The sequence below is a fragment of the Trachinotus anak genome, unplaced genomic scaffold, assembly GCF_046630095.1.
Source record: "Trachinotus anak isolate AG129_WGS33_773 ecotype Australia unplaced genomic scaffold, CSIRO_AGI_Tana_v1 ptg000005l, whole genome shotgun sequence".
NCBI lineage: Eukaryota > Metazoa > Chordata > Actinopteri > Carangiformes > Carangidae > Trachinotus > Trachinotus anak.
Window position 1 is genome coordinate 6,022,968 of NW_027273856.1, and position 1,012,214 is coordinate 7,035,181.

The window sequence follows — 1,012,214 nt, forward strand, 5'->3', positions numbered from 1 at the left end:
TGACTGACGTTTTTTTTCTTAATTTATTTCCACCAGATTCCCCCGATCAGGACTGGCATTTCCATCAGGTGTTGCGGGGTTGTATGCAAACATGCGTGCGCCTGGGAGTGAGAGTGTGCATGTGAGGCTGTGTGTTGTGTGAAGGTGGCAGCCATGGGTGTTGTAATAAGGTGTTGTTTTTGAAATACCGTTTGACTCCTCATCAATAATTTGCTCTGCTGACGAACATCTGTTTTGAACTCAACCCTGGAGATGCTATTGTTCAACATCTGGTGTGTGTGTGTGTGTGTGTGCATGCAATTGGCTCTTTCTAAAATGCCTCAATCTCTCTGCTTCAGTGCTTCCACTTTTCCAATTTTCACTACCTCTCCCCTGCTCTTTCCTGCATTCCTCCTTTAATTACCTTTTCTTTACTATCATTTCCCTATTTAGCATATGAATTGGACCCAGAGCATCTCTGTGTCGTTCACTTATTATATTTGCACGTGTATGGATGAAAGAGTATGGCTTTCATAATGAAATACACTGAGAAACGTATTATATTCAATTACGGCTGTGACTGCAACATGAGTTCAAAGTTACTAAATATGTCTTTTGTTTATGCATTGTAATGTATATGACCTTGAATCATAATTCATTAGCTCACGGGAATGTTTTGCCGAAAGCAAATGTAATTGCCATGTGCTTGTTTCACCCCGGCTTCTCGGGGGGGGGGGGGGGGGGGGGGGGGGGGGCACGGTTTTGTTTAATCTTTTTCATTGCCTGCTGTTAAAAGAAAAACAAATGCCTATATGGAATGGATTTATGAAAGCTGATCTTTCCAGACATAAATAACTGATGTATTTTTGTCTAATGTCCTACAGTATATCTTAAAGGGGCTATTGGTGGGGTGATTGTTGCTTGACAAGAGCTTTGGCCATAATTGTGTTTACAAGACAAAAGTAAGTAAACAGCTGTTAATGCTAACATTAGCTATGTAACAATAGCAAAACTTACTATTAGCTCCTTTAATGTTTCTAATGCAGACTGCAGTTGTTTAGTTTTGTTCCTGTACTTTTCTTATTATCATTATCATCTCAGCGTTTATGTAGTGAAGGTAGAATGAATAATGTAATCACTTTATAAAAATAAAAAAATACAGTATAAAGGAACAAAATAACCAGTGTGAACAGTGCTGCAAAAATGAATAATACTGCACAGGTTAGTTTGTAGCCGTGATCCATCTGACACTCAGAAAAAGCCAAAAAGGACAAAAATACAAAGATAACTGAATCAAGACTAAAATCTGATTCAATAACAGGGATTTAGACAATGACAAGTTAAAATGCCATTCCAATGAAATAACACAAAAAATATTACAATCCCACATTTGAAAGCTATTAGTGAAGGTGTAAACCCAATCTGAGATCAAAGAGTTCATGCCAAAGCTTTGGGACCTTTGGAGATTTTATGACACATCCTTTTTGTAGTTTTTTCGATGTGGGGTGTGAACCTTCAATTGACTCAGGTAGGCTGAGGCCTTCTCATTACCCAAGTCGATGGCTTTGGCCTTTATTTTGTTGTACCTCTGCTCCATAGCTGCACATTCAGCCTCCATCGCCTTGATTTTTTTTTTCACTAAACTGGTTGGTGTTAATTTTGATGGATGTCAGGCGGTGTCCATGGTGTGTCTGTATTTAGTCCAGTTACACCTAATGTGATGTTTTTGCCAATTTAAATTTCTGAAAGGGCTGCTGTAGTCAGGGCGGCCATTTTCACAACAGAGGTGCAGGGAGCGTTGTCTCCGTTCCAGTCATTTTAAATCCATGTCAATGCCATCAAATAGTTTTAGCAAAGTGTATAATAAGAAAAAAAAAACACATCTACCCCATTCATTACCCAGAAGCCCCACACCCATCCCCAGCCCCATTTATAGGGTTTGAACACAGAAACCAGATCAAATTCTTACTGGCTTGTAAAGCTGGGGAGTCCATCTTGTTAGAGGGATGGCAGAGGAGCGAATTCATATTTTCACAGCTTTTATTTTACGCCTCTGAATTTATAACCTATGACCTTTGAAGCAATGGAAGGGGCGAACTGAATTGAATAGTCCTTTGAATTTATAACTAATGGCATACATACGATTATTAAAGGGATGAGTGGCTCTGGTCAGACAGAACCTCCTTCATGAAAAGACTATTGTACATGGTTGCAGTAGTATAGGGGATTTATATGTCATAAGAGTGTACATGGATGACAGGATCAAGGCCAAGAGAGAGAGAGAGGGAGTGAGGTTTTGACGCACAGATATCACACCGTATACCCTCTCAGATTACTCCCGTCTCACATAGTATTTCTCACTCATTTCCTAATGAGCTTAATGGACTGAGAGCGGAGTCTCACCTCTTAAACCTGATGAGGTCGGGGAGAAAATTGATCTGCCTGGAGGGCTGATATGTGCTGATGAAATTAGATAGATGCTGTGTACATTTTTTTTTCTTTTCTTGGCCATTTTATTGCTGTAATAATAAGACAGAATAGGGATTAATGTGGTGCAGTCCTGCAATACTGTAAATGTGGAATAATGTTGGAAAAAATCTCATTTATTTGTCAAAATCTTCAATACAGATACTCAAAAAAAAAAGTGCAGCATCACTGGCTCACAGCATACACTAGCTTAGTCATGAGTAGTCTCAATCCCCTGTACGTTCTGACAGAAACTGGCTTTTGAATGATGTTCAGCCATGCTGCTCATCAGGTCGGCCTCTGTCAGTGTCTCTATCACATCCCAGTTTCACTCTTGATCAATATCGTGTTTCATTTCCCATCTGATGCAATCATTGTTTCTCCAAAAGGTCACCTCTTCAAAGAGCACGAGGGAGGCTGTGCTTTTTTCCGATGAACACTCACACTTTTTGTGAAGGGGGCTTTCCTCGCCTTTGGGTCGCCGCGACACGTTTGACCTATAAATTTAGGAACATCTTGAAAATTAAGTGTCAAAGCTTTTTTGTCAGTGAAAGAAACGGTTGCTGTCAATCAATCCAATAAACAGCGAGTGACAGCTAGCATGTGGCTTTTTTTTTTTTTTTTTTTAAACTGACCTGTTTAATACATTTCAAACACTTGAGATCATCTTCTGTGCTCTCTTCTCAGCTTTATCATAACAGGGTACCTTTGAATATCATGAGTACAAACACACCGCCTCACTACAGAGGACTTGTGGCAATTGCACAAAAAAAGAGTGTGGGAGATCAGAGCTGTGAAGTGGAGTCTACAGGCATTCAGGGGAGCCAAGATGATCACAGCCTTCACTGGGTCTCTGTGGGCCTTACTCATGGTGAGATATCAGATCACAGAGCCGGGATTTCACCACCCTCCATCGTGGAGTAAATTGTAGACTCAACTCACAGCTCTACTGTAAGTGGATAGGGACCACCCCCCAACCAATGCATCTCCTGCCACCTGCATTTGATATATCTTTGTAAAGCTCTGACATCACTCACCTTCCTGACAACTCAGACGCATCAGTGACATTTGAGCCATAATCAAAGGGCTTAGACTCACAGAAAAAGTGGCCACATGTGGTGTATCTTTAGTTAAAGGTTCTGTAAACGATCGTTCCTGCCTCTAGATGTGGCACTTGGCCAACAGCACCTCAGACCAAAACAAATGCTTTGTCAGCCACACCTCAGTCAGCAAGGTGTCACGGACCAAGTGAAAACGGTCACTAAACACACAATAAGTGGCACAACTGAATAAAGTTTCCCCGTTGACACAAGAGTCAACAAAAAACAATCTAACCACAACCATTAGCTCACACTAGCATTGCTGTGATATGCTCCACAGCAATGCTGACAGTTAGCCAGCTAGCAAGAGCAACATTTGTCGAACAAATTCATAAAGTTGGTAACAGCCAAGTCAGCTAACATTATCATGCTTCTGTAACCAGTCACTAATAAAAACAGACATATGACAATAAGTAGTATCTAATTACTTAACACAGAGGAGAAGAAAACCAGTTCTGAGTCAAACTGGAGCCTGTCAGCTTGTGGGGTTTTTCATCTCATTAAAGACAGAGCGGTATTGGCTCCACGGTCAGACTGGGAAAGAAATTCAGCCTTGGACTTTATCCGCAGTGGCAAAAATGACAACGAAGGAGCCAGTAAAAACAATTAACCTTTAAAAACTTTCTGGTTGTGACGGTTCACCGGCTGAACAGGATCCGACTGAAGTCTGACTGGGAAAGCCTGAATTCAGTCTTGGATTTATCGGTGGTTGCATAAACAAACTTTCTGGATGTTTTGACAGTCCACTGGATTTGAGCCAGTAGTCTCCATGGCCAGTTGGCCAGTCCTCTGGTCTCATGTCTGTTTGTCGGAAGCCTTTTTTTTTAGATGAAAAAGGTTTCTTCAGTGAAGGAAATTCTGGATGGTCACTTTAACCTGAAGGCTGCATACTGCACTGTGTCAGCTCACTTGTGGGCAGTGCCTGTGTGTTAAAATGCGGGGAAGGTCACCAGTTGAACAGGAGGGACCCAAACACATAAACATCCCACTTTCTAAGACCGGTTACCAAAACCGAAAACAGACAAACTCAGATTACACCACACACAAAGGAGGAGTGCCTTCATTCTATGCTCAGGACACCATTAGTCCACTATATATTTACATAGAAAATAGTTTTTTAACAGCTATATTATTGTTTAAAATCTTGTTTACAGAACCTTAAAATGTTATGTCTCAGTTGTATACAGAGACAAGAAGGATTACACAGAAACTTTCCTTCTCCTGCTGGCTCTCTGCCTCCTTGATTCCATGACACCTCTCAAACTGTCAGTGACAGAGATGTACTGTGTCTACGTACGCTCCTGTGAGACAATCCACCCATCACACTTTACCACACTTCAAATGGCAGCCATCTTGTTGACTTCCATGCACCGCAGCCCTGGGAACCCAAGGCAAAGCCTGTGTTCGGGACATAAACAAGCGCACTTGTTTGTTTGTTTGATAACTATTTCAAGCTCTTGTCTCTCCCCACCTTTTCAAATCCGCCCCTTTCCAACATATCGGAGGAGCACTGATTAAAGCTTTTGCCACCACGAGGAGCGATCCATCAGGGCTGTACACGAGCTATCAAAAACCTCAAAGCCCGTGCTTGCTCGCTGCTTTGTCTTCCAATGAGAAGCAAGGCGGCACATCAGACGGCTGACAAAACCTGCGCAAAAAGGGAATTTTTTATTCATGGCTGTCAAAGGAAGGGAGGGCTGAGATATTAGGGACAGAAGGAACCTGCTGCAATTTAGATCCTGAACCCGGGAACATAGTGTCTCCTCCATCTGAGCCTTAGGAGGGCGTTAATGAGCAAACATGATCAGAGGAGCAGGTGACATCTGAAGTGTGCTGGGACACGAGAGGTGACGGTTTTTACAGCATAGCAGAGATCTCACCTCTGTCTCTCTCACATGACATCAGCCCTCGGCCTATTTATTCACTTATTGTTGCTGGATTGGAGTTCATACATTTTAAAACTCAGCCTTCACTCATCATAAACCTCAATTGCTTTTCTGCTGCCATTAAAAAAAAGGCATCTTCCATTCACCCCCACTTCCCTTTTGAGGTCTCAGTTGCAGATATCTTTGTTGGGTTTCTCTCTATAATAAAGTAAGGCCTTCACCTTACGCTCTAAAGTGCCTTGAGATAATGTATATTATGATTTGGTGCAATACAAATAAAAAATGCATTGAACTGAATCTCCAAACCCCAGCAGATAACCCAAACTGTTTGGATGGCTTGATACAGTATTTGCAGTGACAAGGATGATCTGTCCCTTTAACCACTTTGGGTATGTTTAGTGACAGAGAAGTCATTATACCCCTCAGCATGCCTGAGAATTCGTATAACGCAGCGAGCCTTCACACAACCTCAACTGAGAGTGTTTCACAGCCAGCTAATTTGTCCCAGCCCTCACCACAACAAGTAACAAAAGGGAGAATAGGTACTGTACTTTCCTTCTCTGTTGGCTTCTAGCAGCTTTGGCTCGCCTTCCTGGTTAACTGAATAAAAATAGTCTCATAATCTGTTCACACATAAAGGTGCAAAGACGTGGGGAAGTTCAGAAAGTCTTCTGACGCACAGGAGTGACAACCAGCAAAACTCTCAACAATATGACTTCAATGAGCCATTAAAGCTCGAATGAGAAAAAAAAATGTGTGGAGCCAAATCCTTCCTTTTAGTCATGTGCTGGTATTGTCACAAAATAAGCCAATCAGCCCAAGTGGAGATGAATATGTTAATTTCACGAGGCCTAAAACTTCAGCAGCTTGTAGAGTGGCTCACAGGAGTGCAATGCAAGTTATCCAAAATGAAAAGCTAAACATATCTAAAGCCAAAATTCTCCCTTTGGTTCCTCAGCCTTCCACTGAAATCAAACCTGTCTTACTGTAACTCACCTCCAATACTACATCCCACAACATCACTTAGATAGTGCTGGTGAGAAAGAGGAAGAGCTGCAAGCTGCCAGGAGATAAAACATACTTTTATCAGCCATTAGCTGAAGAGCAGACACAGCTTCAATCAAGCAGCATTCACAACTGAGCCATGACTCATATCAAAATAAGAAAAGCGTCCACATATTTGTGATTAAATGTGTTTGCAGGCGTATCTGTAACTTTTTGTATGATTGCCCGACTCTCTGATCACTGATGTAACTTTCACAGCTTTCAGAGAAGAAATACAGGAAGAAACATCGGAGGTGATCGTCCTTGACCTTGACTCTGTGCTTGTACAGTTAAGTATGTGTGTGGGAGCATGTGCAGAGGTGCAGCTTCTGAGCAGGTAAGGCAGTCAACTGCTTGGGGCCCCAGGCCATGAGGGGGCCCCTGAGGGCCAAATTTTACTCCACAGCAATGTCTCAAAATTTTTGCTCCCTTCCCCCTTAAGCAAACAATGGACAATTTGCAATGCCATCTCAGTAGGAAAACCTCCCAAATGGGGCCCCATTTAGAATAAACGCAGCTGGGATCTGTGATTGATTTGTCAGTCCAGAACTATATCAGAGCTTGAGGAGAGAAGGTCTGTCCATAATATCTGTACATATGTAGCTTAAAAAAAAAAAAAAGTAGCTAAAGGCTTCTTCAAAGTCACCAAAATTTAGCCACAAAACCACTTAACTGCCAACACCACTCAGTGGGAAACCTCCTTAAAGGGGCCTTATGTTTAATGAGCACTGGCAATATAATGGGTGTTACTTACAAGGTTACAAATAAGTTACTTAGCTGTTTATTTAGGTTTTTATTCTTTATATATACAGTACTGTTTATTTTGAAAATTAAAAGAACATTTTTTTGTGTTCTTCTGTTTCTATTTAAATTGAACATTTGGATTAAAAACAAATGTTTAGATTTCTTAAATTTTTTTGTTGGTGTCACATTATTTATTACATAATGGTGACGGATGCTGATTGCAGGGACTCCCTGTCAGTCTTTTGCCTTACGCCCCAACAGAATCGCCGCTTTGCAATGGAATGTGCATGTGTGTGTGTGTGTGTGTGTCCATTTTTAGGTCTGTCCAAGGTGTCAAGAACCTGCTGTTTCTCTGTGGAGTTTGAAGATTTGTCTGCTTCACTTTTTCAGGAACTGTGATTGACAGTCGGGTGGTGCAACGTGTGTGTGTGTGTGTGTGTGCATTAAAGGGAGAAAGAGATAAGAGGTTGCTGGTGAGCCAGAGGTGATTTGTGTGTGTGTGAGTGAGCAAGTGCACATGTGTGTAAGGGAGATGTATGAGTCAGGGACAAATGCGAGCGTGCCACACTGACAGTCTCCATCACAGAGGCCTGATGTGAAGAGACAGGTCGTGTCAGAATGCAGGAGCAGCAGTTTCATCATCCAAAGACCAGATTGGAGAGAAAAAGTCCACAAAGACACATACTCACACTTAGCTGGCAGTGTTTGTCCCAGTGCTCTGATGTGCAAATGAATGAAAGACACAGGTAATCTTGTGAGTTTACTACACACACACACACACACAAAAAAAAAAAAAAAAAGATTTATATCAGTCAGTCAAAGGCAGCTTTCAGACAAGGGAGTCGCCAGTTGAAATGGCAGCCTCAGAGCAATGTCACCCCTGTCATCCCAGCAAGAGGGTTGCTTTTCTCTCCTCCACAGGCAAACACATCCACATGATGCGCTTGGCTGAGCAGAGAAGTTTGATTTCCCGTCGCGGGCTAAGCATTTTCAATGAATACAGTGAGGCCAGTGGCTGATGTTGTCATCGAAATGAACACATCGAGCCATGTCGAAATCTGCCAGGATCCTTTTCTCAGAGTCTGATGTTCAAGGGTCAGCTCCCACTTAGCACTAGAGGAAAGAGAGATAATACGTTTTGTTATGATCTGGGTGAACCACTTGTTAAAATGCACATATTCGGTGTCACAAATTTGCCTGAGATGAAGTGGAGTCAGTTTTGGAGTTTTAATTTTTGTCACTGATTTAGTTTCCTTTCTTAAAGATGTCACACAGGGGGAGACACATTTTCCTCCAGACTAAAACTTCATAGCCTGTTGTGCCATTTCCAACCACTTTAAAGCTGAGCCTCCAATGCAGCTGCACTGGAACAATACAGGTTAAATGTTTTGCTCTAGTGAAGCGAGTGAAGCATTCTCCATCCTTGTTGCCTGCTTGGATTTTACAATCTGCTCAAGTATCTGACACTTTCTGATGCGTCTTCTTGACATTTTACTCAACTCTCACCTTAAGTTTCTTGTTGGATTATACAGAAGCCCTGAGAGGCAAGTGAACCTTTTATTTATTTATTTATTTTTTTGTCAGATCATTGTTCTACATTTGTTTTTGTGAAAAAGAATAAACAAACTTAGTGAAATGAGCCTGGGGGAAAAAAAAAAAAATCACCTGTCATCACACTTCACTTCCCTTCCTCACTTAACACCCTTTGCCTTCCCTACAATTATCAGTTGAGCAGGAGTGAAAAACTGTGGTGAAAGACAGAGCTAGAATTAGTTTGCGTGACTTGTGATAATGCTGTCCTCAAACATGCCACATAATTCCCCCCTGAATTAAAGAAAAAAATAAAAATACATAAAAATGTGTCTGTTAAACATTCAGCAATCTTTCACCATGTGGTTATTAATTAATTATTTTTTTTGCTGTCTTCTTGTTAGCTATGCCAGCTCGGTAACTCCGGTTTATTAATCACACTGCCAAAAACAATGCACGTAGCAAATGAGCCTGTCGGGGTTTTGCATCTCTGGTAAATAGCTCCCATTGAGATTTGAAACATATGTGGTGCTTGTTTCATGAGAAGTGATTGTAAAAGATGTAATTGATTGCTAAGACTACGAGGGGGAAATTCTTTCATTCTGCTGTGCCAAATTCTGTAAAGTTAATTCAATCACTGAAGCTGATGTGCCAGGAAAAAGAATCGGATATTCTCGTGAGGGCTTTTACCTTCCTCAAAAACTTTGGTAAACCTGAAGGGAAATCAAAACAATGACAGGTTAAAAAAAAAAAAAAAAAAAAGTTATGGATAGCTTGTTTCATTGCAAGGTGGAGGGAGCTCTCTTAGGGTGCCAGCCCCTTGGATTGTTCTAATATTCTACACCTTTCGTTTCTATAATCTACACTCCGCCCTCCCACCTTACATCCCTTCTTCACTGACAACCATATCTCGGCGTGTACTTTATTACTATTACATGGCTCATTTAAACAAATTACTCATTATTTCCCTCCATCCTGCGTCTCCCTCTTTTGTGTGATGACTTCAGAGCCGGTGACACTAAGTACAGAGCGAGAGCCTAGACATCTTCCAGTGAGGATATGTACAACACTTGAAGCATGCTCCACTCAGAAAGTACTGACCTTTCCCACAGCGCCCGTCTCAGACGAGAAGCCCCAGCGGTCTTGTTTTAAATATACAATATGAAGGATATTGAGACAGCCCGCCCACACCTCTGCTCCTCGGACAATTAGCACATTTACGCTAGGCAGAAGAGTGTGTCGGTCTGCTCTCAGTACAGCTAATTATGATGCGCTGCTCCCTGCAATATGTACGCGCACATGCTAAGTGTACCCAGGCACACATGCAGGCCAACATGTCCAAACACATTAATACTGGAGTGGTTTGAATGTGTGTAGGAATGGGAGGGGTTGTTGGATAATGGACAGAAATCCTGTGATTGACTAAACTATACACATGTTTGCGTTGTTGACTGGTAAAATGGTTGATTCTAATGAGAGCGTGCAAAAGCCTTCATTATTATCGTGACTGAAGCATTGAACTGTTAACTTATAGTAGGAAGACTTCTACTCGGACAATTATTTAGTATCCAATAGGGGAGTAATGATTCTGAGACCGAGACCGAAAGTGCTATACAAATGTCCACAATCTTGTGTCGTGTTGCAGGAAGACGGAACCACAACACCGCCCACTCCCCTGACCTCACTCCCCTGCCACTGCTTCAGGCGCAGCTTCTTCGGCCTTCATTACCTTCCTAATCTGACAAAACTCATTTTTCATTCAACACATGTAAATCACAAAATTATTATGTTGTTTAAAGTTTAAAGCTGTATTAAAGGGCCCTAACAGGTCTGGATCTGTACCCAGATGCCCTCCTATCCGGAGCCAGGCATATAACCTATAAATTAGTGAGAATTATTCAATTTAATTGTAGTGTTTCTATTTTAACCAGCACAGCTTTTCTAGCCAGCTACCCATACCACTACCCATACCCTACCCTACCACCTTGTAATGTCTCATTGCAGTTTATATACTATATCTATATAACTATAAATGAAATTGATGCTGAATGTTGAATTGTTGGAGGATTAAAATAACAGTCCTTTGATGTGTCTCCCTGACTGAAATACTTTTATTCTGGAAGTAAATGGAGACTGTGAGTGCTGAATGCTGAGCCAGGGGCTTTTCCACTATGTGCCACGAGTAGACTACTCTGAGAAGACACTGCATGTTTTTAATTTCTTGGGATCGGGCCAGCCTACTCTAGTGTGCACTTTGCTTCTAGTACAGTGTCTCTCTGCATCAGTGAGACAAGAGCATCCTTCCCTTCTGCCACCATCATTCTTCATTTCCATCAGCTCCTTCCCCAAACTGTAAACACTCCCTCACATCCTGTCTGTGACTGTGATCTCTAACCCCAGTGGCCTATGGGAGCTGCAGTCCTACTGATGTGTCCGTGCCCCAGTCACCTCCCTGGTGCGTCATGGCTGAGTGGAGGCAGTCTCGAAGGATTTCCTCTGGCCCGACCAGTGCCAGGTCACACGCTCAGGGACAGCTCGCTCACCAACACTTGGCTGACTGTCTGTGATTTATTCAGCACATTTGTCAGCTGTTTGCTATAGACAGCGTGTCGGCTGCAATGCAGTGCAGAGACAAAATTATTGTCAAGTATTGTATTGTCAAGAAGGCAAACACTCCTTACAGTAAGCATGAGCCAACAGTGTCACAGCTAAGGTCAGACCCGCAGAAGCAAAGCTCTAGTGTAAATGAAAGCTCGGATACAGAAACTGCACTTGTTGCATTGAGCTAGCAAGGGGCTAATAGCCCTGAGCAGTGGCCAGGATGGTTTTTGAAATAAAAAATAATTAAGAAATTTATAAATATATCTGTTATTATGTAGTCATAAAACAGTTTTGAGCCAGGTGCTAAACATTAGCTAACCGCTGAATATGGAGCAGTGGCTTCTCAGAAAAAGTCTGTCGCTCACAATGTGGACCAATTAAAAGTAACATTACACCATCAAGTTCAACTGAAGAACAAGCGTTACGAGGACAGTAATGCATCCACTGCTATCAAGCCTATGGCCTGGGGATTAATATGCACCGAGGTCCACGTGTGGGCGACTCTGTAAGCAGTAATGCCAACAGGGCAGGTCGTCTAACTGCAGTGTGTTTTAAGGGTGAATCAAGAGGGCGGGGTCACCAATTGGACCCCCCAATTTTAAAAATATTTTCCTGGTCAGTTTAGATGTCACTATGTTTAATGTCCGTAGTAAATGGACTAAACTTCTATGGTGCTTTTGCAGTTTTATTGACCACTCAAAGCACTTCACCTTGGTTGTTACATTAACCCATACATTAACATATTCATACAGAGTTTCTTTTTTTTTTTTTTTTTTTACATACATATCACTTTTCTACCATACACGCAAATTCACACACTGATGATACATCAGGGGAAATTAGAGGTTCAGTTTCTTGGAAAGGACAGATTTGGCCTCTAACAAATGTCACGAGGTCACTAACGCAACGCCCAAGGACTCTTTGACATGCAGACTGGAAGAGCTGGGAATTGAACCAGCGCCTGGCTCTACCTCCTCTGCCCCAGCCGCCTCAGGCTGAAAAGAACTTGAAGTTAACTGTGAATACCACCTTGTGCTAGGCAAGCAGCTTGGAAATCCACCACTGCTATTATTTTATCAGTCATAGCAACAGTTCCCATGGGTTTGTCTTCCCTGGCTTGATTCCCCACATTAGGTCTCCTTTAGTGGTAATTCATTGCCTCTTTGTCTAAATTACTGGGTGGAAAACTAAATCAACTCATGATCAGAGAAATGAGACTGATGGTAGTTGTTCACAAGAACATCTCAAGAGGCAAGTTTTAAAAAATCTTAACTGGAGCTGTCGCTTTTGAGTTCTCTTCTGTTTCTGAAATTAAGTACTTAGACAATTTCTTTTCCAAAATATTGCTTTTTCCAATGAGAAGTGAAAAATATGGTGATGTTTGATGTCTCATTGCCCCTGCTGACCTGTATTCATATCAATATCAAATAGACAGAATTAAAAAAGAGCTCCAGCTCGCTCTTTTAAAGGTGAAGTGCCTGTTTGCATGTGTTTTCTTCAATAGGAGGAGAGACTTCCTTTCTAACATCTTTTCAAAATCTTAGCCATGGTGTCCTGCAGCCAAGCACACGTCCTGATACTCTTTTCTTTAGCTTCAACCCCTGCCAGCTCTCACCTGGTATCATCACTGCAACCGGTGCAATTACACCGCGGCCGCTGGCCAAGGTTAGTGAGAGTTCAGTGCTCTCAAGCTTGGCCCCCGGGTCCCTAAATGACATTGATTCCTCTGACCTATGTGTGACTGCTCTTCCTCCGACCGAGGTTCACCAGGCTTCATGGGGCATGCTTCAGTGCACAGCTAATTTCCCAAGGCTCGGTACACCACGCTATTAGCGCTGATGCTAAAACTCTAGCTGCCACGAGCCACTGCCTTGGTGAGATCTATAACCAGGCTGGTGGGGGACCACGAGAGCTCTGACATGCTGAAGGCTACCACCACTCATGCATGTAGTTGTCTCCTCCTAAACCTGTGTTTGCCCTTAATAGGATAATTCAGGTGGGTTCCGCTCATGAGCCAGCTGCATCTGCGAGGATCCAGCTGCTGTCCATAAAAAAATGTGCGATCAGAATCCTTAATACCAATATTTACCCCGAGATCGTACGTTGATTTCTAACAGGCACAAGGCAGCCGTTTCTGCGTGTTCTGACAAGAGCGGCAAAAATTCATCACACAAGTTAACACAAGTTATACTAATGTGCGCATAATTAAGATAAATGATAATTTAGCATATGTAAGTACTTGACTTCACAACAGTCTTGGTAGGAGTATAAATAAATTCTCCTGGTGTTGAAGGCATTAGGAGGTGATAGCAGTTGTGAGAAATTGTTGTTATTATTATTTTGAATTTTTTTTCGATGCTTCAATATAATTAAATCAGTTATTATCTAGAGTTATGAAGACACTTTTAGATGTTTTTGGATTTTAGATGTGTTCATTGAATGTGTCCAGGATTTTCGTACTACAGGTGTCACACACCTGCCACTGTTGGTCAGGAGGTGTTCGGTATAAAGGAGGATATCATGGTGTTCAGTAATATTCCTGAGCTGATGGTGGTAGCATTGAGTGGACTGCTGCTTAATAGCCCTACAATCGGTGAGCAAGGGAGAAATCCTGCACCGACTTTGATTTTTCTTGGTTTATATTGATTTTAATGCAGGAGACCTTTCACTATTTTAGTCATTTGTTGCTGGTGTTTTTTCTTTTTTTTTTTTTTTTTACTTTACACCTGCCTGACCTTTTTTACCATGCTATAAGTCACTAAGATGATTACCTACCATCCAGTGAGTTTGTATTCTCCTCATTCTTCCTGCAGCAAATTTATTACCATCTGAGTGACTAAAAGGTCCAAATTCCACAAGAGGGCCAAGCCAAGACTATGTAAAAATGGTCCAAGATCAGTGTGAGACACCTACAATACGACAAAATGCATTGTGGTAGAGGGACATCTCATGTAAATACTCATTACCACTTTACAATAAGGATTTATGAATGGTTTATAACTATATTATTAATTCACTTATTTACAGTTTATAAATCATTAGATAAAAAAGGGCAACAGTGACCTGTTGCTTGCCAAATAGTGAGCCCACATTTATCTGTACTGTTGCTTAGCTTTCTTTGTTTTCTCCATCCTCCAGCATTTGTCCCCGTCTGCTTCATCAGATGCTTGTTAAGTTAGTAGCAATTAACCACCATCAGCGTATCTGAATGGTCAAATACTTTCATTTGGCATATCAAATTACCAGATTCATACTGTAAGGCTCCCTTTTACCAGTTGTAAATACTAGTAACTCATTATTAAGACGAATGAGTAATAAGTGTTAACTTGATCTTGCCAAATAGTGAGCCAAAGTCAAAAATGCCACACAGAGGGGCTTCAAGCTCATGGTGTAAGTCACATCAACCTCCACTTGCTACCAAAGACTAAAAAGTGCTGTGAGGCATAACTGCTATTTATCTAATCAAAATATAGCAATAGGATTACATAGTGTGTATCAAATTATCTGTGAGTGGATGCTGTGTGGAACTGAATCCCCTGTGGTCCTCATCAAGTCCATGAAGCTCTGTGGCTGCTGTCTAGCCCCCAGTGGGGACGAATGCTGCCTCCAAACAAATAACCTATATCCAATCACCATGGAAACATTGACCCTGACCCAACCACCACCACCACAAGGCTGGGGACCCAACTGCATGATAAGAAGCTTTTCAACCTCGACTCCAGTCTGGACTTTGTGTCCCTCCCAGCCGGTCCGGTTATGAGGCCAGTTGCCAGAGGCCAGAGTGAATCTCATATACAGCAGCCGCTATCAGTTGGTGGGGGCAGAGGGGGGTTGGCTGGTACTCAGTTAGGGCCGGAGATAGTCTCAACAGTGAGCTCATTTTGCTGCCGTTCCCTGCTACATAGTACAACAGAATAATCATACTAATAACGCTCTCTGGCTGTGTTTCAGCACAGGAGCTCTGAGGAAGGAAATTAAAGAAACAAAGAGGAAAGAGGCTCTGCTCTGGACCCCCCCCCCTTCCCTCGTGCCACCAAGGGAGGCCGTCCAAGGTAATAAGCCTCACAGCCTGCGGAGGGAATTGTTTTGCCAAAAATATTTGTTGTTTTCAATAATGTGGCTGTTTGTATTGCGCAAAGAGGAGAGGAGAGGGGAGGAGACAGGAGTAGAGGAGAGGAGAGGAGAGGAGAGGAGAGGAGAGGAGAGGAGACAGGAGGAGAGGAGAGGAGAGGAGAGGAGACAGGAGTAGAGGAGAGGGGAGGAGAGGAGACAGGAGTAGAGGAGAGGGGAGGAGAGGAGACAGGACTAGAGGAGAGGAGAGGAGAGGAGAGGAGAGGAGAGGAGACAGGAGTAGAGGAGAGGGGAGGAGAGGAGAGGAGAGGAGAGGAGAGGAGAGGAGAGGAGAGGAGACAGGAGTAGAGGAGAGGGGAGGAGAGGAGACAGGACTAGAGGAGAGGAGAGGAGAGGAGAGGAGAGGAGAGGAGAGGAGACAGGAGTAGAGGAGAGGAGAGGAGAGGAGAGGAGACAGGAGTAGAGGAGAGGGGAGGAGAGGAGAGGAGAGGAGAGGAGAGGAGACAGGAGTAGAGGAGAGGGGAGGAGAGGAGACAGGAGTAGAGGAGAGGGGAGGAGAGAAGAGGAGAGGAGAGGGGAGAGCAGGAGAGGAGAGGAGATTATAGTTCATACACAGTCTATTGTAGTGCCCTTGGTTCACCATTGATGCCTCTCTCACTTACCCAGGAGATATAATGAGGAAAGATGAGTGTGATTTCTGCTGTGTGTGTGTTAGCATGTGTATATGCTTTCTCTGTGGCTGATACTACTATCACTGCCTGTATTTAAACCCTGGCATGTTGGCTCAGCACTGTTGGCTCATGGTTACCACTGGACCCACTTAAAGACAGCGGATCCCCAGAGACTCAATTGCCCACACAGGCTCTCCACGTTCTGGTTCTGACAGGCTAACTCTCCCTTTGCTAATCCTCTGGAAAGGTGCCCTGGCCCCTGGAGACAGCAGCCCAGAGAGTGGTGCCTGTCTCTAGAGCTTTGAACAGGTGCCCTGAGGGTCTTTACTGGCCTCAGAGACACAACCTCCAATCCTCAGTGATCCTCTGGATGAGCCAGGAAAATGCTGCACCAAGGAGATCTTTGGCCCAGGCGAGCCAATGGCAGCCAGTCATGCAGGCAGCCACTGAGCATCAGCAGTTTCACAAAGACAGAGGAGAGAGTGGGTGGTTCGATACTGCACTAACACCAGTGGTTAAAATGGAACGGACACACACACACACACACACACAGACACACACACACAAACACACAACCCCCTGCCCTTCCCGTGCACAAACTTTCACTTACTTAAGGCTAACATTTGGCATGGGGATAATGGTTTGCTGCAAGTGGTAAGTGTGTGTGTGTGTATGTGTGTGTTTGTTTGTGAGTGAGAGAAGGATCCCTTTCATCTCGCCTCATCTTGGAGCCCCCCCCTCCACACAACCACCACCACCACAACCACCACCACCACCATCACCCAGCCACCCACTCCCCAGACTCTCTTCCTCTTACAGTGGCTGCCTTTGAAAGCACCATCACTCTTACGGTGATTGTTCTTCCTAATGTGATGACAGAGCAAGCGGCATAACCACACTGCTTTATTGGTGGGAGCCACACTGAGGGTGAGAGAGAGAGATTCAAACAGAGAGAGAGAGAGAGACTGGAGTAAAGTGATACATAGTAAACAGGACCAGGGAAAAGTGGAATGAGACAAATAATAATAAGCAATAAAATAAATAATAATAAAATAGTAGTATATAGATAATAATATATAACATGTATAAGGTCCCCTTGGTGCAGCGGGGTTTAGGTAGAATACCAGTGGTATTTCATATAATCAGTGATTACCATCATGTTCAAATAGAAAAATCAATGGCTGGCATTAAAAAAAATATTTAAAAAATAAGAAAATGGAAAATAAAAATTCTGACATCTTCAAATTGTTCATTTCGTCTGCCCAGAGCCAAGGAAATTCAGTTTGTATAAACACAGGCAACCACATCAAACTGGAAATAAGCAAATCCTGAGAATGGTGAATGTTCATATGTAAAGTCCCCTGGCCCGTCTCTAGGTTCTATGTTTTCTAGGCAGCTTGTATTTATTCTATGTATTCAGTTTGTATTATGCAGCAGGTACCTAGAGGGCAGAGTCCTTTTTGATCACCTTGGTTTGAAGCACCTGGGCCCAGTGCCTCTCCACTCTCTCTCTCTCTCTCTCTCTCTCTCTCTCTCTCTCTCTCCCCTCACTGTACACATAACTGGACTAGTGCAAAACTGTATAATTCAAAAAGGCCGGCTAGGACCACAAACACCCCTCTTCACGACCTTGAGTATTGTTAAGTATTGTTTTCTCACGGTCTTGACTGTTTAAATACAGTCCTGCACAGCATGAGGTGTGGGAGACTATTTCTTGGTACCAAGTTAAAATAAATGCATTCATCACAGGAGACTGACCACAGAGCGTTCTTTTTATTCATCATGCGCACTTCAGTAAGGCAGACAAAGTTTCAACAACTTGTGATTTTGACACAGATGCAAAGAGTGGCATTTTCTGTAAAAGTGACAAACAAGTGGAGCACGGGGGCGGTTTTAGAGAACACACAAGGCTCAACACGAGGGAGGAAAGTGTTAGCACTGTACTGCATTCATTATCACGTCTAATTAGCATAATAAGTAGTTATGCAAACCTGTTACGGGGCACCCGTCGAAGAAAGGTTGGCTTTTTAACTACTCAGGAGGAGTCAAAGATCAGCTGTGGACGCACACACACACACACACACACGCACACACACCTACATATACACAAACATACTGTATTTAGTCGACCTTGCAGCGGCTCGCTCAATCAACAAACTCTTGTCACCACTTCTTAACTAAACTAATACAGCTGGAGCTCATCAGGCTTTTGCTGGGGTTTGGAGGTGTCACTTGGACTGAGTAGATTAACATTTTTACTTGACAAGTTCAACAAACTTGTTTTAAACTTGTTTTGTCACATCAGTGTAATGCCTTTCCCTTGGCTCTAAATATTATTTTTCTATAACTGTTGTCAGGAGTTGGACTGGAAAAAGAAAAAAAAAAGAAAAAAAAGTTTTACTTAATTGTCACTTCCTGTTTGTGGAGATTTCCCAGCCATGATCTGACACATCTGACATTAAATCACATTTCAGAATCGTCTCACTCAGAGAGTATATTGCAGTTCTCATTACAATTTTGGCTGATAAGACAGCTGTATTTTTAAATAATAAATCTTGGCTAATACATCTTGAAAACAACATGTTTAGAATTTAAAGTAGTCCTCACAAGTGTAGCATGGTAATCTTGTTTTTTTTTCTTCTTTTTCTCCAGACCTAGAAACAGACTTCTCATATCTTCCCTTCCAGTGTAATAACAGGGTCAAAGTTACAGCCAGGCTGGGGAAAAACAATGCAAACATGTACTACGCTAACCTGTTTATTCCTGTTTAAAGCCACGGAGCATGAAATGCACCCCGCTCCCTCATGACACAACATGAGCAAAACCACAGTCTTTATGGATCTTATTAGAAAGACTCTACACTCAGGAGGGAGGAAAAACAAAAGGAAAGAATGTGTGTGTGTGTGTGTTGGGGGGGGGGCAATGTTGTCATCTGAGTGTCAAGAAAATATTTCTGATCTTTGCTGCCGTTCTTCAAGCAGCTTTGTACAGATGGAAATATATACAGCTCAGGGTTAAGTAGGTTTATGTTTTTTTTTGTCACTTTCCTTTATTGCCCTGCATCACCTAATACTGAACCATGAAAGACCATTAATGAAAGCTACACCATGAGGCTGTTATTCTTACCGTGTATTACAAGATCTTCAACAGAAAATCCTTGTGTTTTGAAGAAGAAGAAAAAAAAAAGTTTTATTGTGGAGAATAATTTTTTTCATTAGAGCTTGCCATTTTCAATCACCCTATCAATACATCTACATTATGGATGTAGGCTGGGAATTGACTATTTGCTAAACCCCACCGGTGGACATAGCTTGGTAACCATAACTAGGCATGGCAGGCCTGTCAAGCTTTGGATTCCTCCACATGCCCAAACGGTGTGGGTCTCTACCTAAAGTCTTTCTCAGATTCTTTGCTCTGGTAAAAAAAAAATAATAATTTCACTTCCATTTTTTACGTATAATACAGTACCATAGTGCTAGTTCCAACAAGCTCTAGCAAATACAAGAACAACCCAACACAAACCTTTGTTGCCATATACGTCACCTGTACAGGGATATATTATTATCACATACTGTATATATAGGTTTATAACCTATATGAAATGCCCATAGTAAAATTTGTATATGTGCATTTATTTAAAATGTCTATATGAGTTTTATATTGTATAACATGGTGCAACCATATATGTAAATATGTAAATGTATATATCATACATACATAATAACAATATATATATTTGAGATGGATATGTATCTATGTAACATGACTAGAATATAAGCCACATACTGTACATAAACATACATATTTGTACGGGTTAGACATACCTGTCAATATATTAAATTGTTCCAAATATCTAATAAGTTTCACATACAATATTTACATATGTTTTTTATTATATATGGACATGTACTGTCATGTCATATATGGGAATTCAATATATGTACATATATTACATTTGCATATGATGCAGCTCCTTTCTCTTTATGTCTTCTACCATAAACTGATGAAGATACAGACTTTTTGCCTATGAGCCTGAAGCCTGAGTCTTCCACTATCATATCATGCACGCAGTTATCAAGTGCATATTTCAGATCATTTTACAGATTCTCGCTCTCATCAGTCACCTGACAAAATCCAGTTGTCAGTCTGAGAAGAGAAGCCAGCTGTTGACTACTTCTGTGTTAAATGACAAAGCCCATTGTTACAGACAATGCTGCAGTTTTCTAATGGTAATTCTACCCATGTTATCTGCAAATACAATGTGTGAAGTGTACATGTGTAACACGCTAGGATGGAGAACTTGACGGTAGGGGCTCAGTGAACTGTAAAATCTTCCCTCTATGTCATCATTGGTGCTTCTCAGTCACCTAATACGCCACAAATGTTAAACTCAGGACAACACGAGTCTAATATTGCGACTGAAACCTATATTGAAAGAGTAAGAGGAGAGATTTGGAAGCACTCTTAAACACGCTATCTCACACACACAAGTAGGCCATGGCTGTGAAGATGTCTGGCTTCCAGAAACAGAATGCTCTGGGGTTCAGACACTGACCTTGTCTCCTGCTGGTGGAGCGAGTCAACCACAAAAACAGAGAGCAGCTCCAACTGTTCTCCTATGTCCACATTTGTACACATGCTCTACATATATTTTTATATCTGCTCTAGTTGAAAGGAGACACCCATTACGCTCAGTAGGGATTTTCTACCCCCTACTGTTACCCACGGCCATTTCCTTTTCTTTTCTAAGGGAGTTGGCACGGAAAAAAAAAAAAAAAAACATTGCAGGAAGGAAAATAACCGGGGGTTGTTTCTGAGTATCCAGTTTTCCTCGCCTTGCGCAAAAATGAAATGACATACCAAAAGTAAATAAATGTTTTCAGTGGGAGCCTTGTTGTTAAGGCTTCCCAGGCCTGTCCAAGAAATATCTTTAAAGTATGAAGATGAGCACAGAGGCCTCAAACATACACACCACACTAGCACCACCGCTGAGCATGCTGTATTATTTATTTTCTGTGCATCAAAACTGAGCTGGAGAAGAGGAGATGAAACTGAATTAAACATCATTTTAAGGAGAGACTAACGGTGAGTTTGCTCGCTTAAGAGCATGTAGAAGCTCCCCCGGATTTTGTGTGAGCATTCTTTTGACTCCCCGTGAGCATGTGAGAGTCAGACGTACTGTACCTGTAAGCACATTGGCTGCTCTCTAACTAAGTTGAAATTCCATTTTATGACACAATGAAAGATAAAAACCTACCAGCATCGCCTCCCCCATATCTTCCTCCTCTGGCTCTGGCTCTGGCTCTCTATTTTTTGCTGCACCTCAAAACCAGCTGCAATAAAACTAAAAAAAAAAAAAACCCACTTGGCTCAATCCCCATCCATGCCTGTCAGAAATGCTCGCGAGTACTTAACAGACAATTACAGCACATTATGCAAAAGCATACCAGAAGCTGTCCCTTAAACATGTAGGTGAGGGACACAATTTGCAAGCATGTAGTTAAAATTTAGCTGAACAAAAGCATCTGAATTTACATTTACTTTTATCAAATCTTAAAATTCTACCAAAAAAACAGAGTCATTGTTCAGTAACATGGTTGTGTGGAGTGCTCTATGGGATGGCTCAGTGTATGTGAAATCCTGCTGTATCCACTAATAAGCATCCCAAGTGATCTGATATGCTAGTCATATATAAACATCTTCTTATTAACACCTGGGTACAGCCAGTGAGATATGTCATTTCAATTAAAATGGACAAATGAAGTGAGATTGGGAAATAGAGAAGCATTACCAAGGTATCACACATGCACCAGTCAGTTTAATATTACCCTATAATTGATTGCTTAGGGAGTCTCGTGGTTTATGGTTTCCTGGAAAAGAGAGGTGAAGAAATGAGAGAACTAAGAGACTGTTGGGGGATATGACCGCCAGTGGCACAAAACAGTTACGCAGATGTAACATAAAAATATTTCGTGGAGGTAGTTTGTTTGATTTACATAAGATTGTATGGGTTTTTTTTTTTTTTTCCAAGGGTGAAATGTGAAGGGCAGTGCAAGCATACACATTTCATGAACATTAACATAACATTTCAATACAACAATTGTGGACAGGGTGCACTGAGAACACATTTACAATAGGATTGTTTTGAATGGCATATAATAGAAATGCATGATTGAGTATGGGTGAACAAAAAAAACCAAACATACAATGAATGAACCCGATGACTGGAAACCCATAACAAAACAACTGACAAGGTAAGAAAAGTTAAGCTCATTAAACCAACCATATAAAATATACCATCTATGAAATGTAGAGTGTAAAATTACATTTAAAACCATACATTTCATTAAGAGGTTTTCATGCTTTCCATTCTTCTGAAATTGAAGAAATAAAGTACCAAGACGATAAAACACGGATCAAAGGGAAGGTGAGGAAAAGAACTAAAATTGTCTTTTGCATGCTCAGCCAGAGAATTTTCACAACACAGTTCACATCTTATTAACTTCTGCAACTTTATTATTAACTGAAAGGAATTTCATCCTCTCTTTTTAAACCAGAATTGTGGCAATTTGGACTTTTAGTAGGAAAGATACTTGATTGAATATGATTGGTGATGTGAATAAGCGAGACTGTCCTGTAAAAAAATGAGGTGGTAGATCGTCTGTGCAGCAGCTTATTATTATTATTGGGCAACATCTAGTGGTCATAGCAATGATGACAGGAGCAAAGGGAAAAGTGCGGTGACGGAGTTTATAGAGCGACAAAGTCCACGTCAGGAGGAGGTTGGGGTTGACGGATGGGTCAACACAACACAGGAATATGACACGGGAGAGTTCGATTCCCATTTGAAAGTATTATCCATGAATATTCCTCAGAAATAACAATGTTGTTTTTATTGTAACCATGACAACAAAGATTCCAGGTGAATGCGAGCTGGAGACTGAAGAACGACGTGCCAGAGGAAGAGCATGCAGGGAGACCAGGAACAGCGAGGTGAGTGAGTGTGGGCCGGAGGCTGACGCAGAGAAGAATTACAACTGAGGACAAATCACAAGCAGGAAGACCAAAATACCAGATACCAAGACGGTACAACCAAACACAGCTGGGACAGCTAGCTGGTGAGCAACGGTGAGTAGGTATACACACACAGGTCGGCTCGACTGGAGATGACCGGCAGGTGAGTGGAAACCACAGATGTTTGGCATGAAGCAATCAGGGCGGAGTCAGCTGGTTGCCTGGAAACCGGGTCTGCCAAAACATGCCCTGACACATATACACACACACACACACACACACACACACACACACACACACAAGGGAGGGGGGAAACAAAGGAGGGGAAAGAAAAACTGGAGGCACAGTCTCAACACGTGACATATTTCATCATCGTATTTAATAAGTGTGATCTGTTTTTGACTTTACTAAGCAGTCAGAGCGCTACGCTTTGAGATATAATTGCTGTTTTATACAGCGAGTGTGATGATACAAAAAAATATGTCATTATAAGCCATCTTCTGCATATAGAAGCTAGACTCTGTTTCCATCTGACTCACTGAACATGACATCATCCTGAGCTGCGCTGCATTCCAGTCCTTCCAGGCTGTTGCTATAGGAGGAATCTATGATAGATGTCCTCCACACGATCGCGAAATGTCAGCGCAAAGGGACGGCTTTGCAGAGCACCTCTTGCTCTTTGACACCAGAACCTACCGTTTACTTGGTGTTTTTGATTACGAAAGCTGCTATTAGACTCAATCACATCTGACCAGGAAATCTCTCAACATGATGTTCGTATCATCTGCATCTCTCCAGTTGTCAAATAAGGAAATATATAACTATCATCTTAAAAAAAAGGCCCAGGAATATACATTACGTGTAGTTCTTTTATAGTATGTGTGGGTGGTTTTTTTCTTTGGTGATTAGACTACCTGTAATTAAGTGATAACTAATTTTGGATTATAATGAGCATGGATTATTAAGATCCTATCTTGGTTTTATTTCCAGGTTTCAATATTTAAAAACTATATTAACAGCAGACAGTTGGAAATGAAATATGTCTAATTATTTCTCCTCTTTAATTTAGTGACCAGAAAGTATAATTTCCTAACAGTAAATATTTATGTTATAGTGACATTATGAAATTATCTTCTTCTGATTATGAGGAAAGCATATTACAGCAGCCTATAAAATGTGTTTCAAATTTAATGGATGTTTCAAAGAGTGGTTCTCAGAAAATGACAAATGAATCCGAGACCCTCGGCCTGTCAATCTCGCAACTTCTGTTTATCTGTTGTTTAAGATGCGATGCCGTGTGCAATCAACATTTCACCTCATTTGGCATTTTTCTCAAAATATGTTTGCTTACAAGCGGCGAATAAAACACACTGGAGTGAACAGTGCATGTATCCCTTTCTCAAAAGAAGAAACTTTTTCAAACACATTGTAACTGTTGGTTGGCAGGTGGGCTCAACAGGAATTTCCTGCTAAGTGTCAAGTCTGGCAGAAGATTCAGAGGTGAGGTTGGTAAAAGATAGACAGCACCACAGTATATACAGGTCATGGTTAGTCCTTCACACTCAGATCACATCTAGTTTTTTATTTTTCTTTACTGATTAAAGAGGAGCCTATATAATACATTTGTAGATTGGTCTACAGTAACAGTAAAAAGACTGGAATTAGCAGAAAAACTAATGTGGAAAGATACACACAGCATATTTTACCTTAAAGGTAGTAAAAAAAATCTACAAATCAAGAAAAATGTAATATTCGCAAACGCTAACTCATTAGATTGTTGCAAAACTATAATCCAAGCATAAAGTTATTCAGATACATTAACTGAATTTAATCAGCACCCCACCATGCAATAAATAAAGCGTGGGTAGAAATGCAGCACACAGTATATAGAATAAATGATTTTTTTTTCTGTTACCTCAGCTATAGTGTATAGCTGCAAACAAGTCAATTTCCAGGAAAAGATGAAATTAGTGTGAAATCTTGCAGATAATATTCCGGGAAGTTCAGGGTGCGTCAAGAGCTCACACTGATTTACATCACCACTTATTTCTGATAGTTGCTGGGAGTTTGAGTTGAATTGTTGCAGTTTTCTCATAATTGATTTTGCTGTGATGAAAACCAGCCAGTGACTTTTTCCAGAATACTGCCTCTTATTGGATTCCGAACACAGCATACTCTCCTGTGATTCTAGTTAAATGAACGTGGATGAGGAATTATGAATGTCTTTACTTGTTGCTTTGATGTGTCCTTTCTCACAGGTGGTCTAATTCAACTGAACTGGAGGATAGCTGACAGCAAAGCCCTCCACAGGGCGGTTAAGTTAAATGTTACATTAACCTAACATGACTGCCTCTTTGGTGGGAATGCAAGCGTTCATCATATAAACTCATTCTCGTCTCTTTCTTGTTCTTTTTCCTTGACCGGCACCGACGGTGAAAACATGAGATGTGCATCCATGCATCCCTTTGCTGAGTCAAAATGGAGCCATCCTCAATACATCAGTTGCAGTCAAGCATGCTATGTCCCCCTACCCCACCCCACCCCCGCAAACCCCGCCTTTGATGGGTTTCTGCTATGACTATATAGAACACACAATGTAGCCTCCACTTTCTTCTTAAATAACCTGCAGTAGCTAAAATGATTTAAAAAAAAAAAAATTAAATTAAATAAATATTTTTCATGTCTGTGACATATTCTGCAGATATAGACATTGAAACTATTGTGAAATGTGTCAATTGTGTAACCATGTGTAGGCTATAAACATATTATGTTAATAAGTTAACAGAACATCAGGTGAAGGACAGCAGGTGCAGCAGCACTGCTATCATGCACAGATAGAGGCGGGGTTTGAATTATGGGCAGGATCGGGGGGGGGGGGGTTTCTGAACTAGACTGTGTCAGGTATCTATAGGTGAACACTAATGTGAGATAATAGGCAGGCAGGCGGTTTTGCCTAACTTTTGCCCTAAGTTACAGTTTAGCTAACTAATGTTAGCTAGCTGATAGCACGCCCTATATTTCCAGTGTGGGCCTGGCATTTCATTGCCAATATAAAATGACATTTTCCATAGCAATGTCTATGAAAATGTTTACAAAGTGATATTCCAACACAATCTTGCTATGAATATTCATAGTGTTAGCTGTGTTAATAGATTGTGTCTGAAGACATCACTCACACTGTTTTTTTGTCCCTTATCTTTTTGTCATTTGGTGGGTTTGAGCAGATGCTGTTCCCACATAGTCTTAATGTCAGCAATTTCTCCTTTAATATAACATTAGTTTTCTGACACTACCGAATTTCAAATTCATCCTCCATCATCAATGGGTTTCACATGGTAGAATGGAAAAACCTCACAAATTAAAGGTTACTTCATCATTCTTCACTTTGATCCAGGCCAGTCCTATTGTAGACAGTGGAGTCATTTGGAGGAAAAAGACAGTCATTTCCCTCCTAGAAAGTCACATGGAGCATTGAGCATTCCCTTATTTAATGGTTCAATAGCGATACTTACTCCCTCCTGTTTGAGAGCATTGTTTCCCTATGGTTATTGCGCCATCAGTTACCCCCGCGGATGCCTGGCTGACGTAAATGCATACCTCCCGTCCCAGCCGAGCAAATTAAACTGAATTGAAGGTTGGGAGAAAGAATGGGAGATTAAGTGAGAGATAGCCTGGAGAGAGAAAGAAAGAAAGAGAGGGAGAGGAAGATTGAGAAGGAGATTGAAGGAGTGACTTGCAATCAGGAGTAAAGCAGGCCATCTCAGTTTCTCTTTGAAACCACACGCACGCACATGCACACACACAGGTTTGTCTTACTCCTAAGGCCCACTTCTCATTTATCTACTAAGCCTGAGCCTTACTTCCAGAGTGTATGCATAAAGTTAGTCCTGACACTGATCTAGACCTATTTACATTCCTAAACTGAATCAACAAAAACGAGGTGAAGTTGAGCATCCCCATATTGCAGCAATCAAGCTGGTAAATTAAACTGTACTTTATAGTGCAGCTGATGGGACTAATACCCCAACAATCATTTTAACTAGCGTGCCACATTGCATTTTTTAATATGAAGGTGAAGAAAAAATGTAACATATATCTTGTAGGGGAAACTCCACCATTCAATTTCTTCCAGAATGAGTCAGGCATTTAAATTTGATTTTAAATTTAAAATAACCAAAATTTTCTTTTATTCTTATTGCAATAAATAATCTAAACCCACTGATATTTTTCAACTCTGTAGCCCAGTCCAAACCCCTATGGGAATACTTCAGACGGTTTGGGAAATTTGCCTATTTGCTGTCAAACTGAGAGTTAGATGGGAAGATCAATACCAATTTCATGTGTGCGTTCGATACAGAGGTAGCTGCATGAGGTATTTAGCCTAGCTTAGTGCAAAGTTTGTGACACTGGGGAACAAATAGCCTCCATCAAAAGCCTTCCACAGATCCTCCAATCTAATTCTAGATAACACTGATCCTAACCAACACCTATTTTAAACTTAACCCTTTGAAACTGCTTCTGGCAATGAACAACACAGCACATGAATGTACACACACAACAGCAGTACAGGTACACGCGCTGCCTTACAGGAGGGGCAGTGGGGAGTTCTGTGCCGATTCTCTCAACCTTGATAGCACAGCACAAAAGCAGCATTGTTCACCATCGGCAGGCGCTCTCCATCTCAGGGGGATAAAAGAGAGAGGGAATAATTGCTTACCCTCACAGCGTGTGCAAAGTGTGCTCCCTATCAGCAGTCAGGCATGATGACGGCGATATCGGCGCTTCTTGCACAAGACTGTGTGCCCCCCCCCCCCCACGCACACACACCCACTCAAATACAAACACAACACACAGCTGTCCATGTTCATCGCTGCGACAGTGATCACCAGAGGGGCCCCCTGGAAAAATAGCTTCCCCTGATGTGGATCTGTGCTACATGCCGTGGAAAGAAGCACACTTGGGGACTGAAGATACACTCATTACTACACCACACACAGATTTATGCATACAGGATTCAATCCCATGTTTCATTCTTTGTCTACTGTAAGCAAATGTGAAACTACATTGCATTTCACATGGAAACACACAATTCATATAAAGATACACATCTCCAGTGTTGTCTCTCTGCTGTGTGTCTTTGCTCATTTCCTGCTCCTCCTGTGTAGAAGCTGCTATCTGCAAATATGCTGATGTTGTCAGTGTTGCATTATATATGCACAGACTACGTCCAAAGGCCTCCATTGGGGTAAATATGTTTGCAGCCATCATGCCTGATCATCTAATCATGACTAGGCCTTTAGGGAACAGAGCATGGCTGCCTTTTCCCTCCCCATACATGCTGATCACACAGTTCTCCCACAATGCCCTTCAACATTACAGATTCATATCTCAGAGGCAGTTTAGATGGCTACAAAGACTGACTGAAGAAAGTGCTGCTTTGCCAATTTTCTTTTTTCCTTTTTTTATTGCCAGAGATAATTGATGTGTTTTGAGTTTTTCCATCAGTGCTATTATTTCCTCTGCTCCGTTAGACAAATCCAGGTGATTGTTCATGGACCGAGTTGGTAGGTAGAAGAGACACAAGCCGATTATTGGCCAAAAAATATATATTTTTATTCAGACAAAAACCGAAAAAGAATAGCAAAAGTACTTAAAAACCATTCTGGGGCCATAAAGAGGTGAACGCAACAGAACTAAACTAAAGCCAAACAAAACCAAACTAAACCACACAACCTGACGCCCCCCACCTGAGACAAAGGTTTATATAGTGGGTGATCCAACCACTAAACACAAAAAGGGGGTAACCAAGGACATACACTCTAAACAATAACCGCAAGACACAGCAAAACACGTCAGGAGAGCTTCCAACTTAACATTAACTAAGGAGAAAATCCACCAAAAAAAAAAAACACCACTACCTTTACAATAAACAATAATTAATCAAAACCCAAAATGACAACCTGCTCCCTCCCCAAGGCAGGAAGACATGGTCCAGTCCAATTAATCCTTCCACAGCATTTAAGCAGGCTTGAAGTTGCTTCAACTCTTTTTTGCCTCTGAACCCGGCCCTCTGCAGCAGCTCCTGGAACTGGTAAGCTCAAGAACAATTTAATTAATTAGCTGAAAATAAAATGAGTGAAATTACTGAAAATATAAAAAAAATTGACACAAAGTTAATTGAATGTGTGCACACCAAATAGAAGCCTCCTGCCAAAATCTGTTAATAGAAATGTGAATATTATGAAACCTGTGTCTGATTATTTCTTAAATATGTATTTGAAGGAGAGTTACAACTTGCAAACATTTATGAAACTTGATAAAAATATTTGAAATGTACCCAGACAGCTTGGAGATTTTATCCAGGCTTATTTCACCAACAGTGAGGCCACCTTCATGTCCTCTTATTAAAGTAAGATGGAAACTGATTTCTGCTCTCTTTCTCTTCACGTATTTTCACTTACTACTCCATGAGCCTGAATTACATTCCTTTTCTCCATTTTACTGAATGCATACAAGATGTGAACCCAGCTGACATGTCCCAAAACTGATCCACATTGATGGTTATGTCCAATTATGTCAAGAAAACAAGGTGACTGATCAAAGTTTTGCGATATTTCACCTTAAATCATATATCTGGAAGGATACAGTGAGTCAAATCAAGCCAAATAATATTAATTTTAATTTCTCTTTAGGACAATGTATAAGAATTTTCTGACATTGCAGTGGTTATATTTTGGTTAGATTTGAACACAAAAAAAGTGGTTGCTGTTATGGGAAGGCTTTAAGGTTGGGAGATCTTTGTCGTCAGTAATTGTAAAAGAATAACTGTGGTTAAGGGTAGGGAACGGACATGGTTAAAAGAAACTATTGCTGCCTATTGGTAGGAAAAAGGAAGCAAACAGCTTCAACATGTCTGACATACTATTAACCCATCCATCTAGACAGACATCCTCCATCTAAACTGACATCCTCCCTCTGTGATCTTTGAAGACCTCTAACATTGCATTATTTTCTCCTTCACTCTGAATGGACAACAGCCATGATTCCTAGAGGGCTTGAACATAAACAACTGATGCTGTCATTTTTTTTTCTTAGGAGGACAGTCTCAGAATGTGCCTCAGAGGACAACACAAATTAAATATTCAACTCCCATTTCTCTCCATGGTGTCAAACCTCATCTGTGCTTTTTTGCCAACATTTTGTTGACCATTAATCAACAGCCATCCCACACACAATGGAAATGGATCAATTTCCATGACAAGTGTTGTGTCTTAGTTGCCCACCCACGTGCCTTGTCTTGCTGGTTAATGATCTGAAGGCGGGCGTTTTGGTTTCTCGCCACTTTCACTTTACAGTAAGTACACATTGATCTGTGAGCGCTCATTCCCTGAATCCTGACATGTTGAGCATTACTGTATCCTGTAGATGTGTTGTACTGTAGATTGTTCTCAACACTCAGCTCCTATAAGCTTGAGGTGACCCTCTAAACTACATGACTGTGTAACCACTTCATTCAGTCTGAGTGATTTTTATTGGCAACATGACGCACACACCGCTTTGCTTGTGGCCATCTCAGCCTCTTTTCACACATGAAACAGCGATGACATCATATTTTTAACATTCATCTTAGCTGGCACTGCTTATTTTATCAATGTCGAGTCTAACATTAGTGGAGTTGCTCATAAAGGGAAATTGAAAGACTACAGTACCTTTCTTGCTCAGAATAGATTTCAAAGGTCACATGATGGAGGAAACTGTATTTGCTTAGCAACGTTTATTGTACATGCTACAGGGCTCGGAATAGTCATATGTTGTCCTCACTGTTTTTTTTTTTTTTTGTTTTGTTTGTTTTTTTTTTTTCCACACAAGCTGGTGCAGGGAAAATATTTATCTTTGTTGCACAACAGAATCTGTTGGGGTCACTGAGTTTAGCTTTTTTGGAGAGAAACACAGAAACATGTTTATAGAGGAAATATGAGAAAATAAAGTAGAATCTTTACTGACTTTTCAAAATAAGAGAACATGCATAAAATTTTCAGGTGAGATGGTAATAATAATCAAAAGTGAAATTAACTAAAAATCAAGTGTCACTCAATAAAGCCCACAGAGCAAACAACTTAACTTCATAACTTCTACTTAATGTTTCCTTTACCTATATGTCACATTAGGCAAAATGTTTTTATACTGCACTTTTTATTTTAGTAACGGCACAAAGAGGAAGTAACTGTGTAAAACATGTCTTTTTACATTGTGTTTCTTAGGTTTATTGTGAACCTGAACATAGTGTAGACTTTAGACCCACTTCATTACAACATTTTATTATGATCATGATAACATTTTATTATCAAGTGGGTAACATTACATGTTTCAGTCAGCTAGTACTTTATACGCATACCTGAGACTCTAAATAAAGATGGACGTAGCTTCAGTAAAGTCGCCCATAGGTTTCTGAAGAGCGGTTTTGAAGCTCAGGGCGGGCTGCTCAGCCGTTGCCATCTTGGCGGTGCCTGACTCCGCCTAACTACCAGGTAATCCCATATTAGGCAAAGAAGTGGGGCGTGTGTGGCATTGTGCATTGTGGCAAACATGGCTCACCCAAGTGTCACTCAAAGCAGCACACCCTCAATTATGCATAACTTTAAGCTTTAATAAAATTGAAACGAGTTAGTTACTTAAAAGTTCAGCCCCGTACAGTTGTCACGAAAGAGGAAATTAGCTATAGAGACCAAAAGTGTTTTTGTACCAGAAGAGCTGCAGTCTTTGGCACTTCATTTTCCAGCCCTAAGGGTTGTGGTTTGATGCATACACCTACACAGTGCCACCATTTTAGTAAATAATCAATAATACATTATGAATTTAGATGAAGAGTCTGCATTAGTCTACATAGTGTAGCTGTGTTAGAGCCATACAGAAAGTTGCATTTCAAAATGAAAGTGTAAACTTGTTATCAAGTTGACTTTTCCAAAGTTAATCTATAAATTCTCGCAGTGTTGATTACAAGGCAAGAAACTTTTTACGAGTTTAACAAACCACTGTCACATCTAAGACAACCACATTTACTTGTGTTCAAACAACTCTCCATTCCCTCTTTTATGCCAAGTTATTATTGGTGAATCTGATGGAAATGAGATAATGTGCTCACAACAATAACAACAAACAGGGGGTTGACTTTTTTCATGTCTGATTACACGGCACACTTGATTTGTCTCATTTCAGGGATGAGCAGGACTGAGATGGTGGCACTGTGATTCGTGGGCTCGGTACCTTCAACTCAATTCAATTGGTTTTAATTAGCGCAATGGAGAGAAAGGGGGGAAACAACCTCACAGGGTCCTCCAACAATGAAATGAATTACTCATGAGTAAAAGCTTATCATATCAGCCAGCTTTATATGTAGAGAATATTAAATCAAGGCGCTGGAAGACATATGACTGGAATGAGTTATACTGATATTTAAAAGCCATGAAATCTCTATTGGATTCAAATCAGATGATGATAACAGGCTGGCGGTTATTTGATGATATTTGGTGTGTTTTACGCTCAGTTGACATCTGTCTACTGTGAGATATTTTCATTTATTTTTAGATGTCGCCTTTGAATGGAAACTCTTGTTTCACCAAACAGCATTGACTCACATTTGATTGAAGTGCACATCTAACAATGACAGCAGAGACCTGCAGTTTTGTGAAAGCCGGGGCGCCGACAAATGTCATCTACATAAGAGTGCCCTCAGATCATAACTTAGACTTCTACGTATCAGATATATTTGTGAGAAGGTGATCCTTGTAAACAAGCCTTGCAATCCTGTATACTGACTTCAAAGTGTTAGAACAACCTGTGCTGGTTCGGCTGCTGTCCCCCTACACAATGTCTACTTTTATTCTCTAGTCCCAGGTTGCACAGGCCTGTGGTGTATGATATGTTTTATTGAGACAGATGTCCCACTCTACTATCAGATTGTTTCATTTGAGTAACTGAAGATTCCTACAATGGTAAAACCCCTCCAATTTATCTGCAGACACTTAGAGGATCCCGACCCCCAGGTCAGAAACCACCATGCTATGTAGCCTAAGGAATAAAGACGCGTTGCAAGCATCCACTGAGATGTCCTTTGAAAAACTTACGATCCAAACAAATGAACCAGTCGTTTGCCTCCAAGAAAGGGTTTATTAAAAAAAAAACAACATTTATTTGTCCCCCCACTTGCTGTCAACAGCAAGGGTTGCACAGGACAAAAAAATCTAATAATTGCAGTCACAACAATTTCATATCAATATGTAAGTGTTAGCAAGGCTGCACATAATTGGTATATACATATATATACTGTGTAAACATAATAACCAAAACAAATCGGTAACATGCAACGTGAAGCAAAATATAAAAAACTTCAACGCTAAGTAAACCTTAAACTGTTTTCTAAAAGTAATTTTACTCAGGGCTTTTCTGATAATGAATGGTAAATTATTCCAATTAACAATCATCCCACTGAACCGTTTACTTTTATGTGTTAGTTCTGGGTTGTAAGAGGGCTATTGTATTCATTGTCAGTGGTCTGTTTGTCTAACCGTGCTTTGATTATCCTGGAGAAAAAGGCCGTTTGCTTGATTGAGGTTAGAAAACCACAAACCAGCGTCTCGTCGACCATCAGCCAGGATTTATTCTCTCAACTTCTTGTCTAAACGAACAGTTCAAGGTCAGACAAAGCGCCATGCTGAGGTATCTGAAGCTTATGCAAATTCTTATTTGCTGCACGGGGCCCATACTGTGGGCCGATAGACCCGATTGTACAACCTGCTTTAATGCGCTTTGAGATAAAAATGAGTAACAGATTTTAAGATAGTAGTTCATTTTCTTTGTAACGTATGCTGTGAATGAAGTGCTCAGAAACACCTAAAGCACGGACAGGAAAGTAACAACTGAGATCACAAAACATAAGAATGGGAGTAAATGTTTGACAGCAGACTACAGCAGTTGGCCTCATCCACAAGGCCAGAGACCTCCACTGTCACTGACTGCCCCCCCTTCCCCACCCAACGCCTTCCCCACCCACAGACTTCTTTCTTGGATTACATTTCTCATGCATATTCTTAGTGTAACTATTGCACATTCCCCCATTCATAGTGCACATTGTAGATGTTTTTATTATTTATATTTTATATTTTGCACATTTTTATTGCAGATATTATATTGTAAACATTTTCTATTTATATTTAAGCCATCTGACTTGCAGTACTTGCTTTGCTTGATCTATCGTTATATTTCTTCTTCTTACATATGTTTATTGGTATTCACCCAAACACCAAACCAAATTCCTCATATGTGAAAACGTACTTGCCAATTAACCTGATTCTGATTCTGACTTTATATATTTTTTGAATGATCCCCTCTCAGCCTCATCTACTGTACAGAAGCAGGCGTAACTTTAAAAAAACCAAAAAAAAAAAAACTTGTGACCTAAATTTGTGCAGTGACAATGGGCCACCTACCACCCACCAACACTGTTTTTGATCTGGTATTTTTTTCCCCGAGAAATTAAGTCTGAGAGGTGCCAATATTCTTCTGACAGGCTCCTCTCGCACCATGCTGCTCAATAAGCCAGTGATTGATGCACCCCCTCCAGGTTCATTGACTAGGACTGAGATTTCTCCGTTGGCGCACTGCACGCCTCTGACGTAGACGGACCTTTAAGGCAGATGGATGAGATATACTGTAAAAGTAGTCCAAAGACACATTATTGACTTATGTGTCAATTGTGCATGTGTGTTCAATAGTTCCCAAAGGTTTGATTGATCGCCCACGAAGGTGTAAACTAGTGCTTGAGCTGATTTTGAATGCTTAACATGTACTGTGTGTGTGTATATATATATCTATGATATAGTAATTGGTGTTCCTGAAAGACAATTCCACTCTGACTAAGGAAGGTATGTCTTGTAAATGAATGGAACAGGCTGAAATGAAGACTTTCACTGTGGCAATTTGCTGACATGATGTGGGACATGATGAGCGGACTCGGTTTGCTCTCCCACTGAGGCCCGACAGAGCAGTAGGCCACCGTGAGGCCATGGCAGGGGGACTAATGAGGAACTTTGTCAGCCCAGTGTCTGCCGCGACAAGGGGAAGAAATGAAGAGAGAGTGAGAGCACGAGAGAAATGCAGTTTCAGCTTCAAATGGTCTCACTGACTCAAATGACCCCTCCCTACTCTGATGCTCCCATTTGTGCGGCTGACACCTTGTTTTGCCAGGAGCAATAGCGATGGGCCGGTCTTGAGGGTAACAGGTGATGGCGCAGCAGAGAGGGAATGGCTCGGCCGGTCAAGGCTGATTCCACTTGTTGTCTCAAAAAGAAAAATAAAGAAATATGCTACAGCAGTGGTTATTAAGTCCAGCATGGCTCTGAGCCATGCTGGTTTTTCATTTAAGCTATTGATTAGGAACTGTTTTAAACTCGGGATGCAGACGTAATGCATTCAACTAAGTGGAAGAATAGAACTGGCAGTGCTCTTTAAAAAAAAAAAAAAAAAAAAAAAAAAAAGACAGAGCTGAATCCAGCTGGCACACTAGAAGACACTATGAAGCTGTGGATATTCAGATTATCTCAGCAAATTATTCCAGTTCCACTTGAACAAACAGCTCTGCCTCTTAACTACACCATACCTTTGTATGCCTGTGATATTTGACTACATAGCACAGAGTGTGATACCTGTTCATTAGAAACTCTATCTTGACACTTAAATAGCTCATGACAATAAAGCAGGATGTGAAGTGACTTATGTTTATTCCATTCCTTTTCAGTATAGAAGGAATTCAGGAGCTTGCTGATATGTCCCTATGCAGGCCGTCTTAAATCCACCTAAACTCAACACTCTTTCCTCTTATATCACTGGTTCTCAACCTGTGGGCTGCAACCCACTGGTGGGCTGCGAGGGTATTGCAAGTGGGCCAACAAATCATTTGCAACAATACCGTTTTGGTGGAAAAAAAATGTAATTCTAAAGAAATACAATTAAAATGCAAGTCATGTTTTTAATTGGTTTAAAATTAAATGAATTTTCAAAACATTAAAAAAAGAACTTTTATTTGTTTTTGTCTTCCCCTTGTATTATAAAGAGAGTCAAGAGCTTCCTATATGTTCCCCTTGCTTTCAGGTCAGCCCTGAATGTTCCATTATATAAAAATAAAAAGTGTTCTAGGGAGGAATTATTTGGCCTCTGTATTGTTATGGGGTCAGGTGTGGGCCACCGCCGTTTTTTAAGATTTTCAACTGGGGCACGAGTTGGAAAACTTCGGGAACCGCTGTTCTGCATCATATTCTCTACTCACGTTTTCATACATGTTTATGAAGGAAATGTATGTGTCCATCCAAGTAAATAAACTGATGAGGATTATGTCATCTATGGAAGAAAATACGACCTCTTTTTATGTGTTTTTTTTTTTTTCCCACTTTTTGGTGATGATCAAATGGAGCTCATGGACCCGCTGTTCTGTTTGCATAATTGCCCGTTGAAATGTTTGAGGATATGGGCAGTCATTAGCAAATGGTAGCAGCAATGCACTTGATAGTTTAAAAAAAAAAAAAAAAAAAAAAAGTATTTGACTCATTAGTAATTTTACTGAGACAATGTAGTTTATATAATTAGGTCCACAACTAACAAATAATAGGCTAAGCTGTCATATTTAATACCATTATTAGAGGCAGCTGTGACCATCCTTTACAGCTATTATTAAAATATGTGATCTGTGTGTTGTTCTTGGGTATTTAATGTGAAATAATATGGATTTTTTTCCCTTTGAATTCTAGTCCTCCTTTGATTTTAATTGGCTCTTCTTGAAATCACTCACTGGTTCATCTTAAGTTCTCTGGGTTATGTTTAATAATTACACATAAGCCTACTTCCATCTCCCCTCACCGCGCTTTCTATACATTTCTAACATCCTTAGTGCCTATTAGGAGCGACTCCATGGGCAGAGAAGCAGCCAGCACCGCCCTCCCGTCTCCCTCGTCCAGGGTGAAGTAGCCCTCTCCAGCCGGAGCGGGGCGTATCTCTGCGAGCGGCCTCCTCGGTGCGGTGCCGCTGCCGCTGCTGCTGATGCCGCTGTGGCTCCTTTTTTCCACTGGATGCAGGTGGAAGCTGCGTCAAAGCGCCGAGAAACACCCACAAGCATCCATCAGGAGCGGGGCGGCGGAACCTCCACAATAAAAGCTCCGGCGATTACATGTGCATGGAGGGGCGTTTAGTTTGAAAAGAAGAATCTGAAGTCGCATTTTCTGTCTTCTCGCCGTTTGACAACAGGGATGCAGGTGGAGCGACTCGGGCAGGACTGTTCACATCTGTCTTAAAGGAGAGAGGGGGGGGAAAGGAAACCTGCTTTCTGGTCTGCTCTACGCTCTGGATAAAAAAAAAAAGAAAAAAGAAGAGAAAGAAAAACAGAAGCAAACTGCACCCAGGCTATATCCAGGGATTTTTACAAACCTCAAGTCTGGAGAATAGTATCGGGAGGGATTGCCGCAAAACACAAGTAAGGACTTTTCTCTTCTTTGCTGTGGTGACAATATGCGTCCGTGGGCTTTTTTTTTTTCCTGGCTGTGAGGATTTGTCCCTCTCTGCAAAGGCTCTCATCACCTGTCATCATTTCTGAGCTGTCAGAATGATGACAGGTGATGTCGGTGGGGGGGGGGGGGGGGGGGGCAATAAAAAGACATAGCCCAATAATGGGAAATTGCCGGCTTTGTTCTGCTGAGAAGGAGCCGGCAGCGAACGATGCGTAATGGGTCAATATTTGGAGGAGATCTGGGAGGCGAGTGGATTTTGAGGTCTGCTGTTTGTTTTCTGCGGCTGTGGGAGCAGACACGTTGAATCCGTGAGGGGGGGGGGTGCGGGGTGTGGGGTGCGGAGTGGGGGTGTGTGTGTGTGTGTGGGGGGGGGGGGGGGGTGATGGACATATATGTTTTGAAAGCACGCGTGGCAGCAGTGGCAGAGTGTGGGAATTTAGAGAAAGAAGAGAGAGAAAGAAAAAATGTGACTGTACTCGGTGCAAGAGAAAGTCCGTTTCTGTGCCTCTCGGGGCTCTGTGTGTGGATGTGTTTACGCAATGTCCAGACGACTTGAGCGGGGTTTATTCTTACAGGTCCAGGCAACAATTAGACCCAAGGTTTCATTTCAGAAGAAGACATGAGCGGAGATCATAGTGGGTGAGATAATACGTGTAGCCCTCATTTTCATAGCCTACTTACTTGGACTCGTATCCTGCGTGTCCTTCTCTCCAAATCCCTGAAACGAACAATTTCTTGAGTCGATTCTCACATTTTCGCACCATCGAGTGGGTTTATTATTATTATTAAATCATGATTTTACCATAAATTTCTCTTTAAAATGCTAAAAGAGTCTTTATGACGCGGGGAATTAGGCCACCGGGGGGGGGGGGGGGGGTACACTTTCTTTACAGAATAGCTGCATTATAATTGGCTGCTGAAGGTTAGAACGGCTGTGATCTGACCCTCTGTGGGGGGTTAACGCTGTCTCCTAAGTGTTTCCCCCAAAGTAAACGTGATTCCCCCCCCCCCCCCCCCCCCACTCACACACACTGTGTAAGAAAGGCATGCGCTTGCAGTGCGCGGACAGCCTATTTGGGGCTCCACACTGAGCCGACTATACTGCGACTGCATGTGACTCCTGCGCCACCGTGTCGCCAAACGCCCACTGGGGTGCGTAACGGTGTCTCTCCACAAAAAAAATAAAAATAAAAAAAATCCCCGACCCAGTGGTAGTAGGCTACAAATCACAGTAGTAGCGCGAATCAGTAGATCCCCTGACTACGAGACACATGAGTCGGGGTTGTGGGTGTAGTTGCGCTTCTAGCAGACTAATCAAGCCGAGCACACGCTGTCCAATGCAGCCGCACAGAGGCAGGGACGGATGGGAAGGACGCGGCCAGAGAGAGGATGTGGAAGCAGACACAACATGGGGAGAGTCCCTGTACACGCCGGTGGGAAAGCTGACCCGTTCTGCGTTCTCAACTCAAGCTGTGTGAACTTTTACCGTTTTCAAAATAAATCTGCCTCCATGGGTCATTTTGTCACATTACATGCTTTTTTTTTTTTTTTCCTGTAAAACCACTTCTCCATCCCTCCTCTTGGCCTGCGTGGCAGCGTGACAGGAGCTTCACTATAGGGAAATGGCAGTAACAAGTACAGTTACTATTATGTTGTATTTCATTTTAAATGCATTTGCTGAGCAGGAGATTTTCCACACAAGGTTCACTGTAATGAAGTTTGATGAACACACAGAAGTCATCCGTGCTCTGACTGACTGACCTGATTAATGCTCAAGAAAGTGCCATGCTGTGAGGATGACTGGCTGAATCCCACACAGGAAGTGGTGGCACTTACTGAGCCAACTGTCCTCTTAATGGAAATGAAGCCCTGTGCAAGAAATCAAGCTAGGTGGTGTGATTCATTTCCTGGTTGCTTTCTTGAGCCAGACAAGCCCAGACAAATAAACCACGTTGAAGGTCCTAAAGCCTACTGGGTCAAAAATCTTTTTTTTATTTTTTTATCTTCAGTAAAGGCAACTTCAGCCTCATCATTCAGCCAAAGAATTACAGCACCAATATATTGCTTCTCCTGAGCACAATTTGGCAACCAGCTGTTAATTCCCAATTGACAAAGAGAAACTCACAAAAAAAAACGACTCCACCATCACCTCAGTCTAACAACTCTAGCTCTGACAATGGCTTTGGCAGTACCTCAATAGCTTTGCTCCTTTATTATAACGCGCACTGAGCAGACACTGCTGGCAGAGAATGGGCCCATACGTGATTCCACTTTTGTTCTCGGAGCATTCAGTGCACTTCATGAAGGGTGCTTAACATTGCCTTTGTGGGTTGAGATGACTTATAATAGTTGCAAATTCCCCTGCAATTTGAATAATGTCTCCAGACCTTTTCAGTGTTTGTTATTCGGTGAGTGCAAAAAGTGGATTTGGGGTCATGTGCTTCTCTTTGTTTTCACTCATCCCTCTGACATGAAGCATCCAATAACTTTCCTGCGTACAAATCTGCAGCTTTTCAACTCAAATGCCATCATTTCTGGGTCGGCACCCGACCAGCGTGCCATTTAAACGCCGCACAAAAGCAACACCTTTTCAAATGCATATTGCGACTTATTGCCAGCGTCCACCATGTGCGTTTCTTTTGAGTGGGATCTGTAGACCTAGTTTATTAAAGTTAATCTCAGAGACTGAACTTGATTAAGGAGATGGCTCTCCTGTGAGTAATAAGATGTTCAGTCTCATGATGGGTGTATTCAGGTCAAGCGGAGCAGCTGTCAGATAGGAGGCATCAGTCAGAAGCTCTACCCGCACGCAGGTCAGTGTTTTGAGCAGCTGTCATTTTCCCCTGACAGAAAGCCGAGGCACTGTCTTCTATCTCACCTCTATCAAAACGCAGGCACTCACATCCCCCCACCCCCCCTTTACGCCCCTCCCTGCCACGCCACGCCCCTCTGGTTCCCCACCACTGAGAACCAGAGAGCGAAATTGGAGGAGAAGAGAATCAGAATGGGTAATCTTCCTGTAATCCCTCGCACGACGGCAAAGAGAGCAATCTGCCTCATTAACTTTCTCTTCTGCCGCTCGCCGCCTGGCCCTCATCCATCTTCCTGTCCGTTTGTCCACCATCCACCCACAGAGTGGGAGAGAGGGGAGGTTAAAGGAGCTTACTGGAGCCATATAGAAGACAAGACACTTTCACTTGCAAAAAAAAAAGAAAAGAAAATGCAAAAGGAAAATGAAAGATTTCCTCTTTCTCCTCCTCACCCCCTCCATTTTAGCCGTGGGGGCCATGATGAGGGAAGACATGCCTGGCCTGCTCTTTTTCCTACCCTTCTATCTCTTTTCTCTTTTGATTAAGCAGCCAGAGTGGTTGTGGAAGAGCCTATGATGGAGAGATGGACCGAAGGCCCTCTCCTTGTCTCTGAGTGATTGCATGGATGGGTTTGTGAGCGAAAGAGAGAGGGCAGCAGACAGAGGAAAACAGGAGCAGGGAAGAGAGGATACAGTACGGCCTATCGATCCGATCAAGTTACGCCCTTCCCTCCTGTGTGGCCGTGGCGGTAGGATATCCGCGTCTAGAGTGGGACTAATATTAATCAGCCTGGCAGGATATTTGTTTTTGAGGATGTCAAAGTTAGTACGTCTCCTGTCGCGCTGTCGGCCGCTGAGGGAAGAAAAAAGCACAAAACTGTCATGGCACCAGTTGAGTTCAAAAAGCTCTGTGTGGCTTTTAACAACTTGCCTTTGGTCTTTCTAATTGAGAAAGAGTTGAAAGACTTGGCTGTTGAAAATCCTGGATCTGTGCCACGTACTCTACTGTATTCCACCAAGATTGGGTCATGAATTCATTCAGCAGAGCTCGCAAGTACATCTGAATCTTGGATGAGGCTTTTTTTTTTTCTTCTTCTTCTTCTTCTTCTTCTCTCAAATAGTTGAAAGTAATGTAATCTCAGCCCCCTTTTTTTCATATCTGACTAACCCCCCCTCCTCCACCCCACAAAAAGCAGCCTCTGCAATGAATTAATGAAGATGTTCTTTGTAGCCTCAAGTGAGAGCCTGATTTGAAATATTTGCATTAACATATTGCCTGCCTATTTAAGAGGCTCAAGCGAGCTCCTTCCTGCTACAGCCGGGCTGGAATTTCTTAAAGAGAACAGAAGAGTATCAATAATAGAGAAATATAACAGACATTTCAAGCTGCTTTGTCATTTCTGCTCCTTATCTCTTGGCTTCCCTTCAAACGTCAGCTCCCTCAGGTGTCGCCCAGCCTAGAGCTGAGAGAAGAGAAGCCTTGGCCTGAGAAGTTTTCAGGACTGGCTGATGGTTCAGGTGTGGGACGTATTAGCTCTTTAGCACCCAGCAGTGAGCTGTTTAACCTAAATTACTCCAGCACAAAGGCAGCTGCACGGTTTTACAGGTCTAAACGTATCACCCCGCACTCCCTATCTTCCCGTTAGGAAGGGCACATTCCGAACAAACCGAAACCGATGTAACCTCGCTGTTGATGATGATGTATCGGGTTCACCTGTAACCTGAGGACCATCCCTCCTCTTGGCATCAGTGGTAAAGGCTGGGGGCTTTTTTGTGCAGCAGAGCCTGTTGGATCAAACTGTTCTTATCCTCGTTCGGCTTTGCGTCATCACACGTAAATACCAAGGCTGTCTATCTTTGTATGAACTATACCCATCTATTCCAGGGTATGCTAACATGTGGTTAGCAGTGAAAGGATCCTATTTCAAAGTGGAGCAGGTTGCATAACAGGGATATGGGACACAAAAAACCCCACATAAGAGTTTTATGCTCATAATTGAAGAGTGGGTGTTAGTAACTAATCCTTATGCTGTGGGATATCACTCATCCACACTATTTCTAGTTTTGCATAATCATGCAATTTGTTTGCATAACACTTGCATATCTAACTATACAATAGTATTTACTTCCAAAGACAAGTGCAGGACACTAGCATCAGTCATTTCCTTGCTATTTGGGCAGAGCCTTATGTAATAAAATGCATGCTTATCCACCATAAACCATATTTTTTTTTCTCGTAGGGAATGTTTAATTAATTTATCCTATGGTCAACAAAGCATATTATGAGTCTATTTTTTCTCCACTGGGACAAATGCAGCAATTTTCAAAGATGCAGGCAATATAGACAGTGCAAGAAAAGTTCAGTCATCACTCTAAATATTAATGTGCTCATATTCCCCCACACTGGTTTGTACATGGCCACGGACATACAGCCAGATGAGCTTCCTCAAATAGGCTTTTAATCATTATAGTCTAAAGTACAAAACTGCTTCTAGTCTCATTTGGCTTTGTGTTAGCAAGGCCGTGGACTAAGCAGCCAGAAGTGCTTCCTCAGATGCACTTGTAATAATTGCTGTCTCTGTTTTTGTGTTTACCAGCCACAACAGGGCAGTTTTTACCTTGTGTGTTTGTACGTGTGCGTCATCGAGGCAAAATGGACTCCTGGAGATATCTACGGTATCGTAGCTACCACAGAGGTGGTTTACTTTGTGCTCTGATGAAACTTAAGGGTTAGGCAGTTGAGATGAAAATGAAGGCCCAGTTCAAAGATGGGTGCAGTTTGACCCATCAGTACTCAGTGAGTACTGAGTGTGACTGAAATTCTTGTGAGCTGAGGAAGACACAATGACCAGGAGTTCAGATGTCTCAGGCACAGGTATTTATTGCGAGCTGACACGCCGCAGAGAAAGCGATGAGCAATGCAGTGACAGCAGGTCAACCATAGCGGTTCCACGCCAATTTTCTGTCAATGACAGACAATATATACCCATGTGACACGGTTGCAACATGTTACCACACTTTATTTGTAAACTCAATTGTAAACATGTGTGTGAAGATGTTTTTGGACACCAAAATCCACACTGTCACATGTTCTTAACTATCTAATATTATATATTTAAGAGTCCTGTCCTTTTCCCTCCTTATGGTAGCTGGTAGTCGACGACAACTAGATCTTGAACAATGCTTTCTAAGTTGATGCTTTCTTTCTACCGTTTGCATGACAGTGTGAAGGTTGCGATGACCTGAGCTCTTGGAGTGTGAGTGAGGCCTAGGAAAACAAGAGGAACATCAGAGGTGAGGAAAATATCCTTCACAGTTCCCCTTGTTTCGATCATTAGATCAACACTAATTTACAAACCAATTAACCAACTACCTAACTAACTAAATCACGTGTGATAAAATAAGACATCTGTCAGAGCTGAAGAAACTCACTACACTAAACGGTCTTAATGAAAATGCAATGTCAAAAGGGCACCAGCCTCAGAAATTTGAGCCCCCTTCGACAATATTCACATTAATCATAAGCATCCAAGGGGCGTGTATGTTATCTCTCAATCCACGTGAACGCTTCAGTACTGAAGTAACGGCTGCTGAGTGCTCATAGGTCGAATGTTGATGGCTGCTTAGCGGCTGTTGCGATCCCACCACAACATGGTCTCTAGTTTTTCTTTGGAGCTCCTCCCTACTCCTCGGGCCGACTCTCAGCAGAGCACCTTGGAAAAACTGTGGGTATTACACTCAGTCAAGTATACTTAGTACACTTAAGAGAACTGTTTTGCTCCATCACAGTTTATTCTCCTCTCTCAGGAATCCATAAAGCTTTCACCCGTCCTGTCATGGATGAATATATTTTCAGAGAAACCACCCCTGCGGCTAAATCAATACGAGATGTCCAAACTTGAGCTATACATGCTAAAACCTCCCGATCTTACAACTCCGCCACTGCCTCAATTCTGAAATGTAACTACTTCCAATACCAGAGTGCACCTGTTCCTTACTCTCTATTCACTGGCTGGAATTAGGCCTTGATTGTCCCCACCTGTGGGAAGAATAGGCTGAGCAACAGGGGGCACTCAGGGGCTGATGGGGTTCATGATATTAAGATACTGTCTACTGCTGCGACTGTGGCCACACTCAGCGCCAGCAGGACAGCACTTTCCTCGCCAGGCGACGGAGAGGGATGGCAATTCTGCAGGCCACAATGGCCACTTCAGTGCAGAGAGGGAAAGGCTTTGGCAGGGCACAATGGGTCCTTTTAGAGAGGTGGTGCTGCTGTTGCCTGGGCCTCCATTGGGTTTGTGCAGCCAGCATACCTTCATCAGGCTTCTCTTGTCACCGATATGATGGCGCTCTGTTTGCAGACGGCCACAGGGCAGAGTGTGGGAATGGCCACCATTTATCCCACAGAACTCTCATGTCGAGCACTCTCAGCAGCCAAGGACGCAGGTTGAGCAGACGGGGTCAAACAATTACCCAGCACTATTCTCTCATTTGTAATGAGCCAGGAATGGAGAAGCTCAATTGAACAATGACTGCTGACACCATTTTGTGATTCAAAGAAGAAACACAGAAATAAAATGGGCACTCAGATTCAATCACATACAGTTTTACAGGGTTTTTACAGGTCTTATTGTATTTCCTCCACAGTTCCTTCTTCTTTTTCTTTTGAATGCTGCTCCAAATAGTTTTAATAGCTTCTCAAGTGTTGATGCAGGTTCTTTTCTTTTTTTTTGCCATTTTCCTGTTTGTCAGGGGCAAATGAGGCCTGTGTCACATTTGTGCTGATCTGCCGCTTCGGCTGTTGCTTCCCCAGTTTGAAGGGGAAAAGTAGAGACGTGAACGCTGAATGTGTCAGAGAGAGGAGGAAAAGAGGGGGAGGAAAGAGGAGAGAGTGGGACTGCAGCGTCACAGACCATCCATCCCTCTCCTTCATCTCAGTTCAGCTGTTTCAATCCAACCATCCATTCAGATAGCTTTAGTGGGACTTGCTGACTAACTGCTCTGATGCAGTGCTGGCTTGTTCTTTAGTCTTTTGGACCACATTTCTCTCCATACTTGGACATTTTTAGCTGTTGTTGCGTAAGTTTTTTGTCTTACACTCCTCTATGATTATGAATCAGGGAACCGTTCAAAATGTATGGAACAAATTCACAAGTCAGGGCAGGATTCCCGCTCCTTACCAGTCAGATTTTAGTTGATTGAAATTAAGCCAATCTGGAAAAAGGACATACTTGAACTAAACGGCAAAACAAATATGCCCCTCCTTTCAGTGCCCCCCCAAAATTCATGGATGTGCCTTGCCAAGACAACAGCACAATGGCGGAATACAGAGCGTCTTGTAAAGCGTGGGAGTGGATACACTCTTTCTCATAGCTGAAGCAAAACTAATCTTATAATAATAAAAAAACATCATCAAGCAAACAACACGCACACAATGGAGTAAGAACTACCAAGAGTAAAAAACTACATTGACTACACTGAGATGACCGTAGGTTTGTAGATGAGCTGACGAGGAAAGTAACATTACCTGACATTATCCAACCAAATTAATCCACTGTGCTAGAAAACCTGTGTTCCTAGGTCTTGATGGCTATAAAACCCTTGGACACACTGTACGAACAAAAACCAAGACACAACGACACGGCAAACTGTTGCCACGGTTGTTACTGCGAAGCTAAAATGCAGAGAGGAGATGGTTTCCTCAGGGCCAGTGCACCGGCTACAGACAGCGATACGACTCCTCCGCTGCTGTAGCTAACACACCACCTACAGCATGTCTTGGCAAAGTAGAAAGTAAGCAGAACGTCCATGAGCAAGTGGTCTAATGTTAATGGAAGCTCAAATGTGACGCTGCTGCCTGCTTTGCTAACCAACCTGTTTGGATCAGCTACTCAGTTTTTACCAGCTGGCCCTCTCTGTCTGTCTGTCACTCTCTCTGTTCGCAGGTCAGTGTTAACATGGCTTTTTGTACTTGTCTGATCCTCAGACCTCTTATTCCATTTTTTTTCTTCACCTTCTCCTCTCTGGCTGTCCCTCAGCCACCTCTCCTTCTTGACAATGCGTTTATGTTGTGGAGTATACATGTACACCACAGTCATCCCACCACTGGTAGATGTTCCTCCCATGCATGCCCCTAAACGTTACTGCTGGTCTCTCATCCGTAGGCCCAAATAATCCCACTCACAAAACTCCACAGGGCCTTAAGTGTAGAGTGTTCCTTTTCCTTCCCCTGGTTATCTTTTAAATTGGTACTATCCAACAGGATGTGCTAAATCGCTCCCACTGCCCCCTTTCACCCATCTCATCTCTTCTCTTCTTTCCCTTGTCCTGTGCACGAGCAAGAAGCCCCCCATTTTGCTGATTGGTTGTCTTACTCAGTCCAAGCCACTTGTTTTCACACACTCACACACACACACACACACACACACACACACACACACACACACACACACACACACACACAGACTTTTAATAAATTTTAAAGTAATGTTACTTCCCAGTTTGATCGTCTCAGTAACAGGAATAACGCAGCAGTGATGCAGGAGGATTTTGATGCCCTCACTGTTTCCCAAGAAAAATTCTCCTGCCACATGAAAAAGTGATTACTGCACACTGCCAGCTTCAGCAGGACTGCTTTGTTGAGCCGGAGGAGCTAAATCGTGGCTCACATAGCGAAAGCAAAACAATAATAGCGCCTGGAAAATCTGAAACGTCATCAACAGGACGGGCGATTGACGGGCGAATCAGTTCAAACAGCACAGCACTGACATCACAGATGCTAAGCTGTAGAACGTCATGTTGTTATACAACCTACGGTATTATTATAACCAATTAAATAATTTCAATTAAGCACTGTTTTAGGACACTCCTAGTGTGGTTTCAACAGACAGACTGAAAATGTCCAAAGCTGCAGCCTCTCAAAACATGGCCCAGAAATTAAATAAGCCCAGATCTGATTGTTTTGGGATCAGAGCCACTCTTCCCATCAGTGGTGCTAATTGTGGGGGTTTAGCACTTACTAGGTTTCCAAGTTTCTCTCTCTCTCTCTCTCTCTCTCCCTTTCCCATTTCTAAATGGAGCAGTCCAGGATTCATCAGTGTTTTCCTTCTCTTCCAAGCTGGTGTGACACACCATTTGGCCTGAGTGTTTGGGGACTGGCACGTATGGTGACTTGTGCCTCCCACTCCCCAGTGAGTCCCTGGAATAACTCTGCGATTTGACATGGCCCCTGGTGTACAGCAAGCTGCAGAGTGTGGGCGACAGGAAGTGTGTGTGCGTGCGTGCATGTGCGTGTGTGCGGTATTAGCAGCAGAGACGCTTGTGCCTGTTTTGACAGAGTGAATCCCTGGGAATGTATCAGGGATTGTCACCACTGCTTTGGCCTGTCGGTCTGTCATCCTTTGTTTTGGTTTTCTGAAAAGGGGGACACATTACAAGACTTCTTGACATTTTCTTGAGCTACATTAGCATAAAGGTGCAGCTAGGCCTACATGGAACAACCTGTTTCTATTTTTTTGTTGTTAGGTCCCTATGTACTATTAAATGTTGTCCCATGTCTATTCTACCCTGTCCAGAAAACCAGAAGAACCATGAGTGTCTAGTTTAGTTCTTTCATATCAGGCTAAGAAAAACTATCCAGGTCAAGGAAGGTGGTCTAAATCTGCCTAATGTCAGGAAAATACCACCTGCCTTTCATAGCCAAGTCAATGCATGTGGATTCAAATTATATATGTTATGAAGTTGATGCTCTGTAATCAAAATTTGTTATTCCTCAAAAATCGAAATCATGTTTGAAGCACCTGTGACAATTCCATCGTGAGCAAGACAGTAAAAGCAGTGGAGAGCAGTTACACGTTTACAAGGTGGATCCAAACTGACCTCAGTCCTTATAGTCCAATGCGACAATCCTGACTTTTTGCCAGGTATCATAAAAACACACAGTTTCATTTATGGGCTTCAAATGGACCGGACCATCTACGTGATCTGTTTGAATGTGGGATTTTTAAATATAATTGAACTGATTAAGCCAATCAGCGCCAGGCACATCTCTGTGTCACATTGCACACCAGTAGCCATGCGTTTATGTCATTGAGTTTTCCACCACTGAAGAGGGTGTCGTCTATTCGCACATTGTAAACACATCTGGAGGCTCAATTAAGCACTGGACAGACAGCTGCATTATTTCTCAGATGGTTATTATTTGTCCCTCTCGGAGAGCACTTAAAGAAGAGAAGGGACTGGATGTTGGCATTTGTTTTTACAAATGCCAACATCCATGTCTGCCCTCAGTGCATACTGGTTTTAAATTGTCACTGATGGAAAGTCGAGGCTGATTCCTCAGCATCGTGTCCTAAACATGAAGAAGATGCTGGTAGCCTCACTCACTGTTTGATGTTTTTATCAGAAAATCCAGAAAATCTGGAATCAAGTACGATCATATCATCATATATATCACATGACCTTGGTAAGATCTTGGTTGCTGATGTTTGTCAGAATCCATGATCTGTTTTTACATGTGATAACATCAGAGGGATTCTATCCTATTGTGCAAGAAAATATATCTTATTAAACTAGTTTGCAGAACCATGTTTACTCATAGTTGTCTATCTCTACTATCACTGTTAAAAAGGTAGAAGCAGAAACACCTAAAAATAAGAAAAAAATACATATAGCGTTAAATAATAATGTCTGCCATACAGTAAGAGAAAAATCAATATCATCACAGTGAATAGCTTCCAGGCTGACAGAGAATCAGAGAAAGACACTAACAGAAAACAGGGGGAAAAAATGAGAGATGAGAGGACAAGAGGGAGAAAAGACAAACACAGGCAGATCATAGCAACGCAGCAAACCTCTTAGGTCTTCCAAAACACAGATGCCGTGTTGAAAAGTCAACCCTGCCAAAGCCCTATCAAACTTCTTCAAAGCATTATCGATCCAAAGCTTTCTCTTTTGCCAAGCCATTTTCTCCAAGGATGCCGCTATCTGCAAGGCGGGCACTTTGCTCCAGTTACCCACTATTCACTCGCTAACCCTGCTCTGCCATCGGCCATGAATCTATAAGACTTAGTCACACCTGTGTGGCCCGGAGCAAGTCAGCGAGGAGAGAGAGGGAGAGGCAGAGCGTTGTTCTCCCCACTAACATTAACATCTCCATCTTCTTCCTGCTTTATTCTTTTTGTGTTCTCCTGGAGGAGAGAAGAAGGAATGAGGCCCCTGCACTCTCACAGTACAGGGGGGGAGTCTTTTCACATCTTAGAGGGGCTATCATAGATTTCACATCAACACTTCCAAAATCGTCAATTATTAATGGCAGAAGACATCATTGTCCCCTTGTTGATGATGTCTGAATACATTAAATAGCAATGTGATATTTGAGATTCCTGTTGGCATTACATGGCTAGTCTCTCAATGTTTTGGCTGCATTAATATTTACATACCAAATATTTACTAGTCTTGCAAAATATACCAAAATATGTATTCACCACTGCCCGGTAGTCGTCATCATTGTTTCTAAAGGTCTGCCCATTCAGACCACAGCACAACCCCGGAGATTTCAAACTTCAATGAGTCCAGCAGCGTTTGGTAATGTAAACATGCCGCCAGCTTCGCTTTGAGTGAACGCAGACTAACGTTAGTTGGAGGCACGTGACTGAACATGAGATAATTATTTTTTAAGTGGACAGTTCGTGAATGCACGCACTGGGGAAAGTAACCAAATTAACTGACATGAGCGAGAATAAATCACTGAGAGGTTCCTAATATGGGCCCTTCATAACAGCTTTGTTTTTTACAGTTTGAAATATGGAAGTTAAGACCAACTGGAGTCCATTAAGTGATGTATTCATCCAATTAGTTAGAAAGCATTTGCGTTGATATTTGAGTGAATCAGTCTACTTGAAATTAAAATTCTTAGCTCAAGGCTGAAACCTTGCGAGGCCACAATGGGGGAAGTGGAAACAAAAAGAAGCTTCTCAACAAAGCCTCATGTGTCTTCTTGGTGCATCTGTAATAATAATCCTAACCCCTGCCCAAACATTGAATATATTTACAATAGGTTTCACACTTTCTCAATATCATTCATTTATTCATCTTTGTTCTGATCTCCTTTATCCACTACCTACAGTGAAAAGCTGAGTGTCAGCTCTGAGAATTTCAGTGACCTTCCTTGATGTCATTAAGTGCTTATAGCACATTCTGCAGCGCCTCTTCAGTTCAGAGCAGTGCAGCTGAACCAGAAACAATGGGTGCAAGATGCACTGCGGGATAGGCCGCAAGTACTCCATGACCATCAAGGAAGGACATGCTTTGTGCACACGGTCCATTGGCACAGTTCAGCACCACATACTTCACATACAGCTCCCTGTACTGCTGCTGTCAATTCAGCACCACGGACAGCTCTCTACTCACATGAGTCGTTTCATGTCTCCCACACTGGCTCGCCCGTCTCTCAAAGCCAGACTACTCGGTTAGTCAACTCGCATCAGGATTAACTCTGACTTTCCTTTTGCACAGAGGTATCTTAATTTTAACTGCAGCGGATCACCCTAGTAAACTACGCTGCATTACGCAGCTCACATACTCCACAGCAGATTAAATGCAGGATTAAAACATCATTCCTGCAGAAAAGCCGAATCAATACTTTTAAAATTGAAATTTCTCTGTCTAGCTATAAGTGTCTAAGAACTAGCAGTTAGATGTTAGTTGAGTGAAGACATCAATAATGATTCACATTTAGACTATTAATTGTGCTACAAAACTCCTGACATCGATTGGTCCAGTGTAAATTGTTGCACTCATATTTCATCACTGCAGCTCTGGAGAACATGAAACCAACTTTTTAAATAGAAATCTTTCTCCAGAGTCAATACACAGCACTGTGTTAATGGGAAATAAAGTATGTCCACTGTGGTCTAATAATGCTGCACCGCTAAAGCCTTTTTATTCATGCATTCACACTATCTGTACTTCACCTTCAGTAGTTAGTCTTGGCAGGCAAAGACAGTGATTTCTTTTCATTGTTATAATGTTCAGTATTGCTCAGACTGAATGAGTATGAACTTTCTCTTATTCACAAAATATAAGAGAGTTTTTCTATTGCTACTTATATATTGTTTATAGTCTATCCTTTTTAGCATTTTCACAATTTTTCACCATTTCATGCATTTTGATTTGTGGAATTGTACATCAACAAACAACCTTTCTATTTTTCACTTTTTATGCTTTTTCTTCTACTGTTATTGAATCTATCTCCTGGAATTAGTAGAGAGCTCCTGCAGGTCAGTCTAATAGTGGAAGGTAGTTGGACACGGCTTCTTAAAACTGTTTGCAAATGGTCCGTTCTGTCTTGGAACACACCAACAGAGACATTCAGTCACTGTTCTCATTCATAGCGGTAGGGAAACTGCATAGTATCAAAGGCATGCGTGGCTCCATGCATGCAAACATGGCCAGTGCTGAAAGGAGAGCCATGCTGTTGATTCATTACCTTGGACAGTTCCCCTCCTCAGCCCACTCTCCCTCCACCCTTCCCTTCCAAACCAGCCAACTGTCTCTGTGGAGAGTGAGAGGGTTTCAGCACCTTGGATAGTTCCAGGTCCCAGACTACTGCTCGCTCTCCCTCTGCCACTTCTTTTCCTTTTTTTATTTTTTTTTCCCTATAGTGTCAAAGAGGAGCTGTTCTTTCAGCACCTACTGCCACACACTTTCCAGCAGAGTTCTCACTTTCTTTGTGTGTGTGTGTGTCTGTGCAGAGTGTGTGCAGCACACATGGTGTGCACTCTGAGTTTGTTGTTGCTTGAGCTCGCTGGACAGCTCACTGCAGAAGGACTGCTGCTCTGGCTTTTTGTGATGGATTAGAGGTGTGTATATTTGTGTCCCACTGTGTGAGTGTGTGTGCTGAGGGGGGGCTTGAACTACACACATTTGAACTATGTTCCAGTCTTTTTTTCTCCCGCTCTGCCTCTCTCTCTCTGTCTTTTTCTCCCTCTAATTCAGAGTGTGGGTAGACCCTGTTGTTGTTTACCTTCCTGATAGTGTTTATCCTGTTGCAGAAATTAATGGCCGGTCTCAGTAAATAAACATCCATGAAACGACCCAGTCAGGCCCATTTCTACACTACAATTACAAAGATTGTGTGTGTGTGTGTATGTGTGTATGTTGTGCTGATGGAGGTTTAAGCTGCTGTTTTTATAAATTATTGACCTGTGTGAAGTCAGTGGGAAGGGCTTGCAGTCCTGGGGGGATAAGACTACTATGATTATGTCTGATTTACAGCCCCCAGCCCTTCAAGTGATGACTGTGCAGGACTTTCTTCTCTCCCCCCATTTCTTCCTCTCACCCTTCTCTTTTCTCCTTTACCCCAAGTCTAGCATTGATTTTTTTTTATTTTTATTTTTTTATTTCTTCTTTAAACTCAAGCCAGACTTGAGACCAGCACAATAGAGGCTTAGGGTGAGAACTGTTAACTGGAGCCCTTTCATATTTGGACTCCCAGTTTTGCAACAGGTCATGGTGTAAATTTAGTGATGAGGTCATGAAATGTTAAGTCCAAACCTCTTAGTGCACTTAAGGTAGCTGCAAAATATCTATGTAAGCTCTTTTGAAGCGCATGTGCAACTTCAGAAGTTTTCTCAGTGATTTATTGGGGATCACTGTGAAATGACAGGACAGTACCTGTCTGTGTGTGCAAGTAGATTAGAGTACATCAACTACAGAAGGAAACTGGAGCACAAACTGGAGGACAACAACACCAGGGACGTCTGGAGTGGGATGAGAGAGATCACCGGCTTCCAGAGGAGAGGTGGGGGTGCAGCTGAGGGGGACGAACGATGTGCGAATGAGTTGAACATGTTTTTCAATAGGTTCAACTCCACACCCGGCAGCCCCTCTAACGCTTCCCCAAGCAACAACCCCCCACCTCCCCACACCACCCCCAGCATCCCCACCCCCTTCCCCCCCGCTGATACTCACCACGGACTTCTTCACACCTCCCACCCCCAGGACATCCTCACAGCCCCCCACCCTCTCCTACAGCAGACACCTCTCTGCTCCACCCTCGTCACCCCCACCCCCCAGCCCACTGCTGACATCCACCTCAGGCCCTGCCTTATTCCACCCCCCACCCCCCACCTCCACATCACATCCAGCCAGGTGAGGAGAGAGCTGGAGAGGCTCAAACAGAGGAAAGCTGCTGGACCAGACCGCATCAGCCCTCACGTGTTGAAGGCATGTTCCAGCCAGCTCTGTGGAGTTCTCCAGCACCTCTTCAACCTGAGCCTACACCTTCAGAGAGTGCCAGTGCTTGGAAAACATCCTGCCTGGTCCCAGTGCCCAAAAAAGGACATCCTGCTGCACTGGAGGACTACAGACCGGTGGCACTGACCTCTCACATCATGAAGGTCATGGAGAGACTGGTCCTGGCACACCTCAGACCGCTGGTGTGCCCATCACAAGACCCCCTGCAGTTCGCATACCAGCCCCATGTTGGGGTGGATGATGCAATCATCTACCTGCTACAGAAGGCTTACTCCTCCCTGGACAGACCTGACACCTCAGTCCGCATCATGTTCTTTGACTTCTCCAGCGCCTTTAACACCATCCAGCCCAGACTGCTGAAGGCCAAACTGGAGAACATGCGGGTGGGTGCTCCCCTCATCACTTGGGTTGATGACTATCTGACGGGCAGACCGCAGTTTGTGAGATTACGGAACCGTGTGTCTGGCCGTCTGATCAGTAACATCGGGGCCCCCCAGAGAACTGTGCTGTCTCCCTTCCTCTTCACCACATACACGTCAGACTTTAAGTACTGCACTGAGTCGTGTCATCTGCAGAAATTCTCTGATGACACGGCCATTGTGGGGTGTGTGGAAGGAGGGAGGGAGGCTGAGTACAGGGACCTGGTCGAGCGCTTTGTGAAGTGGTGTGGTGAGAACCACCTGCAGCTGAACGTGGCGAAGACGAAGGAGATGGTGGTGGACTTCAGGAGGAACAAGCCCCTGCCCTCTCCTGTCTGCATCAGTGGGACGGATGTGGATTTAGTGGCCTCATACAAGTACCTGGGTGTAACACTGGACAATAAACTGGACTGGTCCACCAATACAGAGGCCATCTACAAGAAGGGTCAGAGTCGGCTTTACTTCTTGAGGAGGCTCAGGTCTTTTCATGTCTGCAACAAGATGCTGCAGATGTTCTATCAGTCTGTTGTGGCGAGCACCATCTTCTTTGCTGCGGTGTCCTGGGGTGCGGGCATCAAGGCAAAGGACGCCAACAGACTGAACAAACTCATCAAAAAGGCAGAGTCTGTTGTTGGCTCTAAACTTGTCACCCTGGAGGAGGTGGTGGAGGAAAGGATGCTGGCAAAACTGCTGGCAATCATGGACAATCCCTCTCACCCCCTCCACAAAACACTGGACAAGCTGAAGAGCAGCTTCAGCAACAGACTCATCCAACCCCGCTGCTCTAAGGAACGATACAGGAAATCGTTCCTACCTACTGTGATCAGACTGTACAACTCATCTACCTCTGTCAGAGCCAAGATGACACAAGATGACTTGTCACACTTTGCACTCTGAATTTTCATCACAACACTCCACTCCAAATACTAACTGTATTGATATTATATATCATATTCATACAATATTTGTATCCATCTTTTTGCACTTTCCATTTACATATGCATATACATAGTATATTATTATTTATATCTGCCATTCTGTATTTTTATTTTTTTCTGTCTACCTCTGTATTTTATTCTATTGTATATTTTGTATTATAATACACCGGACTGCTGTAACAAACTAATTTCCCTTCGGGGATGAATAAAGTCATCTATCTATCTATCTATCTATCTATCTATCAAATTAGAAAATTCTATCTTAAGTGTTTATCATGCAGGATTAAATATATTTGGCCTATTTGCATAACAAGCAGCAATGGCAGTTTTCAGGAAGGATGACCACATCCTTCATAGTGCCTACAAGTCCTTTTAGAGAAAGTTTCATATGCGTATGAATAGCATATGCATATCAGTGTATGAGTATACATTTTGTGCATGTGTGTTGATGTCCCCGGGCACCACCTGTGACCTAGGGAGGGGGTGAAGTCAGTGCGCTGATGTGGCAGCTGATGCCTTCCCCTATCCCTGCAGATGGTCCTGATAGGCCACGGCACGCCACAGGGACAGCTGCTGGGTGTCACGGTGAGCGAGAGGGTGTGAAGAAAGGCAAAGGCGAGGGAGCATTTAAGGTGGTATTTATGTTCGTGCTACGTGCGCTAACAGATCCAACCTGTCTCCGTACCTCCTCTTCCTCTTTACCCTTCTCAGAACTTTGCACACATCAGTGATCATTAAACGTTAACATCCTGAAGGGGAGAGACACCAATTAAAATAATCATTACTACACTCAACTGTTACATTCTAGGCACAAGCCTACAGATGTGAGCTTATAGCTGCAAAATGTCACCTTCTCAAGAGCTATTAAAAATTAAAATGCTGTTGCGTCGAGCTTCATCACAATGCATATTTGACATTATGAATTAGTTTTAAGAGAGTTATATGAGCTTAAGTAGTAGGGCAATTTCCTCAATGCATAAAGGAATAAAATTGCTTGGTTTTCATGCAACTTAATGTATGTATCCGTGCATGCTGACTCATAAGAGAGTAAGTGTGTTCTCATGAAAAAAGATCCGACATCGGTGTGTGTTTGTGCGTGTGCATCTGTTTACTGTGGAGCAACAGTTACGTCAATGTGCAGCTAGACACGTTCCAAAGGGCACACGGCGCAGTTTGCCAGGAGCACGGGAAGCTTCTAATCAGTGTTAGCCCGGACCAGCGTATTGAGTCAGAGAGGAAGGACGAGTGGAGGAAGTGGAGAAATTAGGTAAAGGTGAAAGAGAAGTGATAACAATAAAAAGAAATGAGGGGAGAATGAGGCAAGGTAATGGAAGTCATTTTTGGAAGAGGAGGAGGAGAGATGATGTGGTATGAAGGAGGAAGAAATGGAAGGGGGAGGAAGAGGGCGAGAGGGGGGGAAAAAAAAAAGAAATGTTCCTCCTCCCACTTAACACAGTAAGAGTCTCATGGAGAAAGAGACAGACAGAGACGGAGAGGAAATGAGGTTTGGTGAGGGTGCAGGGAGCAACCTGTGGTTTGACATTGGTTCACCTTGGCTGTCGGGGAGTTGGGAGGAGGGGTTATTTGTCTCCCCGTGGCCCACTCCCTGCTGCTTTAATGAATTTACCGAGGCCTTGGGAATGGCTAATGCACTTGTTTATGGAGGCAGGGAAACAGGTGGCGGCAAAATTCACCTCTAGCAGTTATTTCCTGGGGCGAGCTAAATAGTTCTGCAGGCTGGGGCGCATGTGCAATTTGGTTACCATTTTGTAGGTGTGAATCCAAATCACGACCTTTGGTATGCTTTCCCTGGGTCATGTCTAACTCCTTTGATTGTATTATAGAGTGGATCAGGAATGTGTGATTTTTTAATTTTTTTTTTTTAAGCACAATTTCTGTTAGAAAATCACAGGTGAGTGAAGAGAAAGGTCCTGCGGTATTACTAAAACCCAGATGAATCTCACAAGTGGATTGAGGTCTTCCTTTCCGCTCCGTCTGCCTGCCTCCTCCATTGGCCTATCACTACCAAACCATCCCCTCCTTCATTCATATGCTCCACTGGCTGCGCTGCGTCAAATAGGCAGCCTGTAAACTCGGGGGGGAAGCATCCGGAGAGAGATGGGGTGGCGAGCTGCAGGGTGCGGGGGCAGTTGGTCCACTGTGGGAAGCGATGTGGAGGAGTGAGGAGAATGTAGCTATCATCCGTTTCGCATTAAGAGGAGAGGAGAGAGAGAGGAGGGCCACTAGGGGTAGGGACGGGAGAGAGACTATAAGTCACAAGACGCCAAGACGGCACGGGATGTGCCTGGAGATACAGCGTGAGCAGGAGAGTATCAGTCATAGTCGTGTTCACGCCGAGGAACAGAGGCACATAACCAGAGCGCAGACAGAGGAAAAGAGGAAAAAGAGGGACTAAATCAAGACGGAGACCTTTATCTCCTGCGCAGTGTTAAATGCTAAACATGTTAGTGCTTACAGTAGAGCTGGAAGCCTTTCCTTTCCTCTGACTCCTGAGTGGGGGAGGAGCGGGAAGGCAGAGGACTGGGTATGTCAGAGCTAGCTTTGGGCTGTCTGAAACTGCTAAGAGACCTGTCCTCCTTGCTGCCTTTCCTTGGTTAGCACAGGTCAGTTCAGTGTAAAAAAAAAAAAAAAAAAAAAAAGGTATGTAACCATTTTCTGATTTCATTTTTTTCCTTCCGGATTTTTCTTTTCAGCACAGACTACAGAGTTTTTAGTCTGGCAAAAGTCTACCAGAAAGCCAGGAAGTGAGGTTTGGTGGGGGTGCTCAGCTCATAGTTGTACAGTTACTGACAGGTGTCTTTGATTCTCTTGAAGGTGATCAGTTGAGTAGGGAAGCTGCCATAGTGTGCTCAGATTTTTCTTGTGCTCCTGTTTATAAAGCTTTATATACACTAGTTCAAACTAGCTACAACAGTGCCATGCTGCTGACAAACTGATGCTTCAGTGTCAATAACCTATTGATGACATATATAGTAACATATCAGTCAGACAAACCCAAAGCCAAACAAACCACTACTTTTATTTTGATATTTAAACTAGTTTTGTTATTATTGCTTCATTCATGATATGTAACCTTTTCCTCTGCTTTGGTCCTGGCGCACCTGTACTCTGGGAACTTTTCATTATAAAATAATTCAAGTTAATGATAACTGAAGCTTCGCTCCGGCTGATCCAAACTAGCATTTTGCCACCAGTGTTACCTGCTGGACTTGGGCTGAGTGATGACAGTATACAGGGATAATGTTACCTGTAGCTTTGAGCTTCTGCTGGAAAAATGTGTTTTTTTTTATTTTTTTATTTCTTTCTGAAAAAGCTTAGCTTAAGGGGTGTAAAATGTTTATTACTTGAATTAAAAGGCTGTTTTTATACTTAATGTGGCTTTTAATGATAAAATAGGTGGTAGTAGTAGTGACATTCCTACTGCCTTCCTCTCTAATACTAATAGTAAAGCAGTAGCTCACTGCATTTGTTTTTGTTACCTTTGATATTTCTGAGTTATAAGCACATGAAAGAGTGTGTATCTGCAAATTGGAATCTCCAAAAACTGTTTGTAAAAGTCGGCCTTAAGCAACGGATTCCCTCATTTAGCTAAATAAACAAAATCATTCAAAAAAAATGTACTTGCAGTGCAGACAGGATTACAGCTGCCAGCGCCACTGAGTTAGGCACTTGTTAATAAAGCATTAAAGCTAAATGGAATCTAAACAGTCAAAATACATAACGATGACAAATAAAGGGAAAACATAACGAATGCAGATGCTCCTGCACAGGTGCACTGCATGGTCCAGTTAAGCAATTATCATCCGATCATGCTGTGTGGCCTGGTGATCCTGATTTTATGTCAAGATGGTAAAAGGTCTAAGTGACTTTGAAAGAGGCTTCATTGCTGCAGCATCACAGAGACTCAATAGGATCAGTGACTAACGGGACGCAAGATCGGAAACTGTAGTCAACAGTGCACGTTCGATGACCGTGATGCTCGTGCATTGGTGCGAGCACCAGAAGAGAAGGTGACAGAGAATGTCAATGCAGGATGTGACCAGACTGTGTCAGGAAGAGCAGGCCCTCAGCAATTATACAGAGAGGGAATTATAGAGTCATATCATCAGTAATAACCCACAGTGGGTTTCACTTTCACGCCAGCAGTCATTTTGTGAGAGCAGGTGTCAGTGTTTCTGACTGGTCAGTGTCTCATTTTGAAAGTCTTTGTATTATATGATACTTTGACTGCACTGCAGTGACTGAGCAGGGTCAGTGTGGGTTCTGTGGCTTGATGACTTGAATGTCACACATTGCTGCAGCGTGATGCTCACCAGTCCTCAGCGCTGGACGTGGTGCTTCACTGGGCCAAAACCCAAGATTCTGGAGATGTCTTCTTTAGGTTCTTGCAACAATCTGGATCATATCTGGATCGTATCTGGAGAGTTTATTTTCAGATGACATCTTACAATGCCGTGATCGATCGGTGTTTTGTGCTGTGCTTGTGGTGTCATTATTGAGACATTAGGGTGGTAAAGACTGGAGGATAATTTGCCCAAATGATCTTTTAGTGTAAGGGGTTTACAGACATAATCTCAATGTTACCCAGTGGACTGGAGTCGTCCTGACTTCAAATCATAAATATCAGACATGTTTTAGATTTATGACTTGTAGTGAGCAAAGAACAGCAGTGGAATATCGAGCAGGGACCCATATTAGCAGATGAGAGTGAGCTGACCAACCAGACGTTGCATACTAACGATCAAACTTTATTTCCAGCTCGCCTCCAACTCGTGCTGCAAAATGTATAAGCCACACTGGGTCCATCTTCTCATCTTCTCATGACTTCATCCATAAAACACAGCGAAACGTGGCACACACAAGTGCAACCCGCTGACAACGATGGTCCCCCTCCATGTTTGTTTCACATTCTGGTTCTGTGAGATTCCAAGTCCCTGGAATTACCCTGAAACCGTTCCGTATAAATGTTCCTGTTCCCACATCTTCCTTCACATTCTTACAATGGAAATATTAAAAAATGTGTTACATTTGTTGGTTTAATTTGAAAATACCCTGGTGTGCACCGAGCCTAACACGTCTGTGGGCTGGTTTGAATCAGGCAGTGATTGTTCACACACTGTTTTAAGATTTATATGACAAAGATGTATATGATAATTAAATAAAATGTAAGTATTGAAATATAATGAGTACTTGAAATGTAGATGGATAGATGGATGATGGGTGGATGGATTACACAGCAGTGGGTGGAGGGGGGGGGGTTTGAGAGCATCTCCAGTGCCTCGAACATAGTGGCTCAGCCATGGTGGCTCATCAGTGATGTCATGACTGGACAAACAACATCTAGAACATCAAACATGCCCAGCAGCGCTGAATTAAAAGGTCAATCATCTCTGGCAGTATGCTTCACTGGCTCCTTCTCTGAACTTGGGGGGGGGGGGGGGGGGGGGGGTCATCTTACTCAGGTGTGTGTTTGTGCTGCTGTACGCCTGCGCCTTCGTTTGCACCACCTCGATGCTCCCAGGGGGTTTCTATGTGTCAGTGTGTCTAACAGTAGATGTGCTCATACATACTGTGTGTGACTAAAGGTGTGTGTGTGTGTGTGAGCGAATATAAGGGAGTATTCATGGATCCTTGCCCATGGGTAGGAAACATCATCTATTCTTGTTTACAGGGAGGGGATGTCTCAGAGTGTGGGGTGCCTTTCGCAGAGCTGCTGCCCATTGGTATGTGAAGGCTTTATAATTGAATTAGCCCAGGCCTTATGGCCTAATGTTGGAGGCACACTGAGTTCCAACGCAGCGCTGCATGCTCATTATTCATGAAAGGAGGTCAGGAGGAATTGCATGTGGAAGTGTGTGTGTACTTGTTAAAGATGGGATGACGTGCGTTTCTGTGGGGAAAAAGAAAATGTGCATGTTTATGCTTTTGAGATCAAACTTCATCCACTTCTGTGTTGTCCCACCAGGTTACCTCACCCACATGTGGTGTGTGTGTGTGTGTGTGAGAGAGACGGGTCTGGCTGGCTGCTAGATTTACATCAGAGCTCTGGATGTGGCGATGATTGCTTCATCATCAGGCCCTGCGTAAATCTGGGAATATTTAACGGCTGTCGGACACGTCCATCAATCAGAGCTCTCGGGGCACTGAGGGAGCCTGAAAACCAGTGTGTGTGTGTGTGTGTGTGTGTGTGTGTGTGTGTGTGTGTGGTTTATCCAGCGGAGAGGAGCTCTGTGCATTAACAAGAAAAGATATTGTGTTAGAGTACCATGCATGCATTAAGAATACATTTGCACCAAATCTCTAGGCTGTTCCTCCCTCTTGCACACTCGCACAAATGCACGCTCGCACGCGGCTCACAGTGGTTACCCACAGATGCTGGCTGCAGCTGAAAATGCCAGGGCACTATCATTTATTTCAATCGGCCTTCTGTCAGTTTAGCATAGTTTAGCATAGCCACCTGAGGACTGAAGAAAAAAAAAAAAAAAGAGTATGCAAATTTGCCATTACTCAGAGATACCAGCTAAACAGCACTTTGCCTCCCCTGATCAACTGTGTGTGTGTATTACATCACTCTGAGATAATACACGGCAGCCCACCCATCTAATTCCCTTTACAGTTCCTTTCAGCCGCATTTTCTGTTCTCATAGGCATCTCCACTGTGCCGCTGGATGTGTCGGGGGATCTGCATTTGCATGTCCCCGCTTTTGCATTCACTTATTGGCTGCTCTCACCGGCTGCCTTTCTGTGTTCCAACCTAGCGGCGGCTCACACAAAACACGCTTAAGACACAATTTTTATTTTTTTTTTTTGCCTCACACAATGCGGCCACAGTAATACGTTCGCTTGTAATGGCCTACAATCGGTTTGGTAGACTGTGGCTTGAAATGGCGGTATCTGTGGAGGATGCCGGCGTGTATAATGAGGATTAAATCATAGATGGGTCGGGAGCATTTCCGAGAAGCGGTGTCGAGACACCGCTGCGGTTTGGGTTTTAGAGCGCGCACACTCGCACTGACGAGGCCAAGCATTTAAGGCCTCACAGCATGGCAGACAAATTGCACGTGTAAGATGTCACTGTGCATAATTTAGCATGAGCAGGCCGCCTTGTTGGTCATGTGCTGAGCTGTGTTGGATGTCTGTGATTGTTATCAAGGGAGAGTTCACTCATATGGAATGGATCTGCATGATTGGCCTCATCTAACCTGTGGATTGCAAATGAAACAATATAACAGCCAGGCCCATTAAAAATGACAGACTCAATGAAAAGCGTAAGAGCGAAAAGTGTTAAACATGCATGTTGTGAATGAACGCACATCTTGCATGTTTCCTAATCAGGACCAAGGCTACTAAATTGAAAGCTTGTGTATCTAATAAGGAAGTTAGCATTATGGAGGAAGTTGGATCACAAGGGAATTATGGGATTTCTACATTATTTTTCTTCATCCTCACATATCTCCAACACAACTCCCACCCCACCACATCCTGTTAGTTGTGTGAAGCTGTTCTACTTCACTTGCGTTGAACCCTCTAGTACAATTTTAATGACAACAAATTCATTTAGCCATGTTAACAAACAAGGAATTATGACGCTTAGCTGGAGAGGAGAAGAGGAGGAATAGGAGGAGGCGAAGGAGAAGAGGAAGTGGATGGGAAGGGAAGGAAAAAAAACATAGTTGGCAAGACAGGAGGTTGGAGCTGACTGTCAGAGGGGCCATGTAAAGAGGAGCTTAAAGTCACTGTGGTGACTGGAGCTCTGTGCTTGCGAATCCTGCAGGACAGTCAGGCAGAGAAAATTGCCATCATTTGATATTCAAACAATATTCAAATATTCAAATAAAAAGCTTGTGCTTTATGGTTCCTCTGGCTTTCTTTCAACAACTGGCCTCTCCATCCTTCCCTCTCCTCTCCTTCCTCCCGACTGTCTGTTGTGTGTCTCCTCCCCCACTGAGTGTGTTTTAACACTGTCTCGTTTCAAGGCGAATGCAGCTTAAGGGGCATTTCCACTCTCACGGGAAGTGCCTGTGTTTAATTTGTCTGCATCCAGCAGTTGGGACAAGAGACTGTTTACTCTCCACTGTCTCTCTCTCTCTCTCTCTCTCTCTCTCTCTCTCTCTCTCTCACAACAAGATGATGCAATTATAACCACGCAATTAAAACGGCGCCAATCAATCACAAACTGTAAACCACAATGTAGAAAACATGGTGGAAATGTAGCTTTTATGTTCATTGCATGTATCAATTTAAGTAACAGTGTCATTATTACTCCACACAGAATAATTTAATCTCCTGCTATTTTCAGTTTCTCTTCATTGGAGCAGACGCATCAGTGGATATTAAAGTGTGTTTCCATTGCACTTTGTCGCATTTTGCGTTTGTCGATACGCCAACTTTCCACTTTCCACTTTTCCTCAGCCAAGCATAATAATCTTTTTGTGGCATTTCAAGATTTTGATTTCTTTTTTTTTTTTTTTTTTTTTTTTTTTTTTTAATTCCTAGTGTTATCATTCAGGTTTTTTTTTTTTGTACTTGCAAATTGACAGTGTGCATTAAACAGATGGACGGAATCCCATCCGATGCAGCCAGTTTTCTTTTCTCTTTTACTTATTCCATGAATGTTAGATGAATATTACCAGAGCATCTAAAAACAACTGAGTAAAATAAAAAAAATAAAAAATTTGCTCATAACATCTGTTCCATTTGTATGAGTGGTGTGTGGGAGTGTTAATGAAGGAGCTGGGATCCTGTGTAGTCATTCTGCAGTGAGTCAGTATACTGTGAATGTGGTTAGGTTGTTTTTTTTATAATGAGAAAATGAAATGCATAGCATTAATGTTCAAATAATGGTCCCAAGTAAACCAAACAACAACAAGCACGGGCTGTCCTTCCCCTCCCTGGGTTGCGTCACCCACAGTTTGGCACTGTTTGGTTTGGCAAATGACTGATCTGTTTATATGATATGCAGCGAGTCATTATGGCCGCCTGCCGCTTGGGCGACATGTCCCTTCCTGTGTGGTGTTCCTGGGGATATTCATCACATGCCTAATGGCCAAAAATGGGGGCCAGGCCACGCTCTCCTTGAGACTCGTGGTTTTGGCCAACATGTTTCCGTGTGCAGATGGAAAGAAGACAGACGGCCAATTAGAATCCAATAAGTTCCTATTTGTGTCCTTGGCTTGCACCTCATACCAACTCATTTGCATGTCAGTGTTGAGATGAGGAGACCCTCCACAGTCTTTGTTGTGTTTATTCAAAAAATGCATGATGATATTAAGGTTGTAGCCTTGAGTTAATGAGTGCAATTCATAATACTATAGGAAATGGAAAAAGATTTATTAAACAAAAAACAAAAAAAGTGATTTGTGAAGTGTTTCAGAATGAAATATGAGAATGTGTATGCCAGGTGTGATATGCAAGAAGGAATGCATTGAATAAATCCAGATAATAGGCATACTGTTGCATTATTCTTGGATATGGCTGCAAGACAGATGCCAGCATTTGCGTAGAAGGGATTCGACAAGTCCTGAGTGAAATATCAACTGTCAGCTGCAGTTTCTCGGCAGTTCTCTGTTCATTCCCTGTGATATTACTGCCGCGGTAGAACTGCAGCGACTGGCAACCCATGGTGAAGGGATTCACGAAATGGCTGATATCAACACATCTTCACAATGCTTGACGTGGAGCCTGAATATGAGTGGCAGTTCAATTTTAATCACCCCTCATCAGCAGCGATCATCTAGGTAAACAGTGCACGGGGATGGGATAATTAATCACCGGTCCCTCGTCCTCAATTAGCCGGCTATTGGAGAAGCGGAAGGGAATATTCCAATTGCTCAGCTGCTATAAAGGCGGCATGTTGATGACACATCATAGTTAAGGACTTCCACCATCCTAGGATCTAATAGGCGGCATCTTGTTAGCAGTCCCTCAGTGAATAGTCTAGATGGGCTGAGAGCTGAAGTGCAAGCAAAGAGACAAGGAAGGGAGGAAGTGATAACCAGAGAGCTACAATATCTGTATCGTATTAATTGCTGTTTGTTCTTTCTCATGACCGGTCCTCTTCCACGTACAGTGTGTGGGTGAGTTGCTTTTCCATCAGAGGCAAAAAACAATGAATCAATATGGTCTGACTTGCCGGAGCAAGTGACTGCACTGTGTCAGCATTTTTCAGACTGGAAACAGCGGCACCACTCCCTGGAAATCAATCAGTCAATGAATTGATCAATCAGCGGCTGCTGTACTCAAGCCATTTAGCTTAGGTAACCTTTCAATCAGTTTAATGAGCTGTGTGTGTGTGTGTGTGTGTGTGTGTGTGTGTGTGTCACTGCAGTGACTGAGGTAATGCAAGGCTAGTCAGAATGCATGGTGATGTCATATGATTTACCAGAAAATTATTCAGCTTACTCAGACTTCTCCCTCTAATGTGATCCTTAAATATATCCTGCCTCGGTATGACTGACGCACACCTCAGACTCTTACTCACACAGGCAGTCGGACTCATCATATTAAGTCGATGAGCTTTCAAGCTTCTCCCCTGAAGAGTTGTGTCTCAGAAAAAAAAAAAACACATTCTAAAACCTCATCCAACATTATTGACAAAAAGAAATGAGCAATGGGATTTTTTTTTCTTGCATTTTACCCCCCAGTTGGGTGACATTATTCTTGCATTCATTTGCAAGAGGAGGAAGAAATAGTATTGATCCTATGTCGGCCGGGGAAGGGTGTGAGGGAAGGAGGCGGCAGAAAAGATGAGATCTGAGCACAGGAAAGAAAGCGAGAAAAGTACATTTGAATGTAAAGATAAAGAAAAAGAGAGTGCATGGGAAGAAACAGGCTTCCCAGGCAGGCTGGCGTACAGCAGCTGTCAGATTAGTGCAGGGGGGGAGCGATGGTAAGCTGAGATGAGACGGCTGAACTTTTCACTGCCTATCCCCTCGTTCCCTTTGGTGGCATCGTGGCCACTTTTTCAAAAGGCATTAGCTGTCACTCTGCGTGAACTTGGGCATCACCGCTCTTCCACTGTCTGTTCTCGGTGCCAGTCCCCTGTGATGCTGGCTAGCAGTTAGCTGGCAGCACAACAACAAAGGATGATGACAAGTGCTATACCAGCTCAGTTACCTCACATGGCTTCCTGCTTCATGTCTGATCTTCCTATGGGAGCCCCCAGGTGACTCTGGCAGTTAGTTAGCAGTTTAGCAGCCATGGGAGGGAGCACTCCTCTCTCAGAGGATGATGCGATCATCATCATCATCATCATATCCATACTTTTACATTAGTGTACAGTGCTGCTCGGTTGTACTGAGCCAGATCTTGGTATTCTATGGTTTTCTTCTCTCAGCATTCTTTGACTTTTCCATTGAAATACTGTACAGGAGAGGAACTCTGTCAGTGGCCTGTTAACGTCAGCCTTGACTAAATATGTTCATCTGTTAAAGGTCACATATTTTACAATTTTCCAGTGTTTTATTTGAAGTGTTGATCTCCCTCAGAAGATATATTTGTGGTTTAAGAACCAAAAGCCATCTCAGTGTTGTTTTACATCTCTCTCAGGCTTTTCTCTGGAGCTCTAGTAGCAACAGGTTGGTGAGCCATCAGAATCAGAGAGACTCTGAGCCTCTATTCTAATTGGTTTTCTGAGTGATCAAATAATTAGATATCAGATTTCAGGGAAACACTCAGAGAAACCAAATCCTGCAAGGTTGGATGGTGGGTCCAGGTGGGCGTGGCTGAGGGTGGTGACTGCTTTGTTGTGACATCACAAAGGTCCAGAAGTCCTGACGGCTCATTTTAAGGCTCAGTTTCTGAATACAGGCTGGGTGCATTTCTCTGTTTACTGAGGCTTTTATACTTTCACATTAGTGATATATAACCTAGACCTGCTTTATAATCAAATGACACATGGAAATCTCACTTTAACAATATGGGACCATATATATTTCTTGAACTGTTGAATTGTTGTTAGGTTTAACGAGTAGAGCATTTTGTTTCATTTATCATCAAAATGTCACAGCACCTTGCACTGGTCAGGACATGCATGTAGAAGGGTTTTATTTCTCAGACTGTGAGAAAAAATTGTTTGGATGGACAATGTATGTAAATTTGCATGAAGTTTAGCTGCATGGATGATTTGTTTTATTATCAAATCTGGGAGTAGAGAAGTGTTTTGGCGATTTACCCTGGTGAAACATTCAGATGGTAACAATTTCTGTTAGTATTATTCATTGTATTAGGTTTTATTAAATCCAATGCTGTGAAGCAATATTGATAAACTGTGCATAGTAATATTTCTGGACTGTTTGATGATTGTTGTTATAATACAGTTTACAATGACAGTTTTGGGTGCAATAATCATACAAAAAAAAAGGAAATTTGATACCGTCACATCCTTGTTTAGGAGCAGGAGAAATTACCAGTTAGTTGTAAAAGGATATTGTTATTTCAATGAAAACCCTAAAAGGACCTCACAAGCAATTTTTGTCAGAAAGTATAGGTTTAATCTTTCCAGTTTTAACATGGTGGACACTGTGCTGTCTTTGAATTTGGAAAGCTAAAAGTTATGGTAAATGGACTGCACTTATAGAGCACTAGTCATATCAACCACTACAGCACTACTCACACATTCCTATAGCACATTTTCTATGCATGCTGCACTTTTCTAACACACCGACACACTCACACACCAATGATGCATCAGGGGCAATGAGGGGTTCAATATACTGCTCAAGGACACTTCGATATGTGGGCTGGAGGAGCCGGGGATCGAACGTTAGGTAGAGTGGACGACCCACTATACCCCCTGAGCCACAGTTGCTATATATTTGCATGCTGAGATGACATGTTGATGCAGAATTGGAGAGGATGAAAACAAAAAATAAAAAGTGAAGGTCAAGGGAGCGTCAGTGGCCTTGATTTCATTCAGGATGAATATATACACTAGGACACAGTATTTGTCAGTCACAGTAGGCTCGTAATGGAGTTTGAGAAGTGGATAAATATCAAGCACATCTTCAATGGTTTGGGAGTCCATTATATCAGGAACACAATGATTACTTAAACAACCGCTGAGGTACACTGATCCTCTGATTTCCCGGAAATTTAATTCTGACAAAGCTGCAGACAAAACGCAAGCCTTAAATGTGTTAGACGTGAAGATGTAATTGCTAAGTACAGCATAATGAGGCAGGTAGACTTGGATTGAAAGCTATATTTGTCTTTAATTAGGTAAGTATTGGATTATGAAAGTGTAGTCTGGATCTACAGCCAAAACCTCTTTAAAAAGACTGGATAATATCCAGGCTGAGCACTGCTGTTACACTAAAGAGCTTTTCAAGCTACCTGAGCGGCAGCTTTACAGGTAGGAATTCAGTCACAAAATAAGCAACTGATAATTAATTACTAGATTAAATCACTTGTGATCACTCATCAGTCATTCAGTCTTATCATGAAATCAAAAAGTTTAGAGCTTATTAAGTTTTTGCTTCTTTTCATTTCACAAATATTACTATAACTCATCCCAGTGGACTTGGAGTCAGTGCACTATTCAGCGTGTTCGTAAATTTTCCCATTAAAGATACAATTCCCTGCCCGTATTGTCCTTTATTTATTGTTCTGTTACCTTTACCTTAGATAACTCACTGTAGAATGGGATTATTTCCTGTAGGATGTAATCACAGAGCAGGGGAAGGATTAGTGATGCATTCTCAAAGCCTGATTCCTCTAATTCTTAATTTTTGGCACAGGTACTGGAAATTCATTGTTCAGCCACAAGACATTTGCACACTAAATTGGAGTGAAATTATCATGGGCTTCATGGGCTGCCCCTGAATAGGTAGTACAAGAGAACAATCTACCCAGGGACAAAGTGACAGAATAGCAAAATCCACTGCTGAACTCAAAATTAAACGGCACCGTAGCGCTGTGCAGTGAGTCCCGTATTTATTGTACAGTTAGTCTCTCGTGGATGAAATAGTTCCAGCCACACTGGAAACAGTTCAGTCAGTCTCTTAAAGAAGAAAATGGATGGAGTCAGATCTCATTCATAACCCCTCCATCTAATGTTTCCGATCTGCAAAATGATGATGGCATTCAGATCGTGCTCGAGCCTGAGCCTGGCTGGGCACTGGACAGAAGCAAAATGGATGGATGGGTGGGAACAAAATGTTGAATCAATCTTATTTATTTATTAACGTGTAGCAGGAGGCCTGCTTGAATGCTGATGAAAAGAAAAAAAAAAAAAAGTAAATCTCATACTTTTGGTCTGAGCCAAGATTGAATCCCCATCATCACCACTGCTGTGTTTCTGCACAGAAGTGCAAAGATTTGTGCAAATTGTTCTGTGCATGTCAGTTTTTCATATAACACACAAGTTAACAAGCTTTCCACTAACCCATCTGTTAGGATATTTTTACATCAATACACAGACTTCTGATGGTGTTTGATGTGGGTGTTTTACACACATTTTCATTAACTTCCTAAGTCTGGCAATTCAGTCACAACTTTTGGAATGTGGCAGATTGGAGAATGAAAGGGGAGAGAGGGAGAGAGAGAGAGAGAGAGATGAATGAATGGTATCTAATTTGCACATTTTCATTGTATAGGAGCCAAAATGGCCCTGATTCTGCATTTTGTGGCATTAATAAACAATGCAGCTGATTAATCAGGTTTCAATATTTATGCATACTTGCTAAACCACTGCACTTATGCATGATATCAATAAATAAATAAATCAGTCTGTCAGTTTAATTTGTAGGTTCATTAGTAGTTCAACCCATTGTAGATGCTACAAAGTCTTAATATTTAAGAAACAGTCATGTTAAATTTTTTGTGTCTCAACAGTGAAAACACATCCTCAGTCATAAGAGGCGTTTATGGCCACCAGTGGATTTACAGTGTTTCTGCTGTGAGCGCCATACAGCGAGCACAGATTAGCCCTTTAAAGAGCAAACATTGTAGTTGACAATATTAAACCCTCAGAACACTGCAGTGTATTTGATTTATGAGCTGTCTGCCTTTTCACCTCCCAGCTAATAGTAATAACATTTATTCAAACAAAATCATCCTCTTTTTTTCCTCTTCCTTTTAACCTTGCAGCTTTGTGTTCGGGCTTTGCGTCTGTTTGGAAGGCTGACAGCCTGAGCTGTTGTTGTCAGAGGCTTTGCTCTCAAATACCACTCTAAGGTTTCATTCAATCAGTCATTCTCCCTGTGTCTCAGCATGCTGTGTATCGATGTTGGTTTGGAGCCCCTCTCCCACGGCGAGCTGCTGAAGTTGATGTAGCCTTAGGGCAGAATAAGCAGCTATCCAGCTGTGGATTGATGGGGGAGAGAAGACACGTGCACATACACACGCACTCGAGTGATCCACAGGTCTGCTATTGATCCGATCATCTTATTGCTGACTTCAATGTAGTGCACTCATGTCAAAAGGGCTGTGGAGAGCCACTTGGCTACACAGGGTACATTCAATCAAACTGGCCACAGCTGGGTAAAGAAAATGTAACACCACTTGAACCTCTGCAAGTAACATTCATAGTTTGCCAAGGCTTTTTTTGCCACATTGGCACCAACATAACCACTTGCTTCTTTTGGGGTGACTCTCATTCCTTTTTCCATTTCTATATAAAAACAGGTAGGTAGTCATATGCTTAAAGGGCTAGTCCATCCAAATCACAATTAAATATTTTCCCTCTTGCCCAAACTTAATTTAGCCATTTATCATCATTTGGACATCCAGGTCTTTTCAATTATGTTTGCTGAGGTTTGTAACATATGTACGTTTGGAAAAAAATTAAGAAAAGTGAAATGGAGGTAAATTGAGTTTTGTTTGTGCTCCTCATTGCATTGGAAACATACAACAGCAGTGTGTCTTAAATGTCCCATATTACATATACTGAGATTTCTGTCTGTTTTTGATTATAAAGCAGGTCTAGGTTCTATATTAATACTGTGAAAGTATCAAAGCCTCAGTCCACAGAGAAATGCTCACAGCCTGTATTCAGAAACTGAGCCTTAAAACCAGCCGTCAGGACTTCTGTAACTTTGTGATGTCACAACAAAGCAGTCACTGCTCTAAGCCATGCCCCAAGCCCTGCCAACTCGGACCCACAAATCCAACCTGAACCTCTCTTCTGATTGGATGACTTGTTGTTCCTTGCTGTTCCTTGTTCCTTGTTGACTTGTTGTTCCTGGAGCTCTGGAGAGTAGCCTGACAAAGGAGATGTAAAACTATACTGAAATGCTTTTTGATACTTAAAACCACAAATATATCTTCTTATAGATAAAATATGGGCCCTTTTAAAGAAACATTGTCTGTGATGTTATGAATAATCCTTAGTGAGCCGTTACAGTTGTTTCTTTAGTAGAAAGGCTAGGTACCACATAGCAAGTAAGAAAGCATGTTTCTTTGTGGTTTTGGCTATCTGCAGTTCTTGTATGTATTATACTTCAAAGAAAACACTGTCACACTCTGGAAAAAAAAATAAGAAAAATTCTTGCTGTTTCTTTGTTGTGAAGAGGAAGCTTTCCAACATTTCCTCCTCCGCTTAATAGGACGAGCGCTCGGCGAGAGATACTGATGGGGAAGCATGTACCACTGTAGGAAGTCAGAAATGACCAGCGGTTCATTACCAGGCTAATGGACAAAGACAAAAATCCTATAACCTAGTTAGAGAGGGGCTTTGTCTTTATGAGCCCTGCTCTCTCTCCTCTGACCAACACTCTACGCATGCGGACAGACCTACGAACTCTCCGCTGGTTGGCCCATTTCTCCCCACACACTGCTTTCCTCCCTCTTCCCCTTGTTTTCACTTGGACTTGGATGTCCCTAGAAAATTATTTGACTGGTATGGGTGCTTTTATGACTCATTATGGCCAAATGATACTACACTTTAGCTCTATTAGACAGACAGAGGCAGACAAGCGTGCACATGCACACACTTACTCTACATGAGCTTTAACCTGCACACACAAAAGGCAGCATCAATGACTGAGAGTGTAATGGATCTAGCTCAGGTTTCCCCCAATGCACACATCTACATGAGCAGCGACAGGGCTGAGGAGAGGAGGGGTAGGCCACAGAAAGGGAGAGTGAAAGCTGCAGAGAGAGAGAGAGAGAGAGAGAGGGAGAGAGAAACATGTAAGTACTCCTCTTGCTATTATCCAGCTAGAGCAGCCATTGTTATCACTTTTGCATTTGCTCTATTGGGGCAAGACAGTGTTGTGTTTCACCCAGAAGTGTGTGTGTGTGTCAGTGTATTTGTGTGTACGTTGAGATTTAAGCGTGCATGATTGTTTGGCGAGGCCACAGGCACTTTCATAGTATCACTCTGATGACGTTGCACCCACAGCAGGCAGGTGATGAAAATGGCACTGTACTTTCTCTGAGGCAAAAGAGGTAGTTTTGCCTTTGATTGCTGTGTCTGGATGTTTATTTCAGGTGGAAAGTTTCAGTAATCAGCATCGAAATGGCATAATTTGGCCTTCTTCCTACTGACACAACAATACCCAGTTCAAAAGTAAAGTGAAAGCAAAAATGAAGTGCTTTGAGTCCTTTTCTGCACTCCTCTCCTCTCCCCTCCTCTCTGTCTGATCCTCTGTGGGCCTTGCCTTCATGCAGAGACCTCTAGTAGGGATCATGTCATGACATTACCTATGCAGCCTGGGTAATAGAACCCCTGGATTGATCCCTACTTTACTCCACTAGGGGATCTTTGGCCAGAGGCTCAGGTTACAAAGCTGACATCATCTTTAGCACCCCCACCATCCCACCCAATCCTTCTCCTCCAGCGAGAAAAGATTTGCATGAATGAATGAATTGAAGGTGGATGTCAAAAACACAAAAAAAAGTTAGTTTGCTGCATTTTACAAGAATTCACCTGGATATTATAGATTTGTCTTGTTGTTATGAGTGAGATATTAAAACTTCTACTCAACTGCTCAAGTTAAAACTGTTTAGAGTTGAAATAATGTTAAGTGTTGAGTGAATCAGCTAAATGTTAATAGCTTTGCAAGGAATTCAGATTATTTAGAATTTAGACTAACAAGAATCTCAAAAATCAGCAGCTCTAACTTTAATGAAAGCTGAAAAGCCCAGATAAGCAAACATTAGCACAATTAACAGAGCTTCACAATATCACTGCTTCCTCTCTCTCTCTTTGTGGTAAGAGATGAGATGAATTGGTGACTCAAGAGGAGGAGTCCAGATAGGAGGTCAAAGAATCAATGGGCCTAAGTGAGTCTTTTAGTAATTAAATAAGAAACAAAGATAAGAAGATAGGACATGATTTTTAAAGGTCCACTGAGTCTTTTCCTATCTACACAGAGAAATTACAATGAGTGAGTGAGTGAGATAACATTTTGGAAAACACAATGCATTAAAGGTGCTATATGTATGTTTTTGCCACATTAGCATTAATAGCTGTTTACTTAGCAGTCTAGAAGACATCTCAGCATCAAACTTCATTCCTTTACTTGCCAAGAGCTGTCTCCAGTGGTGGAAAGCAACGCCAACTTTTACTCTTGTTTTGCTTCTTTTTCTATCACCTCTTTTTTTCTACTGAAGTTGGCATGCTAACCAGCTAGCCCTGGCCCGCCCCCGTCTGAAACAAATACGTCTTTGTGAGAGTGGGTCACTGTAGCGTCCACTCTGCCCTCAGTTCAGCAAGAGAGGATGAAGAAGCTGCGCTGATCAGAGGGCAAATTCTAACCTCTTGTTTTTGTTTTCGAGTAATAAAATCAATTCATCTTCAAGCATTAAACATATAGTGCCCAAGTTGCAGGGGCAAGCTTATTCAAGAAATATGTTCATAAAGAATTTTGAAATGTAGGATGTACTTGGGACATCAGAAAGAGCAGGAAGGGTGCTTCATGAATACAAAAAAGAACTACCGCCTCGTGATTGTATCCCTCCACCAACCAGCCAAGTTGCAGGAAACATGGTCACAGTCTCCTCTTCTTCTGTTCCTGAGTTACAGCCTTGAATAACAGCCAGAGGTGTTTTGGTGAACTTTATGATGTCACAGTGTAGTTGACCTTTGGCCATTTTGATATAAAATGTCATCATGTCATCATTTTATCCTATTTGAAATTTCTGTTAAATTGTCTCACAGTGAATGTATGAATTCTTGGTTTACACCGAAAAAAAAAATGTTTTTGTGAGGTCACAGTGACCTTTGACCTTTGACCACCAACATCTAATCAGTTCATCCTTGAGTCCAAGTGAATGTTTGTGCCAAATTTGAAGAAAATCCCTCACAGCGTTACTGAGCTATCACATTCTCAAGGCCAAACCCATGTTTGGTGAGGTTGCCACAACCTTGACCTTTAATTAATTAATACTTAAATTTAAGTTTAACTATTTTTCTGGCATATAAAGGAATCAGTTTTAGTTTTGAATAGTATTATTCAGCTATGAGTAACTTAATTTGACTATCAAGTTATGCAGCTCTAAATAGAAAACCTGCCTCCCTTATGGATACATATTACACATTTTTGATTTAACAGTGATATATTCCATTTCTAAGTGATGTTTTACTCGTCAAGTAGCAGCAGAGTGACACTTTGAAAATCGCACCTTTCATTTCTAGAAAAGTCATTGCCCAGATTGGTACATGATATGCTCTGCATCAAGGGTGACGCCAAGAAAAAAAAATTAAATGGTTATTTGAATCTAAGTATAGACTCAAATAACTATAACTTGTGCGCCTCCTGTATGCTCAGATATTACTGTATAACTCTGCTGATGTCATGCTTCTGTAACACTCTTCGAGGGTTCTTAAAATGGCATCTCTGACATCAGCCAGGTGTGTGATTTCAGACGAGGCTCATGAGATGAGACTATGAGTCATGGCCGACGATGCCTGTGTGATGATTTTGTGTTCATCCCCAGCAGAGCAGGAACTGAACGGGAGCTAAATACAGCTCACAGATCTCCTTAGAATACAAAAACAAATGTTTTGTAGGAGAAAAAAAAAAAAAAAGCTTCATGAATTATTCACGGTTCTTCATGGGTATGTTTCATCAAGTTTTACTTTTCCACTATCACATCAAGTGGAGTGTGACAAATGATTTAGGCCCACAAAACACACTATAAGGGGAGAGATGTTGACCAAAAAAAAAAAAAAGAAAGAGGGGAAAAACAACAGCAGCAGGACTCCCAGGAGGAAAGCAAAGCAACTTGATCCCCTCTTTTTCTCCAGCAGACTGACTGTAAGAGCTCTAGTTCCCTGAGCTGCTGTGTCTTGTCTCCATCGTCCTTGTTTTTGTGTAGTTGCTGTGGTTCAGGTCCTTCTCGCAGGAAGGAAGATAGGCGTGGGGGAATGCATGTGTTTCACATTCTCTTCAGTAACTTTTAATGACAGAGAAGTAACTGCAGCCGGCAATGACATCGACAGGGTCAGGAGTCAGGGTTGTGGTTGCCATGGAAATAAAAAATATAATAATATAAAACAGAACAATATCAACAATATAACAAAGTCATATAGTCAGGAGTGGTTTCTCCTTTCTTGAAGAGATGAATGAAACTCATGAAGGAAAGATGGCGAGAGTGCTGCGGCTATAGTGTTGAGTGGAGTGTGTATGGTACAGTATATCTGTCTAGGAAGGTCCCTTTCAGACCCTGTCTCCATAGTAACACTTTTCTGGCAACATACAAGACTGTTTTGTTAGTTCCTGTTTATTTTTCTCATGATGAGAGGTGAAGAATGAAGGAAAAATTAAAAAAAATAAAAATAAAAAAGTTCTTGTGATTTTATTTGGTGCACCCTGTACAGTCTAATGGAGGCGTTGATGTATTGGCCTAGACTGTATTAGATTGGACAGGTGTACCTAATAATGTGGCCATAGAGTGAGGTAGATGAGAAACAGTCCAATAGGTGCTGACTAATTTCAAAATGACAGATATCAGAGAAATATGTTTCAAGCTAACCTTTCCCCTTCAGCCATCAGCAACAGAGTGGGTGATCCCCGGCGTTGTTTATAGACCGGATGGCTCCAACCATCCACTGACGGACACTGGTGTCAGCGTGGGTGGTAAAACATGGGACGATGATGTCAGCGCCATTGTGCCTCGAAATACAGTCGATAAATAACGCACACATATATAACCCAAAATGCTCTCCATCTGTTCTTGCTCTAAGCACCATTGTAGCATAAATCGATAGCCTGAAGCCGCCTGTTAAAGACCTTGGTGGGAATCCAACTTGGCTCTCACAAAGCTGGCTTTAAAATTGTTGAGATGCAGGGTTTCATTTTACCAAAGGCCTGGGGACCTTCGAGTGTGAAGTCTTTCGTGAACTACCTGGCACAAAAGGTGCATATACATATCTTATGAGCAGGTAACGTGAATTTGTGTTTATTACAATCAGATTTTACACCATCAGAAGAAAAGTGAGCGGCCAAACTGGAGCGCACTCAGCAGACCCCACTGCCACCAAGGAGTGGGACAGATGAGGAGATGGGAGGGAGAAGACGGAGGAGAAAGAAGATGGTTAAGGCCCCTTAATAATTCATTTCCATCTGCTGATATAAAAAGTTATTCATTCCACTTGAAATAATACATGAAACGTCTGCCACAGACACGCCCGTGTCAATTTTTAATGGTCGCCTCTTTTCCGGCGACTATGCCAAATCAATCATTGTCCCAAAGTCACAAGTTGGAAAGTTCTTTTATTTTGCCGTCCTCTATTTCATCCAATCAAAATTATTCACAGATTCCAAGAATGGAGGCTTGGACTCGAATGGTTTTCAAGGTCTGCTTTAAAAGGGGCATGCAGGGACAGATTCTTCAAAGTGGCGTGGAATTTCTGGTGAAGACGACGACATTTTTTTTTTCCTTTTTTATTTTATTATTTTTCCTCATTTTAACTCCTACTGAAATATGCATCGTGTTGCCATAGATCCCTGAGTGCCTTCTCCTGTCCGGGAGTTGAAAGTGCCGTGCACTTCTCTTTCAGTTCTCCTTCCTCTCCACTTGTGTATTAATACACACACAACGGAATTAGTGACACTCACCTGTCCACGCTGTGTTGGTGGAGACTTGTGGGTGCAGTGTGCTTTTCCTGGACGTCTACGCACACAGGCTGTATAGATACTGTAGAGTTATTTATATTTATGTGTATTACAAATTCGTCTTTACATAACTGTGTTTGTATGTATCATTGTACGTGGCCTGGGGAAATACAGTTGTGTTTGTCCCTGCTGGTGCTCTGCCCTGCAGGTTCTGTACCTTGCATATTTTACTGGCTGGGTTCCTGTGGGCTGGCACCTCACTCCAGGCCTGACGGGTGTCGCCTGTGTCTCCTCACCTCTCTTTTTAGACTGCTGCACAAAGCACACATGGATCACATGTGTGTGTGTGTGTGTGTGTTTTTTCCCCCCTGCCAAGGTGCTGTTATAGATCCAACATGATATGGTGAGCAGTTATTTCTTTTTTTTTTCCCCACTCAGAATGACATGAGGAAAAATACTTCATGGTGAAATCAATTATGCTGAGCCGCACTGGCCGTCCTCCTTATCGGCTGACATCTCTGTTTATGTATAATTGGTTCATGATGGCAGTCTCTTTGCCCAGCAAGGCGGCCTTATCAAGTGCATCTCTCAACACAATTTACTGCAACACAGAAATGCATTTTAATCCCAGATATAGCTTGCGTGCTTTATGACCGGACTGGAAATCTATGGTGCCATCTATACTCTTCATTTGCACTTGATCCCATCGTCATCATGTCAGATAATGGCACACAGATATGTCCGAAACTCACCAGTGAGTCACTGTGAGCACAAAGCCAGTGAAGTGTAAAGAACTGCTCTTCTTCTTCTTCTTCTTCTTCTCTTCTTTGTCTATTTTTTATTTTTTTTTTTTAATGCTGGTTTCCATTCCCATCGCCGCGGCCTCATTTCTATTACCCACCTCTGCTCTGCTGGTGAAATGAGAAAATGGAGACGCGGGAATTGACCATTACAGGCTATTGCAATAATTAAAAGAGAAGCTCCATTGAGGTTTTCACAAAGCGGAGACTTTGTTACACCACATGGGTGTCACACTCAGGAAAGAAGTGTTGAGGGCGACCGGCTGTGAGCGAGGTCCTTGTCTTACACGTTTCAGGGTCTCCAGCCACTGCTGCTTAAGCCTTTACACCTCAGGCCAACCTGATTAGGCCACCTCTGCCTTGTTTTCATCCACTTCCTCTTTATTAGCTAATAGGCTTAGCGCTCTCTCAGGGGGGACACAGACACATTGGATCAGCAAAACCAACCTGTGCTCTGTCTATCTCTGCCTCATTTTCCACCCTTACCGTCCCCCCCCTTTTCTCTCTCTGCCTCATTAACTGCCTCATGCGAAACCTCACTTTTGTTTCTTTGTCTTTGACAAAGGCGCCTCGCTCGCTGCAGATGGCAGAGATGCATGGAGGAATGCAAAAGGGAGACATCTTTAGATGCTCTTGTTCGTGTGTATCACCCATAGAACACACACTATGCGTGCGCACACGTGTGCGTTGCATTCCCTCAACTTAAAGTGAATGAATTATTCATGTTGTTTCCTCTCTGCATTTAGGGACCCGTCCTCCTCTGTGTTTGTGTCTTTTTTCCCTTGAGGCCGAAAACACAAAACACGCACGCACACACACACACACACACACACACACACACACACACATACTCGGAAGGAAGGGCAAGTTTTACTACTGCTTTGGCGATGCTGGGTGTGGAGTCATAAAAACACACAGCATCATCCCTGACTTATCACTGGCAATATAAACATAATAACTCCACTGGGATGCTGCATTACACTGTAATTGACCCTTCCTCATCTGCAAAATTGAGCACATCATTTCCAGCTCATGTGTGGCAAGTCTTTAGTCTGGATGACGAATGAAATTAATATGAGGACTGTCTTGATGCTAACAAACTGTAGCCACCTTGAAGTTAATTGCAACATTAAATAGGGGTAAAATACGCTGATATGATGAAGGGATTTATTACTCCCTACATCTTATCATTAATTTGTGCTTTTTATTTTCCGTCTTATCTGACATCAGTTTAATTCTTCTTTATTATCATGAAGGAAATGGTTTTACAGAATTAAACGCACTGTTTGGTAGTAAAAGAAAAGCCTGTAAACCTCCTAGTAAAGTCACTAAACCTTAATGCATTTTTTATTATCCAAATGCATAAATCTGAAAATCTTACGCCTGGAAATGAAAACTTGCCACAGATCATTAGATATGCAAACTCATTTCTCTGATTTCACCGTCTGATTTTGAGACGGTTAGCGGACTTGAAGCAGAAACTGCGCCCATCATTGTTTATTTAAAAGTTGAACAAAGAAGGAGCAGACTCGTAGCCTCGGGCTGTGTATTGGAAAAAAAAAAAAAGTCTCTCTTGACCAATCAAACTGGTCTGAGACGGATCTTCATGGTTTCTGGTGGTGTGGTCTGTTTGTGGTGTGGCGGTAATGAAAAAACACTGATGGAGATAGATCAGCATGAAAGTTTAAAATGACAAGACAGCCTGTGAAGTCTAATGCATACATTTACATGTTGTGAAAGGTTGTTACTCCTCCACCACGAACACTAACACAAGCTGACAAACCTGCTTCTGTTTTTGACATCTCTAAAGGTTATCGGGCAGTTAAATTTAGGCAAGTGTAATCTTTGTTTGAGATTAGGGAAAGTCAGTTTGAGTCATACCTAAATAATCACTTCTGTCTGTCACTTATTGCTTCTCATTTAGCTTGTTCACATTGCTTTCAGCGATGTGAACAACGCCTTAAAGACTTCCTGGTTAGAACTCCATTATGTTTCTATGTATAGCAGCAGCACAGACAGGAGAGACAATTATAAAAGGCTTAAAAATTCTTGCAAGGGAGGCGAACGAACACATGGCTGGAAAACATGCTTGCACAAACACAGATGAAATCTACATGCAGCGTCCTGTAGACGGTGAATTTAAAGGTGTTTCAACCCACTTTTTTTTTTTTTTTTCAATTTGCGTATGAGTCGAAAATATCAAAATATTGAGAGGCTGAAGTGGATAAAAGCAAAATGCAATGCAGTGGAAGTGCAATGAAAACGGACACATCAAGACTCGCATCCATGTGCATGTAACTTAAACATCCCTCAGAGTTATGCTTCCCTGAAGAGACTGAGAACAGCAGCAGATGAAAATATTAGATCTGTTTGGAGCAGTGAGGATATTCCTCATTTTAATACGTGAAATCAACATAAACGCCATATTTCCAACATGTTCCCGACACTGTTTTCCACTGTTTGAAGTTTGACTGCTGCTCTGTTAATTATGTCATCTCATTGCATCCTCCTCTTCTTTATTGGTGTGATGATACCCAACTGGACAATTGATGCACCACTTGTTTATCTCAATGATCCAACTTCTAATATTTGCATAATGATATTATTGATTGTAAATGTGCATTAATTCATGTTTTGCTTTTCTGGAAATTTGGTTAAAATTAGCATTTAGATGGAAACCTGGTTTATGAATTGTACACCCAGCAGTGGGCAGGATATGACAAGAGAGGACATGTCCACGTTTTTTTAAGTAATTCAGCACATACAAACACACAATATATCGTACAATTGATTTTATTATGACTCACTGCCTACATGGTTCCTGTTTCTGGATGGCTATCTTGTGTGGGGGAAAGTGTAAGTGTACAATTCAGTCGTTTCACCTGATCGCTCCCAGACTCTATCTGCAGCAGACAAGGAGTACAAACCCACAGCCAGAGTCATGAAGAACCATCTTTAGCGACAAAATAACAAGGACTCCTGCAACAGATGGTCTGGCGCCTGCAGAGCCCTGATCTCAGCATCCTGGACTCAGTCTGGGATCACATGAAGAGACAGAAAACACTGAGACAGACTAAATCCACAGAGTAACTGTGGCGAGTTCTCCAAGACACTTGGAACAGCCTACGTGCTGTGTGCTGGTACTCTTTTAAAAGCAAAGGGTGATCACACCAAGTATTGATTTGATTCAGATTTTTTTGTTAATTGCACTTTGTAGTGAACTGATTGCATTATTTTTGAAAGCATCCTCATCCTCATCCTCTTTACTTTTGGAGACAAATGTTTTTGCACGCAATACTCTATTATTTTGCTGACCTTGCACAAATTACCTCTAAGTTACATCACATAAAATTGTATCAGAGCAACAACTAATACTATATGTTATCATTTAGTTCTCATACATACATACATTTCTCAAGGTTCTAGTAAATTCGTCATCCTGCTCAAGTTGTGTGCGAAGCAGTCCTTATGTCATCTGATGCTTTGAGATGCTGTTGGCCTGTGTAATCACTGGCGTGCCGTAGACTTCAGCGGTTGCAATGAGAGAATCCCATTGATTCACAGATGAGATCATCCGAGGATCGTGGTGTTCATGAGGAGCGTGACGGAGCATGTCGTGCATGTGCAAAGTCAAATAGAGCCCAGCAAAAGGGGGTTTTGAGGGAGGAGCAAAAAAAAAACAAAAAAAAAAAAACGAGATGGGCGTGGTGGTGATTTTGAGTTTGTTTGCACCAGATAAATATTCCAAAACGACAGCATATGCCCACACATTCACCCAGTGCCTTTTTGTCTTTGTGTTTGGCAGCGCTTCCACTTTAGCAACTCAAGCACACCCCCTCCAGCCGTGTCCTGTTGCCTGCCATGCAGCTGGGGCTGGGGTTGTGACAGAACCCCCTCAGCAATAAGGGTTAACATGCAAGTGAAGAACAAACGAAACCAAGGGCTGTGAGCTGATAGTATGATACTATTACACAGATACTATCAGGGAGAAATGCTGACGGCTGGCCAAACTACGCCCACACCCCATTTTCAGCCGAGTGCAGTGTTTCCACTCTTCCTCCCTATGGAGTTACCTTTGTACTGCTCTCCACACACTCACTGCATGTGGGCCAAGCATTATATCTTTCTATATATTGCTGGTAATATTTAGGAATGTGTGTAAAAAAAAAAAAAAAAAAAAAAAAAAAAAAAAAAAAAAAGGAACCTTTTTCTAACACACAGTGATTGAGCACCGTAAACAAATGAATAGTAGCCAGTAGTTTCAATTAATGATAGCCACACTGACACTGAGCAAATTGAATGGGGTCACTTTGGGTCTTTGTCTGTATTTCAGTCACATTTTGCACATGCACAACACCTCTAAAGTGCTGTTGTTGGCTGCGTTTGATGTTTGGTACGCAGCGTATTTATGCTTTTGAGAAAGAGAGGCTGTCCAAATCCTGTCCAAATGTTCCTGTCACAACAGATCTTCACTGGCTGGTATGCTATGCCAAACGCAAGGAAACCATTTAAAGAAACCTATCATGGAGACTATATTTTTTCTTATTGCAGAGCAAATCATCCGTCAAATGTATTTGATTTGCTGTGGTTTAACTAATTTTGTTTTTGGCATACTTCAGTGCAAATGCACCCTGCATTTTGTATCATGAGTTGGTATTGGTACAAACGATCTTTGTGGACACATACTCTTCATCACAGATGCAGATTGTCTCCCCTTCCATCATAATCCTACCAAGAAAATGTCACTAAAGTTGCCTGACAAAAGTGTAACTTAAAGGGCTATGTGGCATTCGGGGCCTGTGTCTAATCACTGCATCTTTACTCCTCTTGATGGAAAATTTGTTACCAGCTGACAAATCTGCAGAAATTATGTGACGCCATCAATTCAGCATGGACCAGAATCTCATCTGGAATCCTTGCAATGAAGAACTGAGGCTGTGTGAGAGCAAAGGGAGGTCCTGCCCAGTGTTAGTATGGTGTTCGGTGAGTGTATCATCCACATCGATGGAGAATGGTGTGTCCGAACAGGAGGGCAAGTGCATGTACTGACAGGGATGTTTGGTTTATATAGGACCAAAATGAAGCTTTGTGTTGTCAGGTTGTGGTGACGACAGGTCAGAGAACGGCCTCATTTATAAGAGGGAGGGCGTTTGATGCATTCAGGAACATCAGTAAGAGGGGGTCTCCTTACACTATCAAGAATACTGAGCATGGTGTTCAGGTATAGATTAGACTTGGGCCAATAATTGATGATATTGTGATGTTTCCTGCCATATGTGATATTTTTCTGTAATATCAAATCTTTTTTTTTTTCTCTTTGCAGTTTTGCTCAGTCTGTCCTGCTGCTGCGTCTGACTCATGAAACATAAAATACAATAATATAATTATGTATTATTTAAAACATCACCTGAACCGATATATGAATATAACATAACATAATTATGTATTAATACTAGGCTGGACTGTATAGGGATATCAAATTTTGCCCAAGCCTGGAGATTCAAGCACTGTGTAGTCAGCTCTTGCCTCCTATGTGTGGCACAGTGCCTCAGGCACTTCAATCTAATAAAGGTAATGTAGTATGTTGAGACTGCACTTGGGTATTTCGTTGCATCTGAGTTCCAATTTCAAAGGTCTCTGTTTAATTAATAGTCAGTCAAAGACAAAACTGATGCTGCGAGTTGGCAGACTGAGAAACAGGAGGTTCAGAGTTCAGACAAAGAGTGAGAGGTGGATGGAAGGATACAGATGGAAGGAGTAAAAGAGAGAGCTCACTGGGAGAAAGTGTCAAGAGAGCTCTGGTCTCCCCTCCCTCGGAGAGAGGCTGATCATAGAGTGCGTGGCTGTTGTGGGATCAAAGGCTTTGTCAGTCAAAGCCCCTTGACTCTGTCTCTGCAGAGCCGACTACAGGTACTCAGGGAGGCATGGACGTGGAATAATTCATGACCAGAGAGGCTAACTCTGTAATGCTCTCTCTGCCCAGAATGAGACAGTGCAGCTGGGGTCACAGGTCTCAGTGCCTCCCCTTGTCAGCCCCCCAGGCATGGAGTCGAGAACAGCTGCTGGGCTTGGCTTCTGTTCCCCTCCTGTACTATCTGTTTTACCACACATACAGCGCAGTAGTGTGTTTGGCACAAATGCAATCATGCTGTGTAGTGATTGTGTGTGGCATAAATGGCATGTTTTGCGTGTACACGGGTGGGCAGGTGGGCGGAATCTTGGCATGAGATGTGTTGTTTTTCCCTGTGTTTGTGCGTGTATTTTTAGCCTTTGTGCCCGTGGCTGAACTAATGCTTTAGTAAACCAAGCAGTTAAATCACATTCCACTCACAGATCCAAGTTTCAAACAACATATGGCTCGGGCTTGCTGGAAGCCTATATGAATACTATTAAGTCGTCTTCTGACAGTTCTGTTACACAAGGCTGATTAGAAACACTGAGGCAATCAGGCAGGATCCACGTGAACTGAAATACATTTATTGGAATCTGTTTCTGAATTGATGTCAGACTTAATTTGTCAGTATAATGGTGAAAGACAAGAAAAGCTGTTTTAAATGTTTGAGTCAATCATTGTCCTTGACTTAGTGGCAGTCAAAATTAGGGCTACAGCTAGCGTTTGTTTTAGTAATCAAATATTCTACAGATTATTCCAACGACTGATCGAAAAATATAAAAGAAAATCTAAAAAAGGAAAGAACATGGGTCTCTTAAAATGAGCAAGTAATTGAGTTCCTTTTCAGAAAAAAGACAAATTTGAAGAAGCATTTAAACGGTATTTCTGTGATTTAGCGTGAAACCAGAAACCGTTTAATCTCTGACGGTGACTACTGAGCCCTCATACATCATTTATCGAGTTTCTCTGGGAAATGTTTCAGCCCTGGTCCAAATACTCTTTTCTCAAAAGAAGGTAATGTCACCTTGTCCCCTTTTGAGGATTTATTAATAGCACTTGTTAGCTTAGCATAAACAGTGTACTTCACAAATGGTCACACCCCAGTTTTCAGTGCATGACACAGAAAGGAATTTTCACGATGTCACACCATCAAGTGGATTTACAAACACAACAATACAATACACTCACCAACTGTAATGGCTAATAACTGGATCATGGTGTCTGTGAATGGATGTGTGAAAAGAGCCACACGAAATATGTTGTTATCGGGGAGAGCCGTGAAAGAAGTGAAGAAGCAAGAGGACTTGGGGGCAGCTGATCATAAAGGTATTCTGAGTAGACAGGACCAGGACCCACACAAGAGGGAAGGGAACCACACAAGCACAAGATCAGAGAAAGGCAGAATCCTACAGACCGTGGCAGAGCCGGGGGGGGGGGGGGGGGACTATTGAGAGACCCAGCTCTCAATAGTCGGGAACATAGGCGCAAGTCTTGAGTAAGTCAAGATCCGCAACAGCATCCACTAAGTTAATTGTATGTGTACGTTTAGTCCACATGGGGCCATGGTTTGGTCTAGGGTCAGTCAATCCTTACGAAAGAAGCAGGATTTCTGATATGCCTACTGGACCATGTAGAGAGGATGTGGTTGTTAAATTTAACAAAAAATATTAAAATAAAAAAATGCGGGTTTTGCTTTTATTACAATGTGCGTTCATGCTTTGTCTTTCCATTTTTGAGAGTAACTTCAAAATCCCTGAAACCAGGGCATCAGTCAGTTTGCTTTAGGTTAGTAAAACTATCTCTAACTTTTTTATTTGTGCATTGGTTTTACTAGTACACCATGAACCTCTGCTTCCTGTGAGAGCACGCAGCATTGCATTTTTTGGCAACAAAACCCTGCTGAAAATACTTACGGGATTAAACATGGATTAAAAAAAAAAAAAAAAAAATTACCAGGAGAAATGTCTGCCCACAGCACAAACTTCACTTAGCCGTTTTCTATCGATCTCCTCTGAAATCCTTTCGTGTTAGGTTGCATGTTTTTGTACTTCAGGTGCCAGATGGGTGAAATGCCTTGATACTTTTGGCACTAATACAGTTTTTTTTTTTACAGAAAGAAAGCTGTGATGCTGAGCAGGTTTAAAACAAAAAAGAAAAAAAAAACAAATATTACAGTAATCACAGATCGGCCATGGAGCTAAATCCTGAGCTGAGGACCATTGTACAGATTTAAGCCCTGTAGAAACAACATATTATTAGGACTGAATGTGGAGTTTTTGGCATCATTTTGCTACGAACCCGCTAACTTCATGTGTGTGACTGTGAGCTTGGGTAAATCTGATCATGTCTGCTGTCTTCATTGCCATTGATGGCTATTTTAATGTGTCCTGGTACTTCCTTGTTTATGTACTGATGGGATTTTGTGAAAAAAAAAAAGAAAAATGCAGTTCGACATGACACATGCAGAATGGCTGTTTGGTTGAATACTGTTCACTTTCCTGCAGATTTATTTGAAACACAAAATGAACAACCTCCTTAAATGCAGCGATTGGAGGTATATTAATCCGCTGCTTGGGAAAACAACTTTGAAGTTATTGTTTTCATTTAGCATTTGATTGATACCCTCTCATTATTGTTTCCTAGGTAGTGGTGTTAACACATCAGAGGAGTGTTGCATCGTGCTCCTCCTCCCTTCTCTTCATTGTCTTGGTGCTGGCATTGAGCTTGAGAGGGATGAGCAGCTTGTAGCACTTTGTGTGCGCGCCCACTTGTGCCAGCAGTTAGGTGACAAAATGCTGTCTTGTTTTTTTTTTTTTTGTTATTTTTGTGAAGCAATGTTGCATTAAGATCCCTCACATCCAAATCCAAGTGACCCCCCTCCCCGTCTTTGCCAAGTCACTTTGGAAGGCATAGCTTTGTTGGCACGACGAGACCTACAAAAAAAAAAAAAAGGCATTTGTTTAATCTGTACTCTGTCTTGATACCAGCAGACAAAGCAAAAAGAATGAGAGGGGTGAGGACAGTGTGTTGGGTCAAGCTAGAGTAGCAGGGAAGTAGAGGCGGTCAGACCCTCTCCACCACAGCCCCCACCTCTCTCTCTGCTCTCCTTCCTCTCCATAATGAAGCACTTGTTTCACCAGAACCAGACATCTCTTTAAGGCACGTCTCACTTCTGCCTCCCACCTCCCCCTGAACGGTTCAGTGTATGTGTAGAATTGAGATGGCTCTCTTCTTGCTTGTGGTTAAAAAATGTCAGGCAGTGCGGGGGCAGAAAAATGTTGTTGACATATGGGCTTGTAGTTTTCGATGAGGTGAATATGAAAATTATCTAAAACGCAACAACTCTTTTTTTTGATTTAACCCTTATCGAGAGTTTAGGTGAAACTGACCAGTTTCAAATTTTTACTAAAAGAAAAAATGGTACACAGATACATTTTTTTACAACCTGAAACTCTATGGTCTTGGCTTATATTCTGTGAAAATAACAAATTTATGTCCTGCATACGATGTTTGGGTCATTTTGACCTGCATACACAGATACACACAGAAACATATGCAAAAGATTCTCTGCTCAGAGGGCTTGGAGCTAATACTGGAAGAGAATGAGACCCATAGATGAGTTAGGGTCAGGGATAGAGGCATATTTTTCTGACATACTGAATTTAATCAACAGTGGCCAAAACAGTGTGTACTTCTGCATGCTCTGTGTTTCCATTTATTGTAAATCATCTGCATTTGACAGTCTAAGCTTGGTTTCTGTTTTTGCTCGTCACCTGTATTTGCTTTACAGCTCTGATTATAATAAGAAAAATCTATTGACAATAAAATCTATCGATCTATTGATAAGTCTACTGACAATAAAACTTTGTTTTGTTAGCATGATTTAGGCAACTCAAGTCTTTGTTATAATGTTTTTTTTTTTTTAAACTTTAACTTTAACTCACAAATGTGATCTAACAGATTAATTGCAAACATAAGAATGGTTTATGCAAACATGAATCATATTTTATTATCTATCTTGCTTGGAACTGAGATAAAAACAAGGTTTTTATTATTTGAACTAGGGTTGCACAGTCTTATCCATAGTCCCATAGTCACTGTGGGGGTGCGGTGGGTTTACTATGTGTGAGAATAAGCTACCGAAGCTTGTGTAGAGTTTTGCTCGCCTCTCTCTCTCTTTCTCTCTCGGCAAAATTGTCATCATAAACAAAGCATTAATTATTTACATTTCATCATAACAGCATTTCACAGCATGAGGAGGCACATAGACACAGCTGCAAATTCCCACAATACAAGCAAATACACAAAAGTGCAGCAAATACTTACAACTGCAAAGTTTCTCTTTACTTTATTAGAATTTTTCAAAGCTATGAGCACGTGAGCTTGACAAAGTGCGGTGGGACTTGATCTGACATTGAACAGGACGGGCAGAGTGATGAGGATGACAGAAACACAGGAATTCATGATGCAACATTATTATAGGGAACTGACGTCTGTCGCCTAATTGCAGAGTGGTTTTCTTTGTGAAAGAAAGAAAATGATAATGACCTCGTGACCTTGTAAGGACTCCCTGTTGCCCAACCTTGTCAGCTTTTAGTGAGGGATTACAGGATTATGCGCTGATTTGTACTGCAGCACATGGACACCTGCCACCTTCCTTTATGTGCTTTCATCTTAGTCTTGACAGGAAGAAGTCCCATGTCAACCCATTAGAATACCTCTCTCTCTCTCTCTCTCTCTGCTGTTGTTTTAAGAAATAAATGAGAGGGCATGGGGGAACGGAGAAAGTGGGTCAGGGTGAACATGCAGTGCAGGGAGTGGGGAGGGGGTTTGGGGGAAAGACAGAGCAAGGGGGGGAGAATGGGGTGCTAAATTCCGAGGCAATAATTAAGTGGAATATGGAGCGCGCCCTCGAGGGTACATCCGAATCAGCACTTTGCATTTTGATGGAATGTGAGACAGAGGAAGCCACTTTATTAATGAGTTTATTTATGTGTGGGTGGAAGGCACTCGCCCTGACTCTGCGACACGCTTGGCCGGACTCTCCCTCATACTTGCAAATTGCTGGCAGGGGGCAAACAAAGGTGACTCGGGTCGCAGCTACTCGGTGTACTACAAGCTGTGGAGACCAACCGTGTAATGATCGACTTATTTACATAATGTCCCCTCAATGTGCCCAATCATATGGATTTGTACGGGTTCGTTAAGTTCGATGGATATACTTTTGTGAAGCAAATACAACCATTTCTAGGGATTTCAGGTGCTGGTAGCTTCAACTGCATGACTTATGTATTTGCAAATTCACTGTCAGGGGCTTGACGGCTTCTTGAGCAAACATGTAATGGAAAACCAGCAATAACAACATCATGTGACCACTGCTGTATTTAACCATACAATTACAACCGCTTCTTCCTGCTTCTGGACTGGGATGCTCTGAGCTTTATCTTTAAAAGGTTTCTAAATTGACATATAATGGTCTCCTGTGAAAGGTATTGGAAAACTCATTTCATGAAAGCCGAAGTTCAGGTTTTACAAGAGTGGCACTTTTCTTTTCTCACCTCCTGCTCCTTTCAAGTTCATGGGTCCGGACACCTCTTAATAAAGGCTGTGTCTGCGCCGTGAGCGGGCCTCCTCAGAGAAATGTATTTGTGGTGAAGTTTATGAGGGCTCTGGTCATAAAGATTTAAGATGGGGCTTTTAAGGCTGTTTGCAACATGAGCGCAGTATTGAGTCAGATGGGTGGGGGATGGGGAGGTGGGGGGGGGGTTATTGAGTGCCTAACACACTTTCTGTCTGCTTTTCCCTCTTTCATTTTCTCAAGCACATCGCATAGATAATCTCCTTTAGTTTTTAAATTCATTCCCTCATCATTGCAGGACAGTCATAAACATGGTGGTTGTAAGTCACTGAATCTTGTAAAGGGAATAGATGGTGTTGTGGTTGGCCTGAGTGGTTTGCTTTCGCTCACATGGACACATATGCCCACAAACCCCCCCCCCCCCCCCCGTCCTCATGTATGCTTGCGTGTGAAATGGTTTACCACACTTGAGCGTGAAATGACCGACACCATGTGAGAAGGCTCACGAGGGACTTGACATTTGATTGGCCTGTGGCTCACCACCTGTCCCTAGATGAATATTCATGGGCCTAATCTCCACTGACAACAAACACAAGCAGATAAACAAATGGGAATTCATTTGGGAACCTGTGTCGGGATGAGCAAAGGGTCAGCAGAAGGTGCGGTGTGGTGCGTTGAAACATTTACCCCCTGTTTACCTTTCAACGGTTCATTCGATAGGGCTTACTTTCAGACACTGAATCTTGGATAGCTTTCAGTACCTTATTGGACAAAATCGAAATAATGATAAGCTCCTGATGGTCGATTATGTCATTACTACCTGGATGTCATTCACTTGAATCCATTCAGCAGGCACTTTGAATTTGCCTAATGATAATGTTACTCTCAGTCTTCAGGTGATTTGCCAAACTGAGATTTGTTTCCTTGTGGAGTATCTGGCACTCAGCTTCTTGGGGGTCATCCTCACAAGTATGGGACTTTTCCCAGACGCTTGACTTTTTCAACATCTTGCTAGCATTGTTGTAACTTGTAAGTCTGTCTCTGCCCCAGTATCAGTGCTGGTAATGTTAAGAGCTGTGACACATAAAGCTATCACTAAGATCAACCGTGTCTGAGAATAACTAATAGTAATCAATGTTGATGCATAATGAATCATGTTGGATTACTATTTCATGGACTGTTTTGGAGTTTTATTGTCATATGTGTAACAATAATAATGACACAGAAAACCCTGTAGTATTTGAATACTGATTTGTTTGTTGATTGCCATGGTAACGGTTAAAGCTTTGAAGCTTGGAGGCATTAGGGTCAGCTGTACTCAAGAGGACAGAACATGAATTAGCAGTTTGCTGTTCAGTATCTGCACCGTGTTTCAATCCACATCTTGCTTGGTTATTTAGTTTTAAGCTTTTGCTCTGGTGGTTTGAGCTCCGCTGGGTGTTGGCAAGTTCTCACTGCTGCCTCCCACTCCAGCTGGAGTAGCCCACTAGCTTTTTACATAAACCCACTGCACAGTCAATCCCTGGATGCTGCGCCTTGCACTAAATCCTATCTTTGTGACTCTTATTATCTGGCACGGCTGTGGCTCGAGTGGTAGAGCAGGTTGTTCACTGATATGCAGGTTTGGTGGTTTGATCCCCATCTCCTCCTGTCCTTGAGCAACACGCTGAACCCCAAGTTCCCCCACTCGTAAGTGAGTAAATGTGTTTGACAGGCTGTAATCAGCGGTGCTTTTTTGTTGCACCCAAAAAATGACAAGAGAGTTAAATCAATGCCATTGACACTGAGTATTATGAGCATCACAAACCTATTAGATTGGTTGTTATGCAGTTAGTTGCTCTTAGGTAATCTTAAAAAAAAATTCAACAGTGAATCATCAAACTAAACATTTGGATTTGTGACGCACAATTCTAGTCTAGTGTTTATATAGTCACCCTTTAAATGATTAAATTGAGCATTTTTGTAATTACAAAGTTTAATGTCACACCAAGAATAATATTATTATAATCATAGACAATGTTGACAAAGAATGGAGCTAATGTGTTGTAAAAAGATGTTTGAATTAGAGTCTGTGTGTATTTCCCACAAAAGCCTGACAATAGGTTTAGTTTTGGTCCACAAGGTCAGTATTTTCAGAAAAAAAATAACCTGAAGTAAGTTATTAGTGGGCGAGCTTTGATGTACTGGTTTTAATCTGTGTTACTTCAAGATTTTTAGGATTTGGTATTTAAAGGGCTCCAATTCAACTTCCAACACCGACAACACTTATCACTCTCTGAACTTTACCAGATGAATCTCTGAGGTGTTTTTAATATGAGGTTAGATCCAAAGACTGTAAATAAAGATGGACGTAGGCCTCCGTGACGTCACCCATAGGTTTCTGAAGAGCCAGTTTGAAGCCCAGAGTGGGCTGCTCTGCTGTTGCCATCTTGGCAGTGCCTGACTCTGCCTAACTCCTGGCTAATCCAAAAATGGGTAAAAAGGTGGGGCGTGTGCGGAGCTGAGACTTTGTGACAAGCATAAACTCATTCACCTGTCACTCAAAGCAGCCCGCCCACAATTATGCAGAACTTTAAGACTTAATAAAATTTAAACAGATGAGTACAGTTGTTCTGAAGGAGGGGATTAACTATACAGACCAAAACAATTTCTTGTACCAGGCTGTAAACATGTTTATTTCTGCTTTAAACTTGGTCATTTGAACATGGGAGTCTGTGGGGACTGACTCGCACTTGGTGCCAGACTCGAGCGGCCATTCAAAGAAGTGGAGTTTTTGGCACTTACCGTTCGGTTAGACCATATACACACACATACAGACCAGACCAGCCATATGCTCGTCACTTGTTTTGTCCAAAGCGGTGATTATTTTTTTCTTGTGTTTGTTCACTGGTGAGATAACCTTTACATTTATTGGCCAGCGGCCGTGCTGCCTCTGGCATCCTCCCTGGCTTTAATTAAAGCTGTAATTGTGCAGACAGGCTCTTCTCTCATTATATCTAATCTTTTCTTTCAACCTGCTCGCTGTCCCCTGTTCAATTAACTGCACCCAGTGTTGTGGTGGCAGCGTGTTGGGTAACGTGCTGGATGAGAGGGAAGTAAATGAGGTTGGAAGTCTGAGGCTCGACGATTTCCGCTCTGACCACATTGCCCTTCAGTGCTGGTTGCGTGGCGACACTTTTAAAACCATATATGGAGTGTTAGACAGGAAACTTGCCAATTATCAGAATGGTAGAATATTGTCAGAATAATGGCAAAGGTGTTAATTTTACAGTCATATCAAAAAAAAAGAGAGAAAGGGTAAATCCTCCAGCAGCTGTTTGCCATTTTTGGTTAAAAATCCTATAACGATTAATTGCTGTCAACTCATAAATTAATCAAAGGATAATTTCAACACTCCAAAGATATGTGCCAAAACCTCTGTGCTGCATCTTAAGAATTCACTCTGATACTTTTGAGAGTGAATAAAGAGGGGCTGTGTTGTGTTCGTATGAGAGTGATGTCGGTGAAGGAGGCTCTTCTGCTTGTCAAGGTCAGTCTTTCTCCATGGCTGCTGTTCTGAATTTCCTACGGTGGACAGCGTGCGCACCACATGCTGGTTGCAGCCTGTATCCTGCTGCTTTCAAAGTCGGAATGTTTAGCATACTCCTGAAGCCTCTGATTTCTCAGTGATGGAATAAAAAGGGTGTTTCATATCTGGCAAACCCCGTTAATTCCTCTTTTGTACCGCGGACTCATGTGGCGAGAAACTGCATACTGTCCCCTGATAGTCCCAGACAGCGACTTCACCCCATTGTGATTGAGGTGGATTTAGTTGAACTGGATTTGGCAGAGAACAGATCCTTTAGCGTTAGTATTAGCACTGTCTTATTGATTAGCCTGGTAGAAGAGGTACTGGAAGGCAGAGGACTGATCAAGGAGTAAAACTGAGATTTAAGGATGATAATGGGCGTCTGAACAAATAGGTGTGTGTGTGTGTTTGTGAGTGTTTGGTTTTCCAAGTAAAGGTGACCCCTGGATGGACGACGGATTGAGTGAAAACTTAAGATCAGTATCTACAAACTTATCTCTGCTTGGGCCTTGTACACCAGATTGACAGAGGAAGCCACACTGGGGTGTGCGTGTGTGTATTTGACATAGCATCCAAAAGTGTCTTCGTTTAACCCTCCAATTGTGTTTGGGTCACATTTGAACCGTTTTTAATTTGAAATGTGTGAAACATACCTTTCATTATTTCTGATCAAAACAAGACTTTGTGATATCCTCAGCAATGACCAATTAAGAGATGTATAGGACAAATAGATGGAACACTTGCCACTGGTGTACAACAGATGTAACATCATTTTTAACATTTATGAAAATACAAAAATTTATTCTGAGAATTATTTTTTGTTAATCATCAGTCTCATGTTCTAATAATATGTTTGCATGATCTGTTCATCTTAATTAATAAAATAGGTCAATTGTGCCTATTTTTAACTAAAAATGATCTGTACACTGAGTTAAATGAGGTCTAAAGTGCATAAAATTCCAAAGTGTATATGTGTGTATGTATATTTATATATATATATATATATATATATATATATATATATATATATAAACAGGGCTGTCAAACGATTAATGTTTTGTTAATCCCAATTAATCGCTGAATTTCAATAGTTAATTGCAATTACTCGCATGTTTTATCACGATTAGAATTCTATTATTTTGCATTTCAGAACTGTTTTCTCTTGCTTGACAACACATAACCATCAGCCTGTCAGAACTATAAGCTAACGTTAGCATGTCTGACGTGTAATTATGAAGATGTCTGATCATTTATTTATCCGTACACAAGCTCTGGGTAAGTTATATTTCTATTTTTCAACTCATTCGATCTTCACCAACGACGATTCAGGCATTAGATTTAAACACTTTAGGTCTCCTGACACACCCCTTTATACAGACCGGCACCCTCCCCCTTTTGCTCTAGACATGACTTGCCATGAAGTATCTTGCTCCACCATGTAAAATCTTTGTAGTGTCTGTGGCAGCTTGACAACAAGTAAGGGCGCGTCAAAGGGTCTAGAGCGTGGCGCTCTAGAATCTTTGGAAACAGCACTAGTGACGGTGTAAAATAAAAAATCAGCACCATTAACACATTTACACTGAATGCCGTTATATATATTTATATATATATATATATATATATATATATATATATATATATATATATATTTATTTATATTTATATATATTTTATATATATATTTATATATATATATATATATATATATATATATATATATATATATATATATATATATATATATATATATGTGTGTTTTTTCAGTTCTTGTTAATGAATTCAAATACGGGTTAAATTTGACTAGAAGCAAAAAGGTGTAAACCCTTTTCTAACATATTAGGAGGGTTTAGGTGTCAGGAATATGTTCGAGAGAGCAAACAGAGGATTTTTTTATTATTATTATTATTATTAGAGGGAGGTTTTTAACTGCCCTTTATCTAAAGTGGCTGATAGCCATTTGCAGCAACGCCTTAGGTCAAAGGGATAAGTGTAACATGCATATTTGTTTTATGGCACAAAAAACATCAACAATAACACTTGTTTTTTTAATTAAACCTCAGCCCAGATGTCTGCTATACCCAGTGGTAGGAGAAAACCACAGTCGCCTCCACAAATCTTTTGTGCAGTCGGGTATTGTGCCAGTCTGTTGCAATTAAGTGCTGAAAACGAGGTGAAAATGCCTTAATTATGTTCCTTAGGATCCCCCGCGCCATTAAAGCCAAACACAAACCCCTTTTGTTGTCGGGCAATTACATCGCTTCTTCACTTATGCTCCCTCTGCTTTGTGTGGTGTCCATTTTCTGGAGTGGCATCCATCCATGTGTCGTAGATATGAGCAGAAAATGGAATGGAGATGAGGTGCTGAGAGATTTGCAGAAGAAAAGGGAAAGCAGCAGAGAGTGAAAGAATTCAGACAATGCAACAGAGAAGAAAAAAAAAAGACTCATTGAATATTATTGCTGTTGTGGGATATCAGAGTGCATCTGTGCGTAATCCATTGATGAGGCACACGGAGACGTGCCAACTGTTATTGATGGCATGCCGTGGGATTAATGCTGCACTTATCCACTCCCTGATTATTGCACCATCACCTCTCCTAAAGAAACAATCTTGTAAACAAGACTGAAAGTCAGAAAGTCTTTGTGTTGCTTTGCCTCATCAGATCTTACACAGGTGAACACATTCGTTCATTCATTCAGAAAATATGACATGCAATGTGGCAACAAATGAAGAAAACACATGCTCACATTTTAGTATAAAGTATATTTAATGTCAGCATTGCCCTTGGCTAATGTCTGTGTATCACTGACGAGCTTAGAGGTCAGTGCCGATACAAGCGCTGACCCTGATCTCCAAAGGTGCTGGTCTGTGCACTCAAAAAATGCATATTGTTAATTTTAGCAAGCATTATTCTTCAGGGCAGACAGGCTATACATAGCCTTTATGGCCTAGCTTTGTGGCCTCCAGTCAAGGCACTTTACCTCGTTAAAAGATCCCGTTTAATAATTAATCGGGTCCATCAGCTTCAAAGGCAGTCATCAATCGATTGAGCAGCTCCCTCACTCCTCATTCCTGAGGAAGCCTGAGCTTCCATGAAATTGTGTTTCCCTCCTTCACTAATGATTTATTATCAGTGCTTCTAACCAAACATGCTAAGACTAAGAAGTCAAATGGCAATTATGCTGAAAAGTGATGTCTACCCTCACATCATCCTTGATCATCCCATTTCAAAGGAAGGAGCCGTGGTGCGTTTTCGGTGGTGTGCGCTGCGTTTTTCTTGGTTTTTTTTTTAATGAAGGCTGATTTGCACAGATCTATCAGAGACAGATGGAGGGTGGTTAGGTAAGACTGAGTGCTTTCCTTGAAAGGTCATCTGCTGTGAGTTCCTCCGCACACAGGGAGAGAGGACAATAGTGATGACGGCTGAGGAGGAGGGCCCCCAAGAGCCTGCTGCCTTGCTGTCAGCTCTGACCCTTGCCGCGGGGTCAACATCAGCGGTGTATATCTCTGCCTCCGGGTCTCCTCTACAGCACAAACCGGTCAGCACCTGTATTTTTTCATCCCGTCGGAGCTGGCGTCTTTAATCATCCACATCTCCTTTTCCTGCCTGTGCTCCTCCTGGTGCTCTGGGCTTTTCACCTTCCTTTTTATTCAGTCCCTCTCCTGCTTTCCCGCCTTCCTCCTTCCTCTAAGTATAGATTGTTATTTCAACCACTTGATCAACAACACCACAGTGTCAGTATGCACTAAGCATGCCATGGCAAGCATATACTGAAATTAAATTTTTACTGGTGTGTTGTAAATTTCATGTTCGCTTTTTTATGGTTGTGCAAAAAAAAAAAAAAAACTCAAAAACTTTAAAATATACTAATGTAATAAATATATGTAATATGTAGTTTCTTGAGACTGGGAGTCATCTTTTCATTCAGTGATCTGGGTATTCAAACTTGCATTCATAGCTCCACGCAGGCCGTTATCGGCACACTCCCGCCTCCAGCAGTCGTCTCGGTCAGGTCCACGCCAAACATGCTGCACCTCCATCTGACCCAAACACATTTATTTTGGGTTCGTCTTAAACCAAAGAAAGTAGAGCAAACATTCACTGGGTTTCTTTCCATGTTCTTTGGCAAAGTTTGCTCTGTCAGTGTTGTGAATGATTGTTTTCTTCTTTCTTCTCTTACACCGTCCACAGAGGTTGACCTCATGCAGTGTCCTTCACGCCGTCTGATCAGTCACTGAAACACCAATTTCCACAGATAATCCCTATGCCAAGTCAGAGGCACATACCCAAGTGTTTTTTTTTTTTTCTAATGCAGGCTGCGTAAATAGCACAGTGTGCATCAGGTCATTTCTTTGAGGACGGCCACTGTTCCCTCTGTTATTGGTGGTGTGGCTTTTTCCTCTAACTCCTAACCACTGCTACAACTCCGCTGTGCTCTGTCTGATGCTCCTGAATCCTCTCCCGTCTTTATCACGTCTCAAAATCTGGTCTCTGACTTGTTTGGGTAGTTCCTTACCATGTGGAGCCATGTTGCATCGGACACAAATTCATCAGACACAAGTTCACAGGTTGTTTCAGAACCTTATTCTCACTTTTGTCCCTTTGAAGTTATACTTTTCAATGTAGTCCATCATTTATATTCTTCATTCTTAATTATAACATAAGATCAAATACACTACACTTCAACTGGGGCTGCACAATATGCCAAAAAAAAATCATATTGTGATTATTTTTGTGGTTATATTCAGAGCTATTTTTGCATTTCATTTTCACTGAAAACAAATTAAAATGATAATGATGTGATTTTTGTTGGGGCTCGTACCAAACAAGCACGTTCCTTTATGTCTGGAGAATATGATTTGTAGGCTGGGGCATCTTTGTTGCACCACAACACTTATGGTGCTAACAATGTGCAATTATGTTGTGACACACTTTATCAAAAAAATAATAATAATAATAATAAAAAATACAGCTCCTGTGATTTGGATATTGCACTTGGCCATATCGAAATTTCTATTATATTTTGATTAATTGTGCAGATCTAACTTCAACTTTAACACAAGACAATTGTTGTAAGGTGACACAGTTTTGAATCATTCAAAATTTCACTGATACTGCAGGGAGGTCCTCACTTTTGTTGTATATTGTATAACCTGAAGAAATTGCCAACGACATGGTGTCAAGCAGTCAATAGAATAATCATCTCCCTATTCTGCTAAAACTGTAGCCTTGCTGATAATCTATATATTTTAATGAGGGCCATCTGTATCATCCGGTGCCACCAAAATCCAGCATAAGAAGCTGCTCTTCTCCTGGAGCGAAGCTATCATCTTGTCTCAGTGGTATTGTATTAGTTCTGGCACCACTGTCCCTCTAGTATAACTCAGCAATGCAAACACTCACCATTCAAACAGCTGGGGATATTATCCTCCAAAAATGTTTGTTAAAACGTGCATCACTTATCAAGACGGACCCAACAGCAGAGTTTCTGCAAAGTACTGCAAAATTGATATTGCATGCATAGCATGAGTTCATGTGCAGAGACGTAATGCTTTCTGTAAATAGTTTTAATGACATTTTTAGGAAATAATGGAATTCAGATTGCATGCTGATAATTTCATAATATGCCAAAGATTATGTCTCTCCAGATTATATCATTGCTTTGCATAACGAGTCAACATGAATTACAAAGCGAGAGTATTAGGAAGTGATTTCAAATTGCAAATGTTTGAGCCTAAATGCACAAGAAGACAGACTGGCTTTTTTGTGTGTGTTCCTGCATACAGGTCTTAAAGAATGGGTTTTTTGGGTGGATTTCTTGGTGTGTGCGATTTCTTTGTCGGTCTCCGCGCTTCCACTCTCTTCCAAGGTTAAGAGCTCTCTCTCTCTCTCTCTCTCTCTCTCAGAGCTCAGTGTTGACAAACAAGTCTACATCCACACAGAGAGCGGGGAGTCTTTGTGTTTGCCGGAACGGAACAAGAATAAAAAGAAACAATGGGTTTGAGTAGGAGGGAGTACACACAAACTTCTGGAAGGCATAACTCTTCCTCACCTCACCTCGCCTAAATCAGCATAGCCTTCTTAGGCAGCCTTTACTACACAGCAGGGGGAAGGGAGCTGTTCTGGCTCTGAATACCTCTAGTCTTCCCCCCCTACAGCATTTGACTGTATTTCCCAGTATGACTTTGGGTCACCTGAGACACACAACATCACAATCCTAACACAGTGTTTGCTCGTCTTAATTCCAAAGTGAATTATTTTCTTCCAATAGCCCACAACAGAGTCAGGTAATATTTCTGAGCTGCAGAAAACACATGCTTCAGGCTATTCTCACATACAGTTAGGGTTATCTTTCAACTAAGCTAGATAGAAAAAAAAAATACCACACAGACATAGCTTCTATATAAAGACTGTTCTGTTGTTTGGAAACAAAACCTCCAGATACTATGTCTTTTCCAACACTGTGTGCGGTCCTATGGCTCATTGGGTTCAATGGGCCATGTTTCCTGTGTTTAAGGCTGGATTCCCGATGGGGCAATGTATGATTAAAATGTAAGGCTTTAGGGTGCTGCCGAGTCCTTTGAATAACAGCATCCTTCCAGTGGGAGATATAAGTGTTAGTTATGCACCTGGAGGCAGAAATCGTCTCATTTGTTGGGTTAGACCTCATTTGGTAGACTCAAAGAGGCACCATTTCCAGTCTATCCAAGCTAAAATGTCTGTGTTTTAGGCAGTTAACCTGTTTTCAAAGTATCTGTACATCACTCAAGCTGCATACACTGGTACACATAGGTATGGACATTCAAGATAATGAATGAAAAAACAAAAATAACTGTAGATTATTTCTCTCAATTTAAGACCATTTTTTTCTCCATGCAAGGCTTCTAACTACAGTAACTCCAATGAATACAAAGCAAATCTGCATGTGGGTCTTCATTTCCAGCTCCTCTATGACCGTGACATTTGTCCTTTCCCACTAAAAAGAACAGACATTGATCCATGTCGAGCTGGCTGTCCGCTCCTTTTAGCTTAACCGCCACTGGCTCATTGTAATGCCTCGGTGTCCTACAGGTGTCATTGGAGCCCATTACAGGAGACAGGCCTGATTGGCTATGCAAGACACCTCGGCTCATTAGAGGCAATGGAACCAGCGAGATTCCCATTTTCATGCCTTCTCTCATTCGCATATTGGCCACAGATTTCTCTGATGTGCCATTGTTTGACTGGCAGGATGAAAGTGACGAGGAATTTCTGACGGATTATTTTCGGAATGGCAATGTCAGTGCACTATTGCCATATACATGTGGGCAGTAGCTTTTTTTATTTAATATATAGGAGAGGTGGTGGTAGTCAATAGATACAGATGTGTAATTTCACAGTTGAGGTGAACACCTCATCTCATAATAAAGCCTGCACTCTATTTACCTGTGCACTATTAAAATGCACAGATAAATACAACACCTGAGACAGTGAGGTCTGAAAAATGTCACTTAGGAGATACAGTGAATTGAGAAGGTATTCAGACCCCTTCACCTTATTCACATTTTGTTTCGTTGTTTCAATAAATCTTTTCTCGTTAATCAATACCCCATAACGACAAAGTGAAAACAGAACTTTAGAAATGTAAGAAAATGCATTAAAAAGGAAAAAAACTGAAATATCACATTGACATAAATATTCAGACCCTTTGCTGCAGTTGAATTTTAGCTCAGGTGCCTCCCATTTCTCTTGATCATCTTGATTAGAGTCCATCAGTAGGAAATTCAGCTGATTGGACACGATTTGGAAAAGCACACAACTGTCTCTATAAAGTCTCAAATTAATTAATTACTCTATTATTATTATTATTATTATTATTATTATTATTATTACACATCTCAGCTTGTGGTATCATATGTTGCTGTGATAGAGCTGCAAATTCAGGGTGTTTTTTCCATATTTCATCATGTATAGAATTTGAGGAAATAAATCAAACATGTTTTTGCCAGTTTTATCATTTAACATACTTAAAACATGGAAGTTATTTCATTGACAGCTGTGTAGCATGCATTTTATTTATTTATTTTTTTTTCCTTTCTCTGTTTTTCCCCAAACTCCCTAAAATGCTTTAAAATAGAAAGCCTTATACACTATTCATGGTTTATCTTCAAAAAGATTTCCCTGGCTGTGCTGTTATTATTTTATGAAGTGTTGCTGATTTATTGATAATTATTTTATATGCTTTTTTAAATATTAACTTTGTTATTAAATATAGAGGCTTGAAATTGGATAAGGGGTTCAGTTAATCTTAATTGATGAACAAACAGATCAGTTAGTTCAGAGGTGGGAAGGGGGGGGTTGATGTAGAGCTGTCAGTTAATGTCACATTGCCAGCAGTACTCATGGGTGGGTGACAGAGGGTGTGTGTGTGTGTGTGTGTGTCTGAGCGTTTGCCCTTAGACCCATCATTATCACCTCACAGCCTGACCGGGTCACCACCATACATATGTCATATACCCACCTCTCTCTGGCGAGCGTTTCAGCAGCGCACAGGTTATTTACAGCTGTGGCCTCGGCTTCTCCTCCACACACAATTAAAAAGCTGTTTTGAATTCACTCGTGTGTAACCTTTCCTTCTTCCCTCCCCCTCTAACCCTTTTATTTTTCCTCTGTTTTGCTCACTGAAGGGGAGCGTCTTCATCACGCCACAGATGACATCCTCCTTTTTGTCAAGGTCGCTGTGGAGAGGCATCCAGATGATCAGATGATTCTTGTCACCTGTTATCCTTTTTTTTTTTTTTTTTTTTTTTTGTCTTCTCTCAGCATTGGTTTTCTCTGATGTGCAGATTGTGCTGACACTGTACGAGCTATTGCAGAAGGCAGCGTTTGCTCTGCTGCCATGCTAATCATATTCTCCCTGAGTGCAGGGAGAAGTGTTTAGCCGAGTCATTGTCAGAGCGCAAGCGGTGATTTGCAAAGGCCGTGCTCCTTAATGATGCTTTTCATGGGCCGAGAGTCATGTCCTGATGGCTCTGCTTCAACTGATCCATTTTAGCTCTGGCCATACGCTCCACCATACTTCATATAGTTCATAATGGAGCGCGCTGGCTGATCGCCAGACTTAAACGCGCTCTGGATGCCACTGTTCTCATAGAAACTGTGTGTGTGTGTGTGTGTGTGTGTGTGTGTGTGTGTGTGTGTGTGTGTGAGTGAGAGAGAGAGAGATCAGGTGAGCTATAGAGGTCACTGTTTCTCATCCAACCAAGCTGAACTTTGACGTCCCCCTCAAAGTTTCATGTTATTCCTTCCTAACCCTCTTCACGCCCAACTGTGAATCACACACCTGCGATTCTCCTCTACCTCTCCTCTCCTTTGTTACTCCCCGCTGTGAACTGCTCGTACACCCCCCCCCATCCCCCCCCCCTCTCTTTTTGGCTTCATTCCTCTCCTCCTCCACTCTGTCCCACGAGTTGCCAGAGGTGACAGGAAACGAATGAGGACACTCATTGTTACGCCAGCTAGAGCAAAGCTATGCATCTTTAATCTGCTCTGACACTAGTCTCCATCCCTCTCTCTCTCTCTCTTTTTCGTTCTCTATCTCGCTCGGCCTGCAGTACCCCAGCCGCAGCTTGATTCACACCCGGTGGAGAGGCATTTTACCTGGGACAACAAACCTCAGTATCCTACCTGCCCCTGGTACTCGTGCCCCGCTGCATGTGTGTGTGTGTCTGCACGGACACCTCTGCAGTGTGGTTGTGCTTTAGGGCTTCACAGCTTATATGTGTGTGTGTGTGTGTGTGTGTGTGTGTGTGTGTGTGTGGGAGGGAGGGAGGGAGGGGTGGTGGTGGGCGGGTCCAGTGACCTTCAGCCATTAGCAAAAAGCTGCTCTTGTTTGCTCTCACACAGACTCAGACAAACATTTTTATTTCCACTGCAGGTGACGCTTCATCGTCGATTCATGAAGCTAATAGCAGTATTACTGATGTCCTTTGGTTGCCAGCTGAAAACAGTCTCTTGTGTGACTAGATCAATGGATTCATCAATAAGACACTTGGCAGATATTTAGCGCTGTTGATTGAGAAAATGAGAATCCCTTACAGAAACTAAATGTATCCGATTTGCTGATGTGACACAGAAAAACACACACACACACACACACACACACACACACACACACACACACAAAAACCCGGTCATTTTGGCAGCTACAGTTGAATCATATTAAGTGGATTTTTAATATGTTGTCCATCCCAATTATATCACCAAGGCCAGAATAAATATTAGAAACACCAGTCATTGACAGTTGTCTATTATGTCCATTATGTTTATTTATGTTTGTATATTTATATTTATTTTTTTTAGATGACTGCACGTTGAGCCAGGAAAAACACAGTTCTGTTCTGCTGCGCACTTGTGTTGTATGGTGGGAATAACAATAAAGTTCACTTTGACTTTGATGAACACGATTGAAACCTATCGTAGATCAGAGGTTCACACCTTTTTTGAGCCCTTAGAAATAAGCAATGTCTGCAGCAAAAGACAGCACCCCCACCTTTTATATTAGAAAATATAAAATAATACAGTTAGAAAAAAAAATGCAAAGATTATAGAAAAAAAACTCACCTCAAACAATAGCCGCACAAGTTACTATTATAGACTGCATATAAGGTAGATTCCAGGTCTGGAAAGTGAAGTCAATGCTGATTTGCCTTAAAGCTGCATTCTATCTAATGACCATCAGGGGCGACTCCACTTGTTGTAAAAAGGAATCCGATTGTATTGAAGTCTATGGGAAAATGACCCTATTTCTCATTTGATTTATTCCCTCAGTAAATGTTTTCCTAATGAGTTTCAAGTCTTCTTCAACACAACATGATGCTCATTTTTTAAAATTATGGTCCCATTTAGAGGAAAATAGACAATAAAGCCGGATACACATTAGGTTGTGGCTACTGTGTGACAGACTGTACCACACACATCGACCTGCCTGACAATCAGGATAGAGTATCAAGCAGATCAGCTCCACCCCTCACTCCTCCCCAGCTCCACCTTCTTGTCCAAAGATGGTTTCTTCTGGTTTCAAAAAACCAAGATATCGACAGCCAAATTACAATCTCAAGGCTTCAAAACGGCAGTTCACAAACCAATGGGGGACGTCACAGTGGGTTGACACTTGGTTGAATCAACAACAAGCAACACGCTTCATACAAAGGTAATGGATCAAACAACAGGGTCTTCCCACTGTATTGTCCACCCACCCTGTATGTCCTCATGTGCACTCGCACAAACACAAAATATGCAGTGTTTACACGAATAGATGGCGGGAGATGTGGAGGGCCATATCTCACAATCTCATTCTGTGTTTATCAACGGGCCTATTTTTAGCTCCGCCCATGCACCAGCCTCACAGCCTCTCATTTACTTATAATGTTGATCTCTTAATGTGTAACCAGATTTATGAGTGCAATAACATGCGTCTGTTTGTTTATTTCCAGTTCATTTTCATGGCTTTCACATGTGTGTGGACGCCATAATAGAAGTCATTACTCTGTTGGCCCGTGCTCCATTCTACGAGGGCATTAGTATGCTCTCAGTGGCGCCGCCGGTATTGAACTTTCTCTCTCTCCTCTTCAGAGCAGGCTAACTGTGACTGGGTTTTCCTTGACTCCCCCCCCTCCTCCGTTTTCCCTTCCTGATGTCACCTCACCCCTATTCCTCACTGATCTACTTGTCTGCCCCTCCGTCCCCCGCCTTCCCCTTTTCCCCTCTTTGCTTGACGACGGTGAATTAACTTCAGCCTTCAACAGGGATCTGCCTGTAATGAAGCCTTTGTGTTTGTACTCTGAGCCGGCACCGTTTCGAAATTGAATTGGATGTTCTCTCCCCGCTCGGTTCCTCTTACCTTCCTGCTCCCAACACAGCTCAGGCTCTCTCTATTATCTCCCGCATTCCTCGCCACAATGCTCTGCATTGTGCACCTCAGTGCGCGAGCATGTTTTCTGAATGCATGCAAACGCTTCCAGGCGCACCTCCAAGTCCCTGCACCTGGTTGCATAATATGCTACACACACACACATATACAGTTGCAGCATCCCACTTTGTGTAGTATGAATGCTTGGAGATAAACACTTGGTCAGACATACACATTCTCATTTTCATCCAATGGACAATCCCCGTTGCCATGTCCATGGCCCAATTTGCACTAATGCTCTAATCTGGCACCGGTAGCTCCCCATACACTTGTACTTGCACCCTCTCCAGAGAACTTCCCTCTCTTCTTTCCCAACACTGTCGCTGCCATCTGTGCTTATCCTTCAACTTGGGTTATTGTTGCTGTTGTTGCTGCTTTCAGCGTGCAACTCTCTGTTTCCAGTCCTCCTGCCCTCGCCTTATTCTTCACACATGGCCTCCCCGCTGTCTGGAAAGCCATCAACAAAGATCTGCGCTCAGCGAATCCTGCCTATGAAGCTGAGGGCCTTTTTGTGTCCCCTCGCCACGCTTAGCCTCTTACCAAGTGCTTAAGTCTCACTTGCTTCCTCTTCATCTGCTCCCCCCCCCCCCCCCTTCCCCTCCCCTTCCACATTTCCTACTCTATTCTCTAGGTAATGGTCGAGGATGAAAGGGAGAGCTTGTTTCTGTTCACTGATGCCCCAGTTGGCTCCTCACTTTTTCTTCTCGCTATTGTTGTTGGGTCTTAGCATTGGTTAGCGGGTGCTTAAGAAGGTAAACACAGTAGGAGGGCTGACAGCAACATGACAGAACACAGGGGGCGGGGGTTTATTTAGGGAGATGGTATAAGAAATATATGAAAATAGCAGGTGGAGCGTGATGAATGATATATGATGGAATGCTTTCATATTCCAAGGGGAAGAGGAGTAGACTGAGGGCGCTGTGCCGCAGCAGAAAGTGCGCTGAAGTCTGCCTCGAACTCAGGTTGCTGATTAATCGTATACGTCACAACCAGATTGCATGTCACTTGACATGATTGCATGTCACTTGACATGCAATCTTCAGCCGTTGCACACCCGAAGTGCGACAGCTGCAGTCCAGTTTTCAGGTTTTAATCCTTTTTTTTTTTTTTAATGTTTTCCTGACGTAAAGCAACTTGACAAAAATCCATTGGCATCGCCTCCGGGCCAACATGTCACATATCCGCCAAATACCTCCCTAAACTCTCTTTGACAGTGGCACTTTATGTAAGGATTACAGGGGAAAAATGCAAACATGGCATTTTGACTCACCGTTTGACTTAGCAGAAAAAAAAAAAAACCTAGAACAACAACAGTCTGGCTGCACAGACAGTGCTGCAGGTTAAAGTCCCCAGACGAGGGCGAGAAGGAGAGGTTAGAGGGGAGATAAAGAAAAGGCCAGAGACAGAAAGTCTGTTTTATATTTTTTAAATCAGCAAAAATAGTGGAATTTAGTTCACCGGTATTTGCTGCACAGAGGGTAACCTACTGTATACATAACTAACTTTGAATATAACTTCTTTCCACTAGCACCCAGCTTATTTGATATTCACAGTATTGCTACCGTAGATTCTCTGTAGGAGAGCTGGGCTGCCGTTTATATGCTTAGAGCAGTGGTTCTCAAACTTGTTCACATCAAGGACCCCTAAACTGACACGCATTAGGCCATGGATGAGATACTGTCCCAGGGTTTTGTTCCTGGGATGCTGTTTTTAGATGTTTAATCACAGAACGTGTTACATTGCGTTACTTATGGATGGAAGTATAGTGATAATGATATGATGAATAAATTCCCCTTAAGGACCCCACTTTGAAAACCACTGGTGTGGAGTGTGAAGCACCATCTTGGAATATTTCTGCTTCTGCTGCTGTAGCCAGTTTAGTGCTGGTGGATGGGCACAGAGCGTACTGGCTGGAGTTCACTCAGCCATATGGCAGAGGTGATTACCCCGGTTGTGTCTGGCTTTAACTTTCACAGGTGGTTCTGTGGTGTAAATATAGTGCATCACTGAGAGGGAAGTTATTTTCACAGTTTGTTATAATTATTGACCTGTGAGAACTGGTGCAAATGTGCTTAGAAAGATTTATAAGCCTTTATTTGTGTGATCCTTTGTAAGTTGTAACATTGTTTCACTGGCTGCCTTTATTTGTAGCCTGGTTATGTTTTTAATGGAAATGATGCAGTTTGTAAACCCTGCTGAAGGGCAGAGATTTATCCAAAGCTCATATGCTTCCTACTGCAGGTTTGTGTTACCCATTTATTGAAGGTAAACATGCACACACAGTTTGTTGGATGAAATTGTTGGTTGCATATGTTATTCCCTGCATCATTATTTATGTTCCATTTTTTCTGCACAGTATTTATTAATATATTTTCAGTTAAAGTGACCCTATTTCCCATGGGAGTCATAAAAGTTTCATCTTATCTCATAGCTGCACTCATGCAAACACATGCTCACACACACACACACACACACACACACACACACGACAAACAAGCATGCAAATGCATAGACTAAATACAGACACAGTACAGATACACACCTTAAAATGCACAATACAATCCATTAGAAGCACAAACATATTAACATTGTAAAAATACACATGCCAGATTATGGCTGTTGAAATTATTCATTTAAAAGAGCTATTTGTACGTTTTTGCGACATAGCTAAAGTTAGAATTTACAGCTGTTTACTTACCAGTCTTGAGGAAAAGTTGCAAGTTCAGTATCAAACTTCATTCCTTTATTCTCCAGTGGTGTAAAGCATCTCTATGATGTCTTTTCTTCAACTGAAGTTAAAGCAGGCTAACCAGCTAGCCCCGGCCCATCTTACCACTTTCAGATAGTGACTCACTGTATCCTCCGATGTGCCCTGAAGAAGCAGCACAACATTTTTGTGCATTGTTAGCACCATAAGCATCATATCTGCCAGATGTAATCGCAATATGATTTTCTTATATAATATATAATTATATAAGCACCATTATGAATGGAGTGGCATTGAAGGTCTCTATTACATCAGAGCAAACATTGTTTTTTTAATTATTACAGTCTATATTTACTAATAAATTAATACTTAAGGAAGGGTAAGGAGTAAATCGACGTAAACATGCAGCTTTTCAGAGGCATTATCTTGGTTTCATCTGTGTTATTGGGGGACCAAGTGTGTGTGTGTGTGTGTGTGTGTGGGTGTGTGTGTGTGCTGCATGGACTCAGAGGTTAAAGGTATCTCTCTGCATCAGCAAGTAGTCGATGCACTCTTAGATGAAGATTAGGTATTGTTATAGTGCGAGGAGGAAAAGCTATAGTCCATGTAAAACACACATGCAGTCGAGCATGCAGCACTCACAGCTGTCCGTTACCAGCGCGCTGCACAAAAGAAGCCCCAGCGCCTGTTATGATGCCAAATCAATAGGTGAGCGCATTGACTTCATCTCCAGATAACGCGATCATCAGCATCATACATACATCTCAGTAAACAAACACACCTGAGACAACAGCCACACCTCCTGCTCTGCAGACGGATTTTACAAGGTCATAGTCAGTGCGTTTCGTATTGATCAGCTGAACCACTGTCTTTTAGGTTTTTCCACTTGGTTTTGGCAGTAAATCCTGAGGCACTGAGTGGTTTCATTTGGCCTCAGAGGCAGCCGGTGTAATATTATTTTATTCCAGGGGTCATAATTTATCCTGTCTGTAATATCCCCACCGAGGCAGCTGGGGGGAGGATGCAGTTTGTCTTGCAAGTTCAGGTTGAATGCTCAAAAAAAATTCCTCCTGCATTTTATTTTATTTATTATTTCAGAGGGTGAGCATTAGCAGTGCTTACATAATCTGATCCTTTATTCTCAAGTGCAGCACCCCCCCCCAACACCCCACACCCCCAACCCCCAACCCAGCCTGTGTCTCCTCTCCTCTCTCTTCTGCCTAACCTACTTCTGCCCGGAGGATTGCAAATACGCACATATTCCGTTCCCTTTTTCACAGCTCCCCGTGTGCGAGTGTGTGCGTGCACGTATGTGTGTGTGTATCTAGAAGTGTACGTGCACATACAAAGCTGTGTGTCACCTCATATCTTTTCAAACCAAATTCTTGCCACTTTTTTTTTTTTTGTTCTGAGTCACAAAGCGGCACCGCATGCCTGTGCATGTTCCCGCTCCCTGAGATTTAGAGCTGAACTAAAGGAGACCTGAATCAATGTTTTCAGAGCGGCGTCGGTTCCATTTTTCATCAGTTATTCTTAGTTACTTCCTGCTTTCCTCCTCAAAAGAGGAAAGAGAACTGGAGAGAGAGACAGACTTGACACTGAGGGACGACATGCAAGAGGAGCCGGGTGAGAGGTCTTTTGTAAGACACTGCTTTCAACCATATTGCCAAAATCAATATGCCACCATAGGAAGTGCACTGAGTGAATTGAGAGGCCAATAATGAGCTCAGTGAGTCTACAAGGCCTGTGAAATTAAACACATTGCTCACCTGCTGCAAATATCAGTGGGCCTTGACTCTCAGTAATCATATCAGCACCCTAACGTCAATGGAAATCGCTAAGCTAAGGTTGAGTGGAATATCCAGACCTCGGTTTATTGCTTCAGCCGGTCCCCAGGTCTCCCGCGCGCTTCTGTTTCTTTTGATTCCTCTCAAGTGTTTGTTACAATACGACCCTCCGTCAGCAGTAGATGGGATATTGAAATGCCAGCTCCATTTACAAATCTTCAGCTGCGGTGATACCCTCTCAAAGTTTTACAGTTTATGTGTCTTCCACCCACTGGGTTTATGAGCTATGAGGTCTAAAAGCCAATAAACATTAAAGAGATTGGTAATAATCGCAGGTTTCCTTCAAGTAAGATCTGTCGCTAATGGTATTTTTATGATAGCTGCAGACAGCCGATAGAATCTTAACCAACAAAATTGATTAAACTTTGCAACTTCATTATTCCCTCCTTGACACCTCCTTGCCTGAATTAAACACTCTCATATTCTAACACTGCTTAGCAGAAAAGTATCAGCATTCCCTGTGTGAAAGGGAATCGAGCCAAACTTCCATTACAGTGATTAGTGTCAAAAGCATAAGGCCTGTTTAATTTCTGTGTTTTAATTGTGGTTACATTACTACCTCTCCCAGCTTTCAGCCTTCTATCTCCCCTTTCTCTCAGAGAGGAAAAAAAAGACAAAAAACCTCCTCTGTTAGACAAGTGCACAGGTGGCTTATGGGTAAATGGATGCTTAGGGAGGCTGGGAGGTTGGCTTCTTAAAATATGGGGCAGCGTCCCTAATAAGGTGCAAATATCAGGCCTGTGGCATGAGCGAAGCAAATTGCTTTTTGACAGTATATTTAAGATGGTAATCGACTGTCATTTACCGCAGCCAATTCGCTCTGAATTGCTACGTGTGCCTCGGCGTCCCTCCCTCTCCCGCTCTATCTCACCTCCTTTTCTTTCTGCCTGCTGTCCCTCTTATTTTTCCCGTCCGATTCTTCCATAATTCATTCGTGGTGAGAGGGCGAGGCAGTCCCCGCCCCCCAAGCCTCGCATAGATGGATAAACTCAGTATTATATTCATAAATTCAGCACTTACCCAGAGCTTAAGGAGAATGTCATGTGACACGGTGGTGTTTTACAAAAGATCACACACAAGCAGAAACTTGTGTGAACACAAAGTTTTGGGTAGCTCAGTGGTTCCCAACCTGTGGGCCATGACCCAGTGGTGGGCCGCGAAGGGATTGCAAGTGGGCTGATAAATAATGTAAATGTTTGTTTTTTTTTTAATGATTTCAAAATAAATTATCTTTAAACACATAAAAAATGTTTAAAATCTCCTTTCGTTGTTTTTTTTTCCCTTTTTTTCTCATATTAAGGCCTATCATTGTGATAAGCCAATGATGGATACTTTTATGTTGTTGCCAGACCACATGGTAACAATGGAAAAAACCCATAGCTGGTTAGGAACAGGAAGAGTTAAAAGGAAAGAGAGGCAGGAGACAGCTAAGCGATCTCACCTCTGTCAAACAGACTTTCAAATAATAAAATAAAAAGGGCCTCCTAATTTTTCTGGGCTTGGATGTGGAAGGTTGGGAACTACTTGTGTAGCCGTTTGCACAGCCATAAGATACAGCCAGGCATTTAAACAAGTGGCATTGTTGATTTCAAAACATTCAGTAAAATTACGTGCTGTGGTCAATTTTTAATCTCCCACCTCACCAACATCCATTCTAATTGCTGATGTGCTTGTTTCTTTAAGGTCTTTGCTGCCATGTTATAGGCTGGTTGACTGCTGCTGAAATGCTGCTTCTTATTGTCCACTCAGGTACCACAAATGGCTTCTAATTACACCTGACAGTGCTGCAGTTAACATGCAGGAAATATTGAATGGCTGCCGCCATATACAGCTGCTAATGGTCCCTCTTTTTGTTGATGCAGTTTTTTTTCAAAGCAATCAGTGGTTGTAGCATAATGGCTGCCTTTGAAATGCAAACACAATTTTAGTCTCTTGTATGCAAAGGCATTAAGTTGATAATTGGCACTTAGACCCTAAAATTTTGTAAGCATCGAGGAGACAGTTCCTGTAGCTGTATCTATGCATTTTTGTTACTCACTGGCTTGTCAACAAAGATTATCTCTTTATTTTAAGCTACTCAGCACAGATAATCCATTCAAAATAAAGCTTTATACATTGAATTGAACATAGAAATGAGCAATGAGCATGTTAAGATTAGCTATCTTTCTCTTTAAAGAATCAGTTCTCACTCTTTGCAGTGCGATAAAATTCATCCTTAGATTACCTAAGATTACCCCCCCCACCCACCAGTTGACAATGGCTTTAGAGAAGGCCCTGTGTCTATATTGACAGTGCAATGTTTTCCTCCTAAAATAGACACAATACCTTTGTCAACTGCACACTATCAGCTCCTCGCTCACCGCACTGAGGCGCCGGCAGGTTTTTGTCTTCTACCAAGATGGTTCTCCCTTGTCTGATGGGGTGGAGATGAAGGAAAAGAGCGAAGGGAGGAGTGTGCCATTATGTGTTTGTGGGGGTAGAAGTTGGAGGATAGTGAGCACGCATGCATCTGTGGAGACTGTGAGACTGTGGAGCGAGTTTTCCCTTCATCCTGCCTCTGCTTCTTCAAGCCTCACTTTCTTTTTTTCTGTTGCCTTCCAACCTCTCTGTCTTTCCTGTGTCCTGTCTCACTCTGTCACTTCCTCCTCTCCTCTCTCGGTCTGTCTCCTTCTCTTTTTTTTTTTTTTTCTCTCAGATAAGGCCAGCAGAGCTGCAGGCTTCTGGGCTGGTTAATTGGAACGGGAGAGTCTTGAGGCCTGGCCAGTGAGCCTTGTGCTTCCTACCAAAACATCTCCAGGCACCAAGACAACCACATACATGCATGGTATTGGCAACGACAGCAAATATGGCAATATTTCCCCTGCTATACTCCAATGGCACACGCTGATATTCACCTGAGAACCCCCCCCCCATCCCCCATCCCACCCCACACACACACAACTGTGACACAACAGAGCATAACCCAGGCCACAAACAGACCGCCCATTCATTCTGCTCTAGCGTGCACTTAAGTCAGATTCACTTCGAATTACACTTTCACCACCGGTCACACCAGCAGTGTGCCAGTGCTTACGCTGCTGAAAGGTTGGAAGAAGGTGGAACCAAAGTGGGATGGTGATGGATGGCTGGATAAACCCAGGGAGGGAGTTAAAGAGAGAGGGAGTGTGAGGAGGGAGGGGCGCGGCGGGAAATGAGAGGCATTATGAGGAGGTTAGTGTCAATCAGGGAGGAAAAAAAAAGGAGCATAGAAGGACAAGCGAAAGAGGTATTTAAAGCTCGGATGAGCAGGCGGCCATACACTGATGTTACAGTGTGCAAAAACTCTGTCAGTCTTTCTTTCCCCTCTGTCTCACATCATTGGCGCATTTCACCGCAGTACGAGGAGGGCAGCTGATGGCACGCAGATCTAATGGCGGAGTTATGCGGAGGATGACGTGTGTGTGTGTGCGCGAGTGCATGTGTTGCCACACGTCACTGTGATTCTGTCTCAAGTCGCATGGCAGCCTGTCACTGATGTCTTCTTTCTGTCTTTTTTTTTTCCCCCTCTTCAATTCTATCCCTCATGCTCAGTCTGTCTTCCCCTCGGCTCGCTCCCTCTGTCGGCCATTTTGTTGGCTGGATCAGGGATGTAATAATGTCTTTGAGTGATTTGCTAACACTGAGAGCCCTGTTTCCTCTAGTCTCTGCTGTCACCTCCCTACCATGATGCAGCACGTGTGGCTCTCTGTGCCTTTATTTGTCCATTTATGTGTTTGTCAGGCAAGTCCATTGTGTCTTGTGTCTGTAATTGATCACTGACTTGCCAGACTAGTTGAAAACAACCTCACCCACGCAGTCTTAAAGCCTTTATTACCGCCAGCCAGTGGCTATTGATTGATAAAGGAGAAATGTGGGTGACCTGTTTATCCAGAGCAAAGTAGAGTCTAAACAATGGTCACCAACGCCTCTATTGACTGATAGATGTTCGAGACTTTCCCTGTAGCTCATGAAAATAATAAAAAAATAACCACAAATATTTTATTCCTCATAATAGGTGCTGCATTCCAGTGACTGGTGAGACAAGAGAGCAGTGCCGGTGTGTTAACTGGTGCTGGTGATAGCTTGCAAACTACTCGTTGGCAAGCATGGCGGAGGCTGCACAAAAAGAAGGTGAAATCATACAATTTCCATCCAGAATGTGAAGAGTTCTTCTCTTTTCAACTGGGTGAAAGACAAGTGTGGATGTATGCTGTGCCACCAAACAGAAGCTCCATCAAAAGAGGGGAAATCTGGAGCATCACCAAAGCCACCAAACCAAAAGAAATTCAAAGTTGGCTGCTCACCAGAGAGCGCAACCCCTGCTAGGAGAGTTGACGAGCTAATGTTGTAGGTGAAACGACCTGCTGCTCAAGATAAGCAGCTAGTGAAGCCCCATTTTGCATCATAGGAAGCCAAAAAGCAGCCAGTTAGCTAGACTTCTTTGTGTAACCAGTGGAGTTGCCCCCCATTAGATAGAACGCAGGTTTGAGGCACTTCCGCATTGGCTTCACTTTTCGGACCCGGAGTCTACATCCATTCTGATATATAGTGTATGGTTGATGCATGTCCATCTGAAGAGACATGCACAACTGCAGCCAATAGGAACGCTCTCTCTCTCTCTTGCCTCTCTTGCCTGTGATTGGCCAAAGACCCCCATCTCAGATTTCCTAAAGCCTGAAAGCAGATCCAAGAGGAGGTGCACATGTCTAGTTTGCTCTCAGACCACTAGAATTACAATATGCTGAAAGGTGATAATGGGATTTTTTCCCATTGATGCCTTATTGTATCAATTTGAAAGCTGGTCCCAAGCATCTCATGTAATTCAAATACAATTAGCCCAAATAAAAAGCCTCAAATTGGAAGAACAGTCTGGGCTGTCTTTTTCTCTCAGAGCTTGGGTTTGGTTTTTCCTCTCGCCAAGGCTGAGGTCAGGGATCTTGTCTGTAAAAAAAAAAAAAAAGTCTGGGACCACTGGTCTAAAGCAAGCTGCAGAATATACAATATGTGGTTAAGTGTGGTTATGTTTCACCGCATGCTTTTTATACTATTTCCCAACTCAGCCTGTATGACTGCTGCACCCTCACAACATTTCAGCTTGCAGAGCAAATTCTTTTACTCCCCCATGATTCACACTGTCAAGGTGTCACGGCAAAAGGAGCAGCGAGGAGTCCCGCTAAAGTCATTATTAATCTGGCTGTTACAGACCTAACAGCAAGGCTAAAGCCCTTGATCTGTTTCATTAGCATCTCCTCATCAGAGCTAAGTGCAGTTAGCACTAACAGCCAGAGCTAGTCACCAGCGGCTTACAGCCGACGAGGCTGATCAAAGGCGGAGGTTTGATGTAGAATAAAGGCCCCCGCTCACCTCTGTGCTGGCTCACGTGGTCCGCGTATGACTGGAGGGCTGCGTCATGGAGCCCAGCTTTTTTGCAACACTTATTAGCTCAATTTTTTTTTTTTTTTAACACCCGGCTCTGAGGTGCTCTGTCTCCTCAATGTTGTTCTTTGAAACGAGGGTTTGTTCATTTTTACAATATCGTGCCTTTGTAATTCCTTCTTTCAATCCCTGAGTCGTTAGCCTGTCTCTTCGTTCTGGGGCTGCATTTCAGTGATGTCAGATAGGAAGAGATTTGATGTTTTTAGGAGGAAAAAATCAAGCACAAGCACCACGTCAGCACGGAAGTATGGTAGAAACAGTGAACAACATTTTTGATTCATTAGGGAAGACCTTCTCCTTTGCTCTTCATATCAAATTACCCATCAGTAATTGGTCTTCACATTTCATTTTAAATGGTAAAAGTGTACTTTTGCTAATTAGCTAGCTGAGGTCAGACCACAGAAGCTCTCTCAGGCTTGTGTGTCTTGTGTTTTTGCTCAGAGTTACAGCTGAAACACACAAAGCTTTTATTTCATGAAAACGTCTGACATCCAAAGCTCCCGTCTCTCTTATCTCTCTGGCCCACTCACTTGATCCTTGATGGAAACGTCTTGGCAACAGCTCTCTCTTCCCATGCTTCTCTTTGCTGCTCCCTCTCCCACCACTTCTTTTTTGTTGTTTTTTTTTTCTTCTTTTTTTTCAAATTCTTCTTCTCCATCTTGACCAGGAATATTAAAAGTGGCTCAGCGTGCCTCTCTGGTTAATTAGAGCACAGCAGCAGCAGCAGCAGCAGCCTCGCGCTGACGGATGGTACGCTGCTGAGCTTCTCACTGGCCAGGATTAATAGCTCCTGTCTGACTAGGATATGGTCTGTGTGTGTGTGTGTGTGTGTTTGTGTGTGTGTCTGCTTGTTTGCATGTGGAAACTGTGCATATGATGCATATACATAGTTGTATTTGTGCATAGGAAAACTATTTGCATGTGTAAATATTTGTGTGAGCTAAACCTCTATTATCCTTTGCCTGGATTATTGTACTGTATAAATATTTCATACTCTTCAAGTTGTTTTTATTGCACTTGAAAAGTGTTTCAGTGTCATATTTACAATTCTAAATAAGGTGTCGCCCCTTCGGAGGAAAGAAAAAAAAAGAAGCACAACGCTGAACTCTGTGTAGCACTGGTGGGCAGTAAAAGTATTCAAGCCAGACTTCACCTGACTGTCTGTGAGCTGAGTGTTTGCGGAAGGAGGAAGATGAAAGCCTGGCACAGCTTCACACAACAGGTGTAGTCTGGTCTGTGGGGAATCTGGAGACCTGGGGCCAAGGCGGAGCTCTGCAAGAGGTGGATTAAACACAGAAACAAACACATTTATGGCAAGGCATAAAGCAAGCGTGTGCAAACACAGTGAAACTCATTCTTCCACAAGAAAAAAAAAAAACAAACAAAAAAAACAAAGCACAGAACAAAAACTCCTTCAACCACACACAAGCACAAGCTCTCCATGCCCAATTTGAAATACTGTATGTTTGCATTTGCTCCAGGATGTAGACCAAGATCATAGCGGTTGACTGTTCCTTAGAGAAGCAGACCTTAGGTGAAAATACAGACACCACACCCTTCTCTTGGTCTGACATATTTGGTTTCTGCATGTATTTTGGCAAATGCATAAGTTAGCTCGATGTCAAGCTTTTTTCATTATGGTCTTGATGTCTCTGTGCTAATGCTGGTGTAGCCAAGCTGCTGAAGGCAGGAAAATCACGTCACCTGGCTCAAATGAATCCTGTAACATAACGGCAGTCACCGAGTGCCTCCAGTTGGTGGAGACAAATCAGTCAGACAGTTTTGTGCCACAGACTTTATAAAATGCAACTTGTTAGTATTTTGTTTTTGTCATAGGATTGAAAGTGTTTGTCAGAAGTGATGGGATAGAAAATAAGAAACGGGACAGTTTCTACTGTGGCACAGGCAAAGCCAAAGACTCTTAAAGAGTTGGAGCAAAGTTTCTGTCAAGATCTCGTGCCAAAATGCCTCACAGCTCACATGACAATGCAGTTATCCTGAGGGCTGCAGAGCCTTGCTTGGATAAGAGGCCGGGTTAGGGTGTATGAGACTGGGTACAGATTTTTATTTTTTTTTTCAGTCTGGTTGCCCTGCTCTGCTGCAGCTTAGCCAAACACTGTGAACAACAGAGCCGTCCTTTTTCTTCAGGAAGGAATTGAGGCAGATGGATGTCACGCTAGCAGTTGGAGGGGTGGGGGTGGGGGGGTGGGGGCAAACATGTTATTTTGGATTGAAAGTGGACCGAAGTTTGATCACACAAACCATTTGTAAAACAATGCTGCAGCCAAATGCTGCAGAAGAGACATTGTGGAGTACAACTGTGACAAAACTCCTAATCCCAAATGCGGGCATAAATATAGACACATACACACGGATGCACTTAGTATACAGTACACAATCCAGATGAACGCTGCACTGTCACACAAGGACATTTGCTTTGCTGAATGCAGGCAGCTGCATGCGCAACTAGAATCAATCACAGCCACACACACACACTTACACATTCAGCACAACCCCTGGAGCTCTAGTTATCTCTTGAGGCTTGTTATGTTTCGTCAGTGTCCTTGGGATTTAATAGCGCCATCAGCCAAGTCCACCAATACCCCATGATAACTAGCAACACAATGCACGGACGATAACACTGAAACTCAACAACATAGTAAACCTTGATAACACACAACACAGTGGAAAGACCAGGAAACACTGCCTCTGTGTGTAGGGGTAGAGAGTCCCCAGCCAGACAGAAATAACTTGATGAATATTTAATTTGGCCAAGGAATATTCCAAATCTATTTACCCATAAGGGACACAGATGTGGTTAAAGGGATGGTTGATTAAACAAGTGTAAGCTCTCAAATTGCTCACAAAATGCATTTCTTTTGGTCCCAGTGTTGAGGGGATTTATCATGTTTCTGTTGACTTTCATAATGGCAATTAAAGCAATGTCATGATCTGTGTGTGTGTGTGTGTGTTTGGGGCTGGGAGGTTCATGATGTAGTTTATGTCTGCACTTAAGTGGTGGTTTGCTTGCTTCAGTATGATCAGGAATACACTTATTCTAGGTATAATGTACCTATCCAGATCTGAACATGCGTCTTGCCTGTCAACAGGACCTAAAGTGTGTTTCCTCTCACAACTGCTGTTGATGAATCCTGTGAATCACACCTGTTAGTTTAGAGACAGTACATATGTGTCTATGCTAGCATGCGCAAACATGCAGATTGGGCTCTGTTACTCACAGACCAAAAATAAACCAGCCCACTTCCATCACTCCAAGAGGCATGTTGTGCCTGCTGTGTTTTAGAAGACGCTTTTCTAACAGTGTTTCACAAGTCTGACATACAGTAAGACTTGTGTTCTTAGGCCTAGATGTGTAGAGCGGGAATCATGACGGGCCACATGCAGGGCTCCAAGCCCCCCCTTTCGCTGTCAGAGGCTGAAAAACCTTAAATCAGACAGCAGACTACAACATCTCCAGCTGAAATTTAAGAAGCTAGATGTAAGGAAAATTGCAATACATACAAGATAAGCCTAACTCCAACTGTGTTTTTTTTTTTTTTTTAATTAATTTTTTTTTTTGTGCTCATGATCACAAGTATGCTGATATCCACAGGGGGCAATATTAACTGGTTTTTGACACTATGGGATAAAAAAATTGTGTTATTGATCATCTAAGCCAACCCACAAAGACTAAAAAAAAAAAAAAAAAAAAAAAAATTCTGAACGCCTTATTTATTTATTTATTTTTCTATAGATTTTTTTCTTCCTCTCAATAAATCGCAATAAATCTAATTATATGTAACTCATATATCAATATCAATAGCAATGACTTATGTTAGGTATGTTATGTCATGTCTTGTTATGCTATCACTTTCTCTGTCTTTATCTTGCTTCACCAAATAAAATAAAATAAAATAAAAAATACCAAAAAATGTATAGTATATGTTACATATTTGATTTTGTTTAGCTTGTGTTTGCCATGATTGGATCAAGCAGCAAACAAACAGCAATTTCACCCTATTGTTAGAACTGTGAAATCACTTAAAATATCATTTACTATGAAGCCATCACAGCTATGTTCATATTTGTAGTATTGAAGAGTTGTGAGTTGTGCTATTGTCTTGAAAAAAACATTAGATTAATTAACTCTTGTGTATATTTTTTCGAAAGATGCAACACCCATTTTTGCTCTCAGCTACCTAAGCAAATTCATTTTCTCCCTATCTAAAACACTTGAATACCAAGCCTGATGTGCACTGTGCTTCCAATGTTGAAAATACAAGCTTGCGAGTTCCATTTGAAGACAACATAACTTTCTCTTCCTCGCAAACACGGACATCACTCAGAGAAAAAAACAGCCCTGATGGTGGTTGTTTTCCCCCCCTCTTCTGTTTCTCACAGCTCCTTCTGTCCTCCCTCATCTTTCTCCATTGACATTAAGCCTCGCCCCTCTGAGATCATGATTATGCAGCCTTTCCCTCGCTCTTTCTCTCTCTATCTGTATTTCTCCCACCCTCCCTCCCCTCCTCTGCATGTATGCTAGTATCATTGCTGTTGTCACTTTGAAGCCGTGCAGAACAGCACAAGGGAGCATGAGTAGTGGTGAGCGTAGCTTTAATTGTAGACTGTCTGCGATGGAAAATATAACTCACTCAAGAAATAATGGCTAGGGATTAGGTCGAGCCCCAGGGTCAAGACCAGCTATTCAGATAGCTACATAGATGAAGCAGTACTCCACTCTGAAATGCATTTAATTTAATAATGTGTGTTTGCATATGCATGCCCAAAGTGTGTGTGTGTGTGTGTGTGCCACAGTGGAAGGATAAATCAGTGGGGGAACAGGATGACAACACCCCCTTCCATAGGGCACGAGGGGGTCACTGTATGGTTTGATGGGTATGAAAATGATGCAAATCATATACTGTGACCTTTACAGTCACCAGATCTCAACCCAGTTGAACACCTATGGGAGATATTTGACTGATATGTTAGACAGCGACTCCACCAACATCATCAAAACACTAAATGAGGTAATGTCCTTTGGAAGAACGATGCTTCATCCCTCCAGGAGAGTTCACAGACTTGATGAATCAAGGCACATTGAAGCTGTTGAGGCAGTATGTGGTGGTCCAACGCCTTAATAAGACACTTCATATTGGTTTTTCTTTAATTTGTCACCCGTCTGTAGGAATATGGATCGACAATACAGGTGAATAAGTTAATAATGAGGGAACAAAGTCTAGACTTTCTGGATCCATTGATGCCTTACCTTTGTGTCTGATGACCAGTGGAGATGCTTTCAGTCCCGTTTGTCTGTTTAATGGCTTTCAGCCGTAAATGTCTGTGTTTAGCTTCAGAGGGTGTCTCTGACAGATGACGGTATTCGATGACATCATCTTTGTTTTTTGCATTCCTATTGTAATGTTCAACGACTCAACATTTTTTATTTATTCTGAAGATCTCACCTGTTTAACTCCAATCGTTTCTGCTGTTTTTCCACAACCGCAATGTGCGTACAACTGCAGTGATGTAACCGTGGCATCCACTCCAACCTGGGAATTACTGATTTGCCGAAAAGTGCATTTGTATAACACTTTTCTTCACTGCATACGAAACCATTAGCTTAAGGTTTGATACATGGCTTGAGATATCTATTGATGTTACCAAGACCGAGCAGATGAAATAAGGCATTCATATTGTGCAGGCACCTCTGGGAAGCATGGCACCATGCAAAACTCAAAAAGCTTGTTTATCCAGACAAACTTTTATTTTTTTAACTGTCAGCTTTCAACTGAAAAAAGCGAGGGGATTTTTATATTCAGTTCATGGTGTATAAAACTGCAAGCAAACTCAAATTATACAAGAAAAAAAAAGGGAAATGAAATATTTTGTAAAAAAGCCTCCAAGGCAGAATAATTGCTAATTTGATTAACTTGTCCTAGCATGTGTCAGTGTTTTGTATAGACAGTCTCAATTTTGTACAGTCAGGGTGAAATGCACTGAAGGATGTTTGCATCCTTGTGATTTATGGCTGTTTTTTTTTTTTTGTGTGTTTTTTCCAGATACCCACCTGCCACCATAATGATGGGACCCATACCAGCGTAAAGCCTCGTGTTCTATATGTTTCCGGAGAAGAATGGGTTTACGCTGAAAACATGAACACGTCGCCAGCTCTATCAGACACCAGCAAGCTCTAATACCCGTCTACTCCACGGCTCCCTCTCGTTGGCTCATTTTCTTCTGCTTGCATTCCCCTTAAAGAAAGATCACAATTGGATAACTCTTCCCCCAAGCTTTTGGCAGCAGCTCACATTTCCTGGAAATTGCACTGAGATCTGGATTCTAGAGACAAACATTCTATTTTCGGTCCAGGGGAGACCAAGAGGCTTTTGAAGAAACGGCTGTGTTGAAATTATCATACCCCCCCCCCCTCTTTTACTCTCCCGCTATTCCTCATTCCTTTCCTCCAAGTCCCAGAGGCACCAACTGATGGAGAGACGAAGGAGAGAGTCAGGATAAGGACAAGAATTAGAGCATCAGAGAGAAGGGGAGATAACTGCTGATTCAGGAAAATTGTAGTAGGGCCACTGCGAGGATTGCTTTCCTCAGCTGGCTTTATATCCCAGTTGTTCAGTGTTATATAATAATTGCTGTTTACATTTGAAATCTGTTTGCTACACTGAAAACCTTACCTCTGTGGTTCATTACACCTATAAGACAAAGTAGAGAAGGAGCATGACAAGGGGGTTAAGATTCCTCTGTTGGCCCCTGTGGCCTCTGGCCTTCCTCAGCCTGCTCAGTACGGTGAAAATGCTGGAATTTGGTGGGGCGCCTGGCCAGTGGGCACGCTATGGGCGCTGGGAAGCTGGATCAGTGGGCGAGCTAAGCTTCAGTCTCAAGACCAACATTAGCAAAGCCTTGGTACTCTACCTGGACGATGGCGGCAACTGTGACTTCCTGGAGCTGCTGATTGCTGGCGGGCGCCTCCAGCTTCGCTTTGCCATCCACTGTGCCGAGCCGGCCACGTTGCACATGGAGACACGGGTGAACGATGACCGCTGGCACATGGTCTTGCTCACCCGCAACTTTCGCGAGACCCTCTTGATGGTGGACGGAGAGACAAAAGTGGCTGAGGTCAAGTCCAAGAGGAAGGAGATGGCGGTGGTCAGTGACCTGTTTGTGGGTGGGATCCCACCTGACGTGCGACTGTCTGCACTGACGTCCAGTACAGTGAAGTATGAGCCACCCTTCCAGGGTTTGATCTCCAATCTCAAGGTGGGGGAGATGCCTCCTACTTTGTTAAATAGCCAGGGCATTCAGAGCGACCTGGAGTACCTGTGCACCAAACAGAATCCATGCTTCAATGGAGGGTTTTGCTCTATTCAGTATGGAGAAGTTCACTGTGACTGCACCCACACCCGCTTCAAGGGGAAGTACTGCAAGGAAGGTAAGGAACCATCACAACGTACCGGCTTTAGCCTGATTTAATTGCATTGCTAGAGTACGCTACCCATTAGCTAACTTACATCTGTTGTAGGTCTATTTGCTTGGTTACTCAAAAAGCTTTATTATATCATGAGATGTTGGAGATTTACCTTTGAGGTTTTTGGTGTCTGTGTAGCAGTTCAGTTTCCTGAGGGGTCAGCACCATTAGAGGTTCTGCATAGTGAGGCAAGTTGCAGAGTTCTGATGTGTATAAATTATACTAAATTGGTCTTTTCTTGACCTTTTCAAGTCTGTTGCAGAGAGGTCACATGTGAGTCATTTCAGTGGTGGGAGGCGACAGCATGTTGGTGTTCTAGTAGGGTTTAATAGTGGAGGTATAGACCCAGTGAGGGCCAAGAGGATGGATGATGTGCTTCTTTCTTAACAAGCTACCTGAGGCAGACTTTTTGCTATTTCAGTCTTCCATTGTCAAAATTGTTTCTTTGCCTGAAAGATTGAGTTGTTGAAGAAAAAAAGAAAAATCAGGATTATGTGAGTCATACTAGAGTTTCAGAACATGGCACAGGTGCTACTTTGAATGTAGCTGGATTTTTTTTTTTTGAAAACAATACTTAACATCAAAGGTGCTGAATATCTAAACAGAATATTTCAAATGCAAAATCACACACTGAAAGTCTGCTTTTTGACTGGCTTTCTTTCCATCTGTTCTCTCTCTTCCTTCCTTCTTTTTTCTTTCTTTCTATCTTCTTTCTTTCCTTCTTTCCAAGCCTATTGTCTCTGGCGCACACCCTGCTCTTGCCTTCATTTGCTCTTGGGTTGTGCTCCCGTGCTGTCAGCTCATGTCAAACTCTGTTCTGTTTTAAACCTCTGGCTCCCTTCTTCACTGACACATCCCATTTCCATATCTATGGTTTTCCCCCCTCTCCTTCACATTCATCCATCTCTCTGTTTCTCTTTCGTCCTGCAGCATTTCCTTTATCCGCCTTCTACCTTCTCTTCTCATGGCTATCTGGGCTTTCCATCTCTCCTCACCTCCCTCTGCCTCTATGTCTCTTCTGAGTTCACTCCCTTACTCCAATTATCTCTTTTTCACCTTTACCCACTCTCAGCACTTCGTACTCCCGCCCCGCCTCTCCTCCCCCTGCACTTATCTCCCCTCTCTCTGTCTTTCATCCTGTCTCTCCACACCTTGCTTGTGAATTCTCTCATTCCCTATGCAGCCATCAGAAACTGCACGCTCTGTCTTGATCATTTGTACCGGGGGGTGGGGGACACCTTCTAAATTACCTACATTTGTTTCTTTGTTACATGTACTATTAATATAAAACTACAACCTCCGAAATAATCAATAGACTCAGTAGCTCCTACCTTGTTCTGTGTGATGAAATGACTTGTAATTACTGAATCTTCAAAAGGTAGATAACTACTTTGCCACAGTTATGTGGCGATTGTTTGAAGGCTTGCATTTTTGTGCTACTCACAGATAAGCTCTGACAGCCCTGAAAAAGGGAACAAACACAATATTTTGTTCAAATTTTTGCTAGTGAATTGCTTTTGATAGATCTAAAGTAATAAGAATAAAATCGGCATGCAGGCATGATTTAGATCAAAGCCTTTAAGTTGTTTTGATGTGGAAAGGCTTTAACAGTTTAGTGTGAGAGTCTGTAATGTTTCGTCTTTTGTGTCCTTTTCGGAAGAAGCCAAAGCAAAGCAGACTCTTCTATTTCTCGTGGATGAGTTCTTCTTTTTAGTGAACCTATAGCACAGCAAATGATGTCACTGCTGGACAGCAGTATAGGTCTGTATCTTTCTTTCCTCCTGTCTCTCTCTCTCTCTCTCGCTCTCTCTCTCTCTCATATTTCACAGTTCCTTTAATTCTTCAAGCATTTTCTCCCTCTCTCTCTCTCACTGTGTGTGCTCTGTGTCAGATTGCTGTGTGGTTGCTGGAAGCAGATACTGCTGCCTGGCTCTTGGCTAAATTGAGAGTGGAATACCAATGCAGTGCTACAGTGACTGCGGGAAACATTTGTCCTTTTGAAATGGAGAGAGACAGTAAGATAGAGGGAGAGGATGGAGGATGGAAGTAAGGAGGAGAGAAAACGGAACAAGAGGAAATCGGGGCGAGAGAGAGAGCACGATGACTAATCAACAGCGAGAAATGGAGGGGAGAGCAAGAATGAGAAAGACAGCACAGAGATATTCATTTGCTCAGTGTTAATTTATTTTCAGAGATGTTCTTTGGTTTGAGGACTGTAAAGTGGGTCATTATGGCTGACTTCCAGTGCAGCGGTGTATTTATTCCTTTTATCTAACACGTGGGCGGGAATGTAAAGGTCCCCCCCCTCGCTTTTAGTTGGTTTTAAGACACTTCAGATGTCTGTACTAACAAATCCATGTCTTGCTGTGTTAGCTCTGTGGTGAAGGGCCAGTGTCAAAGGAAAGCTTGTTTTTAAAGGGCTGCTGCCTGCTCACTTCAGAGAGGGAACATTTTAATGATGAGATGTGGCACTTGCAATATATTCATGCGTCTAGTTCCAGATGATTCATGATGTACTACTTGATCATTTAGGCATTTAGCTGATGCTCCTCTTCACAGAGATGTATAATCCGTAGAATATGCTTGGATTCTTGCATCACTGAAACTGCAAACAACAACAGCAACCACAACAAAAAAAAGCTCTCAGCAACAGCACACAGCTATACAGTAATTATGGTGGTATTATGTTGGCTCCCGCTCTACCCATGCAGATTGTTTTGGTGTTGTGTATCCATGTTGTGAGGTATATTAGATTTCTGCTTCACTCTCTAGACAGTGGAGGAAGGGGCGAGTGATATGAAATCATTTCCTTCAGGAGAGGCAAGTAAACTTTTATTGCCTAAGTGCGGAAACGGGAAAAGCGAGAGATGTGCGAGTCCTTGGCGATTAGACCCCCACCGTGATGTCATCATATTAGAAAAGAGCTGAGGCTTTGTGTCGTGCCCCCCCCAAGCTTCTTTTGTAGTTTTTCTACTTGAAGCAGGCCATTGTGGGCAATACTGGAATTTAATTAGGTTTTTGTATCCATGTAATGCAATGAAATATTTTTGATTTATCTGGTATTCAGCTTAGCGGATGAGACAAAAACAGATTTTTTCCATCTGGTTATTATCTCCATAGACAGTTTATTTGATTTTTGTGAAAATGTACTTTATCAAGCTATTTGCTGATATTGAGATGAAAAATGACATGACACGGTGAAAAGACACACTGATAGAGGATTTTATCTGTATTGTTCACTGTCAAATGGAACTTTATTTGTGTTGTTCTTACAGAATAGGAGAAATTACATTTTGAAATTTCTGGCAGAAAGACAGTAGTTCCTGTAAAATCTCAAATTGAGGACTTTAGATTATCCAGAGTAGCCACACTTTCCAGTCATGGTGTTTCTGGCATTTTAGTGTTAACGTTATTTAAATGTAATTTTTAAATACTGTGAGCAACACAATTAGAATTCTCTTTATATCCATTAATTGGGGAGGGAGCAGATGTTTACTCAGAACCTGGCCAAAGAAAGAGCGGTATTAGAAGATGTATCACTTATTACCATTTCTATTGAATTTAGGGATGTAATAATAGTAAACTGATATTTTGTTGCAATATTTGTGTGAAATTGATCAGTTTAAACATGAACGTGCATCCAATATGGCCGCCACTCAGAACTGCAGCTCATTAGCAGCCTGTTTGTTTCTGAAGATGCTAAAACAGCCTTTTCACATGTGAGTGGGAAGAAGCTCTAGGATGTAAATTACAAAAACAATGGCTAATGGGCTTTTACAGAAGAAAATAAAATAAATGAATAAAACAGATGTTTTTCATGGACACCAGATAATTATAGAAAAGGAGGCCCATCCTTCAGAGAGAGCCGAAGACGGGGATTTAAGAGAGAAGAGAGGCTGCTTGTTAATATGTAAATATAGTTTGATAATCTGGAGTTTTGAAAGAGTTGTTTAGATACATTTATGGATTAAAGCAAATATTTTGTTGTGATATTAAGTATCAAACAATAGTGGTACCTTATGGGAGCAGCCAAGCAATCTTGACTTGGTATAAAATTCACTTTGATGGACAAACTTGATCCCAACTATTAAACATTTTATTCTTGTTACTGTTAATAAGCTTCTCAATAGCATTTAGACACTAAAGTCATCCCCCAAACCCAACATTAAAGGCAAAAAAACAAAAAAAACAAAAACATTTTAAACCCATAATTTATTTAAAAATAGTGTTTTTCCTATAACGATATACACTACTGGAGCGGGAATCAACAAATATACAAATTTATGCAACAATCTAAAACAATAGCCTGCACAGGAAGTTGCACTATGCAGCCTCTGGCAACTGCTGTTATGAAGCAGCAAAGAAGAATGATTTCTAGCGTAACATTAGCCGATGGGTCACTAAAAGGTGGACCACAGTCCAGGTCCAGATATAAATCCATAAATTATTGAGAATTATTACATTTTGACTGAGTGTTTCTGTTTTAACCAGCAAATGTTGTGATTCATTTTACATTTATCCAAAAGATTGCAGCTCCTGGGATTTGGATATTGCACTAGGCCATATTGCAATTTTGCTGAATTGTGCAGCCCTAGTTTCTACTGTAAGAAAAAGAGAGATTCTATGGCATTCACATATTTGTTCATTTTTTTCAAAGGGGTTTAACCTGAGCCATTCCATACAATGGCTGCAACCATATCACATCCATACAGGGTAGTAGTATACAGCTGTTACAGCTTAAAAAGATTATTTTTAATGCATTGGTATTGGATTGGTACTCAGTATTGGCCAATATACAAGTTCAGGTACTAGGGATCAGGTTGTAAATGGATGGATGGTGGCTTTGCTGGACAACATTGAAGGTTTGATTAACAAAAGTGGAAATACAATTTAATTGAATTAAATTAAAACAAAAATAAACAAACAAACCAAAAAAAAAACATATATATGAATATTTGCCAAATACAACATTAATATTAACAGAGAAATGGCTGGTTTGGTCTGCCATCCCCTTTTCTAATACTCTTGAATACAAGGCTTTGGAAGTGGCAGGCTTTGATGTACACATAAGAGCATATGAAAATGGAGTTTGACACAGACAATTAGCTTTCAAGTCCGTCTGAAGCAGAGAGGGAAAGGTGAACTTCTAACCATGTGATAATGGCCGCACTGTGTTACATTAATCCTCTCAAAACATGCACATTCAGCATCCATGCTTTGATGGCCTTGTTTGGACCAATGATTGAAAGAGAAGCTATTCGCCACAAAGGTATAATTTTCTACAAAATATTGTCTGCCAGACTTTTGAACTCCTCTGTAATGATGAACGTCAACCGCAAGTCGAATCAGTAAAATCTGAAAATCGAATATGGCAGCGGAGGTTTTGTAATTTAAGGAGGTTGTGCCATCTCATCTTCTTCAAGCATATTTTTTTATTCCACTCTCTTTGTATCAGTATCTTCTGTTGCATTCATTTGAACACCAGTGATATCACTCAGCTGTTAGATTCCTTCATCCATGTCTGGCAGGTTTTGGCATTTTGCTAACTTGCATCAATGTTGTTCAGGTGAAGTGGGAGGTTGCTGAGACACCAACTGACCTCTGACACTACAGACAAAATTCAGATTTTACCTCACATATATCACAATCAATGTTATGATAAACATCATGCTAAACATCATGTGTAGGAGTATCTTCCCTGCTATAACCATGGATTCTGTTAGTACTAGCTTGCATTTTGAGGTGGTTATGGGCAAGACTTTTATTATTTGAGGTTGTAATTAAAGCTGCTATGTGCCTCTGTGGGCCATTGTTTTTATAATTGATTCTGACCCTGGCTTTATTCTCTGCTGACCCCCAAACGGCAGTACAGGGCGAGGCGGCTATAAGCTCTCAAGTTAGGGTAATTAGAGGTTGAATGAATTTGTGAAAATGACTCCTGTGATATTAGTACATCCATTTCCCCAACAAACAGTCTTTCAGGTTGCCATTAAGGCTGGATTTGCACCTATTTATTTATTTGTTTTCTTTCAGCCTCCCATAAATTGCCATTCAGAGCTCAAGCTGTTAGAAATGGTAAATGCAGATTATCCAGTAACCTCATTAGAATTCAGTGAAAGCAATAGAAACAATGTGACACTTCTCTCTTCTGGACTTCAGAATAAAACTAAACTGAAAATCAGCATGTATTGAATTTATTGACCTCTGTGGCCATTCCCCTCTATCAATTTGCAAATGCACCGCTCAGTGAATTTAATGACTTACATATTGATTCTTTTTTAAGGCCAGATGCTGCAATTTCCAAAGTGACAGAGATTTATTTTGTTAAAATCTTATTTCGTCATTAAAGTGTAAAAGGGAGTCGACAACTGGGAGTGTTTTAGATGTTTATTGAGTGCATCTGATGAATAGGTATGTTTCTTTTTTGTCCAGGCTACTCTATGCACATGCCTACATTCTGAGGTATTTAGCATTTTTAAGTTTCTAGTTCATGGTCTTCCACTTTTCTTGCATTACTACTGTGTGTATGAGCAATAGCTATAACTTTTCTGTACATTTGGGAAGTTTGTTGTCTTAGTTGGATAATCCATCGGCCACATTTAGGTATACAAATTCATATTCATACTAACATGACAATGTGCTCATGGCACTTTTGGGAGATGATGTGCAGTCTGTTTACATTTAAATAAAGTAATCTTCCCTCACCTAATCAGTTTTTTACAGCATGCTGCACAATTCACTTCTTCTTTATAGCATGTGACAGGAAATGATATCTGGCAGTGTCACAGGAAAGTGGCTGTTATCGGTTCACATTTACAGTCTGTTCTCTGGCAGTGAAATAAGCACTCTAGCACTGTTTTTAAGGAAAAATGGTTCATGCCGCAGCCCTTTTGCTCTACAGTGTCATGTCGAGAAATGTTCAGAAACAGCTGCTTAGCTCATTACCACTACACTGCTCTCCAATTCACTTTCATCATCACTTTTTTATTGTATACGTTGGAATTTAGCAGAAATCTGGGTCCCTGAGGACCCGTGCAGTTAACCGGCCTGGACCCTGCATGTCGGCAAGGCGCACCCCCTCCCTCCCCCTTAAAGCAAGAAGCCATGACCTCAGGCGGACCTCGAGCTGCAGAGTGAGAGAGCGCAGAGCTGCGTTCAGGGAGCCGAAGCGTCAATTTCAAACACACACTGTCCTTTTTATAGCCTGTGGAGATGTTTTAACACAGTCTGCCGTGAACAGATGCTATTTTCCCCAATAGCCCTGAGTAATCTGGGTTTATCAGATGTTGTAATTCACGAACAACAAGGGCTCAACGGAGCTCTTAACACCACAACACCCATGAACTTGGTATTTAATAGGCTGTAGTCTTCTATTATTTTTGGCCAAGACTTGAACACTGTCTTTTATATTAAATTACATTCAGACAGAAAGGTGATGTTGAAAATAACTTTTCCTCTTATTGTCTCAACATGTGAAATAAATAATCCCAACACCTTCGCACCCATGAACATGACATTTTGCACTGCACACTACACTGATGGAAATCATACAGACACGTTTGTTTGAAGTTTTGTTTTACATAATGAATACATTACATTAATACACTACATACATAGTTTTAAAAAGGTGGCATTTAGCCAATTCAAACTTTACATACGGTTAAATGAGGCAAATAAATGAGGCCTTTAAATAGGGCAAACGACTATTTCACATGATTGATTTCCCTTCAGCCCTGTTGCTTTCTGTTATATGTTAAATAAATCGACAGCAAGTAGAATTTCACACCTGGGAATCATCAGGTGTGAAGTTCATGGGCCAAGGTCACCAAGGGCTGACTGAGGCTGAGCAAAGAACTCCTGCACACTGTCTCGTACACCTGCAGTAAGAACGTCTCAGTGCACAGACCTCCATCAGGTTTTATCCTGTGAAAATAACCTGATGAAGATCTGTGGACTGGAATGCTGTGGATAAACTGTACTTACTTACTGCAAGTGTACTAAACAGTGTCTGGGAGGAAGATGGGTGATAAAACATTGCAGCAGATTTTCCATCAAATTTGACCTGATGGCACAAAATGCAGAATGCAGGAACAGATCTACGTGATACACACTGAGTGAGGCGGGATACTGAGCTTAAATCGTAATGGTTGGGCTAGGACGGTGAGAGAAGGGGGCTGGGACAAAGAGCAGAGGACACCAAGGAGAGTCATACATCATAGTGATAATTGTGCTCCCCATTGGCAACCACAGAGGGAGGAGGTGGAGGGATTCAGGGCTGAGTGTGGGGAAGGGGGAGGCTCACTGTCTGATAATTGAACTCCCAACTAACCTGTCCTGTATACATAAATAAGTATAGTGCTAATGAGGGGGGCTGTAGCCTTGAAGGCCGCTCCATAGATAACCTTATCGGCGATACAGCTGCCAGAATCCAAGCCATGTCTTTTTGCCTTCACCAACCAACTACACTGATAAAGTCTAATGAAGTACTTCACGCTCCGAGTCTCCACTGGATCTGATTGCTGAGATTCTGTTGGTGTTCATCAAAGCTCCTGCGTTACATTTTTGCTGCTCTGTGCTGTTGGGAGTTGATGTTTGCAAAGTGGCTGTCGTTATCTTTCTATCATTACGGCTCCCCTCCCTTCTTCTAGTTACCCAATAAGCAGTTCCCCTCAATTTCAGTTTGTGTTGGTTAGTACCCCGTGGGCACAGATGGGAAGACTGCGGAACTATTTAACTAAAGTGTAGTGAGGTTTCACTGGGACAGTTGTCCCCCTGAAGTCACAGCAGTAATAAAATTAATAATAGACTTAATTATAGACCACTTATCCAAACAGCGTTAACAAGTCCATAGTAAATAAATGAGAACAAATACCAGAGAGTGTACATTTTAATAATAAATAAAAAAATATAAGGAAATGCAGAAAATTGCTCAAGTACAGGGAAATTATTGAGAAGCATCCAGTACCTGTAGTGTAATGGTATTCACCTTGAGTGAAGGACTGGACCAAATTCTAGCAGAAGGACAAATTCAGTCAGTGACCAGAAAACATACATGAAAAACTAACCCTCTTACCTCCCCCTTTGTCAGTCTTTGTTTATTACATATTAAATAAATAACTACATTACACTGTCACGATCTGCCCCCTGTGTGACTTCAGCCTGCACTCTGTGAGGTCATTTCCTTTTTGTTTTGAAATTATTTACCTCACAAGTCCATTGTTTTGTTTTGGTTTTTTTTTTACTTCATTTTCCTGCAAGTTTGTCACCTTTGTCTTCGAAGCCAATTACTTCCTGTGTATATGTCTATGTACCTTTTTTTTTTCCTTTTCTGTTGTCGGTCCATAAAGTTCTATTAGTGTTTTTTATATCCTGCCTCCTTGTGTTTTGTCCATCTTTTGCCTGTTTGCATTTTGGTCCTTTCCCTGTCTCTACTTCCTGCGTCTCTGCTTGCACCATGCAGTCTGTGACATTATATTATAGGCAAACATAGACCTAGAAGACTTAGTTGAAGAAGAACTGCTGTTTTCCCTTGTTTGCTGGTATGGGGAGGAGAGAGAGCCTCTAGTAAGGAGTATGAATAAATTCTTAGGTTAGCACACAGGGAAGCATCCTCAAAGCCATGGCAGAGGAATATCTTAACTGACTGACTTCAGGACTTTCCCAACTCTCCGACTCCCAGCCAGTTAGCCTCCAGCCGTCAACCAGTTCTATATCCTGCCATCCACCAACCAGTCTCCCAGGTGGGTAGCAACCAGTATGTTCTGGAGTTTTCTGGAGTCTGTTCTGCCTGCTTCTCATTAGCCTGCCTCCTACATCTGGGTCAGCTAGACTTCATTCTGCATCTTAGCCAGCTATCTTCCAGTATGGATCCCACTCAGGTAGTCTCGAGTCTACAACCCAATTGTCTAGCATTCAGCCTGTTAACCTCTTGCATGCTCAGGTTAGCATTCGGTTTGCACCCCAGCCTTCTCAGCCGGGGAACCAGATTTTTCCTCCAATTGCCAGGAGGGGTGAATTGGGGTTAAACTGGCCCAAAACCCCTGTAGTCTGACTTAATCTACACTCCAAATAATTTGAATCCAGTCTGTTTCATAATCTGGTGTTCATTGTGTTAAAAAAAAAACAAACAGACAAAAAATCCGGTATCAAACTGCTCCAGTTGAGAGACTTCCTTAAATCTCTAATCCCCCAAATTATTGGGTTTTTGGGTTTTCATACAGTCTTTGAACTGTATGAATACTTTCGTGCAGATTGCTTCTCCTTGCAGATGCAGAAAAGCAAGTATTAATGGATTAAAGTGTGAGGTTAAGTTGCCTGGCTCAAAAGAGTCAGCGAGTGTTATGCACACTGAAACCGTGTTTGTTGTGACTTGTATGATCCAACGGGGCAGTAGTGAAGGATGTAAGTGGGATAGGTGAAATCAAGAGAAGGCCTTCTGGGGTGGATGTCAATCTGATTTTTTCCAGCCCACCACTACCTTCACCTGTTTCTCAGGTGAGTCTTTACTGGCTTGAAGTGTCCCTGTCGGCATGATTGGCTGTCCCATGCAATTAAAGCTTGCTCTCTACCCCTGCTGTCACTCTACAAGTGGAAAAGTGAGAGAGAGGTCTGGCTCACACATCCCTGTCACATGTCACTTGCCATCCATCCCCGCTATTGCTAAGCTTTAGGTGAAACAACAGGCCCAAAGCAAAAGCCAAACAGCAGTCCATCTGTGAAGTTCACTTTTGTAAAAGCTGTATTTTTTGCCATTAAATTAAGTAAGTGCTCATGTGTCGCTTGCAGCGTCACCATATAATTCAAACGTAATACACATTATTTACAGATGAGACAATTATTGATAATTTGCTCACTTGTCTGAGACTGTACAGGCTTTTTTTCTTTCTTTTTTTTATAATAGATGAGAAAAATTATATGCACCTCATTGCAATATATACATTACAACACATGGCTGGAGTACATTAGACAGCCCTTCTAATGCAACAACAAAGCAGATCAATAAAGGATTCTCTGATGGCTTGTTTTTACTGTGTTGACTATGCAGCATCAATGTCCTAATGTACTCACATCAATGGCTTTAAATTTCATTTACATAGATTTTTGAGTATCCGGTGAATAGCTTTATGCAATTAGAGTTTTTTTTTTTCTTTTTTTTTTCTAATACCTTCAGGGTCCCCTGACTATTTGTGTACTATGTTAATTAACAGACAGACGGCTCCCCAGAAGCTGCAGTCACCAGAGAAGGGGGGTATTATCAGCTGCACTGTGAGACATGTTCTATTTCAATATCTGCTCCTACATCCTGCCATTTATGAGCTGACTGAGACCATAGCTGTGTATAGAGAAGTTTGCTTCTGCAACTTTGTTGTTAATTCAATTAAAGTCATTTTTGGACTTTATATTATGCCCTGATTTAGTTTCAGAGTTTCCTCTATGTTAGGAAAGAATAGGAATTTTAGAGATATTTTGCTAAAAGTTAATTCCCTATTTGTGAAATATTTTTATTGATGATGAATTAATGCAATTATTCCAGCAATTTGATTTTAAAATATTCAACGGCTCTAAGAGTATGTTGAAAAGTGGTGTTGTTGTTGTGTCCGTGTGTGTGTGTGTTTGTTTACTATACTTGTGGGGTCCATGGTACGTTTTTTTTGGTCCATGAGGACCACAATAATGGACCCCACAAATTTAAACGGCTGTTTGAGGGTTAAGACTTGGTTTTAGGGTTAGGGTAAGAATGAGGTTCACGTTAGGATTAAGGTAAGGGTTGAGGTTGGGCATTTAACTGTGATGGTTAAGGTTAAGGTAAGGGGCTATAATTAGTCAATCGTGTTACACCTTTTTACATTATATTAGACTAAAAAGGGCATGGTAATCCAAAGTCACAATATTACACAGTGCAGAGGACACATATCTTTGCAAGGAAGATGTGTAGGAATAAAACTTTGTCAGAAATATATTTTATGCATGATTGCACATAAAAAAGCTGCACTGTGTTACCTCAGCTATTCCTCTCTAGCCTTAGTCAGATGTATAGTTCTTGTTAAGTCTGATAATGTTCTATATTATTCACACTTTTTATTAGAACACTTTGTAATCATGAAAGAAGAACATACGGGTGAAAGTTGGAAGTGGATGTTGTAGGCTATATGTCGACAGTATTATGATAAGGCCTACATAAAATATTAAAGTTTATTGGTTTTATTGTTTGATTATTAGTGCCTGGTGCTTCTCCTGCTTATATTCTAGTGTTCTGTTTGCTTACACTCTACATCTTAGAAGCTGCAGCAGCTACATTTTCAGGTTGACTGGTAATAGTTGTTGTGTCAATAGTTTTCAAGGGTCACCAATGAAACCTAATGCCTCAATAAGTTTGTAAGATAGGACCCTAGATATTATGTTTCATGAGATAACAAGCCACCAGGATGTAAACATATTAAAACATGGTTGTTTGAGTTGACAATGTAAATATGGTCCTTGGTTATTACATGGATGCTCACCTGGAAGCCCTCTCTGCACCTCATCAGCATTATATTTGGTTGAATATATGTTTGTTCTGGTCATATTCTACCATTCCATCATTTTTGACTTGACCTTCAGAAGAGTTATCCATCATGTTCATTGTTTGTGTTATTGTAACCTGGGTAACAGTCGTGCTGTGTTTTCTCAGGGCTTCTGCTCTCTAAACGTCAGGGAAGTAAACCTGACCTTGGTTTATTGCACCTACTTGTGCAACAATGTAGAGAGAAACTCAACAAGATGGTGGGAGAGAACGATAACAAAGTGATGAACAGCCCCACGTACCCCGCATGCCCCACCCCCCCTTAGTTGCTGCAAACTGTTAATCTCAGTCAACCAGTTTTGCTCTGTAACCCCAGGCTGCTGGTGAAAATGATGACTGACTGGATCATGACTGATAAGAGATCCATGCTGATCCAAGTGATCCATCCACCAGGTGACCCCCCCCTGCACCCCTCTCCCGGACAACTCGTTTGTGCATTGAGTCAGAAACGAGATACACGGGTAGGCAGAGAGGGAAGGTTGAGGGGGAATCAAACAGCAGGGTGAAGAGGGCATGAAAGCACAGAAGAGTGTCTGAAACACACCTCTGCCATTCCTCAGCCCCTTCCTTCTTCTTGGGATTCCACTTCAATCAAGCACTCACCAGCTGAGCTTCAAAAGAAGACTGTAATCCCCCTCCCCTTGCCAGCCAAAGACCCCTGCTACTGTAATATGATAATATTGATAAATGGAGTAGAGAAGGTTCTAATACCCCCTATTGTGCCTCATAGCCCCGACTGACTTGAGCCACTGTCAATACAGGTGCAAAATACCCTGCCCTACACTCAGCATGGAAAGAAGAGGCCTTGAGCACAACATGTGGGACTCAAATAGACTACCTAAAGGAGCTGAGCTGCCATCACTGCTGATTTCTGTGCAAACAGGGTGGCATTCATTGACATTTATTTATTTATTTAGCCTTCCAAACAGACGGGACCACCTATGGAGTTAATACAGCGCTGGCGACACCAAATTACTAGGAAATGAGGTCTGATTGCTGATGTGCCTACTGCTGTAATGCCGTCACTCAAGTTGCAAGCTGTTTGTGCTTGTGGCTCATCAGAGCTCTGCCGCCTCACAGCTAAGTGAGACTTGACAACATCAAGGAAAAAAACTTGCTGCTTTATTTATTTATTTTTGCACTAACTTCCAATTTAACTTGAGCGATTTTTAATGAAATAACCAGGCTTAACGAAGAGCTGTGGTAATCTGACACAGTCTGTCCGTTTCTGCAAGCGCACGGGGAAAAAAGCAAGAGATTTGGGTGCAAAACTGCAACATGATTCCCATCCTGTTCTCACCGACTAAGCTATGATTAAACCCAGCATGTTCTCGGCACAGGGCAATAACCTGGTGAATCTACAGTGGCACAGAAGGGTCAACAAAATTCAAAAGCCTTAACACAAATGCAAAAAGGGACAACACACAGACAAAAGCCACAATATGAATTCAAATTAAGCCACAACAGTGCTGCTTTTTCATATTTGTTGTGGCTAATTTGCATTCATGTTGTTGCCTTTGTATTTGTGTTGTGGCTTTTGTATTTGTGTTGTGGCTTAATTTGCATTCATATCGCTGCTCTTTTATTTGTGTAGTGGCTTTTGCATTTGTGTTGTGGCTTTTGCATTGTATTCTGGGCTACCATATGAATCAGCCTAATTTCCGTTTCCCGCCAAGTGCCAACTGTTGTACAGAAAACATAGCAGTGACTGATAGAGGTCGCAGTTAAGACGACCAGTCTTGTTTGAGCTGAAAGGTTTCAGATAAGAAAATGGTGCCAGCAACGCACGAGTTGTGCCAAAGGTGGAAGCTCATCAATCATACAGAAGAGAACAGGACATACAAGGGAGAGCACAGAGAGCACACGGATGTTAGGATGCCTAACATCAAGGATGCCCACGAGTACTTGGGTTAATTGTTGGACTGCATGACATAACACCGTGATCGTGACAAAATCATCCAACGCCTTAAGAACGGGCTTACGTCTCTGATGGATTGCCCGGGGTGATATTTGTCAGGGGAAAATGGAACAGCTTGAGGGCCATGCTGCGAGTGCAGGGGCGACAGCCTGTAGATTGCGTGTCGATGGGAGCGCATACATTTGCAATCAGGGAACGTATGTGGGGAGTGTGGGTCTCAGTTTGTGCAAACCCTCAGCAGTGAGACTTTCAGCATGGCGTCTGTGTCTCACAGGCAGGTTGACAGATGGTATGGAAATATCAACAAAAGAGGAAGAACAAAGAAACCAACAATAGGATTGTCTCTCAGTCTGTGTGAAGATGTTTTACCTTTTCCTCCATCCTACATCCATTGACACAGCTCATGTTTTGCCACACAGACACGAGCCTCAATGACAGTTTTCAGTTTCATCAGTGTCAACACGGCAATATGATAACACGATGCAAGAAAACAGACTATACTTTCACATCCTGAAATGATTATTGTAATTATTCAGTCTTTCCATGCTTTGGGAGCAGTCATCACAACGTAGCGCTGCATTTATTCACAGCCATCCTTCTCAGCAAAAAGGACTTAATCACACATTTCCATAAACACACAAACACGTTGACACACATCCTCTGGCGTCACTGCTCACAAACCAAGCAGGGAAGTTCAATATTGACTCACAGTCTTCTCATTAAAGGGCTTTTTGACTGTCGGAGCCTGAAAAGGACATATAGTACACAAATTGCAAATGGTCCAGTGCCAGGGGCAGTGTGTACTGGCGATAATGGTCATCCTTTATCTTCTCCTCTCTTGGCGCCAAGGGATGACTAGAGCTAAATGGAAGAATCAGATTGGAGGTCATATTGGATGTTAGGAATTACATGATTTCACTGTAAAGGCAGAAACATAGTTCGTGTGAAAATAGGGTTAATCTTGTTATGCTAGGAGTTCATGCCAAGTTTGTACAATGAGCCCAGCTTTTAGTCTCATTTTCTCTGCCAGCTGTTGTCTCTGTACTCCACAAAGCCATGCAATTTTTTTTATATCATCTTCTCAGAGTTACAGTAAACATATTCTCCCTAATGCTTGTTGTTTAGCCTCAGTTTAATTTAGGTCCACCATAACAACAAAGTCATACAAAGTCACCAGCACCATTGTAAATTGTGACATACTGTAGAAAATAGACTGCACAGTTAAAGACTTGGCTCATGAATATGGAGGGGAGAACAAGAGCAAGAGAGAGTAAAGAGAGAAGGGATGAAAAGGAATCACAGTCCCAAAGAGAATTGTTCTGCTGTTCACATGTCTGATCAAGCTTAAAAATGCTATTACTCTATTGTCACTGGAGCTGTTCTCCCTGGTTTAACTCCAGAAGATGCACTGACCTTTTCAACACTTTACCACATCAGGTCTATTACGCACCGACAGTTCACCTCTCCCTTTTTCCTTTGCGAGAGGATAATACCGACCCTCCCTTTTTTTTTTTTATTGTGATGAAAAGGCAGAGCTGGCTTTAGTGTGATTTCACTTTCCCTGTTCTCCCAGCTTCTATAGGCAGAAGTCTTGACAGTCACTTTAGCTGAAAGCAATCGCCAGGAACGGCCGTTGCTTTAGCGCGTGATTGAATACCAATAAATCTGACCCTCTTTATTTCCCTTTGAATGCAGGATGGTGGAGGGATGCCAGCTTGTACAGACAAGAGAGTGGATTATCTTCCCTAGAGGACTTTTAGCGACATGATCCTGCATCACGACACAAAGCTTTCGTGAAATATGTAGTGGGAGGGATTGATTGAAGCTGATACTGTAATCCATGTAATACTTACAGCATTTATATTACCTCAGCCATTCAGTATGTGTCTGTATGACCAAGGATCTTTTCTTGGACTTTTCATTGCCGCCGGAGGAAGTTAGAGCACAAGGCCTTCAGACTGCAGTTTGCCTCCCACAGGAGATCCTGACCCATCTATCTACAGTGAGGTTTTGGACCTCACTGCATTTCTGTTCAGCCAAATTAGTCTTTTTTTCATTTTATACTAGTGCTTATCTTGGCTTATACATACAAGAAGCCTAAACATTCACCATCTGCGTCTTTTTGTCCCCCGGGTTTCAAAGACTAAACCATGATGCAAGCATCTCAAAATGGCTTCTGGGGTGATTTGTAAAGCAGGGGCAGATTGGGGTAAGGATTAATTTCATGTTTTATTTCTGCTGCTGATGATTAAGAGGCTGTTTTTGGTTTTGCAGTTTCGAACAGGCAAGATCTGGACCAAAAATAAATATATTCCCATGATACTTAATGGACTTAATGGCCACGTCCGCAAAGCTGGCAATGAACGATATTAGCTTTTTTATCCTCTCCCACTTGAGCACTAACTGTGCTGGATTTTCACCTGTGTGACACATTTATTCTTCGCACACAAACATGAAGCGTGAAGGGAAAGATGCACAAAGTTACCCTAAACCGGACACAGATTCTACACGAGCTGATGAGCTAGAGATGGATCTGTTTACTCCGTCTGTTGTCAGCCAGGTAACTACTGTGATATGGCCTGGTTTTTTTTTTGGTGATGTGAGTGCAGGTCTGTGTGCGTGCGTGCGCATGTGTGTGTGTTGTCACTTCGCACAGGTGGCAGGCAGCAGGGACGGGAGCAAGCCAGTGAGCAGGTAGAATACCACTGAGGTGGAAATAACACAGTCTGGACTCCTCTGTTGCTTGGAGAGGCCTGGCGTGAAATGCTGCAGGTAATGCTGACCGCACACTGTTGCTCCCCCTGCGCGCGACAAAAATCTGGTACAGGTGCATTCATGTCGCTTTGTATATCTGGGCAACACATGCAGGTATTTGCTGACACGAAGACACGAATGGAAAAAAAAAGAAAGAAATAACAAAGATCCATACATTATACATGCATAAACAACAAACAGCAGTTTGACAGTTCTGACATCATGTCTTTTATGTTTTGTCTAGATGGTATTGATGGCTGACATTTACTGTTCTTTTCCACAAAGGAAACTTACTGACTGATAACTGAACTGGTAGGTGTTGTTCTTCCGCTTTGGAGACAAGGATAAGACAAGGAGACAAGGATGCTTGCAGAGCTGTCGACTGTGATTGGTCAACCAGATGTATTGTCACCATAGACTGTATATAAAGATGGGCTTTCTGAAGCTCAGAGTGGGCTGCTCCGCCATTGCCATCTTGGCAGTGCCTGTTTATTTCTGCTGTAGAGTTGGGCATTTTAACATGAGATTCTATAGGGATTGACACGTTTTTGTTGCCAGCCTCAAGTGGCCATTTGACGGACTGCATTTTTCGGCACTTCTAGGCTGGCTTCATTTTCCAGCCTTGGAGGTTGCCGCCTGGTTGTCACATGTCAACAGTAATGAAAACAACATTGCACTAACCATTTTAATTCTGCGTGTACATTGCCAAGGACCTTTTAATCTTTTTATAATGAAGAACAATGGAGAGCATATAAAAATTACAAAGTCTGTCTTGCTGTCGCCTTTTTGATGTACGTGTTTGATGTATGTCAGACGTGTGTGGCCTTTTCAATGATCTACATCCAGTCCTTCCTAGTTTGTTAAAACAGAGTGGAGGAGCCAGGTAGGAAGGACCTCCTTTGCCCTGCAGGAGGTTCAGGTCATGGTAAGCTCCAGGTTATGGGTCATGTGATACAAGACAAGGAACCCATACTAATAAAAGATAAGCTGGCCCAGATAGTATAGTACAGAAAAAAGGGAAAGCGGGGGTTGGATGGAAGGTGGGAAGTCCATCTAAAAACTTGCAGTAAGATTTGAAGATGATTCGGTCATTGGTCCAAATATAAGAAGATTTTCTATTCCTTGTTATCAGCGTCCTCGTACATCTAGGCCAATGCAACACACAGAATGTGATTTGTAGAAAACATGCACAATCAGTGTTGGGGTCCTCGCAGTGTATGAAAACAATTACTGTGCAATTAATTATTTAGAGAGCAGAAATTGGACTGCTTTTGAATATTTGATCAGTGTGTCCAGGTTGCTCCATTGTACTGCTGCGAGATGACATGTCCAGGGCCATTGTCCTCATGCTTTCACCTGTTGCCCCTGACCAAAGCCGGCGCACAGTGCCCAGCTGAGATCCCAGCTGCTGTTTCCCGTGCATCTTAAATAGACAGGTGCTACTGCCAAAGGCAATCCTGATCTCATAATTGTCCAAAAGTTTCAGTTGTGTAGGAGCCTCAAACTCTGATTACATCAAACACTGGTAGCAGACAGATGAAGGAGGACAGCTGGTTAAAACAGTAAATTCTAACACCCGAGCTTGAGGGCCTTAGTTGCTGAAACATGTATTATACGCTTGACTCTGTCTGACCTGCATACATGAGTGATCGAGCTTTTTGGAGTGTGAAAGTGGCTACGAGGAGGAGGAGGAGGAGGCGAATAAAGGAGACCAGTCAACTCCCCTCTGCTCTGTCTCCTCTAAAGCCCTTCTTTTGTTCTTAGGTTTTTTTTTTTTTGGCAGCGAGCCTCGAGACCAGTCAACTTTTCTCTGCAGTGATTTGTCTGTGACACATGCTCAGCACTCTCATCTGAGAGAGTTTCTGAGGGAGAAACGAAGGGTGAGCACGAGTGCCAGTGATAGGTATCCTGTAAGGCCTGCCTTTGGTTCAAGCTGTCACATCAGAGGCAATTCTCCTCAGCAAATAAGTTCATTTTCCCAAGCAGACAGAGACAGATCGATGGACAGGCAGGTAACTGGGCATGAGGCGTATGGTCCCACCAACCAGCTCTCCTCTAGTCTTCATTAGTTCTTATACATGGAGATTCAGCATCAGGTTACGTTAGCGAAACATATTCATGTTGAATGATACTACCTTGAATTTTTTAAGGTCAGCATACTTTTGACTTTAAAAAATGTTGAGGAAAATATAAAATTGGAGATTCCGATAGAAAAGTATGAATAAAATTGTCATGTGGATATGAACCAGAATTTAATTGCAGAGGCAGACATTTTAAAGGTCCCAAATGGTATAAAGTGTCCTTCCGTGTCCTTTTTTATTATAAAGCAGGTCTAGGTTCTATATTAATACTGTGAAAGTATCAAAGCCTCAGTCCACAGAGAAATGCACACATCCTGTATCAAGAAACTGAGCCTTAAAACCAGCTGTCAGGACTTCTGTAACTTTGTGATGTCACAACAAAGCAGTCACTGCTCTCAGCCATGCCCCAAGCCCTACCTACCTGGACCCACCATCCAACCTTGCAGGATTTGTTTTTTTTTTTTGAGTGTTTAACTGAAATCAGCTATGTATTTATTTGATCATTCAGAAAACAGTCAGCCAATCAGAAGAGAGGCTCAGAGCCCCATCTCGGATTGGCTCACCAACTTGTTGTAACTTCTGAAGGATATCAACACTTCAAATAAAACAAATGAAAAGTGTAAAATGTGGGACCTTAAATAAATCTATAAATCTTGCACACACAGACACACACACACACACACACACACAGACTCAAAAGTTTGTACTGACAATGTGACGGTATGCTACCATACAATATGTAGTTTAAAGTCTGTGTTCGTCTGTAGCTGTAGCTCATTTGGAATGACATTGAGCATGGTGTGCTGTGTTTTGCTGTCTGTGAAATATTCTCTGGGGTTTTGGTGGAGAGATTATCACCATAACTTTGACACCCACCTATTGTTACACATCTTCATTCAGTATGTTTTACTAGCAGTGTCTCTTCCTCCCATGGAGCCTTCCTATTTGGTGACTCACTGACACCCTCTGCTCATATACAAATCTGCACACTGTCCCTTAACAAAACCACAGCCCATCTCACTTCCACTGAAACAAGACTGAAACATTGGCTTGGTGTACACCCTCCACCCCACATCCTTTTTCACCCTCCCTATTGTTCGATGACTGGCGTCTCATTGAGGGATGGAGACGAGCTGATTTGCCCGTTGCCATATCCACAGAGGGGCTGGAGATGAGGTCAGGGGTTGGGCAGGGACAGTAATACATAAATCCCAGGCAGAAATGGATGTCCTGAATCCCTAAGCAAGAGCTGGAGCCCCCCTTTTGGGCGCTGTACTGCCACTGGCCAAAACTCATTCCATCAAACACATTTAGCCATTTATGCAGTGTTGTGGCCAGAGTCTGTTTCGCTCACTGTCTGGCAAACACAAAGCACCCCATTTTAAAATCACATTTCTTCTGTGGTGCTTTTTTTTTTTTTTTTTTTAAACAAAGCTGCAGAGTAAAACTTAAGGTAAACTTTGTGCGCTGTGCAGCCACAGGTGCTTCCTTTTCACAAAATAGTGCTTCTGCAGTGATGATTGTTTGCTGTTTTTGGGTGATTTTCTGGTGGTGTGTGTGCCGCAATGGTTGACCTTAAGAGAGGAAGTAGCGGTTTGAAGTCTGTGCTGTCTTTCTGTGTCGTTGGTTTTCTTGCGGGATGTGAATCACTGCGTATTCCCCGTCTCAGGTTGTGTTCACGCTAAACATTTTTTGCTGGAATTTGTTTGAACTCTGGGGCATTTTATCCCATTAGTATGGTTCACTAGGGCAGGTCAGAACAATGCCATACAGTATCTTCTGATGTACTCTGACAAGGGTGGCACCAAATAACTGCTCTTAGATGATTGAAAGCGCAAGTCTAAGTCCTTTTACAGGAGAAAAGGTAGTGTGGGTCATTAAAAGCGAGAATGCATCTGAACCAAGTACAAGGACGCTAAAACGCACGGGTTGATGAGTCCAAAACGACGGGTGATGACATGTGATAGCTTTTAGTTACTCGTCCCTGGAAGGCCAAGCAAATCAAATTGAAGCAAGAGCAAACCACAGTCCAGACTGATCCGCTTATACTTATCTTGTTTCATGTGCGCCTTACTGAAATGAAGACCACAGACAAGTCCATCATGTTTACCCACAGCACAAAGCAGTACTCCAAATAATGCTGTTCCCATTCCCCACGATTCTTTACTCAAACCTCTTTCACTTTTATGACTACATGACTTATTTTTACAGGCCTGGTTATGTTTATACGTCTGTAGTTTGTCTTGATTATTAAAGTGTAAATATTGTTTTAGAGAAATGCTGTACACATGAAGTTATTATTACGTGATTCCCTTTGCAACAAACATGAATTATGGAATGCAAAATGGCACTGGAAGCTGCTTGAGGTAATTTACATCAGCATTGAAAAACAATAGACTTTGTAATAGCTTTCGAGTTAAGATCTATCTTTTCTCCTCAACATCTATCTTCCCTGCAATATTGGATTTCCAGTTCTCTCTGAGCTGTGCGCAGTGGCCCAGAGCAGCAGCAGCCATCGCCCACCCTGCCCCCTTATTTTTCTGACATTAAAGGCAATAAGATAATGGAGCTCTTGCTGGTAAAGAGCAGGCTAATAAACCTCAGGGCCATCCACTAGGCCACATAATGATTGTGAGAGCAATAATTCAGTGTATGACTAATTCAGGGAGCGAGAGATAGAGAATTTGAGTGTTTTTGTAAAAAGCCCACTTTTTTTTTCTTGAAATGTCTCTGTTCACCGTCAAAAATAATTGTATTGGTATTAAATTAATACAGTTTGTTATTTTGCGCTTGTCTCGTTATACAGAACCAACCACAAGCAGGGGGTGGGTCATCTGACGATCTTATATCATGGAGGATCTTATTTTGGCATATGATCTTTTTAGATCAATCATACAAAGGTGTTATTTATAGATATATAATTTTAAAAGTTCAATCTCTGCTAACTAGACCACTGTTCACCATTAAACAGCTAGCCCACTAACTGCAGCTATAGCGACGGCAGTCCTTTTTCTGCTTTGCAGCCTCGGCAAGCTTGACTGGGATTAGAGACCTGCAGGGGCTAGCCTGTTAGCGAGCTGTCCAAACAAATTCCCCAAATGAACTAAGCAAAAAAGTGCGATTGATTGTGACACAATTCATAAACAGCAGACAGCATTGTGGGTGAAGAATAGCAGCGAGCGGAAAAGCATCCAAAGGAAGCGGGAAAACAGCGGGAAAATATGAATCGCAACTTCCTGTCAGGACTTTCAGAATAAAATCAGAGTGGACACAGGATGCAGAATGTGATTTGGATCGCGAATTACGATTATTCTTCTTTTCTTTTGGCCAGATTGCCTACTCCAAGACAGAACTCCTGCAGTATTCAGATCAGCATACAGGTCATCGATACTGTGAGAATGAGTTAGATAGTATCTACTGTTTATTACACAACAGTAATAAGTCAGCAAATTACCAAGAAACAGACCTAAAAACATATTAGGGTCTTTACCTATCTCATGTAGGTTACAGTGATAGCCTGCAGTATGAAGCAGAACAGGCCCTTTTCAATGTGATTTGGCTATTGGGACCAATGTTCTCTGTAACAAGCAGAGTAAAATAATACTCTCCCATGACAGGCTTTATTGGGTTTTCAGGCCATGCAAGTACATAACATTTACATGTACCCAGCTTTATCAACACCTTGCCCACTCACTCGGACACCCCAACCCAAAATCCACTGGCCTCGCCTGGCATACTCGTAATGTACACATTCATTCTGACATTCATCACTTCCTGACTGCAGGGGAGCTGCACCACTGTGGGCTCACCACCATCAGCAGCTCTTGCCTCAAAGTGTGGTGGCATTTTTGGAGATCTATGGGGGTGTTTATGAGCAGCTTGAAAAGGGCATTTTGCAGATTTATGGATGACAATGCTAAATGATCTATGGAAAACAGGGAGGGAGGCGGGGGAGGTTCGGTCGGGGAGAGAAAGAGTCACCAATGTTGATTGGAAATAGGGTGTTTGGCAGTGTATGTTTTGAGAGGGGTGTGTCCATCCCTCCCTTCCCCATGATACTGGGGACCTTCCACGGTGCAATTTGACAGGGGACAGGAGGAGATGGAGGGGTGGGCGAGGGGGATATAAATGAATAAATAAAAAGGTCACGTCAAGCCATTTTCATAAAAGCTCATTAACTTTTATTTGCTGCAAAAGATGTCTGTGTAATTAGAATAACAGAGATTGAGCTAATGAAATTACAATAAACAGTGGTGGAGTGGAACCAAAAAATAATAACGCAGAGTTCACGCATGTCAGAGACTTAACTGCGCATTACTGGCAGGTGACCTTTCAAGGAGATTGAACCCGATCTCAGGTGTGTTTTGCAATGTGCAGGATGTCATTTGTGGGTTTACTGCATGCATACAGACACGTGTGCGTGCAATCTTTGTGTTCACTGAATGTTAGAGCGCACAGAACTTTCTCCTGTGTGTGTGTGTGTGACAGTAACAGATAGCTGTTTTTATAGCTGTTCCGACCTTTTATTTATTGGCCCTATCATCATCTGCTGGTGAACAAGTAGACCAACACATGTTCAACAAATGGCGAGTTATGGAATTGGCTTCCTCCACACAAAAAATATAAGAAATCAGAAGCTCACGTGTGTCAGTTATTAGCAGGTTTAATAGCGACAGTGGCTACACTCATTCCTGGCTTACTAACTACAGCGCAGATCCTGCTCTGCCATTTTCCCCTGACCTGGCAGTGTCATGACAACGGAGGCCATGAAGAGACACAACACAAACTGATTTCAGTAATTAGCACAATTTTAACCAGAGAAGAAGGAACTAATTAGGAAAATGTGCTTAGAACCGTGCAGTGGTGAAGCCCTACATGATCAGACTTTGTGGTGGACATGACTGGACGCGAGCGGCCTGCTCTTATACACTGTATTACAAGTATAGGTTTCACTGCTGTCATTAGCAAGCGAGGCCATTAAAGATGAATGATACCTGTAGCTGTGTTTGTAAGAGGTCAATGAGTAAAGCCCTCTGTAAAACAGTAATCGATGCTCAGTCAGTTTAATCACCCCATTGGTCTGATATCCGTCTTCTACCTTCAGAAGTGCCAGTAATGCTCAGACATGAAAGCAATGGTACATATTCAATTAAAACTGAAAAAAACAATGTGCATAGTTGATGAATTAGTGGATAAAGAGGTTATTATTTTGGATAAGATCATAGGAACTTGTTCAAAAGTCAGATCGACACCACACGTGTTGTTCCACCACCTCGCCTTTCTAACCTGTGTGATACATGGCTCGGTTCCATAGATGTGAGGGAGATGTGTCAGCTGCCCTGTTTGCTCACTGTGTGTTCTGATAGCCTAGCAGCCTGCTTGTTTGTTTATTCTCTGTCTAGGTCAAAGCAGATGCCCTCGCTCTTTGTCTCTGCCTTTCCACTCTCTCTCTCTCTCACCAAGCCTCCGAATCTGAGTCTCCGAGCTCGTATAGGCCCTTTTGTGCTGACCTTTTCTGAGAACTATATGTGCTGTAAGATAATGTCACAGCATTCAATTCTCAAATCCAGTGCATGTTGTCTAAAGAAGCAAAGGGTTGTCTCTGGTGGTGGGTAGACTCATGGATCTGCTGTTCTTTTGAAAAGAAAGACCTGAAGGTGAACAAGTCACATGGGCTTGTGAAAGCAGTTGGAATCAAAATGTTGAAATCAGTTTAGTTCCTGTAGTTACACTGTATTTCATACAGTTTTAATGCCCGTATTACACAGGTTATTAAGGTAAGACAGTTTTGGGTAAAAGGTTATAAAGAAGCAGATTGATTTACATTGACCTGAGACCCTCTTCAGACCTGTTCAGACCTGTTCAAACCTATGCAGATCTGTTCAGACCTGCTCAAACCTGTTCAGATTGGTTCAGATCTGTTCAGACTGGTTCCGACCGGTTCAGATCTTGCCTTGACGAGTGTCTCAGGTGATCCGATCACAAATGGACAGCTCTAGGTACATCAGTTCATATCTGACATTAATATGTGTCTCCACATGCATCTCCAGTCACCACTTGTGATCTGATCTCACTTCCCCACTCTATATGCAAATAAACATTTATGCATTTTGCTGTCAGCCAGTCCAACTATAGACAGGTCCATTGTCAATATGTTTGTGTGAGAGAGTGGCAGGGCAAGAAGGGAGCGAGTGAATCGATGCATCGTGCGCAGCTCTACAATGAAATGAGGTTTTATCCATTAGAAATAGTAAAATACTTTGGGTTCATAATAAAACTTTGGTCGGTCAAATTAGACTGTGGCAGAGGACGTCAGCAGAGCAGGCAGTCCTTCAGCGTGGCCCAGGATACATATGCTTTCACACTGCTAAAAGAATTCAGAATGTTGCCACACGTGGCCCAGATCACCTCCAAATCTGTTATTTTGAAAATATAGATATGGACAAGGAAATAGTTGTAACAGTTGTCCTGCAGACGAGAAGACACTGAGCGAAAGATTTTCCTCTCCATTATTCTATGAGACCAGGAGGCTTTAAGTCTTGCAGATGGGAACCTTACAAGCTGCTTTTCATTTGCCTTTCCGCTGATGTATTCAGAAATGTTCAGCTGACCTGAATCATTTGAAGCCTGGACGTTACGCATCACCACAAAGTACGCAGCCTTGATTTGCTGTCAATAAGAATGTCATTATCATGACATCACCCCACTCAACTGAACCATTTCAGTGAGCTCAAGTGCTTCTCTTCCCTTGTCTCATGGATCCATTCACATAAATCTTACACTGCAAAGTTCATCCATGTTGTAACATGATGCAATGTAAGCTCACTAAAAGCAAGGAGAAGTAAGTATAAGCTACAGTGCTTTTGTCATTCCTGCTGCAAATCTAATATTATATCCATGTGCCAATGCCTCAACAGTACAGTATTGACTGTAAAACACTTCATTTATTGGCAAGCAGTTACACAATATAACCATGCTTAGGTTATCCTACTATTAAGGCGTATTTTATGTAAGATAATGTAGGTCAACACAACTCACATACCCACGTCCTGTACATGCAGAAACACACACACGCTGAATACTGATACTGTCATACACCTTGAAGGAAGGCGGGTGGTGGGGTGCCCCAGGCTACCAACTGTTTTCCAAAAACTTCACCTATTACCTGCACTGTTTACTTTCTGGATGCATATTTTCACAAAGACAGCAGCATTTTTTTTTTCTTTGAACAGCAGTGAGTTAGACACACATTGGCACCTGGCACGACAGTTGACTAGGTGCCGAAACTTTGAAGCAATCGTTTTGACAATGGCATGTCTATTTTTTTTTCTGGGCATCAGTGAGCTGGTACTTTTTCTGCACTCTCTACATTTTTATGATTTTTTTTTTTTTTTTTCTAACTGACAAAGACACAGCCTCTTAAAACATGATGGTACTTGAAAGCTCAGCATTCCACTTCTACACTTGTGCCAGCATCTTTCACATCTCTTTCTTTGGAGGTGCAGAACAGAAGAAATACTGGACGTGCAATCCAGTAATGCACCAGTTGATGTGTGATCGCCTAAATTCCCTGTATTTAACCTTTCATAACACTAACTCATGTAGTTTGACTTTTAATATATATTTTTATCTGTGGCTGGAGGATGGGTTTATTCGAGTTGAGGGCAGTTGATGACTACAGTAGGTCATTTATAATGGCCACAAATGTGCTTTAAGTGTAACATAAAGGAGCATGGTGTTTTGTTGTTGTCCATTATGTAAATTCTTTTGACCTTTTCAGTAGGTAATTATTTGACAGAGGGGCATGCCTTGACAACCACAGAAAGACTGGGCCTCACAGTATATGATCATTATTTCATTAGTACAGAAACTGTAACATGTATTTGGTTTAAAATAAAAAAAAAAAAACAGGGTGTGGAGGGGCTGACTGAATCAATGCACTGCTCACAGCTCGACAATGAAATAAGGTTTCAGCCATTTGAAATAGTAAATTATTACATTATGAAACTGTGGCAGAACGTCAGATGTATAGGCTGTCCTTAAATGTGGCCCAGGATGCATTTGTGTTCACATTCCTAAAAGACCACCTCCGAACCTAGTCTGAGTGATTGGATCTCAGATGTGTCCTCAATGTGTCTCTAGTGCGATCAAACCTGGAGTTAAAGCTGTCCACCTGAGATGAGATCACCTGAGACAGATGTTAATGCAAGGTCTGAACCACAGACTGTATATAAAAACTGAATCTAGACTTAAACCTGCATTCTATCTAATGACCATCAGGGGGCAATTCCACTGGTATTGTATTGAAGTCTATGGGAAAATGCCCCTACTTCTCACTTGATTCATTACCTCAGTAAACATTTTCCTGATGAGTTTATGTTCTCAATTGTTAGTATCAAGTCTTCCTCAGCACAACATGATGTTCATTTTTTAAATTATGGTCTCATTTAGAGGGAAAAAGACAATACATGCATAAGATGTGGCTATGGCGATTGACAGACTGCACCACACACGGCAACCTGCCTGACAATCAGGATGGAGTACAGAGCAGGTCAGCTCCACCCCTCACTCCTCCTCAGCTCCACCTTCTCGTCCAAATATGGTTTCAGTCAAGATGGTGACAGTCAAATTACAAACTTGAGGCTTCAAAACGGTAGTTCACAAACCAATCGGTGACATCACAGTGGGTTGCCACTTGGTCTGAACAGGGCCTGAAACTATTTTTATTATTAATCTATTTTGCTTTTAATATTACATTTTTATTATCATACATGTGCCTTGCTTGATCCCATGCTGTGAATAGATAATAAACCACAAACCTGCAAGGCAAGAATAGCAAGTAGAAAAATATTTGATGGATGATTAGATGGATGCATTGTGTGAATGAACTGATTGAGTTGGTGTGTTGCAGAGGAAAGGAAATATCAGGCTACCCCAGCAGTCAATTGTTTTCAGCAAGATTACAATGAGCTTTCAACTTTGTTGTTTATGTTGTCAGGAATATTGGAGGCCTCAAGCAAATAATATTTATTAGACATTAAACTCATGGTTATTATTTATTTCCTTATTTCTTTGTTTTTTTGCCGTTGTAAAGGAAAATGAAAGGTATTCTCTACAGCTCATTGCTGTGCACATAACACCTCAAACCTGTTGAACAAACAAATCAATACTCCTCTGTGGATACAGAAGGCGAGAAATGAAACAAGAACTGCAGCTCACCTGTGTTCGGACGGTTTTGCTTTTTCTTTAGCTTTTGCAAACAAAGAAAAAAAAACATATATTTCCACCCTCCTTCCTTACTTTGAATTTAATTCTTGCACTGTGTACTTTTCTATTTTAGAATCCCTTCGTCCATGTAATCCAGGGGCGTGCGGCTCAGCACCTCGGGGCCACACCGGGCAGCTCCAGACAAAGTCACATTAGCTTCTCCTGACCTCGCAGCTGTAATCGGCTCTGGTTGAGGGGGTGTGGGGGATGGGGGGGTGGAGGGGATGACGGTGTTTTGCAAGAGTCCCATGCTCAATGTTAATAGTTTTGCAACCACAAGGCCTGAGAATGAGGAGTGGGGATGTGAGCGTTACAACAGCTTACCTGGAGATTACAGCATCAGCAGTTCACTCACAGGATCTGACTGCCATTACCCCGATCTGCGGTACTTGGAGGTTTGGAGTGACTTCACTGGACAGGAATCAGAAAGGCATGATTGAGCTGTGGCTTTCCATGTAAACACATACGGAGGGTCCTGACAGTTTTAGCCGCTGTTACTATAATTGGTGCATCTTGTGTTGTATTAATTAGGCAGTTGGGCGTCGGACGAAACGCTATGATCACTTATTTCCTGTCTGTTTTTGCTTGGTATTGTGTTTGGAGGCACATGGCAGGATCCTGCTCATCACAATGCATGGCTGTGAGCACGCCGTACGCTTCCGGATTTAGTTAGCACCTCCGGTGTGAGGTTTCCCTCCATACTGTACATTGTCTGAGAAGTCTGTTTCAGAGATGCATGCGAAGAAATGGAAATTGGCAGCCTCCCTTTTTTTTCTTTCAGAAATCCCCAACAATACCAGCCATGTTGTAGGACTGGAGAGGCTGGCTGGTTAAATCCTAACTCAATCGAGGATCATCAACAATTGTCACTAAATCAGCCCTTTAGTCTTTAGCTTCTCTCTCAATTCATTACAAGTGAATGGGCTTTTATTGGCGTGACCATTTTAACAGGGACTCAGGGAGTGTGTGGAGGCTTGTAAGGCTGGATCGACTCAGGCAATTTACGAGGGGATCGAGGGGCGACTTGAGGCCAAAACCAGCAGAAAACAAACAGAGCAAGTGAGAGATTAAGAGATTTGTCACCCTCCCCACCCCCACCCCACTGTTCCTCCTTTTTATTGTCCCTCCCTCCCTCACTCCTTTTTTTTTTTTTTGCTTTCAGCTTGTTTGTTTTTCCTCTGCTCATCCCCCCTTCAATCTGCTGCTGGATGCTTTTGGTCTTCCAGGCTGCCTTGTCACTTTTTTTTTTTTTTTGTCCCTTCAGATTTTCTCTGGCAGTCTTCCCAACAAATTCTAACATGTCCTCCACTGAGAGTGATATTCAAACTGTATTATCTTATCCCATGCCTTTATTTCTTTATTTATTTTTTATTTTTTTGGAAGTACTCTCACAACTGATGTACATTTCAAATGCAAAGCAGCACTTCAAATGTTACTTCCACCATTCAGACAACTTACTGTTTCCTGTAATATATATATATATATATATATAAAAAAACATTTTGAAAAAGAGCGGAGAAACCATGTTTTTCCCAAAGTGGAAACACAAGATCCTTGGCAAAATACCTTCTTACTGTGCCTTCTTTTCAATCGTCTGGTTGTTGTTTCGGTGACGTGAGGTGTAGGTGTTTATATCTGCAGGTGGCACTGAAAGCACCAAGACATGTTACATAAGATGTCTGAGGTATCAGAACAGAGAGGATGAATGTGTCTTTATTCTCTACAGTCAAACAAGAGTTGAAGGGGGTCAAACTTTTTAGCTCTTTTATACCTACCAGTGAAGGTAGGTATGCTGAGTATAACACATTATCTTTGCTGTCAACTCATCCTTGACTTATTACATTTTTGAGAGAAATTCTTCCTCAATCCAGATTGATGCCTGACATCTAAGGCTTGAAATTGATTTGATTTTTACATTTGTTGCTTTCAATATTGTTACTCTCTAAGTCTAGAGAATGATAATAATAATATTCTATAGTCTAGAGATAATAATATCTCATAATTTAGGATCCATTATATAAAATTCTCTTGAAAATAAGAACATGCATGATTGATGGTTTTGTTGTTTCAAGGTTTGCCTTACAATTACTTTGAATCACCATATCAACAGTGATACCAACAGTTTCCACTTGCCATAGATCTTTAGTTAGGGGATACTGGGGAGGTTGAAACAAGGGACAGTTGCAACAACTTTTATTCCTCCAATCAGAAACATGCTAAAGTGAGAACATTCATACTATACATGCTCAGTTAGACCTTACCCCACCAGGATGACAGAAGACACATTCAACATCTGCTGCTGGATTTATTATAATAAAAAAGGTATATATTGGCCCATTTTGACTCAAGGTAGGCCTTTGTTCTAATAACTGTTCTTTGATAAATATTTTTGAATAAGTAAATACTATAACATGATTGTAAAACAATGCATGTTAGATTACTATGCTGTTTGACATAAAAAACAAGTTAATTTGTGAAATCTTACGTGTTTTTCATATGTTGCAACCGTCCCTAATTCGTGTTGCCCCCAGGTAGGGTTCAGTTGCAACATCTGAAATCTTCCATTCAAATGAATATTTTGAATGATATTTCATATTTAATCATCTTCAAACCATAACCTTGGGTAATTTGCAGACAGATTTAAGTTAAATACATAATTATTTCATTGGTCAAATCCAAATACTTTCTTAGTAACTGAGAGAAATGCAAAAAGTGTTGCAACCGTCCCTAGTCTCCCCTATTGTGACATAATTGCTTATTTGATAAGACAAATAAGCAAATGAGACCACTGGTAAGAATATTGACCATCTTCTTAGCATCTTCAACTGTACGTTGTGCAACCACATCTTCTTCTGACACACCAGTGTGTCTCTTCAAAACAAAAGCATAGCTGAAGGCCCTGGCCCCTCCTCGCAGTAGGTCGAAACGCCATTCTAAAGGTCCTGGAATTGTCTGGACATGAGGTCGGTTGTTGTTTATGTTTGATGTCCACACAATTACACACATGACCAGCTTTACCATCAACCCGCTAAATTAAAGTTAGTTACACTGCACCAGACGCTTCGGAGTTTCAGAGTTGTTACTGCGTTGCTTGTTGTTTCATCAAATTGAGTAGATTTCTGTTCAGTGCCCCACGCTTAAACAATAGTCTAACAGTCTTCAGTCTCATCCTGTTTCTTATTTCACATAAGAGATAAGCCCTCTGCCAAGGTTTCTTACATCTCAAATCCCCCCCCCCCCCCCCCCCCCCCCCCCCCGTGCTCTCTCCCCACTCCTCTTTCCCACTACTCTCTTTTCCCATTATCTCCCCTTCCCTCCCATCTTCCCTGTCTTCTTAGCTTTGCAAAGATAAGATTTGCTGTCCCCTATGAGTTAGGATGTCGGTACTAATGTGCTGCTATCATCGATGAGCTGTCAGACCACCTCCTCCCACCCTACACCGCTCCTCCTCTGACCTTCCTGCAGCAAGGAAAAAAAAAAAACTCTTATGACACATGCATGTTCCTCATGACTTTGCTTTTAACACAGATTTCACTGTAGAATGACAGATTCATAAAATATTTCTTTTCGCCTTGTTCAGTGAGTCACTGAACTTTTTTTTTTCTTGCACCGTGCCACAGATGATTCGTTGAGACTTTAATAAAAAGTCATCTCCGTAGCTGAATTAAACATGATAGAATCACATCATTAGATCACAATAGAGCACATGATGGGAGCGACAAGAGGCATCAGCCCACTCAGTCAGGGGTCTGGTGGAGAAATGGAGCAGCAAAACATGTCACTTAATGTGTGTTGATGTGTCTTTGCTCACAGTTGTTAGGCTCAGGGAGGGAGCTGAGTGGCTGCCAGCTAATAGTTAGTGACATCAATGAGGTGGATCTACCACTGCTGATTGAACCTAACTATATGTGTCATCTTGGTGAACCCTGTTATCCAGATCACCTCACAGCATCACAAGCATGCATATTTTTAGTACAGGGAACCCCCAGTGGGAAGCTAATCTCCAATCCCGGAACCAAAAGCACTCCATTCTGTCTTTAGAGCTACACAGAGAAACGACTTTGTGGAGTGTCTTTGCTGTAGGGGGGTAGAGCGTTGAGATGCTGAGCGCCAGGGGGTAAAATGTCACCGCAGATGTCAAATGAGAGTCATTTGACTTTTCCTTCACACCAGTCTTGGAGTCAGAGAGCATAAATGAAACTTAAAAAAAAAAAAAAGTAAAATCTCCAATGTGTGGCAGCTACACTTTGAGTCGATGTCTAATCACTGCTGATGGCTCAGAAAGTGGCTTCACATAGGCAGTGCTGGCAGGCTGCTCTTCAACAGCAAATGATGTCATCCCCTGTCTTGGGTTCTCCTTTTACACCAGTTTTGCAGTAAAACGTGTCAGTCTTGTAAAGGCTGGCTTTATTACAGAACTTTAGTTGCTCTCTTTTAAAGCACGTGGCCTCTGTTTGACTGAAACTCACTTGCTTTCAGGCGAGCATGTTAATTTGTTACCAGAAATAGCTCGTTTCCTCACTTCCGTTATGACAGCCTGCCATGGAAGTCGAGAAAAAGGTTCATTTAGTTTATTTTGATTGATACCTATGGTTCCTAAGCTCTTCTCTTTACATATAGCCTTTCATGTGTGAATTTGTGCACAGTTTGCTTATGACGAGTGGATGTAGATGGTTGGTTCAGAGAAATGAACAGTCACAAAAGGGCCACTTTAGAGAACATACTGTACCTTCCGCATGAAATATGAGTGAAGAACATAATATCCTGTAATAAAATAAGTGCTGATTAAAAAATATTAAAAAAAAAAAAACTCCCATCAATCTGAACCTTACCTTGTATGTTTGTGTAATCATCTAAACTTTGTTTTATTCAATGGAAGAAATAATCTGACAGAGGATTTAGTAGTGGGGGATAAAATTTAAAAAAAAAACATGATCTCTTCATGTCATTTGGAGTTCATGGTTATAGAGAGCAATGGAAACAAATCTCATTCAGGTCACCTTGAACAGGGATTAGTTAGCGGACAAGTACTCATTTCAAAATTTTTCCAGTTTTGTGTAGATGTTGAGAACATTTGTCGTCTGTATTCAGCGAGAATAAATGTCACCTTTAATTTGGATCATGCAGTGTGTCCAAACTAAAATCACCCTTAAAACACATGCATGCACATTTCCTGTTTGGTCATGTATTTTACTCTTCCACAGACAACTGTCCAAATCCAGATGACAGGCTGCCACGTTAAGATACTTCCAGCACAGTGAAAAAAAAAAAAATGCAACCGTATGAAACACCACCAGTAAACGTTTGCTTTTTTTCCCCAGCCCCTTAAAATCAAAGAGCAAGGGCTTTGTGGTGCTTACTAGAGCTGCCATTTTATATCGGTGGTGAGCAGGGAGAAACTCATTGTACTGTAGGAGAAGCAGAAATACGCCACTGACAGCTGCCTTAATGGAGCACAATGCCAGGCAGCCACAAGACATGTTTTGTTTGGAGGATGGGGTGCAGCGTTCACTTTTTCCTCCCTGGATGGAACTTAATATGCTCAACTGTTGCTTATTTCTACCTACACATGCAGCCTGAAGCATGGTTGTGAGGGGTTGTCAGAGAGCATTCTGGGAAACGAAGGTAATCAGTGTAGTCTCCATCAGTCCACGCCTCTGCTGTGGCAAAACAAAAACACAAATATAAATACGCTTCCCTCCCCTCGCTCTCAAACGAGTGTGTTACTTAACTGAGCACCAGTCATTACTTCAGAATTTAATTGCGGTGACACGTGAATGATATTAATACAAAATTCAATGGAGTTTAAAATCAAGGTTAAATGTAGTGAAAAATGAGCAGAGTTGAAAATCAAATGTCATTAAGTCCTCAAGGCTGGAGGGCCCTAATGGACAGGAAGGCAGCCAAGCCAGGCCAATGCTTGACTGGTGAAAGATACACTCATTCCCTGGCTTCACACACACACACACACACACACACACACACACACGCGTGCGCTCCCTGGCTTTACAAAAGTGCCTGCCATTTTTTTTTCCAATTTAAGACATTAATATTTAACGGTGTTACCTTTTAAACGGTGTTTTAATAGCATTTTAAGCTGTCTGTGCCACACAGGTGCAATACATTTAATGTCTTAATGATAATCGCTGTGGTTTTTGTCCGTGGTTTGCTTGCTTCTTGCCGCCTGGACACAGCAGGGCTAGATTTAGCCTGAGATATAGTGGCTCATTTTCTGCCCTTCATAAAAAGCCATTTGCTGCCATCCATCCTTGTATATAGTGAAAAAAAGACTTCTGAAAAAACTTCTACAGACTTGAGAACAGACAGAGTCAGATAATCCATCACAGCAGACACGAAGCCTTCACTTGGTTTAGTCAAAGTTTAAAAGTTTTTTAAAAAGAAAATATTTCATTGTGTCTTCAGTTGAATGTTTTCATCAGTGCTGTGTTATGTTACACTTTACTTCCTGTCAATCACCTGACACCCACAGGAGGAAGTGGAATGGAAATTTAAAAGTCACCTAGCAAACTCTATTGTAACATCCCTGTGTTTTGGTAAGTAGAAGAGAATTTCAAGCTATAGGTTTGACCTCACAAAACTTTTTTTTTTTTTTTAATTGCAGCTCTTCACAGAGCAGAGTTAGGTTGTGTAACCTCCTGTTTTTGATGCGTCCCCCAACCCTCCACGCCCATATCTCAACAAATTGTCTTCTTCACTGTCTTCCTGCCTCCTCTCGCCTCCTGCTCTCCCCAGTTGTCTCTTGCCTAATTGGCCTCCGTCTCATTTGAGCTGTTTGGAATCAGGTCTGTTTTGCTCTCCCCTGCTGGAACATATCATTGCTGTTTTCTTCTAAGAAAAAGAGAGAATTAATCCAACTGCTGCGCTGTTTTACAGCTCATGAGCCTCAAAACCTGTCTACTCACCTGTCATAGAAGGGCTTTAATTTTTAGCTTCACATTAAACGCGTTAAAAATGACTTAATTTTAAATTAAGATCATCATTTTGTATCTTACATAGTCCAATCTCCACTTTTAGTCCACAGTTTATCTCTCAGCTACTTCCTGTCTCTCTTTAGCTCTTTTTCTGTCCGACCATGTCCTTGTTGAACCTTGTCCAAGGGTCCTGATATATGTCAACCATTGCCTTTAACCCGTCCTCTAACTTTAACTTGAAGAAGTGCCCCCCCATTCATTTCGAAAGTTATTATCATTCCCTGACCTCCCTTTGAAACCTGCTTTTGCTTTATGAGTCAGCGCTGTGCGAAGTTACACTCGTCCCTCTTTAACTCTGACATGTTAACAGGTATACTGCAGATGTGTGTGATTGTTTCTAAAAGAAACTTGTATCCAGAATGCATGACAGTACATAATAATAGAAAATGTGTAGAAATGTTAGATTTAGGGATAGGTATCAATGACATTTTAATGCCATTACCAATGCTGCTTGTTGATCAGGTACTTTGAACGGCACACTTATTGGTTCTTTTTGTTATTTTATCAAAGACAAAAGAAGCAAACTGACAGAATTAACATTGCTTTATTAGTATATGTATTGTAAATAATCACTATGAACAAATCAGTAATGGTTACTTTTAAACAGCATCCCTTCTTTTTATAAATTGGTGAACTCCGGGTGGGCTCCAGGCAGCTAGCATATGTGAGATACCTGTGCAAGTGACAGATGAAGACTTGTTGCACTTGTGGCGACAAACATTGTCAGCATCAACTCTAGTTTAGTAAAGTTTAGTTTTCTCTCCATTGTAACTCATAGTAGGTTATCTGTGATAAAGTCATCTATCTTCATTAATTTAGCACTGGGATTTTGGTATCCATTCAGATCCAGATCTGGACAGTCATTGGCACATAAGTTCATGAGAACAGGGTGAAAATGTTTTTATATGCCCCATCACACTGTGTTCAGAAATCTTTCACAAAACTCTTCATCCGTATCAAAAATAAATCTGACACAACCGGTGCAAGCAGGGTAACCCAAAAAAATACGAGAGCACAGGACCCAAATACAGATGCCGAGGTAGAGCTTGTGCAGGTCAGAGGTTTATTTACAAGGAAGAGGAACGAAAGGCTCATGAGATGGTGAAGGAGGAAAAGGTCAAACCCAAAAAGAACAGTACAGCTGGACCAAAAAAAAAAAAAAATCCAGAGAAGCAACCAGAACTCCAAAGTCAACAGGGAAAAATAAGGAATCAGAACAAGAAGCACATTAAACTTTCAGCAGCTGAAAAGGGGGAAGACATGGCGACTACACACACACACACACACACACACACAGAGTAACTGACTAACAAGACAGAGATGACACAGAAAATTGATGGGAAAGGCACAAAGGCAGGGAGTACAAAAAAAACAACACACATGTAAGGCAAGTGATTTCAAAATAAAACAGGAAACACTGAGCAGGATGTCACATAATAACTTGTTCCTTGGCTCATGGCTTACTTTTCCATCAACTTTAATAGAAAATCTATCAACAAGGTTCCTGTAATATCCTGCTATTATCAGACAAACAATGGATTTGGACCAAAAGCATTAGAGCTCCCTCCGAGCCGAGATGAGCTGCAGTGTCTGCTAACAAACACACACAACACGATGTTTTCAGATTTTCAGCCAAGGAGAAAACACACACCTAGTATGAACATAAAGCTGGTGTATACAGTTATACCATATTTTGTAAAACAGCTTTTACTGCTGAGAGAAAAAAAAAACCCTGCATTTGTTTATGTTGCATCTCTTTAATCCCTTCCATTTGACCTCAGTTCCGTTCCCTCCTTCTCTTCCTGACATCCTGTATTAAACAGCGAATACTGTATATGTTGTGTTGTTGCTAGATAAATCAGTCAATTTGTTTGTTTATTTAGTTTTTTTCTTTTTTTTCTTTATCAGGATTAGAAAGCCTCGACTGCATTTGCACATTTGTCAGGTGCAAGTTTTGTGTTTTGCTGTTGAGATTCGGTGTGAAATCTGCAAAGGCCATGTCTTGCGGATTAACTTGTCACTCAGAGCGAAAGTTTCTGACAACGTGGGGGAGTTCAGGACAAAGCTTCCCTACTGATTAGAATGTAAAGAGGGAGGAAACGGGGTGTGCAGGGAGCGTGTGCGAGCGCACGTTTCTATCCATCTGCCTGTCTCCTCGTCCACTCACTCCGTCTCCGTTATTCACTGATGTTGTCATTTCTTTTCCTCTGTGCCTCTCTGAAGTCATGTCAGATAGCCTTGGATGGAAAGGATTTTTATTTTTTTCTCTTCCCTCTCTGAACTCTCAGTTTCCTGAGTGACACTGTGCCAGACAAAATAGACTTTCAGTGCAACTAGAGTGACTCACAGACAGGGGTCGTGTAAAACAATGGCTTGCATTTGAGGTTTAGAATAAAAGGCTGACTCCAAAAAAAAAAAAAAAAAAGACATTTGAAATTAAGTCTCACTTCTTGTGGCTAATTTGTTGTTTATTATGTGGAACCAAACCACCAAAAAGCAGAAACAGCCTATTCTCAGTATTGTTTTTTGCTAATCAGTGTGGATCCAGAGAAAATGTTGCACTGTTGCTTTTTCACTTCATTTGAACTACAGCACCCAGCGTAGGCATGCTGCAGCTGGAACACACACAAAACATCAACTAACTGAACCACTTCAAGGGCAGAACATTTACAGGTGTAATGGAAAATCTTCAATGAAATAAAAATAAGTTTTCTGTCAAGTCTGTTTTAATCCATGTGTATCCAAGCGTTACAACTTTCAAAAGAGTGAATTGAATTTTATACTGTGTAACAACAAGTTCCAAAACCATTTACCTCAGAGAACACTTTTGCAGCAGTTGCAGTTCTCATTTATTCTACTGAACTACTGGGACCAGTTGATGGTCACATTTCCCAATTTCAGTCTCAGACTCTCAATTGATTAACTAAAATGTCAGTGGAATTTTACTGATTACATGTGAGTTACTAATAAATGTTATACAAACTTAAACAGATCTATTTATGATTTTCACAGAAAACACTAGTGGACCCCTCTTAACCCAATTTAGTGAGCATGATTTATCTTTATCATGCTGGATGCAGTTCATCTTAAAATACATGAATGTTAGTGTCTCTAGAAGAATTCAATATCATACACTACATACAATCCATTGCACAGCTGTTACAATAGATTGCATTGACTGCAAGGTATTCTTGTTATTTTCATTTCCATTCAACAGCAGAATACCACTCTGCCCCCTGGTTACAGCATCGGTATCATGAGTAATGACTACTCTGGGTAATATGTGCGCTAGTTATCATTTTAAATCATTACCATTAACATTACTGTTTCAAAACATAACTAAATATAGATTGATTTTTTTTTTAGTCTTTGAAAACATGTTGAATTTAAAAGGGACACTAACTTTATCATCTCAATGCTGTTTGAGCTTTTCAGTTTATGTATAGGCCTATATAGATATAGGCTACATTCATACATACAGCCTTGAGCTGGTATCCTATTCATTGTAATACAGTAGATGCCAGTATAGCTACCGGGTGTAATATCTTTTTTTGCTAGCTGCCTCATAAAGTAAAAATAGAATTCAGTTCAAGTTTATCAAATACGCAACTGTTTTGTTTGGCAATGAAAACAGACAAGGAATAACTTCTTAATTACTGTTATTAACAGAAAAAATACAAGTAAATCCTGCCGTGTAGTTCACAGTTTGTGGCTATTTCATGACGTTTTGTCAAACTGTTGGAGCGTACTTGTGAGTAAGTTAGTAAGATACAGAGTTTCTTTCTTTCTGCCTCTGATGATCAGCGTGCACTCCCTCTGTGATGACTTGCTGCTGTGCCTCAGCCCTTTATCTATAATGAGAAGATTACTCTGAAAATTGTTGATGATCGTTTTTTTTTAAAGAAGGAGTCAACTTTCACAATGGCTTGTTTTTTCTCAGGAAGCACCGGTTCACTTCTAAGGCCACATTTCTTATTAACCTACTGAATATTTACAGAATGACTTTGACTAACAGTTCTTTTTGCAATTATATCTCATTTAGTACATTTTTTTTTCTTTATATAGGCAGTTCCTAAATACTGTTAAAGGTATTTAACATGCATCTGAATGTATTTTTTTTTTTTTTTTATGTTTAAACAGATCTTTTACCTTGCAATTTTACTTTACGGCCACCCGTAATCTTTCTGTATGACAGTGAACTGTGTAGATTCCTTCATGTGGAAAGAAATGGGATGATAGTGATAGATAGGAGATTGTTTTTCAATGCAGGCATGCTTTTCTCCCTTCGGTAAATCCTTTAGTTAGCTTGGTGAGGATTAGGTCTGAAAAGTCTCTCATTTGCCTCCAAAGCCCCCAGGGATTCATTGGTGAAGAAATCCAGCTTCTTCACTGCTTCCGTCTGAATTTTACATTGGTATTTATTTACTTTTTTTTTTCTATGGCAGCCCACAACTGATTTCTGCTCCTTTTTATACCCTGTGACTGTCTTCTCGATTAATTTAGACCTTTTTCTTGTGTTTGTTGCTGGAGCTATTGCACACTAATTTGGAGAGATAGGAGAGAAATATTACATTTGACTGGCTGTCAATTTAAAGCAAGTTTATGTCTACATTTCAGCTTCTTTTAGTCTTGGATTGGCTGGAAAAGGTTAGAATAAAGAATATGTATTCCTGTTTTTTTTTTTTTTTTTATCCCAGAAAGGATTCTAGGCTTTAGCAGTAGGCCCCATATTTGCACATTAGGCATCACATATACATAGAAAAGCTTTTGAGCATTTTCCTCTCACAAACGTTCTCCCTATTCCCATATGAATTACAAAGCACACTGCAAAGACTAGGATTCCAGTGGAGCTCGTAGCCTGAAGCTATGTGGGATACACCACTCATGAAAAACAGCTCTGGGATAAAGATAATAGGTGGTAAAGACTACTTGAAACCATCCATTGGATGAAAGGGGACAAGCTCAGAAGGGTGGGACATATCCCACCAAGTGCCAGGACTGAAATCATATTTCTTTCTTAAGGCTACAACTATTTCCAGTGCTTGCTTTAAAGGAATATCTGTCAAGTAAGTCGACCTTAAAATGATACGGATTTAACAATTAGCAGTGCTCACCGTTTCGTCGAGCACGGCCTCTTGAAGGATATTTCTTAATGTTCTCAAGAGATAAGGGAAGTCTTTCAAGGTGCAATATGCTGAATGTGACAAAAAATGCAAATGAAAAAGTTTGAATGTGATTTATTGAAACACTTTAGATGTATAGGAGGGGTATTAAGAGGGTGCTATTCCTCATGAATTAAATTTGCGTAAACCAACATCCAGGCTATGCGAGAGATACATTTTAGTCTCTCTAGTTTTGACAGAGAGACAGAGGGGCCGCAAAGAAAAGGAGGATGAGAGACTTTGTGGAGGGATGAGTGGAGAGAGGGAAAAGGCAGCGTCATGATGGTATAAACAGCCTCTACTGTACATCAAACATCCTTTGCTTCAGCTTTGGAGAAGGAGAGGAAGATATGAGGGAGGACAATGAAAGAAAGGATGATGGGCTATGATCAGGGATGAGACGCGAGGAAAGGCAGAGTCATGGCAAGTGATTGTATAAACAACCCCGACTCCATATCAGACAAACAAGGTCTCCATGCCTCAGCTTGGCAAACGCTTTGTCATTCATGAAGGGCTTTCAATCAGTGCGCTGCTCTTCTATCTGCTGTTTCAATCTATGTTTAATCATAATTGTATGTTGATGCTTTTATGGTATAGTGTAGGCAGCAGGGACGGATAGGGAGACCACCCGCCCTGGTGCCTGTCTTAGATGTTATTATGTGTTGCTGTTGTATGGCCTCCTAGCTTCATGTTGGGGGGGGGGTCAGCAGAGGAGCAAAATGAATGATATATTTCCTGAAGCAGTTATTTTATCAGACCCTGTGGTTTCAGTTACCTGTAATAGCATCATCTGAGCTCAGGACCCTTTGAAGATGCTCTCGTAGAGGTCGATAATTGTACAGAATTCATAAGCAGACCGGAGATTTGGTTCATACAGAGGTGAATTCAAGAGAGAGCATTCAAGAGAATCCCTTTTCAGACACTGCGCTGGAATATATTTATATATCAAAACCAGATAACCAGTAAGCGGCTGCAAGCTCAGTTGCCTGTAGGAGGGTAAGACAGTGTAAACAAAGTTGTGTTGGTAACTGAAAGTTAAGCACAGAAGGTTTTGTGAGCAGTTTGGCTGGTTGGGTGGTCTTGACAGTTTTAGGTACCACTATGTTTCAGTGGCTAACGGCTAACGGTAAACCAGCATACTGAGTGAGCGAGAGTGAGGGAGCTTCTGTCTTGGACAGAGATGTGCTGATTGGCCCTGGGTGAGCAGTATGGGCTGTGAATGTAGCTGTACATGTGTATTATGAACCACTCCTACAGCCATGTTTACTATAGACTTCTGCCAAATCTGATCCCAGGCCTTGGGATTTATTCCGTGCTTAGCCAATCAGTTTGTTGTGTTTGCTGATGAGTAGCTACCTCTGCCGAGCGATAGAGTCTGACTGTGTGTGGCTTTGATAGAGAGACGTCCTCAGAAAAATGTGCAAAAATCAAATCAACGCTTTTTTTTTTTTTTTTTTTTAACACCACTACAGAAGTGTTTAATAGACACAAATAAAGGGTACATATGGGACCTTTATTGCTAAAAGCAACTGTAACTGTGCACTTCTGAATTCATGGCAGTTATATAGACTATATATATAAAACATTGATTTGCCCTTTCCAGTTCTAAAATGTAGCATATTTTCTCACTTTGTTTTCCAAAAGTCGTTTGCTGCTGTGCCACGAAATTCCTGTGCTAATGCTCTGACTGAAAAGCTGTACCAGACAAACACAAAGAACCAGTGCAGTGTAGAGTCACATTAGAATATTATTGACCATGCTACAACTTAATACAGCTGAGGCCCGTGAAGACCCAGGCCCGGCAGTTACAACAGCAAATCAAAATGTTAAGTCCTCCGCAGGGATGCCATGCCAAGATACAGGCTGTTTTAAATTCCTGGGTAGCGACTCATCTTCCAACATGGGGTTTCCAGAGGGGCAAGGCGGCTGCAGTTCTATTTTTTTAGCATTACAGACTGGCCTCTGCTGCTGTAGGGTAGCGTTTTTAAATAAAGTGTCCAGCTGGAGCCTGATCTCTTTGACTCCCACTCACTGAATCATTAGCCAGAGAGGTGTGTGAGAGTCGCTGTATCTCTATTGGGAATCCTCTTTGACTGAAGCCTCCTGCTCCCTGGGGGGGTTACAGTATGCTGGCTGAAGGTCTTCATCCACACTGCTATTGGACATTTCTTTAAAAAGTGCATTATGTGTGTTTGTGGAATGGCTGGGCTGTTCACAGGATTTTAAGAAAGTCAGATAAAAGAAGTGAAGATCACATATCCAGGGAAGCAGACTTCATTTTGTTTTGCTGTCAAGTCTCTGAGATCTCATGCCTCACTGGTAGTCTTTATTTAGATTTTATCTTGTAAAGTCTTTCGTTTGAAGAAAAAATAGGAAGACATTTATTTGAAGGAAACGTAACATCTAACGAGCCCCCTCTTTCTGTCTCTTTTCCATGCCTTCCCTGTGGACCCTCTCCTGAAGCTGAAGAGTATGCTGTTGAAGGTAAGACTGATGTTTTACTCCTCAGGCCCTCTGATGACTTCCCTTAATGCTGTCATGGATGCTGATGTTGGCTGCTTGTTAATACTCTTTGCCCTCCCTCTGGGGAGGGGCATTGTCAGTTTGGACTGCGGTTATAAGTGACTTCCAGGGGGCCTAAATTACAGTTCCTGAATGAGACAAAAGCAACGGATGCACAACCAAAACCATCCCTGTTTTATCTCTTGTTTATTTTATCTTGTCTTTTTTTTAATTTTGTTTTGTTCTGACTGTGGTTTATCTCTATAGATTAAAGCATATGGTGGTATAATTCAGTCAAACCCTTGAAAATTTAGGAAATGTCAAGGTAGCTTGGCAATCTTGGGCCATTATACCAGTAAACAAGGTTTTGTTAAAGTGAACAAGATATGACATAGTAATTTTGAGAAGCTGTCTTCCTGCTTTCCTCCCTGCCCTATCTCCAAAAATGGTGAACTAATGCTGCCAGTCAGGGTCCCTGAGGGGCCTTATTAGCCCTTGGGCCAGGCACTAACTCAGCACTGGATGTAGCAGACTTTATGGATAGATCAGCCTCAGCTTGTCTGTCTGCAGGCTGTTGTCTGTCTCCACTCTGCGCCAATCAGGAGGATGTTTGCACTCTGGTTGACTGAGTCTGTTTGTCATTCAAATCAGACACTTAGATTGACAGGAACAGGCTTTTTTGAATCTATGCGCTGAGTGGCGAACCGGTGTCTGGTTTGTGGGAGTGTGTGTGTGTGTGTGTGTGTGTGTGTGTGTGTGTGTGTGTGTGTGTGTGTGTGTGTGGGGGGGGGTGTTTGCATGTTTTTGGAGTTGCTTCTCCTCCTTGCTGAGTTTGAGGTGATGGATTACCTATCACACGGCCTGAACCAGCAGGGGAAATCACTATGACAAACACTCTCTTCCTCCAGGTTTTCTCTTAAAGCTGAAACCTTTAACGCTGCAGTTGTCTCTCAGTCTCTATGCAGAGCATGAGTTGTGTATCTTGTGGCATATCAGAAATACAGACGTGCATGTCATAGTATAATTTCATTGTTATCAAGTCACCCAGCGAACTCTATTTGAATTCCGGCCTCTGCTTGATATGTAAAATGTGTGCCCTTCGAGACAGTTTGAAGTTGACATTTTCTCAGTTTGTTCCTATATGAGAAATGCAAGCCTCTTGTAATGACTGTGTGTGTGTGTGTGTGTGTGTGTCTCCTTGCGGCCGCGTCCTGTTTCAGTACCAGTGAAGCCCTTGATGGGAAAATGTCAGGGGGAAGGTTGGGAGCAGCAATAAATAGTGGCAATCCTACAGTTCCTGGCAGCGCTGCCTGACGGGAGTAGACCCTCTGTGTAGTGATGGGAGGGGCAGGAAGTCTTTGAGTGTGAAAGAGAAAGGGGAGGTGGTGAAGAGGGGGTGAGGGTGATGAGGATGTGTGACCAACTCAAGGAAGGGTTGGAGACTCCTGAGGGACCTTGGGGTCCAGACTGCAGAAGTGAAACTGCACTCTGCCACACATTTACAGAAGTACAGTTCAGCGTTACAGTACTTAGTAGTGTATTAAAGTAGGATATATTGTGGACTGGTGTTTGTGTTTGCATGTATGTCAAGGCAATGTCACTCAAGCCTCACCTTTTAGCTCAGCGCCTGCAGTTTTCTTACTCATTTGAAGAATGTTCTGCAGGTATTTCTTTGCACTAGGCAAGGGCATGTGTTGTGGGTTGAGCTTCCTATTAATTAAGTGTGCTCCCAGCAATTTGAGGGGGGAACACCTCTCCTTGTGCAGAGGTCTAGGTGTTTTCTCCAGCAACATCATAACTCTAATATAAAAGCTCCCTTGGGTTTGTTTTTTTTCTTCTTTTTTTTAAAGAATTTAAAACAGATTCAGAGTTTATTTTGACACCAAAAAAACTTACTCCAGAGTGAGGATATTGTTATATAGAGATACTCGCTAAAAACCAACACTAAACTGAAACACCTCAATTAATTTGTTCTCTCTGAAGTCATGTAATTTAATTAAAAACAAGGAGTTGTGTTCCCAGCTCCCCATGTGTTGTGTATCAACTAGACAGCTCAATAGATTTATTTAATGGCTCAGTGTCTCTGATTCCAAACCCTCTGCAGTTCTACTGCACTACTTTCTCCACTATTTTTAGGGTTTTCCCTGTGACCGTATTTGGTCTAATTAGTGTCAGTGACCGTGTGTTCAAAGGTTGGTTGAGATTGATGATGCACAGAGATGTTGAAACACACCAGAGGGGCCGGTGGCACTGGAAGGTGGCTGGTGGCCCTCGCTCTCACACTGAAGGGCCTCGATTGATGATCTGCTTGCGACGCTGACCTGTTTTTACCGGCGAGCTAGGCACGCGCTGCCATCTGCACACTGATAGCCAGGCATGTCCTTTCCCTGGAGGACTGCATGTGTGATGTATAGTTTCATTATGTAAGCACAGGTTTACCTCATTGTCTGGTGGAGTGGTGTCCCTGTAGAGGCTGATAAAGAAACAGCGCTAGGCTGAAGGCAGTGGTAGTCGAGAACGTTAGATAAACAGGTTTATAACCTGGAGGTAGTTAAACTACCAACTGGGTGCCCTTGTGCAAGGCATTGAACATCTGACTGAAGCGGATTGTGCTGGGAAGTCATTTTTAAGTTTTGCTGTTGCTACATAGCCAACATTAGCATTACCAGCTGTTCAATATCAAACTTCATTACTTTATTTGCTAAGAGCTGCCTCCAGTGGTTTAAAGCAACCATCTCATTTTGCTTTCATTTCTTTTCTTCTACTGAACTTAGCATGCTAACCAGCTATCCCCGGCCCATCTCGTCCCTTTCTGATACCGAGACACAGTGTAAGTAGCAGTGCTCCGAAGATGTATTATGACCTTTTGTATCGTAAATGCTACAAAGGCTGAAGCTCTTGGCACGACTTGGAAGTAAACAGCTGTTAATGCTAACATTGGCTATGTAGCAATAGCAAAACTTACAGATAGCTCCTTTAAGAGTGGTTGACAAAGACAGACCGGAGGGATGCCGATGACATTTTATGATTTGAACACATGTATCTACGTAGATGTGAAACAGATAATTTCCGAAATAGGCCTGTGTGTGGTCAGCTGACTATTGCTGCTCAAGAAATGGTTACAAAAAAAAGAAACGGTGAAGAAATAGTAGCTTGCTGAGGCAGTAAAAAATGTATGCAGTTCATTCAGATGCTGGAGCATAGTCATCTTTAATTTCCTTAACTGATGGGTCAGACTATGACCATGGAGAGAAAAAACCCTCATATACAATTGCACAATAACGGATCAAATCTAACCCTGGTCAGTGTGGCTGGCCTCAGAGACTGGCTGATAGATTTAGTGACCTGGTGCTTTGTTTGGGTGAGGGATGTTCTGAACTGCCCACGCTGATCTTAATCAATCTGATCAAGGCTAATGATCTTTTCTCTCTGAGCCACGCAGACCTTCAACTTAATCTCACCCCGGGGGAGGGCAATAACATTTATTATTTTATTTTTTTTGTATCTTCCCCAGCGTCAAAAAAGGAGTTTCATGTTGGCTAGAGATACAGGATTATAGATTTGAGTGGGGCCTGTAGTTATAGGAGATTACTTTGAATCATCCAAACCAGATTATGGATTTTGTTCTTATTTGCTCAGGAGAAATAAAACAAAATGATAGAACAAAAACTTGAATGTTTTTCCAAAGCATGTGCGTCAAGGCAACAGATGAGAAAACACAGAGTGTAAAGCAAATACTAAATGTAATTGTGGTATTAACCTAGATTTTGTTTGTTTCTGGAACAAATGGTGCTTGTACAGGATCCTTGTTCAAATTCCAACTGCTGTTGTTATTTTGAATACCATTGGCTAAAAGGCTGACCACCTGGGTGATGAAAACAGTTTGGATCTTGTCAAAAAATGGAACACTGCAATAGCAATTGAGAATGATAAAGCATTTATTTATACAACAGAGTAGCATAATGACACAATTTGTCTATTCTCTGTGATCAATAAAAGCTGCATTTTTCATTGAATGCACAAGAGATTTGCAGTGTTCAGTGTGCAGTTGATTGTGGAAGATTGTTGGCTAGCCACTCGCAAGTAATTCAAAAGAACAGGCTGCAAATAAGCAAACAAACACACACACGTACGCAGATACACAGCGACCACATTTGGAAGGGAGAAATGACCAAGGGTGGGAAGGGTGGAACAGAGCTGAATGACTTCTTTTTTCAGCTCTGAAATTGCTCAAGAGCCTTTGGACAGTAGGATGCCTTGATGTTTGCTCTGCCTCCCCAGCCTCTGCCAGATGTTGCAGCAAGATTAAGCCTCCTCAGTTCCTGGAGGAGCCCAAGTCCATCCATGCCTGTTCTCACAAGACGTTAATTTCACCCCACACAGCTTGGGCTCTTTTTTTCTTTTTATTTTTCTGCTTTGTGATAACCAAGTCCAAGGGGATGGAGTGGGCGTCCACTTGTGAGCAACTCCAGATGCTTCAGTGTCAACATGCATGGCCTTAGGCACCACTGTTTGCTATGATGGAGAGAGAAATGATTGGACAATCCATGGCCCGGAGCTCTTGGGCTGTGGCTGTGTAGTGTTTGTGTGTTTGCGTATATGTGTGTGAAGAAGAGTGTTGCGTGTGCCAGATTGTGCTGCCCTGCTTGAGATTTTTCTTGCTCTGCTTTTGCATTTACACTCTAGTGCTGCTTTGTAAAACTTTTAAATTGCCACATATTCCCTTGTTAAACCTCTATTTGATGCTTCTATATAAAAAAAGTATCAGTGCTCCAGACTAAGTGTTTACACTGGTTGCACTGGTGCATCTAACTTTTTCATTTTGGTGCACATAATTTAGGTGCAATGAAAAATTCTCACTGCACCCTTTGGCGCTGCAATAATGAATTTCAAACGTGACCCTGTTTTGGGTGTTATATCATATCTGAGCCTCAGAAACTGCAAAAACCATTCTTTGCGAAAGGAAAATATTTTGGCCTTTTTGCATGTTGTAGACTGTGGTGGCTCGGGATTAGACATCAAACTAAGTAACTAAGTAAGTTTACATAAGCACTGTACTTAAGCACAATTTTGACACATTTGAAGTTTACTTCAGTATTTCTATTTTATGTTACGTTATATTTCTAAACTTCTCACATGGTTTCATTTCCAATCACATTAATCTATCAAGTCTAATGTGTGATGATATATAATAATACATCAGTCAGAGGGACCAAGGCAAAAGTTTTACTTTAATACCTTAACTACTTTCTGCTGCTCATACTTTTGTACTTTTACTTAAGTAGGGGTTTTCATGCAGGACTTTTACCTTGCTTTATTGACACATTTACTTATAAATGCATATAGTAAAGGATCTGAATACATTATGATATAATTTTAAATTACCAGTATGTTTGAAGGTTGCGGTGTTGCTCGAGGAGGGGTACGGAGCAGGAGCCTTATTTTTTTCCTCCCCAACCTCAGAAGAAGAACGTCAGGGTCAGAGCCAGTCAGAGGCAGAGTAGGGGCAGGTCTTTGCAGAATGTGGCAGGGGAAGAAAAATAAGACTAAACACACACACACTACTACTTCCAACTGTTTCCCAAGTTAGTTAGATTCTTTTGACTCATTTGACCTTTTTGATTGAAGCACTTTTTAGCAGCTGAAATGTTGCAGCAGCCTTGACACACTTTGAACGAACCAGCACCGCTGTTTTAAGCATATTATGTTCCTCATAATGTTTTTGAGATCAGCCCCCTTTACATAACTGTTTTCCCTCTGCCTACCTCAAAAAATGATAACTGCAGCACTTCTGCTGTGTTACAGTGACACATTGCAACGAGCTTTGGGAGGGATTTCAATGCTGCCTTCAAAGTACTCCTTTCTCCTGTGTACTAAAATGAAAATTTGTTGTGCACTTCTGCGCCTTTGTTGCTTTTGAAATAGGAAAAAAAAGACATAAAGTCTTTTAAGTATTTCCCAGTGGACTTTGGGGTTATGGGGTATTTGGAGTTTATATTGCTTCATCTCTTGTTTGGTTATCTACACCAGCTAATTTATGCCCGGTCAGGGATACAGTGTGAGTAATCCTCCTCTATTTTTGATCCATCTACATCACTGAATGATTTTTTTCTCTCTTCCTATCTCCTTATCCCTACTCTCATCCTCAGCTTTATCCCTGTCTCATCAGTCTCTTCTCCTGTTTGGTCTTCTTGCCACCTGTCTGTACTCTTGACATCTCTCCCTTCCTTACACCTTTTACCACTTTTTCCTACTTTTTATTCTGTCCTGTTCATCTTCTAGATCGACCTCTTCTCTCTTCTGCTAGATATATGTATCGGTTGTATCTAAGGAGGGTTACTGGCTGGAGGTGGAATGCAGCTTTGCTGTGTTATTGAAGGCTATATAGAGAATAGACACACAACACTCACCAAGCACTTTATTAGGAGCACCTGTATACCTTATTGATAACAATCAGCCAATCATTTGGCAGTAGTTGAGTTTCAGTTAATGTTCTCAACAAACATGAGGATGGGGGGGGAATGGGATCTCAGTGACTTCAACCTTGACATGACTGATGGTGCCAGATGGGCTAGTTTGAGAAATCCTGAAACTGTTGACCTCCTGGGATTTTCACACACAATAGTCTCAAGAGTTTTTAGTCAGAATGGGGCAATAAGCAGCAGCTTTGTGAGGTCAGAGGGGAGAGGTTATGGTAACTCACATAAGCACTCTTTACAACTTGGTGAGCAGAAAAGCATCAGAATGAAAAACAGGTCCGACCTTGAACCAACAGCAGAAGATCATTCTGGATTCCACTCCTGTCAGCCAAGGACAGAAATCTGAGGCTACACTGCACGCAGGCTCGCCAAAACCTGACAGTTATAGACTGGAAAAACATGCTCTGGTCTTATGAAAGTTGATTTCGGCATGATAATTTGCCATCAACAGCAAGAATCCATGGACCCAACCTGCCTTGTGTCAACTCCAGGCTGGTGGTGGTGCTGTAGTGTAATGTGTAGGGATTTTTTTTTTTTTTTTGGCTAAATTCAGGCCCTTCACATCAATCATAGTTTGAATATGACCGCCTAGTTGACTATTGTTGTTGACCATGTGTATTTCTTTTATGGCCCCAATTCATCCATCTTCTACTGCATACTTCCAGCAGGATAATGCTCATAGAAAAAGCTGTCAAACTGGTTTCATACACATGGCAGTGAGTTCACTGTACTTCTGTGGCCTCATCAGTCACCAGATCTTTGGGATGTGGCGGAGCAGGAGATTGGCAGGATGAATGTCCAGCTGACAAATCTGCATGAAAATATGTGACACAATCTGAATCTGAAAGGAAAGTTTCCAACATCTTGTGGAATCCATGACGCTTAATACTGATTTTCTATTCCTAATAAAGTGTTCAGGGAGCATAAAAAGACGAGAATGCAAATGAGTAAAAGGTGGACCCAGGTTTATCTAATGGACCCATTGTGTACTTAATATGGTGACATTTAAATTAGAACTTCTGCAGCTACAGATCATAATAGGCTCACAAAGGTTTGGACTTGTTATTGAGGCTCTTCGTGTTTGACGCCATCATAGGAGACCACAGTAGCTAATTTACAAAGTAGGTGATTAACCTTCGAGATCTATGCTGGCAGTGTGCAGCTTAGCCTCTACTGGGCACAGATTAGATGAACAGGTGAAGGTGGCTAATGTAATAATCACTTGAGCACCTCAGTCATTTCTGTCCCTTTTGAATCCCTCTGTATTTTTTTTTTGTTCCTTCCTCTTCAAACCTTGCCATTATTTCCAGAATGTTACAACACTCTTGTTGTGTACCTGCAGCCTTTTCTGAATTCAATTATGCCATGAAATGTCACTGACTGCAAAGCTAAGAGTCCATGCTGGCCAGGTGACACTGTAAGAGATTACATTTGGGCAGAGCCCAGTGAAAAGTCCATCTCCTGCCCGTTCCTGAGCCGACAGCCAGTGTTAAGAAAATAAAAGCACTCGCCCTCATTCTCACTTCCATCTGGCTGCTAAGCCAAAAGGTTGAGGCAAGTGTTTACTGCCACATTTTTCTCTCTTGTAGGTTTGTGCATGTGTTTTTATGTGTGTACGTGTACAGACTTCATGGTTCTCTGTGCACACCTGTGTGATACATGCACGTATGCTAGTGTGTGTGTGTGTCTCCGCATCATTTAAAGTCGTCTAAGGCCCAACCCTTCTGATGCCTAATACCACACTGCAAATTCAGTCTCCCTGCCTGAATCTCTTTCTCAAACAAGATCTTCACTCTGATGCATTCACCCAGTGAGCGTTTGTCTCAGCTGTCATGTTTAGGGCCCGGCCTTTATTTACTGTCCAACATTCATTTAGCAGACCTAGAATTATGTATGAAGGGCTGTTGGTGGCAGGGATGCAGTGCTCAGGCAGAAATGGTCTGGTAAAATTGAGATCAATAGCCCGGTGAGATGAATGAGAGTGACCAATAAAAGAAGGGAAATGGGGGAATCGAGCTATTCTTTCTTCATCCCTCCCTCAGTTTCATAATGGAAAAGTAGTAACACTTGAGTGAGCTTGTTTTTGCCACTCAAGACCTCCCTCCCTCCACTTGAATGTAAAATGATATTCGTTTAGGATTCAAGTCATGTAGATTGTAGAATGTATTTCTCTTTCTGTTCCCTCCCTCTCCCTTTCTCTTGTCATTTTTCTTTCTTCTTGGTCTTTTGCAGTCATCATCTTGCTCTTTATGCACATTTTATTTTTTTCTTGCACCTTCCTTTGCTTTTCAAGTTAAATTCAGATGTGTTTAAGCATAAATGTGGCGGGGTGTGTCCTTAAACTTTAAACACCAGTTCGTGTTTTTTTCCTCCATTAACGGAAGTGGTGGAACCATTGGTTACTATGATTACTGGCTTTTGATGGATACATTTATAGCATTTAACTGTAAACTAAAGTATTTCTATTGTAATGCTCTAAGAATAGAGCAGTAATATGGAGACAGTCAAACAATCCCTTTAACTCGAGCTCAAGCCTTTTATAAGCAAATACTTGAGGCAAGTAGTTGAAATGTCCCTTAGCAAGACATTAAATCAATACCAGCTGATGGAGTGCAGCACTGTAGCCGATCCTGACCTTTGACCTCTGTGTAGATGAGCAGATAAATTAAATATCACAGCGTTCAACGTACACAGAACATCAACCTTGCACCTACTCTTCAAAGCCTGATATCTGATGTCTAAATGTGACAATACATGCACATCTTGCGTAATTAAACAGCCTAAGATGGAAAAATAGATGAAAAAAAAATTCTTTCTTTCTTTCTTACACTTTCTTTGCGGGTGTAAGTGCAAGCTCAGAAAAAGAAAAAAACATTTGTAATCCATTAAAACAACAAACAACATACCAAACCTGTCAGTCCTACACTTGGCCTCCTTTTAGACCACTTATATAAAGGTGTGTTAGCTTTTGTTGATGATACTAATGCAGGGGCTAAAAGCATTTGACTGACAGCAAGAACAAAAGAATTAAAACTGTATGAAAATTACAAAGATTGTGAAAACAGTCATATCTCCTAAATCCTTGAAATATCTTTAGGCTCAAACTGACAAAATGTTTAAGTTGAGAATCCAGATATGCCATATGTCTGCCTCATTAATTCTGTCTCTAAAATCAAAGTATACAGTCTGCCATGTTCCTTAGAAATAGACTGAAAAAAACCCCCCCAAAAAAAACATATGTAGATAACTTTGTTGACAATTTGATATAAGCTTGGGAATTTGTGTTTCTTTGATTTAGAACAATTTAGTCTAACTTGTTAGTACAGCTCCAGATCAAATCTGCAAAGTCACAAGTGTAGTCAGATTTTGCTGGATTAGCACCAAGCCTTTTAAATCTTACCCTGTCCATGAACTCAGGATTCAGGCGTATGACTGTGCAGCAATATGTTACAATTCTCTGCTCTACTGAAACACATTTTCTCCAACGCTCCAATTCATGTCGTAAAATAGAATGTGAGTGTATGTACTTGAATATAATTAAACAAATGCTCATTATCATCATCATCATCCTTTTGGACAATGATGATTTGGATAGGGAAAGGGGAAAGTAGACATTTTTGAAACATTTTCTTGTATTAAATTTCATATCAATTAGAGTCATTGAATAGATTCTGCGGACAAAACATTGTATTGAAACTAATTTCCAGACAGACCATACACACCAGTCTGAGAGCCACTATTTTCAGAATGTGGAGGCCATTATGTCATTTACACAGTCACATAATGAAGAGCTGAGCACTGAGGATGTGCTTTCTTGCCCTGTATAAAATCAGCTTTTATTAGTCAGTGGTAAATGGAAATGGCCACCGTCTTAACAAAACAAAGACATTTCATTAAATGCCAGTTTGACATTAGTTCATCATTGCTCTTATACTGCGGCACAGATAGAGGAAAGTGTTCTGGTATTAATTATTATAGGGAATTCCTGCTGCTCTAAACAGCTCATGATTGTGGTTGAACAATGAGTTAATCCAGGATTCAAACCCGAGACCACAGAATTACAAAGTGAACGCTTCAGCAAGAAAAGCATTTCTTACATATCACCAGCCGGACAACCGGCAGGGTCTGCAGACCACTGATTAAAGACAAATGTCCAGCGGAAGTTTCTTTATTTATTTCACAAAAAAACCCCCAAATGTTTTCATTCGTCAGTGTTTGATTAATATTTGCTGCTCTGTGACTGCAAACACAGCCGTAAGTCTGTCCTCTCCACTGTGGGCTGTTGTAAACTCAGTCTGCGTTCATATCAGTTCATGTCAGGCTTCAGTTAGTACGATTACAAATCAGTTCTGTCGTTTCACCATGGATTCAGTCGTCAGGTTGGCTCAACTCAGGGATGTTCTTAGGGTTGGCTGATCTTCTCCATAGTCAGATCGTCCTGTCATCACCCTGTGAAAGTACCAGTACCCAATTTGTTGTTGGGGCTAACGGGCTAATGTGCTAATGTGCTAATGGGCTAATGGGCTGACTTATGTGTTGAGCAGAACTCTCTCTTGGAGCAGGGGGGGTGCATGTAGAAACAGCTGCTTATGGCCTGCAGCTCTCTGTCTCTCTCTCTCTCACACATTGGCTGTCCCTTCACTTCCCCTTCTGTTTTGGGGGTGGGGGCGGAGCGTGGGGGGAATTAAGGCTGAAAGTTCGACTTACAACCACAAAAAGCAACCAGGCTAGGATACCTGCTCTGTTTCAGTGCTATCAGCAGGAAGCCTATACACACAGTATACAGAGTCTCAGAGTTGTGTTGGTTGGAGAGTAATTTACTACTACTATTTTTACTACTATTACCACTAATAATAATAATAATAATAATAATAATAATAATAATAATAATAATAATAATAATAATAATAATCATAATCATAATTAATAATAATAATTAGGGCTGAACAAGTATCGGTATGCAATATGACCAAGTGCAGTATCCTAATTGCAGTAGATGCAGTTTTTTTGGATAAAGGTAAAATGTCACAACAGACCCTAAATGAAATCGTGGTGCTGCAGAGATGCTCCATATTCTCCATATGTGTGGGATAATGCTTGTTTGGTACACACAACCAACAAAAATCACATCATCATCACTTCTGTATTTTTTTCAGTACAAATGTAAAAAAAAAAAGATCATTCCAACTGAATCTCCCAAACCAATCATACTATGGTATTTCTTGCACATCGTTCAGCCCAAATAATAACAATAATTATTATTTAGTCAGTGGGAAACGAGCCATATGTCATCGTCTATCAGCACAACCCTTGTTCTTATATAGAACTCAACTTTTTTGTGGCCTCCTGTGTGTAACAGACTAGTTTGTTATAAACAAAACTGACATCTCTAAGAAAAATATCTGAACTGCCCCTTTTACAACATCCCTGCAGAGAGAGCTGCTGTTTCTCTGCCCTGTCTGTGTGGCCTAACCTCTATGACGGGTCGTTATCAGAAACACCATAAATTTGTTCAGCAGCTGCCACAAAGCCTCTTCTCCCTATAGCTGTTATTTATTTATCTGTTGCCTCTCTGATTCTCTGAGGGCCACAGAGGAGGGACTGTAACACCACAGACACTCTGCGCTGCCCTGGCTTAGACCTGGCCTACTTGATTTCTCAGCATGTGATAATTTTGTGGGGAAGAAGAAGAAAGGAGGGGAGAAAGCAGTGGATGGGGGGAGCGGGCTTGGAGGGAGATGAGGGACAGGCAGCAAAGGGAAAGAAATAGATAGATAGGGTTTGGAAACAAGAGACAAAAGATAGAGTGAGGTAGAGGAGGGGTTTACGGGGGGAATCTCAAGAGTCGAGGCATCAAACCAGCAGGCTGTTTCAGTAGGAGGAGACATGGCCTAGATACTTCACTAGGATTCACTGTTAATGACTGTTCAGCTAGGCCAGGGTTTCATTTTGTCAACTAAGCCAGTGCCATCCACAAAGTGTTACCATACACCACGTGGTCTCCCAGCCCTGTGTGTGTGTGTGTGTGTGTGTTTTTGTTTGTCTTTGGGGTCAGGAGGTGCTGCTGACTGTCAGCACATTAACCTTGATGTAGCTGTGGATTTCCTACATAGACCACTGTGGTCTTCACTTAATGTCTCTAACATATATGTCAGTACACACAGTGGCAAACCCCGCCCCCTCCCACCCACAACTACAAATATAGACCAAAATAAAAGTAACATGACCCCCCCCCAACTCCAGTGGGGAAACCTGTGGTCAAACCACACCTCCCACCACCTCTGAGAGCGAGAGAGGAGACCTTCCCAGCGAGCAGAAGCCTGCACAAACGAGACAGAGCGCCGGCTCCGACCCACACGGTGACATGATGTCATCGATGTGGTGTCTATGTCTATTCATATCTAAATCCACCATTGAGTACACATCTGCCAAGAGTGATACACCATCAGCGAAGATGTGCAGCTTTTAGCTTTGACTCAGTTTGGTGTTCAACCTCATCAACGACTACACACAGAATGTGGCCCATGTTGCTTTGGATATTTTAGATTACCAAATGTCTGCTATGTTCTCTGGACCGGGTGTAACTCTGTATTTTGTCAGCTTTATTTGCAGGATTGTTTGAGCCATCAGTCCTGGAAAGTGACTGTGCAGACGGTGGTGGTTGTACCAGTCGTGGTGTCGCAGGTGGTCACTAAGCTTGTACTCCAGACTGGGACTGTAAATCTATCCTGGCAATTTCTGCAGGTTTCACCAGGAAACTGAAAGAAAGAAAGAAACAACCGTTTGTTTTCACGCCTTGACAGGCTTTATAATGAATGACCGATCCAGCGCCCCAGAGCCTCTTCCTTCTTTCTGCTCCTGACTTGAGACAGACAAATAAACATGGTTACACCTGTGCAGAATCCAAAGTATATTGACCTTGTCCCACAATGGATTGAGTATGTGAATCTGTGCGTGCTTGTGTGCGTGTGAGAGGGTGAAAGATGGTGTCCGTGCATGTGCGGGGCCCAGATTAAGCTGTCACCAGGTCTGTGAGTGGTCCCAGACAGACTGATCAATGTGGGGCCAGCTTGCAGGTAATAAAGTGGTTACGTCTCCCCTGATGCCTTTAATTGAACAAGTGTCGCTGGCTTGGCCCATCTGGACAGAAAGCATCCTGGGAATTGGGTGTTTTCATGTGGACCCTGGTTTGAATGCCTGGTAAGGAACTTTGGAGCCATGTGATCCCCTTGAGTAGCTCAGGAGACACTAAAGGGGGTAACATGTGGGAGGACAAAGTAGCACCATTAATCTTTAGCTTAATGTGCGCACTCTGTGCTCTGTTGTAAATGCAAGCCTGAGTGTATGCTCCTCCTCAAAGGAATTACATTGTGCGCTGCGATACTAAACATTTTGTTGAACATCACAGGCCTCAATTTATCATTTCTCAGTTCAGCGAGACTTTCTTCAAAACTCCCCTGCTTTGTGTTTGTGCTGGAGAGACAGAGGGGGGCTCATTTTGTAGCTTTCCATCTAAGTTAATGTCTTCGTTTGAAGACGTTTTAGCTGGGGTACGTCCTGCCCAAATCTCTGGCTCTCAGGGCCAGCGTAGGTGGTACTTCTGGCTGTTCACTCGAGTTCCGCCTCCAGCTCTTCAATTGGAAGTGCACTTCCTCTGCTGTCAGTGGAAGGAAGTTTCTGAATGTACTTTGGCCTCAGCTCCCTTAAGATATGAAAATAGAGCAGCATTTTTTATTTACTTCCTGAAAGACTAAAGGCATAACCATAAAGTGCCTAAGGGTATTGCTTCTGCATGCAGGGGGGGGGAATTTATTACAATTGAAGAATTCTTTTTTTGTGAGTTTGTGTGTGTGTGTTTTAGTGTTTAATTCTCTGCCGCTGTCAAAGGTCCTATTGTGAAATCTGCAGGCACTAGAAAGTGCAAGCTGAACGATTCAGCGCCTTAAGCGAGTGGCCCAGTTGAATAAGATAAGGTCAGAGCTCCACTCCTGATTTAGAGGATACAGAGCATCTCCCATCTGGACACTGACAAGAGCAGCCTCCCCTCGCTCTCTAAGCTAAGTCAATGAAGAGACCTTCTCCCTGCCTTGTTCGCTGTTTCTCCTCTCTGTCAGCCAGAGCCTCTATACACTATTCATAAACTTGGGCAGAGGGTTGTCTGACCTTTTTGCTGAAATGTTAGGGCAAATTAGTTGTCAGAGTAGTGGACGTGGCAGCCATACTAAGCCCCTGCTCCAGTCCCATACACCCTTTCCTTTCTTTTCACCTTTTTGCAGGGCGCCTGCCCTTTCCACCGCTGTGGCGTTAGCCCCCCCCCAAACACAGAGAGACATTTTTGCCTCTGTAACTGTCTTTAAACTCTGATTGCAGAGTAAGCCAGCCAGACGTGGCGCTAAGTATTTTGAACCATGACATTCATGCAGATTGACAAAGTTCAGCACAAAGACACGAATATAAGTGATTCACACACCTGCATATGCCCTCTCTGAGAAAGCTGGTCTCCGAAAGCTTATCAAATGCAATGCAAACCACCAGCCGTGTGGTCCATTCCTGCTGAAAGCTTTTCCTCCCAGGTAAACTGTAGGTCAGTCCATTTCAATCAGAATTGAACTCGGAGAAATTCTTCACAGCTGTCTGCTGCACACCCTCGCTGAATCACTGCCCTAATTCAGTCCATACATCACAAATCCTTGAATTACTATCACCCACTTTTACCCTGAATACAGAGCAGCTTATAATGAGCCCAAATGCAAGCAGCACCCTTTTAAAGCAGAGTAAACACTAAGCTTGCTGAGCCGCTGGCCCCCAGAGTCTACACATATTCATTACCTTATGTAATGGCTTTTTAAAATAAACACCACCACATTCAGCGAGCATTAGTTATTCCTGCATAGTAATTAGCTACTCCAGACTGCTTTTTTGTGCATGTTACTGCCGGTGCACTTTATCAAAACATCCGGACCGCGGTGGTTACTCGCATTTATGTTTCCAAAACATTCAAACTATAAGTTAACAGATTTGTGCAGTCTCACACTATGGTGTTTATTTCAGGATGCTGCTGCATTTCTATCTCCTTGACATCAGGCTGGAGGATGGTAACATGACAGCAGTGGAGTTTTTAGCATACTGTACTAGATAACCATTCGGATCTGATCCATCGGGATTGAAATACCCTTCATTTCCTGTATTTCCTTCCACTTGCCAATTTGTCCTCCGCCTGAACTTGATCTTATCTCGTGGTTCAGGGCTAAGACTCATCCCCTCTCCCTGTAGGCCGCGTTTGCCTTTACTTTTTGACCTTAGCCTGACACTGATCCTGCCTTTTGAAGACAAGTGAAGAACAAGTGCGGATCAAAAGGTTAGTCGCTCTGGTGATACAGGTTTTTTTTTTTTTTTTTTCCTCCCCTGTCTGTGGTCTGTGTTTGTCTGTGCTCTACGGGTCGATGAGTGCTGCATGCTAAACATGCACAGTAATTGGGTGTGTGCCTGTTTGCAGCTGGCTCCAGCTCATCATTCAAGCTTGAGAGGAAATCTATGGCAGGGTGATAAACATATTGCTAAGTAAGGGGATTGTAAGGCAGGTGGAGTGTCATTGTGGCCAGCGCTGTGTACACAGGATGACAGCGCTGCGTGCGGACAAATGTGCATGCACCTGTCATCTGAGGTCAGCTTTTTCACACCTGTGGCAGCCTGTAACAGCATTACGCATGAGTAAAGACCTGAGTATCCATATCTCTCCTCCCCCCTCCCACACTTTATGCCACGAACTGTCTCCACACACCATGTGAACCATACCTCCCTGTTTGAAGAACGTCCACGAACGTCTAGCTTGAACACAATCATCGCATCTCGCCATCTTTGCACACCAGCCAGTGTTTACCTGCCCAGCGAGCACTTACACTTGCCGTTTCACATCCTCCGCCTGTCCTTTAGCGTGTACCGAAGGCCATGATTAAGTGCCATGATGGAAAGCATCAGCATCCATTCCATCCATATTTGATGAGTGAACGTCTCCCTCCCATTACACACAACAGGGGGAAGCTGTAATCAACATTTACACACACTGTGAATAATTGTTTATCCAGATAATGGCTGTGTTTGTGCAAGCACGGGAAAAAAAAGGTTGTTGTTTTTTTTTTTTTTCTTCTTCTTAAAAAGAACTCTGATTCGGTAATAGCATGACTGATGTCCTGTCGCTTTGATTATTTGGCTTATTCAGGCTGCTTCCTAACCTGTCAACTGTTATTAGCCTCCATCATAGAAAAGAAGAAAAAAAAAAAGAAAAAAAAAAAAACCTTTGTCATCAGGACAACAAGACCAGAATAAATTTATCAACAAAGAACATGGCATGCTGTCGTTTGACCGTGCTAATGATGTGGCATAATAACTGATTAAGTGTCTATTATGCACCCCGCTCGCACATACCGCTCGACAGAGGGGAGTATCATGTCCCGCGTTGAGCTGTGTCATGCTCAATTTCAGAGTCACCCTGTAAACCTTCGATTTTTTTATGAGCTAGACCCCATTTCTGCAGGGCACCACCACATTAAAGAGAATGTGGATTCACAAATGAGGTCATCAGTGTAGGCTGTCACATTCGGGACATAGGAATCACCGTGTCACCCTCCTACCTATTAGAAATGGCACGTAAAGATTAGCATATAGAATCGAGACAGATTATTAGAGCTAGCCGATCAGGACAGGGTCACATTGACACTGTAACATACACTCTGTATCCAGTTGATAGGTACACCTGGCAGTCAAATTCAAAAGTCCTGCAGTAAATCCATCATGAAAAAAATTCTAATGTTCAGTTTTAGAAAGGTGTTGATTCAGCTGCCTGAGCATTTTGGGGATTGTAGTTTCCGGTGCTGTTTACCTGCATTGTTTTATCCAGAGAGGTGCGTTTGTTATTGAGCCCACCCCCACTGATGTAAATGGGGTGGACAAAATAATAGAAAAATCTGTAAATAGAACTTTTAACGGCAACAGAAACTTCAGTGAAGTGACCACAGTCAGGACATATTCCGCAGAGAAACATGCAGATATCCACAATACATGAAAAACACAATTGGCCGCATCCACACATATACGTTTGTGCCCCTGCCCGTATGGATGTATGCACTGTATGAATGTATCAAGCGCTACACAAACAGTGTTGATGATGCAGTTTGTTTCGGGCTGTTATGGCAGACGGTCCAACTGCTGAAGTGAACTCTGTATCTCCGACCAGATGGCAGCGAGTGATCAGTGCCTGTCATGCATGCTAAGTGTGGGATGGCTTTGTCGTCCATGTCTGAGACACTGGGTGTAGCGAGGCAGATGAGTGCCAAGGTGTTACGTGTTGGTTTGGTTTTGCTGGTGATGGTTGCCATTGTAAAGAAGCAGTGGGCTTCGGACTAACGTTTCCACTGGTGGCACTGGTGCTATCAATGTTCTTAGTCGGTTGTACCAGCAAATGAACTGGTTGCACATTTTCCTTTTGGCATTACTGCCACAGTGGGGCCAGCCCTATAAACTCAAATGTCTGTGACTGACTGACTGACTGACTGAGTTTCGTGACCATTTCATTGGTTCAGATGATTGCCACGTGACTGAGTCATGGAGTTACACCAAGTGTTGGAGTTTGCCTGTCGGCAGATGCTGTGTAAAAAAGAACATGTCTGACGTCGTCATCAGGGGGCGTTTACAGATGATCCACAACAGTTTTCAACCGCTGTGTTTGCTCAGTGATTTTTGACACTCACTTGTAACCATTTCAAATTAAAAGTGTTTCGGAGGACAGAAACCCTCATTATACAGATCTGCTAAGTTTCTGTAGCTTTGCAGTCACCGGTGACGTCTCTCTCTCCCTCCCACTGTCCTGCTCTATCTTGTTTGTTGTATCTTATTTTTAGTTATTCCTCTGACCTCAATGGTACATGTAATAAATGTAGTATAGGCCTATTTGCCGTAATGGAGGAGAGGCTCAGTGAAATGGAAGTGCAGTTCCGCTTCCCTGCGTCTCCGGAGCGGCCGTGAAGCCAGGGTGGCTGGGCGATTACCCATAAAAAAAGACCAAGCCCTAGCCCCACAGTTTGCACCACATACATGTTCCAGCATTATACTAGGTTTATACCTAGTCTTGTTTCTTTTCGTCTGAAGCAGAATTAAAGTGTTAAACTTTTCATCTACAATAAGTTGAGCTGGCACATATGACGAAGGTGACAAAATATCACAAAACATTGTAATTACATCATCAATACATTCAATAAAGTGTGTATGAAGAAATATATATTACCTTTGTTGGACAAAAAGTAATTTGCGTATAAAGTAATATGTGGTGTGTCATCCTGCGTAGTGACATTACTTATCTTTGAGGTCAGTTTGACCCCAGCAGGTTGAACGGTTCATAAATCTCTTACAAAGTGTTATTAAACTCCAATAAAAGAAATCCTAATAGACTTATTTAGGATTTGGGAGGGTGGTCTTATGTATGAAGTCCAGGCGACACCAGTTAGAAATATAGAGAATAAAATCTGTCTTTAATGTTTTACAGAAGTGGTGCACCGTTTCTCTGTAAAAGATAGATTTCTAGAACTTATCATTTGTTCAAAATCAAGTAATTCTCATAAAAAAAAGTAAACTCAGTGGGAGAAGAAACACAGGATGTCATCTTCCTCCACAGACAATGGAAGAAGGCACACACTCCCTTCTTCTTAATTTTATAGTCCTGAATCGAGGATGCCTCAGACTCAGGTACCTCCTCTTCCTCCTGCCCCAGTACCTCCAGCTTGTCGACCATGTAGACGACAACACTGGTCTCAAGTCCCAACCAGAAGCTTTGCTGTGATGATATAATCCCAAAGAGGAAGCATTGCCCAGTAAAAGCTCTTGTCCCAGTAATTTGCTAAAAATATTGCTAACACTGCAAAGCATCACAAAGAGGAGAGGAGTCACCTCTAAGCCTGCTGATAAAAGTAGGGTATTTTAAAAACCTGTTCACACTTCATAGAATTTTTTTTTTTTTTTTGACAAGATCACACCCCACCACATTATTTGGCATTCTTCTTTGACTCTTTACTCTTATTCTCTCATACTTCTGTCATCGCCTGACACTGTTTAGTGGGCACTGACAGCACTGACTGATGCAGGTCCAACCAGCATATGACAGGCAGACACATGCCCACTCTGGGCTTCTCGCCCTTCAGGGCCCTCATCTCGCCAACCTGTTTTCATTTCCAGCAGCCAGGCAGGTGGATAGAATGAATGATTGTAGTTGTGTTTATTTATTTATTTTTTTGGTTTTCAATGCTTCGAGTGGTTGTTGGTTAGAAAAGTGCTGCCCCCCGACCAGCCTCACAGTGAGGTTCAGAAACAAACAACCAACCCAAGTCATGCTTCATAATGCTGCTGTGTGTCAGCAAACAATACATTTGTGTTTACATCAAAATCCCCAATCCTTCAAACCCTCTTTATACTAGCTCCTGCACAGGAAGTGATATTTGAACTCAGTATTTCTAGAGGTTTGATTGCGACAGGACAGTGCACCATTTCTACAGGCCCACAGTCTTTAAACTAACTTGGCTCCACATTTACACTCACAGGAGAGATTAAAATCAAAGTGGTTCAAGAGCCTCTGTTATAATTGGCTTTATCTCATCTCACTACTTCCACCAACATGCCCTTAGTAAGAGATTATGTAAAGAGTCAAGTCACTGTTGAGCAGTGGTGTGTCGTCAGGACAAGCAAGAGGTGCTTGACTGGTTAAAGCACATAACAGACGTCAGTTAGAGTTAGATACTGAAGTGGATTTTGCCTGTTTGCATTCAGCTTGTCATTTATTGCCCTCCTGTGCCCTCAGCAGTTCTCCCTGGAAGCTAGGTTGACTCCCAGTTGTTGCGTCTCTCATTCCTTGCATTTTCGTGGGCATGGCCACATCCCATAGACAAACACTGAGGCTTGTCGAGCAGAGGTGGGAGCAGCATTTTTTTGGATTTTTACACGTGCATATTGTGAATAATCCTGGGAGCTTTGATGGCTGACTAGCTATAGCTAGCTACAGATAAGTGTTCTTGTCTAGCTGCCCTTGAAACAGCTTCCACTATTGTGAAATACGTTATGATACTGAATTACACACAGGCACAGACGTGCGTGGAAACTGTACCTGTGCATTAGAAAATAACGTTTTTTTTCCTAAGTGTAAGAATGTGAAGCAATTTACACGTGTTAATGATATTTTATTGTCAATATGTGAACAGATTGTGACATTAAAAAAAAATAGTTACACACTTAATGGCCACTGATATCATTAAAAACAGGTTTTCTGAATATTACATATGGAACCTTTAAGAGGTAGTGTTAATGAGCAAACATTCAATCACTCTTTGTGCAAGGAAAGATTTCACAGACATATTTATTCAATTTACATATTTACAGCTAATCATGTGACTGAATACCCAAGTCTTTTCATTCTTTTCTGCTTTTTGCTTTTCCTTTCTGTTGATCGAGGTGCAGTTGGCGGTTGGTTCTTTGGGTCTGCTTGCCTATTTCTAAAAGTCACTGCACGCCATTCTGTTGAGTATACATGTGCCTAGATTTCCCAAAGCAAACATTTAATTGTTGAAATGCAGTTAAAAAAAACAGTCAAAAAACAAACATAAAAACCTATAAATAAAAATTATTAAATAAATAAAAAACTGAATACGCACGGAGTGGTAAATATAGTCCATATGAAACATGGTCGCCCTTCCTGACATTTACAGCCATTTACACAGATTTGCTACTCTCTGTTGAGCAGCACAGATAAAAGTAGCAGCACTTTTTATGCGTAGTGCAATCTGTCTTGCTCCGGCAGGAAGGAAGAGAAATCAAGAGGGTAAAAGAACAGGTGCAATTTTAATACTGAGGTAAAAATGTCTGCTGTCCTGTCTGTGAACTTTTTTTTTTCCCTCTCAGGTGCTTGGTTCAGATTTTAGCCATGCGAGGACTGACGGTCCAAGGTATATCACGTTGGGAGCTGTTGTTCCAATTAATTAGAGTGGAAGTAGCAGCCACAAGTCCTGGTTTTTCAGGACCATTCAGCTATTATTTCATTAAATTCATATCGATCCTAGTTCCCTGAAGCATTGATTGCAGGTTTTAAAAGGAACAGGAAGGACTCTTTGTTCTCCACTTAAAGGAGATGTTACATTTTGTTACCATTGCACACTTCTTTTCTTCAATTTCATCTCTGCAGAGGGGGAATGACAGGCCTTTTGGTGGCCCTGTTCCTTTTAACATTTCTTTAGGTTTTGTCTTAGCTCTGTTTTTTTCCTTCATATTAAAGTCATGTTTGTTGTGTTCAGGAGCAAGAAATGTGACTGCTGCCCTCAACATTAGCAGAAATTAATTGGGATTTTTACACAAGTGTATCAGCATGTAGCAGACGGCCACACTAGCCATTAGACCACTAAGGAATCCCAAAGACCCTGAAGAGGCCAATTTACCTGCTATTTACTGCCACAACTATTTAATAGGAGACAGAGGAGATACTGAATGCAATATCTTGTTGTTGGTTAATTATTGTCACCATCTGGGGGGCCCAAAAGGGCTGTCCTCTCTGCCCATGTGTTTTTTTTTTTTTGTTTGTTTGTTTTTTTGTTGTTTTTAAGACTTCAACCTGTAATAACACTATGTTGTTAGCAGCCATTAGTGTCCTCCATAGTGAACTGTACCTTCATATCCACAGCTGCTAAACTCCTATCAAGACTGCTCTCCCTAGGCAGCACAGATTAGCACATCTAAGCTGGAGCTGAATCTCCAAAGTAACAGGTGTACTGTTTATCCATTCATAAAGCAACTCTAATAAATGTGACTCAACTCTTCTCCTCTCATGGAAACTGCTTCAGTGTTGTGAAATGTATTAAACGGCTCAGTTCTGCATCAGTAACACTCCACAGAAAGCAACAATGCATTGATGAGTAATTTTCACCGGGCAAGCGTCGCATCACGGCGCGGCGCCATTCTCGTGCGGTTCCTTTAAAAACCTGCTTTTCAGTGAAGGACCTTGTTGCCTCTCTCACCATGGGCTGTTGGGTGGGTGAAATGATCACCAAAAAAAGAAAAAAACAACAACAAGCATAAATTTCAGATGACACAGTCTTACTGTAGTGGTTCACTGTGCTCAGGGACACGCTTGGGTGTTCGATTGCTGTGGGCAAAATGTATAAACCACACTTGGGCCGGTGCTGATTGGGTCATTAGCCTGTGAGTTTCTGTCAGTTACTTTGATTTCTTTTTTTACCTGTATTGAAGCTGCCTCACACTGTGTTCTTTGAGACTCTGAGATGTTCAAAGACCTCTGTACTGCCCCATTGAATTTGCAGCTGCTTTTAAATGACCTGAACTGCCAAACCCTCAAAAAGAAAGTCCCTCTTTTGAATTATGAAGTAGCCAGGTGTGTGTGTGTGTGTGTGTGTGTGTGTGTGTGTGTGTGTGTGTGTGTGTGTGTGTGTGTGTGTGTGTGTGTGTGTGTATGTGTGTGTGTGCCCACGCGCAGGTGGGAGGTGGAATCATTATGGAAATGCTCTTTTGAGAGTCTACCTGGTAGACGGTGCTTAGCCTTGCACTGTTTTCATCCTGGTGTGAATCCTCTCGTACAAAACAAACACACAAGCATGCATATATATGTAATTCAGCATATCCTTGTATGTGCTTTCCTCAAGCAGACGCAGAGGTGCCACTGCATACAACACAGCTATTATAGAGTGTAGATGCTTGCAATGGCCTGTTCTTTGCTTTCAGCATATAAATCAAGTTTTCTTCAGTTCAAAGACAGGGTGGAATTCACTTCTGTTGCTTGCAGTTGCCCCGCACCTCCCACCTCCCACAATCTCCCACATTTTTTTATGCTAACGCTGTATCCCACCTCTTCTCTGTCTTTTTTCCTTATACACTCACACATACATATATTGTACATATCCTAATGACCCCCATTACAATCCATTATACTGCTGTATAGAGCCACTAAAGCTTAGCCTTGCATTGTGCCGTGCAGATAAGCTCCCCGGGCCTCTGCACATTGACAGACACACAGGTAAAAGCAGCCTTCATGAGCTGTGCAGTCACTTTGCTGACATAAATCTGGCAGTACATAAACAGAGTAAGTGCGTAAGTGTTTTTCTGGCTGTTGACTCGAGATAGTCTCAACACATTACAACAAAATATGATCAGCTGCATTGGATCCATATTATCCTCCAGACTAAATATCACCCAGTATAATACATTGTGAGTCTAATGTGCTGCAGTTCAAACAGCATGACGAGGAAAACTACAGCTACCTATAGCAAAGTTAATACAGTGTTTGTATGAGATTATTATTATAATTATTATGAGTTGAGTGTGCACCGTTGGGGGGCTAACAGATTAGTTGGATTAGAAATAGGGTGTGTTTATTATTATCTGTGTGGGTCAGCATGTGAACACTATCTCTGCTCTGCTTAGATATAAAACCTTCAGCTGAAACAAAGGAATTATGCAACTTGTGCATATATGATGAACTCATATGGCAAACGCGTACAACATATTTAACATATAACATATACCGTAAATTTTAATGGAGGATATTGGACAGGTCTGGATGAGACCAGAGCAAGTGGGCAGCCTGTCTGCTGTTATTGGTTCTTACATGTTCCTTAAGGAATGAGGTCATGGATAGGTGCAGCAATTAACATATGAGAAATGATTTACTTTGTGGTTTCCCAAGAATGGTCAATCAGAAAGGAGTGCCTGTTTTGGTCATGGTTTAAACAAAGATGTATAGCTCCCCACAGCCAATGTTGACAGTCACTTCTGGAAGTAGCCGATGGCCTGAAGCAGAATTGTCATCTGCAGTGTGTTCAGCACATTCAAGTAGGTGTTTACCTCGCGACCCTGCAGCCCCGACCCCACGCGCAAGCGAGCAGCGGAGGAGGTTGATGTCAGAGAGAGGGGGAAGCCGTAAGAAGATGACAGGCGTCGTTTAAGGTTGAAGAGGAAGACGGTAGAGTGCAGGAAATCACAAGTCGGCTTCCCTGCTTATTCATCCAAAGCTCCGCATGGAAACCCCAGTGGTGTTTTTAATGAAACGAGGCATCACTCAGAACCAGGCGTTGACACATTCTTCCTCCTTTCTATGTGTTCTTTTTTTTTTTTTTTTGGTCCCTACTTGCTGTCCTCCTGCATCTCTACCTTCCTCGTTTCTCTACATGAAATGACATCGGACTCCTAATAAATATTTCATGACACTGTGCAAATAGTGGATGCCATAAAAACCATAAATGTCTCTCTTCATCCTGGAGTGTGTGTGTGGGTGTTCATGTGTGCATGCTGGGACAGCACCTACAGTGTATTCATGCCACAAGGAGTAGGTACTTATACTTCTGCCATTAAGGACGTTGTTTGGAGAGATTCATGCATGAAGCAGCACAGTTCCCTGGCTTCACATGAAGTCAGGACTTCAGTACATCGATCCTTGATCCATGCATTCTGTGTTTCCATATTTCCTCTCCTCTCTGTCTTCGTCCCAGATTTTACATCCACGTACACACCCAACACGCCCCTCTCTTCCTCTTTTTCTTTATCACTCACCCACACACACACACACAAATATACACACACTCCCCTCTCCTCCTCCTCCCTTTGTCCTATTTTTTAAAATCACACTCCTGACTGGGTGGCCCCGAGCTCACTCCATAAGAAATGAATTGGTTGATATGCACAGTGACAGAAATCCAATACATACACATATAAAATAAGAGGCTTTTAATGGCGACAGTTCATGTCTTTTTTTTTTTTTGTATTGTTTGTTTCAAATCATAGTCTGACCCTAATATTCTAAACATATGATGAACTAAAAATGTGCTGCGTCCATGTCCAAGATTGACAAAGCTCCACAAACCCAGGTCAAGCTTTAAATAGCATTTTTTATTGATCGCTATAACTTGCAGCACGCTACGTAAGCATTCAGTTGCACTCTACTTAATTTTCAATATGTTGCATTTCTGTGGCCGCAGGGCATTATTTTGTTCCTTGTATTTTTGCACTAAATCATGGAAGCACAGCTCTGGTTTGAAAGTAAATGTCAATTTACTTGCCTGACTTTTATCTAGAAGGTATTTGGTGCAGCTGTTCTGCTCATCAAATATCGAGGAAATTGGGTTCGGATGTGAGTCATCAGAAAATGAAGCATCCAGGGGTTTTGGTTCCCAAATTAGCTTGGCTTTATTCAAGGGTGATGCTGGCCAGCTTGAAGTTTTCCTTTTGCTTCGTTTCCCTTTATCTCGTGGAAGGCAAAGCAGAGATGCAGACAATTATTATAAATGACTGAGCAAGATCCTTATTTAAACGTGCTTTTATCTTTTGTCCCCTTGTTCTTCGGTGTGACAGCAGCACACTTTGGGTGCGCTGTTCTGTTGTTTTACTGTCTCCGTGCTTTGCAGTGAACTCTGATTTGCTCTAGAGGAATAAGTGGTTTCTCAAGATTTCCCCAGCTGCAGAGAAGTGTGTGGTGTAATGGCAAGTCCAAACTTTGAAGCTATTATAGGCCATTAAGAGGCGTTTAAATTGTTCCGGCTTTGTGTCTTCATTTGCGCTGAATTGATGACTACTATAACTCTCAGACTGCTTTGTAAAGGATAAATATCCAAAATAAAGGCATTCAGTGCATTCGCATGCAGTGTTATCTGGTTATTCTAATCTGCATATACATGCAGCAGGTCAGCATTGACATGTCTGCCCTCACCTTGACCTTATTTTGGAAGCATGGCTTTCCCATATTAGTGACAGCGCTGGAGAATGGTCTGGCCGCACTCATTATCATTCTGCAGTTGGGGAAATAACACTCTGGCTTGTTTGCATTACTCTGAACCAATCACAAATAAAAAAGTCTTGGGTGGTGCTCAGCCAGGATGCAGTGACGGTGCCCCTGCAAAATAGCATCAGGGTGAAGGAACGGAGAAATAGAGCGATACTGAATTGGAAGCGATATCTCTCCTTCTATCTCCGAGCAGCGTTCTGTCCCGTAAAGGATCTGATTTTGCCTGTTTTGCATTCATCTTGTAATTTACTGCCCTCTTGTGGCTGTTGTAGCCTTTTCTCTCTGGAAGCTAGGTTGACCAGCAGCGGCTACTTCTACCATTTCTGTCATTTTCATGAGCATGGGCTTGTCCCATTGATAGACACTGAGGCTTGTGTGTTTGTCAAGCTGCCCTTGACTCAGCTTCAACGGTGATGAGATCAGTTATGATGTTACAAAAACTCTTACACACATGCACAGAAACTTGCGCATTAGAAAATGAGCAGTTGCAAATAAATGAGCAAATTCCACTGTGATTTGTCATCTCAAATTGGATAAGCTGTCTCTTAACCACCTTGGTCAACATCTGTGATGAGGAGGATTTAAGGTGTATTGTGGAGCAGCTTTTAATTTAGCAAGGAAAGCCTTCACAGAGATGAAGATCATTGAGTGGACAGTCATTAAAAACTGGTAAGGCAAGTTCAACATGTGCAGACCACAACAGACAACAGATTAGCGCTTAGAAGAAATCATCTTAGGTGACGGGGAAGTGCCAAGTTGAACAAGCTGTTGCTGGTCTATGACACTGCTGTCATATGCACAGACTGGCAGCCTTGTTCTCACATCTTCTTGTGCAGCATCAAGAAGTTATGGTGTAATTAAATCACTGCTGCTGCCTTTTAACCCATACTGTCACAAACTGGTGTACGTCACTTGTGTGAGGTACTCCTGTCAGTAACACTCCTCTTATATGTCCCGGTCTTCTCTTTCCACTGCCCTGGTCCACATCACAGTTATAAGGTAACCTGGTATGCCTAGATTTAATTAAACTACCCTGATCTTTCATATTCAATTCAATTTACATGTTCAAAGTTAGCAATGTAACATAATACATAAGCCTTTTAATTATGTTCTGCTTTGTAGTTATCATATTAATATCTTTTCCCTTCTGTTAATCAAGGTGTAGGGTTCTCTGTGCAGCATCTGCGGTAAGTTTGAAACAGCATATTGAGACAGGAAAAAAAAAAGAAAAAAGTACAGGATTCTGCATTGTCAGTGGAATGTGTCATTGTGAGCAATGGAAAATGTTTTTTAATAAGGAATAATCCTAAAACTTCTTCATTCAGGAAGGAGTGCAGAAAGGTAAAGATGGCCAGAGAGAGTGCAGCAAGATTCTGTACAGGGAAAAAAAAACAGCACAAAACCATGAGACAGGAATTAAATAACAGATTTGCAACTCCTACTGTCTTGAAAATCCGTTGTAATTTGGTCTATATTTCTGTCGCACATTGAATTGGTGGTTTAATTTGGCCATGTACATCATGCAGGGTCCCTAATGTGCAGTAAACAAAAGGAACTTTATGATTATGTGAATATGAATATGCTTTATTAAGTGAAATGTTCTCAGATATATTACCTCTGAAACTTTTCCAAGAAATAAGGACTATTGCAGCATATATTCCAAGTGTCTCTCTATTTTCTCCTCTCACATGGGCCAATCAATAGCTAATGACCACTAATACAAAGAGCAGAGCAAATCTCACACACCATGAGTGCCCAATCAGCCAGTGCTTTTCAAATCAAATCCACTTCACTTGTTGCTGATGGGGGCCTGTGGCCTGATTAAGGCAATTATTATCACATGTTGCCTTATATCTTACCTCATATGTGTTCAGTGGAGTAGCTCCAAAGTCACTCATATGTGCACCAACCTATAGATCAGAATGGAATAGCGAAGAACGAAACCTAGTCAAAGCCCTCACATTTAATTTGATCTAAAAGATGTGATTATTCATTGTGCAGGCTGTGATCAGCCTACACGTAGTCTTTGAATTGAGAAATCACCTCCTCAGCAAATGAATTCATGTATTCTCTATTGTGTATTTAAAGCATTTATTGTTGAAGAGGCTTTCCATAATGTTTCCAAGTCTGAAGGAGTGAGAGACACCCACGGTGTCTGCACCTCTCCTGATTGACTCCTTTTCTTTTTTTCAAAATCCGACACATGCAGCGTCGTATCTTTTTGATTGCTATGCAAACACAGACACTCATCCATATTTGTATGGTTATTCAACAGCTTTCCAGACTGAATACATCTACTTTTTTTTTTCTTTTTTTCAATTCTATTAATCACACACCACCTATACAATGAGGCCAGAAATGTACCCACACATGGCAGCCTTGACATTTAACCCCATTTTCTTTGATTAGCTGCTGCAAAATCTTACAGCATTGTGAGAAAGAATAGAGCAAGGCAGGCAGAGCACTCAAGGGGTTTTTGTGCCACAGAGACACAGATGAGAACTCTGCAACTATGAAGACCATAGAGACAGAGGTAAAGATGTGCCTTAATGGGAGAGGTGGTATTTGCCTTGCAGGGTTAGTTGCTGCCCATAACACCCCCACACCCTGACAAAGATCAGTCCAACCTGGAAAGTCTGGCACACCGGGCCACTGCGAGGTCCTTACCGTGGGATTTATTCTGCCTTTGCTGTATAAACAGTTTCTTATCTTATCTCTTCCCTGTTGGCTGCAGGCCTGCCCTGACAGCATGTTGCTTGAGAGGAGCCATCATTAGGGAAAACTATGTTATGTTCATGCAGCTACGTTCACGCAGTTGTCTCACCACTGATTTTGTTTTCCTCCCCCATGTGTAGCCGATGGGATGCTTGAGAATCAATGCGAAGAGCAGAAAGCCATGTACAGCCACAAATGTGCCATTTGTGCAACAAAAAAAACAAACAAAGCCACACTATTTATAGTGCACTTGAAGTCAGGAATGGCAGCTAATAAACCTGCCATAACAAGAAGAAATAGTTTTGATGCTCATTTCAACTCAGGTTGCACACTTGATTCCTTTTCTAACCCTCCTAATGCGTTAGAAAAGGGTTTACACCTTTAGTTTTTTTTGGGCCAAATTTGACCAACCTCAATATCTGATGTATTATGGGATAAAATCGGCCACATATACATTCCTATTAAAAAAGTATAACTGTATATATTTGCATATTCCATGCATAGCTGTTCCTCACTTGGCATCACTAGCTGCCCAGAGTTTGATGCCATATTTTCAACAAAAGGTGTTGGTGTTGAGGATGCAGTGAAGTCTTGCTTTGATCAGAAAAAACTTAAAGGTATGTTCGACACATCTAAACCATCAAATTTGACCATTAGGTCATAGCAGGGTTAATGAGATTCCTCACTGAAATCAAAACCCAAAGGCAAACATCATCACGAAGATATGAAGAAACACAACCTTAATATCTTTTTTGGATGTCGCTGGCTGTCGATAACATCTGTCTCAGAATAGGTAGTGCGGTGTGAGTGTAACCTCTCACCTCTGTCACCCAGAGGCAAAACAGAATCGAGATGCTGCTCTCCTGTGAGTGTGTGCATGCATTTCCTAGCTTAAAAGCACTTGCATGCTGACATGCAGGTCTGTGTTTAAAGCGGGTGGAGATAAGGACAATCAGCTCAAGTGTGTTGTTGCTTTAAAAATATTCCACGGTAAAATTAGAAGATAAGCATCATCACTACCACTTGGCATTATCTGCCATGATGCGCTCCATCGTCCCAAAACAGGGGCAACTGGAAGAAATAAAAAATTAAAAAATAAAATTGCGCAGGAATCTGCAACAGCAAAACTGTCTTACCTGTGTGAATACTTTGCATCAAGGCTCCATCTTCATGTTAACAACTGCTTGTGTGAACAGATGGTAGGCTAGTAACACACACACACACACACACACACACACATATGCACACACACTTATGCATACACCGTAGACTGGAAGAGATGGTAATGGAACTGTCCGTCAAGTCAAATCAGTGACAAACATGAAATGTTTTAATCTATTCCAGCAACAGAAGAGGGCGGGAGGGGAGGGGGCTTTTTGAGAGGCCACGACAACAGCAATGAAATGTGTTCAAAATATAGATTCACAGCTGATGGATATTTCAGTCTGTCCTTTCAGCACTTCCCCAGGATTAAATATACATTACTGTACTTGAATCAGCTGCGACAGGGCAACAATGTTTTCTTTTTTTTCTCCTTTATTTCTTACTGAATCCTTATTAACCAAAACAGATCCAATTAAATTAATCACATATCAGTATAATGATATGACAAATGAGATATGTCAGTTAAAAATGCATCAGCTGCTTTTTCTTTCGTGGGAGTCTGAAAGTTTTTTTTTCTTTTCTTTTTCTATGTTTGGTTTTCAGTGTTCGGGTATTATTTGTGTGGTCATATACCGTGTGTGTGTGTGTGTGTGTGTGTGTATTTCGGTCCTCGCCCATGCACCTGCATGCTGAAGGTAAAAGGGTTATAAATCACTGTCTCTGTGTGCAAGCATATGTTTGTGTTTTCCTTGCCTTCTCGTCCCGTTATGAGACGCTGCTCGTCCTGACAGTCAGAATGGATGGCAGTCATTATTTATGATTCCGTCCACTCGTCACTGGGTGTTGTCACCATGTGAGCTGTCAGCTGCCATAAGATGGTAATCGCAAAAATGCCATTTGGCTAGAACCTGCTAGATAAGTATCTGAGGTAAATAACTGGTAGGGTGAGCCCTGCTCCTTCTGTGTGTGTGTGTGTGTGCGTGTGTGTGTCACACAGAGGGAAAGATAAAAAGAGATAAAGATAGAGACCTGGATGGAGTCTTTTCCACTCGCATCACATGCATATGAAAGATTAGATTTCCAACTTAAATCTGAGAGGGCTTTCAGCCTAGATGTGATGCTCAGCTGAGTGCAGTTGTGTCTCCCATAAGGCATTTCATCATCGTATAATTATTGTAAACAAGCAACACCACGGGGACGGTTTGCTCTATAGCGGTGTGTACCGTACATTCACCATTTCACTTTACAGACACCTGCTTTATGCTTGTTCCCCAAACCTTAAACTGCTCCCGCTATTTTAACCGGCTATAGCTTCAATATCACATTAGCATCATTAACTTTGCCACCACATGCTGTGAGATTTATGGAAATATGCAGGCCAGTGGTTCTCAAAGTGGTCTCAAAGGTCCCTGAGGGGGTTCCCAGCAAAAAGGGGAATCAATTATTTTCACTATAATTCTATCCATAAGTAACACAATGACAGACTGTACAACTATTTTGGTCATGGGTTTCTGACACTTTCTGTAATAAAACATGTAAAAGCAAATATCTTATCAAATGGGGGACCCCGGGACAAAATCAAGTGGGGGTCCATGGTCTAATTTGTGTCAGGTTAGGGGTTCTTGATGTGAAAAAAGTTTGAGAACCACTGCTGTAGGCAAATGTGACAAGAATGGCACTGAAAGTATTTTCCATTTATCTCCCCAAAGCCACAACAGGTGTGCAAAATATGTGCTGGTAACAAACATGTGACTGAGAAATCGTAATTCTTTTGGAAAAAAACAAATCAACTGTGGCTGAGTTTCACAAAATGCCAACAACGGAGCTCCAGCATCCTGCACTAAATCTTCTTCGCCAGCCGCTTTGCTGGAGCTCTGGCTGAAACCCGTGCTGCATATAAATATCTTGTTTCATTCTCACTTGGAATAAGTTGAACAGTTTGCTTATTTTTCAACACTGCAAAAAGATCTGGAGAGTTTTCTTAACTCTAACTGGATGATTAATGAAATGTCAATCATGCAGCACAGCGGTGCTCAGAGTTTTGGAAGTTTTCTTCCTCTGAAAAACATTTATGCAGCTGTTCCAACCTTTTGTTTCCGATTGTTACACTGAACTGACCTTACAGTATTTAACCTATTACCACTCCGTCAGTCAGACTTTATTATTGCAAAATAACCTTCCTTCCATCATTTCAAATGTTTCAGGTGTGTTAGACAAGTCTGTGTGACCTTTTCATCCTATTTCCACTTTTCATTTGCATAATTACAACTTCGGACATTACATAGAAATGGACATAGACTCCAGGTCTGAAAAGTGAAGCCAATGCAGAAGAGTCTTAAACCTGCATTTTGTCTAACAACCATCAGGGGGCGACTCCACCGGTTGCAAAAAGAAGTTTGATTGTATTGAAGTCTATAGAAAAATGTCTCTACTCACTTGATTTATTACCTCAGTAAACGTTTTCCTAATGAATTTATGGTGTCAGTCTCTAGTTTCATGTCTTCTTCAAAACAACTTGATGTTCATTTTTTAAATTATGGCCCCATTTAGAGGAAAATAGACCATAAAGCAGAGTATGCATTAGGGCAAGGTTACCGTCTGATTGACAGACTGTACCACACACAGCAAACTGTCAGGATAGACTACAGAGCAGGTCAGATCCACCCCTCAGTCCTCCTCAGCTCCACCTTTTGACCAAATATGGTTTCTTCTGTTTTCAAAAAAACTAAGACGGCGACGGCCAATTTACAAACTCAAGGCTTCAAAACGGCAGTTCACAAACAGTGAGTTGACATTTGCCTGAGACCCTTTGTCGCTTTGTCACTGTTGTCGCTACTTGTTTTGAGAAGATGTTTTTTTTTTTTCTACCCTACACTAAACATCCTCCCACACTTTCCTGTCAAAACGGTGCATTTACACTGCCTTTTAATGCGCTATACCAGATTGGCTCTAAAGCACCGTGTATGTGTGTGTGTGTGTGTGTATACAGGTGGTGCTACAGGATGGACAGGGTAAAACAAGAGGTAACGGTAACGGTTCGTTGTGGGCCTCAAACCCACACCACTCGCCTCTGTCTCTGTGTGCATGTCTCTCTCTCTTTGTCTCTCCCTTTCCCCTCATGGTGACATTTTTCGGGGCTGTGTGACGCCATGAATGACAACTAGGGGCTCTTTGGAGTGTATGTCGGCAGAGTGGCCTGGCAGAAGGAGATAAGGAGAGGAGGCTGCACACACATGCACACACATGCCCACACACGCGCATATTGTCCACGCTTTAAAAAAAGAGGACAGAGAGACCTCCATACACACAATCCAGAGGAAGCCCTTGTATCATTCCACTAATGTTTTTGTAATGTGTTTAATATGTACATAGGCACGCACGGTCATGTAACTTGAGGGCACTCCTACGAGTGTTCTGCTGTCCGTTGTTGTCCGCAGTTGTCAGCTGACAGTGTCAACTAGTAACTCAAAGTGACATAAAGTCATTCAATTTCCCTGCAACTTTTTACTGCTGATTGCTGAGCTGAAACGTTAATCAACTTTAAACAGATTCATTTCAAAACAAATTACATTTCACAATAGTAATACCGTAGTAATACCGGTTTGTAAGTTTCACTGTTAACCCATTATGTAACTAGGACACTTGGCACTGGCTTAGAGGAAAGAGGGGAATTGTAAATGGACTGTACTTGTGTTAGCGAGTTTCTAGCCTTATCAACCACTCAAAGCACTTTACACTACAAGCCACATTCACCCATTCACACACACACGTTCATGTAGCGCCTTTTTTTCTACACATATGGCACGCTTTCCCCACCACACACACACACACACACACTCACACACACACACACACACATACACTTCACATTCAAAGACAATTTGGGGTCCTGTGTCTTGCCCAAAGACACTTAGACATGTGAACAGGTGGAGCCGGGAATCCAACCACTGACCTTCCGACTACTGGATGACCAGCCCCACCTCCTGAGCCATAGCTGCCTGTATAAAATGCGACCTGAAGCTGAAAATCATATCCATTTTGTGGTATGGTAAATGGCCAAAGTCCCCGGTTCAACACACCCACACACACACACACACACACACACACACACACACACACACACACACACACACACACACACAGGCAGTAGGAATTTAATGAGTACCAGAATTTAGTTAATTGCTCAGCTTGGCCTAATTACTGACAAAAATACCTTGTGGTAGCATCACGGGTGTTTTAAACCGTCTTTGCACATTTGTCCACACAAAATAAAAAGATTGGGCTCCTAACCCTAACCATTTTTGAAAAATATTATTTAATATTTAAAAAAGAGCTCAGGCCTGTTATGTCAGCACCCCATTAGTGACTCCAAAGTGGTCCCATAAATGTGCACATTTGTGCAGCAAAACAAACAAACATCTGTGCGTCATCATTCCCCAAGTTATCACAGTTTATCTGCAGATAAGTTGCGAATTAATGAAACAAACATGTTTGTGGTGCTTGCACAAATGATGTGCAAAGAAATGAGTCACCACTTTGGACTCATTTGGATGTTAATGGGGTGCTGAGGCCTTGGCTTCAAAATGTAATGTTTATGCTCTCGAAAACGGTGCAATCACCAAATGATTGGACAATTGAGTCAAAATGGTTTTATTAATACCCTGATTGTATGGGCTGCCAACATCAGAAAGGTGCAAACTAGTGCAACTTTGTCATGTACAGTTAACTTGTTTGTTTATGTGTTTATGTTACTGGCTCATTAGGTTTACTTAGGTTCAATAAAGATAGTGTAAGTAATTTTCTGTGCTGCGGCCTCTCATTCTTTGAAATTCATCACTACAGCTGTTAGGGCCTCCAGAGCCAATCGAGTCTTGAAAGCCCCTTTTAAAGTAACACACACACACACACAACAAGGAAAACATGAACTATCCTATTTATAATGATTCTAATGTCGATTCCTCCGCCGACATGTAAATGCACACTCGTGGACGCGGCACAAGAACATCACTACTGAGAAAAAATGGAAGGAAGACACTGTGAGCTACAACACAACATACACCCACTCACATACACACACCTGTTGCACCGCCCAATACCCCAATACTGTGTAAAAACGCTAAGAGCATTTCAACAAGCATGCACCCCATAAGCCACAGATGCTCATTAATATGTATAACCGTACCCAGTAACTCAGGGTGATATGCTCACACACACACACACACACACACACACACACACACACATATATATATACTCATATTCTGCTGCACCAGCGTAGAGCCCAGCCCCAGCTTGCCGCCCTGCCGCGGGGATGGCAGCGGCAGATGGCGCCTGTTCAGAAGCGCTGAGTACCCAGATCTGTTGGTTGGGGCCCCGAGAGGCGCCGTTGATCATGGAAATGAAGTGGAGATGACACTGATCACTCTTCCGCCTCCTCCCCGCGCTCCCTCGCTTTTCAGTAAACGCAAAGGAGCCGAGAGATACTTGCGGTGCAGAGAGGGTAAAGAGAACGCTGGCAATGTGGGAGATGAATGCAAATAAACCAGAGTCTTTACATGGAGGCAACGTCTGGGGGGAATTTGGATGCAACAAGGCAGTGCTACCACATTGTTAACTAAAAAACAACACACAGAAAAAGGGTTGACTTGTCAGTGATAAGCCTGGGCCTAAAAACACAGGGAGAGAGAGAAAAAAAAAAACACCTCTTGATTGATTTTGGTATTTCTGAGGCAGCTCTAATTATATGCTTTTGTTACTGACACTGATGAAATACTCAGAAACAGTTATTGATCTTGCTGCCTGACTCTTTTTCCAAGACAGATCCATTCCACTACAGCTGGTATCAATCTTTATCCCAGTTTCTGCTGCCTTCTTTAGCCAAGCAATTAGTTTTAATTACAGGAGCTTATATGGAAATTGATTAATCTGGATCACTGTAATATGGGCTATTTCTAAGACACTGCTTCCTTTTAGTATTGTGCAAAATTAATAGTGTGCATCTAACTTGTTCTTTAATTAAACACAATGCATTCGTCTTTTTTTTTTTTTTTTACACCTTTTATCACAACCTGAAAATAAGACATTTACTGAGACACATAATTGTGTTTAGACAAACTGTATATCACAGCTATATGTCTTGTGATGTAATTTTTGATAGTTTAGGTTGATGTTGACCTTGAGCACTTCCTGCACATCACAGTGCCTAACATGCCTGCCCTATATGTTTTAGTACAGCTGGATGGATCAGTGTGTTGGCTGCACTGCATGTAAGAAAACCACAGAGAAGTCGTTTTTGTATATTGTTGTTGAGGCAGTAAAGTGCTGTCCTGATACTGCAGATTAGACACGAGGCAGCGTTAACACCTTTTCAAATGTATATTGGTGAAAAATTCAAACCACAATTAAATATATTTTTTATTATAATGCACATGTACCTCAGGACTTAAGCTTTAAGAGATTTTGGGTCCTGCTGTAAACTTGGGCGTTTTAACAGTGGGAGTCCATGGGGACTGACTCTCGCTTTTTGGAGCCAGCTTCAAGTGGCCATTCGAAGAACTGTAGCTTTTGGCTCGACATTTTTCAGCCGTGGAGGTCGCAGCTCGGCAGACACACGCACACACAGGCCACACTCTCCTACCACACACAGACCCTTTCTAAAGAGCCCCACCAGAGAGGAATTCATGGCCAAAAGAGTGTATCCCGTTGAGAAAACTGCTTCCTCTTTTCAACCCCCACCCCCCTCACCCCCAACCCCCCCCACCCCCACCCCCCCCCACCCCCCCCACCCCCCCCACCCCCCCCACCCTGGTCAGATAAAGCTCTTTTACTTAGCATAAGGCACACCGAATAATTGTATATAATTGGATTTAGCAGTTCAGTGACCTTATGGTCAGTTTGTTGGACTTGAGAGTAGATAGCCTGAGAGAGAGGGAGAGAAAGAGAGAGAGGGAAAGTGAGAAGAACCATCTTGGAGAATGTGTGTGTGTGTGTGTGTGTGTGTGTTGGACAAGTCAGTGAGTATGTTTCAGGCTTTTAAGAGACAAGATGATCCAGACGAGTCATGTCAGCCGGATCCCTGGTGACTTGATGTCAGATACTTAACAGTGGTCTTTAGCTAGTCCTGACACAGCAGTGTACATGTCCTGACTATTTAACACACACTCTTATCAGTCTTGTGGACCTTTTTATAGTGTCACATAATGAGAAGTTCTAATAAGTAAAGGAGAGCAGTGGAGGGGGCCACGGGGGATTTGAGTTCCTCGTGCCTTGAGCAGGCACATTAGCATTCATAGAGTATCACGGATTAGAGCGATAATCCTCAGGAAGCGTGTTTTTTTTGTTTTTTTTTTTGATTTTTGCGATATCTTTGGTGCTAACCACTAACAGCTTTGGTGTTTTTACACTGCACTGCACAGACACTGTTACTTTTATATCAAGGATTGGAGCTGGTTCTGTCACATCTCTATCTTTTCCATCTGTTTGCCTTACAGTGACTCTCACAGTTCATGCTAACTAACTGTTAATTGTTCAGTCTGAATAAACTACAAAAAAAACTGAATCAGTCCCTGCCAAAGAATATATTTACTCAGGAAGACCCAACAGACGGTGGGTGTCCAAAATAGAAAACAAAAAACAAAAAAAAACAACAACTTTCATTTATTATTATTTTTAAGCCCAGGCTACTATCCAGTACAAGTCTAACAAGTGCAATGAAAAAAAAATCCATTGGAAGCAGCTGTAAGTGTTTTATCTTCCCTCCTCAACTTGTAAACTGGTGACCAAGAAATGACCCCCTGCCACTACACACAGTAATGGACAAAGGCAACATATTCAGGGGTCTCTCTCTCATGTGCGTTCTGAGCCATTAATCCAGTTTCCTGTGGGCTCCCCAGGGATGAGCTGATCCAGCGGCGACTGGTATTCAGACACACTGCGAGGGTACAGCTGCCATGGAGGGGATGAGGAGCACTAAGTGCCAAATAGCTGGTGACTCAGGCAGCACCAAGCCTCCTCTGATCTACCGCCAGATCCCTCTGTGGAGGTGGAGGTGGCAGGTGGAGGGCGGAGGAGGGTGGGATTGTAAGATTGAGGGAGGTCCGACTGCCCACCTCCCAGTTCCAATTGAGAGTATAGCTTTGTGTCAAGCAAACCTGCAGCTCTACTCTTGCTTTTCTTTTCTTTTTCTTTTTTTGAGAAGAAAAAAAAAAAAACAAAAAAAAAAAATGCGAAGAGTGCAAAAATAGCCCAGAGAACAGATTGAGTGCTTTTCTTAAAGAGCTGTCGTGGGGCTGGAAACAGCACGGTGGATCCGAGGATGAAGTCGTGACAGATGGGATCAGTGGAGCCTAGCGTAACAGCCCTATCTGATTAAGCAATCCTGCACTGTATGAGCGCTAGCCAAAACGACAGCGGCTGGTGATAGGTTTTGGTGGCGGCAGCAATTACAATATTAACTCTGTGTACAGTATTAAAGCCCAAAGGGCACTGGCAGAAGTTCACATTTGCACATGCGTACACACATCAGGTGTGGTTGTGAGATAACATGGACTCCTTGCACCTGAGGCTTGTGTTGGTCTCCAGAGAGCACCTAGGGGTGGCAGGCTGCTCCAGTCTGTTGCTCTTGTTATTTTAGATATCCAGGTGCCAGAGAAATGGATATGATGGATTTGTTTTGGCGTGTGTATTTCACACCAACACACATATACTCCAAATATATTGTTGGTTCTCTTGAGTTTGTACAGCTTTGTACAGTTCTTCATTCAAATTGCCTGTAATAAAATGCAAATTAATAGCAGGTTTGTGTTCATTCCACTCGTCTGCACCTCATCAGTGTCATTATGTGTGCTGGCAAATGCATACAGTTAAACAATACAGCCGCAACAATGTGAACTTAATGGGATACAGGATCCCTGACTATATAAAAAGGATTTACCCCCAGAAGGCAATTTCACTGCAGTGGGAAGATTTATGAAAAGGTTAGGTTTATTCCACTGCCCTATACCTGCAATCCCCACTGAGTTTACCTCAGTGGGCAATGAACCAGGAGGCAATATTTTTTTGTGAATATCATTGCTGATTTAAATGCATCCTTACTATAATTACTGAATTATCTTATTCAGTTTTATAACCTTGATCAAATGCAAATCCCCCTTGACTTTTCAGAGTTGAGCGTTATGCATTTGTGTGGATAATGTAATAAAACACACAATGGCAGGCTTAATTGCTTTGCGGAGAAAGACTCTGGACAGGGAGAAGTGAGTTCCACAGTGTTAAAGCCACATGGAAAAAAAAAAAAAAAAAGAAGTGGGACAAAAGAAGGAGTGATGATGTTTAAGAAACAGGGTGAAAGAAAAAAAGAGAGAGAGCACAGAAAAGACATTATCAATAGATGAGAATGACACACAAAGAGGAATGTGAGGCAGAATGTGAATACAACAGTATGGCCATCGTCGTGGCAGGAAAGATACTGGAGCCAGTTGCCATGCCAACAAGGGTCGGGCTGCAGCATCTCATGCATTTGTCCACGGAAGGCCTAAAAAGTGATGAGGGACTTCCAGAAGAAACACAACTTGGAGGAAAAAAAAAAAAAAAACATTTTGTGATGCTCAGGGGAAAGAAATGGATTTTTGTCGGTCTCTTCTCTTTCCCCTCAATGTTCTTGGGACATCTAGAGTAGCTTATATATTTCAGGGAAATATAGCTGACGCTTCAAGGTGGAACAAACCACAGTGGAAAGGAAAAAGAAATTATTAACGAAGGTAATGGCAGGCTTTAGACATATCCAGACAGGTACGACAATAGGTAGAAATATGGGTTTTACATTTATGTCTAACCTTTTGCATTTGAACCTGTTGAGGTAACAAAGCTTTATTGATCAACACTCCCTCAGAAATACACTTAGGCACACACAAATGATGTTTTTTGGGTTCCCTTTTTGTCTCTTTGGTCGAGGTTTCTCTCAGCGCTCATCATACGTGAAACCCCATTTCAAACAGAGCCGGGCTATTTCACAGCACAGCGGCGCCAGACGTCTCCTACATTGTGTTTAACATTGTTGAAATATTTGTTTACAAGGTTCAGTGCCGTTTAATTTTCTTGTGATCAGCTCTCTCTCTCTCTCTTCTCTTTCTCCCTCTCTTTAGCTCCTTCTGCTCGCTCGAACTCAGGAGCCCTTTTGTTTGAATATGCAGAGGACTTCTCTCTCGCTGGTATTTGTTCAGTTTGCCTAATTAGAGTTTGGCTAGATGAAAGCAAGCAGCAGGGCTTTTTGCTCAGCGTCTGAGACTAAACGAGATACTGTTGTGTCTCTTGGAAAAAAAAAAACAACTTGAGAGTTGTTGTTTCCTTAATTCAGGGTTGAGCTGCAGCAATTTAATGGCATGGCATCACATTCACAAGAGATGGCTGGGCAAAAGAATGATGCTCTATACGTTGCTTTTCTTTTCATGTTACGCTCACCGCTTTCCACTTACATTCATCTGACATTCTCTTTCTGACATCTGACATTTCCCATGTACTGAACACACATACTCTCATACTGAAAGAGCAAAAATGAAATGCTCCCAGTGGAGATTCATCTTAACAATGTGATTCACAATGTGAGCTCAACGCTCTGTGGCTTGAGAAAACCTATGCAAATGCACACAGCAGAAGCAAATATAGAAACACGCTGCAAATAGCACCGACGACAGCGGAAGGAAGTGTTTCCAGGGGAAACAGAAAAGTGATGAACACAACCTGGGCGCACTTTTGGTCAATGCTTTGTGACTTTTGAAGTGAAAGGTTCATCACTTTTTTGTGTCCCCCTGGAAACATTTCCGTCTGTTCTTGTCTGTGCTACATGCAGTTTCTGTACTTGCTTGTGTTGTGAGTATTTGCAGCACGTTTTTCTGTTTGGTTGTGTCATGCGTATTTGCAGCACGTGTGTTGTCCAATTGATGAAGACGTTTCCTTAATTTGCTTGCGTTTTGACTATTTGCTGTGTGTTGAGCTCTCAGGGCCACCGTACTATTCATTCGTTGATATCATGGCATGAAGTGTGCAGCCTTTTGTGTAAAGATAATATGTTAAATAAAAATTATATGGTTAATTCATCTTAAGAGATTAATAGCGACTTAACTATTTAACATAAATTTTAGCAGAAGAGTCTCTTCGTTTTTTTTTCACCACCGTACAGCAAAGAAACACACCATTATGCTGTTGTGAGAGAGGAGAATACACCACTTGGTACTTTCCAACCTCAGTCAAATCAAGCTGCTTATCACTCCCCACAAAGAGGATTCCGGCCTCAGAAAATAGACACATGAATTATGAATACATTTGCTACACAATTTCCATTAATTTAGCCATAATTACCCAACTCTCTCAAATGACTTAACTTCCAGGAGCACTGCAGATTCGATGGTCTAATGGTGTTTACCCGACCCAATGAGCTAAATGAAGTTAGTGCGTCATCTCAGTTGGAAGACATTAATTTTCCATTATGGGATGTTGTTGTAGTTACCTGCTGAGACCCACCCCCTGACACAAGACAGGAAGTCGCCCTCTCAAAACCTCACGGGGAGCCACATTTCAAGGAAAAAGTCATTAGGATTTTATTTTTTACCCTAACAGGAAACTACAGTTGACTGCCGTGCTGTTAGTGGAGGGGAAAAGGATATGTTGCTCCTAAACACCGGCTGAAGGGAGAAAATTGTCAAAATGAAACATTAAACATCAACAAACGCTGGAGGCAAGGTGCTATTTTGCACTGATGTCCCTGTAGATTACTTTGACTCAGACTTGAGCTTCCATGGCTCAGAGGACCAGGAGATTTTGTTGTTGTTTTTACTTTATCTCACTGACGTGGGTTTATTTCAGTAACAGAGGTGACAATGATCCCAAAAATATCTGCCGGTGCAAGTCACTCAGTAACTTTGAGGCTGAGAATTGTTCTTGCGAGCGAGGGATTAAAGTTTCTTTCCTTGCTTTGTTAATTTCAGAGTGATCCTGACTTTTTTTTTTTTTTAAGTATTAAGGGTTTAGACATGTAGCTAATAGCTGCAAGACTTGCAAGAATAAGACAAGCAGAATCAGGAGCAAGGACAGTGCTCGTAGCTTTGGGTAGTAGACTGTGTGAATGTAGAGGGAAGAGATACTTAAGAAAAGGGGTGTGTTTGCACATGCTAATCGTCCACTTGAAGACTGGCTTCCTTCCTCCCATCAATGCGGCCAGTCTCTCCATCACATCTGACGTTACAATTACAGCTTCCAACAGCCCAGGGAAAAAAACAACAACAAAAAAAAAAACACTGTAACGGATGCCATGCAGTTTGTTGCCCACCCCTCATTTTCATCTCCCCTAATGAGCGGAGTCCAGAAGTGGCAATCAGAGGCATTCATTCCATGAAACTAGCTGTGGAAGGAGGGCGGATGGACCGGGAAATGGTTGCAGGATGCATGTGTGGCACTGGCAGCTAGAGATTAGGAAGAGAGGAGGAAGGACAGATGGATACTCCGGGAGAGGACACCAGATTTCAGTGGGGACTAATGATTAGTTTTGACCTCATAAATGAAAGGAAAATAGAGGTCAGACATAGAATTTATTGGTTTTTGCGAGATGAACTCGGCACGGTTCTTCCAGGCCGGAAACTCAAAACATTTGGGAACTGGAAAGAATCTAAACGATGGAAGGATAGTCAGGAGGTGGTGGCAGTTTAATTTTGAGATACGCTCTCAGACATGAGGATGCTATGTTTGCTATATTATGCTCTCAGCGTCGGTAGAGCCCTTCCTTTCAATTGAACACAGTGGGGTTTTATTTAGGACTCGGTAAAAGACTGCAGCTCCTCGGAGCATCTTTAGTGTGTATTGTGTAAATGAGCATAAGTGGAGAAAAACATCAACATCTCTTCTGTGTTAGCTGAGATGGCTAAAACATTAAATTAGTCCAAGTTCTCCAGCTCAGCATATGGAGGTCCTATTTATTTATGAACTGTTTAATTAAGATGGAACAGCAACTGTTCAGATCTCTACTCCTCTCGACTCCTCACCAATCTCCGAGACACTCTGATTTATATTTCCAGACATATCCCATGACATATTAGATGTGTTTTCATGAACAAAATGTGTGAATCAAAGTGATTCACTCAGCATTATGCAGTTAATTAGGGAGTTGTGGGGGAGCATAATATCCCGACGTGAGTTATTTTCCTTTGTAAGACTTAACTATGATCTCCCCACATGCAGAATAGGCAGTTATTAAGCCAATAAACAACACTCAAAGTGCTGAAATATTCATCCATGTTGCTGAAGAAAAACACATGTTGCAATGACAGTTTTTAAGTATTGAAATGTTTGTGTTCATAGCTTTAATTGTGCATCCCGTCAGGACATGAATTCTAAAACATCAACGCAATGGCACCAAAATCAAGGCAGACAAACTTGTTTTGGATTATTCGTCATGGCAACGTTGCTTTGAGTATTTTTTTTTTTTTTGCTTGCAAACGTTGGCATGCGCAATCTTAATTAGGTGGTGTGGCCCTGTATAATTGTAACTTTGGATAGTAAATCATGTCATTTGACAGGCGTCCAAACAGCTTAGTGCATCACTCCTGACAGATGATGGTTTTCTTGCTGCTGTGTAAAGTGGAAAGTGACCATAAAGATTTAATGCTTCACTCGTTCAGCTTAAGTGCCTTGCCTGGGGTCAACAGTTCCCTGTGGTATTTCCAAGGAAGTCAAACGCATGTGTGCGTACTCACACATACACACACACACAAACAAACACACACACACACACACACACAGACACATACAGAGGAGAATTCTAAATTGCTGTAAAAGGAGTACATTGTACATTTTTTATTCAGATACCTTGAAAATCTAGGACATTCTGTCAGAAACCAACACACCAAGCAAAGAAATAAACATGTATTTAGATTCATTCTGAGAGGAAAATCCTTTGTAGTTTAACGTGAATATTAGCTGCATCCAGTTATAAGTTCGGGCTGGTCTTCATTATTATAAGTGCACAGAGAGAAGCAGGACAAATGTCTCATATCAGTAACAAGAACAGGTGAAAGTGTCTGTATTAACCAGCGTAAAACGCCCTTTTTTTCAAATTCAAGCTATGCACTGTTCACATCAAAACGGTAACTGAGAAACAATCAGATTTGTGTTGCAATGTAACCGTAAGGCTGTGTAGCATAACATTCAAGGTCTGCAGTAGTACGGTTGAGAACCTCCTACTGTAAAATCTAATGGATCATTTCTCTAAGCTGCGGGTGCAAAAGCTCAATAGTAGCCAACACAGTCTCAGTGGATTCCTCACCCAATTCAGAATACTCAGCAGCTGCAGGTTTGGATGTGTCTGGTAAAAACTGGTACTTTGATCCGTCACGGGAAAAAAAATCAGCTGTGGTCAATCTGACTTCACCTGAAACCGCCATCCTTCCATCAGTGTGGTCCCTGCAGTCAAAACATGACTCTATACACTGCTGCAATAACTTTTACAGTTAGCTTTTCATGTTTGTCAGTTTGACTACATTTGCTATACTCATGCTACACTGACTACCATGGGTGCTGATTTATGGTATGATTTACGGTGGGTGCTCTAAACGGTTGAAGTTTACCACCCTCACGCCCAGCGTAAACCTTCTGCAAAAACCACAGCCTACTTGCTAAAAGGATTTTTGAATAGTCAAACGCATACATTTCAGGACTGGAGATGAAAAGTTTGACGATACACAACATAAAAATGCAAGGATAACACTATGCCGTGCACGGGTAGCATGTGCTGGGTCAGGTGGACTGTGCTAAATTGGATCAATAGGAGGGGTGCTCTGTGATTGGTGGTTACCGTTAGGGACAGGGGCCTGTCAACGAAAGAACCACAGCAGCTTAGTTTCTATGGATGATCCAACCGAGCACCAGCCTGGAGTTTATTATTAAATCAATGTACATTTGGCCTCGATTGCACTCTCCCGCACCTCGGTGCTCAGCATTCTCTGTGGGTGCTCAGGCCTAGAAGCACCCACGGTTTCGCCGCCTATGCTGGCCACATTTGCTAGCAACGGTTAGTGACAGACTATTCAGGGAAATCATCGGGTCCTCTGTAGAAATCCACGGTTGCTACATCTCCCTCAGTCTAAGTGAATCTTTGTAATTTTGTCAAAGACAATATGGGCTCATGCTTGCTTGTTTGAAATGTGAGTCAGCAAGTCAGGGTTATTGTGAGGGTTATTGGATGCTCACACCCAAGCTCCACGCGGGCTTTTTGCTCTCAGTAGCTGACTAATACAGCAGCACGCAGTAAACCCAAATCTAATCTTAAAAACAGCCATTCACCTAAGGCTGATGTCATGCACCATTGCTTTCCTACAGTGACGCGTATGAGCAAAACAGTACCTGCACACAAGCTGTTTATACTGTACAGACATGCAGCCCTTGAAGGAACACTGACTTCTTTTTTTTTTTTTTTTTTGCACTGACAAAAGCTTGACCTATTGACCAGATCAGGACCAAAGGACCAAAGCTTTTCCAGGGTTTGTGTAGCTATTTGATTGAGGGTCAGTGCAAACATCAGTTAATTAACAAGGCTTCATCCCGGCATGTCTCACTATACTCAACAAGGCCTTTTGATCTTCAGCAGAGCAGTGGTTGGCCACCTCTTGGAATATACAGAACATACAGTATTATGACCAAGGCAGACTGACTGCAAGCGTTTGATCCTTTATTAAAGTCAGTGAGCTGCAGTCAAGGACTCCACACTGTCAGTAAGCCACTGTGGGCCCATTAGGTAAGATTTTTACTCGATGTTAAAGCGTAGAACTTTACACGTCTCTTCCTTTTGAAACAGCATGAGCTCCATGTTAATAATTTAAAGCACTGAAAGACATGGGAACCTTTGACATCAATCTATAGCTCTCTGCAAGATTGTAAAGGTCTTCTTAGCCCCTTACCTCCCACTCTCTCTCACAGAATAGATATCCACAATGAATTATTAAAGCACCCTTAAACTTGCCACAGTTTCTATATTACTTAAGCTGTGCAAAGATACTATGCATTATAGATAAGTCCACTGAGATGAATATTATTCACATTCAATCAGAAGCATTTTCCGACATCTTTTAAGCAGATGTTTTTACAAATTGCCCTGGTTTGTTTCTGAGCCCTCAAGGGCCTTTTCTGTACTTTTTGGCAATGGGAGACATACAGCGATGATTACGCTGTGAAACTTTATCTGTGCCCAGGCCTAGTAAAAGCCAGTGATTTGTGGATGTGTCAAACGTTTTGGATATTGTGCAGTTTTATATCTCACACCAAGGGTGCATCAAGCAATAAGCTGTGCATAAAACCATTTATTGTTCTTATTTTATACTTCGTGACTTTTACACACTTCCATATTTCTTGCTTTTTCTTCACGCTCGAGCCCACTAAAGTCATCAAACACACAGCGTCCTTTAAAAAATATGTTGTGTGACTGCCACTCTGGGATCGGCAAGTAACGAAGAGGCTTTTGTGTCACTGTGACGTGTGCCTTCCAGAGGCATGTAAAGTGCGGTGGCCATATGCTGCAGAGAGTCCTTGGAGGATGATGCTATTTAACATGCCATCCCAGCACTACAGGGGGGTTGAGAAGCGAACGCATTCCTCCTCGCGACTTAGTCTATGTGTCCATCTGATGAACGAGGGATCGAGGAAGTGAGAGAAAAGGAAGTGTGGAAGGCGTAGAAGGGGATAATGATGATGACTCCCATTTTTCTCTGTCCCCTCTAGTTGTGTGTTGTTGCTGCTGCCCTGAGACCCAGCACATCTGTTTGCATGCGTGTGTGTGGGTGTGTGTGTGCAGGATGATGAGGCATCATAATCGGTGAATATTTGAGGAAGGTTGTGACAGATTAATTTCTTACAAGGTCATTCAAGAACGTGTGGGACCTGTTGATTGCTGCTTACAAAACAAAGACATTACTAGAACAATTTCAAATCTATCCGTATTCATTAGACCTTGTCCTGACATGATCTGTGTGTATAAATAAGATGTCATAACAAGGGCCCTAGGATGATCAAATCTGCACATCTGGCCAAAACACAAACAGATGCTGGACTTCATAACCAATCTTCACTCATCTTTTAGTAAACTTGGGCGGATATTTGTTAATATTGAATACTGCGATATTTCCCACCATATGCAATATTTTCCTTAAAGGTCCCATATTGTATAAAGTGAGATTTCCATGTCTTTTTTTGGTCATAAAGCAGGTCTAGGTTCTATATTAATACTGTGAAACTATCAAAGCCTCAGTCCACAGAGAAATACATACAGCCTGTATTCAGAAACTGAGCCTTAAAACCAGCTGTCGGGACTTTGTGATGTCACAACAAAGCAGTCACTGCTCTCAGCCATGCCCCAAGCCCCGCCCACCCGGACCCACCATCCAACCTTGCAGGATTTGGTTTCTCTGAGTGTTTACTTGAAATCTGCCATATGTTTATTTGATCATTCAGAGAGCAGCCAATCAGAAGAGAGGCTCAGAGCCTCTCCTGATTGGCTCACTGACCTCTTGTTACTAGAGCTCTAGCTAGGAGCCCGAGAGAGGAAAAAAAAATACATTGGGATGGTTTTTTTATACTTAAAAGTGCAAATATATCTTATGGATATCAACACTATAAATAAAACACTAGAATAGTGTCAAATATGGGACCTTTATTATGGAAAAAAAAATGTTTTGTTCTTTCTTTGCCCTGCTGCCCAGTCAGACCTTCATTTCACTGCTTTGCTTACTCTGCATTGTACCTTGGCATGTGACACATAAGCATTGAATTTCTGTTCAGTGGCAGCATCGCTTATACCTGAAACAAAAAGTATGTATAATGAAAAAAAAAACGTACTGACATACAAAAAAAATAGTATCATATTATTAAGGAGAAGGCCACTAGAGTGAAGCTGTGGAGGCCACCAGAAAAAAAAACAATCTTTAAAATTTCTGATCATTTCTGATGAGCACTTTTCTATTCATGTCACCTACATGCTACAAACCACAGTGTTAACCAAGGAACTATTATATGGTTGTCCTTTATCTATGAACTGATATACATACATTCACGTTGCCTGGCTTTGTCATGTTGTCATGCAGTTTGTGGTGGTACACGGGTGTTGAGCCACTAGCAGGCATTTGAATGAAATCAGTTAGTTTGCAAAACAATAGTGGCTTGTGTTCACCAGACCTGAAAGAAGAGCTCAAGAAAGCAGCAGATGAGGAAGAAGAGAGCAGGAGGCAGCTGCAGCTGGCTGATGGAAGGCTGGATGTGGAGGCAGAGAGGAAGAAAAGGTGGGGGGGGACAGAGGGAACAGGAGTGGGCCAGATAAACATATCTCCTCCTAATGACAGAATTATGACCCTGCTCCATCTGTCACTCAATCATAACAAGCCAATCGGAGCCGCTCTCCAATCGGCTCCGGTTCCGTTAGGCACTCCCATCTGTGGCAGGACTGAGGATGCAATCAAACGCTCAGATGTCTCATAGTTTGAGCTCAGTTTTTGTTACGTTCCCTCTGTGTGTGTGTGTGTGTGTGCGTGCGTGCGCGTGCTGTGGTAATGTGATTTGCACTCCAGTATTGATGCAGAACAGGAGTTCAGAGATGTATCTTTTCCATATGTCTGTTGTGTTAGGATGTCATGCAGTGATCAGTAATTTAGATTTTCAGTCAGGCTGCCTTTTCCCTCTCTCCAACCACTTGCTAGTGAAAGCTGGCAGGAGTCTGGCATCCTGTGCTTTTGCCAACACCACATAATGTGTTTGTGTGTGTGTGAGCGTTGGTGTGTACGTGGCAACTGTGTGCTTCTGTCTTCGGAGAAATGTTGCGTGAAAAGAAAAAGTTTTGGCATTTTGCGCAGATCAAATCACAACTTTCTAATTTTTTGTTTCACTCTCTGATTGGATACTTTGGAATGAATTTCTCCTTTTGATTGATTTTTTGGCTTTTTTTTTTTTTATGCTACCGGGCTGCGTGCCTGTCTGTGAGTCTCTGGTTAACACTGGCTGTGAAGATGCCACTGACAACTTGCTGCCATCGCTCTGTCTTCCCTCCTCTCGTTTTCTCTGTGCATCTCTTCTTACCTTGTCTTCTCCACCTTCCCTTGTCTTCCTCTGCCATAAAATTGTACCACTGTCTTTTTGCCTGTCTGAGCTGGATGAAGCCAGGGTGGGGGGGGGTGGGGTATTTGAATGATTTGGTATGCAGCGACAGCACCGTTCTGTTTCATTGCAGGAGCCTTCGCCTTATCTCCTTAATGGATTATGAGCAAGGGAACAAAAACAGAGGGAGGCAGAGTGAGAATGATTGGACTCCCTGCAAAGGGCCGGCAGGAAACGGACTGCAGCCAGATAAATAAAACACTCTGCCTGTACATTTCCTCTGCCCCTGAATCACAGATGTTATTAAGAAAGAGGACAATAGGGACAGCTTGTAGTCAAGAGTCATTTGAGCTTCTGTACTCTTTGCATTCTGATTTACCTGCTTGCTGCTGCTGGTGGAGATGTGTTTTGTGCATTTGCGCTGCAGACAAACAGCCAGCCCATGGCTCTGTGTTAATTTGTTTTCTGAGACATTAGACATTATCTTGGTCTTCTTTGTCTGCAACAATAAAAAAAAAACAAAAAAAACAAGCAGCAACTGAGTGTTTACTTAATCTTAACAGTGGAGCACCTCAGTTAACCGGTCCATAGCCTGAATGTCGATGCACTGGCCTCACGTGGACGGACCCTGGTGCATCTGCTGTGTGCGGAAGCAGAAGTTTTGCTGTTAAAAAGTGTTGCTTTAAAGGCTACCTAGAGCTCTGAAAGCACCACTTTATCACATCCTTGATTCAAGAGGATGTGTGAAAGGCTGTATTGAGTCATCATAGCTCTGCTTCTGAATGATTACCATATATACCGCGCTGCATATCCTCTCCGTTAACAGACCTGTTGATTTGATCAGCATGAACCGCAGGAAGCAGTATCTGTAGATGAATCTTTGAATCTCAGATGCCGAGGCAATAATTGCATATATGTTTCACATGTTTAATATCTAATTCAAGGGCTGAATATTTATTTAAAAAATAGCTTGATTTTTCATGCTGGTGAATGATAACATCCCAAACAACGCTCCGCTGCTGCACTTCCCTGATAATGGAGGGTTATTTAGATTCTGCCGTTTGCTGGTATAGCCCAGAGTGTTATGTTCGAAATGTTATTGATCAAGGAAAGACAGGCTGACTTGAAAGGATTTGACCTTTTGGGACTTCTGGTCCAACAGGCATAATGCTGTTGATATTCTGTGCAGCCTGGGGTTAAATCCAATTTGCTTTAGCCATTTGGTTTATTTGGGAATAAACCCTGCTTCAGGTCATAGTGCAGACAGAGCATGTTTCATCTTTCTCTTCGTTCTGTTTCTTTCTTTTTTTTAAAGGTTTGCTTCCAAGACTTGTATCCAGAAGACATGCTGGTGGATGTTTTTGGTACATGGATTCTGCCAGTTACTGCTAAGTTGTTTCAACCGATGTTGCTATTATGATCCCTGCTGCCAGGCATTTTTCTGTTATGGTCCCCTGTACAGTGGCCTTCCCAAACAGGTGCTGAATGAGTGTGGTATTTTAAACAATAAGAGCTGTGATATTGTGTTGTAGCACAATATCAAGAAACATCCTCAAAGTCTGAACTGGAAGTATGCATGTTAACACACAATCTTGCAACAAGCTCCAGTTAATTTATGTGGTGACCTTCAATAGATGGAGGTTGTTCAGCCTGCTGCTTCTTTTAATGGCAGTTTTTACAGCGTGGTTGCTGTTTCTCTGAGGTCGATTGCACTGTGGCTGGATTGGCTGCAGCTGTGTAGCCATGATGACACTGAGGAATCAGGGCCTTCACATTTCCAAAGTGCTTTATGATGAATTCCACACAGTCATAATGTTGTGAATGTTTTGTTTTTTTTTTTTTGCTTGTATGGATGTGAAGCGGTTTGGGTGGTTGCTGTGGCCTGATTCAGAGGTTACCTAATGTTTATGGACATCTTTCAGTTAAGTATATTGATCTGCACTTTTGGCTAGATGTGTGCACAATAGCCTGCAGTCAGCTAAATAGCTATTTTTGATGGCTGCTGTGATGCTGTACGCTCACATCTGTGTGGGGATGAACTTTGGCACACAAAGCACACAAAACATTTTATCTTGTAGTGTTTTTTTTTTTCCTGGTTTATCGCTGACCCTCTCTCCGTGTGAGACCCTGCAGAGCTGAGATTTTTTTTTTGTTTTCTTTTTTCTTTATTTTTTTATGGTTTGAGTACAGTAGGAGATGAGGAATTCAGTTCAAGCCTTTTCTGCCAAACAGTTCTCTGTGTGTTCCATAAGTACTCCAGAGGAAAAAAAAGCATTTGTGAGAGCAATAGCCTTCGGGGGTTGCGCCAAATGAAAATGCTTTTTTTTCTAAAACCCCCCACACCTCACTCAAGAAGTGTTTGCTTGTTTTCTGTTACTACTCGCTCTCTCTCTATCTCTTTCTCTCTCTTTCTTTCTCGTTTTTTACCTTTGATTTGAACTCTGACATCCAAGTCTGCCCCAGGATGTCTGTCACAAACTGCAGTCCAACGTTGTGACAATGCTTTTTTTCTTCCCGTGCCTTTTATGACCTTCTTTTCTTCCTCTTTCTGTTCTTTTTTTCTGTTTTTTCCCTTTCAAGGTCTGGCGCACCTGACGTTAAACGACCAAGGTATGGGTTCATTCCTTTTTTTATTTTGGTTCTGTTTTTAGAGGAATTGACTCAGCCTCTTCGCCCGCCCCCAGCCCCCCTCGAAACTGCCGCTTTCCCCCCACAGTTTCCTCCTCTGCTTCTTACCTCCCCTCAGTGCCATATCCCTCCATTTCTCCCTAAATTCTCCCCTACCTTCTAAACCCTTTGCAACATCCTCCACCGTTGCCACCTCCCTTCTTCCTCTCCTTCGAACATCTCTTCTTTTTTTTTGGTCGTACCTCCTGCTTCTCCTCCCTGCTCCCTGCCGCCATGTGTTTGTGCTTTTCTGTGACCTCCACCAATGTGTGTCCCACCCCTTGTCCTGTCCTATGGCTCACGTCCTGGACCTTCACCTCTGACCACCTTTGACCCCGACGACCTGACCCCGGGGGCTGAAGGTAACACTTTTCTGCTATCCCTTCTGCTTGGGTTTAAAAAAAAAAAAAAAAAAAAGAAACAAGAAAAAAAAAGAAAAGAAACTGCTGATTCTATTGGAAATGTGTTTGCTGGTCAAATTACAAAAGCAAAATGTGTCCAGACTTCCATTCACTAACACTTCAAGGTGAAAGTGTTGCCGAATGTGCAGAGTTTCTCATCACCACTCTGCTGACATTCCCATTGTTTGGCATTCAGAGTGTTTTTTTTTTTTTTAAAGGCCTACAGCTCACGTCTTGATTTAACCTGAAATTATGTGTGTTAGACTTCCTTGTCATGAGAAAATGTGTCTGCACTTGTTTTGATGTTGCTATGAACACTGGATGTTGTTTTTGCTATGCTATTGTGTACACATTTACAACACAATACAGCTGTTTAATCTCACGACACCTCTTTCTAGCTGTCAGACTTCTGACCTTTTGTCCATTTGACATATTTTTCAAATGTGTTTTCGTCATGAGCAGCTTTTTCATGTGAGAGTTTGATTCACCTTGTATTCCTTTGCAGCCAAAAATGCATTTTAAACTACACACCACGCTCCACTCTGACTATTTCCTATCTCTCACAGTTATGCTTTCCCCATCGTCTGACCTTTCTCTGCCTCTGGCCTCCCAGTGAGGACTGTCTGAAGGGAAAGAAAAAAAGTGTTAAAGCAAAGTTCACAAGAGAGAAAGGAAGTGAACAAGTGCAGCAGCCAGTCAATGTTCTAACCTTTGGTGGTGTGGAGAGAGCTTCCTCTGCTTTAACAGCTCAGTCTGTGATTCACAGACTTGAGTAACAATGCCTTTCCTTCGATTCAACCCTGACGGAAAAGCTCAGGTATCACTGGAAAATATAAAAAGTGAAGTTGTCTTGGTTTTAAGACTAACCAAGACCCACAGCACCATATGGTGTGAGCATCGTTTTTGGGATTTAGCTTTAGATTCCAACTCTTAGAGCTTTACGAAGGCAACTAGACTTGATTGAGGTTCTTGAAGATGTATCAACTCTCAACTGAAAGGTTTCTTCACCTCTATCTTGCTAATGTGGAGTTCAAGGCATTTGAATTCTTGTGAGTTAGTAACCATTTTGAGGGTCGACCCTCTAAAACTGAGGTAGTCTTTTGGATGAGAGGTGAAATATTTTCAAGACCTCGGACAAGCCCATTCAACATTGTACAGCTCAAAGAGATCACCGGGATGACTGAGTCTTCACAGACATTTAGATTCCAACATTACATCAGTACTCTTCACAGATAATTGTCATTATGGGTCACATAGAAAACTGAACCTAAAACTCAGTTACAAGTGTAAAGAAATAAACTGTAGCAGCAATATCAAAGTTAGCCATGACACTTGAGGCACAATTTTAGTCCATGTAAGATGGTATACAAGGTTATCCAGACAATTTTTGATTTGTTAATTGCAGTTTAAAAGCAAAAGAGCTGTATCAAAAGTAAAGCCTGAAAAACCAGACCAGTCAGCAAGCAAAGGTTTATTCGCTCTCGCAGATGAGTGGCCCCCCTTTCTTTTCAGACAGGTTACCACGTCGGGCCAGAGCCATTTATTTAAAATTGGACAGGTTTCATGCAATGACTGACAGAGGAACGCTGGTCAAGCACATTTTCTTTAACAACCGATATAACTGACGCCATCAAGACTGGACATTATGTTTACTCTAAAAGAAGAACAAACAACTGCACTCACAGTGTTTGTTCATAAGAAAGATGTGTTTGCTGTACTACCATTTGGCAAGAGTTTAATTTACCACACATCCCATTGCTCTGATTGGTTGTAGGTCTATTTAGTTGTGTCTCCAGGCTTTTTCACCCACGACTTCACATTAACGCCCCTTGGAAATTGAAAATGAACTGAGATGTTCCAGACCAATTCTCAAATGTGAATGGGCCAGAATGCCAGGCTGCAAAATGTATATGACAGAGCATATACACCATCATAACATGTGCATCACTCGAGGATGTCATCATTATTGGGTAACGGTAACAACAGTGCTAACCACTAACGTAACCTATGGACATTAGCTGTGTGACCATTTTTACACATTTTCATGAAATTCATGCTGCCCTTTGTTATGATACTTAAAATAGTCAGTATCAAGATATGTTTTTTACACTTGAAAAAAAACAGGTATGTTACCTATTAATCTTAGAAGTGACAACAACAGCTTTTTGTTAATTAAAAAAAAACAAAAAAACATTTTGATAATAATATTTCAAGTCATGTTGCAAACAAAAAGGCCAACCTTTGCTGCTTTTCTCTGTTTTACATTGTTATAGATTAAAACATTTAGGCTGTTGCTTAGATAGAAAAGGGAATTTGAAGATGTTAACTTGGGCCTTTACTTTTATTATGTATTATAGACCAAAAAGGGGAATCTATTAAATAATAAAATAATGGTCAGATTGAGTTGTATAGCCATAAAAAGTTGTTGCAACTCTTAAAAGTCAGTTGTCATCAATAAACAGTCCCCACTGTAAGCCTGAACGACATACTGGTAGATTTGATGTCAGTTCACAGTCATTTCATGCAACGGCATGGAAACTGAGATTACCTTCATTTATTCTTCACTTACTCACAGATACATTTTAAACCCCAGCTTAGCTCCAGCGCTTATTCCAGGAGAAAACTTGTGCAAAATGGTTCCTCTCAATTGCACCCACTTTTTTATTTTTTTTAACTATCACGAGGCGAGATGTTTACCAGTTCATTGCTCCTGTGCGGCTCAACACAAAGGCAAGAATATATTTCTCTATCCCCAGCAGACATTCACTGCCACCAGCAGATGAATCATAACCATAATCCCTTCATCTCTATGCAGCCTCTACTCTGCCTCCCTGTAACATTTCCCACAACCTACTGCCATTTAACTCTGATCCCTGCCTGTAGTCTATCCCAGACTGCGCTGACTGTTTACTCCAGCCACGCGCTCGTAATGAGAAGAGCACACATAGAGATGATAGAATATACCAGAAGAATGGGAAATCTGACATCTATCCATCTTCACCTTCTCCCCTGAGACACGCCCTGATCTCCACATCAGACATTCAACCCTCCGATCCACCATGTCGAGGGCATAGCTGTGCATTTCCTATCAACTCAGCCCTCACAAGCAGAGGGATCAAAACTTGAAAGGTGGCTGAAACAGAAAATTTCATAGTGAGGGTGGTTGGGATTGTGGGTAGGGGGCAGCTGAGCTGCTTTAATGTGCATGTCAATGGATGGAGCTGACGTCCCTCTCTCTCCTGTACAGTACTTTCATAAACTGACATTGTATTAGCAATCTTCAAACAGGCCACAGGCTAATACATAATTCTCTTTGGAGGTAAAACAAGTGCTGTACAGGTAATAGTGTTTTGTTTTTGGTTTTTTTTTTCCCTCATCAGGACAAACCCATGCAAGTTAAATAAAAGCTACCTAATAAAAAAATCACAAGGTAATTAACCTGGGGAGTGGATGCTATATTATCAGAGTTCAAAGTTAAGTAGCTGATTATGCTTGTTTCATCAAACAATGCCTAGCCAGCCATTTATATTGATCACCCTGTAGCCAGAATTAATACAGTATTTGTTCCCAGTGGACGGGTCCAAAAACATCTCGAACGAGAAAAATCAATAAACCTATTTGGTAAAGGCGAGGACGTGTGACATGTTAGCGAATTAGATGATTTTCACTGGAGGGTTTAGGGACCTCTCAGCTTTCCGAGCATCGCCGTTCCTTGAATCTGTGTGTTTGTGTGCACATGTATGTATCTGTGTGTGTCAGGACAGCCATGTTTTTTAATAAAAAAATAAAAATAAAAGAGAGAGAGAGAGGTTTTGGTCAATGTTAACGATCAGAGGCAGGTGCCGCAGCCATCACATAACCAGGCCAAGAAAATCAATGTCAGTCTCCTCTCAAACCCAAGGCTGTCCTTCACAACTCCAGGAAGGACAAATCCCAGGCTTCAGTCACTGCTGATCTCTATCTGCTCTGCCTCTAAGACCGGCACCATCCCCACACGCTGGGCCGTACGCTCGTAAAGCAACAGATTACATTTAACATTGCATTTAACATCGTGATTTCAGCGGGATTGTTATTTAAGAAGCGCTTCGGGGAAGACACAACATAACCCTAAATGTTTATGTGTAAATACAAATTGCAACTTTAACTGACAAGTGCAAAAGAATATTTCCAGGAATTACCCTCTACTCTCTCTACCATTGATCTTAACAACACACCCTGAAATATGAATATTTGCAAATTATCTTAAAATATAGACATTATAGTTTGCAAAAAATACCTACCTGGTATTAAGGACAATTATTTTTATTTTCTTTTTGAGGAAAAGGACAATTACCAGAGGGATTGTATTCTATTCCTAATAGCTTCATGTTTCTTAAAAGAAATAATTGAAATGAGATAGTAGGATGAGTTTAGGTTTTAGACTGTGAAGAAATTCTGTAAGTGCAGCAGCAGAAAATGAGTCAAGTGTTTGGGCTAACTTTTGGGAGGAGAAAGCTGTTGCAAGGTTATCCTGAAGGCAGTGAACTACTGACCTCCACCAAATAATACGGTAAAACTTTCATACATTGTGAGATGTGATCAATTGTTCAGGAGCAATGGCAATAAATGCATTTTAAACAACATTCACAAAGGTGGAAAAAGGGCAGCTATTTGCATTTTGCCAAGTCTCAGCCAGTTTCAGCCCTTCATCTGTTTTAATACAGCTGAATTCACGATAAAGCTGCTCTCATTTACATGATTTTCTGTTTCTGTTGTCAGATAATGGAACAAGTATGAAATATTGACTGAATGGTACTCTACATTTTAATCTGCAGTCACTTCCAAGCCATTTCCAAAAGCTGCTGCTTCTGATTTTATAACCATGACTTCATCTGACAAAATCACCAAACATGAGTTAAAAACAAGCCTGTGCTGGAATTTTGGTTGTGTGTACTTGCAGCTAAGGTTTGTCCAAAAAATTCACACGATTTGTTGCTAGGTACTTTAAAAAAAAGGAAATAAAGGGGTCTGAAAAGTTGGTTAGTCTCACAACAAAGGCACTAAGCTGGCGGCACTTGCACCGAATCATTTTGAAAGTGCAGCGACGGATGAGGAAACTCCAACACTCTGCCAGCCGACCAGTGATGTAACCTCATCACTCAGTCAGTCAGTGACATCTGTATTTATAGCACTGACCCCGCAATTGCAGTCCAGCCAAAAAGTACTTTTGTATTCAGGAGTGTGTCTCTTAGTCAGACACAGGACAGTCCATAGAGAATGTGCACACATTATTAATGTAGAATGTATTTATTTTATCTTTAAAATTTAAAGGCATGGACTGTAAAGCCATCCAAAATGCACTTTTTATGCTCTTTTTTAAGCTAAAAATACAGAAATTCAGACTAATACTGAGCAGTTAAGTAATGTCCAAACCCCGTAAGTATAAACTAAATGTGAGATTTAAACAGGATAAAATATGAAATATTTACCACTGACTTCATTGAGACATGAGCTTATACTGTACTTCTGCACACCCAAGGTTTCAGCCCTGATGATCATTAACTCAGGGTAAAAATAGCAAAAAAAGGTTTCAGTTGAGATTGGTGAATAACTTTGTAACTGCTCTGACCTTTATGTAGAAGCAAACCAATAAGACAACTGCAATATGTAATAGCTCATATTTTGATGGTGTCCTTCCACCCCTGCAGGCTCACTAATTAAAGCTATGAAATGATATTACTTTGTTCACCATGCACAACTTAATTATGATTTACCATCAACAGTAAGCAGTAATAGTGCGGTGTATCTTTCTCATAAAACTCAATTATAATAATATCATCTTTCTATTTTATTTTGTATCAGAAAAAAAATAGCCTGTTTCCTTGGCCCAGCAGTCTACAAGGTATTCACAAATCACACAGACCTGAAGCTGTTTTAGCTTTAAGAAACTAATGACAGGCCCCTTAAATAAATAAAACTGCTATTCCCAACAACAGGAGAAAAAAAAAATGTGCAAGTTAATGGCTCTAAATTAGCAACAATTCCAGCCCCTTGACTTGTGGAATTACAGATATGTTTGCCCACAGACCATTTGGTCTCTATGTGAATGAAGTCCCCCGCTGCCACCACCGCTTCCTCTTTTGGAGAGGCCAGCACGGTGCATACTGGGAATCAAGTTTACCAGGCCCAGGGAGATTGTATCTTGACAGGTTTAATGTAGATCTCCTTGGAGATACTGGAGGGAAAATGAAGGGAATATCCAGCCTGATCTGTATCTAACCTCAAATGTAATAGACTAGGTCCAGGTCAAGATAGCCATCTCTGCCTGAGCTCGGTGAGGGCAGATTATGGAGTCCATGTGCCACTGTGTAGCTTCATTTTTCATACACGATGCTTTTCATGAAATATTCATGTATACGTTTTTTTCATATATTTGACCGACGTTGAATTAAGAAGCTGTGTTCCTGTGCTCAGACTCTTTTCTATATCTTGCACTTCACCTCAAATGATTTAGGTGGCATTTTAATCAGAACTGACAAAGTGTGGATTACTTTACAATTACTGCTGTTGTGGGTTATTTGGCTGCATATTCAAAACGCTATTTAAGATGCTTTTCTAATGTCAGGCAAACAGTGACTATTAAATAATGAGAATTATTCAAAATCTAAAATCTTTCTTTCACAAGTGACATAAGTCTGAAGACATTCTCGTGTGGAAATTTCCATTATTGAGGTAAACTAAACTGCAGCTAAACTGTCTTATTTCTTTTTTTCACATATGCATGACTTTAAATTATCTTTGTTTTTGGGAACCGGATCAACAACTTCCTCTTGCAATGTAGAACAGTCCATTGCCCACTGTCCCTTTTAATTCAACTAGAATTCAAATTTAAGCTGAAACAGAGATAAGCTTGTATACATGTGTGAGCAATACACACACAAAACTGGAAAACACAGCACATAGAGATACACACACACACACACACACACACACACACACACACACACACAGGAACAGCTCATTAAATTAGTTATGGCTATGTTGGCAGAGATGAAACAGAGATACCTGCAGTTTTCAGAACAAACTGTGTTTTATTTCATCAATTACAGAACATTGGGAATAATGGCATAAAGGCAGAAAACCAGTTGGTACAGTATTAAACTGCCTCATGGTTGTATGCCTCCGCTAACCAGTCTACATGTAGTTTACATGCATTACATGGTTATGGCCAAAAATGTCACTCACCTTTGACCTTTGACCACCTAAATCTAATAAGTTCCTCTTTCATTCCAAGTGAATGTTTGTGCCAAATGTTAAGAAAGTCCCTCAAGGCATTCCTGAGATATTGCTTTCACAAGACCAGAAATGTGTTTTGTGAGGTGACAGTGACTTTGACCTTTGACCTTTGACCACCAAAACCTAATAAGTTCATCTTTCAGTCCAAGAGAACGTTTGTACCAAATTTGTAGGGATTTCCTCGAGGTGTTCCTGACACATTGCACTCATGAGGCCAAAAATGGGATTTGTGAGGTCACAGTGACCTCGAACTTTGACCTTCGGGCACCAAATTCAAATCAGGTCAGCGTGTTCATGAGAATGGGATGGACAAACACACAACCTAAAAACATGAAGGGCCAGAGAGTAGAGATGCAGGCAACAATGAATTCATTGTTGCCGTGAAATTAGAAAAAAAATCAAATCCCAAAACAGCAGCAACTCAAGGCAACAAATGTGATCCAGACATTGAAAATTATATTAAAATTATTGAAATGTTTGGTTCTGAAATCGTCAATAAAAGCATCATCAAATAATAACTGCTCTTTTGAATGAATAAAACAGTTATTATTTTCACAATGATTCGCCAAGCTCTGATGATAATGGGAGAAATGCAAACCCGTGCTCTTTTTCAGCCACACTTAGCTTCACAGTCAAAATGTCTCATTTCAGGACACCTCTGTTGGTGCCGTGAGTTAACCAAGGAGGTGAGAACTCCCCCTGTCATGGTCCCTCATTTGTTAAAGTTCTTTCAGACAGCTGAGTGGTTACCACTGCGTCTCCCACCAGGCAGCATTGATTTTCTGTAATTTGAATGGGCAGGAGCAGAGTACAGTTCTGCAGCGATAACTATAATCTAAGGCTGTGGATGTTTGGATCTGAAGTGATAATTAGTGATAAAACAGTCACACTAATTTTATGTCAAGTAAACATAGATTTAAATGTAATCCTCCTGTTTCAAGCCTCATCATTACTGATTCAAAACAACATAAATATGGATTAAACATGAATGAAACAATTCCTGGCTGCTGATACTTTTGTGCTGTTTTTATTAATCTATATTACTTTACACAGTACTGGCTTACTGTCTTATATTACACTGGCAAACCAATATCAGTTTTGCCAAATGATGGTACGATCACTAAACTTAACTGGTTGCATATATACATCAGAACTTTTTCATCCATCTTAAACATTTCAAACTATCATTGTGAACCTCACCCCTTAAAATAAGCTGAGTAAAGCTTGAATTAACATTTGGATAAAGCAGAATTAAACTTAATATGACACGATGCTTTAAATATGACCTTGTTTGATCTGAAAGGAGGTTCACGTTGCTCCCAGGGGGACGATCGTTTAGTATTTTACAGCGACCTCTTCCACCCTGTTCAGCAGCCTGGGCCTGGTGGTGGGCTGTTTGGTTTGAAGTCTGCGAGGCTACTGCAGACACATTAGGGCCAGGGTGACAGAAGTCCTCACACAGGCAAGAATTTCTCCTGACACAGCAGCGCTCTAAAATTTATGGAGCTCTAACAGCAGCTCGAATCTGCTTCATACAGTCCCCACAGCCATGCAGAGGAAAACCTGGGATGAGTAAATCTGGCCACACATATCAGTGATACTGTACCGTTATGAGAGTTTTAGTTTATTTCTTTCACTCCACACCAAAGTTATATCACTATATATATATATATATATATATATATATATATATATATATATATATATATATATATATATAAAAATGTCTGGAGCTCAGCCAGTGACCATCGGGGTCTTGGTCACCTCTCGCACCAAGGCCCTTCTCTCTGATTGCTCCAAGTTTCTTCAGTTTAAGAATAATGGAGGTCACTGTGCTCTTGAGATTCTTCAATAAAGCAAACATATTTTTTGTAGCCTTCCCCAGATCTGTGCCTCTGCAAAATGCTGTCTCTGAGCTCTGCAGGCAGCTCCTTCCACCTCATGGCTTGGTTTTCGCTCTGATATGTATTGTCAGCTGTCAGCTGTGAGGCCTTATATAGACAGGTGTGTGCCTTTCCAAATTAGGTTCAGTCAGTTGAATTTACCGCAGGTGGACTCCAATCAGAGACCTCAGAGATGATCAAGAGAAATGGGAGGCTCCTGGGCTAAATTTCTGAATACTTATGACAATGTGAAATTTCCAGTTTTTCCTTGTAAAGATTTACAAAAAGTTACTAAATAATGTCTTCATGTTGTCATTATGGAATATTATGTTTAGATGAATGAGGGAAAAAACTAATTTCTGAATGCACTAGAAATAATATAACCTCTTAGAGATGACTGTAACAAACCAAAACAGTAATATTGACTCTGATGTTGAAGGAGATTTTGCCCAAGCCAAAATGAAAATACATAAAATGTAGGTGTTTGTTACACTTGAAGCCTTTAAAGGATGCTGTACAAAAGACACTGATAAGAAGTCGAACACTGCTGTCCGGTTAACATTATAGTTCAAATAATATCAGAAATATCAGAATCCATAGCTGAGGTCAACAGTGGATGTATGAGTTAATCCCTTTTAATGGTGTAATCACAATCATGAGGCTAATGCTGATTGACAGAGCTGGACTGAGGCAACCCTGTGTGACCTTCACTTGGTCCCTTGGGTGAAGGAAATGACAGAGTGTGAGGTGTGTGACAGTCCCCAGTCACTCTGCCCCCCCCCCCCCCCCCCCCCCCCTCCTTTCTGAGATTGATTGGAGGCCTGCATTGTGTTTCTCAGGCTAGTCACACCTCATTATTGGCAGCCTCACTTACAGAAACTGACAGGACACATCATACAGACAGCAAACTCCCACTTTACCAGGCACTGGGCACACACACACACACACACACTGCTGTACACACACATGCACACACAAAAAAACTCCCTTACAGAGTTTAAGTTTGGGCCTAAAAACTAAACTGGCCAATGCAAACATAACAGACACCTGTCAGAAGAAATGCAAAATCACAATTCACAGAGCATTGTGAGTTTTCATGAACTTCATTACAGCTTGAAAAAAAAAAAAAGTGCACAACAAACAGAATGAGAAGACAGAGAGGCTCCCATCTGTTTGATGAATTACAAGAATACAGGCGTTGGAGTGTAACAATGCTGAATTACTTTCATTTGAAGGAGCTTGATAGTTCAATATGATAATTTAAATGACACTTTCTCTACTGTCCTCTCTCGATTTTTCCAGCCAGTCGGTCCACCTTAACGTGACTAGATCAGGCTGAAGGCGGTGTTCACAAGCAGGACGTAAACACTGTGGGTTGGCTGTGGAATCCCCTCCTGTGAATTTGTAATGAAAACACAGAATGTCGCCGTATGGCAGTGCACGGCATGACAAAATGTGTGCCATATTCTCGTTGATAGGAAAAAAATGGTAGTGTATTGGACACAGTAGAGAGCACTGCATGTGGGTCTTGATTAAGCTTTAGTTTTAAAACCCTTTTGTCATTAAAAAAAAAAGGAACATATTTTCTGCAATATGGCCGACATGCTGTCTTTCATGGCAAGATTCAAAAATTGAAAAGTGAATTATGCCCAAAAAACAAAAATGAATAGAGACTTGACTCAAACCAAGAGTCCTTGTTTCATCCCAAAAACTGTGCAGAAGTTAGGAAGCCAAAACATGCCCGAGCCTTTTTTTTTTCACCAGCCAAACCACAGAAACTTTAGCATATTTTCACACTGTCAATACCATAATAATATTAACATCTTTAACAGCTGACAGTCATTGTGTTCCAGACATTCTCCTCAGTGAGGATGCTAATTTCATCGTCACCTCATTTCCGTTCATTTCCATCTGTGAATGAGTGCAAATTAATCTGACCAGCTTCTAAACTTCTAAACAGCAACACATATTGCTGAGGTGATTGGGGCTAATGTAACTGTTGTCATGCCACAATATTTCATGTGATATGATTTAAGAAAATAAGAAAAAAAAATTTTATTGATTGATTGAGTCCAAGAAAATTAGGGGACAAGCTCAAACCTGCTGTTTTGGGTCTGGATGAGTCTAATCTCAACTATATATATATATATATATATAGTTGAGATTAGAGATTGTATATATATATATATATATATATATATATATATATATAATTGAAAGGGCAAACAAAAGAGACTTTATGCAGCCACATGCAAGCCTCATGAGTCATGAAATTGAAATGATTGTGTATTAAAAGTCAATGCAATGGAATAATGGGGATGCTTAATGAACTAAGGGTTCAGCCACCTGTTACTTATGAAGAAAATAACCAGAGAGAGCAAATTGATATAAATAGTGGTCATTTTCTCAAATGCTGATAAGTAATCGGGTATCGAAAACAAAAATCTTGTTTTTTCCACCCATTTAAAACATTCATTAAATAAAAGAAAATATGAATGCATGGCCAGGACTTAACATTAAGACAAAAAAGTACACCAAGAATTTTAATTTAGAACATTAAAAAATCAAACATGATTTTGTTATTGATTGGGTTAATTTATGGAAAACACTGTGGGTAACAATTTCTAAGATATTTAACAGAAGAGTTGTCATCCTCAGCAAAAACCTCTTGACTACAGACCATAATTCCACCCTACAGGGCGTAAAAATGGAACAATGGTGTACAAATCACATCATACATACACTCATTGCACACTTAAAGTCTGTGTTAAATGCAGGCTTGACAAAGATGATATTTTCGTGACATTTTAACAGATATTCACTTGCAATATCTCACATAAATATACCAAAAATAACACATAGTCTAGCTCTGCTAGAAATCGGCAGTGGGGTAATAGAACATTTGTAGAAACTAGTGCAACCCATGGGTAAAATATGAAGCACTGTGGAGTATTTCTGGCTGAGCTTGGACTCTTGCCCACTTCTTCATGTTCACTGACCCTGGAGACAGAAGTAAATCCAAGGAAGAGAAAGGCATTACTTTTCATTAAATCCTTAAAAATCAAATAAAGTCCCTGGATAAATCTTTCAGCTATCCACTCCCCACCTGAGTCTCAGAGCTGTTGGACAGCGAGTCCATAAGTGAGTCAGTTCGGACCAATCTGCTGTATCAAATATTAAAACTACAAAGAGTTCCTTTTAATGAATTGTTCACCAAAACATTAAAAAAACAGATCTATGTTGATCCAAAATGTACTCCTGTGTAGAATAATCATGGGATTTCAAAAGGAAAATCATTTCCAAATTTATACAGTCATACATTTAGTAAAAAGTCTAAATATATCGTTATTTTAGATCTGCCTGTCTAAACAGTCCAGAACAAAAACACTGTACCCCTTTGCTTTTGGGGATGATTTTACTTTCTGCAAACCTAAACACTGTGCATTTAGTGTTTACTGTATATTATAATACAAACCTGATGGAAACCTATGTGGTGCCCTGACTGATTTAAGGATGCACAGATATGGGTTGGACCTTTACTTGGGGCGAGGTACTCAATTTCTACTCCAGTTAGGTTGTTGTGATGCAGTTCTGTTTAACAAATACTAACATTTCCCAATTGTTATTATAAAACACACAAACATAAAAATCCCATGAATGTTTGATGAGAGTGGACTTCAGTTAGTGTTCATTGATTCTCTCTGTCTTTTCTTTAATTGTATGAACCTTTTTACCCCCAATGGGTTTTTCCAAGACGCAATGTTGTGTCCCTTTTCTTCTGTCTCCCTCCCTTTATTTTCTAATTTGTAGTCCTTATTTAGAGGGAGACTTAATTGAATTTGGCCCACAGAGCATTAATCTTGGGGCAGTGTGGTCAGAGGCTGGAAACTGGATCCAGGTCAGGTTTTTACATGTTGTAATTAAGGTCAACGGGGGCAAGACAGAGAGGGAGGAAATATAATGGGGGAGGAGGGATGGAGGAGCACATAAGATAGATTAGGAGACCGAGGGGAGGACTGAGGGAGAAGTATGGAAGTGGGAATCGTGTGTAAAGATTTTCAGATGAGCAGTCAAAGCAAATATAGAGCAATGGCACTCATGGTAGATTTACAGATCAGAAGTGAAAGTGAGGTCTCGATGAAAGAGGGATGAGGGAGGGAAATCGGATGAGCAGCATATAGACTGTGACATATTTTCCCTGGGAATCATCTGACCAGAGGCGTTTTGCTAATATGAGCATAGCCAAAGGGCCAGTGATTACAAAGGCTTTCAAATGTGAGAGAGACAGACTCCTCTCTCTTCCTGTTCTTCTTTCTGCCTCCATTCCTCTGTCCATTTCTGTTCCCATCTCTTCCGTGTCATCTCCGTCCTTCTCTCTATCTCTGCGTTTCTGTCTGTCCATTTCCCTGTCTGCTCTCCGGAGAGACAAAATCAGGCGGCGAGGGGAAACCGATGAAGACAGGGGTATGTGGGGAGGGAGGAGGGGGTGGGTGCTCCAGCTCTCTGCTCCTCGCTGCTCCAGCTCTCTGCAGTTGTAGCGTTGTGAGGAGAAATCCGCAGCGCATGCGTGTAGCGTCATCTGGTCCCTGCCAACACGTGGCCCCTAGACTAGCTCAACAATACAGGAGCTGCTGTAAAACCCTTGAGGGACCAGGACTTCCCAACAATTACCACGAGGAACATCAAAGGGATCGCACACTCATGGAATTAATCACCACCCCCTCAACCCCCCCCTCCCCTTCTATGACACACATACACTCATGCACACTTACAGAAGATGGAGCAGCCTTGCTTCATATCTTATTCCCACAGTCTTAGCATTGTTTCGATTGCATAAAGCTCATGAATACTCTGCTCTGTGATAAAAGCTTTTCCGGGGCGACAAGTTAAGAGTTAAAACCACGCTCTGGTACCACACTCCCTGTAATGTTCTCGAAGCGTTTAAATGTAGACCGCAGCAAAATTGAAAGCTGAATAAGTAAATTTTAGACCGCATATTTAATAATCTTTTGAGGAAAAAAAAAAAAAGAAAGAAAATGAGCGCTGGCTGCCCGGCTAGAATGAAATGTAATGAACAAAAATAATCACCCTCTTTCACAGTTTCTCTCCCTCTGTCCTGGAGAAATTGATATTTCTGCATTTAGTAAATAAAAAAGAAAGAAGGGAGAGCTAATCTCTGGTAGGAGAGGAGGACGGACTAATGAAACATGTTGACACATGTATTAGAGGCTGCCATAATTGAATAAGGGGATTTGGAAGAGAGAGAGAACATTATTAAGATATGTGGGGATTTAAAACGGTAGAGAACAGAAGCAAGGCCAACAGAGTCAAACCGGCGGCTAGAAATATCTCCTTCAATTTGTTTTGGCAGAAAGAGGCTCGGCCTATTTCAGTCATTTGTGTGTCCTTATGTTGTGGTTATGTGTTTACGGAAATATAAATCCTCCATCTAAACCTCAGTTGATGTCCCTGATGCGGCCATGATGGACTTGAACCCCTCAGTTTGATGCTTTCCTTGAAGACTTTGACCCACCCCTGCAACCTTGAAATCAACTGTACACAGCTGAGGAACATATGTGAGGTCTTACATGTTATTTTGGTCACATATTACGGCACATGTACTGTAAGTAGCAATAGAAAACAAAAAAACATTCAAGCAAACAAATAGAAAAGATAAAATAAAATATGTAAAGGAAGCTGCTTGTGCTTTTCCTGTAAGGGCAAAAGATATAATTAGAAAATAGAAAATTCGTAGTTTAGCCTAATGGTGGTGCAAGAGGAGTAGTCATAATATCACCAAAGAACAAGATACTATGTTAATATTCCTTCGCTATTAAAGATTTATCATCACAAACACACATATAGCTACCTCTCAAACTTTAAGGGAAAGTTGAGATAGCTAAAATATTCAAACTGCAGAAGCCACAAGTTTTATTTAAAAGTGCTTAGATCTTAACAGACTGAATCACAAACAGTGGCTGCACCAGAGGATACCATCTCTTCCCTGCTAATTACGATACTGTTGACACACCATGTTTGCCTGCACTTACTTGACTGACTAGAAAAAAAAAAAGAAAAATGCTGTGACTACATCTGCAGGGACTGGTCTGGTCCACTCCCACTACCTGACCTGCTCTATTGAACCATAGTTCAAACAGTGGTCTTCTTACTACCATGCAGTAGGTCTCACTTTGATTCGTGGCCAATGCAATATTCTTTTCAGCCTATCACATGTAAGCAGAGCAAAAAATAATAATTTCATGCGTAAGTGCACATGTTGGCTAATATTCCTGCCCAGTGCATAAAGAAACCACGGGGCTGCTTCCAGAATACAGAAATGTTTTCAAAGCAGAATAATGATATCACTGCTTTGAAGTGTTGGAAGTGCAGTGGTATTCTTGGTCGACCTTAAATTCTTAGATGCACAACAAAAATCACAACATGTAAAAAAAAAAAAAATGCATCAGGCAAGAATAAAAAACAGGAGGTGGTAAATCAAATTTTAAAAGCAAATTTAAAGGGGTTCTTGAATTGAGCAAGTGAAGAAGCATAAACTCACCACTGTTAGATATTTTATATCTCCTCTCTTTGGCAAGCATTCATATAAAGCAGAGTGTGGTCCGGATCCAGACCCAGACCCCGTCCTATCCAGACCCAGATGTGTAATGTGTATAAGTTATTGAGAATTATTAAAGTTTGAACGATCATTTCTATTTTAACCAGCGTAGCTTTTCTAACCTTCACAGCATGGGTCACGTGATGCCTCTCAGCCAATCACTGAAACTCTGTGAAATACACTCACATTGGAGAAATAAGTGGCGAAAGTGGGATAGAAGAGAGCCAGAAAGAGAAAAAGATGCGTGAAAGCTGTTCAGTTGTTCAGATATGTTGAGGTTTTTATATCATAAAAATAGTCTGTTGAAGTCAACCACAAAGAAGAGAAATTAAGTCAAGTTACACTTACTAACTTATTTTAATTTGTAAAATTAAGCGCTTCATTATATTTTTCGAACACCCTCTGTTATGTAGTTATTACTTATGACAGCCGTTATAATCCTTCAAATGTTAAAACACCATTTAGTTAATATTCTATTGCTATCACATAGAGAAGGTATTATTAACCTCCACCTCCAGACCAATGTAACAGAACTTTACTTTGACTTTTAATTGAATATCCCTGGTATAAAGTATCAGACTGTTCCGTGTGCAGTGAATTTATGTCACATAATAGAATTTTCCTGTGACAGGTGCAGCTTTAATGGTCACACATTCCTTTAAAACATTGCGACCAGACCTTCTCCCAGATGAACCGTCAAACTAACCGTGACACACGATGAAGGGACACGCTACTACATCCTCCAACCCCACATTAGGTGAGATTACAGGAAGTTCAGCTAGGTGATGGAGCCTCACCTGGCCTATCACTGTGCCCGCACTCTGTCCTTCCCCCCGTAGTCCCTCAGTCGTAATGCTAATTAGTAGATACTCACAGTCTTGAAAACCTTGCCTCCCACTCACCTCCTGTAATCTCCTGTTGCATGTCATTTAAATAATTAAACATACTAAAGCTGGGAAGATTCATCCTCATGAGTTACAGGACAGTGGATGTACACTTAATGGCTAATGAATGTCCATAATTGACCCAAGGTTGTGAACTGTGCTGCTGTTTGCCGACAGCACTGTCGACGGAGCCACTCTGACATTGAAATTCTTTTAAACCTCACTGTGCTAATTACATTGAAATATAATCACTAACACGGAGTATGTAGCAGTTAATTTTATTAAGTGGCAGACTGGTAAAGCCTGATTAAAGCCATGACTCAACTAGAAAATAACAAAACCAACAAATATGTGTTGAAAGGTTTACCGGTGTTTTCAGATAAATGAGCATCAAAGAAAGACAAAGACTTTAATGAACGACAAGTTTATTTTATCATGAACCTTAATTATAAGACTTCCTTCAAATACAAATGAAAACATAAAATGATTAACTTGATTCTTTCTTTGTACGATTTTAAAAGCCATAAAATCTGAAAGAAAAAAAAAAGAAATATTGGAAGAGTTTTTAAAATGAAGATTTAAGGAGGATCTTATTATGTAAATGGCGACTGAAACCCAAAACTGAATCCTCAGAAGACAGTGGCACAGCTCACTCAGTGTCAATAGGAAGTGAGACACGCTGCAGATCAGAACCTTTACCGGCTGAAGCTGCACAGTTTTTAATTCCACTCCACAAACATTTGAGAAATGACTCACCGTGACCTTGTCCTCCCGGTGACTCCTTTTCGTGGGACTCATCAAAGCTACCTACCTTACCTCCAAATGGGCTTAATTGGACAGATGATTTGTGTAGTGAAAGGTTTCAACGTGTTGCTGAGGCTTGGTGAACCAAAATAATCCCCCCCCCTCACCCCCTAAGTCAAAATAAGGAGCCGGTGCCAAGTGTCTGGAGTGCTTTCAGTGCATTTGCTCTCTCTCTGCATCAAGATGAACTCTCGAATAAGCCAGGTACCAAAGTTCCTCACCGAGGTCGCTGGGAATTCACAGGTTTCAAATGAAGTGTTAGCAATTCATTATGCGGCTTTAAAACAATCTTACATCACTTTTGTGACAGATGCTATTGTACGCACCAATCAGCAGCTGCAAGACTTAAATAGCATCCTCTTACCTACTACATTGCCTTCTTGAACTTCAACTTTTTATTGTTTAACTTTTATCCCAGCTTATTCTCCCTAAGAGAACACATACTCATTCCCTTCTTGCAAATGAAAAGGAAAGCTGGTGAAAGGTTGTCACAGCCCCCACTGAATTAAACATTTTACACCGAGCTCAAATACTCCGCCTCAATTTTGTCCCTCGCTAATTTTGAGAACTCACAGGGGCTGGTGGGTGGTTTTGTGCTCGCCGGAGCATGCAAGCAGAGCCAATGAGGCAAGCGGAATAACATTACAGCCTGCAATCCACGGAGCAGGTAGATGGCGGAGAGGGAGGGAGAGGAGGAGGAGGAGGAGGAGCAGGAGGAGGGGGTGGGGGGAGTTGTGATGGCCGCCGATCCAAAATGTCAGAGGAGAGACGTAGTGCTACCCTGATAGACGACTACTTAGCTGAGATCACGCAAGAAATATCAAATTATGGGACCAAATCAAAACAAGGGCTAATTTTTTTTCTCAGCAAGCGCCAGGGGACAGAGATATTATGGGGGGTGGGGGGGGTGGGGGGGGGGGGGGGGACTTGGATGAGAAAGGAAACATGACATCAAATGAAGCCATTAGACGGAGGAGAGCAGACTGTGGGTGTTTTATGTCGATTAAGGACAAAAGAGCTGCTGTGTAAGTTGTAGGCTTGCTCAGATGTGTCCACGAGGCTGTGGGCGCCACAATCACATTCATGAATAAGATATCAGTCATTACTCTGTCTGCATGATTTGCATTCCCAATTCCCAAAGCCAAGTTTGTAAGCATTTATTCATTCATCCGATTTATCAAGTGAATTTGCCTTTGATAGAAAAAAAAAACCCAAAACAAAACACTTAACCATTACAGAACATATTAATATGCCTGTAATATATGTGTAAACACAAGTCTGTGAGCTGTGATATCTTGAGTCAGAGTTGTGACAGAAGTCAAAACTGATGTGCACTTCTCATTTTACACTAATCTCATTCCTTTAATAGAAAAAACAAACAAAAAAAACAAACAAAAAACTTTAACAACTTGGATCAGTAGCTCATGCAGACACATGCCTGTTTCCTCAGGTAGCTCTGCTTGTTTCACCTGCACCACTCTCTAACTGCCTCTGTGTGAGGGCATAGCTTTTTACAACAATGCCCTCCTGAGGAAATTTAGAGTAGAACAGCGTGTCCGGGCAGTTCTCATTCAAACTCAGTGGATTTGTGCATCAATCATTCTCTGTGAGGTTCCCCCTTTATCTCTCTGTCTGACTGCAGATGTCTGTATTTTTGTCAGGCTGTCTGCTCAGCAGTCCACTTTGATTCTATATTGTCCAGTAGATATTCATGCTGGTATATATTTAAAAAAAAATTATAGTCATGATCTGTTGGAAATGGTTAAATCCAAGCTTCAATGGAGGGAGCATGAATGATGAATTTAATTAAAGTCTTGGGGTGGGGTGGGCAGTGCCTCAGAACCCTATTCTGTCATGGCATCTTTTCAGGGTCTATATGTATAATACTGTATTTGCATAATATCTTATTAAAGTTAAGTAAAGGAGTTCAGGTTGATTCTGAAGCGAAATTAAATTAAATGGAAATAAATTCCATGAGGAACAAAAAGTATAAAGCTATAGAACATTAATACTTAATAATAATAATACTTCATATTAATAGTAACCTTTATTACTCTTCCCAGAAACATACAGAAAAAAATACCAATATGACTTTTATCCTATCTCCTACTCTACTCTCTACAATGGATTATTTTCTCACACAGGAAATTGATGGTAAATAGGGGGGTTGTCCGACTATGGCCAGAAGGGAGGATTCCTACAGCCTAGATTCATGTCAAGCAAAATAATAATGGTAGGCTACTAGTTTATAAATCAGTGTAAGCTGGAGGATGCAAACACTGTTTCTGTTAGTGTATCATGCAAATTATCGAAGAAAATCCAAATGACTTAAAGTCTTCAGTGACAAATCATAGTTTTAGTTTTAAAACTGACATTAAAAACAATGCTGTTTATTGACAGTTGTGTATCTACATGACACACTGCGGTGGCAGCTATACTGTATGAACATTAATAGAAACAAGGCCATCAGTATGTTAATAGGTACACACAGGTGCTAACATTAAAGGTCCCATATTTCACTCTTTCTGCTGTTTTATTGAAATATATATAAGAGGAAATATTGATACTTTTAAGAACCAAAAACCTTCTCAGTGTAGTTTTACATCTCCTCTCTCAGGCTTCTCTCTGAAGCTCTAGTAACAACAGGTCAGTGAGGCTGACTGTTTTCTGAGTGATGGAATAAAAAATATAACAGATTTCAGGTAGACACTCAGAGAAATCCTGTAAGGCTGGATGCTGGGTCTGGGTGTGCTTGGCTTGGGGAATAGCTAAGGGCAGTGACTGCTTTGTTGTGACATCACAAAGTTACAGAAGTCCTGGCAGCTCCTTTTGAGGCTCAGTTTTTGAATACAGGCTGTGTGCATTTCTCTGTGGACTGAGGCTTTGATACTTTCACAGTATTAATATAGAACCTAGACCTGCTTTATAATCAAAAAAGACATGGACATCTACCTTTATACAATATGGGACCTTTAATGTAATGCAAAACAGAGTAAATTACTTAAAAAGACAATACAAAATGATATTAATTCAAAGAAAAACAAATTTACATGGAGTTGATGTGCTTTTTTCAGAAACTTTATGCATATACATCCAGTCTTTATCTGTGCACATTGTCCAGTGAGTGAATTAGGAAAATGCCACACACGTTACTTAAAATCCATAGTACTTCTTCAAACACAGAGGTCAGCTGTGGAACAGAGCAGCTCAAACAGTGCTGCAGTGCTGCGCTAACAGAATCTCAACCTGGTTAAGCAGAAGTGGGGCTGAATTGACTCTGAGCCTTTAACACTGAAGGAGATCACACTGCGTCTCCATCAGAGGTCCATATTCACTTGACCTCTGTAATGAAACAGTCATAGTGGGTGAATGGATTTAGATGTGAACCCATGTCCTGATAAAGAACAGTTGCTTCTGTGATGAGAGGTTTGATTTTTTTTTTTTGCACTGTGTGCAAGTTAAAGAGATTTGGGTCAATGCTTTCTCTACTCCACTTATCCCATAATTCCTGCCTGCATCCACTTATTAATTATTCAGTGTCTGTCCCACAACCCCCTGACTCTGCTCCCCTACTTTTTTTTCTTTTTTTTCTAAGAATAAATTAATTAGGCTTTTATAGTATTATCTTTTTCGGGACCTGTCAGTCTTCTTTTCATCTCCAGCATTCTCGCAATTTAAAAGAGTTTGTTTAGTTCCTTTAAACGCTTGAGTGCATCTCAGGGGGTTACAGCAAACAAACAAACAGCAAAAAAAAAAAAAAAAAAATCTTGTTTTATACATTTTAGAAGATTAAAATGGGAAACAGCTTCTCAAGTGTGACACTGTTAATGACACCGGTGTGTGCATTGCAAGAACACACACTGGTTTGACAGGATAATTGAACTTTAACTTTAACTTTTTTTTTTTTTTTTTTTTTTTACTATTTGTATTGTTTTTGCCTGGCTAAGCAGTGAATGGGGGTGGGGGCGGGGGCGGGGGTCTGTCAATTTCAGCTTTCAACCTGCCTTCATGATAGATATGAATTTCAAAGCAATTACAAATGAGGTGAGGGAATCCAAAGATGGTTCAAACATTTGAAATCACCGGTGATGACAACTCTAATATTTACCCTTTGTGAATGACAGTTTACTGTGAGTAAGATGCTTAAAAAATACAATAAATAAATAAATATTAGAAATCATCACAACAGCTTTTCCCTGCTTTACATTCAGGTCGTAATACTTGTCTCCTGGGAGAAAGTCAGTGTTTCCATTGCACTCCTGCAAGACTTTGCATGAACTATGTTTGGCCAAGTGAGACCAATGACACTCAAACTTGGCCGTCAACGATTAGTGAGCCTCATGATGTCTGAAATTCAGGTCTCAGTCTCCCTCTGTGTGGATTAGTCCACAGTTTATTGAAAATTAAAACTCTACTTATCAATAGAAAAAAAAACACATAAACACAACAGAAACTCTGTAGATACACAACTGGTCAAAGGTTTTACAACACCTCCGTTTTTCCAGTTGTTATTGAAATGTATAGTACAGTGCAGTAGAGAAAGAAACTCCTGTATGTGTATAGAAATGTATAAAGGCTGGCGCATAAATTATTTGGCTTCCCTATATACAAAGAGCACCACCTCCTATGTGAGTAAGGGGAAGGCTGTGGGTGTGAACTCATGGGACGTTTGCTGATAACTAACCTTCTGGCAGCACAGTCAGGAAAAAAAAACAACTATGTTTAACTTGGCTGTGTTGTGCTAGTTGCAGATTATGCAACCTCCAGCCACTACCCTCAAACAGAGATGAGGAGTGGGCTACAGAGGTCTGTTACGATCTCTTCCTTCTAACCCCTCACCCCCAGATTTTTATTTTACTTTTAAATGTGTAGTCCTTAGATCTCCCTGACCGTGTTCATTAGACTTCATGCAGCTCCCTCTACAGCCACAAAAGGCTTTCAACAACTATTTTGACCTATGCAGTCATACTCCTCAACACCTGTAAGCAGGCTCTGATGTGTAAAGTCAACAGAGTTTCCTTTTAATTACAACAGAAACTCTGCTTTCTATTAATTCCACTAGTGTGCTTGAACTCATGGCAATTCCATTGACAAAGAGACATGTACGATGTGTGGCTACTGTGGAGGAAATTTTCTTCACTTTCAATGTCACACTCGGAGAGTTCAGGTCATCACAACCTTCAGTGTTTCACTGTGTAGCTTCTACTGTGACTGTTTGTGTTTAGATGGAGCCACTGTTTTCCTCCATAGCTGGGTCTAAGGTCTCATAGATAAGAGAGGAAAACACAAACTTAGAGGATATTGTTCAAATCTAGTTAGTGACAAGGATGAGCTAAGAAGGTGAAAGGACAAGACACATGTGATACTAATTAGGTAAGAACATGTGACAATGCGGATTTTGGTATCCAATAGCATCTTCACACATGAATGTTTAGACTATAGTTTTGCCTTAAGTGTGGTAAATGTTGTCACTGTGTGAGATCTGAATAAATATATATATATATATATATATATATATATATATATATATATACTAACTGTCAGACAACACCTCTTCAGAACTTGGTGTGGCACTACTGTGGTTCACTTGCTGTCATTGTACTGCTCATCACTTTCTTCACGGCGTGTAAGCTTACAATAAATACTTCTGCCTGAGACATCTGAGCTCCTGGTCATTGTGACTTCTTCATGCAAAAGAATTTCCATCACGCCCACAACACACAGAGATAAACAAGGATTCAGGCAGAAGTATTGTCATCAGCTATATACAGGCAAATATATATGTTAAAAAGGAACTGGAAAGTTCACTACATGGGCAGCAGATGTGCAGAATATGCTGAAAGAGTTGTTTGATATGTGTCTATCTAGTATTGAAAGGTTTTACCACTTAAAACCAAACCCAACACAGACATTGTCCTTGGTGAAAAAGTGAGGCAGAAACCTTGTATAGCTTTAGATGGGGAGCATTCGATATGCAGATAGATTGCTGATGTACTCATTGAGAAAGGACGGTAGGAACCTCTTCAAATCCAGGGCTCCCGCTGAGACACATGCGTGAAATGCATTAGTATTCAGACATCTGGAAGCATCTGCAGAGTACAACACTCAGTCATCACTGAGTGAATATCAAATAACTGCTACCATTTGTAAGTCTGCTGTTGCACAAAGTCTCAGTTACAATCACTTTGACCCAGCCAATTAATTGGGAGATTAATCAACTAATACTAATATTAAGTGAATAATTTAATCAAGCAGCAGGGCTTGGCAACAGTAACCACAGACCATTAACTCGGGTGGAGCATTACAGCATTAGTCCAATCACATCTAACAGAACAAGCACACTAATCATAAAGGAACAGAGAGGAGGCCTTGATAGTGGGCCACTCCAGCATTAACAAAGTACCCTTCTTAACCCCTCACAAAGCAGCAGAGCATGTGGATATGTCGCCTCTTTGTTGGACCCAAGAGAGCCTTAAAGGTGTTCTTATTTTACCCTTATTCATAGACAAGTCGCACAGTGCCAAATCCTTTATTTTCCCTTTTAATATTTCCTCTTCATACCCTTCCTTTCTACTTTATCAGATTTTTTTTCTCATTTTCACCTGTTCCTGACTGTCAAGTTCACCCGCAGTCTCTCCATTTATTTGCCTTAGTGCAATTTGGCTGGACATTTCAAGAAGCGTCTGGCAGGCATCATTAGAAATTACATACGGCTCCAATCAGGTGCCTTTCTTAGTTTCAGATGAGCAAAGAAGAACATGGGCCTTATCCAGCTGAGCGTCTGATTAAATGTGTTTATCATCCGGATAATGCAAAATGAAACCACCGAAAAGACAACAGGAGCAAATTTTGAAGCATGTCAATTATCTTGCATTGTGTAATAAGATGCCATCAGAGTGAACAGAGACAGACTATAAAAGTGTTTGACAGTAATGTCTGATGTGTGTATTATAAGCAGTGTGCTTTGGCTCCAGTTAATTATACAATACTTATATCTGCTTACAATTGTTTTGCTTGCACGCATTGTTTTTTTCCCCCCGTCAAGTGGGCAGAAATTATATCTTACAAGATGATTGACATTTTAATACCAAAGTATGCATGACGTGGATCAGAAAATATCTCTTTCTGTGCCCATTTTGTCATTTATCTTTGTATGTAATCTCCATTTCCGAAGAAAGGAAAACATTTCAAGTCGTATCTAGAGTTAAGCGTCCACGTTTTTTGCTGTTGACTGACGAGCTCCCACCGTTCCAATGGCAGGCTAAAATTACACATTGTTCTTGTGGGGGCTCTCTAATAGCAAATCAGGGAGCTCTTTCCTGTTCTGCAAGGGAAGAAAAAAATATAAAATGAAAAAATAAAGCATCTAATGAAATCAGCGATCAAATGTGGAAGTTTTTTTTTCAGGGACAGTTGTGAGAATGGAGATATAAAAACAGCTCATCATAGGAAAAAAAAAAAAAAAGAGCCAGAAGGCAGACCAAAGCCATGGAGGCTGTAAATGCTGACACTTCATCGAGTGAAAGCCCTGAAAAAGAAGACAGTTCTTTCACTGCAAGCCAAGAAAATACAGTTCACAGTGGAAGCTGGGAAATATAATCTGAATACTGAGGCAGGTTTTTACACATGTAGCATTCAGCTTTACTATGTGTTTGCCATGATTATACATGGAAGTGTATGTTTGTATGTAAGCATGTGTGTTTGCTGGCATGTGTATTTTCAAGGAGCACTTGACATCATAGGAGAGGTATGGGCTGAGGGTAGCAGAGGGGGATTTGGCGAATTACCAGGCTGCAGCCTCAGCATCAAGTTCAGAGGATTAGAGCAAGGACTGGGGTCCAGGAAAGAGGTGTGCAGACGCACGAGTGGAAGGGGATCAGTGTGTGTGTGTGTGCACTGGGTGTGTGTGTGAAGCCTTGGTCAAACACTTGCTTCAAGCATTACCCAGCAACTAAGAGGTACCATGTCATATCATAGGAAAAGATCCCTCAAGGTCATTGGAATACACACAATGCGTGAGGTATGGTGTGCCATCTGAAATAACTGCGCAAGTGCAACACACATTTCTATCAGCACACTGGATTATAGAGGACATGTGCAAATTCACTGTGATTCAATGAAACATGAACTTCATGTAGGATGATGGTAAAAGCTATTTTCCTTTACTAAATACTTATTAATCCTATCCACCAACACCAAATGCAGCAACCCCAAAAAATATCATCATATGCCTTGTTACATCCATACCTGGAAAAAGTATCACATTTTTACTTTTCCATTTCATTTTTACTGTTTTCTTTTTTTTTTTATTCCTATTTGCCACTGCAGAGTCTTTCTGTCCCACAATGCACTCATACAGGACCATGATGATAGTTGCAACCATCAGTCTTATTTTCTCCTGGGAGAGCCACTCACCTGCTGGTCACCGAGGGATCCAAGGGACCAATAGTTCCTCAGAAAACCACTCTAGCTATCAAACCCAGACCAGTCGCTCAACTCTGACACTGTTACCTGGCAACAGGGCTTCTCTCCTGTCTCCTGTAAATGTAACAGGATGAAAATAAATAAAAAAAATTTTAAAAAAAGAATTATTTTGTATCTGTGAAAGGCGTAGGTTTCTCAAGTTGTTGATAGATTTAATGAACAGAAGGAAAAAGTGGACACAATATCGACCTGAACTAGTTTACTGTCTGTTACCCAAACAGATAAGATTTTGCATATAGCCAATATCCAGCTGCAAAAACAAAACAAAACCAAAAAAAAATCATTGGTGAATGCCATAATATCCTTTGAACCATTGATTCTTCAATTAGGTGTACTATAATTTAAAACAAATTGTCATTTTCAGGATGTCTTCAGTCAGATAGATATTAATGACAACATGAATACTTTCTCTCGTTTGCTCTAAATTAATTCCTCACAGTTCCCGATTTCTTTGAATGGTGGGGTTTGCTTGTTAACTTTGCTATCACTGTTTACTGTCAGTCTGTAAATCTGTGCTACCTAATTGGACAGCTCTTCTGAGTTGGGACTACTGTGCGTGATGCGTTCCGTGTATCAAAAATAAACACACTGGCATTTTTATGCATGTGAATACACACATACACCCACATCTTTTAAGTTGCACTGTACCAAAGTCCCCCAAGCTAAACAGCAATCAAATGATTTAATGGTACGTAAATACTTAATTTGGGAGGTACATGTTCCTCCAACTAACAAGAATTCAGACACCTCCAGCGTTGCTGCATCTGTTTAATGGGAGCTATTTACCATATAATTAGGGCTTGGACACAGACAGCTTACATAAAAGACGAAAGAGTAGTTCCAAAATTCCACTTTTCACAACGGCTTCCTTATGTCTCTGGCAAAGCAGGGGTGACTTAAAGTTACCCTCTCCCTCACGGTTTCCCACATGTTTACCGTGCACTGGCACTGGCACAGGCACACGTTTAACCCTAGTTAACTGCTTTGGATTCCAGTGATGACCCTGGAATATGATCAAAAGCCTAAAAGTATTTCAAAACTCCTTGGAACTGTCACATAAAAGAAAAACGAATCTGGCAACCAGTAATCCTGTTACTACACTACTGTTTGCTGGTGATATAGAGAGGCTCTAACAAGCTGCATGCTTCTGTAAATTGGAAAAGCAGGGACAAGGTAGCATGAACAGACCCTGACAAACTTTGCCTTGGGAAGAGCTAGTCAATATACAGTACAAGCACAGAGCATCTTAATGGAAGGACAGTAGCAACTCATCGATCGACTGTATGTTGCTGTCTCTTAAAACCAGGTTCCCGTTTATTTGGATTCTTATTTGCACACTCTGGTTTACCTCTGTTTGCGTTTACCTACAATGGGGTCCAAAAGTCTGAAACCATTTTCCCATCCATGTGAATGGGAAGTGGTTTTGGCCCCAACTGTATAAATAAGGTGTTCTTAATTGCAAGAAAACGCTGTGATCCTTACAATTTCCACAAGGGAGGTTAATTGATTTTAGATTAATATGTGTAATTCAACCTTTTCGATAATAGGTTGTGATGCCCAAGGGCATGTGGACTGTCCTCTGAAGAAAGACAGCAAAATCGTTTCAGTAAAGGCCCAAAGGTGGCATATGTTTCTGTCTGAACAACAAAGCCCTCCAGCAGGTGTAGTGATTATGATGGGAGCAAAGGAGGAAGTCAGATGTTGTTCAACTAGAGTGACAAAGTTTGCATATGGTGGAGAACAAGGTGGGTGGATAGGTCAACAAAATGTCACAAAATGACTTGTGGGAGTGGGAGTGTTGGTTTCCTGTTCCAACCATCAGTCAGTGTTGGTTTCCTTTAACTATGAGCACAACCATTTAACCCTAACCTTGACCATGTCGTCATTATTGTAACAATAGAGAAAGTCCCCTTATTTTAATAAAGTAATAATTTAGACCTAAACCTCAATGTTTTCAAAGCCTTGACTAAGTGTTTATTTTAATTGAAAGCTTGATATTTCCCTAGCCCTAACCAAGTTGGACTGGGTATCTTACTCACTTCTATGTGTCATTCCAAAGGACAGATACATGTACAGACATGAGGAAATTTAACCTGCCCAAGCAGGAACCATTCATTTATGGATAGCCTCTTTAAGTAGTCTCAAGTAAAAATATAGGCTGTAGTTCTTGGGCCAGGAAGTACAATAATCATAGGACATTGGAACTTTGTTCCTGCACTTTGGTATTTCAGTTTGGATCCTAGTTCACCTGGGCATACTACCTTCATCTCATAGGCTTGATGGTACCTATGGTGCAAGTACTTGCCCTGGGGCTGAAGTTAAGGCTTCATAGAGAGAGCTCTTTTTTTAAGTAGAGTCATCCTGTGAACAGAGCTAAGGGAGTTGTCCATAACCACTGGTTTTTCCCTATTCCATGTCTACAACTCCCTCCCTGGTTGGCTGGTTTTTTACAGTGGTTATGGTATTGGTAGCCTTGGTTCCAAGTACATGAGCTGGCTGCCAGGACCAGTTAGCTCAGGCAGCAGACTTGATGTCCAGAGGAGGTCTAAACCAACAGAAGTGAGCACTCTATCCTTATGCGATCAGATCTGGTGCTGCTTCACATGGTAGAAGTAAACTGGTTTGTCTTCCAGAGTGACAGTCCATTGTTCATTCTTTTTTCTTTTTTTTTTTTTTTGAAGAACAATTGCCCACCTCTTGGCCAGGATATTGTGGTGCACTCATGGCCTCGGGGCTTGCTTTATACCTTCACACCCTCCGGTCTTCTCCTGTTACTTTTTTGAAGGGTTGCAGTGGAGTGATGATAAACCAATTCATCCTCTTTCTCTGGACTATGGATTATTGTTATTATTATCATGATTGTAATTAAATTTTTATTCAGTTTGTCAGGATATTTATTTGTAGCTAGTTTGAATAACAGTTTCCATTGCCACGCTAAATTTTGTGAGTTATGCATATTGAGTAAGTTGAAAGCTTGCCAACTGACCTAACCTTTAAAAATACTGAGAATTTGAGTTGCTAGCTAATGCCTTTTTTGTCAATGAAGGCAACCTTTCCCTGAGATGACCCCCACATAAAGGACATCAATCACTTTACAGTAATTACACTTCTTTGGTAGTGCCTTACTGCTCCTTGGCTTTTATCCTAAAAAAAAAAAGTGTTCCTGTCAGAGAAGTGTAGGCTGCAGTGTGGGCTGCAGACTCGGCAGTAAAAGCAGTAGTGAGAGACCACTGAAGAGAAACAGCAAAGCAGGGATAAAGAGGCAGAATGGGAAATAACTTCAGGATCTTTGAACTTATTCAAGGAAGGAGTTTAAATGTACTGTTTTGAAAGTCAGTCTGGCACAAGTTTTTTGTGTTCTCTCATTTCATTGTCATGGTATTAGGGTAACATTTTACTACACACCAGTTCGTACTTCTACAGTGTAAGGCCCCGGTCGCACTGATGGGTGCCAGAACCATTTGTTACACATGTTAACAGCTTATCTTAACCAAAAACCCTGAGGCGCAGCTCTAGCCTCACTGCATCTTCCTATCATCTAGAGTTTTGGTGTGGAGCATTATTTAACATGTGAGGCAAAAATAGACAGGTAAAGATCTATTGATAGTCATTTTGACATCATACTAGCAACATTACATAAATTTGACAACTATTATAAATATGTTACATATACTATACTAATATATAAATATACATTTTTTCAACCATTTTAGCAATTGCATGTTGTTAAAGAAGAAAGTGCAGGCTATGTGTGTTCTATACAATCATAGCAGAAACTGAATATAGGCTATAATTATATTATTGTCATTTTATGGTTAGCAGAACATTAGGTGGATGACAGTAGTTTTCTGGTGCTCGCCCTCTGTTTCTGTCTAAACTAAATCTAAATTAAATTTATGATGAAATTAAATCAAACATTATATTATCGATTGCCATTATCGAAGGCAAACTCAGTGCAGAAAGGAACACTGGTGGTGTAGACACACATGTCTGTGAGCCACAGTGGTTCAGCAAGATAGCTATCACGCACGGGTGCGGTAAGCAGTGTGGCCCAGGCATAAAACCACTTTGCACCTTTGTAAGTATCATGTCTTCTTTTCAAGTTGGTGCGATAGCTAGCACTGCCATGTGCATTTCCACACTGAAAGGCATGGAACTCATGCTCATGTTCCCAACTGAAAATCTTGTGCTAAGAGGAAGCCTCACGCCCTTTCTCTGTGTGTGACACCTGTCACACCTCTCAGTAGTCACTGTGATGCAAATAGAATAAATATGCTGGACAGTTTAAGCTGTGTTAGTGTTCAGTTGCCTCCAGGTATAGAAATAAATATAGATTCTGCCATGTTGCATTCATTTTGCACACAAGAGTAAAGAATTCTGAGTTAGGTTTGTGCAGAGAATGCTATTTAAAGGCCAGGCAGAGGATGATTACTTGTCAGTTACATCTTCAGGGAAAACTGAACAGATGCACTGAATGTCACACACTGATCTCTTTACCCTGTTACCAACAAAATCTCCCTCTTCAAATGCTGTAGTTTAGGGACATTATGTTCTTAGGTCTTGGCTGGATGAACATTGTACCTCTTGTTGATCTGAAGTGATTATAGCATATTAGTCGTTAGTATGGCGGTTTTATCTAGTACTGACTGGGGATGTCATTTAGTTCAGTTAGACATCTGACAGCTGGTAATGGACAGGCCAATAAAACCATAGTGAAAAAATGCAGGGAGCAGCAATTCACCCTGCACTTTGGTTTTGCATTGAATAATTAAATACAATAAAAGTGTTTATTTAAATCATTGAACACTTATGCAAATTGGCTGTTGTACTATTAACATGGCCCAGGCTAAGACAGGACATATGACCAATTTACCCATCTTCTAATAGCTTCTTCCAGCATGATAATACACTTTGCCACAAAGCAAAAATCATCTAAAACTGCTTTCATGGACCTGACAATAACTGTAATTCAGTGGCCCCCCTAAGTCACCAGATCTGAATCTAACAGAACACCTCAGATATGAGGTAGAAAGAGAAACTCTGTCAGCTGCAGTTTGAAACTGCAGATGACAAATCTGAAGAAATGTTATGACACAATCCAGGCCACCAACAACTGAGGCTGTTTTTAGAGTAAAGGAGGCCATGTCCAGTTTTAGTATGGTGCTCCACACAAAGTGCATCATTCCTCTCAGGTAGTCTTCCCAGGCTACCTGAGAGCCATGTAACCAGTATAAACCATGCACAAGTGGTTGTTGGCTGTGGTGAACCTCTAGCATGGGATTTCAGGGCTTTTCTTTCCTTGCAAAACTCAAAGAGAGCACAATGGGGTGAGCAGCCCACTGTTTCTGTCCATTTAGCATATTAGGTGAAATCCGCTGGTAATAAGATCTTGATCAAGGCAGAGTGCCAGCATTTTTCCCTTGTTTGCTCTCTGGTGTGGAAAATAAGCATAAAGCCATTCCAGCAGTTGTGTTGTCACCTCTGTGTGTGAGTATGAGTATAGATTTTTCCCCACAGTCTTTTGGGGATTCAATAAATGCACATTCATCTTTCCTATTTCCATACTTTACCCACCACAGGGAAGACACCTGTAGAAGCATGACATTGTTTTCTCTGTGAAGATGCCACTGACACATTATTGTCTCATAGTCGTAGTTACATTGCAAGAGACCTCACCTGGAGCAGTTTTAGCTGCTGTTTGTTGTCAGACAGTGACTGGGTGGTGAGATGAAATATTATCAGTGAAACGGTTCAAGTGAGACTCATGCTGAGTAAGAGTTTTTGACTAAATTATCTGATTCCTAATATGTTGTTCTTGATGCTGCCTCTCCCCCACTGCCTCTCTTTATATCCATATTCAGTTTCTGTCAATTGATCCACCTCAATCTTATACACTGGTCCTTTAATGAAGGTTGGATTCAGTTCAGATACACTATAGCTTCAGGAACATGGTATTGACTTTTTTTTCGCACGCGTTTTAAGTTTTCATAGAAGGAAACTCATGGGTGAAAGAAATGTTAACCATGCACAATACCAGAATCGTGGACTAGCTCCATGGAATGCAGCCGTTTTTAATGTTTCAATTACAACCAATTACACCAATGCTTTTTCCTGCTGCTGGCATGCCAAAGTGTCTGTTGCGATAAAGATCTGTTGGCTATACTTACTCAGGACATGGCTTACTGTGGGACCCTTAATGGAACAGAGCGTTCGTTACTGCTGTTTGTAATTACACCTGTGACTGTCCTGCTATGAACAATGAGAAACGACTTTTCTGACAGTTCTAGTCTATATCAGCCTTGTCCTGTACCTAACACTGCAAGAAGGCTCAGTGACCCTACAATGAATTTAAAACAACAGGACTTGTGTCAGCAGTCCTAACTAGCAACGTCACAGAGGCTGCTAGCGCCAGTTTACACTTTAAAGGAAATTAATTATAAGCTAATTAGCCAAGGTGTGTAAGAGCAAGCTGGTCTCTGGGTTTTGTAAAAGTAATGTATTGTTTCTAATAGTTAAAACAAACATATTCAAACACACGTGGGCGGACCTTGTGTAGAATAAATAAATATTGAGCTAACTAGTAGAGCTAATTAGCTGCTAGCATGAATTTGAACAGGAAAGGTATCTTAAAGGAAGCAAGCTGAACTGTGTGTTTTTAATATCTGTTCCTCTATACAACTGAAATGAGTCAGAAACATGCAGATAACTGTCAGTAAGCTAACTAGTTAAGTTACATAACAGCAAGCTGAACCGTGAGCTTTTTGGCTGATATTCTGTGTCTTCTTACTTTCTCTCCGAGGGATCATTTTACAAGTAAGCAGAACTGAAACATGACACAGCTGTTGTTGTTTTTAACTTTTGTAAAATTAGGATTTAAGAGCAGCAGTTTGGAAATGGCTTGTAGGCTTAATGATCGCTATTTCAACAGAAACAGAAACTCATATGAATGAGAACAGCTTGATCTGTAATTTCGCACAGAGTGAGCACAGAGTGTAGACGAGGAGCAAACAACATGAAGGTCTGAAACCAGCTGACCAGTATTTGCATTCCGCCTGCAAATACTAGGCTATATGACGACATCATGAATATGATCGTTAGCATGTTACATATTCTGGTGACATTCAGCGACTTTCCCAGCAGGCTGCACCTCCATTGAAAATAGTCATTTACAGCAGTTACACAACATTTTTCAATGTCTTCTATATGTCCTTGTATTGTTCTTTAGTGTGTGTGTGTGTGTGTGTGTGTGTGTGTTTGTGCCATGTGTCTCACTCATGTGTGTCGTGTTCTCTCCACTCACTCTCTCTCTCTCTCTCTCTCTCTCTCTCTCTCTCTCTCTGTCTCTCTCTCTCTCTCTGCATTTATGAGCAAGGAGGGCTGACAGCTAAGTGTAGCTGAAAGAGGTGTGGAGAGTGTGGTGGTAAGAGATGGAAAGTAAATCGACAGCAGACAGGGGTCACCGCTTCTCGCCTCTGAGACTGAGCTGTAGGGAAAAAAAAGAGGGGGGGGTTTGCGGAGGGAGCAGTGGGGCTCACGGGTCATTTTCCAGCTTGCTTTACCAGTGATGGCACAATGGTCACAAAACGTTACAATGCATTGCTCGGTGTAATGAGGGGTGTCATAAAGAGCGTGTGGAAAATGTGGCTGGCCCTACAAAAGCCAACAGAGTTTCAGAACTTGCCGGTATTGTCACCGCCGCTCACCAGCCTTGGCCTCAATATGTTTCCCTCATGAAATACTGAGCACCAAACTGTTGCTGGCATCCAGCTGGGGTTATTTACTGTACTACAGGGGTCACTAGAGAGTTTATAGCTCTGCCCCTGGTTCCTATCAGCTCTCCAGGATGATATATCATCAATAAAAACATGATCCCCCTAGCTCTGTGTCCCACATTGTAAAGATGGCGTGGCTGCCATAACTTTATATTTGTACACAGCTGCCATGACATGATATTACATGGGAGCACATATGCTGCTCTGTATATATCTTTATTTCTCTTCTGGTGTGCTTGCTGTGGGCTGGGAGGAGTGGAAAGACATGATAGATGACTTATGTTTGACCAACTATCTCTTCACATGCTCCGTTCCACTATCTTTGCCCCCTCGTCTCACACATGCACTCACTCACTTCCTACTTGTCCTTGTCACTGGCCACCCCCTTGTGTTTGAGTATATTTGTCGATATCAGAGCAAGGCAGGGCAGCTGATGACATTCGGGAGTTGGAGATATCCGTGTCAAAATCCAGGATATTAACAAACAAGGCCTGGGAGACTGAAGCCTATTGATTGTATTAATTCCTCTGGCACCTTTGCTGCTATTGCCTTCATCCACCACTGTGGACATTTAAGCCTTGTCTCAGCTCTTGTGCCTGGACTGTAGATCAAGACCAAGGCCCATACTGCAAGGCAAAGCGCCCCACACTCCATCTGCTCTGGCTGGGATCCCTGCTCTGCTCCATGTGCTGGGACTGAAGAGGTTTCTTCTCACCTTGGACATGGAGTAGTGGCTGTCTCGCCAACATGGATGACAGCCTATCCTTGGCCACTTTGCCTGGCAGTTACATAAGGGAACTCTAACCAGCGGGGCTTTGTTGTAAATTGCCCTATCTTTGTATGTCTTTAAGTAAACTTGTCAAACACACATGGAAAACATGTAAACCCTTTACATTAAGTTAAAAGTTCTCTTTTTCCTTATCCAGTAAAGTAAAATACTGTGAATTTTCCACTCAGTTCATTGCATATGATGCAAAATACCACACTGGAGTCGTTCATTATTTATTCAGTAATCCAAGGTCACGCAGGGTGGTCACTCATCTTCTAAAATACTGTTTCTTATCAATATCAGCTGCCACTTAAGGACAGAAAATCACTAAAAAAAAGGCAGATTACAATCTTTCACACATGTCCCGGGAAATTGTGCAGCTACTGTAACTTACAACAGGTCACTAACAAGATGGCACGAAGGCCCAAAACAACTGTTTTGCCATCTCAAAAAATTGCAGCTGGTGCAGAAATCGTGGTGCGAGTGCAGCTCAACTTCCCTGAGAGAGAAAAAAAAAAAAAGTTTTGCTTTTGAAAAGTCCAACCCTTAACACCTGCCAACTGATGTAGCAGCTCCAATCCTTAATGAGGAATTTGACCTGACAGCACTGATCAATATTTTAGACGAAAATTATGCATGTTTGTTAAAACTTTTATTTATTTATTTAATTTTTTTTAATCATCTATTGAACATTGGGAGGAATCCAAAAGGAGTTTGAGCCAGGCTGTGCTGTGGGGTAATGCGTCGGGTGGTCCATTACATTTCTTCATAACACCACGCAACCCTCCACCCTTCCCACCTTCCACCTATCTATCTTCCTCTTGCTCTAAAGCTGTCTGTCACTCTATTGGCATCTCTGACACTAACTGCAATGGTGTGAAGTCCACCTGAAGCACTGTGTCATGTCATCCTTGCAGGAGGCGGCAAGAAGCAGGATGCAGTTCTTTTAGCCTTCTCCTAAGAACTGCAAACTAAACACGAACTAAACTCCACTCAAACAGAGTCGCTGTATTTGAAGAACCATTTCACACTGACATGGAGTGCAAACAGCAGGATAATAAAAATACAGAAAAAAAGTCTTTTAACTCTTTACAAACTAAGAATTGTACTTGGATTAGCATTGGAAAGGCATGAGCTACCTTGTACACACTTATAAATACAACATTCTTGGCCTTTTTAAATGTTAACTTCAAAAATACATTTTTATCAAATAATCCTTAATATATTAACTCTAACATGTAAATAATAAAATACAACAACTTACAACACTGTGAGTCATCAGTCCTCGTGTGCAGATGCGTATGCTACCTTGTACAAACTAACACTTGTTGCTTTCTTGCATTTCTGGCATTCCTAGCCTGACAGACAGGAAGTGATGTCTTGAGTAACAGGATGTGATGTGTTACAATACAATCCAATACAAAGGCATTCCAAAGTACTAATTAACATCACGTTTAAATTTACTTTTACTCATCTGGCTTTTATCCAAAGTGGCATTACAAAATTACAACTTATGTCTTGTAAACAGCTTAGCCCTACTATGTGATGTTATACCCACTACCTAAAAAGTATTTACATATTTATGTTGGTGAATTGTTGAATTCTTGGTTTTTATAATTGGTTTTCCTTAACTTGGTGTTTTTTTTTTCTTTCTTTACTATTATTGTCCATCTCGGTTGCTTTTGTTAAAAAAGAAAAAGGAGATAGTTGTATAATCTGGTGTTGTAAAATTAACCTGGTAAGTGCAGTTGGTGAAAATATTTTGTAAGGAACCCGACAACACAGTCTTTTTTTTTCTTTTTTAATGAGTTTGAGTCCTAGGAGGAGTTATTTGCAGTGAGGTGGAAAGTGAATGCCAAGAAGTTTCCTGTTGTTCTCTTTTGACCTTTAACTTTGGTTTCATAAAGAAAATATGAACACCGCCTCCTGAACATCCCTGCTAGTTGTTTTCCTCCAACATCTCAATTAGCAGCTGAGTGTTGAGGCTAATGTGGAATAGCTCTCACGCAGACGTCTAATACTAATTTCCGTCTGACTTTTTCTTTCCCTCTCTCTGCTATTATATCTCATTTTGTCGTGACGATGTTCTGCTGAGCAGGTGCACTCCAGTGACATTTTCCTTTGCTCTTTGAACTGATCCATCTTTTCTTTTCCTTTTCTCTCCTCCCTCACAGGTGACTCATCTCAAGCAGGTAAGTTGACTTTTGCATGCTTCTTTATATGCGCTCACCCTGTTACCATAGTGACTGACTGGTTCCATTATTATTGTTATTATACGTTTTTTTATGCAGTTAGGTAGGTGTGAACATTTACATGCACACAAACAAACACACCACTAATTATCTCCTTTGACTTCAGTCGGTGGGCTAAATGAACAATGGAACTTTCCTTTGAAAACTGTTGAATAGAAATCACTCATTATTTTTCCCTCTCTGCCTATCCTGTTCTTTCTTTTTCATTCTTTATGCATGGCATCTATTTGATGCTGCCTACTACATTACCTCTCATTTGTTTGCACTGTATATTGAAGAGGGGGTTTCCAACTGTTTACTGCGGAAAGACAGAACTCTCAGCCTCTGCTTTGCAAGTCTCATAAACTGCATTGCTTTCCAATGTAAATGCAAATTTCCAAGGTTTCAGTGGATGACTAACCAGTTTGAGAGCACTGGGACAATTCAGTTTGAATGACATTGTACTGTACGATGTTGTTATGCTGCGCTGCGCTGCGCTGCTTCCTCAGGACCCGGGATTCGATGAGTTATTCCTCTGTCATTTTCAAGTTCATGAAGTTTGCGAAGGTGACTCATGTAGTGGCTCGGACGTAGTGACTCAGACTCAGAGGTATGGATGTCAGTAAGACAGAGTTGCAGTGCTTTGTCCACGCGGTTGTGTTATTTGTTCATCTGCCTCAAGTGGATTGGGATGCTACATTCATCAGGCGTTCAATTGGTGTGGCCGTCATTTCTGGATGGGACTTGTGGTAGCAATTCTGGTGCACAGTGCATATCCCCAACCACTATCAGTGGCTCACTCTCTTTTAGCTAGTTCTCCCACTTTGCACTAAATTTCAAAATGACTTCCCCATTCAAGACAGGAAAATGCAAATTCTGCATCATCCTCCATGCTGTTGTGTGCTAGGCCTAAAGTGCTCTGGACCATTAAGGCCTTCATTAAAATACGGACAGAGGCTTTATCTGTAAAATATGCTGACAGGTCACACAATGCTAGCTTTCTATCAGCATATCATTGATTGGGGGGGGGTAGTGGAATACATGAGCGAGGAACAGGATCTGGATAGGGCGATGAAAGCAGGAAGTGACAGACTAATGGGACGTATCACCACCTCACACAAACAGTAAGGAAATGAGAGGGGTTGGAGTTGGAAACTCCAGCTCACAGCACTTTGCAGCAGCCAGCTCCTGCTTTAGTGATGTGTCAGTGTTATCTCGCTCCTAATAATTAGCTTTGTCTCGCTGCAGTACCCACTATGCATTATGCACGTGCAATAGTAATCTACAGCACAGCAGAATGTGTGGCATGTAATGAGAAAAACATGCAGTCGTTCTCACACAGCCATGATTCAACCAATCCCATGGTGTAGTTCTTTCCCCTGTGAGTTCTGTGCTGGGATAATTGAAGCATGTCTCCTGATCCTTATTCGTAAATAGTTTTTCGTGTTTGTGTGTGTGTGTGTGTGTGTCTGCTTGTCAAGCTTTGTCCAGTGAGTGTTTGGCCCAGAGATCTGATGTCGTCTGAATACTAATGTGGCATTTTGTCTGTTTGCGGCAGCTTGGACACACGATGGGGGATTGGAGGTTTGGTTAGGGACATGTTCACCCTTGGGGTGCAGTGAAGAGTTCGGGACAAATACTCAAATACCACACCCTTTTCTTACCACCCTGCAACAATCAAGATCCGGAGAGGGAAATGATTGAAAAAAACTAATTAAAATTTGATCTGGGAGGCCAGTGCAAATTGAGTTTCATCTTCATTAAGACCATCGGGCAAAAAGGAGGAAGATAATTCAGTTTTGCTTTCGAGATTCAAGCTGTTTCTGTGTCAGTCTGCAAATTCAACATAGTTCTGGATATGTGTGTTTATGTGCATGCATAGTTTGTAGACCTCTGAGGTCCCACCACAGGGAATCTAGTCATCATACAGTTTCTGATAAGTTCATATTCTATTTTAGTGTCCTGCACACTGAGGCTACATCCACACTAATACAAAAAATATCAACATCCAGACAGCTGTTTGAGCTGAAAACACATACATACATGACCATGCATGCACTGGGCATGCACGAGCCAGTGTCAACAGGAGGCAGACTATGTACTCTGTAGTTGTACAACAAATGGCAATCCACTGTAATGTCCCCCATTGGTTTGTGAACTGTTGTTTTGAAGCTTCGAGTTCGCAATTTGGCTGACAATCTAAAAAATGAACATCATGTTGTGTTGCAGAAGACTTGAAACTAGTGATTGAGACCATAAACTCATTAGGAAAATGTTTACTGAGGTAATAAATCTAGTGAGAAGTAGGGCCATTTTCCCATAGACTTCAATACATTCTGACTTCATTTTGCAACCAGTGGAGTAGCCCCCTGATGGTCATTAGATAGAATGCAGGTTTAAGGCACTTCTGCATTGGCTTCACTTTTCAGACCCAGAGTCTACGTCAATTTTTATATACAGTTTATGATTGACAAGCAAAGACAACAAGGTCAGTAACACTCATGTTTCGTTATACACGCTGCATTCACCACTGGTGGTCGAGGCTGAAAAGACCCAATCAGGGAGCAACTGTTAGTGTCCACGCCATCATTTCCAAAGGTCTCCGCTTTTTCCCATCCAAACTACAACGTAACCCCAGAGTTTTCCAACTAAAACTGGGCTCACGGCATTTCCAAAAGTCTCCATTTTAGGTGCTTGAAAACTCCAGAGTAGTGTGGATGCCAAAAACGTAGCAAAAGTGTTGTGTTTTAAAACTAAAGCGCATGGATGTAGCCTGATACTTTGATTATTGAGCAGAACAGTAGCTCTGCAGCCCAAGAGCAAGAGTTCATCCATGTTCTCCCCAGGTCCAGTCAGTTTTATTAGTCTAAACATAATGCAGTGGTGAGATGCATAATGTTCACAAGTTTCTTTGAAATTGGTTCAGTTGTGTGAAGCCAGATCTTCCTGGAGCAGCATCGTCCCCCAGAGGTTTTATCAAACTTCAGTGAATGCCGTCCAAACTCATGTGGGAATGGACATCACATCCAGCTGCACACCGGTCAAACACTTTGACAGTTGGTGTTGCAAAAATACATCATTCCTGGACGTTTATATTGCTTTTTTAGTCAAGTCCAGTTTTTTGTTTTTGCTGCCGGGCTCATGAGGCAGGTAGTGGCAGAGGTAATTGTTGTACCTTAGATGTAGTGGCAGACAGACGGACTACAAGCAAAGATCCTTATCCTATTGCTGAATTTCACCCTGACTCCAAAAAAATGGTATTGGCAGAGGTAGAGACATCTTTCTGTGCACCTCTCTCTGTCTGTTTCTGTCTCTCTCAAGCCTTGTACTCCTCAAGCTCAGATGATTAGCATCTCCCTTTCCCTTTTTTTCTCTCTCCCTCCCTTGAATGCCAACCCCAGGCTAGCCAGAGCCAACAGAAGCCTCTTCAAGCTGATGCTGAAATGGGATTGGTCTGCTCACCACACATTGGTACTGAGGATGCTCAGTGAACCACACATCTACAATTTGGATGACGAAATGAGGGATTCAGGCTCTCTGTTGGGTTGAGGGTGACACTTAGAACATATTGTTTCCCTCCAAACTCCCTGTCTAAAATGTTTAATAGTCAGACAAACCCCCTTGAAATGTGTCAAAGCCTGGAGCTGTTATTTTAATTCAGTCATAACTTTTTTTTTTTTTTTTTTTTTTTACATAAGTCAAGCATTATGTATTTATTCACAGTTGGGAAATGTATTATGTAAGTTGCTTTATCTTGAGCTAATACAGGCATGAAAGAACAGCCTCTCTGCAAACATTAAAACGCTCCATAACTTCCCTAATTTATGATTTCCTTTCATCACCTTGATCATTAAAATGCTGCACACTGAGGCAATGTTATGTTTGACAGCGGCGACCTGGCTACTTAATTGAACAAGCCTTATATTTCAGCCACAAAACGTGGACACGAAGACAATAAAAACACTCTATTATCCCTGGAAACATAACCAGTACTTAAGTTATTTTCCCTGCATGGTGATAAACAGCATGGCCTCAGAGGAGCACGAGAAAATGGCCAATCCACAATATAACACCCGAGTCCATGGCCACATTTACATACTAGAGGAGGGCGGTAATGAGATAGCTACCTGAGATAATTACTACTCAAAGCGTCCGACTCTCATCCCCTACCACAGGGAACCGGTTTAACTCACTACAATTAGACGGCCACTCGTTTGCACCATTTGAGGCACCATTTATGCCTTTTTATGCTTCCCTGTGTCTTAACAGACACAGTGGCTTAAATAGCGGAAACTCAGACCACCAGATGTGGAAGGATGCATGGATAAATAGATTTATAGATTTGAAAATGACAGAAAAGACATGGTGGGAAGTTGTAATAGATTAAGCCCCTTGTTCTGCTCCAGATTAACAGAACACACTCCTATTACTTGATTTAAACATTATCACTTTCCTCTGGCATTGATATGCATCTCTCATTTGGACCAGATCCTGATCTTACTAATTTGATTACATTTAAAAATGATAATAAAATGTATTTTTTTCCTTATCAAAGTGTATGCATTATTAGAAATTTTCAGTGGACACATTTTGGTTATACTCCACCCACGAGTGTCCTGAAAGGTTGTATTACATAGTAGATCATCCTTCTTCCTTCATTCAATTTAGTGATGTGCAGATCCCAGTTGTACCTGCAGATCAGGCGGGCTGGGTCATTGTTATTATAATAATAATAATAAGAACAATGAGCTTAATTTTTCGTCGGGCACTGATTAGACTGTGTTTGGACCGCTGAACTCATTACGATTTATTATTTATTTTGGGCAGCAGCCAAATGTTGTTTTGAGCTTTTGAATAGGTTGTGTTCAGGAACTAACAGTGACAGGCAAAGAAGCCCATTTAAGAACTGTTGTGGACAATAATTCATTTGGATGGGTGGCTGGTGGATGATTTATGGACACCTTTTGACTATTGTACTATTGTATATGTTTCTGTCGTTGCTATAGAGCATGTGGATCAGGGATGTAGTTCATGCAGTATTTGCTTTCACTGAAACCATTTAGCTTCTGGCTCAGGATGCCTGGTTTGATCCAGGTCGTTGACATTTAGCCTAAAATCGGTCGTTATCCCTCAGGAGTCAGGACAGATGTTAACACTATGTGGATGAAGAATTGTATGTTTGACCCTTTCTCCCATTACATAGAAACAATAAATGTCTGCCTGTATGTTCAGTGTGTTCAGCTGTGGCTTAGAAATGACATCATTAAAACTAATGGCAATAAATCCTGCCTTGTAAAATGTTTATGTTGCTGACGATGACTGTAACTGCTCTATTGACATTCTGCCCCTTTTTTAAAAAATTTTTTTTTTTGGAGACTTAAATCCTCGACGTGGCAATCACTCAGACCTGCCGCCGTCATATTTCATCTCTCTCTTGTCGCAAACGAATAATACATGATAGTGTGTTGATAAGTGTGTGATCGTGGAGGTTAGTGCACGCAGCAGAGCAGTGCGAGGCTACACACTAGGAATACGAGATGGAGAGCACTGCTGGATCCACATTGGCGCCAACATGTGAAGATTAACGGCGTCTGCTTCCATTAGCCTCAGAGTAATTGTTAAGACAGCGATGAACAGTCCGTAGCTCTAATCCTCAAATCAAAGAGAAGTTGCACAGACCACCGACTCTCAGATTTGATTTCTTTCACTGAAAAAAAATAAATAAATGTGACTTAATCTTTCCATCTTGTTCACGGATCGCAGCACAGACGCGACTTACTTCCTGTCAAAATATCTGCTAATTAGCTAGAATTTGATTCGCAGCTCTGGAAGGAACGATGAAAGTAGTCCAGGCTTTTGTGGAAAAAAGGGTGTTGATGGTAAAGGCGTGAGAGAATGTTTAAGAGAACACAAAGATGAGGAGGAAAAAATCTTAAGACTTAAGGTGTGTAAGCGTATTATTATTTTTTTTTTTTCTGCATGCAGTGTGCACACACATTCTTGTAAGACGCAGAAATGTGGGGAAGCAAAAACACAGAGACGTCCACAGTTTATCCTTCCATCTCGACCTAACCTTGCAGCTAATCCTCCTTTCATGTAACACAAAAAATAAACATCCTATCTCCATTCATATTTCCTCCTCCTTGCCAGAGACTCACACATCGTCCTTTGGTGTTTGTGTCGAGCCCAAAGCCAAACTTCATTACAATGCTCAATAGGCTCATTGCAGATCTATTAGGCTGATTGGACTCCATGAGGGGGCAGAGAGAGAGAGCTAGCATGAAAAAAAAAAAAGAGTCAGAGTAATGTGGCTATAATATGGGAGCAGCAGGGGCGTCTGCTAAGTATAGGACCAGGCCATTGCTGTAGATGGGCCGCGGTGCCCTGTAGCTCCACAGCTTAGAGGGAGCGTTCATTAACAGTCACAGCTTATTACCAACAGCTGGTGCTGGGTCCTGCCCAGGGCCAATCGCATACATTATCACACGCCACCACACACACACACACACACACAGCCGTGCACTTTTACTCTTATGACTTTACCTGAATGTATTCATCCCCTAACTCGATTACAGTCGTATCTCCTTTTGATGTACGCGATGCAGTGAGGGAGCGCTGCAAACAGGAGATAAGACGCAGCACCACAGGAGGACGCATTTGCATACTCTGTATTTTTTCCAGTCAGTGTCCACTCTGTCGCTGTTGATTTCCTGTGGATGAAATCTGATATTCTGTTGTGCTGGGAGGCCATCGCTGCACACATTAAATACACATTTGTGTTCCAGAGGACGTTTTATAAGGAAACTCTGAGCAGGTTTTAGGTGGAAATACAAATTTGAATGCATCAATTTTCTCATCATGAAGAGAAAAGAGGATCAAAAGTAACTTTCTCGTACTCAGATATGAACCTAAAAGGTGTTTGCAGACAAGTGAGAATGTACCTGGCATACATGCCCTTACTCTAACTCTACCAAAATCTACACTAGAATCAGAGCATGGAGTCCATTGCTTTATATACTCAATACTTTTACTGCTTAAATCACCTCAGTCTGGTTAATGATAATTTACTACAGTCTCGTTTAGTGTCACTTGCATGGGGGTCAGATATATTCCACACATAACGAGGGATAAGTAAATTGAAAAAAAAAAAAAAGCTGCACAGTTAAAGTGTATATTCCTTATGCATACTTCAGATAAGGTGGACATAATCTGAGCCACATCGGATGCAGTACAACATTATTTTATGGCCATTTGACATTGATGTTTTGCAGTCTACACTTACCTGTCATGGTTTGGTTTGGTTCATTGTTTGGACCCCAGAGTAGAATCAAACACGAGACACTTAGCTTGAATAAATAAGGTGTAATGTCAGTCCTGTGAAGAGCACCGAGGAGTCAGGAAGGGTGAGTGGCTTTGAGGGCAAAGGCAGGGTGGTGAATGGAGCAAGAGCGAGCGAGAGCAGGCAGTAGCACTGGAGCAGGCTTGAACTGGAGCACAGGGAGACACAGGAGCGAGACAGAACTCAGATAACGAAAAAGAATCTTTCAGGTTAGACCCTAGAGAATCGAGCGGGCTGGAGAGTTACCACAATCTGGCGATGAGTGACCGGAGAGGCGGGGGCTTTGATGAGTCATGATGAGCTTGATGAGTCATGAGGTTAAGGTGTGCCAGGTAATCAGTGCCGCACCACGCCCACTGCAGAGAAGCACACACACATACACACAGATAAGCGGGGGGGGGGGGGGGGGCAACAGGAAAACAAACACAGGAAACACTGGGAGAATCCTGGGTTGTATCTGAAATCACTCATTCGCTCCACCCTACTCACGACCCACAGCGTTCTTTGTAGAGGACTTTATAGTGAGCTCATCAGTAAAATTGAAAAACACTTTCTGACATTACTTAGGTAATTTTCTCTGCAACGTTATGGATTTTAAAGTATGCATATACAAATAATTAAGGGTATGTAAATGTCCATTTATGGCTACCTGTGCACATGTTCACACTGGCTAATAAAAATGTATTTAAATACTCTACAGTATGTCTCACATATTGAGAAATCCAAACCATGTGTACTGACAGCTCAGTAAACCTGACACAGTGTGTGTTCTACTGGATACACACTCCTTCATGGTTTGCAAACTTGATGACCAAATTAGAAAGCAAATACTTCAAGAAATATTTCAAAGCCAGTTGAGGTAGATTGGTGCAAAGGCATGAAGATAAATCTTTTAGGATGCTTCTTCCTGTCTGTCCTGTGCTGTCTGTAGATTTATATTTTGAAACTTTAGAAATGGAAAAATAAAATCTTCATTACTAATTACTTATTAACAGTGCAAAAGTTGTTGCTTCTTATATTATAGGAAGTGTTGTAAACATTTGTCAGCCTTTTAAAAAAAAAAAAAGCTTAACCAAACTTCTACAAAGACAGCGCAGCTCTTCATACGAACATGTCGAGTCCTAAAAGCCGTCACCACAATATCATCACACAACAAACTCCCTGTGTCTCAGAAAACACAGTGCTGCTGTGTGGAGTTCGGAGGTGTGCGCTCACTGTCGATTGGAGTCTGCAAGAGTGGACTCGTGTGTCAATCGCCTCCTCCCACAGTCGCCCTGTCACAACCCTGAGGCAACACACACAAGTGCTGATCTATATATGTGTGTGTGTGTGTGTGTGTGTGTATTTAAAGTTCCTACATTGCTATGATAGACACTGAGCTTCTGGCACATGCACACACTCCTCTTGTTTCTCTATCTTGCATAACCTAAGCTTTAAGGCTGGTGTTAAATTGTATATTGCCACAGCAGAGATCTGATCTGACCTGTGTGTTAATGTAAAAAAAAAAACAGATTCAGTGCATTTCTGCTGCACAGAAGAAGATTATTTCTGTCACCTGAGGCGAAAATGTGACGGGCAGGTAGAAAGGCTGCATTGTAGACAAAAAACACAGAATTTGCCCTGTCGGGAGAAGGATTAAAACTATTGGATTAACACTGAGATAGAGATCAATTGCCTTCGGCATAGCATTGTCAAATAAGTGAAACTTTGGTATGATGGATGTCAACAATCCGGACTATGGTTGAGACAACTGACCTCCTTTATTATTTAACTGTAAAGTAATCACTTGCCATCCACACACTGTACTTACATAAATCATTTTTTTTTATTATTATTTAATTTGTCATTGGTTTTATTTTCAGTTTTCCTGCATAATTGTTTCATTTTTGCACCATGCTAATTTCCTGCTGTCAATACCCATGTCATCTCACTTGTACGTTAATTGTTGTGCAATTTCAAATCTGTTGTGATTTCCACTTGTGTTTAAAGGCAGAAATGAAAACACCCCAGTCTCACCCCACCTCCTGCGCGAGGCCCCGGGGCCCCACGGATCCCAGCATGGCGTAGCCACTGTGTATCTGTTAGCGATAACTGCTCTGTGGTTCCCAGGCCACAGTCAGCAGCAGCCCACAGCCCGCCTGATCAATAGTGATCCTGATAGGGGGGATGAGGCCCATGAATCAACCTGTCTGGATATGACCCAGCAGACACACACACACACACACACACAGCAGGATGCATACAGTAGGCACTGAGCTAAAGCACAGCACATGCACAAGTGCTTCTATTTAAAGACAAATGATCCATACAAAGACCATGGACACCTCCTAACACCAGCATCACCATGCAGACACACACTCTCACACACTCACAAAGGAAATGTTTTTGCTCCTAATTAAAGTCTAAATTAACTCAGTTCAAGTGTTGTAGAAGAAACGTTACTAATGTTTTGCATTATGTTAATTCTTTGAATTAGTTCTTCCGGCTCTCAGGCATGCATTAAACTGGCATGTGGAAAACCTACACATGTTCTGTCAGGCTACACAAATAGGTTTTTTTTACTCTGTTGGGACGGCTGCTGGTTCCACTGCTCAGAATTTCATTACACACATTAGTGCAGTTTGTGTTTGCGGGACATCCTTTCATTTAGGACAACACATGGACAGTGTTATGCAATTTCACACTCCACAAGAGCGAGCCCAAAGTTCAGTCCACACAGATTAAAATGAACCAGTTCACGGTCACAGTTCACAATTTTGAATGTTGAACTAAGCTCACGGTCCCAAAAAATTCACGTTCCTTTCTTCTTTTTTTTTGTTTTTCTTTCTACCCATCCATCTATCCCCAGCTCCCAATCACTGCCACATTACTGTACATTACTATAGAATCACACACGAAGATCAATTTTGAAACAATCTGAGTATATGTTTTACCACTTAAACCAAGTCAAAGGAGGACAACTCAAAAAAGATCAGTTTACAAATGTAATTTAGCTCTATCTACATTTTTATTATGCTGAAATTTGGGGGGTGGGGGGGATAAACAGTGGCTGCAATGGAAATTTTATTTAGCCTGCATGAACCAAATGATGCAGCAGTTCAAACACATAAAACAAATTACAGGCTGGTACAGGCTCCACCACCGGCTTCATTACAGTCGCTAGCTGATAGATGTGCTATGATTTCAGTTTGCGTGCTGGGTGCTGTAAATCCTCTGGTGCCGCCGTAAAACACAGTTCTTCTTCTACTGGTGTTTTTTTGTTTTTGTTTTTTTTGCGGTTGGCAAACAGCTCTTTGGTGCATTGCCGCCACCTTTCTTGAGGGTAAGTGCTCACGGTTATTAGTCGCAAACGGGTTCTTTCTTCTTTCAGTTCACCGTTCACCAAAGAAATGAGCAGGTTCAGTGAATGTGTTCATGCATAACACTGAACATGCACATGACATTCATTGTTCATCAAATCATCGCTTCCATAGCAAAGGTAAATGGATGCAGTTCGTTCACTAGTAAATCTTTATGCCTGCACCTGTGTAGGATATTGAAAAACAACACTGTGGCCATATTGTTTTTTTAAGTAGCCACTAGTGGCTGGGGGGTTGTCAGGTCAACTGTCCAGACTGAAATCCACTTACAGACCAAAAAACCACTTCATTTGGATTTAATTTGTTGGGAAAACCAATTGTATGGCATGCCAGTGGATGTATTTGATGTACATGGTAAAGTGCTTATATATGCATGTGTGTGTGCTAAGTATCACAGCTCTGTACATGCTATATTCCACTTTCTTTCCTGTTGTTAAGCAGTTGTTAAAGTTGGATTCTGCACTTTTGGTCAAAGCTTTTCTAACTTTTTAAGGACTGGAAAGCTCATCTCTATTGCTGCATAAGACAAGACACAGTGGATTTTTAAAAAGTCTGCATTCCACCGTCTCAGCAGCCAGGTTTATGTTATACTCCATCTCATAAACCAGCAGAAAAGAACTCCAGTGCCCAATACAAGGGCCAGGAGCCTAGTTGGTAGCGGGGCTGAGGCTGCTGCATCAACGCTCTGCTGTTTTATGGTGGACTTGCGAGTGGATGTCAGTGGCTGGCACAAGGTTTTATCACAGCCCCGCCCCTCTTTATATATATCTCTCTACATGTCCATTATAAGTATCTAAACTGATACACCAGCATTTCGGGTGGAGGAAAGACATAGACTCCAAAGTCACACATTCCTGTCCCTCCTTGTCGCATGTTACTGCTTCAGCAAACACTGAGTCCATTTCCATGCACACAGCAAATCTGCCCAGCAGGAGAAACTGGTCTGAGGCTTGGAATTAATGTTGACATTCACTCCATTAACCTGGTTATTTGTAAAACTCGTGTTCACATAACGAAATAGATCATTCCTTTCCATTTCCTGTGCTTGAGTTTGAACTCTGCTCAGCTCAGGAGACTTTCAGGCTGATTCGTCATAATTTCAGTTTTAGTTTACATGATGTTGAAGGAATCCGGTTTTAGCGAAAGTATAATCCCTGCTAAGTGATGGTTGCCACTTGCATGATCTCCAAAGTGAGAGGAGGAACTGTAAACTCATCTCTTTCCTTCTGGTGGGTGATGGGAGATTCATGTTACAAGTATATACTTGTCAGGTTTACCTTGTGTCAGGACTTGCAAACTTGTTCTCTCACAAAAATGTAACACCACTTATTATATCCGTCTTGTGTTGCTCATTTAGAAACCTGGGCCTGTTAAGGCTTCTTCTGATATAGTGGGAATCAGCTCTGGCTGTCTAACGTACAAACTGGAGGTCAGGCTGTGTAAGGAGTTAGCGCTGATCTCCATGACTGTTTTGTTGTCAGTGCTCCCATTACTTCAGGGATAAATTGAACTATTATATGGAAATTAATGACACCAGCGCATCCAAAACTCCTTCAGCTCTTCCTCTGCCACCCTGTGGTGTTGCTATGGAGTTAAGTGTCCAGTGAGCTGGTACTTGGAGGTGATAAATGGGGGCCAGCAGACCTGGAGTGTTATCAGTGCTACTGAGGCCTGCAAAGCAGGAGAACACTGAGGTAGGACACAGTCAGGCTACGAGGCTACGAGACTATAAGGTTGATATATCGCCGCACAGTCCCCATAGGATTCATGCTGTAAGGGCCTCGGCGAACATTGTGAGAACAAGAGGGCTGATAGCTGCAGGAATGTGTGTTTATGGAGAGAGGGAGAGAGACTATGTAATGTGCGTGTGTGTGTATTGCAAGAGATCTTGTGCAGTTTGATATGAATCACTCACACAAAATTTTGTGCATTTCATTGAGTGTAGTGCAAGGTGAAGTATATTCCACTCTGGAGCAGAGATGATTGAGTTTTTACGAGAACTGCTGTGTGTGTGTGTCTGTCTGTGTGTGTGTGTGTGTGTGTGTGCGTGCGTGTGTGTGCGTGTGTGTGTGATTGATAGATGTGCTTGTTAAAAGGAGGCATGCGGCTGTGAAACGACCGACCAATTAAATCCAATCTGCTCCAGAGGACAGATGACATCATAAAAGCGCGTCATGCTGCCAGTTCACACACACACTAACGCAGACGTACGTGCACGCGCTCCCACAGCACGACAGTCTCTGGTTTCCATAGAATGACATTTGCTCACAATGCTAAAAATACGGACTTGACAGAAACAATCATCATCATTCACTGGACTGTCTTCTGCTCCTCCTTCCTTCTTCCTCCTCTGACCTGTGTGTGTGTGTGTGTGTGTGTGTGTGTGTTTGTGTGTGTGTGTGTGTGTGTGTGTGTGTGTGTGTGTGTTTGTGGTGCCTGTATATTTCAGTGGTTGAAAAAGAAGAATCAACATGGCATTGTCAGTTTCACAATGGAGAATAGATCAAATAGAATGCGTGTGGAACAGTAGAGATCCTGGTCTCTTAGACACCCAGTAAGCAATCTTCACATAGCATAGAAGACAGAAAACTGTGAATGAATTAAAAATGAACTGTAATTAGTCTACACATAAATCCATTCTTGTTCTGTCGTAGCCAGACACTTTTCCAGGCTAGGTCAAGCCAGTACTCTCTCTGTGGTGGCACAGAAATTAGAATTGTTGTTGTTTTTTGTTCAGATTTTTCTGAGTGGTGTGATGATGTTCAGAAAGTGTGAATCTTGAATAATCCCCTGACAGTTTGTGGATACACAAGCAATAAGAGAAATGGAGACATTTTATTTATTTTCACTTATTATTCACATTATTTCTATTCATTTATTAACCACACCACTTGTGCTTTTCAGGTCATGGGAGGGCGGGAGTCAATCCCAGCTGACAGTGTCCACAGGCACATAAAGACAAACAACCATTCAGGCTCACATTCACACCTATGTGCATTTTACAGTGGCCTATTCAACCTGCATGTAGGGGTGACTGTGGTAGGAGGTGAAGTGGGTTGTCCACTAATCAGAAGGTCAGCGCACATCTGTGTTACTCTCCTTCGGTGAAAGCAGCTCTCGCTTTCCTTAAACAGTCATATCCTATTCACGCCTACAAATTACGGTGACAGATACAGCAGACCTGCTTGATGCTGAAACATGTGAAAGCTGCTATCACAACAAAAAGAAAAAAAAAAGACGAGATTGGGAACAAAAAGTGGTTTGAATGGGAGTTTTTGTTGTTTTTGTTCAGCCCTGACTTCATTCCCTCTCATTTAAGTGTAAAGCGCACATTCTGTTGGCTGAGCGGTAATTAATGTCGACGAGACAGTTATGCAACACTTCTCCTCTTCTCAGCCTCATTGTGTCCCTCCTCCATTTTTTCCAAGGCTGTTGTGTCACTGCATATGAAGTGGGACGTACTTTAAGCAGATTTTTCTTTTTTTTTTCTTTTTCTTCTTTTTTTTAATTCCTCTTTATGTGTGGGTAACCTACCACATTCTAGTATCAAATTTAGGATACTGAGGAGAATATTCGATATCTAATCTTTGCCACCAAATGTGGCTTAACTTTATTCCATAAGCATTGATTCGGGCGGAGAACCCACTATCTTATCAAGAACCAGGGCAAAGTCAAACCTAAAATATGGAGTTTACAATCTGCCCAGCATTTTTTCTTGGAACTTTTTTCTCACTTTGATCGCACAGGGATAGATTGTTGTTTTCTAATCTCACAAGCAGACACTTTAGCTCCGCCATAGACAGAAACACTCTTTCTTCCCCTTCATGCATCTTCTAATTAACACCAGCTCCTAGAGAGGAAGTCAGTGAAACAGACAAACACATACACATACACATATACATACGCTACATACATTTGGAAAGCTTTATTTACCTTTCGCCACATGGGAGAATCAGCCATATGGAGGCCTGCAGATGCTAAAAAATAAAAAAAAACACAAGACATGATAATTAAAGTGAAAATGTGCATGTGGTTAACAGCCAGCAGAGCACCAGTGATAGCTGAAGACGTTGTCACTGGCTGTGAGCTTTTCTTATCCACACGTGTAAATCCTGTGCAGTCTGTCTTTCACAGTACAAGAACTAGGAAGTGACCTCCTTTGAGGTGTGAAGGAGGGAGATCTGCTTATAATTCCTGCTTTCGAAGGAATTGCTCCAGTGGCATCTTTATCTTTATCAGAGTCCAGGGGTGTGGTGAGAAGTCAGCCCGGGTGGTGTGTGTCTGTGTGTAAGCTGGAGTCTGCGAGCCCATGCGGGTTGAATGATACCAGAGTCTTGGCCTTGAATATATATAACCACCCCCCACTTTACACCCCCAGCAGCACTCAGGAGGTTGAATTAAAGTGGATTTAAGGGAGGCGAGGGCTGGAGGAGAGCGAGGGGTTTATAACTCTGATTGCCATGCCCACCGCTCATAATGAGACGCATTACAGAGCTGATGTTGTAAGATTTGGGTGACTTAAGAGACACAAGCTGCCTTACAGATCAGAAGAGAGCAAGGTGGGCAAGGGAGAGGGGAAAAGTTAGGGAGCGGCATGAAGGGAGAGGGAGGAAAGAGAGAAAAGAGGAGTTCACAGAGAGTCAAGAGACGGGAATAAGAAAGAGGGAGGGAGCCAGAAAATTTTGGCTCACTCCATATGTCAGCAACATTTGTTTGATTCATCTCAACGGGCTGTGAGATGAGAGAGGCAGAAACAAGGGAGACTGATGGAGGTGTGCGGAGGGGCAAGGAGGGACAAGAGAAAGCAAAGCAGACAGGGGACCAAAAAAAACAAAAAAAAAACAGACAAAGGAAATATCTGCATTCCTGTCACCTTGTGAGAACAGCGGAGAAGCCCTCAGTTATTAAAGCGTTGACAGCCTCTGACAGCGATATAGCTCCATTTTGCTCTGGCCCCATCACCGCTTCGACTGGAATTCAAAACAGGCTGGGGTGTCATGTAGAATGCTGACAGGTGTTTTTGTCCCCTTGCCATTTGGATTGCCAATAATAAAGACCAAAAAAAAAAAAAAAAAAGGGAAGAAAATGAAAATAAATAAATAAATAAATAAATCGTCTGTCCATTCCCAGCAGCCCACTCGTTTGATTTGATTGTGTGGTAAAGCTGATTTGCCAGGACCGCACACTCCCAGTCATGTTGATATGCACTCGGATTTGTATGGCTGCCAGCTGTTGGACAGAATATGAGGTGCAATATAAATGCCAAAGTCTGACTTAAGTGACAACGCTCCAAAGTTTCTGCTGTGTTATTGACATTGACAACTTCATTGTCAGTTTGGTGTTTGTAAGCGATCCCCTACTGCTCTCACGCTGTTTGCAGCCACTTTCAGTCGACTGGGATCCAATTTAAAAACTGGGGTCGACTGTGTAATGTATTGCTGCCTTTTGTAAACTGCTCTTCCAGTCTTGTTGTGCATTGGTAAATTGTTTTTTTTTTTGTTTGTTATTATGTTATTTAACATTTTCACCACAAGAGAAAAAGACGGAAAAAGATGTGCTGTAGGTTCCAGTAACTGATGTTTTCTTGTGATGAAGGGAATGAAAATGAATGGCCCACTACATTATACGTATGACATATATGCCCCTATATCAAGAGTGATGCTGCCATATATACCCACCTATAATATATAATGTATATTATACTTATAAAGGGATACATTATTATCACATATATCCTCTGGATATATAAAGATATGAGTTTAACATATAAAATACCCATAGAAAATGTGTATGCATGTATGTAAAACAGGTATATGTATTATATATGGTATAACATGTTAACAACATATATTTAGTCTATATATGCAAGTTTATTAAAACAACATACATATAAAAATTCTGTATGTTTATATATATTTTTCTTTTTAATTTCCCATTCATTTTCAACATGTCTATCTTCCCAGTGTGGGAAGGTGGTCTCAGACATTTAGAACCTACTGCATATAATGTCAACATTTATTTTGCCAGGCTTTGAGATGGATATATATATATATATATATATATATATATATATGTGTGTAACATATGTCTACAATATAAGCCTACGTATATAAACATACCTATTTTTATGGGCTAGATAAATATGTCAATATGTGAATATTGTTCCAATTTCTACTAGATTTTATGTGGAATTTTTATGTTGTACTTTTTTTGTTTAGTTATAGACATATTTCAACATATGTACATACTATATATTACAGTTACATATGTCCTGCTGTAAAAAATGAGCCCATAGGTTATTAGTTTGTCAAGCAGGTTATTATGACCCATAGTTACGTTTTGTTGTCAGGCGACATCTAATGTCCATAGTAATGATGACAGGAGCAGAGGAAGAAGCTTGGTGATGTCATACAAGGAGCATCAAAGTCAGCGTTTGGATGAGGCGGGGTGGGTGGATGGGTCAACAAAATGTGTTCCATTCCCATGTGAAACTTTAGTTTGACAAACTTAACCGTGTTGTTATTATTGTAACCATGACATTAACACTTCCTAAGGAGGGCGGCACGGTGGTGCAGTGGTTCCCGCTGTCGCCTCACAGCGAGAAGGTTCTGGGTTTGAAGGGGGTTTGCATGTCCGCGTCTGTGTGGGTTCCCTCCGGGTACTCCGGCTTCCTCCCACAGTCCAAATTAGGATTGTGGTTAATTAATGACTCTAAATTGCCTTTGTGATTGTGAGTGTGAATGGTTGTCTGTGTCTATGTGTCATATGTCAGCCCTGTGATAGACTGGCATCCTGTCTAGGGTGTACCCCGCCCTCGCCCAATGTCAGCTGAGATTAGCTCCAGCCCCAACGCGACCCTGTAAGGATAAGCGGTAGAGATGATAGATGGATGGATGGATAATCTTAAGGAAGTACTAATTTCAGCCTCATCTTTTCCTACACCTAACCAATTAGTATTTGTGCCTAAACCAAACCCAACCATTATTTCTGTAACCATGGCGACGAAGGTCTGGTACACTTTTTTCACTACAGGCCATGTGTTTGTTATTGTAAACATGACAACCAAGGTCCAGTTACCACTTCACGAGACACTGCTATGAGAGGGTTGGAACAAACAACCTATGAATGAACTCAGGAGTGTCTGTGGAAGTAAAAGAAAAAAACTAAAGCAAAAGACCATGACACATTTTCACTGCAGAGTGGCTGCTGACACAATATTTAAAAAATCCCAGTCCTTAACCTTATATTAGGGGAATTATTTTCACATAACTTTTGTTACTCAGAAGAAACACAGATCATTTAGCTCTTTCATTGGAAAATTAAAACACAATCCGTCCTTTTGTTTTTGCAGTTTCTATTTTTATCCTTATGTTGTGTTCTTAGTCAACTGCACAGTTCACGATGACAGTTGCAGTCGACCGCTTCCACGCATTTTGCCCTTTAGAATGAATTCTCTTCCAAGGACGTTGTGCCATCCACGAGGAACCTTTGATAAATGCCTGAGGGTGTAACCAAGGACTGCTCTGATTCACAGGGGCCCCTGTGACAAACAGTCTTCACTGTGTAATATGGTTTAATGGGCCTAAGAGTGGACAACCTTCCATACAATTTACACAACATCTTCATCATTGTATGACTGTTGGGTCTGTGTTGTGTGATTGTAAATGTTGTTGGTGTGTGTTGGTGTGTGTATAAAGGAGTTTACAGCTATGTGGATGAGTCAAATTTGCACGTATATTGCCTGTTTTTCAGTGTCTTTGAAAATGCACAGTGAATATCAATGGACACATGTCTGTTTTTTTCTTTTTTTTGTTCTAGTCAGTGTTTACACTTCCTGTACGATTTGCATGGATTTCAGTTCATTGATGTGCAGTGGATGGAGAGGGAAATGTATGACAGATCTTGAGTGGGCACTTTAATGTCAAAGATGCACAGAATAACAACACAGCCTTTCTGACTGTGATATTTGCCAAACTGACTGGGTTGGTGACACTTATTTAATAGTGTAATAGTTGGTGCATAAGTTATCGCAGTAAGGCAAGTGGACCTATACATATTGATTTAACCTGTGTGGTCATTTTTGGAAGGTGCAATTTGTGGTGCAGTTGAACTGTGCTGCATTATGAATAAATGAAAGAGGTGTGTCATTAATTTGAACGAGATGGACAAAATAATGGGAACATCAGTTCAACAGCACCACCGACTCCATCCACACCTCTTGAATGAAACCTTCATGAAGAGAGGATGAAGGGAGGATTTATTACAGGGCTGCTGTAATTAGACTCTATTTGTTTTAGTTAGTTGTTCCTAATAAACTGACAGCTGAGTAGATATGCCGTCCATCAGAGGGTCCCAACCTGTGGGCCAGCTCCCACGGGTGGGCCACCATGTTATTTCGAGTGGGAAATTCATTTTGGTGAACCATACCATTTTGTTGAAAAGATGAAATTATTTTTAAAAAATGCCAAAAAGCCAATGACAGGAACTTTTACCACATCATATGCTTGTTTGCTATCTCAGTTTGATTACATCCATGGCGGAAACTAGCGCAGCAAACTAGATAGCTGGGTAACAACAGGAGGAGCTGAACTGACATGTGATCTCTGCTCTCAGTTCAGTCCTGAACGTTCGATCATTATCCTTTAAATAAAAAGATCTCTGAGAACATATTATTTGCCCTCTGTATTCTTATGGGCTTGCATGTGGGCTGCTATCATTTTTGAGATAGCCATGAGTTGGAAAACATAGGGAACCACTGCTGTACATGATACAGAGGTACACATGGAGCAGCCCAGTTCTGTGAAATGCTACTGAACATATGACATCATGTGACAAATGATGTAAGAACTTTTGGAGGTGGCAGCAGCTGCTTCCCTTGGCAGAGAGTCTGCAACACCGCCTGCAGCAGAATTTATGTAAATACAGTGTGATAAGAGTCTGTTGTCAAAATGAAGAAAATAACTGAAATATTAGGCGTTTTGTTACAATACTGCAGGGAGTGGGGAGCGCGTTCTGGAGAGTGCTGCCATTAAAGTTGTATACAGTTCTTCGTCTCATTTGTTTTCCCAGCAAAAATGCTGAGGCACAGTAGACACCATTAGTGTCAGACAGCATCACCACTGAAGCTAGTCAGGCTACACCTGAGGGCTACACTGAGCTGAATTTGACATTTTGCTGCTCCCTACAGGGACAGGTAGCACTTTGATTATCCACCAGAAGACCAACATGCCCCTGCAGAGTGTAGTATTGCTGGTTTTCATACCATTGTTGTGGTTACAAAACTTAATTAGTTTTATGTCTATATATTCTTCACTGGCAGAACGTGACAATTAAAACAATGAAACACTGTGTATGTAAAGCACTCATTGAAAGAGATGGGGAGATTTAGAATTTTTTTTTTCTTATTTTACATAAATGTTGAAACTTGGTGGGCTAAATTTTTAGGGCTCAATCACCATATCTTTGTTGTCCACCATACCTTTGAATTCCCATTAGTATATAGAATTTACCTTCTTCCTATTGTTCTAAATATAGAGTAAAAAAGACAAAAAAAAATGAAGGAAAATTCAACTTCACAACATCAAAATCTGGTACATCTTAACTGGCTGCCTGCACTGTGAAAGGTGCAAACATTCATGCACACCTTGTATTGTAAAATACACCACAACAATGTTAGAGCTGCAAACCCCATTTCCCCATGACAGCTGAAAATCCTAAAAACCCAATATTTCTCCTGCTGAGCGTCTGTCCTGGGCGTCCTGGGTCTCAGCTGCACCTCCGTTAGGGCACATCACGGGTCAGGTGAAAGGTCATCATGTGACGTAAACTGACTGACAGCAGCCAGGTCATTTCACTGATAGGTCACTTATTATTAATTGTTAAATATCCACGTTGATAAGGGCCACAGGCATTCCTGCAAGTGAATGAAAAGAAAAGAAAAAAAAAAGGAAAAGAAAAGAAAAAGAAAAATAGAAAAATAAAATAGGCCTCCACAATAGAGCGCTTTGGACATCAAGCAGCAAAGGGCCAGGGGCTGGAGCCCCCCCCAGACCGCCCTCTGTGTGTTTTTTAACATAAGCATAAGAAGGATTTTGCAGCCTTAAGGTGTAAGTGCTCTCTAAGTGCTGTCTAGTTTCTTATTTTGTTCAGCCTGGTCTGTTATTTCTTATTTTTCATTTAATTATTATTCACACTTTTCAGAAAACAACACCTTTTAAACATATTTATAACAAATTGATTTTTTTTTTTTTTTTTTTTTGGGCGATACTCAAAAAGACACACACCACTTTGACTCCAGACACTCATCCTCCTCTTTGTTTGTCTCCGCTTTGCATCGTGACGTTCCCTCTTTTTCTGTGTAATCACCATTCTAAACAGGTTGTAATCAGCCTGGCTGCGGAGACGCTGAATCTGAAGCTCCTGCTCTGATTGGGAACAACAACATGTCGGCCTCCCAGCTGACAGCAGGGCCACTTTTATTAATATGATTTTTGAATTCCTCCTGCTCTTGACAGACAAATAGGAGGAGAATATACAGTGCATTACAGATGCCGGGAATGGGGGCGGGGAGGGGTGTTTCTGGACACATTGAAAGAAAATGTGAATATGTGAGGGATTAAAAAAAAAAAAGAAAAAAAAACCCACTGGACATCAAAAGCAGCAAAGAAGGGAAATAATGAGCAGAACAGGTGCTGAACAATGTGCTGCTGGTCTTAATCTCCTTCATTCTCAGAGAAAATCCAACACAATGCCACTTTTACCTCTGTCTTTATCTTTCAACAACACTTTGACAGCAACATCAAAGCATAAAATACAAACATTTCACGCTGTTACACATGGAAACTTGACAAAACTGTGGGAGAAAAACCAAAGAGAAAAATTCAAAGAATTCACATGTTTTCTATTTGTATTTGTTTTCTTCCTCAACAGCACAACTGTAATGTGTAGAGAGCGCCATGGTGTTTTTGATGTGGAGTCTTTCATTCTATTTGCTCGAGCCTTAGAGGTGGTGAGCTCATTGCCCTTTCTCAGCTCGCTGTCTGTTTGAGCTGGGGGCTCTCTGGGGTCCGAACATGCCGGACTCGGGGACTCTTTCGTGTCCTTTATCGGTTTCAAAGTCAGCTGCAGGAGCATTTCATATTAGCCAATTTGCTTGTCCTTAGATGTGTGGAAACACACACAAGCATACAGCATAGATCAAGGGTCTTACTCATAGAGGTCTGGGTGGGTGGGTGGGTTATTATAAATAACTTCTCTAAAAATAATTATATGTTCTATTCTCTTTACTCTCTCAAGGAAAGTAGGGGCTGTAATAAGCACCTAACAGACAGCGTTTGGAGAAAGTGCATTTTTAAGTAAAGTGCTTAATTTTACAAGACTAAATTAAGTTAAAAAGGGTCGATTCAGTTTCCTTTTTTCTTGTTTTTAACTCTTAAGATCTTAATTTCACATCTTAACAGTCTCAACCATTTTTATAGTGTACAGCCTTTAGAGCCTCCGTTTCTCTTTCCGTCCCTCTCATGTCCAACTTTTCCCACCGGTTTCTCTGATGTTGTCTATCATCTCGTCTCGGTCCACATATTGGTGACCTCTGATAGAGATATTCAGACTACACTTAAAATCTCTGTTTACTTATCTGTCTTAATCAAGTGGGAACCCACTGTGACCTCACCCACTGGTTTGTGAACTGTTTTTTTTTTTTTTTAACCAGAAGAAACCATATTTGGATGAGAAGGCAGGTCGCCGTGTGGGGTGCAGTCTATCAGTCGCACAGTAGCCCCGCCCTAATGCAAACCCTTAGTTTATGCTCTGTTTTCCTCTAAATGGGACCATAATTTAGAAAATGAATATCATATTGTGTTGAAGAAGATTTGAAAGTAACAATTAAGACCATAAACTCATTAGGAAAACATTTACTGAGGTAATAAATCTAAGTAGAGACAGTTTTCCATAGACTTCAATCCAATACCAGTGGAGTTGCAGGTTTTAGTCTAGATCCATTTTTATTTATTCTTTAAGTTATACCATTTATAAGATATCAGTGGCTAGTTACTTGAAAGTAAGTTGTAAAGAGGTTATCAAAATACTTGAGGTTTAAAGAATTGCAGCATTAAATTACATCAGTGAGCACAATTAAAACATAAGTGCAGCACAAAGTAGATATTTCAAATGAAGAATTCTGATATAAAACATATAGTTAAAGTTCACCACGAACTCAAAATTGAAATAAATGTGAGAGACTCTCTGTAGCTTTGTCTTACAGACAGACAGACACACACACACACACAGAGTACTTTCTAGTGTTCTTTGAGTATTCACAGTACAATGTTGAAAGCAGTAGAGTCCATTCCGTTTGAGTTGTTCACAGCAAGGCCACCTCGGATGGATTCTGCCACTGTTGTCCACAGAAAAAGCTCCTCTGTATTTCAGGCAACGCTACAAACGCTGTAGCTCACTGTGCAAAGCCTTCTAATTGTGTTCTGGAGCCACAGGCTTTTTGTACGACAGGGTTTCTGACAATACCGCTCTGATTGTGGTTTCGGACAAACAATAGCGCTGTGATTTGAGCCAGTGATTACCGCCAGAGCAGACTTTTTGACTTTGTTTTCTTGTGATGGAGAAGGCAGGGGACGACGTCAACATCCTCCTCATGCACCACTCCAGAATGGGCTTGGTAGTGTTTGTCCGTGGGTGGGTGGTTGTTTACGGTTTTATTCTTTCAGACTCTCTCCATGTTCCCTTTTTCTTTTCAGGGAATGCCTTTGTCAGCCCTTTAATGTTTTTATCCAGACAGAGGCTGAAAATACCAAGTGTACAAGTTGTATTTGCCTTTCTTTCAGTTCCTGGTGGCTAATGACAGGCCTATTAACAACTTAAGATACTTGCTTCTTTTAATTTAAGATAATGGACAAACCAGATCAGACTCTTTTTAAAATAATAAAAAAAAACTCAACATGTGTAATTGTAAAGCTTGGAATCTGACCTGAATTTGATCATCCACCATATTAACTCCCCGTAGATCCTGTATATCATGCACAGTTTGCACTATGAAGCAGTAAAAATTTGATTTGTCGCTTAGAAAAATGAATCAAATGATCAAACTGCCACTTTGAATGCTAACAATATCAAGGAAATTGCTATGTGACCGCAGCAGTATCTCAGTCCCTGCTCTGTGGGGCTGAGTGCAAGTCGAGGTCAGCGTGAAGGACGGCGGTCGTGAAAGGTCTGCTAGCTGCGGGTCAGAGGAAGCCGACAGATGAAACACAGCCAGGGCTGAAAGCTCGGTATCGCAGCCATCGTCCGCCACCCTGCTCTGCCTCCACCTGCAGCAGGTGGCGCGACCACAAACACTTGACACACACTCAGCTTGACAGAGTGATAGATGACTGTTGGCGCTCTTTGTCTCGACGAGAACGGGTCAGTATGAATACACACGCTCACAAATGGCATACCGTCGGGGACACTGGCCTGCCTCACACCTAACAGCTGCCCCTTTGGCTCTGTGTCGCTCCCCATTCAGCCTCCCCTTCTTGCAGCCAATTCTAATTTGTTCGACTCTGTGGTTTAAGTTCATACCAAAGAATAAATAAATCATTTGATGTTGTTGATGTGTTTAGCATCTGTACACACAGCATGCCTCTTTCTCTGCTGGCCAGACCCGGCTGATCTCGGCCCTAATGAGCTAACGTATGTGTTTAGCAGTATCTGTGTTCGCGTAGTGCAAACACAGACTGTCGGTCGGATTGGACTAGATGGAGTCAGAGTCTGAGCTGGGGACAGAAAGTGTTTGCACAGGCGTCAGTGCGCTCATGCACGCTCGTGAGCCTGCATGTGTCGGAGTTTCCGGACTAATGAGGCTTCCCTCCGAGCTTCACCAACATCAAAACACATGGAGACACCGCGAGACAGATGCATCTGATGGATGTGTTCAGCTGCCGTGCCAATTGACAGGCATTCAGGTTGCCTGGCACAGATGCTGAGAATGAACATTCACAGCAAGTTTGCTGTTATTATCACAGCGCAGATACAGAACACGTCGGCAATGTGGAGTCTTCATTTCATCCAGTGCACAGAACTTCCTGTTGAATAGCAACTTGCCAAAAACAATTTTCTGATAAAGAGAGGTCTTAATTTGAATTTAACTGATTTTGCTTGTGGCCTACCACAGTTAAGGTTGGCTGCTCTGCGTTCACGGGTAGAGACATGGAAGAGGCCAGCATGCAGTACTGTTGTTTTTGTTTAAATAAAGGGTGAACTTTATTGATTGAGACATAACAGTAACACCACGCACAGGTTGTTTCCTTTCCCCAGAACACAATAGCTGTGTCCCAATTCAAGGGCTGCATCCTACGGAGGCTGTGTCACAGCAGCAAACACCATTCCAAAGGTTCCTTCATATGCAGCCGACATATGTGTCCTCCTTTTCGTGAGCAATGAATTGATCCAGCCGTTGGATCCTTCGTGGCCTAACCTACCCCAAGATTCACTGCGCGCCGGTAATAAGAATAGTATTGCAGCAAACACCACCAGCAGTGAGCCTGAGGATTAAATGAAAGTGTTGGGTTTCAGCTCAGTGAAAAGTGAAAAAAAAAAAGTTATGTGTTGTCAAGGTTGCCAGGCGACAGCAACCCACGCTTTGTGACGCAACAGTAAGGGTGGGAATAGCAGCTGAGGCAAAGCGAAAATCCTCTGCAGTCCAGACTGTCTCATTTTGGTTCAGCCTTCCCTATTTACATCGGTTATGGAGGACCACACCTTCGTAGACCGCGTCTTCCATCCTCCGAAGGAACCTGAACAACCATATAGGACTGTGCCAAATGCGGTGTACCGGATCTTCTTCGGCACCATGGTTACAATCACAAACAGTCATGGTCATAGGTTTAGGCACAAAAAATACTTGGTTAGGTTTAGGAAAAGATCATGGTTGGGTTAAACTAAGTGCCCCATTGACATTTGATTATCTTTGTTGTCACTAATAATTGACAACAGTGCAATAATAACAACAGAACAGTAGATAAAAGACAAGCCATAAACTGCTACTTTCAAATGGGAATCGAACACAGCTCTCCTGTGTTTTGTTGACCCATCTATCCAACCCAACCTCCTCCTGATGTGGGCTTTGTCGCTCCATATACTACGTCACCAGACTGTTTCCTATGCTCCCGTCTTAATTACTACGACCACTAGACGTCACCTAACAACAAAAAGTAACCATGGGTCATAATAACCTCTCCTATACTTATGTTGCTAAAAACAAAACAACTGAGCAGCTTCGACTATGAAGAAAGTGCTCCATTCAAACAGTAATCACTGTTGGTAAATGTGCACCTTGTGTGCTATTCTGTTGCCAGTGCTGCCTTTCAATCACAACAGAATCGATGCTCCCCAGAGAAAGCTTTTGTGTTTGCTACAAATATGCAAATATTTGATTAAAAAAAAAAGCAGAAACCCCAACCTACACACATCAGGAATTCATCAAGCAAGGTGACAGTATGAAACATGTATTATGGTTGGGGTTAAGTGAATGACAAAATTGCAGGTAGGAAGCTCGTGTGGGCGGACAGATGGGTAGAGAGAGAGAGAGAGAGAGAAGTGGATAGGTAGAGAAAGGTGGCAGGATTGCGTTGGAGGAGGAGAGGATGGCAGGAGGGTGAAGCAGCTTTCTTCTGTTGGCAGGGTTGAGGAGGAGGGTAGGAGAGCAGCAAAGGGCCGGAGGTGGGCAGGAGAGCATACTCACTATCTGATTCAATTAACACCACACGCTGGAAACAAAAGTGCTGCTGCTGGGCTATGGATACAGCAACATATCCCTGCTGACAATGCTTTTTTTTATATAAAAGCTTGGATTGTCACCGGTCATTTATTGAATGTTCACTGCATGTTTTTATTCATGTTTGACCATAGAAATATAATCTAATTAAACCCTTACAGAGCCCTGACAACTTTAAATGAATTTCATTGGTATGTTTTGAAGGCATCTCCATGGCCGCTACATTATAAGTGCTATTTGGATTTTCTATATCACCAGAGATTAAATAATTTAAGAAAAATGTTGAAACCATGTTTGTTTGGGGTCGTTATCTTGGGTATGATTGCGTGCTACTACAATGCAAACATATTATTGGAATATGAGAATCTGAATACGTCTCTATGGAGAATTAACTTTCTCCCCTCCTTACTATGCCATCAATTAAAGGTAATGATAGCTCTAGTAACAAAAGGTCACTCTGAGCCTCTCTTCTGATTGGCTGACTGTTGTCTGAGTGATCAAATAAAAATGTAGCGCATTTCAGGTAAAGACACCAAGAAACCAAATCCTGCAAGGCTGGATGGTGGGTCTGGGTGGGCAGGGTTTGGGGCATAGCTTATGGCGGTGACTGCTTTGTTGCGACATCACAAAGTTACGGCAGTCCTGACAACTCATTTTAAGGCCCAGTTTCTGAATACAGGCTGTATGCATTTCTCTGTGGACTGAGACTTTGATACTTTCACAGGATTAAGATAGAATGTAGACCTGCTTTATAATCAAAAAAGACGTGGAAATCTCACTTTTTACAATATGGGATCTTTAAGGTATTTGATAGCCACAATTGCTTGAGGGAAGCTTCTTTATGTCCAGCCATAGTGAATTCAAAGCCCTGAATATGTATACCCACTGTATATGAATGATCTGACATCTGAAGTTGTCTGGAGAAATACATGTTAAAAAAAGATGTGTATAAATGCAGTCATCATAATCCAGCCTGGAGCGGGAACTGTTTTTGAAATTTTAGATTTTGCTCTCTTTACAAGTACAATGAAAAGCCATTATAAGGCTGCCTCTAGTGTATGACACAGAATAAAAATTGCCTGCCGCCGTACTAATGCAGGATATATAGAGGACTTCACCATGGCTGTCACTGTGTATCTGCATGGTGGGCTCCACATTACTTTGATAATGGATACAGAAATATAACTTTGGCATACAACACAGACTCGGGAATTGGATTTTGATAGGAGTAGTGAGAATGCGGTGCTGAAGACTCCCTACATCTTAAGATTTTCATATTGCCTAAGGCCACGCTCATCTACTCATCCAGCCTGACGGAGCTCATGAAAAGAGGGAGAAGAGGGAGAGAGTATGTTTAGAGTCTCTCTCTTACTCTGTGACTGTGATTTGATTAGGGTGTTCTCCATGGCTAAATTTAGCTTCAGTGTTTTGGACAGCTCTCAGGAATAACTCTGTTGATTGCACTGATGATGTATTTGTATTCATAAACTTTTGCCCCATTGCATCTATTATTTCTTTCCTCTACAGGAAGAGGAGGAGAGCAGTGGGTCGTGCTGTAGAGTTACGCAAACAGATAAAACTGACATTAATTTATGATTTACTCACTGCTGGTGGGGATGTCTTTTATAGAGAATAAAACATTGTGTATTTGTTATTCTCAAGCTGAAGGGACTTACTGACGCTTTCCATATAAGCCTCAGAAAAGTTTCATTCCAGCATTCAGTATCTACTATGTGAAAAAGGACAAAAAAGCTCTTAGTCTTTGTAAATTTTTCCACTTAAGCTCTGAATGTCTTGTTGATATCCCGTCTTATGCTGGAGGGCTATAATCCAGTAAAAAGAAATAGTAATTAAATAATGCATCCTTTCTTTCTGCCATTCATTTTTTCATAAAAAAAAGAGCCCAATCCCACACTCTCCGCTTGTACCAGTGTGTATTGTAGCCATAGATTGTATATAAAGAAGGACGTAGCCTCCACAGCGTCAGAGTGGCTCAGAGTGGACTTCAATGCACGGTGGTTTGTGGCAAGCATACGCTCACCCAGCTGTCACTCAAAGAGGCCACAGCCGCAATAATGCATAACTTTAAGCCTTCATAAAATTTAAATGGGTGAATTTTATAAAAATCTGCTGTATGTAAAGTTGCCACTGAGGAGGGAATTAGCTATAGAGACCAAAACAGTTTTTTGTACCAGGCTGTAAACATGTTTATTTCTGGTGTAAAGTTGAGCAATTTAACATGAGAGTCTATGGGGAATGACTTGATTTTGGAGCCAGCCTCAAGTGGTCAGTCGAGGAACTGCAGTTTTTGGTATGTCAGCGTTGGCTTCATTTTTCAGCCCCAGAGGTTGATTGTAGTGCACCCTTAGACCAGCCCAGCAGTAGGATAGCTGTGTTCACCATCTGTTAACCTAAACCCCTTCTTGTATTGAAAGCAAGTAATGTAAAAGCGTACGGCAAAATTTGTCTGCAAGAGAAAGCTTGCATCCTGGCATTTCTTCATGAAAACCATCCCTGTATCTTTCCTTCCAGTCTCCAGATTGAATCTAAACCTGCATCTGTCAAAAGTCGTCAAGGTTTTGACTGACATTTCTGCTGAAGGGAAACTCTGGGGGAGCTCTTCTTGATTTGGTTCATGAGTGTCCTGACAAAGTCGGTCATCTGTTGCAGCTCAATACCTAATGCACAGAAGCTCTGTGGGTCTCACTCGCTCTCTCTCTCACCAGGGCTCCCTGGTGCTGCTATCTACTCTATTCTGCTTTATGACAACAAAATAGTATGCATTGCTAACCATTATTACTTTAGAGCTTTTAGCTCTTACCCCTCTGTAATGTTGGTATACAACTATTGGAAACCTGGTGTTTTTCCAGTGCTTCAATTGGAAAATCGAAAGGAGCCGTTGTCAAGACCAATTTAAATGCTCTGGGATTTCTATGGCAAAACTGCAACATTGTGGGAAAGAAAGAAAATAAGCACAATCAACAGGGTAAACTGAGGGAAAATTGCTGATGCTTTGGGTTTTCCTTAAAACTACAGCTGTACCTTCATTTACCCTCATTCTTTTAAAACGCTTTGCCGGAGCCTCTGAAGCTGAGATCCTCACTGAGTATTGTAAGCCAACTGTGCACAAGGAAATAACATTTCGTCAGCATAGATCATTAGTCTTTGTAGCCTATACTGTTGACTACAGAGAAAAAAAAGTCAGGGGGAGACTGGATATTAACGCTGCGTACTACAGGTGGTCTGACTCTGCAGGACCTGGTCTTGGATCACAAATAGCATCCCGTCGCAGGCGCTGCCAAACACTGGTCTGTAATAACACTGCATCCATCCTGCCTAATAAAGGCCAAAGCCTGAAGCTACCAGTGTAGTTCAAGGTACATTTTTTAAGGGTGTAATTTATGAATGCATGAATATATTATGTCGCATGTGATGAATTGCACGCATCAGAATGGAAATTACTATAGTTTTTAGAGCGAGCACAGTTGGAGGTGTAAAGCAAAAATTGCCTTTATGAAGTGTTTTATTGTAATGAGTGTTTAAGCTGAATGTTGTTTTTTGTTTCTAGATAAACAGAGGCAGAAAGATGGCGTGCCTCTGGTGTGCCTCCTGTGTTCATTACTGGGGTTTTTTTTTAAGTTCATATGTATGCAGTCTTGCTGTTCCTATTTTTGCCAGCCTCCTCATTGCCCTCCATGTCAGCCCATACAGCTCATTAGGGCTAAGGGCAGATCTTGACTCTGCCATCGTCATGGCAACACTAGAATTAAACTTCTCAGGGCATCTCTGCCTGTTTCAAAACCCTCGCCTCCCAGGCACTTAGAAAATCATGTGGAAGTAGCGTGTTTTTATGTGTGTGTGTATGTGAAAGAGCAACTGTGTATCCATGATTGCCGAGAATGTGAATGTGTGCCTGTGCAAGGTTGAGCATATATACAATATATATACCTGCCTGTTCATGTGGGAAGAGGCTCTCTATAGGTGACAATCCAAATTGCCATGACCCGCGTGTGGCCCCAGAGCCACTCGTCTTCGCCTTGAAACCCCAATAAAAGTTGTCTGTCTGCGGCAGAAGCCAGAGCCACTTATCTACCTGAAGGAATGAGAGGAGAGTGGAGCAGCAATTTGTATGCACAGAAACACTCCGGCTGTCACGGGGTAGGCTAACCCCGGGAGATTAAGAACCTGTCGAGGCTTTCGTGTCGGGAAGAGATCATGTTTTGGTCCTAGTGATCAGCGCTGGCTACCACGTGACAGCATGATTAACAGCGGGACTCAGATGTCATATCTCGGTTGACTCAAAATAGCACCTCACACTCACCTCACTATTAACGAACCCACAGCTTCTCTGAAGAATGAACTCATGAAATATCTTGGTTAGGAAAGGCAGAGTGAGGGAGAAGATGATATATTGCAATATAGAAAGTAAGGAGAGATGATTTACTGTGTAGACCTGTGATCAAGTGATAGAAATAAAAAAGCACTGACTGCCAAATAAATACTGGGATCCCCCATAATACATAACTTGTGAATATTGTATTATGAATGGATCAGTTGACAGCTGATTGACAATACTCTTTAATTTTGTAATTATGACTCTTAAATACAGGTTGATTTTTATGGACTTGCTGACAAATAAGCCCATTCAATAAAAGCTTAATTTGTTTTCTCTGTAACATCAACAGTGGCACCTTTGAGCATGTGGGGTCTGCTCGCCATAATTAGGTTTATGCCCACCTTTGGTCTGCAGTTTACTTCTTTGATTTGTCTGTTTGTCAATACACTGGCTCAGTTGTAAAAGGCAATATCCTCAGTGTGGATGTTTTCAACCCAGTTGGCTTTTACAGCGCAGCTGCCAGTATTACTCAACCTGGTTTACCGAACTTCCTCGGGACTTCTCACAGGGAGAGGTGACATTGGTGTTAATGGCATATGTCTTTGTTTTTAATAGCTTCAGGGCAACACATTCAATAACTCTAATCTGGGTTTTGGACAGAAGAAAAAAAAAAAAAAAAGAAAAACATCAGCATGAGAGTGGATTTTTCCTTCAAATGAAGGCAGTCTTCTGTGCTTACAGTGGTGGATATGCTTTGTGTTGGCCTTTTGGGATGCGTGTAAGTAGGCCTTATCCGTGTAGCATAATTCCTTATAGGGCCTGCTTTGTTGTCACAAATAGGATTCAGCGTCCACTGGACAAGCACTAATCCAGGGCAACTCTATGTAGCTTTTTAGCCACATCAAGATTTATAGTATATTGTTAGCTTCTCGTATTAACCTCGCCTGACTTGTTTTCTCTCCATTTCAGTTAGTTGGCAGAGGATAAACAAAGGAGTGTGCCAACCGGTGTACTGGGACTTTAGGGCCCCTAGAATATATAATTAGGCATACTACTAGCTATTGGCTCAGGCAGGATGTGCACAGCTTATGATCTTGGCTCAGCCGTTTGCTAAGTACCTTGCTACAAGACCTTTTAGCACCTGATGCTAATAAACACTCAGGACAATCTCCTTGGACGGTTGCACAGAGATTCAAGGTGTGGACAGAGAAAATAAGACAGAGAGATAATGACTTGGTGATGGAAAGAAATAGATGAATAAAGAAAAATGAAGGGGGGGGTCTCAGCTGGGGGGAATGGGAGGGGGCATAATGGATCTGAACTTAATCAGCAATCAACATTAATGTTGATGTTGCTGTGTTTATTCAAATTAATCATCAAGGACGGGCCACCCCCTCCTCCTCCCCACGGCAGAAGAGCGGGGATTTTTTTCTCCTCAGTGCCTTGCCAAGGAAATTGATGATGAATTACTCCGTTTATCAAGTCACCCCCATTAACGAGCCTGCTGACGGCCCTGTCTCCATCCCAGAAGATGTTTTCTTTGGCTTCAGCGGCTGGTAATTTGGATCCTGAAGAATTTTTTTTTTTTCCTTCTTCTCCCCTGCTTGTCGCTTGAGTGAAAAGTGAAACTGCAAGAAGCTTTAGTGGTAATGGCTAGGTGTGATGCTGAACTCTAATGCATTTCACTTAACATCTCACTGCTTAGATAAGTGGATGAGTAGCAGCGGAAGGAGCAGTTACACCGAAGAGAGGAAGCAAGAGTGTGCATAAATCCCAGGGTATCTTCTCTGGCAGTTTGGGTAAACACAGATGAATGTTGTTCGACCGACACGTCAGAGAGGATGCGTGCTTAGATAATCAACACACACTCAGGATATTGAGGCTTCATTCAGATAGACATACTCTTGTCAAAGTTTCCCTCCTATAATCAGGGATCTGTATTGTTTTTCCCCAATGAATGAAAGAGATTGACCTTAGTACAAAAAAGATGGAGTAAAGACATTTTAGTCAAGCTGAGATGGGACAGTAAATACTTAAAATACTTAAAAGTTCAATCAACCCAATCAGACGCAGTATTTCGTCAAACTACCTTTAGCTTGACTGAACAAAGGTAAGTATTTGGCTTAGTTCAGCAAAGATGGGTCTAACTTGTCAGGCTATAGATTGAAACTAAATGAAAAACATTGGAGATTCATTAAGCACCGACCTTCCATGAGAGATGAATGGCCCAGGATGGCAAAAAAAAGAGCTAAAGCAAGAAAAAGAAGCAATCAGATGAAAGGGTGAAGAAAAGCTAGTGGCGGAGGAAAAATGGGCAGATATCGGAGAGCGCATTCCTTGTGTAGGCCATTCGTCATGTACAGCTGGAATGGGGAAGGGGAGAATGAATTGAGGTGTGGAGGAGAGCAACGGAGGAGAGGCGGGAGAGAGAAGGTAGAGGCTGGGGAGTGATGAACAGTTGGCCTATCCCATCAAGGATGCCTTCTAACCTGTGCTACAAAGAGGGGCATCCATCATGCAGGCAGGCGGCGGTGCTTTACACAATTGCACAGGCATGGAGACACACTGGCCTCATGCTGGGCTCACACTCACAAAGGGCACCGTGATCACAGTGATACTGTGTGTCACTGGTAAACTCTATTACCCCCTGAGGTGTGGAGACATGTTCTACTGCACCATTTTTAAGGGGCAGGTAGGGTTGAGGGTGCAGGAAGGTGCTGCTTTTCATCGTCTTCGTCAATCAAAATAGTTTGTCTTACAGTTTTTGGTTTTTTTTTTAAGGGTCTTTGATCATTTCCCATTAACATAAAAATGTATTAAAACCTGAGTGAATATGTGGTGGCTCAGTTGTGCAGTTCAGCTAATTACGCTGCATTGTGACCTTCTCCGCTCCTTCAAAGGTCAGTACTTTCATGACAGTTTAGGAATGTTCAACATCTAATCTTCTGATTGCAGCGATTGCTGGAATGAGCTGATTTTTTTGGTCTGTAATTTTGGCTGTTGCAAATGTTGGCGCGACTTTGTCCTTAGAGCGTTGATATGGTAACGAGGACAAGTGAAACAGTGGTTGTCCGTGTTTGTGTACTTTATTACTTCTGCATGTGCTTGTTTGTGTGGATCACGTGGTTTTGAGGGCACTGGAAAACCTTTACACCCCTGTGCGTGTTAATGAGTGCACACACACTTGAGCATGTTTTTACATCCGGGTCTGCACAAGTCTGCATTTTCTCTTTCAGTAGAAGTTTCCCATCCTCAGAGGAAACACCTTATGTTTCCTGCGTACTGCAGGGCAAGCATTTATCTGCACAGCCCTGACAGTCGCCCAGCTGTGTGTCAAATGAGCCGCATGTATGTGTCTTATGTGGAAATGTGGATTTCTCACTTGTGTGTGCGCGCTTGTATGCGTGCGCGAGCTGAAGTCGCTTCATCTGTTTCCTCTATGGTCGGCCTGTTTACGATATGGGGGCACAAGTGTCGCTCCCGGCTCGGCAGATGTTGGTGCTAATGCCGCTCAACTGTTCACTCTTAATCATGTGGGCTCACGTCAGACACCCTGCTGCTGCAGTTATGGATTAGTCCCTTCCAGCTATTGACTGCTGGCAAAGCTGAAGGCTGGGGAGAGGCTGATAAAAGACACCTGAGTGTGTGTGTGGCACGCCGGGGCCCCGGCTGTGGTTTTTATTGACTACCTGGCCTAATCAACAGTCAGAGCCGAAGGGAGAGCTTGTTAGCAGCCATGTACTGCTTAGATGCCTTCATGATGTAAGAGTGTAGGCGGTTGGATTGGTAAGGGATGGGTGTGTTTGTGTAAATGTCAATATGAGTTCAAGATCATCAAAGCAGGGGCAGAAAAAAAGAAAAATAAGAAATGACATTCTACAAATGCAAGAACACACACATACTGTGCATTCTTCCATTTCCATTGTTAGTCTCACTCATTGTCACGACTGTATTTCCATTAGAGTGTCATTGCAACATCCCAGAGTGCACTGAAGCTCATTTTCATGACAATGGGCTCAGATTAGGGTCAAAAAGATTTTTGTTGTAATGTTCACAAATAATTCCAAAGTTTGTAGTTGTAAGTCAACATTTGTAAAGGTTGTGCATGTGTAGAAAAATGTATTTTTCTTCAGTGAAGGTAATTATGCACACATTTACATAACTTCCATATCACATGCTGGAAACAGAGCAGTGTAAATAAAAAAACACAAGAAACCTAGTTCAGGTGATGTCATGTCTAAAAATGCAACCAAAAATTGTGTCTACATTAGCCGATGAAATTATTTTACACTGTAACTAAGTAAGCATGCCTTGGGTTTGTACACCACTGGCAAGTTTGATGTCCTCTAAAACACCAGAAAACTTGTAATTTCTAATTTGATCTCTTTGATTTGCAATGTGATGGAAGCTGTGAGGTTTTAGTTACGTAAACTGAGCTTAACATGTACTAGACTTTATTCTTATGGAAGCTACTGTGGGCAAAGTTTAATACAGTGATTATATTTTTATACAGCATGTTGTGTAAATACATGTGTATTGTTCATGTCTGTGCAGCCCTGTTATTGGCTACACTCTGACTTTCAGCACTGTCTTTATCTTGAAGCTAACATGTTGTTTTTCTGATCCAAACCATAAGTGTGTGGCAATACAAACAACAGCCTCCGCCTCTACCCTAGGTGGGTTATTTGGATGAAATCACTGTCACAATATCAATACCATATTCTCACAAGTTCACTACATCAAGTTTATCAATTTTGTGATTGAGGAACTTCAGTGACTCCAGTATTACAGTGATTTACACACACACACACACACAAAGGAAACAGAACAAACTGTCTCATTTAGATGTTATTAAGTAGGATACATCGGATAAGCGATGATTAATTAATAATATGATGAATATGAAGGCAGGGTGTTGGAATATTGGTGTAAAAAGTAGCAAGAAAAACAGTTGGTTTGATAATCGCAGATTTGGCTGACTAAGTGGGAGAGCTTATTCATTAGCTTATTAGTAATCAGTGAACCAACGTTAAGAGGGAGAGAACATTATACTGAACAAAACTACTTGTAATGCCTGAGAGTTTGGGGGATTTACTGTCTCATGAGGTGAATTTTATTGAACCTTGGTTTTTCTGAATCTTTGTAAAGTAACTGTGCGGAAGTCAATCTGAGGCCTTGTTCGGACCTTTTCAGACCTGGAATTAACAGGTCTCAGGTGATCCGATGGACAGCTCTAGTTACATGGGTTCTGTCACTCGAGGTCTGATCTCACGTCCCCGCTCTATATGCAACTAAACACGTATGAATCGTTGTTTTTAGCCAGTCCTGTTATCGTTGTTTTAACGTCTGTTGTCAATGTCTATGTGAGCTCTACAATCAAGTAAGGTTTTAGCCATTTGAAATAGTAAAATATTTTGAGTTCATTATGAAACTATAAAGGAGGATATCAGTTGAGTAGACAGTCCTTCAGCATGTGGCCCAGGATGTGGACCAGACCAGACCACGTCGGAATGTGGTTTCAGTGGATCTCAGATGTGTCCTCATTGTATCTTGGGAGCATTCACACCTGAACTTAGATCTGTCTATCTATCTATATATATAGATTTGTAGAATGAAAACATTCATAATATCATCTCATCATGCTATTTTTTTTTTTCATTAAAGGTAATGATGTAAGTGCTATTAATAGTTAGTTTGTTTTTATTTTCCCTTACTGTCCAATATGTTGTAATACTAGAGGACAAGATGTCTGGTATGGGACAAACCTTGCACAGGGCATAGGCTGCTGTTTATGGTAATACATGTAAATGATTGCAGGCCTTCAAATTCAGATTCAGCTAAGAAAAAAAAAAAAAGTGCTAAAAAATAAGTGCACCCAATTTCTGCTTTTTATTGACTGATTCTTGCTGGTGTGTCTTCAGTGCCTTTCCAATTTGCAAATTGAGAACTCTAGACATTTGCTACTTTCTGTTTGTAAAAGAGAAATATACAGAGACACATGGAAAAGGAAAAGTCATTTCTAACCTCCAAAAGAAGACTTGAACAAAAACTAAATGAATAAAGAGACAGGGACTGTGTGCAACCCTTTCAGAGCACTTGTTGCATAGTATTCTCCTTCCATTTAGACTCTGTGCACCAAAGTATGTTTCAAGTGAAACTTCTCTTAAGAAAAGTTTTAAGTCCTCAGAGAAATGTTTGTATAACTACATAACCAAACTTTTTTTTTTCCTTTCTTTTTTCCCCCACTAAGTTTCCACACTGTTATCATACAGCAACACTAACTGTTGTTGACGCACTTCACAGGTTTAGGCGTTATTTGTAGAGACGAGTGCAAGAGGAGGGAGAGGAGAGAGGGAGTTTTGTGGGTAGACGGCAAAACGGCACCTTTAGTTAAGCTTTATTAAAAATGGATGAGGGCATTACTTTCTTTTTTCAATATCTGATTTTGAGTTAATGAGGGAAATTAGAGTGAGGGAGGTTGACAAAAGGGACTTATTGTATCAGGGAATGGGGAGGAAGCTAAGTTGTGGTGCTTGGACCCCTTTGTTACCATGGAGATCAGTGGGGAGGCAATTAGAAATGTGCAGATCGTGTTTGAATAGCGTATGCATAATTGATTAAAATCATCTACAGTGTGGTTAGGGTGGTGCTGTTGATGACGGTGATGAAAAATCAATGCTTCATTTTGTGGTGAATAATAAAGTGAATGTGACAGGGATGTTTCTCAGTGAGAACTTAATACAGAAACCTGCAACCCAAAGCTCCTGTGTGTGTTTGGTAATATTTTTTTTTTGCTTCTGCTCCCTGTTTGTGCGTCGGCTGTGTCTTGATGTTTAGTCTGTGACAGATTTTATTTATTTATTTTTTTTTTTCAACAAAGTGCTTTGATTTAGATTCTGCCACTTTAAAGCAGTCGTGTTCCTCTTTCTCCAGGTCTCAGCATCTTTCTGGGTAGATTAATATTTTTCTCCTGGTCTGAGCATCAGTCCACCAACATTCCACGGAGCCTGCTCTCTTTTTATGGTCCAGGAGCGATGAAAACCTCATTGATGCTTCTCAGTTTTGTTGTTGTTTGGGGGGTTTGGTTTACAGTGTTGCTGACCTTCATTTGCGCAGCATCCTGCTCTGGGGAGTAGTTTTCAGCAGCACAGCTGGCACTCGTTGCACTATGAGTGTGTTATAAAAAGTAAATGTGCTCTATATGAAATACATCTCTTTTAATGTCTGTGAATCCGTTTTTCCATATGTTTAATTTTGGGGATTACTTTAATGTAGTTACATGCCATATTTTTTTCATCAAAACAAGTCAGACAATTATCAGGTTTATATTTGAATATTATTATTTTGGCAGATGCACAGGCATATTGTTACTGAACAACCATTTTTCAACATTAGTGACACAGGGACAAAACCCCAACAACCTGGTGAAAGATACTGTGAATCCAACAAGTTATAGTTATGTAGTTATAGTCTTCATGTCCATCATGTACAACTATATATATATATATATATATATATATATATATATATATGTAGAGAGAGAGAGAGAGAGAGAGAGAGAGAGAGAGAGAGAGAGAGAGAGAGAGAGAGAGATATGCACTTCAAGGCCTAGTATTCTAGTCCAGCTTGGTTTTGTTGAATAGAGTGGCTGAGTGCAGTTTTTTTTTTTTTTTTGTCTATTATAAAATAGCGATAGTTAGCAAAGTGGTGAAATGCATTACTCCATCAGCCATTATGTGCATTAGGTCAAAGTCAAGGTTATTGATTCATTTGTGCTACAGCAGTAAACAAACTCAGTTTGGTTGGGAATACAAAAATGATATAAAAAAAATTCAAAAAAGATGAAGAAAATGACAAAAAAAAAAAACAATACTATAAGAGCACATGGATGCATTATCACATTTATAGGAAGTGACAATAAACTCACATTTCATCTGTAAAAAAGATATCATTGATCATTATCATTGATATTATCGCTAATTTCATTATCACTGATAGATGTTATAACTTGAAATATCATTGCAGCTAACATCATTAGTATCATCAATGGCTTTAATACTATCAATAGTTCCTTCACTGTAATTATTATTAGCCTTGTCGATAACATCATTATCATCATTAATAATGGTTAGTATGAACATTGTCACCCAGAACTTTAATTAACCTCTAAGGCATGACACAAAGAAAGTAGGAAATTTGAGAGTAAGGTGTTGATACCTGTTTGTATGGATGACTTCCTGTTTTCCCTTATTTGTCAATCCAGATTTTTCTGAAGCTACAATGGTAATGGCTCAAACTGTATTTTGAGACTGTGAACTCCATTTCTCTCCCTATAAACAGCCACTCGTTTTTAATGTTGCTTCCAACTGCTGTCTAATTGTCGAAAAGCTGTAAATGCTAAATATTGGGCATTGATTCATCTTGGTTGTGAAGAAAATGGAAATCTAAATTCATTTTTTGTGCTTGTTATCGTTTTGGAAATCGAGTCACATTGAGCTGTTTTGTGCCACAGTGGCAGATTAAAGAAAAATCACACTGAGCATGTTATTAATGTTTTAATTCAATTCTTAGCCAGAATTATAGCTGCTGTATAAAAACCTAATGAGGTGAAATGTTAACTGCAGCAGATGTTTCTTCAGATCCATGAGAGAAACATTTCAACAGTGAAAGCTAAAAAACAGGCAACGCATGGTGCAACAAATTTGAGCAATACAACAAACAAATTTAACATAAACATAGATTTTTTTCTGCTCAAACAAGCTTAGGCTTGTTCGTGTCCATGGTGCTGAAAGAGGTCAGTGCACTTGTACATTATACTGGAGTAATTACCAGTTGTCATGGAGGGGCAGAGGTGGTCATTCATTAAATCCCAATCCCACATGACATCATCGTTCTATGGTTAGAGCACTGAATCTATACAGATCTTCCCCAGGTTTGGAAAGAGGTAACACACATCTGTGGTCTAATGAGAGTATTTGATATTATACAAGAAGCTGGAACAGGAGCTGACAGGAACTGGCTGGAACTGCACAAATGTTATGGCTGCGGAGGTTTGGAAGCATCCAGCAGCCGGTTCCTGACCTCTACAGAGGCTGCGACTTCACAAGCTTATGCATGTGTCATAGGTCACACAGACAGCTGTGGGCTGATGGTCATGAATGACACAGTACAGTCAAGTCAAGTTCATGGCAAGTCTCCACAATACAAAAAAGAAAAAAAAAAAAACATAGAGGACAAAAAGAAATGTGCAAAGAGAAGCAAATCAACGCTGGATCTTCCTCCAGTCTGTGAACTGATCTCAGAGTTCAGTCTTTAGTTCTTATACCGAGTGATGTGTGAGGGCAAGGCCTCTGTTGCAGTTTCCCTCCAGGCTGGAAGAGCGGCCACCAGGCTGCTTTTTCTCTCGTTTTTATCTTTCTTTCTTTCTTTCTTTCTTTCTTTCACCGCTATGCCTTTCTCCATGGCTGTCATAATGCCTGCCTCCCAGTCAGGACCCTGTCCCCATGGTGACTGGGGTGTCCGTGCCACTGCCTGGCACTGTCACTTCAGAGATTTGCTGTTTGTTGGGCCTGCTGCCAAGCCTGCCTTGTTGCAGGTGCCAGTGTGTTGTACACAGAAACAAACAGTTGAATCCATGACTGACAAACACTGGTGTTTGCAGCCTTTCAGTTAATTTCATACCTGACTTTTGAATACGTTTGGCATTTTAGTTCAGATTTGTTACCAAATTTATTGAAATTACATTTCGTTTTTAACCACACTTCACACGTAGCAGTTGTTTGATGGTTCAGCCTACGTTCATTCAGCCATAATGCCGTTGCTACACAGCCCTGCTCTTATTTTATAAAGACCATTTTCCACTGTAATATTATCCTAACATTTTCAGTGTGGGTTTCCTCTGTGGGCAGAATTAATCCCTTGATTCACTGATTGAGCTTCACAGGACTACATTACATGTATGCCATTTGGTACAGCGCAGTAAATTATCTCTCTGGCATTAGATCACATGGAGATACCCAGAAGCAGCAGGCCACCCTGCAGTTTCAGCCTCCATTTTCATCTTGTTATGCTTGAATTTAAGCAGGGAGAGATTCAAAACACATTTTCTAGCTATCTGGTGCTGATACATATGCAATTCAAGTCTGAAATAAACCCTTTATATGTGTTTAAAGGAACCAAACTAAGAAGAACCACACTCTCTTCTATGTCTAAATGATGCTTTTATCCTTGGATACGTAATGGTTTTGCAGTATTGCACATAGATTAACATGTATGACGCATTCATGCAAGCCTGATGGAGAAATTGTGACACAGGGATGCAAACAATAGCCTGCACCAGTGTTCCTACACAGCAGACTTATGCTATGCAAAGGTCTTCTCAAAGGTGGGGTCTAAGGACTTGTTGGGGACAGTACACAAAGTATTGTATGAAGTTATTTATGAATACCATGCTTTATTTTGCATTACTGCCCGTCTAATACACACTATGTGTCACAGTTTTTGTAATTCTGGACCCGCAAAGCAGAGCACAAAACCAAAAGGTAAAGGTGAAATAAGTTCTTTATTGTGATTAGGGAGGAAGGGGAAGATGTGAACAGGCTGGGGGTTTAGGACAGGATGACGGAGAGGGGAAGTGTCCAGGAGCGCAGCCACTGTTGGGGAAAGGGACTGGGCTGTAACTGGCTGGCTGCAGGTAGAGAGGGGAGAGAGGGGAATGGATTCCTTGCAGGATGATGCTGTCGTGGGCAATGAGGGGGTAGGTGGAGAGTCACAAGTGACTGGGGTCCCAACAGATGGGTGAGGCGAGAACGAAGATCACAGACGGATGAGCACAAAATTGGACTGGCAGACAAAAGCAGAGGTGGGCGTGGCCCACAATGGAGAGACTGGATACTGAACCTGAAGCACAGGAGAGATCCAAAAGAGAAAGATCCAAAAACAAGCACAATACCACTGTGGGTGACTGTGGACTGAATGTCTTAAATACTGCTGCAGGGTGTGGTGTTGATTGGCAAGATGAAGATCAGGTGTGGAAGGAGAAACTCAGGAGGCCATGCCCAGCTCCACTGACAAACACACACACTCAGACTGACATAGAGAATGGACGGGGGACAAACAAACACCTGAGGGAAGGAAAACACAGCAGAGAGCACAAGGAAAACAGGGCCAACAGGGCCAGGTCCTAACATAAGTTACGAACAGTTGGTCGTCACACATACAGATGTATAATACTGTATCAAAGTGGTTCCCAACCTTTTCCAACTCGTGGCCCACCTGAAAATCTTGAAAACACTGGTGGCCCACATCCAACCCCACAACAAAACTAAGGCCAAATCCAAATGATGCTAATACAGTGGTAGGCATTAAAAAACAATGAGTTTCAATGTTTTTAAAGATAATTTCTTCTTAAAACATTTAAAAACATAATTTATCTTCATAGCTTTTTTTTTTTTTTTTTATATACATCTTTTCACCAAAATTGAACTGTTTTGCAAATGATTTGGCGGCCCACTTGCAATACCTGTTGAACCACAGGTTGGGAACCACTGCTGTTCCCAGGTTGAAAGTTGTGTCCGATTGAATGATTTGCCTTGCCATAAATTAACTTAATGAGGCCATGATACAAAGAGTTGTAAACTATAAGGCTGGGTGTATGGAAAAGGATGCAGACAGAACAGAACAGAATATCTCACATAGTTCTGCACTGTTGATTGTGTGCATTTGTACTGTGTTCAGCTGAGTCAAATTGGGAAGTGAGTTTTCCTGATGTAAATGTAACCCTCCAAACATTTTGAGTCCAGTCACGTTGTCATTTCCTGCTGAGCCCGTATTCAACTTACTTACATTCTGCTTATTTACTCATCCACATTTAATTAATGAATTACAACAGGATTCACCCAGAGATTGCCATCAACAACTGGAAATACCTACAGTCAATATGTCATTTGACAATGCTGATCTAATATGACATACGGCAATATTTCATCAAACGCAGAGAACACAACAGCACTTTAATGACGGCGATATAAAGGCTACACCCCGCGTCGGCTCCCTCTGTGCCAAATGCTTCCCTAATAAAGATATAACAACGTCTTAACACAGTGGCAGCAGTGACACAGATTTCTACCACACTGTAGATAAAAGGATGCGCTTGATATTGACTCCATGACAATCCTATTCACATCCTCATTAACACACACAGGCTTTGTGTGTTGAAACAAATGCACTTTCAGTCCTCTGCCTTTGACTCGGAGTGAGGTGCTTTCAATTGTTCCGCTGCCTTTATTGATTTTTTTTTTTTTTCTCCCATCAGTCCATCTTCAAGGTCTTACCTGTCACATTGTCTTTCTATCATTTTGAGGATTTGCTGATTTTCTTTTTGATATGACAGTAAATTGGATATCTTGCAGGTTTGGAGTGTTGGCCAAACAAAACAAACAATCTCAACGTGTAACAATGAGCTCAGTTGGGCTTTATTTGGACCAAAATCATTGAATCTAAAAAGATTTATGGAAGAACTGATGAAAATAATCATTAGTTTTAGGCAAAACATGTATACAATTGATACAATGTCAATTTGCATAATAACCTGGTGCTGACTTTATTTTATTTTTAATTTTTTTTAACAAAAAGATGCACTAACTCCAAAGTGAACCCACACTCCTCTAAAGGACTGAAAATCCTGTCCTTAAGGGTGCAATCAGCAGGGAAAACATGGCGTCTGCATGTCTAGTCTGTTGTGACAGTATGTTGAAAGGTGTGGGATAATGCCGCCTCTGTTGACATGAAAATTGGATTTGAGCCTGTAATAGCAGATTATGAGGTTGGATTGGATACAATAGCTGAATGCAATGTAGTTTTTTTTTTTTTTTTTTGTGTCACAAAATAGCGATTGTTAGCAAAGGGCTGAAATGCATTTCCCTATCAGCCATTATGTGCTATTCTCACATCTGTTTTATGCTGTCAAAACATAGCACTGCAGCCCAGAACTTAATGTTCCCAAAGGTCAAAGTGAAAATCATAGATTTTCACAAACACATATGCAACACGAACACATGTACAGGAAGTGAAAAGTGAAAAAAGAAATCAATCATTATCATTGGTATTATAACTATTTCCATTGTCACCAATATAAACATCACCATCCTAGTCATTATTCAAATATCACTGCTGCTCACATCATCAATGGCATGAATATAATCAATAGTTCCTTCACTGTCATTGTCATCACCTTTGTCAATAACATCATTATCATCATCAGTAATAGTTCGAATGAACTGTCGCCCATAACTTGAATGAACCTTTAAGGCTTCTTTTCACTCACTGACACGGACATGACAGTATAGCAGTGGATCGCATGTTAAGCGTCCCTGTCACTCAATGACATCACACGTATTTGGCAATAGTCAGTTGCTGATAACTGACAGAACATCAGGTTATAATACAGTCCTCTTCTTCTGTCGGGTCTGCACAGTCAGTGCTCACATGTAACAACATGATAAATGTCTTTGTCGCTTACTATGCTGCAGTTATTAAAAGGGCTGTGTGTTCACATTGCAAAAGTAATGCAGGTAAGCATATTAAAAAAAGGTCACAACAGTCAATAGACATATTGAGTTCTGCTTGATTTTTGGGGCGAGGGAAATTTATTTGCACAGGACATTATCATACACAGAGGTCATTCAGTGTGCTTAGCAGAAATCAAAAAAGCATAAAAAATAGAAGTGAAAAGCATAATAAGTAAACAGTATAAAAACAATATAAAAAACACAGGTAATACCTAATTTAAGTGCAATATTAAATGATTAAATAAAGGCAGTGGAGAATAGAGCATGTTTTTATTCACTATTGTCACAAAATCAATACATGACTGGAGATAATAAATATAGATTGGACATGAGGATCTTTGTGGACTTTCAATGGCAGTGCCATTCCTGAGGTAATTGATTGGTTTCAGTCAGCGTAGGTCTTTTATTATCTCCTGTTCAGTACATTGAGGCGGTTCAGTATATTCATTAAAGTCAAGACTATGAAATACCTCTGTTTCTCATTATTTTTGAATTAGTTTAGATTGCATTTCATGCAACAGGCAAAAGGAATAACTCCTTCAAACACAAAACAGACCGATTCAGACTGCCTGCACTTGAGGATGGGAGAAGGTGTGTGTGTGTCTGTGTGTGTGTGTACATAATGTACAGTATACATCTGCTGTCCATATATCACAGGCCCACACATACTGTAAACTAAAGCATCAAGCGTCGGTCACCTTGACATTGTCATCTCTCGCCCGCACAGTGACAGCTCCAACTGGGATCTCTCTGTTTTCTGTTACAACACTGGACACAGACACACAAATAAAACCACACACACTGATTGACCTGAAGATGAATAAAAAGATTATTATTATCATTATTATTATAGACCAGTAAGTGGATGGGACTCACACAAAGCCAAATAATACAGAGTCAGGCTAACCTTTTTACAGAGCAACAGAGATTGGTCGCTTGCATATCAGCCTATGATTACGAGTTATACCCACACATAAGGGGCCTCCTGAACAAATAACAAGATCATATTCATTTCTAATGACGCACTCAGTATCATAGGAGAAAGTAAATAAGTCATCAACTAATTTAATCTACTCTCTCTCTCTGTCTTCTAAATGCAAAGATAAAAAGAACAAGAAAATAGTAAAAAAAAAAAAAAAAAAAGAAAACCCTGTTTGTGTGTGAGAGAGTGTGTGTGTTTATGTGTGTGTGTGTTCCCTATGTATAATAGTCTGTGTCAAAATAATTATTTGTCACATTCAGTGATGCTGTTTTAATTGCGTGTCCCTCAGTCCGTGACATTCAGTCCCATCTTGTGCAGCTCGTCTCTCTCTAATAGGATCCTGCTTTTCACTGTCATATAACTCTGCGAAGTTTGGGATTAACAAATCAAATTTCCTAAAGGATTCCACTCTTATTATATTAGAGTTGTCTCATTTCAACAGGAAGCTGTGCAGCGACCGCAGACTCTTTCCTCTGCTGGTTGTCAGGTCTGGTTGTGTCTTCCTGTCTCTGTGGTCAGACCTGTCTGTATTTGATCAGGATCCGTCTCTGCTTTGTATCTCTGACAGTAAAAAAAAGAGACCAGATAATAATGAAGTTTGTTTTGAGTTTTGGTTTGATTTGTCCAGTCTTCCAGATAGGCATGTTTTGTTGATTTAATAATTTGGTTTACTTTGATAAGTGGTTTGGAAAGCAGTGCTGCCCTGAGGTTGAACAGTGTTTGCTCTTATTTGATCAGGAAGTCTCACAGAGGCGACTCTTTTGGGAGTTCAGTTCTTGGGTTTGTAGTTTCTGAAATCTCAGTGTGTCTTGGAGGCTCAATTTTTAGATGTAACCAAAAATTGAACTGTTTATTCAATGTTAATAATAAATATCAGTGGGTAACAGCCCGATTCTTCCCTGCTTCATTGGTTGGTGTTTTTCTCTGGATGTTTAATATGAGCCTACAGGTTTCTGCGTGCAGGGCCTCTATGAGATGCTTCTCCCAACTAGTGTAGTCCTGATGACTGGGTGGACCCCAAACTTCACTACCATAAAAATCAATTGGTTGGATCTAATACTGTAGTACAAATTCGCCTCAGTGCGTTCACTGTCAGACCAAAGTTACCTGAGGCACTGATTGTGAGCCCTGTAATCATAGTATAGGCTGTGATCTGTGATAATTGGAATTGATATTTGGTTTCCTGAGATCTGGGCATCTTTTGGAACATCTTGATTTCAGATTTGTTAAAGTTCTGTCAGTACTTCTCCTGCTGCAGTTCTTGTTGTTTGGGTGGCAACAAAGCAGGATTTTAATTTTCTCAAAGGTCCCATATTGTATAAAGTGAGATTTCCATGTCTTTTTTCTAGGTTCTATATTAATACTGTGAAAGTATCAAAGCCTCAGTCCACAGAGAAATGCACACAGCCTGTATTCAGAAACTGAGCCTTAAAACGAGCCATCAGGACTTCTGTAACTTTGTGATGTCACAACAAAGCAGTCACCGCCCTCAGCCACACCCCCAAGCCCCACCCACCAGGACCTTCCAGGATTTCTCTTAGAGTTAACCTGAAATCTGCTACATTTTTACTTGATCACTCAGAAAACAGTCATCTTACCGACCTGTTGTTACCAGAGCTCCAGAGAGAAGCCTGAGAGAGGAGATGTAAAACTACACTGAGATGGTTTTTGATACTTGATACCACAAATATATCTTCTTATGGAAATCAACGCCTCAAATAAAACACTGGAAAAGTGTAAAATATGGGACTTTTAAAAATCTGTATGTTAATCCAGGGGTTCCAGAGTCCACCAACAGTGCTGCCAGATCATTAAGTAAAGATATCTGTAGTTTTATTGCCAGTTTTTACTCCACTATATTCCTGACATATATTGAATTAGTTATGTCACAAAGTTTACACCCTCCACTGATTTGGGGGTTATTTTATCTTATAATAAAATCCCTCTTGCCAAAAAGACTGAAAGGCCTATTTAAAATTAATAAAAAACATTTTTGGTGAACATGGTGATTAATCAAGGAGTGTGCAGAATGTGAAGATGGTCAATGGTGTCTGCCCTTTACTCAGGGCGCTGTGTTCCATAAGGAAGGCCTGCATCCGGGCATTGATAATGCTGCAAAAACCTGCCCGGGATTACTGCTCACACAAATGCCTCAGTGACTGTTCAGGTCTAATTCGTCTCCACTCTTATGTATTTGGGGGAAATAAGCCCCTGACTCCATGGACCTCAGGAAAGCAGCCTGACTGAAGCAAGCACGGCCCATCTCAGCTCAGGGCTGCAGTGTTTCACCATCTCTGACCTGAGACACAGGCTTTGCCACACTTTTTTTTTTTTTTTTAATACTGTTTCATTGTAGTTAAATAATCAAAGGGGTGGGTGGGGGGGGGGGTCTGGGATCTGGTTATTTTTGATTGTTTGTTCAAGGATTGTCATTTTTCTTTCTTGTTTGTGTCTGTTGATGATTGAGATTGTGAGCTGAAATGTGCCTGTATACTTTTTTAGAAATGATCTTTCAAAATGTTAGCATCTTGTAGGGCCAGGGTCTCTCTCTCTCTCTCTCTCTCTCTCTCTCATCATCTCAGTGTGTGCGATAAGTCGCCTAAGCACCTCATTATGCATGTTGCAGCTCTGCACGATTCATACTGTGACATGCTCAGCTTGCTAATGGTAAAAGATAGTTTGTGTGGAGGGTGGTGGGTGGTGGATAGTGATGATTGTGGTGTTGGGGGGGGGGGGGGGGGGGGGGGGGTGCTCCTCCATAAATCAAGTGTGTCAAATTACAAGATTGTGTTACATGATTAGCATCTACATAATGAGAGGAGTTCATTAGCCTCCTTTATTAGCTCTGATTGGGCTTTCCGGATGCCCTGTTGGAAAGTCTCACAGAGTCTGGATGCATATATGTTTATTAAGATGATGAATTCGGCAACTGCGTCTCAAGAGTGCACGAGTGTGTGTCCATTTTGTGTTTCTTGTTGTTTATTTAAGTTTTGTGTTTAATTTGAGGCGATAAGCAGTGTGAACGCACTCACAGGCGCGTCGATTACTTTCACGGAAGGGTGTGAGTGTGCACAAACTGGCACGCACACGTACAGTTGATGGTGTGTTGATCATAACCTCCCAACAAACATACACATTACATGTTCCTTTCCCCAGCACACACACACACACACCTCCACCCCCTCCTGTGAAGCATCTGCTCAGTTCGAGAGTGTGTACTCACCTGCCCAGCATGGCGGTGAATTCACTGTCGCTAAATCCATTTAGTCCATATGGCTCAGCTACGTCTCTTCTTCAGAATGTGAGTGTATATATGTGTGTGTGTGTGTGTGTGTGTGTGTGTCTCATACCTGACTATGCTTTGAAATCCTTCTCAGAGGGTCATCCTCTCTAAAAAATCTCCCTCGGGATCACTCAGGATTTTCTTTGCACACTTCAGCAAAGATTTCACATCTGCCTTCTACTCTTTCAACTTGTTCGTCTGTTTCTTCTTAATAATCAAAGAAATCATCAATCAGTCAAATAGAAAATATTTTTTTAGATATCATTGTGCATCTGGTGCATCGTCCTCATTAGCATGTCACGATAGCCGCTCTGAAAAAATAACGTCGCTCAATACTAAGCCGTAGCCACTGATTCTTAAGTGGCAGTGACATTTATGCATCACTACTGAAAGTTTTTGAGCTAAAGCAGATTGCAGAGGAAGAGAAAAATGTTTGCTTTATTAAATGCATCTTTTTTTTTTAAGTGACACTGCACAGTTGACATTTTTCAATTCAATTCAATCCAAGAAACTTCATTTGTCCCCCAGGGGCCAATTTAAAAGCCACAAAGAGCAGACGTGAAAAAGAAACACAACCAGTGCAAGACAAACTGTAAAAATTACAATGACGTGAAAAAAACATCAGTGCAGCAACAGTGCAAAAGAAATAACCTGTAGTATTATAATGAGAATAACAGTAACATTACTTGTATAAATAACTGGACACATAAATAACTTACTGACTGTTTTTTTGTTTGTTTTTTTTACAAATTTTCTCCTGATTACTCATTTGTGTCCTTAACATGGATCTAACTCTAATGCCTGTAATTTACAGGACAAGACATTATTTTGGTTTGTTTATGTGTGTCTGAAAAAAAAAAGAGGGGGTTTTACATTTCCTGCCTGAATCCAGAAACAGAGCACAAACGCACACACAACCACGCATGTATTCCCTGAGTGCCCCTTGCACCTTTTCGGCCCTTTGTTTTTGTCTCTCTCTCTCAGTCTGTCAACATATCGTACGTGTGCGATGAGGATGTGAAGTGGTAAGTGGCAAGGCATGACCCTTCCTTCCCCTTGCACACACAAACACACAAACACACACCAGGTCTGTGCTTGTGTCTTGCCCGTCCTATCCCAGTGGTACTGAGGCGCTATCTCTCTCTAACCTGTCAAGGTTGTCAAGCGCTGATGGATGGCAAACAGATAGGGTGGAGGGAGGGACCGGAGCGCTGCGACATCAACAACACAGCATGCCCTTGCTCTGTCTCAGCCTCCACAGTCAGCTGCTGGCTGCTGGTGATGGCGGAAGTCTTTACCGCTGGGGCCATCTTTGAAAACTGTATCACTCGGCCCGTTTTCCAGGAACAAAATGTCTCAGCCTCTTTGTTTGCTCTGGCTTTTTTTCCGCCTGCTCTGACTCTTTAGAGAGCCTATGTACTTCTGATATCGAGTGGCTTAAATGGATTCTTCAGAACCGGCCTTCTGCTGATAATCAGTTTTTGATGTCTTTGGGTTTACAGCGCCAATAAGCAATATTCTGTGTGTGTATTCCCATGCCAAAGCAGAAGTCCATTTAGAACTTCCCCTCTGAAATGTGCTTATATCGAATCTGATAAGATCCTGGCCCAGAAGGTCCCACTGAAAGCCATTCTGATGAAGTGGCGAAGCCGAATGATTGATGATCCATCAGCAATTGATTGCAGGTCTCTCCATTCTCCTTCATAGCCTTTACTCCAGCAAATATCATCAAACCGATGCATCACACGACAGTGGAAACAGATTACAACTATAAATGTGGTTTGATTGTTTCAGTGCCCATTACAGCTAATAAGAAGAATTTGATTTATGAATGCTGGAGACTTCCTGTCTTCGTCCATGGCCAACCCCTCCTCCATGGTGGTCCTACCTGATGCCACAGGTGACTTGACAGGAAGACAATCACTCTTTCCATCATTCTAAACTACCACAAAGGCCTTGTCTCTAATAGACCAGAGAGAGAGAGAGGAGGGCACGGGAGAGAGACAATTCAAGGAGTTGAAGGAGGATGTGTGAGTTGACGTTCTCACCTGTGCATAGATGTATGGTGATATGATTGCATACCCAACATAGATACTCATACACCAGTTTTTCTGCATGCAAGTGGAGAGGAGGCCCCTGGATGTGCACCTGCGTGTTTACAGGTGCATGCATGTGCACACGGGACGTCAAGAAGCTCTCAGGGAGCGGAGCATGGAGATTTATAGCGCCCGTTATTTACGACAGCGAGCCCCTCTCTGAGGTCAGCCCACTCGACGTCTTTGAAATGTAATTATGTGGCGATTGGTGAAGTGTGGATGTGGATGTGGCAATTTATAGGTGACTCAGTCCTAATGGATAGCAACCAACACACACACACACACACACACACATATAACACACACTTCCAAGGCCCTGGTGCAGATTAGAATAAACGGGGGAGGGATGGAGGTACAGAGGTTGAGGCGATGAGTGCGCGGCCGAGTACAAGGAGAGGGCAGCAGAGGTATTCTGTGTGTGACTGATCTCCAAGTTGATACTGGCTAGCTGATTCAGGGTTGATGTTATAGATTTGAAGCTAAGGAAAATTTCACATGTTCACAAACGACCCTATTAAGGCGCAAAGTGAGGCTGTGATACTGCGGCTGCTGCAATGTCACACGTCCTTAAGTTTAAGGTGCTCAAAGGAAGAGAAAGGACATCTCTCTCATAATCGTGTATTAAAAAAAAATAAAGTTACACACATTACATAAATAAAGTTACCTACATATTTACTAAGAGACATATGATTACATCGACTATTAACCATGCAATGCATATGATGCCAATGATTCAGCTGCCTGACAAAGGAACAAGCCTACCTATGCAGTTCACTCGTTTCCATTGACAACGGTACTTTAGGCCAGACTAGCTTGCTTGTTGTTAATCATAATGGAGGATTATTGCCTGAGTTAAGTGATATTGAGATTTTTTAATAGTAGTTTAATTTCACAACAGTGATAAACAATGTTGGGGCTCAGGGCAAACTCGATAGTTACCTGGTTGCCACCAGTGAGAGCAGGTCAGTGAGGAGTGTTTGCTGCTCTGCAGGGCTCTCAGTCTGTTAGCTGTGGTGGCTGTGAGAGGGAAGCTGAGGAGGGAGGGGTAAGGGCTCATCCAGCTTTTAGTCAGGGATTACATCATGCTTTTAGTTGAGAACTGATGCCATATAAAATTAGAAAAAGAAATAGAAGAAGAAACGTCCTGTGTAAAGGGCACTTATCCAGTTGGAGGCCAAAAGGGCAGATGCTTGAGCATCATTTGAGGTCAATCTGTGCTCGTGCCTGACTGTGAGGGTGGAGAGGGTTTTTTTTTTCCTATTTTCAGTTTACCTGAGAAATGTTAAACCTACAAAACACCCACTCACCCTCCTGCTTAGAACAGCATGTAGCTGGAGAGCTTCAAGGTCACTCGGCGTGTATCGCATGAGAACCAATTCAGCTCGCTGAAAGGACGCTGGTCTAGCCGGGATTGTTTTCCTGTGGACATAATTAACTGCGAATAGAGATTAGGATTATTTCATTTAGGTAATCTGGCCCAGGAGTCCCTGGTCAGCAGTGGTCGGGAGAGATAGAGGAGGATAAATGGGTAATGTCTTATAATGAGCAGCTACAACAGGCATGCTTTGGCCCCAACCAGACAAATAAGCATGCAGTAACTCCATTGGCTTCTCCCTCCATTGTGACAGGGCCCAGAATGGGAAATCATTTTTCCATTTATTTTTTAATCATTTTCTCAATTTCCCCCTCCCTATCGTCCACGCCGAAAGTAATTTAATCTGTGGGCCACTTCAAAAGACACTTTTTTTATTTATTTTTTATTTTTTGTGTGCACATGCTCATACCTCGCCAAATAACACACAGTGTATATCTGGAGACACATAAAGACACACTTCTGTCCTTTCCTTGAGGTTATGGTGTCATTTCTGGGAGACGACTCTGGCTGCTATGGCTGCTCTCTCACTCTGTATTAAATGCTACATATATATAACTTTAGTTATAAGTTATCCCTAGAAGGTTATCAGTGGCGCAGACATTCAATCATACAATCATCATCTCAGGAAATGTTCAACCTTAACTTTGGCACAAATGTCATTTATTTGTTATCACCCTTAAAAAAAAGGGCTTCGAATAAAGGCATAAAAAAAAAAACTCTTTGATGTGCATCAGGCTTCCAGACTGTGCTTTTATCAGGAAGCAAAAGTTGACAGCGTTTTTTTGCAGCGCACACAGGCTTAACAGTTCACCTGCATTCAAAGCTCAGCAGCAAATCCCATCCAAAGCTATACGTTCTCTCTGCCCAGCAATCACAGTGGAGAGCTGTCTGTCTGCCTACTGCCAAACACTGCTTTACTTACGATGCTGTGGACTCTGAAGATTTTTGTTTACCCCATTTAGACTGGTAGTAGCTGTATAGAGAGTGCAATAACCAATGATGAGCAGCTCCTCTGTAATTTTCTGAATAGATGTATCTATGTAGTAACTAGAGGCTAAATCATGTCTGCTGACAAACGATAAAGAGAGGTGGGGGATTGTAGGCACTGGCCCATAAATATTTAGGGACTGGAGGATTATTACAGCGCTGGGGTTTATGGCAGACCTCGACTCTGATTGTAGTGGCTTGGAGGGGTTGAAAATGCTTGTTGGCCGTGGTGTCGTGCGTCATACCTTTCGCCATCTTATTCGTTCTCACCTCACTGTCTGTGTGACATGGATTTGATCTTTGTGATCTCCAGCAGACCTTTCTTTTCAGGTCTTCTAACAACTTTATCCTCATTGTTTGACTGGTATAAGACAGGGCAACTACATGGCAACTGCTTTACTCTCATAGTTTTCTTATGGGGTCCATTTTATTTTACTTTTATTTTACTTTTATTTGTTTTTTGTTTTGTTTTTTTTTTCTTATAATTACAATTTGTATCTCTAAGCTGTTACTGGCTCAGCTCAAGAGCAGATTTTTTCTGATGTTAAATCATAGACATTCCCTTTAAAGTACATTTTCTCTTATTGTGACTGAAACAACAAACATTTACCACCCTGAAGTGACATCTGGGTCAGCAGCTCCTTAACATTATACTGCAGAATTAAACCTCAGTTCAGTGAGGAGCGCCGGAGGCATCATGTTTTCAGGTGGTCCATCCGTCCACCTGTATATCTGTCGTTTGTTCATCAACATGAGCGTCCAAACAAAGCGGCAACCTCTTCAATAATGTGGCCACTATGCAATGCTTAAACTCAGGAACAGAAGGGGAGATTGTGACCATATTTCCTGCAGCTTGGCTGGCTGGTGGAGGCCAACAACCACAATTCTATTTTTTTTTTTTTTTTTGTAATGTGTTTTCGAGGAATCCCAACATGCCCTCTGCAGTCCCCTTTCTCATTCAGTCCACTGACCCTCGGTCACTCCCCAGAGGTGCAATCCAGCTCTCACCTTCCTCTTGGCTTCTATTGGTTGGTGGATGAGGAAAAATGACTGTGACATTAGCTATCGATTCCACATTAACGCATCAGGCTCCAATGCTGCCCCAGACACATTGATTTCTATTTTGGTTGTCACGGGAGAACACATAAAGGTGAGGCCTGCCCAGCTTTGAAAAATGCGTGGGGTGTCCTTTTTTAAATGGCTACCAGCTCACAACTCAGTGTTTTCCAAGAGCTGAAGGTGTCCCGCGCGGCTAAACTTTATGTAAGCTTGGAAGTGGGGGAGTCAAATGATTCATCCTCTCCCTTTCAGCTTCGGGTCTGATTGCCATGCTTTCCGCACTCGCCAACGTGCCCAGTTCTGAATCTGCAGGATAGGTTTAAAAATTCAGGAATATCAGCTGTAGTTAAAGGTACCACCCTTCAGCTGTGAAAGACCTTTTGCATATGTTGACATAATGAGCCAAAGGTATACAAATGAATTGTGTAGCTGCTGCAGCAGTATCGTGGTCTTGGTTCAGCATCTGGCTGGTGCTGCAGAGGGAGGCCTGCACGCAGGATAATGGGGCCGATGGCAGGTGGCGATTTGCATGGGTGGACACATGAGAATACGCCAGACAGTGGTGTCCAGCTCTGCCAGCCGCTCACTTGGTCAGCTCATTGCTAGTTTGAGAGCAAACAGTCATCAAGTAGCTAATTGCGTTTACTACTGTTCTTTCAATTAGCAGCTTATAGTCTCTTGCTTGTGCTTTTTGGAGTAATTGGGGTAAAGTTTGGGATTTTACTGAAGTAAGAAAGTGGTACTTCAGACTACTAGGTCTAAAATTTTCATGACTGGATTTGCAAATGTAATATATGTATGTAGATTGCATTTCTATATATATATATATATATATATATATATATATGTGTGTGTGTGTGTGTGTGTTTATATGATAGTATTATGTTACATAAATATATATGAACTGTTAATATATGTTGATATTATACATAGAAGGGTTCAAAAGTCTAAAACCACTTTCCTAGAATGGGAAGATATGTTTAATGTGTGTGTGTGTGTGTGTGTGTGTGTATACTGTATATTTCTACACACACACACTACACACACGTATATCTGTGTGTTTGTGGAGTGCTTGTCACAGTAAGACTCTGTGTTGTTTTTGTTATTGGCAGGATTCATCTTGTGTAACTGTCTGCACCCTGCAGTACCTGCTGATCTGACTGCCTCATGCTTCTCCTGTTTTACTTCCTAATGTCATCCCCTCTGACTTTGCAGGGAAAGTTTCCACACCCTCTAAATAACCATTTTTCAGCAGCACCTTCTTTTCATTTTTCAGAAATATACATATATATATATATATACACAGACAGTTTAGCCATTTGTCTGGCTGTAAACCACATCTTCTTGGCAAAGTGGTGGAACTGCAGCTGGTGTGTCTGAGCTGATGACTGCATGTATCTGATTTCATTGTCTGCACCCACAAATCCTCATAATAGAGAGAAAGGAGGTGCCTCTCATACCAAGAAGCTGTTACAGATTAAGTGCATGCCTCCCATCATAACTGATAGTGAAGTGCTGTTATGTGTGTGCTGTACTTTAACCAATTACATGCAAGTTAGAATCAGTTCCTCTTTTTACTCCTGCTTGTAAAGATGAAGGCCACTGTACATTTTACAAGGAGTGAGATTAGTGTAAGTTTTTTACTTATCATTGTGTCATAAGTGCAATTCTGAACCTCCAGGGTGGAGGTGACATTAACTTGTTCTTGTGCAGTTGTGTGTGTGTGTGTGTGTGTATAAGAAAGAGTGTGTAAAAGTAAAAGACTGATGACTAAAGCAGGGAGTGCTTAGTCATAAGGCCTCCCACAGCCCTCTCTTGCTCCTAGAGCTGCCCTCCCAGTCAACCCTGTCAAAACCACTGAGTGTCAGATGTGTGTCGGACAGTTATGATTGACACGTACGTGTGTGTGTGTGTTTTGATAAAGGAAGAAAGAGAATAAATCAACCAATATCTAGATTACACATTATCCAAGTTTTAGTCAAAGAAACAGATGGTTGATGATTTGTGACTGCATTCACAAACATCAATCATTACACTTTATTTTGTTAATCTTCTACCATTCAACTGAAAGTTGGAGCTGTTTCTTTTCCATGATTAAATGTGAACTGCTTGTGGTGCCGGCAGACTAACAATGGTGGGGGTCATCACTTGTCCAGTGAAGAACGCACGAGCACAAAGCCAACCCGCCAAGATGTCACAATCTCCCCTTCCTGAGTTACAGCACTGAATAATGGTCAGAAGTGATTTTACAGAACATTATGATGTCACAGTCAAGTTGACCTTTGACCATTTGGCTATAGAATGTCATTAGTCCATCATTTCACCATATGAGTCATATTGTGTTATAATTAGTGCATGAATTTGTGAGTTATGTTTCCTGAGGTCACAGTGACCTTGACCTTTGACCTTTCACCACCGCAGATGTGATATAAATTCCGTCTGGGTGTTCCTAATACAACGCATTCATAAGAACATGACCTTGAACTTTGACCTTTGCCCATTAAAATCAAATCTGTTCATCTTTGGTTTCAAGTGAACGTTTGTGCCAAATTTGAAGAAATTCCCTCAGGGCTTTAATAATGGGGGCTGTCACCAGGGGGGAGGGGCAGAATTCCCACTGAACACCCACTCTGACCAAGTGTAGGGACACAGGACACAAATCATCACTGATAGAGTTTCATTTAATCTGGAAAAGATATTTTTTCGCTTCTCACAAAGGTTGATTATGTGTCAGAGCTTTAAGGGAAGGAAACTCCTTTTCACCGTAAGAATCAAATTACATCTTTCAGCTAACATCGCACACCTCCCCTCACCTTTCCCCACAGCCTCCTCACTAACAAGTGGTTCTTGAATCCTCTTCTCTTGCATGAAATTTCACTTCAAAGACAGCTGAACATCACTCGGTTGCACACTCCTCACGTTGGCTGCCGCACATTTGACATCGCACAAACTCCATCCCTCCACCACTCCGTCTACTTCACATTTGCTGGCAAGTGTTTGCAGTTTCCTGAATGCTGACAGCTGGCTCCGTTCCTGGAAGTCCAGCCTTTTTCTGCACTGAATGCTCACAGACTGTGATTTTTACTTTTCATCTGGCTGGTGAAACAGGTGTATTCTTACATTGATTTTTTTTTTTTTTTCCCTAAAGCTGCAGCTTGCCTACAGAGCCGACACAGTAGATGCAGGAATAAACGTAACGTGGCAGCAGAGTGAACTATCCACTTGTTTGCTGCATGGTTCTACATATTACAATCCATTATTAGAGCAGTCTCCCTCACACTGATTGATGATGATCAATGCGTTCGGACGCTCCAACCTGCAACATCGTTTGTGAAGTGTGCATGTTCCTGTTTGTCTAAGTGCCTGCAGAGTTGGCTCATTTGTTGTGCCACACTTTACTCAAAAAAAATAAAATAAATAAATAAAAAGACTCAACGCCAACACTAGAGAGGTTTCATGAGAAACACGGTGGGGAAGTGTTTGCACCTGAGAATAATTTTACTGTTTGTACACCTCCCCCGCCGACGACTGTCCCCTCTTCCCCTCTCATCCTCCACTTTTCTATCCAGCAGCTCCTCTTTCATCCCCTTCTCCTGATTTCCCTCAAACTCCCAGCTCAGTTGGTTGCATACGCAGGGTTAAATGTTATCAGGTGCCGAATTTGTTTGCTGCCAACGTTTCTGGGAGAACGAATGGCGTCTGAGCTTTTAAGCTCGACTGATGAGAAGCTGCACGTTTGTGGACAGGATGTGCATGGAATTGTATAGTAATGTAAGAAGAAAAGGAGGAGGAGGAGAGAAGGGAGGCAAACAGAGGAAAATACATACAAGAGGGGCAGAGAGATGGAAGGATGTGTGTGTGTTTTTCTGGCACAGAGAGAGAGAGAGAGAGTGTTGGGGGGGCGGCACTGGAGACGTTCAGCAACAGAATAGGAGGAGAGATGAAGGAGAGAATGCAGAAAGAGATATATTGTAGGAGAGATGATGATTTTGATGATGATGATGCATCCCCACCACAGCTGATAAAGAGTGAAAGAGAGAAATGGATGGGGGGGGGGGGGGGGGGGGGGGGGGGGGGGCAAAGGGGGGATGAAGAGAAGAAATGTCCGTGCAATTACTGTGGCTGCCAGAAAGAGGCTAATCAAATGGCACTTGGCACAGCGGGCCTCTGCTCTACGCAGCTGGTGAAGGAGGGAGAGAAAGGGCTTTGACAGCGGGGAGAAAAAGACGGGGGGGGGAATGAAGGGCTGCGGAGGAGAGGTTGCAGGGATGCAAAGGGAACCGGCTTGTAGAGATTTGAAAACATGCAGGCGATCCTTCCTGTGCGCGGGGAAAGGAAGGAGAGGATGGGACAGAAAATCAGGGGCGTCAATAGCTGTGAATATGGAGAGAGAGAGAGGGCATGGGCGGAGGAAAGGATGGAGGGATGCTGGCATGGAGAACAAATGGATGGAGATTTGACGTGCCAGAGAGACTGAGAGTGAGCGGGTGGGGGTGGGGAGTAGGAGAAGTCATGCCACAGGACTTGATGTTTCCTCCTTTTGATGGACTGCTGCATATTGTATCTGCATTTACATGCATCTTTCCTGTAGTGCAAGCTGCCTTCTCCAAAACAATGTACCAAATGTAAAATAAATGGGACTGAAACTCAGCTGCCTATCACATGTAAGAAATTGCAAACAACATTCCATCTTTTAATCTTTAATTGCAACAGGCAATGCAGTTTTTTTTTTTTGCTTTTCCAAGGCGACTCCAGAGTGTGATGTTATATTTCGGAGCGTGTTTTCACTGCAGGGGCTTGGCGAGTGTGCGCGTGTGTGTGTGTTTATCCGTGTGACTGAGTCAATTGCAAGAAGCAGGGAGTTAAACAGAATGCAGAGAAAGCCTAGGCGATCAAAGCAGGGGATCTACGGCGGCACTCGGCAGCAACAAGATGGTCAGTCAATGCTAATTTCAATAACTCTTTAATTGTTGGTGTCAGAGCTGCTTTGGATCATTTTGCGCTGTCTGAGCAAGCAAGACAGAGAGGAGAGACACAGAGGGGAGGCGGTGAGATAGGGATTCTCAGCACTAAAATATTAATGGAATGTGAATGATGGGAGATACAGGAGGCGGAGGGAGGAGCGAGGGGAGGGTGCTGGAGATGACAGAAACGGGGGGAGGGGGGGGTACAGTGATGGAAACCTTCTGTGGTATTGATGCCAAGAGTTTGGTTGTTGGGGGAACTTTAGATGGCAGTGAAGAGAGAGGGATGGAAGGTTAACATCTCTCTCAGTTGCGCATGTAGCTCAATGTCTGTGTATCTCATCTCAACCCCCCCGCACGAACTCCAGCTTTCTGTCAAGCTCTCATGCCCCTCCCTCGTTCACATTGCCCCTTCTCCTTCGTCCCTGTTTCCCTGCTTTGTTTGGATCACTCTCCATGAGTGGTATATATATGTGTGATTATGAATCATCCATCCATCCATCCACGTCACATTTTCTGCAACCCAATCTGCAAATAAGGGTAAAACTCTTTACTGCTGCTCCGTGTCCTCTTCCCAGGATACATTATTCTCAAATGAAATAATGAGCATACAAGCAGCTCATCAACCCAGAATGGGCGTTTATTGCCCTATCAAGAACAGCTAGTGTCAGGGGTTTGGGGAGAGCCCAAGGAAAAAAAAGAAAAAAAAGAAGAAGAAGTTAAACAGCAACTCTCAAATAGGCTATCTGATCGCTCTTCTTCATGCCCTCTTTCCCCCAAATTTGTTTCTCATCTTCCTTCTAAGGCACCGCCAAACTACACAACCTATTACAGCTAAGCAAAGAGTTACAGGGAGTGGAATCCACTGCTCTGAGAAAAATTGACTGGACTCAGGGAGGGCCGATTGTGGACTCTGACCCCCCCTCGCCAGTATGTGCCTATCAGACATTGGGCCTTGGCAGTGCTTCAGAAAAAACTTTTCTCAGGCTGATGCACAACACTTTTAAATACCTTCAAGGTGGATGGACTCTCTAGTAAAGGGTTGTCCTTATGCTTCTCCGCCACAAATGCCACAAAAAACTCAAGAATAATAAATGTTTATATTTTGATATTTAACTACCACCCATCAACCCCAGAAAAAACACATTCGTGCTGATTTGACCTACCCGTCCTCTCCTTCTAAAATGAACAACAAACCAAGTGCAGTAGAAATCCCCACTTCTTTCCACAAGTGAAAAGAATAGCATTTTAGCATGCAGTGGACCAGTAGGTGCTTACTGCCATGAGTGGGAGGCCTTGAAGAAACACTGGCAGCCTCGTCCCTGTGTCAGGGTACATGAAGACTTGTTCTATTTTCCTTCACTATTGAGTTGCATTTTGTGCTGGTGATATATTCAGCTGGTTTTGTTTCTTTAGTGAATGATCAGATGAGCTTCGCGTCACTCAAATCAACAGTGCAGCGCACACACTGTGCGCGAATGCCAGAGGAGTGTCTCCAATCAAACATGGGTACACGGGAAGCTCACGTCACTTTAGTCAGTATATGTGGCTGTTCGCATGTGATTTGACAGACTAATTTAGGAACTGTACGAAAGCTACAGCTTAATTAAGGCTTCAACAATGCCGTCGTGTGACAGAGGCAGTTTTCTTAATTTAATCACACACCTGAAAACACTGTATTTGCTGAACTGTCAAGCCTCAGCTAACAAACTGCTATCCACTGATTTTTCTTGAGCTTATTTTCCTCATTCATCCCTAAATTGGTAAATTATAACCAAGAGTAAACCACATGTAATTAAAATTTTAGCTAAGTATAACACCACCATATAATAGTAAAATGTAATTGCAAGGAAAAAAAATGAAATAAATAAATAAATAAAGCTCTATAAAACCTACTTAATTACAGTAACAAGATAATTATAATTTGTTACTTCCAGTCCTGGCTTGCATGTACTTTTTTTTTTTTTTTTTTTCTCTTGTCTGAGCTGTTGCAGAGAATAATGCCTGTTTTATCTGTAGCCAGTAAAAGGCTACAGAAAAAATCCACTATTATATGTTGGCAATGTGACCAACAACAGTTCTTTTCTGTGATACACTGCTGTAAAATCTATACTAAAAGTTTCGCGTTAGACTTTTCCAGTGTTTTATTTGAAGTTTTGATATCCATAAGAAAATATATATTTGTGGTTTTATCAGTACCAAAGACCATCTCAATATGGTGTTACAACGCCTCTCTCTTGCTTCTCTCTGGCACTCTTGCAAGAATGGGGCATTTTATGTCAGTCGACCCTCTCCTGTGATTTGCTGACTGTTTTCTGAGTGACTCATGGCCAGGCTAGCCACAGGTATCAGACTGTAGCCTACTATTGTAGCTTGTTAAACTTACCAGGCAGTGCTGAAATTAGCTGAACATACGGTCAAAAAATGTTCTGGTATTTCAGAAAAAAAAAAAACCTTAGTCCCTGGTCTATAATTTTACCATTCTTGGGAAGGCTTTGCTATGACATATTAGCTTCTTGATGTCCAACAATTATGTGTCTTGCTAGCTCTGCAATGGAATGAAAGCTTGGTGTATTTTTTTGGTTATTAAAGTTAAAACAACAACAAAAAAAAAAAAAAGGTTGGACAGCGGGTCCAGATGTTAGGAGCACTGTGTAGTTGTGACATCATAAAATTACAGAAGTCCTGACGGCTCAATTTAAGGTACGGTTTCTGAATATGGGCTGTGCTCATTTCTCTGTGAACTGAGTGTTTTGATACTTTCACAGTATTAATATAGCACTTACATTTATACAGCAATTAGATCTAGACCCAAACCTGACTTTCCACAATATGGGACCTTTAACTTGTTTGCTTTAAACCGCACTATACTGTTGTTACTTTGAATGAAATGGTTAGTGTGAGCTCACTTCTGTTTATCTGTTTTTTTTTTTGTTTTTTTTTTTTTACCATAAATATAACTTTCACGTGTTGCACAAGCAATAAAACACTGTCACTTTGTCCTCACTGTAAACAATGGGTGGAGTTGTCACAATATGCCCTGCGGTGTCAAACGAACCTTATCTTCTTAGTTCCTCATTCAAGGTTAGCTAGCTGCGCCTCGGGGAACACTTCAGATGTCTACAGCATAAAGAGTTGTGACATTGACACAGGAGTCACAGTGGAGTCACGTCTCCTGAATTTGACAAGGTTGTGATGAGGCTGCCATCGTATAAAGGGAAAAGGCAGAATGTGCAGCGTAGTTCTCAGTGCGAGGCGAACTTGTGTTTGTGAATTGCACTCTTGGAAAAAAAACCCCCAAAAAAAACAATTCAACAGTCTCTCTAAATACCCACAGGCCTTTGGAAACACATACGCACTGCAGCACACGTACACAATGAAACGCCCACGTACACTTGCTGAACGGCTGCATACACTTCTGCACAGAGGAAGTACCTGTGTGTGTGTGTGTGTGTGAGAGTGAGTGTGCGGTTTCACTGAAGCAGCAATACTCTTCTAAGCCTTCAGATAGTCAAGGGGAGACGGGGAATGAGTGGGACAGATAGGGCCCAATGTCTAATTAACTTACTGCCTTCAGAGGATGTGTGTGTCCTTAAATCCAAAGCAAATGATGACCACTGGGAAGAAGGAAGGGAGGGGTGGAGAGAGGAGGAGAAGGGGGGCTGCAGTGATGCAGAGAAAGAGGGTGCTGAGACATGCAAAGCACTACTGCTGTTCGTATGTACATGTGTATGTGCAAGGAAAGAGTTACATGTGTTTTAACTGTAGATATTGGTGCATTGCACATGGTTCTTTCCAAAGAATGTAGGATTGCAATCAGGAAAAAAAAAGAAAAGAAAAATGCACCTGAATTTTCAATGCACACCTGAGGAACAGATCAGAAATAATCCTACATGAAGAGAAAAAGTCTGAGGTGTTACATAGTCCACAGGCAGAATCCTCCACAGCAGTTGCAGACAAATTTTGGAGGGAACACCGCTTAGGTGAATGTTGTATGCTAGACAAACACCAGATGGGTTTTTTTTTTTTTTTTGTCTGAACCAAAATTGGAAGTGATGCCACATCTGCAGTATTTGCTCACAGACTTGTGTTTTTCGGTGAGAAGCAAGAAAGAGTTGAAAGCTGCAAAAAAAAAAAAAAAAAAAATCACACAGTGTGAGACTGCAAAACAAACTCACTAAGACACAGAAGACAAACGGGAAGCGATGGAGAGGCAGGGGCAGAGGGAGCCAGTGAATTAAAGTCTTTAATTAGACCAGACATAGAGTGCAGTCTGCATGTATCACACAGGCTAGGCCTAAAGGGAGGAGTATAAAAGGAAAGTCACTTTCAAGCTCCAGTAATATAATGGGACCCTCGTGGGACCAAGCAGGGGGTAGATGGTTTCTTTATTTATTTATTTAAAACATTTTTTTGGCCTATTTCTGTGTGAGACTGCATTCATCTTGACAAAACTCTCCCCCGCGTTCAACCTGTTTCAAGGTTGGCTCAAACAGCTGAAGTCATCACTGTAAACCATGAGGTCTAATGTGTGACTTTTTGCCATTATCATCCTCGGCAGCGGCATGGCAGCGCACAAACAGAGCCTCTCGCTAAGCCCGGTGTCATATCAGTCTTGTGTGGCTAAGCAGGCTGTTCAGTGAGTTGTGAAATTGAAATGCAGCCTTGGTTATTAGACAAACAGCCCATCACCCGTACTGCTAGTTCACTGTCAATAGCCACTGTAGCGTCAACTAACTACACAATTCATTTGTTGATTAAGAAGAGCTATGCGTGTTGTGTACGTTCATGTGTGCATGAGCACTGATGCGAGTATATGGGTCGGTGTGTGTGTGTGTGTGTGTTTGTTTGTGTGTGTGTGTGCGTGTGTGTGCTTGGATGCCATCAGCCTATACATCATTGAAGCTAGATGAGTGTGAAATATTAATCCTTAGCAGCAGTACAAATGAAAACATGACCTCTGGTTAAATGTTCTATTTGAATCCATTAAGCTGCTGACAGATATACAAATATAATTTTTACAGTATTGTGTGTTTACAGAGCAAACAGAGTTTCACCTGTATGCATTTTTTTTTTTTTTTTTTTTTGCTCAGGCTACAAATAAAAGAAAAGTTTTTTTATTTGAGGAAAACTGAGCCATTCTGTGCTAGCTTGTGTTGTGTATTGAGCTAACGGGGTTAGGGTGAAATCATCTACCTTAAATAAAGCCGGGGAACAACCAGGAGCAGAATGTTAATCGTCAGGATCGGGAGAAAACCCCGGTGCTCCCATAACATCTCAGAGTGATTACTGTGGTATAACATAACAATATTGAGCTTTGCTGCAGACTGAGATGAAAGAGCAGACAAACAGGAGTCTGCAGGCTGGGCTTACCTGAGGGGGTCCCTCACAGACCGGCATACTCTTACTTTGACTTGACATCTTGTGGGTAGCTTGGTCAAGTCAGGCAGGCGCAGGAGAGAAGATACTGACTTAGACAATACTGGAAAAGGATGAAAGAAAGTGTTCTGAAAAACTGATATTCTGTGCAAGTGAGACTGCTTTGATGTTACAGCAGTTGCCAAAAATCACAACTTACCTGTCATAATACAACTTCATATAATCCTGGTTTACGTCTGTAAGGAAGACCTCACTTTAGGGTCGGTGGAGGTGAGGAGATCAAACTGGTGCACAGGTCTTCCCACCACACAGGCACACAAACTCAATTATTCAGAACCAGCAGCTGTGCATTTAGTTTCTCTTAGTGGGTGAGTAATTGATGCATTACGAGCTACCCCTTTTGCCAAGTCATTTCCTGTTAACTTCCTGTGAACTTTTTAAATTCATGTTATTCCTGGATTTATGGAGTAAAGAACAATCAGTGTGTTACAGTGGCATTTCTCGAAAGAAATGTATTTTTTCAGTGGGTTTTTGGGTTGGAGCTGTGTCAAAAAACAAGGTTTTGTTATTGCTCTGCCAAGACCATCCTCCCATCCAACACTTTTCAGGCACGTTGTCCCTGAACACAGGGCTGACACCACTCACTCATTAGTCATCATGCTCTCCTTATCTTTAACTTCCTGCACAGATGAAGCGACGACCTCTTGGATGAGCAGAAAATAAAACCGCAGAGGCAGATCATTTGCTTGCGACTAATTACAACCAAATATTGTATCTCCCTTTTCCTTCCACTCAAAATCAAGCTACAGGCGGTTGCATGTGATTTCAAATACCCGGGGTGTTGCAGTACGACCTGCAATGTGCACTTTCGTCTATAAGTCTGAAAAAGCAACTTCTGTTGTGTGAGCGATGACAGCCAGCATCGTTGTGAGTAAGTAGTAAATCGGTAAATATGCACCTTTTTGCAAACCTCTGATTGTTGCAATCACTTTTTCAATGTTGGTGGACACCTGCCAGTTTGCTGAACACCCATACATCAACCAAAGTCGTTTAGCTGTGGAAGGAAATGGATGGTGTTGTGGTATTTGGCCTTACTTTGTTGCACCAACGGACTTTCATACAGGAGCTGGTCTGTACATTAGTGGTTTAGGTTGGTTACACGCGTCAGGAAGCACTCCCCCTGAATGACAGGCTCACAGAGAGATCCATAAAGAGACAGGCTCAGTAAAACATTTATTTACTCATTAATTGTGTCTAAACTACACTAAACACCTCCTTCCAAGTAGCTGTTACTTATATTGTTGCTCAGTTGCATGATGACTGTATCATTGCTGAAGGAGACAAATGTGTTTTTTTTTTTTTCATTTCTTCCTTTTCCTCCTTCAACTTTGTATTTCAGAGCAAAAAAGAACCAGCAGTCTGCTAGGAATAACTGATCCTGATATCGATAGCCTTATTCATCAATATTTGAAACCGATACTCTGGAATTTGACCTTGGAGGAACTCAATTTTTTTTCTCGTAATCTTCTCTTAACTCTTTTGTTTTGACCAGACAGAAGCAACAGTGCTATTTACTCTTCTTTAATCTGATATCGGGAAGCAGTTCTCCCGGGCGCAGTGCTTCTGTCTCACTCACACGCCATATGGGCTGATTCATGTTGCCACATCCATCACTGACAAGCCTCCGGAGGGAAAGGTTAGCATTTAGCTAAAGGGTTTCCAATACAGCCGCAAATTAAATTCCCATTCTAGATCTTGCACTTTGTCGCCCAGTCGGTTGGTCGTTGAGTTACATTCACCTTCAAATGTCGGTGGAAGCATTGATTGCTTACGACAGAAAGTTTGGCTTGGCTGCCGACATGCATTGTGTGTTTTATTTCCGTCCACGCTCACTGAGTCGTTCCAACAGTTAGAGTTTTAGTTATGGGCTTCATTAGGATTCTGTTGGCTTAACAAAGGGGAACAAGTTGCTGGTGCCCAAAGGTTTGCCAGATGCCCCTAGTACTTGTTGCAGTGCAGTTTTGACTTGTCGCCCTTATTTGTTTAATAGTTTAAAAGTTGTCAGATACACAATACCAAAATTCCCCTTTCCCTGCCTCATGCTGAAGTCCCTGCTTGTCTGCAAAAGAGCCATGTTTTCCGGTTCCGATGTGGGCAGTTACACAGTTTCTCAATGCCAGGTTCGAGAGGTCAAACGCCTTTAGCAACAAGTTTCGCTCATTAAAACTCGTCCTCAGCGGGCTGAATGTCTTATTAGTGGCTCAACATGCTGGATTACGCACTGCCTCTCTCGACATTGGCATTTACTCAAATTTAACCTGAAGTAAGGTTGTTGATTCTGAGTGATTTTTTTTTTTTTTTTGTTGTTGTTGTTTGTGTTTCCTCCTGAACTGTCAGTCATACCTGGTGTAGTCTCTTCGTTACTAGAATTTGTGTTATTTCAGTTTTAACCCAGTTTGTAATTTTCTATGTGCTATAGTCCCTGTAACTACTCCTTGTTACTGCTGGAGGGGGGCTCCGGTCACATAACCTCCTTGATACCTGGGCTGTGTCTCAATTTGTGTGCTTCCATACTCACACTCACTGCTTTGAGTGCACAAGTGTGTTTGTATTTAATAACCATGGCAACATGTAGTGCACTACAAGTACCCTGCACTCAAAAAAAAAGTTGAGTGTGAAATAATGGACACTTCTAACCCTCAACGCTCGCCATCTTGGCTCCCCACAGATACCCTGTCTAATTGCTATAGGAGCTCAAAGTTTCAGCGACAAGAATGTAAAAACTCACCTGCTTCCCATATAGGCGACTGTGTCTGTTGCTATTCCATATCAGAGGCACCGCTAATCGGAAATGAACCGTTGTCTCTGCGGTGTCAGAATGTCAGAGGCATCGCTGGCGGGGAGTAAAAACAGGATGGTTCTCTTGTCTTGTCATATACAGATCTTCAATAACTAAGCTTCTCCCTGAAGAAATCACACTTTCTCTGTTTGTCTTCAGTGATGTTTTGTTTAGCTTTTTTCAAAGAAGAGGCCAACTCATTGCTGCAACACACATTGCCTTCAATGTAATGATGGGCGTGCACACACACACACACACACACACACACACACACACTGAACTGCTACACTACTACTGCCGGCAATGACACTAAGGTATTAAATAAAGCAGTTTACAGTGGATAAGTCTTCAGGCACTTTGCCAAGAATTTTCATGCAATTAAAAAAACCCACATATAAAACAACATCAGGCACCCATACAAAAATAATACCTCATTGTCTTTCATTTTCTCTCTGCTTTATTGGGAGTGACAAACTGACAATTTGTGATAAACTGTGCAAGAGTGCGCATTTCATTAAATCTGATGTGAGTTTGTCTTTAGGCTGTCAGTAATGCAACGTAAAACGACTTTCAGGACTTCCGTATATGATACTTACAGACCCTGAGGTGGTGTGATCGCTGTTTTTAAAAGTGTCTTTGTGCGAATATGCAGTTTTTTTAGTGTCATGTGTGTTATTGTCATCACTGCTCAGTATAGAGTGAATGAGCCCAACCCATGCTCACTGGTGCCATTGGGAAAAAAAAAACAAAACTTGACAGGTGCTAACTACGGTGACCCTGATAGCTCAGTACACTGCAGCTTAACAAAACACATGCACAGTCACAAAAAAAACAAAAAAACAAGCAAATTCGGAAAAAATCTTCATCACGTGCTGCAAATACAACACAAGCAAATACAGAAACACGCTGAAAGTGTATAGCACAGACAACAATGCAAGTGTTTACAGGGGACACAAAAAAGTGATGAACCGGGCTATTAATAAAGATGAATTAATAAAATTAATAAAAGGTGGAGCCAGCCACTCATCTCCTACCCAGGGGCTCACATTGCTCAAGTGAAGGCCATGTTCTCGCTGAAGTTAATAGGGCTTATTATGTACTTCGTCTGCCTTGCAGTCAGCCTTCCCCCCTCCACCCGTTAGCTTAGAAGCCTGCCACTCAGGAGCACGCGAGCCTATCGTTAGTGTCAGTTTACTTGACATTTTCTTTGTGTCCCAGCTGAACCCAGTGACTGAACAGCCCTCCGCTGTGATAATAGTCATCTCCCAGACACCCACAGTGGGAGAGCAAATAAATGACCGAGGGAAAAAAGAAAACGAACGAGGGTAAAGTAAAAGTGCAAATCAGAGAGAGCCAGGGAAAGAGTCGGAGCAGAGTCAGTGTCTGATATGTCGGTTACAAAATGGATTGTTTCCAAGGCAACAGACAATTAAATGCAACTGCTTTGTCCCCATTAGGTCTTATCTTTTACTACCTCAAATTATCCACAGGAAGAAGAGGAAACAGAGATATTCTAGATATAAAGCCGTGGAGGTGACAGTTGAGTGACGGAGTCAACGGGGTCAAACCAAAGTGCCACCTTGCTCTTTACCGCACTGTGCTGACACAGCCCGACTGGAGACGCACCCTGTTCTCAGTATCATGTCAGGGTTGTGTGACCCAATTTACACTACCAGTCTATCACTGGAGAACAGACTTAATACGCACGTCATGCTGGATTCTTTTCTTACTTTCTTACTATGTAAAGATTTTCTTTCTTTTTTTTTTTTTTTTCCTACTTCGCTACCTACACGCTTCTGCCGCGTCCTTCAAATGCTGTTAATCAAAGCAATGGCATAAGGGATTAAATTAAAAGGAACCGTGCGCTCTTAAAATGCGACCTGCAGCTACGTTTAAAGGTGGAGGAGCGAAAAAAAAAAAAAAAAAGAATCTAATCAAGTGTCTTCTGCCAGTGCCCTTAGCTCACTTTGTCGTGGGTTTGAATAAAGTCCATGGACAAAAAAAAGAAAAAGCTTATTTGAGGCAATAGATCATTTTTTTCCAGATGTGATTTGCTTCAGTTGGGCTATTTTAGATATAGAGGTACCACCACACAGTGATACACTACATTTTTATCCTCATATGATAGAAATACTGTCTCTGACTCTTTAGCTCTTTATCCACCTGTATCATTTCCTGGAAATGTGAGGCTGGTGAATATTATTTGTCTGTAAGGTTCAAGAAGTAAAAAAAAAAAAAAAAAAGGTGATGGAGACAACTTGAGTGACTCTCATTCTCGGACAGTGTCTCACTGCAGACAGGCTCATTCCATATTGACACTCTTTTTTTGTGGAGAACAAAAGAAACACTGTGAATGGTGTGATAGCACATTCACTATGGCTCAACATGCAGTGTATGTGGGGAGTGAGCGTGGAAGGGGGTGGGGGGGGGATCGTCAGTGAGAACAAAGAACTTTGGCCTCTAGCAAATGAGCTGGACAGACAGCAAATTATAGCTCCTTCATTACAGGATCGCAATCAGTCCATGGATCGATACATACAGTAATCACCAGCTGTGCAGAGACACGAGAGCGATGGTGATGGGAGCTCCTCAAGAAACTGGAGGCAGAGGTCTATTCCATTACGGTATCCACAAATGACCATTACAGCGAAATAGATAGGTCACAGGTCAGAGCTGGACATGGGGGGAAAATAGTCACCTGTAATGGAGAATTGCCGAGTTATACATCAAAACATCAGTTCAATGACCACTGCAAATTTAATGATGCGATACATTTCATGAAAAACATGCATTGTTCAAGATCAGCAGCAGGTGTCTTTTTCAAGATTATATGTGTGTGTGTGTGTGTGTGTGTGTGTGTGTGTGTGTGTGTGTGTGTGTGTGTGTCTGTCTAATGTCTTAACATGGCTATGGGAAGCTGGTGCTCATTAATGTCAGTGATTGTTGGGGCAGCAGCGATCAGGGCACTGAGGGTAAAAAAAAACAAAACTCAAAAAAACTTTTGCTGCGGTTCAGTGTGGCATCGTCTGGTGATGCACTGCACTGGTCAGTCAAATACATGATCTCAAACCATTACTAGTCTTATGACATCTGATGAGTTGTAAAAAAGTTTACATGTATTACTCAAACTTCAACACCAGTGTAAAGTTGGTTTTTCGGCGAGGGCGGCTGTTAAGAACTGGACGAGAGGCTCAGGTCAGGAGAAAAAAGACAGAGTCACTTTTTTTTAGAGTGAGCCAAGTTAGATAGAGTGAAGTGAAAATAAAGAGGAGACATGGAATTTAACATAAGGCAAAATAAGCCAAGTTGTGCTGTTTACACAGCAAAAAGAATTTGACAGTTAAAAACAGAAATAATTGTGTTTGTGTGCTCAGCTGTTTCATATTATATCCTCATTATTTATTGTGAGGCATTCTGTAAACTGTTTCCATGCTATTTTGATATTTAATCACAATTTTGGACGCCTGCCTGGCAGCCTAACTGAGACGTCTCTAGTTGCGACGTGTAAAACAAGACTTTACAGTTCGTAGTTATTGTCGTAAAGTAAAGCCTACTGATGAGCTCCTGTTTGTAACCGACCAGCTACTGGTGAATTGGCACTTGTCTTGTCTTTCTTTTCTGTGCCATGCCTGATAACTTGTGGCACAGACGGTGTTTTTTTCTTTTTTTGTCTGCAAACTGATGGATTGAGGGAGTGTCTTCATCCATTTATGGCTCACTGTGGGAGCGGAAATGAGGCTAATGCACATGCGCCTTGTTTCTCAGTGATCATGAATCCACACAATAGTTTTATGCATCTGGCCCTTAGGCGCTGTTGGGTCTATAACAGATAAATCAATTATCAATTTAATGATCAGTTCAAACCCAGTCCATCCCAGAATGATCTGAACTGTGCTTATGTGTATTTAGACTAAGTTTAACATAAAGCTGAACTGAACTGCCATAGTCCCATGATGCACCACTCAGTGCCAGTAAGCAGCGGGTTTTGAGAGTCTGACGTTTGCCAGTGAGAATCATTCACTGGCTTTTGCCCAGGCTCAAAATACCGCATGTGATTTTGTTAGGGACAGCTGACAGTTCAGAGTTATGAGTGAGGGAGAGAAAGAAGGTAAAATAAAGCAGGGTGGGGCCACAAGGATCCGCGCAGTCGATCAATCATTCCACCTTCAGCTCTGTTTGGAGCCTACTGCATGTGCTATAGTTCTTTATCATTGCCAAGGAGTCAGGCAAATGTGTTCATTTTACTGCACATAATCATCGATGGTGGTGTTTATGTGTTGTTTTTTTTGCAGCCGCGCGCGTGTGTGTGTGTGTGTGTGTGTGTGTGTGTGTGCACAAGTTCTTCAACACCAGCCACACGATTAATAAGCAAACAAATGTTCACAGCAGTTCACAGGCTCTCGCTTGTGCCTTGGAGCTGGCGCAGGACACTAGCCTCTGTCTGTGGACCCAGCAGGCCTGTTTGATTCATGAAGCAGCATCAAAGCTTTCATATGCCCCTTACATTCCCCACTGCTCTCTCATCTCACTGTTGAATCGTTTCTCCAAAGCCGTCGGATACCATCTCGGCGGGGTGGATGGCACTCGTCGCAAAACTAATAGACGGTGACTGTATATGCACATGTGAACGTGTGTGTGTGTGTGTGTGTGTGTGTGTGTTTGTGTAAGAACAGCGAGGTAATGTGATGTGACGAGCGGATTTGCCAGCATGCAGCCGTCTCTACATTTGGGATGTTTTCTCACGTACCTCCACAGATGCATACGCTTGTGTCGCTGCATTCTTCCTTTTCTTTTTCCCCTAAAACTACCTAATTGCTCCCAATATGTAATTCAATCGGCCAAAGAGCAGTATGTTAAGGTTCATTATGCGTTGACTAATGCACCACACAAGTTTGGATGGAGCTATTCATGCAGCTCATCTTATTAAACCTGTTTCTCTCTCTCTCTCTCTCAGTCTGAGCTGAACCAGTTTAATAACACATGCTGCACTGCACTTTCATTACTGTAATATCCACCAAAGACTAGCTTAAAATGGCACTTTCAGGGCAGCGCTGACAAACACAGATTGTATTCATGTTCTTATGATGTTTTATCATCATTTATGATACTGTGTCTTTTTCCAGAGTGGGGATATTTGTCATAAATATGCATAAATCACAATTCATTGTTGTTGCAGCAAAGCTACATTTGCATATGTATTTGCTAATACTTGCTTGTGGCTCTCAAGTGAAGCTATAGCAGGATTGTCAGAGCTATGTGGGTACAGAATGTGCGAGTGGGCTGGAGTGTGTGATTGTCCAAGTCAGTGGCATTGATTCTTCGCAGGTTGGAATTCCACCCTCTTCCTCCGGCCGTCCTCCCCCTCACTGTGTAGCTCACAGAAATGAAGCGCCCCCTCAAGAACACTGGAGGCCAACGGTGTCTGGGGCTAGACTGCCTGAAACCAAAACTGCAGCAAATTGCCTATACTGCGGGTGGTGTGATTGTGACCAAGGTTGCAGTGGCGGTTGGGGCTATTGAATCATTTTTGGGTAAATTAGAAAGGCTGAGGGGAGAAAAGAAAAAGTGAATTCTAAACTAAAGTGGTGCAATATTTTTCCCATTTCTGGGTTGAAACGTAATTTTTTTTCTTCCAGAGGAGAAAAAAAAGAGAGTAGCACTTCAAGAGCTGGCAGGGGTCTGTGGGTTTGCTTTTCAGATATTTCAGAAAGACCTGTGCTCATGGTGCCACTGTGCGGATGCATAAACCTTCAAACTGTAAAATCTGATTATGAGATGAAGTTGATCTTACTTTAAAAAAATATCTAGCCAAACAATTGCCTTGAAAAAGATAAATAAATATTACTGTTAGTCTTTAGTTATGTTTACTTTATATCTACTTATTAAGTTAACATTTAGTTGTGTTTAATTCATTTGATGAACTTGGAAATGGTGAATAAAATTAACTTTATTTTTCTAAGTTTTAACAACTTAAAGGTCCCATATTTTATACTTTTCTGGAGTTTTATTTGAAGTGTAGCTATCCATAAGATAAACCATCTTAACATATTTTTACATCTACTCTCTCTGGATCCTCTCTACAGTTCTAGTAACAACAGGTCAGTGAGCTAATCAGAAGAAGCTCTCTTCTAATTGGCTACTGTTTGCTGAGTGATCCAATAAAATATAGCAGATTTCAGGTAAACATCCAGAGAAACTAAATCCTACAAGGTTGAACAGTGGATCTGAGTGTGCCTGGCTTGGGGTATGGCTAAGAGCGCAGTGACTGTTTTGTTGTGACATCACAAAGTTACAGAAGTTTTTTAAAGCTCAGTTTCTGAACACAGGCTCTGTGCATTTCTCTGTGGACTGAGCACTTTGATATTGTCACAGTATTAAGAACCCAGACCTGTTTTATAATAAATAATAATAATAATAATAATAATAAAACGTGGAAATTTCACTTCACACAATATGTGACCTTTAAGTAAAACAAGTGACTTAAGTGAACAGTTGTGTTTACTCAGTAGAATTTAGGAAACTGGTTGAGAATGATTAGTTCACGATTTTTTTTATTTTTTATTCCGAGCATCTTAAGCCAAGGCCAGTGTTTGAAGAAACAGAATAAAAGTACACAATCAAAACAGGTCCACTTTCCAGCTTTATAAAATAATATTTAACAAAAAAAAAACTAGAACCCCAGAAAACTGGGGTACATTATGGCTGGTAGAAATTAAGTTTAGAGTGCAACCCAAACCAATTTAGCAAATCATTTCAAATGTTACATTCCTTATTAAGGCAGAAAAGTGGTGCATCTATCCCTGCCTGCAAGCTCTCTAAAGAATAAAATGATTTAATCATCAAAATCATTCAGAGTCTTTCAGCCTTCATTTATCTTTGTTCTTGTTAGGTAAATATTTGAAGCCAATTTGAAGCCTTTGAATTTGACACATAGAAGCCTGAAGTGTGAGTACCATGAAAAGACCACTGGAGGCCAGTGGATACATGTGGGCAGTTGATAAACACTGACTTTCCTCATTGCATCTGCTTATACATGCAGGGAGTATCATTTCTGACCCCTAAAAATACCCAGCACTAAAAGTCCATTCACTCAGCGCAATGAAATCAAACACCAGAGGAACTCAACATTTAATTAATAATAAAGACATTATTATGGGTGGCTAAGTTTCAAATGAGTCATTCCTTTAATGTAGTCAGGGCCTTGTGTGAGGTTAATTGAGACCTTGACAGCACTTCAGTCTCCGCGTCTTGTCTTACCTCTGGCTACGGCATGCGGCTCTTGGGCTTTACAGAGAGAGAGATTTGATCTGAGTGAAAAGTGTATCCTCCAAGTGTGTGTGTGTGTGTGTGCATGTAATGGTAAGAGTGGTGCCGAGGGAGTGACAGGATGAGATAGAGATGTACAGTAGATGTAAAAAGGAGAAGCAGATGTATAGCGACAAGCACATATTCACAGGAGCTGAAGTGGTCTCAGTGAAGGAAAGAAAAGAGTCATTCGCTGTGTTAGTTTTTGTGTCTTGAAAGCCAAGGCTGAAGTGGTCTGCTTTTCCCTTCTGGGAAACTGGAAGGAGGGCTTTTCTAGTGCTCGGCAGTGTGTCGGAGGATCGCCGGCTTCCTAGAGCATACATGAGATATAACCCAACTTACAATATGAGATGGATGAGCGTACATTTTTGGATAACACAATAGCGTATTACTGGCTTGGCAATTGTGTTCTATCCTACCTCTGCCTTTATAGTCAAGAACAAAACATGTGATTGTGTTAATATGAGAATAATTTACCATAGGGCTTTTTTGGCACTGTGACCAGACCGACTGGTGCAACAGTCAGTCCCTGTCCTCTCCTCTCACTCCCTGATCCTCTCCGGCTTTATCTCCTCCTCTCAGCCTTCTGTTCATTAAACACACATAAACAAAAGAAAGTTTTTTGTTTGCAGCTCGTGTCTCTCCCGCTGCATTCGGCTCAATCTCGCTGAGCTCGTGGAAGCAATCACAAGCTGTTTGTTGCTTACCGTTAACAGCCCATACTTTGGGAGGGGGTCCAACTTAATACATAATTGAAAATGGTTGCTGTGGTCCATTTGCCACACTTTTATTCTTCCAACATCAGCAAGGCAGGCACCGCCAAGAGGCTGCTCTTGGGGGATTTGCTTTTTTTTCTCCTCCTCCGTGTCATTTTTCCCCTCCATCTTTTTCTCTCTCCTTTGATGCCTTTTTTTTTTCCGATGACAATTTACACTTCAGTTGAGATTGCTCCAAATTTCGATTTTACCCAAAATGCTCTTTTAAGTAGCTGCCTCTGTCTGAATGCCATTCGTCGCTCACTTCCACGTTTTTTTTTTTTGTTTTTTTTTTCCCCCACTGCACATAAAATGTTTTCTTTTATGTGAGTGTATGCACCCATATTATGTTGCTGTGTTGCTGCCTCTCAGAGTGAGCTCTATCATAATGCTACAGAAGCATAGCGGTTAGCATGTCACTTAATGCAGCGTTTTGCTCTCTGCTGCTCACTAAAGCCTTCTTTCCTTTTTTTTTTCCCTGCAGCAGTTATTCCATAACTAGGTGTTAATGAAAATGGATAATTAACTTGTGTAACATACACACATTGATTAGTCCATGGTCATATCTCAGTGCACAGTGCACAGCTATCATATCGACACACCATTATCCATCTCCACTCGCCTGAGATTGCTCCTCTTGCTCACAAGATCTGGCTTTCAATCTGTCTGCCAAAGGACCACCCCCTCTGGCCAGCCCCAGCCTCTCTCCCCCCGGGGAAATGCACCGAGGTCTTGGAGTGATTTTGCTGTAATGGAACTTCAGGATAAACTAGATCTGATGATCCACCCGTACGGGGGGCCTCTTGGCGATTTGAGTTTGCCCCCTCTTCCTCGTGTTTCAGCCCTAAACCTCATTACCTGAGGCTGATTCTTCAATCTGACCTCCCCAGGGAAACAGAGGTGGGCAGGGGCAAACGAACACAGGAAGTGGAGTGTCACTTCAGATCATAGTTCATGTCGAGGAACCGGTTGAATTTGTATCACTGCTGAGCGGGGAAGAGTTATTTGAGAGTTGAGAGATCTTGATGTTATTGATGGAGTTGAGTGCTTTTTCTTTAGCTGATTTGTGGCACGCATCTTAGAATTTATAATATTCTGTCTGGGATCAGCCTTTCTTATTGTCATGATACCTACGTTAAGATGAAACAGAGTTTCACAGACATCTTTGTTCCTAATTCAAGATGTCTGACTGAGGAGGGCTGCTGCTGCTGTTGCTCTGCTGCCTGCATGCTCCTCTCTTTCTGCTTCCCTTTAACCGTACCTCATCACCACAAATATGTCACAGTGCAGAGATTGTCATGGACATGTACAGAACATCGCTGTATTGGAAACAAAAATAAAAATTTGGAGGACTGTGTGAAAAATATAACATTACCATGGAGTCCAAACGCTAAGTTAACATTAGCACCGAAACCATGCCCGACAAATACTGCTGGGATGCTCAGCCCTGAGATTACCACGGCACTCAGCTGCTTACTGGCCTGAGTATTGCAGCAGTGAAGCACAAACAGGCTCTGAACTCCTTTCAGCTGATAAATGCAATGGGTTTGCATCTTTATTTAGGGATAAAAATCAAAACATTAGACATGCTAGCATACAATTGCATAGCTAGCATGACGTGGAGTACACCAGGGTTAAATTCTGGGACCTCTCCTATTAATTTATATGCTCCCACTAATTGCTTACCACAGCGAAGTGGACAATACTCATAGTACTGCAACAAGTGGCTATGCTTGTATTGACTCACTGCGACCAAGTTAATGAGTGGATGTGCCAAAATGTCCTCTGAACAAAGACAAAACGGAGATAACTGTCTTTGGTGCTAAAGAAGGAAGGCTGAAAGTTGGTGCACATCTTGATTTTCTTTCTTTTTAAACTTTAAATTGTAACTCAAACATCAAGCCCTTTACAAATTGTACTAAATCATCTCAAAAATATTACAAAAAGTTGATCGATACATGTCAAAACAAGTTCTAGAAAAACTCATTTTTGCTTTCATTGCGAGTAAGTTGGACAACTGTAATAGTCTTTTCTCAGCCCCCCCCTTAGAAAAAACAAACAAAAAAAAAAACCAGACAGCTACAGCTCATCCAGAATGCTGCTGCTAGACCAAGAAACCTGAACACATTACTCCAGGTCTCAGAACTCTGCATTAACTACCAGTGTCTCAAAGAACTGACCTCAAAATATTACTTCTCTCTAAATCAGTCAGTAGATCTCTGACTTGCCTCCACACTGTGAACCCTGTGGGCCCTCTTAGGTCGTCAGGGACCAGTCTGATAAGTGTTCCTTGGATTAAAACAAAACAAGGTGATGCATTCGCTTATTCATCTTATTCATCACTTAGATTTGTCGCAACTCTGACATTTATGTTCACCTCTGCTTTTAATTGCTGCTAAAAATTCCACTCTGACTTTTAAACGCACTGTGACTTTTTCTGTATTTTATTGTTTTTATTATTTTTATGCATTTTATACTTCTATGCTCTGTTTTTTTTAATCTATTTTTATTCAAAGTACTTTGAATTGCCTCTGTGTATGAAATGTGCTATATAAATAAACTCGCCTTGCCTTGATGCTAAAGGGAAATGAAGTCATCACTGGAGCAAAAAGTAACGTGATACATGGGGAAAGACAGGATATGTTCTTAAGAATAAAAACATAACAGTATTAAAGAGCGAATAAAATGCTGTATACGATCATTGTCAGAGAAAAGAGAATCGAGAACTAGATAAATGTTAATCATTTCCATGCTCACTGGTTTCATTGTCCACGATTTGACTGAGGCATCACTGTTGTGAATGTTGTTGCAGTGGTGCTTTCTGTTGTGACAGCGGCAGTTGTTTGTTCAGTTCCTGACAGATGCACACTGTGTCCTCCCCTGCTGCTGTTAGGGCTGCTGTTTGACATGTGTCTATTGTACAAACTGGCTGTTTTGACTGCCAGTGTGTGAATGAAGCTCACTGCAGTGGAAGGTGGCCGTGTGCTGCAGACAGCAATGCTGTCAGCACCTTTTCCTCCCTTTCTGTTTGGCTTCTTTTTGAGTTGCTCCTTTAATCCACTTTGTCTGGTCTTGTGCTATTTTCTCTGGGTCTCACTGATTCAAAGACAACTTCCTAATTCTATCGCAGCTGTTTGCTTTGCTCTGATGGAAGTCATTTTTCTTTACCTGAGACACTCTCTGGATGCATCTCTTTATATTGAAGGTTGTTTATATGTATATTTTAGATTATTATGAACTTATTTATTTACAAATATTATTTTTGCCCCATGAAGTTCACATGATCAAAACACACTTGTTTGCATTAGAGCAATGAAGAAGGCAAATCAACTAAAGCGTAACTACTCCTTCTGTATCATTTAAAGGACCTATATATAAGTTTTGCTGTTGCTAGCTAGCATTAACAGCTGTTTACTTACCAGTCTGGAACACATGTTGCATGTCTTCATCTGCCAATAGCTGCCTCCAGCGGTGGAAAGCAATGCCAAAATTAACTCTCATCTCTATCACCTCTTTTCTTCTACTGATGTTAGCCTGCTAACCAGCTATCCCTAGTGATAGCAGCTCACTGTAGTCTCCAGTCTGCCCTGAAGATGTAGAGCTGCTCAGAGGGTGTATTATAACCTCTTGTCTTGTAAACACAACAACGGCCGAGGCTCTTGTCAAGCGATAATCACCACCCCTCGCTCCTGGCAGGAAAACACAATATGTGGCAAAGGAAACTTACAAATAGCCCCTTTAAAAAAATCAGTAGTAACAATGTGCAAATATAGTTCAGGTCAAAGCTTTAACTGCTGGACAAAAGGTGTGTCTATATTTCACGAAACGTTTATGTCTTAGTGTATGTGCTCTGGAGTTTCTACATCTCATTTGTGTACACTGCATATCAGACCATGATGTGATGTCATAGTGTCATGGGATGCACTTGTGTTAAACTGAGATTCAAGGAGAGCAGAGAGAATGTTTTACTCTTCAGGAGATTGGTGTGAAAACAATCTATGCAAACACAATTCTGCACAGTGAAGCGAAAACATCCAAATAAACTAATAACAAGCAAACACATTCATGACTAGGAATTCTTTTAGTCAGTTAATCCAATAGTCAAAGAAGTTGGAGTGTACTAATCATATACTGTGACTCAGAGTTATGTTCACAAACCATAATACCGTTTAATCCTGCATTTGTATAGTTGGTTTTTTTTTTGTTTTTTTTTTTTACTTAGCTTTCCTTTTCTTTCTCCCTTCTTGCTTCTCCAGGTAAGGAAGAGTCAGTGGCCACCTTCAAGGGCAACGAGTTCTTCTGCTACGACCTGTCGCTGACGCCCATCCAGAGCAGCACCGACGAGATCACGCTTTCTTTCCGCACGCTGCAACGCAACGGCCTCATGCTGCACACCGGGAAGTCGGCCGACTACGTTAACCTTTCCTTGAAGAGCGGCGCGGTTTGGCTCGTCATCAACCTGGGCTCGGGGGCTTTCGAAGCCCTGGTGGAGCCCGTGAACGGCAAGTTCAACGACAACGCCTGGCATGATGTGCGCGTCACCCGCAACCTGCGCCAGGTAAACACTGCCCGCCCACACCAGGGCCACCACATTCGGAGTGGTGCCTCTGTCTGCCACTCACCCTCTGCTGTTTTATTTGTCTTGTCTCTCTGCACGTGGACCGCACAGGGAGTGTCCCACCTTCCTTCTCTCCTCTCCTGTTGGTTAATTCCCAGATTAACAAATTTGTTTCTTTTTTTCCAGGTTGGACTGTTGAAAAGAAGGCTGAAGCAGTTTGTTTCTTTCATTCTTGGCTTCATATTTATTTCTCAAATGACCAAAGATCCATCTCACCTTCATATTCAAATGTCATTATAAGGCAAAAGGTGAAAAGGGATCACAGCCCCAGTGATAATGAGACTATAATCCCACTTATAGTTAGAATTTAGTTAACATATGTTATAAGGAAGGCAATTACAATGATGCATATTTAGGTGTTACCATGTACATTGTTTTGTGCTGTTATTAATGAACAAGTGAAGAAAGTGCTCTGCTTAGTATATATGCACATAATGTACTTGGCTACACAAATAGAATGCACCTTAATTTATCAATGGTGACAATGCACTTAAACCCTTTCTGAACAAATTACCAAACACATCTTTACAAATCTTTAATCGAAAGCTAATGCAAAACAAAAGAGCACCTGCAACTCCAATGCCTATGTGCACGTGCGTGTCTGTGCATGTTCCATCTATACACATGCACCACAGTACACGCGCCACTCTCTGAATGCACCAGGTCATCAATCGGCAGTTGCAGATACCAGCAGTGAGATACAATCAATTTCACTTACACTTGCCGTGCTTACTTCTTCACATTTTTTTTTTTTGGTAATTGTAATTGGAATGAATGTCTTGTCAGACCTAATAATGGGCATCGCAAGCAGCCACGAATGCAAAAAAAGCCTGAAGGGAATGCATTAACACAAAGTCGGTACATCAGCTTCTTTGTGTGCGTCTGCAAAATCGTCCCTTGAAAGTTTGAATAAAGAAAGAAAAACAACCAATAGTATCAAACTCCTGTACTTTCAGACACTGAAGAAATTCCTCCCCACGCAAAAAAAAAAAAAAAAAGAAAACCTGAGAGCAAAGTGATTCTTAATGTGGACTAAGTGCTGCTAAATTATAGGGGGAAATTTCCATGCCAACCAGACTCTGCAATTTCTGTCATATTGCAATAATATTATTATATATTTCACTGTGGTAACTTAGACATGGAAATGGTCCAAGATTTGTGAAACTGATGTTTTATTAGCATATGCCGTGCTTTGATAAGGGCAAATGATCACACACTCACAGATGCACTATCTCAGACACACACACACACACACACACACTGTCGGGGTCAAATATGTTATGCTGTAGAACTATGTGTGACCAGCAGAGTGAGACTAGCTTAATGAGTTTGGGAAGCCAACACGATTTTAAAGATTTACAGCATGAGCCAATCCACCTACCACCAACTGCACCATAATGACCATTAGGCAAATGAGTAACACGAGCACATACACATGCTAAACTGCCTGTCCGTCTGTCTCTCTTAGTGTCCGTCCGTCCATCTACCCATCCATGTTCCCATCAGTCTAGTTTGCTCGTCCGGTTATCGATCCGGTCAGTGATTTGCATAGAGTTCATGTGGTCCTCCAACTCGCCAAGCCTCAAGCACTCTGGTACAACTCCTGTTGTTTTTTAAAATGTGCTACACAAATAAAGTGAACTCTATATATTACAAATCATCCGTCTGTCATAGGGTCACATAACTAAGTTGATGACTTGTGTATAAAATGCTGCCGGTGTGTACACTGCACTGCTTTACTGGCAAAGTCAGCTCTACGCTGTCATTTATAAAACATCGCAATGGCTCATGGGATCGGCCGACAACTCAAACCTGCCGAGGACCGTGAGAACCGATTCGGCAACTGAGTAGCATACAAGTCACGGTACGCTCATTGCAGTGGCTTGTGGGATTGGTCGATTTTACGGTCGCTATGGCGCAGCATTACACTCTGCAAGATAGTACTGAGTAACCAAGACACGCTCCTCTGCCTACAGCCTGTTTGTGGCATGAATATAGTTCATTCATAAATAACAGTCTGCAGACAGAAAATTACATGACTGCCGTGACTTTTGCATCAAATACTACTTTTCCGTTGTTAATTTGTACAGGTTATCATGAGCAGACTCATAAAACAACACAATAGCTCGTGAGATCAGTTGATGACTCAAACCTGCTGAGAACTGTGATAACCTCATGATAACATTTGGCAAGCGAGTAGCCTACTGTACTTGAGTAATACTGCTACTGAGCCACTCTCTCAATACTATGTCTCCTCATTCATTATTTATAGCATGCATTATGTTCTTAAATAACAGTTTAGATACACAAAAGCACAAGTCTATCTATAAGCCGCAGCCTTTCTTCGTGAGCAGGATCTTCTCGATGCACTTAAACATTACAATGGCTTATGGGATCAGCTGAAAACCTGCCGGTGTCAGCATTTCAGCAAGCGAGCTTCCTGTCACCGACCAGTTTTGTTCGTCTCGAGTCCCGTGGACGGCTCTTCCACTGTCATGGCTCTCATGGTTGGCTGGGTTGAGTGTTTTGAGAGTAGGCTATAAACAGTAGAGGCAGATGATGATGAGGACGAGCGAGGATGAGGAGACTATGTAAAGAGGATATGTAAAAACCATAGAACAAATGGTCTCCCTCTGCCAAGTCTTATCTAAACTTAGGCTGTGTATTTGCACATGCACCACAAGAAAGAAAGAAAGATTAATTTGACAACTGATAAATTTGTTGTTGCTGCCTGATTCCAGTGGCTCAGGGAAAGAACCTGATAAATCTGATCTTTGGTCAGTCCGCCATCACTACAGTAAGATGCACTATAACTGCAAGGATTTTGATGGGAAAATAAAATGTTAGTCAAATTCGAGCAGTACAGAACTCTCAGTTACTAAATGTTACCTCCGCCACATTATTTAATATAGTTTGAACACTTCAGTATCTATAATGTGTCTTGTTTATGTACTGAGCATAACCTTATTTGGCATTTTAAAACTCCCTCATCCCAAGTTTATTAATTTCATGTCATATTTGCTTATTGAAACCAACAAGCACATCTAGTCATGTTAAGGTTGTTTCTATTTATTCTTGAAGTTCTTGGGGGAAAAAAACTAAAAACATCTATGCTAGTGTTGAAAATAAATGTGGAACTCTTATCTACCTTCTAGACAGAGTTTTCCTAAAGATAAAAAAAAACAAGAGCTCTGAAAATCTTCGACTGAACTTCATGCAGATATCATATGCCTGCACTCGCCATGCCGTCCAGGCGATCTCCATTAACTTGCAGAGCGAATCCCCGGCGGATTACCCTGATTGACCAAACAGGAAGTCTACATGTTAAAGAGCTCTCTAGATTTACAATGGACCATCAACACCGAGAGACACAAGGAGCGAGGCATCGATGTCATTGACCACCTCTGACCCTTTGTTTACATTGCATTGATACGACTGATATCCAGCTGATCGATGAGCACTTGAGTGCTTTGAGGTCTCGTGGAACACATGAGCATTTACATTTACTATTTGAGATTCACAAATGTGAAGTTGAACTCATAAGGCCACATATCCTTACAAAAATCCATGGATATAATTTTAACACTTTTTTTTCATTTTGTTTTACATTATATCATCACTAATCTTGAACTAAAGAAATGTTATAGCTTAATAATCAGGAATACCTCAAGAAACTGAAATAATTCATATAAGCAATAAAATGTGTATAGTACTGAAGGTTTTAAATGGAAAAAGAAGAACAATGTCATTATTCTCTTATATAATACCTCCATGCTATGCTTTCCAGTACAAAGACATTACATACTACAGCTTCCAAAGATGGCCAGAGTTACACTTTCATGACAGTCTTACAAAACTTGACCACAACAAGCTAAGCAAAGCCTTTGTTGCAATTTGGATTATAATGTATATCTGCTTGCTATTTTGTGCACACCCTGTATGCTGTATAGTTTCAGAACATATTCACATAGCAACCAATGCGCATTAGTGTTTTTTTTTTTTTTTTTAATCTAAATACTCTAAACATCAATGTCTCTTCTATTCAGTAGCACCTTTTTTCAGATTAAGCGTGACCATGCATAATAAGTCCAGATCATCAGCATCCTTCTGTTGTCCCTCCTACCTATCTTGTTTGGCACAGTTTAGACCGTTAATTACATCATCTAATCTTTAAATACAACTGAAAATCTAAACAGAGCAGCCACACAAAGACACGGTGTTGTTTTTCTGCTGCTCGTCCCGTTGTAGCCAATGTGATATCTTTGCTTTAAAAATACCCTGCAGTCTTGCAAGACAGGCATTGAAATCCAGCTGAGGTTATCGTACAGTCCCATTTGCCTCCAAAGTCTCATCCACTCTCTGTCTGTTGTTCTTAGTGGCTCCTCTAACGTCATCCATATCTACCATTGCATCAGTAAGCTCCAAAATAAGTAAAGCCCGTGAGCTCTCACAAACCTCTCTCTCTCTCTGTCTCTCTCTCTCTGTGACTCTGTGTATATGTATATCCGCCATCTTTCTCCACAAGACCTATGAATTTGTCAGCTTTGTGCAGGATAAAATGAAGCAGACAGAATTAGGTGAGGTGATAGGGACTCTCCACCGAGAAAAGGGAGGGCTGGGGAGACGTGAGTGTGCTGTGCGGCTAACAAACGATCACAGGTTCAGAGCTCCCCTTGGTGGCATCTGGCAGTACTGCAAGTGTGCATGTGGAAAGTGGTTCAGGTTTTAAAAAATCTGGCTAATCCCTCTGGTGTACGGCAAGGATGCTTGTCTTGACCTCTCATCAGTGCAAGTGACCCGCCCCCCCACACCGCAATACACACACACACACATCCTCACTCTTCCAACACTTCACTCCACACATTGGTTAGCATAAGCAGCGAGGCATCCCACCTTCACCTCCTCTCATCCCTCTGCTCTGCCTGACATGATGTTCTACCTTCATGGACATCTTACAGACTAGACAACACCGGTGACCATCCTTGCCCTTTCCTTCCTCAGGGATTACACACACTGTCCAAACACCCTGCAGAAAGAAGGGCAAAGACAAAGATGGAAGCCCTGATGTTAGGGTGTCTTGGGAAATGATAGATATATCTGATACACTGCAAGAAAGAGAGCGCATGGTGAAAATAGGTCAAATATTGAGTGTGCAAGGACACCAGTCAGTGTACATGTAGAAGCTAAGGTTGTTCTCTTAGTGCATGCAGGGAGTACTGCATGTTTTTTTTTTTATTTTGAACATTATTTTTGAGTATTTATTTTCTGATCTTCCCACTCAAGAGTCCCTGCAGACACAGACACAAACCACATGCTGCTGTATTACTTTTAACACTGACAACTGAAAACTCAGCCACAATTCAACTGAAAACACCTCGGACAGAAAGTAAAACCACTGGCGCCTGTGTTATTACGCTCATACCCATTACAGTCACAACAGCCACTCCAAGTCGGTCAATCAGTTTGTGTGCGTGTTGCAAAAGTAGCAGCAGAGCAAGTGCAGATGAGTTAGAGGCTGATGTTCAGTGAACGTCTGCATGTTACTGTCTTGCCTTTAAACATTGGGTTTGTTCACAGATTCTGATATCACTGCCACCAATGAGACGGGAGCATTAAATTGAATGCCAGATTTATTTTATCGGCTTTCTCTTCTGTCACACACTCACACAATATTTTTCATAGCATTTAAAAGTTTAACCAGCAAAAGAAACAGCAGTATCAAGACCAGCAGAACATCTGCACGGTGTGTAGAACACAAGTAAACTGTGATTACACACTGATGTTTCGGCGTTAAATAGCATGATTGGTTATACACAGTTGTTTTTTTGTTTTGTTTTGTTTTGGGTTTTTTTTGTTTTTTTTTTGTTGATGTAGCTTGATACAAAAAAATGGAAGGCAACCACTTTTGTTCAGAGAGGCACAGTGGTAAAGTCGTGCCTGTTTTTTAATGACATGGGCAGTGTATACATTCACCATCACCTGGTGAAAATCACTTTTTAGTGCTCGTTATTGCTGTGTAATGTAAAGCTGACCTACGGAAGCCCTGAAAGGCTAGCGAAAAAATATATAAAAGATTAAAAAAATATATATTTTCCGAGAGAAAAAAAATCAAAAAAGGGATTTGCTGTGGTGTTTTGGTGCATAACGATAAACATAGTAAGTAGAAAAAATATCTTAAAAAAAAGATAAATGTAGGTCAGGTTTAATAAAATATTTACAATAGAAATGGGAAAAAATATTATAGAAAATATAAACAAATAGTAGTTTGTTAGTAGTTAGTAGTAGTTAGTTGACCATAGAATTAACATCACACAGCTTTTGTTGTGGTGTTTGGCCTCTATAATATTTTCACTTCATATAATCATTAATATAAACCCATTCCATGGTTTGCTCAGACTGCAGCAATGCAGTTCCAGTAAAATATGTCGGATGCCCTGCTTCCGATCGACTGGAAAGACAGGGATGCAGGAATACAGTAATCTATATACTAATGTATTCTTGAAGGGCTAACTTTCCACGCTGGTGATCACTGGAACAATCAGAACAGCCTCACATCACAACAGTCTGTCTGTATGCTCAACAGACACCCCGGCTCCCACAGGACAATGCAGGCAGTCAGAGGAAACATGAGACACACATTGGTGGGGGAAAGGAAGTACATGCTTGTATTTTAGTGTTTTTTCTTTTTTTTTCGTGACAATGAAAGAGCGGCTGTGTGTGTACAACAGAGAGTGAGAAATGAAGTGCAGTGCTGCCATATGAGACTAAAGGAGTATCTGAGCAATGGGAGGATTGGGGGAGCACTGGGAGGGAGACAGCAGTTTGTTCCGTGCAGTGAAAAGGAGAACAGAGGCAAGTTTTCATTGAATTCCCCAATGTCACTTTCCAAGCAAAAGATTCAACATCCACTGTGTCACACAACTAGGCCAGTAGCATAGCCAGCATCTAGAGAGAGAGACCTTTGAACTCAATATCTCTCTTTTTTTTACTACCCATTTTTTCCTTTTTGTATCACTGTCCCCCCTTCCCACCCTTTTCCTCTCTCACCTACAGTATCATGGGTCCTTCCCTTGTCTCTGGCTGACTCTCACTTTCTGTCTACTTTGATTTTCTTTAAGTCCACCCACCCCTCGCACATCTCTTTTCAATATAACCAGGCCTTGGATTCAGCTATTGGATTCGTGAATGGATCAAACTGATTTTTTCATATTCTCTTAGTGCTGGATGCACAGCCCTGAGGTTGAACTACTGGCCTTGAGTTCATCTGGAGCAGGGCAGAGCTTTGATCTGCATCTGCACTGGGTTCAGCGAAGGTCACGTTGAGAATCATAATATGTTACACATACGCTGACCACTGTGAACCGTATCGGAATCCACTGAGGCGCTGCAGTGTTGAGAAAACAAATTTCTTTTAATTACTTAGGGAATAAACAGCCTGGAGATACTATAGAGAAATGCAAATATAAATGTTTGTTTTGCTGGAGCTGAGATTGATGTAACACACTAGTGATTCAGTCTCTTAGGAGCCTTTTATATTTGTTGTTCTGCCGTCTCCTACTGCACAGAAAGTGTCGTGTTGTACCTCTCTGGTAACAGCAGCAATGCTTTACTTTGTTTGATTGAGGCAAAACAAAGAATCATGACTATTACGCAGGAAGTTAGTTTCTGATGTTTTTTTAAAGGTCCTATATTTCACACTTTTCTGTTGTTTTACTTAAGTGTTGATTTCCTTAGATATAGTTATATTAGATATAAGATATATTTGTGGTTTTCATTACAAAAAAACCATCTCAGTGTAGTTTAACATCCCCTCTCTCAGGCCTCTTTCTGCAGCACTAGTAACAACAGGTCATGGAGCCAATCAGAAGAGAGGCTCTGAGTCTCTCTTCTGATTGGCTGAGTGTTTTCTGAGAGATTGAACAAAAATAAAGCAGATTTGAGGAAAACACTCAGAGAAACCAAATCCTGCAAGGTTGGACATTTGGGGCGTGGCCGAAAGCAGTGACTGCTTTGTTGTGACATCACAAAGTTCCAGAAGTGTACATGCTGTGTGCATTTCTCTGTGGACTGAGAACTCCATACTATACTTCATACTTTCACAGTATTAATATAGAACCTAGACCTGATTGATAATCACAAAAAGACATGGAAATCTTACTTTATACAATATGGGACCTTTAATGTAAACCACAAAAAAAAAAAAAAAAAAGCACATGAGTAACACCACTGTGCAAGGCAGAAAAAAATTTGAGGTCGTTGTGAATCCACAGGCATGCATTCAGCTGTTTATGACTGTGGAGGCTAAAGCACACCCTCACTGTCAATAATGGATAATAAAACCTCACACACACACACACACACATACACACACACAAGCAGCAAGGCAACATTAGATAAAAACCAATAAGGCCAACAGAGTTATTCAGAGAACACACACACACCACATCAAATTCACAACTTCTTCCAGCCTCCACGCGTGTCTCCCATATGAAAAAAAAAAATGGTGCTATCTAGCTGTATGTATTCACATCCACACAGCAACCTTCTCACACAATGCTGCGCATGCTGTTTCACTCAACTACTCTATGTTTTTTATGCATATGAATAGAGCAAGTCAGCGAATGGAAAATATTTGATAAAAAAAAAAAAAAGGCTTTCCACCCAAATACTAGTGTCATTTGAAAATGAAACAGTGTCACAGCTCAGTTGCTGTCATGGGTGAGAGATTCATCAGGGAGAATCGTCATTTATTAGTGTTGTGAGATCGTCTACAGGCAAAAGCATTAATGAGGAATTTCTAAATCTACTGCAGTGTTTTAAACCCGTCTTTTATCATTTACTCCCGTATATGTTGTAATCCCTGTTCCTAAGATGTTTAAGAGTCATGTTGTAACTGGTGTACCATTTTTCATATGAGACACAGGGATGAGTACATCAGCCCTCCCCTCCAATCGATGCTGGAAGCTTACACACACCCCTCCTCATTTCTGTGGTATCTCTACCTCTTTCGCTTGCTCAGATTGTTTTTCATCCATTTCTGTGAAGGTATGATCAGCTGCGATTACCCTCCCTCCCCCTTCCATCAGCCCACCCCCCCTCTCCCACCCATCTCAACGCAACCTTCCTCCAGGAGGCAGCTAAGAATTCCTAAGAGAGAGCCAATCAATTCCTCTCCCTCTCATCGTCCCCTCCCTTTCTCTCTCATTTTCGCTCTGTCTCTTGTCCGTTCCTGCTGGCAATTTGTCACTTAGCAACTGCGTCTGCTATGCTGCTGGGTAGTGAATCGTCCCTGCCTGCAGTACTCCAGGAGTTGCATTAACCCTTTCAATGCGACCAAGTCCTCCAGTTAAACGCTCTGATACTATTGATAAAAGAATGTCTGACAAGCCCTGAATTGCAAGGTAGGGGTGTTAGAAAAACTCATGCTTCGGTGCTTTGACAAGTGCAACAAGAAAAATACAAACCGAGCAGAATAATTGGGTTAACCTACTGAGCAAAAGAGCCATATTAACTTAATCAGTGACTTCAGTGCAATTTTAATCTTGAACCCTAGGCTTAAATGTCATGGCCACTCCATACACATCTTGTGGATTAGCTCTTATCATTCACATGTTAACATCTCAATCAAGTCAGCATAATGCGTTTAGCATAATAACAGATTCAACCTCCCGCGGCCAAATTGAAAAAGGCCTTTTTAGAGTGCTCGGCTTTGCCAGCACACATAGTGATGCATTTTCATGGCGAAAAATAGGTATTGCTATTCAAGGCAGGCAGGAGAGTAGTGGATTTGTGTGATGTATATAATGACATGCTAACACCCCTGTAATCCTTCCTCAGTTTACCGCCAATGACATTTTAAGTATTCCTAATGTGTTCCAGCCGTGCCGAGAGGCGCTGTCCTCATCTGGATTTCCATTTGGAAAATTTTTATTTACATATATCCCTCTGTGCCTTGTTCCCCATGCTGATCAGAGGTCAATACCTAAAATACAGCTTTTGCCTGTACATTGCTGCAAAAAAAAACAAAAAAAAACTTCAACCACCTCATGCTAACACACCATCCCAGCTGTTTGATACCGACATGCAGAGGTTCTGTGCATTTGAGGGGAAAGAAGCTCATTTGCATCGCATTTCCACTGCATTAGCATATCTGCCCGCATTCCCTCGCTCGCTCACTCATCAGCCTCATTTGCCACTACCTGCTCTGGCACTTTCATCTTTATTCATTCCTCTGTCTCGCAGAGCTGGTATCAGATAACAAATCTCTGAGCCATTAGCACATTCAAACAGGTGGAAACAGGCAATAAAATGCTGGCAAGAGAGAAACAGGTGAGATCTTGAGGAAGAGATTAAGGGAGAGCACAGGACAAGTCAGCAGGACGGACGACTTCAGAAGAGAGAGAGAGAGAGCGGAGGAGAGGCGGCATTGTAAAAGAAAGACTAGCAGTGAACATTGTTTATGGCATTTTGTATCTGTGTGAAAGTCTGTTGTAAAACAGTATCAATGTGGAAACGATTATCATCCTTAGCCGCTACCTGCATCCAAATGGGGAAAGTGCTGTCCCTCAATTTTCCCTCTATACTCTTGTGTCAGTTTGTGCCTTCTTAAATTTCTAACTCTTAACAACACCAACTAGACCAGCTGAAAGGAAAGGCACATCAGTCTGCAATACCACAAAGTGCTAGGATTTCTGCATGCATTTGTAAAAATTAGTGACATAAACCTCCAGTCTTGAGGCTTAATACTTTGTGCTATGTAGGTAAGAGGTAATTTGTTATTTTGTATGAGCTGTAACATTATTATTATTATTATTTTTGATCAAGTGCAATCACAAGTGCATACAAAATCTAAACAATTACAAAAACCAAGATATTTTTTCTCTAAAGCATGCATATTCATGTTCAGCTGCTATAGCTGTGCGTTTACACTCTGGATCAAAACTTATAAGAGCTCAGGAGATAGAAATAAAAGGTAACTGCACAGTTTATCTTTTTTTCCCAATGTGTTTTGAATTCTTAAATTGCAATGTCTTCTCTAGTTAGACGAGCCATCTGCCTGTAGGAAAAAGTTTAGTGTATTTCACTAGTTTTAAGACTCACTAGCTTCAACATTCGGGCAGTGTGCATCCTTCAGATCCTCTGAAGGATGTGGTCCCTGAATTGGGACACAGCTTACGTCACGTGGTTTATTTTGTACGGAGGTATAATGAAATCAACCCGTAGAAGGATCTAAGGGACACTGCAAAAGCAGTTGATCAGTATTTAAATAATCTTTCCTCTCACATTTTATAGTCTCTGCAGTTTGCAGCTTGTTTGTTTGACGTTGAACTTGGCCACATCCTGATGAAACCTAAAGAGAAAGAAGGGCCACTGTTCGAAGAGAGAGCCAGTCTGTCACAGATGGGAAAATAGAGATGAGGATGACGGGAAGCACCACAGAGGAAAAGACAGAAAATTATGACCGTCTGCATTGGAATACACAATATGTCCTACCGCAATTTTCATGCACACATAGCCATACAGGAGCATACACCCTCGCACGCTGTTTGTTTGCAGACTCCTCTCCACTGTAATTGCAGTGACATTTATATTTGCACCTGAAGCCTGTCTGCCAGTTTCCATTACTTGGAGCCAGACTTAGAGAGAGGCGGACTGGAGTGAATGCCGGATGATTGGAATGAACGCGGAACCAAATGTACCTTGAAAGAGCTATTTTGAATTGAAGCCCAGCTCCACTCTGTCTGACAGGGTCACCCACAGAGTGTCTGTGTTACCGAGGACAGCTTCATACACCACCGATGCTTAATTACTCCGCCAGACACGTAGATGTGTATATAATATGGATCCCGCTTGTACTTAGATGTTTACAACACACACTGAATTTTCATGTGACACTAATCATTAATTCACACTGAAATTTCTGCCTGATGACAAATAGTACCTCCTCCCTTCCCTCCTGGCCCATAATACTATCCCACAATATCACTTTGAGCACTTTTTTTTTTTTTCTAAAGGCCCAAATTGGAAATTTATAGGAGAATGGTCATCAGTCTTAGAACAGTCTCGGTCACAATGATAAATCTATCTGGACTGGGAATCTTGGCTGCACTGCACTAGTCATTGATCATTTTCACAGCTTTGCCATTAAATATTTAGTCAGCTTATTCGCTGGTGGCCGCAATTCAGTAACGTCCAACGGTGACGAGTGTGTAAAAGATCAGCAGCTCAACAAAAACATCATTTTTACATCTTAGCCAGCATCCCGCAGGTCTTCTGTGCACGCTGACAGAGCCACATGAATTATTTCACCACTCACAGCTGCAGAGCAAAGACAGTGAATTAGTCTGTTAACAGTACCAACCCCCCCCCCCCCCCCTTAAGCAGCTCATCCCCCAGTATTTAATATATAAAGATTTCTTAGCCCAGGGGGCCCTTTGGGACAGATGCAGCACAAAGTTGTTTGTCTGGGCCTGTGGTTGTTTACATGACTGGGCGCTTTATCCTCCATCAGCAAACATCGGTATCTGCAGCCTTCATTTTTCCCTCATGGGTCAATTACAGAGAGGGTGATGGGCTTGTCACAGCAGGGAGCTCCAGGCATGTTCCATTTGAGGCAAATTTGGAACAAGTACAGAGAGGAAGAGAAAATTTACTGTAAGACAGTAAAATTAGCAGGACAGAAAAGGGGCAAGCTGGTCTGTTTTGGATAATCATGCCTCCCTTTTCTGCTCCTATTCTCATGTACTGGAGTTGTTTTTTCTCCATAATCCCTTGACATATTTATTCATATTTATCTTTTGGCACTCTCAGTTGTTATCAGTCCACTGTATTTCCTCTATACTGCACCTGCTATCCTTCTCATTGAGACACTTTTGCTGTCCAGGGATGCTCTCTGCCAGGGATAAGGAGGGATTCATTTCATGTGGTTTGTTATTGTCGGAGATGCCCTGCATTTTTCCGTCATGAAGTACAAATCGTGACAGAAACCCTTGAAACCAACTACTTACCCGGCCATTCTGTCTCCCGTTTGATAACAAAAACAGGACAAAAGTTTAATTTTCTGCACGATTGGTCTTGACAATAGAGCAACAGTTCAGCGGTACTTACAGTTCTCGAGCCTGCAGAAAAAAAAAGTCTGGCTTGTATAGCAGCTACGCCTCTAGATCTTCTACACATCTACATTCACACATCAGTTTCAATGGCTCAGTTTGCTACATTTCTTTCCAGTCAGGGAGTTTTATTCATAAAGCACTTTCTGCTTCTCACTTTTCAAATCAGCCCAGTCAAACTCCTTGTATTGCTTTTCAGTGAAAGGTTATTATGGTGCAGATAAACTTAGATGTCACAGTTTGTTTCCTGCAACCCACTAAGCTTCATTAAGACACCAAAGATTAAGAAATCAACATGACAAGTCAATGTAACAAAGAACTTATTCAATTCCCTCATTCGCTGAATTCAGGTTTTGCATACACAAATTCCAAATTCATGTGTTTTTCTTTTCCTCCCAGACTGAACTCTTCACAAAGACCTGCTCAGGGAAATCAAAATCAAAAAACCTGCCCTTTTTTTCAAATGCACATGCTGTTCTCTCACAGAACTGTGTAGACCAGTGTTTCTCAAACCTTTTCAGACCAAGGACCAATTAATCATTACAATAAAACTCACGGACCACCTGTGTCCCCAAGGATTGTGACGTTTTAATTCGTTTTAAGAGTTTTAATAATCGACATGCTTCCTATGTTGCATCAAAATAACAAATATGAACACTGGCTGGATGTCATCAGACGCGCTGTGAGTCTCCATCGTGGACAATGCATTGCTAGTAAATCTTAACACTTAACACTTGCCTGTGATGTCAAAGGTTTCATTTGATCTTCTTTTGATTGACCCAGTCGTAAACCACCTCCATGATCTTGTCTGTTTGTGTTTGATAGTTAATATAAGATAAGGTGGGATTTAGCACAGTCACAGAGCAGGCTAACCATTAGCTTCATCCACTCTTCCTTACCAATGTCGCACTGATCATTTCACTGTAAGCCGTACAACATCAACAGTAAACCGGCGAAGCTACATGAGTACAGGCGGTGCTGCGAACCGGTCGGTTTCAGCGAACTGCAAAACAGCCAATTCAAATAATAATGTCGGAATTTACATGTGAGTTGATTCGATGTTGGAAACAGTAGCAGGCTTTGTGGTCACTACATTTGAAACAGCTGAGAAAGGCCGGTGCAGACTGACACACATCTGTACGCTCACTCATTACAGGGGATTATGCAGCCGCTGCGCACACAGAAGTCCAAATGTAATCTCTGCCTTTCATTCCCGCCACCCATCTTTTCACTCGCTGCCATCACTTTATCGTGTCATTTCAAAGACCATTAGCAATTTTTTTGAAGGATACGTTTTTTTCACAACCATCCCAGGGCTCCTCTGTCAAAGCACAGGAAGAGAGAGAGAGAGGGATGAGTTCAAAATCCAGACATCAAATGCCCGCAAGGGATCTGAAAACTTACAGAATTCAAAATGTTGCATTTAATAATCTCCCTTCTCTTTTGCCCCTCGCCATATCCCAGGCTGTCTTTGAATGAGTTTTGAAGAGCTTACAGTCAATGTCACCTTTGTAAGGATACATTTGTCTAACTTAATAAACCACTGTCGGGCTTCCAGTTATTCAAGCCTCCTATCACATCCACTCTTTGATGTATCAGCTGTTGTTTTCGTGAGCTCAGAGACAAGGGAGGTGCAGCGCGGCGTGGATATGCAAATTCACACCCACCGTTGAATCTTATTTACCTACTTAATGGATTAAGAGGAGTCATTAGACAAAGTGGCTGACTGGTGACAGTACTTTAACATGACCCCGGATCAAGGAGTGGGCGTCCATGAAGCTTCAAATCAGCCGGTTAGCCCCAGAGAGAGGACTCTGTTTATGGCTGCTGCTTAGACTCAGCTCCCACACAGATGGCACAAACACATACTAATCCACCCCCCCACCCCCCCCACACACACCCGCAGTTCTGCACCCACTGTACAAGGGACAGACTTTCCGACTTATTTGCACAACATTTCAACTAAATGCAGATTCCTACACAAACATTTATCTCTTCATCTATCTCGACTGCCTGACCTGGAGCTTTGCAATTAATTGTTTAAACTGCACTGAACAAGATCTTGAAGAACTTGATGTAAAATTGGATCCTTTCAACAGCTGAAATCACAAACCGGAATCCCAGTCCAGAAATGCCCCCATTCCCAATATGCCGGCTCCCACAGATTCCCCCTTTTTGTCCATATTCCGTTTTGTCAGATGTGCTCACCCACAGCAGCTGACAAATTTCAACTCTCAGATCAAGATAAGATGTCCTCTAGATGTCCACTCCGTCCAGAGGGAAAACTCAGGGCACATCTTTGGGATAGATCTTTCACCCTTCTCGCTGCCATTTGCCATCAGTTGCCCATTAGAGCCTTAATGCCACAGCTTTGAGACCTGAGACAGCATCTTAAGATACAAATTGTACATATTCACTCGCTCTGCTCAAAAATAATGAGATCTTTGAAAACAGTGACAGGAGGAGGATATGTGTCATGACCTCTTTTCATTTTATGTTCTATTTTGTATGTTTTTCTCCTCCCAGGGACGACAAGCATTGCCGTTAGTTGTGGAAATGACTTAAAGAACTAAATGGACATTTCTCTCTCTTTCAGGATGCTGCAGATTCCACAACCCTCAGTGAATGTTTGCCCTTCTCTATCCGTCAGCCTATTTTTTTTTTTTCTTTCCTGCTCAAGAAGGCTAAATTAATCCTGTTTTCCCAAATGCCCACATCGCTGCCTTTAAAACTGGAAATGCACTGTAGACTTTACCATAATTGTTCATTGTTCCAATGCAATAATTACTTTTTTTTGGGAGGGGGGTGTTTTCTCTTGCATATGTCACAGTAGCCCCTTAATGACTACACCGTGGAGACATTTTGCTTAGGGGGATTTTTGCACCTTTTGAAGTCACAAAAACATGATTGGCCTCGCCCAATGCTAAAGACCGCCATTTTGAAAAAAAGGAGTAGACCCCCACAGCCAGCAAGCCTGTCAGATGAATACTAATACTGATGTACTTTTCCCTCATTCCCTAACCCCACTCCAAAACAAACATCCCCATCAAAACTCCCCAAGTCCCCTCTGTGGAAGTTGATTTGCTAACTCTTGTCTCTTTTACTAACAACAAGCTTCAGAATTCTTCCAATTTGATTCTTTTCATTGGTGAATTTTTCTTTTCCCTTTACCTTTTATGATTTCAACGACTAACACTGTGTCATTCACGGAATGTGAACCATCTGTTGTTTTCTCTACTTAACTTCTTGCGACTTACATACTAACAAATGTATTGTTATCCTTTTATATTTCTTTTTTCTTTATGATTTTATTTTGTAGACGACCCTTTAAATCAAAAATAGTTAGACGATTGCTTTCTTTATTTCTTTATTTGGATGTTTTACTACATAAACAATAGGAAAGATTCATTTTTTTGAGACAGCCTATACAGTATTTTACTATTACATTACTTTTTTTTTGCTTAGAATCGAGTCGCCTATGAAAAGGAGGAGCTGCTTTTGCAAAAGGCGATTTTTCTTTTTTGTTTTTCCTTTCCTTCCCATTTTTTGGGGTTGAGGTGTGTTTTCTTGAGTTTAAGGTTTGTCATTATTATTTTTTTCTTTCTCCTCCCCCTGTTTTCTCCTGAAGCACGCAGGCATTGGACACGCTATGGTAAACAAACTGCATTATATGGTAGATATCATTCTAATTGTCTTATACTTTGGTTTGCCCTGGGTTTTCCGTTACCTTTTTCTATTCTGTTTGCTTTACTGAAAGTACAATCCGCCATCAATTCCAAGGTAGCTGAAAAACTCCACCTCTCTGTTTTTCGTTTAGCCCTCTCTATATATATGTTATTGCTTTTTTTTATTGCCATCCAGTTCTCCCCTTCCTGAAAAGATTTAACGTGTTCATCCAACGAGGTCTGCCCAAAAACATACAGCAAATTACATAAATTTAGATTTTAAGATTTGATTTGTTTTGCTGTTTATTTCTTTCTTTTCGTTTGTTCTTTTTTTGTTATTTTATTCTTTGACTTCAAACACTATCCGTATGAAGAAATAAAGAATCATAATGCAAGATATTTTCTCAATTGAGCATTAGAAAAACGTTAAGAGTTGCCTTTACTTTTTATAAATTTGTTTCCTCCTGATTTATTTTCTTAGACAAACCCTATTAAGTGAGCGTACGCAGCAGACTTCTCAAGCAGACAAACAGCCGACTATGGAAACTCCAGTGAGAGGAAGTAAAAATAAAAAAAATAAACTTTTTGTTCATTCATTTTTCCAACTTTTTTTTAACAACTTAAGAGGAATGGCACTGAGGAGACATCTTTCTGTGTTGCCTCAGTTGTACTGCTCAGCCTGTTATGGAGCCACCTGTTATCCCAGCTCGCCATCCTGTGGTTTATGGAGTCATGAAGAGTATTTACAACTCTTGATTTAGTGGCCAAAGCCCCCACTGTAAAGTAGGCATCAAATGAGGGCTTGATCCCATTAGCGGCCTTAGGCTGATTTATGATCAAGATGGGGCTGTTCCCAGACCTGCATCTGGAAACACTCTCTGTCTCTCTCTCACACACACGCACACATGTGCACACTTAATAAAGTGCTTTAATGTGTCAATAGTCCCCTGAACTCCGGTGCAGAAATTATCAAACCAAAAGCACTGATGAAAGGTCACTATTGAAAATAAAACAGCAATTGCAGCTGTGTTAAACTGCAGACTGGGTGATGTTTGCCAAAATCACATGCACACAATTATATATTAAAAAAAAGAAAAAAACTGCAATCTTATTTTAAAACCTGTTATTAGACTGAATGAACTATAGACCACCCGTGGCATGTAGCTGTTATCAGACTTACTTGCTTTCACTGGACTTTTCCAATCAATAACTGAAGCTCTCTGCCCATTGACGCAGACCATGAAGGGAACTGCCTGGGAAAATCTGAACTGTGTGCGATCGACCCTTCATTAACACTAACTGGCCTCACCCCTTGCATGAAGAGACTTGAACCCCCCTCCCCAGTCTCTCTCTCTCTTTTATTTAATTTTGTTTCTGTTTTTGATATACAGATTGCATTGAGTATATATGTATATGTATATATCATGGCTAACATATATACATACATATATCAATTGTCCTAATATAATCAATACGGCCATAAAACATGTTAGCCACACCTCTTGTTGTTTTCTTTATTTGATTTTGTTTTATTATTATTATGTATATATTTTTTTATTTGTATGAGTTTAACTTCAAAATTAACTTACTAAAATGAATAATGACCTCACACCCTATCTTGAAACAAAAAAAAGGGAAAAAGTAAAGAGGGGAGACAGATTTAAATTTTCTAGGTGAATAGAGGTGCTCCAAAGAAGAAATCTGGCGCACATGACTTGGAGAAAACTAAAAGGTAAACTAGTTTGAGTTTGAGCTAACTGAAAGAAATACTACTTTGCAAAAAATATATTTTTTTGTGGGCCCAATATTGTGGAGGACATGTCCTACCACTGTGATCATAATTGCTCTGTTCACCAAGACACAGATGTCTCCTCTCCCCTCTCAGTTTTCCCTATTCTTTAAAAAACCCTCTCATTTCCGTTGACTTCATCCGTGATTGGTGACATCGGTCCCATCCTGTCCCACTCCCACCACCAAACTGACAGTATCCAGTGGTCGTACTCCTGCACCCTGTCTGCATGTCTCTATTGGCTAGAACGTCCTCACGCCAGCATCCTCACAGGGTGTTAAATGCTGCTCTAGCCCAGCGCGTGTCAGTCTGTTGTACACGTGTCTCAATGGGTTTTTTTCTGTTGCATTTTTGTCCAAAAACGACAAAAAAAAAAAAAAATCAACATTGAAAGTTCTCTTTCTTTCCCCATTTGTCTGGTGTTGTTGTGCATTGCAATTAAATTTACTTCCCCACTCCTTCCCCATTTTGCTGCATCTTGCCAGATGGTTTATTTGTTCTGTTTTTCATTTTTTTTGTTTAATAGTCGGTCTGTTTGTGTGGTGTCTAATGGAATTCTCCCCTCCACACCCACTCTTCCTGTCATCTCTCCATTTAAGTGCATGGCTTGTGTGTCACCCTGTTAGCTTGGATGGAATTCATTTTGTTTCTTCTTAACCAAAACAAACCCTTGTCACATGAAATAACACATTCAGTCCAAATCTGGATCTGGTTTGAGCAATCAAATTGCAGAGGACTTTTAAAGAATCCTCACCTACTCTTCCCACTAAATTTACTAAAACAGTGTTACTAATCTACTGTATGAATCAAACCTTTGTTGTAACTGTACTAACAACCATTTTTGTGTCTGACTTTCCCTTACTTACAAAAGTACTAACCGATTTCGTTCACCCTCCAACCCCCTTTTTAACTCTTTTCGGCACACAGCTAAAGAACCACTCCCCTTTCTCCCCCCACACTCTTCACAACTGTTACCAAAACGGCCAAACTCCCCAACCCTCCCTCATCCTCAGTCTTTACTAACCAAGGGATGTAGCTTAGTTTAAAGGTTTATCATTGAAAGACAGGAGCCTCCCTCGACAACACATTTTGACAAGCTGCCAGACACCTATCGAAGCCCACCGCTGGATGAGAGCCCTTTCTTTCCCCCTCTCTCTCTCTCTCTCTCGAGCATCCTTCCTCCCCGTCGGTCGGGCTTTGACCTGAACTGACGGGGCGGAAGTGTGAGCAGTTTATTATGACATGCTTCCTGTTTGATCCTCTAACTGTGTAATGGTCTGTATGAAATCCACAATGTAACACATTATCTCTCCCTGCAAAAAGATCTTTGGCAGTAATTAGATGTAGTGCCACCGAGGGTAAGTGATACACTTTCAAGGTAAGCTTGATGCCACCTTGCTGCATGGATCGTAACATTCACGTTCAAGAAGGTACTGACAGGTGTCCCCACCTGGTGACAATGTGCCATGTGAGTCAGAAGTTGCTGACAGAGAAACCACAGGCTCGGATCGGATGCTGAGAATCACGACTGCATTTGGGGATTCAAGGTAGAATATGATCTGCGCTCCTGAATGGAAGAGTCAGTGACTCACACAAAGCTATTTCCCATTGTATATGTTCAAGGCCTGACAGGATATGGCTTCAAATACCATAAAATGTAAAAGTTATCATTTTTTCTCTTTCCATCAGCTCATGAGTTGCTACAAGGCTCCTGAACATCAATAGCAACAGAGGCTGAGCTGTATGCGCCCTCAGCGTTATGTGTGAGATGGGAAGCAGATACATCTCCAAGCACAGGATTTGCAATTTGAGCACATTAAAATTAAAACGCAGTCTTCACTGCATTCAATAAGACATTTTATGTGCAATCTTAGCATGGTCAGTGTGATCCCCTGGGACAGCTGAAACCATCTTGACCCTTGTTTACTTCATGAGAGGAGTGGGTCTGCTTTATGGGGCCCTCAGTAAGCCAGCAGCCTGCAGTCATGGAGTCAGACATGCTCACTGAGCCAGCCAGTGACATGCTCAGCTGAGCAGGACTCACAAAGAACATGCACTTACATGTGAGGACCCATCATAAAAGCTTTTCTGCAGGTAGTTGGTGTTTTTTTTTTGTTGTTTTTTTTTTGAGCACACAAGTGAGAAATTAATGGAACACGACAGAGGTTAAAAACATAAAGGAAACCATCCCCCCCACCACCACAGGGCCGTGCAGGAGGCCGGTTCAGCGGCATGTGAACGGGTTGAATGGAAATGCTTATCGTGGTTTGAACTTCAGAGCTGTGTCAATCCTTTCACAGTGGATTCAGCTGTACACAGCTCCGGTCTGTGTTTTCTGTGCTATCTGGGACACAGAGTTCAGCCAGGTCTGTTTGGTTTCTGTGTGTACCGGGCTAAAGAAGTATTTGAAGAGCAGCTGGGTAAAAAAATCAAGGGATCCAACAGCAGCAGCGAGGGCTCTGGAGATAGATCTCTGTGTTGCACGTGTTGTCCTATTTATTATTTTTCTGTGTTGCCGTTTTAGTTGCTTGTTGTAGGTACAAATAAAAGGAGGAGATTTTTAGACTTGACTTTTTATTAGAGGCATATATTTATTATTGAACGTCACACTGGAAAACAAGCAGAGAAGGATGCTTGAAAAGTGTTACTAAGCCAGTTATCGCTGTTTATCAGATGCTTTTTCTTAGATTCTCACACTAGGCCACATTTCAAGAAGGGAACTGTGATCACACAATTACAAAGACTTATTTTCAGGCCATATTCAGGTCTCAGGTCTGTTACAGATGTTTTCCCAGCTCAGGAAATCACAGTTTTCATTTTTTAAATTTTTTTAATACAGTAAACAATGGGCTAAAGTGGTGTGATTGCTGGAGTGATTCGCTGTTAGCCACATCTTTGCTTCAATCAGATTTACCAGGATCTCAGGGGGAACAAGCAGCCACAATCTCCCTGGTGGAATCTCAATGTTTCACTCATTGGGATTCAGTTAAAGAACAGTCCATCTGCATGTTACAGTGAATGTTTTGAGATGGGAACGCATGCAAATTTCCTCCAGGCTATATGGCTTCCTGGCTGGGAGAACCAGGGTATGTCAACTATCAACCTGTGATATTTTCAGCCTTTCCCTCCTCCGGCCAGTGATGCAAGCGCTTGTAATGTTGCTCAACGGGACGGGTGTGCAGTCTGGTTGAAGAAAGGACTAGCTAACTCTTGTGAATAATTAGTTAGCTCAGAGAAAACACTTTGTTTTGCTTCTGTTCATTTTATTTATTTATTTATTTTTGGACTAATAATGCATGTGCTTTGACATATTGTCCCTGTGGGGGGGGGGGGGGGGGTGCATGCAGTGCTTCAAACACTGCATGCATTAAAAGCTTTGATGAACCTTTTAAGTGGTGGAGTCTGGGGTGATGGAGAGAGCACGGGAAAGAAAGACAGGGCAAATATGTTGCTAATTTCCGATCTTCCCTCTTTAGTTGGGAACTTTATAGGTGTCTGGCAGCTAGCCAATGCTAATCCCTCATGGCCCCCAAGTGAGCACACCCAGCCTCGTTGATGTAACATCAGCAACCCTCCCAAAAAGAGCCTAACCTGGCAATAAAATATGTTGGTGTTCTCCAGAGCTTTAGTCAGGTTCACAGGTTATGTCTTTACCCACTGACGTCTCAAATCCTACATCCTCACTTCGAGAGGAGGTCGCGCCAAAGGTAGACGACTCTGGCCAAACTCTGTAGGAAAATGGTTTAAAGTTGTCAGACTTCTGCCCCCCCTGTGTCTCCTCCGTAGCCACCTCTAATCTCTCTCTTGTCAACTGTGGGATAAATGAAGTGGCCTTGCTGAACGTCCCGTCCAAGATTTCCCAAACACCCCAGCGCACAGGCACTATCAACCGCAGATTCTTCATGCTCGATGTGCCGATATGACACCTCTTTCTCACCAAGTAGCAACAGCAGACATAAAAATGAGTTGCCCTGTTAAGAAGGGAAGTACGGCAAATAAAAGAAAAACAAAGACAAAACAAAACAAAAAAAAAAAGATAAAACAAAAACAACCATGGAAAAGAGAAGACGAGCACTCAGCTGGGGCAACTGATCTGTTGAGTGCAGTTGCTAAGGTTTCTCTGTCGTGGACCTGCCCTTCATATTTTTATTTTTTTCAAAGTGAAAATGTGTCTCATGGACTCATAGCCTGCTATTACTGTACACTTCTGCTTCTCATTGCTTCGCTAAAGCAGTTACTCTCGATTCCAACATGGAAAGTGAAGTGCTACCATATGCAACATGTCATTGTAAAAAACTGAAATGTAACTAAAAGTCGGACTTCAGCTGAAATGAAGATGGTTTGTTCTAGCATCACTTTTTGAGTGTGCAAAGGTAATGAAAAACAAATGGCTGTGGCTCCCTGCAGTGCTGCATTTGTGCTGTGTACGTTTACGCAGAATAACAGACGTTGAACCAGAGACATGAGTGCTTCACTTCTGCCCAGGCCAGCTCTATGAGTATAATTAGACAATAAATTTGTCACTAACTGCAGAAGTCTCTCCCTGTCAAACAGCATTATTTTTCAGGATGTTTGTACTTTTGCAGCATAGCCGTGGCACTGAAAGCGAATACATCCTCTACGTAATACTAAACAGCCAAATTATACTTATTAGCGTTTTCATCAAGTGCAGCAATTAAACAGCAAAGTAAAAAGACACGATTTCATTTGTGATGACTCCTGGGTAAAACTGAGTGGAGCAAATCCTTATCATCATTTCAGATGCATTCTAATTTTCAACCGGGTGTATCTCATGTCTCATATTGATTCACTCCTCGGGTGTTCTTTAAACTGACAAGGTAGGGCCTGGAGTAACATTTATAACAGTTGTTTCACCTGCTCTTGTAAGGCCGAGTGTAACATCAGTACAAGAGTCTCCACACGAGCTGACGTAAGGTGGGATAAAACTGCTTTGATCAGGTTAGTCAAGTTCCAGTAATACGAGGTTACTGAGGAATATCATTTGAGCCAAAAAAAAAAAAAGACAGTCTCACAGAAAAGCCTGAGGGAGCCTCTAAAATGTACCATTTGTGCATCTGTTTTTAAATGATTTTTTGGGGGATATTAAGTCTTTTTTCTGCGCTTCAATCCACACTATCTCATACCATCAGCTTGCGGCTGTGTGTTTGATTCCACCTGGCGCTTTCTGCTCTGTTAGCGATCAAACGTGCAGCAACAGAATGTGTAACCTTGCACAAAAGACGAGACTTGAGGCAATTAAATATTGAAAGGGGGTTATTTTTACTGGTAGTTCCTTGAATGAGGACCGGTTCAGCCGAGGGATGTTGCAGAGTAGCTTTGCCACTAACAGGGAAGATAGTTTGAAATGTTGAGATGTCAAAAGTAGTGTTACCTGGAAGATCAATTTTTTGAACTTGATGTCAAGTGACATCTGATTGAGTGTACTTTAGATAGTTGACAGTGTGTGTAAATAGTATGTTTAGAAAAGGGTGGCTGTTTATGGCTTACATTTTTTATGGCTTACAATTTTACTGGTCTTTTTGTCATTCAAACCAGAGTCGGCTAAAGAGAACTTTTGCCTACAGTGAGCACAACACTGTCCCATTGGTTTTTCCCTTAGCAACTGCACTCTAGAGTGAAAGCCCCCAGTCTGACCGGCACCAAAAGCAACCAAACAAGCGATACCATTTAGCGGGACAGCGCCGCCTATCGCTGATGTTTAATCCACTTTCTTCCTTGTTTTTCCTCCTCATTCTTCTAATTTCTCTCCTCTCTCGTCATTCTCTATTTCTGTCTGTCGCTGCTCTGTTTTCTCCCTCCGTCTTTTCTCCATCTGTCTCTTTTGGGCCACGCCTATGCCAGGTGACCATCTCAGTGGATGGTATATTGACCACCACTGGTTACACCCAGGAGGATTACACCATGTTGGGCTCCGATGACTTCTTCTACATCGGAGGGAGCCCCAACACCGCCGACCTGCCGGGATCACCAGTCAGCAACAACTTCATGGGCTGCCTGAAAGACGTGAGTGCCTCTGTGTGATTGTGTAGTTTGTGACTACAGAGTTCATGTGCAGCTGATCAAACACGCGACCAGAACGCCCAACGTGTTCGCCTGTGCTATAGTGTCATCGTCACACATGCTCGCACAAACACATTTGTGTTGATTTTGACGCAGCCACTTGAAGAGTCATCAGTCTGTGCAGATATATCTCCCATCTGTGAGAGTAGGAGGTGTCAGACCTGCAGTATCCTGAAGTGTTTATTTCCTCCACGCTTCCTGCCTCTCCCCCTAACCACACTGCAGACAAAACACATCCACAGGCATTGCCAACTCCACAATGGGATGGTAGAAAAACACCATTTACATTAGGACACATCGCTAAAACATGGAGGGATATGTAGAGGCAGTGGCCTTATACAGTTTTATTTCTTCAACTTTGACAAAAAAAAAGACTTTTATTTTACCATGTCTTTAATTCATGACTTAACAAGCTGTCAAGAGGACCAATCACAGCTTAACGTATTATGCCCTTGTAAATGTAATGACTTGTATAGAGGCGACGCAACATGGTGCCATCACATTTCCTCATAAAACCATGCTGATTGAATAAGTAATTACTTTTGCCATCACTTTTAATGGATTGCTCAGTAATCGCCCTATCTCTAACTTAATTATGCCTGTAGAATTACATTTTCATTATTTGGGTTGCTATCGGAAGGATCCCTAGAGGGTCTTAAACCTCCCAAGGCGTTTAACTATCCTCTCTCTCATCAAGACGAGGCTGGATTTACAGACAACGTACAGACCAAGCATGGGGAAGGGGGGACGGGGGTTGTGCAAGGCAGGAAAACAGACAATGGCAAGTGCAAGCAGCAACAAATAGAGGTGATGTGGAGAAGCAAAGAACTGGAAATGGAAAATTGGAGCAGATGGTTGGAGAGCAGAGCGTATAAGGTGCTGTTGGATAGACTGAGTGATCTCCCAGTTAGTAGCTAAGCAAAAGCAGGTGCTGGATAGATGGATTGGACAGTGCAGACAAAAGAAAAGGGAAGTGAATGAAAAAGTGCTAGTTCTGAAGTAAAGGTCAGGTATGGGTGAAAGAGAAGGGAATAGGTTCCAGGCAAACTCCAGGAAAGAAGCAGTGTACTGTAAACATCAGGCACTGAGATTCATGTTTGACCTTCTGCCAAGGGCTTCATTTTTCATTTAGCAGCTTGGGTTTGGGTCAGCAGTGAAAAAATCATGTCTCAAAAGGTTGTATAGTTGAGCACAGAACTATAAAATTTTCTTTTCCTCAAATGGAGAGAAGTAGTTTGCTGACAGGTAATATTCAGCCTTCTTCTTATTCATATGGGCCTACGATAGACAGAGAATTTTAAGATTTGCATATTATAATGTTGACTCTGGAGGAGTAAGAAGTGGTACCAGGTGTGTGTGTGGCCAAGGTGAACAGCCTATATACAGTATGGCCCTAAGATCAGCACTGAAGCAATAGTCCTGTTTTAGATCTGTGTTGAGTCTTGGTGCTCCTGCCATTTTTGCATGGGTAGCCTCTGGGGGCCTTTTTTTTTTTTAAAGATGGTATTTGGACTCCTCTTGACAGTGCCCTTGAGAAAGTCATGGCCTCAAAACTGGAGATGTTTCCTCAGCACTACAAAGGAGCTGATGATGAATTTCCCCATGAGGATGAAAAGAGGCATAGGAAGGATCTTTTACTCCATCTGCAGTAGGCTTGGGCTGGTATTTAATAATATCAAATATCATGATATTTCCCACCATATACATAATTTTTCATTAAAATTGAAATATCATATTTTTGCTGCAGCCCTGTTGCCAAATCCGATTCTCATTTCATTGCTTTGCTTATTGTATATTGGACCTTGGCATGTGACAAATAGAACTTTGAATTGTTGTTTAGTGGCCGCGTCACTTCTACCTGAAACATAAAATACAATAAAAATATCATAATAATGTTGTTTATAGTGATATTTGGGCTGGACCATAAACTGTATATCAAAATGGACACAGACTCCAGGTCTGAAAAGTGAAGCCAATGCAGAGGAGCCTTAAACCTGCATTCTATCTAATGACCATCAAGGGGCGACTCCACTGGTTGTAAAAAGAAGTCTGATTGTATTGAAGTTTATGGGAAATGTCTCTACTTCTCACTTGATTTATTACCTCAGTAAACGTTTTCCTAATGAGTTTATGTTCTCAATCACTAGTTTCAAGTCTTCTTCAAAACAACATGATGTTCTTTTTTTAAATTATGGCCCCATTTAGAGGAAAATAAACCATAAAGCAGGGTATGCTTAAGGGTGTGACTACCATGTGATTGACAGACTGTAGCACACAAGTCGACCTGCCTGACAACGAGGATAGAGTACAGAGCAGGTCACATCCACACCTCACTCCTCCTCAGCTCCACCTTATTGTCCAATTATGATTTCTTCTGGTTTCAAAAAACCAAGATGGCGACGACCAAATTCCAACTCCAGGCTTCAAAACAGCAGTTCACGAACCAATTGGTGACGTCATGGTGGGTTGCCACTTGGGCTGGACTGTATCAATATGTATATAGCCAAGGCCTAAATAGCAGATGATAAGTGACTCATTTAAGTATGAATACTATACATTGTAGTTACGTAATCTTAGATTACTAGAAGCTTGAGTTTAGTGGTTGTTTTTCCTGGTGTTTGAGTCTCTTGGGCTCAACTTTCCAGTTGTGGTCAAGCTCTAATGAACACATCAGCTGAAATGTGCCAGTGAGGTAACCGCGCAGAAGGGCACTGAGAAAACTTGCAATGACAGAAACTGAAAGCACCAGGTAGAGTCGTAGCTGCTGAAAGTAAAGAGGAAAGCGAGTGGTTGGGGGGGTGGGGTGGGGGGTGGGGGGTAGACAGTGGTGTGTTTCATCCTCTGCTAGTTCAGTGGCACAGCTTGGATTATCAGTGGTGTTATGGTCCGGGGCAAAGCTTTCATGCCGCCACCGTGGTCAATCGCATTTGATACGCTTGGCCAACACCCTCCAGGCAGCAAAAATCCAAAGGAAGAGCACAGCAGAAGAAGAGTAAAAAGGCACCAAAAGAGGCACTGAAGCCCTATGAAGTTTTTTTTATTTGCTCTGTGTGTGTGTGTATGTGTGTGTGTGTGTGTGTGTGTGTTCAAAGTTACCCACATGCTATGATCATACACTGTGTGATGCATATGTGTTTTCTAGGCTCCTAGTCAGAGTGGCATGGTGTGAAATCAGATCTCTCAGCTTCTCAGTCGTCACCCCCCTCCCCCAAGTCTTGTTTCCACAGATTTCTGTCTTCTTCTGCACGTCACTGTCTGTCTCTCTACCACAACCTCCGCCTCCCCATCTCTCTCCCAGACAGTGACCTTGCTATCGCCCAATTCACACTCCTCCCTCCAAATGACTCTCTCTCTCTCGCTCTCTCCCTGTTCCCCCCTCCTTGCTTGTCCTCCTCACTCTTCCCACCTCTCTCATCACTTCTCTCCACCCCTCTCTGCCTCTCATCTTCCCTTTCTTGGGGGCAGTTTTGTGTAATTAAGTCCATGGTAGAGCTGTTGGTACGCCAGCTTTGCTATCCTGACGGCCAAATTAAAAATTGATTTCTTCGACTGATTCCATGCACTGGATGAATGCGCTCACCCTCCTCCCTGCCCTCACTCTCTTTCACTCTCTCTCCCTTCCTGCCCTCCCAACTTCATATTGACGCTCCGTCTCTTTGTCTGCAGCTTCCTCCTTGTCTCACCTTTGTTGCGTGGTGAAATTTTCTGGAGTCACCTGTCACCCCTATGCTTTCCCCATCAGCTGCAAATCAACATTCATTTGAGACCTTGTAGTTGGAAGGGTCCTGCTTTTGTTTCCTTATCATCGCCATTGCAACAGATGTCAATGCAAAATGTGGGAATTCTGAAAGCACATCACAAAATGTCATTAAAGTTGATAAATATATGAAGTATTTGTTGAATTAATATGGATTAGTGGATCATCTACAAATCTATCGCAAGACTTTTGCAAAAACAGGCTCATCAAACATTCACAACCCCCAAGTATATCAAGAAAAAGCTGATATTTTTTGTTCTGCTGACCTGCAGGGTTTCGGATTTGCTGAGTTTCTCAATGACAACACAAATCAATGGAGTCACCCCTGAGGAAGGCTTTGGCCCAGCATTAGTGGTGCCATTAGAAGCAGTGAGAAAGCACAAGTCAGAGTCCATGTCGGCTTGATTTTAGAAAGATCATTGAAGTTAAGCCAACTCAAAAACACACTGTGGTTCTGCTACCCAAGTCAGTGAATACCAGAAGTCAGAAGTGATCATCAAATTAAAAGAAGGGTCAAAAACCATCTCGCTAGATGTTATTAACTCTGCTCAAGATTTCAAAGTTTCAACAGTGGTCCATTTATTATTGGAGAAAGCCAGGAAACTGGGCAGATTGGCTCGATAGATAATCTGCTGAGACCTGCACCCCCCTCCCCCCAATACTGTAGAGGACCTATTACAAAATGTCTGTACAAAGCCAGACTGCATAAGAAGGGAAGGCATATGGTCTAGATACTGAGTCAGCAAAGGTCTGGGTCCTTAACTTAACAAAGGCACAAACTATTTGATATGCTTTTCAGAGTGCATGCTTCATACACTTCAGCCGTTACATGCATCCCTTTGTCCCCCCTGTTACCCTCACTTCCCTCTCATTTGTCATTCACTGCCATCTTCCCCTGCCTCCGTTACAGCTTTACACCTCTCCCTGGTATTCCCACACCTTCCTTTGCCTCCTGTTATGTGTCTTTTCTTATCCCTGGCTACTTCTCTCCCTTTGCCTGTGTTCTTTTTGATAGAGACACACTTGAAGACTCGAGTGACTGTGAAAAGGTAGTTTTTTCATACATTTGAGGATGGGCTTACACAGCGTCTTTCCCTCGTTAAACTCACTGTCACGCACCGACCTGGATTTGGGCACATACACTTAAAACAAACCTATCAAACCTAAAACGAAACTCTTAAATGTAGACTGGGGTGTAACTGTGGTGTGAAAGGACTAAGGATTTACAGGCGATCTGAACTGCCACATACCACCTGCCATGTGAGCTTTTTAACTAATTCTGCTCTCGCTGAAAATTGCACGCTATCAATAGCCAATAACAGCTAATAATACAGCATGGTAACTTCTGGATGCCTGCCTTCATTGTTGTTGTTGATATGTTGGACTGCACAAAATCCCTCAGACTTTAGATCTTGATGTCACCGACTTAAAGACTAGCATGATAATCAGTCTTTGTGCTTGTGATGTCCCGTACCTGCCTAATCAACCTGGTTGGGGCTGTTGGGTAAAAAAGGACATTTTGTGACACCAGTTGCAGCTCTTCCTGGTGTTCATGTAGAGATGGGTTGCTTCCTGTCCTGTATTACAGAAAGATGTTTAGACTAAAAAGTCTAAAGCTAGCAGCCCTCTAGTAACCAACCAGCAATTTGTGCTATGCATTCAGTGAGCAGATTGTTCAGTGTTGACCTTTTAGATGACTATCAAGGAGTGAGGGTCATTTCAATCGAAAGGCTATGAGCATCAGCGTATAAATGAATTTCATGGCAAGATTTAAACCTTGATAATTTTTTTTTTTTTTTTTGTCTGGATGTTGGTGCGACTGAACGATTAAGGCAAAATCAGGATTCGTCTTCTAGGAAACGAGAACACCAATCTAATGTAATGCAAATGTAGAGGAAATCTGGCCATTACTATTGTTGTCATTCACCCAAGAATTAAAGGAAGACTATGTAATGTCTGCTAAGCAGTGGCAGCAGCAGCCACAAGTGGTAATTACAGGACACTGGTGCATTAAATTCCATTGGGCAGGTAAAAACAGATAAAATGAATCATGCTTGAAAAAGTCAATTTAGCCACCCAGCACTAGCTTAGATCTAGGTTGGTATTTCAAATTGGTCATTAGAGCCACACTCCAGATACAAACTGACCACAAAGTCATTCGGTACAAAGTGTTTCCAGCTTTATTTCCTGCCTGATCTTTCCCCCCTGCATGCTCTATGATCCCACTGTTCTGAAAAATCATAACATTGGGCTGCTGTTTTTTTTTTTTTTTTTTTTTTTTTTTTAGAAGAGGCAGTGCAGCATGGGTAAATGAAAATAAACACCTGAAAATAAATAAAATGAAAATAAACCTTCTCCTTCCTCCCTCTGCCTTTTCTCTCTTTCACCTACTCCTCTCTTTTTCTAACACCTTAAATCCAGGCGAACTTGCACCTTATTAGCTGCCAGTTTTAGCGCTATCATGGCTAATTACCAGGACTAATCTCTGCTAATGATGACATTATGAGGTGTACAGTACACGTGGCAGCGTGACCAAAGCAGTAGATAACCAAAGGAGGCTTAAGTTCAGGAATAACCCGGCATATCTGTGTTCTTGTGTTTCATTCTGTGCCTGTGCGTAGGTGTGGTGTTTGACAGAGGATGAGAGAGAGAGAGAGAGAGTGTGAAAAACTGGTAAGACTGGAGGGCGTTGGAAAGAGACACAGGGGAAGACAATGAGGAATGACAGCAGCGATCTGGTGAAATTAGATAGTCAAAAACCAACAGAGTGAACCACACCGCACAAGATGAGCCCTTCAGTGGCGCGAATGTGGAGACAGGCCAGTGCAAACAAAAGCAAACGGTGACCTAATACACAGATAATAATTCAGCATCAGGTCTTCGTCTTTCTGTTTGGGGTAAGCAGCCGTATGCAGGTATGATCAAACTGGATGTGGAGCCCTTCAGAAGCAAGATGCAGGAAAAAGTCTTCAGAGGTAGCTCACCTGGTTAAATGTGTGAACCCTATGTCGAGGCTGAGGCTGCGTTGTGTGTTCATGGCGGACGCATTGTTGAACTGCCAGCTCTTTCTTCCCGCCGAGAGTTTGCCTTGGATAATGGCCATCAGCAGGCTACTTGCATGCTCTTTTCATTTCCTTTCATTATAAATTCATTTCCGATTCATTTTTTTCACAGGAAATGTCCTCAAAACGTCTCCACATGCAGCTGATAAACTGCTTTAAAAGTACAACGTTTATATTTTTCAGACATTGGAACTATAAAGGTGTCAAATTTATTTCATGTTGCTGGTAGGATATGAAAATGACTGTAAACAGGTCCTCTCTGTCTATTTTTGCTGGGAACAACGTGTCACACATGAGTAGTAGGTGAAATCTGTAGATCACGTGAGGCTACATCGTGACTGTGTGGCGGCTGCAAAACGTCTTGGTTTTCATCTCGCCGACCATGTTAATGGATTAGGGCAGACACACTGAGACGTGCGTGGCATGGTGTAGAGATTTGGCGTCTCACGCATGACGCTCATTTTGCAGCAAAAATAAACATAGAAAAGACCTGCTGGTGTCATTTTGATATCAAACCTGCAATATTACACTAAACTGACACCTTCCGCGATGGTTGTCCATGTCTAGGCTGAATCTGAAACTGACACAGACATGACAGGATATAAAAATATATTTTTTTAACCATTTTAGCAGCTGCATGAGAAACAGTGGCATTTTAGAGATAAAAATAGAGATAAAATAAAGATAAAAAAAAAAATAAATCAGAAATTAATTAAAAATGAAGAGAAATCTGAAGAACACAGACACATGTTTTCATCCATGCATCCAGTGTGTTCCTGGCTTGACTCGTTAACATGGGCACAGAAATGAAAACCAAGATGTTCTGCACCCGCCAGGCAGCAAGTGTGTTCCTGGCCTTCATGCCCTTTGCTGAAGATCATCTCCTCTCTCCCCTCCCTTTCCTGTCTATCTTTCCATTCCTCTGTCAATAAAGTCAAAAAAAAAAAAAAAACTACACCTGCATTGTAGCATGCCAGCGGTAGGTTAGTCAGTAATGTAAGTTTCCAGTTTGTAGTTATCAAACTGAAGAATCGAAAACCACTGATATGGTGCTGGCTTTTATTAAAGGAGGAGTGTTAAGCTGTGAACACCTGAGCAGGTAGCTCCTCTATCTTTACTCAGCGTCACTTCGACAGAAACATATCTGCTGCCTGGATCAAACCTGAGACTTTACAATAACAGAACAATCCCCGTAACCTCGTACCTGCGACAGACGCAGAAAGAAACAAAGATAGAAATGTAGAAAAGTCTTTTTTTTTTTCTCTCCACTACCTGTCAGCGCGTATATGGGAGTGTGAGAGAAAGCGTGAAGAGCACTACACTCAAACAAACAAACGCTGAGACCTCAGCTGCTTCACACTATTACCTTGAGGATGGCCTCTCAAAATGCTGTCTACAGAGTGTTCGACAAATAAAAGGGAAACTAAAACTATGAAAGACAAGGATAATTTACTTTGCCTTTAGCTCTTAATCCATTATGAATGCACACAGTGAGGAACAGACACACGCTCTGAGTTGAAACAATAGAGCTGTATTTCATCAAAGGCTGTCGGAGCCATTTGCATTAAGGCTGTAGGCAACAGTCGCTTCTCCCTGTGTCTCGAAACTCCCCTGGAGCCTTTTAATTTTTTTTCCTCCCATTTATTGTGCATATATACAGATATTTCTGAGCTACAGTTTGTACACTTTGTGGTTTAGACCAAGAGTTGGGCGTTTCCACGGCAGTGATCAGAGCTTGATGCGCCCACGTAACCCAAACACTCACAGACATCAGTGAAATCAATGAAAGCATGCCCCGGGCAACTCGGTGGCCCCGAGTGGTTGCTAAGTGTTTGAATTTTTCAAAGTGTGAAGGATTTCCTTGCCAAATCATTGCAACATCAGTAAACAGAGCACTCGTCTGACCTAAATTTCTTGTTAGGGGATCGCGGGTTGGAGATTGGAAATTGGCTTCAGTGGTATGTTTCGTCGATGTTGGTTTCACACTGCTGCTCAGGAGAAAGTCCTGCATTTCATTCATGTTTTGAGATCCTTGTTTCCCCATGCTGACAAGCTTTCTCAGCAGCCACTAGAACTGGCACTTCAGGCAATACGGATGTATCTGCAGGCTCACAGTGGTATGGATGGGATGTTCTTCCCAGCTGCATTTTGTTTTTAGGCCTTAGAAAAGTCAATTTTTAGATAATAACCTGCTGTATTTGAATCCACAATCACACTACCACCGCTATTGTAAACAGAATTGTAACCTTGCTCTCCTCTCTGCTGTCTAGGTGGTGTACAAGAACAATGACTTTAAGCTAGAGCTGTCACGGCTGGCCATCGAGCGTGATTCTAAAATCACCTTGAACGGCGACCTGGTGTTCCGCTGCGAGGACGTGGCGGCCCTAGACCCCGTCACCTTTGAGACCCCCGAGTCCTACATCTCCCTGCCCAAGTGGAACACCAAGAAGACGGGTTCTATCTCCTTTGACTTCCGCACCACAGAGCCCAGTGGACTCCTGCTGTTCAGCCACGGTCGCCCTCAGAGTCCCAAGGAGCAGAAGCCTGGCAGGGAGCTGAAGACTGATTACTTTGCCATGGAGCTGCTGGATGGGTATTTGTACCTGCTGATCGATATGGGCTCTGGAAAAACAAAGCTGAAGGCCAGCAACAAGAAGGTCAATGATGGTGAATGGTGCCACGTGGATTTCCAGAGGGAAGGGAGGAAAGGTGAGGGCTGCTTTAAACTTGTGTTGCGGTGAGACTAACAACTTATCTAGCATTTGTGTTGCTGGATGGTTTTATAGCATTTTATAGGCAGTCTTAGTTTCATATTGGATTCATGTCAATTTGATGTTGCATTACTTTACCCCAGTCAGAAAAAAAAATCTGAAAATTCTATTAAATTCTGCAGTGACCTGTATCAACAAAGTTCATCAAGAAAGTGTATATTTGACTGTGACTGTGACACTATGGTAGTATCATGATTAATGAGGATTAAGAAAAATAAAAGATCCACAGTCATCTTTTATTTTGGCAGGTCTGTCTCAACAAAAATATCAGGCGCCCCTGACGTGCACTGGCCGTTATTTGCAGTTTTCAGTTTTCTTTTTGAGGTTAGACCCTGTTGCTCGCCCTACAGTGGTTTACAGAACCAGGCTGCTGCCTCTCCCTATTTCATGAGAACACATGAGACACACTGATGGATGATTCTGTGATTGTAAGTCTTCTTGCAGGGGGAGGAGCAACAGCAATCTTAATGGTTGATGATGTTGTATCTTGGTGTGATGAGTCCTTTCTCCAATTGAATGTGTCTAAACCTAAAGATGTGATCACCAGCTTTAGAAAGTCGTCTACTAACCAGCGTTTGCTGACATTGAGCTGGAGGACAGACATAAATACTTGACAACAAACTGTTCTGAATCTCATCTTGCTTCCACAACTAAAACAGAGACATTTTTCCCGAGGCTCTTGTAATATCTCCTCTGAGATGATGACTCAGTCAGTTTTTAATGTTCTGCATTGTTGCTTGGTATGGTCCAGTAATGGACCATGCTATGGTCCAACAAAAGTAGCCTCATTAAAATGGGAGGAGTCTAGCTCAGCTTACAGACCATTATAACAGGCAGCTAATAAGAAAGGCCTCTTCCTTTCTGCAGAGCCAAGATCACAGTTTGAACTGTTCCCCTCAGCTCGTCGGTTTAGGCTGCTCCTTATGAGGTTTTTCTTTGCTCCTACTGCTGTTCAGTTGTTAAATGGAAGATAGTGTTCCACTGTTTCCTGGAGAGAGCTTATTTGCACTTATTTTACACTTTGACCTTGATGAATAAACTCTCACATATCATCATGTCCTACTGTCTGTTGATGTCCATAAGTGTTTTCCTGCTGTGTGTGTCTTTATATGCGTGTTTTTGTGTGTCCTGGCCGCAAATCAAGTGACAACAATATGCATGTGGAGTACACACATACTTATTCTTAATCTATCATCACTTTATTTGTATCTTGCCGCTCCTGTAGGCAGGAGACTGGAAGGGGTTCGCTGATTTATCAGTCGCACAAAAGCAGACTTGACTTTGATGTATTCTGAAACCATCCAGCTCTCCATGCTACTCCAAGCATGCCAAAACTAAGAGCTAAGAAGTGGTTACACATATTACTAATGATACACCTAGTGGTATTTATTAATCGAAGTTTATTTTTCATACCTGCGTGCCTCTGCCTGCATGTGGGCACAACAGGAGCATCATGCTCGAGTGTGTGGCATCTGATGGATGATCTGTAGGTGGGCAAGCACCTTGGACATTATATCTCACCCTAATGGCGTCTTATAATGAGGAAGGGTGTGAATGTGTGTGTGTGCGTGTGTGCACGCATGCATGTGATCTCGCTGCTGCTCCTGCTGTAATTGGCTTTTAATAGAAAATTAAGACGGAGTCGTTAATCACAGAAGGAGAGAGGGCCTTTTGTTTCACCCACTCCCTGCTGCATTCTGCTTCCCTTCTCCTCCATTTAGCCTATTACAGACACATTAGACACATACACACACACACACACACACTCACTCACTCACACACTCCACTCTCATCTTTTCTCCCTGCAATTTGTCTGTCTGTTCTTTGTCCCTAAATTATCCACTTACTGCCCCTCTCACCCATCCATTCACTTACTTGCCCACTCACTCATTCGCTTTGTCTCCAACCCAATCACCCACCTATCCGGACCACACAGCTTCAATCATCTGCACAGTGAGTCATTAAGACACACTTTCAGTCACCCACTAAATGCAAGATCATGGAGGACACAGACAAACATACACACGAGGTTGGACCAATACATCCAGTAAATCATCTTTGTGTTTCTGTCTCTTAGGATCCATCTCAGTTAACAGCCGCAGCATGCCCTTCAGCTCCCCAGAGGGCAGTGAAATCCTGGACCTGGACAGCGACATGTACCTGGGCGGGCTGCCTGAGTCTAAGTCAGACCTCATCCTGCCGCCAGAAGTTTGGACAGCCCTGCTTAACTACGGCTATGTAGGTTGCGTCCGCGACCTTTTCATCGACGGCAAGAGCCGTGATGTCCGCCGTCTGGCCGAGATCCAGAGTGCGCTGGGTGTCAGCAGTTTCTGCACCCGTGAGCTGCAGAAGCGGTGCAGCAGTGCTCCCTGTGGCAACGGAGGGCTGTGCAAGGAGGGCTGGAACCGTTACATTTGTGACTGCACTGGCACCGGATACCTGGGTACCAACTGTGAGATAGGTAAGGAGGGCGATGGTGCAGAGAGCAGGTGTCTGTCCGGGTGAAGGGATCGAGACTTTCAAACCAATACTCTGTTTGCAATTCAAAATAGAAATACCACAATACACACAAATTGCACACATTTCTCATAATCAAGGGATAATTCAAGTGTGCAAAGGGAACCACAGATGGCCCCAACATGAATCAATGAAAAATTGCTAAATCCTAAACGTCTCACCCTCAATCCAATAAACCAGAGTAAGAAAACAAGTGTAGAAAAGACGTTTCAACACATTTGGCAACGTGCTGCCTTATATTTGACACAGCCAACCAGCTGCTGTATAGCAGGAGCAAGAGCTCCACAGGGAGCTGTGTGTGAACCAAATGCCACCCGAGGCTGGGTGGCATTAGGGCTCTCTGACTGGGAAGGGGTGGGGGTGGGGGAATCGAGGCTGGCAGTAGTGTGGCAGAGCAGCCAGGCCTGCGACTGCCATCTGTGCCAGTCACGCAAACCCAGGTGGCGCGTACGCCACAGTGATGCAAAGGTGAGCTCATCGGATAGCACCGTGCACGTCTGATTCATCCCAATTAGCTGCAGACGCCTCACTTCGTGGTTTGTCTTTGCACGTCCCCTGGGGGGGTGAGTGAGCCATGACAGTGTGGGATTTTGAGGGACAAGGAGGGTAATGAGGGAAGGAGAGATTGGATTCAAATCAGGACAGTGGAGGTAGAGGATGGAATGTCTTTATTTTGAAGGGTGATATTTTAACAGTTTTGTCTCCGGGTGCTCGGACGACAGATGTGTTTTCAGTGATGCTCTTCTGCCATCTAGTGGAGCTACATGTTGCTGCACCAGAGAGGACTTCTCTTATAACCAGCCACAGTTTGCTCTGTGTGCATAGATTAACAGGGAGTAAGGACAATCAATGATATTGACTGGAGGAAGAAAACCAAGAGGATATCACATGAGTCCTCCAAACCACACAAAATTAAAAGCATAGGTGTTTGAACAGGGTTTAGGGTGATAATAAATATTCTTTGTGAGCTATGGGTTGTTTTCACTAACTGATGTTATATACGGTTGGGTCTCTTTCCAGAAAAGGAGATGTATGGTGGTTGAGTGTGTGTGAATCTGAAACCTGAACACTTTAAAATATGACTGCTTTTACCAGTTCGCCCACCCACAGCAGGGATTTTACTGGATCTTTTAGCATCGTGTTTATGCACACTCTAAAACCTAAACGTGTGAAGTACCCCCTGTGACGGTGACTCACGTTAGTCTACGGTGACACATATTGATCCACACTACAAAATAAGAGCAGTCCTCAGGGATCTGTCACTCTACACAGCCGTTTATTTATGGCCCGGCTGATTTTAGAGAGCATAACCGTGGCTGTGCCAAGGGGGAATAAGGATGAGCCGCAAAGCAGCTGCACTTTTTGACATTTTTCTAAGCTTGATAGTCTAGATTTTGAATTTGTAATGAACATATCTTTTTGTTTTCCTTTTCTCCTTCTTATAATGAGTGTTTTCATTTTGCGCTTTGGGTGGTGGATGTGTCTTCTGATGAAAATGCAATAACTGCAGTGCACTTGCAAACATTAGCTTGACAAAAGGGAAGACATAATTATATTGATTAGGAAAGTTACAAAGATTATAAAAACACAAAAAGATACAAAGGGCTAGGGGTGCAGTCTGCATGCTGTCACCCAAATTAGAAACCGTCTTTCATGCCTGAGAAGCTCAGCAATAATTGATTACTCTCTTTTGATCGGCGCGATACGTTTTCACTTTTCAGACGCACATGGCTTTGATCATCAGTCTGAGTGAATGTTGATGTTCCCTTGATATTATCTTGTAGATGTGACATCCAAATACACTTAGAGGGGAGTTTGTATTAGCTCTGATTATATTTAAAATGGTTAAAGAAAACGAATGTGTGTATGTTTGTGTGGCATGTAGCCACACTTTTTCTTGTTTGATGTAATGAGATAAATTTGAAAATATATATAGCCTTAAATGCAAGAATTAAATCAGTAGTGTAGTGGTTTTTTTTCAGTGTCATTTAGTTTGATATTGATTTTGACAAATGCTTTCACTTATGCGGTCAATACTGGGCCGGCATGTTCAGTCGATACCCACGCCTCTGTCTGGGATTGTCTGAGTCTCTATCCATCTTGTAAGCCGCATTATGAGTTACCCACTTTGTCACCCTCCTGTCCTCTCCTTCACCCCCATCCAGAGGCGACGGTGCTGAGTTATGACGGCAGCATGTACCTGAAGATCATTATGCCGGTCACCATGCACACGGAGGCCGAGGACGTGGCGCTGCGGTTCATGTCCCAGCGGGCGTACGGCCTGCTCATGGCCACCACCTCCAAGGAGTCAGCGGACACCCTGCGGCTGGAGCTCGACGGAGGCCGAGTCAAGCTTACTGTGAACCTCGGTAGGCCCACTGTGATTCATCATAGATGTCCCCGCTAACTTTTCCCTCAGCATCCCCTGTCTCCTCATCTCCATGCTGTCTTTCAGCACTGTTGACTGTTGAACTTAAAGGAATGGTTTGGCATTTTGAGTTTAACCCCATTATCTTTTCCATCGTCAGATGGGTGGGGAAAAGTTTCCAAATTTGCCCCTCAGTTACATCAGATTTGTTTTGTATGATAGATTAAACTTTATTTCATTCATTGCACACAGTTCGCAGTGCAGTAAGCTAACAAGCTAACTTATCGACCCATCATTACCCATGGGCTTACATGAGGGATGCTAACAGTGCCTAAAGGCTCTTTATTTGAGAAAACTGAGGTTCAAATGCAGAAACTTCTCCTCCACAAATTGATTAAGTGCTTGCTGCAGCAAGATAAGACCAAAACAATGTGAGGTAAAATGTAAAGGCTTCCCCAGAACAGTTATCTTACCCACTGAGGGGAGCCACCCTGCAGTCATTTCTGTTCCATATCCTTTGACTCCTTGTTCCTCCCCGTCTTCATTCATTGCCCACCTTTTTTTGTTCCCTGTGAAACTCCCCAGCACCTCCTCCTGTTCGAAAGCTCCATCTGTAACAGTTTCTCTGGGCCGGCCCTGAACCTTGACCCACTAACCTGTCTCTAGAAGCTTCAAGGTGGCCTCGCTCCTGTCTCGCTCTTCCTCATGGTTCTGCTCTCTACCCTGTTTTTTTTTTTTTTTGTGGAGTTAGACGAAGGGCTGGTTGGTTTCACTTATGCCCAGTGGCGGTGCTAAGAGAAGATACAAGTTCTCATCATAAGTAATTACAGCTGAGCTCAAAGAAGGAGTGGATGTAAAGGGGTCTGAAAGGCAATCTTAGTGTGGAGAAGGTCAGCGAAATTGTAGAGTAAGGTTTGTAAGATGGATGGTTTCATAAAGAGCGCAAATGCATTCCCTCTAATAAAAGGCTGCATGAGAGCAGACCTTTTGACTTATTAAAATTTCACTGCAATGACTGTTAGCACTTTGGGGGACATGGGAATGACCTTCCAGCTCAGGATACAGTGAGTCTGTCCTGATCCTTTGACGTAACAGACTTTGAGCTGTGAACCAGGAGGAGCATGACAGAGGTGCACCCTGGGATATGGGAGTTTATGCCGCCATAGAGACAGGAAGCGGGTGGTGGGATAAACAAAGGTGGCCATTCCTCTTTTTCTGTCTCTCTCTCTCTCTTTCTCTTCTATCTGCTTCTCTCTCTTCTTCTGTCGCTCATAAACACCCTACCGGGCCACGATGGAACTTTTCATCCCTTCAATGGCCTGTATGTCTGCGGCCCTAGGATCAAGCAGTCAGAGAGACCGGCTCACAGCTGTAGTTGTCTGAAGTTGCACACACATTCAGACTTACTGTACACAGGGTCACAGCTTCACCTTTTAGCAATCCTCCAACCACACACCCAAAGCTTATCCATAAAGGGAAAGTCCTGAAATCAATTTGAATAAAAGTTTAAATGAAACACTGTTTACAGACACTACAGCTCTGCTCCGGATTTTCACGGGTCATTTACAAGGAAATTAATTACAGCTAAAGTGAAATGCATCAGTAGGGGATCCTCAATATCTTTAAGGCTTTAGTCCTTTTAGGATAATTAAAATCTTCCTAATTAATCATGAGGAAAGGCTTTAATTGGACACATTTAGTCCTAATGATATTTATTAGTGATGGATAATGATGATAACCTGTTCAGTGTGCAGTGTGTCAGCTGAAGCCATGACAGGACCTCTAACACTGTCAGATGACAACTGGGACGTTCTGTGTAAACACCATCAGACTTTCTTTTTATCGATTATCAGGAGAAAAATTCACATCATGAAGGGACAAGTTTCACATTTCAAAAAAAAAAAAAAAAAAAAAAAAATCAAGTATTTCAGAAAACATGACTGCATACAGAAAACCTATTATCTCCACATCTCTACAGAGTGACGCCGGTCCCTGGCTGTTTGTGTCCACTATTCTGTAGCGGTTGACAGCTCGAGACCACAACCCAACCACACTGCCACATGCACATCTCGTTTGCAGCCACTAGATGGGGCAGAATAGTAATGAATTAATTTTAAGACATGTGATTCTGGTGGGGGAATAACAATTTGATACTTCAGTGATTTAGTTATTTACTGACATTCTTCCAATGAAGGAACAAAGCCTCTTACCCACACCTTTATTTTTGTCCACCCACATGTAGCAGATACAGCACACTAGGGTCTTATTTCTCATGGTTTGTGTGCACCAGGCGTGAGGTGGCTGGGATGTGCAGATCACCCTTTCTCGTCATTTACACTATTGGGGTTCTCATGCCTGAGGTACTGCAGAAGGCAAATGCTTTAAAAGTGTCTTTGCACATCTGTTCTTGAAAGTTAGAGGTGCAAGACATTGGATCTGCTCTCAACATTTGTGCACATTTTTATTTCCTATCCTAGTAAAGAAAGCAAACTCTCCAAGTTATATAGGCTGTCTAATTCTGGCCAAAATCATTTGTAAGGTTGAAATTATTCGGCTCTATCTGACTTGTTCAATGACGTTAATCATATATTTTTGATATTTGAACAATCGAATGCTTTTTATAGTGTTATTAGAATTATTTTGATTTGCAAAAAGATAAAAAAAACAAGCTTTTGATATACAGTAAACTGTATGATATCGAAAAAGATGAAAAGTGCATGAGGTTTTTAGTAGAGGTTGTGTTAAATGTTTGATGCTCAGTATTTCAGAACTGTACTCCATCCGGATAGAACCTTATAATTCCAAGTACACAATTAGCATTTTTGATATGGTCTCTGAAATCACATTATTATTATTTATACAATAGAACACTTTACACACTTTATGGTGATAAAGAGAATGATAAAAGCAGAAGTGTCATCATGATGTTGATATTCCTGCTGTTTTGATCTCCATGGCGTAAGTCTTGCCTTCTGGTGTGCTTTGTGGGGGTGTCGGCTGGATGGAGGGATGGATGATGGGACTGACAGAAGAAAAGGGTGATCCTGACTCAGAGCCTGTCCCCGGATGGTGGCCCCAGAGCATTGCTTGGTTGTCTGCAGAATGTACCTTGAAGGATGTAAAATGTCTTTTTTTTCTATCTTTATCCTTTCTCCTCTTTCTTTCTTTCTTTCTCTTTCTTTTTTTTAATTTTTTTTAATTTGAACTCACCATTTCGCTCTCTCTCCCGCCAGATTGTATCAGGATAGACTGTAGCCTCAGTAAGTGGTTCTATCCATTTTTCTGACTAAAATGTATCTGTCTATCTCATCTTTATCCTGTGCAGTTGCCCTTTTCTGCTCTCTCCTAAACTCAGGATGAGTGACACCTCTCTCTTCACCCACATCTTACATATTTCCTTACCTTTCAGTAAGCATTGGTTAATTGCACACCTGTTTCTCTCATTGCTACATTGCCGCCTCATTTGTATGTCTGTCTCCATCTCCTTGTTCAATATATAATCTCAGTGGTATTTTTCTCCTTTCCATAAGTTCTGTCACTTTAATTTCCCCCCTTTTCTGTCAGAGATTTAATTAATGTTTCACTTGCATAATTATCAGGATTTTTCATCCTGCAGCCCTCTTCGCCCCACCACATTCAGCCATGAAATTATTTCATTAGCCCTCCCCTGAATATTACCCATTCTATTCATTTTCCTGTCAACTACCCCCCCCCCCAAAAAAAAACAAAACAAAAAAAAACAAAAAAAAACACACTCAGAAAAGGGCGACTTGACACTCCCCTGTTGGATGTCCCTATTTTGTATTATGCAGCGCTGAGTCTCGGCTCCGCTTGGCTGCACACACAGGTGCTGCTTGTTTTCTCTATGTGGGACAAACTGTAGTTTTTTGCCCCCAGAAAGCTAATTGCTTATCCTCTGAGAGATGGCAACACCTGGTGTGTGCTTGTTTTTGGAGAAAGCTAATGTTTTTCCGCCCCATGCTGACAGAATGGTAGCAAACTGTTATTTCTATCTTGGCCACTGACAATTGAGCAACTAGCCCACAGGTAAGTGCAGCCGGCCACAGTGACAAAAAAATGGAGAAAACCTCATGTTTGCAACAATGATTGTGTGTCTGTGTGTGCATGTTCAATTTTTGTGATGTTTTTGTGTGTGTGGAAAGGTGGGGACTTGACTTTGATCAACCTCTAACACCAGCTGAGAGCAGCTAATAGATGCTTTTTCATTTGCCCTCCAAAAGGTATGTTTAGTACGTTTAGAGAATGGGGCTGGATATTTATTGAGATATTGGTATTTAGCCTGAGTTTGCAGTCAGATAAGGTTCAACGTTTATATTTGGCATTAAAGGTAGAGTAAGCAGTGCCCAGACCTGTGCTATGAAGCAAGTTCAACAGTTCAAAAGTTATGAATTTAGGAGGCAGAGCTTCTGAAGGAACACTGACAGGAGTTTTGTTTTGTTGTTGAGTTTAAATATCAACGGCCTTTCTCCTGAGGCCTGGACTACGAAGCTGGATTTGGGGTGAGTGGGGTAACTTCAGGTTTAACTTTGGGTTTTCAGTTCTGTGACGGTGGTTCACTTCTTTCCGGGTTAAATCACCATGGTAACTGATGCTGAACCCCTAACCTGCTCTGGAGCAGGTTAACTTCGGAGGATCAGATCAAAACCCATCAACAGCCCAACTACTCACGGATCACTGGAAAAACTGGATTACCCATGTTGGCCAATGTTAGGTTAGGTTCCGTTAAGCCAGATAATGAAAAGTCAGTAGTTGGGCGGTTGACAGGTTCTGATTTGAGGTTTGTACCACCAAGCAAGTTCAACATACCCTGGATAACTTTTCATGACATGGTTTTACTGAACCTAAAATTGTTCATCCTGGATAACCTGTACGAGGAAGCTGGTTATCAGCTGGCTCAGTTAACCCTGGGTTTACCTATCACGTGAAAGAGGTGTAGTTTTTAATTATAAGCAACATTGTCAGAACCATGAATAAAATACTTCATATGATATGAGAAGAAAACGCTGATACCTGCAGGTTGATTCAGTTATAGTGACATTTAAAGTGATATTCAACAAGGTGAAATGTAAACAATATGATCACACGACTGGAATAAAAAAGAAACAGAAGTAATTTTCATTGATTAAAATCAGGCTAAAGAGATACTGCAAATAAGTGTGTGAATTATCATTATCAGTATTTTCCCTCTTTTGCCGGATGATGAACAAATTATTAGGAAGTTGTGATGGAGATAAAAAAAAAAAAAGTTTAAGTAATTTCAGACTGTTGCAGCTGCCACTCAGAGAGAAGAGACGAGAAGTAGTTGATGACTGCTGAGGTTAAACTGAAATGTTCATTTATAATCATGGGAAATATTATTATTATTATTATTATTATTATTTCAATATAACCATTGTTCTAATCAAAGACATCAGAGGGTTTAGTTTTTATTTCCAGTTCTCATCATCACAGAGTCTCCTCATGTTATTCTGATCAGCAGTGATGAAGAGAGTAAAAGCATCATCACTGTCAGGAATCCTGTCAGCTTAAAGAGTCTTTGTTCAGTTTAAATTCATCTGTAACAGTTATTAATATTAGTTATTTAGTGTGATAAACTCTTCTGTTTTTTGGAAATTGTTTTAAAACCAGAGCACTCTATATAGTAGTCTATATAAATATCTACTCCTCAATATAATTAATCATTTAATTGTAAACTCTTTTGTCCCTGTCAGGATCCTGTAGGAATGATGGTTCAGTTTTTCCAGTGATCTGATTGGCCAGTAGTTTGGCTGTTAACAGGTTTTAATCTGATCTGAAGTTCACCTGCTCTGGAGCACATAAGGAGTTCAGCATCAGTTACCATGGTGATGTAAGAAGTGTTAAACCTGAAGTTGCCTGGCTAACCCCGCATCCTGCTTCATAGTACAGGCCTCAGGAGAAAGACTGCTGATGTTTGAACTCAGCAAAACAAACATGCCCCTCCCCCCAGTGTTCCTTCAGAAGCTCCTGCTCCTAAATTCATGGACCTACTTTTTTTAGCACACACAGAACAGCTGAATTTGATTTTTAAAAAAGGTGTATTAAATAAAAAACTGCTTACTCTACCTTTAATTTGAAATTTGCAAAACATTTAATTGTGTTGTGGTGATGGTTAAAGTTAGAAAATCATTGTAGTCAGTGGAAGAGGCTCCTGTAGAGTCATCCAAATGTGGTTGTGTGTGAACCTCACTCATGTTCTGTGGCTCTGCTGTGTGCATGTGTCACATCTGTGCTCTCACAATGCACTTGAACACTGTGTGTGTCACTTTGTATGGAGTGCAATCCAAAAACTTCAAAAAGCCTCCACCGGGCGTGGAAGTGGCCACGGCGTATGACGAATTACACCACTTATTATGTGTGAAGCCACTGGCATGACACGCATTGAAATGCTCACAGGATGTCATACCACAGGTTGACCACTAGATGTCGTACAAGCACTGGGAATATTGTGTGATTTCTCTGTAGTGGGGAGGAGATGGAGACTGGGACTGTTTTGTCTTTTTATCCCACAACGGGGCTCTGAAACATTTCTTTTTTAGACTAGTTGGATTCTGCATTATCATAAATGATATAATTATTATATGGTGGGTTAGATTTGTTTGTTCTACTGGGAGAAATATTTTGTTTGTCAGGGTCATCAGGTCTTGCAGTTTTTCATAGACTCTACAAGCTGCCAGGCTTTCTTCAGAGAGCTACCGTGAAAATGGAAAGACCACTTTAGCCATTTAAAAAAAAAAATTCAGCTGTTGTGTTTAAATATTTATGTGGTTATTCACTGGTGCTGCTGGACCAACAATCTGTCACAGACTTGAAACACAGGTTTCAGCATTTTTTTTTTTTTTTTTTAATTTTGCGAGCAACATTTTATTTAACCTTTTATATTTCTTGGTTGACTGAGCACTGTTGTCCAGCAGTGCCTTGCTTTGTGGCCACTCAGTCACACACACAACACTTTATAAAAGACCCACAATATTAGTGTGTGAGTGTATAAAGGAGTGGGAGTGAGACTAGGGGGGAAAAAAAAGAGAGGGAGAGTGAACCAGGCAGAGCTACAGACAACAATTTATTCAGTGCCATGACATCTCCCGGTCGATTCCCCCTCCAGAGCCCTACAGTAAGTAAAGCCTTGAATTCGAGTAAGAAAATCTGGGTAACAAAGTCTCTCCACTGGCTGGGCCATGCAGATAGGTTTTCTTGCTCACATTTATTTAAGCTTCAGTGGCAGCAGCTAACAGAATAAAACCATAGCAGGGTAAGCAGCGCTATTGATGTTACACACACACACACACAGACTGAAAAGGCCACTGAGGAATAAAATATAAAATACTGTATATCCGTCATCTCTGGAATAACTAACCAGAATGTAATGTCTGAGCAACAGTGGCTAACATGCAACTACTAGTGTCTCCAGGGTAATTCTTGTGGGACATATGGGCATCGGTAGAATTTATCCACAATAGAATAGCTGCATCTATGTAAAAAAAAAAATATTATATTGGATTGAATGCTTCCCCTTTCCTGTTATAGATGCCTTGTTACTCCATTTCAGCACGGTGATCCCACCATGATATCAGCATCACATTACTGCATCATAACCTGTGCAAAGCACTTGCAAATCCAAACCAAAAGCGCAATAGCAACAGTAAGACTTCACAACAATCAGAAGAAGATCGATTTTGGGATACGGAGAAAGTTCTTCTGAGTCATTAGTGTACCACTCAAATAGTATTAACATACAGTATTGATTCTCCGTTACTGTTTCTCTGCTTGTGGAGTTGCAGTTTTGACCTTTTTATTTCTGGAATTTGGAGTGCTCCAAGAGACTCAGGAAGTGAAGGATCAGCCTTGTATTTTTACTGCAGTGCATCGTGACCCTGACCTCCCACCTTAATGCGACTAGATATGGTAGCGGAGCAGAGCTGTACAGCCCTCAGCTCCGGGTAAGGTCAGGATGTCAGGGTGATGATATGTGTTTGGAAAGTGGCCTTTCGGCAGCCAACAACACCCACTCTTAGCGATAGATGGGAGGAGATTTGGTGTGACATATGGCAAGGATGTGGGGCACCAGTACCCCGTCTGCTAATGTCACGCTCTTTGGCCTATCCACCTGAAAGTACTCCCCCCAGAGCAGACGGAGACACGCCTTGTGTCTGTGTAAAAATGGAAAAGGTAAAACACAGCTTAAAAATAAAGTACATAGAAATCACTCTGGATGATCTAGATCAGCAATTCCCAACCTTTTCCGACTCATGGTCCATGTGAAAACCTCAAAAATGGTGGCAACCCACATCTGACCACATGACTTTTTATTTGAATGAACAGGATCGGACATTTAGGATTTAACTTTTTTCTTTGACAGAGGCGTGGTCGCTTGTCGATTCACAACCTGTCTCTCGACTCTCTTTTATTTTAATTCTCCCTGTTGCTAACCAGCTATCCATTCTTATACTCCAGTTCCTCAGTGAGGATATTAACACATCCAGATGTCTGATGCAGGTGCGTTGGAGAATGTTAATTTGAACGAAAGAAAATCCTGCACACTGCTCTTACTCAGCATCACAATTTACTGGTCATTCTGAGCTTTCGTCTGACAGAGGCATGGAAAGACCAAAACATTATGATGACCAATAAATTGAGATGCAATAACAGTGAAATTATTTTTAAACATTGAAACTTATTTTTTTAAATATCATTATATCATTTCCCTAAAATTGTACTGTTTTGCAAATGGTTTGTCAGCCCACTTGCAAAATCTTCGCGGCCCACAGATTGGGAACCACTGATCTAGAACATTTTTTCATCACCGATAGCCAGCATTTAACTGAAGTACCTATCCACCTTGGTCACAGTGTCATCACTGTAATCTGCTAAGTGTGAAAAAAAAGTGCACCGTTGCTTTTAAGGGATTCAGCTATTTAAGATTGTCTGTGCATGGCAACCAAAACGCTTGGTTGAGGTCAGGGAAAGATTGCGGTTCCGGTTAATGCAAAGTTGAAGATTGACTGCAAGTCTGTGACAGGATGGGAACTCTGGTCTCCTGTTTGAAAGTCAAATGCTTGTCTATTCACAGGCACAGGACTTGGCACTGGATGTAAATTGTGAGTTGCCAGCTCATCCAGTATGAATCTAAATCCTAGCATTACTGGGCTGCACAGGAAATTATTGGATAGTCATGCAGTGAAAACATGGTGCTAGGCCAAGAAGGCTAGAGAGTAGCAAATGTTAAAGGCTCTCAAAACTCATTTTCTCAACCATCCTGTTATTATGAGCAGCAGGTTTTGGGACCATTATTATTTACATCTTCTTGGGTGCAGACTTCATTTACTGCCTGTGTTTGCATGTATATATATATATATATATATATATATATATATATATATATTTCTAAACACATTACCAGCAGCTTTCAGAGGCTTTAAGATGGAAATTAATGTAGTGTCATAGCAACAAGGACAACACTAATGATCTGCAAAATATTATTATATCTTATTATAAACCAGCAACAGTTATTTAGTAGATTATGACCATTTCACCACTTAACTGTGTGTTAATGGTATCCTGTCAGTTATGATAAACTATTACAAGCAAATATTTGCATTAGAAAAATATGACATTGGAAATTTAGGGAAATCTAGATAATATTTTAATCAGTGTTTTTACCAGCAGAGTTTTCAAGAAGTATATGCAAAATACTCATTTGCTATTCATATCACAATCTCATTTTTCAGAGATTCACAAGGTAAACAGGCTCTTTCTAGTGGAAAGTACACTGTGCAAATGTACACTGTAGTGATGTGTCTGTGCATGTTTAGAAAAGTGCTCTCTTCACTTTTACTTTCCTTTTTTATTCTGTGTTAGTGAAAAATCCATCTTTGTGAGAGTGAGTCAGACAAAGGGGACAGTGCCTAAAGCTAATGAGGGGAGGTGAGTGATAACAGTGACTTGACAACAGAGCCGCCTACAGCCTTTGTTGCACTTTGTATTGCTAATTTAGTTCAAACCAACTTGCACACTAAAATTTTATACAGAATAATGTGAGCAAGAATTGATCTAATCTGCCATTAATGTTTGGGACTAGGCAGTTTTTTTTTGTGTGTGTTTTGCTAGTTTGTTTTAATCACTGATGCTGGAGAGGATGACTGAAATTCTTCACCTGTCTGTGAACACACAGTAAGACACACTGTTAAACTGAGGGTAAGCCTTTTCCAGGCTTGAGTAAAGCATAATGGAAGCAATCTCCACTATGTTCTCCAGCCAATATTATTTTTCATAATCTGCTCTGCCTGCCAGAATGCCTGACTCACATGGAGAGATGCTTCACCATTAAAATGTTAAAGAGGAACTTAACATGCCCTGAATGTCTTGTTTTAGCCAACCTCCAGTGGTTTAACCTCTGGGCGCGCAGCAGTGAACACGTCCACACTCAGCATCACCACTGATTGAGTCAGAGAGTTATACCCTGTTTTTAATCAGCCTGGTGTATTAGAGTTAGCTACACCCAACATAAGGGATGGGTGTGGTTGTGTTTTGATTAACCAGCATCTTCCAGGGCTTAAATGAAGCTTATGCGGAAGTGCCAAAAACTGCAATCCCTCGAATGTCCACTCAAGGCTGCCTCCGAAAGCAAGTCAATCCCCATAGACTCCCATGTTAAAATATCCAACAAGCAGAAATAAACTTATTCACAGCCTGGTACGAAAAAACAGTTTTGGTTTATACAACTACTTTCCCCCTTAATGACAAATTTACAGGGGTGAATCTTTATATAACTCACTCATTTAAATTTTATTAAGGCCTAAAGTTATGTATAATCGAATGCGTGCCCTCTCTGAGTGACAGGTGGGTGAGTGTATGCTTGCCACCAATCAGCATGCACCAAAATCTCAGCTCCACGCACGCCCCACCCCTTTGCCCATGTTTGGATTAGCTGGGAGTTAGCCACTGCAAAGATAGTGACGGCAGAGCAGCCCACTCTGAGCTTCAAAACCACTATTCAGAAACCTGTGGGTGACGTCCTGGTGGCTATGTCCATCCTAATTTCCAGCTTTGATGCATCTGTAACCACATCCCACAGAGATGTCTCAGTGTCCACACTGCACCTTCATTACTGCAGTAAGTAAAACAAGATTTCTGAGGGTGTGAAGTTACTTTTTGTGGTACATACAATGTGTTTCAGACTTTTGGACCCACTGTAAAAATGCCATTGTGATGATTTTTTATTTGACTGCAATTTAGGCAGGCTCTGTTGAGCCCATGACAGCTGCTTCCAAACAACTTTGCCTCCTCTGGTAGAGTGAAACATCATGTTGTGGGTGCTAGAGACGTCTTCTAGCACCCACCAGCTCCAGGAAACCCCTGTCAAGCCACTGAGCACTTAATGTATAGAATGGAAAACTATGGCAGAAGGATGTTTAGTATACGAATATATTGACTGGTGGTGTGAGATAGCGAGCGCAGCTAACCTTGGTCATGTCAGTAAAAAACAAAACCTATGGTATCAAATTAATTACAAGAGGCAAACCAAGATAGGGAAATCAATACATTTGGAAGCATGCACAAAATAATATTGATTTTTACTTAGTAGTAACTAAGTATTTCACTTTATTTTTCCAACGACCTACTCCCTATCCTATAATTGAGTAATTTTCCAGCTAAATGAGTTTGGGTCTGTATCTTTAGCTTTTTTATTTCACAATAGCACACTGATGACTAATAGTGCCAAGGGATGAGTACATTTCCATCCACTGCTGTCACAGAAACGTGCACCCCCACAAACACAGATGCACATGGACGCACACATGCCTTCACAGATGCTTGCATCACTTGAAACATATTGTGGGCAGAGAAATTAGATTTTACCCTGACACACACACTGAAATACAACATATCTCTGTATCCAAAGCCGTCACTTTCCTCAGTCGTGGCTGCTTCCACCCAGGTTGTCAGGTGTCACACTCCTCTTCCATGTGTTTTTCACTGTCATGACTACTGAGATGTAGCAGGGTTCCTGCAGCACAGTTTCCATTTCCACTGCAGACACAGTACACGTGTTGAGAGACAGCAGGTATTGCTGCCATTTTAAATTTGAATGGATGGTTTGTTCAGGCTGTGTATTGTATTGCATTGGGTTCTTATCTCTCACCCCAGCTCTCTCTGACTTGTCTCAGAGCAGATGGCTCTTTTACTTTCTCAGTGAATCACAAATATTGAATTTGAATGAGTTTCCAATCACTCACTTAAATCATGAGTCATCGCTTCCTATCTCAGCCAAATAGCTGTCAAAGATGGATTTGCAGTAGGTACTAGAAGCTGCCGACATCCTACAGTTTGCAAAGTTTAAGCATGTACCAGAATTAGAACTGTATGAAATTTATTTTGGAGATGCTTGGATTTGGATTTGATTTTTAAAGGCAATTTAATGCTCCATTGGAGGATTGCCCCTTTTATTTAATGTTCATTTCAACCTCCAAAACTCTAGGCCAAATGTGATGCAATGAGCCAATAAGAGGAGTGTATTATTAACATAATGCCTTGGATCTGTGCACCCTCAGAAACGGAACGCCATTTGATATAAATAGATCCATGTTAAAAGCAATCATCTAGTTCAGCGATGGACAACAGCAATTAATTTCACATTTCCCGGCACTTAACAAGTTTAAATATAATTAACAGTCATCTGTGTTGTACTAGTACGATGCTAAGCATGAGTGAGAAAATATATAGTCAGTCAACACACTGGATATATGCAGCCCTGCTGGCAGTTGCCTAGAAGGAGTGTGCTGTCACACACAAATCATCTTTAAAAGGCTGTGAAAAAAAAAAAAAAAAACATACACATAAATATCTGCTCCATGGATGCAAAATCATTTAATTTCCACACATTTTATCATATTTTGCTCCTTGCATGTTTTAATGGAAATGAACCAAATGCATCTTAAAATGTTAAACAGAAGTGACCTAATAAAAAAGTGCTTTGAAGCCTATATGAACTTCAAAAGAATATGTAATCAGAACATTTTTTTTCCCAACCACAGCTGGAATGCAGTGTGCAAGAGGGTGTTTGAGTGGGAACACCCCCATGCATGGTAAATTGTATATGTACACATGTGTCTGTTAATGTTTACATTACAATGTACCGTGACCTCCAGCTCTGTCACTGTGCATAGTGTGAATGTGACGGTTAGAAATTTCTGGCAACTGAGATCATCTGTCACATAGCCGAGGGTAGTTGCTTTAGCAGGTAGAAAAGCTTAAGTACAAACACATGAATATGTAATTGGTAGATGCCAGATGTATTACTCTGTATGACTGAGTATAAAGCTGTGGTTAAGAAATGATGAAACCCTTTTGGTATCTACTCACTTCCTACCAACAGCTTTTGTATATTATTATCATATAGGTTTTATTCATCAGTCATAGAAAATGGCCTATGATTCTGACCTTTGAAGCCTGGGTAAGGGTAGGCCTGGGTATCAGACTTTAATACTATTATGGATCGATCAAATTGGTTTGATACGGTTGAGGATCAGAAAATGCCTTGCCATTCGATACCAAATGTAAGGAGTGAATGAGTAAATCTCATCACCATGGTACCTCCTTCCTGCCCTCAGCCTCCGAACCGTAGCTGGGAGCTCTCCAGTTCGTTTAGCCTGGCTCGTAAATTAGCTGGTAACTAGTTTTGGGTCCAGACTGCTCTGCTGGGGAATGATGAGGCATTGAAATGGTGTTGAAATAGCAAACTTTATTCCCCTTCTGGCAGCAAACATGATTTCTGACCTTTCACTACTTTAATGCTGCATTCCTAAGTTTAGCTTGACACTTTTTTTTTGCCACCTGTAACATGTAGTTTTACTGCGGCTGCAATAACATGCAGTTCCTTATCACTCACAGACACAAGAGAAATCTACTTCCCACCAACCACTTGATCACAGCATCACACCCACGAGGCCTCTGGCTTTAAAGGGGAAAGCTGGGCTAACAAGTGAGAGAGTCAATAAGCATGCAGTGTTCTTGGACCATGATCTAATAATGCTAATGATTGGCTCTTCATTTACACAACACATTCAAGTGTGTAAAGAAACTGGACTTAAAAATGAGATGTAGTAAAACTGAAACTTGTACTGTAATTTTCTTTATGTTAAAATGGATTAGATAAAATTGGTATCAACACTCTGCCTGTTATGCACAAGCAGAGTGTGGACCTGGACTAAATTTGTCCATCACAGTTTCATAGTGAACCAAGCATTTATTTACACTTCTTATAATATAACATAAAATTAGTCTAATGTTGTGATTTGTACCATTGCCCAAAACTCTCCCATGAATAATTAAGAGTACTTAGTACAACCCTTTTCAACAACACACAGTTTTTAACGCCATTGAAACAGCAAAAAGTAACATGGACACACCCTAAATGCACTTGCGCCACATGCTTTAGACTATGTTTTTGGACAGTTAAAGTAGAGCTCTATGGCTCAATTCCAAAGTCTAGATTAGTAACCAAGTGTGACCTTTCTAGATAGAAATATTTTCAAACAGACAGTTTATTGACTTGCACTATCTTGTAATTGTTGTAATCATTTAAATATATTTTATATGTGATGCAGATTACCTTTATATTTCTTTTGTTGCTGTTAAAAGCAACTCAGAAGAGAGACAATCAGCCAAAACATTCCACCATTCCACCTAACTGCACAAATGAGCCGAAGAGCTGTTATTGCCAAGTACTCACAAATGAAAGGGCAATACTCCAGCTGAAGGACATGCTGAGAAGGTGATGAACCGTGGTTGCATGAAAACAACTGACCTTACAAAGCTTAGTCTTGTATCATTTATTTTGCTATTTTTAAAGCAATGCTGTATTCTGATTCAGTGTTCAACAGCCTAGAAATTTCAGCGACTGTCTCACTGTCAAAGGCCCTTTCCTCGCTGTTGAAGCCAACAGAGAGAGAAGTTTAAGCAGGGGGGGAGAGAAATGGTAAAGAAACCTAAATTGACAAAGTAGAGCAATGGGGTGGCGAGCGGGGATAGACGCTGATGACCGCTGACAGATGAATGAGTGGAAAAAGAATGAGAGAAAGAAGGGAAGGAATCAGGGAAGGCAGGGGTTATAAGTAATACTGAGTGGATGGAGATGATCTAACAAGGATGACACTGTGCCTTGTAGTTTTTCTTTTTCTATTTGCTTCCTCCTCTCTCCCTCCAGTCTCCGTTGAACGGAAGACACCTGAGGCAATATGTTCACTAGACCTAACAGGGTGAGGAGATTGCCTTCCTGCCCTTTCTGTCTAGTAAGAATTGTCCACATCCATATTCCTCAGTCTACTTTGACCAATTTTAATGCTTTAACTTGGAAAAGGGAGACCAAAAGTTCATCCCCTGTCTTTTCTTTAGGACCTGGTCAAGCATTGGAAGCTAGCATCTTAAAGATTACCCCCTGGTTCAATGAACTGGTTATGGAGCATGTTGGACAGAAGGGCGATGGGCTTGTGTTGCTCAGTGTCTTCAGGCACCTCAATAGTGTGTTTCCGATTCAGCCCTTTCAGGGATACAGTTTTAGCAGCCAAGTGGTTGAAGATAACCCTAACCCTAACCATCACAGCTGAATGCCTAACCCTAACCCTTACCCTGACCTTAATTTAAACCTTCTAACCCTAACCCTAAAACCAAGTCTTAACTCTCAAAATGCCATTCATGAGGACCGGCCATAATGTCCTTGCTCTGTGTTTAGTCCTGACTTTGTAGCATTTACAAGGACACAAACACACAGACTCTCAAACTGTCTTGTAAAGATATTAATAAAAAAATCTTAATATTATTGTGTGGGGGATAGTTTGCTGTTGTTCTCCTTCATGTTTTAGTTAGTATTACTCTGCTGTAATCATGATGGAAAGTTGTGTCTGCAGATATTTAAAGAGCTATTTGCAAGTTTTGCTATGGCTACAAAGCCAACATTAGCATTAACAGCTGTTTATTTATTAAGTCTACAAGAAAGGCCGTGAGTTCAGTGTCAAACTTCTTTTACCCACCTGTCTAGATCTGTCTCTAGAAGGTGCTCTAGTGCTACTGGTTCTATTAATGAAAAATCTAACAGTTGTTTGAACTTTCGTAATGCCAGAAAACTTTCAGTATGGTATTTCACAGAAATTGAGCACTTTAATAGGAAGTAGCACAAACTTGCTCTTGCCTCTCTGTTATAGTAAATTAACATATAAACCCAAAAGATCGATAAAGTCTTGGCACCAAGGGAGCATGCAATCACTGCTTAAACAAATAAACTAAAACTTAGTTTTGTATTCTGCTCAAGTTGTCAGGCAAAGAAGTGCAAAAGGTCTCTGTACTCCATCATCAATAGATGGGCTTCGATCGACCTTTGCGTTTCTTTTTCACAGAATTTTTGTTAACACACAAAACAAAGTTGTTGAAATGGATCAGATCTCAACAGCTGCACAGAGAATGGGAACCTTTGTCTTAAATTAAGGTGGGGCTACCTCACAGGCATCGCCTCAGTCCATGATCAGTCTGCCTGCTCTCGGTGCTACATGGCACTGGCGACAGGTTAGATGTGGGCTCATTACACAGACTCTAATGAGAGAACCGGCGGTAGCCTGGAGCTGTCGAAACGCATACTGCCTTGCAGGACTGATGGCTATCCCATGGGACCATACCCTCCTGCCACAGCATGCTGGGAAATGCGGTTCATATCATAAATCAGCATCCCCCTCGGGACCTTTGTCTAGAATGCCAGGGCAAGGGATGCGAGGATGGGAAGGAAAAAACGAAACATGAGGACGAAGGGAACTGATAAGAAACAGGCGGTGGAGGGTGAGCATTAAAAGGGAAAGTAAGGAGGGGGGGAGTGGATGGCAGCATGAAATGGAGCTCTAACATTCTTGAGAGGAAGGGTAAAACATATCATTCATTTCCCACTTCTCAAAATCAATCTGCCATCCTCTCAACATCCTCCCGACGATATGTCTTCCTGTGGTGGCCATCTGCAATTCTAGAAGCTATCAACAGTGGTTATCTTGTCATGGATGCTAAAGCACCAGAGCGCCCCTCCCGCACAGGGGTGGGAACAGTGGGAAAGAGAAAGTGTGTGGCCCCTGATAGCAGGCAATGAATACAAATGTCTGTGCGCAAGCAAGTATCGCACACACATTTCGCTTCACAGAAAGGAAAGTAGATGCGCACACGCACACACACACACACACACACACACACACACACACACACACACACACACACACATGCACATGCTGCCTTATCTCTGTAATTGGCACGGGGGGTCAGAGCGGCAGGCGTAGATAATCATGGCTGGGGGTCATAATCTGTTTGCCGCTCCCCTCCCTTATTCTTACTCCTCTTCTTTCATCGACCCCTCCCTTGCTATTATAGCCATACACACTCACAATCCCATTCTAGCCGTACACACTCACCCACACACACTTCCATACTCTTACACACTCACGCCACCTCCCTTTTTTTTTTTTTTTTTCTTTTTTTCTGGTCCCTGTTTGTGATGCAGCACCATGCTATAAGATGTTTTGGATGTGGCCGCATGGGGGCTGTTCTGCCGTCATGTCAGCAAGCGACGGTGTCCTCAACTGACTGCCACCCCCCACCCCCCCCACCCCTCAATACCTCCCATGCACACACACATAGAGCCCCTCCATCAGAGCAGCAACACATACAGCAGAACAAAGAGAGCTACTTTGCAGGCGGCAGGATTTGATAGATTAAAGGTGGAGAAATGCTGGTTAGAATAGTAACAATGGTGCGTGTATGTGGGGAGGGGTTAAATATAGTTGGGAGCAACAATGAAATGAGGAGTGGGAAGAGGGAGAAGAGCAATAGATAGAAGACAGTCTTGATGTAGACGTCTCCTCGCGTTTTTACAGCGTTATCTGCTCATATCTTTCATTTTCAGCATGGCATTTTTGCTGGAAGCAGATGACTGCCATTTAGAAGGTACACGTGCAGGCACACTTACACACACACACGCAAACACACCCAGCTTTTCATTAGATCTGTAGCGATAGGCCTGCACTCCTTGGAGATAGAAAATATGATATCTTGAGATAGGAGCCAAATGGCATTATCGTCAAAGGAGGTCTTATGCTGATAACTCTGAAGAGCAAAGTAAATCCTGTCTCTTGCCTTAGAAACCATATTAACTTCTGCAGTCTTATGTAACTATTGCTGCTATCTGCCTTTGTTTTTACAGAAAAAATAACAAGTCCACATGGGTCACTTGCCCCCACTGAACCACCCTCAGCCATCTCAGAGACCTACAATACATTCCACAGCAGCACAAAAGTAATTTCTTCTCCCATCCACACATGTATTTGTATATAATAACCATTTGGTGAATGATGCTGCAATCCTGTGTGCAGAGAAAAAAAAAAAAACTGCATCCAGACACACACACACAAAATGTCTATATAGCATCTATAGTATATGTGGCACAGCCAAAACGCGCTCTGCAATTTAGCCATTGCTCGGCTCATTTTCAAACAAGACACTTCCGAATCTGAAAGTCAATGAAGGCAGTTAACGCAGTTACTGGTCATGAATCATGAAATAGCACCCCTGGGTGTCTAGATAAGGCATCATTTACATAGCCCTACCTCCCTAAATTCAATTGCAGCCATATATAGAAGAAACAGCTAAGTTTTCTGGGTTTTGGGAAGCAGTTATTGTCACCACTGAGTCATGCAAATCTATTAGGACTTTAGAACTATTAGAAAAAAAGGTGTAATGTGGTGAAAGTATGTATAAAACAGTCAACAATAACCCAGTTATACTGTGTGTTGCATCATAATACACTGAAAACTGTGCATTAGATTTGTTTAATCAAAGTCAATTTTAGATACGAATGCAGGAGAAAAGTGTTTATTAAAATTATTGATTCCCCAAATGAGAAATGTGTGTTTGTCTGTGCAGACCGTGACTTATCTATTCTATACATGCTTTATAAAATTCACAGATATTTTCAACCAAGGCCTAATTCAAATGATGTGCCTGTGGTTGTAATTGATAGAATTTAATTTAATTAAGACCATATAGTTCAGTTGCTCAGTTGCTTTATCACAGGGCTTTGTGGTGTTCTAATCAAAGGGAGCCCATACTAGACAATAACAACAAAACGAATAATTCAAAACCACCTGCAGACCTTCCAGTGTGATTCACATTCCACATAAAAGGCGAAACACTGAGATATGTATCATTTATTATATCTATTTAGGGCCTGTCCTTCATTTCCACCAAACAAGCTCACCTTTTCAACTCTAGATGTAAGCCTGTCAAATTGCTTGTAAACAAACTAAAGATTTTTTTTTTTTTTTTTTTATTATACCAGGAATGCTGGAAAGCCTTTGTTATTCCCTACATCAGTAAAGCATATCAAGAAGGCTCCTCCAGAATGTGGGCACATTTGTGTTCACCTTCAGCTTCTCATCTGACTTTATTTGCAACCTTGCAGAACAAATTGTGTTTAAAAAAAATAAAATAAAATAAAAATACTGTCAAAAATAGATGCCAGTAAACACTCAGCTCATTAAAGTAACTGCAAGCATGGCAAGTATGAAAAATGCAGTGTGATGTATGAACCACAGATAAAGAGGGGTGACTGAGAGAAGGTTAGACCTGTTCTACCTACTTCTCTAACGTCCCCAAACCTTTTCCACACTTAGCTTGGATTGGTAAAGTTCCAGTTCAGTATTTAGACCCATCATGTTTCAGTCATAGCCATGATAATACACGAGTCTGGTTTTCATGTTATCTGACATCTCTCCTGCATCTCCTGACTGGCTCATTAACAGCATGTTGTTCCTGAAGTTAACAAATTATACAGTGTTTCCTTCTGCATGAGGGGATTATAATTAAATGTGATTTTTTTTTTAGAGGCCATTATATTTGGGTGTCATAAAGCAGACAGGTGATTATACTACATGCATATAATAGGGCTACGTGAAAAATGTTATTTTACTCATCATCCATAACCCACATCTTTAATAGCTTAGATTCCAAGGTTTTTTACAGGAACAAGCTAAAGAGCCTACGGTGTGATAAATAAACCCTGCAGCCTGCTGGCTTGGTTTGTGTGTTAGCAGGAAGTATTTATGCTTTCTTCAGAAAAGCATTATTCCACAACACCATATTCACTTCGTTTATCATTTCAAACCGTGTTCTTATAAGGACTGAGAAAGCATACTGGAGGGTGTGACAATCATTTTAACTGGTCACGTCCAACCTTCATTTCCACTTGTATTTCAATTTATTGTCTTATACTGATTAGAAACGTACTTTTAGAGCTGCAGTATGTTTATGGTATTTGTCTCAAAATATATCAGTGAAATATTACAGGGACTGTTGAACTGTAGACGTCAGCTCCCATTCATTGCAACACCAGGGCATGTGATATAAACCACAACAGTGCAGTTGCGTATGTCATTCCCAACAGTTGATAGTAATTCCCCAAATGAGCCGCGGAGCAGAACATTAGCTCGCTTTCAAATGGAAATCAGACAGTATTCATATGCAGTTAAAAAAAACACACTGAATTACTTAAAACTGAATGAATAAACATGTGACCTGCATACTCCTCTGTCATTTTGGAAACATGTTCTTCTCTCCAACCTGTTAAAATGCAGGTTTTGTTTTTTCCCTGATTCTTAAATACAGTGATAAATCATTCCCATTGTCACTGGTTCATTTTGGGAATATAATAAATACTACCAGAACACCTTGTCATTTAGCTCCGAGTCCTGTTAGCATTTCATGAGGGATTTTGACGCATACCGCTTTGCATACGGCGTCCTCACTCTCGCATTAACATTTCCAGTGACCGTGGTTAGCATATGAGAGTGGCGCCAGGGAGGGCTTCGGTGTCCCAGAGTTGTGGCCCCCGTCGTCCAGACACCGGTCGACTGGAGTAATCAACTGTGAAGGTTGCGAGGAGCACACACAGCCATTAACCTCCCAAACACAGGCCATCATCACTGTCTGCGGAGGACAGGGGGGTGGGGGTGGGGTGGGGGAGGGGGGGGGGTGTGTGTGTGGGTGTGTGGCCTTTATTGCTGTCTCATGGATAGAGTGGATTGTGTGTGTCTGATGGGAAGCGTGTGAGTGCACTGTGTGTGTTTGTGCATGTGTGAACATCTGAGTATGTGCAGTCGGACTTGCAGCATTCTTGTTTGAGACCTTGAATACATTCTGTTGAACAGTCTTTGCTTTGTGTGTGTGTGTGTGTGTGTGTGTGTGTAGTTTCAGACTTGCAGATATACACTGACATTTGTATCTATTTATTCTGACTTGTGGGAGAATCGGGCCATGTATACAACTCTGCCTGCCTATTCAGTGTGCTCTCAGTGCACATTATTCCCATATGGCAGTACAGTATGGCTGTACTTGGCATGCCCAGGCCTGCGACCGCCTGTTTGACATGCCACTGTGTCGGCTGGTGTGATGCCATGCTGAACCGACCCATCTGCTTCAGGCCCGGAGCTGGCGCAAGGGAGAACTCATCAGAGGCAAGCATGAGGAAAAGGGCATTGGACCTGGGGTTTGGAGAGGCATGACATCCAAAAAATCCCCTGAACCTCTGCCCTCAAAACAGTCCAGAGCACAAACAAGGGTGTGATGGAGTGTGAGGGTGCGTTTGTTTCCAGTGGAGACTTGGAGAGTAAATACACTTGGATAAGCTGTCCACCTTACAAGCTGCAGAGCAGTTCACCTACAGTTGCAGGCTGGCGGACGTCTTAATTATGTAAATGAGTTTTTCTTGTCATGTTGCTGAGAGTATCATTAAGACTGGTGTTTTTGGGTTAGGGTTAAGAGCCCGATATTAGAATATAAACATTTTCAATGGTGCAGTTTTACAGTGTTACAAAACAGTGGATCTGTTCCTCATGATGATGCCAACTGGCATCTCTCTCATTACATCATGGGATAGAGGTGTATGTACTGTAGGTGGGGTGCTGTAGCATAATGATTGTGTTTTGGTGTGTGGGTTCTGGCAGTGGGGTTGTGAGTGTGAATGTCAGAGGACACATTTTTAAATACATAATAATTAGGGCTTTTCTCACAAGAGACAAATATCATATTTGCCATTTTATTCGACCGCATTTGCCTTCAGTGTGATTTAATGTGTGTTTTCTCGAACTGAGCTCAGTTTGAGGCACAAAGGGTTCAAACCAAGAGTTGAGGTCAGATATATAGAAGTTATAGTTGTTAGGCTGGGATTGGGAATGTAGCAGTTAGCGCCTAGCACAAGACTTTTGAAAGACTTAAGTCTGACACCCTCATACATCTAAAGACCATGTGTCATAAGACAGAGTTTTTTGTCTCACACTGTAAGATTTCATAAAGACAAGGTGAGAATCTTTCAGGGTCACTATTTGCAAGACTAGATTCCTTTGAAATTATTTCCCATCAAGCTCCTGGTTGAAAAAGTTTTTTTCAGATTTTCTTTTTTTTTTTCCACAGTCCTCTTATTCTTATTAAATCAAGTTAGGAACTCAACACTGTCATTTTTATGATTTGCCCCAAAAATGACTGTGTTTGGACTTTGAATTTCCAGTTTTATTTTGAAATTATTTTCTTTGTGTCTGGTTGCCCTTTCCTTCCTCATGTATTTAATGCCAGCCTTAAAACACCAAATGACCCAAATTCTGCCTCCCCAGAGTCACCTCCATTAACTCGGTTTGCTGCTTCCTGTTTGGCCAAACACTGACGTCATTGGATGAAAAGTCATTTTGTGTGAGGCCGACATGAGGGGAAGAACACATTCAAGACGTGTGTGTGATATGTGTGAAAATAAGTACGATCTTGGGCTGGGGCGGCTAATCAGTGTGTGTTTCAGAACACTTCAGGGGTCCCTTTCAGTACAGCAGTGAGATTTGCAGTATTTATAGGATTTGTTCATTTGGGTGGGAGAAGAGCGTTCAGCCATTTGAACTTAAGAGGCAGCATGCTGTGAGGCTCTGTTTTAAAAAAAATCAATAGCAAGTCGAGCAGATCCCGAGGAGATGCAGTTCAGGAGGGCGCTGGAAAAGCAGAGATACCTGTTTGTGAATTTATGTGTGTGTGTGTGTGTGTGTGTGTGTGTGTAGAAAAGGTGTGCAGCAGCTTCAGAGTCATTTGAGAGTAAAGAGAGTTGTGTGGAAGGAGGAGAGGATTGAAAGACTGATGAGGAGGCGACAGGATAGAGAAAGAGTGTGTAAGTATGTGTGTGTGTGTGTGTGTGTGTGTGTGTGTGTATGTGTGTGTGTGAGGGAGGTGGGGGCGTTCCTCTTCATTACCGACACTAAGGAGCCATGCCAGGAGCACAGATGGCAGAGGAGAGAGGGGGCATGGGGCTGGCACATAAACCGCAACGCACACTCACACACCGCTTACATTCACACACTCAAACGGACATGAAAAAAAAAGTGAATCCAAAGAATGAGTCCTCAAACCTCAATATGTTTTCCTAATGATGGTGATAAACAGTGCAAGTATAACAAAAACACACACTCACATATTTTAGAAATTGTCCTCAAGATCACCTGCCTACACACACAAACACACTATTTCACCCACAAACGGCCGTCCCGTTGTGTTCCTGTGCCAGTGTCTTGGCCGGGAAAGCGGCCATGCTGACGCTGCATCTCTCTCTCTCTCTGTCTTTTGGCTCTCTCACTTTCTGTAACTAACACACAAACACCCCCCCCTATACACACACACACACTCACACATTGCCATCCCATTAGACTCTCTTTCCCCAAACCCTTGCCACCACCAATACTATAACCTCAGACCTAAACAGAAATTTGAACAGCACAACACACACACACACATACACACACACACACACACAGACCCCCCCAGTGGTCCAATTAGGAGTATTTTTGCATGGCAGGAAAGCAGTGCAGCGTGTTTGTGTGTGGGAGATGTATCTATTGTACGCGGCATGTACTGCTCTCCTCTGCAAGGTTGATCGGAAGAGCAAGCTTTCACTCTTTCTTACACACACACACACACACGCACACAAAGACAGACCTCCCACAAATGTAGGAAGCAAGAAAGCCATGTACTCTCAGTTCATAGGCTGCTGTACCTACAGTACACCTTAGAACCGCCCACCTCCTCCCTGCTTCATCGCTGAAGTGTCTCTGTTACATGAAGATCCAGCTTTTACCTTCAGCTCTTAAAATGTGTTGTTTATTCGATCTATACATGTCATTCATCGTGGATAATTACCTGGATACAGACAACAGAACACTGCCAAGAGATATTGATAATATATATATATATATATATATATATATATATATATATATATATATATATATTATATATATATAATTATTACCAGTTCCCCAATGGCAAAATCAAATATATTGATATATTACGTCTGTTATTGCCTTTTCCAACTATATGTGGTACAGTTGGTTTGATATCATCAGTTCATTGGATGCTTAAGTTAGTTCTGTTAGTTTAAAAACAAGCAACAAAAAACACTGATCAATAGATTAGTGATTACTGGAAAAAAAAATGCATTTGACTTGGTTTATCATGTTCAAATTTCACATCATGATGCCATGTAGCTGCCTTATTTTAATGTAGTTTAAAGGAGCTATTTGTTACTTTTGCCATTGCCACAGTGACACAGTGGCCATTGTTCCCCTGCAGAGCTCCCTAAAAACATGGAGAGTGCAGGAAGGTTGCTTTTTGTAAGTTTTGCTATTGCTACATAGCCCACATTAGCATTAATAGCAGTTTACTTACCAGTCTAGAAGAAAGGTTGGGACTTTATTCCTTTACCCTCCAAGAGCTGTCCCCAGCGGTGGAACGTAACAATGCTAACTCCTGTCTCTAGCACATCTTTTCTTCCGCCCTCTGTGCAGTGCTGCACAGAGGGCGTACTATAACCTATTGTGTTTTAAAGACAGCAATGGCTCCAGGTAAGAAACTATGTTCAGCGACTGAGAAAACTCACAAAAAGCCCCAAGGGCGAAGTACTAAAGTCCAATCCATTTATCTATCTTTTTGGGCAATTTTAGTGCAGTCACCAAAATTAAGCGTGTTTTGTCTGTGCAAGGTGTTCCAAGTGCTTTTGTTTAAGACAGTACAAATATTTTTAGATCTTTAATTAATTTCAGGTTGTAATTTTCTGTCTGATATGCTGGGATCAGGCTGAATCACATCATTAAAAAAACAACACATCACAAAAGAAATGTTTCATCCAATAAATTGCCTTTTGTACATATTAAGTATAAATATACAGAATCAGAGACCACTTCATGCTGCGTGTCATCCTCCTACTCTCTTACTACATTTCCTGTCTGCCTGTACTGTCACTGTCTAATAAAGACATAAAATACCCCAAAGAATAACTCTTAAAAAATGATGATGATTGATTCCCCTGGCAGTGCCACCATTCAGCACGAAAACACAACAATCCTGCTGGATATTGTTTGTGCGCTTTGAGCTTAAATTAACCGAGTGTATATCCTCTTAACATGCATTCAGAGCTGCGTGCACCTTTGTGTGAGTGTGCACGGTGCAGTGTGCCCACTGTACGATGTGCTTTCGCAGATGGGTGCACAACAGGGGGCTGCCGGAGGTCACCTGGTAGTGAAATGCTAATCATGAACAGAAATAAGTCCTACACTCATTCTACACATGCACATATTCCCGCTTTGATTACAGCAGCTGTCTGTCTTGCTGAGCAGGGATTTAATGGAGACTTTTTTTTTTTTTTTTTTTCCTGTCCCCCACTTTTCCAAATGAATCCACACAGAAGCCGGGCATTACAGCTCCCACTGACCAGCATTTAGTCTCTCTGCTTCTGTTTTTAACCTCCTCTGTTGCTCTGCATGAAAAATCCATTTCAATCATCTGGTATCCGTCCTCATCTCTGCATTTTCTGTTGTCTCTCTCTCTCTCCCTCCTCCTCAGTGTTTCATTCTCTCAGGACTGTATCAGCATCCTCCCTCTTTCCTCAGAGTGGGGCTGCTGAGCCGAGAATGAAACTCTGGGGAGTGTGTATCTTTGTTGAGCCTATTTTAATTGGACTCCAGTCCACTGTTATACTTTCTTTTCTCCCATGGGTGCCTGAAAGTGTACGCACATGTGTGTGTGGATGTGTGGATGTGTGTAGCTTCATGGAAACCTGTGACCTCAGAAATCCCAAGCGCTAGCTGCTCATCATTATGTTCTCTTTGCAGGAACTTGAATTACAGAGCCTGAACTGGCATTCACTGCTGCTTGCTCATACTTGAGGATGGCAGGTTCTGTCAAACATTGTAAAAAAAGACGGTGACGCTGTAGTAAAAAGGGGATCTGCTGTTACTGAACTCGACTAACACAGCAGCTCAGGTTCCCCTGTTTAGTTGAGTCATTGTTGAGATGTGGCATATTCAGGGCACAGCATTGTTCTGATAAATTTTTTCTCTGTTGAGTGTTAAATTTATTTCGTTCAGTGAAAGCTGATTGGAGGCTTTCCAACACTACAGTGATGTCTTAATGTTCACACATATATTTCCACCTCTGATTTAAATCCTAATCCAGGCATTTTAACATAAAGTATGTTTTTTCTCAATAGCTCTGAATGGGCTCCAGTGTGGCTGAGTGGATCGGGGTATAAACTGTCTGGTTCGCTCATCACATTCAATCCCCTGTATCAAACTTTGACCCTTTGACTTGCTTACACGCCCTGCAGTTACCCCTGACCCCTACAATCCCAACCCTGTATAAATACATATGCTTGAGAGACCGTGACAAACGTCCAGCTTCAGCGGCTTGTCCTCATGTATGCCTGCCTGACTCATGGCAGGTTCTGCTGTCGTCTGCTGTTGCATGAGCGGCCGGACTTGCCAGGGACCGCCTGTGGCTTTATCATGCCGCGTCGTTGTCGTCGTTGTTTTAGAGACTGCACTGGCTAGCAGCGATTGCTACTCTTTGGCCAGCCCCGAGCCCTCCGGCCTGCGTCGGACTTTGGCATGCTCGTTAGCGTAACAGCCACGTTAGGGAGGCTCGCTGGGTTTGCTGTGAGGCCAGCATCAGTCAGGGATGATCCTGAGTGACAGTGGGGGAACTGAGCCGGACCACACGGTGCTCTGATTTCATGCAGAATGCAAAAGGAACAAAATGGAACGTGCCTCGCAGACCGTGCTTTAGCATTGTTAGCGGATGTTGGAGCTCAGAGCTGTGGTGTCCGTGACGAACAGGAATGAGAGAATTCATTGCGCTTGGCAACTGACTCAGTTCGCCAGATGCTTCTCAGACTTCTGAGTGTACACATTTTAATTGGGAGGAATCTGGATCTATGTGACGCTTCTGCACAGTCGGGGAAAACAAACATTTCTGTTGAACCTCCTGATTGTCGTGAGAGAAATGCTGTCATTAATGCCCACTGCAGGCTGATGATCAGCTTCACTCTCTCAAATTGTTTTGATTGGTGTTTAGACATGATAATTATACAACTGTGCTCTAGTGCTCAGCAGCCTGAATGGAGGCTGATGGCAACGACCCTGCAGCCATTGGCTGACGGCTTGTGTTCCATTGATCCGATTGCATTAATCAAGGTTGTTTACAGGGGGAACACAGCGACCAGTGATGGATGACTGCTGGTAATTAAGCAACAACCCGCAAACATCACACCTCTCATTTATGGGGTGCTGACACAGTCAATGAAAATAATCCACAGACCCGGCTATTTTTACACTGGCTAAGAAATCTCCTTGGCATCTCTTCATCTCCCGTGGGGCATATTTAGAAAGCGCAAGGAAAAGTGACAGGCTGAGAGGGGACAGGAACAAAAGAGATGCAGTGATGACGAGCGAGGAGGCTGCTGTGCTTGCGATCGCCCTGCAGATCTCCGAAACAAAGTGAGAGGGCACAAGTGGCGGCACAAGAATTAATTGCATTTTAATAATCGCCAGCTCTTTTATTAATGAGCCTTGCATCGTCTCTTTGTTTTTTCTAGCACTGAGTACTTTTCTCGGCCAGTGGCTGCATTAAAGGCTTAGTGGCTCATTTAACCCTGGACCGCTAGCTCGCAGCTTTCTTGTTTGCAGTGTTACCTGGGCAGTGAAATGAAGCTTCACTTCACTGTCAGCAATACACTTCACCAGGTGTATTCATCAATATGTGGTTTTTGAGGCAGTCATTGCTTTAGACTAACACTGATGGCATTATGATCTGGGCTTCAGGCCAAGAGACAAGTATATATGACAGTGGACGGACACTAAAACCCCCCCCCCCCCCACCTGATGGCTCCTTGGCTGCAGCTGGCTGGAGCTTTCTGTTGCTTGGCCAGCCCAGCCAGAGCAGCGTATATATCTTTTTTTTTCTCCACATCGTTAGTGGTATTATGGCCAAATGGCTCTTGCTTTGTGTGAAGCAGTGGTCCTTGATCTCCTGTGGCCTATAGCAGCCAAGCCAAATAAATATTACATGGACTCTATTCTAAAGGGTAGCCATTCCATTCATTTGTGCTGCACCAGACTCCTCTAACTTTTACGATCTTACATCAGCCAGCCGGCTCTGCTGCTGCTCTGTTGCACTTTGTTTCTTTAGTTTTTTGTTATTTGCTAGGGTTATCTTTGCTCTTCTTTTTCCATCTTCATCCGTTTTCGTATTTCCACCCTGTTCTCCTATCTGTCTTTGTATCAGTTTCAGCTTCTCTGCTGGCAACTTTCATACACTCTTTTCTCTCTTTGCAGCAATATAGCAGCCTTTTCCTTTATATTCACTTCACACATACTGTGATCAAAAGTCTCTCTATCCAATTTCATGTGGCTGAAGACAAAAAGCCCATGAAAAAAACCCAATATAAAAAAAAATAACAGGAGTAAATAGGAAAACAATTCTCCAGTGGGCCATGTGTGTGTTCTTGCCGGGCGGGGCCATCAGTTGATGGGACTTTTTTTTTTCTTTCCTCTAGACTAAATTTCACACACAACTGGGAAGGGGACAATCATGTTTCATCCATCTGTACTATATCATCCACTTGACCACCTTGTATAATACACTCAAGCTCCAGCCGGCCAACCAATCAGAACAGAGCCACTGACCCTGGAAGCGGAGAGAGACTTCTAATATTAGATCTGTAATAAACAAATCATCAGTGCTAATGGAGTAAGGAAGCCTGGGTCTTTTGATTCCACATTTTATTTATTTACCAGCCACAGTGACACAGTGGCCATTGCTCCACTGCAGAGCTCTCTAAAACCACGGGGAGTACAGGACGGTGGCTGACGCGCTAGTCAGACGACTCCCCCCACCACCCACTTCCAGCAAGACGTTCAGCAGCAGAAAAAAACTTACAAATAGCCTCATTAATGATAGCGACTGGTCTCCTCTGGCCTGAAGTCTCCTCTCATTATTCTGTTGTTTACAGCAGTGGCTCTCAAACTGTTCCACATCAAGGACCCCTAAACTGACACAAATTAGACCACAGACCCCTATTTAATGAGAAACCCCTGACCAAAATATTCATACATTCTGTCATTGTGCTCCTTACGGAATTGTAGTGAAAATACAAGGACCTCTGGGAGTCCCCGGGCCCCACTGGTTTACAGAATCGTCCTCCTTCTCCTCTCTGATCACCTACACCTCCGCGTCATGACGCCGCACACGCCCCACCACGGCTAGCCCTTCATGTCAGCTTCTGGAGCCGCGTGATTGATGAGTTCCCCTTTGTCGCCGTACATCCCCACTCGTGTGTGTCTGTTCTGAATCCTTAAACAAACTCTGACACAGCTATGAGCCACAGACAGCAACCACCTTGACTAAATCACATCAACTCATCATGGCGCATTGAAAGAGGTATTAATAATACTGTCTTAAGCTGAATCCGCACTGTTTTCTCCCCGCTGTCACTCCCTCACGCCAACAATTTGTTCTAACGATGTAATAAGGGCTCTGTCGTGGCAGGATATAAATAGCCTGTTCCCCACTTTGAAAGACGCTTATGTAACTGTGGCTCTAATATGCTTCTCTGCAACACCATATGCTGTTGCATCAAACTGTCTTCGTTCAGAGGCAGAGGCGAAAACAACAGCGCGAGAGGCGAGCAGGAGGAATTGAGAGTGGAAAGTGGAAAGAGGGAATGGGGGGGAGGCGGTTTGGGGGATGAGCGGTTAAACCGTCTAGTCTCGCCCATCAACTCCCCCACGTACAGGACGTGATGAGAGAGTCATAGAGAGTCCTCTATGTGCTGAACTAAGGCACTGAAATGCTCTGTGAAAGCAGAACACGACTTCATATAATGCTCGTAGCAGAGCATCTCCAGTTGTCGTCGGCTGCCCGTTCTAATCTCCCTCCTCAGCCGGTTACGACTTATTTGTCCAACTGTCTTTGATGACATCCTGCCGCAACGCTGTGAGCTTTGAGAAGACAGTCGATTTTACAGTCTGGCAGGCCCCAGATATTTGATTCCTTTCATTTCCAGTACACTGAGAGAATCCATAGCGTGAATGTGTTTTGCAAACATGCAGATTTTCTCCTGTAGCTCTGTCGCCGACTACGTGTGAACTCTGTGTCTGCGTGTGGGTGCGCGAGTGGGCGCACACGCCGTTCCTGCTGTGCTGTTTGTGATTTGAATTCCCCCCCCTCCCCTCCCCCACTACAGGCAAAGGACCCGAGATACTGTTCGCGGGGCAGAAGCTTAACGACAACGAGTGGCACACGGTGAAGGTGGTGCGAAGAGGCAAGAGCCTGCAGCTCTCTGTGGATAACGTCACAGTGGAAGGTTAGTGGGGGGGGGGTGAGAAGCAGTGAATGACACCATAGCGACTGTGAGGATGGTCGTGTACTTACAAATCCACGTGTAATAGCCCCACATTAAATTCATCCATCTTGAGAAAGTCTACTCTTTTACCATTTTTCACTGGATTTGGGACTCATCTGATTAATTATGATGATAAAAAATCTGACATGGAGGTGCCATATGGTTTACATTCATAGCCTAGTTAAACTGATATTTAGGGAGACTGGCAACAGCTTTAAAACAGTGTTTAATAGTCATAATGTTGACATTAAAATACCTTGAGCCATTATGCAATGATGAGTAAACCTCAATACCCATCGTTGGTCACGATCTCACCCACAGTGCGCCAAATATGAAAAAAGGAAGAAATTGTCAACAAGCTAGTTGCAATGGCAGAAAATCCATACACGTATATATGAAGAGCCAAAAGGATGAACAATTTACAATTTACACTGAGCACAAAAGAGAAGAGGCCTTTTTAAGCATATAACAACTGTGACTGAGCAGCTGTGCACAGGTTCATCCAATGACTAACAAAATCACAGGAGGATGAAAGGTCAAGAGATGAGGTGGAGTCACTGGCACTCGCTGTATTGTATTGTGGCCTCGGGCAAAAGGATGGCAGGGGCGAAGAACAAGGGAAGAGGTGAGAAAAAGGTATAAACCAGACAAAGGAAAGAGAGTGGGCACGCTGAAGCCAGGAGGAAGGAACGACCCTGTGAAGTTCGAACTGGTTCACAAACTGGTTCATGGGGAAGAAAAAAGGTGGAAGCGCCCAGGGAGTCTTGGCAGGGCAGGCTAGGCATCAGCAGGGAAGGCAGTTTGCCAAGCCCATTACTCAACATCTACCAGTAAACACTATATAAATTGTGGCATGTAGAGCACAGACGAGAGATTTTCTGCAATATTATGTTTGTATATTATCCCTTGCAGGAGGTTGAAAAAATAGACTGAACCTTTGTGAACCTATGCAATAAAACCATATGCTGCACGCACACTGTTTTGTCAACCAATATAAGCATAATAAAGAGATGCCAGAGCCATAGAGTATGTGCTTATTGCTAAATTAGTGTAGCAGATACCGTGACTTGAGAGTTTAATGTACTATAGCATTGTTTTAAATATTAAATGCATTATAAATGTGATGTACATGGCTTTTACATTATTAAACTGAGCTTGACATACAGTTCCAATAGAAAGTATAAACCTGTTGAAATTTAACTTATTGTGCTTTAAAACATATCAAATTTATCAGCTTACAATGGATATAATCCTGTCTGTGTTATAATGTGACATAATCCTTAACATTTTCCCAGGATGCTTTACTGCACTGTATATTGTCTAATGGAGAGCGCTGCAATTAGTGTATTACCACTTGTAATTTAAGTTAAGTTCTAAGTTAAGACCTTTTTTTTTTTCCGTTTTCTCCAACGTTTCAGGCCAGATGACTGGTGCCCACACACGGCTCGAGTTCCACAACATTGAAACGGGCATCATGACTGAGCGCCGCTTCATATCTGTGGTGCCTTCAAACTTCATCGGTCATCTCCAGGGCTTGACCTTCAACGGGTTGCCATATCTCGACCAATGTAAAAATGGGGACATCTCCTACTGCGAGCTGAATGCCCGCTTTGGCATGCGCCACATCATTGCCGATCCGGTGACGTTTCGAACGAAAGGCAGCTACTTAGCGTTAGCCACGTTACAAGCTTATGCCTCCATGCACCTCTTCTTTCAGTTCAAAACCACCACGCCCGACGGCCTGATGCTTTTCAACTCTGGGGACGGGAGCGACTTCATCGTTGTGGAACTGGTGAAGGGGTGAGTTCCTTCTAATTCTAGTTAACTGAACGAGAAGCGTTGGACACAGTGATCAATGAGGTGATCAGTTGATCATCAGTGAGATATCCATAATTAGATATATTTGTGGTTTTAATACCAAAAACCATCTCAGAGTAGGTTTACGTCTCCTCTCTTAGGTTTCTTTCTGAAACTCTAGCAACAAACATAAGAGAGGGGAGCCTCCCTTTTAGGTTGATAGGTTGAAGAAATTGTTTCCTGCAAGGTTGGATGGTGGGTCCAGTGGGCCATGCTAGGGGCACGGCTGAGAGCAGTGATTGCTTTGTTGTGACATCACAAAGCTAAGGAAGTCCTGACAGCTTGTTGTAAGGCTCAGTTTCTGAATACAAGCTGTGTGCATTCAGTTGTTGGATTGCACACTTTTGCACACAGTATTTATATATCACTGAGACTTGCTTTATAATCAAAAATCTCACTTTCTACAATATGGGACCTTTAAAAGCTCTTTTGAAAGCTCTGCATACTACAGACTGTTTTTGGCTTGGAGACAGAACGCAGATGAATATTCATGTGTATTTTTTCTTGAAAACTTGTGTCTCAAGTATCCATGTGACAATCTAATTAATTAATTAATGCATTAATACATAATTATGAGCTCAATGCATTTCACTGACCGCCTAAGTATTTTTCTATAATAGCAAGAAAAAGCTTGCACAAACCTGAAAAAAGCCTTGTTGTGAATTGTATCCCACTAAATACTGTTCATAATTAGAGTATCAGAAAGAGGCTTTTGCTTGTGTCTCTCTCTTCCTGTTGTGCTCTATATTCAGCACTGTTACAGCACAAAAGCCTGAGCTGCCTCTGCCACACAAAGACAAGAGGCTACATAAAGGAATTGGAATCAAGGTATAAAAAAAAAACAAAAACAAAAAACACATACCTTGAATGAAACAGCCACAATAGCCTTAACCCAAAACACAAAAGAGAGCCATATTTGTGTGAAGGAGGGAACTGTGCCACCTCAACTGCCTGCGGGCAATCAGGGGCTTGTAGACAAAAGCAGGTTTCTATAGTTACATGTCAAACCAGTGAGTAAATCCCAGGCTGCATTTATTTCTCAGAAATATTTCCTTAGACAGAGAAGAGGATGGAGACATTAGAAACAAAGTAGGGGAGCAGAATATTATCTTCAATCACTTCATCACGGCAATTGGAGGTTGAGTGCTGTTGACTGTGACCTGTCATCAGCGTGAGTCACATATTATGATGTGAAGCAAAATCAGAACGAACATGATTGTCCCCATTTGTTCTGACTGCCACGCAGTGATTTCGATTTTCTTCCTTTCAAGAACAGCTATTGGATTATGTTGTAGTCATGCAAACACGCTTTCACAGACACTCCTTACGCTGAAATCTTTCTCCACAGTTACGTCCACTACGTCTTTGATTTGGGCAACGGGCCGTCGCTGATGAAGGGCAACTCAGACAAGCCGCTCAATGACAACCAGTGGCACAACGTGGTGGTGTCCCGGGATGCCAACAACGTACATACGCTCAAGATCGACTCACGCACCGTTACTCAGCACTCCAATGGAGCACGCAACCTGGACCTCAAAGGTAAGAGCGGGGCCACCCAGCGCTCCTCCACAAAACATCCACCACAGAGAGGAAATAATTTTGTCTGTCCCTTAAGTGTTGTTGGACAGGGGCCATGAACACACTCATCCAAATTAGACCCACTTTCAAGAACACAGTGGCTTTGAGAACAGGTCCACTTTAAATTCTTTAGTTTTCTTAGTCATTGAGAAATTTGTACTTTTTGAAGCGGAGTGTTTCTAAAAAAAATAATAATCTTGAAACCTTTTGCTGGCTATAACAAAACACTATAATTATATTTGCTGTGCTGTAAATACACAATTCTACCTTGGTGCATATGTCAAAAACTGAATCAGAAAAAAAAGGTTTACAGGAATTTTTTATTTTTTTACAGAATTGTTTTTTTGTTTTTGTTTTTTCCCTGAAATATAAGGGCCCAGGATAAACAGAGAAAAACAAATGATGCTGCCAAATATAAATGTGCTTGCCAGACAAGTGGGGACACAGGGTCAAATAAAACTTAACAAAAGCCTGGCAGCATCTGTGCCAGTCTATCTATCTACTTCACCTTGAAAGATGACCCACCCCCCAACCCTCCTATTTCGGCAGATTTAGGCTTTACAGGAACAGGACAATAACAGAGTAATATCCTTTAGCCAATCAGTATCCCAACATGACCTAATTCCAACACCGTGGACCAAGGAGGAGAAAGCTTATCGCTTTATCCTTCACTTTCTCCTTTGGTTTGTTTTTTGGTTTCACTCGCTTGTTTTCACCGAAATGCCTGTCTGACTGGCAAAAAAAAAAAAAGTCACTTGACTTTTAGCCGTTCTACAATGACTATCTTTTGATGGAGACACCAGAGACACCAGAATAGGTACTTCTTTGACTTTAAAATCACCCTCATGAATCATCTTGAAATAATAGCCATGGTTACAAGGCACTTAAGAGTGAATAGATATGTCTGGTCCTGGAAGACTGGGGCTGGAAACTCAGGTAATTGTAGGCTTTAGACCTCAGTGGTCGGGTTCTCTCATGTGTTATTTGGATGCTTGAGAGTGGCTGCCTGTGAAGGAAAAGACTGACAGCATGGAAATAAAGGTCGGGAGTCAAAGAGAAAGAGATTCTTGGAAGAAAGACACTAGGAAGCTGACAGTTGGACAACAGAGGAGGGAAGGTAACATCACTAATGTGAAACTCTTTCAAGTGCGTGTGTTTCCTCTTATTAACTTTAGCTCTGGGTGATTGGATTGGCGATTGTCTGGAGTGCTCTTGAGGTTACTGAGGGTTGTTGTATAAAACCGCATCAGAAGTCAGTTTTAACCCCCCCAGGAATCCGCTGACGGCTGTGAGGAGTCAAAAGATGAAAAGGCGCCCCAGAAGCTTTTCTCTGGGAAGACATGATTTATTGACTGACTTACCCCTTTTTTTCCAGTGCTGTCCTTTGGGGTATGCTTGGTGCAATTAGAAAGGATAATCATAATAGGGTAGGATGTAGAGGAATGGCACTGCGCCAGTGTCCTCACGCTGGGTTACATACAAAATGACTGAACACAGAAACATGCTTTCATAAGCTGGAGACGCGGGGGATGAAGGATATAAATTTAGCTGCAGCGGTTTTAGCAGCGAGACATGTAATTAGCAGCCTGGTCCCACAAAAAAATTTGTGGTGAAATGCAAATAAAGTGAATTATGCACACGGCCAATTATGTTATTGTCAGATATGCGTCAGAGTAGGAATGTAATCATCACACAGTTTGTGTCATTTTACTCGGTGCTCATTTTACATGACTGCTGTGTCAATAGAATAATCAGTAATTACTAGATATAGTTGATGAATGCTGGTATGAAGTTTTTTGGTTTTTTTTTTTTTTTTATATAGTGAGCTGCAGCATAATGTGTTTTCATTATGCATCGCATGCGATTGATAGATAAAACTGGTCTCCTGTGCATCCGGGCACTCTTTGCAGAATATCTACTCTGCCGATCTCCTGCAGTAAAGTGAAGTAACTGATGTCTGTAATTAGAGTGGTTTTTTTGTCTTTGATTGATTGCTTCTGTCTCGGCTGCGGCTGAGACTGCTGTCAATCAGCCTGGAGATAAGACAGGGGGATCATTAAGACGCAGTCAATGAGGTTTTTCAGGAAGCATGCTGCTATCCTGAAGGTGTTGGACCATGCCATCCCATGTCAGGCCCGTCTTCAAACTACTCTCCCACCAATTTGCAATCATTTTGAACGGCGTCCTTTCCAATTAAGGCGAAGAGCTTCATAACTGACCTCCGAGCAAAAGAGACGCGCACCTTCAGCTGTCATGTATATAGTTTAGAAAACGTAAACATAATCTGTCTTCTCATAATTGGGGGAAAAAGGAGCGTTCTCCAGGCGGCACAACTTTTGTAAGCATCCCCTCACTCTAGCCTGAGTGATTAATAGACAGTTGCACCTCCTTCTTATAAAGCACCACCAACCAAGTGTGCGCCGGCAACATCCCTCAGCTGCCCACCACTGAGTCACGCAGCGACAATGACTCCATTTGCATATTCAAAATTACAGACACGCCATTGAAAGATTTGTCTCACAAATGAAACAGAAGGCGGCCATTCTCGGTGCCCAATCAACACAGTATACATGGCTGGGTGGTAACCAACCCCCCCACCCCCCACCCCCATCTGTGAGCTCCTGCGTTTGAAACTTATTTATTTTCAGGGGTCTTTTTCTTTATCTGAACAACCCATGCCTGCAGGGGATGGAGGTTAAGGCAGCTCGGTGCTATTGGGAAGAATAATAGTTGTAAATCTTACTTCATAGGACTTTAGTGTGTGTGTGGGGGGGGTGTCTCTATGCCCAATTCCCTCGTCTAATTGGGCATTCAAGCCTCGCTCTGTAGTTGTGCCGTGACAGTTCCCTTGCCAAAATATCACATGCAGCTCAAACGCTGTAGTGCCATAAACACTAGAGCGAAGCACCAGAACTGAACATGTGTGTAGGTGGAGAAAGACTCTTGACAAAACATACACGCATATATATATACTACCAGGTGTGATTGGCAGTTTCTCTTTCCTTTTCAGACACACACAGTACACTGTGCACATTTTTTTTTCTTTTTTCTGACTGTTAAACAGTCAAATACAAGGCTTTGCAAATCACAGGAGAAATAGCAACAATAAGCCATTTCTCACAATTTCTTTGCTCTGTTTTAACACCATTTCTCCTGCATTTCAAAGAAAAAAAAACTCCAATTCTCTGAGCTTTATCTGTGTAATTGCCCAGAGAAAATGGGGAAAATGGGTTTTTGTGCTCTCTGTCTTCATTCTCTTTGTTTTTGGACGGGCAAAAAAAATCTTCAAGGCATCCCTCTTTGTCAGCTAAAATACGGTGAGGGAGCAACACACACACACACACAGTCCCCGAGGATAGCACTGAGTGAATGGAGTTTTGTATGGTGAAGGAGAGTCTCAGAAGCAGACATGTTGAACATACGCCATACGGGGAATACAGCTCTGTCACTGCTGTTGACAACCTGCAGAACACAGTGATACTGTAGCTTCCCTGAAATGGTCTTGTTGATTCTACGGAGCAACGTGGTTAAGAGGGATCCTTATCGAGTACGCCAGAGGAGCTGTACAATATGATGTTAGAACATGATAATGCAGAAGAATCCTTCAGTAATACCACTGAAGGTGAGCAATACAAAATAAGTCATGATAAATGGAACATGATATCACTATTCTACGAGCCCAGGATTTCATTCATTTGATATGTAAAGTATTATACACATAATGACCAGCAGTTGTGAGCCCAGTCTAACCTGCCTAAAAACTACTGTTCAGTGAGAGCGAAGGGAGTGACAGACTGTTCCTTAGTCCATATACATTTCACTAGCGTAGTACAACATCACCTTACAACTGATAATGGGGCTGCTTGTTCAGGTCAATTTGTTTTCACTGCGATCAAAGCAAAAATTCTTTGATTTTGTCACAGACGATGCAAATATGTAGCTCCGCATAAATATGTTGTTAATTGTCACAGAATCTATTCAAAAGCGAAGCAGGAATTTCCCTCTTCAAACACATCCCCTCGGCGTCTGCAGGAAAGTATTAATGAGCCTGTTGTTGTGATGGCTGCTTCGCCTGTTGTTAATATTTTTGCCACATTGATGTGATTGACCAGTTGTTTAATTCTTTACATTAATGGTGTGAAATGTTTTAGCTCTTGATTACAGTATATATTTTTTTTTTTTTTTTAATGAAATGTTTTATGCTTGCCAGGTGTTACATTTTAACATTAGTAATTACCGTTTTCATTTTAAGGCTTCAGTATAATTACCGAACATAAACAAGACCATCACACAGACAACACGCAGCCTCCTCTGGGGAGGATAGCAGGGACAATTAGCAGCATCCTCTTTGCAGCAGGATCAACAGGGTTTATATGATATGTCTTCTTTTGGGGGAACACTCACACCAGTAATATCCCTTGGTGTAGACAGAGGCTAATTGTCTCCATTTGTTTGTGCTAATTATGTCAAGGTAATATATTGATTATTAATTCATTAGTGCTATACACAATGCTTTCAGTTAAGGATGCTTTAGGTTAATTAGTGAATGTTCTCTGACTAGAACATAGGTGCTTTGTTATATCCTGTAACCAATAGAGAGCTGCAGCGATGATGTATTTTTGTAGGAAAACTTAGCATCACCCTGTTTCCCTCAACAAAAAGCCAATGGAATTTCACCATTAGCATTTTACTTTAGAAAATAAACTCTGTGACAAAAAAAACAAAACATAAAACTGATACTTACATGTTTTGTTCAGCAGGATAATCTTCACAATAAACAAAACTTCATTGACTTTGCCTAAAAACAATCAGCAGAAGTAAAAAGCTAATGTTAGGCTATAAATGTACAACACCATGATGTACAGGTGGACTGGTGAGTATATTGGTTTTCCTGCTCAGCATGATGTTGTTAAATGTCTTGGACAACCTCTGTAGTTTTAGCCACTTGTTGGCAACTGGCCTTTTTTAAGAGACTTAGAAGCTTAAAAAAATCATGACCGTATTTACAGACATATTTTATGTCATAGATTAAATGTAAAAATGTCTTGGACTTCATCTTCACCAAAATCCCACTTTAAAAACCCATTCACTTCAGGACAAGGGAACTGGAGGTGCTAATGTGCTAACTAATTTCTGGGTTTAAGGACTCATTCCTGCAGCACCCTATTGATGGCACTATCATAAAATATAAATTACTAATTTGAATCTCAGCTAAGTCATTTCTAAATTTTGGTAATAATTATTTATGTTGGGAATTAGTGATTTGTCTGTGCTAGACCTAAACAGTTACTTTGAAATTCGTAAAACTGCAGCAATAAATCATCAAAGTAAGTCAAGCAAACAAAAGCAATAGCTGCATATTTTAGCAACTGTCTGGTGTTGTAGTAATGCTCTGTTTGCATCTTGCATTTTTGCCCCTTATACAGCTGAAGTTGAGGTAAACACTGTCGGTCATGTGGAAGAGGAAGTAAACACAAACAGCCATTGCCCTTAGGGGAGCAACCTGCTTTACTGTGCAAAGAACACAGCAATGTCAAAGCCATTAATGCCATTATTAAATATAGTGATGGGGAAATGAGGAATAACAACGACAGCAGAATGTCTAATGAAGCGTTTTTCAGGATGTGGAGATGCAGGGAGGAGGAATTATTTGGCACACCATATTCAGACAGAGCCTGTCCCTTTCTTTTGAAGATGCTTGCTAATGAGGCAGACTTGTGTTGAATTGTAAAGAGATGACATTGAATATGTTCCATTTTTCAACAAAAGCAGAACAAATTGAAACACAATATGGAGGAGAGGTTTGGCGAGGGAGAGAGAGAGAGGAGGAGAGAAAGGCAAACAGGTACACACATTTTAACGAGCTCTGCTCATGCCAGCGGTAAAATTGAGATTAGCTGTTTGATCACCTCAAAGCTTTTCTTTCTTCTGCTTTCCGGTTAATATCAGTGTCTGACAAACCAAGCTAAGCTAGTTGCTAATCCCTCCACAATACTAAAACCTCTTCACACCTCTTAGTAGACCAGGTACGACACTAATCTAACCATTGTGCCCCCTTCTCGTCCCCACCAAGACTGAACACGCTCCAGGCAATAAAGCTGTAGTTTTCACAATGGACAGTACAAGCTGTCCCAGAGGAAACACATTAGCATGAAGCCGAATGCTTCCTGGAGTTTTTCAGTCAGACAATCATGAAAGATGACCAGGGTTTCTGGCAGCAGGACAATTATCACAGTGGGTCAGACATTAGTTTTTTTGTTAGTATCATAGTAGTATCATTTAAATGCTTTAAAAGCGTTGTCAGATTTTTTTGAGCATTGAACATGTTTGAAGTTTTTGCAGCTGCGGCAAATTCTTATGTGATTATCATGACACTTAAAGTGAGTGTTGCAATCAACAAGGTGTAGCCTTCGCATCACTAGTCAATCAGTCATAGACATAGATGCGTATTGCGTTGCACACATTGACCTGGTTAGCTAACAAGTGGGGTCAAATGAAGCTGGCGGACAGTGCAAGGCAAAGTAACAAAAGTGGATGTTATATTTCTTTTTAAAAACCTTTTAAAAACCTCCTTTGAGCCAGCTAAAGAGTGAGGGAGAGAGAGAGAGAGAAGGAGCAAGAGAGAGGGAAAGAGAGAGAGGGAACCGACGGCTGCCAAGCACCTCCCGGATCCGTGCCGGTCAGCCAACAGCAGCAGAGGCAGCAGGAAGCAGGAGGAGTACTGAACTCCGTGTTGAGTAAAGAAAATATTCAATCAAGTAAAAGTAGCCTGCAATTAGTCTCAGAACAAGAGGCAGACTTACCTGTGTACACTCATGTGTACGACCTGCCGAGTACAAGAGTCTATAGTCAGTAAATAACTTCAATGGAGGAGCTGCAGGTTAAGTGCCTTTGTCAGAGGCATTTCAACAGAGTGTGCTGTATGCATCTAGTACCCAGACTTACATAGTGAGTGCTTTTATTTTTACCCCTCTTTATTTCAGTGCCTCAGTGCTTCAGTGCGCTTCTTGATCAGTGACATCTAACTAAAATCAAGTGTTTACAGGGTGGTGGCCATATACAGTCCACATCGGTCCTAGTGTCCAAACTGGCAAACCATAGAATCAAAAACACACTGACTATTGGCTCTCAAAAACTGGTGGAATTTATTTATCTCCTTCACCGTCCATCCATCCATCCATCTGTTGGTTCTGTTTTGAGCTCATTCTGCTTATCTTGTCCCCTACAACCCTGTGAGCTGAGGCGCCCTACGAGGGAAACTCATTTAGGCAACCTGCAGGTTATCTACAGTATCATCCTTAATCTGACTGACGTGACCAAAGGTCAGGGCCAGAATGTAAATCAGCTGGCAGTCAAGGTGGCAATATCTTCACCAGGGTGGAATTAGTTTTCAGCGCATCGGTTCAGCAGCTGATGAGAGTGATCACAGGGTCCATATTATTCTCACTAATGAACAAGTAAAGATCCCAAAAAATTCTTTCAACTGGGGCAGCAGCTTGCTCCGCAACCCTGATGTTACCACACTGGATACCTTGTATTCTTTAGTTGATGCAGGCACAGATTCACACGGGATCATACACAGGTCTCCAAACTGTCCAGCCTTTCTAAACTCATCCAACACGTATGCTCTATATTAGAATTGTAATGTTAATGACATCGTACTACATGGATAATTTTCACCTGCTACCCCTCTCTGCAAAGGTGGCTTTTTCTCCTGCTACCCTGAGCAACAGTACAGCAGCTTTGTATTCAGTGTCTTGCACAGTAGTATTGGGTGTATTTGGTAAAGAGGATGTCAGATACAAGGGACATGATATTAAGCTCCTAGAACCCTGCAACTGCTGCTGTATGAGCTTTATTCACTACTGCCTTCTCCCATCTGTCAATCATTTGGCCTTGAAGGTACTATTGTACACTGTGCATGCCCATCCCCTGTGCTCCTGAGTATGCTGTGATTTCCATTCATTCAAAGTGAAGGTTTGGGTGTAAAAAGGGGAAGGAATCTATTCATCCTCTGACAATATACATACATACAGTATATTGTGAGATCCTAAGGGTTCCTCTGCCCCTCCATTATATTCTGTAGAGATTAAATGTCATCACAATATTGCCAGGGTCTTGTTCGTTCTATATGAAGAAAACTTTTCCCCCTCCCTTCCCTTTCTTTTTCTTCTTATTGTGGCCATCTTCCATGACGCCATGTCAGTGTGAATAGCCTTTAGAATCAGCATCTCTGGGGAAACAGCAACAAGAGAATGGTGTGAATCTATTAAGTGCAAAGACAGTGATGTGATCATACTGAAGAAATGCATTGTCCCGCAGTGAAAATTAAAATCCTATTCACTTCTACTTCAGCCGCCCTGGAAAAGGCACAGAAAAGATTTTGAATCGCGAGCCCTAAATACTGCGACCACTGTGCCGTACTTCAAGTCTTTAAAAGAAATAACGCGTCAAGGTCTTAATAAGCAGACACCCAACTTGGAAAAGGAATCTGCAGTGTCGATGCCAAGCAGAAACTATCACTGCTGAATCCATTGTGGGGGTGTTTCAACCTACAGCTTCTCTAATGGGCCACTAGGTTTCTGGCTCCCCGAGAGACCTCTGAGTTGAATGCCTTCAGTGTCACCCTCTCACTTATGCTATGTTTTGGCAGTTCTATGAATCGTCTTTTATGAAGGCTTAAAGGCATGAAAGGCTTAGAGAGAGAGGTATGCTGGGAGCATGTTTGCTTTATTGATATCTGAGACATCACATTCACTCAAGATAGACTGCTTGCATTATCCTAAACTCCCAAGATGAAGTGTTCCTTTTCCTGTGCAAACAACAGAGAAGAAAAACAAGATACCTTTTTCTACTTGAATATTCTCCATGAATTGATTCCCCCATGTGGCCAATATGTGGTTCCTTGTACCTTTACAAAGATTTATCTTGATCCAGTTGTCAGCATCTTGAAACTAAACAGGCACATCAGTGGTGTCAAGACTCATTCTGAGAATAGGAAATATTTAAATGGATCATTTTTTGCATTCCACTTAGCTCAAAGCGTTGTGAGCAGAAACGGTGTGGAAAGTTAGGTTTTGGTCTCAGTTCGATGTTGTTGGGGAGAGTAAATCGAGAAATATCAGTTTCTGTCCGTACCTGTTTACAGGACGTATTACAACTCATGTACTTTATTCAGTTTCGTCTTCAACACTGTCTCAGTTTGCACCTGGCGGGGGGTTGTGAATGACAGGGAGGGAGGAGGCAAAGTAATCAAGGTCTGCCAAAGCTGCGCCTGAATGTATTTGCATAATAATAACTAAACAAATCACATGCAGCATAAATGGATTAGCGCCTCACGTCAGATAGTATAAACGTCTCAAGCTGTTTTTCCTGCCTCTTTCGTGGTATCTCGAAGCTTTAGGAGGGGTGAGGACAGTGAAAGCAGTTCTGGAGCCATATTGAGTTCATCCACACTGTTCCGTTAATTTGTCATAATCTTAATCATAATCAGCACATTGGGTGATGTTGCCGTAATCAGCGTTCTTATCTTCTTCATCATGAACGTTTTCAATCAACAACAATGTTTCTTAACTAATTGATCAATGATGAACCACCGTTATCACAGATATAAAGTAGACAGCCAATTATTTAATTTATATCATTATTAGATGTTAAATAGCACAAGACTTATTTATATTCCACCCCTTAATTATACACCCTTATATAGTCAGCTGATGGTTTTTATAAGAAAACACAATAGCATCAAATGTCATGTCAAGTTCTAGAAATAAATCACCCTGACTATATACAGAGGCCTCTGAAAGTCACACAGATTTTTTGTGTTTTGCCACTGTTGCCCATCAGTGTACACTCAATAACCCATAATGAAGTTTTTATAAATTTTTGTAAATGTATGAAAAATCATTGAAATCTCTCATTTATGAAAGTATTCAGTTCCTAATTCAGTACCCATTAGGCAGCAATTACAGCTCCACCAACATCTGCACATGGATTTGAGCAGTTTATCCCATCTTCTTCTTGGATGGTAAGTTCCTGTGAACTGCCATCGTCCGGTGCCCCACAGATGGTGTATGGGGCTTCAGTCTGGGCCTTGACTAGGCCACACACAGTCAAAAACTTGTCCCAAAGCGTTGTTGTCATGCTAAAAATGTTTCTTCAAGGCCCTTTTTGACTTTGGCTGCGCTCATTCATCCCCTAGTTCTGACCAGTCTCTCTGTCCCTGCCCCCATAGCATGATGCTGCAACCACCATGCTTCACCCTAGGGATGGTAATAGTCAGTTAATGAGCAGTGTCTGGTGTTTGCTAGACACTGTATGGAGTTCTGCCCAGAGTTCTTCTTATGGTGTGAAGACTGAATCTTTTTCCTCATGCTCTTTGAGTCCTTTAAATGCTGTTTGGCAAACTCCAAGCAGGCTGTCATATACCTTTTACCTCAAAGTGGCTTCTATCCTGCCGCTGTACTGTAAAGGCCTGACCGATGAAGAGCTGCAGAGATGGTTGTCTTTTCTGTAGGTTCTCCCATCTCTGCTGAGGACTACTGAAGCTTTGTTAGCGTGACCATTGGGTTCTTTGTGGTGGTTCCATTTCACAGATATTGAGGCCACTATGAATTCCCATGAACACTCACAGCTTTAGAAATGGTTTTATACCCAACCCCCGATCTTTGCCTCACTACAATTTTAGCATTGACATCTACAGAGAGCTCTTTGGACCTCATGGTTTGGTTTTTGTCCTGGTGTGCAGTGTGAATCGTGGGTCCTCTTTCTTTCTAAAATATGTCCAGTCAGTCCAGTGTTGAATGTAGATTGATGGGCGAAAATGGCGAAAACTAAACAAAGCGTGCAGCTGCTGTAGATGTCTGAATACAACCCGAGGTGGCTGTAGATCCTTCACACAGTCCTATGAAAGCCTGACCTTCCCTTCCACATTCTTTTCTTTTCCTTTTTATTCATATCCCTCCCGTGTCCTTCTCTGCCCCCCTATATTTTCCCACTCAGTTAGTGCTCTCTTAATAAATGATGGGCTAGGTAGCTGGAGTGCTGCAATAGAGCATTGTGTTTAAGCTTTTTTTTTTTTTTTTTTTTCTCCCTCTGACCTGTCTTACATTACAATTTACTATGGCATTACTCAGAGCTTTGGCCATTTTCCCACCCCTCCTTCTCCCATCTCCCGCCTCTTCTCTCCCTTTAATCAAGAGTCAGCTTCTTCACCAGAGGTGCAGAGATAGAGACAGCACTAGTTCTGAGTGTATTTGTGTGCACAGTTTATGCTCGCACTCATCCTGTAGAACAGATTCTAAAGTAATGACGATGTGTAAAACTAAAATAATATCAGCATCATTGAAAAGTAGGTCCCTCACTTGAATAGTCAATTGCCTGAAAAATTTACCAGCAACAATTTCACTCAGAAATTAATTGATGTGGTGAGTCAGTTATGTAGCAATGCTGCCAAAGAAAACAACCAGTTAATTGAAAAAGTAATCAATAGATTAATCAACAACAAAAGCAACTATTATTTGCAGAACTAATGTTAGCACATTATTTATTTTCAAAAGCTACATTAGTGACCAGCATGTTCACTTGTTGCAATGGTTTACAACTTAGAAATGTACAACTTTATGTGCCAGATGAGGTATGTGGACATGCATACAGCAGCTTCATTTACACTGTGCATGTGATTAGCTATTGGATTAATTTGTTTACTTCATAGTAAGAACAATTTAACATCAAGCAGTTGCACATTGCAAAGCATTTTGTGTGCACATATGTGAGGAAAAGGCAAACCACACGAAGCTCTTACATTAAATTCCTCTCCATGCAAACAAAAGGCCAGAGAAGAGAGTGACAGTTAAATCCTCTTCCTTGTCTTCTTTCATAATGATGTGTTAATAACTTCTCTCCAGGCAGAGGAAGTCTTGTCTTCAATAAGTGCCAGGTAAAAAAAAAGAAATGGCCTCGTTTCTGTCAGGAGAATAAATGGGTCAATTCAAAAAGAAAAAAATAAAGATACAGCAATTAATGCTGACAGACACACAAAATATTGTCTTAATGTATAAAACATGGTTTGTGAGGAAAAAATGCAATAGGTGCAAGAATAGATAATTACACAATTCTGAAACAAGAAATGTTAAAAAATTTACTTTGATTGGCCAACATCAGCTTTTTTGGTTATATAATCTTTTAAATTGTCCCTCCACTTGTTTTTCTTTTTAATTTTTTTTTATTACACAAAAAAATAGACACATATTCAGCTGTGTGCTTATTTAGGACAGAATGGGGCTGGCTTTGTCGTCCCACATCAGTCATAAATCCCCGGGGCCTCATTGGCTGGCCTATACTCCTCTGGCAGGGGTCCGACTAGTAATAATGCTCCCTGATGAATGGGATATTGTCATATGTGCATTTTTTTTTTTTTACACACTCCGATCCCTTTCTCCATTATGTCAGAAAGACTGAGCTTAAAAGAGAAAAGCCTGCCCTCCCCTATTATGAGATTTCTCACAACTACAATGGCAGAGACCATCATGAAGGTCCACTTGAGAACAGACATGACAGAACAAAACAATGGGTCTCTTAAAGACCTTTTTAAGGTGAATTAAAAGAGAAAATCCACCTTAAAACTTAATTTCATGAAAGCTATTTTTAAAGATTTAGAGATATTTAATTTGAGAGAACAAGTCTCCTCTCATGTTAAACAGCAGAGCTAGATTGGAGTGAAATTGCTCTTTAGAAAGTGAATATAGACAAATAATAATAGCTGCTATGACACTGTGACAGCAGGGGGGCACACTCTCTGATTCACATCTCTTCACTGAGATCAAACTGACTTAGGTGTAAGATCCTAAGCAGAAAATCTGTGACCCTACAGTCAGTCACAATTTGGACCTCCTCCAGAGGGTGTCACCTGAAGGCATCATCAATTCAGTGGCAAGTAATGAAAAGCAGATCAGCAAAACAGTCAGATAGTAAGTCGCCTAACCTCTACTGTCAGTCGAGGTTAGTGTAGAGTCAAGTAAAGCAAAGAGAGAGGGGTAGGAGATTAAAAAAAAAATGAATCAAAAGGATAGGATGCTGTGAGGGTGGAAAGCAAAAGGGCAGTGAGATTAAGACAAATATGGGGGAAAAGGAGAGTAAAAGATAGTGACTGAGCAAAGTGAGAAGAACTGAGGTGCAGCAGAGAGGAGAGCGGTGCCGAGGCAAAGCAAAAGGACACTGAATACAGAGTGACATTTCATAGAGGGAGAATGGAAGCATGAAAATGTGTAATGATGCCTGTCTGTGTCACTATACGATCTTTCAGAAAGTGCCACCAGCAAGCGCGGGCTCATATTAGGAGCTCTCTCAAGGACTCACACACCAACTTTTCTGTTTGGGTCAATGAAGCGTCACGGTGGCAATTACGTGCTTTTTTGTTTTAGAGATAATTCATTCAGGGTTTTTTTGTCTTCTCTCTGCTACAGATACGGATTATTGTAAGGAAATGATGGGTTAGTTGCAGCTTGTATAATTTTAATACATCAAGCTATGCGGTGAATGATTACGGAGCAGCTGAGAGACTTTAGATGTGCCGTAAAGCCTGGCGCCAAGGGGTTTATTAACTGCATGTGCAGCAGCTGAGACACACCGGGGAAGTGATGGAGATGAACAAATCAATTAATAATGCTGCTCTTGATGAGCAGATAAACTCTGTGCAATACATGACATAAAGATAAATAAAATGTCCACTCTTTTTGCAGTTGACTGGGTTCCAAACAAACCATAAATATAGTATGAACTGCAAGAAAGATCCTGTATTGGATGAAAGTTGTGTTGTGGATGTCCATATATACACATATGTATATATAAAGTCAAACAACTTCCAGAAAACCTGAAATTATTTCCCATTGCTTTGATATCCACCGGTAACCTGGGAATGCTCAGCACACGATTATTGTTTATGAATTGTTGGCTGCAGGAATCTTATCTTTGCTGTTAAAGTATTTAAGTCTAGGCAGATAAGATTGTCTGCTGCTCAACAAACAATGATGAGCTGATTGTTAATCAATAGCAAGTAGGAGTCAAAATGTTAAAATGGTGATGTCCATTTGAAAGACTTCATTGCAGCGAGTCATTCTGGCTATCACACTTCATGCTGCAGTAGAGGAACAGCAGTTAGTGCATGAGGAACACAAAGAAACATCACTATTCATGCTTAAGGTAGTAATTGTGTGAGGAAGGTTGTCTAAACATTCTACCTGAAGACTGATGACTTGTGATCCTTAATTGTGGTGACAGCATCCAAATTACATACGCAGACCTGGCAAAATTTGTTTGCAGTTACTCGTGTGTTCCTCCCTCACTTAGCTGCCTACACTGAGATAGTTAGAGAGAGAGAGAGAGAGAGACTTATCAGCACCTGTGATTGCAACAGAACGGAGAGCGAGCACGCACCTGTTAGCGAAGGCCCTGTCACTACAGTATCAAATAATTGCAGCTTCTAGTTGCCTTGAGTCTTTTATCGTCGCAGAATGCAAAGCGCATCTCGCTGTGCAACTTGTTTTCAGATTCACACACATTGGAGATACAACATACAACATAATTACACAGTTTGTAATTTGGCATCAGCAATTAACGCGCAAGCAGCACCAACATTTATTCTTCACACCAATCGTCTTGTTGTGGCGTCTTTGCAGATCGGAGCGCCTCTGTAATTAGCAATCACAGAGCCCCTGCATCTTCCTGCAGGCTGCCATTGTCCCGGCCCTGCCTTTATAACACACACCGCCACATTCATTTGCACAGCTCACAGCGTACTTTATATGTGACTCGGCATGTGTTTACCAGCCACGAGAGAGGAGCTGATCTAGTATTTAATGAATGAACTGTAATGAATGTGCTCCGAGTACTACCGAACACTCATGGCTCTGAACGTCAGCGCGTCGGTGGTTTGTGGCAGCTGGCATGTTCCGGTCACAAGAAGGTCTCCGGTTTTGTGTCTCTCGTCAGCGAACATTCAATCTTTGTCAATTAGAGGCAGCGTGAGAGCGAAGCAACACACGCAACAGAGGAGGCCAGAGCGAGGACTCGAGAGGGAGGCAGACATTCTTAATAGAGCATTTAATGAAAGTTAATGGTCGGCTTTGGGTTCGCCAGGGAATTGGCAACAGGGAGTATTGTTTAGAGATCAGACTAGGCATTGTGGCTCCTGTGGGCTATTGTCGTTATCAAACGCCTCCTAATGATGGATATAAATAATGTATATTAAAGCGTTGCAATATATGGGCCGAAAACTGCAATACCATCACTTCACTTGGGAGCCAATTACAGGCAAGTGTGAAATACAGGTCTTGTCTTGAGTTGACAAGGTGTACTCACCAAGTGAAATGAATAGCTTAACGCTGCTGTTGGATTTAAAGACTATATGTCTAAAAAGTAAACTTTTCTAAAATAAAAAAATAAAAAAAATCAGTTTCTGAAAGAAGCTGAAGCACTTCATTTAGATGTTAGGATGGGTGTCAGGGGTCTCACACACATGGAATACATACCCCTTACACATAACTCAGAGATAATGAAAACAGTAGAATTGGTTGCTGTGAGGTTTTCTTTTGTCTGTGGCAACCAGCGTAACTCCAAGGGAGTAAACTTGTAGAGTATCAAAACAATGACTAATATTTCTCAGTCAGTGCTCCTGTTTGCTAGAAATAAAAAAGATTAAAAAAAATAAAAAAAAACAAGTTGTGAGTGGCTGTCAGAGGTCTTAAGGTCCGCCACCCATCTCTGTGATGACTCAGATTCCATTTTTGCTGATGCAAAAATGGATTGATGAGGTTTCCACACCACGGAAGGTAAATGAAACCATCATCACAAAGATCTACATTTCTTTTTAAAACCCTCCGAAAAGCTGCGTTGTCCAGTGTAAATGTTGAGTCAGTGTGCTCATCCAGATTGTGCTGTCAGAGGCTCTCCGGGGCCCCATATCACAGCATCCCAACTCCTCCCCGCCGGCCCCTGAGAGGTCATTATGGTAACTGTAGAGATGTGAAGGTGGTGGTCTCTGGCGTTGTCTGGGAGGCTGTAATTGGTCCCGTCTTGTGGGTTACTCTGAGCTCTTCAGCAGCACAGGCATTCATCACTGCTGGGGCAGCAGAGCCAGAGCACGACACGGTTTCTGGCTGGGGGGGGGGGGGATGGTTATTCATTGGTCTAACCTGCCCACTTTAGAACAGTCCCAAAGACCTCAAGCCTTAAACATAGATCTGGTTGTACAAAAAGCAAGAACATATCTTGTGGTTATGGCTGTCATGGTATCAGATTTTCACCACACGATTATAATGGCCAAAAGAATCCATGATAACAATAATATCACACACAAAAAAAGTGAAATTCATGTTTAACTTTGTTTACTGTGTGTTTTTGGCAAATGAATTACACTTATTTGACTGTAGGTGGAGAGAGAGTCTATACACACACACACACACACAGTATTTATATGTATTTTTTTCAGTCTATTGATATGTTGAATAACTTGATGATATGTTGAGTGGGGAAATTAGTGTGTATTTTATTTTATATTAATTATAATAATATTTTGCCAAGGCTGGCAAGTCTGCTTTACGCACAACATAACAAGCCAGCAAACACAACAAGTCAGACATTCAAAACATGATCTATGTTGTATAAAACACACTTGATCGTTGTGTCTTAGCCCAAAGAGTCACAAATGTGAATCATGTTTTAATGAGGAGAATTTTCTGTGAACAAATTTAGAAATGGTGAATGTGCAAAAAGCTGAGCTTTATGCTCATTTTAATATGAGATAAAAGCGGTCTTCTGTATAAATAGAAAAAAAAAAGAAAAATAAATTTGTGTTGGGTCACTTAGCTGCATGAACTTAAGCATGTAACACCACGTGGATTTGTTTTTGGTAACAGCTTTGAGATGTTAGGAGCTGGAAACGCCCCTGGAAACAGTGCAGCCATGTCACATTTGAAGCTTTAGTGATCACTTGCAAGTCGCTTTGGATAAAAAGCGTCTGCCAAACGAGTTAATGTAAATGTAAAAACAACCTGTAATGTTTGCCGTGTGGAACCAACTGTTCGTGGCCCAAGTGGACAAAGAAGTCAAAACTTTACCCAAAGAAATCTGCATTTCAAATGAAAGTGTTCCATTCCAAGCTGAACACAACGAGAGCCCAATTCTCTGAGTGGGAGTGTGCATGTGCTGTATATTTATTCATCCTCTCTGGTCTTTACTCCACTGGAGGAAAACAAGACTTGCATAGCTTTTACAGTACATCTGGCACAGCCCTCCCTCCTCTCCCGTCTGCTCCCGTTATGCACTCAGCCAGAGGAATCTCTCAAACATGCTGTTGACTTCTGCAAGAAATTCAGTGTTCGCTCTTTGGAGATTAACTCCATACCGATAATTTCATATTTGCTAAATGGTTCTTACAGCCGTGATTCCAGGACATCACTCAGTCAGACAGCTAATGAATTCATTGTATTGATTATAAAGCCCGGGAGCCCCAGCTGGGAAATATGAAGTGTCAAGTACTCATTAATTCTACAGAGAAGTTGGCAAACATCATTGACTCATTCCATTACACAAAGTCCACATATAATTGACCTTGTGGCTCATTGCTTTGCAGAGTGCTAAAGTTGAAAGTTCTGGTTTTCAGCCGTGGAAATTTATTTATTTATTTATTTATTTCTGAGTGGAAAGGTTTTTCTGTTTTCTGATGGTTCTATCTTTGTAACAGGATCTCGTCCCCGTGTGAAAGGTTTTGCTGGATGTTCATTTTATGCCTCCTTAAAGATAAAGCGTAAAGTAGGAGTTTTGATGATGAGAAATGCCTGGAGCATTTCAAACTGTGTTTATTCATATGCACTTACATCAAAGGCCTCTTTGTGTTTTCATAATTTCGCTTGGCATTTTCTGCACAACTCCGCAGAACAGAGGGCTGAGAGAGAGAGAGAGAAAGGGAGAATAATTGGCCTTAAAAAGTGGATAGATATTTCCTTTTATGTTGTAATGTAAAGAGACCTTAATTGTACTTGAGCGCTGAGATATCCCCAAAAACTCAGCCTTATCATCTCACAGAGGATTCGCAAAGTCCACTTCCTTCCTGAGAAAGTGTTCTTGTTGACATTCTGCTCTTCTCTCAGAGGAGGGGAGTACAGTACATGGGCAGGACGATGGGACAAATCTGTGTAAAGCACCAAATGTCACTTCCAATGCTTCAGCTTTAATGCTGGATGATCTATGCATGTCAACTGTGCTGCTGCTTCTTTGAATCATCTAATTGTCAAAACACATCCCTGGTGCCGTTTGTAACAACAGTCGTTTTCTCAGGGGACGTCTCTCACAAGCGTAACTCCCAACATTCACAGTGCTCGGCTTTAAAATGTCAGTTCTCCGTCTCTTGGTGCCTATGCTGTTTGTTATCTGCTACCTGTGTCTGTAGAGGTACATTCACACATATGCCCGCAAACTGGTTTAAAGACTAGCTCTGTTAATCTTTAGTGACAGCAACACTGCAGGGAAACATTTTATATTGATTGATATTAATCATGAAGCTTTAAACAGGCACAGACAGTACAGTGTGCTGGACACAGTTTCAGTCGGATATATTCTGTGATCTCAGCCTTGTTGATCAGAGCAGTTCTTTTTTTAATGCACATGAAAGTTCACATTGATTTACTCTCACTGCACATGAATGTGTCTCAGAGTCGAGGGCAGGCTGTTTGTCATCTGAGAGTACGTACCTGCACGTGTAGCAGTGATCTGTGAATGAAGAACTTGCATCGTGAGAGACGTGAATTGTAAGCGTGTGGGGATTTATAGAGTTCTTCCTTCTCTCCCACAGTCAAGTCTGATTTCCATGTCACTACAATGTCATCTTATTTCAGTGGCACATTAGTTAGCACAATCCACACGTTTAACTTCAGTGTGGACAAAGAAGGTGAAGTAAAAGCTGTTCAATTACTAAAGGGAAATAGACTATATCATAAAAAAGCTTTTGTACAAAAGAAATGTGAGTATAAGCATTTATATAGGAGGTCACTAAGACTGAAATCATTGTATATACACAGTGAGGTGTTCACACTTAATACATTTGTGAAAAAACAGACACACAGGACCTGTTTTAGATAAAAAGAATTTGAAAAGAGTTTAAGAATTTTGAAAAGAATTAAAATCAGCAGAGATGCTCCTTCAGAATGAATTCCCAATCTTGGAGAAATGTTAAATTTTCTCAAATGTGGTCCCTACGTGTGTGTTTTGCAGGGGAGCTGTACATCGGTGGCGTGACAAAGAACATGTACAGCAATCTGCCCAAGCTGATTGCGTCCCGGGACGGGTACCAGGGCTGTCTGGCCTCCGTGGATCTGAATGGGAGACTCCCCGACCTGATCGCAGATGCCCTCCACAGGGTGGGTCAGGTGGAACGAGGCTGCGATGGTGAGTGGGCGAAACAGCTGTCAATCACATACAATAATAGTTATCATCACATCTAATCCGCTGTTTTCAAAAGTGACTTTGCTAAACACCTAATATGTGCTGTACTTAAGTGCTGTTTGCTATATTCCCCTATTACTCATGGCGTTCATCTCAGAAGCGGTGATGAATCAGTGGTTAGCTCTTCTGTGCATCAACAGGGGAAATCAGATAGAATTGATTTCAAGTTTATTCTGTTATCATCCAGTGTATAATCCAGTGTTGTTCTTATTAGTGACAATACTTTTTTTCACAGAGAAAGCCAACTTTGCAGTGATTTCTCAAGGATAGCTCAGTTTGAGAAGATGACAGATAATTACGAGGAAAACTACTTAGGAGTGCGGTAGCAATCTTACTTTTTTAAGTTTTTTTGTACAATTTAATTTCAGTGTGTCATTTAGAAAAGTGGATAAAAACAAGTCTGTTTTGATTGCTACGTGTTTCAGTTACTGACAATATGCTGTGTTAATTGCTCCTTGAAAAGGTAAAAACATTCCTCTCAAGTGATTTTAGCAGAGCACAAAAGGACATTCTTACGTGCTTTAAAGGGCTACTCCACCTTTTTTTTTTTTTTTTTTACTTGCATCCATAAATTGGATCCATTCCCTGCAATGGCCTGATTATACAGACTTCTACCTGCACAGAAACATCGCTCCAGTAACTCCATGCATTTTTCCGTGGCTGTGATTCTCAGTAACCCCTCCCACACTCTTACCGCTTTGGGCAGTCTTTACAGTCTAAGTCTTTGTCCTCTGTACATCCTCTTTATTGCCCCATAAAACCTACATGAAGGAGGTATCTCCCTCCTCTAATGTTATTGTCACTGTGGCTAATCTCAGTGGCACCACGCCCTCATGGGCTTTTGCCTCAGCAGTCTTGCATTTGCTGTTGTGTGTGGTTTTCTTGGGTTTTTTTTTTTTTTTTTTTTAATATCTGCGGCGCTCAGTTCATCACCGGGCTACACAAGCAGTTAATCCTGAGTATAACAGTAGATTTTGGTTATAGCATTTCCCCTTCCACACACCCCACCCACCCTTTACCTCTCCTCACCCCTCTGCCGCCACGTCTCAATGCCGCACTGAGTGTAGGAGAGCACAGACTTGATTTCCCAGAGGGCCGCACTGGCCGACTCGATGCGGCACAGATCCAGCACTTTTTTTTTTTTTTCCTCAATCCCTAACGCTACTACTTCTGCCAGCCAGCCTTATTACCTGCCTACAGTAATACACCACAATTACTTTGCTCCAAACACAGTTTAAAACTGCATTAAGTTCTCACAGTGACTCCTGTAGGCTCCTGAAATGGATGCTAACATTAGTTAATGATTGGATGGGAGCTGAGCTGAGCTTGTAACTGAGCAGTAATAGAAGGGCAGAGCTTTCTGACAGATAATAGTATACCTGAGGCCATTGCAAATCCATATATTCCTTTGTTGATATTACAGGAATACCTCAAAAACAATTACGACTAGTTACTGTATCTAGTCTTACTATAATCAGATTCAGAATATTATTCTTTTCCGTGCGGCAGAGAACCCAAATGCTGAAATCAAATCAGTCAAATTACAGCTGTATTTAATAGGGTTTCTAGTGTTGATTGATCTCCACCAACAACGGTCAAGACCCAGTCTCTGACTTTCTGTGTTCGAGTAATGAAAATGACTTTTCCCAAAAATGCAGTGCTGCCCTGCACATGGATCACTGCCACCGTCCTGACTGACTTGGCTCTGGGGTCATTGTTAGCCCGTGGACTGGGAATACAGAGTGGTCAGAGGTGCCTGCTGGTCCGGTCCCTCCAGACCCGAGGCCAGACAAAGGCCAGAACATTGAGCTTGTTCCTGATTCTCTCTACTGACTCAGCAGATCATAACCACAGAGTACAAGAAGGGAGGGAGACTGAGAGCGAGAGAGCGGAACAGTGAAAAACATACTGCAACAAACTGTGTAAATAAAGTTTTGCCTTGGAGATTAAAGCAGTGGAGTTATGAGCATCTGTAACTATAGAGTTAAATCTAATTCCGACATGAATCAAAATGCATTTTCAAAATAATTTATGATTCTTTTAAAATTACAAAAAAAAAAACAAAAAAAAAATATATATATCAGGAGCAGTGGTTAAAATATTTGCTTCTTTTTGAACATATTTTAAAACCTAAAATCGGAGTTTGAGCGCTCCGGCCTGCACTGAGCCAGCAGCATGTGAGCAGATGTTCCAGTTGTTGCCCAGCTGTTAGTTGTAGACGCAGGTGACAGCAGTGAGGGAGTGGAGATGTGTCATTTCACTTTTACGGTGATGTCAGCCTTCCTGCCTGTATTGTTCGGGATTTTCCTGAACATGTGGCGCAAACATGGCAGATGGAGTTTTATGCTCCAACAAACCAAAGGCTCCCAATAACAGGTTCTCAGGCAGCCGTAGAGAGGTGGGGCTTTGGCTGATCAGTAGTTGAAGGTAAGATTGAGAAAGTGATTACATGACTTGGTTATTAATTATGACAATGTGCTTAATTAGTTCCTCAAGGGAACCCTTTATTAGTGAGTAATTAACGGGGCAGTAAGGTGGTTAGGAGCTACTCACGCAACAAGCTGATAAAAAAGGAAGTAACATTCCTTTTAAGTGGGCATTTTGGAGCAGAGTAAAAGCTCTCATGTATAAGATATTGTTTTTGTTGATTTAGTTATTTATTTTCTGCTGGTTTGTGGGTGGGGGTGTAATTGGGTCGTTTGTAAATGGCACAGGGAGATTGTCTGTTTGTCTGTGCAGATTAGTCTGGCACTGAACCATGGTTCTTTGGAAATGTTTTTTGTTTAATTGAGATTTTTATGAGAATCCCCACCACCACTAACACGACAGCCGCCTCATGTACTTACTTCTAGAAGTGCTCTCTTGCCTGCCCAAGACTGGATCTGCATCCTAATCTTCAGCTCTTTCCATCTAATTTTGAAAAAGATTATTTGAAATTACGTTTTGTCGGAAGGAACCCGAATGGTGATCTGGTCTTCTTTCTTTTGCATCAGTCATATTGGCTTCTTGTAACACCAGGTCCATATCATGTGACAATGCCCACTGGTTCTGTGCTACAATGTGGAGAAAATGTGGGTTTTCAAGACAGCCTGTCACAGCACCCATCTGAGTAAGTGGCTGGAGCTCTGCAGAGAAATCACAATGGTGGAGTTTTCTAATTGGCAATTTAAATGTCTTCAGCCATCCATGACCATGGGAGGGAACAACATGACACCCCCCCAACAAACACACACACACACACACAAATATAGAGATGCTTAACTGCACCTACCTCCACCAACACTTATTTCCAATGCAAATGTGCCCGTAGTCCACCGATTACTGCAGGTTTCAACCTTGAATTATCGTCAGACTTAATCTGAATACATTTCTAAGCAACATTAATCAATCACTTTCAGTCTTTCATGGATGAGCTGCTGCTGCGTTTGGTTCCAGTCACTGCGCCTTTTAAGACAAGTAGCAGATACGTGAGATTTATGTTTTGTTTCACACTTTTCACACTAGTGAGCAATGCAATAACAACATGGTAGATAGAACATTTGGTCGTGAATTATATGTTTAAAATGAAACAAAATGAACACTTAAAGACATAAAAACACAGAGGCAGCCTTGATACTGTATATCAGCTTATGAGGTTCGTATGGGTAACAGATGCTTGCTTACGCATTCAGCAGATACACAACAGCAGCATGGGCATTGCATTGTAGTCTCAATATAAATCTTTTTTATTCTTTTATTTATTTTTATTTTTCCCGACCCTTAGGTTTAATAATGTCACCAATGCTCAGCTGCTTTCACCAGCAAGTGTTCACTACCACAATGAGCTGAAGGCTGCTGAAGGTGCTGAGTCTCAGTGGGATTGACAGTGCTAGTTGTTGGGTTGGGCTGGTGTAAACAAAATTTCAAACAGGTTGGAACTCAACCCACTGGACTAGTGTACTGGATTTTACCACTAGGTGTCACACCTGACTGAGGAGAAGTCAATACTGAAATTTGATCTCCTCGCCCTGTCAGTATATTGCACACGTCTCATCAGACACGAGAGGCTCCAGTTTATAAACAAACATAATATTATGTTAATCACGTTGTCACGTTGCTTATTACTAATGCAGTGCAGGTTGGATCTAGTGCCGTTATGCCGTCGGCACAAGTTTGCTGCTGTAGGCTATCTTTTAATTTGCCAGAACCTGTCAAAATGACAAACGATGCTTCAGCTGGTTTGCATTTACACCGCTCAGGCAAACTGGCGTAAGCTCCTACAGTGGACTGAACTGGCAAAACCGGAACTCAACCCAAGTCTAGCTAATAGCAGAAAACCTTTCACATTACAGGGGGTTCTTGAATGTAGATATCATACATTTTTAAGTAGAGCCTTAAATTTGCCAAGATAAAGTCAGCCAGCATAAATGCCCAGGTTTTTTTTTTTTTTTTTTTTTTTTTTTTTCTAGGTCTACTCAAAATAATATAAATGATATTGTTATTGAAAACCTAACTGTGAAGTGTTTCTTTGGTCATGCCCTCAGGACCCAGTACCACCTGTACGGAGGAGTCCTGCTACCATCAGGGGGTGTGTCTCCAGCAGTGGGAGGGCTTCACCTGCGACTGCACCATGACGTCCTATGGTGGCTCATTCTGCAATGACCGTAAGTGAAAAGTCTTTCCTGTTTTAAGTGTGTCTGGCTGGAGTGAATGGTATTTGTAGGTGGGAAGCTGCACAGTCCACTTTGCACTCATGCTGCTGAAGTGGCAGTGAGAGACTCCTGTGCCATCTCCAATGAAGGACTAGTGCAGTGGGGGCTGATTGCTTGGCCTGTGTTAACCCCAGCCTGCAGCTTTCTTTCGTGCATCGTCCAAACAACTTCACACTTGACTGCAAGTCTTGGCATGCAAAAGAGAAACACACTGGATGTTCGGAGGTACGGAGACCCCCCCCCCACCCCCCCCACCCCCCACCCCCCCCGGGGAATGGCAGGAGAAAAAAAAGATCCATGTGTAATTGTGCAGGCTTTGGGACTTGGTTTGCGTATGAAAAGCACAGTAAATACAATGTGTGCTGCAAATTCTCTGGGTGCTGCACTGCTGTTGTAGTGTAGTTCCACAATCAGATTGGTTATGTGGATGCGTCGCCCCAGCCCTAAGCCACCGCCGCATAATGTTTCTCTTTTTATGTTTCTTGAGAACCACACATCCAAAAAAAAAAACAATACACACGTGAAGTTTGAAGTCAGTTGGATAAGTGGCTGTCGGAGAGTAAGACAGATTCCTCCCATTTATGGGTCAATTACATTACTCAATTAGTCAGTGTAATTTCAGTCAACAAAATTTCTCCTTAATCATGTTGGTTGGGTCTCCATCACTGGTGCTTTGAGCTTACTCCCAGTGAAGTGCTCATTTATAGCTCTTTAGGAGACCGTTTGTGCGAATCTTCAGTCTCTCAATTAGTGGAAATGGGATGTGATTCTCTTTAACAGCCTTAATTTGTCATTGAAGCTGATAAGACAGTTGCATTTTTACATACATAAATATCTCGCCTTGTGCGGCTTTAACAGCAGCACATTAGAGCCTCACGGATCTTTTCTCTCGTCGCTTAAATACCTTTGCCCATTAATTACACAACTTGGTTGCATATCGCCGCTAACAAGTCGAACGTCGAAATCACCGGCTGCACTGCACTCACATTCACCCCGCCCCCTCTTCTAATCTTCCTATTACTCACACGTTATTCATAGTAACACCTCAGATTGTACAACTCAAGAGTTCGCCACGGAGTTGGCTTCTCGGCTCCTGAGGCTCCACTAACACGTGCTGTGAGGAGGCACGGTGATTCAAATCCCGTGTCCCCTGCCGTGTGGTCGCCTGCTGGGGTGTCTGGCAGGAAGGGACAGCAGGAAAGCGCAGACACAGGGCGAAACAGGCTGATTGCAAGGGTGCTGTTTGTTTTATTGGTTTTAAGGGCTTCTTTCCTAGGGTGACTGCATGTATTTGTGTAGTTATTGTGATGATTATGGCAAATGCTTTTACTGAGGGTTGAAGCTGGAGTGTACCTTTTTGCATATATATTGCTTAGGTTTGAACTAGCTGCATCTTTACCATATTGCTGACTGAATATTAGAAAGAGCTTCATAAATAATGCAAATATCATGACCTGTTGTCACTGAGCTGTTCTGTAAATGTACTGCAAAACATACATTAGTACAAGGCATGTGACTGGGGTTTGATCAGCCCGCAGGTGAAACTGCACTGGGTACTGTCTCACCTCAGCGTTATGTAAAATTTGACAACCAGACCATTTGTTAAGATGAATATTTTTTGGAGTGTTTAAGAGTTGTGCGTGCAGCTTGGTAAGATGGAGCATGTGTGCAATTAGCATTCAGCACTCCTCACAGGCTTGATTTAAACAGGGGCAGAGGCAGGGTGACAGGCTAATAGACTTGTTTGCATAAGTCTTTGTTTGCTTATTAAGTCGTGGGCGCTGAGTTAAGCTGTATCACCCTCACCTTCTTTTCTCTCTCTTTTTTTTTTTTTTGAAAGCACCCAATGTTTGATTTGTGATGGAGTTTGTCTTTGATTGTCGTGCGCTGCTGCCGTTGTTACTTTGGTTGCCGTGTTAGCTAGACAGAATATGTCTGGGCATGACAGTAAGTGGCTGATTAGCAAGGTGTTCCTTTGGCTCCTGGAAGACTTAAGCATGGAGAAGGCGATAATAATTGCTCTGTCGGCATGACAGCCCTTGCCGAGATAAGCTGAGAGATCCCTCGCTCCTTGAGAGAGGAGAGAAAATGAAGATGAAGAGAGGAGAGAGGAGGGGTGCTGATTCCTGCAGTGGATTTTTTTTTTTTTTTTTTGCCTGTGGGGAGCGATTGCGGTTTTACCATGCTGGTTTCAAAAGATGACAGGTAGAAGTGTGTGGCACCAGGAGATGATGGTGGCACCATAAGAGATGTGTGTCTGGTTTGTGTGAGTATGTAGAGTGGAGGAAAGGACCGCACCAGCAGCCTCATCAAATGTAATGCAAAACTGCAAACAAAAAAAAAAAAAAGAACTGTCAGTCTGCACTACAGGCACAGTCATTCCAGATGATTTCAAACTCTAAGACATATGAGAGTATCAACACTGACACCGGCTTGTTATCCTGTTTTCTTGGTTTCTGAACATACAGTAATAGCATTACAATTTTAATGGGCTGCTAGTTAAAGTTCGCTTTTCCTGCTCTTTGTCTTCCTGCAACTTGTCCAATGTTTTCCTGGTGAGTGGCTGCCATACTACAGTATAACACACCCAGCGCCTCTAACTTACTCATGACACACATGTGGGATATGTAGTTTACATCTCAATGTGGCTGCAAAGGCAAAGCTAATTCATAATTAAGGTGCAAATTTGACTCGATTGGAGAGCTGTTGCACACCTGGACAAATAAATATTTGCCGACATTGTCTTGTTAATGTGTACGTGCATGATGCATTCTCCCAACATGTGTTATACAACAGTGTGTCAGCCTCCTTCACAGTGTGCATGCTTTGCTAGAGCTGGTTTCCATTGCAGCGTGCTCCTTCCTTCCTCACAGCAGCTTCACATCTTCAGGCTCACCCTTTTGGCTTCCTACCCCCCCCACCCCCAGCTTGAAGCACTGAAAAACGCGTTTCATCTCTCGACCTTGAGAGCCCGCTCCAAGTCGAACCGTTGGCTCCTTCCTTCTCGTCATCATCCGCTCTTTCTTCCTTACTTCCTGCCATAGGGGCAGCCTTCGAGCCTCTAGTCTCTTTTTTTTTTTTTTTTTTTTTGGGAAATAATCAACGTTTATCAGAAACTGTCCACCTTCAGGGATTTTTTCTTGAGCCTGCTCTGAAAACCAAGGTAGGAGTTATTACATCAGCTAGCGTTTTTAATTTGTCGTGAAACTGATTCTCCGGGTCTGGAGATCTTGCGTCAGTTTTTTTTTTTTTTTTTTTTTTGGTTTTTTGCAGTGGACACAGAGGACTTGCAGTGTTCACTCACAGTCCTATCGACAGGGTTACACTCTCTTGTTCTCTGGGGTAAAAGATCTTTCCCGGTTTCCTTTCATATGCTTTCTGCATATCTGAAAAGGAAAGCTTTGAACTGCTTTAATCCTTGATTTCTGTTTTCTTCTTTCTGTCTGTAGCCACATAAATCATATAGCTCAGACTGGTCTGCATCTGCATAAACAAGTGCATGGGTTGCACCTTTGTACTTTTTATGAAAGGTCTGGATGCCTGTCACCAAACGAAAAAGAAAAAAAAAAAAAAATTCTGTCACTCAGCAGCTACACTGAGAGATATAATGCATACATGCAGGACACGCATGCATACACATACACACACGCGCCTTTTGTGTAACCTGCCAGGCACACACTGGTCGAACTGTTTATACTCTCTCTCTCACACACACTGATGCACTTCCCTTTTCATTCGGAGATGTGAACATTATTTTAATTTTGCCTTCAAAGACGAGCCGTTCAACCCGAACCACCTTTTTCATTTTCTGTCGAAAATAAAAATAAAATTAGAACAATTATTCTCCCGACAGTGTTCACGCTGTTGGTGGATGGCCGTCCTCGGGGGCCATGAATCAGGGAGTGGGTGGGGTCTTGGGTGGGTGTGTGTCCGTGTGTGTAGGTTACACTGCTCTTAAGAAACGCCTACAGGTAAATACAGCCAACTTGACACACTGGGAATCAATGTTTACCACGTGAAACTTAAGTCCAATTTCCTCAGTTTAAGCCCAGAGTCATTTGTTTCACTCTGGGTGGGGAGGTTGTCAAAATTATTGACACTACAGTTATTATTTATGAAAGCAGATTCACGCTTGAATGGAGGAGATATTACACACACACACACACACACACACACACATGCACACACACAACACAGAGAAAAGGTTCCATTGTGCAGCATTTTTCAGCATCGATGTTTCATACCAGATAAACTGAAGTCATTTTTTCTCTATTGGATTTTTATTAGGTGTTGGACATCAGCCAGTCATGTTTGCTTCCCTGAGATATGATGGAGGTGGAGTTCCTAACCACAGCTACAGAGCTGCACATTCATCAAAGCTGCACATTTCATTTTTTTTCAACTGCATTTGTAAAGTTAAAAAAAATAAGAAATAAAATATTTAAATGTGATTTAATCCCAGAGGCTCCTAGTTCCTAGTTGAGTCATTAGTTCCATTAGTCCTGGTCTCGGTGGAGTTTTAGTGTCAGGTTATATTCTGTTACAGAAGAATGTCTCCGAACGTATTGTTGCATGCACCCCTTTAAAAAATCACGCATCTTTTGTGGCCCAGAGGGAAGGGCAGGGGACAAAATAAAATGTGACGCGAAGAGACGCAGGTTCTAAAATGGGATTGTCCCACAGTTACCTGCTGTGGCTCAGGGCTGCACCAAAGTGGATTTCTTTCAGGCGATACTTCAAGCACACTTCCTTCTTCTTGTTCTAGTATTGTTATTGTTTTATTCATTTTAAAATAGTCTTGGCGGGGGGGGGGGGGCACAAACAGTTAAAATCGGCTCTCTTATAAATGGTATATCGAAGCATTTTTTTAAATTAGAATTCACAGTTAAAATGATGTAAAACATTTGGACAGTGCAGAAAAAGTTTGTCAAATTTGCAAAATATTATATAAATTCTGCCCTCGGCATAAGACTGCCTTCATGAACTAAGCTGTACATTTTCTTACCTCCTCAGTCCCCTGGTCAAGATACTATTTTTGAGAGCTCCCACACAGCCCCCTTCCTAGATTGAAACCAGTTGTCTTACTCTTTGTTCTCACCCCACATCCCCAAGTTACACTGTACTTCAGAATTTCTTTTTATACTGGCATTGCTTATTTATGAGCCTCCACCTGACACGGCAAATAAGAAAAGACACCACTGAGGAAGCCCGGGAGTCTGATGGACAGAGGGTTTACATTGGAAGTGATCACCATAGCGCGGGGTTAACACTGTTGCATTTCACTCATGGGTAAAAAGGGACTTCGCTGCACTTCGTGCTCCTGGCAGCTGGGTATGTTTGTGCATCTGAAGTAATTCACAGGCTCCAATCCCAGCGGAGAAGTTCCCATTTTGCTGAAGAGTATTGTTTGCACCTCTTCAGTGACCCCCTTCTGTTGGTCAGTTGTGCTCTGATGGGCTGACCGTGCTGCACTCTGGAGACGTAAGGTGGAAGTCGGAGTGGGGTGGCTGGGGGGGTAATGCATTGAGCCCAGCTTGGAGCAAGGAACAGGTACAGATGAAACTGTTCTTTGGCTCCTCCTTTCTACACAGCAAGAGTCTACACCCCCCCCCCCCACCCCCCACCCCCCCACCCACCCCCCCCACATTGAATGTGAAAAACACATCACATTCAATGTGGAACTGGAGCTTGTTGCACGTACTGTAACACTATGTTCATGCACACAAATGCATTTATGGAACAACAAAACATAAAAAGCTGTTTTATACCCCCTCTTACACACACATGCACACACAGACACACACACATGCGCACGCACCAGTGAGCACTTGTTATTCAGCAGCAGCCTGCAGTGATTGACTGGTCTATTTGTCTCTGCGTAGCGTATAAGTGGGCCACTTGGTATTCTGCCTTATTCATCTGGAACCGACTCAGACAGAGATGCTGTGTAAGTGCGTGCCGTGCGAGGGCTTTGTTTCTCTCTCGCTCTCTCGTTCTCTGTTTATGTGAGTGCGAGAGAGAGAGAGAGAGGGAGAGACCGAGAGGAAACAAGATGGAGAGCGAGGGAGAGGGAGAAGGCTGCGTCTGCGCGCTTCTTTGTTTAACTGTGCGCTTTCTCTGGGCGAGCACACGCATGTGTACAGTGAATCCAGCTGCCAGTGCGCAGCGCTGTCAGGCATACTGATTGAGCACAAAGTGCCAGTGTGTTTGCAGCACTGCTGATTTCAATCTACCTCCTTTCCCAGTTGCTCATCTCTCGTTTCTTCTCTCAAAACCGTTCCCACACTCCTCGGAAAAAGCGAATGAGAATGTATCATTTCCAGTACAAAAAGCTTGTCAGCTGAAGCAGGACTCTACACAGGTGCTGCGTGATACTGTTATGTGTCTCGCAGTTTCAGACAACAACCATTTGTGCGTTTACTGGTTGTGTTGATTGCAAGACAACAGCAGAATACCAGTAATGGTTTAGAATTTGAGGAAAAAAACCAACAAAAAAAACATATCAGATCTTTGAAAAAAAAAAAAGAAAGAAAGCATCAAATAGTCATCAGTAGCAACTGGCCTACCAATTGTGGGACAGCTGTGGTTCAATCCCCGGCTCCTCCAGTCCAAATATTGAAGTGTTCTTGGTGACAATATGCAACCCATAATTGTCGCTGATGGCCTTCCATCGGTGTGTGAATGTGGCCAGTGCTGTGAAGCACTTTGAGTGGTTGATAAGATTGGAAAAGCGCCAAATGAGTTGAGTCCATTTAGCATCACGCATGTTAAAAAATGCTTCTTTCCCTTCAGTTCAGGACTCAATAGAATGAATTTATTCCTGCTTTGACATTTATTTAAGCCTTTTATCTGGAACCTTGTACCGGAAGGAACACTTTTATTCTCACGCGGGCCCATCATGTTGGAAATCGTTTTTCAGTGCTGCGTTTATCGTAGCTCCTTGTTTTTTTCAGGCCTTTATTTGTGTGGGCCACAACACTGAGTAAATTGGCAACAACTCGAAAAGGACGAAGTGCGGCTCACTAAGTGTTACACTCCTTGCTATTGCTAGCCTACTGTTAATGCTTGATAAGCTTGATAGGTTTCAGCAGGCACTGCTCACGCCTCGTCCCTCTCACCGTCCCTTCTCACTAAACTTTAATGAAGCCTGATCACTGAAGTGCATTCACTCTCATCCTCTCCAGCATCTCTATAGGTGATCATTTGCTTGCATCACTTGAAATGCAGAAAAAAGAATGAAAAATAAATAAATAAATAAAATAAATGAAAAAAATAACTGGATACGCGTCTGTCGAGCAAAATAGCCTCCTGAATCCTGCCTCACTGTTTGTGTAGTGCACTTGTTTTAGGTTTAACATTGATTGCCAGGCTACATGTTGTGATGAAGGTCACACTGGTTTCATTGTGGGCTCAGCACAGCGTGGATCAGGACAGTCTTAAGGGGAGGCTTTAGCACCTCTCAGATTCTCATCACCAGCTGAAATCACTCAGTCCAAACTCAGGAGGAATGAGTAAGCAGAGCTGCAAACAGCAACAACAACAAAAAAAACGTTATCCAATAAGGGAAATCAACTGTTTTCACCCAAGAAGCCCTCTGCGAGAAAGACAAGCATGGTCACGCATAAACGCCTACTCATAGAGGCGTCTGACTAGCTTTTTTTTTTTTTTTTTTGGCTCATATTCTCTACAACTCTCCCTTATCATTTTTGTTGATTGTTGTTATTCACTCCTCCCACCTCCTCGGTGGCTTCCATCTTCTCTCCGCACTGTTTGCCAGCCGGCCCCAAAGAGCTGCTGTCCGGACCCGGCAATTAACCGCCACCTCATTAGGCCAGAAACGCAGTGTGAATCAGGAATAATTACTTGGCTTGCCTTTTTTTCTTTTTTTTTTTTAAATAGATACAGAGACACAGACACATGAGCACCCTCTCCACTCCTCAGTTGTGGGGTACTCTAGAAATGAGATGGAGAGAGAGCGGGTAGGCTGCAGCTATCTTCCCATTTGCAGACGCTCAGAGTGAAAGCATGAGCAGAGAAATAAAAGGGTGGATGCAAGGCAGTGGGGAAGAAAGGAGTGCGAGTGAGAAATGAAATAGCATTTGGGCGTGCAAAGGCAATTCTGGCTCCCCCTAAAGAGGGCAGTGCTTAGCCCATTTGAGTTTGGGAGTCACCATGTCAAGAGCTTGAAGGGGATCGGCTGAGGGTGGACGGCCACATTCTGCGGCGGTAGGTCAAAGCCACAGCTCGGCTCAACATATGGCTTAGGTGGAAATGGTGCTTTTGATGTAGTATTCACACTTTTCATTTTCAATGAATGGGCCAATTTCCAAGACCTGCAGTGGGCAGTGGGTAGTAAAACAAGGTGAGACAATCTCACCCACAATAACAGTAATAGCTAGGTGTAATTTTACATTATTTAGTGCAGTTATTCCACAGTCACTTTTTTTTTAAACCCTCAGAGCTAACATCCTTTAACTTCTGGTTTCAGTGAACACTGAAACCACTGTTCGTCTCTTTTCTCCAAAGTGTCTGTTTGTCTGTGAGCCTGGTAGATTTGGCAGGTAAGCCAGACATCTGCCTGTTACAATTTCATTAAAAAAAAAAAAAAAGGAAAAGAAGCTTTCTTTTGGTCTGGATGAGCATTTGTTTTGAACCAATTTTCCACTCCTTGCTTGGTTTTAATTAAAGATCGCAGAAGCTTTTAAACCACAATGTGCATTAAAGGACAATTAATGGGGCTTTGTAATTGCTTCGAGACCACTGTAGCCACTTGCAAACATTTTCAAAGCCTATCGCTCTATGCTGGAATGAAAACAAGAGAGGCGGGAGGAATATGTTTGTCTGTGGACTTGGGAAAGAGAATCAAAATATAAAGAAGGTTAAAAAAAAAACGGGAAAAAAAAACAGGAGAGCGCAATTATTCCTCACATACACTCAGATCACACATTTCATATTAGTCAGTTCCTTTGTTGGTGCTTTGTAAATAGCAGCATCGCACATCTGACTCGTGTCAATATTTTGGACCTGATTGAATTCAGTGGTGCAAATACCGTATACACCTGCAATCAGTGTGTGTGTGTGTGTGTGTGTGTGTGTGTGTGTGTGTGTGTGAGATGCATTTTGAATGCTGTCACACAGTTCAGTGTTAGCATGACACAGATGGCATTCACAGGCAGGTGCTGAAAGGCCTTCTGCCACCTTCATTTTTTTATCCATTTCCAGACATTTTTCTGACTGATGGTGAGGAGGGATGGATCTATTAACAGAACTTTTTTTTTCTTTCTGTCTCTCTCACTCTCTCTCTCTCTCTCTCTCTCTCTCTCTCTGTCCCTCTCTCTCTAATTCTACCAAAACACAGATTTTCCCATGTTGTAGTCCACCAAGATCTACTTTGTTACAAGCACATAAGCTTTAACTGCCCTAAGAGCCATGCAGACATATCAGGCAGTGCAAGTCATGGCTGTCCTGTGTATGGAATGAATACTGCCCAGTTTATAGTTAGTAAAAAAACTAAGAGACTGGGGAATAGCTAATTTGGACAAGACCAACCAGACTTTCATACATTTAACTTACACCTGTCTTCTAATTACCCATACCAATTAAAGATGATTGACATATGATTCACTATATTTATTGGAATGGAAGAATTATGATGTTGCAGCACAGATGAGGGACCGTTGCTACATATTGAAAATACATTCAATTTCACTAAATAACTTTTGATCAATAAGCACAGTGTTCTGGTCTGTTTTGATATGGCTGCGTAGCCTGGGAACAGTTACAGTAACTTGTTGCCACCATCCCCACCCTGTCAACCTTGACAGAGCATCGTTTGCTCATCAGCTACAATTTCTTAGCCGGGCACATGTTGACCATGTCCCAAAGTCAACAAAACAATGATTCAAACAAAGAAAGTTTTGATTTATTCATACATCAGGGAGAGTAGGACAGAATAGAATAGAATATCTTTATCGTCATTGCAACCTACACAGTTATACAGCAACTCTTAAGATGCTCTTGGAATAGGACTATGAGAAAGGTAGAAAAAAAGTATAAGGAAGTATAACAATCTTCAACTAGAATTGTAAAATAAGTAAAAAAAAAAAACAAAAAAGTTTAAAAATTATAATTTTAAAAAGTGAAGGAAAAGTGTAGCATCAGATAAAAGCAGCAGCAGATGTTGACAATGTCTGCTGTCATCCTGGTGGGGGGGAGGGTCCAACTGAGCATGTGCACTATGAATAGCATCATTCTAGCATGTTTCTGATTGGAGGAATAAGACGCGTTACAACCATCCCATGTTACAACTGTCCCGTTTCGCTTACATACAGCAATGACTTGGTGTGCAGTTTGCACACCACACCTTTGGCCATGCTCTGTTTTTGTTGCCACAGTACAAACTGTAAGAGAGACCCAAGAAAAGACCCCCTCTGTAGAGGATGGCATCATCTTTGCCAGCATGAATGACAGCTGCAGTACAAGCAGAAGCAGAGTTTTATGATTGGTTGTGCTGACCACCTGAAATAGTAGCCAGTGCCTTACGGATTAATACACTCTCAGAATACAGGAAATGTTGGATAGTACTGTCCACACAGGATTAGGAGGGAGAAAATACAGCCATATTCCCTCTTTTCTCTCTCTCTCTCTCGTTCTTGATCGCCTTCCTCCACAGAAACACTTCCGCAAACACACATACGCATGCCTGCAAACACTGTGCACTAAAACTCTGCCGAGAATGTCAATGATTCCTTAGGGCATCAGCGAGGAGGGAGACCTTTACTCAAGTTGACATGGTAGATCATCAGGACTGGCACATACACGCACACGCGCACACATACAAACACACCTTATTTATCCCTACGGGGGTTGAGCTGTCGATAAGTTGAGCTGACAGTCTCCTCTTCACCTTGTCTTCCCTGCGCTTCCTGTCCTTTTCCTCAACTCCTCGACCTCCCTGCTCTTTATTCCCTGTACAACTTCCCATTGCTGTCTTTCCCGCTGCTGTTTCCCTGCGGGGCTGAGGGAATCCCACGTTCCTGGGAGCTGGGCTTAAGCATTTAAAGCACGACGAATTTAAACAAAAGGACCACAATGTTGAATTAATTGTGATCTGTCAAAGTCTATTCAACCAGACTTTCAGATGTGACAGTCTTCATTAAGGGTGAAATTTGAACAATTCTTAAAAGTCCCATATTCTACATATTGTCAGTGTTTTATCCATAAGAAGATATATTCCATCTCGAACAAGAACAGAGCGTTTTGTGTTAGTCTCGCTCACTTTAAATACAAATGGCGATGGTCAGTCACCGCTGAAATTAGCTAATCAGAAGGTCAAATTTGGATTAAAATGCTCAAGTACTAAAGACAAAATAAACTTTAGCCACTGGTCTCAACTATTACGAGCCTTGCTAAGGCTGACATCATTTTGTCTCGTGCCAAAAGGCAACGTGACCTCTGTGCAGAGGCAGTGGAGTCTAACAAATGTCTTCCTTTTTTTCTTTGTCTTTTGGGCTTATGGTAATTACTTCTCCAGATGAATGCAATAGTGACAACACGTACTAACACGCTAAACATAGGTCCTGAACAAAAGTTAGATTAGATCACAGATATGGATAAAAGAATAGACTGTTTCCAGCCAGATAACTCGGCAATGTTCTACAAAGAAATGTCTTTTGCGCGCTTCATTATACACACCATCCCCACATTGTTAGATACGATGATGATGCTGATAAAAGCATTTGGAATTACCAATTATAAATCTGAATGAATGAATCTGTTCAACTTTTTTGGTGGATTTTGGAGGCAAAGAAGGGAAAAAAAAAACCACAAGCCAGACTACTGATCAGTTTGAGGAAGCTGACATAGAAGTTCTCTATTGAAAGATGTAATTAGGCAGCACATGGCCATGAACAAACAGCAGCAAGAATGCCTCTATTTGCCTCTAAATAACATCCACAATACCTCTCTTGAAAGGGAAAATGAGAAATCAGCAGCATGTACGATTGCTGTAATAGAGTAGGTGGAATTCTCCATGAGCCACAGTACTAATGCGTTTACATGTGAGTTCACAGGGAATCATATGGAAGCATGTGAACTGGATGTAGTTGGAACATGTAATATTCCTGTGGCAAATCCCCAGTGGTTCCTAATTGTCTCTGTAATGAAAAGTCTACCCCGTGTCAAATGTCTATTAATTCAACACAAATGGAATTGCTCCATGTTGCATGTAAGTTTTGTAATTGGCCAGGGGGGTAATAATGTGTTCTTTAGCAGCAGACTTCATGTCCACGTCTGTGTTTTCTTGTGCGAGAGTAGAAAGCGAATGTACTGTACTGTGTGTCTGGGCTTATATCCATTGAATTAGGAGCACCAGCGTAGCACAAACTGACTCCCACCCAAACACTGGCTGTTATGTTTTGTACTCTGTTGGACTGAGAGTACCCTTACGCCCTCCCCTCTGTCCGGCGATGGACTTCCCCAAGCAAAAACGCGGTGGCCGTTTTAAAGCAAGCCTGAATCAGGTGGCCAGTGAAGTGATAAACGATGGAGGCCGAAGAGGGTGATAAATCAGGAATACCCCTACCTCGCCTTCCCTAAAGAATTAATATACACTGACGTGCATTTTACTGCATAGATTCAAGCTGTGACATTTTAATAGATTCCCCCCCCCCCCCCTTGCTTATCCCCAAACTACTTTTGTTCAAGCCCTGCGTGGAATTTTATACGATTTAACATGACATGTCCAGAGAGAGATCTTATTGATAGTTCGTGTCACAAGAAGTGGAGTATTTATATTTCCTGCTGTGACAGATAGATGCATTATAAAACTTAACCTTCAGTGTAAATGTTCCATTGTTCTCTGTTGATTAAGACCTTTCGAGTTGCAGTGTTTGGCTTAATGAAGATGTGTGGACTCAGTGTGTGTGTGTGTGTGTTTGTATGTCCCTGTGTGTCTGTGTTCGATGCAGTTGCTATACCGGGCTGTGCATTGTTGAGCGTCACTCGACGTTATCGCTTCATTTCAGCGTCTTTGATTCCTGCACCGCGACAGATGACGTGGGGAGGGGGCTGAGTGCAGATGAGAGCAACTAAGAGAAAGAACATAAGAAGATGTGGACAGAAGCAGTGGGAGTGTGCCCCCCCCTCCCCACAGTTGGAATGTATAATCAAGTCAGTCGTCTCTTTCCCTTTTAAAACAACTCCTGTCACTATCTGACGCGATAGTAGGTTTTTCTCATTTCATTGTATTCCTTTGGTTTTTTTGAAGTTCGGTTGCTTATAGACGGAGACTGCACCATTAATAACATCTGATTTTATCTGATGCCTTCTTACATAGATTATTTCCTTCACTTTCCCCTTCCTGTATCGCCCTTTGCTCATTCTTCCTTCATATTATCCATATAAACCAGATTACAGAATATCAGATGAAAAGCTCTCACTCTTACTTTCCATTTTTGTTAGCATTCTTTTTTCTTTTTTTTTCTCAACATTGTATTCTCTCATGTTTTCATCACAGTTACATTTTCCACCACAGGGAATCACACAAATTTGTGTGATCTTTGATCTAATCTCTGCTTCCGTTTCTTTTTCTTTCTTTCTTTTTTTTTAAATACTGATTTGAAAATAATTTCAGAAATGTGTATCCTCTGTATCTTTTGCTTTCACACACATACACACACACACACACAATGATGAACCTACATCTGCATCTGTGGAGGGCCAGGGATCGATTGAGGCTAGGCATATGAGCAGAACAAAGTAGACAAGTGTCCTTGAGCAGAGCAAAAACCACATTAAAAACCCTCAGTGATGACGGCCCACTTCTCTCTGACTGCAGCTGAAAATACATCTCTGTCAAATTGATAATACATGCGTTTGAGCAAATTCGTTACCCGACACTCATTAGAGAATCAAGAAGAATTGAATTTGAATTCCAATTGAATTGAAATTGTGTTTGAGGATACTGAGGAAGATGTCGCTGGAGCATCCGACCTGTCTCCATGAATCATCTTGTTTCTGAACAACCGGCTCTGTATCAGATGGATCTATCTATATGTTTTCCAACTGTGTTGTCTTGTCTGACTGACAAAAGTAAGCCAGAACCTCTTCCCCACTCCCTTGTCTCTATCCCTGCGCTTGGCACTTCCTGTATTATTAATGGCAAAGCTGTTCTTTGTAAAACAGAGTAGCCTAGGCCACCCCGTCAGCTGGCATGTATGGGAGAGGACCATAGGCAGGCCTGACAAAACATTCCCTCTGTAAGAGCTTTTAAAAGCAAAGGCGGGAGGGAAATGAGCAGAAAAATGACACCATGAAACACCCCCAAATACACACACACACACACACACACACGATCAGAAGCCTTAGCCAACCCTTGCTAAACAAACAAGACTGGAAAGTTCCCCCCCCCCCCCCCCCCCCCCCCCCCCCCCACCCCCACCCCCCACAACTCGAAATGGTCGAAAAAGTGCTTACAGCAGCAACGCTGTTGAATAATTTATTTATGTTGTGCTTGTCCATGTCTACGGTCCTTTGTTGTCCTAATTCAGTCCTTTCACTCAGGATTAGCAAGAGTGTCTTACATTTCAGGCGAGCTGGGGCCCAAGCCATGAAACTATTTTAACGTGTTTTCCTCTGGTGAGGTCGGGTGGGAACAAATACATGAAGGGAGTTAGTTTTAGGGAGTTCATCACTCAAATAATATTACTTTTCCACTGTAACTGGCAACTTGGAGATTTCATTCACTCTTTCCTCCCAAAGTTTGGAAGTTTTCACCATCTGCATTCGAACGTCATTCGAGACTGTCCTGTAACAAACAAGCCCATTGGTCATCTGTCTGCCAGGCTATGATGACCCCTAGTTACATTTTGTTGCTAGGCGACATCTAGTGGCAGTAGTAATGATGACAGGAGCAAAGGGAAAAGTGCGCTGACGCAGTTTATGGAGCATCAGGAGATGGTTGTGGTGAATGGATGGGTCAACACAACACAGGAATATGACACAGGAGAGCGGTGTTTGATTCCCATGGCGACAAAGGTGTGGTACCCCTGCTGCCATAGGGGCGCTATTTCAGGAGATGCTCCTATGGGTCATATGATAAGGGCTGAAATAAATGACCTGTATGGTTGTTCAGGTTGGAGGAGGGGTTGAGTTACTCACATGACAATCAGGAATGGATAGATCTTGTTATAAAAAATAATAATAAAAAGGAAAAAAAGTCTCATATTTAAGTAGGAAGCTGGGCAGTGTCATGATTTGACATTGTTGTCTTTGGTGAAAGGTTAACTGCAGACATCAGTGGTTCCTCCATCATGGCTGCCTCGGATGTTGTTGCTAGCCTCCCTGAGGGGGCTGGCTTCCTCTGATCTACAAACCCACAGAGCGAGCTCTCCCTTCACCTTCCTAGTCCATGAATGAACGGGCTGGACAATAACTGCCTTCCTACCTAGAGGGGAACTGAATTGAAAATCACATGCAGTCGTGGGGTTTGCTGGAGGCCTGTTTAAATCTCATTGAAATGCTGTGAGAGAAGAGTGAGAAGAATCTGATTTTTTTTTTCTCTCTCTCTCTCTTTCACCCTTCTCACCCAATCCACACACACCACCACCATCCCTGTGGTCCCTACAGTTAAATTTAGCTGCCCTGATTTCTACTGTCACCTCTCTACTCTCTGCCAATAGCTCTTTGTCTCCCTCCGCTCTCACCCTGCCCCTTTTTTATTCACTGGCATTGGTTTAATGTTACGTTGTAAGTGTAGCTAGTGTAGTGTGTGTCTTCTTGTAAATTGCTCTACATTAAAGTTGCTGCATGTTAACCTCTCACATTCAGCCTTTTTAGTATATCAGTAGATCATGCACTTGATATTAAGATGCATGCCCCCCCCCACCCTTTTGCTCTTACTATCAACTTGCAGTTGCCTGGGAAGGATAAAAGTTTTATTTCTATGTGTATTCTTTATGGAAAATCATAAAATACAGCTGTTACTCAATAAGAAATATCCCTCTGCTTTCTCCTGATAATTTTCTGTTTTATGGTGAGCTTTACTTTCCAATAGATGGCTTACAGACTCCTGAATTGGCCTACTTCCGTGCATGAGTAGTCTGCATACAGGCATTAAGGGTGTTTCGATCTAAAAGCCCATCAGTGCGAGTCTCCCCAGCGTGCAAATGTGCATACAAGCTCACGTCTATACCCTCCCTCTGCACACACACACATAGACACGTACACACAGCCTAATAAATATTGCCTCCCTATTTTGTGTCATTCCACTCCCTGGAGAGAGGCCCATATCGATAGGCTGCACAGCTTTGCTTGATCAATAGTCTCTTTCTCTACTTTTCTCTGTCTGTCTCTGTCTCTCCCTCCCCACAAGTCACATATAGCACATATCCCAGCTCCCAGTTCTCCCTCTGATCTTCTCCTTGAATTGCCTCTGATCTTGAGCACATAGCCAGAAACCACGAAATCTCTGATCAATCTCATTTGGTCTCATTTTCAATCAATTACCCAGTATCCCACATGTGTGGGGGCTGGCGGGAAAGCAGGGAATGCGGGGTGGGTGGGGCGTCTTCTGCATTTGATTGTACATCAGAGAAATTTTCAATGGCAAGGGGCACAGTGTGCCTCACCCCTGATTTGCACAGCCAGGCACCATCCAGCAACATAATGTGCTGCTGGGAAAAGGCCAAAGGGTCACATGAAACCATTTAAGTCGAGTCGGATTGAATACAGCTGCAGTGCTCTGCGGTGTGCTCTTTTATGAATAGTGACTAAAACCCGAAGCCTTTTAGTTACATACACGTTTATTGTCTACATACAGGGAGATTAGACAGCAGCCAGCTTCATACATATGAAACAAAAAATGTGTTTGTCTTATCTCATGATTCATATTGCCCCCAGTGTTGAAACGCCTTGTTGAGTCAGTGGAATCCATAATAGCCACTGAGTTGACTGAATTTCTATATTTCTCCACAATGCTGATATAATCATTACTAATATAGCCATTACTGTCTAATAATGCAAACAACAAGAATAACTGCAAAATGCATCTCATTAGAGTGGACATAAGATAATAATATAGTAGTAAAGTAAATCTACTATAAATTTCCTCTGCAATAAAAATTTCTAGCCGTTGCTCAGTTCTGAGATGAATCCAGGGAAAAGTGATTTTCATTTAGCAACAACAACTACTTTATTTGTCCAGCACATTTTCTACGTGGGATACAGCCCAAACTGCTTTGACATATATGAAAGGATAAGAAGGGGAAATAATGAAATTTTGAAAATGAACATGAAACAAGAAGAGCTAATTAAAAGCTAAATTGAAAAGCTATGTTTTCAGTTGTTTAAATGTGAAATGTGAATTATGCAATTTGCAATGTGTGTGTTGCCCAAATTAATTGCATGTTTAGAGCTTTCCTTTGACAGTCAGTATCATATTGATCAAATCCACAATAAATATATAATGAGACATGGGTATCTTCATTATATCAGGGGTGGTCATCATATCTTAGTAGGAGACTTAATTTAAGGGAACATTGGCAAAATGATTTAGTGGCCTACTTTTGAACACAGTACATGAATAAAGCAGGGATGAGCAGGGTGGTAGGGGAACAGGGATGCAGAGGCCTGCAGGTCCCCCCTGAGGGCCCAGCCACATCTCTGTGTAAACGCATGGCAGCAGTGCACAGCAGAGAGAGGAGTCTTTGGCTCTGAAGTAAAATAAAATCTTCACCTAAAACAGCAGAAACACCTCAGCCTCCCATTATCTGCTACCTTTTGAAGTCATGGCACACTGGGGATTGTCTGGACCGCGTTTGTTGTGTGTTTCGTAATTTTGGCTGCGTTTGAATCGGCTTGGGATCAAGATCTGCAGGCTAAAGACAGACTTATAACTTGAATGAAAGGAAGGGATGCAAAAGGTAAACGAGGGAATGATGGAAAGATTAAACAGAGAGAGAAAGAAAAGTGTGACTGTGTACAGTCTCAGTATCTTACACCCCACCCACTCCCATCATCGGTGGCATTTGGGGCTGTCAAGGACTGAAAAAGGAAGAAAAATAAAAAAAAAATAAAAACCTCCTAACTTTTGATGCCTGGCCTAGCTGCGGTGATAAAATATTGAAGCGGTTTTCAGCTCACAGTGCAGTCACCGCTCTTCAGATATTCTGCTTCAAGATAAAAGGCTGACCCCCCCCACCCCACCCCCACCTCCCCCCACCCCCCCACATTGCTGCTATACTTTACCTCACCCCTTCTCATCAATTACTCTCCCTTTGTCTTACTTGTTCCCTCTGTTTCCTTCCCACCGTGTCTTGGAGTTGTTCTTGTTCAGGCTCACATATTTTCTTTGTCACTGTGTATGTGAGAAAGAGCGTTAGCCGGAGTAGGAATGATTGTTTGAATGACAAACTAATCAGCAGCGATGGTGCTGCTCAAAATCAAATGGATGTTCTGTGTCACACAAGATGGGTTGTTGGCTTCTTCGTGTGTTCATTTATCATACTGTTCACGCTGAGTGCTAAAGTACATCCTGGCTGAGCACACATGTGGTTAGCACCTAGTAGATGTGTGGTTCCACCCCAAAGGGGGGTGTAGGGTTTTGGATGTAAAGTAACTGTCAGACATGTTCTTCCCTGTGAGCATCATGTTTGAAAAACAAATTCTTTTTTTTTTGGTAATAACACGATGCAGTATCCCAGAAAACTACAGCTATAGTCGTCAATTACCCCCCTGAGGGAACCTAACAAGAAAAAGGAAGCTAATGGTGCTTAGTAAAGACAGGTTGGAACTGTAATCTATCTAACTGGTAAGAAAAATAAGCTAACACCCTTTAACATCTGGCTTTTTTTCAGTAATGGAAAAGGTTTTCATCAGCATTCACACTCTGGTCAAGTGACCCTCCAGTAGATGTTTGTATTTATTGGCTCCAGCTCCAATCAGCTCCGACTGACATTGATATAAACACAACACCTGGGTGAACACGCTAATTTTCACGCACAGTCACTGTAGACACACCTGTCACCTGCCCAGCATGGTGCTGCTACACCAGACTACTCTGTGCACAGGGATGAAAGAGTGAGCTGCAGCTCCAAAATAAGTTTAAAAAACACGCAATCACCGCCACTTTTACAGGAGCACCAACCCAGGGATGTGATGTGACAGATTCTTTTCACCAGCGGCTAAAAGCTCACTCTCTCTCCTCTAAGTGCATGTGGTGACATTGCTCCTCGACTTGACTTGACTGGCAGTGGAAAAGGGGTCAATCAGCTTTTATTAGCAGGTTTGCCCGCATTTAAAAAACCTGCTTATAACTTTTGTGGAAAATTGGTATAAGAAGGATATGAACACAATCCGTATATGTCCAGATACATTATTTGGGGATACAGGACTATAAGGAAGAGAGGGTTGGGCCAATATCTGATAATATTGAATATTGCAATATTTCCTTTCCAATGTGATAAAATACAACAATATAATTATGTTTTAAAAAACAAAAACAAAAAACAAAAACATTATATAATGAAAAATCCACCGCTCATGGCGCCCCCAAAAAAAAATCATATAATGCAATATTTGAGCTGGACTGTGAGATATTATATTTTTGATATACCCCAACTGTAAAGGTAGAGTGTCAACATTTGCGAGAGAAGACAGAAGTTGCTCTGTGTTTCTGACTGTGTCCTGTGTGCTTCAGTTTGTGCAGTTTATGGGCAAGACTATTTTCTTTCTTCCCTTGTTGCCATATCCCACCAGTATTCTCATTAATGCCCCTCCTTCCCTCTGTCCACCTCCCTACCATTCTCCTCCTCCATGTGGCGGTGATTCATCACAGCAACTGCAACTGCAAACACAGCGAGACGAGCCAGAGAGTAGCGTGTGGTAACCACAGCTGTCACAAAGATGGACGCAGAGGACTGTGGGAGAAAGGCTTATCTCATTTTCTAGTAGTTTTAAGTTCGTGTGACATTTCAAGTCAGATGGCAAGGCAAGGTACTTGGCTCATGTTGTACTGGTGCTTCTGTCTCTGAAGGTTTGATCCCAGCACATTGGAGATTTTTAAAAGTTGCATTATTTACCATGTACTGAGTCGGACATTTTAGCAGTTAAAAAAAAATAAACAATTTCTAATTTACCTCAAACGTAGTCAGTTTTGCACTGCAAGTTGCTATTTCTCTGTCAACATTTACACTGACACGGGTTATCTTGAATATGCTAATATTAGCAGATACAGGCTGATTTATTGGTCGGACAACATACTGTATAAGACCTAGGCGTACTATGCAGATTATGTAAATAATAATCATAGTGAACATGAATTTGCTGATGCTGTATACGCTTTAAAAGACATATGCAAATGAGGTTTGAGATCAGATTTCAATGTCTTCAAAGTGAACATCCCATAGAGTCTCCATCATTAAACGGTCGCTGCAAATTCTTGATGTCTTGCCATTCCCGTGGGAGTAGTTAATATTTCTGAAGCCACTATCTCTCTCACCTGACACCAGATATTCAGATGCAATGAACAGTGACAGTCTGGCATATGGCTGCTGTTAGAAACAGCATAATAAGAAGGTATCATGACTACTTTGATAATGCAGTTGAACAGTGTGTTGTAATTTGCTGCAGATGTTTTTCTTTATTTATTTTTTTTTGCCTCATAAAAATGTAAAAATACATTTTTTATAACATCTGTCAGTGACAGCTCACATTGATAAGATATGATAAGATATGATTTTTAAAAATAAATTAAAAGAAGAAGGAATGAGTTCACTGTTTAAAAAAAAATCCAATAAAATAATATAGTGGTTACAATTTACAGAGTATCTGTAACATTTCACTAATCTTTGTGCATACAAATATTACTATAACTATAACTATTTAAGTAAGGCAGTTGAATTGTTGAATCTCAAGCTGTTGAAATGTTACAAATACTCTACTGTGTAAAAGCTCTGAATTTGGACTATTCAAACAATGTGTTACCAATTCAGTAAATAAAAAAAAAAATGGATGGAAAGTGTCATTACTCAATGTTTTTTTTTTTTTTTTTTTAAACAACAGTAGAATAGGATAAAAGACTGCAAATAGATGAGTGGCAGTGAGAGAAAATGGAAAAGGAAAGATGAAAAAGTGAGAGAATAGGTAGAAGAGATCCACACTGTCGGAGGAGGAGATTGTTTCCCTGCTTCCTGTGCTCTCCAGCAGTGCAGCAGGAGAAACGAGCACAAATCAGCAGAGTGCGCACACACACACACACACCACAGTGGTCCAAGATAACAAGCAGGTAGAGCTTTAAAACCTTCCCCAACCTGATTCATCACTCTGATTCTATCCCCCCGTCTCCCTCTTTCCATTTTCTATTACTTCATACTTCCTTCCCTTTTCCTTACTTAAGCCTTATTCCTTTCTTTTTTTACCCTTGCTCCTTCCTTCCTTGCCATCATCTCTCCTGTGGCCTCCCTTCCCCCTTCTCTTCTCTTCTATGACTCATTTCCAACGAACACTTTTACTCCTACACTTTCCCTTTCCATCAATCCCCTCCTTCCTCCCCATGCTTCCATCTTTTTCTCCCATCTCCTCTTCCTCAACTCTTCCATCTTCATCATTTTCTCCTCTATCTGTACACACAGATTTCTTCCGCCTTCCCCCTCATCCATAACTCCCCCCTTTGTTTCCCTCATTCCTTTCATTTCCTACATCCTCCTCCCTGCTCTGTCCCTGCATTTATAGCACACCCGTTGCCCCCTCTCTAGCAGATCTTAACTCTAAAGTCCTTCTAATGTAACCACATACAGCCAAAAGAGAGAAGACAGACTCGGGGTAGATTCTCCAGGGAGCAGTGGCAAGGAAGCAGAAAATAGGGAGATAAAAAAGGAAACGTGTGCATCACTTGACTGAGTATCGCCGGTCACATTTAAGCAGGGTGAGACTGGGCATCGGGCACGCCATCAGTGGACCATCCCAAAAAATCCATAATGTTTTTACCGGCCCTTTCTGTGTGCCTTTCATTTGGGGTGAACATGAGAGTGGCAGATGATTGAACTTCTTTAGTACCCTGCATCTTTGTGTGTGTGTGTTGGGGAAAGTGAAGAAAGGAGAGCAGGTGATTTGAGGTTAAGATGCAGTCTGTATGCTCAGCTCTGAGAAATCACTCAGGCTTTGAACAATGTCTTTACCCTAGTTTCTTGCATAAAGCAGCTGTGTGTGTGTGTGTGTGTGTGTGTGAGTGTGTGAGCCTGAGAGAGAGAGAGATAAGTTCCGCTGATCTGTGTGTGCCGGGCCGAGTGAAGAGCGTGAGGCAGTCATCTCCAGCATTAATGAGTCACACACTCCTTAGCGCCTCCGTCTTCATCTTCTTATCACTTCCTCTTACTTTGTTTCTGGTATCTGGTCATCAGTGACCTGTCACAGCCTCGATTTTTGTCTTTGTGTTCTTTTTAAACATGCTTAGTGATAACCTCATTCCTCTTTGCCACCAAGTCTTGCTTTTAACTTGACATCTCTGCAGTTTTGACATTTTGTTTGTGGATTGGATAAGAGACAGATATCCAGTTGGATCATTTGCTCACAAGGGAACAAAGTAAATGCTGGTTACTTTTCTGCTCTGGTTTGATTTGCTCCAAAAACTTTGTCTTTTTATTGTCTTTGCCTCTTGACACAATGTCACTCTCATTCTGGCGAAGACTGAATCTGCAGTCAGAAGTGGTATATTCTAAAGGTAAAGGTTTATGAGGGAATGTCAATAATCTAATAAAGACGTGGCAAATTCTTTAGATGCTACTTGGATTGATTGACGAGAAAGTTGTTATTTTAGTAGGTATATTGATAACTATTAATTAAGGATGCCCCGATTGGTTGGCCACCGGTCATTATTGGCCGAATTTCATTAAAAAATATGTGATCGGTAAATTGGAATTGATGCTTCTAATCTTAAAACCAATCACCTGAGTTAATGTTCTGAGACATATTACCTTTTATTTATTTGACTGTTTGCACTTTCTGTTAACAATTGTGTTAATTCACATAAACATTAACCTATCTAATCAATTATTTATTACATTGTGTAATTTGGTTGTTTTGCATTACTCCCTGATAATTTTTTTTTTGTGCAGCTCTGTTGTGCAAAGTAAAAGCATGTTGTTGACTGAATAAGGATAATCGGGGTTTCCCTATTATCAATGAGAAATCAAATCAGTGCAGAATTCATCATTCATATGTGCTTCATTTACACACATTGTCACAGACAAAGACAGAACATAAGCCTTTCAGTTGCAATCAGTAAGATGTGACCCCAGGTCAAGTCTTATTTAATGAAGCTTACCTATTCACCTTACCAGTATCATTGACCACTGGCACCAGCGACCCCACATCACACCACAAACCTAACTGATTCGGTCTCTTCTTTATAGCATAATTTATTGTTGTGTCTAAACCCTCATAATAGTTCCACAGAGGCTTTATTTGTGCATGACAATCAGCCCTAGATGCAATTCAGTGGCAGCAGGATGCCAAGGTTTGCCTGGCAAGCAGGTAGTAAATTATTAATAATAGGCCTAAACGAGACTGTTAGTCATTGGCTGAGACAAAGAGCGTGCATGATTGTGTGTGTGTGTGTGTGTGTGTGTGTGTGTGTGGTTATGTGTGTGTGTGTGTGTGTGTGCTGGCTTGCTTTTGTGCATTCAGTCACCTTGGGGATAATTATTTAAAAGGGAAGAACTTAGAGAAACAAAGAGAAAATGGCTGCAGAAATAGAGAGGGATGAGGGTGGAGGGAAGGAAATTGGGTTGTAGACAGCATGTGGAGAGGATGAATTGCATAATTAAAAAAGTAGCCAGTGCATATTGATTGCAGAGATCCGGGGGTAGGATTGTGGAGGAATGTCCTGGGAGCGCCGCCCGTCCCCAGGCCAGAGTGAGAGATAGCGAGGGCAGGGGGGCAGGGATAATGAGTTTCTACAAATGGAAACCTTTGCTAGTTTAGCACAAAGTTATCAGTTTCATTTTGATGGAGATGTGCGGGAGCATGTGAGCAAGACACACTTATCCGTGCGTTAACCCACTGAAATGCAAGATGCAGATATTGGTGTGCCAAATACACACACACGCAAACAAGCACACACACAACTTGCAAACAAGATTAGTATTCTCATTTTACAAAAGGCACAAAACCCCACATGCATAGACAAACTGAGACATTTAATTTGCAGATCCTGCTTCCTGTGAAAAATGTTGGCACACTCTGCCTTTATTTTCTGTCACTTCCATTTTTTTTTTTTTTTGTTTTGGTACTACAGGTTGTTGATGAGACCAAAAAAAAAAAAAAAAAACATTGTGTGTTTCCCCCCCGGGAAGGGAGAGGGAAAGTGGTGAGAGTAGGCGAGAGACAGCGGTTTCCTGTTCAGCTGAGTCAATCTGCCCGCTGGCCCCTTCTCAGTGTGTTTGAATTGAGTTTGTTGACCCTTAGACCTGCAGCTCTAACATCCACGCATGAGTTTAGATTCTCCACGATGGCAATTACGAGTGGATGGAGCACAAAAGAGATAGAGAGAGATGTTGAGAGAAGGGCAGAGACAAAGTATAACGTCAAACTCATACAAAAGCAAATACTGGATCGATCAAAAACCAGTAGTGACAAGGTTTCATCATAATCTCCTGAAAACAATGGGGCAAAATCAACATGGAAATCTAATTAAATCCCGAGATACAACCCGAGATATGAACCCAACTGCCCTGTTGATGACTCCCATGGTTGAATTAAGTTGTCACACAATGTACAGCCTAGCATTTTATTTTTTCGTAGAAAGCAGATGTGTTTTGACATCCCTCATACCTAAATGTCATAATGCATCATGCTTTTAACTGCAGCACCAAACCTGCGGTAGCCTACTACAACATGACCAGATTACAGGACTGGCAAAATTTATATGTATATGTAGATATTTTCTTGGTGAAAATGAAAATTGAATCAGCATCAATTAGCAACGCAATATTGATAAAATACATCTCTTCAAAGCTCCTGTCAGTCATGTAACCTGGGGTCGTTAGGTATTTCAGGTCTGTCAACACCACATGCCCCCACCCAAGCAACCCAGCCGAGGTTGATCAGACCTCGACTTGTGTTCAGGTGTCATTTCCTCCTCTGCATGGATCACCTCTCCTGATCCAGAGCCATTTCGAGGCTTTCTCTGCTGCCGCCGTGATGTTTCCGCTGATGCCCAGTGCGCTCAGACCTCCGCATCCAACCTCAATAGGTATGCATGTTGCCATCTTGAGTTCTTGAGGCAGTCAATGACCAGCTCTTCAAACCTGTTCTTCCTCCCCTTATGAGCTTCCTCCAGATTGTCCTTTGACAGCACTGTCAGTTCCAGCAAGATGATGTTCTTGGAGGTGCTTATTAATGAAGTTAAAATGAATTAATTTATCACATTATAACTTAGCATAAACCTCAGCACTGGCTACAACTTTTTAAAATAGTTTACACTCAAGTGCAAAATCGTTTCACTCTTTCACTGGGCCCTTACCCTAACTAAGTGCCTAAACTGAACTCCATCCCTAACCTGAACCTAATCATAACCCTGACCCTCAAACCAAGTCTAAATCCTCAAAAAGCAGGGACCTTGATTTTTGTCCCCACGGTGACATGAGTAAAGGATACACCAGGATATAAAAACACACACACACAAACATAAATGCTCAAGCGGTACTGGTATATGCGTTCTTCACTTGTATCTATTTCCATCCACTTCTCTCCACCCTGCTGCGCAGATGGGGGTTCCACAGATCGAGCTTTGTCTTACATCTAAATGTCATCGGCTCCAGCTCAGGCGGGTTTCTTTGAGATTGCGCCTTTCCAGATAACGTGCGGCTTTCAGAGTCAACGAGATGACAAGTGGTGCGTTGTTTTTGCAGCTTAAAGTCTCTAAGTTTAAGTCGGTCAAGTTTGTCGTGTTGGTCTCCCCACAGGTAGCTCCGCGGTGGAGCGTGTCGGGTGACAACATCAAAGAATTCAAAGGAGAGGATGCGGTGTCAGGGAAAAAAAAAACCAAAACACATGCTTGAATGCAGAGGGAGCGCAAAACCATGTACGGAGAGCCAAATATTCAAGAATGCAAAAACAAACAGCCTCCCTTAGACGTTCATACTCACACAGTGTCACATGTGCACACACTTTGAGTCAGTCTTTCTGCCTTTCTTTGTTGAATTTATCACCATAATCCTTCTCTCTTTGCTTGTTCAATAGAGAAATGGAAAAACTAAGCCAGAGGGTGGCCGGAAGGTGGGGGGTGGGGGTAGGGGTGGGGGGCCAATGAGGGAGAGAGAGAGAGAAAGACACAACCGCAAAGTAGTGGGAAACAGAACAGGACATTAAAATGCATGGGTGCCCTTGCCAGTTCTGATAAAGCTCACAATACACCGGCATCAAGTCTCATCAAATAGTCATCACTGCAGACAGTATACAGCAGGCTGAGGTTCTTAGCATTGCATCCTAAGGCCCTGTCCATGTGCATGTATGAGGGACTGTGTGTGTGTGTGCGTGTGTATGAACCTGACCTTCCTGCAGGCCACTCCATGTCCTTGTGTTCAGTGCTGTCACCTTTTGACCACCACTAATGGCATAAAGCACCGTCGCTGGCACTGGACACACACCTGGGCTGTTCCCTCTAATGCAGAATCCCCCAAGGTCAATCCCAAACAAGCCCACCTCCCCCTCCTTCTCTCCGATCACCCCCCTTATCGCTTTATGATTTTATACCCCTCCTGTGTTCCCCGTCTCTCCCTCTACTCTCTTTCTCTAAGCTTAATTTCTTGGCCATGTACTGTACCTGTCTGGAATCCCAAAGGGACAATGTAGAGTGTCACCTCGGCAACACAAACAAAGAGGGACATAAATGCATTTGAACAACTGTGGCTACCCCTCCTCTGCTCTCGACGAACCCGGTCAGCAGGGGTGTACAGTGTGTATGTGTATGTGGGAGAGAGGAAGTGGAGGTTGGGGGGTCAGCAGAGAGGAGAAAAGGAAATAGGCTGTCAATGCATGCCCTGGGCTAAGAAAACGTCAAAGACAGACATGGCAGATGGATTTGAGAGATACTGTGTGCTCTCTTCATGATCTCGCGCCTTGAGGATCAATCAGGACTAGCCCTCGGTCAATGCTACTTTAAAGTCAAAGTACTGCATTTTAAAAATGCAACCTGCTGCCGAGGCTGACCTTTGCAATATGGGCCCTAGAGTATGTGCGTGTGGTATGTTTGCTGTCTGTAAATGAAACATTAATGTCATGTACAAACTGTAAATGTGAGCTACCATGTTCTGCAGGTGTCGATACTTGCCTAAGGTGGCCACATTAAATCTCTGACATTAAGATTGATTTAATATTCTGATCTCCCGAAGACGTGATTCGTTTGGACGCTGTGAGTGTAAAAGAAAACTCGACAGCAAATTGAAAATGACACCTCCGGCAATGCTGAATTTCCCCCATCTCCATTCTGAGGAATCTTTGAAATGTGACTGCTTCTTTAAAGCTCATTATTTACAGAGGCTCACACTGCAGCACCCGTCGAACACGCTTTGACAAATGGGGACATAATGAACAATGCTTGATGTAAGCAGGTATAATTGGTGTTTGATATCCATAAGAAGAAACATTTATGTTTTTAATTACCCCAAAAAAAACACCTCAATGTAGTTTTACATCTCTCTCTGGCTTCTTTCTGGAGCTCTAGTAAAAGCAGGTCAGTAACCAATCAGAAGAGAGGGTCAGAGCCTCTCATCTGATTGGCTGACTGTTTTTTTTTTTTTGGGTGATCGAATAAAATTATAGCAAATTTCAGGTAAAAACAAAATACTGTAAGGCTTGGACAGTGGGTCCGGGTGGGCTGGGCTTGGGGCGTGGCAGAGAGTGGCGACTGCTTTGTTGTGACATCACAAAGTTAAAGAAGTCCTGATGGCTTGTTTTAAGGCTCATTTTCTGAATACAGGCTGTGTGCATTTCTCTATGGACTGAGGCTTTGATACTTTCACAGTATTGATATAGAACGTAGACATGCTTTATAATCAAAAGACATGGAAATCTCACTTTATACAATATGGGACCTTTAAAGCACACAATTTGGAGGCCGGTGTGCTCGGTAAGCTCGGTAAATAAGACCAATAATTAGCTAGCTTCCTGCAACAGGTTTTTGCCCTTTTCTTCAATGGCACCCAAGCAGCCATAAAGCCAGGGCCAAGTTCAGCTGAGCGCACAAATACCACAGGAAGAGGCAGGGGAAATAAGCGACTTGAAATGTCTCTGTGCACTTGTGCCTTTTTCCTCTCCAGTGATTGATGCTGGACATTGTTCAGTGGCTTTTAGTCACAGGCCTGTAATTGCTTTTTGACATTGTTACAAATGAGAAATTACTCTGTCCCATTACCAGCGCAGGAGATAAACAATAGGGAGGCTACAGCAGAGCGGGACGATAAGACGGTGTTTACAAAGGGAAAGCACCTAAATTCACATTCCATTTATTTTGAACAGAGTTACAATACACGCAGGGAAAGAGGGAGAGTCGAGAGCACAGAGAAAGTTAGATACCTGAGTAAATTACGGAGAAATGCCTGCGCTCTGTCATGGTTTAAAACTACACAGGCAGACAAGTGTAACGGACTTAACTTTCTCCAACAATGATTATTTATGAATGATATCATGAGAAGACAAATACAAGTACAGTCAGCTGCCTCAAAAATCATACCATATCCTTTAATGTTGCAGAAAACTATTTTCAGATGTAATAACAAATAGCAACAAATGCAACCCATCCAGTCCACATGCAAACACCTTCAAGAGTTATACTCATGGTCACAGTGCTTTTGTGTCAGATCCTGCAGGAACAGGATCCAGGACCTTGCAGATTAGAACCGACCCCTGTATGACTGCACCCTGCATGTGTGAATCAATTTTGTCTCACATTGAAGTTACTCTTAAGTTGCTTGTTTGCCTGTTTTGGATGCTGTTTTAAATTTGTCAGCCTTACATACAAATAGATAGATAGATAGATAGATAGATAGATAGATAGATAGATAGATAGATAGATAGATAGATGATTATCATTAACACACCTCACAATGACCCAGTGCAGTTCAACAGCACCACAAATTACAGCCTTTGAAAAGACCATTAAAATAAATCAACACCTCTCTCAAACAGATTCAATAAAATAAAATCTGATCTTTATAATCCTTGTTAAGGAGGATTAGAGGCCTTCTGTATTATAGTGCATTAGTTTTATCTGGGTGTACCTAATTAATTGGCAAGTGAGAGTGTGTGTCACCGCAGTCCCAGGTATCAGACAGACAGGATCTGTTATCTGCGACCTCCTTATTGAATGACTGAATGGTCCCCGTCTCTTCACGTCAGGCCTCGTGTAAGTCATGCCCTTGAACGTACCGTCACTGCTCCTTCCTGCCTCCTAACAAGACACCTCACCCCCCAGAGCCTGCCCCAGCCACCACCACCCAACACTTCTGCCTTCCAGTCAACCATGGCAGTGACACCAGCGGGGGAAGCAATGCTAATCAGCCATCACTTATCAGAACCATCACTTGGTCACGGTATGCCATGGTGATAGGTGACAGATGAGATGGAGGTGTGTGTGTGTGTGTGTGTGTGTGTGTATGTGTGTGGTTGTGTGTGTGTGATCAGGTGTTTGGTGTTAGATTAGTGCTAAGTTTGTGGAGTTGGAAATCTAACACTCTGAGCATGGGGAACTGTTATTATGAGTATGAGTACTATTATCATGAGCACGGACACGATGCTGTTTTCACCGCTGACATTTCTGATACAACACTCACACAGAGAGGAAGACCTGCTGTAAAACACACAGTGCCTATTAAGAGCCTGTGTGACAATAACAGCCTGTTGGTTGGGCTGTCGACTGTCTCGCTTGAACTGGCTGTGTCATAGCTGTTATTTGGGGTAAGTCCAAGTCCAAGTGAAGTCTACATTTCTTTATGGCAATATCAGCCAGGTCACAAGTCTTCTAAAGAAAAACCTTTCAGAATTCAGCATTGGACATTTTATTTGAAAATAGGTTTTGTTGTTCTTTATATACTACTGACAATGTCTGTGATCAGGGTGTGGCTATCTAATCAAGGCCTGTTTGTCGATGTCTGTTTTTTTCACTGTGCAGGGATTTGACCTGGTCTGAGACTTGAAAGTTTTTGCTTTCAAGTCTCAAGTCAAGTCTCACGGCAGTCAGGTATCAAGTCCAAGTCTTAAATCCTTACTTTTGTGACTTAGGTTTGACTATAGTTTAAGGCTCAAGTCCACATCTCTGGCTTAGTTCTCATAAGGAGAAACTCTGTCTTATGCCAACCCCCCAACCCCTACCCCTCCCAACTCCCAAGCCTTCTTCTTATTCCTGGCCAGTCTCTAATTTCTCTCTCTTCCTCTCATTTCCATTTGTCTCTAGGTTAAAAACAGAATCAATGAGTCATGTGTCTGGCTGCCCGCTGCATCAATACAACAGTGCAGAGATTTCAAACCTGCAGTTTGCTTATAGACTTGCGACCTGACTTGGACTACCCCCAAGGACTTGAGACTTGAGACTTGACTCCTGTCAAAGCAAGCTCTCTGACAGGTTTTGCATGATTCATATTGATCTGAGCTGACCTGAGACCTGACTCAAATTGCCAAGTAACTGTATGTCATGTGAAGACAGCTCTGCTGCAGTGTGCGAGGAGACCCCAGCGGTGTGGGCAGATGGGTGCCACAATTTCTGGGAACGTTTGTATGCATCTTTCATCATCTTGTTGTCTGTTTTACAGATGTGTCTTTCTAATTGCATCTCCAGCACATCCGGTGAACTTTTTTTTTTTTTTTGGAGCGGGGCAGCGACAGCAAACTATAATGCTAGCTGAAGTAAAACAAGCAGCTTTTTTTTCCCATCGATGTTTTTCGAAGTTTGAAGACACTGTGCATCTGTGATGTCTGAATCATGTGCATCAACCCAGGCAGACTTTAAATCAACCCTGTCTCTACTTATAAATACTCTTTCGAATTGCGTTGCTCTCTCTGGCGTGTACTGCTCAGTGACAGCACAGATTTAGGTGCTGACACTGAATATCCAGTGATTTTTTTTCTTTCTTTATTTATTCTTTTCTTTCTTTGCTTGGTTGCTTTTTTCTTGAAGATGGAACCACTACATCTCCAATATTTGTTTTGCCAGGTTATTTTGTAGCTCCCTTTAATCACAGCAGTAGAGTGTTTTGTGACTCTCTTTGAGTCATAGAGCCACAAGACGCTGAGAAAGTTGTTTGCCGGTTGTGAAGAAACAAAAACAAGCCGGCTCTCGACGGTAGCAAAGATCCCTGCAGAATACCTCCCAGCCTTAGTGATGGAGACAACCTGGCGTGCAGCGAGTCCCTACACTCAAAACATGTTCCCTGTGTGTTGTGAGCTTCCCATATGATTCCCACCCTTGCCCTCGGACATGGAAAACAAGCTCCCTAATTGATAGGAACATGTCATGTGAATCGGGCTGATGACTCAGAATCAGTGTTTGGTGCCTGAAGGTGGTGCTTTCCACATGGGGTTTTTTTTTTTTTTCTTTTTTTGGCTTTGCATGTTGGAGGCTAAGGTAAGCCACAGATTGCACGTCAACTAGCCTTGTCAGAGAGTAAACAAGAGATAGTAGCTGAGAGAGGGAGACGGAAAGAGAGGTCAAGAAACATAACAGTCAGAGGAAGCCATTTTACATTCTCAGCCCACGCATGCCTTCCAGATTTTTTTTTCCTAACTACACAAAGTAAAGCCAAGAAAACTGCAAAGGAAACGTGCAAACTGAAGTTGATTGCTTTTTGGGCTGTTTGTCACCTCATGGAGAGGGTTTCCCCAGGCTTAACTTGATAATGTCTCCTAAGAAGAATGAGCCATTATGGACAAAGAAGCCACTAACACGTGGAACTGCTGCACTGTTTAAATTAGCAACCTGCTTTCACAGGAGAGAGGTGATAATGAAACGGGAAGAAAACTGTAGCCACCCCGACAAGCCTCACTTGCATCTCACAAGATGTCACCCTTTAATGATGCACACTTGGCTCTGAAAGAGAAAAAAAAAGCCTAAATACTTGAAATGCAAAAAGAATGAAAATTAATCAGGACCCCTGTTGTTCGCACGGCGCTCTACTAGGGGTACACGTACACACACACACACACACACAAATACACACAATCTGTAACTCATGGTTTGATCAGTCTTGTGTGCAGTATTCTTTGTGATCTATTGGATCCAATGGAGACCATCTCTGAAGTGTTTAATCACTGATTATTCTGTCACTCAGGGGCAGCCGGCTCAGTGACTTCAGTGTCTGCGTGTGACAGAGAGTGTGAGAGATAAATTGTTGGGATAGGGAGAAAATTTAAAAAAAAATAGATTGCCAAAAGATAGAGCTGCAACTCTGTGAGAATCTCTGCGTATCAGTTTCTTACTGTTACTCCAACACGTGCAGATATGCAGTGAGGTATCAGGCTAGCAAGGGAAATGAACTGAATGGGAAATGCAAGTCTCATTAATGTCAAGGGAAATGTATTCATACTGCCTTTAGTGATCCATTAATAAAAATCTACGTGATACAAACAAAACACAGGTGTCACAAGAGACTTCGAGACAAAACAAGCACCTCAAAGTGCAGAAATAGACGTATTCAGACAACAGTGATGTTGATATACATTATGTAGATTTGTTTATAGTAGTTATTTCAAGTGTTACTATTGCTTCATAGCCAGCATTAGCATTAACAGCTTTTATATTACCAGTCTAGAGGAAACATTGTGAGTTCAGCATGAAACTTCATTCCCGTTCTCACCAAGTGCTGTCTCCAGCGGTGGTGGAAAGCCGTGCCAACGTTAACTCTTCTTAAGGACGTCTTTTCTTCTCCTGAAGTTAGCAGTTAACCAGCTAGCCCTGGCCCGCCTTCAACACCCGACTCCCCAATAGCGACTCACTGTAGCCTCCAGTCTGCCAGGAAGACATAGCGGTGCTCAGAGGACTACTATAACCTCTTGTCTTGTAAACTCAGCGATGGCCAGAGCTCCTGTCGAGCTCCTGGCAAGAAACCACAGTCTTTGGCAAAGAAAACTTCAAAAAGCCTCTTTAAAAAAAAAAAAAATCAGAGACTGTGTTTTTGTTTACATTGTTACATTGTTACAATTTACTGGGATACTGGGACATGTTTTGATGTGGGGAGGGCTTTAAGTGGAAGAGGTTTACTAGCAAATACAGAAAATGCCATTCTTTTATTACTGAGACAATTTCAAAGGAGTAAGGTAATGGTTTAATAGTAATATAACAAAAACTATAGTAAAATGGACAGTTTACTTTTTATAGCTGTAAGTGTTAACACAGGCTTTAACCATCACAACAAAGAAGATGAGAATATTATTCCCTAATCATCCATAAATCATTATAAGATAAAATAAAAAAATACTGATGGAGCTTGCTATGTCCTGATGTAAATATAATCCACTGCATTTACAATAAAAAGAATATGATTATGGACATATGAGTAATTGTAAATATGAAAACAAAACAGTGAATTTCTCTGTCTTAATTGCTCTACATTTGCTGTCAAGGTTGAGGCCATGATCAGCTTTCTACCTTCAACTGGCAGATAATGAGAGACGATTATAAATATCCTCATTATGAACTTCCTTTGGCAAGTGAACTGCAAGTTACATTATACACATTTTAATTAGAAATCTTATGCTGTAAACTTTAAATCACCCTCCCGGGCACCCATACACATTCTCTCTCTCTCACACACACACACACACACAACTCAGCAGGAGATATGCAACCATGTATGGAAAATCTGAAAACTTTTTTGGTGTTTACTCCAATTTTTTTTCCCATCAAAGCCTTTTTAAGATCGCATGTTGCGGGCTTGATATTATGAATTGCACTGTATAAGAAAGACAATCTGGTATTTGTGTCCACCTGTCACAACTGAGAGACAGGGTCAGGTCCTGGGATAGGCGACATAGGCAGTTGCCTAGGCCACAGAGTTTATTGGGGGGGCCACTGTTACAATTGTATTAATGACGGTTACAGTAACAACATTATAAAGAAACACAGCTTTTTAATTACAATCATAAACATACTGCGCCCGTTTGACGTGCAATGGTGCATCACTCAGCCCAAGACCAGGACGTACTGTAACACGGGCTGACTGATGGCAAATGCCAGACTGAATCAGCGCTTTTCATTTTTATCAGCTCAAATTAATAATAATGAAAAGGTCCAAGCCTTCAGGTGCGCCAGGACGAAAGCGGAGAAAAGAGGAGGAGGAGAAGAAAACCCATTCTAGAGATATGTCGTCTTACATTAACATTAAAATGTAGGGATGGCAACATTAAAGCTGCTAGACAGATTGAAGGATATGAAGCTGAATGGCAAAGCGTTCAGATCCTTTACTGAAGGAAAAGTATCGATACAGCAGCGTAAAAGTAGCTTACTTCAGCAGCACAATGTAGTTCATATATTTAATAAGCAGAAGCTGTGGTTTGATTGTTCCCTCTGACTAACATATGACTTCATTATATTATTGATACAGAAGCAAAGGTGTGTAAGCAGCATGTTACTGTTGTAGCTGCTGCAGGCACCAAATCCTGATCTTGCCTAGGGCACCAAAATGGCTAAGGCCTGCCCTGCTGAGACGTGCTGAATATGCCTTCAGTCACGAAGAAAAGGAGCTGGAGTATATTTGAAGGAGCTCTCCCTGGTGCTGAATTCAGTTCCAAACCTACTGGCTCTTGTTGGTTTCAAAAAAGACTAAAGTCGAGATGATATTTGGAAGAGAGCGTTAGGCAGGAGGATGGCGGTGTTGCATAATTCAGAGAGGAAGGTAGCGGGAGATTTGTTGGAAGGAAAAAAAAAAAAATGACAGAACATCAGTGGCACTGACACTAAAAGGAGAGAGATGAAGAGGAAAGCTTGGGATAGGGAGGGGAGAGCGTGAGAGACAGCTACAGAGGCAGCGGGTATGTGTTGGGGAAAGTGTGTGTTTGTTGTAACAGTTGAGCCAGCGAGTGTGTGACCTCTGCCACGGTGAAGGCTGTGCCGAGGGAATAGAGCAGATGGATGACTAGCTGGTGTCTCAGCACCTCCATAGTCCACTACTGGCGTGCTCTGTCTATTTGTCAGCATTAGGAGGAGGAGGAGGAGGAAAATGATGATGGGGGAAAGGTGCAGAGGAAGCTCTTCTGTATGTAGTTACCCTCTTGCTACTTTCCCTCTCCAGACAAACTGTTAGATCAGATGGATGTATAGCATAGTATCGTCAGGCAGATATGCAGCTTTAGTCACAGTACCTCTGCAAAACTGAGACCTCAAGACGCAAGACCTTGCCTCATGTGTGAATGGGTGATGCAAGCGTACATCTCCCAGTAGGAGAGACGTTTAAAAGGAAAAAAAGGTGGCATAATTTTTGACGGAGAATTGGAGTACATTATAATAAATCCACCAAGGAAGCACTTGAACACAGCCGGGGGAAGCACTCAGCTGAAAAAATGAGCAGAGCTGCATTATGTCCATTTAGACTTCAGACCCATTTGGATGTCCTGTGAGCTGCAGACATACTATAGTATACCCGACTCCAGTGCTGTAGCTTTAAAAGCGCCAAACGCCAGACAGCATGTCTTTCTATTGATGTTTTACATCTCGTTCCTGAAGCCCTAATCCATCTTCCGAACCATGAATAGGTTGGCTCAGCCGTGCACCCAGGTTAATCAATGCAGCCAGCTATGCTGGTTATGTTTGTAGCAACTTGACAGAGTTATCACAGCATGCTTTATTTATGTGTGCTTTCTTGCTTGATTTGTGCAGCCATAGTTTTGTGTTTTGATCGTACTCACCCATTTAAAATACTTAAATCGCCTTCATCCACATGTTAGGAAACTGCTTCATCATTTATCGAGATGTTATCAGGTAGCAAAAAAACCATAGCAACCACAGCACCGTCATCATTGTTACTATTTAGGGGTTTATTACTTAATTTGATTCCAGAATTTCACTTTCACAGCAAAACAACATCAGCTGGCGAATACGTCTGCATCTCACTCTCTGCTGACTGTGTTGTCGGGCAAACTGCTGCAGCATCTCCACGGACATCCTGCTGCAGAGGAGAGAGCCTCAGTGGTCCCATGCCTAGAGAATGTCTTAGCTTAGCCCACCTCAGCAGGTCAGAGGTACCTGTGAGGTTCAGTGTGCCCTAGGCTGTGCTGTGATCTTAATGTGTATTTGTATGTGTGTATTTGTGTGTGTGTGTGTGTGTGTGTGCGTGTGGTTGTTATGTGTCAGGGTGTATTCCCCGGTTGAAAGTGTATGCCTCCAAGCACATCATTTGACTGTCTTGAATGTTACGCGCAGACATTGTAATCATTATGCTACAGTAGCAGCACAATGAATAGTTATTCAGCAGTAAAAATCACAGTTGCACATCAAAACAATGATACACACAGACGGGTGAGGTAGCGCTACCGTGCCTTCGGGGTAATCAGCGGCAGAATGGCACAGTAGAGAGCAGCTCTTCATACACAACAAAACCCCCTTTAAAAACAGCCCTTAGCAACAGGGGCAAAAATGTTTTGTTTTGTTTTACACATTTTCATGTGTAGCACAACAGCACTGTTGGCATTGCTGTGTGAATATCTTGATCTGGTGCTGGTTTTTAGTTCTGTATGGAGCCACAGTCTTAAAAAAAAAAAAAAAGAAAAAGAAACTGTTCCCTCTCTTTGGGGAAACAAAACATTTTCTTCTATGTTATAACTCAACCAGATGAGTCTGTTGTCTCCTTCCAAGTGCTACTTACTTAACACTTAAGGAAAAGGTTTTGTTGTAGTATATAGACCGGATATAAAAATACATAAATGTAGCAATCAATGTTATTCTTAAACGTGGGAGGTGCAATGGACACCAGGGTGGGTTCCAGGATAGCAGGGGTGATTTCAGGATTCGGATCATAAAGAGCATCATATTGTAGCCCTATGTCTAATGTGCATGTAAATATGCAATGTTAATTTGTGTCTATGTAAAATTGTCCATGTAGAAATGATCATTTAGCTTTTTTTTTTTTTTTTTTTCTAGTGGAAAGATTCATAGTTAGTAAGTAGTTCATTCTTTCTTTCCGGCTAAGAGATATTACTGTTTTAGATAGTGACAGTTTAGTTTGACATTTCAGTGTGAGAAATGTGTTTGTTGATGTACTGAGCACCTCAGTGTCCTTGTAAAGGACCTCAAATGGTCGTATAGTGGGTGTTTGGTCCTGTGTGTGTCTGACCAGCATCCTGCTTTCAAATCCAGCATCTTTCAAACTGGGATTCCCAGCTGGGGGGCGGCTGTGGCTCAGGAGGTGGTTGGTTCAATCCCCAGCTTCTCCAGGCTGCGTGTCGAAGTGTCCTTGGGCAAGATGGTGAACCCCACACTGCCCCCGATGGCTGACCCATCAGTGTGTGTGTGTTGGTGAGATGTATGAACGTGTGAGTGAATGGGTGAATGTGGCAAGTATTGTAAAACGCTTTGAGTGGTAAGCAAGACTAGAAAAGTGCTATATAAGTGCAAGTCCATTTACCAAGTCCTTTTTTTTTTCTTTTTTCCTCTGTATTGTTGCAGCATTTTTAACAACATTATCATTTTTCTTGGCTTGGTCACAGTCGTAAAAGCATGCTGCCCTGTTGAAAGGAGTTAATAGGAAATAGGCAGGTTTCTGTGGCACACACACTCAGACGGAGTCACCACTCTGCAGCATAGTTAAAACTGTGAGTGTATGAAGGATGTTTAAACTGCTTTGATTCCATATTCTAGTTTATAACCAAAGATTCCTATTTTTTCTAAATCTATTCTATTCATGTATTTATTTTTACCAGCTCCTGAAGAAAACTGTTTTTGCTCTTGGTATGATTCACAGTTATTCACATGAATTAGAGGGTGACTCATCGAGTTTAGGGACAGTTAGGTTAAATTGTATTAATTATACGTGGAGAAAGGCAGCGCTACAAATTTAGTGCTTGCCCAACAAAAAAATGCTGAGTCACCGGACAGATGGGCACTCGTTGTGTAAAACTGTATGCAACTCAATACTGCTTCCAGCAAATTGAAATTGTGCTTTGGGTGTGTGTGTGTGAATATGGGCTTTTTTTTTCAAGTGCATATTTTGTGTGTGTGTGTGTATGTGTGTGTGTGTGCATTTTTGATTATTGTCTGGTTTTTTATGTCCGAAGTGAGAACAATGCACGCAGATTGGTTAGCCAGACATTTGACCAGTGAGCCGCAGTCCTAGTACCATCTGCTGTGGGCAAAATGCACCAGTTAACAAGAGTCCTTCATCTGTAATCAGCCCCGCTGCCAGTATGACTGATTACTTTTACAGCTGCTTTGTTTGTGGGTGTTTGCTCTTTCAGTCCAGCAGTGCTGCGTGGAGTCATTTACCTTGAGCCGTGTTAAGGGGCTCTTCAGCAAGTCAACTGCTAGAGGACAAAACAACCAGCTGCCGCTCCCAGCCTGCTGGTTGAGTGTGTGATGGTCAAATAACTCAAATAATCCAGGATTTGTTTTGATCACTTTTGCTGTAAGGGAATTCAGTTTTGTTGCATGTGTATTTTTGCATGTATCCATCTGCGTTTTCTGTGGGTTAATTCCACATTTTATTCTTCTGTGAAATTTTAATGGAAAAATTTTACTATTTGGTGATATTGCATAGATGGAATGATTCATTGAAAAAAGAAAAACATGCATATTTACCATATTGGAAAATATATTTATCAATAATGTGATAATGGTTTCATTCCTTTAGCGTTCATGTGCGGTATATAAACAATTTAATAACAGGTTTGTTGCACAAATATAGGCCTAAGCAGATATGTGTTTATGAATGCCAGTGTGTTAATTAAGTAAAGGCTGGTGTAAAACAGAATAACAACAGAGTAAAATGTGAATATGTCTTCACAGGAGAATATCATTTCTGACAAATGCTGCACATTTATGAATAAAATTTAAAAAAAAAGTCCTTACAGCAAAAAGCAACACATAATGTAGTATTAACTATTTATGCATTGTTTGTATACTGCTTATAAATGCTAAATAGTGGTACGAAATGGACCTATTTGTAAGTTTTGCTATTGCTACATAGCCATTAACATAGCATAGCATTAACAGCTGAGAGCTTTAATTGTTGCTTTTCCATGACAAGAGGTTATGATACATCCTCTGAGCCGTGCTACTCCTTCAGGGCAGATGCTAGGTGCTACAGTGACTTGGTATAGGAAAGTGATGAGAAGGTCCGGCCTGGCCAGGGGCTAGCTGGTAAGCATGCTAACTGCAGTAGAAGAAAATAACTAATAATAATGTATTTTATACAAATGTATTTATATTTATAATGATGTTAATATTAATTATTAATAATATTTGACTGGATTTAACATTGCAACTTGTCATGTGCTCTCAATCACGAGTTCTGAATCACAGGTTGAGGGTCACTGGCTTCTACCTTAGACACACTTTTTGTCTCCCTCTACCACTTTCATCTGTGATGATGTCTCTCTCTTCCTCTCTCTGTTTCTCTAACTTTCTCTGGTTTCCTCTCCTCTCCCGTGGATCAATGGCCTCCACCCATCTTACTGACATTTATGTGCTCTCAGTAACAGAACACTGGTCAGAAAACCGTCATCCTCCGAGCTCAGCCTGGGATATAGATAGAGTTGTCAGTTTGAGACGTCACACAGCTATTACAGTTACGGTGTCGTGTTTCACACTTGCATTATTATGATCAGTAAATCACCCGCCACAGTTACTTGAGTTCTTCCAGCTTATTTAAAGATAAGCACTTTTTTTTCAGTTCTCCAGGGCTATTTGGACTAATGGATATTGAGCTTGTTAATATTTTTCAGCTCATTCCATTGCATTTATATTTTTTGCTGCCTCAGCCTTTAATGCTAATGACGGAGGAGCTGTTTTTCCTTTCTTTTTATGACTTTTCTCCTCATAAAATAGCTAAGTCCTTTTTTTAACCATGGTACCTGCCTCTTTGTAGCAGTGCAATGTGCCACTGAAAGCAGGTCGACGCCTGTCACTCAGTTGCGAGGAAGTCCACCTTTTTCTTGTACATGCAAAGACATGGGCAGAGAGGTAAAGAAACAGCCCGTATTAGCCTTTTTCTTTTCTTTTTTCCAGATGTTGGAGCCTGTAAAGTTGAGTGTATGAAAACAGGCAGAGGTGACAGGTATTCTGTGGGAAAGCGTTGTTAAATACACAGGGCGAGGTGACATTGACAGCATGACTGTCAGTATTATGTGTGTGTGGAAGTGTGTGTGGCTGAGAACAGCACTTCACCTACAAAGTCCAATGACACTCGAGAATGGAAGCAAGGAGGCGAGAGGTACGGAGGAGATGGCAAACTCGCTCGGGCTGAATTGCCTTGCAGGCATGTTGCTTTTGTTGACCTTTGCTTCCCTCCCTCCGTGTGTTGGCTTGCATCTGTGCTGCTGCAGATAGATTAAGTGGGACAGTATATGCTTTTAGTGGTTAGTAGTACACGGACCGAGCTGTGAGAAATTCCATGCATTCATTCATCATCCACCTCTAACTGCAAAATGTATTATTTATGTAGATTAATTGTGTGGAAATTCGCTTCATCAAAAGAAATTATACTCGATCATCTCGAGCTTCAGAAATCCAAGGCATCATTTTTTTTTAGCAAAGATCTGAAAGGTGAGGCATTCTTTTGCCTCTTGTTACTCCCAAGTTTGTTTTTTTCAGTTTTTTTTTCCTTTATTTTTATGATTTCACAGTCACATTGGTTAAGTGATGACTTTGGAGCACCGTAATGGTTCCCAATTGATTTGGCTATTTGTCTCCCCTACTTGCCCTGGTACACTCCTCTCCACACTCTCTGTGACTGTGCCATGCAGTGGTGAGCTGAGGATGTTTTTCAGTATGGCGGAAGAATCACAGCCTGCCAAAATGCCATTGGTCAAGCCAAGTTTCCGAAACGGCCAGTTACCTTTTGAAAAGCCCTGTAAAATTGGATACGGAAGAGAGGTCACACTCCTTGAGGTAACATTCAGGAAATATCAGTGTGTCAGTAATTACAGTCGATTGAATGATTTTGCCATGGACATGCTTGGAAAAATACTGAATTGTGACAGCAATAATTACATTATCACAACAGTTTCTAAATAACATCTTTTGTATACTTTGATCAATAAAAAAAATGTAATGGGATTATGTTTAAGATTAATGATAGTAATTGTTTTGATAGTTTCGCTGGCAGCATTTCATCTTGTCAGGGTGTAAAGGATGGTGCAGAAGGCAAACTCTTTGTCTTTCTTTGTGCTACAAGGGGGAAAAAAAGGTCAGCTCAGGCTGTGTCCTGGCTGTACACTGAAAAATATCCTCCAGCAGAGTATTCACATATTTGCATTTTGCTTACTATGAAGCACTTTTCAGGTAGCCACAGTAAAGCATCGCCTGGGAACTCCATTAAGCGTTCAGTGGCCTTTCACAGTCAAACAGGCTTATGGGTTTCAACCTTACCCTTGTTCCCTTGTCATTGATATGCACGTATACAAATTACAAGGCCTTGTGCTATGTTCACAGGGGCCCACCTCAATCTCCGTCTTCCCAGTGGCTTCATTTAATGACTTCATCACTCATCAGCATTTTTTTATTTTTTTTTTCTATCATGAGGCAGGCTGTGGCCAGTGACATGCCGGGGATTGGTTTGCCTTGCCTGGGCAGACGGTGAATCATACAGAGGGTCTTGGGAGAACTGGAGATCCAAAGCACCATGATTATCCCTTTCACTCAGGCTGGATGTAGACTGAGCTGGCTGGACTAAAAGCCCAGATCAGTGCCTTTACAAATGGGACCCAAAACCCCAGGGCTGCTAACCCTTTTTTTTTATTCTAGCTGGCTTGCTGGCTTGCTGGCAGAACTTAGTATGTGGTGCTGTAGATGCATGAGGTCAGACGGTCTCTGTCTCTCTTCTTCTGTCTGACCCCATTTTTCACTTCCAAGTAATGGAACACCCAAATATTGTTCCCAAAAAAAGGACAGCGGAAATTGAAGACTTAGTGGGTATGACATAAGAGAAAGGTCTGGACTGGATTTTAAACAAGGACAAACAGGGATTTATTTTTTATTTTTTTTGCATTCTTCCCCTTTATTACCACTTTTGTTTAACCAATTAAGAGCTAAGATGCCTTCTAAAAAAACTAGCTGATAGAACCTTGAAATGAAAATGGTTTTCAGAGCTTAAACCTTTAATGTTTATTGTAAATCACTGGATTTGCCTTGGAAATTGGATATGGCTCGAAATTCAAGTCAGTCTTAATGTCTTAAATCTGAAGTCTTGTCTTTCGTGCAGGTAACAGCTATAACCTGCTTCTGTATCTCTCTGCTCACTCAGCTCGTCAACCACAACTTGGAAAAACTTTTTTTTGAAGATGCATAGAAAATACATTTCCCATAATGGATTTTGCCTTCCTGATAAGAACGTCAACGAGTCACAATGCTTTGTTTTTCAGTCACATGTCTTAAAAAACGACAAAATCATATACTGTATGTGTACGTCTCATCTGGTTTTAATGGGTTAACTGGACTAACCCTCCACTTGCCACAGTCCTTCTCACTGTTATCTCTGTGGAGGTAGGGAATTGCTAGCGTACATACAACCTCCCCATGGACTCAAACTAGCAGAGTATACTGTTTTTATATTTTTTTTCATGACAGTGCTTCAACAACTTAAACTCTGATGTGAACTCGGAAGAGTCTCCGGTTCTGGTAAGGCATTGGTTGAATGCCACTTGCAGCCTTTTAAAGCTGCAGCTTCTCACCTGGTGCACATAGTTCACAGTGATGGAACTAGAGTTAAATCTTTCTCACAAGCCTCCTCCATCTCTCGCCATATCTCCCCCCCCCCCCTTCGGTCTTTGCTTCAATTTCAGTGAAGTGGAAATAATTCACACCAGGACAGGGACATTTTTTGTCTGCCAGAGCTGCGTCCTAAGTTGGCACACCTTGTGGCTTCGGGCTGGATTGTTTTAGTTTCCCAAGAGCTATCAGAGCCACCCACAATATACTCCTCTGGGAAAACAGTAACGTTTTCCGGGGCATTGTGGTTGTAATTTGCTGCAATATGGTACGTCTCTGGAACATGGACTTTTTGTTCCATTTGGTTATTGTATTTGTTTGTCTCACTTAAATGTGCAAACACACGCACATGGTAATGAACGCCCACCAACTGTGTACTGGTGCAAGCTGTAAGCTCTGTATTCTTAGCATCGTCTAATTGCTCGGCCTATCCGCGAATACCCTTCCAGCACTAGTGTTTGCTTTCCAGTGATTTCTATCCCCTACTGTGCCCACCCCCCCTCCCCTCTATAGCCATTCTCAACTAAATAATGAATTTGTTTGAAGCTAGTGTCTCTCCCCTGGCTAACTGCGAGCTACACTCGTTTTAATGTGATTCTCTTTAATGTGTTCTGGCTCTTCTCAGCTATCTGTGACCCTTGGAGATAATTGTGAAGCCATTATGTGGAATCATTGTCATTATGTAGGCTGCCACATGGCATGATTGTTGTACCTTGTGCAATTTAACAGTGTCTACCAGGGTCATTACTTAGGTTTGAGATGTGGTGATATTGATTGTGGTATGAATTCAAGGTCATCAAAATATTGTATAATTACTTGAAACTTGACTCTGGGTAGTTTTTAGAGTGTTTTAACATTTTTATTTATGATGATCCCCTTTTCTGTAGTTCTTTTAAATGTAAAAAATACTATTTTAATACTACTTTCTATAATTTGCAGTGTGATCCACTATTTCAACACAAATTTTCAGTACACACCAGCCTGTGTGAAATGTAAAAATATAAAATGCTGCATTGCCACATCTTTAAAAAAGAACTGTCTAAACACTTAGCTATTCTGGTAAACACAGCTCTTACTTTATACAATGCAGTGAACAGGTCACATTTTGCAGTCAAATCTAATTTTTTTTTCTTTTTCTTTTTTTTTTGCCACAACATTAGCACTACTTTATCTGGAATGTCCCTTTTTCTGAAATCAGTATTTTCTGACCGTGAACTGAATGTAACATTGGACAATTCAAATGTGGAAGTTAAATTTAAGGGCTGATTTCAGTGCCAACCATTATTTGGATAATTACTGTTACAATCTTCATGCGTGACCGCTACAGTTTGGTAGAGGTGTGGTGAAGATGACACAACTAGAACACTACATCATAGTTATTATTGTCATATCATATTTTACATTTTTACATTTTTAATTATTACAGTGATAATTTGTCTGACATGCTGAAGCGAATCCCAGTAAATGCCACTGGATGTAAAAGTATGTTAACTGCTCCTCTGCCCAAAATGACATAAGACCCACATAACTGGAACTGAAACCACACGCATACTATACATTTACGCTCACACACTCATACGAGCTCACTTGCACTGTGCTTCATCCTAAAGCACCTAACAACAGGCAAGTTTACAATACAGAGCGGCCGTCAGCTTAGCCGCATATCTTTCACACGCTAAGCTCGGACCACGTACACAGTCATGCATGTCTACACGTTCACGAACACACAGATATATACAATGCAGACACAGCAGACGCAGCCTTCCTCAAAGAGCCATAGACAAACACTCAGTGGGTCTGTGTTTCGGGGGCCCAGAGGCAAACTAAAACAGAGCCTCTGCCAGACTAAGATACAGCAACAGTAATCTGGCTTCTTTGGAATCAAAAGGCACACACAGGACTGGCTTGCAAACGGATACACAGCATGGTGTGGTGTAAAGTGCACACTCATTCTTTGTGTACAGATAACCATGAGAGCCCAGTAAGCTCCTTCTAAGACTGGGGTGTTTGACTTGATGCATCTCAAAAAGCCTTTTCAGATGATCTAATTGGTTAGTACGGGCATTATGAACCAATGTGGTGTTGTTCTCTTTTACAACATGAAATAAAAAGGAACGGGGCAGCAGCTGACAGTAAAGGCCAATGTGAGTCCCAAGACGCCACCAAAGTATTATTCCTTCCTTGCTCATTGTTTTTAATATCTTGCTATGTGTATTTGCTCTTTGCCATCCTTCATTTGTCCCTTTTAATCACCTATTAAATTAAATTACATTTTTAAAACTATTTTCTCTTACCTTATCTGAATTTCTCTGCTTTAAATTGTCTGTTCTCTGAGAAACATACACTCTTCTTCATGATTCATGGGGCAAAAAGTCCATAAGAACTTGACTGAAGGAGTAACCAATATTCTGGAAATTTCTTCGAGGTTTTTCATGATAGCAGTTTTATTTTTCTGATTTCGAGTTTTGCCACTTCAGCTCAGTCCTGGTCTGCTGTAAACGAGACTAGACAAAGCAAGCAAGATGTAAGGCGCTATTTTTTTATTCTGCTGTGGTATACGTCTCATAGGCAGTACCGGTTAAGTAGAAAATGGTAAGTTGAGAGCAAACATTACTCACACTTAAAAGACACCTTTCATTTCATGGTGGCAAATAGCAGGCGGTCCTAAGCTGAGTCAAAACACTGAACATTTGAAGTGAACAAACAGCCAAGGACGGCTACCTTAACCTAACGTACATTTTTTCTGAGAGACACTGACTGATCCACCTTTTTTCTCATTGTGAATCTCCAACAATGACATATTTACAAAGGTTAATTAACACAGAAAATATGAATCCACACTGTAACATACATACTTTATCTTTGTATGCAGTCATATGATATGGCTTAATCGATTCCTTAAAAACACTTTCAAGTATTACAGCAGCATAGGGGCAATACATACATAGATACATATTTAGACAAGAGGTAATTACAGAATAGGGTAAAAACAGAGTATGCATGTATGAATAGGAATGGGCTGCAATTAAGCTTAATGTGCTACAACTATGATTTTCCATAAAAATATTAAAAAGATAATAATGTTCATATAGGGGGCAGCCCAGTGGTTCAGTGGTTTGCACTGCTGCCTCACACAGAGCCAATCCCTGTCAGCAGGGATTGGCTCCAGCCCCCATGACCCTAGAAGGAGAAGCAGTATGGCTACTGAATTCATGTTCATATTCATTTACAGCCTTGTTGTTAATTTACCTTTTAATCTGTGCTTCTTTACTCAAACTCAGCACGTCCTGTTTTCCTTGCTTCATCCCTGTTGTTAGATTCCACCGGACTCCAAGTGATTACGTCTAGTATCGGAAAAACAATGAGTCCATATAATGCACTCAGTTTATACAGCAGTGAAGTAACCAAAAAGATGTTTTAGTTGTTGAATCGATTATGCTCCCAAAACCACTGGAAGGCTATTTAATGTGAATCCACTTCTCTCTCTCTCCCTCTCTCTATCCTGGCTCCCTTTTCCAGTAGGTAAATGACTGACCTGTTGAGCTAGATATCACAATCAAAACCCTATTGTAGCTCATTTCACACAAAGCAATTGCTCCAAATTACCAAAAACATTATCTCCGTGCAGATCTGTGTTTGTTCTTTGAGAACCAGCAGAGCTTCTGAATGTAGAATGCAATCACAGCAGAAACCCATGTGGGCTGTGATACAGTGGGAGAGATGCTCAGTGATACATACCAAATTCACCATATCATACATGTCTTTTATTCTGTTTCACTGGAGTGCAGGTTTTCTCACATTGGTCGTATCATTATCTTTTTACTGATTAGATGCAGCCTATGTTTTGTTCATCATTACATAATCAGTGAAGAGCTTTATTTGCGGCCTCAGAGCTTCTTTAGAGAACAATGACCTAGAACAATGCAGCGAGTTGCCTTCTGGCCTTGACATTCATCCTCTTTGTGAGGATCCAAACAAATGTTAGAAGCACAGTTCACTAGCTGTTATTAGGCAAAGGGTGGGCCAATTAATCCTGATTAGACAGCAGAGTGGAGAGCCAGTGCCGAGTCTGCTCTTTTTGTCTTTATATCAAGAGAGGAGGAAGCCAAGTCTACATTTCTTACATTTCTCTTTCATTTTTACTCACCTCTCAAATAATCTCAGTGACATTTTTTTTTTTGGCCTTTATTTTAGTGGTTTTGATCAATCAGTATTGTCAGTTTTCAGCACAAACAAACCTCCGAACAAATAACCTGGGCCTGGTTTTCTATTCCCAGGTGTACATAGGTTTCTTTGAAGTAGCAGGCAGCCATAGTTACCTCAAATGCGATATGTGGCAGTTGATTTACATAAATGGTTTGCCTTGCCAAGTGATTTTTTTTAGCCACTTCAGTGTGTTGTTGTTTTGGGCATCCACATCGTCCTTTCCACCAGCTTTTATTGCTTCACTGATTATTTAATCCAAATCCTAATTTGCCACAAGTCTTGTGGTAGTGATCCCCCGCCCAGGCAGTAGTTCCCCCCCTTGGCATTGTGTAGACTGGCCCTCTCCTTTTGTTTTGATTCACGGACATATGAAATGAAATCTGTTGTGCAAATGAACAAAATAAATGTAATGGATTGTCCCCACCCTCAGATCACATTCATTCTACTTCCTGCAGAGGTCTACACTATTATACCAGTGGGCTTGTGCCTGAAATAAAAATGTTAACCATGCAGTGGCTGCCACACCAGCTGTTATTACCAGTATTAGATATCATTGTATATTCTTCTTTGTTTTTTTATCTATTCAAGCCTTTCTATTCCCAGCCTCTCCTTGGCTCGTTCACCCCCTCCCTCTGTCATCAGGATGCTCCTGTCTGTCTCACTTTCTGGTGCACGGCTCTCATGATGATTTCACAGGTGCACTGTAATCTGTTCCAAAGCATGAATTATGACAAAACAAACACAGGGCAGGAACTGAATACAAAGAGGTATGACTACAACCTGTCCCCCCTTTCCAGGAATAGGCGGTGTAAGTCTCCCGGTCGCTCCCTCTGAGGCATGGAGAAGCACATCCCTATCAGTCCCTAACCGGGGGGGAGGGAGGGAGGCTTTTCATATCATATTTTTTGGTCAATAGTGGATTCATGTGTAAGATGGGTAATGCAATACAAGCTTTACACTGTAACCACCCCTCAGTCAATGTCAGTGCCCTTCCTGTCATTGGAGAGTGACACTGCAATCACTACCACAGCTACCACGCACACCCAGGAGTGATTACTGTGGATGAGATGGGATGACCAGTGGAGATTCTCTCCTCTCCACTCTCTCTCGTCTTTGTCAGTCTAGCATCTCATGTCATTTGCGTTTAATGTCTAATGTAATGTCATTTTCTTTTTTTATGTGTATGTCAGCTTTTTGACTGTGTCAGAGTGGAGCACTGGAGCTCAACCGGGCTCAGGACTCGACTCAGACCCTGGTGACTCGACTAACGCTGTCATCAGACCACTAAAAGAAATGAGAGGGACATGGTTGAATAAGAAAAGAAGATTTACATAGAATAAAAATACTTATAGGTAGGAAAAGCAGAATATGAAGAACCATGTCGCACTTAAATAAAATGGTTTCTTGACTGGATTGGCATAATCATTGTGCATGAGGACTGCAGGCTTTGTATTATTATAAATAGCACAAAGTGAGCAATAATTAATAGGACTAGTGGGTAGTGTAAAATTATGTTACCATTTTGAAGCATAATTTAAAGATTTGTATGTGATACTATATCTCAACTGATGAATTAACCCTTTAATCCCTGTCTCTCTGGTTGCCTCCCTGTGTCCATATATCTCCTCTGTTCCAATCTGTCCTCTGTGCTTCTCTTTGTAGTCACTGCATGTTTCTCAGGCGTGCTCATGTGGCCCTGTGATAATATTAAATCACTTTAATGGCCTGTATGTGCTCCATGAATGGTCTTGTAACACAGCAGTGCAGCTCAGTGTGCCCTGGGTAGAGCGCGGTTTAGAGGGATAAACCTTTCTGCCGCGCTTATTAATTGCTGGAGCTCATCAGAGGAGAGTATATAACAAGCAGTGTCGAAAACAGGGCCAGGAGTCGATCCGAGGAGAGCATCTGCAGAAGCTACAGAGACATCTGTTAGGCCTAGGGGTAATCATCAAAATGAATCTGTGTCAGTCCATGAGAATTGCAGATGTGTTCTCTAACTGTTGCTGTTGATTTGCTGTTTTCTAACTGTTGCTTACCTCTGAGTGTTTTCAAAGATCTGGTGGGGCGTTTTGAAAGCTGGCCTTTGAAAACACCATCTTAAGTACCATGGTTTTTGTTTTTTTTTTAATGGGGCTTTCATTTGAAATTTTCCAAATCGTCTGATATGAAGCTGGAGACGACTGAAAGTGAACTTCTTTGGCAGGGGAATTAGTGAGCCCAGAAGGCTCCATCTACAGTTTGTGCCTGTTAGAGATAATTTGATACCCGATAGATTGAGCCATGGTGACTGTGACTTTTCAGCGATAGTGTGAACGTCTCCATCCCCTTAACGCCCTGCTGCTTCTCTTTCTTCTTTGGCCTCATGCCTGGTGTATCCCAGCCTCATCCTAAATGCCCCTCCTACTGCCTATCTGCTTTCCCTTCCTTACCTCTCCCATCCCTCAATTCTCTCCCGAGGGAGTCAGGAGGCTAATGGCTTTGTGCTGAGTCCTCACCATTAATCAGGCCCCCATTAGCTAAGCCCATATAAAGCTCTGGACTAATAGATACACTGGAATGAGAAGACCGGTGAGGACAAGAGTGTACAGCTGGAGAGACAGAACAAGAAGAAGGAAGGAAATTTCAAACTAGGGCAGGCTCAACGTGAGGTCACGGTGTTACACATACTTTATACTGTGTCCTCTCGAGGTTCTGTCTGTGATACCTGTCTAACATCTGCTCCCAGAGGGTTTTATTGGATTGTTGCACTATTAGGATTTTAGTGGAAACATCACTCCATAAGCATCCGTCTACAATGAAGATCTTTATTATCCAGTTTTCATTTAATAATCATATAATAATAATAAACATTTTATTTTATTAGCAAGACAAAGAAATGTGCAAAGTATTTTTTTAAGCATGGTGCAGCAGATGGGAAACAAACAATGTATCCCATAGAGTCATTTCTAGGCAAGTGCTGCTCCTTTGAATTAAAAATAAAGTTACATTATCACTTCTTTGCTATTAAGTGTGTAGCCAATAGCCCGATACTGCAGCTAATTTAGGACTGGCCTGGAGAAAAGCTAAATTAGCGTTAACCGTACTTTTTTGAATTTGAAATCACCTTCATATTACAAGTAATGTTCAACTCAACACCTCAGTTGAAGTCCATCTGGTTTGCACATACTGTCTGACAGGTAATCAGCTTAATAACGGTGACCTGCACTCTGTTGCCTTTGTGTTTCCTTAGCTTTAGTTGAGCCCACATGGATCCTTTGATTAGCTTTGGTGCTCTGTGTTACTTTTTATGACTCTATGCTTATGCCTACCGTAGAGCCCACTTGCTCACCCATGGAGACTCACATGTGCACAAACACACAACTTTTCCCTCATTATGACTTGGAGGAATCTGCTGAGTTGGGACAATCCAGACAGCAATTATCCAAGCCAGAGTCAGCAAGCGGCACTGCACCGGAGGAAGGCCTGTTAGACAGAGACAACACCTTGTTCTGAGACTTGGATAGTCCTCATCAGAGCCTAAGCCGCTGTAACTGACTAGCTTGTCTTTGGTCACAATGAAAACGAAGAGGGAAAACACTAACAGGGCCAATTTAATAGGTTGCAAAACAAGAGTATTGGAGTGTGGGTGGAAAAGAGAAGGAGGTGTCCAAAGGCAGTGTGATGCATCACTCTGCCAATAGTAATGGGAAGTTGGAAGCTGGAATGATGGTGCACAGATACATTTTTAAAAGTATCTAATTTTTTCTTTTAAGCCTGTATATGCTGTATTCCAAGAAGGGGTGACATGTCTCATCTAATGAGAGCAGATGGAGAAAAAAAATACTGTTATACTAACTATTACAGCAAAAGAAGGTTCTTCTATATTTTAAAATGTGGCTTTCATCCAAGTAGGATTGTTTTCATTTTGTGTGTATGCTGTATTGGCATTGACATTTATCAAAGTGGCAAAGATCAACAGTGGCTTGGCTTTTCAGCCAAAGGGCGGGGACATCCTTTCCTGTACCCAAAACCAGTCATTTTCCATTGCTGCAGGTTTTCTCCAGAGTGGCAGACCTTATACTTATTGCATGACAGAGGCTCTGCCAAAGTCTGAAATATATATGAGGTGGTGTGGGATGGCGCGCCATTTCAGGACCTCCCATTATGATTGCGAATCAGAGCATTCTCCTCAGTGCTGAATAATTCATGTAGAGAAAGTATCTGCTTCATCTGATTTTTTTTTTTTTCTACCTGATGCAGGAAGTGGATAAGAAAGCAGTCAGCACTTGTTCTAGAGCTGTTTGAACAGAGTTGCCACTAAAATCAAATTGGAGAAAATAAAATCTTCAATCTTTGCAAATGACAAATCTTGGAAAAGGGAGACTGTTATTGAAAAAAAAAAACAATTTTGGGAAGTGTTATTAGAATTCTGAAAGAGTAGTTTGATCCCTTTGCAACCCACAGCATTTGAATTGCAATGAGAGGAGGGGCAGGTGAGGGGCAGGTGAGGTGGAGGATGAGTTGGAGCGGGTAGGGCTGTTCTGGTTGCCCTCCTTTATTTATTCTAGACGCTCTCACTGTCCCATTACTCACACAGAAGCCTAAGAGCTCTTACTCACTGAAACCCTGTTAAAGCCCTGCATCAGCATACAGGCAGACTGGGGGTGGGGTGGGGGGTGGGGGGGGGGGGGGGGGGGGGGGGGGGGTGGGGGGGGGGGGGGCAGAGAGAGAAAGAGGGAGAGAGGGCAACAGACAAAACAGAGGTGCGATAAAATACTCGTCCTGTTCTCAGCCCCATTCTTCCTGAGTTTGTCTGCCGGTGCTTGCCATCCAAACCTCCATTAGCCTCCATGAATAATGAAAAGGAGCAATGAGTGTGTTAGCATTGAGTTATTTTTCCCTCCGCACTGTTGGGACTTATACCCCCGTGAGCAAGTGTGTGGGTGTGTAGGCAGACAAGGTTGAGGAATCAGAAAAGATGTGCCAAAAATGCCTTCTCAGGTCCAGACTAAACTAATTAGAGTTCTTTTTTGGAAATGCTTGCGCTCTCCATATTACTGCCAGATGGGTTTGTGTCAGGGGAATTACTGTTTATGGACTTCTTATCAGTTTTAGGGTGAAATGGCTTGGGGTACAAAACTTTGTTTTGATTGGTTGAGAAAGTCTAATTTAGTTTGGTTTCACTACGCTTGCCTTTAAACTTAGTGTCAGAGCTTTTAGTGTCATAGTTTATTTTCATCATCTGCATTTGAGAGATTGGTGACAGTTGCAACAAGTCCTATTCTTCTAATCAGAAACATGCTAGAGTGATGGCACACATTCTACATGGTCAGTTCGGTTAGATCCTCCCCCCACCACAAACAGAAGACACATTCAACTTCTGCTCCTGCATTTGTTGAATGAAAAACTTTTTGAGGTCTGAAAATACATAAACTTATTCTGTATATTTTAAGAAGTGGATAAGGCTGTATCAGACACTGTGTGTGCTGTGTCTATGTGACCTGAAAAGCCAGTTTAGGAGGACAGTGTTGAGTTTCAGAAAGTTTCACTGTCACTCTCACTGTCACTGAAAATGTATACTTGTCTAAATGCAACCTCTATAGTGGGGTCTGAGGGGGATTGTGGTAAATACCATAAAGTCATCCAATGATGGTGTTTCATTCCACTTTCTCTCCAGAGTTATTACTTGTTAGTGTTTATGAAAATGTTTTTGTCTTTTCATGACCTCCTGTGCACCAACAAGCCTGCCCACCAGTAACCGTGTCTGTTTCTTGAGATTGATTTGAAAAAAACAGAACACGCACACTGGAGCTTACACAAAATTGGTTGGTCTTATGCCTGAGTTTTCTATTTACACTGTAGATACAAAATATATATCTATCTCAGCCTCCAACATATTCTCACCTTCTTCTCTGTGATACACATCCCTCAGCTGTTAGTGCACACACACGAACGCACACACACACACACACACACCTTGCCAAGCCCATCACTATGTCTTCTTGTTGTTGTGAGAACACTCGAAACAGCTCAAATCAGACAGCAACAGCTGGCCTCAGACCTCTGCTTGGAAGAAACGTCAAGACAGACAGAGAGCAAGAGATAGGGGAGGCAGCAGTGATAGTACAAAGAGGAAGGTGATAGAGGCTGAACGAGAGAAAGCAAATGTAACAGAGGATGAGAAAGGTAAAGACTGGCAGTGATGAAATAGAGACGTGAAGGAGACCAAAAAGAGAAACAGTCGGAGGGAGAAGTGAAGCTGTGAAAACCAGACACGAAAGCGCGATGTATTTATCATGCCTCCACTCCCTCTCCAGCTCCTCCATCTTGACGACAGCAGGAAGAGATGTGAGGATGAAGGAATGGAGGCAACATGAATTTGTCAAGTACATGGCACCCTTGCTCCATCACGTCACTTTGAAGGGATGTCAATTACCTGTGACAGGTGGCACAGCTGTGTCACCTGTCACTGGAGCTTGTGATGGATTGTTTAGCATCTTGAAGTCATTTCTGCGTTCAGGTTGTTTCAATTCACTTCCCATAACATGACAGATGTAAAAATAGGATGTGAAGTTTTATGTATATATTTCCTTTAGAATTCAACTTTTTCATGTGAAGGGCCCCAAAGATCCCTGCATACACAGAACACTGCCTTTTAAGAAAGTCTAGCGGGGGAATATATCAGATGTATTGCAGTGTATTACAGCAGCTATAGTCTTTTATTTTAAGTAGGCATCTGCGTTTTATTTGAGTGCAATAAGGATGTTACTGGGCCTTTTTGCTTTGTTCTGTTTAGTTTGATTTTTTCAGTCATCATACTTTCACATGTGTTGCAGCTTAAGTTGCTGCTACCTACTGCCGGTTAGGTTGTGATGTCACCTACAAATAAAAACATTCAGTTCTAGTGCAACTTCTATTTTGGACCAGTGAGACAAGTGTGTTTAGAAATAGTTACAAGCAGATGTGCAGATAGACGCTATACTTTTGAAAATTACAAAATAAAAATTGTTTTTCTTCTTTCTCCACAATTTGCATCTGCATTTTTGTTACCAATTTGGCAAGCAGCTAGAATGAGTGTGTTTATCACATCAAATCAAATGACAATATGTAATTTGAGAGGCGTCCCTTTTAGTGATGAATCCACTGAGAATTATCACCGACTCAGCTCCCCTCTGCTTTATGGAGCTTCACAGTGATTTTCAGCTCTTTGTTCAGCTGTATGGTTCACTCTCAGTGTTGTTTTCGGCCACAGCAGGAAGCTGCGACCTGCTCCGCAACCAAACTAACCAGCTCATGAGCATAGTGCAGCATTTAGCATTGGGCATTTTTCTTAGGAGTGAGTGGAAAACAAAAACAGAGCTAAAAGCGAGTGAACGTTGGATTTGCTGTCAACCATTCATCCTTTTTCCATACCACTTATCCGAACTGGGTCACAGGGGAAGCGGGAGCCAATCCCAGCTGACATTGGGCGAGGGCGGGGTACACCCTGGACAGGTCACCAGTCTATCACAGGGCCGACATATAGAGACAAACAAACACACACACTCACTCACACACCTAAGGGCAATTTAGAGTCACCAATCAACCATGTCTTTAGACTGTGAAAGCCGGAGTACCTGGACGGAACCCATGCAGACATGGTGGGAACATACAAAATCCACAATAGAGAGGCCTGGGATTCAAACCCAGAACCTTCTTGCTGTGAGATGAAAACACTAACCACTGCACCACCATGCTGCCCCTACTCTCAACCATAGACTGTATAAAGATGGCTGTAGCCTCCTTGTTTGCCTTGTTCCTCACCTCAGCCCGCTCTATAATCTTGGTGCTCTGCAGTCACAGTGATGGCGGTGGCTAGAATCCATGGTTAGATGTCAAGCACACCACACTTAATTGCTCATCTCTCACTTGAGCCCGTGCAGAGCCGAGCACATGAGATTTCATGCTTGGTCATGCATGTTCTCTTTCAACACATCCTCCTTTCTTCCCTTCTCCCTCTTCATTCCTCTCCTTTTAGCTCCTCCTCACTTATTCATTTCATCACAGGGGGAAGAGGCAGGATGGAAATACAGGTGAGAGTTTTTGACAGTCAGTCTCTCTCTCTTTTTTTTTATCAACTTTGCCTTTTCATACTCCTTCATCTGCCTTCGCTCCTCTGCCTCCTCACTCAACCTGCATTTCTCACCTCACCTCCTCTTCATCTATCTCTCCCCATCTCTTTCTCTGAAAAATATGACTATGTTTTGGGATTTTCTTTGTTTGCGTCCATATGAGTTGCGCTGTAGGGAGCCGTTTAATGGTGTGCTGTGTTTACTTCAGACTTCAGCTGATGCTTAATATTTTACTTACTGGCTTCACAGTTTTTGTATGACAGGGATGCTGTTAGCGCAGCTTGGACACAACGTCAAATAAGTCTGAATGAATACACCTTCTTGGCGCAAACATCAAGGGAGATGAAGCAAATTGATGACTATCAGCTTGGACACCTTGTAGAGCATCAGCTAAGATTTCAGTGCTGAAACTAAAATACTGTGTAGCTCAGTGTATTTGTCAAGAATTCCCCAACTGTATTGATAATAAAGTATTCACTTCTGTGGAGGTGAGAGAAAGGACAACAGGGCAAAGAGGAAAAAGAAATATGGGTACGATGAAGTACGTGTGTTGCAGTCCAGTCCCAAAAATTACATTTGCATTAAAAGGTAAAAAGTGCAGAAAACACAATGTCACTCATCAACATAAGGAGGAAGCATTTTCATAAAACACCAAAACATATCTGCTTTTTTGTTTTTGTTATAAGGCCCTGTTCAGATCTGGTATTAGCATCCATCTGAGGATATCTGATCACAAATAGACAGCTCTAACTTCAGGTGCAAACGCACAAGAGATGCATTGAAGACACATTTGAGATCCGGTCTCTTGGATCCCATTCGCAGGTGGTCTGGGCCACATGTGGCCACATTCTTTTAAGAGTGTGAACTTGTGGCAAATGTGTTGTGGTTAAATACTACTTAAACGACTTCAAGAACAAGACAGAATTCTTTGTTTTTGCTTTTTCAGTATATTACCAAAGCCACATTTCCCAAAACTTATATTTTACTGGCCTAAACCATACATCACCTACATTACAGTCTCTAGTGCTGAAGTCTTCCACTTTGTACACTTTGAACATCTGACGTCCTCCACAAGACCTCTGTGTAGTAAAAGGATGCCACATTTCAGTCAGTCGCAGGAAGGGATTTAAAAATTAGTTGGAATTTATGTTTTTTTGTTTTTCTGTTTGGTTGGTTGGTTTTCTTGCCTTTTTAGAGTCTGGAGCTTTGGTTGTGTACAGTATGCTTGCTGGAAGAGGATAACTCTGTATCCATCCCTCCAACACTGCATTTTGATCTTCCTCCCTCGCTCTGTCTTTGTTAGTCTCTCTCTTTCTCTCTCTGTGTCCACCAGTCCTTGGCTTTGTAGTGCTGGATGTTCAAAAAGAGAGCTAGGCTAGAAAGAAGCCTTCTGTTTGATGGCAGAGGGGTCAGTGATGATTGCTGCAGGTTTTAGTTCCTCAGAGAAATTGACAGAAGAAAGGCACAGAAAGCATCTGTCCTCACGTGTGTGCTGGTCGGGCTTCTACAAAATGTGCATGTGAGTGTGTGCAAGTTTCTGCGTGTGGAGCTGGATTCTGGTGCATGTGTGCAACTGTGAATCAGCTCCTGAAAGACGGAATGAGAAAAGTGGACAGCTGTGTTGAGGTCTGCTCTGAACTCTCCTCCTGCCTTATTATTTGCCATGATGTTGTGCCTGAGTGCTGTGGTTGGTTATTATCACCCTCGACAGACAGAGGTGGAAAGGGCGACAGAGAAGGGAGGATGACCTGTAGTAAATGAGTAGCTTCCTTCTGTAGCCTTGAATCTAATGTGAACTTTCACTTAAAAAGCTGATGTGATAAATCTGCAGAAGGGCTGTTTCTTTAACTGCAAGGGGGCAATGAAAAACACATGAAAAAAAAAAGTGCTGCCACTGATTCCCAAAGGTCAAGGGGGGGTTCAATACATGGAGATGATGAATGGCAGTTTAAGCAAGCCACAAACATGTTCCTGTGCCTCTAAAGGGGCTATTTGTAAGTTTTCTCTACCGCCAAACTTGGTTTCTTGCCAGGAGCGGGTGGTGGTGATTGTCGCTTGACAAGAGTCTCAGCCATCATTGGGTTTACAAGACAAGAGGTTATAATAGGCCCTGTGAGCAGTGCTATGTCTTCAGGGCAGATTGGAGGCTACGCTGAGTCGCTATTAGCCCTTCAGTTGAAGTAAAGACATGATAGAGGCAAGAGTTAACATTGGCGTTGCTTTCCAGCACTGGAGACGGCTCACTGTGAATAAAGGGATGAAGTTGGATGCTGAACTCGTAACCTTTCATCGACACTGTTAAGTAAACAGCTGTTAATGCTAACATTGGCTACATAGCAATAGCAAAACTTACAAATAGTTCCTTTAAGGAATCAGGGTGTGTCCAGCCTTGCAACGAAGTGCAGTTTTCATCTGTATATGTTAATAACGTCCCCTCTCTCAACCTCTGTCACCCTAGAATGACCCTCATCTCCAAATTCAAGGAAACAGGCCCATTTAAGGCCATCACTGTTCAGAGCTGCCTATCTTTAAAATTCTCCAGGCTGCCTTTTCAACCTACCGGTCTAATTTACAGCGATAATGATGGAGTGAATTTAAAGCAGTCCGCCATCAAGGGAGCTGGCCAAGGCAAGGAAAAAGTTGTGGGCGGGGGGCAAAGGGGGAGAGAGAAGTGATTAAAGGTGTAATGGGTGAGCGAAGGGGCGGTCTGGGTTCCTGGGACACCAGGAGGCAGTGAAATATGAAACCCAAAAAGCAAAGTGACAGAGAAAAATGTCTCTCTCCCTTTTCTGTTCCCCCTGCTTATCACTGCGAATCAGCCCTGCGTCATCAAAAACCCCTCAGGTCCACAACTCCTGGACACTAATAAAGAGGCCTAGTAGACAGGGGATAAAAGAGAAAAAAAAACAAAGTGATTACTTCTTGCTAGCCATGTTTAATCAGTCTCCCACCATGCTTTAGATAACTTCTGACCCGTGGCTTGATAGGAAATTAAAACAATTTCTCTGATGTTGAACAATTGAAGGAACAGTTTCCTGAAGGACATTTGTGTCCTTAATTACATTCTTGACAAATCTCCATTACGGGGTCGACACAACCTTGTTCTGCCAAAACCTTGTTCTGTCAAAAACCAGGAAGTGAATTACTAGCGTTTATCTCATTATTGGTTCCTGTGACCTCACTAACCTTCCCATGGAACCGGTGTCCTCATTGAAGCCTCACCATGTCTTAAAGGGCACAGTGTGAAATAGGTGGTCATAACGTGGGTAGGACTCATAAAATGTGTCTTTGTGTCAGGGTATTCATAACTTTTTAACACTTAGCCTCTTATGTAGTACAATAACCTTCTCCAGGACAGCCAGGGTGCTTATTTTCTTTCCCTCGGTGCTTGAGATGGCACAGATGCAGTGTTCCCCAGAGAATAAAATGCTAAATGTGAGGAACACCCAAGTATGCAGGATGTTGATCACAATCATAGTCATCTTTTGAATATAAACTCTTCTAAAGTAGGAACTATCCAGTTTCTGAGATCAGCTTTGTTGGTTGAAATGTTTCTTATTCACACTATGGATAAACACACTTTGCACTGACAGCATTGTAACACACTAGGCTCAGTAGCATCCAGTCCCTTCCTTGAGTCTGACATCTAGACAGTAATTTCATGAATAAATACAATAGAAATCACCTCCATTTTCCCCTGATTGATCTGGAAGCCCTGGGTTGATATGATGAATACAATGGGACGAAGTGCTGTGCTGCATCTGAGTTGACCGGAGAACAATGTACGAGATGATTGTGTGTGTGTGTGTGTGTGTGTGCGTGTGCGTGTGTGCGCGCGCACTGTGGGTCCTAACTGTCTGTCAGCATTATGCAGAGCAGATGCACACACAAGCATAGAGATACACACATTAAACACAGTCACAACTTTGCACACAAATGCACTGCTGCACTCAAACAGGAGTGCTCATATAGACATGAATTACTATTACGCACACACACAAACTGCTCATGACTATCATGAATAGACGTAGGTCACAGTGACCGGGAAAGAGGCTTTTGATTTCACAAAACTAACTACCTCTTCACTCACTGTATCACATCCTAGTGACTGCATACATATTAACTTGGCTATTTGGTGCATGAAAACTTGCCAATAACAGCATTTCATTTGACTTAACTACTTTCTATGGCCATAAAGTCAACATAAATAAGAGCTATTATGTGGTGTTCACCCACACAGAGAGGTAATGTTCTGGGCTGCTTCAGCAAGCTGGGAAAGGTCTTCCTCTGCCAGTGGTGCAGAAGATGTTGAAGAGGAGGACGGGGGTGGTGGGAGACACAAAGAGGGCCAGAAGCTCCAGCTCTCATGTCCACAGGGCCTCAGTTTCTCTATTCTTGCTTAGTTGTTGACTTAAGTTACCGTATGGATTGTGTGTGTATGTGTGTATGTGTGTGTGTGTGTGTGTGTGTGTGTGTGGGTGTTCAGGACAGTATAGAACATAGCTCAAGAGGAAATGTGCTATAAATGTAAATAGCAATGTGTTCAAACTGTTACTTACTAGAATTTAAAGATCCCACACTGTATGAAGTGAGATTTCCATGTGTTTTTGATTATAAAGCAGGTTCTATATTAATACTATGAAAATATCAAAGTGCTCAGTCCACAGAGAAATGCACACAGCCTGTATTCAGAAACTGAGTCTTAAACAAAGCCGTCAGGACTTCTGGAACTTTGTGATGTCACAACAAAGCAGTCACCACTCTCAGCCATGCTCACCGACCTGTTCGTACTGTTCTACACCGATCAGCCATAACATTATGACCACCCGCCTAACATTGAGTTTTGCCACCAAAACAGCCCTGATCTGTTGAGGCATGGACTCCACTAGAACTCTGAAGATGTGCTGTGGTGTTTGTCACCAAATAACAGAAGCAGATCCTTTAAGTCCTGTTAGTTGCGAGCTGGGGCCTCCATGGATCGGACTTGATTGGATTGAGATCTGGAGAATTTGGAGGCCAAGTCAACAACTAGAACTCGTTGTTGTGTTCCTCAAACCATTCTTGAACCATTTTTGCAGCGCGGCAGGGAGCATTGTCTTGCTGAAAGAGGCCACTGCCATCAGGAAATGCTGTTTCCATGAAGGGTTGTACTTGGTCAGCAACAATGTTTCGGTAGGTGGCACGTGTCAAAGTAACATTCACATGAATGGCAGGACCCAAGGTTTCCCAGCAGAACATTGCCCAAAGCATCACACTGCCTCTGCCGGCTCACCTTCTTCCCATAGTGCATCCTGGTGCCACGTCTTCCCCAGGTAAGCGACGCACACACACCCAGCCATCCACATGATGTAAAAGAAAACGTGATTCATCAGACCAGGCCACCTTCCTCCAGTTCTGATGCTCACGTGCCCATTGTAGGCACTTTTGATGGTGGACACGGGTCAGCATGGACACCCTGAATGGTCTGGGGCTATGCATCCCCATATGCAACAAACTGCGATGCACTGTGTGTTCTGACTCCTTTCTGCCAGAACCATCATCAACTTTTTCAGCAATTTGAGCATCAGTGGCGCTTCTATAGGATTGGCCAGCCTTCGCTCCCCATGTGCATCAATGAGCCTTGGCCACTCCTGACCACTGCAGATCGGGAACAGTCCACAAGAGCTGCAGTTTTGGAGATGCTCTGACCCAGTCATCTAGTCACCACAATTTAGACCTTGTCAAAGTCGCTCAAATCCTTACGCTAGCCCGTTTATTCTGCTTCCAACGCATCAACTTCAGGGACAAAATGTTGACCTGCTACCTAATATATTTTACTCTACGTAAGCATGTTTATGACTAGATTCAGTGGCAGAACATGGTGGTCCCGACTTCAGTGTGCCAGTATGTATTTCACTATCCCTCAGAGGAGTATTCACTCTGTTTGTGCATGAAATGGCTTGGTGGGCGCCTGTGTCTCAATAATGGCTATCATCTAATAAATGTGTGACCACTGTTTAGCTGAGTTTGATTGATACCATGTGATGATGAGAAAGCACAGGCCCCCATGAAAGTGTCTGATTTATACCACTGACAAATACTCCACAATTACTAATTGAGATGTGGCTGGCAAACTTTGTCATTAGCCTGACACAGTGGCTGCTCTGTCTGTGCTCGATGGCAAAATGCATTTTGAGGGGGGGAAATGAAAGGAACTGCTGAGAAAACGCTGGTGAAGAGCCATCTCTCTACCAGCATGAAGAGGACCATCCTCTTTAAATTAGACAGCTTATTAACGCTGTTATGAGGAAGCCATCTCATCCTTGTTTCCACAACGATTAATTACAAGATTCAATACTGTATGATCACAGATTATGTGATCATACAGTGAATTAAGAGTGACTGCTGTGGCACAGCCGAAGTTGTCAATGTTGTCTTCATGGATTCATTTATGGAACTTATAGTTGGAGCTCCCTCTCAAGTGATCATGTGATTATGTATTATGATGAAGTTGGACTTCAGCAAAGCTACCATAGAAAGAAATCTAGTTTGGTTAAGTATAGCTAATTTGAAAAAATATATAAATAAATAAGAAACTAAAAATTATATACTTATATATAAATAAAATACAATATCAAATTAACAATGTGCATGTGATGCAAAATTATAACCAAATATAATACAACAAAGTCTCCTGCCAGTTTATTACAGAAAGTGCCTACTTGTTCACAGGTTATAACATAAACCAAAAAACTAAAATACCTCAGTATTCATGGGAAAGCGCATGGTATATAACAACTGCTTTAGTATGGCCATGGTGATTCGGGCGGTTTATCCATAATGATGCTGTCGCTGTGTGAGCGACAGCATAATTTTTACACTTTCTGCATGATAAAAATGTGAATAGAGCTGATATACATTTGTAAACCGATCAGTTTTGTGTTGTCCTGCTATATGACACATTGTTTATGTGGCAACATTTTCTTGGCTTTTCAAAATAATCTGTCTGTGGTTCTGTAGTAGTATAGAGTAATGTGGCAATGATTCGGGGTTGGGGATGGATGGGTAGGCAATGAGCGAGAACTCGTTACATTTCTGGGACTGTGAACTTTGTCCAAAATTCAAGATTGTGAACTATGAACATGAACGAGTTCATTTTAATGTGCATGAACTGAACTTTGACCGAGCTCTCGTGAAGCGTGAGCTTGCTCAACACTGTTATAAACTCAAATGACTTGCATACAGTCCACATGCTAATAAATGTATTTTGGATGCGGTTTGAGATTAATCTACCAAGAATCAGGAGTTTTCAGTTTGTATGCCTCCCCCCTCCCAACAAATCATCTTCACACATTGGATTACCTGCTGTGAAATATCATGCAGAGAGTGAAGGGTGGGACGAACATTGTTTACAAGCAGTGAGAGATGAGAGTGGCAAGGTGAGGAAATGGGCTGGAAAATTCAGAACAGTGTTGTACTATGATGATGCCCATTTCCTGTAAAACAAGATGGAGTGTGTGGCAGCCTCCGAATAAAGGAGCAGGAGAGTGGAATTGTCTTTCGAATGATGGGGGAGTTGCACTAATGGTCACAGAGCCAGCACAAAAGATCAGAGGTAGCAAGTAAAACAGTATGGACCCATGGTAATACAATGGGGACACAAAATATCTTTCAAATTGTTTTCTTTTTTCTCTTGAAAAACAGCAAAGTGTCCTAAAAAAAAAATCTTGAATCAGCCACACATGTAGTCTGACTTTTAAATCTACAAAGCCACGTGTCTATACATGCAGAGGCAGAGCAATGAAGCAAGGTTAATGCGTTGAAGTGCTGATGTAGTGTCAGCTTCCCATCTGGCTGGCTGACTGGGTCGCTGTCTCTCTAAGGAGAGAAAAGTGTCCATGTTCTTACCTATAGTTACATTTTGTTGTGCGGTGGCGAATGTTTCCAATGTGGCTTCAATTGCTGGGAACAAGTAAGTCAATGAAATCATTTAAAACACAGACTACTTGTGTTCCTTTGCCCGTGTTGCTTAATGCCTCACTAATACAACCTGGTATCCTCTAACAATACCTATGCCAGAGACACATTGGATGCGTGGCGTGTGCGTCACGGCTGCCATTGCTGATTGCATGTGTGTTGATACTGGCTGTCTGTCTCCTCTGTCGCTGCTACTCCCAGCTGTGTCTGTGTACATAGAGTTAGCAGGATACTTGAATGTTGGATTTCTCTTCATTTTTAATTAATTTCTGATTTATTTATGACAGAAAATGCCTCTAAAATGCCCCTGTCTCCACATGCAGCTGCTAAAATGGTTAAAGATATATATGTTTTTTATATTCTTTCACATCTAGGATTTGTTGCGATTCAGCCTAGACATTGAGACTAGAGTGGCAGGTGTCAGTTTTGTGTAATATTCCTGGTATGATGTCAAAATGACTGTCAACAGGCGTTTTCTCTGCCTATTTTTGCTGCAAGACACCCGATGCATTCAATGTGTCTCCGGCCTTAGCGAGACGTTTGGCTGAATGCTGCGTCATATCCTTATCATGGCGAACATTCATAAAGTCCGTCATAACTTTTGATCATGTGGTCATAGTTGATTAAGTGGTTACATAACCTTCAAAACCCAACTTAATCAAGTGTGTGCACGCATGCATGCATGCATGCCATAGGTGCGCTCCATTACTGAAACAAATTACTGAAACACCTCTGTCTATTCTGGAGAAAGGATAAAGCTGCATCTGTGTGATTTTGCAGAGGCTTACCTACCAGTAAAGAAAAAAAAGAAAAACTTCATTTCATTCACTTGTACTGATCATGTATTCAAAACAGGTATCTGCTGGGGCCTCAAGTCATTTACAGATTATGGCACCTGATACTGGAATCAAATTAAACAAAATTAAAATAAGCCTCTTATAGGGCTAATGAAAGGAGAATGCAATGGCTGCTCTTTGCTGCGGGGTGCCAAAAAGTCATGAAGCAAATGAAAGGGTTTTATATTCCAAAAATCACAGATTATAGCAGACAGCAGTCCAATCATGGAGGTAATTTTGAGGTCATGTGAGTGAATGACCACTGAGAAATGTTCTGCCACTATTAGCCAGTTCCAGGTTACCTTTCGAGGAAATTCCCCTTGGCTTTTGGCTCCGGGGCCAGACAGGAAAGGAACTGCAGAGTGTTATCCTGTACTTTGAAAGACGCAGTGCTTTACACAAAGAGAATGTAACATACGTCTACAAAATTGAAGGAAAAATGCCCCTTCCTGCACTCTCCCCACCAGAAGCCTTGAACATCACTCCAGGCCAGTGTTCCAACTTCAGAAGACGAGACATAATGAGAGCTGTGTGTGTGTGTGTGTGTGTGTGTGTTTGCGAGGATGAGGGTATGCGTGAAATCCCTGGCACATTCTAACATGTCTTAATCAGTGCCAATAGCTCAACCGAAGCCCTGCAGCTCTGGTGGGCCGGCGGCTGGTTGCCTGGGAAGGAGCAAGCACACACTAACGTACAAACAGACACTGACACGACTGTGAATGCCATCTGGCCTGTGCAGACCCCCTGTGGAGGTGCTGGGCCCTCAGAGAAATGACATAAGAGGCGGACGGTCACAGGTGTCAGAGAATGACAAAAAATTTGAAGGGGAGCAAAGGATGGAGGGGGGAAAAAGAAAAGGAAGAGTTTGAAACGTGAGATTGAAAAATGTTCGGCCTCCACCTGCCTCTTATTACCCCATCAGGCTGTTGGTGCTGTGCCAACACGAGAGTACGGTGCCAGTGCACAATCTGACTGTTATATTTTCCACCTTTCTCTCTCTCTCTCTGTCCGTTTACTCACATGTACTTTGCTGTCTTTCCTTATCCTCGCACTGCTTCTGAGTTCACAATCTATGGAGACCACATGGAACTGAAGAGTAATGTGAGCTGAAAGGCCAAATCCTGCAGGGAGAAATAAATGCCGTGCAAGACAGCTCATGGTCTCCATTTACCTCAGAGTGGCTGTCCTGTGAGGCTACACTGAATCTGAGTGCCCTCACCGTGAGCTTGAGAAACATTCGGGTAGTACATTGCTGTTGCTGTGACTTAGTGCCCAGTGTCCTTGCTCTGGCTTAAGTGAAGTTGCTTGTGTCAAAAACAGCATTGTTAGCTCTGCATGCTAACCAGGCGTGTTAATGCGTAACATAATCGATCGATCGCAGTCGTCTCTATTTGATATGACATATCTAAAATTGTAAACCCGGTAACCCAATCAGTTGCCTTTCTTTCTCTGCTTATTCCTGATTTAAAATCCAAAGCAGCTCTGAAGGCAAAAGCATCAGCACATTGTAAACAGGATTTGTTTCACTGAGAATTAGCGGCAACGTAACATATAGCAGAGTATAAACAAGGAATAGAAGGTCTATTGTGATTGAGTAAAAGTGGCTTTGATTAGAAAAAGAGTGTGGCCACTTAAGCGACAAGTGGGTTGGGGTAATTAATAGCCCTTCACAGGAGAGCGAGGGGAGGAGTAGCTACTATTAAGTTCGCACTGGAAAATGTGAGCATGAGAAAGACAAGAGGATAATCGCCACCAAATCAAAGTTTTTACAAACCAACCTTTTTTTTTTCTTTTTCTTATCTTAAGGAGAGAGACAGGAGGAAAAGTTGCCCCTGGGGAGCTGAAAGAGGAGAGGCAGAGGAGGAAGAATATGATTATGTAGTTGGGCCTTGCAAATTGAATTATTTAAATGTACGCACTGTGATCATGGCCAAGGGAGTGAAAATAAAACGACGAGAGAGCCAGCAAATGAACCGGAGTGAGAGGAAAAAGTGCAGGCTAGTGTGTATGGTGACATTTTTTTTTTTCACACGCATTGTTGTAACCGCGCACGTACTAATGCTCTCTGCCCCATAGAAATTCAGTAGGTTATTTTAACAGAGTTATTTGAAATGCAAAGTCTCCCTGCCCCCTGTGGTAGAAAGGTTCTAGGACCATGAGCTGTGACTGGATTTTGATTCTGGGGGCTCCAGTCCTTTGCAATCAAATCACGCCTCATTGGCTGGAAAAGCAACACTCCATGTTTGGACCACAGCAGCCAAGAGATGAGGGAAAAAAAAACCCCCAAAAACCCAAACATATATATATATATATATATATATATATATATGTATATATAGCATGAGGAAAAATTAAGAGTGACTGCTGTGGCACAGCCGAAGTTGTCAATGTTGTCTTCATGGATTCATTTATGGAACTTATAGTTGGAGCTCCCTCTCAAGTCAGGTCCCAGTGAGCCCGAGATCCATTTCCGCCCCTGATTAAATTTCATCCCAGTCATTTTGTGTGTCATTAATCCTATGTGCTTTTTTTTATTTTTTATATTACTATTCCCTCTGTACTCCCAATCATCCTAGATTAGTGATCCTACATTACATGTTCTCTTCTCATTTCCATAAGCATTCATCCTCACATGTTACATGCTAGCAGTGGCGCCTATCTCTCAGCCAACAAAAGGACATCCCTTCTTTTTTTTATTTGTGTAGAAGCCTAATGACTTTATCAGACCCTGTCTCAGAGTGATTCTTGTAAACCCCTGCAGTGCATAAGCGAGACCAGACACAAGGCCGAGCTGAATAAAGAGTGTAAGGGTCTTTAATTAAATGTGTCATCTTGGCATTTGATAAGCCCAGGAGGGAATTATGGCTGCCAGCTATAGAGCCTGATGGTCAGAGAGGGGGCTGAAAGCAAACTGTCCCCATCTATCATCAGTACTACAAACAGAAATAAAATTAATAAAATCATGTACATGCACATATGTCTGTATATGCACTGTTTCCCTCTACAGCACTTGCAATAAATAACCTAAATCATGTTATGGAAGGTAGTGAGCCTGTATATTTACATCACATCTATCACACAGGACAAGAATGCATGATCTTTATTAGTGAAAATGAAGTATGGGTAACAGCTACTGAGCAGTTATGAGTGGAATAGAGTGGAGTAGACAATGGTGGATTTAGATATTCCCAGGGTGGCATCTTGTCTCAGGTTGGGGGGGGCGGCACCGGCACTCATAAGAAAAAAAAAAAAAAAAAAAGTTGCGAGATCAGTTTTCTGTTGCTCATTTGCACATCATATCGATGATATCATGTCTCCCCTCTCACTCTCAGAGGTGGTTGGAGATGGGGGGTTAGTTTGACCTCTGCAGTCAGGGGGAAAGGGGAATCTATCAAATATACAATGATGTGATTGATGACTTTGCATGAAGGAAAGCAAGAGCAGTCGTGCTTTAGATGACAGTTGTGCAATTTAAAATGTGTGCGTCTTGTCTGAAGTGTGCAATAGTGTAACAATCAGGTTCTGTTAAGTGTGGTAATCTATTTGTGGGATGAATTTGTATTTTCTATACAAAATAGAACCAACCACTGCAAGCAGAGGCCAGTCAGGGATCATTCATCTGCAAGACAGGTTATATTCTGAAAAAAAACAACGCATAACCTGGCCATACTGACTAATAATTTTATGCTAATGTATCAAAAATCTCCAGCTCAGTATTCCCAGGATTATATAGTTGCTTATATGGGATAATTCAGCAAAAATGCAACTGAAGTCTAAGGTGGACATTCAGTACCAGTGCAGGAACTAGTGTCCCCTAATGGAGGTGTGTAGTCAGGTTGTGAAGGTCACGGTATTGGATGAACTGCAGCGTGAAAGACTTTCATGAGTTTGTATCCCCTCACAAACCAATGATTAACCTTGACTGTTTGAAGTGTCCCTCCGATCTTTCCATATCCTTAACAATAGTGCAGCTGCCATGCATTTTCATTTTAGAAATAAATCATTTCAAAATGCTGTTATGAAACATTTAAAGGTACTGTCACTGAACTTACCTCTGAGCTTGTAGAATAATCCACTGGCAGTTGAAATGTCAGCTACTCATTGCATGTGTTGATTACCTGAGGTGTTTTAGATCTTTTTTTTTTTTTTTTTTTTTGACTTTTATCTAATGTCTTCATGGTGGTAGGTAGAGGAGTGGCCTTTCAAGTTGTACTGTATGCAGTGGTGTCAGCACTTAAGTAAAGATTTCAGGGAAATCACTTTTGAAATCATCTGACAGCATCTGACGTCCAAGAGTAAAGATGAATGTCTTCACCCAACCCAACCTTCAAATATGGATTGCACCTAGAAAGTGCTCACACAGCCCTCTATCTCTGTGTCTAAATTATTGAGTGCATACATGTGATGTGTTTACTTGGCCTGTGTCCATATGAATAAGTAATGCTCTGTCACGCACGCAGCGTGTAAAGAGATATGAGGGCTGGAGGTCTCCACCCAGCAAACAGGAAGGAAGTTCTGTTGAGAATGTGGATTTATTTCTGTGCTATGATTATATCTGAGAATTAGACGTGCCAACATGAAAGCCCTCTGCAGTGAGTGCATTGTGTTGGTCTTTAATTTTATATAGCACTAGTTGAGGATTAGATCTGTCCTGTTATATCTATTATTATTTTTTTTTTACTCTTACATCTGTATGCAGATGAAGTTTAAGAATAAGATAACAGATTTCAAGTGTACATACAGTTTTCATTCATATCTTGATTGTTTGCCATTAAAAGATCTGGCTGGCCATCCCACAAATTAAACTTTTTTATCTTATATTATTATATATACATATATATATATATGTATGATTTATGGGAGATGGATTCATTATCTTGAAGCGTCAAACGGCTACCTGACTGGCTAGCAAATCAGGTAGCTGATGAATGATAATAGTTATGATAAAATATTGTAAATTCTTTTTCTTTTTGTTATCAATTAACATCCAAAAAACTTCTAATCAATCCAATAATCTTTCACTGGTAAACACTGCTAATGTCTGTACCGCAGGTTTGCATTGTGTCCCCCTGGTCATCACAGGCTCCACAGTGTCATTAAAGGGGACCAATTATGCACATTTCCAGCTCCATATTTTTATTCTGGGACTCCAAGGAGTAGCTTTGCATAATTTATAGTTAAATAAAGTCCTTATTTATCAAACTGTTATGCAGCCCCTCTGATTGAAACAGGCAATAATAGCTCAGGCCTCCTTAAAAGCCCTCTTTCTTCTGATTGAAGAAAACACATAATATGTCACCTTTAATGTAAAACTTAGTTTTGACATACCCCCTCACGCACAGCACACGATTCTCCACAGCTCAGTCAAAGTGTGCAGGTCTGAGAGGAGTATTGAGCTGGTTAAAATGAAGAGTTCAGGATGTATTAACAAAAGGCTTTCCTTAATTAAACATGATGCCCCTATTCAGCCGTATCAGTCGGAACGAGTGCAGACAGACACGTGCTCCTTACTTTCTAAATATTTTTGCATGATGTTACATTGCAACAGTTTTCACTAATGGAACACATCATTTTAAGCTGAAGATTTATGAGCAGGAAGCATAATTGCACATCTCCAGCTATATGTTGGTCTCCATTCTGCCACAACACCAAGGCGTTTACTTTAGACAGCCAATGAGAACATTCATTCACAATCTACCACAAAGTACTTGAGAGTGAAAGTTTCTTATGCCGCCATCACTGTGACCTCGTGTTGTTTGTTGGCTCTGTACCTTGAGTCATTGCTTTACCTTTACTTTTTCTTTCAATTTAGATAAAGGCCACAATTTTTCATTATTTTTTTATTTTCTTTAGCTATTTTTCCATATCGTCTTTAACTGTGAAAGTCTCAGTACCTTAAAAATGAAAGACATCATTATAATGGTAGTTTATAGTCAGTGGGTATTATCATAGACATGTCATGGTGCAACCACTGTACGGCAGCAGTGTGACTGTGCTGTGTGGGTGTTGTTTTCAAGTTGTGCGTACTTGTGTGCTTTTCACACGGTCGCTCTCTTTGTTCCTGGTGGTTTGAAATGACTTAATTTAATAACCACTGATGCAGCCAGTCTAGGTCATTAAGTCTGCGGGAGCAGAAGATGACGACTTCATGACTAATTATTATGTTGGCGATATCACCTCGTGTCTTGGCCCCGTGCTTGTGCACACACACTGTGCATTAGGATGAGAGAGAGAGAGAGAAGGAGACGCAAAGAAGACTTCCTGGGGGGGTGGGGGAAGGAATACAATTAACTCAAGATTTGAAGGCATTAATTTAAAAGATTAGCCTTAAATGTATTTTCCCATCGGCTTACTTTGTTATTGTTTGAAAATCACTTTGGTGGCTTTCCCATAATTAAAAATGCAGTCGTTCCCTGGCCATTAAAATGTGCAGCACTGCACTTTTTTGCCATCCTGATTGGCAGCAACAGTCGATACCATGATGGAAAGTCATGTTCACATATTCAAAGAGGCAGACATCCCCATCTGCCTACTGATAACCTGAGCATGTTAACCCTTCAACCTTGTGCTGCTACAAGTCAACAGATAAGCTCCAGAGCTTGATGTCTCCATCGGCCTCATCCCTAATGAAGCCCTCGTTGTAGCCACTCGATACGAGGCCTGCACTTGTGGTTAATGTCCTCTATTGAGCTGAAGCACTGTGAGCTGTCAGCGGAGAGAGAGAACAAGGGAGAGTGGAATGATGAGGGAGAGAGGTGTAGAAATGTCAAGGACATTCCTGGACGTCTGTCTTTATGGGTTATACATTTTTTTTCCCTCTTCTCCACCATTTTCATTCTCTCTCTTTCACTCACACTGGAGGCACTGTAATGTGTAAAATCACCCAGAGGTATGATCATTATTTCAAGCAAGTTTTCAAGATCGAAGCTCGAGTCCATGTCTAGTAAAAAGACATCACAGTCAACTGCAACCACTGCAGGGCACCCCACTTGTCTTTACGTTTACAACTTATTGGCTCTATGGGAGGAAATCTGCAAAGGTTAACTGCAGGGATTTGTGATATAGAAAAGCTGTAGGGCTGCCAGCTTTGCCATGCAGGTAGATCTATACCAATGATTTTGTTGCCTTCTCATTTCCCAGCAATTGCTCTACAATAGTAGGTGCACAAAATCCAGTTGGTGGTCAGTTGCAAGCGTGGAGGCCTTCTTTTGTAGGGGCCCAAGTTCTTTACTGTCAAACAGCATCACGGATTTAACACGCTGGGTGCCACGGATTGCTTTTGGCTTTGATATAAAAATCATTACAAAGAAATGTAACAGTATGCAGTAAACAACACTGGCAGACATGCAGCATGTGAAAACACATTCTCAAGCAAGCACGCACCAAGATAAATAAATACGTAAGCAGTATCATTGAGCTGTCTCTCGAAAGTGCACAAGGACAAACGGTGGAGGAGGAGGAGAGTCGGGGAAGCGGAGAAATAGGAAAAATAAAATTGTGTTGAGTTAAATCTGTGTGTTAATTGAGATAAAAAAAACAAAACAAAACAATGCAACAAAGTAATCAGATTTAACAGAGACAAATGCTGTCAAACGCTGGAACACAAGGCACAGCAGAGCAAACAGTTTCCATTTGTGTTTTATTTTTCTTGCGTTGCCCTGTTGCAGACAGCGGTGGCTTCTGTGTGCAGAGCGTGTAACGAAGGCTGACACATTGAGGAGGCAGCAGTCACCCCGTCCATTAACTCTGAAATCCTGATTCTAGTCAGCTATATTGCTGCAGAGGCTCTGCACTTTTGCTGCACTCTCAACACAGCTCGCACACACACACACACACACACACGTGCACACATACTTTTGCAAACATATGCACAATCTGTCTCAATGTAGGCATAAATTCACCCCAAACATACCCTAAAAGGATATTTTCTGCCCGTGTTTTTTGAAAAGTTGTACTTCGCTGGTGATAAGTGAAAGTGTATACAGGGAAATGGGAGGAAATATTTTCCGCTGAGGGGAAATCAGTGGAAAGTGTTTATTTCAAGGGTTTCTCCCCTAGATAAGAGATGACACAAGAAGCAGCAAACATCGGAGAGGGGGATTATGACCAAACTGCCTCCCAGAGGGAGAGAATGATAAAGGCAAGAGCTGTTTTTTTTTTAAAGTCTAAGCTGGGAGCTGGTGTTGGGGGAAAGGATTAAAATGACAGGTATGAATATCAAGAGAAGATTGGGGCATCCTGATGGAAGGACACTCTACAGACACAGTCTGACTTACATTACTCCCTGGTTCTTATGGATAAATAAATGTCTTTACTGTTTCTATTACAATTTTACTTCTCATAGAATCTCTTTCCTTCTGTAATATTTTATCTAAACATTCTATTTCAAAGAGTTTACTGTTACTGTCACTTGGGGTAAAGTTGACCAGAGAACCTTTAAAGGTCCCATATTGTATAAAGTGAGATTTCCATGTCTTTTTGGATTATAAAGCAGGTCTAGGTTCTATATTAATACTGTGAAAGTATCAAAGCCTCAGTCCACAGAGAAATGCACACAGCCTGCATTCAGAAACTGAGCCTTAAAACCAGCCGTCAGGACTTCCGTAACATTGTGATGTCACAACAAAGCAGTCACCACCCCCTTGGCCCTGAAAAGTGGCCCAGAGCCTCTCTTCTGATTGGCTCACAGACCTGTTGTTACTAGAGCTCCAGAGAGAAGCCTGAGAGAGGAGATGTAAAACCATACCACAAATATATCTTCTTATGGATATCAACAGTTAAAACAAAACAAAAATCAATAAGCATATGGGACCATTAATATATCCACATTCTGCCTCCAACAGCCAACCTATTACATCACACTACAAGAAATGTGCTGAAAAGGAGCATAACTGATTACAGCTGAATAGCTGATTGAAGATGTATCGAGACCTCAGATTCAAATCATATCTAATTAGAACAGCAGTATAGTTTCAGCAGAGCTTAATTGTGTCTCCGAGAAATGCTTGATTGTTTCATATCTTGGTTGCTCAGGTTGCTCGGAGCTTATATGGTTTTAGCTACAAGTGTTATTCAGAATTTATAATCCAACTGTTTTTTTCCCCAGTCAATTAGCATAACACAACAGATCTGGAGGTTCAGTAGATTTAGTGCTACTTGGTGATTCAGATACAGGGAACACTGAAGCTTAAAGTTTAATACCATCAATCAGTATTATTCTAACAACATATCATCCTGACCAGAGTTCAACTGTAGTCATTTCCAAGTGTAACGTACAAAATGATGTCATTCTGTGTCTCTGACTGCCAGTCATATGCACCCACATGTGTCACATGTTGCATGTAAATACCCTTTTTCTGTTTTCTTGTGGAAGAGAACAGAAAGATTCAAAGCCTTTACACCTACAAGCCACATTCACACACACACACACACACGCACACACACACACACACACACACATTTATACAGTGCTTTTCTACCACATGCACACATTCACATGCTGCTGTTATATCAGGAGGCATTTTGGGATTCAGCATCTTGCCCAAGACACACGGACATGCTGACAGGAGCACCAGGGGAAACAAACCGATTAGTGGACGACCCGCACTTCCTCCTGAGCCACAGCTGCTAATGTGCTGGATTAGATTAGTGAACTATAGTCATTAATAGATGAAAGTAAAAAAAGTGTAGCCTCAGATTTCAGGACAGGGTCCATCGCAAATTGGACAGATTCTGTCAGGTTTAGATTCATACTCTGATTGAATATTGTATTTAGAGAATGATGGGGCTATTGCTGCATACTTGTCTTTGCCAGAAACTCCAGGGGTACATGTTTGTGTGTTAACTGAGACTCAGGGAAGAACATATTATTAAGCCACGCTTACGGAAATCTCCCTTTGTGCAAACTCTTTTGTGCAGCGGTTGCTGTTTTCACACAGGTGAATGCACGAGCGCCTCTGCAGATACCCAGCAAGTACAGCCAAACTTGTCTGGATTTAGTCTTCCTGTGTTATGCTTGTACTATCAGTATCGATGACTCTCCTGCAAACCACATGGGATTCTACCAGTTGTAGACGAAATTGCAGCTCAAGCCACGTATCTCCTATGTGCCGGATAAGGCTGAGAGAATTCTTTCCCCCGACTATTCCCTGCAGATTTCTCATTGTTGTTGTGTGTTAATCTCAGTGATAACAGTGAGGCCTCTGCTCTAAATCGATAGGCTCTTCCATTTATCGAACGTAGACACCAATAGAGAATCAAAAACGGCTTATGTCTTAAATAAGCTGTTGTACAGTGCGGTCTGTCTGTCTCTCTTTCTGATGATTTTTTTTTTTTTAATCCATACACACTCTCACATTAACTGATGTTTCTCTTTGCATAGGCATAGGATAAATTAGATGTGATTCAGCAGGCATTTTAAACAGTGGGGCGTCTCCTACCCTAGAGCTCTGCAATCTGGCTCCCCAGAAAGATGATGACTCTTTCCTTCTCTTTCTCATGCGCGCTCCCTCTCCCCACTCTCCTTCCCGAACTTCCTCTTTTGAACCGATGCTCTGGCCCCCTCTCTCCCCAGTGCTATTGTTGGGCTTTCATTGCGTATAGAAATTGTATTTAAAATCCCTAAATCCTTGTCAAAATTTCTCCCTGTGTGCAGGAGATTACTGTGAGCCAGTATTATTCTGGAATAGCTTTACCAGGCACTCTCCCTCCCCACCAACCTTTGAGCATGTACCCTGATTATTACCTTCACAATGGCACATAGAAAGGAATCGCTTTCAGGTCCCGGTAAACCTGTAAATCACCTTCTGAAGTTGTTGCAAGGCAAAAAGTAATCACTTGAAAAATAGGACTGTTTTGCCGCTTGTGCTAATAACAATAAAGAGCCACAGCAGCTTGCAGTTTTGTCACAGTGCGAGTTGCTCCGACACCACATTTGCACCAGAAACATCTCTTTTCCATATTGTTTTGGCTCAGCGAGAGTAATATGCTGCGGGGCCAGTTGTCTGTGGCTTCAGGTTGGGGGGACGCGGGGGGGGCCCTCATAGACTTCATGGATGAGAGAGGATAAGGTGGAGATGAACCCATCTGGCCCAAACAGCTGGGTCCACAGCTGGAGGGACAGACAGTGACAGCTGACTCACCACACAGAGCTAGGCTGCAGCGATGGATGGATGGATGGCTGGAGGGGGAGGAAGGGAGCAATGGAGAGAAGATAAGTAGAGGTGAGAGAGAGAGAGATGGGAAACGCTTGCCAGCCTACCAGCAGCACTCTTATTTTGCATTTCTGCAACACTGAGGCAGAGAAGCAGAATGTCATTTTTCTTTGTAGAGAAGAATTCTACGCAGTTTGGCAAGTGTAATTGGTAAATTTGTTTTCAACTAGTGGCACAGATGCCAGATGCCAGGTCTAGGTTCTACATTAACATTGTGATAGTATCAAAGCCTCAGTCCACAGAGAAATGCACACATCCTGTATTCACAAACTGAGCCTTAAAACCAGCCGTCAGGATTTCTGTAACTTTGTGATGTCACAACACAGCAGTCGCCGCACTCAGCAACACCCCAAGCCCCGCCCAACTGGACCCACCATCCAACCTCGCAGGATTTGGTTTCTCTGAGTGTTGACCTGAAATCTGCTATATTTCTATTGGATCACTCAGAAAACAGTCAGCTAATCAGAAGAGAGGCTCAGAGCCTCTCACTGGCCTGTTATTACTAGAGCTCCAGGGAGAAGCCTAAGAGAGGAGATGTAGAACTACATTGAGATGTTTTTTGGTCCTTAAAACTACGAATATATCTTCTTATGTATATCAACACTTCAAATACAACACTGGAAATGTGTCAAATCTGGGACGATTAACACAATATAACTTTTTGATTATAGCACTTCTCTACTCTTATTGACTACTAAGCGCTTTACAATGGAAATCACATTCAACCACTCACACACACATTCATACACAGCTTTTTCCGACATAGACTGTTTTTTTCTACCATCCCCATACTCCGACTCACACAATGATGATACACCAGGGGAAATTTGGGGTTCAGTATCTTGCCCAAGGATAAAACATGGACTGGAGGAGCCAAGAGTCAAACCACTGATCTTCCGATTAGTGGTCAATCTGCTCTACCTCCTGATGTGCTCAGACTTTCGAACCTCACTGTTTATCTGTAAGGGATTTTATTGATAACAATCTTGAGCAGGTGAAAAGTGAAGTATATGTATGTTGCTCTGTCCAAAATCAAAACTGTATGAATCCCAATTCTCTGTCACAACTGTCAGTTTCTTACACTGCATGAGGCTACAGCTTACTGTGTCAGTCGAAGGTAGCAGTTCCACAACAACTACCACTGACTGGAGTAGCCACGACAACCTGTAACTTCACTCCCTGCTCTTTACTGTTTGACACTGTTTCCACAGCACAAATTACACCAGACCAAGGAGCTTGTTTGGAGCATCAGCTGTGGCCTCACCCCCGGGCCAACTAAGCCTCATCTGTTCCTGTGTTGTCAAGACGATAACTTATTTTGACAGTAGGTGGGGGGGGGGGGGGGGGGGGGGGGGGGGGGGGAGCTGACTCAGCTGATGAGACACTGTTATAGCGCCCTGAGGGGCAAGCCATACCTGTGCTGTTTAAATATTCAACATCTCAACCCGCTGATAGATATCAGATCTTTGTAATTACCAAACACCCAATTAACTAGGACAGGGGAGAGCTAACATAAGATTGGCAGACAGTGTCACTCGGCGTTAATGGAATCTCAGAGAAAATGGCTTTTATGGTGATGGGGAAAGGAAGAAGGGGGGAGAGAGAGAGAGAGAGAGAGAGAGAGAGAGGAGTAAGTGATTTATATTTTTTTTCCCTCATCTCCTTGCTGTCTCCCCCTCTCTCCCCTTGAGGATATATCATTTCACATGATTAAGATGTGTGCAACCTGCTCCTCCATCCAAGCGAAACAGGAGACACCCCCCTTAGCTAGTTATCTTTCCTCTCCTCTACCGAGCTGAGGCTCCTTGTCCCCACAACGCGCATGTTTTCCTTTAATCCATCCCCTCTAATTACCAAACATACTATCACTGCTTTTTTCCTGACTGTCTGTCATCCTGATCCTTCGTCCTTTTTCATCCAACCTTTCTCCTTACCTTCCCCATTTTTTTTTTTTTTTTTGCATTGAAGCTAGTGTGCTCAACCTCTCTTTTATTCCCTATCTCAGTTCCTGTTACCCTGGTATCATTAAACAGCACAAAGATACATTCATTCAACTCAATATTCTTAGTTTTCAAAGCTGGTGAAGCCACAATGCTATTAGTGTCCATAACTCTGTACTCTAATGCACCCGTCAGCTGTACAGATGGCTTAATATTTTGCTTTCATTCAACCATTGTGTGCTTTTTTTGTGGCTCACCTTAAAGGCATTGTTGGGTAAATGTATGCGTCTGTTTACCGGCAGAATAATTGATGCTGGGTTAGGGGAAACCAATAGATTTTAATTACCAAACCTCTGTGAGAGCAGCATATTAAAGTAAGTAAACAGTATGAATCACATTACAAGCCACAATCAGGCTATAGGCCCATGTTACGCTGTATTGTCTTTGCCTGCCCTATGCAGCGCACTCATGAAACATTGTGCTGCATAGGTTCCATAAAACATAAAGGCGGCATCGGACTGAAAAGGTGGCAGTCATCTGTTCTTCAAATGCTTTAAGAAAGACAAGACGAGCCGCCCCCTGGGGTGGTGTCATCTCTGAAAAGCAAAAGTAATGAGCAATGTCAGCATCAGACCACAAAACCTTTTAGAGGCAAGTTGAGGTGGGTGATTTGGTGTACAAGGTGTCTGTCTTTCATTTCTTTAGTTAACGTTACTTTCTTTTAACCATGACCGTAACCACAATCTTTGCTCAGCCTTAAAAGCTGCTCTTATTAATCGTGTTTGTAAAGTGGGCCATTTTTGAAGTCACTAACAACGACAGATCAAAAATGTGCAAAAAGGGTCATCATGAAAAAAAAGGCCATTACAAAGGAACCTGTTTTGCTTTCAGGTATGAGGACTTCTCTGTTCAGTTGGGAATAAGTTATCTAATGTTCATCTCCTACTATTTTTGAAAGGACATTCTCAGAGCAGTGTATTGAATTATGTTTTGTCAGGTATCATCTCCCTGAAGTAGACAGCCCTTTTTCTTGGATGGTGTGTCTCTCAGTTTTGATTCAGACACTTTCTATCTGTCGATTTCTGCTTTCAGATGAATTTCCTTCTCTTAAGAAAGTCATCTTTTTTCAGAAATTGAGTTCTCCAAAGAACATAAATTTTGCTCAGGCATGTTTGCAGTCGCACAAAAGGCTTTGAAGTCGTTTTGAATAGCTTATCTGGTAGATGGCAGATGACAATTGGCAATGCTAATGCCAGACTTCTTTTTTCAGTGTCTTATATAAGCGGCCAACACTGTGGCTCAGTCTGGAGGAAGTTTCCCAACAGTGCACTTACATAAGCGGCTAACATAGGGGACTCAGTACGGGAGAGAGCTACTGAATAGCACAAACAGGAAACAGGAGTTAAAAATTGATGACTTGCTTTTTGTGTTCTGTCTTCCCCCCTGCTGCGAGAGCAAATAGATTCTGCTTGTCCTACTTTCCTGACCTCACCCAATGAAAAAAAAACTAAGTCTACTTCCTCTATGGGTGTCATGTGTATTGTACATATGGCCACACTGACTCTTTATTATAGTTTGCTCCTTTACACTGAGTGCTGTTTGAGGTGGAATTAATTAAGTGTATGCAAGAAGGTTTCATTAGACTGAATGCTATAGGCTTTGATCCCACATTTGTCAGTAAACTAATCCCACTTCCTCTATCTGTGACCTCACTTCCCCTGAGGGATTGTGGAGTTTGTAGTTTCATGAGTGGGGTAGTTAGTGTCTGAAGTGCAGGGCTTTTGGCCTTTGGGACATCAGTGTTGCATCACACAAGAGTAGCACTGACAGGACAGTCATGTGTTTGTGTGTGTAGCCCAATTAGTATGTGTACATGAGTGTCTTGAGTGCTTGTTCACCTGTGTGTGTTTGTGTGCTCTGTGTCCCTTGTTTTTCCTGTGCTGGGGGCAAGCGGAGCAGCAGGTGTTGGCAGTCCTCTGTGTTTTTCATTGTAATGAGTTCCCAGTCCGCACGCAGGCCCCAGGAGGAGACACCCATGGCGTCAGTGACACTCTACTAATGAAACATTACATTTCAGATATACTTTGGCATACGAAAATTACAATGAACACATTTTTAGAATAAATAATTGGCTGAATACTGATTTGTTGCATACTAGATTGACTTTTAACTAGACTGTGTGCTCTCCGGTTACATTTTTCCTCACTTTCTTCACTTAGGTTCCTCACATCCTTGTCACTGTTTTCTGTTAAATTTGCTGTCATGGCTTCATTCAAAATAATGTTGCTGCCCAGTTAAATCAATAAATCAACCTAATCAAGCCATGTGTCATCAGTACAGTAAAGGACGTGCGCACTACAAGGCTGAGATGTGCAATTCTTTTGATAAGATCTAGTAGATGTTGTAGACATGAAAGTGATAAATTAAATCCATTGGTTGTCAATGATTAAATGTATGAAGCAGAAAACAAAGAAAGGGAAGCAACTTAAAAAAAAAAAAAAGAAAAAGCCCAGGTTGTTATGACCCATAGTTACATTTTGCTTTTAGGCAAGATCTAGTGGCCGTAGTAATTAAGACAGTTGCAAAGGAAAAAGTGCAGTGACGTAGTTTATAGAGCGACAAAGTCCATGTCAGGCTGGGTGGATGGATGTGACCTGTCAAACCATCATAACACAGGAATATGACACAGGAGAGTCGTGTTCGATTCCCATGTCAAAGTAGCAGTTTGTTGTGTCTATTATCCATGACCTGTGTGACAAAGTTCACCACGTTGTTAATATTGTGACCATGACAACAAAGATCGTCTAATGTTGCGAAAGTATTTATTTTAAAATCACGGCCATTTAGTAAACCTAACCAAGCCATGACCGTTATAATAATAACCCTGGCGATGAAGGTAGGTATGCCGCTGTCAGTACAGTCGGTGCATTTGTTATTGTCATCGTGACAACCAAGGGGTGCTATTTCAGGAGACGCTCCTATGGGTTGTATTAGATAAGGGCCAAAAAAAGTATTTTACTAAAAGAGTGAGGACATTTTGGGAAAGTGAGGACATTTTGGCCGGTCCTCACTTTTTGAGACACCTTCAAATCACATTTTGAGGGTTAAGACTTGGTTTTAGAGTTAAGGTTAGAATTAGGTTTAGGTTAAAGTTAGGGTCAGGGTTAGGGTTAGGCACTCAGTTATGATGGTTAAGGGGCTAGAGAATGCATTATGTCAATGAGTGTCCTCACAAAGATAGAAGTACAAGTATGTGTGTGTGTGTGTGTGTGTGTCTTGGGACAAACAGAATATACAGATGGAAAGTTGCACATGCTCAGTTTGGACACAATAGATGCTACGATTAGAACGGCTGAGGAGTTTTTACCATGAGAGAAATCAACTCTGTCGTTACAGTTGATTTAATAAATGTGAGACATTTCAGACACACAACCTCCATTTAGGGTTTTGTTCAAAGGAACATTAACTTGTCTGGGCAGAAATAGTCGAATTCAATAGCACTACCTTTTGAATAGATGGCGTCTTGCACCGCTGTGTTGGAGACTTTTAATGTTACCTTTTAGTTGAGATTTTTATAGGGTATGTTAAGAGCCAAGAAAACTTCTTTAGGTTGATTTAGGTCATAATTTGCTGTTTGTGTTTTTGTATTTGTTTGTGGTGTTGTAAAGAATTACTTGTCCGGGTTATATAGCCTCCAGTACTCCTTCTGTACTTCATGGACCACTGTGCTTTGTCCAGCTCCGGGCTCACAGGAGGAGGATTTGCTAAACATCTTAGCCCCCCAAGATGAAAGAAAGAAACTGAAAGTTAGAGAATGGGCACAAGCTTTGGATTTGGATGCGGTGCGGTTGGATGGATTGTCAGGGAATTGGGAGGGTGGGGTGGGGTGGGGGGGCTGGGAGTGAAGACTCTGTAATCCTTCCTTTAAGTTCAGCAGTTCAGTCTTGTGCAAAATCAGGTCACGTGTCCCGGTCACCCTGGGTATCATATCTCCTTCACCCTGACAGCAGCAAGCGCAGCATCTCTTGTCTCCCCTGGGATGTTCCCACCTGGCAGAGGTGCTTGTTTCTGTATCTGTGTGTGTGTGTGTGTGTGTGTGTGTGTTAGAGAGTAAATGAGTAATAGTGCAAACTCTTTTCTCCCCATCAGTGCAGAAGACCTACACTGGCTTTTCCTGTTCTGGCCATTTTTCTTGTTTCTCGTCTCTAGCACTGAGCTCCTGTCCCGGCTGAGATCTCTATCAGCCATGATTTGTCTGATGCACAATCTCCCTCCATTTCTCTCTTTCTAGCTCTTTCTCTATCTCTCTCTCATTCATAATTCCACTCTTCTTGCAATCCTGTTTCTGCATCTTCCTCGTTGTCCTGCATCTCTTGGTTCTCCCACCCCTGTTACCGTCATGGTTTTCTTGGTGTCCCCATCTGTCGTTTAGTAACCCTGCTCTTTTTCTGACAAGCACAGATGAAAATGAGTGTATGGTGTTCAGGGAGAAAAATATAAGGTTCACGCTCAAAAGGCGTGTGTCCTGAGTCCGAGGGGGGGGGGGGGGGTCAGAAAACAGGAGAGAACAGGAGGAGAGAGGAGGATGAATTGATGAGAAGAAAGAAGTGTAGATGTATGGAAAAAAAGAATTAGAAATGTATCTGTGCAGATGATAGAGGTGAAATATTCCTTATTAAATTTCTCAGTTTGTAAATGAATCAACTGACCTCAAGGGTGCTCACTGTCCCCCTCATAACTGTGCATATGATTGGATTCATCATCATCTGCGTATTTCCTTTGTAGTTGTACCAGTATTTAGTGTGACTTGTGGGTGCACACACACACACACACACACACACACACACACACACACACACTCACACACTAGTATATCATTGCCTTACATACTCCAGAGGATGTGTTTGCTGGCAGCCTATATATTGGTTTAAAAAAAATGTGGCGTCTGTGTGTGTGTGTGTGTGTGTGTGTGCAAACAACAAACCTGACATGCATGTGTGCCTCCCATCTTTTCTGTGCGCGTGCTCTCCTCCTTCAATTCTCTCCAATCATTCTCCTCCCACTCTCTCTCTCTCTCTCTCTCTCTCTCTCTCTCTCACTCACTCTCTCACTCTGCTCCAACCAGACACACACAAACACACACTCTCTCTCTCTGTCTCTGCTCTGCCCAGTGTATCATAGTCGCCGTCTGTACATTCAAAGGACCAGAGTGCGTCCACCTTTCCTTTCTGGCTACATTTCTCCCCCTGACTCTTGTTTTTTTTTTTTTTTTTTTTCTTTTGCCCTGCCCAGTACGGAGCCGTGCGTGTGTGCCGTTGTTGTTGGAGAGGGGGGGGGGGGTTTAGGTTGACTTGATCGAAGGAAAAGGAGAAGGGAAAACTGTGCGGGCAGGAAGGATGCGCTCGTTGCTGCAGCTTCTGATTCAATTAGCATGAATTTCACAGCAGAGGCAGTAGCGGCAGCAGCAGCATCATCATCAGACGCTCTTAGCAAGCCAGCAGCAGCACAGTGTGTCGGAGCTCCAGCAAGAGGACCGGCGGCTGCTTCTCATCTGCCTCCCACCCTGGAAAGCAGCGTCTGAAAGGGAGCAGAGAAAACGGAATCATCCTCAAAGGTTGAGGAGCAATCACAAGTAGGACAGAGCTTGGTTACAAGTCTAAAGGATTGGAGAATTGTTGTGTTGAAGTGGACAGCAACTGCTCCGATGCTGGTTCTGAGCTTAGGTTCAGGTTTAATCCTGTCAAGGTGTCTTTGTGGTGCTTCTCGGTGTTCCATGACCCATATTGATTTATTTTGTCAGAAACCAGGAAAGGGAATTCAGCACTGCCGCATTTGGAAATAGCCGACCGTTTTGTCCTCTTTTTTTTTTTCTTCCCAGTCCTGTTATTCTATTTATCCATCCCCTGTTTTCCCGCTCTTGCCTGTAGACTGAACAGGTTCACAGCTCCTTCGGGGATTTGAAGCCTTGTAACAGGATTTGGCTGCTCCGTCATCACAGCACCCTTGCCTCGGCTCTTCTTTCTTCGCCTCTCCCTTTTGCGCTCAGGCTTCACTCCTATGTATTTATCCATCCCACTGCTCTCATTTGAAGTTGTGTCCAGAAAGCTCTGAAGGGATGTCAGGAGTCTTTTTCTTCACGATGGAGGCTTGGACTATGGGTGGAGAAACCCTGTAAAGGTCTCCCCAAGGCGAAGGAATCCCTGTCAAACAATTAACTCAAAGAGCTGCACACAAGATATTTTTCAAGGAGCTAAGATGGAGTCTTGTGTTTGCTAATTCGGTGCTGCTAAGCTATTTGCTTTAGGGTGCCAAGGAATCCGTGTGTCAAACAAAAGAGGTTAAGATTTGTACAGAAGGTTTAATTGTTTTAGGAGAAGAGTGGGAGTTCTCCGGGATCCAGTCAGAAGCTTTTGGATATCGACACTAGACTGTTGGAGGATTTTTGGGGTCTTGTCAGGAAGGATTTTGTTTTTTTGTTGTTTTTTATTTTTGGTCTTTTTGTTTTCTTTTTTGTTTTTTGTGATTTTTTTAATTTCCAATCGTTTTTGGGATCTTCAACCAAGGATATTTTTTTTCTTCTTTGGCTTATATTTTTAATCCGTATTTTACTTTTTTTTTTTTCCCCCCTCCCCGGGCTGGAAAGCAGGGGATCATGGGCCGTGGATTCATTTGAGATGTTCACGTCCTGTTTGTGTCGTATGAGGGGGAGGGGCCACATGTTCCTTTCAGGCCCCGCCCCTATGGAGCAGGAAGTGGAAGTGGAGGTGGACAGAGGGTTGTTACTGGTAACCAGGCCAGCGGCAGCGTCACCTGTGGTGTGGGCCAGTCCGGCCTTCCTGTTCAGGCTGGTGCTCTCTCTTGCACTGCTGGTCTTCCCCTGCCCAGCCGTGGCCGCCCGAGTTTCCTCCTCCCTCAGTACCACCCACCACGTCCACCACTTCCACAACAAGCACGGTACTGTGCCCATTGCCATCAACCGGATGCCCTTCCTTACGCGTGGGGGCCATGGTAAGATCAGCTGTTTTTGCTACTCTTTTCACAGATGCTTCTGGAAGTGATCAGCCAGTGATTGACTGGTGATTTTGCTGAGCAACGTGCAAGAGTACGAGTGAGGTTGACTGAGAGCAATGACATAGACTTCAGGGGTCAGTAGGAGTTAATTTTCATCAAGGGGGTTGATTTGTGGCGGCAGTGAGCTGTAAGTAGAGTACATAAGCCCTTGCGATTGGCTCGGCCATCTATTGATCTCTGTCATCTCTGGGAAGACTGAGAGGAGCCAGGCCCAGGCGACCAACCTCACTGCATCAGCTCCCCGTGGGCCAGCGTCTTGATTCATGTCCTCGAATTGGCGGATGATGTTTCCAGAAGCTGTTCCCTTCCCTCCTGGGCTTTTTTCGCAGCACATCCCCAGCCAGCTGGTTTCTGCTGCTTGCCTTCCGAGCTCAGCAGCCATCTTGGGTCTATTGATGTATCGAGCTGTGGCCAGTTCACATTTATGTAATTACCATCCGTAGCGTAATTGTTGATGAATGATGGCAGCCACTGCAGGAGCAGGGCCTCAACTGGTTTGTTGAGATGCAAAATCTCCCATGCCATGTTTCATGGTACAGTGTGTACTCAGGAAAATCCATTGATAATTGCCTGAGCTCTCCTTATTTTGTCCTACTTTCTACAGTATATGTCTTTGGCTCAGTGCTTTGTGGTGCATCAGCTGCTGTGCTGTTCTTAGCCTAAGCTGTCAGGGACAAGGCAGAGTTTCACACTGGTGATTCCTTTGATGTTCCCCAACCCGAGCTTCTTCCGCTGCAATTTCTCCCCTCCCCTTTCCTCTGAATTTATTTCCCTTGCCCCTTTTCCAACACCCTGTACACACATTACTGTGACAGGAGACGTTAGCAGTTATTGATCCTTCAGCATTTTCATGCTTATGTCGTTCCATTTGCATCCCCTTAGTGTTTCCCCCCAGCAAACCCTACTTCTGTCTGTGTCTTTCTGTTTCTCCCTTCACCACCACCACCCCTCTCGCTCCTCTCCCTCACTTCAGTATACCTGTAACCTGTATTAATCAGTCTGGTGTCAGATGGGCAGAGGAGCCTCACGTAGCCCTCTGTGGTCAATTAGCTGTGGTGAGGCTCACCACACGGCACCCTGTGCTCAGTACTGCATTGGGTTTATGGTTATCCACATTCGTCTTTCATCCGACAGCTGCCTGAGCACAAGTTCTCACAGTCAAATTGTGACTGAACACACTAATGAGGGCTAACCTGTGTCACAGAGGAGATATGAAGGAATCGTCTCAGTGTCTTGTCAATGACAAATTGATGAGCTTACCTTTTTATGGCTCTCATTGGCTTTGTAATGGTTCACCACCAAATGAACCTAGAACTGATCTGTTTTTTTTTTTTTTTTGTCAACTAATCTAACAATTAAAGAACCTTTCAGAAAATATTGGCAAACGGCCAAAGCATCACCCAATTCAAAGTATTAGCACATAGTATAAACATAAATTGGAATTAGAACATTTGTAGCCGTCCAACTTTGTCATAATTTGATGGAAAAATATGGTCCACTGCTTAAGACAAATACAAAAAAAGAAGGATAAATATTCCTCTATTCATATTTTTTCCTGTAAGAGCTGGGTCAGTTTGGGTTTGAATGCCAGTGAGAGTGTGGTCTGCACTGGCCCGTTTTTCAATTTCATTGTGATGTTTATGTGTGCTGCTATATTCATGGCGCTGCTTCACAGGGGTTAGCTGTGTTCTACACAACTGACTTTTATTTGATGTAGCAGATGTGATTTATTCAAACCAAAATGTTTCCATACTGTTGATCAGAGAGGGAGCAGGAGGAGGAGCTTCCAACTGAACTGTGTCTCTCGATCTGTGTTGTTGTAACTGCATACAGGGAGCTTGAGTCTCATCGTGCTCGGTCAGTGTTGATGCAGAGCAATCATTCGTCCCATCTTTGTTTTCAGCAACTGAAGCAGAGCGTGAATCATTTATGAGTACACCTTTTCATATTGTCACTCTAAAGTAAACTCCTAAAAGCATGAGCCCGTAGATCACAGAGAAACAGCACGGAGGCAGTTTTTCTCGACTAAAATGGCAGCTCAAACTTGTATCCTCTTCTTATTCTTTTTTTTCTCCTCTTTTTATTTTCCTGCCTTCTCTCCCGTCTAGCTTGGATAATTGGATTGCACCTCTCACATCTCGAGCTGCTAAGCTATTTAAATTGACATAATTAACATAAAAATGTTCTCTGGCTCTCTCTGTGGATTTATGGCTGTCAGAAGATATTGGCCTGCAAGAGAAACGGTCTATTTGCCCCGTGAAACGGAAAGGCTACATCTCCATAGCAAATTCAGGGCTTAGGCTCAGGCTGGGATGTTGTCCCACACCAGTGCAGTTAGTTATCATGTGCTGCAAGTTTGACAACTACATGTTGATTGGGAAAAAAAATGCACTGAATCTAAATTGAGATGGAGAAGTTGTTTGGTTTGTTGGTTGGCTGTATTCGCTGTTCTTTTTTTCCTCCCTGGCAGTATGCTGTAGCAGTTACTAATGTACGCCTACACAGTAAACACTGTCTCTCGTTCGGGTTGTGTTGTTTTTAGTAGCGCACTTCCAGCATTTTCATTATCATTACAAGACAGCACACACACACAGACATTAAAACGCCGCTCTTGTGTGGGGAGTCAATTTCAATCGCCATCATAAATACTTCCATCGCAGCCTGGCATATGAAGTCCTTGTCTGAAATGCCAGCTCTCCATGTATTGTCAACCAAGTGGCTCAGCTTATTACCAGCTCTAATACCCCATTCAGTGATAAGGGCCCACTTGCTTAGACAGTTTCTCAACTAGGTGTCATTGTTGCAACACCGATTCAGAGCCACTGCCACCATAGACATACATATACACACACTGCCACCACCTTGTATAGACCTCATGTCAGCTCCAAAAGCCTGTCCACTTGAACTGCGCACAGTACACAAGCAAGTCTTACTGTCTGCTGGGAAAGGAGGCACCTATCATACATTAAGCCGTTAGCCCTGAGCCCACCCCTGGGTTTTACCATATGAGGGTCTATGAGATTCAAGGCTCAGTCTTAACTGCCGCTTTCTTCCCACAGTTTCATTATTACACTACATCTGTCTAGATGAGCTCCTGCAGGGCCACGCTGCATTCTTTTGGCTGGCACACACCCTCTGTGTGAGTACACACGGGGCACAGCAGATAGGATCTTTGCGGTCGTTTACAACACATGAAGACATGTGGCGAGACGTGATTCGTGCGTTTCATATGGGCTGGAATGAAAATACATTGCGTGCCACATGTAATGATTAATTGGGACTTGGTTAGCTTGTGCACTGGTGGAACCATGTTGGATGAACTGTCGTCATGTGGTGCCTCTACTTTATGCACACATCTGCCTCCATGTCCCTACAACCAACATCAGAATTCAGACCGGACAAAGGGGCCACAGCCTGGGAGCCACCATCTGATTAAAGATCTCCATTGTTACCGTTGCCCACTGTGATGGATGAAGAGCTGCCCGGTTTAGAGAGATCTTTCTGCCTTGGCTGACCAGTTGCAGCGTTCTATATGTAAAGTAGTTCATTACTGTCTATTCAGATGCCGCAAAGTCTCACCCACACTATTCTGATTACGGCTAATTGGAGAGTCTTGACCACTGAACTGTGGCATTTCACTGGGCTGTCTGCCTGGTGATAAGTGACCTCCCTACACACATGCAGGCTTATGCTTCTCAGCTTGTCTCACACTGGCCTCTCGCTCAGATCCACGGGGGGAATGTGATGGTGTTTGTTGCAAGGTATGAATCTTAAAAAGCCCCTGTGAGTCTTAACCGTGTGGTGCTGGCAGATGCAGATGTGTTGCATTTTAGATATCTACAGTGCACGCATGAACACTCCGCCTCTGCAATTAGAGAGCGATTGCACCGAGGTGTGAACAGCTGACATCACTCTAAATATAAACCAATAAGCCTTGCCCAGGTTCTGTTTATATGTGTGATCATCACTCTTTCGCACCAGTGGCATGACCGCGGTTTTGTTGGTGTGGCTGGTTTCGTTCATTGCTCATCTGTCAACAGATCTGTGCTTGAAAATACACGTGCACACACACACTTATGCACAATTTTCACAACTCTGGATTGGAGACAGAGACAGGAAATGTTTGCCATGCGAGGTAATCCATACCTGAACACCCCACGGCATAGGGCTAAAAGGATTAAAAAGCTAATTTTGATTCAGGCTGTCTTTGATGTTTTAGATGGAGAGCTTCCAAGAGATTTTACTGCTGGGTGGATCTCTTTGTCCTTGGCAGTGGACAGAATATATCTGCATGGGGGGTGGTCCAGGAGAGAGCCTAGTGTGTATGTACATGCTGTGTGCACATACATGTGCAAGTTTGTGTGAATATTACTGAAAGGCTCCCAAGGTGGAATCGTCTCCCTCAGTGGGTAATGGCTAAACTTCAAGAATCATTAGCACCATTCACCTCTTGCCCTGTCCATCATCACTGGTGTAAACCGAGGACAGGCTGAACCTCTGGTGTGTTTGTGGAAAGAGGCTGACGGAAGGAAGGCAGGAAATAGAAGGCTGACCTTGATGATCTCAAGCCAAATGATTGATTCAGATGGTTTAAGATTCAGATGAGACCATCATTACAAGCACTCATACACCACCCGGACCCTTTACTTGTGGTTTGTGTGCTTGTTTTTGAGCACCTTTTTTTTTTTAAAATATATATATATATATATATATATATATATATATATATATACTGACCATCAAAGGAAAACTCATCTCTCCAGCAAATCTTTGTTTACTGTGAAATAAATAGAAGGGTACTCTAAGTAAATGAATTCATTGCATAAAACTGCCATGTATTGTGCAATATATGGATGTCATAAAATGCAGTCATTTAGCAATTTTGTGTTTGTCCACATTAAATTATACAGTGCAGCCACATGGTCTATACTTGACTTGTGCAGCGTATTGATGTTAATTACAGGGTTGTTGTGGTGGATGCACCAGCCCCTTCTCTTCCACTGCTCTTTGGTAATCACGGCAACCCATGACGCACTGACCTTCAAGTCACTGGAGAGATATTGTATATTCACACATTTTTGACCTCCCTGCATAAACTCAATTCCCCATTGTCATCTCCTGGCATGGATTTCTTTACCTTTTTCAACTTGAGCATATAATTACCATACCGATTAATTCCAGTGTCAGGGTTGTTTCTGAACTGCTCTATTCTCCGTTGTTATCTTTGTTCCCTTAGTTGTTTTTCCCTCTTCAGTTTCCATAGTCACTTTACCTTCAGTCTATATTTATTTTCTAGACCTTATCATCCTCCAAGATTTGTTTCTACCTAAGTTTCGTTTTGCTTTGTTTTCTTATTCCTGAGCCATGATTTCTGCCTCCTGTTGGCCAGTCCCTTCGGGAGAACAGCCTCTGTCTGTGTCCTCTGTGTGTTGTTGATTGCTTTGCTTGACCACACATGCATGCTGATGAGGTCAACCGCTGCCCACACCCCTCTGCATCTGCCCTGCCCTATACAAGCAGGGCCAATAGCCCTCTTGAGTCCCGAGGTCCAAGCACCATCTTCAGTGAAAAGCGCCCAGTGTGTGGCCTCCTCTTGTCAAGATCTGTCCTTTTCTTTCACCGATGGCATTTATCACTGTTTACTGTGCTAATGACAAACTGCTATGCTTGATAATCACCACTTTATCTCCAGGCTGAGGGGGGTGGGGGTGGGGTCAGGTGCAATGTGTGTGTGTGTGTGTGTGTGTGTGTGTGTGTGTGTGTGTGTGTGTGTGTGTTCATCTGTGTGTGTCGGGATGTTGGGGAGAACTGTTGAGCGCTCTCTTTTGAGAGTCAAGTCACAACCCTTCCCTTTCAGAGAACACCATTAGTATTCATGATTCTCCCTCCACACGAAGTCCGAGGCGCACAACCACATGCACAGACACACGCATAGTGATGAGAAACAGAAAGGACGCCTCAGGTGTTCTGGCCAGTTAAGATAAGCTTGCTGGTTTGACATTTTCTGTCCTGTCTGCACAACCCCCCCCCCCCCCCCAATCCCCCAGCCCTCCCACCTCCCCCCAAACCCTTTTACACCTGAGCATTTGTGCTGCCATGAAAGGGGACATATATAAGCCAAGTGTGCCAGGCTACCCTCTTCCAGAAAGCTGCCAAAAACCCAAAATGGAGTGAGTGTGTCATCAAGTTTCAGTTACTTCAGAGATGTTTGAGTGTGGAGCCCACCACTGCGGGAGTTGGTTTAACAGGTTTTCTTTTTTCAATAACTTCTTGGAACTTGGCTTCAGGCTGGTGCATTTTTTTTTTTTTGCCATTTTATGAAGTGTAATGCAGGAAAGTGGGTGTTTCGAGCAGCACTGATACCACAGCGGTGCCTTCAAAGTTTCTGCTGTGTAGTTGGTGCATATGTACGTTCTTGCTGACACGTCTCTTTGGTGGCTGTCGTTCTTGTAGCCCTTTGACAGCTCTAGGCTAAAGGCTGAAGTTGGCCCAGTGGGCTTGCAGCCCTCTTGTTTTGGTTCGAGTTGTCTGCTGCAGAGTGGCAGCCCCTGTTTGATAACGAGATGTCAAGTCAGCGCGCCGGCAGGCAGCACCGTTTGGTGATCATTCAGAGGCCACAAAAGACAGATACAACAGGATATGAAGACTTTTACTGCCAATTCAAGACAGTTGTGCGAAGAGCGTAGCAGGATTTTAAATAAACATGCAAAACTGCCAACCGGTCAATCAGTGTTTCTTTGTCTTCAGTGGAACCACTTGGAATTGTGGAGTCACTTTTTCATCTCACATTATTCGATTTGTTTAAAATTTATTTTAATTTGCATCATTCTCACTTGATTAAGTGCTTCAATTCTACAATCTTCTAATCGTGTGAGGTGGAGCACAGAAAAACACTCATGTTAGGACAAAATAAAGCTCAGAGTAGTTTGACATACACCAGTACACCAATCACCTCTGCAGCCCTCGGTATGCAGCCAGCTAGCTAGTAAGCGCATCTTCCCCCGCCTGCCAGTGAAATTGATTTGCCCTGTCTCCTGCTCGCGTGTGCGGGCACCAACACAAAATAAGGTGTCACACCCGGCCGCGGAGACCAGATGAACGCATTCCACCCAACTCAGACATTGATAGTTTTTTTTTTTTCTATTAAAATTAAGGACCGAGTGAGGACAGGACTGTGTATATTGCTTTGCCAGGCCGAGGTGCTGGGGATCCTCCTCCGCCTCAGGTTTGATTAATGCCCCTCCAAGGCAAGAGAAAGGCACGCACCAATCAATATGTCACAAACTAACAGATATGAATGGAGTTGGCATTCGGGCTCTTATTATCTGCAAGTTGCCTATTAGTCTCTGGTCTTTTCATTGTTGATGTTGTCGCCTTTGCCACATGCGGTTATAGCACAGAGCATGGTTGAAGCTGAGCCAGCTTTCTTGATTACTGATACTGGAAAGGTGCAGCATTCACCTACAGCAGCAGGTGTAGTTAAAATCACAGTTTCTCACCGTTTCCTCCTTGAGATGTAGCCATGTGAAGATTTGTCAAAAGTTGGGCATCGAGCACAGGGAGGTGACATGGTTATTCTGCGGCATGCAGCTGGGATGTTCTCTCATCCCCACCCACTTTCCCTGCCACGGCACATGAAAGCGGTGTGGGCACATCAGTGGAAGTGGACCATGGCTTGGCCAACGCCTTGGCTTTGTAGACGGCGGAGATGATGGGGCCATATCTTCAGAGGGTGTGGTGATGTAAGCCCGCTTTAATTATTTAGCCGTCAGATATTAAAGCGGTGCTACTTGGGGGCCCGCGCCAAGGATTTGAGTCTCCACTGGGAGTGCTCGCTATTAATAAACAAAGTGGCTTATATTATGCATGACTGATGCTTTGAAAAGCCGCCACCTCTGCCACTCTGCCCAACCAAAGGAGTTTTAGGTGGCAGAGAAAAAACACTTGCAGTTGTTCACCCCTCACCCAGCAGCATCCCTCACCTCCAACTGCACTTCTCTAGGAGGCTCTGATTGTGGTTCGTTTCCATGTGAAGCTGTCCAGGAACTAACAGACTAAAACATTATCAAATATTATTTCATGCAAGAAATGATACGGATCTGTGCAGAGATGCCAGCACATGACTTCCTGTGAGCTCAGACAGTGCTGAGAGACATGAAGCTCGTAAACTGAGCCAAGCATGGCTGTTTATTAGACACAGCCTGGCGTCGCAGGCTGCAAATCTGAGGCGATGCACATGAATGACTTTGTCAGTTCACTTTGCATGAGAGGGACAAAATAATACAACATTGCTCACTCACACATAAAAAACAAGGACTTTAAATTTAATTTAATCTAATGTACAACCTATATGATTGTTGGGATTGCATGGGACATTTCAAATTCACTTTATTGATACTGGATTGCACCTGTTGCATCTGACAGAGCATCCAAAACGGAGATGACACATTAAAGAATGACCATAATGTCTAAGATTATTTAGAACTTCCTTTGCATGTAATTTCATTATCCTTCAAGGATTCTCAGGAACGTGGCTAGCAGCTACGAGCATCATGTAAAGGAATAAATCTCTCAATAAAGGCTCGGATTCAATTCAGTGCCTGACTAATCAGTGATGCATTCACAATATTCTTTGCCTTGTTTCTCCCCACCTATTGTGAACACTGCATGGGCCATTAAACATTTATCTATAGAGCTAGCTTTGCTCAGCTGGTCTCCATCCTGCATTTCATTGTGCTCAAAAAACAACAACTTTCCATTGTTGTACTGCCTTCAAATATTTAAATGTAATTTCCTTGACTGAGAGCACTCACAGCGAGCAGGATGTCAACAGGGGTTTGCTTGTCAGCTTTTGTTTATTCCGTCTGGTTGACAGAGGAAGCGACCCACGGGACAGGGCAGTGTATTGGCTACACTTGTTTTATACCCATGATTTTTTTTTTTTTTTTACTGCAGACCTTGGGGATGCCTGATTTCCTGCCTTAATTATTCCTTGTAGATGCATTGTGTTGTAATGGAGGTTCAAGTGCACAAGGCAAAATGTGATACACTGCTTCAGCATTTCGCTGTTTGAAATACTACATCAGGGTCTGAAAATGAAGGTTCACTGAAGGTGCTCAACAGACAGTAACCTCCTGCTGTGCCTGTGCACGCACATCATATGAATAAAACAAATGCACACACATGCAACACACCCACACTCGTTCCACCGGCAGAAAGTAACTTTGCAAGTGAACTTCAAACATCTCCGCATCTTCATCTGACACATCTGTGTCAGGGCTCTGATGACTGACAGATACAGCATCCATCACCATCATTCCCCCCTGCCACTACCACTAATGTGCCCACAAGTCATCCCTGCATGCAGCTTCCATATCGGGGAAAGAAGGAGGGGAAGATAAGATATCTGATGGAAATGAGGAAGAATGGTGGAAAGAGTGAAGATTAATAGGGTAGGGGAAAAGGAGTAGAGCTTGCTCAGCAGGGAAGGCAAAGTCAGGTTGGAAAGTGGAAGAGAGAGAGAGAACTACAGAGACTGATCAAGTCTCAGTACGGTATGTTTGAAGCCTTAACTCATCTTCTTGCACACAGAGCCTTGACACACTTAAACCTCCTCCCCGGGGCCTTTGGGGGGCTGTACAGATGAACCAAGGCACTACTGGCGCAGAACCAGAGATAGGCGAACCCCCACTACTTTCCACTCTACTCTGCCATCTTATCCCAGCCCATCAGTCATTTCACTGTGGAAATAGGTTATTCACAAGTGTGCCCAGGTGACTGTCCCTTTTGGGGCTCACCAAAGCCACGCACAGCTTCACAGTTCTGGGCCACAGGCCCTTAAACCAACCTCTGCCTTTTAGCCCAGTCACTCTTCTGCCAATTGAAATTGTAAAGATGTTTTTGTACTTGTAATCTTCTCTCTTATTTTGTAGGCTCAAATTCACACTCCACTCACAAGTACAGGTCATAAAGACATCGTAGTGTTAGACAATGGTTCACTGTTAAGTTCTTGATATTGTCCAGATGGAGACATTACCATCCTAGCTAGGGAAGCCAAGGTCTCATAGACAGCGAGGCAGAGAAAAGCACGACTTAAAGAGAACTGGCCAAATCCAGTTCTACTCAAGGATGAGTGAAGCAGGGGAAAGGGCGAGACACATGTAATACTAATTAGGTGAGAACAGGCTTAAGTCTTCACACATAGAGGTTTAGACCATAATTTAGCCTTATTTGGGTAAGCTACAGACGAGTGTTGTAACTATGTGATGCCTTGGAATCTATACCTATATATATTCTACCTGTATAGACTGGACATCTTCATGAACGTGGTGTTGCACTTCTCTGGTTCACCTGATTTGCACTGCTCATTATTTTCTCCTTGTGCAAGGAGATGTGCATTGACTTTTTTAAACACTTTATTACACACATGTGATGGAAACAGCTCTAATTAAAGAAGAGCACCTGAAATAACACATAAGCATCACCTGTCCAGCCATTTTGGCAGACCGCTTGAGGTTATTCCACTTGTGTGTTGCATCAGCACCAGCATAGGGCTGACTTTCCATAATCAGACCACTATTGAAAGTATTATGCTTATGGTGCAGTCATCTGACTGTAGGATCTGTACTTCAGACTGGGTGTGGACCAGGTGCAGCTTGTTCCCTCATGGGCTGGAGGAACAGCGTGGGTCAATATCTGCTCACAGAGAGTCAAGTGAAAGCGATAATTTGAAGTGGCCGTAAACTAGATTGATTGCAGTGGAGAACAATGCAGGCAGAGCATTGCTAATGGTAGTGGTGCAGCGAAGGCCTATCCAGCGTCATCCTGTACTTACAGAGAGAGTGGAGTCTATAATCTGTCTGCGACGATAACTGTAATGTGGGGGCCTTTATCTGCCAAGAGGGGAAACCAAGAGGCTTATCTCATGGCCTGTATGTAAGGCAAATCACTCAGTCGCCCATCCTCAACAAGATTCACCCTATCCACCTCCTCCTCTTCTTCCACATGCCAGCTAATGTTTCCTCATTGGGTAGATTATTGACCGCCAATGGCAGGGCACGTGGGCGGGCTAAGAGGCTCAGGCTGGCAGAGAATTTGAAAATGGATAGTTTCCCTAGAATCTCCTGTTTTAAACTGCGCAGCTAAGTGTAGAATGTCTTCCTGAAACATTTAACAGGAATAAACATGACATTTCATCTGCTTATTTGTTTATGCTGGAGGACTAAATGGCCCCTTAGCCACATAAATTGAAATTGGAATCGAACACGTCTCCTAAATACTCAGAATTCACACTTAATTTGACTCTCCAAAGTCATTTAGGCTCCTTGAAAAGTGTTCATTTGTATCAAGTGTCCTGAAAACTTGGAGCTCTCTTCGTTTAGTGTGGAGCTATCTTACTGCATATTCATCAGTCAGGATAATGGCCGTTCAGTACACAAGCAGTCCTGCCCCTTTCAGCTTGGATAGAAGGCTAGGTTTACACACAAACTGGTTTAGATTACAACTGACTGTCATCATGAAACTAAATCCTACGGGGACAGGCATTATTGTGCCGTTAGTGGGCCTTACTTTGGTTAGGTTGTATTTTTAGGCCTGCTAGCTCTATAGTTACCGAGACAAAGACCCTGGCATCACGTCAAAGGCAAACAAAATTGCAGCAAATATTCATCCGGGGGGGAGGCAGCAAAAGTCATTTGGCATCTGAGGAATTACACCGGCAGACATTTAGATGCACGGTTGCCAGACGTATCCAGCTCAAGGTAGATAGATAGTTTGGCACGAAGCTAATTAAGGCTACATCCTGCCAAAACAAGCAGCCTCCACCTGGACACTATTTTTCAGATGCCGCCGAACGTACTTGACCTTCCGCCGTCCACTTGTCTCCGTGTCTGCGTCTGTCTGCGTTTGAAACACTTCCTGCACCGGAGCCTTGATCTGTTTGTCAATGATTTAGTGTTGTTTTTAACTCCCCCCCTCTTGCTATCCAGTGTAGCATTACGCTCATTCTTGAATAACATCCCTTTGCTGCGGTGCACTATTTTGATTTCCATTTCATTTCCTTTCCGTTATTGGGGGGTCAGATGAAGAGTGAGTGTTTGCAGTGAGTGGCCTGAGTGATATATAGCCGTCTTGTGTGCTTGGCTTTATGCAGAGGTGGAGTTCCCAGCACTGCACTTGACTTTAATCATTTCCACTGTTGAGAGTGTGTGCTCCTTAGCTGTCACTCATCCATCTTGCTTTGTCAGTTCTCTCCCACCATTCAAAGCCCCCATATTCCTTTCAGGACCTGCTGTATGGTCTCTCATACAGTGCAGAGAAACATAAAGCTCTGCAGGTATTGATTGCATTTCACTCACAGGTAGAGGCAACTGTCCATAAGCTTTACTTTTGGGGATCAAAAGGTCAGCACTATTCAAAATTAATAAACAAGATTGATGCGGGGCTCTGGTATAGCCCTTTAAGTGGTAGATAATGGATGCGTTGTTGTACTATCTTCCACTTTTTGTTCTAATCCTGATACTTGCTGTGAAAATGTAATATCCGCTCTTACACAAGGTGGTTAGGTTTCGCCCCCTCCCCCTGCCTCCCTCCGCAAAAACCCACTGCATCATTTTTGGAGATGATGTCAATCTTTTCACACAGATGGAAGCTGTGGGATTCCATCACTATTTTTACATGGAGATGTTAGTGATTCAGAGAAGATCAAAGTATGCAGATGATTCACAAGTTATGATGCAGGTAGACTGTAGATGTACTGTATCCTGCTAAGCTATCATGACTCATTCCATTTGTACAAATGTTAATGCTGCTCGAGCAACACACATAAAAATAAATAAATAAATAAAAACACCTGATAATTATGTCCACTCAGAAATCCTATTTAATGTGAGTGATTTAACCCTTTGAGCGTGTTTATCGTCATACTTAAAAATGCCTTTTTAATGAAGTCCTGGCCTCGCTAATCCACGACCAATTACATGAATTACATGCTGTGAATACGTCTTGCAAAAAATGTGCTCTGTGGTGTCAAAGCACAACAACTCCACTGAGACATGCTGGGTTGTAAAATGAACTGTTTGCATGTTCAAACTGCTGCATGGCTCGCATGTAGTTCCTAACAGTAATAATGGAAGGTGATGTTGGTTGGTTCGTGTCATTATCAAAGCACTGGCCATGCGAGTCAGTGTGTGCTGATGGCAAAGCCAGCAATTCGCGTTACTGTTACTGTGTGTGTGTGTGTGTGTGTGTGTGTGTTGCACAAGGCCAGATAGATGGAGGGACGGGAGCAGAAAGAGAAGGGGGAGAGGATTGATGAATGCGGGCACAGTGGGCGAGCAGGTGAGAGATGGAGAGCGTTATTTTTCTCCCTCTCTCGGTGCCGGGAGGTGACCTCTAGCTCGGTGATATGAAGAGAATGTCACGCAACATTACCCCTCCCTTCGCCCCAGACGCAGATGAAGTTTTATTTTTTGTGCCACTCTGTGGAGAGAAAACAATTCTTTTCCTCTTTGATTAATGTCTGGGATGGGGGCAGGCAGTGCACAAGCAGGCAGTAAAGAAAGGACTGGTATCCCTTCCTACATTCTTACTCTGATCTGCCACATGTATTTATCAGACCGTTGGCAGGCTCAGAGGAGGACACGTGTGTCCGGAGCTTCCTCCCTCTGGATGTCACCTATGATACTCTCTCACTGGTGAGCTGACCTCCTTCTTGAAGGGACTGCTATTTCACACGCAGACATTTCCAGCTTTTCATAGGAAAATGGGATCCCTGTAGAAAATGTTTATGGCTGCTCAGCTTTTCATAAGGAACGGAGCTAAGGTCAAGAGCCAGCAGCGATATCATGAATTCCTAATATGTGCGTTTGTCCACAGAGTCACCGCAGCACACATTGATTCTGTTATGTATTTCCCTTCCCACAGCTTCCGTTTCTGTTGCCATATTGGACCCTGCTCCACTTTGCTGCCATGCTGAAACAAGAAGCATTGACAGCAAATGTGACCGTGGGGCCATGTTCAAAGATGGCACCAAAGGACGCGTGTGGATATCACAGCTTTCCAAATAGTGCACCGGTGACGTGTCAGTATGTTTGATTACCCGGCAAAGATGCGACTGTTTTCCAGATGGGTCGGGCAGTTTGCACTCATGAGCACGCGTGGCAGTGGTTAATTACCAAGCGAAGAGAACCGCCCCAACCAGCTCAGCCACTGCTTCCTCTCTGTAATTACCTGTCAGACGTGGCCATCAGATAAATACCCTGGCTCTCCGTTTGATACAAGACTTTCCATTTTTTACCTTCAGCACCATTCAGTCAGTCTGCCTGGCAATCGAATGCTTTCTGTGGCTCATGTGTGGTGGGAGCGAACCCTCGCTTCGACAGTAAATCACACGTCCAAGCTTTGCGACCAGCAGCAAGGCACGGCCGGTGTTTAAAGGTTGCAAATGTACAATATGACAGGAGGTCCCTGTAGAGGGAAGCTGCCAGATGCTCGTCAAGCCTGACATGTGAAAGGTGGGGTGACGTGAGGTCGTGGCTTCGGCTAGTGGGTGGTGGGGCCAACTTTAGTTGCCTGCAGAGAGACCTGATGTTATTTTAGCCATTGCTTTAGCTGCACATGTGGAATACTGCACAAAGCAAGAGTAAAAGTGTTTTTCACAACAAGAAGCACGGTGCAGATTGTGGAAGAAGGAAGAATCTAGGAAAGGGAGGAAAAGCAAGTAGTTGCAGTGCGTGGGCTAGTGTACAGCTGTGTCTGTGTGCGTGTTAGTAGTAGCTTGTGAAACGGAAGCTGCTGCCAGGCTAATTAGAAAGTCGTGCAACACATATTACAGTGTTTGCGTTTATAAATGCTCTGCTAAGTGACGTCTCAGTACCTTCTGATGAGTGGAAATTGACACAAGGTTCCACTCTCTGCACTCTGCAGTGAGTGGGAGGTATGCGTGCAGTTATGTGTAATGCACATGTGTGTGTGCATGTAGGCAGTGTGTGTGTCTGTGTGTGTGCAGGTGGGTGAAGGACTGGGTCATCCTAGCATCTGGAAAGGTGACTTTCACTCTGAACAAAGAGTTGAAGCTGAGATTTGATTGGCAGGAGAATATCCACTCCACTCAGGCTGCATCTCAGTGCTGTTTGATTATGAATTAAGCCCTGCACGCTGACAGCGAACAGGCACCTTGTTACAGAAGTGGCGAGAGATAACTGATAATCTTTTCCTCATATTTACTCAAGACTCAACACATCTTACACATTGAAGAACCAAAAAGACAAGGTGGTACTGTATAACAGAATCACAGTGTTTACACGGTTTCTCTCTTTTCAATCATATGACTGAAAACTAACTTTGCTAAACAGTAGATATTGTTTGTGTACCATTGGACAAGTCAATGTATTTTACTGTAGCCCCTGACTAAAACAGGCAAACACACAAATAGTCAATACTTGATTGACAAATGTTTGCAGAGTCATTATTTATTGGGCCTGGTTCTCAGACAGTGGTAATTAGTTCTACCCTCTTTAAAAGCTAATCTTGGCTGTTTAGCAAGACAAAGTTTGGAAACATGGAGGAGAGCAAGATTTCTTGAGGAATAACTTTGGCTACCGCACTAATTGATTTTGAAAATCCATCATGGTTTAGTATTCAGCCTCTGATGACTGTGTATAATCTGTGGACGAGCTCTGAGAAAATAGCCTGAATGATGTCATCTGGGGTCATCTTGCATCAAAACCTGTGTAATGGGAGGGCATGAAGTTGAAGATAGATAGATAGATAGATAGATAGATAGATAGATAGATAGATAGATAGATAGATAGATATTGGTATATAATTTATATTAGTATATAATTAGAATATAATTAGTTTTGTACTGACTAATAAGCAAAGAAATATCATAATTAACTGAATTGTGTGGTGCAGGTAGGTCAACAACAGTAGTGTTGTGTAGCATGGTCAGGTTTTGCTGCAGCCTACTCCTCTAAATTGTAGATTATTTTCCATATTTGCTTAGGTTTGCATTTCTTTTAAACCTTTGTATAGATATTGGTTCCTGGGTGTGCGCTTGCGCTATATCGTACAGAATATCAGGTACGAGCAGCCAATAAGTATTGTATAGTAATTTAATTAAAACTTAAATCTTCCAAAAAGTTAGTCAAGTCTTTAAAATGCAGACATAGTGAGCAGACATCCGGACACTGTCCTGTTTCAGGAAGTGGTTGGTGACATGTCAGTGGTTCATCTAGCAGAGATGGCATGGCAGCCTGTTCCTGTAAAATGACACAGGGTGCCTTTCCTCCCACTGCCAGCCCACAGGTGGCTGCCACCGTGACTGAGTCTGAAGTCAGCACCTTGGCCGGACAGTGCTGTCAGAGCTTTCCAGAAAAAAGCCGCTGTCTGAAGAAAATAACGGAATGTACCAGAAAAGGGGCATAACACTTTCCCACGCCAGTCCCAACCCAAATAAAATCCAGAGACTCTGTGTTGCATTAAGCAATCAGTGATAAAGGAAGGAATTCTGAAGAGAAAAATTGAAAAGCTTTCTTCTTAACCTCCTCTTATGAAACACAGAGCAGTGATGTTATCCATTGCAAGATACTGTAGCTCACTTTGCAGAGCTCCAAGGTTGGCAGGCGAAGACACCAGGGCAGGAATTTGATTCACTTGCTACAGTATGTAAATGGGAGCATATGAATGCATCTTGGAATGCATAATCACTGCACCAGTGCCACCCCTGCAGGATATCTGCATCATAAGCGTTATCTCAGTGGCCCCAATTAAAAACTTCCCCAGATTCAGTAACACTGTTGTTCCCCAAAAAACATCATAGTGCTTACTCTCACTTTCCTCACTTCAGTTATCTCCTCCTGTCTTTGACAAGGAGATGACGGAGAGTGTTTTTCCCCTGCACTCCATCCAAATATGAAAACAAGGAACAGAATAGGATGACAAGAGGATGTGAAGGACGGAGGGAGAAAAGATTGTTTCGAAAGACTGGTGGGTTTTACAGCTCTGTAAGAACAGAATGGATAACAAATAAATAATTCTACTGAAAACAGAAAAAAAAGAGTTTTCAATGGCCATTTGAAAATATCAGAAATGTTTAACTCTCAAAGCCTGAAATAATTTGGTTTTACATTGCTATAGTTCATACACAACCCAATCTTTTATCAAATGAATGAGTTCAGCCTTGATCTCTGTGCCAGTGCCACATTTTCTCTTCCATTTTTTGTAGTGTAGATGTGACTGAGTGTCCACAACATGAAGTCACACTGTAACCCCCCTCTCTCCATCAGGGGCTTCCTCCCTAAACGTACCGTGATCTCTTGAGGCTTTCAGGTTGACTGCCGGTCTTCATTGATCCTTCCTCCCCCTCCTGACTCTCTCTGTGTTCCATCTCCTCCATTCCCCGCCAGTTCAACCAGAATTTCCCCATCAGTAATGTGGAGCTGGGAGGCTTTCAGGGCTGTGTCTGGAGCAGCTGTCACCGGCACAGCGGACACTCTTAATTGGCTCCCCTGGGGCCATCCCATTGGTGGAGCATACCAGGGCAGTAACTGTTGAGGCATGCTGGAGAGAACCAGAGCCCACCTATGCCTAGTTTAAAACCAACTGAACAAGCCTCTGGGCTGCATTACTGTGCCTTATAAATCAGCTGACAACTGGGGGCCAGAAAACAACTTTATACATTTTAAAGGATATGCAGTGTCTTTGTTAATGAATTTTCCTTATGGTGTCTGCAGCCATTCTTACGTTTCTGTCTTTCATAACTGTATTATATTGTACATAGTTGGTCTGTCATACTGCCAAGCACACAGCAGATAGGGTGAGTTTGTCATTATCACATAAAAACTTAAATTGAGGATTATAGTTATGGATTTTAAAATGTGCTTTATATTTAAAGGTCCCATATTACAGAAAGTCAGATTTCCATTTCTTTTTTTTTTAATTATAAATACTGTGAAAGTATTATATCAATACTGTGAAAGTATAAAAATATTGAATCCACAGAGAAATGCACACAGCATGTATTCAGAAACTGAGCTGTAAAACGAGCCATCAGCATTTCTGCAACTTTGTGATGTCACAACAAAACAGTCACCACCCTCAGCCATGGTCAACCTGGACCCAGCATCCACACCTTGCAGGATCTGGTTTTAGTGTTTACCTGAAATCTACTTTTTTTTTTTTTTTTTAATTAATTTATTTTATTTTTTTATTTTTTGATCACTCAGAAACAGGCAGCCAATCATTGCCTGACCAAGCTGTTGCTAAAGCCCCAGAGAGAGGCCTGGGAAAGGAGATGTACAACCACACTGAGATGGTTTTTGGTGCCTCAAATCACAAATATAAATTTTTATGGATATTAACACATCAAAATAAAACACCAGAAAAGTGTAAAACCTGGGACCTTTAAGTATAACTGAAAATTCACTCGCGCTGAACATAGCACGCAAACCAGCAAAATGTATCCTCAGCATACAAGAGAAGACATTTGGAAGATGCTGCTTTTGCCACGTAACTAACTGTCTCTTCTTTGGAGTGATGAAGAGTGGTTGCTATGGTTATTTTCCACCATCTCTTATCCTGTCTGCTGTTTCGCAGATTGCTTTCCTTGGTATCCATGAGCTGGTTAAAGCAGACATGTCTTGCAAATCCTTGACCTTGTAGCTACTGCATACACAAAAGACAGGAAGTCTTCTGAGAGGAGTTTGTGTTCTCACAGTCACAGCCAGTGACTGTCATTTGTCAGCTTCATTTGTCCTGTAATTTCTATTATCTTATTAGGGATCTCCCAGCTCATAGTCATTTTAGAACTCACTGTATCTCCACATCCTTTTATGATGTTCTGCACAACTCCACTTTTTCCAATTCAATTCCCCATTGTCTTTATTGCTTCAGTTTCATATCATCTTTTACCTTGATATACCTACATCTATCTATGGCTTTTTCTTCTCCATATCTGTCTTGCTGGCTTTGTGCTGTTCAGTGCCAGAGCAGAAGGATGAGTCTGTGAATCAGACATCTGCTTTCCACTCTCCCACTCCTTCATTTTTATTCCTCGCCTCTGCCATCCAGCCCGCACTCCTTCATGCCACATGCCCCTGATATCCTTAGATTCCCTCTCTCTATACCTTCTCCACTTCACCCTCATTTCCTCCCCCCTCATTTTTTTTCTTCATCCTTCTGGTTTCCTTTCTATCGCCATCTCATACTAAATCTCTCCCTCCTTTCATACCTTTCTCTATCTGTTTCTCTCTCCATCTCCTGCTGCAACAAGAAGGTTTTACCTATATTTTCTGGCCCCCTCATTACAGCTAATGCAATTCCAACACTTCCTTTTTTTCTGCCTCTCACCTCCTTTAGTCCAACCCAGAGCGAGTGGGTGCATTGTTATGGGACTCCAGACAAATAAAAGCATGATTCTGTTTCTCCTGCTGATAATTGAGAGGTCAACCGATGCCTAGATAGATAAATGATGGAAAGAACGAATAAAATGTGGAAGGTTTGGAGGGGAATCACTTGAGTATGAGAGTGCATTGCCAATCTCACTAATGGCTATCTCTTACCATAACTCAGAGATTTCCTTTTTCGAAGGTGTTCATGTTTTATTTTTATTTTTTTCCCCAAAGTTTATTCAGTAAGCATGGGTGTCAGTGCAGAAGCTGCGGTCTCTTGCAGAAGCTGGAAACACACATGCAAACTTTCTCCTTCTTGACGTCACTTCTTCATTTAATTGATCTGACTTGACAGTTGATTTTAGCTCTGACAGAAGGGATCAGTGTAACGCACACCAGAGCTAGTATCAGTCACCAGAGCCGCTCCAACAATAGAACAAAGCCTGGGTGTATTAGCTAATGATTAACATCCATTCACTGGTCTATTAAATGGTACCCAATTAGCATTGAGTAGTGAAGAAGAGGCAACTTAATGGCGTGATATTTTCATAGCCTCTGGTTCCCTGGCATTTTCAACTGATTTGTTAATTAAAGTTAGGTGGGGGGTAAGGGGGTGACCTTTTAGCTCAATTTGTTTCCTAGCTGCCGCTGGATCGGAGGTGTATTTCCCTTTTTTCCCGGTGAGTAACCGAGCAAGGAGAGAGGGCTGCACCCTCGGGTATCCTGCAGTCTGAATTATACAGTCACTGGGCCTGGCTTTTTTGTACATCTACTGCACACACACTCACACACTCACACACACACACACACACATTCATAGCACAGCAACAGAATTATGCATCCGTGTCTGTTCTTGTTAGCAAACAGTGCACACACAGCAGGTGTACACCTGCTCTGATGCACCTGCATTTAAAGGCGCAACAACACGAGCTGTTGTGGCAGCAACACAAAAACAGAACAATGCTCCTAGACAGTGCACTGTATGTGAGTATATTAGGACAATAAAGACTAATTGGATTTTTAGGCCCTTGGTTATACTCACCAGCAAACTAGCCAGTTGGCTCTGCTGCAACACTCACATTTCATCGCTAAATACAACTTCTCTTAATATTTATAGTTATTTTAAAACACTCAATGATGATAAATCACTCCAGGCCTTGTTTCATTGTGCACGGACTTGACAACAATTGACTCTTTTCTTGCACAATTCAATCTATAATGACATCACAGATGTCAATGCAAGCTGCACATATTTTTTCATGCTAACAGATAAATTCATTGCACTAAACACCAGCAGTTACAGTTAGTAGTGATGGGAATTTTGGCTCTTTTTAGTGAGCCGGATCATTTGGCTCAGCTCACCAAGAAGAGCTGGCTCTTTCGGCTCCCAAACGGCTCTCCATTTTACCACTTATACCTTTTAGAATTCAGCCAAATTTAGCACTGTTTTGACTTGTGATTTGTATTTGAACACATATATCACTTAAATTTTAATAAATTGCTGTAACCAATTGCATTTACACTTGTAAAATCCCTTGTAACTCTCTAACTTGCTTGAGGAACCACTCTGCTACACAAAGCAGATAGAAAATGCCTATAAAAACCTAAGCATAGAAATTAAAAAAGGACAGCTATTGACATTTTAATTTTTTTTATTTAAACACACACACACACCTAACAAAACAAGTAAAGTACTGAAAAAAATAGAAATAGAAATACAGCAATCAAGTAAATGTGCTTTGTTAAAATAAAACCAAAATGTTTTTGGTATAGAGTAAAAATAATAATAAATAAACAATAAAAAGAAATATAATACAATGTGCAAAACAGCAGCATCCAACAGTTTTAGGTGTCTCTATGAACTAACCACCATCATCTAACTGTAAGGACCTGATGAAGACCTGGAGAGAAGCTGCTTTGTTTCTCCTTTTATTGTTCAAAATAATACACCCTGGAAACTAAAACCTGAGGCAACCTTAGCAAACAGCTGAGTGACATTTGGTGACATCTTGTATTTAATCTGCTAAACAGTTGGCACTTTTAACAAATTCTAAGCCTTGATATTCAGTTTGGTGGTACCTCCTGCTTCCCATTGCAACAAATACAGAATAGGTTTTGGGCAAATCTTGAAACAGCATGCATTAGAACAACTTTGAGCTTTTTTTTCTTTTTTATTTAATAGATTATCTGGCTCAGTAGCCAAGTGGCTGATTATCTTCATCCACCAGGTCAGCTGTACATTATTCATACCCCAGCTTGTCAACTGCAACTGCAAGCTGAGCTGTTAAGGAGGGCTAATCCAGCTTGACAATGAGCAGGAGCACATCTTTGAAGTTTTTCATCTTCTACTTTTGGGTTATTGTTCAACTGTAACACTTGACTGATCCCAGTGAAAAACCTGTGAGTTTTTAAGTGTCGTAGCAGAACAGATAAGGGCTAAATCTGGCCAGCAGAGGGTTAGCTGCAGACATAATGGGAGGAAATTAAAAAGACCAAGGGGATGGCTGTGGAGTGATGGAGGGTCTCAAGACCAAGGCCAGTCCAGCCAGTCAGAGGGTTCACTAGGCAGCTCACAGTGGTCTCCCTCTGACTCAAATCAGTAGTGATGGTGGGTCAAGACAGACAGGCGCAGTGACCACTCAGACTGATGAAAGGTGCCACTGGGAAACAGATGAGGGTGTGATGGGAAAGGACACATCAGATGGAATGGTGGACAAGAAGGTCAAAGTTTGTGGTAAAGCATGAAAAGGGAACACCTAGTCTGTATGTTGTGATCAGAGAAATGAAAGCCACTTTGAAGTGGTGCCTCATGGCGGGAAAGCTTTTCAAGTCGACATGGTCCTTGGTGGACGCTTATGAACCCTGCAAAAACACACTGTTCATTTGTCTTTTACACAGATACATGCTGTACTGTATATATGTATGTACACAGAAGGGTGACAAAACAAGTGAAGAACCTGAATAAATGAGGGGAGAAACATAATGAACACAGATGCTTCCATTAGCATCTGTAACATGTATAAAAATGCTGAAATGCTGAACACGCCCAGTTTGACTCAGATTTTGTATCAAGATGGGAGGTGGAAAAGATCTAAGTGAATCTGAAAGAGGGTTCATTGTTGGGGCATGGATGGGAGGAGCTTCTTTCACAAAGACTGCTCAGCTGGCCAGTGTTTCAACAGTGACTGAAGTGACATCTGTATTTAGATCTATGGGAAACACATCAATAGATAAGAAAAAAAAATAGAAGAACTCCTCTTCCTTGGGTGACTGAGAATGTCAGTGCAGGATGTGATCAGACTGTGTCAGCAAGAACAGTCTGTTGACAGAAACATAGACAAACCTCACATTACAAAGATGAATGCACATTTGAAAGTTCAGTAGTGCAAAAACATTGGCGCTTGTCTACAGATATGGTCCGATGAGTCACCCTTTACCATACTCTCGACAAGTGGGTGAGTGCATGTGAGGCGTACACCAAGAGCCTAAATGCTTGACCCCTATAGCGAGGGGGTCCAGTGGCTCTGTTATGCTGTAGGCAGTATTTTTCTGGCATAGTTTGGGTCTACTTGTTCCTATAGAGGGAAGGGTCACTGTAAATCAGTGCAGAGTTGTTCTGATTGATCACCACAAGAAACATTTCTTCCCTGATGGCGGGTGGTCTCTTCCAGGATGACAGTGCCCCCATCCATAGGGCACAAGGGGTCACCGAATTGTTTGATGGGTACGGAAATGATGTGAATCATATGCTGTGGCCTTTGCAGTCACCAAGTCTCAACTCAACTGAACACCTATGAGAGATTGAGGACTGAGGTGGTAGACAGCATTTGCGCCAACATCTTCAAAAAACCGAATGAGGGAATGTCTTTTGGAGGAATGCTGCTCTCCGTACTGTATATATCTGATCTACAGTGTATACATCTATTCACATCCAGCTGTTTATTCTGTACATAATGTCTTCTCCTAACTCATTCTTACACCTACACTACATATTTAGATTGACACTCATACCTGCAATTGCTGCTGTAGCAGCTACAAATACTGGGTATATCTTCTGTTCATTTCAGTCATTCCTCATACTGTTGATATTGGTCATGTCATTCATATCTTAGTATACGCTAAGACACATACACACACACACACACACACACACATACACATAGTTTGGTGGGGTCCATACATGTATCTCATGTCTGGCCTATCTTTCTATATATGCACATTACAGTTAGATGGCTAGATGAGATGCTAAACTGCCTTTCATTTCCTCAGTGCTTGTACTCTGTGCAGTGACAATAAACTTGAATCTAATCTAATCTAATCTAATGTAAAGTGTCCTAAGCCATTAAGAAGATATAAACAAGCGAGAGATTGAGTGTGTTGTCCCTCCGCCTGATGGAACCCTTCCCTAGAGACCAACCCCCGTGTTAAAGAAGAATATACATTAGCCTGAGATTACTGTCCAGAAGAAACATAATGGCTGAGAGGAGGTGGAAAGAGAGCCGCAGAGTGGGAAATCTGGCAGGAGTTGGTGTAACCACAACTGAAAAATATGTCGAAATTAACCAACTGGATGAAAAGAGCGTTGACAGGGGAAGTGAGTAGGCACAGGCAGTAACCTTGACGTTAGAGAAGCTTGTTTGTGACACAGAAGGAAGAATACCAACGTTATCTCTCAAGGGAGGGGGCGGCCAAGACACATAACCAACTGTTGCAGTGCGTCTGTGCAATGACCAGCAACAGCAGACCCTGATCTTTCCGGGCAGCTCCCAGTAGAGCTCTATGAATGTCAGGGTAGTGCTGGAAAAGAGCATGCATGCTCAGTTGACTGTCCCTGCTTAAATAATTGTTTAACAAGACTAAAGGTCTACAGCGCTGGTAGAAGCCCCCCCCCCCCCCCCCCCCCCAAGGCTACATGATTAATTACACCCAAGAATATGCAAAGGTTTTGCCAAATTTTCCCTCACAACAGTACCACGATGAGACGTGTAAAACAGGTCCTGATGGTGACGCCGTGTCATTAAAATGTAACGGATTCATCTGTTTGTGAATGAGAGTGTGTTCAGCAAATGTCACGGGAGCAGCACTAGAAGGAAACTTGTGTCGAGCAGAAGGTTCAACCTTCGGTCAGCATGAATGTGCTCGGTAATCATGTGACCATATGTGATGACTGTATCCACAGCCACACAGCTGAAATAGAAATATGGTCATACTCATCCGGTCTTGCCACCCTCAACATAACAAATGCAAGGACAGGTTTCTAGTTTCACTTACTCTCCCACATCACTACCACTGTTGTTAGCTTCCTTTGCAGACACTTTAGGTTTCATAAAGCGCAATCACAGTTTTTTAATTGTTACATTTTGACACCACACTGTATTATTCTAAATGAGGCGCGTACATTTAGTTTACATTGTTCTGTCATTATCAGTTTGAAGCTTTGAGTTTTAGTCATTGTCTTGTTCCCCCCCCCCGTTTTTGTTTCTAATGGGCTGATCAGCCAGTATATACTGTGTGTCTCCCTTCTCTCTCCTTTTGTGATTTATCCTCAGGAGACCATAAATATCCTCAATAGTTTTCAAAGAAATCATTTGTTTTTAGGATTCTATATATCTTTAGAACCACACTGTTGGTCAAGGGTGAACTATGACCTTACTCAGACAAAAGGTCTGGTAGGTCAGGTGAATTGAAGGATATCATCCTCTGTGGGTCAAAGAATATCAGTACTAGACATCTATCCAGTAATGGTCAAAGCTGTCATGCTGTGAATAACATTGTTCACTTTTAAATCCTCACTGCTGGCAAGGTAAAAGAGAGTAAACATACGAGTGTTTTTGTGTGCGTGAGAGACACGACCTGCAGCAGAGGTGGATCTTGACAAGAATGAAAGAAAAATGCTTCCAATGACTCCTTCCCATGTCACATTAATGAAACCGGGCCGTATAACAACATTATTTCCGCACACTCATATGTAAATCCACCCTGGGAAAGTCGTCTCTCATTATTACACGTGTTCACTCACCTAAAGCACAAAAGCTGTTACATGTCAACCCAAGAGAGCAAGATGGATCATCTCAGTCAAGACCTTAGACATTTCTATTCATGCCACCTCTCTCTATAGAAGCTAATGGATTTTCCCTGCAGCACATCTTTATTGTCTAATGCACAATAATGTCTTGGATGTTTTATGAGCTCGACCTAGTGAGCAGACAGAGAAGAAAGTAATGCCAAGGCTGATCGATGGCTAGGTGGTTGATGGATATAACCATATGGAACAGGAAGGTTGATGGGGGAGATGGGGAAAACACAAAGCTGTGGTGCAGAAAGCTACATTAGATACTGCTCTGCAGAGACACATCTGGACTTAATGCATAGTATAAGGATTCTTGTATCTTGTATCTGTAGTGAATTATAAATATGGATGTGTTTGTATGGCTTGCATACTTGGATAGATTTGGACAGAACTGGGCCTAAGGGCTGTAGTAAAATAAGCTGTGTGTGTTTATTCTTAGACATAGCATATTTCTCTTCTGCTTCACATTATATTTGTTTCATAGAAATTCCTGTAGGGTCTTCTCTCCTCTGAAGGGGGTATCTTGACCATTTGCACTGCCTGAAGTTGGAGGTACACTGACATCAGCTCGTGATGGTGTTACACAACGCGATGACAGTTTTACTGTCAGTTCCCAGCTGGAACTTTTGCTGGTGCCTGCGTAGAATAGACAGCCCAGGTGTCTGAAGAGGACAGGTGAAGAAATTATGATACACCACGAGTATGATCTAAAAATAAGTCAACACATTTAGATGGGTACGACTTTGCGCTCAAATACACCGCATGTCCTTGTGTATATGCATGTGGCTCGGAGTCACTGTGCACAGAAAGAGATGTTAGATCAGCAGTGCATAGCATGAGGGGACGGTTCAGTGCTCCTGTGGGAGTGGATCTGTACCTGTCTCCTTTATGCCTGTGATGTTTGGCTGCACTAAGCACCCATCTGTAGGAACACATGGGGGAGGCAGAGCTTGGCGACCGCTGATGAGAGAATCAATAACGGTTCGACGTTACAGAGAGAGCAGAACCTGCACGGCCCGAACAGACAAACACATGCACTGATCGTATACTGTACTTATACAAAGCTTTGCATCCCAAGTTTCACATTCACACCTGGGAAAAGCTTACTACAGCCCCGTCCTAATTCTGGACACTGCACAGCACCCTTCATTCCTTTTTTTTTTTTTCTCACACCAGAAAAAGCCACAAAAGCATATATTTTCTCCGTTTTCCTTAAATGTAGAGTCTCATTTTGTTCCTGTACTGATGATAGTATTCACTAGAAAATGATACCTCCTGAGGAGACCTGTGTCAGACCTATAGGTGAAGCGTTTGCCTTGATTATTCTGTTATTGTCAAACAGACAAAGAAAACCCCTTCTGCAGCCATTTTGGAGTCTTAAAGATTAAAACATGGTGGGAATACTCAGTAGCTCTGCACACGCCTGAAGAAAAAGAAAACAATAACCTTCCACTGTGGTTGGATCAAGGCAGAGGTCTTGCCTGCAGATAAAGTTTTACTCAGCACTCAAACCAGCTGACACTCCACTGCTGTGTTTGATAGCAGCCTTAAGGACGATAGGACAATGATTAAACCCAGTTCAGGTTCTCTCTCCCAGTGACTCGGCCCTCTCTGTCTTTCTGAAGCCTCCCCCATCAGGGCGTCTGCAGCCTTCAAAGTCACCGACCTTTAGCCGGCCAATCCTCTTAGCACCTAGAAGAGGATCTCCCTACGATGCAATGGTGACGTTCGCAGCATGAGACCTGTCAGATGTGTGTGAGGTGGGAGTATGTGTGTGTGTGTGTGTGCATGTGTCGAAGAAGCAAGGTTTCTTTTTATATTTGAAAGTCTGTGGGTTTCAAAGGGAAAGTGAAGCCATTACCACCACAGTGTGATCAATATTTGAGTATTTTGCATTCATAATGGATAAAATGAGCCAGTGTGTGCACTGTGTGTGTGTGTGCATGTATGTATGTGTGTGTGTTACACTTTTTCTGAACCCCTCTTATCTGTACAAACAGCCCTATAGTGCGTGCAGATTATGTTCATATATTTGGCCGGCCTCATGGGCAGCATGTATCTCTCATCAGGCCTGGTAAGCTCATCACCACTTGTTCGCCAGTGTTTTTGTGACACTGTTGTCCCCTGATAATAACCACGAATCACTGGGGTTTTTATTTATGCCCCTGAAGGTTAACACTCAACAATCACTGCTCTTGACTGAAAAAATGTTATTTTTTTCTTTTTTAACATGCGGGTTGCACTCGACCTCAAATGTGAGCATCTGCTCATTGCTGCATCTTTGTCTGAGTGAGTCTGATGGCTTGAAGTGCCATTTTTTACGATTTAATAACAGCAATTATCACTTGTGTGTGTGTGTGTGTTGGGGGGGGGGGGGGGGGGGGGGGGGGCTTAAACAGAGCTGGCTGTGTTTATGTTGCTGCTATCTCTTTGCCACACAGGCATATTTGGAGGGTGCTGGATGGGTCAGGCTGAGGACGAGGTGGGTGCGTGTCTGTGCGTGTGTGTGTTAGATGGAAAGATGGTATGTTGTTTATCCTTCAGTGCCATCCTTTTGGCGTATTTGGCTCATCTCTCTCAGTATGCTGTTTTGTTAGTCGTCAGTGAAAGACAGCGAGAAATGGGTAGAAAAAGGGAAATAAAGATGGTGGAAGAAAGACAGAGAAACAAAGGGAAAATGGAAAAGGTTGCAAAACACAAAGAAGGAAACTCAACCTGGCATTTGTGAGAAATAGAGGCCCTGCCAAGGGAATTTAAAAGAGAGTGGGTAAAGGAGGAAGTCAATGATGGCGAGGAAGTTATCTTTGCTGAAATATATTCTCCTGTATAAGGTTTAAATGAAAGCGCTGTGGCCTCAGTCTGGCTCGATAGATTCAGAAAGCTCTGGGGAAATGCAGACGAGCCAGGGAAGGAGTAACAGTTCTAATGGTCACCAGTTCACTCGGAAAAAGGCTTTCCTTTCATTGAAATCCATTTTGCCATCATTCATTGTTATTTCAGAAACAGCTGGGGCAAATCAAATGTGGGCTTTGGGCGTATGTGTGTGTGTGTGTGTGTGGGTCTGTGAGTTAGTGTGTTTATAAAAGTACACAGATAAAGGTGGTGGAGCGTACAAAAGAAATGAGGACGTCAGCGTAATGCACCACGCCGCCCCGGCTGGATGAATGCACTTCACACGTCTCTACAGCTCACAGCGGACCTACATATTTCATAAGATTAATGTTTATTTTATCATACATCTATCCCTGACTCTCGATTGGTATTGACTTGGTCCAGCCCCTCCCAGCCACCATATGACCTCCATTTTTACCTTTTGTATCGTCCTGCAAAATCTGCTCAATGTTTGTTCGTCTGTCTTTGCTGCCTCATTTGCTTTAAAAGGCATATTATTATTATTTAAATAGCACAAGGCCTTTATACCTCTATTAAATAGTAATGAATGACTAAGACTTACGTAAGTCTTAGTAATATGAATAGGTTGTCTTCCTCGTGATCTATATGAGCATTTTCTGATGTGGCACCCTTATCATCAGGACAGCATTTTTTGTCATTAACTTCCAAAAACTTCCTTTGAGTGTTTTCTGATCCGCCATCTCCAACCAAACTACTTGGTTAAGGTAGGGTCATCATTAAAAGAAATCTGTGTTGATTGCTAGTAGGAGATGAAAGGCAAACTGCTACCCATTCCAACCTCCTCCCTACGAATGACTCCCTGAAAAGTGAAGCTGGCTGCTGGCTGCTGTAAAGGTCATAAATCCTGCTCCCTCCATGTCAGCATCATGATTGACCACTGTGACTCATTTTTATATAGTGGCAGGAAGTAGAGACATACAAAGCTCTCTTTACGCACAGTGAAACCCTTACAGATGGTTCAGAAGGCACCAGCCGGTATGGTCTTCTATCAGCCCAAAAGGGCGCAAGTCATTCCCCAACTCATCAACCTCCACTGGCTATCCACAGCCACCCAAATCAAGTTCAAGTCAATAATGCTGCCTTCAGAGTACCTTCTGGGGCACCCTGAGTTCTACTTGAACTCAGTCATTCAGCCTTATGCTCCTTCTCGGCCACTGTGTTCCACCACAGTTGTCCCACTCTATCTTCAAGAATCTCTTGAAAACTCCTCTACTAACACCTTGAACACCTAACATGCCTAACTAGCACTTACTGTGCACTTACGGTGCACTTCTTTAGCTGACCTCCTTGCGCTTATTGAGTACATGTAAGACTTAGCACACCAAGGTTTCCTGCTGCACTGAAGCTTTAGTGACGTTCCTTACTTGTAACTTGCTTTGAATAAAACTGTCTGCCAAATGCGTAAATGTCATGTACTTGTGCCATCAATCTTTATATACATTCATTGCTCCCTACGTGTTATAGTGGCACTCTAGCATTGCACTCACACAGAAAATGAAATCAGAGGTTGTTTAAAGTAAACGACAAACAACAGTCATTTTTTTTTTCCTGGTGAGTATATTTTGGAAGGTTAGTTGTTTCTATCATTCCTCTGATCTCACGCAGTCACCACCTCCCTGTGTTCTAGCTGCCATTCGTGACTGCCACTGTGTAACACTGCAGCTTTTACATTATATAGGAGAATCCAGTTAGTGTCTGTCTCAGCTGGCAATTCGTTTTTTCATCTGTTTTCGTTCGTCTCTTTAGTTCCTGTTGTCATGGGAATATGTTTAACACCATGTTGAGAATTCTGTTTTTAGCACCAATTTCACTTTGACTAGATTTCATGAAAGCAGCACTATAAGCACAGGAAAGTGACATGTGATCCCTTATGAATGCATGGCTATATGTATTACCTCTGATGCTCGCTCATGCTCACTTGATGTTTTCTGACATATCCAATTTGGGTGATCCATCCCATGTGTATGCAAGGTACTGCAGCGAAACGAGCCATTTTTAGCGTCGCGGCTGCTTCCTCAGCGGGTAATTTTATAGTATTGAATAATATGACAAGAAGAATAATTAGGTGTATGGTATACTTATACAATAGATGTTGAAATATTTTAAAAGATACAAGATCCCATCTTTAACTAAAAGATATGTACATACACTCTCACATCCATTTCCATCCAACAGTTTTCCCACCACCTCAGCCAAAGAGTGCATGTGGTGTTGCTGGGGCCGCTGCATTGCTCAGGGGCCATTAATTTCCAAGCTGTGCTTAACGCATTTGGCACTCTGTGGGAAGATGACATTTATATGTATGAGTTTTTTTAGGGGCCAGGCAAGAAGAAAGGAAGGAAGGGAGACAGAAATGGAGAGAGGAATAAAGAAGGCAACTAGAAAGAAGGGCTAGAGAGGGGGAAGGTGATTAGAGAAGGAAAGACGGAAGGTGAGGTGCGGCTGAGGTCGAGCCGGACAGGGATAGAGGAGGAAGACAGGAAGAATAGCAAAATAATCACAGGCAGATGCTGCATTCCAGACACATGGCTCAGAAAAAAGTGCAGTAAATCTGCAACCCCAGGTGAGATACAGCATTTCAACAGGGCTGCATGCACTGTGAGTGGCACACAACATTATTTTTAATGTGTTTATACCATTCACAGTACATGTAGACTTCTCAGCACTGCATGACGTCAAAGTTATTAAATTCAGTGATTGGAAAATAGCTAAGTTTGCATTAGGCAACACAGCATGTACTCTGCAGATCTAAATTTCTTTTTAGGGATGAAGTCTTCACTAGCCTTAGTTATAATTATCATTAGTGAGTACAACTTTCTCTGTAAACGGTTTGCTTATTGCTATTTACATTGGTTTCGTATTTGCCATATGGTCCAAATCAGAGACATTTTGCAGTTGAATTCCATGTGTAACACACCCTTAAGGACAAAGAACCACTGACATGTATAATACTGCAAAAACCTACAGTGATTGAGTGGAAGACAAAAGATGGGATAGACAGAAAGTCAATGACAAAGCTTGGAATCAGGCAGCAGCCTACGTACCTTTATAGTAAACAGGATGTTGAAGTGCATCAAGGTGTCATTCCCCATCTTCTGTCCTCTCTCACAGCAATCAAGTCAATCAAGTCAAGTCACAGTCATATCAATAAATTGATATGACTGTCTTCTATTATGTGAAAGTGAGCCAACAGTTCCTCTTATCACCCTCTATGTTATGTGCGGGTAATTCTCATTTTAATGTGTTGGTGAGTAATAGCCTTGGGTAGGGCATTGCTTTTGAGGTCCTCTTTTGAAGCAGACTCTTTACTAAATATTTAGGCCATGGGGCTGATGATATAAACCCCCCCACCCCCAATTCTGTTTATATGGTCATTTTATATGGTGTCAAGTAATGATGGGAAAACTTATGAAGATTTTCATAATTAGAATTGACTTATTGGTTTAATTCCCAATAACATGTTAAAACCAATCCCAAGAATATTAGTGTCCAGTACCCACTGCATTCTTACAGTGGTTCAGATTTAATATTCTCTATATTGCTTAAAAACGTTTCCTGCTGTACTTGATTGTACTTGAATGTCAACACACCCATCTGTCATAGTCAACAACAATGCATTTGGTCTTTGTCAACAGAAAAAGATGTACCTGTTTATCTGCATATAGCATCAGTGTGGTCTGACCACAGCTGGTCCAGCACGTGGAGGGACTACCCACACATATTCCAATCCTCTGCAGCTTTGCCTCAGTTTTTGCTCTTCTCCTCCCTGTAGTCTTCTGCCCCATCTTTATAATTTCCTCTCTGTTACCACTCCCCCCTCTGGTGGTTGTACTCTCTCAGTAACCCAAGCCCAGGCTGCAGGGTGGGGGTCACTTCCTGCCAGTTATATACTGCCACCATCCCCTAATTTGTTTCACAGGCCCTCCCACGCCTGCTGTTCCAGCCCCTGGCACAGGATCTCCTGCCCAGCAAGTTCATGGTTCAGAGAGGCAAAGCTTTCCAACCATGATCCAAATTAATTGTGACAAGGATCTAATGCACCGCTGAGAAACTCCTCTCTGTTTTTGTGGGATAGCTCCATCCCTCCTGTTGTTGTGCTTTCTTTTCAGAATCAGAATCAGAATCAGAATCAGGTTTATTACCAAGTATGTTTTCACGTACAAGGAATTTTTTCTGGTGATGCACATGGCAGAGCACACCAAAACACCGAGGCATCCATCTGCGCCGCCATTAAAAAAGGGGGGGGGAATGGGGAAAAACAAGTGGGGAGGAGAGGAGAAAAAAATAACAGAACCCAAACTGTACTCCTGGGGGGGGGGTTCTTGACTGTGTCATCTCCCCTCTCCTCCCTCTTCCAAATGGCTGCTTGTTGTTGGGATGCACGCCCTGCCTGCTCAGCTGCAAGGCTGGGAATAAAGACGGTGGAAGAGGAAAAGTAATGGTCCAAGCCTTGACACGGCTTTGGCACACCAGGTAGTGTAGATGGGACAAAGAGTGGCCCCAGATGCTGCTACCAGTCAGATTGCTTTCGGCAGCCAAATCTCTGGGAACCCAGCTGGGCATCTGGATGGTTACACTGGCATGAAGTGAATTTTAGAGCGTGTGTGTGTGTGTTGAGGGGTGTTTGTTTGTCTGCAGACTGTGTGCATTGTGGTGTAAGTGTGCCCTTGACATGCCCCCTCCCTGTTGTTTCACCTTGATGCTTCCCTAACGTTTTTTTACTCCCACTCTTAATGTGTGGCTTGTATGATGTTGCTGTCATGCACAATTTAATTAGGCCTGTGTGAGAGCTGACCTGCTTCTCTTGTGTGCATGTACAGGTCCTGTAGATTTGTATTTGCGCTTTGATTTGCTTCTTTTGCCTTGTTTAGTTTGATACTTCCCTAATGCCTGTTTTGATACTGTAGCATTACCAGATTTTTTCCTCCAGGCCTAATTTAACTGCATCTTATGGCAATGCAGTCATCATCAAAATATTGCCTAAATTTCCGAAAAGTTATTTTAAAAACTATCTTTGGAAAAACACATTTAAATTATCAAACACACCTACTGGAGCATGTATAATCTCTGTATGAGCTCCCAATTTAAATTCCCTCAAAATGAAATAAACAAACTACCAAGCAAACAGATGAATAAATAAACACATAAACATATAAATAGATAAATATGTTCACAGCTCATTAGCATTTTGCATCTTACCCCCCATGCAGCTGCACAGCTCTCCATCTGATCCCCATCTTTTCAATTAACCCTGGATGAAGTTGCTCAGTGATGAGGAAAGAAGAAAGGTGATGAACCTTCTATCCTCCTCCAGCTCTTCCTCCAACACACACACACACACACACACACACACACACACACATACACATCAGTCCTTAAACCACACCCCCCCCCCCCCACCCCCCCACCCCCCCAAATCCTTTTTCCTCTACTGTTCTTTCCTGCTCTAGATCTGCTTGGACTGAGCTCCAGTCTAAGCACTTGGTTAAAAAAAGGGTTGGTACAAAAAGCAAGAGAATGAAAAATCCGAGTATGGAACAGGCTGACGTACACACACACACACACACACAAAAACACTGTACCTGTGCCTAGATCAATCACAGGCAGACACAGCAGGTGCTATCATGGAAACTGATGGGGTGACTCAGATGTGCCACAAGTCCTTTCATGCCTCCAATTAGTGTCCCTCCTACAAAAGCAAACCTATTATAGCCAAGGGGCAGTTTTGAGGAGGGATAACAGGATATTGCTGGCCTTATTTTTCAAAAGCATCCCTATTTGATAAGCTATTGCAACTAACAACTAAATTTTGACTGCACACACAAAAATACTAGTTTTTTTCTGTTATAAAATAGTTTTGCTGAATGCAACTCTGTGTAGACCTGTATTCATGTAATCTAATCTATAGATGTTACCAGAATGCATGGGAGTTTGCATTTAATTGTCTGTTTTTCCCTCTATGAGAGTGAAACTTACATCTATTTGAAGCTATAGATTTTTGTGGAAATGTAATTTGAAGACATTGTACCTGCACAACATACACCTTGTTAAAATTTTAATGAATGCCCTCCTATTGATGCCCAGAAGTTAGTTTTTCACTGTCTGGAAGATGTTGTGCTGTTCGTACAAGGGATGTATACCTCGCTACCACCGGCAGGAAGAGTAAACAAACTCTTTGTGCTCATGAAATAGCCATTGAGTGGGATGTCTTTCTCAGGAGATAATCTTTGGTTTTAATCAAACACTACGCTGGCCATGAGTTGTCTGCCGCAGTGATTCTCCACTTCTCAGGCAAGATTCAGGAAGGGCAGAGTTGTGCTAAGCTGTCCTGGGAATTCGCCAGTCATTGCAGCTATGCTTAATTAGCTCACAATTGGCTGAGGAGAATACTACAAGTACCCGCTCCCCACCCAACAGTTACACTTGATTACTCTGTGTCTGTAGTGTGACCGTCAGAGAACGAACCTCCCTATGCAGAATATACATATACTGTATATATGGCCACATGAGTACTCACAGTCGTGTTTGGCAGTTTCTGTGTTGAAAACATGACATGCCACCACTTACCATCTTTACAGGTCACACAGGGAGAAGGCACATTCACAGGAATCCAAAATACTGGGCTCTGCTGCAGGAGAAGGCACATGCATGCTGGTGCCCACACAAACACACTTGTTTTTCTCTTTTTTTTTCCTCCTCCCTTCATCTTCCCCCCTGCAATATTCTTCAAACATACAATGACCAACAAAACCCAGTGTCAGTGCTACATGATATTACATACTGAATAAACATTTATAGAGTTATTTTCAGTGACAGTCAGTGCTTTATGTTGTGGAATTATTATTCGGTTGGCATGGAAAATGAACAGTCGAGTCAAGATGTTTAGTGTAAATCTTCAGTCTGTATATTATGCATCAAGATCATTCTAACAAAGTTAGGTGCAAAAAAACCATTTAGATTATATACACAATACTATGCAATGGAATTAACACGAGTGCCACTTGTGCTGTTCATTATGTAAAACAGTGACAAAGAACAGCATACAAAAATAACTCTCCTTACTCATTCCCAAGACGCAGCAGCCAGACTCACATCTGGGCTGTATTACTCAAATATTAGATTTGCCAGAATGCACGGCAGACTAATAACATATATTATAATGGAGTGTACCTCGTGATATTGCTGTTCATTTGTTTTGTGATAAAGTCAGGTTGGAACCCACCACGCCTCACCCTACACATCTCCCACACACACACACACACAAGTTATTACTCTTAGCCGATGCAGCCAAATGAGTCTGTTATTCTCATCCTGTAACCTAACAAAGACACACATAACACACACGGTATGGATGAGGTGAGAGAGGCGGTGATTAATGTTGGCCACTGTATTATAGTTCAAAGCTAAAGCTGGTTGTTAATTGAGAAAATTGGGATGTAAATAGAATTTGTGTCTTTAGTCCACCTACGTTTTACTGCACTTACTCACAGATACACAATGACTACACTGTCGCTGTGCACTGTGTTGCAACTTTTGATTTAAATTGGACTTTGTCGGCAGTTCTGATCTGTAGGAGGCAGGATAGCATTACCCCTCATTTTCCAGACTAGCAGTACATGCAGTGTTGTTATTCGATGATGGTGGTTAAAAGGGACCTTTTTTTAAAACCAGGCAGAGGTGTTTGTGGTTCATAAAAAGCAAATGGAAAATGGAGAATGTAGTTATGTGTGTGAAATGGATTCTGTCTTTGAGCTTTGCATTAAAAGTGGCCTAGAACATTTGGAAATGAGAATATTTCCCCCCCGTGCAAGGGCTTTATCTTTCATTTTGCTGTAATGCACATTAGCAGCATCTAAGTAAGATATCTTTCTGGTACCAAATGCCTTTTGGCAAGTATGTATTTGTGTGCATGTGTGTGTTTTGTCCAGGTCCTATTTCAAACGTGCACCCGGGGCCTCTGCCAGGAGGCAGCCAGCTCAGGTTCGTCTCAGATCAGCAGATTTCTGTTTTCAAATATTTTTCTGTTGCACTTCAGCCACCAGCAGTTAAATTGAGAGGAAAAAAGTCAAACCTGAAACACAAAAGCATAGGAAAAAGGCCCACAAATTTCTCTTGCTGTGTTTGGCACCAATGTAGATGTCATTTCTTTTTTGTCTTCTTTCTTTTGTTTTCAACAGTTCCAAACCTGAGGATAAAATGCAGTTGCTTCTCTTGTCAGAAGAAATGCATCTCTCACAACACATCCTGTCGTGATGAGCCAATGTCAGTCCCATCTAGGGCCAAATGGTACTCTGGTTGCTCCAGGTGCTACTCTGTGGGTGTCTCAGGATTATACAATACAAAATCCTAAACAGAGCACATATTACACCTGTTAGACTATCAAGGTGATAAACACCAAGATTTATGCTGGCAATCAAGGTTCTTCACTTCGCCTGCTTTGGGACTGTCCAGCTGTTAAAACACTCTGGGTAGTAATATCCCTGATGTCAAAGTTTTTTAATACTCAATTTCCTGTATGTCCCATAGCATGCTTGCTGGGCCAAAAGCTAGACAACAGTGTTGGAGCAACGGTTGACCGCCTCTGGACACTGGGCTGCTTACCTACTAAAAGACAAATTCTTTTAAACTGGAAGGAGCGTAAACCAGGATGCTTCTCTAGGGATGTGTGGCTACAGGAATACCTGGACTTACTGAACATGGAGCGAGCAGCTTGCCTGTTAAAAGACTTTGATAAGGGCCTTGAGGATCACTGGGACAATGTCCGCAAGCACCTTGTTCAATCATGTAAACTGTAGCTGGCTACATCTGTTGGTATGGATTCTGGTTGTCACCCTTGCAACCAACATTGCAACAAAATACTCTGTGGGTGTCCCTGTGAAAATGCCAAGGGCCTCATTGACCTCTTTGCATACATAATGTCCCACTTATAAAAGCACCTTTTACTTTGCACAAAAATTATATTAATTATTATATACCTTCAGGCGTACGGATAGGGCTGTTAATCAATACAAATTGCCAAATGATTTCTTGGCTTTATGCTGTTTTGGAACAAAAACCTCCTCTTGGAGTTTCAAGACCTCCAAATCCTCAAGGAGCCTTGAGCATTTTGCTCAGGCACACTTCAACTGGCACCAGAGGTTAGCTGACTAAATGGCTTTAAAACTCAGATGTTCTAGTTATAGAACTACTGTATCTATCCTATGACATGGACAGCATTAGAAATGCAAAAGCATGCAAACAGAGATGAAATAACAGCATTTAATTCAACAGGGCAAATATGCTTTCAACTAAAATGTGGTAAAATATAGATGCACTCTGGTAGACGCTGTTTTTTCTACCTACCAGGCCATTTTCTCTAACTGGATATTTGCTGCAGTCTTTCTGTGAAGCAGTTATGTTAAATGTCAGAGAGCTAAGAAAGTCTCTCTTCCCTTATGAATCCCCTGCTAATAAACTCACACAGCTACTCCTTCTCTCAATGTCGCCTTGCCTGAGGGTCCTAAGCCCCCCGTGGTCCTCATGCAATCAATAAAAAGAGGGGGCCTTTCGATCGCTCCCTTACCTCCCCCCTATACCTGCATCACATCAAAGACAGCCGTTTTACAAGCACACCACATAGCCTACAGTTTATCATCGCTCTCTCCCCCTTGTTCACACACTTACCCTTTAATGTTAAACTTTGCTGTCAAACCTCCACGGGCCACCAGAGCGCAAAGACAAATGTTTCCCGTCGAAATGAGAATTGATTTTCCCAACGGCCGCCGTAATCAGTGGTTCGTACATTTTCATTTTGATAAAAAGTGGCGAGGGGCATCGTTGCAGTAATGACTGTCCCCATGGGGAACTGAAGGGCACTCAAGGGTGGGAGGGGTGGGGTGCTGGAAGGGGAATCAGTGATGACCGGAACATCATGTAGTTCTGAAGAAGGTTATGTTCTAGCACGAAGATTGGTACCTTCTTGCTGAGATCCTGTCACTCATTAACACTAGTCCGCCCCGGAGTCTACTTGATCAGAGGGAGGTAGGTAGGTTTCAATTTGACCCATAACTATTATTTATATACAACATCAACATACAAAGACATGACCCAGTGCACACAAATGACAGACGAATGGACTGACATCATCTTCATGGGGTCTAGAAAGGCAGGAGAGAAATCAAGAAAGGGCAGACAATATTACAAAATGAGAAAAGTCTGATGAGTGACAGTATATGTCACACAGGTCGATTTAGTGACGAGGAGGAGATGGAGTAAAGTGGATGCGGAGGGCAGGAGTTGGAGCCAAACTTAATGGCCTATGCAGCGTCGAGTCGTGAGGTAAATCGGCCCATAAATCCATGTGCTGTTGTACCAGGCCGAGGCTTGGCACAGTCCCCTGCCAGTGGTTAGCAGTTGCTTTCCACCTGACTTCCCCCATTCTTCTGGCTCTTATTTCTCTCATTCTGCCTCATGTCTTATTTTCCCTGTTGTGACAGAGATCTGCAGTGCTATTTTTGTGATGCAAAGTAGAGATAGAAGAAGAAACACACTTGAACTTTGATCCCACTTTATCTTTAGAATGAAGTAGTGAGCACAGATTGTAAGGTTCTTTGTACAAATATGCTTTTATTTTGAAACCTTCAATACAAACCCACAAATAGTAAGGGAAAGTGTGTGCATCTGTTGTTTTTTTGGGTTGACCTGGTGAGCTTTTATCCACAAGTCACTTGATTTCAACCAGCTGTGAGCATCTTTTCACATCACCCCATCTCACTCTCCTCTATACCATCTGCCTCTACCAGTGGACAAAAACAAAACCGTCTTTAAAAGTTTAAACAAGCTGTATCATAACATGACTATAATGAGTCCAACACATTTGACAGCTTTATTGCAACACAGAGCAGCTAATTTAATTGAAGATGCCATATATATATGCTAGAGGCAAACCTGTACCGCCTACACATGGACACCAGTTTACTCTGAGGAGAGATGCAGTCAGTGTGGATTTGTTGAAGTATCACAGCTTTAGAGGGATACAGAAAAGAGATGAAACTGATTTGTCATGACTGATGCCAGGCCCAGTGGTGCTTGGTTGTTTGGCCTTCTGGTAGCATGTTCATTTTAAGTTGTGATCTCTCTCTCACTGGGTTCTCTCTAATTTGGTGTTGCCAATTCTGCTGTCAACACGACTGGCCTGGAGAGAGTCACAGAGTTTTATGAACCACTGGTGGCTAAATCGGTCATCTTGTGTCTTAGCTCTTTTTAACCTCCAGCTCAGAGTAGTACTCACTCTCATTGGTTGCATCCAAAATCACTCACTCATTCACTACTTCCTACTCACTATCCAGGAGCCCTGTGTACTATATAATTATAACTAACTATATAATGACCTCAAGCGTGAAATGAAAAAAACACTTTCAGCAACTACTTAGGCAAATTTCTCTGTGCCATTTTTTATTTCTTTCAGCATGAGCATAATGCCTGATGGTATATATTGCTTGGATAGCAACCACTGGTTTTACTCATAGGACAGTGTATAAAAATAGATGTGGACTCCAGGTCTGAAAAGTGAAGTCAATGCTGAAGAGCCTTAAAGCTGCATTCTATCTAATGACCATTAGGGGGCGACTCCACTGGTTGCAAAAAAGAAATCAGATTGTATTGTCTATGGGAAAATGTCTCTACTTCTCACTTGATTTATTACCTCAGTAAACATTTTTCTAATGAGTTTATGGTCTCAATCACTAGTTTCAAGTCTTCTTCAACACAACATGATGTTCATTTTTTTTAAATTATTGTCCTATTTAGAGGAAAATAGACGATAAAGCAGAGTATGCATCAGGGCATGGCTACTGTGTGATTGACAGACTGAGTACAGAACAGGTCAGATCCACACCTCACTCCTCCTCAGCTCCACCTTCTCATCCAAATATGGTTTCTCCTGGTTTCAAAAAACCAAGATGGCGACAGCCAAATTGTAAAATTGAGGCTTCAAAACGGCAGTTCACAAACCAATTGGTGACATCATGGTGGGTTGTCACTTGGGTGTACACTACTTTTCATGATGCATTGTGGGATACTATGAGTCCACTATATATGATATCATAATTCTTACTATATCGTCAGACAGCAGTACAAAATGGCAAACTCATTATATAGTAGACTATATAGGGAGTAGTGAGTGATTTCAGACACAGCCATTGTGTTCCTGATTGTTTGAGTCAATGCTGTTTGACAGTCGTTAGTTCATGACTGAACCAAAGAAAAATGGTTGCTGAACAAAAGCATTCCCATCATTGGTCTTTAACCATCATCTACTGTCTTACAAGTATACGATTATGATGTGCGCACTGACAACAGGTACGACACGCAGTCGGTCTATTCCATACTTGACGGCAGTTTGACATGTATATGGGACATCATCCTCACACCTCACTGCATACGCATCTAAGCCGAGGTAATGTGTTCCACAAGGCAGGTTGACAAAGCCAAAGGCATTTATGTAAAGACACATGGTATGCTTCATCATTACCTGTCCACCTTCCTGGAGAATGTCAGAGCGTTCAGACTTTTCTCTAGGCTACTGGTTCTAGTCATTCAGCCAGCAATTACCCACAGTCAAGAAAAAAAGAACTCAAGGCGAGGACTGCTGGGATAGAAATGTACGGAATGTGTGTTTAACTGTGTGTGTGTGTGTGTGTTATGCAGGGTAGAAAAGTGATTGGTAGGTATATGCTACCTCTTAGCCTTTACATCCCTTGACATTTCCTTCACACCGGCCCGGTCTGCTTTTTTTCTCCTTTTCAGTTTGATCATGAAAAGATTCAGTGATAGGAAGGTACAGTGCTCTCCCTTTTCTGCTGTATTATTCAAACTTAATTCCCCCACTCACAAGAAAATGAACTCTTTGTAATGCTAAGCTTTAGCCAGATCTACCGCATTTAGAAAAATGGGGAGGACTCTCCCCTGTGGCTTAATGCGGTGTATATCTCTTGGTAGGCTGGACCATTTAGACTAATTGAAGCGCAGCATGGTGTTTGATAAACAAGCTGGTCCCCCCACTGCATGCAACTAATAGAATCTCCTCACTTGAATTAATAATGGCACCATAATTTAGTCCATGTTTATCTGTGACACTGGGGACTGAACATAATGTAGTTATACCTCAATAATGAGTACTTTGAGTATTTTACACCCAATCTTAATATGATTTAGCTATTTGTAATTGTAGCTATGTCATAAATTGTTCTTGTCACATGATAATTAGTCTAATATTACTCTACAAAACTGTGGTTATTTATTAGTTTGTTTCATGCGCAAAACATGGCAAAATCCTCGTTGCCAAAGGCTGTAAACCCAGCAGTTTTGTTTTGGAGAGGGTTTTCCCTTTAAGGATTGCTGTTTTCACCCATAGTGTAGCTTTAAGTGGCTACTGTTGAGTGGCTAGTTGGTTACAGACTGCCAAGTGCCACTTCACAGATTATTCAGTGTCTGCAATAGAGTTGCCCTGTAGCAAAGTGGAGGATAAGAGTAAAGCACCATAAAAAAAACGGTTGCATATTCTCCCAGGCCAGCGTTGAGCAGATGGAGCTAGCTCAGTTCTGTTTGCATGGCTTATTGTAAACTGTGCTGTCAATAAAAGACTGAAGGCTGTCATTCACATTTGATTGGAGCTGACATTTTGTTGGCGTTCACCCCTTCCGCCCTCTCTTGATACGTGGAATGAGCCCCAGTTTGCTTGTCGGATGGTTTCCATTAGTCTGGGCGGTTAGGTGTTGTATAAGAACGCTCCCCGGTGGATTACAGTGTTGATAGTCTGTCAATCTCTTGCACTCAAATGCCAGGCTTCACAGAGGTTTCTCCTCTTCCTTTCTGTTTATCTACCATCCCACCTCACAGAACGAAAGCCTTGATTGATGTCTACAAGCCCAGAATTCATCTCACAGAAATCTGGAACCTCAAACACGTGACTGTCCTGTTTATGTTTCTTTATGTTGCATGATTGTCTGTCAAATTGCATTTAAGTGGTGTTCTTGTAAATTTCCTATACAGTATCAGTAGAACTTTTGTGTGTACAGTATCACAGGCACTGATATGATGTAGAAAAATCAATTGAAATTACACCTCAATTTCACATGGTTTTACAAAGGAGCCAACAATGCTTGGACTTAAAGTCTGAATCACAAAATTAGGTGATCTCCATCTACAGATATATTGGGATCCTTGAAAATCCTGCCAATAAAGCAGAGATAAGTCAGTCTTTTAAACGGCACAAAACTGCATCCACTCTAATCCTGCAGGAAGCCATGCTTCAGCACTAGCACTAGCTAAACGGCATTATAACAACAAAAAAGAAATGTAGGAGTTGGCTGCATGTGCAGTAGGTGATCTTTGCATATTTTCAGTGGGCGCATCCACATCACAATTTCTGACAAACATCAGAATTTTATGATCAGTATTTGTCTTGCTTATACAGTGGATTGGAGTTGCTGTGTTAAAACACTCACTAGTGACTGGTAGACATTACAGTTACACCAGTAACCAGGTCTGTAATGTTAGGCAGGATTGGTCTATCGCAGTTGGCATGTGGGTCTGATCCACAATCACAATCTACAATCCAATATGTTTTATCTGCCAGACCTCACTGAGAATACGACACCTGCAGCTCACTGTTGTGTCGTCACACCGACTGCCAGCAAAGTTTATCTCCTTTTGCGAAGTAAAGGATATTGCTTTTGCTGGAAAAATAATGGCATTAGATATGTTTATGATATATATATTTCTTTTTCTTTTTCTTGAGATTCTAGTATTGATTTCTGGCATCATCTGTCTTTTTTAGCTCTGTATTTTAAAACTGGTAACAATAAAAGATTACACCTCTGGGGTAATTTCTGTAGCAAATCTTAAACATGTTGCATATGAAGAAGGGCAGAGAGGAAAATGCACAGCAATGACTGATCTGTTTGCGGATGGAAATTAATTCAGTCTTAAGCATTTCTGGTTGAGTGACAGGCCTGACGAGAAGCCTTGATTTCCCCACAGTGGCGTCGCCTCATCGTAAAGCTAACCTCATACATAAAACGACCACCAATTAGGAGTTAGTCAGGGCTGCCCACCATCCAGGATTATGGTTTCATAATTGAGTGTGCTGGAGGTCACTGCACTTACTCTATCTCTGCAGGGGTCGGGGGCTGGGGGGGTGTATTTGGAAACAGCCTTGCCAACAGAAGGTGATGGCTTGCTAATAGCTGCCAGCTCCAGGCAAAATTGCCTGTCAATGAAGGTAATTGGGCACATAAGCCATTGTGTGCACTGTCACTCCATCCACATTCAGATGGACGGAGTGACAGTTGGGTGATGGAATAAATCTTGGTTAGATGACTCAAAATTCTGTTACTTTGGCTATTTTTTTCAGTTTTATGCTGCATATGTCCTCTCTATTATTGATATCTAATAATTTAATAGTTGTTTGTCAGATGCTTATCAGGTGTAACTGAGCAATCAGTACTGGTAGATGCCTTTCAGTGGATGTGGACTCACTGGAACCATGTTCCATCCCCTGCATGAATCCACATGCAGGGGATGTTCAGTGAATCCCCTGCATGTGGATTCAGTGGATTAGCCCATCCTTATCACTGCACAGCACAACACATCAGTCTACGCCATACAGACTGTAAAAAAAAAAAAAAGGATGTAGCCTCTGTGACGTCGGCCATAGTGGTTTTAAAGCTCAGAGTGAGTTGATACAACATCGCCATCTTGGCAGTGCCTGACTAGCTCATGGCTAATCCAAAAATGGGCTAAGAGGTGGGGCGTGTAAGGAGCTGAGGCCACAGTGCATGTTGGTTTGTGGCAAACGTACATCATGCATAACTTTAAGCCTTGATAAAAATTGAAACAAGTGAGTTTAAACTCAACCCGTTTTTTTTTTTTTTTTGTACCAGGCTGTAAACATGTTTATTTCTACTGTAAAGTTGGGCCCACACATCTCTTACTGCATTCAGGTTTCAGCTGTCGAACTCGTGACGCCAATCAGGTTAGGTCTGGCGATCACAGAGCACAGCTATAGGGGGGGGGAATAGCACCAAACAATCAATAGGCAAGCACAGAAATCCAAGTAGAGGAAGGAAATTCATAGCAAATGCAGCAGATGCTTTGGCACAACTGGAGGGCAGTGAAGCAGCATCTCAGGATCTCTTGTACATTATTACACAGGAGTAGCTCCTTTTATGAAATTGCTCATGGAAGAAAAAACAGCATACAGTATATTAATGGAGTTGTGCAGTTTTGCTGCAGGTAAGAACAAGTATTGACTTTAATAGTAACTGCAAGTGAACACGTACACTTCTACTATTCATAAGAGAATCTCTAAGAGAGTAATGAGATACAACCCATTTAGACCTGAAGGGGTTTTTGATCCGATACCAAAGAGTGGGGAAAGAGAGGGGCTCTACCCTTCAGCCATACATCACCTTCATAGCTCCCATAAACTAGGAAATGTTCTGTTATAAAAAAGGAAAATGATTTGCAAATGGGAAAAACTGTAAAACCAGAGACGAAGCACTCAGGACGTGGTAGCTCTCGGCTGTGTGTGAGTGTGAACATAAAATACAGCGGGAACTCAGCCACGCAGTTTGAAGACACCTAAAATCACATCGTTGAGCTGAGCTGCTGAGAGTCCAGTTACCTCCCTCGCCGTCCTCCCCTCTTGACCCCGTGTTCTACTTATCTCACCTCTTATTTCTCCCTGTCTCTGTTTCTGCCTCCGTCTCTCTTTTCATCTCGCAGCTTCTTTTATTTACCATGTATCGTTTTCGCGTAGGCCTGACCCGGGACAGTGTCAGCTGCTGATTGAACCCATCAATTATTTAGCTAAACGCAACAGAGTTCTGGCCAAAGTCTTCCCTTCAACTCCTGCCACTGACTCAACTCAGCTGCCTGGTGAATTATTCACGAATGCCATCTCTTCCCCTTGGCTACAGACCTACAGAGCTGCTTTTGGATCTTACTGTTTTTGAACCTAAGGTAGAAAATAAAACCCCAGCTAATGCAAACACCACTGCAGGTTCCGTTCTGATTTCGCTTCCACTGGAGATGTATATTAATTTCATTAGCCTGGCCTTGCAAAGATGTAGCATAGTCTTTTGGATTTAAAATAATTCACATGGGTGGGGGTGGGGAGTGGGCAGGGGTGGGCTTTCAGGTGTGGGACACATGTTAGCCTGTACAACAAGGGTTTACTGCTCAAAGGAAGGACAGAGGCAGTACATAGGTCTGATAAATGATCTGAGAACAGTTTCAGAAATGTAGAGGCTGATGGGAAAAAAACAGCTTGAAAAGCATATTTCAAATGGAGCTTTTATAAAGCAGTGTCTGGAGATTAGAGAAGAAAGCAAAGTTGTACATAACCTCTGTGGGGGGAGGCTATTATGGGAGGCTTTGTCTGTAATGTCTGCCTGTTCTTTAAAGCCAAATCAGTCCTTGTGTAGAGACATCAGCCATGCTCATAAGCAGCAGTGCGTAGGTGACAATGCCACAGTGCAGGGCCGGTGGAGGGACGTGTGAAGGGGAGGAGAAGTCTGGATTCACTATTAAAGTCAATAGCATGTACAAGAGAGTGCATAGTGTGGTCTCTTTGTGTTGTAAACGTAGGAGGCAGGCCTTTCACTTTCCCCAGGACTCGACTGCTGTGAGGCTCCCTGAGGCTGTGGTGCTGAAAGAACACACAGACACACACACAGTCATGCTGCATGACTACACCCGCCCACTATGTAGTGTGCTCAAATTTTCCTTCTCCAGAGCACATACAACATGCCCACACATTCCCTAATATAGCTCAATAGCTGCATCACTCTTATTATTGGATGCACTGCAACAGCAGGCCCAGCCCTACAGTATGTATGCGCATGTCCCACCACTGGTCAGCCGAATGCCACGTGAATGAGTGATGAAGGTTGCACCACTGGTCGGCCGGCCGAGTGTTGGAGCTTCCTCATTGGTCATTGCTCTTTTAAAATGATTGGGAGGGAGCAAGCAGTGTTGCCAACTTGTCACTAGACTACCCAACTTTTCAGCCCCCTTAAGCTATGTTTTTATTTTTATTTTTTAAAAAAAGCAACTAACGACATCTCTAGCAATTCTTTGGACAAATCTTAGCTACCTTCCATCAAAAAAGAGTTGCTACTCTTGCCCCATCTCAGATGTGAGGTCAGGCTGCCCTCTGCTCTATGCTGACCGCACTGCAGCTGACATGAACACGTTTCTAACTTCCCCTCTGAGCGATCATTTTACAGTTAAATACGTTTTATCTAACTCGTGTTTTTGGCGATTTTGTCAGATGGTGTTATGAAATCAGGGTTTTAGCAGCAGCAGCAGCAGCAATAGCAGAGCAGCAGCTGGAAATGGCTTGAAATGACTGACGGTCAATGTTCCCTCTAATTTTGTGTCTGGGCATACACAAAAGCTCCCTGAGCACACTGAGGACCATTGTGAGCAACACCAGATGTGCACGCTGTGGCCACACACCAGTATCACACCTGATCAACACCTGGGATCATAGCAAGTTACATGGCTTATTAAAAGAATCAAATTACAGCAGCAATTTCAATTCGTTTACTTTTAATATAGGTGATTTGGCCCACTTGAAATGAAATGCACTGTTGTTAGCTAGCTAACTTGCACGGCGCCGCGGCACGTGTGGGAAGGGCACCTACGCAAGCAATGTCAATGCTATGATTGGCTGCGTAGCGGAAGTGAACCGTATCGTATCATTGGCTGGACATCTGTCACTCACTGTGTTACACTGCAAAAAGTTACAGAAAAAAATGTTATTGCTGTAATTAATTAGCAGTTTATGTTGAATTTTATTTTATGCGCTGTATAGATTTTCTTGTACGCTGAGAATGTGTGAGCAGTGCGCGATTGCGCAAGCGCGCAGCTTAGAGGGAACACTGCTGACGGTTAACATGCTGTTCTGTTATCTGAGAACAGAAAACAGAAAAACATGTAAATGAGAACAGCTTTATTGGAAATTCAGGTGTATTGAAATACTGTATATGTAAACACACAGGAAAGGGGAGAATCAAACAGATAAAGAGTGGAATCAAGCGGAGAAGGTCCAGCCGTGTACTAGGTTTAGATCTAGTCTTCGATTCATTCATCTATTGAACATATTTTATTTATGATAATTAGTTCAAACATCGACAATACAAATTATTTGATAAAAACAACACTGCTATACAGCACAGAAACAACACAAGAATGCCACAGCTTAAGCTTAAAATTCAATTAGTAAAGATTTGTTATTTGTGCCACAGGAGCCGAACAATAGTTTTGAAGTTGGGCATTAATTAGTGGCACAGCCAAGTAGGAGTAGTTAGCCTCTAGCTCCTGATGCCTGCTTAACTTTGAGCCTGGAAACCCAAATACGGTGAATTGGAAAGCCAGGGGAAGTGGTGTTTGAGCAGGGAGAGGTCAACTGAGGTCAACTTAATGAGTGTGTTTGTCATAGGATGTGGTAACAAGGAATCTGTAAGCACAGGTGTTCTGTTTATTAGCTAAATACTACTTCCCACAATTAGTGTGTTTGTGTGTGTGTGTGTTTGTACTTATGGGCTGAGTGCAGTCATCGACCCAGTCAGGGCAAATATTCTCAAAGGAACAAACATGCAGGAAAAAGATCGCAGAGATTACAGATCTTTGTCTGCCGGCTTTCACAGAACACACACGCTGTGGATTGTGGACTCTTCATTATGCCGCTCCCGCTTGTCTCTGCGGACGACAATCAGAGCGCTTGGCTAGCGTTTATTACACTGGCCGGTACGGCTTGCCAGTGTTGGCTACACTCAGTATCGACCAGCTTATTAGCTTCCCCTGACTGATGTCATCACAGGTATGAATGATTATTGGATTGGCGGAGAAGCAAATGACTCAATGTGTGGAGGAAAACTCAGTCATCCATGTAGTTTATTGACGTCCTAACATGGGAGAGATGGAGAGGGGAGGGTGGGGTGCTGTAAAGAGGAGGAGGGAAGTGAGGAGATGCAGGTGCATGGTCACAAATGAAGAGTTACATTCATTTTAACAACTTCTTGCCTTGTCCTAGAAATGTCTCAATTCATAATTGCATTATACAGCCTAAGGTTGTATGCTCAGGGATTTGTGATTTGTGTCAGGTAAGAAAAAGTAGATACTTGTCTTTCTGTTTCTGTTATTTCTCTCTAAAGACAATGTCTCTTCTTCTCTCAAGGACATTGTGGTTCCCCAGAGCGAAATGGGAGGGAAGAAATGGGAGAGACAGAACAGGAGTACATGGTGATTGGGCTGAGGTCACCCTATTGTGGTCGGCTGCGTAGCTACACGGCAGATGGGCCCGGCCCCTGAGTGAAATTTGTAAAGCAGTTGTCCTTGGTGGCATCAGCTGCCTTTCACTGGCACAGGCATCTTTTTTCTTTTTTTTTCCAAACACGTTGTAGTGCAATAGATTGGGGACAAATGATTAGCTGGGTCTTATTGAATTAGCTCAGAGTAATCGCTGTTTTATTGTTTAAGTGTTTTCTCTTTGGAGTAGATAGAGTGTTGTGGATTAAGTGTGCGTTTGTGTGCATGCACACACTGCGTGCTTGCCTTCACAGACCCCTTGCTTGAGAGGGTGGAGTCAGTAGCAACCAGGGTAAAAGTGTTGTTATTTAAAAGAAATGTTACTCAAGTAGAAGTAAAATTGCTTGTGCAAAAATGTATTCAAATTAAAGCACAAAGTTAGTCAGTTAAAATGTATGCAGGCTGACCATGATGCTTATATGATAAAACTTTGATAGAAAATATATGGAGTTCCAGGTGAGAGCTACACCGATAGCAACCAATAAATTCCAGTCAGGCACTTTGCAGCCCGTGCATACAACAGATAATAACAAATATACACTCAGATGGCAGTTTATTATGTATATCTAGCTAAATCGTCCCGTATAATGTTCAGTTTTTCTTGAAATTCACAGAGTTGTTGATTCAATTGTATGATAATTTTGGAGGATGTAGTGTGTGCTGTTCCTGAGCTGTATTGCACCATACAGAGAGGTGTTTCTGTTATTTTGCCGACCTTCACTGCTGTGAATGGGACAAAATAATAGAAACACCCCAGCGTGTTTCCATAGACTTTATGTAGCAATATTAAGCTACAAATATCAAACATCTGCTGCTTCTTAGAAAATAAACACCAGCAGAAAATGCAGAGATGTATAAACAACACAAACTCCACTGTGGCTGCAGCCAGCAGACACAAACAAAACGCTATGTTGCTAGGCAACGCGGTATTTGTTGATGCTGTACAATGAGTCATCAGTCATTTGTTGCACACCCCTGTTTGGACGTTACTGAGTCTTGCACACTGCAAAGTTCTCCACAATCTGCTCTAAATACACCTTCTCTGCTCGTTCTCAATGCAGAATGTGGGCAGTCCACTCAGCCTTTGTCTGAGGAGCACAGTGAGACGATGAGCTGAATGAGCTCTGCAGCCACAACAGGCATTACCAGCAACAGGTGGTGCGCACCTGACTGACGGTAGGAGAGATCCACCATCAGTATTTTAGCATTCAGTGTTTAGCCAGACCCAGCATGCACCTGTTGGTTACACAACACGGCAGGTGAGTTTGATTTGAAACACTTGGTTTTCTGGACACTGCATTATATCAGCTTCTTCTCTGCTGCAGCTGCTGATGTGGCTCTTTGTATTTGTTGCGTTCTCACACAAACTGACAGCCCGGAAGTTCATTACCTGAAAAGTACACTGGCTGATATCTCATATCCTTCCCTTCGATTGTGTGTCCTTGAAATGAATGCTATGCATTAAGGTTCTTGTGTCTTCTGTCCTTACATGCCACGAATAAGGTAGGAGTGTAGGTGCACTCTGTGGACATCTAACTTAAATCAATTACAACACATATACATCCTTTCTTACCTGCCAGCTAAACTCTAGCTAATCTAAAACTAACACTACTTGGTTAAAGTGAGCCAAGACATTGGTTAAAAGACGCCCCCCATTGGCTGACTAGAGCCAGATGCTTTGTACACCCAGCCCTTGACAATGACCTCCATTTGTAGATGTTTTTGTGCACCTGTGTTTCTGAGAGAAGACAGTTGTTATTCACACAGACACAAGAGGTTGCTTGATGCAGTTCCTTTCACAGGTTTTGACCTTCTGGATACTGGACCTACTCCTCAAAAGGGAGCAGTTTTTTCAGGGTCAACAGCTCCACCTCATGCTCACATCCACCGGTGACCCTCGGGGGACAGTGATTTCCCCAGCCCTTTTTCACTATGTACCAACAATATGAAAGGGTCAGACAGCGTGAGTATGACCATGAAGAATGCAGACGACACTGCAGTGGTTGACACCTCCAACAACCATGGCCACATTGAAGAGGAAACAAAGAGAGCACGAGAGCAGTTGAATGTGAAGAAGACAAAGAAGCTCCGCATGGACAGATGACACTCAACAGAGAGGCTGTAGAGAGGGTCAGCAGCTGCAAGTACCTCAGAACTACCCTTGACAGCAGGCTGACCTTTGCACAAGCCATCTACAAAAGGCATATAGAGCCCTCCATCACCCATATAGAGAGCCTTTTCTTTGGTACAGGAGTCTCAGACACAAAGCTGAACTGTGTAGGGGGACCAAGCTTCGCAAGGAGCAGTGCTCAAACCTCCAGCAGCTCTATGACCAGAGGAGAGTAGAGCAAGCTGCAAGGGACTTAACTCATTACCTCAGCATCTGTTTTCAGACCCCACCCCAGCCCTGGTTGAAAATATGCTGTTCAAAACAAACAGGCTTGGTCAGTTTCATCCTCACGAATTCCCTGGACCTTTCTTGCCCCATTCACCTGGAGGAACCGGACCTGTTGTGCTAACACCTCGCATGTTTCTAGTCATATATCCTCTCAGAATATCTTGAAATATTGCTTGCTCATCCCTTTTGAGTAAGTCTTGATTCCCTTGTAAACAAATTTAATTGAATAATAGTTGTAACAGCTCGCTGTCTTTTCTCTTACCAACGCCACTCCACATCCTGCAGCCCCTCTCGTTAGTTTCCTTGAGCGTTCCACCCACTCCATATCCTCCATGTCCTTCAGTGGTGGTGCAGGGGCTGAAAGCAGAAATAGCCACTCATGCATCACCATAGTCACACAGCCTTGTTCACTTCTCGTCTCTCACTCCATCTCCCTTTTGTCTCTGCAACAAAGGGGCATGAATATCTGGGAGCGTGTTAACCCTCACAGAGTGCTGCACTGACCCACCAACCTTGCAGCTATGAGTTACACACTGTAGAAGACATATATTTTTTAAAACATCCAGTTATCTTCAGCCTGTATATAGAAACACCAGATTTACATCCCTGAAAAAGCAACCTTCCGGTTTGTACTCAGTCTGTATGTAATTAGTGTTTGACTTACTATGGCAGCAGCTAATTACATTATCAGCGATGAGGGCTGCTTGCTATTTAAGGCTATCACCATATTGGATTAGCATCCCAGTGAACTTCAGGCTCCAGTTGAAGTTTAATGACCACACAGCCACGACTGTGTCCGGCTTTGTTTGGTGTTATAAAATAGTTACATTATGTTGACTTATTATTGGTGAGATTTTTCCTTTGTCAGAAGCTTTGCTTTATTTGCCGTATCTACACTGCACACTTCTACACACCTTTTTCTCTAACGTCACTGAGATTTATGTGGAGTGCAGGTTCATTTAAATTCCTCCTCATCTGCACAGCATTCCTGCATGTTCCTGCACCTCATGTTTTAGAGGCAGAGATTTGCCCAAAAAAATGAGTCTTGGCTGTATCCATTAGAAGGCGTGCTAAACCATACTGATCTTGTTTTTTAGCACTGATTGCACAAAGTGCTCCTTGGTGCCTTGCTGATAAATCAAACATATTTCCTTAGTTGAACAATGCCTTTGAAAAAAGACAGCTTTAGCAAATTTGGACTTCAGTGTAAACAAACAGTTACAGTAGCTTCTAGGCCAATACACACACACACACACACACACACACACACACACACACACACACACATACATAAACACACACACACAGCACTTCACTGATGTTTGCTGTTGATGCAAATGATGTTGCTTTCCTGGCTCTGATAATTGGTGGTCGTGCAACTTGACTAGGTATCTGGGCAACAACATTTTAAGAAAAACAAATACATAAGCACAGGCACATGAGTAGAAAACACACAGATTAATTATACATTGGCTGCTGAATGCTATGCTATGAGGACGCCACAAACACTGATTCCAAGTGCAGTTTTATTTTTATTGCTGGTCTTCAGGGAGGTCAATACGCGGTAAACAAAAACTAATTTTTAAACACCTCTATTGGTCCGTGCTCTTCCAGGCGAGGTTGTTCAATACGCATTCTACCCGTCCTTCCTCCATCCTCTTGTCCCATGTGCTGTATCTTTGTGTGTGTGAGTGGTTGTGACACCTCTGCTGTGAAGATGGCGACATGGTGGAGCCGAGGGGAGAGTCCCTGACAGTGAGATGGATCAGGTGCAGCATCACAGTGGACAGGACACTGATTGTAGACAGTAACGATCACACATGTCAGGTGCTCACTTACACACACACACACACACAAATGTGCCTTGTTGGAAACACCTACACAAAAAGACACATGTTGACTTGCTAAGGTCAGCTTAAACGCATAAAGACAAAGAAGTGTGTGTGTGTGTGTGTGTGTGTAAGCGATGCGTGAAATGAAGAAGGAAGATTGTGTGTGAGCTCTGAGTAGCCCACGGCAAAAATAATATGGTGTTTAGTGAATTAGATCTTCTCTCTGCTCTTTTTGGCCGACTTAGCTTTCTGTATTTAGTCAAAGGAAAGACATACACGACACACTAATTAAACTGTAGCATGTTAGCTACTGCATACATGCCATGTGACCTTTAATATGAACATGCACCCTCATATGTGAAGAGCACAGTTGAAAGCTTTGTGAGTGGGAAGGTTTTTTTGTTTTTTGTTTTTTTTTCACGGGAAAAATATGAGCTTTTTAATCAAACTTTAACTCCTGTGGCTGCATTGCATTCTGGTCTGCTGAGCTGCCGTTAGTGTGAAGTGGTCATCTCTGCCACTACTTTTGTGGGTTTCTTCCTGATTGTTGTACAATGGGAGAGGGGCGAGTCATTCTGAGGTTTTCATACCCAAACGTGAGGTTAGGTATCATTTAAAACTTGTTCAACTGTCAAACATTGTGGCTGCACTTGAAGTAGCTTGACACAACATTATTGCATCCATGCTTAGTTGGTTAACCATTGAGATCCAGAAAAAAAAATAAAAATCAGACCGAAACAAAAAACCCACAAATAGTTCACAAAGTGACAGAGTTCGGTGACATGCAGTGTTTTGAGGGATTTTTTCTTTAAAAGCAATATTATGTAACATTTGTTGCCTCAAGCGCCACTTAAGGGATGACAGTATTCTAAAAAATGAGTCACAACATACAAGGAACTGACAGTTATGCAGGAATGCCTAGCTGAAGTATGCTAACATTAGCCACTGGTTGTATTAGACCAAATATATATTGAAGCTTTTATTTGAAAGAAGAACAATATGTAGTTTTATCTTATAAAATAGTCTCTCTATAAATACGAGCACTCAATCCTAATAATCAGGGACGGAGCGGCCAATCAGGAGGCATGGGAAGATTTCAGGCTGGCAGGGCAGGTTGTTTCGCCTCAAGAGCTGAGGACTGGGTCGGTAACCAGTAATTATTTAAATAGATCATGTAGCCTGCCACATTATGTTCTTTAGATAAACTCTGATGACTATGTTTGTGACTTATATTCAACATCAACTTCACACGGCAGCAGCAGGCTGAGAAGTTAAAATCCAGCAAAGCCACATTCTATAGTTGGTGCATCTGACAGCGGACATGAGCTGAGTGGGAAAGATACTGGGGCAGGAAGTAAAATCAACCATAAACACAGCAGGCACACAACAAAAAAAATGATTTCAAAGTAAAATGGGAAAATAATAGAGTTCAGGAAGCCACACAGGGGCAGATCATGACGGATACAGGCTGTATTTGCCCACATGGGTTTTTGGTGGACTAGTGCAAGTCGAAAAGTCCCCGGCTGATTTTTATTCCCACTCCATCCCTGTTAACAATTACAACATGATTCCATTATTACCTCTACTGTGGCTAACGTGTCATCGATACAAACTAAAAAGCCACACTCCAGGTGCACTCTAGACCAACAAACTCAACTCTGCTCTTATTGCGAAGATGTGATTTGACTGATGTGTGCATGTGCGCGTGTGTGCTCTATCTCTGGCGTCAGAAGCACACCACAATAACAGCCTGGGCTTAATAATGATTCCTAATAGGGAGCAGTAATTGGAAATAGCAACTTCATTAGTGAGTGACAGCAGCAGGTGATAAGACAGGGGAATACTGTGTAGTCAGTGATGCTAGAAACTCATTATCTGCAATGCATGCCCCACTCCTTAATTATTTGAGAGGATTTTCACACTCTTCAGAGCTGCTCTCTCCCTCTCTTTGACTGTAGATTTTTAAGTCGTTTCTTTAAAAGAGATATTTGGGGTGCCTCTGTTATCTGTGTTTGGGAGGTGGATGGCCTTGGGATGAAAGTGATGAAACGGAAGAGGAGCCGTAATGAGAATCTCTGTGCTCCGGCCTTTGATGCAAAGCAGATTCAGCTTCGTATTTCCTTTTTTTTTTTTTTTTTTTGTGGGTTAGCCTCACTGCAGACTGCAGCAGTTGTTTGATTTTTAATATGCCCGACATTACTCGCCAGCATTTTTCATTAGCAACTTATTTTTGCTACCCAAATACAATATGTCACTGGTGATGCAAAAGTTTAGCTTTAGCACGCAGCCAAACAATGTTTCTCTCTTTTTTTTTTCTTTTTTTTTTCCACTGAAAGTGAGGTTCATTAAAATAAGCAGCCATGTGGGAGCATGGAGCTAATATGATGTCTGCCTATTATGTGCTATATACTGCACATAAACCTTCACCACTCTCTACAAGGAGAAAGAAAACACATCTGACCTTCTTGGGTTTCCCCTATAGATAATATGCTTGAATATGACCCTGGATCTGAGGAAGTGGAAGAGCTGTTCTTCCTCCAAACACCGCCTGTAAACAGGAGACATGTTGTGTTTCTGTAGCTTTGGCTTGACCAGAACACATAGTGGCACTGTAAAGTGGCTGTTTGCGATTTTGTGTGGTCTAGACACGTAATTTAATAAAACTGCAGGGAGAGCGGCAATGAGAAAGCAAGATTTCTAAGTACACTGAGCGTATGTGTAATCGTGTGACCTGCTGTAGAGTTTGATTACCTTACAATGGTTTCCTCTCATTTAGCCCATGATTGGTTGCTACTGGGAGGGTGGTGGGGGAACTGAAGGAGATGGAGGGAGAGACAAAAAAATGAAAGAGCACTTGAACTCTTGAGTGGCATTGGTGATTCTAATGCTCTGTTCAGAGACAGAGCATGAGAGAGAGAGAGAGAGAGGAAGAAAAAGAAAATTGAAATAGTATAAGTGATTGAAGGAAACAAGGGGGAGTCGGGCAGGCTAATGACCCCGAGTAGAGAAGATCACAGTGATTGAGGGAAGAGATAAGATTATCTCTGATTATCTGCACTTGCATTAAGATCAGAGGGAGAAAGAGAAAAGAAAGTGAGAACAAGAGAGCCCATGCACAGATCCACGTAGAAGTGTTAGCTCCAGCAGTGGGGTAATGCTTTTGATCCAATGCGATGACCACAGATCAAAGGCATTGTATACAGCACGCTCAAAGGTCAAAACACATCATGCATGCTTATGACTTTTGAGCTGAGTTTGGCTACCGCTCCTTCATGCTGCAGCAAGGTGTAATTGGGGATGATTAGTTCCCCCTTTGTGTTATCCTCTGTGCCATCCCCATGCCAGTTCCACATGCCTGGAGGGGCTCCCAGCTGTTTCAGTGTGGAGTGGTGTGGGGAGCTGGAGGGGGGAGGTTATATCCAATTGCTATATGACATATAACTGCGGAACTGTCACCATACAGGTGATATAGCAGCATCATTCAGGATTATAGATATAGATTCATAAACATCAGAAACACCCTAGAGCAGAGTTGATCCCTTGAAGGAATGTCACATATTTCCACCTGAATAGCACAGCACGGACACATACAGAGAGCCCAGGTATCCTGGGTCTAATCAGTGGATGTTCTGGAGGGGAGATTCCAGCATCCTGTGGCCATCTGTGGTCGTGAGAGGACTAACGATGGCGTGTTTTCTGCCAGGACTGGCCAAGACAGCAGCGGCGCACGGCAGCCAGAGAACTGTCGCATCCATCCTGGTTGAAATTCAAATGGATCAGCCTAGCTGGGATCAATACTGCATGATAATGATGTTGTGACATTTGGAAAGGAGAGCGTGCGTGCGCAAGTGTGTTTGCAGCCCTCTGAGTTTTCAGTCACACAGGCTTTCCTCGTTTTCTCTGCAAATACTCACAGTCAGTGCAAAGCAACATTATTGCTTTAACTCATTTATTACTCATGCACTGAACTTATTTCGCTTTTTCATAAAATTACCAAAATTGGCAATCACGCCATCTCTTCTGTTCAAAAATGTGGGATGACTCAAAGTGTTATTTGCTTTCCCGTGGGTCGCCAGGGAAACCAAACAACTTTGATGTGCAACACTGTTCTGAGCTCTTAACTGGATAAACCAAAAAAAGTAGAATATGTCCACCCAGAGAGACACGTTCCTACCATGTCTCATCTCGTGGCATTATGAAAGAACAGAGTGGGAATCAAATCAGGGTCAGTCATTCTCTAGTCTTTGCTGGGAAGCATATTATTATGATATATTCTTGTATCAGGTTTCTGAACACTATCCTTACGGGGCTTGAAGACAAAATAGAAATGCTTTTGAGGCCACTGACTGCGTTATAACACTGAAATATATTGGCTTTCTTGTTTTTTTGAAACCAACTTTTGTTATTTTCTGTGTAGCCTTTAGTTTTGCTTTGTTTTTATTTTTATTTTTTCAAAACTGAATCAAATTTACCCCCTTTACCTTCCAGTCGACGCCTTTTTGGCCTCACACCACCAAAATCCACAGCCTTTCCCATGCATTGGTTTTAGCTGGGGCAGCTAGCATTATAAGCGACATCAGTGATCAATCAAAGGAATTGAGGACAGGCCTTTAGCACCATTGATCGCTCCACTCTGCAGAATGTGCATATATAGCCCCTATACATCACTGGATGATGCTTTATCAAGAGAGATGGATGAAACACAGTGGCAACGCTTGGTCCGCATTAGAGATACTAAATGTTTCTGAGGGTGCTTGCCCTGCTGATTAATGGCTTCATAAAATGTCCACAGCTACCCCTCATCTTTAGGCAGCTTCTCAATCACAGCACACTGTCAGGGAGTAATCCACTTGGAGCTTTGGGGAAGTGAAATTTGAATCTGATTTGTGCTTGTTTATTTTTGCGTCGAAACATATAAATCTGCATCCTCTACATCCTGCGATTAGCGTCAACAAGGGGCCGTATCCGTCTGGTTTACCAACCTATTTTCGTTCCTCTCTCCTCCTGCAGCGTCTGTCGATATTTTCTCCTCTTCCCTGTCTCCTAATCTCTCCTCTCTCCATATGTTTCCCGGTTTTCCCGTGCATCCGGTCTGTCCGGGCTCCTGAAAGAGCCGGCTGCATTGTATTGAAACACTATTAATTACCTTGTCATCCCCTGACAGTTGGCAGTGACAGGATTTAGACCGGCTCTCTGAGGAGGTGGGCGGACACCGGCGGTAAATTAAAAAGCTTGGAGAGCTTGTCATATCCTGTCATTGGTATATTTAATGAAAAACGTGTGTGTGTGTGTGTGTGTGTGTGTGTGCACATCTGTATATGTGTGTTTAGTCTGGCAGAAGACAGGTACAAAGACATGCAGAATTACAGAGAAAGAGAATGAGACATTTATAGAAACAGCTGTGGTTGAATGGATGGAGAAATTAGGTCAAAACACAAAGTATAGGTGGCAACCAGTGCACATCATTTATCCAAATGCTACTTTGAAGTTCTATACATACGTCCCCGCCTGCTCTTTTCCCTGATAGGCATTTCTATAGTGTAGCTACTCATGTAAGAACAGCAGATGTCTCCTCCAATAGGCTGCCACTCAAGGAAAAATTACAGTCTCTTTCAACATTAAATCCATAAACCATGTTTGGAGATGATACAGCATTCGCGTTATATTGTTCAAACTATAATTAGTGGGACAAACCTCTCATGTCAGAAAAATGAAGCCAACACAGAGGTGCCAAAAAACTGCAGTTCCTCAAATGTCCGCTTGAGGCTGGCTCCATAGACTCCGATGTTACAATGCCCTGTATTACAGCAGAAATTACCATGATACAAAAAAAAAAAACAGCTTTGGACTGTACTGCTAATTTACTCTTTCATGGCAACTGTGCTGATGTGAATTTTTATATAACTCACCCATTTAAATTTTATTAAGGCTTAAAGTTATGCATAATTAAGTGTGTGGCAGGTGGATGAGTCTTGGCTCCACACATGCCCCACCTCTTTGCCCATTTTGGCATTAGCTGGGAGTTATGACTTGGCAGTCAGGTACTGCCAAGATGGCCATGGCAGAGTATGTCTCTTAAGAAATCTATGGTTGATATCATGGAGGCTACATCCATCTGTATATACAGTCTGTCTCCCATTTCATGAAAGGTGAGCAAGTATGAAAGGTCAAATTTGAGAAGACTTATAATATGTTTTCTCTCTTAAAATAATTTTGGCTAACCTAGGTGTTGTTTACACACCTGATCATCTGACTGCTTGAGTTTCTTGTCCTTTTTGGCTTCTTTTCAGCTGCAGTTCCAGATTCCAACAATTCATCTGCTGAAAAAGCTGCTACTATTGCTAATAGTCTCCTTACTTTATTTCAGAGCAGCATTTAGGCACAACTTAAAAGTTGCGGCGTGCTCCGAAAGCTGCTTCTAACTAAGGTTCAACACGTCACATAACAAACGGAGCCATGGTAGCTTCTGAGTTTTGCCCTAAAGAGAGATGGAGTGTTAGTTGTTTGGATGTACCACCTTACCACTCCACCTAATGGAAAAGCCATGTCATCTTTCCCACATCCTTGTGCACACTGTAGCACCACATAGCAGGCATGTTAGGGATGTGTTTGTGTTTGTGTGTATGTGTGTGTGCCAGGCTGCAGTGGTGAAACAAATGGAGACATGTGGTGTTGTTTATCCCAGTCTAGACCTGTGTTTGGCCTGGCAAGTGTGAACAAGCTGCAGCAGCCCAGGGGAGCTGTCCATGGTGCTGAAATCAAGGAGCTCTCCACTGCTGAGACTGCTGCTCCTCTGCTGCTCCTCTATCTCATGAGCCAACATAGAATCATGTTTCTAATCGTGGAACTATGCAACTTACATTTTTTGGCGGCCTCCTCGACGACTAAAGCTACAGGTTTTTTCTCTTTTTATGTTCTCACTGTTTTGTTTTCAAACAATGGTCAAAATTTCAGTATTTTCAACCAAAAGGCAAAAAATAAATAAATAAATAAATCAAGTTTGCGTCATTTGACATTTTAAAATTAATATGGAATGTGCAGAAGATTGTAAGAGCTTAATCAAAGGTCACAACTATGAAATGAAGACTCATATTAAAAGTTTACTACCGATTTTTCTTTTTTCTTTTTTTCCCGCTCTGTGATGGAAAGATTAAAACTGCAGGAATGTGTCATCCTGACTGACAGAGCTAAAAGTTTCACTTGAGGACTTGTATAAAGCTCCTCAAGTTAGTTACTGAGGTCAAAAATGATTTTGGAAATTCAAACTCAAAGCCTTTACACTACCTTTTGAGAGCCTAAAGGGAGGAACATAAATTGAATTTAACCCTGCTTTGTTGTCATTGAGGTCTGATTGTAACAGGTGATAGCAGGCTTTAGTGCAGCAGCATACCCTTGTCGAATGCTTTTAAATGCAGCTTAGGTCTTAAATGTGGGAAAGACAGTCCATTGGGAAGGGTCTTTTAGTTTCAATCCTGCACTGAAGAGGGTATGATTTTACTGCGGTATTATATCTTGCAAAAAAAAAAAAAAGAAGAAGAAGAAGAAAAAAGCTTGATGGGTGAAAGAAGCTAAAAGAAGGGAGAGAGAAAGAGTGGAAAGAGCCCTGGGAAATCTCCTGCCCCATCTTGCAGGCACCTCAGCTTCCCTGTTCCTCTCACTCACCTCACTGACTTTCAATCGCTGCAGCCAATTTGCTGGGAGAGAAACCCCACACTGGCAAGAAATGAAACCACCTCAGCTCCTCAACACGCACACACACACACACCTGCCCCACAGCACCACCGTCCTCCTCCTCTTCTCCATCCCCTCCTCTATTCTCCTCTCTCCAGTGTCCTAGCACATCAAAGGCCTGGAAGAGGAGCATGGAGACTCGCTTGGTTGCCGCTTTGCCTCCCCACTCATCATTTTGTACCACGGGCCTCACTCTGCCCTCCTCTAACTCCTGGGTTTCTGTCTTGAGCCAACTCTGTGTACAAGAGAGAGAAAGGCAGGGAGATAGGATGCTCCTTTGCTCATCTTCTTTTGTAATGGTTGTTAGTTCTGTTCTAGTTTTTGCTGTTCCTTAGTTCTTCATTATTCATCCCTGTGACTCACTCTGGCAAATCAACATCAAGCTGCAGAGATTTGATGTTTAGGAGGCAAAATACAGTAGATTTGATATTGATATTTGATGTACTTCTCTCTTTAAAAGTTAAATTTAGTTATCATTTGCCACCAAAAAACACCCCTGCCAGAAATGTACTCAGTTTACTCACTTGCTTTAGCTCAATTTTACAAGAAGCAGTTGAGAGTCACACGTGAATGAACACAGTACGCTATCAGCCATAATACTTAACACCATTTGAGTGAGAAGATGGTGAGACAATCGTTGCGTACATGGAAGGAGGCAGGAAACAAAGGTAAGAAAGGTGAAAAAAGAGAGGAGTCTTGTATGCCTGAGGCACTGGCTTTCCCCAGCACAGTGGTGGCAGTGTCAGGGGTTTGAGACTGTAAATAATTTACCCTCTCACAGCAAAGAACACACGCACTGCTCACTCAAACACTCTCGCGCACACCTTTTCAGACTTTCTCCTTGTACACACGTGCATGGACAAAGGCCATTTTAGTTTCATCTCTTCCAGGAGAGCCAGGAGCACTGGTAATGTTATTTAATGTTTTTGTATGTTTTGTTGGCAGACATACGAGAGAGTAGACAGGTGAGGTGGGGATGGGGGTTAAAGACACACATATCATGCAGTGAAAAAGAATCAGCGCCCGTGTTGGGTTTCCTTACATCTCCCGACCGCCTTGTCCTTTATACTCCTCTGAATTGGCACTTTTCAAAGGTTCTCATGAATCTTACAATAACCTTACTGTAGGCTCTTCCTCTCAAAGCAATCACTAAACAAAGCTTAGCCATGAAACGAAATTACCTCCATGTTTGTCATTATCTTCCCAGCATTTAATTGCATTTTGAATGCCCCGAGGGATCAGGGTGCACCCTGTTACCCGGTGCATTGTCGTGGTTTTACAGTCATTCAGTCTCTGGCATGAAAACACCATTACTCCCCAGAAGGCTTCTGCTGACATTTAAGGTGGAAGTGTTGAGGGAGGGGTGGGCAAGAAAGGATAAAGATGTGGAATGGGGGGTTAGTGATGGAGAGGGGAGGGAGGGCCTGGTAATGGGCGCTGTAGAACGGGGGAAAGGTTTTGCAAAATGTCAGATGTGAGCTGCATGGTGAACTAAGAAGTGAATGTCAAAGGGGTGACGGACAGCTGCTGGGCAATTTCCTGGTCATTAGCAAGACACCAGTGACTTGGGGCATTTTTGTGACCTCGAGGCAAGTATGAACCGGCCTGTCGGTGACTGAGTCATAGGCTGATATAGAAAAAAAAAAAAAAGACTTTGTATTGATACTGTGCAGCATGAAGACATTAAGAGACCATCTGCAAAATGTAGGGTCTAACTAGGGTGTCATGTACTGGTGTCACATTTCCCTGCTATAAATATATCACAGTGGAAGGCATTATCATGATATCGATCAAACTTTTCTGAAATACTACAATTAGGGCTAACATTATATGTTTGATCCAATCCAGGAAAAGCATGGTGGATCATTAGCAGCTGAGACAATGACTGAGTATTTCCACCTTGAAGTGCATTGAACCAAAAAAAAAACAGATTCATATAGTCAGGGAATCATATGTCATATCACCTAAGGAACCAATCTCGTCAACTTGTGGGGACAGGGGGCAGGCCTAAATGAACCCAAAACCTTGTCAGTACTGAGAGTGAGAGTTTGCATTAGCACAACAGCTAACGCTGCTTCATCCAGTGCCACTTACATGCTAACAAACAACATAAACAAATAAAAGATGCTAACAGTACTGATACGTTTGCCAGTCTCAGAATTTGGTCACAACGAACTCCTCATCTGAGTCTGGGTCTGACTGAGGCTCAAACATGTGGCTGGATATGCGCTGCTCTTTCACGGGTCACTGAAATCTTGTCAGTACAGTGTGCAAGAGTTTGCATTAGCACAGCACTGTGTCAGCCACTGCCAGTTACAAGCTAAAAAAAACAAGATAAACAAATAACTTTTAAATAACACTTACCGTTCTGACTTTTAGTTGCCGATTTTGGTGCAGAACAAACTCCTCAGCAAAGCAAACCACTCTGCATCCTGCCCCTGTCCTACTAACAACAAATACCACATGCAAAGATGACCCATAAGGATGTAATGGTTGTGATCCTGAGGTAGTGAGTTTCCTCTTCATCAGTCTGGCAAAGTGCATGCTCCCTCTCATACTTAACATTACGACTCTGCACTTATAAAAATCAGTTGCCAGCGCAGCATGGAGCAACACTTAGCATCATTTTCTCAGTCTGAACACTAACCAACGTCTTGATTTGCATGCTAACAGTGCTTTACGGACACACACACACACACACACACACCACCCCTCCTCTCCTCTCCCGCCTTGTTCTCTCTGAAATGCCAGTAAATGGTAGGGGCTCTGCAGCAATCCCAGCATCCCTTATGGTCTCATGTTCCCTCCTGGCATGACACAGATGGAGAAGGCCATACCCCACTGGTGCCACTTTGTTTGGGTGGTGTTTCGCTGTGATTTTGAAGCCTGTGGGCACTGGCAGGGACACACAGGCCTCTCCTGGCGTGGTGTCATATCATGTCTCTAGGACCGATAAGTACAGAGGAGGCAGGGTGGTAGCTCTGGAGAGGAAAATGAAGATGTGATGCTGCAGTGCTGAGGTGTGTGATACACTGTGTGCAGGCAAGAATGCACGGGATACAGAGAAGGGTCTTTTATTTTTATGTGTCAGTTTTTCTTTTTTGATCGTTTTGGTATCCAGCTCTCTCACTCCCATCTTTTTCCTGGCAGGTGCAGCCACCACCTCACCTCCCTTGCCTCTCTCTACCTTGATAGCGTGTCACTGCAGTGGCTAAAGCTTATCAGCTCTTTCTTTGCATACTGACAGATGCATTCCAGCCCTTTGCTCCCTCGATTCCTTCCTTCCTCTCTTCCCTTTCCCACCTTCCCATCTTTACGCCAGTGTGTTACTAATCGGGGTGCACGGAGCCAGACGGTTTGTTTGCAATCTGATAAGACGGATGGACCAGAGGGAGGAGGGGGAGAGGAGGGAGGGAGGGAGACATTCTGGAAATATCAGCAAATTGGATTTAGCAAGAGAAAATAGCAGGTATCTGATAGCTCACAGACTTGATTCTATTAATGCAGGCGGAGACAGTAAAGCAGGTGGTGTGATTGTGTGTGTACATGATTGTGCGCGTGACGTCATTTTTAATTAAGGAGGTGCATGGAACACTCCCCTGCCACGCCCACTGTGATAGAGGATAGGTGTTTGAAAGCTGGCACTCTCCATCTCTCACCCCCACTACCCCCACCACCCCTCCCCTCCCAGCCTCTCGACACACATGCACACATCCACCCAAACCACAGCCACACACCTCCTCCACTTCCATCAAGTCCCTCTACAGGCTCCTGGCTCCCCTGAAAGGGGGCCAAAATGCTCAAAAAAGCAGTTGTTGCTCACTGCGTTTGATATGGAAATTTTTAAGATAGCCGCTAATAAACAATGAAGTATAACCTCTGCCGCCTGCCAAATTTTCACTTGGATAACTGCCTCTCCCCCTATTTTTTCAATACCCTGCTCCATCTGCACACCATTTTCACCCAGTCGGCAAGAAAATGGGAAGCGATCGACAACTGCAAACACACACACACACACACAAACCCTCCACCCCAGCACCAGCAGCCCCTATCCTTTTCTGTCTTTTTCCCCTCCCGCCTTCCTTCCAATATCTTCCTTGGCTGACCTAGATAGTAAAAAAGCGAGGAGATGGAAAAACATGACTTCAGCAGAATCAAAATGCTTTTCAGCGGCCTTGCAGACTAGCCTTTTGTTATGCCGCTCGATAGGCACTTGCATATTCTTCCAATTCCAGATGGCAGTATTTATAGCAAAGGTTGCTGGTGTTCCAAACACTCCTTTTGCTAAGAGGTAACTTTGAACATTTGACTTAAGAAATCCTGGCTTGTGTTTTCTTTGCAGAAACGGGGACAAAGTCAGACCTCACTTGTTTAGGAGAGTGGGAAAACTAACATGCTCACACACACACACACACACACATATATACATATCTATATATATATATATATATATATACATATATATTTATTTTATTATTATTTTTTTTTTAACTACAGTTTCCCTCTGTCTCTCTCTGACCCTCTCATCACAGTGCGATATATTTCCACTGCCACCCTCTGCTTGCATGTTTCAATCCATGCAAGCAGAGGGTATATCAGGTATGGAGAAACACTGGCTATAGGGCTGTGTGTCCTGCTTATACACTCCTTTGCCGCTACCAAACTAGGTCATCAGACCCAGGAAAATGGAAATATGAATTGTCCATTATGAATGATAAAGCCTGTTGGCCACAGAAAACATGCCAGACATGTTTTATTTGACACGGATACAAAGTGTACAATATGCAAAAGTCAACCTGCGTCTGTTCTTCGTTTCTTTTCAAGAGGCGTTTTAGGGTGTTATCAGTTTTAAAAATGCGGCACACATATCGCTGTTTACTTTGGATGCAAGAATTATGGCTTGCACCTTTTACATCACGTCTTGAGGCTCTGGATTCTAACATGCCGCTCTTGATCTTTGCCTCACATTTTTCTTTTGTCCTGGATGAATGACTTTGTGTAAAGGACGACATTTATTACATCCTCTAAAGAGAAGCCGCGGCTAAGTATGATAAATGAGTGATGAATTTATCAGAGTGTGATGAATGTACAATCTTGTTGAGGTTTGGTTGAAACTAACCCATTCCTCTCTTTCTCTTTCTCTCTCCCTCTCTCTCATGCTCTCCTCGTGCTCCCACTGATGCCTTGAAAACAACCAAACAGGTAAGTGACAGAATCCACCTTTTCACTCACATTTCAATTTGAGTTATTTGGTTCATTTTCTTTAGTTTACAAAAAAAAATGCAGAATGGGCTTCAAATTTCTTCAACATTGAGGCATTTCCACTGCCTGCTGACTTTTAATGAGATCAGCCGTGGAGCAAGAGAAAGCATTGGTGAAACGGATCTATCGAGAAGAGACTGTTATCGTGGTTAAAACTCTCCTCAGCAGCCACTTTCTCCCATACTTACAGTGTTTTCTGGAAAACTTAGTGTTGCCAGTCTGGCAGTGATTTAGGCAGAGTCTGCTGCTGGTGTTTCATTACGTGTTTAGCTCAAATGGGGGGAAGCCTTGACTCTAAGTTTTCAGAAAGCCTTTGCTCAGTGGTTTAGAATTTAGATATAGTATTAAATCTTAATAGACAAGTGGATTGCAGTGCGTCTTACTTCCCTCCACCACTGACACATTTTCTACTTATTCCTTTATGTATTATATTTTAATATTCAGGGGCCATTATAATATAATATATTTCCACATTTCTGGAGGCAAATCATCTCCTGTGTGTGTAAATGAGGACAGCTCACACCACCACCTCAGTGCTGTTGATGGGCCAATCTATATCAAGCCAGCTAGATGTCAGTGGAAATTAAATGTAGACTCCTTGACCAGCCTGAAAGTAAGAAAACTATCAGAAAGCAGTCAAATTTGAAAAAAAAATGAGAGATGGTCTGGTCAGGATTTCTGCTTTGCATCATTAGCTGTGTCCGCCCTTACTGTTGCGTCTCAAATGTGGCTCCTGTTGCCTAGCAACCTTGAAAATACCTAACTTTTTTCACAAAAACTTCAAGTTTTAAGGTCGTTGGTTTTAACAGTTGTACCTTTAGCTGTTGAACTGAGCTGAAACCCAGTGCTTACATTTAAAAGCGTAATCCTCTGGCTCTCTGTCAGCTGTGTTTGCTTTCATTATAAGCACTCACTGAATCTTGGGATAAGTTGGGCCATGAAGAATCCACCTGCTGGAGCATTTCTTGCCCCGGGAAAAGAAGGACATATTTCTCGGTCACAATAGATGCAGCCCCTGAACTGGGATACAGCTGATGTCATATTGCTAAGTGTGGCTAACGTTAGCAGTGTTAGCACCAGCAGACGTTTTTTCCCTTGCAGGTTATGTTTTATTCTAATTAATTTCATACACATCACCTTATTTTAAATTTCTAGATCAAAATGCTGTAAAACAGCACTGGATGTCATCTGTCTCTCTTTCCACCTTGCTTGTCCACAACATCTGGGCATTAGCTGGGAGGGGGGGGACTGCAGCCCCATTAGTGGCCGGCAGCTGGATAACATCTTAGATGCAACAGCACTGTACATTAATAAAATATTAATGGTAGTTTATACCTTCGCTAGCAGCAGAAATTTTTGTCAGTTAATCATTTAGTCGACTAATCTCACACATCCCTTTATCAAACCAGACTTTTTCACTCCGGTTCCTTTTAACAAAGCATCACTGGCTTGCTCATTAGAGCTCACAGCAGACTGCATTAGAGACGTGATGCTTCACTTCTCGCTCGCTTCATTTTGTCTAGCCCTCCCTCCCTCCATTTCCATGTGCATTCTGCCACCACCCTGCTCTTTCTCCCCAACACAAAGGCAAATTGCTCATCTGTCTTCCTGGCTTTATTCCATCCCTCTGTCTTTTCATTATTCCTCTCCATCTCCTTTTGTCCTTTTCATAATAATGAGAACCATCTTTTCTGTCTTGTCTTTTTTTTTTCTTCTTCTTCTTCTTCCTCTGTCTGCTTTACGTCGGATGCCTATCAGAGCAGGCACGTCCCACACTGTCATTCAGCTCACACCTCATAAGGCGGGAAAAGAGAGCAAGATGGGGTTTGCATTGCCTTACAATAGGAGCTCAATGTGTTCCAATTTAATTTTCTCATTTGATCTTTTCAAACAGCTGTATTTGGAATACATGAGCCTGTTTAAATTCATGAGGTCAGATGGAGTGCTGTCTGTAATTGGAACCATTTACACACGCTCTTGAGGACGGCCTGTTGGTGACAACAATATCACCAGTGCGAGTGTGAGGATGGAAACGGCCACTGTGCATACACCACAAGAAAATCTAAAGCAATAACACCGCGTTGTTGTAGGAAGGTTTTAATATAAATAATCAGATTGTCAGCTTGCTGCTTTCTTCTGATAGTGGCCAGATCACAGATATGAATTTATGGGGCTTAGGATTTGGTGTAAAGGCTTATTTACAAGGACCAGCTGTTATAGAAGCCAACGTTATTAACATTTTAACTGCACTGCAATTTCTTTTCTGAAAAATGAAAATCTAAAGATAAGAATCCGTTCTGAGACGGACTGAGGAAGAATACCAGGCATCGGTGCAACTAAACTAAACTAGTGCTTCATCTGCTGTCACTCAAACGTCGCTGCCAGCAGTTCTCTGTAGTTACATCTCTACTGTAGGCTGTCACCGTTTCCTTGGAGATGCCTGCACGTCTGAGCTTTGCCGGTCAACAACAAGCTCGAGTTGTGGCAATCACAGCCGCTGAACACGAGGCAGTCATGTTACCACATAATGGAAATGGTTTGGTTTTGCAACGGATGACCATGCTGTGCAGAGTTTGCCAAAAAAAAAAATCTGCAGCATTTTCCATGCATAGGCTCAGGTAGATAAAATCACTCAGTTCCACTCAAGGTAAATGTGACCTTAGAATCTGATTTCACTTTTTACAAGCAGCCACCTAGCTGGCACTGATCTGTTGCCTGCACATGAGGTGTTAAGGCAAAATCCATAAATTGTTACATCTACGGATAGACTGGCTGTGAGGTGTTTAGGGAATATCGCTGAATCATAATGTCTGCCGATTGATGTAAATTGTAGATGCAGAAAATAACTGGGATTACACTCTCCCCCTTTAAACTGCAGCCTCTGCATGTACATCAGTACCTCCAGTAAATGCTCACCCTGTGGGAAACGCTACTCCGTTAGAACTAAAAGTAGCTGCGCAACTCACCTGTTCCAGCCCCTGAAACAAAAGCATGCAGTCGAGGCTCCCATCCCAACTCCAAAACCACAGCCAGCAAGCTGCCTAATTTTCCAGCGTCACCACATATGACAAGACAGGTTACTGTTGTTATTGTTGCTCATATTGCACATATACAGCGTATAGTTTTGATAAAGAAAACTACCAATGAATCATGGTTTGTCTTGAGTTCATGGAGACAAAAAGAAAATCAATGAAAATTGAGAATCGTCCACTACAAGATTTAAGGTCCTGGCCATATCGCCCTGAACCTGAAGTATGACATAAAGCAAATGCACTGTGGCAAGACCTGAACCATCTGGTTTAGATATTTGCCATTGTAGAATTTATTAAAATGAAGTAAACATATTAACACATATTTATGTCAATGTTTATCTTTCAAGTATTTATTTAGTATATATCAGGTGGTTCATTTGAAGATGTTGTACTGTAAGTAAAACTGCAGTTTTCTTAAGTATTTTAGATGTTACTAAAAGCAATTTTTACTCAGTGTAAAGTTGTAATTCTTCTCACATCCCGGGCATTGCACTGAGCTGCAAGGTTTGAAAACAGCTTGTTTCTCATGTTACCCAGGACAACTTTGAAATGGCCAACCAAACCAACCAGTCTTAACTTATCTATGGTAAAGGTAGATGAAATATACTGCCATGTAGTTAGGGGCTGATAAACCAGCAGACAGGTAATAAAAAGTAGGTGGTACATTGTTGTGAGCACAGGAGGAGACATCTGGGACACAGAAAAAATGTAATGTTCAAGGAGAAATGGGAGAAAGAATGAGGTCAAACAACTTTTTTCTTTTTAAAGGAATAGAAAACTAGACATACTCAAACTAAAATTAAAAAAAAAAATAAAAAAAAATCACAACCTTGTTACAGCATTGTCACATCTCCAAACCGAGAGAGAGCAATCAAGGCAATGCAGTCTTGATTACTGCTCCAAATTTAGCCCAAACTGTGTTGCCAGTGCAGGAGAACGGGGTGGGAGAAGCCATTATCGTTGTGAGATAGAGAGGAAAATGCGCTGTGTTGTTTGTGTCTCTTAAAACCACTCACTCACTTACAGGTTGCAGTGTTTAATCCCAGGTGTTACACTACCCTGCTCTCAGAACAGTGCTGTGCATTTATGTGAGAGGTACAAATGGCTGAATCACTGTCAAACAAGCTCCATTCAAGAAAATCACAGCTGTGACAACAACTTTCAGCTAACATGTTAACATGCTTTTGTTGTAACACCCGAGATGAAAAAAAAAAAAAAAAAAGCACCCATTCCAATGACTGCTGGCATGCCCTACTATCACATCTGTCACCACCTTTTATCACAGCCATAGGAGTTATGTTCATACTGGATAATTTGCACTTCCTGATTTATGCACAGAGAGTAGTGTGTGCTCATTATGTATAGCAGCCAAACAAGGGTAAGGCTGTGGAGGCCGGGGTGGTGGATGGACGTGCTGCACATCTGACTTTCGTGTGAGAGACCAGAGTTCGGCTTCCTTCACAATCAAAGCCATGAACTCAGTCTTTCCCTAAACTTAACCAAGTGTTTTAATTGCCTAACTAACTAACTAACTAACTAACTAAACCATAGTTTATTTGCTATAATCACAGTCTATATATAACTCGAAACCCCAGCACAGTTGCCATGAGCAGATGCAGATGATGGTTCTCTGAGTACAGTTCAAAATCACATATTAATGTATTAATGTGTTTCTCAGTGAGTCACAATAAAAAAAGAAATATCAAAAGATTGATATTGACTAAAATAACTGAGGATGAATAAAAAAGGAACATAGGCTTATGCATTAAAAGCCAACAACAACAACTTTTTACTTGTGAAATTCATGCTACAGTAGTTGTTTATTGCTATCGGAGTGAGAATCAAGCAGTGCCAACAATTTACGTGCGATTCGGAATGACATTATCCAAAAGATATATTTGAGTGATGTGCTCGGTCCTTTTTTTATTGTTTTTTTAAGTTAACTCGTGACTTAGTTTTCCTGTTTGCATTGTAAAGATGTCAATCATAAGAACCAAGCGCTCCATGCGGCAGATCCACTGCTCTCTGAATGACCACATGTATTAACAGACCAAGCAGAGATGACAGTGAGATCCAAGTGCTCTCTGTTTTGATGTACTGCTGCTGGATCTGTCAGTGTGACTGACAGTCGAAAGAAACCTTTAGGGGGAAATACCTGCTCTGTTCAGTGATGGAAAAAAAATTGCTCTCATAGTAAATATATAATAAACACAGCAGTATAGTCACCAGTGCTCTGCCCTCATCTTTAATCATTTCTTTCCCTATGGAGATAATGTCCTTAGAGACTTCCCAGCGCACACTGCAGGCACACTCTGGAATCCTCTCATCATCCTCTGACTGTAGACGGCCCACACAGCTTCTCACAGTGTGGTTGAGAAGCCTTTTTTGAATGAATATAAATTAAAAGGTCCCGGTGCAGGCTATTTGTGATGTGATTTGATGTGATGTTCCTCCAGAAATCTGCAAATTACCACTACAATATCATATGAAATTTGAATATAAAACTCAGCTGAGCCAAGGATTTAGCCCTAATTTCCATGACTTGTGAAAGCCCACACACATTGTTCTTCTGATAAAAAAATTCGGTGTCAGCTGCTTAAATCTGATTGTAACAAGGTCGGAGAAATCCATTTTCTGTATCTTTTTAAATGACATTCAAAATAGTTACAAGTAAGCAGCTGATCAGCAGTGTTTGAGCAATGCATTTCCTCCTGGACGACCGATTGTTTTCTTTGCATTTGTATTTCAGTTGAATATGGAGTAGGATCATAAAATATATACAGAATAAGCATCGCTGTAAAGTGACTGCAGGAAAGAGCAGAGAGGCAGAGGATGGTGGAGGGAGTCTCGGGGAGCAGATGAACATGGTGCAGAGACAACGTGTGAACAGAGGTTTTGGTGCTGCAGGGAGGGGAGCTGCTGGTTTCAGTGGTGCTTTAAATGACCCTGCTATCTCGCTTGCATTAAACACACTGCCCTGCAATCTGCGTTAAGCCTCAAGCCTCACTCTGTGCAATCCGCTTACCCTTGAATAGCTCTAAATTAGCAGTTGGCTTTTTCACTTTATGCCTCTGAAGGGCCAGAGGCGAGTCGAGACGTTTCCTTTTTTATTATTTTTATTTTTTCTTGACTTAATACAGCTTGCAGAAAAAAAATGTATTTTTAATTAACTTACCTTAAGGGCGGTCCCCATCCTGAAACCTTTGATTAATTAGATAGGACGGTTTCAGATGACGGAGCTGGTGGGCGACCCTGGATGCCTCACTCTTTCTTTAAGGACTTCATTATTCCAAAATCCTTTAATGTGACATCAATAAATTCTGCACTCCTTAGACCTAAATTTTCTTCTTAATGTCTGATGGGAAAGGAAACAGTGAAGAGGTTCAATTTTAGCATATTATATGGAAGTGCATGTTTATGTTTCCTGCTTTCTTCTTCCTCTGTTGTATCTATTATTATTATTGTTATGTGACAATACACTGACTCACGGCCTGATGTCTCTAAGCTGATGTGTCTTGGAGCAATGCTGCATTAAGCCTCCCATCTGCTGGGATTACAGTTACAGGTATTTAACTTGGTGCTGCATCATTAGTGCTTTGTTATTATGTCTGACACAGTCAAGCCTCCTCCTCCAATGACAGCGACCTCCATTAGCAGAGATTAGATGAGAATGCTGGTCAGGAAGATGGCATAGCAGAAAGGTAACTGGGGATGTATGGCTGTAAAATCTCAAGAATGGGGCGAAATAAATCCAACAAAAGCTGCATAAGACAGAGTCTCAAGTACGAATGAGTCATCTTCAGTCTAAATCCCAGAGTTCCATCCAGAGATATCACAGATCTGCCTTAATGATCCATCACAATTGTGCAAAATTTCTCCATGCACAATAAGGGATTCATAAAAAAGCTAAACTGCTCCTACAAGGCGCTAACTGCATCCCCTACCTAAAGAATGGATCTTTCGTTTCTTTTGTACCACCAGTGCACATCAAAGTATAAAAGCATATCAGTTCTAGTCCTTAAATAATGCAGTTTACTTAATCATTCAAGTTTAGCCTGTTTAAACAGGTTATCTCTTGCTATTTAAATTTTAATCAAACCCATAGTTCACACCGAACTCAAGAAGTCGGCAGTGTGCGAGACCAATGAAGCCTCTTTCATCTTTCGCATTCCACAGAGACCCTGACCTTTGTTACTGCCATTACTGTCTTAAAGGTGCCATGTTTCACACTTTTCCAGTATTCTATTTAAAGTGTTGACATCCATAAGAAGATATATTTGTGGTATTAAGAACCAAAAAAACCATCTCAGTGTAGTTTTACATCTCCTCCCTCAGGCTTCTCTCTGGAGCTCAAGAAAAACAGGTTGGTGAGCCAATCAGAAGAGAGGCTCTGAGTCATTAATCTGATTGGCCGACTGTTTTCTGAGTGACTGAATAAAAAATGACCCTAACATGCAAAACCAAATCCTGCAAGGTTGGATGGTGGGTCCAGGTGGGCAGGGCTGAGGGCAGTGACTGCTTTGTTGTGACATCACAAAGTTACAGAAGTCCTGATGGCTGGTTTTAAAGCTCAGTTTGTGAATACAGGCTGTGTGCATTTCTCTGTGGACTGAGGCTCTGATACTTTCACAGTATTAATATAGAACCTAGACCTGCGCAAAAAGACATAGAAATCTCACTTTATACTATACCTGGTTTATTGATATCAGAATTTCAACAGCCAAAAAAATGTTTTGAAGCTGGCTCCCTGAGGAGTACTCAGTAAGCAAACAATGTGGTTTTTACATATGTTTTTTTAAATTTCAACTGTACCTCAACATGTCCATGAAAGGCTCTGGGGTCCTTAATAGATCATCATAGGCATAGTTAAAGAAGTTGTTTTTCAGAAAATTCTTTATGGGAGGGTCAATACCACGTCTTGGTAAATATGAAGCTGGAGCTATCTTGCATTTAACTCAGCGTAAAGCCTGGAAACTGAGGGGGTAAACAGCTAGAAAAAAAGTCTACCCAGCACTCCCTCTGAAAACTCACTAATTAAGATGACACATCTTGTTTGGTTCATCTACTCAAAATCTGAACTGTAAAAGTGATAAACTGAACTAATTCTAACTTTCTATAACATGCGACTCCCTGTTTAGCGAAGATAATTGCCTGCCGGCTCGAGCTTCTTATATAATGCACCGACATGAGAGCGTAATGATCTTACCATTTTACTCTTGGCAAGAGAGCTGATTTCCCAAAATACCAAACTATTCCTGAAGCATGTTCACAAAATATATCAAGGAGGAGACTCGTTTTGAGTGACTGGCTGCCTGTGAAGATTAGAGATGAGAGTTTCAAAAGCATAAAGAATGCAGGCAGCAGCAGTGTATCGATGCGCTTCACGTCTGTCTCTCAGAGTCCGTGTGGATTGCTACATCTGTGGGAATATAAGTCTGTTCGTTCCATGATATTGGACAGATGATGGATGTGTGCTCTTCAGTCAGAAGCACCCTTCAAGTGCAGTATCTCCGTGACTCCAGCAGTAAACACAATGGAGTGAGGACAGGCCGACCTGGCCCGACTGGCTGATCAGAACAGCCACTCATTACAGCTAATGCACTGTTGTCTGTCTGCTGTCTACAGAAGAGATTTACAACCAGCTCCCATCACAGGAGCATCAGCAACTGCTGCTCAACATGTTGCATCCGGCCTGGCTAGACCAACACACACGGACGTATAGAGGAGCTGATTTAACAACAAAAGCAGACGTCTGTGAGGCAAAGCGGTGATTTAACAGCACCGCAGACAGCCACGCAACATCCATAGCCTTCTATCCTCCATCCTCTGCTGGGCCCTGTTTTGTTATTTTTGCAGCGTATACATGTATTGTCAGATGTTGAGTGTTTGTGGGCCACACTCAGAGTGACACATGTTGAAAAGGAGAACTGTCTGCGGCTGCCATTTTTCTGAAGCAATCGTCCTGTGTCTCCTTCGGTGCACTTCACGCGTTGTTTGCCTGTGGTTTATAGCACAGTTCAGCATCTGTGGCATTTCAGGTGAACCCAGGGAGGAGGGTTTCAGCCGCTGCACCTTCCACCCGTGTTCGAGTTCAGCTCTCCGTGTGCACAGCATGTTTTGCCAAATTGAAAAAAATTAAACACACTCACAAAAATACAGGGAGTCATTCGGTGCCATTTATTTCCTCGTGCCGCAGCCAACATGTTGCCTTTTGTCAGAGCAGGCTTTTTTAATCAGACACATGCAGGGGTCTGTCTTTGTGGAATGAAAGGAGACTGAAGGAGGCGTGTGAGTGACTGAGTGAGAGTGTGTGTGTGGTGGTGCACCACACACACCACCATTTCACCATTTCATGAAATGAAATGTCGTCAAAGCCAGTGCTTCGCTGAGCATAAAACAGTCAGGAGGGGATGATTTATCGTCACAGGGAGAACAAGGGCTGCGCTATGTATGCATATTGTATGTGTTCTGATGGAGTCGTGGCCCCTGTTGAGGAGTATTTCTAAAACATGAAATCATAATAATACCCAGAGTGGCAAAAAAAAAAAGCTTACAAATTGAAACTTCTGACTCTGTATTTTCTTTTTTCCCCCTCTTATACCACTATTGTTCTGTTGAGTCTTTCCCATTTTTTTTCTCTTTCTGTCTATCATCTCCTTTGGCATGTGACTCCCTGATTCTGATTATTTCCCCCATCTCTCCTCTCCCAGGATGCTCCTTCTTATTCCATCTCTTCCTCCCATATTTCCCTCTCGTCCCTTGCACCCCTTCCTTTCATCCCCTCAGTCCCTCTCTCTCTCTCTCTCTCTCTCTCTCTCTCTCTATCTTTTTTTCTTGGAGGCAAATCAAGACAGCTCCCTGCTCCTTCTCCCAGATACAAGCGAGGGAGAGCGAGGCGAGGGGGTCTTTGTGGAGAAATTGACTTGTGCCGTGTTCACCAAACAGATGCGCCGGTCAGGTCTCTGCCTGGGCGCAACAGTATGCTTGACACCCTCATTTGTCATGCAGTGGTCTCTATGTCTACTCCTGCCAAAATGCTGTCCTGGCTCCCGGCCCAACTCTCTCCTTATTCTCTCAGCACTTAGGCTTGGGGGGGGGGGGGCAGGTACAAAATGGCTGCCACAGTCACAGCACTGTTCTTTCACAGAGGAAGGAGGAGTGTGTGTGTTTTTTTTTATCTATTATGAAGAATGAGATGATACGTTTTAGAGGGTGCTTTTTAAAATGCCGATAATGCCACTGTTTCAATGTTTTATTCTGAAGGATCGTGGTTTTTCATTTCCTCTTGAACCTTTTCATTCAGCCATTAGTGGGCTTGTGATATCAGGCTTTCTGCTGATTGGATTAAGCATTGCCCTGGTGTATCGAAAAATTCGAAAGACGGTGACAGCAGTCCAAATCCCCACGCTGCCCGACATAATTGATGGAGTGAGTAAAGCTGTAAGCACTCAGACTGTGATTGTGAACCGCAACTTGGGAACCACCTTGGAAGGAGCTGTTAATGCTCAGACTGTGGTCATAAATCGCAACATGGGTCACATCTTGGAGAAGCTTTCAGCTTTGAAAAGGAGAATGGATGAAGATGACCAGAATGGACTAACAGAGTAAGCCGTGTCTATTGAAATACGACTGCTCACCCTAACCCAAACAATCATAATCTAATCTGCGTTCTGGCCCCCGCAGCACCAGCCCCCCCCCCCTCCTTGTTGATTGTTGACTCCGTCCGGGACCCGATCAAGGATGTCTCCATGGCAACTTGCTGTATTATCGCGATGACACCCTGCGACCTGAGGCACTGATTGTGAACTAGACGAAGTGACTCTCCAGGCCTATGCACACACACACATTCACGGACACCTCTTACATGTACATATGCAACTCACCCCAACCCCCAACCCCATCCCACGCCTTCGCCACTTCCTCCCATCCAGTGCGGCGCCTTAATGGCAGCGGCTGCGGCTGGCTGCCTGTCTGCACTGGAATCACCTCCTCCTCCCAAATTGTCTTGAGTCATTGTGTTGTAAGATGTGTTTATATATGCTTATGTTGCCGAGGTTTTTTTTCCCGAATCCCACACTGATTCTGATTCTGAAAGAGGTCATTGTAAGTTTTACTAGTGCTACGTAGCGAATGTTATCATTAATAGGTGTTACCTCACCAGTCTAGAAGAAATGTTGTGAGTGCTACTTCAAACGTCATCCCTTTACTCACCAAGAGATGTCTCCAGTGGTGGAAAGCTACACAGCTTCACTTCTTTTCTTCAACTGCAGTTAGCATGCTAACCTGCTAGCCTGTTCCCGCCCGTCTAATCATTCTCCAATAGCGAATCACTCTTAACTCCAATCTGCCCTGAGGACGTAGCACTGCACGGGGGGCAAGTTAGAACCTCAAGTGACAACCGCCACCACCCGCTCCCCGCAAAGGATCCACAGTTAGGCAGCAGAGGAAACTTACAAGTATCCCCTTTAAAGAGTGAAAACGGATTCTAACTTCACTTTTTCTGTGTTTTTCTCGAAGCTAAACTTTTTCTCACATTTATCGTCCATATTCATTTTGCCTGTGTCCAGCCATTGAAAGTTATTCAAAATAAGGCTCCAAAGACCAAAGTTTCCATTGAGGTGATAGTTTGATGACCTACATTAAGTGATTTATTACTTTAGCATGATTTATAACTGATTTTTATTGACTGCTATGAATTGGTCTGGAAGTCTTGGAGGGTTAGAGACTTTCCTCTAGATTAGAGGCTTGGTTGCATCAGCCAGCCATTTTCTCACTGACAAGTATCCTCGTTTTGTAAAGGTCAGTGGTGTTTTTGTGCTCTCTTTGATGTAGGGTAGTCCTTTTTTCATTGTTCTTCCTCCGTCCTCTGTCTTTCCTCCCGCCCCCTCCCTGATTCACGGCGTAGCGTGGACACAGCAAACCACTGTATGCTTGTTATTAAGGCCAATTTCCATCACTCCTTCTCCTCTCTCCTCCTCCTGTCACCAGCATGCTTCCGCCAGGAGGAGAATGGATTTTAATGGCCGGTGGTTGATTAGTGTAACACTAATGACGAGTCAAGTAGTGTAGACGACTGTTGAGAGTGAGGTTGATTTGGAGAGGCAGGGGACACTGAGAGAGAAAGGAGTGAGAGAGGGTGACTCATTGACTGACTGACAGACTGATCAGTTGTGTCAATTGAGTTTTTATCTGTATATCCATCTATTCATATTCATACTTACATATATAACACTCACAACAGCTATTTCTGATCTGCACTCACACAGTGCGAGCAAATTGAAACTTCTGACTCACTCTGTTGTCTCTGTCCCAAGTTTCCCTCTGAAATGAATGCTCTCTCATTCTGTCACCATCACTCATTGTACGTCACTGTGATTCACATGCTGTTTGCTTCCTGTTTGTTAATTGAGCAGAGACAATCCCGCTCCTCTTTTTATTCTGCTTTCCCTATGTCAGCACTCCATGCACCAAGCTCATGGTAAAAGCAAATTCTTGTCTTTCCACACTGACATATTTTAAAAACAGTGATACCAACCAGATGGTGTTTTTGTTGTAGGACTTTTGTCTGCAGCTTCCAGGAGGTTTGTGGAAAGATTGTATACTTGGACAGCTAATTTACAAAAAAAAAATTAGGATTAGTTGAAAAAATATTTCAACATGCCTCCCACTAACCTGAGCGAGTTTAAGAACTTACCAAGCAAGCAAAGATGAAGAAATAGCTTTCTAAAGGTAGAGGAGACTGGGGACGGTTGCAGCAACTCTTATTCCTCCGATCAGAAACACGCTACAGTGATGGCGCTCATCATAGGGTAGGGTCGGTTGCAACAAGTTAGTGTAACTGTCCCCAGGCTGAGCAGCCATATCAAACCAGACAGCACAACAATTTGTTTCAACATTTTTAGTTCAAATTAGGCAAAGTATGCGGCTAACTTTTGTCCCATACCACAACAGATGCTGCAGCGATTGCTCATTTTAACATATAAGAGAATAAAACAAGTTACTCTGGGAATTATTTTGTCATGAGAAATAAAATAGAGTAAATTGTGCCTGACTCAAGGAGGCCTATGCTGTATGCAAAACAAAACTCAAAACTAACGGTCCCTTGATAAATATTATAATCAAATACTGTAATTACTATTCTAAAGTAGTGCATATTTTCAGAATGGTATGCTTATTGAGACAAAAAGCTAATTAGTGAAATTGTTGCAACTGTCCCTGATCTGTGATGTGAGATGCTCCTGCAGAAGGCTTCCACCACTCCAGGATTTCAGAATCACTACATCTTGTATAAACGCACATGGTAACAATATCCGTTTTAACATAATGAGTAGTATTGAATAATATACAGTTTTGAAATTTATTTCAGAAGCACTCATTTGTAACAAGACCAAGTAGTGTCGGTGAAGGGTCTTGAGCTAATCTGAGGGGACTGTAGGAGCATGTCAGACAAAAAGGTTGGGAACCACTGCTCTAAATTATAGAGCGTATAGAGAGTGGTTCATTAGTCAGAGAGGTTCTCTGTAAAAGCCACTGACAGTGCAACTCCTCAGGAGAACATTCACCTACTAACAAAGCTTTTTTATTTGACAAAGTGTTTTCTAGGATTACAATTTCGACTTTCAACCCACTTTAATCAAATTAGCTTTCCTTTTCAGTAGCTATAGCTCCTATAGAATTGTACATGACAGAAGTCTTGTCAACAGCAGAAAGACTTCTGGCTTTTGAAAAAAAAAAAAAAAAAAAAAAAAAAACTCATGGAAATGAGTGTGAGCTGTGATGCATTTATTATAGATCTCTCTCCCTCCCTGCCAAATCGAAAGTAGGTCACTGCAAAATGGAGGGCCACTGTAAATCAGTCCTTCCATGTGCTGTAACTCCTGACTCCACAGTTCACACTCTCATTTCTGCATCTATACCTGTTTATTAACACAGAGATCGTGTTTATATATCAAACATGTCATCTCTCTGACGTTTCAGGGGTAAGGATCTGAAATTGTATTAAGGAGCAGGATTTATTGCAAGAGGCTGCAGGCAAGGTAGCAAACCGGCTGATGTTGCGCCTTGCAAAACATTTTTATCGTGTTAGGGGATTGTGGGTGCTGTTATTAACCATGGCAATAACAGCTAATAAGACTAAAACCCGGTTTGTTTTTAGCCCGTTGGATAGTAGCGAGCAGCTCTTCCTTCCCTGTCGTGCCTCAAAGATGGCGCAGCATCAAGCAGCCCTGTGCGCTAACTCCCCCTGTGGTTGCTTTGTGCAAGAACAGTGGGTTAAGATGTAGTGTGTGTAGGGGAGTATAAGCTCCAGGAGCACCAGGCATGGGTGACTGAGGAAGGGAGGGATACTTTCAACCACTAACCCAGTTTACCTGTGACAGCACAGCAGTTGTCCAAAACTAACAAGCTCCACAAAAAAAAAGAATTAAAGGGGAATCAGTAACAGAGGGAGAGACTGGAGAGAAGACCGGACACACACATTATGGGAGGATTTCATTAAGAAGACGGGCTGTGATGGCTGTGGAGTGAATGCTTTGCAGTGTTACTGTTGCTATGTGGTGTCTGGTCACCGAGGGGTAAATGAAACAGAGGGAGGGAGAGTGACAAAAACAACCCTCAGCTCACTGTAGCCCCTGATCACAGCTCCTCATATCTTTCAGTAATGTCTTCCCTCTCTCTCTCCTTCCCCTCTCTAGAGCAGAGCAGAGCTGCTTTGTTTTGTGTTTGCCATCCCACTCGATTACACACACTGACAGTTTATGTATAATCACGTGGATCATATAATTAAAGGTCCCATATTGTAGAAAGTGAGATGTCCATGTCTTTTTTGAATATAGATCAGGTCTAGGTTCTATATTAATACAGTGAAAGTATCAAAGCCTCAGTCCACAGACACACAGCCTGTATTCAGAAACTGAGCCTTAAAATGAGCCTTCAGGACTTCTGTAACTTTTTGATGTCACCGCACTCACCACCCTCAGCCATTCCCCAAGAGAGTCTCAGATCCTCTTTTCTGATTGGCTCACTGACCTGTTGTTACTAGAGCTCCAGAGAGAAGCCTGAGAGAGGAGATGTAAAACTACATTGAGATGGTTTTTGGTTCTTAAAAAACCACAATTGTATCTTCTTATGGATATCAACATACAAAAAACCCCAACAAAACAGGAAAAATATAAAATATAGAGCCTTTAAACGCTGTTTTATTTAACATTATAAGCCTGAAGCTGCACTCACAAAGTCAGACTTTATAATAAACTGTCTGGTCCCAAGGATTTAAAAATACATCAAACATTGTTATGTAATGTAATGTGGTCTTTAAGTCCTGTTTTTTCTAAAAAGCCAGGTAATAAAGATGCATTTTTAGTAAATACAGTCAACTAAGGCAGATTACTGAATTTTTATGATGACAATAGCTCTAAACTCTTGCACTAAGTGCGGTCACCTTTACTTTTAATCAAAAAGAAAAACACACATCTTCAGGTATTATCTTTATTTATTCTGTCCGTCCCTGTTCCCTTTGGAGAGGGAGCTACAGTCAGATTTGAACTGAGAAAATCACCCCGGTTATAGCAGCTCTTCACTGTCAGCCTGCTGGAGGATTAGTTGTAAGATTTTATTGATCATTTTTTTCAAACACAATTAAGTCTTGCCCTCAAGCTACACCATGTACTTCTGAACCTACTCTGAGCCGGCGAGCAGCCTTAGATCAGAGCACTATATGACTGGCATTTGGCTTTAGATTACAGGCCTGAGGTCTGTTTTGTGTTCTTGTATTGCCCCTGTGGCTTGTGTTTTTTTAAGTCTTCCATGTAGATGTTGCTGTGTGTGTGTGTCACCAAACTTTTTCGTCTTCAGAATAAAAATAAAAAAAAGCTTAATTTTACCAGAGTTGATTTGACTGAGGTTAGAAAAGGTCTGGTTTTGCTCTACCTCTTTGCTTCTCCCTCCATTCCTTTTTCTATCATATGCTTCATCTCCTCTAGGCCTTCCTCCTAATCCCTCCATCCTTCCCCTCCTCATACTATAACCTCTCCCTGTCCACCACTTCGTGCTTGTGTTGCTGAAGGCAAGGGACGCGGTGGATGTTTGAAATCTCAGCATTATCTCATTAGAAACAGGGAGGCCTCCTCTGCTTGCCTCGGATAAGACAAGTGTCGGCTTCTGCAGAGAGACGGGGCAGAAAAATGAGGGCAGGGATAGAGGAAGGGAAGGAAAGAGACAACGGAGAGAATATAGCAGCAGCAGCAGCAGCTGAGGGGCAGGGGATAGAACAAATACGGCGAGACAAAGGTGCAGGTTAGCAATCTTTCATCCCTTCTTTCCCTTCTTATCAGCTCTCCTTCATTTCACTCTGTTTAATCCATCTCTCTTTGTGCATCTCTTTCCTTCTTCCACCTTTGCCTGCTGGTTGCAGCAACTGTACGAGGAAAATGAAGAGCAAAATGTCACCTCATTCACTCCATCTTCACCCACCATCAACATGCGTGTGACATGGCTGACACCAGCCCATTCTTCCCCTCCCCTCTCATCTTCTCTTTTCCCCATTAATCTCACCTCCGTCTGTGACTCTGCTGAGAATGAGATCTCTTGCTTTGTCTCTACTGACAAGTTAGCGCAGACTTTATGCACCTCATGCTGCTGGAAAGCCACATTTTTCTTCACCCATGCCCTCTGCTGTCCCCTGACTCTGGGATGTAGCAGTATGAACAGGGCATGTTGTATTTGTTTCCAGAGTCTTCCATAGCAGCATTTGGGTGCTGATGCACTCCTACACAATTACAGTTTCAGTCAAATACAAAGCCAGGGTCCTACACTGGGCTAAAAATACCACATAATCTATGTATATATAAAAATATTTGTTTTTTTGGTGCCATATTTTATACTTTTCCAGTGTTTTATTGTGTTGATATCTATAAGGTTTAATAACAACAGGTCAGTGAACCAATCAGGCTCTGAGCCTCTCTTCTGATTGGCTGACTGTTGTCTGAGTGATTAGAAGAAATATATTTCAGGTCAATACTCAGTGAAACCAAACCTTGAAAGGTTGGATGGTGGGTCCAGGTGGGCTGGGCTTGGGGCGTGGCTGAAAGCAGTGACATGTGCCATGTTGTGACATCACAAAGTTACAGAAGTCCTGACGGCTCGTTTTAAGGCTCAGTCTCTGAATACAGGCTGTGTGCATTTCTTATTTTATGTTGACTACACTGTTTATCTGTGCTTTAAATAAATGAATGAATGCCTAAAGACTCTTGCAATGTTCCCAAAAATTACGAGATAACACTTTGTCACTTACCTGTTGTTGTTTTATTTGCCCAAGTTTTGAGATGCCTGTATTCACCCCTTTATACTGGAGGTTGATAAATCACTGTGTTCCAAAAACAGTGTCCCAGTTGCTCTGAATAATCCACTGTGTTCAGTGATATTACTTTCTCCTAAAGAAATAGTCCCTATGAAACCTCCTCACAGTGAGCTCTCTTCATTGCCTTTTTCCTACTATTCCAATCCAGCAATTTACAGAGTTTCCAAGTACAATTTTTTGCCAACACATGCAGTTCTGGTGCCAACTTTTTTCATGTTGTTGTAACTGCTCTGATAACTGTAAATGAAGAGCCTTATGAAAGCAGCTACAGCTAAGTTGCACCCAGTCTCACCTGTGCAGTTTTGAACCATAGTTTGGCATTTCAGGAACACTACTTTTTATTTATTTATTTTTTTGTCCACCCCTTCAGTGAATATTGTCTAAATGAACATCTGTGAAATTTCATGATATGAAAGATAGGGGGCCTCTGAGCCACTGAAGTGATGCAGGGTGAGGAAAAGAAAGAGAGAGAGCACAAGATGAGGAGGTCTATCCCTGTATCCTCACAGACTCATACAAGAAGCTAATACTTCTTGACATCCGTGAAACCTTTTTTTAATCTGCTGACTGAAAGTGATGGGGAGGGGAAGGAAATGGGGAAGGAGAGGAGAGAAGAGGAAGTACTGCAGGAGTATTCTGTGTACAAAATCAGCTCCAGTTTGAAAGTGATCCTCTTAGGGAATTTTTTTTTTTTCCTGAGTGTTGTTGGCACGTCCTTTGGTCCTGCCAAGAGGGACATTCAGCCGTGATGTCTGCAAATCCTTTTTTTTTTTATTAAGCAGACATCATTCACCACAAGATTGGAGCTCCCATCACATATGGAACAGCATAAACCATGTTAAAGTCAATACATTGTGCAGAGATGAGTTCTTGCTTTGATGAGCCTGAAAACATATAGCACTAATTCTGAGCTGAACTATGGATTGTTCTAGTCTCCACAACATGCTAAATCAAAATGAATGTATTTCTACACTTGTCTTCACCACCCTATGCAAATAATTCAAAATATACACCATGTTCCATCAGTATTACATACACAAGCATTCATATGCTATAGTATCAAGCAATGGCTGTAGACATTTTGCTGTTTGTCACAAAAATGTAAAGAACAATGAAAAAAATTGAAAATCAATAGTGATCAATGTTGATAATTCTGGTGGGCCGCCAATACACTGATTTATTTACTCAACTTTATTTCATCAAAGATTAGCTCAATAAAAATTGTGGGGGTGGGATCACATTTCTGAGAAAGTGCAGGTGTCCCAAAAACAACCACAACACCCACGGGTGTGACACACCTACGAGCACCATCCATAACTTGCACTGGATCTCCTTGACTGTGTGAAAATGTTGATCCCTCAGCGTGGATTTCACTTTGGGGAAGAGGAAGACGTGGCTGGGAGCCAAATCCAGCGAGTAGGGTGTTTGGGGAGCCACAGTTGTGTTGGTGTGGCCAAAAAACTTCAGCATTATCAACGTGCCATGAGTGGGCGCTTTGTCATGATGGAGCACCCAATATGCTGTTATGCCCCAGCTTAGGTTGTTTCCACCAACTGGCCTCCCTCAGACATCTCAGAATGGTGCAGTAGAACTTGGGGTTGACAGTCTGACCCTGGGAGATGAAGTCACATTGAACAACCCTACAACTGCAGAAGAAAACGCCTTGTGTGGAGTTTTGGAGACTGTGGGCTTTTTCTGCAGCTCAGACTGCTGTTTGGTCTCTGGGTCGTATCCGCAGACCCAGCTCCTGTCACCAGTGACGATCCTCAACATGAAGGTTTTGATGCAGAGTTTGATGGTTGCCATCTGCTCAAGTTTGAGGTCCACAGTGAAATCGCGACTGCGCCTGCTGCATGGGTATTACCATGCTACGGCCCATTCAAAGTGGGTGTCGTGTATTTAAGGGGTTCCTGCCAGCCAACAGCCAAAACTTGTTATATCACCTTGGCTTTATAGAGACAGTAAGAGAAGACAGAAAAATTGTCGCCTTTCAAAAGTTAGCAGGGTACTGAAGCTTCCCTACATGATTTAACAAATACTCTGTAGCTTATATGTCATACGTCTTGAAGGCTCTGGAGGATAGCTGTGATGACTGTAATCACCGGTTCCTGTCCATGCTTTGGCAGGGAAGCTCTGCTAATTGCAGTGAGAATGTTTGCTGTTTGTTTTACCAGCAAGAACTGGCTGAAACAATATATTTCCTTGCCATTGTGAGCCCCCCCACCCCCCCAGACTGGCTGGTGTCTGAGACATGTTGACTCAAATCTAGGGTAAACCGTACTCGTTATTTGTCTAATTTGCCTCATTAGCAACAGTATACACACTAATATATGAGCTCAGGAAATGAGTTTAAGTTGTTTGGGGTATTGGAGTTACCGTGGTGGTGGACATGCCATTGGCGTGTGTGGACACTGGAATGGCTGCCTGGTTGCATCCAGTCACATTTCTGTGTATGTTTGGGGGGCAACTGTGCTGTTATCTGCTTGCTGCTATTAATAAGACGGAATGAAATAAGATTTGTGCTTTATTTGCCTATAAGCATCCCTTTCAGCCATCTTGGCTCCAATTCATTTCTATAACCTGTCTTGTTTCACTCAGAGACAGAGCGTGAACAGTCCCTTGTACTTAAAGGCACTTGAATGAGAATGCAATGAGAGCAAATGTCTTCACACCAGAGAGGCACAGTTTGGTCTTTTCAGCATGGAAGTAATTTTTCCTCCTTTACAGAATTACACCATTGTGACATTTAAGAATTGTAAATGGCTTAGTAACAGCCACAGCCCATCTCACCAGTGCTGCCACGCATTGTCCAAACATTCTCAACAGGCTCTGAAATAGCCTGGAGCAAAACACTTGCCTTTTGTTTTTCCACACTGTTCATTCTCCTCATGAAAGTGCAATGTCTTTGTATTCATCAACACAGCTCACCCCTTCAGGCTGGGAGCAGGGGAAATTACATGTGAACATCGTGGTTTGAAGGTTAGACAACCCTGAGCATGTCTGCAAAATCCATAAGAGGGAAACATGCAGATGAAGACATATATAAATTCGGGTTAACGCAGTCAAAGTAATGAGCAAGGACCTCTGCCATCTACAAGAGAGGGAAAGTCTAAACATCAAAATGGGTAGTTTGTTATGGGTACTTTGTCTAACCAGTCCTACAAATTAAATGTCAAAATATGTAACTGTAGTTTTACTTTGGTCGCTCCCGTGAGGGGTCGCACAGCAGATCACCATCTACATATTTAATTTGGCACAGGTTTTATGCCGGATACCCTTCCTGATACAACTTGGGTTTGGGGGATCAAACCGCTAACCCAGGAATCAGCAACCAACCTGCTCTACCAACACCCCAACATTACCCAACACCCCTTTCTGCAGAACAAAATCTTCTTCTATTGCCTTCCTAAATCATGACTATGACTATTTTCTGACACCTTAACAATTTGATTATGTGTAGTCACAAAGACTACCTGGGTAGAGGGAAGGAATGATTGCGGTTTGGGTTAGAAGAACTTTGTGAAGCAGCAATCATGATCATGGTCAAAAGAAAGCTCAATGACTCTCTGGAAATGGGAAACAAACAGCAGTTCCCCTTATCAAAGTGTGACGTTTTGTTGAGCCATCCAACCACTGTATAGATCATGAACCCCTCTGAGACAAACTTGTTCTTTTGGGCTATATAAATAAACTTGGCTTGACTTCTTATTAATTTTGCCCTACAGACCGAGGATGCAGGGAATCTTGCATATGCATGAAGTGAAGCGACATGCAATCCACATCAAACTAGGTTTACGGCTGAAGTCCTATTAAGAAAATGGATACACAACACTATTTGTAACATTCTCACAGACCTAGGGATGCATGCATTATGGATGAATATCAGTGACCCAGCAGATTGCTCGAGAGGCCAACTGGCTCCTCAGTTTGCATGACTCACCAGTGGAGACGAGTATGAGGCCTTCACCAGTAACCCCACTGTTTGTTTTCCATGTTCTTACAGTCTGTGTTTGTTTGTTTGTTTGTGTGCACAAGCGTCTGTGGATTCTTATTTCCCCCGTTAAGGGGCCTTATTTGCTGCTTGTGCGTCGGCCGCCAAACAGTCTCTCAGCAGCAGCCAACAAATGGATTGTTATGTAACGGCCACAGCCTGCTATGTTTGCCTGCCAACCTGCAGAGAAAGAGGAGGGGATGGAGGGACAAAGGGAGGGTTAAAGATAAAGAAAGAGAGCGAGAGAAAGGGAGCCAGGCAGTTAGTGAAAGAGAGAAGGAGTAAGTGACGCGCCTCGGGCGAAATGTTGCGGTTCCAGACACAAGCACAGCAAATCTCCTTTGCTGTTCCCCTTTCTCTCCCGTGTTTAGGTTTTGTCTCATCACATTATTGGTTCGGCTTGATTTGTTTTCCATTGAGGGGCTCTCAGCAAAGTACAGACAGTCATTTATTTAGTATCTCCCACTCCTCGCCTCACTCGTCCATCTTGCCAGCTCCCCCACATGTGAAATATCAGCTCTGTGACAGGCACACTCAGACAGTCGCCTCTGTCCAGGGGTCCCCCGGGCCCAGTGAAACGAGGGAGGAAAGACGAAAAGAATACAATCGACTGTCTCTGCTCTATTCGGGCACTTCAACACGGACTCAACATCACAGAACAGAGGCACCAATGACATTTCAGATGACTACCCAGGGTCCTCAGAGAGCTGGCTTGTGGATTTTTTATTTTTTTTTAAATTGCGTCATCACTTCATCTGCTGGCTCTACCCCATTCTTAGCATTCAGCATTTGGCCATTCAGCTCAATAAGCACCGAAGCAGTGTGTGGAAGATTTTAAGTCTCATGAGATCAGAGGCGAGCTGGACCACCTTCAGTCTTTCAAAGACCCAGTCTTATATTTGTTCTGTTTTTTTCTCCTTTTCTTTATGGGTGCAAGCTCATGATAGCTGAGTGAATGCATAATGGACCGTCCATGTGGGCAGACATGGATCTACAGTCGTGCAACATTAAATCCCACCCATCGGTTTTCATGTGTCAAAGCTTCACAAGATCTCAAAATCCTGTGTGGACCTGACCTGTGACAGCTCAATGCACAGGAGTGTCAAACCACGTTCAGCACACATGCACACAATATTTAATACATGCACCTCACACATCCACTACAGACTATGTCAGTCTTTCATCTCCCCAATTCATCTGCCTCCGCCTTTGATGTGGGATACCCTGGAGTCTGAGGAATACAGTCCCAGGGAATGAAACAGAGTGGATCTGCGCTCTTGCTCCCAGGAAGAGGCTTCCCATTGATCCCCCTTGCGTCTCATGCTCTCTTTCTTTCCCCTTCAATCACCTCCCCCCACTCTCCAGCATCTATCAGTCCTTCCACTAACCTCCATTATAACCATCTTTTCTCCTCAGCTGAGATGAAGGTCATTATTCCTTTAGATGTACACGTTGCTCTCTGTTCTTCCCACCACTCCTACACCTCTAGTACCACAGTTATCTGAGCCGTGTAGCACACTCAGCTCATTTCATTAAAGAACCATTTAGAATGTTGCTCCAACCTCTGGTCAAGTTTTTTCTGTAGAGGTCTATTTCATGTTGCTGAAGTGGAAGTTGATTTTGGCTTGGACAAACTGATTATGAAAGGTGTTGGCTTGCTCACTCTATTTCTGACAAGTGGTGTTTACGAGAGGCCATTACATCCATGAAACAAGATAGAGAGGTGAAGTCAGTGGAGACTAATTTTATCCATTGTGCAATGTGAGCAGAGCAGGGAAGCTGTGTTTAGTTTAACAGCACTTTGCCAAGTTTTGTGCAGTGTGTTAACAATGTGGAATCAAGCGGTCCTTTGGTTTTTGTCTCCTTGTCTGTTTCTTTAAGAAGATGGACTAGTGATGAATATTTTTGTTTAGTGTGGAAATTATTAGTCATAAATCATTTAAGAAACAAAACAAGCAAAACTGCCAAACATCCAGTGTGAGGATTTGTTGATTTTGTTTGTATGTTGTGCACACTGTGCACTAGTTCCCCTCCAGAATTATGTAAAAATGCATAATATTGTTTAACGTGGATTTCCCACATAAAAAAGTGAAACTAGGGCTGGAAGCATGTCTGTTCTTACTTCCTTAATGAGAAATTCTGGATCAGACCTTGTGCCCCGCCCCTCACCGCTGCTTGCACTAGGACAGGAGCAGAGAGAATCAAGATGGTCAGAGGAAAAAACATCAGAGAGACTCAACCACATGTTTGAGGCTCAGTCAGACCCAGACTCAGATGAGGAGTCTATTGAGACCAGAATCATCAACTAGCATTATCAGAAAGGTTAGCATTGTTAGCATTTGATTTGTTTATGTTGCTTGTTAGCTTGTAACTAGCAGCAGCTGACACAATGTTAGTGGTTGTGCTAATGCTAACTCCCGCTGTCTGTACTGACACAGTGTTTCAGGTTTATCAAGTTGATAGGATTGTTTCCTCAGCTTTGGGACGCATGAATCCCTGGCTGTCCGAATCTGTTTTAATGAGACTCTCATTGGTTCACTGTAGTTCCAAGATGAAAATTACACTTATATGTCTTCCATTATATAAAAAAACATCATTTGGGCATGTTAACAACTTTTTATTGTTGATTTCCATTTAAGGAGGTCTTTGGTTTGGGGTTTAGACAGTTTTCTGTACAAGCAAGTTTTCTCTAATAGCATTTCTTGGTATAAATGATGGATTCCTGTAACAAAGAAAAGAAAAAAAAACATATTTCTATTTTATGTTCTTCTTTTGTATCCATTTCATTCCCGTCCATTAAATTGCATGTGAGCACAGTTCACGCAAAAACTTTCCCGCTTGGGTAATTTCGCAATTTCAGCCACCGTTTCATAAGGTCACCACTTCAGGGATGGAATGGTGAACACCAGCCATAGCCTGTGTTTGTTTATGTGTTGTGAGGGCCACTCCAGGGTAATGGGGATAATGTAGACACTAATGGTGCCCGTGGTTATTAAATAATATCAAGAAGTGCACACACTCAAGCGCGCACCTGTATTCCCATAGGTCTAGCAGCAACAAAACAGTCTGACCTTTTCGGAACATCACGGTGTAATGACTCTATATGGGAAATAAGGACATTCTACTGAGCACGTCTGTTATTATTTCTTCATGCAGCACATGTCAGTGATGACAGTGCCCATGTCTCTTCAGACCTCTTCTTTCTGTGTCCTCATCTTTCTCCCCGAGCAGTCCCTTTCCTTTTTTTTTAATCTCTCATACACACCACCCTCTGTTCCATGCTATTTTTCATCATAAACACCAGCCAACGTCTTGCTAACATGATATTTGATCTGCTTGCACCATATTTTGCAGGCTTAGCATTTGTGGGGGTGGTGGGGGGTTGGTGGGTTGGGGGTGTGGGGTCAGCACTGCGGTGCTCACCCTCCAAACATAATGAATAATTAAACAACGGAGTCCCAGGGCAGAGTCTCGAGCTGAAATTTTCACACATCTCTGTCTGCCGCTGCCGTTTGATTGGCATGTTATTAGTAGAGGTAATGTGAAAAGATGCTGCACTTATCGCTGCTCCCAGTGTGTTTGTGTGTTTATGTGTGGGTTTCTGAGTTAGGGTGTGTGAGCATGCAGCGTGTGCGTGTGTATTGTGTATTAAGGTGTCAAATCCCTCCTGTATGATTATGGATAAAATAAAAAATGAAAACGTTCCATTCATGTGTGAACACCGCACGTTAACACCGATAAACACGGTCACTGCAAAACTTCAGAAACATCTAACCAAATGAAATGGTGCACTGATGTGCTGCTGTCCATATATTCCTGGTCAGGAAAACAGTTATTGCATTTGCAATTTAGCTGAAGTACCACATAAAAATTTGATGCTCATCCTTTTTAGCCACATTTTGTGTGGTATATTACTGTATAGGCAATATAGTGAGGACAGTAACATGTGCTCAACCTGGCTCTACCATCTACACCCTTGAGAGGCTGGTGTTTTGATTGGATAATACTAATGATGACAGGACGTGAACTTTCGTTATCACTCATGTGGTTATCCAGCTGTGTAACTCCATAAAAAGGACAGACCCACATCAAGTGTTTTAATTCAACAAACTGGAAAATACCCCCATCTATATTGCATGGATGGCATCCTACTGACATTTTTGTTTAAGGTACATTTCTAAAATGAACGTTCAGTAGAGTCTTGTTACACCCCCACCCCCACGCACACACACACACACACACACACACACACACCTATCAATTTTAACAAGAGTAAATCTAAAGTGTAGCCACTGTTCTGCTACGGTGACTTTATCTCTACTTGCAATATGTTTCTGGTCGAGTAGATGCTGCGAGACATAGTGCTGCCCTCAAAGTCTCAAAATCAATACTTCATGTTTAGATTTTGGATGAAATTCAACTAGAGTCTCATGCCACTTTTTGACTTTTTAAAGGGAGCCAAGAATCTTTTCCTGCGATGCTCAAGTCTGTATTTCAACTGCTGTAGTATTCTAGAGCCAAAATGTCCATTTATTTACTTACCATTTCAGTATGGTTGTGTACTTTACTGACTCAGAATTTTTTAAATATGACTGGTTAGATCCTCATTGTACTCTGGAGACTGGGATCTTTTCTGTTTGGTATTTTTACTTCTTGGCACATCTTTAATTCCAGCGGTCATTCAAGCATCAGAGTTACACAATACTACAGTAATTTACATTGGTAACTCAGTGTTGTTGTCTTGTAAGCAAAAGTTACTTCAACTATGTGATTGGTTTTTAATCCTTGTCGGAGCTCTTTAGATGTGATGGAAGGTAAATTTAATCCTGACATCTAGTTGATGGGGCTTATACAGGGTTGCTAGTTTAACAAAAAAAAAAAAAAAAGATGGAATAATCACTTTCCCGACAAGTAACTGACTCGCTGATTGATAGATTGCTTGTTTGCAAGAATTACTTAACGTAATTGAAAGTCTTTGCTTCAGTAAGTAAGTGTGTGCATAGGCCTTTGATGAAAATAAAACTTGCTGCTTTCCATCAAAGCAGCTCTGTTGGGCGTCACTGTCTCAGCCTCACCAGACTATCGAGCAGGCTATCAGACAGAGGAGGGTATTCTGGGCTGATCAATAAGCCGTCTAGATGATATATATGCAGGGCAGATTTGCTGTCCCACCTAGCAACCTTTCTTCTTCTTATCAGAGTGTAAAACACCATAAAAGCATGACTCCTCCATCTCTCCCTTTCCATGTTCTCCAACTACCTAACCCCCAGTCGCCTTTCCTACTGCTCCCACCGGAGCCCTTCATTTAAAGGTACTTGTAAAAAGACAAGGGTAGCATCTGAGCACGAGCTGAGGAATGGGGTTTTTCTTTTGTTTGTTTGTTTTTTAACAAAGTCACTCCCTGATAGTAGCATCTCCTCCAGGGACACAACAAGCATTTTGAAATGTTTCAAACAAACCTTGCAAGCGCATCACTGGTGTCGAAAGCAAGAGGATAGAAGCATTTGAATCTATAAAAGGTACTGCTGTGTATCAAGTCCCCACTGGCAGAATTAGGGAGGGGAATAATCATCAGACATCGCATGTTGACAGAAGTGATTTCCAAGCAGTCTGAGGGGTGATTCATGGAGATGTGCACTGCTGACATAGTTCACAAGTGACACAACAATTGAAGGAAAATACTCCAGTGTTCTTCTTATTTCTGATTAAGTTATTTCATCATTTTAAATGAAGCAAACCAAGTCACCCAAATCCAAAAAGTGGTAGTACTTTTGAGCAGGTAACAATCTGTCATTAAAATCTGTCCTATTTTGTCTGTAGCCTGTAATTTAACTCAGAAAGAGAGGGTTAAGCTATTATTCCCCTGTTATGACTGTCATTTTAGAAACAAATAAGCACCAATCAGCTTCAAAGAAATCTATCACTCCTTCCTTTTAGCCTTCCTAATAATGTGCTGTTGACTCACACAGACATTATACTTTTAAAGCAGCTACAGTGTTGAGGTTAATTTAGCCATGACCATTAAACTTACAAACTGCAAGGGTTGGTGTTACCCTATACTTTATTGGTTTTTCTGATTGCGGCTTGATTTACATAAACATATCACGGAACAGCGCGAGTATTGGGGCGAGAATATATTATCTGCTGGAGTTAAACCTAAGTGAAGGGAGTCAAAGCCACATTTTGGAAGAAGCGTGGCAAAATGGAAGAGGGCACATAAAGTGGCCCTGTTTAAAATGTAGAAAAAGGCCCATGGGCAACACACAGACTGACCTGCACAGCGACCACAGAGGTGGATTGGTCATGAATTCCTGCAAATACAATCTGCTGTGTTTGCTGGTGGGAAAACAGTGAGGGATCATGTCTTTGTGGCTGCTGTAGGGGTTGATCCGGAGCCCTGAATGTCTAGCTTACTAGCCTCCCTGGATGTGGGGCTATACAAGCACATCTGAGCTACTAGCTACTCATAGGTAACATTTGTCTTTTTCAGTTAGTAGTGAGATTAGACTGTTGTTCTCCTCTCTTACAACCTTACACTAGTCATACGGTTACTGTCTAACTTGACAACGTATTACATTTTAACATGGACGTTTGTCTCTGACCTTAAGAGCAGCAGCATCTCAACTTAAAGGTCCACTCGCTAGCTTTTCCAGACCTTTGAAACACATTTCGAAATCATCCTCAGCGAATGGAGTTCGGACAGGTATTATCACGCAACCAGTCAGAAAAGTCTGAGACTGTGGTCACCTGATAACACTTGGTCTCATCCTTGACTGCCCTCCACCTCTCGACTGACTCCTGGTCAGTGACATTGATGACTTTCCATTGATGTTCCCGAGTAGATCATTTTATCTCTTGTCTAAATTCCTGCAGGGCCCTTGACCATCAAGAGCCCCCAAAACAAAATGCTTCCTGCAGTAATGCTGGACCTGAGTGATATTGAGTGACCTCTTAGTTGGATATTTTGAAGATTAAATGGCGCGCATGCTTGCTTTGATGTGTCTTTTTAATTGGTGATGCTCTTACTGGAGGAGATTTTCATACTTTACAACTGCAGTTCAAGAGAACATGTTTCACCTCCAGATTTGGTGATATAGTCAAGGGAATGTGCAGCATGTGGGATATATATAATCAGTCCAATTATTTTCCAACTATAAGGTCAGTCCAATTACTCTTTTTCAATATAGTTGAGGCTACCGGGATACAGTGTCCCCATCTCCCAGCTAGCACTGCAGAACTCTCCAGACCCAATTACGACTGAAGCTCTTATCGCCCTGTTAAGATCAAACAAACTCAAACAGAGAGAAAGAGTTGGAATTTCCTTAAGGTATAAAATGGATAGGATTAGAACCAGATCAGAAGCATTAGAGTTGTGTCAGGTGTGATGGAGTAAGTTGTTAGGTGATGAAACTGTGCCTTTAAATTGCGTTTGAATTTCCATCTGACTGTCTTATCCTTCCCTAGCTGTCTTACAGACAGTAGATTCCTGAGAGTCGTGAGAACAGTGTAGCCCAGATGTGACTGAATCCTTTTGCTTGTTTAAAAAAGAGAAATCAGCTTCCACACATCATGTCGTCATATCGTGCGTCGTGCCTAGCTTGGTCTCTGGGAAGTGTTGGAAACTTTGAGCCTGTCGTAATCGAGTGTCGTCTCACCTCATGTAACAGGAAGGTCCTTTTCATTCTTCGAAGCAATCTCGCTGAAAGCATAGATAGAAGAGGAATATTATCCAACCACATCAGAGGGGGATGACTTGCTATTTCCATCCTGGTAGCAGCCAATCTTTCAGATGCCATTTCCACATTTTCTTATATACCACCACAGAGAAAAAGCTATCAGAGCCAGGGCAGGGATGTTGACAAGGTTGTTAGACGACAAAAAAGGGAGAGTGCACGTCTGAGTGTGTGGGTTGGCACAAGTGAGGGGAATTGATGGAAAGACCCTAAAATGCCAAGTGTGTGTGTTTGTGTGTGTGTGTGTGTGTGTGTGTGTGTGTTCATTGTCAAGTTCTTGTCAGGTTGGGTGTATGTAACTCTGCAACTCCAAAGATCAACAGCTGTCCAGAAACTTTTGGCAAATGTCTCATCTCAGCCCCTTTTCCCTCTCTGTCTTTTTTTTCCTTCCGTAAATGTCTTAAGTGTCTCTGAAATATATGTTTCAAGTATAATGTGTCAAAAAAAAAATAGCAAAAAAAGGTTTCAGAGTCTTTGTTTAAAAGGAATCAATAGCTCTGTCTCACCACTTAGCTGCTTCACAGAGTCAGCACTGATGCAATAATACATGAAGGTTGGAGGAACCATCTGCGTGTTATTGAGTTATAGGTGGAGAGCCTGTCTCAGAGTTTAAAATAAGAAGTATGTATGAATTCATGTGGGTGTACAATGCCGGTGCGCCTTGAGGCTTATTGCCTCTCAAGCACTGACTTCATCTCCACCATCAGTCCCTTTTTTTCCATGTGGGATTTTCATTTTATTGCCAGCCGCTCTCACGGTTTTCGCACTGTCAACTCCCATGACGTTCGACACCGCGACATTGACCGCAGGCCTTAATGAAAAATTGCGGCGTCCGCTTTCTCCAATATGACCTGTTTATCCCCGTGGTGGATGGTGGCAACCCAGAATCCACTATCCCAAATCAATGGCCTCTTGTAGAGAAAGCATCCCCAGCTGATAAACTCAGTCCTAAATGCACTCCTCTCTCACGACAATGTAGAGAACAGTGAGGAAGAGGGGAGGAAGGGGGGTGTGGAAAATCACAATCAATACGTTTTTCATTACTGCTTTGATTCATGAGCCTTTTCTGATTATTTTTCGAGCGATTCAAAATAGTTTTTTTGTTTTGTTTTTTTTTTTGTCTGGTCTTCTTCAAACCAAATTACTAGCCAGTCCTTGTGAATGGAAGTAATAATCAAGGGGCATCCCGCAATGTTTTGATTCTTCTCCTTGCACTCTCTCCACCTCTAGCACCACAGGTAGGATTGATTGGTCAGATCGATGGTCCCTGAGCTAATTGGACAGAAGTAATAAATATATAATTTCTTTTTTTTATTTTTTTTATTTTTTGAGATGTGAGGGGCTGTGAAACAAACGAGCACACCAGAGCATTTCCATCATTAGTGTTATTCTAGCAAAAAAGCGGGCAGGCAGATTGCTTGATTAGACTGCGGTGGACTGAAGGTCAGAGGAATCCATACCCGGCCAGGTTTTTGTTTGCCAACAGCTCCCAAGGAAGCACTGATTTACCTTTAACTCCGTTTTCTATAAAGCTAACAGTTTGCTGTTTGAGAGAACTCAGTTGCAGATTTCTCTGTCAGCCTTGATCAAACACAATCTGTTAACCACAAAAAAATCCAACTGAACCGCTATATTATATTACAAACAACAACACAGATTAACATTTGTAGATGGATTTCAAGGCAGATATTGTTCTCATTTTATTTTAGTCAGCTATAAACCCGAACCACCCTAAGAGGTTGGTTGAAGCAGATATTTAAGGACGCCCCTTGAAAACAAGATGATTCATCTCAAGGGGTGCAAGGCCCTACAAGTACCACTGCTTTTTATTTTTGTGTCAAAGGTGTGGCCTGGTCACCTACTAGAGAAGTTACAAGCAGTTATTTTTTGGCCATTTTGTAAGCCTTTATTTATGGGACAGTGGAGACTGACAGGAAAGAGCTGGGGATTGAACTGCGGACTTTTGCGCCCATGTAGTATACATCCTAACCATTCCGCTGTCGGGTTGCCCGCCCACTTTTTTGGCTTCCTTCCTGTTAGTGTGTTCAAAGATCCACTGCACACAGATCGAAGTGTATAGATGTTCTCTGATTATTCGGAGATCATTCTCTTGATTACAGCCAGGAAAAAAAAAGCCCTCCAGACTCGTCTTCTTGGGTTTGATACACTCCTTTGCTCTCTTTTTTTTTTGCTCCATCTCTTCTCCCATTACCATGTGTTGTGTTGCTGTATTTTGTGGATTTTGCCTCAACCATAGCATCTGGTGTTTGCTGGAAGAAACGGTGACGCAGGGATGCGCCCTGTCAAACTACTTATTAGACACTCTGCACTGATCAGCTGGATCAAAGCAGGAAAAGTACTGTGGGGCCAGTGTCATATCAGGACCACAGTGACTGATCTGATCTGATTGTAAAAAGACAGAATAGCTGAACGAACTCAGTTCATCAGTTTGTTAATGTGTGGTGATATTTTCCAAATTTGATATTTTGTGTCACTAGAATTAAAGTTGACATTCGTCGCACTGCAGGTACTTGAAATGATCTTAAAACTACAACAAAGATAGAGATAGATAGATAGAAAGATAGATGTGTAAACTGCTGGTTGAGAGGCTGAATCAAAATGACCTTGAACAACCAGGGAACAGCCTCTATTTGTAATTTATTTAACTGATGAATTACATACTAACGTAGCATGAAGATGATGTAGATTTTATAGCAATTTTGTGATAAAGTTTAGTTGAACTGATATATATCTCACTCTTTTCCCATCACCTTGTTCATTCATGATATTGTATCACATATCCTTAACAGCGTAAAGCTGAAGGACTTCTAAGACTTCTGATGAATATATAACATGTATATAAAGATGGATGTACCCTCTATGACATCACGCACAGGTTTCTGAGGAGCAGTTTCGAAGCTCAGAGTGGACTGCTACTAGTGCACCGTTGAGCTGAGACCTCGTTGAATGCCAGTTTGTGGCAAGCATACGCTCATCCACCTGTCACTCAAAGTGGCCACGCCCTAAATTATGCATAACTCTAACACTTTAATTTAAACGAGTGAGTTATGTAGAAATTCCCCCCCCTGTAAAGTTGTCATGATGGAGGAAATTAGCTATTGAGACCAAAACTGTTTTTTTTTTTTTTTTTTTTTTTGTACCAGGTTGTAAATAAACATGATTATCAGCCTTGGAGGATCCTGCTTGTTTTAAAGTAGCTTTGGGTTGATGGGCTTAAACTCAAAAATGCTGAATCAACTTCACAGGGTTTTCTTTTTGACCCTCCTGGCCTGTTAAATGCTGGAGGCTGAGTAGTAATCCCTCTGAATAAACCAGGAATTGCCTGGAATTGCATGGAATGCACCTTTGAGTTCCATTTGTGTGTGTGTGTGTGTGTGTGTGTGTGTGTGTGTGTGCCAGCTGAACCACTTCTTTTTCTCTCTCAACTTTTTCTGATTGTTTCTCAAACTCTCTCTCCCCTGATACGAGTGCAACAATCACATACATTAACTCAACTACAACTGCCATCAGCCATTCTCTCACTTTCCCAACATGGCCCCACTCTCGTCCATCACAACATGGCTCCCCTCCCTCTTTCTGTCAGCCATTTTAGAAATCTCTTCTCCTCTTCCTCCACAGCTGTCTCTCGCCCAGCTTCCGCAAAGCTCCGGTGCTGCACCGTTAACAAACACAGGAAAGAAAAAAAAAAAAAAAGGAAAATAGCAACTTCATTCTTCTCTCCTCCATCCACAATTCATACTCCCCCCTATCCTCTCTATTCCCTGCCTCCCCCCCCTCTGGCACACAACCTCTTTATAGCCCTTCTTGCCATGCTGCGATAATTAGTCAGCGCTAAAATAATACAGCCTTGAGAAAACAACAAGAGCTGAGCAGAGGGCTTAGCTCCACTGGGAAGGGAAGGAGGAGGGAGGGAGGGAGGGACGGTGAGAGCCAGAAAGAGGGAGAGAGAGAGAGGGAGGAGAGTTGTGTGTGTCAGCCGATTTCAAATGGCTACCAGCGGATTGTTAGATAATGAAAGTGTCAGGTAGCTGAGCGAGTGAGAGTGTGTGTGTGTGTGTGTGTGTGTGTGTGCAGGAAGACTGCATTTCTCCATTCTTTATCAGCCTGCCTTCTCCATGTGTATGACTAAGAGCGTGTGCTGTGGATGTTGGTTGATGGCCTGTTGGCCCTGCAGTCATCGCAGCCTCTGCTTTCCATCCTCTTTGATCGGAGCACACCCAGAGAGAGATTTGTTGGACATGAAAAACAAGGATGTGTGTGTGTGTGTGTGTGTGTGTGTGTGTGTGTGTGTGTGTGTGTGTGTGTGTGTGTGTGTGCGCACATATTCTCATGTATTTGCTTTCATAGGTGAGCGGCAGTACAGTATGAAAACCCGTGCTGTGCACTACTGTGTCCGTGCTTTCTCCACTGGGCCTCGGTGAATGTAGTGCTGCAGTTAGGACAATCATTTCATTAATTGTAAAGGAAACTTGTCTGTTGCAGCATGTGAGGAAATCTTATTCATCTGGAAACAAAGAGCACTAGTGCTCTGATGGCAAGGCTATCAAAATTGAGTTTAGCAAGATTCACGTAGAAAGCAAAATGACATGTACAAAAAATGAAGACACACAGCAAGGAAACACATCAGTCAAATCCAAGACCACAGCAATTTGGAAATCACAAGACACATAATTGAAAAGACAGATGCAGTGCATATTCTTGATAATTATGGGGTCCCGTTTGTGCCAAACCTGACTGAACCTGTGATAACACATCTGTCTACGTGTGAACTTCAGTGGTGACAGAACTATTTTGACAGTCCATGTTGATTGGTCACAGACACTTTTCTGTGTTAATTCAAATTCAAACTGTACCTTACCTCGTCTTGTTGCACATCCCTGTTGTTTGTCCCTGTGGTGCATGTCGTCCAGATGTTTCGTTTTTAACATTATTTAAATATGTTTCGGTTCACTTTCACTTCTCTTTAATAACTTAATCATAACTTATTTATTTAATACCCTCTTATTGTGATTGCTCTCATTAGGAACACACAGTCAAACAACACATCTGGATGACATGTACAACACAGTCAAACAACACACCTGGGAAGACCGGGAAAGCAACAAGACGACAAAAGTTCCCTTCAAAGCTGAACTGACGCAAATGTTTTGTCACATGTTCAGTCGACATAAACCTGTGGACATATTTTTGGCACAAATGAGACCCATACATAATATTATTTACATTCAATTCAACGGTGCACTTTTGTCATGTGTTTCTCCATCAGAATCATATAAATATGTGATAGCGTGCATACTTAACGGTGTGCCGGCGTTGCTGCTGCATTTGTGCTCTAAGTGTTTTAGTGTGCAGCATCATAAAATTACATATACATGCATTAGTATGGAGACACGCAGCCTATGTTTACATGTGTGTGTGTGTTTACGTTCCAGTGAAGACAGACAGCCCACAGGGCTGAGAGCTGAGGTTTCTCTATGCTAATCAAAGCCAACGCCCATCATTCCGCATTCACCGTCAGGCTTATTGGAGTCCAGCCAAGACCTAACTCTTCTGTTACAGTTCAAACATGAAATCGCTCAGTGTACAAGGGCGGAAGATTTTTTTTTTTTTTTAGGCCTGAAATCAAAATACTGTTGAAGCAAAATTCCTTTGACAGGGAGATCTGGGTGGTGGTGGTTATACTGACAGCGTCGCCAACACAAAGTTTGTCAGTTTGCTCTAGTTTGAATGTAATGCAACTGCAGGCAACTGAGGGCAACTGAAACTGCAGTGGCTTGGCAAATGAATACTTCAGAGGGGAGTGACGGCCAGCACTGTTACTCGTGCTAATGCCAGTACGAGACATGACTAGTATTAACATACTAGTATTCGTGCCCACCTCTGTTAGACTCATTAACACCTGAGTTAACCTCTGCTGGTCTTATTTATTTACGGTTTAATTTAGTTTTTAATTTTTTAAGCCACACTTGTTGTGTTGTGATGCGCTTTTATGTATGTACTTGACGCTTTTAACACAAATTAAGTACCTAACAGAAAAATTAAGTACCTTTGACCTTTGACCTTTTGATCATCATCATGATCATGACATACACCGCCAATAACACATAATAGTTTTCAAATAGGATTTTCAGGCCAGTGATTTTCAACGCGTCTCTTTTATACTACTGAGTAGAATTCATATTGTTAGTCAGGATGTGACTGTGCTGCAAAACTTGTTTAAAGTTATGGGACAAAATTATATTCATCGTGCACTCTTTAAGTAGAATTCAATTAAAAAAGTTACATTTTTATTTGACAGCCTGCAGATTAATTTCACAAACAGCAGTTTCTCCAACACAACAACAAAATATATGACAGAAGAGAATACATAAATGCTACTTGTACGAAATGTTTTGACAAACATGAAGAGAGAAAAAAAACCAAAACAACTCTTCTGAATATAATGTCAGCCTGTCACTTGATGGAATAATCATGTTCTGCATTTGTGTTTAAAAACACAGCAAATGTCTTTCTTTGCAGCTTTTAAAGTGTTATTTTCATGTCATAACTAAATGATTACCCTGTTTCCTCCCTGTGTCTTGCAGCTGGGACAACTTACATCTTCGGGCGAGGCGGAGCCCTCATCACATATACCTGGCCACCCAATGACCGGCCGAGCACACGGGCAGACCGGCTGGCAGTGGGCTTCAGCACGCAGCTGAAGGAGGCCGTTCTGGTCAGGGTAGAGAGTGCCAAGGGACTGGGAGATTACCTGGAGCTGCACATAGTAAGATACCGCCTTGGGGATATTGAGGGGGGAAGAAATGATGGAGGAATGAGGAAGTACTCTAAGCTATATACAGTCAGATCAATTACCAGGGGAAACCCAGAGAGAAAAGGGAGGATTGGAAAGTTCCTGGACAGGGAAGGTGAAAAGGCAAAAAAAAAAAAAAAAAGTAGGTCCAGGATGTAGAGAGATGACAAGGGAGCGGGAGAGGACCTGAGGCCATTCAGTGGAGAATGAAAAAGAGAGGAAGAGGAGTGAAATAATAAATGGTGGAAGGATGGAATGGATACAGGGATGACCTAGACTGTGCATTAACCAGGAGCTACAGGTTGTGATGGGGGGGGGCACTGGAGGGAAGAGGAGAGGAACTGGGGGTCATTGATGCAGAATGAGTGCAGTGAAAAGACAGAGGTTTGCAGGGGTGTCTGGGTTTTAAGTGCATTTTTGATGACATGGATATTCAAACAGAACTTCTTTTCCGCAATGTCTGTGCATTCCTAGATTTCAGGAATGAACTTACAACGTGTAAGCATGTGGAAAGATGGCCAACAAAGACAACAACAAAAAATAAGACCTAAGTTGTAATAAAGTGGAATAATCCTTTAAGGTTTGACTTGGTTAGTGAGAAATCCTAAGACAATGCAGGTCTTATTCAGGTTCGGCTCACATAAGCTCTTTAAATTCATGATAAGGTACGGTTTAAGCTGCTTCGAGTGTTAAGGAATTGTCTTTAAATGGCATGGCGATCTTTTTGGTGTGTGGTACTCTGAGTGTGCCGAGTCCAGAGGGTGACTAATCACCCAACAGCATCTCCTTTTATCCCCTGTCAAACTAGTTATTAGCCTCATCTCTGCTTTTATTGCATTCATATGTTCGGCTTAAAGGTCATTTCGAACAACCTCTGATGGTAACTTTAAATAGCAATTAAGGGACAGCAGGCGTTTCAAAATGCATTTACACGGGCTCTAATTGTCTCATTGACCCCTGTGCTTCCTCTAGCCAACATTGCAGTGAAAGCTCACATTCATTTTATTGGGGGAGTGGGGGGTGTGCGGATGTGAGTGCAGGGGGTGTGTGTGCAGAAGGGGGGGGGGGGGGCTGTTAATTACCAAACAGGACCACACCTGGTTACTCTGAGCCACTCATCGTGTTGCTGGAGTCACACAATTAAACACTGTGTGCAGTCGGGTTCACAACGACAGTATTTTACTAGAGCAGCTGGTGGAGACGATGTTGCAGTGTCCTGCATTTCCTCTACACTCTGTAAGTACGTGGTGATAAGATACTGTCACTCTTATCTACACTTATCTACTCAGCTATCTGTACTGTGTGTGTGTGTGTGTTAGATCACACCACTCCAACATCCTGGTGACCCCAATTTGTTTGGGCTGCCCGTGCCTGGAAGCGACAGGAACATAGTTGACCCTGGGTCACTTCTCATCCAGTGCTCCGTAAACTGAGAGGGACAGAGGGAGGGGATGATGGGAAAGAGAGTGGGATAGGTGAACAAGGGGTTGGGGGATGGGGAGTGGGGAGGGGGGCTCTGGTGGAAGGAACAAGCAGGTCAAGGCCAATTTGAATGCTCTTAGCATCAGCGATAAATAACGATAATGACGGTAATGATGAAAGATTATAGCTGTAAATGCAGTGGCCACAACAAATGATACTGAGGCTGAAGGGTGAGGTAGCAGAGTTCAACTGCTACAACATTAAACTTTAATATAGTTCTTTTTTTTGTGCGTAGGTTGTTTGTCACGTGTGACAGTGGGCCAGATAAACATCGGCAGAATATGGTACAATAAAGACAGCTGATATCTGGTTCATGCACATTACAAAAAAAATGATATTTTCTTATTTTCCTCTAGTGGTATGTTGCCATGCAGAATGTTTCACCTTGACTTACCTTGACGACTTGTGCAGCTGCTGGAATGCAGCAGAAGCCGATGAAATGTCCTTGTTAGGCTTTCAGCATTGAAATTCAACAGCAGCATCTTCCCAGAAACACTGTGCTAATTACTCAACACAATCCACAGACCTGACTGTCAACGATTTTTTTACTGGGAATACTTCAACCTATTTGCAGTGTGTTGTGTGAAATATCCTGAGGAACAAGGCAGGGTGATTTTTTTCAACGTTGTGAGTACCACAACAAAATTGAATTTGCCTCCTCTGTATTAGTGTTGCAAGAAATCTCAGGGGCAAATAGATTTTGTAGTTTCAGTGAACTTAAACTTTAACTTAGATTGAAGTTCATGTAGAGCTTTAGGTGAAGTTCAGTGCATTAGATTTCTTTATTCTCACCTAAAGGAAAGGCTGCTGTTTATCTGTACCCATCCCTCATCAGTCATTCTTTTGCTCTCTCTTCTCTCAAGTGCATATTCTCTATCTAACTTCTGTGTCTTTCATTTACTCCCTCACTCCCTCACGTCTGGCCCATTCGCTCGCTCTCCCTCTCCCTCTCACACACACATCAGTGCCTTCGACACACCAGCCCGGCTCCTCTGCTCCCATTGCAATTACATTTCATTTGCTGCCGTTCCTCCCGAGTCGCTCCCCTAAATGACTCCGTTCAGCCCGTGGTGGGTGTTTGGGCCCTGTTAATTATGCCCGTCTCTCTTTGAGGGGAGAAGTACAGTCAAATTAGATCTGAGATCCCTGGAGCCGTGGCCACGTATCATTCCACTTGATGAGAGCCTATGAAATAGTTTAACGTTCAAACAGTGACCGTGGCCTTGGGCCAATACCTGGGGCTTCATTTGTTCAAAAATAGCATTTCACTTTTCACGCAGGTTAGCCTGTGCCCTATTAAAGGCTGTAATCCTAACTGACATATTTGAAAGTGGACATGGAGAATTGATAGAAAATGCATTGTTTTATTGACATCCACAAATATTTAACATTCGTTCTCAGGTTATTGGTCTTCCTGGCCCACAGACTCATATGAAAACCATTTCCTGTCTTTACAGGATATCACACATTTGTGATGGATGCAGTTTCTGTCTGTCACACTAGAAATACCAGCACTGGTGGGCACCGCTGATAATAACATGCTACCAGGATATGATAGAGTATTATTCCTTATCTCACACAAACCACCCATCTCTTTATATACCCTTCCTCCCTGACCAGGCCACCCTCCTCCATTCCCTGAAAGAGGGCAGGACATCACTCACTACATCATCCTGACATTCTGTCATCAGGCCCCAGGGTAGGAGATGTGTAGAAGCCAAGGTTGCGGGATAAGGTGCTGACTGCGGCTGCTTTACAAAGGACATACCATATCCTCATATGACTTTCTTTGCTTCCCTAATTATTTACTGTGGGTGTGTCTGAAAGTGCTGCAAACTTTCTAGTTGACATTTTAAGAGTTCTAGATGAAAAAGCTTTTGAAATTCATTATCTTGAAAATGCCATAGGAATGAATCATCGCTGAGGAGACTAAACATGACTGTGCATATTTCTGTTGCAGCGCAGTGTTACTCCTATGTCTATAAAGATTCTCTGTCATCCAGGTCTGGGGATATCAAATAGTATAGAAAAAAGGAAAAACTAGATTTGCTGTTTGGTCTTGGAAAAAAAAATGTGCTGTTCATCCAGCAGACTTCATCACTTGTACTGACTGTTGGAGAGTTCCTCTGTATTTAATCACCGAGAAAAGTTAAATACCACGCTACTCCCCAAGAGTCAGTAGAACTAATTAAGCCTCTTGGATGAATGGTGAAACATTTCCAAGAATACTCCGTGAGTCTAGTCACCTTTTACTCACTGCTCTCAAATGAACATGCTGGTACCTCATAGCTCAAGTTGCAACCCCCAGGGTTTGCGCTGGTTTGAAACAACACCAGTTTTTATGGAAGGCAGCCACTGGTTTTTGCATCATACTGGTCTATCCAGACAACAGTTGATTGCTGCTGCTAGTCCAATGTTGTTCATTGTATTTTCAGTCCAAACTAATTGCTGTTGTTGCTGACAACCTTATTCATTTTAAATTTTAAGAGCAGCAAATGTTGGGTCAACTTATTTAGCTTTTCCCGGATATTTCAACCATATTTCACATAATCCTGGTTAGTGATGATCTCTGGTTTGGGATGTGAATGAACTCCTTGGTTTTTCTTGGGCTATCCACTGACTGGTTTTGGGTTAGGGTTAGAACTCAGAAATGTACTTTTGAAGGTCACATATTTTACCCTTGTCTATTGTTTTATGTGAAGAGCTGATCTCCATCAGAAGATAGATTTGTACCAAAGTACCAAGTACCAAAAACCATCTCAGTGTAGTTGTACTTCTTCTCTGTGGACTGAGGCTTTCATACTTTCACAGTATTAATATAGAACCTAGACTTGCTTTATAATCAAAAAACACATGGAAATCTAATTTTCTACTATATGGGACCTTTAAAAACATGACAAATTCATTAGTCAGATACTTTATTTTCCATAACACTGGAAGTACCCTTTGGTTTCACGACTTGAATTAAGTATAAACAGACACCATTGTTATTACTTCAGTGAGCATTTCTGTTTTCTTGGATTTAGTAGACAGGATGTCCCCCCAAGAAACCATGATGTCTGTCACAGAATGTCAGCACCACAGAAGTATAAATGGTCATTTGGGAGGGCAGAAGATCATTTTTGCCCATCTTCATGACATTTCCACCATCAGGGCCCGGGGTGTGAGATTCAGGGAATGAAGGGTACAGATGGATATGGAGGCGGGCTGATAAATAAATCTCCCATCTGTGGCTGCTGGGAAAGGTAGATGTCCTTGCAAGACCTTGGAAGCAGGTCATAAAAAAGAAACAGGCTATAATTTATATTAAAAAAAAGTTTATTGAAGCCAAAAGCAGTTTTAATCCTCAGTAAGTGCTGTTAGTCCAGTTGAAATCACTTCAAATACTGGGTCCAGGTGCAAGCATTAAGACGTCTTCATCATTTGTAGCTGGTTGAATGCAGCTAAATAGGCCGAACTATAGTTTTATGTTAGCAGCAGTGATAAAACTTAATTTCTAGAACAGGTTTACATTCAGTTTTTTTTTTTAGTCCATATGCCAGTCAGTTCACCTGTTCGGTCAAGTGTTATTGTAAGGATTCACATTCCTCTTTTGAAAGGGGGATAAATGTGGAGTTGTATGGCAGAGTCTGGTGTATTTCCCCACATATATCTCATATCTCAGCGCAAACAAAAGTTCAACATTCCTTTGTGCTAACTTGATAGTCTCAGTCTGAGTTTGTCAATTTGCAATTTGAAAAGTGGGCTTGCAAAAAGTGTTAGAGGCTAGAAAGCTGCATCCTTTTCCAGCTTCATCCCTGCGGGCACGTGGCTGCCCACTGATGTTGAGAGACTTCGGTATTTGACTGAATGTAGGTTGTGACGGTGACAGCACTGTAGACAACCCCACTCCCACCCCTCCCTTAACCCTCACCCACTGGTAAACAAAGGCACTGAGCTAAACCTAATTATGGAGGACCATCTCACATTTTGCAACCCTCGTCCAAAAGTGTTTTGTTGACTACAATACGGAGCAAATAGCTTAGTCTAGAGGGGCCTCGCAAAACTTTAACTCCACTTTTATGACTCATCGGGAATTAATAGAAATTACCACGCAGGTTCTTCGCTCTACGAGCAGGGGTAATGTTCGTTGCTTAAGACTGTTAAAAAGTGGAGACTTTTATGTGGCTGTTTTCACTCAAAGCAATAAAAGGCACAAAAACAGAGCAGCAAATTGGGGTTATTTCCTTTTGCACAGAGAGATGAGTCATTAATGAAGAAAGGAACAAACATCAGAGCAGTTAGTTCACAAGCAACTCTAAACTTTGTAAATGACCTGACAGATGAATGAGTAAAGTTGTGGGAGTTTAGATGCACCTTTCAAACTAGGCACAGTCTTTTTCAGTATATTTTTCAGAGGTGTCTGTTTGTATTTATTGCTGCTCTCACGGGCACCACTCACATTTGACAGTCATTACATTTACAGCTGGCAAGTTGTTGCACTAACTGCTCTGTGGGAAGTGTCTCATCTGCAGTTATGGGCCGGTGCGCAGCGCGCAGCAGGCCTCCCCGAGTACCTCCATCACTGGCTGTCCAGCCCCGGCTCATAGCATTAAATAAGGGCTGCCTCTGATTACCCGTTAGGGAGCCATCCCTTACCACAGCTGTCTACTTTGAGCAGGGTGAGAGAGCAAGGGAAGGGTGAGTAAGCAAAAGGGACATGGCTATATTTTCTCCTCTTGACCCCACCCTCACCCCCTTTTCCCAGCATGTGACAAATGCTGATTGAGAATGGAATAGAGATAGACAGTGCACCCCGGTGTTCCTATTTCTGCACGCAGGCTTTTTTAGCGGCCAGATCCCCACAGTCAATTGTGAAGTGCAGTATCTGACTTCATTAGCTTCATGATGATCTCCTTTCTTTTCTCCGCTCGCTAATGACAGAAACGCTCCATTTAAAAATTTTTTTTGAGATACACCACCACCCTGCCTTTTTTCATTTTCATTTTCCGATGGCCTCCGGTTATCTGTCAAGGGTTTTAAGCCAGCAACTGTTTAATTATGGGTTGAAAAATATGATCTGACGTGCAACAACAGCCTGGGATAAGATGAGTGGTGAGGAGAACAGGGTGGATGGAGAGCTTTCAGGGTGCAGCGGGGGAGCTGTGAGATGCTGGCGTCAGATAATGGCAGATGGTGATGCGGATAAAACTGTCAGAGAGAAGCAGAGGCTTTTATCTTCTACTCTCCCCCCCTCCCTCTGTTATACGGACACACGCAGAGGGATGGTTGTGCATGCATGCACACACGCATGTGGCCACACACAGTATGCATTTACTCCCAACTAGCTGTCAGAAGCACACAGAGTCACCCACTGCTCTCAGGTTCCAGCTTAAGTTGCACACAGACGCATTCGCAAGGACACCTTCACATTCACTTGCAGGACATGTATGACTCGGCCCAGTACACACTTTAATACCCGAACAGTCCCAGTTTACAAGGGCAGACCTGCACATTCTCCGCCGCACACTGTGATTTTGTTATTTCTTTTCTTCTAACTACGCCACCTTTCTTAAATAGGTGTCACTGCTCCAACCAACCCACTCTCCTTCATCTAAGGGGGAGGGACAAAGCCAAGCACACAGGGGAGGAACGCAGGGATGAAGCACGGAGAACAATTGAGGGAGAAAGGTTGGCATGGCTTTGATGAATGCAGATGCCTCGCAAAGGGGGAGCGTGGGCCACCATCAGCAATGAGATCGGGTCGTGGTGGGTTTGCCAGGGTCTCTGTCCTCAGCCGGTGGGAGGCTGACAGCGTATTGATTAATCCCTCCTTTTCGCATCACTAATTAATTGTTCCTGTGGAGGTAGAGTGGCAGTGGGACACGAGCTGGGGGTTGGAGGGGTTGGGAGATTCTTCCTTAGAGGTTTCGGCATGTATGGCTAACTTCAGACCTTCCTATAAATCCCACCTCCTTCACTAGGATTCTTTCATAACTCACCATTCATTACTATAAAATCAATTCAAGTGACTGGCGATGCTTGTAGAGGGCAGAACACAACATGAGATTTATAGCTGAATCAGAACACAAAGTGTCTTTGCACTCTTTGAATGACCACTTGAAAGCCGTGCCTGAACCTGATTGGACATTTTTCTTTATTTTTAGACACAAAGCAGCAGCGACTCATCCCTGCTGAAGTGTACAGCAAGCCGCACTTCACTGCACGGCTTTGTTAATCTGTCAGATCTAAATGTAAACGGGCTATTAGAGGGTAATTTATTTATTACACTGAATTATGCGCTGTCAGAAAGCTTCTGCTTCACTGCACCGGACTGAAGCGTTTCAAGCACACGACGTCTTAAGCGTGCGAACCAGGTTGCACTGCCACGCCCCAACCAGGAGGTAATGTCAACAACAGCTGTTCTGCCTATAGGACAGCTGATGTAAAGCGCCTGATATGACATCACTGATTGATGTTTGGTCAGAAGCGCAATGTAATTAAAAACCCTAACACACAGAGAGAGAGAGAGAAGGGCAGCTGCCATCTATGTAAAGCAGTGTTGACTTACTAAAAAATTGCACTCAGGAAGAGATGAATGAAATTACATCCACTAAATGTACAGTAGATCTGCTGATCTGCCCTGCACTGTAGCTGAAAGGGCGTCAGTTCGGTTTCATACACTTTTAGCCTGAGTGAGTGCACAGAAAGGAAACATTACATTACACTGGGCTGAATTGGCAGATGGCCTTGTTCAAAGCAGCCTATACATCAGAAGCAATTTGGAGTTTAGTGTCTTGCTAAAGGACACTTGGACTCGTGGAGAGGAACTGAGGATCAAACCACCGCTGAATCAGGTGCAGTGCTTCTATGCTGATAGTTTGGTGGCTTATATTTAATTATGTCTCATATTTACAAATCATCACTCGTTGCTCCAATTAGTCAAATTGTGGTCAATAAAAAAAGGTTTTAAAATTTTACTGGCAAATAAATTTAAGAAAGCCATTGGCTTTGTGTTGTCTTGTCTTTACCAAGTGTAACTGATGATGAGACAATAAAAAAAACATCATTTTGTTAACAAGGTGGCCCCAACTGTCTTTACTGCCTGTAGGTCACTGTACTTGCAGTTAAACCCTGGCTATGTATCCTGGGAGAGCAAAGTGGTGGATGGGCTTTCAGGATCAATAAGCTATTAGGGTGAAGGGAAGCAGGCCTGTCTGTATGGTTTCAGTCCTGACTTTAATAATCACCTTGGAAGGCAAAACAACCGTGTTTCTATTCTTTCCTGTCATTGTCTAGCATCTCTTTTCTTCCACTCGTTTATCCCGTGGACTGTATATAAAGACGGATGTAGCCTCCGTCACGTCCGCCGCAGGTTTTTGAAGAGCAGTTTTGAAACTCTGACTCTGCCTAAGTCCCGGCTAATCCAAAAAGAAAAGAAGTGGGACGTGTTTGGAGCCGAGACTTCAATTATGCAGAATTTTAAGTCTTGATAAATTTGAAAAATTCACTCTCCCTGTACAGTCAGCATGAAGAAGGAAATTAGCTCTATATAACAGTTTTTGTACCAGGCTGTAAACATGTTTATTTCTGCTGTAAAGTTTGGGTATTTTAACATGAGAGTCTATGAGGACTGATTGACTCAAGAGGTCATTCGAAGAACTGCAGTTTTTTTGCACTTCCAGTCTTGGTCTACCCCGCACTTCGTCGACATGCCTGTAGCGTACGCGCAATTGGCTCATCAGCTCAGTCCAGATGAGCACTGTAAGACTGCACGTCATGTTAAAAGTCTGTCTACTTGCAGTCTAATATTATGCATGTGTTTTATTCTCATAATTTCCCACACAAATGATGTAATCAGGGTTGTGAAACACTGCACTGACACTCCTGTCTTCACCATCTCATTTGATCTTAGATTTAATGTGAGGCATTTGACGTGAGTTATGCGTGTTTTAAACTTGGAGATTAGGGTTTAACTCAATAAGACTGACATGTAAGGGTTCACAATGCAACTGCATGAATTAGGATGAAATATGCACAGGTATATAGCTGGTCCCCACAGTTCCAATACTCTTCAAATTGAAGAGAGGTTGGGAGCATGGAATGGAGATGAAGGAAAGAGGAAAATCAAGAGAATGGAAGGAGATGGAAGGAGAAAAAAAAAAGATGAGAAAGCGTACATCTATCCAGCCTACTTTGTCTTTAGCGAGGTGCCCTGAGGACAGGACCACTGCTCTTCTCCAAATGTCACTGCTGCATCCAGCCCTCGGCTCCCTCTGGGTGCACTTTAGCCGGGCCTCCCCTCGCTTGCTGTGAGAAGCGGCGGGCCGCCACGGTCCAGATCCGAGCCATTTATCGAACACAACTCCACATTCATCCAACACAGCGCAAACCAGCATTACTCATTAGAAATGATGCCTTCATTTGCATTCTGATTCATCTACACCTACTACCGCTGCAGCTGCCGTCGCTATTAATGATTCTCTGTGACTAATACACTCATTTTCTGTTTGAACGCACAGGTGTCTGCGCTATTCTGAATGGTCTCATTAAAACTTTTCTCTTTCATGATTAACTCATAATGCTGACACACACATGAATTTCAGAATGGATATGTCAGCCTTAAACAAACACCAATTTCCTGCAGTGTTTGTTTGTGATCAACCAATATTCCTCCCAATATGCAAACCCCCACACCTTTTGGCTGTGCCTAACAACTGTCTAAGATCACTGAAAGCTTTCTGTTAGCATTATCTAACACTTTTGGACTTTGGCTGACCCTTACATCTTTTCTCCTCTCTGATTCATTACCACATTCATAATTCATCCTTGCCCTTTCCATGAAAGTTTACCTATTGACTTCCTGTACTGTTTTAATAAAGCTTATGTCTTCTATTGATTGTAAATCCACTATGAGCCCATGCTCCCCTTTAATATCTCAATCGACCACCAAATGTGCATCCTACATCACTTTTGACCCACTTTCCTGAAAAAAAAAAAAAAAAATCTATAGCTTATTGCCCAAACACTGTGATTGCTCTGTTGCTGTGAGGAAAATCAACACAGTCCGACTTTTCAGTGAGTCGAGTCCAAAATCCTGCTTTGAACTTTTTCCAACCCTATCGTAAAATGGTGGTCAGCTTAAAACCCAAACACCATTACTGAACCTTTTCTTGCTCTATCTCACTGTACTTGTCGACCACCTTGGGGAGGATGTTTCTACCTGGAACACAGTCAATCACAAAGAAGACGCTGACAGCAAAGCGGGGAAGAGCGATAGGAGGAGGAGAAAAAAAAAGGAAAAGCAGCAGAGCCAGAGAGAGAAAGATGGCTGAGAGAGACAAAAAGAAAAAAGAAAAAAAGATGTTTACATCATCTCATCCATGCAGAGCGTGTGTGTTTATGTTTCCAAGCCCTGATGCAAGTCTATTGACCATTGTGCTGTAGAGAGACCAGGAAAAGCAACCTCATTATTCAGTGCTTTTGTTGTTGTGAAAATGAAGAACCAATGCACAGAGCCGTCAACATAAAACTGGTCAGAAGTGAGAGTGAAGCTCTTATAAAAAGCCATCGGTGTAGAGCAAAGATAAGAAGAACCAGTTGTTTTTAACTCTAATTCCTTAAGAGGAGTAAAAGAGCTCTTAATAAATGCTATGGCCACTGTGAGGTCAATTCCACACATTATCCCTCTGAGGGAGGAAAGCAGACGATTGGCTGGACCAGAAGCAGGGCGGTGACTTTTACTGAGCCCAGACAGCTCTGTGTCAGGGAGGTTAATAGAGTCAGTGTACAAGAAGTGCACTGTGTGGATGCACAGGGGTGGGGGGGTGGGGTGGTGGGGGGGTCGATGTGTAGAGTCCACTTTAGCAGTGGACAATTGATTTCTTGTGCTTGGAGAGGTAAAAAAAGAAGGTTAGCCAAATCATCGAAACCACTTTATTGGAGGTAAAACTGATGAAAATGTCTGTACTAATGGCACATTCATGTCATATGAGAGAAATCAGTTTGTTTCTGGCTGTAAATAGGGCTCAAATCAACAAGGAAACTATTTATGAAAGCTCAGCCATATCTGACCTGTTGCTGAATTACATGGAAGTGTTTTGAATTGCCTGGTGATATGAAAGCTTGTACAGCTAACCTGTGGGTTCGTTTAAAGCTTGTTTGATCATCTGACCACTCATACTCATACCACTAATAAGTCCCTCACTGGACTTACTTTTGGTGATTTTTTGCTGTCTCTCCAAATCTCTACAATTAACCTAGTGATTCCGGGGTAATTTTTGCTTCTAGATATAATGTCCAAACCTAAAAGGAACAGTCACTGTAGTTGAGCAAAAATGAAAATGTCCTCTAAGCCCTTACACTTAGCTCTTTTTTCGGGGTCGAGGAGCAATCCATCCCCACTGATGCAGGTGACTGAGGTCTTAGCTCACTGAGCAGCAAGAGAGGTCAACTGTCCTGTTTTCCTCTCTCTTTTCCCTGAGAGATGAAATCCTGTTGTCAGCCTGATGCATGATGGGCTCCCAGGGTCTGTGCGCACCTGTTGCAGAGACTAACCTATGGATGTTCACTGCTGAATCTTTCATATCATTTGCTATCACCCGGGCGGATAAAATGTGAAATAGGATTCGCTTGCTGCAGCTGCTGTATTGCTTTGGTAAATCTGCCGTAAAGACCTGATCTGGTTTGGATTTGAAGGACTGGGCGAGTTGGAGGCAGGTGTGGACGGACAGACTGAGAACAGAGGATACAAAGGGTAGGGAGAGGAGCAGCAATTGTATCCAATGACATACTGTATATGCAGTTTAATGCTTTCTGCTCTGACTCAGCCCCCTCATTTTACCCCTGTTCAACAACAATCTGTCTGCCTGTCAGTTTGTAAGACAGTATACTGTATATTCATCCACTGTATCCTCTTTTGTGTCTTTGTTGTGTCAGAATTGGCTCTGGATTTGATCAGAGACAGAAGAGAAGGGGTGGAGAAAAAAAAACACAGTATAGCTCTCACTCACTTTCATTTCATCTGCCGTTCAGCGTCTTGCTCCTTTCTCCTGGGAGGGGGTCAGTTTGAGGGAAATACACAAGCAGTCAAACTGCGAATGGCTTCAGCAAACAAAACAAAACGGGGCTTTTGTTTCCTTAAGCTTGCATTCACAGGAGCTGTGAGAATCAAGACCTGAAGAGGGAGAAGATCATTTCTTTTTATGACACGTTTATAAAATGTAAAAAAAAAAAATCTCAATCAAAACAAAACAGAAAACTGTGTCAGACTGAGAATATTCTGAGATGTCAAGAATCAAGACAATTCTCTTCTTTGATTTTCACTGAACAGAAATGTTGCACGTAGTCTCTCCATAACATTCGGGGGAAGTAAAGCCACAAGGGAGGAACCTCTAATAAGTGATTGAAGGATTGGTGCCATCATATTATTCCTGCACAGTTTAGGAGGAGAAGGAAGTTCATCATTCATTCAGTTGCTGCCGCCATTGGGAATCAGGTTTCTTATGTTCATCCGGTTGGGTTTGGGACAATCAGATGCAAGAGTCAGCAACAGCCTTTAGTCATTTACTCGGTAACCACGCCTCGTCTTGTAAGTTTCATTCTTTCTATCCTTCACGGTGGAACTCCTGAGTACAGATCACAAGCCGCTCTGCTGGAAGGAACGAGGTCAGGATTCGCTGGTGAGAGGCAGAGAAAAGCAAAGGTAGCGCCAGCAAGTAAACCTCGATCTTATACTTGATCGGGCAACCAGGAGCCACCAAACTCAGACATCATTAAACATGTTTTGCAGCTCCTTTTTTAAAATGTACACAGCTAGCAAGTTATGGTTATTACCTCCACCAAGGAGGTTATGTTCTTACCTTTGTCTGTTTGTTGGTGTGTTTGTCAGCAGGATTACAAAAGAAGTACTGAACAGATTAGCAGGTCAGGGGAAAACCCATTAGATTTTGGTGCGGATCTGGTTAAAGGGGAGGATCTGAGACACTTGCTCTCATTTCCCTCAACTTTGCAAGGTTCATCATTTTCTCGGGAAATAATGATGATTTAAAACATGATACATATTTATGCTGTTGAGATCTATGACTTTGTACAATTTGGTGCGGACCATTTAATAATATGTAGGATTGTTAAGTAGAGAGTAGTATGCTCTCTACTGAGTGCCATTCTAGTTCTTGTTTGTTTCTTCATTTCCTGCGTCTCTGTCTCTCCTCTTCCTTTATTATGTCTGTGTTTTTTTTTTCCCACTCCCTGTTTGCTGAGTCAGTGCTTGTACTTACACAGAGCCAGGCTTCAGAATGATATGCTGAATAAGTACCCTTATATCCGTAGCTGATGTAGCAAAAGGCTGAGGGAGAGGTGGTGCAAGTAAGGCGGGCAGAAACCATCACTTTGACTATAATGAGGGTAGGAAACAGTGTTTTATAAAGTGCTAAGAAAAAAAAAGGGGGGAAATATGCTGACAATATTTCAGCAGAGGGTGTGATGTGAGATGTTTAGGGACGTGACCAGATTTGCAAACGTATCCCCAGCAGTGAAAAATCGGACGTTTTTCAAGCAGATCTGTAATGTTAAAGAGAATACTTGGCAGTGGCACAGGCTCATTAGGGTTGTGCGAGAAGTCACTTACAAGACAAAGAGTCCACCAACTCTGACTGTTATCCTGTCCATTTTGGACACATGGATCCTCCCTACTCAGCTAAGACTGGGGCAGTAGCCATCAAGCTGTTCATCTCCTGAGCAAAGAGCTGGGCCAACTTGAGGAAAAAAAAGGGCTTGCTAGTTGGATGTCTTCCCAGAGCAATTAGTTGAACCCATATGCCTGTTTGATTAATACACAGATGAAAATTAGCTTCTCCCAGCCACTCTGCTAAGCTTAAGCCCCCTCCGTGGTGACCAGGTCGGATGTCAGTTTGTACTTTGCTAATGTTGACTACTGTGCAGGGTGTAACATTCAAAAACCGCTATTGTAGCATGATAAATGATTGAGAAGGCAGACCACAGCCACATGTGTTGACAAATGAAGCCCCCCACCCCTGTCTTGCTTATTCCACCTGCTCACTGGTTCACATTGCTATGCAATCTTTGCTCAGTCCACCAGGGCGCAATCCATACAAATGTGACAGATAGGGCACAGTTATCAAAACTGGCAGTCCCAATAATTAGAAAAAGGCAATAGTTTAGGCCGAGGGGAACATTTCCCTGATGGATTAACAGCAATCGCTTACAGCAGCGTCCCAGAGCTGTTTACACTGGCAGTCATAAGGCAGATGTATTGAGCATCAGTAATGCCTTTCTCTGGATCCACTTGATCAAAAGCAGGGGGCTAGCTAATCAGCAGATATAATGGCATACAGTGGTCTGTCTCCAAAAGCAGCAGATGTATTATCATCAGGGAGGAAACAAGATTGGTAAACAACAGGCACTTCCCAAACACCCACACTCTGTCTCTCTCGCTGCGACTCACCTGGGACGGATGATCTGCCTGCAGACAACGATGCCAGTTACACAGAGAAGAGGAGGACACCCAGGAGCTACTCTGAGGGCCCCCACCTGCTGTTTTGACAAGGCCAAGAGTGCCCCCCGCCCCCCGCCAGGTTTGCAGCTCTATACGAGGGATCCTGCCGCACTTTCTCTGGCCTTCATGGATAGGTCAGGAAAGCTGGATGCTGGCAGGCCTTGGTCACGTTTATCAAAAAGGTGAATGCAGCATGACATTACCGCACGCCAGAGTTTCATCGCTGTTGACAGAGGCATCCCAGGGGTTTGGAAGGTTTAAAGGGGAAGCAGGAAGGAAAGTTTTCACACTCCAAACATCACATACGCGCACAAACACGCATATAGACACATGCTTCATAAATCTCTCCCGGCTGGAGGCTGTCACGGTGGGGTGTTCAGACGCTACGCTTGCCATGACAATTAGCTGCACATCTGGCCTGATGATTGAGAGTCGGCCAGACAGCTGGTACAGCACAATGTGTAAATCTGGAGGGTCCCGGAACATGAACTGACATGGGGAGGGGCTGTCGGGGAGGGTGGGGAGGGGGGCTCCAAGTTAGCCACTGAATGTGATGTTAAATGAAAAGTGTGGCAAAAAGCCTGTTTATATTCCTGCAAGGCCCGGAGAGAAATGCTGCTGCTGCTCAGACAGTAGGTGATACCCAGCTGCAAAGCAAGTAACGGAGGGTGTCGACTCCAATTCTGGATTTTTTTATTTTTATTTTTTTTTAACCACAACACAACTTGAAGCCAGACGACTAAATCGATGTAAACAGTCACTTCAGTCATTATCAGACCTGAACAGAACATTGCAGTCTCTGAATCCCTGTTACAACATAATTACATACTGTATTTTCATTGATGGAAGCAGTGACAAGTTCCTGATCACAATTGTGCAACAGTGCATTACATTGCTGCAGTGTGTATAATCATATAAAAGAGGATGAAGTTCTCTAAATTCAGTTTATTTATTCTCTCAGTCTGACAGAAATCCTGTAAAATATCACAAAAATCACTTTCGAAGAAGCGATAGCAAACTAATACAGTTACTTAAAAAAGGTTCAATAATTTTTTTATATCTTCGTTCTATCACTTCACTGCTCACAGTTATCCACAAAGCACAGCAAGACCACTGCTATCTCTCTGTACCATGCAAGGTTGTGTTTTGTCTTCCCACAGTAAGTGCACATCCACAAAAAGTAGCAAGAAATATCCCGTGGCTACATCCTGTGGTTATTACTTGAAGTAAGAGATATTTCTCTGGATGGCAAAAAGGGGCAAATCAAACACCATAACACACATGCTGCATGTGTGCTGCAGTCACAGCCGTCACTTTGTCCCGTGCTCGGCTGGGTGAAACAGATAACAGATCGGCAGAGTGTAGGTTCTCGTACCTGCTGAATAACAGTCGGGATATAACAGAGGTTATATGAAGGGATACGATGATGGAGAGAGGGATGGTGTGAGGGGAGAGGTTAGTTCGCGTTGTCAATGCTGTTGCAGATGTTTGAGTGCTATTCAGGGCACAAGCTCTATTTTGGTCTATTTAACAAAGCATTTCTCTGTGTGAGCAAGTCTCTCGAGGCATGTCGTATAATACTTCAACCAGCAGTATGCGGCATTAGAGGTTAGGAATGTTTTTTAATCCTATTAAATGTTTGTATTTCATAAACAATGTTTTAATTTAGAATTCAGTTTAATATTATCATCAGTTTTGTTATGTCCCCGGTTTACAGGAAACCTGGACACTACATGTTAGAGGCCCCACCCTTCCCACTCCAAAGAATGGTCCAATTGAAAAAAAAATCTAACCCCTACATCCTAAACTTACCAAAGGACACAAAGTGAAACAAAAAGACAAGTGTTTAACCTACACAGGAAAAGCAAAATGGTTCCATAAACTGCAGGGCTCCTCCCTTCTACTATCTATGGCCTCCGTTGCTGGATGATGGATGGGGAAGAGGGGCGGAGGGCTTGCACCAGCTGAGGTTTTAAATCCTCCCGTTAGCCAATCAGCCGGCAGCATTTGGAGCACCACCTGCACCACATCACACACTCAAACACACACACACACACACACACACACACACATATACTGCATGCTCTAAGGTGGAGGAGAGGAAAGAGCTTCAAACTATTTGAAGAAACTTGAAAAATCAGGTTCTTCATTTATAACGGTGTCACTTCTGATTTACGTGATCAAAAGGGAAATAAAGATTCAAAAGAGGCGGCCAACCACGCGGAAGAAACAAACTGACCAAGAGTCACAATGAAGCAAAATAAGGGAATACAGAATTAAATTTTGGGAGTCGGGCAACTGATTGAATTAATCTGTCTATTTGTTGTTTGTTTTTTCCCACTGGACCAACTCCTCATATTGGTGTGACGCCTGAGTCACAGTGTTGCATATTTCTAGTAGTATCTGAAAGGAGAGCTGAGCATTTCTAAAATGAGATCCCCTCCGCGCTTGGTCTGGAACCTCATTAGAAAGTCTAATGCCTGTCTGGAGAGCAGAAGAGAGAGGTAACGTCCCCCTAATCTGCCAGTTATATGGGCCGGCATATCGTGACGGGCGCAGAGCGGAGGGTGTGGTCACAGACGGACAGGTCGCTCACTCTCTCGCGTATTCAGCGTTCGACCAAACGTGCAGTTTCGCGTCATCAGACGGTGAGACAGATGGTGAGATAGTGACAGGGACTTGGAGAAAAAAACCTGTCTCAGTCTTTTTTGCAGTAAAGCTTGACTGCTATTTATTAAACCCAGGCCCTCTTAGACCAGAAAATATATACAGCTTATGTTTGTTATTAGCAATAAGGAGAACCAAAGTATGACATTTATTAAATGGCGAAGCAGTCGGAGAATACGTCCCTAAAAAGCAGCTGCAGAATCTAAATAGTCCATTATAGTATCCTCAAGGCACATTCCCATATACTCCAACCAATAATTGTATGCACTTTTATTCTACAAGGTTATTAACAGCATATGTCATTGTTTAGAGACGCAGCGCTCATCTTCTAGTCCCAGTTGGCTCGTGGAGGGGAGAAAGCGCAGATTCCCTCACCAAACACAAAAGCTAAAGCGAGCTTTAACTAAACTGTAAACTTCCTCCCGGTGTCCTAGAGCACCTTTAATCTGTTGCTGTGATGCTATTAGCTGTGGTAGAAGAGGTGTTTGTTACGACAGTGCTAATTACCAGAAGAACAGTTATGCCCTGTCCTTGGGCTCTGGGACATTTGTTCACAGTAGCCATTTTGCAAAGGCCGCTCTCTCTCTCTCTCTCTCTCTCTATCTCTCTCTCTCTCTCGTTTTTGCAAATGAGGGGGAGAGAAATGTCAAGAGAGCTGACTTTGAATCTGATGGGAATCGTGTAATGTCATTGCTGCCCGCGTTCCTCTGCATCTGATAAAGCGCCAGCTCCTGAATGCGTTTCTCCAGCCAGAGCCATGGAGTGATTGGGCATGAATCACGAATCATGAATACAGAGGGATCCGTCCGCACAAATGCTTGTTTTATCCATTTCTGTCTCCGCTTTGCATCCAAATATGAGCTGACTAGTCTGTCAGAGCGAGGACATTACCTGTGTTCGAGAGCGGCTTGATCTGGACAGCCTCTGATAGGTGGAATATGGCGCATGTTATAGACATAAGCAGACCGACACAGAAATCCCCGCCCGGCCTGTATCAGTATCCTCTGGCCAAGCCACTGTTGCTGACCTTCATGTCACTCGGGTGCGTAACACATCGTGACCCAGCGTGTCCTCCAGCAAGTCCTTGTCCTCGGCCTTTCTCACCCTGTCAGTGTCACTCTGCAAGGGTTCGTGTCAGCTGAGGCCAGGGTGTCATGTAACCTTTCGCGCCTTATCAGAGTCACAAGAGAAACAATCTGCCCTGAGTCACTCACACAGACACACTCTCTCTCCACATCTGGATCCTTCCATTTGTATCTTTCCCTCTCCAGCTGTTTTTCGCTCTAACATCAGTTTTTTTGTGTTTCACTTCCGCTCATTCCACTTCATCCACTGCCACTACAGCATGATGGCTCTTCATCCACAACATCAGACTGCAGCTAATAATCTGTAAAAGCTGTTTTTGGTCCACTGAAGTCACAAGTTTTCTAGAGTTGCAGCACGCTCCCATCATCTTGATCGTTTGGTGGGAGGTGATTGTCCGACCTGTCTTAATCCAGCCTTTTTTTTTTTTTTTCGTCTCGATCAAACATATTTAATATTATCATAATTTTATAGTCTGGGCTCAGGCAAACAGTGTCTTTCAATGACTGTTGACTTCTTCAGTGACCAACAGGAAGCAGCAAACCGAGCTGCTAGTGAGCATGGAGGCACAAGAACGTGAGTCATTTGGGGTAAGGCAGCAGTAAATACGTATGAGAGGTAAGGGTAATTGGACACAAGGAAAATCATTTCAAAATAAAACAGGAAATCAAAAAAATGCTAAGTCCAAACTGTCAATTTAGTGGCAAATCATGACAGTTATAGGGTTAAGTTACTAAGTTTATAAACTGATAATAATAATAAGAAGAAGAAAAAGAATGTAGAATTTCAAAAAGCAAAAAAGTCTGTAAATGTCCACCAGGAGCATGATGGGAAAGAATGTCAAAGGAATCTAGTTGTTGTCTTGCAAATAGTGACACTGCAAGATCCGCAGTCTTTACAAAATCTTATAGCATGAGTCTAAAAACTGAAACTTTGAAATTGAAAACTGACATTTTCTATTCTTGAAAGGAACAAAAAAAATCACCAGAAATCAGGCCTACATGTTTGTGTAAATGTTTGATTGACAATTGAGCCAGCAGGAGCATAGAGACACAATTTAAGCAAACTTGTTACATGTGACTATAAGCTTTTTTTTTTTTTTTTTTTGTAGCTGTTGTACTAATGAATATTGACCTAATTAGTCTTGACTTTTGCAATATGTATTTAAGCTGTTCATTGTGCTGTAGCTAATTAGCTATATAGCCTGCAAACTGAGGTTTGCCATGATCTTTTCCAGCCGTCAGTGTTTGCTCATTCCACAGGCAGCTATGGTGCAAACACAGCAAGTGCAGAGGAGTGGGGATGTGAGGTAAAAAGCCATGCGATGTAGTGCAAAGTCTGTGGTGTGGCAGGCTGCTGTTTGGCCCTGACTGGTGATGTCACTGCTGTCTGCAAATACAATTAAAGGTGAAATTATATCATTGGATTTATGCAAAGAAATTCTTTCTCTACATATAGGCCACTGTTGGACTTTAAATAACAGCTGCCAACAACTGGCTTAAGAGTGTCTCTTTGTTGACCCATCCTTCCTTCCACATGTGTTGAATTCCCTCTGTCTTTCATTCCGTCCTCACGTGCAGCTCATTTACTTTTTCTCTGGCTTTTCCATCCCTTCATTTTCTATTCACCTTCCTCTGAGGATGGTCAACTTAATGCACGCTGAGGAAGCCTCGGCTCTTCCATGTATTTGTTCCAGTTAGACAGGGTTTAGCCAACTCTGTAATTGGTCTGCAGTTAATCCCTGCCTTTCTTTTTAGCCACTTTCAATGGAGGGTAAATGACTTCTTCGTCTGCCTGTGGCACAAATTGGTTTCAGGAGTGTGTGTGTCTTTGTGTGTGTCGTGCATGCCTTTAAATGTGAAATTGTGGCACTCTAAAGGTTCTAACATAAGAAGGCTGCAGGTGTTTTCACATGTCCATAGAAAAACAATAAAAGGGAGTTAAATAAGAGCAACACTGGAGTAGTGATGAAATCCTGCAATGTAAAATAACCATAGCTGTGTGCTCTGCTGTGATGGACAACATGCATGTAATTTGTAACAGCTGGAGGAGACTTGGGGGAGACGGTAAAACTCATGCACTGCCATCATCCTCAGGGTGAGAAGTTGTAAATCCGTCATGGGTAAATCAACCGAATGTGTGTGGTTCCAGTCTAGAGGCCACGTGCAGTCTGGTTCACTATGCAGATACCTGCAGAAGGCCAGATTAATAGTGATGGGAAGATGAGATGCCACAAAGAATTCATTATTCCCCCTCTTAAATAAATGAGCCCTGGGCTGCGACTTCACCGCTGCCACCTCAGATGTAACACATGCTTTAATAAGTCGGGAAGGCTGCGCCTTGAGCATGTTCTTCCTCATATGTATTTGCATGTTCAGACCTCTCTATCTCTGCACGTGTTGCAGGGGAAGATGTAAAGGAATAAGGAAGAGGTGTGTGTGAATTGCACCTTGACTTTAAGTATGTTTCAGACGATCCTTTATTGCTTCCAAGAAGTCTTACAGTGCACATCCTGCTGCCTGCCTGCCTGGAAGTGCTGGTTATGGGCATCTCATTGAGTTTCCGAAACGTTCACTCTATGGATTAAGCAATCATCGTCTGATATATAACTGTCTGTGTGAATCTACACCGCCATATTTTTTACTAACCACGCAATGATGCCCTTCTGAAACGCAGGCACTCTGAAAACAGCAGCTTTACAATCTAGTGGAGGACTGGACATAATTTATCTTTTTATGTTGCTGGCTATCATTCATATAACATGCAAAATGTTGCCTCCGTGGGTATGTGACACTAGTGAGGCCATAATAAGAGTTTGATAAAAGAATATACTCAGAATTTGTGTGTAAAAAGATATGTGATGGGCAGTGAATGTATTTAACATTGTGCAAGGTCCTTTCTTTATGTTCACTTAATAAGCAGGACAAGATAGATGCATCACATTGTACACGTCAAATGTTCAAAAAACCAAAAGCCACCAGCTTGTGTGCAAACCACCAATGTTAGCTCTTTGACCGATTTGTGTAGCTACAACTCAGACCTCTCCTTGTAGAATCCATAGCTCAGAGGGACAGCATTGTGTACATGTTTGTGTGTGTGCCATTCCTAGGAGACCATTGTCGCGACAGCACAGAAGAGTGTCCACACAAAGGCCTGATGACAGAGCCCTTCTGCCCTGGTCTCACATACATATAAAAGGGAAATGTACGACTTAGATTACGGTCCACAATGTACAGCGTAATTACTCTGGAGTTAAGGTGTATTCCTATTCCTAACCTACGCTGATTTTAACTACCAGGTACCTGCCGTGCAGCTGAGAAAAAAAGGTGGACAGGCTGTGTAAAAAAGGTGAAAAGGGTGTGTACACCATTAGACCTCCATGTTTAACGAATAACATTACGAGATTTCCCATACACAGCCATCGCTACTGTTCTCTAATGGAGCCACTTTTTTGCCATTGACTGAATTCTCTTGTGGCATGCCATGTAAAAACATACACCTGGCTGTTTGATTTTCTCGCAGCATGATCTAAAAGGCTTGCAGTTCTGCCCCATTTCGCACAGTGAAGCCCATTTCCATTTATTTTTGACAGTTTTATCGATCTCCAATACATCAGAGCCTCCCTCCATAAAAGTGCATCCATGCTAACTAACCTGAATCCTCTGGTAGCACGATTCCTCCTGTACAACACTATTCATAGGCTACTATAGCTTGACTGAATACTTGATGGTTGTTATCTACTGCAAAATGTGCATTTTAAATTCCCTTCTTCATTTCCTCTATCTCCCTCTCTATGTAGTGGGTCCAACTCTGCATCTTGCGCATAGACAGAAAGGATGCACTTCCTGGGTATGCCTCTGAGCAGTTTATTTGCCAACTTGCAGCAACTGCAAGTGGAAAGAAAGAGAACATTCACAGTCTCAGCAGTACACGTGACAAGCTACTCTACAGCAAATTGCAGTTCGGAAAATAAAATGCTCAGAAAACTTTCAGCGATACCCTCCAGCACTCCCGTCTTTAGAGAGGTATCTCACCCAAACATGCAACCCAATCTGCTAACTTACACCATGTATAAAATTCTTCAAAAATGTACAGTTTCCTGTTCATAATATGGTGCAACAACATCACACTACTACATTTACATTACCCTGTAATAACAGCAGGGACCCAGGAGTTACAGTGAATAACACCTACAGCATATATTGTCTCTAATATCCTCCCAAACATCCGGATAATTGCTCAGCAGCTCATACTGTAACCTGTTATAATAGATTAGGTACCCAGTGACTTAATAAAAATAACTACAGTGTAAGTTCTTTATAAGATCTCAAATCGTTGCCACCTTATTCCATAACTTCGCATCTTGTCCCCCAGTATCACATAAGTATTGGTACATATTGGACTGGTACAAAAGGTTAGACCTTAACTCTGGAGTAACTGCGCTTTCAACTATAGCATCACCAAATATATAATCAGACAGTGGAGAAAGTTGGCAGTCGATAAATGCCATACTGCAGAAGTCTGTGCTACTGTACAAAACAATGTCTCTTTGCATCATATGATATCACATGTTGCTTTATTGTAAATATATTTTTAACCCAGCTGGTCAACTTCTGTTATGTTCTGTTCTATTCTGCAGTCTTCAACCTTTTATCTGTGCGCTCTAAATCTGTCAAGTCCATTGTAGTGATGTGCAGTGTGTCACTGAGGCTGCGTCATTTGCTCAGCTCTTTCAGTGTGGACTCCACCATGCACCCCCCGCTACCCACCCACCCAGCCACCCACCCAGCCAGCCAGCCAGCCAGCCAGCCAGCCAGCCAGCCATCATCCTGCCTCTTATTTTCTCATCACGCCGCTTGGTGCTGTCTGCCATGCTATGCTTTTGTTCTGTCCACACTCATGGAAGCATGTGGCTGTGGCCTCTTTAGCACACACAGGGTGTAGGATGGTTATATTTACCTGCCCAGTGATGGTGTTTGTGTGTGTGTGTGTGTGTGTGTGTGTGTGTGTGTGTGTTTGTTAACGCTTATACAAATCTACTTTTTCTAGTTTGTATTAGAAGAAAATAACGGAATACTCATGTATGATGACATAATTTCACATTCAAACTGTTGATTCATATTTAGTAATTAGGTAATATAATAATAATATATTATGTTATATATTATGTAATATATTTTTAGATCAAAACTTAATGTAAAAATTTGACACTGTTTCAGCAATTCATAAGATCACGTCTTGTTTCTGGCTCTGGTTCACTCGCTCACTGCAATGCCTCCATCATGTGTGGCAGAAAGAGTAACTTTGGCAACTTTTTTTTTTTTTTTAATCACACCATAAAATTCATCTTGTTAAGTGCTATGTACCAACTGTGGTATTCCTCATAGGTTAGTGGGAGGCTAAGGGATACAAGGGGGGCCCCCCTCCTAATGTTCAAAGAAGCCTGTTAATTAAGAAGGTAGGTTTGAGTAAAGGCAAGAAGTGTTTTTTGTTTTAACGCCCTGCTAGTGACAGCATGCAGCCTGAAGGCAGTCACGCGTCGCTACAGACTCATCCTTCGGAGAATCATCTGGGCAAACCGTGGCGAGCAGAACGGCTCAGTGGGCCTGTCCGGTGCACCTTGCACAAAAAGTCTGTAAATATATATATATACATATGCACTGCAAGAGACTAGCACACACTTCATGCCATAGGAGAAGAATAAAAGCACAGGACTGAGGGGAATGATTGTGCCACTTCACTCCCTCATACTAGTAACAGCTGTTCGTTTTGTCAGTGTGAAGAGCTGGATCAGGGTCCACATGCACCCAGTTCCCCAGCCACTCTAATTTTCATAAGTGATGACTGAGTCAGGTCAAGTGACCCGAGTGCCTGTCACTCCATCTCTCTAACTGAGAACTGATGAGTGATTTACTTTTTAATAACGTCTCACTCTGCCCGGGCACTTTATTCTTTATCATCTTTCCTCTGACTGTTCCCTCAGTCAACCAACCCCTTTCTCTTCTCACTTTTTTTTTTTTTTTTTAGCTTTATTGCCCTCTTTTTCAGCACCCTGTCTTTACCTCCTCTCCTATGGGAGACATGCCTCTGTGTATCAGACTGAACGTGTCAGAATGATACTGCTGGTCTGATCATGCATCTGAAGGACACTGAGATGGGAGGGGTGCTGAGGTGCATGCCAGGCTTAGAAAATCTGCCCTGAATTTGGGTCACTGGCGTCAAACCACCTCCCACTCCCACTTTGCTTTCAACGATTGCCATAGTCTATTTTACACAGCCTTGCTTCCCTGAAAAACCTATAATCCAAGCCAGGAAATTACAACAACCAAGAGAGAATATGTTTTATCATGATCATTTTCCTCAAGTCACAGCAACAAAAAAAAAAAAGCCTCCAAGACCTTTCAGTTAGTGATCATGGGCCTTTAAAACGCCCGTCACTACCAACATCTGGCCCTGCATCCTTTGATGGCTCCAGCACAAAATGTGGGCCCCATTAATAATCTTTATTACAGCACATTGACATTTCAATGATGTCTTTTTAATTAGTTTGATTGATAGTTTTGGATTGAGATGGATCCAGGGTGGCGGGTCAGGAGGAGGGAGGAGGGAGAGACTACGTTCTGTTCAGTTGTGAATCGGTAACCTTTCCATCTCAGAGCTTAAATGTAAACGGTGCCCAAAGGGTGATGATCGTGCTATATATCAACGGCATTTACATTCACTCAGAAAACAAACGAGGCCTTTGAAGTGAGTATTTGAGTTCTTCCCATCTGGAAGTATATGTTACAGCGCTTGGATTTCCAGTCAGCAACGATAAATGAAATGAAATTATTATAGCAAACACTAGCTGCAAAGGCTGGACTAACCACGGCCTGGAGCTCAGCCTGTCACTTCCTGTCAGCCTTCACAGCATGGAGAGAAAATGATTCTTTAAAAACAAAGGATTCATCTTTACCCACATCACCTCTTCTGCTTCAGACTATGGCAGATGTTTCTGTAATAGTTTTTTTTTTTTTTTTTGCAGCTTTGAGTGATAATTTTATGTGCTGGTTTGTTGTCTCACCTGTTGTTTGCAGTAATTTAGTTAAAATGTGAGAGAAACAGAGAACTAACTCCTCATTCCACTGTTCAGTTGTAGGTTGATAAAGTTGCATGTTGTAGTAAGGGGAGTGTGTGGTCAAAATCAACAATACTCAACAAAATTTGAAAGGAACATTGTGCCTGAAAATTGTAGAGTCACAAATCTTTTATCTTTTTCCCTAAATGTGCTCATATTTCTACTAAATATAAAGTGACACAGGTGTTATGTTAGCAGAAGATGCTTTCAAGTTCAATTCAGAGATCGGGACAGTCAAAGTGACGCAGTGTAGAGATGGTCTAGAGATTCCGTCTAATTAAACAACCATCACAGGTACAATTTACAGATCTGTTCAACCTGCTTAGTCAGTGGAAGTCGCTCTGGGTTTGATCTTTGCTTTACATGCCTTAAAAGTAAATTAAGCCATTTACAACTCTGCTGTGTCAATGTGCGGTGAACAGCATTTACAGCAGAGCTGAGAGGGGGCTCTCATCTCCCCTGTTTTACTGTGAGCTTCCCATCGAACGGGATTGTTATATGTTCAGAGTCACGGTGACGACCACGTTGACAGGTAAACTGAACACAGGGCTGTTCTCGTTTTCTGACATAAAATCATAGATGAGGGGCTTGTACAGGTTGAGAGAATATTACTTTTTTGTTGATAGTATATGTTCATGTTCCCATATGTAGCTAAAGTCCAGAGCAGGCATTCACAGCCCATTAAAGCCAATGACGTCCACCACGCCTCCCCCATCAGTGGGTAGTCTGACAGTCTGCGCACCACAGTGAATATTTTAACAGACATTATTCTCCTGAAAATGGTCACAAGATATTAGAAGTTTTTATATGGCTAAATAGTCTTGGAGCAGGTCACCTATACATTCCTGAATGGACCTTAAAGGAGCTATTGGTAAGTTTTGCTATTGCTGCATAGTCAGCGGTGGCATTAGTAGTAACATTAGCAATAACCACAATCATTCCCTAACCTGAACCAAGCCATAGTTACATGTGAAAATACTGTAAGAATGTGAACATTTACAATGTATAGAAAACTTTGTCATTGAATGTCATTGTTCTGTAATTCAGTTGTGCAGAAACATCCAGTATTGATGTTACTGTCAATCGGTGGGGTTGGCAGGCAAGGGGTCATGCTCCTCACAGGAGCTATTTGTAAGTTTTGCTGTTGCTACCTAGCTAGCATTAGCATTAAGAACTGTTTACCTGCCAGTCTAGAAGTAATGTTGTGAGTTCAGCTTCAAATGTCATTCCTTTTCTCACCAAGAGCTGTCTCCAGCAGTATCAATATTAGCTCTTGATTCCATCACATCTTTTCTTCTACTGAAGTTAGCATGCTAACCAGCTAGCCCCAGCCCATTTGTAGCCTCCAATCTGCCTTGAAGATGTAGCGCTGCTCAGAGTTCATATTTTAACCTCATGTTTTTTAAACTCAACGACGGCCGACGCTCTTGTCAAGCTGCAGTCACCACCACCAGCTCCCAGCAGGAAACCACATTCGGCGGCAGAGAAAACTTATAAATGTCAAAAGCTTAACTGTCTCCCATTAACCAGAGTCCCAGAATATGTGTTTTTTTTTCACATCACCTTATTTTCCTTTAATCACTGAAGGGCACTTTGTCTGAGATTAAAATAACTTAATTACAAATTCATGGTCAGTTTATGTTTAACTGTAACAGACAAATGTTCTCTTCTGTGCTTTAAATAACCTCATTACAGAATTTTTGTCTGTCGTTTTTTTTTAGTAAAAAGCAAACACAGTTGTCTGTTGTGACTGGCCAAGCCAAATCTGGACTGGACAACAAATAATAACAAATGGTCCAAAATAAATATAATATGAATATGGCTGTAATTTGCCAGTTTCAAATTACTATTTATGAAAAGAGTTGGAAATTATATCACTGGGATTTCAAAATAAATGAAAATACTGCGGATAATTACCACAGCTTTTACCCCACCACACAAACCATGTAAGACCAGCTGCACAGAGCTTCATTTTGAAGAACTGCAGCTGGCAGAGGATCAGTGTGGTGCTGATGGAGCCTGCAGAGTCGAGGGCTATAACTGACTTACTTATTGAGTTGAAACTGGAATGTGGGGAATAAGAGTGCCAGTGCAGTAGCCAGTATTTATAACTTAACATTCAATATATGCAAATTTGATAAGCCTATGAATGTTCAGTACTTCTTGCAGGACAGAAAAGCTTTTGAAACAGCATTTAGACCTTTATATGACAGTAAAGCTCTTCAATAAAAACCCATACAAACGAAACCTCTTTATATGAGAAGGAAGCATTTTAACACAAGCGTTATATTTTTTAAAAATCAAATTTCCATTAAACTTCTCCACCGCACGGTCCGACTTTACTTCCCAGGAGTCTTTTATTGCTGCCCATTGTTATCAGTCTTAAATAATTTGGATTTTCAGTTTCCTTTCCTTGTCTCTCCCTCTCTCTGCCTTCTGCCATCATCACTTGATGTTAGACAATGTGAGCCTCTTCTGTGAAGAGCAGTTCACTTGATTGGGATGATAATCAAAACCTCAAGTGGCTTTGCACCTTGGTGAGAATGTGCTTCATGCACAGTTTTGCATCGAGTTTGTCCCTTTTTATCCTCGCAGGTAGCTATCCTTTCACCCCGACCACTTGACACTGACAAATGTTAGAAGCTGAAATTCTTAGAATTTCCCAACAGTGTGCCATTTCAGGTCAGGGGGAATGAAAACCATTTTTCTGGCAAATTACATGAATTGCACACAGTGACTTGAGAATTGACTTGAGACTTGTCCTCAAAAGACCTGAGACTCAACTCAGACTCCAGATTTGGGACCCATGAACAATCTTTTCACTATCACCATTACGGAAATGTCTAACATGCTGAATGCCATTTCCTCGGAGGGTAAAAGAGGCGGGCAGTGAGAGAGATCGATAGCGCTGTGTGTGGTGATCGGCCCAGCGGAACGGGCTGTAAACTACTGTTGGTTCGGTCCTGAGGCTCCACCAGCTTACGTGGTTGTATCTTTACCGTTCTTCAAACTGCCACTGAGTGACAAAGTTAGAAAGAAAAACAACAAACTGTGGCCGAAAGGCTCAGAGAAAGGCAAATACATCACACAGTTGTGCATCTAGCAGTAGTAATTCTGCAGACAACAGACAGGAGGAGCAGAGCAGCAGAGCAGGTTCAGGACCACAGCTCGCAGTGAGTCCAGTTTTACAGAATAAGCCTTAGGCAGAAGACAACAGGAATCTAGTCTGAGTTTGTTTAGCAGGATAAGCTTCTTCTTCTGCTCTTATTTCATCAGAAATTCTAATCCACCGATTAAAGTCATCAAAGTCTTTGTGATTAGCTCAGACCTACAGAATTTCATTACAGAAAGATCTTAAGAAGTGAGAAAAACTACTAAACTTAAAATACTGTACTGTCTAGTCTGAACTTTTATCTCACGCTCTTTATAGCTACTGACTTATACACGCCAAAGTGAAAAAAGAACTACAGTTGAATGTGCTGGTTATTCTGTTCCATGCATTGCTCTAAAAATCATAATTCATTTATCCTCTGTTTAATGTATGATTCTCATAAAGTGCGATGGTGTCTGCAGTGGTGGGTCTGGGGGGTCAGTCAAAGTCAAAAGTCCGGGAGCTGATTTTTATTCCCACTCCATCCCTGTTCCCTTCCCTTATTATCATGTATAACTTTATAGATGATGGGGGATGATAATGCAGTACATGCTTTAAATTCCTTAGATACAGCAGTGTTTGGAGCAGACTGGTTGGCAGGCAGCAGGTATGAAAGAATGCTTATTACAACCACAGGAGACTCCAGAACAGACTTGGACTTGCAAAAAATGACTTTTCAGTGCACCTTCAGGAAGGGTATCCAGTGTGAAACCTATGCCAATTCAAATATGCAGATGTTGATCTGCTGTGGAGACCCCTCCCCAAACGGGATTTCATACCAATCACTCTTCAAAAACTGCATGGAAAACAATGAATCTATCTTTTCTCTCCCATCAGTGTTGCTCACTGAGGCGTTGCTCCATGCTGTCCTTTTCCGATCTTCAGCATTTAATTTAGCTTTAATTAACACAGCAAAGCTTCAGAGTCACTCCGAGGACAGTGTTCAGTTTTCACTCAGAAGGGTCTCTCAGTGACTCCTTAAACCTAACGAAGTTGTACAAGTCTATTTTTGAGTTTTGGGCTTTGCTTCAGAAAATGTTGTTGGAAGTATCTCTTAAAGCTGCTGCAATGGTTTATCTTAACAGCAATGAGGTCCCTCTGTTCTGAGCTCTTTTGAACACCGACAGACCTCTATCTCACAAAACACATGCAAATATCAACTTTAGAGCCGCGCTGCAGAAGAGGAGATGGTGCATTCATTTGTTCAAGTGATGCCTGAAAATGCTATTAGCGGCAAGATAAAGTGAGAGAGATGGAGTGAAAGAAAGATATCCATCTTTGATGAGCTCTTCCCACTCCTTCCTCTTGGCTTTCTGTGGCTGAGTGCGTCCAAGCATATCCCCACTTCACTAATCCCATTTAGCAAAAAATGTAATCAGAAAAAAGCCCATTGGAGTTCCCGTTGCCCCTCTCGCTTCCTGTGCGGGCTTAGCGGCAGAGTCTTACATCATCAGGATCCTCAGTTACCTCCTTTTTTCAGATAGATTCACCTCTCCTCGTTGTCCTGTTGGTGCCCTGAGAGAAGCCACCTCCGGGCTGTGCTCTCCATTTGTGTTGCAGGTTCTTACTTTTCATCCTGGGAGCTAAGCAGCACTGTATTTCCTGTTTCTTTTTGTACCTCTTGGGTCCTAATATTGTAGTTTTCTTATTGGTAATAACAACAGTTTTCCTGTGCAAGTAAGCGTTATTGCTGATATTTCAGTTGACGATTGTGCATCATGACAGAAAGACATTTGTTTATGTGATAATGAAGGAGTGTATCATTCATGAGGATGACGTGTTTATTGCTTTTACTGCGTCTTCGGTGGACTTTATGAGAGTTTCTTTTTAACTATATGAGTATGTAACTGTGGAAATGACTGTATAGATAAAGATCTTAGCATTAGCATTATATACAGCAGCAGTAAAAGCCCTTCATCATTCTCCTGGCTGTCTTTTATAGCTTATGAATCCATCTCTCTGCTTATTAGTTTATCCATCTGCCTGTCTGTGTCCGTCTGTGTTAGCAAGCAACCAGTCTGTGGTCAGCCCCCCCGCCCCCTTCCCACTACCACCAACATGGTGGTTTGAGGACAGCCAAGCGTAAAAGAAAACATCCTAATCTAGGGCACGAGCTGCATTCCATTAGCTAGGCCTGCCAACCCTTATCCATTGATCTGCCCGGATTTGGGAGACTTTCTAACTTTATATTTTGAGGAGTTGTGTGGAGTGGGACTAGCGCCTCACTGATCTGACAGATAAAAACAAAGATGAAAGAGCTGCATTTAGGCACAGACCCAGGACAATAAGCAGAGACGAGCGGAGGGGGATCGAGCTGGAGATAAAGGGATGAAGAGGAGGATGCAGAGGAATGTGTGAAAGGCAGATATTTGCCCTCCAACCACTGGTGAAGGTCATGAGGTTCAGTGTAACAAAAAAATAATTAAAAAATTGCATTGTAGAATAGTGCATTTGTGTATATTCTCACTTTAATCAAATAATAAACACTGCGCTGCGTGTGTTGTTACATCTGCTGCATCTTATATATTCCCCCTTTTCAGGAAATAAAAGATCAGACTGCCAGAATGTCACAAGCTCTGACAGCTAGCACAGCTGGCTCAGCTTCCTGTGGTGAACTTTCAGCCAGTGGTTTCAGATCACTTGAAAAGGGAAAAGAAAGAGAAACACTTCACAGTCAAAGAGGAGAAAGAGGGAAAAGGGTTTTGCCAATTTAGATGGAAAAATAATGACTGTGTTTTATACATACATATATATATATATATATATATATATATATATATATATATATATACAGAGGAAGTAGATAGTGTAGGATGAAGATAAGAGTGGAGAAACAGAAATACAAGTTGTCTTCTTCTGCCAACATTTAACTTCTTTTCGTTATGGTTTTCTTCGCCTTCTGTCTTCCCTCTCCTCTCCCCATTCTTCCCTCCACCATTCGTTCTCCCTGTCCGCCTCCCATGCAGTATTAGTTGACCTGGAAATGCATATTTACCCAAACACTTAATTAAAACTGTCACTCCTCTCCTCTCAGCTCGGTGGCCCATCCCAGCCCCAGAGCCCTCACTGACAGCCATTCAGAGCAGAAAATCTGTGGACTGCATCGCCCTGCTGGCGGGCTAATCTCTGCCTCTCACACCCTGTTTCTGAATTAACTGCCCTCATTATCACATCCTCCCAGAAACTCTCCCTCTCTTCTCCTTTTCTATCATCCCTCTCCTCTTCCTCTTCCTTCTCCAACCCCCCCCCCCCCCTCTTCTTCCTCTCCACCCACCCCGCCCCCCCAACCTCCTCTCTCGTGTAGCTCTTCCCCTCTTCCTTTCCGGCTCAGCCCCCAAAAAACTAGGACAACAGGAGAGAGAGAAAGAAAGCGTTTTTTTTTTTTTCTCTGTTCCCTTGCCTAAAGTTGAGAAATTCTAAATAGCATCGTGAGTGGCCACAGGCGAGAAAACGCATTTTGGTGTCAGCCAAATGATAATTGCATTTCAGCTGTGGCGGTGGTGGAGGGGGCTCATTACATAAGCAAAACATGAGAGCTCCCCATGTTCGGGGCTGGAGCTATCACAGAGGTGTTTTCGATAAGGTTGCCAAGGGAACATGGCTGCATTACCACAGCCCGACCACAGAACATTTAGTCAAGCCTCTGTCATTAACCCTCACTCACCTCCTAATGATGCCATGTAGTCATATTCAACCTACTCTAAATATCCGCTAGTAGAACACTGATGAGTGGTGTGTGATTAGATGTCAAGACTATTCTTTTACTCAAGCCTGAAAGCAGTAGCTGATTCATTCTCATTAGAAATTAGGCTGTTAACATACAACAGTTGGATGAAAATAAGAAGCTACACTATGTTCTCCAGATTGTCACTTGCAGGGAAGGAGCAGGAAAGAAGAAGTCCATGCAAACATCCATGCAAAAAGTTCAACTGCAAAATTTCTACTGTTTACCAATAGTAAACTGTCCAAACCATCGGGGGAACTGAGAGTTAAAGGTGAAGGAAGCTGTCCTGGCTTGTTGGGGGCGTTACACTATCCACTTTTATTTAAACGCCCTCTATAAACTGCACATAACTGAGTATAAACTGCTCCACGAAAGAGGCGTGGTTTGTAGACTGTGATAAAACGGAAATCAAGATGCAATGTATCTCTCAGACTAATTGTGTAATAGTCCCAGCTGCTAAGCATATTAGCCATTAGCTCGCCATCTAGCCCTAGTATTTTAATTTCTATTGAACATGAAAGTAACTGTTCATTAAACCTAACTAACACAGAACAGAGTGTGACTGTGTTTTGTTTTTTTTTCTACTTCAGAAAGGAGCTGCTTGGTCGTAACCTCATAAATAAAGTGGTGATTCCAGTGTGTCTCACTTATCTTTCAGTTTGCCACTGTATCAACATCGTAGCCGACCACCACAGAAGTTACTGGATAAGAGTTAACATGCGTTTGTCTGCAAGCTGAGAAATGAGTTTCCTCGTCACAAATATCAATGAACATGCCCTTTAACAATAATACGGCAGAGCAGTCTGTTAGTTCAAAAAATGTGGCTTCATTCTTTAAAGGAGCTATTTGGTTGCTACGTCGCCAACATTAGCATTAACTGCTGTTAACTTACCAGTGTGGAAGAAACAAGTTCAGCATCAAACTTCATTCCTTCACCCACCAGGAGCTGTCTCCAGCAGTGGAAAGCAATGCCAGTGTTAACTCTTGCCTATATCACATTTTTTCTAATGCTGAAGTTAGCACACTAACCAGCTAGTCCTGGCCCGTCTCGTCACTTTCCTCTTGTCTTGTAAACGCGACACCCCTCCCTGTAATAAACCACATTCTGTGGTGGAGAAAACTTACAAGTAGCCCCTTGTAGAAGCTGAAGAAAGCTGTAAAGAAATAAATGCATTGACTACCCATCAGGGTTAAATTATCTAGTGATAATTACTTTTAAAAATGATTGAAATTGGTGTGTGTGTGTATCCAGGATGAGAAAGCCGCCTATATTTATGATGTGAACCTATGATACAATAAACTGTGCAGTCTCACTGTAGTGTAGACAGGTGGGGAGTGTATAACTGAGTCCTGGTGGGATTTAGCTTGCCAGGTGATCTGTCTTCTGCCAATTCTACCCTGTCTCCATCAGCGTGAGTACAATGCAGGTATTGTAGGGATATTCTCCCCATTGAGGATTCTTGTCTGCAGCCAGCTCTGGGTGGTGTTGTTATTCTGAAAGCTTCTGTGTGTGCAATGCCAGACATTACTGGACCGTCTTTGAGGCATGATTTATTATCAGAGTAGTTGTCCAAAAATCCCATCACTAATAGTTGTCACGGTGTACATGCACATTTGTTGTTTGTAAATGAATTAGAGGTTGAAGGCCACAGCCGGAGACGGCTCCACAACAGTAAGTGAAAGTGTCCAGGAGTGGGCCGCAGCGTGCTCTGGCACTGATAGCACACTCCATCACTTGTCGACCAAACAGCAAGCTCTTTGATAGCCAACATTCCAGCAAGATGGGCCGTTCCATCAGCAAGGATGCAGTTAAGGGTTTGGGAGACTGATGGACAGACACAGGATGTCAGGCTACGGTGATCCAGAGCCAGAGGATGGAGATGAAACTGAAAAGAAACAAAAACAAAAAGGGAGGGGGGAGGGGTGGGGGGGGGGGGGGGGGGGGATAGGAAAGTAATGTGGTCTCAGATGAAGCCCTCAGATGCTTTCGTTATTGGCTGTCAGATGCCGGTGTGAGATAGAGACCGTCCTCAAGACGTTGGGTCAGGACTCCAATCTCCAGCCACAGCAGAGCGAGAGGGGCTGCGCAGGGAAAACAATTCACCACTGCTGACATGCATTCGATGGAGAGAACCTCCACAACACTGCTGTTGTAAACAGAGACACACGGGCTGAATGGTGATGCACAGCGAACCATTGTGTGTGTGTGTGTGTGTGTGTGTGTGTGTGTCTGGACAGGCATCAGTGAATGTACTGCTACAATCATGTAGGAGCTCACCTGCACTCAACACCAGTACGCAGCCGTGGAGAGGGAATTCACTCACAACCACTGGCAGCAAAAATAAATAAATCCTCCTCTTACATGTCAGTTACACGCATGACACATGGACACACGCATAAACACATGCACAAAGCAAACACAAAGCTCTCACTCAAAAAGCAAATCCACAGTCTATTATTTCTCAAGAGCATCATTCTCAGAGGCACATCACTGCACTCCTCTCTGGACACTAAAGGCTTCTTTTCCATCCCTGAGCTAATGATGTTCCCCGGCTTTATTCACTGAGGCCTTTTTAATGACACATGGAGGAGGGAGTGGTGGTGGCAGGAGGGAGGGGAGGTACACTGACCTGCCTTTTATTGAGAATAATGGAGCCAAAATGGCTCCCATCAGCTCCAATATTTCCCAGGTGGCTGTTCATTCATCACCGGACCTGCGCTTCCCAGGAGAATCATAATACAGATGGGAAAAAAAAACATTCAGCTCCCCATTAATGGCCACTCAGCCTGAGCCGAAACGTCTCAGCAGGAAGAGTGGCAGCGAAAGTTTCCTTTTATATCTGCAGGCAGGACGCACCGTTCCTTTGTCTTACTTTGGTTAAGCATTTCCAGAGGGTTTCCCCGCTTCAGTGTAGCTGTGTCTTATTCAGTCTGACTGAGTGGAGAAATGATTGGGTTCCACTGGGAATTAGATTTGCACCTTAGAGTCAGAGGAGCGTTAGTCCATTTTACCAGGTGCGAAAAGTGAGTCTGTGTGTGTGTGTGTGTCAGGGGTGGACACAGCAGTATAAATACTCCTGGTCAAATATTACTCCAATGCGAGTGAAAGTTGTTCAGTCGAAATTTTACTTGAGGAAAAAAATGGAGTGCTTCCTTTCAAGTGTTCAAAAGTTCATTTTTTTATGTCAACACATTGTTGTTCCACAGAGCATTTACAGAACCTACTGGCCCTCAGAATGACTGACTGACTGACTGTAGAACCAGTAGAATACAGAATATGATACAAAGCCTGTAGAAATGGCCATAAAAACACAGCTGAAACAACAAAAGGTTGTTGATGGTTGATTTCGTATTCCTATTTTCTTTATTTAACACGCCCCACCCCCACAAAACAGCATGGCAGTGTTCTGACACAGCTCTGGCAGTGTGTGGGTGTGTGTATGTGTGTGTGTGTGTGTGTGCGTGGTGCAGTGCAGTGTGTGTGGAACTGCTGTAGATGCAGCTTCCACAGGGAAGAAAAAAAACCCCTAACCCAGTTACACACCTCTATCTGTGTAACTGCGTAAGAGCAACACAGCACCTGACTGACAGTGTAGGTGTTCTTCCGTGACGAACGCGGCGTACAGTCTATTGCATTTTCAAAAATAAAAGAAAACTCATCTGCTCACTAAAAGCTCTGCTTCAAAGTAATGAGTACTTCACAGAACTGTTGTGAAGTCAAAAGTACAATATTTGTCTTTTAAGTGTATAAGTCAGAAGTTACCCAACAAAACTAGGTCACCCCCTAGTATGTGGCTGGACCGCCTGTGGTCACATCCTGATTTTATAACCGCAACGTCATCTGACAAAATCACCAAACACTTACATGAAAGACAAAGACTGAGCTGGATTTACTTATGAAATGATCACTCAGCGAGAAAGTTAGGAGAGATAGACTATATATTTTTTAAAGTTAGTTTTTCAGGCTTTTGCCTTTATTACAGTGAAAAATGAGAGCGATGAGAAGAGGACACAGAGAGACAGAGGATGTCACGTAGCAAAGTGCCACAGGCTGGACTCAAACCCGAGCCGCCAGGGCAAAGATTAAGCTCAAATGGCTCGCACTCTACCAGGTGAGTCACTGGGGCAACCACCCTGAGATAGACTATCTGTCTCACTCAACTCACAGCCTCCGTCTGGATCCACAGTAGTTCAGTTTTTATTTCCTTCCATCCCCAGAACGTGACTTTTATTAGAGGCGGGTCTTCATGTCAGACTCCCTGTGACATCTACTCTATCACAGAGGCAGTTGATAGCGATATGGTGATAATACCGTGGCAACCGTGCAAGGTACAGTCGTGAAACCTTACAGGTGTGTAGCTTAGATCAAAATAAAGGCAGATTTTTAAGACTGGGGGGTGGTCTGATGTACAGTACGAGTACTGAGTCCATACACTTCTGTGTTTTTTGGTTCCGTTTTCAGGTTGCAGTCCCACCATATCACCGAACGCTGTCTGTTGTTAGTGTGAGATTGAAGCAGTGATGCAAAACGTGTCACTCACTCTGACAGTTTTACTTGTCATATAAAAAGACTGCAAAAAATAACACAAAATGGACTAAAACAAGACAGCCTAAAAGTTGTTTAGTGTGGAGAAAACCAATGTTTTACAGCTGTACTAAAATATTCATGGGGCAGGAGCTGGTCCCAGACAGGCGGCATCGACGGGAGTGGATTTATCTATTCTGTCAGTCTCTGCTTATGGCCAAGACAGCTTCACAAAAACATCTCTTCCCCCAGGAGATTTAAAGCCAGCGGTTTTCACTTCACATCCTCCCCCTTCTTCCTTTTTCTTTCACTTTCTCACCTCTTTTTTTTTTTCTCTTCAGCAAAGGCTGTCCAGGAAAAGGGTCATGCTGCAGGTGTGCGCTGTACCAAAAGGCTATCTAAACCCAAATCAGAAATATGTTCTCTCTCTCTCTGCCTTGAGCACCAAATGCCCTGGGTCTGGCCAGAGGGCAATATTAGGTCAAGGAAGAACGCTCTGAATCGCAGTAATGTGGAGATCGCTTTGGCCCCTGAAAGGAGGTGGTGTGCTGGGATCAGAAATCAGCCTCCACTGGATACAACCTGTGTCAGCCGTCCAGCCTCCCTCTGTCACTGAATAACAGCTCAATAGTCTCCCATTGCATCTAACTGTAATGTGCTGTGCAGACAGATCATTACACAACTAGGGCCAAAATTCACATAAGTGCTCTACAGATTGATTTGAAGAAGATATTGTAGTAGAGCTCTCATTGGCCAATCTCCGATATTTTCAGTCTTATTTCTTACAAACTTCTTTCCATGCAACTTCCTTGCTGAACACTTTTCTGTTAACTCCCATTTTTCATAATTTGAAATCAGATCTGGGCCTTTTAGTATAAACACAAAAGATACACACACTCACTCACTCACACACACACAGCCCATTGTCACGCCATTTATTGCCACATGTTGCAGCGTGATGCACACAAATTCCTGGAGGCTTAAAACACCCCAGTTCGGTGTCACCCACTGAGCGTGTCTGAGATGCTGTCTTTGGATCTGCGTGTACGACAGCATGTTCCACTTCCTGACAATATCCAGCAACTTCAGAGCCACTTAAGAGGAGCCGCAGGCCACAATCAATCTGATCAAAACTGTACAAAGGAGATGTTTCACGCCGCATGGGGCAAATGGTGGTCACAAGAGATACTGATTACTTTTCCGATCCATAACTCTCACTCCAAAAAAATGCATGTGTAGCCCATGTCGTGTGAAATCTGGAATCAGTATCTTTTTTTTTTTTTTTTTCAAAATAAAACTGCACATTTTAAAGTGGTCTTTTATTGTGACGAGCCTGTGGCACACCTGTGCAATAATCATGCATCTGGATGTGCCACACCTGTCAGGTGGATGGATGATCTTGGCAAAGGAGAAACGCTCATTCACACAGATTTAACACCTTTTGTGTGATTAGAAAAAGTAGATCTTTAATTTCAACTCATAGAAAATGTAAACAAAAACAAGAGTGTTGTGTCTATATTTTTTCTTCAGTGTATATACTCATGGTTAACTGAAAGGAACTTGACATTTTCTTACAACCTGGATCTTATTTGGTTATTTTGTCCACCATTAAAAATGGTCATGATAACAATGTCTCGAGGCAGATGGCCGCCCACACTGAGTCCGGTTCTGCCCGAGGTTTCTGCCTCTTAAAGGAAGTTTTTCTTCGCCACTGTTGCCAAGTGTTCGCTCTTGGTGGGAATTGTTCGGTCTCTGTAAAAAAAAAAAAAAAAAAGAAAATACCATAAAGAGAAGGTCTAGACCTCCTCTATTTGGAAAGCACCTTGAGATAACTTCTGTTGTGATTTGGTGCTATCTAAATAAAACTGACTTGACTTGACTTGACTCTATGGAGCGAATGTAGTCAAGTACAACATATCTCCAATTAGGCTGAACCACTTTTTTTTAGAGAAAAGTCAGCCAGCACATAAAAAAACAGTGCACACACAACTACCGTAAGATCAAAGCTGAACCAGGAAGTTACTGCAAAATCTATCAGATGTTTACAACATTTAGCTTTGTGCTCTCATCTGAATAGGACAAATGTTGAGCTGGTGCCTCACTGATTATCGGACCTCTCTTCCTCCACAACGAAAGCATTATCAGTCATAAAACTGAATATTTAAAGAGCAACTTAGCATTAGCAGGAAATGTAGTTTTTGCTTACTCCAGAGAACATCAGCCCGCCGTGACATCACTCCTGGCTGTGGCTTGTGGCGGGGCCCGCTTCTGAGCTCACATGTAAGTGATAGATCAATTATCAGTCTCTTTCATCTCGGGAACAACACTGAGATGGTAGTTCAATTTTGTCACCACCCGTGCCTGAAATGCACTCACGGTGACTCACTGTGGATAAATATTGCTGACCAAAATGACAAATTATCATGAACTACAAACAAGGGCTATTTATTTCCCCTTTTCTCCGACCATCACAATGGGGCTGAATAATCCCATTTCGGTGGCCTCAAATCAACGAGCTATCTATGGCCCATTACCTTTGCTAGATTGCTGTCTGCTGGCTATGAGAGGGTCTTTAATAGAGAGCTTTGTGCCGGCGTCCAGCGATTGTCGATAGTGTTTGATATGGGGAATCAGAGCCCTCAGGCTTAGCTTACGCACTCTAATCCTCATGGAAAGATAAGGGGGGGCGAAGGCCTTTAATGCGACACACACATATGCGCACATCACATGACAGCACGTGCAGTACACAAGCACAAAGGCAGAGGGGCACAAACACCATGCCGATGCATTTACATACACGCTCGCCTCAGATATCGTGCTGTCTCTGTGTTTGACGTTATCTGTGAAGAAAGAAGCCAAACACACACACACACACACACACTCTCTTACACAGGCACTGTCAAGACACTTACAGTATGGTGCCAGGTTTGAGGCATCTGGGTTATCTGGAAAAAAGGCTTTTATCTTGTGCTTGTCATCGCCCCACAAAACTGTGTGTGAGCCCGCATGTGTTGACTTTCACCAGTAGTGGCTCCCAAGTGTCATTACTCCTCCTGACGCCATGATGAACACATGGCCGAGTGTGTGTGTGTGTGTGTTCTGTCCTATTTGTATGCACGGGTCGCTTCATTTCCTATTCAGACAAATTCAAGGCAGAAGCGGCAATCAGCATTTTTTATTTATTTTTTTCCCCCGCTGCCTCTTCGTCTCTCTGCCTGCCACTCTTCTGAAAGTCAGTGCCTTACCAAGCAGAGCAGAACAGCCGACTATTTAACATGTACACTGAGCCGAGAGCCGCGAGCCTCTGACATGTAAACAACTCTCAATAAAGCATCTCCAGCTGTGCACTGACAGACACACACTAACCTATCAGATCAGCTGCCTTGATCAGTGCCGCAGTAATCAATCTCCATTATGTATTATCTCCGTGATCAAGGAAACGCACAGACACACTCACGCACAGTCATCATCACCAATTGAGATCTGTGTTTATTAGACGGAATGAATTGCACGACGCACACAGACACAGCAAATCCCTAATCACAAAAAAAAAAAAGAATTCAGTCTGTTAAAGCCAAATAAAAGCCTCTCACACACTGATTTCCAGTTACACACACACATCGCCTTCCATAGAAAGTGCTTTTAGCTGTGCAAGAATGCTGTTTTTTTACACCCAAGCAGGCAAGGGTGTGAGTTATGATTTGAATGTTTGCAGTGCAGAGAGAGAGGAGGAGGTGGAAGCAAGGGGAGCGACCGAGACAGAGGCTGCGAGAGAGACAAATAGAAGACGACAGAGTTCAAGTGAGAAGCAAACAATGACAAGCACAAAGAGAAGCAGGGAGAGGTGACCAGCTGGGCAGTGTTTATGCAAATGTAGATTCAGCAATTATGAAAATGAATGAGGTGAATAGAAACAGAAAACTTTGAATAAATGTCTTCAGTGGCACAGAAGGGGGAAAAAAGTGCAATGGAAAGCCGTTTGATGATTAAGTTGTGACAGAAAAAGAAAGAGAATAAATTGTAGCATTTGTATGGAAATAGGCGTCTGACAGTGCCAGAGGAAATTTCATACATGCTGTCACTTGATACTCGTGTTGGTTTGTTCTTGAGACAAAATAGAAACAAAATTCCCCTGATCTCTTTTCATACAGATGAAAATAAATAAATACATGTACTTAAATCAATCCATACGCAGATTTAATATATACATATATATATTGAATTTCCATAAATGTATATAATAAAAATGTATAAATTTTATTCTGAAATTGGAACAATTTCATTTGTCTAGCCCATACAAGCTCATTATATAGATATTTTAATATGTGTACATATACAAATTTTACAAAAACTTGTTTAGGATGTATATATGTGATAATAATATATCCCCCTATAGGTGACATGTATGGTGACATCACTCTTGATATAGGGACATATATGTCATTCTGTATGGGCCGAGCCGATGAAAATGCGTGAAATTAGTATTTAAGTTTGCAGTGTTTCTGTAGTTTTCCATATTTCTGGTGGGCGCTTGTATGAAGCAGCACTGGTGAGACAGACCCAGGTGCAGTGAGGAACAGAGGACCGAGGGAGACGGGGAAACGAGTGAGAAGACGGGAGGCTGGAGTAAAGAAAGGGAGGAGGCTCATTAGGAGAAACTCGGGCAGAAGCTGCTCTGCATTTCCTCTCTGCTTTGTAATTAAGAAATGGATTAATGAGAAAGAGACACACGTCTGCCAATGCCACTGCAATTAACAATCTGAGGAAAAGTTTGTTGTTCCACGGCCGCACCAAAGCGAGGCAGAGCGCAGTCGGGACGTTACACTCGTTGACTTCTTGTCTCTTTGCATCCTTCCTCTCTTTTTTTTATGTGCTTTTGGCTCTGTTTATCACCCCAGCTCTCAAAATACCCTTGTTCCACTCCTTCCCATTAGCCTTCACCTTTCCCTGGATATGTAGGCTACTTCCAAGTGGGGCAAGAGTGTGTGTGTGTGTGTTTGTGTGTGTGTGTGTGTGTGTGTGTGTGTGTGCATGTTTGATTTATTAAAGTTCTTGGACTTTCATGAAAACCCTGAGTCTATCCTTACAAGGATAGAAAGACAGAGAGAATTCTGTAAATGTTCTTTATTTAGCTCAGTCACATCTGTATTGGAGACAGACTTACATTACATTACATTACATTACAGACTGGCCTGTGGTAGTTTTCACTGCCGAGGTACTTTTTATCACATGTTGGCTACACATGTCACAGGCTGCCGCTCAGCTCCCCTTGGCCTCTGTCCCCGGCCCTTGTTCACTTTCCCCCCACCTCCACGTTTGTGTGTGTGACGAAGACACAGAGAGAGTGAGAGCAGGCAGCAGGTGGTGTGTGTCGGGGGTGGGGGGGCAGGTGTCAGGTGTGAGAGGCTCAAGTGGAGGTTAAGGTGTTGCGAGGTCTGTGTGTAAGATAGGTGATGATGCGTGCTGGCGGAGTTGTCGGCTCAAGTCTATTCCTACTTATTTTTCTATCTTCATCCCTTTAGCACACACACACACACACACACACACACACACACACAACAGACACCCATTCATGCATGTACTGCAGATAGCTGGCTGTCCAGGAGGGCATGTTTCCCTGAGATGAACAGAGACAGTCAATAAACATTGAATTTTAGATTTTAGCATCTAGTTTGCATCTTCACTCGTTTTTCTTTTTTTACTTGAAAAACATGTGCAGACTGTTATTCCCCTTGATCAAATATTAACTCAGGCTCCACCTTTCATTTCTCTCCAAGTAGATTCAATTCACATGCGGTTCCACAGTTTACAGTTGCTTCCACTGGGATCCGTATTGTTGCTGTTATTCTTTTGGCATCATTTTCAAAGCCATCACTCATCTTCTTAAGCTCTGTCACTTGTCATAGAGACTCTGACGGCTGAACAGAGTGTGTTACAGTGTGATGCATTATAACTGGCATTGAAGGAGAGTGTGTTGTACGTGTTTTTTTGTTTTGTTTTTCAACTTTTGACCACTTTATATGGCACATATTGTACCGTGCTCAGCGGCCACCACATTATCACTCAAGCATTGCCTCTGGTGGGTGTTACCATAGATGTACAGAGAGCGACTGTGTATTGTAGAATATTAGGTATTCATGGAACTCTAATTCAATTACTTCTGGATGTCAGTGGAGAGCATGCACAATGCCTGTGCCCAGAGCCTGAGCACGACACGCAGCAAGTAATGCTTGCATGTTTGGATTTCCACGCTGTGAGAGTGCACAGCCCACATTACCACACTCGGTTATGGTCTGTCATTACATGTGTGTTTTGTGTGTCTGAGCGACTGCATGCAGATGAGCTCCCTTACAAAATCTCTTGTAAAATTTTCCGCATGCATGGTCACATGTATCAGTCAGAATAGAGTCAGTGACGTGAAGAAGAGAAGATAAAAACCAGAGCCAGAGGTTTTTCTGTTTGTATTTGCCTCTTTAACGTCATGCAGCATCTCCTGCACAGGGCCTTCACGTAGGCAGGATACCAAACTGAATCATGGGAGTCACAAGGATTGTTTCAATCTGACAGGTGACCAACGTGGATGTAGTCGAAGCAAGAACATGTTTCACAATGTTTGACAGTTTGGAGCTCAACTTCTGAGGTGACAGTACCATGAATCACACTGGTAGGGCATTTGAACTGAATCAAAGCTAAAAAAAAAAAGTAGAATGATCAACTGAACTGGATTGCCATATGTATTCAACAACTTATTGTAACATGTGATTTTGAAGTGTGGAGTTCACATCCTGTTGCACATAGTACAACAAACATTTGCAATGTGTGTACTCTGGAGTTTTGTTAAAAATCAGCCACTGGGGTCAGCAAACAACAGCCTAGAGAATCTGTCCTCTCAGAGACGCAACAGAAGAACAGTAAGTAGTGTTTATAGAGGCCACACAAAGTGTGGTTTGAAGGAAGACAATCATGTCCTGTTAAGTGATACTAAACTCATGATTCAGCATTACTGCAAATGTAAGGAAATAGAGTGGCTATTGCTGTAAAAATGCTGTCCATAAATGGGGTATGATATAATGAGAACATTAAGGATTTGAGCATAACGTTAACAGGCAGCAGACAACACACCCTGATTTATTTATCATGCTTTTAGCTAGCTTACATTTGTGTGTGATTCAAGGGAAAAGCACTGCTGTACCTCCTTCACTTTAAAATGTCCTTTTTTTATCCTCCCTCCCTGCATCTCTCTCCCCTTCACATGTTCCCTGTGTCACAGGGGGGACAGGTGTATAATTGATGAGGTGTTTAGTGTGAGAAAGGTTCGTCTGCCTGATTGGCTGATTGGATGTCTGCTTAGTGTGGAGACTGGATGTCTGCTCACTCTCACCTACTCGCTGCCTTTAAGCAGCGAGTAGGTGAGAGTGAGCCATCTGGGTGTCAAGTGATGGGGCTCCCGTGTGCACTCCCATGTTCCTCAAAGCGCTAATGAGTGGAAGCTGTTTTGGGTGCCCTGCGATTGAAGTTTGTGATTTCTTTTTTCATTCAGCCTTTGAGCTCGCACACCAGCGTGGTGTTTATATTTCACACCTCCGAGATGTGCGCTGAAGCAGGCGACACATGCAAGGAGCGAGAGTAAATAGGGGCTCGCGTTAAATCATCTCGGATTTATAGGGCGGTTAGGGTGGGTTTTTTTATTTTTTATAGCTGCAAGGTGGGTGCATGCAACACACACATGTGCACATCCAGACACACACAGATACGCACACTCTGACAGTACAGTAAGTGGTTCTGCCCCAGCAGTGCTAAACAAGGCCAACAGCCCACAGTTATGGACAGTAAATAAAGCAGAGCACTACCTGTAAATAACCAACAACACAGCCTCATAAATCCTATGTATGTGTGTGTCTTTCTCACACTCACACACAAACACAACCCATGAGTCCAGAAGGTGTGTGTGTGGGTATGTGTGCACGGCTTCATTTTAATAAGTCCTGACCCTACGCAGTTCGATCAGTACCCATATGTTAGTGTACATTTATCGCCATGTTCATCCCTCTGTCTGTGTGTGTTTGTGTGTGTGTGTGTTTGTGTGTGTGTGTGTGTGTGTGTGTGCAAACCTTCCTCCATTATGGATGTAATTCCTTTTTTACCGGGATATCGAAAGCTTACCTGTGAACATTGTAAGCTTCCGTGTAGGGTTTATTGCAGGGTGGTTGAATTAGATTGAACAGGTGTAGCTAATAAGCTGCACACACTGCTGTAGAAAGACATACACCAGAAACAGATTACCGTATCAGATTTATCCCACACCCAGTGATTTGCTTGGAAACAACACGTGTACTGTGTGTGTGTATGTGTGTGTGTGTGTGTGTGTGCACGCGCACAGCAGGGCCAAGCCAGAATACAGAGATAGCGGAGGCCAAAGGGCCATGACCTCTCTCTGACCTCTACACTTTTGCCTCCATCCCCTCATCCGTTCATCTACACCGCCCCATGCCCACGCAGGTCAGGTGGGCATATGTGCACACAGTTAATGCTGGCATTCTTCCCAGTGACATGTCACAGGTGGGCTTGCCCACTGGCACGGAAATCACGAGCCGGACACAAGCAGGGCGCACACGCCTACAGTGAAGAAGCCAGTTGACACAGGATATTTGGTTTGCAGGGGAGTGGGTGTTCATGTGGAGGAAATTGCACTGTTTTCTGCAGAGGTTCAATAAATATTTACGGCTCATCGGGTCACAGGAGGAGAGCGCGGCTGCGTTTATAGCAAAATCTTAAGAAAAACATTCGAATGCACCTCACTGTTTGCCTTTCAGCTGTTCACATTTGAACCGTTAATGGGTTTTTAGGGTGTGAAAGAAAGGCGACAAGGTGTCAGTTGTAAAAGAGTGAACATTTTCTTTTTACATTAGCAAATGTCGTGGGAGGATGTTCAGAGAGTGCAGATGCTTCGGTGCTAAATGGCGACAGATTTTCATTGATCAAGTTTGGCCTTTATCGTGGAAAATATGCTGGATTAAAGTGTACTGCATGCATTTGTGTACACATGCACACTGTGCACACACAAAATTGTTGCTACTAATTGACATCACAGTCAAAATGATGACGTGTGTATGTAAAAAAAAAATAATAATAAAAATAATGAAAATTTAAAAGAGGAGCAGGGAAACAAATTGAAAGCCACGCTGTGAGTCTTTGATATCGCTGGCCTATCATTTTCTTTGTGCATGATTTATCACGGTTGACGACCGCTGCCGGCGCCACTCTGAACTGGCACGGCGGGGGTTGCTGTGGTGACACAGCGAGATCACCTGCAGCTGGCAAGACAGCGGCATTTATCACCTGCTGGGGGTGCCGGGTCGCACCTGGCGAGCTGACCGCCCGCACATGTACGAACATGCGATCATTCACATGGAAACATCTTGCTAAATAAGTGAGTTTAAGAGTCAGGGCAGTGCCTGCGGCCTTTGTTGCACATATGCAAAGCAAAAATATAAGAAAGGGAGAAGCCACATGTTTCCCTTTTGTACATAGAGCAGGTGGTTAGTGGCTTGTTTAATGAATACTTTGCAGACAAGATCCTCTATACAGAATGAATGAACAGGTTTTCATGGTGATTCTGTGTCAGATGTTTCTTCAACTCCTGAGAAACATTTAACCTTAAAGGTCCAATATTGCATAGAGTGAGATGTCCATGTGTTTTACTGTTACACTGTGAAAGCATCAGAGTGAAAAGCACACAGCCTGTATTCAGAAACCGAGCCTTAAAACGAGCCGTCAAGACTTCTGGATCTTTGTGATGTCACAACAAAGCAGTCACCGCCCTCAGCCAAACTTCGAGCCCCGCCCACCTGGACCCACTAACCAACCTTGCAGGATTTGGTTTCTGAGTGTTTACCTGAAATCTGCTACATGTTTATACAATCACTCAGAAAGCAGCCAGCCAATCAGAAGAGAGGCTCAGAGCCTCTCTTCTGATTGGCTGACTGAGCTGTTGTTGCCAGAGCTCCAGCCTGAGAGAGGAGATGCAAAACCACACTGAGATGGTTTTTGGTTCTTAAAACTACAAATGTATCTTCTTATGAATACCAAAGCAAATATGGGGGCTTTAAAAGGCTTAGGTTTAGACATTTAAAACTGTTGAAGTGAGAATTTTCACATACAGTATTTGGAAAGTCAGAGCTGAAAGAAGAAAACAAATGAGTACATGTACGGCACAAAGCTCTTGTGTCTCCAGAATGTTAGCATTAACAAGCTTTAGCTTAATGAAAATGGGTGTTGGGGAATCGTGTGATTTATATGTTTAGATAAGTGGAATGCCATTTAATGAATCAATCTGATAGAAGATGAAGTCTTGTGTTTGTATCCATTTATCATCTTCCTTTGTGCCACAGAGCCCTATTGTTGTCCTGTTAACACAACAATGAGCCACCTTTGCGCTGGGTGACATGTGCCATCATTACCATCAAAAATGCACTATTTCCTCCTTATCGATTTTTTCTTTTCAAAAACAAATCCTTCTATCAGTGACCCATTTTTAAAGACTTATGTCCTTAGCAGGGATGAATGGGCATGAGGCTGAGAGTCACACACAGGCTAGGGGAGTCGATAACAAAAAGATTTATAACCAGCTCCATCTAGGGCTGAGCAATTAATCGAAATATTATCAAATTTGCAATATGGCCAAATACAATATCCAAATCTCAAGAGCAGATGAAGGTAAAATGTGCCACAATGTACTCTAAATGAAGCACTGTAGTGCTATAGAGATGCTCTGGCCTAAGAGTTATACTCTTCAGATGTAAAGAAACAAGCCTGTTTGGTACAAAACCCATCAAAAAGAGCAATAAATGCCAAAATAATCACAATATGACTTTTTTTTTTTTTTGCTTCTTATTAAGCCCTAGTAAGATACAGTACAACTGGGCTGCAGTGGTTCATCAGGACCCGTTAATGAGCTGGAAGGTGCGAGCAGGTTGTCAGTGTCTATGTGTGTGTCCAGTTGTGCCCCGCCACATTGTCGATTCATATCTCATGCGGTCTCAGTTAGAAGGAGGATGTGCACCCTGACATCCTGCACTCTCAAGTCTCAGTAAGAGCAAAAAAAAAATCTTTTCTTCTTTATCTTTTCCTTTCTCTTAGTTCAGACTGAGGTCTTTGAAGACGGCGATGCCGCCTTGTAAACAAAACTCGCACACAGCTGTCACTGCTGGAGACGGCCTCCACTCTGTGACTGTCACTTGTGAGAAAAAAAATACCGCGCTGATTTTTTAAGCACTTGCACGCCGTCGCAAACAGCATTAACAAACGACAACAAACAAACAAACAACATTAGTGCTGCGTTCTGCTGCCTTCAAAAAAAAAAAAAAAAAAAAAAAACTGGTCTCACAAACACAACCTTAATGATTTGGCTTTTATCACAAAAGTCTATTGTATTCACACACTAATTATATAATATTAATGCGTGTGCCTCTGCTCAGAGTGACTGCAGCAATACGGCATAAATACTGCATCCACATCATGTATGATTGTGAAAGCACTCACCCCATCGAGACGCAGGCTAAAGGTTAGAAGAAAGTAATTTATACATTTAATTATTCATCATCTGTTGCAGTTTGCCGCATGATAATGTGCCACTTGTTTCATTTTTGAAAGTGTGCACTTCTCCGCTCCGAGCCCTATATGAGATCATTAGCTGCTATTTAATATACAAGCAATTTATTTTTTGATCTAGGAGCGAGAATTTAAAAGACGCCATAAACGTCTACAGCAGTGATTAATAATCATCATTTCAATTTGCATAAAATAACACTGAGTAAAACAGTATCTCTTTAATGTCATTGTCAAATTACCTTTTTCCTTTGGGCAGCATTTTGAGATAGCAGAGTAAGTAACTTTTATTTTGATCTCTGTCTGCAATCCAAATTTCCCATATTCCCCATAAGAAATATTCCATTTTTTTTTAACTATATCCACTCTGTCTGCTTATATTTACCACGTTTATTCCCACCTCGTGTCTCTATCGATCTGAGCAGCAGGGTTCAAGTATTACCCTGAAAACTCAGTGGGAATTACACACAACAAACGCCACAAAACATTTGACAGTCGTTATAATTTCATTCGCTAACCATTATTAATATTTTGATAAATTGTTCAGCTCGTCAAGATCATCAGTGCTTGCAGTGAGTTTTGTTTGCTTTAGAAGAGGTTAGCGAAGCAAAGCGAAGAAATTCTAATTGTTTCTGAGGACTGTCACTTGCTGTAAATATCACACAGCACAAAAACTAGAGGTAAAAATCTATTTATTTCCTGGCTCAGACGCTGGGTTGTAAAAGTGTTTTCGTCGTGCAGAGTAAAAGGTCCAGATGTACTGTGGAACCTCACTGTTACCTGGGTGTGATTGACAGTCACTCAGCGAATTAGGGCTGAGAGAAGGTGACCTCTCAACTTCTGAGAAGTGTTGAACAGTGGCTGTCACGTGACATTTGACATGACATCTGGCCAATTTTCACTAAATGTGAGGAAGTGAAGAGGAAAATGGGTTTTTGTTTGAAGCACGTGGATTTGTTGTCTTGATTTTATTTGCATCTAATATTATCACCTGGACAGTGTTGGTGTCTGATCTTCTGTGAGAAACATCAGAACAAACAGATTTTTTTTTCAGCTGTTTGTTTGATGTTTTTTATGTGTAATATATAATGCATATCATCTCCATACATACACTACTATTACTATACACTGCTTCCAAACTTTCCCTCTCACCTCAAAAGAACCACTTCCAACTAGATTTGGATCAAATTGTTCTCAACCTCTTAATAACACAAACTCATGGATACTCACCAACCCTCATTCATGCTTTATTAACCAAACAGACACAGGCAGAAGTGGACAGATTAGTCTTATATTAGTTGGAGTGCTCCAGTTGCTGTCACTCAGCAGCCATGAACAGAACAAGCCCAACAACTGGAAGGAGCAGTTTTGGCTCTGGCAGCGGCGCTGGGGGGAGCAGGTGGCCTGGACCTGATGAATTAACATGTTCTGAGTTTCCAGGTTTTTCCAGCTATAGAGAGAATATTAAATATATTTTTTAATATAACACACTAACTACAGCCTCAAAACTGAAATCAGTTCTATTTCCACCAAAATCTTTTATTGAATTTGCTTTAAGGCTTTAAACTAATTTCTGGCGTCTGGGTAAAATAAAATGTGAATCAGTGATTATTTACATCAGTTACCTTTATATGAATGTATTCCAGAGGAAGCGATAAGATTCAAGAAATCAACAGTAACTCCAACACACAACGGTATTTTATTGCAGCTTCCAAATATTTACCCATGGCAAATACAGCACGGCTGAGATTAGAGCGATGAAACGGTCATGGCAACTGATCTGGTTCAGGTCACGCAACTAAAACACTTAATTTAGATAGGGAAGTAAATCATGGTTATGGTTAATGAAAAGGTTCACATTTATTGCATGTGTGATGGGAAACAAAATCCAGTTCCCTGCATGGAAGTCAGAGATCCATCCACCACCCTGACCTCCACACCTTTACCTTCCATGGCTCTGCGTACAGCGCACATTACGCACTGTAATTCATGTTGCTATTGGATGTAAATCATGAGGCAACCCTTCCTCCATTATGGATGTAATTCCTTTTTTACCGGGATATCGAAAGCTTACCTGTGAACATTGTAAGCTTCCGTGTAGGGTTTATTGCAGGGTGGTTGAATTAGATTGAACAGGTGTAGCTAATAAGCTGCACACACTGCTGTAGAAAGACATACACCAGAAACAGATTACCGTATCAGATTTATCCCACACCCAGTGATTTGCTTGGAAACAACACGTGTACTGTGTGTGTGTGTGTGTGTGTGTGTGTGTGAGTGTGAGCTAGTTAACCAGCAGTCAGCTCTAACAGCAGCACCAGAGACACAGGAAGGGAATGAAAGGAAAACAAGGCAGACAGCCAGGGACAGAGAAAGAGATTGTGTCCGCTTTATCCATGTTTGCTCAGTTTAGTGCAGGGCAAATATTAGCCCGTTTGCTCGGCAGCTGTTCTCCTCTACTGGGCTCCAACCTTACACCCTGCCCATAGAGACTGAAAGAGCAAAAAGAGAGTAGGGAGGGAGGGAGGGGAAGGTAGAGGATGATGATGGGTGAGAAACAGGAGTTATCAGGGTAACAGATGGAGGGAAGCAAAAGGCAGCTCAGAGAAACTGAACAGAGACCAAAATGATGGAAGAGAAAGTAGGAGTTAGAAAGAGGGCAATCTGAGCGATCATCCGACACTATGTGGTCCAGACCAAAGAGGCATTATTTTTACTGTCAGAGCATACTCAGATATAGGTCTTGTAATGACGACTTACATATGCTGCATTTTATGGAGGCGTGTGGTCTTCAGTTCTTTTGATGGAAGCACAGCAGGGCTCTGAGTTTCAGAGAGGTTTTTGTTTGTTGTGCCAGGAGAAGTGGACTGTTTAAATCTGTCCAATCCTCGCACTGTTTTGCAGTGCAGAGGACAGAAACAGATAAAGTAGGAGAGGCAAAATGAGGCTGCGAGGACAGAAAGTGGAGAGGAGTGGAGAAAACAATAAGAGACAGCGAACACTTTGCTCTTGATTTTGTCCAAAGGTCACAGTCATTCCCTTCCATTTTCGGCCAGCTGCCTGCCTCGCTTTTCCTCAGCAGAGAGGAATGGGCTGCTTCGCAACAGGCACACACACGCGCGCACGCACGCACGCACACACACCAAAAACACTAATAACATTAATACACATGTCTCACTCAAAGCTACACACAAAGTCACAGCATCAAAAAGAGAAAGACAAAAAAAGAAGTAATCTCCCATTGCATCTTTTTCTTGCAGCGTATACTCAACCATGACAAATCGTATGTGCAAACTGTAGATGAGAAGAGACAGCGGAGGAGCCGCCGTCTCCTCTGCTGTCTGTCTGTCTCTGCCCTGTCCTTTCACACCAACTCCCGACTGTTTGCTCAGCTAAACTGGCTCTTCTCTTGTGTTCACTCCTCACGTAGTTACACAGCCACATCCCCCATTTTAATGCCACAATTCATGAATATAATGCTCTATGCAAAAAAAAAAATCATGTGGGGTGAAGGTATTCTCTAAATAAGATTTCAGATTTTGGGATGTTTGCAAATGCTGTTACTGAGTGTGAATATCCTAAAGAATGGAATCGGAAATGAATTAATCACATGACATTGCTGATCAGTTGTAGATGACAGTGTAGTGTGGATGGGTCTGGACGGGCTCATCTTACACATAGTCTGCCCAGGCTGGGTAGGTTCCAGCTTTATTGCTATGGCTCTCAGATCTGTGTAATATTATGTCTCATATAAAAGTGGATTCAAGTGGAATCACCATCAGCTGGGATGAGGTGGAGAAGAAAAATAGTTAAATGGTGCCACATTTTGGATCAGGTCTAGGACATAAAATTAACACCATGCAACACAAGAGATCTCAACGCCATTAATATGATTTTTGTACATCAAGATCCGTACATTATTTCCTGAGAAATTAACAAAATTGATTGGCATCAAAATATAATGGTTTCTTCCCTGGCCCATGTCCCATCCCTCCACCAAGTGTAGAGCAAACTGGTTCAGTGCTTTTTGTGTAAGCCTGCTGACAAACAACTGGAACTGTTCAGTAGAACATCCTACACTTCTGTCAGATCCAGATTATTATCTGGATCTGCACCAAATTATAAAGTCATAGATACCTTATCTTGCAAGGTTAAAGGGAAAGTTTGGGGTTCTTTGACTTGGGATTGTGTGAGGTAGTAATGCATAGTCAGTTTTATCTGAAGTAGATTCAGATCAGCTCGCCGCCAGTTTAGACAAGCAGCCGGGAGCACAGGAACACTAGCAGAGCGATGTGTTTTTTAAGTGTCTAAAACACATTTTTTCTGCTGGCCCCATGCACAACAGCACATCGCACTGCCAGTGTGCCTGTGCTCACGGCTGCTTCTCTAAACTGGCAGCGTGCTGATCCGTATCTACTCCAGGTAACACACTGACTATGCATGACCACCTCAAGCAACCCCACATCAAAAAACCTGAACTATCCTTTTAAGGAAAGTGATTTAAAAATTCCTTGATCGCCCTTTAACCTGATTGCCACCAAAATTTAACTGGTTCCATGGCCTCCATCCCTACAAACCTCCAGCTACATACCTCCATCCAGTTTGGAGCAAATCAGTTCAATAGAAAAAACAGATCAAGCATAATATTCAAGGACTTTACACAGTCGGACTAGATTTATGATGATCTACAAACCTAATGTGTTTTGGGTTGATGCACTTTTCTCCATCAGCTACAGAGCACCCTGAGTATCAACTCTTTATCTCAGATCAGTCACAACAGAGCATGGATCAATGAGATTCTACCAAAACCATGTTAGCAACTCCAGTCAACAGTAATGAGCCTCAGGGGAGTGAAAGATTAGAAAATTAAGAGAAAGGAGGGAAAAAAAAAAACAAAGGCAAGGTAAAAGCCAAAGTGAGAGAAATGATAATGGAGGACATGTGAAGGTGAGGCAATATCCATTCATTGCTGACGAAAGTCAAAAATTGATTTTTGAAGCTCTTTACGGTTCTAAAAGGCAGTAAAGGTCTGATGGCTGATGGTGTGAATTGGCACTGCAGTTTCACCTTTTTTTGTATCTACCATTTAAATTGCCAGAGAAACGGGATAATGGCAGAGGTTCGGGGCCATGATAGGAAAAAGAAAACTGTTATCTCAGTTATCAGTTATTGCTCCTCTTTGTCTCTATATACTGTAGGTGTTCGTTCTAATTAGCTTTGGTGGCAAATGTAGGGATTTTTGCTGTATGTCAGTGTTTAGTGTTTGGAGCTGGAAAAGGCAAAAGATAATTGAATAAAAAAAGAGTTAAAAGGATAAAAAAGGATGTTGATAGGAAACTTTATTGGACTTGCAAGCCTCTTTGTCCCATATTAAATCACCCAACCTGAGAATCTAGTGTATGTGGGCCTACCAGGGCTAAGTGTGGTAAAGGAATGAAGAGTGGGCTGATGGACATCGATTTCTACCGCCACAGTGTCAGAGATCCTTTTCTGGCTTTGCCTCATATACGCCCACACAGCTCCAGCATTGCAGCTCCCCACTTTTCTTTCCCCTTGTCCCTACTTTTTTTCCCTCTGTTTACCTTCTTGTTGCTGTTTCTTTCATCATATCATCGTATCACCGCTTCTCCCTGCCCTTCTCCATTATTTGTCATGCCTGTGTACTTTGTTTATCCTCACATTTGTCCTTTCCCTACTTTATCTACTCCATCCGCCATCCGTCTCTGGTTAGCAACTTGAAGAGGCCCCTGACATGAAACATATTCTCTTTGAAATGTTCAGGTTTCATCAATGCATCCCGATAAATTTAATCTTTCTTGGCGCATCTCTTTGCAGCATGAGAGTCTGAGAGTAAATAATGATTCTATTTTTGCACTAAGGTGACATATTCCCTAAATATCACCATTCGGTCTTATTCATTTGTCATATGATAAGGCAGTGAAAGGCAGGAGACCAAAAAAGAAGAATGAATATTGGACATACAAATAATGTTAATGTTACTCTGTGTCTGGTGAATGTACGAACAGGAAACTGATATTCACACTCCCACCTTTGCAGTATATCAATATGATGTTCACGGCTTGTTGCACTGCACCTAAAGTGACCAAAAAATCAATCGTTGGAGGTTTTAAATCACATGTTTATTGCTCTGCAGTGAGTGGATTTGATCAAAGCAAATCTGCACAATGCCTTAATGTAGATTTAAAGGTGCCATATGTAAGTCTTAGCCATCACTACATAGCCAGCGTTAGCATTAACCAGCTGTTTATTTACCAGTCTAGAAGAAACTAGCATCAAAATCCGTTCCTTCTGAGTTGTCCCCCCACAGTGGAGAGCAATGTCAGTTTTCATTGCTCTGCTTCTACCTCTATCCTGTCTTTTCTTCTAATGAAGTTAGCACGCTAACCAGCTAGCCCTGAGGGGATGAGGAAGTAGCACTGATCAGATGATTTATTCTAACCTTTTGTCTTGTAAATGCAACAATGACTGAAGGTCTTGGCAGGCAACCATAATCACCACCCACCACCCGCAAGAAAGAGTTTCCAGCACCATCTTATTCACAAGGGCATGCCTTAGTGTTTTATTTCTTTTCTTTTTTTTTTTTTTTGTCTACTAGTGTGCCGCAACAACAGAATAAAGTACAAAACATATACTTTGGGCACACGAATGCCAAGGTGAGGCTGAGTGTGGTTTCAGCTGTTCATCAGACACAAAGCAGCAGCGCCACACTGGACGCTTTGTACAATCAGTTGGATCCCAGCCACTAGGAACACATACACAAATCCCTGTGTCTGTGTGTGTGTGTTCATGTGTGCGCATCCATCAGCTCTCTGCAGCTTTTTAAACAAGGCCGCGGTGTGTGTGTGTGTGTGTGTGTGTGTGTGGCAGGACTCAGCCTAACCTCACTCAAGGACGTTCTCATGTTTGCTTATAAGTATGTGTGTTTTGTGTTTATACTGAGAGCAGGGGGGATTCAAACCTACAGGTCTTAATAGTGATTGAGCTGAAGGACACCATCCATCAACTGTCTCAGTGTGGCACATCATGCCCCAATCAAGTCAGTATGTGTGTATGTTTGTGTATATATACGTGTGTGTGTGTGTGTGTGTGTGTGTTGTTCTGGTGCTTGAGACTCAAGCCAACACAGGGTGAATGAAGAGTTTTGGTGCTATCATAATCAGGATTATAGAGGATGATGTTTGGGCTGATTTATTTTTCCCTCTCTACTTCTTTAGCATAAATGCTGCTTCCCTCTGCAGCATTTTGGCTCTCTGCCAGTGTGTGTGTGTGTGTGTGTGTGTGTGTGTGTGTGTGTGTGTGTGTGTGTGTGTGTGTGTGTGTGTGTGTGTGTGTGTACTCTAGGACAAATGGGCAAGCCCATTATGAGTCATGCTTGGATCAGAGATCCAGATTCAGATGGGTACATACACACACACACATACAGTTTACATACACCCACAACGCAGTTGCCTAAATCACTGATTTTTTTCAATGAGATCTGATTCTCTATTGGAGCTGCTGCTCGTTTTTAGAGCAGGAAAGAAGGGATAGTCATGACCAGTGATGCTGAAATGAGGCAAAGAAAAAACAGAGTTGGGGGGGGGGGGGGGGGGGGGGTAAAGTGCTATTAAGATGAGGGGATGGGGGGGGCAACTTTTTCAAGGTGACTGCCTGAGATCACGACAAACATACAAATGAGTTGGCAGAGCAGAAACAGAGAGGAGGTGTGGTGAATGAAGCCAAGCATAACCTCCCTGCAAAGTGACGGCTTTGTTGACGCCTTCCTGCTTTGTCCCCCCTGCCACCCAAATTCAAAATGACACACGTGTATCTCTGTGTTTCGAGAACTGTGTCGTTTGAGGGGAATGATGAGAAGGGAAGGGATGAAATCTGAGCTGTAGATAACAGTAATCCTGATCCGAAATGGCTTTTGGCCCTTAGTCTTTCCCCGTGCTCTGTCACAGACACTCCGAAGACGTTAGGTGAACAGGCAGTGGCTGATTTAGCCAGCGAGGAGTCTGCATGTTACGCAACAACCTATTTCTTCTTACATAACGCTGCAGTTTCAGAGAAGATTAGCCCCTCTATACCGTTCTCCTTGTAGCAGATGCAGCCAATCTCCACTCGCAGGCACTATGCATACATGTTGACAAGCTGATAAGCTGCATAGATCCTGAATTACCCCCAGAAGGGAGATGTGGAGATGCCATACGATGCTCAGTTGCCTGAGGTGTGGGGTATCTTAAAATGATAGCCACCGATATCAATCTATAACTGCAAATAGCACAACATTTAACATCGGTGCAGAGAGCTGGTCAGTTGAATTGCTTGCTCAAGCTGTAACACTAAATGAAATATTAAGCTACCTTAAACCACGTGGAAGAATCAGATGTGTGTGCATCCACAGAGAAAGAGGGGGGAAAAAATAAAAATGGATTGCTTTTCATTGGGCATCCAGTAAAAATCTATTTATCAGTCATTTCTCTGTCCATGCTGCTCCACTGAGCTAAGCAGCTCCACGTACTTACATCGGGCTGTCAAGTGGGACTCAAGCAGATACAGTCTGTGATAGATCATTATTGGGAAAATGAGCGAGAAGCTGATGAATAGTTTGCATTTCCACCACCCACAGGGCTATTAATATGAAATCCGTCAGACCAGTCATCGGCATCAGCAAATCCCTGAGCTGGTTTCTTAAAACACATTGATGCAGCAAAATGCAAAACACCTTGAGTGATTTAAACGACTGCAGTTTTATCTGCCACGGTGACTTGCTGAATCCACCCTCTGGTCCATCCAGCAGTGGCATCTCTGTTGTTGTTTCTCTGTTGTTTTCTCTTTCTAATTTGCCTCTTTTTGTTTTTTTCTTTTGGAAACCGTGTATCAGATCTGAGAGATGGGGAAAATGCAGAAAGACGTTGCGGAAATGCAAACAGATCAAGAGGAAGATGTGTGTGGAGACGAAGCTGTAGGGGGTGTCAGAGAAGAAGTGCGTCATGATTAAGCTGTCTGTTAAGAAATGAAACCGAGAAACAAATCCTTCAAAAAACATGCTGTCACATTCCCACTTTGTCTGTTTTTCCCCTTCTTAATTGACTGCCGGTGTGTGGCAGCGGGGAGAGAACAAGATCTTGACATCTTCAAGGTGCTTTTAAGATGTCGAAGCACCTTGAGGCCCAGGAGGATCATCAAGGTTCCCTCTGTCTTTTATGGCGCAGTGTTCCTCTCTTCCCCTTTCTCCCTCTTCCATTTCTGCTCAGCGTGATCGGCTAGAGCTCTCTGAGGCTGCCTGATAACCCTGATGCACACAAGCCGACTGCAGCCTTGTTCTGGCGCCTCCTCATTCTCATTCTGCTCTCGCCGGCAGCATTTACCTCAACACACTCTCGTACATTGCAAGGTCATGTTGAAATATTTCTGATGGAAATGCTCTCTGTATTCCAGAACCGCACTTTCTCGTCTGTGGCTGCTGCACAGACCTCCAAAGCATTTTTGTCTTTTTTGAAAGGGAAGGAGACTAATGAGAGGATTACACAAACTTTTTTTAAATTTTTTTATTTTTTGTCTGTCATCAATTTGGTTTTGTGTGAGAAGCTGATCAGCAGTTTCTGCTGTGCGAAAAAACATCTTTTTTTGTTGTGCTCAGATCTCAGATATTGGCAAGGACAGCAAGTCTGTGCTGAAGGAATTATAATAAAATTCAAGAGATGATATTTTCTTAAGTAGTTGTTATTTTCTCTTCAGATAAAGCATCTCTCGGTGAAACAACATTAACATGTCTAAGGCAAACGAAATGATAACTGACTTCAGAAAGATGCCTCCACCTGTTCCTGCTGTTTTTTATTCATGGCCGGGCTGTTGAAGTTGTTCAACAGCTCAAGTATCTGGGGGCAATAATTGACAACAAACTAACACTTGACCCAACACTGATTCTGTTTGTGGAAAGCCCACAAGCGTACGTCCTTTTGCCGAAAGCTTAGAAGTTTTAATGTTGACACCTCTTATAAAAATGATTTCTTCTTGTTTTATTCAGTCTGTTTTAACCTTTTCATTGGTGGTTTGGGTCACTTACCCTGAAAAATAGAAATATGCTGGAAGGAATGGTGAGATTGTGCAAAAAAAATCACCGGGGCTAATTCTGAGACTGTAGTCAGCCCCAGTTGCTCTGCAGATACATAATGTCCAATATTTCATAGTCATGCAAAAGTGCAATATATTTTTTAATACATTTTTATATTTTGTATATATACATATTTATTTATTTGAATGCCGGTATTTTGTTTGTTTTCAATGTATCGTACTTGTTGCATTATTTTGAGCCACTGCAACAGAATCTCGTTCTGATGTGCATTGTATGGTGTATAGTCTGAATGACAATAAAAAGTCTATCTATCTATCTATCTATCTAACTATTATGGCTAAATGCAGAACCAATAGAATCAAATACTCATTTGTCCCTGCTACCATTGGGTTTTTGAATGATCTTATGTAACTCTAGGCTCTGTGCACAGTCTAAAGCGTGTTGCGCAAATTAAGGGCATGTCCATATCACTTCTGCTATTTTAACAGCAGAAAAAAATGGACTGTACTAAGTACTCTTGATTTTGGGATGTTTTGGGCGCAACATGAAATAAACCAATCACGGTCCCATCTCCCATTCCCTGCCTGCACCTTGGTGGATTGCTATTAAAATGGGACAGTGGTTCACACAGAACCAGGGAATACTTGTGGCGAGTTGATTACATATTCTAACTGACCAGTGAGTCCCATCCTGGCACACACACACACACACACACACACACAGCAGCTCTGAGGGGAAATCAAGGGCTGAGCGAGAGGAAGTAATGGCACAAATTACATTAGACATCTTTTATGTTCTATCATGAGAAGTGTAAATAAACTTTCAGTTCATTATAAAACTGTGATGGACAAACACTGTGGCACACTCTGCTTGTGCCACAGCGTATGAGCATTGTGCACACACCTAAGTAGGCGCATATTACTATCTTGACAATGTGTCCTTAAAATTACTGTGAAATACCGCAACACTGACTTAAGACCAGGTTTTCCACCAACCATGTGGGTGCTGGATGTGGAAATAACAACTGTGTCCATCTGAAACTAGCAAAGACACTGTGGTTGCACTTTGAGCTGCTTTGCACCAGGTGTAAGATAGGCCCCTTTGTCTTTTGTGTAAATGTTTTGAGTGTAGGTTGGTGTGCGTAAGCTTTGTATTTACTGTATTTATTTACTACTGGCTATGCCACAAATGGCTCCTCAATGATAATTAAGATTATATTCAACCTTTAACCTTGAGCAAAACCAAAAGTCAATGCAGTCTTCCAGAAGTTGAAGACCTTTGATTGTTGAATTGAACCTCAGTAACTCTTCCTTAGGCACTTGAAGCTGAAATTAAATGTATCATAAAGCCGAGTGCTTTCCCTCTAGTCTACAGTGGACCACCTACCTACACCACTGATTGACCCACAGCAAGAAAAGTAAGATGAGCTAACCTCTGGATAAAAGAGCGAAAGCCTAACATTCTTACTCCTGACATTAGCCGACAGCTGCAGCAGATTAAGGGCGGCTAAGCAGTAGTTTAGAAGCTGTGGTGTTTAAAGAGCAGCCACGGCTTATTGTCAGTTACCTACCAGCCCCTTCATTTCAATGTTGCAGGCTTGACTGCTCCCAGTCTGAGTTTTTTTTTTTTTCCTTCTGTTTCCAGAGATATGTTCGCTTAAGGGAAATGACCATTAAAATGTCATTACCGCTACAATAAAATCATTTTTAAAAAAGCTCTGGTTCCCACTGGCTTCCCACTTTAATGGGCTCAATACATTCCCTCAGCACCAGGAAGAACCCTAATGTTGCGGAACACAAATGCTAATCTCTCTGTAAATATCACTCAAATTCACTCGCCCTTCTGCTTTTCAGTCATAATAGCAGGGATTCATTCTGCTTTGCCCCAGCAAATTGAATTAATTCTCCAGGCAAAGGTGTTATGATTCTTCTAAGCTTCCTAGTGCGTAGGCTGTAATGGAGATGATCCTGGCATTTCCACTCGATCCAAAAGCATTTCACTCACCCTCTCCATTTTGTTTTTCTTCCCTCAGTATCTCTAAGGTATCAATAGTCAAAACCTTTGATTCAACTTCAATTCACGTGCTAATTGTTCTCTGACAGCATTCATATTCATGTCTTAGAATCAGTATTGGATTTTGGCAGGGCATGGGGTGAGCAGGAGGGAAAGACTGCAAGGGTCAGTCCATAACGTGAATCAATTGATTAAGTGCCCAAGAAGCTGGAAGCACTTTGCCATTTGAGACGTTCGAGCCTCTTTGCAGAGTGAGATCGTCTGTGGAGCAGTCCATCAAGCTCCCCTCTCAGAAACTCGTCCGGGGTCTAACTTCTTCTGCCTCTGTGGTGGAGAGCTCGACTGTATCCGTATCCTGTCCGGCTTCCACGCCGATTCTTCTTGTTTGCTGTGGCTCTTCAGCCGCCTCCACAGCATTTAATCACGGCCAGCAGCTCTTCCTCTTGCGCCACTATTTGAGCATGCTCAATTAATAGCCTAATCATCGCTGCCATCAGTGCCCAGCCGCACTGTGGCCTTGGCTAAATACTGTACCCACTTTATGCGGCACCAAAGAGTTGTTGGGATGTGGCACTGATTATACTGCTCATTAACACAACCTCTGCACTTATTTACTCAATTAACTTGCTATTTTAAGTTAACATGAGGATTTTTATTTTCCTTTTTTAAATAGTTAATCAGCCATGAATAATGGAAAAGTGCTGCGAGCAAAACCCACACATTCACCTCTGACTATCTTGGCATATGGAAGGTGGCAAAATGAATGCGCATAGTTAATGAGATAATGGAATCAATGATTTTGTTGATTTGGCAAATACGTTTTTTTACACAGGGTCTTATCAGTGTGCAGAACAAAACTGCAACAGAAGATTTACTGCCAGACAGAGAATTTGTCTGTAATGGTGGTGTCTGGTATACTGTATGGACTCTGTCTGCTTCTCTCTCTCTCTCTCTCCCTCGTTCTATGCCTCTCTGGCAGACTGTAACTCTGTAAATGACTTTGACCTTTTCCTGGGACTGAGGACGGGAACCACAGAGGGAGAGGAGAGAGATGGCGGGAGATGAGAGTAGAGTAGGCGGTTGACTGTAATAAACTCGAAGCAGTGGGCGGCTGTCAACACTAATAGATGGGGGAGGGGAGGGGGTCACCAGGTTGATGAATGCTGAAGGTGCCTCAGTCCTCAACAAGTACTCGGTTCTTTACCAGGCCGATGTGTGTGAGATCTGATGCTCACAGCACAAGCAGAGGGGGCCTCGGTGAGTCGGGGAAAATATCTTTTGAGTTTTGCCAGTAAAGCTGCAGCCTTATCATGGGCACTGCATTAGCGTGAGTGGATATATGGCTTAATGACTGCAATGTAATACAATTAAGTCGACAGTTTGATTGCGTCAGTGTAATGCATTCACACACATACATAATTATTACCTATTTTTTTCTTATAAATTCCCCATTATGAAATGCCGTTTAGACGCCAGCTACTCTGAGGGCGTCTTTGGGTATTAATGGTTAAACATCAGGAAAGAGTGTTTAACATAGCTCCTGAAATGGGGAAACAGAAATGTTACACATTAGCAAAGCAAAACCTCAGATGAGGCTGAGGCGCAATGTTTTTTTGTGTGTAGTTGACCACTTTTCTACAACACATATTCCATATATACCCAAGCTCTGCAAGGCTGTAGGCGCAGTGCTACAGTACATGCACACTGAGACACATTGGTGCAATTCTAACATCAGCATGCTAACATGCTAACAATGACAATGCTTAGTTTCATGTGTTGCCATTGCTAACATTTTAGCAGAGGTTGAAGGGTTTGACAAATGAAAGCATTGAATCGATGAGGTTGCTCGGAGAAAAGTTACAGGATAGACAAAGATGTTACAATTCATCCTGCAGGCACCAAATTCATCAAAACGTTGCTGAGTTACTGGACCCATGAATCAATAAACTGGTATCAAACTTCCTTGACGTTTTGTGTTTCCTTCTGAAGCAGGATGTACAGAGCAATTCATGTGTGGGGTCAATTTTAAATGTTGACCAGTGAGCTGTTCATTATGGAGAGAAAGGCAGTGTGATTTGAATGAATGGGTAGAGAGCAGAAACTTGTGTTGACTCAGTTTGACTTTGTAGTTACACCCACTTCAAGAAGGCAGTAGTTTTCAAGGAAATTCAAGTATCATGAGGTTTTTGAAAGTGTCTGCAAGAACCTCGTCTTTGACTTTGTGCAGTCTCCTCACAATTTTATCTTTTGTCCTGTCTTATAGGAACGGGGAAAGATCGGCGTGATCTTCAACGTGGGAACGGATGACATAACCATCGAGGAGAGCGCGGTTATGGTGAGCGACGGCAAATACCATGTGGTGCGATTCACACGCAGTGGTGGCAACGCCACACTACAGGTGGACAACCAGCCAGTCATCGAACGTTTCCCCTCAGGTAGGAGCAGGGGTCTGAATCTGGGGACGGCGGGCGGGAGGGGGCTATCAGTGTTTGATTAAAACCTTCACAGTTTGAATTCTCAGATAAAAAACTGGGTAACACAGTGGAGAGAGAAAGAAGGAGCTTTGTAAAAAGAAATAATATTCATTAATTCAGCCTCCCATGTGCCTCTGAAAGGGATTTTTATAGAACATTCTGTAAGGCCTCTGGTTTATTTATCATGACATTCATATTTAGAGCGTGCCTGCATTATTCTAGGTGATTAAGTCAGGTTCTGGTCTAAAAAGCAGGAAGAGCCAAACAGCCTTTCTCCAGCAAGCAATCTCCCATCTAAGAGCACCCAGCTCTCTGCAGTTAGTCTGCTACTGTAGCTCCCGGCACTTAGAAAGCCAGCATTGAATCGAGGCCAGCGCAATGTGCATATGCCAGTCAGGTATGGGTGGTAAGCATGGGTTTTGAGTAGAGTAGAGAGCGAGGACACTTCACACTGGGGAAAGTGTGTGGAGGTGTTCAGAAGTCATGCCTCGGCTCCAAGATAAACACAGTCACAACGTCATTACACATACAGACTTTAAATGAGGGCAAATACCCGATGAGTCACTGCTGGGAGTGCACTAATTCCTCTGCTTGTTGTTTCACCATAATCACTGAATTCTATTTCAGCCCAAATAATAAGGCTATTTTTAGTCATACAGAAACACTCTCTTAATTTCTCTCTCTATTGTGTTTCCCCTTTGTTCATGGTTGTTCAAAGGAGGACATATTCTGTTCCCATCATGACTTTGCATTTGGTAAACACCAGGCTGCTGCCTGCCAGTGTTAGGTATTATTGATCACATGGACAATTAATAACCTGAATACTAAAATAGGACTTCTTCAAACCCTTGAGGTTCTGGTACATTCATATATCTGTAAACACCAGTGGTGTATTCATTCTGCATTGAGGCTGTCCGACTTATAAATCTCCATCCCCACAGAGGTCAATGTGTTCCATCCCCATTGTTTAAAAGCACTGTCTATGTATCGTCATTGTTCACACAACGGGGAGAGCACTGGCTGATATGGCCATGATATTTACTCCGGTTGGCATATAGAGGAGTGGGACTGTGACATTCTCTGTCACAGCAGTGATCCCACACTTTGAGGCTGCGGTTTGGCATTGAGAAGAAGCGTATTCTCTTGCTCATCCATCAGCACAGCGAGGCCAGACTGAGGGGCATGCGTCACAGCCGGAGGAGGAAGTGCTCTGTGACAGTTCACTCTTTTCAGCTGTTATTATGATGGAAATGCAGCCCTTTTCGCTACAGCACAGGCTTCAAATGGGGAGCCTTGCACTAACAATCGCGCTAACCGCCTAGATGATAACATCAGAGCAGCCTGTTAACACTGGCAAGTGAGTGTCATCATCCCAATCTATGTTTTGCTTCCTCAAGAAACATTAATGCACAGCCCATATTGTATTCTTTTTATTCCTCCCTTCCGCCCTCTTTGTTGTTGTTGTTGTTGTCTTCGTCAAGCATTTCTTTCCTTTTGCTCTGCTGATCAAGAATTGAAGAGTGTTATTTTGTTGTTTGTTAGTTTACTTGATGAGGTTTGTGTTTGTCTGCAAGGGAGCTGGAGCCCCTCTGAAGTTTTAGGAGACTATGGGGACTAAGGAAAGGAAATGGATGAAGAAGAGGAGGGGGCTAGCTGCTTGGTTTGTAGAATTGCTTTGATTCATTTATGTGAGCCACTTACACTCAAACTATTTTTGGGCACCGGCTTTGATGGCTCCAGCACCGGCTTTGAAGGTTACAGTCGTCACTGTCGTCTGGTGGGGCGGCATCCCGGGGAAAACAGAGATGTTACGCATTAGGAAAGCAAAACCTCGGATGAGGCTGAGGCACAAAAGGGTGGAGGAATACATAGGGGAGAAAGTGAGTGAGGGATACAGGAGGAGTGTAAAAAAGACAGAGTGATGTTATATTTTGTAGAAAGGGGAAAGAAAAAAGGGGGAGCTCCCGTGTTGAAACAAGCTCCTGTAACCCAGAGAGATTTAGACACCATCTGACTCTCTAAACAGGACAAAACACTCTATACTCACAATATGGGAACATTCATTTCATTTTCTTGGTGCTTATGTTATACAGGATTGTTGCCCACTTGAACACAGGTTGTCATTGTTCTCCTGTTAGTTGTTACAGGTGCCAAATCTGCAGTTTCCTTTGAAATCGCCTTCTCCAAAAGGGGTGTTGTGACCCACATCAGGCAGCCTCCTTGGGACGTTATTGCAGTTTTGAACCCTGTCTAATGCCTTGTGCATACAGTTCCATGTGGGATTTATCCTCTTGAAGACCATAGGGTCCCAGAGGAGAAGGACAAGGATGGCAGAGATAGAATAGAGACTGTGAATCTATCATCTCGCACACAAGAAAGACTGTGACAGGTTATCTCTGGGTAATCTTTTTCTCATACACACACACACGCATGTTTCTGCACACTGTAATTAGGGCCTCAGTCCAAAAGATTTGTCGGATTTGGATGTGTTTGAATTGCTTTCCATTAAGGACCAGGCCTGCCAGCAGCATGTGTATAAACAGAAGGCCAAAGCAAGGTGATGGATTTGGAGAGACAGGATGTTGACAGCAAACATGGCCGTCACTGGTCAGGCACAATGAACGGCAAAGCAACGCGTCTCCTGATGTCCCACGAAGTGATGTTTGTAGTCCCCAGGGAGTGTGTGTCTGTGGGTGTTTTCATCTGAATCTGATTCTGTGTGAGACAGTGCGCACATCTGTTTATTGCATAGTGCATCGCATGTGTGTGTGTGTGTCACGCTTTTGTTGTGTGTGCGTGTGTGTATGCATTTGATGGACGGAGAGCAGACAAAAAGTGTCAGAGGAGCGTCCGGCCAGCTAATCCAGTGTGTCAGGTGTGCCCGGTGGGTCCTGCAGCAACACTTATTGGCCCACTCCACCTCCCACGTTCCCAAAATGGCAGACAGTCTCAATAAAAACATCCCTGTGTCACAATGAGCACCTGAACCTGGCCACAGACAAACAGGCAGATGTCAGCAGCAGAGCCATACGGGCTTTAATTGTACCATTTCACACCCAATTCCCTATTTACTGGTCATCTGTTGTGACAAAGACAGCAGACCTGGTTCAGCTTAATGTTTAGCCTGCAATGTTTTGTTTTTTTTTCCTCAAATTTACACCATTACCCTGAAGAATATTCGTTTCCGATTGGCTGAAGGCTGAAACACACTGCTAGTACAGTAGCTGCTTCATCAGTTTCAATTTTGGATTGAAAACTGTACGGCTTTGCCTTAAAAATAACTAACATTAGCGACTGTAAGCTAAGTGACAAAACCTCAGAGAGTGTAGTGAATTGAATAATGCTGCATTTTATTCAACTATTCATCTGCAAAAGGAAAAATCTCTCATTCCTTCTTTCAAAAATGACATAGTCTTGATTGATTAATTTGAAAGCATCTAAAGCATTAAAGGTCCCATATTTTACACTTTCAAAGGCTTCTCTCTGGAGCTTTAGTAACAACACATCAGTCAGCTGATGGTTTTCTGAGTGATCAAATTAAAATATAGCAGATTTCAGTTAAACAAATAGTGCAAGGTTGGATGATGGATCCAGGTGGGCGGGGCTTGGGACGTGGCTGAGAGCAGTGACTGTATACTTGTGACATCACAAAGTTACATAAGTCCTGACTCCTGGTTTTAAGGCTCAGTTTCTGAATACAGGCTGTGTGCATTTCTCTGTGGACTGAGGCTTTGATACTTTCACAGTTTTAATAAAGAACCTAGACCTGCTGTATAATCAAAAAAGATGGTCTTACTTTATACAAATCGGACCTAAGTGCTAATTCATTAGATTATTTTTCAGGTGACATCCTTGGCTCCCAGTATTCATTGCTGATATAATTTTCCAGGAACTATCTTGTTCAATCCATAAAGGATTAGTGGGTCAAACAGTCACTTACTAGTTACATCAATTCAAAATGATCAGTATTTGTATCTTAATAAACCCATTATTATTATTCATACCCTATTTGTCTCCATGTTAATGTTTCATGGGCTGTTCTCTCCCACTTCTCCAGCTCTCTAAGCGATCATGGCGCTCAGACACTCAAGGGGGGAGGTCAGATTTAGTGAGTGGGAGCCTGCTACAGTATTAATCCCCCTCTTATAAGGAGCAGGCCACCCTTCAGCAGCTGCTGCTTCCAAAAAAATCTGAGTAGGAGAGAGAAAGAGCTTCAAGGGAGAACATGTTCGAGTGGTGAAGAGAGATGAGGCGTGTAGGCCTGAGTATGCTTTGTCTCGGTGTGTGTCTTTACATATTTTGTTTGACTATTTATGTGCAGATCTATACATATGTCTACTTTTATTGGCCTATATGTATATGCATGCGCTGTGCATTTACATTTGTCTGTTTGCAAATCACCACACACCAACACTCTTTTTGTGATCATGATAATTCACTGCAGTAAATTATGACATTACAGTAATAAGGGGCTTCTGGAAAAATCCATCCATGTCCTTGGGTTTATACCACACTTGGCATTTGGACTTGGTTGCAGTGCTCCCTGAGCTTTGGATAATCATTTAGCATTTTACAGCCATAGTTATAGTGTCGACATCGCAGCCCATTGGCTGTGATTACCATATTTTGCTGTCTCATAACTGTGTCAGTATGACCAATGAGAGCACGCGGTGTGCCGTCTCTCTTTCACACGTACCGCTTCCTTCTCACTTGCCAGTATTTACAGATGGTAAATCTACTATAAAACTGGCACATTGCTTTAGTTTCTGACAGGGCTGCAGTTGAGCAAAATTAGAAATAGGATGTGGTCCTTGGGGGTGTGGTAATGCAAGGATTAAGAGTTGATGGCAGGGGAGATCAAGGAGACTGAAAGCTGTAGTACTCTACAACTTGTGCTGTGGATGCGTTGCTGAAAAATGAAGGTCTAAAAGAGAAGAAGAATGGAAAGAGAGAGAGAAAGCAAAGAAGAGTACGGGTGGGGAAAAAAAGAGGCGAGACCCAGTATGAACGCCGGAAGCTAACTGCTGTCACTGCTGCGATGGATGGGGCTTTGCATTTTACTGAAAAATAAGCGCTTCATAAATTGGATTGGATTGCATCACAGCAGGGAAGATTACATACAGCCTGTACAGCATGATACGGCACGTGCATGGTCCTCACATGCAAGCGCGCACACACACATCACACGCAGAAATAATTTCATAAGAAACACACAAATTACTCACTACTGGAAATGCACCCAGACATGACAATGTTCCTTTTGAGTCGACCAACACGCCACTTAATACAGATCATAAATCAAAGACAGCGAAAGAGAGAGTACAAAGAGAGTGCTGTTGTCATTCCCTGTTTTCATTCTGTGAGGCATTTAGAGGATCCATTCAGTGTAAGGGCTGACCATTAGACTGAGAGAAAAGGGAAGCAGAGAGACTCGAATTCACAGAGAAAGAGAGAGACTGTTTGTGCCAGCAAAGACAGCTCCGGCTCTAACAGCTCTATTCGAGGGGTTAAGATGTTCCTTGAATAAATGGTCTAAGAAAAGGGGTCAACAAAGCTCTTGACTGTGCCTTCTCCTTCCTCCTACCCCTTTTTTAATCATTGCCTTTATGTCCCCACTGTTTCAACATGTCCATCTTTGTCTTTGAGACCTCCACGCTCAGGGAGAGAGAGAACCAACCGTGAATAAGCGAGGGAAATAAAGAGACTTTGTGAGGAGGAGAGGTCGAGGCTGCCCAGAAGATCTGCCTTCATCTGCCCCTTGGCAAAAACAATATGAAAGCACTCAGCTGAGCTAGTTAAAACACTAAAAGTAGGGGAGAGCAACAGGATTATGACAGGAGAGGGTTGCACTCTGCAAGACAACACAATCAGACAAATGACTGGAGGCAGATGGACTTTAGCTGAGCGTGGACCAGGTTTCTCTCACAAGCTCAGGCCTCCATATAAGGAGAACCAAAGCAGCCCTGCGTGACTTTCATGGTCCACTAAACAGATGATAAATGAGTGTGGCCCCATGTCCATGTTTACTGTTACATTGTTTGCGAGAAGCACCTCCATATACTCTAAGTTAAGTACATTTATTGGTTAGTTTGTAGTGTGTTTTGTTATTAAAGGTCCCATATTTTACACTTTTCAAGTGTTTAATTTGAAGTGTTATTGACAGGATATATTTTTGGTTTTAAAAACCAAAAACCATCTCAGTGTAGTTTTACATCTCCTCTTTCAGGCTTCTCTCTAGAGCTCAAACAACAGGTCAGTGAGCCAATCAGAAGAGAGGCTCTGAGCCTCTTCTTATGACCTGAGAAACCAAATCCTGTAAGGCGGGATGGTGGGTGCAGGTGAGCCAGGCTTGGGGTATGGTTGAGGCCTGCTTTGTTGTGACATCACAAAGTTATGAAAGTCCTGACGGCTGGTTTTAAGACTCAGTTTCTGAATACAGGCTGTGTGTATTTCTCTGTGGACTGAGGCTTTGATACTTTCACAGTATTAATATAGAACCTAGACCTGCTCTATAATCTAAAAATACATGGACATCTCACTTTGTATAATATGGGACCTTTAATGGCACTTAAGGTAATTACTGTTTGCACTCTTGCAGGAGCACCAGGCGGTACTGTTAACATAAACAATAACTCAGTTGTCAGTTGCAGATTATTCTTCTGTGCTTTAACATCAGCTAATTGTATCAGTTTTGCACTTTGTTGAACCTTCATGAAGATGAGATTCATTGAAGGTGTTAGACTGCATTAGGTAACTGACTGTAAAAACTCTGTTTTAGCTCATTTTTAAATGCAGGCCTTGCTGTTTTTTACTTAAGAAAATTATGATCTGAAATGATGCCTGACTGACATATGCCATATCTTGGATTCAGGAAGTACAGCAGAGAAATTCAGAAAGCATTAAGTGAAGTCAGCCAGCTTAGTTGCTTGTCGCTGATGACAGCTCCACCTCATTCTGTGAGTTCTTACTGGGCCTCTGTTGCTCTGCGGCTCCCTGTGATTGGATCTTGCACAGTTGGAAGGTATCTCCAATAATTGGCCTGTGGCTATGGGATGATGAAGAGAGAGAGAGAGAGAGAGAACAGAGAAACAGTGAAGAAAGTAATGATGAGGAGAGAGAGAAAGAGGGCGACACAGCTAAGCAGTGCAGAGCAGGAGAGAGAAAAGATTGCTTTGGGTAATTAGAGTAGTGACAACTTTGATTTCCACATGAGTGGGGCGGGTGCTTTCTCTGGCTCACTCCGGCGGCCACCCTTGCACAAATCCACCATGGCCAAGATGAAAGGTGGCGAGGATCCTGTGGTGAGGAATCCCGTCGAAGAGAGAGGGGAAGGAATGAAACTGAGCTGCTGGACTGATACCTGCTGCACAAGATGAAAGATGAGTCAGAGAGATGAGTAGTTAAAACAGTGAGATATCATCTGTTTCAAATGCACACCGGCATGAGCAGCGGCTGATGTATTTACATTGAACAAAGGAAAGTGGTGGGTAGGGACTTTTTTTTTTTTTTTTGGGTGCTTAATACGAAGAACCAACTTGTTCGCAATCTCTGCTCCGCTTAGAAGCGCTGGGAGAGGGAAAAAAAACATATGCTGCAAAAAATGTTGTCATATTATGTTGATTTTATCCCTTTGTGAGCTGCTTTTAATGACACTAAAATTATTTCGTTTTTTTTAGTTGTGTAGTTTTTCTCAATTTTAGCGCAGAAATCTTTCTTATTCTATCAAAACGGACAAAAAAGACTTTTGCAGTGATGCATTCAGTCGCATAGGGTTACAGTACACGGGACAGTGGTTTCCTCTCCCTGTCTGCTCTCAAAAAACACCCAGCGGATATGAGAGCAATCCATCTAAAGTTACCTAATGAAAAACAGAATGAGGCTAGCCTGACAGAGAGAGGTTTCTGTGAGAGGGAGGCAGAGCAGGATGGCCAGTGGCCAATTGTCTCCAATGTAATCTCCATTCTTGTGGATGGATTTCCGATGTGGGTGTCCTGTACAAGGGCATCTGGCTGCCTGCAGAGCTACATGATATACAGTTGGCACCTTGGAGCGTCTCCACACACACGCACACACACACACACACACACACTCGCATGTAGTCACATATATGCCCTGATACGGAAAGGAGACGGAGGGCGAGACAGTGCAGTGTCTGATTCATATGTTGGATTATAAACACTCCCCCAGACAGACATAGAAAGAGACAGTCTGCACTCCCAGCATGCCTCACAGGTCTCCCGCCCATCCTCCACCTTCGCTTTGTGTCTCCCAGAGGTGCCAGTCAATCAGTGTGTCCTTGCCCTGCTCCTAGCACAGCAGCTGTGATACCTGCCCCGGACAGGGCCCATCATGGCTGTTAGTCCAGCCAGTGCTCCAGGCGCCATACACAAGGCGCAAGAGGAGGAAAGACAGGTTTCTGGCCTCCAGAGTGGAGAGAGTGTTTCATGGTGGACAGTCTGAGCCTCAGGGGGCCCAGAGCCGCAGGCTTGTTGGGTGGGTTAACGTAAGGGTGGACCAGTCTCTGACGGGTCCACACACACAGTCTGATAGGTCATGTACGGGTTCAAATCAGGGTCAAAAAGATTGTGATCTGATAAAGTGATGTTCACAAAGAATTCCAGAGTTTGCAGTTGAAAGGATTTGTGTTTGTAACAGAAAAAATTGTGAATAAAATCTGTGAACAAATGAGTGGTGAGGTCACGTAAATGGCTAGTGTGAAGTGCTTTAGTGAACATGTGTGTATTGATATAAAGCAAACAAAATGTGTCTAAAACTCACCGCTTTAAATTCCCACTTTGTGTGTGATGATAAATTTAAAGTACAAGTTTTGACCCTGCCTTTACGCCTGCGTCTGATTGGATAATCTCAGTCTAATCACAAAGCATGGTCCAATCAGAGGGCAGGTGGTTCTGTTACCTTCATCTCCACCACAGGTCCTGGAAGGTGTGGGGGCTCCTCTGCGACCCAAATGGTTTTGCTGGACAGTCTTTGATCAATCACATTCTGGTCCAAATTCCTACTTGTAACCTCATTTCAGTTTTACAGTTTTGATTTACAAACCATAAACTTTGGAATTATTTAGAAACATCATTTTCAAAGGCTCAAAATCTTTTTGACCCCAACTTGAGTGCATAGTTGTAGCTCATTAAAGATGAGCTTTATTTGCACTATAATTAGAATACACAAGCTTTTTCTCCATATGTCCACCAATTATACAGTAAGACTTGTGAATAACAATAAGAATCACAGCTGTAAAAGATCATTAGCACAGTTACTCATATTGTCACCTTACAGTATACTATTTGAAAAAAACACAAGCCTTAGAAAGTCATTTAATGAAGGCTTGGGACCCCAAATAATTGGCTTGCAACTGCTGTAAAATAGAAAATTAAAAAAACACTGAAAGGGATAATGCTAGTTATAGCTTATTATGTCCTATTTTTAAATGCATTACAATCCAGGAATGAATGAAAATAAGTTTCTCATAGGAAGGATAAGAGTCTGCTCAGGTTGTTGTAAATGGGATATGATGTTTATTTGCAATTGATCATAATTAGAATACTACAGAAGCATGAAACAGTCGCATATCACTTACATAGAGTCGGAGGTGCTTGTGGTCCGAACTAATGCAGAATATGCTGAGACATCCTTAATTTTTGTCATTAATATTGAACAAGCCCTCAAAATACTATATAGCCTCCATTTCCCATAATGAAACCAAACACACATCTAGCAAGAACCCAAGACTTTCCAGCTTCAGTCTCTATTAGTGTAACGCAGACTTTGCCTTATAGATTTTTTCTCTCAAGCCCATACTGAGATAACCCTTATGACATTATTCTCTCAGACTTGACCAAGCTTCCGCACAGCAGCAGAAGAAATTACACAACCACACAACAGGCTGAGCATTTATCCACATGATTGATAAGTGGATTTTGACATGTAAAATCAGAGGAGTGTACCTTTAAAGGAACATTAGTCTTTAAGTAAACCAACCGTAGCCGCTGGTGTCTATAAATCATAGAAGGTTATTAAAGAAAAAATGAATTCCTCCACAGCTTAGAAAAAGCATTGTTTGATTTACTGGTTTATTTTCCTCTCTCTTGTATATCAGATTTCCTTGAGCGCCAGGTACGATAGCGTTGTTTCACCGTCTTTCATATCAGGCAAAGGGAATTGTTCCAGGAGTGGAGCGAGTGTGATAATGGCAGTGAGGGAGAAGAGAAAGGCCCAGCTGTTTAATCTGCCCCCCTCGCCCCCTCCCCCCATTCTCATGCAGAGCAGACTTCAGATGGTGGGGAGAAGAGCGAGGAGGGAAAAGTTTCACTGGTTCACTCAGAATGACTTATTTCTCCGAGGATCCCAGTGCAAACAGAAGCAAACAAACAAGCAGGACACGGAGGACTTTCCATTTTCTGACACTGTGGTGTAGACGATAAAAAAAAAAAGGAAAAAAACCTGTCCAACTGAACTTCATAGTATTATTTTTTTCTTGTATCTCTACATATATTTCTGTTCAACTGAGACTCACAATCACATTTTGTTCTCCACCCCCCACCCCCACCCAGTTTTCTTTACCGTGTCTGTCTTTTTGTTTGGAATAGACACACAGAACCATTGTCTGTTGGTTCCTCAGTTAGTTTTTATTGTTCGCGAGGATGTTGTCAGTCAGCCCTGTTTGCAAAGTGTAGAAGAACTCACACACATTTGCATACTGTACACACACACACACGCACACTTCGCTCTTAGCATTTATTATTTTCCCCACTAAGCACTTAGTCAGACTCTGTGTATATGTGAAGTAATGGATGGCAAAGCCTGCGTTACAATGTACTGCATTTAATCTCCTCGCACCAAACTCAGTGTTATCATGCAGTGAAGGATGGAGGGATAAAATGGAGCGACGGTGTACAAAACAAAAGGAGGGAATTAAGGGAAGGAGTGAGAGGAATGTGGGAAGAGGGAAGGAGGAGGGAAGAATAGACAACAAAGAACAGAAATAAAATTTTGGTTGAAAGGGAAAAGAGCGAAGGAAGAAACTGCAGGGAAATGGACAAATAAAAGGGAAAATTGTGGAAGAAGGAAAGGGGGGAAAATAGGACATAGTAGATGGAGGGAGGAATGAGTAAAGGCTAAAAAAGAAATAATGGAAAATGGATTTTGGCAGAAGAGTAAGAGAAAGGACAGAATGAAGCATGGATGAATGATTGTTTGAGAACAAGGGAAGGACAAGCAGAGAGGAAGAGTGGTTAGAGGGAAAGAATGAATAAGTGAGTAAGACAGGGAGAAGGGATTTTTAACGAAAGAGCGATAGCAGCAACACAGGAAGGAGAGACTCCACGGAGGAGGCACTAAGGAAAAAAGGAGGGTGAAACCATTTTAGCAGCCTCTTGAGTGCAGCATCTGACTGCTGCCACTAGAGGGAGAACAGCTTCTCTCCAGTTCATTCTCATTACCGGCCATTAATTGGATGATAAAATGGATCCTTCATAGGATTAAGTCAGTGGAAGTGGCTGCCTGTGTGATTCAGAGTGGAGGGTTGGGAAAGGGAGGAGATTTAGACGGGATTTGTGGACGAGATGGCAGATGCAGCAGTAGGAGGAGAGCATAGACACACAGGATTGATTCATCTCACTGAGGACCACTGCCTCCCACTATTTCCCTCTCCCTCCGCCGTTATTTTGATCGTCTTTTCTCAACAGCCTCACCACCACCACCACACCCCTCCCAGTTTTTTTTTGTTTGTTTTTTTCTCCATCACTCCCTCTCCCCTTTGTGCTACCTGTCTCTCCTTCACTAATTCAGTGAGTGCTGCCCCTGCCATCTCTGAAATTGTGTATATATGTGCTGCACTGTAATTTGCCGCACTGCCTTTACCAGGCGGCCGAGTGGCATCGAACTAATCTTAAGTGCAATGTGAGCGTATGCATGTAATTAGTCACATTTAAATGCTGCAATTCAGTTTGCCCCTCATTTAGAGCCGTCTGCTGCGATTACTGTGAAAATGTGAGTCTGCCTCTGACGTGGGGGTACCAGTCAGAAAAAAACAACAGGAAAATTAAAAAAAAATAATTATTATAATAACAATAATGGCTTTAACTTTAGATTTTTAGAACCCCATATAGGGCTAATTGAGGCATTATTGTAGGTATTAAAAAACAGCATTACTGGCAATTATATATTATCCAAACATCCACGAATAAATTAACTGCTTAATTTCCTATATGTAGTCTTCTGAGTCCTCTCTCGCCCAGATGAACAGAGAGCTGCAAATGCATCATATGAATGACAGTGAGTCATATGTTACATTGCAACCACGTACTCTCCCATGTTCAACCTGCCGGCCCTCTGTATGCTTCTTTATCCATCTCCCATCCATCATTCATCCCTGCCTTCTTCCTTCTCTCTGCTTTTCTTTCTCCATTTCATTATCACTGTGGCTGCCTTCCCCATGCACAAACATCTGTGCATGTCCATGTACAGTATGCACACACACACACACACACACACACCTCCTCAGCCTGTGTGAGCCATTATTGCGCAGGCAGGCGTGGGTAGAGAGACCCCTGGGGAGTGGAAGTAGGTACTGCAGAAAGGAGAGGTGGTCTATTTTAGATCACTGCAGCAAGCACAAAAGCATGGGGGGGGGGGCAAAATCAAAGTTTACTAGTTAGGATGCAGGATTTCACTTCAGAACTCTCCCCCATTTGCTCTCTCAGCTAACTTGTCTCTCTGCAGATGATTTCTGCAGCAAATTGTCGAGCCCGTCAACATTTCATGTCACAAAACCACTAAAACGGACCCAAAGTCGGGCTGCGACTGCTAAGACAATGTTCGCTGGTGATTTTAGGGTCAAATCACAGCTGCAGTTCATTACAGAAATGTCTGCTTTCCCACAGGCGTGTGCTTGGCTCACGTTGGATCACAAAACAGTGGGAACCTGGTCTCATGAGTAGATTGATTTTTCTGATTGCTACAGTGCTTGTGGTAGAAGGGGGTAATTAAGAACACTTGATGGCATATGACGACTTCAGCTCCGTGATGTGAACACACCCTTACAGTTGAATTGTATCACTTTGTATGTAGCAAGTACCACTTATTTGATTCAATATCTCACTTATAGATGTTGTAAATTATATATTTTCCTGTAAATTATACTAGTAGTACCCCCCACCCCCACCACTCCTCCTCAAGGATGCCTGGGGATTCCCTGACCCCATTTTTTTGGAATCACTGTGCCAGAATAGCTGTCTGATTTTTAGCCCAGAATAATAAAGACAATAACTCCTAATTAAGCCTTTGACATTGCCGCCACATTAGACCTCATCAAACCCCCACCCTGGCCACCATCAGCCCCTCATGTCCCCTGATTCCAGCTCCATCTCTTTTGGCAGTGCTGGAGATGTGCGCAGCGAGACCCCGAGGTTGACGAAAAGTGAAGCGAGGGATAATAAGTTTGCACAGCGGCGATGGAACAGCTTTGACACGCTGATGAAGTGACGCTAATTGCCAAGTGCCACTGAGAAGTGCTCAATTAATACATAAGCGGGGGGGTGGGGGGGGGGTAGTCCGAGAAAAACAGAGTCTTCTTCACTTTAGGTGAATTAGAAAAGTCAGATTCAAAGTGAAGTGATGCTCCACGGGCAGAATGTGGTTGGATTTGGGAGGCAGTGATTTGCTAATCGCTGACTCTTTGTGTGCAATGGGAACTAAAATATGTCCTCCTTGAAACAACCATGACAATGTGTTTCAGTACTGTACTGTATGATTATTTCATGTCAAAATAACAATGCTGTACTGCTGACACTGATGTTTCTTTTTCTGTTCCATTTATTTACAGTGTAGTAATTATGTTGTTCAGTGACTTTGCTGGTTCTGTGTGTGATTCTAGCCTAATTTGCTTCATTACTGCTAATGAATTTCTAAAGTGTATTGACTTTGCAGATGTCTATCCTAAGTTAGAACTTCTACAAATGTAATCACACTATATCTAAATAATTCATAAATCTGTTTAACTTGTTAGTGCATTTAAAAATCATTTAAACTCAAGGTAACTAGAATACTGTTAACTTGTCTAACCAAACAAACCAGCCCAAAAACACATCCTCAAGTTCTTCCTGTCCTAACTAAAGCTGATTTTAAAGTACATAACTTGCTAAACATTTGCCATGTTGCCCTTCTAACCTCTAACCTTTCAACTTCCAGATTTCTTTGTAACTTCTCTTAATTTGTCTTCTCCAAATTTCTTAAAGGGAACTTTGATAATGAGCGCCTGGCTATTGCTAGACAAAGAATCCCATACCGACTCGGTCGGGTAGTTGACGAGTGGCTACTCGACAAAGGTAATAAAATCCATTAACTCCACTAATGATCTAACCGCCTAACCTACCGTTAACCTCCACTCTGGAGGAGGTGCAGTGCCACATAACAAGGGTGAATGTAATTTGGCTCTCTAACAGAACTGTAGGTCCCCTATAATCCACTGCAGATTCAACATGCCTAATGATGATTGGCTGATATATTAGAACTCATTCTTTTCAATTATTCTCAGCTGGTATCTGAAAATCAACCTGGAAATATATGTTATTTTCTACACTTTTATAAACTCGCCAGTTGAAGCTATGCACTGTGCTATATTGGCATTAAATAAATTTTACAGCACAGTGTTCAGTGATACCAGCTATTCTCTAGCATTGGTGTGTAGATACCCAGGGGACCATATCCAAAGCACCTTAAACTGGGGCTGCATCTCTTCAGAGAATTAACCCCCAAATAACCCGACATAACCCCCTAATAACCTGACCACATGTAAATAGCCTATTGATTCCATTTGCTTTCCTGTGTCTTTTGTTGGCTGAATGTGAACTTGTATTGATTATATTTAACCACTGATGACAGTAAAAAAAAAAAAAAAAAAAAAAAAGGGAAAAAAAACATCTGACTTTATTACTGGATTTTTTCAGTAGAAGAAAAAAAAGAATCCCCATGAAAGTCACTAAAAGTTAAAGGGACTGTGGAAGTGTTTGTTCAGTAATCAGTCTGCATTCACGCTTCATTCATGCACCATGCGGGCACAATTTTCCTGCCCAACACTGTGCATAACTAGTGCCGCAGAGGTCAAATGTGGTCCCGTCAAAGTGATGACTCTTTAACCCTTTGAGTGCCAAATGTCCCAACCCCTTTGTCTTTGTCATGTGCCGTGTGTTTGTGCTGCTGAAGGTGGTTGATTCTTGAAAAAAAAAAAAAAAAAAAAAAAAAGAGAGAGAGAGAGAGAAGTAAAGTAAATAAGAATGACAGCTAAGTGGAACTGAAGCTTAAAATAGTTTCTGTGTTGCGGCAAGAGCATCACAGACATTTATTTGTGGTTTATGATCAAGAAAGATGGCACCACTTAGCAGAATAAAACCAGAAATATAAGGATGTGAATCTATACAAAGGAATGTGTTTGATGCCGATCATCAGAGATTTTACAGTGAGGTTTTGTTTACATAAGAGATGTATTAAATGTATGATGAAATTAAGAGCCTCAAAGATTAGCCAGTTAGCTTCAGAGGTTCCCCTGAATCATTATTGTGAACGAATACCGAACAAATTCAGACGATAAAATTGATCTCCGAGAGCCCAAATGAAGTATTCATGTGACAGACAAACAAGATAAATTAAGCACATGTTTATTTGATGGAAACAAAACAATCATGCATTCATGTGCAGCTGCCATGAACCGACTGCTCTGCTTTCCTCTGGTACGTCGAGGAGCACTCTTCTGCTCGGGGTAGTCAGGACACAAATCAGAATTAAAAAGGCTAGAGAGATGAAAGTTGAATGAAAAACCGGATCAATAAAAAATGACTTGCCCACTTATGAAATAATTTGTGCATGCGATGAAACTCTGAAGAGAATGAGCTCGAAACTGACTGCATTATTCTCTTTCTTCTATAGATTGAAACGAGTCTGCGTGCAGTCGTTTAGATGAGCGCGCTGGGAGAAAGTAGGAGGATGAAATAAACAAATAATGTCCATAAAAACCCAAGTGAGGGCTTTGATAAGGGCACGTGTTCAGAAGAATATGCAGGGTCGCTTGTCTGTTAATTTGATTGGATTCCTTTGAGAAAAAAAAAAAAAAAGAAGTCATACACACGTCATGGACTGAAGAGGCAAAGTGATTTTGGAAAAACATTTCTGAGACAACATAAGGGACGTACTAGTCTAGATAATGAGGGGGATTAGCGGACATTTCCGAGCTCAAAGGGTTAAAGCTGTTTGTTGCTTTGATAAGGAAGCAGCTAGAGCTTAAAGCGAAGAACCTTCTAAGCAGAATCTAACCACCTAGCAGCAAATCAAACTCCACCCCACCCTCCACCCCCCACTAACTGCTGAGGGCTGCTCTCATCACTCCCCTTCTCCACCGCTGGACGTCAACGGAGACAATTGGGTGCATCTGCCAGCTTTGCCCTGCTGGTGACAAATTCAGAGAGCCCTCAGTTATAACCTTGTTATAAATGATGTTTAACGTTTGAATGCAATTGGACCTGGATGTCAGTATTTGGAAGAACTTGGACAGGTTGCGGCGATCGCTCGGGACAAAAACTAAATAAAAAGCTAAATAAATTCTAACCTCTACTAAAAAGAAAAAAAAAATCCAAGTGGCAACTTTTCCTGCTTGTTTCCACCTCCATGTAATGCAAAACTCAGAGGGTTAAAACAGCAAAATAACTGAACACCAAATTCAAAAACGACGCAGCTGCTCTGGATCATTTAAACCAAATACGCTTGAAGAAAGGTCCCTTTAACGTTTATTGTTTTCACCACTCAGGAAATGGAAAATGTTTTTTGTTGTCATGTAATGTAATGTAATGAATGTTTACTATTCTGGGTGAATGGTGTGTGAACAGTGGAATGAGTTACAGCTGTGTGTGTGCGGTAAACAGCCTGGATCATTCCTCTTGTAATAGATGTATACTAATGGTCCCGGCTGTGGTACCAATATGGGGTTTTGGTCTCTAACAGTGACTGCATATAAGGATGGAAAAAAAAAGAAAAATCAAAGAACACATGACATACATTTTTGGTATTGTATCAGGCAAATTTTATAAAACAGGAGATTCACATCATGATTGACAGCTATGACTAACTTGTGGTCGGGTGGGGAGGGTGTATGGTTCCAAATCACCAATATGGCAGCGTCTGTATCTGGGATAATTTGGTTTCATTTTAGTAAAGTACGTTGTCATCCAGCTTTATATACAGTCACTGGTCCCTAATCTTGGTGATTTTATTGCATATCAGTGCCTCAAAGGGTCTTAAAGTGCTTCAGAGCTCTTGACCAGAGAGCATAAAACAATCAGCCCCATGGCTCTCCCCTCTCAAGTCCTTTTAATGTTTCATCAATTGTCCAGAATTCAAAGAGCATCGAAAACCTCCACATCTGTCAGATCTCATCTGCACTGTAACAGCGCCATTAATCTCAAGACTCCTGCACTATCATGTTCATTCATGGACAGATGTTGAATAAGAGCACTAATTGCTTACAATCACTCTCACAAATGAGGATTTTAGTCATACCAGGATATAATGGCGGGCGGTCATTGGAGCCAGCAGTGTCCTAAAGGAGAGCAGGGCTGTGGCACTGCACTGTGTCACTGCGTCTTATCCTGAAGCCCTTATCCTATCTCCCCTACTGTGTGAGAGGCAGATCAGAGTGAGCATCTCTGGCCATCTCGGTGCCTGCTGACTAAATTCAAAACGGCAGCCATTACAGGGGCCCAATGGAGGGGAAAAATGACAGTCCCAAAAGTTTTCAACGGCTCTATCTGAGCAAAAACTTACTCCGATGCTTCTCCTTTTCCTTGCATCTTTCTCCCTCCCCCGTGACGGATCTGTCATCCCCTGTTTTCACAGTGTATTCCTTTTTCTTTGGAAATAATAATAATGTGTTGAGGCCTTTGACTCAACAGGGAGAGCCACTAGAAAGTAAAGATTATTAAAAAAAAAACAGCAGGAATCTATTTCCTTTAGTTGTTCCTGTTAGCAGATGAGCAAGGAGGCACATGAAGCTCCCCGAAGAATCGGAGCTTCACATCTGCTTCTAGCCCTCTGGAGCTACCCAACAGCAGGATGATCAAGCTCCGAGTTGAGCTACACGAGTTGCAGGGAGGAGGAGAGAGGAGCAATACTAGGACACCAGGTCTCTGTGGCCTAAAAAGCAACTTGAAGAACCAGGTTTAATGTTCAGTGTTTAATGGCCTGGCATAAGCTTCCCCCATTCCCTAATCGAAAGCAATCAAGTCCTCCCACTTGGTGTGGGGCCAGAATCCAAATCAACATCTCCAGGCCAGGCATTGGTCCAGACCTGCTCTTCATGATTGCAGCTTCATTTTAGAGATTCTCTCACATCGGGGCTGCACTCAACAGAGAGCAAATCCATCCGAGTCTGTCTTTCAGCGCCCCCATGATGAGCTGTGCATCCTGCCGAGCTACTATCTTGTTTTCTCATTTGATCTCTCTGCACTATTATGGCCGTATTTTAGGGAGGCAGGGGGAAATGGTGTGAATGCTAACGTGCGTGCTCATGAGTTGAAAAGTGGCTGCAAGGAAGCAGCTCTGTCGCTGGGAAGAAGCTGCACTTAGCTGTTATTTCATGGTCCCCTACCATGAAATGGCCTTAAAAAAACAGCACAGTCACAGCTGGAGTGAATAAAAAGAGAGAAGATTGTCCCCAGCGCCCGGTGCTGCTATCTCTCTCTCTCTCTCTCTGTGTCTCTCTCCCGCGACACTATCACTTGTTTCAGATCTACATACAGATATAGGATCAGAGATAGAGCCACATCTGATTAAACCCAATCTACTGTCTCCGGAGCACTGCAGATTTTGCCACCGCATCCTCAACACCCTCAGCTGCCTTCAAGGACCTCAGGACTCCACGCTGCCTCACAAACCAGTCAGTCTAACTTCATGCCACATTTGGCCCCTCATCTCCATTGTCAGACGCAATTAATTCATAGTGTTCTACCCAATCTGGCCCAACTTCTGAGGAGCAAAAAAGCAAAACGCTCTTAATTACCAAAGAGAGCCGATACCAAAGAGGCGATAACTTGGGAGCACTTCATAATCGACTTTGTCAGCATCCCACCCCACCCCCATTGTGCTCCAGTCTTCTTCGACTTTCTCCCTCCTTATTCTTTTTTTTTTTTTCTTCAGAGGGGAAAATGGAAACAGGGGGCGTTCTTGTTTGTTGAGGCAACTGAAGGATTTATGAACACAAACCCATAAAGGCTCTGTGTGCAAACAGTCCAGCTTTCTGTTCCGCACAGCACAAAGCAGTGTATCGACGTAGGTGAATTCTGGGCCATCCCCCATCCCTCCCACCCTGTAACTCTGAGCTAAGAGAAAACATTTCAGATAGAAGCTTCTTGCAACCATATGGCATCCCTCCTCTCTGTGAGATAACAGGAGTAGAAGGAGGATGAGAGAGGCATAATGATGACGGCACAGGGATACTGCTCTCTCAGGCTGAAGTCCTTTTCATATTCCCTCTACCGGGGATAGGTACACTTAGATCATCCTCCCACCCCCCCACCCCACCCCCCTCCAGTCTCCCTCTGCCCTCCTCCAGCAATCACCTCCTCCAGGGGAGGGGCTAGTTCCTGCGAGAGCATGGTGTGAAGTTGCCGTCCCCTCTCCTCCTCTCCACCTGCATTCTGGGAGTTTTAGCAGACATACAACCATTATTTCACAGCCTCCAACAAGCAATCTGTGCATTAGCAAGCCAAGCGTGGCCCAGGCCCAGCCCACTCCACGGCTTGGCTTGGCTTAGCTCAGCCAGTAATTACCGGCCACAGCTCATCTGAGACAAGCCATTTCTCTGTCTGCTTAGAAAACAGTTGAGGAGGACGGTGCATCGATGCAAAGCCGCAACTGGAAACTTGCTATTACTCCCGTCGGTGCAACAGCTTTCAGGGCAGTTCACTTTCACTTCGAAGAAGTGATATAAAGAGGATCCTGCTCTCTATTTGAAACTGACATCAGACAAGAGTGATGCAACCTGTACCCAACTGATAAAAGGTTTAAAATCTCTGGTTGGTTCTGTCATTAGAAAAATCCTAAGGCACACAGGAAGTGATGCCTTTTACATTTCCTACAACAGACAGAATACATACAGAGGTGTTAGTATGAGCAGTTACAGACAGAGACAAGAGGGCCACCAACAAGACATCTCTGCAAAACCAGACAGAATCGAAACTAGAACACATTTGGGTTATTACAGCTTTGATCATATTTTCCTACTTTTGGCCAATTGGCTCTGATATTTTGACAGTGGACTCACCAAGATTGCTGAGATTGCTAAGATTTAGGAGCACGGCAGCATCACTACAAAGTCTGATGGATAAAGAAACTCAATCAGTCACATACTCAGACAGGTTGTAAACAATCCACAAGTCTAGCCGGATCATCTAAACCACTTTCTTTGCAGTAAGAGTAAGTGAGCTTGTCTGAATTGGAGGCAGTAATTTTGTGTTACAGTGAAGACCCACTGGAAGCGAACAAATTGGATAAATTGCCTCCACCACAGGGCTTTGAGAGGCAGTTACTCGCATCTGTTGGTCTTCACCTTCACAAAGGGAAAACCACGTGCACGTGTTCAGCTGCAGTTTACAATGGACTGTTTGGGATCATTCACCTTTGTTATCACTTCCAAACACTTTGTGCTTGGCTACTCCTGGGGGTTGTTTCTTTATCTATCAGACATCTTTTTTCGAGACTTCGCGAGCACAGCCTCATCATTACTGTTATTACAGAAGACTGAGTTATACTTTGCAACCATCCCTTACCATGTGCCTAGTTTTTTAAGTAACACAATGAGTATAATTTACGTTCTGTACTTATGACTTTTCCTCACCGCAAGTCTATTTTCACACCAGTATTTTTGGACAACACGTCTAGCTGAGTGTGTTATTGTAGTTTTCTTCCCGCCATGTGAAAATGTGTACCCACTCCCACTCTATATGAGCATCTCCTCTGGTCAGGCAACAGGGATGCAGTGACACGTACAGCAGGAAACTGTGGCCTCAGCCCAAGATAGGCACATATCATAGAACCCTGTCATTACCGCAAGGATCACTGTGTGATTAGCCGACTCCACTTGAAAATGAGGGTGTGAAGCCAGAGGCAGTTCACAACCGGTTCAATATTGTCTACAGTCTGTGCCTCTTAAGGCTTTCTTTCACTGTTTGTCTCAGACCTCAGCTCTCTTCCCTCCACTTCTTTCTTACCATCTTTACTCGTGTCTCCTCTGTCTTTAATTGGATTATTCCTCTTGTTCTTTTCATCTAGCCTGTCATCCACTCCCTGTGCCCCCCCCCCACCCCCCACCCCCCACCCCCCCGTCTCTTTGACACTCTGTCCTCATGCTGTCCCACTCTTTCCCTGTCTTCATCTGTCATCCCCCCTCGCTCCTGTCATCACTCATGTCCCCGTCCAACCTCTTCTTTCTTTAGCGTCTCTCTCTCACTCAAGTTTTAACTCGTTAATGGTGATGATTTCCTCTCAACTTTGTTGTTATACTATAGTTAAAGTCAGTTACACTTACTTTGCATTTTTTGTTTGGAGACAGTGACAGGCCACTGTAAGCTGTACAGTAGAGGGTGGGGGGGGGGTCCACACCAGCTACAGACGCACTGCACACTGCATCCCTCCTCCGGCTGCACAAAGTGCTGTTACATGCAGGCCACAATCATTTGGTGAGGAAATCAAAGTCAGAGCACTTGTCACTCCTCTGCGACACCTGCCAAGGCTATCAGCCACTAGGCCCACCGGGAGATCCAACCAGAGGCGGCCTTGATTGCAGATGATAATGCCCTCAAGAAATAGTCGTGCCCGCCTTCTTTTACCCAGATGCCCCATTTAAGCAGCAAAGAGTGCACAGCTCTTAACCAGGATGCTCCGATTTCCCAGCCTGTGTGTGTCCCAGCAGAGATTTACCACGCTGCAGCACCTTGGAAATGGGCAGAAAAAGACATACAGTCCTTACCGATCTCTACTTAGCCTTTGGATTAACAAGTAATATATGTTTGACTGCTTCGTCCTCCTCAGGCTGCTCCTCCAGACTTTATGTTGCTTCACTCTCAGTTTCCAGCGTCTTTCTATGCATATCCCTTCATCACCCCGAGCTATTTTTACATAGATAGATAGATAGATAGATAGATAGATTGACATGAAATTTAGTAGAGACATTCATTCAGTTTTTCCTTAGGATGAACTGTAACAACTTTGATTATCCTCTAACTTTTCATCTGGGTCAACACTGTAATTTTAGTTGATTACCACTTCCCATCAGCTTCAGTTACACTTTGTGTTTAATGCTAATTAGCAAATCTTATGAACATAATAAACATTATACCCCCTAAACATCAGCCTGCTGGCACTGTCATTGTGAGCACGTTAGCATCTTGATGGCAGCTCAAAGCACCACTGTGCAGATTTACAATGCGGCTGCCATGGCTGTGGACTCTTCAGTCAGGGTTGGTCTGGGCCACTTGTGGCCACATTCTTTCAGCAGTGTGAACACAAATGTCCTGGGCCACGCTGAAGAACTGCCTGCTCTACTGCCACAGTCTGATGAGTTTATACAGGTTTATAATGAACCGAAAATATTTTTACTATTTCAAATGGCTGAAAGCTTATTTCACTGTCGAGCTGTGCACAGTGAAATGATTCACTCAACCCTTCAGTGCCCTCTCTCCCTCTCTCTCTCTCTCTCTCACTCTCTCACTCACAAGTACATTCACAACAGACCTGTCTGTCGGATTTGGCTAAAAACAATAACACCTACGTATTTATTTGCATATAAAGCAGGGAAGTGAGATCCAATTACAAGTGGTCACTCGAGACACATTTTAATGCCAGGTGTGAACTGATGTACTTAGCACTGACCACTTGGGACTGGATCACTGAAAACCCTCAGGTGATCCGATCACAGGTGGTCAGGTAGTATCTCAGTTCACACCTGACATTGAAACGTGTCTCCCCAGGCATCTTGAGTGACCGCTTGTGATCAGATCTCACTGAACATCAGTGAAGCAGACGGTCCTCCAATGTGGCCCAGGACGCATTCCTGTTCACACCGCTGAAAGAATGTGGCCACACGTGGCCCTGACCATCTCTGAATGTGGCCGGAGTGATCAGATCTCAAATGCATCCTCAATGCGTCTGAATTTAGAGCCGTCCACTTGTGATGGGATCACCTGAGACGCATGTTAATACCAGATCTGAACAGAATCTGCATAACAGAATATGCATGACAGTTTGTCTTAAATAATTGATGCTTTTATTATTGCTCACCTGTTTTATACAAGATTGAAAAATACATGTAAATCACTGGATGGATAAATAGATAGAAGAACAGATGAGGCCTGAGTCAGTTCTGCGTCTGCAGCAACTCGTTGCAGAAGCCTGACCATTCCAGTTGCTGCACTGCAGTTAATTAAGGCTTTGTGTACGGCTGTGAATGTCTGTTATAATGAGTGGCTGGCTGCCTGCCTGCCACCCCCCACCTCCCCATCCCACCCACCCATTCCAACCTCTCATCCCCCTGCCCGGCCCCCTCCCGTACACAAGCCTCTGCCCATTAAACGTCTATCACCTTAAGAGCCCTGGGGAGAGAGCCAAGGCTGCAGCCACCCGATCACACCAAATTGGCCCAGTAGACCCTCATCAATGTGCAAGCCCAGTGCACAGGGCTGTCTACTGCACACACACACACACAGCTGTCGAAACACACGGAAAACACACAAAGGGAAAGGCGTATGTAAATAAATGTTTGGCAAATACACACTACTTGAAAAGGCCAACTATCACACACATAAAGGTCATTTCCCTGACATATTTCATAAGTTACTATACGCGCGCACACACACCCTCTTCTCTGCAGCAGCGCCACATCCAGCTCGGTCGTGTTAAATGCTGTGATTGCTTGTCATGCACAGAGCTCTTTTTTTCCACCCTCCTGCCCCTCCACCCCACCCCATTTGTGCCCGCCACCAATATCGGCTCTAAAACCGCACGTCACTTTTGATTCGACTCAGCAGACTCTGAAACAATAACTTCATCAGGGCCAGTTAGAGTCTCATCCTGACCAGACAGCTACAAAAACAAACACTGATCTCCCCTCATCTAGTCTGGAGGGCACCTTTCTTCTTTGTTGCACTGTCAGATGGAAGGCTCGTCCTCCTGCATTTTTATTTCTTTTACTATGGAAGACATTGTCACCTGCTGTAGTCGTAACCCTCCACACACACACACACACACACACACAGATCATCCTCTGACTTGGACTTGGCTGCTCACACACAAGGGAGAGTCAGGTGTTTGTAGAGGAATTGGATAGCATTCAGGAACACAGAGGAACATGTGTGTCCTCAGCTTCTCCTCACTCCATCGCTCTCCCTTTCAGGGGGGGCAAATGTGGCTGCTTGAAATGGGAGACCCTGTGGGCTGATGTGTTGGTGTGTATGTGCTGTGTGTCTCCTCTTAATGCAGGGGGACCATGAGGTGGGACGATACTGTTTTTGATATTGTTCTGTGTTTTTTCCGTGTGACGTTTCTCTCTGCAGTTATTCTCCTGTATTTTCCTCGCTGATGTCCACCGTTTGACAAACTGCCTTTCCTTATACCCTCTATTCGGTCCCACAGAAAACATGCTAAGTGTTGAGATAATAGAGTGAGACTCAGCTATTATGTCAACAGTACATATGCCACACATTAAGTCTCATCATCATAAAGTCAGGGGATGGGAGCTGGGTCCCTCCTGGGCCCCTGACGAGCCTAACGATCTGATAATGGGATAACATGTGTAATGACCCATCTCGGTGGAATAGATTCATCTCTCTCCACACTTATGCAGAATACTTACAGGAAACCTACAGTAAAACATGTGGTTTCACACCCACACACCCACACACCAACACACACACACTTGTGCATTAATAGACATTTGTCTGATAGACCCACGCACACTGGTGTTACCCATACATCAGAACGGGTGCATCCATATAGACAGAGAGTAAATCATAATTAAGGTGATGAAGCACCCTCTCATCTGTCATTATTGAAAACAAATGGGGCTCAGGCCGGTCCCCAGCGCCTCCGTGCCGACGAGGAGTCCTCGCTGGCTTTCAGTGCCACAGAGAAAACAACAGCAGCATTCAAAAGACATTCACAACATTCATTTATCGTCATTACAGACAGTTCAACTCACAGAAGTCAGTTGCAGCAAAATTACATGTGCATGAGTTGCACATTTCCACGCAGAAGCACTGAGGAGTAGTCTCTCATGCCCTGTAAAAAGTAATAAATGTAAATGTATGCATTCACACACTTACACACGCACACAGATACACACTCACACCAGACCTGAGGGGTCTCTCATTTCAGAAGTCCGTAGCCTGCCATCACTGGAGAGTCTATGTTTCACTCTCAAATGCACACATTAGTGTGGTATTCCTTTCACAAACAAACAAACTCCCCCTTTCCTTACAGCGATTGATTAATCCATAAAAAAAAAGCTCTTTGCCTTCTCTCATCCTTGTCCTCTAAGTAAATACCTCATCAGGTCTGTTTTTAACCCACATCCTTCCAACAGTATGCCGCAATAACACACCCCTCCCTTTACTCACATATCCACATGACTCATAATAGGGGTCAAAAGTGTGCATCAGTGCAAGTGGCATAGTGAGGATGTCCCTGAGGAGAGCCAGGATGCAAATATAGGGTAGAAAAGAGAAAACGTATAAATAAAACCTCAGGTGACCTCAGCTGAAGAAAATCCATGGAGAAAAACTACACCTGTCAGACCGCCCCCCCACTCTACCCTTTCACCACAAGTCCTGGTAACACATTAGTATTGGACCCTGGATAAATGGTCGACCCTTTCCTCCCTTCATCCATCCATCTATCCAGATGAATGGTAATGACTGCGGTGAGGGACAACCCCTGCTGAATTAAACATTTTCTCCCAATGAGGATCTTATTTTCCTCTTTTGGATAGCAGCAAAACCGGGGCGAAATTTCTCTCCACTGGCAGAGGTACTTTATCATTGTGCAGCACAGGTGCACTGGAGGTCAATGACACGGACCCGGCATTGTTCTAATGCATTCCATCTCAGAGCAAATGAGATGCGTTTCGCTGTGAACTTTCAGTCCCAGGGTCAAACCACAACTGCCCCCGCAATCTATTTGACTGTCAGATTCAGACTGCCTTTCTGTGAGAGTGGCACGTGCCCAGCTCTGTAATGGCTGCAGCTGCAGCAAGCCAGGATCCAATCTCCCTAAAGTGTTACTCAGGAAATCCCATGTGATCGAAACAGTGTCTCTATCTCCCCCCGTTTCGCACTGTGCCTGTGTATCACTTTGTGTTTTATGTGCGAGCTCACCAGAGACCATGACTGATTTATATTCTTTGCCTCTTTTCCCTGTTTCTTCCCCTCTTTCCTGTCTCTCTTACCTCCACTTCCTCTCTCTCTCTCTCTCTCTCTCCTTCACTTCTCCATCCTTTCTCCTCGACTTTCACGTAACAGGTCGCCAGCTGACCATCTTCAACAGCCAGGCATTCATCAAAATTGGTGGCGGTGGAGAGACGGGGCGCCACTTCCAGGGCCAGATCTCAGGTCTGTACTACAATGGCCTGCAGGTGCTCAAACTGGCAGCTGAGGGTGACCCCAATGTCCAGACCCAGGGTAACCTGCGGCTGGTGGGTGACGTTCCCTCAGTGCTCACTACTGACACCACCTCCACCACCCCACTGGCTGACATGTCCACCACAATCATGGAGACAACCACCACCATGGCCACAACCACCACCCGCAAACAGCGCTCGCCCACCATGAGGGACAGTGTGACACAGGTGAGTTTGTGATTCACGTTTGTTCACATGACTGAGGAGCTGTAAAACGAACCGGAGCTGCTGTTTGAGTCACTGAGATACTTTTGCACAGTGCACTGTGATGAATTTCATTGCCAGGCCACTTTTAATTGCCTGTCTAAAGTTTATTCAGTATCAAAGTTCGGAGAACAATATTTGAAAGATTAAACAGCATGGCCAAGTAACCAGATGACCCTCTTGGACAAGCAGGCGTGCGTTTCAAAAGAAATCATACGCCAGCTGCAAGGTCGAACAGTCTAATCCTCGGCGCAGTGTTGTGTGCGAGCCTCCTCCTGTCAGCCCTCAGCCACATTCAGATGTTCAAACGGCCCTCAGCCTGAGAGCGAGTCACAAAGCACCATTGTGTGGCTCATCCTATTAAACCAATCAACACAGCAATTTTGATTTCTTCTAAAAAGATGTGGCTGACTACACCCCAGATGCTGGAAATTACAGCACATCCAGACAGATCAACGAAGGCTGGAAACATAAGAGATTTATGAGAGTGATGATTATCCATATATGCATATACGCGTAGCCATTGCCATCATGGTAAGCAACAATTAGCCAATGGTAGGGATGGAAGAGGTGGGTCATCCAGGCCCACTACTCTCATAATAAAGACAGAACAACAGGCTGCATGTGTTCCAGGGAGGAATATACTGCTCCAGTCTACAGTCAGCATCAGCTGCTACAAGCTGTGTGTGCTTCAAAAAGACCTCCCAAGCATCCTGTTGTCATGTCATCTCAGTAACACTTTGAGGGGATTTCTTCAAATTTGGGACAAACATTCACTAGGACTCCAAGTATGAACTAATTTGATATTGGTAGTAAAAGGTCCAGGTCATGGTGACTTCAGAAAACAGGGTTTTGGTCTTGTGAACATAATTTCATGTGAACTCCTCAAGGGCATCCTACAAATTTGGTGCAAATGTCCATTTTAACTCAAGCTTGTGACCATATTTCCTGCACATTGGCAGGTTTACGGAGTCGTACAACCGCAAGGGGGTAATTCCAGTTTAATTGTGGTCTAGTCTGATCAGGATCATCAGTGGAAGAGATGCAAGCTCCTCCTCCATATCTATGCTGGATGCACATTATGTCAGCTATTTCTACATTATTGCAATCACTTTGTACTATAACTGCTTGAAAGCTCTCATCTTTAAAAGCTGTTCATTTCGTACTTGAAACTCCAGCTATCCAATGAACTTTGATGATGTCGCAGGAAACACAAAGGCAAGGTACCAATTACCAGCGTGTTTCTCTTATTCAGTACTGTTCATTAGCGCTATTCATGTCCACGGAAGCTTATTTGAGATCAGTCAGCAAGCCGCTCTCGCTCGTCTGTCCCTGACAACCATGATCAGCAGATTCTGAATATATTTAGCTCACTCTTTGTCCCTTCATCATAATCTCAAACTGTAACAGATTCCGTCCTTTCAAAGTCCTTTCTGTCTCGTTTTGAATAAACACAGCAGCGCCAATTAGTGTGAAGCGAAGGTGAAGTTGTTGATGGCACAAGTGGGCAATTCACGCCACTTTGTATCACACTCTAAGTTCTAAGAAAATCGGAACGCTAGTTTTGCATCAACTCCTGTTTGTTATTTTTTTTCTTTCCTCTTGTACATTTACAAAAAAGTTGCTTCACGAAGCCTCTATAGCCTCATCAAAGCAGTGCTCTGATGCCAGCTGACAAAAAAATATGTGTTCAGAAATGCTTTCAGTCATGTTTGACGCCGCCATGTAATTACAAGCAAGAATTTTTGGACTCAAAGGTCAGTGAAAGCACCTTTACAGCCTGCCCTGTTGGAAAAGACGTACTTTGGTCTGTGGTTTAGTGTTTCTGCTTCCTCTCTCTAAACATGAGATCAATGGAACCAGACTCTTAACATGTCACATGTAGCCATCCACTCAATTCAATATCATATCTCTGGCCTCCAGACTTCTTGGAGGAAACATTCTTCCGTGTTCAGCATATAATGAGCTTTTACAGCAGCAGTCTGTGATGTGAAATTGGCAGCCCTATTTGATCAATTATCTGGAACTATTTTAGGATAGCAAAGGACTCTGAGTGTTGTCTGCCTCCCTGTTGTTACAAGCCTCAATGTGGTGCTGACGGACGTTTATGTCCAGTCATAAAAAAGCAGAGTCCCATCTTTGGAGTGCTTTTTATTGCTGAGAATCTATTTTTCAGCTAGTGTACCTACATTTTAACAGCTTCTTCTTTATTATTATGTACCTCTCATCACAATAGCCCAAAACAGTATTAAGGATATGTGCTTGAGAATGAGTAGACATTACCAATGATTCACTCATCCACATACTTGAATGAAGTAAGAGAGATGATTTTGCTATGCACACAAACACATAAAATCATTATTGGGGTGTGTAGTTGGTTACATGGTTCTGATGGTCCCAGTGTGGCTGAATATAATTTTTATTTTAGAATTTGCTCTCACTTGCAAAGAGGTGCTATAAGGGTCTGGAAAGCTCAACTGCATGAATAAAACAGTGAAGGGAGGGCAAAGAGTTTGTTATTTTAAATTGGTTAGAGTACACACTGTTGTAGTCCGGTAAAATTAGGCAAAAGTCCTGAAAGCTGGAGGGTTATATTGATTTGGAACAGCTGAGAGGCACCAGACAGTGTATGAACTCTTTTAGATTTGCTCATCTAAATACTTGGAGACTGGTATGTCTGTCCTGGGAAAAAGCCTGTGGTGCACAGGAAGTAGTGTTGTTTGTTTTTATATTTATGGCAGCAAAAGTAGTTTGGATTAGATAGAAGAAAATTGGGTAGCGGCGTGTATCGTAGCTGAGCACACAAGAAAAAGCAAGTCACACACTGAGACCCAGAACTCATCCAACTCAATCAAAATCACAGATGATGACTGTAGATACCTCAGATTTGGGCAGCATATAAACACAACATTGTAAATAAATCATACATATTCTGTTAACGTTACTATTAACAGTACTAAGCACCTAAATTAATTATTAGTTCATTAGTTCTCCTCTGTTTTATAGTGTAGGTTTCACAAGGGGTTACATTTTTACAGATCAAATGCTCAAAATGTGATTACAGATCTTTCAAATTATTTTGATGGCATTTCCTATATACTTTTGTTTGTAGAAAAGTGAGATAATCACAGGCATAACCGATCCCTTACTGTGCCGATCTGCCCGTGACTTACTCTGTATTAATAATAACAATAAAAAATAATAATAATGATAAATAAATTGACATTAATTTTCCCCTCATTATGAAGCTGAGAAGTAGGAGAAGAGCATCCTTGTTCCGGAAATTAAAAGTCCCATTCATGTTTCCCAAAGAAAATATAATACCTGCACTGCACTGCTAACGGCAGGTGGAAGCTAACAATTACAGCACTGAGAAAACTGATTTTACAATTTGCAGGCTAAATTCATTTATTTCCACAATTTGGGATTATTTGAAATAAATTCAGCATCTATGGGGCCATGTTTTGTTCCCAAATGTAACGACGGAGCGTTTTAAATTTTTCACCTATGACTGGCTTCTTGTTTGCAGTAGTAGTTGTAGTATTTAGCCAAAATGACAGACAAATGTGATTTCTGAGAAACAAAGTTGAAATAATTCAAACTGGTGGCTGTAACGTGAACCTATATGATCTTTTCACTATCTGGGAGAGCTCCATGCTTCTGTCTTAAGTAGCGCTGTGTATATCGTTTAAAGGAGCTATTTGTAAGTTTAGCTATTGCCAACGTAAGCATTAACAGCGGTTTACTTTGCAGTCTGGACGAAGCGTTGGTAGTTCAGCATCAGATTTCATCCCTGCATTCATCAAGAGCTGTCTCAAGCAGTTGAAATGAATGCCAACGTTAACTCTTGTCTCTATCGCTTCTTTTCTTCTAACGTGATTAACACACCAACCAGCTAGCCACGGCCCACCTTGTCAGTTTCTAACTGACAAGGTGGGCCATGGCTAACTGCAGCCTGCAATCTGCCCTGAGGATGTAGCGCTGCTCAGAGGGTGTATTATAACCTCTTGTATTATAAAGACAACAATGGCTGAAGCTCCTGTCAAGTGACAAGAAACCATGTTCAGTGGGAGAGAAAACTTACAAACAGCCCCTTTAAAGAAACATTCAAAATAGACAGAATGGGGACAAACACCCCCAGAACCAGTGGTCCCTCCCATTTCACAGCTCCACTGAGTCTGACATGATGTTCATGTTATTTAGTCATCTTCTATAATCTGCTTGTCGGGGCGTTATTTTGCACTAACCAATCAGTAGAGACTGTAGTTCTCATCCTGTCAACATGATTTTCAGTTGTCACAGACCTGCAGCTGTGTTGCTTAGAAGCATTGGATGTTTTTCATGTTGTTCCAGGAAATACGCTGATTCAAGAGTTGTTTTTGTGCTGCGTCAATCTCACCCGGGCTTGTTACCATTTTTATGGCAATTTTTTTGTCACTTATTGTCTGGCTCGTGCACAGAAAGATGATGTTCCCATTCTTAAGCCCGCCTGCAAAGCTCTGATTGGCTCAGCTTTTTTTTTTTTTTTACAATCAAAGGAACTGTGAAGCAGTGACCAAACAGGAGAACTATTTAAATCTCTGTAAAAACTTAGAGGTGGAAAGTGATCCAGAGATCTAGCCAGAGGAATTTCGCTGGCTCCGAAGACAAACACTGGCTGCTTAGACAGGCACTGATTATATGGCTCACAACCGTGTTTGATGGAAGTCAGTCAATCTTTTTATTTATTTTTTTTTATTTTAATTTTTTTTTAATTTAGTGGGCATTAATGGTTATGTTGTGTTTATTGTATTGATGGTCATTGTCTGAGTTATACACTATAGCCAAAATGTGAATAGTGTAAAGCACTGGAGCATTGTGTGGGATAACTTGGGGGACGGCTAAGGATTGTCTTTGAACAGATAGGAATATTAATTTGAAGTTCCAGCTCACACCAATATCTTAACACTATGGATTACAGTTTCATAGTCGTGATCATTGAACTGCAGCAAAGTACTTTTTCAAATTAACCTCTAGACCCCGCATCGGTTTTATTAGTCACAGTCGCATGAAGAATTGCTGTCCTCCTGATTTTTTTCTCTTTTACACACACGCAAACACACACACACACACACACACACACACACACACACACACACACATACACACACACATCTATATATATATATATATATATATACACATACATGCAGTCCTTTGGGTAGTTAATAATCCATCCTACTGAGACTGTAGTGTAATTTTGTGCTACAGCAAACATAACAACAGTATCATAAATATTGCAGTTGGCAAAGTTAACAGGAACTATGGTGGTCTAATGAATAGCCCCAGCGCCCGCCAAAAGACACAGCAGAGACAGGAGACAGGCCAAGGTGGCGGAAAGCGAGCGAGCGTAAACCCAAATTTCAATTTCTCCAAAAGCTCTGAGCTACCCGCCACGCTGCAGCTTTGATCATAGTGGAATAATGCGCTTTGATGCTTAGAATAAAAGATCTACCTTTTGATGTGCGTGTGGGGGTCCGATTTTTTTTTTATTTCTTTCCTTCACCCCTTGATACTGTGGGTTTCCATGGAACAGTTGGAGTCATCACTTGTCTCACCCCGACCCAAATTTGGTGTCAGGGTGTTATAAAACTAAGATCACAAGCTATGCCCGTGCCCCTGCCTGTCTTAAGTCCAGAGCACTCTCTGGTGTTTGTGATCTCTATCTGATTTGTCTGGATGGATGCAGGACGGTTCAAAGTTGTCTCCTCATAGATTCAACTTGGAGTTTGATAAAAAATACATAAAAAAAAAAAAGTCTGACCAGGTCAAACTGGAGTTGGGGGTTCAGTTGTCTTCCAGCACTTCTCAGTACACTGAGTGGTCCTCATTGACACTCAATGCTGATGATGTGGGATGGGCTTTTCTGGACGTTGCACTAAATTACAACTGTGATAACACCAGGAAAATTAAACATTAAGTCAGAAAGTCATTGGATTCTTTAGACATTTTTATGCCTCCATGTCAGCAATAGCTGGTAATTTCTTCAAAAGTGGTGCAAATCTTCACCTGGACTCAAGGATGAACTGATTAGATTTTGGTGGTCATCGTTGAAAGATCAAGGTCACTGTCCCATTCCTGTGAACACGATTTATCATTAATACCTATTTTCATTACGTCCACCACAAACGTCCACTTGACGAGAATAGAGGGATGATGTCTTTTTGTAGGCCAACCTGGATGTTAGCATTACCCTGGTTCCCTCGACAAAAAGCCAACGGGATTTTTCCACTGTCTTTTGATCACTGCAGAAAATAAACTCTTTGACAAACAAAGGTTTGTGATACTTAACATGTTTTGTTCAGCAGGATAATCTTCACCAATGAACACCACTTTTGAAGCCTAACTACAGTCACCACAAGTAACAACCTAATGTTAGGCTGTAAACCAACCACACCATGGTCTCATGACAACATCAACATCAACATCACCGCCACTAAACTTTCAACTGGAAGTTTGATTTAGCTCTTACCTCTTCTACAAAAGCCTTCACTCTTAGAAAGTTAGTAATAATTTGCAAAAGCGCAAGTGTATACACAAGGCTGTAAAGATGGACTGGTGAGTAGATCAGTTTTCGTGTTCGACATGATGACTTTTAACATCCCTGACAACCTCTATAGTATGATTTAGCTACTTGTTTTTTTAGGATGCGGAAAAGCTTAAACAAATCATAACTGTGATATTTACTGACGGATTTTATGTCACAGAATAGAACTTGAAAATCTCTAGAGCTTGTGTTAACCACAGACCTAACCAAAAACCCATTCAAAAAACCCACAGACTTCAGCACCAGGTAACCAGAAGTGCTAAAATGCTAACTGATTTTTCAGTTTCGTGCCTGCGACTTATTTGGTCAAAAGTCAAGGTCACGGTGACCTCACAAAACATATTTTTGACCCAAGAATACATACAATAATTATGACAGAATTTAACACAAATGTCTTTTCGGATAAAATGAAATAAAGGGACTTTGACTCAGGAACAGAAGGGGGGGTGGGGGGGTTGTGACCATATTTCCTTCAGATTGACTGGTTGATGGAGGCATACAATCGCGAGGCAGTAGTTCGAGTCTAATTTGTGACCACAAACACACTCTGCTGTCGACATTAATTGATGTGCAAGGTGCTTGGATCAAAGAAGAGCATATTGTAAAGGATTCATTCTGCGCTGTTTTCTACCGAGTTAGGAAAGGTGCAGCAGCTGATTGCACAGATGGACTAGAAATGTAAGTACATGTTTGATAGAGATGTTGCCGGGAAACTGAGGCAGGATCATTAGGCCCATTTGACGGAGCCAGGTGATGGTGAGCACACACTCAAACTCACACAATGTAGTTAATAAATTACACCCAGGCCGTGGATTGATAACAGGGAGAAAACTCTGCGTAGCAGTGTGGCACTTGAATCAATTATGCTATCAAAAGCCCCCTGTTTTCTACCAGATGACCCCATCTTGAATAACAACCAGTGGCTGAGGGGGGGGGGGTCTAGACATGCTGATGTCATGCAGTAGTGAGGACAAACCTTGGCTGCTAAACTGGAAATACCTTGTCAGATTTAATTTGCTTTCATCTCGAGACCCCCACCGCTATACCACCTGCTGTACTTTCAAACCCTGCACTAACAGACTTCATGTCCACTGTCTTCTTTATCATACAGTTCAAATGTCAAACTGAATCGTTTAAAACCTCTAGGTCAGGAAAGAGAGAGCCCCCAGCTGTTATTTAAATTTACACAATTCAACATCTCATTTTTTATAAAGCCTGAGCCCCCTTCCTTCTATATACACCTATATAAAAATGAAATGATGCTGTGCAATAGAGCTTCCATTGTCTGACTTTTGTTCCCACTCAGTGGTGGATTTTTTTTCTCTTTGACTGGTGGCATACTTTGCCTTGGCTCCACATCTCAGCTCACATAAGTACACATGGGGTGCTACTTTTAAAGCACACCCACCTCCATATTTTCCTCCCGTTTGCTAGTACTAATGTACTGCTCCACAAAAAATCTTCAATTTGTAACCAGAGAAAGACATATCTCCCGCAGCCTTTCTAAACTTTGTCTCTCTGGGTTGCATCCGCCTGTGTGAACGTAGGTATCAGTGGAGCCAGAGACCCTCACTGTAGCTGCCACAGGCTCCTAATCCTCTTGAATGTTCTTTGTATCCTCCACACAAATAAGATTTGTCCTGACTCTGTCTCCCCTACCCTCCTCTCTCTGTTCTTCCAGAATGCAGATGACCTTTTGGTTGCATCAGCTGAGTGTCCTAGCGATGACGAAGATTTGGAGGAGTGTGAGCCCGGAAATGGTGAGTCAACTCAGGGAGTTCTGTCGTCGTTTGTACTTGGTATCCAAGAACAAAGTGCAGTCTAGAAACTGAGAAAGACTAATGCTGTGTCCCTTACTCCACTTTTATGTGACACTTGGTGACTGCGCAGCCCTCTGTATGCAGCTCTGATTGGCCAGATGTGTACCCACCAACCTCCTTTCTCATTGGTTTTCAAAGCAGCAGGCAGACATCAGAACTGTGGTCCATTGTTTGCTCAGCCAAGTGGTCGTATCTGGCGTTTACCCAGCTGTTGCGCCGATCTCCTGCCCTGACTTTAACAAGGCAGGACAGCTTCAACGTGGAAACGCAGCTTGTTCTGCACAGCGCACAGCTGCAGTCTGGCAGGCCCGATGGCTGAGGCACTGTTAGTCTGAACAGTGGGTCAAACAATGTTCTGACACCATGACAAGACAGAAGTTAAAGGCCATGTGTTTTAACCCCCTGCCTCTGTGGGTTCTAGTTTTACTAAGCTGGCCATAGATGAAAACTGCCAAGAACCACATACAGTGAAGCAGTGTGATTCAAATTACTGCTACAGGCACAGAGAGATGCAGATCCACATTTAATGACATCTCATCTTGAAAGATCCTGTCTGACAAGATTTCTCTTGTTAAATGGCTTCACAGATTTAACTCTGTGTGGGTGTCATGACAACAACAACTGCCTCAATTAAACCTATTATGAAAATACTGTCAGCATACATGCCATTGCTCTGGAAAGGGGCCAGCAAACCCCTCCACCAACTGCACCTCCTGCTCCCCAAAGGAAAAAAAAAATTAAGTTAAAAAAAAACAAAATATTGATGTTATTTGTGTGCACTTGTTTCATTTTAGCCCAGGTTGAGCGTCTCTACTGCGCTTTGCTGTCATTTATGTCAGGGGTTCGTTTATGTCCACCATGTGCGTGTCGCCACACACATGCAGTGGAGCAAAGGGGAGACAGATTGACCGCTCGTTCCAGATACAATCAAAAAAACTTTCCAACAAGTGTTATAAATCCTTCTAAAACCATGGATGGACAGATGTCGACCCCAAACATCTGAAAGTCAGGCCAAAATATCTGGCAACAGCAAATCTGGCAGCAGTTTGCAAGGAAGGACTTCTAGGGATTAAAATAGGACAAGCTATTCTTCTATGACACCTGAGGCATAAGCAATCATTTAAATTAATTTTATAAATTACTCATTTGTGTTATAGACTTCTGTGTAGATTTTACTAAATCAAACACAGCAATGAAAAATGCTTTATTTTTAATCACTCATCTTATTTTTAATTTTTAATTAATTATAGTGAAACACAAGTTAGCATTACATGCAAACATATATTGTGTATTTATTGTGTATATATATATATATATATATATCATTGTAGTTCCCCAGACCAAACCTTGGTAGCACCTGCTGTAAAATAAATAAAGTCAGTATGAGAATATACAGTTTATTATAAGCTCATTTCAAAGGGTTTCATGAAATAGGAAAAAAATGCAAAAAAAAAAAGACTGTTGTTAGTATGGATAATGTAATGTAATGTAAAGAAAGAGCAGACTGACTAAAGAAAAGATGTGATCAAGAAAAATAGCCAACAGTCTTTGTTTGTGAAAGGCACTAGAGTGGATTTTAAAAAGTTTTTTTCTGGAATGGGGATTACTGGTTCGAATAGAATATGTTTCTGTAAATGGCGGTAGATTATTGTAGTAGGGATGTTTGTGTGATGAGAAACTGATCTGAACCTGTGTTGAGAAACTCAAGTGTAGCCCTCTCCAGCAGTCTCTGTAGGTGGTTGGGACCGAAATAGAGACTCAATTCCCCTCTTATCAAAAAGAGAAATGAGAGTTTTTTGGAGAATGCTATGCCCAGTCTTAATCTCCCAAGGGGAAACACAGCTCTCTCTCTCTCTCTCTTTCTCTCTCTCTCATGCCCACACAATCGCACACATACAGTGGCAGACACGCTTACCTTTCCAGACAGACACTTGTCTCTCTCGCTCCGTGGGTGTAAAGTTTTCTCTCCTGAGAAACACACAAACACACTCTCACGCACACACATGCTCCATATCACACCTTCCAGATGCCACAGGACTTCCAGTCAGGCATGCCAGCAGGCTTGGATAAGCTTGGGTGAAAACTGTGGACAGGAAGAGAAGAATCAACATTGTGCGCAAAACACGTCCCTTCTCCATCACTGCTTCACAAACACAGGCCTGCGGTCGTTGTATAATAGGACCAATTCCCAGTGTTTTCAATTACATGTGACAGTGCAGCTTATTGAAGTGCCTTTAGGCAGGAGAGAGAATGTTAAGAGCAGTTGTGGGTTCTCTATTAGTCTGAGCACGATATGACTTCTGAGACCGATACACCGCCTTCCTACATACAACCAGAGGAGCTCCATCCGTTTTATAGATGTGTTAACCTGCAGCTGTGGTGCTACAACATACAATTTCAGGCGTGCAACTTCTTGCAACTGTATTTGGCCGGGGGGGGGGGGGGGCGGGACTTAACTCATATGACTTGACTCAAGTCAGAATTAATTTGAGGACTTTCTTAATTCTGATAAAGGACTCACTTGACAACAGGCAGATGACTCCAATGGACTTGACTTTTTTTAATTAGACATTGGCATTTTTCTAAATTTGTGGAAATTTTGAAACATACAACAAACCACCAAGGGCCAATGTACAAGGCTCAGTCCAAAAATACTAAAATTTGGATAGCAGGAGGATGGAGAACATAGCACAATGCGGGTTCCACATAGAAATATATAGTAACAGTAATAACTGGAATGATACTCAGTAGAGTACATACCAAAAAAAAGGCCAAACAATCCTACATATTAAAGAAAGTATTTTAAAAAATCCTCCTTTAACCAGATCTGCACTAAAATTTCTTCCCTGGCCCATGCCCCATCCTTCCACCCAGTCTGGTGTACGTTGGTTCAGTACTTTTTGCATACTTCTGAAAATTGAACAGACATGGGTGAAAACCCATAGACAAACTTCTTGGCAGAGGAGGCTTGCAGTCACAGATTTGGAATAAACAGCTGCAACAGTTTTCATTCATGTTGAAAGTAAAACGAAACTTTTCATGACCACTGTCGTAATGGTTGATCATCAGAATTTCATATAACACGACTTGTGACTTGCTTTTCCTGAGCAGTGACCTGACCTGACTCCACCCGACTTGCTTGAGACCTGAAGGTGAAGACTTGAGACTTGCTTGTGACTTGCATGTGTGTGATACCCTTTTTCCACCAAAATGATTTTTTAAACACGGGTAAACCCGCTAATAACCCGTGTGAATGCTTATTGTACCCTTTTTCATTGCCATCAAAAGTCTAATGTTAGTGGGTCTTAGCAGGTTTTTTGACAGGTGGAAAAGGGGCTTTACTCCCACCTCTGGCATTTGGTCCAGGAGCTTCTTAAGCTGTCGAGTTATAAATGATGAACCTGGATGTGAAAGGCTTGCTGCTTGCTGATAAGCTCAGAGTTGACACAAAATAGACAAAGCAGAGAGTATGTGGAGAAAAAGACCTGAGAGGGAGATGAGCAGGAAAGACCTGGAGGTACGGCAACTGTGAGAGACTGACCCTGATAGAGATTTGTGTCACGTTCCTTTGCACTCAGAGCAGAACAGAGAAATGGGGAAAGGAGATAGACAGAGATGGAGAGAGAGAGAGAGAGAGAGAAAGAAGAGAAAGCCAATGAGAGGATGCAAAATTGAGAGAGTGAACAGAATGAAATCTGCGTGAATGATTCCTGCCTTTCCCACCAGGCTAATTAAACTTTGACTTTGTTAGGGAGCCTTAATTACATCATCCACTTAGAGCTTTGGTTTGGATCCTCCAGTGCTGTTAATGAGCCTCTTTCAGAAGAGTGACAAGACCCAGGAAGTGGGGACCAGGATTACAAAAGTGGAACATGTAGTGGGGATGGAGTGACAAAGTGAACACGCACACAGAAAGACACACACAGAAAGATACTGTATTTGTTCATTTCCATGAACTCACATACATAAAAAAGCATAAATAGACATTAACTGGAACACATTTACAGAAGATATTGTACAAACGTTTCTTCTGCTCATTAAATCTTTTTCATTTGATTTCCATATTTCACTTTCTATCTTTTCTGTACCTCGGCATGACCTCACTTTCCTTCTCGCTCGCATACCTCCGAGCTACTTATCAGTCCCAGGATGTTGTAGGCACTATATCGGTTTTACTCTGACAAGATCAGAGGTTTGAGGAGCTCCTCAATAATTCATCAGACAACACGCTATAGAGACAATCTGTGAATGTACTTTATAGGTCAGGGATTGAAACTAAGAGATTGGGCGATAGATGAGGGATGACCCAGAGCACTGAGCTCCCTCACTCAAGTGTGACTCAGAGCCTGGTCGATGGGTTTAGATGTCAGTTATTTGTCAGAGAGACACTTTATTGATCTTCTTCCTCTTGTCTTCCTCCACAAGTAAACAGCCCCAGTTTAAATGTACGGGTTCCCCAGGTTAGACGCCGGGCAATGCAGAGGCGTGAACCTGCGTCCTCTCAATGTTCTCCAAACAGCTACACCATCCTGTGTCCTCGACGCCTCTGCTTTGCCTGAAAAGACTGAAGTGCAGTGTTTGGTCAAATTTGCAAGAATTGGAGGTAATGTGGGAGATTAGACAAGCTGTCATGACTGCACAAATACGAAGGAGACTGGTGGAATCCTAGCTGGACTGAAAAATAAAAACAAAGAACAAAATGCTTGACAATTAAAAAAAAAAATAAAATAAAAAATAGATAAAAATGTGTAATGTTCACAAATAGTACAAAGACTATTGATTGAATTGAGGTACATTACAAGGCCAGGCTAGTTTATTTATATGGCACCATTTAACAATTGATAGTACTTTACAGGAGGCAGGACGAGTTAGAAGAGAAACACAGTGCAACATAAAAAACAGAGAAAGACAATGGAAAGGAAAAATACAGATTCTGAAAATGATCTTAAATGGAACAAAGTATAATGTATTGATTTACCTTCCATTAACAAATTATTAACCAATACACATTATTCACTTTATTATTAATAACCAATTACATAATTTGGCAAAAGTAAAACTTCAAGTAGCTCATCAACATTTAACTACCTCACCACTCAGTATATACTCACCATTTATTTATAGCTGCTGCTGAATAGTGGTACAGTTACAGTAGTGTATATACACACAGATATGTTTTGGTAACAAAGACAGGGATGATAGTTTTCATAGAGATAAGTCAGAGGATCAGTTATTGCAGAGGCTGATGCTCAGTCAGCTCAGTCTGCTGTTAAATGCATATAACAAAACCTGAAAATCTGAATTTGATGATTTTCAGGTGCCTTGTAACCATTTGATTTCATAACTGGTCAGTGGAGCAAAACAAATTTCTGCAGCAAACTACCCAAAATCTTATTGAAATTATAATTAAAATCACCCAAAGCAGTGGATGGAGAATGAGAATGGTTATTCATTTCTGCTTTCTCAGCAGGGGATCCATTTGTAAACAAATATCCAAGTTTCTCCCAGGAGTACGGTGGAGAAGCACAGTCTGTCTGCACCACATAACCTACTTATCCCATTTTCTATCACTTGTATTTTCCAGAAGCCTGTTAACTTTGCAGTATTATGGTCAAAAGTAGATTAAAAAGATTCTTTAATGTAACAAACGCACTCAAAAAAGGCCTATCATGGACAGAAGAAAGAAAAAAACAAGCCATGGACACCAGAAACAGGCCCATTGCAAAGCAAGGAAGTAGTGGTGTAGTGGTAGTTTGACATCTCTGCATCTAGTTGAGATTCTCTGTGCATGTTGGAGATTTATACCATATACCGTATAAACTGAGGGAACACCAGGCTAGTCAGAACTACAAATCCAGCCAGCAGCATGCAGTCGATACAGGTGCTGATGAACAGGAGGGTGGTGACTCTGTGGCCAATATGAGACACAATATGAGCAGGGCATCACTGTGCCACAATAAATCACCCGAGAGCAGCAGCAGTAGCAGCAAATGCATCAGTTCAGGGACTGACATGTATGAAGAAGCAGCATTTTCCCCCTTTTTTGCAGAGATTGTACCTGATTGTACCTATTGTGGCTTGATTTAAAAAGCAAGCGAGGGGAAAATATATTATGCTCGGACATGCTGTTGGATTCTCCATCTGCAGCCTAATCAAAGCTGAATTGTAGAATGCTCAAACTCCAAACAACCTTTTTGCTCTAAATATTTCAAATGGATGTGAGCGGGGCAACGTGATCTGCAGAGTAATGATGTTTGTCAAGAGATCGACATAGATGCATCAGTATCCATCTGCCTTGTTCTCATTTTGAGTAAATGGGGGGGGGGGGGGGGGGGGGGGGGTGACTCATACCGGCAGCGCTGTGGAGTGGCGTGTGGGCAAAGATAAAGAAGAAATTTCATCATGTGGGCCAAACGTGGTTCCACTGCCTCAGCTGTTCAAATCATTGGAGTCAAACTCCATCAATCAGACTCAATATCTTTAGTCTCTCTCGCTTTAACACTTAAATGACACCGTTACGATGTTAAAGAAAGGAGACACCCACACACTGGAGTCGTGCTGTATGCATTTTTTGTACTGTTTGCATCAGAGCTGGTCTCAGTCAGGCCTGGTTTTAGTCCTCAGTGAGTGAGGGAACATAGCCAGTGTTAAATATACCTAAATATCTCATTTTCATTGGGGTTGACAGTGACAACCCCCTGCGTGTTAGAAATCCATCAAATCAAATCCGTCTGTGGTTCTTGACAGCTTTTCAGCTGATGAAAAGAAAATATGAACATATGTGTTGTTTGTGACATATTTGTCCCCCCACCCCTCCCAACTCAAATTACATTTTCTCAGCCTGCCTGTGGGGTGCTGACTGAACAATCACAGCTGCATACAGCGAGGAGAGGGTGCAGTCGTGGGGAAGGGGAGAGCCAACCGAAGCTGTTGATTGCTTTAAACTATGGGTGCTGTTGGCTTGGGTCGCACAACAAGAAATGAAAAGATGGCTGACCTGATAACTGCCCAGAGTTCTGAGATGCGGCTCGCTCTGTGGATGAGGGCTGAGATTCATTATTTTTCCAGTAGCCGCTGCCTGCCGGTCAGATGGTGCAACGCCATGAGGCCTTCAGGCTCTGGCTCCATAATCAGTAGAGTGCAGCAGAGCGGTGTGAGTTTGATGGAACAGTCCCTTATGTTTAAAGATGTTCTTCATTAATGTCAATATTTTCCACCTGAAGATCACCACTACATGGGTTTTTATATATAAGGTGGATTTTAAGCAGAGAAACACTGTTCCCTGTGTGTGTGATGTGTTAACAAGACCCCCCTCAGTAATGGGTGGGCTGATCTCTGAGCAGTAGGTATAAAGCTTGAAATTGCTCTCGCAGCATCTCTGCCACACAGACAGATGGCAAAGTAGAGATAACAACAAATCCCACCCTCAGTCACACGTTCATGCTGTATCTCTGAGGAACTATCTCTGAGGTCCCAAAAATACATGCTTTTATTGTTCTTTCTTCTGTGACTTTGACAAGTTATTTCACAAACCAAAGTTTTTTGTTTTTTTGTTTTTTTGTTTTTGTAAACTTGCAAAATCCTACTTGGCGCGACTCGTCTTTGTTCCTCAAATGTGCCACCACACTCTGCTGTCCTCTCAGCCTTCAAGGTGAAACTCAGCCCTCAAACATAGAAAGAAAAAAGAAACTTGAGCATTGCTATGGAAACTAGCCTTTCAAGCATTGGTACTGAAATGAGAAGTTAGTTAATTCTTGAACCCATCTTTTGAGTTTTTTTTTTTCCTTTACAGCTCTCACATTATGCTTTATTTCAAGGCCTGTTTCTGTCAAGTGTGTTGTTATATGCTGATATGTTGCAGTGGCTTTGTGAGCTCAATGCATCACCCTGTGTAACAAAGCCTTCTGCCATTCTATGAGTGAAAATGTATGGTTGTATAACTGACAAGGTTTTGGGGGGGGTTTGAGAGTTGCTGAGCTGATAAAGGCCAGGAGGGAATTCCTACGGTCCCAAGTCCTCCCTCTATATTCCCCCCATCATCCCTGAAACTGCCTGACCCAAACCCCTCTCCCACTGAGTCACTCTGATTTAGCTTATCAAATGAACACAGAGCCAGAGTCATGATTTTATGCTGGTGATGTTGGCATTTCTTTGGTCATGTTTTTGCTGTTACCTTCCCTTTTCTCCCCCCCAAGATGTGCCATAATCTAACTCCCCCCCCCCCCCCTGCCATGTTTTTCTCTTGTTTCCTTAACTTGTGTCCCTTACACGTTTGCCAGGCTGAAAAGTAAATTGTTATGAAGTAAAAATGTAGTGTATAAACAGACTGTTACTGATATACTGCCATGTTCTGTTAACATATCCGCAACATGTTTAATCATTTACCCCAGCTCGGCTTCCAGTCACTGGTAGAATTCCTCCTCAATTAATGTTTTTTTTTTTTTTGGTTTATTTTGTTTTGCTTTTTTGTTTTTTTTAATACAAATGACCTCATGTTACACCCATAATCTTTATCTAATTTGGGTGTTCATGTTATGGTGTAAAATCAGATTACAAAATTAAGGCTTGACAACATATTGTGGCTCATTAAGATGATTTTTTAAAAACTGTTCACTGTGTGCTGGTGGCTGTTTAAGACGAACGTGATTGCCATGTTTATGTGTGCTGTTTGGGAGGGAAGTGGGCATCGGGGACTTGTACAACAAGAGGGAGCGGTAGTGTTTAATACTCCGTCTCAGTGAACGGTAATGTGCATTGAGATTTTGGGTTTAAGAAAGTAGGGGCATCAGTTCCCTGCGGCTGCTCCTGAGGGTTTGCATAAAGATTAAGCCAATTAGAAATTAGCCATAGAAGCCACCAAGCCCAGAGGGGGAAAATGGGTCTGAGCCAATTCTTCATAAGAAACTGGAAGGAAAAAAAAAACATATTGAATAATTCAACAATATATTTTTTACATTATGATTTTTTTTCACCCAATAAAGAAACAAAAGAGGAGAGGAGGTAAACAAGGGGGGGGGAGTTGTTTATCACTATCCGAGAACAATCTTACACAGCTTTCTTTTTGTAATTTTTTTTTTTCATGCAAAAATCATGCGGCCAATTTGTTGATGTAAGTGACCTGAACCTCGTGGTTTGCTATCTTATTTAACCAATCACAGCAGAAACATCTGAGCGTTAGGGTAGTAAGCATAGGCAAGACTAGAAAGTTAGCAGTGAAGGATAGGCTGTGTAGTACAATAGATGTTAAGTTGTTGAGTGTCATTTATAGTCTATTTTTATCCTGTATTAGTGATATAACATTTAGGTCTGTGCAGCACAGGGAGTTAGGTCAGAACAGGTGCAGGATAGAGTATTTTCTTACACCTTGTATTTTATTTCAGTACAGAGTTAGTCAGCATATGAACTTTTTAAATAGCACAGACTAACTAAACTTATATAACTAACCTCATGTTAAGTTTTAGTGCTGTTCTAATTCTGGTGTTGCTGTATTCATTTGAACTGTTTTTCTTCTGTTGACTGGAGGTGGTCTTTTCTCAGGTGGTCTCTGACACTCTTTTCTTCCATTGTCTCTTTCTTGTCCTAGGAGGTGAATTAGTGTTGCCCATAATAACAGTGGACTCCCTAGACCCCCCGTCCATCGCCACCCGCTACCCAGTAATCCCCCCACCCCCCACCACTTATCACCCTTTCCTCACCCTGCTCGAAACCACCAAAGAGTCCCTCCCCTTGCCCAACGGCCGACCCCCATGCCCCCTGGACCAGGAGGACTGCGAGGAGACCATCGAGGTGTCGGCGTATGGCTCGGGGGAGATGACCGAGTCAGATGACGAGGACTATTACAAAAACTCCCCCCTGGTCACCGACAGGACTGTCCTCCCCCCTCCACCGGCCGTCGAGGGCGGTGTCCAGAACCCCCGAGACCGCCATTTCTCCCGCTTTCCCAATTCCCACAGCCCACCTCTGTCCTCAACCCCCACGGCCAACCCCGACCAGCTCAGCCCTCGCATCAAGCCAGGCGCTGGCGGCAGCAGTAGTAGCAACAACATTCCCGCTGGGAAAATGAACACCCGGGACCAGGTGCTGCTGCCGCCAGCCCACCCCTCGTCAGACCCGGGCCACCGTAGAGTCCCAGGAATAACCTACCCCCCAAATTTCCCCCATGTTCCCACTCCAGATCCCACGTCTCCTGAGAGAGGGCTCCCAGGCGCAGTTGAGGTGCAGCAGTCCAGCAGCACCACAGGAATGGTGGTGGGTATCGTGGCGGCCGCCGCCCTCTGCATCCTCATCTTGCTCTACGCCATGTACAAGTACCGCAACCGTGACGAGGGCTCCTACCAAGTGGACCAGAGCCGCAACTACATCAGCAACTCGGCCACACAGAGCAACGGAGCCCTGGTGAAGGAGAAACAGCCCAGCACTGCCAAGACAGTCACCAAGAACAAGAAGAACAAAGACAAAGAGTACTACGTCTGAGGGAGCGCCGCCGTGACACACAGAGACAGACAGCAGACACACTTAGAGAAGGAAAGAGACAAGAGTGAGAAAGAGAGAGAGAGGAACGGGGGGAAAGGCAGTATTTGGAAAAATGGAGAACAGAACAGAGGGTAATTCATTCTAAAACTCAGTATTGTCAGGTGATCATACATGGTACCAATTCCAGTCTAATCAGAGGGAGGCAGACACCATGGTTCCATTCACACCCTTCAGCCTCGCATTGATCGATTTGACTTCTTATTAAACGCTGACCATGGTGTGGATTTAAAGAAAGGCTATTACACCTCACATCTCAACATTTACTGTGCCAATGCCTGTGTACCAAACACTGATAAAGCAGTGATTTATGGGTTAGTATATGACAGGTTATTTAATGTTTTGAGTACTGTAGGAAAGCACCACCATCAGTATTTGTGTCAGGGTCTATACTTCATTCTGAGGCAAGCTCGTGGTGTAAGCCGTCACCTTAGACAGTATCAACATACCATTTTCCAACAAGGCTTGAATCTGCAACTCGACATCACTCTGTAAAATCAATATACTGCCAGCTTACAGGAAACACTGTGTCAAATCCAGCTCTGCGACCTCTGTAGGCGTTCCACATCTCTGACCCCCACACCTCTCATCAGAGCTCTCTCTCTCTCTCTCCCTCCTATCGTTCGCTCGTGCACTCTGTTTCTCTCCTTGTCTACGGTGTTCAGCAGCCGACGCAACGTAAACTCTGCCGTGTTTCAAGCATGTAGTATTCATTTACGAAAAAGAGATTAAAAAAACTGTTTTTCTTTCTGTGGAGTTTAAAAAACAAAAAATATGACGATGATTGATGATCATAACAACGTTAAAACGTAGCAAACTATGTGCGATACCACCGCTCCAACCTAATGGATGCTAACTTGTACGTTTAGACGCCAAAAACTTGTCGAGGCCAAAACCCCTTGGTCGTCCTTTGTTCCAAGCAGATCTGTGTCATGTGTCTCTGGGGCTCCAAGGTGCCCCCCTAGTGGGCCAGCAGAGAAACTGTGTCACGTCCTTACAGTTACTAATCACCGAAAAACAGAAAAAACCTCCAGCAAACAAGATGAACTCTGTTCTATATAATTATAAATATATGTATAGACGTTGCAGAAACCTATGGACCTAAATCAAGAGCAAGTGGAAAAGTGAGAGTTTGCTGATAAGACGCAGCGAAGATGGACTTTAGGATTTTTGACGTCAGAACAGTTTCACCACCCAAACCCCTGCTCCCCTAACCCCCCCACCCCACCCCACCCCCTCTCATGAACAGGATGGCTGATGCAATGCCTTGCTGCGAGACTCAGTCACTTTGGTTTGCTCTTTTCTTTTCTTTTTTTTCTTTTTTATTTGATTCTTTTCTCCGGAGAAACGAGAGACACTTTAGGAAAATTCTGAATTCATTCTTGCTGGAGTTCCACTGTGGAGAGAGAGATACCTTGCAGCTGAAAAAAAGCGACTGTGTCTTTCACCCCCTCTCTAGCCTGACTGGACTGATGGCAGCCAATGGGCAAAGCAAACTTTGTGGGAAGAGCACACCGATAAAAAAGGTGAACGGCAGTTCCCTGGAAGATGTACAACAGAACTCTAGTATTCCAATTTTCTCAACTCTATTAAAAAAAGAAAACTGTACCATGAAAAGAAAAGAAAAATCCTGAAAAAAGTTTGTGAAATGTCTAAATATTTGACTCTCATCCCATTACTAAGAGAAATGTGTTTTCCCTACTATCATTCCTGTTTGGAGAAAAAAATGTCTGCGATTCTGGGAAACTGCAATTTCTATGTGTTTTCTTTTGGTAATTGAGCAAATGAAACCACACATGCTCCTTTTCCAGGAGAGAATAGTTCCTCTCCTTTTATTCCATTCTCCATCTGTCATCCTCAATCTATTTTTTGTCCTGCATCTACTCCTTGTTCTCTATATGGCAGATTGTATGTCCTCATACCCTGTGGACAAAGCAGGCTCTATACATCCTCCATCTTTTTTTTTTTTTTTTTTAATTTGTTTTATATCTATTTCTGTCTTTTCTGTCTGCTAGAGACAAGATGGCAGCCATTTCATTTGACCGGCCCCATCCACTCACTCTGCTGGTTTTTCTCTTTCTCCATTCCAAGCATACTCCTCCCAGTATCTTCCTGTTCTTTCTAAATGTTATTGTAAAAGTGTTCCAGTGAGATGACTCTAAATATGTGTACATTAACAGAGGGAATACACTTGGTTATATACTTCTTACTCCCTGTGTTGCGTGGTCTCTTTATTGTCTCCTTGTCTTTCAGTCTAATTTGATTGTCACCCATCACATATGCAGAGGATTTGGACACTTACAACACTGCAAAATTTTATCATATAACTTCAAACTGATTTCAGAGATTCTATGCTCATTCATTAGCCAGACTGTTTATCCTTATAGGGTCATGGGGGGCTGGAGCCAATCCCAGCTGACATTGGGTAAGGGTGGGGTACACCCTGGACAGGTCGTAAGTTTATCACAGGGTTAACGTATAGAGCAGTGGTTCTCAACCTGTGAGCAGGGGCCCATTGGTGGGCCACAATGGTATTGTAAGTGGGCCGACAAATCGTTTTGCAAAAACAGTACAAATTTGATGAAAAGATGTGATTATTATAATAAATAATAATTATATATATACATATAATATTATATACGTGTTTGCCATCTCAGTCTGACTGCACACTAAAAGAATTAAAAAGAAAGAATCAAGAGACGATCACCATCAGCACATGGTGAATCAACAAGTGATCACTCCCCATCAAACACAACAGAAAACTTGAGCTTCCTTGCTTTCATTTCAATCCTGATTGTATGATCATTATCATCAGAATAAAAAGTACTCTGAGAGGGCATTATTTGGCCTCCATATAGTTACAAGGTTGGATGGGGGCTGCCAACGTTTTTTAGATTTGCAAGTGGCCCATGAATTGGGAACCACTGGTATAGGGACAAACTACCATCCACATCTGTGCATAATTTAGCGTCACCAGTTAACCTGCATGTCTTTGGACTGTGGGAGGAAGCCAGAGTACCTGGGAAACCCCATGCAGGCACAAAGAGAACATGCAAACCCCACACACTATATCCTCTATGTCATGGCTTTAAATGCTGGTGCATTTCATCAGTCCACAGTGGCTCTACTGTAGGAACCTAATTATATCAATGGTGTTTGTGTAGTCCAATATTTATAGTGAATGGATTGGGTTAGGATCATTTCATTTCCACTAGTGTGGGGACTAGAAGATAATGCATTGTTGACCACAAGGCAATTCCGTTAAAAAATAAGATGTCAGTGTAAGACTGTCAAATACTGTCAGAAACACAGTGAGTGAACTATTCAGCCACGGCAGCATTGACACTAGAGGACAAATCCAGCTCCTTAACTACAAATCATGTGCTCTACTTTTTTGCCAACCATTTGTGGCCTGACAGATTTTTCTGTCTACTTTTCCTCCTTCTTCAGGCAGCAAGTGTTCAGTTAGCAGACTCATGAAACTGAAGGGTAGGGTGGATACCTGAGGCGAAGGGACAGGTGCTTTACGGTGCTCTATGAACAACAGGAAGTTAGTTACTGTGGTTTGGTCAATAATTTGCATTAAAAATGCAATGTTATATGTGACCACACAGACATGATGCACATATTTTTAAATTCGGTGTGACTTACTATTATCTCACTGCACTCTGGATTCACCGTGAGTAAACATCTACAAATTAGCTTATAAATAAAAGGTTTTTGGTTTTTCTTCAGTATCAAAGTCATTTAGTGATGGTTGTTTGTACATCCAGGGGTACATTGCAAACAGGAATTGCTAATAGCTAATTCAGCATACTTTAAAACTGAGCCAGTTTTCCAACATATAAACAAATGTGGCATTAAAAAAGGAGGAGGGGGTGGAGGAGGGGCTGGGGCGGAAGGGGTATGTAGTTGTCTTAATTTTCTCTTGTAGAGTATTACAATGCAAATCTTTCAGTTAGACAAAGCTGATATAAGTGCCACAGAGGGTTTTCAGTATCACTTAGCACAGCTGAGAGGTCTGAATCAGCCTGTCTCGAGATGGCAGGGACACACTATGGTCCTGAAGACCAACAGGCCAACCAGGGGCCAGATGCATAAAACTCTAAGTAGATTCATGACCAAAACTGTGTACACACAAAACCAGAAATTTCCACACCCACAATTAAATGAATAAAGACACTCCCTTAATCCATCAGTTTGTCTGTCCCACAAGTCGTCAGGCACGGCACAGAAAAGAAACACACTTTGTCGGATTACAAACGGGAGCACATCAGTTTACCTTTGTCCAATAACTTCAACTGTAAAGTCCTGTCTTACTGAACTTCATTTGGCGGGACTAGAGACGGCCTCATGAGTCTACCAGGCAGGCCACTGAAACTGTGGTTAGTAAATATTAAAATATTACTATTGTATCAAAACAGAATGCTGCAGAATAAATATGAGGATATAATATGAAACCCTGGTAAAGGAAACACTGAGCACATTTATGAATTGCCAAATTGTTGTTGCTGCATAAACAGCAAAACTTATAATGATAGATAGACTTTGTTTTAGGTTAAGTTCTGTGTCTCCTCTTTATAGCTGCTCTAAAAACAAAACCATGTGTACGCATGGTCAAAAGAATGCGTGAGATGCGCACAGTCTCAACACACATTATGTCTTCATAGCTACCAATCCATGTGCGGGGAAATGGCGTCTTCATTGGCAGAGCTGCTGTCATCAAGGTGTTGCATATGTTCATATACACAGACGTTCAGTCAGAAGTGTTATTCTGAGACTGTTGCTTGGCTGTGATGTCACAGGTATTTATAAGATCTGTAAACACATCTAATTTTTCACACGAACCTAACACATTCCCTTACAGACATTTCACCCACAAATTACTTTCAGCTGAAAACATCATGAGAACATCATATGAAACCACTTTTGCTGAGTTTTTTAAATGAGATTGTAAATCCACAAATTCACATGCAAAATGACCATCAGTTCGATTTGAGTCTTCATGAACAGCCCTCTTTACACCTCTAAAAGAAATTACCTTTCACATAGTCAAAAACACATCGTCACAAGTAGCCAAATCAGCTCGGCAAAGATGTGCTCCAAAGTTTAAAGAGCAATCATACAGTTGAAGAACAGCACCTCTCCAATCAGGAGCGGTACGCAGTCACAGTGACTTCACTCCTGTTTAACACTGTTTTTTGAAAGACAAAGGCTGAGGTAAGTGCTCTAAAGTACTAGTAGTGGTGATTTATTCACACCATTAAAGATTTATAACTGATTGTGCTCTAAGGACCTATGACATTCTCCAAACTCTATTTGATCATGTGAATTGTCAGCCTCAGATGCACATAAAAGTCTTAGGTCTATAAGGTATAAATTAATTAATAGCTTACAATTACTTAGTATATAACCCTTTACCTAAATATGATTTTAAAGTATTACTTATAAAAACCAGCTGAATTTAAAGCCCCATCCCTATTAATGGTGTGAATATCTCTGCAGCTGAGGCAAGAGAAGAATTTGACAGAGCACAGCCATTTCATTTTCAGTTCACTAGCTTCCCATTGTAAAAGAAAATGAGAGGTGAGAAACTGAGTGGTTTTGCCAGGAGAACCAGGCAGGTCTCTTGGTAAGTCATGCTGGATCATTTTACCTACTTTGCATGAAATTAGGAAACATTACCAGCAATGATTTACCACGCTGAATCTGTGGAAGCAGTGAGGGCGCCAGCACATCGGCGTCACATCGTCCCCTGGCACAAAGGGAGAGAGTGGGCTGGGCGGCTGTGTCGGGGCCTGACTGTCCCGTGTCACAAAGCTAGTTCTCTTTAAGATCCGAGGACATCATCATGATAGCGTGTCCATATTATAGCCATATTATTGTCTCAAATCTGTCTTCTGACTGACAATAAAGGGTTTGAGCTCTATGAGGCGTCAGAGTGCTAACACGCTGGTGTTTATAATATTTACCATGCTCACCGTCTCAGTTTAGCATGCTAACACTTGCCAATTAGTGCAAAAGACAAAGCGCAGCTGAGGCTGATGGTGACGTCATTAGTTTTAACTGAGTGCACAGTAACAACCATCCCAGGTGCAGTCTGTGTGCCTGTCTGCTTCTCACCCAGCACCCTGTTCACACACTGTTGAGATTACTTTCATACAGCACCAGGGACTGATAATGTTTTGATACCAGTGGCTTTATCGATTCTTCTTATTAGTCAGATTCTTTATCAATTCACTTAACAATTATTGGTCAATTTTCTATGTGTGTGTGTGTGTGTGTGTGTGTGTGTGTGTGTTGGGGGGGGGGGGGGGGGGGGGCTACACAGATTTTTGCCACAAAAATGCTCCCTCCTTTGCTCCATCTCTAAGTCTGAGAATAAGCAGATCTATGTAAGAAAGACAGACAGGTCAGCAACATCAGCTGAACATTATTGTTATTTGCTGACATCAAACTTGGAGGAGAGAACAAGTCGTGGGGTTTATATTTTTTTCTCTTTCCATGACCAGAAGAATCTGCTTTATCCTCTAATCGACGCTGTAAACAGTAACACGGAGCCCTAATTTGCTGGAAAACCTCTGCAACTTGCATAGTGAGCGTACAGGGCCGCAGCTCCGACTGAGAACACGCTGGCATAGATAAAAGGAACCGATAAGCTGGGAGGCTTACGACTCTGATGTTCTGACAATTTGGAAGCGCTTCTCTACTGAAACTGGTTCTGGGTTTGCATTCCTAGCCAGCACTCAACACACAACCAGAGCATTAACGAGCCCTACATTCACGAGGGGCTAACGAAACCTGCAGTGCAATCACTGCACATCCATACACAGCAGTGATCCCAGTGACAGACCATTTAAAAGAGCTGATTTTAATGTTCCTTTCATCCACATAGTGAACTGCAGTATCCCACCTGTCCACACTAAACATGTTACACATATGGAAATTATCACTAATGCATAAAAATGTTGTCAGGAAAATACACAAGCATGAGTGGGTGTGGCTCACGGCAGAGGCGAGGCAGGACTTGAAGGAAGCAGAAAAATGAAGTGACCTTTAATGTTGCAGCAAAACCAGAAGTACAAGACAGTGCCGAAGCTAAGTCAAAATACCACCTCTGCTCGTGCTGCAGTTTGCATCGTGGCTGTCTTCAGCCTCCAGTTATGCACTTGTAAGTTGTAGGGCCCTGATCAGATCCAGATTCAGTCTGCGCGTTTGAGAATCTAAAGAGCATACACTTGTGGAGCAGCTTGTCTCAGTCTGGGTCTGGGTGTTTGTCGACTTGTATAGCTAGACGTATGAAAATGCAGCAGTGAGAATAGAGTTATTGTTTGGTTGTGGGAGGACTATTACGTCACATGTAATGCAAATGCTTGCTTTTCAAAGAGGAAGAGATATAGTACAGGACAAGCTGCAGAGGAGGCAAAAGCTACATGCTGGTGTTCACTGAAGGCAGCGAGACACCTGTCACAGATTTTCATCAGCCTTTTCTAAGAGACAAAGGCACCGGCCCAGTAGGTTTGCTGCTGAATGTTGAAAAGAAACTGAATAAAATTAGTCAGCATAAATGAAAATGTCAGAGTCGTGACAGAGTAAATGTGTAGAGTCATAAGTTCTGTTGCAAGGTGGGAGCACAATATACTGTATATAAGCCTTTCACTGACTGAAGACAGACCCATATTCACATGGAGCGTCAATGTGACATTTGAAACATCCAGGGTAAGACAACTTCATTCAAAATCCCACTGACATTTATGATAATGTCAATAACTAAAAAAATAAGGTGGACTGGCCTGTTTGGAGCTGTGAATTTTTACCTGTGATGGTAAAGAGCTTATGGGAAGTTGAGTTAATTAAAGGCTGCTACGAAACAGAAATGACAGAGAGATTACAGCCATGGAAGGAGGGCTCTGGTGTATTTTATTGATATGGACCAGAGGTGGTTTGTGTTCTAAAAACAATGGGAGGACAACAGGAAGTTAGTCACTGTGCAGCTACTTGAGGCGATTAAGGTGCTTTAAAAATCCTAGCTCCTTGCGTCAAATGCCAGACTCTCTCTGAGTCGTGGCTCAGTCAAATCTGAACACACTGACATGACACGCATTTCGAGATTCAGTGTGACTTGCACTTTCTGAGGATAGCATTATCTCTATCATCCATCTGTGTCCATTGTGAATTAACACCCACAAAGAAAGATTCCTTACAAATCCATCACTTGCCCAAGAATCATCAGGATTTTCAGTTTCAAAAAGGAATGCAGTGATAGTTGCCTGTACATCCATGGCCACAGGTCCATGGGCAGTGCTACAAGCTAATTCAGGATGCTTTTAATAGGCCTCTGTGTTGTCCAGCTTGTTGCTGTGTCTGATAAAACCAAAGAAATATCAGTATAAAAAAGCCAGAAATGTTTGAGGTAATTTGAAAACAGTGTCTTAATAATAATAGTGATAATATTAATCTTTGCGACGGGTGTGTACTTTTTTTTTTTTACTTTTTGGAATTTCAACCTCAAACTCATTAAAACTGCATTTTTCCCCACTGCTATTATATCATAACATCACACATGGGACTTTTAGTAAATAACCACCGGAGTGCAACTTGTCCTCCATGTCCTTTTCACCCCCATAGTGTATGTGTGTGTGTGTGTGTGTGTGTGAGTGAGTGTGCATGTATATTTGTAGGATGTACAAATATGCATGCACATATGAGCAAAGTGGTTCTCATGGGATTATTTTTCTGGATAATTTTTAAAGAAGCGTCTGACATTATGTAAACAAACTGTGATTTAAAGGGTTAAAATCCTGTGAATAAATGAATGTTTGGTCTGGGTCTGGATCTGGATCTGGATTTGGACCTCGATCTGGATCTGGATCAGGCCTGATGATGATTAAAATGGAAAATAATATACAATTGAATTTTTTGTTGTGGATAATCATTGACATATCCCAGACTGCGATAAATCAAAAACAACCCTTAGCATTTAGTAAATGGTAAATAATTCATGTTCATATGCTTTACAGAGAAAAGTTGATAAAGTTGACAGCGAATGTATTTACACCAAAGATATTCTAACAACACTTGATGGTACGACAAGTTTTTTCCAGAGAAGAAACGGTGAGACAGTATTGGCACAAGTAGCTTTGCTGCTGCATTGCAGTCTGGTCGATTGAGTCTGCTGTTGGCAGAGAAGCTGTTCTCTTTCTTTTCTACAATGACTTTTCACCTGACTTGCTGATGAACATTGCTGCACAACAGAGTTCCTGACACTTCATCTTGACTTTTATCACTGACAAACTTCAGGGTGAATATCCATCAGGCCATCATCCTCTTCCAGCAGGCTTATCACCAAGCAATTTAAAACAAATTACAGACCTTGTTTGAAACCAGGTTGTTCCACCATCTCTCATATGTGAGTGGTGCTTGAGTTTTTCAGGTTTTTGTACACTCCCCTATCCCCCAAGGATAATGAGACTCCTCTGTAATCAAGTTAAAAATAGTGACTCAAAAGTCTACGCAGTAGACTCCCTCTGTAGGGTTTGAATCAGCACAAACACAGAGACAGTATGAAATCAAAAGCCCTGTCAGTGAAGAGCAGAGGTTAGTAAAGGTAAGGAGGGAAAGAAGAGCAAGTCTTCTCTACCCTAGTCAGTGTGGTGTTTCCTCCCTATTTCATCATCCTATCTATCCAACCATGACATGTACCTCATGGCCACTTTTCCCATTTACTGACCAATCTGTAAAATATGATGCGCACGCATGCATGGATCCCACTGCGAGAAGACATCCCAGGCTAAACCTGCAGACCTCCTCCTTTCAGAGAGCTTAGTTTCTGCCTCCGTTCTGCTCGACATTCATCAAATCATTGAAGTAAAAAGGCAAAAACAAAGCTGTGGCATCATTTCTTCACTGGCAGAGAGCTTTGCTGTAAACATGCCCGAGAACTTGGCCATCACAAGAAATGACATCACTGGTTAGATACACAATCAGCAGTGACACAATCTCAGCAGCCAAGCTGCCGTGCAAACTATCAGCATTGTGCTTGAGTGTGTATTTGTGCACATTTGAGCAGCTGAGATGGCAAAGCAGCTTCACACCCAATTTGTTTATTTGCCTCTGTGAGTCAAACAGGCTGGGAGATGCCTCTGTGTGTGTGTGTGTGTGTGTGTGTGTGTGTGTGCGTGTGTGTGTGTGTGTGTGTGTGTGTGACAATGCCCCCCAAGGCCCCCACAGCAGCAGACTGCGTTTGAAGTCCCTAAAGACAACCAGGCAGATAATCCTCACATCCTGGCTCCGGCCTTTCTATACAGGCACCTGTACAGACTGGTGAGAAGCAGCTCTACACTAGTGCTGACCAATAGATCACATTTTTATCTTCATCCCAATACGAACATGTGCAACACAGACATCACAAAAGACTCACTGACTCAAACGTGATGAATTTTTTTTTTTTTTTAAATCAGTTTTGAGCCCACTGAACCAAAGAAAAAAACGATGCTTGATGTTCTCCACTTTTGTCTTGGTGTCCTAATGGTCAGGCTGCAGCCAATCCACTCTGACATGTACACACACACACACACACAGCAGACAGCACAGAGGTGGCAGTGGAGACCAGTGAGAAGTGAACTTTTTACTGGAGCTGGCGACTGTGGCTGTAGTACTGTAAGTATAATTAAAACGTAAGTAATTAACTAAGTAAAGTAGGCAATAAGAACATTCATCACTCATAGGAAAGCCACGTTTTAACCGCTCCCATCCACCGCACTTTGTTTTACACAACCACAGCAAGCTAACATTAAGCTAATGGTGAATTCCGTCCGAACAAGCTAAAGGGAAAGCTTTCTGGATGAAGACTACCTGTATAGCAGCGTTACCTGCAGCACAGGGAGGAGGACGGAGGAGATGAGTGATACAGACCAGTGTCTGCTTCACTCAGTGTTTTCATTTCAGGAATATTATGTAGTTTATTGACATTTGACATTTGTTTCCAGAGAGACATTACTGAGTTTTATACACAGTGTCTCTGCTGCTGTAAACATTATTGTTGCTGCTCTGGAAACTAGTTTTGTTTATTCTAATCATGTCCTTAATTTTATTCTTTTAATAATTCTTTTTAATAACAAGAACCAATACGAGTATCAGTGAAGAACTGGCTAAGCCGTACTGTATCGATGAATTAGATTAATATAACATTATATAGCTGCACCAGATGAGAGAACCCCCCACTGTCTCACCACCGCAATCTCAACATAAGCCCCCAGGCACTTAAGCCCTGCATTCACACACCCAGCATGAGAACATCTGACTTGGCAGAGGGAGTCAATCTGGTGGTGACTGAGGTTAGAGGAAGACATAGGAACTGTATGTGCTCGCTTTAATATTTGTTTATTTATCACAAGTCATATGGTCATCACAATATTGAACACTGTCATCACTGTATGATTTACCACATATCGTGCAGGCCTGGTCTACACACACCTAGAGACAGCAGAGTGCAAACTGCTGCAGTTCAAAGACTACAACTCCGAAGAAACAACAAGACCGATGCAAAGAGAGACAAAACTTACAAGTGGGCTGTGGTGTTTTTGACCACGAGTGGTGGTGTGGAGCAACATGTATTATCAGTGGGTCCTCTGTCTGCATCTCGTGCACGCCTTTGATAACACGCTGCAAATGCACAGGCGTGCCGCAACATAACACATATTCCTGACGATTTTGCACTATTCCACTCAAGAGCTGACGGTAATAACGTAACAGAGAAATGTGTAAATATGCCAGCGAATGGCAGGGAGGCCAATATGGGACTAGTCAAGGCAGGTTTCAGAATATTTTTTTTAAATAACTGCTTTGTAAATGTTTTGTAAGTGAAGAATTGCATTCACCATGTTTGTCAGGCCTCAGTGACATGCACACTGTGGTCTTCTGAGAAGAACTGGACTGGATGTAAACCTAAGTGATACCTATGATATAGCTGATGTCATGCCCCCAAAGACGAGGGTGCAATCCCAATGTCCACCCTCACAGACTCTGAGGCACATTCACAGGAAGTGAGGGCTTAGAGCTGTCCCGCTGTATAACTAGTACTAGAGAGCTCTCTCACAGATATTTTTGGCCCTTTGTGCAAACTTTAAATAAGTCTGCATTTCTGCAGACTTTGCCTGAGGGAATTACCCACAGTTCATAGCGTTGTGATGTGCAACAGGGGCTTACCATGGTTACCAGGGACTGTCTGGTAGCAGAACTGTGTGTAGTTACCTGTCCTATAGTGATATGATGATGAATTCCAAATATGTTTTCATCTGATCTTAACTAACATTGGTAGTTTACACACAGGGAGCAAAGGGAGGAGAAAGTCTCAAATCCACAGTTATACACAACATGTTGATGAAAGTGTTGTTGCATTTCCCCTTACAGCTTTTTCAGCCCTTGCAGCCTCTCACAGTCAATCACTTATGAGGTGACGTCAGTTAAATCTGAGAGGTGTCAGGGTTTAGGCCTCCAAGATGCTAGACGGCTCCATATCTCCAGCAGCAGGGGCAGGACCCTGGAGACAGTCTTGCCTAAATAACAACATAAGAGCATTCACAAAAATCAAGTGTTTTAAATCATCACAGATTTAACTTTGTACACAGTCATTAGTGTTTCTGTTCGGTTCTGTTTCTGCAAGGATACTAGCAGTTTACAGTTTGCTGTTGCGAGAGAATGCATTTTGTACCAAGGGTAAAGTTGTGTGCACTTCCTAATATGGGCATCTGGTTATGTTTTCAAATGGGGGAGCAAATTTGGATAGATACATAGCTGGTGGGGCATCCAGGAGTCCTTTAAGTCGCATCATGGGGGAGGCCAAACGTGACACATGACGTGGAAGTTTCTCTATTTCCACACAGGATCTCTGGAGCTCAGCCAGAGAGACCATCAGGTTCTCGGTCACCTCCCTCTTACCAAGGCCCTTCTCCACTGATTGCTTAGTTTGGCCTGGGCAGCCGGTTCTAGGAAGACTCCTGGTTGTTCCACACTACTTGAATTTAAGAATAAAGGAGGTCACTGTGCTATTGGGAACCTTCATTGCAGCAGACATGTTTTTTTTTAGCTTTCCTCAGATCTGTGCCTCAAGACAGTTCTGTCTCTGAGCTCTGCAGGCAGCTCCTGGTTTTTGCTCTGATATGCATTGTCAGCTTTGAGACTTTGTGTAGACGGGTGTGTGCCTTTCCAAATCATGTCAACTTCAATTTACCACAGACGGACTCCAATCAAGATGAAGAAACATGCCAAAGATGATCAAGAGAAATGGTGCTAAATTTCAAGCGTCGTGGCAAATGGTCTGAATAATTATGTAAATGTGATATTTCAGTTTTTCCTAAGTTCTTTTTTCACTTATGGGATATTGAGTGGGGTGGGGGGGAGTTTAGCATACAGCAGCAACAAGTGTCAGCACGCTCTGATGTCACCCATTGGTTTGTGAACTGCTGTTTTAAAGCCCTGACTTTGTAATCTGGCCATCACCATCTTGGTTTTTTGAAACCAGAACAAATCATATCTGGAGGAGAAGGTGGAGCTGAGGAGGAGTGAGGGGTGGAGCTGATCTGCTCTGTACTCTGTCCTGGTTGTCAGGCAGGTCGCTGTGTGTGGTACAGTCTGCCACATGGTAGCCACGACCTAATGCATACACTGGTGTGTTGTATGTACTGAAGAAGACTTGAAACTAGCAACTGAGAACATAAACTTGTTAGGAAAACATTTACTGAGGTAATAAATCAAGTGAGGAGTAGAGACATTTTTCCATAGACTTCAGTAGAGTCAGACTTCTTTTTCAACCAGTGGAGTCGCCCCCTGGTGGTTACTAGGTAGAATGCAGGTTTAAAGCATTTCTGCCTTGCCTTCACTTTTCAGACTACATCTATTTTTTAATACATGTATATGGCTGCAACAACAACATTTATGTAAATGAACAAAGTGAAGGGCTCTAACCACTTTCCAAACGCACTGGAACTGTGGTGTTGGACATGCTTGCTCACTGTCATGACTTACTGGGACTCTATGAAAAACTTCTTTAGACCCCCACAAATCTCTAATACTTTGAGATCGTGTAATTCAGATGTTTTTTAGAGGGGTAACAATGAAAAATATGAAGGTCAGTACTGGCAGCCTTACAAACTGGCAAGTGGCACCATATGGCAGCCAATATTTGGTCATGTGACAGGTTAAAGAGAGTATGATAAGGAATTCAAAGTTGTGTGCATAATATCCTAATATCATAAATGGCTGTATCTTTAGATATGTACCTGTGGTTCACTTAAGGTTACTAAGGTTCACACAGAACTAACTGCTCTGAGGAGCCACGTTTTGCAGTTTATTGTTGTAGAATCCCAGTCTCTTTCTTGACCAACCAGCAAGTAAAGTTTCTGTGCAGCTGTTCCTGGTAGAACCTGTGAACCTGTATCTACTTTATTTTATCTCTATCATTATCTTTATCTCTGTGTTATCTCATACTGTACTGCCACCATATCCTCTCCACATCTGTTGAATTTGTATCATGTCTGTCCACTGTGTATCATAAAGTTACTCATTTGTAACAGAGTGTGTGTTGTGAGTAAATGTGAGTGTACATCTCACCCAGCAGGCCTCTCTAACACATGCTGGACAGTCGGCGTATGATGTAGCATCTCCAGCGTGAATCCCAGCACCCCCAGCACCCCCCCTCGACGATCAGCAGCTCTCCAGGAGTGAGCATCTGTTCAGCTTTGCACCAAGACGTTCAGTGGGTTAGAGTGGGGGCTTTGTCTGATGACACTCGCACTGATCTGGGATCTGCTCTACCACTGGGGGTCCCTCTATGGTGTTAAGCCAGGCAAAAGCCTCCTATGTGCCTGCTTCTCTTTTTTTCCCCCAGTTTTACTTCAATTTCTGTCTTTTCTCTTTCCCACTGGTCTTCCTCTCACTGCTGTTCTCTCTCTCTCTCTCTCTCTCTCTCTCCCTTCTTTCTTCTCCCTCTCTCTCCCTCTCTCCTCAGAAGATGCGTCACGGTGTTTAGACTAATTGACAGCACCTCTTGGGCATGACACAAATAGAGCCTCAATTTACAAGTCAAATATGTACAAGGAGCAGTGCGTGAATGGAGAGGAAGCCAGGCAGAGCTGCAAATGCAGCAGGAAGGGAATGAGTTAAGAGTCTCATGTTATACAGTAGGCAGTATGGGTGCACCCGTGCATGTGTATAATATATAGGAACAAAAGCAATATTGTGCGTGTGTGTGTGCATAAGCGTGTGCATGAGAGAGTGGTTGTCACTGCAGAGAAAAATCCATACTGCAGGGCAGAGGGGAGGATGATGGATGAACAGGTAGCTGCCTCCAAACCTCTGCTGCTGGAATGAAACCACACAAACACACCACACTTACCTATCAGTCTGGCTGTCCGCAGATTACACTGTCTGACACACATACAGTGCACATTTGCACAAAGAGTGTGAAAGAGACACAGCACAGCTAAAAGATGGGGAGATGTCGCGGATGGAGGAGACAAATGTGTAACGAGATTGCAACATCACTCAGCTCCTGAGTGTGTGTGTGTGTGTGTGTGCGTCCTTCACCATCCCTCCCCTACTATTTTTGCCCAGTTGCCATAGCAACCACCATCCTTATGCTTGTGTGCATGTGTTTGGGGAACGTAAAGCCGAGGCTCACAGAAACTGCATTGTCCAAACCTCCAAACTGGTGACTGGGTGAGTGAGCAAAGCTCAAATGACTCCCGAAAAACAGACACTTCACCCACAATCCCCTCCTCAGCACCACACCCGACCCAACCCCCACCGGCCTTAGATAATCATTCACAGTCTGAGATTATTCCTGGCCTCATTTATGTCAAAGAAATTAGGGACACATAGAATAACTAGGTGCTCATTAAGGGCTATTCCAGATCGAGCTCGGAAGAAGTTATCAGATGCTTTACTTACATCAGAGTATCAATACAATCTGGCTGATGTATTATTATATATTAATGATCTTTTCTTTTGACCCTGAATGGCCAAGCCCTTTGTAAAGTCTGTTTTAATACGAGCTAATCAATAGAGATTAATCACTGATCATCCTTCCACAGTTTAATAATAATCATTGAGACATTACTGCAGTGATGGTTTACAGGTGCATGTGATGGATCAGTGGTACAGGCTCTATAAATACCACAGCTGTGTGTTACAGTGGAATATGTAGGAGCATTCCTACATCCATTGATGGGTAACTGTGGGAGTGGACATGTGTACATGTGTCTGTTTCCACAACAACTGAGATCTGTAAAACAGACCCAGGCATACATGCAGCTTTATAAATCTATAACATACAAAGAATAGATTTGTGTCTATTTGTTGTGTGTGTGTGTGTGTGTGTGTGTGTGTGTGTGTGTGTGTGTGTGTGTGTGTGTGTGTGTGTGTGTGTGTGTGAGTGTTTGCGACTTTAACACACAAACTGAGGAAGATGTAATGGCTGCAGCTAACACTTCAATATTCATCAAGATGTTCTCAATAAAAGAACAGGAATGAAATGAAAATCATCGGTAATGTGAGCAGAAGGGACTGATTAAATTTAAAAGCTGAATGGGACTGGATACATTCTGCTTTGAATATTGAATTCCACCTTAAAATGAGAAAATCACTACCACTGTTTTTAGTGTGGGATTGTTTATCACACCTTTTCATATAGCATACAAGTCTGAGTTAGAGCTTTGTTTGCAGCCAAAGAGTCTTCCTGTTCCACCCTGTTGTTATTTACTGGCAGAAAGTAACTGGTGTTTTCATTTTCAGGCAGTGTTCCATGAGCACCACTGGAACTGTGTTTACAGTAAAGATCTGTGGATTATATTATGATGATTTTGAATTATCATGTGTGTTTTGACTTCCGAAAATTTCAATTCAATTCAATTCAATTTTATTTGTATTGCACCAAATCATGATGTATATTATGTCAAGGCATTTTACTTTGTTAACAGTTCCTACAAAGAGCAGCACTTGGTGACGGGGGGGGGGCTCCCTTTTAACAGGAAGAAACAGAACAGAGCAGGGTGGGGGGGTCTGCCTCGACCAGTTGGGTCTAAGAGGAGAAGGAAAGGGGTGGGGGGAGGAGAGAGGAGAAAAGAGAGAGAGGGAGACCAGGAACAGCCGTATATACTATATCAATAATGATAATAAATAACAGTGATGATAAAAGTAATAATAATGAGTGTTGTAAGGAGAGTAGTGGTGGATCTGGAGCCTGCTGCTCCAGAAACAGAGAGACCTGCAGAATGAGGACAGAGGGAGGGAGAGAGAGAGGAGAAGCACAAACTGCAGGAGAGAAAAATACAAAGTTAATGACATCTAGTAGTATGATATAAATGTGGAGAGAGAGAGAGAGAGAGAGAGAGAGAGAGAGCTCAATGCATCATGGGAATCACCCAGCAGTCTAGCTCTATAGCAGCATAACTAAGGTTGCCTGTTATGTTGGTTTTATGGTTTGATTGTTCCCCATAAGGAAAAAAATAAACCATCAAAGTTACTGACAATAATGAAAATTTCAGCATCAACATTGCATATTATGCATTATTTACATTACAATATCTGATTTCTCAAAACAATGCTTATGTTGTATGTATGGACTGAGTAATGACTCTAAATCATTAGAATTGAATTTTGTACCAATCCATGCTGCCATTTACACATTCACATAAACCTTCTATATTTGTAGCACCTTGTTGTGGCTGATTTGCACCAACGTTTGTACAGAGCCTCAGAGTGATATGAGAAACTACTGGACAAGTTTTGTGTTAATAGAAGTGATTGTTGCCAAGATATGTGACACCTCGTGTTTTGAATGGAACCTACAGGAAGTTCTTTGCAATTTGTGCATTTGTTTTTTTGGTTTATCAAAATCCCTTTCATAATTTTTGATCAGAAGTATCCAGAAAATCTATGTGCAAAGTTTCATGCAGATCAGACCCACAGCTAAAGGCTAGTTTAAAAAAAAAGTATCTCTTGCATATTTTGCAATTTGGGGGAAAAAAGGAAAAACAACCTGAGGCAGAAATTAATCGCTTCCAATTGAGTTAATTGGCTTGTCTATAAAATGTCATATTCAAATTGCTTGTTTTGTCAAACCATCAGCCCCAAAGATATTCAGTTTTTAAAGGAGCTATATGTAAGTTTGGGAATATTTGCTATTGTCAGCATTAACAGCTGTTTGCTTACCAGTTTAGAAGAAACATTGCCAGTCCAGCATCAAACTTCATTCCTTTACTTGGAAAGAGCTGTCTCCAGATGTGGAAAGCAACCCTCTTGTTGTGCTTCTATTTCTGTTACTTCATTTGTTCTACTGAAGTTAGCACGCTAACCAGCTTGCACCACTGCGGCCAGCCCGTCTCATCACTTTCTGATAGTGAGTTAGGAGTCCAGTGTGCCCTGAGGACGTAGCACTGCTCAAAAGATGTATTGCCTTGTAAATACAAAAGAGCTGAAGCTCTTGGCAAGTGGCAAACATCATCACCCACTCCGGGCAAGAAACCACATTCGATGGCGGAGAGAACTTATGTAACTGGTTAGTGTCATTGTTTGCGTTGTGTTTTAATGAGGAGGCCAAGAGCAGGATATCTTTGGAGGCAATCAAAAGAGTTCAATTACAAAATCCTCCGGTCAATTATGACAGCACAACTTAGCCCCTCTCCTACGGAGTTCAACAACAAAAGGGCAGGTATACAACAGACCAAAACCCAGAAAAACATACCTGACAAAAGAGTTTGATAACAAAATCCTCTGGTCAATTGTGACAATCCAACTTAGCCCCTACACAAATTAGATGACACAATATGTTAGTGCACTAGTGATTTAGCTCATGAACGTAAACAGAGAGGCTAACACGTGGAAATATATCAGATCACAATGTCACCACTCACCTCTTCTATGGAGTTCAACAACAGAAGGGAAGAGATGAGGGCAGGAGACCCCATTTTATAGTGGGGACCCCACGGACGTGCACATGGGGAATACAGAAACTGTCACAAACATATTGACTCTGGAGGGCTAGCATGTCAGGCTGTTACAACATACACAGATTTTTGTGTAATTGTAATATTGCACATCCTGCAGTAGAGTCCACAATCTCACACCTTACTGCTGTATAACACTCACATGTAGCACCTTCAAGTGATTGTATTTTCACATAGGAATACTGGGCCTAGTGCAGCTTTTAAGTAATACAAGTGCCTGCTTGTATTGATTCTGTATTGATTCAGCCTGGCAGAGGATCCAGCAGGTATTGGAAATGAATGAATGATACTAATAGAGGTAGTAAAACCAATACTCCTGTTATGAACATTTAAAGTAAAATCATAAGTGAGATAGAGGAATGCTGGCTGTTATTTATTTGATTTGTATATCGAAAGTAAAGTACACTGGCTTGCAGTAAGCACGGGGGTGGGTCAGCTCATGAAGTCTATATACAGCCAACAACTCAACCCATTTATTATCTCCTAAGCGCGATGAATGGACCTTGTAGATTTCATTTGGATAAGAAATGAGGCACAGCAAAGAAAACTGATCTGTCATCATTTCCTTGTGCCCAGGACAGGCTATGAATGGCTCTTAAGATCACCATTTATTAAGGCTTATGCTGTTCTGTATACCCCTGGTTCCTCTTAAAATGTTCAATTGTACCACTGCTGCCCATGAATCAGGACACGGACTCTCAAATCCCCTGGGACAGAGCCGCAGGGAGAAAAAATGAACCGCACCATCAGCCCTCTGCAGCAGCGCAGCCTCCTGGTCATAATATCATCACGTTCCTCATCTTTAAACTTAGTTTTGATCTTTTTCGGTAAAACAGGAATTGGAGTAGTTTTGCTCAATTTTTGCCAGTTTCCTACCATCACCATCTGTCTTTTCTGCTCATTAATTCCATTACAGATATTTTTATTTAACTCATTTTGCTTTTTAACTCTGAAGCCTATTATCAGCTTCAAATTGGCACCCATCAGCATCATCTGATTTTCCAACATGTGTTTGAGGTAAAGATTTTATATTCATTCTTGACCCTGGAAACAGTGGCTTCTCTCTCTGGAGCCTTTCAATCATATCACACAAGCTTAAAGGGATCGTTTGGGTTATTTGACGTGGGGGTTGTGTGAGGTGGTCATGTGTAGTGTGTGTTACCTGCAGTATATCTAGATCAGCGTGCTGCCAGCAAAACAGCACTTTCCTTCAGTACTACATTTTTGTCAACCACTTAACTACTGTATTCGTGCACACCTACAGGGCTCACTGTATTACGCTGCAGCTGCAGATCAGCTGAGTCAATCAGAAAGAGCTAGACTTCACTTTGTTTTGATGGGAAGATAAAGCACTGAAAATAAATGAAGCCAACATTTAAACAGATATTGGATCTTTCCAGTTTTAAAGGTTTCTAAAAGGTTTTTTCTGCTGACCCCGTCCACAGCAGCACATCGCTCTGCTTCTGTGCCAGTGCTTCTCTAAACTGGCAGCGTGCTGATCTGAATCTGCTGCAGATAACACACTGACTATGCATGACTACTTCACACAACCCCATGTCCAAAAACCCAAACTATCCCTTTAAAAATACTTGCGATTTCATAGCTTGTCCACAGAGAGCAATGACAAGGTCATTTTAAATTAAAAAATGTTTTCAGTTCGTATCTTGGTCACAATTAAAGCTTAAACCAGTGGTTCCCAACCAAGCAGCAGCCTCTTGGGCTGAGAAATGAAGCCAACTCCAAAGTGCTAAAAACTGCAGTTCTTTAACAGCTGAAGTCTGCCTCCAAAAGTGAGTTACTCCCCATACACTCCCATGTCTAAGGCCTATTAATGTAATAAGCCAGTGATGAACCATTTTGCAGCCGCACCACATCGTATACTTGTTTGCTGTCTCAGTCTGTTGGTCAGACAAAACTGACTTCACCTGGGAAACTTGCTGGCTCCAGCTTCTACAATGAGTAAACTTCCGGCTCTTTAATTTAACATCTCTGGGTTTTGAAACAACAACCAGTGAGAGCAGTTGGGAATATAAATTGCAGCTCTCATCACAATTCTATAAAGAAGAACTTTAAGTAAACCATATGTAAATTTGAAGCCCTGTTTCTTTATATTTTGTTTAAAAAAATATCATCCATTTCATGTTCATTACAGTTCTTCTCTGTGCATTGGGACTGGCTGATGATTGATCCACCTGATTAATATCAAGTAGGTAGATATTGTGTTTTTCTCTGGGTGCATTAGTCACTTGATCATTCTGGCCTGACACCCGTGATCAGAAAAATTATCTTGAAATGTGTCACTGACAATCATTAAAAAAAAATGAGCGTGAGAAATTCACACCTTAGCAGTCAGGCAAGACATAGCGACAACATGATTTATAGGCCGTCTCACATCGTCATCTATTACAGCAGAGATAACTTAGGAGTTGTTAGAATGTCTTGTCTTGGTAATTCTGCTGCCGCTGCAGTTGCTGTGTCATCTTAAGGAAATACAATGTAGTGAAATGCATTTTAAGTTAAACTCACATCTAAATGAGTGAATTAACCTAAAGATCTGATCATCCATAATGTCTCCACTATACAGTAATTAGACAAGTTACAGCCAGCAGCCTGCAGAAAAGCATAGCTGCAGACATACAGTATCCAGTGATACCCCCCCACCCCCCACCCATAAATTAAGCAGACTCAACCCAAGGCATTAGTAGCAAATAGCTGCTGTCTCGGCCATTCGCCATTTTGGTCACAACAATGTAGCATGTGATTGTTCTGTACAGATGCACGAAAGCCAACCACAGTATTTACCCCCGCAAACACTTCTCCCTCTCAAGTCGTTCATGCACGTTCAGGGCTTTCTTATCAGGTGCCACAACACAGGCAGGTTTTTGTGGCGGCGCTGTGCTGTGTAATTGTTTGTGCACTGCTGGCGTGCACCTCACAGTCCTATCTCGGACATGCTCCTGTTGAAGTGGGTTACTCGTGAAATCAAGCGAGAAGACTGATGTTTTTTTTTGTTTTGTTTAGTTTTCTTTTCTTTTTTTTAATGTAACAATATATGCGTGTCAAAGGCAACCGAGAACAGTGAGCAAATTTGGCACAGAGACAAGTGAAGCATGTTGAGACAAATTACAAAATCAGTCTTTGATCAGTAAGAGGCGACTGCAGCAAATACCACCACCTGTAAGCCTTTTCTAATAAGTGTGTGTGTTTTCCAAAGCTCGTAACAATAGCGGAAATTACTGGGTTTCAAAATGACATTTTCTCATGCTTCCCTCCTTGTCACCTTGATACTCATTTTGTTAGGATAAGGAGTGAAGACTGAAGACTGGGTAATATTTGAATTCTGCACATATTTCCATAAAGATCTTTTGTCTGTAATTTCTATGATCTCAATCTGTCAATCAGCCCTCCTTGGTTAAATGTGCAGCTCTCTGCGGTGGGAGGATCCAATCTCTCTAAAAACATTATTAATCAGCCCCCGCTGTGCAAAAGCTATTTCTGACAGCAGCCCATCAAAGGGGTTCCAGATGAGCCGGGTAAAGGAAACGCATGCTCAACCTCTGACCTGATGCACTGTTGAGACATAATTCCCAGCTGGTGTGAGATGGGAAACCACGGCGGCAAAATGGCAGGCTAGAGTGATCGCAAATAGAACAGATTAGCGCACAAAGTCTCGTGTGATTATGTGCTGGCAGTGGCTGTGCACAGGAGGCGGCTGTGCACTTACACTTTTCCCTCTGGTGGCTACATCTGCACAAGCAGAAATGACTGGATGGCCCCATCAGCCTGACAAATGCACGTAGGAAGAGATTTATCTTTTTAGCTGAAGGTGTTTGGTTTCAGTGATAGCCCTCTCTTTAATATCACATTAAAATTAATTCAGATTTTGCAGTATTAATGCATTAATCAGCTGGCTAAATGACTAAACTTGATCTTTCCCTTTTTTTTTACAGTATAAATGAAAAATGAGCTCAGTTATCCTTGGCCTGAGATGTCTTGGTTTTCCATTATTACAGCACAGGGGGCATTTGCTCCAGTGTCAATTTGCTGTAAGCCAAATTGAGTCTTATAACACTCCTGGCTTTTTTCCTGCTCTCACTCACTCGCTGCTAAGGCTGTTCTAGTGGCCATCGATTGTTATCGGGCGATATTAAATAACCTCCAGCTAAATGTGGTTAAGACGAAGGAGATTGTGGCGGATTTTACGACCAGGTGAGACCGAAGTTGAGATCATCAAGTCTTACTATGGCTGAGGACAGAATGCTAACAAATTGCAGACAATCATGGACACTGTGTCACACCCCCTACACCCTACACTGCACAAACTCAGGAGCACCTTCAGTCCCAGGCTGCTCCTGCCTCGCTGAGCTGGAGAGCGGCACAGGAGGTCATTCCTCCCAACCACCATCAAACTTCATAACTCCTCTACCTCTGCCGAATCGCTGGACTTTAGCATCTGTTTGCACTGATCTGCACTCGATCTGCACTTTTTTAACATGATTGCACAATTTTAACTTTAGCTTTTTAAGTTTTGTCATTCTAGTACACTTTTTAACTTCTTAACCTGTCTTGTATTAGTGTACTGCTGATATAACACTCAAATTTCCCCTTGGGGGTTAATAAAGTCATCTATCTATCTATCTGTCTGTCTGTCTGTCTGTCTGTCTGTCTGTCTGTCTATTCATTCTAACTAATTAGAACTCTATAAAAGCAGATCAGAAGAGCCAATCAGATGATACAAGTTACAGTTACTCCATGCACAGCTAAAATGGTTTAAATAGTTGTCACTTACCAAACACCCCCACTATGTCGACAATGTCATATACAACATTGAAGGATAAATAAATATCTAAGGAAGGCTGCATGCTACAGGCTGAGTTATTTATTCCCATTCAAATGAGCACTTCCATACAGCCGTGTCCCTTCCCAGCCTTGAACTGCACTGTCTTTTTGGAGGCTTTGTAAATCCAACACTGGACATTCTCTGTGATTATTTATCAGTTTTTCCCATCGAAAACTGTTATTTTGTGGTAAGCTGTCTGCTCACAATCCTATAATGCCTTGGGTTGAGTCTGCTGACCAATCAGCTAACCTGGTTGACATATCACAGGCTGTGTTTCTGACTGGGCACATGTGTGACGGCTCCGATCTCAAACACATTACCTATACTATTAGTTGAGAACCTGAAATAATAGAGCAAATGTAACAATGTGTAGATTTTCTTTTGTGCATTTGGATGCAAAAATGGGAGACTGTCCTGTGAAAAAAACAAGCCCATAAGTTGTTTGTGCAGCAGGTTACCATGACCCACAGTTCCGTTTTGTAGTGGTTGTAGAAATTATGGCAGGAGCAAAGGGAAAAGCTAGAGAAAAAACAGAGCGACAAAGTCCACATCAGGAGGTTGGGGTGGGTGGATGGGTCAACAAAACACAGGAATATGTGACAAAGGAGAGCAGTGTTTGATTCTCATGTAAAAGTAGTAGCTTATGTTCTTTCTATTATCCATGACCTTTTGATATGGCAACAAGCATCATTTAATGCTGAGGAAGTACTTATTTTAATCCAAGTCACCATCTTTTCCTAAACCTAACCAAGTAGTTTTACTGTCTAAACCTAATTAAGTCATGACTGTTATTATAGTAACCATGGCGACAAAGGTAGGTACACTGCTTTTGGAACAGCTTTGGGGCATTATTTCAGGAGACACTCCGAAGGGTCATAGTAGAGGGTTGAAAAATAAACGACCTGTATGGTTGTTCAGGTTGTAAGACTTGTTGGAAAATGGACTTCTCTTGAACAAATCTTTTTTTTATATATATGTGTTTGTTAGAAATAGATTTTTTTCCCCCTGATTGCCAAAACTTGGGAGAACATTTTTTAAAAGCCAAAAACCTTGTTCACTATTGTGATTTGAATGAAGTTCCGTGAGATTTTTTTTTTCTTTTGTCTTAAAGGTCATATAACTATTTATACATTCATGTGACATCACTGCAGCATACACACAGTGGCTAGAAAGAGTAAGTGAACCCTTTGGAATTATCTTCATTTATTTGTCTCCTAGTATCTTCATTAAGTTACAATAATGACCTAACACAATCTATTTTAACTAATCACACCCCTGTACTAATATAAACAACTGGAGTCAGGAGTTAGTGCACCTGCAGTCCTGTCAATGAAACCAGATTGGAGGTGTAGGTAAGAGTTACCTTGAATTATTAAAAAAATAAATTTTCAGTTTGCTGCATTGCAGCATCTGCTGAAATGAACCATGCCTCACAAGAGAGGGATCTCAGAAGATTTAGGATTAGGTAGTGTTGATTTGCACAAAGCTGAAAAGGGTTGCAAAGTGATTTCTAATAGTTTAGACATCCATCAGTCCACAGTCAGACAAACTGTCTATAAATGGAGATGATTTTGTTCTGTGGCTACTCTCCCCAACTAAGATGATGCCAAAGGCATAAAACATAAAGATCAGGGAGGTAAAAAATTAAACCCAGAATAACAGCTAAAGGGTGAAAGGGATTATTGCAGCTGCTTAACATCTCAGCTCAAAGTGCAACTCATGGTACATAGGTATATGGAGCAATGGCAGGACAATACTTCACTTCTCTCCAAAATAAACATCAAATACATATGGTGGAAGGAGCATCATAATGTGGGGCTGTTTTGCTGCCTCTGGGCCTCAAAATCGTCCAGTAGAAAATTAATTCCCAAATTTATCAAGGTATCTTAGGTGAAAAGATTATAATTGTTTGTGTGATATTAGCTTAAGCACGTTGTGTGTAATGTAGAAATCCAGGCCATTTCAAAGGGCTCGCAAATTTTCTTCCCACTGTATTCTGATAGCCCAGGTTGTCCTGAGGAAAAGATGTATATAACTTCATTCACAGATACAAGTTTGAAACCAGGCAAACCAAGCATAGGAAAAGATGGCTTAGACCTCAGGGGGTTAATACTTAACATACAATGTTTCTAAGAATAAATGAATAACAAGTATAAGTATAATAATAGTAATAAGTTAAATAAATAAATAATGCTACATAAAAGAAAGCTTCAAACTGCTAATTTTTCAAAATTATATATGAATATATATATATATATATATATATATATATAACCCTGTTTCCAAAAAAGTTGGGACACTGTGTAAAATGTAAATGAAAACAGAATGCAATGATTTGCAAATCATGTAAACCCATATTAAACTGAAACTATTATATTATTTAAATATATTTCAACTTGTTGTATATACACACATATATAAATGAAATGCAAATGCAAATGGACAATTTAGCCAACTGAGTGTAACTGAGACATTAAAAAACATTGCACAAATGGCTCATCCAACCCACCTTGACAGTAATTTTCAGTGTACTAACCAGAGAAAAATATTCAGTTAGACCCTAGATTATGATGCAAATGTTAATTTTGCCATTTTCAGTGCAGAGAGAGAAGCTCATCCTCAACAGCCTTTGAGAAACTATTTCTGAGTCTAATTAGAACCTTTCCATATGGCTCTATATTTAACATGGGCATGATGATTTGATTCACACCACCTACATTTGTGAGAACGAGTCTGTGGCCTCCTGAGAATTGAATGAATGAATTCTTGCACAAACCTCTTATGCGAGGCTTTACTGATGAAAAAAAAGAAAGCTTTGGGTTGAAAAATAAAAATGAAGCTTTAAATATAGGAACAAATATGAAAGGACTGTTTCAGTTCATTGACAATTTAGAGGATGTGTTGCATTCAGGGCTGATTTCAGGTCATGACACAGTAATGGAGGTTCCAGCATTTTTTGACTGCACTGGCTGGATGGAGAAATTTATATATCAACAGTAACCTGTAAATGCAAACATTTACAGATGGCAGCCTATTAACTTTCAAGGTGAGGGATTTGGACTGCTGGTCAGATGAAACAAGCTATTTGAAGTCATCACCCTGAGAAATTCTGATGGCCATTTTTCTATATTTTCTCACATTTTATTAACGAGTAACGAAACATTACATCAGTAACAGAACTAAACATATAACAGCAAGAGACAGGAATTAACGGACTATTGCAGCTACGTACAGTTACCATTTACACTGAGGTACAGTACTCAGACACCTGCTCTCTACTGGGTCCATTTCTCTGAGTGAAATATTTGGTCAGATGACAAAGAAAACTGAATTTACGGCCAGTTTCCTATAAGCCCCACTGTTTGTGCAGTTTTTTGATTGATGGAGGCCATGTTTTTTCACCAGTTTTGAAGAATTGTGTGTCTCAGTCTCAGCGTTTTAACAATGCAAAAGGACTTTTGTAGAAGACACTGAGATGTGTGAATTTGAAGTTATATGGCCAGTATTTCAGTATTTTTTATTTTTCTTTGCTGTTAATTATAGCGATGTTTACAATTCATTTTCAATTTACTTACATTGTGGTGATGAAGCAAGTGCGTGGCTGATCACTGTAACCATGGTCACTATAAGCGGTTTCCACTGTATTTTCAGTCTCCGTGTTTGGGAATAGAACTAGCAAAGCATTTTGAACCCAATGCATGTGGGCGTGGTCTATTCATCAATATCTGCTATTTCATGCATACAAGTTAAGTTATTTGGCTGCATTGTCACTGTTTTTTAGAATTGTTTTTTTCTGCACACATTATGATGATGAAACATGTGGTTGGTCTTACTCATTCTTTACAAGGAATTAAACTAGCTGAAGTGACTTGGCTTCTTCAAGCCTGAAACCCGCTCTTTGCTTGCAGCTTTAATTTTGGCCGAGTGAGCTGCTTCCTTCTGTCGAGCACCAAAAAGGTTAGAACCCGCAAATTGCTGCTTGCAGCCATATCTTATTTTTATTTTGGCCAGACAAAATAATTTCTCTTCAAAGGCAGCTGAGCAGAGAGAAATGGAGAGAGACAGAGAGGAGTTTACTCCCACTGCTTATTAGCGTCGATAAGACGCTCTCTTTTGGGGAACACAGGACCCTGACTGGTGGGAGCCTGATTTGATTACTGAACTGAGTCGAAAATGAGAAGATCTGATCCGCAGCTCTGCATACATAAATGATGCTGAACATGATCTTTTGAGCTTTGACGAGAAAAAAGATTTAAAGTTAACAAGTTTATTCTGGACAAGGGGAGGCTTAAGACCGATTTAGTGACTGTGTTGAAGGTGTCTGGAGTTAAGATGTCAACAAAGGATTAAATATGAATATCCTCAGCTCAGCTCAGCAACATAATTAACATCTGAACTTTCGGTCTATTTTATTTCATCTAAGCCAAGTGAAAGTTTGATGCCCTGGTTGTGAGTACTTTTTCAAATATTATACATCTGGATTTCACACTTTTACAAACACCCATGAGGTAAGAAGAAGGTAGGAAAAATATAAAAAATATAAAATAAAAACTACTTCACAATAGTTTAATAATAGTATAATAGAACAATTATTTTTGGTCAACTGGGCAAAGTAAAAGAAGGTGTCTATACACAATATTGACCTATAGGTATTTTAAAAGGTTATTATGGCCAATGTGTTCCTCATCACCTGACAAATGTAAATTCAAGGACAACATAAACATGCATTTCATCTAAAAATGTTATTAAAATTAGTAAATAATCATATATAAGTATACATGTTCATTTTTAAAAATATATTTTAAATGCATATTCAAAGCTGTACTGATCAGTATTTTTTATTTTTTATACTAACAATGAATCAAATCACTGTATGTAATGCCTTTCAGGGACAGAGAATTATCACCTGAGTCTAAAGTTCCCTTCAGTTCTACTGGGCTTTGTAGCATCTCTCAGCTCATTGTTTTGGTGTCTGCAAACTCATCAGCCATTTGTAATAGCAGCAGGCAGCTGTACAAGTTCAAACAATCTAATAAACCCACCGTATAGCTGTACCATCAGAGGCTGATGAGACCTGCACAGCATTCAGGAGGAATTTGGGACCATTCTTCCTACAGAGCTGCTTAAGCTCAGACGTATTCTTAGGCTGTCCGGCGTGAGCGGCTCTCTTCAGCTCATTCCACAGCATTGTCCTGCTGCATCACTCACCTTCTACTGAGCGTGAGCAGGGGGACAGCCACACTGACATTCTCCTGTAAGATAAACTTGGGAATTCATTTTCCCCTCAATGATGTGGAGAGGTCCAGGCAGCAAAGCCAGGATGCCCCCTCCACCCCACTTCACTTTTGCAGTGCTAGTGTCCTTTTTATCCCATACACAGTCCTGCATGTCCTTCCCAAACATTAGTTTAGTTTTATCAGTCCATAAAACATTTACCCAGCAGTGTTGTGAGTCAAGCTGCTTTTCTGCAAACTTCAGGGGCGCAGCAATGTTTAGCCCACAACTACATCACAGTAACTAACATTTCACTTCTGCCTGTACATCAGAAAGGATTTTTTTTTAAAACATTCTATAATGAAGAACAATGGAGAGCACATTTTTCACATGCATTTAAAAATGAAGTCTGTCCCTCTGTTGACATATATCTGATTCTTCCCAGTTTGTAAAATAGAGTGGCTGAGCAGGGCAGAACAGAACCTTTTTGCCCTACAAGTTTTCAAAGGTTAAGGAAAGACAGTGTTTTTCCCTTTGTTTGTATTCTGCATTTATATCATTTTTACTATTCTATCCATACAATAGATGCAATAGTGTGTGTGTGTGTGTGTGTACTGTATTCTATTTATGATATTACATATACAATACAGACCAGATGAATAATATATCTAAATAGACAAAACACAAATAAAATGAGAAAAAAATAACACTACGCACTCAATGTGAAGGCGCTGCAGAGCCACACCACTGCACTTCACAGACTTTCATTCACAGTGTCCATGGCAACAACAGCCTTTGAGACTTGTGCCGGGACAGAGGAGGGTCAGGCGTTGCAGGGATTTCGTCAATCACACCCTCACGACATTGCTGATTCTGCATTCTCTGTGTTATGTCAAGTGACTGACAGCCTTGATGAGAAGGGGAGTAGTACAGTCACAGTAAAGTGCACACCGATCCGACCGTGTTGTACCTCTCGTTCTCCAAACAGATTAATATTTGAGATGATGACCTGTCTCTGGAGAGATTTGATTTTGAAGATGGCAGTGTTCACTTGGATTGGCTGCAGTTTCCTTGCAGCCCTTTTCAGTCTCTGACAAAATGTGTTCAAATTAATAACGAATTTCACAGCACACCAGACATATCTGCAGATGCATATAAACACACCTACATCTATGAGTGAATGATATCTCAGAAGCTCAGAGACTCTAAGGAGTCCCTGATGTGCTCCAGAGTTAAATTCAGTTGAATTCTGCAGAAAATTACTCCGGTGTTAGGCTTCACCCTCATCATTATTAACCTAAAATGTTCCCACTCCAGGAAGAAATTTGATTAGACTGAGATCTAAAGAGTTTAATGTGGGTCAGAAACATCAGAGGCCCTCATTATCTACTCTACTACATCACATCTTTTCTTTACTTGAGAGGGCAAGTCACATACTGAAAGAGACAAGACATCTGATCCGACAAGGTACGAACACAGTGGTAAAAAAAAAAAAAAGTGTGAGTGCCTTCATGTGCCTGCATGAGTGGTCCAAAATTTATGTTGTTGAGGAATACACACCAACGAGCAAGTGCTGTCACTGTCCTGTCATCACCTGCCATGTAGCTGTAAAGCACAAGGTCTCACAGCTGACACAGCATCTTCTGCCTGCCTTGCAGAAACAGAAGGTGCACACACACATGCTGAGTCATTATTTCCACTCAACCATGCCAGTCTACGTTTCGTTTTATGGTCCGCAAATGATGTGAGAAGATGTTGTAATATTCCCTTCTGCTTCCTTGGTAGGACTGTCATCATGTGAGGTTTAATGTGAAAATGAAAAAGGCCATATCTGCCTTCTAGTGGTGACCACAGAAAGCAAGACAGGACATAGGTTTTTTTTTTTTTTCTGGCCACCCTCAGGAGTATCTGGGGATATTCATAGGTTGGTCCACCACTTTGGTCCTAAGTGAAATATCTCAACAACTCCCGGTGGGATTGCTATGAAAGTCCATACAGATATTAATTCTTCTGAGGATGAGCCTATGAATTTGGCGATCCCCTGGCTTTTCTTCTAGTGCCACCAGCAGGTTCGCATTTTCGGCTCAGCAAAATGTCTAAACAACTACTGGGTAGAATGCCAATGGGTGGAAACCGATTTCTTATGATCACAGAACAAAAATTTGATAATAATTTGTCTGGATGTCTCCTTGTGATTACAAGATAATGATTACTCTTATGTTGAGATCATAAAATAGTAATTTGGCATCACAGGAAAGCAACACAAACACCACAAATGACACACTCCTCTCCTCTCCTTTCTTGTTGTGGCACCAAATTGTGCTGTTCCACCTTTTTGGCTATGATATGAATAAAGTCACAAACACGTCAGGAGTGTTACATTTTATTTGGTCTCATCTCTTTTTGAGCTTTTTCCTTTGTTTTTTTTTTTCGTTTTTTTTTCCACAGGTTAAAACCCATTATAATAGTCAAGAGAAATAAAAACATTTTCACATCTGTATACAGAAATAATCCTCTTGACACACAACAATAAAAACAGTTGATTAGGCCCAGCCCAGTGCGAGATTTCACAAAAATGCAATAACAACGAATTTTTCAAAGCCCGATGACTGCAAAACCTCTTACTCAAATGAGCAGAGACAGTTCTCAGAGATGTAAAAATGGCTGCCAAGGCAATGCAACAATTGCGCTATCACATCACCTAGGTTGTAATCAAACAAACAAAACTAAACAAAAAAATAAAAGACATGGAAATGAACGCGGAACAATTACAATAAAAGCAAATAGATACAAAGACAGAGAGGAAGTCAACCTTGCCCGCTTTAAGGCAGTGACAAAATCCTCATCTCCATCTAGCAGTTTTATGCACATTAAATTCAGTATGGGTGCCCCAAGGGGACATTAGACTGCAATTTAGGTTTGGGATTTTGCTGCAATGTACACGAGAAACAGGATTTCAAGCTCTACCAGGCAATTCTCTTGAATTTTTCTGCTACACAAAAATACTGGGAATCATTTTTGATACACATTTGGTCGAATTGGAGAGCTGGAATGTGAAGTTAATATGCCTCATGTGAAGCACCCATACATGCATTTGTTAATACTCCAGTGAAAACCTATAAAATGTTTTGTTCATATGAAGCAATCAATCAATCAATCCATCCATCATCCTAATGTAGACTGTGTCCATGGCCATCTAGAAAGCGAAATAGTTTTAATCCAGTGTGTAAAAAGATGGCCATTTATAAATATCCACTTTTCTCCTATTTTTATATATATATAATTTTTTAAAATGTCCTTAGCTTGCTGGTAGGAAGCTGTCAGAAGGAAAAGCCTTTTACAGAACTGTGATGCTGTGAGTGGAAGAGATTTGACCAGTGAGTCATGGGGATTTGTACCATCCAAACCGTTTAAAATTGCTTCTATGGATCATTTAGAGTTCAGTTATTTAAGCACCTGAAAGAGACCACCTACTGTTTAATACCCTCAAGCCGCAGTCAAATATTTCACCCTGAACTATATCTGTGCCTTAAAAGATGTTAATCGAGTGTCAGCAGTAGTCTTTGCCCTGATCCAGGACAATCACTCATATCACAGTCCTGAACCTTTATCAGACAGAACCAAGACATTTCGGTCACTTACGCATTCATGAAATGTGCTCCAACATTGGACATTTTGGAAAACATCTGTTCTCATTGGCAGCACTAAGCACATTGCTGCTGACTTAATTGAAATGTTTGTTAATTTTCACATGTACAATTACACAGTTTCTTTAGAATTGGCACGAGTGGACCTACATGCATAGTTTTCCTTATTTAAACTTTGGGGAACTTTGACAAATTTGTGCCATTGACCAATTTTAAACAGTTTTGGCTTAGCTGACCTTTGAGGAAATGTCAAAAGCCCAAAAACAAGATTAGACTCTACCTGATATATGGCCATAGTTTCACAATTTTAAATGCTGATGTCCTGGTTTGCCATCTGATAGAAGCCATGCATTCATAAAATATATATCATGGGAAGAATTTTGGAACTACAATCTCATTGAATAATGTGAGGCGGGACAAAAGTTGTCCGCTGATGTAGCAAATGTTACACTTTGCTTAAATATTAATTACACCACCAAGTTTCAAGAACTCGGTATAGGTTGTGCTTTCAGGTCTGACCAGGGTTTTGTAAATAGAAGTAGCTGATGCACTTTGATTTGTAGTAAGACGTCATATGATTAAGAAAAATACCAAAAATAACTATTTAATTCCTCTTATCTGCAAACAACGTTGAGCAGCCAACAATAAATTATTTGGCAGTCTATATCTGAGGCACAACAGATACTGTTTACTCAACCAATTGGTTTGCATTATTCAGTCAACACTCTAGAAACAGATATTTACAGATTGAATGGATTCTGTTCCGGGAAGATCACAAGGTAATTGAGTGTCAATAGCTAGGCAGAACAATAATCATGACCAAGGGCCTGCTGTTGAGTGAAGGGGGGGTGAGTGTTTGGACCTTGGACTTAATAACCTCCTAGATAAAATCCATGTTTATTTTCTAAACATAGCGCCAGCCTTCTCCAAGGGCTGTCAGTGTGGTCTTAGAAGTGAATTGCTCCTCCTTTCATGGCTCCCATTCAATCAGTTTTCGTTTTTGAGAGGACAGCAGATGGTGACCTTGGATGCACAGATTGAAAAAGAATTAGAAATAATGTTCACACTTTGAGAGACTGAGCATTAGCGTAACACACCTGGTGGTGACTAGCACAGGCATGGCTTTCGTCCATAGCCCTATCCATATCCCTGTGCAGTTCCTGTATAGTCAATGAAAGGTCATATTTGATCATTTGGTCTCAGCCTGTAAATGCCAAACAAAGCCCTGGGCAGGTGTTTCAGTTTCATGTGAGCCAGAAAGACCAATAATGTGTCTCTGGCACTGGAGGCTGGCTGCGAGACAACTGAAACGAGGGTGATAACCAGGTATACTTGTAACATCCGCTTAATTGAACACAAGCAAGCAAAGGTAAACGGGGTGAAAGGCACTGAAATGCCAGGCCATCTATTTTGTCATTTCAGAATTTACTCTTCGCTGACCTGGCAAGGTAAGATTTCATCAATAAAATACACTTGAAATGTGTTCAGCCAGAGTTTTCCCCTCTATCCTTGTTGAATCCTTCCTCTAATTTTCTCATTAGCCATGAAGGAGAGAAAAAATGGTTTAACCACATCTGCTGCGAGTTAATAACACAGCCCCCTCCTGATGCACACTGTGCTCTGTTACCTTAAGTATTCATAATGCACTGACAGTTCAGTTCAGGTGTTAAAACTATTCAATGGGATTCAATTTCCTCGCCAGTAACCAAGGTTCACATTTCTATCCTGGAGCTTAATAAGTTTACTTAAAGGGCCGTGCAGAAACAAGATTCAATCGTTCTCAGTATGAGAGCCTCTCTGTTGGTCAAGCTGACGGGTTTACACAACATTTCAATGCTGGGCTGTTGGCTGTTCTTCACAGTCACACAGCAGCCGCACGTTTCCCTCCTCACCCTAATCAGAGAAAAGTATCATATTGTAAAGATAAAGGTAAAAAATATCTATAATAGTCTTTAGAATATTTGACTTGCGTCCTGATTTAGCGAGGAAAGAAGGAACATTTTCACTATGGAGCCCTAAAACTAACAACATGTTGGGTAGTAAAAGCTTCTCATACGGGTCAAAAATATTACTGAATACATCAGGAAATAATATTGTTCGTCAGGTAATGAAAAAGCAGCTGCTTGGCTAACATTAGCTGAGCAGGCTGATGCTAAGTGTTTCCAGGTTAACTAGCTAGCCAAACAGTCTCTAAAATGAAGAAACCAAAATGAAAAATAGGAATGAAACAGAAAATGAGCAAATGCAAGATAAATAGCAGAGAAAAATAAATTAGGTTTGAATTCATCCACTTAATAGTGTTAAAGGAGCTATTTGTGAGTTTTTGCTGCCACTGAACATAGTTTCCTTGAATTTTGACTTAAGAATTATGGATGTGGCAGGTTTAGTGGCTGGCACCATTATTTTCAAAATATACAATTGAATTAATGGCTTAATTAGGGTGAATCAGATAATTAGTGTGTGCAAATTTCACAAAGCCATATTAAGCATCCATTGGTATCCCCAAGTGATGGTGGCATTAGGAAGCACTTTAAAACTGACAAGCTTGCTACATGTCTTTTTTTTTTTCCCTTCTGGACAATGGCTCTGATTTTTCAGCTCTGAAGTTCTAAAACACAACCACCTCTCACAAGTAGCCTCTTGGCGTGATGAGGGTCAGGGCACTGGGTTCCTCCATCATGCTGTCTCATTAGCTTTTATTCATGTAATGTATTGACCATTTGCCATTCACTGATTAGGGGCAATGGTCTGAGCTTGAACTCTGAATTAAGATCATCAAATCATGTCTGATCCCTGCTGCTGTGGGGCTGAAAGTGGATCTCTGATGGCCAGATATCACTTTCTCCTGTAGAGAATTAACTTCCATTTTCCCTGTCAGTTTCTACTTGGGACGCTGATTTGCAATGACAGATGGGGCAATGCCTGGGAGAGCAGAGCATCACAAACAAGTCAGCTCCGGCAGATAGGTGGCTGCTACGGCTCCTAAATCTGACAAACAAAACCAAGAAGTGGTCGTCCTGTTCCACAAAAGACTTCCTAAAACGTGTCCCACTTATTCCCTCAGCTACAGAGCAAGAACTTTTGTCAAATTCTTATTATGCCCTAGGAGCCAAGGTAGGAGCGTTTTGTTATGTAAAAAAATAAGCAATTATTTTAAGTATTGTGACATATTTCCATGCACTTCCAGAAATTATTACCAGGAGGAGAAGAATTCTTACTGTGACTGCAGACAAAAAGCACAGCGACTGCTGTTAGGTTTGAGGGAAAATTAAAGTCTAGTGCTGTGAGAACATACAGACAAGACATGAGTGGCAGGTTGAAGTGGATATTTGACACACACAGTGAATTTGTGACAGAAATAATCTGCCTGACGTTTCAATCATCTCAGTTTCCATCATGTATCTCTTTTTTTTGCTCACAGAGCTCTGTTGACAATAACAGCAATCTGAGCCTAATGACTATCAGAGGATAGCTCTTGTGGCTTTGTGTGCTGACACAAAGAGACGAGGCAATAACTCATCACTTGTCACGTCTGTAAAATGTTGATGGTGAGGACAAGCGATCGGAGGAAGGTGGGGAGCACTGCTGAGATATTATATCAAACTCCATGTTTGCAGCTGTTGGTTTGCTGTCGGTATGAAGAAGCCATACTGCTCATGTCCAGGTGATGGCAGGTAAGACTGGACCACAGGACAAAAAAAACTACAGCCAAACAGTGAATTCTTTTCCTTGGGTGATCCTGTCAGATTCTGAATGGTGGAACATCGGATGTACTCTTTCTCAGAGACTCTATGCGTCCACAAGATGCATCTACATTTTAAGTAGAAACTAGGAAAATACAGTGTAGCAGCTGCTGCGTTTTCTGCTGAGATCTCAACATTAACATGATAGTAATCTCCTTGAGAATCATCGTGCTTTAGTTATTCACGTTGTGCAAAATCAGAGGATCCAAAAGAGGACATTCTGGCTGTGAAAAATAATGTTCGCACCGCAGCTGCTTGTCTATGCATACGTGTTGTTGAAATCAAATAAACACTTGTGCTCACTTTACACAGCAAGTGCCAGTTGTGTCGGGATTAGAAAGTAGGCAGTCTTTGCACTCAAGCTCTCTTTTTTCATTCTTAACACAACTACTCCCATCAATTTTTCGACTGTAACAACAAGTGCAACACTTCAAATGCTTTCAAGAGGTGACTAAAGTGTGCACCATTATTCCCATCGATGACATCTCACCTGTCTCTAAGACAGCAGGCCTCTCACCCCATCTTTCCATGTGGCCAGACACTACGTTGTACAATCTAGTTTGTTTGACATATAACTGAGAAAGCGCTGTGTCTCTTTGCTTCCGCTGAGTGTTACTTGGATGTTCAGTAGATGATGAACAGACAAATTAATGTGCAATAGAAACATATAATAAACCTCCTGTTTCCATTCCAATTGTCTCTGTGAAATGAGCACTCCTGTGAAACGAGCACTCCTCAGGAAATGGACTTGCACGAATGCCATTCCTTTTTCGCAGATAGAAACCTGGCTGTTATTGAATTGAATGCTCTGCAGTGCCAAGACACAACTGCCCTCAAGAAAAGTTTCCCCGAGAAGAGGGAAGCAAAAGGAGTAGGAGTAAGAAGAAGAAGAAAGAAAGCTATCTCCCACATCACCTGAGGGGGAAGGACGTGGAAAAAGGTGAGCCATGACAGTGAAGATTTCATACGGTCAGCAGCTGAGCAGCCAGTGGCAACAGAGAGAAATGGAAGGGAAGGGGGGGTGGGGGAGACAGCTCAATCTGCCTTTGAGACTTTATGCATAAAAAAAAGGTGGCTGGCTTCCACTGAGACGGAAGCTGATGCAGGAAGCGACTCAATACCTTGTGAGGAGGATGCAGGGCGTTTTCATAACGTCGGGGCAAATTAATTAACCAAATATCTGAATGCTTGTTAATGCTCCCTGCTCTTATCAAGAGGCTAATTATCACTATCAGCCCCCTCTATTTGTCGGTAGGATTATTAGGCTAATCTCAAAGCTTTCCCCTTTGGAGACAAGGTTTTCGCTCTTCATCAGAACAAAGCTGTTATTGTCTTCCAATGACATGGTGTCAGTGATGAACCCAATCAGTTTTTGTACCTCGTAAACGCTAGTAAAGACGCGGGTAACATGACGAGTTTCTGCCGTGTGTAAGTGGGTCTTTTTCAGTTGCTTACATGCTTGGCCGACACCAATTAACGTTAATAGACTACAAGCCTGGGGACCAGCTGACTGCCATGATGAAAAAAAAAACAAAAAAAACTGTCTTGGATACTGTTTAGCAACATCAGTCTGTGATGTAGTTATTTTATGATATATTTCATTGCTGCAGCCCTAAACCTGCCTCACCTCGTAAATTTCCCAAGGTGCTTTTTGAAAAAGCCCTTAGAAACTGTCTGAACATGTTACATTTAGTATTTAGAACGACCATTGATGTTTTGTGAACCAGAGGTGAAAGAGCAAGTTTTTCAGCTGTTGCTCTAGTGCTTTTGATCTGCTGAGGCTGCTGTCGGTGGAAGATTTGATATTTCAATGAATTTCTCCTCCCGTTATTGTTCAATGCTTGAACCTCTCTGTTGTATCTTTTCTGAGAGTATCTCAACATGACATCACAGTTATTCAGACAATCCCACCAGATCTGTTTAGTTCTGTTAAAATTGTTTTGTTTTTTTGTTTTTTTTTTTGTTTTTTTGTTGTTTTTTTTTTTACACCAAAATACTGTGAGGAGAGCTTAGGAGCACTGCTACTCTAGTCTTGCAAAGCCAGCCTACATCTCACAAGCTCATTCTACAAGCCTAAAAACATCTAATGGTGCTTGTTGCATGGTATCTGTCACCAGCTCTTACAGAATGGTTGGACATGGGAAGATGAGAAGATTGATACCACTCACATGTCTGCAAAGAGTCAGAAGATGGTTATCTTAGGTTAGCAGCAATCCTGCAAACAGGGCTAAAGATGATCAAATTTACCTCCCAGCACCTTTAAACCTCGTTATTTAACACTAGTGCAGTGCCCGTCAAGCTGGAGCGTTGCCTTTGATGATGTCATGATATGTTTGAAACTTTCTTGAGAACCACTCATCCAAAAAGCTTCACAGCTGACGCCGCACTTTCTCGGGTCCCCAGCAATACAAACCGTGAAGTCCGAAGTCGATCGCATGAGTGGTTGTCCAGAAAATCAAAACGCAGACAGAAAGACAGACAGACAGTCAGAGATTCCTCCATTTATAGTCAGATGACATCATAACCAGTGAGCTTTAGAGGCCTCAGGACAGAGCTACGCTACCCAGCTGGCGCCGGAGGTCAATGTAACATCAGAGAGACGTTGGACTGAAATGATTGGAATGTCAGTCTTCTATGTAAAGATGATATTGGCATGAGACTGGGAGATGTTGGATTAAACAACAAACAGCTCTCATTAGTCTTCTACATCAAACTAACGTTGGCATTGGAAAACCTGACATAGAATTTTGGTCACCTGTTGTCACAACCTACATTCAACGAAACCAATCCAATCAACCGAAAAGCTCCTGGTTCATATTGAAGGGACAGATGCAACAGTGGCATCAATGTTCTCATCTCAACCTCTGCAAGAGAGTGAAAAAGTGTATTCCCTCAAATGTCAAACTATTCCTTTAAAATCATGTCACTGGGGTAGAATGACGCATTCATTTCAAACTTTCTGGCTCATATTTTTTCAGAAAATAACATTAGTGGATCGGTTTGGGACAAATGAAACACAGTAGTTCAAGAATCAGAAGTGTTCAGATTGAACACACTGTGAAACTGTGGGCTGGCTTTTTGAGGTTACTCCTACTCTGGTGGACTGTACAAGTATTCAACGAAGCGTCCATACCCATGTACTGTAGTAATTACGAGTACTAATTTTTGGTTGACCCTTCCTAAAGCATCAGATGGGTAGTGATGAGACAGTCTGGATAGTGGCAAATAAGTCAAATAACCACAGAGTATATTAAAGTTATCTTTAAACACTATCTGTGATCGTCTCAGCTCTCTCTGTGTTGTGCAGTGTGGCAAAACCCACCCGTCTGGAAACTCTGTGGAGGTAAAAACAACTTTGCAGACTCTCTTTGTCCCAGTCCTGTCACAGTGGCATTCTTTGGCATATGACGGGAATGCAGAGGGCTCCCCCGTCTTGTTTCCTGTGCTCTGTCGCTCGCCAGCCAAATGAATCTGTCCAATCCCTGGCATTTTCCGGGGAATGTGAAAGGAATGTTATCTGGTTCCAAGTGGAATGCTTGGGTCATGGTTTTGTCTTGGATTTCATGAGCGGCCTAGAGTGTTTTCTCCCATAATGCAACAGGCAGACTGCTGTTTAAAAAAAAAAAAACAAAAAAAAAAACAAAAAACAAAACTGTAAGCTTTCCTTGAACAATGAGTCTAGACATACACGCACACACGCATGCACACGCAGACGACATTTTCTTCCACAGCAATGCTAAGCTGATTTGCAAATTTAAGCCAAATTCATAGCATCTTCCCTACGCACCAGATTAACCATTCAAGGAACCTTGAAAAGATATATATTAAAAACACTTCACGAAATAAGGCACTCCAATTTTCCATTGTCCCGAATGCTTTCAGTCTGCAGAGAGGTAGAGGCAGATGAAGCTGTGCAAGTCGCCTTATCCACCTCTGCATTGTCACAATGCTTCAAAGGTAGGGGGAGATGAAAGCAGGTGATATGAGGAGTCTGATAGAATCTGAAGATGGGACTAGTGATCTGTGTTCTGCTCCTTCAAAGGGATAGAGAAACAGAGACAGAAAGGCAGAATGAAATGGGCACCGGGTTTTGGTTCACAGGTATCCCACAATCCAATGTACCACCTTTCCTTTCAGATATAGAATGTAGTAGTGGAAACGATCCTGGACTGTGTTCCTGTGATGAAAACCGCACTTTTTAACATCCGTAAGCGAGCGTCAGCCACGTGCCACAGGCGAGGCCGGGTTCAGAACCTGTCGTCTCTGAGCTGCGTCGGGGACTTGAAGGGCTTGAGCCCCAGGGTCTTGCGGGGGTGAGCTCTCTCTTTGGTGCCATCCAGGGGCTTGCTGGAGGCCGCCCAGCCCAGGTCGATCAGGGGTGAGTCAGCTGGGTTGAGGGGCGCTATGCGGAATGAGGGCAACGTGGGCGAGCCGTTGGTGGAGCACGGGGCAGAGCGGGATGTGGGGAAGGGAGCCATGAAAGGGTCAAAGGGCGAGGTTGTGTCCGAGCTGCTGGAGGGGTCAGCTTTGAGGGCAAATGGGTCACAGTCTGGTGAGGGGAACGGGTCACAGTTGGTGAATGGGTTGGTAGGGGAGGGCTGGTAGCTCAGAGGGTTACTGTCCAAGCGGTTAGGGCTGCGGCCCCCACCTGAGCTCCCGCCTCCGGCCGAGATGAAGCTCCAGGGGTCAATGCGGTGGCGGATAGGGGACGGGCGAGGCCGGGGGATGACGCTGACCTCCAGGCGCCGGGTTTTGGGGCTCCAGAGGGCAGGGTTGGGGTGGAGAGAATAGGGCACTGAAGGCTTGTCATCAGACTCCTGTGTGTCTTGGCACAGGGGCAGGTCCAACACTGGGAAGAAGAGGAAGCAAAACCATTAAAGGGGCATTCCAGACATTTACAATTAAAAGTCTAAATGGCTGAGAGGCTTTCAAGGGACAGACAGTGGTCATAATCTAAGCAGCGAAGACCGATATCCTGAGTTTAATCCCAAACTTTAAGAACAAGATCCTACAGTTCCCATAATGCATCTCAAAAGCATCTTTCACTACACTTTTCCTGACTCTTATATGCCCTCATCTTTTAAACTCCATGTAATCCAGGTTTGCAGTCAAATTTTTGAAGCCTCAAGTTGAACTAAAGGTAACAGTCATGACATCGCTATGACGTCACCAGGGTTATTTTCTTGGATTCTAAAAAAAAAAAAAAAAAAAAAACTCCCGCAGAACCACAGACGACCTTATATAACTGACCTGTCCCGCTTCAGAGAGAGACATAATATGAGTGACAGGCTGAATATTCAAAATATTAAACATCTTTATCTTCCTGTCTCTCGCTTTCTTGCTTGAGGAGGCCTTAATTGCTCTTGCTCTGGTCCTTTTTGATGCATTCCTATCCAATCTGATCTCTGCATTTTCTTCTTACATATTCTGCTGAACACACGAATCTGTGTGGTTGAAACTGATGCAAACAGAAACATGAAAGTCATAGATTACTGTTGCAAAACGTAATGGAACAATAACCAGCACTGAACATTGATGCAATTAGTCTACATTAAGTATAACATAGTGTTGTGTAACTAGTTGACAGGGCTGCAAGCAGCAAACGGCAAGTGTAAATGAACACTGACAAGAACATTAAACTCAGAGTAAATAAGCTTGAATGAACATTTGCTATTTCCAAATGCGATGAGTCTGCCAAATGGTGTTATTTACATCAACAGCAACTCTCTGAGCATGCTAAGCTATTCAGCTGAGAAGAAAGCGCAATCAAGGAGTCACATGAGAGCAGACCAAAAAAAAAACCAAAAAAAAAAAACCCAGTGAAGGAATCCTCTGAATTCATCTCTCTTTCAAGCAGACATTCGCAGCCAGCAACCTTGTGGCAGTCTGTCTATGCATCTGAGCCTGAGTCATCACACTCAATAAACATAATAAGATCTTTAAGCTAAAACACTCCACTGTTTAATTATGTGTGGCTTTTCGCCTCTGCGTGCACGATGTAATGAGCGCATGCGGTTTGTGAGATTACGGCTGTTAGCAGCAGAACAGGCGAGGCATGTCTGCTTGGTACCTGGGGGCAGAGCTGTAAGAGCCGCTCTGTGGAGAATCCAAGGCTTTGTGAGTCAAACAGACCAGATATAGAGTGTGAAATGTTACCAGGGGGCACTCTTAAAGCCCTCGTAAAGCCCACTCGCTCTTAAAACAACCAATACCCACGCCTCCGTCATTACAGCTCGAAAATGTGTCAGTGCTTCTAAGAAATGCATATTAGGAAAAACGTGTGAATGTACTGTAAATGGAAGTGCTGCTGATATGCAGATCACACGTATTAGCATGGCACATGTAATTTGTAGGGGAAAAATGAGCAGTAATCCCTTTTCAGTGCGCTCCTTTACAGTGTGTCACATATGTATCCTTTACACACGACATAGAAGCACACGTTTGACATGCCTTGATATGAAAACACTCTGCTCACACTGCAGTGTAAATAACACCCAAGATCCACTGCTGGGCTCCAGCCAAACTCCCAAAGCTTCGGAGGAGGTGACCCAAAACACACTGCGGTGTCGGTGAAGTCAAGAACAGATGATCAGAAATTTTGAATTCAGCACTTTCAGGCTGTGTGACCTCAGCTGTGCCACCTGATGTTCCGCATTGATCTTCAACCTCTCAGTAAAAGAAAACTCCGATTTGAAAGAGGGAAAACAACAGAAGATTGGATGCTAGCTTTGCTTAGCAAGTATTAGCTGTGAAGTATGGAGGCCCAGCTGTTACCTGAGATATGCAAATCGCTGAAGACAAGCTTTGATGTAAGTTAAAAAGCTTGTGCAGCACTGAAGCTTCCCTCGTGCAAGGAAGATCTCACTAGAAAAAAGGGCCAGAAATAATTCTGCAAGAACTATGACGAAGCATCGTCTTGATGAGGAGGTACATTATTCAAGGTAACAGTCGGACAGAATTCCAGTGTGGGGCCTCCTAAAATATGCTTAGAGCTCTTGAGGAAATGCAGATTAATCATGGAGCTAAATGAAAAACAAAATCATAGATCCAATCTGGAGGGGAGACAGTAATTTAAAGGGTCCCTGTCTCAGAGGCTGAGACATCCTGACTATGAGTCACACTCCCTAAACACTGCATTTCCCAAGCTTCCCACAGCACACTGAGGCACACCTGTTCAAAGCTGGTATTAACATCTGTCCTGTGTGATCCGATCACAAGTGGACAGCTCTTAATTCAGGTGTGAATCACCCAGGAGGCTTTGAGGACGCATTTGAGATCCGATCACTCAGACCACATTCAGAGGTGGTCACATTCTTTACGCAGTGTGAACACGAATGTGTCCTGGGCCACGCTGAAGAACCGCCTCCTCTACTGACGTCCTCTGCCAGAGTCTAATGAGTCCCAGCACAGTTTACAGTGACCTGAAAATATTTTACTATTTCTAATGACTCAAACCTTATTTCACCATGTTGTTGATTCTCTAAACCCCTCCTTACCGCTCTCTCTCTCTCTTTCTCTCTCTATCTCTCATTCTCTCTCTCTCTCACATACACATTACCGAAATAATTATTGGACCCATTTTTCACAAGCCACAGACCTTTGGAACATTCTGACACTAAAATGGTATTTTACAGACAAATCGGGAGAAAACTGACTTTATTCGACACCTGTCTTTGTCTCAGCAACACACTCTTGCGAGATTTGGTAACACAGATAACTCTTCTCTCTGTTGGTTCTGGTGCTGGTTTCAGCGCTGCCAACATCGCTTTCCGACCAGATAACCAGAAGAGGGACTTGAAACCATTAATTAAAAGTTAAAACTGAAATAAAACTTTTGTTTCTCCGCTTAATAATACTATTATTGTTATTATCATTTAACTGCGTTGGCAGGGAAGACTATTATTAGACTGATATGATCTTATATTGCATTTAATGTTGTATTGACGTGTAGGGTATTGATGTATTGATTTGACATGGACACAAAATTCATCTGTTAGCGTCAAAAATCCCAGATCTTTGTGTAGCAGTAGGCTGTAATAACAGGAACAACCTATCTGTCTTTTCTTTCTCAAAGAATGCAGACAGGTCAGTCTGGATAAGGTTAGACATTAATATTAGCTACTGTCACATTTCATACCTGCTGCATAGGCCTGAATGAGCTAGTTCTTTGGTAGTAGTCCTCCTAATGACTAGTTAACTGACTTTTAAAACTGGCGGATTCAGACTGACCTAGCTGAGTGGTGTGAAGGCCTTGGCTGGACCTCCTCCTCCTGTCAGCTCTGTGTTCCCACGCCTCACAGCCCAGCTCCCCATTGGTAGAATGGGAACATGGCATCCATTCTCCTGGGCTGGCCCTGTCGTGCTGGACAGGGGTCCTGGGAGTCTGTGGACTCTGCGGCGTCCTGTGGCCACTCCGCTCACGGGGGTTTGGCGGTGGTGGAGTCAGGGGCAGGGGCTTAAGTTCTTGGTACTGCAGAGCTAAATCCAACAGCGGTCTGGGGAGTGGCTCAGAGGTGGAGAAGGTGATGAGATCGTCCACTACTGGGGGTTCTGAAACAATGGGCTTAGGGGAGGAGATCTCCAGTTCGAAGGTGGTGCGGTCCTCTAGGGAAGGGGGGTTAGTTCGAGGGGGCACCCGTGGGGGGATATCGAGGCAGCGACCCAATCCTACAGAGGCCAGGAGGGAGCCACCGCCAAGTAGGGCCCGGTGGGTGCTCTTAAAAAGGCCACCAAGGGAACCCCTCTCAGGCCTGGGGGAACCAGCCGGGGAGGAACCCCCTTCCTCGCTGCCCGAGTCTCCCTGAGGTAGAGGAAGCCGCATGCTGTCCTTCACTGAGGAGCCTGCAAAGACAGAAAAATGTGTTTTTTTCAAGTTTTAAAAAGACAGAGAAGGAGAAAGAGACAGAAAAGGAACACTCAATGTATTTATTATTCATTTAGCGTCTATTTATAATTCACACTCATGCCAGTGTGAATTATAACAGTGGCTAAGTGAAGACGCTGCTGGCAGTTAGGGCTGGTGATGAAGGGCGTCAGATACCGTTCTGAGCTTGGGGAGGGGTTGGGGTACAGGGTCTGTACTCCTCAAAGTCGTCCTTGGACTCTCTGTTCTCATTGCTGTCTGACTCCAGGAGCTTCGCTCTCATCGAGAGACTGAAAACAAGAAGACATTTAAAAACAGCACAATGTTGAACTGAGCTGCCTGTAATCAAATCCTTTGAAATCTTAAATGTAAAAGAAAAGGCCACCCCTGCTGTACCTGCTTTCCTGGGGACTAAGGCGCAGGACTTTGGGGCTTTTGGGGCTTTTTGGGCTTTGGGGCCTCCAGTGGGGGCCCAACCTTAGGTCTCCGTTGGCTTGTTTGAGAGAAGGGGCCTCTAGGGGCCAGACGGGGCTCAGCCCAAATGTCCTGCTGTTGTCACTGGGACTGACTGCAGAGAAAAAAAAGGAAAAACAAGGTGAAATTAATATCAGCTAACATCATCACTATGCACTGTGCCTAGCTGTATTCTAATGAGGTGAACATTTTTTAAAAGGCAGGTTTCACCAGCAGTTCAGGCACACCTGCAATTATCTCCAACACGGTGACATTTAACTGACTCTGGCTACAGCCAGAGTCAGTTAAATGGCTACAGCCAGAACTTCAATGCCTCCCGATTTCCTCTCAAACTGTGTTAATACTAACTCATCATGTGGATTCAGTCTAATGTGTAACCTCCAAATGGTTTATAGAGCAGGAGGTGTGAGAAGGAGCCAAACTCACCTGAGAGAAGATAACAGGAAGTGCAGCAGCATGCTAATAAAAGTTGGCATTTCAAATGCATCCGTACATACATATACACATATAGACACACACGCAGACGCACGCACACACACACACACAGCTGAAGCACAATATACCAATACTAAAGAGGTATCACAATCCCCTTATGTTTAATACACTACTATATCCCACTCTATTAGTACTGGTACTTTAATAAGAATAACAGTGGGGTTTTTTGGGGGGGGCGCTTTTTATGCCTTTATTTATAGGAACAGTGAGAGAGAGACAGGAATGTTGGGGGGAGAGAGAGAGAGGGGCAATGACATGCAGCAAAGGGCCACAGGGTTGGATTTGAACCCCGGGCCGCTGCAGTTAGGATTAAGCCTTAATGGTATGCGCTCTTCCAGGTGAGCCACCGAGGCGCCCCAGAATAACAGTGTTTTAATAAGAGCTGTATTCACTATGAGTTGTGTCGAATGGGCCAGAGAGTGTGAAGCTCTCTGCTTCCACTCCCTGCTCTCCCCACACTCTGCTTCCACACACCATGAAAGCGACAAAATGAGAGGCATGGCTGCAAATACAAGTGCTCCTGCTGACTATCCACGGCTGGATGAGTGACACGTTAGAGAATGTGACAGATTATATTATTACAGTGTGAATTAGTATTATATCATTATAGTGCGAGTGTGAATTACTCTGTGACGTGTAAACTTTTTTTCCCCACTGGAGTTTGATGAGGCAATTAAGAGCAATGATGACTGTCTAATCTGGCGTTGATCTGGCAAACGCAACATTCACATTAGTAATGTTAACGTCACCATAACCAGCTGCTAAAAATTAGGCATTCACAAGTATGCAGATCAACACCAGATATAAATGATCAGTTTATACTCAATCAATACTTGTAATGGTATGGCAATGGCACGTACATTTCTGTCAATAATTATTTGTATTACTAGAACACGCACTCAGGAGAGCGCAGGTCAAGTGATATCTTGTTATATCATATATAAAGTTAACTATCAAAGAAATCACATAAACTCAAGTATAACATGCATAAGCTTTAATAGCACTGTTGCCTTGATCTAATTATTTACAATAATCCAGTTATTAATGCTATAAATTGTCAAAAACACAACTACATGTTTGAAAAAACAAATAAAACAAGTACATAAACTACAATTTTATTGAGTGTAAAAATAATAAATATAAATGACACCAACTGTCTAGATTTAGTGACAATTAATAAGAGGAGTTTACAATCTACTGAAACTGATATGTTAACATATTAAAAATTCAGCATAACTTAAACTAAGAATTTCAAGTTGCAGCTATTATTCATTACTTTCCCAGGGTTCAGGTTTTTTGCAGTGGCATCATTTCAGTATTGGTATCAAGATATTTAGGCAGTTTGGTATCATGACAACACTGCTTTAAAGCTTCTATTTTATTTCACAGAGTTCTGCTGCTGCTTATTCCCAGGAATCCATGCCATTTCAGTTCAGCTTCAAAAATTTGGAAAAGTAAATATGCTCTCTGAATGGACGAGTTGTATTATTTTCTCTGGCCTCTGCTACACTGGAGGCCTGGCCCATGCACTTTGCCTGCCATCAGTCTCCAACACACTGTTTTTCAAAGCAAGCAGAGAAGTCAGTTGATACTGTCAGGGTTACAATTTCATCCGGACCAAACTGTGGCTGGAAAAAAATTTCCTTTTGAAATATGTTTCTGTTAATGTCATTGTGTTTTGATGGAATATGTCTTGATGGTTGTTGGTTTTTGTATGTTTCCTTATTAACTCCTCTACTCATCATCTGCTCCATGTTAATGTTAAATCTGCATGGCTACTTCTGTTATACTCAATAACCACTGCAAACTATGAAACGTTGATGTTTAGCTGACATCATTGTTTAGCTGGTACAATGTTTACCAAGTTAACCATCTTAGTTGTGTTAGCATGCTAACATTTGCCAATCATCACTGTCAACAAAGTACATCTGAGGCTGAGGTGAATGTCAGTAGATTTGATCATAGACCAAAGTAATGGGCAAATCAAAATCAAAATGTTGACCTGACAATGATGCTAGATTTAAAAAAAAAAAAAAAGAAGTTTTTACAATTCATCCACTAGAGGACACGAGTGTCTGTTCCAAACTGCTTCAATCCTTCAAGTAAATGTGGAGATATCTAACTGAATTGGGAGGATTTTAGCCTGAGGGCTGCGCTAAAGGAAAAGTCAGGGAATTGCCAAAGTCAGTAGGATTCAATCTTTGACAAGTGTGGATATCTGCACCAAGTTTCATCCCAATCCATGCAGAAGTTGTTGAGATATTTCATTCAGGACTAAGTGGCAGGTCGACCAACCGACAATGCCATCCCTCGAGCTACACCCCTAGCATGGCTAAAATTGATAGCATATACATTATCATATGACCATATACATGGAGCAGCCTCTCCGTATACTTCAGGTATTGGAACTGGGATGAGGAGTAGGACTTGTTGAGAAACACAGGAACCAAACCTAACCCTGCTGCCACAGAAAAAGTAAATGAGCAGCATCCATAGACTGCCAGCCTACCGGGATGCTAAAGATGCAAACTATTCCAATCCCAGAGCTCAAAATGTCCATTAAAAAAATTAATTTTTATAAATTTTGTTGTTATCAAATTCAGTAGACTTTGGTAGAATGATTCTGCAGGTTTCATTGTTACCCTCCTGTACTCATTTATATTAATCAAACAATCTTCTTGAAAGGAGCTCTGTGGACTGACACAAATCATTTTGGCAGCTATCTAAACATATATACGTTGGGGAGGCTCCAGCAATAAATCACTGCTTACAACTGAGAGGGCAAGCATAAATATCCACTTAACACATTTTAATGACAAGCACACTCATGGCTTAGTGATTGCCATTAAGGAGAATCATTAGGGGGTAAAGAAAACCAGCCCTCTATTTAATGAATAAATGAAGCTGACAGATGTTTTGGATTTTACTAACCACTTTTACAGATAAATGTTTCACCGCAATTTGTGCTTTTATGTCAACCCCCTGTGGTAATTGTTTAGAAAAACCCTGTTCACTGCCTGTTGCTGCACCACAAATTTCCTTTTGGGTTTTGTTTAGACGCCCTGTGACCTACTGCCTACAATTTCCCGTCGAAGGGAAGCAATCTCGTGGCGTTTGTCTAAGAGCCTGACAAGCAGAGGAGTATTGTAAATCTCTGCCGCTGCTGCAACCCCTCTCAACCCCTTCCCCTGGACCCACGAATTCCTCCCAGCTTATTTTTAATTCAGTCAACTGCACTGTAGCCGCTTCATGCATATAAAACTGTGGTCCTTGTGCATGGAAAATACAGCTCAATGGCTCCCCCTGCTGCAGCAATTAGCTAACTGTAGCCAGGAGGAGCAGAGCAGGGCTGCAGTGGACAAAGGCTGCTGAGAAGTGCTGAGCCGCTGAGAGGAAGTCAGATAATATTTGGACTGGAACAGACTATTGAAAAGGGAAAAGGGTGTGTGTGAGAGAGAGAGAGCGCAGTAAGCCAGGGAGGGGCAGAGAGAGCAAGAGGGGGCCCACAGGGAAACAGGGGAAGACAAAGGAGACGAGAGGGTGGTTGAGAGCACATGAAAGAGAGTATTGGAAACGGAGAGATGTAATGTTGCAACACAGTCCGTGTGTTCATGAAAGAAGGCCAGAGATCCAGCATTCTTTGGTTTCTCTAAATGTTTCTGGAAGCGCATGCACGTGTGTGTGTGCAAGGGAAAAAGCACTCACGTTGGATCGCACGGAAACGTGGGCCGAAGGAGGGCGAGGAGCCTGAACCCAAATCAGGAGAGTTGCGCCTCTTCTCCAGGCCTGGGGATGCTTGCACCGTGATCTTGTGGATGAAATCTGCAACACACACACACACATACAACAGATGTTAGACCAGACGTTTCGAAGGTTCCAACACTTTTTTTTAGCGCCCTATTTCTCCTTAACAGCCTATTCTGGCTTTCACGGTCGCCGAAATTCAGTGCAATACATGTTCTCAGCTTGGTAGCAACTGTTGTGAAGAGAGATGTAAAATTTAGCCATGTAAGAAGATGTCGGTAGCCTTACATTATATGGCTAATTTCTGTGCTGTGTTTGACTGGGGACAGCTTAGCAATTAACTGCCAGCTGTGACTAACAGAGTGCTACTGCTTCAATTTGCCACTAGCTAAGACTGCAAAAAACAACCTACAGAGCTCAGTAGATCAGTGGGTCAGGAGGGAACATTTTAATAAACAATTTCCTCAAACTAGCAATGTATGCTCTACAAATTATTACTTATTTTTTTTTGTATGGAATTAATAATGTGTGTCAAATTACTTAATCCCCCCCTTCCGCCATGTCCACTGAGACTTAAATCATAATTTTTTTCTCATCTAATACATTCAAAGGATATAAAAGATGATATGATGCTTTGTTTAAGAGTAAAAACCTTAAAGTAGATTAAAAACAACACTCAAGAAAAACCAATGGAATACAGGGTAAGTTACTATTAAGGGGTGTAGAGATTCTCCCATCCAGTTCAGACCTCAGAATGTGCCCAGGGAGTCTGCAGTCTCAGGGTGATTAGCTAATTAAACCAGCCTTAAAGTTTTACTGCAGGCTTTAGTGCTCAATCATGATTCACTGAAATAGTCACATGACACGCAGTTGGAAGACAATAAAACAGATGTAATGCCTAATATTTACAAAATATATAACTTGCTCTAACTTTAAACATACATATGTTATTGTATTCACTGAGAAATGAAAAATGAGTTAAGTAGAGATGCACCGATTGCAATTTTTGTTTTTGGCCAATTTCAATTTCAGATTCTTTTAAAAGTTGGACATGCCGATTCCGACTTTGGCTGATTCCAATTTTCTTTCCACAAATTACAACTGAACATTTTGTCACTTCTCTCTGACGGACAATTCAATTGTGTGTTCATGAAAAAACCTTGAGTTTTAACTATTAAATAACTCGGTGATGGGTTTTCTCCCTCTCTCTCTCTCTCTCTCTCTGAACAAGGTTAAACAAAAAAAGGGAATCACGTGATTCGTTTTCCAGGGTTTCGATTTACTGCAACACAATATAATAAACACTTGTACCACAGTTTCGGCAACATAATGGCGAGTGGATGGAAGTTGATAGATGAGGTGACTTCAGTCACACTGATATTATAGTTTGGCTGTAAACTATATTTTAGACTGACTCTCCAGTGTCGGCACAGCATTAAAACAAAGTGGAGAGACAGGGCTGGCTATGAGAGACTATAGTTTAACTAACTTTATGTGGTGTAGAAACAGGATTTCTATAGTGTAATATTATTATCAGTCAATGTAGACCCTAGTTTCCCCACGATGGCGGTCACATTCCCGTTTGGCCAGACAGACTTCTAGATTAAAAAAAAAAAAATCTGGTCGCTGATATTAGTGGACTCAATTTCTATGCTAACATTAGCTAGTGTTGCACAGTGTTGCCGCTGCAGGGGAGTGGAAGGCAAGGCACTCAGGGGCGAGCTCAAACATCACAAACTTTGGACTGGAGTCATTTTCATAGCTATCACTCCATATGCAGGCAACCAAGGAAGTCAGTTAAGTTACAGTACATTGTAATGGTCACTCATTGGCAACAAAAGAGTGTTTAATGCCTTTAAATTGAAGGGACAAAAAAACTACACTGATTGTCAGAGTTAATGGGGGCATGATATTAACTGAAGCCTTGATTTTGGCCTTGACTCTAATCAGGCTCGATAACAATTAGCTACTAGCAGCAGAGCTATTGGACCAAGCCAGTGCTTGCCTGCTGTTGATAGTTGAAAGGAACACTGCTAACAGCAAGCTCCACAGCCCAGTGGATATCAGGAGGGAAAATTTCAATTAGGTTAAATTATTCCCTCAGAAAGCATATGGACTTCCACCGGAGAAGAAAAAAAAAGGGAAGTCGCCTTTTTCCAAGAAATGTACATATTGGAAAAAGATGCTGTCAGAATAAAGAATAGATTCTATCATGTTATTGCATCTTCTTCAAATACTAAAAAGAATAGAGGTCTAGTAATCTGTGCCAAACATACCTCTCAATACACAGATCTGGGAGAGATACTGAAGGGAGAGTTGCTTACGTAAAAACACACGTAAATGGGACAAAAATAGCATTTCTCTCTGTATATGCACACCATGTATTTGATGCTGATTTCTATAACTACTTAACTAATACAACACTTGGATTATCTTAATTTTCTCTAATAATGAGTGGTGACTGAATCAAGAGAACAACGCCTGTATCCAGTGCATTAAGGACATGGCCTATAGATTGTTCTGTTGCAGATGCTTGGCAGATTGCACAACCCTCAGTGACAGAAATCACTTGTTTCTCTTCACAACCTTTCTCATATTGCCTACATGTTTGCCTCTACACAGCTGTATAACAAGGTTTCAGATCTTGAATTGCTCCCAGTGTCTCTTTCAGACCACAGCACTGTGACAGGTAAAATAATCACTCTCTCTAAAATGTGAAGTACGTTGGCATTTCAGCTCAACACTAAAACCGTTTTAAAATTGAAACAACGATTAGATGTACTTATTGCAATTAATTAATCACTGATGAATGATTCCGATATTCTGTTCTTCATCAATGTGAAACAGTGTACTGATCCAATAGAAATAAATGATGGTGATAGTGCATTCTACCCCTCTTTCTATACATCAGAAATAAGGTACAACACCCAATCCCACTCCAGCTTTTTAAACCCACTGCAGCTCCCACTGCTTTTCCAGGAGAATTGCATTTATCTCAATACTCCTTCATCTCTATCTAAACTCCATAAATCTCCAGACTTAGACAGTTTACCTCCAGAATCTTATACAGCCTTTATGGCTATGATTCAAGTTCTTCACTCAAAGTAAGGTCTTGACCTGGCCCTGTAAGGTGCCTTGAAATAATGTATATTATGATTTGGTGCTATACAAATAAAATTGAATTGAATTGAATTGAATTTACTCAAACCCCAGTCCATCATGAACCTATTACCGTGCATTACACCCAGCAAATTATTTCTCTATATGCTGATGATCTATTGCATTTTATCCAGAATGTCCCTCAGTCTCTTCCCCACCTTGTCAACATATTCAATCATTTTAGCCAGATCTCTGGATATAAAGTTAACTGAGATAAATCTGCTTTACTGCAACTCATTGCATCAGCAAGACAGTTGACTTCTTTAGCCAGTATTCCTGTGGTTCAGAACAAATACTTGGAGTGTCAACCCATCCTTCAATTGTAAACATTATAGAAAATAACTTAGGCACTTAGAGCAGAGGCAGAAACACATTTACACTCTCGCATCTCCATTATTGAAATGAAAGTTCACCTTTCAGCTTTCTTAGCTCTGTTATACCTTTAACATCAACCCTGTCCCCAAATGGTTGAACCCGGCTTGTTGGAGGCCAGTGGAAGAGAACATGGTGCATCCTGACAGGTTTCAAGATCTGGTCTCCTCCAATATTTTACTCAAGTAATCAAGAAAGAAATTTGGCCTTTGTCCTCACATCCATTTCATACAGCTCTGAGCAACAATATATTCCATCTTGCATAAGTCCTCCTGTAAGCCCCTACGTACTGTCAGACTGTGAAAGATGGACCTCTCCCAAAATCGTTCCAATCAAAATTGGAAACTAATCTGGTAGTACACGCAACTACCTTTCAGGAACCCCAGCCGTCAAACAATTCATTTTAATTTCACCTAAAAGAACATGCTCCCTGCACATTGCATAAATTGAAAGCTTTACCATCACCAGACCATTATGCACTTAAAATGCATTGGGCACACTGTTTCATATGGTGTGGGAGAGGGGTTTCAGAGAAGCTGTCGTGCATATTGTCTAAAACAATTCCTTACTTGCCAGAGGACTTATTACCTAGTGATAGCTCCAACTTGGAGCTCTGTGTTGAGCAGAGATGTCTCTGGCTACCTGGCCTTACAGCTGCCAATGGAAAGCTCCTCATTCTGTCAATATACAAAGATGGCCTCTTGCCTTCGTAAACATTGCAAGCATGGAACGCTGGGCTGCCAACATGCCCTGGGAAAAAAACAGGACATTTCACATTGGAAACAAGTGATTACTATGATAAAACTGTTCTCTGTGACCATAAGGTCCAGGGTGGGTGGGAGCCAAATGGGAAGGGGGGGTTTGCTTGTCAGTTTTGTGCTGATTAGTGCATAGACATTCATAATTATATTCATAAACTTTAAACAGCAATAAAGAATTGATCACAAAAAATTTAATTATTCCCTCTAATGAGTTATTCACTCCTCGTATTATAAACCGTTACCTCAAATTAACATGCACTTATATAATATATTAATTTCCTTCCCTCTGTCTGTCACTTGTACCCTTGGCTCATTTCCTTCCCTTTCATTAATGGCTTGCCTTAAAATGATCAAATCATGTTCTTAAATTACGTATTTACTGACATTATTACCTGCAGTATCAGGTGAGTGCTGACAAAAGGAAGGAAGGAGATATTGCTATTAATCTGAGGTAATGAATTAATTGTGTTTGATATCTAGACTTCATTATTCAACTGCACGTTTCAAACTGAAGGAAAGATGCACATCAGGCTCCATATTAAGCAGCTACTAACATGCTATTTGCTTGTTGACATTAATACTGTTTTGCTAAACTACCTAGCTTGCAAACTAAACTAATATTTTGTTGACATTCACTGAACTGATTCAAGACACATAGTGTTTTAAAGCAGAGACCTGTGCTAAAGATCAAAAGAAGTACATTTTGACTTCTTACATTTATCATATCGACTTTTACTCAAAGGTAAAGGTTTCCACCGTTTTTATTTGAAGTTTTGATATTCATGAGAAGATATATTTGCGGTTTGAGTATGAAAAAATCATCTCGATGTAGTTGTACATCTCCTGAGGTGAGCCAATCAGAAGAGAGGCTCTGAGCCTGCCTCTGAGCTGACTATTTCCTGAGCGATCAAATACTGGGCTGAGTGCTTTGATTTGACTTTCACAGTATTGATATAGAACCTAGACCTAATATAATCAAAAAAGTAATCTAAAAGAAATAATCTCACTTCATACAATATGGGATGATTTGACTGGAATGACAGCGACACATGTAGCTGAGCGACCTCCTAAATAATTTGTTGTTTGTCATTTATGATTGTTGCTGGATATTTAGCCACTACACAACCATGACCAGAGCTTTGTTCCAGCAGCCATCACTCATATGAATAAGTTGTACTAACACTGTGATTTGTTTTGTCAGTGCTGTTTATCTACCTGTACAAATTAAGTAACCTACCTACCTCTGACAGCCAAATTTAAAATGCAACAGAAAGTTATCCCATATATTTCTCCTTGTAATTTTTGTATTTTTCACTCTGGCCTTTTAGCACAGCCTCAAGAGTATGCCACAGTGCATTCCCCTACAATTATTGTTTGTGACGAATAAAACCTTTAATCCTAATAATAATTCTTAGTTAACAACATCCTAGGCATGTTCTAATTTATACGTACGTTTTAGAGAATATGGGATAAAGCATCAAATATAAGTTACTCCACAGGCTACAGAGTGCAAGACCAACACAGGATGAAGGAAAATATAAGGATATTACTGGTGGAAAGAGGAGGGGAAAAAAGAAAAGGGAGTGTGTCAGATTTGGTCAAAAGGAGAATAAAAACACAGACCAGAGAGACAGAGGGAAGAAGAGCAGGAGAAAAAAGGTGAGTGAGGGAGGGACACCTAAAAAGAAAGAAGGAGAGAGAGAGAGAGAGAGAGAGGGAGAGAGAGGCATAGAACGAGAGCAAGAACCCAGTCAACAGTGTCTCCATGCACAGGAAGTGTTGAGGCGTGGTTGGCTCACTCTCCCCTCTCATCAAACCCCCACCACCACATCACTGCCCTGTCGCTGCTGGGAAAGGCCTAACCACAACACACACACACACACACACAAAAACACACACACACACGCACACACACACACACAATGTATTTATGCATGCTTGCTCAACCCATAACACACTCGCACACACTGAAACACACTGGATGAGAACTGCAGCAGGCTGTGGGACTCTGTGATAGCAGAGGATATGTAAGGAACAGCAGCCAGCTGAGTATGAGAAGGAAAACAGGAGCTCAAAATTAAGTGTGTTGGCCAGTGCAGATGTCAACAAGTCAGATCCGCCTTTCACAGGATCAGCGTCTGGCCTTGGTCTGAATGTTGTTTCAGGGGCTTTTCAGAATAAATTGTGAGAGACCATTTTGAAGAGCTGTCACTTTTGACACTTTTTGAGATGAAAATATGAGTAAACAAACATCAGCCTGTGAAGCTACATGAGTCCAGCCCTGATACAAACCTTAAGCAAAACCCAGCTACAAAATTACAACAGTTGCACCACAATACTCCCTCCCTCACTTCCTCTTCTCTGCTCTCTTGTATTTTTTTTTCACTTTTGTTGTTGTTGGTGTTAATAGCTGATTTGTGACAGAACAACTCAAAGACACTTCAAGCACACAAACCTTGGGGCATGCTGATCTTCTCGCCGTTCTTGCACTTGAGCTTGTGCTTCTTGAAGGTGCCCTTCCTCTTCTTGACGTTGGGTTTCTCCTGGTTCTGGTTCTGGTTCAGGTGGAGGATGAGGAGGCTGAGCTCGCGCTCGAACACGTCCTGCTCCCACTGGGCCAGCTGCTGCTCGCGTTGCCGCAGGAACTCTTCATGGGACTTCTGCTCCAGAGCGGCTCGCTTCAGCTCCTCCTCACGGCATCGCAGCTCCTGATGGAGGGGGGAAGAGGCAGGCGGACGAAAGAGGTGAGGAGATGTTTCATATCAGCACGACTTAGTCTTCAGAGACACTTTACAATACACATGCCACATTCACCCATTCACACACACGCAGTCAGACATCACACAGCCATCAGGGGCAGTTTGGGGTTCAGCATCCTAAGCAAACACCCAGGGACACGCGGACCGGAGGCGGCAGGGATCAAACCACCGACCTTCCTGTTACTGGACGACTTGCTCCACCTCCTCCACGGCCTTACTCCTCCAGGGTGACAGTGAAATGAGATGCTGAAGAGGCTGGTTGCAATGAAATCTTTCTTCAGTATTAATGGCAAGACAGCTCACGACTGCCGCTTGACATTTTTATTTGATGTCCCACGGATCAGTGTTTGATCTCACGTTGTTAGCACAACTGTGCAAGTTTTCCGAATATGGGCTTATCCTCCAGCGAATCTTACATTAAACACTGAGGAAAATGAAAACAAAGTTCAAAGTAATACGAACATCCAAACCTAAAATGACTGTTTCTGTGATCTGCTGTTTTTGGAGATAAATTATTTCTCTTTCAGGTGTGATTCAATAATATAAAAGTGTAATGGTGACAAAAATAGCTGCTATTCATATGTATGTATATGTATGTATTTCATGTTTGATATTAGTAACTTTAAGCCTTTTCTTTGGGCCAAAATTGCAGGAATATAAACCCATCAGTCAGTTTTGCAAAGATTTATCTTTTAATTAAATGGTCTTTGATGAACATAATGAGTTGTTTTGCTTTTGCTGAATAAATACATCACTCAACTAACAAATGGTTTGCTGAGATCAGTATAATTGTGATGTCGAAGAAAAGTTTTTGTTTCACATTTGGTAATGAAGTGAGCAATTCCAGAGATTTTTCCATTTGGCTGATCCAAGGCGTTGCCCCTTGATTTCAATGCTCCAATCACAGCAAGTCTGACAGCTTTGGACAACCTTGGTCATCTTTATGCTTAGATAAAGTATATGATAAACCTTGGCTCTCAGTTAGCTCAACAGCTCACAAGTGTCTGTTCAAAAGATTACATTTAGTACTACTATGTTTTAATGCTACAACTGTCTTTGTTGTTCCTTGTATGCAGTACTTTCTGCAACAACTGCTTGAGCGGACAATCTACTTCCTGTTTACACCTGCCCAGTGTGCTTGAATGGTTTTGAGACAGTCATTTTCAGGTTTGTTAGTATGGACGGGGATTACCTCTGATATGGAGCAAAAAGGCTCGTCTGGAAACACAGTAGTGTGGATGTAGCCTCAGCGTCAAAAGTCATGTTTTCATTTGCATTAAGTGGCATAGCTAAACAGTCTCTAAATTCAACAACCAATTAGAACCCTGGACATACACAAGTAAAAAGAGGTCCGCAAATGGCGACTCAGCCGTGCACCAGCTGTGCCTATTACCTTCTCTTTAGCCCTGAGTTCATCAAACATGTCCTGGATCTCCAGTTTCCAGTCTTCCTGCAGGGAGTGGAAGGAGTCCTGTGGCATCTCCTCCTTCACCTGCTGCTCCAGGGCTGTCAGCTGGGCCAGGATGGAGCTAAAATTGGGTCTGTGGTGGGGGTCCTGGTCCCAGCACTCTGTCACACATACAGCAGACACAGTCAGACACCAGGTTCCACACTACAGCATTTCAGCTAAAGACTTACACTCCTGGGGTTATTACTTGTTCAGCTGCAATCTATTAGGTGTGAATGCATCAGTGACCACACAGTGGCACAAAATAATAGAAGTAAGCAGGCAGCCAAAGCAGAGCAAAATAGGAATTAAGGAGTTTTGTGTTGGAAAAACTCTACTCTAGCTGTGTGCCTTGGTTAGATATGAGTCATAAAATCTTGTTTTCTTTATACAATTGCAAGAATTTGACACCAAACAGGACAAATCAGCCAAATTCACTTGTTTCCAGCACAGTTTCACTTCTCCCAACAGTTTTCCTGATTTGAGGGACCTCAAAGAAGGAAGTCACTCACTGATTCACCGTAGTCCTCAGACACAGTGATCTGCACTACAAAAAAAAAAGTCCAATTGTAACACCCTATTGAAAGGATTTTAAGACTTCAAATCAGGCCAGATGATTTCCTGAGTTGGAGGTTTCTGCACTTATTACCCTTCATATTGAATGAGTATCCTGCAAATGCCTCTAACTTTTATTTACACATATTCTAGGCCCTTGTGTGAGCTTGTGTGAACATAATCTAGAGTCAAGTCGATTGCTTATTCAAAGTGTTCTGCTTAATTAACCTGCTGTGGGGGGTTCGCATAATTTGCTGCAACACTTTGGGCATTACAAGCAGATCAAAAACCAATCCTATAATTAATTAATCCTCGGTGGTGGCTACGGGTGGTTTTGTGCTCTGATCTGTCTTTTTTTTTTTTCTTAAGACAACCGTAAAAGACAACAAATCAAGAGAGGGGGTAAGCAGGAAGAAAATGAACTCTGATTTTTGGCAAATGTATGTCAGGAACAAAGCAGATAACAGACTGGGAACATGTTAGAGTTATATACCTTCAAATACCTTTAAGTATTTTTCTTTAAAGGTCCCATATTGTATAAAGTGAGATTTCCATGTCTTTTTTAATTATAAAGCAGGTCTAGGTTCTATATTAATACTGTGAAAGTATCAAAGCCTCAGTCCACAGAGAAATGCACACAGCCTGTATTCAGAAACTGAGCCTTAAAACCAGCAGTCAGGACTTCTGCAACTTTGTGATGTCACAGCAAAGCAGTCAATGTCCTCGGCCACGCCCGAAGCCCCGCCCACCTGGACCCACCATCCAACGTTGCAGGATTTGGTTTCTCTGAGTGTTTACCTGAAATCTGCTGTATTTATTGCCTTTATTCAATAGGATATCAGAGAGTGACAGGACAGGGGCAGAGAGAGGGGCAACGACATGCAGGAAAGAATCAGGAGTTGAACCGACTCCAGAGAGAAGCCTGAGAGAGGAGATGTAAAACTACACTGAGATGGTTTTTAGCTCTTAAAACCTCAAATATATCTTCTGATGGAGATCAACACTTCAAATGAAATACCTTAAATTTGAAGCTTAAAAGAGCAAGGGCATAAATAGGCACAAACATATTGATAGCTCCAGCACAAAACACTTCCTCTCCACAGCCCGGTTATTAGCATACAAGAATTTGTTTATTTCAATTTCAACCCAGCTTTGAGGAAATGGAGAGAGAGCGTGCTGGGGACACCAATGATCTCACGCAAGAGTACTCTCACACCACTGAACTGAAAGTTGCAGCCTGAACAGTGCTATGAGAGCACTCAATTACATTTCTACATGTGCAAACGACGTGTCCTACCTGACATGAGCAGAGCGAAGGGTTCGGGGCACGTGGAAGGGATGGGCAGAGTGAGCTTGTTGACAGCGACTCCATAGGCGACAGCAAGTCCATCAATCCCTTTGTAGGGTGCCTCTCCTGTTAGCAGCTCCCACAGCAGCACTCCATAGCTGGAAGAACACACACAACGAGGTATGAGACAGCACGCTCACATTAAATTAGACACAGTATATATCCTGAAACAAACTCTGTTTTACAGGATTTTAAGACACATATCTTGGCATTTTAGATCGATTTAAATATATTAAAAGATCATTTAAATTAAGCTGCTGCAGTATCAATATTCAAAACACTGACCGACACAATGACCATCTATGTTTACAGTGCTTTACTTTCTAGACCACTGCCATGTGAGAATGTTTTCATAGACACGAGCTGTTCAAACGAAATGCTTCCTGCAGCTGCTTCACAGTAAAAGCCTTCCAGTAAATGGCATTATAGTTAATCGTGGATTTTACCGTAAAAGCAGCTCAATAAGTTTTAAATTACCAGCACCAGGATTATCTTAAATCCCACTGACAAGTCGTGCACTCCCGTGTGTTGCTTGCAGACCACTCAACTCAATGTTCACAGCTCACATCTATGGGCTGCCGCAGTTGCTTTTTTGATACAACCACTAGGGGGTGCAAAGGTGGGAAGTTTTTCATAGTGAATTTAAAGCTCTGTTAATCAATTTCTTTTCTTTTGGCCACTTCAGGGAAGTGGAACAAGCTGAAACCCCAACACTGGCATATTATAATGATGTATGAATGTTAAGTCCAATATTTACTCTACTTCTAGCTCCACAAACCCCTGAGGGAAATATCTGTCTCATTAGGGGCTAAATGCTCCGCTATGCTCACCAACTAGTCGCTAACAACATCCATCTAATATTTGGCTCTGGGAGGGCAGTGGACAGTGGGTTTACGAGAGCTTTCTGACTGAAAAACAGCTGTCTGCAGTGGCAGGAAAATAGGTTGATGAGGGCAGTTAGACCGAACCAAAGCTGCACGTCGGAGAGCCAAAACAATAAGCCGAAAGACGCTCCATAAAGCTATGAAGTGCAGAGATTGGGTCATATGAGCTATGACCCCTTTCACATTACACATAGTCATTTGATCCTTTGCTAATATAAAACATAGTGTTTAATGTAACCTCAAGTATATTTGAGCTAGATTTGACTGAGATTATGAATGGTTTGAATATAAATTGACTTTTTTCTACAGAGTAAATCAAAACTAATCAAAACAGGCCACTTCTAAGCCCCCAGATACATCAAGCATTCTTTCTAGCATGGGTTACTCCTATGGCAACAGACTATTTACATAATATATATGATGCTTTCTTAAAAGTGTTTACCTCTGACCTGACATACAAGAGACACACTTGATCATCCATGGTGTTGAGATATTCCATGATGAAGGAAGGCTAACTTTAATCCCACATCTTGCTTTGCATAACACATTATCACTTTCGCATTCATTGACACTACAGAACCGAGATGTATTTGTACAGTGGAATATTTTTGCTCGATGAAACACATGCTTTCAAAACTGTTTGAACTCATGCACGCAGAATGTTCACAAACACACACACACACACAGACAGACACAAACAGGACTTTTGAGCCCACACAATGGGAGCAGCCCTGTGTCCTAAGAAGATGAAGAATGGTGTAGGACTTGGATCTTCCACACTGTCAATTAGCCCTCGCCCGGACCTGACTGAACGCACTGTGGAGGCTCGCTAAGTGGAGAGCGCAGGCCGCAGCCCTTTTTTATTTAGTTCTTTAATTACAACTTCCACACACTGTGACTGTGCAGAAACGCTGCTCCTCGGCTCACCCCAAGGCAGTCGTCGTCTCCGTGTGGCAGCTTTGGAGACAAGCGGCCAGTGGACAAATGAGAAAGAATCGTAGAACAAAGATTACTGTTCATTTTCAGAGCAGGGCTTCCCGCCCGCCCGCCTGCTACTCCCACGTTTTTCTGCTTTCCAGATTGTGCAGTGATTGCTCTGAAAATGAGGTTGTGCGGGTTTGTTGTCAATAGATGAGGGAGATGGAAACTGAGATAGTGAGAAGACACTTAGCCTGTTAAGAATAGTTTTAAAAAAAGACCTAAAGTACCAGAAAATTCCTTAAGTAGCTTGCACCATAGCAGAATCCTTTTTGATGTTCTCAAGGACATTTTCAAAAAGGTTCTCTGTAGCAGCATGCTCAATTAGTTTCACATAGGCTCTGTATGGGTATGCAAAGAACCCTTTAAGAATGGATGAAACGGTCCAAATCCACAGGATTAAAATTAAATTATAGCATATGAGAGTCCCTGCTATAACCACAATGCAGCACAGTGTTGTGTGCCATAGCTTTAATAACAAATGTATATATATTTCCCTGCTGCGGAGGGAAACGCTTGCTTCATTCCAAATGCAAATTCATATTCGGCACATAAAAAGCCATCACGAATCCCCTCTCAACAAATCACACAGTTGTTTAAGTTATTATTATAAAACCACTAACCATAATTAAGGGATTTTCTCTTTTTGTGTATACGTGGGCACACACACACACACACACAGAACTATTCCCAGATAAAAGGTTGTGGTTAGGTCTGGTGTGTGGCCTCCTTCTCTGTCTATACTGGAGACAATGGGACAGTGTGCAGCACACATGTCCCACAACAAAGCACAGAGCAGCTCTTTGAAGAGACGCCATCACATGGCTGCAGCGGCCTTGCTGCAATCAATCACTCTGTCCCTCCATCTCTTCATCACCCCCCCCCCCCACCCCTCACTTCTATGCACTTTCACCCTTTCCCCTCTAGTTCTATCATGTTTTCTGTCCACAGACCTCTGCAGTGGGTCAGCTGTCCTGCTGAAGAACAGCAGATAATTAGTTACACAATACTGAATGTCCAAGGTTTAATATTGCAGTTGGGAGGCTGCCCACATCTTTCAAACTCCACACATGAAATCCCTTTAAATCATCCCTTCTAGAGTGGCTCCATTGGTGTGGCTCAAGGACTGGAACAGTAAGAAGCAGCTGAAATGATACATTTTTAAGGTGCACTAGCTATTAGCTGCCAGTTTCTGGAGCGACTCCAAAACGTGTGTCAATAAAGACCACCGCTCAGTATCGTTTCAGCTTCATTACTGAGCGCTTTATGGCAGACGTCCTTGTGAAATCCTCCACTGCCTACAGGCTTTGTAAATCCCTCTCAATCAGTGATGTCTCTTGTCACCATAGAAACACTAATATCTGTCAGCTAGCAACTTTTAGCAGAGACTGTTATTAAAGTGGGGATTGTCAGACTTGGAGCTTTATTTCATGGCTCAAGATCATTTCAAATGTCAGGAGTCCAAATCAACACAACACAATAATAACACAATAACAGTAATACTGGCTCTTACGGAGACAACTTATTACTATACTATTATTTTCATTAAAAGTCAGAATTTGTCTGTAGATGACAAATCCACTTTAGAGTATTAGTTTTCTCAAACTGTATCGTAGTTTAATATATAGTATACACATGTATTTATATAAATGTACTGTATATACAGTATATGGTGGTGGTAGGTACATTTTTTTTTACTTTGGACAGAGCCATGCTAGCTGATTCCCCCTCAGTCCCTATGCTAAGCTAAGGTAATTACCCTAGCTTCATATTTTGGGTACAGATGTGAGGGTGCTATTAACAGCTTGACTAACTTCTAGCAAGAAAGCGAATCAGGGTATTTCCCAAAATGTTTCTTAGAAGTAATGAAGGACACAACAGGCTTTTGATAACCTAAATACCTTGGAAGCACACCTGCACACATAATAAAAACCCTGGATTTGGTTCAGCTGAATTCCATTGTAAATTACACAGCAGCTAAATATCACCGAGCCTCAGAAACTTCCAATGCCCACACAGAAACACAGGAAAGCACTCACCTCCAGACATCGCTGCCCTTGGAGAAGGTGGAGGACTTGATGACCTCGGGGGCCATCCAGGCGTAGGTGCCGGCAGTGCTCATCTTGGTGGTCTTGTGCCACTCTCTGGCCAGGCCAAAGTCGGTGATCTTCAATGTCAAACCCTCCATACATTCATTCTCTATGGGCTGAGCCAGGAGGACTAGAGGGAGGAAGGAAACGCAGGCAGGAAGAAAGACAAACGGGTAAGACAAGGTTTTGAACTGTTCAATATTATGAGGGTTTGAAATTCAATGAAATGCATCACTGTGACTAACTGTGCACATTAGTTGCCTGTGACTGAGGAAAAAAGCCATACTAGACTGAGCTTAGTATTCAACACACACACATTCCCCTTTTCTTTCTCACTTCCTCTTCCTCTTGTTTTTAGGCCACTCCAATCCAAAATGACAGTGACAAACACATTTCCACGCATCGTATGATGGTCCTTTGCATTCGATTTATCAACATGAATACACACACCTCCACCCCTTTAAACAGGTGAAATTATCAGTGGTTGGTGATTGGTTGGTGGCTAGATTGCATAAAAACAACATGCTTTATCTGGCATGCTGAGCCGTGATCATATGCATGACTGGGAGCGGGGCCAAACCGATGCATCTAACCTCAACTGACCTGTGTCGTCAGTGAACCGGCTCAACATGTTAGTCACATGGGCGAATAGAGGGGAAGCCCTGTTTTCAAAACTTCAGTTCAGTAGCTCCGGTGTATCAGTGTATCAATATCAATGTCACGCACACCCCGAGTGACGGGCACACAGAGAGGGGTTGGTCAGTAAAAATGTTGTGGATATTATTTGATGGTCCACCTGTGGGATTTGTCCAGTGAATATCAACAGGTCACTACAACTTCATGGCCTTGTAAGTGTTCACTCCTTACAGATGGATTAAATGCAGAAGTCGAATTTCCTGTAACGTACTTGGAGAGTAAAGGATTTTCTTCTTTCTTGAAATTTCAAAACTGATGCACTGTTGGTTAACAGTCTGAATCAGACGTGCGCCGCTTTTGCACGACAATCTTTCAATTCCTATTTTGGTGATAGGCAGGTTGTTATTTATGTTGGAGGATACTGTGGGGCTCGATGTAGTCACTTCTTGATTTGCTTTAGGTTTTGAAGTGCCTGAGAAACTAGAGGCTTTATAGGCTGAAACTTTTTTTTTTTTTAACTTTAGTATAACTCGGAAAATGCTGGTTACAGTAAAATCACACTGGCTATGTCATAACATCAGAAAGAGCAACTGCTGTTTTATAGGTACCCTGGGGAGTTTTTGACCTCTGGTAAAACTATGATCCAGTTTTCCCTCAGAAGTTTTGTATGTCTTGCGCATGTGCACAGCTGGCTCTGAACCGGAGCCACTTCTAAAAGAAATGAGGATTCTTCACAAGACATGTTTTTCAGTTCCACTTATGGATTCCTGACCATGAACTTGTGACCTGTCACGGCTCAACCGACGGTACGTCACTGCACACATTTATGAACACGTGTGTGTGTGTGTGTGTGTAGTGTTAACTTATGAAGATCAAATCAGAACCAAGTGGCAACTGCAGTTCTTCAAATGGCCACTTGAGGCTTTTTTTTTCTTATTAACTTCTGATTAATTTTATACATGTCTGTCTTCTAGGAAAGTGGTCCCAGACTTTTGGAACCTACTGTATATAATACCAACATATGTTAACATATATACATACATAAACATACATATATGAAATTGTTCCAATTTCTAATAGGTTTTATATCTAATTTTTAAATAATGTTTTTATTTTATATACATATATGTATATGTCACATATGGAAATTCAATATATGTACATATATTATATTTGCATAAAGCACAAATTGCAATTCTGATTGAAATGCTGTTGGCATTACTGTATAAAATAAAAATAAGTAATTTGGGGTTCAGTGCCTTGCCCAAGGACACTTCCACATGCGGACTGGAGGAGCCGGGGATCGAACCATTGACCTTCTGGTAAGTGGATGACTGGCTCGACCTCCTGAGCCACAGCCGCCCATTATAGTATGTGACCTGCATTCAGATATCTAGTCACTTTTTGACCTATAATTCACCAAAACCATACTCACTGGGACAGTATGAAACCCTACAACTACTGAAAATGGTGGTTTTTGCTTTCAACATATCAAACACTATGATGATGATGATGATGGGCACCAGGATTCAGTAAAAAGCAGGATCAGTAATTGGATTTTCTGAGGATTGTTTCTTGACAGCAGATCAATCAGATATGGATGACTGGTGATTTTTTTTAATTTCTGGTCTACATGCAGTCGGTCCGTAAACATGGACGTGAATAGAAAAATGGAGAATGAGAAAAGTGCACACTGTAAAATGTAATAACCTATAAGTGCACACAGCCTGGTAACCAGCCAGTGCTATGCAACCACACAACGTTGGAAGGTTCTCCAGGCGAGTTTCTATGAAAATAGAATATAAGGCTGAGGATGTCGGTTGCTGTGGTGTGACTATGTATCACATGTCTCAGTATGATCGGCAGCCGTGCCTCTCTTCCCCTTTGCTGGCAGGCTGGGCACCGCTCAGGGCAAGGCTGGCCGTCAAACACAGGGAGGAGAAGCAGCAAAGAATTTGACTTATTATAGGGAAGTAAGACTCCTGCTATTTACAGTCACTTTCCGACTTTCTGGGCTTGCCACTCTTTTCCTTTTTTTTTTTTTTTTGTTTTCTCTGACTGAGTCTTTCACTGAAAAATCTATTTTCTCCAGCCTCTCTTTTCTTTCACTACACGAATATGACATTGTTCTACACATATGAAAGATTCTCTCTTTCTCTCTTTGTTGTGTCTGTCTTTGTCTCTCTCTCTCTCTCTCTCTCTCTCTCTCTCTCTCAGACATCCTGTGCTTCGCCTATAGCCCAGAGGCAGCAAGTTTTACGTCACAAAGGAATGCATCACAAGTGGTTGTGTTGTCTGCTCTGTGCGTGAGTGTGTGCGTGCTTGTGTGAGTGTGTGTGAGTGTGTGTGTGTGTGTATACGTTAATGGGAGGGGAGACTTGGTCCTTTCATAATGGACTTGCATGACCATTTCTGCACACAGTCCTTCTGAAACTAGACACACAGACGACTTCCACAGCGACGCATTTTGTCTGTTCTGTCTCTAAGACAACGACAGGTGCAAAGACGGACAATTAATGGAGGTTTTTACTTCACTCTCCCTTTATTGTAACAGCCAGACACTATAGTAAATTGAGAAAAACTGCATTCAGGCATGTCCATCACAAACCTGCAGATCGACTTCTGCCTCGAGAAGAAGGCACAAACAATAAAATTGTGAAAGTAGCCGACAGCCAAAACAAAAACAAGCTTTACAGAAAAAAAAAGTGCCTGCTCATTTAACCTTTCTGCAGAAAATCAATTTGTGTCCATTCTACAGCTGAGTCATTGTTTCTGTCAATGCCACAGGCCCTCAGGGCAGAGGGGGGGGTTAAGAGGAGGAGGGGGGGGTGGGGAGGGTGTGGGGAGTATTTACTGCCACATGCCCAGATCCTTCACTCCGCCTTTTTTGTCTGCCTACCGGCCAGCAGCTGGTAAGAAAAACAAGCCCTGCTCAATCACGCCTTATTTCCACCCAGGTGCTTACTCGTTGTGACCCCACTTCCAGGAAGTGACGCTGGTATCAGCCAATTAGCCGCCAGTGTTGGCCCTTCCTTAAAGAAGAAAAAAAAACAAAACAAAAAAAAAAAAAACACAAACAGGAGCCGATTTTGTCGTTCCTGCTCGCCGTTCATTGTGAACAATAAGCACAGCACTATTTTAGGAAACGGAGGTTAAGAGGGGTCACATGGCTTCCGACGCTGACAGAGACAGACAGGAGGGAAGTGTAGATACAGTGGTGAAGCGAGCAGAGGTGTGAGAGAGAGAGAGAGAGAGAGAGAGAGAGAGAGAGAGAGAGAGAGAGAGAGAGAGAGAGAGAGAGAGAGAGAGAGAGAGAGAGAGAGAGGTGCTGTGTGTGGATCGTTATCATATGATTGAGTGAGACAGGCCACAGCTAAAAGTGGCTGCTTGGGCTTAGAAAGCAGAATTATAGATGATGGTGCACCACGCACACACACACACACACACACACACACACACACACACACACACACACACACACACACAAAACACTCATTCTACATGGGCAAACAGATACACACACACACACACACTCAGGACACACTGACATTCTGTGTCCATCGTTTAGCAACACACCCAGCTGCACACAAGTAGCAAAGTGAGAGAAATCTCTGCACATAAACACATTAACACACACAGACGGGCATACAGCTGAAGGACACACATGCCTGCACACATGAACACACACCACTCGACACACACAACAGCGGTGTCGACTAAGTCCCAGGAGTGCAGTGGGTGTGCTATGGCTGCTGGACCATCTAAACCCCAATCAGCCACCTGACACCAGATTACTACATGTGCTCGGTGTGTGTCTGCACAGCCATGCTCTGTCGCTCTGTATGTGCCAGTTTAATTCATACATGTCACAGGCATATTCTTTGTTTGTGCTTCTCAAGTAGTCACTGATTTTGCATCGGTGGTCATGTTTGTGTCACAGACAAATCAAGGGGGAAATGTGTGTGTGATGCCACTGGTCATTTATCAGAGAAAAAAAACAAAAACCCACGAGATTTAAAATTTGAATAACGGTTTTGACGTGGGTCAAAGTGATTTCTTCAATCTGTCATGATAATTCAAAATCCACAGCGTGTGAGTACCAAACGCCTTGTAGGGGATGCTGCAGTCTGACCTACTGCAAGCCCCATCAGTCACTAGGCTCACACTGAAAACTAGTGAGCAAACAGCCCTGATTCCTGGACAAACATTTATAAAACCTGTGTGTCTCTTGTTTAGCTTAAATTCAACTCTGACAAAAGCAAAGTCTTATTTAAAAGACTTGAAACGCTGCTGTCAGTGCAGAGTTGATAGACATTTGCTGTAATGCATTATAAGGAACAGGTTTCTTTTTGAGAGTGCGTGGAGAATATCAATATCAATTTCATATCTGTGCATTTAATACAGAGGTACATGGTTAGCCTAGCTTAGCATAAAGACTGCAAGCAGAGGGAAACAGCTAGCCTGGATTTGTCCAAAGCTGAAAATTACGCCTACATGTGTGGTGGGACAGTACATCCTAGCCCCATCATTTCTGTCTTTGGAGTGTTTCCGTCAGAAGAAAAGAAATTGAACTGCTGTCCAGGAAAATGCTACAGCATCTGTAACTCTGTTGGCCCAGAGACTCGTTCTCCTGCACTGGAAGTGAAACCTCTGTTTAAACTCTGGGTCAAGACGTACTCCCTATGATTCCATTAGAAAAGTTGAGATATAATCAGAATAACTTCTAAGATAAAAATAAAATCAAAACTATTCAAATCTGGGGCCCTTTAATAGACTTCATTGGAAGCGTGCCCTGCACTTGATATCATTTTCTCTTTCACACTTACAAACAAATGATCTACTGTATATTGCCAGTTGAACTCAATGATGCATAATGTAATAAAATGTCCTTATTTCAAGCACTACTAAATAATGTACATGTTAGGAATGAGCTACAACCATATTACACACTGCCAGTGTTTGTTTTTTGTTCTGTAAACTAAAAAACCACCTACCAACACCTGGAGAACTCACTAATTAACACGTATCTCACTCAACTGCACCCAAACGGAAATGTAAAACTGACGACTTGTAGTTGCATGATGCAACTATGATGTCGGCCTAAGGCTCCAGCAGCTCCTACACATATAAACCCACACACTTAGAGACACAGACAGTGACAGCCGCAGTGAACCATGTGAAGGAGGATAACGTGCTAGCTGGGTGTTTTTCCTGAGCACTGCATAATTCCAGGCAGAAAGTTTGGACGTTTCAAAGCTGTGCTCCACAGCTCCGGAGTGGGAACATTTTGGGTTTAAGCTGAATGAGTGAGGAGAGCCGGTGTTTCCCATACATAGGCTCTACTTGAGCAGCCCACCCAGGCAGATAAAAGTCCCTCAGGTTCAACCTAACACCTTATTTCACTCTTTTTCAAAGTCATTTTTGGCCACACACTTCTGTGAGCCGCGTGCGCTCCAGTAACTAAATGGGGACCCAAGGCTTCTCTATGCACAACTGCCTTGCTAAGCTTCCACAAATAGTCTGGATGAGACATTTGGGGAACGCCGGTAAATTGCAGCATCTACCAATAGTCTGCATGTGAGGCATTTAGGGGAGATCTGTAAATTGTAGCTACAGAAAATAAGCTGGGTCTTAACTGCATGAACATGGGCATCATGCTGCACCAAACACTACATCAAGTAAAGTCTCAGCCTTCTGGAAACACTGACAGCCCATTAATGCAAACAAGCTGGTATGTCAACTTTGTTTCATTCTGATTATCATTATTATAGTTTATTTATGTAGGTTATTTGAATATTGTTTTTACATTTCGACTCCAACATCTGCATATTCTTAAGAATTAAAAGTTCATTGTTCTTTGAAAGTGTTTACTTGCCTTAATATATCATCATCATTATACCAGTGGCATAAAAAATAAATAATATTGTTTATTGCAATTATTTTTGGGACAATATATCATCCAATAAAAAAAGTTATTGGCCTAGAAACAGATTTATTGTGAAGGCCAACAGACGTTCTGTTTCATAACCCACACATATATAATAAAACATAGATAACACATGCATATAAATATCTCTGCACTTATGGGACAGATATACCCAACCTGTACACTCACTGATGTATCAACACATCGGTCCACAACACACACACACACACACACACACACGTACGTACACACACACACACACACACACACACACACACACACATACACATACACACACAAACCCATGTAACCAAGCACAGAAACAAACATGCGCATTGACACGAGTAATAAAAGCATTTTCAGCAGTCTCAGCACACATACGCACCACATTCTTCTCCGACTTCCTGAGTTGAAGCAGAGTGCATCCACAGTTCAGCCCTGTTCAGCCTTCCCTCCTCTCACCACCACCATTACACTGCCGACGACTGCTGCGTTAGTCAGCTGCTTACTGGACAGCGTGTGGCAACACACTGTGTCCAAATCAGCCGCTGACACACATAACATCAAGCCGCCCGCTGACATCTTTAAAACTGCACTGAAAAGTTTCTGAGCTTAAAGTAGCGCGCTTAAGTCTGGACGGGATGACACCGTGGATATAAAAAAAAAAAAAAAAAACACATACCATGAACGACCTCCATGCTGTGTGCAGTGCAGTAGAAACAGCACTAATACAAACAGCTGGAGCACGATCAGTGCATGCAGGACACCAGGATTTAGAGAATGGATGCAAAATGTTAAGGTTAAGGTTGGGATCAGGTAAACTGTACTGGGCTCATACATGAAGGATACATGAGCTATTTCTTATCTACATCCTCCTTTATCTCCCACCTGGTGCCACATTTTGAGGAGGTGTGTTTACAAAAAGTGGCAAACGGCGCAGGAAATCCACCTCTCCTTCAAAAGGATAACGGCAAGTATCATGACTAGATCGGTCTTGCCCAGACAGAATGTCTTCCTGATAAAGAGGCGACACCAACAATGTTGCCACAAAAACACCGTGACCCATCCCCATGGCAACGGGACTCTGTTTGGCATTGTTTGTTGTTCAGAAACAAGAGTGTGTCAGTAGCAGATATGACTCCTACCAGTGGCGGCCTAGATATGAGTTTGGAGCTGGGGATGACTCAACCCTGCAAGTTACCTTAGGGAGGATCCCAGTGTCAGGGATTTTTGCACGGGACCTTCCAGGGTTAATTTGATAAGATTACCTGACTAATAAAAGCATAACCATATCCATCCCAGCCATGTATGGACTATTTACATTCCCCACGGTCTTCACATGTTTTTAAACAAGAGCCTCAGGTCTATTTGGATTTCATAATAGCCAAGTAAAATGTAGCCTCATGGGGAAAATCAATTCAGCCTCTTAGGGAAAAAAGAAACCAAATTAAATTTCATATGACGCCGAGTAGTTTCACGGAATTTGCTGTCACATCACTACCAATGTAGTGACCTCGTATTTTGAGGAAGTTACAGCAGACACTGGATAGAATTGCCAAAATAAGTTAACTGCTAAATCAGATGGCTGACGGTGGTTGCATAAAATCTATGCAGCTATTTCCCCACCGGAGTGGAAGCCAGTCCGGATGCAGGGCTAACGTTAGCAGCTCTGTCCTGTTGGATTTCCCTCTGAGAACCCCAGTCGATTTAGCAACATAGCTTTATGTCAGCCAAACGCACTGGTTAGTCCTCATCCTGGCAGCTCAGCAGTTCTGTGGGAGCTAAATAAAAGGCCACTATTACATTTTTCCTTATCTTACTGATAATACTTGGACTACGCTGCAATACAAGAGTGCTGTTTCTTTATTTACAAGCTAGTACGTTGACCTTTTGCCTGGGATCTGTCTGCTTTAGCCTCAATCATTGAGCACAACGTCATGTATTTTCAAACCAAGGCCAAACTGCTTCACAACTTAAAGCTGATTTTTGCTAACCTCAGTAGAAGAAAAGACAAGCGTTCACACTGTCGTTGCTTCTTGACTACTGGAGACAGCTCTTGGCGAGTGAAAGGAAAGAAGTTTGATGCCGAACTCACAACATCTCTTCTAGCCCGGTGAGTAAACGGCTGTTAATGCTAATGCTGGCTACGTAGCAATAGCAAAACTCACATCACTTCAAGAGGTAAATGTGACACCGACATCACCGTCCACTGCACGTGTGCTGTACGAGAACAGAAAGCTTGACAGGTGCAGTATCAGTAACTCACATCTAAGAAAGCAAAAGCTCGTAAAGGTTCATTGACCTGCTCGAGGATATTTGAGAGGACCTGTGGCCCGGGCTGAACACACAGTGCACGCAGCGATAGACGCTTGCTCTGCTGGAGTTTGGTCTTAGCTGAGGAGCACACAACACACCGTTCACTGCCTGCAGAAGTGAAGTAATGTCAGTGAGTTCACAAACCAGAGCCCAGCTGACTAAACTATGAATAGGAGATTCTGCAATCAGTCTGAGGTGGCATTTCTTCCTCATTCGATGCGTGTGAAGATAAGGTTGTGATTCAGGTTTAAGCACATTTCACATTCCACCATTACACCGCAGTGCTGCCATTAGTTAAACCCGAAATCCATAATGGTTGTTTGATTATGGTGCAGTTATTAAATAACCTTTGAGCAGCAGGACAGTCTTTCACAATAACACGCCAGATGCAAAAGCCAGCTCCACAGAGCCGCTCTCTGCCTCTTCACTCTGCACCTCACTTAATTACATTTTCTCTATAATTCAGCGCTGGAGCTATATCCCCATCTCTCACCACATTTTTCTCTGCATGCTATCATTCCTCACCCCCTAGTTATCTGGCAGGGTTGGACTGACATATAATTTTTGTAAGTATATCAGAGTTTTTGTGTGTATATTTTTTATATCCAGAAAATGGGAGAGAAAAAAAAACTTGCAGAAAACACACACAAAAAGAATCCCAAATTCTGTCCATGGAAATGGTCAAATTTAAAAGCACTCTATTTCAGTCCGAGGCAAAAAGAAATGATCCATACTAGCTTTTGAATACCCACATCAGTTCAACCTAAGCCTCCTCTATAGTCTCTCTCTACCTTCCTCCTCCCCCCTCCCTGCCCTGCACCCGTAGGCGAGGGGAGAATTCCGGCAGGGTGGGGGCTTTCCCCAGGAAGAACAGGAGCTTTGTCCCCTGAGGGACGAGGCCATAGGCTGACAGACAGTCTGGCAACCTCTGACCAGGCAGCTAGTGAGTGAGAGAGAGAGAGAGAGAGAGTGATAGATAGGGCATGATCATGGTGCCGAAGATGTCATCTCACAGTGAAACTAGTGCTTACTCCGCTGGAGTTTCGTCTCACAGCTCAGGGCTCACGCTATACACTGTTCACTGCGTGGAGGAATGAGTTGCTGCCAGTGAGTTTACAAACCAGAGCACGACTGAGTGAACTATGAACAGAAGATCCTGCAATCAGCCTGAGGTGGTGTTTCTTCCTCATCCCATGCACGTAAAGATGAAGTCGTGATCCACATTCCACCACCACACAGCAGTGCTGTCATTAGTTAAAGCTGAAGGTCCATAATGGTTGTGTTATTATGATACAGCTATTAAACAATGTTGCATGGCACATTGAGACACTTAAATGGCTCATTTACCACAAGACGCTCACCACGCTCTGCTGCCGAGAAACGTCGATCAGGTTTGTCAGGTCTCACCTTCTCAGGTCGACATGTCAGTGATGTCTCATTTCTTCACTTGAGTCAATAAAAAACTGTTTTGATTTGACTGTTCAGCTGTTCTTCAAGGAAAAACACCACCGGTCAACAAAGTAATGTGTGATTGCAGTAAGGGAGGTCAAAGTTGAACTGAGACGTCTGTAAAACTGGAAGACCCAAGTTGTAATAAACTATAGTCTTCCTTTATAATTATATTCATTATCAATTCATTTGTTGATTATTTCCATGTAGCTGATCAATTGCTTTGCCACTAAAATATCAGGAAATGGTATAAAATGTCCATCACAACTTTTCAGAGCCCAAGGAGGTGTTTGTTATTCAATATTTAATGATAAAAGACTGGTTATATGACCAAGACAAACCTGTTTCTATCAAACACATTCTGGCAAAACAAGCTACATGGTACTAAACATGCCCAGAGGAATATTCTGTTCCTGGGCCTCCACATTAATGCTGTCGGAGGGGGGGTTATAAATGATGCCCTGTGCAAAGTATGCAGTGCCGAGGTCCTGAAAATGGTCACTTATTAACAAGCGTCCAGTGTTCGTGTTTAAAATTAACCTTCATTAGTGCCATTTCCTTAGAAACTCTGGCAGGGGGGCCATTACTGGCTTGACCCCAGAGGCTCTGAGGTCAAGGTGGCGGTGGTGGGCACGGCTGATGTTCTGAGGTGGTAAATATGATGAAAAACAACCAGGTGCAAAAGAAAATGCACTGCATGGATTCTGCAGCATATAGTCAATGAAATAAATGACTCATAAGTCCCCTTTCTTGACAACACACAGTGAGGAACTGTACCTTTTGAACATTCCTGTTTCTGTTTACACCATACTGGGAAGAACCAAGGCCAACAGACCAATCACAATCCAGAGACACAGTGGTGGGTGTCCTCTGGTAGTTTACTGTAACGTGACTTAGACATAATATGGTAAAAGGGAGCCCGTAAACAGCAGAACACATGTCTGTTTGTCTTGAGCTTATGGTTGACCATTTACTGAAACTCGCTGCAGTAAACTCATCTATCCCCAAAGCCGTCTGGGGGCCAGGAAGTACATTTAGACCCTGACTACGAGAGTCAAAATGCTGGTAAACTTGTGAATCTGAGTTGCTAAAAAGGTTTCTGTGTTCCTGGAAATGTTCTTGAGAAAGGGCGATAATGTTCCTCGACATCTGTCTATGAGAATGTCTATGGCATTAATGTGCATCATTCACTTAATTGACAGACAGAGTTTTTGTTTTTTGTTGTTTTTTGATATAATTGTTTCAGTCTTTTTTCAAGCAAAAATACCAGTTTTTAAAATGTGAGGAGTTGATTCTTTGTCATATATGGTAACCAGAATTTTTTTTTTGTTTCCCATGCCAAGACAAAATGGTTAATGAATGAATCGATAAATAATCAGCAGTTTAATTGATTATGAAAACATTATTACATGAGTGCTCACGGGCCGGAGTTTCAACATGCTGAGGGGTCGTCGGGGCTGATGTGATCCCATCACCAGATGGATTCTAGTGTGACAAATGTGACACAGTGGACAGGCATGATTGAAAACTGGGATACAGTGATCCACAAGTTACACCAGAGATGTAAAGTGGGAGGGGCAATGGCCCCATCCCTACTTCCTTCTCCCACTACTTCCTCCACTTCCTTGTTCAGACCATACACATGTTCGAACTTAGCCTTCATTCTGATTCTCAGCTACACACCTGGAAGGTTTGGTGACTGTATCTTTTGCACCACAGACACACACACACACACATATAAACACCTGGAAATGTCCTCGAAACCACCTGTGTTACAGTGCCCCTCTACAGTCAGTGTTTTCAGGATCATATTCTGCCATGATGACACACGCGCACACACACACACACACACACACACACAAGTTATGTATTATTTTACAACTTGTGGTATGTGGTCATACCAAATATACAGCCAACCCTACACATACTATATATATATATATATATATATATATATAGATGATGTGATGTTTTTTGACAGTCTGATTTTTTTACTTTGTCTGCTTTCTTCTTGGTTTTTGTTTTCTAAACCAGAGACAATTATGGAAGTGAGTCCAGGGTATTACTGCTCTATTCCTGATAGACAGATACCTGATCTGTCTGATATGTTGTGTGTGATGTTTTATAAATACATTTTTATAAATATTTTTGATAAACATGTTGCCAATAAACCAAACCTAACACTGGAACATACTGTACATGCCAGCTATAAGTGAAAAAGAGAAGGACAAAGACAGAGAAAACAAAAGTGAAATTCCAAAAATAAATAAATATCCCCACACCCCACCATCTACACCTTACTTTGCCCACCCCCCTGCAGGACACTATGTATGATCTGACCCTCATCAAGACAGGCTACCCAGAATTCCATGCTGGATATTTTAGCATCATATAATTGCTGTAGAGCCATCAAGTAAAGTTAAATCTGAAAATGAAAGCAGCTGCATTTGGCTGTCCAGAGACCAATACATTACAGGGAGTATTAGCATATTGTTTAGCAGTGCTGTGTAGGATTTATCTATAATGAGCTAGTGGTGAACAGCAGTGACTTTATACCAACCTTATCCTCTCTGGTATTAAGCTAATATAGCTTTTTCTTGTAGAACAGATTCAAGACCTGTAATCTATCTAATTAGGATTCAACATGATGATGTTCTACAAGTCAATATATGTGAACAGAGTCAACCATGTGTACTACACCGATGTGTAATATCCCTAACTTTGCTTTTCTTTCTGAACTCTCCAAAACAAGCGAGTCTGAATCCTCTCAAGCATTTTCTCTTCCACAAAAAGATATGTAGGTTTTTTTCCAATCTGCATGGGAACTGTCTTGTGATCTGTGTGGTGAGAAAGAGGCCGAGCTGAGAGCGAGGTTTTCAGACTGGAGAAGGGAAAAAACAACAACAGATTTCACTCTGCCTGAGTTCTGGAAACCTCCCTACTTCCTGTGCGCTCTGACCTTCCAGTGTCTGCTTTTCTTTTTTCTTTTTTTTTTTCCCTCTCTCTCTCTCTCTCTCTCTCTTCCTCCCCTGCAGTTCAGTTGTTCTGCCCCTCACTCATCCTGCTTGGACACACACACACACCACAGACACACATATTCTGCAGCTTGCATGGTTCAGCGTGGGTGTGCTGTCAGTGTGTGGGCACAAATCCTTTTCTACCTACAGTACATGCAGCAGTGAATAATGTATGTGAAGACACAGGCTATATGGTGCAGATATTCTAGTATTTTTATTTTTTTTGTTATTCCAACCCAAATGTCTATTTAATTTGATTTTGTCTGAAAAGCTTGACTTGAATTTGAAGTGGTGCAATATTTTGATTAGACTTCACTCACGTATGCTTGCAGAGTTTCATTATGATTCAGGGCTGAATATGTCCAAAAAAATCATTTGCAATTATTTTGGCAGATATTACGATTGTGATATGAGTCACAATTTCATATTCAAAGAATGAATGAAATAAAAATGATGATGATGTGATTTTTGTTGGGCTCTGTCCCAAACAAGCTTTTTTCCCCCTTGCATGTGGAGAATATGATTTGTAGACCAGGGCATCTCTGAAGCACCACTGTGTTTCATTTATAACATGCTGTCACACATTTTTACCTTTTCAAAAAATTGCAGCTCCTGCAATTTGGGCCATATTTTGATTTCAAAATTATTTAGATCGATTGTTTAGCCCTTATTTCTTTGTTTATTATCACCCTGAGGTTTAATTGAGATTTGGCTTTGGAAACAGTAAAAACAGAAAAACATTTGAAAAAGTTGCACTGAAAAGTTGAAAGAGTGGCAGGTGAAGCACAATCAGTTAGAGGCTGTGATGGCAGTTAATGTTGTTCTTTCCCAAATAGATGAAAAATCAAGATCAATCCTCTCACGCATGTAATTTTACCTCATATCACACTTACTTATAGATCCACTTTACCATAAACGTTCCAAACAGCAGTGTCATTTGTGCTCATGCTCAAATCTCAAATCAAATTCCACTCAGTATTTCACCGGCGCAGTCTCACATCCTCCGGAGCAGAGGAGAGGGCCCGACCGGGAGCTGCTGACACCCAGTCGTGGAGCCAGTGCAGCTGCTGAAATGTGAGGATGGTCCAGGATGTGGCCGGATTCAGGGAAGCCTGGCCTCTGCCTTCACACGACTACTGCAACTGATTAAATTGTCATCATCGGTTGTCAAAACCCAAGAAAACATCAAACAGCATTAAAAGAACTGCAGATATATCCTCATCTAAAACTGCGCGTACATGTGTGTAAATTAGCTGCAGTGAACATGACGGTGCTGTCAGGTGCACAGAGCTCAATTTTTTGATTAAGGTAAAATGTGTAAAAAAAAATAAATTTTTTTTTTATTTTTTTATTTATATTGTGGTGGTACAGAGATACCCCAGCCTACAAATCATATCTCCAGATCTAAGGGAACATGCCTGTTTGGTACAAGATCTGGCAAAATTGACATCATGACCATTTTTATATTTTTTTCAGTGACAGTTAAATGTAAAAATGATCATTCCAACTAAAATCATGACTCATTGAGATTGCAATATGTTTTTGGTTTTTTTTTTTGGCTTGTTCAGCCCATTTTTACAGGTCATCATTATAACCCATTTTTGGTTTTGCACGCACACACTTTTAGAATGATCCTACTCAAAGTTTTATCAAATCCTTCCAAATCAATCCAAATCCCAGTCGCAGGAACAAAACTGTGTTTCTTGAAGCAGCTCATTGTGACAGTAAATCTAGTCTGAACCTCACCTCGAGGAGATGATAATTCAACAACAAAAACATCCTCTCCTGAAAGCTTTGATCTAAAAATACTATTATCGAGATTAGCATTGAAAAACCCTGTTCATGCTTGAAAAAGCCCCCGTGCTCTTCACTCCACTGTGAGCCCAGGATCTCTGGATTCTGTCTTTTCCCCACATACAGAATTAAGACAGTAGAGAAATGATAGGACCAGGCAGCTGGCTAAGCTGTACACTAACTCTATTTTTTAGATTTACATCTCACTGCATCTTCCACCTGTGTCTACCAAGAAGCACTGCTGAAGCAGGTTTTTTCTTGCATTTTGTCTGATATATAAATGGTGTATTTTCTTTCTTTCTTTCGATGGTGGCTCTTCATTCTCATGATAACTGACCAGTTCCTGTTTTCATTTTTATTTCTTTTAACCTCGCCGGACATTGCAGGCAGTTCATCATCTGGGGCCAGATGTTTAAGTAATACAGAATAATCATGGTACCAGTTTCTACACAGAAACCATTCTTTACATCGTGTGTGGCTCAGCTGAGGTGAGCGTGAGGACACGGTGAAGCAGAGAGGAGGATAACAAAGAGGGAATGTGTGACATTTTAATTGATGAGTATATTATGGATTTCAGTACAGCTCATGATTATTTTCATTATTGATTCATCTTTCAATTACTTTTTCAATAAAACGATTGGTCCTGACAGCAAATAGTGGAAAATGACTGTTACAGTTTCCCAGAGACCACAATGACGTCTCCACACATATTGTTCTGTCTGACCAGTTGTCCAAAATCCAAAGATCTTCACTTTATTATTCTCTTATCAAAATTGCTGTGGACCATTAATCAGCTGATCACTGCAGCTCTAATTATAACATCTTTATGTCCTTTTTAATGACGCTTCGTAATCGAGATATCACTAGTTTTGCCAAAACCATCTTAATTAAATATCCACTTACTCGCTTCTTCCTGAGCTTTTCAACCACATTGCATGAAGTGTGGTCCATATCTGCCACCCTTTTATCATGTGACTGAACTTAAGCCATCTCCATGGCAACTGAGCACACTCCATTTGCTCATGAAGACCATGAGATGTCCTCAAAAGCTCAGGAAGAAAAAGCCCCTCAGTGGACCTTGAGTTTACTTTGCATAAATTCTATTACCAATGTCAAGAATGAACTTTCACACTCAGATTACCCAAATTGTTCAGTGGGGATTTGAATGATACTATTTGCCCCTTCCTTGTGTCATGAATGTGTCGCCTTCAGTCTTACTATACAGTATCAAGGTGCCATTTATGGATAATGACGGTAGTGAGGCAGCATCGGCGCTCAGTGAATGAGATATACAATGCAGGAATCTCGCACAGGGGGTACATGTTTGCTCCATGTCTCCGCATGTGCTTTCAGTCTGAGAATCTGCATAAGTGCCTCCTCATTGTTTGAAAATGCATCGATGGCTCACACCCTCAGCTGTCATTTCTGGCGGCAGCTAGTCAAGATAGCAGTGAGGAGTTTCCCTACAGGTGATGTCACAGACACCGCGCGCCTCCGAAATCTATGGTTTCAAACAGCTCTTATGAACTTGGCTATGGATCAAATCATTGCAGCTGAAGATAAAAACTCACAAAACTGACATTTATTTATGCAGGAACGTTGCCGATTACCACAATACAACATGACTTTTTGATTTCAACAAGATACGTTTTTTCATGAAAACTTTATAACAGATGATACATGATTCTATGAGACAATGAGCTCAACAGGAGTAGAACTATCTCCAGATGAGACAAGCACCATCTTTGTGCTTTTCAATACCAGCGCTGCTTTGAATCAGACTGCATGACTTCTCCACTGCTGAAGTGAAGCACATGTAGCAGTCAATAAAAGATGCGACTGGCAAACTGACAGCAAAAGTCGAGCCTAATTAAATTACCAACTGTAGACAGGAATTGTATCGTGTTCTTTCTCCATAATGGCCAGCTTAACAGAATTACTGGCTCACTTATCACCTAACTACACATTACAGCTGCCTTAACCAAATATAGGTGCATGTTCAGACTTCATTAGGTTTAAATCCCCCCAACTCCTTTCTGTAAATAACTCAGCACCCCCCCCCCCAAAAAAAAAATATGGCTAAATCGCCCTCATAATTCCTCCTGCTGCACAGAGAGATGCTGGTATGTATGTTAGTGCAGTGGTAACAGGAGAGCAGTTCACCTCACACATGCAAACATCACACACCCAGCCGCCCATACAGACACACACACACAGGGGATGTTTTGAGTGCGCTGCAGAGAGGGGCACTGGGGGCCCTGAATGAAAACATGCCGGTAGAGGGATGTATCAGATGTTTGTCCGCTCAGAGGAAAAAAAAAAAAAAAAAAAGGACATGTTGATCCAAGATCTAACCGTGGCTTCTTCCTGTGAGTTCCAGCCCAGCAAGTGCTTAGCTTGGCACTTTCCCCACCAGTTCTAACTAAAGCCTCTCTGCAGAGTTTTATGGCGTGTGGTGATGCCTATAGCCGTTTTTGGATCTGTGAAGGCTTTGTTCAAATAACTTGACAGCGGACAGACTACAGCTGGACTGATAGCAAGAATTTCCCTGCAGCTGTGGCAAGAGGATATGTTGATAATTTGATTACAGAAATCTTAAGGCTGCACTCTTCAACATTTTTATATAAACAACTTCTCAAATTACTGTGTGCAATGTGAAAGGGGTTGTTTTGCAGTAAAGAATCCACAGCAGCACAAGTTTCAGGAGACTTTAATTTCTCGATTCACTCTCATGGCCGTCATCAACCTCGTTTCCAGCGGCAGCAGGTAGCTGTTTCCAGTGGAGAAGCTCTGATAAACCCGAAGGTAGCACAGGGCTGATGAACAAAGTGGAGCATTTAGCAGCTAAAGAGGGAGTCGATAAAGAAAACAGAGCTGAAGAGGGAGTGAATACTGTCCTTAAACTTGTAAAGTGATCACATGTAGGGGTGGGCAATGTGTCGATCTTATATTGTGGACGAGCTTACTTTGGCATATAAGCCACTTTTCAGATGAACCGCATTATCAAAAGGTGATATATATATAGATATTTCATTTTAAACGTTAAGTCACTGTTGACTAGGCCACTGCTAACAGTTAAACAGCTAGCCTGCCAACTGCAGCTGCCGACAGCAGTCCTTGTTCTGCTCTACAGCCTCGGCAAGTCTGGCGTAGCGGCACATGTACCAGTTATTCCCCTGGGCAGAACAAGAATTATCTCCACCCACTGCGGTCCAAAACGGTGGAGTTGCAGTCCGTCCGTGGGACAAGAGACCTGCCTGCCTATAAATGCAAAGCAGCGCTGTCCAAACGACTGCTCCATGTGAACTAAACAAAAAGTGTGATTGTTTGTGACACAATTCGTAAACAGAAGACAGCATTGTGGGCAAAGAGTAGCAACGAAGGGACGGCAGAAAGAAACAATCACAACGTCTGTTGTTGTGTTTGCAGGTTATTCCACTACCGTCCTTTTTGCCAAAAATTAAAAAAAATAATAAAAAGTCAATTACTGCTTTAAAGTCCAACGTAAATGACATCCATTTATGTGATTAAAGAACACGTTAAATTCATTTCACAATTTTACTGATAAATATGAAAAAAAAGGTCTTGGGAGATACTTCAGAAATGCTCCAAGCCTCCAGTATAAGTGTTTCATTGACAAACAATGTAAACAAACTTGTACTTGTAACTAGATCACAAGCCAAAGAAAGACTGTTTTGTTTGCAGTGGTATTGAAGAATTGGGACTATCACTTCATATCTACACGGAACAATATTGACATTTACAGCTTTAAAGTTCTCTTAAGTGCTACAGCTAACAAGCTAGCTGGCTATCTAGCCTAAAAACTGGCATTGGCAGTGCATTTCTCCGACGTGGCCGCTGTTTGATAGCTCGTGAAGCAAGTCAAGGTTGTGCAAGTCGAGATGTGTTTGATAAAAGACATCAGCCAGGCAGCTAATGTAGGTCATGGTTCAAAGTCTGAGGCTCTTTTGGAACCGCGTCGTGACCTGGGTTCACCTGTCATATAGCATATAGCTGTACTCTGGTGTGACCGTTACAGTCAGCACCAGCCAGTGAGAGATGTTTGAAAAAACAGTCCTGTTCTCATCAGTATAGGTTCAGACAGGGAAATCTCTAGGAACAACAAATAATAAACTAGATAACTGAATTCACTTTAAAGGCCCCCCTCAAATGAAAATCAAGTTTTTAACCTTGTCGATATGTTTTTATATGATACAAGACATATCATAAGCTATATAAGCAGTCAGCGCCATAGCTAAGCAGTTCCACCTTGAAGCTGCACTACACCAATGACAGTCTCAAAAAAAACGGATTCAGACAGCCAGGGATTCCTACATCACCAACCTGAGGAACCAATCCCATCAACTTGTACAGAGAGTCACAGTTTGCATTAGCAAGCTAAGAAGCTAACAAACAACATAAACAAATAAATTATGCTAACCACACTAACCGTTCTGATACGACTGCTAGTCACCAAATTTGGTGCACAACAGATTCTTCATCTGAGTCTGGGTCTGACTGGGGCTCAAACGCGTGGCCGAGTCTCTCCGAGGTTTCCTTCAACCCTAACCACCTTGATTGGCACTGCTCTTTCACCAGTCCAACCTACTGTCAGCAGTGGTGGTGGGCAGGGCAGGAGGCTTGATCCAGAATTTCTCAATGAGGAAGTAAGCGTAAATGTGCTCTACGTGAGAAAACCATGACAAACTATTAATCATAGCAGTGTATTTTTACACAGAATCAAGCAACTCTGTAGGAGGACCTGAAACCGCTTTGAGACAGCCACAAGATTAAAAAGAAACAATGAGTGAGTGCATAAGCTGTGAAAGACTCCCGCCCCCAAACATACAGACACAACAGTGACAGACGGAGGCTCCTCTACTCTCTGTTCTGTATTTACTTTTGGTGGAATCCCAGTTATGGCCTCTCACCCTTACCAACAGCATCTTTCCAACAGGCCAAAGCGCTCCACTGGTCATTAGCTAAAGCTTCACCTCTTGGCAAGGTCTTCAGGTATAACGACTATTCACCTGAATCCATCACTGTAGCAGCTGGCCCAAAGGGTCAAAAGTAATCTCCTTTTTAATGTGTGCGTAAGCTGGTGGTCTCTAGCTTCACCTAGTGTTTTGGGTAGTTGATATCATACTTCAGTGTAATATGATGTAAAAGAGTGATGTTTTATCATCATATCATCATAAAAGGTGTTGTTCTTCAACAACCTACCCCAGCGCTTCTCTTTCAATTACTTCCTACATTGTCTGTATGCAACGCATCTTGTTGTCACACAGCATTTCGGTCCACTTAAAGCTACAGTTGGAAAGAGGGTTTCTGCCTCCTCTATGACAGATTTCTTCCTGTATGACTGCAGCGCGCTGGCGCAAAATGGCAGCTCTAGAAAGAAGAACTTACGCCATTATTCTGAGGAACTGACACCATAATCTGAGGTTCACCATTGATGCTTCAGTACATTGTGTACTGTCGACCCAATGGCCCCATTATCTGATTTTTACTTTACTTTAGGGCACACTTTTCCTTTATGCCAAGATGCTGTTGCACCTGTGCATTAAACCTGTCAACACCTCACTTTACAGCGTGGCTCATTATTGTCAAACTGATAGGGCGTTACTTGAAATGCAAACCCCCCACATCCACACACACACACACACAATCCCCACTGCTCCCATCCGCCCACTCCACACCCCCTGCACCACCACAACAGGATATTGCTCAGTGGCACAGCAGGGTTATGGCTGTATGGAGACATGTAGGGACAGGCCAGGGACAAAGATTCAGACAAGAATTAAAAAACAAGAGGCAGGAGGAGGCAGGAGAGCGATACCATCTCCCAGTGCACAGAGAGAGGGATTGTGTTCACTTTGACCTGCCTCATATACAAAGATTATATTAACAGAACTCCTCTTTTTTGCACTGCAGGAGACCTTTTTTTTTTTTTTTTTTTTAGTGGAAAAGTCTTACTGGGAAAGAACCTTGACACAGGGGGGATGATAAACAAGGGCTGAAACAGAGGAGATGCTGAAGGGACACTGACAGAAACAGTCAGTGCTCTGTCAAAAGTTAAAAAGATGGAACTGTTCAGGGAAGTCTGGGAGAGAGGTAATCTCACGATGTGTTGAATAGGGATTGTATTATTTAAACAAACCTTGAATGAAGGGTGTTAACCTTCTAGAGCCCCAAAATAAGGCCATATTCTCATAAACTACAGTACTTTTGTGGTTTCAGTTGTTCCCAGTTTAACAAGGAGCAACCATTATCTTTTTCTATTTTGGTGTGCTTAAGCAATCAGGATGCACAGTAACAAGACAGGATGAGCAGAGGGAAGTTGAATATCTTTTGCACGGCAAGAGATGCAGCCACAGAGCTGACAGGGATTATATGCTACATCGCAGCAAGAATGATAATGACAGAGGGGAGGCTGGTGTAAAATTCAGGTGGCTCAGTGTTACCAGTGGTACCATTAGAGCTGAGAAAGGAACTTGCTCTGCTTCAAAAGGTGGAGGGAGTGGGGTGGTGGCAGAAAGCTTTATCAGCAATACATCTCTCCCCAGTGTAGGTTTAATGACAAGGTTCAATGTGCACGTGTCTGCCCCCGAAACACTGACACAAGACCTTTCCCGCTGCCCCCGGACGGTGTCAAAGTCCAAAGAGTGAGTTGTGACGGTGCTGAGACGGAAAAGCTTCCTCTTGAATTCCTGACCTTTACTGGCAAAGCATGGCATTTCATGCTATCATCAACACATATTTGCAGGCCTTTCGGTCTCTGTAGCCTTGGCCTACCTTTCACAGCCTGGAAGTCATGTGACCGGGCTTCAATTCAAACAGATGTGCTGTCGTCCTACTAACCTTACATGCTTCGTTATGACCTTGACCTATTACTCAAGATAAAGCTGATATACAACCCCAGGACAATGACTAACTGTAACAATTGTGGTACAGATTCAAAAGTAGAGTGATAATTCAATTCCCCAGACTAATGAGATGTTTGAGTTAATAATTCTACTGGAGCAGAGGCTTCTCAGGATGTTGAGAGAGTTTAAAAGATTGTCTTTGTTCTAGATATGACAATGTAAACACTAAAAGATTCCTTTAGCAACTCTGCATACACTAGTACACCATGTTCCATCAGAGGCAGAAGGCTGGGTAAATATGTTTATACCCTACCATCACTGTAACCCTGAGAGGCATGGGGTAGACTGATCAATGACTTACTGTTGTTGGACTTGAGATCCCGGTGGATGACAGGGACGATGGCTTCGCTGTGCAGGTACAACATCCCTTTGGCTATCTGCACGGCCCAGTTGACCAGGACGTGTGGCGGGATGCGACGCCCCGCCAACGCCCGGCTCAGCGGCCCACCTGAGGCATACTCCATGATGAGGCACAGGTTGGGCTCCTGCAGGCAGACACCTTTCAGGGCTATGATGTTAGGGTGGGTGAGCATGGCGAACAGACGGGCCTCTTGCCTCACATTCTGAGCCGTCACACTGATGTCCTCATCCGGGTCTTGACGAGCGGCCTTCACGGCCACCAGGCCACCTCTCCATGTACCGCGATACACCTTCCCGAAGCCCCCGACCCCGATGACCTCCTCCAGGCTCAGCTCCCGGAAATCCACCTCCTCGGGTTCAAACTCACCCACCACGGCCGGGCTGAGCTCGCCAACCACGCTGCTGCCTGGAAGCTTCCCATATCCGCTTGGCTTGAAGGAGCCATAGTTGGATGGGAAGATGCCCACCTTGTTGTTGACTTTACCCGCCCACCAGCCCTCATCCCCTGATATCTCAGAGTCCAGAGAGAGGACTTCAACCAGGTCTCCTTTACGCAAGGTGAGCTCATCTTTACAGGATGCCTCGTAGTCAAACAGGGCCGTCCACACGGGATTAGTGAAGTTCCCTTTTTGTGATTGTTCCAAATTTTTCCAGTTCGATAGTGGGCCACGACTGAATATGTTCTTCAGTGGCTCCATGGAGCCTCAAGCAGATGTTTTGACTGGATCTGATTTTGCACCCCAAGGGTTTGAAAATAAAGTACAAAGGAGTACTTTATTGCGCCTCGCTCCCTTTCCTGTCTTTCTTGTTGGTTCATCAGGGACCAGTGAAATGTGTTCAAAAGCTTGACCAACAAGTGGAACGCAGGAGAGGATTCAAAGATAACTGAAGTGTCTTTCATTCATCTTAACATGAAATGCAAAGGCCTCCATTTGGAAATGCAGAACCAGTCAAGAGGCTGCTTTTGTTTGATGATGGCTAAGTGTATCAAGGCTTAGAAAGGCAGCACTGTCTCCACTGAATTTCTCTCTGTGTAAGTGATGTGGTATGTGGTTTCCCAACACATGGTTTGAGCACAATATCATTTCACCGGCCTGCACTTAAGAGGCTGTTGAATCACCTCATTATGGGCAAATTAGCTCTTCACTTCCCTCATCCGAAATTGCCACCTGTTGAATTGTGATTATGAAGACTAAAAGTAAAAGGACAAAAATACAATGGGCCGAAACGTGCTGTAAAATACCTCAAGTGCTGTAACTGCAGCTCCAAATTAAGCTTCCCACAAGTTCTAACTGTCCGTTTTGAGTTTTATGTATTTTTAGCCATCCAGTGCAGTGGCCACCACAAGCAGGAAGCGCTGAGAAGCGGAGAAGAATAGCAGGAAAGGAGCATTCAGTCCAGACAACCAGTGTTTTACAAGTTTCAGGGCTGACCAGTTCGCATTATTGAGCCCACATCTCCGATAACCGCGTCTGACCGCAACTTTGCGGCGCTGCCGCAGGAAATCCCGCATCCCGCTCTGCGAGAGTATCCATAATGACGGTGTAATCAGGAGCACACAGCGAGCTGGCTTTTATCATAACACCACACTGACGAGCCGCCGACTCTGTAACAGGAAGAGCTGTCCAAACCTGCCTGGCTCTACTTTCCAGGGAGAGCCGCGCAGCGAGAACTAGTCCCGCGGGTTCCTCAGCGCAGTTCAGCGGGCGGCCCGGCCCAGCTCGGCGGCGGCGGTACAGTCGCGGTCCCAGCGGCACAGTGACTCCATCCCCACTTCTCCTCACGCTCCTCTTCCTCGGCCAGCGCTCCCTCGTCAGGACCTCGAACCACCTCTACGTCTGCGCTCACAGTCAGTCGAGAGGGTGGGGTTTCAAAACTTTTCCTCTCCCGACAGGAAAAGAGTCAGATGACAGGCCTCGGTCGAGTCAGACGCGCTTCGCTGTCCAACATCCGGTTGTCGCTGTCAAAGTAAAATCGAGATCGATTAGTACTTTTGAACCTGTAAAAGGAAAAAAAAAAAAAGTAGCTCAAAGAAGAACCACATGTTACAACTTCATTACATACACTGTAACTAGGGAATCTAACTGCTCTAGATCTTGAGAAAATCATGAAAGCCAAAGCTAATGACATAAGACATTTCCATGTGGTCAGTGTGAAGATTAGATTGCATGGACAATAAAAAATAAGAGGAAGGTCACTAACACAGTCTGCGTGTCCTGTGTAGATTTTTGCTTGATTTTGCTTTCCCTTGCAATCAGAAAAGATGTTATTTTAGCACTGTAAATTGTTCTTTCAAGTTAAAGCATTAAAGCAAAATGGCAGACAAATCATACCCAAAAAAGCAAGAAGTGCACAAATAGGGCTACAATTGAAATTATTTCAAAGCAGTGTTCATGTACTAGTAATCATCTAACTGGGTACACCCTTTTTATAGTGGCTACCGTCTATGTGTACAGCTCCGTGTACAATCCATGTGTATAATGTGTTTATGAGACTTTTATTTTGAATTTACGATTTCCATCTCTATTTTCAAGCTACTACCGGTGCAGACCACTGGAGATGCGTCAAGCTCGCAAACACTACCTAAAAAACGTAGGGGAAGTGAATATCTTCAAATTAAGTACATTTTGTGAACAGCAGGAAGCTATTATATTGTTGAAATTACCTGAATTGTGATTTTTATCTGATTGTTTAAAGATGTGATATTTTGAAGAAAACACTCGTCTAATTAACTGCAGATTTTCTCTTGACCAAAAGACACGTTTTAATCTTGCTCTTATTTTGAAATTCACACTAGAAGTTTTTTTTTTGTTGTTTATTATGGCTTACTTTACATTGTTGGTAACAGGTGCTGAATGAACATGAAAGAGCAAAAATGCTCAAAAACCTTTACCAAAAGCTAATCCTTGATACGCCACAAGTAAGGGAGGGAAAAGTCAGTGTTCTTGAAGATGCTGATTCTTTTTCATAGGTCTAGTTGTCTTCCACATATGTTCAAGTGGTGTTATTTTACAATCTGCATATGTTTAGTATATTAATGTACCCACTCAAACATACATTCATACAGCACTTTTTTCTGCACACACAGTGTTTTTCTATTATACCCACACACTCACACACCAATGTCACATCAAGGGCTATTGGGGCTTCAGCATCTTACCCAGGTCAGTTAGGTAGTTAGTTCATTTTATCATGCCCATACTAGATGATATTACAAGACACAAGATGCAAAATCAATGTTATTCCTTTGTTATTCCAAACAAAATATTGAATAGTTCCCAGTAAAAAGGACAATAAAAAAAACAAATAAAACTCATTTTCCGTATCACTGAGATTGCACACAGAACAAATCCACTTTTCACTTTACTTGCAAATGTATGCACCAAAAAAAAACCCCAACATTTTGCACAAGTATTAGTGGTGCACACGGTCGGCCTTTAGTTTTACTCTCCTAGTTGCTGGAGCAGCCTTCTGGAGGACCTGAAATGTGCTTAAACTCTGTACTACACTTAAGTAGCCTATAAGTTTGAGGTAGTTGTATCTAAGTATTTCCTGCTGCTTAATAGTAGTATAGGTAAGTATAAGACACTGTATATTAGATTAACTTTTTGAAAGGGGCCACTTAATCTGCATTTTACTTTTGATACTCTAAGTACATTTTGTAGGTAACACTGGAATAGGATTGTTTTTTTACAGTAGTGCTGCTACTTTTCCTTAAGTAAAGGATTTCCGATTGTACCTTAACCATTCAGTGGTTAGCCTTCTTTTCCCTGTGTATAAAACCAAAAGAAGATTGCCTCGCCTTACTCTGATGTTCATTAGACGACAAAAGATCCCACATGCCACCAACCATGGTGGAGCAGCGACATAAAACCCAGAAAGTATTTCAATAAGCCTTAAGTACAGATCTGAGGGGACATTATTAATGAGTCGGTTCTGAGAGTTCTCTCTGATCGAGACCACACATTGAAAGGCTTTTATTCTTGAAAAAGGTCAAGGAATTGCTTTTAACTACATTTTTCCATGTTTCCAAAAGTACAGAGCACTTCAGAGTCAGTGGCCTGACGGGAGGGGACGGAATCAGAGGGCCACCTCTGGCCCCGCCGGCTGCCGTGTGGAAACAGTGTGCTTCCTCCTGTCAGACCTTTGATGGCTCTCCTTCCCTGCCCCATGGCTGCCGTTTGTTTGGACACCGACGTGCTAAAGTCAACCACCTACGACCCCCCCCCCCCCCCCCCCCCCACATACACACACACACATTCACACGCACCAAACCCCACCCTCCTCGCAGTCCGCTGAGTCAACGCTTGTGCAGGAAGGATGCAGTTGTTTATGTGGCCTCGGCTCTGCGTTGCCTGGTGGGTGGGTGGGGGGGGGGATGGACTGTTTAAAAAAAGTAAAGAAAGGCGGGAGGAAGAGGAAAGAGGCTGGGCACACACGCAGCGCAGTGAAGGCGCAGTGTGCCGATGATGGCAACAGTCAGCGCTCTGTGCACACGCCTCCACAGACCTGCAGCGTCTTCTGTTTATCTGACTGACGGAGGCCGCAGCGCTGAGGATGAATACCACCACTCGTCTGTCAGCTTGCATGAGTCATTGGCCAGTAAATCAACATCGGATACATCCATGGGAAACTTTTCTATATTACAAAAAAACAGAAAATAAAGAAATCAAAGCAGCGAGAAGGCACAGCATTGAGTCAGGACCACAGAGGACGTGCTACATGCCTGTGAAACGGAAAAAATGAAAGGGGAAGCTCTTTGAAACCCTCTGCTTCAAGATGCTGCAGGAGTCAGGCTCTGCCCCTCCGGCCAGCAAATAAAGAACTGTGTCTAAAACAAACACCGTCTCAGATTAGCTTGATGTGAAAAGCATTTCAGGCTATTTCATCTCTGATCTGGAAAACACAACAAACTTAAACAATGGTTGCTTTTTTAATTGAAATATGAACTTTATTTCACCCATACAAAATAAAAAGAATGTTAAAAGTTTACAATACAGTGTCAGCTGTCTATTTGGAAACATTTCATACTGAGACTGACATATAAATGGGAGCCATCTTTGTTTTCAATGGATACATCTAAAACAATCTAAGATAAAGGAGGAAGTTACTCAGAATTGGAGGGGTGGCCAGAAGAGAAATTAGAGGGGACAAACACCTTTAAAAACAAAGTCATAGTTCAACAGTCACAGTATACTTCTGATGGGCCATTCGAGGGGAATTTAATGGTCGTATAAAATAATAAAGGAGGTCGAAATGCCTGACAGCATCAAAAATAACAACACTGTAAATCTTTAACCTGCTGATATGGTTGTCTTCAGGGCTGTGGTCATGGAGGTTTACAGTTCTCTTGATAAAAAACATGAATTAAAAATAGAAACCAATTCAAAAAAGCTGTGGCTAGCTAACCTATAGTAAAAATACACCTGCTTCCTTGTTTATGTTACAGGCTGACAATTGAACTGAGTAGCAAGTTGTGGCGAAGCCCGGAAGTAGGGCTCACATCTTAACAGCAGTAATTCTTAGCCGATAGACAACGTAGTAATATAACACTTCATGGGTGAGACAATGACCTCCCGTTCCCTTAGACAAGTGCTGATCACCTCTCTGATACTTCACAAGCTGTTGCCCTGAACTCATCTCTATTAATTGCCTTTTTTATGAGCATCAAAGGCTGCAATAAGGCTTTAACTACCACTTACAGAATTTTTTCAGCCAACCTGAGGGTTTACATGATGACTGATCAGTTCACTTCATCATGTCTACTACAGAGGACTGAGGAAGAAAGAAAAGTGCCAAAAGAAAAAGCTACAAGGCAACACAAACCACACCTATCCTGTCTGCAGGGGCTAATGGCAAAAACAGTGACGGCCATTTTTAATAGTCAAAATAGAACGACTGACTTGTTAAAAAACATCCGTATTGGATTCTCCTCCTACAATAAAATAAAAGCTTTTTTTAAAAAAAAAAAAAAAGAAAAAAAAAAAAGAAAAAAGAAAATTAAAACACATAATATAAACCAGTTTTCTGTCTCCTGCGGTGGTGTCTGTCACAGCCGGCTGTCAAGGGTTTTTCTGTCAGTGGGCTGTGATGAAGAGTCTTTCCCTCTTCTGCTTAGAGCGGCCGCCGCCATTACAACTTAAGGAATCAAAAATAACGTTGAAAGAGCGTGTGTGTTCGTGTGTGTGTGTGTGTGTGGGAGCAAGTGGTGGAGGAGGCAGGAAGACGGAGAGCTAAGAGTCATAGTCTTCATCGTCATCATCCTCGTTTTTGTGCGGTGCAGGGGCTGGGGGAGGTGGTGCGACACTCATCATGGAGGGGTGGGGGGCGAAGGCCATGCCGCCCTGGGGCTGTGCTGGAGCCATGCTGCCCATAGAGACCATATTGCCCATGTGCATGTACTGGGGGGCCGTGTTTGAGCTGTGGGGGTACAGGCAGAGGTGTAAACCAGGTGTTAGAAATCATGTCTATGAAAATGAAATGCAGTCTGAGAAACTGCAGTCTCTGAACACATCAACTGTGAACTTACATGTGGTATCATTTCTGTTGCAGTCAGTCTTTGCCACTGCTTTCAGCTCTCAAGCATCTAATTATACTGTATACAGTTAGTGTCGAATAAGGACACTCATTATGTGTGTGTATTATACACTTATAGTCGTTGTGAACTGTTTTTGCAGTATATATGTGTATATGTGCTTGACTTCCTGTCAATCACTGCCAATCAAAGCAAAGAACTTACTGTAGATAATTGAATAATTGTCTTTGATCATCCTCTGTTTCCTTTGTGCAAACTGCATTTCTCTGAACAGGTGGCACATCATTTTTAGAAGTACAATAGATGCAGTGAACTTCCAGTAAGCACATTTAGAATCAAACAAATGATCATACAAGTAACAGACATGACATTTTTCCTCTTTTAATAAGCATTAAAAATCACCAGTACACTCACAAAGTCGGCACAACCTGTCTTGGTCTTGGTATGTACAGTGGCTTATGGAAGCTAATGTTAGCTAACTTTAGGTTGATGTTGCTGTGTTCCTCAATGACTTGATGGCTCTTCTCTCCTTGTGTTACTGTTACACTATGTTTTAACTTTCCGTTATCTTGTAATTGTGACTGAAGGCCACAGTGGCTGCTGTTTAACATTATATAGTCTCCCTTTGAAGATGGATGTGGATTACTGACTATCAGTGTGTCTTGAGTGATCAGCTCTAAATTCAATGCACTGTGACGCCACAGTGCATGCACAATATCTGGCACCTGAACAAGACAAAGCGGCAGTGAGTTCAAAAATGGTATAAAGTAGGTAGAACCTTTACCATGTTCTCACGGGCCCCGTCAGTGATGGAATTACACTTACTTTGCTCCTGATTACTGACCAACAATGCTCATTGTCATCAAATTAATGTCTGAAAGGGGCTCAAATTGTGTCCCTGACCACATTGACAGACTTCCTATTCAACAATGTCACTGGATCAACACATTGGTGGATCCAGTGTTCTTTTGTGGACTCCTATCTCTTATGTTATTTAAACCATTTTAAAATCCCCTTGTTTTCACAAGACACAGATGACAGTATGTACTTGCACAACCCTTCTCTGACTATGCAGCCTGAGAGGACAATTACAAAAGACTCGAGATGCACACAGTGGTGCCAGATGTGAACTGTAACCTGTCTTGAGAGGTTTTAGACACAAACTGGTTCTACAGGATCTCAACAGAGACGGTCTGCATCCATACCTGTGGAACCTGGATGCAGCCTGTAGATTTGTGCTTGACTGAGAGCCATCATCCTCGTCCCCTTCTGTCTCGCTGTCTTCAGAGTCATCCTGTCTCCATCGTGAGGAATACAAAGTGAGCCATCTGACAATAAATCATTGAAACTGTAGAAAGTTATTGGCCTCTGCATACAAATCAACTCCCACCTCTTGCTCTGACTCTGTGCCAGACAACTTCTTGTCCTTCCCTTTAGAGCCTGCCCCTCCATTCTTACGTCCAGATCCTGGTTTTCGACCTCTGGAGAAGAAAACAAAAAACAATGAAAAGTTACGTTATGACGTGAAAATAGTTATTCTCTCATCTTTTAACTAGAATTGCTGCCTCACAGTTGTATGCAGCATTTTCATCAAGGTCTGTCCAGAGACATTTAATATATGTAGTGACAACTTCTTTGTGATAAGGAATACATAAATATTGACTTGACTTTGTTAAGCTTGGTTGGTCTTGTTCAATCATGTTGTAAATCTTGGTGTAATTGAGGAAGGGGATCTTAGTTTCAGTGACCACATCAAAGCTGTAACTGAATCTGTGTTTTGGCATCTCAAAAACAGAGCTAGGGTCAGAGACCTCATGTCTGACCAAGACTTGGAGAAATGTATTCGTGCCTTTATATTTTCCAGAGTTCAGAGACCATTAGACAGCTACAGTTTATTCAGAAAGCTGCTGCTAGGATTCTGACTAAAACTAAGAAAAGAGAGCATATTACTCTTTGCACTTGCACTTCAAGTCAGATACAGAACTGAAGTCAAAGTTTTACTTGTTGTCTACAAGTTACTAAATGGTCTGGGCCCTAAATATATTTCAAAAATGTTCGATGTGCAGTATATCAGCCTAATAGGTCTGCAGGAGCTGGGCAGTTAGTGGAGCCTAGAGTTAAAACTAAAGAGGGTGAAATGTCTTTCAACCACTATGCTGCCCACCGCTGGAACCAGCTCCCAATGGAAATCAAATCTGGCCAAACTATAGCTTGCTTTTAAAAAAAAAAAAAAAAAAAAAGCTAAAAACTGCTCTGTTCTCCACTGCCCCCATTTAATCTTTTAATCTTATACTTTAATTAGATATTACCCATTTTACCTCTGTTTTCATGCTTCTTTTATTTCTGTATATGATTATGTTCTATACAAATAAATTTGCTTGCCCTCTGGTGTATGTCTGTTGTATCATGTTGAAGTTCAATGAGAGAAACAAAAATTCCTTGGATATTCATATAATTGGCCAATAACAGTAGACAACACTTCAAATATGGACGTTGCTGTTAAATAATGGCCAGAAAGATTTTTTCAGAACACTATGATGTCACTGTGAAGTTAATCTTTACTAATAATAATAATAATAATAATAATAATAATAATAATAATAATAATAATTTTTTTTTTTATGTATGGGCACCTTTCAAGGCACTCAAGGACACATTACAACACACAGTAGTTAGTTAAAATGCAAGTACAAGGCACAAAATAAATTTGAATAAATTAACTGCATAAAATAAATATGAATAAACACTAGTGAGCTACACAGAATCAGCGAGCTTTGACCTTTTGGATACAAAATGTCATCACTTCGTTTTATCCTATTAGATATTTGTGTGAAATTTTGTCATTATTAGTATATAAATTCTTGTGAGGTCACAGTAGCCTTAACCTTTGATCACCAAATTCTAATCATTTCATCCTTGAGTTCAAGAGGATTTCTATACCAGATGTAATGAGATTCCAGATATATCATACTCACAAGAGTGGGACAGACGTGAGGTTGCAGTGACCTTTGACCACCAAAATCTAAGCAGTTCATTCTTGAATTTAAGTGAATGTTGTGTGGCAAATTTGAAGAAATTCACTCACGTGACTCACGGTCGTGCTACAAGATTTTACATCAATTCCTTGGTTTGTGCCGACCAGACTATATGACTGGTCTGTTTGCTGTCTGGTCTGAAAACTGCTCACAGAGGGAATCAAATAATAAAACACTTTTTGTCATTTAAAAACATTTTGCTTTCATCAAGATTAGTTAATTCCCCTGTTCTTTGTAAATTAATATTGTACTTAAATCGTACACACTTATAAATTATATAATAATATTTTGTGCATAAATACCCATTTCATATATATCTGTTGAAACAAAAAATAGCCACCCACATTTTAAGAGCTTATAAAACAGATTTTTAAAAAATAGAAAGTTATTCTACAGCATAAATGTGCAAGACAGTTGCACCCAAATGGAAACTTAAAATCATTAGAGATAACTTCAAAGTCGAGAATAATTCAATAAGTCATTTATATTCGAAGATGCTGTGACGCCACATGCCTCATCCCCAAAGCTGAGAAGCTTAATGCCACTTTAAATAGTATCAGAATCGAATCAGCCGCACTGTTTAGTGAAAAGAAGACTTTCTACTCATTTCTGTATAATTATCTGCCAGACAACACTCAATTTAGCTGCAGCGCAAGTGTTTGATTTGACAGTCAATGCTGCTTTCACTTCTCTACAACCTTCAATAGTTAGTTCTCCTTCTGTGGAGCTAAGGAAAGAATTTGGCTTTTTATTTTTGGCTTTTGATAATGTTATAATCACGGAACAAAATGGAATGAGTAATAAGGTAACACTGTAGGGAAGACTAACACATTATTTTAGTTCATTTCAATTTACAGTAGTAGCTGCTCCTGGAAAAGGAAAAGGTAACCGGCCCTGTGTCTGTGTAAAGATTGTGCTCCTGTTAGTGATGAGCAATTCTTTTCTTCCATGTAATAAATTAGGTGCATGAACTAGAGATGACACAATGACAAATCAACTAACCAAGTGATAAACTAGAGTAATGAGTCAAACTTAGCTGCATGATACAGTGACTGGACATGGCACACATCATGTGTATGTGTATGTCATGTGACATGCAGACCCGAGCTTCAGGGTGTCAACTTTGTTGTATTTGACTGTTTAATTCCTTGGTAGTCATGGAGTTATACTAACATATATGAAAGGGGATCCTCCCAGGCAAATGAGACTAGTGGTGCTGGTTTTGTGGTTATGTGTGTGTGTGTGTGTGTGTGTGTAAGTGTGTGAGTGTGTGTGAGATAGAGAGAGAGAGAGAGAGAAAGAAAGAGTGATACCTGCGAGGGACTTTTTCTCCTGCCCCCTCGGTGTGGTTTTCTTCCCCCTCACCCTGCATGTCTGGCACAGTTGCCACCAGGTCTTTTAAGAAATCAAACTGTTGTTCCAGTTCAATACACTGTTTTCTGTGAACACACGCACAGTTTTCAATCAGATTACTGCCTTCTGTACAGACTTAAAAAACATTCTGAGATGAGCAAAATCTCAACTTCATATCAAATAGACAAAGAGATAAAATGGGATTACATATTCATTGCGACAACATGAACAACCGCACAGTACGATTCTCTTGGCAGATACATCTTAGTCATGACCAGAAATACTTTCAGATACAGCACGAGGGATTTAATTTGGCAGTGTTTTGCAAATCCACTCAGCTGCACTATCAAAGTAACAGTAACATATGTATGTCTTCATCTAAATCCAAAGAAAATTAAGACATAACACCTTTCCAGCTACAAGTATCCAAAATCAAATTACAACTTTAATATGATGTGTGTATCCAGTGGCCTGAATTCACATCCCTGGTATGATACTTAGAATGAATTTAACAGAGGAATCCGAAGACGTCCAACTCAAACACAGTGCAATATGGACCAGCTTCTTCATAAAGACACACAAACACAGAAACTTACAAATGTGATGTTGTCATTGTCTTTGCATTCCTGGACTGGGTGACTTGACAGGCCTTTGTTAGCAACGATTCCAAAAACAGCTCCAAGGCTCTCGCTGATGTCTCAGTTAAGGAAAGTTCGATATAGCAGGTCTATGTCCTTTACTACAATAAACTGATTCACTTTCCATGGCCTAACTTCCACTGTACCTGCACGGTGCCTGATAACTTTCAAATCTGAAAAAATAAAAAACATGAACAGCTTGCTCAGGTTTAACAGAACAGGCTGATCTGGACACAATTATTACAATGAATATTAATGATGCAACAAATATCACTTCCCTCCACCAATGCCTATCTTTTGAAATACTACCTCATAGAGTGCCACTCCACAATTTATATTAAATTTTGAGTCAGACTAGGAGTGCATTTTTTTTTCACTTGTTAATCTATCATATATCTTTAAGGTTATTCATTTATCTAGAAAATGTAAATAAATAAATAAATGCCCATCATAAATTCACAGAGCCCAAAGTGATGTCTTAATGTTGCTTCACGTTAAAACACAAACTAACAACAAATCTTAAATTTTCAAACAATTATTTAAACTCCAAATTATAATCTTCAATTACTTCGAAGACTCTTGACTGAATGAATGGTGCAATTTGGATAAATTAAACACCAGTCTCTGAATTCAAACCTTTCATACACATGAAGAAACTGTGAAGATATTTGGCAGGAAGGATACAAATAATAACGGGTACTGCCGCAGCCACTTTGCCTATTTCTTCATCTGTCTGCATAATCTTCTTAATCCTCGCCTGTAACGACAAAAGGTTTAACTTTAAGTGCGTGTGCAAGACGAGTCTGTATGTGTGAATACGATGACACAACAACACGTTTTATGATTATTATCAGCAGCAGGCTTAAAGACAACTTTTGTTTATCAAACCCAAGGCACGTTAAATGTTAGCAAAAAACAATACATCACATTTTTGAATGGGGATCGTAAGTGGACTTTCATGGCATGTATGTTTAAGCCCCACCATTCATTTCATGATGATCAGGTTTGCTGTAGTGTATGCCCTGTGAGTATCTCCAAAGTTTGCTTATTGTGCAGATACAAACAACAGATTTATACCGTCCAGTTTCACCTAGCTTGTCATGCTAAAAACAATGTTAATGAGTGGAGTCGCTAGCTAACTTACGTTGTATGCTTTAAATGTACCGTAACAAACACTGGGATGAAAGGAAAGTTAGCCAATTCAGTGAGGCCAGCGACGCTGGTATAATGCAACGTTACTTCACACAAATGCAATGAACATTTTAGTGGTAAACTGCTTCTGTTTGTTGGTTGACTTGTTAGCTCTACAGGCAACAAAACAGGCCGAATCTTACTCAAGCTAGCTAGAGAAGTTAGCTTTGTATCGTACGCTTTGCTAACGTTAGCTTGTCTTAACACCGGTTCAGCAAAGTTTAAACTTACCGGAGGGAATCTGGCGTTGTATTTCTTCTTTTTGCTGGGCATAATTAAATTACGTGGATGGCTACCCTAAAATAAAACACAGTATATTCTGGATTATTATTTTATATCATATGTAAATCGCCTCCACCGCGCACACACCAGATAGCGGCAGCTAGCCGGCTAACTCGTTAGCACGTCGTCGTCACTCGTTCCCTGTTGCCTGGCAGGTTACTTTGGTTCCGCAGGGTCCCTGCGCCGTCATTTTGGAGCACACTAGGAAAATAATGTGGCTTAAATTGTGTTAATTCTGTGTCAATAATGTAACGGTAAGACTATAGCAAATGATAGATAAAAAAAAAAGGCAAAAACTAACAACTTGCATATAGGTGGACATTTTTGCATACGCCTAAGGAACCTCTTGTCATGTGTCGTTGTATACCTACGTTGTTGAATTCAGTACATCATATGCTTAAATTGGTAAATAAAACGACTGTTATACCAGGAATGTGTTGTATATATATATATATATTTTTTTTTATAACAACGCAGGGATGCTACTTTATTTGTGTGTCGAATTTATTAATAGACCAACAATTTCCCGAGGTGTATGATTTCTTGGATGGGCAATATTAGTTAAACTGGCAGACATTTGAGCAGAGCTTGTCATATTGCCCTTTAATACAGAGTGGACCGTATACCGCCGCGGCTGCGCTTGTGCGGAAGAACAACACTGAACCACAAACGTGAACATCTGCAGGTAGGTTAAGCCTTAACATCTGTGGTCTCCGATCAGCGTGCGATCATTGCTGCCGTCCACAAGCCAGCATGCGCGTTACAGCGTTAGTTGGGTTCAACAGCCGGCTGTAAATCATCATCATCCAAATTCAAGACGAGCACAGACGATTGGTAACACGGGTAGCCAGTTAGCTAGCTACTATAAGACTGGAGCCAAGCAAATACACACATTTATTGTGCGTGTTTAGTCACATGTCCACTGTAGGCGATGCACAAACGAAATGGTCAGCAGCTTATGTTTTGTGAGAGAATCGGATGTGGGTAAACGTTAGCTATTGAACAAGTGCTGCTAATGTAGCTAATGTAGCTAGCAGCATTTGTAAACATCCGCAAGCAATCCATCCATCTGTCCACTTGTGTCTATACTATACACTAACACAGAGGCTGATCTCAGGTTTACTTTAATACACAACACCTTCCTTCCAACAGGACCAGATCCAACACGTCTCTAATAGCCTCACACTGGCAGCATTATGGAAGAGGAAGAGGCCCCTGTCGAAGGCGAGGTGGAGACCCCCTTTGCCGCAGAGACTTATGCCGCGGAGGCCATGGCTGCAGACATGGACCCTTGGATAGTGTTTGACTCCAGACGAACTCCCAGATCCGAGTTTGACGGCTGGCTGGAGAGCAACAGGCCCTCACAGGTGAACAGATTTGGTGATGCGGAAGGTGGTGTTAGCCCTGTGGGGTGGATTGCTGTGCTGGGCCCGACCCACTGCCCCAGCGGTGGGGATGTCACGGGTCTCCAGGAGAGCTGGGAGAAACTTCTGGCCAGTGGCCGGCCTGTCAGCTTCCAGACAGTGAAGGAGCTGGCCCTGAACCACGGGGTGCTCACGGGCAAGTGGCTGATGCACTTGGACTCGGGTTTTAAGTTGGACCATGCGTGGGAGTGTGTGGCCAGAGCAGCCCTGGATGGCAAAGTCTCCCTGGTCAAAGTCAGTCCCTATGATCCCAAGGGAGAGGGGAAGCAGGTCATTTGTGCCTATAACCAGAACTTCACTGACGAGAGCGAGGTTATAAGGCTGGACAACGTCATCCGCGCCACGGGGGTCAAGTGCCCTCTCTCCTACAAGCCAGATGTGTACACATACCTGGGAATCTACCGAAACAACCGCTGGAAGCTTTGTCCGACCATATATGAGAGCAAATTTGACCTGGAGTGTGTACCAAGGCGTTCCCACATTGTCGACAAAGTGACCAATCTTGAAGTAACATAAGCCTGTCAAAATAAGAGGGTGCTTTTGCAGGATGGGTAAAAGAAGAGGCCCTTAGTGATCCCGTGAGGTGGGCTGGGCAGTAAAACTCACCGATTGAAATTGTTTTGAAAGTCAGTGGCTGAATTTTGATCTCATGTTCTTCCTTTTGGCAAAAAACACTAATATCTAATTTCACTTGTCTTGCTGTAATATTTTCTAAGTCACCTAAAATAGTCACATTTTTGTATTGAATATATTGTATTCATAAGTAAGACTATTTGTATTTTTGAGGTTCTGTTTGTAACACACTAACACTTACCTGAATGACAGGGTGGCTATAGAAATCCTTGATTTGTATGCACATCTTCAGGGGAAAATTTGCATTCAATGAAGCATTTTTTTTTAAATTCTGATACATTTCTGTCATTTGTTTAACTTTTTTTTTTTTTGCTTACCGAGTTGCCAAATAAAATTTACTTTTGAAGACCTTATTTATATGCATTTTTTTTATTGCCAAGAAAAGTGTTTTTTTTTGCATTATAACAGAATTCATCATTCATGACAGCAAAATATTGCATATAGTACAGTCTGCTTACATCATACTAGTATAAAACTGCATAATGCCATCTCAATAAAGCAAATTTAGCTACAAAGTATAGCAAGGTGACCTACAGGTCTGAAACCGCTGAGTTAAATGGCAGCCATATGGATAAAATATATAGAAAAACTGATTAGAGACCAGAGGAATTTATACTGCCAGACAAAAAAAGACCTGAAACAGCTTTGTGAGAGTGATGCATGAACCTTTTTTACACTTCTTTGCTATAAGCATGTGCTTATTAAAGTTGCTTGTTTGATAATTATTTACATATAGACCTTCATTTGGCTCTTAAACATGACTACAATACTATGTTGTGGAGACTCTGAATAGAGGCACCTGTGTAAAGAAAGTGGTGTTACAGTTACTGCCGACCGTAGATAACATTCTCTTCAGTTACAATGAACTACGTGAGAGATTTAATTAAAGGACAATATAGAAGTTAAAAAGAATTACATGGAGATATTAAAGGACAGTAGAGATTATTTGCATTGACTTTCCTCTAGATCAAATTAAATTCTTAATGAAAATTTAATATACCAGCTGTTTTGTTTAAGATAAAAAACTAAACGTTAAACATTTCAATTATGTTGTCAGTTATGACATTAACACTGACCTGCAAAAACATGCTTACCATGTTCCATCAAAAATATCTTCGATGGGAAAACATCTTCACAGACACCTTCAGCAATGCATCTGATCTGATGTTGACACTGGCTGAAACAGTTAATGATTGATGCTAAACAAGGCTTAACAAAGACAATGAAATCTGCAATCTGATTATGTTCTGTTTTGTGTTTTATCATCTGTCAGACAAACTGTATATAAAGCCTGGCAAAACCCATAAATTAAAATACCATAAATAGTCTTTCATGGTATTTCAATAGGCATGTCCACAGTGAGCAGTTTTGCTACATTCTCTCCCTTCCAGCCCTTCATATCCACCTTGTTTCCTTTTTGTCTTTGGTAACAACAAAGGAGTTTTAGTTCTGAAGGTGAAATGGGCAGCACACATGGTCTATGTCAATGTGTCAGTGACTTTAAGTCGGGTGTCCTGACACAAACCCAGCTTGGCTTTCGCTGTTAAAAATGGAAATGAGACGATCCTCGTCAACAGACATCAAATCATCGAACTCATCTAGCACAGCGGGCGGGTGGTGGTTGTTGTTGTTGGATGCCATAACAATGCCCTCGTTCTGGAGCAAGTTGACGATGCTGTTGGGGTAATTCATCCAGGTGCTACCTGGGTTGCTGGCAGGATCAGAAGTGTTCTGGGATGCTGTGTTGTTCTGGGCAACAGCAGAGGAGCTGGGAGGGGCAGCTTGTTGGCATGAAGTATGGGCCAACATTGAGGCGCCATTTCCGGGGTTCAGAAGGTCCTCAAAGTCATCCATGTTTAGGCTGTCCAGGGTGCCTGGGGCCTGGGCTTCAGGAAAGCTAGGGAATTCTGGGATATCATCATCATCCACCCGGAACTGAGGGCCCTGGAGGTTGAAGGAGCTGCTGGCCTGTGAGGAGACCGTGCTTCCCTGAGAAGCTGCGGGCTCCTGGGCCATGGCTGAGGAAATGTTGGGGAAGAATTCATGAAGGTCTGACAGGTTGACAGTTGAGAAGTCCTGGTTGGCAGTGGAGGTGGTTGTAGAGGAGGAGGAGGAAGATGGTGCCTGACTCATTGTGAAGCTGGGCACTGGAGCGGCTTTGGGCTGGGGGCCTAGGTTCAGGCTCTCCATGATTTTCCATGTTTGGTTTGTCGTCACAGCTGAGATGGAAGGAGAGGCCTCTACCTTGGGCTGGACGGAGAAGAGCTGGCTGGTCTGATATGAGTAGGAGGGCTGGGGTTTCACTCCACTGGCAGCTGCTGAATACACACAAAACAAACAAGCAGGTTGAGTTCCAATCTCTAAAGTATAACACATTTTGTCTGACTAACACTAACACTAAAAATATTCAATTCAGAAAATTATATTAACAATAATAAGAAAATTAGATCGCAATATATCCTTAGAGTGGAGAAGCCGAAACCAGACATGTTTGACATTTCTGATAAATGAAACGAATGATTATCAAAATAGTTGCCAATTAATTTTCTGTCAATTAACTGATCCATTAATCAACTTTTAGTTGCATTAAAAGCACAGCCCTTCTGTGCAGGGTTTGAACAGGATCACCATATGTGATATGAACAATGTAAACAGCCTCACCAGCTTGCGTGTTCATTGACGGAGGCTTGGCTGTAACCGTTCTCCTCGCTGGGCTTATGTGCCGTCTATCTTGTGGAATGGACACTGAAATATTAACAGACATGATTACATTACAACTGAAAAAAAACCCATTTACCTTATAATATTAAGGCAGACAGACAATATAAATCTCATCAACTTACCACTTGACAGCATGGGCCCCAGCTTCAGGCTCTGGAACATGTCTCCTGTCCGCTTTCTCTTCTCACTCAGTCTGTATTCATCTACAGGGATCATTTTGAAAATGCAGTTGTAAGGCCCAGTTTGGAGAGTTAAGCAACAAATTCATCCCTCAAGTATCATATGGAAGAATGAGAACATTGCCTCCTACCTGGATCAGCGGGCAGGTACTGGAAGTCCATTGGCTCGCTGACCTCACGGTCAGAGGGCCGGCGGAGCTGCATCTTGACTCTAATGGGCTCAGTGAGATTAGTGTCGCGGTAGGGCGGTGTACGGAACACAATGGCCACCTGCCTGTGCACATCGGCCTGGGAGAAAGTGCCCTTTCCCTCCCAGGAGTCCTGGAAGAAACGCACCTCAATGTCCTCTGTAGAGAAACAGAAAATGGGAAATGTAACATACTAAAGAGGAGAGCGGACTCGCCAGTTAAATGACAAATCAAAATCAGACGTTGACCACAGAGGCATTTCAGCACTGAGGTTTACTATTAACAGAGAGCAGGCGCTCTAAGCGCCCAGAGTGTTGCATCACCTTTGCTGCTATGCAACACAAAGTCTGACAACAGCTTACAAACCTTGTAATTAGCTTCAGGCTGCTAGACTTCAAGTAAGAAGACATATAATGTTTAAATGACAATGTAATGGCTCTGCTTGTTGTGAAAATGGCTACTTGACATACTCCTGGAAAGATCAGGACAACGAGTTTTATAATCTAGTCCAAGATGCAGGGTCACAGGCTGTTTTCACACTGATGTAATGTGTTTCTCAGGCTGAGCACAGCTCCAATTTTCAAATTAAAACCACATGGTTTATAACATATGCACCTGTCAAACTACTGCAAATAATGGTGGGAAAAGTCTGAGTGTCAATCAGGGGAAGATAATGCAAAGAAATGAAAAAGAGATAAAAGATTGCAAGGAAGCGGAAAAAGAGTATATATAAAGGTATTTTCACATTCATTACATGGATACAGCAAGCAGAGACAGTTAAGTGACATACACACTAGTGATTTATTATCAGAAAAATGAGAAGATGTGTAAATAGAGGAACAAAGCTTTTGGTTTGTGATAAAAGTCACTCGTAGTGATTACATGACTGCTTTGCATTGCATTACATGCAACAAATACAGTGGCAGGCAAGGAAACCCTGCATTAGCAACAGGTTTAAAGATGGACTCATTTTTGGTTTTGGTTGGAGGCCTCGAGGACTGAGCTAGAAATTCAAAATAGACCTTATAAAGCTGTGACATGAACACTCGCCAATTTAAACTATTTACATATCCAGCAGACAGAGCAATATTAGCATTAATATGGAGTCATGTCTCTTGCCACCTGCATAAATATAAGTCTAATATTCACTCTCTTTGTAGCTGTGTTTTAGCCTCCTGTGAAACATATCTGTCTCTTTAGCTGCTTTAGGGCTAGTTTTAGCTCTAAATGCTCTACTATGTCCACGAGTTATTCACTAATATTGTCGTCTGCCATTTGCTGCTGAGCAGGTAGTATACAGTAGTCCATTATCAGAGCTTTATGACTGAAAACACCCACTGTTGAGGGAGGAAATTAGGTTGTAGGTGAGAAAACCAAAACAATGAGCTAAAAGAGGCTAAAACACTTGCTAATGCTGCAGGCTTGGGTTAGAATTCTAATTCTTGATACACGATTTAAATATAAATATTGATTTGAAGGGTACTGACAAAAATTTGGAGAATAGTGACGACAGCTGACAGTAACATTTTGTTGGTTTTAGGTCGTGTTGTAATGTAACAAAAATCCAACATCTTCTAAATATGTCAGGCCGAGGTAATCGCGACATAAAAATGTCGACATTACTAGTTGTGCTCACTAGTCATGAGCAAAACCCAACATCTACTATACATCAGCTAAGCATCACAGTGTCACTTAGCAAATGTTGGGTTTTGACGTCAGTTTTCCAACCAAAATGTAATGTCTGTCCAACATTAGAGTGGTTAGAGTCAAATGTCTTTGACATTTGACTCTAACGTAGATTTAATTTTTCATTTCTGAGAGGAAAAGGGTGTTAAATGTTATTCATTTTATCTTTCAAAAGTAAAATAGTCTGCCTTTCAATGAGCTGGACAAACCACTGTATGTCCTGTAAAATACTGTATTAACTGTAATGACTATATAATGACTAAAAACAAGCATTTCTTTGAGTCTCAGTATATCTTGCTAACAGCTACTATATGTTGGATGTTGATTTGAGATTTACTTTGATATTTGGCAAACATTCCTTCTGGTAAGTAGAGAGTGGGCTTATCAGTTTTGTTTGTGTTGGCCCCTTGTCATGAAATCACCTGTGTTACTCATATTTCCTTCTATTCAACTGCACTTGTAAAGAAGGAAACTGGACCATGAATGTGTAATTTATGAGGTTATCCATTTGATCATTTACAATAAAAGAACATAGAAACTCTGCAACAATGAACCTCAAGGACCTGTTTTTCAAGCTCACTTACTCAAAAAGAGCCGGTGTACTGTCAGTATACTTTGGTATCTTGTGGGTGTGATGGGTTTACACCTTTACTGCTCCGGTTCTATTTATGAACTGTTAAATATGAAAGTAAAGGTTCAGAGTTGTGCAGAGACAGCCACTCCTGCATGGGGCCGTTGTTGATTCTCATACTGAGTGTCTGAATGAAAATGAAAGACCATCGTGCAGTGCAGACATAATGTACCTTTTTGCACTTTGTCACACAGCAGAAAGATTTCATCTCCGCCCTTGCAGCTTCCAGAGTTGCGGTTGACTCGGCAGATCTTCAGCTCAGCTGTGTTTGGGGCCCCTGTAACACAGGAAAAGGATGAACAAATGAATACAACACTAAACCTACAGATTAATACCAGACAACTGCTAAATGCAGCTTTAGGCAGCCTCTTTCCTCTCTAAATAGCAAACTGGAGGTCTTTTGACACTTGAACCCAGATGAACAGATGAAAAAGTCCTGGGGAAAGCACTGAACTGCTGATTTTGTTTTTGTTGGAATATGCAAATTAAAAGAAATTGAAGAGTACAGAATATTAATATAATATCAATTAATATTAGCATTAAAAAGTTTGCATCAATGGAACTTTGTTATACAGTATATCTAGTTATGTATGTGTGTATGTGTCCACTCACTGTTGTCATAAATGGGCTGCGATACCACAGGCTCCAGAGGAAACAGCTCCCCTGTAGGCAGAGTGATGGAGGCCTGGAAGCAAAGCCGAACTGAATTCAGGTCAAACTCCTCCTCCCACACCTTCGCCTCAGGAACTGCAGCCAAGAAACAGCAGAGAATGGGTGGGGTGTACAAACAGGCAACACAGCAGTCTGGCAGAGCACTGCATCCTGTCATATGTAGGCTATCTGTATTTAAGCATCAGTGTAGGGTGAAAGGGGCAGAATACTTCCTGTTGTTATTTTAACTCTCAATGTAGTTTAAGCCATTTTTTTAAAGCTTAAACTGGGTATCATACTTTTTTCTATAAGTAGTATCATTGCTTTATCTGTAGTTTTGTGTATAATATTTTTTTTATAAACACTGACGTGAAACTATGGCAGTGCAAATTAAAGTTAATATTAATTTAATACTGCTACTCCTACTACTACTAACTGAATACATTAACAAGAAATATCGTCTTCACATTGGCAAAGGCTTCGGCTATGGGGGATCGCTCTGAACATCATCAGTCACTGAGACCATCGTCTATTGGCACAGTCCTAACAGGCCTACATGCTTGCAGTTTTGTTTTATATGGCCCCTCTCTCTCTCTCTCTCTATCAAAAGTGTACTACTGGTATTACTGAAATAACCAGCGTCTCTCCCCTCGCCTCTGAAAGACGCACAGCAGACAGCGGCAGCTACTTTTCATTTCTTTTGTTGTTCTTCTTATTCATATTCTTATTAATAGGACTACTGGCAAATAAAATCTCAAGCGCTTTATAAATTTTGTATCTGTCGTTTCTGACCACGAAGAAGTGAAAAAAACAACCAAACTGAGCGCCTCAAAAGCCGTGGTACAGTTTGCACAGAGTGTGTGAGAGAGAGTGAGAGACAGTTGAAAGACGGCGGTTTGCGGGTCGTGTTCATGTGATTAATAATATATGTTTGTGGGGTGGGTCTCATCATGGGTCGGGGGGGCGCGAGCAATAAAAAATCCTGACCTGCACATCGCTAGTGGCAATCACTGCTAATGCTACGTACCCAGTTAGCTAGTTCTTAACCCCAGGAAGGTAAAAATTACACTAGCTACAGACTGAAATAGAAACGTGTTGTAACAAGAGGACAGAGAGACACAAATATAGACCCTCCAAGAAATGTATTTATGACAGTAGCTAGCTTAATGTTAGCCAAACAGAGCCTATCCAGGTATCAATTGTTTTGCGTAAGAACAGCCATTTTCAAGCTAGTTTGTTAGCCCCCTAAGTTGATTTAGGCTAACGAAAAATGTTATTGCAAAGTTATTAGCACTTTTAGCAATTTTTAGGAAGAATGGCCATTTTTAGTTTTTTCAAGCAGATGAATTGATGACATGAATTCCAAATTCACACTTTTAAGTCACTAAGTAACTTTCGGTTTTAACATTTCTTTACCAAAAGCACATGTTTACGCTGGAAACTTCCGTTCTAGTTAAAAAAAACTCACTATAAAAACATACTTTGTAAATAAAAATGTTTCAGGTCAATTGCAAAAAGAAAGAAAAAAAAAAAAAAACTCAAAACAGTACATGACATTTGAATGGGACATTTGGGGACTCTGTCCATGCACAATAACTTTTCACACAGTGACAGATTTAACAGAGGAGGCGCGACAACGAAGAAAGGGCTTTTTGTTGTACACTCGTCTGTAACCATGACTACTTACTGTTGAAGGGGTTATTGTTTGTCTGCAGCCTGCAAGTGATGGCCTCATTCACATCCTTCTTCTTCACACACTGTATGCCCAGGTTCTGAAAACTGAAAGAGAAAGAAAAGTCTAAAACAGAAACTACATACACAGACATGAGCCCTCTAATTCACAACTGCTGTTTGATAAGAGGTCCTTTGTATTTGCACATGGTGCGGTCTATTAACCCAAGTTTTAATCTTATTTGCACCCTTGCTTTGGACATTTTCGTTCCCATAGAAGCTATATTTAAAAACAATAAAGCATCGTCACTATGGATCACTGACCACATCCGCAAGACCACAAGTTCAGAGGACAGCTAAGGGACACGGGAAGTGGAAAAATACTTGACTTTAAGTTCACTGCAAATAAATTAATATATATTAGACATCAGCCGATATAATAATATTGTTAATAATGTAAACACTTTTAAGATTCTACTTCTGCCGATAACCTCTGCTTTGGAACACCGGTCGTCACCTTTTTAACTCACTTATTATAATTAGTTAACGCCAAATTCTTTACTTAAATCATTTCTTAAATCTTAAATTTACCAAATGTTCTTTCAATTATTAACATTTTTATGCTTGCCCATTTATTTTGTTATAACATATACTGTAAATATTGCAATATTATATATATATATATATATATATATATATATATATATATATATATATATATATATATATATATATATATATATATATATATATTACAGTATATTATATGACTGTTTCACTGATTATATTTTGAGAAAATCTAATCATTTATCTTGCTTTAAATATGTTATCCATATATTACATAGTATTTGATGATATTTATTATGTTGTCTACTGGAAATCGCTTTCCTTCAGACTCCACCTGGAGATAAACTGCTGCATCACTCTATTCTAACTGTGTTTTGTTGGGTCCAGGAGCCTTTAACCCGTGTTGCAATGCAGAGCTTTTATCAAAATATCAATATTTTTAAGTGACTAAATATCAACTTGTGCTCTTACTCACTCTGTATCACAATACTGGCAGTGGACTGCAGCACACAGAGTTTGTTTGAATTTCATCACACTTGTGATGAACACAGACACAAAATTCTCTCTTGCCAGACAGACTTCTGTAATTATGCAATGTTAGGTTTACATATCAAGTGACTAATCTTACGACTGCTTTTTTCTTCCCTTGATACATCTTCACATTTTAAGGGCGGTTTTTGATTGTAACACACAACTGAAAGAAAGCCGTCTGCAGAGGCAAACTCAACTTGTCACTGGGGTAGTTCATGCTGTTAATGTTTTACTCAACTCCGCATACCTTCCTCATGTTTTACTAAAGTGGGAGGAAAAAAAAAAACTGAAAAAAAAAAAACATGCTTACCTGTGTATTCTCCTCTCCTGCAGGTCAGCCTCGTAGTAGCCATGTTTGCAGTCTTTCCCAACGAGTTCATGGGGGTGAGGCTTGTGCGGTGCATTCTTTGTTACGAGTGAGATGCGAACACGCAGGGGGCCGCTGTAATTGTGCACCTGCAGGAGGATTGGGTCAAACTTTAATGATCTGAAAAGGCAGTTTTAACGGTGGATGGGTGGATAATTGCCTGCAATTATCTAGTTAAAGGTTTGATCTCACAGACAGTGCATCTCACTGCTTAAACATAGTAACTCGTGTTTTACTGTGTAACATAACAAGTCTTAGACTTCAACAACGAAGCAACAATATTTTTAGAAAATAAAAAGGGTAAGACTCCTGCAAGGCTTCGGTCAAATGTGGAATTCTCTCTTTTTGAAAATACTTTGAAATCTTGGGAAATATGCTCATTTTCTTAATTAATACAGAATCGATGTAATATCTGAAGCGCAAAAACAACAATTTGTTTTTGATTAGTTTTGTTGACATGAATCATTATTTTCATGACCGATTAATCTCTCAATGCGAAATAATAATGCGTCTGTTATTTTCCTGAGTAACAGGTTGGTGTGGGCCTCGAGGCGATCAAGAGGAACAGGAAGCACCTGAGCTAAATTTCAAGTGACACAGCAAAGTGTCTGAAACATTTCAGTTTTTACTTTTGAATAAATTTGCAGCAATTTCTGAAATTCTGTTTTCACTTGGGGTACTGAGTGTAGATTAGTGACGGATTTTTTTTTTTATTTTTATTTTAGCATAAGATAAGACAAGATAACAAAATGTGAAAAAATGCGAAGGGTCTGAATACTTTCTGAATGCATTATGGACTGTGGCTGCTGCTTTTTTTTATCATGCTGTAGCACATGTCTTTATCTATTCTGAGGACATTTAGAATGCACATTGGTTTTCGTACCTTATTTTACAACCATCCTATTATTTGTCTCTCAGTATGATTTTTTTTGGTCTGTTTCTGGTGTTTTGCGGACTGCCACTGTTGCTTTTTCTGCCGTGACCTCAACACCAACAACATGATAACCTCCCGAAGTTTCGCTATGTTTGATTATGTTGTGCAAACACTTGACATTCTTAACAAAGATGTTCCTTTTGCTGCAAGAGAAGATTCAGCCCCGACCTGCCCCCTAGTGCCTCCAGTAGTATAGAAGCAGTTTGATGAAAACCAAGGATATCATGTCCCTTGCCCATTTTTTTTACCCAATCCACCACCAAAGTAGATTATGCATGTAGACATGCAGCAAAAAGTTGTGTCCGACTCACCTTGATGGCTGGGTGAGTCTTAGTGGTGTCATTGCTTTTCTCCCCAGGAATGCTGCCGGCTGAGCGTCCTTCACACTTGTACCTGAACCTCATCCCCCTCTGCTTCGGCTGCTCAATGATCTCTATGAAGGGGCTTGCCGTTTGAACTGATGCACACGTGGAAGGAAGAGAAGAAGAATCTGGCTTAAACGCAGCGTCACTTTTGGAACTACAACAGCACAGTGTTCAGATTGTGCAACCGCCTGCCTGCATTGCTTCACCTCTATCAGTTAGTCAACACAGAAATAGCTCTGTCATCGATCACCAGCGGACAGACTGTTAAAGTGTTTACTCATGAAGAGCCTGCAGTCAATATCAGCGCTGATTCATGCGTAACACTGACCATTTGCGGGAAATATCTTCTTACCTGGGTTCAGTGGGGTCATGCCCCATCCATACACACCTGTGATGGGCAGAAAACAAGAAGAACAATTATAGTACACGGAACACAGTGGCAGCATGGATGACAAACACCAAAAACAGCTTCAGCAAGAAATTGTGGTTTAGTAAGAGTTTGTCATTTGTGGTGTGGTCTGGGTGGAAAACTTTTAGACAGTGCAACCTCCAGGGAGGTCAAGGGATGATGAGATGCGAGGGCTTCGCAGCTAAGTATAATTACTCATCATAAACTGCCTGCCAAAAGCTAAAGGAGAAGAAGTGCAGCGCAAAGCAAACAAAGACAGGCAGGGTGTAATATCAGTATCACATTACCCGCCTTGTCATGAGAGGCCTCCACTGCGACAGAAGAGCAGGCCGCGCTCTAGTTTCAGGTTCCCGGTTAATGAATTGTTGGAATTCATAGAAACAAGTGAGGTGTGGCCCATGATCAGGTGATCAGAGCTCCTCCCATCAGCTAGTAAGACTTGTTCAATTTGAAAGCATGAATAAGATGCTTTCCAAGCTGTAACAAGCCAGCTTCCCGGCCTCAGACCAAAGTAGTACAGTAGTAGGTAGTAGTAGTGGGTTTAAATAGTTTGGTTTTTTTTTTTGCCTTTTAGATTTTGTCTAAATAGTGACAAATGTAAAGAGTCACTGTTTAAAGTTATATTATGTAACAATAAAGTGAACTGTTATGGGTCTTGGAATTAGACAAAGCATAAAACACCAGTAAGCTTGTAATTACTACACTTTACTACATTTACTGAGACGGGATGTTGTGAAAGTGAAGGTGCTCATAAAATCACTGAATGTATCAATATCAAAACACAGCTGAAGCATCTCAGACATTTGTGTGAGTCACTTTCACTCTTATTAGCCCCAGAAAGGCATCACTACTTCAACAAGTTTGTTATGCCTGTCACACGAATTGTTGACATGAAGTGATATGATATCTATCTTCATAGCCCACCAGCTCCTACCCATGTTCTAGACACGGATAAATGGTGTTCAGCAACAATGTGGAGGCTTATGATGAGAAAACAGCGTTTCATCCTAATAATGCATCAAATCTCATTATTTCATTTTGATCAATTTTCTTCTTACACGCATAGGAAAATGCGATGTAAAACACAAAACGGGCAGATTTTGATCGGCATACATATTTCCCACAACAACAACCCGAATCTCACCACACTTTGTGTAAAAATATGGTGCGTAATTTCCATAATTTCCATCCACCAAAATTGAGGTGGGCGGTTGCTAGCAGCGTGGGCCGATTGTCACTGGGGAGATTTTTAATTACAACGAATTCGACCTGGTGGTTAACATTTCAGCCGAAGTGAAGAAATGTTAGTCACAATGAGTGACAAGCCTTTAAAATGCGACTGGTAAATCGTGTATTTCCCAGAAGAGACAGACCACCATTAAATTGCCAACTTTTTTAGCGAGGTTTGGTATTTCTGATCACTCTAAGGAAATCCATGAGGTGGACTGACCCTTCAGGCCTCTTGGCAGCTCGACGCGGTTGGGTTCACCAGATGAGTAAGTCAGCGATGGGGAAGTAAACATAATAACTCCGACATTAGATTAGTTGAGTTAGTTAAGCCGCTATTTGTACGTTAGCTTACTGCCAGGGAACGGGACACTCCTCCTGTTAGCAAGACCCAGTTGCAGCGGGGCTTTCCCCTGTGCGCAAAACAACTCCCTGTACAGTTTCACCTCCACTGTCTACGCTGAGTAAACACTTCGAACAAATACAATCAGCTCCACTTACCATCCATGGCTGTGTCCGATTCAGACTTACGCCTCTCCTTCTACAGCCCAGCTTATCTGTTGTTTGGTTATTGTTGTTTTTTGACCACTAAAAGACGCTACAAACAGGCAGAGCAGCCTCTAAAAACTTCTCTACAGAGCTGCTCTGTCGCCTCCTTCGCTCCACCTACAACTGTGTACCAGACCGCACGGAGAGTAAAGCTCAACGCAAGTACAGCGCACGGTTTCCGGTAAGAGCAGCGCAGAAATACAAGACCTGTTTGAGGAGCGATATTTTCGCAGCATTCTTGTTTGACTTGTTGACTTCACAAAATGCTTAACTTTATTCCCTTCACGTTTTCCATTCATTTAGGCCGCTCATTTATTTGAACTGGCGCGGTCATTGACACAAATCATCGCACCTCAGCACTAAATATGTGATTTAAAGATGAATAATGACGCCTCTAAATAAAGCTGGTGCAGGCTACTAGTTTCAAACAGTGACAGTGACATCATTTTTATGTTGAAGTACTTTATCACCAACTAGTTTTCTACCAAAATATACAGTATTACATATATGATTTGATTATGCTATTTATAGTAGTAGTAGTAGTAGTAGTATTAAGATTATCATAATTATAAAATTATTTATTTAATGAATTAAGAAATATTAATAGCCTATTTGTAACATACTTTGGATAAAAAGGTAATGAATTTTAGCCCGACAAAGTGTGTACTATTATTTTGAAGAGACGTCGTATGTTTCCGGTGTTATCCTCTGGCTAGCTTGACAAGCTTCACCCGCTTTTCCCCTGCATTGCAACTTGCCACCACCCACTCAAAACAGTGCGGAAATACCCAGATGACGGACTTGAAAGGAACAGAAAAGTAAGTTGTGAGTGGGAGAGGCAATAACATAACTTCTGGCTTTAGTCATAACCTGGAAGAGAGCTGTAGACCGGATCTGTCTCGATCTCTGTTGGTAGTTTATTCTCAGGCTTTTTCTTTTTTCTTTTTTTTTCTTTCTTTTTTCTTTTTTTTTTCTTATTTTTTTTTGCTGTGAACACACCTGTTTATGTAAAACATCCACTTGTCATTGTCCTTTTTTCATGTTTTTATGACAATCTTTATTTTTCACCCACTGATTCATAAAAAATAAAATAAAAGAAATCACTGTTCCAGACTTCCACACTGATGACACTGACAGTAAACATCTCCTACCTCTTAATATGAATTATTTGTTCATTATTTTATTTGTCAGACTGAAGACAATGTAAGTCTTCTATTTTTAAGGACTAAATATTAATTAAAAAAAACAGTTTATTTGAAAATTTTGAACGAACAAATTCTGACATATTGTGACCAGGAGAGGGCACTGCAGGCGAATAAATCAGGATCTGCTGTCTCTGCATTTCTCCCTTCATGTTAGTGTCATGCCCTTAATTATGTTTCCTTTTCACTATATCAAGTTTAGTTTTATGTTGATAAAACTGGCTAATGAATGCATGCATGTCTGCACAGGTTATTATTATAAATGTAAATCTGTGAATTCTGTGACCGTAAATCAAAGGAGCTGAAATATCAAATTGTTGCAAAAGTTGTCTGCTGAATGTATTATTATTACTATTATTACTATTATTATTATTATTATTTTATTATTCTTATTTTGTTATTATTATCAAAATAGCACAATAACCTGTTGCAGATGCCCTATGCTGAGGCTTTCACTGGCTGTCGGAAATTGTATTACGACTTGAGAAAAGAGCAAAAATGTTGCATAAAATTGAGATGTTGGGACTTGACCATTTCACTTTGGACTGGAGTTGTAATGTTGCCCCCTCTTTGCGCGGGTGTCACTGAGGCTCTCTGGTATCCTCCCACGGTCTAAACTTATACAGATATAGATCTGTTTTTTTGTAGCAGTTTTGTGTTTTTGCATTGCATCTTGGTTGTTTTGCACGGATAAAAACATCCATGCATAAATGTCATGCATTTCATTAAATGCATTTGTACTTAACATTCATTGATGCTTTCAGTTAGATGAATCATAAGCAAGACCACAGCTGTTTCAAGCACTTGACAAAAATATTCATATTACTGTACAAAAGCGTGAGTAATTTCGGAAACCAATAGCAAGGTAATAAAAATGTAATTGGAAATGTAATATGCTTTTTTGTATATACTATTCAAGGTAAAAATATCACATGGGGGGGGGGGGGACACTAGACACTAAAGTTCTGGACGGCTATCTAAAAGCTCTCTTTTCCTCCCAAGCTCTGTCATAGAAGCTAGACTATCCGAGAGGCATTTGAAGGCAGCACAGTAGTCCTACATGGGAGGCCCGAGAATGGGAGGACGTTGGCGGAGCGTCTCAGTGCGCTGAGGCGGTGCCTTCCCTGCCTGCTCCAGACTGCGGCGGGCAGAGCTGTTCGCTACAGAAATGGCGGAGGGGGAGTTGGACGTTGACTCGCTGATTTCCAGGCTTCTAGAGGGTGAGTTAGCAGCCGTATTACGTTAATAAGGTCCTGTTGTTGGCGGCTTTAGTCCTGTAGTGTTATTGTGGTTCCGTTTTTGAAAGAAATCGACCAGAAATCGGGCCGCTCTGCTTGCTAACCTAGCAGGGGTTGGAGCGAGCAGGACGCGTCCCGTCTGTCGGTAATACGAATCACAGGCACACATTCAGACAGCCGCCGCCTCTTCTCCTTGTGTCTTTTTGGATTTAGTTATACCGATGTATGTCTTCGACACTTGAGTGTTTTCTGAAACTCAGTTTTGAGTGTAAAAGTGTGGGTTCAAGGTTCAGCGGTAACAAAGTTGTAGCTGGAGGACTGTTGGTTGCTGTCCCCCGACACCAACCCTGAAACTGTGGCAAATTATCGTTGACTAAATGTTGCAGGGCTTGCACTACATCATGGGTGGTGTCATCCCTCTGTCATACAGCATCCAAAAAGACTAGCTCAGTTGTTTATACTATCCAAAAACCTCAATAATGAAAACGGTTGTACTATTCTCTGTGTCCACAAGCTCTTCGCAACAAAATACACAATGATAGGCGGTAACTTGTGGCAAAGCAGTCCCAGAAGTTGTCGTTTCTCCTCAAACATAACGCAGCTTACTGAATAAAGTATGCCGAAAATTTCAAGAACTCGAAAATCGTTGTTCTAGGAGGTATGTGTGTTGCCCAACTATTTCTATCCAGTCATAAGACAAAATGTCAAATTTTCAAATTTGATCTGGCAGGATTTTGCAGCTGAAAAGCGAAGGCACATCACAGGGCTACTGTGCTTAGATACTAATCAAGACACCATTAAAGTACCATGGGGCCTGGGCTTAAAACTTTTTGAATTTGCATACAATAATGCATCTGGGTGCCTGAACATTTCCGATATTATGTAATTTTATTAAGCCATCATTCTTTAGTTTGCTACATTATAATGCTTTCAACAATACAAATACAATAAAAAAAAGTCCCGTAAATCTGTCAAAAATACCGTTAGGTCTGTTCTGAATGTGATGAAACAATTTATGTGAGGTAATTATATAAAGTCATAATGACTTGATCATTTTTTTATTGTGGGCAACAGTACTTAATGATACATGCTGGGGTAAATGGTGATAATGATGATGATCTGATAAAACTGCAGGTATGTATGAATTGGTATTTCAAATATATTCCAATCAGGGTGAGAATCACACCAAAAGTAACCAAGAAATTTCCAGTCAACGACAAAACAAAATGCTAAGTTGCCAGGCGGTGCAGTATTTGTTGGTGCTTTACAGTGAGTCATCAGTCATTTGTTGGTTGGACGACTGGTTACAATGCAAAATGTAACCAGTCCACTTTGCCTCTCTGGTCTCACTGTGCTCCCCCATGTTCTCAAGCACTGAGCTGAGTGAGCTCTGCAGTCACAACAGGGGGGATCAGAAACAGCAGAAAGGTGGCGTACACCTCACTGACTGTAGAAGTCGCAGCTGAGAGATCCACCATCAGTATTTTAGCATTTAGCCAGACCCAGCATGCACCTGTTGGTCACACAACATGGTGGGAGTGTTTGCTTCCCTGCTGCAGCTGCTGATATTTGTCTCTATTCGTTTGTTGCGTTCTCGCTCAGTTAAATCACCCAGAGAACTGCTGCTCACTGGATGTTTTCTCTGTTTCGGACCATTCTCTGTAAACCCTAGAGATGGTTGTGTGGGAAAATCCCAGTAGGTCAGCAGTTTCTGAAATACTCAGACCAGCACGTCTGGCACCAACAACCATGCCACGTTCAAAGTCACTTCTTCCCCATTCTGATGCGGTTTGAACTTCAGCAGGTCGTCTGGACCATGTCTACAAGCCTTAATGCATTGAGTTGCTGGCATGTGATTGGCTGATTAGATATTTGCGTTCACGAGCAGTTACCGCGCAGACTAGATTCTTGCCAATACACAGCCCTACCACTCAGGTAGCTAATATGCATGCTCTGATAAAATTAGGTTTGCTTTGATAATATTGCACAAAGGTAACCTCTGTACTTTCGAAGAAAGCGTTGTTGTTGCTCCCGCACCATTGTTATGTGTTGGGTAGCAGTGGATGACTTTCTTAGCAGTGCAAAATAAGGGATCCTGATACAGGTGAGCTGATCTTTTTGTCAAACATTTTCTTGAGAACATAGAGATGGTGTCCCTCTGTTTCTTCAGTAAACACGTAGACAGCCAAGGCAAGTTGTGAACCAACATTCATAATCGATTTTCTCACAGATTCAGTGTGTTGAAGATCACACACAAAGGAACATACCCAGTTCGTCTGCGTATGCTAATGAATGAGCGCGCCGTGGATCGGCTTGTAGGTATAACTTAATCATCTGGATTGATTGGGACTGATTACATAATGATGTGTATTTGCTCTTTGTGTGAGTGTCAGCTGTACAGTGACACAGCCGTGTGAGCCTGTATTGTCAGCTGGGCAGGACTGTACAGGCTGGCTTCATGTGGAGCTTTTTTATGCAGTGACTAGGAAACTTCAGTGAAGGAAATTGGAGAGATCAGGCCCTAAAAGTTTCCAGATGGGATCTGTGAATACATCAACCATCCATCTCCTTTTGTGTACGTCCGGCTCCTTTTGGTATTTTCAGTCCAAAATGACCCAAAAAGACCCAGTGCTTATGGTTTTCTGAAGGCTGATATTGATAGTTTAGCATGAAAGAACCTTGAATTGGTCTTGATGTTATTCCAGGCTAAGTTTTATATTTTAATACTAGTTTCAGCAGCAACACCAAAGCAACAGAGCCAGGGCTGTAAATCGACCAACAAGTTCATTTCTCAACTGTAAAATGTCCCGTCCTGTACCTGTCTTTGTCACAATTCCTTAATAAGCTAATTTAAGGGACTCTTATCAAAAAGGTTTATCTGTGTTATAAGTCTATGTAAAAACATGGTATTAATACCAGGTGGACTGAAATGAAGACCATGTCACACTAAAACATAAAACCAAAATTAAAAGTGGTGATATCCAATAGAAGATATATTTGTGGTTTTATGTACCAAAAATCATCCCAGTTTTCTGAGTTTCAGTCTCTTAGTTTTACATCTCCTCTCTCAGGCTTTTCTCTTGAGCTCCAACAACAACAGGTTGGTGAGCCAATCAGAAGAGAGGATCTCAGCCGAGGGCACTGACTGTTAGGCTGTGACATCACAAAGTTTTAAGGCTCAGTTACCCAAGATGAGATGCGTCAAGATCTGACTGGCTTATTAAAAACTGTCTAAAAAATCCTGAGGGAAACGCACACTTGAGTTTTTGACACAAGGTGCTTCAACTAGGTGGCCACACTGTGGTTGGTATGAAAAAAGTATTGCGGTTTCAGAACCAGTCATACTTAGCAGGTTAGAGAAGCCTCTGTCATGTATCAGGTGGCCGAGCCAACTGGTTAATATTTTCAGTTTTTATAAAAGAAGAACAAAGGCAAAGGGACATTAGTCTAACAAAAGCAGACATATTTGGGCCAAACATACAGGAATACAAATGCGCACACACACTCAAATTGTCACTGGTGTATCAGTTTGTTTTCGTAAGGGCTGCATTTTATTTTAAGGCTTGACCTTTCGACAACAGAAAAACCTCTCACAGGCTTTTCCTTACTGATGAAGCCTCGATATTCCTCGTCTTAGTTTACTTAAGCAGATCACATCTACAGTTCCTCTTTCATTTAGCAGTTTACTAAATGGCTTGTCAGTGGCTTTCTCCTGTCATTCAGTTCAGTTCATTTGCCACTCTGTTGATTCCTTTTTTATTCTCTGCAAGAATAAAGGGACCTTTTCCCTCGGGTAGGGAAGGATTTCCTTAACTGTTTCAACTGTTGATCACTTGGTTTTTTTTTGTTTTTTTTTCAATGAACTGTGGTTCCAGCCGGGAACCTACATACTCAGGCTCACAGACACAGACGCATACGTGGAGGGCTCTCTGATCTCCTATTAAATGTCAGCAGGCACAGCTGTCCCTGGTAGAAATTAACCTACCCTTTTGGTGACACATACACACAGGGGTACAGTGTAAAAAGGGGAATACTGTAACACAGTAGACTTTCAGCTCAGTTGTTCTTTTTCCACTGTCTTGCTTGGGTGCACTCATGTTGGGATTACACTTAAGGTGCCACAAGTACAAGTTTTTCTTTTTTTTGTTTTTTTTGTTTTTTTTCAAACTATATACATTTTATCAAAGAAACTTCATCATGTATAACAGAAAACTGACTAAATATGAAAAGGAAATATTAGCGGAGGGCAGTCTGATGGTTTTATATCTTGAAGATGACTACAATCTACTTTTCAAATAAATCAAGGTTCAAGGTTCTTTGATTGTCATTTGCATGTTTCCACATGAAACGAAATTTGTCCTCAGGACCAGCGGCGTACAGTAGATGTAAGAATAAGTCCTATAATACATAAATTATAAAGTCCTATAATAAAGAATAATAAACAATATAAAGTACGCTTATCGGTAGCTGAGAAGCCGCTGCGCTGCAGCACGCTGCCATGTTCATCGTAGAATAACAGAGACATTTTACTATAACGTAGATCCACACCACATTTACAAACCAACATAGGTCATTGCCCAGATGGCTGTGCTGATTGGTCAAATTATATCATATGTTAGGGAGTCTCTTTTATGCACGACGACAACAAGACAAAACAACTTTGGATCCATTCTGAGAACAGTATAATAGTGTTGATCATGAACACATCGGACTATTTTTGGAACAACAACATTTAGTATTTTATTTATGTATTTGATAGGGACAATGCATGTTAATGAACAATGGTAAAATAAACAATATAAACATGCTTATACAAGTAAATGACAGTAGCTGTTTTGTGTTATCAACCCTCATGTCAAAAATGAACCATCAGTGGCATCAGTTGATTGTGTCTGTGCAGGCATCATGTATTTGTATGTTTGTTTTTATCCACAACACAAAACCAGTGTTTTGGCTTTGGGTAGGCAAAATGCAGAGGAAGACATCAAGCAAGTCTGTGGACATCCAAAGACGTACACACACAGTGCACGTGTCCTTCAGTGAAGGGGTTGAGAGGCGTTGTCTAGCCGACAGGCTAAACCTGATCGACTGACAACATGGTTTACAATCACTGAAGCCTCCTCAGTGGCCTCAGCGTGCAGGTTTCTGGCCTCTCTGGTTTCATTTGTCACTGTGAATACAATGACTTGTCATCGGCTGTCCTGTGACCAATCTGTTGAGTCACAGTTATCAGCAACACAATGGTTTATAGATGTAGTTACCGAAGCCATTTGTCTGCCTGAATAAAGTTGTATTTGTATGTCTGTATCTGTCTGGATGTTCATATTTTGGAGTCAGAGTTTGCATATTAAGCCTCACCCACTCTTCTTGTTGTTGGCTACACTTGTTCAGTCCTGTCACTGGTTCACATCAGACCTAGAAGCTCTGCCCCAGTGGACTCCCAACATAGTTTGCCACTTTGAGCACACTTAGAGCCTTTGGCAGTTAGAACATTGCTGTGATACCACAGTAGTAGGATGTAAATGTTGGGATCGAGCTGTGATCTTCATCACACAGGAGGCTGCCTGCACATTATAAAAATGTATGTTTAAAAGCATTGGTAGTTAATCCCAATGCAAAGCTGTTCACGAATGTCTCATCCGGTTACTGTTAAAAAAAACAGTCCTTAATAGGCAGTCAGGTGTCACATCACTGGGGTGTGATGTCCTATCGCTGCCGCAGCCACATTACACAGTGCTGCATCACACCATGGGAAATTAATCATCATCTGCTGTAGCATCTCAGTAGCATGTTTCAGATTTCAAAGCAAAGTCACTGGACTTGGTTACAGCATGTTTGAGCTGACGTTGCATTTTTCACAGTATTCACAGAAATCCTTCAGTTGTCTCGACACAGTAGCAGCAGCACTGCTGAGACTGCACTTTTCCTTCTGTGTGTTTGCACGCAGTTTGTTGTTAACCAGCCTTGTGTTTTTCTGTCTGTTCGTTGAGTTTTCCCCACCTGGCCCCTCCTCCTTTTCCTCCTCTTCATTAGTTTATTTATTTATTTACCAGTGCTCAACTGTGTCTATGTGCTGTGATCCAGCAAAACAGCTATTACAGGCCCCAGCTTTCCCAGCATTCCCATGCTAAGCCGACACTGGGCCAGGATTTAGCGACAACAGGCCCTCTGTCTGTCCTGCCAGCACAGGTGGCCCATAGGCTTTATGTGGCAGAGTCAACAGCACAGCCCCACACATTAGCCAGTGAGAGTGGAAGGGCAGGATGGAAAGTTGCATTTTGGAGTCATTTTATCATTTTGGTTCATGGGCAAAGACGCCAGCCAACTTGTAACCCAGTATGGGTACATAAACTCTCTGTATTTCTCTGTTTAGGAGCTGTCCAGGTTGTCACTCACTATTGGACTACACAGATTTTGCATTTACTGGATCCCAGCAATTTATTTTGTATGATGTGAGGAATCAGAAACACATGATAGAGGTGTGGTTATAATCAAGTATAGAGACTTAATCACAGTAGTATGACAGTGCAGAAGAACACTTTGTACGCTATTTGATGAGGCAGGTGCGTAGGAGCAGTATGGGTCTGTAACAGCGAACAAAAAATCCCACGCCCTGTCTAAACAATAATCAATTTGTTTCCAACTTTTAGGTGCTAAACCTCAGTTTGCCTGACTGTGCAGGATTTTTTGCTTTCTACTTCAGTACACAGAGTAAGGAAAAATGAGACATAACACTTTTGTCACTGTTTTTTGAAAGCCAGCTCATCAGTAATAACTCTTGCAGTTAAAAATGAAGCCATTGCAACTTTGATATATGGTCAAAAGGAAGAAGAAATGTCAAAATGTTGGTAATGCTCCATCATTATTACAGAAGAGAACAACCTGCACATTCACAAATAATAAGTAAATGGAAAATTTTACATCACAGTACATGAAGCATATTTAATAATTAGCTTAAACTGACTTTCAGAGCCAGCAGATTAAACATTTTACACAGTTGTGTAGCTGCCTTAGAAGTCCATTCAGTGGGAGTGGGATTGCCTGCTGGGGCAGTGTATAATTCCTGAGTGATTGCAGCTTTTGGCTCTTCCAGCTCTGTTTTTATTTTATTAGCATTCACTGTGTGACCTACAGTTTCAGGGGCTAACACCACTAGCATGGTCTAGCTAGCAGGCAACACCTGGCTCTCCTCCACATCTGTCAGGGTGAAACTCTCGCACTTGAGAGTTGATGTTCTGCATATTTTTACTGAAGACAGTCATGTACTAAACATCCTCCCAATGGTTCGCGACAAATAAACCTACCTCTGCTGTATATAATCTTAAAGATTAGATGCAGTGTTAAACTTACCTCAAAAGTGTTTTCTGAACAAATTCTCTCTAGAGATTTAGTTAAACCAATTTAATTCAGCAAATTCTTAAAGTGACTTGATGTAACTTTTGCTGAACAGTGGCTCAATTAAAAGGGAATGACGGAGGTTGAAACATAGCATAGAAGCAGCTCAAGTGAAGATGGGTCATGGAGGGGGAAAAAAAAAAGAAAAAAAGTTATGTCCTTTTTTTTATACAGAAATGTCTTACATTTTTCTACCACTGGCAACTACAAGTTGCTGGTCATACCAGTATAAAAATAAGGCTGTAGCAGTGAACTACCATTGCATTTGTAAGAAAAATGACATAATAATCTAATAATAATAATCTCACTTTAATTTAGAGAGTATACAATAATGTAGCCCATCCCAGAGGTTTTCCGAATAACCACTGAATGTATTGGGTGTGTATGTGAGAGGTGGTGGCAGATCTCCGGCCTGGAAAGGACACATCCAGAAGACTAAAGATTTATCAGTGATTCTCTTTTTCTGGCCCCTTATAGGACCCTCTCTGACCCACTACAAGTAAGATGTCATCAACTGAGAGTGACAGTGTATATGCATATATATTTTACGTTGGTGTCACCCTGCTTGTTTTCACCGGACATGGAGGGCTGCTGCTGTGTTGCGTGGTGTTCAGGCTGCTGGCGTGGCACTCTGTTATGGAAACAACAATGGTGGAGCCTGTGCAGTGGGGGAACGTTCACCCCCTGGCACGAAACATGGCATAGAGCTCACCCTGGCTTTTCAGCTGTCCAGCTAGGCTTTCCGATAAACCTCCGCCCCCCCACCCCCACCCCCTCCATCTATTTACTCCCTCGTCTTCTGTGTCTCCTCCATGCAAGCTTCGGTTTCTCCCTACATTTCTCTCGTTTTCTTCCCCCGCTCCATCTCTCCCTCTTTCAGTGTCTATAGCAGTGCCTCCTGTTTATTTCTCCCCCAGTCTCTCCTCTCAATTTCATCCTTTCTTTTGCCCCACAAAGACATCCATTCACCAGTGACACTTGAAGGCGAACAAAATGTCCTCTGAAAATGCAAAGCCTGCACAGAAATGCCATTGCAGTCAGGATTCCTGCCTTAAGATTTGCTCCGTCTCTCCTCGTCAGAGTTACTTTGTGTTTCTCGTTCACTGAGGGGTCACTGTTTTCCATTGCCTCTGTGTGGGAGAGGGTTAGATGGAGTAGTGAAGGGGAGCTGCTGGCCTCGTGCCCAGTTAGGAAGAATAGAGAATGGAAGTGGCGAGCTAAAAAAGGTCTGATGGGGCATCTTTATTGGTGCTGTGAGGTGCAGCAGTGAGTGAAACATGCACAGTCATACCTGCTCAAAAATCCATGGCTCTGCTTGACCAATTAGATTCTTTGAATATCTGCTCTTGGTAGCTACAGAAAATGAAAAATCATGTTTTTGCTTCTCTTGCTCTTTCAAGTCAGGAATATTAAAGCTGCACTTATATTTTTGTATCAACAATGGGGAAAACAATTACATGTATTGTGAAAGGCATTGTCCCTAGTTACAAGCCTCAGCTCACAGCGCAGAGTCTCTCTTCTGATTGGCTGACTGTTTCCTGAGTGATCCAATAAAAAATATAGCAGATTTCAGGTAAACACTCAGAGAAACCAAATCCTGCAACATTGGATTGTGGGTCCAGTTGGGCGGGGTGGGGAGAGCAGTGACTGCATTGTTGTGACATCACAAAGTTCCAGAAGTCCTGACGGCTGGTTTTAAGGCTCAGTTTCTGAATACAGGCTGTGTGCATTTCTCTGTGGACTGAGGCTTTGATACTTTCACAGTATTAATATAGAACCTAGACCTGCTTTATGATCAAAACAGACATGGGCATCTACCTTTATACAATATGGGACCTTTTAAGTAATGTATTGAAAAAGTATGATTATGAGTATCTAGAATGCAAAAAAAGTTTGTTGGGGCTGTGCCTCTGTGTTGCAGCATAGAGGCCTTGCATATTTTTAATCCAAAACGTTTCAAGTTAAAGACAAGATGAAACATGTTCTAGAGCAAATGCTCCAAAGAATACAGCCAGGAAAAGTTATAAACCAACAATAACCAAAGCACTACAATATACTGAGTAGACAGGATCTCAATAAAAATGTATTACAAGCTTCACAAATGTAGTTTTCATTGTAAAGCTGTTTTATTGCATCTAAAACAAAGGACTGACTGAAAAAGCGTGCTAACAGCTCAACAGTTGAAGAATTGACTTACAGGGGTCAGCCCTATTTTTGAGCTCCCTGACACCATGCTGACATCAGTGTGTGTTTTCTTAGTGATGTGAATGGACTTACATAGCTCTGTGCCAGTCCTGCTCACAGCCGTTACATTGTTGTGGACCTCCACTCAGTGATGGAGCCCTGGCCTGTGCCTGGCTGGGCTTGTTTCTCCATCGCATACTAAAGCAGAGGCTCCAAGCACACTGCATACTTCCTCCTTCCTCCATAGAGTAATGCCCATATATGGTAATGCTGTGAAGAGGCGATCTGTCTGTAATTCACTTATCTTTCACCCTCTCTCTAACCCTCTCTGTTCAAGTGAACTCTGTTCTTTTAAATGAATGGAAAAATAGTTGACCTCCTTGACCCTTAGCAAGGAGTTTGTAACCAGTGAAGCAGAAGAACTGATGACTGAAAACACGACCTCCTTTTGCCTTCAGATGGTTGTTAAAAGCTATATGTCATTATACAGGTTTTTGTTTTCCTCCTTCTTACTGGCAGTTTTGGGAAACACAGATAAAAATAAAATCCACAGGGAATAAAAAGTAAACTCTTGAACCTCTGATTCTGGAGAAAAGCTGCTCACACAGGCCTGTCCCTATGACATGCTGGTTTTGTCTTTCAACTCATTTAACTCAGTCATAGTTTGACTGTGTACTCACACAGTGCGTCACGCTGTGCTGTGTGTCGTAACATCACCCTGGTGTGGCTCAACATGCAAGCATAATGGTGGGTTAGGCAGTAACCAAGATCCTCCCAAATATTTAGTGAATTAAGTTGCCAAGTTGCTTGGCAGCTGGACTTTAATTCAGGGAACAGTGGCTCATTTGTACCTACAAAGATCAAGCACTACAACAAAAGCGAGTGAACACTGTTGGGCGTAGTGCTTTAAGACTGTAATGATAGGCTCTCTCAGGAGATAGTTTAACAAACCATCTCAGTTTATATTTCGATGACTGCATTAGTTCAGGAAAATAAAGTAAGGACAAGAATAACACAGCATCCTGATTGATTTTTTTTCATGGTTATTTTTGATAATGTTCTGATAATGTCAGTCATAATTTGATGTAAAAAAAAAAAAAAAAATCAAACATGAACTTGTGAAATTGTTCAGACAACCAAGACACTTGATGTAATTACCATAGGCTGTTTTCTGATGTAATGTGGGTCACTTGGATTATAAGATACAGTAGCGCAGTTGATCACTTATTGTAAGATGCATATATAGCAGAAAAAATTCAAGGTCTAAAAAGTCCAATTGGTACAGCTTTAGCTTTAGATCTGTGAAAGTGCTGTGGTTTCTGTATGCATGCATTTCTAGTGAAGTATAATTTTAGTCATAGTCCTAAAGACTTGGTTCCATCCAGAAAGGCTTTTGAAAAAATAAAGAATATTTTTAACAGCGTTGGGTTTGATGGAGTTTGCAGAAGCCCTGACCAGAGTCAGTATCCCAGGCTGCACTGAAGCCCAGTACAGCCAGAGCTGTGACTGTCTGAAGGGTCTGTGACTGTCTGGAATGCAAAGAGGACACCGGGAGGGGTGTGAGGCGTCAGCATCTGACATCAGCACAGTTCACTGGCAAGGCGGAGGAGGACACTGACTTGGAGTTCAGCCACAGCCAAGAATACAACTTAAAGATGAACAGTTGGCTGTTATACCCTAACTAATGGGCTATCTGAACATTTGTTTTACATTTTTCAACGGCGTACGGTAAGCTGAAAAAAAATCTTGTTAAAATGTGCAAATGTTTTGAATTCACATCAGGGCAAAGTGTGAGGTCGGGGTGTAAGAGACAGGGTCAGATTTGGCAGTGGTGGGAGTTAATCAATTGTATAGATAAATATAGAATTTATCTATAAGTTAAAATTCAGCTTTAAGAATTTTTTTACTTCTTAAAGCCGAGAAGCAACCAAGATGGAAACAGAAAAAGAGGACACTGAGTCCAGCTGCTGTGTGAGTGCGTCAAGTTTGTTCGCTGTTCGAGAGCAAAACCATCGGCCTTCGCTAACGCCAGAGAGAGAACCTCACGCTGCGTCTGTATCACCCACTGCTGGATTTGAGAGGCCATGTCAGCCAAGTTTAAGCTTTACAGGAAGGAGTTCTGGGACAGAAACACTGAACAAACAATGATCATTTATGAGCTACATGTCCAATAAAAACAGTTTTTGCTTTGTTTGCTGCAAGGCAAGAGAGAAGGGCTCCCAGACTTGCTCACCATGACATGCATTTGGAACCAGTGAGAATGCTGTCATCTCTCAGCCACAAACCTATAACAGCATTTTTGGAGCTGCGTTTTAAATCCATAAAATTCCTTGGATGCGAGGGACTTCCATGGCGGCGGGTATAGCCATCGGGATGGAGTTTTATGGCAGCCAGTGATGCACTGGACATATGATTTGCCCAGGGCACGTGAGTGGCTTTAGTGAAGACACAACTGGATGACAGACACCATTCAGAATGCGATATTAGAGATTTTGGCTCAAGCAGTCCAGAGAGGAATTATGTTAAAGGTGAGGAAGTGCATCTTCTTTGGACAACCCATTGATCTAAGTGTGTCGGAGCAGTTTTCCTGTAGCTTCCAGTATGTTCATCAGAGACATCTTTATCCACCTGAGCAACAATCATTCACTGCATTTGATTTTGCAGAAGGTTGCTAGGGAGGTGTGCCTGGTTGCAGACACCTGGAGTGTTGCAGCAAGACAAAACTATAAGAAGCGTTAACACAAGCTACGTTATACTTTGGCCTGGTGAGCTGTGAAGTCCTGTCCTCCAACACAGAAAGGCGAGTGTGTGAGTGTGTTAATGTACTCAGAAAACACATGCTTGCTCTGAAAGAAGACGCCCATGTACCAGAAGTGAATGCATGTGCAGCACAGAACAATTTACAAACGCCCAGCAGAGCAGGACGTCTCACCATGCACAGAAACAGAAAACTATGATAGATGCTATAAATGGCCTCTATTCAGGCTTGGAGTCAGGTTGACAAGTCCCGCCTACACATGCAACTCACATCTTACTAAAGCTAAAGTACTCAGAGCAGCCTCTGACGTTGCAGATTGTTTTGGAAGGGTTGAATCCACAAACCTGGAACTGCTGAGAGTAACCTGTGTTGAAGGAAAGCATGTAAGAACATGCGCATACATAGTCATGCTTGCATTTATATAGTGCAACAACCTCAGTGAAAATGTGTTCGAGGGTGCATGAGGAAAGGGAGGTCTGGTAAAGAAACAGAGATGGAGACAGAAGTTGATTGCAGCGCAGTGATCTTCAGATCAAGCTGGAGAAAGGGCACAGCTTTCAGCTTGAAGAGGTCAGAGTGTGACCAAACCCAAACCTAAAATCCCAGGGAAACAGACCCATGTATCTGACCAAATTAGGAGGGATGAACTGGAACAGAGAGCGGAGATTTGCTCTGATCTTGTCTCAGAACCAGCTGGGAAAAGCTAGTGGAACAAAAGTTTCCTTCACAGCTCAGACGAGGCTCATGAAGTGAAGTCCGGTATCTATTTTAGCTTTAACTGCTGCCACAGAGAAAGTAGCAACACTCACTGATTAACACTCTGCATGTCATTGTGTGAGTCTCTTAGTTTGAGTTTACATGTTGGTAGTATGCTCTTACTAAGAAATGCATCATCTTCCTTAGTCTTTTCTGTGTTTTGTGAGGAAAAAGGAGAAAGTGTGTTGCACTTGTTGGCCTGCAAACAAAAGCATCTTTCAAAGTACCTGATCAATTTTAGAGCTGCAACTAATGATTATTTACATTTCTCAGTTAATCAGTTTGGTACATAAAATGTCAGACAATAGTGATACAAGAAGAAGATATTCAATTCACAAGTTTAATATGGCTCAGGATTAAGAAAGGCTAAAACCAGTAAACTTACACGATTAACTGATTATCAACATTTTTGCAAATTAATTTCCTGTTGATTAAACTTGCCATCAAAAATACAAACTAGAGGACTGTAAAAGTCCACTGAGTCCTGCAGGGATCCAGCAGTTTCGTCTGTGTTGTACACACAGATTATTGTGCATTCCTCACAGCCTTGCTGCAAATGATAAAAGGCTCTTCCCCTGATTTGATACTGTGTTTGTATAAAGGTGGTGGATGTGCGAGAGAGTCTCTAGCATTGGTCAAAAATGATACAGAAAACTCTGGATTCCACACTTCCCATAATGCAACCTGTTTCTGACTTTCCGACATACATCAGTAGCTCCAATCCCAAGCCAAGATAAACCTGATGACATCACTATGATATCACAGTGATTATTTTCTCAGACATGACAAAGCTCCGTCAGCCACAGAAGATGTTAAACAGCTGTTTTTACTGGAGCTGTATACGTGTTGAGAACCAAAACATTTAATTAGCATCCAAGTTGCTACCTGTTGCTGTCACTTTGGTTGTGTGTGTGTGTGTGTGTGTGTGTGTGTGTGTGAGAGTGAGAGAGAGAGAGAGAGAGAGAGAGTGTGTGTGTGGAGCAGCAGGCTGGACAAGCCATTTCTGGTTTTGAGTCACTCGTGGTGAAAGACAAAATGGTCAGTACGTATCACTGTCCACTGGACTGCTGAAAGTAATACTTAGTAGTAACATTTACAGTTTAATTATAATATTTACAGTATTCTGTCTGAATCAGCTGAACAGCAGGACAATGGGCTTGTTGCTTACAAAATGTCTTATAGCTGTTCATTTGGGGGGACTTGGAGACGGTTTAACAAAATCAGGTAGTATGTGTTGCAACATTTGATATCAAGAAGTTCCATTTTTAAGCAGGATTGTGCAAGTGTGGTCCTACAAATATAGTTGTTGTGTGTGTGTGTGTGTGTGTGTGTGTGTGTGTGTGTGTGTGTGTGTGTGTGTCTCCTGTCGGGTTTCCTTCGCTGTCAGATGCAGTACATGTTAGTATGCAGGGCGTGGGTTGGCAGAGATACATCTGCAAATCAGCCCCCCCACCCCCCTCCAGATACAGCAGCAGCTCCACTCACCAACACCTAGCAGGATGGAAATTGGTCTTGCTGGGTTGCCATGGTGATTAGATGTGGGTACCACCTCTCTCTCTCTCTCTCTCTCTCTCTCTCTCTCTCTCTCTCTCTCTCTCTCTCTCTCTCTCTCTCTCTCTCTCTCTCTCTCTCTCTCTCTCTCTCATCATTTCTCAGTATCTCTCACTCCCTCTCTTTCTCCTCACTGGGGAAGCTGCAGTGCAGGGGTGACAGAGTAAAGGATGCTGGGATACCTCCACACAAGTGCGTAATTGTACGAGTCAAGGTCACTAGATCACTGAGTGTGTTTGTGCGGGTGTGTGTTTCTGGCTCTGCCTTCACCATATAATGAAAGGGGATCCTCCCAGGCAAGTGAGACTAGTGGTGCTGGTTTTGTGTGTGTGTGTGTGTGTGTCCTATATCAGGCCTCCCTCCCTGTCAGCTGAACTAGCACAGATCTGCAAGCGCGTCATCACTCAGCTGGTATCACACAGGCGCTCCTTGCTTGTGTGTTGTGCTCACTGAAGGATATGTTGTGCATGAAGACCAATAATACTACATGTTATGGGAGGATTTTAAGGGTATCACGAGTTTTGCAGCATTATAATGACACGAGTCCTCTGGCTCATGCTATGTTTATGTTTACCTGAGAAATCCTACCTTTGGACAGTCTAAATATAGCCTCGGTCCTACCCTTCAGGTGGCGTGTGTGCAGTCGCAGATTGTGTCTGGCTGTGGTGGAGTGTTTATCGCCTAAGGTCTCCAGGCAGAAATAGCAGGGTCACGTTGCACACACACACACACACACACTGCTGCACACACTGTTGTCCTTTAAAACTGGACATAAAATACCTTCAGAGCTGCGAGGTTCAGGCGGGAGTCTGACATGTACACCGCCTCTCATTGCGGAGGAGAAAGACTTTTGCATGCCTAATTTCTCCTCCTCTTAAAAGTGAGCTCTTGCTCTCCTCTGACCATGTCTCTTTGATTTACCTATTAAGTGGCGTTTGACGCCTGCTAGGATTTCCATCATGCTGCTGTGGTGTCGTCTGACAGCAGCAGCCTTAGTCAGCTCTGGCCCACTTCTGTGGTTTACCAAGCAGGAGGAAAAGGGGAGGTGTCTGTGATGCTGCCATTCCTCTGAGCACAGGGGGAATATGTAGGGCAGTGGCAAAACATGAAAATACTGCAGGGGAAAGTTGAAATTGCAAAGGTAGCTACCTATGGTTGTCGTCATACTTGTATGTGAGATTTCCAGAGGCCATTTAGTGCCGGACTTGAAGGAATATTTTTCATAAATAACACAGAGCCTTTTTATTTGGAAAGGTGCACAGTCGGACTCATGATTTCTTCTCACATGGAGCTTATAATAAAGTAATGATGTCCTGAGCTACTTTTAGTGCACATTTTGCATGTGAGTCATCCTGCTACTGCTAATGTATACTAATGTTCATTAACAGAGGCATTGGTTTCAGCTACTTTCACATTGCAGCGCTGACAGTGAGCCATATACAGCGTGTGTGTATATATAGGCCTGCTCACAGATCACTTTTGTATCAAAATGAAAGAAGTTGCACAGCTGTTCTTCAATATGCTATCAGGGTGGTATATGAGGCTGCTGTATATTAATAATGATTATTTTCATCATCAGCTAATCTGCAGTTTATTCTCTTGGATATTAATTGTTTACTCAGTAGTGTCAGTAAATAGAAAAACATGCTGTTTCATCAAGTCAAAGGTGATATCTTACAATGTCTTGTTTCCAATAATCAAAAATTCAGACACCAGATAATGTTGTTTTGGGACTACAACTATAAACGTGACTGTCCTTGACTGACTGAATGATAGAGTTGCAAGTTACACAATTGGTCAGCCGGAGTTTCCCCATTGGCTGCTGCTTTTGAAAATGAGGGGGCGTTTACAGCTTCCACTGTTGCCAACCAACTCTAAAAAAAAAAAAAAAAAAAAAAAAAAAAAAAACCACCTAGCAACAAATCTAGTACCTTTTTGGCCAAACCTCAGCTACTTAGACAGTCACCAGTGCTGCCCCATGAGCCAGAGGCACACGTATCTCTGAGTCTGCTCTGCTCAGTGAGCGGCAGAGAAGCAGAGCAGCAGTTTGTTCCCCAGCTGTTCGCTGTGTGAGCGACAAAGGAAGAAAGGTGTTCCCTCGCTTTGAACTTTCTCTTTGTGTAAACATTTGAAAAAAGTAAAAATCACACCTGAAATCACATCACATCAATAGCTAAGCTAACAAGAGTCAAAATCTCAGATACCCGCTCCTTTAACGATATCATGTATACTTCTCTTGTATGGCCACATAAGTAACTTACGGATTGAGCCAGGGACCAACTTCATATACCACCCTGATGCAGCATCGAAACTCACACTTTCTGCACCTTCGCTGTGTGTGTATTAAAATTTAGAAATACACATTAAGTCAGTATAATAAGTCATCCCTCCACTGACCTTTTTTATGGGGACGTTGTGCAAGTAACCTCATTTATTACGTTTTATTAAACATCTGTAATTGACCTTCTGACTTGATAACCACTCTTATCTATTTAATAGTCATGTCATAGAATCCCAGAGCTTCTTGTCAAGTGGCCCCCCCCGCCCCTTCTCTTTTCCTCTCTGTTACACAACAGGAAGCGCCTCCAAAAACACTCCCAGCAACATCAACAATGCCCACACAGGCTACTTCCATCCTCTGTTTACTGACCGCTGCCTCTCATATTTAGTTTGAAGTTAATTTAAAAACTCACCCTGTGGGAGGTGATGTGTACAGTGACCTGACAACCAGCAGAGTCATATCCTTGAGAGAAATTTCTGGGAAAAGGCTACTGAGAACACTGAAAGTGGAGTGGCTAACTTTGTTAGTGATGCCTTTGTATATCCAATATTTATTCTTCAACCTTATTCCACCTCTGTTTTCCCTCCACCAGTGCGAGGATGTCGTCCAGGGAAGATTGTCCAGATGACGGAGGCTGAGGTGCGTGGCCTCTGCATCAAGTCTCGGGAGATCTTCCTCAGTCAGCCAATCCTTCTGGAGCTGGAGGCTCCGCTCAAAATCTGTGGTCAGTAACTTCCCATTTCACCTTGCTCTTCAAATGTGCACTATGTAGTCTGTCTTGTTATTATCTCCTGCTTCATTTTCCTCAATCCATCGCTGCTTCCTCTCCATCCTCCGTCTCAGGTGACATCCACGGACAGTACACAGACCTGCTGAGGCTCTTTGAGTATGGTGGCTTCCCTCCAGAGGCCAACTACCTCTTCCTGGGTGACTACGTGGACAGAGGGAAGCAGTCTCTGGAGACCATCTGTCTGCTGTTGGCATACAAGATCAAATACCCCGAGAACTTCTTCCTGCTCAGGGGCAACCACGAGTGTGCCTCCATCAACCGCATCTATGGCTTCTATGACGAGTGTGAGTGACACGGAAGTGGAGTGTGTTTTCATTTTCAGTTCCCCTCAAGTTTCACTGTGGTAGAACTAATCCCTTTACACATTTATGTAGAGAAACAGGCAGATAAACTCCAAGTAGACCATATTTATAGAGGGGGGAAATGGTGAACAAACAGGATGAGGTGCTACTTTTTATCTTATTGATTATATTCAACTGGGAGATATTGTGATGTTGAAATTATATGATAATAAATAGAAAGATTAGCATTGTAGCTGCACTCCAAGGGAATAACAAGAAACCTTTTAACCTTGAAATATGGACCCTAATGCCAAACAGTAATTAAGTAGTTTGTTTTTTGGAAAGCAAACACATTTTTTATTCCATAATTACAGAGTTCTACCTTTATACAATGTGGTCCTAATGACTGAAAAGTGTTGCATGTCATAGCTTCCCCTGTCCCCATGTTTCCTGTGCACCACTGCACTGACGGACAAAAAAAAAATTAAAAGTTACACAGTCTCACTTTAAATAAGATATTACAATCAGTGATGGAAATGTGTACCAACACAATGTAAAGATGCTCCGTTTCAAATAAAGGTTCAGTCTTCAAAATCCTACTGAAATAAAAGTATATAATCACTGGCAGCTAAATGTACTTAAAGCATCAAAAACAAAGAAGTGAAAGTTCTCGCTTTGCCGAGAAGTGGCTTCTTTAACCGATACATTATTATACACATATAACTTTATTAGATTATTAATATTGGTGCATTAAAGATCCAGTATTTTATACTATTTTATACTAAGGTAATGCCATCTTACAAGGTGGTAATTGAAAAGTAATGACAGGTATATTATAAATCGGGTAAATAATGGTTTCACTATATGGTTCTTTGCCGCCTGACTCATTGTGTTGTTTATTTTACAGGTAAACGCAGATTCAACATTAAGTTGTGGAAGACTTTCACCGACTGCTTCAACTGCCTGCCCATCGCTGCCATAGTGGATGAGAAAATCTTCTGCTGTCACGGAGGTATTCCTGTTCAGACGCTACTGATCATTACGATTTATGGAAAAACTAAAACATGCCCACATTCTGATGCTACTGGATCTGGATCTGCACTGAAAACTAACCACATGGTCATGGCACATTGTTTCATTTGTTTGGATCATATTTGGAATTGAATCAACCAATACTTACCTAGCAGACTTCAGTAGCCGCTGCTAGCTTAGCTCAGGTTTGTTTTTAGCCACGTAGTTAGGCTAGCCAGTTGTTTTTTCTGGCTTTTCCTTTGTTCATTTTCTTCTGTGTAAACGAGGACTGCAGATTTGGCGTCGAACTGCCAGTGGACTTTAGATAACTTCCACTGCCTGGAGAGTCAAATCCAGAAAAAGAAAAGGTTGGCCAGCAGCTTTCTGTCTCTGCTGTTGTCCAGTTACAGTATACCCTGATTGATATCAACCAGTGCTAGAGCCGGTGTCAAAATGGAGAGCCCGGTGACTGTGGAGAGTGGCTGATGTGGTGGTGTCCATCATCTCCAACACTGTAGAAGCCAAAGAACTGTGCCCCATCATCGGCACAGGTCCTGGTCCTACTGGGTACTGAGTGAGGTCGAATAGGAGCCAGCCCCGAGACCCCAGTACTTCCAGACTTATTCTGATCAACAACCTCGGTCATATCAGAAAATCTCCTTCCACTGTCAGTAGATCAATATTCCACATGGCCACTAATGGCACAGTTCTCCAACAATCCAAGCTGACTAAATCTGATTTTAACCTTTTTTTTCCAATTTCCTAAAGCAGTGTGGAAAGTCTGTTTTTATCTGCTATTCTCACAGTAGGTTGTGCTACAGCTCATTTCAGCAGGCTGCTGAGTCTTCATACTTGGCTTGAGTCTGCTTGTAGAGCTCACAGTATGATGATGGGATGTGCTAATACTGTCAACCACAGCATCCTGTTAGGACAGGCTGAGGCACTGGGTAGGACTATCACAGCTTTAGACTGGTTCTCCTCATAGCTGTCAAACAGCAGGTACTGTCTCCATGAATGGCCACATGTCATGTTTGCTAAGAATGGTGTCCCACAGGGTCAGTTTTAGGACCAATTTCATTTCCTTTCTACGTGCTTCCCCTTGGATATTATGAATAGACACAGTGTTTAATCTCACTGCTATGCTGATGACACACAGATATACCCGCCACTGATTGTAGAAGGACGAGTTCACTGCATGATGTCTGTGCCTGTGATGTCAAAAACTGGATGACCCAAAATTTTCTGCAAATCAAGCAGAAACAGAAATTGTTGGAATTGATTCCCAACATACAGGGAAACAAATCTTGCCAGCTGTAGGTTCCCTGTTGGAGCACACTCAGCCTGTTGCAAACAATCTCCTGCCGTTTGGTTTGAGCAACTTTCGTTTTCATCGAAGAAATATTTCCGAAATACGATCTATTCCATCTCTCAAAGACACAGAGGCTATTTTATGTGCTTTCATCTCTTCAAGCCTCAACCATTACAAATAGTCTTCTTCACCTGCCTCTATTAATAGGCTCCAGACTGTACAGAACACAACCACCAGAGACTTTTAACAAGTTCCAAGAGAGGTGAACACATTACACCAGTTTTAGCCTCCTCGCACTGGCTCCCAATATGTTTTAGAATAGATTTTAAGACCTTACTGTTAACTTTTAAAGCTCTTCATGGCCTTTCTCCATGTTATATATCTGACCTCTTAGCTCTATGCTAACCAGTTGTTTGCAGCCTGAGATCCTGGGCCAGAGGTCTTTTAGCCTAAAAACGAGGCGACAAAGCATTCGCAGTCGGAGCTGCTCCGGAACGAGCTGCCTGAGGAAATCCAGCCAGCAGAATCTGTCAACTGATTAAAGCTCCTCTTAAAACAATACTTTTTCATCAGTTTGTTTGTTTCTTTGGATATGGCGGTGCCCTGCGTGGCAGCGCCTCCACTGGCTCCTGTTACTAACCGACCACTCTAGCATATTCTGCTGTGCACTTGTCCTTGTGTCTCTGTCTGAATGACAATAAAGTAAATCTTGAGCCTACTTTCATTGAATTGCGTTTCCCGATATAACTTAATTTCATCCACTACCCAGTTTACTTGATTCTAATAGATTTTATGGATTTAATTGATTGCCCTTTTTCTGGTGAGACTTTATTTTGTTTTATTTGTACTTTGTTTGACCTGCTTGTTTAAAGAAGCACTTTGTAACGTGGGTTTAGAAAGGTGCTCTGTTATAAAGATTATTCTGTGTTTGGGTGCATATAATCCAGAAATCCACATCTGTGTTTTTGTTTTGATATTTGCAGCATTTGCTCTGATCTGGAGTATTAGAGATACAGTTCCTGTCTGTGTTTCTGCTTACTTATCTGATGTGAAGTAAATGGGTCAGAGCAGGTTTATCGCTGCACCGATGGGTGTTAATACCTGCACGGGTAATTGTGTAATTGTGTTGTCGTGTTGCCCACAGGTCTCTCTCCTGACCTACAGTCTATGGAGCAGATCAGACGCATCATGAGACCCACAGATGTGCCTGACACAGGTAGGTCAGCACACGCGCACACACACACACACAGGCCAGCTGTTTCTCATATCAATGTACCTCTGTGTATAATGATGAGTTTTCATCACAGCTGTACAATTTGAGATACTTGTACTTCCCTTTAGCATTTTCATTTGAAGCTGTGTTACACCTCTATTCCCAAACATTCACCAGTCGGTTCTCAGATTAAGATTTTACAAAGAAAGATCACTTTATGATTATGTCATAAAATGTGGTGCATTCTTGTAGATTAGTTCTCAGATCTCTTGTTTTTCCAAAGCAACAGTTGCAACAACTGAAGACACAGAGTTTAATACTACATGTGACAAAGAAAATCGTCAAAAGTTAGAAGCTTTAACAAAGAGTGTTGGACATCTTTGCTTGATAAATAACTTCAAGTATTTGATATATCAAGAGCTGCCGATTAAGTTTCTGTTGGCCTAATCAATTGATTAACTAATCTTTTCAGCTCTAGGTGATATTGCTAATGTACAAGTGAACCAAAGATTGTCCTAATTCCATACACAGGATCAGGATCAGGATCAGGATCACGCCTGAGTCATGCCTTTTTTGATGGATTGTTTATTAGCTATTTAAAACCCGACCTTCTGTTTTTCAGTGTTTTGCTGTTTTGCATGTATTTCAGTGACAGTTTTCAGGTGAAACGCTCCTGAAGTGCTGTTCTGAGTTGAGTACTCTACTTGCACTTGAGAGTTTATTCATGGTGGAGATGAAGAGAGTGTGCCTAAACCCTCCTGCTACAACAGAGCCATACTCTGCAGGAGTATTATACAAGTTACCACTGGACATTGCACAAAGTATAACAAGAAACTTTTAAAGCCTCTATTGTTGGCGAAATGTGCACCAGGTATGATGTAGGACAGAAAATAAAAGTATTATCAGATATGACTCTGGACTGACATATAAAGAGCACAAAAACATTCCCATTTTAGTGAAAACTGTATTCACACACCACTATCTTACTTGATGATACCATGTCCTACCAGGTTTTTTTATTCTGAATCCGACCCCATATTTATTTTATCTTGTCAGAGCAGGAAATCGGCCCCAACTGACCAAAAACTCAGAAGTGACACGGGTTTGGTCCTTTCTTAGCCCTAGGAGTAAAAACACTTCATCAGCTTTCTCAACTAAAATGACTCGTACCTCTGCTGATACTCAGGAGGGCCAGGAGTCTGTAGGCATCGACATACTTGCACATTCAGTGGCAGGACAGATGTTTATTGATGACAGTGAGGCCATTAAAAGATGCAGCTTTGGCAAAAAGTCTAATTTCTGGTCTGACCGTGTGTGGGATGCAAAGGCTCACGCTCTCACCACATAATCAACAATCTCACAGTGATGGGGTAAATGCAGCTTTGCAACCATGAATATTTTGGTCTGTGGTTCCTGCAGTGATAAATCAAGCTTTGATCGCTCGTACAGGTCCTCCAGAAACGTGCACAGATTCATTCATGACACTCAGCTCTTACTCAGAGGTAGTTTTCCTTTACTGGGTTTCCCTGGAGTGATTCTGAGCTGCCTGATAAATACAGGTCCTGATTCCAGTCCCTGTGAGCTCAGCTAATGATGGTTCTGTCTCTGCTCTTTATAATTTATGTTGTATGGTCCTAATACCAGGTAAGGACACAAGGAGTGAGGACCTGCTGACTGTCAGCTGTTTCCGTATAAATCCTTGCACTTTGAGGTGTTTTTGTGTAGTTGGTTCAGATAAGGTGATACTTACCATAAAATAAAAGAATGATACAACTTTTTATTTTATTTTGTTTGCCCCTCTAAAAAGTACATACTTCTTTGTAAGTCACAGTAAAACCAGTGGATTTGAAGCCCCTCTCAGTCTTTGCCCTCTTCATTAAACCTGGTTGCTTTTGTCCTTATAAGGCAGCCAGTGTACAGGCCCTGGCAGCCACTGTCTCAGATCCTCTTATGGTCCTTCAGGGAGACTCTGTGTGTGTATAAGCGTGTGTGTGCTTTATATCCAAAGGGAGACTCTAAACCTGAATACACACTAACCCATGGGGACCCACCATGATGCGTCCAGACTGCTTTTTAGGGTTAAGACTTGGTTTTAGGAATCAGGTTACAGTGAGGGTAAGGGTTGGGGTGAGGTATTTAGTGTGTTGTTTAAGGTTAAGGTAAGGGGCAAGGGAATGCATTATGTCAATGACTTGTCCCCATGGGGATATAGAAACAAACGTGTGTGTGTGTGTGTGTGTGTGTGTGTGTGTGTGTGTGTGTGTGTGTGTGTGTACTTGCTACATAGTAAGGACCAAAAAAAGTATTTTACTAACAGAGTGAGGACATTTTGGGAAAGTGAGGACATTTTGGCCGGTCCTCACTTCTTCAAATCACATTTTGAGGGTTAAGACTTGGTTTTAGAGTAATGGTTAGAATTAGGTTTAGGTTAAGGTTAGGGTTAGGGTTAGGGTTCGGCACTCAGTTGTGATGGTAAGGGGCTAGGGAATGCATTATGTCAATGAGTGTCCTCACAAAGATAGAAGTACAAGTGTAAGTGTGTGTGTAAGTGTGTGTGTGTGTGTGTGTGTGTGTGTGTGTGTGTGTGTGTGTGTTACTTTCACACCAGATGTGAAGGTGACTTCCTGTAGTTAGAGAGCGAGTGGATTTACAGCAAAGCTTACAGAGATGCTGTGACCTCAAACATGAAGATGAATCATGACTTATCTTCCTGTGTGAATGCAACAGTTAACTCCTCTCTGAACAACATTAGGTGGGTAGTAAGATGTAGTTAAAATTGTGTATTTTTCCCTCCAGGCCTCCTGTGTGATCTGCTGTGGTCTGACCCAGACAAGGACGTCCAGGGCTGGGGGGAGAACGACCGTGGTGTCTCCTTCACCTTTGGAGCTGATGTGGTCAGCAAGTTCCTGAACCGCCACGACCTGGACCTCATCTGCAGAGCCCACCAGGTACCACACAAACACACATCCTCTCATCATTAAACCCTTTAAATACACAGGTAACCACCTGAACTAAACCTAACACAAGCTGGACTGATTCATCAGGCTTCCTCGGAACATCTGTCAAGTTGTGGCTCAACACAGCCATGTGTTACCATAATGTGTTTAAAGCTTTATTAGTACGAAGCACATCACTGCTGAAAAACATCCTTGTTAGATGATGATGTACACTGCATTCAGAAAGTTTTCAGACCCCTTGTTGCAGCCTTATTGATTCATTGGAGTCTACATGTGGTAAATTCGACTGATTGCACTCAGAAATCAGGGAGAAAGGCCTTGGTAAGAGAGGTGACCAAGCACCCGATGGTCACTGGTTGAGCTCCAGAGATCCTGTGTGGAGATTTGAGAAACTTACAGAAGGATAACCAACCCTTGTCGTGTTTCCTCCGGACGTGATGCTGAGGCCAAACAGTTCAATCTCGGTTTCATCAGACCAGAGAATCTTGTTCCTCACAGTCTGAGAGGCCTTTAGGTGCTTTTTGCTAACTTTCATTGAGGAGAGGCCTCCGTTGAGGTGGAGAGCTGCAGTGATGGTTATCGATCTCCACACAGGATTTCTGGAGCTCAGCCAGAGAAACCATCGGGGTCTTGGTCACCTGACTCTCAGCTCTTTCAAACTTCTTCCATTTAAGAATAATGGAGGTTGCTGGTCACAAATGGTTTATTTTTAGCCTTCTCCGGATCTGAGCCTCAACACAATCCTGTCTGAGCTTTGCAGGCAGTTCCTGGTTTTTGCTCTGATATGCACTGTCAGCTGTGAGACCTTATATAGACAGATGTCTTTCTAAATCATGTCCAGTCAGTTGAATCTACCACAGGTGGACTCCAGTAAAGGTGTAGAAACATCTCAAAGATGAGGTGATCAAGAGAGACGGGAGGAAGCTGAGCTACATTTCATCTGAATCCTTGTCAATGTGATATTTCAGATTTTCAGATCTTCAAAAAATTTTAAAATTCTGTTTTCACTCTGTTTTTATAGGACATTGAGTTTAGATTGATGAGGGGAAAATGTTTTTTTTTCTGTTTTGTTTTTTAATTTTAACATAAAGCTGCAACTTAACAAAATGTGAAAACACTGAAGGGGTCTGAACACTTTCTGAACACACTGTATATGTAGATACTGTGTATCAGGTCTGGAGTGAGTAATGTTCCCGTGTGTCTGACGCCCCCAGGTGGTAGAAGATGGTTATGAGTTCTTTGCCAAGCGGCAGCTGGTGACTCTGTTCTCGGCCCCAAACTACTGTGGAGAGTTCGACAATGCGGGCGGCATGATGAGCGTGGATGAAACCCTGATGTGCTCCTTCCAGGTACGCAGGCACGAGGAGTCACCGACATGGTGCCGACAACCTGCATGAAACAGACAGGAATATAAACACCTCACAGTGAAGAGTCTGAAGTAACTTCACCACCACTGCACCACAAGATCTGAAAGTCTACAAAGTCCCACCGAGATTTTGATTTCAAGGGAGACCTGAGCAGATGTGGCTAAAAATATACTATTAGCCACAGGATACTGGAGAACAATTTTTATTTTTTTATAAATATATAAATATATATATATATATATATATATATATATATATATATATATATATATATACATATACACATATGTTTAAGGGGATTATGCATCATCAATAGGCTAAATCTTAAATCTTAATACATCTCTATGACCACTAAATGATTTGCCAAAGGTTAGCAGTCACTTTATGGCTCAACTACCTCAAGTGCCACCTGTGAGGCTTTGGTTTGATGGCTGGTAGTTAGGGTGTGTGAGGCGTACATACACACTTGAGTGTGCACAACATGACAACAGCAGTGGAGAAGTGAAGAGTGGCTACACTTATGTGTTCAGGACAACGGAACGTTGTTTGCACACAGTTCCAGTCCAACACTGACGAGAGAAACTGAAACTGGTATCGATCCTATTGACCCTAGAATTGATCTTCAACAAGACGCAGCACCTGAAGTATTGATATGTTGGGATCAATCTGCCCACCCCTGGTGTTTAGTTCGTTTAGGCTTCATTTGTCCCAATCCCACCCGTAAAGTGTATCAATCACAACAGCCCTGATTGTTTGCTGTAACTAGAAAACCAAACAATAAAGGTTGTATAAGCCTTCAAATAAGATGAAAAATTGACAATTACATGTGGTTAAAAAAACTGTATGATATCGCTCTACCTGGGCTCTGAATACCTCCCATGATGTAGGAGTGGTGAGACTCCATATTCTACTTCTACACTAAAATATATCCATAAAAACACAAAGTACAATTCATTTAACAAACGAGTCCCTTATGAGGAAATAAAGGTAACTTATTTTGACATGAAGCATTTGGCTCTTACAAGTGCTAACAATCAGGCCTGATCCAGGTACCGGTTTTTAATGGAATGTTGATCGGTCATTTAAAGTCAAATCCACTTCCTATCTTTTGTGCACTGTGGGTAGGCTGCTGCCGAAATGTTGCATATAAATGCAATGCAAATGCATGTAAATCCTATCCCATCAAAAGCATAAACAAAAAAAAAAAAAAAGGAGAAGTCAGACAGAGAGGGTCAAAGTCTATAGTAACACAGAGTAAATATGTAACAAAAGAAGTAAAATAGACATCACTCAGTTATACTGATATAAAAAAACTCAGTAAACTACATTTGCTTTCACCAAAAAGTATGAGATGAAAACATACTCATACTGCAGGACAGTCCTCTCCTTCTGTCGTTTGTTTTTGTATGTACATAGTGAAATAAAGATGACAATATTTCCCTCCTTGCTGTACTGGAGTAGAAGTGTAAAGAACTAGAATTACCACCTTGCAGTTGTACGCCTCCACGACTCAGACTAGTTTCAGACGTTCAGATTGTTTATCCATAGTCATATAACATATTACTCCTTGAGGAGTCCTTGAGATGTGTTTTGTGAGGTCACTGTGACCTTTGACCTTACGCTACCAAAACGTAATCAGTTTGTCCTTCAGTCCAGGTGAACATTTTTACCAAATTTAAAGAAATTCAAATTTAAAGAAGGCCTCGGTGTTTTGGTGCGCTCTGCACCATTCACTAGAACAAATTCCTTGTACGTGAAAACATACTTGGCAATAAACCTGATTCTGATTCTGATTCTGATTCTGATTCTGATTAAGGTGTTACAGAGATGTTGCATTCATGCAGGCAGGTCACTGCGACCTTGACCTTTGACCCCCAAAATCTAACCAGTTCATCTGGCGCAGAGGCATAAAAATGGAAATGGTCAAATACAAGTACCTCAGATAGAGGCTGTGAGACATTTTACTACATACACAGAACAGATTGTTGTATAATTTAAAAAACCAACGCTTGCATTCCTGTTCCCAGATCCTGAAGCCATCTGAGAAGAAAGCCAAGTACCAGTATGGAGGGATGAACTCTGGTCGGCCCGTCACTCCTCCCCGCACAGCCCAACCTCCAAAGAAACGATGAAGGATGGAGGGAGGAAGAGACACAATGAGACGGAGATGATCGTCAACGACTGTCTCCCGTTGGCTTTTCACAACATAAGTAAAAGCAACACTTTGGCAGAGGAGAAAACAGATGAACACAACTGTTTTAAAAGACACACACTCAAACCTGTCTTTCATTTACATTTTTATTTCTTCATCCACCTCTGAACTGCTGTCACACACTCTTCTTTTTCCTCAGTGCTTTTTTTTTTTCTCTCTGCATCTGTGTAACCTTTTGAAAACAAGCGTTTAAAAGAAAAATGAAAAACAATATGAGGGTATCATTCTGTAGCATATTGGAGTGTTTCTTTTTTTTTTTTGTCTTTTTGTCCTTTGCCTTTTATTTTTGAAAACAGAACGACAGCTAGTTTAGTTTACCACATTTCCTTACTTCCCTGCCTGTACAGACACAACAGGTATTAATGACGACTGCTGGGTTTTCAATAAATAATACAGGGAATAAATCCATCTGGATGTTCTGTGTGGTTCTTACAGTTAATAACTTCTCCAGAGAGCTCGTTTTCGATAATGAAACAAAACCTGCACGTGAACAGTACAACAAGGGTGAAAATCTCAAGGCACTTTACAGGCAAAGGTCAAGAACTTTCAGTATTACTGGGAGAAACCCAACAGTTCCCACAACACTTGGTGACGGGAAAAAAAACTCCCTTTTATGAAGTTATCTTGAAATACAGTGCACTCAAGTTTAACTAAAACTAATTCATGTATATTTACAAGGCAACATTTAAAACCTTTTAGCATCACATTATGACAAACTAAATTTGGATTAGCTTATTTTGAAGTTTACTAGTCTTATTGCTTTCCTATAGCTTGTTACAGTGGTGACCAGTGTGGGGGCTGGGACACCTTAAAGGATCCCCTGATCCGTTAAAAATAATTGTGAAATAGTGCATACTTCATGTCTTTGGGCCTCTATAAATTTCATTTTCACCATCTAAAATCATAATCGCCAGCTTTTAATTGATACCTCCAAGTCAATGAATCATTTATTTTGAAGGATATTCATGTATCGACTTGATCATGATCCTGCAAACTTTGGTCTTGAGGACTTGTTACTCAGACGACAGGTCCAGGTGAACTTTGTCTATCAGATCATCAACAATGAAATCAAATTAACTTGGTTAGCCATGAACAGGTGTCTTCAAACATGGTTTAAATAATCCAGGTTAACATAATGTTATTAACACTATTACAATAACATAGGATTATGATTTTTATCAAGCTAAACCACTTCTTTGAATGCAGTTAGGGGATGGACTTTTTTAATCTTAGGTTATCTTCAATAACCATGAGCTCTTATTTTGAAATGAAGGCATGAAACCATGATCAGCGACTGTACTCTTGATTGGTTGGGACGTCAGCAGCAGCTAGCTCATTGCACTCTTTCTGTGCTGCCATTGTACAATAATTATTTTAAAGCTTAAACATTTTCTACCTGAAACTGAACCTGAGAAAATCTTCAAACAAGTTTAAATTTATCATATTTTCAGGAAAGAGTTTTTCCCCTCCATGTATCATGAGATCACACCTCAGATATCAGGTAGTTAATAAGCTTGTTCATTCAGAAAAGAGCTGTAGATCTCAATGCATTATGCTTTGGCAGATTTCAGGCCAGAAATGAACCAAAATGTTTTCATCAAAATGACCTACAAACACACAGCAGGTTGAAACAATCCATTTATTAATAGTCAGTTCTGTACAGAAACATTGTGAACAAGCACAGGCATGAATTCCCTTTACTGTAACCTATGGAACATGGTCTGCTGATTCAAAGACCCTCTGACCAGAGTCAGTTTGTATGGAGCATGAACTGCATGTAATGGATCACATTAAGTATTAATGTTGTGGCTGCACTACGTCAGAGAAAACAACAGTATGACCAGCTGTTGCTTTGAATGCAGTGACAAAAAGAACCATTCTGTTTTGCTGACACTGAGTTGCTTGAATGTTAATGTTGGAGGATTTCCAGCTGCTCCATGTTGACACATCTGCAATTAGCAACGAGCACAGAGTAATTACAAGGAGGCAAAACAGCAGCTTGTGTTTAATGTCAGTCCAAAATGCTACAAACAGAACGTGAACCTTTTAAACTGGCTTTTTATCATTAAGGCTGCAACTGTCAGACTGCTTGAAGACTAATGTCTAATCATCTCATTTACATTCTTCATACGAGGAGTTCAGACGTAGAAAGCAAATTTGAAATTACCAAAAAGTTTGAATTTTTCGGACCCACATCTGTTCCATGATCTTATGTAAAACGTGTACGTACTCTACTCTAAGTATGATGTGGAATTACACATTACAATGTAAAATCACCGCAACATGAAGTGAGATCAAAAATCTGATGCTGCATTGACATGATGTAGTTGCTGTGCAAAATCAAATCACTCTTAAATGTTTTTATATATATAAAAAACAACAAATCCGCTTAATATTGCTCCGTCCATTAGGACTCAGCCCTCAGTTCGTTTTGAAGCAGCAGCTGTCACAAGACAAATTTACCCCATTTACATGTGCAGGACACCTCATACAGTAGACATACAACCACCCGGTAAACTTTTCATTTAGATTGAGTAAAATAGAGAAACACACACACACACACACACACACACACACACACACACACACACACACACACACACACACACACACACACACACACACACACACACACACACACACACACACACGGATAGTCAGCAGAAAAATAAAGGCTGAGAATGGGGGAAAAAAAAAGAAAAAAAAATAATTCAATCTACATAGATTTTGATGCAATACCACTATTGGGCAATAAGTTAGTTTCTATACATGTGAAGATGTAGACACACTACAATGAGAAAAAAAGTGTATTTGTTATTGGAACATGGCACATTGGTAGCAGTGTCTAAAGAAATCCAACAATATTTGACTTAGTGAAGTGGCCAATATAAATAACTATACAAGTATTCAACTAAAAAATAACCAGCATTTCTTTGCAGTACCATTTTTTTAACTCCAATATTTACATCTGATTGGATTGTATGTAATGGCTTACAGTAACAACAGCATCACTTCACTGGTACGTTACGAGAAAACAGCAGCTGCCAGGTTCAACCTCAAGATTCAAAACTAATTTAAAGTAAAACTACTTCTTGTATCGAGCAGCTCTACACTCCATGCCAGCCCGAGGTCAAGTCAACGGAGCAATGTCGTTCCCGAGATACAACCAAGTATTACAAGGTGCTATAAACTCTATTTCTATTTCCTGTCAGTCTTTAGGTTTCGAGGCCAATAAACTGGACCTCTGGGGGACTTGTGTCTTTCGACCAGTAGGTGGCAGCAGTAGCCTGAAGGCTGGAGAGAGACAACTGGTTGAGCAGGTTTGTTGAGGAGACTGGGAGATGAAGAAAAAGTGGAAATGGGGGAAAAAAGCCCCTCGAAGATGGACAGATTTTGAGACCATGGGCCCTTAGGAACAGACGTATTAAAGCCCCCTCCCCAGCCCCCCCAACCCTCCCACACAGAAGTAAGATGTCTAGGCTGAAAGAGACACAGAGCATCATGCTCATTCTGCCTTGGCATCTCTTTTTGTTGACAGTCAGCTCAAAGAGAAGCTTTGGCCCCTGAGCCTGTGCCCAGGTGGTCCACTCACTTATCCATCCATGCACACAAGATACCTCATTAACCTTCCACTGGTAATTATAGTTCACTAGAAAAAGAATTGTTTGATTGTTCTACATCTGCAGAAAAGAGCCATTTCATTGTACAAGTATACAACGACCCCAGCAAGATCCCAACATCAAAAACATGTTATTGTTCTAACAAAAAAGGAGATTCACTGTGGCAACATCTACAGACACTGCAGCATGTGGAAACTGAATTAACCACACTTCCTGTTTCCCTTTATCTACACATGATCAGCTGAGAATACATTCCCTGAAACTACTTGCAAGGAACCAAATATTCAGTCAGAATATTCAGCTCATAATTTTGCCTCTGCAACGAAACCACAGTGGATTTGAAAAGGAGATGCGATTGAAGTGTGGGCTTTCAACTCCGATATCCGATAACTGTTTCGGTATTACAGCCATGTTATACATAATCCCTCCATTTTCAGGGGCTCAAAAGTAATTGGACAAACGAATATAATTATAAATATACAGATTCTTTTTAATACTCGGATGAAAATCCTCTCCCTGAAGTCTGGACATCACCAGATGCTGAGCTTCCTCTGCCCTGCCTTTACTTCAGCTGCTGTTTGTTTGTGGGTCCTTTCTGGCTCCGGGTTCATCCTGCTGCTTCTAGCAGCAGTCATCAATAAACACCCAGTTACTGGCTGCCATATTTGCCCATGGCATAACACGGGCTCCATGTCTGACAGATTGAGTTATGCTTGGGATCATGAGCCAGTCCTTTCTCTTCTCTTTGGTTCTGGTTCACATTCATCTTGGTTTCATCCGTCCAAATGATCTTGTTCCAGAACTGGGGAGACAAAGTGTAATCCGGCCCGAGTGTAAACCCTCTGCATTCATGAGGGAGCCTCTTAATGCTCAACTCTGACACGCCCACCTTCTCCAGAGTGGCTGGACGTTGTGAAGGGATTTTTCTTCACCGAGGAAAGAATTCAGTGATCTTCCACTTGAGTTGTTGGTTCAGGCCTTTTGCTGCGGCCGAGCTCGCCAGTGCATTCCCTCTTTTTGAGAATGTACCAAAGAGTCTCTGCTATCTGTCTGATAGGTTTGTTTTGCTTTTTCAGCCTGAGGATAGCCTCCTCCGCTTGTATCCAAACCTCTTTGCACAGCTGCCAAATGCAAATTCAACACAATGGGTCGTGAAATGATGAGGGACCAGGCCAAAACCGGGCCACCAAGTTGACCATTAGTCAATTGTTTAATTACTTTTGAGCCTCTGAAAAATAAGGCACTATGTATATTGAAAAATAAATTGAATGCTTACAAGGAAATCATCCAAGTATCTTATCCTGAGTTTTCCTCCTGCGACAAGTTAAAATGTATTGTAATGGCTGTTTATGGGGGGGGGGGGGGGGTATGTGTAAAAATGGCTTTTATTCATATTCAATAAATGATGTTTTTGTTGAACCCCTTCAATTAAAGTCGAAATCACATCTCGATGACGTCATCTCAAATCCATTGTAGTGGCGTACAGAGGCAAATTTACTAAATTTGTGTCCCTGTCCAAATACTGATGGACCCAACTAAATAATGTAAACCTAAAAATGTCGAAACACAAAGACCTACAAAGTCTTTTATTATCAAACCTAACCTAATTATACAGAGGAAATCAACCCTTCTCTCCAGGCTTGCAGCAGGTCACATAACCAGGAGTTCATCAGAGTAACAAACAGTATTTCCCTTATTTCTGCTTCTGCAGGGAATCTGACCAATGCCACTTCAACAACTGTTTTTATTATTATTATTATTATTATTACTACAGCGTCCCTCAGGGTCCCTGGTTGTCCAGGCTGTCAGGCTGCAGCCCATGCAGCGTGCAGCACTTGACAGATAAATGATGAATGAAGAACAGGAGGATGTCGTCCAGGAAGGACAGACTTTTGCATTTGTGTGTGTGTGTGTGTGTGTGTGTGTGTGTGTGTGTGTGTGTGTGTGTGTGTGTGTGTGTGTGTGTGTGTGTGTGCGTGTGTGCGTCTCTACACCAGAGCCCTCAGAGGAAAGGACAGGGCAGCTCCTATGGACAGACCCAGGGCCAAAAAGAAGGTCATCAGGGCTCCTGCAGTCTCTGCATCCTTGGGCTCCACTAACCTGATGAGAGAGCAGGCGGGGACAGAAGGTCAGCCATGGGATCACACTGGTCTCAGCCAGACAACAACAAATCAGTCTTTACATTATGCTGATCATTTTTCCAGGTATACAAGACATCTTTATAGTTTCGGTCACTTCACTAAACTGCAGAAATTAACTTTCTGAGACTCATCGCAGTGGACACTCATCCACCGTTCGCTGTCTTTGTTAGTCATGCTGTCTTTATCCTCATGGTGATCCAGGGGTGACTTTAAAGCACCTTGCTGGTGTGTTCAAGGCCCCTCAGAGACCTCATGAGCCATACAGTTGAATTTAAGTTCTGTTTCATAGCATTTATTTTGTACGTCACTGAGGGAGTGCCTCCTGCGTGACCTCATCAGACGCACCAATGACATCATGCAAGCCTTCACTGGCTGGCACTCGAGACGCCTACGTCAGGAGGGTCAGACGTCGTTCTTGCTTCTCACTGGAGCCTGTCCACAACTGTGCCAAACCGTCCACAAATTCAAACAGAACAAAAAGTAGTTCCACTTTTTGCCCATAATGAGGTAGCGCCAGCAAGACCATAGGTAGCAATACCTTATAGCAGGTAACAGTGATGCTCAGCAGCACAACAGTAGCAATATTTTCCCCTTTTCTCCCCTCGAAGCTGCACCAGCTGTTTAGTGAATTCACACACACTGCATTCCTCCTGAGACCAGCTGTTTGAGTCAGACAGAGCTGGGCGCAGGTGTGCTTGTGTGTAGGGATATAGTAGTTAAAAAGTACCTCACACAGCCCCAAGTCAAATAACCCAAACTGTTACTTTAACAGATCCACTTCTTCCCTTGATCCCATCACCACCTCCGTTTTTAAAAAGCGCTTTTTTAACTTGTATTTTTCCAGGCTCACTCAAATCTTCACTTGTTAAACCACTTTTAAAAGCGGCCCACTCTAGACCCATCTATTATTAACAATTACAGACTGGTGTCTAACCTCCCATTCCTGGGCACAATCATTGAAGGAGTCATCTCCAGGCAGTGATCTGACAGCAGCGATCAGGGTGAAGCATCTCTACCACTCAAGCTTTCACCCCAGTCGTGGTCAAGATTTGCAATTAAGGATTTGAGAAGAAGTAGTAGTGACCGTGGCAGAGTCTGCAATTACGTATTATTGGATCTAACTGCAGCATTCAACAGTATATCATGATATTTTCATCTGGAGACCTGATAGGTGGGTCGGTGTATATGGGTCAGCACTGGGCTGGTTTTTAATCATAGATCATGTAGGTCCAGATTTTAGTGTTCGTCTTGAAATTTTTGGCTCCAGAAAACATTTGATCACGTTAGGTGTTCTCCGGGGGTCCTTTGTACTTGTTGCCTCTGCTGGACCAACTCATCTGGTCTGGCTCCTCCGCATCTCTGACCTAATTTAAGTTATGAACCTGCTAAACCCCCCTCAGGGTTCCCCCCTTATGAAGCACTGGAGCATGCTACATAATCACATTAGAGGTCTCCAGCACTATTGTCTAAATGCTAATGCTAAACTGAAAACATTCCTTTTAGCTGTGCTTTGCAGTAGTCTGGTTTCATTTAGTTTTTATTCCTTTTATTGGTTTTAACTTAGGCATCTGATTCACTTGGTCTAATCTGATTTTATTCCTTCTTTTGATCAGTTTAAAATTGCATTTCTTATTAATTTTAACAGTTTTTAAATCATACATACAGTATCATTTATGTGTTGTTTGAATTTGTATTTGTGTGTCTCTGGTTGCAGCGTCTGTGGTAGGTCACGCTGGAACCAAGTGTGCTGTATGAATGAATCTTTGCCTGCTTGCTTTAACGGAGTCGTGTGTGCGACCACAAGCCGCGCCTCGTCTCAGGCGGTTGCTAGACTTGATGGGTTGGATGTCAGGGCACCGACTCCGGCACATTCCGTCCTCGGTGCAGGTCCCCCCCCCCCCCTCATGACTCATGCCACTGGAGACAGTTTTCCGGCAATCAGGGAGTCAGTATCTCCCCCATAGTGAGACATGAAATGGATGCTATGAAATGTAGTTCCTGAGGAAAGGGCTGTTTGACAGCAAAGTAAAGTGGTGACAATATTCGAAATAAAGCGACAGTGATTGTGGGCATTTTTTTTGGCTTTTTTGCACATGGCCCCGTCCACAGCAGCACGTCGCTCGGCCTCTGTGCCGGTGCTCCCAGCTGCTTCTCTAATCTGGGAGCGCACCGATCTGGATCTACTGCAGGTAACACACCAACTGTAGATAAGTACCTGTGCGTTATGGTTAAGGTTATGGTTATAACCCCGGTTCTCTGATTAGCTTGAGTCAGTGTTCCAGCAAACACCGTCTTTGCTGTGGAAGCGAAGCAGAGCCGAGCTTGTTTTGAATGACAAATGACACTGTGCAAGCCTGACACATAGGCGGAGGGTCCCTTCCTCGTGAGCCACTCACTGCTCATCAGAGAACAGAGGTTACATCTATAACCTTAAATGAAGTCAGGTTCTGTTTTCTACTGTAGTTTTTTTTAATGGCCACCATTCCCACATGGGGTTCTAGTTCTAGTTTGTAATCTTAACTGACATCAGCATCACTCCTGTTCACTGTTCACACTGAGATATTACAGATGTATTAATCTTAATGTTAACCCAACATTTTCTACTGCTGTTGTTGTTTCACATTCAAAGCATGCACAGGATGGCTTTTATTGTGAAGCAGTCAAATGAACGTGTGATGTATATGTTATCAAGGTTACATATACCCCCCCCCACCCCCTCCATCATCAGGCACACATACTTTTCTGACAGTTTTCTTGTCAGTGAGCCAGTTTCACATGTTGCAACAGCTCCTCTTACTGTGGCCTGCTCCTTTTTTAATTATACTTTGTTTCTGAAAAAAGTAGCTGCTTGGTGCCAGTTTGTAGCGTTACCATGGTAACCACAGCTGCAGTCAAGCCAACCAGGAGTGAAATTTGTAGCTAAACTGTTAATGTAGTTTCAGGTGCATCCTGGCACCTGGATCTGTGCCTGAGAGAACAGGAAGCATGATCTCATGGTGTTATACTCTGTTTGACGGGTTAGGGTTCAACCATTATATAAATATATATGTATTATTTCTTTCCTCTTCATTATTACGATGAACTTTAAGAATTCTCCTACAATGAGATTTTTAGGCACCAGGCCTGTTTTACGTACCGTTACTAATCAATAATAATCTAAGTATTGTAGGCTTGAACACTATTTAGAAAATAAAAGTCCACACGTTTTTCTATTGTATGACACCAAATGAATCTTGGTTCATATCATAACAAACTGCAAATGTTTGTTTACAGCTGGAAGAATTCATTGACCTTAATTGGTATGAGGTGGAGGAGGTGCTGCTGGGTAAGATTTTGATCTACCATATATGGTGCCGGAGCTGTTTGACTCACAGGCCCTGTTCAGACCTGGTATTAACATCCGTCCTGAGTGGGCCGATCACCAGTGGACAGCTCTGAGCTCAGGTGTGAGCCCACCCAGGACTCATTTGAGATCCGATCACTCAGACCACATTCGGAGGTGGTCTGGGCCACATGTGGACACATTCTTTTAGCAGTGTGAACGTGACTGCGTCCTGGGCCACACATGGAAGGACCGCCTCCTCTACTGACGTCCTCCGCCATACTGAGGCCTGTTCATCTGTTTCCGACCAAAAACCCCAGCCCCTTCTTAAATTCATTTCAATTTTCAGTGGATTTCATTCTCCTATGCACCCGTTTTATAGTTTTACATTACATTAGAATTTGCACTATTAGGTAAACTTCAGATAAAAATAAAGGCAATAAATAACGACCATTTTTTTCCACTTAAAGGAAAGCTTAGCAGCCCAAGTTTAAAACCGCTGTCTTTGAGGATAACACACTGAGCTGAAACAGTCCCTTCTCCAAAATAACAACACCTATAAACACAACAGTGTTTTATCTATCTATTAATGTGCATCTGCAGTCAGTTATAATCCAAGCTGTCAGATGTGACATACTCCAGAACTGCAGTAAAAGGTGAGGCGGTGCCAAAGTCAATTTCAACCAATTTTTTGATAAAAGCTATTGAAAGCTATTCAAGCTGTGGAGTAATAATCACTTCTATTCAGCATCAGCGATAAAGTGGTTGGTACTCACTGTGGTGCGTAGGACATGGACAGGCAGACAAAGTAACCACTGGTCACAGAGAACAGAGCCATAAGGAAGGTGAAAGCACAATCGTGAGCGAGGTAAACAGGAAGACGGGAGCGGGGCTGGACGTTACAGAGCATCAGCAGAGGGATGAACACCACCCTGGAGATGACCAGCGCCGGGAACAGACGAGACTCTTTACTAGGCTGCAAAGACAGGAAAAGATGAGGTACAAAGAGGTGAGAACTGGATGGATGGACATTCTCAAATCTCCCACAGAGCAAACATTCCTGCATGTATAAAAAGAGGTCATGTCATTTAATGCTGTGCTGGCGGATGGGAAGAAAAAAAAGCAAGTGTAATCAAAAAGGAATGCCTGATAGTGTGAATGTGGGCCACGGGAGGGATTCTGATGTGCAAGCGTGGGAGCTGAGGAAACATAGCTGTTCGGGGGGGCCGGGACTATCTGGCACAACCAAAACAGATAAAATGTGACAACAGTTTCTGACAACAGAGAGATAGAGTGAGAGAGAGCGCCAAATCCCATCAGCCCTCAGGCCAGTGTTTAATATGTCATTATTATTAGTGTTCCAGTGGAGGATGAATGAGGTGATTTCCAGTCAAGGGCACAGAACACCGAGTCATGTTCCCTCCGTCCCTTACTGTATCTGCTTCTAATGACGGCTCCCACTCGGACGGGCTGTGCAAACACATTAGAACTGGACACAATAGGCTTGGTCAGTGTGTCAATAGCATTATATGCTGTTGGGGCCTCAATTTCCTCCGCTCTGTGTAATCACAGCTGGCACCTACACACCAACCAACAGCACTTAAATGACAGTCAGTTGGTTGGAGAGAGAGTGTGTGTGTGTGTGTGTGTGTGTGTGTGTGTGTGTGTGTGTGTGGCAAACATCAGTTATATGTGGGGCACTCAACAGGGCGCTACAGTGGGGCAAATTAAATGATGTGACAAAATAAAAGTTCAGCCATCAGAGATTTTCTTGTACTGTTTTTTTTTTTTTTTTTTATTTTATAATAAAATCAAGGTTGTCTCCCTTAATAACTCTGCATGTATTAGTGCCAAACTGTAAAAAATACTGTATCACATGTAAAAGCACATTCACAACTTAACTTAAGTAGAAATAAAATCACAATTAAGATCAAAAATTAAAGCACTTGTTATGCAGAATCGACCCATTCAGGTTGGTATCATAGGTGGAGATAGATAGATAGATCGATCCTGAATAGGTCCTGTAGTGGAATAAAAAGGGCGACGTTTCCCTCTAAACTGCTGTGAAGTAGATGTAAAAAAAAAAAAAAAAAAAAAAAAAAAAAAGTAGCAGAAAAATTTAATCATCTGTACTTTGTCTGTGGTGCTAATTAGCGTATGCTAGAATGCTAAAATAAGACAGTGAACATGGGAAACATCATATAGGTTCAGCAGCAGCATGTTGACATTACTGCCACTGTGAGCACATAGCATTTAGAAGCAGAGACTCAGAGTTGCTCGCTTGTCTGCAGACTTTTAGTCATATTAAAAGTCTGGTTATTTTATCTTTAAAAAGTAGTGTAATATTATCCTTATCAAGTGGACAACTGTATAGGCAGTAAAACCTGATAAAATGAGGCCATAAAAGGAGCAGGGGATAAAATCTTCTATTACGTTATAATTGTATTGTGATATGGATATATGTAAGGAGTAGTGTGATTATGATGATTCTGAAATGTTTTATCAACATCAATATTTTAGGAAGGGAAGTAAACTTTATTTATTCAGGGTGGTTTCACTGAGAGCCAACCTCTCTTTTACTTTTTAATGCCCTGATCACATTCACACACAGTCACATCTGGAAGCCTCCCAGTACAACCACAGTCTGACCTGCTGGCCACTGAGCAGCTGCACTGCACAGTCAGGATCAAAGGCCCAATTCCAATTTATTAAAACCAAACTGTCAGAGTTTCCATCCTCTCCTGAAAAGAGTATCAGCAGGTACTAACCCAACGTATGAAGGTTGTGATGGTCCGACCGAACCAGTCGTTGATGTTGAACATCAGGAAGCAGCACACTGAGAGAAAGAAGCGCTCTGGGGAAGGAATGACAAGCAAGAGAATTAGGAGGCAGGAGGACTTGATTGCAGTCTACTACAAGAGATTATAGAGATTACGAGCAAGGTCTCGTAAGTTGTTAGGGCTGCGGGCTGGACTAATATGTCCTCAGTCCCAGAACACACGTCCTCGCAGCACGCTCTCAATAACTGACCGAGGCCCGGTAAAGACACTGAGAGGTCCGGTTAAACCTTTAAGGATTTCTGTGGCCGACGCAGCAGCCCAGCAGGATTTGTCCCGTTGTTCATGTTTTATTAAGTTACCAAGGACAGGATGCAATTCGTCGACCCGAGTGCGGCAGGGAATCGACCTTAATCAATCGAATTAAGGCGCAGTCATACCCCATTTTCCTGGGAATATTGTTTTGACATCTGCGGTGACAGCAGGGAAGACGGACAGAGTGACTGTGAACACAAACGTCACACAGAACGCCATCACCCAGATCTAAAAATGAAAGGAAAAATAAAGAAAAAAAAGTTAAGGACCAGATTACTTTTATGACATTCTGTAACATCTGACACGTCACAGATATTTGATTTCCTAGGTCACCGTGAGACTGTGACATCAAACGAGTGGAACTACCTTTTTGAAGACCTCTTTGACCGAGGCTTTGGCTTGTCCCTTATCCACCTGCTCCAGCGACAGGAAGGCCTGCGAGGTCCCGTCTGGCCTCGGGTCCACCTCGGCCTCAGCGGGACTGCCAGTCGCTGAGCCGTTAGCGTGGCCGTTCAGCTTGCCGTTCTCCACTGTGCTGCTCTCTGCAACTGAACACATACATAGTTCTTCCACTGTTCCGTTTACGCATAAAAACTTGTTCAACATGCTCGGAGGAAATATTTCAAATGTGGCATCTGGTTAAGTGAATTATGTGAGTAGGTGCACCTCTATGGGCTTTTTTTAGCATTCATGGAAAACTGTGTGGGCCAGTGTGAGTCTAACAGGCTCTGTCTTTGTCTGGGCACTGCCAGGGCTCTAATTGGATAAACAGAGGGTCAACTGACTTAACGAGATAATGTTCCACTGGATTGATTTGATTCGAGCAGACTGTGACGGACAGAATCATGAACTCAGTGGAAAAGCAAACAGATGTTCGCTCGCCGTCAGACGAATGTTTGATGATCTTAATTCTACTAATTCTAAAGAGCTAACGCTACAGAATTAGGCCAGATCAAAGCCAGATCTCACCCTTCAGCAGCTCGTCTTTTGTGCCGGGCTCGTAGTTGCTGCTCTTGTTCAGATAGTACTGCGCAAACTCCTGCGTGGAAAAACCACACAACACAAATTAGGCCGAAAAACAAAACATTCATAAACATTCAGAAAGCATGGACTACGCTGTCAGGCTTATTCGGTTTTAACGTTTTCGCTGACCGGTGCATGCTTACACAGAATGAGTTTAGGAAAGTATGTACAACATTTTCTTGATGACTAACTTGGACATGTTAAATCACATTTCATTAAAACTCCACTTCAGGCAGATAAGGCAGCTTTAAAGTCCTAAAAGAGGCTCCTGCTTCACTTTTCAGGATTTCATTATCACAAAAGTGAATGTTTCTAAGGCTTAAAATAAAGTGTCATCTCTTTTGATTATAAAGCAGGTCTAGGTTCTATATAAATACTGTGCAAGTATCAAAGCCTCAGTCCACAGAGAAATGCACACAGCCTGTATTCAGAAACTGAGCCTTAAAACCACCGCTCTTAGCCACAGCTCAAGCCCCACCATCCAACCTTGCAGGATTTGGTTTCTCTGAGTGTTTACCTGAAATCTGCTATATTTTTATTAGATCACTCAGAAAACAGTCAGCCAATCAGAAGAGAGGCTCAGATCCTCTTTTTTGATTGGTTCATTGGCATGTTGTTGCTAGAGAGAAGCCTAAGATAGTAGATGTAAAACTACATTCAGGTGGTTTTTGCTACTTAAATCAAATATATCTTCTTATGGATATCAACACTTCAAATAAAACTCTGGAAAAGTGTAAAATATGGGACCTTTAAACAGAAATTCAGACTGAAATTTTACGGTGCGCTCAGAGGTTTGTCCAGCATCCACTATCCAAAACAAACACCATCTCAAAAAGCCTGATTATATTTACTGACCCAATTTTAAATGTAAAAACAGCATGTGGTCAGAGACAAACAGTAGCTTCAGTGTGACTGTTACAGTCAGGGGGCAAATAGAGAGAGAGGGATACTATTGCAGTTAACACAGGCATGCAGATCAGGAAGCTGACTGACCAGGCGAGGCAGAACCAGGTAGCTAAAGAGCGTGACCACTGTCCCCACACATGGCGTGATGAAGTAACCCAGCGCTGCTGACTCAGAGTCTGCATCACCTGAGCGACAAACACAAAAACACAAGTTAGTTTCGAGCGCGGGGATAGAGAAGTATCCTCTGAAACAGACACAGTGTGTGTTGTGTGGTGGGTGCCGTCATGCTAATTTGACTAGCTCTGCATCCATTTAGAATGTCCTCTGTTACTAGGCAACTGGGGATTAGGCACCCGGTGGCGTTTTGTGTGTATGTGGGTGGCTCACTGGCTATGGCTAGAAGCATGGCGATGGCAGCGAAGGTCCCAGCGAGGCCTTGGCCGCTCATGAAGATGGTGCTGTACTTCTGAGGCAGCAGACCCACCAGGCCAAACAGACTGCCCTGCAGCACGGCGCCGAACGCTGGGGGGGAGAACAAGCGCCGCTTCATTCAGCACTTCTCTCTCAAGTTTAAACACTTTCTGTCGCTCACGCAGTCACACGACTTACAGTTGATGAACCAGATCGTAGCCATGGTAACAGAGAAGAAGCGATCTTCCTCCATGGGCACTTTGACCAGCACTGCTGTGAGGATGAAGAGCACCAGGATAAAGACAAGGCTGCCTGCGATACGCATGGCCTCTGATATCCTGGAACGAGAACAGTCGACACACACATTAGTGATTTAACCAAGAACTGCATTAGTTCTCCATCAAACTGGATGAAGAATACACCAGAGGAATATAAAGAGATCACTTGTGCATTGGTGCAAGGCACTTTGTAATGGCCAACACATTAAGTCTACTGTTTACAAGTAAGATGCATTAGTTTTACTGAACATCATTCTGTGCCTGGAAGAAAAACAAGTCTTCATTTCTCATCAACAGCTTAGGTACGCTGCCCAGGACCAACGAGAGCACCCTCCTCTGACCCTGTCACTGACCTCTGGTAGAGGAAGGAGTTGAGCAGGGTGAACAGCAGCAGCGGCAGCTGGGACAGCAGCGTCATCCAGTTGTTGAAGTAGTACTCTTTGCGGACCACCGCTGTGCCATTGCTCCATTCTGTTGTGTTTAGGCGACCTTGGAAATACTGCAACCCCAGAGGGAGCAGGACAGGTGTAAGTTTGTCACTGCCGCTGCAAATATCCTTCCATTTCACAGAAGTGTACACAAACATACATACTTGTGTAATGTGCGAGGTGTCGCAGAGAATTACCACCAACTTGACAGCATTTTAGCATCTTTTAGCTCGTTGTTTTGGATTTACAGCCCACAAATTTACAGTCATGATGTGCTGTCAGCTTTTTATTTTGTTAAATCAGCACCATTTCCAACCACAACAAGCAGCCTTTTCAGCAAAACATCACTAACGCACCCAGTGCATTACAACAGTGCAACAGTGAAACATTTAGCAAGTCAAGATGAAGGTTAATGTTGCTCTCATCTGTTTCATGTGTACGTAAACGACCATTTCCTTCCTCCACCACAACTTTATAAAGGTTATGAATATGTCAGTGTTTTGTTACACCTTGTTCCACTGCTCTGAATTAATGCAGGTTTAAGACAGCCCGATGGAAGAACAATCCTCTGGCACTGTATCTTTATAGACGTTATAGTGATAATGTGATAAGTGATAATCTAATTAAGCTGTAATAAAGCCTTGTGATATTGTAAAGTATCCACAAAGAAGATGATAAACTGCTGAAGGGAGTCAGCGCACCTGAAGAACAAAGGGCTAAAGGGTGTCGACCTCACAAACTGTGACTTACCACTTAGCATTGGCAAACAAGAAACTGACTATAACTACAGCGGCCTTTTGTCAGCATGAAGCCACGTTTTCATCATCACCAGGCGGCTGCTTGGAGCACAGACCCAGATAAATCCGGTGACCATGACAGACGACAATACTGTGATTTGGTCCGTTGCTAGAGAGCTACACCTGTTGTGGTGCTGGTCTCGCTCTTACAGCTCCCTCTTCTATCAGCAACCAGCTGAAAATATCCCTGACTGTCAAGTGTCCGAGCCTTTCAGCGGGAGTCGGGGCGCTGTCGACGCTGACACTGGTTCACGTCTACATGGAAAGAGGCTTCACTCCAGCACACGAGCACGTGCGGCCATCCACACATGGTTACCCGCAGTCATATGATAGACTGTGCGGATTTATGGGTCCCTGCAGGTCATGACAACGCCCTATACCCAGACTGCGTCAACACATCACTGGGCCACATAACACCATTATGACTAATCCTATAGTTTTTCCAGACTTTTTTTTTTTTTGAAATGCATGCATTATTGTCCATAACACCACTGTCATCCATCCAGCATGTGATTCTTTAAGATGTTTAAGTAGGGGAGCCCCCAGACCAACAAATTCCTTTAGAGAAAGGGTTTTACGCAGATCTGACTATACTCAATACTCCCAATTTATTGACTCGTTTAATGTTTTGATGTGTCAGAACTAGGATTAATAATTGTCATGTCTTTACCAATGAAGCTGTCATGAAGAAGTTCCACGGTAGCAGTGTTCCCAGGCCCAGAATGAAGAAACTGATTCCCACCAAGCAGCCTCTGTCGAGGGGAAGTAAAACGTGTTATTTGAGGAAGGGATTACAGCACTTTCCCACACTATCATTTCTAAAGCAGAGGCAGCCAGTGTCAGCAAATATCATTTTTAAAGACATGAAAAGCTCTTTAAATTGTTACATCAACAACAGGGCAATTTACAAAGCAGACCTAAAAAAACTGTAGCTGAAAGCAGACAACAGGAAGAGAGAGTTTCTTGTTTCAGTCCGACGTCAACTCACCTGTCTTGGGGAGCGTCTGTTCGGCCCTTCATCCTGATGTAGGAGGTTATGGTGAAACTGCGGGGGCAACAGGATAGGCAAGAGGTCAGCCACATCTCATCACAAGATTACTGAGTGTGTAGTTTGGTTTCTGCCAAGGTTTCACTACTTGAGAGATGCAGGAATGCTTTTACACTCTGACAAGAGGCTGGGAGGGGCTGTCCGTATTAAGCTGCCTCCAGACAGTGGTGTGATTTGTGTCTGGATGTAAAGATAATTAAGTCTTTTCACTTTGACTTTTGGTATTTTGAGTGAACCTGTGACTATCAGGATGAACTACGAATTACCCAGCAACCTGCACTTTACTGTTTAAAAGCCACTGGGAATAGCAGAGTGTATACGTTTAGATGAATGACCCGACTAAGTGCAGTTTCAGTGATTTTCCCCTGTGGCTTTGGCAGTGGAACAAACTCTCTCCCTTTTAAATGTGTCCATAAGTCAAGAATCTGAGAGTCAACTCCCTGTGTACACACCAACACGGCAACGTATTCTCTGGAAATAAAACCCAGCTGACAGTCACCGACATAACTGAAAAGGTATTGAAAGCGTTACTGCTGCCAGTGTACAGCTCATTATGGCTGCTCAGCTTGTTCTGACTTGTTAGAGGAGCAGACTACACACATTCAGCTATAACTGACTGCATGCTGCTTCAGCTCTTGTCATGTAGCTTTGCTCCTCTCAATCAAACGAGAGGAGGCCAGCATGAGGAAAAGAAAAAGAATTAAAGGTCCACCCAGTCTAAAGGTAGATGTCCATGTCTTTTTTTATTATCAAGCAGGTCTAGGTTCTATATTAATACCGTGAAAGTATCAAAGCCTCAGTCCACAGAGAAATGCACAAAGCCTGTGTTCAGAAACTGAGCCTTAAAACCAGCTGTCAGGACTTCTGAAACTTTGTGATGTCACAACAAAGCTGTCACTGCCCTCAGCCAAGCTCCAAGCCCCGCCTACCTGGACCCACCATCCAACCTTGCAGGATTTGGTTTCTCTGAGTGTTTACCTGAAATCTGCTATATCAGCCAATCAGAAGAGAGGCTCACAGCCTCTCCACCCTGTTATTAGAGCTCCAGAGAGAAGCCTGAGAGAGGAGATGTAAAACTACACTGAGATGGTTTTTGGTTTCTTAAAATCATAAACATATCTTCTGATGGAGATCAGCACCTCAGATAAAACACAGTAAAGGTGTAAAACATGGGACCTTTAGCATCACACTGTCCTGTGTACCGTCTGCGCTGTGGACAGAGTCTGCATATATGCAAACTGATCTCCAATAGAAACAAAGTCCAACAACTGGCAGGGGTTTGTTCTCTGTGTTTGTAACAAGGACACAGAAATCAACACGGCAAACGCATCCTGTGGTTGTTGAAGGTCAGGGCTGGAAACGGACATGACAGAGTCAAACGTTTTCCCCTTGTGTCAACAGGAATGTCACCTTGGACACTCACTAAAAGCCTGATAAAAGCCACTGAAGTATGTTCAGTTTCTTTCCTGACTAGATGTCAAACACACACAAAACACTGCTCCACCACATTTCAGTCTCTTTTTAACAGATTCAGCAACCAATCAGTGCAGTGCTGATAATTTTAAGTCCAAAATTTTCAGTCCAGATTTAATATTATCAGCTGTGTACACGTTTTCAGCCACATGCCACATGGTTATTGTATGATAAGTAAGTAAACACATACTGGTTGGCTGACAAACAGCCCAGTCACGGGGACCAGTCAGTGATTTAAAAGATCACAAACTTACGATGACAACAAAAACTTTTGGGAGTAAAGACGTAATATTTAACTCTCTGCAAGACTTGAAACATAAACAAGATTAGATGTCTGATGGAAACAAAAAAAAAAAAAAAAATGTTGGCAAGGGTTGGCAGTCTTCCCAAAAAAACAAATGTGGTGTTGAGATATATTTCCATAGCACGACCGCTGCCAAGCTACTGACATTGAGTCATTTTTTATTTTTTGGCACCTGCTCCTCATCTGTCATGCTCCTCCTTCACACTGAATTGTTTTTCACGTTCAGTAAGACACGCAAGAAAGACGCCCTGTGATAGACACGATATCATTTGGCCAGCCAGCGCAGACACTGAGTAGGCAATGAGTGCTGGTTTGTGATCGGGGTGTGGATCCACATCACTAGGGGAGACTGAGAACAGTTGGCACGATGGTGCTTCACCTTGGTGTTTCATGCGGACCACTCCCTCCACGTCACTGAGACAAGCTCGTACCAGTTAGAGGAAAAATGTTAACGTCCTGAATGAACACTTCAGGTGGGATTTCACCAACATAAATGCCTTTGTAACAACTCACTCTTCAGACCTCGGTCCCCTTCAAATCCACAGATGCACAGAAAGAAAAGTGTGAAAACTTATATGAGGGTTTTGTCAGTATTTACAATAAAGTGTGAGAAAACCAACAATGTGCAGACTCTGACTGTTGAGCCTGAGGCTCCTAGAGAGACACTTATGTGGGCGATGATTAGGAAAAAAAAAAAACAGGGCTCAACATGATTTCCTCTGATCCCAGAAACATCAAAACAGTCTCTGTTGTATTTGTTTGTGTCTCCTATCACGATTTGTGTCTTCACCCTCAGACATCTTGCCATACTTTCCCATACACACACTTTGAGTGATTAAGTAAGTATGTATGTATGTATGTATGTATGTATGTATGTATGTATATATTATATATATATAAAAAAAATACACCAAACTATTTCTCCCATGTCAGGTTGCAGTGGATCAACATGACGACCACAGAAAGCAATTATGCACACTCACTGATCTCCAGTGCCTGCACACTAAGACTCCATCACAGACCTGCAGGCAGCTGACTGTGAGCTCAAAGGAGAGTTCAAGCAAAACACTGAAGTCTCAGACCTGAAAACAAACGTTTTCATATTACAGCATGCAGTTACTGTGGCCGTCAGCTGGAAGTAAACCCATCCAAACCTCTGGACTTTTCGGGAACTACTGGGTCGGTTGCTCTGCCACCTGCTGCCTCTGCTCCCCTGGTTATAGCAGCTATCCAAAGCCCCTTCAGAAAGACACGAGCCAAACCCTGGAAACCCTCCTGATTCACTGCTGAGTCACAGGAGATTATCGTTTCCTACAGTAATCCAGGCTGAATCGCAGCAGCCATGCGGGGCCGTGCAGCTCCATCGCCAGCCCAGACACGGTGCTCAGCAGCACAGCAGCGGGCGGCCTCGGGTGCGCTGCAGGACACTCACATTCAGGTCCATGACTGTCTGGAGCAGTGCGGTCCGGTAATTTACCGACCAGAGTGGACACAGGAAGTGGTTCGACACCACCGCTGAACCAAAACATGCATGGCTCTGAGCACGATTCAGCGCGGTGAAGACAGACAAAAAGAAAGTCAATGAGCCGTGAGACTCGAGCCCAATGAATGAATGAATTACATGAACCGCTAACGAGTTCACTCTGGCGTGAATTTTAAATAGAAACACTCCGACGCGGCCACCTTTGTGAGGCAGCAGTCGTCCACATTTGTACTTAAACGATATCCGAGTCGACGCCGAGGAGCAGGCAGCGGCTCTTTCTCACACAAGGGCGACGAAAATAACACTTCACCGCAGCACGGCTCGGCTCGGCTCGGCTCGGCTCAGCCCGCTGGACCAACGCTGCCATCTGTTCCCGTCGCTGCTAGCCACCGCCACGCAGACATGAGAGGGAGGGAGGGAGGGACTCACCTTGGGAAAGTGTTGGTCGTCACTGTGTTTTCATAGCGTTCCCACCGTCAAACCGAGCACTTCAGGTTTCAGAGGGTCCACAGGGGTCCAGCTCGACGGGACAGATTAACGGCGACATGTATCCGTCGTGCACACACGTGGTGGGAGAGTACGAGCGCCCACGGCTTATGTCGGGCGCTGCTTCCGTCTGTACGGGGCGCCATGGGTGCCAAAACACTCCACGTAAGCGCACCGTCTATTATGATGCGCTGTGGTGGGCGCGGCTTCAGGAAATAAGACTTTGACTTTATGCACTGAACAACAAGTGTGCATGGGTGTATTATAATACATGCATCATGTATTATTATGTATGCCCCCCACCAACCACAGGGACAGCTGATGCAGAACCACACATTTGAACAAGTACAACAAATCAGTCAAATGACAGGGAGAACCCAGCTGGGACCACAGACTGTATATAAACACACTATAATGCATTATAACACAAAACATCTGTCAAAATAGTTTCACCACAACAGAAGTTCAGTTCAGCAGACACAGGGAAATTTGGCCACATGCTCAGTCTACATAGAAAGTGCGCGTAAACGTGGACACATTTTTGGCACAAACGGGACGCCATACTAGACCCAACACTAGAAATGCAAGCGGAACAAACGCTGATGATTTCTCAGGCAAAGTGGCCTTGAGAATGATGCAGTGTGTCTTTGTCATTTCATAAATGATGAACATCTATTAACATCTGTTCTTGATTAATGTGTGTGTGAGTGTGTGTGTGTGTGTGTGTGTGTGTGTGTGTGGTTAATAACTTTAATGACAGGACATTGTTTTGCAGTGACGTATTGAAATGGGGACCATTGGCGTCAAGTTCAGCATTTTGATGAAACAAAAGTGGAGTCTCAGTTTTATTTTTCTGTTTTGTGTCTGATGTGTGGATGCACTGCCGACACAGCTGCTGACACAGCTGTCAACTAATGTTTCAGCTATCAGGTCATAATTCATGTCCAGAATAAAAAATTGTAGAGACAAATTGTTTCAAATATATTAAACCCTTTGATTCATCAAGTTACAACGGGGATGCAGCTGTTTTTCATGATCCTTACTCAGACCAAGGCAGCAGATGTTTGAAATCCACACTGTCATTATTCAGCGGAGCAGATTTTAAACCAAGATGAATGTTATATGTTTGACATTCACAATGACAAGATAAAACAGTCTGTAATAAGTATCACTGTTTGATCCTTCAGCACCTGTAGTGAAATACAAGCTAGCATTATTCATCAGGGCTGATTTTGGATGATATCACATTATAGGCCAAGTTTGATCAGATTAGTGATATAATCTCATTCATTCATTTTTTTGTTTTAGAGGAAAAGTAGGCTGAAGAGAGACACCACTGTATCCCACCTCATACTTTTGGCATAAGTATGCATATTTCTGCACAAAGTGTAGGATTGTTTTGGTAAAGAAAGTGATTTTGGAGTATGTGTGGTGCTGTTAATTTAATGTAGTTTACAGACAAGCTCTATGACCTGTTTTCGCCTCCGTAGCACCTGTCGCCATAGGTGCAAAGCCACAGCTCTTAAAAGGCAGCAAGCACTTTCAGTGCTGTGGTAAATCTGGTTTCCAGCAGGCAGTCAGGCGGCCAACCCTCAACAGGTTGTGTTATCTTTATGAATGGAAACAGTCTGATAGGCTGATCTGAGAGAACAGCTCTAAAGTAGGTCGAGTTGTGAGGAAAATGATTTTTCTTTTCACAGCATTTTATACAGTAGCCTAAATAAAATGTGTTTTATTGTATGATCACATGTATAATTTCACAACTTTTTTGCCAGATGCCTTAAGGAATAAACCCATAATATTTGACAATGCAAAAACAGTCAGGTTTCAGTTATAGGCCTACATGACTTCATGTGTCAAAACAGTATTTTGTAAATGGTTCATCTCAAACCTGCTAGTAGGCCTCTGAGTGAAAATTAGCCTCATTGACCTTGATTCCCCCGTTTTGGGACTTTTCTGAGCTGAATTTTGACACAGCAACCTTCCTCAAGATAACCATCATGTATTCCACATTTCAGTCAGTTATTCATCTCGTCAAAAAATGATAAAATACTTGTTATACTTCTTTAAACTTCTTCACGCGGAGGTCAGGCAAAATAAAGCAGAAGTATCTTCTACTACAGCTACTTCTAGGAAGTACTGTCGAGCACCTCCAAGAAAGTGTGTGACAGTGTGCACTTTTGCATTTCCTCTGACTGGTTTACCCCAACTCTCAAGCCTCTATTGAAGGCCTACCACCCCTATAGTATATATATGTTTATATATCTTTTAAAAAATGTTTTTTCCATTATTCATCATAGTGCTGCATTAACTCAAAAAAAATGAATGAAATAACTTTTTAAAGGACTTCCCATCATCAGCCTGACGTGACTGGTTTTCACCATGAGAGGTTATGTGAAGAGCAGAAGAGAAATCAGATGGGGCCCCAATGTTGGTCTTTCAATTACACTGATAGGCCACTGTTTGCTGATGGTGCTGCTAAATAAAACAGTGGTGTTCTGCACCCTCTGCTGGTTGAATCTGGGAGCTGAACTCTCAGTATCATACTGTGTGTGCTGTACACATGTGACAGTGTGTATCTATGGATTTGGTGTATTTAGCAGCGTGGTTTATAAAGCTGGGTGATTTATGAAGCTCTGTGGCTCCACATTTTTGTGTTATTGTAAGCCATGTTCCAGATTATGAAAATATTACATATGATAATACTGTAAGCAGCGTACTTCAGCTCTGACACTGGACAATGACATTATGCATAAATATCAATTGAGTTCCAGTTACTATACCTAATATACCTTTAACTATATGAGTAATAGTCATATTAAATGATCTGCTACTGGTAAACTCAAATTGTCTGTGAGTGTATGGTGGCATCAATAGGATAATGAGCATTTATACTTGCTGTCATGACTATGATAGGACACATAGCACTACTGTTGCTATAATTATGGTATTGTTAGCTATGGTGATAGTTGTGGCTGTTGATTACCAATGTAGGATGTAGGATTAATTATTTGCAGGGATTGTACAGTGCAGTCAATGGCAAATGGCTGAGTTTCAGTTGTGAGGCTATTTCCTGCTAAAACATAGTGTGTTGTCAACCATGGTCACGGTCACAGATGGAGTTTTTTGCACTTGAACCACAGCCAGAGTATCAGTGACAGAAATGTACTGTGGTTATAGCAGGGGGTTGTAGAAGCTGTCAACGCCTCAATACCCACCAACTTTAAGCTTCATGATATTATCATTTTTTATATGGTATTATTGTTTTCTACCAATGAAACCTACTTCTACTATAACATTTTGCCAGGGTGAGGTGGAAACTTCAGTCACTAGGTGGCAGCAAGAGCTGGATTTTCAAACTGAAGAGGACAGAGCTCCAGCAACATTTGTATCATTATTATTACTATTATTATTATTATTGATAATGTCATTACCAATGGATATTACTATTATTATTTTCACTCTAATAGTCAACAGTCCACAGTATTACAGCTGTTCCTGGTCTCTCTCTCTCTTCACCTTTTTTGAGAGAGGTGTGACAAAAATATAACTTGCTCAGAAATGAAATACGATCGAGAGATAGTTTTGCAGAAGTACAAAAATAAAAACATGAAATAAGTCTGTAGGTCTGCAGTCAGTGTGTGCAAAATATAGCTTCATTTTATAGACGCGTAAAATTTGATGCTGGACACCATGTGTTACAACAAAAGGGGACGCCTCTGTAACAGTGCTGTGTATAGCACTGTTGTGTTCCAGTTCTTTAATAAAGTAACCTTGATAAATTGCAATCAATATGAAGACAGCCCACATCCTGGAAAATAACAATTATCAATGAGAATGGAATTTAATAAGCCAGTGGAAAATTTACTTTCTCACAGCCAACATGCTAAAGATGACTTAAACCAGATGTAATCTAGCTTTAAAAGAGCAGTAGCAGTAGGAAGTAGCAGTAGGAGGGTGTTAACATTTACCCTGTGCTGTGACTCACTCAAAAGAAATAAAAATGACTAATGATCATTTCCAGTGTCTAATCTATCTTATCAACTTTTCCTGTGAAAAGGTCATATCTAATGCTCGGTGGCGACAAGTAAACCTACATGTAGAACTGTCAAATAATCAAATTTCTTCTAGTCGATTGTGAAATTGTGACATAAGCACACGCTGTTTGTGCTGGGAAAAAAAATGAAAAATACAAAACACAATCACAGAACAAATAAGGCCTTAAACCAACGGCATGAAATTAAAGCAGCAAATGTTATGAGAAAAAATATGAAGGAAAAAATAAATTCACAAGAAGAGATTAAAACTAGTAATAGTTTGCACTGTTTATGGATGTTCAGTTATAATTACAATGGGACTGAAGGGGCCTTAGGTGTCTTCCTGGAGTTCTAGTAACAACAGGCCAGAGGAGATGCTCAGAGCCACTGAAATTAGATGATTTGACAGCGCTTAACATAGGATATAAGTAAATATAATATCCTCACCTTTGACTGTTGCCTAAGTGATCAACTAAAAATATACCAATATCCTGCAAGGCTATATGGTTGGTCTGGATGGGCCAGACCGAGGGTGGCGACTGCTTCATTGTGACATCATAAAGTTACAGAAGTCCTGACAGACTCTGTGCATTTCTCTGTGGACTGAGTGCTTTGATATTTTCACAGTAATAATATAGAACCAAGAAAGACCTGCTTTCTAATCAAAAAAGACATAGAAAAAGACACAACCCTCCACAGGGAATTTAGAGTCACCAGTTAACCTAACGTGCATGTCTTTGGACGGTGGGAGGAAGCTGGAGAACCCAGAGGGAACCCACAAAGACAAGGGGAGAACATGCAAACTCCACCCTTCCTGCTGTGAGGCGACAGCGCTACCCACTAACCCACAGTGCTGCCCACAGGGAATAATCATAATAATAAATATGCATTATACATTATATGGTAAGTGTCAGAGTTGCTGCACAGCAATTACACTAAATGCAGACCACGCTAGGTACAGTACATCAACAAGTACAACAAAGTTTCAGCAGTTTATAACTGTGACTGTAAAACAGCTTAAAAACCCAAAGTAACAATACAGTAATTAAAAGGAATCAACCAGTGTGAACACAGTTAAGTTGTGGCAATAAACAGCTGTTTGTTTATCTGCGTTGACACTGCATGCCACAAGCAGGAAGACCTCAGGGTTGCTTAAGCGTGTCAGTTTGAAGACTGACAAATTTGTGGTTGTGTCTTCCTGTTTTTCTCTATTGTCACACAGATAGTCAAAAGCAGTTCATGAAGCCACTTCCGCTGAGCAGATCTTACAGAAAACTGTACCCTGATGCAGGCAGAGTGTACCTTCAATTTCCATTATTCTCCGTGATTCATCGTCTTTTCCTGTCTGGTTCTGTCTATCACCACATCTGTCTGGATTCTCATGCTGGAATGAAAAAGCCTACTTTAAATCTAGTGTTTGTGACTGAAACTTGCACTGGTGGCAGTCGTTAATCAAAAATGTCTCCGATGTTGTGTCTTTTTTTCTTTTCTTTTCTTTTTTATGTGCATGGCAAATGTTTCAGAGGCACATCTCAGAATGGGCACGTGAAAAAACGTGACTATCTACTGTTAGCATTAAAACTTCATTAACTGATTTTTTTTTTTTTTGGGCCACTTGAGGGCAGCTAACCACCGACTCCAGGGGCAAACATCTGGCTGTGTAGGTGCTAAATGCTCCACTAGGTGTTAGTCTGTGTCTTGATTCTCCTGTGGTACCAAAGTGCGCTGCAGGGTGGTGCCTCCCTGTTTTGCTGTTGTACGTGTTTGCTGTGGCAGCTGGCAGAGGGAGCGCTCCTCGATAATGAATTGGTGCAGGTTATAATGCTCATGTAGAAAAAAAAGAATGTTGTACTTCGACGACTGAGCTGAAAGACGCTAAAATACGCAGTTGAGCTCCAGAGTCGGTGACGATTTCATGTGGGTTTGTCACTTTGAACGACAACTTTTCACTTTCACACTGTTGGTGAAGGGCCTACGCACATGAAGTCCACCCACACAGGTGTTTTACTAAAAGTGCCTCTTCTCCAGGACTGTGTGGGGCAAGCTAAACTGCTGTCATTCACAGCAGTACATAGAATCAGGTGACAGCACTTAGCTCCAGCCTGTTTTCATCTCTCTAAACCACCAGAGTAATTGAACACTTGTGTCCAGGAACAACACTGATTAATGCAATTTTATGGAGGAGAAGGTGATATTAAAGGCTTACAAGGTACAGGAACAAATCAGGCAACAGGATGGCACCAACAAAGTCCAGGGCATTAATCATAAAATGATCTGGAAAAAGAGTCAGGGAAGACAGCTCGTATATAGACTGTGAGATGAGATGAGTACAATACTGATGTATCCTGTTTGATCATATTGCCATCAATTTAAGCTCTATCAATAGTCTATGGTTTGGGATTTTTGTGATAGAAAGTCTGCTCTGCATTTGTATGACAATTTTACGTGTCGTTACTTAGCCTCTACCCATTTGTCTCTCCACCTTATCTGCCAGGGAAACCACTGTAGTTTCATTTTTGACACATTTCAGTAAAAGGGAATATGGGCAGCCAATTGCAGCTCAGACAAGACAATATTTCTTTCAGCTTGACAGAGAGGATTTATTAAATAGGGCCTGTAGCTGCCTTCAACTCATCTGAAGGGGAAGGAACAGAAGCTGTGGTTTAAAACATTTGTCTTAAAAGAAAAAAAAACAACCTCAAAATGAACGAATGATGTTCTGCGTGTGTTAGATGTGAGAGACCTGGCTCTAAAGAGACGAGCATCAGTGTTGAATCGGTGTGAGAGGATGAAGGTTCTGCTGAGCAGTCTGCTACTCGTGTCTCTCCACTCATCTCCGTGTGAGTAAAAACATCATTATTTTGTAACTTTATCCATCAAATCACCTTTTTGAAGATGCATAAACTGATTTTGGCCAAAGCGAAAAAGATGGAATTAAAGGGAGTTTGGAATCAAAATTTCTGGTGTGATAATTAGATAATAGCTTAGACAAAGAGAGAAGTGACCATATTGTAGTTTTGAATAGATCAGGCTATATGATGGCTTATAAAGCACTTCAAATGTTGCGCCATTGCCATATATAAGCTACTGTTATTTTTATATTTAATCTAACTACAGAAAAGAGCAATAACAGTGAGACTGAACTGAACTTCAGTAAAACATTATTTAGGCTATGTACAGACCAACAGACAGATTAATGACGAAGCTCTGCACTGGTTATTTAAGTTATGATTGGTGGAAACTATTATAGAAAAATATAGAAAAAATAAGATTTGAGATTATTTTAGAAGAAAATGTAATGTCAAAAGTCAGTGAGCACACATTACAGTGAAGCAGATATATACTGTATTTCCACGTGGAGTCAAATTGTGTGATTGTCTGGGTAATGACTTTTTATAATGAGTAATATGGTAATTAACTATTATTCAGTTTAAGAAAAAATAAAAATAAAATAAATACAGTGGCTTCATAAAGTAGACCCCTCCACTTTTTTTTCACACTTTATAATGTAGATTTCATTTTAAATGTATCTATCAATCTACCCTCAATAATCCACAAAAACATGTTTTTAGATTTTTTTTTTCCAATTTTTTAGAAAATCAAAAACTGAAATCTCTCTTTGACAAAAATATTTAACAAGCTTTGCACAATTGGATTTGGGCAGTTTATCCCATTCTGTCGTTGCGCTGAAAGGTGAACCGTGGCCCCGTCCACTCTGGAACAGGTTTTCCTCAAGCACCTCTCTGTATCAGTCTGTAGTCATCCTTCTAACCAGTCTCTTTGTCCATATACTGCTCAGAAGCTCCCCCAGATGCTTCAGTTCAGTTTTTGTCTCATCAGACCAGAGAATCTTTTTCCTGGTGTTCTCAGAGTCCTTTAAATGCGGTTCAGTGCCAGTCAACTCAGTTTGTCACAAGACTCGAGTGAAGTTCTGGAGCTGCAGCTCAAGAAAAACAGGCAAACAGGATGCACCAAGGGCTACAACAATGGGTCTGAATACTTTTGTAAATGAAAGATTTTTGTTTGAAATTTGCAAAAATTTCTAAAATCATGTTTTCACTTTTTCATGATGAATTAAGTGTAGATTGATGAGATTTTTTTTTGTCCATTCAAAACTAAATTTACAACAAAATGACATGTGCAAAAAGTAAAGGGGTCTGAAGTCTGACTCTTATAAATAATATTAATAATTAATAATAATAAATAAGTGTCACACTGCCAAATATATATATAAAATGTTTCTGACGGCCGCATGCCACAACCAAGAAATATAAAAATTTGCTTAGGTTACTAAAAAATACGGTACAAGCACAGATATAAAGCTAATGTGGCTACCTGTCAGTTTATTTTGTTGTTCATCCCTGGTAGTGGCCCATAAATGATTAATGCAGCTTTATCCATCCATCCCTCCATCCATCCATCCATCCATCCATCCATCCATGATGACACTGTAAACAACACCTACTGCTGGATGGGGAAGTCTGACAGAACGAGATTTAACTGATTGAAACAGAAATTAAGACTATTACAGCTTGAAGAATGAAACTCGAGAATCTCCGAAAAACAGGAATCAAACTGTTCAACTTTGACCTTTTCTAATATCACAACAAAGGATTCAGGGAGATACATCTGTGGACTGACTGTGGAGATACCAGCTTATGCGTTGGCTGAAGGCAATGGTACAGTCATCACAGAAAGAGATTACGTATAACAACACAGATGGTGTTAAGTGATTAAACATACAACACACAAAGTACTGTAATAATAAAACCAATAGACAGATTTTAAAAATAAAATATAATGAAATAAAAAACAAAAGAAAAAAGCTGATTGACCAAACGTTTTTGTCCTGCATTTTAAAACAACTAAAAGACTCATGGCAGAGGACCTGAGGGGCCGTACTGGTTCATAGATTGACAGACAAACCCCCTTTTTATTCTTTCTTACCCTAAAATAGTTTCAGCATCTATGGAACTGCTCTGGTAAAACACTGCTCAGCAAGCTCTGAAAAATGTGATGCCAATGTAGAATACGGACATAATAAAGATAACACATGTCACATTATGTTTTTCTCATTTTAAAGCAGTAGTTCATGTGACAGAAAGTGCTTTTGACTAATATCCTGGTTTGCAAATGGATAGAGCTAATGATGACATTTATTCAAAACGGGGACCTGGTCTGTTCAGAAAATAGAGGCTTTATCTCACTTTGTAAACCTTAGATCAGTAAAACCTTGCTTACATAAACTACAAATGCAAGATTTACAAAAAAATACTTTTCCTCATCTTGCAACATTTCCCAAAACACCATTGATTTTGCTGAATATTGTCAATCAGGAGAAACCTGGTGGAGGGAAGCAGAGACAGGCCAGAGCATGAACTACTGTCATACGGCCCAGGGCCGATCACACTTGATGAATCATTTATCTCTGCGTCTTTTTACAGGTGTTTCATCAGGTACATTTGTTGTGACCCAGAGTCCTGATGTAGTTGTCATGGAGGGGCAGACGGCCTACATCATCTGCTGCTGGACAGGGCAGTTTGAAAGAATGACAGTGAACTGGTTGAAAACAGAGACAGAAATTAAGTTTGTGATTATTGGCTCCAAGACCACCTGTCCAGGATCTCTGCAAAATGAGCCATGTAAATGTTCAACCTTGACTTTTTCAAGCATCACAAGAGAGGATTCAGGGACATACAGCTGCAAGGTGTCGGTGGACGTACCAATTCATGCTTCAGCCAGAGGAAATGGTACGGTCGTCACAGTTACAGCCAGAGCAAGTGGTATGGCCGACACAGAGAACAAAGATGACAGCACAGATCACCCCAAAGCTGACGGTAGGTGACAAACACTGTTGTTCTGACATGCACTCAGGAAGGGTTTGTCTAATGTATTGGTTTCCAAGGGTCTCAGGGGGTGGTGCTGATAGGAAAATGATTATCATTAAGAGACCTCAGACCAGTCCATTTACACGCAAAATGTAAAGGTGGTCAAACCCTAGATGCTTGTTTTAAATATACATTAATATTTAAATTGTATATTAATATAAATAAGCAAAATGAAATAAATCTTGAAAAGACAAAATCAGTCACTCATTTGATTGTAAATGAGCAAGGAACAGTATTTCCTTGTGTGACAGGTTTTGATTTCTGTCCTCTCGTGGTGCAGTTCAGTGGATGGCAGTGCTGTCTGTTGGTCAGTCAGTCCAAACTAAAGCCACCATGGTGAACGTTAACGTAAACTGATGTACAACAGTGAAACTGGTTGGATGCAGTGATCGCTGCCGCCTGCTGCTGTGGCTATAGATCTGGTTTTCATTTCATGGTTGTAGGTCACGTCAGGTGTTTGGATAAATCATCACAGGAAATCATCACAGGAAATGATAGTTTGTGTGTGACTGAGCAGCCGTGTCTGTGGGGGAATTTCAGATGCACCCTGGGAGGAAGGGTTGATTGATGTCCTGAGGTTCCTGCCCATCCTCGCCCTTGTCATAGCCTTCTTCTGTCTCTACAGTTTAGGGAATAAAGCTCATCAACAAACACCAGGTATAATAGAACTTTCATCTGTCCCACTATGATGATACAGGGTCTCCACCGTGTTTTAGCAGCATATCTGTTGCAGTGTGTTGTGACTCCTTGATCAGTGCGTTCATCTTTCAGCTGTCCCCAGAAATCCACCCCCCTCTGCCCAAAGAGCAGAGGAAAACCAAGAGGACGGGGGAAGAGATGAAGAGAGGCAGCAAGAAGATCAGAAAGAAGATGAAGTAAACCATGAAACGTCAGATAATTCCATTATCTAGATAAGCGTGGAAAAACTGTTATTAATGCCATCCTCACCTTCCACCTGGACACTGCTCTTTGTGGTGTGACATCCTATTTCTAAAACAGGAAATCTCTGTCTGTCGACTTCACACTGGGTGTGTGTCTTGCTGAGGACCAGAGGAAGTGCAGTGTTGACTGTAAGGTTTTTGGATGAGTGGTTGTTGAGACCCTAACCTAAACTGTGATATCAGAGGCCCACTACCAGGAGAGGCAACCCTGGCAAATCCTTGGGGCCCCCAAAGGCAAAGAGGCCCCCAATTCCCTCTCATATTGAAACATTTGGCAATGATGACTATAAACCCCCAAAACCTCCATAAAGACACTCCACAGTGCACTGCTGCTGCCCCAACCCCCCTAAGTGGGGCCCTTGATGATGTTTGCTGGAACTAGCCTCTACTGAAAATCTGCATATGAGGCGTTTAGGGAACATCTGTAAATTATAGCATCTACCAAAATTCTGCATGTCAGGCTTTTAGGGGACATCTGTACATTGTAGTGTCTGCATGTGAGGCGTTAAGGGGACTTCTGTAAATTGTACCCAGTACTGTCTAACTAAACTAGAACAGAATTTGTAGTTTTGTACACTTCAGTAAAAACTTTTAAGACACATTGAAATAAAGGTGATGCCTTACACGTAGCCTTTTGTTTTGTGCTGTGTGTTGAGTGAATGTATCTGTGAAGAGACACTTTAAGTATCAGTGTTGAGTGGTGACGAAGTGTCCAAAGCTGAAGCTTCTACGGAGCCGTCTGGCTCTTTTTGTGACCTGTCATTTTGGAGTAAGTAGAAACACACAAGTCAACAGCTTCACCTTTCCCCTTCACTTCTGTATTTTCATGGATTTCAAATTTTGTTGGAAATTGTCAATAATTCACGATGCAGTATAAATCACCAAATCATGTTTTTTCTCTGTACAGGTGTCCCGTCATCTGTTGTGACCCAGACTCCTAGAGTCTCTGTCATGGAGGGGGAGCTTTTAGTTTTTAACTCCGACTCTAGAAGACTTCAGGGCTGAAACAGGGCTATATCTGTTATGGGTGTGAAGACTGATCATTTAGTGGTTAGAGTCTTCCTGTTGTTCTCTGCCATCACACTGACAGTCCACAGCAAAGCATGCAGCCATGTTTAGTCGACAGAAGAGAAAAATGCAACCTGATGCAGATGGAGCGTCCCTGTAAACCTCAGAGTCTCTAAAAATGATCAACTTGCGGACATGACAACAAACTTCATTTAGTCTCTGTCCCAAAAAACAAGGCTTCCATATTTTGATGGCACATTTATCGTGTGATGCAGCTGCTTCGCTCTCATCAGTCTCATTTCCAGCAGAAGCAGGAAGCTGTTTTCAGCAATAAAGCTGCAGTAAATGTGCGACACGCACCGGTCGAACATCAAACAGCAGACACACAAAAATCTTCATTTACATTTATATTTACAGAGACGCACAGACGTCAGAAAGTACTGAGAGACAGACAGGCAGTCACAGTGTATGGCGATGATTATAATTTTCAGTGTTAGCGGGCCTGTCTTCATCTCCAGCATGGACACATGTCAACTTGCCCCTCAGGTCAGATATCTCCCCTCCCGGTCTATGCAAAGAAAAGCTTGCTATCATTCATCATTCATTCAGGTCCGATAAGTTCCAGCAACATCTGTTTTGTTGGTAACCCACTGTATCTAACAGAAGGAGGAACTTGAGCTGTGGTTTTTTCACACTGCTTTGAAGATGATACCCAGTGTGTTTCCTTCGTGTGTGTGCGAGTTCGTTGAGGGAGGGGACTGTGAAGCCGTGAAGAGATGAGTGCCAGAGGTGAAGCGGTGTGAGAAGATGAAGCTCCTACTCAGGAGTCTGCTGCTGGCCTCTCTCTGTGCGAGCTCATCCTGGAGTGAGTAGAAACACAACTTAACCTTTAATGTCAGATCTGTTCCTGGGCAGAATTCATGAGAAAAATTATTATTAAAATTATTGGCGTCAGAGGATCAATGTTGTAGGTCCCCATTGTTCAAACTGGTAACACATGAATGTTCGTAGAGTGCTTGGATTTACAGCATCTTGTTCCTTATAATTTAAGTACATGTTAATATTAGTATTTAGAATATTTTATGATCTGGATCAATATGTTTCAACAGTTTAAATGTTTTGAACTGACCAAAGTGGTTGTGAACAGCACATTTCAGAGCATTAGTTTCATTGAAGAAGAAACACATTTAAAAAACTGACCACTATTTCTTTATTAGTGTATTTGTTTGGTAAATCAGTGTGAAGGATTTTATGTCCATGTGGAACATCTCATCTGATGTTGTTGTAAAGTGCTGAAGCCTGATGTGTTTAACTAATGATGCAGTGTGCACAGTCTTATTGTAGACCTGAAAATCATTTATCACTCTGTCTCTTTATAGGTGAGTCATCTACGGGCACAGTAGTTGTCACCCAGACTCCTGATGTTTCTGTGATGGAGGGGGACACTGTGAACATCAGCTGCTGCTGGACGGAGAAGTCTGACAGAACGAGAATTAACTGGTGGAAAGAAACAGAAATTAAGACAAAGCGTTACAGCTTCAAGAATGAAACTCAAGAATCTCAGAAAAATGAATCAAGTTCCTGTTCAACTTTGACCTTTTCTAATATCACAACAAAGGATTCAGGGAGATACATCTGCAGAGTGAATGTGGAGATACCAGTTCTTACTTTTGGTGAAGGAAATGGCACAGTCATCACAGTTACAGAGAACAAAGGTGACAGCACAGATCACCCCAAAGCTGACGGTAGGTGACAAACACTGTTGTTCTGACATGCACTCAGTAAGGGTTTGTCTAATGTATTGGTTTCCAAGGGTCTCAAGGGATGGTGCTGATAGGAAAATGATTCTCATTAAGAGACCTCAGACCAGTCCATTTACACGATGAAGGTAAAGGTAGTCAAACCCTAGATAATAAACATCACCAGACCCACTTTACTGGGGCACGTGCTCCAGTATATATCTGCTGTGCCCCGGTAAAATTTCCTGATCACATTTCAGAAACAGTAATGTCTTTGGTACTGTGGAATAACTGTATACGACCGATGTGTCCAAATGGCACCCATTCGTCTCTATTAAATTGCTGCTGGAATACTCATCACACAATTCACATACATATATCACGTGAAACCACATGACTTGAGCTTCCCAGCGGTGCTACCCACTAGTTGCTGTGATAAATGGTTTGCGATAAAATGAACATAAATGAATTCACATCAAATTTAATCATATTCTGCTTACAGCTCTGCGTCCATCTCCACACCCGTTCTTGTTGGTGCAATACCTCACTAACTCCTGAGTTTACACGACTAACCATACATCAAAATAAACAGCAGTCCCTACTTTTTCCAATGGCATAAAGTATTCATCTGTGCCTTCTGCCTTCCTCAAGTCAATTAGTTTTGAAATTACAGCAACAATTTCTCTCCAACTTCGGAATGATATTCTAATGTAGCTTACATTAGATAGTACATGATATATTTTTACAAATTATTGCTAAAACATACAGTAGGCTATCCCACTGTCATGATATTTATGTTGTCAGATTCCAGACAATCCACACAAGTATGAAAAGATATTTCGGTTGCCATGCTTGCTATAGTGGCAGACATTCAAGAACATGGAAAATTCATAAAAGCTAAATGTTTTTCCTTGGTAGAAAAGCCTGATGTGAATATATAAATATTATCATCACCGAGACTGTCCTGGAAACCCCCCCCCCCCCCCCCCCCCCCCCCCCCCCCCCCAAAAAAAAAAGATTATATCATTATTGCATGAAGATGGATGGTCCTTATAATGACCATACGTAGCAAGCTTTCAAAAAGAATGATATGGGTATTGAGGGGGGGAGACCTGTGCCCCGGTAGAGCTTTATGTCGAGCAACACCCCTGCCCTAGATGCTTGTTTTAAATATACATTAATATTTAAATTGTATCGTAATATAAATAAGCAAAATGAAATAAATCTTGAAAAGACAAAATCAGTCACTCATTTGATTGTAAATGAGCAAGGAACAATATTTCCTTGTGTGACAGGTTTTGATTTCTGTCCTCTCGTGGTGCAGTTCAGTGGATGGCAGTGCTGTCTGTTGGTCAGTCAGTCCAAACTAAAGCCACCATGGTGAACGTTAACGTAAACTGATGTACAACAGTGAAACTGGTTGGATGCAGTGATCGCTGCCGCCTGCTGCTGTGGCTATAGATCTGGTTTTCATTTCATGGTTGTAGGTCACGTCAGGTGTTTGGATAAATCATCACAGGAAATCATCACAGGAAATGATAGTTTGTGTGTGACTGAGCAGCCGTGTCTGTGGGGGAATTTCAGATGCACCCTGGGAGGAAGGGTTGATTGATGTCCTGAGGTTCCTGCCCATCCTCGCCCTTGTCATAGCCTTCTTCTGTCTCTACAGTTTAGGGAATAAAGCTCATCAACAAACACCAGGTATAATAGAACTTTCATCTGTCCCACTATGATGATACAGGGTCTCCACCGTGTTTTAGCAGCATATCTGTTGCAGTGTGTTGTGACTCCTTGATCAGTGCGTTCATCTTTCAGCTGTCCCTAGAAATCCAACCCCCTCTGCCCAAAGAGCAGAGGAAAACCAAGAGGACGGGGGAAGAGATGAAGAGAGGCAGCAAGAAGATCAGAAAGAAGATGAAGTAAACCATGAAACGTCAGATAATTCCATTATCTAGATAAGCGTGGAAAAACTGTTATTAATGCCATCCTCACCTTCCACCTGGACACTGCTCTTTGTGGTGTGACATCCTATTTCTAAAACAGGAAATCTCTGTCTGTCGACTTCACACTGGGTGTGTGTCTTGCTGAGGACCAGAGGAAGTGCAGTGTTGACTGTAAGGTTTTTGGATGAGTGGTTGTTGAGACCCTAACCTAAACTGTGATATCAGAGGCCCACTACCAGGAGAGGCAACCCTGGCAAATCCTTGGGGCCCCCAAAGGCAAAGAGGCCCCCAATTCCCTCTCATATTGAAACATTTGGCAATGATGACTATAAACCCCCCAAAACCTCCATAAAGACACTCCACAGTGCACTGCTGCTGCCCCAACCCCCCTAAGTGGGGCCCTTGATGATGTTTGCTGGAACTAGCCTCTACTGAAAATCTGCATATGAGGCGTTTAGGGAACATCTGTAAATTATAGCATCTACCAAAATTCTGCATGTCAGGCTTTTAGGGGACATCTGTACATTGTAGCGTCTGCATGTGAGGCATTAAGGGGACTTCTGTAAATTGTACCCAGTACTGTCTAACTAAACTAGAACAGAATTTGTAGTTTTGTACACTTCAGTAAAAACTTATAAGAACCATTGAAATAAAGGTGATGCCTTACACGTAGCCTTTTGTTTTGTGCTGTGTGTTGAGTGAATGTATCTGTGAAGAGATACTTTAAGTATCAGTGTTGAGTGGTGACGAAGTGTCCAAAGCTGAAGCTTCTACGGAGCCGTCTGGCTCTTTTTGTGACCTGTCATTTTGGAGTAAGTAGAAACACACAAGTCAACAGCTTCACCTTTCCCCTTCACTTCTGTATTTTCATGGATTTCAAATTTTGTTGGAAATTGTCAATAATTCATGATGCAGTATAAATCACCAAATCATGTTTTTTCTCTGTACAGGTGTCCCGTCATCTGTTGTGACCCAGACTCCTAGAGTCTCTGTCATGGAGGGGGAGCTTTTAGTTTTTAACTCCGACTCTAGAAGACTTCAGGGCTGAAACAGGGCTATATCTGTTATGGGTGTGAAGACTGATCATTTAGTGGTTAGAGTCTTCCTGTTGTTCTCTGCCATCACACTGACAGTCCACAGCAAAGCATGCAGCCATGTTTAGTCGACAGAAGAGAAAAATGCAACCTGATGCAGATGGAGCGTCCCTGTAAACCTCAGAGTCTCTAAAAATGATCAACTTGCGGACATGACAACAAACTTCATTTAGTCTCTGTCCCAAAAAACAAGGCTTCCATATTTTGATGGCACATTTATCGTGTGATGCAGCTGCTTCGCTCTCATCAGTCTCATTTCCAGCAGAAGCAGGAAGCTGTTTTCAGCAATAAAGCTGCAGTAAATGTGCGACACGCACCGGTCGAACATCAAACAGCAGACACACAAAAATCTTCATTTACATTTATATTTACAGAGACGCACAGACGTCAGAAAGTACTGAGAGACAGACAGGCAGTCACAGTGTATGGCGATGATTATAATTTTCAGTGTTAGCGGGCCTGTCTTCATCTCCAGCATGGACACATGTCAACTTGCCCCTCAGGTCAGATATCTCCCCTCCCGGTCTATGCAAAGAAAAGCTTGCTATCATTCATCATTCATTCAGGTCCGATAAGTTCCAGCAACATCTGTTTTGTTGGTAACCCACTGTATCTAACAGAAGGAGGAACTTGAGCCGTGGTTTTTTCACACTGCTTTGAAGATGATACCCAGTGTGTTTCCTTCGTGTGTGTGCGAGTTCGTTGAGGGAGGGGACTGTGAAGCCGTGAAGAGATGAGTGTCATGAGAAAAATTATTATTAGAATTATTGGCGTCAGAGGATCAATGTTGTAGGTCCCCACTGTTCAAACTGGTAACACATGAATGTTCGTAGAGTGCTTGGATTTACAGCATCTTGTTCCTTATAATTTAAGTACATGTTAATATTAGTATTTAGAATATTTTATGATCTGGATCAATATGTTTCAACAGTTTAAATGTTTTGAACTGACCAAAGTGGTTGTGAACAGCACATTTCAGAGCATTAGTTTCATTGAAGAAGAAACACATTTAAAAAACTGACCACTATTTCTTTATTAGTGTATTTGTTTGGTAAATCAGTGTGAAGGATTTTATGTCCATGTGGAACATCTCATCTGATGTTGTTGTAAAGTGCTGAAGCCTGATGTGTTTAACTAATGATGCAGTGTGCACAGTCTTATTGTAGACCTGAAAATCATTTATCCCTCTGTCTCTTTATAGGTGAGTCATCTACGGGCACAGTAGTTGTCACCCAGACTCCTGATGTTTCTGTGATGGAGGGGGACACTGTGAGCATCAGCTGCTGCTGGACGGGGAAGTCTGACAGAACGAGAATTAACTGGTGGAAACAAACAGAAATTAAGACAAAGCGTTACAGCTTCAAGAATGAAACTTGGGAATCTCAGAAAAATGAATCAAGTTCCTGTTCAACTTTGACCTTTTCTAATATCACAACAAAGGATTCAGGGAGATACATCTGCAGAGTGAATGTGGAGATACCAGTTCTTACTGTTGGTGAAGGAAATGGTACAGTCATCACAGTTACAGCCAGAGAGAAGAGAGGAGGCAACACAGATGACAGTAGGTGACAAAATACTAAAGCTTTAAGGGTTTGACTAATATCCTGGTTTGCCGACAGAGTGAATAATGAAAAGTATTCAAAACTACAACCTGATCTGTTTAGAAAATAGAGGCTTTATATCCCTTTGTAAACCTTAGATCGGCTGAATACTGCTTGTTTTGATGAAATAAACTATTAACCATTAAGTCTGACACTGTGGTAACACAATAACAATTCATTACTCAAGTAATCATTTAAATGTAAGTCAAAATAAGCAGGGCACTGTGTGTGGAATCAGTGGTGTGAGCGTTGGCACTATACTGCCGGTGCTTACCTAGGTTTACATGGGACATAAACAAAAGCCACACTAAACACTGGTGTGAGGGCACTTCACCAGTCCACATACAGCCTGGAGCCGTCACACTTAACACTTGTGATGAATTACAAAATCCTCTATCCTTTATCAAAATCCTTCATCTCTCTGTGTCTTTACAGACGCTTCACCAGGTACATTTGTTGTGACCCAGACTCCTGGTGTCTCTGTGACGGGGGGAGAGACAGTAAACATCTGCTGCTGGACAGGGGTCTTTTAAAGTTTGATATTTCACAGGCTGAAAAAAATCTAACAAATCCAAGATGGTTTCATTAGCCTTAAGACTCAGGGTGATGTATATTGTCCAAATCTGACCTTTTCAACTACCACAAATGAGGAGTCAGGTAGATTCACCTACATCCTGTGTCTGTGGAGATACCACTTTATACTTTGACCAAAGGCAATGGTATATTCATCGCAGACAGAGATTACATATAACAAGACAGATGGTGTTAAGTGATTAAACATACAACACACAAAGTACTGTAATAATAAAACCAATAGACAGATCTTAAAAATGAAATATAATGAAATAAAAACCTAATAAAATAGGAAATTGGCAAAAAAAAAAAAAAAAAAAAAAAGAAAAGCTGATTGACCAAACGTTTTTGTCCTGCATTTTAAAACAACTAAAAGACTCATGGCAGAGGACCTGAGGGGCCGTACTGGTTCATAGATTGACAGACAAACCCAAAATATTAACGTGGGTGTTTATGGAATGGAGCATATTAGATATAAAATAAACTAACTCTTAAATTCTGTGTAAGTTTTTTTCTTTCTTCCCCTAAAATAGTTTCAGCATCTATTGAACTGTTCTGGTAAAACACTGCTCAGCAAGCTCTGAAAAATGTGATGCCAATGTAGGATATGGACATAACAAGAATAACACATAAAAGATCATGTTTTTCTCATGTAAAAGCAGTTGTTCATGTTATACAAAGTGTTATTATTGGTGATGGTAAAGAAGGTGTGACTGAGCAGCTGTCCCTGTGGATCAGTTTCAGGTTCTCACTGGATGGATGTGTGAGTCTATTGTCTGAGGTGTCTGCCCTTCCTTGTTCTTCTCATAACCCTCTTCTACTTCAAGAACAGATGGACCAGGCCCCAGCAACACAAAGCAGGTACAATACAATATTCAAACTCCATTATATAAAAGGTTTTCAGACATGTTGCTGTGTCAGTCTGTAAGTTGCCTGTTGATCCACCACTTTGGTTCAGATCAAAATAACTTAACTTCTACTGGATAGATTGCCATGAAATTTTGTACAGACATTCATGACCCCCAGAGGATGAATTACCAAATGTTAAAGCTCTAAAGACCAAGTCATGGTTTTCCACTTTCCTTCAGAGAGTTTCTATTCATACTACGATGTTCCTTGAGCTCCTTTGTTTGTGGTGTTTGGCTTAACAGCATGAAAAAGTCAAGAAAAAGAAACAGTGTGTGTGACTACTTAACAAGAATAGGACCAAGGAAGAGAAGCAAGCTGTGCGTTGTACCATGCAATACAGTGCATGAGACGAGTGTGTGATTCATTGGTCTGGTGCGTGGACAGTCAACGCTCTTGAAGTGCGCCTCAAATTTTTGGGCTGGCCCTCTAAAATAGGGAGAACGTCCACTCTCAGAACTTATAGCTGTGTGGGGGCACTTGCAAGATAGTCCAGTATGAATGGGGGCCTATGGAGCTGCAGTGCTTGTGGGATAAAGTTTTTATGCCAATTTTCATTATGTTTTGAGACAAGAGGTAGAGACAATAGATATACTTCCATTAGATTCATTTTTTTTCTTTTTAATTGTAGTGAAATCCTTTCTGTAAGTATTTCTGACGTCACGCACCACAGCCACGTTACTGCATTCAATGTTTTGGTTGCACACATCATTCAAGCAGCAGCCACTGATAGTCACCGTGGACCACAACACAACACATTTTATGGGCCAAATCGCCCTCCCTGTAAGACAGAGTTAGTTAGTTAGTCAGTATTTTTTCATTTAAATTGTGATAGGTATTTGCTACTATTTAAAAAAAAACTAAAATAAAATTTGGGCTTTTTTTTCTTGCAGCAGGTGCAATTATTTTAGCCATTTAGATCCACTCACTGCAGCCTGTGTCAGTACAAACAGCATTAATAGGAAGTGGCCAGGCTCTCTATAGGCGGGATCTGACTGCACATACATGTCAGCACAGGGTCTGTGTGGGCCCTGACTGACTTGGGCAGATGATGAAATTTACGTCACATGGACCCTGGCTGACATGCAGACATGGAAAGCATGAATTGGTCTTTAGTCTTCTTAAATCATGCATCCACACCATACATACTACGGAGCTCAGTCAGTGCATTCATGTTTCAGCTGCTCCTGAAAATACACTCACTTCAGCCCAAAGAGGAGAAGAAGACCAGGAAGAAGAGGAAGGAGATGAGAGAGAAGATCTAAGAACAATCTAGACCACTGTGACCCTCTCCTGTTCACCATGTTTTGAAAATCCTATACAGATAAAGTCTATTATTATGACGTTATCATCTCACTGACTTTCCCATTGGTACAAAACATTAAACTCTCATCGCTGGTGCTCTGTGTATTTTAAATACAGCACTTAGAAGGAACATATTTACCATAAACAGTTTCATGTTTTACAGTTAATCTAGAAAACAACACATTTCTGCAATTGTGTTCTTATCAGCTTTATTTCCAGCAGCAGCAGCAGCAGACAGCGGTTTCCAAAGAGATGCTCTGATAGAACCACTGTGCCGTTCCCCATCAAGCACCAAACAGCAGACAGACACACTGCACGGCACCAAGAGGTGCTATTTATGTAGCATCAGCATTGTCACACATATATGAACACTGGCTGGATGTTATCAAACACACTATGACTCTCAGCTGTGGTAATTCCATTACTAGTAAAACTGAACACTTAACACTTGCCGGTTGTGTCCGATATGTCCGAGGTTTCATTTGATTTTCTTTTAACTGACCTGGTCTGAAGCCACTGGTCCATGATCTTGTCTGTTATCTGTGTTTGACAGTTTATAGGCCACAGGTGAACTTTAGCACAACCCCAGGGCAGGCTAACCATTAGTTTCATCCACATTTCCTTTCAAATGTCACGCTGATCATTTTTGGCTTAAGTTTTGAAACATAAACGTAAAGAGGCATAGCTACGTGAATAGGTAGCATTGCAAAACGCTTGGTTGCATTGCTAAAAGTCCAACAACACTGCAGAACAGCCAACTGGAATAATAAGGTTTGACTTGACATACAAGTCGGTTTAATCTTGAAAAGAACAGGTGTACACTGCTTGCTTGTCGGCTCTGTGGTCCCTTGCAGACAGTTTAAGAAACGTTAAATTTAAAACATGATATTTTAACAAATTTACCCGCGGACCACAAGGGGTCGCTTGTGGACCACTGACTGACAAATCATCATCTCCAAATGTTGGTATCTTTCACAAAGCATCATCTCAAGTTCATCTCAGTTACACTGTACTCAAAAACGACTGAGATGGATCAAGTAACTGTCTTATTTTTGTTCAAACCAAAGGCCCGTGTGGTGTACCTGAATATCAATGTGTCAGATACAAAACACAGGAACATCACATTTTTGTTTTCATTTCTACTGAATCCGGCGGTGTGAGACTTCCTTCCTATGTTGCATTATCATGTTATGTACAAAAGTATTGAGAAACTGCCTTCACTGTGGCTCACAGTGACAGGGCGTGGCAGGTATCAAAACACTCATGCCTATTTTGTTGGAAACCGATTTCAGGATTTCTGTCACAGTGAAGTAAAGGGGGACCTCTGCCCTCAAACTCCGTCATGAGAACAGAAAAGAGGGAAACAATCTCAGCTGCAGTGTCTTGCAGATAGTCTATGCCTGCCTTCTGCTCTGTCGAAAGGAAGAAGAAACAAAGTTGTGGTTTTTCACACTTCTCTGAAACTGTGGAGAAAAGATGATGCCCAGTGTGTTTCTTTTGTGCGTGTGTGTGAGTAAGTTGTGGGAGGGACTTTGGTGAAGCCGTGAAGAGATGAGTGTCAGTTCTCAGAGGTGAAGCGGTGTGAGAAGATGAAGCTCCTACTCAGGAGTCTGCTGCTGGCCTCTCTCTGTGCGATCTCATCCTGGAGTAAGTAGAAACACAACTTTAATATCAGATCTGTTCCCGGGCAGAGTTTGTGCTTTTGTGAATTTGTCAAAACTATGACCAAAGCTCCAAATTACTGAAATTATTGGTAGTGTCAGAGGATCAATGTTGTAGGTCCCCGTTGTTCAAACTGGTAACACATGAATGTTCGTAGAGTGCTTGGATTTACAGCATCTTGTTCCTTATAATTTAAATACAGTTAATATTAGTATTTAGAATATTTTATGATCTGGATCAATATGTTTCAACAGTTTAAATGTTTTGAACTGACCAAAGTGGTTGTGAACAGCACATTTCAGAGCATTAGTTTCATTGAAGAAGAAACACATTTAAAAAACTGACCACTATTTCTTTATTAGTGTATTTGTTTGGTAAATCAGTGTGAAGGATTTTATGTCCATGTGGAACATCTCATCTGATGTTGTTGTAAAGTGCTGAAGCCTGATGTGTTTAACTAATGATGCAGTGTGCACAGTCTTATTGTAGACCTGAAAATCATTTATCCCTCTGTCTCTTTATAGGTGAGTCATCTACGGGCACAGTAGTTGTCACCCAGACTCCTGATGTTTCTGTGATGGAGGGGGACACTGTGAGCATCAGCTGCTGCTGGACGGAGAAGTCTGACAGAACGAGAATTAACTGGTGGAAAGAAACAGAAATTAAGACAAAGCGTTACAGCTTCAAGAATGAAACTCAAGAATCTCAGAAAAATGAATCAAGTTCCTGTTCAACTTTGATCTTTTCTAATATCACAACAAATGATTCAGCGAGATACATCTGCAGAGTGAATGTGGAGATACCAGTTCTTACTTTTGGTGAAGGAAATGGTACAGTCATCACAGTTACAGCCAGAGAGAAGAGAGGAGGCAACACAGATGACGGTAGGTGACAAAATACTAAAGCTTTAAGGGTTTGACTAATATGAGGCTTTATATCACTTTGTAAACCTTAGATCGGCTGAATACTGCTTGTTTTAAATAAATAAAACACTAATGCAAGATTTCTAAAGAAAATGTGAAACTTTTGTGATGCTCCTCCCAATTCACACACCAACCATATTTTAGATAGAGAAAAAAACCCCCAAAAAACTTACAGTCGTGCAATTATCGTTGTAATGTTTGTGTTTGCTTTTTTCTCCCAACACTCAGACCAAAATCCAGGACCAGCATCCCCAACAGTCACCATCATAGTCGCCGTGGCTGTAGCGGTTCCGCTGCTCCTCACCACTCTTGTGTGTTTCTGTGTTCTGCGGAGGAGACAAGGTACAAATAAAAATGTAGCTTTATTATCAGGAGCTCAACTGATGTTATGTCCTGTAAGATTAAATATTTCATCCAACCACATTACAAAAACGTTTCCCAACCTCTAGCGGTATCTAGCCATGCAGTTAGGTTCTGCTCAATTCCCCCGAGTCATCTGTCTCCCCCCAAAATAATGGATGGCAATAGAAAGTAGAAAGTAGTCTGTGAATTATCCAGAACAACAATAACTGCTTGTTGAAAGAGATGCTGCTGTTGATTTTGAAATGTAATTCATGTGATTAATTTAATGTAGTTTTCCAGCGCTCTGAATTTCACAAACAAAATTCACTTCAGATTTATTGGGATCAAAACCTCCAAAAATGAAACCCCAAAATTTCAGTGGTATTATACAGAGGGCCGCCATGCACAGTTCAGTAAACTACAGATACACCAGTGTGAAAAGAATTCATTCACTTTTTAGTGGGTGTACCTGCATTTTAAAAACCCGCCTATATGAGCTATTTTTGGTGTAAAAAAAAAAAACCAAAAAAAAACCTAATTAACACCTGAGCGAAACTGGGAGCTGCTGTGCAGACTGGTGAAATGGATCGGTCCTGGGGTTCGTCCTCCCCTGTAAGAGCTGGATCCTCAGTGCAGACACTTGTGTGAGCAGTGATTGCAGCACCCTCTCAGCGGAAGGTGTAACCGTGCTGGACTTGGGGATGTGCTCAATAACTTCTAAAAACTCACAAACTTTTTTTAGCGGGTTTACCCACGTTTAAAAAAACGTTCTTATATGCACTAATTCTGGTGTAAAAAGCGAACTTGTGTCCTCTGAAAGATGTCACAGCAAAGAAAATATGCGTGTAAATATTCGCATTCGCCTGGGTATCATGTTCACATGCGTGCTGATCAGCGCTGGAGCTGATAAACACCTGAGTTCTGCAGAGTCATTCGACCCATGAGGGAATGCTCATTGTGCCCTGTGTTAGCGGGTGTTAGTGTTTGTTTTTGTGCAGTGTAAAAGGCTGACAGATGGAAAAACGGATCATTATTATCTTTATAAAGGTAGACTTTATGGCTGAGCTGTTGTATTGGATTGTGTTTTGGGGTGTGCCTAGTAAAGAGGGCTATAAGTGGATTTCTAAAATTAACAAAAAGGTTAGTAGTGGTAGCTGCAGACTGCGGCTGAGAAATTATATAAAATCTTTGAAACTTAGGTTGAGGTACAGATTGGCACAGAGTCCATGATTTATCCAGGGGTTTAGAGGAAGCTGATTGGAAGGTTGGTTTGCTTCAGCTCTTAGTGTGAAAAACAGAAATAAAAAGTAGCAGAAAATGAGCAGCTATAAAGGCTTAAAGGAAGAGAACATTGAGACAACACCATTGCAGGAGAAAATCATAAATATCACAGTGTTTCAAGCCATTTTAACGGTGTGTCTACACAGCCGTGTTTGTCAGCCGTCTGACTCAGGCGCATCTGATGGAACCGACGGAACAACCCCGAACTAGGTGTTCTTGTGCCAGAGCATCCTAGTTTCTATCGGAGTGCCAGGGTGTCCGCAGGGTTTTAAAGGTATTAAAAGGTAGTAAATAAAATTAGCAAAAGGTATTAAAATGTATTAAACGCCATTTTATGAGGTATTCAATTATAGGTTGTTTTTTTTTTTCAAACTATGAGTTGTCCATTTGTGTTTAAAAGTTTATCTGCTAAAGTTTGCGTAAGTTTATTTAAATGTGGGATTAGGCTCAGTCATTCTAGTTAGGCAATATACATGATACTGACGTTATATTCAATGGTCGTTCGACGTCTCAAACATGTTGCGGCCTGAACTGGATACTGGCGTTTAAGACTGGCTCAGGCCTGTAGTAGGGATTAACCAGCAGATTTACTGTTCGGTTTGTAAAAAAAACATCAATATCAGCTGGATGGGGGTTAACGCTCTCCGCACATTCCAGCCATGAATCTGGAATGTGCGGATGCGGAGAGCAGTTATCAATCTCTACTTTCTGTGCTGCTGCTACTGTTACATCACCGCAAACCAGTGCCACCATCCAAACCAACGTTACGGCTACACCGACGGCAGATCCCCGGGTGACTACGGGCACCACACCAACACTGTGCGCAGAGGTTCTGTGGTGTCTAGACACTGGTGTTAAACAGGTTCAAGTCCATTCACTGGTTGTAATGGCATAACCAGCTCACGTAGTGAATGCCAGTTTGTTGGAACTTTTTATATAATCAATTTTTTATGTGTTCAAAATCACTGAGTCTCTGAATCTTTTCTGTTGACCCATGCTCCCTATTTAAATTCTGTTGTATTGGCCCAGAGTGTGTAGTTTTATAAATCTCAAAATCAGTGTGAAAGTTAGAAAGGTTGCCGATTAAAACAGTTGCAACTCAATGTTGTGTTGGTTTTTAAAAATATTGAGAAAGTATCAAAAAAGGTATTAAAAGGTATTACATTTTAAACTTCAGGATTTCTGTATATACCCTGAGTACCCTAACCCTGCTAGCATTGTGTTGGATGTTTACATGGACAGCAATGTAGCTGTGGTCACAACACAATATACAACTTGGGATCATTTCAAATACACCACATGAGCCAATTTCAAATGTATGGGACCAAGAATCGAACCTTGTGGTACACCCCCTGGCCACTGAGTATAACAGGGAATTGGTTGTTGCAATGGGGTTAGCCATACAGGATGTATGCGACGTAAGCCAATTTGGTACAAGTGGAGGTGAGAAAACTGACTCAGAAGAACTGGGGGCAGTGGTTTCCTGGCCCAGTGCAATTTCTGTTACTCTGTTAACAGTACAATTAACTTGTGATCTGTATACATGGATTCCATGCCATTGCTGTGACAACAGATGAGTTGGGATAGAAAATGTGGAACGTAGTATTATTAGTAGATAGTAGGTGTGTAGTAGTAACAGCAGCAATAGTACTAGTTGCAGAGACAAATTAAGATAAAGCTTAAATGTGTTGCTTCTGTATATTTTCATTTCATTTTGTGGAAGAGTCCTGCTAATCATGTCTGTGTGTTTGTTTGTTTGTGCGTGTGTGTGTGTGTGTGTGTGGCCCACGGGTTCAGCACAAGCAGTCAGGGTGATCTACGAGGTTCCCCATGTTGACTCTGAGGAGGCAGAGATGGACAAACATAGCACCAGCTCCTCCAGAGGATCTTCTCAGTGGGTGAGTGTAATGGTAGTGGTGGGGTGGAGGGGAGGCACAACAGGGACTTTGTTCCACATTTTAGTGGGAGCATTGTGCTGACGCAGTCAAATTCTCATCATATCATTGTTTTTCTTTTAATCTTCAAATGCTCTTCGGCAGGCCTATTAAAAATGTGTATCAGCTGAGGTTTGAGAGAATGTGTGTGAAATGTGGTGAATGGTGTGAACTCTTCTTGTGTAGACCCGTTCTCTAAAGCCACAACCAAACCAAATGGGATTTTATAGTTTTATTTAGATTTTCAATGAAATTAAATTATCTTATGTGTTATAAAATATTCAATGTACGCAAATATGATTTGAGAGGTAGTTATCAGTTTACTGTAAAAAACAAATAAATAAAAAAATAAATCTATTGTTGTGGTTAAATTACGGGACAATGCCAATATAAATTAAAAAAAGTGCAATTAGCTTTTGGTTTTCAAAAGAATAGTTTACAAAGCGTCTTTTGTCATTTTGGAGCTGCCCTCCAAAATGATAAAAAGTTATATATATATATATATATATATATATATATATATATATACACATACATCTCTATTTTGAGAACATATTTAATTATCCGTCCACACATGCTGTGTTTATCCCTATACCCTTTATCCCTATAAGTTACGATCAACTTTACACACATAAAACTGTAACTCTTGTAAATTGTAACCCACGGCCACGCATACAGTGAAATTAAACAGATGTGAAATAAATAGTTCCTCACTTTAAATTTGCTGTTTTTGTTGAAGCTGTTATAATGTAACTGTTAATACCTTTACTCACTACTGTAAACTGTATGTGGAAACTATATGTTGAACCTGACACAACCATACGTTTCAGGATCCACTTTGTGGTGTTGCTTGATTAGGCAGCATTATTTTGTAAGGTATTTTTATGTAGGAGCAATTTAAGGCAAACCGGTACAACAACCCCACAAATAACAGGCTTGATACACTGTCACAAGTAACACAGAGGGGATTTAATAGAAGACTGTTACATGGGATTGATTGACATCTTGTTTCTGACTAATCATGCCTGTTGTTTACGCCTACTCCGTATTATATACTACACATTAGCAAAGGTCTCGTAACCTTTGAGCACCCTCACACCCTCAAGCTTTTTAAGAGCCTTATCTGATACATGTTTAGCTCCTGCTACTCTCTCTCCACACAGTATGTGACTTTGCAGTCATTTTGTTTCTGTCCTTCTGTCTCTTCCAGTGCCAGGTGCCAGTGTATGAATCCTTTGATTACTTCGAACGTGTGCAGACCAAAGAAAGTGGATGAGGATCTGCTCAGTGGAATTTCTCCATCTTCTAGTATTTTCTGTCCTTACCTTTCTGCATGTACAGCGGGGCCACTTCCCCAGAATGGACACATATAGAATGTACATTCATTGTCTTGTCGTTACCTGAATTATGTGAAAGATTTTATACGTGTGCAAATATGATATATTTTATATTTTTCTAGAAACTACTTCTTATTCATCTTCATGGTCTAAGGTCATTTCAGCTATAACAAGGTGTGTGTTGATGTATAGACAGATTTACTGGTAGCAGACAAAGAGAGAAGTAGTTGCTTCTGTTGTGACTTGATCATACTATAAGCTAGTCGGTGGTCTACATTAGTGAGTGCTATTGACTGTATAGCAAACATGTCGGTTTCACAATGACTTCAGCTCATGCTAAGGACACTGAGTGGAAACTGTGGTGTTATGGGGTCGCGCCATAATAGGTCAATGACAGGAAGTGGAAACACCGCCTGTGACAGTCGAAGTGGTTTCTCCCCGGCCTTGGTCTGTGTGTGTTGATCACACAAGGCACACTAAACTGATGCAGAACACACAGAGTGGTACGTGCTCTGCTTTTGAGGTCGTGTGTTCCTTTTCTAAAATGTCCAGACCCCATGTTGGTAGAAGACTGATGACGGGGTTACACTCGGTGTTAGCGGAGAGTTGCCAGCCATGGTTAGTAAATGCACATATGCTTATTGTACATGTAAATAAAAGGAGAGCTGACTTATGAAATGTTTTCTTTGTCCTCTAACTTTAAAGGATTATATCATGTTCAACACATATTTACAGTCTGAGGTTAAGGTTTTGATCTGTGTCTCAACTAAATAGCTCTGCTCAGTCAAGGTGCTAATGCATTAGCACGCTGTTTGTAGAATAACTGTACTCAACATCCCAAAGTACTGAAAAGTTGAAGCTGTAGCTGCTCTAAGATAGTTACTCACCAGTGATCTGAGTAGAATAGGAATTAGCCTAACTAATGACTGAGCACTTCATACATACGTTTTCAATTTTCTTGTCCCAAAAGATATCCTCCAAAAATCATGATAATGCCATTTTTGCTGGGTTGTGTACCAAACAAGCACGTGCCCTCACATCTGGAGAGCATCATTTGTATCTCTGTAGCAGCACAATGCTTCATTCTTGTTGTGTTGTGACATATTTTGCTTTTATCCAGAGACATTACAGCTTCTGCAATTTGAATATGGCACTATAACCTATGACAAGCAGATGATGATGGTGCCACGTCTCTTCAACATGATTTATTTGTGGTTATGACAAAGTCATAATTTGAAGGTAATGATTAATAAGTTCATAAATACTGCTCTGATTGGAGACACTTGTCCCGGTGAGTCAGCCAGTATCAGGTCGATAAGAAGTGGGTAAGGCTACAAAAAGACACTCCTTCACACACAAGTTAAACTATGCTTCAACTCACCTGCATTCCCACTCATATGACCTGCAAAAGGTGTTAACCACCACGCGTCGTGACTGAAGCTTTCTCATGCTCTCACGCTGTTTGCAAACATGCACTCTGAACATACTAATTCATCACGTCAGCGGGATACAATAATACTGTACACTGCATTCACGTGCTGCTTTAATGGGCCTGAAACATTTCGTCCAAACTGATGTGTCCGGCTCCTGAAATGCATCCTGCACTAATAAACTGTGGATACAAAATGTCGGGCTTTACATGATGTGTCCTTCTCTTTGTGTTTGACAGCTGAGTTACTGGTTGTGTGACCAGAGAAATGCTTTAACACAACAGACAGTATATTGTATATATACTACAACAGAGCACTGTTTCTCGGGAAACAAGGCCAGCCCAGGGCACCTGAGACAACAGAATCTTGTGAACAGACACACACAACTCATGAACTTTTACACAGCGCAAGCTTTTCTGTTTCAAGCTTCCTCTCGCGGTTGAAGTCCACTCCTACACAGCAGCACAGACAACCGCAGTGGATGAAGTGACAGCGGCTTCACGTGTTTCAACAGCATTTACTGAAGACACCCAGTGTGACAACCAGTGCACAGTTAATACCTTGCACAATAAAATAATTATGATTTACTTTACTTCAAATCATGCAAATCACATAATGTGGTTATTGAAAAGACCTTGCTTTGAATCAATAAATAAATAACTAAAGCTCGGTTTGTGAGGCAATGTGCACACTGGGCGTAGCAGGACTGAGGTTGTGTTGACACAGGTGAAGTGAACACCTTCATCAAACACTCATGGTATTACCTGACCTTTTGATGCAATGGTGCCAAACCCATTTTTCAGAAGGTATAAAAAGAGCCCCCTCTCTCCTCTTCCACTCCTGCCACATCTACTGCTCTGTTGATCCGTGTTGTCTTTCGATTTTCCTCTTGACTCTCTTAACCAGCTCTCAAGAAGCAACCATGAGCCAGCTAGAGACAGCCATGGCCATCTTGATGAAGACCTTTGATACGTACGCTGCTAGTCAGGGGAAATCTGACACCCTAACCAAAGCTGAGGCCAAGACCTTGCTGGAGAGGGAGCTTCCTGGACTGCTGAAGGTACCGTACACCCCTCTCCATAAGGGAAGGATGTCTGTGCTGACCAGGGTAGTGACAGCACTGACCCACCTAATGACGCTCAGGCACATATGCTCACACTTAGAAAATGTATCTACTAACCTTGCTATATTCTGCATTTTGTGAGCTTAGTGTTGACTAACAAAAGAGGCCACCAACACCTATAATGACTTAGTGGTGGAAAGTGCATTTTGAAAATATAAGTTTCATATCTGTTTTATTTGAGGTTTTTACATCAACTTTTATTTTCTTTATGGCTTAAAACAATCCTAAACCATGTCACTTAAAGGTTCCACATTTTACACTTTTACAGTTTTGATATCATCATCATCTCATTGTAGTTTCATATCTCTCTCAAGCTTCTCCCTGGAGCTCTAGTAACAAAAGGTTGGTGAGGTCCAGAGCCTCTTTTCTGATTGGCAGACTGTTTTTCTGAGAACACTCAGAGAAGACAAATCCTGCAAAACTTTTTTTTTTTTTTCTGGGTGAGCAAAGCTTGGGGTGTAGCTGTATGTATTTCTCTGTGGACTGAGGCTTTGATCCTTCACACACAGTATTAATATAGAACCTAGACCTGATCTATAATCAAAAAAGACATATAACTCTCACTTTGTAAAATATTGGACCTTTAATCAGCTGTGCATTTTTGGATTTATTGTTAAGGTGGAGTTTTTTGACACTTTTTGAAGAGTAAATCTCACTGTTATCTGCCTCAACAATAAGTTTCAACTAAATGCCAGTTCTCTGCCCTCAGATCTTAAACTTGAATAAAACACTCTTGATACTAAAAAAAACAGTTTGATGGGACGAGAGGAGGTACATATAAAAGAACATATTGTTGAACTGTTGCTAACAATATCTAACAACATCGACTGTGTTTTGTTGGTCTGTACAGGCAGCGAAGAACCCAGGTGAGGTGGACAAGCTGCTGAATGGTCTGGATTTCAACGGAGACTCTGAGGTCGACTTCAGCGAGTTTGTGGTGATGGTAGCTGCTCTGACCTGCGCCTGCCACAACCGCTGTCCCAAGAAGTGAGCAGGTTGACCGCACCCTTGGGTGGGGCCAAATGGCGGCAACAGCAGCATGAAATGCCTTTGGTAAATCTTTTCGTAGCGGTTGAATAAAGTCACATGTCTACCTGTTCGTGCTTGTCAGCTGTTGTGTGACCATGGACAAAGCTTTTTGAAACTGAAGAAGTTTCTATTTTAAGACAAGACAAGACAAGATGATAAACAGAGGTTGTTAACAAAATAAGTGACACAAACACAAAAATTTAAATAAATATAAAATAAGTAAAATAAATACAAAATAAGTAAGATAAATGAATGAACAGAGTCAACCGCTGAAGTCACCCTAGCAGACCACTCTACAGAGGATGGCTGATGCCACCACAGAGTCAAAAAAGGTTTCAATTCCATGCTCGCTATTGGATGGAAAAAAAACTCTCCCAAAACCCACAGCACGACCACTAACAATCTACAGTAATTCAGATGAAATGAGGGCTTGCTTTTGTTCCTCAGAATGTAGCTCCTTAAAACAGTTGAAAAATTTCTCATCCCAATTTCCCATGAGTAACAAAACAATTCATACACATACAGTACATTTACAACACAAAAGCATGGTTAAAAAATATGGAATATTTATAGAACTTTGCATATCTATTAACTTGCTATATATTGCATATATACAGTATATGCAATATATAGCAACTGAAACACATTAAAAGATAAATAACAAAATACACTCTAATTTATTTTTGTATGTTTCTGTGATAGCAAAATAACTTCACATGTATTTGAATGGTGGAAGAAGTACAAAGTAAAGGTACATATAGGAAGTTATTTTTAAGGTGTTCAGGAGGTGGTCAAAAAGTCACACTGAGCAAACAAAGTTTCCTGTCTAACTAGAACGAGGGGACATGCATTAACCATGTACTAAAAAGGCATCATGTAAACATCTTAGTGGTCACATGCTGTGACATAGGCCATTTCTTGTAAGTCACTCTTTTTTTTTTACTGCATATTAAAAAAACAGCAACGTCGCACAGAAAGAAGACATACAAAGGCAAGACAAACAGAAGAGGTAACAATCGTGACAATAAAAGCAATAACACTAAAAAAAAAAAAAAAAAAAGACAAAAGAAAAGAAATATTGATGTGCTAAGCAGATGGCTGCTATTCATACCTACAACACTAATAACAAATATGGACAAACATCACATTACATTGCAGTCATATGTCTTCATAAGGCTATTTCTCCCATATACTGATAACACCTTATTGGACAAGCAAAGTGATCTTATATTTTGGCGTACAGGCCATCTCTTACAAATCTTGTTGGTAACATTTTACATACATCAACACTGGCAACTGCACTCTAGTTTGCCATTCAACATTGTATTTGAATATTTTGTACCTGTTGTCAAATTTAAAAATGTATTGTTCATAGTGGGCTATTTCAGTCAATTCTCTCCATGCAGGGGCAACAGGATCTTTCTTTCTGCTCCAAACTGAGCCTGAGTGGAGTTGATATCCGATGTGCATTGTGTGTTAACACATGATTAATCTGAGGTGCCAGGCATCACAAAAAAACAGAGGGATTTGGAGACTCAAAGAGACTGGAGGGGAAACTTTTGGACCAGCTAGTTTGTTAATCCTCCGATCAGAGGCATCGCGCTGCTCCTTAATCCACTTCTGTCATACTTTCTGTCTTCAGGTCAGGTCATCGCTCTATTATTCCACCAGGGAGCACACTGGCCAAGTAACACACTTTCTCCAGTCGGGGCAGTTATGTAATTGAGTACCTGTGCTGCCCTCTAGTGGGAGATGAACTCTTTTTAAAAACCAATATCATAAAGGTCTGACCAGCACTTACACAGTGTACAGCAGAGAATTGTCACCGTCCCCATCAAAACAGTAGCTGCTGCTGTGTGCATGACCTCCCTTTTCTGCCTGTCGCTGATTTGACAGAGCTGAGCCTGAGGCCTTACAGTGCAGTTCGTGAAACGTGGCTGGCCTGTAATCGGCTTGCAAGGCCATTAAGCCGAGACTCTCCTCTTCCTCTCTCGCTCTCTCTCTCTCTCCTTCTCTGTGTCCGGGGTATTATAAAGGCTTATGGGGATTATGGGGAGGTGTCCCAAGTGGAGGAGGATGTGGCTGTGGAGTCAAGAGGTACGGGCGGGAAGGAAAAGTGTGGTGGGGCGAAGAATGTATTGTATATTGTGAGGTGTGAGTTCTGCTCTATTTTTTTTTTCTTTATCTCATCATATGCTCTTATAGTTTTATTAGCAATAGAAAATATGCAGAAAAGCACAAACACATATTTATATCTTATAGTGTACTTTATATTCTAGGTCAATAAACAAGGTTTGTTCTCTGAAGCAGGTCACGGGAAATGGTCGAAAGCCACAGGAAGCTAAGAAAATGCTTCATGTTTTTAGAGTAGTTAGCACTGAGATATGTCCAGAATTAACTGACATACTCGAGCCCTGATAAAGCCTTTGTTAGGCAAAACAAAGGAGCTTTTAATTATTTATATTTTTTACTCATAAGCTATTAATAAGAAGATATTTTGGCTTGCCAGGTTGTGAAAAAGTATTTATTTTACTCTTGCTTGACACGTCACCTTAGAGCATCTACACCAAAATCCATTAAGAATTTATTTACATTTCTAAAATTGACTTGTTAGAAAATGAACCATGACCCTTTTTTTAATGACTTTCTACCATTTATCTTGACCTGTGGTTCCAACCTTTTCCTACTCATGGCCCATTTGAAAATCTTAAAAAATGTTGGTGCCCCACATCCAACGCTGTAACAATATGGAGGCTATATAATGCCTCCACGGTGCACTTTTTACATTAATGATCATGATCAAACATGCAGGACTGGACTACAAGCAGAGGAAGCTCAATTTTTTCCTTTTTTGTTTGACGAGGAAGAGATTACTTGTCGATTCACTATCTGTCTCTTGACTCACTTTCCTTGTAGTTCTTCCTGTTGCTAACCAGCTATCCCAACTTGACTCTTGCCATGGAAGTTATCTTTTAGCACACAATCAGACTAACATAGCAAACTAGTATATGTGTGGTTTGGTGGCAAAGTGGTCCGGCTTATCAGACTGACAGGCCTTCATACGAGAAAAAAACAAAAAAAACATGAAATGATTTTTTAAACATTTTTGATGTTTTTAAAGATCATTTCATTTTAAAACATTTACATCTTTTCACCAAAACTGTACTGTTTTGCAAATGCTTTGTTGGCCCACTTGCAATACCCTCGCAGCCCATCAGTAGGCCCCTGCCCACAGGTTGGAAACTTGATAGGTTGTACTATGGAAGTTAAACATGGCCAAAAAGGTTTTCTAGTTTTAGTAAATGTACCCATCTAGAGCAATCTGTGTAATTTAAAGTTTTAGAAATTTAGAAAGAGTTTTAGCCCCCAGGTTTCAAGAGACAGATGCAAAACTTATGCATCCAGTGTTTTCAGTTCCTCAACAAACAGACCTGACAGGACAGAGCTCTGATCAACCCCATCAATGAACTGAAAGGGAGACAATGTGTAGCTTGGTGTACTCATGACTCTTTTTTTTTTTTTTAACTTAAATCTCAAAAACGTGTGTTGATGCAGGATATTTGTCAAGCAAGGTTTACACCGACACTCTCTCTCTCTCTCTCCCACACACACACGCGCACACACACGCACACACACACTGCTCAGCTCAGTCCATGTGAGGAGGTAAAGCACTTATGAATACCTCATTCTGTTTTAAAGCCACACATCACTGGTCATATGAGCTCCTAGGGTGTCTAACTCATCTCGTGGCCTGACTTCCAGCACTCGAAACATGCTAAACACACTGCTGCTCTTTGTCTCTTAACTCTAACCAAGTGTGTTTTCCTTTCCTTGTAGCTGTCATGGGGTGTCACTGGGTTTTACTTAGGGACCGCAGTATGTCTGGGACTACTGAAAGGCTATTTGACTAATGGGTTATTTGAAAACAACCCATGTGTCAACTTTCACTGTGTGATGCTGTGTCAAAAAAAAAGTAAAATATGAGCTTCAGATTGTGATCAGACAGGAAAATATAAATAGCAGGCCCATTAAAGATGTTCTAATCAATATTTCTATATTAAAAAGCCAGTGTGAGGGTTTAGTGGGATCTAGCAATGAGGCTGCAGACTGCGTCCAACTGAACACCCCTTGACTCACTCTTCCCTTTCCAAGCATGTATGAGAACCTGCGCAGTGTTCAGGGGGAAGGGCCTTCAAGACGGTTCGGCTGGTCGAAGCAAACTTGTGGAGACAAACTGAGCCTGCGTTTTTCTTATTAAGTCGATAACTTCGTAATTGGTGGGTACAGATATCAAGCCATCGTTGAATTCAGCAGTGTCAGGCTACATCCATACTATTATGTTTTCATTTTAAACGCATTGAAAACTCTGGGGTTGCGTTGTAGTGTGGATGGGTGAAAATGGAGACCTTTGAAACGATGACGTAGACACAACCAGTCACTCCCTGATTGCGTCTTATCAGCCTCAACTAGTCAGTAGTGAAAGCAACAAGATTAATGAATTACAAGTGTTGATGACCTTGTTGTCTGTGCTAGCAGCTGTTGTGCAGTTGAACTCTGTATTTTAACTCTACAACAGCCTTTGCTTTCTTCGTTCGTAGTTTTTTCTGCAATTTATCAGCTGAGCACAACTGAGAGTAGGCAATGTGCTTCCTATTTACACAGGCACGCAAATGCCCAGTGTACGTGAAGGGTCGTGTAGCTATGCGTTTTCAAGTATGTTCGTATGGACGCAGATTGTTTCTGATACGAAGCTAAAACACTCGTCGGACGCAGATCGTTTTTCGTGCTCCTTCTCTCATGGCTCTTCTCAACCCATAGACTGCCACAGCAGGCGAAGGGCTGCTGCTGACATGTTGCACTCACTGACCTCCTAGGTAATGTCGTTGTCGTGGTACCACAAGAAACAGAGAAAGTTGCTGTGGCCTTCGCACACTTTGAAACAGTGGAACATTTGTTGGATGTCTGCTACCTTCTGTTTCCGGAAGCAGAGAATAATCCCAACTAGGGTGATATTCAAATCCAGGCCATCTCATTGGGGGAGGCCCCATGGTACTGAGCGCTAGAGACAGAGACTGCACTTATCTGGTGGGGCCCAGATGAATGTAGTCAGATACAAGTGTTCCTCACCGCCTGGCGTGCCTTGCTGAAAGGAGGTGAGGTGGCCCAACTGTTCTCATTGTTTCTGATGATGCCCCATCCTCCAAAGGGGAGAACGGGTGGGAGAAAGGATGCTAGAGAGGGGGTGCCTGCAGAAAGAAAGCTTGACCTCTTGCTCAACAGGCAATACTGGCAACTCTCTAAAAAGTAGCTATGGTTCGTCCAAAATGTTGCTAGATTTGTCACTATGTGTAAGTTGGCAACACTGTCTGTAAACACACCCCTGATGGCATAGAAACTGTGCCAAGTCATTTGGACCCAGGCTCTATTTTTAGGAGCCAAGTGATCGAGATCACTATCTCATCATGAAGGTACGATAACTCAGGATGTTCAAAGGTGAATTTCGCTGATCATTAAATGGACAGTCAGCTAGTCTAAAAGTGAGAAAACACTCAGTCAAAATTGCTGTGATGGGCAGTGATAGTTTTTCAGACCAGGCAGGATCACAGCGTCTGCAGGTAAGTTGCTCTGGCCAAGTGGTTATTCTGATGCAGCCTACATACAACCTTATTTTCATTTTCTAGGTCATAATACTGTCAGAGCACACTGTTTTTTTTTTTGTCTTTTTTTACAAAACGTTATCTGCCTGCTGAGGCTGCAGCCCCACCTATTGGCGGGAAGCTTAGATGCAACCGTTAACCAGCATAGTTCACTATGTACACTTTGATCCCAAATTCCAAATAAGCCAGCAATGTTTCAATAACTGCGTCTTCTTTCAACGCTTCCTTTGTGAAACTGCAGTTTTGCAAACATTCTGACAAATCATGTAGGATTTAATTGCCGTTACTGACAAAATCCCAGGAAGCCTTGTGTGAAAAGATCATTAGTTGTTAGAAATGTGTCTGTTAGCAGTATTTTTCTGTTCATCATTTGTTTTTATGTTAACAATGGGTCAAATAGCTATGTGTCATGTGAAGAGGAGCACTCAAAGGGACAAACCCACAGAGCATTGTCACCAACAATGCAGTTTATTTTGCCATCAATGCATATTGATACCAACCTCATCCACTGATCTGACCCATAGATGCTGAGAATAAATGGACTGACAACAATACAAGGAATGAACCAATATTCACCGGTGTTGTCTTTCAAATTCAAAAATCAACTTTTAAGTCATCTTAACTTCAAAGATGCTGTCTGACTAAATCATCCATTTTCAACCTTACTGCTATGAAATGGTCTTAGAAGGAAATACGAATACTTGCACAGTGACACTATATAATGTCTGTTCATTTCAAACTCCTCCCCCTGATGATGCAAGCACAGGTTCATTATGTAATCACCGTCGTGACCAGACATGAACTGAGAGCGTGAAATCAAGCTGAATTACCAGGGGGACTGTTTGGTGTAGTTTTATGACAAATGCAGACAGATCAGCTTGTGAAATGCCCTTTAAACTACAATAGACACAACCATGATTCGGTGTTCATACCAGAAATAGCTCCACTTAATTCTGAAAATTCTTAATAATTACACATAATTACTCATATGTTTCTTTTGCATTGCAAAAGAGAAGCAGACAATGCAAGGGTAATTTGCCAAACAAAGGCTATGTGAATGGGCATATTATTACCCTTCACCTTAAAACCTGTCTCCCAAGAACGACCTGTTGACAGGAGCTTTGTGTGTCGCCTAACAAACAGTTGCCAGGGCTTATACAAGATATTACAGAGTTCCTCCCATACCGTGCGTTCCTGTCAACTTAGTCTCACAGAGGCCATTTCTGTCAAACATGATGCTGGTGTCTGCCTGCTTTGAAGACTAAAGCCCTGTCTCTGATGCACACTGATTTATTAACCCAGCTGAGCAACACTATCTATCTCCCCTACCAGATGCCTTCTTCAACAGTATGTGTGAGTTACTGGTATGATTTGTTGTGCTGACTTTATCAACATGGTCAAGAAGCGTGAAAAGCCTCTAAAGTCTGATAATAAGGGGAAAGAAACACAACGCAGCCCTCACTCATACCAGACAGTAGTGTCAGCACTGTAACCTTTGACCTACACACACGATAACCAGGCTCATGGTGCACTAGGCTCCTTGTGCAGGAACTTGTGTCGTGTTGCAGCTTATTTGCTCCACCACATGTTTTTTTCTTTTTGATACCTACAATTTGTCATTTTATTATCTGGCCCCAGGGGGTGGCTGTTTTATTTGTTCCCTTGAAATGTTGAGAAATGAATGAGGAAATTCACTGACTCTAAATCACTGGAGTGGCATATGGAATCATGCAACACTGGTGCTTTCATTTGATCTGTGTGATGTAATTTGATTTTCACAGAAGAGCTTTAAGATAAAAACCCATAAGCACCGACTAGAATAGATCCAGAGATGTAATGGTAACCCTAACTGAGCTCAATAGAGCCATCGGGGGAAAAAAAACACCCACAGTATAGAGTGAAATCAATTACACTGCACAATTAATTTGAATCAATTTGTAGTTGTTTAAATACAATAAATGTGTACCTCATTTCTGTCAGGCTGAAAAAGAAAAAGCAGCAAGTCTAGAGCAAAGTTCTTCCAACAAGTCCAAGGCTTTGAATGAGAGATCGACTGAAGATGGACTTACACACAAGATACACGTAAATGTCTCTATGAATCTACTCAGAGAAGAGAAGCCACCAAGTACACTTCCCAATGCCGTGCACATTCCAGCAGTCTAATCAAGATGACTGGTTAATTCATCTCCTGTCTGGGTGGGTCTAATAGATTTGAAGCAGAGACGAAAACACACATGAACATACAAGTGTAAAAGAAACAGCCAAACGATCAAATCTGAGCAACCCATGAGCCTGCACAAGCAAAATTCCAGTTTAAGATTAGGTAATCTGGATCATGTAAACTGGGATTAGATAATCTACTTGCGGCTCATCTCATACAAATTTACACTTCAGTTTTATTATGTGAATTCAGTTCTAACATTGTAAGGTCTTGACCTTACCCCGTGACATGCATTGAGATAATGTATGTCATGATTTGGTGCTACACCTGGAAGATGAAATTGTTATTATTGCCACATTTACTTTTATACTTAAACATCACTCAACTAGGCGAGGAAAGGCGAGGCAAGTGCATTTGTACGGCACATTTCATACCAATGGCAACCCAATGTGCTTTACAGAGTACCAGCAAAAGCAAGCAGGTAAGAACAAAATGTATTAGTTAAAGTAGTAGTGTTAAAGGATAAGACTGAGGATTAGCAGCCATTGCATCATGGCTGGTATTGTTTACACTTTGTGAGTCTGTGTGTGTGTGTGTGTGTGTGTGTGTGTCATCACTGAAAAATGTGGTCCTGGAGACACCTACTGTAGCAGGAACTACCACAGAGGCAGTTTTGAGTACTTTGGCAGGCGTTCATGTCTGTCTATCTGTCTGTAGTTATGCACTTCCTGACTCCACTGTTTCCATCTTTAAAAACAGGTTTCAAAATACAGTCAGTAATTACCTAAAATAACTGGGCTCTGTAGTTTTTAAACAAGACTAGGTCAAGGCCTGGTATATGGTTGGACCACGTAGTCAATATGCGCAATAGCTGAAAAGGTTTTGGAACCACCGTAAACAACTGACATCATTTGCAACGGATTTGCATTCTGCCAAGTGTTAACCAGATTCAGGCCTGTTTACCTGTTAGCTTCCCTCCTCCGCTCTGTGCTCATGCACTTATAACCCACTCTCACTTAAGGGTAATTGGCTTTGAATGACACCTGATGTGGTGGAACCTCCACACAAACGGAGTGAGAGTGGGTTTAGGGGCCGGATTGGAATTGGGAGTGTGTGTCTCTGCCCACCTGTCTATTTAGACTCCACACAAGTTTTAAACAATGTGAAAATACTCTATCATTAATATTTTGTTTAACATGGTTTTCCTACATAAAAAGCTGGAAGCACATCTATTCTTACTTCCTCATTGAGAAATTCTGGATCAGACCTTGTGCCCCAGCCCCCAATGCTTGCACTAGGACAGGAGCAGAGAGAATCAAGATGGTCAGAGGAGAAAACATCAGAGAGACTCAACCACATGTTTGAGCCTCAGTCAGACCCAGACTCAGATGAGGAGTCTGTTGTGAAACTCAAACTCAGTCACGTGGTGTTCAGCTGACAGTGGGACTATGATGAGTCAGTCAGCAAGTAGCTGGCTGGCCCCACTGGTGTGGTTCTGCCAAACACAGGTGATTCTTGTATGCTCAATAATTTGTAGCCTACAAGAACTGTTTCCCTCTACTTCCAGTTTTTTTGCTAAGCAAACAAATGTATTTTCAAAAATGCTGGAACATTTCTCTTACTTTGTTTGGCAAATTGATAAATTTGGTTTTGTTTTGATTTGTTTCAGTTCCTTAAAAGAAAAATTCTCTTTAAATGTTTTTGTTGTTGTTGTTGTTGTTGTTGTCTGTGAAGCAGGCTCCGATCAATGAGAGTTAACACTGTCGCCGGCAGAAGAGAAATAGAAAGTAAACTGTCTGAGGTCTGTTTGCGGAGCGCATTGCTGAACCAACTATCAGTAACCTTTCATCGTCTGCAGACAGGTTAACAGAGGGCATGTGAGCCCATGCTATTTGCATTGAGAGCACACTCATGCCAGCACTATGCTGATAACAGGCTCTCTGTGGATAGACTGACTGCATGATGTAATCCACATTTTCCTGTTTTTACAGCCTGTGATGTAATTTAAACTAGCAGTGTTTGTGCACTGTCCTGCTGCAAACAGGCCTGCTCTGTGTTATTCTCTTCCTCACACACACACTCTCACACAGGCAGGGAAACACATGACAAGGAGACTTTGTCCTTCTTTATTGTCAGCACCCCTAGAAAAGTCCTTCAGCGTGGACACATTTACACGTTTTCAGCTATCTTGACCTTACGTCACCGTCAGCCAGCACATATCTGAATTTATCCAAAGCCATTAGCACCCACAGAAATCTTTGAATGCTCCCCAGTGCCTCCAGGTTTTTCTCTCACTGCAAGAAGATTGACATCAAACTAGTTTTAAAATATGCCTTTGAAAACTGTAGACATCCTTGCGGGTTAAGATCATTCTCAAAACCATCATATTGCCTTTTCCCCTAACGACATCTACAGGTTAAGTTTTCTAGTGGCCTCATGTAACTGTAGAGATCAATGACCCAAAGCCATCAGACTGATCGATCTGTATCAACTGACCCACTGTTTGAGCTCTATGCTGGAATAATAACGGAGCCACAAGGAAATCAGCTTCTTTAGATCATGTGCTAATGACTTCTCCTAAACAAAGACAAAAAAGATCATACATGTTCAACACTGACGTTTTAGAGTGTATTCAGTAGGCAAACTGCATGTCAGGCTGCAAATAGCCGGACACATGCTGCAGAGAGAACCTGGTGACCTCCTGCAGCAGCAGGTACTGCTTGAACCAGAGATGCTGCAGGTCATGATCAGTACCAACAGGGTACCCACCTACATTCTGCACTGTAACAACTCTGGTGGGAACAAAAACTCTGTGGAAACTTACTGGGGTAAGGTCGGCTTCAAATAAGCAGAGTCTTCAATGACAGTTCAAAAGATCATACACAGGCAAAAACACAACAGAAGCAAATAAGAGGAAAAAAGCTAGAAATCTGTGAAGCCACCAGACAACAAAGACAATCTAGAGGCCTGGAGAACAGGGAAGTGTACTGAATATGTACACGGGGATGACGACAAGGAGAATCAGGGGCAAGTGAATGATTGGCAACAGGTGTGGCTGACGAAGGCCTGGAAACACTCGAGGACAGGAAACTGCAACAACAAGAGAGTTCAGCACTACAAAATAAAACAGGAAATTTGCATTGACACAAGACAGACTGTTACATTCTAACTAACTCTATCCTGAGTTACACTATGTATATAACAAAACAAGGACATGGAAACTGAATCATACAGTTCTCTGTGGTACGCATAAAATCCACTCTATCTTTTTAAAACAGTGCATAAAAAACAGTGATGGAAGCAGATGATGAGGGCCCATGGAGAGTTACAGGAGGTTTTTTTTTTCTTTCTAGATTACTGCTTACTCCTGTATTTCCATAAAGTTTTCCCACATGGTTTTCAATAGTTCGAGGTCTTTTATATTTTTACATGAGCTTGTTTTGCCCTCTTCTTCTGAAATTAGTTAATGTTACCAGACTGGAGAATAAGTCCCAACAATTGTTTATCTCGTTGTGCCCAACTCTAAATATTCACATAAGAGCAGTGAAGGGAAACACACACTAAGTTACATTTTGAAACTTGACAACAGAATGTTTATGTCCAACTGGTGTTGCTGCATCCACATTAAAACCACACCTCTCCACCCCAGATACTGGCGGCAAATAAGTGAAGAGTTGCAAAGGAATGCATCAAAATCAACAATCAAATCAATTAACATGATTAAGATTCATTCTCAACACGACACATAATTACACCCCTTCCTTTCTCTCTGATTTTGTTTTTAATTCTTGCCTGGTTCCCTCTGCAAGACCTGGAATGACGATACTCACAAGTAATAAAAACAGGAATGGTTGGATGGATGGTGGAGCTGAGTAGTTTGTCACCAGTGCAGGTAAAATATTTTTTTTTTTCATTAGATTTTTGAATGGCCTGAGGTGAGGTGTGATATACAGGCGGAGTGCCATAGTGCAAACAAAACATTACACAAGCAGACACAGCCAGCATTACACCAGTCTGTATGAGAGCAGATAAAAATGCATGTATGCACTCAGGCGTGCATAAAGAGTCCAGACAGAAGCAGACAGTGGTAAACAGCACGGGAAATAGGAAAGAGGAACCAAAGTCATATGGCTTTGTTTAGGGCGGGATCTGTGTCTTCCCCAGAGATGCTGATTGGTCTCTTTGATTAATACCTCAAGCTGTGATTGGTCTCTTCATGGGGAAGTATTTAAATTCTGTAAAAGGATTAGTGTCCTGAGAAGTGTGTCATCTTAACAGGAGGTGATGGTGGGTTGCTGATTGCTACCCATATAGCATCAGTCCCCCTAATATGAATCTTGTTATGTGATGTGATGTTTAGTGTCTAAAAGGATTTCTCACTAGACAATACATACAATATATTTACCTTAGAACTTACTGAAACGACTGCCTGTAGCAAGTCTGGGACAGGAAGTATCTAGAGAGTTATCTCTCATCTCAATCATCTGTGAATGAATTCAATTTTCCACTTTATCCAAAATATAACAGAAAAATATGACACTTTATATGAACAATACTTACAGGTTGTTCGTGGAAAAGGCTCAAAATTACAGTCACAAAAATGGAAGATTCTTACAGAAAAGTTATTCCTGTTGAGTTTTCATTTTAACATTTGAGTTACATTGTGTAGCGCACTAGCTGTTCGTAACTAAGTTCGCACTTATGCTCATATAACATAAGAGTTCATTAAGTGGGGATTGACTGGTTGAGCCACATAAATTAGAATACTTATTACCTGAGGTCAGTTTTTACTAATAATAGGATCTTAAATTATAAAGCATTATGCCGGTAACTACATGACCAAATGATGTTGGTTAGGTTCATCAGCTCTTTGAAAGTTCAAACTTAATTCAGATCTATGTGTTACTAAATTAAAGGGCTGCACCATGCAAACTAATTCTCTAGATTAGTTACTAGATATTTACACCCAGTAACTGACAGGGTTAACTGCTGTGTAGCAAACAGACAAAACTAATGTTAGATGCTAGTATGACATGTTTTTAGTGAGAAAAATGTGGTTGGCATATCTGACTGTAGCATACACTTGATAAAATGCTAATTAAATATTATGTAAAGTGGGGTTATTTTAAAATGTAATTCACCAGAACAACGACAACAGTTACAAAACCTTATGCAAATGATGCTGGACTAAATTACTAATAAGTAATGTCAGCTAGGTTAGCATGATTTCCGTACTCATTCTAAACTGCATGCGTACTACTAACTTTCAAACATGCATTTCTTAATGTATGAGTAAAACAAGGCATTGTTTACAAAGTATTTACAGTTATATTTTAATGTATGATTTGCAATATAGCAAATGCAGATACTTGCACACAGAACATGAGGAACCACTGAATAGTTTGAGGACTTTGCAGCCACCAGATCTCAACCCAATTAAACACCTAGGGGAGATTTTAATATGTTGTTGGTCTGTAGTTGTTTCTAAGAAATTTAAGTATTTACATAAATACATAAATAAGGTATTTACAAGTAGCTGGTACAACTCAATCCTGGAACTTGAACTGATTCCAATGGCACGTTGTGATTACATTCTATATAAAATAATGCATGAATAAATTTTTCCGAGAATAATCCTAAATGTCACCGTAGATTTGTACCAGAGGATCTAAATTATACAGTAGGTGTGGATGGGGACCACACAGGATTGACTGACAGTAAAAAAAAAAGGTTGCTTCAGGTTGTATTAGGACACAGAGACCATGTAAACAAGTGGGTGTGCACAGCATAGGCTACCACATGTCTAGTTATCTAGCTCGTGAGCTGTGACTAATAAAGGATTTACCTCGGTGACCCACCCTATGGGTGATGATCAGCTTCACCTCAGACAGAACTGTGAGCACACAGTTAAGGTGGAAGGAAATACTAAAGCCTTGTGGGAAACGTTTTGCTTTCTCAACCTCAGAGTGAAGTCACCCGGAGGCCTCTAACCACACCCCGCCCCCACTCCCCTAAACCCCCTGCAGGGAGAGGATTATGGGTCATCTTTTAACTGTGCCATCTGCTCCAAATTGACTTTCAATTAACACTAGCAAACGAGAAAGCTGTCCGAGCAAAGAGCAGCGCAGACTGGGATGTTTCTCTGTGAATGTTGAATTGTTGCATGTTCCTGTGCTTGAGGCTGAAATTCAAATGAGATTTTATCAGTGATAGGAAAGCCTTCAAAAACAGATGATGAGACAGCACTAAGAGGACAAAACACAACAACTCTGGTGTTCATTCTTCCAGTTGATTATGTCAAAGCTTATGTATCTGTATGTATCATATATTGGTGAGAACCCACACAACTTCCTAATCAATTCACCCTCTGTGTTGCAGAGGATCAATATTTGTTTGGCCTTTGGCTGCAGTGCTCTGACTTTAGATAAAGAGCAAAAGCAGAACTTGGGATTAGTCTGCTAAATGACCACAGAGGAGCGTGGGAACTGTAGTAGAATTCCAGATATTGCCTTTATAATGTGTCAGTTGTTAGATATTATCTGTCTCACTCACACAAACATACACACCTCAAACTACACCCTGTCCTGACCTCCTCTGCTCTCTCTCTACACACACACTCGCTCCACATACACTTAAAAACAATTACCACTAGTAACACTGCAAGGAGGCAGCGACGCACGGGAGTGTATCATTCTATGTGCGCCTGTGTGTGGAGGTGGCAGCAGGCGTGCAAACAGCTGGTCAATAGGCCTTGACGTATCCAGTCCCATAGATCACAACCCCTGGGGTCAGAGGGCAGTTGAAGTGTGCCACACTATAGACCCTTTATAGAGGGCAGGTGGTAAGTGTAAAGAATAAGCTCCACCCTCAACACACACACACACACACACACACACATAATGGCTAGAGGCTTTGACAGACTTGACAGAGGCACACTTTACAATTTTTGCTCTTGAGGAGTAGCAGTGCTATAAATAGCACTGGTAGTAATGGAGAGGCCACAGTTGTAGTAGCAGGAGCAGATACTATCGTGTCTTGATAAAAAGTTAAGACAAAAGCTCCAATACTCCAATACTGCTTTGACCAAAAAGTGATCCTTGATATCCAGAACAGAAGGGCCCAGTAATACCAAATAAGTTAGAGTAAAATCAATCCATTGGAAAGGACCTTTCCTGACAGAGGACCTGGTGTTTATGCCTGTTTAGATGCATTGTTCTTACCACATTGACAACTATTATGACCTAACAATTACTAGCAGTATGAGTCAGATCTGTCTACCATATTATTAGACAGGAGTCTAAACAGAAAATTAAAATCTAATTCATTTTACTTGCTTTGTAAAAAAATACAGTCATAAAGTTGCAAAATTTCACACACAGACATGTCATCCCTGTTGTTCGTTAGGTGTGTAGTCTGTGCAGCATAACATGACTAACATTAGATGAAAATGCCACCATTAACAATAAATGGCGAACTGTCCAACTACGGTGGCTGGGGAGAGGATCGTTTATTAAAATTTCAGTGTTTAGTTTAATCTGCTAAATGTTATTCAGCAATTTACCGTGAGCACAAATGCTGAGAGTACTAGTTGGGCTTCTGATGCAATACCCTAGCGGAGGAATCAAACCTATACGAACAGGACGGCGGAAGTTTGCCTTGTTGCCTAGATACGAACGCGGAGGGTGGCGCATTCAATAGTCCGTCTCCGACAGAAACTGGCTTTTGGTAGCGGACATTGTGGCTCTGCGCGCTGTGTGTCACGGAGGAGTGACCTTCCTTCAGCTTGAGCCCGAATGTCGCCGGTTTCCTTGACGTTGTTGGAGAAGGACTGAACGTGAAAACAGCGCCATTTCTGTCGGCGTCCATGATACGCGATGCTACCGCAGCGGATTCCAGAGCTCAAGCTCGGAACGGCAGCGGGAGAGAAATAGCCGCTCCCCTTTCGCTGCTTCTCTCTACTTCAGCTCACGGCAGGTAAGTAAACTTGCGACCCGGATGGGAGTTTTCTTGTACTCTGGCGTTTTTGTCCGTGTTTAGTGTTCCTTGTTTAGCCAGCTTACTCTTGAGCTGTATGACGACATGGCGCACATTTTTGAAGGGAAAACGTCTGACAGTCCTCTAGTAGTCTGCCGGAGCTGCCGCTCCTCCTCCCCCTCGGTCACAATAACAAGCGTACGTGAAAGATAACGTTTGTTTGAAAATGAATCGAACACCTTTGCTGTGTTATAGTGTACTTTTGGCCGTATTGTGTGCTGTGCTTCCAAGTGAAACTTTAAACTTGGCCTAACATTAGCACGCTGCCGTTTGCGACGCTGGCTAACTCTTAAATTGGGAACCGTCGGGCTTTAATGTCACCGTATAGAAGCTGCCTCCGCTCACCTGCCTGACACACACCAAACTAACGTTACTCTTCCCCAGAACGGGAAAATATCGTGGTTAAACTAATTAAACTGAAATGTATCGTGTCTCACCTTGGTGAAGCATGCTAGGTAATCGTAAAAATAATAAACTGTCATGACAAAGGGCGAGAAGCTATCGACAGCTAACTTGGCTAACTTAGCTCATTAGCTAAAGGTCGGTGGTCCAGCTAACCTTGCTGCTTGCCTGCCAAGTGACGCTAGCTAACCCGGGTTAATACCACAAGTCACTACACCATCGGTCGACACTTTAGCTGTTACCAAGTCGCAGATTCTGTGATGTATTGACATGACAGTGACATCGGTACTTAATTTCATATATCGTTTATAGCTCAGCAATGTACAGGCGGACCATCAGTATCTGCACAAAGTTAAAGCCGTACTAAAGTGGATTACGCGTTAGTTAACTCTGCACCAACGGAATTATTTTGTTCCTTCACGTGTTGGAGAAATTGCCCTCCGTGTATTGTAGGATGAAGTTGGTATGTGGACAGTTCTGTCAGGAGCTAGCTGCCGGGGCTAGTATTTATACAAGAAACAGCTGGGTTGTAGACACTGGTCAGCCATATTTAGCAATGATCGATAAAGCCAGCAGACGTTTCAGCTGTTGCAAATCTGCATTTATTTAACCGACACAATATTATTCTGTGTACTGGCGCTGACTGACGAAATGGTATGGTTGCATACGGCAAAGCTTCTTATCTTGCCCTTTTGACGTCTCTAACAGGCAACCTATAATATGCCACTGTTGAATGACTACTAGGCCAGCCAATCAAATCGGTGCAGCCTCCATTTGCTCTTCGCGTCGGTTCTCTAATCTACTGCTACCATATGAAACACATGAACTTGACAGCAAGCGATTCCCACACAGTAACACTAAGTTGGTTGTGAGTTCTTTTGTCACGGACACTAATTCTGAACATTTTTGGACATTTTTATTGCTCACAACTGTAATTATACAGCTGTTGTTTTTGTGATTGTAATGGAGGGAATAATAAAAGTAATAAGTAAAGTGCTGCTTCCTGCATTAGAAGTATTACAAAACCTTGCTTTTATTGAGGCAGAGAGATGTTGCCACAGGTCATGACCACTTCTCCTGTCATTTCTTGAGATAGATTGCATTTACAAAACATTACACATATAGACTTGAATAACATGGATGTTTGAGATACAGTCACATTAGAGTCTTTTTCTAGTGAATGTGCTATATTTTGATGAAAAGTCACATCACAGTGGTTTAAACCCAAGCCTCTGGAGTGTCAGTTGTTATTGCTAACTTGTTTTAAAGCAGGTTCACACACATAATGCATCAAGATTGTGGCTGCTGCCTGCATTATTCAAAGAGCTCATGCTCTCTTAGGAGCTCATTAGCACGGCTATGAACTGATAAAACTTACCTGGGATAAGGAACAAAACTTATCTTCAGTGGTCGGATCTGTCATAACATTTGTCGTTATATCACTTGTTCTCTTTTTTCCTTCCCTTCTAAAATCAAAGGGGGCATGCATTTTGTTGTTTTAAAGGTTTGTTTGCTCTGTTTCAGGTTGTGCCGATGAAGTGAGACATAGCCCCAAAATGGACCCCTGCAACTGAGACGCAAACACATCTTGTGTTTTGCTCAGCAGCTGAGATCTATCAGCAGCATAAGCCATGCCTGACGAGTAAAATCCCCTTTTTTGCTCAAAGCAATAAAAAACGAAAAAAAAAACCTACTACATGCCTCCACATGTAGAGCCCCTTCACTGCATCCTGCTGGAGTGACTGCCCCTCTTCCAGATAGGTTCTGCCTCATCCTCTCCCCATACCCACCTCCACCGGCCACCCATAACTACCCATCACAATGCTGCTCCACCTGAGAATGGCCAACACCTGAGGTCCCATGCGTCCAGTGAGCACCGATTCAGACGGTCCTGCTCCTCCTGAAAATCTCTCTTGCCCCTACCCCCTTGTGGGCCCCCTGCCTGCCTCAGAGATGTCCCTGCTCCAGTCACTGGGGCCAGTACAAAGCTGGCTTGGCCAGGAGCTTGAGAAGTGCGGGATTGATGCCATGATCTACACCCGCTATGTCCTCAGCCTTCTCCTGCATGACAGTTACGACTACGACCTGCAGGACCAGGTGGCCTCCAACAACCTTAAAGAAATACTTCTACTCAAGTCAAAAAGCTTATAAAATAATTGTTTATCTTTGTTTGTGTAGTGTATTGTCATCTGAATGGACAGTGAGTTTTATTCAGGAGGGGAAGTTGATGTGGGGAATATAATGGCACTCTTACAGGAAGATATCAATTTGCCAGGAGAGGGTAACAATGGGGTTTTTCTTTCATGTCATGGCACTCGTACCACTGACTAACTCCTCCTTTTATTTCTGTCGCCATTACATTGGATGATATGCAGTTTGCTATGTTTGTGTCCAAATTGTTATGGTTATAAGCATATCTAGAAATGTTCATACACATTTATAATAAGTTTACATAGTATGTTGTATAGTATATAATAAGTATAATCTTTATATTCTTTGCCTTTTTTCTTGTTACTGTTCACTCATTTGTCCTTTGTGACTAACTTTTCTCGGTTTGTGTTTGACAGGAAAATGACATCTTCTTGGGCTGGGAGAAGGGAACTGGGAAGAAATGGGGTAAGAGTAAGAAGAAAGGAGGGACTGACCTGAGTCTTGAGGAAATGAAGAAACAAGCAGCTGTGCAATGCCTCCGCTCCGCATCTGATGAAGTAAGCATTGTTCTGCCTAATTGTTATAATCCTGTGATTCAAATTACGTTTGAGGAGTGGTAAAATTATGCTTTTTTATTTATTGTCTTAAATCAGTTTCACTTTGGAGGAATGCAAACCATTTATTACTCATGTTGAGGCAGAAGCTGTTTGACCTGCCTTGTTACATCTGCTAAGGAGGATGTGTTTTCACCCCCAGACTGTCTGTTTGTTGGTGTGTTTTGTCAGTAGTATTATGCAAAAAGTACCATTAAGTTTTGGTGCTAATCCAGTAAAAGGGGCAAAGGGGCACTTTCCTTAACATTGAAATATTTTTTGACACTTCTGTCAGTTTCTCATATTTATGATGTTGAGCTCTATGACATTGTACAATTTGGTGATTTTTTGGCCTTGGCGGACATATGCTTTCTACTGAGTTCCATTCTAGTTTTTTTCATGAAACTTATGAATGAGAAGTATCAAAAACATTCTGAGTAGAGAAGGCACTAGGGTGTATATCGTCTAATTATTTCAGGAATTTGTTACTGTGGTATTCCTTGTTGTTCGTTATGGTGCAGTCATGCAGATATTAATCACATGAATCACGTGAATAGTCCATGTTTAAAGCCTTGTCAATTTGGGAGGCTAAAGCATTGAACAATGGGAGATCTTACTGTAAATGCAGAGTCACCTCATTTGGCTGGGTGTCCCCACCTTCACTTAGTCTTCATTAGAAAGGTTATATTAAGGTCAGCAGTGAAAAGTTCTGCGTTGACATAAAACAATGTTGTCCTCACTTAGAATACATGACCTTCAAAGGAATGGCATTTGTTTGTTTGTAAGTATCCATTCCTGAAGTATAGATTATATTTTATGCCACTCTCTGTGTATAAAGCTACAGAGAGATTTGCTGACGTATTTTTCCTGGCCAGCAGTAGTAAGGAAGGTGTGCTTTAGTTGAGAATGACACAAAGCTGGGGGGGGAGGGTAGGGGGAAGGGTCTGCAAGGCAAGAGGAGGAGTGTTGAGCTCTTCTCTGGGGACTGGACTCTGCGGTCTATTTTTTAACCAGAACACGCTGCACGGGATTGCAGCAGTGAGCAGCAGACTCGGTCGGCTGTCAGCTGACTGGCATTAGCACAATGATGCAAGAGGAAACACAGGGCAGGAGAAAACCTTGCTTTGCCTTTCATGAGGTGGCATGGTAAGGAATATTATTTTCTGGAGAGTGAACAGGAAGTGAGAGCTAAAAAAAAGTATGACAGGACTGGTACTGAGGAGCAGCTATGTTGTGATTTGTTTGAATTATTTGTTTTGACAGTGCCTGTTTGGTCTAAGCTAGCAGTTTAACTTGGTTGTCTTGTTTATTTCAAACCCTTGTTGTTTATATGTTTTTTACACATCACGTTGCTCAATTTGAGAAGACATTAAGCCAAACATGAAATGAAGTAAATGTTTCAGGAGTTTCAGATCATGGTGAGGCAATCTCTTATGCTATTGCCCAGCCTATATTTTTATTAATTTATTTGTTTTTTTAAAAAACCATTTCTGCACCATACCTAAATTTAGAACAGTCATTGCCAAGCATGCCTAAGCTCTCTCAAGTCAGCTGGTTTGACTTGTGTCAACCACGTGCCTTTCATTCTTTCTCTTGAGTCACATATGGGGTCAAAGTAGCTGTTGGAAAGTCTGCATTCTCACCTATAGCTCGTGGAAAGGAAACTGTTCTTTTGTGTTTATGTCAGGGCTTGCTTTCTTTGTATCTTTTTTTCTTAAAAAAAATCACAAATAGTAGCAGACAGATTCTAGGACTGTTACCTGTGCATGATTTTGTTCAGTCAGCTGGTCCCTACAGTCACCACAATGCAGCACTAATACTGATGCTCTTTCATAATGTTGATTGACATTGTTATCAGTCAGTTCTCAGATGTTTTCTTAGATGTCAGTGTGCTTAGACCAATGCTAACTATTGTTCAGGCTCCAAGTTTTTTATGACAGGTTTATGTGAACATCAAGTAATGAATTTAATTGCATGATGCTAATTATTGGCCAGTCACAATATTTATATTTATATGTACCGTATTTTCCGGACTATAAGGCGCACTTAAAAGCCTTTAATTTTCTCAAAAAACAAAAACAGTGCGCCTTATAATCCGGAGCGCCTTATATATGGATTAATTCATGTTGTGCTTACTGACCTCGAAGCGATTTTGTGTGGTACACGGCGCTCACGGCGCTCTGTCAAAATGTTTTAGTACGACTTTGGTAAACTAACAAAGCCGCACCGCTTGCAGCATTAATGCTATCGTAGTCAGGAGCGTCGCGGAGTAACACATACTGTGCTTCACCATAATATTACAGTGTGTGTGTATAAGGACCTATAAGGAGTTAATGTGAATACGCTAATGTTTGATTTAGCAGTATCAGACTGTGGTTTTTTTACGTGTTATGACTGAACAAGGTTGGGAGTTATTGTGAATACGCTCATTAACGTTTGAACAATGTTGAGAGTTATTGTGAACGCGTTTAATAAAGTTTGACTTATCTGACTGTTTTGTTTCGCTTAATGCGCCTTATAGTCCGGTGCGCTTTATATATGAAAAAAGTTTGAAAATAGACCATTCATTGACAGTGCGCCTTATAATCCAGTGCGCCTTATAGTGCGGAAAATACGGTACTATTATTATTATTATTTATAATGTGACTCAAAAATATGTCTTTTGTCATATTCTTCTGTGCAGAACTCTGGAATTGAGAGCCTGGTTGAAGAGCTTTGCTCTAAACTTAAGGACATCCAAAACAAACAGAAAGGTTTGGTTTATTCCCTTACCTAACATAGTGCAAATTTTTTGATTAGGAATAGATTAAGTTGAGTAATAACTGTTCTAATATGATGTTGTTCTATTAAATGTGTTTTTTTTGTTTTTTTTTAACAGAGGAAAAACAGATTCAAAAGAAATCTGATGGCTCTCAGTCTCCAGAGCGAGCTGAGTCCCCCTCTTCAAAGGACCAGGTGGAAATGTAAGCTACATCATTGTGGACACGGTGTACCTGGTGGATTTTTGTATTTACAAAAAGTGGCCCCAGAACACACCCATAATTACTTTATTTCAACTATATTGCAATGAATGCATTTAAATCAACCTTTCTCTCATGTCTGTTGTGACTGCAGGTATTATGAAGCCTTTCCTCCTTTGTCAGAGAAACCTGTTTGTCTCCAAGAGATCATGACGGTGTGGAACAAAGCTAAGGCCTGCGCATACTCAAGTTCATCATCCTCTGCAGCCCCACAGACGAGCACCGACACCTCTTCCCCAAAAGATTGCAACAGTGAAGGTGAGGCTGCAAAGGAGCGAAACCTTGAGGCATGTGGTACCATCACTACTGTGACCAACGAAAGAGGCCAGCAAAGACGGAGCAAGAAGGAGAAAGAAAACCGATACCATGGTGGTGCAGCAGTGGAGGAGAAATCTACCGTCCACTCTAAGAGACAGACCAGACACAGATCTGAGGGCAAATGCAGACACAGATCCTGGTCATCTGGCTCTAGTGAGGCAGGCTCAAGCTCAAGTGGGAACCAGGGTGACACCAAGTCATCCAGAAGCAAGGCAGTTAGAATAAGGCACAAATCCAGAGAGGCTGCAAAAAATAAGAGAATACGCAACAGTGGGCAGGTGAAGCTGCAGGTGAAGGTAATTGACAAAGAAGAGCGAAGAAACACAGGAGGGAGCAGTAGCAGCGCTACGGGAGGTGCTGCCAAACAACCACAGCTTTACAAAAAGGGGAAGAGACCGCTCAAGGAAATTCATAAAGATCCAGGCTGGGTGGAAGCAAAAGAGTCCGGAGTTGAGGCCAGAAACAAAAAGGAATATATGGAGGAGCCACTTTGGTACACTGAGCCCATCACAGAGTATTTTGTACCTTTCAGCAGCAGACAAAGCAAGCTGGAAACAAAATATCGAAGCAAGATGGACTCTTCGGATGGCTTTGCCTTGTCAACTGACATTGAGAGGCTGCCGGAGAGAATCCAGGGAATCTGCATTGCCAATGAGAGCTACCAGAGGGCATACCTAGCAGCAGGCTCGTTTGTGGATGGGCACTTTGTGGAAGGGCCTGGTGAAACAGAAGATGAAACTGCTGAACTCACTGGGACCTCAAGCTGCCCTCAGCCAGAGGATAGTAGAGATTTAGATGACAAGCATCTGTCTGAATTCACTCACTTCTATGAAGTTGATATTTATCAATCCATATTGGATACTAGTGCCTCAGACTCGATACAAGAGAGTCGGATCTTAAGCATGATTCGACAAAAAAGCAAAGAGCAAAGAGACGTTGAGGCAGAATGTTGTTTAGTGTTAGATGGCCTTGAGCAGCAAGGGAAAAGTGCAATACGGGCAGACTCACAAGAGGCTTCGGGATCTGTTGGATTCTTAATGGAGGATCTTGAAAATATGGCTCAAGTGTGGGGATGTTATTCACCATCTACGTCAGAAGATATAGATGGAGAAAGCTTCATAGGAGACTCTCCCATTCGGCTTTCCCCCCTCCTTGATAGTGTTTCATTCACCCTGAGCAAACTATCTGGAAATCTGGAGGAGCCACCTGTCCCTGAGGCCACCAGTGAACCATCTGGTTTGAACTCATCCTGCTTCTCTCTCTTTGAGCTGCAGTATGACAGCCCCACTTTTCCTTTTCCCCGTGACTCACTCACCGTTGGTCACGAAAACAACACAGATGTCTGTAGCTGTCTCGACCCACATTCTAATAAACAGTCTCGTTTGCTAATATGGACCAAAAATAGTGCCTTTGACGAAACTGAACACTGTTCTAACCTTTCAACACGAACTTGCAGTCCGTGGTCACATTCAGAGGAGACTCGTTCAGACAACGAACAAGCAAATGCTCCAATGGAGGATGCTGCTCAAATTGGCAATGAAGAGATTGATTGTATAATCCCTCCTCTCTCTGGTACATATCTAGAGGATGAAATCTTGGATTTTTTGCAAGAGGAGACTGGCCGAAAGTGTGAGGAGGTCAGTGTTAGCGCAGCATCCAATCAGACCTTCACCAAAAAATCTAAATTGGAGTCCATTTGTGGTATAGCATTAGAAGAGGATGAGAGTAAACAGTACAGCACTGGCATGTTTTCGGACAACACAAACCAACAGAGTGATGATTACAGCTCAGGGATAATAAAGGACATTTGGACTGATATCAGAGATGGCAAATCTGTAATGTCAAGGCAAGGAGCAGAAAAACCAAGCGAGGGGCTGTTCTCAGATGAGTCAGGCAGTTATTGCTGCAGCTGTCCAGAGGTGCAGGCAAAAGGACTTCCAATTCAGGGACCTCAGAAAAAAGCAGTGCAGCGGTCAGAGTATCACCTTTGGGAAGGCAAGAAAGAAGAACAGGACTTAGCCAAAAACAAACTCTCCAAGGTAGATGGTGCTGGGGATTACATGACTCCGTCCAAGCCCTGGGACTTGAACTCTGACAAGGAGAGCACATCATTCATCCTAGGAGGGGTGTATGGAGAGTTGAAGACACTAAGTGGTGATAAGAATTGGGCTGTTGTGCCGCCAAGCGACACCCAAGATAGCCTGCTACAGTGTGCTGCTGCAGCTGCATCTGCTTCTAGTTCTGATATGCTAACCATCACTGGCACAGATGTTTTCATGAACACGAGCAGCTGCTTTGCCCCTGGGCACAGGCCCCTGTGGAGGCCCCTTGTGTCCTTTGGGCAGAGTGACCAGGCCATTAGAGGAGGTGGAGATGGATTGAATAAGGGATTTTCTTTCATCTTCCATGAAGATTTGCTTGGATCTTACGGAGGCTTGCACAGTGAGGAACAAGGCTTAGAATACCCGTTCGCATCCTTCAACCTAAACAATCCCTTCTCTCAAGTCCTCCATGTTGAGTGTTCTTTTGAGCCTGAGGACATGGCTTCTTTCAGTCCAGGGTTCAAGCCCAAATCCATTCTTTGCTCGGACTCGGAGAATGAAGCCTTCCACCCACGAATATATGGCATCAACCGGACGCAGTACAGGGCCATTCGCATTTCCCCCAGGACTCATTTCCGACCAATTTCGGCCTCAGAGTTGTCTCCAGGTGGAGTAAGTGATTCAGAGGCTGAGACTGACAAAGAGGAGATGAGTTTTCCCGTCCTGGCGCCAGTGGACGTCTTTGATGATCCTCAGGCAGACCTCAAACCTCTGGAGGAGGATGCAGAATGTGAGGGCCCTTATTACGGGAAGTCAGAACTGGAATCTGGGAAATTTTTACCCAGATTAAAGAAGTCTGGCATGGAGAAGAGTGCCCAGACTTCTCTGGATTCACAGGAGGGCTCCAGTGCCCTCCTGCCAATTGCTGAGCAAGAGATTTGCTTAGACTGCAAAACGGCAGCAGCTGCGTCAACTGCAGGTGGACAGACGGACGTCTCCGACGCCAAGATTCAAAAAGAGGAATCTTCGGGAGATAAACAGTCCTGCTTATGTGCACCAGCGGGTCAGATCCCCAAGTATGGGATTGCTTATGACTTTGTTGGAGATGTGCCAGAGGTGAGGGTTTCTTTGAAATTATTTCCTAAGATTATCAGTCTGTTGTGATCACTGTACTAGAGAATTACATAAAAATACAGACCTAACCATACAGCATTTCATAATCTCACATCAGCTGTTGTCAGGTTCCACCTGTGATGTCTCTTGCAGCTCTTTACTGAAACACACTAACCACTTCTCATTTGTCTTGTTTAGTTCCCTCTGTTAAATATAAGTGGACAGGGAGGAACTGGCAACCAGCAAGATGAGTGCTGGTGGCAGAACACACTCTATTCCCCCATTTTCCCTGGCTCTCAGTGTACAGGTAAATGTGTTAAGATAAATGTTTTTTAATTCTTTTTCATTCACAATACATCAAAAATATTGACAGTTAATGTTTCTGTCATAATTTTATTTCGATGTAAGACATGATAAGTATCAACACATTTGTTTAAGGGGTTAAAGTTATTAATTAACATGCAACTTATTGAACCGTACATATATGGTCCAACTCAGATTATGGCCTGAAAACTGTCGTTTGAAAGTAAGACATCTTGCACCAGACCATGCGTTGATCAATTCTGTTAACCTTTCCAGTCTAGTTTTTTCTTTTTGTGTGAGACAAGAAAAGTCTTGATTAATTAAAAACTTCCTGCCACAGATCCACACTGACAGTTATATTGTCAGTAACAGGTTGAACAATGGTTGAAGTTACTGAAACAACACAGCAAAAACAGTGATGGTCTCAATGTAAAGCCCATAAACCATAAGCGCAACACAGAGTAATGCTGGTTTAGGGCACAGAAAGCAAGGAAACAAGGAAGGAAGTGAAAAAATGTTACATTTCCTCTGTTGGACCCAGAACATGACCAGCCCTGAAACAGTATTTACTTGTGCTTTCTCATTTTCCTTGAAACATGCTTGTCTTAGCTGGCCCCAGGAATACAGCAGCACCTTTTGGATCTGGATGTAGTCACACAGTTTAACAGGTGTATGAAATGGACAATGTAAATCTAAAGGGGAGATCAGTGTTAAGTTACCCAAAATAAAATACACTGATCGTAACCCTTGATTGAATAAGTCAGTCACCGACAGTGTGAATTCCTACGATGTTATATTGTAGTTGATTAACAGTGTACAGTAGACAAAGTGGCAAGGTCTATACAATGCAGAATGTCAGGGTGTCAGACTGACTTTTTCCATTAGGAGCACTAGAGAGTGCTAGTGCTAAGAAACTGATGGATTGGCCAAATATTGACGTGAGGTGTCAGGGCTCAGCAGCTGCCAAAATATGTTCCATCTAAATAATATCCCAGTTTTTGGTAACAGCTTCCAAAATTCACTGAGTGAATGTGGTAAAGACATTTTCTGTAGCAATCAAGTTGAAATTCCTAATTAGGTCAGAGAATCTGAAGGGTCACAGCAAGTCTCTGAAAGTAGTCTGTAAATACTACATATGCAGGAGGTAAAGGAAGCGACAATACAGAGAACAATGATCAGATGTAGCATGGATATTTCCATATGCAACAATCTAACAGTTTCCCTGATTTCCTTCTCCAGGGAGCAGCAACATTTGAATACTCCAGTTTTGCAGAGGACACTTGTCTTCAAGAGGAAACCTTCCTCTCCTTTTGTGACTGGACCTCTACCAGCAAAGATTCAGGGTCATCTCAGAGCTGGAAAACCTAATGTAGGCTAATTTTCTGAGACACCCCTCCAAAACCCCACACATAACCTGCTGGTTTTCATTTACTAACTTAAATCCATGTGTAATCAACAATCAGATCAACAAAAAGTGAGTGAAAATAGGAAAACTCAAAAAACACGTTCTGTCTTTGAGTGATGCAATGTGCAGACATGCATTTTAGGCATTTTAGAATTTGTTTCATTTGATTCTTCTGTACACTGATCCTCATCCAAGTCTCACAGTTAGGTAGTAGGGACAATCTTTTGTTCTATCCTTGTCAGTTTTGTTCCCACCATTTTGCTTTTGAACTAGGTTACTGGTAGTTGGTGGTGTCTGAATGGTTGTGCATGTATGTTTGTCCAGCCAGTCTCACTCCTCTTTTTCTAGTTAAACCTAACGTTGTGTGAAACAACTGCTATCGCATACTCTACTTTCCATCTTGTGTTCAGAAAGACAATATAAGGATGTTGAGGTTTTTTGAGTTGTGTAAGAATTTGAGAGTTTAATTTAAATAGTTTGTTTGGAAGACTTTCTGAATGTGAAGTAGAGAATGTGTGCAGCTTTCTTCTGAATATCCATGAATTTCCCCATGTGTGAAAAGTTATCATAAATGAGTCTGATCTTTGAATGGTGATAGTCTTTCAAAAGCTAGTAGTAGACATAGTATGGTTTGTGAGGCTAAAATAAAAAAATCCTTTAAAAATGACAATAAAAAAAAAAGAAACAGGAAATCAAAAGGAGTTTTGTTGGCAAAAATACTAATAATCTACTTGAAATGCAATGCTGTAAAAGAATTGGGGAAAAAAAAAGTTTATGTTCTGGGGTCAAGACCCATCATGACTACAGCCATTTCTGCAGACACCTGTGTTGCAATTGAATGAAACTTCTTTTTTTTTTTTTTGTAATTTCTATGGTACAGACTATTGGTGCTATAAGTATGTTCAAAAATCTTTTGAAGTTGCAGTTCCATTTTATGGCTGTGATAAGTAGATGGCAAAGCCTAGTTTTGTTTGTAGTCCAGACAGTCAGACGCCATGAATATATTTTTGCAAAAATTGTGAAAAGAAGAAAAAAGTTTTGCCTGATTCTTGCTTAATGTGGCTTGGTTTTTATTTTAAGGTAGCCTCTTAGTTGTCAGGCCTGTAACAGCTGAAGCAGAAATGCGTGCAGGTATTTAAATCTCACATTTTTACACATCCTTTGTGTCGCCCAGCAGAAAGGACAAAGTCAGCATTGATTGATGTTAACTGTCCATGCTGCAAACAAATGTATAACAAATGTATAACAAAACAAGTGGCGGGGCAATGGTCAAACCAAAAACATGACATAATTACACTTACAGTTACAATTACAAGGTACAAATGCTTTTTTTTTTTTTTCCATGTGAGGTGTGTTTTTATTTTTTGGTTTACAATATATCTTGTTGAAATATTAAGTTATGTCTCACTGTGTGTGTCAGCATAGAACTTGTGAAGGCACTGGTTCAGAGTGAGTAAACTAGAACTTTATCTCAGAGAAATGTGAATGTATGCAGACATATATTCACAAAAATGTAAATGCATTAGTGCCCCACCAATTTGACGCACCCTGAACAAAATAGCTATGAAAAACCCTTGAGATGTTGTTTGCTGACCCTTCTCATGACCTGTGCTTTGAAAATTAAATTTAGTTAAAGCATCTGCAGATACATTTTCCCCTGATTTAACTCTTGCTTTTTCGAACAGGTTTTGAGGACAGTAGCAGGGTGACTTATTTGTCACATCTTACCTTGAAACTGAAGCACAGATAACTAAAATCATCCTTACATTAACAGGTAATTAAAAAAGGTCATCAGTGCAAGCAGACTTCTTGTGATGCAATGTCGCAGGTGAAAGTGGGCATGGCTTTGGAAATGGCTTCCTCATTTGAAAATGCAAAGATTGTCAATGCCCAAGATTTGTTCAATCCAATGCCACTTCAGTTGAAAAAGGTCTCCCAAGTAGCTGAATGAAAGGTACTCAACTTCAGGGTCTTGTCACCTTTCTTTGACAGTCATCAGACACTCAGGAATTTTTTAATATAAGCATACTGCATAATCTACACTCAGACCCATGACAGTGCATTGAAGCATTAATGTAAAACCTTTCTTTGATTGTAGAGCAGTAATTATTGACAGGAGTTCTTTCCAAGGAAACCACACAGGTGACTGTCCTTAATTTAGAGCTATAGATTTTGGGATAAAAAAAAAGAAAAAAAAAAGAACTAAGCCATTGTAGATTGCATAAGCAATGCGGAGGGGAATTCAAAAGCCCCGAGTCCTATGCAACACCTTGGCGCATGTAAACATTCAACAGTAAATGGAGAAAAGTCATTCAGTTAATTTTGCATGTTGATTACTTTTGAGTGAGGGACACCTGAGAAAAAACAAACCATGGAATGTCTCTGAAAATGCAGCATGCAAACATCACTCTCCATCTTTTTATGTTGGGTTGAACAAAATATTTTGATTTAAAAAAAAAAAAAAAAATATGAGTGAGGTGATATCAATGATTGAAAGAATGTGATATGACTGCGAGTGTGTGCGCGAGCGATGTGTGTGTGTGTGTGTGTGTGTGAATCTGTCAGTGAATGTGTGCAAAAAGCTAACTTACATGGGAGTTGAAAGGAATGCATCACACCTTTCTCCATTTAATTCTTCCATTTTAATAGGGTGTGTTTAAAAAAACAAAAAAAACAAACAAAACATAAAACTAATTGAAAAAGAAAAAAAACAAACATGTATGGCGAGAAAATGCATTCAGTGGGGGTATATGCATTTGGAACGACATTGATATGGTGGCAGAGTTTCAGATGCATGTGCAGCACTGAAAACTTGAGTTTTCCTCGTCTTTTCATTCCCACCTAGATGATGCTCCTTCACCCTCACCCTTCCTCTATGTTCCTAAATCCCATCTGTCCCGAGTAGCTGTGTCGTTCTAATTTCATGTACACCCTGAGTAAATTATTTTGTTTCATTGTGGATTTTCTTAACATCTAATAAAGGAATAAACCAATCCTCAGTCTGTGACCTCCTCTGTCTTTTCTGTTTATTTGGTTTAGTTCATATGCAGCACATGTTAGCTACACAACCACATGGTGACACTAGAGGGCAGTCTTCAGCAGTTTTTTTTATTTTTTGAAGATATTGTGTGCTTAATAATATCTTAGTGAAAGCTTGAAGCATTTGAAGAAACATCCATTGACATTAAGATACTTTTTATTGTGGTGTGTCCCTGAAAACAAAGTGCCTCACAGCGGTCAGGCTGACCAGTGTATACCTCTTGAACACTAGTACATCCATCAACTCACCATCACCTCTGCACTTATTGGTGCGTTTATGAGATATATTACTGATATTCATTTATATATGACATTGTTTATATGTTACTATTGGCTCTAACAGTAATTATTAAAAAAAATAATCCTGGAATTACATTTCCTGTCCTCATTTTATATCCTTAATTTAAAATAGAATGTATTTTAGGTGGTTTCACAGGGCATAATCTGTATGTTCATCATTTTCTTCTTAGTCTTACTGAAGCAGTGAGGCGCTCTGGCCGAAATTACTTAAAAAAATGAACATAGAAATTAATTGAATCTGATAAACAGGCGCATCAGGACGTCGAATATGGATTCCTATCAATAAGGCAATTTTAGGATCCAGTGGTGGCTGGAAAATGAGGGCTCTCGGTGTTCTGAAAACACACTTTAGGGGCCCGATATGGAAAATAATCGATATTCTACAAATAATAATTAAATGCTTTTCACATTAACAGCAATTATAACTGGCTGTAATAAACCGTAGGTCTGGGGAAATGACTTGGATGTATCAAAACGCCTTCGCAGCGTGACCGCGCCGGTGCTCGGCCGCTGTGGGGTCGATTGTTCCTGTCTTCAGGTCCAGACAGGTGAACTCATCGAGGCTGAACATCGTGACTCGATTACACCGCGCTCTCGACACAAGTTTGTTTTAAAATGGCGGCGGAAGCGTCGACACAGGTATGAAATGTTTAGGATACCGGATAAACTTGTGAAATGTGCTCGGTCGTGTAATTCGAAATTGTTTTCCGTCTCTTGATGCTGTGAAAGCAAAAGTAAAAAAAAAAAAAAAAAAAAAAAAAAAGCCTCTCGCATTTGAACTTATTCTGGCCGCACTTGAGGAAGCGCTGGTAAAATGCGAGTTGGCGTCAGCAGCAAGTGCAGATCCGGTTCGACGTGGTGGTCGTGTTTCCCAGCCGCCTGTCCTGCTTGAGTTGAAGGTTTGTTTTTGTCCCGACAAATGTCCTCACACTAGCGCTGTTTGTGTGCACGGAGCTACGTTGAGGCGGCGGAGGCGGTGATGGTGCAGCAGTAGTCACAGCATCATCATGGACCGCTCCGGCCGGCGGATACCTGCCGCCCACCTGTAGCATCAGCCGGCAGCATGGCGAACCCGAGCCACGGCGCCCAGCACCGGAGAGACAGCCGCTGTGGTAGGTCACTGTGACGGGGAACACGCAGACTCAGCCTCATACTGCATGCGCTGCTCTCCCCGGTAACATTACAGGTCATGCCAAACCGTGTTTAAAAAAAATTCAAGTTCAACGCGGCTTTGAATTTCATGAATTCACACAGTTAATAAACCACAACATTTAGCAATTGTGAATGATGTGATATCAGTCTAGAATTCGGCATACATTTAATGTACTTGCTGAGATAGTTTAACCTTAAACAAAAGACTGAACAGTCTTTAATTTGGTCAGAGGACATTCTCCCATTCAGCATCCATTTAAAGTTTTAAGTGGCATGTCCTGAGATAAAACTGAAACTTTAAACTCCATAAGGTTTATATCATGTTTAAAGCTGCTCAGCGTATATATATAAAATAATTAGTTGCACTTTTTGAGTTTAAAATGTGAACTTTTATACACAAGGACTATTACCCACCACTGTCCTGCAAGGTGTTTGCAAGACTGTATATAAAGGTGATTCTGGACATTGAAAATGTAATGAAACGAGCATCATGATGTGTAGAATAGCTTCTCAAATATATTTCATTCCATGTGCCCCGTAATGTATGTATTACACCTGGCGTTCTGATCCGCAGCGAGAGAGGTGCCACATAGAAATTTGAATTATGTCTTCACTCAAAGAGAGAACAGCTTTCTCAGAAAACTACTTGAGCAACTTGCCACGTTTCAGGCTTTGTGATGTTGGCCAACCTTAGATGTGAAAGTGAAGTTGCGTTTCCTCATGCTGCCTATTGACAGCAATAACATGACTCACAGAACAAGATTTGTGTGTCGACTCAAATGGGTGATTCAGTGAAGTGGACAACAACAGCGACCTTGTTTTTCACGACTTAAAACGACAAGAACATGCACGCCTGGGTTGGTTTGGCCCTTACACAGTTAATTGCCTAATACATGGTGATTAAAGACTTATGAGCGCTGCTGCATTTTTAATTAAATGAAATACATTTCAAATAAGGATGCAAGATTTACAGCAACACAATAATGGCTTTGAAAACCCTGACACTTATTGTTGAGCTCTAGTTGTACATTATTTCCACAGTAGCACAGGATCAACCTGGGACAAAGTCTGCCGGGCTCACATGACCACATGCAGGTCATGGTTTAGAGCTTGGTTAAGAGTCTGACTTTGTTTGTCTGCCATTGGAGAAACATTGGTGCCTGTGTTATGGGTTTGACTTTTTTAAATTTACTGCTTTCAATTTTTCCCCATTTAAGCTGTTTTCAACGAGCTCACAGTTACTGCCTCGTCTGAGAGAGAGAAATTTTGTCAGGAAAATGAAACGGTGGCTTGGAGTTACACTCACTGGAATAAGCCAGTTACACGTGTAGAAACCTTAAACTTGCCTTGTAGTAAGAACAAGGTCAAAGATACGTAGTTCTTATATTTTTGTTTTGGTGTGGAAACAACATTGACTTAACTGTAGTTGTTGCAGACTCCACTGAGGTCCTTTATTAGAGGAAAAACAGAACACCTTCACATTCATATTGAACTTCACTGTAATGTTTAAGTGCTGTAACAGAAGGGCTTGGAATGCGTCTGTCCCTGAGAGTCAGGAGTTTAATTAATGCCGCCTGAGAGCTTAGACACACTAGCTTTAGCTTAGCTTCCCAGCTGGTGTTAAAGCTTGATGTAGCCCTGCTGAGGCCCTGCTCCCATTACACAGCAGGGTCCTATTACAGCCTGGTTGCAGTAGGATTAGTTTTCACCTCTCAGGGCTCCACACCCATCTATTTACTGCCCGGATGTATTAGAAAAACCCTTTAATAATGTTATATTTAGTGAGGATGCTATTGTCAATTTGTAGATTTTTTTTTTGGGTTGTGTAGTCTATAAAATGACAGATTAAGTGTGGCCCTTCAGCAAAAATTAACCGTGGGTCACTCCACTTTTTGCCACTTTCTCTGCATTGTATGTGTATTACTCAGTATTTATAATTAGTTGTGGTGACTTGATTAAGCATACATTTATTTAAGCATATGCATTAGATAAGCAAAAGATAAACTGAACAATGAAGGGTTTCATTCTAGAGGAGCCTGTAACATAATAATGCGAGTGTTACCTTATATTGAGTCTCTGTGGTCCTGACAGTATTACAAAACAAATCAGCAATTACTCAAACAATGACCAGCTAATTGCCAGATGGTGAATCCCCTGGTCCTGCTCTGCATGGTTGGTTATTATCCTTGATTACAATACTCAGTTTATACTCATGTGTAAAACAGAAAAGTGGCAAATCCTCATATTTGACTGGACAGGACCAGAAAACGTTTGGCATTTTTGGTTCATAAATGTCTTTATAACAACTAATTAATCCTCAAAATTATTGTAGATTAATTTTCTGTGGTTCCACTTATTAACAAATTGTGTAGTTATATTGCATTGTATATAGCACATTTTAAAGGTCCCATATTTTACACTTCTCCTGTGATTATTTAAATGTTTATCCATAAGAAGATATATTTGTGGTTTTAAGTATCAATGTAGTTCTACATCTCCTCTCCCTTCTCTCTGGAGCTCTAAAAACAACTGCTTGGTGAGCCAATCAGAAGAGAGGCTCTGAGCCTCTCTTCTGATTGGCCAACTGCTCACTGTTGGTGGTGGGCCAATCACTGAGCATTTGAAAAAACATAAATCAATACAAAGTATTGTCCAGTAACTTTTGTTTTGAAAAATGCGAGTCGGATAGGTAGGTTGATCTCCCTTTGCAGGTCAGCCCTTATTCTCTGGACCCTGACGGTAAAAGGATGGACTGCCTTTGAGCTGAGGCCACACATAGGCAGCACTAGAATTTGTTCAGTCGTCATATTTTCACTTTTTCTGTCTTTTAGTCGATTAGATTGTAGTCATTAAAACCGTTTTAAAAATGATTCTAATCAAACTAATTGTCTTATATTCTTTTGAAGGTGTGTCTGGAGTAGCCATAGTGGAGAATGGCTCTGTGGTCAAAGATCCAACTGCCTCTGACCTCCCTGATCATACCAACTGCCACTGCCATGAAGCCAGTACAACCCCACAAAGCGAAGCCGTCCTGTCCAGTTACAAGCCATCCTGCTCCTCTACCCCCAACTGCTACTGCAGCCCCCAGAAAAGCTGCTCAGACCTGGACCATGACAGCCAGAGCTTAACTTCCCAGGACTCAGGTATCCCCACTCTGGAGATCAACCCTCCAGAGCCCATCATCCACAGCTACCAACGCCCAGGCGACTCGGGCCTCATCCTGGCCGCCAATCACGATTCTCCCGCCACCTTGCCTCTGGATGATGATCCCTCTAACAACAGCATCATCTGCAAATCCTCCACCTTCCCCCGAAGCGGGTACGACTCTATCCGCCTCTTCAGCCCCGCCATCAGATTATCCGCCACCACGGGGATAGGTCTTGGTGGCGGAGTGTTAAACCGCAGCGATGACATCTCCGTGTGCAGCGTGTCCAGCATGAGCACCGAGCTGTCGGTCTCCAACGAAGACATCCTGGATTTCACAGTCACTTCTGACTCCAGTGCCATTGTCACTTTGGAGACAGACGACATCGGCGCCGCTCACTTCTCAGACGTGATGCTGTCGTCATCTCCGGGAAACCCCAGAGACCTATGGAGTCCTGTACGACTGGGGGCCGGTGTCATGCAGCAGGAAGAAGATGGCAGGCAAAAGAAACTGGGACCTCTGGCAAGCTTATTCAACAGGCAAGTTCATCTTAAAAGGATAAGATATAGTATTTCTGTAGTTGTTTAGTTTGAGTCAAACTAGAAATGCATGGCTTTGTGTTTTTTATTATACCCTGATCATTTACTCTATTGGAATCAACTCCACAAATTGCAGAAGTTTGTCAACATACAGTAAATATTAGTCATGAAAGTGAATTCATCCCTTGTTTTTTTTTAACCAAAAATGATTTTTGATTGGTGTGGCACTTCCACTGAGTCGTACACGCATTTCTTCCTCAGCTAGCACTAAGCGATGTGGTAACACGTGACTTCACTCTAATTCTGTTGGTATTTGAACTCAGCAGCAAATCAAATATACCCCTCCCCTCAGTTTCCTTCAGGAGCATCTCCCCCCAAATTCAAATCCATGGACATATATTTCCAAGGCAGTGACTCAAATGTGGAATTCAGAGCGTCTAATATGGCACGGAAGTGGACACTCTTTCTCGAAGCCATCTCCCCTCTTTTCTTCTTCTTTCCCTTGTCCTGTGCACAAGCACAGATGCCTCTCTGTTGCTGATTCGCTAGTATCGTGTTCTTTTCCTCGGTCCAAGCCACAGTTTATTTCCTATTTACAGAGCAAGGGCTGTGTAGGTACCAAGTGTCAGCCCACCATGATGTCACCAATTGGTTTGTGAGCTGCCGTTTGAAGCCTGGAGTTTGTAATTTGGCCCTTGCCATCTTGTTTTTTTGAAACCAGGAGAAACCATATTTGGGGTAGAAGGTGGAGCTGAGGAGGAGTGAGGGGTGGAACTGACCTACTCTGTACTATATAATGTATTGTATTGTATTATATAATGTAGTTGTATTTGTCAGGCTGCTGTTTAAACAGATTATGAATGACAATAGAATGGACACAGTTTTTCTAATATTAAATATATCTTAATAGGAGAAATTAAAATATTTGACATACTGTGTATTAATAGATACTTACCAGCGTACTTGTACTTCCAAATACAAACTGTTACTACTTTATTGTAAAACATTTGTGTTAAAGACCTACTATCTTATAGTGTGTTCTACAGTTTTATGTGAATGTAAATGTTCTACAGAGTCACACAAGGCTCAGAGTTCCCACCACAGGGAATAACTCTGTCAGGGCAAAATCCAGGTTTCTCATTTGTATGAAACACCTCGCTGGGGGTCCAGACCTTACTTCCTGGACCTATTGACGTTAATACGTCTCTTGGTGCTGCCCACCTGCAGGCTGCATGCCCTCTGCAAGCTTGGCACGCCCCTACACAAGGCACAGCACGTAATTACCTGTAATTAAGAGTTTTCTTTAGATTTGTAGCCATGCGGAAAAGACACCATGTTCTCGAATGCCTGGAGAAACCTGTTCCCTCCACTGCTCCAAACATTTTACTGTGAGCTCGGTACTTAAATGAGGATGCTTCAGAAACCGTGCACAGTTAGACGCTGTATTTTCACCATGGTTATTTCTGTAGTTTACACTTAATGAAGCCGAACAGGGGCCTCAGACTCACAGCCTGTAAGTCTGCATCATCATTGTGGATCTGTGATGTTTAACCGGGTCACCAGTGACCTGATCACGTTGGTAAGAAGCAGCGTAGTTAAGATATAAAAGCTTAAACGTTTGTCAGTGTTGACATGCTATACATCCTCAGCTCGGGTAAATTATCCGCAGTTTAACCAAGTTTATTTTTCATTTATTATGAGCACTTAAGTTTAATTCATTCGGATGTACCAGCATCATAAACCAGCAGGACGGTGAAGCGGTGCTGACTTCCTGCTTTTGGCTGTACGCTTGTTTCCTGCTCCAGTCCAGCTTTTGAAGGTGGATCAGGTCTCTCATCTTCTTGTTCAGAATCGGACTCTGGCTCAAACCAAAAGGGCTATGCCGGCAAGCTTTGGAGGGGGGAGGGAGGCCTTAAGGAGCCCTGTGCTCTAACAGAGCGTTCACACAGAGGGTGAATAGAGTAGAGTATAAGAGGTTACGGAAGAAGAGAAATAATGTCTTTTTGGAGCATTGAAGCATGTAAATCTATTTTAGCAGACACCAAGAATAAAATGATGAACACTAAAAATGGCCACAGTAGGTCCTCTTTAAGCAAGAGAGACACTTTGAATATATGTTTTGCATTAGGTTTTGTTAAATATCTTCTGTCTGCACCTTCCTCTGTAATGATAATCTACTTCCTCTCATCAGACTCCTTGTTGTAGCCTTACAGAAGTAGGCATTACTTCCATTACGACATCCTGTCCCCTCCCACCACTCTTGCTTATTACAGCTGTCCCTCAGCTTAACATGGCACAACATTAGTAAAGTTTATTTTAAAGACTGCACATTTCTTGTTGCAGTATCACTTCAGTGAACTTAAGATTAATGACAGACCAACACGTGAACATACCTGATAAAGCCTGGCTGATGAAACCAGGGTCATCCCTGCTTTCAAAGAAAAACTGTTTGCCATTTACACATCAGGGTAAGATCATATCCACCATCACCATCTCAGCTGAGGAATTTCCTTCAAGGAAACAAACCAGCTCTTCAGATTTTGCACAGAAGTTACTGATCATTCAAGGGGACACAGTGCCTCTGTAAAGAGGATACTGCCATGTTGAAAGTCTTATTTCAAAATTCTGTGTGTGTGATCTGGTGTTTGTTCCTCTTAAATAGGTACATGTATGTACAGACCAGCGTGCTTCTGGGGGTTGACATCCTGTCCATCCTTTAGAGGGATTTACAGCACTTGTTGGAAAAGATTTTATTGCACTGAACGTGACAAGTTGTCTCCCCTCTGCTCCGCTGTGTGTGTGTGTGTGTGTGTGTGTGTATAGGAGCTATGACACAGACGACAGAGGAGAGGATTAGAAACTCTCAAGCTGAACTGAAATAAAACGTGTTCACAGGGAAACAGTGCGGATGGAGTGATTGGGGGAAACCCTGTTTTACCCTGCGTACATTATTACTGCTGCGCCTCATCCTGTCTGTGATTACATTAGTGTTTTGGCCGGCTGTGGCCCAGCCATCAGCTACTTAGTGTTTTAAAAGAGTATATGCACCATCATTAAATGCATTTGATAGGTTTTTATCATATCAATTTCATGTTACAATGCTTAAACAATGAAGTTACCATTACAATATTCATGTGATGTATGATCTTCTCCAGGTAATTGGTCAGCCTGTTGATCTAGATCAAACAAAACCAGAATGACTTACGAGTTGCCACAAGGATCCATCAGCACTTTGTATGTACCCACAAACACTTGTTCTTTGGTGTTAATTTACATACAGTGGGGATGGACTTTGCTCTGGTGGCAGTGATGATGAATGACAATGACTGATGATGAGTTTTTAGTCTAACCTATTAGCATGTTGAAATAAGACTGAAAATTAGTTTGAAGTTCCTTGAACAAAAGCTGTTTTCACTACCTGGCCTTGTTTACAGATAGCCATTAAAAAATCACCATGAGTCCTTTGATTTCCTCTCACTAGTTTACCACATAACATTTTCTGCTGAGGCCTGAAGTTTCCTTGAATGAACATTTTATTTTTTCAACATGCTCCTGGTAGAAAATTCTTTGTCAGGTGTAATCTGACACCTGCTGTGTTGTTTCATTGTGTGTGTGTGTGTGTGTGTGTGTGTGGGTGGCCAAGTTTCAAGGTTTTCTTCAAGGTTTCAAGACCTGCAGAATGCTTTAAAACCTGTAATTAAAGATTGTGATTATAGCATTATGAGGTAGGTGATAAATTCTAAAACTGTATAATTGTATGATCATGATCAATAATAGTGTTAGTTACAGCTGATACTGACATATAATTGATGATGACATTGATCTTGCAGTTGATAAAATATGAACAGCTCAATAAAGCATAACTTTATAGATTGATCTGTTAATTGTTAGCCACACTAGCAGCATGTCTCTGTGGACAGCCATGCTGGTCCAAAGTGAAATATCTCAGCTACGTTGTAATGAAATTTGGCGCGGACATTCGCAGTGCTCGGAGGATGAATGCTAATGACTCAGGTGATCCTCTGACTGTCCTTTTAGTGCCGCCAGCAGGTCAAAGTCTGACTTTACCCAATAGGTTTGTTGATGAACAAAAGTTAGTGATATTGACAAACTTTGTGTGATATATGCTGATGTATTTTATCTTGTAGAATAAAACGTCAAAATATCTTGAGTTGTGTTATGTCAGTCATCTAACCAAAAACCCATTCAAAAAACAGAGATTTCCTGTGGCACTTCATTTAAAATTGTAATCGGCAGTTACATTACAGTTACGTTTGGTCGGCTTGTATTCAGTGCTACTGTTAGGTACCACTAAATCCTACTCACTGGTCCCTTAATATTAGTTTGGTCCCCTTGTGTTCGGTTCACAGCCTGGTCCAGGACTTGTTAGCTTGGTGCAGGGCCTTGAACTGTGGGGTGGTTAACCTTTAATAAAAGAGGGGAAATTCAATATGCGGTAGTGGCTGACATGCTAGCTTTAGCCAGAGGTAAGCCTATGTTGAGGAGTCAGTTAGTTCTGTTTTTATATGCCTCCTTACCGGCAGCAGCCAGGGCCAGAGGCATATTGTCGTGTTGTCCATCAGTACGTACGTACGTCCGTCCCATTGTCGTGGACACCATATCTCAGTAACCCCTTGACGGAATTACTTCAAATTTGGCGCAAACGTTCGCTTGGAGTAAAGGATGAACTAATAGGATTTTGGGAGTCAAAGGTCAAGGTCACATAACACTTTTTAGGCATTACTCAAGACTTCACTTAGCAATTATGACACAATTTCGCACAAACTGTTATTATTTTATATAACTCTGGATAAGCAGGGATGTGGTCTGAAACTAGTCTGAGTCATGGAAGCATACAACCGCCAGGCGGTGATGCTAGTTTAGAGTTGGAGGGTTTGTGACCGTGTAGCTGCGGTCGGGACTTTTGGAGAACTGTGTGCCGTCGTGAAGGCTAATCTTGCTGTGTGGTTGACAGTAAATCCATCCAAGCTGTAAGGCTGTCTGCACGTTCATCTACACTGTCTGGTTTTGTTTTTCTACAGGTGTGAAACACAAAAGATGCAGTGCACATCTGGGGGATTTAGAGTTGTTTAAAGGCTGAGTAATGAAAATGAAGTATTGAAAAGTGTAGCAAATTGCTTTTGCTTCTGAGTAATTAGTAAAGTAATGTAATTACTTTTTCGATGACTAATACGTAATGAGTATTTGTTTATAGTTTAAGTAACTTGCTCAACACTGGTTAACACTGATTGATTAACATTGATTATCTTCACATTTGTCATCCTCATGCAGTTAGCCTGTGTAAAAGTGTCCCTGGTTGTTCAGACAGACGCAGACTATTGTTTACGGTAATTGATTTTTGTTTTAATCAATTGGAGTCAGTGTGATACATCATGTGTTGAATGATCCCCTCCTCCCTTTACCATTCTCCCCTGTTATCTCTCTGTTATCCCTCCTCCATCACATGGAGAAGTTACTCATTCCCTCAGTGCCCTTCAGATTCCTGCCTGTCACACCGACTCCTCCCCACCCATTTGTTAAGTCAGGCCTCTCACTGAGGAGGCAGGGACGCCGAGGAGCTGTGGTTTCTTTACAGTCTCACTCTGCCTGAGCAAAGTGGCTGTGTGGGACTTGTTTAGACTCTGTTACTGAAACTGTGGAAGCTGTGGACCTGTGTCTGGACTGAGGGAGAGCTTTGACTTCATCAGGGGTTTTTACTCTCCTTTGTTTACTCCTGAAAGCTCAACCACTTGGTGCTTCAGTCTCTGCTTTTTCTTTTTTGGAGGGGGGGTCATTGTGTTTTGTGGTGACAGCGCAGAATGGCAACCCCGTCACTTCTTCTGTACATCGACAGGTAGGATAACAAAAACAACATTTGCTTTTGGACTGAATGTAAGTTTGTTTCATGGTGGACATGGTGGTCTTTGCACATTGCACTTTTTTTTTTTTTTTTTCCATTTTTCACTTTTTTATGCAATCAAACAGCAGAGATTTGGTCAGCGGTTGAATGCTGTGGCTTTTTATGCTTGACAGGCTATTTCTTGTGGACTAAATACACACTGTTCCTTGGATTTAGTGTCTACTTGGTTGACTGTTGTAAAGGAGTGCTTGGAGCAGCTCCACGTCCTGCTCACTCATGCCTTTTATGATGGGAAGAAACTCAATGTACTCTGCTTTCCCTTCTTCCTGTACTGGCTTGTTTGGTATTTTTGTGCCAGGTGTCCTTGTGGTAGGGTGAAGCATGTAAACCTTAGGGACACCTTATCACCTTATTTGCACACATCATGCTGAACCCAAGCTTTGTCAAACGCCAGAAATCTTTGGAGACTGTACTACAAACCAGTGCAGTGCAAAGCCCCAGCTTGAATTCAACATACAAACAAGCACCTCTGTCAGTCCTCTTGGATTTTCTAGCTGTTCCACTTGAGCACTCAACCATAGCTGCAGCCATTCAGCTGTCACGTTGAAGCACATTTGGCCTGGACTGAATGCAAATCATGCTCCTGCTTTGTGGACATTTGTTTGGTGGTAGGCACGAAAACTGGAAAATTGATGGACTGCTGTACAGAAAAATGTGATGTATAAAGACAGGGAGACTTAAAGCCAGGGTCTGATTTGTGAGGTGGCACTCTGCTGGTGTCCTCTGCACTTCAGTCTGTGCAGCATTGTTTTATGGTGGCTCATGGGGTTACTCAAGTTCATCACTCCCTAATGTTCAAAGACTGGTTACAGTTTACTTCCACCCGAGGTTAGCCCTGTTGTGCTGTGCTGTGGGATGATATGAGGTTTTTATTAGTCAGTAATTGATCCATCGCAGTTCTTTTTTGTTGTTGTTGTTGTATATTTCATGAATGATTCACGAGCTCAGTTTGTTTATTGACACTGGAAGTAGTAGTTTGACAAGAGATAAGTCTTTCTGCAAGGCTCAGGCTTTTCTCAGAACTTTGAACTGCATCTCACAGTCTTCTTTAGCGGTTGGAGTTTGCTCAGTGGTAATATAAATGGCTCATTTGTCATCATGTGACCTAAGTGAGGAACCTTGGATACATGATAATGGGTTATAACAAAAGCATTGGTGTCTAAATGCTGATGAAGACCATGAAAAGTGTATTGAATAACTCAGATAATAGCAAGTAAGGGAACCTTGAGTTTCTTTGAAGCTGATGTTTCCTTCCCTTTTGTTTTCTCTTGGTGGAGTTAGAGTTAGTTACTTAGATTGCAGCAGATAGTATTCAGATGACAGCTTCCTATAGCAGCTCTGCGAGTGTAAAATGCTGCTCCACAAGTGTGTGACGCCATATGTCTTCCAGCATTTTTCTGCTATCTTTCTAAGAAAAGAGAAATGGTGAGAAACATGGTGGTTGCTTGTCTCTGCTGGGCTCGAGTGATATAGCTGGAGAGGATAAGCTTGCACACCACTGATAGAACACAGTCCCTGCATGTAGCACTGTGAAGAGCACAGCTTAGATGTGTTGGCCTGTCACATCCGTGTCATTATTCAGCTTCTTCTTCAAACACTTGAGTCACCCACAGAAGGAGGAAACGCCGATACTCACATTTATCAGTATCAGTAAACAGAGTGGAAAATATGCAGTACTGACGTGAGACGTACTACGTCGAGTGAAGCAAGAGTGAGGCGCTAAGAATAGAGGGTAAATAATGTGAAAGAAGGCATGCAGGCTCACCGGGCCTCACGCTCGGTGTGGTGTTGTGAGGTGCAGCGTGGACACCACAGAGGAAGAAACAGACGTGGTCCCCGTTAAGCATAACTCGTTACTAATTATGAAATTGCTGCTGGACAGAAAAGACCAGTTTGTTGTCATTTTGTTTTCAGGTTGCCACGGGAAACTCAAATTTCACCAGATCAAAACAGAGCAGACCTGTAGTTGGTTTTATAAGCTATCAGAGCAGGCTGTGATCAGCTGATTAGAAATGTTTGACTTTGACAAGTCACACTGGGAAGGAGTCTTTTTTCAGCCATTGTTTTTATAGCAACCTCGCCTACATACAGCTAGACTATTTTCTTCTTCTAATAATGCATGGTATGAAAGACATCAGCAGATGTCAATACGTTTGGTCGGCTTCTCTTTGTAGCTGTAACAATAGTAGAGCTCCCAGTGCTCTGGGCAGGATGAGGCTCGCTGCCATCAGCAGCAGCGCTGTTTTACGCCCTCGCCACTGTCGCCATATTCTGTGCATTTAAGAAAATACTTTGACCTGACTTTCAGATGTTTGGTGTCAATGACTGTCCATATAGGGTTTTAGAGGGATTTATGAAAGTTGTTGGACTGTTGCACTTAACTAGTCAGCCTTTCTCTCCTCTGCTCCACTCTGTGTGTGTGTGTGGAGGGAGGGGCTAAGACACACAACAGAGGCAACATATAGTGCTAGGTGAAGCATCTTAGAGCCTTACTGTCTTTATGTCATATGTAGTTATGACACCTTCGTAAGGCCAATACTTCATTTTGCCACATTTGCTGATCACTTTAGTCTGGACTCCAGATTCACAGTCATGATATGGTTAACTGGATTGATCAAGAGAAATTAGATTTCAATGAGTTATTAGTGAGCACAACAGAACGCCACATGTCACGATGACACCTGTGTTTGATGACAAACGCAGACGCCTGCAGCAGACACAGTCAGCCATCAGTGAATGCAGCCTCCAGCCTGTAGCTGTATCTGCTCAGTGTCTGCCAGCATGTTTCCTGTCATCCCTACCCTGTAGGTAACCCACAGGGCTTGGCTCATGCTGTGCAAAGGTCATATTGGTCTAACTAAAACAACTTTTATATTTAGACCTCCTCTCCAATCCAGGCGGTGGAAGATAAGATGAGATAAGATAGTCCTTTTAGTCCCACAGTGGGGAAATTTGCAATGTTAGAGCAGCAAAGTGGACAGTACAAAAAAAACTGCTAAGTGGCAATATCAAGTACTTAAAAAAGATAAATAATGGATTATAATATAATATTTATAATTAGAGATTTAAATATAACAAAATAGGGATTTTGCACAGTTGGTGTGTGTTGATTATTGCACATGGTGAGTTGTCAGTTTTTGGTGTGTGCTGTATTGGTGGGTGGTTTCATGCTCACAGTTAATCCTCATATTGTTAAACTACAAACAGCTAAATGCTAACTGTTCTATAACCAACCGCCTGTTGACTGGAAGTTTCAAGTTCACAGCAACTACATCAACACGTCCAGCATGAGAGGAGCTTGATGCTTCACAATAAAAGCACCAGTGCTTCCACTTTGATTCATTTAATTAGAACAGTACTTTATTTAACTTTATTATAACAGTAGTTTATTCTACTATTCTTATTTATCTAGCAGATTGAAGATTGTTTTGGTTTAAGACAGAATCAAGGGGTTTATAGCAATGATGCTGCTGAAATAAAACTCAGAAACACTGACTGACTTGTAATGTGCAGTGTTTTTGGAAACATGACTCATGACATGCATAGTCCCAAGAAGTGTATGATTCAAATGTTTTCCACGGTCTTGTGTTTAAAAAAGCAAATCAAAATTGATGAATAGAAATATTGAAACACAATACTTAAAAATTCAAATCAGCTTATCAAAATGCTGTGCTAGTATGTAGTAGTACTGAGCATATCGTCCCAGCCCCCGTGCCAACACAACTTACTCAGTGTAAAAGGTTATTAACTCCAGTGAAACCCATCATGTAAGACAGTGACCACGGTGAATTGCTGTTGGTGAGATTCATCCTAGACAAGCAGCAGGGTATGGACCTTTACTCTGCTCAGAGGATGCTTTTTATTTGACCAGTTTATTCATGTCTTTTCACAGCTAGCCTCTATTCAGGCTTTTAATTAAAAACCACACCAACAGCTCTGTAACACCGCACTGATGGACAAATGAAAGGAATAGCTGGCTAAATGGTACAGTGAACCCTGCTGAAACGAGGGAAGCTTTTCAGCAGCTTTGCATGTGGTGGATGAAAGTTAAACACAGAATTCAGATTGCACTGTCTTCCAGTCGGAGAGAGAGCAGGTGATTTTTGTTTGGAGTGCAGAGCTTTGAAGCAGCTCTAATGATTGTATTAGTTTTAGTAGTCCAGCGGGTGTGAGCAGCCTGCTGCTGCCAGCTTACATGATGTCACCCAGGCCACATCCACACAATAAACAACAAACTATATGCTTTAGTTTCACTTTTGCTTTGTTTATGCCTGGAGCCCATGTTATTCAGGAGTTTCTTTTTAGTATGAAAACTCTTTTGGAAGACTTTTGGAAACGTTGATGCTGGTGATTGTCTTACTTCTCGCTATTGCTGTTCCTTGTTCATAGAATTTTCTGCAACTAAGCAACCAACTACAGAGTACACAGTTTGCTTCCTGGTTACACCAGTGTGCACATGCCCAGTGTACATGAATGGTCATGTGATATGTGCTCTCAGGCATGTTAGTGTGGACAGACATTATTTCAGAGCTGAAACGAGATCATTTTGTTTTAAAACGCTGTTTGAAAATGAAAACATATTAGTGTGGACGTGGGTTGCTCCCTGGATAACCTGTGTGGCTTTGTTCTTACCTCAGCAGCACTGAGCTCTGGGGACCCTAACAGTGAACCAGTGAAGACAACAATCATAGCTCGTCTTCCAATTTCATAATAATCCTACTTCATTTGTCCTCCTGACTGTCCGCTCTCTGTCTCCCTTCTGTCTCAGGAGCCTGTTCGCCAGGAGGGTGAAGGACAGTCGGCCAGTGGAGCAGAGGGATCCAGGGTGGAAGCTGTTTGGAAAAGTCCCCCCACGGGAAGGCCCCATCAAGGACCCTAAGAAAATACAAAAGGTATTAGATTCATAATAATAGGTAGATATACAATACGTGGTGGTGATGATGATTATGATTATTATTATTATTATTATTATTATTATTATGATTATTATTGATAGATAGATAGTATAATAATTGATAGGCATTCAGAAGAGAGGCTCAGAGCTTCTCTTCTTGCTGACTGTTTTCTGAGTGATCATATAAAAATACAGCAGATTTCAGGTAAACATTCAGAGAAACCAAATCCTGCAAGGTTGGACGGTGGGTCCAGGTGGGCGGGGCTTGGGGCATGACTGAGGGCAGTGACTGTTTTGTTGTGACATCACAAAGTTCAAGAAGTGCTGACAGCTGGTTTTAAGGCTCAGTTTCTGAACACAGGCTGTGTGCATTTCTCTGTGGACTGAGGCTTTGATACTTTCACAGTATTAATATAGAACCTAGACCTGCTTTATGATCAAAAAAAGACATGGACGTCTACCTTTATACAATATGGGATAGTTTATTTAACTGGTGCTCAGATAATTTCTTTTATCTGACAGTCTGTATCAATCAATTGCAAGTGATTTCTTAACATTTGTTTAGATTTCTTATAATTTAATGTGTCTGGCGGATCTAGTTCAGACTTGGTTCAACAGCAGTGTTCAGAATTACTCACAAAAGGATTCGTATCTCCACTGACAATCAGGACATGAAAAAATAATGAGATACTTGTCTGAAATGTTTCAGATGACATTTGCTCAGTGTTGAAAAAGAGCTGTTCAAAGCACAGTGTAGCGCGTTGTTTACATAGCAACATCTGAGGCTCCGCTCAGCAGCATTTTGTGTTCTGAGAGAAGATAGTAGTCACATGAGCCAACAATAGGTTTGTTTGGTTTTCTGTATATTTTGTTTGAGGCTATCACAGAGAACATGGTCTTCCTGACTTTGAACTGAGGGGTGTTGTTTGATCCCGTCTAACTGTGTATTGAAAGAGAATCCAACAATAAACTCTGTATTAGTTTTTTTAAATTTTTTTTTATTTTTACTAATTCTAGTTAATTATAATAAGGCCCATACATTTTGATTCACATGTTTACCATTCCCATCATGCTTTGAACACGTTGGTTCAGAAAAGCTCAAACTTAAATGGACCTCTTATAGATAAAATGTCTGTTTATAACTTCATGGTTGCCAGTGAATTTTTGGGCTTGTTTTCCAGCTTTCCTTTGGTTTCTTGTGCCTGATCGTATCAGACTGAATTTGTTAAGTGTTAACTTTGACTTTCTGAAAGTTCTGAAAGAATTTGAATGATGTTATATTCAGACATTAACCTTGGTTTTAAAAGTCCACTGAAATGGTTCTGTGTAGCTTGTGCTGCAGAACAGCTGTTGTTCAAAGGTCATCAACACAAACAACAAGCTTTTGATGCAATAAAGCCTTTTAACAGAGCCTATTACTGTACCACTGCACAATAAAAACCAATAAGTATACTAACATTATGACTCCTGCTCAGGACAGATAACAGAACAACTGATGGCTGAGATTCTGTTGTGTAATCTCTGTGGACTAGGACTTTAAAAGAGGTCTGAAATATTAAGAACATATTGAGGCTGCGCACAATCTCTTGTGTTCTTGAATACCAGAGGCACAACGCCCCGAGCAACAACACTCCCATCAGTGACGTTTAGGTTATACAGCTAATTTTAGAGAACCCCATGCTGAAAAGCAAATAGCCACTCCATGTGTTTTTTGTCAGAGTTTTGACCTGGCTAATATTTCACCTGAAAAGTTAAGTACACAGAGAGTATACAGTCATGGCTTTGCTAGCGCATAAGATCTGACAACATCGTACAGCCTTTTAATGCAGTAATGTTTCCTTAACACAACAACAACAGGTGAGTCAGACAGTGGTAGCAATGCTACATGAAGTGAGTTGTCATTCTACTTGTAGTGATGCTACTAGTCACATTACATATCCCAGTAGCTTTGTGGTGGCTTAGGCATTTTCAAAATTGTGTAGCTATTTTCAAAAACATATACCCATTTAAAAAATCTTGTCACTATTTTCAAAATAATGTAGCTCAAAATCACTTAGCTAGTTTCACAAGCTTTCCAGAGCAATGTGTTTTTCTAAAGGATGGTATCGCAACACTACCAAACACTACACTGATATATTTTATTTCTCTTGAAGAGGAAAAGCCTGAGAAATAACTGTAATATAATACAGCACAATGTAATAAGTACATTTGTTTATCATACTTAACGTTAAATTAGATGCTCTTGTCAGGTAGCTTCAGCTATAGGGACCTTTAAATAAGCCAGCTAACCTACAAGCTACTCAGAAAAAGGAGCTAATGACACTGAAGCTATTGGACAAGAGCCAACTTATGTAATGTTGAGTAATGTTAAGTAATAAACAAATGCACTCATTACATTACATATTACACACAGCTTCCTCTAAACTACAAAAATGTAGATCACAATCAAAAAAAGGTAGCATGAAAAAAAATATATGTTGTAACCTGGGAGTGAAGACATAATAATATTTTTGACATGCAACACATAACAGCCAAAATGCAAAGAACAGATCCATGTATATACATAGCACTAGCTAAAATGGGATACTACTAGCTACTGATGCCTCTCTTTGTAACTATGCAATTGAATTCTGCTATTTTTCTAGGCTCTAACCTGAGTGTGGCAGTGACATGGCACGTGCATGTGATGCAGAGTTTGTGCTGCTTAGCAAGCTGAAATTCAAAATGTCAAGGTTGTTGAGAGCACTCGGTTAGATAGCCAGCTGGTGACTGGAACCTTGTAATTTCCCGGTGCCATTCAAAGGCAAACAGCCAAGTGTCTCAGGCCCAATTAAATAGCATGGTACTACTGGTAAAATAAACCAAAGAACAAGATGGCAGCACGTAATTAGAGCGCGGAGAAGCCTGTTATTAACTTGTGTTTGACACCAAGAAAGTAGGCCTCTCCTCTCAGCTCTTTGTGTTGCTGGTAACTGGTCCTGCTAATGTGCAGTAATGTGTAGTTACATATCAACCCTTTAACATGTCACACACTCTGTTTAAGTTGCTGTAAGTATTGACTGTCTTGTTTTTTGGTTTGAAATTAGAAAAGCCAGGGTTGAAATGCTGTCTCTTACACAAGTGCATGTGCACACACTCACCGTACACGCCCACATGTGCTTTATATCCTCCGTCCATCTCATCTGTGGTTGTAACCTTATATTGGTCCTCAGGATTCGGGTAACAAGGATAGGCTTTCAAGCTTTTGTGTTGCCACTGACGTTGCCTTTCAAAGGTGGGGTCAGGAAGCTGTGTGCGTATGTGTGTGTCTGTGTGTGTGTGTGGAATGCTTTATTTGCCTAGGTTATTGTTCAGGTGCATACTGTGCTATTTCCACCAGCAACTTTTCCCCTTTTGAGAGCAACGCTGTGAATCGGGTCTTGATTTACCACCACTTCATGCCGCTGTGGGTTTGGAGACTCTGTGCTCCCCTTCATCTGGAGGCCTGAGTACGATTTCTGGTGAATTGCTGCCTGCTGAAGAAAGTAACTGTTCTGTAAGCTGCTAAGTTTCTGAATCACAGTGTGTGGCAGCCCAGACGAGTCTGAGATACTGATATCGAGGAGTGAGGCTGAATTTATGTCGGACAATATTCCCAGTAGGAGTTCTAATTTGAATGTAAAGGCATTTAAACCCTCTCTAAACTTTAAGAAATTAGGGATTTTGAGAGTCACTACAGATACACATTCACCTCAGGAGACAACTGTGTGTTTTGAGGTTGGAGGGAGAATGAGCCAGTTTGCTGTAATGTGGTCCTGTTGGTGCAGGAAGAGGAAATGGAACGTAATTGATTTATTAATTAAACTATTTATTTAGGTTTGTCTTTGAAGTGTATGAACAAATTATTTTGGTTTCTATAACTTTACATTCATTCTAATTATCCTCAGGTCTATTTGGTTTGGGTCTAGCTGTTCTTGGGTCCTCCTCAGGTTGAGTCTGTCTTCTTTGAAAAAGAATTTCTGCACGTTGGGTTTGGGTAGGTTTTCCACTGTCCGTTTACGGTTGGGTCTGAAATTGTGGACCAGTGAACACCTCAACTTAGTATAGAAGCATCTGCTATTGCTATGTTTCTCCACTTATTTATTTGGGTTTTATTTGGGTCTCATCTGTATATGGGCAAACCCTTACACTGGTGTGTCCTGACCATCATTTTGACTTCCCCCTCATAAAGCTGGGCTTTTGGTGTTACATTTGCAGCACAGCCTCAACCAGCTCCACTAAAGCATCAACTTCAATCACAAATGAAATCATCAGTTTCATAATTCAGAGCAAGAAAAACTCCTTTTCCCACAAAGCCTTTTCCGTCATTTTTACTTGTCTGTGGTGAGAGCACTATCAATTAGGGGTCTGCAGTATAATTAAAGGTCCCATATTGTATAAAGGTAGATTTCCATGTCTTTTTTTATTATAAATCAAAAAAAAACAGTCACACCAACAACACCCGCCAACCTGTTGTTAGTAGAGCTCCAGAGATGGTTTTTGGTTCTTAAAACCATAAATATATCTTCCAGGGATATTAAGGCTTCAAATAAAACACATTGGAAAAGTGTAAAATAAGAGATGATATTATTTTTTTTTTTTTGAAAACTTACTACACAATATAATCTTTGCTTCTTTTGCTGTACATCTCCTACAAGTCTGAGTCCACAGTACAAAAGTATTTTGTTAGGTAACCATGGCATCTATGTACAGAGGATCATTTGACGAATGGGGAACAAGGGGAACGAATCTCCCAGAGCACAAGACATTCAATTTGTTTAGGCACTTCATCTGCAGATGCTGGTTCAGTCTTGACTGGATTAGGAGAGCAGAGAGCTGAGGAACACGATCCCTTGCTCTGGGGTTGATTACAATGGCTAACAGGGCACAGCAGAACGCAGAACTCCTTCAGTGCAGTAGGATGACTAATAACACACGGTGGTGCTGATTTGCTGACACACACAGACACACAGCAGCAGCGAGAGACCTGATGCAGAGCCACTCCGTGTAGCGTCACTGCTCAGAGAAAGAGAGAGAGCGAGAGGGGGGGTGGGGGGGGTTGGTATCATGCTGCTACTGCATCTTTTCCAATGCGGGGTGTGTCCGTCTATTGGCAGCCTGACTGTCCCTCTGGCCTCCTTTTGCACCTCCTGGGTGTCCTGTTGCCAGGAGTGAGCCCTCAGGGGCAGCGATGATGCTAGGCTAGGGTTTTGGAAACGATACCCCACCGGAGGACTGGCTGTCTGTAAGGAACTGCAGCGTTCATGGTGAGTGAGCATTTGCACCGTGAGGACAAGTGGGTGAGCGTGGTGACCCACTGTCTCTCTCCTTGTCTGGCAGAATCAGAGGGCATCTGTAGTCAGAGCATGAAAGAGAGGCAGCAAAGGAAGAGGACGGCTCGGATTTCACATAATAGCCTCTTTCAGCGCGCGGTAGCTCTGTGCTTCGTGGTGGTTGTGGAGTGAAACGGGGTGATGATTGTCAAGATGTCTCAGTCACTAGAAAGATGAAAATGTCTGTTTTTTGTGATGTGGTGATTGACTGATGTCCACCAAGGGGACGACCCATCGTCACTGCATGTAACTCGACCTATAGCCTGCAACTTAGGACAACAAAAGCATGTGCAGCCGCATGACAGCACCAGCAAGTTTTTTCTATTTTGGCTTTTTGAAGCGTGTCAAGGGATTTCCTCATGCTGCTCCCTCTGATGCCGTTAAAGAGACACAGCTCATTTGACAGCTGAAACAGTGGGACTCAGTTTTCCACTAAAACATGCTTAGATTAAAAAAAAAAAAAAAAAGGACTTGTTATATATTGAGTGTTTTGGTGTCAGTGCTTATAGTTCCATCTGTTAGTCTGGATATTGTGTATTTCCCTCATTTTGTCTTAACAAAGAGATCAGGACAGCCATACTAACAGACCTGTGCTCGTCCTCAGTTCCCCTGTTTACTCCAATTCAACTGTTAATGTGTCAGCTGTCGTGTGCTAAAGAATACTACATGCAGAGTGAATCATTGTTGGAAATTAATTCTTTATGTCAGCAATATACTCAAATCTGTGTTAGTTGTAGTTTCTAGTTACTATAGACAATAAAATAACAGTGTGGCTAAAGCATGATATGGTCTACTTTAAATGGAATTGAGTGATTTCTAAAAGGACACATGAGAAGCATTGTATGTTGTGCTAAGTGATTGTTCCTAATTTAAAGGCCCCCTATTGTAGAAAGTGAGATTTCCATGTCTTTTTTAATTATAAAGCAGGTCTAGGTTCTATATTAATACTGTGAAAGTATCAAAGCCTCAGTCCACAGAGTAATGCACACAGCCTGTATTCAGAAACTGAGCCTTAAAACCAGCTGTCAGGACTTCTGGAACTTGAAACACTCACCACAGTACCTTACAGGATTTGGTTTCTTTGAATGTTTACCTGAAATTGCTGTATTTTTAATCGATCACTCAGAAAACTGTCAGCCAATCAGAAGAGAGGCTCCAATTGATTGGCTCGCTGACCTGTTGTTACTAGAGCTCCAGAGAGAAGCCTGAGAGAGGAGATGTAAACTACACTGAGATGGTTTTTGGTCCTTAAAACCACAAATATATCTTCTGATGGAGATCAGCACTTAAAATAAAACACCATAAAAATCTAAAATATGGGACCTTTAATTTTTCACTGCCATTAGGCACTTAGTTGTTAATATGTATATAGGGATATGAAATACTCTGTTTCAGTTCTTAATGTTTCTTGACACACAAGCAAATCAAAACACTGAAAGAAATCAGACAATACTGTATAATAACAATAATAAGTTGTAGGTCTGTTTTTTGAGATAACCTGAAGGCATCATGACACTGTTCAAAGGCTGTCCCAGTCAAACGTTGGCTGGTGTGAGAGAAATGTGGTGAATCTGTGGTGATCCTGTGAGATGACCTCTATCGATGGCAAATTAAGAGACTCAGTGACGGTGACATTCTGCACAGTTCTGATTCATAAAGTTGTGACCTCAACCAATAGCTGCCAAACAACACATCATATCTGACTCATTGCCACTTTGTTCTGAGCTCAAGCAGTTTCCAGTAAAGAGCTGTGTGAGTTGTAGCAGTTTGTGCAGTGAAACCAGGCTAAGCACCCTGCGGTGGCCTTTCATCTTACATTATTGAGAAAGCCAGTGGTGTTTTCATGAGGATATGAGGATATGATGCAAAGTCAGTTTTACCAGCAATTGTGACAGTGCTGTATTTTCAAGCCCATGTTGCACCTTCAGGTGTGTTTATCACAACAACAGAGATTTTGTTGGACCACATGGAGTGATGCTACTAAGTGACAAGTTTTAAATCGGCATCAAGAAGCAACTTGACGTCCTAGTGTCTGTAGTTTGAAATCATAAAGGCCATTAACAGCCAACATAACAGCCAGTCAGTCAGTGCAGCCAGGCACCCAGTGAGCTCTTAAATCACTACCAGGAAACTGGAGAACTTTACTCAAAGCCAGTGTGACAAAGCAGGTTGCCCTGGCGATAGGTTATCATGGGATATAGTTGCTATTACTGCTAAAAGCTACCAAGACGGAACCTGTGAGTGCACAGGAGGGGTTTCGTGCCATTGTTGAATCTTACGAAATTTATAACCTAAGATAATACATTTGTTTTCATTTACATTGTGTTCTTTCTGCTGCCAAGTAGCCGGATGTTCTGGTTTGTGTTACCAGATTCATGAAAGTGTAACTTTATTCAGCCACATGAAACACCAGGGAGCCAGTATGTCTGCCATAGGGATACAGTAAGTTCTGTGATATGATCAGATGTGCCCTTGTTTCTGGAAAGTAAACTATGCACTGAGGGAGATTCATTGTTTGTATCAATTGAAGCCTTGTAGCTCCGTGACCTGTCTGGCAGAGAAGGACTCAAGTAAACAGAATTGGATGCTTATGGTATATTACTACTTAAAAAGTAAAGGAAGGGGGGTTGGTCCTGGAAGAGGAGGTCGATTGAAATGTGTGACAAATGCATGTTGAGGAAAACAAAGTTTACTTTAGGGTCACAATTTGCAACGAAACCCATCACCCAAATTCACAGGATATAAAGTGGGGAAAAAAAACACTATTTCGTGAGAATGGAGACGAGGCAAAGTCTGTTGCAGTAGAAATGGTTAACAGAGCTCCAGGAGGGAGCGACTATAAGGTAAAGTGTAATCTGTTTCCATCTCTCTTCTGTCTGCTCACTTCTTGTCGGCCTAAGTACTGATTCACCAGTAGAGCTAGTTGTTGAGTGACAGAGGAATGTACAGTGATGTGGTTAGCCTGTACTGGATTTTTGGCACCATCACATTCACACATATTTACCTGTCCATAGACACCTCTCTGTACAGTGTCATACACATCCCGTCTTGTGTTTCAACCTTGTTGGTAGCACCTGCGTTGCTGCTGAACAGATTGCCTTCCCCTCCTCCCCCCAATCTGTCTCCCCGAGCCTCCTCCTCTCTTTGCAATATCCAGCTGTTCCCTTGGTTACACACTGACTTAAGTAAACCAAGCAGCAGTACATGCATGTTATGTGTTAATTTAAGCACTGACACTGAAATGTTGGTAAAGTTCACATATGAGAAAATATTTTGAGAAACTATATTTTTCTATACATTAGTTTACTTTTTGAAAGATTATATTTGGTTATCTTGGTAGATAAATCCATTGTAAATATCCATCATGGGTTGTACAGGAAATTAATGATTCAACTAACTGTAGTTGTGTGCACATACAGTTTTCTTCTGCATGAAGGGATTGTTAGTTACAGGTTCCCACACACTCAGTTGTAGCTCTAAATAAATGGCTTTAGATAATCTGGGTAAAGTGTTGGCTTGTGTACTCAGTATCATAACCTATAGAGATGTTGGTCAAAACTACAAAAAAGAGCCGTAAGTTGTATTAAACTGGAATTTAACCAACATGACTTGAGCTGCTTTGACTGTATTGTTGGAATATTGTTCCATTTTATATTTCTACTATACTGACATATTATCAAGTCAATGGGGCTAATGTGTAAACAGACACAGAGCAACATTGACTTTCATTTGGAGTCATGTCAACACCCTCTGAATAATTGTGAGTACAATATTCACTCTCTTTCAGCTTTGCTTTGATCACCACCAGCTCCTGAGAAAAACATCTGGCTCCTCCACTGCTAAATGCTCGACTATGTTCACCAGTTAGTTGCGAACTTTATCTTTGACGTTGTCATTTGGTGCTGAACAGATGTGACATCACAAAGTTTACAGAAGTCCTGACGGCTGGTTTTAAGGCTCAGTTTCTGAATACAGGCTGTGTGCATTTCTCTGTGGACTGAGGCTTTGATACGTTCACAGTATTAATATAGAACCTAGACCTGCTTTATGATCAAAAAACACATGGACATCTACCTTTTATACAATATGGGACCTTTAAATTTCCATTTCCTTCCTACAACTCCCTTGTACTCATTTTTGGAGAGAGCAGAGTTTTTTTTTTGTTTGTTTTTTTTTGTGGTAGTTTTAGTTTGGGTTATGGTAATAAACTTAACTACTTTATTTCAAGGTGAAGTTAAAGCCAGAAATGAAAGACCAATGCCATAAAATGTGTAATATCAACAACAAAATGTAAGTTCCTCAGTATTTTAACTGAAGTCATAAATGACATGGATGCTACATAACTATGAAGGATCTTCTTCATTGTGTCTCTGTTGGTGGAAAGTGTCAGTTTTAATTGAGATTGCACATCAGCAGAAAGCCTTGTTATTCAGCTCTGAGATCGCTCGTCTGCTGCGTGGGGGTGATCCGGACCAAACCTGCAGCCTGGTGATAATCCTGAATACAATGCAGTCAGAGCGAGGGACGAGGGGGGAGTGAGGGCCGGATAGACCTTAGTGGAGCATGAATCACCTCCATGTTTCAGCATTGGAAGAAACTTTTCCATTAGCACTTTAACTTCACACATCCTCTTCTCATCTTTTCTTCATCCATCAGTGCTGTCATTTCTCCCTGTCTCTCTGTCAACTTCCTCCAGCATTTTCTTCTCCTCTCCTCCTTTTTACTCCTTGAGTCGTTGTAAGATAAGTAGATAACTGGTGACTACTACTTTGTGTTTACTCAGGAATTGCAAGGTCGTTAGTTGGTCAGTTGGGCAACCGTTTTGGTCCAGACTGATATATCTCAACAACTACTGAATGGACTGCCATGAAATTTCAAACAAACATTTCATCTAGCACTACCATCAGGTTAAAACTGTAATGCATCGAGCACTTTGCTCTGTGGCCTAATGTATGCAGAACCCAAGGGCGTAGGTTTGGTTTCACCAGTGGTCGGGACACAACAACTCTGTCACCCCTCAAAAACAAAGTACTTTCTAATTGTTAAGTAGGAGAAGGTTCAAGGTGTGTCCAGCTATTGCCATGAGCATCGTGTAAGGATGCATGAAGAAATATAACCATGAATCTCTACACTCATAAATGTTTATTCTCAAATATCAATGAATAGCAATCATAATACGAAGGGGGGAAGAACACAGAGTCTACAGAATCACAACTGCAAGAGCGTGAAAGGTGAAAAGAGAATGGATGAATGTGACACAACTCTTTAAATAACCTTGTGGTGACCAGCTGAACTCACCCAGGTAAATGACCTACCCACAGTTGTCACCTGTACAATGTGTTGTGCCAGTTAAGAAATGTTAGTATGATATCATGTTAAAACAATTAGTTGTTTTCTTGCAAGGAGTTAGATGAGAAGATCAATATCATTCTCATAAGTCCAATCAAGGCATTCGTTCTTTTACCTTTGGACAGACCCAGACTAACTGCCCCGCCCCTGCTCTCAGTCTTTATGCTATGCTAAGTGAGCTGTCCTCCAGCTGGTGCTTTGTATTTATTGAACAGATGTGATCAGTAATTCATGGTAGCTTTATGTCTTTTAATTTCTTTAATTTCTTCCCCTGTTACATTAGGCAACCTGATGCTCTGTCCTCCTCCTCCTCTTCCTCTCCAACTCAGTCGTATTCAGTTACCTTTATTTGTCCCTCAGGGCCAATGGAGACCAGGCTCTGGTAGAACAGACAGCATCACAAAGACAGTGTTGCAGCCCATGTCATTGATTTAGCAGCCATGCATACACACACACACAGGAATAGATTTTCCTGCCTGTATTGTGCCCTGCACTGATCAATGTGAGTGTCCCTGTGGTAGCAAAGTGTTAAGCTGATTGCCTGCAGACCTCAGCCTGCATTATTAACCAGTTCAGCGCACACTGGAGGACATTTTGAAAACACAGTGGCGTGTGTGTGTGTGTGTGTGTGTGTGTGTGTGTGTGTGTGTGTGTGTGTGTGTGTGTGTGTACTGATATGCTGCTTACCCTATTTACAGTAGCTTCTTAACAAACTAGTAAGACCATGTAGCATCTCCCAGTGGGTCCCCTAAAGGTGCTCCCTGAACTATTTGCACTCTGTACACTCCCTTAAGCTCAGAGCTGCTTCCATACACACATACTTGACACACAAAACCTGCAAGTCAGTCAGCTGATAGTTGCCCTTGTGTTTAAGTGCTGTGTGGCCTTAGCTGTAACAGCCTGACTGTCACATGACCTCTCTCTATAGGCCTGTGTCACTCTCACAGTGGTGGAGCAGAAACCACACACTCATTAGACACCAGCTGACAAATGCTCAGAGGCCTTAAGAACACAAGGCTGTCAAGACATTTGTGTTATTTCCATCTCTTTTCTTTTTCTCATTAAATCCTAACTGTTTATGTCTGGCCACAGCATTTGATGTCAGCTACAGCCATTGAGATTTTCTCTGGCCATGGAGCGACATGCATGTTGTGTTGGCTGTCAGTCCTTTGACATGCAGAACAGGGAAACTAATCCAATTTCCCTCAATCTGTTCCTCACTCAGTCTGCCTGTAGATGCTGTGTAGACGTCATTGCCGCCAGCGATGTGAAACTAAATATAGCCTTAATGACACTGACCTCAGAGGCACGTTGGATTCCCTGTAACACTGTTGTAATTAAACCTATAGTTTTAGTTTTAGGTCCGTTTGTCTAAATCATCTGCTGTCATTTTTGTTTTTCAGGAATATGAAACAAAGAGTGGCAGAGCTGGACCTGGCAACCCAACATCTCCCAGGCAGAGTGTGAGGAAAAACCTGGACTTTGAGCCACTCTCCACCACCGCACTTATACTGGAGGACAGACCTGCGTATGTAAACACACACACACACACACACACACACACACACACACACACACACACACACACACACACATACACCCTGTCTTTGATCTTTGGGTTATTAGACTATCCCACGTTTTTCATTCTCTCTCACTGCCAGCGGAGTTTTTTTTTCTTTTTTTTTGGTTTTCTTTCTGTCTCCATCTTCCTATCATTCCTTCTTTATCAGGCCTCCTTCCTCCACTGGGACTTTAGACTCCATTCAGCATTGTTCCAGCTCTCACTGTGTCCCCCGTTTGTCTGACAGTCAGTAAAAGAGAAGTGCTGATGAAAGTTTAATGCCCCCCCCCCCCCCCCCCCCCTTCAGCCTGGCTCCATTACACTGCTTTTTGGCTGCACGGGAAACATGCCAGCGCTACATCTGCAAATGTCTCTGACTGACCGATAGAGTTGAGTGACTGATGAAGTTGCCCCAATTGGTTGACCAAGTGTTGAACTTTTTCCCAGTGGCCATTGTTCTTTCAAAATCATCAGGGGGCACTAACACTAGTCCCCTACTTGCATGTCAGTACAGTGCCTTGTTTTGATATTTAAGCCAAAACAAGGTCACAGATGGTAGTAGATGCTTTTCAAGTGGAACTTTAGAACTGAATTTGTGCACCAAAGGGATGACAAGTATAACCTGATTGATAAGACGTAGTCTCAAAGGTCCAGGTAGCAGAGTCTACTACCACATCAGCCAAGTAGTTTAATATTGTTCCGTTCCTGGAGGAGGAACCAGGGGATGAGGGGAAGTGACAAAACAAAAAGTTTACCGGAGAGAAAGAAAGATTGTGAAGCAGAACAATGTGCAGGAAAACAATATTTTATTAACAAACTGAATCACTAAACACAACTAGAGGGGTTGGTTTTAAACAAAACTAAACAACTAGGTTTTCACAAAATATACTATTAGTTTTTAACTGAGAACAGAAGGAAACAGGTAAGTCAGATAAGTTAACACCCTCTTTCCCACAGCAAGGAGTAACAGCTTGCACACAGCTCACACACTGCCACACACTGGCCCTGGCTGGGCCCCCTCTCTCCACTTCAGTACTCCCACTGATCAGAGTAGAAGCAGTTATGCACACCTGACCCGCCCCGCCTGAGGAGGGGTGACACCTGGAGCAGCAACATAAAATACAATCCGTAACAAATACCATTTAGTAGCATGACAATATGTGGAGTAAATGGGTTCAACACATTGTGTAACCGCTGGATGATGCAGCTGTGTAACATGCACAGTATAGAGTTCACTCCATAAACACAAGCAAGTCACTGGATCAAAGTCAGGGCTCCTGTCCTGTTCCTCTGTGTATGTTTTCCTTTCTTCCTGCCACAGAAACACACTCAACATGAATAATGCAAGTTACGCTCAGAGGACACGTAGTTGCTAACCCATTTGCTTCTGTGCATGTGTGTGTGTTCCAGTAATCTTCCTGCCAAGCCAGCTGAGGAGGCGCAGAAACACAGACAGCAGTATGAGGAGATGGTGGCCCAGGCCAAGAAGAGAGGTGAGGTCATTTGACAAAAGAATCAATGTTCTCTTACTATCTTTTTTCCAGAGTGTGAGGTCGTCTCTGGGCCGTGGTAATTCACCACAGCTACAGACAAAGTACCAGGAACCTCATTAGAAGAAGCTGCTGAATAATTTTTCCTCCACCTTTCTCTAAAGCTTGACAAACTACGGAGCTAAACAGACTTATCTGTCCCTGTCTTTCTTCAGCCTGGTTTCCTCTTTACTCTCTTCAGGTTCCCTCTGTTCTCATATCTGACCACCTCTCCTCTCATTCCTGTCTGTAGAGTTGAAGGAGGCTCAGAAGAGGAAGAAGCAGCTGGAGGATCGGTGTAAGCTCGAGGAGAGTATTGGCACAGCTGCCCAGACCTGGAACCAGGAGATCTTACCAAACTGGAGCACAATGTGAGTACAGCCACGGTCACAGAGTTTAGAAGTATAACAGTGCTGACGTTCAAAGTATTTGCAACCTTTACTTCAAATACACCCAACTTTGAACAGTCCAATGCCTTAAACAAAGAACAGCAGCTTGATGTTGCTGTCATCTTTTGTCACTTCACCCCAACCCTTGGCGGAAATCTGCACTGCTTGGCAGATAGTCAAATGATCTGAATTGGTACTCACTGATGCGGCTCCCTCTCTTGTTTTGTATTATGTTCTGAAGGCACTGTCAATTCCTTAATGTGACTGGGCCTGTTGAGGAAAATAAAAGGTGAAAAGCAGCCAGGTTACCTTTGGAAGTGCTTCATGTCAGATTAAATTCAGTCAAGTTACTGACTCATCCATTAGCTTAGCAAACAGACAGCGTATCCTCTTACATTCATTTAGGGTTTGCTAAGTTTCAGTATACTCCAACCAAAAGATAAACACTACTACAAACCTTTCAAGATTTTCCAACACATTTTACGCTTCTCCTGTGGTTCATTTGAAGTGTTGATATCCATAAGAAGATTTCTGGTTTCTGGTTTTTGTAGAAATAGCCAGTGATAGATTCCCTATCAGTGCCTGACACGTGCTCGAACTTATGCTGATCAACATATCACTGTTACTGTAAGATCTTGGCAAACATACGAGGACATCATCACTCTCATAACATTGTTGTTGACTGTGCATCTCTGCACACTGCCGCAGTAGAGCAGTATATGTTGGCATACAGTTAGCCATGAAGGCTCAGGCTCTCAGTTCAGTGCATTAAATTTTTATACGTGTGCATCCATATATATAAAAGTGTGTTATCCTGTGCATAAAATTTATACCATGGTCAGTATTTTGGTTATCCATTCAATCATCTGTAAAATGATGACCAAGATATTACAACCTGAAGGCCTGCAAAGAGAATGCTCACTTTTTTTATATCTAATAATCATTAAATGTCTGTTTAGCATTTAGTGTGATGTCACTGTCACCATGTTGCAAGCGTATACTGAGGAGCTGCTGTAGAAAATACAACCCACACATGTGTTGACATAATGATTGATTATATGATTAATAAAACACACACTGTCTTTCAAGCATGACTGCTTCATTCCAGTATGTTGACTTAAATCAATCTCAGTGTCACTACCTTTGTTACACCTCCTGGACATACTAGTTATACTCCAAAACACTGCCACTCCTACGGGTGTAAGACCGTGAACTAAGATTAATACTTGATTTCTAAACATGGAAATTGTTTTCAAATGTTCCTTTATGTTGTCTTGCTTTATTGACTCTCTTTAATGCCCAGGATGTCACACTCTCAATCACAAGTCCTTGATTTATCACTGATACTGGGCGCTACACATAGGCCACCTGTGCTGATATGAACCTTGGCAAATTGTTTTTGTTTTTACTTTTGTTATCTTATGTCTACTATACACGAGAAGACTTTTAAAAGACTTTTAAAAGACTAAATTCTGACAAAGATGGGGGATCTTGCAGGGTCGCCATTTGTGAGACTTGATTCCTTTGAGATTATCCCCCATGATGTTCCTGCTGGAAATTTACAGGACTTTTTTTAGCTCTTTGAAATTCTGAAATGACTATGTTTGGATTTTGTATTTATGATTTCCTGTTTTATTTTGAAATTGTTTTCCTTGCATCCAATAACCCTTACCTCTGATATGTATTTAATGCCGGTCATACCCCAGACCACTCACATTCCTGCTCCTCCATGCTCTAAATCAACTCAGTTTGCTGCCTCCTGTTTGGTGCTGGAGAAGTCGACAGTGTTTACATCATTATACATCACTGTTGGCCTGAGCCAAGACTCTAAACCTATCATAATATTTAACATGTTTTATCAAGAGGAAAAAAGACAGCTCAGATGATCACCTTACACCAAACGATTGAGATGATGCGATCACACGCTGTAAGATTTTATTGACAGTGGAAATTTGTCTGTGATAGTGATACAGTACATGATGGAGCATGATGAATTACAGCGGGATGTATGAGTTAGATCTATGAGGAGCTTCAGACTTTTTTTTACTCTGAAGGAAAGTGTTAATGCAGAAATGACTGCCACCTTGTGGTTCTAATAAATAAATGATGGTTTCCTGTGTGACAGTGGTTCTCAAAGAGGTCCTTGAGGGGGCCTCTAGAGGTCCCCAGCAAAAAGGGCCCTCATTTATTTTCACTATAATTCCCTATATTCCCCATATGTAACACAATGACAGAATGCATGATTATTTTGGTCATAGGTATGGAAGCCTATAGGGGACTATAGTCAAAGCCTGCTGCACAGTGGACAATATTCAAATCTTAAGTCAAATTTGAAAATTGAAATACAATATAAACAATTTAACCCAATTTTCCATATATGCAAGAGAGATTCAAGCCACAATGAAAATGCATTTTCTAACATGTCAAATGCAAACAGCATTTGACATTTCATTTTAAAAGTCTTTACCTACTCTACAGGGGACAGCATTCAAATGCAATATGCAAAACATCTGTTGCATTTTATTTACATGTCACAACACACTCTTCAGGTAGGGCGTCACTTCCCTTGTAACCTGTCTGTCTGTCATTGAGGCAGAGGCCCATACAAGTATGTGAAAATGAAAATGCAAATTGAATGACTGCAATTTCATTTCATTTTCACTCAAATAACACATACATATGTGGAAAATTATAGTGCTATTGTGGATTTACATTATCATTTGAATGTAGTCCCCTACATTAGTTACTGTAATAAAACATCTAGAAGTAAAAGTCGTATTAAATAGGGGTCAGTGGTCTAATTTGTGTCAGTTCTCAGGGGTCCTTGATGTGAAAAAGTTTGAGAACCACTGCTCTGTGAGACACAATTGTCAAGCAGCCTCTTAACATTCCCCCCACATCCCTCTTCCAGGTGTACATCTCGACGAGTGAGAGACCTCTGGTGGCAAGGCATCCCCCCCAGTGTCAGAGGCAAAGTGTGGAGCCTGGCTGTGGGCAACGAGCTCAACATCACACACGGTACATGGGAGTGAATGTGCATCCCGGAGTGAACGAGAGGATGTGAACAAATGTCACATAAGATCTGTATTAACTGCCATCACTTGACCTGTGATTCTCATGTCCTGATCTGCTCCCTGACTGGTCTACAACCACCCTGACGCTGCTCTGGTTCATTTGTCATGACAGTAGTGTGCAGGCCACATACACACATGCTGCCCACATTCACACAGACAGGTGTAGCAGTTTGTCTGTAATTGAATAAGTGGCAGTGAGATGGATGAAGAAGGAAGAGCGTGTCCATTAGGAGGGAGCATGGTCCAGTGATTCCCAAGCACAACAGGGAACAAGCAGCATTTCAACGAGTTCTCCGAGTGTGGCTTGAGATTACACCCACACACTTCAGATTCATTTTCCACTTGCTAAAGGAGCACCAGCTTCAAATTGGCAGCCCCTCCACTTTCTGTGTGCGTCTGCTCCTCAGCCTCTTCTGGGCCACTTGCAGATAAGCACTCGCTCGCTGGCTGCTGAGCGGGCTGCTCTGTGTTTTAGCTCCTCAGCCTTTTATATGGAGCACAGTGCTAATGTATTATCACTCTGCAAACACACGCCCACTCATACAGAGCTCAGTTCCGTCAAAGTTGTCTGTCTTTTTATGAGTAGCGGCTAAATCATAGTGTTTAGATGAAGCTGTTTTATTGTTACTGCTAATGCTACTATGAGGATTTCTGCTCTTCTTGTTGTTGTTGTTATTGTTCCTGTCAACTGCCACAACTATGTCTAATTCCTCTGGTGTTTGGACATACCTACCTGTTCATACGTTTTTCTTTATTGTGACTATTTTCTACATAGTCAACTGAAGACAATAAAACTACAAAATAAATAATAATAATAAAAAAAAAAAAACATGTTTCATATTTTAGATTCTTCAAAGAAGTCACCATTTACCTTGATGACAGCTTCACACAAAGGCTGGTTAACACTGTGAACATTATGTTAACCAGCTTCATGAGGTAGTCATCTGACATGCTTTTTCATTTGAAGCCAGTTTTGTTTGACATCACTTGTGTCGTGGTAGTGTTGGTTTACAGTAAATAGCCCTATCGGGCAACTGTACTACTCCATATTATGTCAAGAGTTGCTCAACAAAGTAAAGAAAAACGACGGTCCATCACTTTAAAATGTGCAAAAACCATGAAACTGGCTCTCATGAGGACTGTCCCAGGAAAGGAAGTCCAAGACTGCTGCAAAGAATAAGTTCATTAGAGTTACCAACCTCAGGAATTGCCAATCAACACGAATGCTTCACAGAGTTCAAGTAGCAGACACGTCTCAACATCAGCTGTGGGGAGGAGGCTGTGTGAATCAGGCCTTCGTGTTTGCAAAGAAACCACTAATCGGGGAGCTGCTTGGGCCAAGAAACACAAGGAATTAGACTTTAGATGAGTGGAAATCAGTACTTTGGTCTGATGAGTCTAAATTTCAGATCTTTGGTTCCAACCGGCGTGTGTTTGGGAGGTACAATCATTCCACAGTCAAAGTCACAAGATCACATTTTTCTGATGTTTGACGTGAACATTGACCGAAGCTCCTGACCTGTATCTGCATGATTTTATGCATTGCAGTGCTGCCACATGATTGGATAATTGTGTGAATACACAGGTGCACAGGTGTGCAGCAATAAAGTGCTTGTCAATGCACGTGTGCACTGTATTTATCTCTGTAACAAAAGTGTATCTTTACATAAGACTGCAGTTCTCATCTCAGCTCCTTACAAGCCTTATGCACAGCCTGTAGTTCCTCTGAAGATGATATTAATCAGCTGGTGCTGAGTATTGAACAGAGTGAAGGCCACAGGTGCAGAGCTCCACATCGTGTGTCAGAAGGCTCACTATTTCCATCCTGCATCTCATCACCAGAGGGCAGCCACAGGTCATAACACATGCTGAGGCATTCAGTGTGCTGCAACAAAATAAATTTCTTCTGAAATGGTAGGAGACGTGGTTCCTTTAATCACCTGTAGTGTTAAAGCTGCAGGGTAATGTGAGGCGCTGAATCCTTTCATCATCTGAGGTGGTTTCTGTCCAGTCATCGTGTTCTCCGCTCAGCCGCTCTGGCCTCTGTCCTCCCCTCTGCTTTTGCATTGATTGGTACTGTAATGTGTCTCTGCAGAGCTGTACAGCATCTGCCTGTCCCGGGCAAGAGAGAAGTGGAAGACCACACCAGCATGTGCCGCAGAGACTGAAACTGAAGGTAGAGACAGACCTCCGGCTTCTTACTTGAATTTTGTCCATTTGTAGTAGCACATTTTCCCGTGTGTTTCTTAATGTGCTGCCATGTCATGTCAGATGCTGGTTCATCAGACAGGGAGTCGAGTCTGGAGCTGATCAAGCTGGACATCTCAAGAACCTTCCCCCAACTGTGTATCTTCCAGCAGGTCAGTTAAATGTGTTTCCATGGCACAAATCATAGGATACTCCAAAGAAAACAGTGACATAAACACAAAGATACACATATACAAAGGAGATATTAATGCTAAAACAATGACGTCACTGTAATATTATTGTCTGAGAAAGTTTGCATCCAAGTGTATTTTTAGCCTGGTTGTTCTTTTGTCTTCATTATTCCTTTGTTCATCATCAGGGTGGGCCCTATCATGATGTGCTGCACAGCATTCTGGGAGCATACACTTGTTACCGGCCAGATGTTGGCTACGTAAGTCACACAAACAAGCAACACCTCCCTGTTGTGATCCCTCAGCACACTTTGTCTTCTGAACCTTAAAGGTCCCATACAGTATAAAGGTAGATGTCCATGTGTTTGTGATTATAAAGCAGGTCTAGGTTCTATATTAATACTGTGACAGTATCAAAGCCTCAGTCCACAGAGAAATGCACACAGCCTGTATTCAGAAACTGAGCCTTAAAACCAGCCGTCAGGACTACTGGAACTTTGTGATGTCACAACAAAGCAGTCACCACAAGCCCTGCCCACCTGGATCCACCATCTAACCTTGTAGGATTTTGTTTCTCTGAGTGTTTACCTGAAATCTGATACATTTTAATTAAATCACTCAGAAATCACTCAGCCAATCAGGAGAGAAGCCTGAGTGAGGAGAAGTAAAACTACACTGAGATGGTTTTTGGTTTTAAAACCATAAATATATGTTCTTATGGTTATCAACACATGAAACACTGTAAAAGTGTAAAATATGGGACCTTTAAAACATGTTGTCATGTCATCTTTTCTTAATTTTCCACATAGACAAGGCAAGAAAGTGAGTGAAATGTTGTTTTATGTATAATGCTTGTGACACTTTATATGTGGTATGTTTTGTGGTGTTTTTGATCTGTTGATGTTAAATTGCAAACATAACACAACATGTTGCACATTGGTAAACAGGCTTTAGTAGCAGTTCATATGGCAGCAGTGAACTTTGAGGTATTGTACAGTCGTGCAGTTTGGGTTTTTTTTTGAAGGTTAAAAGATGACACATCAATTTAAATCTCTCACTTTCACCTACACAATGTCTTATTATGAGTGCGGTTATAATGACTGACAGATTTCCACTGAGTGTGAGTTGTGTACCAGGTGGGAGGAGCTCAGTGGGTGGGATGTATGAGAAGACAAAATTCTCTACGCCTGTGAGAGATATTAAGCCCCCCGGCTAGTGGCGCACTAAGAGGAGGTGTAAATGCAGAATCTGAGAACATCTGTTTTGAGTGATTCACACGATATGGACTGTATATTACTATGGATGACTGATGGTTTTTTTGAAAAAGTTTTTGGTTACTGAACTTACATAAATAAAACACTTAATGTATATGTATTGTTCTTGGACCTGCATTTATTTTAGCCAGAATACACAGGCTCAGTATCAGACTGTTCCCAGGTCCACAGGAATAAAACAGGAGATTTGATTTGAAACATTTGGCCTCATAGTGAGGTAACCTAAAAGCCAACAACAGAACCAACTGAGAAGGTTGATAAAGGTAGCCAATAAGATTGTTATGACACGAAAGAACCGCTCCTGCTTTATCATTTTTAACTTTTTTCGCTAGTTACCTCTCTATTTTTACTAACTGGTTTTTATTTTATGTTTCTGTTTATGTTCTCATTTCTATTGTGTGTTACTCTTTCTGAATTACATTTCTGTCTTCCTGTCTGCTTTTCTGTGCTGAATTACCCATACGGAATAATATAGACAGAGACAGAGGCTACGTCCACACTACTACACACCTCCAAGCCTGCCGTTGACACTACTGAGTTTTCAAGAGCCTAAAGAAAAGACTTCTTGAAACTCTGCTGACCCTATTTTAGTTTAAAAACTCCAGGGTAGCGTTGTAGTCTATAAGGGCAAAAACAGAGACCTTTGGAAACGATGACATAGACACCCACGGTCCTGAATGGGGCTTATCACATCGCCACAGCTGTCTTTGTTGATCCTCAGTCACACTATATTCAACGACTGCAGAAAAGACAGTCTGCTTCCTGTTCACCGGCTCGCACTTGCCCAGTGTACGTGAATGGTCATTTATGTATGCGTTTTCAGCTCCATTCGTATCAACAGAGATGGTTTTTGATGCGGAGCTGAAACGGTCATCTGGATGGAAATCATTTTCGTTTTAAAATGAAAACGTAGTAGTAGTGTGGACAGAGCCAGAAGGTCTGAACGGAATCTATCACCTCATGTTGGATTGTGCGCTCTTACCTGCATCTTTTTACCCCCGTCAGTCAGATGTTACAGTTTGCAACTCCACCTGAAAACCACAACTGGACAATTTTAACATTTCTGTTGATGTAGATTACACAAACAAAGTGTGTGTTCGAAAGTCTTGGAGGGGAGGTACCAGAAGGCACTTTTTTCACTGGCTAACTGTTTCACTTTGCTTCCAGTGTTTATGCTAAGCTAGGCTAATCGCCTCCCAAGCTCTTTAGTTAACACACAGACGTGAAACGGATATCAATCATTTTACCTCAAAGCATTATGTTTCATTGATTCTGTTGGTAGTAACAACTAAATACAGATGTTAATGTATTCATTAGTATTGATATTAGTGTATGCTCAGGAGTTCAAAGGCATGTGTGAAATTCAGAGTGGTGCCTGTGGTAAATTAGTCTTTTTAGCTTGAAGCCTTCCACATCATGACTGCAGCACACATGAAGCTCTGCACATCCTCAGACGTTCAGTGTTGAGCCTCAGTTTCAGCCCGTCTCTACAGAGCAGCTCCCAGTGGTTCGGGAAAAGCCTCTCTGCTGTGTAGGTGTGATTTTCCCAGTTAGCAAACCTCAACATCTTTTCCTTCCATTCACGCTTTTTTCCCCCCCTCCAGGGAGATCTACTAATCGTGTGCCTCTGTTCCTTTGCATGACTCATCACCGTCTGTTCTCAGACTCACGTTTCTCACTGACGCCCTGACCCTCCTCATGGTTGATGCTGTTTCCTCATATGTCTTAAATTTTTCAACGAGACCACGGAGATTGGAGCATGAACTTAATTTCTGTGCTTTCAACCAATGTAAAATGTTCTGATTAGCCAATAGCAAAGAAACAGTTGCTCCTTGATGTTTTCGATAAGCCGTGCTCTTACACTGAACTCATGTTTGCACTTCAGAGCCACATTATGCTTGTAGATGCTGTGGTTTGCCTTCCTGCTCCTCACCGCAGCCACATGCTACCTTTACTTGTCTCTATAAATGACTGTGACTTCCTGCACTGACCCCAACCCCAGAGCTGCGACACACACACAATCTATGCATTCACCTCTGTGCACAAGTGTTTTTTTTTTGTTGTTTTTTTGGTTGTTTTTTTTTTTGTTCTCTGCATCTGTCTGCATCAGCATTTCATCTGAGGCGGACAAACTGAAGCTGAGCTACAGCTTTAAAAGCTGAGTGCTTTAAATTAAAAGCGGTGTCTGTGATGGTGTAGTGCAAAATTCCCCTTTAGCAGGTGTTTATCTTCTGCCCGTGTCTTTCTCTCCCCTCACTTTCAGAGACGGACATTTAAAAGTACAAGTGTCACGTCAGTGTCAACACTGTTTTCCACAAGCTCACAGTGGGAGCCTATTTAACAGTGTTTTTAACAGAGTTTTATTTTTCTGTGATTGTATGTGTAGGTGCAGGGAATGTCGTTCATCGCAGCAGTGCTGATCCTCAACCTGGACACAGCCGATGCCTTCATAGCTTTTGCCAACCTGCTCAACAAGCCCTGTCAGATGGCCTTCTTCAGAGTCGACCACAGCCTTGTCAGTAAATACTCACGGCAAACTAAAATACCCACACCCACTTAACTTCAGTGACATTTAGAATTATTACCAGGTCAGGTTGTTCACCTGTATTGTTTTGTATATTTGATATTTTATTATTCGAGCCTGAAAGTTTATTTTTGACTTTAGGAACAGGTTTTTTATGCAGAAAAGTATTTCTCTCTCTCTCTCACACACACACACGCGCACACACACACACGCACCTATACCATATTTAGACTAGGTGAAGGAAAAAAATGTTCACTGGATTAAAGCTCTCAAAACATTATTGAACTAAAAAAAAAGGTAATGTTTCGACCTCCAAATTGATAACATCCTGTCATGAAAAGATCAAACCTTGAATATAACAACAACAGTATAATATGATCCTCCTGTCATGGAAGTCAGAAAAATACAACATCTGAGCAGCTCGAAACAGTGAAATTGTATTTTAATACAATATTTGTAGTTTTATTCAGGACATTCTAAACAATTTCTATTACATTTTACACAGCTGCTGTTTAACTGAGACCATAATGATCATTTTCATCATCAATTAATCTGCTGATTATTTTCTTGATGGCAGAAAATTTGCCTCACAATTCCATTTAAACCATTTTTTTTTTGCTATATTTTCCAGCTCAAATTGTAATTGATTTGTCACAAGTTCTCATAAACATACAAAAAAAAATGTTGTTTGGTTTTTAACTCAACATTTTTAAGCTCCCCTGTGTCTTTTACATTTTGTTTTTTAAAATCTAATCACCTCTAGCGGTGTGAAGTGTAGAGTTTATGAAAACAGGTTCTACTTGAGACTTTGTTCACCTTTCTTTCTGACATGTCAACACCACAGAAATCCCTCAGTGTCTCACACAGTCCTGACCAGCCTAAACGCCCCGTCAGCCTCGGCACCTGTCTGCTTACATATCACTTTCTTCACTGTCGTCCATTTCTGCAAATGACTCACTGCCCTGCAGCTGAAAGATGATGATGTGGTTTGTGTTTATGTTACTACATAAGAACCTTGTTTCCTCTTTGCAGATGTTGACGTACTTTGCGGCATTTGAAGTGTTCTTTGAAGAAAATCTACCAAAGCTCTTTGCACAGTTCAAGAAAAACAACTTGACCCCTGATATTTATTTAATCGACTGGTAAGTCTCAGGCTCAGACACCTTCATTTCTTGCATTTAATATATTTTTTCCATCTCTAATTTTTTCCTCTCAATCATTTCACACCTGGAACATGAACTATATAGTCTGTGGAGCCAGAATATGAGAAGACAATTTTCTCTCCGCCTACGTGCACTGTGCACTATGCACTTTGTTCTCCGTCCTGGTGAAAACTTGTTACATGTCGTCATCTGGAAACATGACTCTGGTCTCACATCGAGCGTGTCACGGTTTCAGAGTCAGGTGTGTTTCGCAGAAAACCGGACAGTCTTTTTGTGCAGGCGGGGTTGTCAGTTACCTTTGCCTGCTTTATATGTAAATTAGTAGATTTCTATATTTACTCAACTCTCTTATACATCACTCACACTTCACCCACCTTATGAAGGGAGAAGTATTCAGACCCTTCACTTTTTTCACATGTTATTATTGTAGTTAGTTTTAACAGTTTGAATTCATTTTCCCTCACCAATGTACATTCACTCTCACTTAATGAGAAAGCAAAAATAAAACTTTGAAGGAAAACCTGAAATCACTTTGCCATAAATATTCAGAGCTGTTGCTATGACACTAGAGATTTGGCTCAGGTTCCTTCCATTGCTCTTCATCATCTTTGAGATGTCTCTACATCTTGATTGGAGTCCACCTGATCCAAAACCCAGAAATATCATAGTAAGATCAGGGAGGAGGAGCAAATTCTTACATCTGAGAACCTGGAACTATCAAACATTTAACTTTCCTACTTGAGAAATGTCTGCGGATCGACTAATCCATGAATCAACTAATTGTAGCCCCTCTACTGGCAAAGCAGAGATGCACAGAATCAGAGTAGTGAGTGCTGTTTATTTATATGTAGTTTTAAATGTCACTGTTTTGCAGTACACTGTTCTGTATGCTGTATGCTAAGCAGCTGTTGGCCTGCTGTTACAGATGTGCTTGTTTCTTGTTTTCATTTGCTCTACTTAGATTTTTGTATAATCACAAAAGCAATATTCCCCGTTCTGTCTCTCTTGCCCCCCCACCCCCCCAGGATCTTCACTCTGTACAGTAAGTCGCTGCCGCTGGACCTGGCGTGTCGGGTGTGGGATGTTTTCTGCAGAGACGGCGAGGAGTTCCTGTTCCGCACGGCGCTGGGCCTGCTGCGTCTCTACCAGGACGTCCTGTGCTGCATGGACTTCATTCACATGGCTCAGTTCCTCACCCGGCTGCCCGACCTCATCCCCGCCGAGCAGCTCTTCCAGCACATCGCTGCTGTGCACATGACCAGCCGCAACAGGAAGTGGGCACAGGTGGGATGTTGAATCTGTACAGTTTCGGTTTCTTGGTCGGTAGTGTTTCTCACATCTTTTGTTCTTTGGTATTTTTTTTTTAACTGTACCTCCCTACACCTCCGCAGGTCCTGCAGGCGTTGCAGAAAGATCAGGAGCGAGGCAGCCCAGTGCTGAAGCGCTGAGCTGAGATCAGAGGAAACCTTCACACACTAACAGACTCAACCAGTTCCCCTCCAGCCTTTGGGAAAACCTGGACTCTCACCAAGCTGGATGGACATGAGAGAGACCTATGTTCAGCTTGGGGATGTATCTGGTTGTAGCTGCTATGATAAACTTCTTCTCCAGTTCCATGTCACTGCTTTGACTAAGACCAGGACCCTGGAGGGGATCTGTCAGTGAAGAGGCAGGGGTGTAAAAAGGAATACGAGGCCTTATTTAACTCCCATCACCCCTCCTCTGCTCAGAGGCCCAGCAGTGGACTGGAAACTGTAGCTGGCAGAGGCTAAAGAATGTATCACACACTCCCACATACATGTACCTAGCAGATGGTTTCTGGTCTTTACAGAGCAGGGGATCCTCTGCCTAGTTCTTAATTCTCTGGCTACAGTTTAAACTGTCTTTTCCTTTTTTTTTTGTTTGGAAAACGCATCTTTAACTTTGTATGACAAAAACATCAGTCTACTCCCTGATCTTTAAAAGAACACCAGGCAGGGATGAGGTCGTAAACATCTGTCAATGACCACGTTGAAACGCACGTCTCTCTCACGTTTTTGCACCTTTTCTTTTTTCTTAAAAACTTCAATCATTCCCTCATGCCCTCTGAGTTTGATTGCGTCTGCCAGCTGTGATCTCAGTGTGCTTTTCATTTTCCAGTCAGTGCAGATTTTGTTTCCTAAACCCTTCATGAAGTCAAACAGAGTTCTGTGAGTTAAAAATCCCTGAAGACAAGTTTGGTGTCTCTGAAAGCACCACGTTGTTACATGTAATGAAATGTTTTAACCCTCTAAAAAGAGTTTACAAGCTGCCTGTGAAATGAGTTTTACAGTGTATTTATGAAATAATGAAGCTGGAGTAAATAATGAGATAATGTGTTACTGTTAGACACACACAACATGGACCTTCCCCTGCCCCTTTAATATGTTTGAGGTACATTTCAGCTTGTTAGTGTTTTTGATTCCTAATGTCTTGATGCGAGTGTTGATGTCTTTTGTGCGTTTATTTAATATTTATCAAAAGGATGACGGGACATGGACAGCCTCTCCTCACCCACACTTGCTGAGAGCGTGTGTGTACGCTTGATTTCAACAGAATGGATGCGGCTGTGACTTGAGCAGCATCGTTTATTCACTCACATCAGGATTAAAAAGTATGTCCACTAGACCCGTCCCTCTTCAAAACTTTCCACCACTAACAGTCTGCTGTGCCCTGTCCCATGCTACACTGCTCCCACTGTTCATACGTGTTATTGCATGTTGTGGACACAGAGCTTTAATGTCTAATGTCGCACACAACCAGTGCTCTGAAACATGGGCTTTCACAGTGGATTCAATACATAATGCTGTGGGCTACAACTATTTAGCCTATGTTTGTTTCCATTTCGAAAAATTCTCAGGCAAGTTCTTGAGGCGTAAGCAGCGTTGTTTTTCTGTGATTTCTAAGCAGATTTATAGATGTTCATCTGCAGTGAAAATCAGAGATGATGGTATCTTCAGGAAGTGTGAACCACACTGAATCAAACATAGACACAAATTGCTCGTGCACGTGCTAAGAGTTTTAAAAGCACCTTAAAGGTCCTCCATGTGTGGTTCTCCATGCTGGTTAACAGCCAAACCAGCAGGCCGACCTACAATAATTAGATTCCTGTTTTTATAATCCCAGCGTGCACCTGTCCCTTTGACCTTGCAGTATCTTTGCTTCGTGTTTCCTTCTTCTGCGCTTCCCATGAACATCTCACAGCACGATACATCAGGTTGAAGGTTAAATGACCAGTCAATTAGTCTTAATTTGACACAACACTGCAAAACATTCCCTTGTTCCAACTTCTTACTGGTGAGATTTGCTGCTTTGTCTTATAGTAAATTGTATGAGCAATTTGAGGCCAACGTGCAGTGAAACTGTGATGAAATGACATGAAAATATTTTTTAGTTGCAGACATACACAGAGCAGTCAATGTGCACACAAACGCATAGTTAAAAGCAAGTATATAGGTCCAAGAGTCAAACGTGGAGCCTGTTCCCTGGAGGTTCTGTAGCATCATCTGCAGCAAATCAGTGATTCCCCCCCAGTTTCTCATCACTTTTAGTTTGCTCTTTAAAAGAGACCCAGAGAAACACCAGCCCCGGTAAAACAAAACAGATGAGGAGGTGATATTAACACATTCACAGTGGCATGAACAGAGTTTGGTTTTATGTTCTCATTCTGAACATCCTGTCATGCAGAGCGCACGTGCACGTCAGTGGTCACCTGGGCCTTAAACTGTCACCTCTCTGGCTTTGTGGCTGTTTGAGGTTGTTGGTGCGTCAGCTCTCTGACATACACACCATGGTTACCAAGTGTTGCTCCATCCTGACCAGCGAGGGTGGTGCCAGTGATTACGTAACTGTCAAAGATGAAGTTACATACCGAGCATTGTCGTGATGAGCTAGCAGCCCAGCTAGCAAGCACTAAGATATCGCGCAGCATTACCTGATAATCATGTTTAAAGAAAGTGAAGTACCATCTTGCTATTGATTCCATGCAGGAACACAAGTTTGTTGAATATCTTTAGTCCATTTTGCACAGACCTGTGTAGAAATGTCACTGGTTGTTGACGTCTGAGAAGAGATCTGTTGTCGGCTTTTCTTTCCAGAGAAGCTGTTGGTGGTGTTCCTGTCTGGCTGTCCTGGTATCGGTTGTGAAGCTGCTTCATCTGGTGTGTTGTGCTACTAGTTTTGTGTGTGATGGAGTTTACTTCCTTGTTATATTGAGGACATCTCAGCATCATTTTGGCCTCAGTGACTCTTGTCCCCACTTAGGAGAGACTGTGAACTACATGAGGGTTTAAAAAGCAAGAAGCACCTTTCATTTCTAGATTATCATCATCATCATCATCATCATTGTCGTCTTGGCTGGTTTATGGCTGCTCACAGATAGTCTGTTCTGAGTGTGTGTTTCACCTTTGTGCTGTGCAGCAGGCTCTTCTCGATGCACTCCTCCCTCCCACTCCCCCAGTGTGGTGACAAACCGCAGGACTGCAATAAAGCTTTTTGCACATATACATGTAAAGCCTTTGAGTTGTGCCTCACATTGTCGGCTTATGTTGAACGGGTTGTCTGTTTTAAACGTATGAATTGCCCCTCTCAGCTCTACTAACACTACCTGCTTCGGGCCCTTTTATTACAAAAAACACACTGTATGATCCACGGTGGTCAGAAAACCAAATTCAGTCAAACTAAATTTAAACCAGTGTAATATGCTGTGGAGTAATGATCTGTTTGATTTTTCTGGATGTCTTTTAATTCCTTGGGCTGTGTTTGTGTTGCATTGTCTTTTCTTTTCCTCAAGAGACCCATGAACTGTAGAGGACTGATAGACACCCATGGAGACAACAGAGGGTCACCGTGCAACTGTATCTCACTTGAAATGTATATAAACAATGGTTTTATTAAAATAAAGAGCTGTACATATTTAACCAGGAGCTGTTCTATGTGTCTTTGCTCACCTTTGATGGGGAAAAAAATTACATTTAACTGATTTTTTAGTGACCTTATGTAACTTTTCAGCATTAAAATGTCTAAAAACGACTCGACTTACGTTAGATATATATTTTTTGAGTTGTGTATTTACATTATCTCAAGTGTTTCCATCAATGTTCAAACCTAGAGAAATCTGTCATTTTAATAAAGGCAATGGTCCATTTCATTGGCTGCCTGTCAACGGTGTCATATCGCCTCTTTGCTTGGGTCAGGGTTGTGGTTGTCAAAATGGACTTTTTATCAAATATTAAGCTGCATTTTTACAATTCACTTTTTTTTAGATCTTGGTTGTTTTTGACTAAATGATCTATTGAGATGAAGGATTTTTGTCACTGGACACCTGGATTTTAAGAAAACGGTGTGACAGAGTTTCTACACCTTGACTGGAGTCCACCTGTGATAAACTCAGTTTGAATAGGATTTGGAAAGACACACCTGTCTACGTAAGGTCTCACAGCTGACAATGCAGACCAGAGCAAAAACCAGGAACTGCCTCTGGAGCTCAGAGACAGGATTATGTATGAGCACAGTGACCTCCATTAATACTCAGTGGAAGAAGTGTGGAACAACCAGGACTGCTGATCTACTGGGATTTTCCCAGCCAACCATCTCTAGGGTTTACAGAGAACGGTCTGAGGAAGAGAAAACATCCAGTGAGCAGCAGTTCTCTGGGTGAAAATGCCTTGTTGATGCCAGAGGTCAGAGGAGAATGGCCAGACTGCTTCGAGCTGATAGGAAGGCAACAGTAACTCAAATAACCACTCGTTACAACCACGGTCTGCAGAAGAGCATCTCTGAACGCACAACACGTCCTTGAAGCAGAGGGGCTACAGCAGCAGGAGACCACACCGGGGGCCACTCCTGTCAGCTAAGAACAGGAAACTGAGGCTACAGTTCACAGGGGCTCATCAAAACTGGACAATAGAAGATTGGAAAAACCTTCCCTGGTCTGATGAGTCTCGATTTCTGCTGTGACGTTCGGATGGTTGGGTCAGAATTTGGTGTCAACAACATGAGAGCATGGATCCATCCTGCCTTGTGTCAACGGTTCAGGCTGCTGGTGGTGTAATGGTGTGGGGGATGTTTTCTTGGCACACTTTGGGCCCCTTAGTACCCACTGAGCATCGTTTAAACGCCACAGCTTACCTGAGTGTTGTTGCTGAAGTTCAAATCATCTCAAACTGGCTTCTTGAACATGACAATGAGTTCACTGAACTCCAATGGCCTCCACAGCCACCAGATCTCAGTCCAACAGAGCACCTGTGGGATGTGGTGGAACAGGAGAGTCACATCATGGATGTGCAGCCGACAGATCTGCAGCTACTGTGTGATGCTGTCATGTCAAATGGACCAGACTCTCTGAGGGATGTTTCCAGCACCTTGTTGAATCTATGCCACGAAGAATTGAGGCAGTTCTGAAGGTAAAAGGGCTCCAACCCAATACTAGCAAGGTGTACCTAATAAAGTGGCTGGTGAGTGTATAGTTGTAATAATCCTGCTGAGTAATCAGCATTTTGATAATGCACAGCTGTCAGGTGGATGGAATATCCTGGCAAAGGAGAACTGCTCACTAACACACACACCATCTGTGCAATGCATCGTTTATGCTGTTATTTGGTAAATCTTCGTGAATATTGAATTGTACATATTGTATTATTATCTGTTATTTGTCTTTTTAAGTATTGTTACTGGCATCTTGCAGTTTTTCTTTCTCGTGCTGTGCTGTCCACTTTGCTGCTGTGACACTTTTCCCCAGTGTGGGACTCTCAAACACAATTAGAGAGAAAAGTCTTTTGTGTGCTCAGAAAAAGTTTTAGATCTTTAATTTCAAATCACGAAAAATGGGAGCACAAACAAAAGTGTTTCATTTATATTGTTGTTCTGCATGTGTGTATATGTGGTGTGTGTGTGTGTGTGTGTGTGTGTGTGTGAGAATGTATGTATGCTTTGAGCTAACCACTACTGCATTTCCTCTGCATTTCAGCACTCAAACCGAGCTGAGTGGAAAGAGTTTGTCTTTAACTTTAGTCCCCTTGAAACCACAGCCGCCCCTTTCCTTTTTTTACCTTGATAAACATAACGCCGCACCACATTTGGTCTAGAAGCCCTTTGCTGCAGTTAAAGAGTGCTCGTGTTTATCTCCATCATCTCTAGAGGAATACCAAGTCATCATGAGGACCCTTCATGTCTTTCTGCTGTGCATGCTGGGAGCTGCGCTGCTTTCCTTGGTGGTCTGCAACTGTAAGAAAGCCTTCAATATTAATTTTAAACACATTCTGTGTTATAGGTGTTACTTCTCAGGTAATGTAATGAGAATATGATGTCTTGGCATTCTTTTCTTCAGCCGCAATTGGCCCTGATGACTGCTGCTTTACTTACTACCCAAGAAGAGTGAAGAAAACTTTAGTCAGTTCGTACTACATGACTGATCACCGGTGCCCAAGGTCTGCTGTCATGTAAGTGCTGCAAACTGAGTTTTCTTTGTTTTGAATAATTATGTTGACCTAAATAAGTGTAATAGTGACCTTTAATACATAATGATTCACTGACATACATGTATATTCTACACATCCTGTACACTACATACCCTAAATGTTCCTTTTCTGTTGATATACAGTATTAAATAACAATTTAAAAATTGACCTCCGACACAGCAAATACACTTTTCTCTTGTGTTCTCTCACTCAATTATTTTTTAAAGCTATTTGTTATCCTAAGTGTATTTTTTAAATTCTGCAAATCATCAATATGACATTAAAATTTTCAACCTCTTTGTTTCAGTTTGGTGACAAACAAGTCTCGCAACATCTGTGTGGATCCAAATCTCTCCTGGGTTCAGGGCATCATGAAATTTGTGGATGAAAAATCCTTTTAAACCAACCGCCTGTCTGACAGAGTTACTGCTGTGTTTGTTGCTTTATCAAATCACATACTGCAAAATGTTTGATATTTTTGCTACAATACAGAATTGATTTTAGTGTTTATATGGAGGTGGTAATCCAAGATTTTGCTTTCAAATGTAATCAGTTTGAGCCTGAATTGGTTGACTTATTGACTTGTGCTTTATCTGTTATGGCCTTTTGGAAACTTTGTATTATCCACAACATCATACTGAATAAACATCATACAAATACAGTCAGTGGTGTCAATATTTTGTCTGGTCTCGATTCCTTCTAAGATAAAACAATCTGTCTGACTTTGAACTGGTCTAAAATACCAAAAAAAAGAGATAATAATGATAAAATAATAATAATAATAATAATAATAATAATAATAATAAGAAGAAGAAGAAGAAGAAGAAGAAGAAGAAATTAGAAATTAAAAATGTTGGCACAAGAAACCCCAAAGTCACTGAACATTACAGCTCTGTAATTTTCAAATAATTTTCAAATAAATTTTGAAGACATTCCTGAGGGAACAAATTTCGTACTAGCTATGGGGAAAATAGGAAAAGACTCATTTAAACATGGTTTAAATGTATTATTAATTTATAACTAATGATGCACCACTTTGTCTGCCAAATACATGATGACCTGAGCACTGTAGACAAAATTTTACAATTTTGCATGAAAACAAAAACATTTAAAATATCAATTCCTCCCTTTGGAATTCAGATTTTTTTTTTCTCAGAGACCAACACAGGACAAGTGACAAAAGACATACATGTAATTTAATTTGGACTTTAAATACAAATTTTTGTATTAATTAAGATGTTGTGCGAAGAGTAGTCATAACATTTAATTAAATGAATAAATGTGTAGTAAATGTAAATGTGTTTGTTAGAAGTGTATGAAAAAGAAAAGCTGATGATTAACCCTCACAGTGTGAGAGTGTGGAAGGCGGATTGGACCAAAACGTCTCGTTTGGCATGTGCATTAGTAGCCTACGTCCAATTTGCACATGTTAAGACGACTTCAAATACCTGGTTAACACACCAGTGTGGAGTGTCTGAAGGTGTTTATGTTTGGGTGCTACGATTCCATCAGTTTCTGAGGGGAAAACCCTGCACAGGCCGTCATCATTCCAAAAGAAAAACAAGCCCCATTTGACCTACAGTACCCACGAACTGAGGTCAGGAAATAACATCGATTCAGCTGGACTTAGAAGTAATATTGACACTAGTAACATCTGCATATTTTGTAGGTTACTGGTTACTTACTGAGAAAAAAATGTGACCTGTATACAATATATATGTGAGTTAGTGATTGAATGTGGTGTGTTTGTGTAAACGGCCATCAGATGGCAGTATTAGAGCACTGCCATCTGTCGAATGTTGAAGGTCTCAGATCTTTTCTGATGACTGGCAAGATTTGTAAGGGTATTTTTAATGTAACTGGGTAGTGAATTCTATTTTACATCGTGACTATTACTTTAAAAGAATCTAATCTTTAAGAACAGACTACACTTGTATGGATAGGACTGTGTAGAGGATGGAGTTGGAGTGGAGCAGGGAGCAGAGCACCGTCAATTTAACCTGAGTGAGGAGCATTTGAAACAATGACATATACTGTATATGAACAGAAAGCTCAAATTCACTCCGTAGGTAAATATACATGGATAGGTCATGGATAGAGTATGATAGAGTGGGCACAGACACGTGAAATTCATTCATTCATTCATGAAGCTGTCTCCAGCTTCTTCTTCCACCTGCCACAGCTGAAGCCCTCAGGTTGTCTCTCTGCCGGCTGTTGCGTGCCTGCTTGGTCCTGGTCATGACCAGTCAATTAGTCTTAATTTGACACAACACTGCAAAACATTCCCTTGTTCCAACTTCTTACTGGTGAGATTTGCTGCTTTGTCTTATAGTAAATTGTATGAGCAATTTGAGGCCAACGTGCAGTGAAACTGTGATGAAATGACATGAAAATATTTTTTAGTTGCAGACATACACAGAGCAGTCAATGTGCACACAAACGCATAGTTAAAAGCAAGTATATAGGTCCAAGAGTCAAACGTGGAGCCTGTTCCCTGGAGGTTCTGTAGCATCATCTGCAGCAAATCAGTGATTCCCCCCCAGTTTCTCATCACTTTTAGTTTGCTCTTTAAAAGAGACCCAGAGAAACACCAGCCCCGGCAAAACAAAACAGATGAGGAGGTGATATTAACACATTCACAGTGGCATGAACAGAGTTTGGTTTTATGTTCTCATTCTGAACATCCTGTCATGCAGAGCGCACGTGCACGTCAGTGGTCACCTGGGCCTTAAACTGTCACCTCTCTGGCTTTGTGGCTGTTTGAGGTTGTTGGTGCGTCAGCTCTCTGACATACACACCATGGTTACCAAGTGTTGCTCCATCCTGACCAGTGAGGGTGGTGCCAGTGATTACGTAACTGTCAAAGATGAAGTTACATACCGAGCATTGTCGTGATGAGCTAGCAGCCCAGCTAGCAAGCACTAAGATATCGCGCAGCATTACCTGATAATCATGTTTAAAGAAAGTGAAGTACCATCTTGCTATTGATTCCATGCAGGAACACAAGTTTGTTGGTTATTGTCCTTTTTAATTGTGGTTGGATGGCGGGTGCTGTGTAGGCCACGCAGCTCCACCTGAAAGAGAGGGACATGGGAACTCAGAAACACGAGCTTTAAAGCTAAATTCAAGGAAGCTAGAAAGAAGGTGGCGTTCTACTAACCTGGAAGAATCTCTAAAGGCTTGGAAAGACAGCCTATTGGCATATAAAAAAAGTCTCCATAAAGCCAGAACATCCTATTATTCATCATTGATAGAAGAAAACAAGAACAATCCCAGGTTTCTGTTCAGCACTGTAGCCAGGCTGACAGACAGTCACAGCTCTGTTGATCCATCTATACCTTTAGCCCTCAGCTGTAATGACTTTATGAGCTTCTTTACAAATAAAATTGTCTCTGTTAGAGAAAAAATTCACCATCTCCTCCCCACAGCTGGTTCAGATGTACTGTCCACTGTGACTGGTTTATATTTTGACTGTTTCTCTCCTGTACATCTCACTGAGCTCACTTCAACAGTTTCGTCATCTAAACCATCGACTTGTCTTCTTGACCCCGTTCCAACAAGGTTGTTCAAAGAAGTTTTTCCTTTAATCAACACCTCTATATCCAGTCTGATTAACTTATCTTTATCAACTGGTTATGTACCGCAGGCTTTTAAAATTGCAGTAATTAAAGGTCTACTTAAAAAGCCTACTCTTGATCCAGATGTTTTAGCCAATTATAGACCTATATCCAACCTCCCCTTTATTTCCAAAATCCTTGAGAAGGTTGTTGCAAACCAGTTCTGTGATTATTTGCACAGAAATGGTTTGTTTGAAGATTTTCAGTCAGGTTTTAGAGTCCATCATAGCACAGAAACAGCTCTGGTTAAGGTTACCAATGATCTCCTCATAGCCTCAGACAATGGACTTGTCTCTGTACTTGTCCTACTAGATCTTAGTGCTGCATTTGACACCATCGATCATAAGATTTTATTACAGAGACTAGAACATATGGTCGGCATCAAAGGAACCGCACTAAGCTGGTTTAAGTCATATCTGTCAGATAGACTCCAGTTATCATCACAGAAGTCAGTCATGGAGTTCCACAAGGTTCGGTGCTAGGACCAATGCTCTTCAGTCTATATATGCTCCCTCTGGGAAACATTATTAGGAGGCGCCAGATGAATTTCCATTGTTATGCAGATGACACCCAGCTGTACTTATCCATGAAGCCAGGTGAGACTAACCAGGTAGCCAAGCTTCAGGTGTGTCTTAAGGACATAAAAACCTGGATGACCAGTAATTTCTTACTCTTAAATTCAGACAAAACTGAAGTTATTGTAATTGGCCCAAAACACCTCAGAGATACACTATGTGATAATATACTGACTCTGGATGACATCACCTTGGCCTCCAGTGCTACAGTCAGAAACCTTGGTGTCATTTTTGACCAGGACTTGTCCTTTACTTCACATATAAAGCAAGTCTCTAGGACAGCCTTCTTCCACCTGCGCAATTTTGCTAAAATCAGACCCATTCTATGTCTAAAGGATGCTGAAAAGCTAGTTCATGCATTTGTTACCTCAAGACTGGACTACTGTAACTCTTTATTGTCAGGATGTCCCAAAAATTCAGTAAAAAGCCTCCAATTGATCCAAAATGCGGCAGCACGAGTACTGACAGGAACGAGGAAACAGGATCACATCTCTCCTGTGTTAGCCTCTCTGCATTGGCTCCCTGTAAAATCCAGGATAGAATTTAAAATCCTCCTCCTCACCTACAAAGCCATTAATGGTCAGGCACCATCGTACCTTGGAGAGCTTATAGTTCCCTATTTTCCCAATAGGACACTTCGCTCTCTAAATGCAGGTCAACTTGTGGTTCCCAGAGTTTGTAAGAGTAGAATGGGGGCAGAGCCTTCAGCTATCAGGCTCCTCTCCTGTGGAACCAGCTCCCAGTGTGGGTTCGGGAGGCAGACCCCCTCTCTACCTTTAAGATCAGGCTTAAAACTGTCTTGTTTAGTAAAGCTTATAGTTAGGGCTGGCTCGGGTATGTCCTGACCCATCCCTTAGTTATGCTGCTATAGAGCTAAACTGCTGGGGGTTTCCCATGATTCACTGGGCGCTCTCTCCCTATTTCTGTCTCTCTCCCCCTCTCTCTCTCTCGATGACTTCATGCCATTAACTTTGTATTTTTTCTCTCCCGTAGTTTGTGCTTCTCCTCTCTCTCCCTCTCTCTGTCCTCATTCTGCAGGTCTCTCTGCCTCGGGAGCAGCAGGATCCAGATCCACCACTACTCATCTTTACTATTAACCACTGTTACCTGTCATCATTATTATTGATAACACCATTACCGACAGCTGTTCCTGGTCTCTCTCTCTCTCTCTCTCTCTCTCTTCTCTCCCCTCTCCTCCCTCTCCCCCTCTTTCTATCTTCTCCTAAACCCAACCGGTCGAGGCAGACGGCCGCCCACCCTGAGCCCGGTTCTGTTGGAGGTTTCTTCCTGTTAAAAGGGAGTTTTTCCTCCCCCCTGTCGCCAAGCGCTTGCTCTTTGTGGGAACTGTTGGTTTTTTTTCTGTAACAAAGTAAGGTCTTGACCTTACCCTGTAAAGTGCCTTGAGATAATGTATATTATGATTTGGCGCTATACAAATAAAATTGAATTGAATTGAATTGAACTGGGAGTAAATGTGCAGCCATGTTTTAATGAATAAAACAATGAGCTTAGAGCTAAGCCAAAAGAAATGTAATGGTTGATGTAATGTGTATGTTCGATAAGTGTATGAAGGTGCAATGAGGGAGCATAAAGTGTGTTAACTACTCACCAGTCTCTTTGTCTTCAGGGTGTTCAGGCAGAAGGCTTCCCCAGACAGCGGTAACCAAGTGTAAATTGGTGTGGGGTGGTTTAGATGTGTGTATTTTATTGTAGTAGATGTAATGTGGTTTAGTGGGGTTTTGTTCATTTGGTAGTGAAGAAATGAATATGTATATAAGGGTGTGAGGATGTGTGTGTGTATAGATATAAGAAAAGAAAGGTGTGTTAATATGTGAGCAGGCAGTGGATCCCTGTGAGTGGAGTCTCCCGAGGTCATTAGAAGATACACAGTATAAAAAGGCGCCATTTCAACAACTTGTGTGTAGTTGGTCTGATGCTGGGTGATGCTTGCTCCTGAAGAGGGATGAGTAAAAGGCCTCATCTGTTACACATGCCAAACCTGCCTGTGAGTCATTTTATTGCTGTACTGTCCAACCGTAATTGTGGTCCATCTTACACACATATACATGTAAAGCCTTTGAGTTGTGCCTCACATTGTCGGCTTATGTTGAACGGGTTGTCTGTTTTAAACGTATGAATTGCCCCTCTCAGCTCTACTAACACTACCTGCTTCGGGCCCTTTTATTACAAAAAACACACTGTATGATCCACGGTGGTCAGAAAACCAAATTCAATCAAACTAAATTTAAACCAGTGTAATATGCTGTGGAGTAATGATCTGTTTGATTTTTCTGGATGTCTTTTAATTCCTTGGGCTGTGTTTGTGTTGCCTTGTCTTTTCTTTTCCTCAAGAGACCCATGAACTGTAGAGGACTGATAGACACCCATGGAGACAACAGAGGGTCACCGTGCAACTGTATCTCACTTGAAATGTATATAAACAATGGTTTTATTAAAATAAAGAGCTGTACATATTTAACCAGGAGCTGTTCTATGTGTCTTTGCTCACCTTTGATGGGGAAAAAAATTACATTTAACTGATTTTTTAGTGACCTTATGTAACTTTTCAGCATCAAAATGTCTAAAAACGACTCGACTTACGTTAGATATATATTTTTTGAGTTGTGTATTTACATTATCTCAAGTGTTTCCATCAATGTTCAAACCTAGAGAAATCTGTCATTTTAATAAAGGCAATGGTCCATTTCATTGGCTGCCTGTCAACGGTGTCATATCGCCTCTTTGCTTGGGTCAGGGTTGTGGTTGTCAAAATGGACTTTTTATCAAATATTAAGCTGCATTTTTACAATTCACTTTTTTTTAGATCTTGGTTGTTTTTGACTAAATGATCTATTGAGATGAAGGATTTTTGTCACTGGACACCTGGATTTTAAGAAAACGGTGTGACAGACTCGGGGGTAGCTCTATCTTGTCCCTGTTTTGGCTGGTTCTCTCTTTGTTCCAGGGAGTTGATGGGTGGAGCTGTGAACCTGACAGGGATGCAGCACACCTGAGCAAGCTTCTTCTCCTGGCCTGCTGACTGACTTCATCCTCTGTTTTGTTTTTGGGTTTCACATCCACACAACACACACACACACACACACACTCCCCTCCACTTATCCACTCACACAGACACTACATACATACTGACCTGCTGACACACCCTGTTCTGTTTTTGTAACTTACTTGATTAAACATTTATGTGTGATCTGCCTGTTTGTCACATGTTGTTGAGCCAGGATGTGACATCTGAGAAAACAGAATTTTTGAAATTTTTTGCAAAATTGTCAAAAAGGAAAAACTGAAATATCACAGTAACACAAGTATCCAGACACTGTGCTAAAACAATTGAAATGTAGCTCAGGTTCCTCTTGATCATCTTTGAGATGCTTCTGCACCTTGACTGGAGTCCACCTGTGATAAACTCAGTTTGAATAGGATTTGGAAAGACACACCTGTCTACGTAAGGTCTCACAGCTGACAATGCAGACCAGAGCAAAAACCAGGAACTGCCTCTGGAGCTCAGAGACAGGATTATGTATGAGCACAGTGACCTCCATTAATACTCAGTGGAAGAAGTGTGGAACAACCAGGACTGCTGATCTACTGGGATTTTCCCAGCCAACCATCTCTAGGGTTTACAGAGAACGGTCTGAGGAAGAGAAAACATCCAGTGAGCAGCAGTTCTCTGGGTGAAAATGCCTTGTTGATGCCAGAGGTCAGAGGAGAATGGCCAGACTGCTTCGAGCTGATAGGAAGGCAACAGTAACTCAAATAACCACTCATTACAACCACGGTCTGCAGAAGAGCATCTCTGAACGCACAACACGTCACACCTTGAAGCAGAGGGGCTACAGCAGCAGGAGACCACACCGGGGGCCACTCCTGTCAGCTAAGAACAGGAAACTGAGGCTACAGTTCACAGGGGCTCATCAAAACTGGACAATAGAAGATTGGAAAAACCTTCCCTGGTCTGATGAGTCTCGATTTCTGCTGTGACGTTCGGATGGTTGGGTCAGAATTTGGTGTCAACAACATGAGAGCATGGATCCATCCTGCCTTGTGTCAACGGTTCAGGCTGTTGGTGGTGTAATGGTGTGGGGGATGTTTTCTTGGCACACTTTGGGCCCCTTAGTACCCACTGAGCATCGTTTAAACGCCACAGCTTACCTGAGTGTTGTTGCTGAAG

The 1,012,214-nt window shown here is 41.9% G+C and overlaps 12 protein-coding genes and 3 long non-coding RNA genes across 30 annotated transcripts in view; 9 read left to right on the forward strand and 6 right to left on the reverse strand.

Moving 5' to 3' along the window:
- The window catches only part of LOC139621499 (uncharacterized), an 11,636-nt gene extending 11,232 nt beyond the window's left edge, over positions 1-404 (reverse strand). Inside the window, exon 1 of the long non-coding RNA XR_011691010.1 lies at positions 1-404. This exon is cut by the window's left edge and continues 3,051 nt beyond it. This is a non-coding gene — a long non-coding RNA (uncharacterized lncRNA).
- Positions 405-24,515: 24,111 nt separating this feature from the next.
- On the forward strand, positions 24,516-25,733 carry LOC139621241 (uncharacterized). The gene is made up of 3 exons (XR_011690960.1): positions 24,516-24,606; positions 25,365-25,420; positions 25,552-25,733. It is a non-coding gene; the product is annotated as an uncharacterized lncRNA (long non-coding RNA).
- An 11,194-nt stretch (positions 25,734-36,927) lies between these two features.
- Positions 36,928-729,806, forward strand: nrxn2b (neurexin 2b). Of its 8 annotated transcripts, none has more exons than XM_071478063.1 (23): positions 36,928-37,624; positions 120,964-122,348; positions 165,584-165,604; positions 217,436-217,465; positions 254,585-254,602; positions 334,293-334,594; positions 351,392-351,415; positions 359,080-359,241; positions 368,388-368,826; positions 370,966-371,349; positions 373,571-373,774; positions 377,007-377,033; positions 404,435-404,554; positions 406,012-406,393; positions 407,799-407,989; positions 427,295-427,468; positions 432,049-432,168; positions 618,102-618,283; positions 681,519-681,690; positions 695,982-696,071; positions 708,300-708,625; positions 716,929-717,007; positions 727,242-729,806. In XM_071478063.1, exons 2-23 carry the CDS (start codon positions 121,637-121,639, stop codon positions 727,538-727,540), a joined length of 4,458 nt encoding a protein of 1,485 aa, XP_071334164.1. In that variant the 5' UTR covers positions 36,928-37,624; positions 120,964-121,636; the 3' UTR covers positions 727,541-729,806. The 8 variants fall into 8 exon arrangements, with proteins under 8 accessions (XP_071334164.1, XP_071334163.1, XP_071334159.1 ...); XM_071478058.1 differs by having other exon boundaries at positions 36,929-37,624; positions 726,651-729,806; XM_071478062.1 differs by lacking the exon at positions 695,982-696,071 and having other exon boundaries at positions 726,651-729,806.
- On the reverse strand, positions 328,216-334,405 carry LOC139621501 (uncharacterized). The gene is made up of 3 exons (XR_011691011.1): positions 333,456-334,405; positions 329,759-329,867; positions 328,216-329,591 (listed from the first exon to the last, which is right to left on the reverse strand). It is a non-coding gene; the product is annotated as an uncharacterized lncRNA (long non-coding RNA).
- Positions 729,807-759,022: 29,216 nt separating the features above from the next.
- Positions 759,023-816,369, reverse strand: LOC139621502 (mitogen-activated protein kinase kinase kinase 11). Its single transcript, XM_071478067.1, has 10 exons — positions 814,340-816,369; positions 791,924-792,104; positions 787,972-788,120; positions 786,066-786,241; positions 784,369-784,621; positions 777,583-777,699; positions 773,305-773,476; positions 773,086-773,198; positions 772,275-772,886; positions 759,023-768,894 (listed from the first exon to the last, which is right to left on the reverse strand). Exons 1-10 carry the CDS (start codon positions 815,094-815,096, stop codon positions 768,293-768,295), a joined length of 3,132 nt encoding a protein of 1,043 aa, XP_071334168.1. The 5' UTR covers positions 815,097-816,369; the 3' UTR covers positions 759,023-768,292.
- A 3,996-nt stretch (positions 816,370-820,365) lies between these two features.
- drap1 (DR1-associated protein 1 (negative cofactor 2 alpha)) lies at positions 820,366-827,579 on the reverse strand. The gene is made up of 7 exons (XM_071478077.1): positions 827,382-827,579; positions 826,644-826,716; positions 825,918-826,011; positions 825,282-825,407; positions 822,324-822,414; positions 822,139-822,227; positions 820,366-820,818 (listed from the first exon to the last, which is right to left on the reverse strand). The coding sequence occupies exons 1-7, from the start codon at positions 827,421-827,423 to the stop codon at positions 820,632-820,634; spliced, it is 702 nt and encodes a 233-aa protein (XP_071334178.1). The 5' UTR covers positions 827,424-827,579; the 3' UTR covers positions 820,366-820,631.
- A 290-nt stretch (positions 827,580-827,869) lies between these two features.
- On the forward strand, positions 827,870-829,842 carry cunh11orf68 (chromosome unknown C11orf68 homolog). Of its 2 annotated transcripts, none has more exons than XM_071478075.1 (2): positions 827,870-828,117; positions 828,585-829,842. In XM_071478075.1, exon 2 carries the CDS (start codon positions 828,629-828,631, stop codon positions 829,370-829,372), a length of 744 nt encoding a protein of 247 aa, XP_071334176.1. In that variant the 5' UTR covers positions 827,870-828,117; positions 828,585-828,628; the 3' UTR covers positions 829,373-829,842. The 2 variants fall into 2 exon arrangements, with proteins under 2 accessions (XP_071334176.1, XP_071334177.1); XM_071478076.1 differs by lacking the exon at positions 827,870-828,117 and adding an exon at positions 828,152-828,266.
- rela (v-rel avian reticuloendotheliosis viral oncogene homolog A) lies at positions 829,840-842,298 on the reverse strand. Its single transcript, XM_071478068.1, is given in 12 exon segments — positions 829,840-831,036; positions 831,038-831,807; positions 832,151-832,234; positions 832,333-832,413; positions 832,521-832,736; positions 835,067-835,171; positions 835,507-835,641; positions 837,233-837,324; positions 838,625-838,770; positions 839,927-840,072; positions 840,333-840,368; positions 842,118-842,298. Coding segments are annotated over 12 exon segments (1,887 nt in total). The 5' UTR covers positions 842,125-842,298; the 3' UTR covers positions 829,840-830,967.
- A 2,128-nt stretch (positions 842,299-844,426) lies between these two features.
- On the forward strand, positions 844,427-873,078 carry LOC139621505 (serine/threonine-protein phosphatase PP1-beta catalytic subunit). The gene is made up of 8 exons (XM_071478074.1): positions 844,427-844,587; positions 862,123-862,254; positions 862,374-862,604; positions 863,509-863,613; positions 866,066-866,137; positions 868,931-869,082; positions 870,306-870,440; positions 872,486-873,078. Exons 1-8 carry the CDS (start codon positions 844,536-844,538, stop codon positions 872,588-872,590), a joined length of 984 nt encoding a protein of 327 aa, XP_071334175.1. The 5' UTR covers positions 844,427-844,535; the 3' UTR covers positions 872,591-873,078.
- Positions 873,079-874,295: 1,217 nt separating this feature from the next.
- On the reverse strand, positions 874,296-893,648 carry LOC139621504 (equilibrative nucleoside transporter 2-like). Of its 4 annotated transcripts, none has more exons than XM_071478070.1 (13): positions 893,426-893,648; positions 889,677-889,733; positions 889,359-889,440; positions 887,817-887,962; positions 887,384-887,523; positions 887,162-887,296; positions 886,862-886,959; positions 885,815-885,884; positions 885,212-885,387; positions 884,971-885,073; positions 884,522-884,607; positions 882,530-882,729; positions 874,296-878,390 (listed from the first exon to the last, which is right to left on the reverse strand). In XM_071478070.1, exons 2-13 carry the CDS (start codon positions 889,706-889,708, stop codon positions 878,279-878,281), a joined length of 1,380 nt encoding a protein of 459 aa, XP_071334171.1. In that variant the 5' UTR covers positions 889,709-889,733; positions 893,426-893,648; the 3' UTR covers positions 874,296-878,278. The 4 variants fall into 4 exon arrangements, with proteins under 4 accessions (XP_071334171.1, XP_071334170.1, XP_071334173.1 ...); XM_071478069.1 differs by having other exon boundaries at positions 885,212-885,393; positions 893,426-893,646; XM_071478072.1 differs by lacking the exons at positions 874,296-878,390; positions 882,530-882,729 and adding an exon at positions 883,384-883,811 and having other exon boundaries at positions 885,212-885,393; positions 893,426-893,647.
- A 6,263-nt stretch (positions 893,649-899,911) lies between these two features.
- On the forward strand, positions 899,912-922,674 carry LOC139621508 (cell adhesion molecule 2-like). Of its 2 annotated transcripts, XM_071478078.1 has the most exons (9): positions 899,912-900,359; positions 902,964-903,356; positions 903,948-904,064; positions 904,179-906,221; positions 906,736-907,101; positions 911,334-911,693; positions 917,331-917,444; positions 920,523-920,623; positions 921,870-922,674. In XM_071478078.1, exons 4-9 carry the CDS (start codon positions 906,164-906,166, stop codon positions 921,933-921,935), a joined length of 1,065 nt encoding a protein of 354 aa, XP_071334179.1. In that variant the 5' UTR covers positions 899,912-900,359; positions 902,964-903,356; positions 903,948-904,064; positions 904,179-906,163; the 3' UTR covers positions 921,936-922,674. The 2 variants fall into 2 exon arrangements, with proteins under 2 accessions (XP_071334179.1, XP_071334180.1); XM_071478079.1 differs by lacking the exons at positions 899,912-900,359; positions 902,964-903,356; positions 903,948-904,064; ... (1 more) ...; positions 906,736-907,101; positions 911,334-911,693 and adding exons at positions 912,195-913,167; positions 914,394-916,164; positions 916,704-917,063.
- A 1,577-nt stretch (positions 922,675-924,251) lies between these two features.
- Positions 924,252-925,648, forward strand: LOC139621509 (protein S100-P-like). The gene is made up of 2 exons (XM_071478080.1): positions 924,252-924,486; positions 925,400-925,648. The coding sequence occupies exons 1-2, from the start codon at positions 924,349-924,351 to the stop codon at positions 925,538-925,540; spliced, it is 279 nt and encodes a 92-aa protein (XP_071334181.1). The 5' UTR covers positions 924,252-924,348; the 3' UTR covers positions 925,541-925,648.
- Positions 925,649-941,230: 15,582 nt separating this feature from the next.
- On the forward strand, positions 941,231-953,462 carry kiaa0232 (KIAA0232 ortholog). Its single transcript, XM_071478082.1, has 8 exons — positions 941,231-941,370; positions 943,357-943,929; positions 944,400-944,540; positions 947,260-947,329; positions 947,455-947,539; positions 947,691-951,072; positions 951,268-951,376; positions 952,612-953,462. Exons 2-8 carry the CDS (start codon positions 943,693-943,695, stop codon positions 952,626-952,628), a joined length of 4,041 nt encoding a protein of 1,346 aa, XP_071334183.1. The 5' UTR covers positions 941,231-941,370; positions 943,357-943,692; the 3' UTR covers positions 952,629-953,462.
- Positions 953,463-956,661: 3,199 nt separating this feature from the next.
- On the forward strand, positions 956,662-1,001,295 carry tbc1d14 (TBC1 domain family, member 14). Of its 4 annotated transcripts, XM_071478084.1 has the most exons (15): positions 956,662-956,755; positions 957,071-957,228; positions 960,175-960,952; positions 971,641-971,764; positions 983,870-983,994; positions 985,438-985,520; positions 985,810-985,927; positions 988,857-988,963; positions 991,115-991,195; positions 991,291-991,379; positions 991,586-991,657; positions 995,058-995,186; positions 996,228-996,337; positions 997,384-997,642; positions 997,750-997,950. In XM_071478084.1, the coding sequence occupies exons 2-15, from the start codon at positions 957,180-957,182 to the stop codon at positions 997,804-997,806; spliced, it is 2,181 nt and encodes a 726-aa protein (XP_071334185.1). In that variant the 5' UTR covers positions 956,662-956,755; positions 957,071-957,179; the 3' UTR covers positions 997,807-997,950. The 4 variants fall into 4 exon arrangements, with proteins under 4 accessions (XP_071334185.1, XP_071334184.1, XP_071334186.1 ...); XM_071478083.1 differs by having other exon boundaries at positions 956,708-957,228; positions 997,750-1,001,295; XM_071478085.1 differs by lacking the exons at positions 956,662-956,755; positions 957,071-957,228; positions 960,175-960,952 and adding an exon at positions 966,481-966,806 and having other exon boundaries at positions 997,750-1,001,295.
- Positions 1,001,296-1,003,373: 2,078 nt separating this feature from the next.
- Positions 1,003,374-1,004,494, forward strand: ccl36.1 (chemokine (C-C motif) ligand 36, duplicate 1). Its single transcript, XM_071477545.1, has 3 exons — positions 1,003,374-1,003,600; positions 1,003,704-1,003,815; positions 1,004,141-1,004,494. Exons 1-3 carry the CDS (start codon positions 1,003,531-1,003,533, stop codon positions 1,004,232-1,004,234), a joined length of 276 nt encoding a protein of 91 aa, XP_071333646.1. The 5' UTR covers positions 1,003,374-1,003,530; the 3' UTR covers positions 1,004,235-1,004,494.
- Positions 1,004,495-1,012,214: the final 7,720 nt, after the last annotated feature.

What these genes read in the sequence shown, in the direction of transcription:
- nrxn2b (XM_071478058.1), top strand. Translation starts at nt 121,637, where the DNA reads ATGACAAGGGGGTTAAGATTCCTCTGTTGGCCCCTGTGGCCTCTGGCC. An exon ending in GGGTACCAACTGTGAGATAG is followed by an intron (nt 371,350 to 373,570) that starts GTAAGGAGGGCG and finishes ACCCCCATCCAG; the next exon opens with AGGCGACGGTGCTGAGTTAT. An exon ending in GGTGGAACGAGGCTGCGATG is followed by an intron (nt 427,469 to 432,048) that starts GTGAGTGGGCGA and finishes TCATGCCCTCAG; the next exon opens with GACCCAGTACCACCTGTACG.
- LOC139621502 (XM_071478067.1), bottom strand. Translation starts at nt 815,096, where the DNA reads ATGGAGCCACTGAAGAACATATTCAGTCGTGGCCCACTATCGAACTGG. An exon ending in AAGGGCAGCGATGTCTGGAG is followed by an intron (nt 788,121 to 791,923) that starts GTGAGTGCTTTC and finishes GTGTTCTTCCAG; the next exon opens with CTATGGAGTGCTGCTGTGGG. An exon ending in CCTTCACACCACTCAGCTAG is followed by an intron (nt 768,895 to 772,274) that starts GTCAGTCTGAAT and finishes TCTTCTTCCCAG; the next exon opens with TGTTGGACCTGCCCCTGTGC.
- drap1 (XM_071478077.1), bottom strand. Translation starts at nt 827,423, where the DNA reads ATGCCCAGCAAAAAGAAGAAATACAACGCCAGATTCCCTCCG. An exon ending in ACAACGCCAGATTCCCTCCG is followed by an intron (nt 826,717 to 827,381) that starts GTAAGTTTAAAC and finishes TTGTCGTTACAG; the next exon opens with GCGAGGATTAAGAAGATTAT. An exon ending in GCTGCATCCAGGTTCCACAG is followed by an intron (nt 820,819 to 822,138) that starts GTATGGATGCAG and finishes GTACCCCCACAG; the next exon opens with CTCAAACACGGCCCCCCAGT.
- cunh11orf68 (XM_071478075.1), top strand. Translation starts at nt 828,629, where the DNA reads ATGGAAGAGGAAGAGGCCCCTGTCGAAGGCGAGGTGGAGACCCCCTTT.
- LOC139621505 (XM_071478074.1), top strand. Translation starts at nt 844,536, where the DNA reads ATGGCGGAGGGGGAGTTGGACGTTGACTCGCTGATTTCCAGGCTTCTA. An exon ending in GATTTCCAGGCTTCTAGAGG is followed by an intron (nt 844,588 to 862,122) that starts GTGAGTTAGCAG and finishes TCCCTCCACCAG; the next exon opens with TGCGAGGATGTCGTCCAGGG. An exon ending in GGCTCCGCTCAAAATCTGTG is followed by an intron (nt 862,255 to 862,373) that starts GTCAGTAACTTC and finishes CCTCCGTCTCAG; the next exon opens with GTGACATCCACGGACAGTAC.
- LOC139621504 (XM_071478069.1), bottom strand. Translation starts at nt 889,708, where the DNA reads ATGAAGGGCCGAACAGACGCTCCCCAAGACAG. An exon ending in AACTCCTTCCTCTACCAGAG is followed by an intron (nt 887,524 to 887,816) that starts GTCAGTGACAGG and finishes TTCTCGTTCCAG; the next exon opens with GATATCAGAGGCCATGCGTA. An exon ending in TCCATGTCCTACGCACCACA is followed by an intron (nt 878,391 to 882,529) that starts GTGAGTACCAAC and finishes CTCTCTCATCAG; the next exon opens with GTTAGTGGAGCCCAAGGATG.
- LOC139621508 (XM_071478078.1), top strand. Translation starts at nt 906,164, where the DNA reads ATGAAGCTCCTACTCAGGAGTCTGCTGCTGGCCTCTCTCTGTGCGAGC. An exon ending in TGTTCTGCGGAGGAGACAAG is followed by an intron (nt 917,445 to 920,522) that starts GTACAAATAAAA and finishes CCACGGGTTCAG; the next exon opens with CACAAGCAGTCAGGGTGATC. An exon ending in CCAGAGGATCTTCTCAGTGG is followed by an intron (nt 920,624 to 921,869) that starts GTGAGTGTAATG and finishes TGTCTCTTCCAG; the next exon opens with TGCCAGGTGCCAGTGTATGA.
- LOC139621509 (XM_071478080.1), top strand. Translation starts at nt 924,349, where the DNA reads ATGAGCCAGCTAGAGACAGCCATGGCCATCTTGATGAAGACCTTTGAT. An exon ending in AGCTTCCTGGACTGCTGAAG is followed by an intron (nt 924,487 to 925,399) that starts GTACCGTACACC and finishes TGGTCTGTACAG; the next exon opens with GCAGCGAAGAACCCAGGTGA.
- kiaa0232 (XM_071478082.1), top strand. Translation starts at nt 943,693, where the DNA reads ATGCGTCCAGTGAGCACCGATTCAGACGGTCCTGCTCCTCCTGAAAAT. An exon ending in ACTACGACCTGCAGGACCAG is followed by an intron (nt 943,930 to 944,399) that starts GTGGCCTCCAAC and finishes TGTGTTTGACAG; the next exon opens with GAAAATGACATCTTCTTGGG. An exon ending in TCCGCTCCGCATCTGATGAA is followed by an intron (nt 944,541 to 947,259) that starts GTAAGCATTGTT and finishes TCTTCTGTGCAG; the next exon opens with AACTCTGGAATTGAGAGCCT.
- tbc1d14 (XM_071478084.1), top strand. Translation starts at nt 957,180, where the DNA reads ATGGCGAACCCGAGCCACGGCGCCCAGCACCGGAGAGACAGCCGCTGT. An exon ending in ACCCTAAGAAAATACAAAAG is followed by an intron (nt 971,765 to 983,869) that starts GTATTAGATTCA and finishes TTTGTTTTTCAG; the next exon opens with GAATATGAAACAAAGAGTGG. An exon ending in TTACCAAACTGGAGCACAAT is followed by an intron (nt 985,928 to 988,856) that starts GTGAGTACAGCC and finishes TCCCTCTTCCAG; the next exon opens with GTGTACATCTCGACGAGTGA.
- ccl36.1 (XM_071477545.1), top strand. Translation starts at nt 1,003,531, where the DNA reads ATGAGGACCCTTCATGTCTTTCTGCTGTGCATGCTGGGAGCTGCGCTG. An exon ending in TTCCTTGGTGGTCTGCAACT is followed by an intron (nt 1,003,601 to 1,003,703) that starts GTAAGAAAGCCT and finishes TCTTTTCTTCAG; the next exon opens with CCGCAATTGGCCCTGATGAC. An exon ending in TGCCCAAGGTCTGCTGTCAT is followed by an intron (nt 1,003,816 to 1,004,140) that starts GTAAGTGCTGCA and finishes TCTTTGTTTCAG; the next exon opens with TTTGGTGACAAACAAGTCTC.